Source organism: Mobula birostris, chromosome 24 (genome assembly GCF_030028105.1).
Source record: "Mobula birostris isolate sMobBir1 chromosome 24, sMobBir1.hap1, whole genome shotgun sequence".
NCBI classification, from domain to species: Eukaryota; Metazoa; Chordata; class Chondrichthyes; order Myliobatiformes; family Myliobatidae; genus Mobula; species Mobula birostris.
The window spans coordinates 44445804-45414230 of record NC_092393.1 but is presented as its reverse complement, the minus strand read 5'-3'; the positions used below and the strand labels follow the sequence as shown (position 1 = coordinate 45414230).

At 41.8% G+C, this 968427-nt stretch overlaps 1 protein-coding gene, 1 long non-coding RNA gene and 1 pseudogene across 4 annotated transcripts; 1 reads left to right on the top strand and 2 right to left on the bottom strand.

Annotated features, from left to right (window-relative positions):
• Positions 1–73030: 73030 nt before the first annotated feature.
• LOC140187190 (uncharacterized) lies at positions 73031–94858 on the top strand. The gene is made up of 3 exons (XR_011883027.1): positions 73031–73389; positions 90685–90774; positions 93814–94858. It is a non-coding gene; the product is annotated as an uncharacterized lncRNA (long non-coding RNA).
• Positions 94859–118887: 24029 nt separating this feature from the next.
• LOC140187171 (zinc transporter ZIP11-like) lies at positions 118888–959309 on the bottom strand. Of its 3 annotated transcripts, none has more exons than XM_072242190.1 (9): positions 959191–959309; positions 940807–940845; positions 875428–875586; positions 739365–739509; positions 543471–543638; positions 399048–399117; positions 137845–137943; positions 130682–130840; positions 118888–126801 (listed from the first exon to the last, which is right to left on the bottom strand). In XM_072242190.1, exons 1-9 carry the CDS (start codon positions 959296–959298, stop codon positions 126723–126725), a joined length of 1026 nt encoding a protein of 341 aa, XP_072098291.1. In that variant the 5' UTR covers positions 959299–959309; the 3' UTR covers positions 118888–126722. The 3 variants fall into 3 exon arrangements, with proteins under 3 accessions (XP_072098291.1, XP_072098292.1, XP_072098293.1); XM_072242191.1 differs by having other exon boundaries at positions 739380–739509; XM_072242192.1 differs by having other exon boundaries at positions 739386–739509.
• LOC140187096 (large ribosomal subunit protein uL6-like) lies at positions 414618–415241 on the bottom strand (annotated as a pseudogene).
• Positions 959310–968427: the final 9118 nt, after the last annotated feature.

The following is a 968427-nucleotide window of genomic DNA, read 5'->3' as shown; positions in this document are numbered from 1 at the left end:
GCGGAGTTCCTCCAGCATCTTGTGTGTGTGATCGGGAGTTCAGAATTGTTTATAAACACTATTTTAACAGCTCACAGAAAAAGAAGATGAATTAGTAGATGACAGAGAGTAACATGTGTAACAAAGCACTTTGAACCTGTCCCACAAATACGCCAATCTTCACAGTCTAAGGTAAGGGAAAATAAATATAGGACGTTGTAACCGAATTGCTTCTTCGGCCAAGAAACACTCCTTGCAGCCTAGTTATAAAACAGACTCATTTTAGTCAATATTAACTTGAAATATGTACTCATAGATACATTTGCCTATAAAAATCAAACTTCAAAATCTCCTCAAAATAATTGGATTTTTTACAATATTGAATTGTACAAATGAAAGATCTAGTGTTCCGCGTTACATGTGAACATTAAATATTATTGTTTGGCAAGTAGACTTTTAACGTGTTGCCCTAGGCAGTGCCTTAATAGTTTGATTAAGACATGCACTAATCAGTATCATTCCTATGGATCACCTTAGAATGAATGAACTTCTTGTTCAACTACCTTACGTTCAATTTCTACTTGGCCGGAGGCTTCCATTTCTTTTCGGTATCTTTAAAGCGTTTAGCACGCAAAAGTATCATCTCGGAAAACATGGGATGGACTCTTGGAACGGAACAGACAATTTACCTCAAAAAATAAACTCGGGTGTTTAAAGCATGTTGCTACGCGACTAAATGGAGTGGAAGAGTTTGTACCAAACGATTGCAAAGGAGGCACTATGAAATCATGACACTTTTGGCAAGGCAGTCTGAAATCCTCGGGCCACCGTGGCACCCAAACGAAAAGGGGCTGAGTTTAACGCGACGTGCAGCAAACTAGCGAAAGTGGACTGTGCAGTGGCTGTTCAGTTGATGTTCCAACGTTCCACGAGTTTGACTAAAACTGCAGCTGGCCTCATTTCCAGCGTGGGCAAGTTGGAAGATTCCCGAAAAGTGAAAATCCAGTCCCTTTGCTGCGTACGACATTGCTGGCCAAGAGCCATACAGTCTAGTACCTGAGCTGCACGCGATCCTGTCAAATACCTGTATTCGTTCACTTTATTGTCTGTTACTCAAAGGTTTGTACACACAGCCTTGCGTGACTGGACCTGGGTGGAAACACAAAGCAATTGTATTGAGAGCTTTCGCGTGCATTGTAAACCAAACCCTCCTCAAATTCTTCCAGAACTTTGTTTTTTTCAACTCTTTTAAAAACACTTTCTCGGAAAATATATCTGTATTAATAATTACTATAATCTCTCCTTATTTGAAAAACAGAAAACTTCAGATATTTAAGTGCAATTTCGTCACATTAGACTAAATAGTGAGATTTTCACTGGATTAAAACACCTCTGTGGTATTTTTGAAATGTTGAACCCTGTCAAAGCTGGAAAATGACCTTCAGTTACATATACTGAAAGACATATTGTAAGTTTCTGAGAAATACCTGATTTATTTATCAGACATTTAGACAGAAGGAAGAGGTTAAGCAAATCTAGGGCCCGGCATTGTGCAATGGACAACTTTGATTTCCATGAAGCCTTGTTATTGGTGCCTCCACAACGCTTCTTTCAGACCCTGGCGAACAAATGTGTCCTTATGCTGCATAAAATACCCACGGAGATCAGAATGAAAGGCTGTTATAGTTACTCATTAACTGGGTTTGTGCCAGGGATCGCCAAGGGCAGCAGGAAGAAAAACTTTATTAGTTGCAAAGAAAAATAGCTTTGAGGTCAGCTGGTGGTTTTTTGACACAGGTACATTCGTAATTAGATTCTTCTTAACATTGAACATCTGGACAACTTGCTCTGTAAAGCAGAGGGAAAAGTTTGGTGTAAAGAAATGGTGATATGCACTCTGTGGCCACTTTATTAGGTACACTTACACACCTGTTAGTTAATGCAAATATCTAATCAGCCAATCATATAGCAGCAATTCAACGCATAAAGGCGTACAGATATGGTCAAGAGGTTCGTTTGTTGTTCGGACTAAACATCAGAATGGGGAATAGTTGTGATCTAAGTGACTTTGACCGTGGAATGATTGTCAGTGCCAAATTGGATGGTTTGCGCATCTCAGAAACTGCAGGACATAAAGATACGGAAGGCGCTGGCGTGGAGGGCTATGAACGACATGAAGGAAATCTGGAAGTCAAACCTGACCAGAGTGCTTAAAAAGAGGATTTTCATAGCAGTCATAGAGTCCATTCTCACGTACGGATGCGAGACGTGGACACTCACCAAGACTATGCCAAAGTCTCTAGATGGTTGCTACACACGAATGCTCCGGATGGCTCTTGACGTGAGTTGGCAACAGCACATGACGAACGTCCAGCTCTATAACGACCTACAGATGCTCACCACTAAAATCGAGGCGTGAAGACTGCAACTAGCGGAGCAATGTCTACGCCACCCCGAGCTACCTGCCAGCCTAGTCATCATATGGGAGCTAATGTAGATGAACTGAACACACTGATGAGGGAGAGGGAGAGGGAGAAGTGGAGAGTATGTCATCATGCCCGATGCCGGCCCCCTAGGCCTGAGTCGACGTAGTAGTAGTAGTACAAACTGGGGATCTCCTTGGATTTTCATACTCAACAGTCCCAAGAGCTTACAGAGAATGGTGTGAAAAACAAGAACGAAATTATTCCAGTGAGCGGCAGTTCCATGGGTGAAAACGCCTTGTTAATGAGAGGGGTCACAGGAGAGTGGATAAACTGGTTCAAGCTGACAGGAAGGCGACAATAACTCAAAAAGTCACGCGTTACAATAGAGATGTGCAGAAGAGCATCTCTGAATCATCGAACCTTGAAGTGGATGGTCTATAGCAACAGAAGACAATGAGAATACAGAAATACACTCACTGGCCAGCTTATTGGGTACTTCATGTACCTAATAAAGTGGGCACTGTGTCTACAACCACTTCCAGATCATGTAACTTGCTGATGGTGTCTCCATGTTTAAGGTGGTAGAGGTCACTAGGTTGGTCGGTACAGCTGAACAACCAATCTGCTGCAGGGCATCTGCAGAAAACATGCAATGTAGCCACTGTAAACTGATAGCAAAGAATGAGGGAGAGGGACCAGGGTGTTGATCAGACAGGTTGCTTCGTTCTCGATGGTGTTCATCTTTCTGAGTGTTGGGACTGCACTCATCCACTCAGGTGGAGAAAACTCCATCATACTGATGACTTGTGCAAGGATGGAGCTGGTGAGACATACTTTGCAGGCAGCTAACAATTCTCCTAAATATACTTCTCCGGGTCTATGATCACCGCAATCCACAACCCATTGGGTGGTGTCCTTTTCAACAGTCTATACCAGGCATTTTTGTGGTATCCCAAAAGATTTGGTGAACTGGACACAGGAGAACATTGGTACAGCTGTGGCGGCTATTGTTGGAGTGGACATGGGATTGACTCAAACTTTGGGCCAAAATGAAGTGACAAAACTCGGGTCTGGGAGTTGATAATGAATTGAAGTTTGGCCGATGACCAAACCAGATTTAAAAGATTAAGGTGTTGAGGCCAAGGGGGAAGGACGAAGTGGTGTTCAGTTCACTACTCCATGAAGGTTTACTTGCCTCAGCATTGAACTGACTCTGCAGCTGTGACTAACAGCCATTGGTACTCACCTCAGCACTGAACCTGGCTCTGTGGCTGTGGCCTGCAGCCACAGTGCCGAACTATCTCCATGCCTGTGCACTTACTTTCGAGGAGTCTGCAGTTCACGTTCTGTGGATTGTTTTGTTTTTCTTAAAAAACTGTTTGCACAATTTATTCTTTACTTTTCGCATACTGGATGTTTGACTGTCTTTGTGGTGCGGGATTTCTCATGAATTCTATCGTGTTTCTTTGTTTTGTGGCTGCCTGCAAGAAAATGAATTTTGAAGTCAGTCCCTCTTCCCCTCTCCCCCTCTCCCTATCTCCCCCTCCCCTCCCTCATGTTGGGGAGGATGGTGGTATGGAAGGTATGCTGGGTGAAAGGTTGGAAGGCAAATCAGTCAAGACAGAGAGCAATGTAAGTAATATGTCATTTTCAACAACATGTGGGATGAAGCTGGGGAGAAAATGAGTGCAGTGTGTGGATGTGAAGGCAAACAATTTTGATGATGTATAGAATGTGGAAGTAATTGCTGAACTCAGGATTGAATAGGACTCCAAGGAAGTGGAAAATTCAGGTTCAATGAAAACAGTGGCCAAGAATCATAAAACCACAAAATCATGAGAGGCATAGATAATAGCCCTCCAAGGGGACCAGAACCTTGTCGTGGTTTGGAGACTTGAGTGCCTTAATGACCTGGAGGGCTATGCTGGCTGGAGTCAGGGCTTTATGCTTTGGCTTGTGGTAAGGTCACCCATGCCAAACAGGTCAAAGGGTAGAGGCTGGAATAAGAGTGGTCCACCCGTCCTCCAGGTTTGGGGGTTCAGCTCAGGGCTAACAACCCTGACTGGTCAAACACAATTGTTATGGAAGCAGCAATCCTACATCTCAATGTGATGGTGTTCCTGAACTTCTACCCGGGACATGCATGACTGACAGTATTGAAAACCGAGAGGAAGCTACTGACATGATGAAGGAAGCTCTGATCACCACCAGAGACGGAGGATCTTCACTGCTGCCCTAAATGCCAGCAGCGTAATAAGCAGCAAGTAAGTATAGATGATAGCAGTCTTTTCTGGTAGAGGAATCCAACACTAGGAGCCGTAGATTTAAGAGGAGAGGGGAAGTTTTAAAAGGGGCTTGAGGGTTAACTTTTCCATGGACATTGTGGTGAGTATTTGGGATGAGCTGCCAAATGAAGTGGTTAAGACAGATATAATGGTGTAATTTAAGGAGCATATTGGATCGATATTTGATGGGCAGGGCCGAGTGAAATATGGGCCAAAATGGAGGACATCGGGACATCGGGTGGGCACCATGAGTGGCAAGGATTCAATGGACTGAACGGCCTGCATTAGTGCCATATTGTTCGATGAGGCTATGACTCTAGGAATAAAGGTTTGAATCAGCCATTCACGGCTGGATGTAACAGGATTGCAAATACATTACAACACACATCAAAGTTGCTGGTGAATGCAGCAGGTCAGGCAGCACTCTAGGAAGAGGTACAGTCGATGTTTCAGGCCGAGACCCTTTGTCAGGACTAACTGAAGGAAGAGCTAGTAAGAGATTTGAAAGTGGGAGGGGGAGGGGGAGATCCAAAATGATAGGAGAAGACAGGAGGGGGAGGGATGGAGCCAAGGGCTGGACAGGTGATTGACAAAAGGGATATGAGAGGATCATGGGACAGGAGGCCTAGGGAGAAAGAAAAGGGGGAGGGGGAAAAGCCCAGAGGATGGGCAAGGGGTATAGTCAGAGGGACAGAGGGAGAAAAAGGAGAGAGAGAAAAAGAGTGTGTGTATATAAATAAATAACGATGGGGTACGAGCGGGAGGTGGGGCATTAGCAGAAGTTTGAGAAGTCAATGCAGATTTCCTCGTGTTTGCGTGCAAATACATTGGCCTGCTTTTTGTCAATTATAAGTTCCATTGAGCAAAAGGATCACTGAGCTGACATTTCGAAATATCAGTAATGGAGAATTGTTTGTTGGGTTATGACAACTTGATTGAGTATATACATCTCTTGAGACCCATGTTCAGCCATGTTCGAAAAGATCACTGAACATCAAACTGCTGGAACTGTTTTACCAAATGATGAAAGCAGAAACTCTTTTTGATTCCTTGGAATGGGTTGTATCTAGTACAATTTTTGCTAAAAGGAGCATCAGATTCCACTATATTTGATGCAACATTATAAAGCTCTGGTTAGGTCACATCTGGAGCATTGCATATAGTTTTGGTTGCCCCACTATAGGCAGAATGTTGAGTCTTTTGAGAGGGTGCAGAAGTTGTTTACCAGAATGCTGCCTGGTTTAGAGGGCATGTGCTGTCATGGGGAGGGAGGGAACGTTGACTCAGACCATGAGAGGCCTGCGTCGGGCATTTTCATGCCTTACGAGGCACAGATTGGAAATCTGTGTGGGGCGCCACTCCTTGCACAGACACTAGAGCAATGTACCTTGCTCCAGGACACAAACACGCTGCCACAGCTGAGGCTCGAACTAGCGACCTTCAGATCACTAGACGAACATCTTAACCACTTGGCCCACGTGCTGTCATGAGTGGCTGGACAAACTTGGGTTGTTTTCTTTGGAGAGACGGAGGCTGGGGGGAGGTCTGATTATGAGACGCATAGACAGAACAGGCAGGGAATATATTTTTCCCAGGGTAGAAATGTCTACCGGAGGGCATGCATTGAAGGTGACAGCCATTAGGTTCAAGGGGAATGTGAGGGGTAAGTTGTGGATCCTGGAATACACTGCCTGCTATGGCGGTAGAGGCAAATACATTAGCAGCATTTTAAGAGACATTTAGTAGGCACATGAACATGAGGAAGATAGAGGGATATGGTTACTGTGTAAGTAGGAGGGATTAGTATTGGGGTTTTTGTCCGATTTACTCTTTAGCTGGTTTGGTACAACATTGTGGGCCAAAGGCCCTGTTCCTGTGCTGTACTCTTCTATATTCTATATTGTCAGAAATACAGTACGATTCATTTTTATATTGCTAAATGTTTTGCCCATCTGCCAGTGTACAAGGCAAGCTGATCACAGGTTAACATGTCATACTGTCATCCATCTTGCATTAACCTTTCTTCAGTTTCCATAACTCATCGTGATTGGGAGATTACAGGAAGCCCAACTCCCCTCAGCAAACTTGAATCTATCCAAAACAAATAACTTGGTTATTTTAAACAGAGCATACCTTTCCAGTTTTCCCTCCTTACCAAGTTTCATTCCATCCATTTTCTCCAACTGCCCCGGCTTCTATTGCGATCTTGTCTGCATCCTTTCCAGTGTTATATACTAAGACAAAGCCCTCGTTCTGCATTCTGCCTCCATGATTCAGAATTGCTATTGGACTAAAGGAGGGCATTTAACCCATTGTGTCTGTGCCACCTTGCAGCAGAGTTATCCTTTCTCCCACTCTTATCCCAATGCTCCGCAAATTATATTTCACCAAATGACTACCCAATCCCCTTATTAAGACACCAATTATTTCTGTTTGTACCTTGCAACAGGCAATGAATTTGAAATCCTAAACACTCTTGGAGGTTAAAAGTTTTTCTTCATATCCCCCTTACAAAATATCCTCCCAAAATTTTAAATCTATACCCTTGGTCTTGGATCAATCCATTAACAAAAACAGTTTCCCTCTAATTACATAGAACACCACAGCACAGTACAGGCCCTTCAGCCCACAATGTTGTGCTGACCTTTTAACCTACTCTAAGATCAATTTAACCTTCCCTCCTATATAGGCCTCCATTTTTCTCTCAACCTTGTACCCAGCTAAGGGTTTTTTTAATCCTCCTAATGTATGTGAAAACATGGAGCCCCATACCAGAGTATTCCATGCACTCACCACTGTCCATGTAAAGAACTTACCTCAGGCACACTCTCCCCATACTATCATCCAATCACCTTAAAATAAACTGCCCTGGTACTAGCCATTTAAATAACAGGAAAAAAATCTCTGGCTATCCTCTCAGTCTATGCCTCGTAACATCTTGTACACCTCTATCAAGCCACCTCTCATTCTCCTCCTCTCCAAAGCGAAAGGCCCTAGCTTGCTCAGCCTGTTCCCATAAGACATGCTCTCTAATCCAGGTAGCATTCTGGTAAATTTCCTATGCACTTTCTCTAAAGCTTCCGCATCCTCCCTCTAATGAGACGACCAAAACTGAGCACAATTTTCCAACTTTGGTCTCAGTAAACTGTCCCATTGTTTAATTTATGACCCATTTGATATGTACATACCTGAAGGGCTTTTGGACTTGACTTTGTGTTAACTGCTCTTCATCCCATGTTCTCTCTTTATCTCCTTTAATTTCCCTTTTCACTTCTCCACTCAGCTTCATTCTGACCAGAGAGTCATCCAACCCCCTCATTTCCCTTCCATCTGTTTAATGACCTATAAAACAATCATAGTGCAGAATAGCTTCCTTCTACTTAATTCTAACCAAGTACTTGGCCTCTCAATGACATCCTTTCTTGATATAGTAGGCACTTGTCAATCCCAGGGGGATCGTGGGTTTGCACCTCTGGTGGACTGCGTCCTCTCCAGGGCGCAAGCCTGGGCGGGAAGATTTGAAGAACGGGCTGTTGCCCATGCAGCAAGTTTCCCCTCTCCACGTCACTGATCTAGTCCAAGGGAAGGGCAAGCGCCAATACAGCTTGGCACCAGTGTCATTGCAGAGGTTGCCAGAGTGAAGTTGTAAACAACATCAAGCTGCCTTAGGAACCCTGGCTCCGGATTTCTTCCTTGGGGTTTACTCCCGAAGCCTTTCCCATGAGTGGGTATGGCCACAAGGTTTAAAATCTGAGTTTTCCTTCTCCTAGGCAGGCTGCCGTCCAAGGCAGTCGAGCCCCAACTGCCCAAAATATTTCTGGATAATATCTTCCTCAATTAGTAGTCCCACTGTCATCTCCTTTTATTCTTATATATCTCTGTGTATCTTGGAAGATATTTTTGAGGCATCGTAGGTCAAAGTTCATCACTTTATGTACCATACTTTGTCTATTTACCCATCTCCATTTCCTATAACATCTTCTAGTCATCAGCTTCCATCTAATATTGGACTCTCTCTTGTCATCATCATAATCGCTTTCACATCATCTCAGCATGATAACGCTGACCCTGATTAATAGTCAGTCCCACTCCTTTCTGCAACCTTATTCCCTCTCTTTGTTGCTACATGCTACCAATTCAGTTGAAACCCTATGAGAGTTAAGGGATTTGCATGGATACGATCTTGATGGTTGGCATGTGTGGGTCAAACTGATTGGTCCGTTTCTGTGTGTTTGGCTGCATGGCTGTGTGACTCTCCCACCCCACTAGTGGAACTCCCATTGAGCTATTGGTCCCATAAGGTGCAACCTGTCCATTTTGTACAGGATCCTCCTGTGCCAGGTTTCAAAGTCTCCTTATATTGAAACATTAATAAGAGAATTATAAGCAATAATAAGAGACACTGACGGTGCTATAAAGAGATATTGGGTGACTGGCAATACAACAATTTCTCCAGAATGTCATTTTCATTTAATTTGGTCACATGGCCCTCCCCCAATGATTTTGATGTTGTTTCCAGAGGGTTAACAAACTAGTATGTTCTGTTCTGATGCTCTCTGAGGCATTGAGAGGTCCAGCATTTGGAGATTAATTTTCCAGTTTTATTTGGTTACAGTGACAAAAGTTCTAAAAGTGGAAACATTCTGAATTGGAATAATCGTTTTTAAGATATATTCTAACTGAAGCGCACTGCTAAAATAAAAACCACAGCTCTCAATCCTGCATAGAATGCCCTTTATGTTCACCAAGCCCGTAAGCAGACATTTAAGCCTCGAGGTACTGTCCTGATGAAAGATCCATTCCAAAAGTGCGAACATATAGTTTACGGATGCTGATAGATCTGTCTGCTGCATTCAACATTTCTTTGAATTCAAATAGTTTTCTTTTCATAAAATAGTAATTGCTATGCTCTAAGAATGGAAGTCATTGAAATGACTTATCTAGTCAAATTACTACATTCTACAGATTCATAACTTCATATTCCTCTATGAATGTCATTTGTTAATAACAGGTATTCGGCAAATCTATTGGACAGCTTGTACCCAGCTTCAGAATTACATAACACCCTATAATTTGAGAAATAAAAACATAGTTTATGCAGACTAGGGACACACTGCAACTCTTTAAAACTTACTTTCTTTGGCAGACTGGGATGTAACACATCTCTGCCTCAAAAAGGAACAACTTTTCTTTTGTGAAAATTTATTAAGACATCTGTCATTTGAAGATGGTAAACATTATCTCCAAAATGAAATGTGACATTGTAAAACAAATGAGAATAGTTCACCAATGATCCTGATTGTAATTATGTTATTATGAGGTCTGCGCAGAGCTAGGAATGTATCATCAGAACACAAGACACTGATTTTTGTTTCAGGTTCCAAGACAATTACAGGCAGGTTACAAATCATTATTTCAAAACCTCTGGTGTACAGTTCTAGCGCAACCATTTAACAAACTTTACTGCAACTACCTTATTAACAATATCGAGATTTTTCTTCATAAAATAGGGGTCTTGTTTAATTGAATAACAGGTTTTGCAAAATACACCAGATGTAAGACCATAAAATATAGGAGCAGAAGTAAGCGGTTCAGCACATCAATCATGGGCTGATCCAATTATTCCAGTCATCCCCACTCCCCTGCCTTCTCCCCATACCCTTTGATGCCCTGGCTAATCAAGAACCTATCTATCTCTGTCTTATATGCAGCCAATGACCTGGCCTCCATAGCCGCTTGTGGAAACAAATTCCACAGATTTACCACTTTCTGACTAAAGTAATTTCTCTGAATCTCTGTTCTAAATGGACGTCCTTCAATCCTGAAGTTGTGCTCTCTTGTCTTAGACTCCCCTACCATGGGAAATAACTTTGCCATATCTAATGTGTTCAGGTCTTTTAACATTTGGAATGTTTCTATCAAATCACCTCTCATTCTCCTGAAGTCCAGGGAATACAGCCCAAGAGCTGCCAGGTGTTCCTCATACGGTAACCCTTTCATTCCTGGAATCATTCTCCTGAATCTTCTCTGAACCCTCTCCAATGTTAGTATATCCTTTCTAAAATAAGGATCCCAAACTGCACACAATACTCCAAGTGTGGTCTCATGACTGCCTTTAGAGCCTCAACATCATATCCCTGCACTTATATTCTATACCACTAGAAATGAATGCCAACATTGCATTTGCCTTCTTCAGCACCAACTCAACCTGGAGGTTAACCTTTAGGATATCCTGCAAAAGGACACCCAAGTCCCTTTGCATCTCTGCATTTTGAATTCTCTCCCCATCTAAATAATAGTCTGCTTGTTTGTTTCTTCCACCAAAGTGGATGACCACACACTTTCCAACATTGTATTTCATTTGCCACTTCTTTGCCCATTCCCCTAAACTATCTAAGTCTCTCTGCAAGCTCTCTGCTTCCTCAATACTACCCACTCCTCCACCTATCTTTGTATCATCGTCAAATTTAGCCACAAATCCATTAATCCCATAGTCCAAAGCATTGACGTACATCATAAAAAGCAACGGTCCCAACACTGAGCCCTGTGGAACTCCACTGGTAACTAGCAGCCAGAATACAACCCCTTTATTCCTCTCTCTGTTTTTTGCCAATCAGCCACTGCTCCACCCATGCTAGTAACTTCCATGTAATTCCATGGGCTCTTATCTTGCTAAGCAGCCTGGTGTGCGACACCTTGTCAAAGGCCTTCTGAAGATCCAAGTACAGCACAACTACTGCATCTGCTTTGTCTACCTCGCTTGTAATTTCCTCAAAAAAATTGCAGTAGGTTTGCCAGGCAGGATTTACCTTTCAGGAAACCATGCTGGCTTTGGCCTATCTTGTCATGTGCCTCCAGGTACTCCGTAATCTCATCCCTAACAATCGATTCCAACAACTTCCCAACCACTGATGTCAGGCTAACAAGTCTATAGCCTCCTTTCTGCTACCTCCCACCCTTCTTAAATAGCACAGTAACATTTGCAATTTTCCAGTCATCTGGTACAATGCCAGAATCTATCGCTTCTTGAAAGATCATTGTTAGTGCCACCGCAATCTCTCCAGCTACTTCCTTCAGAACCCGAGGGTGCATTCCATCAGGTTCAGGAGATTTATCCACCCTCAGACCATTAAGCTTCCTGAGCACCTTCTCAGTCGTAGTTTTCACTGCACAAACTTCACTTCCCTTACACTCTTATATGTCCGGTATACTGCAGATGTCTTTCACTGTGAAGACTGATGCAAAATATACATTCAGTTCCTCTTCCATATCTGGGTCTCTCATTACAATATCTCCAGCATCATTTTCTATTGGTCCTTTATCTACCCTCAACTCTCCTTTACTCTTTATATACTTCTAAAAGCTTTTAGTGTCTTCTTTGATATTAGTCTCTAGCTTCCTTTCATAATTCATCTTTTCTTTCCTAATGATCTTCTTAGTTTCCTTCTGCAAATTTTTAAAAGCTTCCCAATCCTCTATCTTTCCACTAACTTTGGCTTCCTTGTATGCTCTCTCTTTTGCTTTTAATTTGGCTCTGACTTCACTTGTCAGCCACAGTAGTGTGCATCCTCCTTTCAAAAATCTCTTCTTATTTGGAATATATCTGTCTTGCACTTCCCTCATTTTTCGCAGAAACTCCAGCCATTGCTGCTCTGCTGTCCTTCCTGCAAATGTCCCTTTCCAGTCAACCTTGGCCAGTTCCCCTCTCATGCCATTGTAATTTCCTTATTCCACTGAAATACTGACAGATTGGATTTTAGTTTCTCTTTCTCAAATTTCAAAGTGAACTTGATCATATTGTGATCACTGTTCCCTAACCTTAAGCTCTCTTATCACCTCTGGATCATTGCACAACACCCAATCTTGCACAGCCGATCCCCTAGTGGGCTCAACAACAAGCTGTTCTAAAAAGCCATCCCTTAGACATTCTACAAATTCTCTCTTGAGGTCCAGTATTGGCCTGGTTTCCCAATCCACTTTCATGTTAAAATCCCTAACGATTTTCATGACATTGCCCTTCTGACACACCTTTTTTATCTCCTGCTGTAATTTGTAATCCACATCCTGGCTGCTGTTTGGAGGCCTGTATACAAATGCCATTAGGGTCCTTTTACCCTGTGAAATGGGTTTGGTGTTGAATTAACTGATCTCATCCAGGGCAAGATGTGTTGTATCTCTGGTTACTTTCTGATCCTTAGGATTCTTTAGGGAGTTAAGAATGACAAGCAGTCTTAATTCCAAGATTTCAGTTTATTTTAGAGTACAAACAAACATACAAATACTAAGCAAACAAAATAAAGTTCTGAGAATCGATGCTAAGGACAAGGGAATAAAGATGGCACTATCACTTTTATAGATAAGATAAGGAAAATTCCTTAGATAGGATTAAATTATGTAATAGGCTACATAATTAAAACAATTACATCACGTGGGTAATGTGCTAATACTTAGCCAATGAAAAAGATGATAAGCTGTTAGTTCAGCTGCTATACTGCTTCCTGCCAGTGAGTGTGAAAAATGCATGAGTTTGTTTGAAAGTACAAATCGTATAAATATTATTAAAAAACAGTGGTTTCCAACTGAGATATGACAGATGTTTCAGAGGTTTTTAGATAAGCACAAGAATATGCAGATAATGGTGAGATATGGGCTTGTGTAGACAGAAAGGGCTATTTACTAGGCTTTTGATTACTATTTTAATTAGTATGGTGCAACTTCGTGGATTGAATGGCTTTTCCAGTACTGTACTGTCCTATGTCCAATGCTTTCTTTCATATTTTTGTAATTTATTGTAATTGTAACTAATATCATAACATAGATGAGCTTGGTCAGGATGTCCTTGTCAAGGTGATCCCCACGTTGAAAGATATAAATATATAAATATCCGAGCATTTTATCCTTGAGTGTGCTTCCCATTATACCTGCGAAGCACATTTATATGCACTTATACAGATTTGCATCTGGACATTACAGTGAGCCCTGCTTTGCTCTTTGCTGACTCAATTTTATAAGAGGTTGTCACAGAGTTGAGCCATCTGATGCAGAATAACCCATGGACAGCAAGCAGAATCAAATTGTAGAAGGAATGCCAACACAGTGTTAAGCTTCAAAGTTCAAAGTATATTTATTATCAAAGTTTGTATACTTTATACAACCTTGAAGTTCATCTCCTTATAGGCAGCCACAAAACAATGACACCCGATAGAAGCCATTAACACAAAGAAGACAGTCGAACACTCAAAGTGCAAAGGAAAGAAAAACAAATCGTGCAAACAATAAAAGTAAGCAACTGGCATTCAGAGCTGATGTTCTTAATTCAGAAGCCCATTAGTTGCAGGCCACAGCCTCAGTTCAGTTCTGAGACAAGGAAACCTCGTGGAGCAGTGAGCTGAACCAGCCTGTCCCTCATGTCTGGCCCTAAACAGTAAGTTTCATGTTACTCCACAGCAAAGAGAATTTTAGCACATCAGGCATGTGCTTTGGATGCAAAACAAAGAACAGATGCATTTACAAGTACAACATTTTCATTGCCTTTCCTGTTTCTGAGGTTTTTTGCTGGATTATGATGGTGTCATGAGGGATGACTAAGTGTGATGGAGGCAAGATTTCAGCACCCATTAACACAAGAGTTTCTGCAGGTGCTGGAGGAGACAAGTTCCCAGTCAAGGAAAAAAATAAAGAGGTTAAAGTTGTTACCAGAATAGAGCCAATGGTAATGACTCACTTTTTAAAAGACTTTTATACAAGGTCTAAAAACTCAGCACCAATTTTTTTTCATAATTAGTTCTTGCCCAAGGCAAAAATTAACATAATACACACAAGAAGCTTTATAAGACAAGATAGTTATACAGTAATGCCATGGTTAATGGTTTGATTTAAAGCTGCCTTTGCATCATTGTAAACTCCAATAATTACTCAACTTAAATACTGTTGAATTAATTTATGGCCGGATCTTCTGAAAGAACTTCCATGAATTCAAGGAAGCAGATGAAGGCTTCATTAAATAAAGAGAATGATGAAACATCAGGAAAGAGTTAAAGCAGGGGTTCCCAACATTCTTAATGCCATGTACCTTTACCATTACCCAAGGAGTCCGCGGGCCCCAGGTTGGGAACCTCTGAGTTAAAGAAAGTTAATTATCTGAATGAGCAACCCAATTACCTAACACCATCGGCAGGCAAAATCAGATGTATGAAACACCTTGAAGATTTTTAATCTAAATGAATTTGAGCAACCAATGTGATTTTGGAAAAGCCAGTTCTTGCCTAACTAACCTTGTTTCTTTCCTTATTAAAACAAAGATCTCTTATACATGATACTATAGACAGCAGAAATCAAAGTTGTTTTATACGTGGCCTGAAACAAAGACAGTAACTGCTGAAAAATTCAGCAGATCAGGCAGCATCTGTGGAGAGAGAAAATACAAGAGATTCTGCAGCTGCAGGAAATCCAGAGTAACACACACAAAATGCTGGAGGAACTCAGCAGGTCGGGTAGCGTGTATGGAAATTAATAAACAGTCAACATTTTGGGCTGATGTTAGGGTGTACTCTGGAGTTATGGAATATAGCAAATATTAATTTCACAAGCAACCAGTCTTCAGACTTGAATGTGGATTGCAGACTGAATTTAAAATGTGGCTCAAAACAATGGTCTTTTTGGAGCTGCAGATTGGGTTCAATTGCAAACCAGGAAATGCTCCATTGACCTGCGATGTCTGCATATGCATGAATGCAGCTAGGAGACACTGGTAATTAACATTCTATAAAGAAGGCCTCTGCCCCTTCCCTTTTCAGTCCTGACGAAGGGTTCCGGCCCAAAACGTCGACTCATCGTTTCCACGGATGCTGCCTGACCTGCTGAGTTCCTCCAGCGTGTTGTCAGTGTTGCATCCATTGTTTGCTGTTTATATTTTAGACTTACAGCATCCGTAGCTTTTTTTTGATTTTCACTTACTTTGGTTATTATGGTACAGCTGTTATTGATAATGTACAGTATTAGTCAAGAAAGACTCATCACTGTCAATCAAACTCATCCTGCTTTAGCCTCACAAACAATCCTTATTTACGCATCATTTCAACAGAGTCGTTATATCCAGGCCTGACACACAAGAGACTGTCATGCTGGAATCTGGAGCAACAACCAACCAGCTGGAGCAAACTTGCTCGTTGAGCAGCATCTCTGTAGTAAGAAAGGAATTGTCAACATTTCAGGATAAAACCCCACATCAGGACACAAAAGTCAAAACATTGACAATTCCTTCCCACCAAAAGATGCTGCTCGACCTGCTGAGTTTCTCCAGCAGGTTTACATCCAGGTGACATATATTGAATGGCTGCCAAATCTGTCTACCAGCCAAGAACATCAATTAACCCTATAACTACATCTGCTACTAAGACAAATACACTGACTTTAAGCCACAAACATATTTTCAAATACAAACTACAAAGTATTAAAGGTTTTAAAATTAGTTTCAATGTCATGGGGGCTGGCACACTGCTGGGGTTGCAGCACTGTTATCTAATGAATGAGACATCAGACAAAAGCCTTGTCTGCCCGCTTAGGTAGATGTAAAGTATCCAAGGATACAATTTTGAAAAAGAGCTGTGGAGTTATTCCCATTATCGCTTTGGTCAATACTTTTCTTCAAGCAAAGTCGTCAATTTCAATTCATCATTGAAATGTTCCCACAACCTATGGACTCACTTTCAAAGACTCTTCATCTTATGTTCTTGATACTTATTGCTCATCTATTATTATTATCATCACTTATTTCTTTTTTTTTTGTACTGGATTTGCACAGTTTGTGTCTTTTGAACACCCAAGTTGGTGTGGACTTTCATTGACTCTATGGTGGTTGTTATTCTGCTATGGATGTATTGAGTGTGCCCACAAGAAAATGAATCTCAGGGTTGCATATGGTGATAGATATGGACATTGATAAAAGCTTACTTTGAACTTTAAAAGATGACTTGCTAGACACAATCATATTGTAGTTTGTCACCACATGCAAATTGGCTGCTCTTTTTCTGAATTACTGCCTTTGTTGCATTACAGAAATACATCATTATTAGTGAAGTAATTTAAGGTGGCCAAAGGTTACCATAACGCACAAGTCTTTCTTTCTTTCTATCCTACGCTTCCTGTATGTTGGAAACAAAATAACAGTGAGATTACCTTGATCCACTCACAAACCCATCTCCATCCTCAAACCATTTGAGGGAGGTTATTTTAGAGAGATCCCAGTCTATCACTATGGTTACTGCTTTATGGCTCAGACTTAGCAGTTTTTTTAGGTTCTTGGGAACAGTTTTCAGGACAGAGCAGGGAGTTAGGGGTCAGGTTAGGGTTTAAGGACAGGGATGTGGGGGAGTTAGAACATAAGAACACAAGAAATAGGAGCAGGCGTCGGCCATCTGGCCCCTCGAGCCTGCTCCACCATTCAATAAGATCATGGCTGAGCTGGCCATGGACTCATCTCCACCTACCTGCCTTTTTCCCATAACCCTTAATTCCCCGACTATGCAAAAATCTATCTAAACTTGTCTTAAATATATTTACTGAGGTAGCCTCCACTGCTTCATTGGGCAGAGAATTCCACAGATTCACTACTCTCTGGGAAAAGCAGTTCCTCCTCATCTCCGTCCTAAATTTACTCTCCCGAATCGTGAGGCTATGTTCCCTAGTTCTAGTCTCACAGATAGACTGGAGACAAGACGACAGACTGGGGTCCATGTCAGAGCGCTCCATGGTCAAAGGTCAGTGATCGCCATAGACAGATGTCGGGTTGGCAAGCGCTGTGGATGAAGAGCAGAAATGACGAGGATTGGTGACCACCTACGCCACCCCCCCACCCAGGTCAGGGGGTCCCGGGATCAGAGGTAGGTACATGTGGGCAGGAGGGACAGGGGCAATCGGCAAGTCAGCAGGTCCGGAGTTTGAGGCCTGGAATTCACAGTCCCATCATCGGCAAGTCCTGAGACCAGTTCTGGAGTCTGAAGCCCAAAAGGCGAAGATCAAAGTCAGCGAGACTGGAGTCTGGACGAGGCACGAGGTCTGTGGGTCTACAAATCTACTGAGGAAGTCGGAGGCCAATGTCTATGAGTCCATGAGTCCACTGAAGGCTGGAGGCCCAGGAGTTGTCTGTGTCTGTGTCCAAAGGTGCTTGTTTTATTTTTGTCTTTTGCTGTTGTTGTTTTGTTGCAGTTGTTCTGTTGTTCTTGTTGCTGTTGCTTATGTTGTTTTGCTGAACATGTTGGTGCTGAATGTGTGGTGACACTTGCAGGCTGCCCCCAGTTCATCCTTGGGTTTTGCTGGTTGTTAATGCTTCCATGTGCATGTGATAAATAAATCTGAACCTCTAGATTGATCTATGTTGCCACAATCACAATTTCCAAAGACATCAAAATACATATATCCCTTGGGTAAATGCACCAATTAGTGTTGTGTAAAACTATACAGAACAGGGCAGCACAACTTTCCATTCCTCGTAGTCTTTCCTAGTTTCCATGCCCCAATGACTGACCATTCTCTTCACAATTGGTACGAGTGAACTACTGGTTCAAGACACATGAGATGACTACAGTACGTATTTAAGGTAAATCTCCAAAGGGGAGGTGATGTTTCCTTTACTTCCAGAACATGGAAGCTAACACATTTGTTATGAGAGTTTAGTTGGTACATTACACTGAACTGGTTTAACATTCTCTCGAGGAAATCACTGCCGGTTTTTATTTCAAGCAGCGGCAGAGGGTACTCCTAACATGCACAGAAGATCCGAATGCATCATAAACTGGGTTTGACCTGACTGGCTGGTCAAACGCCATGTTGAATTCCGTGATGGATATAACTTGACACATCTAAATGAGATCTCAAAAATGCTGATAATTGATCTTGTCATTGACACAGATAACTCGGTTAACCACAAAAACAAAGGTCTTCTAGCCACAAAGCCATGACCCTGAAATGTCAGCAGAGCAGCTGGAGAAAGTTGTAGCCACAGGGACTTAAATTGATTTCAATTTACTGTCCCTACAGAGCTAAACGTCATTATTATGCTGTGTGCGTGGATGTCCATATATGTTTGCATGTGTGTGTGTATGGTCTGTACTGTTATATGCATGTGCACATGTTTATGTGTATCCTTGTGCCTATATTTATCCTGTCCTCGATTAACTTCTCAAAATTCATTACTTCACACCTGTCTGAGTTAAATTCCATCAACTATTGCCCACTTCCTTTGTTAACCCAGATCCTGCTGTAACCTTATACAGCTTCGCTCTGCTTTATACCACCAATTTTGGTGTCATCTGCAAACTTACATTCCTTTTCAGATCATTAATATGTATGACAAATAATAAAGGGCCCAGTATCAATCTCTGTGACATAACATTGGTTAGAGATCACCAATCTAGTTATATAGCCATAGACCTATACAACATACAAAACAGGCCTAACTCATCCATGTTCCAAGCTGCCTTCCTGTGCTAGTCTTATTTAAGTAGAACATACATAGAACATAGAAGAGTAAAGCACAGAAACAGGCCATTCAGCCCACAATGTTGTACCAAACCAGCTAAAAAGCAAATCAGAAACAATAATTCCTCCTACCTACACCATGACCATATCCCTCCATCCTCCTTATATACATGTGCCTATCCAAACATCTCTCAAAAACCTCTAACGTATTTGCCTCTACCACCATACCTGGCAGTGTATTCCAGGCGTCCATGATTCTGAGTAAAATACTTACCCCTCCCATTCTCTTTGAATGTACCCCTTCTCACCTTCAGTGTATGCCCTCTGGTATTAGACGTTACAACCCTGGAAAACAGATACTCTCTGACCATTATCTATGCCTATCATAATCCTGTAAACCTCTAACAGATCTCCCCCCAGCCTCTGGCGCTCTAGAGAAAACAACCCAAGTTTATCCAGCCTCTCGTGATAGCACGTGCCCTCTAAACCAGGTGGCATCCTGGTAAATTTTTTCTACACACTCTCTAAAGCCTCAACATCTGGCAAGGTGACCAGAACTGTACACAATATTCCAGATGTGGCCTAACCAGACTTTTATGAAGTTGCAACATAACCTCCTGACTTTTGAACTCAATGCCAAGACTATTAAAGTCAATCATTGCATAAGCTTTCTTAACCACCTTATTGACCTGTGTAGCCATTTTCAAGGAGTTATGAACTTGGATCCCAAGATCTCTCTGCTCACCAACGCTGTTAGGGACTTTGCCCTTAACAGTGTACTGTCTCATTGCATTTGCCCTACTGAGGTGCAACACCTCACATTTATCTGGGTTAAACTCCATCTGCCATTTCCCTGCCCATATCTGCAACTGATCTGCACTGCACTGTATTCTTTGCCAGCCTTCTACACTATCCACGACTCCATCAATCTTTGAATCATCCACAAATTTACCAACGCACCCATCTACATTTTCATCCTACACACATAAAAGTTGCTGGTGAACGCAGCAGGCCAGGCAGCATCTCTAGGAAGAGGTGCAGTCGACGTTTCAGGCCGAGACCCTTCATCAGGACTAACTGAAGGAAGAGTGAGTAAGAGATTTGAAAGTGGGAGGGGGAGGGGGAGATCCAAAATGATAGGAGAAGACAGGAGGGGGAGGGATGGAGCCAAGAGCTGGACAGGTGATTGGCAAAAGGGGATATGAGAGGATCATGGGACAGGAGGTCCAGGAAGAAAGACAAGGAGGGGGGGAGGGACCCAGAGGATGGGCAAGAGGTATATTCAGAGGGACAGAGGGAGAAAAAGGAGAGTGAGAGAAAGAATGTGTGCATAAAAATAAGTAACAGATGGGGTACGAGGGGGAGGTGGGGCCTAGCGGAAGTTAGAGAAGTCGATGTTCATGCCATCAGGTTGGAGGCTACCCAGACGGAATATAAGGTGTTGTTCCTCCAACCTGAGTGTGGCTTCATCTTTACAGTAGAGGAGACCGTGGATAGACATGTCAGAATGGGAATGGGATGTGGAATTAAAATGTGTGGCCACTGGGAGATCCTGCTTTCTCTGGCGGACAGAGCGTAGATGTTCAGCAAAGCGGTCTCCCAGTCTGCGTCGGGTCTCGCCAATATATAAAAGGCCACATCGGGAGCACCGGACGCAGTATATCACCCCAGTCGACTCACAGGTGAAGTGTTGCCTCACCTAGAAGGACTGTTTGGGGCCCTGAATGGTGGTAAGGGAGGAAGTGTAAGGGCAGAAGTGTAAGGGCATGTGTAGCACTTGTTCCGCTTACACGGATAAGTGCCAGGAGGGAGATCAGTGGGGAGGGATGGTGGGGACAAATGGACAAGTGAGTTGTGTAGGGAGCGATCCCTGTGGAATGCAGAGAGAGGGGGGGAGGGAAAGATGTGCTTAGTGGTGGGATCCCGTTGGAGGTGGCGGAAGTTATGGAGAATAATATGTTGGACCCGGAGGCTGGTGGGGTGGTAGGTGAAGACCAGGAGAACCCTATTCCTAGTGGGGTGGCGGAAGGGTGGACTGAGAGCAGATGTACGTGAAATGGGGGAGATGCGTTTAAGAGCAGAGTTGATAGTGGACAAGTGCTACACATGCCCTTACACTTCCTCCCTTACCACCATTCAGGGCCCCAAACAGTCCTTCCAGGAGAGGCAACACTTCACCTGTGAGTCGACTGGGGTGATATACTGCGTCCGGTGCTCCCGATGTGGCCTTTTATATATTGGCGAGACCCGATGCAGACTGGGAGACCGCTTTGCTGAACATCTACGCTCTGTCCGCCAGAGAAAGCAGGATCTCCCAGTGGCTACACATTTTAATTCCACATCCCATTCCCATTCTGACATGTCTATCCACGGCCTCCTCTACTGTAAAGATGAAGCCACACTCAGGTTGGAGGAACAACACCTTATATTTCGTCTGGGTAGCCTCCAACCTGATGGCATGAACATCGACTTCTCTAACTTCCGCTGGGCCCCACCTCCCCCTCGTACCCCATCTGTTACTTATTTTTATGCACACATTCTTTCTCTCACTCTCCTTTTTCTCCCTCTGTCCCTCTGAATACACCTCTTGCCCATCCTCTGGGTCCCTCCCCCCCTCCTTGTCTTTCTTCCTGGACCTCCTGTCCCATGATCCTCTCATATCCCCTTTTGCCAATCACCTGTCCAGCTCTTGGCTCCATCCCTCCCCCTCCTGTCTTCTCCTATCATTTTGGATCTCCCCCTCCCCCTCCCACTTTCAAATCTCTTACTCACTCTTCCTTCAGTTAGTCCTGATGAAGGGTCTCGGCCTGAAACGTCGACTGCACCTCTTCCTAGAGATGCTGCCTGGCCTGCTGCGTTCACCAGCAACTTTGATGTGTGTTGCTTGAATTTCCAGCATCTGCAGAATTCCTGTCGTTTACATTTTCATCCTGATCATTTATATGCATTACAAACAGCAGAGATTCCAGCACAGATCTCTGTAGAACTCCACTAATTACAGACTTCCAGCTCGAATAAATCCCTTCAACCACTACCCTCTGTCTTCTACGTGCAAGCCATTTCTGAATCCAAACAGCCAATTTGCCACTGATCCCATGCATCTTAATCTTCTGGATCAGCCTCGCATGAAGGACTTTTTAAGTGCCTTATTAAAATCCATGTAGACAAATCCACTGCCTTAACCTCATCAATCTCTCTTGTCACATTGTCAGAAAAACTCAAATCAAGTTGAAAAGAGACAACCTGCCATGCTGGATCTCCCTAATTAGGCCACAGGTTTCCAAATGCACAAATTCCAAAGAATTTCTTCCAGCAATTTTCCTACAACTGACTTGAGACTCGCCGGTCTGTTGGATTTTCTCTCGTCCCTTCTTAAATAGAGGTACAACAGTAGCCACTCGCCTATGGCTAGAGAGGACACAAAGATACTGGTCATGGGCCCAGCAATCTCATCTGTTTCCTCCTTCAATATCCTGGAGCAAATCTCATCAGGCCCTGGGTATTTATCTACCTTAAAACCCCTTGGTAGGCCCAACTCTTCCTCCTCCTTGACCTCTAAATGCCCAACATATTTATACACTCAGTAGTGATCCCCTGGTCCTCCATATCCTTTTCCTTGGAAAATGCTGAAGCAAAGGACTCATAAAATAACTCATTCATATTTTATGCATCCAAGCAAATGTCCCCCCCTCCCTTTTCCCTTTATCCTTGAGTGGTCCCACTTTCTCCCTAGTCATCCTTTTATTCTTGATGTACAGAATGCCTTGGAATTCACCTTAATCCTACTTGACAAGTATTTTCATGACCCCTCCTGGCTTTCCTAATTCCCTTCTTTAGTTCTCTTCAGGCTCCTCTATACTCCTCACGCGCTTTGTTTGATCCTGACTTCCAAAGCTTTATATACATTTCCTTTTCTTTCTTGACTAAATTCATCACCTTTTTTGACATCCAAGGTTCTCTTACCTTTTCATCCCCTGCTTTCCTTCTGACAGGAACATAGCTTTTTTGTACTCTGTGCAATTGATCTTTAAACACCATCCACATATCTGATGTGGACTTGCCAGAGAAAAGATGTTCTCAATTAGTGCTTATTAGTTCCTTCCTAATGTCCTCGTAATTTGCCCTACTCCAATTTAAAACCCTCCCACAAGGACCATATTAGATTTGATTAGTTTAGATTATGAGGACACTCAGTCCTCGTTTATTGTCATTTAGAAATGCATGCATTAAAAAATGATACAACGTTCCTCCAGAATGATATCACAAGAAATCACAGGACAAACCAAGACTAAAACTTACAAAACCACATAATTATAACATATAGTTACAACAGTGCAAAGCAATACCATAATTTGATAAAGAGCAGACCATGGACACGGTAATAAAAAAAGTCTCAAAGTCCCGATAGCCTCATCATCCCACGCAGGCAGTAGAAGGGAGAAACCCTCCCCGCCATGAACCTCCAAGCGCCGCAAACTTGCCGATGCAGCACCATTGGAAGCACCCGACCGCAGCAGACTCTGAGTCCGTCTGAAAATTTCAAGCCTCCGATCAGCCCCTCTGACACAGCCTCTCCGAGCACCATCCTCTGCCGAGCACTTCGACCCCGCCCCGGTCGCCAAGCAACAAGCAAAGCCGAGGACTCAGGGCCTTCCCCTCCGGAGATTCTGGACCATACAGTAGCAGCAGCAACGAAGCAGGCAGTTCAGAAGTTTCTCCAGATGTTCCTCCGTGCCCTCACATCTGTCTCCATCAAATCAGGATTGTGCACGGCACCCTACTTGACAAATAACAGACATCACCACCGGAGTGGCCGCTGTGAGCTGCGTCACGCCGCCATCTTCTCCTCGCTCCATATGTGTCCTTATTTATAGCTATCCTGAAAGATAAAGAGCTGTGGTCACTGCTTATCCACTGAAAGGTCAGTCAGCTGGCCAGGCCCATTACACAACACCAGGTACAGTACGGCCCCTCCTTTCATTGGACCATCCACATACTGATTTAAGAATGGATACACTTCACAAATTCAGCCCCATCTAAACCCCTTACACTAAGAATATCCCAGTTTATATTAGGGAAGTTGAAATCCTCCTTGACCACAACCCTATTATTTTTACACATTTCCTTAACCTAATTACATATCTCTTCCTCAATGTCCTAGTGGCTATTAAGGGGTCTGTAGTACAATCCCATCAGTGTGATTGCACCCTTCCTGTTCCTGAGTTCCACCCAAATGTACTCAGTGTCTGGCCCCTCCATTATGTCTCCTCCGAGTGCAGCTGTGATAGTGTCCCTGATTAATAGTGTAACTCCACCCCCTCTTTTACCTCCACCTCTATCTTTTCTAAAACTTTGAAAATCTGTTGCATTAATCATCTATTCCTGCTGCTCTCTCATCCAAGTTTCAGTAGTTCCAGGTAGTGATCCACGCTCTTGTTCATCACCCTTACCCATAATACTCTTAGCATTAAAATATACACACTTCAAACTATCCGACCCATCATGCCTGTTATTTCGATTCTGCCTTTCAATACTTTGCCTGACATGCACCTTCCGGAACAATCCTTCGCTTACTGACCTGGGGCTCCAGTTCCCAGCCTCCTGCAAAATTAGTTTAAACTCTGCCAAGTAGCATCAGCAAACTCCTTCCCCAGAAAATGTTCCAATGATCCAAGAACTCGAAACCCTGTCCCCTGCACCAAGTCCACAGCCACTTATTCATACGTGCTATCACCCCATTCCGTGGCACAGGGAGTAATCCAGAGATTACAACCTTGGAGGTTCTTCTCTTCAACCTCTTTCCTGACTCTGTATACTCACTGTATAAGACCTCTTCCCTTTTTCTGCCGACATCATCAGTACTAATGACCTCTGGCTGTTCCCCTTCTCCCCCCGAGAATATCCTGCAGTCACTCTCATACATCATGGACCCTAGCACCCAGGAGGCAACACAACAGCCTGGTTTCTTTCCTGCATCCAAAGGATCTCCTTTCTGTCCCCTTTTTTGAGTCCCCTGTAACTACTGCACTGCCTGACTTTACCTTTCTCTGTTAAGGCTCAGACATGGCTACGGTGTCACCAGTCTGTCAGTTGTTGCCATGATTTGATAGATCATCACCCCCCCAGCAGTATCCAAAGGGCCATACTTTTTGCTGAGGGGAATGACCACAGGGGAACCTTGCACTGACTTCTTTCACATTGAAGCCTGTTAAGCCAAAGCCTCCAAAAATTTTCCTGCATTTCACCCATATCCCTCTAAATACAAACTTTTTCTATCTTTGTGAATCTCTTCTGCATCCACACCTGCTTACCCTCTGACGAACAAATCTCTATCTCACCACAAAGCTAATCTTATATCAAATTTGCTCTCTCGCTTTATAACCCTTCAGATGTTAGGATATTTTGTTTTATTGAAGACAAACTATAGACACAAATTGTTGTTAGTACGGTGAAATCTTCTCCACAAGTTTATTTGATAGTCATGAATTAATGTATTTAACACAAAAATGTAAAAATTGAACTTGTTATCACATTGCGTGACAAGTACAAGACAGAAATCACAAGGTGTCATGCTGTTACTCACAGACACACACACCTTTATAAACAGCCATCTTCAATGTGACATGAAAGTTTTAACTTCTGAGTATTTTACAAATATTTACCTATTTCGCATTCTGTCACTAGCTTTAAATGTTAAACTAACTTAAAACTCAGTGAAAACGCAGGTGTACACCCAAATCTTCCTAAAATGAGCTGATATCCCTGATGAAGCTCAAACCCCAGACAATTATGCACTAAACAGCGAAAACAACATGCATAAAGCAGAAGAAAGAACTGAGCAGATTAAAATTCTGCACTTCTGCCAAATCAAATTGCAAATGTGGTTGAGAATGAAATATGTGAAAAGAGGGAGATACTCCAAGAACATCCCTACCCTCAGTACGTTAATGTTAAAAATGACACTAGAACTTGGGCAGCTTTATGCAGTCAGTAGTGCCAAGTGGCTGATCCACCATCACAAGAAGCCAGACTTAAAGCCAATTCAATTCATTCTATGTGTTGTGAAGAAATGGCTAAAAACTTGGGGGACAGCATTCTGGCTATGCCGCTGAAGAGTTGTGTTCCTAATTGAAATGCGCACCAAGGCAAAATATTCCAGTTCGAATCTTGATGTGGCATCTACCTAACGATGTGGAAATATTCTTGAGTGTGGCGTGTCCAGAGAGAAGTAGGACAAATCCAAATTGGTGAATTACTAGAGTGATGGAAAGTGGGGTCAACAAAGTTATCATGTGGCACTTGCTCGTGGATAACCTGCACATTGGTACTCAGTTTGGGTTTCACCAAGGCCATTCAGTTCTGGGGCTCAATGCAGCCTTACAGGGAGATGCACTTCAGAAGTGAGATTAGAGTGATTACTGATGCACTATCAATTACTCCAAAAGACTGGAAGTAGAATAAATACTGAAAGGCTTTTATCAGCAGTAAAATGTGACCTCGACCATGCTAATTATCTGCCCTGGACTGAGAGGAGGAGCAATGGTACAATCACCTTTATTCAGGGGTCTGTGGGAGGAGCCACAGGAGCAGTCAGCAGAGAGGCGTGTCCAGGCAGGTAACCCAGTTACAGTATATATATATATCAACATTCAGGGATATTCAATATTCAGGAGGGATAGACATGAAGGAAGGGGAGGTGGGGTGGCGTTGCTAGTCAAAGAAGAGATTAACACAATAGAAAGGAAGGACATAAGCCGGGAAGATGTGGAATCGATATGGGTAGAGCTGCGTAACACTAAGGGGCAGAAGACGCTGGTGGGAGTTGTGCACTGGCCACCTAACAGTAGTAGTGAGGTTGGGGATGGTATTAAACAGGAAATTAGAAATGTGTGCAATAAAGGAACAGCAGTTATAATGGGTGACTTCAATCTACATGTAAATTGGGTGAACCAAATTGGTAAAGGTGCTGAGGAAGAGGATTTCTTGGAATGTATGCGGGATGGTTTTTTGAACCAACATGTCGAGGAACCGACTAGAGAGCAGGCTATTCTGGACTGGGTTTTGAGCAAGGAGGAAGGGTTAATTAGCAATCTTGTCGTGAGAGGGCCCTTGGGTAAGAGTGACCATAATATGGTGGAATTCTTCATTAAGATGGAGAGTGTCATAGTTAATTCAGAAATAAAGGTTCTGAACTTAAAGAGGGGTAACTTTGAAGGTATGAGACGTGAATTAGCTAAGATAGACTGGCAAATGACACTTAAAGGATTGACGGTGGATATGCAATGGCAGGCATTTAAAGGTTGCATGGATGAACTGCAACCAATGTTCATCCCAGTTTGGCAAAAGAATAAATCAAGGAAGGTAGTGCACCCGTGGCTGACAAGAGAAATTAGGGATAGTATCAATTCCAAAGAAGAAGCATACAATTTAGCCAGAGAAAGTGGCTCACCTGAGGACTGGGAGAAATTCAGAGTTCAGCAGAGGAGGACAAAGGGCTTAATTAGGAAGGGGAAAAAAGATTATGAGAGAAAACTGGCAGGCAACATAAAAACGGACTGTAAAAGCTTTTATAGATATGTAAAAAGGAAAAGACTGGTAAAAACAAATGTAGGTCCCCTGCAGACAGAAACAGGTGAATTGATTATGGGGAGCAAGGACATGGCAGACCAATTGAATAATTACTTTGGTTCTGTCTTCACTAAGGAGGACATAAATAATCTTCCAGAAATAGTAGGGGACAGAGGGTCCAGTGAGATGGAGGAACTGAGCGAAATACATGTTAGTAGGGAAGTGGTGTTAGGTAAATTGAAGGGATTGAAGGCAGATAAATCCCCAGGGCCAGATGGTCTGTATCCCAGGGTGCTTAAGGATGTAGCCCAAGAAATAGTGGATGCATTAGTGATAATTTTTCAAAACTCGTTAGATTCTGGACTAGTTCCTGAGGATTGGAGGGTGGCTAATGTAACTCCACTTTTTAAAAAAGGAGGGAGAGAGAAACCGGGGAATTATAGACCGGTTAGCCTAACGTCGGTGGTGGGGAAACTGCTGGAGTCAGTTATCAAGGATGTGATAACAGCACATTTGGGAAGCGGTGAAATGATCGGACAAAGTCAGCATGGATTTGTGAAAGGAAAATCATGTCTGACGAATCTCATAGAATTTTTTGAGGATGTAACTAGTAGAGTGGATAGGGGAGAACCAGTGGATGTGGTATATTTGGATTTTCAGAAGGCTTTTGACAAGGTCCCACACAGGAGATTAGTGTGCAAACTTAAAGCACACGGTATTGGGGGTAAGGTATTGGTGTGGGTGGAGAGTTGGTTAGCAGACAGGAAGCAAAGAGTGGGAATAAACGGGACCTTTTCAGAATGGCAGGCCGTGACTAGTGGGGTACCGCAAGGCTCAGTGCTGGGACCCCAGTTGTTTACAATATATATTAATGACTTGGATGAGGGAATTAAATGCAGCATCTCCAAGTTTGCGGATGACACGAAGCTGGGTGGCAGTGTTAGCTGTGAGGAGGATGCTAAGAGGATGCAGGGTGACTTGGATAGGTTGGGTGAGTGGGCAAATTCATGGCAGATGCAATTTAATGTGGATAAATGTGAAGTTATCCACTTTGGTGGCAAAAATAGGAAAACAGATTATTATCTGAATGGTGGCCGATTAGAAAAAGGGGAGGTGCAACGAGACCTGGGTGTCATTATACACCAGTCATTGAAAGTGGGCATGCAGGTACAGCAGGCGGTGAAAAAGGCGAATGGTATGCTGGCATTTATAGCGAGAGGATTTGAGTACAGGAGCAGGGAGGTACTACTGCAGTTGTACAAGGCCTTGGTGAGACCACACCTGGAGTATTGTGTGCAGTTTTGGTCCCCTAATCTGAGGAAAGACATCCTTGCCATAGAGGGAGTACAGAGAAGGTTCACCAGATTGATTCCTGGGATGGCAGGACTTTCATATGAAGAAAGACTGGATGAACTGGGCTTGTACTCGTTGGAATTTAGAAGATTGAGGGGGGATCTGATTGAAACGTATAAGATCCTAAAGGGATTGGACAGGCTAGATGCAGGAAGATTGTTCCCGATGTTGGGGAAGTCCAGAACGAGGGGTCACAGTTTGAGGATAGAGGGGAAGCCTTTTAAGACCGAGATTAGGAAAAACTTCTTCACACAGAGAGTGGTGAATCTGTGGAATTCTCTGCCACAGGAAACAGTTGAGGCCAGTTCATTGGCTATATTTAAGAGGGAGTTAGATATGGCCCTTGTGGCTACGGGGGTTAGGGGGTATGGAGGGAAGGCTGAGGCGGGGTTCTGAGTTGGATGATCAGCCATGATCATAATAAATGGCGGTGCAGGCTCGAAGGGCCGAATGGCCTACCCCTGCACCTATTTTCTATGTTTATATATATATATATATATATATATATATATATATATACACACACACACACACACACACACACATATATATATATATATATATATATGGTTTACACAATTACCCAAGAGCACAATCAAGAAGTTTTGGTAAAAATATTGCTAGTGGGCATCAGAGCAAAAACATTCCAAGGGAAAGCTGGTTATGGTTCCTTTTTCTCCCTCTGTCCCTCTCACTATACCCCTTGCCCATCCTCTGGGCTTTTCCCCCTCCCCCTTTTCTTTCTCCCTGGGCCTCCTATCCCATGATCCTCTCATATCCCTTTTGCCAATCAACTGTCCAGCTCTTGGCTCCATCCCTCCCCCTCCTGTCTTCTCCTATCATTTCGGATCCCCCACTCCCCCTCCCACTTTCAAATCTCTTACTAGCTCTTCTTTCAGTTAGCCCTGACAAAGGGGCTCGGCCCAAAACGTCGACTGTACCTCTTCCTGGAGATGCTGCCTGGCCTGCTGTGTTCACCAGCAACTTTTATGTGTGTTGCTTGATGGTTCCTGATGGTCAGTCTTCCCAGTTCCAAGTAACTATTTCAGGAATTCCTCTTGGAAACATCCTTGACCCAATCATCTCCACCTGTTTCATCAATGGCTTATCTTTCTTTATAGGGACAGCATGGTAGCATAGCAGCGGGCCTAACACATTACAGCACCAGCAATTGAGTCTCAATTCCCGCTTCTGTTTGTAAGGAGTTTATACGTTCTCCCCCGTGACCAAATGGGTTTCCTCAGGCTGCTCCAGTTTCCTCCCACATTCCAAAGCTGTACAGGTTCGGATTAGTAAGTTGTGCCCAAGCTATTTTGGTGTTGGAAGCATGGTGACACTTGCAGACTGCCCCCAGCACATCCAAGGACTGTGTTAGCCGTTGACACAAATGACGCATTTCACTGTATGTTTAGATGTTTCAATGTACACGTAACAAACAAATAAAAGCTAATCAATAGCTCACATCTTCTCAATCGATGAAAGAGTCCATGCCCTCATGCAGAAACACTTCAGTTGTAGACTAACAAATGACATCCATGCCGCAAAGTAGTAGGCAAGAACTATATTTAGGATGACAGCATCTAACCACCTATTGTAGACAATCAATGGTATTAAGATCACCTGTGGAAGATGTAGCAAGGCAAAAGTTAACATGACATACAGATAAGAAAAGATTGTAGACAGAGTGTAGACAACCCAGACAAGAAAGATCTTTGAAGAGCATAGCAACACACATCAAAGTTGCTGGTGAACACAGCAGGCCAGGCAGCATCTCTAGGAAGAGGTACAGTCGACGTTTCAGGCTGAGACCCTTTGTCAGGACTAACTGAAGGAAGAGCTAGTAAGAGATTTGAAAGTGGGAGGGGGAGGGGGAGATCCACAATGATAGGAGAAGACAGGAGGGGGAGGGATGGAGCCAAGAGCTGGACAGTCTGCACAGCAGGGATCTGGAACTATTTTGGCTTTCAGAGACAAGATACTACATAAAAATCCAAGGAACACACCCCAACTAAGGGACAATTATTTTACTAACATCAAAGTATCGTCAACTGTTAACTTGTAGTTTCTAATGACCTTTAATACCTGTGTTGAAAATGGTGATTGAACTTTCAAGGAAGAAATTTGAACATAAACAGATTAACAAATGGTCACTATCCAAAATTGCTAATCAGTTCTGTACAAAAATACCATTTCTCTGTTCAAACTTCAGAACAGTGCAGTGATAAGAGCTAAGCTATTCAAGGGCTATGCACAAGTAAATAAAGTATGCCATGGGATCAAGTGTAAGATTTCAGGGTCTAGTTAATTGGAGATGAATTTCTGAGCTCCACATCATCAGAATCCTGGTTTTTCTGTCAGCCCTTTTAAGGGCCCAAATGATTTCCTTCACCTTGTAGCCATTCCGTAGGAACGTCATAAGTAAAGACCTTATTTCCTCGGGGAGACCATCCAGGTCTGAAATAGTTTTTGCAAGGTTAATCAAAGTAGAAAGAACAGCTCTACATTGGGAGGTGTGATAGTGGCTGTTATTGTTGAGGTACAAGTCCGTGTGAGTGGGTTTCCGACAGACGCCATGTCTGAGGCTACCATCTGGTTTGATTAGAAAGTCCAGGAACAGGAAGGCAGCCATCCTTCTCCATCTCCATTGTAAATTGAATGTTTGGATGTATGCTGTTCAGATGGTCACGGAACTGTTGGAGTGCGTGGAGTCCATCAGGCCACACTCTGAAGGTGTCACCAACATATCTGAAAAAACATTTGGGGCTTAAGTAGCTAATAAAGTGGCCACGGAGTACTCACCACCCATTCAAAATCTCGGAACTTGCAACACTACAGGTCTATGAGAGTACTTGCACAAAAGTTATGGCAGGGGCTCAAAAAGGCCAATCACCACCTAGGATTTGTGAGTAACATCAGCATCTGGAGAAATGAATGTCATTTTAAAAAATTGCAAACAAGCTAATGCAACCTTACGTTAAAGTACATTCCCTTTCAGACCTCATTTATAACAAAAGATCAGGCAATGTTTTGGAACAGATCTTACATATTTAGTGTAGAATATTCAGCAATTGAGCAGTGTTATTTTTGTTATAATTGCCATTATATACGTATAAAAGCACACCAAAATAAACAGCTTAGATTTTTACTATAGCATTTCACAACAGTACAAACAAAACTAGTTTCAGAGGAGATGTCCAGAAGAGCATCAGTGGGTGATGATATGTGTTCAGTGAAAATATTAAGGATGCTTCACTTGAAGTACTGCAGATTAACTGGAACATTCCGGTGGCTCAGTGCCAAACACTGTGCTAACAAAAGAATGTGAACCATACCACTTATTGTAAATCTGAATGGCTTCAGGTGCTTGTAATTCTGAAGAGTCCAGACCAAAACAGGCTGTTGATGGTAATTGAGACGCAGTTAATTGAAATGAGTGAAGAATAGGTAAACATGCTCCCTTTTCAGTAGGCATTCTGTCAGTAATCCACTGTACTCAAGGCCAATGCCCCAAGAAAAGAGCTATAATGTTGAAAACAATTATATTTATTATTCTTTCTAAAAATGTTCTCATTTCTTTCACCCATTTGTAATTATACCAGACATCCCACCTCTCCCGGGAGTTCCGGGAGTCTCCCACATATTAAAAGTGGCTCCCTGATGCCCGCAAATTATATAAAATGTCCCGGAAATCAATTTTTTGAGAGCGAGTGAGAGAGACCATGAGAGTGAACGTGAGAGCAACCACGAGAGAGCGAGAGAGAGAGAGAGCGTGCCATGGCAGAGTTTCCAAAAAAATAAAATATAAAACATACTTCACCCCAGACTACCCGAAAGTGTACCCCTACCTAATAGGGGTCAAAAATAATGACAGTGTTGCTCGCTGCAGTGTTTGCAACAGTGACCTTTCTATTGCCCATGGTGGGTTAAGACTAAAAGACATATTGAGGTGAGTTTAACAGGTGTCATTTGTTCATTAGCATAGTTAACGTTATTTAAACTAGCTGGTTAGCTGCTAAGGAGCTACTCTATTGCAGACATCCCACCTCTCCCAGAAGTTCCAGGATTCTTCCGCAAATTGATGGTGCTACCTCCCTGAAATGAGTTTTTGCAGGGTGGGATGTCTGTTATACCCACCTGGTTATCTACTTCATATGCCTTCACAATGAGTTAAAGAAAACCAGTCGAAGGAATTTTATACTGTCCAATTGCATTCATGTGAGCAAGATTAAAGAATCTTAATTTAAAGAATAAACAGTACCTTATGTTTCCAAGGTTCCAAGTTTACAACTCTGAAATGCTTCTTCTCCAGATAGCCACGAAACCAAGAAAGGAAAAAAAACCCAGCACAATTATCAACCCCCAAGTCCTTGCTCCCCACACAGAAAAAATGAACAAAATTGGAACAGGCACATCAACCCCCAAATCCCCCTCCTTCCACACAAAAAAAATGCAAAGGATTGGGCAAAAGACACAGAATATAAAAAATCTGTTAAGATTGAAAAGAAGTCTTTCGCCAGCAATTGAAAGGCAGTCGTCCCTCTCCAGTAGCAGAGTGATAAAAAGGCAGGCAGTGGGCACTCACCTTCTGCATTTGCCTTGATGTTTCAATCTCCTTCGTCACTTTAATCAGCAAACAATGGAGGCTTTTATTGGTGAAATGGAGTCGAACATTGAATGCTCTCATAGAGACTGCAGAGTGCTGAAACACCCAAACAATCTCCAAACTGCAAACCACAGGCTCCAACAGTTCTAGAATCACATTAAAGATGAAAATAAAATGTAAAAGACATAAAAGAAGTGAAATATATGGTTTCATGATCTATTCAGAAGATGTTAACCAAAGGAGCATTATATGCAGATGCCATCTTAACTGAAAGTCTACTATGTGTGCATTACAGAAGAAAAGACACACTTATACCTAATAATCTAATGTCTTTCACAATCTCAGAACATCCAAATGTATTTTGGAGCAAATAATGATCTTTTTGAGCAACAAACACAAAATGCTGGTGTGTTGCTCAAGATTTCCAGTATTTGCATAATCTCTTTTGTTTATAATATATTTATTGAGGTGTGAATGCAATTTTACCAACGGATACCTAGCAATCAATTTGCTTTCAGTAATCTCTCATGAACACTGTGAAATTAATGATCAAGTAGTCAGATTTCTTCTAAAAAAGTAGTTTCAGTCAATTAATAACCCTCACAGAAATTGGGAAGAATTAATTCACATACATGAGAAAGTCTGCAGATGCCAGAAACCCAAAGCAACACACACAAAATGCTGGAGGAACTTAGCAGGCCAGGTAGCATCGATGGAAAAGGATAAACAATCAGGGTTTTGGGCCAAGACCCTTCTTCAAGACTGAGAAGGAATTGGGGTGGGGGGGGGAGATGCCTAAATAAAAAGGTAGGGGGCGAGGAAAGAGGCTAGCTGGAAGGTGATAGGTGAAGTCAGGTGGGTGGGAAAGGTCAAGGGCTGGTGAAGAAAAAAATCTGATAAGAGAGGAAAGTGGACAATAGGAGAAAGGGAAGGGGGCAGAAATCCGGGGAAATAATAGGCAGAGGAGAAGAACTGAAAGATCAAAGTGGGGAATAGAGGTGCGGAGGGGAATTTGTCCATCGGGAGGAGAAATCGATATTCACGCCATCAGATTGGAGGGTACCCAGGTGAAATATAAGGTGTTGCTCCTCCACCCCGAGTGTGGTCTCATCTTGGCACAAGAGGAGGTGATGTATCGACATGTCAGAACAGGAATGGGAATCGGAATTAAAATCTTTGGCTATCAGGAAGTTCCGCTTGTGGCAGATGGTGCAGAGTTGCTCGACGAAGAGGGTCCCCCAGTTGGGGAGAATGCTTAATCTCTTCTTGAAGTTATTTCTGTACAATCATTTATATTGAATTTTGAGGACAAAAAGGGCCTGGGTTCAACATTTCATCTGAACTATATCATTACTGACTGTCGTATTCCTTCCTTTTATGTTCAAGTCATGGGTTTGGGTCTTGAACTCAGAGCTTTCTGACTGAGAAGCAACAAATACTCTGAGCTACGGTTGACTTGATATATAAAATGTCATTGTTGCAACAGAACACTTGACTAGCCCAACAGGTTTCTTAGAAACATAGGTGCAAACATCATTCTTCCATGAAAATATACATTTTATCAAGAATGTACTATAAAGAACCTACTCTTTTCAACACAATCATTTTAGTGATGGATTGATGTGGGTACAGGAACTGAACCATCACAGTGAGATAATGTTGCTGCCAGTAAAATAGATTTTTTTGTTTGGAAAAAATTACTGCAGTTTTTTGGATGCATCTATTTGATTAATGGCATGGCAGTATATGCAAATACATGAACATTGAATGTTTCCTGAATGCCTTTAGTGTGTTGGGCACATGTTCGTCTAGTGATTTGAAGGTTGCTAGTTCGAGCCTCAGCTGTGGCAGCGTGTTTGTGTCCTTGAGCAAGGCATTTAATCACACATTGCTCTAGTGTCTGTGCGAGGAGCGGCACCCCACACAGACTTCCAATCTGTGCCTTGTAAGGCATGAAAATGCCTGACGCAGGCCTCTCTTGGTCTGAGTCGACGTTCCCTCCCCTCCCCTTAGTGGTCAATCTACAAATCAGCTGTCAGAATGCATTCAAGCCCAGCAATATCTTGGCACACGTACAATCTTCAGGATATTCTCCATGCATTTAATAGACCTGAAGAAAAAGACAAAATTGCTATTAAGGCAAGAAGCATTTGGATTGGTGGCCAAATATTTGATCAGAGGTTTTAAGGAGCATCTTATAAAAGGAGGGGACAAGTGATTCAGGGAAAGAATTCCACAGTTCCTTATGGAATTCCTGATCATTATTTTTTTCTTTTTGTATTTGCACAATTTGTTGTCTTTTGCACACTGGTTGAACACCCAAGTTGGTGCAGTTTTCATTGATTCTGTTATGGTTATTATCCTATTATGGATTTATTGAGTATGCCCACAAGAAAATGAATCTTTTATATAGTGTTATATATGTACTTTGATAATAAGTTTACTTTGAACTAGGGCATCACTGGCAAGACCTGCAATTATTGTTCCACCCTCATTCAGAGGCCAGTTTAACTTCCATTAATGTATCTGAAGTCACACACAGGCCAGAATAAACTAGACGACTGTTGAATCAATAACGATTTAACCCAACCTTGCAATTTCATGGTCACTATCATTGATATTACTCCTTTATTTAACATTAAATGTAAGTTCTCTTGCTGTCATGGGAAATTTAAACTTGTACCTCAATATTCTAAATCTATGCATGCTAATGTGACCTGGATGTAACTTAAGGCCTGGATAGCTGAAGTCTCAGGCACCAGAACTGAGATGAAAATACAAGTTTGGAACTACTTTGAGATAACTTTTTTCCAATGATCAGACTGAGAAGGCAGAGCCAGTATTTGGATTGGAACTTGCCAATTTGCAAGTCTGTCTGTGTGTCAGAACCAGGTCAGGTCAGGTGTTCTGTATTTTCTGACAGAACATTCTGTTTTGTCTGCATTATCGCATTCCTTGCCAACACGGTTCAGTACTTTGTCCAGACCAAGATTGAGTACAAATGCATGCATCGTCTGTCCTTCAGTGATAGAAAAGGTCATGCAGCAAAGCAAGTCTACTTTTCTCTTTTCTACAATTCCCTCCCAGTCTGATTGGGCCAGGTCCAATATGGAAAAATTGTTAGTACACAGGCTCAGTCAATGTTGGCTCAAGTTCAGAATTGAGTTTAATTTTACATTCAACAGAATGTAGATTATAATTTAGAAAGAAGTATTCCTGATAAAACCATTCAAGCCACCAAAGAAGTAAATGTACTTATTTGCATGTTACAATATAACCAAAATATATCATAAATTATGATATAATTTCTCAGCAACTCTATTTCACAATGGAATGTCAAAACTAGGTCACTTTGCCAGTGCTAAGTAGATTGTAATAATTTTGTGTGTCTCAGACATCCTTCTGTCTGTTGGAAGAAACAAGCCCTAAGTTATTAAAAAGTGATGCCAGAGTTGCAATGTTTTAATTAAGTATAAACACTTGTGGCTTATCCCACTTGTACAATTATCCATGAATCTAGGTACCAATTTGGGTGCGTCTCAGCAATTAACTAATGATGCTGCTGGAAGGTGATTTCAACACAAATTTAAAGGGAGAGGCACGGGGGAGGAGACCCAATAAACTACTGAGAGGAGTAGCACAGTTGCCTAAAGAACGGGAGCTTCCGTGAGCATTGATCATCTCCCAGAGAAAGTACAGGAAAACTCAGATAATCTGCCACCCAATACACAATAACTCAGCATCTGGCTCATCAAGTGATAATTCTCAAGTTGCATCAGGACTTGAGTTTCATAATACATTTATTATCAAAATATGTATGTAGCACACAACCCTGAAATTCATCTTCCACACAGACAGCCATGAAACAACAAGCCATGGATCCAACCCGTTCGAAGAAACACATCAGCAACTCCCCCCCACCCCCACCATGCACTAAACAAAATCGTGCAAATGACAACAGAAAACAAAAAGGCAAAAACACAGAATACAAAATACAAAATCAAAAGGCATATTTCAGTTCAGCTCAGTGTTCATTATCTGCAGGGACAGCTTGTTTCAAAAAATGCCCAACAGTAGCAAATAAAAAAAGAAGCAACCAGAACTAGAAAACACACTGTTTCTGTTCCCCCGCCCCCCGCCTTGAAACTCAGCTGGTTTTGTATCTGCTCACCTGGGGAGTTGGGAGAACACAGACCAGTCCACATTGAGAGGTCATAGGCAGAAAGGGTGAACTGCAGTAGGTCCCCACCTGCTTCTAAAAGTCAACAGTCATACAGGTGTTTCATCATATTTGGTTTGGTTTATTTTGATACGTAAGCTAAGTATAATTTATGTAATTTCTTCTGTATTTGTCAAGTTTGTAATGTACACTGCTGCAAAAAAGGTTAATTTTCATGGCATGCTTAAGACAATAAACTTGAACTTGATTGATGAAGTTTTACTGTATTTTTACTCCTGTCCTCAGAGACAGATATCCTGCCGACAGAAGGTAGGGGTTAGAATCAGCTTGGTGTCTATCTCGTCACTGATCATCTTTCAAGCATCTCATATCCCTGGAAACCAGAATATCCATTTATGTGGGTAGTAATGAGAATCTCCAAGGTAAATATTGAAAAACGATACAGATAATTCTGCTGCACTGCTTCGAGTCCTGTAGCTTTTTGTAGAGTAGAAAGAAAGGTGGATCTAGCTAGAGTCTGTACTAATATTTCTGTGACACCATACCCTTGCTACCACTGCCTATCAGAAAATCTCCAACTGCCTACTATTCTCCCTGCAATACCAACTTACTGTACTTTGCAAAAATATACTCTATATCCAAGGCCCATTTAACATTTGCTCAAGGTCACGTTGTATATAAAACATTTCATTTTGTCTGTGGCTGTTTACGATGTATGATATGGTGAATTGGTTTCATTGCATGGTTGCCTAGCAGTTAGGCTAGTGCTTTACAGTGCCAGCAATGGGAATTCAATTCTCTCCGCTGTCTGTAAGGCATTTGTATGTTCACCACGTGGCAGTATGGATTTCCTCTGGGTGCTCCAGTTTCCTCCCACATTCCAAAGATGTACTGGTTAGAGTTAGTAAGTTGTGGGAAAGCTATGTTCATGTTAGAAGTATGACAACAGTTGTAGGCTGCCTCTGGCAAAATTCATTGACTGTGTTAGTTAATGACGCAAAGGATGCATTTTATGTTTCGATGTATATGTGACAAATAAAGTGAACGTTATCTTTATCACACACAAAAAGTGCTGGAGGAACTCTGTGGGCCAGGCAGCATCTGTGGAAAAGAGTGCAGTTGGCGTTTTGGGTCGAGACCCTTCAACAGGATTGGAGCAAAAAAGCTGAGGAGTAGATCTCAGCTTTTTCTCTCCAGTCCTGCCGGAAGGGTCTCAGACCAAAAAGTCGATTCTCACTCTTTTCCACGGATGCTGCCTGGCCTGCAGATTTCCTCCAGCATTTTTTGTGTGTTTTGCTTGGATTTCCAGCATTTGCAGATTTTCTCTTGTTTGTGATTATCTTTATCACCCTTGGTACAGATTCAAAGCCAGCCTCAAAACTGGGTAACAACTTGAGAATGTACACTGTGGTGTTAAATTGAACGCTCCCAGAGTTGAGCATTTGAATAACCAAATCACGTTCAGTGGCTGATTAAAATGCTCAAAAATGTGCAGCTTTTGTTTTTGACAAGAAATAAGGTCTTAAAGTTACAAAGTTCTGATGTATATTGTCATGTAAGTTTATTGATCCTCAGGTAGAACTGTCACCTCTCAGTCAGCAGGTTGTCATGCTTAAGTTCACTTGGGGATATAAACTAGGCTCACTTTCCATTGCTTTAATGAGTGAACTGTGTGCGTGCGGTTGGTGGTATGATTCTTCAGATTGAATATTACACCAAGGCTCCATCTAATTGGTCTGCTGGCTGAAGAGCCTGCAGGCCTACTGAGGGAGATTGACCGTCAATGCATTCAATAGTCTTCTCAAAAATAGAAATCCTTATTCAGAGGAACAAACACAAAATGCCAGACGATTCAGCAAGTCAGGCAGCATCTATGGAGAGGAATGAACAGTCAATATTTCAGACCGAGAGCCTTCATCAGGACTGGAGTAGACGGGGAGGGAAGCTAAAAAAAAGTTGGTGAGGGAGGGGAATGAGTACAAGTTGGCAAGTGATAGGTGAAACCAGGTGAGGGGGTAGTCCCCTCGTGGGAATGGGTGATGAAGTGAGAAGCTGGGAGGTGATAGGTGGAAGAGATAATTGGCTTAAGAATGATGAATATGATAGGAGAGGAGAGAAGACCTTCAGAGAAAGGGATGCAGGAGGGGCAGCAGAGGGAGGTGATGGGCAGGTGAGAAGAGAAGAGGTAAGAGGGGAGTTAGAGTGGGGAATTGAAAAAGGGGAGGTAGAAATTACCTTTTTCATAGGGTTGTAAATCTTGGAAAATCTCTATTTCAGAGACTACAGATGCTCAGATATTAATCATACTAAAAGCAAACAATTCTGGAAATGCAACAGGTCATAGAGCTTTGCTAAAGAGAAATGAAGTTTTAGTGTATCAGCTCAATAACCTTGCAGCAGAGTTCAGATGGAAGGTCACAGACCTGATGCACGAACTTTGTTTTTTTCTCTCTCTCTCTCTCTCTCTGCAGTTGCTACCTGACTTAGTGAAAGTTTCTGGCACTTTCTATTCATATTTCAGTAACCTGATGTAACCTCAGGTAACCCTAAGCCATAGAGAGTGTTCCTTATTTATATTTTACGTTTGGTGACTTTAGAAAAGCTGGAAATGCGCCCACAATGGTCACTTTATTAGGCGCACGTATACACCTGCATGTTAACGCAAATATCTAATCAACCAATCATGTGGCAGCAATTCAATGCATAAAAACATGCAGATATGGTCAAGAAGTTCCTTTGTTATTCAGATCGAACATCAGAATGCGGAAGAAATGTGATCTGTGACTTTGACCCTGGATTGATTGTTGGTGCCAGACGAAGTGGTTTGAGTATATCAAAACCTGCTGATCTTTACACACAACTGTCTCCAGAGCTGGATTTTCCCAACCTGGAGTCCATGGACCCCTTCCTTAATGGGATTGGTCCACGGCATAAAAATGGTTGGGAACCCCTGCTCTAGAGTTCACAGAAAATGATGTGAAAAACAAAAATCATCCAGTGAGTGGCAGTTCTGTGGGAGGAAACGTCTGGTTAATGAGGGAGGTCAGAGGAGAATGGCGGAACTGGTTCAAGATGACAGTAACTCAAAAATCCTGAAACAGCAGTGTGCGGTGGAGCATTTCTGAATGCAGAACATGTTGAACCTTGAAGTGGATGGGCTACAGCAGCAGAAGACCATGAACGTACACCCAGTGGCCACTTTATTAGGTACAAGATTGGCCACCAAATGTATGTTGAGATCTTTTGATCTTAAAAGACAGTCAAAAAGGTATCTTCCAAAATAAAATTGCACTTATAAATTTTACAATAGATACTTTGAACGTCTATGGCTTACAGAACATCATTTATGTAGGACAGATAATTGTCAGAACCAAGTACACTTAAGGTTTATTTTGTCTTAACAAGAACCAAATGTGAAGGATCGGCACAAGGCCATCTGGTTATTCAAGATCGCTGTATCATTCATCAGGACAATAATACTTTCATGTTATATTTCATAATGATACAGAACAAAGCTATTCAGCCCACTGGACATGTCTGGCTCTCAGATCAATTCCATTCCAACATTTATTTTCCTGTAATCTACTCCCTCACGCATCCCCTGATACCCCCATCAACCAGCTACACTGCAGATCATGTACAGGCCCATCAACAACAACATGCATGGCTTTGGGATGTGGAAAGAAGCCAGTGCAGCCATGGGAAATCCACACAGTCACAGGGAGAAAGTGCAAGCCCCATGCAGACAACAGCCAAGGTCATTATGAGTATGGGACTCAGTCCACCAGAGCCATGAGACAGTTGCATTACCTACTGCGCCACTGTACTGACTGCATCAGAACATCCTTCGGAAAACTATTTTCCCATACTCTCACCAAATCCTTTGATCTCCATAAATTCAGAAACCTATCAATCTCTGTTTTGAATGAACAATAACTAAACCTTCACAGCCTCAGGGTAGGGAGCTCACCAACACCTGCTTGAAGGAATTTGTGAAGTTTCACATTCTTGCTGTGGTCGTATGGATTTCCCACAGGTTGTCTGGTCTCCAGGCATAGGTTAATTGAATACTATAAATTAATCTTGGTTCTGTGGGGTGGTGCAAGCGTCAGAGTGGAACAGATGGACATGTAAAAGACAACAGGAAATAAGTGTGGGAAGGGGATTGATGGTCAACCAGCAAAGAATTAATGGGCTGAATACCCTCCTTCAATGTCTGAAGAAAAATTAGAAAACAATTGAAAGGGGTCAAACTCTGCAAAAAGACTGCGTTGAAAAATGCCACATTGTTTACAAAGAGCTGCAGATGAAGTCAACCAACAGTAACTTATATCAATCAAAAGGACTACTCCCTACCCCTAGGTCAGAGCAAGGCATACACAGACCTAGGATGGATGGGATTTATAGAGGTAGTCACTATTTATGCAACACCTTCAGGTTGACCTACAGAAGGAGTGTTTATAATCTGCTGGTGTGTTCGAAACCTTGCATTAACACTGGGCATTGGAATGCTTTAATAATTGTTTAGTAAGTTTCCTTTCAGCTTCATGCTTAAAATCTTTACTTGTTGTGCCCAACTCAATCAGCCACATCTATTTGTTTTTGATTTTGTCACTGGGGCATTTTATTTGTTTAAAAGTGACACGGAGCTGTCAGCTATTATGTTACTCTGATTCGTCAGGCATCCAAACTGAACTGAACAGATGACAGCCAATTTGTCCTGTATTGCTTCAGTGGGCAAGTGCTTCCATGTACAAGTCAACACAGAACAGCAACAAACTCATCGTGGTAGATCATCAAGGAACTATATGAGGTCTCAAAGGCAGGAAAGTTATGTTCAGTTTTTACAAGCCACTGATTCAACTGGAATGTTGCATTCAATTCTGGTCAACGTACTTTACAAAGGAAGTGATGACACAAAAGAGCAAATGGGTGAACGATTTTCTGAAATGGTTTCAGGGTTGAAGGATTTCTCCAACAAGGTTAGACTGGAGAAGATAGATTTGTCCTTTGAGTGAAGAAAGTGAAATCATGATGGTTTAGAGGGTAGCAAGAAGTGGTGCCCATAAGCATTTGGGTCATGGACTAGAGTAGCAGTTCCCAACCTGAAGTCCAGGGACCCCTTGCTTAATAATATTTGTCCATGGTATAAAAGAGGTTGGGAACCCCTGGACTAGAGAATAAAGTTTAAAATGTAGGGCAAAAGATAGTGGAGACTGAGTAAAGATTTGGGATTTTTTTCCACCAAAAATTATGATAATTTGGAACACACTGACTGTAAGGGCAGTAGAAATATAGTCTATCCAGGCTTTTGAAAGGAAATTTAAAGGGCAATTGAGAAAAATGAAGAGTTTAAGAGACAGACTAGCAAATGGGATGGAATAGATTATTCTCACAGAGCCAGATGAGACACAGTAGATCAAATGGCCCCATTCTGTCCTGGGATGATTCTATGAGCATTTTGTCTTTATTTAACATTGAAAACCATAAATAGAGAACAGCAGATCGTTGAGCTAGCATCGAAGAAACACTAGCAAAAGGGGAATATGTAACACAGAGATAATACCAATAAAAATATTTTTTTGTGGTTGGGTATGTCAAGCAAAAAGAGCTAGAAAGTCATGAATGATTGTATAAAAATCAGTGATGAGTCATTGGAGTATAAGAAGGAAATGCAGATGCATTATGTTTACATGTGGTGACACTTAATCATTCGTTCTGTTAGCCTGCAAGTTCAAACAATTCTAATTCAAATATTTTTACAGCTATTGATTTAGAGTTCCTTACTGTTGTCTCCTCACTTTCATTACTGTCTCTACCAGTACTTTTTATACTATTCAACCTATATTTCTTCCCTTCTAGTTATTTTATACATACCATTGCATTTGCTATTATCTCAGAAAAAAACTAAAGACCTCCCAATAATCCAAAAAATTTAATCCAGTGAGATAGTATAGGCTTTATTTTCATCTCTGGTAGAGTTTCCTGATCTCAGCATGGCAGATGACAAAGAATGAGTGGCTCACATTTATATAACCCTTTCTATATTCCTGAGAATATCCTGAATCAATTTAGAGCTTCTGAACTTTCTTTGAAGTGCTGTGTAGGAAACGTGAATGGGATATGTAGTCAGTTTGTGTGTAGCATGGTCCCTAAACTGCAGTGTGATAACAGGCAGATAATCTGCTACAGTTGCACTGAAGGTGGGATAAATATTGGCCAAGGTGCTTGGATAATTCTCTGGCTCTTCTTTGAAGTAGTGCCAAGGGAACTCTTGTCCACCTGAGAGAGCAGATCTCTCTTTAACATCCGATTTAAAGGGTTACCTCTCTACTAGTGAAACATCAGAGTATTAGTCTAAGTTATTGGAGTGGGATTTAAACCTATAACTTGCTGATGCAAGATAGTTGAAGTGAGGGTACTTCCACTGCTATCGACAATTTGCCCAAAATTAAGGAAAGGTACAGGTACAGACAGAGTGATGAAAGTGAGGAGACAACAGTAAGGAATTCTAAATCAATAGCTGTAAAAATATTTGAATTAGAATTGTTTGAACTTGCAAGCAAGTAGAATGAATGATTAAGTATCACCACATGTAAATATAATGCATCTGCATTTCCTGTTCCTTTTCATATAATGACTCATCTCTGATTTTTTCACACAATCATTCATGACTTCCATCTCTCTTTTCTTGATATATCCAGCCACAAAAAAAAGTTTTTAATTGTTAGTATCTCTTTGTTACATACTCCACTTCTGTTAAAGTTTCTTCAATGCTTGCTCAGCGATCTGCTGTTCCCCATTTACGGTTTCCATCATTAAATAAAAGCAAAGCACTAATAGAATCATCCTGGGACAGAATGGGGCCACTTGATCGACTGTGTCCAATCTGGCTCTATCAGAGTAATCTACCCATCTCAACATGTTATGATTCATGAGTCACCCATACTGAAAAGGGCAAAGCTGGACCTTTGCCTGGTTATAATATTTCCAAAGTTGAATACATTGCCAGCAATCTGTTCTATGAAGAATCACCAAAGGCCTTTATTCAGCATAGGTTATAAAATGGACCCCTTGAACTTTTCAATGATGCAATGATTGCAAATATTGCAATGATGTACATACATTGAATGTCGCTCAATATGTTACTAAATTGGTAAGCTTTGAGCCTGTGTTATGCTTTGAAAGCAAAAGCAATGCACACCAATTACTATCCCATGATATTTTTGTACCTCCAACAAAGGTTGTTATAGCCGGGGGCAGTAGTGGGGATAAGCTCCCACTATCTATTAAATGCTCCCAAAGCCATGCATCTCAAATAGCCTCTGACAACCAGGTCCAGCTCCTGGCCTTCATGTGGGGCTTAGCTATTCAGCCTGGCGAAACTGCTTCTACTGACAGGAGAAGGGGCAAACTTGGGTTTCTGGCATCTTAAAACCAGTCGCTTTGGGCAGGTGGGGCTGGTCAGCTGTGGTTGGCAGCTCATCTAGGAGAAGGACAACTCTGATCTCAAACCTCCGCTGCCTTGCGGCTATACCCACTTCCGGGGAAGCCTCAGGAGTAAACCATGAGGAAAAATCCAGAGCTGGAGTCCGTACGGTAGTTCTACATTGAGTTCAACACTGACTGGCAACTTCTGCGGTGTTGTTGGTGCCAGACTGCACCAGTCCCCGCCGTTCCTTTGGATTCATCAGCTGCTTGGAGAGGGATAGCCTGCTGCATGGACAACGGCTTGCTCTCCATATCGTACTGCCCTGGCTTATGTAGGCAGCTAGGATCCCTGGTAGATCCCGATTAATGGAAGCTTACGACCAAAGATAGAGCACAGAACAGTATGGCAAAGAAACAGATCCCTCAGCCCACTATGTTGGACCAAACTAAACTAGTAACTAAATGCCTAACCTAATCCCTTCTCTTTTCATAATGTCCATATCCTTCCATTCTCTGCACATTCATGAGCCTCTTAAACAAATCTCCAACATAATGGGAGGAGAAGATGGCGGTGTGCCTGTGTGTGCGCAGCCCTCCGGTGAAAAATGATATCATATCTGGTAAATAGAGGCCGTGGGCAATTCTGATTTGATGGAGAATGGATGTGAAAGCACAGAGGAACACCTGGAGAAATTTCTGAAATGCCCGTTCGCTACTGTCGTTACTGTGTGGTCGGGAATCTTTCGAAGGGTAGGCCTCAAAATCCCCAGCCTTGCCTGCTTTTGATGACCGAGGAGGTCGAATCGTTCGGACGGAGATGGCGCTCAGGACTCGGTGTCGGACAGCTGATCACAGCTCGAAGTTTTCGGATGACTCAGAGTCGGATTGTGGTCGGCATGGCAGGGAGAGTTTTTCTTCCTTCTCCCGTCTGTGTGAGATGTGGGACATCCGAGAAACTTTGAACTTTACTGTGTTCATGGACTTCTTCATCAAGTTATAGTATTATTACACTGTTTGTAACTACATGTTATAATTATGTGGTTTTGTCAGTTTTTTCAGTTTTGGTTTGTCCTGTGTTTTGTGATATCACACCGGAGGAAATAATGTATCATTTCTTAATGCATGCATTACTAAATGACAACAAAAGAGGACTACGTGTCTTCATAATCATCATATTTATCTCCACTACCATGCCTGGTGGAGAACTCCAAGCACAAACCATCCTTTGTGTAAAAAAAAACTTGCCCAGCACACCTCCTTTGAACTCACTCCCTCTCAGCGTCAATGCATGCTCTCTTGTATTGGACATTTCAATCCTCAGAAGACAGGTCTTCCAACCTTGATGAAAAATGTATTAATGGAAGCTGCACCCAGCCAGCAAAATAAACCTCCCAGTTTCACATGTACAGACAGCTTGTAACTGCTGGGAATCATAGTTTCGTTTTTAACTTCACTTAAATCAAAGAACCATGTACTCTTTATGCAGATCAGTGTTAATTCCAGATGTGAACAATGTTTCTAGTCAAGCAGCCACATAAAAGTTTTGTGAGTTGATCTACCAAATACACACTATCCTTTGAAGCCAAAGTCAGTGATTAAAACAGTTTATTTTAGAGTCTGAGCCCTACCAAATCTCAGGAAATTAATGCTTAGTGAATAAACATTTGGCTGTTGTACATTACTGCCTTCTTTGAGAAATGGGACTGGCCAAAGGTGCAAATGCCAAAAAACTGATTGAGTACTCCAAAAATTTTGAATGAATCTGTACTAGTAATACAGCCTGATCCTCTCCGGCTGCAATTTTTATTAAATTGAATAATAGAAATAGTGTCATTCAAACTAATTCTGAAAAATGGCAGGGGTTCTCAAGTTGGAGGAGCAACACCTCATATTCTTCCTGAGTCACCTCCAACCTGATGGCATAAACATTGATTTCTCTAACTTCTAGTAATTTCTTCCCCCCTTCCACCCCTTCTCTCGTTTATCCACTAACTGTTCTGGTTACCCTCTCACCCCTTTTCCTCTAATCACCTGCCCGCCACCTCTCTCTAGTTTCCCTCCTCCCTCTCTTTCTTCCAAAGAAATCCAGCCGAACGTTCTCAGCCCGAAACGTCAACTGTTTATTCACTTTCATAGATGCTGCCTGAGCTGCTAAGTTCCTCCAGCATTTTGTGTATAATTGTAGAATAATTTGTTTACATGGGAAATTTCCAGCATAATGGGAAAAAAATGAGAGAAAATTGTGGGAAAACCATGTCAACAAGAAATACAGAAGAGGACTGGAAGAAAACAAAAATTGAGGTATCGTGTGACCATGTACTCACCCAGATTCGCTACCATAGCCACGTCTTCTTCCTGGGAACATGTCCACTCTGGCTTCTTACCTCTTCTCACCTGCCTATTATCTCCCTCTAGTCCCATCCTCCTTCCCTTTCTCCTATGGTCCACTCTCCTCTCCTATCATATTCTTTCCTCTCCAGCCCTCTACCTTTCCTACCCACCTGATTTCACCTATCACCTCTAGCTATCCTCTTTCCCCTCCCCCGGGGTCTTTTTATGCTGACGTCTTCTCCTTTGCTTTCCAGTCCTGAAGAAGGGTCTTGGCTCGAAATGTCAACTGTTTGTTCGTTTCCATGGATGTTGCCTGACCTGTTAGAGTTCCTCCTGCATTTTGTGGATGTCTAATATAAACTTCCTGTCACCAGTTATGAATTACAGAGTTAGAAAGTACTAAATTGTCAGACACCAACAGCAAAACAAATCATAATGTCGATAATAATTAAATCCTCAAGAGCTTTTTTTTTGTTTACCTCAGTAATTCAGTGAGTTCTATTATTCGTCACGCAAATGTTTTTACTCCAAACAAACTTTGCTGAGACATCTTCTTGAGGGTGATCTTTACCTTTGAATCATTTTGTCCCTGCTCATTAGGCATACATCAGATACTTCTTCCCAAGCATTTCGGCAAATCCTGATGCTTTTGTGAGCATCCATGAATATCAGGTGTAGTCTACCAAATGCTCTCTACTGGAGTATAGGATGACAAGCGGATTTGGTCATTGTCCATTCCACGGACATGTTGCAGCTAACTCAGATAAATGGGCAGACATGTTGGACGGGTGAACCTGCTCCAGAGCTTCATTTTCCAGTACGACAGTGTGACTTTGACAGTATGTGATGGCCGCAACACATGAGGAAATAGTTGATTTTTCTATCTTGTTTCTTTGACCATGATAAGGATTGTTGTTTTGCATATTAAACAATTATAATAATTTCCCAGGTTTGCTTTTCCTAAATTGTCTATGGTCTACATTTAATGACTCGACTAAGAAAATATGACTCCTTCCTGCTGAAATGGTGTGAGCCATGGAACCTGGGTCTCTGTACCTCCTTCTGTAACTGGATCCTCGACTTCCTAACCGAGACCACAATCTGTACGGATTGGAAATAACATCTCCACCTCGCTGACAATTAACAACGGAGTTCCACAGGGATGTGTGCTTAGCCCACTGCTCTACTCTCTCTACACCCATGACTGTGTAGCTAGGCATAGCTCAAACAACATCTATAAATTTGCTGATGATACAACCATTGATGGCAGAATTTCAGATGCTGACAAAAGGGCGTACACAAGTGAGATATATCATTTAGTTGATGGTGTTGCAGAACAAACTTGCACTCAACATCAGCAAGACCCAAGAGTTGGTTGTGGAATTCAGGAGGGGTGAGAAGAGGGAACACAAACCGAACATCATACAGGGATCAGAAGAGGAGAGAGTGAGCAATTTCAAGTTCCTGGGTTTAAGATCTCTGAGGACCTAAACTGGACGCAACATATTGATGCAGCTATAAACAAGGCAAGACAGTGGCTATACTTCAATCGGAGTTTGTGGAGATTTGGTTTGTCAACTAAAACACTCGGAAACTTCTCCAAATGTACCGTGGAGAGCATTTTGACTGGATGCATCACTGCCTCGTCACAGCAGGACTGCTACTGCACAAGATCCAAATAATTTGCGGAAACTTGTAAATTTAGTCAGCTCTTTCCTGGGTATGAGCATCCGTAGTATCCAAGACATCCTCAATGGGCGGTGCCTTAGGAAGATGGTATCCTTCGTTAAGGATCCCTACCACCCAGGAGATGCCCTTTTCACACTGTTACCATTGGGAAGGAGGTACAGAAGCCTGAAGGCACACACTCAGTAATTCAGAAACAGCTTCTTCCCCTCTGCCATCAGATTTCTAAATGAACATTGAACCCATGAAAACTACCTCATTATTTTTTTATTTTTGTTATTTTGCACTACTTACTTTAACTACTTAATAGACATTTATATATTTAATGTAACTCAGTGCTTTTTCTCTATATTTATTTATCATGTATTTCATTGTACTGTTGCCATTAAATTAACAAATTTCACGACATATGCTAGTGTTACTAAATCTGATTCCGATTCTTCTCAAGTCCTTGCTCTGGATTCTGAGCAAGCAATGTTTTGACTTCTAGAGTGACTCCAATACTGTATACTAACTGCTAAGCCACAGACATCACATTAGTAAAAACAAAAAAAAACTGTGATATTTCATTTGAATATTTGTTCAAAGTTGAACAAATGTATGGGACGATCCAATGCAATCAGTTAAGACTTCTGGTCCTGAACATCAGCCTGTAATCCTGTGGATTTGGGAGAGAAGAACACTTGGCTGTGATAACCTTCATGGTCAAAGGGCTTAAACACATGTTAACACACACTGTCATGCTACCAAACAACACTAGCAAATCCCAGAGGGTTTCAGAAGCATCATGAGAGGAGGCAATGTAAACAGCATAACATTAAATTAAAATTCCCATGCACAATCACCCAACGCAGGTTACAAGGATCATCTGTGTTTTCAGCACGCTGTTACACAGTACTCTTCTGTGCGTGTTCACAAGGAGACATAATCAAAGTTCAAAACTCAACATACATTTATTTTCAAAGTGTGTATACAATATACAACCTCGAAATTCATCTCCTTACAGGCAGCCACAAAGGAGGAGGGGGAGAAGATGGCGGCGCGACGCAGCGCGCGCGGCCACTTCGGTGGTGATGTCTGTTATTTGTCAAGTAGGGGACCATGCACAAGCAACACACATCAAAGTTGCTGGTGAACGCAGCAGGCCAGGCAGCATCTGTAGGAAGAGGTGCAGTTGACGTTTCAGGCCGAGACCCTTCGGCAGGACTAACTGAAGGAAGAGTGAGTAAGGGATTTGAAAGTTGGAGGGGGAGGGGGAGATCCAAAATGATAGGAGAAGACAGGAGGGGGAGGGATGGAGCCAAGAGCTGGACAGGTGATTGGCAAAAGGGGATACGAGAGGATCATGGGGCAGGAGGTCCGGGAAGAAAGACAAGGGGGGGGACCCAGAGGATGGGCAAGAGGTATATTCAGAGGGACAGAGGGAGAAAAAGGAGAGTGAGAGAAAGAATGTGTGCATAAAAATAAGTAACAGATGGGGTACGAGGGGGAGGTGGGGCCTAGTGGAAGTTAGAGAAGTCGATGTTCATGCCATCAGGTTGGAGGCTACCCAGGCGGAATATAAGGTGTTGTTCCTCCAACCTGAGTGTGGCTTCATCTTTACAGTAGAGGAGGCCGTGGATAGACATGTCAGAATGGGAATGGGATGTGGAATTAAAATATGTGGCCACTGGGAGATCCTGCTTTCTCTGGCGGACAGAGCGTAGATGTTCAGCAAAGCGGTCTCCCAGTCTGAGTCGGGTCTCGCCAATATATAAAAGGCCACATCGGGAGCACCGGACGCAGTATATCACCCCAGTCGACTCACAGGTGAAGTGTTGCCTCACCTGGAAGGACTGTTTGGGGCCCTGAATGGTGGTAAGGGAGGAAGTGTGAGGGCAAGTGTAGCACTTGTTCCGCTTACACGGATAAGTGCCAGGAGGGAGATCAGTGGGGAGGGATGGGGGGGACGAATGGACAAGGGAGTCGCGTAGGGAGCGATCCCTGCGGAATGCAGAGAGAGGGGGGAAGGGAAAGATGTGCTTAGTGGTGGGATCCTGTTGGAGGTGGCGGAAGTTACGGAGAATAATATGTTGGACCCGGAGGCTGGTGGGGTGGTAGGTGAGGACCAGGGGAAGCCTATTCCTAGTGGGGTGGCGGGAGGATGGAGTGAGAGCAGATGTACGTGAAATGGGGGAGATGCGTTTAAGAGCAGAGTTGATAGTGGAGGAAGGGAAGCCCCTTTCTTTAAAAAATGAAGACATCTCCCTCGTCCTAGAATGAAAAGCCTCATCCTGAGAGCAGATGCGGCGGAGACGGAGGAATTGCGAGAAGGGGATGGCGTTTTTGCAAGAGACAGGGTGAGAAAAGGAATAGTCCAGATAGCTGTGAGAGTCAGTAGGCTTATAGTAGACATCAGTGGATAAGCTGTCTCCAGAGACAGAGACAGAAAGATCTAGAAAGGGGAGGGAGGTGTCGGAAATGGACCAGGTAAACTTGAGGGCAGGGTGAAAGTTGGAGGCAAAGTTAATAAAGTCAACGAGTTCTGCATGCGTGCAGGAAGCAGCGCCAATGCAGTCGTCGATGTAGCGAAGGAAAAGTGGGGGACAGATACCAGAATAGGCACGGAACATAGATTGTTCCACAAACCCAACAAAAAGGCAGGCATAGCTAGGACCCATACGGGTGCCCATAGCTACACCTTTAGTTTGGAGGAAGTGGGAGGAGCCAAAGGAGAAATTATTAAGAGTAAGGACTAATTCCGCTAGACGGAGCAGAGTGGTGGTAGAGGGGAACTGATTAGGTCTGGAATCCAAAAAGAAGCGTAGAGCTTTGAGACCTTCCTGATGGGGGATGGAAGTATATAAGGACTGGACATCCATGGTGAAAATAAAGCGGTGAGGGCCAGGGACCATGCACAATTCTGATTTGATGGAGACAGATGTGAGAGTACGGAGGAACACCTGGAGAAACTTCTGAAATGCCCGCTGTGTGGTCCGGAATCTCCAGAGGAGAAGGCCCCGCATCCTCGGCTTTGTTTGTTTCGGCGGCCGGGACAAGGTCGAAAGCACTCGGGAGGCTGTATCGGAGGGGCTGGTCGGAGGCTCGAAGTTATCGGATGGACAGACTCATTGTCGGCTGTTGTTGGGTGCTTCCAATGCATCGGCAGTTGTCGGTGCCTGGAGCTTTATGGCAGGGAGTTTCTCCCTTTGCCACCTGCTATCGGGGACTCGGGACTTTGAGACTTTTTTTTACCGTGCCCATGGTCTGTTCTTTATCAAATTATGGTATTGCTTTGCACTGCTGTAACAATATGTTATAATTATGTAGTTCTGTCAGTGTTAGCCTTTGATTTGTCCTGTTTTTTTGTGATATCACTCTGGAGGAACATTCTATCATTTCTTAACTCATGTATGCATTTCTAAATGACAATAAACGAGGACTGAGTGTTCTCATAATCGAAACAAAGAAAGCCAATAGAACCCATTAAAAACATAAGATGTCAAACACCCAATGTGCAGGGGAAAAAACCACGCAAACAATAAAAGTAAGCAAATAAGATTCAGAAGTGAAGTTCACGAAAGTGAGTCCACAGCCACAAAGCCAGTCACAGCCCATTAGTTGTAGGCCACAGCCTCAGTTCAGTGCAGAGATGAAACACCTGACAGGTGGGCTGAACACTGGCCATCATGATCATTGTTATCAAGGTGAATAATCAATGATTTCATCATTATTGCAGTCAGCTCAGTTCAAGTTAATCAAACTTACTCATAAGCTAACTCAAAAAAGCGTCAAAGTGACATTTTAAACAGGCTCCCTGCCCCTTGTATTGTTTGTGGCCAGTACTCCAACGCGCACACTTGTCACTTCACTCTACTCCATTCATCTATTCCTTCTCAAATGTCATATTTTCAGCAGGTTTTTAGAATATTATGCTTCACGTTCTATCCTCTGTTCGCTTGCCTGTACTTACCTTTTTTCCTGCAATGCTATTAAGAAATATTTTTCATCAACGTGGTTTGTATCAAGCATTGCATTATATAATTTTTTTTAAACCTGCTGCTTTATCCACGTGTTGAAATTTAGAAAGTTGGGACAAGAAAAGAATTCTGAGGGATTTGGCAATAAAATAGTTAAGGCTAACACATTAACTATTAATAAAATAAGACAATAAATGTAAGGTGAAATTTCAGGTAATTTTGAAAGGAACAGAATGGATCAGCTGGACTGCAGTTGTTTCCAGCACATAGCGTGACTCATGTAAAATTCACCTGCATCAGCTCCTCACGAAGATCTCCCAGAAATGACTGGCTTGGAAGCCGAGCGAGCTGGAACCTGCATGACTAACAATAATCTCTATTGTATCCACCAACAACAGCACCTCCATTCACTGCAATGGCATAAAGTCAATCAGTCACTGAGTGTCAGCACACAATGCAAACCGCAAGCCGCAGGCTAGAGATCAAGCGTAATCACAACTCCAAATCCCCACTGCTCTTTACACGCAATGTGTCAATCACAGCTCTCCACTTGATGCTTAATGGACAATTCAGTCATCCAAACAAACGGCAGCTGTCAGAGGGAACACCAGGAATAACTTAAAGGTGGGACTTCAACTGCATGTGAATTAACTCCTTAAAGATACTTTGTTTGTTTTCACTCAGTGTCAGTTCAGTTCAATAAACATGACTGACCAGCTCTCTCTTTGCTCAGGTTGGTATTTTATACATTTGAAATATACAGGAAAGGAGGAGAAGGGGGTCAATTCCGGTAAGGAAGCTGCAGAAAATTCATAGGAACTTTCCAGCATTTTCAGCTTTGCAATGTACTTCAGTGTTGTTGTTCACATTGGCCAACATCATATCTCATCCTAACCCAGAAGGTACATATCATGCAACACACATCAAAGTTGCTGGTGAACGCAGCAGGCCAGGCAGCATCTCTAGGAAGAGGTACAGTCGACGTTTCAGGCCGAGACCCTTCGTCAGGACTAAGCGAAGGAAGAGATATCTCTTACTCACTCTAAGATATCTCTTACTCACTCTTCCTTCAGTTAGTCCTGATGAAGGGTCTCGGCCTGAAACATCGACTGTACCTCTTCCTATAGGTGCTGCCTGGCCTGCTGCGTTCACCAGCAACTTTGATGTGTGTTGCTTGAATTTCCAGCATCTGCAGAATTCCTGTTGATTAGGTACATATCATGTATTGTTTCTGCAAATCAGAATCTGGTTTAATATCACCAGCATAGGTCATGAAGTTTGTTAACTTTATGGCAGCAGTACAATGAAATACATGGTAAGTAAATATAGAGGATAAATACTGAGTTACATTAAGTGTGCGTGTATGTGTGTGTATATATATATATATATATATATATAGAGAGAGAGAGAGAGAGAGAGAGAGAGAGAGAGAGAGAGAGAGAGAGAGAGAGAGAGAGAGTTTAGTAACAATAAGTAGTGCAAAAATACAGAAATAAAAAAAAGTAGTGAGGTAATTTTCATGGGTCCAATATGCATTTAGAAATCAGATGGCAGAGGGGAAGAGGCTGTTCCTGAATCACCGAGTGTGTGCCTTCAGACTTCTGTACCTCCTTCCCGATAGTAACAGTGTTAAGGGGACATGTCCTGGGTGGTGGGGTCCCTTAATGATGGACGATGCCTTCCTAAGAGATATGTATGGTGCATTCCTCTTTATTAGGCAGAAGAGTTATGTTTTTGACTGTTACCATTAATTATTTTGGGTATGCTAGTATGATACGATGTTTGCAATCCAATTTATGCTCAGTCACGCCATCTAATATAATTTATTATTTACATAACCCAAGTCAAAGATAATATTGAATTCTCTTTTCAATATAAGGGAAACACCGAACGTGTTAATTACTCCCAAATTTAAACCTATCTCCCCACAGCATTAGAAGTCCGGAGTTTACAAAAAAATGTAAAACTTTTCACCTTTGTACAGAATTCAAGAACTCTCCTGCATACTCATACACAAGTTCAGTTCTTAATTTCTTCAGCATTGTCAATCCAATTAAGTTCTGACACTGGGATCATTACTGAATTCAAAGTGGAGCACACACTTCCACAGGTTCTTGGAAGCGGTGTCTGGAACTTGTCCATTAAACATGCAGCAGGTTATACCTGGCAAGGCTTCAATGACTACAATGGAGAAGACAGGCTGCAAGGAAGAGAGTTAAGTTAAAGGGATTTTACATTATTTGATTTAATTCATTTAGTCTTATTTAATTGATGTTAGATGTTCTTAAACTTTTTTCAACCTATTTAGAAATTTTAATGGTACCATTAATCGATAGCAATTCTTGATTGTTTTAATGTTTGAGAATATCACATTAAGGTTATATGAAAGATTTTGTATTCCATCCAATCTGAAGGCTGGCAAACTGTTTCTGTGGCTAGACCTTTTTCAGGCATTAGCTTCACCTTCCCTGTTTTATGTGGTCATGGGTGAGGGATTTCCAGCAGGCAATACTGAAGTGCTTTGAGCACAATCTTGAAGTGTTTCCTCTGTTTTGCTGGAACTCTCTATGACAGAGTTGTCAGAGTCTGGAATGTCTGACTCAAGAGTCTGACATCAGGTGTTTGGACAACAGCCCATATGCTGGAGCTAGTTAAGCGTAATTATAACCTTGATGCTGGGGATTTTAGCCCAGGAGAGAACACTGACATCCATTTGACAAACTTGGTGAAGGTAGCATTTATGCTACCTCTTTCATGTTTTAAGGTGACTGCTTTAGGTGTGTAATGGAGAACAGGTCATTGCTGCCTCGTAAACCATGAGCTATGTCCTCTGCCTTTGAACTCCTGCTCTTCAAACACTTTGTTCCTCAGATGGCCAAAGGATATTCTGATGCACTCCAAAGCTTAAAGTAAATTTATAATCAAACTACATATATGTCACCATATACAACTCTGAGTTTCATTTCCTTGTGGGCAATCACAGTAGATACAAGAAACACAATAGAATTATTGAAAGACTGCACCCAACAGGATGTACAACAACTAATGTGCAAAAAAATGATAAACTGTGCAAATACAAAAGGAAAAAGTAAATATTATTATTAGTAGTAATTATAATAATAAAACAATCAGCAATAAATATCAAGAACATGAAATGAAGAGTCCTTGAAAGTGAGTCCACAGGTTGTGGGGCAAGTGAAGTTGATTGACGATATCCCCTCTGGTTCAAGAGCCTGATGGTTGTGAGGGAATAACTGTTCCTGAACCTGGTGGTGCATGTCCTGAGGCTCCTGATGACAGCAGCGAGAAGTGAGCATGGCCTGGGTGGTGAGGGGGTGGGGGGGGGGGGTCCTTGATAATGGATCCTGCTTTGCTGCAACAGCACTCCTTGTCGATGTGCTCATTAGTGGGGACAGCTTTACTTGTGATGGGCTGGGCCGTATCCACTATTTTTTGGAGGCTTTTCCATATAAGGGGATCGGCGTTTTCATACCCAGCCGTGATGCAACCAGTCAATACGGTCTCCACCGCACACCTACAGTAGTCTGTTGAAGTTTCCAATTCAATTCAAGTTTATATTATGAGAACACTCAGTCCTCTTTTATTGTCATTTACAAATGCATACATGCATTAAGAAATGATACAATGTTTCTCCAGAGTGATATCACAGAAAACAGGACAGACCAAAGACTAACACTGACAGAACCACATAATTATAACATATAGTTACAGCAGTGCAAAGCAATACCATAATTTGATGAAGAACAGACCATGGGCACGGTAAAAAAAATGTCTCAAAGTCCCGAGTCGATCGACTCCCGAGTCCCCGATAGCAGGCGGCAAAAGGGAGAAACTCCCTGCCATAAACCTCCAGGCACCGTCAACTTGCTGATACCTTGGAAGCAGCCGACCACAGCCGACACTTGAGTTCATCCATCCGAAAACTTCGAGCTTCCGACCAGCCTCCGATACAGCCTCCCGAGTGCCATCCTCTGCCGAGTGCCTTCGACCTCTCCCCAGCCGCTGAAACAAGCAAAGCCGAGGATATCGGGGCCTTCTGCTCCGGAGAGTCCGGTTACCACACAGTAGCAGCGGCAGCGAAGTGGGCATTTCAGAAGTTTTCCAGATGCTCCTCCGTACTCTCACGTCCGTCTCCATCAAATCAGAATTGTGCACGGTCCCCTACTTGACAGATAACAGATATCACCACCGAAGTGGCCGCATACGCTGCCGTCGCGCCGCCATCTTCTCCTCCCTCCTGGGACAAGTTTAATTGTCATTTAACCATACATGAATACAGCCAAGTGAGACAACCTTACTACAAGGCCAAGTTGCAAAGACAAATTACCAGCAGTCACACACAGTAGGCACGCACAAGATCACAATCACCTAATAAGATTCCCCGAGGGCCACCAACCCTGCGCCCCGCAACACCGCAACCCATATAGAGTATCAGTAAAAATACAATGACACAGAATATGCATATATTACTCCAGCCCACCGATATCATTTGTCGACTGGCCCCCGATGCCCGCTAAGCGAAACAGTGGCTTGGAGGCCCAGTACTCACCCCGACGCTCCCCCAGCCCACTGATATAATTTGTTGACGGGCCCCCGACGCCCACTAGGTGAATATGTGGCTTTGAGGCCCAGTGTGTGCATATACAGGCATGTATAGAGTATTAGTAAAAGCACAACCAGACAAATATATGTATATAGTCCGGACCCCTCAGTCTATTTTAAGGAGGAGAGGAGAAGATGGCGGCGTGATGCAGCTCGCAGTGGCCACTCCGGTGGTGATGTCTCTTATCTGTCAAGTAGGGTGCCGTGCACAATCCTGATTTGATGGAGACGGACGTGAGAGCACGGAAGAACATCTGATGAAACTTCTGAAATGCCTGCTCCGCTGCTGCTGCTACTGTGCGGTCCAGAATCTCCAGAGGAGAAGGCCCCGAGTCCTCGGCTTTGCTTGTTGCTCGGTGGCCGGGGCAGGTTGTCAAAGTGCTCGGCAGAGGATGGTGTTCAGAGAGGCTGTGTCGGAGGGGCTGATCGGAGGCTTGAAGTTTTCGGATGGACTCAGAGTCCGCTGTGGTCGGGTGCTTCGAATGGTGCTGCATTGGCAAGTTGGCGGCGCTTGGAGGTTCATGGCGAGGAGAGTTCCTCCCTTCTGCCACCTGCGTGAGATGATGAGTCTATCAGGACTTTGAGACTTTTTTTTACTGTGCCCATGGTCTGCTCTTTATCAAATTATGGCATTGCTTTGCACTGTTGTAACTACATGTTATAATTATGTGGTTTTGTCAGTTTTAGTCTTGGTTTGTCCTGTGTTTTCTTGTGATATTATTCGGGAGGAACGTTGTATCATTTTTAATACATGCATTTCTAAATGATAATAAACGAGGACTGAGTGTCCTCATAATCTGAGTGTCCTCTAATCTTCAGTCGCCACAATGGCGCTACACCACCCCCGATAGAGCACAATGGCTCAACCTCCTCCAGAAGCTGAAAAGCAAGCAGCCCACAGCTTGAGGCCCGAATCCACTGAGCGGTGCTAAAAAAAATCTGCAGAAAGCCATGACAGAGCTTGTCTTCTGATGAATGGAACTCTGGGAGAGCAGCTTCGACTCCGTCCTGGACACCGTGTCACACCGCCCCCAGTGAAGCACAATGGCTTCATCCCTTCACTCTGAGTGCTGCAAACAGATGACACCAAGGACTAGGCCCCCTCCATTCGCCCCTGCTCTCATCCAATAAATCAACAAATCAAACTTATGGCATACCAGATTAACAAATTCTGAAGGGGTCCTGCAGTCACAAGAAAAGTGACCATGACAGCCACTCATTATTTGATTGTAAGACTCCATCGACTTTTAGATGACATGTTGAATCGTCGCAACCTTCAATAGAGATGTTAATGTGTTTTCTCTGTAATGGCACTTACACGCTAGACCCAGGATAGATTGTCTGAAATGATAACACTGAGGAATTTAAGGTTGCTGACCCTTTCCATCTCTGATCCCCTTATGTTGACTGGCACATGGACCTCCGATTTCCTCCTCCTGAAGAGAATAATCATCTCATTGGTTCTGCTGATATTAAGAAAGAGATTGTTGTTGTGGCACCACTCAGCCAGATTTTCAATCTCTCTCTCTCCAAGATGCCGCTGGCAAACCATGGCAACATGCTCCAAGCAGCTCACTCGAATCAAGGGCAATTTTTTCCGTCAATATCTGATCCCCCTGAGACGTTGCAGATGTAGAATGGAGGCAACTTTCTGAAAGCAGTCAGATTTTGAGGAGGTTTCTCAATACTCACTCTCAATTGACCACTGAAGGCTGTCAAAAGGTTGAAAAAGGCGATGTACTTGGAATTGACGCCATTCCCTGCAAGGTGTTTTAGAGTCCATTGCACTTCTTGTTCTCAGGATCCACCCTGAATAAAAGAGCACTTTCTTAGCCACTGGAGAAAGGAAGCTTGCTGTGGCTTTCTTTCTGCAGACAGCAGGGTAGAATCCTACCCCGCTCAACCACCAGAAAATCCAGAATTATTATAAAGATCATTTAGTTTAAATTATTGTTTGTCGGCTCCCTGGCATACTCCCCTCTTTCCAGATGAGGGAGATGAACAGCACGGTAGTGCGGCAGTTGACATAATGCTGTTAAAGTACCAGCAACCTGGGTCCAATTCCCGCTGCTGTCTGTAAGCAATTTATACGTTGTCACCTCTAAGTGCTCCGGTTTCTTCCCACATTCCAAAGAGGTTAATTAATCACATGGGTCTAATTGGGTAGCGCAGGCTTGTTGGGCCAGAAGAGCCTGTTACCATGCTGTAAACAAAATAAAGACTGAATTTGTGCCAGAAGTTCCTCACCTTCTGGCAAGAAGTTTTAATGTGTTTAAGACTTCAATAAGGATAACATCTGCTTCCAAGACCTTTTTTTTTTCAGGTGGATCATGGATTTTTAAACTCTTGGCAGGCTAGTATCATGATAATCATGTTGTGTGGTGCATTACATCAAAGACAGAGACTGGTAAATCATAGACTAATAGTGTTATGGAAAGACACAGCAGAAAAACTGCCTTTCAGCCCACTGGGTCTATGCCAGCCATGGAGAACTTATTTTTACATTAATATGACTCTAACCTATGTTATTCTCCCTACATTCCCAATAATTGCCATCTGGGTACTACCAATCGTGTACACACCATGAACAATTTAAAAAGGTCAACTAACCTACCAACTGATATTTTCTTGGAATTAACAGGTTCTTCAAAGTGCTTCCTGTTTCCACTCTCTTGTATCTCTGGATCGAGCACCTTCTCAGAGTGACATCTTCTTCCATCAAAGATATGGCTCCCACGCTCTTCACCAACACTTCCCAAAGGAAATAACTTCAGAATTATCACTTGAATGCAAGTGGATTTGGGATCAGGATCCCTAGGTTTTATGATGATACGCTGTTATACTTCTTAACCACTCCTTCCTTGCTGAGTCACAATGGTCTGATTACTTGTTCAAAATTGTCCAACTGAAGGTGGACAATTTGGTCCATTTGAAAAAGAGCTGAGCTTCACATTTAAGATTCTAAAGGGCAGAGGGGGGAGATGAAATTCAAACTTGACCTAAATATCTCATACATATGCTTAAATTCTTTCAAAATCTCACTTTCTCTCTAATCTTCCACAGACCCACAAACTAAGAAAACTGTGCTCTCCTCCATCTTATCCCAAGGCATAGGACTTCCTCCACAAGTTTCTCATCCTTAAACTTTTTTAAGACCAACTCTTCTGGCCGATATTTTGGATAACATTTTTAATGCTCCATTTGAATTCCTTTCTGGGAAGTTCATGAAACGTTTTCTACTTTAACAACATCGAAGACAAGGAAATCAATGTAATATTGATTGTATTGAAAGACACCAGAAACATTGACAGTACTTGTGCTTTAATGAACCTGACTTTATGATGCTTATTAAACACAGCAAATTTATATCTAGAACTGAAAGCAATATCACACAACCTAGTGGAGACTAAAGATGGCTTTATGACTATAGTTCTCGGACTGTGATATTATTTAACCAAATATTGGGTATTTTCCAGAGAAAAGGGCACAAGAGGTGCACTTGAGAAAGTAACTGGTTTCATACTTACGATTTTAACTTGTTTGAGGAGTCAATGATTTTACTTGAAAGAGCAGTTAATTTTATTTGTTCACATGTTCTCTTCTTTCCGTTGCCATCAGGAAGTAGGTCAGGAGCCTCAGGTCTCACATCACCACGTTCGGGAATAGTTATTTCTCTTTGACCATCAGGCTGCTAAACCAGTGTGGATAACTCCATCACCTCAGCTTGAGCTGATTCCACAACCTACAGACTCGCTTTCAAGAACTCTGCAACTCATGTTCTCAGTCTTATTTATTTATTTGATTTTTATTTGCACAGTTTGTCTTCTTGTGCACATTTGTCAGTCTTTGTGTGTAGTTTCTCATTGACTCTTTTGTATTTCTTTGTACTACTGTGAATGCCTGCAATAAAATGAATCTCCAGGTGGTATATGGTGACCTTTATCTACTTTGACAATAGTCATAGAACACTACAGCGGAGAAACAGGCCCTTCAACCCATCCAGTCTGTGCTGAACCACTAATCTGCCTAGTTCCATCCACCTGCATCTGAACCATAGCCCTTCATACTCCTCCCATCCATGTACCTAGTCAAGTTTCTCTCAAATGATGAAACTGAACCCAAATCCATTGCCCCTGCTGGCAGCTTGTCCCATTACCTTTTGAGTGAAGCTCCCCCTCATGTTCGTCTGACACATTTCATCTTTCACCCTCAACCTATGACCTCTAATTCTATTCTCACCCAACCTCAGTGGAAAAACCCTGCTTGCATTTACCCTATCTATACCTTACATGACCTGGCTGGTGGCGTAGTGGCATCAGCGCTGGTCTGCAGGGCGGGAGGTCCCGAGTTCGAATCCAGCCGGCTCCCCTGCACGCTTTCCGTGCTGGGTTCAGAGCTGGTCATCTCTTTGAAAAACTCACCCGGCAGAAGGCAATGGCAAACCACATCTGTAACTTGCCTCGTACGCGATTTCCCACTACGTCAAGAGCGGCGTGGGAGGAAGTCGTCCGCTAACTGGAGAAATTCCGGTTGCGACGTACCTTTCCTGTACCTTGCATAATTTGGTCTATGCCTATCAGATCTCTCCTCATTCTCCTGCGCTCTAGGGAATAAGGTCCTAATCTATTGAACCATTTCCAATAACTCAGGACCCAGCAACATGCTTGTACATTTTCTTTGCACTCTTTCAATCTTATTGATATGTTTCTGTAGTTAAGTGAGCAGATCAGCACACAATACTCCAAATTAGGCTTCATGTATGTCTTATACAACTTCAACATAGCATCCCAACTCTTAATACTTCGTAATTTGATTACTTAAGTTCATTGTGCTAAAGGTTCTCGGTATGACCCCACCTACTTGTGATGTCACTTATAGAGAATTATAGATTTGTATTCCCAGATCCCAGGGTTCTATCGCACTCCACAGTGCCCTATTACTCACCATGTAAGACCTACACTGGTTTGTCCTCCCAAAGAATAAAACCTCACACTCTTCTGCATTAAAGTCCATCTGCTATTTTTCAGACCATTTTTCTGCTAGTCCAGATACCACTGCATGCTTTAACAGCTTTCCTCGGCGTCTACCACACCCCCAATCTTGGTGTTAACTGCAAATTTGCTGATCCAGTTAACCACATTATCATACAGATTGTTGATATAGATGACAAATGACAAAGGACCCAGCACTTCAATGGTCACAGTCCTCCAGTCGGGGGAGGGGGGGGCGCAATCATCTACAACCACTCTAGCTTTTTCTGCAAAGACAATGTTTAATTGAATTTACTACCTCATTGTGAATACCAAGCAGATGAAGCTTCTTGACCAACCTCTCATATGGGAATGCCTCGCCAGAGTCCATGTAGACAACATCCACCACCTTGCCTTCATCCACTTTCCTCAAAAAACTCAGTAAGATTGGCTAGTCACGACTTACCATGCACAGATTCATTTTGACTATCCCTAATCAGTCCCTGTCTATCCAAATACTTATATATCCGATCCCTTAGCGTACCTTCCAATAACTTACCCGTTACTGATGTCAGGCTTTCTGGCTTATAATTCCCCAGTCTTTTTTCTAAGAGCCTTTTTTGAACAACCTAACAAATTTAGCTATCCTCCAATCCTCTGGCACTTCATCCACTGCTTAGAACATTTTAAATATCTCTGCTGGGGCTCCTGGAATTGTTGTACTAATCTCCTACAAGTTTCAGGGGGAAACCTTGTCAGGTCCTGGTTATTTATCAACACTAATTTGCCTCAAAACAGCAAACTCCTTCTCCTCTGTAATCCATATACGGCCCTTGACCTCACTTCTGTTTTGCCTCACTTTTATAGACTCTGTGTCCATCTCGCAAGTAAATACAAATGCAAAATATCTATTTATTATCTCCCCCTTCTCTTTCGGCTTTCATGCAGAGATGACTACTCTGAACTCCCAAGTTTGTCCCTTGCTATCCTTTTGCTCTAATATATCTGTAGAAGCCTTTATGATTCTCCTTCACCTTGTCAACTAGGGCAACCTCATGCCTTCTTTTAGCCCTCTTGATTTCTTTCTTAAGTGTTCTCTTGCATTTATTATACTCCTCAAATATCTCATTTGTTCCTTCCTACCTTTACCTGCTATGCACTTCCTTATTCTTCTTAACCAGGGCCTCAATATCTCTTGAAAACCAAGGTTCCCTAAACCTATTATCCTTGCCTTTTTATTCTGACAGGATCACACAAAACTCTGTTCTCTCAAAATTTCACCCTTAATAATTTAATAATAAAGTTAACTTTAAAAACTTTGAACATAATACTTACTTGTATTAAACTGGTATTTTATAATGACAAACAAATGATATGTTACCTATTAATAGAGATACAAAGTTATACTGAGTGTCAAACAGGCCCTTTGCTCCAGAGGGTCTGTTCTGATACTTGAGCACTCCTATACATTGATCCTACACAAATCTTAATTTCACCACATTCCTATCAATTCCCTCCAGATCCTACCACTCACCTACCCACTATGTACAATTTATTGTGAGCAATTACCAATCTGTATGTCATTGGGATGTGAGAGGACCAAAGTGCTCAGGGGAAATTTTAGGTGGACGGAATGCATACCAGTTATATTGATTGACATATTTCTACAAATATCTTCTGGTAGATCACAGCCAAGAATGACAGATTGGTTTAGTCTCCAGTCCACGTGGAAACCTTTCAATATATACTGCTAGCAACACATTTAAAAGTTGCTGGTGAACGCAGCAGGTCAGGCAGCATCTCTAAGAAGAGGTACAGTCGACGTTTCGGGCTGAGACCCTTTGTCAGGACTAACTGAAAGAAAAGCTAGTAAGAGATTTGAAAGTGGGACGGGGAGGGGGAGATTCGAAATGATAGGAGAAGGCAGGAGGGGGAGGGATGGAGCCAAGAGCTGGACAGGTGATTAGCAAAAGGGATATGAGAGGATCATGGGACAGGAGGCCTAGGGAGAAAGAAAGGGGGAGGGTGGAAGCCCAGAGGATGGGCAAGGGGTATAGTGAGAGGGAAAGAGGGAGAAAAAGGAGAGAGAGAAAAAAAGAATGTGTGTATATAAATAAATAAATAACGGATGAGATGGGGCGGCATTAGCGGAAGTTTGAGAAGTCAATGTTCATGCCCCCCTCCCCCTCCCACTTTCAAAATCTCTTATTAGCTTTTCTTTCAGTTAGCCCTGACGAAGGGTCTCGGTCTGAAACATCGACTGTACCTCTTCCTAGATATGTTGCCTGGCCTGATGTGTTCACCAGCAACTTTTATGTGTGTTGCTTGAAATTCCAGCATCTGCACATTTCCTCGAGTTTGCATTTTTAAATTTATACTGCTTCCATTTTTTTCTACAGAATCTATGTTCCTACTGTTAATTTCTATTAATGTTTTTTATTATCTACTTAACAATCATACTCAAGATAAAACTGTAACTATTCTTCTAAAATTCTCTTAGATTTTTTTCAACAATTCTTTTCACATTTGAACACTAAAAGCATGCTGTTCAGCTAATCTTTTCTGTCTCTCCCAGGTGTGCCTTTTGTAAAGAGAAATGATATTTACTTGGCCTTCAATGAATGTCAGCGGTAGGTTTTTTTATTAACACAGAGAGTGGTGTGTGCATGGAATGACCAGGGGTGGTGGTAGAGGCAGGTACATTAGGGACATTTAAAAGAATCATCAACAGGCAGATGGATGAAAGAAAAACAGAGGGTTATGTGGGAGGAAGTTAGACTGGTCTTGGAGTAGGTGGTACATAATGGGCTGAAGGGCCTTTTCTGTTCTGTAATGCTCTATGTTCTACCTTGTATGTTCTATATTCAGACCAATTTTATTGGCTTCTCCAGACACGATGCCTTTTCCTACATAACTTTTATATGTATCACATATTTTACGGCCACATGATCCTACCTTGCACGCAAATTCCTACAAATGATCTCAAGAAATATCTTGTGTAAACTCAGAATTTGAAACATCTCATCACTTGGGAGTGGTTTCTTGATGAGAAGGGGGGAACTAAGGATAGGGTGATGAGAAGCTCGCTGGAAAAGAGGGTGAATGTAAAATTTTTAAGCAAGAGGGGAGAGGATGGGATTTAGAGGAGCTAAGGGTATTGTATATTTTTGTGGAGTCATGTTGGAATTTAGCAGATCATTAATTGCACTGGGAGCTCCCAAGAACAATACTAGATCGCAATAAATTACTTTCTCTGAAAGTTGCACCAACATACCAGAGACTTTAAAGTCACCAGTCTGTTTTTTTTAAGATTTTATGATTAAGTCATTTTAAGAAACACCTGTTCCTTGACAGAACCTTTGGTACCCAATAATTTCCATTAACTTCTTCATGAAGCATAGAAATCACACTAACCTCTCTTTACGTTTTATAAACTGTGTTTCATTTTGATAAATTGAGCATTGTTTCATTGCTGCCATATTACTAATTTATTTCTATTTGTTTATTCATAGTTTCTGACTGATCTATGGCCCTTAGTATGTAAAAACCCTGCCAAAATACTGGTCATTGACATTTCATAGGCAGAAAGCCAAAAAAGTAACAGAGGGCATTCATTGGGGAACTGTGGGATATATCATTCACTTCATGAGAGAAATAACTTCATAACTCATGAGGTCAGTGGTTTATGTGAATTAAGTTCTGCTTTTGATTCCCGTCTGAATATTCCATTTACAACATTCACGCATATATTTAATATCTGTGACTATGTTTGATGGCCAATCTTAAGTGTGAATAATGCTGTAATTCACAATAAATCATTCATCAGCTACTCCACAAAAATGATTGGCTGCCATCACAAAAATCCAAGAATAAATTATGAATTAAATTCTTTGGAACAATTGATGCCTAAATAAAAATGTTCTAGAATGAGGCACATGGTTAAACTCCATTCCTCAAAATTAATCCAAAGCAAATGAGTCACATTGTAGACTAACTGGGCCTGCTCCTCGTTAGTCAAATTGATTGACCCTCAGTAGAAAATACAGTAACTTTTACTTTTAAAGGTATAAGGGGTTACAAAGGCAACAGCAGATCTATGTACCTTTTTGATCTAAGCACATACTGATACTGCATCTGTTGTTGATAACTTGCTTTTTTAACTTGCATTTCAAATATATTTCAACCCAGTTTCAATTGTTTGAGAGAGAGAGAAGAAATGTGCACTGATTATTTTTCGCTGTATTTTATTCCTCATTATTCGGTTTGGCGGAGTGAAAAGCTCAGGGAGAATGGTTCATACTCTGTGATGACAGGGTACCTAATCGTAGCTACCGTTTGTGCTCCTGGACTTCCGCATCTTTTTGAATGATGAATTATTCAGATTATTTGCTGATACTGGCACAGAGTGTAAAATTTTAAAAAAACTTGCAACTAGAGTAAGCAAGGACAAGCAGCCGAGTTGATACAGTAGCCAACCGGTTAGCATAAAGTCACTACAGCTCCTGTGTCCTGGGTTCAACTAATGCAACTGCCTGTAAGAAATTTGTACATGTGAGTTTCCTCCGGTTGCTCCGGTTTCCTCCTACAGTCCAAAGACGTAAAGGTTATAGGTTAATTAGTCACAGGGGTGTAACTGGGTGGCTGTGCTCAAGGGCCAGAAGGACCTGTTATTATCCTATATCTCTAAATAAATAAAAATTTGGAGAACCTCCTTAACCAAGGATCAGAAGTGGAGAGAGTGAGCAAGTTCCTGGGTGTCAGCAACTGCGGACCTCACCTGGACACAACATATCAACACAGCTATAAAGAAGGCAAGACAGCGACTATAGTTCATTAGGAGTTTGAGATTTGGTTTGTCAACTAAAATACTAGAAAACTTCTACAAATGTACGAGTGGTGATTGATAAGTTCATGGCCTAGGGTAGAAGGAGTCAATTTTAGAAAACATAGCACATTTATTTTTCAACATAGTCCCCTCCTACATTTACACACTTAGTCCAGCGGTTGTGGAGCATATGGATCTTGGACCTCCAGAAAGTGCCCAAGGCAGGGGTGATTGATAAGTTCGTGGTCTAAGGTAGAAGGAGATGAGTTATACAGCTCTCGTTACATGCACATGCAGGTCAACTCTTTGAGTGATTATGCAGAAAGTTTGAGGTTAATAACTCATCAGTTAATAACTCATCAGGGGTGATTGAGTTTGTAGCCTCAGGTAGAAGGAGATGAGTTATTAACCTCAAACCTTCTGCATAATCACACAAAGAGTTGACCTGCATGTGCACGTAACAAGAGCTGTATAACTCATCTCCTTCTACCTTGGGCCACGAACATATCAATCACCCCTGCCTTGGGCACTTTCTGGAGGTCCAAGATCCGTATGCTCCACGACCGCTGGACTACGAGTGTAAATGTAGGAGGGGACTATGTTGAAAAATAAATGTGCCAGGTTTTCTAAAATTGACTCCTTCTACCTTAGGCCACGAAGTTATCAATCACCCCTCGTACTGTGGAGAGTACTCTGACTAGCTTCAGCACCACCTGGGATGTGGTGGGGGGGGGGGCAGAAACTTGTAAAATTAGTCCGCTTTATCATGGATCCTAGCCTCTGTAGTGTCCAAGACATCTTCAAGGAGTGGTGCCTTAGGAAGGCGGCGTCCATCATTAAGGTCCCCAGCACCCAGGACGTGCTCTCTTCACACCGTTACCAGTGGGAAGGAAGTACAGGAGCCTGAAGGCATACACTTAATGGTTCAGGAACAACTTCTCCCCCTCCGCCATCTGATTTCTGAATGCACATTGAACCCATGAACACTACCTCACTATTTTTTAATTTCTGTCATTTTGCACTCCTTACTTTAACTTAGTCCATAAGATATAGGAGTAGAAGTAGGCCATTCGGCCCATCGAGTCTGCTCCGCCATTCAATCATGGGCTGATCCAATTCTTCCAATCATCCACACTCCACTGCCTTCTCCCCATACCCCTTGATGCCCTGGTTAATAAAGAATCCATCCCATTCCCATTCTGACATGTCTATCCACGCCCTCCTCTACTGTAAAGATGAAGCCACACTCAGGTTGGAGGAACAACACCTTATATTCTGTCTGGGTAGCCTCCAACCTGATGGCATGAACATCGACTTCTCTAACTTCCACTAATGCCCCACCTCCCCCTTGTACCCCATCCGTTATTTATTTTTATACACACATTCTTTCTCTCTCTCTCCTTTTTCTCCCTCTGACCCTCTGAATATACCCCTTGCCCATCCTCTGGGTCCCCCCCTCCTTGTCTTTTTCCCTGGGCCTCCTGTCCCATGATCTTCTCATATCCCTTTTGCCAATCACCTGTCCAGCTCTTGGCTCCATCCCTCCCCCTCCTGTCTTCTCCTATCATTTTGGATCTCCCCTCCCCCTCCCACTTTCAAATCTTTTACTAACTCTTCCTTCAGTTAGTCCTGACGAAGGGTCTCGGCCTGAAACGTCGACTGTACTTCTTCCTAGAGATGCTGCCTGGCCTGCTGCGTTCACCAGCAACTTTGATGTGTGTTGCAAAGAATCCATCTATCTCTGCCTTAAATGCACCCAATGACGTGGCCTCCACAGCCGCTCGTGGTGACAAATTCCACAGATTTACCACCCTGTGACTAAAGTAATTTCTCTGCATCTCTGTTCTAAATGGACGTCCTTCAATCCTGAAGTGGTGCCCTCTTGTCCTGGAAGAGGACATAAATATACTTAATATAACTCAGTTTTTTTCCTCTATATTTATTTATCATGTATTTCATTGCACTGCTGCCATAAAGTTAGCACATTTCAAGACATATGCTGGTGATATTAAATCTGATCCTGATTCTAAAGTAGATTCAAGGATTGTGAAATAATTAGGCTGAGAAGGGAGTGTAAATAGAGAGAGTGAATTCGCTATCAAATCAGTGACAGAAAGAGGAATAAACAGAGAATAAGACGGACAAGATGAAGAGAGAAAAATGAGTTTTCAAAAATACTTAAAATTTTCAAGACTATATTAATATGTCATATTTTTTTAAGTTTCGTCAATTAGCATAAGGAATCAGACCCTCATTCTCGTAATAGTTAATTTTCAGTGCAGAGGGATTGCTTTGTTTTAAACACACAGTCATAGAATCACAGAGCCAGAGACAAACAACAGGGAAAGAGGCTCTTCAGCCAACAGGTCATCAACCATCCATAGATCCTATATTAAACCCATTCTCCCTACACTTCATCAACTCTCCCTATATTCCACCAATCACCTAAACTCTAGCGTCAATATATAGTAGCCAATTAACCCCTACTGACCTGCACATTGCTGAGGTGCACCTGGAGGACACCTTCGTGAAATTCAAATTCATACTTGTGGTTACAGATACATACATGCAAACTCCAAGTTGACAGTATCTAGGGTCAGAATTTAATCCAGGACACTGGCAGTAGGAAGGAGCTACTCTACTAGCTGCACCACTGCTGCATTCACAGTAATTAGACTTGGATACATATTTTTGAGTTAAGTTTCTTTCTATCCACTGCACAGACACAGTACATTTACATCTTTCTGTGCATTTTAATTGAGATACACAGAGTAAAATGACACTTATGTGAAATGTTTGTGACAATATCTCCCAGAGCAACTTTCAAGGAACCATATTGTATCTGCCTCTCCAAAGATTAACTATTCAAAAATAATGAACTGAACGATTAGCTTTGCAGTTCATTTGAGAGCTGAGCTCCAGAAGAAGTTTGGCATTGTACCACATTACTGAAATTTGTTTTCTGCTTGGTACTGCATTAAAACCATACTGTAGAATATCTAATATAACCAAAATACTTAGCTGGATCTGAACTTCATTATAATACAACAAAGCAAAATACTTTCCTCTATATAGGAATTTGGCTGGTCCAGGGAGGTATTAAACAATAGCAGTTAACACTTGAGAAACGGAAGCTCTTGTTAATTCCCCTGTGGCTAAATTCCAGTATCAAACTCTTTGAAAGTTTTTGCTTTTGATACAGAAGGGAAGATCCATCCATGTATATTCAGTCCATTTAATCTTAACCCAACACTGTTATATTTGATTCCATTTCTCACAGGCTATTAAGTTATTTTAGTTTAGTCTATTTTGGTGAATTATATTTTCTAAACCATAGCACCTTGAAAGTGCTTGGCACAGAATTAATGTTCAGTATCTAACTAACTGCATTTGTAAGAAAACTCCTTTTCATACAGAGCCGTAAAATTAATCATTAAAAAGCTAACAAAGCTTTTAACATTAAAGGCAAACAACAGGAATTCTGCAGATGCTGGAAATTCAAGCAACACACATCAAAGTTGCTGGTGAACACAGCAGGCCAGGCAGCATCTGTAGGAAGAGGTGCAGTCGACGTTTCAGGCCGAGACCCTTCGTCAGGACTAACTGAAGGAAGAGTGAGTAAGGGATTTGAAAGTTGGCGGGGGAGGGGGAGATCCAAAATGATAGGAGAAGACAGGAGGGGGAGGGATAGAGCCAAGAGCTGGACAGCTACACACATCAAAGTTGCTGGTGAACGCAGCAGGGCAGGCAGCATCTGTCCAGCTCTTGGCTCTATCCCTCCCCCTCCTGTCTTCTCCTATCATTTTGGATCTCCCCCTCCCCCTCCAACTTTCAAATCCCTTCCTCACTCTTCCTTCAGTTAGTCCTGACGAAGGGTCTCGGCCTGAAACGTCGACTGCACCTCTTCCTACAGATGCTGCCTGGCCTGCTGCGTTCACCAGCAACTTTGATGTGCGTTGCTAACATTAAAGGCAAATTGATTACATATAATCCTACCAGGTCTTTGTATACTGGTACAATAAACCTTGTCTTTCACTGATATTAACATGGAGGTGTTAACTTTTTCTAGAAGTTTAACTCCTCTTCCAGAACAGGAAATAAAGAACTTCAAATGAATATATTAAGCATCTGTACCACACAGCATAGTTTAGAGGACAATATTTCAGCTTATAATAAACTCACTCCAAATAGTTATCTATCAGTCACATTGCAATTGCACGTTCATTTCGTTAACTCAGCATTTTGAACTATATTTTAGTTTTAGCATGGGAAGAGATAATTTAGACTCCCGAAGTGTAGGACCATGTCATTGGCAAATATTGTTTCCCCTTTATTTACTTTCAGATTTTTTTCTCTTTCCTCTCTGTCTATTTTTTCCCCATTTTCTCAAATCCTGTCCTCCGTCCCATACATCTCTCACCCTCTGAATCAGAATTAGGTTTAGCATCACTGACATATATATGGGACAACACAGCAGTGTAGTGGTTAGCACAACGTTCTACAGTACCAGCGACAAGGGTTCAATTCCCGCCGCTGCCTGTAAGGAGTTTGTACATTCTCCCCGTGACCATGCAGGTTTCCTCCAGGTGCTCCAGTTTCCTCCCACAGTCCAAAGACGTACTGGTTGGTAGGTTAATTAGTCATTGTAAATTGTCCCATGATTAGGCTAGGATTAAACCAGGGGATTGCTGGCGAGCACAGCTCGAAGCGCTGGATGGACCTGTATGTCAATAAATAAATACATAAATAAATTAAATGAAAAAAAGAGTGAAGTAATAGTCATGGGGTGGTTCATTGACCATTCAGAAATCTGATGGCGGAGGGGTCAACGCCGTTCCTAAAACTTTTAAGTGTGTGTTCTCAAGCTCCTCCCTGATGGTAGTAATTAGAAGAGAGCACATCCTGGTTTATGGGGGTCCTTAACAAGGTCCCTTTCCACTCCCTATCCTTCCCCTTCCTCTCTCCCCCCAATTCTAGCCACCCCGTCGCCCCACTTCTCCAGATCAAGCTGTCTCTTTGTAAATTTACAAGGTGCACTTCACAGCGTAGCGGGCACATCAAATGTACACCAGGTATAGGGTTTTTAATATGCCTATTTGTCTATTGAAGTGTTTTCTATTAGCCGGTTGGCCTGGGTTGTGGAAGAAGAGAGGCATTGTTTGAAAGGGCCCCTTGTTTAATGTGCGTGCGAAGCTGGCTGCTCCCTGCGTCTCCCCCCGCCCACTTGCTAAAACCGCAGGCCACTCTGCTGCACCTTTCCCTGGGGTAGTAAACAAGCGCTCTCAGCACGCAATCTCACCTCATGCATTCCCAGCCTGTGACTCAGTCCGACCTGGAACACCAGCAACACGCAACGCAAGTCACCTTTCCCGCCCGACTTCCACCCACTCCACCTCTCCGCCTTCCTTTGTAATCACTCGCTGTTATTTTTTTCTTTGATCTCCCTCTAACAAACCCATTGCAGTCACACAACCTCCTCAGTGCCGGCTGACCAACACTGTAGTGGGTATTCTGTCTCCGGCTCTTCCGGACGAGTTGTGTCACAGCCCAACCGCTCCTCAACCTTCGAATCGTAATTACAAGAAAAGTCTCACCGAACATCGAGACTGATGTGCTTATAATGGCCAGAGGAAGGAAAAAGAAAAATTTTGGCAGCCAATTTTTCTGGCACAACAAGGCCGAGTTTCAAAAGGTAAACTGGGACTGCCACCGCGCTTTCTAAATTGCTTTTGTCAGTGCAACGCATCACTTACAGTGAAAACACTATACGAATGCGAAGTTAGAGAGAATTTACATCACATGCCAGCCTGGTATGAAAACAGAAACATTCTTGAATGGAAAATACTACAAAAAGAGTGGATACGGCTCAGTACATTACGGGAAAGCCCTCCCCGCCATTGGGCACATCTACACGGAGCCCTGTCTCTGTCGCAGAAAACTAGCAATCATCATCAGGGACTCCCGCCATCATGCTCTCTTCTCGCTGCTGCCATCAGGGAGAAGGTACAGGAGCCTCAGGACCCGCAGCACCAGGTTCAGGAACAGTTACTACCCCTCAACCATCAGGTTCTTCAACCAGAGGGGATGTCAGTCAACTTCACTTACGGCACACCCTGTCCTGTGGACTCACTTTTAAGAGATTTTCATCTCATGTTCTCAATAGTTATTGCTTATTATTATTATTTCATTTCTTTCTCCTGTATTTGCTTAGTTTGTTGTATTTTGCACCCTGGTTGTATGCTCTGTTGGGAGGAGTCTTTCATGGATTTACTGAGTATGCCCATGAGAAAATAAATCTTAGAGTTATATATGATGACATTTATGTACTTTGGTAATACATATACTTTGGACTTTGAAATACATATGGGGCTGCTGGATGAATTCCTCCAATATATGATACAAAATTATACAAAAGAATAAACATAGTACAAATCGTTCTTACTGTCATCTTCAAAACATATATATGGTGTTTAACTTTAACATCATGAGCACCCTGGGTGCTAGACCATTTCACTACTTGAGGTACTTCCTGACTGATTCAGCCATTAAAATGGAATCAGTGCAGGATTAGTACAAATGGATTCCTGATCGTTGCCCCAGACTCAATAGACTGAAGCTGCTTCAGTGCTGCACAAGTCCGTGATTCTATGAAATGCCCTCTTCTGAATGCATCTCCCTCCACCTGACACAGGCTCGGCCTCCGCTCATTATTTTTAATTCTTTGTAGGGGCAAGGACAGTGCTGCCAGGTTTAGCATTCACTGCTCATCAGTGTGTGCTTGTACCTGCTGGTATCTGTGCTGAATGCACTTCAGCATCACTGTTAGAAAGAGAACTGCAGGAGTGTGGCCCTATGATGATGAAGGTCAGAATCAGGTTTAAGATCTTTGGCATATCTCGTGAAATTTGTTGACTTTGCGGTAGCAGTACAGTGAAATATATGATAATAGAGAATAAAAACTGAATTACAGTATGGATATATATTAAATAGTTAAATAAGTAGTGCAAAAATTAAGAACTCAAGAAGTAGTGAGATAGTGTTCTTGGGTTCAATGTTCATTCAGAAATTGAATGGGAGAGGGGTAGAAGCTGTACCTGAATTGTTGATTGTATGCCTTAAAGCTTCTGCACGTCCTTTCTGATGGTAGCAATCAGAAGAGGGTGGGTCCTGGGTGGTGGGGATCCTTAATGATGGACGCTACCTTTCTGAGGCACCCACCATTCCTTGAAGATGTCCTGGATACTCCAGAGGCTAGTGCCCATGAGGGAGTTGACTGATCTTCAGCAATATCTTCCTTGGTAGCTAGTCAAAGTAAAATTTATTATCGTAGTTACATTTTCCCACTAACATTTGCAAGAAAATGAAGATATACAGTAGGATTTATGAAAAACTATGCATAAACGGAGAAAGAATGACAAGCAACCAACATACAAAAGAAGACAAATTGTGCAAATATAAAAATACTGAGAACATGAGTTGTAAAGGGTGCTTGAAAGTGAGTCCGTTGGTTGGGGAATCAGTTCAAAGTTGTGGTGGGTGAAGTTGTCCACTCTTGTTCAGAAGGCGGATGGTTGTAGGGTAGTAGCTGTTTCTGAGCCTGGTGGTGTGGGATCTTAGGCTTATGTACCTCCTGCCTGATGGTGGTAGTGAGAAGAGGGCATGGGCTGGATGGTGGGGGTTCTTGATGATGGCTGCTGCCTTCTTGCGGCATCGCTCCATGGAAATGTGTTCAATGGCAGGGAGGGCTTTCCTATAATGGACTGGCTGGTGACTTAGGGGGGAACATACATGTGTTCCCATGTACCTGTTACCCTTGTACTTCTCAGTTGTTGAGATTATGAGACTTGGAATCAGTATAGTGGGGAATGCTGACTGCCTCATGCATGTCTGTTTCTCAGATACATGGCTTTTCCAATATTCTTCTAATCCGCCTCCCTCACTCTTCTCTACATAAATGTGAGGTTATCAAAAACTTGTGTTGTTTGCCCTCTCTTGCACTGACTCCTTCATTCACCTGTTCAGCAACACCATGATTCAAACATGCTCATAACTGTGTTCAAGGCCCCCTGTGACTTTATATCTCCTTATTTCTGGTACCTCCTCCATCTTCCATAATTCCAAGATCCCCACACTTCTCAAGTTCTAGTTCCTTGATCGTCCCTTGGTTTAAATTTGCTACCCTTGAGGGGAAAACCTCCAGGTTTCTTTTATCAGTCATCTCTAGCATTCATTGGATGACAATTGGTTCCTCACACACTGAGTCCAAGCCAACCAATAAATGCCCAACTGAATGAATCCTACCCTGATTTTCCTTCATTTCCGTTCACTCACCTACACACACTACTGTTAATTTACAGTGGCCAATTAATCTACCATCCAGCGCATCATTGAAGGAAACTGGAGCACCTATAGGAAACCCACACAGAAAAAGGGAAAATATTCATCCTCCGCACAGGCAAAACCAAAGGTCAGCATTGAATTGTGTTGTTGGAGCACAGAGGCAGTAGCTGCAGGAGCTGCACTACTGTTACTGCCTGTAGTTTAAGAAAATCTTGAAAGCTTCATCATTTGACCAAGCTTTTGTTATGAGCCTTAATATTAATTTCTGTGGTCCATGCAAAATTTGGCCTAAAAACAGCCTCGTGAATTGCAGCGATGCTGTATTTACGTTAAAGATTTAAGATAAAGATTTTAAAGATTAGCTTTATTTGTCACGTGTACTTTGAAACACACAGTGAAATGCAGCATTTTGTGTCAAATCAAATCAGCAATGCTTCCGGTACCAACATAGCATGCCCACAACTTACTAACCCTGACCCTAACTGTACGTCTCTGGAATGTGGGAGGAAACCGCATGAGGAAATAAAAGAAGTCAAAGAGAGAACATACGATCTCCTTAAAGACAGCGGCAGGAATCGAAAGTTGGTGATCGTGGAGCTGTAAAGTGATTATGCTCGCTGCTTGCAATGCTACCATGCCAACCCCGGTATGAAATGCATTTTATACATAGTTTTTGGGTTACACTATGAAATGGGAGTTATTAAATATCCTTTCCCCCCAATGAGGCGAATTTTATAATGGATAGCTGATACAATTGTATGCAAAGTTATTCTATTGTATGAATGTCCCACAATTTGACCTTCTGGTGAGGTATAAAGGGAGTTAGAGATTCTATATTTGAATACCAAACCTGGTTTCACTTGAAACCTCGGTCATAGTTTGCCCTGAAATAGCTCATTTCTGTCTTAACCTCTTCAGGGAAACATATCCTTCCTGTTTAGTTACCTAGGCCTTTCATATTTTTATAAACCTCAATTAAATCTCCCTTCAGACTTTCCTATTCAAAGAAACATAACAAAAAGGAGCAAGAATAGGCCAATCAGCCTCTCAAGCTTGCTCTGTTATTCAACATAATCATTGCTGTTCATTTACCCCAATACCATATTTCTGTTCTTCCCCCCCCAAGCATTCCGTCTTGAGAAATTTTTCTGTCTCCTTCTCAAGTAATGAATTCCACATGTTCACCATTTTCTGAGTGCAGAAATGTCTCTTCATCTCTTGCCCTGTAACCTGATACGGTGGCCCTCGTTCTAGATGGCTCAGACATAGGAAACATCTTCCCCACATCCAGTCTGCCTGGTCTGGTCAGACATTAGTAAGTTTCAGTTAGATTCCCTCCAAATCTTCTGAACTCAAGTGAATACAAAGCTAGTTGGGCTAATCTCTCTCAAAAGACAGCCCTGCTATCCAAAGAAAACAATCGCAGCCTTCTAGGAAGACCACAGAAAAACTTCTCTTCTGGCTAAAATTTTCCAATCCTGGCAACACCCTCGTAAATTTCCTTTGCATCTTCCTGCACCTTTCTTGTAATGTGGCAGCTAGAACTACACACAATACTCATATTGAAGTGTGAGTTCCAGTATAACCCTCCTGCTCTAATGTCTTTTGCCTTGGCTAAAAACAAATGTTTCCCACATGTCTTTTTAATCAGCTTATGAATCTATCCCTGAAGGATCTGTGGACATCTTCCATCAATCTCAGCAACCTTCTATTTATTCTATTTTTTTCTTGCCCAGTTACACCTCTTCTAATGCTTGCATCACACTAGTAAGGATTCCATTTTGTCATTAAATGGTAGTCCTGATTTTTTAGATTCCTGGAAATCCACCCCCCTCCCCAACAGGTAAACGGAGAGAAATAGATAAATGCTTATCCCAGCAGTGTTGTGAACCAGGACCCAAGCTTAAGAATCTTTCCCTATAACCCTCTCTCTCCCTGCCAATCATCCCCTTCCCCACAACAATATGTCCAGACAGTGAGTGCCTTGCTTCACAGTGCCAGAAATCTCTGTTCGGGATTCAATTCCAGTCGCTTTCCGTAAGGTGTTTGTATGTTTTCCCTGTAACTGCACGGGTGCTGCAGTTTCCTCCCACATTCCAAAGATATATGGTTAGGGTTAGTGAGTTGTGGGCATGCCACATTGGCATCGGAAGTATGGCAATGCTTGCTGGCTGTCCAACACAAACCTCGGTGATTTGATTTGATGCAGACAACACATTTTGTTGGATGTTTCCATGTACATTAGACATATAAAGCTAATCTTCTCTTTTAGCCACTAGTCTCAGGCAAATTTGAATTTTTACACTCGTGCAAAATGCATGTCAACCTTTAACGTCCTTGATAGGTTTCACACCCAGCTGTTATGGAGGAGAAGAATTCCTATTAAGTTCGGCAGGAACTCTTCTTCTTCATCTTAAGCCCATTACCTCTACTGGGATATAGGCCGCCACCAGAGTTTTCAGTCCTGGGCTGGAGGTTGATCAGCCCTGTGGATTTTACTTTCACCTCATGACTTCATACATCTTCTAGTGAAGATCCCTCCTGCCCCAGGGATGAGGTCTCTGGAGCACTGTAGCTCTGTTTTTTTTATATATAGGATGGCCTCCCCATTTTGCAGCCAGCTTTGGGACCATCATGGCAGAGTTCAGCAGGATCTTGACCTGTCCTTATTTCCAGGTTTCCTCTCACATTGCACCCTACTCCTTAACGTCTCGAACTATAAATAATGGAGCCTATATATTATAAGATCATAAGACATAGGAGCAGAATTAGGCCATTTGGTCAATCGAGTCTGCTCCACCATTTCATCATGGCTGATCCATTTTCCCTCTCAGTCCCAATCTCCTGCGTTCTTCCCGTATTCCACCATATTAAGAGCTTAAAGCTCCCCTACAATATCTAGAATTTTCATCCTTATTTAGTAGTTCTTTATGGTAGCAAATTTATTGTACTTTATTTTAATGATTTTAGTTCTGAACATAAATGTGAAGCAGCAATTGTAGAGGCCACTTTATGCTGCTGACCAATGATGAATTTTTAAACACTCGCACCTTTTCCAACATTGTTCCTTTCACTGTCAGAATTAACAAATGATGTACCTGAATAGGCTAGCATAGGCACTAGGGTTTTGTTGCCTTCTTCTGAGATACAGGATCCTACTCATCTAAACAGTTGGTTTTGTTTAGATCTTAGATAGTAAAAAAAAACATTCTTGAAAGATTTGCACCATACTCATATATGATATATAAAAATCCTTCATCACCACCTTCCCAAATTATATTGTAAAATCTTGTAATTTTGACTTGAAAGCTGGACTTGACTATTTCCATAAATATCGTTACTTTAGCTGGGAACATGGTAGACTATTTTAGTGTGATATTTCATAACTATTTATAAATTAAGATGATCTTTATACTTTCAAAATACTTCCATCCCTATGATCTGTGGTTTAATATTCTGCCAGTTTTCCAGAACAGCAAAAATAAATGGTTCTTCAATAGAAAAGTGACTGATTTGTTGTTCCCTTATTAGTTGGCTCTGAATTTCCTGCTCATTTTGAGTTTTACCACATTTACAAATGAGCTGAACAAGTTGCTAAAGAAAAAGCCAAGACTTGTTTTTAATTTGAAGTAATCTTTGACTAAGTTTAGGTTTAAATGTGACTAAGATCTCAAAGGGTTACTTTGTCCAATATCGTCTGCTTTCAATTATCTTCAAAAAGATTATTTCATCCTGCAAATCATTTTTATGGATGCCCCAAGGTATAGCACTGTCAATATGGTTTAATTCATGATAAGATTATTTTCCTTTTGAAAGCTGCTAGAGTGGGCTAAGGACAGACATCTCTCTGTAGAAAATTGAAAGGAAAAGCCTCCTGTCCCATTATGCAACCAAAATGGCATTTATAGTGTGTCCTACTGTCAAAATGTTATTTACAGTTATTGTAAAAACATCATGCTAAATTTTTAAAAAATGCAAAGTTTTCTGCATATTCCCTCAAGAAGTGTGATTTGCTAAATATATTAACAAATTAATATTAATTTATATTATTTATTTGTTAAGACATTATGAAGCTGTATTTCAGCCTCATATAAATTTCACAAAATTTAACAAATTTCATGACACATGCTGGTGACATTAAACCTGTATCTGATTCTGATTCTGAAATATTAAAGTCTTATCAGTCATATATTCAAAACTATAATAATAATATTTTCAAAATTATTATGTCTTTATTCATTTTTGGAGCATTGTATCAAATCACATTAGAGTATTATGTTCAGTTTGGTCAACCTGATATTAGGAAAGATGCCATTGAGCTGCAATGAGTCCGGAAGAGATCTGCAATGATGTTACTAGGACTTCAGGGACTGGGTTATAGGGAAAGGTTAGGAGTGCTAGGACTTCATTCCTTGGACAAAAGAGACCTGATCTTACAGAGGTTTATAAAATCATGAGGGGCATCGATAGGGTGGATGCTCACAGTCTTTTTTCCAGGATTGGGGAATCAAGAATTAGGCAGCATAGGTTTAAGGTGAAGGTGGAAAGATCTGATAGGAACCCAAGGGGCAGCATTTTCACCCAAGGATGGTGCATATATGAAATGAGCTGCCAGATGATGTGGTTGAGGCAGCTAAAATAGCAATATTTAAAAGATATTTGTACAGGAAAGGATAGAAAAGGTTGGGGGTATATGGATCATACATGGGCAAATGGATCTACCTTTGATGAGCATTTTGGTGTGGACAAGTTGGATCCTGGATTTTCTCACTTGCAGACCCTAATCAGTTCCAATTGGCAACAAAATGTTCTCCACAATCTCCATCAACATAGATGCACCACAAGGCTGTGTGCTTAACCTCCCGCTCTACTCACATTACACTTATGACTGTGTGGCTAAGCACAGCTCCAATGCCATATTGAAGTTTGCTGATGAGACTGTTATAGGCTGAATCAAAGATGGTGATGAAGCAGAGGGAGATTGACACTCTGGCTGAGTGGTATCATAACAATAACCTCTTACTCAATGTCAATAAGACCAAGGAGCTGATTATAGATTTCAGAAAAGGAAACCAGAGGTCTATGAGCCAGACCTCATCAGAGGATCTGAGGCAGAGAGGGTTAGCAATTTTAAATTCCCAGGTGTTGTTATTTTGAAGGAACGGTCCTGGACCCAGCATATAAGTGCAATTACGAAGAAAACACGGCAATGCCTCTACTTCCTTAGGAGTGTGTGAAGATTTGGAATGACATCTAAAACTTTGACAAACTTCTATAGATGTGTAGCGGAGAGTATATGGACTGGCTGCATCACAGCCTTGTATGGAGTTACCAATGCCCTTGCATGGAAAATCCTACAAAATATAGTAGCTATAGCCCAGTCCATCACTGTTAATGCCCTCCCAACCATTGAGCACATCTACATGAAATGCTGTCGCAGGAACTCAACATCCATCATCAGGGATCACCTCCATCCTGGCCATGCTGTCTTCTTGCTGCTGCCATTAGGAAGAATGTACAGGTGGCTCAGGACTCACGTTACCAGGTTCAGGAGTAGTTTCTACCCCTCAACCATCAGGCTCTTGAACCAAAGTGGATAACTTAACTCAACTGCTCTTGCACCATCACTGAAATGTTTGCACAACCAATGGACTCACTTTCAAGGACTCTTGATCTCATGTTCTCGATACTTATTGCTTATTTATTTATTATTATTGTTTCTTTCTTTTTTATTTGCAGTTTGTTGTCTTTTGCACACTGGTTGAACACAATAGTTTGGTGTCTTTCATCGATTCTGTACTGGTTATTATCCTATATATTTATTGAGTATGTTTACAAGAAAATGAATCTCAGGTTGGCATATTGTGACATATATGTATTTTGATAACAAAATTTACTTTGAACTTTGAACATTGAAGTTGGGCGAAGTGCCTATTTTATCCTGTATGACTCAATGACTCTATATTTAAAATTATGCAACCAAATAAACATAGCTAATGGTGTATAATTTAAAAGTGTACACCGTACATCAAGATGGAGGTTTAATCATTAACTCTAATATTTTAGATACTTTGCTGATGTGATTCATGATCCATTACAGAAACAGAAGGTTAGATGTTAACTTTTGCAGTTTTCATTTAAAGTTTCAGAGCATTGTTTAAATTGAGTAAATTACCATGATTTGTAGGAATTCAATTCCAGTAGCTTCACCAGATCTTCTTTTACAGCTCTGGATAGTTTGAGAAACACTTCCTGTTTAAATAGAAGACCTAAGATCTCAGTAACATAGAGTACATTAGTATTGAGTGCCAGTTGAAAAGTTGAACACACTTTGTCAAGATTTTCAAGTCTGCATGCTTCTTTCCACACATTCAGCCACAGTGAGACACCCAGTAGAAGTGTGCCATATGCCATGATTTTCATGTTCCTTGATGCAAGCATGGGCCACTCATGCAGAGGCTGGCTGCCACAAGGTATGTGATGCCTGCTTCAACAGAGCCAAAAGGGAGCAGTATGGGAAACAGTGTTGTGAAATTGTTTCAGTTAAATGCACTTGAAGTAAAAACCAAGATATCAGGCAAATGAAACAATGCTAGAATAATGTTCAGAGTGAATGACGGAATGGCTTTTGAGCGCATTCCTATTACAAGGCAAGTTTATTGTAATCTACATCTTGGGGCTCTGAAGCAATAGGATTTTGCAACACCAGACCCTTGAGAGTAATATTCATTGGCCCATTGTAAATGCAAGTTTAATGAGCCCGTGAAGCCATTGAAGAATTTTTGGGCCAAGTTCCCTTAAAAGGCACAAGGCATTTTCTTTAGTACCCTGTGTCTTCGTAAGTTTATGTATTGAAAACTTGAAGCGATTAAAAATTTGAAGAGCTGAGTGTGACAGAACACATTGTACTCTATCTCTCTGATTTATTTCATTAAAATCAATAAAGTGAATTTGTGAGTCAAGACAAAACAGACTGACAAGTGGATAAACTTGCTCAATGCCATTGACGGAGACGCAAGTTGGTCAGGTCAGGCGGCAGCTGTGGTCAAAGAAATAGTGTTCATATTGCCTCTGGGTTTTTCTCCTCACACACTCTGTTTGACCTGCAGAGTATTTCCAAATTCTTTCAAGATTTCTAATAAATACAGTTTCTTGCTTTTTCGTTTATTCACTTAAGGTTGGCTTACTCAATTAATCATTTCTTCACAAAAGCTCCATTCCTTTCAAATTTCTAATCCAGAGAGATGAAACTGATAATAAAAGGCTACAAATATTGGAAGATGTCTGACAGGCATTCATTAAAACTGAGTTGCTGAAGTGTCAAACACATGATCGCATGAATGACGTGTCTGATTATCAGGAAAATGAAACATCCACATGGAGGAGCATTGATAGTATTTGAGGTAATGATGCAGCACTTGATGAGGATGCTCATTAGTATTTTTCTTCTACTCAACTCTTTACTAAACGCTTTAGTTGTCACCATAAGAGCCAAAGGTAGTCAACATATCAAAGCACATCATCACAGTGTGGTGAATGGATAGGAGCCCACTCCTGGCATCAAGAGCACTTGGGAATAGTGGGGGCAGGAGACACTGGAAGGACAGAGTAATTGATAAAATCGTGCACCAAAGCAAATTCATGCTGTATTCTGAGTAACACACACAAAATGCTGGAGGAACTCAGTAAGTCAGGCAGCATCTATGGAGGGGAATAAACAGTCAACGTTTCAGGCTGAGAACTGTACTTATGACTTCATCAGGGTCTCAGCCTAGAACATCAACTGTTCAATCCCTTCCACAGATATCGCTTCACTTGCCGAGTTCTTCCTAAAATTTGTATACATTGCTCAAGATTTCCAGCATCTGCAGACTCCCTTGTGTTTACATCATGTGATATTTTCCCTTGAACATCTTTGGAGTGGAGTAAAACTTCATGAATAGACGAAAAATATACAGATCATGGTGGAAGGCAAAGCCCCCCCTTATCATCCAAGATACAACTATTTAGAGCTCCCAAAGTCCACTTTTATCCCAGTCTAATCCTACCCCAACCAAACCTATTCTCACCAAGCCTACTGTTGTTCTCAGATTAGGATAAATCCCACACCAGACAACTCTTAGCCTTCCCCGTTCCTGCAGTGTTACTAGTACCTTGTCATGGATCACACAGGGAGGCACCCTCCTTGTGCAATTCTCCCCGAAGGGCAGTGGGTCATTATAGTGGTGCAAGGATTCATGTCGAACTGCTCATTCCCCTCTCCTTCAAATCCGACATTTAACTGTGAGACTATTGCGTCTAGCAGAGACAAGAAGTGCACTCAGCTCATTTGCAGCAGTGTGATTCATTAGCACAAAACACTTCTATCATTTATCAGTGGGTAATGATGTGGCAAGAGCAGAACAGCCTGTCTTTGGCAGACCTCGGCGACTGAAAGACTATAATCATCGTCAGTCAGAATTCAATATGGTTTTAATAAAAGTTAATATTTATTAGTGAGAATGAGCTGTTATAAATATCGCCTTTACTCTTTCACAGTTTTGGCGTGTTAAGTAGGCATTAATAGACTACATGTGAAATTTTGGATTTCCTTCTCCAAATCTCCCTGCCTTTCCTATTTTAAAACCCTCTTTAACTTGTCTCCTTTGCCAATTTTTTGACCTCGCTGCCAATATTTGTCAGTGAAGCTCTGGTGAAGTACCTTGAAATGTTTTACTTTTTATTAGGTCCATACAGTTGGTTTTAGGGACAGCGCTGGGAGTTAGGAGTCAGGTTAGGGTTTAGGGACAGGGATGCATCTGCAGAGTCATTTGTGTTACACTCTGAATGCTGCATAATGGATTGTCAGAAATTCAAGTTTCATCGAAGTCCAATCTAAGCTTGAGCACAGAACATGTAACAGTGTGCTTCTTAACTGGGCAGTACTGTGAAAGCTCAATTTTACTTTTTGCCTGAGTGGCTGGATATTTGCAGCTTTCTCCTTGATCGCAGGTTTCTAACAACTGCAGCATTTTCATCTCACAATTCCAGCATTTTTAACTCTCTGTTTTGCCCATTCATCTTTTTCTGTTTGTCTCTCCATCAGACAGAACAATTGCAAGTAAGAAGCCTTTGACACCATCTCTCTGCTAGCACCATAACCGTTTTGTGTTATTCCTTCTCTCCTGGACTCTATCCTATCACAACCTTTCCTTCTGTTCACTCCACTTCTCTCCCTTTACCTACAATTTAAAATATGTTTTGTTTCCAGCTTTTTCCAGCTCTGGTGAAAAGTTGCCAATGTGAAATGTTCACTATGCTTCTGTCTGGGTCAGTGTATTTGCAACATATTCTGTTTTTATTTCAGATTTTGCTTGTTGGTTTTGATGCTGCAACTCCATCTGTCTGTCCTCTTGCAGTTTCTTTATATCAAACATCTTTAAACTTTGATTTTCTACATTTTCCACCGTTGAGGAGAAGCCCTGAAGGGACAGAAATGAAGCTTTTACAAACTGAATTTATCACAAACATCTTCCTTGATTTATCGACATTCTGTGCCACAGTAAACACCTCACTTTTTATGGGAATGCACTCAAATTTCCCCAAGCATGTTCAAGTTCAGTTTATTGTCATTCAGCTGTACACATGTATACCGCCAAACAAAACAATGTTCCTCCGGACCAAGCTGCACAGCACAGTGCATATAACTCACACATAAAGTAATGCAGATTGCATACCCCTTATCTGAAATGCTTGGGGGCAGAAGTGTTTTCATATTTTGGAATATATAATGAGATACCTTGGGATTGCCATGATTTTACCAGAATATAGCACTAATGGCAAGACTCTTGGTAGTGTGGAGGATCAGAGGGACCTTGGGGTCTGAGTCCATAGGACACTCAAAGCTGCTGCACAGGTTAACTCTGTTAGGAAGGCATACAGTGCATTGGCCTTCATCAATCGTGGGATTGAGATTAAGAGCTGAGAGGTAATGTTGTAGCTATATAGGACCCTAGTCAGACCCCACTTGGAGTACTGTGCTCAATTCTGGTCACCTCACTACAGGAAGGATGTGGAAACCATAGAAATGATGCAGAGGAGATTTACAAGGATGTTGCCTGGATTGGGGGGCATGCCTTATGAGAATAGGTTGAGTGAACTCAGCCTTTTCTCCTTGGAGCGATGGAGGATGAGAGGTGACCTGATAGAGGTGTACAAGACAATGAGGGGCATTGATCATGTGGATAGTCAGAGGCTTTTCCCCAGGGCTGAAGTGGCTAGCACGAGAGGGCATAATTTTAATGTGTTTGGAAACGGTTACAGAGGAGATGTCAGGGGTAAGCTTTTTACGCAGGGGGTAGTGAGTACATGGAATGGGCTGTTGGTGATGGTGGTGGAGGTGGAAATGATAGGGTCTTTTAAGAGACTCCTGGATGGATACAAGATTCTTAGTAAAATAGAGGGCTATGGGTAAGCCTTGGCAGTTCTAAGGTAAGGACATGTTCGGCACAGCTTTGTGGGCCGAAGGGCCTGTATTGTGCTGTGGGTTTTCTATGTTTCTATGATTTCCGACTCTGAATTTATGTGCTAACAGTAAGCCATCCTTTTCTTACACTTGGACATCACACTTATCTATTTAACAGGAAAAACATTACGTAAGATTAATATAATGAAAATATAATGTGTGCAAGGTAACAAAACCAGTACAGCAGCATCAGGAGACTACCTGAATCAGCTGTTGTATAACGACAAACAACGACAAGCTTTCAGTTTCCACTTACGATGCTGTGTTTTGGTTAAAATGTTACAGTACACTATATTTGTACCTTACTTTTTTTAAGGTTTTACATCAGGTATAAAAACAATCAGCTTTGTCGACTTGTTCTGATGTTAGACTTTTATCAACGACAATCTTTGCAAACTCATCAATGAATTTCCCTGCTGTTTCATGATCACCAGACACAGTATTTTTAAAATTTGAAAACTCTTTTTAAAATGTAATACCCTGCCTTTTCTTAAATTTCTGCAAACAATCTGCTGAATATCCACAATTACCTTCAATGTTAGTTTGTTGTGATAGATCTTTGCTTATTTTGTGATCAGCATATCGTGAAGTAGCATATGTTCACTCCAATGTTGACGAATACATTCTTTCAATACACAATCAAGATCTTCATTTTTCATTTTATACAGTGACTTTCTATTTTTCATTAACTTCTGTTCATTACATGTGTGAGATTATTTCTCAGAGCTGTGTCGTTGCACAGAGACCTGCACATCACCCGGGAACCTTTCCGGTGTATTGTGAAATTTTTCTCTTCTGGCACCATATCAGCACACAAAAGATTTCAGATTTCAGAGACTTGGATTTTGGAATTTTGGAGAAGGGGTACTCAGTCTGTTTTAACAAATAATAAAATATTTTCCAGAAGATTGTCATTTATCATAAGGTGCATTTATGACACAGGCTAAGAAGTAAACAGTGTAACACTGCAGGACTTCACATGTGATGAAACCTGGGTGATGGCAGGCAGTCCAGTAGTCTCACAGCCTGGGGGCAGAAGCTGTATCTCATCCTGACAGTCCTTGTCCTAATGCTATGGTACCTCCTGCCTGATAGTAGGAGGTCAAAGAGATTATGGGATGGATGGGCAGGATCTTTGACAATACCAAGGGCCCCATGTATGCAGCACTCCTGATAAACATCTCAGATAGGTGGAAGTCCTATTTATACCTATGCATACCTATTTATACACTGTTATAGTCATAACACCTCATAGTTTAAAGTAAAAATTCATACACTAGGCATTAACTCCAAAGAAGAACCCTCTAAACAGCTGGTGAATCTTGATGCAAATTAAATTATTAATTTCATGGTGTAGAACTTGCAGCCCAAGGGTTACTGTATGCTCAGTTTCTCTCAGTTCAGCAAGCTTTATTGTTAGAAAAAAAGAACGTGCCAAACTGCCTCATTTTAATGGTTATTATTATCTACCTGAACTTCAGATCTAATAATTCCTCTACCCGAAACCTTTTTATTAATAAAAAAACTCAATGTCCACATACTGTTCCTTCTGATATTTTCCTGATTTTCCAGTGTCAGTCTCAGCCCAGTGATCACACTCTATTTTCCAGCAACTCAAACACAAAGCCCAGCCAGTGATCCTCAGAAACCACTTTAAGCAGCAAATCCCATCTGTCAGATTAAGATTGGAAATACTACTGCCAGCAAAAGGTGATAGAAGCTCGCAAATCTTTTTCTCAAATGGAAATCAACCGCAAAGTCATTTTTACATTTTAAATCTTGGCTTAACATAGCATCAAAAATCTAAAGATGTGGCAAAAAGCGAGGAAAATGTAGTTAAGATGCAGATTATCTCACAGAATGATGGAATGGATTATTCGTAATAATAAATTCCAGGATTTGAATGTTTGCCTTTTATTTTCTGAGAATTGAAACAAGCCTTTTGCTTAAACAGAGGACTATTAAATTAACAGGCTCCAACTGTGCATAAAAAACATACTACAGACAGGACAACAACCTCTGGAGACAAGTGTTTAAATATAATTTTTGTATGCTAGTATATATCCCTGACAGCACAATTAGAGAGATTTCTAGGGTGCTATGTCCATATATAAAACACATTTGTGGCTTCAGGCACAAAGATCATACAATTGTGTCACATTTCAAAACAACCATCAACATCTGGACTGAACACTGAGCATTTGAAACCTTATTGCGCAAACCTTTGGCTGTACTTGAATTGGTTGCTGTCTTGATTTTAAAAATAATATAAACCATAGCTTGACTTCTTGTTACAAAAACCTCAAGTGCTCTAATTTTATTTATTGTTTATTTAAAATTATGTCACATTTATGTATTTGTGAGCAGATATCAAAAGCCAGAATTTACCTTTACAATTAAAAAGTGCTGATAAAAGATTTATGTTTATCTTCTGGACCATGGGTTCTTTGCTGGTGGCTCATTGGTTCTACTACTACTACGCCAACTCAGGCCTAGGGGGCCGGCATCAGGCACGATGATGGACTCTCCACTTCTCCCTCTCCCTCATCAGTGTGCTCAGTTCATCTACATTAGCCGTGCCGCTGTCTTCTAGGAGCGTGCTGACCGTAGTCTTGGGAGGGTGCCCAGGGTTCATCCTCCCGTGCTTGGGCTCCCATATGATGACTATGCTGGCAGGTAGCTCGGGGTGGCGTAGACAGTGTCCCACTAGTTGCAGTCTTCTCGCCTCGATTGAACCTCATTGGTTCAATTCATACATATTGTTAATTTATTAAATTTATCTTGGTCTGTCATTTCAAAATTATGTTCATCTAAATATTTTAATTCATCTAGGCTGAAAAGGGCTGCAAAGGAAAGAGTTTGTCAAATATGTTTGAGAAAGTTTCCTCCATCAGTACATTGAAATCCCCAACTGGATCTCCTATTAGGGAATGAGACAAGGAAGGTGACAGAAGTTGTGTAGGGGTACACTTTGAATCTAGTGATCATAATGTCATTATTTTCAAGGTAATTATGGAAAATGATTGGTCTGTTCCTTGGGATGAGATTCTAAATTGGAGAAAGGCCAATTTTAATGGAATCGGAAAGGATCTGGCAAGTGTGGGTTAGGACAGGTTGTTTTCTGGAAAAGGTGTACTTGTTGAGTGGGAGGACTACAAAAGTGAAATTTTGAAAGTACATATTTAGTATGTTCCTGTCAGAATAAAAGGCAAGAATAACAGGTTTATGGAATCTTAGTCTTTGAGGAATATTGAAGCCCTGGTTAAGAAAAAGGAGGAGTTGCATAGCAGGTATAGGCAGGCAGGAACAAATGATTTCCTTGAAGAGTATAAAAAATGCAAGAGACCATTTAAGAAGGAAGTCAGGGCATGGGAGGGGCTAAAAGAAAGAATGAGCTTGCTCGAGCAGACAGGGTGAAGCAGAACCCTAAGGGCTTCTTCAGATATATTAAGAGGAAAATCATAGCAAGGGACAAAATTGGTCCTCTGGAAGATCGAAGTGGTAATCGGTGCATGGAGCAAAAAGAGATGGGGAAGATCAAGCAACATCTGTAGATGGGAATAAACAGTCGGCGTTTCAGGCTGAGATCCTTCATCAGGGCTAGGTCGTACCACATTTAAACTACACTGGATATAAGGATTATATATTGAATATTTTAAGATCATGGCAATGGAAAATGCAATGACAAGAAAAAATACAGCAGGATATTTGAGTCTTAAATTGTGAGCTTTGGTTTTCATCAAATGGGTCAGAGACACAGGATGTAAACCATGATCCAGGTGGTAATTAAACAGAAACAAATGCATTCCTCCCAAGATCAGGAAACTGTAACCTGTTCCAGTGCAATTTCTCCATTTTCTTTAAATGACAGCAGCGATATTCAAAATTCTATACTTGCAAGAGCCATTTTTCTAAATCTCTGTTTTTTTACCAAGTTTACATTTTAACTTGGACATTTAGGAAAGTGCTTCTAGAGACTTTGCAAACACAATTATGAAGTGAATATACCCTGCAATAGACCATTGTCATCTTGATTCATACTTCTCTTTATTTGTTTCTTTAAATGACTAAAACAAAATATTAATATGTAGTCCTGATTAAGAGTCTTGGCCTGAAATGTTAACTATTTGTTCCCCTCCACAGATGCTGCCTGACTTGCTGAGTTCCTCCATTATTTTGTGTGTGTTGCTCAAGACTTCCAGCAGGATCTATCAACAGTGGCCACATTATTAGGTACCTCCTGTATTCAAATGACTTTACTACTTACATCCTTCATATACATGAGGAGTAAAAATCTTTACATTACGTCTCCATCTAAATGCGCAATGTGCAATTTATAGTAATTTGTAATAAATCAAATGTACAACAGGACAGTTGATATAACATAGAAATACTATTGTATCAGTGTGAATTAATCAGTCTGATGGCCTGGTAAAAGAAGCTGTCCCAGAGCCTGTTGGTCCTGGTTTTTAAGCTGCGGTGCTCTTTCCCAGATGGTAACAGTTGGAACAGTTTGTGGCTGGGGTGACTTGGGTCCCCAAGGATCCTTCGGGCCTTTTTTTACACACCTGTCTTTGTAAATGTCCTGAATAGTGGGAAGTTCACATCTATAGATGTGCTGGGCTGTCCGCACCATTCTCTACAGAGTCCTGCGATTGAGGGAAGTACTGTTCCCATACCAGACAGTGATGCAGTTGGTCAATGATGTACCTAATAAAGTGGCCACTGAATGTATGTTTGTGGCCTTCCGCTGCTGTAGCCCATCCATTTCAAGGCTCAACGTGCTGTGCATTCAGAGATGCTCTTCTGCACACCATTGTTGTACTGCATGATTATTTGAGTTACTGTCACCTTCCTGTCAGCTTGAACCAGTCTGGTTATTCTCCTTTGACCTCTCTCATTAACAAGGCATTTTGCCCTCAGAACCGCCGCAAATACCTTGTTAATGAGAGAGCTCAGAGGAGAACGACCGGACTGCTCAAGCTGACAGGAAAGCAAGTTTTGTATTGTACTTCGCACCATTCGCTGTAAACCCTAGAGACTGTTGTGTGTGTGAAAATCCCAGGGGATCAGCAGTTTCTGAGAAACTCAAACCACCTCATCTGGCACCAACCATCATTCTATGGTCAAAGTCACTTAGGCTTGATCTGAACAACCACCGAACCTCTTGACCATGTCAATATGATTGGCTGATTAGATATTTACATTATCAATCAGCTGTACAGGTATACCTAATAAAGTAGCCACCGAGTGTATGTTTGCAAATACTTATTGTGGTTCTTAGGATAAACGCCCATCTCTACGATTAGAACTTATTTTGTATTTCATTCCTTGAACTTATCTTGGCCAACACACTATTTGGCAAACTAGTGGTCAAGTTAATAACCATTTTCCAAGTCATTAGCAGTGCTGCTCAGTCCAGGTTAGGATCTGTTTAAAGATATTAAGAACTTTTATTCTTGAAGAACTGTGTCTCATTACATTTTTGGCCTCTTCTGAATTCCTTTCAACGAATTGCTCACTATTCTCCCACTTTTTAGTCCTGCAATGCACTAGAGCAAAGATAGACAACTAAACAGAATTAAATATAGTTTAATTATCTCCTAAGTAATGTACTTTAGAAAGTAAAAGACATTAAAGGTACGTAAATCCTTTTGGAAAGCAGCACAGAAATCATTACGCTATTTAGGCAGTTGGAAAGGTCTTTCACATAGAGTCAAGGTTTGCAGTTGTAATGATTATTATACTGAGTAAGTGGCTGCAATTTTAGAATTTCCACTGTACTCTTAAAACAGAAAAAAAATGCCAGTAATAACACTCTTTGCTTGCTGTCTTCTTGACTATAATTAAGGTATATCTGTGTATTGATGTAAATTTAGCAATTTCTGTACTGTCTTCATTGTAAAATGGTGAAAGCTTTTGGAATGGAAGATTTGGAATAGATTCAGAGAGGCCATCAGGCCCCTTGTGCCTCCTCCCTCTTCAACAAGATTGGCTAATCTTTAACCTCAGCACCATCTTCCTGCACGTTTTGCAGATTCCGGAATTTCATTTATATCTAACAACCTATTGATCCTTGTTTTGAGGATACACAACAACTGAGCCATTATCAGTCTCTTGGATAGAGAACTTCGAAGGTGCACTACCCTCTAGGCAAAGAAGTTTCTCTCCTTCCGGCCCTTTATGCCTGCTCCACATTCATTAAGAAATGTTTAAATTCACCACTTTCCCTGCGGGGAATCAGACTCATAGCTCTGGATGAGCAGTCTCAGAATATTGCTGCTAGTCCAGAAGTGCAACCGTTATTGTACTAAACCTTGTTAAAAGTATTGCGCTCACTTAACCCTAAAAAGCTTTGTACTTAAAAATGCAATGCATTCTAATTTTTCTTAAATAAGCTTCAATCTTCATTACATGCTCAGCAATTCTTTTAAGACATTTGCTAAAGATTGTACCTTTTCATTATTAGCTTCTGAATTTTCAAAACACTGCAACATTCAGATTCAGATTATTTATTGACTTCGTGAACATTGAAACATACAGAATCAGAAACAGGTTTAATATCACCGGCGTATGTCGTGAAATTTGTTAACTTCGTAGCAGTAGTACAATATGATACATGATATAGAAAAAAATAAATAAATGCATAGATTACAGTAAGAATATATATGTATATTAAATAGTTAAATTGAAAATAGTACAAAACAGAAATAATAAAAAAGTGAGGTAGTGCTCATGGGTCCAATGACCATGTAGAAATTAGATGACAGAGAGGAAGAAGCTGTTCCTGCATCGCTGAGTGTGTGCCTTCAGGCTCCCGTACCTCCTTTCTGATGGTAAAAGTGAGGAGAGGGTATGTCCCAGGTGATGGGAGTCCTTAATAATAGACACTGACTTTCTGATGCTCCGCTCTTTGAAGATGTCTTGGATAATACAGAGGCTAGTACCCATGATGGAGCTAACTCAGTTTACAACTTACTGTAGCTTCTTTCGATCCTGTGTAGAAGCCCCCCCCCCCCACTAATCAGACAGTGATGCAGCCAGTCAGAATGCTCTCCACTGTACATCGGTAGAAGTTTCAAGTGTTTTAGGTGACAAACCAAATCCTCTCAAACTCCTGATGAAATATAGCCACTGTCTTGCCTTTTATATAGCTGCATGCACATGTTGGGAGCAGGTTAGATCCTCGGAGATACAGTGAAATGTGTTGTTTGTTTGAAAATATGCAAAAACAGAAATAATAAAAATGTCCCTTTCCTCTCTCCCATGCAGGAGTTCCCAACCTCTATTATGCCATAGACCAATACCATTAAGCAAGGGGCCTGTGGACCCCAGTTTGGGAACCCCTGCACCCAATTCCAGGCTTCTAACGCTGGGCTTTGAACTCCAGACTTCACAGAACAACACCAGCAACAAGAACAGCAACATCAGCAAAAGCAAGCCCCACTCCTTCCTTCCACCCACTCACCCACACATAGGGTCCTCCAACCCCACACAAGCCGTTTCCAGTCTCCAGTGGACTCGTACACCCGAGACTCTGGTCATCGGACAATGAGGAATCTGGATGACATTGATTACTGATGGCCAGGACTGAAAATATCACTGTTGCTGCACCCATTTGAACACCAACCATTGTTGGAGAAGAGGACGTCACACCAGAGAGATTGCTGGATCTTTGACCTCGGCTTTCTTTGAGGTCAGTGGCATGCAGTCATGATTCGCTATAACCAAGGGCGTAGGTCCAAGAAGGATGCAGGCAGCAGCAGTAAAGAAACACCACCACTGGCAGGTTCCTCTTAAAGTCACACACTATATGGGATTGCAATCACCCTTCTTTGTTACAGAGTCTAAATCTCAAAACTCTCGTCAATACCAATGTAAGAGTACCTTCACTGGGAGGACCTCAGCAGTTCAAGAGTGGGGCTCACCAGCGCTTTCTCAAGGATAGCTGGTCATGCCAAAAGAGCTAAACCCCCAAAGAATGAGTGAAAAAATAGCAAATAAAAGAAGAAGAAAATGAAAAAGATGAAAAAAAAAGAGAAGCTCAACTCAGGGTCAACAACAGCACCAATGTTGCAAGCAGTGGGCTTCAAGTCTTAATCAACTGCATAGGGAAGGGTGAAGTTCAAAGTTCAAAGTAAACTTTTATCGAAGTACGTACGTCACCACGAACGACCCTGAAACTCATTTTTAGCTGACATGCAGAATCTTTGCAAACTTCGAAAAAATTAGAGGTGCTCTGTGCCTCTTTTAAAATGACACCTAACTACTGGACCCAGAACAGATCCTCGGAAATGATAATGCTGAGGAAGTTATTCTACAGTTTACATGTTACAGTAAAACCTGAATACTGTAGCCTTTTGAAATAAAATATGCTGCTGAATACTCAATCATGAACTATTCCTACAAGTCTTCCTGAAAAAATAAGAGATTGCTTACTAAAGTCAAGGGCTGATGAAAAAAATTATACCACAACAATCTTTCTTTCCAGCCACTATTTTTCCAGTGCATTTTTTTGTGAGGGTAGCATTTGAAGTGCCTTTGGAAACAGAAATAGAATTTTAAAAATAACATTAAAGACAGTGTGTACAATAGAACAAGACTCAACTAGAAAGCCAATAGTTGAGAAAAAGAGTTTGCAGATTGTCCCCTGTTGATGATATTGGCAAAATAAATATTTTACTAGGAGCCAGTACAGAAATTGATCTATAGGCTGGGCGTTGACAGTGTATTCATAATAAATCGGCATATTTGTAAGAATGTATTCATAACCTCATGGGACATACAGATTGTTGGGAAGGTTCAAGGATAGCACATATTCTCCTGACCATGTAGTTTCTGACACCTCTCTCCCCCTTTTTGATCTCTCTGTCTCCATTTTTGGAGACAAACTGTCTACCAATATCATTTATAAACCTACTAATCCCACAACTAACTTGACTATAGCTCTTCCAACACACTCGCCTGTAAAGATGCTGTTCCCTTTCCTCAGTTCCTTTGCCTTCACAGCATCTGTTTCCAGGATCAGGCTTTCCTTCCCAGGACATCAGAGATCTCTTTCTTCAAAGAACAGGGTTTCTCTTTCTCCACCATTGATGCTGCCTTCACCCGTATCTCCTTCATTTACTGGACATCCACCCTCACCCCATCATCCCGTTGCCTTAACAGGAATAAGAGTTCCTCTTGACGTCACCTACCACCCCATGAGACTCCGCATCCAACTCATCATTCCTTCTGGGGCGCCAATTAAAGTGACTCGAAGTGGCGCAGCTCGATGGAAATGATCAAGTATTCTCGTTTCAGCCTGCTGCAGCTGAGAAACACATTTAAGGTGTGTACAGTCAGTAAAGTTTTTTAAATGCAATTAGACAATCTATTGCTGCCAGAAATCAACGGAAATAGATTGGTCTGTGGCAGGTGGTCTATCCCCTTAAGACAGCAATGGAAATGAGGTCGTTATGGTGGGCTTAATGGTGCGTCACAGACAAGGTTTTCGACTCCCAATACCAACTATCTTACTGGCAAGTCTACAGTCTCTGGTAAATAAAATTGAAAAATCTCAGAGCAACAGTGGGACATTAGGACCGCTTGCACCTTTTGTTTCACAGAATCATGCGTTTCGTTCTGGACGCAGCGGTTCAGATTGACGGGTTCACAACACACTGTGGAGATAGGACTGCTGAGTCTTTCAAAGCTAAAGGCGGTGGGTGTGGGGGGGGTAGTGCATTGCTTCATTACCACTTTCCTCATGGTGTAAAAATCTACCCAGGTGCTGTCCCACTTCTGTTCACCTGAAGTGATCAAGTGTCATGCATTTTACCTGCCGCGTGAGATTTCAGCAGTCATTTTGGTAGCGGTGTACATTCCACCACAAGCCGTTGTTTGTAAGCAGACTCTAGACGAACTGAGTGATGTAATCAACAGGCATGAGAAAGCATATCCTGATGCCTTCCCCATCATTTTGGGGGATTTTAACCAGGCCAGCATGAAAAAGTCACTAAATTAATATTATCAACAAATCTCTTGAAGTAGCAGAGGAACCAACACATTGGACCATTGTTACACCACCATCAAGAATGCTTACTGTGCTGTTCCACGCCCATGCTTCAGAAAGTCTGATCACCTGTCTGTACTTCTACTCCCGAGTATAGGTAGTGAGGTCCAAGAAGCGATGGACAAGGAAGGCACAGGAGCACTTACAGGACTGCTTTGAATGGGTGGGGTGGGTTGTGTTCATCTTGGAGCCTGAATGAGTATGCTGCAGTTGTCACCAACTTCATTGAAACCTGTGTGGATGAGTGTGTGCCTATGTACATTCCCAGACTAAAAGATGTGGATCAACCAGGAGGTTTGTAGTCCGCTGAGGGCTAGATCTCACAAGATCACAAGATCACAAGACAAAGGAGCAGAAGTAGGCCATTCGGCCCATCGAGTCTGCTCCGCAGCTCCCCCATGAGCTAAACTATTCACCCATCTAGTTCCAATTTCCGGCTTTTTCCCTATATCCCTTGATACCCTGACTAATTAGATACCTGTTAATCTCCTCCTTAAACACCCTCAATGATTGGGCCATTGAGATCTGTGTCACCTAAGTGGGGCGACCCAGGTCTATACAAGGAAACAAAGTATGACTTGTAGAGGGCTATTTCAAGAGTGAAGAGACAACTCTGAGTGAGGTTGGAGACAACATCGGATGCACGTCAATTCTGGCCATTAATTCCGACCAAGCAAAATCCAACATCATGAATGGCAGCGATGCTTCACTACCGGATGAGCTCAATGCCTTTTCGGCTCGCGTTGAAAGGGAGATAAAAACTGCAGCAGTAAGGATTGCTGCAGCACCCGGTGACCCTGTTGTCTCTGTTTTGGAGGCCAACATCAGGCTGTCTTTCTGGAGGGTGAACCCTCACAAGGCAGCAGGCCCCGAATGAACACTTGGTAAGATTCTGAATACGTGTGCCAACCAACTGGCCGGAGTATTCAAAGACACTTTAATCTCTCACTGCTACAGTCGGAAGTACCCATCTGCTTCAAAAGGGCAACAATTATACCAGCTCCTATGAAGAGCAGCATGAACTGCCTCAATGACTGTGGTCCAGTAGCATTCACAACTGCGGTGATTAAATGCTTTGAGAGGTTGGTTATGGCTAGAATCAACTTCTGCCTATGCATGGACCTGGGCACACTGCAATTTGCTTATTACCACATTATGTCTACAGTGGACATGATCTCAATGGCTCTCCATGCAACCTTGGATCACCTGGACAATACAAGAACCTAAATCAGGATGCTGTTCATTGACAATAGCTCAGCGTTTAACACCATCATTCCTACAGTGCTGACCGAAAAACATCTCCACTTCTCTGACGGATGTGTGCTTGGTCCGCTGTTTTTCCTCTCTCTATTCCCATGACTGTGTGACTAAGCACAGCTCAAATACCTTCGATAAATTTGCTGATGATAGGCAGGATTGTAGGCAGGATCTCAGATGGTGGTGAGAGGGTGTACAGGAGTGAGATATACCAGCTAGTTGAGTGGTACCGCAGCAACAACCTTGCACTCAATGTCAGTAAGGCCAAAGAGCTGATTTGGACTTCACAAAGGGTAAGATGAGAGAACACAAACCAATCCTCATAGAGAGATTGGAAACTGAGAGAGTGAGCAATTTCATGTTCCTGGGTATCAACATCTCTGAGGATCCAAACTCGTTGCAACATATCGCTGCAGCTATAAAGAAGGCAAGACAGTGGCTACATTTCATCAGGAGTTTGATGAGGTTTGGTTTCCCACCTAATACACTAGAAAACCTCTAGAGATGTATCATGGAGAGCATTCTGACTGGCTGCATCACTCTCTGGTATGGGGTGGGGGGGGGACTACTGCACAGGATCATAACAAGCTGCAGAGAGTTGTAAAATTAGTCAGCTCCATCATGGGTAGTAGCCTACGTAGTATCCAAGACACCTTCAAGGAGCCGTGCCTCAGAAAAATGATTTCCATCTTCAAGGACCGTCTCCACCCAGGACATGCCCCCTTCTCATTGCTGCCATCAGGAAGGAGATAAGGCAAACACTCAGTACTTCAGGAACAGCTTCTTCCCCTCTGGCAATGGATTTCTGAATGGACATTGAACCCATGAACACTACATTATGACTTCTTTTTACATGAACACTACAACATTACATTACTACTGCTTTTTTGCACTACTTCTCTAAATTTAATTATTTAATATATATGTATATACTGACTGTAATTCAGTTTTTTTGTTTAGGTATCTATATTACATTGTACAGCTGCTGCAAAGTTAAAAAATTTCATGAAATATGCTGGTGATATTAAACTTTATACTAATTTTCCAGAACTTCCACCATCTATAAAGGAATCCTACCTCCAAACACATCTTTACCTCTCCCCACCCCGACTCTCCACTTTCCACCAGGGATTGCTCCCACTCTGGTTCCCTTGTCCATTCTTCCCTCCCCACTAATTTATCCCCAGCGCGTTTCCCTGCAAGCAATAGAAATTCTATACCTGCCCTTTCACCTCCTCCCTTAACCTAATCCATTCAGAACCCCAAACAGTTCTTCCAGGTGAGACAATAAATAAACTATGAATTTGTTGGGGTTGTCTACTGTATACGACACTCCTGATACGGTCTCCTACATTGGTGAGACCTGACGTAAATTGGAGGACTGCTTTGACAACAACCTCTGCTCCACCTGCAAACAGCAGAAATTCCTAGTTGCCAACCAATTTAATTCCTATCCGCAGTCCTGTTCCAACATGTGTGTCCAGGGCCTCCTCATCAGCTACGATGAGGTCTCTCTCAGGGTGGAGGAGCAACACTTCATATTCTGTCTAGGTAGCCTCCAACATGATGGCATGAACATCCATTTCTCCTTCTGGCAATTTTCCCCTCCCCATTCTTCTATTCCCCACTCTTTTTTCTTACCTCCTCTCCTCACCTGCCTATCACCTCCCCCTGATACTCTTCCTCTTTCCCTTTCTCCCATGGTCCATTCTCCTCTCCTATCATATTCCTTCTTTTCCAGCCCTTTGCACTTTTCACCTATTGCCTCCCAGCCTCTCACTTCATCCCCCACTTCCCCCACCCACCCGGCTTCACCTGTCACCTTCTAGCTTGTTCTCCTTCTCCTTCCCCTCCCCTCACCTTTTTATTCTGGCATCTGCCCCTTTCCTTTCTCGTCCTGATGAAGGGTCTTGGCTCGAAACATCCATTATTTGTTCATAGATGCTTTCTGACCTCCAGCATTTTGTGTGTGTGGCTCTGGATTTCCAGGATCTACAGAGTCTCTCTGTGAGTGTTCGAACTATTTCTTTGAAGTTATAATCAACAGGACTCAGATATCAGTAAATTAAATTACTGACATTTGATTCTTAATGCACAAAAATGAAAAATTTGCCTTTGCTGAAGTACTTCACCATAACATAAAATATGCTCTCTGAGGCCACTTTAGTAGTTACCTCCTGCACCTAATAAAGTGGCCACTAAGTGTCTGCTTGTGGTCTTCGACTTCTGTAGCCCATCTATTTCAAAGTTTGACGTGCTGTACATTCAGAGATGCTCTTCTGCACACTAACATTGTAACGTGTGGTTATTTGTGGAACAGCTTTTGGACGTCTCTGAACAAGAGCCTTTCATGATTGTGATATCTGAACAGACACCAAAATGTTAGTGTGCAAAGCAGTGGTGATCCCAACGCTCCTGTATGCATCAGAAACCTGGACAACATACCGATGACATCTGAAGGCACTTGAAAAGTTCCATCAACGCTGTCTTCGAAACATCTTAAATATCAGCTGGGAAGATAGAAGAACCAATGTCAGCGTGCTAAATGAAGCAAAAATAACAAGCATTGTTATCTTTAACATTGTTATAACAAGCATTGTCATTGATAACAAGTCATCAAGAACCAACTAAGATGGAGTGGTCATGTTGATCGGATGAAAGATGAATGTCTGCAAAATGAAGCAAAAACAACAAGCTTTGAAGCCTACGTCATCAAGAAGCAACTAAGATGGAGCTGTCATGTTGTTCGGATGAAAGACGAACATCCGCCAAAACAAATCTTCAACTCCCAGCTTAAAGAAGGCAAATGTAAAAGAGACGGACAACAGAAGAGATTCAAAGACGTCTTAAAAGCCAACATGAAGAAATGTAACATCGATATCAACAATTGGGAAACCAATGTCAAGGACAGGAAACTCTGGCAAGCCATCATCCGAGAAGGAACAGCAACTTTCAAAGCCAACAGACATGCAGAATTAGAAGAAAAGAGAAGAAAGTGGAAAGAGAGGCAGCAACAACCAAAGCCCGATCTGCCATCCAGAACTACCTGTCCTGAATGTGGAAGAACTTTCAAAGCCAAGATTGGACTCATAAGCCACTTGAGAGCCCATAAGTAGATCAACAGAATGCAGACCATCATCCTCGACCTCGAGGGATAGCCATGATGACGACAATTTGTGTTACTGTTGCCTTCCTGTCAATTTAAATGAGTATGGCCATTCTCCTTTGAACTCTCTCATTAACAAGGTGTGTTCACCCATAGAATGTGTTTTGTGTTTTGCACCATTCTCTGTAAACTCTAGAAATTGTTGTCCATGAAAATCCCAGGAGGTCAGCAGTTTTTGAGATATTCATACCACCCCATCTGGCACCAACAATCATTTCACAGTTTCTTCCCCATTCTGATGTTTGTACTAAACAACAACTGAACCTCTATGCTTTTACATATAGAGTTGTTTCCACATGATTGGCTGATTGGATATCTGCAGTAGCAAACAGGTGTACAGGTGTACCTAATAAATTGGCCACTGAGAGAGTCTTTGAAATGATGCATTTTGAATCAACCAATTTTAGAAGCAACTTGTGTAGTGGCTGTGTAAAAAAAAACAGAATTCAGTATTTAAGAAAATTAGCTTAATTTTCTGAAATACTGCACCTAAGAGTCAGCATTTTCAACATGTTTTCAGCTTTAATTCTTCACAGGTCAGGCACAACCATGGCCCATGTAAGGGAAGATAATGTCACCCAATTGCAGTAAAAGATAAGAAAAATAAAAGTAATTTAAATAAAATGAATCATGCCACAAAAGAAGCAGATGCATTGTGGAATTCTGGCCATTGATGTGTATATTCTCATGAATCCATGCCACTGAGGTAAATTAAACCTGTTACATGATTGAGATACTGCAAAAAGCAGAGCACCTGGAAAGGGGTGTTGCAAAGGAGAGAACACAATTACATCACGGTTGAACTGTGAGGCTTTCTGCTTTGGTCCCATAATCTTTGATACAGGGAATTATAGACCAGTTAGCCTGACGTCGGTGGTGGGAAAGATGCTAGAGTCAATTATAAAAGATGAAATTACGACACATTTGGATAGTAGTAACAGGATTGGTCCGAGTCAGCATGGATTTACGAAGGGGAAATCGTGCCTGACTAATCTTCTAGAATTTTTTGAGGATGTAACTATGAAAATGGACAAGGGAGAGCCAGTGGATGTAGTGTACCTGGACTTTCAGAAAGCCTTTGATAAAGTCCCACATAGGAGATTAGTGGGCAAAATTAGGGCACATGGTATTGGGGGCAGAGTACTGACATGGATTGAAAATTGGCTGGTTGACAGAAAACAAAGAGTAGCGATTAACGAGTCCCTTTCGGAATGGCAGGCGGTGACCAGTGGGGTACCGCAGGGTTCAGTGCTGGGACCGCAGCTGTTTACAATATATATTAATGATTTAGATGAGGGAATTAAAAGTAACATTAGCAAATTTGCCGATGGCACAAAGCTGGGAGGCAGTGTGAAATGTGAGGAAGATGTTATGAGAATGCAGGGTGACTTGGACAGGTCGGGTGAGTGGGCAGATGCATGGCAGATGCAGTTTAATGTGGATGAATGTGAGGTTATCCACTTTGGTGGTAAGAACAGGAAGGCAGATTATTATCTAAATGGAGTCAACTTAGGAAAAGGAGAAGCACAACGAGATCTAGGTGTTCTTGTACATCAGTCACTGAAAGCAAGGATGCTAGTACAGCAGGCAGTGAAGAAAGCTAATGGCATGCTGGCCTTCATAACAATGGGAATTGAGTACAAGAGCAAAGAGGTCCTTCTGCAGCTGTACAGGGCCCTGGTGAGACTACAGCTAGAGTACTGTGTGCAGTTTTGGTCTCCAAATTTGAGGAAGGACATTCTTGCTATTGAGAGAGTGCAGTTTAGGTTCACAAGGTGAATTCCCGGGATGGCGGGACTGTCATATGTCGAAAGATTGGAGCAACTGGGCTTGTATACTCTGGAATTTAGAAGGCTGAGAGGGGATCTTATTGAAACATATAAGATTATTAAGGGATTGGACACGCTGCAGGCAGGAAGCATGTTCCCGCTGATGGGTGAGTCCAGAACCAGAGGCCACAGCTTAAGAATTAGGGGTAGCCCATTTAGAACGGAGTTGAGGAAAAACTTTTTCACCCAGAGAGTGGTCGATATATGGAATGCTCTGCCCCAGAAGGCTGTGGAGGTCAAGTCTCTGGATGCTTTCAGGAAAGAGATGGATAGAGCTCTTAAAGATAGTGGAATCAAAGGTTATGGGGATAAGGCAGGAACTGGATACTGATAGTGGATGATCAGCCATGATCACAGTCAATGGTGGTGCTGGCTCAAAGGGCCGAATGGCCTACTTCTGCACCTATTGTCTATTGATACCCAAGCCTAACAGAACATCTCAGAAATCTCAGTTTTTCAATTTTGAGTTGACTGCAGTCTCAAGAGCCTTGGAGTGGGGGGTGCGGAGGCAGGAGGGGAGGTCTTGACTGTCAATTGGGTGAAAAATTACCTGTACTTTGTTTGTGGATAACCCAACTCACCAATTTTTAGGGCATGGTTCCTTGCCCTCTGAAAATTAGATGCATAAAAATTTTCATCATCCTGAACATCTCATTATATCTTTAGTTTGTATGTTCAAGGAAATATCACTCCACAGCATTTCCTGTGTTGAGCAATCTTAGCCACATTAAAGGATATCACAACACTGATGGACTCAGAGTCTTTTTCGTATGACTGTATTTTACTGAAATCTTACATATGCTTACATGTGCTTTGTGCTTTTTTTTAGCGTGTTGCACCAGACAGTCAGCCATTCTTGTCTTGCATGTGGTGTCAGGATTGGTCTCCTTTTGGATTAACCGGGTCACAATATACACGTTCCTGACTGGACCCTTTTTTTTAATGAGGCCGAATGGCTAGCTCGACGCTCAACCTGGCATGGATGGAAAGCATGCTCGGGGGGTGGCCCGACTTAGATTCGAACTCGGGAGCCTTCGGTCCGGAGTCCGGTGCTGATGCCATTGCGCCACCAGCCGGCCAAGTATGCTTTGTTCTGAGTATGACTATTGGTACCGTGTTTTACACCTTAGCCCCAGAGAAATAGCTGTATTCATGGATATTCATGCATGGTTGAATGACAATTAAACTAGAATTTGAACAATACAGGTGACCTCTTGACAAAGATGTTCCTTTTTCGGTTGTTGTCAAAGTAAGCTGGGGCGTAATTTTCCGAAAAGAAATAAGCCCAGCTTGGCGCACCAGAGACTGCAGATGTTGGAACCTAGGGCAACAAACCACCTACTGGAGAAATTCAGTGGGTTGAACAGCATCTGGTGGGAGGAAAGAGTTTTGTTGGTATTGTGGGGAGCAACCTGACGAAGGATTTTGGATCTAAATTGTTGACAATTATTTTACCCCTTCAGATGCTGCTCAACCCATTAAGTTGCTCGAGTGGATTGTTCAAAAGCCCAGTTGAGTCTTCCTTTCCTCATATTTTACATTTCTGAAGCCCAGACTATTTCTTTTATTTCTGTCTCTGTACCCTCTCAAAGGTATAATTTCCTTGATTTAGTGCCAGGAATATCTGTCCTGTGAAATATAATATTCAAAAACTATAACAAGGCTTACCCATTGTTAGTTTAATCAGGGATTATGACTCTTTTATACATAGTCTCCTTACACTTTACTGAACATTGCGCATTAACCCTCTTTTATTATGCTATGATTAAGTAGGTTGTTGCTTCTTTGGAGAGTATAGTCATACATTGGAAGAATTCACACATTGACTGACAATTAGACAGGCTGTGAGATCTCCCTCCATAACCATATCTACCTCTGTTCTATTGTAAGATTGTTTGACCCATATAGTTGAACGTTTTTGTGGATTCCTACAATCATCTCAAATGTCATCTGGAGCTCTCACCCCCACTTGCAAGGACGATTGAATTATTTTTTAAACCTTCTGATGCACCTGGTGCATATCACAAGTCCTACTTATGTGACCAGTGACGCCAGGCAGACAATCTCTGAAGAGTATTGATAATGGCTAGGGTCATCTGTCTTGTAAGGCCACTGCGCAGAAGAAGGTAATAGCAAACCACTTCAACAGAAAAATTTGCCAAGAACAATCATGGTCACCATAATCATCTACATCATACAATACAGTACATAATGATGATGATGATTGGGAACTCAGACAGCTTTAATTTAAGTAACAAAGAAGGAAGATTCCTGTTCAAAGAAGCCTTGGTTATATCTCAGAAAAAAGTATATTAGATGGTTGCATCAAGTCAGCCATCTGAATGTATTTACTTTCTAATTTTCTGCATCTGATATGTGGTGTACTAGTTACTGATGAAGTATGAGGTGGGAATTCAAATTTTTGGTGTTTTTGAATATATAATATATATTTTTGCAACTGGTTCTCCAGTGATTCACGATCTTTGCATCCCTGATATTCCTTAAAAAATCTGATAAAGAGATGTGAAAGGTGGATTTGCAGGGAATGTACACGATCTTTATCTTTTCAGGTCCCAGCAGACCCATTGGGCTACGTCAACATTTTCTGGTTTGATCCTGCAACGAATTTACTATTGTTGAAATCTCCATCTCCTCGCAGCTTCCTACAACCCACCTCAGGTTTCTGGAATTTTCACAAATTGCAGATGAGTTATGAATTCTAATTTACTGAAGAAAAAGGTAACTCAAACCTAAATGTAGGGTTTCATATTCTGCAATGGACCAAGTGAAGAACCAAAGGTCATCATAATAACACTTCCAAAGTTGAAAATAGGACAGGAAATTAGCTACTAAATTGGTGCCAACTTAGGTGTCCAAAGTTTTAATTGTAAAGGAAAAGAAGAAAGAGGTTGAGATTTTGTAATCTGGCTCAAAAAGGTGATCTGCAAAGGTGCAAAATGAGCAAGAACTAATTATTAGTCCATTTATATTTTCTTTTCCATTCATATCAATAAATAGGGAATAAAAAGGGAATATAATATCACCAAAGTTGAAGTTAGTCAACAATATGATTGTAGAAAGCTGATATGAAAAATAAATTATGGAAATACTCAGCATGTGAGGTAGCATATGTGAAGAGAGAAACAGAGTTAATATTCCATTCTGATGAAATTCCAATATTCAGATGCCATCTTGACCTGTCGTAAGATTTATCTCACACTCTGAAGTGCAGTGCCTGTGGTTGGGTATTGTGTGGGTTTCTAATGCTTGGTGCCACAAGGCTTTTAGTTACCAAAAATAAATATTCCTATAAACAAGCAGATTTCTAGTTTAGAATAGGCTAGAATAACCTGGGGATTTACTTACTAATCATTGGGATTATAGATGGAGAGAGGCGGTAAGGTATGCAAGAAGGTCACAAAATCTTGGACGTCATCAGTCATAAATCACTTATTTTTTGCCAAAGGTGAAATGGCTCAATTGCTGTATTTATCAGGCCTTCTCATCTTAAGCAAAGGGAAATAACAATTATGTTAATACTGTTTCGAAGAATCATTCCTGGTCTTTCCAACCATGATTGCAATGAATAACTGCTTGTGCCCCAAAGCAAACCTGTTTAACCAGTGGAAGTCAGATTCCTCTCTACAAGCTCTCTAGAACTGTGAGTGGACTGTTGTTACTTCGGGTTGACAAGACGATTTCCTCAAATATTATTTCACGCCTACACTACAGATATTCACTTTGACTTGTCCTCATTAATGAATAGCAATATTGCCTCAGGCAAAAAAAGTTCCTGTTGACAACAAAAAGTATGGAACAAATTCTGCGAATGAATCACTGTGTGTTTTCTGCTTCCTCCTAATAAAATTAACATTTTTAAAGCGTACAACATTCAAACAGATAGATATTGAACACGGCAGAAATATATTTTAACATCCGTGCATTGGATTGGTTGTTTAGCTCAGATTATTTGCCCCAAATGATCTCTATACAAGTCACTAAGCTGATTATCTCAACTTACCCTATCAATATATCGTTCTATTTCTTTATCTTTATCAGATTGATCTTACCCTGAAAAACATCCATGATATTTGTTCCAACTACCTAAGGTGGCAGACAAAGTCATAATAGCATATAGAAGATAGAACAGTAAAGTGCTGCACCATTTAAATTATAATCAATTGGCCTACTAAACTAATCGCTTTTTCCTACAAAATGCCCATATCCTTCCATTTCCTTTGCATTCATGTGCCTGTTGAAAGTCCCTAATGTATCTGCCTTTACCACCACCCTGGCAGCACATTCCAGGCAATCTTGCCACTTCTCAAGTTTCTATTGATTTGTTGGGTTTATTCATAACTTAGATTAATTTGCCTTTAGCTTTGGCTTCTCCAGCTAATCCCAAACTGGAAACAAATGTGGTATACCATATTGTGTATGTCTATACGAACTGTGTTTTGCACCTTGGCCCCGGAGTAATGGGGTTTCATTTAATGGGTTCATGTATGGTTGAATGATAATTAAACTTGAACTTGAATTTTCTAACTACAAAGTTCAGTAGATAATGACAGACTTAAACACAAGCCATGACTGGTTTTTAAATCATTCTGTTCAAGGTATGGAAGTGAAATCTTTCAAAGGTGTTTGAGTCCATTCCAAAAATAGGAAATTGTGTGTGGAATACCAACCACACTGGTAAATAGCCAATGTGTGTGCAGCTGGATAACACAGTGCACGGTGGTGCTTGAGGAATGGGCAGGTTCACAGCCACTTCTTTAGAAGAGAATCTGTTTCCCATCGGATTCCTACCTTTAGATCTCCACCCAATTCCACAATACCCTTCCACCTCCCACCATCTTCACCACTGTGCTTTGTCAGTTTATTTCTTGGATTTTATTTTATTATCACAGTATGATGTCTTTGCAATATTAAAATTCCCATCTATTTAATATTACTCAGACTAGCAAAAGGCAGGGAAGTAGTCTGCTACTATACCTCAGAAGGGATGCTGAAGACTGGCACTGGATTAAAAGCGGGAGTGGCACCTGTGAGTCAGCTGGGGTGATAACACTTCACCTGTGAGTCGGCTGGGGTGATATGCTGTGTCCGGTGCTCCCGATGCGGCCTTCTATATATTGGCAAGACCCAACGCAGGCTGGGAGACCGTTTCACTGAACACCTACGCTCTGTCCACCAGAGAAAGCAGGATCTCCCAGTGGCCGCACATTTTAATTCCACGTCCCATTCCCATTCTGATGTGTCTATCCATGGCCTTCTCTACTGTCAAGATGAAGCCACACTCAGGTTGGAGGAACAACACCTTATATTCCATCTGGGTAGCCTCCAACCTGATGGCATGAACATTGACTTCTCTAACTTCCGTTAATGCCCCCCCTCCCCTTTGTACCCAATCCATTATTTATTTATTTATTTATTTATTTATTTTTTTCTCACTCTCCTTTTTCTCCCTCTGTCCCTCTCACTATACTCCTTGCCCACCCTCTGGGCTTCCCCCCTCCCCCTTTCTTTCTCCCTTGGCCTCCTGTCCCATGATCCTCTCATATCCCTTTTGCCAATCAACTTCCCAGCTCTTAGATCCATCCCCTCCCCTTCTTGTCTTCTCTTATCATTTTGGATCTCCCCCTCCCCCTCCCACTTTCAAATCCCTTACTATCTCTTCTTTCAGTTAGTCCTGATGAAGGGTCTCAGCCCAAAATGTCGACTGTACCTCTTCCTATAGATGCTGCCTGGCCTGCTGCGTTCACCAGCAACTTTTATGTATGTTGCTTGAAACTGCACGCCATCCTTACCAGTGCTGTCAATTCAGGGAACAAACTGGGAATTGTGTTACAGGTTCACATCCCAGGGAATTCAAACACATAACACCTTCTTTTCAGCATTTCACAATTGAAAGTTAATGTTTACCCGCCGGTAAAACATGACAACAGCCATTTCCAGATTGTTTTGTAACGGTCTGGAGACCCAACTGAACACCTCCAAGCATGTATCACGCTGGTGCCCTGAGCAAATTTTTGTGTAAGAATAGAATGTTATTGCCCACACAATGTGAAGGAACCTGTACCAGTTGCCTAAAGAGAAACCTGCCATTAGACACATCCAGATTCTCACACTGCAATGTTGAATTGGGGCAACTGTGAAGTAATTCTCTCACTGAACTCTAATCTTATATCCCACCACCCTCTCACATTACACTAGCTCCCTCCTTCAGTGTCTCCTAATTTTTTTCTCCCAAAGCCTCAATTCTTTTGATTCCAAGGCTCTACGCTCCTCTTGTCTATCTGACGTGAGCTAAGACCCTTTGGAGGTCAAGCACTCTGATCTCCAATGACATTTATGCGACTAATCTAATTACAGCACGTGATCCGTGCCCATATTCCATGACCTGCACTGAACTCGTTCCGCTCCACTTGCCCTCGTGCACAGGCCCAAGTTTTACATCCCAGCACAGGCCTCAGTCGGACCTACAGCCACCGGCACTCTCCCCTCCCTAAACAAAGATCTTGGTGGTGACTTCCAGCAGGCACATCCTCATTCCTGAATTGTGCAATCTCAGGAAGTTATTTGTTTGCAACTAACAGGGAGGGAGAGGGAGGTGTTGGAGATGGGAATGACATAACCAGTAGAGCTTCTGTGGCATTGTCAATTACACGGGATGAATCAGAATTACTCGACAGAAACTTAAGCCATCGAAGGTGGAGGCCATTATACTAATCGCATTTCAGAACCGAATAAAAGTGGCAGATTACAACTGCTTTGGAAGCAGTTTTGTTTTACTCATACTGAAAAGCCCTGAGGCTGCAATGAAAACAAACTGCAATTATAATTAACGGGAATATTGGGTGTTTTCCATACCAATTTTTATTGTAACGTATTTCAGACAATAATGAAATGTGACAAGTCTGATATAATTGAAAATTAATTATAAATTGCCCTTTAATGATAAAATATTTATTTTAAAAATCCATTTTCAATCATCTGAGCACATTTGAGGTATAATTTTATAATAGGACTCTTTAATTTAAACTGTTGCCTAATATGATACCAACAAGCTGAGTGAGATTGCTCTAATGTACCATATGACATATATTGTGTTCCTGAAGAAAGGTTGTGCAATAGTAATTTCACTTAAGATGTGCCCATCATCGTGACATGAAAAAACAAAATAAAAATTATGATTAATAGTTATTTGCAGTTAAATGGCACTTAATTTCAGAAAAACGTCTCTTGCACGTAATTACCATTGAAATTTGGCAACTATGTAGGCAATTGAAGGTAAGCTACCTAAATATCTAGGCACAGCAATGGTTGACAGCTTTGTGGTTAATGAGAAGTGATGCACCATTAACTGGCTTACATGTTCATTCATGAATTGTATTATAGAAACTGTCCTTTACATCACATATATACTGTTATTCAGGAGTAATTCAGAGTGTTTGCATAAATCCAAGATGGTTCTGTGTCGAGAACTGCTAATCACCATTTCTAATGCTGGAATAGTTTGCAGTTGTCACACAATTTGTTGGATCTGCCATTGCACTGATCTTCCCAGTAGCAAGCTCTGTGAAACTCTAGATGCACTACTTATTGGGTCTATGCCAGACTATTTGGTTTAGAGTATAGAGCATATAACATAGAACAACACGACACAGTACTGGCCCTTCAGCTCATGTAGTTGACTGAGTATTAAACCTACTCCATGATCAATTCCATCTGATATTTCTTTCATCCATCTGGGAATCTTTTAAATGTCCGTCATGTTTCAGAATCTATCAAGAATCCATTTCAGAATCAGAATCAGGTTTAATATCACCAGCGCATGTCATGAAATTTGTTAACTTTGCAGCAGCTGTACAATATAATACATAATAATTGGGAAAAAACTGTGAAAAACGGTGAGGTAGTGTCCATGGGTTCAATGTTTATTCAGAAATTGGATGGCAGAGGGGAAGAAGCTGTTGGTAGGAATGAGAACAAGGCATGACCTTAATGATCGACACTGCCTTTTGAGGCATTCCTCCTTGAAGATGTCCTGGATGATAGGCTGGTGTTCATGATGGAGCTGACTAAGCTTAGTTCGATCCTGTGCAGTTGCCCCGACTTCCCATATCAGACGGTGATGCAGCCATTTGGAATTCCTACTAACCTGCTGCATTTACAAACCAATCTTTTGTAATTCATGTACAAATTCTCCCAAGTCCCTCTGCACAACAGCATGCTGCAATCTTGTGCTATTTAAATAATCTTCTATTTTTGATCTGATCTTAGATTTTACCTTCCAAAGTGGATGGAAGTCCATATTTACTAACATTGTAATCCATCTGCCAGACCCTTACCCACTCACTTAAACCTGTCTATATTGCTCTGCTGTCCCTGTTTTCTCCCAGCTCACTTTCTTACCCTAGTGCGTCAGTTATTAATATGTTATTACTTATATCATATTTTCTCAAAAATGAATGATCAATTCTTTTCTTTATTTCTGGGCCATAAATAAGCGACTCTATCCAGTATTGGATTTGAACGTTCAATAATTACCCCACAAGACTGCAAACTGCAGACGCTCAAATGTGGACCGAGATGCTTTTGAAGAATAAATAATCCAGTGCTAAACCAGAAAAGTGACTGAACGTACCAAGTGATATATGTTTTCTTTTAAGAAATCAGTAATACTGTAAGTGAATTGCCATAAACAGATTTATTTTGACAATGTTTTTCTCAGTTTGAATTACAACTGGGCTCTTTTAAACCAATAAGGTATTGCCCATACAGAAATGTTATTACATATAAACAAGGCTTCAGTCTGAACAGTAACTTTTTAGGTGCTAAATTTGTTCCAGTTTGTGATAACTTACCAATGACTACTGCAAGTCAGTAAAATTGAACAAATAAAACTTTATCTTTTGATATTAGTCAGCCAATAGTTTATGAGAGTTACCTACATTTGCAAAGCAAATGTTAAAATGTAGGCTTGCGGAGCCTTGGGTCCTATTGGGGAGGATTAAGTACAATCTACATTTGATCTTCTACAGGCAATATTAAGTCAGTGAGGAAAGGTTAGACACACAGGACAATGCATGGAATTTTACCTTAATCGCAAACCAAAACTAGTGTTATCTAGCTGCTGTTTGAAACCACTGTCTTTTTTTAACAGTACTTTTTATAAGATTTGTACTTTTCAACAGACATGTATTTTTCACTCTCACTGGCAGAAAGTGGTATAGCAGCTAAACTAATGGTTTATCACCTTTCTCATTTTTCATTGGCTAATTATTAGCACATTACCCACGTGATGTAATTACTTTAATCATATAGTCTATTAATTAATTCATCACTATGTAAGGAATTTTCTTTATCTTATCTACATAAATGATACATTTTTCAGAAGCACCATCCATTATTTATTTTATTCCTTTGTTCTTACACCCCCGTAGCAACAACTCCCTTCTTAGCGTTGTTTCTCAGCTCTTTATTTAGCTTGCTTGGTATATGTATGTTTGTTTGTACGCTAAAATAAACTGAAATCTTGGAATTAAGACTGCTCGCTATTTTTGACTGCTGACAGAACCCAAAGCATCAGAAATTAAACAGCGATCCAACACCGCGTCAGTGTCAAGTTGAACTTTCGATGAAGTAAGATCTGCCCCTCATTACAGAAATGTTGTAATCTTTTTTTAATAATAAAAAGGAGCACAGGGAATGCTGTTTCCATTTCATGCAAAGCCCCCGTCCATCCCCTAGGGTCTGTACTGAAATTAATTTTGTATAGAATGCAAACATACAGTAAGATTACTCACGCGAACACAAGGAAATCTGTAGATGCTGGAAATTCAAGCAACACACACAAAAAATGCTGGTGAACGCAGCGGGCCAGGCAGCGTCTATAGGAAGAGGTACAGTCGACATTTCAGGCTGGGACCCTTCGTCTGGACTAACTGAAAGGTCAAGTCTCTTACTGTCTCTTCTTTCAGTTAGTCCTGATGAAGGGTCTCGGCCTGAAACATCAACTGTACCTCTTCCTATAGATGCTGCCTGGCCTGCTGCATTCACCAGCAATTTTTGTGTGTGTTGCTTGTAAGGTTACACAGATTACCACGGAATGGAAAAGGTACGCAATCACTCAATTATAAGCTTTCCCCCCTGTCCCTTAGTTATCTTCACGAGGAAAAAAGATATTACTGACAAAGTGAAGCTCCAGTCATGTGCCCTCATTATATTTACTGCACATAGAAGCCAAAGTATACCAGCCATTTCAAATTTAGGTTAATTCACAAAAAAAAAAGTTTTTATCATCTGTTTGAGCATTCATGGTTTGATTTTATAAATTAAGCCTTCATAATTTGACCAATCCAATATTAGAGAAAAAGAAATGAATCATATGAAAGGTGAAGTACCTGGGATTACTCCGCTCATTAAATTAAGTGTTACCCGAGTCAGCTGTGTTACTTAGTATTTACTAATTCCTCAAATACATACTGTAACAGGTACATGAGGATGGAAGATTCATTCTTCCATCCTTGTGCCTTTAAAGCGTAGGGTGATATTGTGACCCCAGCTCCAAATGACTATAATAGCATCATGGCTACTGGAACATTGCCTTCTAGTGGGTGATCTCACCTGGTCCCCCAGTACAACCTCTTCAGTCAAGGAAGCACAGTAGCACCTCAATTTCCTGAGGACGTTAAGGTGAGCAATGGTCCCCGCGCCCCCACTCTAACCTCATTCTACCGGAGCACCATTGAGGGTGTCCTGTCCTGCTCTACCAGCATTGACAGGGAATTGCAAGGCATCTGACTGCAAGGCCCAGTAATTGATTGTAAAGAATGCTGAGAAAATCACTGGAGTCTCTTTTCCCCTGTCCAGGACACACAACAGAAGTGCTGCGTTCACAGACCCCTCAGCATTATCAAGAACCCCTCCCATCTGTACCACAATCTCTTTGACCTCCTACTGTCAGGCAGAAGGTACCACAGTATATGAATAAGTACTGTTGGGCTGAGTAACAACTTGTTCCCCAGCTGTGAGAGCTCGGAATGCCTTCCTACCACCAGGTGCACATTATTTATGACTGTGCCAGTAGCATTATACTGTTCTATATTTATATAGGCATCCGTTAGTCTCATGAGACCATGGATTTGCCCTTGGAAGGTTTCCAGGGCGTAGGCTTGGGCAAGGTTGTATGGAAGACCGGCAGTTGCCCATGCTGCAAGTCTCCTCTCTCCATGCCATCGATGTTGTCCAAGGGAAGGGCACTAGGGCCGATACAGCTTAGCACCGGTGTCGTCGCAGAGCAATGTGTGGTTAAGCACCTTGCTCAAGGACACAACACCCTGCCTCGGCTGGGGCTCGAACTCACAACCTTCAGATCACTAGACCGACGCCTCAACCACCTGGCCATATGCCAACACTTGTTCTATATTTAACCATATGTCATATATGCATTTTATATCAACTTGTATATTTTTTATTATCTGTTAATATTGCAGGGTAATGTAATGGGTGACAGATGATGTAAATTGTTAATAATAGAAACTGTTCTATATAATTCATAAACACTGTTATCGAGTTGTGAGCAACACACACAAAATGCTGGAGGAACTCAGCAGGCCGGGCAGCATCTATGGAAAAGAAGTACAGATGATTTTCGAACAAAAACCCTTTGTCAGGACTGGAGAAAAAAGGCTGAGGAGGAGATTTAAAAGGTAGGGGGAGGAGAGAGAGAACTCCCAGGTGACCGGTGAAACCTGGAAGGGGAGGGATGAAGTAAAGAGCTGGGAAGTTGATTGGTGAAAGAGACAGAAGACTATGGAAGAAAGGGGGGGGAGGGGAGGAGCACCAGAGGGAGGCGATGGATGGGCAAGGAGATAAGGCGAGAGAGGGGAAAGGGGGTGTTTCAAAACACCATCATTGAGTTGTGTTCTGAGATGGAGTCTGACGTAATGATGTCAGTGTAAGGTGGCTGCTTTTGTTTTGATGGCAATGAAGTAAAGGACTGCGGCTTTTGTTAAGCACATAAAATGACTCACATGTTTTATTCACAATATCCTACATTGTTGACCCTGATGCTCATGGACAATTCCGGAGTTACTCAACAACCAATGTAGCCGCTTTGAAGCTGCCGGAGTTTTGGTAGCAGCACACTATGGTGTGGATTGTACAGGCGGAAGCCCAGTTCACACATCGAGAAGTCACCCTGGACAGTACCAAATTTGACCATGTCATAGCATCGCTAGGTAGTTCCACTGCAGCCAGAATGGTGAGGCTATGAGAAGACCCACCTGCACGTGATGAATATGTCACTCAGAAAACTCACCTACTGCAGACATTTTAGACTGTCTTAGTCTGAGCACACCAAACAGTTGCTCCCTTTGCCCAGCCTGGGTGACGCAAGGCCTTCAGAACTAATGGACCGCATGATATCTTTCCTGGGACATCACCAACCTTGTTCTATTTTTAAGGAACTCTTTATGCAACAAATGCCTGATCAAGTTTGCAGAGCTCTCGCTAATATGCCCATGAAGGGCAACAGAGAGCTTGCTAAATTGGCTGATTGTCTACACTCTCAGCCAGTCAGGGGTGCATAATTCCTCTTCCTTTCCCTGTCTCAGTCAGCCCTGTCAGCAGAATGACGCCCGCGATTCCAAACCAGACAACAGCACACACTTTTCGCTATAAACGCCAAGATGTGCCAACCGCCATGCAGCTTCAACAGTACCAGCGCATCAGGTCATCGGAGGTCTGTGAACACTGAGGGTTCCAACTGCCAGAGTCACCTATTGTTCATTACAGACACCCTTTCAGGACCATGCTTCCTGTGTGACACGGATGCTCAGGCGAGTGTGCTGCCAGCACCACCCATTGATTATAAGGTAGAGACCGATGGACCCTTGCTGGAGTCCACCAACAGCAGCAGGATCCAGACTTATGGGACACAATGGGTGACGCTCTGCTACAGTGGGTGACGCCATACATGGGGCTTCATCTTGGCTAAAGTTGCTAGACTTCTGCTCAATGCAGATTTCTTGTGCACCAAAGGACTGCTAATAGACCTTAAGAACTGCCAGCCTGTCGACGCAAAGGACATTGGGTCTTTACCCTGAAAGCCCAGGATGTTCCCCACGACGACTGTCTAGAACGTCCGCCACCACATGTGAACCTACTCGCCTGCTGGGCGAATTCACAAACCTCACCAAGCCGGCATTTTTCACGTCAGTCACAAAGCAATGGGGTTGAGCGCCACGTTCCCACAACTGGCTCGCCGGGCCACACCCATGTGAACAGTCCGGATTTGGAAAAGCTGGCCGGTGCAAAGGCTCATATGGAAATGCTTTGTATTGAATGCAGGTTGAATAGCACTTGGGCTTCAGCCCTCCGCATGGTTCCTAAGCCCGACGATGGCTGCCATCCATGCAGCCAACACCGTAGCCTTAACCATCCCCAACTATTACCTGCTCCTACATATTCAAAACTTCTCGGCACACTTAGCCGGAAAGATAATTGTTTCTAAAGCGGACTAAGTCAGGGGCTACCATCAGGTGCTTGTGCGCACTGAGGATGTTCCCAAACTGCAGTTATAGCCTCATTTGGCCTATTTGAGTTTCTGTGCATTCCATTTGGGTTGAAAAATGCAGCGCAGACTTTCCAGCGACTCATGGATTCTGTGTTAAAAGACTTAGATTTTCTACTTACCTGTCGCCGGCGCATCCAAACCCAAACACTTATCACATCTTGGCACACTTTTCAAGTGCTTAAGCCAATATGGACTGATTATTAACCCTGCTAAATGCCACTTCCGGTTGTCTACTATTGACTTTCTCATCCACGGCATCTCCACAGAAGGTGTGACACCCCTGCCATCAAAAGTTGCCACTATTATGGACACCTCAGACTATGTTGTGGGTGCTGAGCAAGAACTGTTGGCGGCCACTTACCTTCTTCAGCCAGCAGCTCACACCCCGAGAGGAGGTACAGCACATTTGACCGCGAGCTTCACAGTCTTTACCTGGCTGTTCATTTTCTACCTGATGGTTGGCATTCCGCAGCGTTTGTTGACCATAAACCCCTCATGCACATGATGGCCAAAGCATCAGACCCCTGGTCTGACAGCAGCATTGCCACCTGGCCGACATTTCGGAATTCACGACTGACGTACAGCACATTGTTATGGCTGATTGCCTCTCACAGCCCACCATCAGTGCTATACACATTGGTGTTGACTGTACTGGCAAGGCAGCTGACCAAACTATCAATCCAGAGGTCCAGGCTTACAGGAGAGCAGTCGTGGGCCTGTAGTTGGCTGACATCAAGTCAGGGATGCAGGAGTTTCTCTTTTGTACGATGCCTCAACCGGTCCCTCTCATTCCATAGTGCCTGCAAACTGAAGCTTTTTAACTACATTCACAGACTCCCACAGGCAGGAAGACTTCACAGAAACTGGTTGCTTTAAAGCTTTTGAGGTCCAGCCTTAGGAAGGACGTGTGAGACTGGGGTGCAGCCTGTGGTGCGTGTCAGTGGGCGAAAATTAAACCTCACATTCGGGCACGACCTGCACCTTTCAAGGTCCTTGAGCAACAGTTTGTCCAAGTCAACGTGGCCCTGACTTATCCTCTTCACCACACCCTCCCCTGTGGTTTCATGCAGCTCCATATCATGGTGGACTGTACCACCAGGTGACCAGAGGCTAGCGTCGACGACTGCTGCGGACATGGCTCAAGCCTTCACCAACACCTGGGCCTCTTTGTCCAGCAGCCATTGGACATCTTTGCAGTCCACAGTCCCCAATTCATGTCAGACCTCTGAGCTGCGGTGGCCCAGACCTTGGTGTTAAGTTGCATCACACCATGGCGTATCTCCTGCAGTCCAATGGCCTGTGCAAGTAGTGTCGCCATTCATTAATGGCTGCTCTGAGGGCCTCCCTGATGGATGTGTGTCGGTGTGATTGTCTCCTGTGTATCCTGCTGGGGCTCAGAAAAGCTCCAAAAGAGGACCTGCAGTCCTCTGCAGGTGAGTTTAAGTATGGGCCACTACTACTGTTGCTGGATGATTTTATTCCTAACGCCAAGAGTGCCTGGTAGGTGACTCAACGGTGTTCTGCCCTTCTCAGTAAACTCAAATCTTTTACATATATTCCTACTTCCCATTGTGGCATACAGGACGCTTGGCTTCCAGTTGGCCTACAGTCTATCTCGTTCATTTTTGTCTGCCAGGATGCACATCAATGCCTCCTTCAGCCCCTTTAACGATGGCCCATCCCACATTTTGGAATGGGGCAAAAAGACTATTATTGTAGCTAGGAAGGGTAAACCTGAATGTATTTGTGTAGATCACCTTGAACTGGTCATCCAAGGCCTGAATGGTTCCACCGCCATACCCCTTGCATCATAATGTAACTATGTGCATGTCAGCACACCCCTTGGATCAGCCAGAGGCACCAGGTGTTACTCCAACCAAGGAACAAAGGACCTGAGCTCGGTGGCTCATACAACCTCCAGACAGACTCATAATGCCAGTTTTGGTAAATTCTAGCAACACACATCAAAGTTGCTGGTGAACGCAGCAGGCCAGGCAGCATCTCTAGAAAGTTAGTCCTGACGAAGGGTCTCAGCCCGAAACTTCGACTGTACCTCTTCCTAGAGATGCTGCCGGGCCTGCTGCGTTCACCAGCAACTTTGATGTGTGTTGCTTGAATTTCCAGCATCTGCAGAATTCCTGTTGTTTGGTAAATTCTATGCAGGGTAATGTAATGGGTGACAAATGACACGTATTGCTCATAATTGTTCTACATAATTCACAAGCACCTTCCTTGAGTTGTGTTCTCTTTAAGAGACGGCGTCTGACGTAACGGCACCAGTGTAGAGCGACTACTTTTGTTTAGATTGTAATGGGAGTAAAGGGCTGTGGCTTTTGTTAAACACATAAACAACTCTGACATGTTTTATTGACAAAATCCTACAATATTATTCTGTTAATATTAGTTTATTGTGTTAATGTGATACTTGTACACTGTATGTACTGTGTTTTGCACCTTGGTCTCAGAAAAAAAGTTGTTTAATTTAGCTATACAACAAACTTGAACTTGATCTTTGTTTCTTTATAATAAAAAGGGGACAAAGCCATGTTTGTTGTGTCAATAACACGTCTTATGGCAATGGACTCAGTTGTTAAGACAGTTACGGGCTGCATTCATCTTCCAGTATTTCTGTTACACAATTAATCTAACATCATGACCTGGTGTAATTTTGTATATTTAATAACTCTAAAATCAACAGTAGAAGACAAATATTACAGAATTGTGATGAATTGCAAGATATTTGGATCTATCATTTCAGAAAAAAAATGATATGTCTTTCCTTCAAAAGAACATTTCAACAGGTATCAGAATATCATTGGGGAAGGGAACTATGGAACGAACCTGTTCAGAGAAAAACATCAAGCCCCCTTCCTCCCCCCATGTGCAAAAAAAAATCACGCAAATAGGAACAAAAAACACAAGCAAAAACATCAAATCAAAAGGCATATTTCAGTTCAGTTCAGTGTTCGTTATCTGCAGGGTGTCCCAATTCAAAAATCACCCAAAAGCAGCAACAAACGAAGAAGGAAACAGAACTAGTACACATCATAAACCGAATTAGAGTCCAAATCTACAAAATGTGGTGATTAAACCTTGCTCTAGCACCATTCTCTGACAGTGCCGAGGGAGAGAGAAATCACTCAATCTCAAAGACCTCAATCGCAGAAAGTGAGAGGCAGAGAGAGACTCCCACATGCAGACACCCTCCTCCGGCAATAACGAGCGAGAGCCTGGTAGACAGTGCTGACCATCTGCTTGTCCCCTGCACCCACTGTGATGATTTCAATCTCCACCAGCGCTTTAATCAGTGAGGTCTGGAGTCGATCCTTGGTTTGCGCCTCGAATCCTGGTTTCCTGGCCTCCATCCTGCATGCTTTCCTTCCAGCCTGTGGAACCCTCTCGGAAACAGCAAAGCACCAGATGGACCAATGCTTGAACAACTAGTAAAAGCATCAATAGCATGCATGAAAAACTCAAACAGATTTCAGCTTATTAGATTCCTAGTGACCAGATAGAGGCTTAGGAGTGTGATTTCATGAGCAAGGTTTGTGCAATTTGCATCAGGCAATAGAATAAACCTGCATTGTTTAAAGATTCTTAAATGTGCTGATGTCAAATGCTAGAATGAGGAAACTTCTCATTATGAATTTGATATTTATCTCGTATTTTGTATTAAGAAAGAAACACCCAATGAAGATCAAAATTCAAAAGTTCAAAATAATTTTATTATCAGAGTACATATATATCACCATATACAACCTTGAGATTCATTTTCTTGTGGGCATGCACAATAAATCCATAATCCAATAATAACCAAAATAGAATCAATGAAAGACTGCACTAACCTGGGCGTTCAATCGGTGTGCTAAAAACAACCACTGCAAACACAAAAGAAAAAATAATAATAATAAATGAATAAGCAATAAATATCTGGAACATGAGAGGAAGAGTCCTTGAAGGTCAGTGATGGGGGAATTGAAGTTGAGTGAAGTTATCCCCTTTGGCTCAAGAGCCTGATGGTTGAGGGGTAATAACTGTCCCTGAACCTGGTGGTGTGAGTCCTGAGGCTCCTGTACTTTAGAATCGTCTAATAAACTGTGACTTTCAAATGGACAGGAACATCTTAACTGAGGATAAACAGAACTTCCAGCTTTGCAGTGATCATACCCAGATCAGCTTGAGCAAATAAGTGCATTTTTAGTAGCCGGATCCGCAGACTGAGCGGATGTAGATGAAACTGCTGGTGTATTCGATGGATTTTCCATATAAATAGGCAGAAAATTGTGGGTGTTGAGTCTGCAATGTGCCAAGGTGCATTCCCAGTGGGTGAGGCCCTGTGCCAGGAAAACATGTTTGAGACATTAGCCTCGTTATCTAAATAGCTGCTGAATGGAAGCAGGAATCTCCACCATTTGGCGGGAGATTGCACTTTGTGTTTTGCACAATTATCGTCCTTTGGGTTGCAGGTCATCATTTTGGTCTCATAAATCCAAAAAAAAACCTTAAAAACAACAAAGAGCAAATATTTCTTCTTTTTGCGCAGTGAGAATTTTAAAAAATTTCTTTTTTGAAATGCTAGCTTATGTAAAGAGTCACCTGTGGCATGATGGTTGCTGTTATGTGCATGTCTTCTGGTCTGGCACCAGGCCAGAGTGGATATCTATTTACCTTCGTACTCGCCTGGAGGGACAAATATTCAAGCATGTGTTCTTCTACAGCATTACATATATAATTACTTTAATTTAAGAGCAATAAAATGTATTGGTGCATCCAGATTAGAGTACTTCATCACAAAATTTATATAAACAACAGAAGGATGTATATACAGAAAGGCGACGGGAAAAAAAGTCAGCAACATCATGAAGGTTTCCTCACCCACCGGAGCGGAGGCTGCACTGCAGCCAGGCCAGCATCACCAGATTCAAAAACTGTTTCCTTCTCCAAGCAGTAAGGCTGATCAGCACCCCAACCCACCACACCACACCCACTCTAGCACTACCTTATCATTTCATGTCAGAGTCACCTTATGTACAAAGACTTCGGTGCCCAGCATCACTTCATGAACATACAATCATTATATGTACGCAAGATATCTTGCGTATTGATATTTATTGTGTTTTTTGTGCTGCATTGGATCTGGAGTAATAACTATTTCATTCTTCTTCACACTTAATGGAAATGGAAATGACATTAAACATTAAGAGAATATTTCATGGGCATCAGGCAATTCAGCAGACTAACAATGGGAGGTGAGGAACATTAAAATAAAGTAAAATTTCTCCCATGACAAATGAGCAGTGATTCAACTGAAGACAGAGATTACACAGCACAACTGTCATTGCAATATGTGGCTGCTGACATTAGTTTACTCATGAGCTGTTGGCTTATTTCATCAGATAAATCAAATTCCATTTTTATACTACAAGAAATAAAAACAGAAAACGTTGCAAACACTCAGGTAAGACAGTGGAAAGAGTTAAAAACTTACAGCATTATCATACAAGTGTCAGACACTTCTGCTTTTTAAGGTTCTGTACTGTCAAATTGTTTCCAAGGAAATTAAAAATTACAGAACATTAAAGATTAGCTTTATGCCACACGTGTACATCAAAACATTAAACACGTAGCAAAATGCTTTGTTTTCTTTCAATGACCCACACAGCCTAAGGATTGTGCTGGGGCACTTTATAAGGCATTGGTCAGATTGCATTTGGAGTTATATAAGCAGTTGTGGGCCCCATATCGAAGAAATCTTTATGATCAGGATCATGTGAAGTCATGGGAACAAGTGGTGTGGTGTATGATCGTATGAGCAGCTGGTGCATATCACAAGACCTGGTTATACGACCACTGATGCCAGGCAGACAATCTCTAAAGAGTATTGATAATGACTGGGGTCACCTGTTTCATAAGGACTCTGCCCAGAAGAAGGCAATGGCAAAACACCACCGTAGAAAAAATTGCCCAGAACGATCATGGTCATGAGACCATGATCACCCACATCATACGATATGGAGCATAAAGGTGATGATAATCTAAGAAAGGATGTCCTTGGCATTGGAGAGGGTCCAGAGGAGGTTTAGGAGAATGACCCCGGGAACTGAAGGACCAGAGCCCCACGTGAAATCTACTTAAACCGCCGTCTGTTTGGAAGGCAAAAGATAACTCAATTTCTATAAGAGTCTGGATTTGTCTCTGACTGCAGACACTCTCCACTGGCCAGCAGCTCAAATTATTCCTTCACTTCCCAAGTCACTGAGTAAGGACCTGAAGAAGGGAATGGAAAGCATCCAAAACAAGAGCGAATAAAAGTTCACCAGCATTTTTTGTGTGCGTTGCTTGAAATTCCAGCATCTGCAGATTTCCTCGTGTTTGAGCAAATAGAAGTAGACTGTGTACACAGACACACTGGAACGATCAGTACCAGACTGCAGACTACAAGCAATAAGTGAGAAAGGAAGGAAGTGCAGCTTCAGGTTTTATTCCTGGGCTGACGTGCCAAGTACTTGTTAAGATTTAGAAGTGTTCCATCCCTCACATCCTCAGCTCAGTACCAATACCATTTCACCTCATTCACCCGTGCATCTGACTGAGTTTAAACAAAGGTGTTGCAAACAGCTCTGGCAGATGAACTGAAGAGAAAATATTCCCTATATGGAGAATATAAATATTCTCTATATTAAGAGAAGTTTGGAGAGATATGGTCTGGGGTCAGATCGATGAGACTAGGCAAAAGACAAGATTGGCATGGGCTGGGGCCCAAAGGGCCTGTTTCTGTGTTGTAGTGCTCTATGATGCAATAAAGATAAAATTGTAATGAAAACTGGCTTTGGCCATCCTGGATTCATTTGAGCTTTCTTGCAGCTATCCAAACTGTTTTCACATACAACAGTGTCCTTCGTTTGGTCTTTTTCAGTTCCTCAATTACAGAATCAAATATTACCACAGATATTTATGAGGGTGTACAAAGGGTTTGTATGATTCAGCATTTTCATTGTTTCAGAAATCACTACCATCTTAAGAATCTGACACAGTCCATGCCCTGAATCCTGTGATACTCGTTATAAAATCTAAGTTCACCTTTACATTGGTTCTGCCAATCAGTGCCTCTGCCCTGAAAGTGGTCATGCCAGGGAGTTATTGATTAAACCAGAGGTTAATAACAGCAACAGAAATAAAAACAAATCAAATTAGAAATTATGGGAGTCTATCAGGGACAAAGATATTGAGTTTACATCTTACAGAACTGGCACATCTTTTGTCCTCTGTTATAACTGATATCAAAAACTCTGCTCCTCTAGCATAATTCACAATGAATTTAGTGTTTAAATTCAGAGTTACTTTGGAAGAAAACATGTCACGAAAGTAAGCCATCCTGATAATTGTCTTTTCAACCTGAGCAGTACATAGTGATGATACTGGTAACACAACAACGTTACTTAGCTGGTTGCATTAAAATTGTTTATTATTTTTAAAATAATTCAAGATAAAGACACAAAAGCCCTTCAAGTTAAAACGTTATATTCAAAAACTTCATGGTAGCACAGATTTAGAGCAACAGCTCCCTGATTGAAGCCATTTGAGGAGATACATGAAATCAAAAACTTCACTTTAGGTCTGCCTTTCTCTAGCCCAAGCTTCACAATATCACTGTATGCTAGAGCAGCAGAGACTTTTATATCAGTTATAGCAGAGGACAAAAGATATACCAATTCTGTAACATGTAAACTCAATATCTTTGTCCTATCATTTCTAATTTGATTTGATTTGCTTTTATTTTTATTGCTGCTATTAACTTCTGGTTTAATCAATAACTCCCTGGCATGAACACTGACTGGCAGAACCAAGTGATATTATGCCCAGTAGCAGTAACATGAATTCATCCTATCTGGCATGTTTTCCACAATACCTCAAAGTTCATACGGAACTTAAAAAAAACTGTGGTATGTGTGTGTTTGTGTATCCACCTATTCTCCCACCGTGTCTCTCTCTGGCCATCCCTCTACAGTTAATAAGCTGTACCTACTGCAGTCTTCAGCCAGCACCATGGTTTTATAGGCAGCTGCCTATCATGTTACAGTTATGAATATAGTTGTAAACAAGGTAAATGCTCCCCATGACCTAAACATCTGGGCTACGTGAAACAGTTGAAAGTTAAATCCTGAAATCAGAATTATCTTCCTTTAGAAAATTAAGCCGTACCTGCCAGTTAGAATGATTCATAATGGGGCACTGTCAGGAAGCAACACTCCAAAAACAATATCATTTGAAAACGTTTCTTAGGGAGAGAGCGGAAACTTCCAAATGCTTGTTAACCTTAGACCCTAGTACTCTCAGGGTTACAAAGTTCAATCATTATAATTTATTCTGAGTCGCCAACAAGTTTCTTTTCCTTTTTGTTATAGTGCCAGCTAATTCGTGCCAAAACAATATCTTTCAATGCCCTTTTTATAATTCACCTCATTACTGTAGTTATATATTTACTTCAAAACAAACATGACATTGTATGCCTAAGTGCTGTTTAAAGTGAGCGGCGGGCCAAAAGGGCACTGATGTCAAGTTGTGCAAATGGGTGTGTGAGTATGGCACAAATACAGTTCATACACTGGCCCATTGTATTCAATGGGAAAGGCTCTCTGCTACGCCAGGTTCTGGCTGTCATGAGTTGTATTTGAAGTTTTACTTTCTTTTGTGTGGGCCATGGGAAAGACCCTGTCCCAGACTTTACTGCATCCTTCTAAATTATTGGACATTGGTTGTGAAACTTGAAAATGTGCTGCTCTTGAGATATTCTCTACCTCTATTTGTTTACTAATAAAAGGATAATAAAAAGGATAAAAAGTTAAAGAGCCTGTATAGCAACATATTCTACACCATTCCACCAGTCATTTTTGCAGGGTCACAGAAATCAGTGCAGCACCAACCTCTCTTTGGAGCCATCCAGGGCCATCTCAAGATTCAAGATTTAAGATTGTTTATTGTCATCCCAAATGTAAAGGAGAATGAAACGATCATTATTCCTGATCCTGATCTGGATTCAGAGTAACAATCATCTCTATAACAGCATTTTCTCAATAATGCAGCCTCAACACGGGCAATATACTGCATTTATAACAAAATTCCTTTTGATCTAGTTGACTTAGATTTTTAGTTGATATAACATGATTTGGCCTGACTTTGTTTAAAGAAATCTGCAATTATTCTTCATTTCACCCTAATTTAAGATTGTATGCCTGCAGATAAAGTGTGCTGAAAATGCTAGCAGGTCACTTTAAAGAAACAATACTGATTTGTTCTCTCAGTGAGTTACAAAAATTAGCAGTGGCCTAAATAAATTTCAATGTCTTTGTCATATTTTTGAATTAAGAAAGCGAATGGCTCTGAGTCCACAAAGGTACATTTCACCATACCCCTTGGTATCTGCTAACAGACTCTTTGGTGGCAATAAACAGATTATATTACTTCAAACAACGCTCCACACTTCAAATCATTTCAGAAATCACAAAATGTCAAAATAAATGATGCAGACTATCCCAAGGCTGCTGTAACTGAGATTGTTTGTTGAACTTCAGAACGAAGGGCAGCAAAGTGTTTCAGTTACATTTTGTCAAATGTACACTTAACAGATTAATATTTTTTACAGTTTTTCATTGATTCTATTGTGCTTCTTTGTATTTGCTGTGAATGCCCACAAGGAAACAAATCATAGGGTGTATGTAGGGTGACATATATGTACTTTGATAATAAATTTACTTTGAACTTGGAGTACAAGTAAAATCATTCAAAATATCTGTTCAGCTAGTGATGTAACACCAGTTATCATTCAATGGGTGATTATAACTGCATAGTTATGGCGGCATTGTTCTATTACACAATTGTCAATCATAAATTATCAGCCTATTCCTAACCTGAGTTTACGCTGATAAATATCCAGCTGTGATACTGTTTTCTGAATCTACCAATGAAAGCTGGAACTGAAATAAAACCTCATTATAAACAGACATTGAGTTTCAAACTTTGGAAAACCCACAAAAACCAGAAACAAATGTTAAATGATCACTGGTCCAGATCGCTAAAAAGGCTTAAGTTCCAATGATTGCCCCAGACAAGAAGTCAATGTTATTTTCCACTGAGATCAAATTATGTGTCAATCTAGAAATGTGTATTCAGTTTACTAGACTGATGCTGACATCACAATCTGTTACAGGGGGGAAAAAAAAGAATTTGTAGTGAAGAAAATAATGTTCCCAAAGTAATTTCTTCAGAATGAAGGTACTGTACATCTTGAGATTAGCCAAGGCCCACATCGAGCGACATCATCAAGACGAAGCCTATGATGGAGGTCCAGGAAGCCAGCTTTCCATTTCCACTGGAAACAAGAGCAAGGATACTGTCAGTTTTCCTTTCAACTGATTCAGTGATCAATAATTTTAATGGCTTTAGAATAATTTGGTAAATTGGAATGCATTCAATATGTCTCTTTGCCTAAACAATATGATCAAAACCTGAAATAATAATGTGTTTTAGTTATTTCCCCTTGAATGGTGTTTAAAGTTGCTTCACTAATATATAAAATGCACTAAAAGGATTCTTGCTAACACACCTAATGTTGCACCACTGATACGCCAACTTGCAATTGTCAATGGTCCAAGGTCCACTGTCCCGAGGAATCATTTACACAGAGGGTATATTATAGGGACAACTCATTGACATTTGGAAGTATGACATTGAGCCAGTCAGCTATTCAGCAACTTGCAGACCTTGGCAGTATGGCCAGCATTCAGGCAACCAAGCAGCTTCCTGTGGTGACCAGGGAGAAATAGAGCTCCTGAAATGTCCTTTCAGACCTAATCCATCTTGAGAAGAGCTGACATAGTGAAATGGGGCAATGCTGCAAAGACGAAGGCCTACGGGAGGCACACCCGATTTGACCACGATTTGAGGAGAGTCCATTAACAGTTCCAGATCTTGCCAAGATCAACACTGAAGCCATCAATGTAAATTAATCTGACTTTGGTGAATGGACACAAGAAGAATCAGACTTGGCATGAAATGCCTCTGCACTAGATTTCCATAAAGTGCTGTGCAGCAGCAAACACAGGGAGACCAATTTTTTTACTGTGCGTATATCTCAAAGGTAGGGGTTCCCAACATTTTACATTTTTTATGCCATGAACCCCGACTGTCAACTGAAGGGTCTGTGGACCCCATATTGCTCTTAGGGAATGAAAATTGAGCAACTCTATTTTCTCTAATCATAATTCCTAAACAGCTCTGTGGTCTTTTCCCACTGGTGCATTATCAGCTGTGAGAGACTCCATTTATTCTGCAAGAACGGGGAATATAACACATCAGCCCAGGTATTGGTGCTTGAACACAGCAGTGCAATTGATACCAGCAAGAGGCAGAGTACAAAACACAATAAAACACTGCTCTGTGCCTTTTAGTAAAGTGCACAAAGTGGCTTTAATAAAAGCCTGCAGCTGAGAACATTTTGCCCATACACACACATCTGGCCAGGAAAAGGCCTTTGATGTGGCAAAGTTCAAAGGGGAGAACAAAATGGAAGTTTCTTTAAAAAAATTGCACCTTTAAGTAATTGCGACCCAACCGTCAATTACAGATGACTCTGAGTAAGGGCAGGAATATCTTATACTTTGTACCCACTTAATGAGAGCAGCGAAGTAAAAGGTGCACAGAGCTGTGGCCGACCTAAGCTGATTTACACCGGACTTGGAACTTGCACCAGTGGCAAAAGAAAAATAAATTTAATAGTTGAACAGTAAAAGGTTAAACATTGCTTTCATTCAGTGCAATTGACTTAGCACGCCTGTATTATATTGGGGATAAGATTACAGATCATTAGTAGAAGCCCATCTCCCCTTGTTGATCCATATTGCACCACTTTGTTGCTCAGTATATTAGAGATGAAATAAATTTGCATATCTAGGTCACTGTTGAAATCATTCAGGAGGCAATTATTCAACTGTGAAGTTCTGCTGTTGTTTAAGAAACAATTAAATGTTGCTTAAGTTGTGACGCATCACCTGAACTACTTTATTAAATCTTTACCTGACCGCAATATTTATTTGCTTTTGTTCATCTGACAAATGAGCTCCATCTGAAACATAAACCTGTTATTTCTTTTTACAGGTTCTGTCAAACCTGACAGAAGTAAACAAGACAAAAGGAGGCCATTTGTCCCACCTTGTCATTGCCAACAATTAGTTCTGTTCCCTTGCTTCCTTCCCATTTATAAATTTACTTTGAATGTTAATAAAAGTGCTATTATCACCCTTTTAGGTGGTGCAGTTTCGATCTTAACAACTTAATGCAGAGAGATAAAACCTCTTTTCACCTTGCCTTCAATGCTTAAACAACATCTGACCAAATTCTCTGCTGGTGGGGACTGATCCTCTTATTCATCAAATCCCATCAATATTCAGAATATCTTTGTTAGATCCCCTGAACTCTCAAACAGCCTCCTTCTCCACATAACTGGCGTTCCTCATCGCTGCCACCATTCATTCTTGTCCTAGATATGCTATAAATTTCCAGCTCATTGAGATGGAAGGCTCCTTTATTTGTAATCAACATGGAATATAGAACAGTACAGCACAGGAATAGGCCCTCGGTCCACAATGTTGTACCGAACCAGCAAAAAAGTAAATTTAAAAAAAAGAAAAACTAATCTCCTTCCCAACTATACAATGTCCATATCTCTCCATCTTCCTCATATTCATGTGCCTACCTAAACACCTTTTAAAAGCCTCTATTATATTTGCCTCTACCACCTTTCCAAGTACTGCATTCCAGGTATCCACTGCTCTCTGGGTAAAAAAACTTGCTCCTCATACCCGTTTGAACCTACCCCCTCGCACCTTTAATACATGTCCTCAGGTTTTAGATATACATAGAACAAAGAACATAGAAATCTACAGCATATTGCAGGTCCTTCGGCCCACAATGTTGTGCTGACCAGGTAACCTAGTATCTACCATGGGAAAAAATATTCCCCGTCTACTCAATCGATGCCTCTCGTAATCTCATAAATCTCTATCAGATCTCCCCTCAGCCTCCACCACTCCACAGAAGACAAACCAAGTTTTTCCGGCCTCTCATGATAGCACATACCCTCTATTCCAGGCAGCATCCTGGTAAACCAGAAACTTCCGAAATGCCCGCTTCGCTGCCGCTGCTACTGTGTGGTAACCGGAATCTCCGGAGCAGAAGGCCCCGAGTCCTCGGCTTTGCTTGTTTCGGTGGCCGGGGCGAGGTCGAAGGCGCTCGGCAGAGGATGGCGCTCAGGAGGCTGTATCGGAGGGGCTGGTCGGAGGCTCAAAGTTTTCGGACGGATGGACTCAGTGTCGGCTGCTTCCAAGGCATCGGCAGTTGTCGGTGCCTGGAGGTTTATGGCAGGGAGTTTCTCCCTTCTGCCGCCTGCTATCAGGGACTTGGGAGTCGATCGGGACTTGAGACTTCTTTTACCGCGCCCATGGTCTGTTCTTTATCAAATTATGGTATTGCTTTGCACTGCTGTAACTATATGTTATAATTATGTGGTTCTGTCAGTGTTAGACTTTGGTTTGCCCTGTTTTCTGTGATATCACTCTGGAGGAACATTGTATCATTTCTTAATGCATGTATGCATTTCTAAATGACAATAAAAGAGGACTGAGTGTCCTCATAATCTAAACCTCTTCTGTACCCCCCTCCAAAGCCTCAGCATCCTTCCTATAGTGGGGTGACCAGAACTATATGCAATACTCCAGATGTGTCCTAACCAGAGTTCTAAAAAGTTACAACACAATCTCTTGACTTTTGGACTTAATGCCTCAACTAATAATAGCAAGCATTCCATAGGCCTCCTTAACCACCCTATCGACCTGTGTCATCACTTTCGTGGAGCTATGAACTTGGACCCCAAGAGCTCTCCGCTCAGCAACACTGTTCAGGGTCTTGCCATTAACAGTGTACTTTCTCCTTGCACTTGCCCTACCAACACCTCACATATATTTGGGTTAAACTCCATCTGCCATTTCTCTGCCCATTATCTGCAACTGATTCATGTTGTGCCGTATTCAATCTCTTTCTAATAATTATAGTGATCCTTCAGCTGGTGAACTTCCAATACTTTCTGTATTTATATCAGAATTCCAGAGATTGAATACTTTTGCTTTTGACTGGTTAACTGGGAAAGACAACACTGAAAGCGCAAATGAAGTTACAAGGAATTATTTGGTTCTCACCTGAGTTGAGCTTCAGGAATGATGTCATCAATTACAACGTAAACCATGGCACCGGCTGCAAAAGCTAAGGCATAGGGCAACAGTGGCTCGGCAAGGACTACTGCAAAGGCACCAAACACTCCCGCCACTGGCTCAACCATGCCACTTAACTGACCGTACCTTTACAACAGGAAAACAAGTAGAGTTAGCAAAATGAAATGTAAGGTGAAAGTTTAAACTTGACAATTAGATGCAAGCAGAATTGTGGTTACATATAAAATAATGGAAGTGGCTGGACAGAGTGCATAGTGGTGGAGAGGTCAAGGACAAGAGGTCATAGGTACAACATAAAGGGGAAAGGGAAGCACAGAATCAGCTTTATTATCAGTGACGTATGTCGTGAAATTTGTTGTTTTGCGACAGTACAGTGCAATACATAAAAATAACTTGATATATGAGTTGCATCAAGAAATACTATATAATTAAACAAATAAGTCGTGCAAAGAGAGAGCAAAATAATAAGGTTTGTGAATTCATGGACAATTCAGAAATCTGATGGTGAACGGGAAGAAGCTGTTAAAAAGCTTTCTTTTTATAAGCAACACACATCGAAGTTGCTGGTGAACGCAGCAGGCCAGGCAGCATCTCTAGGAAGAGGTGCAGTCGACATTTCAGGCCGAGACCCTTCGTCAGGACTAACTGAAGGAAGAGTGAGTAAGAGATTTGAAAGTGGGAAGGGGAGGGGGAGATCCAAAATGATAGGAGAAGACAGGAGGGGGAGGGATGGAGCCAAGAGCTGGACAGGTGATTGGCAAAGGGGATATGAGAGGATCATGGGACAGGAGGCCCAGGGAGAAAGTCAAGGGGGGGGGAACCAGAGGATGGGCAAGGGGTATAGTTAGAGGGACAGAGGGAGAAAAAGGAGAGTGAGAGAAAGAATGTGTGTATAAAAATAAATAATGGATGGGGTACGAGGGGGAGGTGGGGCATTAGCAGAAGTTAGAGAGCTCTTGGCTCCATCCCTCCCCCTCCTGTCTTCTCCTATCATTTTGGATCTCCCCCTCGCACTTTCAAATCTCTTACTAACTCTTCCTTCAGTTAGTCCTGACGAAGGGTCTCAGCCTGAAACGTCGACTTTACCTCTTCCTAGAGATGCTGCCTGGCCTGCTGCGTTCACCAGCAACTTTGATGTGTGTTGCTTGAATTTCCAGCATCTGCAGAATTCCTCGTGTTTTCTTTTTATAAATTGGATCTGGAATGCAACACCAGTAGATGCGATGGATCCACACTGGTAGGTTCACTGTGGTCTTCGAGATAAACATACAATGAAGAAAAAAATTGCAAAGCTATGGAGGAAGAACCAGGGGTGAAACTAATGGGTTGCTCTGGAAACTAGTTGGCATGGACACAAGGGTTCCAATGACATCCATCCCATTCTAAGCAAGGACTCAAAATCTCACTTTGCGTTTTCACACATTTATAGCTTTCATGTGCTCCATGTGATTAAAATGTCAGCAAAGCACTTTCATCAAGTATCCCTCTGTCCTTGGGTTTGACTCTATGGGATTGGATTGCCAGATTTGAGATCATTGAATCCATCAATTCATTTGTGCAGTAGGTTTTTGCAAATAAAATAAAGTGATGTGTTTTATTTTTAATAAATCTGTAACACATTTTATTGAACTCCAAAACATAAACACAAAATTGCGCTAAAAATCCTTACGCAACAACATCATCACGTCAGACCAGCCTCTTAAAGCGAAACCCCAACTCAATGTCGATTGTTGTGAATTATGTAATTTCTCCCAATTACACTACCCTACAGAACTCTCAATTACCTTTGTCTCTTAACTTACTGGGAATATTTTGATACTTTTCTATTTTTTTAATCTCTTTTGAAATTTTTAGTGGTACATTTCAGAATGGAGGGAGGGTAGAATCTGAACACTGAGAAATGGGGCTATGATCTCAAAAGGCACACGTCACCCAAAGAGCTGGGGGAATTTCAGCAGGTCAGAAAACATCCATGGGAAGATCCCTATTTAGATGCTGCCTGACATAGTGAGTTGCTACAGCATTTTGTGTGTTGCTCCAGATTCCAGCATCTATCCTCTCTTGTGTTGGGATATATTATTCTTCTGGATGACACACTCTTTGACTAGTCACTAATGGGAGGACCTTCAACTGCTAGAATTCACAGAATCCATTCCCAACTCTTAAAAATCCCTTTTAAAACCTTCTACACAGCCAAACTATGATCTCTCCTCTTTTCTCTCCAATAAGAGGATAATGCTGGTGGCTGGCTGACTCACATCGAGGGTGAGGAAGGGAGGAACCATTGGAGAGTTGGACACTCCTGTTTCAATCAGTCCCTCAGTGACACAGTAGACACAGTTGCTGCATCATAGCTCCAGAGATCTGTGTTCGTGACCTCAGCTGTTCATCAGTCTTCACTGCAGATATACCTAAGATACCAGGTGGGCTAATTTCAAATAACAGGCAAAAACATGTAAAAGTCCCAGTCATCAGGGGGATAGAGAAACTCATTGGGATAAAGGCAGATAAATCACTGGGACCCCATGGTCTGCACCCAATAGTTTTAGAGGAGGTGGAGGACGTGATAAAGAATTGATTAGTTAAAGTTTTTCTTAAACCAACTAAATTCTGAGATTAGCAGAAGACTGGGAAAGAGCCAATGTGACTCGTTGTTCCAAAAGGGAGGAAGACAGATTGAGGGGAAACTAGTCAATATTTAGACCAGACAGGCCAAAGGACGTTTTTCGGTGCAGAAGTGTTCCATAACTCTGAGGCAGAGATACGGGAAATGTGGAAGACTGAAGCAGTAGGGTTGGTAAAAAGTGTTTCGACGAAGATAGAAGATTCCAGAATGCACATTAAAGTGAAGAGAGGAAAGGAAAGCCGCAGAAAAAGTTAAAATCCAAAAAGCAGCAAGCACTTCCAGATCATTGGGCTGGCCAGGATTTGAAATTGGGAAAATCAGGTGACGTTTATAGCTAAAAGTAACAGTCTTGTTTACAGTGCAGATGGAGCACTATTGAAAGACATCAAAGAAAGGGTGCTGGAGGAATAGTTCTCAGAACAGGTACGCAACTACCACTGAAATGTGTTGAAGGACAGCAAATATAAAAGAAACAGGGATACACTTCTTCAGATGTTCCCGGGAAAGGAAAGGATTTGTTTTAGTCGGGGTGCTAAGGGGCACAGAGATCTGTTCCATGTCCACAGACTAAATTTTACAGGGATGTAGATGGCCACTCCAGGAAATTGGGATTAAATCGGAGAGGATCGCTCCAGAAACAAGTGCAAACATGCTAGTTGGCTAAAATAAATCTCTCTCGTGCCATTACAACATAAAAACAGAGTGAGAGACAGTGGCTGATAGGAATTATCAAGAAGCTCAGCATCTGGAGATAACACTAAGTATCTGCAAAGAAACCTGCTTTCTGTTGCTGTACTAACCACTCAAAAGCGATGACATGTAGGTATGTGATCAAAGCAGGCTGTGTTGAAAAGAAAAAAGTTTTATCACAACAAAAAAAACAGATTTGCTTGGGAAGGAGACACAAAGTTAACTGCCAATAAGATAAGACAAAATAAAAACACGGCGAAGCCGGAGGTTTTGGACTATTAACAACACAATACTTTTTAGCTTTTCTTAGCAACAATCTGAAGCTTCCCAATTCAATATGCCTGATTTGCTATTGTCTGTTCTTTTATATTCATGAGGATTATTTAGTGACAGACCTCCCAGGATACCTGAAGGGAAGTTCATCTCTTTTTTAAGTTTTTGCAGAGAATACAAGAACCAATTGTGCAATTGTGTACAGCCAACAGAGAGCCACCCACATTGCTAGATCTGGGGCACATGGTCTGCTATTGGCTGACAGCAATGGGTCCAGTTGATAGCTCTGGATTGTAAAATCAGTCTGTACTTTCATTCTGTAAATCATTCTGTCTTTCCACAGCACGCTGCCTTTCTTCAAGGTACTGTGCATTACTGCACTATTCTGGAAATTGCTCCTGAGTGCTATACATTCAGAAAACATATGCAAAACGCTGGAGGACCTCAGCAGGTCAGGCAGCATCCGTGGAGGTGAATAAACGGTCGTCGTTTCAGGCCGAGACCCTTCATTAGTCTGGGAAGGAATGGGGAAGAAGCCAGAATAGGAAAGTGGGGAGAGGGGTGAGAGTACTAGTTAGAAGGTGGTAGGTGAAGGCAGGTGAGGGGGAAGGTAGGTGCGTGAGGGAGGGGTTGAAGTGAGATACTGGGAGGTGATAAGTGGAAAAGTTAAGGGCTGAAGGAGAAATCTGATAGGAGAGGAGAGTGGACCATGGGAGAAAGAGGTGGAGCACCAGGGGCGGAGAAGAGGTACAAGGAGAATCAGAGTGGAGAATGAAAGAAGAGGAAAGGGGAGGGGGGAACATTACCACAAGTCAGAGAAATTGGTGTTCATGCCATCAGGTTGGAGGTTACCCAGATAGAATATGAAGTATTTCTCTTCCATCCTGAGAGTGGCCTCATCATGGTGGTAGGGGAGGCCATGGACCAACATTTCGGACTGGGAATGGGGATTGGAATTAAAACGGTTGGCCACTGGGAAATCCTATTTGCAAAGAACGCACAACAGCCCATCTACTTCCTCAGGAGTCCGCAGTGACTCAGCATGACATCAAAAACTTTGACAAACTTCCCTCCGTGTGTAATAAGACCATAAGTCATCGGAGCAGAATTAGGCCACTTGGCCCATCGACTCTGCTCCGCCATTCAATCATGGCTGATCCTTTTTTTTTCTCTTCCTCAACGCCAGTTAACTGCGTTCTGCCCATAACCTTTGACAAGACCATAAGACATAGGAGCAGAATTAGGAAGTAAAGTAGAGAGTGTATTGACTGGCTTGCATCATGGCCTGGTATGGAAACACCAATGCCTTTGAATGGAAAATCCTACAAAAGGTAGTGGATTTGGACAAGTAAATCACGGGTAAAACCTTCCCAACTATTGAACACATCTTCATGAAACGCTGTCGTAGGAAAGCAGCATCCGTCCTCAAAGATCGTCACCACTCAGATCATGCTCTTTTCTCACTGCTGTCATCAGATACAAGGTACAAGAGCCTCAGGGTTCACACCACCAAGTTCAAGAACAGTTATTACCCCTCAACCATCAGGCTCTTGAACAAAAGAGGATAACTACACTCATCTATTGAAATGTTCCCACAACAAATGATCTCACTTTAAGGACTCTTTATCTTGTTATTCCATGCTCTCATTATTTAAAGTTATTTATTTATATTTACATCAGCACAGTTTGTAGTCTTTTATGCTCTATCTGATCTTTCACTGATCCTGTTGTAGTTACTATGCTATAGATTTGCTGAGTATGCCCGCAGGAAAAAAAATCTCAGACTTGTGTGTGGTGATGTATATGTACTCTGATAATAAAATTTACTTTGACTTTGATTTTTTGAACAAAGAGTCTCCCCCCCCCACCCCAATCTACTCATTCCAAAAGCTATGCTGTGAAATTGGCTACAATGGATTTGTTTGGATCTCAAAACCTGAAGTAATATCTCATTCAGCCAACATATTCTGTCTGTGTAATGTTTATTCATTTATTCCCAGGACATAGATGAACTGGGGTCCAGATACATCAGCTGGTTGCCCTCAGAATGTGGTGGAGATGGCGGTGGCAGGGGGTACTGTTGGACTATTGACCTACTGTTGATGATGAGGTTTAGTTCAGGCTGAACATCTCATGCACTTTGTTACACAACACTCTTCATATGCACAGCTCAGAAAGCATTGCAATTTTTAAAATTTCATCTTTTACATGCTATGTTCTGAACTAGATTCTGACGGACGATGATGGTTCCATCTGTCAAAATGAAGCCAAGTGCATTCCAGTGGAAGACTACGACTTGAAGTTACCTCATGGGACTGTAATTCATTTCTGCCATTCTAGAAATGTTCAGGTCGAACACTTTCAGAACTGTTCCGAGTGTAACACTGATCATGAGGATCCACTCAGATGGAACAAAGGGCATCTTCCAGAAACTACGCTGATATGTGATGACAGGGTTTCAAAGGCAATTGCGAACATTCAGCCTTTCCCAAGCGTAAGTCCAGGACTTGCTAAATGTGAAGTGCAGCCACATCCTTAACTCTGCTCTGTTGTTGTGGTCCGTTGGAGGACCACAGTCCTGAATGAATATCTCTCTAATAGAACACAGAACACAGAAATCTACAGCACATTACAGGCCCTTCAGCCCACAGTGTTGTGCCGACCATGTAACCTACTCTAGAAACTGCTTAGAATTTCCCTAACACGTAGCCCTCTATTTTTCTAAGCTCCATGTACCTATCCAAGAGGCTCTTAAAAGACCCTATTGTATATGCTTCCACCATCGCCTCCGGCAATGCATTCCACGCACCCACCACTCTCTGTGTGAAAAACATTCCCTCGGTAACTATTTCCAAGCACCTTAAAACTGTGCCTCCTCGCATTCGTTCTTGCTAGTTCTTTATCAATTATAGCTGATCCATGCATTTGAAGATGGGCTCTTGGCCTGCAGAGTGGGAAGAGTGACTCTTAAAATTAATTGAGTTTTATGTTTGATTGAATTGTTCATGTGACTGTTAATTAACAATTAATGTCTATTTTAAAAAAATATTTAACAATTTTAATCACCTATAACAATTTTATGTTAAAGAACCCTCCCAGCTTTAATAAGAAGTGAAGATCTGTTTCCAATTCTGCCTCCTAGCATGGAATTAGGGTGCTATGTCTCACAGCTAAACCAGCTGAGAGCTACCTGCCACAGTAGTCTCACAATACCTCAGGTACAGTTTCAGCAATGGGTCCTAATAGTGACTTGACCAAATAATCAGTTATCCAACAATTGTTATTTAAAAATAATTTCACTGTGATAGAGAATGAGTAACTAATGATACAGTATTATCACTGCAGAGCTGAAAACCACTCACATCTTATTTCCAAACTTAACTCCCAAAACCAACCATAAGCAAAGTAAAATACGTGAGTTCAGTGGAAGTGACTGTGCTCTTTCCTTAACTAAAGTATTTTCAGCTTTCTGCTTAGGTTTTCAAATGGATTAAATGTATTTTATTATTTCTTCACCAACACTTATTTCTCACTTACTCACCAGAATGCCTTCCACGTGGACACTCCTGCACCACGCAATGGCAAGCTAACTGCAAGGCCTTCTGGGAAATTCTGCAGTCCAATTCCAATCGCTAGGTTCCTAGTAAGAAATAATAATAAAAAAAATAAATGTATCAATAGACGATGCAGAAACTGCACATTGATAATTCTGACCATGAGATTTTTAGATAAAACTTCAATTAGTTTTGTCAGATTGTAATGAAGCATGAAAGTACACTGCCTTGAAATTCAATGTGTTTTTACTCTTTGATTTGTGTTGGGAAATCTCTATAATCCATCAGTAAAGGAATGATCAATGGGTTACAGTGTGCTTCCTAATAGTAATCTATAAAATATGATGTTGCTGCTAATTAGTTTTGATCACTTGTACCTAAAACGAATAATGAAATATGGCCACTTGTCAAGTGTTCAGCCACAAATGTATCACACTGACATAACCTATAAAGACCAACTTGCGTTTTCTGCACCCATTCATGTTGTGAATGAAAATGTCAAAGCAGAATTCCCAACGACTGAAACAATTAGTCTGACTGACTGCTGAAGTAATCATAACCGCTTTCTGACTGGAGACTGCGGACAAGTTGCTGAAGTGAGTTGTTCAGTATTGACAGGGTGCGAGCTGGATTTTAAGACAAGGCTGACAGGACAGGATTCATTCACTGTTACCACTTGCTCGGGAAATCACATCAGCTAAAGTGACGAACGGTTGAATTCGGAACCGTGGCACATGAACAAGTCCAAGACCCACAGATCTCATCATATCAGTGAAATATTTACCTCGCACAGTGATCTGAGTATAATTTTACATACTCTTTCACCCCCAGAAGCTTCTAAATATAATTGAACAATATTTAGAATGTAAAAGTTGTTGGCCTACTAAGCACGGTAATGCACTTAAAGCACCTCTGCAGCATCTGCCACAGGCAGGCCAAACACTTTAATTCCGATTCCCATTCCAATTCCGATGTGTCGGTCCATGGGCTCCTCTTGTGGGCAAGATGAAGCCACCATCAGGGTGGAGGAGCAACACTTTATATTCTGTCTGGGTACCCTCCAACCTGATGATACGAATATTGATTTCTCCTTCCGGTAAACAAAACTACCCTCCCCCCATCCTCTATTCCCCACGCTGATCTTTTACTTCTCCTCACCTGCCTGTTACTTCCTCTTCTCTTTCCCTTTCTCCTGCTGTCCACTCTCCTCTCCTATCAGATTCTTTCATCTCCAGCCCTTGACCTTTCCCACCTACCCGGTTTCACCTATCACCTTCGAGCTAGCCTCTTTCGCCTCCCACCACCGTTCTATCCAGACATCTCCCCTCCACCCCGCCTCCACTTTCCTCGCAGTCCTGAGAGAGGGTCTCGACCCAGAACATCGACTGTTTACTCATTTCCATAGATGCTGCCTGGCCTGCTGAGTTCCTCCAACATTTTGTATGTGTTGCTCTGGATTTCCTGCATCGGCAGATTATCTCGTGTTTGTGATGTAATATATTAATTAGAATGGTTGATCAGGATACAACCGAAAAGAAAATAGCATCACTCCCTCCCACACTGGATTTCCAGACATTTCCAATGAATTGTGGTTGGAATTTCTGGCATCACAGCTAATTACTTGCTTGTTAACAAAACACTGAAGATCAATTATAGCGTTATAGGGAAGGGTTGAATAAGGCAGGACTTTATTTCCTGGACTACACAGGAGTGAGGAGAATCTTACAGAGGTATGTATACAAAATCATGACAGGTATAGGTAAAGCGAATGCTCACAGGCTTTTTCCCCTCAGGTTGTGTGAGACTAGAACCACTGGTCAGAGGTTTAGGGTGAAATGTGATACTTAGGGGGAATCTGAGGGGAGACTCAGAGGATGGTATGACCATGGAACGAGCTGCCATTGCAAGTGATTGATGTGAGCTCAGTTATGACATCTGGGTACATGAATGAGAGAGGTATAGAAGGCTATTGTCTGTCTGCAAGTAGATGGGAAAAGGGAGAAGGCAGGCTGGCATATACAGTACTGTGCAAAAGTCTATGGCACAAATCTATAACCAGGGAATCTCAGACTTCTATGCAGTACCGTAGTGATTTTATGTATTGCACTGTACTGCTGCTGCAAAACAAAAACCATTACATTTGTGAGTGGTGATAAACCTGATTCTGATATGAGTTTCTGTTGTGCGCAGAGAGTGGGAAGGGAGCAGGGCGAGGAAAATCACGGCTGGGAAAAGGGGAAGGATGAGAGGAAGGAGCCTGAGTGTCTCCCTGGTGAGAGACACTCCGTAATGATCGATAAACCAATTGTTTGGAATCAAATGACCTTGCCTGGTATCTCAGGACTGGCTGTGGCCATGTCTCCTCCTGCCTCTGGCACTCCCTCTCTGCCACGTGCCCCACATCCTTCCAGCAGTACTCCACCCATGCCGCTCCCAATGTCCCTTGCTCCCGCCAGATGTGCAAACTCACTCTCCGCTCCACATTGGCAAATATAGTACTGTGCAAAAGTCTTAGGCACCCTAGCTATATATATGTGCCTAAGACTTTTGCACAGTACTGTACGAGATGGGCTGAAGGCCTGTTTCTGTGCTGTAGTCCTCTGTGACTCGAATTGCTGACCAGTGCTGGACACCGGTCTTTAGTGTTCTTTCACTATTTTGGTATCGTATGACAGTTTCAGAGAACACAAACCCTCAGCAACATTCTTCCTGTCATGAAATGGCCACATTTGTTCGTTTTCCAATACTGAGAGACTGAGAAAACATCTGAATCAGACGGCTTTACTTGGAAAATCAAATGGCTCTTGAATAAAGCCCCAGAGCATTGTAAATCAACAACTATTGAACTTCTAATAACAAAATTGATATAATTGCACAGGGAAAACTAACTGCAGCTCCCAAACTAAATGTTGCTTACCAGTAAATATTTGCCTTTTTTCAGCTTGCTTTGTTTACCAGCAAACGTTTATGAGTAACATTGAGTTGCACTGCGAATCTTCAGAATTTAAGTTCATTACAAAGAAACGTAAGAAATGCTCGTCTGTTACAGTGTAAACGGAACCAAATATATTATGTATGCAGCACTTAATAACAAAACGGACCTTCTGTTAACCGATGGTAAAAATGATGGCTTCAGGCTCTGTTGCTTGACATGTTATTTATTTATTTATTGAGCTAGGCCCTTCCAACCCTTCAAGCTGTACCACCCAGCAACCCCCAGTTTAATCTTAGCCTCTTCATGGAACAAAATTTACAATGACCAATTAACCAACCAGTATGCCTTTGGACTGTGGGAGGAAACTAGAGCACCTGGAGGAAACAGGAAGAACGTACAAACTCTTTGTAGGCAATTGAACTCCAGGTGCTGGTCCAGTAATAGTGTTATGCAAACCGTTAAGCTACTGTGCTGCCCCTAACTTTGTCAATAAACACGTGGTAGGTCTCTTCTATTTCATTGCATATCAGCTCCCATGGATGCTCAGAAATATATGGGCTGTTATAAAATTAAGGTCCTCAGGATGATGCAGAAGCAACACTGGTCTCCAGTTGAGTTCTAGACCCCTTGAGTCATTGTTTCAAAGAGATCTCCCTCCTTCTTCTAAATTCCAGCGAGTACAGACCCAGAGCCAAACACTCCTCATACGTTAACCCTTTCATTTCAGGGATCATTCTTGTAAACCTTCTCTGGACTCTCTCCAATGCCAGCATATCTTTTCTTAGATAAAGGGACCAAAATTGCTCACAACACTCCAAAACGCAGACTGACCTATGCTTTATAAAGCCTCAGCAATATAAAGTTAATGCCAGGATTCTTAGCAATGTGGAGGAAAAGATGAATCTCGGATTCCACATCTACAGACCTCCAGGCTTGCTGCACAAGTTGAACAGGCTTATGGTCTGTTGGCCTCCATTAGCTGGAGGATGGAGGTCAAGAGCTGAGAGGTAATGCACAACTCTGTAAAACTCTGGTGAAACCACACCCGGAGTGCTGTATTCCGTTTCGATTCTCACTGTTTGGATTAGAGAGCATATTTTGTGAGGAAAATTTGTGTAAACTGGGGCTTTTCTCTTTGGAGCAGAGAGGGATGAGAGGTGACTTGATGGACATGCCTAAGTTAATAAGAGGCATGGATCCAGTGGATAGCCAACATTTTTCTCTCAGTGTGACAACAGATAATACGAGAGGGCACACTTTTAAGATGATTGAAGAAAAGTATGGTGGGAGGTGTAAGAGGTAGCTTTTCTATACACAGAGAGTGGTAAGTGCATTGAATGCATTGTCAGAGGTGCTGGTAGAAGCAGATCTATTAGAGGCATTTAAGAGACTCTCAGATAGGCAGATGGATGAAAGGAAAGTGAAAGGCTAGGAGGCAGGGAAGGGTTAGATTGATTTTGGAGTAGGTTAAAAGAGTGGCACAACACTCTGGGCTGAAGGGCCTGTACTGTGGTACACTGCTCTATGTTCTAAGTTCTTCTTCAATATCAGAAAAAGGAACCATCAATAACTTTTCTCCCCAGGCCTTTCCAAAGTAGGGTGCCATCATATGCCAGAAGAATTGTGGAGAAGTCATTGTAGATATTTTGGTCGGATAGCTACAGCGAACGAGGAAACTGGAAAAGAAAGAAAGGGAACAAAGGACTGGAATCCCTGGCCAGATTGCTATATAGGTTATATTGCTGTCTAGACAGCAGGCAAAGAATAGATGGGAAAAGGCCACACTGAGTGGAGCAGCTTGTTAAAAAACATCGATCAAACTCATAAAGAACATTTAGTTTCAGGATCCCACGAAGGAAGCGCTGCCTTCACCTTTCACCCCTTTGGTGAACAGACTGCTCACTGTACTTTACCCAGAAATAAAGCTGCATTTTCCCGTGCTCAATTGCAGGTTCAAGACTGTACCCCACATATTCAGAAACTGCAGGATGTCCCAATATGGTTAGATCCATCTTTCAGATAAGAAATTAAACTGATTTCTCAGATCAACACAAAGTATCCCAAAATGTCCTGGACAACACTTACTATTAAATCAACACCTATGATCAGGGTACCTGGTAGATCTCCTCATATCTGGTACTACATTGCTGTTTGTGCGTTTTCTTATTTACAGCTGTGACTGTGCTTTCGAAAATTTTCTAAGTTGTCAAATGCAATCATGTCAAGAAAGATGCTATATTAATGTAACATTAAATGCATTGGAGTGGTGATGATTGTGGTCTGGGAGCATTATTCATACTTAATATTTTTTCAGTTCAGAATGATTTCTTAATAACAGTTTAAACAACTGCTTCAAGACTACCGAGTTGAAACTAAATTTTGAGGACAGTTATGGATTTTTTAAAAAATCATATTTGTCTCTTACAACTTAAGGGCACTCCAAACAACTCTTTGCAGCCAAACCCTTGAGGCAATAAGCTTTGCATATGGCATTAGCTGCAGATGATTTCAAATTATGAAAAGCTGCTTTGCTTTGAGTTCCTTGGCTTGTTTCGCCTGCCATTGGCTTGGCTTCAAGATCCTGCCCTAGAATGAAACAGATAAATGGGAGCTAGTCACGGAAAGGCGGCTGCAGTCTGCATGCATTCTTCTTATTGTGTAAGTCGAGCCAACACCTACTGGCACTTTGAGTATCATTCCTGTGCTGCCAGGTTTTTGGACACCAGAACACTGAGCTGAAGTAACAGTAAAACACTTCCATCATTCTTTGTTCTGTTACCCCAGTGAAGTCTGTGTCTCACATTTCGAGACACCCATACATTTCTCCAGAACACACACACGCCTCTGCAAACACTTCAACAATTCAGGCACATAAATAACATTGTACCGTCCTCTTTATCACAACAACCACTCACTCGGATCCAGAATTGCCATTTGACTAAATCAAAGGGGAGGCCTGCCTGCAGCATTTAAAATAAATTTTTTCTAATGACTGCTTCTTTCTTGCTCTTCTGGGACATCCTCAGGAATGCTGATATGGGGGGGGGGGGGCGCGGTTATCTTGCTTTGTACAGGTTGTGGTAGATTGAACATTGTGTCTGCGTGTGACTTTGTGAGCGTGCATGAGATTAAGAGTGTGTGACTATCAGTATGTGTGTGTGCTTGAAAGAGTGTGCATCTCTGTATGTCCCAGTGAGTGAATGGATGGGAGTTTGATGTTTGTGTATTTCTGAGTGTGAATGTGTGTGTGTGTGTGTGCGTGAATGTATGCCTCAATGAGTGTGAGTTCGAGTATTTCTGAGTGTTTGTGTGTCTTAATGAATAGGAGTTTGTGTGTGTTTGCGAGTGTGCGTGTGAGTTTCTGAGTGTATATGTGTGTGAGTGTGTGTGTGCTTCAGTGAGTGAATGAGTGGGAGTTTGTGTCGGTTTATGAGTACGTGCACGAGCCTATCAGTGTGTCTGAGCATGTACGTATGTGCACTTTACTCAACACAGCTTGTGTGGTCCCACACGAAAAGGGAAGCTTGTTGTTTTCCACTTTTCTAGTTTTCCATTTTCCGGTTAGTCAGGTCGTCAACATCAATCTTCAGTTTGAGCCTGTTTCTATGGGAGCAGCAGCTTTTCTGTTTCCATTTATTTCCCCACCACGGTTTACACATTTTCTGATTTGTAAAAACCGTGTTTGTTAGCAGCTCCAACACATGCTGAAAAGTAACTGGAATAACATAGTGGGACAGGGGTTTACCCAAATAACTACAGGGGGCCTTAGAATCCTTTCATGGCCCAGTAACCATATTGATCATAAACCCTAGAGGTTTGGTGTCTGGCATTTATGGAATTACTGAACTCAAGTCAGCAGTAATTCGACCACATAATTGGCCATCATTTAATTAATGAAGCAACAACAAAATCAGATAAACCTCTCTTTTCATACTGAAATCCAGTAAAGCCTTGCAGGGATGTTGGATAGATGTATGGTGGAAAGTGTGCTGAATGGCTGCACTATGGCCTGGTAGGGGAGCACCAATGCCTTTGAGAGAAAAATTTTCCAAAAGATAGTGAATTCGGCCCAGTACATCATGGGTAAAACCCACCCGACCATTGAGCACATCTACATGAAACATTGCGACAGGAAAGCAGCATCAATCATCAAAGATCCTCACCACTCAGTCCATACTCTTTTCTCACTGCTGCCATCAGGTAGGTAAAAGAGCCTCAGAACTTGCACCACCAGGTTCAAGAACAGTTACTACCCCTCACCATCAGGTTTTTGAACAAACAGGGATAACCACACTCATTTAACGACTCTTTGATCTCGTTATTTCATACTTGTTATTTATATCTGCATCTGCACAGTTTGTTGGCCATTGATCCTGTTTACAGTTACTGTTCTATAGATTTGCTAAGTATACCCGCAGGAAAAGGAACCTCTGGGTTGTATGTGGTGACATATATGTACTCTGATAATAAATTTGACTTTGAGGATGGGATCAGGCTCAGAGAACCTGTTGATTCATTTATTGAACAGAAAGGATCGGAACTCAGATTGGTTTATTATTGTCACATGTACCGAGATACAGTGAAAAGTTTGTCTTGCATACTGTTTCTACAGATCACATCGCTACACAATGCACAGAGGTGGAACATGGTATAACTGTGGGGCAGCAGAGTAGTATACTGGTTAGTGTAACGTTTTACAGTGCCAGTGGCCAGATTCAATTCATGACACTGACTGTAACGAGTCTGTACATTCTTCCTCTGACCGCATGGGCTTTCTCTGTCTGCTCCAGTTGCTTCCCACATTCTGCACAAGTTAATAGGTTAATTGATCACGAGTGCAATTGAGTGGTGGGGGTTCATTTGGGCCGGAAGGGCCTGTTCTCATGCTGTATCTCTAAACAAATAAGTAACAATAACAATACTGAATAAAGAGAAAGTGCTGCACAGGGAACCAATAAAGTGTACGATCAGAAGTGGGACCATAAGGAGCAAGGTGACTACCTGTCGCTATTTGGTCGGGTCAGTCTCCAAGTAAAAAAATCTAGTTGTGGACCAACACTGAACAGTTTTGAGACAACTTTTCAGAGGATTGAAAAGGACCCGCAACAAGGGAGCCTGTGGTAGCCAAGGCCAAGTCCACAGGGGCACAAGTTTACTCCCTCCTGGGCTGAGTGCTCTATCTGGTTTGTTGCAGTACAGACATGATTCCAGGGTAAAGTTAAAAGTTCAAAGGTTGGAGTACATTTATTATTAAAACTACTTATATGTCACTATGTACTAACCAGAGCTTCATTTTCTTACAGGCATTCACAACAGAACAAAGAAATCAATGAAAAACGACACACAAAGACTGACACGCAACCAATGTGCAAATAGTGCTGGTAGGAATGTTCCTTTTACCCAAGCTACATACCATTCACTGCCAGTCCTGGGAATGTGGTCGCAATGTAGAAAAACCAGCTACTCCCAGCCACCTTTCCTGCTTTAAAACTTGTGGCAAGCAGAGGCTACGGGAAAAATACAAATCAATGTTTACTCGGACTTGCAATCCAGGGCTGGCCCAGTCCCTCGCAGTGAGGTCTGTGCCTCAGTAGGACTTCCTCAGCAAACATGTCACACAGGGAGAGCTCTAAACAAGCCATATGTCACTTAATCAATTTTGAAAAGGCAATTATCCTAGCCTATCCTGATGAAAGACATTTGATCTTAAAAGCTTTCTGTTCTTCTCTCCACAGACTCTGCCTGACCCGCTCAAAGTTTACACTATTTTGTGTTTTTACAATAGGCTACACCCAGCTTTCCATCAACAGTACATGAGCTGAAAGCTTCAATAGTTCAGCTTCTTCACCCCATCATACCACTACTTGGTTGAAGGTAGAGGTTAGAATAGGGAATGGATTGATCAGTGAAACAACAAAGCAATTGCTGAAGGTTTGCATTTTAACCAAACTGTCAAATTAGTGAAATAAGTGTAATTAACTATAAAGGCTTTGAGTTTGGGCATTCTAAACTTAACTACTTCTGATTATGGGTCTGCAGATGAAAACTGTTCATGAACAAGTTAAAATGAGGAAGTAATCTTGCTATCCCTGAAAACGGGATCTCCCGCTCGCCACACATTTCAATTCTACTTCCCATTCCCACTCCAACATATCAGTCCATAGTCTCCTCTACTGCCGTGACGATGCCACACTCAGGATGCAGGGGCAACACCTTAAATTCTGTCTGGGTAGCCTCTAACCGGATGGCATGAACATCGATTTTTCGAACTTCTGGTAATTCCACCCCCCTTCACCATTCCCCATTCCCATTTTTCTCTCTCTCACTTTATCTTCTTACCTCTCCTCTCTCTCATCACCTCCCTCTGGTGGTCCTCCTCCTTCCCTTTCTTCCATGGTCTTCTACCCTCTCCTATCAGGTACCCACTCCTCCAGCCCGTTATCTCTTTCACCAATCAACTTCCCAGCTCTTTTACTTCACCCTCTACCCCTCTCCCGGTTTCATCTGACACCTACCACCTTGTACTTCTTCTTCCTCTTTCTATCTAGTCCTGATGAAGGCTTAACTGTTCACTCATTTCCATGGATGCTGCCTGGCCTGCTGAGTTCCTCCAGCATTTTCTGTGTGCTGCTTTGGAATTCCAGCATCTGCAGATTTTCTCATGTTTGTGCTGCTACCCTAATATGTGGCTTTGAGTGACTCTTACACCCTCACACAAGCAAAAGAGACAGAAACAGCCTTGTCAGGATGGAGTGAAAGGGACGTGGGATAGCAATAGAGACAGGGACTGGAGAGACAGAGTTTAGTGGTCTTGCACTGAGAAAACTGCTCTTTGTTGGACTGTTTCATTTTGGATAACGCAACTTTAGCTTCATGTTGTAATGTGAATTCACGGCACTTATACTTTGCAGTTGGCTGATCACAGTTGATGGATCGCAGTACTTCATGAGCTGCTTGGTTACCTCAAGTAAGCCTGTAAAATGGTAACACACACAAAACGATGGGTGAACTCAGCAGGTCAGGCAGGTTGGAGGCTACTCAGATGGAACATAAGTTATTGCTCTTCCAAACTGAGAGTAGCAGTAAAGAAGGCCATGGACCGACATGTTGGAATGGGAATGGGGAGTGGAATTAAAATGGTTGGCCACCACCAAGAAAATCCTGCCTGTTGTAGCAAAGGAGCAAGATAAAGTTATCTATTCCAGTTCTAAATTTCCCTCCATAGATACTACCTGACCTACTGAGTTCCTTCAGAATTTTGTGCGTGTTACACTGGATTTCCAGCACCTGCAGAATCTTTTCAGTCTGTAAAATGGCACGTAGTCAGCTATTAGCTGTATGTGCAACAATTCCGTTTGTTGTACACTGCTTGATTTGACTTGTTGGATTTATAAAACTGGCAATGGAACCACCATAATTAGTTAATTCATAATTGGCAGTGCTCAGACTGGAAATCAGATTGGTGTCTGGGCTGGTTTAGTTAAGTTCGCTCTTTTACTCCAGTGGAGAAGCTTTGTACGATGCAAAAGAAACAGTAAGGATCACGATTCAGATTTCCTCATTTAAAATGCAGAGTTGCTTCCAAAGTCCAGTGCAAAATTGTGCAAGGTCACTGGACTGGTGCAAGTGCGAATACCCTCTTCCATAGAATAGTGGGGCTTTAATTATTCTTCCCTACACAGGGAGGAATTCAGACGCGTAGCCCCTCTCTAACCAGCAGGTTAATGAATGTGCTTTTGCCTATGAATTTTGAAAGACCTGTATATCTTTCCCATTCATCAAATTTATCCCACAAGGTCATGAGACCAGCAGGATTTGCATGTACCGCTGATACAAAAATTGATTTCTCTAAGTTCCTATAGTTTCTCCCCCTCCCACTTCTCTCTTATTCCATTCCCCATTCTGGTTCCCCTCTCAACACTTGCTGATCACTTCCCTTTGGTGCTTCTTTCTTCCACGATCCAATGTCCTCACCTATCAGATTCCTTCTTCAATTCTTTACCTCTTCCACCTATACCCTCACAGCTTCTTACTCCCCCACCCAACCATCGTCCTAATCAGCTGCCAGCTTGTACTCCTTCCCATTTCACCCACCTTCTTATTCTGGCTTCATACCTCCTTCCTTTCCAGTCCTGCGGAAGGGTCTTGACCCAAAACATCCACTGTTTATTACCCTCACAGACTTGCTGAATTCCTCCAGCAATTCATGTGTATTGCTCAAGATTTCCAGCATCTGCAAAACCTTTTATGATACTGATAAAAACCTGGGTTACACATGTCTTCTCTGTTCCAGAGGCAGGTGCATCTGGCGCCAATAGATCACGAAGTTGGGGACAAATTCTGAAAAGTGTGAATCAAAACAAACAAAAGGACAGGCTTTCCGGAAAAGAAATGAACATTTACTGCAGATCATCTTGAAGTTGTTAAATTACATAAGAGAGGAAAATTCCAAATCACAGTGATATAGTTGAGAGTCCCACAAACTCTTTCACCCACTACCATCAGGCAGGAGGTAGCATCAGGACAAGGACTGTTCGGATGGAACACAGTCTCTTCCCCAAGGCCACAAGGCCACTGAACTCTCTGTCATCACCCACATTTCATCACTTACGAATTGCCAGAGCGTTATATTGTTTACTTTTTAACTTGTATTGTAAAATCCCCCTAATGCTAATTGTCTCTCTTCTATAATATATTTTACTATTTGTGATATTATTACTTTATGTGTTATGTATGAGTTAAAGTATTGTGTGCGCACCTTGGTCCAGAGGAACATTGTTTCATTGGGTGATTTACATGTATACAATTGAATAACAACAACCTTGAACTTGAATACTTGACTACTTGAAGTTTGAGGTTACCACAGGGGCTGGATTATCACAATGATCTTTCAGTTCTGGAATTCAAGTTTATCTTCAGCACAAATGAATGTCTCTCTTTGTTGACAATCAAGCCTGTGTTTAAAATGAAGTTGGACTTTCTGGGCTTAGCTACTTCTGAGAGCTGGTTTAAGGTTGAAATCTGCTCACAGTTGAGGGGAAGTCCCACCTATACCTTTCTGAGCTGCCATGTTTCAATGTGATAGAGTTTTATATACAACTTGAGTGGGCTTGACACTTTTCTCAGGCAATGATTTAAAGAGCAGCAGATATAAGATGCCAGGGGTAGGGTAAGATTTTCCATGATATAGTTGAGTAATTTAACAGTAACAAAACCAATTCATTTTATATTTAACAGGCAATTGTGGGGAGTCAGTTCTGAATCTCTAGAATTCTCCACTCTCATGTGATATGGAGGTTGAATGTACTTAAGACTGAGATTTTGGTTTTCAGAGAAGTTAGGGATTGTAAGCAACAGACTGCAAAGTGGAGCTAGGGCCCTAGATCAGAGCAGCCATGATCTTACATGAGAAAACCTATTGCATATGCTCTTTGATGCTTGCTGGAACACATGTAGCAGGAAGGAAGATCTCAGAACAAACCAGATTCATGTAAATGTGTCAACCAGCTGAAAGATCCAAAGACCAGTGACAGGCAGAACAAACTCCAGCACTAAGTGGAAGAGTGTGAGGGAATTTATGTCCTCCTCTGCATTGGGAACAATAAAAATCTCTCCATTTTCACTTCTCATTGAAAGATTGTGCAATTCCCCACCCAATCCTTGTCTCAACATCTTCCTCTCAAACAATGAATTTACATGTGAATGAAACACCCCTCTGAGACATAATGTAGGTGACATTAATTTCAACTGGTCCCCCATCAACTTCCAGAAGAAAGTGAAACACTGATGAGGAAAATCTGGAAATCAGAATAGCTTGCCTTAAGCCAGGCAAGGAGAACAACATCATCAGTCAAATACATTGGACCCTTCTCCTCTCCAGCACAAGCAGTCCCTGGTGACCCAGACCAAACAAATTACTTACAGCTTTAAACACACGTCCTTCCCAGTTGCTACTGACAACCCAACACACTCTACCTCAAGCACTGTGCAAGCAAAATGTACAATGGGTTTATAAAAAGTCAGTCTGTGAGGTTTTAAAATCAATTATAAAATGGTTTCTGTGCTCCAGATGCACAACATGATTAATAGCTCATTTTCACTACTGAAATGCTAATCTTTTCACTGTGCATCTAATATCCCATCATTCACGTTGCTGCTGGCTGATCATTGAATATGCAACCTTCAAAATGTGTACGCTCAGAACCAGGTTTAATATCACTGGCACATGTTGTGAAATTTGTTAACTAAGCGGTAGCAGTACAATGCATTACATGATAATAGAGAGAAAAAGAAAACAGTGTATATATATGTGCGTGCGCGTGTGTGTGTGTGTGTGTGTGTGTGTGTATGTGTGTGTGTGTAGTTAAATAGTTAAATTCAATAAGTAGTGCAACAAAATAGGAAATATAAAAAGAAGTAGTGAGGTAGTGCTCACGGGTTCAATGTCCATTCAGAAATCAGATGTCAGAGGGGAAGAAGCTGTTCCTGATTCATGGGCTTGTGCCGTTTAATATTACAAATCGTCTAAATTTGGAAGAAGAGGCAAAACATGAACTTGACATGACTTCCTTTAACCTCAGAACTATTCTCAGCCAATTATTCAAAATGAAGATCAGATCTTATTTTTGACAATTCAATTTAATACTTTACTGCAAGGAAGTATTGGAAAATGGTAGTCAAACTTGGAGATCCATGGAATATTCCAAATGCCATCACCCATACTCTGGGTTTTAAATCTTTGCTGTGTGCCTGTTAAGCAACTATTATACTTGAAATCTGGTGGATCTGTTTCACCCAGATGGTTCCTGCACTCAGTATAAATATGATGCTATGCAATTTGTGAGCTGTTAGGGCCTGCTGGGAGGGAAGAAGCAGCCACTGCAAGACCTAATAACTGGAAACCGGAGCTGCTGATCACAAGAGTCTATCTGTTCACGGCATACAAATGCCCCAACATCTGTAAGTCAGTCTCCAGCACACACGCAAGGCAGTTTGAACTGGAATCTCCGGCTTTGAAGACATGTCAACGGTTTTCCAAAGCTGCTATTTGATGGAACTAATGGAAAGAATTGGGCAATATGACTGCACAGTTTTATGAGCTTTATGTCTCCAGGGTAACAAAATTACTGTGAAAAACATTGCTACCAAGGATAAAAAGGCAAATAACCACAAAAACAGAATGATTAACTGCCACACAAAACAATCTTATTGTTACCTCTTTCACAACAACATTGGGCTGTTTTGGAGTCCACTTTGGGGCGATTGTGTGATAAGGATCAGTCCTGAAGATACAGACTGATGCCCAAGATCTTACATGTTTGGCAAAGCCTTTCCTTTTCGATAGATGGGAATGCCAGACCTGCCCTGCTATCTGCACCTGCACTCAAATCGTTTGAGGTCACCAGCTCATCTAGTTTCAGTCCCAACAATGCTAAACTGCTTCCGGCATCCTACCATATTGGCATTTCCATCTTGGTCCCCAGTCGCCACTGGCCATTCAACTATGTCACCAAGCCCAACTCATTATGTCAGGAGGCATGGTGTATATTAGAGAGTGCGAGAATTATTCTATTTGTCTGTTGAATGAATAGACTTACTGCTTTATAAAGTGAATAATACCCTGGAGGTAAAAAAAAAAGGTGAAGGCTCAAGAGATATTTGCTCATATCAAAACAAAGTGATGTGCAAGTATTAAAAAAAAACTTTCGAGGAGATTAGGCCAAAACTGTATGAGGTACCTAATAAAGTGGCCTCTGAGTGTACGTATTTTAATGCTCTTCTCCTGCTGTAGCTCATCCACTTCAGAGCTCGACATGTTGTGCATTCAGAGATGTTCTTCCACACACCACTATTGGCGGTTTTGGTTATTTGAGTTACTGTCACCTTCCTGTCAGCTTGAACCAGTCTGGCCATTCTCCTCTGACCTTTCTCATTAACAGAGCATTTTTGCCCAAAGAACTGCCACTCACTGGATTTTTTTTTTTTTTGTTTTTCACTCCATTCTCTGGAAACTCTAGAGACTGTTGTACATGAAAATCCCAGGAGGTCAGCAGTTTCTGAGATACTCAAACCACTCTACCTGGCACCAACAATCATTCCACGGTCAAAATCACTTTGATCATATTGCTTCCCCATTCTGATGATTGTTCTGAACAACAAATGAACCTCTTGATCGTGCCTGTATGCTTTTATACATTGAGTCACTGCTACATGATTGGATGATTAGATATTTGCATTAATAAGCAGGTGTACAGGTGTACCTAATAAAGTGGCCACTGATTTATATTGCATGCTGACAAAACTGAAACAAAGTGCAAAATCTGTAAGAATATTTTTACCTAAGCCATTAGAAATAGCTGCAAGCTCTAAATTTAGGGCAAAAATCCAGTTGCCGAGTAAGCCAATTAGTGAGTAAATGATATCATCGTTGCATTCCAATTTTGGTGCCTCCTGTGATAGGTTTGTGTGCGAAATAGTAGAAGATAATTTTAGTCACAATTGTTTTGCATCCAAAAGGACATTAATGTTTGAAAGGTTGCTACAAAGATGGAAATAACATTCAAAATTCTGTAGATTTTCATTCACCAAAGGTTTCAGTCTAATTCAGAGAAGTGCATCTTTAATGCTTATGTTAAATTTTTAACTACCGACAGTCAAAATGGCAGTTTTTAAATGAACACTTCGGAGCAGGGCAACAAAATCAAGTCTAAAGTGTACTAGTTTGGCTAACTTCTACCACTGCCATGGTCATCCATCACCTCAGAATTGGTAGTTTAAAATGTTGCGATTTAGTTACCAAAAGAAAGCTCGTATTTTGACAATTTGCAGTTCCAAGATTTCAATTTGGTGGCTCATTCAACAACGAAGTAGGGGGATTTTGCTCTATTCCTCCACAAGCAGCAACATCGACAAATAGACAGGTTCTCGATGAAGGAATTGTGTACAGTGTTGTGAGTCGAGACTGGCTCAGACTGCTCAGTAAAAGGTCAAAAGCAAATTCCAGCAAGTTCAGCCTGATACCATTGATGGGAAGTGTTGTAACACTGAAAATGTACTGTGAGCTGGAGGGAAAATAGAGTGAAGAAATTAACAGGATACATAACAAGTACGTCAGCGTAGCACTTCTGGTGAAACTGGGTGGATCAGAAGATGTGTGTGTGTGTGTGTGTGTGTGTGTGTGTGTGTGTGTGAGAGAGAGAGAGAGAGAGAGAGAGAGAGAGAGAGAGAGAGAGAGAGAGAGAACAAACAAACATGAGGGACATGGGTAATCTGAAATTGGAAAGTATGAGTCCTGATGAAGGGTCGTGGCCCAAAACATCAACTGTTTACTCTCTTCCATAGATGCTGCCTGGCCTGCTGAGTTCCTCTAGCATTGCTTGGAAAATACTATGTTCATACCAATGGGTTATGGACTACCCAAGTGGAATATGAAGGGCTATTCTTCTGGTTAAGTTGTGGACAGTTCTATTGTGTCTACAATGACCATTTCTGTCTGCAGCTTGCATGCCATTTCAGCTCTCCCCTCCCCTCCACCACCACTGCCTTGCCTGGAGATGGGAAGATGGCGGCGTGACACAGCTCGCAGCGGCCACTCCAGTGGTGATGTCTGTTATTTGTCGAGTAGGGTGCCGTGCACAATCCTGATTTGATGGAGACGGACGTGACAGCACGGAGGAACATCTGGAGAAACTTCTGAAATGCCTGCTTCGCTGCTGCTGCTACTGTGGGGTCCAGAATCTCCGGAGGAGAAGGCCCCGAGTCCTTGGCTTTGCTTGTTGCTTGGCGGCCGGGGTGGGGTCAAAGCGCTCGGCAGAGGATAGTGCTCGGAGAGGCTGTGTCGGAGGGGCTGGTCAGGGGCTCGAAGTTTTCGGACGCACCCAGAGTCCGCTGCGGTCGGGTGCTTCCAATGGTGCTGCATTGGCGAGTTGGCGGCACTTGGAGGTTCATGGCGGGGAGAGTTCCCCCCTTCTGCCACCTGCGTGGGATGATGAGTCTATCGGGACTTTGAGACTTTTTTTTACCATGCTCATGGTCTGCTCTTTATCAAATTATGGTATTGCTTTGCATTGTTGTAACTATATGTTATAATTACGTGGTTTTGTCAGTTTTAGTCATGATTTGTCCTGTGTTTTCTTGTGATATCATTCTGGAGGAACGTTGTATCATTTTTAATGCATACATTTCTAAATGACAATAAACAAAGACTGAACTGAACTGTCCTCGGCTTTCTCCAATTGTCAGAATGAGACCAAGCATATATAAGAAGAATAACATCTCATATTCTGTATGAGTAGTCTATAACCCAACTGTATAAACATTGAATTCTTCAATTTCAGATAACATGCGCCTCAGGTACTCCTTTTCTTCCCCTTTTGATCCATCCAGAGTCTCCCAATACCCTCATGATCCCTCCAATAACCCATCATCCTCTCATTCACCTGGTTCAGTCTGTCTATCACCCATGTCAGCAATCCATGGTAATCCCACCCCCTCCTCTACCTGGCTCCATCTAATGATCACTTCCTGGATACAACCCCTCACCCGCCAGTTCCTGCCTCACTCCCTCCTCTCACCTCTCTACACCAGCCATCTGCCCTCTGTATTCTCAGTCCCAGTGCAGGATCTTGATCCAAATGGTGAACCATCCCTTAGTTTCCACAGATGCTGCCTGACCCACTGAGTTCCTTCACCTGTCTGCATTTTGATCAATGTAAATTAGCAAATTTTATAAAATGGAATGACATAAGAATCTCTTTTTTCTTCATATTATACGGCACAAGTACAACAGATTATGGAAGAATATATTAAGGCACAGTTGGAACAGATTAAGTAAGTTATCATAAAACAATAATATTCAATAATCTGCCTGAGGCAATTTCTTAATCAAGCATGGAACAGTTTCTCAGACTACCATGAAGTCCATACCTGCAAACCCCTGATGAAGAGAAGATTTAGAGTATTCTGAGTTTTTGGATTAAATTTGATTCTGAGAGTTGAACAGAAGGAGCTGAGGTAAACATTCCGAGATAAGCCTCTCTCAGCAATGCCCCTCCCTCGACTACTCGGAACAAACATAGTGTCAGGAAAAGACCACGCTTGTGTTCTCAGCCCTCTTGTCGGGCCTAGCTCAAAGACGTGTATGCAGAGGAGTAGAAGAAAGGGATATTTGGCCAAAATTGGTGATGAAATTGGCAATGTTCATTGGCTTTCTGGTAGTAATAACCTGTGGATGCTAATCTAATCGATCATGAAATTGTGTCTGAGTTGAGCCCAGTACAAATTTCAGGAAAGGAAGTGCCAAATTCAAATCTGATACAGAAACAGAATACTCTTTGAGTTCATAGCCAGAACTATACAGTCCAGAGAATGATTCAACACCAAAACCTGTAACAAGAGCAAGGGTACTCCAAGAAGCAACTATTAGATGAGATTTAAATGGGTCATTCATTAAATCTGTATGCAGGTACATCTCTTACTTCTCAAATAAAAAGGGTAAGAGAGTGTAATATATCTTAAAGCAAAAATCATGCTTTTGTCTCATATCCAAGTGTGTGCATGTACCTGTATTTGAGATTCTGATTCACGGGGAATTCTTGCACTGTGCTTCTTTTCAACAATGTAACAATGCCATAGAAAAACTTTGGATTTACAGCAACAGCTTAGAAATATTTACACAGTTAGTCTTTTTTGTTTTCCTGAAAGGAAACCTCTACCTCTTTGGCTGCAGAGAAACTGTACCTCAACGTGTTCACTGTAAAACAATAAATATCTTAAAGAAAATGAAAATAAACAAACACTACAAATGGTTTGTAACTTAAAAAGTCAAATCACAGTTTCAATGCTGTGAAACTGCTTTGAGTAGGGTAGTATATAGTGACATAAATGTACTTTGATAATAAAGTTACTTTGAACTTTTAAACAATATTGTTGATACATCAACCCCTTCGAAGGTTTACGGACGACATACAGAGCCTTGTCAAAAAAAATGCTCAAAGAGCAATCTGGATAGGGATCCAGTTGTTTCATGATGACCTATGGCTGAGAATTAACTATTAAAATCACTTGCAATTACCTTCTCCTTTAATTACAGCTATATTCTGGAACTGGACGCAGAAAACAGCCATTCAGTTTTAATTAAAAGATGGAACTTTGCTACATTCAGCTTCCACGGTAGGCCTGTGCTTCTGAGGGTTTGGTTCACTCCAAGGTAATAGTCAGCATGTGTTTAAGGAAGACTGATTCCACAGAAGAAGAAGAAGAATACTGCCACAGGTTTCCCAGCCTGTGGGGATCTTTACACAAGGTATGATGACTTGATCCAAAGCATCAGCTGTCATTATCATGAAGGGAACCCCTTCCAGCCTCCGACTTGCTCTCTTGCAAACACTGGTGAAATGATGCACTTAGCTGAGAACACCTTGTCATTAATTTAGATCACTTTGTAGAGATCTGTTTTCACTTTGACACAAAAGAGTATTTCTCTGTTGATCAGAGTCAAAAAAAGCTGAATTAAATCCATCTGATTCAATGCTGTAAGACAATAAAGCATGAAAACTTCTGGGGGGGTGGGGCGGCGGGAAATACTTTTTATAGGCACTGAACTAAAAGGCTCCAGACCTGGCAACATCCTGGCAATTCTTCTTGAACCCTGCCTAGCATTATCACACACTTTCAATACTGTGGTGACAAGAGCTACATGCTGAGATCTGACAAGTGTTGTATAAAGTTGGAGCACAATCCCTTTGCTTTTGTACTCAGTGCCTCGACTAACGCAGGCTAGTATACCATATACACAAGAAAGTCTGCAGGTGCTAGAAATCCAAAGCAAGACACAGAAAATGCTGGAGGAACTCAGCAAGTCAGGCAGCATCTATGGAAATAGGCAGTCGTCGTTTCATGCCATGTGGCCAATTCACCACATCATCTACATGCGCTGTACCTTCAAAGGTCTTCAGACTTCACTTCACGTCCCTCTATTCCTCGATATTCTCAAGGAATTTATCCTTCACTCTGCACTTGTCTGAGTTAAATTTGACCTGCTGTTGCCTGGCCAAATTTCCCAGTTGACCAAGATCCTATTGTAACTTTAGATAACCTTCTTCGCTCTCCATCACACCACCAGATTGGGTGTCATCTGTAAACTTACTAATCATGCCACCTACCCAAACAACAGGGAACACAGCACCAGTCACAATGGCACACCATTGGTTGCAGGCCCTTGTTCTAAACCTTCCAATTCTGAATCAGCTTGGCTAGCGCACTCCAGAAACCACATGAGCTTACATTTCTGACTAGTCTACCAAGCAAAGCCTTGCTGAAGTCCGTGTAGGCAATATGTATTGTCCTGCCTTCGTCAATGCTCTCAGTCACCTCTTCAAGAAGTCAGATATGATTTCCCATACACAAAGCCATACTGCCTTTCCAAATGCAAAGAAGACCTATCCTTCAGAATCTCCTTCAGTAACTTATCCACCATTGATGTTAGGCTCACTGGGCCTGTAGTTAGAACATAGAGCGTACAGCACAGTACAGGCCCTTCAGCCCACAATGTCATGCTGACCTTTTAACCTACTCTAAGAGCAATCTAACCATTCCCTTCCACATAGCCCTCCATTTTTCTATCATCTATATGCCGATCTAAGAGTTTCTTAAATTCTCCTCCCTGGCTTGTCCTTGCAATCCTTAAATAAACAGACATTCGCCACCTTCTAGTACTCTGGTATCTTACTTTGGCTAAGAAAAGTACAAGGATTTCTCCTAGGTCCCCAGGATTTTTTTCATGGCTTCCCACAATGTCCTGAAATACACCTGGTCAGGCCCTGAGGGTTTATCCACCGAATGCACTTCTGCACCTCCTCTCTTACAATATTAGTATGTTTCAAGTCATCACTGTTTTCTTCCATGAATTTTCTAGCCTCTGTGAACTTATCCACATGGTAAATACATTCAAGAAATATTAATTAAAGATCTCCTTCAACTACAGTGGCTCCACACAATGACCACTCTTAAGGAAGCTTATTCTCTTCCTAATTTACCTTTTGCTCTTAATAGACTATCTTGTAAGATTCTCCTTTAACTTATCTGCTAAGGATATCCCATGTCACCTTCTTGCTCTCCAGACTTCATTCTTATGCACATCATAAATCCCTTATATTCTTCAAAAGATTTGCTGTAACCTAAGATTACCCTTTACACTGTCAACAATTCCACCAATTTTTGGGAAAATGAAATCCCTGCATACCGTAGCACTACTTTAATGATATTCTGCTATTTGCCTACATAACTGTTCCTCTATTTCTTGCTGATTGATCATCCCCACAAATGTGACCAAACCCATTTTACTTGTAATCTCTATCCAAATAGCCTCATGTAGAATCATGAAGCCATATACGTAGATGGAGATTAAGAATAAAATAGGATGGAATGAAAATGGAATTACTGTATCTATGTCTTATGGTCCTACAGCATCATAAATTCATTCTGCTGGAGTGAGTCTGCTTCTTTGTGTCGGGAAATAAAGGCAGCATGAAATCCATTTCTCTCCGCTTCAATCTGAAAGCATCCTTCATGCCTTTGCTGGGGCTCTTTGCTGTGTGGCCAAGAACTTCCACCAGGAAAAGCAACAGGATGTTTTCCTAAGATCAGGGCTGGAACTCAGTTCACGGGAATTCATTCTTTCCCCTCCATGGATCAAAATCACTTAATTTCAGACCAGTTCAGATTGGCCCTCCAGCTAGGTTTTAAATGTTGAGTACTTATGTAAATAAGAAATCACAATGGAATACAAACATTGGAAAATCCGTTCCTTGTGTTTGAGGCATTGCCAACTAACTCTGTCCAGGAACGTAAAACAAAAAGTAGACAGTTTAAAAGAAATCATTCTGCGAACTCTCACTTTACATGAATTTTATTTTGAGTTTCAAACTGTAAGCTGTCCAGTCAGTTTCTTGTGGACACAGACTCCCACAGCTCACTGCCACTGCCAGTCAAGTCCATCAACTGATTGCCTCCAGTAACACAATAACAATGGCATTAGGAGTGGATTTAACTTAAGCTTCTCTCTGGGAAAATACATCTGGGCAGCTATTTCTTACATCACTTCCCTTGTAATGGTTCTCAGATTTTTAGTAATTTCATCTTTATTCCCAGAGCGGAAGGACATCAGGGAGAAGGAAGCATGTTTTAAAACAACATTTCTTGGCAGCAGGGTCATAAAGCATCAGCAACTCAAACTTATGCACAGTGCTTTACTGTTTACTTAATGCAAGTTTTCTTGTTACTTGAGTAACAAGGCCCGATTGGGTCTCTTTCTGGCACGAGTACAAACTAGGACACAATGATGCCTTACTTGTGTCCTATATAAAGACAGTTTTCATCTTTGGACAAAGTAGCACTGAAGATATATGTGAATGATACACTAACATGGCTTAAGTTCCCTCCTACACAAGACTCAGTGTCAGGAAGGAACTCCCATTATTTTATGCTTTAAAAAAAAACAAAAAGGTTTTGTTCATTCTATGAAACTGGAGTCTATTTATTATTTTCCTCCCTCCCCCATGATATCTGGATTTAGTATGTTAAGACATTCATCGCAAAGTTCTTGAGCTGTTCTGTTGAGAAAAGTAAGGCTGCTACCCTGCCTACAAATTTTGAGGAAACCTTGCCAAGCTGATTGAAGCTCCCCCATCACCTTGCACGAAAGGCCAATTGTTTGATGAGAAGTAGAGTCATTGAGTCATAGAGCACTACAGCACAGAAACAGGCCCTTTGGCCCATCTATTCCATGCCAAACTATTATTCTCCTGAGTCCCATCAACCTGTATCTGAACCATATCCCTCCATATCCCTCCCATCCGTGTAAGTATCCAAACTTCCCTTAAACGTTGAAATAAAAATCGCATCCACCACTTGTGCTGGCAGCTTGTTCCACACTCTTACCATCCTCTGAGTCAAGAAGTTTCCACTCATGTTCCCCTTAAACATTTCACCTTTCACCCTTAACCCCTGACCTCTAGTTCTAGTCTCATCTAAACTCAGTGGAAAAAGCTTGCTTACCTTTGCCCTATCTATGCCACTCATAATTCTGTATACCTCTATCAAATCTTTCCTTCTTCTATGTTCCAGGAAATAACTCCTAACCTGTTCAATTTTTCCCTGTAATTCAAGTCCCAGCAACATTCTTGTAAAGTAGCAAAGATCTTACACAGCTCACATTTGGTGTGAGAATGAGCCCCAAGGTTCAGCATGAAAACTGGGTATGGAGTGAGAGTGAACGTCTGTGATTGGCTGTGTAATCTCTTTGTTTGGACACGAGCAACGAGAACCCCAGCGTGTATTTTTCTTTCATTCACGTCACACGGATAATCAATACCAAAGATGGAGTAAACACAGCAGAACAGCTCCAGCAACCTTGCTCCAGTCCTGACCGATGGTGCTCTTTATGTGGAGTCCACACGCTCTCCCAATGATCTGATGGATTTCCTCCAGATGGTATCAGTTTCCTCCCACATCCACACAGGCTGCCAAAGTGCAGAAGCCTCAGGACCCACAATGCCACGTTCAGGAACCATTCAATCATCAGGCTGTCGAACCAGAGGGGGTAACTTAAATGACGTATACTCACCTCAACACTGAACTTTTCCCACAACTATGGACTCACTTTCAAGGACTCTTTATCACACGTTCAATATTTATTGCTTATTTAATTATTATTATCATTTATTGTTTTTTTCTTGTATTTGCAGAGTTTGATGTGCTTTGTACGTTGATTGTTGTCCATCTTGTCGTGTGTGGTTTCTCACTGATTCCATTGCCCTCTTCTCATTACTACCGAAAGGAAGATGTACAGAAGATCCACATTCAATAATTCAGAAAGAGCTCTTCACCTCCACCATCAGAATAGCCCATTAATTCATGAACACTACCTCATTATTCTATTATTAGCATTATATTTATTTGGTAATTTAGAGAAATTGTATGCCTGTGCTATACTGCTGCCACATACATCACTTTCACGTTGTATAAGACGGTGATAATAAACCTGGTTCTGATTCAGAAACTGATGCTTAATGATCAGTATGGACTCAGTGGGCCGAGGGGTGGCTACCATGCTGTATCTACGACTACAAATTCAAAACAGGTCAATATTTGTGCTTTTAAAGAAGTTTGGTGTGAACAACAACTGAACCTCTTTACCATGCCTGCATTCTTTTCTGCATTGGGTTGCTGCCATGTGATTGGCTGATTAGCTATTTGCATTAATTAATGTACATCAATTAACCTAATAAAGTGACCACTGAGTGTACATAGTATAAAGCAAAAGTGACAACAAGCTGAGAGATAATTAGAGAGAGGTAACACACACAATATGCTGCAGAAACTCAGCAGGTCAGGCAACAGGAATGGAAAGGAATAAACGGCCAATGTTTCAGAATGAGAAAGGAAGGGGGAAGATGACAGAATAAGATGGTTGCGGGGGGGAGGGAAGAGGTTAGCTTGAAGGTGATAGGTGAAGCCAGGTAAAAGGCTGGAGAGGAAGGAAGGAATCTGATAGGAGAGGAGAGTGGACCATACGAGAAAGGAAAGGAGCAGGGGACCCGAGGTGAGATGAGGTAAGGGGCCAGAGTGAGGAATAGAAGACGAGGGGAGGGGGAGGGATTTTTTTTTACCGGAAGGATTAATTGATATTCATGCCACCAGGTGAATATGAGTTGTTGCTCCTCCACCTTGAGGCTGGCCTCATCGTGGCAGAAGAGGAGGCCATGAACTGACATGTTGTAATCGGAATGGGAATGGGAATTAAAATATTTTGTCATCAGGAAGTTCTGCTCTTGGCGGAACTTTTTTTGAAAGGTAGGTCAGAGCACATGAACAGGAAACAGAATTACATTGCTTGATGTGGTAATTAAACCTATTAATAAGGCAGAGTTGAATTACAGACGTGTAAACTATCACAAGTGAGTGTTGGATGTGAAATTATATACTATATCCAAAATATATCTGCATCGAGCATTAAGAGAGAGAGAAAACAAAATGATGACAATTCAGGTAGAGGGCTGCACTCTTAGGGGATCTCCTTTACTTTCAGTGAGAGGAATTCAACCAGAAAATGAGCTGAAAACCAATAAAAAAAACTGGCATCAAATGACCAGTAAAACATGCATTAAATAAACAAAACATTAATATCTCTTCCTTGAAGTTAAATATTATGCGCAGTGAAGATGGGAGTCATATGCCATGAAAACAATTTTAACAGAACTACCATGGATGACACAGGAGGCAATTTACAAGAGAAATTTACAATAGAACTGAAATATTTAAGTGAAACTCAAACTGTTCTTTGTACGTTTTCCCAGAAAATTAATTTCTCAAAAAATTAAATCCTCATACGGCATAATGAAAAAATATTTATTTATTTATTGAGCTACAGCGTGTATTAGGCCCTTCCTGTCCTTCCAGTGCTCCGCCCAGCAATCCCCCAATTTAACCCTACCCTAACCATGGGACAATCTACAATGACCAGTTAATCTGCCAACTGGCACATCTTTGTGACTGTGGGAGGAAACCACAGCACCTGGAGGAAACCCACGTGTTCACAGGGAGAACGTACAAACTCCTGACAGGCAGTGGCGGGATTTGAACCCGGCTCACCTGAACTGTAAAGCACTTTGCTAACCACTATGCTACCGTGCCACTCAAAGTTGTTTGCCTCGTCATTTACTTTTGGCCGTTTTTTCCACTTTCCACAGGCTCTTTCCTTCTAGGGTTGGGTGAGGCTAAAACTAGAGGTCATAGGTTAAGGGTGAAAGGTCAAATGTTTAAGCGGAACATAAGGGGGCACTTCGTCACTCAGTAGGTGGTAGGAGTGTGGAACGAGCTGCCAGTGGAAGTGGTCGATGTTAGTTCAATTTCAACATTTCAGAAGAATTTGGACAGGTGCATAGATGGGGGTTGGCTATGGAGGGCTATGGTCTGGGAAAAGGTTGATGGAACCAGGCAGATTAAGAGTCTCTGGCATGGACTAGATGTTCTGAAGGGCCTATTTCTGTGCTGAAGTGTTGAGTGACTCTTATGATTCTAATTTTGCTGTGCTGTGCGCTTCTCTGTATAATAGGATAATAGGTGCACACAATGCATTTTGCTAATTACAAAACGTCTTGGGATATCCATGGAAAGCAAACGGTACAAGATTCTTTATCCTTTAGGAATCCAACAGTTCAAGAATTCATTAAAATCTAATCTGTAAAGCCAAGTTGTCCTTTCATGCATATAAGGCCCTCAGCCCCACCCCCTATAAAATGCCCTCACCCATTGCAGTGATTTCCAGTCACTGGTGTAATACTCTTGTTAGAGTGAGTTTTTTGGGGTAGATGATTTGTTTACACTTAAATGACTTTGGCCAACAGACTTCTATTTGACAATGCGCTTCCTAAAAAGGTGTGAATACCAGATGCTTCTGGCGCTGTAGTTTGACCTGATGCTGTGGTTTCAAAGACAGTATTATCTATACATTATAAATATTAATTGTCTTCTATGTTAGCACGTGAAATGCCAAATAAATGTATCATGGACCTAACTTGCATTCTTAAAGGCTGTTGATATCAACCCAGACATGTTGGCGTCGGAAGGAAAGGATGGTGTGGTATTTCGTATGTAGCTTCAATAGGAAGCATTGTCTATGCATTGTCTATAACTTGTTAGGTAGCGATTGCCTTTGTGTTTAGCATATAAATATCGAGCCCACACTGAGTTAGCGGACCTTTCTTCCGAAAGCATCTCCGTCCGTATGATGCCTGCTTGTTGTGTCGAATAAAGAAGCTGCTTTGTATCTACCAGTGACTCTGTCTCTCCAGTGATTTCATCCACGCTACAACACTCTTGGATAATTTATGGCCAAGTCAAGGGTGAGCAGCAATAACTGAATGCAACTAATCTGCTACTCACAAGCGATTAGATCCATTAGGTAGAGAGGATGGAGATGATAATTTTGCAACGCAAGTCTTTATAAAATGCAATGTCAATTGAATTTCAACTGCCCTGCACGTGACCACAATAAACTTCAGAGAGTTGTGGACACAGCTCAGCACATCACCAGAACCAGCCTCTCCTCCATAGACTCTGTCTCTTCTTCTCATTGCTTCAGTAAATCAGCCATCATAATCAAAGACCCCATGCACCCTGGAAATTCTTTCTTCTTCCTGCCCCCCCCCACCGTTTCTGTTGGGCAGAAGATACAAAAGCCTAAAAGCATGTATCATCAGGCTCAAAGATAGCTTCTATCCCACTGTTATCAGACACTCGAATGGACAACTTGCATAAGATAGACTCTTGACCTGACAATCTACCTCATTATGATCTTTCTCTATCATTTACCTGCACTGTGCTTTCCCTGTAGCTTTTACACCATAATCTGTATTGTTATTGCTTTATCTTGTTCTTCCTCAATTCACAAATAATTTGATCTGCACAAACAGTAAGCAAGACAAGATTTTCACTGTATCTTGGTACTTGTGACAATAATAAACCAATGCACTCTGCAAATAAATGCCCATGATTATGTTGAAATTTGGAAGGGCCTGGAAAAATATGGATGCTTCTGAGCCAGCTAATTTGTGATACATGAGAGCAGACCACTTTAATTCAAGTTACATGCTCCATACTGCTACCAGCTCAAAGGGAGCCAGATGAGAGGATGAGTTTTCGCTTGTCAGTTACAGACACTTAAACCCTGATGCAAAACAGAAAATTAAAATCACAAGTAAATGAAGCTGCAGCAATTTGAAGATAAGACTGTTCGCTGCAGCCCATCTGAACCATGGCATCACTGATCCCACCCTCAATGGATGTCAAAGCTGGGAATGAGGACAATGTTTCATATCGTTTGGCATGTTAGTATAGTCACTGTCCAGCTTGTGACTGATGAATATGCAATATGCAAAATGCCAGATACAAAATATATGTGCACTGCACATTGAGAGAGAAAATCAAAAGACATTTCTTTGTCCTCCAAAGAGCCGGTTTGGTAGCAAACTCCTCTGCCTGTCATGTAGAGAAATTGTTCAAGCAGGAGATCAGCTACAGTAGGGGTTCCCAAACTTTTTATGCCATGGACTAATACCATTAAGCAAGAGTTGGGAATCCCTAAAACAACGCTTATATATATATATGCACACCCCAAATTGAAAAAAGGCTTTTGAACACAAAGCTGAGAAACATCGATTCAGTAAAAGTGTTGGCTCCTAAATTATATGGAATTTTTCTTCAAACTGATCACTTATTTTTTGTTGGAAGTAAAAACAAATAACAGGTAACAGGATTGAAAACAAACGTATTTCTCCTCATTTTGAATGTAAATTGGGTACAATTTTCTCTCTGTTTCTGAGCTTGCCAATGTCTGAGTTGACATGCCAAGATGAGGCCACCCTCGGGGTGGAGGAACAACACCTTACATTCTGCCTGGGAACCCTCAAACCTGATGGCAGGAATATTGATTCCTCTTTCCAGTAAACAAATTTCTACCCACTCTGGCATTTTATTTCTCACCTGCTTATTACCCTCCCCCCACCGGATCCCCTCCTCCTTCCCTTTCTCCTATGGTCTACTCTCCTCTCCTATCTGATTCTTTCTTCTCCAGCTCTTGACCTTTCCCGTCCACCTGGTTTCACCTATCACCTTCCAGCTGGCCTCTTTCCTTTCCCCCCCCCACCTTTTTATTCTGACGTGTTCCCCCTTCCTTCTCAGTCCTGAAGAAGGCTCTCAGCCTGAAACATCAACAACGTATTTATTTTCATAGATGCAGCCTGACCTGCTGAGTTCCTCCAGCATTTTGTGTGTGTTGCCCAGATTTCCAGCATCTGCAGACTTGCTTGCGTTTTTGACGATACAGTAGCTGATCTATTAATCCTAGCATGGTTTTGAAGTCCCTGGCAAGTCACTAAAGTTGTTGGCAGCGCAATTTAAATGTGCCAAGATAAGTTCTCCATCTGTGCCAGTGATACAGGCACTGGGTAAGTGCAGGACCAAGCTTAACTTTGACCTGTTTTTAACCACTGCTATTGCTACCCATCATTTTTGCTAATTTGCCAACCTCACTACTACTACTACTAGTAGCCAACCTCAGCTGACCTCATATATACATATGAATTCAAATTAAAGTCATAGTAATTTATAATCTGAGTACGTACAGTATATGTCATCATATACTACCTTGCGATTTATTTACGGGCATTTACAGGAAAATAAAAAAATACAATTGAACTTGTGAAAAATTAATAAAGACAGGCAAACAACTAATGTGCAAAAGAAGACAAATCATACAGATAAAAGGTCAAGTAAAATCATTTTATTTATTTATTTAGAAATGCACCATGGAGTAGGCCCTCCTGACCCTTCCCCCGATTGCCCTAGCAACCCCATATTCAACCCTAGCCTAATCACGGGACAATTTACAATGACCAATTAACCTACCGACCAGTAAGCCTTTGGACTGTGGGAGGAAAGTGGAGGAGCTGGAGAAAACCCACGTATTCCACAGGGAGGACAGCCAGACCACGTTGGAAATGAATTAAGAACTCCAACGCCCCGAGCTGTAATAGCATCATGCTAACTGCTACACTGCTGTGGCACCCAAATAATACTGAGTACATGAGTTGTAGAGGCCCTGAAAGTGAGCCTATCGGCTATGGAGTCAGTTCAGCGTTGAAGTTAATGAAGTTATCTACGCTGGTTCAGGAGCCTGCTGTAAGGTAATAACTGTTCCTAATCCTGATTGTGTGGGACCTAAGGCTCCTGTACCTCCCGCCTGATGGTAGTAGTGAGAAGAGAGCATGGTCTGGATGGCGGGAGCCCTTGATGGTGGATGCTGCTGATTTGTAGATACGGTCAAAGATGGGGAGGGCCTTGCCTGTGATGGACTGGGCTGTATTCACGTTTGTAGTTAATTCAGTAATGGCTCTCAGAGTCACAGAATAAGTTATTGTCTTACAAGAGGCAATGGAAAAAGGTGCTAGTTGACAGGGAAAGCATGAAGGTTATGTAACCCAAGTCTGGTGAATCCAACAATATAAAACATTGGATGAAGTCAGATAGGATCCTACTAAAATGAACATAAATACATTTAAGAGACAAAATGAAGGTACTGTGGTTTATAATCAAATTTAAAATGAATAGGTATTTAAAACATTTAAACTGGGAATTATTGTCTCCAAGGATATCATAAAATCAATAAACATAATAGATTCTGTAGATGCTGAAAATTCAGAGTAAAACAAGATCTTAGTGATCAGAAACAATATTAGAGGTGTTGACAATCTAATTTCCAAGGAAGTTTAATGGAACATGAGTCAGATTGCTTAACTCAGTAGTGAACCCTCTGAGCTATTTGTTGTGAATTAGGCTTCACTACACCTCGACCTGAAATATCAGCCTTTTATTCCTCTCCGCAGATGCTGCCTAACCTGCTGAGTTTCTTTGTCCAGCGTTTTGCATGTGTTATCATAAACTCTACTCAATTGAGAAAACGATCCAGTGAGTAAGTGAGCAACAGATTAGGTTGTAATAATGAAATGCACATGTGGAAATGACCCTTCTCAAGTGCAGCACAGGCAGAATCCAAATTGAGCCAACCAAGTGCTCATATCATCACAGCCTGTGCAGCCAAGGGATCACGTTTCAAGTACAGCTCTGCCATTATGCAGACAAACAAAGCAGGCAATTACTGCACAATAATATTGCCTGAACAGAAACATCCTTTTGATTGTCATAGTGTCCTTGGAAGAGGAATGTCAACCAGAATACCGGGACAATTCCCTACTCTACTTTGAAGGTTCACTGGGATTATTCTTTGTTATTTCCAGGACTCCAGCATAAGTGTTTTGTTTCAGGGAGGCCAACCAGATGGTGTAGTCTCAGTACAGCATTAACATATCGACCTTGAGCATGTGCTCCGAGGCACAGTGAGTCTTATTTATTTATCGATTGATTGATTGAGATACAGCACAGAATCAGCCCTTCCGGCCCATCAAGCAATCCCCCGATTTAATCCTCGCCTAATAACAGGACAATTTACTATGACTAATTATCCTACCAACCGGTACGTCTTTGGACTGTGGGAGGAAACCGCAGCACTCGGAAGAAATCCACGCATTCACGGGGAGAATGTACAAACTCCTTACAAGCAGCATTGGGAATTGATTCACAACTGAATAGCTGAACGTTAACCGAATAGCTGAGTTAAGCGATCAGACCCATGTTCCTGGAAACTTCCTTAGAATTTAGATGGTCAACACCATTAAATACTGTTCCTGATCACAAAAGATCTTCTGTTCTGTCCGTACAGCATAGCATATAGCCACAAGGAACTCCAGAAGGGAAGTTGTGTAAATCGTAACGTCATCTTTAAAACAGTACTTTCCTGTATATCACTCTGTTCTGATGAGCAGGGAATTCAGAGTGTCTTTCAGAAGGGTTAAATATTTCCCTGATTGCCTTGTACTGCAAGTTACTGGAATTGATTTGAGGAAAGTCCACTGTGTTTCTGTTTCATTGTCATGCAATTGCATTGTGGCATTTATAGAAATAAATGCAAACCATGTGGAGTACTATTAGCTGATTATATGAAGCTGATCAGAAAGGCTGTGACTCACTTTAATGAAATCCAAGGAATTCACAGCCTGTGGGACAAGGCTGAACTGCAGTACTTTTGAAACAACATCACACGTCTTCCATTGGCTTCAAGTCTGCACTGCAGAACGCTTCACCAGGACCCCACAAATGGACTCAGTTATTTTAGGCTTCAAGGACGCAGTAACTTTAGGGCATGTGGACAGGGGCAGCTCCAGAATATCGGATTTATTTATTCAAAGGTAGGGTGGGCACAACAGACACTTTAGAATAGGTTCAGGGAAATGCTGTATTTTTACAATTGGGATCTGTATCCCATGGTTTGTGCATTTCAAACTACGATGGAACAATACCTCCTCTATTTTCATACCAGATGCTCTCATTATTCCTCCTGTTTAAAACCTGTCGCTGCTCTCTCCCCATCTGGTGCTGCCTATTCTCCCACCTCTTGCAGTATAGCTGATAGCTTCTGTCACACAATGAGAAGTCTGATTCAGCGCCAGGGTTCAGAGTCTGTATCACCCTCTGACAGGCCAGTCGCCAAGCTTGGAGACCAAAATGAAGGAGCATCCTCCCCCACCCATAACTTCTTTTGATATCTTTGTGGTAAAGCACAGGTGAAAAAAAGCTAGTTCATAACATTGAAGACAAGACAAAGACTGGATAAATTTCTAGGAAAAGGTACAGTTGACGTTTCCGGCCGAAACCCTTTGTCAGGACTAACTGAATGAAGAGCTAGTAAGAGATTTGAAAGTGGGAGGGGGACAGGAGATCCGAAATCCCCTCTCGGATTTCCCCCTCCCACTCCCACTTTCACACCTCTTACTAGCTCTTCTTTCAGTTAGTCCTGACAAAGGGTCTTGGCCCGAAACGTCGACTGTACCTCTTCCTAGAGATGCTGCCTGGCCTGCTGCATTCGCTAGTAACTTTTATGTGTGTTGCTTGAAATTCCAGCATCTGCAGGTTTCCTCGTGTTTGACTGGATAAATTTGATGGGTTTTCACTTATGCAGCACAGTTTACTTTTTAACTTGTGGCGTGAATGCTAAATGTCAGTATTATGGAATATATTTTATTATTTATTAATTTATTTGTCACACTATCATTTTATGTATTGTGCGTGAGGTGTATGCACTGTGTTGTGCACCTTGGTCTGGAGGAACATTGTTTCATTTGGCGGTATACATGAATATGGTTGAATGACAATAAACTTGAGCTTCAACTTGATTGATATAAAACAGTTTGATAAATTCATGATTAGTAAGGGTGTCCAAGGTTATGGGGAAAAAGCAGGAGCGTGGGGTTGAGAAGGAGAATAAATCAGCCATGATGGGATGATGGAGCAGACTTGACGAGCCGAATGGCCCAATCCTGCTCCGCTTACGGTCTAAAAGTGGAAGGTATACAGGGAAGCAAACTAAAAGTTGTTGTGCAGAATGGACAGGATCAAAATCAAGTTCAGTGAATTGTCATTCAACATGTATAGCACACAATGAAACAACGTTCCTCCAGACCAAGGTGCACAACACAGTAAACACACACATAAAATAATATTACCACAAATAAATAAGCAAATAATAAGGTGCTTATATGATACAAGTTAAAAAGTAAACAGTATAGTGCTACTGGTGCTTCATTTGTGATGAGACCTGGGCGATGGCAGGAAGTTCAGTCACCTCACAGTCTGTGGGAAGAAGCTGTTTACCATCCTAATAGCTCTTGTCCTAATGCTGTAGTACCTTGTCAGTTAGGGGATCAAAGAGATTGTTGGACAGGTGGGAGGGATCAATAACAATGCCAAGGGCCCTGCATATACAGCACACAAATAGCTCTCACAGGTGGAAGAGAGACCCTCATAATTCCCTCAGCAGTCCTCGCAATCCTTTGTAGGGACTTGTGGTCAGATGCCTTACAATTCCCTTACCAGATGGTAATGCAGCTGGTCAGAACACTCCCAATGGTGCTTCTGTAAAAATTGGTTAAAATGCTCAAAGAGATAGTGTTGAGGGGTAAGCTGTGATTGTCCATTATGTGTATTCCCAGAAACATGGTGCTCCTAGCTCTGCCCAAGGAGGGGCCGTGTATGTGCAGTGAAGAGAGGTCAGCCTGCAGCCCTCAAAGGTCCATAATCATCTCTTTGGTGGGTCCATGTTGATACTCAGCTTGTTGAGCTTGCACCATTCTCCAAGCCGCTCTGTACGCCCTCTCGTAGTCACTGTTGTGTCATTAGCAAACTTGATGATGAACTGGATCTGGCAAAGCAGCCATCAGCAGCGTGAAGAGTAGAGGGCTGAGCACGCTGTCCTGGGGAACGCCAGAGCTAGAGATGCTTCTGCCACTACAGACGGACTGTGGCCTTTCTGTCAAGAACATAAAGGGCTGGGTGGAGATGTAGGAAGGAAAAGGAAGAGCCAGTAGTGACTGTGCTTGAACCTGAATGCTCGAGTCACTACTCTAGTGTCCAAACACGTACATAGCATCTCTGAGCAAGTCAAGCTCCAGCAGGTATCACTGAATGTGACAGAACACAGAAGGACAAAACAGGGTGAATGACCAAAAGCTCTGACAAGAGGATATGTTAAAGTGGAAAGAGAATGTGAGGAGCAAAGCAGAATTCCAAATCCTGCTGGAGGAATGATTATGTACAGTGAAACAATCAAAATCCGGAAAATGTAAGTGATCTAAACAGGAGCTAGAATGCTGAAGGAGATTACAGAACCAGGACTCAAAGGATTTGATTTGATGCCAAATCACCCCATGCAGGACAACTGGGTGGTGGGATGGAGATATGTCTCTACAAAAGGAGGTGTAAGGTGCTTCTTCCTTCCTCTAGCCTGCAGATCACCCTTAGGCAAGGTGTAGCACCTGGTTAGCCCCTCCCCCTGATCAGGGTCACGTGAAGCCATAGGAGCAGGAGGTGGGTGATGCATATCACGAGTCCTGGTTGTGCGATCACTGACGCCAGGCAGACAATCTCTGAAGAGGTAATGACTCGGGCCATCTGTCTTTTAAAGACACTACCCAGAAGAAGGCAATGGCAAGTCACTTCTCTAGAAAAATTTCCCAAGAACAATCATGGTCATGAATAGTCCAGGATCACCTACGTCATATGACATGGCACATAATGACGATGACTCTAATAACAGAATTTCTATTGGCCTCAATGTAAAATCAAATCAGGAAAGTGGCAAAATTGGAAACCAATACCAATTCTCTGACTTCCTGCTGAGGACGTTTGATTATTGTTACCTGTACTGCCATTGTAGATTTAATGAAAAGATTTGAGGACCATAACCAAGCAGTAAGCTGACAATAAAACGACACTTTGGTTTGTCAACAGTCTCCTTCTGTCCCAGCACCCGATTTTTGAGTAAATCTGTGCTTCGGAGATCTTTAATGCAATGAAAATGGAAGTTCACAGGTTGGACCAAACTAACATTTCATGCTCCAATATGAAACCTGATGCTATATTTAAAAGCTATGAATAATTTTTTTTTGGTCATAAACTTATAGTTAAAGAAGGAAAATATCTGTATTTGGATCCAAGTATTGACGTGTTGCTGATGTTGAATGAAGTACTGAGATACATCTTGGGACAACGTGGTTAATTTTTGTAGTTTATCTCTCACAAAACATTAATGGATGAACATGGCATTTACCAGGAGCATTTTACTCACCACTTCTCTCTCCCTCTTGTGAAAGTTCATACTGAGGTAATTCTGCATGAGTTCTGGCAAAGCTAATTTACTCTCTGCTGGTGGCCATTTTAGAGTTGCACAGTCATAAGACCTCCAGCAAGGAAGCCAGATCCTTGGCGCACTGAGTGCACACCAGACATTAATAATCCATTTACACTAATCCTACCCTAATTCCATTTATTCCCACTGCAACTATACTCAGCTTCTACCACTCATCCATGCACTGGGGCAATTTGCAGTGGCCAATTAACCCTCCAATATACATGTCCTTGTGATGTGGGAGGAAATCACAGCACCCAAATGAATATCACGCGGTCACAAGGAGAATGTGGAAAATCCAGAGTCTGGGACTGAATATGGACCACTGGAGCTGTGCCAGCCTCAGCCTCATCCAGACATGTGAAGCCCAGCAATGGAAATCAGGGGACTCTTTAGCTACTGGACACTAAGTCTGATGCTGTTCTTACATGCCTTTTACACATGAACAGTACACTTTCCAACAGAATAGCACCCTGGAGCAGGAACATTGAAGGATTTTTTCTGCTCAGCCCAGTAGGCCACTTAAAAAGAATATTGAACAGTACAACACAGGAACAGGCCCTTCAGCCCACAATGTCTGTCCTGACCTAAACCTATTTGCCTGCACATGATCCATATCTCTCCATTCCCTGAATGTTCCTGTGCCCGTCTAAATACCCCTTCAATGCCGCTCTCGTTTGCTTCCACCCCCATACATGGCAGCTTGGTCCAAGCACCTATCAGCTTCTGCGTCGAAAACTTGCCCTGTGCATTTCCTTTATTCTTCCCCCCTTCACCTTAAAGCTATATCAAGCCACAACTATCAAATCTACTAAAGCATAAGTCTCCATTGAATCTCAAAGTACATTTATTATCATTGTACATATACATTATACAACCTTGAGATTTGTCTTCTTACAGGCAGCCACAAAACAAAGAAGCTGCAAAAGAACCCATTAAAATGAGACCATCAAACCCCCAGAGAGAGGAAAAACAATTGTGCAAACAGTAAAAGTAAGCAAATAGCATTCAGACCTGAAGTTTTATGAAAGACATGAAGCCAGGCATCGCTACAGCCGAAGCAGGGCACAGCCTCAGTTCAGAGCAGATCTGAGTAAACTTCGCGGAGCATCAAGCAGAAGAATTTTACTTTTTTTAGAGTATTGCTTCTTTCTGTTATGGATATTGCATTAACATTTGGCATGGAGAGACTATCAGGGAATGAGATAAGACTTATTTCACAATATCAATTATTTTTCAGGGAGCTATTGAAACTAATGCAGCATGGGTACGTAAGTTTTGCTATTAAGCTGCAAAATATTTGTTCTGTAGCCGAGAACAACCTTTAACTTATCTAAGTGACTGCAGCAAGTGAAAAATATAATTAACTGCTGCAAGAACACAGAAACCTTTTTGAAGGAATATTAAAACTATTTTACTTGGAGTATTTTCAAAACATTGTCAGGATAAAAATGAATACAAATTATTTTGAACGTCCACATGCCCTTTTTAATATCAGCAAAAAAATTACATCTGAAGCAACATCTATAGCTTTTGGACTGAGTAATTCCCACAAGTGCTGAGATGGTCCTTCTGAAGTACTACACAGATGGCAAAACAAGCACATAGTTTTCTTAACCACTACAGAAATATCTCAAAACATTATTCAACGGCAGGAAAAGCCATCCATTACAACAAACAGTACTGCTCTGTCTCAGTGTTTTTCTGCACAGCAGCAGCACAAAGAAGCCATTTCTGCCCCTGACCACAACAAATTAACGTGTGGGGGCAGGCATGTGAATGGTCTCTCTGAAGAACTAAATACAGGCCCCCAGAGCCCCACCAACAACACAGAAACCCTGACCTTTCACCTGTGCTCGGCAGTAACAACAAGGATTAACTGTGAGAACCACAGGAGCTAGTCTAAGATCTCACAGCTCCAACATCTCACAGACAAGATCTTAAGGACTTTTCAGATGATTTAATTGGTCTGCTTTTAACCCATCAAGAGCTGAACTGCCTTTGAATAGCTCAAGAATTGTATTTTTATTTAGCTTGCACCTTTGACGAAATAAGTTTTAAAGTACCGTCAATCCTTTATGTGGAAAGGTGAATTAAACTAGAGGAATATAATTTCACGATCACGATAATGATATTTGGAGAAACGAGGTTAAACAACCATCAGAATCAGAATCAGGTTTATTACCACTGGTGTGTGACGTGAAATTTGTTAAGTTAGCAGCAGCAGTTCAATTTTGTATTAATTACTGCATACAAACTTGCTGAAATATTTATGAGAAAGTCCTTGGCTTATTACTTTAGGTCATTATTCTAACTCAGCTGATTAAGTTAAGCTTGGTAAATATCACTGAGGGGCATATCATCAGTTAATGCTTCTACATGTTTTTATCACAAGGTGTCATTTGTGCCAGTTTGATTTTTCGATATATTTATCTGCTTATGAATATTATAATTAATCTTGTTTTCTTTTAAGTTCAAAGTTCAAAGTAAATTTATTATCAAAGTACATATAGGCATCCGTTAGTCTCATGAGACCATGGCTTTGCGCCTTGGAAGATTTCCAGGGCGCAGACCTGGGCAAGGTTGTATGGAAGACCGGAAGTTGCCCATGCTACAAGTCTCCCCTCTCCACACCACCGATGTTGTCCAAGGGAAGGGCATTAGGACCCACACAGCTTGGCACTGGTATCATCGCAGAGCAATGTCTGGTTAAGTGCCTTACTCAAGGACACAACACACTGCCTCAGCCACGGCTTGAACTAGTGACCTTCAGATCACTAGACGAACGCCTTAACCACTTGTCACCAGATACTACCCTTTGATTCATTTTCTTGCAGGCATTCTCAGTAGAACAAAGAAATACTAGAATCAACGAAAAGCTACACACGAACCCTGACAAGCAATGTGCGAAAGAAGACAATCTGAGCAAATACAAAAGATATAAATAATAATGATAAAGTAGTAAATAAATAATTCTGAGCATGAATTGTGGAATGTTCGAATCCGTCAGTTGTGTTCAGTGGTCAATTCAGTATTTTGGTTGAGTGAAGATGGTTGAATGGGAGTAATTATCCCTGAATCTGGTGATAGACAATAGACAATAGGTGCAGGAGTAGGCCATTCAGCCCTTTGAGCCAGCACAACCATTCACTGTGATCATGGCTGATCATCCACAATCAGTATCCAGTTCCTTCCTTATCGCCATAACCTTTGAATCCACTATCTTTAAGAGCTCTATCCATCTCTTTCTTGAAAGCATCCAGGGACTTGGCCTCCACTGCCTTCTGGGGCAGAGCATTCCACATATCCACCACTCTCTGGGTGAAAAAATTTTTCCTCAACTCCGTTCTAAATAGCTTACCCCTTATTCTTAAACTGTGGCCTTTGGTTCTGGACTCGCCCATCAGCGGGAACATGCTTCCTGCCTCCAGCATGTCCAATCCCTTAATAATCTTATATGTTTCAATCAGATACCCTCTCATCCTTCTAAATTCCAGTGTATACAAGCCCAGTCGCTCCAATCTTTCAACATATGACAGTCCCGCCATCCCGGGAATTAACCTTGTGAACCTACGCTGCACTCCCCCAATAGCAAGAATGTCCTTCCTCAAATTTGGAGACCAAAACTGCACACAATACTCCAGGTGTGGCCTCACCAGGGCCCTGTACAGCTGCAGAAGGACCTCTTTGCTCCTATACTCAACTCTCCTTGTTATAAAAGCCAGCATGCCATTAGCTTTCTTCACTGCCTGCTGTACCTGCATGCTTGCTTTCAGTGACTGATGAACAAGAACACCTACATCTCATTATACTTCCCCTTTTCCTAACTTGACTCCATTTAGATAATAATCTGCCTTCCTGTCCTTACCACCAAAGCGGATAACCTCACATTTATCCACATTAAACTGCATCTGCCATGCATCTGCCCACTCACCCAGCCTGTCCAAGTCACCCTGCATTCTCATAACATCCTCCTCACATTTCACACTGCCACCCAGCTTTGTGTCATCTGCCGAGACCCCTGAAACGTCGACTGTCCATCTGCCTATAGATGCTGCCTGGCCTGCTGTGTCCACCTGCATTTTGTGTGTGTTGCTTGAAATTCCAGCATCTGCAGATTTCCTCGTGTTTATGGATTGCAGAGTAAGCTTAAACAGTACAGGGATTATGTGGATTAAAAGAAGTGAATAGCTGTTGCTCTGTCATCAAGAGGTTGCTGGTTCAAGTTCCAGCCTGGAGAGTATAACTCAAAAATCTAGGCAGACACCCCATGCTGTAAGGAAGGACATGAGTTGTTAAGTGTGATTTTTGATGAGACTTTAAACCATATGCTCACCCAGGTGACATAAATGATCTCACAAAACTACTTTGAAGAAGAGCAATGGTGCCCTTCCATGTATCCTGGCTAATGTTTATTCCTAAGTATGCCTCAAAGATGTCACACAGGTTGATAGGGTGGATAAGAAGCCATATTGTTTGTTGTCCTTCATTAGTTGGGAGATTGAGATCAAGAGCCGTGAGGTAATGCTGCAGCTCCATAAGACTGGAATATTGTGTTCAGTTCTGCATGCCTCATTATAGAAAGAATGTGGAAGCTTTAGAGAGGGAGCAGAGGAGGTTTACCAGGATACAGCTTGGCTTAGAGAGTATACCTTATGAGGAAAGTCTGAGTGAGTTTGGACTTTTCTCTTTAGCGTGAACGAGGATGAAAGGTGACGAGAGAGATGTACAAAATGATAAAGAGGCTTAGATTGAGTGGACAGCCAGTGTCCTTTTCCAGATAGGCAATGACTAACACAAGAGGACATAATGTTAGGTGATTGGAGAAAAGTATGGGGGGGTGGGGTTATGCCAGCGGTAGGCTTTTTACTCGGGGAGTGGTAAGTGTATGGAATGAAGCAGATACAATAGGGACATTTAAAAGTCACTTCGATAGGCACATGGAGGAAAGGAAGATAGAGGGCTATGTGAGAGCAAAGGGTTAGATTGATCTTAGAGTCAGTTAAAAGTCTGGCACAACATCACAGGCCGATGGGCCTGTACTGTGCTGCCCTGTTCAGTTTTATGCTATGATATAGAGTATCTAGTCAATCATGGCACTGATATTTGTGGCATCTTGCTGTATCTAAATTGGTTGTAATAGAGTCATTAAGTCATAGAAAAGCACAGCACAGAAAAAAGGTCCTTCAGTCCATCTGTACATGTTGAACCAGTTAAACTGCCTAGTTCCAGTGACCTGCCCCAGATCATAGCTCTCCATACTCCTCCCATCTATGTACCTGTCCAAACTTCTCTTAAATGTTGAAATCGAAATTGCATCCACCACTTGCGCTGACTGCTCATTCCACACCCATACCACCCTCTGAGTGAAGAAGTTTCCCTTCATGTTCCCCTTACACAGTTCAACTTTCACCCTTAACCCAAGATCTCTAGTTGTAGTCTCCCCCAACCTCATTGGAAAAAGAAGGCTTTCATTTACCCTATCTATATCCCTCATAACTTTGTATAATTCTCTCAAATCTCCCCTCAGTCTCCCGCATTCTATGGATTAAAGTGTTAACCTATTCAATCTTTCCCTTTAACTCAGATCCTCCAGTCCTGGGAACATCCTTGTAAATTTCCTCTGTACTCTTTCAATCTTATTTTCATCTTTCCTGTAGGTAGGTGACCAAAACTACAAACAATATTCTAAATTAAGCCACACCAAGTCTTATTCAACTTCAACATAACAATCCAACTGCTGTATTCAATACTTCGATCTAATACTACATTGAATAGAACAGTGAGCTTCAGAAGTTCATCATTCACTTTGAGCTCTTCCAAAAAGGACATGAAGCAGGTCGGGTAATATTCAGAAAACTGTGAGGAGGAATAATGAGGTCATTTTGAGGTTCGGAGACTGCAACTAAATGATGTCAGGAAAATAAATGCTTGGGCTTCTGCTATTCACAACATATATCAATGATCTGAACCAAAGGAACCAATGTAGTTTCAGCAGGTGAGACGGTATATGAACAGTCCAGATGAAGAGTATCAACCTGACACATCAAATGTCTGTTTCCTTTCACAGACACTGCCCGACTGGCTGAACTCCTCCTGAATTTTAAGTTGCTCCAGATTCCAGTATTTGAAGTCCCTTATGTCCCTTGATGATGCAAGATCAGGGTCAGTAACAATTGTGAGGAATTTCAGGGAAAAATCAACAGCTTAAGTGTTTTATATTGATGACAGTATACAGTAGCAAATGAAACATGATGTGAAAAAATGTGAAGCCATCCACCTGATTAGAAAAGAGAGAACAATGGATCATTTTGTTAAATGGTGCGAGAGTGGGAAGGATTATTTGGAGGGACCATGTTATCCTTGTGTATGAAGCACTGTTGGATCCCAATGCTTTTGCGATCCACAGATTCTTCAGAAGTTAAGAATGAGGCATAAAGCTTGTTGCTTATAATCATTTTAATTAAGAGCAAATAAGAGGAAAGGATGGTGAGAGACGGGGGGAAAGAGTGAAAACGAGGCAGAACAAAGGTGGTGTGGTGCTCTACCAGACTATAGCTGACAGTAAATTCAACTGAAATTCCATTGACAACGTTAACCAATGAAATAGACAGATTCAAGTAATGTGACACCCACCACCGAAACCAAGAAGTTTCCAGAAAAATACAGAGGCAACTGTAACCACCGAAAAACTCACTGAACAATTACATGTAAACAGGGAGTTATATAAACAGTACAAACAAACATACGGAAGTTAAACTATAAGAAAACTAAAAATTCTACAGCCCAATCCAACATCACTAAAAATTAATATTCCATGTTTGTGACTGACAGGACTACAAATGAATCAGAAGAATCCATTTCCCAGCCGTTGGACAATAGAAATAGGTGGAGTTTGTCACTGACATCAAACACTTGAAGACATGTCAGGAAAAACAAAGAGGCTTAAGTTTACACTTTGCAGTCACATATCAACATATAGTAAATACCAACATAACAATTCAGAGCAGGAGCTGCTAATTGGACCCTTGAGTTGCTCAATCATTAATAAGATTGGAACAGAACTATTTGGAACTTCAATTCCGCATTCCCAGCGATCTTTCATTCCCTTGTTTATCAGGAACCTGGATCATTAGTTATGAGCTTATTAACAACCACTTTGATACAATGGCAACAATGATGATCTCACCAAGGGGAAAAAACACGGAAAAAGAACTGGGGAGGTGTCAACATGTTTAAGGTCTTTGGAGAGGTAAGGGAGAATGGAGATTTGACCGTAGTTTGCCAGTAGACTACATAATTTACTGTTCAAAGCTTTACCACATTGGTGCAGAATAGATAAACAGAGAGAAATGATCTCACCCCATTAGGCCATGCGTAGGTATCAGGAGGTCAATATGACTCACATAGAAGTCAGGTTTATTTATTTAAGATGAATCACTCATGAGCACTCATAAAGATGGCCTAACGAAGTTTATTTCATTTTCACTAAAGTAGCAGTTAAGCTCACTTGATATACAGAAAAGATTTTAAAATGTCTGATAAATAGAATATAATGTAAATTTGCAGATACAACTTTTTTCAACGTACTAAGGCAGGATTATTTACTTCCTCCCCCAGCACATTGTTTTTAGCCCAATCCAATATATAATTATTTAGCTTTTAATGAGGGCTCTGATTCTAAACACATACCAGACATCTAGGATGCTACGTGCATGATTAAAGTTAACAACCTAATATGGGCACAAATTACTTTTAGCAGACTCTTACATGACTGGAAGTGCCACGAAACGGTACTTACTTGTGTGATATCTCACTTATGCAGTTGGTTTTTGAGTCTCGGAACAAAAGGTGCTATCATTGACTATAATATTTTCAAATTACACCTGCACTGTAGCCGTAGGGTTCAAGCAACACACATAAAAGTTGCTGGTGAACGCAGCAGGCCAGGCAGCATCTCTAGGAAGAGGTGCAGTCGACGTTTCAGGCCGAGATCCTTCGTCAGGACTAACTGAAAGAAGAGATAGCAAGAGATTTGAAAGTGGGAGGGGAAGGGGGAGATACAAAATGATAGGAGGAGACAGGAGGGGGAGGGGCGGAGCCAAGAGCTGGACAGGTGATTGGCAAAAGGGATATGAGAGGATCATGGGACGGGAGGCCTAGGGAGAAAGAAGGTGGGGGGGAAGCCCAGAGGATGGGCAAGGGGTATAGTGAGAGGGACAGAGGGAGAAAAAGGAGAGAGAGAAAAAGAATGTGTGTATATAAGTAAATAATGAATGGGGTATGAGGGGGAGGTGGGGCATTAGCCGAAGTTTGAGAAGTCAATGTTCATGCCATCGCAGTTTCACGCTCACTGAGCAAAGAAGGGATACACAGCGAGGACACAAGTGGTGCAACAAATACCAAAAAGGCTCAAAGGATAATTTACTATCAAAGCATGAATCCATATACAACTCTGAAATTTGCCTTCTCCAGAGAGTCACAAAACAAAGAAAGAACATGAAAGTCTTTCAGAGAGAAGCATCAAACCCAACCCCCCCGCACAAAAAATGGCATCCCGATCATCAACCCCCAAAATCCCTCCCCTGCTCAAAATGGAACAAAAACATCGACGCCCAAACAACTCCTCCCTGCACAAGAAAACCAGAAAAAAACGGGGCAATAAAAAACACACAATATAAAAACCATAAGTTTGAAAAAGTCCACAGTCCATAAATGGAATAGTCCAATCCATAAATGCAGAACCATGATATCATCCTATGATATCATGAACATTCATCAAAAGAGAGAGATACATCACACTCGGGGGAGGCCTACCCACCTGCCACAGCGAGCCACACAGTGATAGGCCACTCACAGAGTCCTTCTTGGCAGCGATCAAAAGGAAGGCAGTGGGCACTGAACTCTCACTCACCTTCCACATTCGCCTCGATGTTTCAATCTTCCTCAATGCCTTAATTGGCGGTTAATGGACGCCTCACTCACTTCTCAGAATCTTCTCAGAGTCAGCAAAGAGCTGGATAACTCAAACGATCTCTAACAATCCCAGAAACACATTCAAGGTGGAAAAACAGACATAAGAGGAGTAAAAAATAAATTTTTGGGAGCTTTCCGCAAGAAGCTGACTGAAGGAAGTGTTCTACACTGGAGCCATCTTGACCGGAAACAAGGGTTTAAGAAGATATTTTTTTCATGGGTTGAGAGACCTCATTAAGGCTCTTGTACACTTACTATAACACTTAAGAGCAGCCACAATCTATTCTAGCTACTACCATCCGGGAAACGGTACCACAGCATAAAAGCCAGGACAAACAGGCTCCGGGACAGCTTCTTCCACCAGGCTATCAGACCGATTAACTCACGTTGATATGAGTGTTCTTCTATGTTATATTGACTGTTCTATTTATTATAAATTATAATGGTTGCACATTACACATTTAGACAGAGATCTAACGTAAAGATTTTTACTCCTCGTGTATGTGAAGGATGTAAGAAATAAAGCCAATTCAATTAAGTATTTCAGTCTGCTCCACCGTTCTATCATGGAGAATATGCTTTATCTCTCAATCCTATTTTCCTGCCTTCTTCTCATAATCTTTGATGTCCAAACTAATCAAGAACCTACATATATATAAACCTATAACCTAAAAATGCTTTAAGTATACTCAATGACCTGGTCTCCACATCAATCTGTGGCAATGAGTTCCACAGATACACCAACCTCTGGCTAGAGAAATTTCTCCTCAATATAGTCAGTAGTCCGAAAGTACAAGTTTAATTAGTGATTTGAAAAGCTTCACAAGACCAAAAGAGGGATGGAAAGGAGGTGTTCTACATTAATAAAGAACCTGAGAGAGTTTAAAGGAAAAGATTGCTCCCATTACATCATGATGTACAGTGGATTCCAATTGATTAGGCCACTGGTTAATAGGGGCAGCCATTTATTTGGGCCAACTCTTAAAGAACAAAAACTAAATCAAGAAAATAGCTGGGATTCCCTTCATTTATTTGGGACACTATGCCTCTTAACTGGGACAGGAGACCGTTGCTGAACAGTTTCTAACTAGTGTCAGTCTCTTGCACTTGCATGGCTGTTGGACGCTACCCAATGCTAAGAGCGATCAGTTTTTAAATAGTGTCAGTTGTGTGTGTTTGTGTTCAAAAAACAATGCTTTTGGCCCTGATAGTTGGTGAGAAATAAGCAGTAAGAAATTTGGAACCGTTTTGCTCACTGCAGTTTCAAGCATTCACGCTTGGAAATGCCAGAAATGGCCAGGAGTGAAAATGAAACAACTTCACTACTTCAACAAGTTAGAACTTCAAAGGTATTGGCAATCATCTTGAATATTGCAATGAAAATGAAGATTTGGAGGATGCAATTATCTAAAGCATTGCATAGAGGCAGTCCATTATCTGCACTAGATGTCTGTGCTGATTTTGTTCATTTACAGTCAATGGAAAGAAGACAGCAGATGAATTCCTCTGTTGATAACTAATATACAGTTTTATAGTACTGTGGAGGTATTGGTAGAATTCTAATTTGTTCTGTATTTCACTTAAATACATGAATCGTTGCTCAATTAACTGGCAATTTGTCTTTTTTTATAACTTTTAACTGTTTCCATCAAACTTTGGCTAACTTTGGCGAAAATGTACTGGTCCCGATCTGTCCCAATTAACTGGAATTCACCGTTTTTTAAAAAGGGCGTGTCTATCAGAATCAGAATCGGGTTTAATATGAATGATATATGTCATGAAATTTGTTATTTCGAGTGCAGTGCATAAAATGTACAAGTTATGATAAGAAATATACCAAAAATTAAATAACTAGTACAAGAAGCGAGCAAATGTACCGATGGATTGATTCATTGTCCGATCAGAAATCTGATGGTCGAGGGGAAGAACATTGATACATTGAGTGTGTGTCTTCAGGCTCCTGTATCTCATCTTTGATGGTTGTAATAAAGACAGAACATGTCCTGGGTAATGGGAGTCCTTAATGATAGACTCCCTTTTTGAAGCATCGTGTTTTGCTGAGGAGTCTAGTGCCCATCTAGAGCCTAGTGCCAATTTAAAGTTATTACTGGACATAGAGAGATGGTTAAAGAAATTATTTTTTTATTCAGCTAACTGAGTATTTGGCATGTATCCAAACTGACCAAAGAAGCCAGTTGAATCACAGACGTTAAGAAGTGAGTTAGCTTGGAAAAACACAATCAATGGAAAGAGCAGGAAATGTGATTAGAATGGTGTGGAACCAATCTGGCATGGGAACTAAGGAATAAACTCCTTATTCCACATTCAGAGTTTTATGGTTACGTATTCAATTTGTTTGTGGTTATTCAGGTGGCTTTTTAGTAACTGCCAAAGTTATCCTGATTTTTATGAGGAATGATCAAAAGGTTAAATGTGTGGCTCAAATAATGCAGACTGGGCTGTTTCAACTTCATGTTTTGAGACAGAATAGAGCTTAGTTTAAGCCATCTTGACTTTGGATTGGCCCCAAGTTTCCCTCCACATATACATTAATATTAGTAGATTGGTTTCTAGCCTTCTTTTCTATTCTCCATTTTTTTTCTTTTTTAAAAATTCATCAACATGATATGCTTGCCATTAGCAAAGTCAAAACTTAAGTCGCCCATCAAAAGGTTGTGCTGGGCTTCAGTCATATCAGTGAACATCATCCTAAAGGGTGGGTGGATACAGAGTTTCAGGATTTAGACCCAAAAGGAGAAAAAAATCCATGATTATTACTATGCTGGCATTGGAGAGGGTCCAGAGGAGGTTCACAAGAATGATCCCAGGAATGAAGGGGTTAACATATGAGGAACGCTTCATGGCTCTGGGCCTGTACTCACTTGAGTTAAGAAGAATGAGGAGGAGGCAGGGGGAATCTCACTGAAACCTACCAAATATTGAAAGGTCTAGGTTGAGAGGATGTTCCCTATAGTGGGGGAGTCTAGGACGAGAGGACACAGCCTCAGGGTATGACATCCCTTTAGAACTGAGATGAGAAGGAAGTTCTTTAGCCAGAGAGTGGTGAATCTGTGGAATTCATTGCCACAGACAGCTGTGGAGGCCAAGTCATTGGGTATATATAAAGTGGAAGTGGATAGGTTCTTGATTAATCAGGACATCAAAGATTGCAGAGAGGAGGTAAGAAAATGGGGTTGAGAGGGATAATAAATCAGCCATGATGGAATGGCAGAGCAGATGCAATGGGCCAAATGGCCTAATTCTGCTCCCTTGTCTTGTGGCAGTGGGAGATTGGAATGGCAGAACACAGATGGTATTCCCAAGCACCAAATGACCTTGTTCCTCAACTTAGTTAATGTTGTGTACATGGAAGGAGCATTTGAAGGTGGATTTGCAGGGTTGTCCAATGCACTTTGTACTTAGTACAGTTTGCAGAAAGTATACTTGTACTTAGAGTCGTGGACAGGGTGCCTAGCAGACGCCGTTGTATTATAATCCTTACATTTCAGATGGTATAAAGATTTTACAATGAATTATGAAGCATGGAGTTCATAGCTTTAGAGTGAAAGGAGAAATATTTTGGGGGAATCTGAGGGGTACGTTGTCTGGTAGGGTGACTTGGGAACTCAGCTGTAAAGCAACTGGCAAGGTACTTAGTGTATCTGTCCATTTCCAATGACTCCCATTTACTTTAGTGTTTGTGGAAGGGTAAGTTCATTTGTTGGTGCTGTCAGTCTATGTACTGCAGCAGCTTAATAAGACTTTGTCAACAGGGCAAACTGGAGCTTTCAGGTCACACTGCAAAGAAATGGAAGCAGGACTTGGCCATCTACCCTGTATCTCCTCCAAGTAAGATCTTGGCTGATTATAAATTTCAGATCAGCCTGAAGTTTTTCCTGTACTAACCCCATTTACCTCGACTCCCTCAAATTCACCAGATGTGAATCATGGACTATAAAACAGAACAGCAGAGGAACAGGTTCTTTATCCCATGATATCTGTGCTGACCATGATGCAAAATTAAACTAATCCACCCATCTGCAAATTATCCATATTGCTGCATGAGGCAATTTGGGTTAAGTGGTCTAATTATGCTCCTCTATCTTACGGTCTTAGTTGGGGCTGAGAAGGGAATGGATCAGCCATGACGAAATGGAGGAGCACACTTGATGGGCCAAATGTCCTAATTCTGTTCCTATATCCTATGCCCCACATGTTCATGTGATTGCCTTAAAGAATCTTTAATATGTCTGCTTCTATCACCTGCCCTATTATTATGTTCCAGGCACCTACCACACTCTGTTAAAAAAAAAACTTTGTTTGCACATCTAAATAAAATTTTCTTCTTCTTGCCTTAAAACTATGACCCTTAGATTTTGACACATTTCCACCCTGGGAAAATATATATCCACCAATGCCTTGTAAAAGTTTATAAACTTCTATCAGATTCCTTCTTAGCCTTAGACACCCCAGAGAAAACAATTGAATTTCATCAAGCCTCCCGTTTCTAATACTGTATAATCCAGGCATCATCTTGGTGATGCTCTTCTGCATGCTCTTCAAAGCCTCCAACGTCTTTTCTTTAATGTGGCAAGTGGAAATGCACACAGCACCCCAAATGTGGCCTAAACAATATTTTATCCAGCTGTAATATAATTTCCCAACTTTTTCATGTTTCATACCCCGATCAAAGAAAGCAAGCAAGCAAGCTGTTTGCCTTCTTTATCACTATATCTATTTGTATCACCACTTTCAGAGGCTAAGGACCAAGATCCTTCTGTTCATTAGTGATGTGACAATGATAAGGGTTTTACTGTGCGCTTTCCCCTTACAGATTTTTCCTGTGTACTTGCCCCTTATTGACTTGGTCTTCCAAAGTGCCACACCTGAAACTCAACTGGATCAAACTTGATCTGCCATTTCTACACCCAAACCTCCAAATGATCTATTTCATGGTGTTTCCTTCTCCACTATCCAAAGCTCCAGCAACTTTTGTGTCATCTGCAAACTTACTAATTAGCCCACCTACATTTTCATCCAAATCATTTATATACATCACAAGTAAAAGGAGTTCTAGCAATGATCCCTGTGGAATATCACTGATCACAGATCTCCAAGACAGAGAAACACCCGTCTACCACTACCTTCTGTCTTCTATAGCCACGGCCGCTTTGAATCACATTTGTCTGAATTTTCAGGATTAGATAATGAGTCAAACAAACGTTCCCTAGTACACGTAGCATAAAGTCTGATTTATATCATCTACAAAAAATGTGTAAGCTTTGTTCAAAGTTCAGATGATGTCACATTACTGGAACAAACCTTGAGCCATTTATAAAATTACTGGAATTTAAGACATTGTTGATCAGATTCTGGGTCAGGCCAATAATGCTTGCCCTAACTGAGGACACATGAGCAAGAAAATGTTATTTTCCCAAGTCCCGCGAAGTTGAATATCCTAAAACAACAGGAATTCTGCAGATGCTGGAAATTCAAGCAACACACATCAAAGTTGCTGGTGAACGCAGCAGGCCAGGCAGCATCCCATTCCACATCCCATTCCCATTCTGACATGTCTATCCACGGCCTCCTCTACTGTAAAGATGAAGCCACACTCAGGTTGGAGGAACAACACCTTATATTCCGTCTGGGTAGCCTCCAACCTGATGGCATGAATATCGACTTCTCTAACTTCCGCTAATGCCCCACCTCCCCCTCATACCCCATCTGTTATTTATTTTTATACACACATTCTTTCTCTCACTCTCCTTTTTCTCCCTCTGTCCCTCTGAATATACCCCTTGCCCATCCTCTGGGTTCCCCCCACCACCTTGTCTTTCTTCCCGGACCTCCTGTCCCATGATCCTCTCATATCCCTTTTGCCAATCACCTGTCCAGCTCTTGGCTCCATCCCTCCCCCTCCTGTCTTCTCCTATCATTTTGGATCTCCCCCTCCCCCTCCCGCTTTCAAATCTCTTACTAGCTCTTCCTTCAGTTAGTCCTGACGAAGGGTCCCGGCCTGAAACGTCGACTGTACCTCTTCCTAGAGATGCTGCCTGGCCTGCTGCGTTCACCAGCAACTTTGATGGAAGTTGAATATCCTGTTAGATCAGTATTATCATTTTATGCTAAGCCTAAAAAGGGAGTTGGGAAGGGAGCATGAAGGTCTCCTTGGACCTCTTGCAACACTATGGCCTCCACATTTGTATTTGATACACACTGACCCTCTTCTGAGCTAGACTACTGGGCCTGAACACCTCCCTCTGCAATTGGATCCTAGACTTCCTGACAGGGAGACCTCAGTCAGTCAGGATTGGAAGCAGCATCTCTAACACCATCACACTGAGCACAGGGGCTCCCCAGGGCTGTGTGCTCTGTCCACTGCTGTTCACTCTGCTGACCCATGACTGTGCTGCAACAGACAGCTCGAACCACATCATCAAGTTCACCGATGTTACGACCATGGTGGGTCTCATCAGCAAGAACGATGAGTCAGCATACAGAGAGGAGGTGCAGCAGCTAATGGTCTCTGAATGTGAACAAAACAAAAGAGATGGTTGTTGACTTCAGGAGGACACGGAGCGACCACTCTCTGCTGAACATCGACAACTCCTCCGTAGAGATTGTTAACGGCACCAAATTTCTTGGTGTTCAGCTGGCGGAGAATCTCACCTGGTCCCTCAACACCAGCTCCATAGCAAAGAAAGCCCAGCAGCGTCTCTACTTTCTGAGAAGACTGAGAAAAGTCCATCTCCCACACCCCCTCCCCCCCCACCGCCCATCCTCACCACATTCTACAGAGGTTGTATTGAGAGCATCCTGAGCAGCTGCATCACGGCCTGGTTCAGAAATTGCACCATTTCGGATCGCAAGACCCTGCAGCGGATAGTGAGGTCAGCTGAGAAGATCATTGGGGTCTCTCTTCCCGCCATTAGAGACATTTACACCACATGCTGCATCCATAAAGCAAACAGCATTATGAAGGACCCCACACATCCCTCATATAAACCCTTCTCCCTCTTGCCATCTGGCAAAAGGCACCGAAGTATTCGGGCTCTCAGAAACAGACTACTTAACAGTTTCTTCCCCCAAGTCAACAGACTCCTCAATACCCAGAGCCTGGACTGACACCAAATTACTGCCATCTACTGTGCCTATTGTCTTGTTTATTATTTATTGTAATGCCTGCACTGTTTTGTGCACTTCATGCAGTCCTGGGTAGGTCTGTAGTCTAGTGTAGTTTTTGTATTGTTCCTGTAGCACCATGGTCCTGAAGAACGTTGTCTCGTTTTTGCTGTGTACTGTACCAGCAGTTATGGTCAAAATGACAATAAAAAGTGACTTGACTTGACTTGACTTGACTCACTGCATCACTATGGCAGAATACCCGGTGGGACTTCAGGACTAGTGGAGCTGTGACAATGATGCTGACAAGAATGTGAACAATTATCCCCTTGAGCCTGTTCTGCCACCTAGTTAAATGCGACTGATCTAGGATTAAAATCAGAACCAGAATCAGGTTTATTATCATTGACATATGTCATGAAATTCCTTGTTTTGCGGTAGCAGTACAGTGTAATACAAAAAATTGCAATAAGTTGAAATAAGAGGTATGAAAGCAAAAAACAAGTAGTACAAAAAAAGGGCGAGGAGTGAGGTAGTGTTCATGGGTTCATAGACCATTCAGAAATCTGATGGCGGAGGGTAAGGAACAGTTCCTAAAATGTTGAGTGTGTCTTCAGGCTCCTGCACCTCTTCCCAGATGGTAGCCATAAGAAGAGGGCATGTCCAGAATGCCTCCTTCCTGAGGCATCACCTATTGAAGATATCCTGCAGTGCCCATGATGGAGTCCACAATCGAACTGCATGCACTGTACTACCTTGACTTAATACGGGAAGCATTAAAATACTTTAGAGAAAAGATATCTATTGGTTAGGAAGTCATTGGTTTAGGCCATTGTAATTAGCAGATATGGAAGTATTTTTGATTAAGTTGTCAGACTACTGAAGAAAGAAGTTTGAATCCCACCAAAGTGAATTTAATTTTATGTCATTAAATAAACTAGGTATATAATTATGGCATTGTTACAGGTACATATGAAACAATCAGATTGTCCAACCAGCACCAGTCCAATCTTCATCTATTTCCCACACCAAGATGATTGATTCTTAACCGTTCACTGAAATGCCACGCAGTTCACAAGCAATAAATTCAGATCTAGCTGGTAACATTCCCATCCTGTGAGGGAATATAGAATGAAAAATGTAATGATCACAGACCGATGGAAGGACAGATAGCTGCCTCAACGTTCAGGTATTTCTTGGCTCCAATATTGGCCCATCAATTTGCATTCTAAGCCCTTTATGAATTCATTTGGAAAACCAGGGAAAACAGTACCTCATAAGAATGACCTGACCCTCCCGGCCATGCCAGATATTGGCCAGATTGCTTTCCAGAATCTTTAGCCGTGGATATTTACTATTTCTGGATTAAAAGCCATCATCAAGGCCGCTTCATTGAAAATATTTGTACATTTGAAAACTTATGAGATAATGTACCACTTACATGACAGAAAGTGAAGGTGAAATTAAGGCCATGCTCTCTTCTCTCTACCACCATCAAGCAAGTGGTACAGGAGCCTTAAGTCCCACATTACCAGGTTCAGGAACAGTTATTACCTTTCAGCCATCAGGCTTCTGAACCAGAATGGATAACTTCACACACCTCAACTCTGAACTGACGCCACAACTATAGACTCCTTTTCAAGCACTCAACAACCCATGTTCTCAATATTATTTATTTATTTATCATTTCCCCAACTTGTCTTCTTTGCACATTGGTTGTTTGTCAGTCTTTGCTTATGTAGAGTTGTTCAGCAATTCTATTGTATTCTTTATTTCCTGTAAACGCCCGCAAGGCAATGAATCTCAAGGTAGTATATGGTGACAGATACTTTGACTCTGACTTCTACATTGCAATCAGGTTATTGGCTATTTGGTATTTCACACACACAATATAGTAATGTATTTATCGGGGTACACCACAGAACAGGCCCTTCCAGCCCACTGAGCCGTGCCACCCAGCAACTCCTGATTTAACCATTGCCTAATCATGGGACAATTTACAATGACCAATTAATCTAACGACCAGTATGTCTTTGGAGGAAACCAGAGCAACTGGAGGAAACCCACGCGGTCACAGGAAGAACGTGCAAACTCCTTACAGACAGCAGTGGGAATTGAACCCAGGCCGCTAGTACTGTAAAGCATTGTGCTGACTATAGGCTAACATCACTCCGGTCCATGAGCTGGTATGTGCCATAAACAAAAATGCAACCTTTCATGATAAAAGACCAGTAACTTCATGAAAGATCCCAACCACCCTGCTCCTGGACACTTTGTCCCACTCTCAATCGGGAGGAGGCTATGTAGAATTCCCACCAGGACCAGCAGACTCGGAAGCAGTTACTTCCCCAACCTGTCAGGCTGATCAACACCTCCACCCATTAATGCACTGTACCACCGCTACTTTATCGTTTCCTATTAGACTCACCCTATGTACAGATACTGTAGTCTTTCCTGAACCTTATGTCACTTTATGTACATACAATCTTTCTGTGTATATCAACTAGTCTTATGTATTTATATTTATTGTAAACACAAGAAAGTCTGCAGATGCTGGAAATCCAAAGCAACACACACAAAGTGCTAGAGGAACTCAGCAGGTCAGGCAGCATCTGTGGAAATGAATAAACAGTTGATGTTTTAGCCTGAGATCCTTCTTTAGGAGGAGAAGGAAGGGGGAAGACGCCAGAATGGACAGTTGGGGTGGAAGGGGAAGAAGGCTAGAGGGAAGGTGACAGGTGAAGCCAGGTGGGTGAGAAAGGTCAAGGGCTGGAAGAACAAGGAATCTGATAAGAGAGGAGAGAGAACCATTGGAGAAAGACCATAAGACTATAAGATATTGGAGCAGAATAGGCCATTGAGCCCATTGGGTCTGCTCTGCCATTTCACGTCTGATCCAATTCACGTCTAATCCAATTTTCCTCACAGCCCCAATCTCCAAACTTCTCCCTGTAACCCTTCATGCCCTGAACAATCAAGAATCTATCAACCTCTGCCTTAATTATACATAAAGACTGGGCCTCCACACCTACCTGTGGCAAAGAATTCCAAAAATCCACTACTCTTTGGCTAAAGAAATTACTCCTCTTTTCAGTTTTAAAAGGATGCTCCTCTATTCTGAGGCTGCGTCCCTGGTCTTAGACACTTTCACCAGAGGAAACATGCTGTCCACATCCACTCTATCAAGGCCTTTCACTATTTGATATGTTTCAATGAGGTCACCCCTCATTCTTATGAATTCCAGTGAATACAGGCCTGGCGCCATTGTACACGCTTCATATGACAAGCCACTCAATCCTGGAATCATTTTCGTGAACATCCTCTGAACCCTCTCCAGTTTCAGCACATCCTTTCGAAGAGGCTCAAGACTGCTCACAATACTCCAAATGAAGTCTCACCAGTGCTTTATAAAGTCTTAACATTACATCCTTGCTTTTATATGCTAGTTTTCTTGAAATTAATGCTAATGTTGCATTTGCCTTCCTCACCACAGACTCAACCTGCAAATTAGCCTTTGGGGAATTTGAATTTTCTCTCCATTTAGAAAATAGTCAACCCTTTCATTTCTTCCACTAAAGTGTATGACCATACACTTCCTGACACTGTATTCCATCTACCATTTCTTTGCCCATTCTCCCAATCTATCTGAGTCCTTCTGTAGCCTCTCTACTTCCTCAAAACTACCCACCCCTCCACCTATCTTCATATTATCTTCAAACTTTGCAACAAAGCCATCAATTCCATCATCCAAATTGTGAACATATAATGTAAAAAGAATCGGTCTCCACACAGACCCCTATGTAACACCATTAGTCACTGATAGTCAACCAAAAACGGCTCACTTGATTCCCACTCTTTGCCTCCTGCCAATCAGCCACTACTTTATCCATGCTAGAATCTTTCCTGTAATATCATGAGCTTGTAGCTTGTTCAGAAGATTCATGTGTGGCACCTTGTCAAAGGCCTTCTGAAAATTCAAGTACACAACATCCACCAATTTTTTTTTGTCTATCTGCTTGTTATTCCTTCAAATAATTCCAACAGATTTGGCAGGCAAGATTTTACCTTGAGGAAACTAAGGGAACTATGGCCTATTTTATCATGTACCTTCAAGTACATTGAGACCTCATCCTTACTAATTGACTCCAACTTCTTCCCAACTATTGAGGTCAGACTAACTGGTCTATAGTTTCCTTTCTTCTGCCTCTCTCCCTTCTTGAACAGTGGAATAACATGCTCAATTTTCCAGTTTTCCAGAACCATTCCAGAATTTAGTGATTCTTGAAAGATCATTACTCATGCCTCCACAATCTCTTCAGCCATCTCCTTCAGAACCCTGGTGTGTACACCATCTGGTCCAGGTGACTTATCTACCTTCAGACTTTACAATTTCCCAATAACCTCTGTCTAGTTATTGTAACTTCACACCAGACAGCTAGTGTGAAGACTGATGCAAAATACATATTCAGTTTGTCCACCATTTTGTTGTCTCCCATTTCTACCTCTCCAACATCATTTTCCAGTGGTCTGATATCCACTCTCACCTCTCTTTTACACTTTATATATCTGAAGAAACGTTTGATATCCTCCATAACAGCGGTCCCAAACCACCGGGCCGTGGACTGGTACCGGGCCGCAAAGCATGTGCTACCGGGCCGCGAGGAAACAATATGAGTCAGCTGCACCTTTTCCTCATTCCCTGTCACGCACTGTTGAACTTGAACATAGGGTTGCCAACTATCCCGTATTTGCCGGGACATCCCGTATATTGGACTAAATTGGTTTGTCCCATACAGGACCACCCTTGTCCTGTATTTCCCCTGCTAAGGTGGAGTGTTCCTATGAAACCTTTCATGCTAAAATGGCGTAAAGCAAAGAAGCAATTACCAGTAATTTATGTAGAAAAAATTTTTGAGCGTTCCCAGACCCAAAAAATAACCTACCAAGTAACACATAAAACCTAAAATAACACTAACATATAGTAAAAGCAGGAATGATATGATAAATACACAGCCTATATAAAGTAGAAATAATGTATGTACAGTATAGTTAGAAAGATTAAGCCAAAACCGATTTGTGGAAAAAAAATCAGCACGTATGCGTATGCGCAAGGCGTCATGGTCATGGTAGTCTTTCTCGGGGTAAACACAAGCGTCCCGGGATTTGACTGCTACTTTTGTCCCTTATTTGGGAGTGAGAAAGTTGGCAACCCTAACTGTGAAAGACATGTTGAGGTGATTTTAACCCTACTTGAACACGCCCCCCCACCTCCAATCAGCCAGTCCACAAGAATATTGTCAATATTAAACCGGTCCGCAGTGCAAAAAAGGTTGGGGCCCCCTGCTTCGTAATATTATTGGCTAGTTTACTTTCGTATTTCATTTTTACTTTCCCAATGACTTTTTAGTTGCCTCCTGTTGGTTTTTAAAAGCTTCCCTAACCTCTAACTTCTCACTAAGTTTTGCTCTATTATATGCCCCCTCTTTGGCTTTTATCTGTCATCTTTCCTTTAGAATACTTCTTCCTCTTTGGGACATATATATTCTCTGCCTTCTGAATTGCTTCCAGAAATTCCAACCATGGCTGCTCTCCTGTCATTCCTGCCAGTGCTCTTTTCCAATCAGTTCTGTCAAACTCCTCCCTCTTGCCCCTTTACTCCATGTCAAACTGATACATCAGATTCTAGCTTCTCCTTCTCAAATTTCACAGTGAATTTGATCAAATAATGATCACTCTCCCTGAAGCTCACTAATCAATTCTGGTTCATTGCACAACACCCAACCCAGAATAGCTGATCCCCTAGTGGGCTCAACCATAAACAGCTCTAAAAAAGTTATCTCGTAGGTATTCTTTAAATTCCCCCTCCTGGAATCCAGCACCAACCTGATTTTCCCAATCTAACTACATATTGAAAACCCCCATGACTATTGTAACATTGCCCTTCTGGCATGCATTTTCTATTTCCAATTGTAATTTGTAGGCCACATCCTTACTACTGTTTGGGGGTCTGTATACAAGTTCCATCAAGGTCTTTTTACCCTTGCAGTTCCTTAGCTCTATCCACAATGATTCAACCACTTCCAACCTTATGTCACCTCTTTCTAATGAATTAATTTCTTTTTTTTTACCAACACAGCCATGCTGCCCCCTCTGCCTTTCTGCCTGTACTCTCAATACAATGTGTATGCTTGGACATTAAGCTCTCAGCTATCAACCATGACTCAGTGATGCTTACAAAATCATACTTGCCAATCTGCAACTGTACTGCAAGTTCACCTACCTTATTCCGTCTACGGCACGCATTCAAATATAACTCCTTCAGTCATGTATTCACCCTTTTTGATTTTGTCTGACTTTACATTGGAACTCATCTTGTTGACTGCAATTTTGCCCTGTCAACAGCCTTTCCTCACTACACATTGTCACTGTTTGTAAACCAGCTACCTCATCTTCAGCACTATCATCCGCCTTTCCTACAATAACTCCTTGCATTGAAACATACACAGTTCAGGACACTAGTCGTACAAAACTCAACCTTTTGATTCCGAACTTTGTCTGAGGTCTTACCAACATCTGCCTCCACTAACTGTCCTGGCATTCTAGTTCCCACCCCCTGCAACTCTAGTTTAAACCCCAATGTGTAGCATTAACGAATCTTGATTTCGAGAAAAGGTGGGGTTCATTTGCCTGCTACTATCATCTGATTTGATTTAATTCATATGGTTTCCTTCCGATTTTTGTTTAAATGGATTTGAGTTGGCGGATTGATGTTTTTCTTTTACGGAAGCTTGTATGGCATATAGCTCCGTGGTTGTGCTCCCAATGGTTTTTTTTTCGTTTTTTTTATTTAGTAGGGTTTTTTCTCTTAGTTAGTAGGGGTTCTTGTTTTTCTTCTTAAAAAAATCTTAACACTTTATTTTTCCTCTTATTATTGATCTATTGCTTAGCTTTGTTAATCACTTATTTGCTAGTTTACTTCTTCATTGTACATATGGACATATTGACTTGATTACATTAATGTATTTTTTGTTATCTTTAATAATAATTAATAAAAAGATTTTAAAAATGAAATGAATCAAACCTTCCCACTGGGATATCAGTCCCTCTTCAGTTCATGTGCAAACAAACCAGCCCTCTGTGAAGATCCCGCCTTCTCTGGAAGAGAGCCCAACGATCCTAAAATCTTACGCCCTCCCTCCTACACCAACTCCTTAGCCAGAAATAAACCGAAAGAGAAGGAGGAGTGACCTGGGGGAAGTGACGTTTATGCTTGTGTCAGTTTTGGAAATCCTGCACTTCATTAAACAAATTTACCTGGTGTAACCAGACAATATTCAACGGGAAGATTTGAAAGTTCGAAGTTCAAAGTAACTGTATTATCAAAGTACTCATACTTGGATTAGAGTTTTACATGTTGTAACTGGCTCCCCTGCAGATGCGATTCCTTGGGAGTCTCCTACATTCTAAGGACACATTTGAATTTCAAAGCCAATGGTTATCATGGAGTCTGCAGCACATTCTGCAACCAGCTGGGGCCCTTAAACAGATTAGCATGGAAGGCGACAGTTCTCTGTCCCAATTCCAGCATAGAAGCTGCTGGAGGCAGCAATACAACCACATTAGAAACCACGTGTATTATATAACACAATTGAATCCTGTTAAAACATATGATGACTGGGTTTGCCAAGTTGTGTTATGCTTGGATCTTGACTTTTATAAATCAGTGATAAGAATAGTAATTTGCAAATCTTTGTAACACAGCTCATTTAATCATTTGTGCAGTAATTTGATATAAAAAATAATGCTCAACAAAAACATGCTTCACCAAATGTAATGAGATATCTTAAATTCACCACGGACTCTTGCCAATAGTTTGGCAGAAGGCTGCCTATGTTTAGCCTGCTGAGCAATAAAAATGGATAATTGGGGAAGATTTCATGCTTGGATGAAAGTTTTCCATTTTGTTGTTATGCTTGGATCAGGAACTTGGTCCAATAGTCACGACTCCAAAGTGACTTAGTGTATTGAGATGCGTGGTTCAGCTTTGAATTTACCAGGAGTCAGCAATATAAAATACCATTATGAATGTGAAGACTGCTGAGCAAAGCTGCTTTTAAAGTAGCCTGAAATCACCTTTGGTTAATTTGTTTGAGCTCCGTAAACTGAAAATAAACTTATGTTTCATAGATTTTGCATGCCCGTTACCACCAAGGTATCTGAACTTATTACTGAGCAGTAGCAAATGTGAAGACATATATTTGGGGCTTTATTATGCCCGTGATCATAAAGCAGAACTGAACTCTGAATCAATCATTGCACTAAGACTCTAAGTGCCAACATCAGGGTTCATTGCTGGTATTACATGCATGCCGAAAATATGCCTCTCCTTGTGTGAGAGGGTCAATGAAGAAGAAAGATGCACCTCAAAGTCGGCAAGATGTGCCTACTTTGATGCAAAGCAGGAGATGATAATTGACTTGAGGAGGAGGAAAGCAGAGGTCCATGAGCCAGTCCTCACTGGAGGATCAGAGGTGGAGACGGGTCAGCAACTTTAAATTCCTCAGTGTTATCATTTCAGAGGATCTGACCTTGGTCCAGCACGTAAGAAAGCACGTCCGCACCTCTATTTAGTTTACGAAGATTCAGCGTGTCATTCAAAACTTTGACAAACTTCTTTTACTGCGCAGTGGAGAATATACTGACTGGTTGCATCACAGCCTGGCATGGAAACGCCAAAGCCCTTGTACGGAAAAGCCCTACAAAAAGTGGTGGATATAGCCAGTCAATCAGGGGTAAAGCTCTCCCCACCATTGGGCGCATCTACACAGAGTGCTGTTGCAGAAAGGCAGCATTCATCATCAAGGGCGACACCATCTAGGTTATGCTCTCTTCTCACTGCTGCCATCAGTGAGAAGGTCCAGGAGCCGCAGGATCTGTGCCCACTAGGTTCTGGAACAATTATTACCCCTCAACCATCAGGCTTTTGAAGCAGATGGGACAATTTCACTCGTCCTATCACTGAACTGTTCCCACTGAAATGGACTATCATGTTCTCAATATTTATTGTTTATTTATTTAGTATTATTATTATTTCTTTTTTTGTATTTGCGCAGTTTGTTGATATATTTTTTGCACGTTGACTGATGTCCGTCATTGATTCTGTGGCGTTTCTTGTATTTACTGTGATTCCCGCAAGAAAATGAATCTCAGGGTTGTATATATAAATTTGAACTTAAAACATTGAACCACCATGAAATCACTACTCATTAACATTTCACAGAGGTGTTATTTACAGCTCAGTGACATTTGATTCGGCAATGAGAAAGTTGGTAAATTGGTTTATTATTGTCACTTGTACTGAGGTTCATTGAAAAACTTGTCTTGCAGCATGACACAGATCAATTCATTACAAAAGTGCATTGAGGTAAAAATATTAACAGAATGCAGAACGAAGTGTAACGATCTCAAAGAAAGTACCTCGCTGGTAGACAAGTTCATAATGGGGAAATTTTTGAGGTCAAAATTCCAGCATATCATACCAGGAAACGACTCAATAGTCTTATGACAGTTGGGTCAAAGCTGTCCATAATTCTGATGATATGTGCTCTCAGAATTAGAAGTAATTTTATATCTTTAGCATAGACTGGAGTTAATAGCATTTACACTACCACTGAAAGCGATCTTCCTCCATATTCCAAAAAGTATAGTGGGTGATCTTGGTTTCTAGAGATATGCTTTTCTTTGTGTAAAGCACTGGTCTAGGTATCAATACAAGCAGTGCCATCAAATATCGTCTGGTTACACTTGGTAAACTGACCCCAGAAAATCCGGTTTAGAACTGATAGGGCCTTCACTGGCTTTCAACTAGTCTGAAGCTGAAGATTAGCTGCAAAGCCATGTGGAGACAGTATTTTTCAAAGCAGCTCCTTTCACAAATGAGATGAGAACTCTACTGGTATAATACAGTGTGACAGATGTAATGGTGCAGTTGTGTGAGAGAGAACGAATGGTGCAGTTGTGTGAGAGAGATCGAATAATGCAGTTCTGCAAGAGAGATCCAATGGTGCAGTTCTGCGAGAGAGATCGAATGGGGCATTTCTGCGAGAGAGATCGAATGGTGCAGTTCTGTGAGACAGCGCGAATGGGGCAGTTCTGTGAGAGAGATCGAATGGTGCATTTCTGCGAGAGAGATCGAATGGTGCATTTCTGTGAGAGAGATCAAATGGGGCAGATCTGTGAGAGAGATCAAATGGTGGAGTTCTGTGAGAGAGATCGAATGGTGGAGTTCTGTGAGAGATCGAATGGTGCAGTTGTGTGAGAGAGATCAAATGGGGCAGTTCTGTGAGAGATTGAATGGGGCAGTTCTGTGAGAGAGATCGAATGGGGCATTTCTGTGAGACAGAGCAAATGGTGCAGTTGTGTGAGAGAGATCGAATGGGGCAGTTCTGTGAGAGAGACATCAGTTCTGTGTAGAGAGATCGAATGGTGCAGTTGTGTGAGAGAGATCAAATGGTGTAGTTGTGTGAGAGAGATCGAATGGTGCAGTCCTGTGAGAGAGATCGAATGGGGCAGTTCGGTGACAGAGATCAAATGGTGCACTTCTGTGAGAGTTTCAGTGGGAGCTCTGTGTGAGAAATCAACTGATGTGGTTGTGTGTGATTCCAAGGACTCAATTTCATCTATATCTTCCACCAGATGGGGTTCCCATAACCTCTTTCATCCTGCTTACCTTCCTCATCTTCTAGAGGTTATCTCTCTCGCTTCCTTCAACCCTCACTTTATTTGTCTACCTGCTCTGATTCTCTCTGTGGTAAATTCCTTGTGAGCTTGTTTCCATGAGGCACCTAGTGATGTTTTACTATGCTAAAGGCACTAAATGTTAAAAAATGTGTGCACACTGGTGTCTGAATTCTGCAGATTCACTTCAGACATAATGCCTGGATGAGAGGGCGTGTGCTGTAATGAAAGGGTGGACCAACTTGAGTTGTTTTTGCTTGAGTGGTGGAAGCTGAACGGAGCCCTGATAGAGGTTTATATGATTATGAGAGACAGACAAAATCTTTTTCCAAGGGTTGAAATGTCTAAACCCAGAAGTCATGCATTTAAGACGAGAGGGGTCAATTTCAAAGGAGACGTGAGAGCAAGTTTTTTAACACAGTATGGTGGGTGCCTGGAATGTTCTGTCTGGGGTGGTGGTGATGGCAGAAACATTGCAGTCTTAAGAGACAGACACATGAGTCTGAGGAAAATGGAAAGATATGACATTGTGTAGGCAGAAGAGATTAGTTAACCATTTGATTACTAATTTGGTTGGTTTGACCCAACATTGTGGGACGAAGCAGTATTGTTCTAGGTTATATCTTCCATAAGCAGTTTGAACAAAGGGTCTGGAGTATATTAAGGATTCCTTGCAAACTTTTTCTGAAAATCTCTATAAACTCTGTCGCAACTTCAGGAGCCTTTAGTTATTCAATTATTCGGTTATTAGCCAGAATTGGCTAGCCCACAGAAGGCAGAGTGTGACAATGGATGGAGGTAGGTGACTAATGGTGTTCCACAAGGATCTGTTCTGGAACCTCTACTCTTTATGATTTTTTATAAATGACTTGGAGGAGGAAGTGGAAGACAGGGGTTGTTGGTGGCTGCTAGGCGGCGTGGCTTGAAGGGCCAGAAGGGCCTATTCCGCATTGTATCTCTGAAGAAAATAACATAAAATTGAAGTATCTTGCTCTTCTTAGTGACAAACATATGCCAAATACGACAGTAGCTTCAAGCATATTTTTCATGCACTGTTGAGCCCTCTGGAGACGTCGTGGGCTTATCAACGAAACGTCAAAGAAAGAGGGTGCCCACCTGATGACCCCGATGACGTACCTACCCTCCCTCCTTGTCACCACTCCAAACCCACTGCCAACATCGAGAGTGCCAACTTACCATAGGGATTGAAACATCAAGTCCTGGTAGCTCTACTCTACTAATGACCTAGATTCAGTGAGGTAGTTCACATAATTAGTCCCATGTTTCTAATTGTATTTCACATCAGCCAGAATTCATTTACATTTTTAGTATTCATTTCCATAATAAGCTATCAGGCATTCTCACTTGATTATTAAATCATGAGTGTTATATAACTGATTAGGTATACTCAGCATACTATTCAATGCAAATACTCTACATGCAGTTCAGAAATACACCAATGTTGTATTATCCAGACAGATCTTTTGGAGCAACTTCATATTCACTAATTGTTTCTTCTGACTTCTGGTTTTGAACTTCCCCTTCATCCATTCAGCTCTTGAACCAACTGGCAAAACTCTAATCACTACTGCTTAACAGCATGATGACCATTTTAATCACTTTGCCCCAAAGTTGATACTTCTTTTGTCCTAAGAAGGTGGCATCCATCATTAAGAAAGTGCATTATCCCGGACATGGCCTCTTCTTATCACTACCATCCAGGAGGAGGTCCAGGAGCCCGAAGACACACACTCAACATTTTAGGAAAAGCTTCTTCCGCTCTACCACCGGAATTCTTAACAGACCACGAACCAATGCTCTCTTCTCACAGCTGCCTTCAGGATGAAGGTACAGGAGTCACAGGACTCAAACCTTCAGGTTGAGGAACAGTTATTACCCCTCAACCATCAGGCTCTTCAACCAAAGTGGAAAACTTCACTTGCCCCATCATTAAAATCTTCCCACAACCTATGGACTCACTTTAAGGACTCTTCATCTCATGTTCTTGATATTTATTGCATATTTATTTATTATTATTATTATTATTATTATACTTTATTGTCGCCAGACAATTGGTACTAGAACGTAAATCATCACAACGATATTTGATTCTGCGCTTCACACTCCCTGGATTACAAATATTAAATATTAAAAATAGATAAAATTAATAAATATTAAAAATTTAAATTATAAATCATAAATAGAAAATAGAAAAATGGGAAGTAAGGTAGTGCAAAAAAAACGAGAGTCAGGTCCGGATATTTGGAGGGTATGGCCCAGATCCAGGTCAGGATCCGTTCAGCAGTCTCATCACAGTTGGAAAGAAGCTGTTCCCAAATCCGGCCGTACGAGTCTTCAAGCTCCTGAACCTTCTCCCAGAGGGACGAGGGACGAAAAGTGTGATGGCTGGGTGGCTTATTATTATTATTATTGGTTTATTATTATTTCTTTATTTTTGTATTTGCAGTTTGTTGTCTTTTGCACACTGGTATGCCAAAGTTGGTGTGGACTTTCATTCATTCTATTATGGTTATAATTCTATTATGGATTTATTGGTTATGCCCACAAGAAATTGAATCTCAGGGTGACATGTGTGTACCTTGATAATCCATTTACTTTGACCTTTGAACTTCTGAGTCAATAAACACAACCTCAGTTTCTGCTCTCCTTTTGCACTGCTTTTTAGTAAGCCTGATTCTGATTCTTTTAAGTTTTTCATTGCATCTGTACATACATGTACTTCTGCATATCACAATAAAGTCATGTTTGACATTCCATCATATGCTTTGCAATTATGTAGGATCTTGATGAGATTGTACTTGGAGTATTGTATACAGAATACACCTCATCAAACTCCACTAGACCGGTTCCTGGGAGAACAGGTTTGCTGCGTAAGGAAAGGTTATACAGAGTATCCTCTTGCAAAGTTCAAAGTTCAAAGTAAAATTTATTACCAGAGTACATACATGTCACCTCATACAACCCTGAGATCCTTTTCCTGCCGGCATACTTAGCAAATCTACAGAACAGTAACTGTAAACTGTAACCATCAGGAACTATAAATTGTGAACAAACTGTGCAAATGCAGATATAAGTAAATAGCAATAAATAACGAGCATGAAATAATATAACAGAGTCCTTAAATGAGTGTAGCTGTTCTCTTTTGTTCAAGAGCTGGTTGGTTGAGGAATAGTAACTGCTCTTGAACCTGGTGGTGTGAGTCCTGAGGCACCTGTACCTTCTACCTGATGGCAGCAGCGAGAAAAGGGCATGGACTGAGTGGCGAGGATATTTGATGATGGATGCTGCATTTCTAAGCCATTGAGAAGAATGAGAGGAGATTTTTGACAGGCTAGATTCTAGTTGAATTTTTCCCCTTGCTGAGGAATTAAGAAATAAACTCAGAGTCTTGGAAAATGGGATTGGCCACTTCAGAGAATTACATCACTCAGAGTATGTTCAATTGTTGGAGCTGTGGAGGATCAGGGAGATGGAGATTGTTTTGAGGAGGAAGAGGCCTGTGATGAGTCCTGTATACATTCTGGGGGAAGAAGTTGCAGTGGTGGGGGTGTACAAATACTTGGATGTTCACCTCAACATCAGACTTCTCTGGAAATCCAACACCAAGGCTGTTTACAGGGAGGGGATGAGCAGACTCGATTTTCTAAGGAAGCTGAGATCCTTCAATGTGTGCAACAGGATGTTGGAGATCTTTTACCAGTCTGTGGTAGCGAGTGCAGTCTTTTTTGTGGCTTTAGGTTAGGGGAGCAGCATCGATGCTGGCAATGCAAAAAGTCTAAATAAACGCATCAAAAAGGCTGAATTCATCCTTGGCTACAACCCGGACTCTTTTGAGTGAGAGGTGGAGAGGAGGTCGCTGAACAGACTGTTATCCATTTAGGACAATCAGGCTCATCCTCCCCACGACCTACTGAATAAGCAGCGGAGTACCCTTTTAATCAGGCTCATTCAGCTCCACTGTCACAAGGATCGTTACAGAAAACCTTTCCTACCAACTGTAGTAAGCACATACAACAATTCATCCCTGGTGTGACAGGAGAACACACATCATAGCACAACAGTCTCTATTTTATTATTTTGTACATTATCATTGCACATTGGTACATTATTACTGTGTGTATTAGTATTCTGCATTTGGTTATTAGTTAAGTCTGCAAACTGGTAAGCGTGTTTTTAAACGTTGCTGCTGTAATGAGAGAATTTCCCACTTGTGATCAATAAAGTACTTATTTTTATTATTACTATTAAGTTCATTCAGAGCAGAGATGGACAAATTTCCAAATATACTTAGATAATGTCAGCAAATAGTATTGGAATAGATCATCGTGGTCTTGATGATTAGCAGAGCAGTTTCAAGGGGCGAGATGACTTAACTCTGCTCCTAATTCCCAAGTTTTTATCATGAGATATTAAATAAAGCAGCATGACACACCCAGCTCAAATGTATTAATGCAGCCCTCAAACTCAGAAAAGCAGATAAGCCCAAAAAAGATGCAAATGATATCATATAACATATAACCATATAACAATTACAGCACGGAAACAGGCCATCTCGGCCCTTCTAGTCCGTGCCAAACTCTTACTCTCACCTAGTCCCATCGATCTGCACTCAGCCTATAACCCTCCATTCCTTTCCTGTCCATATACCTATCCAATTTAACTTTAAATGACAACATCGAACCTGCCTCAACCACTTCTGCTGGAAGCTCGTTCCACACAGCTACCACTCTCTGGGTAAAGAAATTCCCCCTCATGTTACCCCTAAACTTTTGCCCTTTAACTCTCAACTCATGTCCTCTTGCTTGAATCTCCCCCACACTCAATGGAAAAAGCCTATCCACGTCAACTCTATCTATCCCCCTCATAATTTTAAATAACTCTATCAAGTCCCCCCTCAACCTTCTACGCTCCAAAGAATAAAGACCTAACTTGTTCAACCTTTCTCTGTAACTTAGGAGATGAAACCCAGGCAACATTTTAGTAAATCTCCTCTGTACTCTCTCAATTTTATTGACATCTTTCCTACAATTTGGTGACCGGAACTGTACACAATACTCCAAATTTGGCCTCACCAATGCCTCATACAATTTCAACATTTCTTAATGCAAAAAATATTTACTTGGCTTGAGACAGCGTGGGATCCTGTTCACCCAACATTTACCAAAAAGACTTGAGCAACTGCTTCATTATCGGTTAAAAGGAGTGAACACACATGGCAAAACTTCCTGAATTTTAGCTATTTTATTTTTGTCTTTGTGGCATCAGAATTAACATGATGTAAGTAGTTGGCTCAACACTGCCAAAGACTGAACTGCCCTCCATTTGATACTCTCCATCTTTGCATGAGTTCCAAGAAGATCTGGATTGTTGTCCAGTTTATGCTTATTTAAGGAAGAAGTAATAAATTATTTGTCTGGCAACTGAGCTTCAGCTATTTATAAACACAAGAGATTCTGCAGATGCTGGAAATGCAGAGTAACACATACAGAGCGAATTTTGGAGCAGCTCAGCAGGTCAGGCAGTATCTGTGGAGTGGAATCAAAGCTGACATTTTGGACGTAGGCCTTTCATTGGGACTCAGGATTCATCAGCAATCAGGATTGTTTCATCAGGATGAAGGTGCCTGACCTCAGCCCAAAATGTCGACTCTTTATTTCTCTCCATAGATGTCGCCTGACCTGCTGAGTTCCTCCAGCACTTTGTTACATGATCACGGTCGCCAAAGTTAGCGCAACACTATTACTGCTCAGGGTGTTTGAGTTCGGAGTTCAATGCCAGTGCCTCTGTAAGGACTCTGTATGTCCTTCCTCTGAAATGTGTGTGTTCCCCCGGATATTCTGTTTTCCTCCCACAGACCACAGGTTAAATGGCCATTATAAATTGTCCCCTGATTAGATTAGGGTTAAGTCAGGGTAGCCAGGGGTTGTGGGACTGTGTGGCTCGAAGGGCCGGAAATGCTTGCAACACGCTGTGTCTCTAAATAAATAAATATAATCATTTAGCCGGGAGAGAAAAAGAACTTAAATTTAATTCTCATCTTCCAAGGCATCAAATGGTGCTTTAATCCCTGGAAGATCTGTGAACTGTAGTCACTGCTTATGTAAGAATCGTAGCTGGTACACAGCAACCTTCCACAAGCAGAAAGCTTAATGATGTTAGAGCTGGCTGTAAGTATCTCCCAAGACACTGGGGAGAACCCACCTAATTTGTGTGATATCCACTACGAGGGCTGAGACATATTGGTTCAACCAAACACCAACAAAGCCCAGAATACAGAATGTCCTCACTATGGAATGGGGATGTCAGACTAGGAATGGGCTTGAGTATGCAGAGCATGGGCTGTAACCACAACTATCCGACTCAAAGTCAGAAGAGCTAGAAACCGAGCTATACTTGTCACTAGGCAATGAACCTACCCATGAAATCAGATCTCAAAACAGAATGAGCAGCTTAGTAGGGGCAGGGAGTGAGCAGGAAGTTTGACTGAGAGTGGTCCTCACCGACACCCCACCAGTCTCTGTGTCCAGCACATAATTCTCCATAAGTTCTGCTTCTCTAATGGGATCCCACCACCAAGCACATCTTTTCCTCCTCTCCATTTTCTGCTTTCCGCAGCGATCGCTTCCTATGTGACCCCCTTGTCCATTTGTTCCTCCCCACAGATCTCCCTCCTGGCACTTATCCTTGCAAGTGGAACAAATGCTACAGCTGCCCCTACACCTCCTCTCTCACCACCCTTCAGGGCCCCAAACAATCCTTCCAGGTGAGTTGACACTTCATCTGAGTCTGAGTTGGGGTCACCTACTGTATCCTGTGCTCCTAGTGTGGCCTCCTGTATATCGGTGAAACTTGACGTAGATTGGGAGACCACTTCGCCAAGCACCCACGCTCCACCCGCCAGAAAATGCGGGATCTGCCAGTGGCTTCCCATTTTAATTCCATTTCCTGTTCCTATTCCGACATGTCAGTTCATGGCCTCCTCGACTATCACGATGAGGACACACTCAGATTGGAGAAGCAACACTGTATATTCCACTTGAGTTGCCTCCAACTTGATGGCAAGAATATCGATTTCTTGAACTTATGGTAATGACTCCTCCTTCTCCAATCCCCATTCCCATTTCCCTCTCTCACCTTATCTCCTCACATGCCCATCACCTCCCTCTGGTGCTCCTTCCCCTCTTCTTTCTTCCATGGCCTTCTGTCCTCTCCTATCAGATTCCCCTTTCTCCAGCCTTTTATCTCTTTCACCAATCAACTTCCCAGCTCTTTAGTTCACCCTTCCCCTCCAGTTTTCACCTATCACCTTGTATTTCTCCCCCCACCTTCTTACTTTGACTCATACTTTTTTCCCTCCAGTCCTGATGAAGGGTCTCGGCCCGAAACGTCAACTGTTTACCCTTTTCCATAGACGCTGCCTGGCCTGCTGAGTTCCTTCAGCATTTTGTGCGGGTTGACTGAGAGTGACCTGGAGTGTGACTGGAAATCACCAATCGTTAATATACATCAAGAATGATCAACAAAGTGGAACACACTGGTGCCATTTCAGACTCACCACCTGTGACACAGGTACCAGCTTGTACTGGCACAATGTAAAATAGGTCTCTATTCCTACCTTGGCTCACTTATTTGAACAAACTTAATTCAACATTTCTTTTACCACCTACCCCAACAATGAAACGGCAAATACTGACGACAGACTAAACCAAGTCCTGTATTTAATCCTCCACCTTCTAATTTATACTCCTCCTCCCTCCCCACCTTTTAGTTAGGCTTCTTCTCCTTCCTTTCCAATTCTGATGAAGGGTCTCAGCCCAAAATGTCCACTGTTTATTCATTTCCAATGATGCCTGCCTGATCTGCTGAGTCCCTCCAGCATTTTGCATGTGTTACTCTGAATTTACAGAATCTCATGTTTCTGCATTTATTACAAACCTCTTTGTAATTTGAATAAGTATTCCAAAGTTGGAATGGTCAGGAGATCAGTAAGTTTCTTTTTCTCCTCCGTGTTCTGTGCATTTTCTCCCTTGCAGAGCATTGCGTGGCAGGCAGCTTCATACTGTTTTGATTGTTATCAGGCAACATGAAAGAGTCAATTGTTTGACTGCTGATTACATCACCACTTCCCACTTCAGCTAACATCCCAGCATTTGATCTGCCTGCAGGTGGCCAAGGACCTCTCCAGAAACCGCAGAGCTTAAGGACTTCCCCATACCTGCTCTACCTGCTTCTCCGAAGCAACTTAGCACGCAATGTGTTCCTGGTTTATCACCAGATGCACGCAATATGTGTCTGAATGACAGGAGTTCCTGACTCCTCGGTTATATGAAATGTGGTCAGTAAATTTCTGTTTCCTGCAGCACAATCCAAACAAAAAATTCCAACTAAACATGCATCCTTAACCCTTAAACTGCAGAATCATTTTCGAATATTACTAAACATAGGGTAGGCTTAGGTACCCAGGCTAATTGTTATCACTAAATATTGTTTGATTTCTTGTTATGTCATGCTAGCTTTCATTATTATGAATTGAGCAAAAGAAACTTCGTTGTTTATATTTTATCATCTTTCGATGCTTTAGGATTCTGAAAAGTTTTGGTGATATCCATGTGGGGCACCGGACTTATGATAGATATCCAAAGCAAAGTTCAAAATCAATGATCAAAATACATACTGTATATGTCACCATATACAACCCTGAAATTCACTTTCTTGCAGGCATACTCAGTAAAACCAAAACCCATAATGGAATCATTGAAAACCCACACCCAACAGAGCAGACAAACAAAGAAAAAACCCATAGAATGATATTATCCTCAGGTGGATAGCCAGAGGCTTTTTCCCAGAGGCTGAAATGGCTAACACATGGGGGCATTACTTTGAGGTGCCTGGAAGTACGTACAAGGGGGATGCCAGAGGTAGGTTTTTCATACAGAGAGTGGTGGGTGCGTGGAATGCACTGCCAGCAAAGGTGGTAGAGGTGGATACAGTGGGGTCTTTTAACAGATTCTTAGATAGGTACATGGAGCTTAGAAAAATAGAGGGCTATGTGCTGGGAAATTCTAGGCAGCTTCTAGAGTAGGTTACATGGTCGGCACAACATTGCGGGCTGAAGGGCCTGTAATGTGCTGCAGGTTTCTATGTTTCTATTATTTAATCTCAATTCTAGCACACAACGGTGAAGAAGGATTGTACTCTGGCTCCGATGTAGCACAAGAAAAACCACAATAAAATAGAGAACACAATAATGATAAAAAAACACAATAAATATAAATATTTAAGATAGCTTATAGACATAGATTGATTGCATGTCCATAAAGTGACACTAAGTGCAGGAGTGTCTGCACATAAGGTGACTCTGACAGGAAAAGATAAAGTAGCGGTGGCCTAGGTGTGGAGGGGCAGGTTAGTAACTGGAGGTGCTTGGGCAAAGTAACCGTTTTTGAGTCTGGTGGTCTTGGCATGGAAGCTACATAACCTCCTCCCTGATGGCAATGGGACAAACAGTCCATGAGCAGAGTGGGTAGGATCTTTCTTGATGCTACTGGCCCTTTTCTGGCACCTTTCTGTTTACATGTCCTTGACGGTGGGTAGGCTGGTGCTGGTGATGTGTTGGGCAGTTTTTCCACATTAGTATCACCAGCACCTAGTTCCATTGGCAGTCTGAAACGGAACAGTCAATGGCTTGCTTAGCAGCTGTTAGTCCACAGCCATAGTGGAAAACTGCTTTGACTGCAACATAATGTTATTAAAGTTGATGCCAAAATACAGGCCATGAGTTAACAATCATCCTGCTATTTATCTGGAAAGACCATACCATGCATGGTACATGGTATCCGTGCGTGAGTATACGTGAGCAAACAGGAAGTAGAGAAAGGAAAAGGATTTTTGACGGAAGAGTCACACAGGTGGCACGGTAGTTAGCGCAACAATTTACAGTGCCAGTGATCACCGATCAGGGTTAGATTCCCACGGCTCTCTGTGAGGAGGTTGTACATTCTCCCTGTGATTGCATGGGTTTCATAAGAACATAGGAAATAGGAGCAGGAGTCGGCCACCTGGCCCGTCGAGCCTGCTCCGCCACTCAATAAGATTATGCCTGATCTGACCATGGATACATCTCCACCTATCTGCCTTTTCCCCATAACCCTTAATTCCCCGAATATGCAAAAATCTATCCAACCTTGTCTTAAATATATTCACTGAGGTAGCCTCTACTGCTTCATTGGGCAGAGAATTCCACAGATTCACCACTCTCTAGGAAAAACAGTTCCTCCTCAACTCTATCCTAAATCTACACCCCTGAATTTTGAGGCTACATCCCCTGGTTCTAGTCTCAGCTACCAGTGGAAACAACTTTCCTGCATCTATCTTATCTATCCCTTTCATAATTTTATATGTTTCTATAAGATCTCCTCTCATTCTTCTGAATTTCAGCGAGTACAGTCCCAGGTGACTCAATCTCTCCTCATAGTCTAACCCCCTCATCTCTGGAATCCACCTGGTGAACCTCCTCTGCACTGCCTCCAAAGCCAGTCTATCCTTCCTCAAGTAAGGAGGACAGAAGTGCATGCAGTACTCCAGGTGTGGCCTCACCAGGACCCCGTACCATTGCAACATAACCTCCCTGCTCTTAAATTCAATTCCTATGGGTGCTCCAGTTCCTCCCACATTCGAAAGACATATGGTTAGAGCTAATGACTTGTGGGCTTGCTATGTTGCCACTGGAAGTGTGGGATTGCTTGCAGGCTGTCTCCAGCACAATCCAAGGACTTTGTTTGTTGTTGATGCAAATAACACATTTCACTCTGTGTTTCAATGTTCAAGAGGCAAATAAAGCTAAACTTTATAAGGAAGAAAAAAATCTCTCTCTGATCTCTCATCTTGTCAATAAATAGGAATATAAGGTAATTCCTCATTTATATGAAACTAAGATTTAATTTAATTTATATCATTTATGTAAATTCTCATCTAATTCTCAAACTCAAAAGCATTTAATACTCTGAAGATCGAATGACACAAACAAACTCAACAAAATGGAAATCCAATCTTATATAGATCCACATCATAACAAATATATAACCAGTTGCAAAATTTTAACAAGCAGTAAAAACAGAAGTAAACACGAGGAAATCTGCAGATGCTGGAATTTCAAGCAACAGACACAAAAAAATGCTGGTGAGTGCAGTAGGCCAGGCAGCATCTATAGGAAGAGGTGTCCTGACAAAGGGTCTTGGCCCGAAATGTCGACTGTACCTCTTCCTATACATGCTGCCTGGCCTGCTGCGTTCATCAGCACTTTTTGTGCCTGTTGCTTGAAATTCCAGCATCTGCAGATTTCCCCATGTTTACATTTGTTTTTAATGCTTGTTAAAATTTTGCAACTGGTTATATGTTTGTTATGATGTGGATCTATATAAGACCATAAGACAAGGCAGCGGAAGTTGCCCATTCAGCCCATTGAGTCTGCTCCACCATCTTATCATGAGCTGATCCATTCTCCCATTTAGTCCCACTCCCCCGCCTTCTCACCATAACCTTTGATGCCCTGGCTACTCAGATACCTATCAATCTCTGCCTTAAATACACCCAATGACTTGACCTCCACTGCCGCCCGTGACAACAAATTCCACAGAGTCACCACCCTCTGGCTAAAAAAATTTCTTCGCATCTCTGTTCTGAATGGGCGCCCTTCAATCCTTAAGTCATGCCCTCTTGTACTAGACTCCCCCACCATGGGAAACAACTTTGCCACATCCACTCTGTCCATGCCTTTCAACATTCGAAATGTTTCTACTAGGTCACCCCTCATTCTTCTAAACTCCAAGGAGTACAGTCCAAGAGCGGTCAAACATTCCTCATATGTTAAACCTCTCATTCCCAGAATCACTCTAGTGAATCTTCTCTGTACCCTCTCCAACGTCAGCACATCCTTTCTTAAATAAGGAGCCCAAAACTGCATACAGTACTCCAAGTGAGGTCTCACCAGCGCCTTATAGAGCCTCAACATCACATCCCTGTTCCTATACTCTATTGCTCCAGAAATGAATGTCAACATTGCATTCGCCTTCTTCACCACCAACTCAACCTGGAGGTTAACCTTAACGGTATCCTGCACAAGGACTCCCAAGTCCCATTTCATCTCAGAACTTTGAATTCTCTCCCCATTTAAATAATAGTCTGCCCTTTTATTTCTTCTACCAAAGTGCATGACTATACACTTTCCAACATTGTATTTCATTTGCTACTTCTTTGCCCATTCTCCCAATCTATCCAAGTCTCTCTGCAGACTCTCTATTTCCTCAGCACTACCGGCCCCTCCACCTATCTTTGTATCATCAGCAAACTTAGCCACAAAGTCATCTATTCCATAATCCAAATCGTTGATGTACACTGTAAAAAGCAGCCCCAACACGGACCCCTGTGAAACACCACTGGTAGCCGGCAGCCAACCAGAATGGGATCCCTTTATTCCCACTCTCTGTTTCCTGCCAGTCAACCAACACTCTATCCATGTATGTAACTTTCCCGTAATTCCATGGGTTCTTATCTTGTTTAGCAGCCTCATGTGTGGCACCTTGTCAAAGGCCTTCTGAAAATCCAAATATACAACATCCATTGCATCTCCCTTGTCTAGCCTACTGGTAATTTCCTCAAAAAAATTGCAATAGGTTTGTCAGGCTGGATTTTCCTTTAAGGAAACGATGCTGAGTTCTGCCTATCTTGTCATATGCCTCCAGGTACTCCGTAACCTCATCTTTGACAATCGACTCCAACAACTTCCCAACAACCAATGTCAAGCTAACAGGTCTATGATCTCCTTTTTGCTTCCTTGCCCCCTTCTTAAATAGCGGAGTGACATTTGCAATCTTCCAGTCCTCCGGAACCATGCCAGAACCTATTGACTTTTGAAAGATCATCGCTAATGCCTCCGCAATCTCCACAGCTACTTCCTTCAGAACACGAGGATGCATTTCATCTGGTCTGGGAGATTTATCTACCCTTAGACAATTCAGCTTCCTGAGTACTTTCTCTGTTGTAATTGTGACTGCGCACACTTCTCTTCCCTGACACCCTTGAGTGTCCGGTATACTGCTGATGTCTTCCTCAGTGAAGACTGATGCAAAATACTCGTTCAGTTCCCCCGCCATCTCCTTATCTCCCATTGCAATTTCTCCAGCATCATTTTCTATCGGTCTTATATCTACTCTCACCTGTCTTTTACTCTTTATATACTTGAGAAACCTTTTAGTATCCTCTTTGATATTATTTGCTAGCTTCCTTTCATAGTTCATCTTTTCCCTCTTAATGACCTTCTAGTTTCCTTTTGTAAGCTTTTAAAAACTTCCCAATCCTCTGACTTCCCACTAATTTTTGCTTCCTTGTATGCCCTGTCCTTTGCTTTAACTTCTCTTGTCAGCCACGGTTGCATCCTTTTTCCATTTGAAAATTTCTTCTTTTTTGGAATATATCCATCTTGCACCTTCCTCACTTCTCCCATAAACTCCAGCCACTGCTGCTCTGCCATCCTTCCCGCTAGTGTCCCTTTCCAGTCAACTTTGGCCAGTTCCTCTCTCATGCCACTGTAATTTCCTTTACTCCACTGAAATGCAAACACATCAGATTTCAGCTTCTCTTTCTCAAATTTCACAGTGAACTCAATCATGTTATGATCACTGCCTCCCAAGGGTTCCTTCACCTCAATCTCTCTAATCACCTCCGGTTCATTACACAATACCCAATCCAGTACAGCTGATCCCCTAATGGGCTCAACAACAAGCTGTTCTAAAAAGCCATCTCGTAGACATTCTACAAATTCTCTCTCTTGAGATCCAGTGCCGACCTGATTTTCCCAATCCACTTGCATGTTAAAATCCCCCACAATCATCATAACACTGCCCTTCTGACAAGCCTTTTCTATTTCCTGTTGTAATTTGTAGACCACATCACTGCAGCTGTTTGGAGGCCTATAAATAACTGCCATCAGGGTCCTTTTACCCCTGCGATTTCTTAGCTCAACCCATAAAGATTCTGCACCTTCCGATCCTATGTCACTTCTTTCTGATGATTTAATATCATTTCTTACCAATAAAGCCACACCTCCCCCTCTGCCTACCTGCCTATCCTTCCGATACACTGTGTATCCTTGGATGTTCAGCTCCCAGAGACATGCATCCTTTAGCCACATCTCAGTGACGACCACAATATCATATCTGCCAATCTGTAGCTGTACGACAAGATCATCCACCTTATTCCTGATGCTGCATGCGTTTAAGTATAACACCTGAAGTCCAGTATTTGGTACTTTTTGCTTTGATTGTACTGCAACTCATCCCAATGGCTGCAAATTTGCCCCATCACCTGCCTGTCGTTCCTGACATCTTTTCTGCTCGCTATCTTAGTTTTATTTCTATTTTCCCCCTCCTCTGCTCTATCATTCCAGTCCATCCCCCTGCCAAATTAGTTTAAACCCTCCCAACAGCTCTATTAAACCTTCCCGCCAGGATATTGGTCCCCTTTGGGTTCAGGTGTAACCCGTCCTTTTGAACACGTCATACTTCCCCCAGAAGAGATCCCAATGATCCAAGAATCTGAAGCCCTGCCCCCTACACCAGTCTCTCAGCCACGCATTCATCTGCCTGATCCTACTATTCTTGCCCTCACTAGCACGTGACACAGGTAGCAATCTCGAGATTACTACCCTGGAGGTCCTGCTTCTCAGCTTCCTTCCTAACTCCCGGATCTGGATCTCTTAATAGCTCAAATAAACTTGTCAATACTTTTTATTCCTACATTCACAACTGGAAGAGAGTTTCCTATATACATACAAACTGTGATCAGCAATATGGATCCTTGACATCCAGGGAAGATTAAGGACAGATTTAACGCAGGGTTTCAAATCTTAGAACTTTTTGAGGTAGCAGGAAAATTTTAAAAAAGTGTTGCATTGAAATGGTGTCCTCCAAACACCTGCAATGTGCTGAAGTTCTTTCACACTACAAAACCTGAGCTGGTTGTTTCAATTTAGGGATCTCCTACAGCAAAATCCCAATGACACACTGGCTATTGACCAGAAAACCATTTTGCAATAATGAAGACAGATACATTTTTGGATAATGACTCTTGCAATCATTACCAGTCCCTCTGATGTATCATTGTTCCTCTGAAGTGTGAAAGGCCCTAATCTTAGTGGTAATATGTAATTCTGATTTATAGTCAAGTGCACAAGAGCTAAATATCAAAATGTAGCCATCTGCTTGGTCAATATCTTCGATAAACAGTCATTAATCAGAAATGCACTATATATTTTAGTTGGAATTTGACAGGTAATGAAAATGATTCTTCATTTAGATAGCTTATATTACCTTTTGGACATGTTGAAATCCATCATTTACTCTTTAACTTGTTCAATAAATTAGTTGAGACACTATATGTCCAATAACTTAAAAATAACTGAAAAATTCCTGTTCCTATACAAAGTAACCTTTAAAAACATACCAGTTAAAAATCAATGTTGACAAGTTTCTTTTTTTGGCTCGTGAACTAATTTGGTTGTAATATTGTATCACTGTACACATTATATAAATCAGGGGAGAAAACACACCCTTGTCTAACGCCTCTCTTGATTTTCATAAACTGACTCACTTCTCCATCTATTCTTACAGCGGCAGTTTGTTCCCAGTACAGATTTCTGATTAGGCGGAGGTTCTTTGAATCTAGATCTAGAATTTTCTGTAATATTTCAAATAACTTATTGTGCTTCACTTTATCAAATGCTTTTGTGTAGTCGATAAAACAAACAAATCTTTTTGCACTTGAATAGCTCGTTCTGATAGTATCCTGAACATTAATATTGCATTTCTTGTATCTTTATCTTTCACAAAACCACATTGTTCTTTGCATATTTCAGCTTGTGTCTTACATTTAGCTCTTGTCATCAAAATTCTTAGAAGTATCTTGGTGATATGACTCATTAAACTTATGGTCCTATGTAATTCACATTCTATTGCTCCAGCTTTCTGAGGAAGAGTGATAAATACTGATTTTTTTAAAATCTCTTCTGTTATTATTCCAGTCTCATAAATGTTATTGATTAAATCAGTAAGTTTTTCAATTCCATAAACTTCAACGGCAATAATTTGTTCTATTACTAATTCATCAGGACCTGCTGCCTTTCATTTCTTCATCTTATTTATTGTATTACGAACTTCAGATTCTAAAATACTTGGACCTTCAATGTTTTTCTTAATTTTTGGTTTTTTGCCTCGATCGTCTTCAAACAGTTCCTGAATGTACTCAGTCCATCTGTTCATAACCTCATCTTTTTCCATGATAATGGTACCGTCCTTTGCTTTCAAACATCCACCTGAAGAACACAGGAGCTTTTTACCAGTGATATTCTTGATTTGTTGATATAACCTTTTTGGATCAGTAATAGGGATTCTTCCTATTTGCTCACATTCCTGGTTTAACCAATCTTCTATGGCTTTTTGACATAAGCTTTTAACTTTTTTATCTAAGGACTTATATTCTATAGGATTTGCTTTCTTCCATTAGATTTTTGATTTCATCTGCCATCCATTTATTCTTTTTGCTTTTTTTCTTTTTTAGGAAACACTGACTTTGCTGATTCTACCAAGGCATCCTTTAGAGAATTAAATTTCATTTCTACGTGATTGCTATCATCTTCAACAGATTCTATTTCTAGATTTTGAAATCTATTCCTTACTTCAATATTACAAAAAATAAGAGACATCTTGGGTATCAAAGTTGGCATATCAATAATTTCCGATATGCAGATGACACTGTGTTAATCGCAAGTACGGAGGAAGAACTACAAAACTTAATTGATATAATTGTTGAAGAAAGTGCAAAAATGAGTCTATCTATCAATTGCAAAAAGACAGAATGTATGATGATATCCAAAAAGAAGGAGAATCTTATCTGCAGGCTGAGAATAAATGGGGAAGACATAAAACAAGTAAAGAACTTTTGCTACTTAGGAAGCTGGGTGACATCAGATGGCAGGTGCGACTTGGACATCAAAAGAAGAAGAGAAGATGGCAAAAGACACCTTTACGAGAATAAAGAGTATACCGACCAATACGAAACTAGGCATGACAACCCACCTCAGAGTACTGAAATGTTACGTTTATCCAGTTATGTTATATAGCTCAGAATGTTGGACAGTATCTAGTAACATGAGGAAACGAATTGTAGCAGCAGAGATGTGGTTTTTGAGGAAGATACAAAGAATATCATGGACGAAACGAATATCTAACGAGGATGTCATGAACAGAGCAAACATAAAAAGAGAAATAATGTATGAGATCATGAAAAGGCAACGTAACTTCATTGGACATGTGATTAGGAAAGAGGAGTTAGAATGCACGGTAATTATGGGAAAGATTGAAGGTAAGAAAGCAAGAGGAAGACAAAGACAAATGATAATGGAGTCAGCAGCCAGAGAGTTGGCCATGAATACCAGTGAATTGATCCTCTTGACCCGAAACAGGAGTGTGTGGGCCATGGCAGTCAAAGCTCAAACTGGGCACGGCACCTGATGATGATGATGATGATGACTAATTTGGTTATGATAATTTCACCAAACTGGTGGAACTTGGACCATAATTTCTTTCTTTTTTTTGGCGTGTGCCTGCATGTGTGCAAGTCTATGTGCCTGCGTCTGCGTGTGTGCGTGCGCGTCTGTGCGTGTGTGTCTGCGTGTCCGTGCGTGCGCGTCTGCGTGTCCGTGCGTGCGAGTCTGTGTGCCTGCGTGCGCGTCTGTGCGTCCGTCCATGATGATGTCTTTTTCATGGCTTATTTACAAGGCGCGGAGCGAGAGAGAGACTGTGTGGCACGCCACTTCTCACACAGACATTTTCGCAGTACTTTTCCCTTTTTATTTTACGAGGTCGAGTTGCAATCTCGACACTCAACCCGGCACGGATGGAAAGCGTACTCAGGAGTGGACCCGACTGGTTTTGAACCTGGGAACCTCCGCTCCCGGGTCCGGCACTGATGTTGTTGCGCCACCAGCCGGACCAGACCATAATTTCTAAATATGTATTCACTGTTCCATGATGTCTTTTTCTTCATTTTTTTGTTTTCAAAGCAGTTTGGGATCTCCAATAGGGATGAAACTATCATAGAAATATTGCTGATCAGAAAATGGGGCACCTAATTATCTGATATAAAAATAGGGATAGGAATTGATTTATAATTGTCACACATATCAAAATAAAGTGAAAATTTTGTCTTGCATATTGTTCATTCAGAAAAATTAATTACACAATGCATTGAGGCAGTAGATCTGCTTCATAATAGACATACTCAGCAAGTCAGTAAGTATCCTTGGAGAGAGAACCAGACATGGTATTTCACATTAATGAGTTTTCATTAGAAGTTCTTTCACGAAAGGTGATTGATCTGAAACATTGACTTCGTTTCTTTCTCAGCAGATGTGACCTGACCTGCGGAGTTTCTCTAACATTTTCTGTCTTACTTCCAATTTTCTTCATCTGCAGAATTTTATTTTGTATTCTAAGTTTCCACCTTTCCATTTAAATCCCCCAGATCACTCTCTGGCCAGGTTGCAGGGAGCTACCAAATTTTCTTGCTCACCATCAATCTCTCTTTCGAGTGTGCTGCCAAAGAAAATGGATGCAACTAAGAATACGTTATTAAAATGATTTTGAGGAAAGATATCAAGTGATCCAAAACAATCAACAGTCAGACAACTCCTTCAGAATTTTAATCAGTAACTAATGAAATAGATGTGTACACAAAGATTATTTTGACTACTTTTTGAAAGAAAGGGCTGAATCGCAAAGTTCAAAGTAAAATTTATTATCAAAGTACATATATGTAGGCATTTTCTTGCAGGCATTCACAGTAGATAAAAGGAAACATAATAGAAACAATAAAAAGCTACAAAGATGGACAAAGAACAAATATGCATTAGGCAAACTGCAAATACAAAAATAATAATAAATAAATTAATAATGTTGAGAACATGAGTTGTAGAGTTCTTGAAAGTGAGTCCATAAGTTGTGGAATCCGTTCAGTGTTGAGGAGAGCGAAGTTATCCACACTGGTTCAGGAGCCTGATGGTTGAAGGGTAACAACTATTCCTGAACTTGGTGGCGCGTAACCTAAGACTCCTGTAGAGAGCATGGCCTGGATGGGTGGGTGGGGGTCCATGATAATGGATGCTGCTCTCTTCTGCAGTGCTCCTTGTACGTGTGCTTAATCAGGGGTTCCCAACCTACCTATGCCATAGACCCCAGTTTGGAAACACCTGTGCTCAAAGTTGGGGAGGGCTTTTCCTGTGATGGACTGGGCAGTACCACCACTCATTGTAGGGTTTGCAGGTTATTGCATTTTTACTGTCGACCTGTGCAGCAACATTTCAATCGCACCACCTTTTAAAATCTCATTATCCACCATATATTAAAGTCAGTCAAAAAAACATAACAGAAAGCATCTCCTATTGCCTCAAGAATTGCAGGGTGTATCTCCCAACTGTATTACTTGCTTAGCCCTCATTATGACTCATACTTTGCTGAAGTTGTAGATTCCAGCCCAGACAGGATCAGAGAGATAGCTTCAGTTTTCCCTCCTGAACACAGGTGGGAGGGACTTGTAAGGTTTTCTATGGTTTTGACTGGTTATTGCACAACATAACCTTTAAAAATTTCAGACCGGATCTACAAGAAAATCTCAGACAAAACCGAACATCGTTGTTTTGCAGTTCTGAGTAAAATATATTGCTTGGGTGCCTAACACTTTTGTACAGTTTTGCGTGAAGCGGAGAGCCGGTTTGTAAATCTGGCAGGAGTAAAGGATGTTGGGAATGGTGAGGATGAATCACTGCAGGAGGGGTGGCAGAGGAGTGCCAAGGGCAGGGGTGGCACAGGTGCAGACACACCCAGCCCTGAGGCACCAGGCAAGATCATCTGATTCCAAACAATTGGTTTATTAATCATTACTGAATGTTTCTCTGATGTTTCTAGCTCCCTTCCCTCTCCCTTCCCCTATCCCAACCATGATTCCTCTCTCTGCCATCTTCCCACTCAGTCCACAATACAGACCCATTTCAGAATCAGGTTTATCACCGTTCACATATGTCAATAAATTTGGATTTTCTTTTGCGGAAGCAATACACTACAATACATGAAATGACTACAGTACCATGCAAAATTCTTAGGCACAATAGCTATATATACACTACGTGCCGAAGATTTTTACATAATACTATAATCCACCAATAGATTTTGGGATTGCCGTCACTGAGCAGCCAAACTTGGTGCAAAGTTTACGGGACTGGAGTTGGTTTATTATTATCACATGTACCGAGGGAAAAACTTCATTTGAAAAGTCACCTATACAGATCATTTTAGAACATACACTGAAGCAGTACAAAGGGAAACCAATAACAGAATGCAGATAGAGGGCTACAGTTACAGGTAAAGTGCAGAGCAGGAGGACAATAAGATGCAAGGGCCATAATGAGACAGGTTGTGAGGCCAAGGGTCCATCTGTAACATACAACAGGGTCCACTCAGGAGTCTTTAACAGCAGGATAGAAACTGTGGGGTATGCTTTCAAGCATTTGCATCCTCTGCCTGATGAAAGGGGGAAGAAGAGAGAACGTCCCAAGTAGGAGGGCCTTTGATACCTCCAGTTGCTTTTCTGAGGCAGCGAGATGTCCGTAGAAGAGAGGCTGAGCTACATCTACAATTCTATGCTTTCTTGCTCTCTTGAGCAGAGCAACTGCCACAGCCAACTATGATGCATCCAGATAGGTACAGATGCTTTCAGAAAGTCTCTTTAGACACCAGCATATCAAAGTTCTGGATTTCATTAGTCCTTGAGAGGGAGGCTCAGCAGAATTTTCAGGATACCCCTGCCAAGTAGTCTTTGAGAACCTGTCATCGTCTGCAATAATTCTGTCACTATTTCTTTATGCTTGTTGATGCTTGCAAGAGATCTGCTCTGTGGACTATGAGATGTGAAACAGAATGCAGGTCCAACCCAGTGAGAAAGAATAATGAATGGCTATATTAATATTTTCTTTCTTTTCTCCACCCCCACAGAATCTTGGATCTCTTCCATTTTACCTCTTCACTATGGTATTTCATAGCTATTACAACATAGAATGAGGAGTTTAAGCCCATTGGTTCCCTGCCAGCTCCCTGTGCAGAAAACCAAGCAGTCCAGTCCTGTTCCTCCTGATTTCCCCGTAGCTCTTTTGCAAGTCTATTGATTCTATTTAAATCCTTTTCCCACTTACCACGGCAAAGGGTAGCTTACAGCAGCAAATCAAGCCACCAGCATTTCTTTGGAATATGGGAGGAAACTGGGGCAATGGGAAGAGAATGACATGGTCACGGGGAGTCAATTCAAACTCTCCACAGACAACACCGAAGATGAAGAGTGAATCTAGGTCTCTAGAGTTGAACAGCAGCAGCACTAGCTGCTGCCCTCATTAACTCTGAATCAGCTTGTATCCTCGAATTGCGCTCATGCATCATTGTTATCTTACATGTTCATAGTTCATTCAGGACCCCCATCACTCAGGACATGCCCTCTTCTCATCGCTACCTTCAGAGGGGAGGTATTGAGCCTGAAGACACACACTCAGCGATTCAGGAACAGCTTCTTCCCCTCAGCCATCAGATTTCTGAATGGACTTTGAACCCACAAACCTCACTCCTTTTTTTGCATTACTTATTTAATCTAACTATTATATACATATTTACTGCAATTTACAGTTATTATTATGTATTGCAATATACTGCTGCCACCTAACACCAAATTTTATGACATATGCTGGTGATATTAAACCTGATTCTGATTCTTTTGCATACTCACAAGACATCTGACGTAACACATACAAAATGCTGGAGGAACTCAGCAAGTTCGGCAGTTCCTATAGAGGAATAAAGTGTTGTGAGCTGAGACCCTTTATCAGGATTGATTTATGAAAACTTCCATGAATTACCTTAGGATATTTGATTTTGCAAAGTGCCCCATGAAAGTGCAAGCTACAGTTGCCAAAATCCCTCTCTGTTAAACTTCAAAGATATTTGAATTCCATTGTTAAGAGACACATATTTGCTCTTCCAGTACATAAGGAAGTTTACAGGTGCCTTTTCACCAACACTGTTATAAAAGATTACCTAGACATCATTGTGGATTCAGCCGGCTTCATCATGGTCACAACCCTCCCTAGAATTGAGGACATCTTCAAAAGGCCTCAAGAAACCGGCATCTGTCATTCAGGAACCTCACCACGCAGGACATGTCCTCTTCTCATTACTATGATCAAAGGAGGTGGTACAGGAGCCTTTAAATCCACACTCAGTGTTACAGGAACTGCATCTTCCCCTCTGCCATCAGATTTCTGAACGGTTCATGAACCCATGAACGTCATTTCACTATTCCTCTTCTGCTCTATTTATTTAGGATTTTTGAAATGTTTTGTATCGTACTACAGTATAAGGACGTAACATCCAAGTAAACATCTCCATTTTGCTCTTTTATTGGTCTTGCATGTTCCAGTTGTATGCTCAGTGTCCACTTTATTAGATACACCTGCTCATTGATGCAAATATCTAAACAGCCAATCATATGCCAGTAACTCAATGCATAAAAGCTCGCAGACATGGTCAAGAGGTTCAGTTGTTGTTCAGACCAAACATTGGAATGGGGAAAGGAAAATAATCTAAGTGACCTTGGCCGTGGAATGATTGTTGGTGCCAAATGGGGTGGTTTGAATATCTCAGAAACTGCTTACCTCTTGATATTTTTAATCACAACAGTCTCTAAAGTTTACAAAAAGTGGTGCCAAAAACAAGAAAAAATCCTGTAAATGGCAGTTCTGCAGGAAAAAATACCTTGTTAATGAGAGAGGTCAGAGAAGAATAGCTTGTTTGGTTTAAACTGACAGGAAGGCGACAGTAGCTCAACAAACAGTAGTGTGTAGTAGAGCATCTCTGAACACACAACACGCTGAACCTCCAGGTCAATGGGCTACAACAGCAAAACACCATGAACATATGCTCAGTGGTCACTTTATTAGTACAGGAGGTAATAAACCTCATAATTTATCTGATAAAACCTGAAATGCTGCAGTCAGTGTGGGGAAACACAACAATTCTATTAACAATTACTATTACTATTATAATTGCCCTGATGTTCCTGCACATATATGTAGCTAGGAGTGCAGACAGACAGGTGGAGTGTCAAGGGCGGTAGATGGCATGAGTTCAGACCTACCCGGCCCTGAAACACCAGGCAAAGTCATTTGATTCCAAACAATTGGTTCACTGATCATTACAGAGGGTCTCTCTGTTGTTTCCTGCTCTCTCACCTCTCCCTTCTCCTTTTCCCAACTGTGACCCCCCCTCTCCCTGCCCCCTTCCCACTCTCAGTCCATAATAGAGACCCATAACAGAATTAGGTTTATCGTCACTCACATACATTATCAAATTTGCTTTTATTTGCAGCAGCAGTGCAGTGTAATGCATGAAATTACTACAGTACTGTGCAAAAGTCTTAGGCACCCAAGTTACTGTATATAAGACTTTTGCTCAGTGCTGTATGCACAGTCAATCACAAGGGGAGCTGACAATAACTCCTCCAAGAAAACCCTCTCATCTCTCCAGAGAATGTGCCCAGGCTAAGCAAAGAAAGTCTGACCATGTTACGCTGCCATCTCTTGTCTCTTACCCAGGAGAAAGAGATGGTGAAGAGGAAGGAAGCACCTTCTAAGATAGTGGGGAAAAAAGCAACAAACACCCGAGACTGAAGTCACCAGCTGCTCCTTGTACGAAGGACAAAACGTCACTGACAAGTCAATCTGGGAAAGAGTCTGAGTTGAAGGGTTGGAAAGTTGGAGGAAAAAGCAGCCCAAACTTGTACCCGTAGGGTAGTAATCAGCCCAGAAGACTGTTAGCATCCCCTAATGTACCCTAGCTTAGTGATAATAGGAGCAGTATTTGTACTCAACGAACTCTAGCAACAGGAGTCTGGGAACAGCACTGTATCCAACAAGCCACTGGTCTGGAAGAATGGGAGCAATTACTGTACCAAATGAATCCAGTGACAAGAGATTGGGAGCTGTACTATACCCAAGGAGGTTGGGGGCAGTTCTGTACCTAAGCAGACCCAGCTCTGGGAGACTGGAGGCAGTACTGTACCCAACAAAGCCCAGCTCTAGGGGACTGGGGGCAGTACTGGTACTGTATCTAACAAAGTCCAGTTCTGGGGTACTTGGAGCAGTACTGTACCGAACAAACCCCAGCTCAGGTGGATTGGGATCAGTACTGTACCCAATGAACTCTACTAGTGGGAGAGAAGCAGTGATGTTTTTTGTATAGACATGAACAGACAGCTATCAAATAATTTTCATTTCAAATACAGAACATAGAGAAACAATTGTCTGATAGCAACTATCGGCTGACGGTTTTGATATATTTTGACAGAGAGTATCAAAAAGTACATGAACCAATCACCTACTAGCTTGTATTTCTTCCTCCCCTCCCCCCACTGTTTTACTCTAACTTCTCATCTTTTTTCTCCAGCTTTGATGAAGAGTCCCAGCCCAAAACATCAACTGTTTACCCTTTTCCATAGTTGCTGCCTGACCTACTGAGTTCCTTCAGCATTTTGTGTGTGTTGCTTGGATTTCCAGCATTGCAGATTTTCTCATGTTTAAAAATTGCTTCCTCTGTTTCCTCAGGTAAAACCATGCAGTTTGAAATCAAAGTGTATTTTTTATGGCTTTGAAATAAGACATTACAGTATAATTATGACAGGCTTCTGTAAACACTGTTAAGATGGATAATTATTCTAAATGTGCTGTGATCTGACCATCAAATGTGATTTATTGAAATCTCTCAATGGGCTGAATAGCCTAGTTCAGCTTCCATGTTTTATGGTCTAAAATAGAGGCAAGGTTAAAGGCAGGTATTAAAACAAACCGAACAATGGAAAGCAAGCAGCTGTTTCACAGTGAAAACTCAGATCTATTAAAACTATTAATCTAAGGACTTCCTCCCCACACTGGCCAACAGCATTATTGCAATTTTGCAATCACGGGCTAGGCTTCCATAAAGCCGCTTTGTGCGATTCAAACTAAAATAAGCAAGAATGTGAATGACAACCAGACTCAGAAAGCCACAATTAAAAGTTTTAAAAACCACCAGTGGTTGGCTCTCCAACAAAGGATACTCTGCAGCCCAAAGTAGATAATCTGGAACCAAGTATGGATATTCAAAAGCTCTTTTGTGTCTTTTTTCACAGCAGCTGGAGCATTTTTCTGTCGTTAGACGAGTAAGGATATCATGCTGGCAAAAGAAAACATCTTCACGACGAGTGTGGCAAGCTGGCAGATTGTAGAAAGTTACGATACAGCTACTTGCTTAGATCAATACAATCAGAAGTCTTGGTAACACTCACACTAAAGCAGAAGACCAACAGATTCTGTTCCAATGTAGGAATCTGAACATCCCCATTTTTATAAATATACAACAGCAGCCCAGTCCACAGTGCAATAGCTAAAGAGCAATTTGCACAGTTATTGTACCTGTTTGCATAGTATTTCTTTATTTTTAATTATTAATTACGTCTTTTGAGGTTCTTAAACAACAGAAACATGCAGTTAGAACATTGAACATTGAACACTACAGCACAGTACAGGCTCTTTGACCCATGATGTTATGTTAACCTTTTGACTATTCTAAGATTAATGTAATCCTTCCCTCCTACATAGCCCTCCATTTTCTATCATCCATGCTTCTTAAAAGCCCCTAATGTATCTAGTTCTATCATGACCCCTGGCAGGGCATCACATGCTCTTGCCATTCTCTGTGTAAAAACTTACCTCCGACATCCCTCCTATGCTCTTCACCAGTCACCTTAAAATTATGCCCTTCATATTAGCCATTTCCACCCTGGGAAAACGTTCCTGGTTAGCCACTTGATCTATGCCTCTTCTCATCTTGTACACCTGTATCAAGTTGCATCTCTTCCTCCTTCGTTCCACAGCTTGCTCAGCCTGTCTTCATAAGACGTGGTCACTCATCCAAGTGGCTTTCTGGTAAATGTTTCCGCTTTCTGCAGGGTTTGCTCCCTCTGTGCTTCCCTTGTCTATTTGTCCCTCCCCACTAATCTCCCTCTTGGCACTTACCCTTGCCAGCTGTAGAAGTACTACACCTGCATATTCACTTCCTCCCTCTCTTCCATTCAGGGCCACAAACAGTCCTTCTAGGTAAGGCAACACTTCACCTGCGAATCTGTTGGTGTCGTCCACTGTATCTGGTGCTCCTGATGTGGTCCTCTTGACATTGGTGACACCCCATGTAGGTTAGGGGTCTGCTTTGTCGAGAACCTCCACTCTATCCACAAAAAAAGGATTATCTGATGGCCCACCATTTTAATTCTTATCCCTATTCCCATTTGGACATGTTAGTCCATCGTCTCCTCTTCCGTCACGATGAGGTCACTCTCAAGTTGGAGGAGCAACACCTCATATTCTGCCTGATGGCATGAACATCGATTTCTACAACTTCCGGTAATTTATTTTCCTTCTCCCCTTCTCTTTTCTTCAATTCCCCTCTCTGGCCTCTTACCTCTTTTCCTTACCTGCCTATCACCCCCCCCCCCAATCCTGGTGCCTCTCCTTTTTCCCTTTCTCCCATGGTCCACTTTCCTCTTCCATCAGACTCCTTCTTCCCCAACCTTTTACCTTTTCCACTTATCACCTCCCAGTTTATGACTCCACCCCCTCTCCCCGACTCACCTGGCTTTACCTATCACCTCTGGGTTGTCCTCCTTCTCCTCCCATCTTCTTATTCTGGCATCTTCCCCCTTCCTTTCCAGTCCAGATGAATAGTCTTGGCCAGAAAGGTTGACTGTTTATTAATTTCTACAGATGCCTGCCTGACCTACTGAATTCCTCCAGCATTTTGTGTGTGCTGCTCTGGAGTTCCAGCTTTGCAGAATTTCTTGTGTATCCAGTAAAAGTGAATTTCCTTTGACTAAAATCCCCCACTCCAGAGAAAACAGAAGAGCTTGTTCAAAGGGATGGGGTTTAAGCTGATTTTAAGAGAAGGGAGCTGCTGCAGCTGGTCTAGAGAGGGAAATTTCACAGTGCAGGATTGTCAGTGGTGGAAGGCGATTTGTGAGGTGAGGAGATCAAGGTCACACAAGGTCCACTTCAGGAGAGGTCGAGGGAGTGGAACAGTTCTGAGATTTGAGGGCCAGTGGGTACCAGCACGGGAGAAGACAGATCAGCCTCGGATAAACCTCGGGAGCACAGCTGTTTTCCGCACCTCCTATTTTCTGGTGGAGACTGAGGTCCTTTGGAGTATGCAGGCCTCTCCTTTACATGTTCCCCTAGTCTGTTGTCACCAGTACAATCTTCTATGTGGTGGTGTGCTGGGGTAATGGTATCAACACGAGTGATGCCAACAGGCTCAATAAACTGATTAGAAAGGCTGGCTCTGTCATAGGAGTCAAACTGGACACACTGGAGGCTGTGGTAGAACAAAGGACCCTACTGAAAATCCTGGCAATTCTGGACACCGTTTCTCACCCTCTGCGTGCTACCTTGGTTGAACAGAGGAACACTTATAGTAAAAGACTAAGACAACTGCGCTTTTCTAAAGAGCGCTATATGAGGTCTTTTTGACCCTTGGCCATTAGGCTCTATGAGTCAACCTATAGCTGGGGAAGTGATGACTCCTTCCTGTTAGACTGCTTGAGGTAACTTAGTTTTCATTCTTGCTACTTCTTTTCTAACATTTATGTCTGTGCACTTGTAATGCTACTGTGACACTGTAATTTCCTTTGGGATCAATAAGGTATCTATCTATCTGTAGAGAAAAGGAGGAGTCAGGCCATAAAAGGATTTCAATTAAAGAAAGGCACAGAATATGAAATCTCAGGCAGTGAGGACCTGGAAACAAAGCGGGTCCCTGATCAGATCATGACAGGTTGGCATATTTTGGAGCAGCATTACAGAATACAGCAGTGGAGTTCTGGAGGATCTGATCTGGGAAAGTGGACGTGCAAGGATCATTAGATCAGCCCTGATCTCCACAAAGACTTATGGCAGAAAAGGAAGATTTTTCAGAGGGATTTGTCGTAAAAATTTCAGACATCCAGGCCAGGAATGGTGGAGAGAGCAGGGTAACTAAGTGAAGGAAGTGGGGGTGGGGAGGAGGTCAGAGAGGTAAGGGGTTGGGTGAAGAGGGCAGGAACTGAGAATGCCATGGACCTCCGAGGCCAGTTTTCTCTCTCTCTCTCTCTTCTCCCCTCAGCTTCCCAAAAGAGCCCACATACTCACCACTGCATCTGCTATTGATTTGGTTGTTTGAGGAACACTGGTTGGAGCAGTGGTTTTCTCAGGGACAGAGGACATGGGTTGACTGATTAGAGTGTTGGGGAATAATGAGTGAGAAGACCAGAGGTTTAAAGAGAGGAGATGGGGAGTTGCATTGTGCAGATAAGGAATGAGAGTGCCAAATGACGGTGTGTGGGAGTGAGGGAGGAAAGTATAAGGGTTGTTGGGGAGGTAGGAAGAGGCTGGGGAGTGCAGGAGGAACATTGAAGAAGAGCAGATGCAGAGATAAGGACTAAGGGTGAGTTGTGCTAAATGAAGGATGGGCTGGCAGGGGGTATGTAAGGATGAGGTAGTGAAAAGAAGCAACACAGTTTCTATTTATGTTTGTTGTAGTCTTACGAGTTGCTAATGCATCTTTTGCTGAATTTAATTACTATCAAACATAATTGTAAAAGATAGAGAAGAAATAAAGTTTAGCTTTATTTGTTGTGTACTTCAATACATCGAAATACACAGTGAAATAGGGCATTTGTGTTAATGAATAACACAGTCTGTCTATGTGCTGGGAATAGCACCTAAGTGTCGCCGTGCTTCTGGCACCAACATAGTATGTTCACAATTTACTAACCCTAACCTGTACGTCTTTTGTTATGTGGGAGGAAACCGGAATACCTGGAGGAAATGTACGCAGTCACAGGGAGAAACTATAAACTCTTTACAGTATAAACTTCTTATCCAAAAATAAGAAATACACTAAATCAATTGATTTTAAAAAAATTCAATGCTCTAATTTACAGAATCTAAATCATCTGTCCCACTACAGGATAAAATTCGTGTACCATTGTGATTATAGATCATTTGCCATAGAGTTCTTCAGCCACATTAAGATGATTTGAAATCCAGCATTAGCTCTTTGACTATGAGATAACTTGTTGGGATAAACTGCTGGTAACTTGCATGCTTGCAGTCATTTACCACAAGTCTTGCAAAATGGGCTTCAGTAAAAATTAAAGAAGATAGCAGGCACCTAGAAGTGTTATGAAGATCTTGCTAAGCCAAAGCCCACATTACAAAATGTTAAATATGTACAGCTAAGCAGAAGTATATTCCTTAAATTAAAGGCTCATGATAGAATGAGCCACAAAGATTAGTTGTGTTATTCTTCGGAATTCTTTTAAACAAACTACCAGCATAGTAGACCTGTTAGAATAAAGCATGTGCGCGCGCACACGCACACACACACACACACACACACACACACACACACACACACACACACACACACACACTTCATCATGACTTGTTTCCCTTAAAAACTGTCCTTGTAATCCTCACCATGTGGCTTTGATTCTTCTTGCAAACCATGGTAACATTACCAACTCCTTACTGACTTTGTAAAACCGAGCCAACGTCTTTGCTGTTTTGGGGTTGGGTGGTGGACTATGGCCCTACAATATGAACCTTTATCAGATTTCAGTCCTATGATTACCTCCAACAAGTCAGAAGAACTGAACTCCTCCTTTCTCCCTATTAATCCCAGATGACAAAAGCAGCATGTAGTTTTACAGAATCATCTATTTCACCTCTTTCAGAAATCATGAAGGTGTGTGCAGGTTATACTCAAAGAGCAACAATATTTTCCCTCTTACTGACACTCCCAAATTAATATTCTTCTTTCAATTTTATGCTTGTTTGGCGGTATCTTCCCACATGCAATGGACCCAGTCACACAAAAGAAATGTATAGTAGTGAACTGACTACACCAAGCGACTTGGAATGAAGGTTACTGTTCATGTAACAAGAACCAACAGCAAATTATGTCAACACTTGAAAAAAATTTTTAAAACAATGAATATTAGTCTCCACAGATACTCACTGCCAAGTTGCAAAAGCAATAGTTCATTAAGTTGGTAACCTAACTTTCAAATCTTATTTGTAATTCTATCAATTGATGCATATGATTTGAGGGATTCAAGCAATAAGGAACCAAAATCCTAATTCAATCATCTTGTCCAGAGCCCTCTGAAATTGTGCCTTGTCATAATCTGGAGCTGGGCTGTTCACCCACGTATGTGACTCATTTTGAGGGGATGCTAATCTTGCGTTCATCGGCATGTTAACCAAACCTTTTACCCTTTGGCTAACAACAGGAATTCTGCAGATGCTGGAAATTCAAGCAACACACATAAAAGTTGCTGGTGAACGCAGCAGGCCAGGCAGCATCTCTAGGAAGAGGTGCAGTCGACATTACAGGCCGAGACCCTTCGTCAGGACTAACTCTTTGGCTAAGTATACTTACACAGAGGGGCCCATACAATGGAAACTAGGTGAGTGGATTACAGATGTAATTCCAAGGAATATATTGAAAATTCTAGTTGAAATATTTAAAAAAAATATATTGCTCACAGAATGCTCAGTATAATAATAATTTCTTCCTGCTTTTTAAAAAGTGTCAATAAGAATTAGTCAATAGGTTGAATAAGTAATTTATTTTTATGAAAGAATTCTATTTCCATTTTGTCTGATTAAACAAAATGTCTAATGATGAAAGATAAATGTTCCAAAAAATGTGCTACATTATGCCAACAGCAATCACTGGATTGTCCTCTGCATAAGCGTGATATCGACTAAGACAACCTTTTTTATGCCTTGGGGTCTTGCCACTAACCGAGGGGTCCATGGATCGCAGGTTGGGAACCCCTGGGCTAAGAGTAAGTTAATAAATAAGACTTCAACAGCACCAACTTATGGTTCCATCATAATCACCATTCACATTTATTTAGAGTATAAAGGTCTATACATTCTAGTTCTGTGAGTGTAGGAAAGCCTTCGCTATGGTCCATCTTTTTTACACTTGTGAATGGCAGCATTATTCTACACATTTCATTTAAAGAGATGTATACAAAGTCCATAATGCTTTTTTTATATATTGAACATTAAAATATTTACAATGTATTAGAAGAGGCACTGTGCTACTCTTGAGAACAATTCCAAATGTATAAGAAACTGTATTGCCATAAGCATGGAATATTTTGGTATCTGCTCTTTAGTTGTGCAGCTGAACTTGAAGGTTAAGATAAATACTCAGTTAACACATAGTAGAAATAGCACTCTTGAACTCAGCTATAAGGTGAATCTCAAATACTAGCGAAGTACTGGGTGGACCAATGATTTCAGTTCGTCTTCAACATTTCCCACGTCTACAACAGTGAGAACAAGAATGCGGTTCTGTGTGGTGGACTGTTTTTTGAAATCATAATTTTTCCTTGTGTTCAAACTTCAAAGATCAAAGTAAATCTATTTCCCAAGTGTACATTTGTACCCATACACAAACTTGAGATTTGTTTTCCTGTGGGCATTCACAGTAAATACAAAGAAACACAACAGTATGAATAAAAGACCACATCCAACAGGACAGATGAACAACCAATGTGCAAAAGACAGGAAATTGTGCAAGTACAAAAGAAAAATAAATAATAATCAATAAATATCAAGAACATGAAGTGAAGGATCCTTGAAAGTGAGTCGATAGGTTCACCCAATGCACATAAACATTCAGCAAGATCTGACTCCATGAAAAGCAAGAACAGTACATTTATAAGGATGATTTCACATTAGGTAATGATTTGCCAGGCACTAAAAGAGAACTTTTATTCAGAGTTATCCAGCACGGAAACAGGCCATTCAGCACACCACATCCATGCTGATAAGTACTAATCCCTTCTTCCAGTGCTTGGTCTGTAGCCTTTTAAGCCTCCGTGATTCAAGTACTCATAAGACCATATGACATAGAAGCAGAATTAGGCCATTTGGCCCATCGAGTCTGCTCCACCATTCGATCACGACTGATTTATTATCCCTCTCAACCCCATTCTCCTGCCTTCTCCCCAGACTCATGTGGACACTTTTTAAATACTATCAGTGCCTCTGCTTCCACATCTCTCTGATTATTGCAGTTTATCCTTGTTTTCACCCTTCATCATTTGAGACGCCTCAGCCACCTTCTCTCATGGGAAAAGACTGAGCCTCTCCAGTCTCTCCTCATCAATGAAACACTCCATCACATTGTGAATTTTCCTCTCAGGCATGAACACATCCTTCCAATAGTGCGGTGACCAGAGCTGCACACAGTACTTCAAATGAGGTCTGACCAATGTTTTATTAAGTTAGAGCATAACCTCCCTATTCAGTGTCCCAACTAATGAAGGCCTGTATCCCATGACATGCAGAGCCAATGGGTCTAGCACATCATGGATAGGTCCTTGACCACATGTGGGATCCACGTATTCAAATTAAATGATGATTTGACACAAAGACCAGTTATTATTGATGGTCCTTTGCACGGACACACACCAGCTTTAGACCGAGCACCAGCATCTTCAGTCTAAGCTCGTCACAGAGCCGACCCTTTTGCTGTTGCCTATCCAAGCATTATGATGACTGAAACAGCCCTGTTAAATCGTAGGAAGGAGAGTTAATGAAGAAAAATATTTCTGCTTTCAAGTCAAATTCTGGTTTCTCATGGCTGAAAATATAGCAATTTAGATTTATTATATTAACCTCATGCAGACCCCATTACATGTACAATGAAAACATTTGTGACAGAACTGTAACCTAAAACTACCACAAATTGTCTCAGTGAATGTTTTACTATGTAATTAGCCTAATTACAGGAAAACATATTGCTGTGTTATTATAGGCTGAAGTCCACTGGCTTTTACTGAGGTAGATACCACACCCCATCCCCCATTCTGTGAGCAGACACATGCACACTACATACACATTTGACCTTCAACTGTGATCTGAGATCATGCCACCTTCACATCTATCCTCTGAGCATTAAAATATGGCACGTACTAGGAAACAAAAAAAAATACTTGCAGCAATAATTGCTCAGAAACCCAGCAAGCATAATGTCCCATGTATCAGAGTTAGAATCGGAATCAGGTTTAACATCACTGGCATATGTCATGAAGTTTGTTGTTTTGCAGCAACAGTACTTTGCAATACATAATGATAAAAAACTATACAGTACAATCAGAAATGTGTATCTAAATTAAGTAAATAGGGCAAAATGAGAGCAAAACAAAAATAGTAAGGTAGTGTTCCCTCATTGCCCGTTCAGAAATCTGATGACTGGTTCAATGTGAAGGTAGTGTAGTTGGATTTTAATACTTTAGGGAGCTTACAAAAACAAATTCCCTTTTACATAAACAGATTGCGAAGGAAAAAAACAGCATTCATTAATTTCTCATCTCTTTTGTTCACTGGTTTTGGAATACCAGTTTTGAGAAGGTTAAATAGGCATATATGATCCGAGAAAACTACAGACTATGGATATTAATGGCATCTTTATCACATTAATGGCAATGACCTCACAAATGTAACCTTTCAATGAACTACACCTTCTAAAAGATAGCATTTGTAAACCATATACACAGTGGCCACTTTATTAGGTATACCTGTAGACCTGCCCATTAATGCAAATATTTAATCAGCCATTCAATGCATGCAGACTGGTGAAGAGTTTCAGTTGTTGTTCAGACCAAACATACAAATGGAAAAGAAATGTGATCTAAGAGACTTTGACCGTGGAATGATTTCTGGTATCAGACTGGGTGGTTGAGTATCTCAGAAACTGCTGATCTCCTGGGATTTTGACACACAACAATCTATAATGTTTACAGAGAATGGTGCAAAAAATACAAAAAGCAACTAGTGAGCAGCACTTCTGTGTGCAAAAACATCTTGGGATTCAGAGGTCAGAGGAGAATGGCCAGACTGGTTCAAGCCGACAGGAAGTTGAGAGTAACTCAAGTAACCATGTGTTACAACAATGGTGTGCAATAGAGCATCTTGCAATACACAACATGTTGGACCTTGAAGTGGACGGAGTACAGCCACAAAAGACCACAAGGGTTCTACTCCTGTGCCTAATAAAGTGGTCACTGAGTGCATATGTAAGATAAATGGAATAAAGGATAGTTCAAGGCGGAGCCCTACTGAAATCAAAGCATCATACGTTTGACATTGCAAAATCTCAGTGTGAGGGGTGAGGGATTTACTTCTTTGGCAGTGGAGGACAGTGAAGGTCCTTTGACTTCGATATTTCCTAAGTAATTACAGCCAGTTCAAAAACAACTTAAGATATTGCATGCCACACACTCAGCAAGTCAGGCAGCGTCTGCTGGAGAGAAATGAACAATCAATATTTCCAGTCTGGAGCAAGGGTCATGATCTGAAACATCGATCATCCTTTTCCCTCCATAGATGTTGCCTGACCCACTGAGCTCCTCCAGTGTCTTGTACATTGCTCCATATTCCAGCCTCTGCGGTCTCTAGTGTCCCTCCTGAAATACTACATTTTCATTTTAAAAAAAGATCCTCAATAAACTTAATCTTCCCTGGGCTTTCTCTGGTGAAGGGATAGCTTTTGTGAAGGTACCTCCTTTACCATTTACCACAGGAAATAAGTAAAGAGAAAGTTCTGAGTGTATTTCCATTCTATTTCTTATGATCTTCCCTTGAAGTTAATAATCTCTCATTTGAGATACAATGACATGTTATGTCAAAGATGTGCTATTTCTTCAAAACTTATGTTATCTTTGTAGGACACATTGAGAATCTAATGGAATGATATAACATACCTACCACTGATGAACCTCTGGGCACATGTTTCATAACTAAAGGTTAAACACACTAAACTCCATTCACAATCTGAAAAGTGTTCCATCGAGGTCAAAGAAATTAATTTCAGAGGCAGAGAGTACAGCACACTGACACTGCAATATTTAGTGATATTGAGTGGAAGGGAATTTCTCAGTAAAGGCCATTCTCTGGTGTGTTCCTTTGGCAAATCAGACAAGTTTGTCTTGTTAGTACAATCTGCTATACCAGCACCATATATTAGTCACTGTCAAGCAGAAGGTGCTGTGCATTTTTTGTAATGCCTTTCACAGAAGTGTTACATGAACAATTTAAGGATGTCACAAAGGCTTCATAATCTCTTAAAACCATCCATCTCCAGCTCCAGGGCTTGGCAGGGTGGTGAGGATGATCCTATTAGTGAAAGAACAAAGCCAAAAAAATGGAAACAAAACATGTGAAAAGTCAATCGATGATTTAACTGCAGTCTATGCACAAAGTAAAATAATGGTCTGCTACACCCTCATCAGGCAGTGGCTTTGATATAATCAAACACTCCTTACGAACACTGAGTAATCTCAAAATTACAGGCTGGCTTAGAAATGCAGTTAAAAGCTTAATCTGCCAGCCGCTTGTTCAAGGAGTTCAATCTGCTCTCAGCCAAGTTGCTTGTAGGGGAGCCCATCAACAGTGAAAGAGCTCGCTGCAGGGAGGTGAGTTGGACAAAGGCAGTGTGAAAGACTGCGCACCACCTGAATACAGTCCAGCATGGCGAACACGTCTTTCCTGTGGAGTTTCCTACACAAATTGATCCATCAATTACAAACAGCCATTGATACAAAATTAAGCAATCCAGCCGCACAGATCCCGTGTTGTTATCAGTCAAACAGCATCCTGCGAAGGCCAAGGCAATTGCTAAATTAGATCCAGGACACCAATCATTTTAACATGCCAGGCAACTGAAGTTTGCTCCAAGTTCATCTGGCTCATGATTTTGGCAGCATTCTTTAGATTGCAGCTACCAGTGGATTCTAGACATTGACCTGCAGAGTCATGGAACACATAGATCTGTGCAATGGGGTGCAGCAGACACTGATCCCAACGTGGCATCACCAACAACCCCACTGATGAAATATAAGCACGTTGACACCTGCAGTACAGTAACTGATGGACTGTAAGGTGATTTTAAAACTTGCGCACATTCGAAGGGGACATAGTCATAGACCATTACAGCAAAACACCAGAACTTTTGGACTTCAAATTCCATGCTGTCTTATTCTACTGCCTAGTCCCATCTATCTGCACTACACCATAACCTCCATTCCTCTCTCATCCATGTACCTATCAAAACTTCTCTTAAATGCTACAATTGAACGTGAAACTACCACTTCCCCTAGCAGCTTGTTCCACACTCACAACACTCTCCCAGTGAAGAAGTTTTCCCTCAGATTTCCCTTATCTATTTCACCTTTCACCCATAACTATAACCTCTAGTTCTAGAGGGAAAAAAAGCCTGCATGCATTCATCAGGTGCGATTAACTACATAATATTTTGGCATGAGCTTAAACATCATATATCTTGTTTACAAGTCTCTACACAAAATGGCTTTGGTAGTCAAGGGAATCAACAGCTCACTCGGACAAGCAATACTAATCTGGAGAATTGTTCAGCCCATTTAATTGGCTAGGCTTCTCTGGAGGGTTCTATGTGCCCATCAGGAAGTTGGTAAACTTCCTCTCTCTCTAGGAACACAAAACTCAAAACTTTCAGCAGTGTATACTCAAAGGTCCCAATAAATAATAAACTGTGTTTGTAAAGTAATCTCGAAGTCTCAAAGTGATTTTGTGGTATTGCTAAAAAAAAATGACACCAAACTACATGTAGAAATGTAAAAGGCAATGATCAAAAGCCTGGTCAAAAGTGGTAAGTTTTGAAAACCATCTTTGAGAATGAAAGAATGAAGAAATATTAGGTTAAGGTTTAAGATAGGCCTACCAAAGATGTGCAGCAGCTTTCTATTAAGTCATAAGGCAAGAGAATTGACTAAGAACACCACTTGCTGGTTGGAGAATTCAAACACTGGCCCAGGTACACTGGAAGCCCGAGTGTTGGGTACGGAGGTGAGAGTCAGGCTGATTTCGCTCACTCTCCCGTGAATGTTCAATCCTTTCTCTACGGCGACAAGGCCGTGAACTCATCCGGCTGCTGTGCCCTGCTGGTGTGAAAACTAGGGCCTGAGGCTTGGCTTGGGCCTACTCCTTCTGCTCTGGGAGCGGATCGGCGACTCACTCTGGTTCAGAATGCTGAAGGATCTTGGGGTCCACATCCACAGATTTACCAAAGTTACCACACAAGTTGATAATGCAGTTAAGAAGCCATATGGAGTGTCGGGCTTCATTAGTTGGGGACTTAGTTCAAGAGCCATGAGATAATGCTGCAGCTCTATAAAACTCTGGTTAGACTACACTTGGAGTATTGTGTTCAGTTTTGGTTCCCTCATTATTTACCAGGATGCTGTCTGCATTAGAGAGCACGTCTTCTGGAGACAGGTTGAGTGAGCTAGGGCTGTTCTCTTTGGAGGGACAGAGAATGGCAGGTGACTTGTTAAAGGTGTACAACAGACATCCCACCCTGCAAAAACTCATTTCAGGGAGGTAGCACCATCAATTTGCAGGAGACTCCCGGGAGAGGTGGGATGTCTGCAATAGAGTAGCTCCTTAGCAGCCAGTCAGCTAGTTTAAATAACGTTAGCTATGCTAATGAATGAATGACACCTGTTAAACTCACCTCAACATGTCTTTTACAGTCTTAACCCACCATGGGCAATAGAAAAGTCACTGTTGCAAACAGTGCAGCGAGCAACACTGTCATTATTTTTGACTCCTATTAGACAGGGGTACACTTTAGTGTAGTCTGGGGTGACGCATGTTTTATATTTTCATTTTTTGGAACACTCTGCCATGGCGCACTCTCTCGTGCTCTCTCTCTCTCATGGTCGCTCTCGCGCTCTCACTCGCTCGCTCTCAAAAAAATTGATTTCCGTGATATTGTACATAATTTGCGGGCATCAGGGAGCTGCTATTAATATGCCGGAGACTCCCGGAAGTTCCGGGAGAGGTGGGATGTCCGTGTACAATATGATATGGGGCACAGACACACTGGACAGCCAGTGATATTTTCCCAGGATGGAAATGTCTAAAATGAGAGGGCACAATTTAAAGGTACAAGGAGGAAAGTATAGGGAGGATGTCAGAGCAACACACACAAAATGCTGGAGGAAATCAGCAGGCCAGGCAGCATCTATGGAAATTTCCAGCATCTGCAGATTTTCTCTTGTTTGCGGGAGGATGTTACAGTAGGTTTTTCCACACAGAAAGAATGGTAGATACGTGGAACGCACAGCTGGGGTGGTGGCAGATACATTAGGGAGATATAATAGACTCTTAGATAGGCACATAGTTGAAAGAAAAATGGAAGGCAATGGGGGAGGGTAGGGACAGATTGATTGTAGAATAGGTTAAAGATTAGCACAACATCGGGGACCAAAGGGCCTGTACTGTTCTATGTTTGAAGTTCTGTCAGATGGTTTCACCATTGTAGGAGATTACAGAGACAGAAAGAGGTAAAAACATGGAGAGTTGTCAAAAGTCAGAGAACAGTGATATATTTGTCTACATCTACCTGGTTTACAGGAATGTTGTGAGGACTAGAGTTTTAAGGAGAGTTTGGGCAGGCTAGGCCTTTATTAACATTGTGTGCACACAGCTGATGCTTCTGTCTCTGTCCTGCTCATCTAACCTGGAACATCAAGCGGGCAAGCATTGCCCATTTTATCTGCCAAGGGAGTTTTCTGCCATTATTCTGGTAGAATTCCATGTCAGGCCAACATCAGGTATGCACTGAAGGAGCTGAGCACCTTGATCAGCAGTCTCTGCTGCCTTTCCTATCATTGCAGGGGATTTCAACCAGGTCAGGTTAAAGAAGTCTGAACAACTACCACCAACATATCACCTGTGGAACCAGAGGAGCCAATGTACTTGACCACTGTTTTACCACCACCAAGAATGCATATCATGTCATCCCACACCCACATGAAGGGTAAGCTGAGGGAACGTATGCCAGTGCTCATCGAGGGATCAGCAGTGGAGAGGGTGAGCAGTTTCAAGTTCCTGGGTGTCAACATCTCTGAAAATCAATCCTGGGCCCAATATATTGATGCAATTGCAAAGAAAGCATGTCAGTGGCTATATTTCATTAGGAGCTTGAGGAGTAGGAGTCACCAAAGACTCTCACAAATCTCAACGGATGTAACATGGAGAGTATTCTAACTGGTTGAATCACCATCCGGTATTGAGGGGCCAGAGCACAGAATCGGAAAAAGCTGCAGAACATTGCAAGCTCAGCCAGCTCCCTCATGGGCACTATCCTCCCCACCATCAAAGGATAGGTGAGAAGGCAGGTGTATGGGGTTGAGTGGGAGCCGGGATCAGCCATGGTGGAATGGCGGAGCAGACTCGATGGCCTGAGTGGCCTAATTCTGCTCCTGTATTTGATGGTGTTATGGTCTTATCAAGGACGTCTCCAAAAGGCGATGCCTCAAAAAGGCAGCATCCATCATTAAGGACCCCATCACCCCAAGACATGCTTTCTTCTCATTGCTACTATCAAAGAGGAGGTACAGGAGCCTTAAGACACATACTCAGTGTTTCAGGAACACCTTCTTCCCCACCACCACCAGATTTCTGAATGGATAATGAACCCATTTACACCACCTCACTGTTAGTTTTCTTAAGGCAGACACGAGGAAATCTGCCGATGCTGGAAATTCAAGCAACACACACAAAAATTGCTGGTGGAACGCAGCAGACCAGGCAGCATCTCTAGGAAAAGGTACAGTCGGCGTTTCGGGCCGGGACCCTTCGTCAGGACTAACTGAAAGAAGGATTCATTTTTTAATCTTTTTTTGCTCTCTTTTTGCACTATTTATTTAATTTATTTAAAAAATATATTTCTTATTGTAATTTATAGCTATTATTATTATGTATTGCAATGTACTGCTGCCTTGAAACAAAATTTCCTGACACATGGCAGTGACATAAAGCTGGTTCTAACTCTTCTGTCTCCAATGTTTCTTGGAACGTAGGAGATAGAAGAGTGACCTTACAAAGGTGTAGAAGATCAGGAGGAGCATCAATGGGGTGAATGCACACAGTCCTTTCTTTTTCCAGAGAAAGGGAATCAAATACTTGAGGGCATAGGCTTAAGCTGAGATTTGTTGTTGTTCCTTTTCACGACTTGTGGCACATCAGGCGGCACTTTTTCAGTTTCTGGCTGGTTTTTAGGAAGCCGAGTGGCTAGCTCAACACTCAATCCAGCACAGATGGAAAGCGTGCAGGGAGCCGAAAGGATTTGAACTTGGGACCATTCGCCTCGAAGTTCATTGCTGATGCCACTACACCCTTGGCTGGCATTTAAGATGAGAATGGAAAGATTTAAAAGGAAACTGAGGGGCAACTTCTTCAAACAGAAGGTGATGCCTATACGGAATGAGCTGACAGAAGTGGTTGAGGCAAGGTACACAAACTGCAGTTCAGTTACCTTTGAACAGGAACATGGGCAGGAGAGGTGCAAAGAGGTTTGGACCAAATAAGGGCAAATAGGACAAGGAAAGATGGGGATTTGGTCAGTGCAGACAAGTTAGGCTCAAAGGTCTGTTTCTGTACCATATTATTCTACGACTCTATAATCAAGTGTCCCTTTTATCCACAGAAATAGCAATTTTCTCCTTTACATAGTTCCATTCTAGATTACTTCACATTACTGATTTTATTAATGCATCAAAAAGAACCATCAAACAGACAAGTGGAACTGTGAAATAAAAAGAGAAGATGCTGAAAATGCTCCTCAGGTCAAGTAGCATCTGTGCAGAAAGAAATGGAGTTAACATTTCAAAAGCAACACACACAAAATGCTGAAGGAACTCAGCAGGCCAGGTAGCATCTATGGAAAAGAGTAAACAGTCAACGTTTTGAGCTGAGACCTTTCATCAGGATTGCCTGATGAAGGGTTTCACCCCAAAATATCAACTGTTTACTCTTTTCCATAGATGCTGCTGGCCTGCTCCTCCAGAATCTTGTGTGTGTTGTTTTGGATTTTCAACGTTTGCAGATTTTCTCATGTTTGCATTAACATTTCAGGACAATGTTTAAAGGCAGGAAAACTGGGAAAGCGTTTTAAATCGCAGAGAAGGAAGAGGAGAGAGTACAACAAAGAAAACATTAATGGAGACCAAGACGAACTGAGTGACCCAGTTGGCTCTGGTGCCAGTTGAGAGAAGGTGGTGAAGAATGGTTAATCACCGCTGATGTGTCTGGAGAAGATATCAATAGAAAGAGGACAGAGAGGGAGAACTGCTGACAGGTCTCCGTGCTATGAAACATGGCAACTTGAGAGAGGGCTGGCAATACCTAACAGCAACTTTGACACCAGCTTTTGTGAGAAAAGCACTGAGTTAATGTTACCAGTTAATGACCTCATTGTGTTAGAGACATGAGCCATACAGCATGGGAACAGGCCCTTCAGACTACACTAACCAAATTGCTTACCTGAGTTAGTCCCGTTGGCCCATATCCCTCTGAGCTTCTCCTATCCACGTACCCGTCCAAGTGTCTTTTAAATCTTGTAAATACACCTGCCTCCACCACCTTCTATAGCAGCTCATTCCACATACCCATCACCATCTGTGCGAAAAAGGCCTCCAGGGCCTTTAGAGATCTTTCCGTCCTACCTTAAACTTAAGCTCTCCAGTTTTAGATTCCCTTGCCCTGGGGAGAAACTGTGACAATGCACTTTACTTATGTCCTTCATGATTTTATAAACCTCAATAAGGTCACCTTTTCAGCCTTCTAAATTTCAGGGACAACACCCAAGTCTATCCAGTCTCTCTTTCTAACTCAATCCTTCAGTCCTCTGAGCTTCCTGCCCTTAATGACAAAAATCACCTTTCAAGGTTAATAACATTCTTCCAATAGCTTGGTGACCAGAACTGCACAGATCAGAAATGGCCAGCCCTATTTCTCTTTCAGACAGATCACTGAGATTAACAAAGATCCATCACTCGCCATCACTCTTATTCCCTCACTAGGATGACTAGGTGTTGTTCTATGAGCTTATGCCGGTTCGGTCTTTCTCAATTCTCTTTTCTTATTCGGGACCTTAAGCGTTAACTTCATTTCTCTCTCCACAGATTCTGCCTGACCTGGTGAGTAATCCCAGCATTTGATATTTTTATTTTAATATTTATGTATCATCCATCTCTCTTTGGTGATTAAAAAGAGGCGGTCTTTTCCAAAGTTTGTCTGAAAGGTACCTGCAAGACAGCAGGAATTCCACTGAAATGAGTCAGAAAGATTCTTACATATTTGTTGCAATAAATGAAATGTTATGGCTGATCAACATGGCATCACCTCGTAGCCTCAGTCACCTTATCAATAGAATACATGTAAGAGGAACACTCATAAAGTTCTGGAGGGTCTAGCAGGTCAAGCAGCATCGATGGAAATGAATAAACAGTCGACAGTTCAGGCCGAGACTCTTCTTTAGGATTCATATCCCAATTTTATCTTGCTGTGTAATACCTTCCAATTTTTTTATACTGTACATTCCAACACCATCACTGCACTCCCTGATAAGTGTTCCTTTCTGCCCCAAACTATTAGCTATCGAAGTAACAACAGTTAGTCTACACACAAAGAGGCTCTGTGAAATGCTACTGTAGCTTTGAGGGTAATTTAATAGATTAGAAACATTGTACAAAATTATATAGATGTTGTAGCAAGTTCAAATCCTTCAATATTGATTATTCTACCACCGTAAGATTTTTTTTTTGCTTCCCACAGCTGTGTATTTAAGAATTAAATCAAATCTGTACAGTCTAACTTGAATACCTCAGGGATTGCTAGGAAGTAATTTTTTTGCAATTATATCTGACCAAGTAATATATTACTTCAGGTCACAAGGCTATGGGTGATTGATGACTGAAAAATCTGTAGTTTGTCTCTTTCTGGAAATAATGTAGGAACTAGAAAGATCATAGAGTAAATGGTCTGGAAATATGAGATAAGTATTTTCATGTTATTCTGCGAAGGAATATGGTAGCAAATATATGCCCATAGTAAATGAGGTTTGGGGCCATCATTCTGGAATGTTCTATTAAGGTTGAATGGCCATTAGTCTCTTAAGTACTAATGGGACACTTTCATACTTGACTACCTTAATGTTCACTGAAACTATACTTCATTCTGATGACTGGAAACAGTGTTTTAAAGAAACATTAAATTATACTTATTCCCAGAGGTCACTGGTTATGAACTATGCTAAAATCACATGATTAATGGGTAGTTGGGAATTATTCAATAATTCCAGGTTAAACCCTACAGATTTCATCAATATTAAATAGCTGAAATACTACTCATCCAGAGATCCCCTGGCATTCAAAAGGCGTTTTTTTAATACAAGGTTCAGGAAAGGTTAATCAATTAATTTTCTTCATATTGAACATTTCTGTCATTGAAATCCAGGAAAATTGATCTCTGCAATTGCAAAAAAAATGTTCATTTTGATTAATTGCTCATATTGAAATATTGGTCTCTACAGTTGCAAATAAAAATGTTTACTGGATGGAAATTAATGCATGTAGTGCTGTGATTATACTGTATAAATACAGTGGATTCCAGTTAATTTGCCCATTAGTTAACTAGCACAGTCATTTGGGCCAACACTTAAAAGAACAGAAACTAATCGAGAAAATAGATGGGATTCCCTTTATTTATTTGGGACACTATGCTCTGCAACTGGAACAGGAGACTGCTGCCGAACAGTTTCTAACTAGAGTTAGTTGCATGAACTTGTGTGGCCGTTAGACACTACACAGTGTTTAGAGTGAAGTTTTTTAAATAACGTCAGTTGCGTGTGTTTGTGTTCAAAAAGCAGTGATTTTTCTCATTGACGGTTGGTGGAAAATAAGCAGTAAGACAATTTAGAATTGTGTCGCTCACTGCAGTTTCAAGCATTCAGGCTTGGAGATGTCAGAGACAGGCAGGAGTTAAGATGAACTGATTTCACTCCTTCAACAAGTTAAGAGCTATCAAGAATTTGAAGGTATTGACAATCATATTGAATGTTACAATGAAGACGAAGGTTTGGAGTATGCAATCGTCGAAAGCTTTGGATGAAAGCAGTCCATTGTGTGCATTAGGTTTCTGCGCTAATTTTATTCATTTGCAGTCAATCTAAAGAACACGGCAGCGTGACGGTTGTTCATCATATCTGATGAAGAGAATGAAACCTGTGCAGGAGAGTTTTTAAAATGGAAAAGCCATTGCATTGGGACAGTTCCACCCTCCCAATTTCAGAATTCTGGGTATAGTGGTATGAGCAGTCATCACAAACTAAGGACTTCCCAGATCGCAGTGGACAAACATGACTTCTGTGCTTTATCATGCCTGTTGCTCTCCACAAGGCATTGCAGAACTGTTCTCTTGGCCATTGGATCTCACTGTTGATCTCATGCCCCCAGTACGATGGAGCTGACTTCACATGCTAGGACAGGCATGTCCTGATTTCTCCAGGGTGAGACACTACCCTCAACTGGTTTAGCCCGCCTATCAAATCTATGTAGCCGCTGTTGCACGTAAACAGCTACTTGGAGCCACAGGTGAGTGTCCGATGGGGACTAAAGGTGAGTGAGCTGCTCATAACAGGCCCCTTCACCAAAGGAGCTACCCCATACATAGAACATAGAATAGTACAGCACAGTACAGGCCCTTCGGCCCACAATGTTGTGCCAACCCTCAAACCCTGCCTCCCATATAAGCCCCCATCTTAAATTCCTCCATATACCTGTCTAGTAGTCTCTTAAACTTCACTAGTGTATCTGCCTCCACCACTGACTCAGGCAGTGCATTCCGTGCACCAACCACTCTCTGAGTAAAAAACCTTCCTCTAATATCCCCCTTGAACTTCCCACCACTTACCTTAAAGCCATGTCCTCTTGTATTGAGCAGTGGTGCCCTGGGGAAGAGGCGCTGGCTATCCAATCTATCTATTCCTCTTATTATCTTGTACACCTCTATCATGTCTCCTCTCATCCTCTTTCTCTCCAAAGAGTAAAGCCCTAGCTCCCTTAATCTCTGATCGTAATGCATGCTTTCTAAACCAGGCAGCATCCTGGTAAATCTCCTCTGTACCCTTTCCAATGCTTCCACATCCTTCCTATAGTGAGGAGACCAGATCTGGACACAGTACTGGCCTAACCAGAGTTTTACATGGCAATGCACTCTGGATGAATTATTCTATTGACAATTATTAGCAGCTAATACACAGATTTAAGTACTAAAGCAGCATTGGTAAGGATCTGATTTGTTCTGTATTTCATTTAAATGCATAATTTATTGCTCAGTTTGTCCTTTTTATACCTTTTTAACCATTTCCATGAAACTTTGGCTAGTTGGGACAGCAGCTTAATTGGGCCACAATGTACTGGTCAAGATGTGTCCTGATTAACCGGAATCCACTATATATGTTAATTGACAGTCATACGTGTAGTTCTAAGTATGTTCAGACAGTTATTAAGATCTTCTGTATTTTGCATTTTTCAATGGATCACTAAATTAGTACCTTCACGTATCGCAAAAAAAATTCATTCAAGTGAACTCAAGGTACTTGGGATCTGGCAGAAAACTGTGTCTTCTTGGACATTTTTAGAACATAGAACAATATGGCCCACAGTTTCTCGGCCAAACACAATGCCAAATTAGACAAATCTCTTCTGGCTGCATGAGTCATATAATTCTATTCCCTAAGTGTTTTATGCGCATGTCAAAATGCCTCCATCATATCTGCTTCCACCACTATCCATTTGCAGCACATTGTTGGCACTTGCCACTCTGTGTAAAAATACCTACCCCACACAATTCCCTCTCACTTTCAATGCATGACTTCGTATTTTTTGTCAGCCTTTGTACCATCACCTTTAACACTCTGTTCAAGGTATAACCAACACTGGACACTAAATTATTTCAGGCTTTGGGCCTGGACTGAACATGCCTGGTGCCATGCTATAGAAAACAATAATGAATCTTGTTATCAGTAAAATGAGGAGGTAATTTGCATTACCATTTAACGTTCAGCAGAAAAACCTTTTGTTTTAAGAAATTATTTCGAACCTGGATTAAGATTTCCCTACTGTCTTGAGGAAATATAAATGACAAAAAAAAATAATAACAGGGCCAATTAGGAGTGGAGCAGTACAGTGCAGAAACAGGCCCTTTGGCCCATCTAGTCTGTGTGAAACTATTATTCTGCACAGTCCCATCGACTTGTACCTGGACCACAGCCACAGTGAAATTTATTTATTATCAAACAATTCAAAATTTAGATTAGAGAACTATATATCTTTCTTGAAATTCATAAGAGATATTCTTAGCAAAACACTATGAAAGATTTATACATAAATAACTTATTTTACTACTTATATACCCTTATTCTGCTGCTAGTTTATGTGAAGGTAAAGTTCCACAGATATTGGTAATCATTTGCATTTTCCCAGGCCACTTCATAGCAGCAAATGCAGACGCGTTTGGCTGACACTTGTGCCTTTGAGATTGAAGGGTAATTAATGCAATTGCTTCCCCATCCGAGATTAGCACACAAATATCAGCAGCATGGAACTTTCCAGTTGGTGTGTTTAAAATCACACCCCAATAGAGCATCAAGGGAGATTATATCATGCCTTTGTACACAAAAGAGAATTTAACTAGCCATTAGACTTACAAATTACATTCTTTAAACATGAAAAGAAGTTAAACATTATCTGATTAGTGACTGCTTAGACACACTGGATATTATTCAATTGTCTGGTGACATTCATCATAAACTAATTATACTCTGTGTTAATGACTCTTAAGAAGAGATTAAGCAAAGATCAAATTTTTATGCTAATTTTGGTACTTATGTGTTGAGCCAATGACTTTGAATGAGTAATTATTTCTCTCAAAACTGGAATACCAAAATAATTGGTATAAAATAACTTCTCACCTCAGAAGGCCAAAAATACATGTGAAAGCCATTAAAACGGATGGTTTCTGAAACAACCATTGGGATTGGACCAACAAGTTTGGCTTGGGCAAATCGATGTTATAAAATGGAAATTTGTCAGGTCTATTGAGTAATTAAACACCTTGAAAATGTTGAGCAGATTATTAGAAGGAGCTGTTGTGGATTTGTAATAGATGTGCCGTGCCTGATGAAATGGCTGAATTATTTTAAGCCATTACTGATGGAATAGACCGAGCAATATTATTTAATCTTTGAGAGGACATTAAAAAAAATCCTCTCAAATGAAATCAAATGTAAGCTGTAACAGATGCAACTGAAAACCAAAACAGTTTGGTGAGAGGTTTGGCAGAATGTAATGTTAGAATTCATTTTGAGAGGACTAGAATATAAAGGCAAATATATAATGAATGCTGAGTTTTTATAAGGCACTGGTGAGGCCTCACTTGGTGTATTGTGAGCAGTTTTGGGTGCCTTATCGAAGAAAGGATGTGCTGACATTGGAGAGGGTTCAAAGGAGGTTCATGAAAATGATTCTGGGATTGAAAGGATTGTCATATGAGGAGTGTTTGATGGTTCTGAGCCTGTACTCAAGTCAATGGGTATATTTAAGGCAGAGGTTGATAGATTCTTGATTAGTTGGGGCATGAGGGGATATGGGGAGAAAGCCGGAAATTGGGGCTGAGAGGGAATCAGCCATGCTGACTCGATAGTTGCTGGGATAATATGCAAGGTCCCTAATGGATAGGTATAATTCTCCATTGAGGGACAACTATTTACTGAACTAGTTAACTGAGTGACAGCAAAATACACACTGTTTTACAAATTAGGGATGGACCGGTGTTGAGCTTGCTACTCGTGAGGTGCGCTCATCTCTGCAGCAAACCGAAGCTGTGGCCGACAATGAAAGGACTCCTGGATTGGCTGTGACTGGGTTCACAGCTGTGGACTTGCATTTGAGAACTTCAGTTCTGAATATTATTTGCTTATTCTTATTGTTTGCATGAATTGTGTTTTTTAATACATACTGGGTGTTTGATGATCTTCTTTATTAATAGGTTCTATTTGTTTTGTGGCTGCCTTTCAGGAGATGAATCTCAAGCTTGTATACAGTATACATACTTTGAAGTTTGAGATGCAGACTTGAAGTATATAGGTAAAATGTGGGAAATGGGTTTCAATGCATGAGATATTCAATTTGAACCTAATAATAATGAAAAGTTACAAATAGTTAAATTCCAAACTGACTGAGAAGTCCACATACATGAATCTTTAAGTTGTCACAAACCAATAAATAGACGGAGACAACTGGTGAATCGGCTGTTGCCAATCGGCTGTTTTGTTAGAGAACAAAAACAAAAGTCTGGCGACGTGCTACTTTGAAAAAAAGGTTAAGTAGTCTCTACCTGAAAGACTGGCTTCAGTTCTGGGCACTGTAGCAAGAGAGTTTACTTTTAGAGTACTAGAGTAGTACTTGGATACAAGCAATTAATCACAAAACACTATACAACTAAGTCTGAACTTGCTGAAGTTTGACAGATTCTTTATGTCTTTTGATCAATGCTCTAAGATATTAAGGTGGGAAGGGATTTTCCTGTGATGGACTAGGTTGTATCCATTACCTTTTGTTAGCTATTCCATTCTTCATCTTTGGTGTTTCCACACCAGGCCGTGATGCAAAGGGTGGCAGAAATTTATAACTCTTCCACAGACACCTAAGGATTGATGAATTTCTGGCAATTGTAACTGTTCATTGTCACGTTGTGTGTGTGTGGGGGGGGGAGGGGTGGTGTGAGTGGAAGGTGGAATATGCTGTGTACAAATTGGCTGTCATGTTTCCAATATTAAAATATTGATTTACTTACTTCAAAAGAAATTCTATTGACTGCAAAGTGCTTTGGAATGTCTATAGTTATTTAAAAAGGTATACAATTAGTGCAAGCCTTCTTGTCAGATTCAAATATTACCTTGATGTGCAGCTACTGAAATAATAAACACACCTTGAAATCTGTAACACCTCTCCGTCAGTAAATTGCAATACAGCCTGTTATCCATGTGAAAATCCAAAAGCTTGAAATGCTCCCATTAGAAACTGGCAAGGAAGTTTTGATGATATTTATGAACTCCTAAAGATTTCAATCTCCTGGTTGGAATGTCAGATCCAGAAATAAAATTATACTTCAAAGTTGCTCCACCAAACATCTAAGGTGACAAACCAATATTCAAGTGATGGATTAAGTGCAGGACAGGTACCAACCACAAATCAACATGGTTAAAAGCTTGAGAAATCAATATGTTGAACAGCACCCAAAATAAATCGAAGTACATTTTGCCTCTCACTGCATGAGAATGATAGAATTAATTTAACATCAGCACATTATGCCTCCCAAATACTGAGCACAACAAAAGAACATATTGCAAAAATTTGTCCTATGACTCAGCTTTATGTGGAACATCATTCAGCTTTACGTGGAACAAATTTCAACTTTTGCTATCTGATCTCAGTACAAAGACGTGACTCAACGTCATGAGAAGCTGGCATGAATTTTATCACTTTAATTCTTTAAAGGGTCAATGCTGAACAAATATCCGATGAACGGTAGCAAGAAATAATGTAAAGGTCATTTGGGAATCATAAGCTAGTGTGTAGTAGCAAATAGACATTAATGATACAGGAGAGATGTTATATGTGCACCCTTAGTTTCTACTTTAAAAGAGACTGCACTGCATGCAAGTGCCAGGTATGCAAGTCTCATTCACAGATTGAGTTAATATTGTCACAGTGAGAATTATCCAGCCTGTCTTAGTCTTGTGTCCATTCCCTGTTACCCTGCTTTTTTTTCAAATTATGTATTGCACTGTACTGTTGCCACAAAACTACAAATTTTATGACATCAGTCAGTGAACCTGATTCTGACTCTGTTCTTTCAGATTCCAATCCAGTTCTTTTCTGAATTCTACAATTGACTTTCCTTCCATTACTATCCCCGGCAGTGCATTTCAGACTCAGATGCATTCTCTACCTGAGAGAGCCAGCATTTTTCAAACTGAATTTGCATGGAGGCGTAACATAGAGGCAGACATGGAGACTTGATTGAGAAATCATTTTAAGGTAAAGAGCAAATTATTCAAAACTGAGGTAAGTAGTAATTTCTTTTGGAAGAAAGTAATGAATCTCCAGATGTCAGAGAGGTAATTAGCAGTATTCAGTGCGGAGTGGGGCGCATAGTTGAAAGTCCAGGTGGATGGCAGCATTGAAGACCTGACTGATGCAGAGGCCCAGGATAGATGAACCATGATCATATTGTATGGCAGGGCAAGGATGAGGAGCGAGGTGGCCTACTTCTGCTGCTATTTTCTCCTGTTCCATGAAATGTACACCATTTCAAGGGGTAGCCTCATAGACTGGCATAGTACACCCTAGGTTCATGAGAAAGTGCAGCGGCAGGCCTACCTAACATGTTCTTGGTATTTACCGTTTGTTTATTTATTTATGTATGTATTTTTCTCCCAGCTCAAGCTGGTAAGACATGAGTGGGCATAGCCAAGCACATCCATTTCTCAATTGCTAGGAACTTTCAGACTATTCCAGTGGTGGCTTTCTAAAGATTTACATAAATATTGCTGTATAGGCCTATTTGTTTATTCCGACATGTCGGTCCATGGCTTCCTCTTGTGCCAAGATCAGGCCACCCTCAAGATGGAGGAGCAACATCTTATATTCTGTCTGGGTAGCCTCTAATCTGATAGCATGAATATCAATGTCTCCTTCCAGTAAGACATTTTTTCCCTACCCCTCCCCTCTTCTTTTATTTCCCACCTGGGCCTTTTACCTCTTCTTATCTGCCTATCACTTCCCTCTGGATTCCCTCCTCCTTCCCTTTCTCCTATGGTCCATTCTCCTCTCCTATAACATTCCATCCTCTCCATCCCACCTGGCTTCACCTATCACTTTCTAACTCGTGTCCTTCTCCTCCCCCAACCTTTTTATTCTGGCATCTTCCCCCTTCCTTTCCAGTTCTGAAGGAGGGTCTCAGCCCGAAACTTCGACTGTTTATTCATTTTCATAGATGCTGCCTGGCTTGCTGAGTTCCTCCAGCATTCTGTATATGTGTTGTCTATTTGTTTGTTGTTGTTATTATTATTATTATTCTTTATTTTTTTCTCAGCTCAAGCTGGTAAACACCTGAGATGCGGGCATAACCGAGCACACTCATTTGCCAATTGCTAGGAACTTTTGGACTATTCTAGTGGTGTTTAGTATTGTGTCTTTCTGAAGATTTACATAGATATTACAGTGTAGCACTAATTTTTTAATGCTATTGTGTAGTGCCTTTGGGATGACACCAGCTGCAGATATTACCATCGAGACAATGTATACCCTGTTCACGTTCCATAGGCTTTCAATTTCCTCTTTTAATTCCGCATATTTCTGGTGTTTTTCACTTATTGATTTCTGTAAGTTATGTGTGTTTGGAATGGCTGTATCTATTAAATAAGTTGTTCTTGCTTGATTATCCTGTAATATATCCGGATGGTTGTGGATTGTCTTACCTTTAATAACGGATCTGTCATAATATAATTTGTGGTTTTCTGACTCAAAAACTGGACCAGACTGACATTTATAGTAAGATATGGTTATAATTATTATTCTTCTTTTCTTTCTTTTTGTATTTGCATAGTTTGCTGTCTTAAGCACATTGGTTGCTTGTCCATCCTATTGGGAGTGGTCTTTCATTGATTCCACTGTGTTTCTTGTATTCAGTATGAATGCCCACAAGAAGATGAATCTCTGGGTTGTATATGGTGACATATATGTAACTTTGATAATAAATTTACCTTGAACTTTGTCGCAGTCAAGGGACTAGGGATGAAGCACAAATAACTAAAAAGAGTCTTGAATATAATTTGCTTTCAAGTAGTGCCATAAGTTTGATTTAAATTTTACAAACTGCATTCCATAGAACCCAGACAAAATCTGGGAGAAAGCTGCATTAAGAGAAATCAGGAGAACCGATGAGAAGTTTGATTGCAGGATAGATCTTAAACACTTAAAAAAAAACAACAGATGTGGCAAGGAAATCTGAAGTGGTATGCTTTCCTGTGGTTCATCTCTGCTGTGAAATGAATTGTCTGCATTTATTTCAATTAACCTTTTGGTTAGTCACAAAATTGTGGCTTGCCAGTCCAAGGAGTAGCACAACTGAGGAGACTGCTAAGCTGCCCAGAGGTAGATTGGGTCCAGTGCAATAATTTCTTCCCAGGGATGCAGATATATCAGTGAGCAATATTTCTGCTTGCCCTGCTTTTGGCTAAAGCCCATTCCATTGTAAATTATGAGGGAGAAGAAGGAGTCTTACAGCTTGGATAATCTAATTGGTGGACAATGAAGATCTCTCCTGCCACACAATTATCACAGAGTGACACATAAAATGTTCATCCTTGCATAATCTAGAATCAAAATCAGGTTTATTACCACTGACATATGTTGTAAAATCTAACTAACTACTTGCTTTTATTCTTTTTATTGTCATTTTTTTCTTGCTCACCAAGTGAATGGCAAGATTTTTCCAATCAGTATTTGGTATTTTCTCATATAGGAAGTCTGACACACTCATTGCTGGGAAAATTACAGACTCAATATATGCTCTTGTTCTGAATAAAAATCTATAGGGTATATATAGGCCTGAATTATAAAATCACACAATTAATTTCTGATCTACCTCAATCGAGTTCAATTTTAAAAGAAACAATTTAGATGCTGCTGTGATGGATATTTGCTTCCTGAGCCTCTTGCTCATGTTTCGCCAAGCTTGCTTTCTAAAGAGAGCAGCTGCTTCTTGTAGATCAAACAGATATAAGTAAACTTCCAACTATATGCTTCGGGTAGTTTCTGATTGTAAATGGGAGTTAGGCTTCAGTTCCTAAAAATGTAAATGGCAAACAGTAATCAACTTGAAGTTAAAAACACAGCTTTGCAAACAAGCTGTGTGTATAGCAGACACTCTGTGGAAAGTAAGAAGAAGTTTACTGCACTTGGGTTCTACTGCTCAAGAGTGCAGTATAAGATAACAGATTATTTAATTTGTTTTGTTTTAATAAAGTTCAAGGAAGCCTGCAGACTAGATGGATAATATCATTTAGCATATCAAATAACTGACATATTTATGTTGGAAAGTTTATGTACTCAGAGAAGTTAGCTTTCTAGCATTAATGGGAGGTAGCTGGGAACTGTGCTTTCAAGATGCTTTTAGATCTTTTGTGTAAAAGAAAATGTGTGAATAGTGGGCATCGACAGTTAAACTCACCATGAAGAATAAACAGCGAAGTAATCTAGTTTTTAAAATTGGGTAGTTACAGTACCATCTCCCTTTAGTGAGAGTACTCATGGCTATTTATATCTGATAGGGCTTAAGGTCTTCGTTCGAGATTAGAACTCACGGTCAGCAAACCCAATATCATCATACAACTTGACCTGCACTTGCTGCTTCATGTTACTTCCCAAAGCCTTTTCAGTTATAGTTAATACCTTTCCACAAATAAAAGCTTTTTGTGTTGTGAATATATATATTTTAAATGAAAGACTTCAATACAATGCAGACTTAATAATCGGACTGGAATTTTGCAAAGATCTACAACCCCAGTTACAAGTTTTCTCCAGTTATTGCCCAGAGATGGGCCGACAACATTGCAGAGTGGACCAGAGAGAGTTTTGTCACCACCCAGGTACTTGGTCACGACCGTAAGAGATGGAGGCAGCTGGTGCAGCGCTCTTCTGTAGAGTGTCCCTGCGACCCAGGCATCTGTAACTGTAAGCATTTATTCAGTCCTGTCCTCAAGTTCCCTTCAGTGGAGGTGAGCAACAGGGCTTGTTTTGCTGTTGTTATCTTGTTTTGTTGCTGTTATCTTGTTTTGATCTGTTGTTGCTGCTGCTTGTGTTCAATGTTATTGGTGGTGATCTGTTGTTGCTAATTTAAACATTGTGGGCAAACTATGTTGGCACTGGAATGTGTGGCAACAGTCAGAGTCATAGAGCCATTGAACACTGCATCACAGAAACAGCCCCTTTGGCCCATCTAGTCCATGCCAACCTATTAACCTGCCAAGTCCTATATCCCTCCATACCTCTCCCATCCATGTGCCGATCCAAATTTCTTTTAAATGTTATAGAGTGATAATTAAATGTTATAGGGACTTGTGGGCTGCCCCCAGCACGTCCTTGGGCATGCTGGCTGTTAATGCAAATGGCACATTTCGCTGTATGTTTTGTTGTACATGTGAAAGATAAATCTGAATTTGAATCTGAAATCCTGAGGAATTAAGTCACTTTCTACCAACATCCGAGAAGCTCCGAAATTTCAACAAACACCCTTGTGTTAATCACTGTCTGGGACTCCTGCAGAAGAGGAGGACATTGCAAGCCTACAGCCATGAACCAGCAGAACAATGATTCAAAGAGCATGAAGGCTCTGATAATTTTATAAGTGTGTTCACAGAGCTCTTAGAACAAGCTGAAGGGTGAGACAGGCAAGAAACAGCTGTCAAGTGTTGGAGAGAAAAGGCCCCTTTCACAGTCTGGAATGTCTTTGTGGAAGACTGCACAATGTCTGCTTTGAGCTCAGAAAGAATAACATTTATTTTTGAGGGCCTTTCCCATCAAGCACTTTGGTTTAAATGGCTAAACGTTTCTTTGGTTGAGTATCAATCATGTTGAAAATGAGCTATCCTTCACTTCACTTATCCTTTCTTAATTATGTGCAAATTTTTCAACTAAAACGATGGGCCCTTCAGCAGGTCTTTTAACGCCATTTGAAACGCAGACAATGTCCAATACAAACAGTGGGTCACTGGCTCCATGTCTTAAGTGGAAGAGATCTCGTAAATCACAAGTGGCAGAGGCACAAGCTGATGGTGGTGTCCCAGGGGCACAAACACAGTAACTTTCTCATACACAGACTGATAGCAGGGCAGGTAAGTCAGTCATAGTTCTCAGATAAAAAACATTGTACTGCAATCAATCACCACACAGGCATCTCTACCACCAACATCTCAGCTTACACTCTCAACTGTAACAAAGGCACACCCTATCTGCTGATGTCCTTTGCTCCTTCCGCAGCAAAGTGTAATGACGATTTCCTATTTAAGAGGCATTTAGCCATCAGAATCAGATATAACATCACTGGCATAAGTTGCAAAATTTGTTGTATTTGCGGCAGCAGTACAATGCACTATGTAAGGGCCGAATGGCCTACTCCTGCATCTATGTTTCTATGATAATAAAAAACTGCGAATTACAGGTGTATGTATATGCATGTGTGTGTGTGTGTGTGTGTGTGTATATATATATATATATATATATAGAGAGAGAGAGAGAGAGAGTTAAAAATATACTTGGACTAAGATGTTAACTGTTCTGTGCTATCACCAGTGGGATCATCAGTTGATCTGCCACCTGCCTTCAGGAGTTTCAGCCCGCTTACGATCAAGACTCCCTCGAGGTGGTGGGCCAGCAGTGATAAAGCACCACCTCCCACTGGTGAGCTTAAAAACTTGGCATCTGCCTCTATCAGAGTTGTTGGTCACTTCCATCCAACAGATAGTCTGCTCTTCAGGTGTCTATGCAACTACTGAAGGGTTTGCAAGATATGTATACACTGTCTGACTACCTGCCCCTCTGGACATACTTGGTCCACGCAGAGGTGTATATATATATATATATATATATATATATATAGTTACATTAAATGTGGTGCAAAAAACAGTAGTGAGGTGGTGTTCATGGGTTCAATGTCCATACAGAAACTAGATGGCAGAGGGGAAGAAGCTGTTCCTGAATCATTCACTGTGTCCCTTCAGGCTCCTGTGTCTCCTTCCTGAGGGCAGCAATGAGAAGAGAGCATATCCTTGGTGATGGGGATCCTTAACGATGGGTGTCGCCTTTTGAGACATTGCTCCTTGAAGATGTCCTGGGTGCTACGGAAGCTAGCGCCCATGATGTAGCCAGCAGAGTTCACCACTTTCCGCAGCTTCTTTCGATCCTATGCAGTCACACTTTTCCCCTACTCACCCATACCAGACAGTGAAGCAGCCAGTTAGAATGCTCTCCATGGTACACCTGTTAAAATTTGTGAGCATCTTTGGCGACATTCCAAATCTCCCCAAACTATGAATGAAATATAGTTGCTGTTGCGCCTCCTTTATAGCTGTATTGATATGTTGGGCCCAGGATAGATCCTCAGAGACATTGACACCCAGGAACATGAAATTGCCCACTCTTTGCATTTCTGATCCCTCTGTGAGGACCTGTGTACGTTCCCTTGTCCTACACTTTCTGAAGCCCACAATTAGTTAGTTCTTTGGTCTTATGATGTTGAGTGCAACGTAGTTCCTGCGACACCACTCAGCTAGCTGATACATCTCGCTCCTGTACATCTTCTTGTCACCATCTGCAAAATTCTGCCAACAATAGTTGTGTTGTCAGCAAGTTTATAGATGGCATTAAGCTGTGCCTAGCCACACAGTCATGGGTGTGGAGAGAGTAGAGCAGTGGGCTAAGCACACACGTTTAAGGTGCTCCAGTGTTGACTACCAGCAAGGTATTTCCAATCTGTACAGATTGTGGTCATCCAGTGAGGAAGTCAAGGATACAGTTGCAGAGGGAGGTGCAGAGGACAAGGTTTTGGAGATTTTTAATCAAAACTGTAGGAATGATTGTGTTAGGCACTGAGCTGTAGTCAATATACAGCATCTTGATATAAGTATTTGCATTGTCCTGGTGATCCCAGGCAGTGCAAAGACCCAATGAGATCACATCCACTGTAGATCTATTGTGGTGGTAGGCAAACTGAAGCAGGTCCCAATCCTTGCTGAGACGGGAGTTAATTCTAGCCATTACCAACTTCTCAAAGCACTTCATCACCGTAGATGAGAGTGCTACTCTACGATAGTCGTTAAGGACTTGACGTTAGTCAACAGATCAACACACGCAAAATGCTGGAGAACTCAGCAGGACAGGTACCATCTGTGGAAATGAATAAACAACGTTTCAGGCCAAGACCCTTCTTCAGGACACAGATGGCAGCTTTGCACTATTTACTCCTCACTCAAACGCATATGCCAAACAGACACAAAACACTTGAACATAAGGTTCTTCTCATTCTGATTAGGATTACTATTGCAATGCTAGCAGGGTAATAATTCTATCCAAACCACAATAGGGAATCATCATGCCTGACTGGGGGCATAGGTGGACAAAGGGCTTTACAAGTAATGCTAAAATATAATCTTTCTACTGATAAGAGGGATATTTTAGACAGTCTATGATGAAATCTCACCTCCTCTCAATGAATTCATTGCAAACCAGTAAGATACAAAAGGCATGCTACTGAGGGAAAGAAATGTGGCCCAAACTTATAGACAGCTCAGACACTATAACAAGATCAGCTTCCTGAGACCTGCTCATAGTAATTGCACTTTCTTATAGAATCCCCTTTTCAGTAACAAACTGAATGACTATTCTTTTTAAGCACAAGCCTAAATTCTTAAATGCCATCATTTTCATATGAATGAGTTGAAAGCTAATCAATCCTAACAATAGACAAGCAAAAAGTGCACATTATTATAAATTACTGCAAACTGCAAATTGCTATAAATTGTACATTGCACATTCAGATGGAGACGTAACATAAAGATTTTTACTCCTCGTGTATGTGAAGGATGTAACAAATGAAGTCAATTCAATTCAACTGCAGATGCTTTAAACCTAAAATAAAAATGGGAAATGCTGGAAATACCCAAAAGGTTTTATAGCATCTGTGAAGATTGGAAAAGAGTTAATATTTCAAGTTGGTAGCTTTTTTTTAATCGTGATTCTGCCTCCCCCAACCCTTTTTTTCCTCTTAGGATTCCATTTCTTTTCAACAACTGCAGCCACCTTCAATGTGATGCCCCTGATAGCCTATTTCTCCTTCCCTTCCACCATTCGGGAAGGAACATTCTCTCCACAGCACTCTGATTCACTCTTTCTCTACCACTGTATCTGCAATTGATCGGCATGAACAGTATGCAAGACAAGCGTTTCACTACACCTCACAAACACTCTAACTGGGCTTTCCACTGCAAAGGATCAGAAAAAGCTGCAGTGGGCTGCAAACTCATCCAGCTACATCATGGGCACCAGCATCCCCAGCACTGAGGACAACTTCAAAAGGTGATGCCTCAAATAGGTGGCATTGATTGTTAAGGACCCCCATTACCCAAGAGATGATTTATTGTCATTACGGCCATCAGACAGGAGGTGCTGAAGCCTGAAAACACACTCAACATTTTAAGAACAGCTTCTTCCCCCCACCATAGATTTCTGAATGGACATTGAACCAGCCATTGAACACTAACTCATTACTTTGTTCTCGTTTTGCACTACTTATTATAAATATATATTTTAAATCAATATTTCTGAGTGTAATTTATAATATTTTTGTTATATTGCACTGCAAAATAACAAAGTTCCTCACATGCATCAATGATAATAAACCTGATTTTAAAATGTGACATTAACAAACCAATTTCAATTCTTCTATCTCCACCGATGCCCACTCCTCTTAACGCATCATCTTTCCAGGGAATCCTGTGAAATATATCATCTCTTGTCTAACCATTCCCGCTACTCAGGAATCCAAACAGAGCCTCCAAGTGAAGCAGCAACTCACTTGTATCGCTGGCAAGTGAGTGAATTTTATTTGGTGCTAAAATACACTCCACTCTCCAAGGTGGAGAGGACAGGGTGACTACTTTGCAGAACACCTTCAATCAGTAGGCAAGGGTGATCCTAAGTCTCCAGCTGCGAGAGCCTTCTCAGAGTCACAAAATGATTGCCACACTGCAGGAGAGAGTCATCTGATATACTCCTTATAAAAGCAATCCAACCTCTCCCACTCTATCACCTCTTCTCAGACACTTACTTATCCAGTTCCCTTTGTAATCAAACCTGATATGTTTGATTTGAATTGAATTGACTTAATTACTAACATCCTTCACATACATGAGGAGTAAAAATCTTTACATTGTCTCCATCTGAATGTGCAATGTGCGATTATATTAATTTGTAATAAATAGTATGACCAGTAAGATATACAACAGAACAGCCAATATATTTTACAAATACAATTGTGTCAGCGTGAATTAATCATTCTGATGGCCTGGTGGAAGAAGCTGTCCCGAAGCCTGTTGATCTTGGCTTTAATGCTGCGGTACCGTTTCCTGGAATGGTAGCAGCTGGAACAGTTTGTTGTTGGGGTGACTAAGGTCCCCAGTGATTCTTCAGGCCCTTTTTACGCACCTGACATTGTAAATGTCCTGAATAGTGGGAAGTTCACATCCACAGATGCACTGGGCTGTCTGCACCACTCTCTGCAGAGTCCTGTGACTGAGGGAAGTACAGTTCCCATACCAAGCAGTGATACAGCCAATCAGGATGCTCTCAATTGTGCCCCTGTAGAAAGTCGTTTGGATTTGGGGACTCATGCCGAACTTCTTCAACCATCTGAGGTGAAAGAGGCGCTGTTGTGCTTTTTTTGCCACACAGCCAGTATGTACAGACCAAGTGAGGTCCTCGGTGATGTGCATACCGAGGAACTTATAGCTGTTCACTCTCTCAACCCCAGATCCATTGATGTTAATAGGGGTTAGCCTGTCTCTGTTCCTCCTGTAGTCCACAACCTTTGTTTTTGCAACATTGAGGGAGAGGTTGTTTTCCTGACACCACTGCGTCAGGGTGATGTCTTCTTCTCTGTTGGCTTTTTTGTTATTATTTGGGATAAGGCTAATCAATGTAGCATCATCAGCAAATTCCCACTCGGAACTCGATTCAATTGGATGCACCCAGACCCTGGATCTCATCGACTCCAATCCCGGTTCTGACGGCCTTAGAAACCTCTGGATCAGTAATACAATTGTCACCACCTCGGATTCCAATGCCACCAATGCCATCTCCTTAGACCCCAGATGCCTTCAGACTTTCTTTGCTGCTGCTGGGCCCCCATATTCCCCTTCCCCAACACCACTCTCCAACCTCGGCCTCAGGCTCCACCGTCACCTCTTGGGCCCTTGGAGTCTCCATTTCCCCTTCCGACATGTTGGTCCATGGCCTCCTCTTGTGCCATGATGAGGCCACCCTCAGGGTGGAGGAGCAACACCTTATATTCTATCTGGGTATCCTCCAACCGGATGACATGAATATCATTTTCTCCTTCCAGTAAAAAAAATGTTCCTCTCCACCTCCCTCCTTCTTCTATTCCCTACTCTGGCCTCTTACCGCTTCTCACCTGCCTATCATATTCCCATTGTACCCTTCCTTCTTCCCTTTCTCCTATGGTCCACTCTCCTCACCTACCAGGTTCCTTTATCTCCAGCCCTTTACCTTTCCCACCCACCTGACTTCCCTGTCACCTAGCCATCCTTCTTTCCCTCCTCCCCAACCTTTTTATTCCAGCGTCTTTCCTCTTCTCAGCCTGAAATGTCAACTGTTTGTTCATTTCTATGGATGCTGCCTAACCTGCTGAGTTCCTCCAGCATTTTGTGTGTGTGTTGCTGGAGATTTTGCTTTTTCATTGTTCCTGCTCTTAATGCAGTGGAAGACAATGTCAGGCTGAATGGTGCTGCATTCCCATTCCAGCTGCCAAAGTCATTCAGCCTCATTTTTCTCCATTGTCAATGCAGTATTACTCAGCTTAAAACAATGGATAAACAATAGTTGATGTACTGCAACCAGCAACAAATCCTCCAACTAACTGACAACGCCCACCAGCATATTGTTTACTATTGTTCCATCTGGATTGTGATACAACCCATCTTTTCCTCATCATTTTCCCATCTGGAGCAGAATCCAAATTGCTAATGTTTGCAGCTCCATTAATGGGATCTGATTATGAGGAACAATTATGCAGTCTTCTACTGAAGCAGTTGGTCAAAGACCCGGAACAGTAAAACCAAAGGCCTTAGCAAGCACATTAATGAGTTATCTGAATTGAAAATAACAATGATATTTCTCAGCTATTTAATATTGTTTGCAAAGTATCTAGGAAACAAAGAACAAAACTGAAAGTAGCGCATGGAAAACCTCCGGATAATCTATGGGTTCTGTACTTTGCAAGCAGTAGTATTCATGCGAGCTAGACATTGATATTAGCACTTACGTCAACTACAAGCACATCACCCTTCTACCCTGATTAAATAGTTTCATAATGTAAAGCTCATGGGACCTGTGAAACTTCGGTTGTCATCACTCATTTAGATCTGTTTGGAAAGTACAGGTTTCAGCTTGGACTCGTCAGGTTAAGCAAGCTAACAAACACAAGTGGGCATAAATGGATGGCTGAGGTTGCAAGTGGTGCATGACTAATGAGGCTTAAGACATCATTGAAGTGAACACATAAAACCAGATGCTGAAAGGAATTTGAGGTAGAACCTTCTGACCAGGTGACCAAGTCCATTTTAGGATATTTGTTTAAGTGTATCCAGCAGCTGAACAAACTTCCTAGTTATCCCTATTGTGAGGCTGAGTGGAAACTGATGGCGAGGAGGAAATTGAATGTGATGCACCATTAGTAATCTGTATTTATTGACACAAGACAATAAAGAGTGACCTAATTAAAATCCAATGAGTGGAAGATAAACTTGCGCTAGGGTTACATAAACGTGAACAGGAGGTTAATCAGAATGGGTGCTTGCTGTCATGCTAATTTGGTACAACAGGTGCCGGCATGTCAGTTCCTTCTACTGGGTAAACATGCCAACGCCGAGCCTTTGCAAAACGGGAATGAAATAAAGTTCAAGTTCAACGTAAATTTATTCTCAGAGGACACCTACAGTACGTCATCATATACTGCCCCGAGATTAATTTTCTTGCAGGAATTCACAGTAGAAGAAAGAAATACAACAGAATCAATGAAAATCTTCATACAAACCAAGACTAACAATCAATGTGTTAAAGAAGACAAAGTGCAAATGCAAAAAAATACATAAATAAATAAGGAAATGAATAATATTGACAACATGAGTGGTAGAATTCTTGAAAGAGTGTTTGATTAGTGTTGAGGTGAGTGAAGTTATCTATGCTGGTTCAGGAGCGTGATGGCTGAAGGGTAACCATTCCTGAACCTGGCAGTGTGGGAACCAAGACTCCTGTTCTGGTACGTTGACAGCACGCTTGGTCACAACGGCCTCTCTGGGTCCAAGTAATGGTGTAATTGTTTGTCCTTTATGTCTTTCTTATGATTGCAAGACTCTGCTGGATATTAAGAACACCAACTACTGTATGTCTACCACACTGGTCAGTTGCTGATTAGCAGTGAATCTGAGCAGCAGAGGCTTGTTGTTGCCCATTACAGCCAACCAGGGAAGAAGGTGTTGGAGGTGGTGCGCGGACCAACAAACAGTGCAAATGGTTGTCTTGGATGTTTCCCTTGTGATCACAAGACCCAGTTTGGCATTTGTCATGTAGAATAGTGCAAGTCTGTTTCATTGGTTCATCGACGAGACTGATGGCCGGTGAGATGCACGTCCTCGGCTGTTACCTGGATCAAGCCCTCAGCCACGGCATCGCTTGCCGCAGTCGCCCGAAGGCGAATGTACTGGAGGTGGTGTGGGACAGAGCAGAGGTGCATTGTGCGTGCTGGAGCCCACGCTGGGTTGGGGGCGGCCCCCCCATTGGTGCTGCTCTCCAGTCGGAGACAAACTAGATTGTGTTTGCCTGCAGCTTCATTAGCACATGATGAGGGACTGCTAATGCGGTTGTTCACGCAGAAATGTGGCTTCAGAACAACATTCTATGTTCCATTGATCTACTGGCCATTCCACTCGGGCACTTGGGCCAATATTGTTTATGACTGTAGGTGATATCGTAACTATATGTGCTACGTATTGTGTGTGTGTGTGTGTGTGACTGTATGTCCTGTGTTTTGCAGCTTGGGCCTGGAAGAACACTGTTTCATTCAGCTGACTACACATGCATGGTTGACTGAATTTGAACTTTAACGTACACTTGAAGTGTACCTCCTCCCCAAAGGCAGAAGTGATAAGAGAGCATGGTCTGGAAAGGTAAGAGCCTTGATGATGGATGATGCCTTCTTCCTGCAGTGCTCCTGGTAGATGTGCTCAGCGGTGGGGTGGTCTTCTCCTGTGATGGGCTGGCTTGTATATGCTCTTTTCATCAGTTTTTTCATTCTTGGCCATTGGTGTCTCCATTCCAGGACACGATGCAATATGAGATACAGGCTATCCTGAACTGCCCTCACCTAACACCTCTAATCCAAGCGGGGGCCTGAATACAGACCACTGCTTTCTTTGTGGAGTGAAGGAGGAGCTAACCTCACCATGACGGACCGCAGCATAAAGGGTGATACTGAAGACTAGTCACTGTCAATGCAGGAGCAAGTGGTTGAACTAAGGGGAAGTCTGCATGCGGTTCACTCCTAAATACTGCTTCATTTCATGAACTATGTCTCAGCTGCTAAGCATATATTCATTGCTAAATACAGTAAATCTGAAAACAAGTGCGCACATTGAAAGGGAGTTCTCCTTGCTCTTCATCAACCCAGCACATCCAGTCTGTTTAACTACCAAGAAGAAATGGACAGGATACTTGTCAATGGGATTTTTGTAATATGTTTTGCTGACACCATTCAAAGTAAACCAACCGAAATTCCTTCATGGCCAGGGACGGGACCTTGCTAAATATGGGCAATTCCCAACTTACTTCTGCATCAGAAGCAAACTGAGCAGCCGCAAGTGTCTTATGGTTGTACAAGCCGTGGTGCAAAAGAACGTAGGAGCAACTTGAGAAATGAAAAATCATAGAGCTGGTGCTTCGGTGTGAAGGAATCGGGATCTAATGCTGACACGCGCTCTGTGGAAACTGAGGAAAGCTCCTGATTCACATAACTGAGCATGTCAGTTTGGTAACCCCGATGTTTAAAGATAAATCCAAATCTCCCACACATATATTAGAAGACAAAGCTGCTCTCTTCGAGAATCTTCAACAAGAGCTTTTCCTACAGAGGGCTCACTCACTCAGGAGTAAGTTGCTCCAGAGATAACTTGTTTCATCAAGAACCAGATTCACTGAAAACTTCAAATTCGTAGAGCTATTTATCTCCAATCTTGAGATATTATAAAGTAATAGGAGATTAGTAAAATATTTTTAAACTTCATGTACAAAAGTAAACATATCACGAAGTGCCACATCCCAGAGTGCAAGCATTTCTTGCCACCTGGCACAGCATGAAAGGAGCTCAGAATTTGTACATAATGTAGCCATTATATGTTCAGTTGTACTCTACCTGTTAGGCTCCAAATGGTCTTACATGTTAAAATATCTCCACATGAGAAATTATTATTTGTTTTTAGACAAAGCTTTCAGGATTTAATATTTTTTAAGGAATATAATAATATTGAAGTCAGATTTCCCTTGTAAAAGAGCCAAAATACTTGAGGACCACACCTCATTTCTAAGTGGAATTGATGGAAAAATCCCTGGAGAAAATCCAATACTGTAATACGTTCTTACTTTATATTCTAAGTGTTGCAGATTCCAGGTCTCAGGTATAAAAATTTACTGCTTCTCTGAATTCTGCCAATCCTGCTTTATAAATTTGTGGGCATTGTTTCAACCTACTTGTTCTTGAAGGACTGTTTTGACTTACATTTAGTGGCTACTTTATTTGGCATGTCCTGTACTGAATAAAGTGAACACTGAGTTTGTGTTCGTGGTCTTCTGCTACTATAGCCCATCCACTTCAAGGTTCAACTTGTTATGGGTTTGGAAATGCTCTTCTATGCACCACTGTTATAATGTGTGGTTCCTTGAGTTACTGTTGCCTTCCTGACACCTTGAACCAGTCCGGCCATTCTCCTCTGACCTCTCTCGTTAACAAGGCATTTTCTCCAACAGAACTGCCACTCACTGGATGCTTTTTTTGTTTTTCACACTGTTTTCTATAAACTTTAGAGACTGTTGTGTGTGAAAATCTCAGGAGATCAGCAGTTTCTGAGATACTCAAACCACCCCAACTGACAGCAACGATCATTCCACGGTCAAAGTCACTTACATAACATTTGTTCCCATTCTGATATTGGTCAGAACAGCAACTGAACCTCTTCACCAAGTCTACATGCTTTTATGTTGCTGCCACTTGATTGGCTGATTACATATTTGTATTAACAAGCAGGTGTACAAATGTACCTAGATGTTCCGAATTGAACTGCTCACCACTGATTTAATCTTAAATAAAACAGGTTGTGAATTTCTTTAAATCAGTGCAACTCTTCTAAATATTGATTATTCCAGGGGTGGAACATGATTGAAAGCATTTCCAGAGTGAAGCACTCTGTAGTAACTGAACACTTTCAACCAGAGTTCAGCTTGGTGCACCTCCCGAAATTTCCATTATCAGACATTCAGCAAATAATGTAATTCTCTGTAAATGTTTCTTGCAGGGAAGTTAGTCCACCTTGTCCTGGTTGTGCTCTTTGCCTGGGAACTCCCAGGATAGCTAGGCTTTAGTAATGCTTCACCAGATTGGGATCCCACTCAAATGCATCTCACATACCTAACTGCTTGCCTTCACAACAAACCAAACATGAGGGCAGGGTAGGGGGAGAGAAGGGGGTGAGATGGCATGAACATCGGTTTCTCTATCTTCTGGTACAATCTAGAGCACTGATTTCTCTAACCTCTGGTAAGCTGTCCACTTTGATTTCCCACATTCAGGTAGTCCGCTCAACCCTTGTCTTCCTCTCTGCTGCCCCCATAATGGGCTATCACCTCCCTCTGTTTTCCCACCTCCTTCCCTTTCTCCCATGGTCTCCTATCAGATTCCTTCTTCTTCAGCCCTTTAACCTCTTCCACCTATCACCTCCCACCTTCTTACATCATTCCCTTTCATACCTCCTCTCCTTCAGTTGGTTTCACCTCCACCCACCATCTTATTCTGGCTTCCGCCCCTTTCTTTCCTGAACTGTTGAAGTGTCCAAAATGTTGACTGTTTATTTCACTTCACAAATGCTGTCTAACTTGCTGAATTCCTTCAGCATTTTGTGTATGTTAAAAATACTCAGTTATATCAATTACATCTATACACAGTGGATTCTGGTTAATTGGGCCATCAGTTATCGGGGCAGCCGCTTATTTGGGACAACTCGTAGAGAACAAAAACAAATTGAGAAAACAGTTCGGATTCACTTTATTTATTTGGGACATTCTGCCACATAAATGGGACAGAAGACGACTGCTGAACATTTTCTAACTAGCGTCAGTGGTAGACACCACACTGTGCTTAGAGTGACACACATCAAAGTTGCTGGTGAACGCAGCAGGCCAGGCAGCATCTCTGGGAAGAGGTGCAGTCGATGTTTCGGGCCGAGACCCTTCGTCAGGACTAACTGAAGGAAGAGCTAGTAAGAGATTTGAAAGTGGGAGGGGGAGGGGGAGATCCAAAATGATAGGAGAAGACAGGAGCGGGAGGGATGGAGCCAAGAGCTGGACAGGTGATTGGCAAAAGGGATATGAGCGGATCATGGGACAGGAGGCCCAGGGAGAAGGAAAAGGGGGAGGGGGGGGAAAAAACCCAGAGGATGGGCAAGGGGTATAGTCAGAGGGACAGACATTCTTTCTCTCTCTCTCCTTTTTCTCCCTCTGTCCCTCTGACCATACCCCTTGCCCATCCTCTGGGTATTTCCCCCCTCCCCCTTTTCCTTCTCCCTGGGCCTCCTGTCCCATGATCCGCTCATATCCCTTTTGCCAATCACCTGTCCAGCTCTTGGCTCCATCCCTCCCCCTCCTGTCTTCTCCTATCATTTTGGATCTCCCCCTCCCCCTCCAACTTTCAAATCCCTTACTCACTCTTCCTTCAGTTAGTCCTGAGGAAGGGTCTCGGCCCGAAACGTCGACTGCACCTCTTCCCAGAGATGCTGCCTGGCCTGCTGCGTTCACCAGCAACTTTGATGTGTGTTGCTTGAATTTCCAGCATCTGCAGAATTCCTCGTGTTTATGTGCTTAGAGTGAGCTGTTTTTAAACAGCGTCACGTGTGTTTCTGTTCAAAAAGCAATGATTTTTGACACTGATTATTGGGCGAGTAATAAGCAGTAAGACAATTCAGAACCGTTTTGCTCACTGTGGTTTCAAGCATTCAGGACGTAGATGCCAGAAACAGTTGGGAGTGCAAATGAAATGATTTCACTACTTCTTCAAGTCAGGACCTACAAAGCATTTGAAGGTATCAACATTAATCTTGAATGTTACAATGAAAAGGAAGATTTGGAGGATGAAATCATCAAAAGCACTGTAGGGAGGCAGTCAGCTGCCTGCACTAGGTGTCTACACAGATTTTGTTCATTTACGGTCAATGAAAAGAACATATCAGCGTAATGAATTCCTCTGTTGATAACTATTAGGAACTAATACACAGTTTTATCAAACTATGGTAGTTTTGGGAGTGTTCTAATTTACTGTACATTTAAACAGAACAGGAATGAGCTCAAAGCAGCATGTGAAGATTTGTCTGCTGATAACATAATGGCTGAGATTTGGTCAAAGTCACTTTGCAGTTTCACGTTCGCTCTCCTGTTTCCTCAGCAAAATGTTCAGTTTCAGACTCACATTTTCCATGTTGACATGTCAAGAAATGAACCTAAGTTTGTATGCAATTTGTTCTGCAATGGAGTAAACAGAGGCTGTGAGCCACTAATGAAAAGTGGTAAAACCTGAATTGCACCATAAAGTGACCTCAAGATACATTTTTACAGAGGTATGAAATCTGAACTTGACATTGATTCCATTTTGTCAAAAGTCCAAGGTAACTTTGAGAATTCGCAAAGGCGTGAAAAACAAAGGCATTAGGGGGCCATAAAGCAAAAACCTCATTGACGATACTTTTATGACAATATCATGATATTTCAGTTTGGTTGACGCAGATGGGGGAGGAACTGTTCAGTTAAAGTCATTTCCCCACCATGTACTGAAGGGCATAGGTTAGTGAGGGAAAGTTTAAAGATTTGAGAGGTAAGCTCTTCTTGACAGAGAAAGGCATAGGGTCCCTGGAATACACTGCCAGGAAGGTAGTGGTGGAATTCGACAGGATAGCAATCTTTAAGAGGCATCTAGCTTCTGATAGTCTTCTAACTAAAACCAGGATGAGGGAGCTTATCACTCCCATCCTAACTAAACTGAATTGGCTTTAGAATTGATTTTGAAGTTTTCTAACTTGTCTTTAAAGCTCTCAACAGTCTGGGACCAGAGTACATTACAGAATCACATTCACTTTATAATCCTTCTCAAGCACTCAGGCATTCTTCCACCTGTCTCTTAAATTTAAACAATCTCCCTCAAAAGAAAATTGGCAGGTCAGATTTTTTTTAGCTGTGCTCCTAAACTGTGGAACTCAATACCCAAAACTACAAATGATGCAGACTCAAATGGTAGCTTAAAACCTGTTTATTTAACCTTGCTTTTCACTCACTGTGGAAGAAAATTAAATTTCGAATTAAATCTTGTCAAGCTTGACTAGTTAAGTATTGTCCAAGATTTGGGTCATGAGGGTGACAGGATAAGATGCTGACTCTGTCTTGCTTGTGCTAGCTAACAATAGGTCATCCAATAATGAGCTATTGCTGACCTTTGTCTGAGAAACAAAGTGACTTACAGCCTGTCTATCTCATGCCAATAATGAGGTATTCCTAATGTTTCTCTAAGTCTGTCTGGCTAATGAGGGGAGGAGAAGATGGCGACGCGACACAGCGCAGCTGCTCCAAAATGATATCGTATTTGTTAAGTAGGGGCCGTGCACAATCCTGATTTGATGGAGACAGACGTGAGAAGCACGGAGAAACATCTGGAGAGACTTCTGAAATGCCTGCTTCGCTGCCGCTGCTACTGTGTGATCGAGAATCTCCGGAGGGGAGGCCCTAAATCCTCGGCTTTGCCTATTGCCGGGGCCGGGATCGAAGTGCTCAGCAGAGATGGTGCTCGGTACTCGGTGTCGGAGGGCTGGTCGGTGGCTCAAAGTTTTCGGACGGACTCAAGAGTCGGCTATGGTTGGGTGCTTCCAGGATGCTGCATTGGCAAGTTTGCAGCGCTGGAGGTTCATAGCAGGGAGAGTTTTTTTTTCTTCCTTCTACCGTCTGCGTGAGATGATGGGACCTTCGAGAGACTTTGAGATTTTTTTTTACCGTGTCCATGGTCTGTTCTTTATCAAATTACTGTATTGCTTTGCACTGTTGTAACTATATGTTATAATTATGTGGTTTTTGTCAGTTTTCCAGTCTTGATTTGTCCTGTGTTTCTGTGATATCATTCTGGTGGAACATTGTATCATTTCTTAATGCATGCATTACTAAATGACAATAAAAGAGGACTGCGTGTCCTCGTAATCTAATCTAGTCTAAATCTAATAGGGGCACTGAATGAGGACATGCAGTTCTAATTTTGTGCTCCGTGTGGAAACATTTGTACACTGGCTGATAACTTGCAAGCACTTCTTGAAATTGCTGTCCATGTTTAGGTGTTAGCTATTGCCCAAAATTTACCGTATAAATTTAAGATGTAACCTGACGTTGTCAAAGTCCTGGAATGGCTCTCTGTGATCATGTATTAAAGGGTTAACTGTATCCCGAGGTCTGTGTCTTTATTTCTGTTTGATAACAGGGTAAATTGACGGTGAAATTCTTCGACACCAACATAATTTTGTCTATTATTTTCATGTTTCCACTTTATCTGAATGTAAAGCACTTTGAACTACATCACTTACATGAAAAGTATTCGATAAATAAAGTTACTATTATCATTTATTAGTTTTTTCTCAGCTCAAGCTGGTAAAACCTGAGGTGTGGGCATAGCCAAATATGCTCATTTCTCAATTGCTCAGAACTTTCAGACTATTCTAGTGGCATTTAGCATTATGGCTTTCTGGAGATTTACATAAATATTGCTGTGGAGGCCTAATTGTTTAATACCACTGTGTAGCTACTTGGGATGATGGCAGCTGTAGATATTACTATTGGGACAACGTATACCCTGTTCATGTTCCATAGTCTTTCAATTTCCTCTTTTAATTCAGCATATTTCTGGTGTTTTTCACTTGTTGATTTCTGTATGCTATGCATGTTTGGAATGGCTATATCTATTAAGTAAGCTGTTCTTGCTTGTTTATCCTGTAATATATGTGGATTGTTCTATCTGTAATAATGGATCGATTGTAGTATAATTTATAGGACTCTGACTCCAAAACTAGATCAGGCTTGTATTTGTAGTAAGGTACGATGTCTTTTATGAGTTTGTATTTTAAAGCAATATTTCCCACTTGCTTGTGCCTCTGTAAGTAATCAGATTGATTTAAATTGCTGCAGAACCCTAGAAAGTTTTGGATTGTTTCTGGTTTCTCTTGGCATTTTCTCCATTAATTGTCTTGAATTTGTTGGTGTTTTATTGTGTCATTTTGATAACTTTGTGTTGTTGTTATTATTATTATTTAGACAGATAGGAAGGGAATGGAGAGATATAGAGCATGTATAAAGAGATGAGACTGGTTTACATTGCCATCATGGTCAGTACAGACATCATGGGCTGAATGGCCTGTATCTGTGCTGTACTATGGTCTGTGGTAGAATTAACTGCATATGCAGTGATTCACTGTAAGCTTTTTTCTCTGGATTAATGAAATAAAACTGATATTGTACAGAGTGTTTTGTTGAAAAAAATGCCATGGCTCTAATGTCAGCAAGAAAATCAAAGACTATTGATGTGAATTCTCTGCAGCCGTGCCCGTGACTACAGATTGTCTGCATGCTTGAAGGCAGCTTGGAATGGAAAAGGGTGTCACATGAAACAAGCAAGTTCATGACTTCCAGTGCTAAAAACGCCTGCAATGCCAGCTCTCGATGAAAGAATGGGCTTGTCTTCAGTCTCTTATGAACACTCTCACATCATACAATGGCTCTACTGTTTCAGCAGGCATTGACAATAAATAACTGAACTAGTGTGAAAGATAATACTATTAACATGGGCCGAACAGACCAGGCATACAGTTCAATTAAAGTGGAAGGGACTGCTCAAGAGGTTACTTAAGTGGAATTTATTCCAAAAGCTTAATGCTTATACTAATAAATAAAAGGCCTGAAAATCGTAACATCTTTTTGTCTGAACCATCAAAGATATTCGTTAATATTCTATCCTTTTATCCCCATGAAAGCACAAGTCATCTCAAACCTACTCTCGTTCCAAATTGAGGATTGAAGAATTTCACAGGGGAATTATACACCTTCCTCATATGTCACCATAAGATTCCAAGTGGACAGAATCACAATTTCTTGATTATTTTTACAGTTTACAGTCATATCCTTTTAATCTTCTCTTCTGAAGTTCATGTGCAAAACAGCAATGGTGTGGTTGATTGTTAGGAAGACTACAAGTGTATATTTGGCTTCTAACTCTTAAACAAACACATTATATGGAATTGATTGCTGGTCATATCTCCCTACATTGAGCTGTGTTGAAGTTAACTGGTGGTTGATGTCGTCTTACATGATTTATACTAATGGCCAAATGTGAACTGCTTCCCCAACATTTAAGTGGACTAAACGCATCAAGGGAGATGTCGCAAGTGAAAGTAGTCAGCTATGACCACCACATGTTGGGCCAAAGAAGTCAGCAGGGAAGAAGATGGCTGGGAAAACAAGACAAAGAATGAAAGGGATCCATTACCTGGGCCTTAATGAAGTGAGGTTGTAAATGTGTTTTTAAAAATGAATTTATTACATAAACACTCAGAGGCCACCTTAGCAAGTACCTACCTAATAAAGTGGCTACTGAGTGTATGTTCATTGCCTTCTGTGGCTATAACCCATCCAATTGAAGGGTTAACATGTTGTGCATTTAGAGATGCTTGTCTGCACACTTCTATTGTAACGCATGGTTATTTGAGTTACTGTCACTTTCCTGTCAGCTTGAACCAGTCAGGCCATTCTCCTCTGACCTCTCATTAACAAGGTGTTTTTGCCCACAAAACTGCCGCTTCACTAGATGTTTCCTTGTTTTTTGCAACATACTCTGCAAACTCCAGAGACTGTTGTGTGCGAAAATCCCAGGAGATCAGCAGTTTCTGAGATACTCAAACCACGCTATCTGACACCAACAATCATTCCACGGTCAAAGTCACTTAGATTAAATTTATCCCTATTCTGATGTTTAGTCTGAACAATAACTAAACCTCCTGACCGTGCCCACCTGCTTTTATGCACTGAGTTGCTACCACATGATTGGCTGATAATAAAGTGGCCACTAAGTGTAGTAACAAGAGCAATTACTTCCTAATCAATCCATCACGTTAGAAGAATGAAAAGCAAGTAATTTCCACAAATGTTGCCTGATTTGGAGTTACTTAGCATTTTCTGAGTTTACCTCAGATTTCCGGCAACTACAGTTTTTTAAATTAATTTTCACCAAATAATTACATAATTGCCAATTCAGTTGTCTTTTTAAAAAGATTCACATCTTGATTTATTCATTAAGGTTACAGAGACTTAGTAAAGGAATAAAATAAATGCACATCACATAGATTCTAATTTGTAATGGCATTCTATCTAATTGGAATTGGTGTATTATTGTCTCCTCTACCAAAGCTTTGTTTTGTATGTCAACCAGGCAGTTATTCCAGAAATAATTATATTTATTAATGGAATAATCTGTCCAGTAGGATAAAAGAAAGAGCAATAACAGAATGTAGTATAATTGTTACAGTTATAAAGAAAGTGCACTGCAGGTAGACAACTAAGGAGCAAGGGTCATGACGAGATGGTTTGAGAGATCAGGAATTCATATTTACCGTACAAAGGGTCCATTCAATGGTCTTATAACAGCAGGATAGGACTTTTCTTTATACTTGGTGACATTTTTTTTCAAGTTTTTGTATCATCCGTCCAATAGAAAAGTGGAGAAGATAGAATGACTGAGATGGGAGGGATCTTTCATTATCTTGGCTGCTTCCTTGATGCAGTGGAAAGTGTAAACAGAGTCTGGGGAGGCTGAATTTCATGATGGACTGGGCTGTGTTCACAACTCTCTGCACCTTCTTGTGGCCTTAGGCACAGCAGTTTCCATATCAAGCTGTGATATATTAGGATAAGGTGCTTTCTATGGTGCATCTATAAAATTTAGTGAGGAGCATCAGGGAAATGTCAAATTTCCTCAGTCTTCTGAGAAATTAGAAGCACAATTGTGCTTTCTTGGCCAAAGCCTCTACAGTGAGGCAAGATAAAATGAAAGGGTATGGAGCACAGGTCTGTGAATGGTGTTGGGTTATAGATCACTTAATTAAATGCTGCAAGTTCAAGGGGTCTGAATGGCCTGCCTGTGTTCTGATGAAGGAAAGCTAAATTCTGGCTTGTTCATTTTCAATGTCATATATAGAACACATTATACAAGGCATGCTACGGGTCAGGAACAAGTTAAATTTCAAGGACTCTACAAATGAGGATTATTTATTTACTTTTTTACAATTTGCACAATTTCCCTTCTTTTGCGTATTGGTTATTTGTCAGTCATGGCTATTCTTTTTTTTAATAAATTCTATTGTACTTCTTTACTTTCCTGTAAATATCTACAAGTTAATGAATCTCAAGGTAGTGTATGATGACATACACATACTTTGATAATAAATTCACTTTGAGATAGTCGACTGTATTGGTTTGGCATTTTGTCTGAACTTCCAAGTGGCAGAATTGTAATCTCTGAGATGGAGCTAAAACTTTTATTCTTGGATCCTGCACCAACAACAGGGGATGCAGCTGTGGTGAGGCAAGTCAATTCCCCTCTTCTTGAAAAATAGTAGTTACCCTGTGCTGTGCCTCACCATTCAGAACAGGAATGGGCAGAAAGAAGAGAGGAAAATCACATTGAGCAGGAAGCTGGTTCACAGTTTGAAATGATGAGCTTGCAAAAGTCTACATCAGGTACTTGGATGAGCAGGTTGAGTTAAATGAAAAGTGAAAAGGATTTTCCTAGTTCCATTCACAAGCATGGGAATTTACATGCAATTTGGTGATTTTAACATTATTTGTTTTTAACCTAAATTTATTTCAGAAAAAAGATTTATTTACTTTTTGTTGACCCCCTTAACAGTTGAGAAAAAGACAGGAAAACCAATGATCGTTTTTAGATACATTTACCCAATGACTACTGTTATCATATCATGCTCTTCGGACTGTTTTTCTCCCCCCCCACCCATCTATCAACTGCCAGCTCTTGATCCAATACTTCCCTCCATGTCTTTAGACCAGCTACCTCACCACTTTCTTTCCAGTCCTGATGAATTTGTAAATTTTACTGTATTTTTATTTCCCTGTAAAATGCTTGCAAGAAAATGCATAACATAAGCACTTCGATGGTAAATTGTACTTTGAAAGGTCTAGATCCTAAATATCAACTGCCCATTTCCTTCCACAGGTACTGCCTGACATGAGCTCCTTCAGCACTTAGTGAGTTGATCCAGATCTGCAGCATCTGCAGTCTTTGACATCTTCATTTTCCAACATAATTAACAGCTTAGTCTTAATCTTATTGACAGAGCTATTTTTTTAAGGAAAAATATCAGTTCAGATTTTATGTACTGCACTCGGCTCAACAACAAGTGGAAACTACTCTTTTGAGAACAATGAATGGAATGGGAAAATCCGTATGTAGACTTTGCAATAAGTTGATACAATGGAAATATGTGTTTGGGAACTGGAGAAGTAACACAATACTATACCGGTCCCATACCAGACATTACTTGGTAACAAAACCTGCAAGGATCACATGTTAACCTCCACTGTTAGGCTGGTATGCAGCTACAATAAAATGCTTTATAACTTTGAAGTCTCTCATTTTCTCAAAAGCAATTTTTTTTGCAGCTGGCATTGGTGAAAGCTGATGACTATTGGTTGTGCAACACACACAAAATGCAGGAGGAACTCAGCAGGTCAGGCAGCATCTATGGAGCAGAATAAACAGTTCACATTTCAGGCTGAGACCATTCATTAAGTCATGGCCTGAAACTTTAACTGTTTATTTCCCTCCATAGATGCTGCATGATCTGCTGAGTTCCTCCAGCGTTTTGTGTGTGTTGCTCATGACTTCCAGCATCTGCAGAGTCTCTTGAGTCTCTGATTATTGACTGTTGAGTCCAGTTACACTGAATCTTCCCTTCACATGAGGATACCCAGACTTAACTAGACACTACACAAAATTAGCCTCCTTTTTTGGTAATACCTACGATGGATAATATATTTGGCGGTGTATGGCTAGGTTTTGCCAAATAAAAAAGGTGTTAGTGTAACTATTATTAAAGTGAAAACTTACTGGCAACTTCAGACAACTAAATGGGCAGCATGGTGGTGTAGTGGTTAGTACAACCCTTTAAAGTACCAGCAACCCAGGTACTTCAGTTTCCTCCCACAGTCCAAAGAATACCGTTTGGTAAATGTATTGGTCATTTTAAATTGTCCCATTATTAGGCTAGGGTTATAGCAGGGATTGGTGGGCAGCGCGGCTTTAAGGGTTGGAAGGGCCAATTCCACACTGTAACCCAATAAGTAAATGTGGAAATATTCAAGCTGCTGTCTGACATCCCTGCTCATCCACCCGCAGTTTGGGAAGCAGAGCTTATGTTGGCCTTTGTCGTGGCAGGAATTGTGCACAGACTCCGAGATGTATTGAATCATGCAGCACGAACACAGAGCCATCCTGCCTGTACCAACCATCAAGTATCCAACTCTATAGATACTATTTACCAGCACTTGCATTACAAAGGACTTTGTTAAGACTGCACCTTTGGTATTGTGTACAGTTTTGGTCTCCTTAACACAAAAGGTTGCACTTGCCATTCAAGGAATGCAAAAAATAATTAATAGATTGGTTCCTGAGATGGTGTATGTCCCATTTGAGGAGAGATGGGCTTTATTCTTTTAAGTTTAAAAGACTGAGAGGTCATCTCACTGAGACCTTTGCAATTACTATAATGCATGGCAGACTTCATACAGGCGGGGTTTTCCCCTGGCTGAGGAATCAAGAACTGAGGATAAGTTCACAGACTCAGAATAAGAGCTAAACCATTTACGACTGAAATGAGAAGAAAATGCTTCATGCAAATATTGGTCAATCACTGGGAATTCGCTACCTCTGAAGGCTGTGACAACTTAATTACTATAATTACAAACAAGAGAAAATCTGCAGATCCTGGAAATCCGAGCAACACAAACAAACTGCTGGAGGAACTCAGCAGGCCAGGCAGCATCTGCGTAGGAAAAGAAGTACAGTCAACATTGCAGGCTGAAACCCTTACATCAGCAGGTCAGTCAGGACCTGTGGAAAGAGGAACAGAGTTAACCTTTCAGGTCGGAGACACCTCATCAGGAACATTAGCCCTGTTTCACCTTCCACAATGCTGCTTTGTCCTGCTGAGTGTTTCCTACGGTTCTTATTTCAGGTTTCCAGCACCTATGTCTTATATTTTTAATTTTTGTTTCCAAATTAGCATTATTCTTTAGCAAACTGAAAGCAAAAAAAAAAAATTGGTTTCTAACCATTATTTCAACTTTCTTTTGAGCTACCATGACTTGAAACACTTATGTGAACCCATAAGACAAATTCCTTCATACTCAAGGTAATAATCAACCCAGGCACTATTTCTAATTTAAAAAAAAATTCTTCACACTTTGGAAGGTTTTTTTTTGCTATACAACATAATCATAAATCAATTTGTTGCAAAGAATCTTATAGTTTTCCAGAAATATCACATAAAAGCATTATTAAAGACAATAAAAGGAATTAATCATAATCGTACCATTTGCATTAAATCACTATCCCAATCTATCAAATTGATCAAAATTAGCTCATGATTCACAAAATTCATCCTGTCATCGCTTATGCTTTAGAATTACATTCACATTTTGATTTATGTGAAGTGACCAGTCTGTTCTTTCGCCTGCTCAGTCAGATGTCAGCTCCTTGCAATTCCCAACTGATAATCAGCTTCCAGCCTGGCATCGAAAGTGTTCCTGATCCACAGCTCAACGGTAAGGTTGAAAGATCGGTACACAATTCATTAGTGTTCTCCACATGAAGAGCTCTTTATTTAAAATGAGAAGAGATTCAGTTTCAAGCACATCAAAACTATGAACCTAGACGATCACTGATTTGGCATTTGAGTGAAAATAAAATTGCACTGTTGCTTTAAACTTAATCCTATTCGGACCAAAAAATGCGCCATTCTTTTTAGGTCTTGCAGTGCAAGTAGTCCAAGGAGGTTTGAAAGTTTAAGTAAAATAAAATATTTTTTCTTAAAACATCTGAAACAACATTCTATTTCTGCTAAAGCTTTTAACCATATGGACACCTGCGAAAAAAAGCCAATCAAAGCTTCAATGATTCAGCTGTGCCAACAAATTGATTTACCTCCTGAGGATTTTCAAAGTTCGCACAAAGAGCCACATTTTTATTTACATTTGTATTGGATTCTTTGCCTTCCCTCCACTGAAAGTGCAATGCTTGTTTCCGTGCATCCTTTCGCATGAGGTCATGTTTAATTTAAATTCTTTTTTTATTTGGAGGTACAGTACAGTAACAGATCCCTCCATCCTAACAAGTCCATGCTGCCCAATTCCACCCAGTGTCCAATTAACCTACTAAGCTGCACATCTTTGGAATGTGGGAGGAAATCAGAGCACTTGGAGGAAATCCACACGGTCACGGGGAGAACATACAAGCTCCCTATGGATAGCGCCCGGAAATGAACGTGGTAATAGATTTACGCTGGCCACTACATTACCGTGCCTTGCTTCTGATCATGCTCAATTTGCGTGCCAAGCATTGAATTACATGGAGAACAAAAGTAGCACAGGGCTGTGGATTCATAGGCAAAAAGAACCACTGAAAGGGCTTAAATTAATTTCACTTTTGACCCTCAGATAAGTCTTTAGAGAGAGTTGGAAAGGAGGTCTGCGGTAATGGACTTGACCTCTGGTCACCACAGAGGTAAAAAAGGAACAATTGCGTAATAGACAACCAGCTTCCAAATCCACTTAAAATCAGTTTCTTAAGAAAGGAGACTTTTCTTAAAAGAAGAGAGAAAAAAATACTTTGGCATTAATAGTGGGATCTTAAATTACAAAAGATATAGCCATTGGCAAAATTAATGAAGAGTTGGCAGATTGACTTCAAAGAGCTTTTAAATGACTGCTGGTCCACAAAACGGCTGTGTGCAGCTGTAGCAAGGGCAGTCTCAAATATCTTTAAAGGTTTACAGGCCAATTAGAAGCATTACACACAATGTGGGCCATGTCTTCAAAATAGATCATTGTATTTCGGCTTAAACTACCGCAGATAGTTCCTATTAAATGTGCAGCACGCCGGTTTCAAAGTTGGTGGCCCTCGTTTGGACTCGGTATAACAAAGAGAGTCAATGAGTGCAGTCACAGGCAAAGAAATTCCTTCCCACCTTTTGGAGACCTGGGGGTCACCAGACACAGGATAATGGGCAGAAAGTGTTTTATTTTAGCTTTTGAGGCTAAATACCTCAGCAGCTAAGTACCTCAGATGCTTTGACCTCCTCCATAAATTTTAATTTGAAGGCTAAATGACCAGCACACTTTCATACACTGTATATAGAAGTGTCTTTTTAGACTATAAGACCTGGGAGCAGACGTAAGCCAATCAGACCAACAAGCTTGATCCACCATTCCATCAGGGCTGATTTAATATCCCTCCCAACCCCATTCTCCTACCTTCTACCCATAATCGTTGGCACACTTACTAATCAATAACCTATCAACCTCCGCTTTAAATGTACCCATTGACTTGGCCTCCATGGCTGGCTGTGGCAATGGATCCCACAGATTCACCACTCCCTGTCTAAAGCAAGTTCTCCACTTCTCTGTTCTAAAGGGACATTCTTCTATTCTGAGGCTGTGCCCTCTGGTCCTAGACTCCCCCACGACAGGAAACATCCTTTCCATGTCCAATCCATCTAGGCCAGGGGTGGCCAAACTTTTACATTCCATCCATCAATTTTTTCACACACGAGTTCTATATTAACATACTTTTACAAGAATTGAATGGGGGTACAAGAATTGTATGGCGCATCTGAAGTTGTGAGTGAACAAACTGACGCATGGAATGTAAAAGGTTGGCCACCCCTGATCTAGGCCTTTCAATAGTTGGAGATCTAGGATTTCAGTGATTCTTCACTTGCTTCACCATTCTTGCATTTTAAATTCTACCTTTTACATCTTCATTTAAGAACAGAATCACAGATTTTTTTTTGCACTCTTACACAAGAATTCACAGACAATGCAATCAGTGTGAGTACCTTTTAAGAACTGGGCGGCTAAGAACTGGCCTCTCAAGAAATGGCCCGATAATTTTTCCACGTCGCTCCATCTCTTGGATGGAGCAGCATCATTGTTTCACAATATATCACTTAACAACAGGGCAAAACTTTTCTAGCTAACAGTTTTGTCAGCTATTTTAAGTCACTTGCAATTCACACCGGTGTTTCTAGAGGCTCAAGACATACAATGCAGATTTGATTTTCCAGAACATGTCAATAATGGAGTCTTGAAAGATACACATCATCTCCACTTAAATCAAGGGGGCTTGTGTACGTGAATCACTGGTGGGATATTTCTGGAGGCTTTATATCTAGATGGTTATGCAGGTTAGAATGGACCACATACTCTCGCTCCTTGTGCTATAAAATATTTCAGAAATGAGTCATCAATCAATTCCTTTGTCTGTCTGACACCGAGTGAAGATTGTTGTTGAGACACTCAATCAGCCAATCTAGCTCACTCCTGTATACCTCCACTTTGCCACTTGAGGTTTTGCCAGTAACAGTGGTGTCATTGGCAAACTTACAGATGGCATTTGAGCTGTGTCTAGCCATACAGTCATGACCGTACAGAGTATAGCAGTGTGCCAAGAACCTAATCTTGAGGTGTGTCGATGTTGATTGTCAGTGAGGAGGAGGAAGAGGAGATGTTACTTCTGATCCATTCTCTCCCAATGGGGAAGTCAAGGATGAGTTAAAGAGAGAGTTACAGAACACAGGTCCAGGTTTCGAAGCTTATTGACAGAATAATGGTGATATATGCTGAACAGTAATCAATAAACAGTAGGTACTGCAGTTGTCCAGGTGGTCCAGGGCCAAGTGGTGTGCCAGTAAGACTGTGTCCACTGCAGACCTGTTGTGGTGATAGGCAAATTGCAGCTAATCCAGGTCCTTGCTCAGGCAGGGGTTAATTCTAGCCATCACCAACTTCTCAAGGTACTCCATCATAGATCTGAGTGCTGCTGGGCAGTGACTGTTGTGACAGCTCACCCTGCTCTTCTTGGGTCACCAATATGTTTAATTCTCTTTTGGAGCAGGTAGGAATCTCTGAATGCAGCAGTGAGGGGTTGAAGATGTCCTTAAATACTTCAGCCAGTTGGTTGGCACAGGTCTGAAATCACCTGTCAGGCGCACTATTGACTGTTGTCTCCCGATGAGGAAGTCAAGGACCTTGATGGACTTTCTGATGTCAGCCTCCATGACAGAGATCAGAGGGTCACCAGATGCTGTGGAAATTCACACAGGTGTAGTTTTATTCTCCCTTTCAAAACGTACATAAAGGGCATTGAGCTCATTGGGGAGTGAAGCATCACAGCCATTTACGCTGTTAGGCTTCACCTGATAGGACGTAATAGCATGCGAACCCTGCCACAGTGGCCGTGCAACTAACTGCATTCTAACTTCATATGGAGTTGCCTTTTTGCTCTTATGCTGGTCGCCCGTACGTCATAATGGACTCCTTGTTGGGTTCTGGATCACTAGTCTTGAACAGCACAGATCTAGTTCTCAGCAGACTGCAATCTCCTGGTTCATCCACAGTTACTGTTTCCAGTATGCTGTTGAAAGCACACTCCCATCCATACAGGTCATGAAGAAGTTGGTGATGACTGGCAATGTTGGCATTCATTTCTAGAGGAATAGAGTATAGGAGCAGGGATGTGATGCTGAGGCTCTATAAGGTGCTGGTAGGAACTCACTTGGAGTACTGTGGGCAGTTTTGGTCTCCTTATTTAAGAAAGGATGTGCTAACGTTGGAGAGGGTACAGATAAGATTCACTAGAATGATTCCGGGAATGAGAGGGTTAACATATGAGGAACGTTTGTCCGTTCTTGGACTGTATTCCTTGGAGTTTAGAAGAATGAGGGGGGACTTCATAGAAACATTTCGAATATTGAAAGGCATGGACAGAGTGGATGTGGCAAAGTTGTTTCCCAAGATGGGGGAGTCTAGTACGAGAGGGCATGACAAGGATTGAAGGGCGCCCATTCAGAACAGAGGTTAGAGGAAATTTTTTTAGCCAGAGGGTGGTGAATCTATGGAATTTGTTGCCACGGGCGGCAGTGGAGGCCAAGTCATTGGGCGTATTTAAGGCAGACATTGATAGGTATCTGAGTAGCCAGGGCATTAAAGGTTATGGTGAGAAGGCGGGGGAGTGGGACTAAATGGGAGAATGGATCAGCTCATGATTAAATGGCGGAGCAGACATGATGGGCCGAATGGCTGACTTCTGCTCCTTTGTCTTATGGTCTTATGGACTGTGGCATATTCATTCAGAATCAAAGATGAATCTCTGAATGAGGTGCAGTCCATCGATTCAAAGCAGTCCTGTAAGCAATCTTCCTCCTCCCTTGACCATACATACCTTCAAGATCCTCACCACTGCTTTCATGCCAGGAATAGAAGAACAACCAGTCGTGTGTGGGCAGTACACTAGTGTAGTGGTTAGTGTAATGCTTTACAGTGCCTGCTGCAAGATCAGGTTCGATTCCTGCTGCTGTCTGTAAGGAATTTGCGCGTTTCTCTCCTAACCGCACAGGTTTCCTCCAGGAGCGCCTGTTTGCTCTCACATTCCAAAAGGGCTTAGATTTAATAAGTTGTTGGTGTTAGATGTATAGTAACACTTGCGGACTGCCCCAACACATCTTCCTGCCGTGTTGGTCATTGATGCAAATGACGCATTTCACTATTTGTCTATGTACATGTGACAAATCAAACTAATCGTTGAATCCCTTTTTTTAAGCTTTTCTAAATTTAAGAATGTAAAAGTTGAAGTTTCTCAAATTCTGTTTCAACGAGAAATCAGCCATCCCACAAATTAATCTTTTAATCCTTCACTGGATTCCCTGAATTGCAAGTGTATCTTTCATCAGGTAAAGGAATGAGATAAGACCTTCACACAGTATTCAGAAGCAGACTGTCTGGGGCTCACTGCATTGGAACCTAATATTTCCCCTCTTACATTCAAATCCTCTTGTTATAAAGGCTAAATCATCACTTGTTTTTCCTAATTGCATCCTAAATCAGAATATCAACTTTCAGTGATTTATGCACAAGGATATCCCAGTCCCGATCACAGTATTTTTTCATCTTTTCCCCTTTCAAAAAAATCTCTCCTTTCTACATTTCTGACCAACAGGGATGACTTTGCAATTTTCCACTTTATATTCCATTGCCCATTCACTGAACTCATTCATATTTTCTTCCAACCGTCTCACGTCCCATTGTCTCTCCTGACTTTTATTAAAATCACTCTTGGATATAGTGCACTTTATGCTCATACTCAATTCATTGATTTAGATCATAAACAGCTGCTGTGCTGGCAGCTATCCCTGCAGCAGCTAATTAAGCTCAACCTCCCAAACAAAATTCAGCCATTCTCCATCTATTTTTATCTTGTGAGCTCTAACACAGATTTTACAATTGGTTTCACTGTGGTAAATTATCGTCACAGTGAAAATATTTGATGTTGATGCTATCCATACAGATCACTTCATCACACCAGTAGATTGAGTCATAGAAACGTACAGCACAGAAACAGGCCCTTCGGCCCATCTAAGCAGTCTACGCCCATCGACCTGCACCAGGACGATAGCCCTCCATGTACCACCTATGTACCTATCTAAGCTTCTCTTCACTGTTGAAATTCAGCTTGCATGGACCACTTGCGCTGGCAGCTCATTCCACACTCTCAAGACAGTCTGAGTGAAGAAGATTCCCTTCATGTTCCCTTTAAACTTTTCACCTTTCACCCTTAATCCATGACCTCCAGTTGTTATCCCACTCAACCTCAGTGCAAAAAAAAACAATTGTCAGACAGCTGCATTGGAGGATGGGAAGCTGATAGTATGGAGAAAATATTTTTGGAAATTACTTACAGCTGAACACATTTTTGTTTTAGTTGAGAGGATAACTATACTCATATATTGAGATGTTCCCACAATCAATACATTTACCCTATCTATACCCCTCATAATTTTGTATTCCTCAACCAAATCTCCCCTGAGGTGGTACATGGAAAAACAATTATGCAATGCAAAACAATAACGAGATGTGTTACAAAGAAACTGCAGTGCAGGCAGACAATAAGGTGCACGGACAAAAAGAGCTAGATGGTGATGTTGAGGGTCCATCTTGATGTCCTAAGGGAGTGTTTGATAGTCTTATAATAGCAGGAGAGAAACTCGGCTTGAGTCTTTGCAACCAAATGATAGACTTTGTGAAGGAGGTAAATTCTTAGTGTTGAACAGGATAATTATCTGAGTACAATAATGCAAATGTTATTAAATGAATGTTTGCAAGGACTCTCATTGTCTTTAATTTCAGATCAAAGGAAGTTATTGTAGAATAACAGCTTGAATAGGTTGTTTTTGCCAGAAGTCAACGTAAATACAAAACACATTCTTCGTCAACAGGTTGTTGTTACATGTTCACATGGAGTCCATATCTGTACATCTAAAAGATGTTCATCTGGAAAATATTTTTGCCTACTTCCAACACCTGACTTCAGATATCTGGACAAGCTTTATTCTTAACATTTTGTTGTCCCTTGTTGAACACAGGTGGCTTGTCTGTAGCCACACCCAATTGGACATTAGAAGGGATGGGCTCAGATCCAGGCAGGTTCTGTTTTTATTCTCCCAGGAGAAGCTGGTCACAATAGAAAACTGGAGTTGTAGTTGTTAATCTCAATCAGAGAGACAGCGTGGAGACAGATACTGAGAAAAACCAATTGTCAGACAGCTGTATTGGAGGATGGGAAGCTGATAGTATGGAGAAAATATTTTTGTTAATTACTTACAGCTGAGCACATTTTTGTTTTAGTTGAGTGGATAACTACACTCATATATTGAGATATTCCCACAGCCAATGATCTCACTTTAAGGACTTTTTATCTTGTTATTTATTGCTATTTATTTATATTTGCATTTGCACAGTTGTTCTCTTCTATGCTCTGCTTGACTTTCCATTGAACCTGTTATAATTATTATTCTATAGATTTGCTGAGAATTCCCACAGGAAAAAGAATCTCAGGATTCTATGAGGTGACATATATGTACTCTGATAACAAAATTTACTTTGAACTTTGAACTTTTGAACTTTAAAACTGATCAAATTTAGTTCTCCTCAACAAAATCAAGAATTTGAACTCTGAGCACAAGGTGAAGCTAAAATAATGACGAGTGCAAGAAGGGTCTAGTCCTGCTGAAGGTCTTGGCCTGAAACATCGACTGTACTCTTTTCCATAGATGCTGCCTGGCCTGCTGAGTTCCTCCAGCATTTTGTGTGTGTGTTGCATGATGACAAGTGCATCTGGATGATTTAGGGCAAGGGAAGAGCAGGGGACAATAATCTTTTAAGGGAAGCCCACATATATTTTTATCTGCATGCTGAATGTCTTTTGCTTTCAGTTTTGTCAGAGTTATTACTGAATTTCCCCGGCTAACTGAAAACAGTATTGTGATGGAGATTTGCAAAGTGGTCCAATTAAACCAGATTGGATCTGGATCTATTGAATAACCTGGATACAGAAGTGAAATGGAGGGGAGGAGATCTCTTGAATACTACTCCCAATAGTTGATGAGTAGGAAGAATGACAATGTATCCATTTTTCTAATGTTTCAGTCATAATCAAAGGTTCAAAGTACATTTATTATCAAAGTATGTATGTGTAAAAACCCTGAGATTTGTCGTCCCACAAACAGACATGAAACAAAGAAAAATCTGGAGTTTGTTCAAAGAAAAACATCAACCACCTCCTCATGCACAAAAAATCCCAAATTGTGCAAACAGCAAAAAAAAGCCAATGTAAAACAGAATATAAAACACAAAATCTAAAGGGTTCAGGCATATTCAGTTCACCTCAGTTCATTTTAGCCTGGCTCTGTGTTGTACGTTATCTGCAGGCTTCCCTGATCAAAATCGCCCAAAATAGCAACAAAAAAAGAGCGATCAAAAGATTGTACTTAAACATGATTATACTTCAAGTGTAGAAAAGATTTCTGGCATTAATCTTAATAATGACAAGTAATTTATGAATAATTATTGATATTTTTGTGGAACCAAATTCATAATGGTGACTCCAACTTGTGGTCAACATTTCTTCATGTATTTTAGTGCATGCTATTAACATTGAATTGTTTTCACTTTAACTCCTGGCTTTCAATTTGACAATGCACACCAGGGTTTATTTTCACAGAATTTACACAGTAAAAATTATACCTTCAAATGTTACAAAAAAAAAATGCTTGGTTCTACTGCAGCCTTACTGTCATGAGAAAATCAAACCAAGATTTGATTGGATTGGAGCCCAGTACAACCAATGCCCAGTGCAAGGGGTGTGATTGCACCTCAGACAATTCATTTGCACTCGACATAACTGGGAATTAAAGTTCTGACTTTTTAAAATTTAATACTATCACATTAACATCACATATTCTACATTGTAATTACAACATATTAATTACCTTATTGGGAAATACAGTTGAGTATCAAGGTAGTGCGATTTTGTTGCGGAGTAATCAAGTTAAAGGTTGGCCATTCAAATAACTGTTTATTCTCTTGATCATATATTTTTCATGTGCTTATTTAAAGCTCCTTAACTATCACTTTATTTCACTAAGCATATACTTAAGTGAAAACAATGAAAGTCAATGTTTCCCATAAAGATTTCCTCCCTTAAGTCCACTCTTTTTGTTTAACATGTCACCTGCCATATATTTCTTAGGTTCACACTGATTTCTGCATGATCTTACTAACATGACAGACCTTCCTGTTAAAAGCATTGATCCAAGTTGTTTCTCTTCATTTGACAGTTAGATTTTAAGGGAATCATGGGATATCGACCCAAGAAAGGAGCAATGAGGTAAAAGATTCTCCATGAGTGGTAAAATTGTTGTGTGGAACCAAATGCCTATCTCTGCCAATATGCCTCATGAACAATGTTTACAGGCACTTTTCTGTGTGTAGATAGTTGAAGCAGAAGAACAGAAGATAAACAGAAGAGATTCTGTAGATGCTGGAAATCCAGTGCAACACACAAAAAGGGCTAGAGGAACTCATCAGATCAGACAGCATCTATGGAGAGGAATAAATGTCAGGCCTAAAAAGGAAAGGGGAAGAAGTGAGATTAAGAAGGTGTGAGGGGGAGGTTAAGGAGTACAAGTTGGTAGGTGATAGGTGAGGGGGAAGGTGTGTAGTTGGATGAGGGAGGGGGATGAAGTAAGAAGCTGAGAGATGATAAGTACAAGAGGGAAATGGCTGAAGAAGAAGAAATCTGATAGGAGAGGACAGTGAGCCGTGGGAGAAAGGGAAAACGGGAAAAAGGAGGGGAACCAGAGGTAAGTGATGGGCAGGTGAGAACAGTAGGGGTTAAAGGGGAGCCTGCATGGAAAATGGAAAATGAGGGAAGGGGAAGAATCAGAATCAGGTTTAATATCACCGGTGTATGTCGGGAAATTTGATGACTTTGCGGTATCAGTATAATGCGATACTTAATAATAGAGAAAAAAAACTGTGAATTACAGTAAGTATTGAGAGAGATATATATAAAATAAATTACAAAAGTCGTGCAAAAATAGAAAAAGGTAGTGAGGTAATCAGATGGCAAAGGGGAAGAAGCTTTTCCTAATCATTGAGTGTGCACCTTCGCGCTTCAGTAACTGATAGTAGCAATGAGAAGAAGGCATGACCTGGGCGATGGGGGTCTTAACGATGGATGACATCTTTCTGAACATGCCTTGGATACTACGGAGGCTAGTTCTCTGACTAATTTGACAACTCTCTGCAGGTTACTTTGATCCTGTGCTCTAGCCACCCACCCCCACCCATACCAAACAGTGATGCAGTCAATTAGAATGCTCTCCACGTCACATCTGTAGAAATTTTCAAGTGTTTTTGGAGACGTACCACCAAATCTTCTCAAACTCAAAATGAAATAAAACTGCTGGTGTGCCTTCTTTGCAGCTGCATCGATATGTTGGGTCCAGGTTAGATCCTCAGAGATATTGACACCCAGGATCTTGAAATTGCTCATTCTTTCCACTTCTGATCCCTCTATGAGAACTAGTGTGTGTTCCCTCGTCTTATCCTTTCCGAAGTCCATAATCAGTTTTTTGGTCTTAACCAACGTTGGGTGCAAGGTTGTTGCTATGACACTACTCAACTAGCTGATATATCTCACTCCTGTATGCCCTCAGGTCACCGTCTGAAATTCTGCCAACAATGGTTGTATTGTTAGCAAATTTATAATCGGCATTTGCACTGTGCCTAGCCACAGTCATGGATATAGAGAGAGTAAACCAATGGGCAAAGTACACATCCCTAAGGTGCGCCAGTGTTGATTGTCAGGCAGCGCGCGCGGCCATTCCGAATGAATAGCGTATGTGTAACTAGGGGGCCGTGCACAATCTGGATTTGATGGAGACAGAAGCACGGAGAAACACCTGGAGTAACTTCTGAAATGCCTGCTTCGCTGCTGCTGCTACTGTGCAATTGAGAATCTCCGGAGACGAAGACCCCAAATCCTCGGCTTTGCCTACTGCCTATTGCCGGGGCTGGGGTCGAAGCGCTTGGCAGAGATGGTGCTCGGTGTCGGAGAGCTGGTCGGAGGCTCGGAGTTTTTGGATGGACTCGAGGTCGGACTGTGGTCGGATGCTTAGAGTATGCTGCATCGGCAAGTTGGCGGCGCTGGAGGTTCACCGTCTGCGTGAGATGATGGGATTTTTGAGAGACTTTGAGACTTGTACTATGCCATGGTCTGTTCTTGTCAAATTACGGTATTGCTTTGCACTTTTGTAACTGTATGTTATAATTATGTGGTTTTCGTTGGTTTTAAGTCGGTTTGTCATGTGTTTCCGTGATATCATTCTGGAAAAACATTGTATCATTTCTTAATGCATGCATTACTAAATGACAATAAAAGAGGACTGCATGTCCTCAGAATCATAATTTATCATGGAATAAGAATTCAGCATGATGTTAAATACTGGGTTTAAAGCACATCAGATATACAGTATACTGCAACTTGCAAATGATCTCTTCCTTATAATCTTTAAAAAAAATCTTAATGTCGGTGGTGTGACATTACCTAAACCTCCTCAGGTCACCAGTTTTAAACAGATAGCGCTTCAACTGTTAAAAAATAATAATGTTTCTTTGGAATAAAGAACGGAATTACATTGCACTTCATGAAAATTCAGCCCTAGAAACCGAATTAAGCGACTTGGAAAGAGATTGCAAATATAAATATCTTAATAATGAAGAAATCTGTTCTTCCTGTTTGAATAAAATCCCACAATGTCAGCCAGATGACAATGACTGCTCAATAGAAAAATAATCACACCTGGCACTGGTACTCAAGTAAACCAGAAACCCGGGTAGATTCCCATTAAATGAGAAGTGGAAAGAGAGTTGTGAAGAAACAAGTCAATCTTGTGACAAACTGACAGCAAATTCTCTGCACTATAGGAGGTACAGCTTTTCCTAATAGAGGTAAACAGAGACTTTGGCTCTAAAACACAGTCTCTTTAAACATTTACTGGTTTGTTCATAAACTCCCAGAAATAAAATTGCTCTCAAAATATCTCCTACATACAGTGAAAGGAATTCTCTTGGCTTCTAAATTGGTTTTGCAACAGGAATAACAAATTAATCAAATCTGCTTATTACAAACAGGTGGGGATCTTTTGGAGCGAGACCACCTTCATAAGAAACAAGCTCCTCTTGCAGCTGTAAGGCAATTTACACACAACAGAATTGCAATGCACTGCAAATGCACGGGTGCCCTTCAGTTCTCTGCATTCAAATAATGCTTGAAAAAACTGGATCACAACAGGTTCAAGTTGAAATACAGGAGAGAGGACTAATTTTCAAAGCTAACCATCATAGATGTACTTAGAGTGATATAATGCAAGAAAACAAACAGCTACAGTTTGCTCAGTACACAGAGCACTGAGCCTATTCCGTGACCAACCTAACCCTTTCCCTCCTACACAGCCCATAATCCTCTATATTTCTTACATTCATATGCCTATGTGTAAGTCTCTAAAAACTCAGCCTCTACCACCATCCCTGGCAGTGTGCTCAGGGCACCGACCACTCTGTATAAAAATGTCTACCTCTGACATCTCCCCTCAACTTTATTTCTACTCACGTTAAACAGACGTCCTCTCGTATTGGCCATTGCCACCCTAGGAAAATGGCACAGGCTGTCCACTCTAGCTATGTCTCTGATAACTGTATACACCTCTATCAAGTTGATTCTTATTCTCCTTTGTGGCAAAGAGAAAAGCCTAGCTCGCACAACCTTCCTTCATAAGAAATGTTCTCTAATCCAGGCAGCGTGTTAGTAAATCTCCTCTGCACCCTCTCTAAAGCATTCACATCTTTCCTATAATGAGGTGAACAGAACTCAACACAATTTTCCAGGTGTGGTCTAACCTGAGTTTTACAGAGGGGCAACATTACCTCGGAGCACTTGAACTCAATCCCCCAACTCACAGAGATACATTATGCTTTCTTAACCACCTGTTCAACTTGCGCGGCAACTCTTGAGGCATCAATGCACCTAAACCTTAAGATCCCTCTGTTCCTCCACACTGCTAAAAATCCTGCATTAATCTTGTACTCTGCCTTCAAGTTCAATCTGCCGAAGTATATCACTTCACAGGTTTCCGGATTGAACTCCATCTGCCAAAGCTTGAAGCCTGACGCCAGGCAAATAATGTCTTCCTTAATGTCAACAATACAAAGGAGATGGTTATCTTTTCAGGAGAACTGGCACCACTTACACCCCCATGACGTCAGCAGAATGTATCCAGCATGTAGGAGGGAGACTGAAAATCCGGCTGAGCGGTGCCACAACAATAATCTCTCAGTCATTGTCAGCAAGACCAACAAGCTGATTACTGACTTCAGGAGGAGGAAACCAGAAGTTCATGAGCCAGTCTTCATTGGAGGGTCAGAGGTGGAGAGGGTCAGCAACTTTAAATTCCTCAGTGTTATCATTTGAGGACCTGTCCTTGCACATAACTGCCATTATGAGAAAAGCACAGCAGTGCCACTTAAGAGTTTGCAAAAATTCAGCATGACATCTAAAACTTTGACAAACTTCAACAGATGTGTGGTGGAGAGTAGACTGACTGGCTGCATCCCAGTCAGGTATGGATACATCAAAGCTCTTGAACGAACAACCCTCAAAAAAATAGTGGCTATAGCCCAGTTCATCATGAGTAAGGTGCTCCCACCACTGGGCACCTCTACATGAAACGTTGCCACAAGAAAGCAGCATCCATCATCAGGGACTCCCACCACCCAAGTCATGCTCTCATTTCATTGCTGCCATCAGGAGGAAGGTACAGGAACCTCAAGACTCACACCACCAGGTTCAAGAACAGTTATTACCCCTCAACCATCAGGCCCTGAACTGAAGGAGATAACTTCACTCAACTTCACCTACTCCATCACTGAACTGTTCCCACAACCCAAGGATTCACTTTCAAGGACTCTTCAACTCATGTTCTCAATATTTATTGCTTATTTATTTATTATTATTTATTTCCTTTCGCATTGCACAGTTTGTTGTCTTTTGCATACTGGTTAAATGCCTAGTTGGTGAGGTCTTCCATTGATTCTGTTATGGTTTTATTGAAAAAGCTTACAAGTAAGTGAATCTCAAGGTTGTCTATGGTGACAAATATGTACTTTGATAACAAATTTACTTTGAACTTTGATCTTTTTGAACTTTGGAAACTGCAAGCAGTTGCAAACTCCTGGGAATGCACATCACACACAACCTTTCATGGTCCCAGAACATATCCAACACAGTTACGAAAGCTCACCTACACCTCTACTTTCTGAGGAGGCTGAAGAGAGCTGGACCTTCCACATCCATACTCATGTCATACCATAGTTGCATAGTAGAGAGCATCCTAACAAGCTGCATCACTGCTTTGTACAGAAACTGCACTGCGGCAGATAGAAGGCTCTACAGCATCTAGTCAAAACTGCCCAATGCATCACTGGAACCATCCTATGAGCCATCAAGGACACATATACAGAAAGAGTTCCAGAAAAGGGCCAGTAACATCATGAAGAATCCCACACTTCCTGTTCATGGACTGTTGGTCCTACTCCTATCAGGGCGGAGGCTACGTGGCATCCACACAAGGACATCCAGACTCAAAAACAGTTATTATACCCAAGCTAAGTCTGATCAACAGCTCCACCCACTAACTCCACTAGAACTTTACTATTTCCCATCGGTTACCTTATATATAGCCTAGCGTCTCTTTATAGACATAGAATCAATCTATGTACATGCTCCCTTCTGCATTTATATTTATTGGTGTTCCTTGTTGGTGGTGGTGTTATTATTATTATTGTGTTCTTTATCTTTTGTTTTATTTTTGTGCTGCATCAGGTTCAGAGTAACAGTTATTTTGTTCTCTTTACACTTACGTACAGGAAATGACATTAATCAATCTTGAGCCCTGAACGTCTTCTCATTAACGCCATTAGAGAGGAGCCTGAAGACTCACACTCAATACTTTTAGGAACTGCTTCTTTCCCTCCACCATCAGATTTCTGAATGGGCCAAGAACCCATAAATACTACCTCATTATTCCACTTTGCACAATTGATTCATTTATTGCAATTTATGGTAACTTTTATGTCTTGCAGTGTACTGCTGCTACAAAACAACACATTATAAGACATATTTCAGTTAAATCTGATTGTGATTCATATTCCTAATTATGTTAAGGGTTTAACAGGCAATGAGTTGTATGATCAATAACATTACAGCTTCGAAAGCTGGGAAGCTTGGTAACAGATTCATAAACACATTGAGTTTCTCCAGCATTTTGCGTGTGTTGCCCTTGATAATGGAATCAATTCATTGAGGATTTGGAAGTTGATTAAAAGTGGCCAGAGCAGGGCTTAGAAGCAATGGGTAAATTACATTGCTAGTAGGTGGAACTTTGGAAGCTACGAGGTAATTGGCTTCCAAATGTTATTTAAATGAATGGATTACTGCCAATGGTACAGATAAAAACTCAGATTCTGTGGACCTGCAGCTCTCAAAGTCATTGATAAGCTTTTTATTTGAACATTGGAAAGTTTTTGACAAGAACAGGCCATTCGACCCAACAAAGCTCGCCAAATTCCTATTCACATAGTGCGTTGAAATAACTATTAAGTTTAGATTTGGAAGTCTCTGAGGTACTACTCTCAAGTAGGTAGTTTGTTCCATGTGTCCACAACTCGCTGTGTAAAGAAATGCTTCCCAATGTTAGTCTGAAATCTCCCCTTAATCAGGCTGCACCTATAGCCCCATGTCCTGGATGATAGATTAATTTTGAGGTAGCAGCTGGCATCCACCTTACTTATACCCTTAATGATTTTGAACTCTTCTAAAGTGTCTCCTCTCATTCCATGTCTACTTTGGCTAAAAAAGTTTAATTTTTTCAATCTTTCTTCATAGCTCACACCCCGCAGACCTGGAATGAGTCTAGTTGCCCTTCTCTGAACTCTCTCCAGTGCCTTTGCACCCCTCACACAATATGGAGAGCAAAATTGTCCACAGTACTTAAGGTGTGGCCTCATAAGTGTATTATACAGCTTAAGGAGAACGTGTCTAGACTTGAACTCCACTGAGTGCATTATATAGTGTAACATTCTGTTAGCCTTCCTAACCACTTCTGTGCAATGCCTGCATGTTGATAGTGATGAATCTACCATACAGTGCACTTTCTAACTCAAGACCCCACACTGTATATTTATATCTAATATTTCTACTTCCTATATGTAATATTTTACATTTACTTACATTAATTCTCATCTGCCATTTATTTGCCCACATTTGGATTTTGTTTAGAACTAACTGTATTGATTCTGCTGCCTGAATGTTATCAGCCCATCCCCCTCATTTTGTGCTATCAGCAAACTTCACTAGTTTATTTGTTATGTGCTTAACCAAATCATTAATGTAAATTAAAAACAGCAGTGGGCCCAAAACTGATCCCCGTGGAACCCCACTTTTAACATCTTCTAGGTGTGTAAATGTGTAAGTAACTCATTCTTTTATTTTTGAGCCAATTCTGCACCCATTCACACACCTTACCCTGAATCTCTACCTCCTGTAATTTGATTATTAACCTCTCATGGGGTACCTTGTCAAAAGCCTTTCGGAAGTCCAAGTAAATGATATCAACTGTGCTATTGTTATCATAAACCTTAGTTGCCTTTTCATAGAACTCCAGCGTAATAGTAAAACATGATTTCACCCTTCTGAGCCCATGCTGGCTTTCTGCTAACATGCCTGTTCTTATCAGCTGCTTTCCCATCTCATTCTTTATTATTGTTTCCATTATTTTACCTACAACACATGTTAAGCTTATTGGTCTATAATTACCCGGGTCAGTGATGTTAGCCCATTTCCAGTCCTTAGGGATTTCACCAGTCTTCAATGACTTTTGAAAAATACATGTTAGGGGTTTGTATATATAATCACAAACCTCCTTAAGTACCCTTGGATGTATATTGTCTGGCCCTGGAGATTTATTAACTTTCAGCCTCTTCAGTGGAAGGAAGACCTCACTTTCTAAGAAGACTAAGTCACTTAAAACAACCTTATTTTCTCTACCCTTACTGGCATATTGCTAACATCTTCACAGGTGAATACTTCAGCAAAATATGAGTTAAGGGTATCCACTAAGTCCTTCTTTGCATAAGTTAACACCCCACAATTATTCCTAAAACACTTAACTTTCTCCCTGACATTTCTTTTACTACCAAAGTATTGAAAAAAAATCTCCTGAGGTCAACCTTCACATTATCAGCAATATCCTTCTCAACCTACCTTTTAGCAATCCAAATTTCCCTCGTGACTGTAGCTCTCATATTTTCATATGCGCTACGGTTAACATCATTACCATTTTTCAGTATTCCTTATATAGCTGACTATTCTTCAATAATTTTTATTCATCCATATAGTTGATCTATTGTTTTTATTGCTTCTCCTGACCTTGGGTATGAACATTTCCTGCAATGTGTGTATTACTTCTTTAAATTGACCCCATTGATACTCAACTGACTCAGTATCAAGCAGCTCCTTCCAGTTTACCTTCTGAAGTTTTTGTCGTATCAGCACAAACTTTACCTTTCTGAAATTCAATTTAATGGCTTTGGTTTTTGCTGAAATACTCTCCCTAAAAACTTTGAAACTAACAATGTTAAGAACATTTGTTCCTAAAGGCTTAACAACTTCTGTACTCAAAATTTTATCCTGATTGTTACAGAATATCAAATCTAGACAAGATCTTGTTGGTACATTAACATATAGGGTAAAAAACAATCATTCAATAACTTAATGAATTCACTTTCCTGTAATCCATTAGTCACTGGGTTCTCCCACTGAATATTTGGGAAATTTAAGTCATTCTGAGTTGGATGATCAGCCATGATCATAATAAATGGCGGTGCAGGCTCGAAGGGCCGAATGGCCTACTCCTGCACCTATTTTCTATGTTTCTATGTTTCTATAACATCACCCTCAGAACTGATGATGATGATGAGAAAAAGATGCAGGTGCTAAAAAGCAGGTTTAAGGAGTTATAAACACAAGAGATAATGCAGGTTCTGGAAACCCAGTTAAATACATACATTGTGCTGGAGGAACTCAGCAGATCAAGCAGCATTTATGGAGAGGAACAAAGCGTCAACATTTTAGCTGAAATATTGCAGCCTGAAATGTTGACCCTTTATTCCTCTCCATTGGTGTTGCCTAAGCTGTTGAGTTCCTCCAGAATTTTTTGTGTAATACTCAGGGTTTGGGAGACATAGTGAAAGGAGAAATAGATGCTCATTTGCTGCTGACTAAAACAAAAGGTTTTAAACTCAATTCTGATTAAATGATACAGGATGAAGAGTAGAGTCAGTGTGGATAATCTGACTTTCCTTTCACAGGAGGCAAATAGGAGTGATCTTGTATTTTGTAAGGCATCTTAACATTTTTAGCCCGCAAACACAAGGAAATCTGCAGATGCTGGAATTTCAAGCAACACACATAAAAGTTGCTGGTGAACACAGCAGGCCAGGCAGCATCTCTCGGAAAAGGTACAGTCCACGTTTCAGGCCAAGACCCTTCGTCAGGACTAACTGAAAGAAGAGCTAGTAAGCTGCCTGGCCTGCTGAGTTCACCAGCAACTTTTATGTGTGTTGCTTAACATTTTTAGCCTTGTGTTTTGTTAAAGCTAGATAAAAAAGTAAAGTAAATTATGAAACACAATGGCATAACAATGCTGTCAAACAATTCTTGATTGCAACAAAAATCCTTTTCCGACCCTGTGCCTAACTATGAATGAAAGGGAAGCCTTAGGAGGCAAACCTTTCTTCACCAAATGAAGAATGTACTGAAGTCTGCTGTTTTTTTACTTCAATATTTAAATTAACGGGTTGGAATCTACCAGGGAAATAAGCCTTTGTGGAAGTTCTGTAGTTAAGCCATTGAGCCATGTAACAGATGAGATCTACAGACTCTGCTGTGGGATGTCCATACATCTAACACCATTCATTTTAATGAAATCACCTCAGAATAAGCCCAGTGAACTTGTACTCTTTCAGCCCCATAAAGACCAATGTTGTGTATCAAATCTTGAACTGGCTGAATGAATCTTATGCCATTAAATGCTTACGTTCACAGATGTGAAAAATTACCACCATTATAAATAATTGCTGGACCATTAAATGTTTTAACATGGAACAGACAACCAGAAGAGGTCACATTTGTACTTTTTAACAAAATACAGTGAAACTGTTAAATTAACACAATGGCTTCAAGTAGTCCAAGCCATTGACTAATACACATTTACTTCTGTTAAAATAATTTGCCAATCTATCATTCGAAACTTTTAACGATGTATTAACACCGATAAAATGTCTTTCCCACTGCTATCCTTAAAATTTAAATCAGTAGTAAAATAAAACTTATGACTAAAAAGAGACTAATTTTATTCAGGAAAATTATTACAAAGTAATTAAATTCTGCCAAACCAACTTATATCTCATCATGTGGTCTGTTTTATTACTGTTTGTGGGAACATTCCATTTGTTTAAATTCATTTTCAAGGACTACAAATAACAATGGATCCCGAGGATAACAAAGAACTATTTAGTATTGTACTGTTCAGGCATGTGCAGGTAATTGAACTCAATAATCCTGTCTTAATCTTCAACCATATAGTGAGGCTTAATGAAATGTGTGTGTAAAAATATTCTGTTTGAAATAAAAACATTCTGCACTGCAAACTGTGCACACTCAATTACAGAGCTGAACAGCTGTTGGTTACCAATACTGAGCTGGTGTTACGAACAGCTACCATTTCTGAATTTGATTCCAAGTCACTACCTGCAAGTATGAAAGTTATTCAAGGATGTTTTGAAGATCGAATCCAAAAGCTTTTGTCTCATTGCAAACAAAAGGTAGCTATACAAATATCTTCAGTTTGAATGTCTATGCATTGATACACCATACTTGTGCATGGTGTTAATAACAATATTTGTCCTCTGCATGGAATCACTTAGAAAAGCCTTGTAATGTTTGTAGAATTTAGTGCTGCTGCCCCTTTATCTTCCTACCTCCTCACCTGAAAACAAGCAGCATTGTAGAGATACAGCCTATGGCTTTGATGTAATTATAACTTAATGTACATTTACTGCCTGCAGCAAGCTGAATGCCTCCCTAATGGAAAGTATTTGAGTTCTCATGTCTGCATTCTCATTCACAAGACGTCTCCATTCTTCCTGTCGGTCTACCTTTCGCCTAGAACAGCTAGTACATACACTCGGTGACCACTTTATTAGATGCAGAAGGTACCTAATAAAGTGGCCACCAAGTGTATTTTGAGCTCTGGGAAATATGAAGCTACATAATTATATACAAAGTCTCCTTAACAAGAATCAAATAGGCTAAACAGTGTTTAAATACTTGATTCGTGTTATTGTGCATAAGTCGCACCTCCACAGAGGAGAAAATTACAGAAAGCCGCACGAACACGGTATTAAGTCAAACCTTACGTATTCTTCAGCGTTAATGCCCAACCTGAACATGCAATAAAGTTACTGCACAGAAAACCGCCTCATTTTGTGATGAAATAGGTCCACGATTTTCCACAGAAGCTCTTTAAGAGGTTTCTGTTAATGACCTGTACCACATGTTTACCTGTAAGTGTTCTGGAGTTCAGTACAAACAGGGTGAGGATGGTGCGGGGGGGGGGGTGCTTTTATTTATGTTTTTGCTTCAGAAGTTATTGACTCAAATTCAGATTACAAATTCAAATGGAGTCAGCCTGAAGTATTTAACATGTGCAATTTAGACTTGGATATCACGGGCTTTATATGTCTGTAAAGAATCAGCTATCACCTCATCTCTTCAGCTGTCTATGATAAGTAACAGACAGCAGAAACACCCTGCCTTCAAGAGAAACAGGCACACCATTATGGTTATCTGCAGCAGTTTCAATGAATTTAATAGTCCAATGTGCTTTTGATTAAACTCTAATTTCTGCACTGGCTTCACTTACATTTGTTTTCAGATGGACCAATGGATAATTTTTGCTTAAAGGAAAGATTTTGCATACAAAATTCAGTGAAGCAATTTCATCAAATTCACTGGACAACAATTTTTTTCAAAAGTGTTGTTCCCTCAGAATTTTTTTTTGGTTTCGATAGACTACTTGAAACTGAATATAACTTCAGACTACTTGTATCACGTAGGAATTTGGAGAAACAAGAGATTAATTTTTATTGTATATGTGTTTAATTGCATAATGGTGCTGGTGCTTTGCAATAGTTCAACTAAGCTAAAAACGGTTTGTTGATGATTCTCAATTGCACTCAAGTGTCTGAGGCTTCTTGCTTAAGTGTCCAACAATAATCAGCCAGCATTGATGGATTCCAGTTGCCCTGATACCGTTTCTCCATGACCACAATATCTTGGTGAAACCTTTCACCATGCAGCACCAAGATTTGCAGGGAATAAGTCTAAATGGGAATGCAACAACTATGAGGATCCCAGGCTTTGTCGTGGTTGTCAATTTTACACCCAAAGCAGGGTTCATTGGCTTTTATAATAAGAAGAGTCATGCTCTGTCTTTGAGATTTTGGTGTATACTCACCACAAACATAACAGAAAGTATTGCAGCCTGTTGCAACATTGGTGAGACACTTTTCAACCACAAATACTCCTGAAAATACAATTCATTTATAATAATGAGTACATACTATATGCTATGCGCATAGAGCATGCACATCAATGTGATGGTAAACCGATATGCCTATCTGTAAACGCAATGCATAGAACGGTTTGTGCCTTTCTAAAAACTGTTCTGCCATACTGCATCCGCTCTGCCAAAGCACGCCTGGACGAGATAGAAAACCTCTCATCTTACATTGAGGGCAACATTTTAATTGACTTCAATTATGAATTGAAATAACAAATATAGGCGATTTCAAAAACAAAAGGTGTGTGATAGGAAAATTTCATGGTTACTTTCATGATCAGCACCACAAAGTCCATAAGATACAACCAAAGGTATTCAGGAAGAAAATTCCTTGTTGTCCAATCTATTTTAGAACATAGGTTGATTAAATGTACTGCAAACATTTTCTTAAAGGTCCCCTAATTGTGAGCTCATCACCAGTGTATTACTGAATTAGACTGGTGCAAGCCACAGCAAACATGAGTGCAGCATTATCAAGTGAGGGTGACCAACAGCCCTAAAAGGGAACAGTCTGACACTGACATGTGACAACTGGCAATGACGCTGGAAGGAGTAGTGGGCCACAGTGTACGCTGCTGACACACTTGAACATTGCTGTTTCTGTTCCTGCAAAAGAAATAAACCCAAAGTACACAAAAGGGCAGGTTGTATAAATACTGAGTTTAGAAATCATTCAAATGAATGATGGATGGAATGAGATTTATTTCCTCATGCAATCTGGGAAAATGCCCTCCAGCCAGTTTTGCTTTTCAGCATTTCAGTTGGTGCATAACCTGGCATTTTGGAACCCACCCTTCATGCCAAAAACAATTTCTCCTGGAGGGGTTACAGAAATTTGAAAGATAAAAATAAAGCCAGCCACACAGATTTATATACAAGTTTACAAGGTTCAGCTAATCTGCTAATAATGCCAACACAAATGTCTTGCCTATTTTGAACCTGTCAAAAAGGTTTATGATTTTTTTTTACAGGAAATAAAAGTCAACATTTATCACAGACAATTAAAAATTTGACAGACTGCATGAAACAATGAGCTGTAGAGCAGGAAAATGAACCAAAATGTTGCACTTAATGGGTACCTGATTGCAGTCATTATACCATTTTTAACCTCTTATAACCTGTCATTCTAGGCGGTTGCTATGCAAGCAATGTCGTTACTAAGCATGCTCTGTTGGCAATAGAATGTGTGGCAACACTTGCGGGCTGCCCTCAGTACCATCATGGCTTGTGTGGGCTGTTAATGCAACACATTTCATTGTATATTTCAACATACATGTGTCTAATAAATAAATAATTCCAAATTTATTTTATTTATTTATTGAGGTACAGCACGAAATAGGCCTGTCGAGCTGCGCGACCGAGCAATCCCCCAATTTATCCTAGCCTAATGCTCAGACAATTTACAATGACCAAATAACCAACCAACTGGTACATCTCTGGACTGTGGGACGAAACTGGAGAGCCTGGAGGAAACCCACATGGTCACGGGGAGAATGTGCAAACTCCTTTGACAGCTGTGGAAATTGAACCCAGGTTGCCTGTATTGTAAACTGTTGTGCTAACTACTATGCTACTGTGCTATTAATGCTACTCATTGCCAGGTGAGAGTCCAGATTCGCGGCACAGGGGCTGACTCTGATCTCCAAACAGAAATAACATTCAAGGGCAATAAATGGAGGTTTTGCACAACTAAATGAAAACAATTAACCCTGGATATTGACTACTCTAAGGGTAGACTATTTTCTAAATGGAGAGAAAATACAAAAAGCTGAGGTACAAAGGGTCTTAAGGAGCCCTAGTGCAGGATTACCTAAATGTTAATTTGCAGGTTGAGTCTGTGGTGTGGAAGGCAAATGTGATGTTAGCATTCATTTCAAGAGGACTAGAATATAAAAGCAAGGATATAATGTTGAGGCTTTACAAAGCACTGGTGAGGCCTCACTTGAAGTATTGTGAGCAGTTTTAGAAAGGATGTGCTGAAACTGAAGAGGGTTCAAAGGACATTCACGAAAATTACCCCAGGATTGAATAGCTTGTCAGAATTCAGAAGAATGAGGGGTGACCTCATTGAAACTGATCGGATGGTGAAAGGCCTTGATAGAGTAGATGTGGAGAAGATGTTTCCTATGGTGGGAGAGTCTAAGACCAGTGAAAATAGTCTCAGAATAGCCAGAGTCCTTTTAGAATGGAGATGTGGAGAAATATCTTTAGGAAGAGAATGATGAATCTGTGGAATTCGTTGCCACAGGCAGCTGTAGAGGCTAAATCTTTATGTATATTTAAGGCAGAGGTTGATAGATACTTGATTGGTCAAAGCAAGAAGAGATATGGGGAGAAGGCAGGAGACTGGAGCTGAGAGGAAAAATGGATCAGTCATGATGAAATGGAAGAACAGACTCAATGGGCCAAATAGACTAATTTGGCTCCTATATTTTATGATCTTATGTAATTGTTTGGACTACTAACCTGGTTAATCCACGTTTCAAAGGTTGTGACTCATTTTCATGATACAAAAGTAGAATTTTTTAGCAGTGCTAGATTTAGAATTCACCACAGGGGGCTGTTAATATTGAAACCATAAGATTTATTTTTCTAGCTGGTTCTGGCAACATGTTCCTTAGCAGTGCAGAAACACGCACTGCTTTTTAGTAAGACCACAAAGCGTTACAAGTTCCTATACTACAAAACATAGCGGAGCTCAGTGGTTCATATTCAAACAAACCTACGACCAACATCAATCATACTCCGAAGATTAGGATAGGGTATAACTCTTCACTATTCCAATCTCACTCCTCATATTATTTGCAAATCCCAGTGGTCGCTAAACTATGATAATGTTGAATGGACTCCAATTAATAAATGAACACATAGAAATATCCTGTTCACCTCAAAGAAATAGCGGCCACCATTTTTCTCCTTTTAGCTCTCCTTCCTCCTCTTCCCTCACCACTTTATTCCAGCATCTTCCCCCTTCCTTTCCAGTCCCGAAGAAGGACCTTGGCCCGAAACGTCGACTGTTTACTCTTTTCCATAGATGCTGCCTGGCCTGCAGACATCATCCAGCATTTTGTGTGTGTTGATTCGGATTTCCAGCATCTCAGAATTTCTTGTGGTTTACGATCTGCTGCCGCCACCATTGAAGAATATAAGTGTTAAAAGAAAGAAATGACAAAACACAACCCGAAATAATTCTTTTAATTCATTATTCATAATTTCTTTGGGAACGTAACTCAAATGACACAGAGCCTCTGAGTTAGTTGGCATTTTTACAATCTCAGGTTTGTGTGTGAGGGTTGTAAGGAAAAGTGACATAAAGTTAATATAGTCTGACATGTTCTACTACTTTACTATTAACCAATTTTCTGTCATAACAGCTTTTGGCTTCAGTGAAATAAAACTTTTCTTTCAATTCAATAGCAGGACGTGGCATTTCTAACAGGTCAGTGACCCCTCTGAAGGAAGTGATAATCAGTTGCTTTCTTGAACAACTGCAGTTCTTTACAACTGTTGCTGGGAACTGAGTTTTCAAAATGTTTTGCCTGCCTAATGAAGGAATAGCTATCTCCACTCAATGGCCGCTTTATTAGGTAGCCTCGAACCTATGAAGTGGCCACTGAATGCATGTTCGTGGTCTTCTGCTGCTGTAGCCCACCCACTTCAAGGCTTGAAGGTCCACCACTATTATAACGGTGGTTATTTGAGTTACTATCAGCTTGAACCAGGCTGCCCATTCTCCTCAGGCCTCTCTCATTAACAAGGCATTTTCACCCACAGAACTACCACTCACCGGACATTTTTTGATTTTCACACCATTTGCAGTAACCTCTAGAGTTTGTTGTGCGTGAAAATCCCAGGAGGTCAGCAGTTTCTGAGATACTCAAACCAACAATCAGTCCAGGCCACTTAGATCATGTTTTTTCCCCATTCTGATGTTTGGTCTGAACAACAACTGAACCTCTTGATTATGTCTGCATGCTTTTATGCATTGAGTTGCTGCTACATGATTGGCTGATGATATATTTGCATTAACAAGCTGGTGTACAGATATACCTAATAAAGCGGCCACTGAGTATGTTTCCAATGATGTGTAACTTGGAAAGGAATTTGAAGATGCTGGCTTTTTTTTATATGCTTACTGTCACTGATCATTAAAAAGCAAAGCTTGCCGATTTGAGAGGAGAAGTCCACATAATTGCTAACTAATTGCAGTACATTTTTAACTGAAGCTTAGGCAGTAGGTATTCAGGGTAATGAATGGGATGCCAAAAGCTTCGTCCTGGATGATGTGGAGTATTCTATTCATCTGATTAGTGCCTTGTAGATGATGGAAACATTTTGTGGAGTTGGCTAAATCAGTTGCCACAGGTAAGCAGCTTCTGACCTACTGCCTTATCCAAACTGTCGATGGTTCTGGTCTGGTTTCAGCTCCAGTACTGAGAATTGTGCTGAATCATTTCAGTCAGAAGCTGGTAGTTGGCAGGTACAAAGAAGCTGTGTAATGAATACAAACAGAAATTCTGAGTGCTCATTGTCATAAAGTTTCATTTTGCATTTGTTGCAAACTCTTGAAAGTTTCTTCCCCCAGGCAGTTAATCTGATCAACTATTCTAGTTAGCCACCCCACCCCTCTATCTATTACCCCAGTCACTGCACTACACTGTAAATACTTTAAACCACTTTTTAATAATGCTGTTTACTTTGTAAATACATGCTGGTATTTATGTTTAATGCACATTTTATTCCATATCCATACTATAAACTCTAAGTTTCTTTTAATATCAGTAGCACATCACAGAAACCAATCTTCCGTCCGTGGAGTCACTTTACACCGCACGCTGTCGGAGCAGTGCTGCCAGGATAATCAAGGACACGACCCACCCAGACAACACACTTTTCGTCCCTCTTCCTTCCGGGAGAAGGCTCAGGAGCTTGAAGACTCGTACGGCCAGATTTGGGAACAGCTTCTTTCCAACTGTGATAAGACTGCTGAACGGATCCTGACCCGGATCTGGGTCATACCCTCCAAATATCTGGACCTGCCTCTCGGTTTTTTTGCACTACCTTGTTTTCCATTTTTCTATTTTCTATTTATGATTTATAATTTAAATTTTTAATATTTACTAATTTTAACTATTTTTAATATTTTAATATTTAATATTTGTAATCCAGGGAGTGTGAAGCGCAGATTCAAATATCGCTATGATGATTGTACGTTCTAGTACCAGTTGTTTGGCGACAATAAAGTATAAAGTATATCATTCTTTAATCTTATAAAAGAATGATATTAGGAGGGAGGAGAAGATGGCGGCGCGACGCAGCGCGCGTGGCCTCTCCGGTGAAATGATATCGTATTTGTTAAATAGGGGCCATGCACAATCCTGATTTGATGGAGACAGACATGAGAAGCACGGAGGAACATCTGGAGAAACTTCTGAAATGCCCAGTTCACTGCCGCTGCTACTGTGCGATCGAGAATCTCCGGAGGGGAAGGCCCCAAATCCTCGGCTTTGCCTGTTGCTGGCGGCCAGAGCTGGGGTCGAAGCGTTCGGCAGAGATGGTGCTCAGCGCTCGGTGTTGGAGGGCTGGTCGGAGGCTCGAAGTTTTCGGACAGACTGAGAGTCGGACTGTGGTCGGGTGCTTCCAGGATGCTGCATCGGCAAGTTTGCGGTGCTGGAAGCTCATGGCAGGGAGAGTTTTCTTCCTACTACTGTCTGCGTGAGATGTTGGGATTTTCGAGAGACCTTGAGACATTTTTTACCATACCCATGGTCTGCTCTTCTATCAAATTATGGTATTGCTGCACTGTTGTAACTATATGTTATAATTATGCGGTTTTTGTCAGTTTTTCAGTCTTGGTTTGTCTTGTGTTTCTGTGATATCACACTGGAGGAACATTGTATCATTTCTTAATACATGCATTACTAAATGACAATAAAAGAGGACTGTGTGTCCTCATAATCTAATCTAACTATTGAATACTGTTTTTTGTTGCATGTCGGCCAGCACACCACAGCAAAATCCCAATACATTTAAATATATATGGCAAATAAAGTAGATCTTATCCTATTAAACCCAATTCAATTAAAGTTTAAATTTGGCTGCTTCCCAGAGAAAAGGGAGTACAGTTGAGAAGGGCCTCTGAAAACAAGCACTGAGTCCCTGTTTCTTAAATTATTCCAAATTTTACCCCCAGCATCCTGAAGAAAGAAACTGCAAGTATCTAAAATTACAACAAATTGTACCAGCTGATAGCAGTATTAAATTTGTCTTTGAGCAATCTGTCATTTTTTATTTATATTTTAGCATCATAGCTTAAACTGAAAGGATTCCCAGATTAACTTTTCACATTAGAAGTAAGTGGCTCTAATAATTCATTCCAACCCGCCAATGTAACACTTTTCGAAGGATCATAGCAGAGACCACAGTATGTAAACGTTGTTATGATGGTTCATGCCTGGTAGACATTTGACTGACCTGTGAAAGACTTAAAAGATCCAAAGTACATTTATTATCAAAGTATTTATGCAGTACACAAACCTGAAATTCACCTTCCCACAGACAGCCACGAAACAAAGAAAATCATGGGACTTGTTGAAAGGAAATATCAAGCACCAGTGCGCAAAAAAAATCACACAAATGGCAAAAAATGAGTGAGAAACACAGAATATAAAACATCAAAACCACAGAGTCATTAAAACAGTCTAGGAATGTTCAGTTTAGTTCAGTTCAGTCAAATTTAGCACTCTGCCGTTTGTTGCCTGCAGGCCACAGAGCCAGTCTGCCCTGATCAAAATTGCACAAAATAGCAATCAAAAAATGAGTAGCCAGAACCAGAAACACATGTAACATGAACTGCAGAGTACAATGCACATACCACATAGATTAAACCTTGCCCAAGACCCAAGACTCCAGTCGCATCAGATGCGGATAACATATTGTTAACCAAATCTGGAATGTTTATAAACAGGCGTCAGAAGTGTAGATTATGAAATGACAGGATGATCATCAACACCCATATTTAGTCTGATGGTGACGTCAGTCTTCTAACTGGCCCACACATGATTCTAATCCGACTGCTGACCCAACACAAGACAAGTTGATTTGCCTTCATCCGCAGCTGGCCCAGCATGAAATGAGGAAATGTTGCAAGCTTGTTCTTGTAGAAACATGGCTCCAAGACAACATCCTATTCATCATCAATCTTTAGGCCATTCTACTCAGGGACTTGTGTTGATATTATTTTGCGTCAATATATGCTATTTTAACTATATGTATTGTTTTCTGTATGTGACTATATGTACTGTGTTTTGCAGCTTGGCCCTAGAGGAACACTGTTTCATTTAGCTGTATACATGTATATAGTTGAAAGATAATTAATCTTGAAAGTAATTCACTTGGAACTACCCTAGTAAAAGACCTTACAAAATACTCAGTCTGAAAGCAATTTGAGATAGACAATAAACATTAGTTTAGTCAGTCATAATCATAATTAATTAAAAAGGATTGTTTAAAAGTTTGACTTTGGTTAATTGGAACGGTCACTTATTTGGGACATCTTTAAAGAACACAAAGTAATCGAGAAAATAGTCAGGATTCCCTTCATTTATTTGGGACACTATGCGGCTTAGTTAGGACAGGAGACTGTTGCTGAACAGTTTCTAAATAGCATCAGCCGCGTGCACGTGGATGGCTATTAGACACTGCACCATGCTTAGGCTAAGCAGTTAATAAATAGCATGAGTTGTAAGTTGCAAACACGAGGAAATCTGCAGATGCTGGAATTTCAAGCAACACACATAAAAGTTGCTGGTGAACGCACCAAGCCAGGCAGCATCTCTAGGAAGAAGTACAGTCGACGTTTCGGGCCGAGACCCCTCATCAGGACTAACTGAAAGAAGAGCTAGTAAGAGATTTGAAAGTGGGAGGAGGAGCGGGAGATCCGAAATGATAGGAGAAGACAGGAGGGGGAGGGATGGAGCCAAGAGCTGGACAAGTGATTGGCAAAAGGGATATGAGAAGATCATGGGACAGGAGGCCTAGGGAGAAAGAAAAGGGGAAGGAGGGGAAGGGGGGGAAAAAGCCCAGAAGATGGGCAAGGGGTATAGTGAGAGGGACAGAGGGAGAAAAAGGAAAGAGAGAAAAAGAATGTGTGTATATAAATAAATAATGGATGGGGTACGAGGGGGAGGAGGGGCATTAGTGGAAGTTTGAGAAGTCATGTTCATGCCATCAGGTTGGATGCTACCCAGATGGAATATAAGGTGTTGTTCCTCCAACCTGAGTGTGGCTTCATCTTTACAGTAGGGGAGGCCGTGGATAGACGTATCAGAATGGAAATGGGACGTGGAAGTGTTTGTGTTCAAAGTGCAGTGATTTTTGTCACTGATAGTTAGCAAGAAATAAGCAGTAAGACTAATCAAAACTGTTTTGCTCACTGCAGTTTCAAGCATTCAGGCTCAGGGATGCCAGACACAGCTGGGAATAAATATGAAACTATTTCACTCATTCAACAAGTTAGGAACTATGAGGAATTTGAAGGTATTGACAATCATCTTGAATAGTACAATGAAGATTTGGAGGATGCAATTGTCAAAAGCATTGTATGAAGAGAGCCCATTATCTGCACTAGGTGTCTGTGCTGATTTTGTTAATTTACAGTCAAACAAAAGAACACAGAGCATACGTTGGACGAATGCCTCGATTGATAACTATTAGAAACTAATACACAGTTTTATAGTATTCTTGTGGTATTGGTAGTATTCCAATTTGTTCTGTATTTCATTTAAATACGTCATTTGTTACTCAGTTAAAGATGGCGCCCAGAGGTTTTTGCAGACCTGGGCAACTTCTCCCAGTTCAGCTGAGCAACAGTTCAAATCTCCTGTTCTTTTGGCTCTTTTCAAGGTGGCTGGGGTCCTGTTGGGAGTCCCTGATCTACAGCTGTGCTCAAACTACAGTTTTCACGGATGGTGGGCTCTCGCTCTTCAGAACTCGCCGTGTGGCCTGTATTTAGAGAGTGACTTAGAAGACGTGTGCCTTTGGGGTGCAGCCCTGAGGTCGACCTGATTCCTCACGCATTTTGCCGACTGAAGCGTCAGGTGAGATTGAATCATCGAGACAGCAGGCGCGGCTGTCAGTGATCTGTACACCTGAGCAATCTCTCTCCCTGGACGGTGAGAGGGAGTTTGCTGACTCTTGAGTCAGGGGGACTTGAATAAGTGATGCTGCAGATCATAACATCAAAACAGCGAGCTGTTGGCCTCGCTCTCGCTGTGGCAGGAGTGATATTTCTCTCTCCCTCACGAGTAAGAGAGAGAGAGCCTGTTGAGATGTCAAAGTGTTAGGATGGGCAGTAGATTTTGATGAACACTAGATCATGGTCTCTGGGGTTTGCATGGTGGGTGGTGGGGGAGCTGATGCTTTTGCAAGTGGAGGGAGGGTTGATATTCTTGCTACTGCTTGTGCGTGGGAGGGGGGATGCAGTTTCATGGTTCTAACGTTTTTCAGTCATTCATTCTTCGGGATTTTTTTCTCTGTTTTGTGAATGTCTGCGAAGTCGGGATTTCGGGTTGTATACTGTATATTCTGGTATTAAATTGAGCCATTGCAAAGTGTAGTTTGCCTTTTTTAATTCCATTTTTAACTATTTCTGTGCAGTTAGGCCAACATGAACTGGTCCCGGTGTGTCCCAGTTAACTAGAACCCACTGTAAGAAAAATCTAATCCTCAAATATATAAAAGCTTTAAAGTACAAACCACCCAAGCATCAATTTCTGAAGCAGAACTATGCAAAATAATGGTGTGGATACAAAAACTGTTGAAGCATTTGCATGTAGAAGTATCTTTTAGGTAGCAGGAAATAGTCATGTTGTAAATTGCCTATCATGATTCCTAAGGCCAAAATTTGGATGTCATTAATTTTGCTCATCCAAAAGCTACTCGGCTGAAGGTGACACTTGATTGCCGAGCACTACATGCCCCGAACCAATGAAAAGTTTGAGAAACTTGTAGAATTACTTCATTGTTCCAAGAATGGGCGAGGTCAAGCTCTGTTCTTGCACCAGTTGCTATCTGTTGTTCAGCATTGGAGTGGTAGCTGTGACCACAGTGAGTCTTCAGCATGGAAAGTTGTAAGTACAGCTAATTCCCAAAACTATTTTCTTCATGAAAATGCAGATCCTTGCATGAGAAAGTGGAAATTCCACCACATGGCTTGGCTCTAACACAATAAAGAATAGGAGAGAGGGCTTGGTCAATGTGATCAGCTAATCTCTGTCAATGAATTGTGGGTTTGTAACAACTGGTTACTCAGAAAGCAGAGAGGGACAATTTTTGATGAGATCAGAGGGGGATCAGCTATGGCATCCTCCATTGGTGAACAGTCTATCAATATATGGATTCAAGGGAAAAACAGGCAAAGAAGGATCTCCAGTTCAGTTACAACATGGAACAGGCGTTAAAGATGCTGCACTCCTTTTGTCTTTCCACTACTAATTTGTTAAACCAGACTCCGCCAGAAGCCCAAGATAAACATTTGTTTTAGATTGAAGATGCAACCTGGGTATCAGGCACTCTCCATTACATCAATATTTTCCAAATCGTTTGCTGCCAGCAATAAACTTCACTGATTTTTACAAGCAGCAAGTTTGTCCTATCTGTAGGAAACAGAAGTTAATTAAAATGATTTCTTTGTAAACATCCCATGAAAGAATGCTTTGTTCTTCACCATTGTAGAACTAAAGGCTTATCTGTTCACACCAGTCACAAATCACAAAAATAATCCTCCAAAAAATGACTTGGTTGTAAATAGATCCTTTCATTGAATAGTAAGAAACATGTGGTTCTTTTTAGTCAGTCTTGTGACTGGCAGCCCTTTTTATGCGATGCATTCTTTACCGTGTGGTGGAACCTCTTGGATGTAATGATGTTAGTGTTGAGCAATAAACAGCAGATGTTCAAGTCTATGTCTGTGAACAATAATTACTTGTATGGCCTGTCCCAGCTAAAAGTCCAACGTAATATATGAGGATATACTTCTTTAAACGTCTTCCACCAAAATTCAGAATGTTAGAAGTATTCCCCTTATTCCCATTGTGTATATGTACATTGATCCATTTATATCTGTCTCTCTCCACACTAATTAATGAATATTGTAAGATGTGTGACAATGGTTAAGTAACTTCACCCTGGCTTTTTGTGACTTGCCTGCCTCACAGCCAAGATAATTTGGGGGAATTTACCATACGTCCTCAATACTCATAGAATAGAAACTCTCGAATCACTATTTCATATGCAGTTTTCTACACAGTGTTCACACTACTGTCTTCTTTACAAAGCCAGCCTGAACCAAACTATTGAGGAATATTGACCAATATGACCATGCAAAAAAACTCATCTTAAGTTAAGAGAAAGTTATAGGGAGATTAATGGGTTCATGAAGGGGGTGTTGAATTAAGAGATAGTTTCTAGTATTAGAAGGCATATAAACAAAGGGCTGAAATTGAGTAACAGGTAAAAGAAATCAAGATGGTATCTTTTTAAAGACAGAACTGAAAAACATCTGGAAGGTTGGTGGTGGAATTATTCATTGCTAATATTCAAAAGAGAATTTGAAGAAATACTTGAAGTGAGAAAGATTTGAGGATAATGGTGAAAAGGTGGATGAGAAGGACTGCTTGGATTCTTCTTTCAAAGAGCTATATCAGGCACAATAGAGAAGTGGCTTTCTCAGGAAATACTGTTTATTCTGTTTAATGTCTCCAGCTAAGGAAACGGCATGACCCAAGCTGCTCGCCACACAGTATAAACTGATTTTATTGTGCCAGCAAATGCATTATCACAAGAGGATGCATTATCACATGTGTTGGATCGAAATAAGCTGCAGAGAGGTGTAAATTTAGTCCACTCCATCATGGGCACTAGCTTCTGTAGTACCCAGGACGTTTTCAAGGAGCCATGCCTCAAAAAGAAGGCATCCATCACTAAGGACCCCATCACCCAGGACACGCCCTGTTCTCATTGTGGCCTTCAGGAAGGAGGTACAGGAGACTGAAGGCACATACTCAGTGATTCAGCAACAGCTTATTCCCCTCTGTCTTCCAATTTCTGAATGGCCATTGAACAATACCTCACTACTTTTACCAGTGATATTAAACCTGATTCTGATTCTGATATTGTTAGGCAGAAGGGTTGTTTTCTTGGTCAACTATACTGGATCTGTTGGTTTTCCTTAAGCCAGTGTAGCCGTGCAAAGGTCCATTTTCTAACCTTCAAAGGCAATCAAGAGAAATTGAAATGAGGTATGAATAAATCAAAGAGGTTGTTTACACTAATTAACCAGCAGATAATACAAATCCCTCTTCAATTCAAAAGCAAAAAACACTGTGAGCTAGAAATCTAAAAGAAAACCTGAGATTTTTGGAAATACCCAGCAGGTCAGGAAGCATCTGTGGACATGCAGAGTTAGCAATTCAGGCCAATGAACTTTCATCAGAACTGGAAAGCTGGACACACTCAACAATTTTAGGAACTGCTTTTTCCTTTCAGCTATCAGATTTCTGATTGGTTCCTGAACCCATAAACACTACCTCACTAATTTGCTCTCTTTTTGCACTACTGAATTATTTTATATCCCTCTTATTGTAATTTGGTGAAATATTTTTAAGTGTAACACTGTAATACTGCCACAAAACAACAAATTTCACAAGATATGTTAGTGATAATAAACTTGATCCATATTCTTAGATATAACGGGTTTTAAGGAATATTGGGAAAGGCAAGCCAAACATAAAGGACAGTCAGTGAAGGAGTGAGAGACACAGCAAACAAAATGAAAAAATAGATGATGGGGGTCAAAGCAGAATGGGGTGCAAGTATGGTAGAGAGAGGGAACAAAAGTTGGGAGTAGAGAAGGAATGGCAAAAGTGGTTTCTGACAGCCGAAATGAAAGATGAATTGCTGTTCCTCATTTACTTTGAGATTCACCTTCTTTTAACGTATCCAGGGACAGAATAACAACACTTTTACTGCTCTGTATGATCACAGAACAGGAAAAGGCCCCTCAGTCTCCAATGTTGTGCCAATAACACCAGATGAAACTCACACCTCCTGCCTGGACATGGTCTACGTTGTTCTGTGCTCTGCATATTCATGCCCCTAACTAAAAGCCTTTATCGTATCTGCCTTCACCACCAACTTTGGCAGTGCATTCCAGGTATTCGTTTATCTATCTAGAGATACAGCATGGAGTAGTCCCTTCCAGTCCTTTAGCCACACCGCCCCAGCATCCCCTCCCCACCCGACAACCCCGATTTAACCCTAACCTAATTACGGGACAACTTACAATGGCCAATTAAAACCCATGCATTTCATGGGGAGGACATACAGAGACTTCTTACAGTTGGCCCTGGAATTGAACTCAGACACCTGTAATAGCATCATGCTAACCGCTACACTACAGTGTTGTCCACCACTCTCTATATAAAAAACCCTGCCCTGCACATCTTTGAACTTAACCCTCTCACTCTAGAGGCTACCAGTTGTCCACTCCACCTGAGCCCTTCTTAACTTTATAAACTCTATCAGGTCTATCATCTCAGTGATCTTCTCCCACATCATTCACTGAAATATCTTTACAAACTTACAGTAAATTGGAGCACAAAACCAAATGCCAACCCAAAGGCATTACCGTTCTTGACCACACAAGGAAAATTCTGCACGTGTTTCTGTCCCTCACGCTGAATGCACCAACAAACAGTGCAATTTCATTATAACAAAAATAGTGATAGACGTCACCTGCAATCAATATTAACCAGAAATAAGATAAAATATCTTTTTAAACCTATTGTTCAATCAGCAAAAGACAACCTTACTGTCCAATATCATGACAGTGAGTGAATCTGGAACTTTTAATACATATTGATGCTCTTTGAACGAAAAAATAGTTTTGCTGCTGTACAAAATATTCTGAGATTCCAGCATTTATCAAATTTCAAGGAAAATAAATGGATAAATTTGGATTACCAGTTTGAATGTTACAAGTTATGGCTCTGAATCAAATAACAGGACGTGTTCAACTTGATATTCTTTTTATTCTTTCCAGGTAAGTAGTGGAGTATTTAGGTGGTGATGTGAGCATCACCTGTAGTGCTTTGTTTTATTTTAGTTGGCAATTCCAATGGGGATAAGCTAAGACTAATCAATACCAGATTAACATGAGGCAATGTCAGTGTCTAATTTCATGTGGTAGCTTCTAAAAACAGTATGTGTTAGTCGACCAACTCAGACACTTCTGCTGAAGTGAAAGCTAGTGGGATTAAACCCAAGGGTGCGTACCCTCAGTCCAGCACACAATCACCTGAACCATACGGCAATCCTGTTACGTTTGTGGTATCGTGAAGCCGGGTGGCCGTGACTAACACACACAAGAGATGGAGAGGTGAGGAACAAATGTGCTGCTGTTTATTTTACTTCTAAGTCATCTATCCAGAATGCCCTCTCACATTACATTTAGTATATAACACACGGGGAAGCTTGACAACAACCCATAAGCATCAAAATATACATGAATACATAACGTATCCCCAACAGGGGAACACATGTAGGGCATTAACTAAATCAACTATTGAAGTTCTAATGTTTTAATTCGATATAATAATTCTTGTTACCAGCTTTCTATGCCATTCAGAATATTCATTAATTTAACCCTGTCCAAACTCAATCACGGGAGGGATTATAAGAAAAACTAATGGAAAACACGATTGTGTCCACGGAGATTTCTTTGCCTTGTTGAAGCAGGCGTTCACTTTCTCAAGAGTGTCTGCATCTGATACAAAGTCTAACAAAGCTGCTGTTCAGCCATATGATACACAAAAATGCCCGTGAGTCAGTTGTGCAGTCCACAAACACAGCTCCCTGCTGTGATTTGCATTATATGCTCCGTATGGGTTGAAAATTCCATGCACAGTATGTGTGGTAGATTGGTCAGTTTCATTCGTAATTACAATTGGGAACCAGAGAGCTATGAAATGAACACCCCACTGCTGTGATGAGAGATCCTGGTAATGGCAGTTGAGATGCTTTGCCTGACCTGCTCCAGACTGAAACATATAACTGATTAACTGTAAACGGCAAACACTCTCCATTCCCCTTGCAAAGTGGTAAATAAACCAATAATTGCAGTCCGAATCACAGGAAAGATGTAGAGGTTTTGGAAAAAGTGTAAAGGAAATTTAGCAGGATGCTGCCTGGTTTAGAGGGGATGAGCTATAAGATATTGGACAAAATTGAGTTAGTTTTTTCTGGAGTGTCAGAGGCTGAGGGGAGGTCTAACAGAAATTTATAACGGTTCCAAAATTTAGAACTCAGAACAGTACAGCATGTGTACAAGCTCTTCTTGCACAATATCTGTGCCAAATTGGCTAGAGTTAGGTTTGGTTGTTGTTTAATGACAGCTGTTAATCGTTTAGAGTTTCCTGTGCTTTTCGAGTGGCTTGCTTCTTGTAATGGTGTCTCCTGGTGCCTTGTTAAGTTTATTTTGATCGGCTCAGGAATTCCGTGTTACTTGGATTACTTAAGCAGATGCCCGATTAGCGCTGATTGTGGGGTCCTGGTTTTGAGAACGTTACTTCTCGCGGCGTTGCTCAGCTCAGCCACCCATGTTATGAATAAGCTCTCACTGCCATCTCTACACCAGAGTCTGTCTTTCCTCTGCACTTGGGTTCTGCTATTGCCAGCATATTGACACCACAACCAAGTTCATCCAAACCTAAGTCATTCAACTGCAGTATGTTAGTATCTTGAGACTCCGGAACCAGTCAACAAAACATGCTTCACACTTAGCAGCTACAAGCTGCAGGTCCTCTACCAACTTGATCTCAGCCCCAGCCCAGGCACAAGAGCACCACCCAATACTAAACTACCACTGTCAAAATCAGGGATTGATTTTTATAATAAAGATCTCATTTTGTCAGTTAGTATGAGGACAGCATTTTCTCAGTGTATATTGGATTGTTTACCTTTTATGTCTAATTGTTTGTCTTTGGACTAGCTCTGGTTTTGCACAGCTTTACATTTGGTATCATGGAGATTGTTAACCTCTGTTTGTATTTATCACTTTCATTCAATTTGGGATAAGGTAAGCACGGTATTTTCAATGTATTGCATTCCTATGTGCTCCAGAGTGTATTTCAGAGGGGCATGCCAACCCCTCTTTGCTCAGTCATTGTGGTTCCTTGTCTGATCAAACTCAGACTGAGTTCCTCTGGGTGTCACGAGAAATTCAAGTTAGTAAGAATTCTGTTAGCCTTGCTGATTAACTTCTGTAGGAAATCTTTAGTTTTGTTTGGGTTGCCAAAGTCTATGTGATTATTGCACTTGAGTTCGCTGGTGATCCTTAAAACTACAATCAAGAGACTGGGATCTGGAGCAACACGCTGTCTGCTGAAGGAACTCAGCAGGTCAAGTAGCATCTGAGGGAGGGGAAAAATGTCGGTGTTTCAGATCAGGATCCTCATCAATGCTAAGAGATCCTGGAAATGGTGGGACTGCTCATCACATCTCAAGCACCACTTTTCAAAAGTTAGATTCATCAATAATGAAATTTATTATTGTCTTCAGTACAACACCACAGTCACTGTCCATCTGAGAACACAAATATTTGGAGATCAAGACATCAAACCCAGCAGAAAGCTCTCATCCATGATTCTTGTCTTATAGTATGAGACAAAGACTAAGATCCCTCGAAGGACTGCAGAGGTATCAGCAATGCAGTCTCTGCAAAGTCCTCCAAATCCAGTGGCAGCATAAGTGAACTAACGTCAGAAACTTCTCCTGGGCCAACATCCCAATGACCCCAATGTACAGGTTTGACAGCAGGCACTGAAAACAAATACTTTACTTCAAGGTCCATCATGGCAAGGTGGACAGTGACAGCAATTTTAGAGCATCCTCAAAGTCTCCTTGAAAACTTGCAGCAATCTCAATGCCCGCAACCATTCAAAATGTAGAAGGAGCATTGTGAGGTAGGTATTGAGAACCATAAGTCTTTAAAGTTCCCAACCTTTAAGTGTTGGAAATCACACAGAAACTCTGGATAAACTACCTTCACCCATCCCATCCTGCACATCATAGATCTGCTGTGGGAAAGTGAGCAGATCTCAAACTGGCTTCATTAGCCATCTCAGAACCCAGAGAACTAGTGCAGGACCATATCGTCCTTGACCAACACAGGGTGTCCAAGGAAAATAAGACGTAATGCACAAAGCTGTAACATCTTACCCATGACACTGATTAGTGTGTTATGAAGGAGAAGCTAGATTCATCTGGTCTGTGTGGGATAAGGCTTTCTATTGCAACGCCTTGTTGCTAATACTCCATTAAACTGCATTTTGGATGAAGGGCTTGTTGAAAACGGATTAAAGGAAACAGGACTCTAGTAAGGGCAAGCCTGGGGGAAATAAATCAAGTGACAGGTTCAGTTGGAACAGACAAGGAACATAACAAACTAAAAGGGAATTTGACTGCTGTGGGATTTTGAAAGAGAGCTTAACGTAGAAAAAGGATAATTCAACTGGGAAGGTCAAGAACAAAATGTTTAAAATTTAACTGGCTGACATAAGCAGCAACAATGGGAATTAAGGAAAAGGCACTGGTGAGCAATGGAGAAGTTACTAAAATTCAGTAATATTACACTTGATGAACTGTGTATAATTCTCTGGCACCACAGTGAGGACTCTGGGACAAAGGCAGTGGAACAGTGGAGATTCATCTGGATCATGTGTAGAATGAGTAAGTCTAAGCAAGAAGACCTGAAACGCTCAATAATTTTCATTCCAAAATGGATGATAGGATGACTTAATAGATGAGACAGGGTAGCTAGAAACAGTCTCCAGTCATTGTCTAGAAAGAGACAACATGGATTATAAACCTAGTTATAAAAGATTTGCAACAGAGATTAGAGAAAGCCTTTAAGTAAAGGGGTGTGAGTCTGTGGAATGCCCAATTGGAATAAATGGATAGAGGCAGAGGTCTCATTATCACTTATGAATAGATTACTTATTCTACCAAAAGGACACGAGAAAAGTAGGAGAACAGACAGGAACACAGAGAATGACTGCTTATCTGGAAGATAACCACCAACCTCGACCTCGACCTCTGCCAATTTATCTGTTTCAGTGTACTATTTCCCAAGTACCTTACTCGTGCAAGACACTTAGTCCATATTTGATTATGTCTACTACAAAGGCAATGTATAGGCAGAAGGGAGACCCAGGAGAGCAGGAGGCATGGGTGCTCCTTCTTACTGGCCCATTGATATGGAGTGGAGATGGGATGAGGTGCCTTGGCTGTGTTATGAAGGTTGACTTAGTGGTTGCTGGTGTCTGTGCATGCAAAGGGTGAGTCTGATGTACAGGACCGTGACTTATCATGGATGGACAGGGGAGGCAGGGGTGGAAGGGAAAACCAAAACAAAATTGCAGGTACTGGAAATCTGAAGTAAAATCAGAGAACTAGAAAAGCTCAGCAGCTCAGCTGGGAAGAGAAATGGCCAGTATTTCAGTACATGACTCTTCATCAGAGCTGAGAGAAAAAAAAAGTGAAGTTTTAAGTACCAGAAAGTGTAGGGAGGGTGGAAGGGTGGAACAAAGTGAGTATCTCTGAGAGGGGGCAAATATAATATGCTAATTAAGATCAGAATTGGGTTTTTGTCTGTACATTGTGGTGCTAACAGGGAGTCAGTTGGATACGCCCAGCAGGTAGAAAAGAAAAGGAAATAGAAGAAACTGAACCAAAATTTTGACAGGCAGGAAGGGAAGCAACCCTTCCATTGCAAGGAAGAGCAATCTGTACCCAGTGCTGGAATCTTGCTGGAGTGGGAAGGAATAATGAAGGATAAGCCATTGTATATGGAGATTAGTGGGATGGGTGGCAGGGTGGGAGAGGGGGTGGTGGTGGTGGTGGTGGTAAGGACCAAGAGAACTCTGTTCTTGCTCTATCTGGATGGAGAACGGGTTAGAATATTGCTGTGGGGTACAGATGAAATGTGGTCAAGGGCACTCTCCACAATGGTAGACAGCTCCTGAGGAGGAAGAGGAGTATACAAAATTGCCAGGAAAAGCAAGCTGAAACTGAGTGCAGTTTAGAGTGCAGCAAAGGAGAACACAAAGGTTGCTTAAGACAGGAAGGTGGGGTATAAGTGTAAGCTTGCAAGGAACATAAAAATTGACTGTAAAACCTCCTATTAATATGTGAAGAGATAAGGATGAGTGAAAACAAATGCAGCCCCCCTACAGTCAGAAATGGTGCAAATTATAAGTTATATAGGCTTTTCACAAAGAAACATACGTAACCTCCCAGATGGTAACCGAGGTTCAAGAGAGAAAGGGTGAGGTTGGGGAGATTGATGGAATAATTAAATCATTCCAATATAGATCTGCACAGTCACAATTAATGATAGTTCTAGCTTATTAATCACCAATCACAACATTTGTATTGGTTCTCGTAGATTTGACACTAAAGATGGCTGTTTATTTTGACTTTAATCAAGTAATTCATCCCAGGAATGAATAAAGGATGTTGTGTTGCCACAGTTCCATGATCTTAATAAGAAACATTTCTAAGGTGTTCTGTGGGTAAATGGGAGGTGACAATTCAATTAAATCATAATAGAAGATCTGAGACGCTTGCAATTGTAAGTTCATTAAGGACTTGATTTCAGATTGTGCCATGTAACTGTGAGGCTATAGTTTCCACCACACATTTCCAGATTTATGTTTGAATGCGGGACATAGAGTGTCACAACAACATCCCCAACAGCTTTCAATAACTTACTGAAGTTTCAGCCTAGTCAATGGAATGAGACTTGAACCTTCCACCCACAGAGAGCCACCGACTGATCCATGGGTGACATCTTTAATTGAATTAAGGTCGTTTACACATTCATTACAGCGAGAGTTAATGAACGAGTGAAGTGCACTTTATTATACGCCTCTCAGAGCTGGAAGTCTTCAAAGCAGACATGAAACAATAATTCTCTCTATTTCAAAGTGAAAATTCAACAACGGTCTGTTCCTCTGAAAAAAGTGGAGTGTCCCGGTGGCCAACCATTTTAATTCCTATCCCCATTCCCATTCCAACATGTCAGTCTGTGGCCTCCTTTTCTGCCAAAATGAGGCCACTCTGAGGGTGAAGGAGCAACATATCAAATTCAGTTTAGGCAGCCTCCAGTCTAATGACATGAACATCAATTTCTCTTTCTGGTGATCTTTTCCCCCTCCCCATTCACTCTTCTTCTATTCCTCAGTCTAGCCCCTTACCTCTTCCCCTCTCTTGCTAATCACCATAAGATCATATGACCGTAAGACATAGGAGCAGAATTAGACTATTTGGCCCATTGAGTCATCTCCGCCATTTCACCATGGCTGATCCATTTCCCTCTCAATCCCATTCTCCTGTCTTCCCCCAATAACCTTTCATGCCCTGACTGATCAAGAACTTATAAACCTCCACTTTAAATACACCCAATGACCTGACCTCCATAGCCATCTGTGGCAAAAGAATTCCACAGATTTACTACCCATTTATTCCTCCTCATCTCCATTCTAAATGGATGTCCCTCTACTTTGAGGCTGTGCCCTCTGGTTCTAGACTTCCCACTATAGGAAACATCATCTCTATCTAGGCCTTTCAAAAGTTTCAATGAAATCCCCCCCCCCACTCATTCTTCTAAATTCCAGTGAGAACAGGCCCAGAGCCATCAGTCACTCCTCATATGATGCTGAGTGCGCATGCGCCGGTCGTGCACGCAGCCTGGTACAGCCATTCCGATCTATTCTTACCTTCTTCTTCTTACTTTTTAATTTACGTTATTTTTTGTATTTTTTTTCTCACGGTAACACGTCGAAGCTGCACCCTCTTTAACATGCTGGTAGAGAGAGTTTTATTTCGGTTTTCTTTAGCGCTGAAAATGGTTACATCCCGACACGTGGGACAGAAGCAAGGTCGCATTGTGTATTCCACGGACCAGCAAATACCGGCCGGTTTAGCGAACAGAGTGGCGGACACCCCTGCTGAAATCCGGAGGAAAACACACAGAGGATGCAGAGGGGGATCACAAAACTGAGGAAAGAGGACCGGGTCGAGACAACAGAGACTTTCGGAGAAGAAAAGTTCAGTGGGTAATACCGTTCTGGCTGACCGGAAGTGCAGTGAGAGCGGTAAGCGTAAAAGAATTGGGTGCTTACTGTTCTGGCTAACAACAGATGGTGCAATCCGGGGCATATTACGATCGAGGAACATGTTTGCAGACTGGATATTCAACTTTTCACTGTTGGACTTCAGCCACATTCCACCGTGATATAACACTTGGTGGCACGGGAGGTCGTTCCTGCCTGTGGCCATAGAACGTGCAGCTCCTCCCGTGGAGGGTGAGACACCCTGAGCCAATAGACTGGTCCTGGACTTCTGGCATAGTTTGCATTTTGTTGTTTGATTGTTGGGGGTTTTTGTATTGCTATATTTACGCTCTATTCTTGGTTGGTGCGGCTGTAACGAAAACAAATTTCCCTCGGGATTAATAAAGTATATCTAGCTATCTATCTATTTCATTCCCGGAATCATTCTAATGAAACTCCTCCGAACCCTCTCAAATGTCAGCACATCCTTTCTTAAATAAAGCGCTCAAAAACTACTCACCATACTCCAAGTAAGGCCTCACCCATGCCTTATAAATCCTCATCATTACATCCTTGCTTTTAGGGTATTCTAGTTCTCTTGAAATGAAAGCGAATCACCTTCCCCTGGTGCCCCCCTCCTTCTCTTTCTCCCATGCTCCACTCTTCTTCTCCTACCAGATTCCTCCTTCTCCAGCCCTTTGCCTTTTCCACCTATCACCTTGTGACTTCATCTGCCCACACCCCCCAACCACCTGACTTCACCAGTCACCTTCTAGCTTGCCCTCCTTCCCCTCCACTACCTTTTCTTCTGGCATCTTCCCCCTTTCTTTCCAGTCCTGATAAAGGGTCTCAGCCTGCAACGTTGACTGTTTTTTTCCCCATTTCCATCGATGCTCTGACTGACCTGCTGAGTTCCTCAAGCATTTTGTGTGTGTTGCTCTGGATTTCCAGCATCTGTAGAAGCTCTTGTGTTTATGACAGTCAAATGCTGACTTAAGTTCAATGCTAATAAGCCGTGAACAATGAAGCATTCACCAATGTTTATGCAACTGTCTGTGGAGATTCTATGAAAATACCTGCTGAGACATTCACTGTTTTCATATCTGGAGAACAATTGTGTCACGCCCTAAATACTACTCCGAGTTGTACACCCCGTTGTTGTATCTCTTGCATGTGGTTAATTAGTTTTCCGACATGTGCATGTGTTCAGTTGTCGAGCCACTTAAAAATGTGATGCACATGCTGAAATATTGAAATGAAGCCTTTCAAGAGGCACAATACTGGCAGGGAGCCAAAATTGAAAATGAGAACATACGAAAGAGTGGTAGGTTGCAGGGTCCCTTCAAAGCTGCTACAGCGTCTGATAACACACTGACTAATTCCATGCCTCAAGGGAATTGTTCTACCTGATCCCCACATACTCTGATTCCTTTGGTGCCCAAAGATCTATTCGTCTCACCGCAAAATATATTCAATTACTGACTTTCCTTGCTTCTCTGAGTTAAGGAATTAAAAAGATCCACAGTCCTTTCTGTGAAGTATATTTCATTACTTCAAACCCTACATATGATCAGTGGCCACCTTATTAGATACCTGCTAAAGTGGCCACTGAGCGTATATTTGTGGTCTTCTGCTGCTGTAGTCCACCCACTTCAAGGTTTGATGCGTTGTGCACTCAGAGATGCTCTTTTGCACACCACTGTTGTAACACGCGGTCATATGATTTACTGTCACCTTCCTGTCAGCAAGAACTAGTCTGGCCATTGTCCTCTGACCTCTCTCAGTAACAGGGCAGTTTCGTCCACAGAACTGCCACTCACTGGATGTTTTGTTGTTTTTCGCACCAATCTCTGTAAACTCTATAGACTGCTGTGTGTGAAAATCCCAGAAGGGTCAACAGTTTCTGAGATACATAAACTACCCCTTCCGTCACCAACAATCATTCCACATTCAAAATCAATTAGGTCACATTTCTTCTCCATTCTGATGCTTGGTCTGAACAACAACTGAACCTCTTGACCATGTCTACATGCTTTTATGCATTGTATTGATTAGATGTGTGCATTAATGAACAGGTGTACAAGTGTACCTAATAAAATGGCCACTGAGTGTACATTCAATAACTGAGCTTCCACAGTACTCTGAGTTAAAGAATTAAAAATATTTACAGTCTTTTGAGTCAAGTATATCTCATTATCTCAATCCCTATATAGAACATAATATAGTAGCTGTATGCTGGGGTTCTTGCACATCCTGCTTTGGAGTGCAATCAAAGCCAAAATAGTTCCAATTAATTTAAAACAAGGCAGATACAGAAAGGGGTTCCGCATTGTATAATATTAAGCAAAAATTAGGACCTTGTTATCCTCATCAGTCAAGGTAGAAATGATTCCATCCAAATGGTTGCAAATTCATGCCAAATGCACCCAACACTGATTTGGCCAGTAACCTCAACAGAGTTAAAGTGACGATGCAATGTGGGAGAAAATTCAACTCCTTTCTCTATTGGACTGGGAATTCCTACCTACAACAAACAAAACATTCCTGAACACATTTTGTCCCATTCCAAAAGGCAAGTATTTTGTTAGGTGGACTGTGGAATTCATTGTCATAGATGATTGTAGAGGCCAAGTCACGGGGAATATTTAAAGCGGAGGTTGATAGGTTCCTGATTAATAAGGATGTCAGCAGTTACAAGGCAAAGCCAGGAGAATGGGGTTGAGAGGGAAAATAAATCAACCATGTTGGAATGGCAGAGCAGACTCGATGGGCCAAATGGCCTAATTCTGCTCCTATGTCTTATGGTCTTGTGGTCTAAAACAGCACAAAAGTAAAGCATTTTTGAAGTAACAACTAAGCACACCAGTTATATTGAGAACAAAGCCTTGGTACATTTTCCTGCAGATTATTGAAAACATAGTGTTGGCCAATGAGTTGGACATGGTGTGGGAGTCTATTACTCAGAGAAAGTAGTCTATTGCTCAGCCAATAATGTCATTGTATTCAGAAACAAACAGAAGGAATGGAAACTACAACAGTTTCTCATAGCAAAAATGGCACAATTTGTCCAAAACATTGCCATAAATGGAGGACTGTATTATATAAATCAAGTTTTTTAAAGCCAGTTTTAATTACTCATAGCAATAGCTTTGAGCTTTCATTCTTTCTTTTAATTTGTTATTGCTTTACCGTCTACTCCTTCAAAGCACAATTTGTATGGATGGTAGGTAAGGCAAGTTTTTCACTGTACCTTAGAATATGTGACAAAAAGAAACAACTTACCAATGGCCAATTTTTAACATTAGGACTGCTGATGTCCAAGCCTTTAGCTTCTGGAAGCGTGATTAGTTGGTCATTTGGCTGGGGTGGGGGGAGAGTGTATCATTGGTAATACAGCAACTCCTGCATGCCAGTAGTGGGTCCCCCCAGCCCCAACCAGGCTGAGTGTGGGAGGAACTGCTGATGCAGTTGTGGGAATGCCAGTTCAATTTGATGCAACAGTAACAATGATACGGGATTATAAGCAGTAAATATGTAAACTGTAAATATTTAAACATTACAAACTTTGAATATGTAAAGGATGTAGTTGAATGTAAACATTAATTTTAGCAACAAGTCAACTTTCAGTACCATTCAAATTAAAACAAGCTTGTGATTTATACCTAAATGCTTTAGATTGAGGGAAGAACTTAGAAATTGCAGGGGCCCTAGTAGTGGTGTTCAAAACATTCGTAGCCATGGGTGAGGTGCCAGAGGATTGGAAGATAGCTAATGTTGTATCATTGTTTAAGAAAGACTCTAAGGATAAGTCGGGAAATTACAGGTCAGTGAGACTGACGCCAGTAGTTGGTAAGTTTTTGGAAGGTATTCTAAGGGACTGGATATATATTGTAAGAATGTGGATAGACTGGGACTGATTAGGGATAGTCAACGTGGTTTTGTACATGATAGGTCACCTCTAACCAATTAGAGTTTTTCCAAAGCAGTTACCAGTAAAATTGATGAAGGAAGGGCAGTGGATGTTGGTTATGTGGACTTTAGCAAGGCAGTTGACAAGGTTCCACATGGGAGGCTGGTCAAGAAGGTTCAGTTGCTCGACATTCAAGATGAGGTAGTTAATTGGATTTAACATTGTCTTCATAGGAGAAACCATAAGAGTGGTAGAACATGGTTACCTCTCCAACTGGAGGCCTGTGACTACTGGTGTGCTGCAGGGATCGGTGCTGTTGTTGTTTGTCATCTATCTTGATGATCTGGATGACAATGTGGGTTAACTGGATCAGCAAATTTGCAGATGACATCAAGACTGGGGGTGTAGTGGACAGCAAGGAAGGTTATAAAAGCTTGCAGCGGGATCTGGACCATTTAAAAAGTGGCAGAACAAATATAATACAGACAAGTGAGATATTGCACTTTGGGAGGACAAGACAGGACTTACACAGTGAATAATAAGGCACTGAGGAGTAGGGTAGAACAGGGACTTGGGGAATAGATCCATAATTCCTTGAGAGTATCATCACTGGTAGATAGAGTCATAAAGAGAGCCTTTAGCCCATTGCTTTAATAAATCAAAGTATTGAGTAAAGGAGGTTCATTATGATGAAATTGCACAAAGCGTTGGTGAAGCCTAATTTGGAGTATTACGTGCAGTTCTGACGACCTACCCAAAGAAAGGATATCATTGAGGTTGAAAGAGTACATAGAAAATTTACAAGGATGTTACCAGGACCCGAGGATCTGAATTATAGGGAAAGATTGAATAGAGTAGGACCTTATACCCTGGAGAGTAGGAGAATGAGGGGAGATTTGATAGAGGTACACAAAATTATGAGGGGTATAGACAGAGTAAATTAAGCAGGCTTTTTCCACTGAGGGATGGGAGGCAAATGAAGGGCTATGGTGCAGGTGCGGATTGAAGGGTCTTGGTGGAATAATAGTTCAGCCTGGACTAGAAGAGCTGTAGTGTTCCGTGACTCTTAACGTGGTCACCCAGTCATTTTACTTACCATACATCTGCTGGTGGAGGGGAGGAGGAATAAGGGAAGCTAAACTGAGCAGTCTCTGAAAACTCATTGCTCATGGATTCTGATACAGTCAATACACTGGCTTTGTGCTGCCTGTTCATCTCCATGTGGTGTGTGCAGTCTGTATAAGCTGCGCCATTCATTGCAATAATGACTTTATAGGTGGTCTTAAAGCTAGCCTACATGACTTAAAATATAGGCTCCATTCATAAAGCAGAGGGAATGATATCCCTTTATTACTGCTTCATGTCAAGAGTTGAAATGTAGTGGTGATGTGCATGCACTCACTGTCTCACATGGCTGCCTCTGCAATTTGTTAAAAAAGATAAAGTTATTACTGTGGATTTTCTCTTACTTGGATTTCCAGTATCTGTAGATTTTCTCTTGTTTGTGCACGTTATTACCTCCTTATTTCATAGTGGAAATATTCCAGCCTGGAACAGCCCAGACAAAAAGTTTCAGGGTCAATACTTCCCGGCAGTGCCCTTACATCTAAGGTTGCAGCTGTGGCAGGAACTGATGCTTTGGTGCAATAGAAACATATTAACTGCTAAGGAATTATACTACAAATAGAGGGGGTACAAAGAAGGTTCACCAGATTGATTCCTGGGATGGCAGGACTTTCATATGATGAAAGACTGGATCGACTAGGCTTATATTCTCTGGAATTTAGAAGATTGAGGGGGGATCTGATTGAAACATATAAAATTCTAAAGGGATTGGACAGGCTAAATGCAGGAAAATTGTTCCCGATGTTGGGCAAGTCCAGAACGAGGGGTTACAGTTTGAGGATAAAGGGGGAGCCTTTTAGGACCGAGATTAGGAAAAACTTCTTCACACAGAGAGTGGTGAATCTGTGGAATTCTCTGCTACAGGAAACAGTTGAGGCCTGTTCATTGGCTATATTTAAGAGGGAGTTAGATATGGCTCTTGTGGCTAAAGGGGTCAGGGGGTATGGAGAGAAGGCAGGTACAGGGTTCTGAGTTGGATGATCAGCCATGATCATACTGAATGGCGGTCCAGGCTCGAAGGGCTGAATGGCCTACTCCTGCACCTATTTTTTATGTTTCTATGTAATATGATCATAAAGCTTCATTGGTAGGGAAATTATCCAATCATCTTCTCAGCATTGTCTTACGTATTTTTTTTAGAATTTGGGTTAGAAATAGATCTAATTGAAGTGTTTCAATCAGATAAAGATGCAAGTTTTGTAGATCAGAAATAATCTTCTTCATTTGGAGTTCACCACTTCTAAACAATATGAATAAAACACAATACACTAGACCAATGGTTCTTTGATTGAATCCAGTATTTTTTTAACTTCATTATCCCAACCAAAAGCCAATTCTAGGTGTTAACTGCCCTCTAAATCAGGGACTTAATGGCCATTTTGAGAAAGTCACTAAACATGAATGATTTAAATAGGAGTGACCAGACAAATATCCAACCTGTGTTTCAGCGTTAGAGAACTCAGTCTGGCACATTTTATAAACACCTTCCAGAAAAGGGAGTAAGCTAGCATAGTGCTATTACAGTGCCAGAGACCTGGGTTCCATTCTGCTGCTGTTTGTAAGGCGTATACAATTTCTCTTCGACCACGTGGGTTTCCTCCAGGTGCGCCAGATTCCTCCCGCAGTCCAGAGACGAACATGTTAGCAGGTTCCTGGATCATTGGGCTGTACGGGCCTGTTCTCTAAATTAGTTAAAATACAACAGCAAAGTAAAATCAAGGAGCAACCCAAGACAAGCCAGCACCTATGCCATTGAGAGCTCCTTGTGATCAGACCACTTCAGATTGCGTTGGAATGTAAATTTCAGTGGATTTCTTCCCAGGTAAGGTCCAGTTGCAATATATAATTAATGGGCATGTCTTCTGGACCCAGAGCTGCATACAGATGCAAGAAGGCTTAGCTACAATCTCTTTTGGCACATCGCTAAACACACAGAAGATACGGGTATGACGTTCTCCCAAATGGTTAATCCCTTAGTGGAGACTGCCTGTGCATAACTTTGTTTAACTTGGCAGACTGGTGCACGGGCAGCCACCACACAATCGGGGTCAGGATTCAGTGGCAAGGTACACAAGACAACGGGGGACCGTTCACTGCTGCAGTCTTCCTCCGCCTTCACTGCCATTGTGGTGCATCATCTTCCAATAGCTCCACTGTTGAGCTCTTCGTTGGTTCACTCTTTCCTGTAACCCTGCCCCCTCTACCCTACCACCATGCACGACCCTACCAGGAGCTAAACCCCAGGCAGCATCGATCTCAGAATCTCAGGAACTCACCAGCCGCTCCAGCACAACGAAGTGACAATCCTCAGAGCAGAAAGGTAGACTCTTATGGATGCTGTAAAGTGTGTTTTCACTCTGAACCCGACTTGCTGCAGAGCGTACATGTATCCCGGTTTCAAGGATCACTAGTAAAATGAACTGGATGTAAGGTGTGTCACGAAGCCTCATCAGTGACTAGGTCTCAGGCTGAGATCCTGCTCCTAAATCACACAGAAAACCTTTAACAGGAGGCATATCTTGGGGTGGACTCTTCTCATGTGGGAATGCTATCAATGCAACAAAATAAACTGAAAATCCTCTCAAATATTGTTGATTTAAAACAAAACTGTTGAAACTTCTTTACAAACAAAACACTTCTTTAACTTATTAAGAACATTAAAATACTGAAAATAATTTAAAACATATTTAAGTTTTGGCATGAACTGGCACTGTCACATTTATTGACAAGGTTTCTTGATACTTACCAATTCAAAATGTAAATTTACATTTCTAATCTCCATTGCTAACTCTTGCCCAGTAGTATCCATGTTTCAGTCATTGTTAATACATCATGATTTTCTATTTTCATCACTTTGCTCATACACTCATGCACAGTAACAAACAAACTGTTTTCATTTATATTGTCTTAGACTATAAGACATAGGAGCAGAATTAGGCCATTTGGCCCACTGTTCCTGCTCTGCCATTCCATCATGGCAGATTTATTATCCCTTTCAACCCCATTCTCCTGCAATTCTCCCTGTAACCATTCACACCCTGACTAATCAAGAACCTATCATCACCACCCTGTGGCTAAAGAAATTCCTCCTCATCACCATTCTAAAGGGACATCCTTCTATTCTGAGGCTGTGCCCTCTGGGGTCCTAGACTCCCCCAAAATAGGAAACACCCTCTCCACAGCCACACTCTCTCAGTCTTTCAATACGACAGGTTTCAATGAGATACCACCTCATTCCTCTGAACTCCTGCAAGAATAGGCCCAGAGCCATCAAGTAATCCCGAAAACTCAACCCTTTCATCCTCCGGATCATTCTTGTGAACCTCCTCTGGACCCTTTCCAATGTCAACACATCCTTTTTTAGATAATGAGTCCAAGGGTCTTGATGGGAATTATTCCTTCCCCCTGCCCCCCCATCCGTTTCCAGTTCACAAATCCCCTTTATGAAATTCAGCTGTCATAAGAAATAACAGAATTGAAGCTGAGACTCAGTGAGATTCCACTGATGGACACATCCTCCCTTCTTCCCACTGCCGCCACTTACTCTACATTCTGAAAGGACGTGATTCCTGCATATGCTATCAGCTCATAGGCGCTTCATTTGCTTACATCTAGTCTGTCCTCACAGGGCATTGTAAAAGGAACAGGATTCTCAAGACTGCCTGCCAACTTTGTCACTCCCTTCTCTCTCTTCCACCTTCTTGGAGAAGATACAGGAGCTTGAAAGCCTGGATAACCAGAATCAAGAACAGTTTCTTGCTCACTGCTATCAGACTTCTAAAAGTTGGTAGTATTTTGGATAGACCATTAACCTTGGCTAAGTCTTTTTCTTTCCACAGATGCTGCCTGTCTCATTCTAGCATTCTTTGTGTTTCTGCTTTTCAGCAACAACTGCCTCTGACATTCCTCAGCATGTCCTTTTGCTTTTTGTTTGTTTGTTTATTTTTTCATTACTTACTCTCATTCATCTATTACCTACACTGTTATGAAAGCATTGTATCACCCCCGGAATCATGGTTACCGCCTTTTGACAGGTCTCATTCACTCACTGCCCCTCTGTAATATACAAAGCATTTGTTGACCAACTTTTCCAAGTCAGCTGGAAAGTTATTGACTTAAAATATTAATCTGTTTCTCTCCATACATATCCTGCCTGCCAAGTATTTACAGTAACTTTTATTTATGGTAACATAGTGTTCTTGCATTTCTTTGGGGGTTCATAGCAATAGGTTGGGTGGGGCAAGTAAATGCAAAATACAACAGATGCTGTAAAAAATGAAGTAAAACTGTGAATGCTGGAAATACACAGTGCGTCAGTCTGTATCTGAGGAGAGAGAAACAGTTAATGATGGACATGCTTTGTCAGATCCATAAATAGGTCATCAATCTGACATCAGTCTGACGTGTTTAAGATATTGAAGGATTTGACTGGATATGCAGAGAAATTACTTCCCCACGGGGAAGCTAGTCTATTCAGGTGTGAGATCAGCTTCCTCACACAAAGTGTAACGGGCCCTGAACTCACCACTTACAAATTTGCAGAGCTGAAACTGGGGCTGAGCCAAATATTTCTAAATCCATCTGATAAGAGTGTTAAAGAGCATATAAATACGGTTGATCAATATCCCAAATAATTATGTGTTTCCTGAATGTAGCAGAGCAAGTTGAATGGCTGACATACTTCTTTAATGTTCTATGGGTAATAGTTCTTGTGACCAATTATTTACTTTGAGCTAGATCTGTTACCTTATATTCTCTCCTTTGACTGGAATATTTTTATGAAATTTCAATATATCAAATTAATTCCCTGTACAAAACCATCCCCACCATCAAAGACATCTTCAAATGGTGAAGAAAGTGGTATCCATTGCTAAAGACCCTTAGCATCTGGAATAATGCCTCTTCTCATTACAATCATCAAGGAGGAGTTAGGGAAGCCTGAAAACCCACACTTAACAATTCAAAAATGTCTTTTTTCCCTCTGCCATCAGATCTCAAAACAGTCTTGAACCCATGAACACCACCTCATTACTCCTTTTTTTTCACGTTATTTATTTCCTTCCAAAGAGAGGTTAGGGTTAGTGGATTGTGGGCATGCTATGTTGGCACTAAAAGTGTGGCGATACAGGCAACCTGCCCAGCACAATCCATGCCGATTTGAAATGCATTTCGCTGTAAGTTTTGATAAATAGGTATGTGATAAATAAAGCTAATCGTTATTATCCTTATGTATTTTTGTTATTTATAGTAATTTTGAGTGTTTGCACCATGGCACTTTTGCAAAATAACAAATTTCATTAATAACTGTTATAATAAATATGACTCAGATTTAGATTGACTTGCAGTCTAATTTCTACTGTTCTCACTTTAGAATACCTTGCACCATTCCATTGTATTTGCTCTCTTCACAATGTGTTTCACAGTATTTAATACTACAATGTAGTTGTATACTCTTTATTCTGTGAGCTTCGTGTGAGTTATGAATTACATTGCTCCCTGGTGTATATGACAATCTATACTCTGCAGAGTAACAGTTCAGCATGGACTAGATGGGCTGAAGGGCCTGTTTCTGTGCTGTAGTGCTCTATGACTCTAATAAACTAATCTGAATTCGATTCTGAATATGGGAATGATAATGTGCTAATTCAATCTTCTTTTCAATCCAGCCATATTGCAATATGAAGACGCATCTTTATTTTTATTAAAATAAAATACATCTGTATATCCTCAATTGCTGTGTAGTGAAAATCCATAATATACAATTGCAGGGAAGTTCATATTAATCAGCAGCAACAACATTCTTCCTGAGCTACTATAAGTGGCAGATTGGGCACGTTGAATAGAAAACTATATTGGGATAGTGCAGCATGATCCTAAGGTTTAGGCAAAGCATGTTACCAGGGGATAAAGCTCTGCTTTTTATTTAGCCAGTCTCAATTCTGCAACTGCGTAATGTTGACCCTGACTGCCAAAATCCAGAAAGTGTTTCATCTGCCAGAGTTAACTTCTCTCAGCTGAAGTCCAACTTTTATTATATGAATAAATTCTTTGTCAAGGCACAGAACGAAACACTAATTCATTACGTTGGAAGCCATTTTAACAAGAAAACAACATTCAATAGCAAATCCTCTGTATTCATATTTAATATAAACTTGGACAGGGAACAAGGAACAATAATGCAACATAAGGAACCAAGAGCAAAAATTACATTTTGGAAACAGTGATACATTAGAAAGATTAAGTATGATTACAGCTGTATGTTTCTTTAAAATGACGATAACTTGATTAGATTTGAAGACAAAGGTAAAGAATTCTAAATTCATGGGCCAAAAAGTGAAAGGTTAACTTGCCATAATTTTCCACCCACTACTCATAACCAATGCTACAATTGCTGAAGAATCACGTGGTAGGTTTGAAAGTAGATGGCTCTCTAATAAATGTGCGTAAACACTGAGGAACCAGATTTCAAGGCCAAACTTAAATTAAATTGTCAACATTGAAGTCTGAATGAGGGCTGAAAAGCACGGGGCCAGGATCCAAGCAAAAACTGAATTCCAGTTGAAACTGGTTTTATTGGAGAGGGGAAATGATGTAAAGTCCTGTTTAATACAGTCAATGAAAACATATTAAATTTGCTACATTATCAACATCGCTGTTTAATATCTTGTGGTTTCTTTGGAAAAGATATTGTGGGGTATGGCGGTGATGGGTATATGCTCTGAAACTAACAACACATGGGATTCAATAATAAAGAGATTGCTTCCTTGCCTTCAGCAGTAACATAGTCCTTAAAAAAAAGCAATGAAGTATTTATTGGAATTGGATCCATTTTAAGTTCTGGCTAACTAGCTATTTGTTAATTATTTTAATTTAGACTCAGAACTCTTGACTCCACCCCAGTGACAACAAAATTACATTCTGGCAATGAAACTGAATAGAATTAAGATAGTAATCACAAGATAGATTAAGGAGGGAAGGTGGGCTAGGTGGTGACAAATTTGAAACACAGATCACCTTACTTGGTTGATTTTAGATTAGTCTGGATGCATTTGAATCTGACTTGGCTTTCTCTTTGGATATTTCACACACAAGCAACAACAGAATGGAATGTTCCATCAAACCCCAGCAATGATACTCTTAAGTAAACAGAGGAATGCCCCATGAATTATATGCATCGGAGATCTGTGGGCCTGGTTTTCCATCAGCCTGTCTCATACATAAATGGGGTTACAGCAAGCCAAAAATAGCTTTGGATCATTTTCCTCCCAGCTTGCATTGACTTTGTTGGTGCTGCCATTTTGGAAGAGGGCCTCCGGTAGTTTGCCAGAAAATTAGCCTGTTTGCAGCTTACAGGCCTTTTGACAAACAAACTCAAAAGAGCATAACAACTTCAAATGAGTTGAGCATACAAGTATGTCAAGATTTTATACTTTATGTGTGTGGGTCAGAACTGCACTGCCCCTTTTGCACTTTGACAGCATGTTCCTGCAACATATCTTTCCAGCATTGCAATCACTGTCCTCCCCTCTCCACCAAATCCCATGCCTTCCCAAGCCCTGCCACCCCTATGGACCTACAAAATGGCTTAGCACTCCACCTGAGCAGCAATTGTTGAGGTACAGTGGGTTGCAATTCTGGGAAGAGAGAAAGTCCTGTCACACCAACAGAGCCACTCTACCATTGGCTGCCTAGGTGAGAGAATCTACACCCAGATGTAACTGATACCCACGATTCTTCTAACCTTTTGGGTCTTAAGCATGAAGTGCCAGGAAAGTCACCGTTGGGCAAACTGACCTGCGTTGGCCAAACATTCATAGCAATGTTGCCTTTTGATCCTCCAATATCAGCTCTTCCTTCCATCATGAAACAGAATTCATCCATCATTGAATTGTTCACCAAATAGTGGTATCAGCACAGACTTTTTGATAAACCCACAGGACCTGTTCTAAAGGGTAGAGACAGGCACCCATTTTGTTAAACAAACTGAGAGAATGCCAGACTTTACCAAATGACCTCCTAAAAAAAAGTTTATTACCAAAAAGAATATCTTTCAGGGACTCTTGCAATTTTTTTTCTGAGTGTATATAGTTGTTTCATAAAGGAAGCATTTTGCAATTCGTTATAACTGAATACAAAATTCAAAGTATTTTATGAATGATAACATTGGCCAATCCCTGATGTGCCGAGGACTAGTTTACACTTTGTGGATCATTTTGTGTGTCCAAGGAATGCAATGTATTAAAAGTAGATTCATCTGTAAGTTGAATACCCCACTAAGTTAGCAAGAACTTGACCCCACTGTAACACCATTGAATGTGGCTTTCACCAAAGGGTTCGATAGATGGGGAGCTTACAGCTTGCAGACTTCTCAGCAAATTAAATTTGCACCATTGAATTTGAACTGGTATTTTAGTATTAGTGTAGTAAACCACTACTAGCAGTAACTTCCATTTACAGAGCACCTTTAATGTAGTGAAAATGGTCTGAAGTTCTTTGCAGGAGCTTCAGCCAACAAATGATGATGTTGAGATACAAAGTAAGATGGTCAAGCATTTTGCCAAAGAAATGATACTTAAAGTATTTTTTTTAAAGGAAGGGAGAACCACACCAAGGTTACAGGAGATAATTGCAGAGTTTTAGAGTGCTGCCAAGTAGAGAGCTGGCTACTAATAGCATAACAGTTAAAACTGGGGGACAGTAGAGACACTGCAGATTTGTAGTTCCTGGAAGTTAGAGAGAGAGGACATAAAGGGACCTGAAAATAGAATTTTACGGTCAAGGTTTCGCTGAACCAGATGTTGGCAGGTAACCAAGCACAGAGATGATGAGTAGACCTGGTACATGTTAGGACATCAGCAGACGCTCTTTGGCTGATCCCCATTGTATGGAAGGCGGCAAGATAAGAGTTGGAAGCGTTGACCTTAGGAGTAACAAGAAAGTCAGCAGCAAATAAACTGGGACAGGGATGAAACAGTATTACAGAAGTTAGAGATGCCGTGGAGGTGTGGTCCAGTGCCTAACTTGGGATCAAACATGATGCTAATGGTCTGACCACCTTAGTTGTCAAGCACAGAGATGGAGTTGGTGGCTAGGAATAGGCTTTGATATGGAGATAAAGGTCTATAAGATCATAAGGAATAAGAGCAGAATTAGGCCATTTGGCCCATCAAGTCTACTCTGCCATTCATTCATGGCTGATTTACTTCCCCCTAAACCCCATTTAGATTCAGATTTACTTACTGCATGTGAATCAAAACATAGTGAAATTTACAGTTTTTGTGTTGAGGGCAGCCCACAAGTGTCATCGCACATTCCAGCGCCAACATAGCATGCCCCTAATATTCAACAGAACAAACGAAGTACCAACAACTTCAACAACAGAACCAGACTACAACAGCGAAACATCACCTTTTCCACCCCTCAAACACACAGATAGGCCATCTCCGGGCCTCCAGTACTAGGCCTCAGACTCCTGCCTTCTCCCCATAACCTTGAAACCCTTGCTAATCAAGAACCTATCAACGTCCACTTTAAGTACATCCAATGGCTCGGCCTCCACAGATTCACCACCTTCTGGCTGCAGAAATTCCTCTTCATTGAAATCAATGGCTTCCACCTTCACAACTACTATTTAGAGGACATTTCCACTTATTCAATGGTGTGTGTTGGATGATTTGACAAAGTTGATACAACAGAGGAATCACGAGAACTGGTGACAAGTTAAAACTGGGTGTCATGCACATTCATGTGCAAACTGAAACCCTGCTTCCAGACAAGATTGTTGAGAAGCACCACAAGTAACAGAAATCAGCAAAGGATAAAGCCTTGAGTGACACTAGAAATAATGTTGTAGGTACCAGAAGCAATTATTTGTGACTCTCAAGCTATCATTGGAGCTACATAGCTATTTGCCCATACGAGGGGTGATTGATAAGTTTGTGGCCTAAGGTAGGAGTCAATTTAAAAAAACCTAGCACATTTATTTTTCAACATAGTCCCCTCCTACATTTACACACTTAGTCCAGCGGTCGTGGGGCATACGGATCTTGGACCTCCACAAAGTGTCCACAGCAGGGGTGTTAATAACTCATCTCATTCTACCTTAGGCCACGAACTTACCAATCACCCCTGATGAGTTATTAACTTAAAACTTCCTGCATAATCACTCAAAGAGTTGACCTGCATGTGCATGTAACGAGAGCGGTATAACTCACCTCCTTCTACCTTAGGCCACAAACTTATCAATCACCCATCTGTGGACACTTTCTGGAGGTCCAAGATCCGTATGCTCCACGACCGCTTTACTAAGTGTGTAAATGTAGGAGGGGACTATGCTGAAAAATAAATGTGCTAGGTTTTCCAAAATTGACTCTTTTTACAGGCTACAAACTTATCAGTCACCCCTCATAATATATTTTGATGAATACTTTCATATTATTGAGGTCAATTAACCCTATAATCTGTAATTTTGGAGTTAATATGCCACTGTAAATAATAATTTGTTTTCATCAGGTACCGCTGATGATCTTAAAACGCATACCTGGAACATGAAGGTTGTTAACACTAGAAGCAGACTTGAAATGGGAACTTCTGTCATTACTAGTCAACGGCAAGTTTATAGTTTGGGGCTAGCGTTGACTTCCCAAGACTATTGCTCTTCAATCTCAGTAAAAGCAGTGTAGATGTGACTTCAGCAATGGCATACAAGTCTTCAGAGGATTGTGTCTCATTGCATTGGGTTAAAGAGACATATTGATTGAGAGCCAACCAACGTCGGAATAAAACTATCGACGTAAAGGAATGCAATTGGTGAAAACTGTAGACCCAGAGAGAAAAAGCAAGTTCCATGCAGTCTTTTAAATTAAAATTCTAAGGTTCACTTCTTGTGGAGTGACAAAAGTTTGATTGTTTCAATGCAGCTTTACACAGGGCTCTCAAGCATAGAAATAAACAAGCTAATGACTTCATTCCTAGCTACAGCAAGTTGTCCCGGTCATGAAAATAATTATCTGTACACATTGTGTTTGATATACAAAGCAGCATACAATTTAAATTGTATTTATGAAAGTGATATCCGGCACTAAATTAGTCATAAAAGATGGTGTTTCTCCAGGCAATAGGGCTGTGGGGGCAGAAAGGAGGAGGATGAGATGTCAAAGGAAGAAAGAAAACCTTCTAAGATACTCTGTACTTAATACTCCCACTAGACACACGGTTAGTAATGTTCCGTTATACACTGTTTACTCAATGCCCAACATCTAACGAGCACAGAAACCTCAAAGTGCTGGTAATTACAAAATCTGAAATGTATCTGAGGTTGGGCCAAGTACTTTAATTCAAGAGGAAAAGGGTGTGAGGTAACGTGATCTGTCTCAGCGTGGACTCAGCACTGCCTTTTCGGTTAGATTCCAGATCTGTTAGAAATTTAAAGTCAATGATGTGCAGTGAATGTCTGAACTGTTCTGATTAGCAAATGCTGAAGGAATGCTGAGGTTTAAAGTGTTTCTAATTGCTGGTGTAATTGTCTCTGGCAGCTGGGTTATGAAATCGTTCCCATGGATGTGACTGCAATGAATTTATGGATAGAAACCCAGTGTTTGTCAATGAGCTGAACAGGCTTTCAGTGAGGCTGTGAGGTGGCAATGATGAACTGACGTTAATGTAAATTCAACCTTGTTGGACCTCTTGACTATCTCCAGTCAGCTTCTTGGTAATTACTGACATTTCAGATTGTATCAATGACGCTACATTGGGTGTAGCAAACCTGATTGGATGAGGAGTAACCAATCAGGAGGGACAGCCGATGGGGGTATAAATACCAGCAGACTAGACATGCCCAGAGATCATCCCTGATGAAGATGGCAGAGTTTGCCATTGAAACGTCGGTTAAAGTCCATACCTGTACCCGGCCGGAAGCCTGAAAGAGTTTCTTCGAACAATGCTACAGTTAACCTGCCATGATATGCCGGCAAGATCGTAAACAGAGCATGAGACAGCCTTGGTTGCTTCCATCAATAAGAAAAAGAATACACATGGGAAAACATCCATTGAAATCAACAACGTAGATGAACAGGGCAAACTATTCCCACTTGTGAAGGAAGAGGTATCAAAAACCTGTGCTCTGGAACTTGCAAACCATCTTGAGTGGAGACACAAGAGACTGCAGATACTGGAATCCAGAACAAGGATTGTGCTGGGAGCATGCCGAAAGGGACACAGAGTCATAGAAAAGTATCGCACAGAAAAACGCCCTTCAGCCTACCTAGCGCATGCCAAGGCATTTGATCAGCCTACTCCCATCGAGCTGCACTGGGACCAAAGCACTCCAAACCCCGACCATCCACGTACCTATCCAAGCTTCTCCTAAACGTTGAAATCAAGTTCACATGCACCACCCATGCGACGCTCCTGGCACCAACATAGAATGTCCACGATTCACAAAGCCTAACCGAACGTCTTTGGAATTTGGGAGGAAACAGGAGCGACTGGAAGAAACCCACACAGTCACGGGGAGAATGTACAAACTCCTTATAGAAAGCAGCAGGAATTGAACCCCAATCAGTGATTCCTGGCGCTGAAAGCCTTGCGCTAACCACTATGTTACCGCGCCACCCCGTGGTGAGTGTTGTTTCATTTGAATATGCTGACCTAAACATAAAATACTTAGAGAGAAACTAAGGCATGGCATCAATTGGGAAGTTGATCATTTATTTGTGGAGAACTTAAGTCTGGCTGAAGTCCAAATCTAGATACAAAACATGAACGTCTCCACAAGCCCCTTCACCTCCAACAAAACCCTTTTCTTTTCATTGGAGAAACCTCCCATATTCTGCAAACACTTACTCGCAGCCCACATACAAAAGGCAACGAGCCAGTTGGGAGCATTAAACCTCACTGCTCACATCGCATACAAGAGGCAAAATAGCTCAGCTTCGTGACTTAAGCCACATATCGCCAAATCAAAACACACTCCTGGATGCCAGCACAATAAGGAATAAATGCAGCAAGGGAAACAAGTGCTTCATTCATTACAAGGGTGTGGAATGCAAAGAATTAATCACTCCTCACGCCATTAGGTAACAATAAATACCTGAACTCTGTGCAGCAAGTGTAAACTCTCAGTCGGGCAGGACCAAGAACCTAGGTGCAACTGCGGCTGTCTTTTTCTATTCCTTTATCTGGAACTATTGCTGGTAAACTCACACAGGGAGGAGCATACACACCCATACATCTTTCTGGCCATTTCGTAGCAAATGGTACTTTGATCTCTCACGCTTGTGTTCAAAGTGGCCAGGTGATCAAAGAACGTGAGGTGTAAGGAAATCTTTCCCCCTTTCCCATGATAATTCCGAGACTATCTCAACTGGACCCTTCCCACCCTATTATCTACTGCAGCAATGATTCACTTCCCAAGGAAGAGCGAATATAGCACCAGAAATAATCACTGCTTTGAGATAGGGTCATGTGAGGCCTCCTTTCGCGCACTACACAACTTCAATTTAAAATAAAACATGATGGGGAATTGTGGATACATTGAGAGATAGCCAAAGTCTGTAATTTTCATTCTATTTTCACACAACTGATGCAAGGAGGAACCCAAGTGTGCTTAGTAGAATCCAATAGTACTACAACTCACATTCTTAATATTAATTATTTATTGAATTTACAGTTTGCCTTTGTTTGCACGTTGGTTTCCTGTCAGTCTTTGTGTGTAATTTTTCACTGATTCCTTTGTTCTGCTATGAATGCCTGCAAGAAAATGAATCCCAGGGTATTATATGGTGATGTACGTGTACTTTGATAATAAATTTACTTTGGGCACTGAGATTTGAACATCTGGATACCATTTCCGGATTTTCATACTGTTGTCTGCATTGTCTGCAGATTTCTCATATGGCACAGAGGCTTAAGCAAGTAACGCTGCTGTCCTAAAGATCTGGTGAGTTGGGCTAGAGTCTGATCTTGAGTCTGCAGTTTGCATGGTCTTCCTGTATCTGAGTTTCCCTTGGTTCCTCCAGTTCATTTTCATATCACAAGGATGTACTGGTAAGTGAAATGCTGTCTGTAGATTATCCTTCAGTGTAGGCCAGTAGTAAATAACCAAAGGAGTGCGGATGGATATATGAAAGAGAATAAACTGCAGTTCTATGGGGAAGTAGAAAGTGGGGAACTGGGACTAATGGAATGCTCGGCTTGAAGTTGGCATGAATACGATGGGCTGAATGGTCTTCTGCATTTTAATAAGAAAACAAATAGGCTTTCATGATGCTTGCGAGCTCAGCTTCATTGCTTCAAAGGGGTGTGCTGATGAGGTCCTGTGCTTGGTCTCCTTCATGGGCTTAAGCAGAATGAGCTTTAATATCACTGGCATATGTTGTGAAATCTGTTGTGGCAGCAGTACATTGCGATACATAGCAATAAGAGCTATAAATTACAATAAGTACAATAAGTGTGTGTGTGTGTGTGTGTGTGTGTGTGTAAATTAAATTAATAATGCAAAAAATAGAGGGGAAAAACTACTGTTGAAATGTCCACTGGTTCATTGTCCATTCGGAACTCACAGGCAAAGGGATAAAAGCTGTTCCTGAAATGTTGAGTGTGTGTCTTCAGGCTCCTGTGCCTCCTCCTAGATGGTAACAATGAGAAGAGGGCGTGTGAGTGCTGCGTTTTTGAGGCATCGCATTTTGAAGGTGTCCTGGATGCTGGGGGGGCTAGTCCTCATGATGGAGCTAGCCAAGGCTGCAAATTTCTGCAGCTTTTTCTGATCCTTTTTCCAATGCAACCAGTTAGACTGTTCATCACGGTACATCTGTAGAAATTTTGCAAGTGTCTTTGGTGACATACCAATTCTGCTCGAATTCCTAATGAAATATAGCTGTTGTTAATTGTAGCAATATGCTGGGCCCAGGTTGGATCCTCCGATATACTGACACCCAGGAACCTGAAACTGCTCTTTCCACTTCTGATCCATCAATAAGGACTGATGTGTATTCCGTTGACTTCTCCTTCCTGAAGTCCATAATCAATACCTTGCCCTTACTGACGTTCAGTGAAAGGTTGTTACTGTGACACCGCTCAACTAGCTGATTCCTGTACGCCTCCTCATCACCATCTGACATTATACTAACAATTGAGCTGTTGGCAAATTTATAGATGGCGTTTGAGCTGTGCATAGCATAGCCAAGTGTGTAGAGAGAGTAGAGCAGTCGGCTAAACGTGCAACCTTGAGGTGCGCCAGTGTTGACTGCCAGTGAGAAGGAGGTGTTATTTCTGATCCGCAAAGACTGTGGTTTCCTGACGAGGAAGTCAAGGACCTGGTTGCAAAGGGATGCACAGAGGCCTAAGTGTTGGAGCTTGTCAATCAGAACTGAGAGTATATCTGTGCAGAATACCAAGCTGTAGTCAACAAACAGCAGTCCGATGCAAGAGTTACTATTGTCCAGGTGATCCAAGGCAGAGAGGAGAGCCAGTGAGATTGCATCTGCTGTAGACTTATTGTGGCGATAGGCAAACTGCAGTGGGTCTGGGTCCTTGCTTAGCTAGGAGCTGATTCTAGCCATGACCAAGCTCTCAAAGCACTTCATCACAGTAGATGTGAGCGCCACTGAGCAACAGTCATTGAGGCAGCTCACTCTGCTCTTCTTGGGCACTGCTATGATTTCTGCCTTTTCACAAAATGCTGGATCCAAATTGGGAGTCAACATAACAATACAGGTTCAAAGTAAATTGATTATCAAAGTACATATACTGTATGTCACCATTTACCACCCTGAAAGTAATTTTCTTACGGGCATACTCTATAAATCCAAAACAGAATCAATGAAAAACTGCACCAACTTAAGCATTCAAGCAGTGTGCAAAAGACAAAAACTGTGCAAATACAAAAAGGAAGAAATAATAATGATAATAAATAAATAAGCAAACTGTCGAAAACATGAAATGAAGATTCCTTGAAAGTGAGTCCTTAGGTTGTGGGAACCAATAACAGGACAAGTGAAGTTATCTCTTCTGGTTCAAGAGCCTGATGGTTGAGGGGCAATAACAGGGTTCCTGAACAGGGTGGTGTGAGTCCTGAGGCTCCTGTACCTCCTTCCTGATGGTTGAGGGGCAATAACCATTCCTAAACAGGGTGGTGTGAGTCCTGAGGCTCCTGTACTTTCTACCTGTTGGCAGCAGCAGAAGAGAGTATATCCCGAGTGGTGGTGGTCCCTGATAATAATCCATTTGTTCCAAAGCACTGTGAGAAACTAAGTATCTGCTACAGTGATATAAAAATTATATTTCTTCATTTACTACACAGATGCCAAAGACAATGAAGTTTATTAGTGTGCAACAGCTGGCCCTATTTCATAACTATTATTCAGAAGCTCGAGGATCATGGCAAAGTGCAGATTCAAGACAGCCACTAGATTCTATGTTTGATGTTTGGATTTGTTTAACATTTTTAAATAGAGATGGATGAATTCTTAGTTTTGCATGCCTAGAAAGCTTTTCCTCAATCAGCCTGTCTTGTGCTGCATAAGTGTGTGCTTGATACTCAACTAGATGATTATTTCAATTTCTTTTATCCTTCCTTCATGACAGAACTGTGGAATATCAGGATTCAGTTTAAAGTCAACTGATTTTCATTTACACTAACCATTGTGCTGAGAAGTCAGTTGTTCATTACCAAATATACAGCAGAAGGAATGCCAACAATTTGGATCAGGCCCATTTGGATGCTCTAAAACATGGTGAGCAATGCTCACACTCCACACTAGCTTAGATGAAAATTTCTTTGAAGGTGCTCCATCATAATTCCTACTTCTACAATAGTGTTAAGTTGTGAACTGTGCAGTTCCCAACTTGAACTACATGAAGAGTGGTAGCTGCTACATCACCATCACTATCACTTCCATTACTGGGAAGACTACTAAGATCTTGAATGACCTCTCCTCATAGAGCCACAAACTCACTGTAAAAAAACACTGCTGTGGAGTTGAGGAACAATACAGATTAGAGGGTTGGGGGCATGGGAAATGTAAATGTGTGGGCGTGAGTATGTGAAAGTGTGTGTGTGTGTGTGTGTGTGTGTGTGATGGAATGTGTGGGGAAGTGTGTTCGAGAGCTGGTGAGAGGAGAGGGAGAGTGTGTAGGAGAGGGTGACTGTGGGAGAGGGAGAGGGTGAGTGTGTGGAAGAGGGTGAGTGTGTGGGAGAGGGAGAGGGTGAGTGTGTGGGAGAGAGAGAGGATGAGTGTGTGGGAGAGAGAGAGGGTGAGTGTGTCGGAGAGGGAGAGGGTGAGTGTGTCAGAGAGGGAGAGGCTGAGTGTGTGGGAGAGGGAGAGAGTGAGTGTGTGGGAGGGAGAGAGTGAGTGTGTGGGAGAGAGAGAGGGTGAGTGTGTGGGAGAGGGAGAAGGTGAGTGTGTGGGCGAGGGAGAGGATGAGTGTGAGGGAGAGGATGAGTGTGTGGGAGAGGGAGAGGGTGAGTGTGTGGGAGAGGGAGAGGGTGAGTGTGTGGGAGAGGGAGAGGATGAGTGTGTGGGAGAGGGAGAGGGTGAGTGTGTGGGAGAGGGAGAGGGTGAGTGTGTGGGGGAGAGAGAGAGGGTGAGTGTGTGGGAGAGGGAGAGGGTGAGTGTGTGGGAGAGAGAGAGGATGAGTGTGTGGGAGAGAGAGAGAGGGTGACTGTGGGAGAGGGAGAGGGTGAGTGTGTGGGAGAGGGTGAGTGTGTGGGAGAGGGAGAGGGTGAGTGTGTGGGAGAGGGAGAGAGTGAGGGTGTGGGAGAGGGAGAGGGTGAGTGTGTGGGAAAGGGAGAGGGTGAGTGTGTGGGAGAAGGAGAGGGTGAGTGTGTGGGAGAGGGAGATGGAGAGGCAGTATGGAAGAGGGTGAGTGTGTGGAAGAGGGAGATGGAGAGGGAGTATGGGAGAGGGTGAGTGTGTGGGAGAGGGAGAGGGTGAGTGTGTGGGAGAAGGAGAGTGTGTGGGAGAGAGAGAGGGTGAGTGTGTGGGCGAGGGAGAGGGTGAGTGTGTGGGCGAGGGAGAGGGTGAGTGTGTGGGAGAGAGAGAGGGTGAGTGTGTCGGAGAGGGAGAGGGTGAGTGTGTCAGAGAGGGAGAGGCTGAGTGTGTGGGAGAGAGAGAGGGTGAGTGTGTGGGAGAGGGAGAGGGTGAGTGTGTGGGAGAGAGAGAGGGTGAGTGTGTGGGAGAGAGAGAGGGAGAGGGTGAGTGTGTGGGAGAGGGAGAGGTTGAGTGTGTGGGAGAGAGAGAGGGTGAGTTTGTGGGAGAGGGAGAGGCTGAGTGTGTGGGAGAGAGAGAGGATGAGTGTGTGGGAGAGGGAGATGGAGAGGGAGTATGAGGGAGGCAGAGGGGAGTGTGTAAGAAAGGGATAGGGTGAGGTTGTGGGAGAGGGAGAGGGTGACTGTGTGGGGCAGGAAGGGGAGGGGGAGGGAGAGAAAAAATGGCGGTTTGCAGCCACCTTCTTCACTCTTGGAGATGCAGGATGTTCAGTGAGACAGATTACAGCATTGAAGCACAAAAGATAAAAAGACTGTACGCATTGATGAATCAATACCTAACATTGCTGACCTTGAGCACTGCAGATGCTGTGAATGTTGGATGGCAGGGACAGGAGCAGAAACATGAGTGAAGCCGAGTGCATAAATTCCAAGCAAGTGGTTCAGGTGAAACAATAATCTCCCCTTATTGAAAGTATCATTTATATTTCCCATTTTTACCAGTGAATGGAATAAATTTTGCTTATAATGTTTCTAAAATTCACTCACAAATGCTGCTTGCTGAAGCTCATCTTGAGTATTGGATTGAATCTGTTTTAGTCAAATGCAATCTTCAGTGAGTTTTGCTCCTGCGTCTCTTACACAGCATGGGAGGGAGAGGGTGAAAGATGTGGTGCCAAACCTGTGACACAATACATGCACATAAGCTATCACATGTGCCAATGAGAACCATGATCAGAAGTGCCAGAGCAATTGTGACAGTGCAGCTTCCAACCAAAGCTGAAGTTACGTATGATCTTGACTGGACAAAATTGATTTCCGTGTGCTTAATACCTTTAAAACACATGCTAATTGGTGCAAATTACAGACATAGAGTCCTGGAGCATTGAAAAAAGACTTATCGATGGCACTGAGATGCCCAGCTAAGCTGGTCCTATTTTCCACTTCTTGGCATACATCCCTCTAAGCCTTTCCTATCTGTGTACCTGTCCAAGTGTCCTTCAAATGGTGACAATCACTTCCTCTGGCAGGTCAATTGATATAGGGATAACTCTCTGGATAAGAAAGTCACCCCTATTAAATCTCTCCCCTCTCACCTCAAACCCATACCCTCTAGTTCTTGATTCCCCTACCCCAAGAAAAATATTGGGTGCATTTACCACATCAATGTGGGTGGAGTGTTGGCTGATCAGCAGAAAACAGAGAGTGGAAATAAAGGGATCCTATCCTGGCTGGCTGCCGATTACCAGTGGAGTTCCACAGGGGTCGGTGTTGGGACCACTGCTTTCTACGATACATGTCAATGATTTGAACTGTGGGATTAATAGATTTGTGGCTAAATTTGCAGATGATATAAAGATAAGTGGAGGAGCGGGTAGTGTTGAGGAAACAGAGAGCCTGCAGAGACACTTAGATAGTTTGGAGGAATGGGCAAAGAAGTGACAAATGAAATACAATGTTGGAAAGTGTACGGTCATGTGCTTCGGTGGAAAAAATAAACGGGCAGACTATTACTTAGATGGGGAGAGAATTCAAAATGCAGGGGTGCAAAGCGTCCTTGTGCAGGATACCCTAAAGGTTAACCTCCAAGTTGAGTCAGTGGTGAAGAAGGCGAATGCAATGTTGCCAATGATTTCTAGAGGAATAGAATATAAGAGCATGGATGTGATGTTGAGGCTCTATAAGGCACTCATGAGACCACGCTTGGAATATTGTGTGCAGTTTTGGGCACCTTATTTTGGAAAGGATATACTGACATTGGAGAGGGTTCAGAAAAGATTCATGAGAATGATTCCAGGAATGAAAGGGTTACCGTATGAGAAGTATCTGGCAGCTTTTGGGCTGTATTCCCCAAAGTTCAGGAGAATGAGGGGTGATCTCATAGAAACATTCCTAATGTTAAAAAGCCTGAACAGATTAGATATGGCAAAGTTATTTCCCATGGTAGGGGATTCTAGGACAAGAGGGCATGACTTCAGGATTGAAGGACATCCATTTAGAATTGAGATGCGTGGAAATTACTTTAGTCAGGGGGTGGTAAATCTGTGGAATCTGTTGCCATGTGTGGCTGTGGAGGCCAAGTCACTGGGTGCATTTAAGGCAGAGATAGATCGGTTCTTGATTAGCCAGGGCATCAAAGGATATGGGGAGAAGGCAGGGGAGTGGGGGTGACTGGAAGAATTGGATCAGCCCATGATTAAATGGCGGAGCAGACTCAATAGGCCAATTGGCCTACTTCTGCCCCTATATCTTATGATCTTATGGTCAATGTCTTTAGTGCTTTGATACAGTCTATAAGATCAGCTCTCAGTCTCCTACAGTATGATAAATGAAGTCCTATCCAGCTCAACATCTCTCTACAACTCAGTCCCTCTAGATCCCAGATTCCAGACAAAAGTGTAGAACTTCCCATTTTGGAAAGATATTCTATTTTTGCCGAGTGACAATTGAGTCAGATCTGATGAGACTGTGATTTCATTGCAATTACAATGTAGGATACCAAATGATACATAAAGCACCTGATATTCTGACAGGAGCAAACTTCTCTCACAACATTCTTGTCCATCAGTATTTGTCTATGTTATAAATTAAAATGGAGGAGGGAGTGGGAAGCTGCAGCAGGAACAGGGAAAGATCAACTGCATACACTTAGAAGCCATTTTATTAAGCACCTCCTGTACCAAATCAAGTGCTCGCTGAGTGTATGCTTGTGGTCTTCTGCTGCTTTAGCCCATCCACTTCAAGATTCAATGTGTTGTGCAGTCAGGGATGCTTTTCTGCACACCACCATTGTAACGCATGGTTATCTGAGTTACTGTCGCCTTCCTATACCTGGGCCACTGTACCTCCCTCTGCAATTAGATCCTCGACTTCCTACCAGAAGACCACAATCTGTGCAGATTGGTGATAAAACTTCCTCCTCACTGATGATCAACACTGGCGTAGCTCAGGGATGTGTGCTTAGCCTACTGCTCTACTCTCTCTATAGCCATGACTGTGTGGCTATGTATAGTTCAAATACCATCTATAAATTTGCTTATGATACAACCAATGTTGGTAGGATCTCAGATGGAGACGAGAGTGCGTACAGGAGCGAGCTATACAAGCTATACCAGGATGCTGTCCAAGTTGCATGCCATCTTGGACAATGTCTCCCATCCACTACATAATGTACTGGTCGGGCACAGGAGTACATTCAGCCAGAGACTCATTCCACCAAGATGCAACACAGAGGGTCATAGGAAGTCATTCTTGCCCGTGGCCATCAAACTTTACAACTCCTCCTTTGGAGGGTCAGACACCCTGAGCCAATAGGTTGGTCCTGGACTTATTTCATAATTTACTGGCATAATTTACATATTACTATTTAACTATTTATGGTTCTATTACTATTTATTATTTATGGTGCAACTGTAACGAAAACCAATTTCCCCCAGGAGCAATAAAGTATGACTATGACTATGAATATGACTAGTTGAGTGGTGTCACAGCAACAACCTGGCACTCAATGTCAGTAAGTCGAAAGAGCTGATTGTGGACTTCAGGAAGGGTAACATGAAGGAACACATACCAATCCTCATAGAGGGATCAGAAGTGGAGAGAGTGAGCAGTTTCAAGCTCCTGGGTGTCAAGATCTCTGAGGATCTAACCTGGTCCCAACATATCAATGCAGCTATAATGAAGGCAAGACAGCAGCTATACTTCATTAGGAGCTTGAAGACATTTGGTTTGTCAACTAAAACAACCAAAAATTCTATATATGTAGAATGGAGAGCATTCTGATAGGCTGCATCAATGTCTGGTACAGGGGGCGGAGTACTACTGCACAGGACCAAAGAAGCAAGAGAGATTCGTGAAATTAATCAGCTCCATCTTGGGTATTAGCCTCTGTAGTACTCAAGATATCCTAAAGGAGCAGCGTCTCAGAAAGGCAATGTCTATTATTAAGGACCCCCATCACCCAGGCATGCCCTCTTCTCATTGTTACCATCAGGAAAGAAGTACAGAAGCCTGAAGGCACATACTCAATGATTCAGGAACAGCTTCTTCCCCTCTGCCATCCAATCCATAACTAAACATTGAACCCATAAACACTATTTCACTTTTTAAAATATATATTATTTCTGTTTATGCACTATTTGTAATCTATTCAATATATATATACATACAGTAATTTATTGATTTATTTATTTTGTTTACTTTTCTTTCTATATTGTGCATTACATTGTACTGCTGCTACTAAGTTAACAAATTTCACAACACATCCCGGTGATAATAAACCTGATTCTGATTTTGTCAGCTTGAAGCAGTCTGGCCATTCTTCTTTGACCTCTCTCATTAACAAGGCATTTTTGCCCACAGAATTGCCACTCATTGTCTGTTTTTTTTAGATTCTTGCACCATTCTCTATAAAGCCTAGATAAGGTTTTGCATGAAAATTCCAGGACATCAGCAGTTTCTGATACTGAAACCACCCTATCTGACGCCAACAATCATTACACAGTCAAAGCCACTTGATCACATTTCTTCTCATGCTGACGTTTAATCTGAACAACAACTGAACCTCTTGAATTGCTGCCATATGATCGGTTGATTAGATATTTGCTTTAACGAGCAGGTAGACAAGCGTACCTAATAAAGTGCCCACTGAGCGTACATTCAGGTCATGGGCTGTGCTCAGTGAGAAAAAAGAGTGTGTTGTGTTTTAGAGTGAAAGAACTGTTCATTTCTTCCAAAGGTTTGATCCCCATTTTATTGGCATTAAACAAAAAATAGTAATAGAATTCTTGATGCATTTGACTATCAACTACACCCAAAATCTTCTCTAATAGCATATGGTTTAATGGTGAAATATGCTCAAGATCATGTCATCTGTAAGAGGTAACTGTGAGGAGGAAAAATACTGATAGTTAAATTGTGGAATGAATTCCTGGCAACATCTTTGAACTTTTAGTTGTGGATCACAAGGGAATATTTAATAAAACCAATTCAGCACTGAATTGCATGGGGAAAAAAAAGCCAGTGGCAACTGAAAAGAAGCAGTTCTCCTCATGCTGTCTAGTGCTGTTATATGATGCAGCAGTGTACGGTGATTAAGTGTGAATTACCAGTCAGCCAATGTGTTTCCTTATAACTAACTCCTTGTCAAACTAGCACAGCTTGTGATTTCTGAACAACACATAGCCCCATATAAAATAAACTTTCTGTAGGGTTTTCAAATTCCCCAACAAGTACAGCTCAGTGAAGAGTCCCAAGTAAGTTGACCAGAGATAAGTTGGAGTTGAACATTTGTGGGCCTATCACGCCTGTGATTCATTTTCAGGAATTTTATGAATCTGCTGGGGACTTTTCTCTTTTGGACACAGTTGCGATTGAGAGAAAGGAGCGCTTTGTCCTGCATTTGAAGACGAGTTTGAAGCCAGAAGCTCCGTTCAATGCGTGCCTTTAAAATATCATCTGGTTCACTTTAATCAGCCACGCGAGGCAGGTTTTTAAAAGATTGTCTCATTAACAGACAAGGTTGGCCTTTTCTTCACCTTCCTGTCTGGAGACAATCCAGAGGACACATCATTTTCCTCTGCTCACATCTGGAGTGGGGCTAGTCTGCACAACCAGGCCAGAGTGCTCAATCATATTTGAATGCGCTCCAGCATCTCTAGCAACTTGCACACAAAATAGAAACCAGGGTTGCTAACTCCCAGCCACTTCTCTTAAGTTACAGATGAATCATCCAAAAATTGCCCAAATTTGGTATTCTTTCAATTAGTTTTTATTCCATTTTAATAGTCCATGTAATACAAGTTAACATCATTACAGCATTTAAGATATTGCAGGAGTGCCTGGGCTATTTCCATTTACAGAAGGACAGACTCAGCTGTTACTTTTCATAACTTTATCAACTGCGGAAAAATAAAATTAAAGAAAAATAGAGCACTGCAAATTTATTTTGCCAGTTATTTTCAAGGATTCTATTATCATTCACAGATTAAAAACTCTCAACTCCCACCATCCCACTCTTCAGATGGAACTTCACTATACAAGAACAAACCCTCTTTCTATTTTGCTTTCCAAGTTTCCCAAGATCTTTGGGCATTTAATCGTCAAGATTTCTTTTTTAAATTTCATTTTATTTATTTAGAGAGACAGCGCGGAATAGGCCCTTCCAGCCCTTGGAACTGCACTGCTCAGCAATCCTCAAGTCTTTGGTCTGTGGGACGAAAACAGAGGACCCGGAGAAAACCCACACATTCCAAGGGGAGGATGTACAGACTCCCTGCCGATGATGTTGCAGTTGAACTCCGAACTGTCATGCTCCATGCTGTAATAGCTTCGCGCTAATCACAAGGCTACCATTCTTCCTTCAGTTTTGCACTGAGCAATCCCCTTTCGTTTATTGACTGACTCCTCCCTCTTGACTCTCTCTGCTGTCATTTAGTCCCACCCTGTAGCTATTGTACTAGTCATTGTTAATTCAGTCTTGTTGGCAGACTTTGTCACACGGTGTGAGCAGAATTATCTGCAGTTTAATGTGAAAAAGACAAAGGAGCTGGTGGTAGACCTGAGGAGGGCTAAGGTACCGTTGACCAGGGGGTCAGTGTGGACATGGTGGAGGATTACAAATATCTAGGGATACGAGTTGACAATAAACTGGACTGGTCAAAGAACACTGAGGCTGTCTACGGTCAGAGCCGTCTCTATTTCCTGAGGAGACTGAAGTCCTTTAACATCTGCCGGACGATGCTGAGGAGGTTCTACGAGTCTGTGGTGGCCAGTGCTATCATGTTTGCTGTTGTGTGCTGGGGCAGCAGACACCAACAGAATCAACAAACTCATTCGTCAGGCCAGTGGTGTTGTGGGGATGGAACTGGACTCTCTCACGGTGGTGTCTGAAAAGAGGATGCTGTCCAAGTTGCATGCCATCTTGGACAATGTCTCCCATCCACTACATACTGTACTGGTTGGGCACAGGAGTACATTCAGCCAGAGACTCATTCCACTGAGATGCAACACAGAGCGTCATAGGAAGTCATTCCTGCCTGTGGCCATCAAACTTTACAACTCCTCCCTTGGAGGGTCAGACACCCCAACCCAATAGGCTGGTCCTGGACTTATTTCCTGGCATAATTTACGTATTACTATTTAACTATTTATGGTTTTATTACTATTTATGGAGCAACTGTAACGAAAATCCAATTTCCCCCAGGATCAATAAAGTATGACTATGACTATGACTACTAGACAAAATATCTGACTCCTCATTGTTCACATCACTCAATCCAGTTCCAAGTCCCCTGTCTCTGATGAACACAAACTCGTCCTTTGACAATTTATGCTGCAATATTCTAGGGACTAAAGACTCCCCTACTCAGATCTCCACTGCCCCATCTTTACATGTTTAGAGTTCCTTATTTCCAATAGTTCCCTGACAGAGTTCCCATCTCTACAGTCCTCAGGTCCAAGTGTGCCTGGTACATGAATGACCTGACAACATATCACCAGATTATGAATTTTACCAGATCCCTGTCTCATTAGCCAAATCCCCCACTACCCCAATACAAATCCTTCAGCACAAATCTGAGTCTTGTCACTTGCAGAAGTTCTCGGATGACTCTGCAGTGGTTGGGTTTATCAGAGATGAGCACAGTACAGTTGGAGTACTGAGGACTGATAGACAAGTTTGTGGAGTGGTGCAGGAGAAATCACCTGATCCTGAATGTGGCCAAAACTGAGGAGATGGAGATCGATTTTAGGAGGAAGATGACTGTGATGAGTTCTGTATATATCCTGGGAAAAGAAATTGTGTTGGTGGAGGAGTACAAATACTTGGGTGTTCACCTCAACAACAGTCTTGACTGGAAAACCAACACCAAGGCTGTTTACAGGAAGGGGATGAGCAGACTCAATTTTCTAAGGAAGCTGAGACCCTTCAATGTGTGCAGCAGGATGTTGGAGATCTTTTACCAGTCTGTTGTCGTGAGTGCAGTCTTCTTTGCGGCTTTAGGTTAGGGAAGCAGCATGGGTACAGGCGATGCAAAAAGTCTAAATAAGCTCATCAACAAGTCTGAATCCAACCTTGGCTACTAACCAGACTCTTTCAAGTTAGTGGTGGAGAGGAGGTCACTAAGCAAAGCGTTATCCACTATGGACAATCTGGCACATCCTCTCCATGACCTACTGCATAAGCAGCAGAGCCCCCTGTTGACCAGACTCACTGAGCTCTGCTGTCACAAGGATCGTTACAGAAAATCTTTCCTTCCAAATGCAGTAAGCATGTACAACAGTTCATCTCTGTGTGACAGGAGAACACATATCATAGCACAATAGTCTCTATTTTATTATTTCGTCCATTATTATTGCGCATTGGTACATTATTACTCTGTGCATTATTATTCTGTATTTGATTATTAGTTAAATCTGCACACTGCTAAGTGTGTTTTTAAATGTTGCTGCTGTAATGAAAGAATATCCTACTCAAGATTAATAAAGTATTTATTATAAATGCATATAATCTTCTCCCCAAAACCTCCTTAAAAACAATACAAAACATCAGCAAGTTCTTTCAGCCCTAAGATGCTACTTGACTCACTGAATTCTTCCAGCAGATTGTTCGTTGCTGGATATTCCACCATGCTGGCATAGTCAGCCCCAACGTGTATCACATTGACAGTGGGTCATGAAAGGCAATCAGCCACAGAATTATTTTTTTTTGCTTTGACACGCTGTATGTCAGTCGTGAATTCCAATGTGTAGGGCAGGTAGCATTGCTGCAGTGCAGACCAAGGATATGACTGCGGCCATCATTTGCACGAGGGGTTTGTGGTCAATGAATGCTGTGAAATGCCGGCACTCCAGCAGAAGATGAAAATGAGAGACGGCCAGGTAGAGACCAAGATACTCACAGTCAAGCATGCTGTGTTTGATGTCAACAAATGTGCCAGACATGTCCACTGACCATTCAAACATGCAATTAGGGTGGACTGCCTTTAAGGGCACTCACTTTACAGGGGAGCACTTACTGGAGGTACAGGGTACTGACCCAAAGTCCTTTACTTCCACATGCCGACAGTTCTTAAGAGCTACTTGCGAGTCGATTGGCACACAGGAAATCTGCATCAAGCAGAGGTCTAGCAACTTTAGCCTTGAAGAAGTCCCATGTGTAGCACCGTCCACTGAAGCAGAGTATTACACATTGTGACCCATAAATCCAGATCCTGCTGCTGTTGATGGCCTCCAGCAAGAGTCTGTTGCTCTCTATCTTATAATCAATGGGTGATGCTATCAGCACACTCACTCGAGCACCCATGTCACACGGGAAGATTCACCCTGGAAAGGTGTCTGTAATGAACAACAAATGGCCCTGGCAGTTGGGACCGACCGTGTCCACAGACCTCCCATGCTTCGATGCATTGGCGCTGTCAAAGCTGCATGGCGGTTGGTACTTCTTGGCATTCATGTCAAAGCCTACTTGATAAAAACACAGGCCTGTTTAGTTCAGAGCCATGGCTGTGATTCTACTGGAGGCTCTGCTGACAGGGCTTAGTGAGACAGGGAAAGGAGGAGGAATGATGCACCCCTGACTGGCTGAGATTTAGCTCTCTATAGTCCTTCACTGTGGTATTAGCAAGGCCTGTGCAAACTTGATCACCTGGTGAAGAAGGCCCAGATCATCAGCTGTTTCACAAACAGGTGAAAATCTGCAGGTGCTGTAAATCCAAGCAACAGACACAAAATGAAAGAGGAATTCAGCAGGCCAGGCAGCATCCATAGAAAAGATTACTGTCGATGTTTCGGGCCGAGACCCTTCAGCAGGACTGGAGACAAAAAGAGGAGAAGACAGAGGTAGAAGGTGAGGGGAGGGGAGGGGAGGAAGAAACACAAGGTGATAGGTGAAACTGGGAGGGAGGGGAGGGATGAAGAAAAGAGCTGGGAAGTTGATTGGTGAAAGAGATAAAGGGCTGGAGAAAGGGGAATCTGATCGGAGAGGACAGATGGCCATGGAAGAAAGAAAAGGGGGAGGAGCACCAGAGGGAGGTGATGAGCAGGTAAGGAGATAAGGTGAGAGAGGGAATGGGAATGGGGAAGAGTGAAGATGGGTGGGGGGGGCCATTACCAGAAGTTCATGAAATGGATGTTCAGGCAATCAGGTTGGGGGCTACCCAGACAGAATATAAGGTGTTGCTCCTCCAACCTGAGTGTGGCCTCATCACGAAAGTAGAGGAGGCCATGGATTGACATGTTGGAATGGGAATGGGAAGTGGAATTAAAATGGGTGGCCACTGGGAAATCCCGCTTTTTTTGGCTGAAGGAGCGTAGGTGCTCGGAGAAACGGTTTTCCAATCTACGTCGGGTATACAGGAGGCCACACTGGGAGCACTGGATACAGAATATGACCCCAACAGACTCACAGGTGAAGTGTCGCCTTACCAGGAAGGACTGTTTGGAGCCATGAATGGTAGTGAGGGAAGAGCTGTAGGGGCAGGCATGGCACTTGTTCCACTTGCTAGGACAAGTGCCAGGAGGGAGATCAGTGGGGAATGACAAATGGACAAGGGAGCTGCATAGGGATCAATCCCTGCGGAAAGCAGAAGGCGGGCGTGGGGTGGGGTGGGGAAGATGTGTTTGATGGTGGGATCCCCTTGGAGATGGTTGGCTGTTTACTCTTTTCCATAGATACTGCCTGGCCTGCTGCGTTCCTCCAGTGTTTTGTTTGTGCCTATTATGATCAATATGTGTCATCTGTCACCCAATATATTACCCTACAAGCTCCTACTAAAGAGAAACTAAGTGTACATAAGTTGTCCTGGTTCTTGAGTTTTTCTTTCAATGACTTTCTGGAGTTACAAAACATAGCAAATTTTGTTAAGTGCATGCCCTAGTTATGCTGACAACACAGTGGAAATTTAGCAAGCTTCACAAACAGTAATGAATGACAGCCCAGCTCGTCTGTTTCTGGTGGAACTGGCAGAGGGAGGAATGCTGACACCAGAGGAACTGCATATTTCAAATAGTGTAGTGGAGATTTGCATGCACATCTCCGCAAATTGCATCTTTTAGCATCTCACCTCAAAGACAATATCTGGCAGGCTGAAGTATTGTGTGCAAGCATCAGGACAGATCACAATCTTGAGTCTACTTTGGGAGTCAAATTCTTGAAAGGCTCGATCAGAGTGATAAGACTGGCTGAGGAGTTTAAAAATTCTTTTCTGACTAAAATGTTAGTGCTGGAGTCGGTCTGGTAAATAAAGTTCATTCCAAATAGCACTTAATAACATAAATACTTTGCAACAGTACAAGGAGGAATTCTTCTGAGTATTTTGTACTGATCTCAGATGTGTGGTTGTAAAGCGTTAAGAGAAGGCCACCAGTGATCAGATTTGTTCTGATTTATGGGACTAATTTACAATGTCCTTTAGGCTTTTTATAGCACACTTCAGGAATTCGTGTGGAAAGTCTGCTCAGTTCACATCAAAGCTTTTCATAAACACTTTCAGCTCTCTGATATAAATCTATCAGGCTTGTCAGCAGAATCTGGACAAAAAGCATCCTGGCTGCAATGTGGATGAGCGGGTAACCTATGGGGACGGGCCTTGGATACAGAGAAATCTTCTACACTAAAGTCTTCAAAGTTAAAAGTTGTTGGGCTCACTTTTGATAACTTTGCCAAAAGAATTATAAGGAACACACCTTAAGAGCCCTTCACCAAGATGAAAGAAGTTATTGGTGTGGCACTGATCTTTCGTAAACCTAAATGTGTTTGGAGCTCTATGTGTAAATGTTGGCAACCTACTTTGTAAGAGGGCTTTATACACTCAAAATTTATAGTTTTAATGTAACTTCACTGATGATTCTCAGAAGATTTGGATAGTTTGTTTAAACTTTGTGAAATTATGGAGGTGGATTCACTAAATTAAACTTGCTTTTGTTAAGATTACAAAATAGAGACAGATGGGATAGATTGATCCATCTTAACCCCTGCAACTCCACAATTCTTATTCCCCCATGGTTCATGATAATTGTCTCTTAAATGAATCCATTGTTTACAGCTCCAATATTCTGGAAAGCCCAGTGTCTTGACAATTAAATTGCCTCTTAGTAATACCAAATGCACCTTAGCTAACTTTGTTCTAAAGTCACAACTGTGCTCTACTTAAACTTGCTACACAGCTCCATCCATCTTGTTTTTCAAGTAACCATCGACTCCCATGTTTCATTTAAATCTCACTCATTTGCCCCCAGGGTCCTTTGCAAATAGTGTCAAGTAAATCGTGGAAATGATCCAACAAAGTGGGAATGTCGTGCTTAAGGATGATCAGATAATTGTAATTTAAGGTTCTTTAAATGAAGGAGAATTGACCCAAGCTCCACAATTTGCATTGTAGAGGAAGTGTTTGTGAGTTTGTCATTAAGCAACAAAAATCTTCTTTTTCAGCATTTTCCAACACTATTCACTTCTCTTTTTGCCATGCCCGCATTCTTCCATTAATCCTGCCTCCTATAAACTTCGAAGGTTGACTGATCTATTCTGTGGCTTTGAAGTCAAAGTGAGATCACTGTGAAATGTAATATTTCGAAATGGAATTGAGACTTGTTCTGTTTTATTTGAAGTGAACATCTAAGGATTCAGTGTTCAAATATTATCAATGTGTACACGTCTAACAGAAAGCAGTGACATTAACATTTAATCCCTTTAGATATATTTGGAAAATTACAAGATAGTTGCAAGCTGTAGTCACATCAGAGAACTTTGATTTTGACAGAAATTCAAATATAACCCACCCATTTTGTATTTTCTTTCATCACGTTGGCTCAGTATTTCCTACCCTACTTATAAAGAACTAGCCAGCCAGACTGTTTCCACCACCTTAACTCATTACACAGACCAAGAAGTTTAATGTGCTGGTAACTACTGCTACGAAGCCATTTTCAACTTATCCTGTCACGGTCAGTTCCTTTGTTTGATACATTCTTCCTCCATCACCTCTCCTACTGAAAACTAGGCTGTGCCTTTCTTTCTCAGTTCTGGCACTGGGCTGCAGACCCAAAACAATAATCACAACAAGCAAAATAAGCTGCCAGGGGAATTCAGCAATTCAGTGAGCCTCCATAGTGGGAAGGGGACAGTTGACTCTTCAGGTTGGACTGAAACATTAACTGTTTCTCTTTTCACAGATGCTGCCTGCCTGACTCAATCACTTCCAGCATATTCTGTTGTTGTTTCAGATATTCAGCATCTGCAGTGTTTTTATACATGTCTTACAATTTCTACCATGTTCTTGCAACTGTAAAAGCTAAGACAGTGGAACTTTCCAGGTTTGGCAACAGCTTTATCATAATCCAGTCAGAAGGAGAATTAAATGCCTTGCAGCTATACTACAACTGGAAGATTACCGTGTAGTCTTAGCTCTGGAAACTGGGTAATGCAGCATTCAATGCTAACTCTTATCCAAACATCGAAATCCAGCTGAGAAAAGCCGGCTGAATATCAGGTAAAGTAAGACCAGCTAAATTCCGGGAATGAAATGGTTAATGTGTGAGGAGCAGTCGATAGCTCTGGACCTGTGCTCGCTGGAATTTAGAAGAATGAGGTGGGATCTTATTGAAACTGAATATTGAAAAGCCGAGATAGAGTGGATGTGGAGAGGATGTTTCCAATGCTGGTGATTCTATGACCAGAAGGTACAGACTCAGAATAGAAGGACATTCCTTTAGAAAAGAGATGAGGAGGAATTACTTTCACCGGAGGGTGTTGAATCTGTGGAATTCATTGCCACAGACATAATACATGCTCTCATATCCAGGTAGCATCCTGGTAAACCCCCTTTGCACCCTCTCGCAAAGCTTCTACATTCTTCCAATAATGAGGTGACCAGAACTGAGTACAATATTCCACGTGTGGTATAACCAGGGTTTTACAGAGCTGCAACATTGCCCCATGGCTCTTAAACTCAATCCTCTGACTAATGAAACCCAACACACCTTCTTCACCTATCAACTTGTGCAGAAACTAGAAGGGAGCAATGGATGTGGACCCCAAGTTGCCTCTATTCCTCTACACTGCTAAGAATTCTCCCATTAACTCTGTATTCTGACTTCAAATTTGACTTTCCAAAGTAAATTGCTTCACACTTTTCTGAGTTGAACTCCATCTGCCACTTTTCAGCTCAGCTCTGCACCCTAAGGACCGGTTCAGAAAACTCACGACTGGTAAAGAATGGTCAGTGACTGGTTCAACAGAGGCATGGGCATGGGCATGGGGTAGGGGGACGTTGTCAGATGGGGACCACAAGTTTGTGAATGGAGAGGGGGGATCCAAAGGAAAACTGGGCATGTGCCTTCCTCACGGGGGCCTGTCAGAGTTAGTTCACAGAGATGCACAGGGAAAGTCTGCTTCTTCATGAGTAGTCTCAGAAAGCACAGGGCACACGTAAAATTGACAATTGCAGACGCATTGTCCAGGTGTGCTTTGCATATTGTGGGTCCTCTGTGCATTGGCACATCAGACACAAAGAACACTTGAAAGGAGAACCACCAATTGTAGCAGTCACAAGACCTCCTTATTCACCAGGTACATTGACATCACCCCATAGTCTTCCCCTCTTTAAAAAGGCCCACAGCCTTTTCAATCGTTCTTGGTGGACATAACCGGTATTAACCTCACAATTTACAAGATGTTGAGGGCTTCTATCCCTTTTCTTAATAAAAAGAATTCCCATGTCCGATACAAAGTCTCAGGAAGGTGACATCCATCATCAGGGACCCCACCATCTGAGCCATGGCCTCCTCTCGAAACCGCCATCAGATAGGAGGTATAGCAGTCTGAAGACCCACACCTCAAGGTTCACTGCTTCTTCCCCACAGCCATAAGGCTCTTGAACCGACCCGAAAAGCTGCAATGTATTTTCCTTTCTCCCTCTCTCAACTTGTTCTCACGTCATGATGCTCATCGTGTTGAAAAATGAATCCTCAACCACCTTGAGATCTTTCTGCTCTTGGTCTTTCTTTCAGGTGCAGCTAACTTGGTTGTGCCTTGTGTTGTCCAATACCCACCTCTCCAATTCACTTTGACTCACTTCCCCGGCTGTCTAATAGTCTCGTTTAAATCCCAGAGACAAAAGAGGCTGCAGAGGCAGGAATCTGGAGCAATAAGCAAACTTCTGGAGGAACTCAGTGGCTCAAACAGCATCTGTGGGGGTGGGGGGAGGCAGGGGATTCAGGACTGAAAACCACACGTTCGACTTCTGTCCATCCCCTTCTAAACCACTGAGTGGGGCTTGAAACCACAACCCCCTACAGCACTGTGCAAAAGTCTTCAGCACATATATACAGCTAGGGTGCCTAGGACTTTTGCCCTTTGCTGTAGTTACCTTATGTGCTGCACTGTACTGCTGCCGCAAAAAAAGAAAAATAAGTTTCATGACGCGTGAGTGATGATAAACCCGATTCTGATATGGGTCTCCGTTGTGGATTGAGAGTGGAAAGGGGGCAAGAAGAGGGGAATCATGGTTGGGAAAGGGGGAGAGGAGAGGGTGGGATGCATCAGAGAGACATTCTGTAATGATCAATAAACCGATTGTTTGGAATTAAATGACCTTGCCTGGCATCTCTGGCCTGGGTGTGCCTGCACCTATGACACCCCTGGCACTCCTTCTCTGCCACCTGTCACACACCCCTCCCGTGCTCTCCACCGTGCTATTCCATCATCCTTTACTCCTTCCAGATTTACAAACTCGCTCTCCACTCCACGTTGACAAGTACAGTGCTGTGTGACAGGTTTAAACACCCTAGCTACGTAGAGTATGTATGTGCACAGTACTGTAGCTCAGAGGTAACACTATTACCATTCCAGCCGAGCGACAAATAAATATCTGACACATGAAGAGTTTATATTTGAATTCTAAAGAGGATCCATAACTACATTTTGAGAGCTGCACAGAAGATTCAGCATAGAAGGTGTTAAATCACTCCCTGTGGATGACTGATTTTGGACAGCCCTACTTCGAAATTCCTTCATTGCGAATGTAACAAGAGCACTATCATAAGTGACCATCAGTGAAAATAGCCACTGATCAGAATGATATGGGCTTGTGCAAAATATCTGCTCACAAGTAGGTTTCATTTAAAGGATAAGTAACAATCTCACACACACACACACACACACACTCACACTACCTGTTGTGTGGTTCATTCCACCAGGCATGACTGCAATCTATCATCCCTGGTCTGTCACTGGACAATCAGTGGGGCTACCACAAACCATTACTCAGTTCAAATATTTTCTTCCTTATAAATCAGCTAGGGAGGGGAGTGGAAAGTTTTTTTTAAAACCAGGAAAGAAAAGCAGCGCATTGCTCTTCAAAACGGCCAGCCCTTTCGTGAACTGCAACAAAGAGCTTATTCTTTCTCTGGGTGTTGATATGTGCAACACTTCAGAAAAAAAGGAACTCTTTCCCTTGAGCAGAATCCCAAGCTTTGCATTGGCACAGACTTGCACCTATCTGGCATACAGTCCGGAGAGATTGACCAGCAGTGTGCACTGAACCTGGTAAATTGTAACCTTTCAAAGGGGAGTTGTGTAATGTTCATGGAATGAAGCTAATTTCCAAAGTTAAGCAATGGAATTAGGCAGTTGCTGTTAAGCGTAGGAAGAAAAAAGCAGTTGAATGAAGTGCAGCTGCTTCACATTGTTAAACTGTCGAGCAGTGCCTTACATCTTGGAAACATTGCTGCTTACAAATACTGTAGCAGAAAACGTCCCTCAGTACAATTTTATGTCATGGATATTTCAAGATTATTTAATATTGTTTCCAGTACACAAGTGTAAAGGAGAATGAAGTAACTGTTGCAGATTTAAAAACCCAAATGGAAAGTGGAATCAGAGGGAGTCTACATCTGTTACTCTAGCTTCTGTCTTGAAAGTGATTAAAATTTGACAAAGATGCTACCCTCACACAACTTAACCAAAAGCCTATCTTCCTGCTGTGAAGCAAAGATTCTTCCAGAAGTAAATCAGCTTTAGGCCATAAGAGGGCAGCAGAAAGCAGGATAAAACACTTCCACTCAGGAACAGCTTGACGGTGTTTACTGGATGAATTCAAGAGCTTATTTTTTCAAAGTAGCTGTAAATCAGCAGAACCAGTCAAAAGCTATGGAAGCATAAAATCCATGTCAGTATATTTCATTTTTGAACCTCACAAGAGACTCTTCCACAGAAATACCACAACCTACATGTTACAGATAAAACCACAAGACATAGGAGCAGAATTAAGCCATTCGGCACATTGAGTCTGCTCTGCTATTCAATCACAGCTGATTTATTAGAAAAGTTCTTCCAGGAGAACACCGTTGACTACAGGGCCATCAGGCAGCAGTTGGCACGTAATGTCCTGCAGGCACTGCAGGAGAAGGACGTGATGGACACAGTGGAGTGGTTCGCTGAGCAGACCGTCCAGTTCATCTGGCAAAATGCCTCACTGCCAGATCTCACCAACAGGCACCAAGACCTCGCCTGGCTGGCGGTGAGAGGGGTCCGCCCTGTCAGATCCCTCCTGTACGCCCCAAACGACGTCTCCACACCCCACTGCCCACGGGAGGACTGCAGTGAGGAGGAGGTCTGTGACCCACCTCTTTGCACACTGTGAGTTCGCAGAGAGGGTGTGGAGGAGGATGGACAGGCTAGTGTCACGTTTCATCCCCAGCAGCTGCGTGACAGAGGACTCTCTGATCTATGGGTTGTTCCCGGGGACGCACACGGTGCTGCGGGCAGATCATCAACTCGGCGAAAGACGCTCTTTGGTCGGCCTGAAACTTGATGATCTACCAGCACATGGAAATGTCCGTGGGAGAATACTGCCGACTGGCACACTCTCGGCTGCAGGAGTACGTGCTGAGGGACGCACTGAAACTCGGTGCAGCCACCGCAAGGGCCCGGTGGGGAAGGACCACAGTATAGGTTTCTCCACCCGTGGGAGTGGGAGGGGTCGGGTGGCGGGGAGTATACCCCTCAACAATGGTGTGGTAAGGTGAACAACTGGAGTGCCACGTGGGTGGCCAAAGTATGGATACGCAGAGACAATAAGGGAAACATATGTCAAGGATTGAGAGTCATTGAATAGTTTATTGTATTTTATTTTATTTTTGAGTAAAGTATATTTTCAAATTTAGAAAAAAATTATCCCTCTCAACCCCATTCTCCAGGCTTCTCCCCATTACCTTTGATCCCACTACTAATCAAAAACCTATCAACCTGCACTTTAGATATACCTCATGACTTGGCCTCCACAGCAGTTTGTAGCAAAGAATTCTACAGATTCATCACCTTCTGGATAAAGAAATTCCTTCTCAACTCTGTTCAAAAGGGATGTCTTTGTAAACCACTAAGACTGTAAGATATAGGAGCAGAATTGGGCCACTCAACCCATCGAATCTGTTCTGCCATTCCATCATGGCTCATTTATTATCCCTCTCAACACCATTTTCCTGCTTCTCCCTGTAACCTTTGACGATCTGACTAATCAAGAACCTTCAAGTCTCCGCTTGAAATGTACTCAATGACTTGGCCTCCACAGTTGTTTGTTCCACTGATTCATTACCATCTGGTGAATAATTCTTCCTCAGCTCTGATCTAAATGTTACATGCCTCTGTTCAGATGGTCCATCCTAGTCTCCCCGAACATTGGAAACATCCTCAATATTTTCATTTTATCTAGGTTTTTCAATAAACAAATTGGTTTCAATGAGATCTGCCCTCATTCTTTTAAACTCCAGCGAGTATAGGCCCAGAGATATCAAATGCTCCTCATAGGTTAACTCTTTCATTCCTGTGAATGTCCTCTGGACCCTTTCTAATGCAAGTGCATCTTTTGTTAGATAAGGGACGGAAGGGTGGAACGGAGGGAACGTCGACTCAGACCATGAGAGGCCTGCATCAGGCATTTTCATGCCTTACAAGGCGCAGATTGGAAGTCTGTGTGGGGCGCTACTCCTCACACAAACACTAGAGCAATGTGTGATTAAGTGCCTTGCTCAAGGACACAAACACGTTGCCACAGCTGAGGCTGTAACTAGCGACCTTCAGATCACTAGATGAACGCCTCAACCACTTGGTCACGTGCCCAACACAATAGATAAGGAGCCCAAAGCTGCTCACAATACTCCAAGTGCAGTCTGACCAATGCCTTATAAAACCTCCGCATTACATTCTTGCTTTTATATTCCAGACTGCTCAAAACGAATGCTAATAATGCATTTGCTTTCCTTACAACCAACTCACGTACAAGTTAACCTTCAGTGAATCCAGTTTTTCTTTGATTCTATTGTGTTTCTTTGTATTTACTGTGAATTCCCACAAAGAAATGAATCCCAGGACAGTACATGGTGACATACAGTACTTAGAGAATAAATTTACTTTGAATTTTGAACAATGGGACATCCGAGTCACTTTGCACCTTAGCCATAGATTTCTAATGCTGATGTTATTCGCTCTATCACATTATCCTGACTTGGAAAATTATGGCCATTCTCTCTACCACCCACTTGAATCCTGGAGCTCTTTCTTCAACCGCTGTCCCCCCCCCCCCCGTATAACAGCACTGGGGGGTGCCTTTGTCAAAAAGGGTCCGGGAATGCAAATTGAGGACAAAAAGAAACAAAAAATAATCTTTGTGCTGCCTGAGGCACTATTATGAGCTGCCCATTCACAAAGCAGGTGCTGCCATCACTCAGCACCACAATCAGTGGCGACTGATCACAGATCACCAGGGCAAAGTTCTGATCTCTGAAAGAGGGAAGAATCAGGAAGGAGACCTCATAGTCAGAGCAGGTTTCATCAGAACAGACATCCAACAGGTCACATTAGTGGGTAATGCTGGGTCCTGATCATAACCCATAATCTCTAGAATGGGAAACAATTAGAACGCAGTGAATTTCCTCATTATCTCAGAGTTTTCTTTCTCACTTCCACTGCCCGCAAGAAAATGAATCTCGGGTAGAATATAGTGGCATATATGTGCCTCGATAATAAATTTACTTTGTACTTTAAATTGATCCCATCATACTCTCAGAATCTTCTTTTATTTTTTTCTTATCTGTTCAATTCTGCCTACATTTTAATAACCAAAATTTATATTCACATGGACAGTTAAGCAATATCCCTCTCTTATCCAGCACTTCCTAGTTTTCTTCTGCGGCTGGCTCCTTAAAAAAAAATCACATTTTGTCTTCTGATAATCTCAAAAGTTCTCCTCTCCTGACAACAGTGACACAGCTTGAGCAGGGACTGCAATCTTTTATCCAACAGAACCATCTCATCGTTACCTGCAAGTCACTTTCCTCTGAGAGAAATAATCACCTGCAGGAAAGCTGAAAGGAAAAATGGGGGGGGGTGCGGTCTGCTGTCTTCAAAGGATGGAGAGTGGGTGGCAGGACAGAAAGAAGCACAAGTAAAACTCTTCTCACTATGGGGAAGTACACGAGGAGACATCAACCATTCTGAATGTATATCATCATGTTAAATCAGCACCAAACTGAAAGCCATTATGGAACTCAAACCTAACTGATGCACCACACAAAACATTAAATTCCAAGTCTGTTTCAGTCTATACCTGTTCTCAAAGATACGATGACAAGGATGATCCGTACATTTACTACATCCTTTCTGCAGTAATTTGCATTTTCATAGCACTGGTCATGTAGTTAAACAGAGAAGATGTTGCAGTGTGGTGGTTTGAGGATCAATACTTCCCCTTCCCTCTCACATAGCCCTCCATGGATATATCATTTAATGAATGAATCAAAGATTTAATTTTTGGGTTCATATCTGATGCGACACCAAGCATCAGATACGAACCTAATTCAGATATGAATGCACCAAGTATTTCTTGATAAGTCAGCTGCATCAAGTTGAATTAAATTTTTGAGTTGTATGCAAGAACCTTCTCAGTTAGCTAAGAGCAAAGTGTCAATCAGTTCACTCAGCAGTCTGTAACACTTGTAAATTCAGTATGTAAAATTCAAATTGGAAGTTAATCTCGGCATATTCTGGAGCCTCCACTAGCTGAATCCAGTGCCAAATGTTCTGTGCAAAGATGCAGTTTTTCCCTAGGTCCCGGAGACAAGAGTGGAGCTCAGTTAACAGTTGAGGTCTCACGAGCTGATGTGCTCTGAAACTCGTTGACCACAAAGCCGTGTGAAGGGCAGAGTCAGTGAAAAAGAAACAGGCTGTTCAAGCACAGGTCACTTGACTGCTCTCTGGAGCACATCTCCCAAACCTTGCACTGCGTCGAGCATGGGTCAGTTGATGGTGTCTCATCTCAGGATCAGAAAGCATTAGCCTGAAATGATGTGAAAAAGCTGGGCTTGGATGCCATATTAAGGGAGGGCTATAAAAACCAGGCACTAAACTACAGCTTAGACTTCAAAGATCCTTTGAAGCAACCCAAAGAACAGCAAGGATGTTATTCAATAAGTTGGTCAGAATTACTAAAATGGCGAAGCGAGACACAATGTCACATTGGGGTTTGTGGGACACTGTCATATAGAATTCGGAAACCGTGTTGTCTATATTACAACTGATCTTCGGAGGTATTTTTTTGATGAAAGGCACCTTGAGGACATGAAAATACCCAGTGCAGACATAAACCATTGATTAAAGCCATTTCCTTCCTGAACCTGACTCTCGTCTAGTAACACAGGAAACTGCTGGCAAGTTTGATGCTCATTAGGTGAGTCTATTTAGCCATCAACAAGAGGCAGATGATCAATAATTTCAGATAGCATTTGGTGTAGCTGAAATGCTGCATGATTAGCAAGTGATGTACACTAGGTGGCAACAAAGCAGCAATAACTGAAGGGACCGCTTGCTTCACCAGCGTGACCAAGATTGTCAGTTTCACTTTCGTTAAATATTTTCTACCCACTGAGTGCCCTCAAGCGAGTTACTAATATATTTATTGTCGTGACAATACCTCTTCCCACCTGACATCGTGTACTTATTTCAACAATACCTCTTCCCACTCAATCATTTCCTGTAGTTATCCAGGCCAGTGGTCCCCAACCTTCGGTCCGTGGCCCGGAGGTTGGAGACCACTGATCTAGACTATACCTCTTCCCACCCTATCTCCTGCAGTTATCTTGACTATACCTCTTCCCACCTTACATCCTTCTCATGTAAAAATGCTATTCCTTTTTCTCAGTTTCTTTGCCTGCACCACATCTATTCCCAGGACTTCAGAGATGTCCTTCTTTTCCCTCCCTCCACCACTGAGTCTGTCCTCACCCACATCTCATCCATTTCCCAAACATCCGCGCTCCCCCCATCTTCCCATAGCCTTAACAGTGATAGCCTCTTGTCCTTACCAACAACCCCATCAGCCTCTGCATCCAACATATTATCCTCAGTAATTTCCACCATCTCCTAAGGGATTGTACCACTAAATATATCTTTACCTCCCGCCCTAACCCTCGCTTTTGTTACATACCTTGTGGGTATCTTGTGACTGTCTTATGAGGATGATGTAATGGTTTTACGGAGGTCACATGATGTAATTTTCCCGCTGATGTGAGGTCACGTGTGGACATGTTCACGACAGGTATAAAAGGGAGGCCCCTGGTGTGACGCAGTTTAGTTTCAGTTGAGTTGTCGTTTGTTACTCCATTATGCTGTGTATTCGTGTTATGACGCAGTTCATTTTTAAACCAGAGATTTACTTTCTATTTTAAGGTAGAACCTTTGTGCTGGCAGTTTCGACAATATCTGCCAGGGTTTTGTTTTAGTTTTACCTTTGCAGTTCAATATCGGAGACTGAGGACCTTTATCAAAGTATGGGACCCGAAGGATTGAGAAAAGTTGGTGTCGTTCAGCAGTTTCATAAAGGATCGACCTTATTGAGTCTTCAGTCAAGAAATAGTGACCTGCATCTAAGATAACTCCTGCCAAAAGAGCAAGGAAGTTCATGCAGGGTTCGCTCGCCAGGAAAAGGTCAGTTCCTTTTAAGCCGTTTATTTCCTTTGTCGTGAATCCTTTGGACAGGACCAGCAGAAACGTCACGTCTATGAAGAAATCCTTCTCCAGAGAAGTCTCTCTTTATTGACTGTGTAAATCACTTGGACTTTCGAATTTACTACTTTAAGAACTGTTTTCGAATTTACCCTTTTAGGAACTGTTCCAGAGTTGCCATATAGCAGTTAACTTCCGGTTAAGTTAGTCGTTTGAATATATTTTTCCACTTCTGTTGAGCAGATTTTAATAAATGTTTATGTTTGTTTAATATAACCTGTCTCAAATTGATATTCATTGTTGTCGGTCATGTGACACTTGCCATGGAATCACTCTCTTCGCAATCCCCATGTCTATTTGTCCCTCCCCAATAATCTCCCTCCTGGCACTTATCACCACAAGCGGCCAAAGTGCTACACCTGTCCATTCACCTCCATTCAGGGCTTCAAACAGTCCTTCCAGATGAGGCAACACTTCACCTGTGAACCTGCTTGGGTCGTCTATTGTGTCCAGTGCTCCTGATACACCAGTGAGAGCTGTTGTAAATTGGGAGACCACTTCATCAAACACCTCTGCACTATTTGCCACAAACTGAACTTCCTGGTAGCCAAACAGTTTAATTCCAATTCCCACGCCTATCTCAATTTGTCAGTCCACAACCTCCTTTTGTGCCAAGGTAAGGGCACCTGCAGGGCGGAGGAGTAACATCTTATATCCTGTCTGGGTAGCCTCCAACCTGATGGCATGAATATCGATTTCTCCTTCCGGTAAACAATTTCCCCATCCCTCTTCCTCTATTCCCAACTCTGACCTTTTACTTCTTCTCACCTGCCTATTGCTTCCCTCTGGGTATCCTCCTACTACGGTCCACTCTCCTCCTATCAGATTCCTTCTTCTCCAGCCCTTGACCTTTCCCTCCCACCTGGCTTCACCCATCACTCTCCAGCTAGCCCCTTTCCCTTCCTCAATTTTTTTTATTCTGCAACTAATAAAAAAATTTGAAGTTATTTCCCCAAGGTTATGGTACAAACCATGACATTTATAATATTGCTTTCAAATATACTACAATGCTCCAAAGTTCAACCAGAACTGGTGAATTCCCCATTTTTAAAAATCAAAGTCAAAGTAAAATTATTATTGGAGTATGTACAGTAAATGTCAAAATATACTAGCTTGATATTCATTTTCTTCCAGGATTTTACAGAAAAATTTAAAAAGTACAAATTTATAAAAAACTATCAATAAACATAGAGTGAGAATGAATAGTCTGATTGAACTAAATGGTGCAGTCTAATTAACAAAAACTTTGATACCCCCATTCTGTGATATCAACTTGCAGTCAAAAGCATCTAAAACTCTAGTTTCAAATACACTTACAAACAATCTGCTGGAGGATCTCAGCAGGTAGTACAGCATCTGCGGGGAGAAGAGAATAGATGATGCTTCGAGTCAAGCCCCTGTGTTACGAACCCTTTCCCCCCAACTGTTGCCGCCCAGCCACTGAGTTCCCCCTGCAGGTTGCTTGATGCTCCAGACTCCAGCACGTTCAGCCTCCTGTGCCTTGAAGTAAAGACAGCTGTGTAAGGCAGACATCTCACCCTGACCACTGCCTCATTCCAGCCCACAATGCCAGTGATCAATGAATTAGAACATCAACTTTGTTTTCTTGGAGTGGAGACTTAAAGATGAGAAGATAAGCAAATAGAATCCATTATCAGGATGGAAGCACAAACGCTTGAACACTTTATAAAGACATATCTATTCTGCTCAAACTGAAATACAGCATTGAACATAGAAATATTGTGCTAACCATGTCACCTATTCTAGAAACTGCAACAATTACCCTACTGCATAGCCCTCCTTTTTCTAAGTTCCATGTACCTATCTAAAAGTCTCTTAAAAAACCCGATTGTATCCGCTTCTACCACCGTCGCCGGCGGTGCATTCCACCACCCACCACTCTGTGTGAAAATCTTACCCCTGACATTCCCTCTGTACCTACTTCCAAGCACCTTAAAACCATGTCCCTTCGTGTTAGCCATGTCAGCCCTGGGAAAAAGCCTCTGGCTATCCACACGATCAATGCCTCTCATCATCTTATACACCTCTATCAGGTCACCTCTCATCCTTCATCACCCCAAGGAATAAAGGCCGAGTTCACTCAACCTATTCTCATAAAGCATGCTCCCCAATCCAGGCAACATCCTTGTAAATCTCCTCTGCACCCTTTCTATGGTTTCCACGTCCTTCCTGTAGTGAGGTGACCAGAACTGAACACAGTACTCCAAGTGGGGTCTGAAATGTACTGAGAAAACTTAACTTACGGAAGAAACAATGCTCCCAGTAAGTTATAAAGAAAAACGTGCTTTAGCAAGGCACCCTTCACATCCCTAGGGTATCCCAAAGGTCTCTGCAGCCAATGAGATATCTACTGGATATAGTCACTGTTGAAATATTTAATTATTATTTAGAAGCACAGAATAGTGACAGACCCTTCCAGCCCAACGAGCGTGTGCTGCCCAGATATTTAACCAATCTCAATTACACCCATGTCACTAATTAACTGGCTAACCTGCAGATTTTTGGAAAGTGGGAGGAACCAGAGCGCCCAGAGGAAATACACACAGTCACAGGGGTCTGTAGGAACTCCGAATCTGAATCAGGTTTATTATCACTGGCATGTGTCATGAAATTTGTTAACTTAGCAGCAGCAGTTCAAAGCAATACATAATATAGAAGAAGAAGAAAAAATAAAATAATAATAATAATTCAATAAATCAATTACAGTATATGTATATTGAATAGATAAAAAATTGTGCAAAAACAGAAATAACATATTTACAAGGATGTTGCCTGGATTGGGGAGCATGCCGTATGAGAATAGCTTGAGTGAACTCAGCCTTTTTTCCTTGGAGTGAGGGAGGATGAGAGGTGACTTGATAGAGGTGTATAAGATGATGAGAGGCATTGATCGTGTGGATAGTCAGAGGCTTTTTCCTAGGGCTGAAATGGCTAACATGAGAGGGCATAGTTTTAAGGTGCTTGGAAGTAGGTACAGAGGGGGTGTCAGGGGTAAGTTTTTTTTACGCAGAGAGTGGTGAGTACGTGGAATGGGCTGCCGGTGATGGCAATGGAGGCAGATACGATAGGGTCTTTTAAGAGACTCCTGAACAGATACATGGAGCTCAGAAAAATAGAGGGCTATGGGTAACCCTAGGTAATTTCTCAGGTAAGGACGTGTTTGGCACAGTTTTGTGGGCTGAAGGGCCTGTATTGTGCTGCAGGTTTTCTATGTTTCTAATATGTATATATTAAAAAAGTGAGGCAGTGTTCACGGATTCAATGTCCATTTAGGAATCAGATGGCAGAGGGGAAGAAGCTGTTCCTGAATCGCTGAGTGTGTGCCTTCAGGCTTCTGTACCTCCTACCTGATGGTAACAGTGAGAAAAGGGCATGCCCTGGGTGCTGGAAGTCCTTAATAATGGATGCTGCCTCTCTGAGACACTGCTCCTTGAAGATGTCCTGGATATTTTGTAGGCTAGTACACAAGATGGAGCTGACTAGACTTACAACACTCTACAACTTCTTTTGGTCCTGTGCAGTAGCCCCTCCATACCAGACAGTGATGCAGCCTGTCAGAATGCTCTCCACGGTACATCTACAGAAGTTTTTGAGTGTGCTTGTTGACATGCCAAATCTCTTCAAACTCCTAATGAGATATGATCGCTGCCTTGCCTCCTTTATAACTGCATCGCTATGTTGGAATCAGATTAGGTCCTCAGAGATCATGACACCCAGGAACTTGAAACTGCTCACTCTCTCCACTTCTGATCCCTCTATGAGGATTGGTATGTGTTCCTTCATCTTACCCTTCCTGAAGTCCACAATCAGCTCTTACATCTTATTGACATTGAGTGCCAGGTTGTTGCTACAACACCACTCCACTAGTTGGCATATCTCACTCCTGTACACCCTGTTGTCTCCATCTGAGATTCCACCAACAATGGTTGTATCATCAGCAAATTTAAAGATGGTATTTGAGCTATGCCTAGCTACAAAGTCATGGGTATAGAGAGAGTAGAGCAGTGGGCTAAGCACACATCCCTGAGGTGCACTAGTGTTGATCGTCAGCGAGGAGGAGATGTTATCAACAGTCTGCACTGATTGTGGTCTTTTGGTTAGGAAGTCGAGGATCCAATTGCAGAGGGAGGTACAGGGGTCCAGGTTCTGTAACTTCTCAATCAGGATTGTGGGAATGATGGTATTAAATGCTGAGCTATAGTTGATGAACAGCAGCCTGACGCAGGTGTTTGTGTTGTCCAGGTGGTCTAAGGCCCTGTGAAGAGCCATTGAGATTGCTGACTGCAATCTCATTACAGACTGTGGAAGGAATTGAACCTAGATCACTGGCTGTGATGGCATTACACTAACCACTACGCTACCCTGCAGTGGAGAATTTCTTCACAGTGAGCACACACAAATAACAATGGGGTTATAATCTGATCATTGGTTTTATTTGTGCTGGTTGAAAACTACATACTGGCAGGATCATGGGGGAACGCTCCCCAGCTCTTCGAAATAATCATGGGATCTCTTAACATTCATCAGAGACGGTCATCGAGGACTCAGTGTGACATCACACTTCAGAACCTCCAACTCTCCTGCATCCTCCCACTGACCTGTTGTTCAACACAAAATAACCTGCAGATGCTAGGGTCAAAGCAACACTCACAACACACTGGAGGAACTCAGCAGGTCGGGCAGCATCCGTGGAAAAGATCAGTCGACGTTTCGGGCCAGACGAAGGGCGTGTGCCAGGTCTCTGAATGAGGCCACCGCTCTGACCTTTTATGTTAAAGTTAAAAGGTGTTTTGAACCACAACCCCAGGTTCAGAAAGAGTTATTAACCTACTACCAGCAGGACCATAATCTAGCATGGATAACTTCACTCATCTCAACTTTGAAATGATGCACTAACTTATGGACTCACTTTAAAAGTCTCTGCAACTCATGTGGCCAGTATTATTTAATTATTTATTTTAATTGCACAATTTCACACAGGTTGTTTATCTGTCTTTGTCTATATGTAGTTTTTAATTGATTCTATTGTATTTCTTTATTTTCCTGTAATTGCTTGCAAGGAAATTAATCTCAAAGTAGAATATTGTGACATTTACATACTTTAATAATAAACTTACTTTGAACTTTGAAAATTATTACCTAGGACTGAAGGTTAAATTGGATATACTCAATTTCCAAACAGCAACCCACATCGGATTGCTTTTGTAACACAATCTTATTGAATATTATATTTTGGTTCTGTAGATGTGGATATAGACTTGTTTTCATCACAGATCCAACCCCACCTGCTGACATTTTATTCCAATCCTTTGTGTCACTGTTTGATTTCCTCGCAATTCTGAACCAAGACATTTTCCATTGTTTTACACAAAGAGGTTCATGCTCGGCAGCTTTGTGCTATGGAAGCACCGCACCAGGCACATTTTAGATAATTAAATGCATTTAAGTGGGCCCATATCGCAACTCGAACAGAAAGATTAAGATGCAAAAAGATGATAATGAAAGGCAAACCATCTGTTGGTGGTTTGGGAGAGTTGAGACTGAAAAAGATGATTTTCTAATGGTATATTTTAGCTTTGTCTAGCTGCTCATGCAAAACTCGACAGCAGTAAACTGATTGTTCGTATTTGCCTCATTCAAGAGCTTGTCTGTGTTCCCTGTACTGTGACCATGTGCCTAATCAATCAGGTGGAAAAGCTGACCATCAGGCCTGTACCCAGTGGAGTTTAGAAGACTGAGGGGGCATGTCCTTGAAATTTGGAAACTGAGTATACTTAATTTAACCTTCAGTCTAAGGCAATAATTTTTGTAGTTCAGAGTAAATTTATTATTATATTGTCACTATATTCTACCTTGAGATTCATTTTCTTGCAGGCAATTAAAGGAAAATAATGCAATAAAATAGAATTGAAAAACTACTGAATATTAAAAGGCTTGGATAGCGTGGACTTGAAGAGGATGTTTCCCATCATGGGGGAGTCTAGGACGAGAGGGCACAGCCTCAGAATAGAAGGATGTTCCTTTCGAACAGAGATGAGGAGGAATTTCCTTAGCCAGAGGGTGATGAATCGGTGGAATTCATTGCCACAGACAGCTGTGGAGGTCAAGTCAATGGGTGTATTTAGAGTGGAGGTTGACGGTTCTTGATAAGCAAGGGCACTAAAGGTACAGGGAGAAGTGAGGAGATTGGGGTTAAGAGGAATAAGAAATTAGCCATGATGGAATGGCAGAACAGACTCGATGGACCAGATGGCCTAATTCTGCTCCCATGGCTTACAGTCTTATGGTTTATCTTGAAGGCAATTAGCATTTTGGGCAGCTGGGGCTCACCAGCCTTGGACAGCAGCCTGCCTCGGAGAAGGAAAACTCTGATTTTAAGCCTCCGCTGCCGTGCAGCCATACCCACCCATGGGAGAGGCTTCGGGAGTAAACCCCGAGGAAGAATTCCGCAGCCGGGGTCCCTAAGGCAGTTTGATTTTGTTTACTACTTTAAACTGTATCGGCGTTTGGACTACATCAGTGACGTGGAGAGGGGGAACCCCCTGCATGGGCAACAGCCGGTTCTCCAAATCTTCCCGTCCAGGCTTGTACCCTGGAGAGGACACAGTCCACCGGAGGCGCAAACCCATGATCCCCTGGGATTGACAGCCGCTTACTACTAAGCATTCAAAATGTAAGCGGCTGTACATGCAAAGCCAAACCTTGCTGAAATGGGTCATTTCACAGTACACTGTTGAAATTCAAAGCAAATTTATTATCAAAGTATGTATATTTTACCTTGAGATTCATTTTTTTTAACAGGTATTTACAGAAAAATAAAGAAATATGATGGAATTTATGAGGAATATGCATAAACAAAACTGACAGACAAATAATGTGCAAAAGTAGACAAGCTATGCAGATAACTAATACAGAAGACTTCAATTCAGAGTTGAGCTGAGTGAAGTTCTCCACACCGATTCAGGAACCTGATGGTTGTAGGGTAATAACTGTTCCTCAACCTGGTGGTGCAGGACCTAAGGCTCCTGTGTCTCCTGCCCGCTGGTGGTAGCGAGAAGAGACCATGTTAGTTAATTGCAGTTACAAATTCCCCTTCACTGTTTAACCCATCAAGGTAGTCAACCAAGTGACAGTACAACCTCAAAAGCAAGTGAATTCTGAATGGAGGAACTTTGTACACAAAGGAGGGGAGGTTGAGGGAGTTTATCACCCGGAGGCAGAAATACCATACTGGAGTGATTTAAATCAGAGCAGCAAAAGAACACCAGAGTACAGAGAATACATATGTTGCAGAGTGACAGATGATGAAAAACAAGCATGTCATGGAGAGATTTGATAATAAGGGCTGGAATGTCTAATCAAATGGAGGTTTTTCGTCAAATGCACAAGTACGTGCGTAGCTGCAATGAGAAGCCTACTTGCAGCAGCAACACACGCACATATCATCCAATAAGAAAAACAAATTAAGCATAAATTATACACAATTCATACAAGAACGGAAATTGAATACAAAGAGACAAAGTCCATTTTAGTGCAAAGTGATCGAAGTGGTCATATTGTTGGTACGCGGTAGTTATTAGGGTTTTGATGGTAGGGTCCAGAGCCAAAGAGTTGAAAGGACGTAGCTATTCTTGAACCTGGTGGCGTGAAACTTCAGGCTTCAGTACCTCCTGCCCCTTGGCGGCTGTGAGAAGGTGGGGTGGCCCAGACAGTGAATATTGGTAGACTGAGAGTTGTCGAGTAGTATAGGCCTACAGTGTCCATACCAACCATTTTACTTATCTGTGCTCATCTAGTCTACTCACAACTGATCTGTAGCTTTCTATGCCTTGGCAATTCAAGTGTGGCCCCAGATGTTTCTTAAATGTCGTGAGAGTACCTGTCTCCACTGCCACCTCCGGCAGGCAGGGATACCGATACTTGTTGTGAACCGGGACAGGGGCAGTAGGTTTCTGGACCTGGTCAAAGCTGTGGAGGGCAGGGAATGGGAAACTGGCCAGCAGAGCAGAGATTTCGCACTGCAATGGGCCGAGATGAGAAATTCAGCAGTAGTTGAGCTATAGCAGGCAGGAGACAGGAGAGGACGCACCACAATTGAAACCTCGAACATAGAACATAGCACACTACAGCACTGTACAGGCTCTTCGATCCACAATGTTGTGCTAACCTCTTAACCTAGTTTAAGATCAACCTACTACTTCTCTCCCAAGTAGTCCTCCATTTTGCTATCATCCATGTGCCAATCTTAAGAGATTCTTAAATGTCTCTAATATATCCGCCTCTACCACCACCGCTCTCTGTGTATGCACCCACCACTCTCGGTATTTAAAAAAAACTACCTCTGACATCTCCCCCATACTTTCCTCCAATCACCCTAAAATTATCCCTTTGTACTTGCAAACAATTTCCTTCTGGGGACAGAGGAAATATTGGTGGTGAACACACCTTTCATTGCCGATCACCTATCAGACAAGATGTGAGTCAGTGTATTGATCTAAAAAGGCAAACATGCCACATAACTGTAAGATGTAGCTTGCATTCCAACTTTGGACAGCACTGTAGTGTAGTGGTTAGCACAATACTTTACAATATAAGCAACCCCGGTTCAATTCCCACTGCTGTCAGTAAGCAGTTCGCATGTTCGCCCCGTGACTGCGTGGGTTTCCTCCAGGTGCTCCGGTTTCCTCCCACAATAGAGGTTGGTAGGTCAGTTGGTCATTGTAAATTGTCCCATGATTAGGCTAATGTTAAATCGGAGTTGCCGGGAAGTACAGCTCAAAGCTGTATCTCAATAAGTAAAATAAAAATAAATAGAAAACAAATTGTTCAAAGATAAACAGCATTTCATAATCAATGAGGAAAAAAAAAACAAAATAACCCCCATAATCATTGCCAACAGTTATGTGGAAAATGAGGTGGTTGTTGGTATTTTGAACGCTGCCTCACAAAAAGAATTGCTGAAGAGCAAATGTGCATTGACATTGTGCCCTCAAGTTTTCATTGACAGAATGGTCTAGTGAACCATACCATAGTTTCAAAGAGTCTGCCACGGTGATAATGAAACCGAAGAACTCCTCTATGATAGCTGATTAACAAGCAGATTTCTGACACCAATGAGCTGGCTAGAAATTGGAAGCATTACAGTTTTGGCATTTCATCCCTGAAAGCCCTGCTTTGCATTTTACAGCTATTAACATGTAAATCTTTGCAGATGAGATACGAGTTGAGAAGACAGCTTGAGCTCTGTCAAATCCCATCAGCGAGCTCAGAATGCAGGAATCCGTCTGTGGGAGTCCGTTACTGACCCCATCTGTGCTCCTCTACCTCTGGCATGTACAACCTCTGGATTGTAAAGATAAAAGGGAAATTTAATAGAAATTAAATCTTTGCTATGATGGTAAAATTAAAATGCAATTGCAAGGAATAAACAGAGCATGATCTGCATCTTGGAGTGAATCACTCAAAACAAGCTTAGTGCCCTCTGCTACAGGTTTTTGAATGGTCCATGAACCCATAAACTACCTCGTTATTCTTTATCTTGCACTATTTATTTGCCTAATTTGTAGCAATTTTATGTCTTTGCATTTACTGCAGCCTCAAAACGACAAATCTTACATCACATATGTCCATAACAATAAATCTGATTCTGATTCAGGGTGACATCTGGCAATAAAGTCTAATTAGCATCCCACCCCGGTATTCTGCTTAACAAGAGATAAAATGGAAAATGCTTCTGAAATAAAATAGAAATACTTGGCTGGTGTGAAAGAATCCTGGAGAGGGAAGCAGAGTTAATACTTCATGCTGATGATATTTCAGATTTCCAGCATATGCATCAATTTCCTTTTTGGCTTCTTGACAAGAGCTAGTTTCTGCCAATCTGACACAAAGACACAAAACACAAAGCGAATTAAAAACGTAAATCTGATTTCACTTCAGCAGCCTTGCTTACAAAACTGAAATTGAGAAGTAAAATTTCTTGCTTTGGATGCAATTCTGAATCAAGGTATAAATGTATCTTTTCTGAGATTCTCTTTAAACATATTGTCATGCTGCCGAACACAACATTAACTTCAGACCTGCACAATGGGGCAGAGTTTGAAAACAGATTTATTTTCGGAAGACACAGGAGACCTCAGATGCTGGAATCTGGAGTACCAAGCAAACTGCTGGAGGAATTCAGCAGGTTAAGATTCATCTGTGGGGGCAGGAACTGTCAACATTTCAGGTCGAAGCCTTTTAGGAAGAAATGTTAATGAAAAATAAACTTTTGTTTAGGCAAAATTTGGTAAGGTTTGACTAGCACAGATGAGAAGGGGTTTCCAACCCGCATTCTCTCTCATTTTTATTACAGCTGCGGGGACCAAACATTGCCCTGAACGGGAAATCTTTACGTGCCCTGAAAACTGTGGCATTTTAAATTTCTTTTTGTAATATACACATCAAACACAAACCACAACTCATAACACAAGTAAGCGATGCCAAGCAGTCAAAACAGCTGACAGGCGCAAAGGCAAAGTAAAATGTTTTGACTAGATGGCATCAGCATTCAGCAGGTCAAAAGTTTATTACCAATGAGTTACCAACTTCTATTCTGTGTTTATTATTCCAATTTGTAACAGTGTTGTAACTTTAAATACTGTCAATGTAGATATGTTGAAGCTCTAATATGTTTCAAAGTAAAGGTTGTGGGAAATTTATTATTTAGAAAATTTACAGATTATATCCATTAACACAAATAATTAGAGTATTTTACAATTATTTTTAACATAGATTTCAAAATTATATTAACATCTTATGAAAGGAAGTTCCAGCTGCGTAGCAACAAAGGCTACGTGCGCAGAACCGTTTTAGTTACTGTGTGGCTACGCATCTGTGCAGCTTAGAGGAAACAGTGTTTCTATCTAAAGTATGTGCATTTTAACTCTGAGTATATATCTACTGAGTTCTGTTACATAATTGAATGTTATTTTGAAAAAACTTACTGAAGCATTTTACAGTTAGTTTGAGGTATCATGGTCAATTTCTTAAAATAGTCCAAACCTGTCAAGCTGTATTTATTGGCAGATTTACACTGAAAAGACCCACATTGTGTGTGTGTTTTTTTTAAACACCCGGCAAATAAGTGCAATTTGAAGAAACATCATGGTGATTAACTAACTCTGAAAACAAGGTCCCAGCTACCCCACCTTTTCATTCTGGCGAATTCCCCTTTTTTTCCAGTCCTGAACAAGGGTTTCTGCCCGAAAAGTCGACTGTTTATTCATTTCCATCGATGCTGTCTGACCTGCGGAGTTCCTCCAGCATTTTGATCGTGTTGCTTTGTTTTTGTATTTGTTAGGGACAATAAGGGAACACAAGGTCACAAAAGCGGACACAAAATGCTGGAGGAAATCAGCAGGTCAGGTAGCATTTATGGCAAGGGTGGCCAACCTTTTACATTCCATGCGTCAATTTTTTTCACGCACGAGTTCTATATCAACATACTTTTACAAGAATTGAATGGGAGTACAAGAGTTGTATGGCGCATCTGAACTCATGAGTGAAAAAATTGATGCACGGAATGTAAAAGGTTGGCCACCCCTGATCTTTGGAAATTAATAAACAGTTGACATTTGGGACCGAAACTCTTCTACAGCAGAAGGTTAACTTCTTTGGGTACTATGTCTTTTAGACGGAGGAAATTTGATCTACATTATAGTTTACACATGAAAGCCAGCACTGTTTTCTGGGAGGTATTGTATAAGACCATAAGGTTTTGGAGCAGAATTAGGCAATTTGGCTCATCAAGTCTGCTCCTTCATTTCATCACAGCTGATCCAATTTTCCTTCAGCTCCAGTCTCCTGCTTGCTCCCCAAATCCCTTCATCCCCGACCAATCAAGAATCTATCAACCTCTGCCTTACATTACAGAATTATACAGCAAGGAACGGAGCCAGCCATTCAACACACCGACCCAGCTGCCCATCTACACTAATCTTATTCACTTTCATTAGGATGTTTCCTTCAATACCTCACCCATTTAACTGCTTACCTAAACGCATCTTAAACATTGTAATTGAATCTGATTTCACCAGATTCTCACTGTATAATAAACCTATTCCTCAGATCCCCTTCGAAGATACTGGGATATACAAGCTGAAAAAGCTACACATTGAGCATTAATCCCAACTGGTGTATGGAACATGTACTCTTGTGACACTGATAATGGAATGAATCACCTCCAATAATATTGGACTATATGGAACATAGAAAAGTACAGCATAGGAACAGGCCCTCCAGCCCACAATGTTATGGCAGACTGATTAAAACAGTAATTAAATGCCTAACCAAACTAATCTCTTTGCCCTACACAATATCTATATCCTCCCATTTCCTGCATATTCATGCACCTATATAATAGGATATTGATAGCCTCTTTCATATTTGCCTCCACCACCATAATAGGCAGTGCAATCCAGACACCCACCACTTCTCTGTGTAGAACAACTTGCCCACACTTATCTCCTTTGAATTAATCCCCTCTCGCCTTAAATGCATACCCTCCGGCTGCCTACTCCATCTATGCCTCTCATAATCTTATAAACCTCTATCAGATCTCCCCTCAGCCTCCACTGCTGCAGTGAAAACAACCTAAGTTTACCCAACCTCTCCTTACAGACTCTTGTTAAAACAGATCTTATCAAATGGCTGGGCCCTACAGATCCATAGCATTAGAATCACCAACCCGCCAGCTGGTAGTGTAGTGGCATCAGTGCTGGACTTCGGAGTTCGAATCCAGCCGGCTCCCTTGCACGCTTTCCATCCGTGCTGGGGGTTGAGCGTTGAGTTAGCAACTCGACCGCATAAAAATAAGAAAGCCTGCTAAAAAAAAAAGCTGTCATGACAGCGTTCCAATGACTCCACTCGGAGTTAAGGACTTTCTTCTTGTTCTTCAGAACCACCAACCATTTATTCTTCTGTGCCAAAGAATATTCTTCATAGTGTAAGGCAAATACCACTTACAAATTCATTGAAGATTCTGCATTCAAATATTTATAGCGCCGAAGATACTCCGAGCATGGAATCAGGCCCTTCAGCCGCTGACCACTTGCTAAACATTTACCCTAGTGTGGGTAAATTCACATCATCAGCCCTTGTTTTTAATTCTCCACCCACCCCCCCACTCTCAGTGGTTCTCTCCTGACTCTACCACTCCCCTACAACTCTAGGGATGATTAGCCTACCAGCCGTAGGCTTTGGGGACGTGGGAGGGAGCTAGAACACCTGAGGAAACCCAGGGAGACTATGCAAAGCCCACCCAGATGGGTCAGGATTGAATCCAGGTCTCTGACGCTGTGAGGCATCAGCTCCACGAGCCACAGCGCCACGCCACACTAAAGATATGTTTGCTGATACTGTTCTCACAATATGGGAGGAGGCCCACGAGTTCATCGAGTCTGTGTTGGCTCTCAGAACGATGGGCGCCAAGGTGGCATTGCGGTTAGTACGACACTATTACACCTCAGGGAGTTCTGAGATCAAATCCGGCACCGCCTAGAAGGAATTTGTACGTTCTTTCTGTGCATTTGTGGGCTTCCTCCAGATGCTCCAGTTCACTCCCACAGTCCAAAGACTGGTAGTAGGTTAACTGGTCATTGTAAACCGTCCTGTGATTAGGCTAGTGTTAAACAAGTAGATTGCTGGGCGGTGTGGCTCAGACTAGAAAGGCCTGTTCCATGCTGTATCTCTAAATGATTGATATAGATAGATAGATAGATTCCATCAATCCCACTCCCCGCCTATTTTCCTGTAACACCTTCTCTCTCCACCCTAAGTCTGTTATCACCGACCCACACTTGGAGTAATGTACAGTGGCCAATTAACCTGCCAACCTGTATGGCTTTGGGATGCAGGTGAAAGGTGGTGTGCCTGGAGGGGAGTCTCCACATAGACAGCACTGGATATCAGGGTGAAACATGGACTGCTGGAGTCATAAGGCTGTGGCACTATCTGCTATGCTCCTGTTGCAGCAGGGTTAATAATAATAACATTCAATATTTCAATATAAAAAGAAATGGGCCCTTTATGCTATGTTGACCTTTTCTCCTCATATACATTAATCTCATTCACCCACATTAGGACCATATCCTTCTAAGTCCTGCCTATGTAAATGGCTGTAATACAGTACTGGACAAAATACATACATATATAAATATATATAAATAAATACACACACACACACACACACATATATATATATATATATATATATATATATATATATATATATATATATACACACACACACACACACACACATATATATATAGCTGGGGTACCTGAGACTTTTGCACAGTACTGTAGTAATTTTATGTATTGCACTGTACTGCTGCCGCAGAAAAACAAACTTCATGACGTATGTGAGTGATGATAAACCTGATTCTGATATGGGTCTCTGTTGTGGACTTAGAGTGGGAGGGAAGAGGGCAGGGAGAGGGGATTCATAGTTGGGAAAAGGGAAGAGAGAGAAAGGAGCAGGAAGCACCAGAGAGACATTATATAACGATCAATAAACCAATTGTTTGAAATGAAATGACCTTGACTGGTGTCTCAGGGCTGGGTGTGTCTGCACCCATGCCACCCACCCCTGGCACTCCTTCTGTCACCTGTCCAACACGTCGCTCTGCCCTCAGCATTCCTTTTGCTCACGTCAGATTTACGAACTCACTCTCCATACTCTACGTTGACAAATACAGTACAGTGCCAAAGTGCTAGGCACTCGAGCTATATTTTATATATATATATATACACATACACACACACACACACACATAAATGCCTAAGATTTTTGCAAATACTGTACATGGTAACTGTATCAGATTTCACCACCTCCCTGCAATTCACTGCTAGTTTTGCATTCAAACGTTCTTCTTATATTTATAATATGATGTACACAATGAATGAACAATAGAGAAGTTAAACGAAAAAAAGACTTTTAAAATCATTAACCGATTCCAACCTGATATAATTTTTGCCCAAGAGACACATATCAGGGCGGGAGATCAAAATAGATTTTTTGGATGGTGGAGGAATTTGCAGTTTCACTCCACTTCTCAGAGTAAAACTAAGGGTGTGTCCATCTTTATTAAATCCAATATATTTACTCAAGAGGCTGATAGATGTAAAACTGAGACAGCTACACTGACACACGTTTTGGTCTTGTTCTAAACTGGAACAGTTCTGGAAGTCAGTTTTTTCGACAATTTCTAAAGCACTTAAAATTAATTTACAATCTAACAAATTAACTGTGCTTTTTGGAACAATTCCTCAAAATATCCGTGGTATCTCTGTGTCTGACCAACATGTCATTGCATTTGTTACATTGATAGATAGGAGGGCCATTTTGTTGAAGTGGAAGGATACATCGGCTCCCACTTTGTCACAATGGTTCTCTCAAGTGATGCTATGTCTTAGTTTGCAGAAAATTAGAAGTCGAACCTTTGAACCTATGTTTGATTTTGAGAAAAGATGGGTTTCATTTGCTCATTATTATCATTTGAGTTAATTGATAGATTTCCTCCACGATCTAATTGTAAATTTTTGGTACATTTTTTTTGCCGGCGATTTGATGCTTATCTTTAGAAGCTTTGTAATGGGGATTTTTTCCTCACTTTTTCTTGCTTAGTAGGTTTTTTTTCTCTTATTTATCCATCACCAAAAATTTTTTCAATCTTTATAATAATGTTTTTTTTCTTGAGACATTGTAAGTGTTGTTTCATTCGATGTACTCTTGTAAATTTTGGATGATTATAATAATAAAAAGAACTGAAAAAGAAACAATAGGGAAGTTATAGGATGATGATAAATAAGAAACACAATAGAGCCTATTTCACATACAGATTTTATTTACATTAAAAAATCTAAGAATGCTCACAAGCTGAAGAAGTTTGGTATGGGCCCCCAGATCCTAAGAACATTCTACAGGGGCACAATTGAGAGCATCTTGACTGGCTGTATCACTGCCTGGTGTGGGAACTGTACCTCCCTCAGTTGCAGGACCCTGCAGAGAGTGGTGAGGGCAGCCCAGCGCATCTGTACATATGAACTTCCCACTATTCAGGACATTTACAAAGACAGGTGGGTAAAAAGGGCCCGAAGGATCATTGGGGACCTGAGTTACCCCAACCACATTCTGTTCCAGCTGCTACCATCCAGAAAATGGTAGCACAGCTTAAAAGCCAGGACCAGCAGGCTCCGGATCAGCTTCTTCCACCAGGCCATTAGACTGATTAATTCATGTTGACACAACTGCATTTCTATATTATATTGACTATCCTGTTGTACATACTACTTATTATAAATTATTATAAATTGCACATTGCACATTTAGATGGAGACATAACATTAAGGGGGAGATTCTGAACAATTCCTTTTCTTCGGTATTCACTAAGGAGAAGGATATTGAATTGTGTAAGACAAGGGAAACAGGTAGGGAAGTTATGGAAAGTATGATGATTAAAGAAGAGGAAGTACTGGAGCTTTTAAGGAATATAAAAGTGGATAAGTCTCCGGGTCCTGACAGGATACTCCCTAGGACCTTGAGAGAAGTTAGCATGGAAATAGCAGGGGCTCTGACAGAAATATTTCAAATGTCATTAGAAATGGGGATGGTGCAGGAGGATTGGCGTATTGCTCATGTTGTTCCATTGTTTAAAAAGGGTTCTAAGAGTAAACCCAGCAATTATCGGCCTGTAAGTACGTCAGTGACGGGTAAATTGATGGAAAGTGTACTTAGTGATGGTATATATAATTATCTGGAAAGACAGGGTCTGATTAGGAACAGTCAACATGGATTTGTGTGGGGAAGGTCATGTTTGACAAATCTTATTGAATTTTTTGAAGAGTTTACTCGGAATGTTGACGAGGGTAAAGCGGTGGATGTTGTCTATATGGACTTCAGTAAGGCCTTTGACAAGGTCCCACACGGAAGGTTGGTTAGGAAGGTTCAATCATTAGGTATTAATATTGAAGTAGTAAAATGGATTCAGCAGTGGCTGGATGGGAGATGCCAGAGAGTAGTGGTGGATAACAACTGTTTGTCACTTTGAAGGCCGGTGACTAGTGCTGTGCCTCAAGGATCTGTACTGGGTCCAATGTTATTTGTCATATACATTAATGATCTGGATGATGGGGTGGTAAATTGGATGAGTAAGTATGCAGATGATACTAAGATAGGTGGAGTTGTGGATAATGAAGTAGGTTTTCAAAGCTTGCAGAGAGATTTAGGCCAGTTAGAAGAGTGGGCTGCAAAATGGCAGATGGAGTTTAATGCTGATAAATGTGAGGTGCTACATTTTGGTAGGACTAATCAAAATAGGACATACACGGTAAATGGTAGGGCATTGAAGAATGCTGTAGAACAGAGGGATCTAGGAATAATGGTGCATAGTTCCCTGAAGGTGGAATCTCATGTGGATAGGGTGGTGATGAAAGCTTTTGGTATGCTGGCCTTTATAAATCAGAGCATTGAATATAGGAGTTGGGGTGTAATGTTGAAATTGTACCAGGCACTGGTGAGGCTAAATTTGGAGTATTGTGTACAGTTTTGGTCACCAAATTATAGGAAAGATGTCAACAAAATAGAGAGAGTACAGAGGAGATTTACTAGAATGTTACCTGGGTTTCATCACCTAAGTTACAGAGAAAGGTTGAGCAAGTTGGGTCTTTATTCTTTGGAACGTAAAAGGTTGAAGGGGGACTTGATAGAGGTTTTTAAAATTATGAGGGGGATAGAGTTGACGTGGTTAGGCTTTTTCCATTGAGAGTGGGGGAGATTCAAACAGGAGGACATGAGTTGAGAGTTAAAGGGCAAAAGTTTAGGGGCAACATGAGGGGGAACTTCTTTACTCAGAGAGTGGTAGCTGTGTGGAACAAGCTTCCAGCAGAAGTGGTTGAGGCAGGTTTGATGTTGTCATTTAAAGTTAAATTGGACAGCTGTGTGGACAGGAAAGGAATGGGGGGTTATGGGCTGGGTGCAGGTCGGTGGGACTAGCTGAGAGTAAGAGTTCGGCACGGACTAGAAGGGCTGAAATGGCTTGTTTCCGTGCTGTAATTGTTATATGGTTACATGGTTATTTTTACTCCTCATGTATATGGACAATGTAAGTAATGAAGTCAATTCAATTCCAGCTTATGTTTATCTTCTCACTGTTTGTTTAGAATGCAAATTGTTATTTTTATGAAGCATAATCATTCATATGCTTGCTTGTATTTTTATATAATTGCCTACATATGCGTAATTGCTCAGTGAACTTTACAGTAATTGTAGTTTGGTTGATGATGTATTTTTCTTGAAGCTTCCTGTTTTTTCTGTAACAGAAGGCACACCAGTTAACTCTGGCCACTTCAAAGCTTAATTGTTATCACTGGAATGTCTTGTTATCTTTCTAGTCTGGTCTAGTTTTTGTATAAGATGACATGATTTCTTTGCTTTTATTCCTTTGTTCATTCTTTGTCCTTTTAACACGCAGTAAGTGGCCGTGAGGAACAAGCTATATGCTTTATTCTTCACTTCCGAAGAACACCTGGATCGCAAAGTCAACAGATCCAACACTGCTCAGAAAACTTTACTCTTTTTCTGCTCCATGTACTTGACACCAGAGCTCAATGAAGTGCACATTGCTGATTCTAGTGAATTAAGGAGGAAGAATTATCCTTCAAACCTATCAAAATACCAATGTTATTGTGCATCATCCATGGATACAGTAGCTTCTTAAGCTGTGGTACCAGTATCCAGGAAGTTTGGAGTCATGTGTGTGAATCTCAGCATGGTAACCAGGGACCTTAAAGTCAAACAATGAAACAAAATCTAGAATAAAGAGCTGATATCAAAGATGGTGACCATGAGTCATGAACACATTAACACAGATGGTTCACTCACAAAAGACATTTGCAAAGCTCACATTGTGCCCTATACAACACTCCAGGCCCAAGATGTGATTTAATTTTGATTGCCTACTGCCACATCAAGTTACTGAGCTCAGGCTGAGTTGGGCATGGACATCAAATGCTGGCTTTATCAGTGACATTCAGTCCTCATGAACAAATAATTACTTCAACAGCTGAAAGAGAAAAGGTTTTGTTTGCAGGATAGAAAACCTTAATTTTGTGTTCTGCATTGATGCACTAAGTTAATTAAAAGAAAGAAACAATGAACGTAATAGTGGATCAAACCAAACAAATCCTTCTGGATTCAATCTTGAGAGAGAAAATCCATCCTATTCTGTTCTACTTGTCCAGTATCGACTAAAAACTAAGACAAAAATTACCGTCCCAGAAAAGCTGCAGCATGCACTTTGTCACAGACTTTGCATTCCTGATGTTTCATGATGCCATGACAACCCTGTCAAATATTCATAGATTAACCTGAACAATGAGGAAAAACAGGTGATTGGCCCACCATGACAACCTGTGAAATCTTCACGGATTACCCTGAACAATGGAGGAAAGCAGGTGATTGGCCACCAAGGTCAACAGAGGAACACTGAAGCCAGGAAACTGGATTGCAGTCTGGAATAGCAGCCTGAATAATGCCTTTTGACCTTTCATGGACATGGGGAGACCGTGGACAACCTAACTCCACTAACAGTTGAGTCTATAGCTGATCACGGATTGAACCTGAGACCACATCAGGAACAGCATTTACCCTCCATGACAGCAGCAGCTAATATATTCCTGTTTCTTTATTCTTATAAAATATTTGCAATGAATTTTTGACTCTGTCCTCTACGCACCTCTTCACATTCTACAGTGTCCATCTTTGCAGCCTCAGAATAATCCTTAGTCACTTGGACTCTACAGCTCACAAATGAATCTTTGAGAAAGCCTATCTTTTGCCCCTGCCAATTATACTGGAGGCTCACTGGCTGGGACACAGGGAATGCCTGCCTCAAGACAATATGCCAAGGAGACTTACAGTGGCTAACAGGAGAACCACCTGGTTAACTAAAAACTTCGGGAGTGACCAAGTAAAAATAAATTTGGCATTTCCTCTACCAACTCCAAGAACCTTTCTCACCCACTCGCAGTCTGACGAATCCATGAGCCATCCAGGCAGACAGGTAGCAGTGAGCTCAGGCTGTGGCCCGTGAAAGACAGGAAGCGGAGAGTGCGCCACCTGCTGTCCGACTGGTGGACATGCAGCCACAGCGGGAAGCCCTACCATGGGCTCACTTTAACACTGCGGCCAAGGACTGACATGTCACCTGTCAAACGGCACCTTCCAGGAGCCTTGTGTGTCAGGGTATCAGTGCAGGATTGTCAGTGCAGATGGTTTGAACAGACATGCAGAATAGGAGGAGGATATTTGGCCCATCATGCCTGTGACATCATACTGAAAGAGCAGTTATGCTAAGGCCCTGAGTCATGCCTTTGTCCAAAGCTGCGCCACTCCTGTGCAATTCAGAGACACAGTGCAGAGAAATGGGCCCTTTGGCTCAGTAAGTCCACTCAGACCTTTAATCACACACCTACACCAATCCTACATTGATCTCATTTTGTCATCAACTTCTCTCAAATCCTGCCATTCACCACATCACGAGGGGCAATTTTATATTGGCCAATTAACCCCACCAACCCGCACGTCTTTGGGATGTGGGAGAACCCAGAGGAATTCCAGGCAGTCATAGGGGAGAATGCAAACCCTGCAGGGATAGCATTGGAAAGCACAACCCTGGGTCTCTGACGCTGTGAGGCAGCATCTCTAGATGTGCCACTGTATCTGAATTGCCATTTCACAACCAGAATCAGAATCAGGGCTATTGTCACTGACGTATGTTGTGAAAGATGTTGTTTTGTGGCTGCAATACTTTAAAAATTACTATGTCATAATAAGAAATACCTAAAAGATAAATAAGTAGTGCAGAAAGCGAGCATAATAGTGAAGTAGTGTTCACGGATCATTCAGAAATCTGACAGCAGAGGGGAAGAAGCTGTTCCTTAAATGTTGAGTGTGTGTCTCTAGGCTCCTGTACCTCCTTTCTGATGGTGGTAATGACAAGAGGGCAGGTCCTGGATGGTGGAAGTGGCCTTCTTGAGGTACTGCCTTTTTAAACCATTTGTAATACATATAGTTTATGTTCAAAAAGAGTGAACCCATGCATGGTCAGGCCCTGATGGTGTACTCGGTGGGACTCCGAAAACCTGTGCCAACCAACTGGTGGGAGTGTTCAAGGACATTTTCAAGCTTCCCCTGGGGCAGTCAGAGGTTCACACCTGCTTCAAAAGGGCGACAATCATACTTGTGCCCAAGAAGTGCAGAGTAAGCTGCCTCAGTAACTATCACCCAGTGGCACTCACATCTACTGTGATGAAGTGCTTTGAGAGGTTGGTCATGGCTAGAATCAACTCCTACCTAAGCAAGGCCTTGGACTCGCTCCAGTTTGCCTATTGCTACAATGGCCTACAGTGGATGCAATCTCACTGGCTGGCCACTCGGCCTTGGATCACCTGGATAATAGCAATACCTAAATGAGGATACTGTTTATTGACTACTGCTCAGAGTTCAACACAATCAAACCCTCAGTTCTAATCAACAAGCTCCAAAACCTGGATCTCAGTACCTCCCTCTGCAACTGATCCTTGACTTCCTCACTGGAAGACCACAGTCTGTGTGTATCAGAAATAGCATCTTCTCCTTGCAGGTAACCAACACTGGTGCACCTCAAGAAAGTGTGCTTAGCCTACTGCTCTCCTCTCTCAACACCCATTATTGTGTGGCTAAGCACAGTTCAAACGCCATCTCTGAATTTGCTGATGATACAAAGATGATGATGAGCTGACAATGATGAGGAACGAGACAGATCAACTAGTTGAGTGATGGTGTGGCAACAATCTTGCACTCAACGTCAGTGAGACCAAGGAATTGATTGTGGTCTTCAGGAAGGGGAAGTCAAGGGAACACACAACAGTCCTCATCGAGGGATCAGACGTGGAACAGGGGAGCACTTCCAAGATCCTGGGTGTCAACATCACTGAGGATCTATCCTGGGCCTAATATATTGATGCAATTACAAAGAAGGCACAACAGTGGCTATATTTGATTGGGAGTTTGAGACTTGGTATGTCACCAAAGACAAATTTCTACAGAAGTACCATGGAGAGCATTTGACTGGTGTATCATCATCTGGCACAGAAGGGGGAACTGCAGGGGATCTGAAAAAAAAAGCTGCAGGAAGTTGTAAACTCTGCCAGCTCCATCATGGACACTAGCCTCCCCGGCATCCGGGACATCTTCAAAACTGTGGCATCCATCATTTAGGACCTTTATCACCCAGGACGTGCTCTCTTCTCACTGTTACCATCAAGGAGGATGTACAGGAGTCTGAAAACAAACACTCAACATTTCAGGAACAGCTTCCTCCCCTCTGCCATCGTATTTCTGAATGGACAATGAACCCATGAGCACTACCTTACTATTTTTTCCTCTCTTTTTGCACTACTTATTTAAGTTATTATGTATATCTTATTGTAATTTCACCCAGAGAGTGGTGGATATATGGAATGCTCTGCTCCAGAAGGCTGTGGAGGCCAAGTCTCTGGATGCTTTCAAGAAAGAGATGGATAGAGCTCTTAAAGATAGCGGAATCAAAGGTTATGGGGATAAGGCAGGAACTGGATACTGATTGTGGATGATCAGCCATGATCACAGTGAATGGCGGTGCTGGCTCAAAGGGCCGAATGGCCTACTCCTACACCTATTGTCTATTGTCTATTTTAATTTATAGTTATTATTACGTATTGCAATGTACTGCTGCTGCAGAACCACAAATTTCATGACATATGCCAATAATATTAAACCTGATTCTGATTCTTATTCTGTGAGGAAACATTCTCTTCAAATCAAGACTTTAAATAGGATCATTACAATTGAGCATTTAAATAGGATAGAACATAAACATGTTAAGTCAGACAAAGCTGGCATTTGGTGCTGAAGAAATATGATAAATACAGATGAAAGCAATGTTGAAATACACTAAAATGGATGCAAGAGACACTACTCCTGCTGTTTCTTGCCACTTCACACAGAGTAATGTAGCTGAAACATCTTGTGGTAGCCTTTTTATTAAGCAGAGGATGGTTGAATTACTAACACACTTGCACGCTTCATTAATACTGCTTTCTACTGGTAATATTGACTTGAAGGACAGCAGCGCTGCTGTAAACTAACCTAAGCTGAGAAAAATTGCTTTTTATAACAATAAAAACTGACTGCAGCACGCCCTACAAAACTGACCAACTGACCACATTTGCAGTAGCAGTTTATTGAGATTTAAGACAGGGAGAAATGTCAAGGAGAAGAGCACAAGGGCCGCAGCCAAAGGGAATCCAGTTATCTTTCAGCTAACTCAATAAACCAGGTACCAAACTGTATTTTGATGCCTCTAGTGTCTTTGAGACTGTCCATCTATCTTGATAGAACATTTGTCACTTATTCAGACAGGCAGTTTGGTTGATGCATGCGTTAAATTTACTCCTCGAAGTCTCCTTGCCACACTCACTTCAAAATGATACTCCAGGTTCACCTGCTTTCATCCAGGGTTGCGATTTGGCCTTCAACATTATAGCCCCCAAAACCATCTACCAGAAGCCCATGTCCTACCCCTGCACCGCCCCCCACAAGACACATTGGGTTCTTTTGCCACTTCAAACCACAAGTCACAGGAGCAGAATTTGGCTATTTGGCCCATCCAGTGTGCTCCCCCATTCATTCATGGCTGATTTAATCTCCCTCTCAACCCCATTTTCCTGCCTTCTATCCATAAACTTTTCGCCCTGATTAATCAAGAACCTATCAACCTCCCCTTTAAGTATATCCGATGATTTGGCTTCCACAGCTACACCACCCTCAGGTTAAAGCAGTTCCTCCTCTTCTCTATTTAAAGGGACAACCTTGTACTCTGAGGCTGTGCCCTTTGATTCTAGGCTCCCCCAGTAGCATGGGGAAAAATAAAAACTCAGGACATCAAATATTTTATCGGATCTTTAATTCCTTTATCTGTTTTAGATGTTTTAATGCAGAAAGATGATATCAAAATAAAAACTACAAAATGAATTTTAAAAGCACGACGCTGTTACAATCTCAGCTTAATTTTGGTCCACACACTAGTATATTAATGAGTTATGTAAACAGTAGGGAAATAATAATAAAACAAAATATACAAAAACAATAATGGCAGTGGCAATTTGAAAAAACAAAACAAACAACATTAGAATCCCACCAATCCTGTACTTTACACACATCAAAAATATGAATACATTTATCTCATCTTAACTAAGAAGTGTACTCACTTTGACACACGTGCTTAACTTCCAAACACATATAGACTAGATCCTGAAATGAATTCCTCTTGCTCACACTACGTGAACAGAGATTAACACATTCACATTACTCCTTTACATTCATATTTTGCCATGAAACAATAAAGTAAGAATAAACTTTTACAATATATTGCCTTGTAGTTAAAATTATCAGAAAGACTAACCTAATAGGGTGATACGGAACTTCACATAACCACGCTATCCAACACCGCTACCTTACTCGTGAATATCTAAAGCATCCACATGTAAAACATGTCAAATTACTGATATTCTAGATTTACAAGCAAGTATAAATCAATTTACATGGATATTATCAAATATTATTCACCTTTCCTCAGTATTTAATATTCTTTCCAGAACATGGTAACTCTTTCTACTCTGCACATGCACAATGACATCATCGGTTTCTCTTAAAGGCACAGGCAGCTATTTTAGCATTACCAAGGTGAATACATAAGTGCACTTTAACAAGAAAAAATAATATTCAACGGTCACCTGGTTACATGGAAGTATCCTTTCTATGTCCAATAGACCTTTCAATATTTGGTAGGTTTCAATGAGATCCCTCCTCATTCTTCTAAACTCCAGTGAGTACAGGCCCAGAGCCATCAAACGCTCCTCATACTTCAAACCTTTTCATTCCCAAGATCATTCTCACAAACTCCCTGGACACTCTCCAAAGCCCGTTCACACTTCCTTAGATAATGGGTCCCAAAACTGCTCACAATACTCCAAATGTGGTCTGGGTCCCAATCTCAAGTTTCATGATACTTGCAGCTTCCTTGTAATTAACAAAGAATCCTAAGAACCGTGACAAAGGCTCGGAAGAGTGATCGCCAATTGAAAACCTACATTTATAAGTATAATGAAACAAAACAAATGTGTAGCCGAAAGCTACAGATTTGGGAGCGTTAGGGGTAGAGTTCAGAGAGGCAGGTGTTGATTGCTATTATCCAAGTATTACATAAAGATTACATAATGAGCAGTACATAAATTTGCAACTAACATTTATGAAACTAGGATGAGTTAGGGGAAAAGCACAGAAATGCAGCTGCCAAGATTGATATTACCCAAGCTGAATAACAATTTAATCTTACAAGGGATCTCAGAGACAGACTGCAACCTAAGAGGAATTGCTATGTAATGAAATGTGCTCTATACTTAGCATGCAATGGCAAAAATAGAAATCACTACAAAGGCACATTCTTGGCACATACTGTTCATGGATTCCAAGGAAGCTACACCTATAGTTTATAACTTGAAAAAAATTGCCATTTAAACAGGGTGAGCAGATCTGTAGCATCCACGCCCAGACCAACAGACTCAAAAGCAGTTACTTTCCCCAAGCAGTAAGGCTGATCAACACCTCCACCTCCTAACAAACCTCACTACTCCAACCAATACTACTTTATCATTCCCTGTCAGTCATCTTAGGTAAAAAAAACTCCTGTACCTAGCGTCACCTTATAACTTATAATAAATGAATATAAGCTATCTTACGTACTTATACACCATTTATTGTATTTTTTAACTATTGTGTTCTTTATCTCAGTTTTTAATTGCTGTATCAGATTTGGAGTAACAATTATTTTGTTCTTTATACTTGAAATGACATTAAGTTGAATCTGAAGAAATGAACAGTCTTTCTTCAAGAATCTAACCAATTACCACCTGATCTGAGGCAAAGTTTCATTTGTCATTATTTGCCAAAGGTACTGATTGCTGATTCAACTTCAACGATTTTGTGGTGGGGAGGGGGTGCTTAAACTCAGCTGAAGACCAATGTTGCTTCCACTTCCTCCTGAGAACCTTAACTTTATTACAGCTCAGATACTGCCGAGTATCCATGGGAAATGCAGTAGAAGAGACAAACCACGTGTTTGTTGACAGAGGTGGGGGCCAGCACGGTAGCATAGCAGTGAGTGTAATGCTGTTACAATACCAGCAACACGGGTTCAATTCCCACCGCTGCCCGTAAGGAGTTTGTACATTCTCCCTGTGACCATGTGGGTTTCCTCCAGGTGCTCTGGTTTCCTCCCACAGTCCAAAGCCGTACTGGTTAGTAGTTAATTGGTCACATGGGTGTAACCAAGCAGCATGGGCTCATTGGTCAGAAGGGTCAGTTAGCATGTTGTATCTCTAAATAAAAAATAAGTTAAAATATAAAAAATAGTTAAGAGCTGATAAAGAGATACATTTTCTTCTCCATGGACTGGTAATTGAAATCGATCATCTCGTGGTACTACTCAATTATACATAGATGTTACCATTTTCTTAATGTCAATGGCTCACTTGGTACATGTTCCTTGTGGATCCATTTTAACACTGATCAAAGATGTAATAAAATTACAGATAAAGTTAGATTGTTCAACTATAATTGGCAATAACCAATTCATATATCACAGATCTCTGCTCTGAACACATTTCACTCCCTAGCCAATCAATTCTGCCAAGAAAAGCAGAGAGCAAACTGTAGTGTAACAATTACAGCATTAGCAACCCGAGTTCAGTTCCACTGCTGTTTATAAGAAGTACGGATTCAGCCCAGTACATCAAGCTAAAAACCTCCCAACCATTGAGCACATTTGCATGAAACATTGCCATAGAAAAGTAGCATCCATCTCTTTTCTCACTGCTGCCATCAGGTAGAAGGGACAAGAGCCTCAGGACTCACACCACCAGGTTCAAGAACAGTTACTACTCCTCAACCACCAAGCTCTTGAACAAAAGGGGATAACTACACTCATTTAAGGACTCTTTTATCTTGTTATTTCATGCTCATTATTAATTGCTATTTATTTATTAACTGCATTTGTACACTTTCTTTACAGTTCCTGATGTTTGCAGTTTACTGTTCTATAGATTCGTTAAGTATGCACATAGAAAAAGAATCTCAGGCTTGTATGTGGTGACATGTCTGTATTCTGATTATAGATTTTACTTTGAGTTTTTACTTTGAACTTTGTATGCTTGTATTCTCCCCGTAACTGTGGGTGCTCTAGTTTCCTCCCACATTCCAAAGATCTAGGAGTCCCAGAGTTCCAGAGTCCCATAGATGCAATTGGGTGGTGCAGACATGTTGGACCGGAAGGTCCTGGGACAATGCTGTGCCTCTAAATAAATAAAAAAGCACTAAAGGATCATAACAATCTAAGAACATATTGCTAACGACTGAACTTCTCTGTCATACATTCAGAACAAATGGCCGATTAAGAAGGGAACTACACAATAAATAGATTAAAGCTGAATGGAGCTGCTATCCAGGCAACACACACACAAAATGCTGGAGGAACTCCTGGAGATTTTCTCTTTGTGATATCCTCCTTTACGTCCTAACTTGGTGCTGCATGCTACCTGAGGCACAGGTAAGCTTAATAATGCTACAAAGTTAACGTAAGTCAGGTAAAGTGTAATATACAGATTTGAAGAAGGAACTCAAAGGTGTTAAACCTTCCACAGTGAATTCCATTTTGTGAGAACTGCTGCAGGGCAAACAATAGCTGCCCTTCTACATGCATCTCCCATCTGGGGCGGCAAGGTAGCATCGCAGTTAGCATAATACTATTACGGCATCAGTAACCTGGGTTCAATTCCCACCACTGTCTGTACGTTTCTCCCTGAGACCGCATGGGCTTCCCCTGGGTGCTCTGGTCACCACCACCACCCCCACACACATTCCAAAGACGTACGTGGGTGTAATTTGGCGGTGTGGGTTCATTGAGCCGGAAGGGCGGGTTCCACTCTGAGCCTTTTTAGAAAAAAAGTATTTACTTATGCAACGTATGCAAGAGATAGATTACTCCATTAATAGGATTTACTCCCAGCTACTTACCTTGGAATGAATTAATTCTGCAACAACTACAGACAACAGTAATTAATCTTGAACCATGGTAAATATTTTATCTGAGCGTAATGAATAGATCATAACTGAACTCTCTTAGTAAGGTCCGCCTGAATGCTCATTCAGTTTTCTAGTGTAATGTTAATTGGTTGCATAGTGACACAAGAATCTGTAGATGTTAGAATCTGAACCAAAATAAACTGTTGGGGAACTCAGCAGGTCAGGCAGCATCTGCAGAGGGTAATTGATAGTCAATATCAATTGGACTGACGAAAGTTCTCGACCCAAAACGTCAGCTGTCTATTTCCCTCTACAAATGCTGCCCGATCAAATGTTAATTAGTTTCCAGTTCCAATACAAGCAAGAGGCAAACCAACATCTCAGTTGACAGCTTTAGGCAAAAGGCTTCAGTCAGTCTGGTTCAGCAAATATAGCTTTGTCACAGACCTTGGGCATTACTCACTACTTTCCAGCCAATGAAATAACTTGGCAAGGCCATTCCAAATTGCCTTTGGAAAAGGCAACAGTAAATCAAAGCAGTATGGAGCATGACCTGGAGTAGAACCTGTAGATGGTGGTAATCTGACATGCCAGCTGGCCTTGTTGTCCGTGGTGGAAGAGTCGTGGATTTGAACATAGAACATCAAGCAGTACAGCACATTCCAGGCCCTTCAACCCATGATGTTATTCTTCTTTTGCCTGTTACATCATTGGTGTTTAGGGCAGCAATGAAGGTCCTCCATCTCTGGTGGCGTTCATGGCTTCCTTTATCGCATCAGTAGCTACCAAGGAGACACAGCCTCAGAGGTTTAGAGGGTTGTGTGCCTCAATGACCCAGAGAGCTATGCTGGCTGGAGTTAGAGTTTTATGCTTTGGCTCTTGGTAAGGTCACCCATGCCAAACAGGTCAAAGGGTAGAGTCCAAACTAAGAGTTGTCCGCTGATCCTCCACGTTTGGGGGTTCAGCTCAGGGCTAACAACCCCAACAGGTCAAACAAAACTGTTACGGAAACAGCAATGAAGAATCCTTCTACATGGATGATGTACCGATCTTTTAACCTAATCCAAGGTCAATCAAACTACCCTTTCCTTTCGCATAGCCTTCTATTTTTCTTTGATTTATGTGCCTCGTAATTCATAGAGAAGAATCCCTATTGTACTTGCCTCTACCACTACCATTGGCAGTGCGTTCCATGCACCTACCACTCTCTGTGTAAAAAAACTACCTCTGGCATTCCCCCTGTACTTTCCTCCAATCACCTTAAAATTTTGACCCCTTGTATTTGCTGTTGCATGAATGAAGTCACCAGAGAAAAGTACTGGTAGATAAGAAGCAGCCTCTTTATTCATCAAAACAAGATACAGCAGGGATCATATGGAGACGCTTTCGGTCGAAAGGGCTGGTTGGCCCATGTTACCCGATATTTTCAGTGCTAAACAGCAAAGAACAATTCTGTATTTGCAATGCATCCACAAAGCTTTCTGTGAAACTACACACAAACTTTCACACCTCCCAATTAACACCCACACCACAGACATGTAAATTAATTTTAATCAGCATTGTCTGGTCTGTGATTCAAGGCTTTTGGAAATCTATTGTTCAGAACTGCATTTTAAATTAAATCTCAACCTATATTCAGATTTGAGGGTTGGTGGCTGAAATTATTTGCTAGATGTGCTAAAACCAAAAATCATTCTAATAGTATTAGCCATTCCCACCCAGGGAAAAAGTCTTTGGCTGTTCACTTGATCTATGCCTCTTATCATCTTGTACACCTCCATCAAGTTCATAGTCTGATTTTTAGGCTTTGTAGAAACTGCAACTAGTTTTCTTGAACAGAATTAAATGATGATGTTGAGTTCACTAAAAGCATTGATCTGTTTGGGAGAAGGTGATGGACTAAACAACACGCCATTTTGTGGATCATATTTTGTGTAAACACTTAGCAACCTATGTCCCTAAAGCTTGCAAACCTAGTTAGGAATGATTATTAGAGGGTTATTCAGACTAACACAGGTGAATAAAACAGGGCACTGAAATAGCCACACATGCATGTGTCCATTAATATGGTTAAATATTACTGGGGAGATGTATCCCTGAATTATTCCTCACCCACCTCTACTTACACTACTGACAATGAGGAACAATAGCTCTACTTATTGATTTTAACTTCTTTTCCTTACACCATAACAGTTCAATGTCTGACCCTCAGGTTTTTTGCAGAAGCTGCACCCAGTCTTCTTGCAAAGTGTGAATGACGAAGTTGTTCTTGCTAGAAAAGAGTTCCAACCAGATGTGGGAGAACAAGTTCAAAGATGGCATTACTTTCTTCACCGCAGCTACAAAACCAATACAGTCCTTTTACACCTAAAGTAGGGATTCCCATTCCCAATCTTTTTTATGCCATGGACCCTACCATTAACCGAGGGGTCTGTAGACCCCAGGTTGGGAACCCCAGTCCTAGAGAGTAGCTGAAGTGAGTCTCCGCAATTTCTTTAGTTAATATCCACGAAACTGCGGAATAAATCAGCATTTATATCCCCTGAATATCCAGGGATTAATCTTTTCTTTTGCTAGGGACAGCCAATATTTATTATATATTGTGGAAAAGATTAAAGCTACTCAACTGTAGTGTATGAAAAACTGTTCAAAGAGTAGCCTTTTCTTGATAAATACAAAATTGTGAGCTGTAAAGGTCAGGTTCTCGGAAGATTTTCTTTTTTACAGTCAAAGAGGAAAATCACTTTTTCTTTGAAATGAAGTTTCATAAATATTTTTGTGTTTGTAATGAAATGCGCCGGACTTTCCAATTGGAGATAAGTTCTGGATCTGATCCACTACTCAGTCATGTTGCAGAGTGTGGATTCAAATCATAGAATGCTGGCTGGAAACTCATCGCCAGTCAGTCGAGCAAAATGCACCATATTGTGGCTGCATGTTCTACTCCATTTCCAAAACTTAGTTCCACCAAGATCCAGATTACATAAATAAAGTGCAAATAGCCCTTGCACTATGTTTCTCTTTGAAGATTCTTTCAACACAATTCATACCCCAATCCATTTCGAAAGCACAATGTAATCTTAGCCCAGGGAGTTCAGCAATATCAGATAGAACATAAAGCAGAGGTTGAGGATTCTTCCTTTCGAAGGAATTGATTATTTTTTTGATTTGTGTTTTTGAGGGCACTCAAAGTTATACACATTGAGAGATCACGGGAAATAGAAACAGCCATTTACACAATTATTCAGTGGCTGAGATTCAATATGTTTACAAGGACCTTGAATGTAACAGACTTCATAGTGAAAGGCAACCAAATCTTCATTTTATGTCAAGTTACCAAATATTCATTCTGTTGTAACAAAAACAAATTGTCTTTATATAACTATATTAAGCCAGTAAAACATCCCATGGTACAGCATAGGGATGTTAAATGAAAATTTATGATACCAAGCTGGGTATTAGAAACAGCAAACAAAATAACTAAAGAAGCAGAGGGTACAAGGAAGAAATTCTTCACTATTGTCCTTTGCAGTTCAAATTCTTTTGCATATGAAGACAAGTGAAATGTCATTAATTGCAGAAGGATTAAAATTATCCAGCAAGATGTGCAATGTGCAAAGACCATACCACAGAAAAGTACTGAGGCTCTGCATAAACGTACTCCAACATGCCAATAAATTCACCACAGTTTTTATTGCATAGAACATAGAATAGTACAGGCTATTCAGCCCACAACGTTATGCCAACCTTTTCAACCTATTCCAGGATCAATCTAATCCTTCTATCCCACATGGCTATCCATCTTTCTTCCACCCTCAAGATTCTTTCAAATGCCCATTGTGTGTGTACCTCTACTGTCACCCCTGATAGTGCATTTCATGCACCCACCACTCTCTGTGGAAAAAAAAACCTGCCTCTGACATCCCCCCTATACTTTCCTCAAATCACCTTACAATTATACCCTCTCACATTAACCATTGCAACCTTGGGATACAGGAGCTGACCATCTACACCATCTATGCCTCGTATCATCTTATACCCCTCCATCAAATTACCTCTTCTCCTCTTTCACCCCAAACAGAAAAGCCTATCTCGCTCGACCTTTCCTCATGAGACATGTTCTCTAATCCAGGCAGCATCCTGGTAAATCTCCTCTACACTCTTTCTAAAGCTTCCATATCCTTCCTATAATGAGGGGGCCAGAACTGAACACAATACACTGCTAAAATCTTGCCATTAATTTTTTTACTCTGGCTTCAAGTTCGATCTTGGTGAAGATTCAGAATCCAGTTTACTGTTACAGCCTGATATATCCTGAATATGCTGTCAGTTCTCTTTCAACTCACAAACCTCGCTCCTGGACCACAGACCTGAGAAATATATCTTTGCTTCCACTCCTCTGACTTTGAAAGTTTGCATACAGATTTTTCCAACTCTGAGCTGAGACAGCAGCTAACAAGCAGCAACCAAAAGCTACAACATTCCCGACTGATTTGAGAGTTAGGAAGACCTTTCACCGTGAAAATATTGAGCAGAACCCAGACTTACCGTGCGCTTTCAAAGGTCGCTGATGCAGTCTTGCCAATAGCACCAAATCCGACTCCCACTGCTAGACCCTCTAAAAGAGAACCACAACAAACAAACAAACATCAGAAACACAGGGAGTAACTGCTGTTTACTCCTTAAATTTTACCTCAAGGAGGCTATACAAGTAAGGTAATTATCTCTATCTCTTTTATTTGAAAGTCTCTAATGGAGTTCTTTACATCTGTAGCCAATGCGGACATGCAGCCTCACTGACCAATGGTGGGGCACCCCACCACAGCTGTCAGCTATGGGGCACAATGGCCAATGCTGGGTTGCCCAGCAACCAATAATGGAGTACTCTCTACAATCAGCTATTGCTGGAACTCTCACCACCAGCAGCCATTGGTGGGCTTCTCAACACCAGCAGCCATTGGTGGGCTTCTCACCACCAGCAAGCCAATGGTAGAGCACGCAAAAATGGCAAGATGATTTACCAGGGTAAAAGTCAATGATTTTCTTAATACAGATTATCAGAAGGAAGGATGTGATTAAGTTAATGGCTGTAAAATAATTGCGTGGTGCAGCAGGGTAGGATAGCAGTCAGCGTAACGTTATTACACCAACAGTAATACGGGTTCAATACTGCCACTCTCTGTAAGGAGTTTGTACGTTCTCCCCACAACTGTGCAGGGTTTTCGCCGGGATCTCTGATTTCCCCCCACATTCCAAAGATGTACGGATGAGTTGGTTAATTGGTCTGACAGGTGTAATTGGGCGGCGTGGGCTCGTTATGCCAGAAGGGCCTGTTACTGCACTGTATCTTTAAATAAATAGAAGGGATGTGTACAACTTATCGAGGTAGTTCAAAAGTGCACACACAGTGGTATGAGTAGAAACAATGAGTAGCAGAATGCCAGAACTTAGTGGCTGTGCTGATGTTATTTAAGGGTCCATTTACATAATACAAACGTTATGTTACAACAACGCAGAAGTTAGTTGTGTGTATGTAATTTCCCTCATGAAAAGTCCAGAAAGTCATAGATTGCTCAATTTCACAAGACATTTGGAGACAGCGACAGATTGCTGTGATTATTTCAGAACATGACATGGTTTCAATGCAATTTCAAAACAAGGGAGCGTGTTAAGGTTTTGGCAAATCAATGTGAATCAGCTTCGCTGAGCCACTGTGAGCTCAAAAGCAATAACTTCACAGATCTCTTGAGGAAAGTGAATCAACCCCCGAAAATATGTTTTGTTCCTTCGTTTGTCAAAGGGAATGTTTGAACTCTGCTTTCACCCTGCAAGTGTTCATTTTCAGCATCTTAGTGATTCTTAGTTCATTTGGTGAGAGGAGGGGGTGAGATTTTAATTGTGAAAGTGTTTGACCTGAGGGAATTGTAAATCATCACAGAGGCAAATTAGAAAGAGGCCATTTTAATTTGATTCCAGAATGGATATAAATGACATGTATTATTCCTGAGGCTAAAGACAGAAATATACTGATTATTTTAACTCTATGTGGAAAATATTCAGATATGAAAGTTCACTATAATAAAATAAATTAGAGGCTGTAAACTTGTACAAAAAAGAGAAACAGAACAGATGTATGTTACCTCTTCTCACCTACCTATCACCTCCCCGAGTCCCCTCTCCTTCCCATTCTCCTTTGGTCCACTCTCCTCTCTTATCAGACTCCTTCATCTTCAGCCCTTTATCTTTCCCATCCACCTGGCTTCACCAATCACCTTCCAGCTATCCTCCTTTCCCTCCCCACATCTTTTTATTCTGGTGTCATCCCCCTTCCTTTCCGGTCCTGAAGAAGGGACTCAGACTGAAACATTGTCATTCATGACCAGCTGAGTTCCTCCACCATCTTGAGTGAGTTGTTTTGGATTTCCATCATCTGCAGAATTTCTCTTATTTATATGCTCAGAGTTCAGAATCAATTTATTTTCAAAGTAAGTTCAGAGTAAATTTATTTTCAAAGTAAGTATATGCCACCATAGGCTACCCTGAGGTTCATTTTCTTGCAGGCATTCACAGTGTATACAAAGAAACACAATGAAATCAATGAAAAACTACACATAAAGATGGACAATGTACATAAGGTGACAAACTGTGCAATTACAAAAGAAGAACAAATAATATGAATAATTAGTATTAAGAATAATGAATTACTGATTCATAGCAAAGTTACAGGGAATGCACCCCATTTCATTTCAGAAATGACTCTGAAATATTCCACTCAGTGCCTTTGAAGTCAATCCTTTACCATAGAAACACAGAAAACTGGTGTAGGAGTGGGCCAACCAGCTCTACAGCCTGCTCCACAACAGTAAAATCTTGGATGATTCAGCAGTCTCCACACTACTTTCTCCTCTCACCCCATACCCCTTGACAGTAGAGTCTCAAATCATGTATATTTGAACTGAATAACCAAATTGGGATTCTGTATCACAACTGGGCACAAAAGATTAAAGTAAATCCTGTCCTCTTTGGAAAACTAAACAGTTGAGAAGCAGCTCCGTTTTCTGATTACTCGTTCATCCGTTATTTGTCGGGTCATATGATGTAGGTAATCCTGGTCTTTCCATGACCATGATTGTTCTTGGCAAATTTTTCTACAGAAATGGTTTGCAATTGCCTTCTTCTGGGCAGTTTACAAGACAGGTGACCCCAGCCATTATCAATACTCTTCAGAGATTGTCCGCCTGGCGTCAGTGGTCGCATAACTAGGACTTGTGATGTGCACCAGCTGCTCATACGACCATCTACCACCTGCTCCCATGGCTTCACATGACCCTGATCAGGGGGTTAAGCAAGTGCTACACTGAGGGATCTGCAGGCTAGCAGAGGGAAGGAGCACCTTACGCCTCTTTTGGTAGAGACGTATCTCTACTCCTCCACCCCCTCCGATTACTAAACCATGTTTTAGTTTTTTTACACAAAGGCATTCACTCATGCTCCACGCAGCCCAGACATATTCCAGGATTGCCCAGTATTGAACTTTGGCTTATGTAAGCAACCAATATCATCACAACTTTCTAGAGCTCAAATGCAAACCTGTCATGAATCTCAAACACGAGGAAATCTGCAAATGCTGGAAGTTCAAGCAACACACATCAAAGTTGCTGGTGAACGCAGCAGGCCAGGCAGCATCTCTAGGAAGAGGTACAGTCAACGTTTCGGGCCGAGACCCTTCGTCAGGACGAACTGAAAGAAGAGATAGTAAGAAATTTGAAAGTGGGAGGGGGAGGGCAAGATCCAAGATGATAGGAGAAGACAGGAAGGGGAGGGATGGAGCCAAGAGCTGGACAAAAGGGATATGAGAGGATCATGGGACAGGAGGCCCAGGGAGAAAGAAAAGGGGAAGGTGGGGCATTAGCGGAAGTTTGAGAACCCCATCCATTATTTATTTATATTCTCAAACTTCCGTTCATGGCCCACCTCCCCCTCATACCCCATCTGTCATTTATTTATATACACACATTCTTTTTCTCTCTCTCTTTTTTCTCCCTTTGTCCCTCTCACTATATCCCTTGCCCATCCTCTGGGTTTTTCCCCCCTCCCCCTTTTCCTTCTCCCTGGACCTCCTGTCCCATGATCCTCTCATATCCCTTTTGCCAATCAACTGTCCAGCTCTTGGCTCCATCCCTCCCCTTCCTGTCATTTTGGATCTCCCCCTCCCCCTCCCACTTTCAAATCTCTTACTAGCTCTTCTTTCCGTTTGTCCTGACGAAGAGTCTCGGCCCGAAACGTCGACTGTACCTCATCCTAGAGATGCTGCCTGGCCTGCTGCGTTCACTGCCCACTTTGATGTGTGTTGCTGTCATGAATCTGTTCATCTGAGGAAAACTTCATTAATGAGGTAAAATGTAACTACTAAGGGATGTGAACCCAGAAACAGTACACTTTTATCATGTTTTCCCTGTGCTTCTTCTGGTTCATAATTAGCACTGAATTCACGATTTTTACAGGGGAAATGGACTCTGTGTGTACAGTGTATCAACAAAGGATGGTGCAGAAACCTTTCTGTGGAGAGCAGTCACTGTACTGTGGCAATCGAACATCTTACAATTAAATGCCAGCCACTCTACCTGCCCCCTCCCACCCCAAGCGCAAACGCCAAGAAAGCAATGGGAGAGCTTTACAGTATCAGCAAAACAAGCATCTGGATGGTCTCTTCACAATTCATCAATACAGTTACTTGTACATTGTGTTTTATAGAATTGCTTTTTAATTGTATAATTTATGCTTATTGTGTTTATTTTTATGCTGCATTGGAGCCAGAGTAACAATAATTTTTTCTCCTTTCACTTACATACTGAAGAAAGACAACAAACCATCTTGAATCTTGAATAACAATATTCATTTTACTCATGACACTTATTTGCTTCAAAGTTGTTGGCTCCAAAGAACACAGAACAGTACAGCACAGTACTGGCAGTATGGTTCAACAATTAAGGCCTTGTCCCAGGCCTTGGGTATTCCGAGCAATTTTCCACCCTATTAATTAATTGGCAAGGTCTGCAATCATTGCCCATTCTGATTTGCCTTTGCGAAGACAGCAGGGAGTCAAAGCAGGATGGAAAAGGATTTGGAGCAGATCCTATAGATAGAACGTGCCAGTTAGCCTTGTTGTCCTTGGTGGTGGAATAATGGGTTTGAATGTGGAACACTATATAATGCACACTACAGGCCCTTCAGTTCAGTTCAGTTTACGATGTTATTCCTACACATTAACCTACTCCAAGATCAGTCTAACCCTCCATTTTTTTCTGTCATCTACTTGCCTATCTATGGGTCTCTTAAAGGTGTCTAACATATCTCTCTACTTCAGCCCTGGCAGCATGTTCAATACACCCCCCATTTTCTGTGTAGAAACCTTTCGCATCTCCTTTATACTTTCCTCCAAGCATTAAAATTATGCCCCCTTGTATTAGCCATTTTTGCCTTTTCTAAGATTGGGTTTCAAAGCTTGAATTAAAATATTCCCACCTGGATTAGTTTGTATTATATGGCATTTCTGCTTTGTTTATCAGGCTATGTTTCACACAACATTGGCCAAATCAGAGCTCTATTCCTCGAGCAAATAACTCACAAGGGGCATCAGATAAAAATCACTGGACTTCCTCTTTCTCTTCAAACATGTAACTCTACATCGTTCTCTTATTAACTCATGGTCTAAAGAAAAGTTCAGAAAAATAACTATTTACTTGAGATTGGTAGCTTCTAACTGATGGTAATGCAGAAACAGATAGTGTTTTTACAGAATCAAAGCTGTGGAAACGCACAATGCAGGCACTTGTTAATCCTTAAAATGATTCTATCCAAATTCTTATAGTGCTGCTGATCATGAAGCTGTTACTAAAATGTGACTTATTAACTGCAGTGGGGCTATTAAGGAGAGCTGGTAAGGAAGTCTTCTTACAAAGCATTCGCTCTATGAGTAACCATGCTGGGCACGAGTCTGAGGTAGAGGGTGGGCCTTTTTTCCACCATGCAAGAATGGATAGGTGGGCAGCCCAGTAATACATTTTAACGTTCAGTAGGGCAAAACCACTTGCTTCCTTGGGCTTTGACAAGTGTTCTTTAGTAATTCTAATGACTTTATAATTCCAAATGAAGGGTATAATAATTGAATCCAATTGCTTAAAATATGACAGAGGAATAAAACATGGAATTGACTGGAAAAGATGAAGAAATCGTGGCAGTACAATCATCTTTGGGTTAAGGCCCCAAAAACTTATATTGACACTCCGATCTGTGACAATCATTCCTTGTTGCCTGGCCTGAATGATACTGTTTTTTCCACCTGGAAACAGAGAGGTATCTGTAGTATAGGTGACCTATATATTAATGGAAACCTTGCCTCATTAGCGCAGTTACAAGCAGTTTACGATATCCCCGCATCTAGTTTTTTTTAGATAATTACAAATTCGAGATTATGTTAGGAAATATATACCTAACTTTGAGGTTTTAGACAAACATGAGTCCCCGGAGGCAATAAATAAATTTGATCCTGTTACTCGTAGTGCGGTGTCCTGTTTTTATCAGATCCTACATAATGGAGCTCGGGTGAATACTGCAGGTCTTAAACAGGCATGGGTGGATGAATTGGGTACAGAGTTGACAGAGGAGGTCTGGGATGAGTGCTTAAAGAGTATACATGATTGTTCAGTCAATGTCAGACACAGATTTATACAGTTGAAAACAAAACATAGACTCCATTATTCCAAAGAAAAGTTGCATAGTTTCTACCCTGTTTTGCCAGATGTAAATCTGTGAACAGTAACTTGTCACATTCATTCTGGTCATGTTGTAAGCTTTATGCATACTGGAAAAATATTTTTCACTGTTTCTCTGAGGCTTTTGGGAAGCGGTGGGAACCAGACCCGCTCACAGCCATCCTTGGAGCAACAAGCTCCCTATCTTCAGCCAATTTGTACGAAAAAGCGGCTGTATTGTTTGGAATAGCGATTGCTAAGAAGTTAATTCTGCAAATGTGGAAAATGGACTCTGTGCCTACGTATGATCTGTGGCTGAGAGAACTGGCAAATACTTTACATTTGGAGAGACTGAGACTATGTAATGAGGGGACATCTTTGAAAGGATATGGGGCCCCGTATTGGCTTTCTTACAGGGTGAGGACTAAGGTTTTTTGGTGTGGTGCACCTCTGCTGTTTATGTTTACTTTTGCTTTTATATTTTTCTTTCTTTTGCTGCTCAATATTTAATTTGATTTTGCTATGGTTGTGGTTTCTGTGGATGTGCTGTGTTTTTTTTTGTTCATTTGTTTGTTAGTAATAAATTTTTAAAAAATTTAAAAATGATTCTATCAACATGCTACACACAGCACAACTGAACTGATATCAGGCACAAAAGAAAGGTCCTTTTCTTCTGACTCACATTATGACTTTTCAGCATTATGACATTTGTATGGCAGCTAATTGGTGTGGTTGATGGAGGCGAGGACACCAGAAGAAATTGCATGAAGTAGTGAAAACAGAATTTTCTGTAACCATTCTAATCTGTTTCATGCATCTTCTCCAGATCCAGGGTATTCCTACTGAACAAAATCACAATGTATTCGAAATGGCAGAAAACCAGCAATCTTTGCACAAATTAAATTTCTGCCTACACATGATACTCACTCTGTTGTTCTGGGCTGTATCATGTTCATTGTGCAAATGTCAATCTTTGCACAGATTCCTCTGGGGATAAACTGGCAAAATTATTTACAAATGTAAAAATCTCTTCTAAGGAAAAGGGAAATGGTGATGGAGTGGGGTCACCTCTTTCAGGACAGATTATTAATGGGTTCAAATGGCATACACTAGATGTGGTTATAGTTCCCATTGACTCCAGATGAATACACACAAAATGCTGGAGGAACTCAGCAGGTCAGATAGCATCTATGAAGAGGAATAAGGAGCCGACATTTCGGGCTAAGACCCTTCAATAGGACGGGAAAGGAGGGAAGAGAAGATGGGGGAGTGGAGGAGTGCAAACTGGAAGGTGGTAGGTGAAGGGGAAGGTGGAAGGGTGCGGGTGGGGGAATAAAGTGAGAGGCTGAGAGGTGACTGGTGGATAAGGTAAAGGACTGAAGAAGAAAGAATCTGACAGGAGAGGAAAGTGGACCAATCGAGAAAGGGAAGAAGAAGGGGCAGCAGAGGGAGGTGAGTGTTCCATTCCCCAGCATTCACATCTCTCACCTTCTAGAGTACTAAGAATCTCTCACATAATTTAAGGAAAAACACTAGAGAGTATTTTTAACAATTCTAGAATGTTATTGTGAAAAATGGATTGTTTGCTCAGCTGCTAAATATGATGATGACCTGTAAGGTAATGCCAATACTGCGATGACTAACTCCGTGTTTATTCGGTAATGCCTCTGTTTTCCTCTCCAAAGACTTCAGTCTTCACCAACAATCCGATGTGATTCATTTTCAACCTAGTTGTCTTTGGAGCATTGCCCACACATTATTAAACACAGCAAGAAAGAACAATCTCAGGGAGACTCTCACAGCTTGATAAGGTTGCACAATGGATTATGAGAAACAGTTACAGGAATAAGCTATTTAATTCTTCAAGGCTGCTACATCACTCATCGTAATCATGGCTTATCCACTAACACAAATACAATTCTGAAATATCCAATTTCCTTCAATTCTGTTTTATATTAACTCAGTGATAGAGTTTCCACAGCAGAGAATTCCAGGGATTTTTCCCTTGTGTAAAGACAGTTCTCTTCATCTCAGTTGTACAGTAAGTTTCCCTACCCCTAGACTCCTCACCAGGGGGAAATTTGTTGCCTGCATCAGGCCTGTTTAGCTCTGTGCTGATTGTGCAACGTTCAGTTAAATTTCCTCAATCTTCTAAGATCAAGTGAACACAATTCTAGAGTCTACTTGTTCACTCTTCAAGTCAAGTCACTTTTTATTGTCATTTCGACCATAACTGCTGGTACAGTACACAGTAAAAACGAGACGTTTTTCAGGACCATGGTGCTACATGATACAATACAAAAACTACACTGAACTATGTAAAACAACACAAAAACTACACTAGACTACAGACCTACCCAGCACTGCATAAAATACACAAAACAGTGCAGGCATTACAATAAGTAACAAACAAGACAAATATGCACAGTAGAGGGCAGTAGGTTGGTGTCAGTCCAGACTCTGGTATTGAGAAGTCGGATGGCTTGGGGGAGAAACTGTTACATAAATAAACAGCTGAATGGCGGTGACCTGGATTCCATCGATGAGCCACGTTTCTGTACTCTTGCCGAGTATTTCATTAGAGTCGGATGTAGTCCAATTTATTGTCCAGGGAGTGGGCAATGGAGAGCAGAATGAACAGGACAGTCGGCCGGCTAGGGCTTGCTTTTTGCCTGGCACGGACTCCTGCCCGCCCGCCTTGCTTCCACTTCCGCGTCCTCGCACACCGCTTACGACGCCCCCACCATCAGGCCACTCCGAGGACTGTGGGCCCGATCCCCTCAGCAAGCCGAGGTCGCGCAATTTAACCAGCAGATCTTATGAAGGTTTGTTTTTGGGCGATCTCTGTATTGTAGCAGTATCTGGCGATGGTAGATAGTTGCTCTGTTATCCATTAGATTAGATTAGATTATGAGAACACTCAGTCCTCTTTTATTGTAATTTAGAAATGCATACATGCGTTAAGAAATGATACAATGTTTCCCTGGAGTGATATCACAGAAAATAGGACAGACCAAAGACTAACACTGGCAGAACCACATAATTATAACATATAGTTACAGCAGTGCAAAGCAATACCATAATTTGATAAAGAACAGACCATAGGCACAGTAAAAAAAAAGTCTCAAAGTCCCGAGTCGATCGGCTCCTGAGTCTCCGACAGCGGCGGCAAAAGGGAGAAACTCCCTGCCATAAACCTCCAGGCACCGTCAACTTGCCGATGACTTGGAAGCAGCCGACCACAGCCGACACTGAGTCCATCCGTCCGAAAACTTCGAGCTTCTGTCCAGCCTCTCTGATACAGCCTCCCAAGCGCCATCCTCTGCTGAGCACCCTCGATCTTTCCCCGGCCGCTGAAACACCCAAAGCCGAGGATTTCGGGGCCTTCAGCTCCAGATATTCCGGTTACCACACAGTAGCAGCGGCAGCGAAGTGGGCATTTCAGAAGTTTTCCAGATGTTCCTCCGTACTCTCACGTCCGTCTCCATCAAATCAGAATTGTGCACGGTCCCCTACTTGACAGTTAACAGATATTCATCACCGAAGAGGCCGTGCGCGCTGCCATCGCGCCGCCATCTTCTCCCCTCTCCCGGGAGATGCCCTAATCCATGTGCCCTAATCAAAAAATCGTGCCTTAAAATTAAATTTAAAAACTAAATTAAAGTAACACCAGATCCGAAAGGCCACCACTGCTGCTGTGCCACGCCGCCTGCCGGATGTTTAACGTGCCAGTTATGTTTAACAGGATAAACAGAAACAAAGATATTTCCATTGTAAGCAAAGTTAAAAGTAACACACACAAAATGCCGGAGGAACTCAGCAGGTCAGGCAGCAGCTATGGAAATAAATAAAATGGTTGACGTATTAGGCCAAGACCCTTCTTCATGACTGGAAAGGAAGGAGGAAGATGCCAAAGTAAAAAGGTGGGGAGATGGGGGAAAGGGCTAGCTAGAAGGTGATAGATGAAGCCATGTGGCTGGGAAAGATAAAGGACTGGAGAAGGAGGAATCTGACAGGACAGAAGAGTGGACCATGGGAGAAAGGGAAGGAGGAGAGGACCCAGGGGGAAGTGATAGGCAGGTGAGAAGAGGTAAAAAGCCAAAGTCAAGAATGGAAGAAGAGGGGAGAGGAGGGGAAGGGAAAAATTACCAGAATGAGAAATCAATATTCATGTCATCAAGTAGTCATCATGAATATGAAATAAACATGAATGATTAACATAGAACTTAGAAATCTACAGCACATTACAGGCCCTTCGGCCCACAATGTTGTGCCGACCATGTAACCTACTCTAGAAACTGCCTAGAATTTCCCTACTGCATTGCCCTCTATTTTTCTAAGCCCCACGCACTTATCTCAGAATCTCTTCAAAGACACTACTCGGTCTGCTTCTACCACTGCCGCCGGCAATGCATTCCACGCCCCCACCACTCTCTATGTGAAAAACCTACCCCTGACATCCTCTCTGTACCTAGTTCCAAGCATCTTAAAACTATGCTCCCTCGTGTTAGCCATTTCAGCCCTGGGAAAAAGCCTCTGGCTATCCACACGATCAATGTCTCTCATCTTATACACCTCTATCAAGTCACATCTCATCCTCTGTCGCACCAAGGAGAAACGGCCAAGTTCACTCAATCTAAACCGACTATAACAGTGAATTCAAAAGAAAGTGCTTTACCCAGACTGATGGGAGTGTGGGAATCTGAGTATCTGTGGTGAGCTGTGTTGACACCTTCAAGCAGAAGCTAACCGAGGACACAGGTGAAAAAAATCATACATGTTGATGATATTAGTTAGAGAAATGTAAGGAGAGGCAGGAAAACAAATACTGGCATGGGCCCATTAGCAGATCAGCTACAGGTCCACGCTAGTATTTGTCTTCCTAATCCTCCTTACATTTCTCTACCTAATCTCATCAACATGCACTATTCTGGTCTATAAATATTTCATTTAATGTAGTAGATTCGAGAAATTATCTGCAAATAAACTGATCTTTTATTTAACAAGGAGGCGTACAGGAGTGAGATAGATCAGCTGGTTGAGTGGTGTCACAGCGACAATCTTGCACTCAGTGTCATTAAGACCAAAGAACTGATTGTGGACTTCGGGAAGGGGAAGTCAAGGGAACACACACTAGTCCTCATTGAGGGATCAGCAGTGGAAAGTTCCTGGGTGCCAGCATCTCTGAAGATCTATTCTAAGCCCAACATATTGCTGCAATTGCAAAAAAGGTACGACAGAGGCTATTTTTCATTAGGAGATTTTTTATGTCACCAAAGACTCTCGCAAATTTCTACAGAGATACTGTGGAGAGCATTTTGACTGGTTGCATCTCTGTCTGTTATGGAAGGGCCACTGCACAGGATCAGAAAAAGCTGCAGGAAGTTGTGAACTCAGCCAGCTCCATCGTGGGCAATATCCTCCCCAGCATCCAGAACATCTCCAAAAGGCGATGCCTCAAAAAGTCATTATTCATCAGTAAAGTCTCCAGTCACCCAGGACACACCCTTTTCTCATTGTCATCATCAAGGAGAAGGTACAGGAGCCTAAAGACACACAAAGTTTTCAGCATCTGCAGATTTCCTCGTGTCAAAGTTTTAGGAACAAATTTTTCTGCACTGCCATCACATTTCAGAATGGACAATGAACCCATGTACACTACCTCATTTCTATCTTGTTTTTCTCCCTTTTTGTTCTAGTTATTAAATTTTACATGTGTACAGATATATAGTTATAGCTTTTATTGTGTATTGCAATTGCAATGTACTGCTGCCGTAAAACAACTCATTTCATGACATGTGCCAGCGATATTAAACCAAATTCTGATTCAGAACCTTGAAAGGCAGCAAACTAACTGCAAAAAGATGATATTTTGCTCATTTTGGCTATCACTTCTTTGGATTGGTTCTACATCTGGAATAAATCCCCTTGACTCTGGTCACGCTTCAATGATTTGGAAATAAACTCTCCTTCTGGCAACTTTTTGACTGAATTGTTTAAATATGTTTGGTTTGAAAATTAATGTGGTAAGGCTCATTAACCAGCTAGATTTTCAAGGAACTTTTACATTGATCATAGAAAACATTCATTTTGGATCTCCCCCTCCCCCTCCAACTTTCAAATCCCTTACTCACTCTTCCTTCAGTTAGTCCTGACGAAGGGTCTCGGCCTGAAACGTCGACTGCACCTGTTCCTAGAGATGCTGCCTGGCCTGCTGCGTTCACCAGCAACTTTTATGTGTGTTGCTTGAATTTTCAGCATCTGCAGAATTCCTGTTGTTTGCGTGGAAATAAAATGCCTTACCTACATTGAAGTGGTGGAAGATTTTTTAAAATATTAAAGACCCTAACATTATATCGGGAAGTTTTGCATCTTTGTACTGACTGGTAGAGAGTACCTAATATATTTCTGCTTTTGTCAAGTGATCCTAAAGGGATGTCAAACTAATCTTGACTTGCTCCTACTGGTTTTGTTAAGTAAATCATTATATATATACAATCTGCTATTAAAGGACTCTTTCACCCAGAGAATAAACTTGACCGTTTGACTGTACCAATTACAAACCAACTTCAATGTTTCTCACATGCAAGAGCTTAAAATACTACAATGTTTACATTGTGTGAAACCTTCCATTATAATTGGCCTTGCGTTTACATAGCATTTCGATAAACACAGTGCATAAAGGTGGTTTGATATAAGTTGGCAGTGTCTGAAACAAGGATTTAGCAGCAAAGGCAATGATTCCTTCTATCCTCAAATGAGCCTTCCCATTCTGAACATATTTCACCTCTGGTGTTACTATCTTCCTGGGACATATGATATTGTTTCTTTGATGGTCTCAAGACAGACCTTGAAGTTACACCATAGTTATCAACTATGGTATTGCAACCTAGAGGAAATATCAGGGCCCTGATCAAGGGTGAGAGGAAGTTCCAAACAACATGTCTGTACATTTATGGGTATTTAATGTTTCTTTTCAGGGAGCCAAACAAACAGAGAATGTTGGGGGGAGATCGAAAATCAGGGAAAATTTGTAACATAGAAGGAGACAATTCAGCTCATTTGGAAAAGTGATTTTCTGGTATCTTGTTCATAAACTGGAAGTTCACATCTTTTAAAGTACACATCCAAGTACATTTTAAATGTGCTGAAGCTTTTTGCCTCCTCCTTCTTCTCAGGCAGAGAATTTCAGACCATAAGGATCTTCCGCATGAAGGAAATCCTCTTCCCTTGTCTATCTTTTCAAAAATTATTTTTTAAAGTCTGTGAATCCTGCTTTCAGGTCCCTTGCAAATGGGAACAGATCATTTCTGTTTCCCTATATTTCAGGACTACCCTAATTTTACACACCTCAATTAAATATCCCTTCATATTCTCTTATGCCTCATATTTCAAATGACTTAACCACCTCTTTGACATCTTCTACTGCCTTTTAAAGATCCGTGTCACACACTCCATGGTCCCTCGGTTCCTTCATATCACCAATATCATCTCATTAACTGTGAACACTTCTGCCCTGTTGCATCTCTCCATATGCATTACCTCACACCTCTACTCAGTAAACTCCACTCTTCCAGCAGATCTAATCATCTACACTTACTTGCTTTCCTCATCACAGTCAACCACAGGACATTTTTTTCGGTCATCCGCAAACTTTTGCTATCATAACCCTCCACATCCTAAATCATAAATATATAAACTAAGGAACAAGGAACTGAAAACCTGTCAACCAATACCTAGAGATTCAAGCTGCAAAGCTAATTTTGAATCCAATTTGCTAATGTTCCCTGGAACCTTTCTGAGCAGCCAACCATTTTGGAACTTGTCAAAAATGTTGATAACACACACACATTTTCATCCACTATAAGGCCCTTATTGACACTCTATGTTATTGCATCGAAATTTCAATCAGTTTACTCAGATACTTCCTTCTTTCATACCTACAGCTCTTGATTAACATGGGGCTTCAAAATGAAGGATTATATGGTCCAGGGAATTGAATCTAATATTTCACTCACAAATATAGTTAAGCTATCAGGTCTGTAATTACTTTACCCCTTTCTTTCACACAGTCTTCTGGCATCACTCCAAAGCTAACAGGGATTGGAAATATCTTTATTTTTAAAATTTTATTTATTTAAAGATACAGTGCATAGTAGGCCCTTCTGACCTTTCGAGTCGCACCGCCCCAGTAACCCCCAACAACCTCAACGTAACCTAATAACAGGACAGTTTACAATGACCAATTAACCTAACTCACACGTCTTTGAACTGCGGGAGGAAACTGGAGCACCAGGGAAAATACATACATTCCGCAGGGAGAACATACAGAGACCCACGATAGAGGACATAGGAAATGGACTCCAAACTCTGATGTTTCAAGCTGTAATGGCATCGTGCTAACTGCTAGGCCAGCATGCCACCCAAATTGATAGAACCAGCCTCTGCAACGTTGTCCTATGATTCTTCCAACACCAGTTTTTTCAACATGTGATTTGGAGAATGGCTGGGATTGAGATGGAAGACTGGAGCGGTGGAAGAGGTGTGGATTGGTGTGATTTTGACAATGATCGAAGGTTGGGTTGAAGATACCTGGAGGGGGAGAGGGTGGCAGTTCAGGCAAATGGAGGGCCTAATACAGCAGATGATAATAATGCGCTATCTAGATGGTGGCCACGTTTGGAAAACCACAGTCAGCGCGGATTGGTAACAACATCTCCTTGCTGACAATCAAAACAAGTGCACCTCAAGGATGTGTGCACTGCTCTACTCTCTCTACACTCATGAATGTGTGGCCAGGTTCAGCTCAAAGGGCATCTACGAATTTACCGAGGACAACACTGTTATTTGCAGGACTTTAGATGGCGACAAGGAGACATACAGGAGTGAGATAGACCAGCTGGTTGAATAATGTTGGAACGACAAGCTTACACTCAACATCAGCAAGACCATGGAATTGATTGTGGACTTCAGGAAGGGGAAGTCAGGAGAACACACACCATTCCTCATTGTAGAAAGTCAACTGCAGAAAGGGTGAGCAACTTTAAGTTCCTGGGCATCCATCATTAAGGATCTTCGTCACCCAAGACATGCCCTCTTCTCATTGCTATCATCTGGGAGGAGGAACAGGAGCCTGAAGCCACAAACTCAGTGAATCAGGAACAGCTTCTTCCCCTCTGCTATCCCATTTCTTTTTTTTTTTAGCCATTAGAATTTAATTTAACAGCTTTAACAGCCATTATTTTTATAGATTATCCAGTATAAAGTGTCATTCTCCACTCTGTGCTACAACTGTCCCCTTGTGGCTCACATAGATGTCATCCAAGAACTTATGAATATCCTTCTTCTTCACTGTTGTTGCCTGCTGAATGAGAGCAGCTTTAATCCATTATGTCTAAGCTGAAGTCTCAACCACTGCACCCTTCTCAGAGACGTAAACACCATCCAAGAACTTTCGAATATTCTTGTTTTTGACTGTTGTTGCCTGTTGGATCAGGGCAGCAGAGTTTAACACCAGTTCAATATCATTTTCTTCCAGAACGAGCTCACCTTTCTGGGCCTGGGAAACAATACACGTAACACCTAGCTTCATACGGACTCTACGAATATGCTTCCCTCCCAAGAAGTTACGGATCTCTACAGAGGCCCTGCCTCTTGAACAACCACATTGATAGGGAAATGAGCATACACAGATCTCATCTTGTAACGGAAACCCACTGTGACACCCTTGATCGTGTTCTGGACGCGACTACAGATTTCCACACTGTTGCTAGCTCCTTCCTGTTAGCCCACCATTTGTCAACTTGAAGCTTTTTCTTCTTGATACCAAGAAGACTGAGTTCCAAGTTGATGTGATTAAATTCTCTTCGTAATTTTCCTCAGGGCCCCTTTACAACAATGGTACGGCCTTTCAAGGACACATCAACATTGTCAGGGATATCAACAATCTGGTTGCTGAGAATGTTCTTCATTCTCGCTGAAGATAGAGGAAAGGCTATCCGATTTCTGAATGGACATTGAACCCATGAACACTACCTCACTACTTTTTTTTCTCTCTCGTTGTACTCTTTATTTCACTTTAAAAAATATATATATAATGTAATTTACTGTTTTTATTATGTATTGCAGTGAACTGCTGCTGCATAAAATTAAATTTTACCACTTATGCCATGGATATTAAACCTGAATCTGATTCTAACCAACATCTCAGAGAAACACACATCAAAGTTGCTGGTGAACGCAGCAGGCCAGGCAGCATCTCTAGGAAGAGGTACAGTCGATGTTTCAGGCCGAGACTCGTCAGTCCTGACGAAGGGTCTCGGCCTGAAACGTCGACTGTACCTCTTCCTAGAGATGCTGCCTGGCCTGCTGCGTTCACCAGCAACTTTGATGTGTGTTGCTTGAGTTTCCAGCATCTGCAGAATTCCTGTTGTTTGCGTTTCAACATCTCAGAGAATCTATCTTGGACCCAACATATTTATGTAATCATGAAGAAAGCACACCATTGGCAGTACTTCATTAGGAGTTTGAAGTGATTTGATATGTCACCAAAGATTCCAGCAAATTTCTACTAATGTACCAGAGAGAGCATTCTGGCTGGTAGCACCGTCAACTGGAAAGAACACGACCCAACAATTCCTTTTTTCGCACTACTTATTTGTCCTTTATTGTAACCTATGTTTTTTTTTTCTTTTTTGGTCTTGCACTGTACCACTGCCACATAACAGCATATTTCAAGACCTATGTTAGTGATAATAAACCTGATTGTGATTCTGACATTTCTGTAAGGAGAGCACAATACAAGCATTTTGTGGTCTACACAATTATATCAAAAATCAGCTGTATATTCTCTAATTTCACAGAGCTCTGGGGGTTTTCTGCTGTCTGAACAACTCCAAAATTTGGCAGATGGAGTGAGCCCTGTCAGATCATTGATCCTATTAACTTTCTGCTGTCCGATAAGCCACCTTTCACTACTACTCTCTGCTTCCTGTTACAGTCACTCTGTGACCCTCCAAAATAATGACAGGCTAAATCTATGGCAGCTCAGCAAATGCTGTTTTAAGTCCATTTGTAGCACATCCATTGCACTTTCCTCATCAACTTCTTCTCCTATTTCATCAAAAAATACCATCATGTTAGCTTGGCACAACTTTCCTTTGTTACCAGAACACTGGGTGGCACTGTAGCGTAGTGGTTATCATAATGATTCACAGTACAGGTAACACGGGTTCAATTCCCGCCACTGTCTGTAAGGAGCTTGTACATTCTCTATGTGTGGGTTTCATCCAGGTGCCCTGGTTTCCTCCCACATTCCAAAGATGTACCGGTTGGTAGGTTAGTTTGTCATTGTAAATTGTCCCGTGATCAGACCATGGTTAAATCGGGTGTTACTGGGTGGCACTAGAAGGGCCAGAAGGACATATTCCACTTTGTAGCTCAGTAAAATAAATAAATATATAATCAACCCATAAATCCAAAAAATTGGTCTCTAATCAGGGTTTCTCAAATTTTCCAGATTAAACTTAGCTGATCTACAGTTACTCAAGTTCATCCCAAACCCATTTTAACTTGACATCAATTTGACAACCCCCACCCACAGGTCCATGCTCTCTTCCCACTGCTGCTATCAGGAGGGAGATACAGAAGCCTTAGTACCCACACCACCAGCTCCAAGAACAGTTATTAACCCTCAATCATCAGGCTCTTGAACGTCAGGGAACAACTTCACTTACTTCAACACAAATCTGTTCCTGTAAACAATGGACTAACTTTCAATGACTTCTCATCTCATGTTCTCAATATTTATGGCTTATTTATTACTATTATAATAAAAATGTTAGATCATTTTTTTCTCAACTCAGGCTGGTAAAACCTGAGGTGCAGGCATAGCCAAGTATGCTTATTTCACAATTGCTAGCATTTTCAGACAATTCTAGTGGTGTTTAGTGTTGTGGATTTCTGAAAATTTACATAGATATTACAGTGTAGCCCTAATTGTTTAATACTATTGTGTAGTACCTTTGGGATGATACCGGTTGTAGATATTACTATTGCGACAATGTATACCTTGTTCATGCTCCAAAGGCTTTCAATTTCTTCCTTTAATTTAGTATTTTCTGGTGTTATTCTCTTATTTATTTCTGTATGTTATGTGCGCTTGGAATGGCTATATCTATTAAGTAAATTGTTCTTGGTTGTCTATCCTGTATTATTATATCCAGTCAGTTATTCTGAAGTGTCCTATCTATAATAATGGATTGATTGTAATATAATTTGTGGGATTCTGACTCTAAAACTGGATCAGGCTTGTATTTATAATAAGGTATGATTTCTTTTATGAATATGCATTTTAAAGCAAGATTTTGGTGAATGATGATTCCAATTAATTGTTTCTGGTTTTTCTTGGCACCTTGAATATGTTGGTCTTATATGTATTTTTGATAGTTTTTTTTGTGTTAAGCACCTGGTCCTGTATTGCCACAAGTAATCTTTCATTTTCTGGAAAGAGGTCTCCAACTCTGAGCCAGGCATTCGATGCTTCCTTGTCGTCATCTGGTCTGCTCAGATCATGTAGATGTCTTCCATGGAGGGTCATGTTCTTCCATTGGTTAACTTTTTCTTCAATAATGATAATGTTTTCATTTTTCTGGGTTGTACTTTCATTTAAGTCAGGTGGTGTGTGCTTCTTATCAGAATTGCATATGCTCACATGGAGTGCTGAATCCTGTTTTCGTTGATGAAAATATATTCTTAGAAGTTTTATCTGACTGTTGTGTAGATTTTTAATATCTGTTATTGCTCTTCCCCTTTCTGTCCTAGGTAGTGTTAATCTAACCACATTCAAATGTACATAATGTTTTCTGAAATTTGTCATTTCAGTTCTTATTTTTCTATGTAAATTTTCCAGATCAGTTTCAGACCGAGATATTATGCCAAAGGAATATGTTAACATTCTGTGTATAGTGAAAATGTTTATAGCCTTTGTTATATTTTTACTCTAGAACTCTGTTTGGCAGATTTTCCTAAGCCTTGAAGTAAATGCTGTCAGAAGTTTTTTCCTTTATCACTCTATGATCTATTTTCTTTGCATGCTGATATCCCAGGTACTTATATGTTTCATATTCATCCATTGGTTGTATTGTATCCTGTTGATCTGGTTTGTATTCCATTAGCTCTATTGGCTCTTTCTTTATGTTTAATATTCTGCACTTATCCAGTCCAAAGTTCATGTTTATATCTTTCAAAAATATTTATATTATTTGAATTAATTGCTTTAGCCTTGTTGAGGAAGGAGCATATAATTTCAAATCATCCCATGTATAGAAGGTGTGTTAAGGTACAACTCATTTCATTGTTACTGATTTGATACCCAATTTTCATCCGAGTCAGTAAATTAGAGAGCAGGTTTAAAGCCGGACAGAACCATAGTGGACTTAGAGAATCAACTTGGAAAAGGTTTGATTTATTTTGATGACGATGCATGTTCTTGTTTGGTTATTATTAAATAGGGTGAATATAGTATGTCTATGCATCATCAGATGTTGAAGGAATTTCATATGTATTGGGTGTAGTTCATATATATTCAGAACTTCTCTTAACCATGAGTATGGGATAGAGTCAAACGCTTTTTGGTAGTCAATATAGCAACATGAAAGATTTCTGCTTTTCCACTGGGCTTGATTCAGAATTACAAAATCTATTATCAGTTTTTTTTTACATCCTTTCTTCTCTTCTGTAAGTATATTGTGATTATCTAAGTGAGTGGTGATTAGTTGCCAGATACATGACGTTACAATTTTATATATAGTTTGTAAACAAGTAATAGGACAATATTTTGATGGATCTTTTGTGATTTCCCCTTTTGGTAAAAGATACGTTTTATCTTCTGTCAAAAATTCAAGCACCTTTTTACGATTTTTAAGAAAACTGTTGATATGCATTAATAGGTACTGAAGAAGGCAAGTAAATATTTTAGACCAATATTTATGAATAGTTTTACTGCCAGTACTTTTCCAGTCGTGTTTTTTTATAACCTCTTTCAGCATATTCATTGCAACTTCAGATTTTTGCACTTCTTCAGTTGAGTGAGTATGTTCTTTTTCCTCCCTAACCCAGCTTGCTTCTTGGTTGTGCATTGGCCTTTTAGACCAAATGTTAGGCAAAAAGTTCATTATCTCTGTGTTTGTTGGTAATTCTGAGCTAGGGTTGGTGACGTTTTGGTATGTCGAATTTACTTTCAGTGTTCTGTAAAAACCGTTTTCATTGTTTCTGAACTGATAATTTTGTATTCTTCATCTGGTGCATTTCATGCATCTATTTAGTTTAGTTTTGCATACACCAACTTTTTGTTTCAGTGCATCTATAAATCTTACATTGCTTTTGTTAGGTTAACTGTATCTTGTACAGGCCTTAGTATTTCCTTAGCTTTTCTCTTAACTTCCTTGCTCAGGTTATCCATTTATATTCCATTAGGTGGACTATTTCAGCTTTTAAGCGTTCAATTTTTTTTTTAAATTTCAGTGTTCTCATTTCATTACTCAGTTTTGAGCTTCTATTAATGTGTGCCTCTATTTTGGAGCCATTGTACTGCACTGTTGTTAATGCTGCACAGTATGTTATTGTGTATAGTTCTTCAAATGTTTCAAGTTTTCCTAAATGTGGTAAAGAGTATTAACAATGTTTGCTAATTTTCATGACATGTTTTGTTTTGGTTTGTAGGGTCTTTTTGTTGGGTTAATGCCCATGTACTCTGTTAGCGTGTAATAATATTATTATTATTTTCTTTTTGTATTTGTGCAGTTTGTTATCTTTTTTACATTGGCTGTTTGTCCATTTTGTGCCCTGTTTTTCATTGATTCTTTTGTGTTTCTTTGTATTTACTGTGAATTCTCAGAAGAAAATGAATCTTAGGGTTGTATATGATGATATATATGTATTTTGATAATAAATTTACTTTGAGCCTTTTTGAACCTTTGAGCCAATATCATTGCCCTGTGTTAATCTTTTCTGTCTGGATCATAGTTCCATTTTAAGAAATGTTTATCCATCTTTACAGCCTTTACCTACTCTGGAATTAGTCCTGAAGTCTGCCAGGTCCATTTTTTTCTGAACTGCTTATAAGCCAAATCCAACATAAAATTTCTAGAGCAACACACACAAAATGCTGGTGGATCATAGAAAGTTAGGCAGCATCTATGGAAGGGAATAAACAGTTGATACCTTTTATCAGGTCTTGGCTCAAAATACTGACTGATTATTCCCTTCCGCAGATGCTGCCTAACTTGCTAAGCTCCTCCTGCGTTTTGTCTGTGTTGCTCTATATTTCCAACATCTGCAGAATCACCTGTGTTCTATAATTTTTAGGAATTTTCTATCATATGGAAGCTTTTGATAAAAAGTTAATTACAATTCTATTTTGTGACGTTACTGCTTTGTTGTGATTACTGAATAAATATTGACATTTACAGATTACAGCCATCAGGAAAATGACAAATCTTTTAAATATTTGCACAATAACATAGCTTTCAATGCATGCACTCACTTTATCAGGAATAACAATTTCTCAAATGTGTTTGGCAATTAAGTCAATGTTGAGGTTTAATGCAACTTTTGGAAAGCCAACCAGAGCTTCAAATCAGCATCATGCTAAAGTCATAGTCATAGTCATAGTCATACTTTATTGATCCCGGGGGAAATCGGTTTTCGTTACAGTTGCACCATAATAATTAAATAGTAATAAAACCATAAATAATTAAATAGTAATATGTAAATTATGCCAGCAAATAAGTCCAGGATCAGCCTATTGGCTCAGCGTGTCTGACCCTCCAAGGGAGGAGTTGTAAAGTTTGATGGCCACAGGCAGGAATGACTTCCTATGACGCTCTGTCTTGCATCTCGGTGGAATGAGTCTCTGGCTGAATGTACTCCTCTGCCCACCCAGTACATTATGTAGTGGATGGGAGACATTGTCCAAGATGGTATGCAACTTGGACAGCATCCTCTTTTCAGACACCACCGTCAGAGAGTCCAGTTCCATCCCCACAACATCACTGGCCTTACGAATGAGTTTGTTGATTCTGTTGGTGTCAGCTACACTCAGCCTGCTGCCCCAGCACACAACAGCAAACATGATCGCACTGGCCACCACAGACTCGTAGAACATCTTCAGCATCGTCCGGCAGATGTTAAAGGACCTCAGTCTCCTCAGGAAATAGAGACAGCTCTGATCCTTCTTGTACACAGCTTCAGTGTTCTTTGACCAGTCCAGTTTATTGTCAATTCGTATCCCCAGGTACTCCACCATGTCCACACTGACCCCCGGGATGGAAACAGGGGTCACCGGTGCCTTAGCCCTCCTCAGGTCCACCACCAGCTCCTTAATCTTTTTCACATTAAGCTGCAGATAATTCAGCTCACACCATATGACAAAGTTTCCTACCGTTGCCCTGTACTCTGTAAAGTAAGTCTTCCCTTGTCAGTTACTATATCATATTTTGAGAAAGAATGTTGAAATTCTCGCTGTGAATTGGCATTAGCAGCAACAATACAATGTAAAAATTCTTTGCTGGAGGTTTGAATTGAAAACAGAAAATACTGCAAAGCCTCGGTGATCACAGCAAGACCTGCTCAAATTACGTTATCACACAGCCATATTTCACAAACATCACGTCCCGGAGGCGGCCTGTCCTAGAGTTGGACACCTGCCCATGTGTGTGAATGTGTCGATGGAGGGTGGGAAAGGGGCTTGATTGGCCCTTGCTGCTGCTTATGTTGTTTTGCCTAACATTGTGGCAATGCTGTGCAGGCCCAGGCTGCCACCAACACAGATATGGGTGTGTTGGCTGCTAACATAAACAACACATTTCACTGTATCAAAACAAAACAACAGCGCCTCTTTCACTTCAGGCGGCATGAGCCCCCAGATCCTCAGGACTTTCCACGGAGGCACCATAGAGAGCATCCTGACTGGCTGTGCCACTGCCTGGTACAGGAACTGTACTACCCTCAACTACGGGGCACTGCAGAGAGTGGTGCGGACAGCCCAGCGCATCTGTGGACGTGAACTGTCCTCTATTCAGGACACTTACAGCAGCAGGTGTGTAAAAAGCACCCAGGGGATCATCAGGGACTCCAGCCACCCCACCCACAAACTCTTTCAGTTGCTTCCATCTGGCAAAGTACTGCAGTACTAAAGCCAGGGCCAACAGGCTCCGAGGCAGCTCCTTCCACCAGGTTTCTCAATACACATTGATCTGATTGCACATCTGACTGTAGATACATGTACACAAAACAATTAGGTAAACAATCTTAAGTGTTTGGACAATATCTTCCTACATTTCCCTTCCTTATTGGTTGTACATAGCAATGGAGTCACAACATAAAGATTTTTACTCCCTCATGTTGTGAGATGGATATAAGAAATAAAATTCTAATTCTAATTCTATTTTTCAATATACGTGTGATAACTAAATCTGAATCTGAGCCTTGCCATAACACCAGGTTATTACCCTTATTACCCAGCAACCATCAGGCTCTTGTACCAGCTTCACTCAGTAACTTCATTCAACACCGAACTGAATAACTTCACTCAACACTAAAATGACCCCACAACCTATTAGCTCACTTTCAAGGACTCCACAACTCATGTACTCAATATTATTTATTGCTAACATAATAAATAATATTAATGTTAGTATTATTTGTTTCCTTTTCGTATTGGCACAGTTTTTGTCTCCTTTTACACACTGCTTGTTTGTCAGTATTTGTTTGTGTGTTGTTTTTCATTGGTTCTATTGTACTCCTTTGTTCTAGTGAAAATACCTGAGAGAAAATGAATCTCAGGGTAGTATAAGGTGACGTATACATATTTTGATAATAAATTTACTTTTAACTTTGAATCTCACATCCAACCTGACCACAAAGTACCCATATACACAAATCCTCTACTAATCTTTTCGCTCTCACATCCTCCATAAATTTTGTCCCTCCTCTTCCTCTGCAATTATCCTGCCACTGTCTTCACCAGCAGAGATTCAGATCAGCCAAAAAACCTACTAACCTTTGTCATGTGGGAGAAACCTCCGTAGTGACCAGAACATTCAAACTACTCACAAATAGCACTCAAGGTCAAGACGAAACCCAGGTCTCCAGAGCAATGGGGCAATATTTTGTTTTGTCACACATTACCAGAATGTTCTGCTAATAAGAGGAAAGATTAGATTTGAGATGAAGGATGCTTCAGTTGGTTCAATGGTACATGCCTTTCTTCATTGCACCAATAAGTACTTGACATATCTAACGAAAAAGGTTTCAGATAAATCGGCCTTCAAGACTCATCAGGAGTCAATGGAAACTCACTGAAATACAGCCTCTAATAACGTTGCTTGCATGCTTGCTTAGAATGATAAATCTAAAGTATGAAATTCAGCAGCTGGATGCAAATTGAAAATCCATATAGTTCTGACTTCATCTGTATTTTAACATGGTTCCTTTGTGTGGATTGCTTCTGGCTTCCTGACTGACAGAAACATATAATTTTTTTCCCACCAAGGTAGAATCAGCTCCAAGCAGGAAAACATGTGGGCCTAGAAAGCACAATCTGCCACTGAATATCTGCTCACGGGCTATTGCTTTGTTCCCACTGCTCTTTTCAGTAATGAGTCTGCACTGCTAAACGGTCCATTGCATATGTTTGAAATTTGATACCAGACTGGAGGGACGACATCAGAATGTTATGGGTCTCATATATTGGATGATATATACACACACACACACACACATATCACACAACAACAGCGTCAAGAGGATCTTCAAGACAACCCTAAAGATGTTTTGCTCAGTAGGGTTGATTCTGGCCAGCAGGGGAACCCCGATCATCATCAAGCTACTGCTCATGAGATTAAAGTAACGCAAAGAAAATTATTGCCACTTGGAATGTAAGAACCCTATATCAAGCAGGAAGATTGGACAATGTGATAAATGAAATGGAAAGACTAAAGATTAACATCATGGAAATTAGCAAAGTTCGTTGGATAGGTGCTGGAACATGTCAGATTAGAAGTAAAACACTAGTTTAATCTTGTGGAACATCCCATACTAATGGAGCAGGAATTCTAGTGGAACTAGTGAAAGTAGATCACTGTAACTACTACACAGGCTTTAAAACAGATGAGATACTTCTCTCTTGGAAGTTTATTTGGTAACCCATGAAGACTGTTGATCTAATAGTAAACGACATGCAATTATTCATGAGCTTTCTTTTAGCAGCATTTCCAATGCATTGATATGAAGCTACTATGCAGCATTCTCTATCTCTATTTACAATATACCCTTATTGAAGATTAGGAACTACTGCTGTGTCAGTACAGTTCTAAACAAATATCTGTGCATAAATTTTACCTTTATCTACCATTTTACCTTGATCATCATATTTCAATAATGCAACACAGAACCAGTTTATCTTTCTATAATACCAGCATGCATATACCTTCACAAGGTATAGTTCACAGTATCAGTTTCACAACAGCTGATTTTGTTTGAAAATCTCCGTTCTTATTTGACAGTCCCTCTGGTTGGAGTGGTTTATGTTATAATTCGATGAACTCCGAGGTGACAGATGAGACCTGTGCAGGATCCACGTACTTGGCCACAGGATGAGATGGCGGGGTAGGTGATTAGTCTGTGGGTTTCCATCACAGAGGTAAGGTGTGCGATGCCTTCACGGAACGGGCAATCAGAAGATTATTGAGAGGTCAATATGAGCACAGATGAACCAGTGCATCAGTCCCTAAAATGGTTCAGGATTGCTAATATTGGAATGAAGCAATCTTTACAACAAAGAGGTAATGTGAACAATAAATGTAAATAGAATATCAGAAGACTGACTGGTATCCTTCTTGGCTTTAGAATGTCTCAAAGCACTTTACTGCCAATGAAGTACCATTTGAGATGTTGTAATAAAGGAACATGTCAGCCAATTTGTGAACAGGAGGCTGCCTTAGAAATGTGTTAAACTCCCATTGTGTTGTGCACAAAAACTGGCCAGGATACCAGCATTAATCTTCCTGATTTTCTTCAAAATTTGGGTGGGGATCTTTTGCATTCATTGAAAGAGTAAAAGACCCATCAAATTTCCTTCTGCTTGAATGGACATACTTCAGTGGCACACTAGCCTTGATTTTTCAATCCAGTCTACGGAGCTGAACTCACAGCCTCCTGACTCAAACAAGATGCGCCCCACTGAGTTTTGACTCACATTTAGATGATTTTCGGTTGCATCAGAAATTTGGTCAACTTTTATAGTCCCACCCAGACTTTCATTTCTACCTTTGCCACTGGGCTGGTCAAACCTTTAAATTTAAACTGATAATGTGACTTTGTCCTGTTGTCAACATTTACTGCATCTTCTTCTCAACTTCACATAGTAGGTTCGCACATATAATTATAAAACCTGTCATCTTCTTGTCACACGCAGCACAGGTAATTGTTCTAAATGGCCAATGTATATAATCAAAATCCTCTCCAAATGGCAGTAAAATTATGATTAAGAGACAACTCAGTGCCTTTTTTTACTGATTATATTGTGAAGTTTTCTCATCTTGAGTACTTAACAAAAGAAAATGACATAAAAAAAGAAATAAAATCCTTACCTCAGTAAGCAAGGGAAGCAATTGTCATACAAGCCCCTCTTACTGGAAGAATGAAGTTGAATAAAACTTTATAAAGTAGAAACGTTATGCATTCAGGATTTCTTTAAGTTATTGGAGAAATTCTGCTGGCACCGAACTACAGATAGCAACCCTCCTTATAATATGAAGTGCAGCAATGAGAAAACTTGATTGTGATGATTGCTTGTGTACGTCTCTCATACAAGCCTCTGAACAGTGGACTCCACTGAAGTCAAAGGAACTGAGCGTGCAATGTGAAAAGAACTATTAGCCAATATTTTTTCATGTTATCTAAGTTGTTCACAGATGCTACAGGTACCAGTTACTCTGCTCACTTTACCATGGCAGTCTGCAACTCCATCAATAAAGATCTGTTTTTGTATAGTAAAATCCACATCTCTTCCAAAGCATTTTGCTGCTTCCCATTCTGGTATGTCTGTTCACTGGTCTTCTCTACGGCCATACTCAGGTTGGAGGAGTAACACCTCATATACCATCTGGGTAGCCTCCAACCTGATGGCTTGAACATAATTTCTATAACTTATGGTAATTTCCCCCCTCCTACTTTCTGTCTTTTTCCATTCCCCATTTTGGCTCCCTTCTTAACTCTCCCTTTACTGCTTGCCTGCCTATCACATCCCCCTGGTGCCCCTCCTCCTTTCCTTCTCCCATGGTCCACTCTGCTCTCCTACCAGATTCTCTCTTTTCCAGTCCTTCATGGTTTCTATCATGTCCCAGTTTCTTATTTTCTTCCCAACCACCTGGCACCACCTATCCCCTTCTAGCTTGGACTCCTTTCCCTGCTCCCAGTAAGGCACTGGTTCATCTGTGCTCATTTCAATCTCTCAATATTGTTCTGATTGCCCATTCTATGAAGGCATTGCACACCTTGTCTCTTATTCTGGCTTCCTTCCCTCTTCCTTTCCAAACCCTATGAAGGGTAATGGCCCAAATCTTAGACTGTTTATCCTTCTCCATAGATGTTGCCTGACTTGCTGAGTTCCTCCAGCACTTTGTGTGTTTTCCTCAAAATTTCCAGAATCTTTGGTGTTTATGATTTGCTGCCAATAAAATACTTTTGAAGTGCAGTCACTGTGTAATGCAGGAAATGTGATGGTCAAGTTCAGCAAGGTCGATGGGTCTCGGTTAAATGTCTCACCAGAAAGATGTCACTCCAGTGTTCACATTTTGGTATTCTGGGATTTTGGGAATTGAACCCAGAACCTTGAAGGAACAGCAGATGTTGGCATGAAAAACCTGCCATCTGGTACTTTCAAAGTACAAGAGAATGTGCTGAAAGACCGAATGAATATTGATACAACCACTGCAAAGACTCCGGGCACAAAGGCCAGACGAGGATCTTATCACCGTGGGTGACAGCCTCACAAACATTTTACTAATGCATTGCTCATGGAGGAAACAAAAATGTTGCTAATGCATTGTAAGAGAATGTATTCAATCTATGATGCTATGAATAGAGAGAAAGATGTGTTCTAATTATATTCACAGTTCATTTGGAATAAAGTATATTCTGGGGAACAAAGACAGGGATACCACACGTTGAGACATGGCTTACTTTATTAACTTATTTACCTAGTGATACAGCACAGAACAGGCCCTTCTGGCCCAGAGAGCCATCATGTCTAATCACAGAAAAATTGTCAATGAACAAGTAACCTACTGTACGGTGCTTTTTTGGAATGTGAGTGGAAACTGCAGCACCCGGACCGAACCCGCACTCTCTTCAGAGAAAAGTACAAACTTCTTGCAGCTGGCATTGGAATTGAACTCCAAACTCCAACATCCTCAGCTGTAATAGCATCATGGCTAACCGTAGTGACCCCTTATTACACTGGATATCAAGCAATAACTGAGCTGCAACTGCTTTCAGACACTGCAACCAATTCTAGACATAGCCTGCCATTGTGATTCTTCTTTGGCAACAACCAGTTCAGAGCATCTGCTGACATGCACCCTTCCATTCTGGTACTAAGCCATCTGTTTCCCGACACAGACATTGCATTACTACTGCATAAACCCTACTTATAACAACAACAAAAACAAGCTTGTGTCAACACCCCTCTAATGTCTTAGACCAGCCCGGTTCCTGATAGCACCTAATTGCATCTGCTCTTTTGTGCTACAATTTGTTCAGCTCTTGCAGCCACACGTTGTAAAATGGTGGTAGCCGCCAAAAATAAAAGATTGAAGTGATTCTCATCCCAGTCTTCATGAAAGTTAAGAGAATATAAAAAGCAAACCAAGTTTTGAAGAGTTTTACAAAAATGAAGTGAAATAACACTCCATGACATTGGTTGAGTTATTCCACACAACAGCATCTTCACACTCAACAACAGTTAGATCAAGGATTCATTGCGGATTTCTGGAAGGTGAAGTCAGGTTACCTACTATATGGTATGTTTTTGGAATGTGGGAGGAAACAAGAGCATCTGGAGGAAACCCACGCTCTCATGGGAGAGAAGTGCAGACTTCTCGCAAACAAACAAATCTCCATCAAGGGAACACTGAAGGGAATTGTTAGCAATCCCTGAATGTCTCGAGGATCTACCCCGGGATCAGCATATTAATGCAATTTCAATGATACATGCCAGTGGCCGTACATCATTGGGAGTTTAAAGAGATTTTTTATATCACCAAAGACTCTAGCAAATCTCTACAGATGCATCTTGGAAAACATTCTGACTGGTTGCATCACCTTCTGGGATGGAGGAGCCAATGAACAGGATAGGAAAAAGCTGCAGAGGGTTGCAGACTTAGCCGGCTCTAACATGGGCACCAGCTTCCCTACCGAAGGCATCTTCAAAAGGCAATGACAAAAGGCATCCATCATGTCCTCTTCCCATCGGGGAGGTGGTACAGGATCCTGAGGATGCACTCTCAACGTTTTAGGTGCAGCTTCTTCTCCTCTGCCATCAGGCTTCCGAACCGTCCATGAACCCACGAAAACCTCACTGCTTCGTTCTCTTTTTGCACTATTCATTTGCTTTTTGTACTGTATATTCTTATTGTAGTAGTATTTTATGTGTTGTACTCTATTGCTACTGCAAAACAACAAATTTCATGACATGTATTAGTGATCATAAACCTAATTCTGATTCAATGGGCTAGATCACACACTTCGTCACTTGGGAGCTGAGAAGTTGAGTTCTTCTGTGCTAGATTGTGCACAATGCTGACACAATGGAAAGTTTCTCAAAATTATGGGGCCAGTTCCATTAGGAAATTGCAGCCCTCAATGAACCACTTGGTAACTTAGTAATTTTGGTTCAACTGCGAAAAGAATGCTAGATTTTCCTTCCTCCATTACCCAGTGATGGTGGTGGGGTGGAGAAGTTGTGCATTCTACAGAAGGCATCTTAAATATAATGTATCATTAAGGCTTAAATCAGTAAAGTGGATGCACTTCAGTCAAACTCCCTTTGGATAACCTGCCATTGTGGATAGCACAGGGTTCCAGGGAGTCCCTTGAAACCCACAGAACTGTGACACACGCTCCTTGCCCTCCTTCTCAAGGGACTGCTGAAGGAAGACAAAGAGGTGTTGACTAACCTGCTGCTATATATTAGTGAGTGCGTTCCAAAAAATAATTAATTAGTCCCAGGCATAAAAGGTACAATGCAAAGGCAAGTAAATGGGATACTGGTCTAAACAGTCATCTCAATGCTCTGGCAGGCCAGAAAATGCGAAGTATCTGGAATTTGGGAATTTGATATGAGAAGAACCTGGTGTTTTTGCTTCCAATAAGATGGTGGTGTATTCAGATGCAGCAGCCTCTTGGTGTGTGAAGGCAGTGTGCCGTGTTACTGTGGGTGATTGCCTTGGATGTTTCTCTTACGATTATAGGACCCTATTGGACCCTGTGATAATGTAAGATGCTTCAGGTCTGTTATCCTTGTTTGGTAGAGTGAAAGGCAGCAGGGAAGCTACATAGCCTCAGTTGTGGCGAGGACTGGGCCTCAAGTTGTGGGCTTGCCTGCTGTCCAGGAGAGGCAGTGTAGCGTGATGTTCATTCTCAGTTAGGGGCTGGCCTCTCCCGTTAGTGCTGCCCTCCAGTGTTCAATTAGTGAAATGACAGACTGGATTGCGTGTGTATGTTTGTTGTGCACTGCCAAGAACGGTACCATCAATTTGTGGGACGTGTCACTCAAGGTCTTGGTCTATATATGTGTTTATTTTTACGTGACCATGTTTTTTTTTGCTCGCTATTTTGAATTTGCTGTGTATATTTGCACCTTGGTCCCAGAGGAACACTGACTCATTCAGCTGCATTCTTGTATTGTTGAATTATAATTAAACTTGAATTTGATTTGTTTTGATTTTAATTTGATGCACTGCCAGAAAGGATGGTTGAAGCTGGGTTATTGGTGCCATTTAAGAAATACCAGGATGAACATAATCTCTTCAGCATAGAGGACTGCAAACCAAGAGCTGAGCAATTAGATTAATATGGAAGAGTGTCTATTGGTTGCTGTGAACAAGTTGGGCCAAATTGCCCATTTCAATGATTCCATGAACCTGCAAAGTCTCCCATAACATCTCCAAACTGTCCATGTTTTATCAATAATCTAGGAAAGGCTTGCCTAATCCCATTCCTGAATTTTCTTTACCTCAACAATCATTGCTTTCCTATAAGATGCATTTTGACTACACTGACTCGATCAATATAACATAAATATAGGCCTTTCAGCCCAATGAATCTGTTCTGACCACAGTGCCAATTTCCTAATTTCCAGCATTCAGCCCATATCCCTTGAAGCCCCATCCCTCTATGTAACTGTCTAAATGCTTCTTAAATAATTCCTCTGGCTATGGAAGGACAAAGCAAATAACAGCAAGCAAAGGCAGTGACTCACACTGTCACTAATCAGATCTGCCAGACAGTGTCTGTTTCTTATACAGGCTCAGCAGGCTGTTAATATTTGTTGTTTTGAACATTTTCCAGACTTTAGAGTCTGCAAAGAATGAAGAGCTGCAGTTGTGCAAACACAGCACAATTGAATTCTGTTTCTGCATGGAAAGTGTGTGAGGAAAACATCAGTCATTGATGTAATGGCATACTCAAGGCACATTATATTTGTTTAATGGTCTTTCGGAAACCTGAAGTGAACAAATTAAAGAAGCTCTCTGGGACATGGGACAGAAAACTAAGCACGAGCAAGCTAATAGAGAAAGAACTATTTGTTTTTACAACCCTGTACTCATTTGCATAGAGTACACATTTTGCCCTTTAATTACATTACAACATTAAATGCATTTCAAAAAAGTTCTTTCTGGGTACAAAGTGTTTTCTCATTATATGTACATTTGTACCAACACAGAAGCTGTAAACAAGAAGGGCCAGAGTTGTCTCTACTTCCTGAGGAGACTGAGATCCTTGGGAGCCTGCAGGCCTCTCCTTCACATGTTCTACCACCTGTCGTTGCCAGTACAATCTTCTATGCAGTGGTGTGCTAGGACAATGGTATCAACACAGGTAACGCCAACAGGCTCAATAAGCTGATTAGAAAGGCTGGCTCCGTTATAGGAGTCAAACTGGACACACTGGAAGCTGCGGTAGAACAAAGGACCCTACAGAAAACCCTGGCAATTCTGGGCAATGTTTCTCACCCTCTGCGTGCCACCTTGGCTGAATAGAGGAGCACTTTGAATTAAAGACTAAAACAACTGCATTCCTCCAAAGAGCACTATATAAGGTCATCCTTACCCTCGGCCATTAGGCTCTATGAGCCAACCTATAGTCGGGAAAGTGATGACCCCCTCCTGTTAGACTGTTTGTGGTAACTTATTTTTTATTCTTTCTACTTCTCTTCTAATATTTATATCTGTACACTTGTAATGCTACTGTGACACTGCAATTTCCTTTCCGATCAATAAAGTAGCTATCTATCTATCCATACATTTATGACTGCCAAATACCCATAATAACCGTAATAGTGTAAATATACTCACTGTCCACTTTATTAGGTAGACCGGCTCAGTAATGCAAATATTGAATCGGCCGATTATGTGGCAGTAACTCAATGCATAAAAGCATGCAAACATGGTCAAGAGGTTCAGTTATTGTTCAGACCAAACATCAGAATGGGGAAGAAGTGACTTTGACTGTGGAATGATCGTTGGTGCCAGATGGGGTAGTTTGAGTATCTCAGAAACTGCCAGTCTCCTGGGATTTTCACGCACAACAGTCGCTAGAGTTGACAGAGAGAAAAGAAACTTCCAATGAGCAGCAGTTTTGTGGGCAAAAAAATTGCCTTGTTAATGAGAGAAGCCAGAGGAGAATGGCCAGACTGGTTCAAGCCGTCAGGTAGGCGACAGTAACACAAACAACCACGCATAACAACAGTGGTGTACACAAGAGCATCTCTGAATGCATGTGTCAAACCTTGAAGTGGACGGGCTACAGCAGCAGCAGACCATGGACGTCATCTCAGTGGCCACTTTATTGGTACAGGAGGTACCTAATAAAGTGGCCACTGAGTTTAGCTCAGCCATGACACTGCCAATTTACACCGGAAAAGTATTGTACAGAAACATGCACCTCTTATAGAAACATTGCATTCTTACAATGCATCTATGAGTATGCAGTACGTATCTTTTCTCCCTCAGATTTAGGGTCGTCCTGATGTAAATTTCTGAGGCACATAAGATTCAGTGCCAATCATGAGAAAATATTTCAACAAAGTAGCAAGCATCTAGTTGCAATGGGAAAAAAATGTACACAGCAAAGCCAGAACACGGTGGTCAATTACTGGCTGCAAAGCTCTCACTTCACTGACTTAAAGGCAAGATGACAGTACTGCTCACCCAACAGAGAATTTCAGCATGCACCTTTTGAGAAAATGTCTGATAGAGTTTTATTTTACCATTCATTTCTCAGGGAAATGTATATGTAAGCCGTTCAACAAAGCTGTGAACTAAACTGTAGATTCCATTTGTGAATCAGGCTGCAGATCAGATTCCCCATCAGGATGCGGCAGAAGTTACAAGATGTGCTGAAGTCAGGGAGTCATGAACTCAACAAGGGCCACTGCTATTTCATTCCATGAGTGAGCAGAGATGTAAAGAATATTGTTTCCTTTCCCTGATGGAAAGTACAGTCATAGTCAATCACTTCTCCCAAAGAACAACAAGAGAAGAAACTGAAATAAACTCAGACACAAGGTAATCTTACTCACTGCTCATACTGAAAATGTATACACAGAGTATATTCCTGCATTATCTATTGGGTGGGGAGACAGTAAGAAAGGCGTCAATCTGGAGTATTTTAAGAAGTGGTTCTTTAACAAAATAAGAAGTGGTACAGCATTTACAGATATTTCTGCTATGCAACTTGATATTTCTTTTCATAAAATTTGAATAAAAATAACTTTTTATGGAATAATTGCTTAAAACAGTAATCAAAATGTGACCAATTAGCAACCCTTCAACAGGCTCTTTCTACATCCAGCATATGTTTTAAATTCACTATGCAATATAGACTCTGACTTCTCTGTTGCTTATTCCTTCTCCTCCATTCCACCTTAAGGACAGTGAACAGTCACCTTTCCACTTCATCTTGTTCGTGGAATGGGCTGCCGGTGATGCTGGTGGAGGCGGATACGATACGGTCTTTTAAGAGACTCCTGGATATGTACATGGAGCTTAGAAAAATAGAGAGCTATGGGTAACCCTAGGTAATTTCTAAGGTAAGGGCATGTTTGGCACAGCTTTGTGGGCTGAAGGGCCTATATTGTGCCGTAGGTCTTCTATGTTTCTATCTTAATATTTTGTAGATCAAGAAAGTGGCACAGAAAAATGCAAAGGTCAGTTTCTGAAATGTCAGTAGTGCTTTCTTGCATAACCTTGTTGACCCAGGGGGCAAAGAAATATGAGAACCCACATTCCGGAAGGATAAAGTCTGGTCTAGAGTGAAGAAAGATCTCAAAAATTAGGTTTTGGAGTAATTAAATGATGTATCAAGTCTCCAGGATCTGAAGGCCTGCATCCTGCACTTTTAAAGGACATGACTATGGAGACACTGGATGTGGATGCACTGGTTGTCATTTTTCAAATCTCCATACATTTTGGAATAATTCCCAAAGGTAGAAAGGTAGCAGACGTTCTCTAGAGCACAGGGAGAGAGAAAACTGGGAAATATAGATCAGTCCACCTGGTATCAGTAATAGTGCAAATGCTAAATCAGAGTCAGGTTTAGTATCACCGACAGATGCTGTGAAATTTATTGTCTTTGCGGCAGCAGTACATTGCAATACATAATAATAAAAACTAAATTACAATTAAATTAATAAAAGTTAATTAATATGGAGGCTTCTGGAGGCGGATCGAAGTCAAGATGGCACTAAGTGGCAACTCCTTTGCTTGCATCTTCAGAAACAGCTCTATTTCTATCTTTGATTTCCCTTTTTTACCTTTTCAAGGTTCTTCTGAAGACCCTGACCTGGAGTTACACTCTGACTTTGGCTCTTTGCGGGAATGGGACCTGCTCCAAGGGCCTCACGGCCGGCCGCTTTTTGATATCCCAAGGACGTGGCCTGGAAGGCGAGCGTGCCTTCAGGGTGCCGGATTTTCGTGGTGCTGGAGACGGGTTGATTCTAGGCCGGTGCCCCTGACTGAAGCGTTGTGGGAGAACACAGAACATCGGGAGCAGTGGCTTAGCTGCTGGCGGGGGGGTGGGGGCAACACCTTTCTGAGGTCGAAGCTCGGAAAAAGCAACACAACAGACTTTTAACATCATAAATCAGCGAGTTGTTTTTTATGTCTCCCCTCTCGCTGTGAAATGGGGATACCTCTTTTTCTCTCATTAGGGAAAGAGAGGGAGCCTGGTGGTATGCCGAATAATAGGGTGAACAAGTAGCTTTTGGGTTCTGCAAGTCTGTGTCTTTATTGATGCTTGCTGCACGCTTGAGTGCTCGGTGGAGGGTGCTGATGCTTTTTTTTCTGGTGGTGGGGGTGGGTCGTTCCCTTACTGCTGCTTGTGCGTGGGAGGGGGTTGCTGGGGAGGGCTCTTTGGTGTTCTAATGTTTAACTGTCATTCATTCCTTGAGGCACTTCTCTGTTTTCATGGATGTTTGCGAAGAAGAAGAATTGCAGGGTGTATATTGTATACATTTCTCTGACATTAAATGTGCCTATTGAAACCTATTGAAAAAGTTAAATGAGTGGTGCAAAGAGAGGAAAAAAAATGTAGTGAGGTCGTGTTCATGGGTTCAATGTCCATTCAGAAATCTGATGGCAAGTTGGCACATAAGAAAAGAGCAACACACACAAAATGCTGGTGGAACGCAGCAGGCCAGGCAGCATCTATAGGAAGAAGTACAGTCGACTGTACCTCTTCCTGTAGATGCTGCCTGGCCTGCTGCGTTCCACCAGCATTTTATGTGTGTCGCTTGAATTTCCAGCATCTGCAGATTTTCTCATGTTTACATAAGAAATGAGAATGGGATAGGACCAAGCTAGTCTAGTTTTATGAAAGGAAATCACCCTTTATTGATCTGGCAACAGGGAAATCAGCTGATATGATAATCTTAGACTTTTAGACGCCTTTGATAAGCTACGAAAGAAGAGATTATTGAACAAAATTGGAGTGCAGTCATGAATTGCCATGGACTAAGGATAGATCAATGGTCAGAAAATGGAATACGAATACATGGTTAACCTTTGGGTTGGGAGGAGCCAGAGGAATCAGTACTGGAGCCCCAGCTGTTCACAATGCATTCAGTGATTCAGCAGAGGAGACCTAGTGTACTATTGTAAACCAGGTTGCTGATGATGTGAAACTTCATGACTGTGTGGGTGTAGAGGAGGCTGCAGTGTGGCTTCAGAGAGATGAATGAATGAGTGAAAGCACGGCAGATTGGGCGTAGTGTGGGAAACGCAGTAAAATCATCCAGTTTGTTGAAGTAATAAAAATGAGAAGCTTTTTTTAAAAAGTGGTGAGATGTTGATACCTGTTGTCAGGAGTAACAGAAAACAATGGAAACACTCAACAGATTAGGTAACATCAGATTAGGGAGCCTTTGTAATGTAGCAGTTAGCAAAACATTGTTACAGTTTGGGGTGTTAGAGTTCAGAATTCAATTTTGGCACCATCTATATTCTCCCCGTGAATGCGTTGGTGTGCTCAGATCTCCTCCCACAGTCCAGAGGCAAATCAGTTTAATTGGTAAATTGTAAATTATAAATCGTGATTAGGCAAGTGTCAAATAGGTGAAGGGCCCGTTCCACGCTGCATCTCTCAGTAAGTAAATAAAATTGATGGAACCAGAAACCTTTAATGTTTCAGCTTCAGAAGGCCTGCATGCCTGCAATCACTGGCAGTTAACAAAGAACAGCAACAATTCGGAAGGTGAAGAGCTTGTACTGCAGGACTTCATTACAACAGAACAGGACTACTGACCAAAGCAATCCTGTTTCAATTATAAGGGGTAATAGTAAGATTTCATCACGAATTCCGTATCCCAGGCTGGTCACTCCACCTGAAGGAGGCCATACTTTGCAATCAGAGGGAGCACAAGTTTACTATATTTAATCCTTGAATCACAGACCTATCGCCTAAGGGAAGATTAATTAAAATGGTCCTATACTCTGTGAATTTGGAAGATTAAGACATGATTGCAATGAAACACACAAAATGCATGTAAAGCAACAAGCAATCTACTGGAGGAATTTTCCTCCTCACAGATACTGCATAACCAGACCAGTTCCTACAACAGATTTTTTTGTTGCTCCAATGTCCTGTTACAATCTACAGTTTCTAGCGTCTCCAAGATTCATGCTGAATCAGAAAGGTAAATGAAGAGCTAATGTTTCTCCTGGGAGAGATGAATAGAAACAGGAAATTTAGGATATAGATACAAAGAAATATTTCCTTAGAGAAGGTGCTCCCTTGAAAATCCTGTGGAGGCTCAGCCACTCAGTGTAATCACAGAGTCATAGAGCACTGCAGCACAGAAACAGGCCCTTCAGCCCACCTAGTCCATGCCAACCCATTTTCTTCCTTGTCCCATCTGCCCTCTATAACCTCTCATCCAAACTCCTCTTAAATATTGCAGTTAAACCGGCATTTACCACTTCCACAGGAAGCTTACTCCACACTCACACCACCCTCTGAGTGAAGGAGATCCCCCTCAGGTTCTCCTTAAATATTGTCCTCTTCAACCTAAACCTATGACCTCTAGCTCCAGTCTCATTCAATTTCAAAGGAAAAAGATTGCATGTACTTTCTACCTATACCCCTCATAATTTTTTCATATCGCTATAAAATCACTCCTCGATCTCCTACACTTTAGGGACCAAAGTCCTATCCTATTCAATCTTTCACTGTTACTCAAGTCCTCACATGCCGGCAACATCCATGTCAGTCTTCTCTGCGCTCTTTCAAGCTTTTTAATCTCTTTCCTGTAGGTAGGTATCAAAACAAATTTCAATAGGTTTTTTTTTATCTATTGTGGAAATCAAAAAAATGAATGATTAATCTAAGAAAATGGTGCTGAGCTAAAAGACCAGCTATAGTGCTACTGAACAGGTATGAGGTTCCAAGTGGCCCACTCCTGCTTCAAATGCAGGTTTGCCTTCAGCAGACATTTTAAGACCTTGTTTCACAGGAACAAAATTGGGCCTTTCGGCCCATCAGTTGTGCTCCACCATTCAATCATGGCTGATTTTTATTTTCTCGACCCCATTCTCCCATCTTCTCCCTATCACCCTTAACCAATTAAGAACCTACATGATGGACATTTGCTTCCTCTGGGCCATTGGGCTTCTTTCTCGTGTTTGGCCAAACTCACTTCCTAAACACAGCAGCAGCCACTTGTAAGATCACAAACAGATCCTGGGCTCTCTTGCATCCACATTATCCAGGCCTTTCAGCATTTGGTAAATTTCAATGAGATACCCCTCATCTTTCTGAACTCAGTCAAGTACAGGCCCATAACCGTCAAATGCTCCTGCTATTTTAGCATTTAATTCCTGGTATCATTCTTGTGGGCCTCCTCTGGACCCTCACACGACCAGCATATCTTTCCCAAAATTGCTCACAATGTTCCAAATGCTGTCTGGCGGACACCATGTGAAGCTTCAGCAGTACACTTGCTTTTATATTCTAGTCATTTCGAAGTTTGATCATCCAATTGTGCAGGTGCCTAACTTTTCAACTCAACTGTAGGCAATTTCAGAAAGAGACGAGCAGAGGGATCTTGGGCTGCACATCCACTGATCCCTCAAAGTTGCTTCACAAGCTGATAGGATTGTTAAGATGGTCTGTTGTTTTTTTGGCCTTACTAGTCAGGGGATTGAGTTCAAGAGCTGGGAGGTAATGTTGCAACTCTATAAAACCCTGGTTAGACCACACTTGTGTTCAGTTCTGGTCACCTCTTTATTGAAAGCAGGCGGAAACTTTGGAGAGGTGCAGAGGAGCTTTACCAGGATACTGCTAGGACTAGATGGTATATCGTATGAGGATAGGTTGAGTGAGTTAGGGCCTTTCTCTTTGGAGTGAAGGAGGGTGAGAGCTGACAGGATAGATATGTGGAAGATGATAAGAGGCACAGCCAGGGATACTTTCCCAGGGCAAAAATAGCTAACATGAGGGGGCATAATTCTGAGGTGATTAAAGGAAAGTACGAGAGGGATATCAGAGGTAAGTTTTTTTTTTAACCCACACAGTGCATATGCATGGAATGTCCTGCATGAGGTGGTGGTAGAGGGAAATACTTTTAGGGCATTTAGGAATCTCTTAGATAAGGAGGAGATGGCAGCGCGACGGCAGCGTGCGTGGCCTCTCCGGTAAATGATATCTGTTATCTGTCAAGTAGAGGACCGTGCACAATTCTGATTTGATGGAGACGGACGTGAGAGTACGGAGGAACATCTGGAGAAACTTCTGAAATGCCCACTTCGCTGCCGCGGCTATTGTGTGGTAACCGGAATCTCCGGAGCAGAAGGCCCCGAATCCTTGGCTTTGCTTGTTTCAGCAGCCGGGGCTAGGTCGAAGACGCTCGGCAGAGGATGGCGCTCAGGAGGCTGTATCGGAGGGTCTGGTTGGAGGCTGGAAGTTTTCGGACGGATGGACTCAGTGTCGGCTGTGGTCGGCTGCTTCCAAGGTATCGGCATATTGACGGTGCCTGGAGGTTTATGGCAGGGAGTTTCTCCCTTTTGCCGCCTGCTATCGGGGACTCAGGAGTCGATCGACTCAGGGACTTTGAGACTTTTTTTTTTACCATGCTCATGGCTTGTTCTTCATCAAATTATGGTATTGCTTTGCACTGTTGTAACTATATGTTATAATTATGCGGTTCTGTCAGTGTTAGTCTTTGGTTTGTCCTGTTTTCTGTGATATCGCTCCGGAGAAACATTGTATCATTTCTTAATGCATGTATGCATTTCTAAATGACAATAAAAGGGGACTGAGTGTTCTCATAATCTAATCTAATCTAAGGTTGTTTTAGCCAGTGATGTTAGTGGGGACAAACTCCCACTGCCTATTAAATACTCCCAATGGCGTGCACCTTAAATGGCTTCTGATATCCAAGTCCAGCTCCTGGCCTTCACGTGTGGCTAAGCTACTAAGCCCAGCAGAGCCATTTCTACTGATAGCAGAAGAGGCAAAGGCAGATTACTGGTGCCTTAAACCAATTACTTTGAGCAGATGGGGCTCATCAGCCGCAGTTGGCAGCTCATCTAGGAGAAGAAAAACCCTGAACTCAAACCTCAGCTGCCTTGTGGCATTTCCCGAGCAAAAACTCCATAGCTGGAGTCCCTAAGGTAGACCGACATCGAGTCCAACACTGACTGGCAACTCCTGCAACGCTGCCGATACCAAACTGTATCGGTCTCGGCCGTTCCTTTGGGTTCATCAGATGTGTGGAGAGGGAGAGCTTGCTACATGGGCAACAGCTTGCTCTCCATATTGTACTGCCCAGGCTTGCGTATCGAGACAGCTAGGATTAACATCCATGGTCGATCCTGACCAACGGAGGCCTCACTCACACAGGCACAAGGATGATAGAGAAACTGACAGCTATGTAGGAGGGAAAGGTTAGATTGATTGATCTTAGAGCAAGTTAAAAGGTCAGTACAATATCACGGGCTGAAGGGCCTGTACTAAGCTGTAGTGTTCTGTGTTCTAAATGCTGGGGTCAGGGACAGCAGTAAGTTTGATTGCATGAGAAATCTTTATTGGAGCATTTCTCAAGGATTCAGCAGCAGCTTATATCTTTATAATATCTTAATGTAGCAATTGACTCATGGTGCTTCAGAGCAGTGTTAACAGCCAAAATGTTACACAGAGTCAAATGAGAAGATACTTGGACGGATAAACAAGAACCTGTGCAAAGACTGTGGTTCAATTAAGGAGGACAAAGTACAGCGAATGTAGAGTTGTGATAGGAATAGGAGGGCACAAGGTCTTGGCAGAGACAAAGATTTGAAAACAAGGACGAGAATTCGAAACTCGAGGGGGATAAGGAAATGCAGGTGACGTAAGTGGACTGAACAGTTAGGATATCCACCAGCAAGGATCACTTTGAAGCCCCAAGCTATTAAATGGGCATTGTATCTCTATAGGTAATGTAAGTGATCTTTACCCTGGTACTCTATAATGTTGAATGATCGTCGCTTCTGTCTCCCTCCATAGAGGGATCAAACCTTCCTCATTTACATTCCACATGGTCAACTTCGATGAGCCCTTCAGTTTCTCTCCAGACAAATGAATTTTGGGAATGTCCTGTTGGTCGTATGAGCACAGTCTCAGTCTCTGGGTCAGCACACTCTGAACAACAAATCAAGCAGGACATCTCCCATCTCTGGCTGAACTCAGCAGCTAGCATGCTGATTGTAGCAAAGGGAATGCTAAACACTGCTGTTACTACCAAAATATTCTTTTTTAATTAACATCAGCAGCACATTCTGCCTGAAGGACTCTAGTTTATCCACTAATGAATTCCCTGAAATGTGACCACATGCCAGGAAGGCAACTCATTTGTGGCAAGAATTTTGCCACAAATTACTGAAACAACTGAACAGTATCGGCACAGACTTCAGCTCCATGACAAATGTGCGTACACCAAGTTTCCAGTTTAGATTCAAGCTTTCTCCTGATGTTAAATCTTTCAATTCAGTATGACTAACATCCGAACCATAGACAATGCTGCTGTCACTAACTTAATGACCATGAAAATAACCAAAGCGTGCACTGTCAGAAGCATAGAATAACACATGGTCACAACCCATTTTACAGATTGCCAAATGAAGAAGAAAATATTTCTAATGGACTTACGTTGGACTGGAACCCCGAATAGCACAGATCTTTTTCAACCTTACATAAATGGACTCAAATATTTAATCCAAAGAAACAAATTTTACAATGATACCAACAAGTAGTGCAGCTAAGAGGTTATACTGTGAATGGGATAAGATGCATTCAGCGGGCAAAATATTGGCAGATTAAAATTAATGGGAACCAACATAGGAAGCCACATATACAATAGATGACAAAAGAGCAGTGATGAAAGTTTGTATTTTAGAGAGAAGAAAATCAGTGATTGCCCTCTTCAAAATAGATAAAAATTATGACAAATTTAATACATCTGTTCTAATTTATATGGGGTTTAGTCAAGTAAATAGACAGTAACTTTTCCACAAGCAAAAATGTTAATAACCACAGATTTAAGATTTGTAAAAGAAAAACAGATCCTAAAGAAATATAAAATATTGTTACAGCTAAAATATTACTTCAATCCAAATAGTGCAGACTGAAGTTATTTCAAGCCAGAGGAGTTCTTTCAGGACAATCTTCAAGAAAACCTTCACATAAAGTGTAATCAACATAACAAGTTATCTTCCGAACAGTGAAGACGACAGTCTAATTATCAATCAGATTCAGTGACTCTCAACCAAATCAATGCATCAAATGGGCCACTGATTTTCTGAATGAATAATTATCTTACAAAATAAAGTTCACACCCTAAATCCTAAAAATAATCTATTTGCAGAAGTTATTATCCATGCATTGCTTCTGTCAGAATATATATTGTTGCTCAAAAGTTTGTAAACCCTGTAGAATTGTCTCTATTTCTGCATAAATATTACCTAAAATGTGATCATTTCTTCATGTAAATCCTAAAATGAGATAAAGAGAACCCAGTTAAATAAATAACACAAAAATATTATACTTGTTCATTCATTTATTGGGAATAATGATCCAATATTACATGTATTTGTTGAAAAAGTATGTGAACTTTTGCTTTTAGTAACTGGTGTGACCCCCTTGTAGAGCAAGAGCTTCAACCAAACATTTTCCAGTAACTGTTGATCAGTCCTGCACATCAGCTTGGAGGAATTTTAGGCCATTCCTCCTGAGAAAACGGCTTCATCTCCCGGGTGTTGGTGGCTATCCTTGCTTGCTTCAGTCCTTCCACAACATTTCTATAGGATTAAGGTCAGAGCTTTTTCTTTTTAAACCAATCTGTTGTTGATTTACTCTTTGCCTTTCAGATCCTTGTCTCGTTGCATTATCCAACCTCTGTTAAGCTTCAGGTCACGGACTGCTACCCTGACATTCTTCTGTAAAATGACTTGATACAATTTTGAATTCATTATTCCCTCAACAATTACAAACTGTCCATGCCCTAAGGCACCAAAGCAGCTCCAAACCATAATGCACCTTCCACCATGCTTCACGGTTGGGATGATGTTTTGGTGTTGGTGTGTACTGCCTTTTTCCCTCCAAACAAAGCAATGTGCATTTCTGCCAAAAAGTTCAACTTTTAAACCATAAGACATAGGAGCAGAATTAGGCCATTCGGCCCAAGTCTACTCCACCGTTCCATCATGGCTGATCCCGGATCCCACTCAACCCTATACACCTGCCTTCTCGCAATATCCTTCGATGCCCTGACCGATCAGGAAACGATCAACTTCCGCCTTCGATATATGCATGGAGTTGGCCTCCACCACAGTCTGTGGCAGAGCATTCCACAGATTTACTACTCTCTGGCTAAAAAAAAAATTCCTCCTTACCTCTGTTCTAAAAGGTCGCCCCTCAATTTTGAGGCTGTACCCCCTGGTACAGGATCCCCCCCCCCACCATAGGAAACATCCTCTCCATATCCACCCTATCTAGTCCTTTCAACATTTGGTAGATTTCAATGAGATCCCCCCACATTCTTCTAAATTCCAGTGAGTACAGGCCCAAAGCTGCCAAATGCTCCACATATGTTAATCTCTTCATTCCCTGAATCATCCCCATGAACCTCCTCTGGACTCTCTCCAATAACAACACATCCTTTCTGAAATATGGGGCCCAAAACTATGGACGATACTCTAAGCGTGGCCTGACTAGTGTCTTGTAAACGCTCAGCATTACCTTCTTGCTTTTATTTTCTATTTCCCTTGAAATAAATGCCAACATTGCATTTGCCTTCTTCACCACAGACTCAATCTGCAAATTAGCCTTCTGTGGGTCTTGCACAGGGACTCCCAAGTCCCTCTGCACCTCTGATGTTTGAACCTTCGCCCCATTTAGGTAAATCCATACTATTGTTCCTCAACACCAGTTTCCAGCCTCCTCCCTGTACTATTACCATGAGATCCACAATCTGCTGAAGGCCAGGTTGGTGGTATTCAGATATGGTGAATAAGGAAGAAACAAGTGATCATCTCGAGAGCAAAGTTGCAATTCCAGACCAAACCTGAACCACTGGAAGATGCTCAACGGCTGTGGCAGGGCTTGATGACTATCACCTCTTACAAAGTAAAACCAAGCAACATGGGTGACAAAAAGGCTTCACTCCTAAATGAGCTCAGTCCCTTCTATGCTCGCTTTGACCATCAAAACATGGAGGAACCATCACAAACTCCTATAAGCCCCTGATGACCCTGTGATTACAGTCTCAGAGGCTGAGCTGAGAGCATCCTTTAGGAGGGTGAACCCATGGAGAGCATCTGCCCAGAAGGGGTACCTGACTGAGAACTAATGTATTCCTTTTTAGGAGAACTTGCAGATTCTGCTTCAAGTATGAGTTGTGCAAGGATTTCCATGTTCTAACTCCCAGATGCAGGACAACATATTTTTCTGAACTAATTATGATTCCTTTCCTATGACCAACATACTTCCTCTGTTTACCAGAGCTCTATTTAAGGTCTGTTTAGCCCTGTTTACCACACCGTGCTACTGCAGACACCCTGTGCAGTAGTATTGTTCAATACTACCATCTCTCTCATCCTGACGGTGTATAATATTGTGGTAATTCTTGCACTACCATTTTATCAGTGTGAACTTGGAAATGTTCTAAATTTTGTAATCCTTGACTTGTAAATCGTATACATCTCATTTTTGAGGTAAACTTTTTTTTAATTCTTTCTTATTTCTCTTCTAATATTTGTATATCTGTGCACATGTAATACTTTGGGATCTATCTATCTATCTGTCTATTATCACATGTCACCCACTGTTGCAAATCCACTTTTAGGTATATAGTATTTCATGGAAAATCAGTCAAATACTTTAATTAGTCTGAGTTTATTCCACAATTTAAGCACTAGGTTATGAGCTCGTCCTACTCCACGAACTGATGTGAACTCAAACTCTCAAGTAATTGTTGATGATGAAGGGCCTGGATGAGATATTATTAGTTTTAGCAGTTCAAATGGAACGCTATCTGGGGCACTTCCTTATTCAGGATCCTTCCCAAATCACTGTGTATATGTTGTTGATAAAGTCCTCTCCATATTAACACACCCAAAATGCAGGAGGATCTCTGCAGGTCAGGTAGCATCTGGGGAAAGTCAATGTTTCAGGCTGAGGCACTTCTTCAGGACTGGCGAGAAAAGGGGAAGAAGCCAGGATAAAAGGTGGGGGGATGAGAAGGAGGATAGCTAGAAGGTGATAGGTGAAGCCAGGTGGGTGGGAAATGTAACAGGCTGGAGAGGAAGGAATCTGATAGGACAAGAGAGTGGACCATAGGAGAAAGGGAAGGAGGAGGGGACCCAGGAGGAGGTGATAGGTAGGTAAGAAGGTGTGAGAGGCCATTCCTCAACCCTGAGGGTGGCCTCATCATGGCACAAGAGGAGGCCATGGACAGACATCACAGAATGGGAATCAGAATTAAAATGTTTGGCCACCAGGAAGTTCTGCTTTTGGTGGATGAAGCAGAGGTGCTCAACAAAGCGGTCCCCCAATTTATGACGGGTCTCACCAATGAGCACCAGACACAATAGACAACCACAGCAAATTCGCAGGTGAAGTGTTGCCTCACCATCTTTATTTAATTGTGGCCCATAAGTATCAACTTAATCTTGGAAGGTCACGGAAATTAGATATCCAGATTTTGATATACTCCAACCAAATTTCATCTCAGGTATGATATGTCTGCCCTTTCTGAAGGATAAATATCTTCAGCAAGCCAAAGCGAATTAATTAAATGCGTTTTGAGAATAATGATCCAGACTCATTGCTTGACTTCTAGATCATACCACAGTGAGCAACAGGTGTTTTCTCCCACAGAACTGCCGCTCACTGGACATTTTTGTTTTGCTCACTATCTCTATCAATTCTAGAGACTGTTGTGCATGAAATTCTCAGGTGATCAGCAATTTCTGAGGTACTCAAACCACCCCGTCTGGCACCAATAATCAATCCACATTCAAAGACACTTAGATCACACTTCTTCCCCATTCTGATGTTTGGTCTGAACAAAACTGAACCATGCTTGAATGCTTTTATACTCTGAGTTGCTGCCACAGGATTGGCTGATTAGAGCTTTGTATTAAAGAGTAAGTGTATAGACGTGCCTAATAAAGTGGCCACTGAGTGTAGATGCTGCATCCTTTAGAAGCAGTGATAGTTGGATGTGTGGACTTAGTGATGGTACATTGAAAAATGGCTTCAACCCACCAAACATATCGTGGGAGAAGTAATTGCATTAATCAGCTTCAAACTCTGCACTGGTTTGGATCTAATTACCCTTGTTGTGGTAGGGAATTAAATCTGCAAGAATCAGGAAATTGCTGTTCTGTAATAAAAATGAATCAGATGATGAATTCACAATGGACGCAAACTCAGAACAACATGATGCAGACGCCACATGAGCAAGCTGAATGTTGCACAGAGTTCATGCTCATTTAAAATTTAAATGATCATATTTGTTACAATCCAGTGAATTAAATGAATCAGAATCAGGAAGAACAATAGTTCAAAGGTTCCATTTCATATCCAAGAATGTATATAATATGCAACCTGAAATTCTTGTTCTTCGCAGACATCCACAAAAATAGAAGAGTGCCACAAAGAATGAGTGACAGTAAAAACATTAGAAACCCAGAGCCTCCTACACTCCCCCTCCCATGCACAAGCAGCGACCCTACCCCTCCCTCCTAACTAAGTTCAGCAAAAAAGCATCAGCGTCCTCCACCCACCAAGCATGCAACAGCAAGCCTAAGCAAGACCATGAAGGGCCAGGACAACAAAAACTAATCATTCACCTGCCAATTCAACATACCACAGGCTCTCTCTCTCCCTCATAAATGGACAGAGAGCTATCACACAGTGAGAGGGGAGTCTAAAAAGACAAAAAAAAACACTCGCTGATTTATTGTGTTCAAGTCTGTCATGCTGATTTTTCCCCGAGTTCACTAACTTGAGAGACGTCAACAAATTCCCCACCAAAAGATGTTGCCTTTTTTACCAATTCTTTTCGTGATACCTAAAAATTAAATGTGATCTTTTTAGTGAAAACTACAAACTGAAATACCATGATACAATAAGAACATAGAGCATTACAGCACAGTATGGGCCCTTTGCAAACGACGTTATGACACCCTTTTAACCTACTCAGTACTTCCTATCTACATACGGTACCACGTAAAAGCCTTAGGCATCCTAGATTTTTTATATGGTTTCAGATGGTATGGCCTCCACCGAGCCCTAATGTCAACATCATCGAGGCTGTCTGGGATTACCTAGACAGACAGAAGCAACTGAGACAGCTAAAGTCTGCAGAAGAACTGTGGCAAGTTCCCCAAGGTGCTTGAAACAGCCTACCAGCCAATTTACTTACAGAACTACACAACAGTGTTCTTAAGAGAACTGATGCAGTTTTTAAGGCAAAGGCTGATCACACAAAATACAGATTTTATTTTTTTACTGCCCTTTACTGTACATTTTTGATATTTAGAAATTTTTTCATTTCATGATTTATGAAAGCATCTTCGACTTACACAACTTTTGACATGTGCCTAAGACTTTTGAATGTAAGGTTGCCCTCCATTTTACAATCATCCATGTGCCCATGTAAGAGTTTCTTAAATGCCCTTAATGTACCTGCCTCTACCACCATGCCTGGCACTGCATTCATACACCCTCCCCTCTCTGTGTAAAAACCTGACCTCTGACATTCCTCCACCATAATATCTCCCATTTAAATTTAAATTATATCCTTTTGAGTTAGTCATTCTCACTCTGGGAAGGAAGTCCCTGACTATTCACTCCATTTATGCCTATAATCATCTTGTACACTTCTTTCAAGTCTCCTTTCATCCTCTAATAAGAAAAGAACACTGAAAGTAAAATCTACTTTAGGTCCAACAGATTCTGAGAAGAAAATACACACCATTATTCTGAATGAAAGATTATTTTACAGTGAACTCCACCTTTTGAAATCAATTGACCTGCAGTACATTTCTCATACTCCAAATACTTATAGTTTCTTGCTCAAAACTGGACAAGAAAATTCACTGGGGACATCTTCTCTCCGATATACTGTGCCAGATGTCAAAAGCAGAGTGACAAGCTCAAATGAGCCTCATAAGTAAACTCTGAAAGTTATAGATTTTGTAGAATAGAAATTGACATCAGAATTTAAGAAGGTCTACATTCCCAACTGGCTCACTGTAAGCTATCTTGGGGAAAGATATTCTGTTCATCAGCTCTGCAAAGTCACAGATTTAATTATCTCACGACAGAACAGAACATACAGACCTGCCATCCTGAAGACTTAATCTGTAAATTGTGTCCTACAATCTGCTTCCTTAGTTTGGATTATTATCTGCTCATTCTGAATATTATTGAATAACTTTAATTTTATAAGGTTCGCATCAAAGGGACATTTATCTCTTTGCCATTCAGATGAGGAGTCACAATCAGTACCTAATTAGAGTCCCATGTCATAAATTAATTCTTCCACTGTTACTAGCAGACAAATGAGTCTATTCATTTTGTATAAGTAGAGCCCTTTACAATCACTCAGTAATGCACTGTAAACTGCTAACAATGCACTGTCGACCCCCACCATCCAGGCCATGCTCTCTTCTCATTGCAGCTACTGGGGAGGAGGTACAGGAACATTAGGTTCAGGAACAAGTATTAACCTTCAGTCATCAGGCTCCTGCACCAGTATGGAAACCTTCACTCACCTTAACAATGAACTGATTCCACAACCCACGGACTCACCTTCAAGGACTCTACAACTCATGCTCTCAGTGTTAGTTAGTTAATTAATTTAATTTAATTTAATTTAATTTTTTTTTCTTCTCAGCTCAAGCTGGTAAAACCTGGGGTGTGGACTTAGCCAAGCACACTCATTTCCTAATTGCTTGGAAATTTCAGACTATTTTAGTGGCATTTAGTGTTGTGACTTTCTGGAGATTTACATAAATATTGTTGTGTAGGCTTAATTGTTTAATGCTATTGTGTAGTGACTTTGGGATGATACTAGTTGCAGATATTGCAATTGGGACAATGTATGTTCCATAGTCTTTCAATTTCCTCAATTAATTCAGCATATTTCTGGTGTTTTTCACTTATTGATTTCTGTAAGTAATGAGTGCTTAGAATGGTTATACCTATTAAATTGTTCTTGCTTGTCAGTGCTGTATTATTATATCCATATGGTGTTTTTCATTGTTGTATTTCACTGCTCTACTGTGAATGCCTGAAAGTAAATGAGTTTCAGGATGACATATATGTACATTGATAATAAATTTAGTTTCAACTTTGAAAACTAATCTGACCGGGATTAGTGCATCCATAGGTTAGTAAATACTATGGTGAGAGTGCAGCAGTGTTGCAGGAATGGGGTAGCAATTCCAGTGCAGGGAAGGCTATCAAGTCCACTCCGCAGTCCTGGAGATAGTTTATCCTGAAGTTCTCCCAGTAATGTAGCTGTGCCCATTCAGGCAAACAAAGGGTATTGTATCACTTTCTTGACATGTGCTGAGTAAATAGAACGGAGGTGAGCCAGCGTCCAAGTTCAGTACAGTGCTTTTCTATTCATATGCGGACATGACTGGTCCACTTAAGCTTTCTGTCTCGGAAACTCAGCTTCCTAGCTCCTAAGTTTCCTCATCCAGAACTTGGCAATTATAGAATCAATGAAGGTCAAAGAGAAGTGGTTGTAATTCATGTTGATTGTTGCCCAGCACATAGGTAAAACAGCTGCCTCATAATGCCAGAATGTGGTCCAAGATATGGCATACATTGGCATGATCGGTTAACAAGGATTGCCACCTTGTCATGGTGGGAGATCTGTGAATTCCTGAGTCCTGAGTGAGATGCCATCTGGAGTTTAACCCTCCGTTGCTTAACTGCTGGTAGGGTCAGCCATGGTGGTAAAGTCAAGGGGGAGGTTCCAGACAAAGAGTGATCCAACCAAGACCTCACCATTGGAGCTGGTGGAAGATAATGACACATTACAACGGCAGTGAAAACTATAGCAGTGAAGGGTCCGCAGTTGTTTTGCACTGCATGCCACTAGATCCTGACCCTGATCTGTCAAGGACTGTGCGGTGCACCATGCATCAACTTCCTTACGTTAAACAAAGTCATGCCCAGGCATTCTCCATTAAGGGAATCCACCCTAACATCCCAGAGTTATGTGGATTCAGCCTCTACAGGCACCTGAGAACCCATCAATAGACAACCCCTCAGGAGGACATCATACTCAGCTTCAGTGATCACACTGCTGCTATAGATTGGCTTGAACTGGTTAATTGGTAGTTAGTAAGATACCAAGGCTAGCGCATACCCTTCCATGTCTCAAGAGTGAACAACCATCCAGAAGACTGCCCAATGAAAATGTGGCCCCCAAACATGAAAAGGAGTAGCCCATTGTATGAGTGATGATCTGCAGCAGCTGAACACATGCAATCCTGATTGCTTTTAAGGTCCCCTTAAAAACAACAGGAGTTTATTTCCATGTTGTCTCCTTTTCTTGGGACTTATTGCAGTGATAAATCTGGAAAGTTGCCTGCTATATCATTGAACAGAAATTGTCACAACTTCACATCACATACTAATTGGACGAAGTTCAAAAAGAATTAGTGAATGCTATCGGTACACAGTTAGCACTACACTTCATGGGCCCCATTAATCATACAGTTGTGAATAAAGACTACATTTAAGAGAGATAGTGAATTGTATTAAAACAAATAAGCCCAGAAATCTGTACACTATTATCCTGAGTAAACTTACATGCTACAAACTCTACTAGATACAACAAATGAATCACTTGTACATCATGCAGCACATAATCGATAATATTCATCATATTTCTTAAACGAAATTTAGATGTTCCCTCAACTTCAGCAGATCTCCATAGAACTATATCCCTGATTATTACACTTCTCAGTTAGTTACTTATAAAGAGGTTCACAGAACGTTGACTTTCTGAAAATCTTTCACATAGTTCCAACCTTCCAGTGATACTCAGAAGTGACAATCTCCCTCCATCCAAAACATATTTCCTTTTAAAAAGGAAATTGAGCACCAAGAAGCCTGTATCAGTTTGGCTACAATGTAAAATGTTTTTATAACTTTGGAAAAAAATTACAGTTTCCCTTCAAGACTTATCAGCAATGAACTGAGATACAAGTTTTTTTTAAGAAAATGAGTCCATATGACTCAAGCAAAAACTGGTGATTTCAGTGGTCAGGCAGAACGGAAATAGTCAGTCAATGTTTCAGCCCAGGTAAAGGGTCTTGACCCAAAACACTGACCATCCACATTTTGTTCTCTCGATGCTAGCTAATCTTTGAGTTTATCCTGCAGCTCATAACTTTGCTCCAGGGTTCCAGCATCAGAAAGGTAACACGAGGGAACATGAACCAATCTTCATAGAGGGATCAGAAGTGGAGAGAGTGAGCAATTTCAAGTTCCTGGATGTCAATGTCTCTCAGGATCTAACCGGGACCCAGCATATCGATGCAGCTATAAAGAAGGTAAGAGAGTAGCGGTATTTCATTAGGAGTTTGAGGAGATTTGGTTTGTCACCTAAAACACTAGAGAGAGTGGTTTATACCATGGAGAGCATTCAGACAGGCTGCATTCCTGTTTGGTATTGGTGGGGGGGGGGTGCTATTGCACAGAACTGAAAGAAGCTACAGGAAGTTGAAAAATTAGTCAGCTCCATCATGGGCATTAGCCTTCGTAGTATCCGAGACATCTTCAAGGAGGGGTGCTTCAGAAAGGCAGTGTCCATTATTAAGCATCCCTATCACCCAAGACATGCCCTCTTCTCATCATTAACATTGGGAAGCAGGTACAGAAGCCAGAAGGAACACACTCAGTGATTCAGGAACAGCTTTTTCCCCTCTGCCATCCGATTTCTAAATGGACATTGAACCCATGATCATTACCTCACTTTTTTTTATTATTTCTGTTTTTGCACTATTTTTAAGTTAACTATTTAATACACACTCACACACACACATATATACTTACTGTAATTGATTTTTTTCCTACATTTATCACGTATTGCATTGTACCACTGCCACTAAGTTAACAAATTTCATGACGTATGCCAGTGATATTAAACTTGATTCTGACTCATCCTCAATGTGCAGAGACCGATTCATCCCACGAATAAGTGCACATCTCATACAAAACTGCTTTTAACACATCAGCTGTAACTTTACTCAATGCGGTCTGCGTTGGGAAACAGAATAATCGTGATAAATCCGTAAGTGACATTATGTTCTACAATCTACATTTGTGGAAGTATCATCAAGGTCAAGCCTGTACTTGATTATAAAAGGCAAAGATAGCTTCACTTGATAGCAAATGCAGGCAGATTTGAAAATTCAGCTCGGTCAAAAACTAAAGAGCGATTGATTCAAACATTTGAAAATCTTCTCACCTGCCCATCACTTTCCTCAAGAGCCCCTCCTTCTTCCCTTTCCACCACAGCCCACTTTGTCTTCTCCAGTCTTTTACCTTTTTGACCTATCACTTCCCAGCTTCTTACTTCGTCCCTCCTCCCCCACCAAACTGATCAATCAGCTGCCAGCTTGTACTCCTTCACCTCCCCCAACATTCTTATTCTGGCTCTGCCTCCTTCCTTTCCAGTGCTGAAGGAGGGTTTCAGACCAAAACATCAACCCTTTATTCCCCTCCAGAGATGCTCTCTGACCTACTACATTAAACCTACAGCATTTTGTGTGTAATGCTCAAGATTCCCAGCATCTGCACAATCACTTGTGTTTATGATTTGAAAATCTAATCACATAAATAAAGAGGAATCTTAGCCTTGTCAGTAGATCATTTGCAACACAAAGGAGCATGAGAATTAACATGTACAGCCAAGCAAGTTATTGGTAAGTTATCAATAAATCCTTAAATAAAAAAAACTAGAGCAGTTCATTATTGAATAAATAGAGACTTCAGATGTCAAGAGGGGAATCCACATAAATAACTGGAAGTTCACTCAAATGACGAGCTATTTAATCTGTCAAATGTAATTGTGCAATTGTCAGGTTTTCTGTACTCCTAAGACATTTGGTCTATACAATTTTTTCCAGAAATGGTAAAGTCTAGAGAACCAATTATAGACTCAGAAACACTACAGCACAAGAAACAAGCCCTTCAGCCCATCTGGTGCCTTCTGAACCATCAATCTGCCAAGTCTCATTAACCGGTACCTGGACCATAGCCGCCCCCACCCCCAATACTCCTCACATCCATGTATCTATCTAAATTTCACCCAACTGTTGAAATCAAACCCGCAGCCTGCACTTCCACTGGCAACTCATTCCACACTTACAAACATCTGAGTGAAGAAGTTCCCCTTCATGTTCCTCTTAAATATTTCACCTTTCACCATGACCTCTCGTTCTAGTCTCACCCAACCTCAGTGGAAAAAGCCTGCATGCATTTGCTCTATCTATACCTCCCACAAGTTTGTATACCGTACCTCTATCAAATCTCCTCTCATTCTCTTATATTCTAGGGAATGAGATCTTAATTTATTCAACCTTTCCCTATAATTTATGTCCTGAAGTCCAGGTAACATCATTATAAATTTTCTCTGCACTCTTTCAATCTTATTGATATCTTTGTTGTAGGTAGGTGACCAAAACTGCACGGAATACTCCTAATTAGGTCTCAGCAATATCTTATATAACTTCAACATAGCATCCCAATGCCTGTACTCAATACATTGATTTATGAAGGCCAATATGCCAAAAGCTTTCTTTACGACATTGTCTACTTGTGGTGCCACTTTCTAGGAATTACATATCAGTATTCCCAGATCCCTCTGTTCTACTACATTCCACAGGGCCCTAACGATCACCATGCAAGTCCTACTCTGGTTTGTCCTCCAAATATGCAACACCTCATACTTGTCTGCATTAAATTCAGTCTGCTTTTCCTCAGCCCATTTTTCCAGCTGATACAGCTCCCTCCGCAAGCTTTGATGGTCTTCCTAGCTGTCCATTACACCCTCAATCTTGGTGTAATCTGCAAATCTGCTGATTCAGTTAACCACATTATCATCCAGATTTTTGATATAGATGACAAACAACAATGGACCCAGCACAGATCCCTGCGGCACACCATTAGTCACAGACCTTCAGTCAGTGAGGTAACCACCTATTGCCACTCTCTGGCTTCCCTCGCAAAGCTAATGACCAATCCAATGGACTGTCTTGTCTTGAATGCCAAGCGACTGAACCTTCTTGACTAACCTCCCATGCGGGACCTTGTCAAATGTAGACAACATCCACGGCCTTGCCTTCATCACTTTCCTGGCAAGTTCCTTGAAAAACAATTAAGATTGGTTAGACAAGACTTACAACATACCTATCCCTAATCAGTCCCTGTCTATTGATATTTCAGGTGGCTAGCTAAAAAGAAACAGGGAAACCCAGGGTTTAGAAGCAAACGTCCTGACTTTCTTGAGATCAATGATAAGTGTATGGGATTAATACCTTCTCTTGCTCACTGTGTAAACCTGGGGCAACTCTACCTTGACAGCTCCCACCTATACTGATGGCACTCCAAGCTGACACAACATAAGACCTGGCTTTTTGGACTCTTAAGCAGAAGCCTGGGAATGGAGGAAATTCTGATGCTACTTCCTCAGCAAACACCAACACTCTAAAGCAGGGGTTCCCAACTTCTTTTAAGTTATGGACCCCTACCATTAATCAAGGGAGTCTGTGGACCCCTGGTCTAAACTGAGGCTAACAGGGTGAGAACTCCTTGATAACAGACCAACGTGTACTTTTACTTCCAGATTTCTGAGTTGGCAGAAGACTTGGACAGACTGTCCTCAGTCCAAGCTGTGGGTTGTCTGGTTCACAATGTAGCCATTCCAACTATCTGATAAAAAGATACAATCAAATGTCCTTCCAGTACAAAGCATAATAATTGTGCAGTTTCCTTTGACAGATTAAAAGTGGTTAACAGAGGAAGAACTACATTTGTAATTTAATATCCCTGTCTACACAATGATACAAAGGGCATTTTAAAACCTTCACTTCCTTCATTATTCATTTAAATTATGTCATGTTTTTCAGGGTGTTCAATGCAATCAGGAAACAAAATAACTAAATATTCATCTAAGCCAGTGATTGCCTTAGCAGCCAAACAGTATGTCATCAGAGGGGGCTAATACTGCAATGCACATTATCAATCCCAAGGTGACAGCACATATTGGACTATTGGGAAAATGACATTGTAGTAGTGAGAGGTAAGAAAATGGCCGACAAGCTGGAAGACACTTGCAATATGCCGGAAGTTCAAGAGTATCAGGGGGCAAAAGTGAGTGCTGTTGCTACTACGAGGGAGAAGGTGCTTCAGAAACTGAAAGGTCTGTAGATAAGTCAACTGGACTTGATGGACTACACCTCAGGGTTCTGAAAGAGGTAGCTGAAGAGATTATCGAGGCATCAGTAACAATTGTTCAAGGATCACCAGTCTAGAATGGTCCTAGAGGACTGGAAAACTGCAAATGTCACTCCACTCTTCAAGAAGGGAGAGAGGCAGAAGAAAGGAAATAATAGGCCAGTTAGCCTGACCTCGGTGGTTGGGAAGTTGTTGGATTCGATTGTTAAAGAGGTGGTTTTGGGATACTTGGAGACAGATGCTAAAATAGGCAAAATGGTTTCCTTAAGGGAAAATCTTGCCTGACTAATCTGTTGGAATTCTTTGAGGAAATTACAAGTAGAATAGACAAAACAGAATTGGTGGATGTTGTGTACTTGGAATTTCAAACGACCTCTGACAACGTGCCACACATGAGGCTGCTTAACAAGATGACAGCCTGTGGTATTACAGGAATGATATTCACATGGACAGAGCATTGGCTGATTGGCAGGCAGCAAAGTATGGGAATAAAGGGAGCCTCTTCTGATCGGCTGCCGGTGACTAGTGGTATTCCACAGGAGTTGGTGTTCAGATAGCTTCTTTATATGTTGTATGTCAATGATTTGGATGACAGAATGAATGGCTTTGTGGTCAAGTTTGTCAATGATACACAGATAAGTGGAGTGGCAGGTAGAATTTATGAAACAAGGAGGCTGCAGAATGACTTGGACATATTCGGAGAATGGGAACAGAACTGGCAAAAGGAATACAGTATCGGGAAGTGCATGGTCATGCAATTTGGCAGAAGAAATAAAAGCAAAGTCTATTTTTTAAACAAGAAGAAAAATCTGAGTGCAAAAGGACTTGGGTGTCCACGTGTAGGTTCACCAGAGGTTAATTTGCAGACTGAGTCGGTGGTGAAGGTGGCAAATGCAATGTTATTCATTTCGAGAGGACTAGAATATAAAAGCAAGGATACAATGCTGAGGCTTTATAAGACTGTGGTGAGGCTGCACTTGGAGTATTGTGAGAAGTTCTGGGACACTTATTTAAGAAAGGATGTGCTGAAATTGCAGAGGGTTTAGAGCAGGTTCCCAAGAATGATTCCAGGAATGAAAGGCTTATCATATGAGGAGCAATTGATGACTCTGGGCCCATACTCATTGGAATTTAGAAGAATGGGGTGGGGGGGGGGGATTCTCATTGAAACCTATCGAATATTGAACGTCCTAGATAGACTAGATATGGAGAGGATGTTTCCTATGTTGGGGGAGTCTAGGACCACAGGGAACAGCCTCAGAATAGAGGGACATTGCTTGAGAATGGAGACAACGAGGAGTTTCTTTAGCCAGAGGGTGGTGAATCTGAGAAATTTGTTGCCATAGTTGGCTATGGAGGCCAGGTCATTGAGGACATTTAAGGCAGTGGTTGATAGCTTCTTGATTAGTTAGGGTGTGCAAGGTTACAGGGAGAAGGCAGAAGAATAGGGTTGAGAGGGAAATGCATCAGCCATGATGAAATGACAAAGCAGACTCAATGGGCTGAATGGCATGGTTCTGCTTCTATGTCTTTTGGTCTTATGGTCCTATGCCTGAGCACTGTACATCCAATGCAATACATTTTAAGTCTTGCGACTATTGATTTGGTTTACTCACACAGAGCAAACTCAACATAAACACCATCATGATACTCAGCGATCAAACATAATTGGCCAACAACCATCTACTCTTCTTTCTGCATCTAGGTATATTAAAAAAGGCCATACATTCTGTTTAAGTTCAAGTTTATTGTCATTCAACCAGACACATGTACATATATAGCTAAACAAAACAACATTGCTCAGGGACCAGGATGCAAAACACAGTACATATATCATATACAGCACATTTTAAGGCATCCGTTAGTCTTGCGAGACCACGGATCTGCACCTGGAAAGTCTTCTCTCTCTAGGGCGCAGGCCTGGGCAAGGTTGTATGGAAGACCAGCAGTTGCCTATGCTGCAAGTCTCCCCTCTCCATGACACTTATGTTGTCCAAGGGAAGGGCATTAGGACCCATACAGCTTGGCACCAGTGTCGTCGCAGAGCCATGTGTGATTAAGTGCCTTGCTCAAGGACACAACACATTGCCTTGGCCGGGGCTCGAACTCTCAACCTTCAGGTTGCTAGTCCAATGCCTTAACCACTTGGCCACGTGCCCACACATACAGCACATAAAACAATACTAACAGCTTTAAAAAGCACTCAGCAGATATACAAGTTGACATAAAGTGCATATAAAATATAAGATCATATGAGCATAAGATATAGGAGCAGAAGTACACCATTCAGGCCATCGAGTCTGCTCCGCCATTCAATCATGGGCTGATCCAATTCTTCCAGTCATCCCCACTCCTCTGCCTTCTCCCCATACCCTTTGATGCCCTGGCTAATAAAAACCTATCTATATCTGCCTTAAATACACCCAATGACTTGGCCTCCACAGCCTCTCATGGCAGCAAATTCCACAGATTCACCACCCTCTGACTAAAGTAATTTCTCTGCATCTCTGTTGTAAATGGACGTCCTTCAATCCTGAAGTTGTGCCTCTTGTCCAGGACTTTCCTACCATGGGAAATAACTTTGCCATATCTAATCTGTTCAGGCCTTTTAACATGCAGAATATTTCTATGAGATCCCCTCTCATTCCCCTGAACTCCAGGGAATACAGCCCAAGAGCTGCCAGATGTTCCTCATACTGTAACCCTTTCATTCCTGGAATCATTCTCGTGAATCTTCTCTGAACCCTCTCTATTGTCAGTATATCATTTCTAAAACAAGGAGCCCAAAACTGCACACAACATTCCAAGTGTGGCCTTATAAAGCCTCAACATCACATCCCTGCTCTTATATTCTATACCTCTAGAAATGAATGCCAACATTGCATTCACCTTCTTCTCCACCAACTCAACCTGGAGGCTAACTTTTAGGGTATCCTGCACAAGAACTCCCAAGACTCTTTGCATCTTTGCAATTTGAATTCCCTCCTCATCTAAATAATAGTCTGCCCATTTATTTCTTCCATCAAAGTGCAGGACCATACACTTTCCAATATTGTATTTCATTTGCCACTTCTCTGCCCATTCCCCTAAACTATCCAAGTCTCTCTGCAGGCTCTCTGTTTCCTCAACACTGCCCACTCCTCCACCTATCTTTGTATCATTGGCAAATTTAACCTCAGATCCATTAATCCCATATTTCAAATCATTGACATACATCATAAAAAGCAGCGATCCCAACACCAACCCCTATGGAACTCCACTGGTAACCAGCAGCCAGCCAGAATTGGATCCCTTTATTCTCACTCTCTGTTTTCTGCCAACCAGACAATGCTCCACCCATGCTACTAACTTCCTTGTAATTCCATGGCTCTTATCTTGCTAAGCAGCCTCATGTGCAGCACCTTGTCAAAGGCCTTCTGAAAATCCAAGTACATCACATCTACTGCATCTCCTTTGTCCACCCTGCTTGTAATTTCCTCAAAAGAAGGATTTTCCTTTCAGGAAACAATGCTGGCTCTGGCCTATCTTGTCATGTGCCTCCAGGTACTCTGTAATCTCATCTCTAACAATCGATTCCAAATAGTTATATCTACAATATATAGTTAAATATACAACAATATTCCTGTTACTGGCACTGTCATAAATTATGTGTACTGGGTGGTAGCAGGATGTTCAGAAGTCTCACAGCCTGGGGGAAGAAGCTGTTACCTGGCCTAATAGTTCTTTCTCCTGTACTGCGGTACATTTTGCCTGACGGTAGGAGGTCAAAGAGATTGGGGGACAGATGAGAAGGGTCCCTGGCAATGATGGGAACTCTTCCACACATTTATTTTTCCATTATTCCCCGAGAAGGTAATTTGAAGTTTTTTTTTTAATTTCCACCCAAAACTGTTTTACACATAATGGTGCAGGTCCAGTAAATCTGTCAATGCAGTGATGTTCCAGCCATTGGAGAGGAAGAAACAAGTCAGTGTAATCTAGTTGATATGTGTTTAAAGTACACCACATTTTCCAATTACAAGAACACACTTACATATTTTCTGTTTCTATCCCTGTGGCTGGGCGGTGGTGAAGAGGAAGGATGTGGGAAGCATTTTGATCGGAAGGGAATACTTTTTCTTTCTAAAATATCCAGTCAATTCCAGAAGGTATTGCACCTTTCACCGATGCTTCCTATGATGATGATACTTCTTTGCTTTCATAATCTGTCACATGCTTTGACTAAGATTGCTTTGTCATCATCCCAACAAAAATTTAGAATCAGTTTCAGTATCAGTGGCATATTTTGTGAAATTTGTTAACTTTGCGGCAGCAGTACAATTTAGGAATCAGATGGCAGAGGGGAAGAAGCTGTCCCTGAATCACTGAATGTGTGCCTTCAGGTTACTGTACTTCCTTCCTGACAGTAGCAATGAGAAGAGGGCATGTCCTAGGTGATGGTGGTCCTGAATGATGGATGCTGCCTTTCTGAGGCACTGTTCCTTGAAGATACCCTGGATACGATGAAGGCTCGTGCCCATGGTGGAGCTGGCTAAGTTTATAACTCTCAGCAGCTTACTTCAATCCTATGCAGACCCCTGCCCCCATCCCAGACAGTGATGCAGCTACACACACAAAATGCTGGAGGAACTCAGCAGGCCAGGCAGGAAGATTTAAACTTCTTCAGGGCAGGCGTCCCTGGAAGACACTTTGCAGAGTAGTAGTCAAATCACGAACACGAGAAAATCTGCAGATACTGGAAATCCAAGCAACGCACAGAAAATGCTGGCGGAACTCCGCAGGCCAACGATGCAGCCAGTTAGAACGTTCTCCATGGTACACCTGTAGAAATTTGCAAGTGCTTTTGTGCAATTAGTGCAAAGGAGCAGAAACGGGGAAAAATAAGATGAAAATCAGAGAGATAGCTCTTCTGGGAAAAGTGCAAGATAGAGATCAAAATGATGAGACAAGAAAAGTGATATCATAAATGTGATATTTATTATTATCAGTGAATATCATTCTACCAAGAAGATCCTAGGTGCTGAATTAAGGCAGCATATAAAAATGCATGTTCTGAAGAGTGAAGGAATTCATATTCTCACTTGGGAAATGTACATTTGTACAGAATCTATGGTTTACTGGTTTACTGACACTACTTTAACCAGATCTACATAAATGAAATCATTATTTTGCTACTGCTGCCATCATTAATCTAAAATTTCCAGAATTCATGTCACTAAATAGATGGGTTAATCTTTCCTGCAGCCGTTTCAGCCTGCTGGGTTCTGAGACAACTATTTATGTCTTTTTTCTCAAAAGCAATGTGAGATTGGGATGGCATTTCTTGCAAACGATGTCACTGAACAGTATAATTGATTTTTCTTCTTTTTTCTTGCCCACCTCAGAACATGTGTCCTCTTGCAGTTGAGACTGACAGTGCTTCCTGCACAAAGAGTCTAAATTTGGATGGGAAGATTTAAGAAAATGTTGACTGTAATTACAGAGCTGCTTTCCGATTCACTTGCTTCAACTGGCTTCACAAAAAATCTTCGCTTTGCTCTTCTGACAGTTTAATAGAAATGAAGGCAATAAGCGACTTTCATCTAGAAAAATAAGTTTTTAAAACAATAAAGCAATGACAATGGAGAAAACAAAAGGATCAACTTTATTCTCCATATACATTTACATGTATTCAGAATTTGCTGTGGTGTGTTGGCACAACATGCAGCGAAATACAACATTCAAAAACTATAAAGAATAAAGAATTATATGAAAAAAGCTGTTAAAGCACAGATATGGAAACAGCTTAATAAAAAGTAGTTTAAAGTGTTTACAGTGCATTACGTTGCAGTGACTGAGGTATTAGATAGAGGGGGATGTGGGGACTAACTAGTATGGTTGATCAGATTATCTGCCTGTGGAAGAAACTTCTGTGATGGCATGAAGTTTTTGTTTTAATAGCCTGAGGGGAGCATTTGGAAAAGACAAATTGCTGGTGGGTAGTGTCTGCAATGATTTTTCCTGCTCGCTTCTTTGTCCTGGCCACATACAAGTCCTGCAGTGAAGGTAGACTGTAACAAATGACCTTTCCTACGGATCTGACAGATCACTGTAGTTTTCGTATATCGTGAGAAGATGCTGCACCAAACCGACAGTAATGGCTGACGTGAGGATGCTCTCTGTGTAATGTAGAATTCCACCAGTATATTCTCGGGAAGATGGAATTATACCAGCTGCCGCAAGAAGCATATCCTCTGCTGAGCCATTTTGCTAATGAAGGAATATGGTTCTCCCACATGAAGTCCTGTGAAATAATGGTGCCCAGGAGCCTGAAAGTTGAAATGGTGCTAATTGTAGAGTTGTCGATGATGAGTGGGTGGAGAGGAGACACATTTCTCCTCATTCATAAAGGTATCCATTTCTATGATTTCATCAAAGCAGATCCCTTGCCTTGTTTTTTTCCCTGCTTTAAATTCTGACTTTCAATTTGTGCTGGCCATAGAAGAATTTCATTCTCTCTAAATCCAGCTGAGGAATACAGTGACACTGCATTTACAGCTAAATACTATTTTCTTTAAAAAAAAAGAGAACCTACAGATGCTGGAACAAGAGCTGAAAATAGTGGGGAAAAAAAATCAGCAGACCAGGCAGTCACTAGGGATTAAGTAACAGAGTGAACATCTTCGTTCTAAGACTTTTTATCAGAACTGGGAAATACAGAGAAAGTTAAATTACAAAGAATTTGTTAGAAGGGAGGGGCAGAACAAAGGGAATGCCTGTGATAGGATGAAGCCAAAAATGCTGGAGGAATGAGTTGTTAATGGTGCTGTCAGAGAACGACAGGGAAATACGATGTGTTCCAAACAGCAGGACAGTATGGGTTAATTGAGTGGGGGGGGTGGGGGAAGAAATTTGGCCAATATCATGAAGGATTGACAAAGTAAAAATAGCCATTTCTGGCAGGTATTCAGACTGAAGATGAGGTACTGTTCCTCAAGCCTGCAGTGGGCCTTGTTTTAAGGTTGCAGGAGACCACACAGAAAGAGGTCAGTGTACGATGGACAGGCAACTGAAAGCTCAAGCTTGGCCTCTGCATCACCAAAGTCTTTTTGTTTGCTGACAAGAGCATGAAAGGTTTTGCTGATCAAATGGACCGGGACGCCCTTGGTGCACGAAAAATGAAGATTGACACGCAGTTTGGTGTTGACAATGCTTTATTGTTATTGGTTTATTACCAGTTTAATTTGAACTTGACTTGACACAATGTACAATGAAAAGCTGCTCCTGCAGACTGTTCATAGACAAGCTGAAACAATAACATCCCGTCGCTGTCTGTAGAAGAGCTTGTACATTCTCCCCATGACTGCGTGGGTTTCCCCCAACAGTCCAAAGTCGTACTGGCTGGTAGGTTAATTAATCATTGTAAATTGTTCCGTGTGATTAGGCTAGGGTTAAATCACGGATTGCTGGGCGGTGTTTCTCGAAGGGCCTGTTCTGTGGTGTATCTCAATTAATAAACAAATAAATGCAGAATAAAATGTAAAAGCTACACGCTGTTAACACCAAAGCACAAGACCTTATCGAGATTTAATTGATTGATTCATTTAAGCTGCACGGGACAATTTACAATGACCAATTAACCTACTAACCGGTACACGTTTGGACTGTGGGAGGAAATTGGAGAACCCGGAGGAAACCCACGTGGTCACAGAGAGAACTTACAAGTTCCTTACTGATGGCAGCAAGAATTGAACCCGGATCGCTGGTACCATAAAGCATGGCACTGTGCCGCCTGCGGGGTAGATTGTGAGGTCAAGGGTCCACCTTATCATACATCAATCAAGGGAAAGAAAATGCTACATCAACATTTATCATAAGAATAAGGACATCTTAGCACAGTTGCATATGGTCCTTGTAAAATCATGTTTACATACGTAGATCTGGTCTGCTCACTGAAAGATACATTTACTTGTGATTGAAGAAGTGGAGTGAAATTTCAGCAGACTGATTCCTGGAAAAGAGGGATAGTCCAATGCCAGGAAATTAAGAAGATTGGATCCATAATATAACTTAATATATCTATTAAGTTTGTAGGAATGAGATGTGATTTCCTCGAAATGTAGAGCAGAATCAAAATTTGAATCAGGTTAATAATCACTGACGTTCATCAAGAAATTTGTTTTCTGGCAGTTTTATCACTTTACTGAATTAAATATAAGAAAGATGGAACTGGATTTTAAAGGAATAGTGATTAATAATACAAGAAAACAGTAAACGTATTCTTTCCTGTACAAGTATAATTCATTCCGCAGCATTCCAGTAAAGTGATTCTTTTACAAAGGGCCATTTGATTATGTTCAGAAGAATCATTTGTTTCCCCTCACAAGCAAGAGAAATTCTGCGGAGGCTGGAAATCCAAGCAACACAACACAAAATGCTGGAGGAACTCAGCAGGCCCGGCAGCATCTATGGAAAAGAGTACGTTTGACGTTTCGGGCCGAGACACTTCATCGGGACCGCAGGAAAAAAGATGAGGAGTCAGAGTAAGAAGGTGGGGGGAGGGGAGGAAGGAGCACAAGGTGGTCGGTGAAACTCAGAGTGGGAAGGGATGAAGTAAAGAGCAGGAAAATGGGCTGGTGAAAGAAATACAGGGCTGGAGAAGGGAGAGTCTGATAGGAGAGGACAGAAGGCCAAAGGAGAAAGAAAAGGGGGGGGGGGGGGAGAGCACCAGATAGAGGTGATGGACAGGTAAGGAGATAAGGTGAGAGAGGGAAATGGGAATGGGGAATGGTGAACAGGTGGTGGGGGGCGGTACATTACAGGAAGTTTGAGAAACCTACGCAGGTTGGAGGAGCAACACCTTATATTTCGTCTGGGTAGCCTTCAACCTGACAGCATGAACATTGATTTCTCGGACTTCTGATAATGCTCCCCCCACCTCCTTCACCATTTCACATTCCCACTCTCTCTCAGACAGCATCTATGGAGGGGGAATAAGCAGTTGGCATTTCAGGCCAAGGCCCTGATCAGGACTCATCAGGAGGTAGTCTAAAAGAGCTCAACAGGATTTATATGCAAGGATGAGGTATTGAGGTATTGATGTCTCCCTGGACTGAGGTATTTAGAGCATGTGTCATAATCTCAAAATAAGGGGTTAGCCATTTAGGACAGAGATAAGAAGAAAATTCAGCCAGAGGGAGATGAATCCTTGCAACTGTCTCTCAAAGAGGGCTAAGTCTACTAAATTACCCAGCATATTTAATTTACAGATTAACAGACTCTTTGCACAAAAGTAGAAAATGACAGAAATACTCAGAAGGTCAGGCTGTATCAGCGGAAAGAGTAATAGTTAAAATGTCAGATCTGAAACCCTTACTCGGCACAGATTTTTAGATACATTGAGCTAATTACTCAAGAAAGCAGCACTGAGGATAAAGATTGGCCATGACCTTTATGACTGGTTGTGTGAACAGGAAGGGGTGACATTACCTTCTTCTATACTTCCCAGTTTTCCCCTTTGAAAGCATTAACTGTGTAACAAATTAAGACTGTGCCTGTTATTCCTGGCAATGCATAGTGTGGTAGTCTATACAAATGCAGAGTGAAGGACAGCAATCCGCATCCCAACCCCAACACGTGCTGCTTGGCCTGCTGAGTTCCTCCCACAGACTGCTTGCTGCTCCAGATTCCAACATCTGCGTTCTCTTGCGCGTCTCCCAGAGGCTGTTGCGCAGTTGTCATTAACTGGATGATCGGCAGAGAACTCTCCTCTCTCCTGCAAATTCACATCTGCCCTGTAGGGTCAGCTTGTTCAGACACAGGTTCCTGACCTGGTTGCTTCCGTTACAGGAGAAATTCTTGGGGCTGCTTGGGGAGTTAGCAACATGTTATTTTTGTGTGACTTTAACTTGGTTACACTCAACGTGGATGTGATTCTCTAACCGGTGTGAAGGGAGACCTGTAGGATGGCTGGATTCACACTGGGACCAATATTCTGTCACAGACTGTTTGCCAGGACCCAGAAATGACAAGGGCAGCAACAATATGTTCTGTGCTGTATCTCCTACTCCAGCTGTATAAAGGCTCTGTATTAAGTAGATGAAACACTCCCACGCACTAAGGCCTGTTGCTATGAAAATCACACCACTGAGAAGCAAATTCAAAATGAGATGACAAGCAATAGCAGATTCAATGTTTGCAAAAGAGATGGTAAACAAAATGGTGCATCACCAGCCTGAATGTGAACCACAAAATATGTTCTCATCCACTTAATCACTTCATCGAATTAAACATAACAAGGATGGAACTGGATTTTAAAGGAATAACGATCAATAATTCAACAAAGCAGTGGATGTATTCTTTCCTATACTAGTAAAATTCATTCTGCAGCATCCAGTAATGTGATTATCTTACAAAGGGCCATTTGATTATGTTCAGGAGAATCATTTATTTCAAATAATTACCTGCAGCTAACATATTACAATATTTTTCAGTAGGATGTTGGCAAAAATAAATTCAACATTATAATTTCTCAGTGACGTATTTTCAGTACAAAATTTAAGTAGTTGAGAAGAGCTTCTGGTTTAAGATGGCACTATTGATGGTGAGCAACAACTTTCCGGCAGTTTGAAAGGCAAGAAATTCGATTAAAAACATTATTAATAACAGCTTTTCTGAAGTAAATTATGGTAAATCATCACCCCAAACAATTTAAGACTACCATTCCCACAATCCTGATTGAGAAGTTGCAGAACCTGGGCCTCTGTACTCCCCTCTGCAATTGGATCCTTCACTTCCTAACTGGAAGACCACAGTATGTGTGGATTGGTAATAACATCTCCTCCTTGCTGACGATCAACACTGGTGCACCTCAGGGGTGTGTGCTTAGCCCACTGCTCTACTCTCTGTATACACATGACTGTGTGGCTAGGCATAGCTCAAATACCATCTACAAATTTGCTGACGATACAACCATTGTTGGTAGAATCTCAGGTGGTCACGAAAGGGTGTACAGGAGTGAAATTTGCCAACTAGTGGAGTGGTGCCGCAGCAACAACCTGGCACTCAACGACAGTAAGATGAAAGAGCTGATTGTGGACTTCAGGAAGGGTATGATGAAGGAACACATACCAATCCTCATAGAGGGATCAGAAGTGGAGAGAGTGAGCAGTTTCAAGTTCCTCTGTGTCAAGATCTCTGAGGATCTAACCTGGTCCCAACATATCGATGTAGTCATAAAGAAGGCAAGACAGCGGCTATACTTCATTAGGAGTTTGAAGAGATTTGGCATGTTAGCAAATACACTCAAAAACCATGGAGAGCATTCTGACAGGCTGCATCACTGTCTGGTATGGAGGGGCTACTGCACAGGACTAAAAGAAGCTGCAGAAGGTTGTAAATCTAGTCAGCTCCATCTTGGGCACTAGCCTACAAAGTACCCAGGACGTCTTTAGGGAGCAGTGTCTCAGAAAGGCAGCGTCCATTATTAAGGACCTCCAGCACCCTGAGCACAACACTGAATGCACAACACGTCAAGCCTTGAAGTAGATGGACTATAGCAGCAGACCATGAACATACAGAAATACACTCAGTGACTTAAGTACCTCCTGTACCTAATAAAGTGGCTACTGAGAGTATATTGCCAATGCAGGAAACATGTTCTCCTATACAAATGCATACAGTGGAATCCAAGTAAATATATAACCTGCTTTGCACATACTATATACAAAAGATCACATTCAAACTCCCCAAAAGTGAAAAGGATCCAGCGCTTTCCCGGTGCATGACACGTAAACTCTTCTCGGGGTTTCAGTTGGATCCAAGTATCCAAACGCAACTTTGTAATGTGTTTGAGGAACCGAAAAGATCAAAACCAGTTTGCCAATCGTATGTAAGTTCCGACTCCAGCTCAAAGTGAAACTGTTCACTGTATCAAATATTCCAAAGTTATTTTGTACAGGAGGAAAAATTCAATCAAAAACACAATGGTGATTAAGCTAAAGCATAGGGGAAGGGGTGACACAGTGATGCAAAAGTTAATGCTTCTGCCCCACAGTTCCAACAACGCCGGTTCAGTCCTGACTTCCAGTGCTGTCTGTGACTGTGTGGGTTTTCCCCAGTGCCCTGTTCTACACTCACATCTCAAAGACGTGCAGTCTCAAATTTCAAAGTACGTGTGTATGTCACCATCAGCTGAGATTCAGGCCTCTTGTTCACAGCAGAAGCAATGAAAAATTGCACACTAACAGCCGATGTGCAAATGAAGACAAAATGTGCAAATACAAATAAACAAATAAATAAATTGATAAACTAGAGTTGGAGAGTCCTTGAAAGTGAATCCCAGTTTGTGGATTCAGTTCAGTGTTGAGGTGAGCATCACTATCCGCGCTGGTTCAGAAGAACTGATGGTTGAAGGGTGATAACTGTTCCTGAACCTGATCTGACTATTTAAAGCACCCCTTGTGTAGGTGAGTGACAGAGTATGAATGTAGTTAATGGACATGCAAGAACAATTGGATTGCAGGGACTGGCTGAGGAGTGGGCGTATTGGGACACCTCTGAGAATCAGCATAAACCCAATAAACCGTAAAACACCTGGAAGAAAATGCAGCATTGGAGTTTAGATTGAGGTGATTATCTGGCTTTGTCTGTTTCACAATGGGCACTGGGTCTGAAACTCTTGACGATATATGGAAAATGACAGATTACAATTACACAAAGGAAGCCAATGAGCCATCACAATTAGATTGCATTGATGGTTGCTGTTAAGGGCAAGAAAAACTTGAATGCTTCTTACCACACAGAAATCAATAACCTTGTCTGATAGGTTTGGACAGGTGAAGTCAAAAGACAGTTGAGCTTTATTTATCAGCAACAGGCTACCCCAGCATCTCTCTTCTGCTTCACTTTCCAATGAACTGCTGCTGATTTCCCCAGTGAGAGTAATTCAATGTATTAATTTCCATCTCCCAAGAGGCTGGGTGGTGCAGTCAACTGGAAAACTAACTCTTCGTCACTGTAATGGAGTCTGAGTCAAGTCCAGGCAATCAGGAAAGTCTCAACTGTCTGATTACTATAATAGATACAAGCTTGCATCGCAAAAACTTAATGCAACAAACTGTACTTTAAAAGAGATAAATACCTCATAATTAAAAAGTCTTCAATTTTTTTGATTTCCTAAACTGCTTAGACAGCCCGTTTTATTCATCTGAACTCATTCGTTGTCCTTTCCCCCCCTGCAGAAAAACTTACTCCATCTCCGCCAAACTAACTCGAGGGTCTCATTTTTTAAGGTTCTCTATTGACGGAAACAACTGTCTTTCTTTAATAATACTTTTTAAAATAAGATTTGTACGTTTTAACAAACTCATGTATTTTTGACACTCACTGGCAGAAAGAGGTACAGCAGCTAAGCTAACTGTTTACCACCTTGCTCATTTTTCATCAGCTAATTATTAGCAGATTACCCACATGATGTAATGTTTTAATTACGTAGCCTATTAATTAATTCATCACTAAGGAATTTTCTCTATCCTATCTCTAAAAGTGATAGATTTTTCAGAAGCGTCACCTTTATTCCTTTGTTTTACACCGCTTAGGATTAATTCACCACTTCTCTGTTCATTATTTAGTTTGCTTAGTAGTTTTATTTTTTTGTACTCTAGAATAAACTGAAATCTTGAGTTAAGACTGCTCCCCGTTCTTTAGTCCTAGAAGAACCCTGAAGATCAGAAATTAAACAGAGATCCAACACTATCAACAAGGTTTAGATTGGGTAATGACAAATATCACAGAAGTATGATTCTTTCATCTCCTTGTCCAACTTGCACACTTCCAGCAGATGGTGCTGCTGGCAACTGGGAATAGCAAGCCTGGCTGACTTACCCCTTGAAACTTAATGGTATTGAAGTCAATTCAGCTCAGGATCGAAACTGGGTATATTCCAATGATATATCCAGTCCTTCGTTTGATATATTTGCTAAGATATTGGGGTGACTCTAAAATGAATATATTTTAAATAGTTTCATCTGCATTTTGCTTTTTAATATTGTCAATCTCATTGCTTCAGCCTAACTTTTAGTTTTGGCCAAAGGATAAAACCCTGGCCAGGAGCTCAGAGGAGTAGTCTGGCTCATCCCTGAGTATTTCAATCCAACTCGAGGGAATGGACAAGATCTCAACACAGCCAAAGGCTGACATCTTCAATATCAGCACATCCATTCAACATTGGATCAAATGCTGTCTGGATAAAGTGTCTAAATTCTTTCTCAGAACCAAGACTACTGAGCAAGGCTAACACCGTTTGAGACACATTCCGGATAGAACCTTTCGTGCTGAGTAGATCCCAAATTGTCCATATGTAACGCAACTTCTGTGAAGTTTTTTTTTTATCCAATTCGATACAATGCGAATAACAACCTTAATTGTGAACACTGGAATTAGACGTGTCCTCTTCTCTCAACTAGCACATTAATTAGCCGAAAGTGGACACACATCCCTGAAGATACAGGACTGTCACAATGGAGCCCTTGTGTACTTACTTCAACCATAGAGAATCTAGCATGCAGCTCTTATAAGAATAGACTAACCATTAGAAGACTAACTTCAATAATAAAGTTCTCTATTATGTTAGCTCTGAACTGAGGCTGTGGCCTGCAGCTAATGGGTTGTTGGACCGGCCGCACTGTTGACTGGCTTCATGGCCTTGGACTCACTTTCAATGATGTTCAGTTCTGAATTTGTTTATTCTTGCTGCACATTGAGTGGTTGACGGTCTTTTTTAATGGGTTCCACTGGGTTTTTTTCTTTTGTGGCTGCCTGCAAGGGGATGAATCTCAAGGTAGTATATATCATACATCAGTTGATAGTAAATGTACTTTGTAATTTGAACCTTTTGATACGAGTAGAATCATTTAATCTATTAAAGTTACTTTTGAAACTTGGCCATGCTTCATTGAATCCATGAAGGCATGGACATTACAGAACATAAAATTATGAGCTAACTTTATCATTGGCTGGAGGAGGCACCATTACATTTAATAAAAGTAATTAAGCATTGGCACTTACAAAATGCTGGAGGAACTCAGTAGGTCAGGTAGTATCCATGGAAACGAATAAACAGTTGATCTTTCCAGCTGAGACCTTTCTTCAGCACTGAAGTGGAAGGGGGAAGACGCCGGAATAAAAAGGTGGGAGAGGAGGTGGGATAGCTAGAAGCCAAGTGGGTGGCAAGGTAAAGGACTGGAGAAGAAAGAGTCTGATAGAAGAGGGGAATGGAACAGAGGAAAAAGGGAAGGAGGAGGGGCACCAAGGAGAGGTGATAGGCAGGTGAGAAGAGGTAAAAAGACAGAGCGGAGAATAGAAGTGGGGGGGAGGGGATTCTTTTACTGGAAGGAGAAATCGGTATTCACTGATATGGGTCGGAGGCTACCCAGATGGAATATAAGGTGGCACAAGAGGAGGCCATGGACTTACATGTCGGATTGGGAATGGGAATTGGAATTAAAATGTTTGGCCACCAGGAAGTTCTGCTTTGGCGAATTGAGCAGAAGTGCTCGATGAAGTGCTCCCCCAATTTACAATGGATCTCATCGATGTAAAGGAGGCCACACTGGGAGCACACAAAAAGGCAACTCAAACGTGTTCACAGGAGAAGTGTTGCCTCAACTGGAAGGACTGTTTGGGGTCCTGAATGGAGGTGAGGGAGGGGGGTGAATGGGCAGGTGTAGCACTTGGGCCAGGGATAAGGTGCCTGGAGGGAGATTAGTGGAGAGGGATGAATGGACAAGCATTGATTCTTTAATGCGGCGTGACCACTGCTGCACAACTGATAGGTGTCCATAAATATGAAGTTAGGTGAAGCATTTCCCACAATCAAACTTTTATTCTCCTTTTCCCTTTAATAATTTTGTTTTTCTGTCCCATGGAAACAATTATATAAGGCTTACATAAAGAAAATTAGGCGGCAGTTTCCTTGAGATACAAATAATGAACTAACTCTTGCTCAGCAAGCGTGGACTAATTGTAAACACACATCTAATAGGCTCCTCTCTATTGCACTGAGATCTGTCCAGCTCTACAGTTTCCTGACTGAGTGGCTTATTCAAAATTATGCAATTTGGTTTTCTACAAAATTCAATGCCAATTAGGGAAAAGATAATGATTAATGCTGCCATTAATGATTCATTAAGATCTATTATCGGTTGCCATATATAATTGAAATAATTACCGTCTAAGTATGGCAACAGTCATGTAAAACGTGCATTCAGTGTTGAAAGCTCAGTGTTGAAACCTCCCCTGCCAGAGGAATGAATTACTGTTTTGAATGGAACGTTATGCACCATAGCAAATCAATGTAATATTTTAATGAAGAATGCAAATACATATAATGTTAATACAATCAAACTCCATTACAGAGCTGATCCATTAGGAAATCTCTTGCATTAAAAACAAATTTCCCCAGGGCACCCACATTTCATTCCACCCAGACTTAAACCACGAGCAGGGGAAGCCCTGAGGGCTTTAGCCATGCAATCCCAATGACTGGAAATATTTTGTGATAGTAACACTAAAAATTACACTGCAGTGCATCAGAGAGAAGTTATCTGTTCCTTACAGACAACACATGCAAGTTCAGCCTCTATCTCAAGACAGAAAAGAACTAATTACACAAGGCAACAAATTTTTTTCAGAAGTGCTGCTTCCTCAAAAGAGTTTTTTTGGTTATGAATGATAGACCACTTGAAGTTGAATACAAATATAATTTCAGATTAAGTGTATCACATAGGAATTCGGAGAAGCAAGAAATGAACTTTTATTGAATATAATGCATTTAATTGCATTATGGTGCTGGTGCTTCGCAATAGTACAAACGTTTGTACAACTAAGCTAAAAATGTTCTGCTGATGATTTTCATTTGTACTCAGTGCCTAAGCCTTCTCACATAAGTGCTTAATAATAATCAGCCAGCATTGATGGATTCCAGTTGCCCTGACATTGTTTTTCCAGGACTGCCATGTCCTGGTGAAATCTTTCACCATGCTCGTCACTGACATCACCAGGATCTGCAGGGAAGAAGTCGAAATAAGAATGCAGAAAATGAATCTTTAGTGACATGTTGCACTTCATAGTTTTGTATGGTTGAAGCATATTGTCAACCAGCTGGTGCTCTGTAGTTGCCAAGGAAGTTTCTAACAACATCCTCCAATGCCTTCCATGCGATTTTCTCCAGTCCCAGTAGAAGTTCTTCGAATTGCCTGTCATTGATGACCTGTTTGATTTGTAGACCAACAAAAATGCCTTCCTTAATTTTGGCATCAGTTATTCTGAATTGAGTAATAGGGAAATTTCATGGCGATTTTCATGAATGGCAGCCCAAAATCCATAAGATACACTCAAAGGTATTCAGGAAGCAAAACCTTGGTTGCCCAGTGTTATTTTTAGATATGACATAAAGTGAAGCTGTTAAAGTTAAATTAACACAAAAGCTGGCATTCAGGCCATCGAGCCTATTCTGGCCAATCCCACAAGTGACATATTCCCTCCATGGACAGCTGCATTTTATTCTCTCCCACATACCCACAATGTCCCTGTGATTCTTCTGACACCGACTTACACTGAGGGGCAATTTACAGAAAATAATTAACCTACTCTTGCTAACACATGACACATGTTTATCAGAGAAAGGAAAGCTCCACACCGAGGCCACATTCAAACCTCGACCCCTAGAGCTGCAAGGTAGCAGCACCCTGCAGCCCTTCCTATTCTCTCATGGGAGATGGGTTTCACTGGCAAGGTCAGTACTGAATCAGCACTCTGAATGAGAGCATATAATCAGGTTACTTGTTCCATGCTAGAGATATATTTTCGTCAGAATACTGCATTATTTAGAGGTGGTGATGGCATTCCCTTGCAGCTGCTGTCTTGTAAAGGATATAAGAAATTTCCCTTAAGAAAGTTGGACTTATATCTTTGCTACTAAAGAGCCTGTGGAAATGTTGGCTCAATTTAGTTTTTAACTCAGTGCTGACACAGATGCGTTTGCTGTAAACTGTCTGTTTAGTATCATGTTGTCTGACTCCTGGTACAATGTTGAACCAAGACACTGCAGCTTACTCAAGAGATCTTGCCTTCAATAAAAGGATAATCTGTTTTTAACTTCACTCTGTCTATGTCTTTGCTCTTGCTTGCTGTTTTCTATTTTACTTAGAATTAAAATGACAAGTTATTAGAAATTCACCCATGCTGCAGAATACTTCCTTTCAATTTCCGGAGTTATTTTAAATTTCAGATTAACAGCAGTTCAATGCTCAGAATTCTCTCCCTCCCCTGTCTTCATTCATGTGTCAGTTTATCCCTCCTTCAAGGTCACATTTTCTGTCTTCTGTGTTCAAAAGCCATCAACTTGCTATTTCTGACTCTCATTCCCTCTATAGCAGATATCGTCTGACTTCAATTCAATTCAAGTTTAATTGCTATTCAACCTTATTGAATACACATGAATACAGCCAAATGAGACAAGGTTAGGTAGAGCAGTGGATGTAGTGTATATGGATTTCAGTAAGGCATTTGATGGTTCCCCATGCAAGACTCCTTCAGAAAGTAAGGAGGCACGGGATCCAAGGACTCCTTACTTTCTGGATCCAGAATTGGCCTGCCCACAGAAGGCAAAGGGTGGTTGTAGATGGTTCGTATTCTACATGGACGTCGGGATCTGTTCTGGGACCCTTCCTCTTTGTGATTTTTATAAATGACCTAGATGAAGAATTAGAAGCGCAAACAACAGCTAGAAGCGCAAAGGACGAAGGGTCTCGGCCTGAAACGCCGACTGTACCTCCTCCTAGAGATGCCGCCTGGCCTGCTGCATTTACCAGCAATTTTGATGTGTGTTGCTTGAAGAATTAGAAGGGTGGGTTAGTAAGTTTGCTGATGACACAAAGGTTGGGGGTGTTGTGGATAGTCTGGAGGGTTGTCAGAGGTTACAGCAGAACATTGATAGGATGCAGAACTGGGCTGAGGACTGGCAGATGGACTTCAACCCAGATAAGTGTGAAGTGGCTCATTGTGATTGGTCAAATCTGAAGACAAAATATAATGGTAAGACTCTTGGCAACATGGAGGATCTGAGAGATCTTGGGGTCCGTGTCCATAGGACACTCAAATGAGCTGCACAGGTTGACAGTGTTGTTAAGAAGGCGCATAGTGTGTTGGCATTCATCAACCGTGGGATTGAGTTCAAGAGCCATGAGATAATGTTACAGCTATATAAGACCTTGGTCAGACCACACTTGGAGTACTGTGTTCAGCTCTGGTCACCTCACTACAGGAAGGACGTGGATACTATAGAGAGAGTGCAGAGGAGATTTACAAGGATGTTGCCTGGATTGGAGGGCATACCTTGAGAATAGGTTGAGTGAACTTGGCCTTTTCTCCCTGGAGTGATGGAGAATGAAAGGTGACATGATAGTGATGTATAAGATGATGAGAGGCATTGATCGTGTGGATAGCCAGGGCCTTTTTCCCAGGGCTTAAATGGCTAACACGAGGGGGCATAGTTTTAAAGTACTTGGAAATAGGTACTGAGGGGACGTCAGGGGTAAATTTTTCACACAGAGAGTGGTGGGTGCGTGGAATGCACCGCAGGCGACGGTGGTGTAAGCGGATACAATAGGGTCTTTTAAGAGCCTCTTAGATAGGCACATGGAGCTTAGGAAGATAGAGGGCTGTGCACTAGGGAAATTCTAGGCAGTTTCTAGAGTAGGTTGCGTGGCCGTCACAATATTATGGGCTGAAGGGCCTGTACTGAGCTGTAGATTTCTATGTTCTATGTCACTCAGAGGCCAAGGTGCAAAACACAGCACCAATAGTTACACACAGTACAAAGCACACACAAGACAGCAAGCACAAATGGCACTGCAAACATGCATAAAGGAGTCCCAAAACGGGCCCCATCAATCCATTGTTGGCCACAATAGAGCCCGTCTCCCCCCAAGCGAACAATGGGGGGGAGTGGTCAGCTCCAGCCTGAATCACCCCCAATGTCCCCTTTCCTCTCAGATGACACTGCAGTTTGAGGCCCAGTCCTTGCAAATACAAAACAAACCCATATAGAACATCAGTGAGATACAATGACGCAGAATATACATGTACATCGTCCACAACTCCCAGCCCATCAAAATCATCAGGCGACCACAGCAGAACTTGTCTCCTGCTGAGCAATACCCCTTGAGTATTTTCAGCATTTTGCATTTCATTTCCATTTTTCACAGATTACACAAATGTTTAATTGTGTCTTGAAAGACCTATAGTGAGGTGGGGTACAATACCAAAGTGATCGTCTCATGCACTTCAGCGACTAATTATAAACTACCAAACCAAGTAGGCAGCCATTAAGTTTTTTAAAGCCTGAATTTTCATTATCCAAAGAAAGGCAAAGCAGACCTCTGAACAAGTTATGAGAGTTCTGCTTCTCCATAATATGAACTGAACACACAGTGTACACATACTGTATGTATGGAATATGTTTTGTATCATATTGCCCAAATCTGGATATTTGAGTTGTACTCATTGGGTGTATTTAAGACAGAGATAGATAGGTTCTTGATTAGCCAGGGCATCAAAGGGTATGGGGTGAAAGCAGGGGAGTGGGGATGACTGGAAGAATTTGATCAGCCCATGATTGAAAGGCGGAGCAGACTCAATGGGCCGAATAGCATACTTCTGCTCCTATATCTTATGGTCTTACTGCTTCGATAATGTTGTGTTTTTGCTCTACACTGTTTGCTCATGGTTGTTGCAACCCGCAGAAAAGATCAAATGTAATGATCTGCAACGTTGTCATGTCACCAGGCTTCTAAAAGCAGGTACTGAGTTAAAAATTGTGTCTGCAGCGTAGCACAAGATTCTGCAGATGCTGGATGTTCAGAGTAACACACACACAAAATGCTGGAGGAGCTCAGCAGATCAGGCAGCATCTATGGAGAGAAATAAACAGTCAAAGTCATGGGCCAAGACCCTTCATCAGGTCTTGGTACACAGTGTAGCTGCACTTTTAAACACTCTAACAGACTCTGATGCTCAGGATACCTGTGACTTTTAGGAAATGAGTGTTTGCCTGAGATGTCTGCAGGGATGGTCTGCAGTGACACTGAGCTCACCCATAATGTGTGTCAGTCCAAAGCTCTGAGTCAAAGAAAGGAAAATGGTGGCGGTAGGACACACAAAAGAAGGGCCAGACCAAGAATACAGAAGCTAACTTGAGCAGAGGTACAACTAATTATCTGGAAAGAATGACTGAACCACTCGGAAATAAAAATGGAAGGAGAACAGTTGCATTTCTCAGTGATTATGCATTTGGGGTAAAGAAACCTTCTTCAAAAAAAAGGCAGATTTAGAAAAAAGAGAAATTGGCTCAGTGGCAGTGTTTGCATTATGAAAGGTGCTGATGTTTGGAAGAGTAAAATGGTGAAGGACTGTCCACTTGTTAAATCAGGTGTAATGTGTGAAAGTAAATAGGAAGCAGCGTTAGAAAACTCTGTGGGAATCCCAGACATAATTAATACTGGCATAAATAGAAAAGCATATAAAGATTATGACTACATCTGGTCTAACGGGAGTTATTAACACAAAAATTTGCATACCTCTTAAATGGACACCTTCAGACTCAAATGCTCAATGACAGCTGTCTGTGGGGAGTCCACAGTTGAATGCGGTCTATGCAAATAATGTGCTCTTTATTCAACTATTCATTGTGATATGCTCCTCAACAAAAATGCATTTACCACAGAACTGAAGCTGTTTGATGCCACCATCTGACCCCACCGTCTGCAGACACTTTATTTTTAGCCCTTTATTGATGTGGAATAATATCACTGTCCTGAAGCATTTTTATTCTTTCAAAACATCCACCCAATATTAATTAAAATCACCCAGCACATCCAACCCCTGCCCTAACTCATCAGCAAGAAATAACTCTTCAAGCTGTCAGTATGCAGCTTTTTTACCAAGGGTTTTTCTCATGATTAACTTACTTTGAGTTATCCAAACCTTCAGAAATTTGGTCAGCTACACTGCGAAGAGAAGCCAAAATTGGACTTCTGATCACTGAAAAAAACTATAATTGTAGTGACGGCAGCAAACGTAATTGGTTTATAGTACAATAGAGTCCTTTAATCACTGTGAAAAGCCTATGATAACAGTTGGACCAGTTGATTACTCGTCCTATTAATGAAACTTCAATTACACCTGAAAACGATACAAAGACAGACACTATTCATTCTGGAGTCTTTGGGGCAAGAGTGGTTCACAGGTCCTCTTTCAAAATAACAAGGCTAACTGGAGACAGAAGAGACCGCAGATGAATACTTTAGAACAAAGAACCAACTACTGGAGGAACTCTTTGGGCTGCTGAGCATCTGTGGCCAGAATGGCACTGATGCAGGGTCACGACCCAGTAGGTTTAATATGATTTGTGGAAAGAAAAGGGAGGATGTCAGAGGTCAGTTCAGGTGCAGAATTTTTATGGAATGCCCTGCCAGGGGTGCAGGTAGAGGCAGATACATTAGGGGCATTAAAAAAACTGTGGACAATAGGAAAATAGAGGGTTATGCAGGAAGAAAGGGCTAGTTTGATCTTAGAACAGTTAAAAGGTCTGCACAATGAGAAGCCTGTACTGTGCTCTGGTGTTCCATGTTTTAATTTGTTTCGTTCCACAGATGCTGCCCAACCCACTGAGTTCCTCCAACAATTTCTATTCTCTGTTCAAGGTTTTATATGCACTTTTTTTTATCTGCAGCACAATATATTATCTGATACAGGGTCTCAACCCAAAACTTTGACAGTTCCTTTCACTATACAGATATTGCTAATTCCACTCAGTTTCTCTGGCAGTTTGTTTTTTTTGCTTGACGTTTTATTAGCACTGCAAGGTCCGGAAGTAGGTAAGTAGAGACCCAAAGGTCAAACCTGAGAATGGCAAGTCCTGGGCCAAAGTCTGAAGTTTGAGGCCCAATGTCTGTGTGTCCAGGGTCAAGGACTGAAGGCCATCTGTCCTGGCGTTGGAGTCCTGTCTGTGTGAGTGAGTGGGTGGATGAGTTTGTTTTGCTGTTGTTGCCTTGCTTTGATGGTGTTGTTTTGCTTTGTTTTTTTTTTACGTTGATTGCACTGTTCTGCTGAACGTGGTGGGCACGTCATGTTGGTGCCAGAAAGTGTGGTGGCACCTGCGAGCTGGCCCCAGCACATCCTCGGGTGTTTCGGTTGCTAACGCAAGCAATACATTTCTCAATGTGTTCCGATGTACATGTGATAAGTAAATCTGAATCTGAATCTGAAAGTCTGCTGAAACGCATTTTATTGCATACCCCCCTGCACAGGTCCCTTCCCAGCACTGGGAATCTGATCTGTGTAATCATCTTAAATTTACTTCCTTCACTGATCTCCCCAGCCCGAATTCAACCTCACACTATTCCAATCCCCAACTCTCCCCAGACTGATCCTCTGACTTCAAGACTTAAGTGTTTGATGTGCACCCACCCATTCTCAGACCATAGTCTGCCAGGGGTTGGATAACATATGCAAGACACCAGCAAAGGGCTGGCAGTTCCCACCTTCACAACACCCTAGGCATCTCCTACAGGACACGATCACCCACAGAGCTTCTCAAGTGTGCTGAGTCTGTCAGCCTTCATTCATTACTAAACCAGCTATAATTGTAGTAAATTGGCTACATTCATTGCACAGATGAAGACTTGTTTCCCAAGGACATTCTGTATTGCAAGACAGCCAGTCGACACTTCCTTAACGTCCCTGCCTCTGGGAGAAGAACAATTGTGAATGAGTTACAAAGGTTGCCACTAACAGAGAGGAAACATTGTAGGCTGACTGCACTAGAGGTCATTGGAAGAGGAGAAACAGGATGATCAGGCAAAGAGGAGAACTGGGCAAATTGCATCTTCTCAGTGGAATGCCCTTATCTGGAGTGAGTGCAGACAGCGGAAACAGCACTGTCCGAATAGGGCTCTCTGCATCAGCACTGAGCTGGTCTTCCACTCTGCTGCCATGACAACCCGACTAGGATTTGCTACAAAACCGAACTGCTGGGCCGACCACCCACACGACTCACTTGTCCTCCCAGACCCAGATCTTGTTAGTTTCCTTCATGAATTCTGGAGTCAAATATCACCTGGAGGAAAATCTTCATCAACGAGCGAGGACTTCAGTGACAGAAATGAGGAGGTGAGGTCACATGACTGAAACATTCAGAGGCACAGCATACACTGCCCCTGCTGGTGCCAATGAGCTTCTTCACTGCTATATAATTGAAAAAGTTTCTTTCTTAATTACCATATTATTGGGAGGAAGCAAGGGTGCCTTAAAAAGAATAATAAATCAGCATATACTAAAGATCAAACATCAACCTACTCCAAACATGCAGACGAGTTGCTAGGGACTTCTCCATGAAAATTCAACAATACCCACCCCATAATGATAACATGAACATATTCAAAACAGCAGGTATAAAAATGAAAGAATTAAAGGACTTTTGAAGCAGGTACATCCTGCGAGCTATTTTCTTTTATGTTGAAGGCAACAACACCCACATGTGAAATATTTTCCTTTGAAGATTGTAATGCTGATGAGGTGGGAATTGCACCAGCAATTCTTGCAACAATAACACAAAGAGAAAACAATATAATAAACAACTCATTAATTGAAGAGCGGAGCAAAGGGGCTGAGCAGGGAGCTAAGAGCTTGGCGTTCAGTCACACGCCTAATCAGAGGCAGAGGCTTCTTGCCTCAAGAACAGTCATATCACTTTAGCACTTTCATCTTCTTCTGTATACAATAATCACAGCAAAAGTGAACCATTTTAACACTTGTCCATTCTATTTTGTTTACTGCAGAAACACCAAGCGGAGTTTCATCTCATCAGTTATATCTTCTTTATCTATGCACTCTATGGCCATTTTATAGGTACCTGCTATACCTAATAAAGTGGCCACCGAGTGTATCTTCGTGGTCTGCTGCTGTGGCCCATCCACTTCAGTGTTCAACGTGTTGTCTGTTTTGTGCAACATTCTCTGTAAGCTTTAGAGACTGTTGTGCATGAAAATCCAAAGAGATCAGCGGTTTCTGAGATACTCAAACCACACTATCTGGCACCAACAATCATTCCACAGTCAAAGTAACTTAAGTCATATTTCCTTCTCATTCTGATGTTTGATCTGAACAACAAATGAACCGCTTGACCACGTCTGCATGCTTTTGTGCATTGAGTTGCTGCCACATGATTGGCTGATTGGATATTTGCATTAACGAGCAGGTGTACAGGTGTACTTAATAAAATGGCCACTGAGTGTATTAGTAGGGATGAGTTGCCCACTTGTAGTTGTTTCCAGGATAACTCTCTTATCCTGATCAGCTGTTCAGCTGTGACAGTAGTGTGCTTGCTGCTTTTAAATCAGCTTTTTTTTTCCGGAACGGTCTGTCTGGGAAGAGTACTAAATGAAAGGAGATGAATGCTCCCACCCATCAGGGGGCCTTGCAGTGTTCAATTCCACAGTTGATGACAGCTACAAAGCCTGTAACAAATCAAACTAAATGGACCATTCAGTTGCAACTTAGTTATCAAACGAGAGCTGCACTTAATGCTCAAGTGATTCCGTAAAGATCCCCACTTGACCATCTGGAGACATTGCAATGTTTGGAAAACCGCTCGAGAGCAGCAGAGCAACGTCTTATACAAAACAACACACACAAAATGCTGGAGGAACTCAGCAAGTCAGGCAGCATCTATGAAAATGAACAAACGGTGGACGTTTTGGGCCGAGACCCTTCTTCAAGACCGGAAAGGGAGGCGAAGGACACCGGAATGAAAAGGTGAGAGGAGGGGAGTGATGATGGCGCTAAACGGCAACTCCTTTGCTTGCATCTTCAGAAACAACTCTATTTCCATCTTTAATATCTGTATTTTTCCCTTTCAGGGAGTTACACACTAACTACAGTCCTTTGCGGGAATGGGACATAGCATTGCTAGTCACATTTTCAGCATCAAAGTGATTTTCTAATCCTTTTTTTTTGTCAGCTTATCTTTTCTAACTATTTATTTCTCCTTGTCCAAAATAAGAACCGAGATTCAGATTAATGAGCAGTTACATTAATTAACTACCATTGTGCTGTTCAGGCGATGCAAATACTCAAAAAGTCACTTTGAGCACCACCTCAGTTCCAACTTCTGAAATTGAAATGTCAAAGACTGAACCTATCGTGCTTCATAAGCAAGGTCAAAGTGCATTACAAAAGCAAGCACTAGTTACGTGACACCTGGCTTAAGTTTTAAATGGCTGCAGATTTAAAGTAGGAAGAAAAAAAAAGTTATATTACAGCTTTATTAATGCATCCGCATTCCACAGAGAGGCCCAGTTTCATTCTGCGATGGAAGATTTATAGAGATTCTTTTAGGTTGTTGGCTAGTTTAAGAGTTTAAGCACATAAAAATAAAAGTATTACAATCATAATAAAAGCAGGGAGATTAGCAATGAGTGAATCTGTTCAATCCAGCTGCTCTTGCACAAAGTACGAGGGATTATCTGAAAGCCACTTGGTTTAACTTAACTTAGAACACAGAACTTGATTTAAAATTCTTGTCTTCTTTTTCTCCCGAGACCTATTAATATTTATTAGATATAAAGTGCAGAAGGCGTGGGTGGGTAAAAAGGCATCACTATGGTTACACCGAGTTGCCCATTCCTTACAGTCTCACTGTCATGACGCACACATATAAGAACTGAACTGGTTTAATTGGAAACAGTTGCCCCAAGAGACTTGTAATCACCTTCATTCCTACAATTTGCCTACACTCTTTCATGGAGGCCTTTTCCAATCCCTTCCACCTGTTGACTATACTAAGCTGGGAAAGGGAGGTCTATCCCAACATTAATTCCACCTGGTTCTCAGACAATCTCTTTACTCACTCTCTTTACAGAATCAAATATCGCTGTGATGATTGTACGTTGTAGTATCAATTGTTTGGTGACAATTAAGTATAAAGTACTAGTGTGGCGACTCACTTTCTAGCACACACGAAACGGCTCACAACAGTGCGCGCAGGCAGAGGGCCGGCCCCAAAAAGGGCGGCAGGCCATCTTCACCAGCAGGGGGAAAATCCCGTGTGTGGAAAGGATCTGGGAATATGCATTCCCCACAGTAGTCCCGCCCAGGGAGGGTGGGAACGGGAAGGCTTTAAAGCAGGCTGCGAAGTTTGAATAAATATCTTTCATCGCAACTCCAACTCACCGACTCCGTGTGGTTATTCTAGCGCTGTTTGTAGCACACCGCTACATTTGGTGACCCTGACGGCCCAAACGATATTTGGGCCAGAGATGACCGGCGCCGCATCTGTTCATGCAGTTTCGTTACAACCCCGTCTGTGGTTGGAACAGGCAGAAGCACAATTCCACAGTCGGCAGATAACCTCGGAGTCCACTCGCTACTACTACGTGCTGAGCTCACTTGACCAGGAGACAGCTGCACAAGTTGAGGAGTTTATACAGTCGCCCCCGGAGGATGGCAAACACACAGCATTCAAAGCCCTGCTCATAAGGACTTTTGGACTCTCACGGCGCGAACGAGCACACCGCTTAATGCATCTGGACGGTTTGAGAGACAGGCCGCCATCGGCATTAATGAACGAAATGCTGGCCCTGGCTGAAGGACACAAACCCTGCCTCATGTTTGAGCAGGCGTTCCTAGAGCAACTGCCCGAGGACATATGCCTGCTGCTGTCCGACACAGATTTCAGCGACCCCCGGGAGGTGGCGGCACGAGCAGATGTGTTGTGGAATACCAAGAAGGAGAGAGGGGTATCCGTCGCACAGATCACCAAGCCGCGTGCCCAACGACAGACCAGACCAGGCCTGGCAGCAGAGCCCAACGAACAATGGTGCTTCTACCACCAGCGGTGGGGCACAGAGGCCCGCCGCTGTAGGCCACCCTGCAAATTCCCGGGAAACGCCAAGGCCCAGCCGCCGCCGATCGCTACGGCGGCTGGCCATCAGGACAGCCTCCTGTATGTCTGGGACAAGCAATCGGGACGCCGATTTTTGGTCGACACCGGAGCGGAGATCAGCATTTTACCTCCAACAAGTTACAACACCCGCAACAGAGAACCCAGACCCACTCTGAGGGCCACAAATGGCAGCACAATACGAACCTACGGCACCCGCATGGTGCGGCTACAGTTCAGCTCCAGCCGGTTCATCTGGGACTTCACACTGGCCGCCATGGCCCAACCACTCCTGGGGGCGGATTTTCTGCGAGCCCACAGCCTGCTGGTCGACCTGCAAGGGAAGTGACTAGTCCACGCCAAGACTTTTCAAACATTCTCCCTGGGTGAAGCGAAGTTGCCAGCCCCACACCTGGACTCCATCACGCTGTCCGACGATGAATCCACCAGGGTCCTGGCGGATTTCCCATCAGTACTGACACCGCAGTTCATGGCAGCCATGCCCAGACATGGAGTACAACACCACATCCCGACCCAGGGACCACCCCTCCACGCCCGTGCTCGAAGGCTTCCCCCGGACAAGCTCCGACTGGCGAAGGAGGAGTTCGAGAAGATGGAGGAATTGGGGATCATACGACGGTCCGACAGCCCATGGGCCTCCCCCCTGCCCAAGGCAACGGGGGGCTGGAGACCATGCGGTGACTACCGCAGACTGAACGAGGCTACAACGCCAGACCGCTACCCTGTGCCGCACATTCAAGACTTTGCAGCAAACCTACACGGCGCAAGGATCTTTTCCAAGGTAGACCTCGTCCAGGGATACCATCAAATCCCGGTACATCCGGACGACATCCCCAAAACAGCACTCATCACCCCGTTCGGACTTTTCGAATTCCTCCGAATGCCGTTTGGTCCAAAGAATGCCACACAGACTTTCCAGCGGCTAATGGACGCGGTGGGACGCAACCTGGACTTTGCATTCATCTATTTGCACGACATCCTCATAGCCAGCAGTAAGCGGCAGGAGCATCTGTCCCACCTCCGCCAGCTCTACTCCCGCCTGAGCGAATTCGGCCTTACAATCAACCCAGCCAAATGCCAGTTCGGAGTCGATACCATCGACTTCCTGGGCCACAGGATTACTAAAGACGGGGCAACTCCACTGCCCGCCAAAGTAGACGCGGTCCGCAACTTCCCCCGACCCAACACAATCAAAGACCTGCAGGAATTCGTAGGTATGGTGAATTTCTACCACCGTTTCCTCCCCACAGCAGCCCGAACCATGCGCCCCCTGTTCACTCTAATGTCGGGTAAGGGCAAGGACATTACCTGGGATGAAGAGGCCGCAGCCGCTTTCGTTAAAACCAAAGAAGCCTTGGCAAACGTCGCGATGCTAGTGCATCCCAGAACGGACGTTCCTACTGCCCTCACTGTGGACGCATCCAACACAGCAGTCGGTGGAGTGCTGGAACAACTCATTGAGGGTCGCTGGCAACCCCTGGCGTTCTTCAGCAAACACCTACGACCACCTGAACTCAAATACAGTGCTTTCCACCGGGAGCTATTGGCACTATACCTGGCAATCCGGCATTTCAGGTACTTCTTAGAAGGTAGGCCCTTCACCGCATTCACAGGCCACAAACCGCTTACCTTTGCATTCATGAAGGTGTCCGAGCCCTGGTCGTCCCGCCAGCAGCGACATCTGTCCTACATCTCCGAGTACACGACGGACATCCGGCATGTATCTGGAAAGGACAACGTCGTGGTGGACGCACTATCCAGACCTACCATACAGGCCCTGTCCCAGGGGGTGGACTATGCAGTGCTGGCGGAGGCACAGCAGGCAGACGCTGAGATCCCCAGTTACAGGACTGCAGTCTCCGGTTTGCAGCTCCAAGACCTCCCCGTAGGCCCAGGTGAGAGGACCCTACTGTGTGACATAGCTACCAGCCAACCCCGCCCCGTCGTCCCAGCAGCCTGGCGCCGGCGGGTTTTCGAATCCATTCACAACTTAGCGCACTCCTCCATCAGGACAACCGTCCGGCTGGTCTCCAACAGATTCGTGTGGCATGGGCTTCGTAAACAGGTCAGTGAATGGGCCAAAACGTGCATGCAGTGCCAAACGGCCAATGTGCAGCGGCACACCAAGGCTCCGCCGCAGCAGTTCGAACCCACCCGCCGGAGGTTCGACCACATTCATGTGGATATCGTGGAGCCCCTGCCAGTGTCGCGAGGAGCGCGGTACCTCCTAACTATGATAGACCACTTCACCAGATGGCCAGAGGCAGTCCCGCTCACTGACACCACCTCTGAATCCTGTGCACGATCACTGATCGCAACCTGGGTAGCCCGCTTCGGGGTACCGGCCCATATTACCTCCGACAGGGGAGCCCAGTTCACCTCCAGCCTGTGGTCGGCTATGGCCAGCGTTTTAGGATCGCAGCTACACCACACAACTGCCTACTACCCACAGTCGAACGGACTAGTGGAGCGCTTCCACCGTCACCTGAAGTCGGCTCTCATGGCCCGCCTGGAAGGGCCTAACTGGGTGGACGAGCTTCCCTGGGTCCTGCTTGGAATCCGCACGGCACCCAAGGAAGATCTGCACACCTCGTCAGCCGAGTTGGTGTACGGCGCACCCCTGGTCATCCCAGGAGAGTTCATACCAGCCCCAAGGGGGCAAGAGGAAGAACCCACAGCAGTCCTGGACAGACTACGGGAGAGGCTCGGTAACCTGGCCCCCATCCCCACTTCACAGCACGGACAGAGCCCGACCTGCGTACCCAAAGACCTGCAGAACTGTAAGTTTCTTTTTGTAGGACGGGGCGGACACCGGGCACTGTTACAGCGGCCCTACGAGGGGCCGTTTAAGGTGATCAGCAGCAACGGGTCCACATTTGTGCTGGACATTGGGGGGAGAGAGGAGGTTTTCACAGTGGACCAACTCAAACCGGCCCATGTGGACCTGGCGTAGCCGGTCCAGGCTCAGGCACCACGGCGCAGGGACAGACCTCCCAAACAGAGGCCGATCCAGACTGTGGACATTGGGGGAGGTATCGCCGGTTCTCGCGGGGGGGGTGGTTATGTGGCGACCCACTTTCTAGCACACACGAACTGGCTCACAAAACAGCGCACGCAGGCAGAGGGCCGGCCCCAAAAAGGGTGCCAGGCCATCTTCACCAGCAGGGGGAAAATCCTGTGCGCGGAAAGGGTCTGGGAATATGCATTCCCCACAGTAGTCCCGCCCAGGGAGGGCGGGAACGGGAAGGTTTTAAAGCAGGCTGCGAAGTTTGAATAAATATCTTTCAACGCAACTCCAACTCACCGACTCCGTGTGGTTATTCTAGCGCTGTGTGTAGCACACCGCTACACTAGCACCAAATCTGAACGTTACTAAGAATGTTAAGTCTCCATTTATATTGTCGCTCATAAATGAATGAAATAAACTTTCGAGCAAATGTAAACCTTCTGCATAAGAACTATACTCTTGGAGTGACAGGTCAAAGTGAGTGATGCAGAGGCCTTTGAGCATTTTTATGGAACAGGGGTATTTATTTACGTGACATTGTAGGTAAATGCTGTGGGGACGTTTAAACATCAGGCAAATCATCTGTGGGAAGCAGCAGATGAGGAATGTAAACAACAGGAATTCTGCAGATGCTGGAAATTCAAGCAACACACATAAAAGTTGCTGGTGAACGCAGCAGACCAGGCAGCATCTCTAGGAAGAGGTGCAGTCGACGTTTCAGGCCGAGACCCTTCGTCAGGACTAACGAAGGGTCTCGGCCTGAAACGTCGACTGCACCTCTTCCTAGAGATGCTGCCTGGCCTGCTGCGTTCACCAGCAACTTTTATGTGTGTTGTTAGATGAGGAATGTGTTTGCAACCAATCTGGATCTTGCCATTTGATGCATTCAAAATATCCCGACAGGAATCCTACATTCCACGTGGATCTGAGGCAGAGACACCTAAGAACTATTGTACATAGTGTCCTGAAATAAAAGCCTCTGGATACCTGTGCATCACCCACTCTGCCTTGTCATTCCAGGATGCAGTGGGTTAAAACTTGTTCAGCTTGCTGCATTGGGTTCAATTAACTTCAGATTAATGGGGTCATCAGTAGCAAGCTAAATCAGCTCAGATCAGTCATTTTGTCTCTCACATACCCCTACCACTCCTCTCATTCCTCTCCGAGATTAAGTCAGTCCATTTGCAGATATGAGGGTCTTTTCAGCTCTGAAATGTGTTTTAAACCTGTCTTTGTCCAATAGCCAAAATTTCTTACATTTTACTCTTGCAGCAACATTGCTCCATACTATTCCTGCCCTATTCCCTTTTCACATGCTGACTTAGACATTTGCCGTTCGTGTCTTCCTGATCACAGTTCCTTCATTCACTCCAACGTTTCCCTGTTTTGTACCATGTGCCACAAACTTGGACTCATCCTCGCCGACCACACGGTTTCTTTGCCTCTGATTCTGTAAACGTAAAACCCTTGCCTCGTTTAAATCATGGTTTTCAGAATTTGTAACCGTCTCCCTGTGAGCACGTGTTTCCTCCGGGAGCTCCGCTTTCCTCACACATTCCAAAGGAGTACAGGTTAGGATTGGTAAGTCCTACCGAAGGGTTTCGGCCCAAGCTGCCTGGCCTGCTGAGTTCCTCCAGCATTTTGTGTGTGTTGCTCGGATTTCCGGCACCTGCAGAATTCCTCTTGTTTGAGGAATGGTAAGTTATTGCCATGCTATGTTGGCACAAGAAGCATGGCGACACATGCGTCTGCTCCCAGCACATCCTTGCAATGTGCTGGTCATTCACGGAAACTAAAAACTTCACTGAATGTTTAGATGTTTTGATGTACACGTCACAAATAAAGGTAATCTTATCTTTAATCAGTAATCTCTTCTATTTCAATTTCCCTCCAAATCATAGTTCCAATTCTCTCTATGCATCCCCTTTCCACCAAAAACTACATTCAGTCTTGAAATTTTCTATGATTTTATCACGATCAGAAGCAAGTACAAAATCTGTGTCACCAAGTTACTCAGCTACCGTTACAAATGCGTGCTGCCCTCTTGAAGTGCTTTTCCATTACTTTTTCTCTTTTCTTTCGTTTTAAAATACGCAACATATTCAATAGACTTTAAAAAGACAGTAATGGCTTGCAGCAAATATGGACGAGCTTATACCTTCTGATAATATTCAGTTAATGAAGTATTGCATTAGCACAGTTAACGCAGTGTCAGGAAGAATGACACTCACATTTAAATTGAGAATTTGTCTTGAGTTGGATTTTAAGCACAGCAATTTATTATTAGTTTCCACCACACAGTGCAATGAGACCAGAAGTAATAAGATATGTTGATTTAATACAATACCGAACCAAACAAAACAACACACTGAAATTAACACATGCAGTGTTAATGAAAAACTAATTGTTATTTCAAGTCAATTATTCTGGAAATTAAGTTTTAATGTTCATATTATTTGTGTTTCCTTGATTGCAGTCTTAACTTCTTTGGAAACCTGTGTTGCCACCACTTTAGATTTTCTGCATTCCTGTATACTGTACTTCACTGTTTATCCCATTTTCTCTGTGTGCAAACACCCCTACCTCTTCACCAGCCTCAGAATACTCGCCCACAATCAGTCCGTAAGTAACCTCTTTCCGGATGGGAGTGGGACAAATAGTCCATGAGCAAGGTGGGTGGATGAGCCCAATGATATGAATAATGGAAGTTCTTGTTTGTACAAACACAGTCAAATCATAATACACAGATAACTTACAAGAACTGAATCGACAAATACTGCAGACAGTTTGGTTACTTTTATTTGAGAAAGGTTCTACTAACTTCAGAGGCAGTCTGGAAGAAATTCAGTAGATTAATTCCTGGAATAAAAAGCTACGTTCTATTATCCATTGTTTGGTAGATGTTGAGATGGTTCCACTAGTGGGAGAGTCTCAAATGAGGACACATAGTTTAAACAACATTTAAAGCTGAGGTGCATAGATTAGTAGAAGGGTGGTTAATCTCTGATATTCTCTGCCTCGGGGGACTGGACAGGTCAAGTCACTGGAGATGTTAAAGAGGAGATAAATAATGCTCTAAAACAAAGAATATATGATTTTGAACTGAAACAGAAGAGAAGGAGAAGCCTTCCTGAGGTTGATCAGCTATAAGCAGATTGATAATGAGACAGACTTGAGGGACAAGGTGGCCTACTCCACTTCTATTCTCTTGTGCTCATGTGATGTTGCCATAGGAACCCCTGGATATGATCTTCACTCTTTACACTTTCAACAGGCTGCATATTCAAAGTTCAAACTAACTTTATTATCAAGGTACAAATATGTCACCATATACAACACTGAGATTTACTTTCTTGTGGGCATTCACAGTAAATAGAAAGACAAACGATAGAATAAATGAAAAACTGCACACAACAAGACAATCAACCAAGGTGTGATAGACAACAAATGGTGCAAATACAAAAAAAACGCAATAAATATCGAGAACATGAGATGAAGGGTCCTTGAAAGTGACTCCATGGGTTGTGGGTTCAGTGATGAGGTGAGTAAGTTGAGTTATCTCTCTGGTTCAAGAGCCTGTTGGTTGAGGGGTAATAATTGTTTCTGAGCCTGGTGGTTTGAGTCCTAACACTCCTGTACTTTCTTCCAACAACACACATCAAAGTTGCTGGTGAACGCTGCAGGCCAGGCAGCATCTCTGGGAAGAGGCACAGTCGACGTTTCAGGCCAAGACTTCTCGGCCTGAAATGTCGACTGTGCCTCTTCTTAGAGATGCTGCCTGGCCTGCTGCGTTCACCGGCAACTTTGATGTGTGTTGCTTGAATTTCCAGCATCTGCAGAATTCCTGTTGTTTGTACTTTCTTCCTGATGGCAGCAGTGAGAGGAGAGCATGGCCTGGATGGTGGGGGTCCTCGATGATGGATGCTGCTTTCCTGTGACAGTGCTCCGTGTAGATGTGCTCAATGATAGGGAAGGTTTTACCCTTGATAGACTCAGCTGTATCTACTACTTTTGGTAGGCTTCTTGGTCTTTCCATACCAGGCCGTGATGCAGCCAGTCAATATACTCTCCACTGCACATCTAGAGAAATGTGTTAAGGTTTCAGATGACATGCCAAACCTTCGCAAACTTTTAAGAAAGTAGAAATGCTGTCGTGCCTTCAAAAGGCATGGGCAGCACCTCTGTCGTGCTGGACCCAAGGCAGATACTCTGTAATGATGACACTGAGGAATTGAAAGTTGTTGATCCTCGCCACCTGTGATATCCCGATGAGGACTGGCTCACAGACATCCTGCAGTCAACAATCAACTCTTTAGTCTTGCTGACATTGAGTGCAAGATTGTTGTGGCACCACTGAGGCAGATGTTCAGTCTCCCTCCTATATGCTGATTCGTCAGCAACTTTGACTTGGCCAAAAACAGTGATGTCGTTAGCAAACCTATTTATGGCAATATTGAAGCATTTTTTGCAGAAGTCTGTGATGATGTCAATAATATAGCAAAGTAAGAACTCGCTGCAAGAGAAATAACAGAATTGCCAGAAACTTAATTTGTTTATGAAATTGGAACAGAATGAACTGCAAATAATTTCTGTTGATTATTGAGGGTTGTTTTCAATATTTTGCAAATTGCTTAACAAAATAAAGTGAGATGGTCCTCATCTAAATTACACGCACGACACAGGTTGTTCTTTCTCACCCAGAGTGTTGGAGCATCAGATGCCAATTGACTTAGCCAGATGAGAGTTCAAACCTTTAGAACTGTCATGCTAGCAATTTGATGAATATGAACCACTGAGGCAGCAAAAATAAATAACATTATCTTTGGGCTATAATATACTGTTATATAATCCCTTATCTGGTGTTGTTGTGCTATCATACATCATTATTATCCTTTTGCAAACCAAACCAGAGGGGAAGCTTAAACACAAGAGATTTTGCAGATGCTGAAAATCCAGAGCAACACACACAAAATGCTGGAGGAACTCAGCAGCTCAGGCAGCATCCATGGAAATGAATAAACAGTCAAAGTTTCAGGCCGAGACCCTTCATCAGGATTCAGAAAGAAGGGGGAAGACAACAGAATAAAAATGTGGGGGGGAGGGGAAGGAGAAGGTGATAGGTGAAGCCAAGTGGGTGAAAAAAGTAAAGGGCTGGAGAAGAAGGAATCTGATAGGAGAGGAGAGTGGACCATGGGAGAAAGGGAAGGAGGAGAGGAATCACCTTCTAGCTAGTCCTCCTTTCTCTCCTCCTACCTTTTAATTCTGGCCATCTTACTCCTTCCTTTCCAATCCTGAAGAAGGGTCTTAGCCTGAAAAGTCGACTGTTTATTCATTTCTATAGATGCTGCCTGACCTGCTGAGTTCCTCCACATTTTGTCTGTGTTGCATAAGGAAAGCTATATACACGTGGAGTTGGAGGTATGTGAGTGAACAAGATAGCGCATAAAAGCCAAAATAAGAAATGCACTGAAAAGGACCAATGTAATGAAAAAGGTTTTACCATTTACACTCCTGGACTACTTCAGAGAATATGTACATATTAGTCAGCAGGCAATGAAAATCACTGAAGGAAAATGGCCCAAGATAGAAGGAAAATGGAACAATCATATGTGTCTCACTTGGATCTTGAATCTGGACAACCCTGACCTTCAGGAAGTTTAGAATTAGATAATATATGTATCAGGAGCCTTCCATTTTAACAGTCACCGAAAGGATGTTCCAGCAATGACTTAATGAATTGAATTGAATTGACTTTTATTACTTACATCCTTCATATACATGAAGACTAAAAATCTTTATGTTATGCCTCTGTCTAAATGTGCAATTTATAATAATTTATAATAAATAGTATGTACAACAGGACAGGCAATATAACATCAAAATACAATTGTGTCAGCATGAATTAATCAGTTTGATGGCCTGGTGGAAGAAGCTGTCCCGGAGCCTGTTGGTCCTGGCTTTTATGCTGCGGTACCATTTCCCGGATGGTAGCAGCTGGAACAGTTTGTGGTTGGGGTGACTTGGGTCCCCAATGACCCTTTGAGGCCCTTCTTACACACGTGTCTTTGTAAGTGTCCTGAATAGTGGTAAGTTCACATCTACAGACGTGCTGGGCTGTGTGCGAGTGAGGGAGGTACAGTTCCCATACCAGGCAGTGATGCAGCCAGTCAGGATGCTCTCAACTGTGTCCCTGTAGAGAGTTCTAAGGATTTGGGAGCCCATACCAAACTTCTTCAACTGTCTGAGGTGAAAGAGGTGCTGTTGTGCCTTTTTCACCACACAGCCAGTATGTACAGGCCACATGAGATCCTTGGTAATGTTTATGCTGAGGAACTTAAAGCTGTTCACCCCCTCAACCCTAGATCCATCGATGTCAATAGGGGTTAGCCTGTCTCCATTCCTCCTATAGTCCACAACCAGCTCCTTTGTTTGTGCAACGTTGGGGGACAGGTTGTTTCTTGACACCACTGTGTCAGGGTGATGACTTCTCTGTAGGATGCCTTGTTATTATTTGAGATTAGGCCAATCAGTGTTGTGTCATCAGCAAATTTAATGAGCAGATTGGAGCTGTGGGTGGCGACACAGTCATGGGTATACAGAGAGTAAAGGAGGGAGCTTAGGATACAGCCCTGAGGGGCACCTGTGTTGAGGGGCAGAGGTGAAGGGACCCACTCTTACCACTTGCCGGCGATCTGACAAGAAGTCCAGGGAAGAAGCCCACAATCACCGCTGTGACCTGCTCTCACATTAATCACATATGCCTTCAGATGCCAAGGCAAAGCTATGCATCGTTCAACATCAGGGATCCTCCTCACCCACTGCACCTCCCGGACTCATTTTGGACTTCATCCACAGATGAATGGCCGAGTTAACTCGAACAATTTAAGAGCAACACTCTAGATGCCAAGAGGAGGGCACTAGTGGAACGCCATGTCTGCCGTGGAAGGTGGAAAGAGTCCAAAATTACATCATGGGGGTCTTCCACTCATTGTACAGTGAGCACTTTATGAGTGTACCGGATTCGGGATGCTGCATGATTACTGTTCTATAACAGAACACTAGGGCCAGAAAGAATAATGAGCGAGCTCTGCAGTTATATCAAATTAAACTCTGAGTCACTGGCAAGTTAGCTCATTAAAGAATGTTGCATATCACTGTCAATTATAAAAGTAATTTATAGAATCACCAATACTAGCTAACTACGGGCAGTAACATAACACGCAAATAACTGTGCTCATTACAGAGTCAGGTTGCTTTTATTTCAATTGTAGTCAAAATAAACACTATAACAATCCCTGAGTAAATAATTAGATTGCAGTGTGAACAGCATTGTTGTAAATTGGACTTGAATGTGTACAACAGTAAAAGCAATGTGAAAGCATTTGTCTTATTTTAGTAAGGACATCGCTGCACAGATCAGAGTACACAATCTACCATTGGAATTTACTACTGACGATATCAGAATCAGAACCAAAGTCAGGTGTAATATTGATGATGTAGGTCGTGAAATTTGTTGATTTGCAGCAGAGACACAGTGCAATACATGAAAGTTTAGGAATTATAGCAAACTAAATCAAATAAGTAATGCAAAAATAGTGAGGTAATGTTCATTGTTCATTCAGAAACCTGATGGCAAAGGGAAGAAGGGGCGGTATCTTTCAAATCTCATGTCATATATTTTACACAGACTGTGGACTATTTAAAGACCAGCAAATGAATTTCTCTTGACCAACATTTACCTCCAAACCAGCAGCTAAAATAAATGATCTTGTCATTTATTCCCTTGCTGTTTATGGAAATCACGGTCGCAGAATAGTCAATGTACAGTATTCGTCACCTTATCAATAGTGACAAAATTATTGAGGTACTTACTGCATGTTAAAACATCCTGAGACATTGAAAGGTGGAGCTTACATACACACACTTACTTTCTGTTTCCAGTTCGACAATGTGACTTTATACATTCCAAAGCCGATAACTACCCTCAGCCAGTTAAAGTTAAAATCTGTCCCGAGCCTTGTGGCCCATCAGGCCGGTGCTTTTGTTGGTTTCTGTGGCGTGAAGCGACTGAGAGTACGAGACTCCCCTCCCCCACCCCCACCCCCACGCACCAACCCCGGATAAGACGCCAGTCTATCGCGAGGTTAACCCCCAGCATTTGCCGGTACCCATTTTCAGCTGGGTGGACTGGAGCAGTGTGTGGTTAAGTGCCTTGCTCAAAGACACAACACACTGCCTTGGCCGACACTCGAACCCACGACCTTCAGATCGTGAGCCCAATGCCCTAACCACTTGGCCACGTGCCACGCCCTCAGCCAGTGGGTGGAGTTAAATGTGCCATCAAAGAAGAGCAGATAAAAGGGACCTGGCCTACTGAGGTGAAAGTGGACCAATTATTTACTAAAACTTAATGGACTGGCAGTTCAATTCTTCATCAGCCATATTTAAGTCCAGTTACTTATCTGACTCAACAATTTTAGCAGTTCATTTATTTAGATCAACATAACTTATTGATACTTTCAGGGTCTCCAGTGCAGTACAAAAGGTAATTTGATGTGATATACTTACTGCACTGTTTTGCAGACAGACAGGCAACTGATGACTTCAGAGTCAAAGCTGGCTGACTGGCATCACTGGCAACAATTTTCATAAAGACAGCAGCAAATCCTCATATTGAAGTGAGCTGCAGCTATTCGTCAAGTATTGTGCATAGAACGGTGATGCTGCATTGCAGGTACAAATGCATGCCAGATTTTGATGTATAACATAATTGCTGAAATCAAAACAAATTGCTGGAATTGGAAGCAATTCCCATTAAACAAACCAACTGCATACAGTTTCAGTGGGTAAATATTCCAATCTATGCTTACAAGGTATTCTCTCTTACAGCGAAGGACAGATACATCGCAGCTTCATCAGTAAATGTATTCCTAGTCAGGAGCCATATAATATTAAGGTAACAATAAAATATGTGAATGATATTACAAAACAACATTTATTAAATTTCAATAACAACAGCAATATCCATTTATTCTCTTGAAAACCATGCACAATTACCACTCCATATTTTGGCAATACAACAGAACCGGTAAAAACTCAATGAACACCTTATCTTCAGACTGGACATATTACAGCCTCTCGGACTCACGTCAAATGCCTCGGCTTCTTCAGGAGTCTGCGGCGATTCATCAAAAACCTTGGAAAAACTTCTATAGAAGTATGGTGGAAGGTGTATTGATTGGCTGCATTACGGAACACCAAAGCCTTTGAGCGGAAAATCCTACAAAAGGTAGTGGATTCAGCCCTGTACATCACGGGTAAAACCCTCCCTACCATTCAGCACATCTACATGAAACATCGCTGTAGAAAAGCAGCATCCATTACCAATTATCATTATCAGTTAGTCCTGACGAAGGGTCTCGGCATGAAACGTCGACTGTACCTCTTCCTACGGATGCTGCCTGGCCTGCTGCGTTCACCAGCAACTTTTATGTGTGTTGATCCATTACCAAAGATCCTCACCACCCAGAACATGCTCTCTTCTCACTGATACCATCAGGTAGAAGGTACAAGTGCCTCAGGACTCACAACACCAGGTTCAAGAACAGTTACTCCCCCTCAACTATTAGACTCTTGAAGAAAAGAGGATAACTACACTCATTCTGTTATTCCCACATTTAATGGTCTCACTTTAAGGACTATTTATCTTGTTATTACAACCTCTCATTATTTATTGCTATTTATTGATATTTGTGTTTGCACAGTTTGTTGTTTATCGATCCTGTTTACAATTACCATTCTATAGATTTGCTAGATATGCCCACAGGGAAAAAATCTCAGGGTTGTATGTGGTGACATGATGCACTCTGATAATAAATTTTACTTTGACGTTTTGAACTTTGAACTTGCAAATTCAGCAATTTCAGATGATCAACTATTCTATTGCAGTCTTTTATATTCCAAGCATTCACCTCTTTCATTCTACATTTCATTCATCGCCTTCCACGTACACCTCCTTCAAACACCACTCTCTTTCAATCAGTACTTTTTGTATCATTCTATCTCTCCTGGTCCTACCCAATTCCATATTTACATTTTTGTTCCTTTTGCACCCCCCCCCCCTTCCTTTCTCTGCATCTTAAAGATAAGGAGGATTGTGACTAGTGGTGTCCCACAAGGATCTGTTCTGGGAATCTACTTGTCGTGATTTTTATTAATGACCTGGATGTGGGGGTAGAAGGGTGGGTTGGCAAGTTTGCAGATGACACAAAGGTTGGTGGTGTTGTAGATAGTGTAGAGGATTGTCAAAGATTGCAGAGAGACATTGATAGGATGCAGAAGTGGGCTGAGAAGTGGCAGATGGGAGTTCAACCCTGAGAAGTGTGAGGTGGTACACTTTGAAAGGACAAACTCCAAGGCAGAGTACAAAGTAAATAACAGGATACTTGGTAGTGTGGAGGAGCAGAGGGATCTGGGGGTACATGTCCACAGATCCCTGAAAGTTGCCTCACAGGTGGATATGGTAGTTAAGAAAGCTTATGGGGTGCTAGCTTTCATAAGTCGAGGGACAGAGTTTAAGAGTCGCGATGTAATGATGCAGCTCTATAAAACTCTGGTTAGGCCATACTTGGAGTACTGTGTCCAGTTCTGGTCGCCTCACTATAGGAAGGATGTGGAAGCATTGGAAAGGGTACAGAGGAGATTTACCAGGATGCTGCCTAGTTTAGAGAGTATGCATTATGAGCAGAGATTAAGGGAGCTAGGGCTTTACTCTTTGGAAAGAAGGAGGATGAGAGGAGACATGATAGAGGTGTACAAGATAATAAGAGGAATAGATAGAGGGGATAGCCAGCGCCTCTTCCCCAGGGCACCACTGCTCAATACAAGAGGACGTGGCTTTAAGGTAAGGGGTGGGAAATTCAAGGGGGATATTAGAGGAAGGTTTTTTACTCAGAGAGTGGTTGGGGTGTGTGGAATGCACTGCCTGAGTCAGTGGTGGAGGCAGATACACTAGTGAAGTTTAAGAGACTACTAGACAGGTATATGGAGGAATTTAAGTTGGGGGCTTATATGGGAGGCAGGGTTTGAGGGTCGGCACAACATTGTGAGCCGAAGGGCCTGTACTGTGCTGTACCATTCTATCTTCTATAAAGATTAGCTTCACTTGACACATTCGTATTGAAACATTAAAACATATGGTGGAACGCTTTGTTTATGTCAAATCTGAGAGAATTGTGTTGCGGCAACCCACAAGTATCGGTACATTATTGGTACCAACACAGTATGCCCGTAGTTTATTAATCCTAACCTTTGGAACGTAGAAGGGAACTGGATCACCCAGAGGAGGCCCACCTGGTCATGTGGAGAATGTACGAACTCCTTACAGACAGCGGCGAGAAGCAAATCTCAATCAATGTTTGCTGGTGCTGTGAAGCAACTGTGACAACTGGTACACTCTCATGACACCCCTAAAGTATTAAAGCTTGCTTAGTTTCTTACTTGGTTGAACTATTGCAAAGCGTCAGCAACATTATGCAATTAAACGCATTATGTTCCATAACAGTTAATTTCTTGTTTCTCCAAAGTCCTACGTGATACAAATCATCTGAAATTATACTGTGTTCAGCTTCAAGTGGTCTATCATAACCATAAAATCTTTCTGAGGAAGCGACACTATCAAAAACGCTACTGACCTGAAATGGTAACTCTGATTATGAAGGAAATTCTTCACCCAGTTCAATCTGCATTCTGATTTATTTCAGAATTATTTTAACCTGCATTATTTTATTTTTAGTTTGCAAGTTTCATGGAATGTGAAGATAACTTCATAACATGACAACTGGAAGCATTTCAGAGATGTCTTTCTGACCTAGGAAATCAAGCATCATAGGAACCTGCTGGGTTTCAAATTATGCTTACAGTTATTTTATTCATTAGCAGATGACCATTTTTCTGCAAAGAATAGTGGGACCACAGAACGCAGTTAAGTCAGTTCAATTTGAGGTTACTGATTATGGTACATTTAACAAAGAAAATCACTACATATAAATTCAAAGATATAAGAAAAATAAATTGCATTGGGCCAAGAAATGAGTTGATGGAAAGTGCAACTAAATCTTTAATTAAAGATGTGTGTTATAGGGACAGAATCAGAAAGATTTATGGAAGAAGTTAAAAGTATGATTTCTTTATTGGTGAACTGAGTTGAAGATTTTAAAATTGGCTTTATTTGTCACAGGTACATCGAAGCATACATTAAAATGTTGTTTTTTTGTGTCAGTGAACAACACAGTCCAAGGATTAGGGTCAAAAATGTCACCACACTTTCAGCACCAATAAAGCATGACCACAACTCACTAACCCTAACCTTAACTGTACATCTTTGGAATGTGGGAGGAAACACCCAGAGGAAAGCCACTCAGTCACAATGAGAATGCATGAACTCTTTAGAGGCAGCAGCAGGAATCAAACCCCGACCGGTGACCACTGGCACCGTAAAGCAATTCCGCTAACCGCTACACTACCGTGCTACCCACAAGTTGCCACTATGTCCAGGTATTCAAGAGTTTGAGTGGGAGGAAGTAACAATAAAATATATAAGTGATAGGGACAAAGCACTTAAGTGCAATGAAATGAACTTCCAATTACTCATGTAATTTGTAACTATGAATACCTTCACTGCAGTTTAAAAAGAGCTAGGTTTTTAACTGTAATCTAACTCAAGAATCTATTTTATATAATCTAATCATCAGCTAGGATTTCTATTGAGTAAAAATCATACAAGTCTAAAGTAGAAAATAACGTAATCATTTTTGACAAGATTAAAGAAATAAAATAAGTCATATCCACTACTTTACTGCAACCTTTTATTCTGTAACTTTAAAATAAAGGTTGTGATTTGGAGCCTTGCATGTCTTCTGCATTTTTTGGTTGAGATAATAAAATTCTGCTTTTCATCTCAAACAAGCAGTATTTTGCCTGCCAGCTCCAAAAAAAAAAACCAGCAAAAAGCCATTTTGGAATGAAATACATAATTGCCTAGCAACAAAGCAGGCAAGCTCTGATACAACCATCGAATGAGCTGGTGATGCTCCTTATTTGAAAAAGCAATCAGAGTCAATTATTAATGAACATAAGTTGTACAGGACGCCCTGGTGCAGGAAGAAGACCGCTTCAAAACAAAGCCAATATTGGAAAATCAAAAAATTGCAAATGCAGGAAATCTGAACTAAAAACAGGAAACATTCAACCAATCAGGCAACATCTGTCGAAAGAGAAAAAGAGTTAACATTTCAGGCCTAAGACCCTTTCTCAGAAATGGGACAAATGACCTCTTTGTAAAAATTGTGCTTAACTTATGTTAATGTTTTCCTTGCGACTGCTGCTTATATGATGCTACATGTCTGTGATTTTCATTGAACCTAGACATTCAAATACCTGTGTATATGACAAAAAAACTCAGCTTTCAGTTCAAAAGATAGAAACAATTTAGTATTAAGTTGCAATGAGGCAGGGGTTGGGGGGGAATACGACAAATGGAATATTTCCAAAAGGAAGAAGTGGTGGAAGCCTTCTCCTCAGTTCAGCCAACCACAGGGGAGAATAGGGTCTCGGCCCAAAATGTTGACTGTTTATTCATTTCCACAGATGCTGCCTGGCCTGCTGAGTTCCTACCAACATTTTGTGAGCGTTTAAGAACTGTGCAGTTGTTGTCAAAGTTCTTGTCATGTTGATGCATTGAAATCCCAAGAGCTGTACGGTAGGGAGCAGTTGACCGCTGAAATGAAGTATTTTAGCCAAAAATAACCACAGATTTATCAACGGCCTGCAAAGGTATGTGTGAACTTAAATTCATCCAATGCACTGGTAAATTTTGGAAGTAAAATTTTGGGGGGTTATATGGGAGGCAGGGTTTGAGGGTCAGCACAACATTGTGGGCCAAAGGGCCTGTAATGTGCTGTACTATTCTATGTTCTAAAACCAAAGTGTAAATGTAGCCATACTGTATGCAACAGAGGTTAAACTTCAATTTTCAACTCTTCAAATCAATGCAGGATTGAAAGTTAATTATCCGTTTTTTGGAGTCATCATCCACCCAGTGGGCTGCCTAGTGAAAGAGTTGCTGTACAAAATTCACAGATACAGCTGCCAGGTGAGAAACCCAGAGCTGCACAATGGCAGCAAAACAAATTTAACAACTTTCTTCAATTTGTCAGTATCATGGAATGCACTTGTAGAACCAGTGAGCCTTACGTCTGTAGTGGGAATGCTGTTGGAAAAGATTCTTAGAGATAGGATCTATGGGCATTTAGAGAATCATGGTCTGATCAGGGACAGTCAGCACGGCTTTGTGAAGATCGTGTCGAACAAGCCTGATAGAGTTCTTTGAGGAGGTGACCAGGCATATAGATGAGGGTAGTGCAGCGGATGTGATCTACATGGATTTCAGTAAGGCAGTTGACAAGGTTCCACACGGTAGGCTTATTCAGGAAGTCAGAAGGCATGGGATCTAGGGAAGTTTGGCTAGGTGGATTCAGAATTGGCTTGCCTGCAGAAGGCAGAGGGTTGTGGTGGAGGGAGTACATTCGGATTGGAGGGTTGTGACTAGTGGTGTCCCACAAGGATCGCTTCTGGGACCTCTACTTTTTGTGATTTTTATTAACGACCTGGATGTGGGGGTAGAAGGGTGGGTTGGCAAGTTTGCAGACGACACAAAGGTTGGTGGTGTTCTAGGTAAGAGTAGAGGATCATCGAAGATTGCAGAGAGACATTGATAGGATGCAGAAGTGGGCCGAGAAGTGGCAGATGGAGTTCAACGGGAGAAGTGTGAGGTGGTACACCTTGGAAGGACAAACTCAAAGGCAAAGTACAAAGTAAATGGCAGGACACTTGGTAGTGTGGAGGAGCAGAGGGATCGGGGGTACATGTCCACAGATCCCTGAAAGTTGCCTCACAGGTGGATAGGGTAGTTAAAAAAGTTTATGGGGTGTTAGCTTTCATAAGTCGAGGGATAGAGTTTAAGAGTCGCAAGGTAATGATACAGCTCTATAAAACTCTGGTTAGGCCATACTTGGAGTACTGTGTCCAGTTCTGGTCGCCTCACTATAGGAAGGATGTGGAAGCATTGGAAAGGGTATAGAGGAGATTTACCAGGATGCTGCCTGGTTTAGAGAGTATGGATTATGATCAGAGATTAAGGGAGCTAGGGCTTTACTCTTTGGAGAGGAGGAGGATGAGAGGAGACATGATAGAGGTGTACAAGATATTAAGAGGAATAGATAGAGGGGATAGCCAGTGCCTCTTCCTCAGGGCACCACTGCTCAATACAAGAGGACATGGCTTTAAGGTAGGGGGTGGGAAGTTCAAGGGGGATATTAGAGGAAGGTTTTTTACTCAGAGAGTGGTTGGGGTGTGTGGAATGCACTGCCTGAGTCAGTGGTGGAGGCAGATATACTCGTGAAGTTTAAGAGACTACTAGACAGGTATATGGAGGAATTTAAGGTTGGGGGTTATATGAGAGGCAGGGTTTGAGGGTCAGCACAACATTGTGGGCTGAAGGGCCTGTACTGTGCTGTACTATTCTATGTTAATAATATTCCTTTCTATCGTACCATCAAGCAGATTGGTGCTATGCTCCCCGAAATTAGAATTTGGTATGATTGCATTGAAAGGCAAAATTCTTAATGAATACGATAGGATGCACCATAGCTTTGTACAGATCAGAAACAAAACCTGATGAACGGTCCCGGCCTGAAATGTTGATCTTTTATTCCTGCTAAGTTCCTCCAGCATTTTACAAATAAGAGAAAATCTGCAGATGCTGGAAATCCATGCAGCACACACAAAATGCTGCATGGCCCGCTGAGTTCCGCCAGCATTTTGTGTATGTTGTTCCTCCAGCATTTTGTCTCTGTTGCTCAAGATCTCCAGCATCTGCAGAACCTCGTGTTCAGAAACAAAATTAGAATCAAAATTAGGTTTACTATCACTGGCATATGTCGTGAAATTTGTTGTTGTGTGACAGCAGTATATTGCAATTCATAATAATAAAAACTGTAAATTACAGTATATATATATATATATATATATATATGTATACACACACACATACATATACACTTAAAAAGTTAAATTAAGTAGTGCAAAAAGAGAAAACTATTGAGGTAATGTTCATGGGTTAAATGTTCATTCAGACTTCTGACGGCAGAGGAGAAGAAGCTGTTCCGGAATCATTGAGTGCGTGCTTTCAGGTTCCTGTACTTCCTCCCTGATGGTAGCAATGTGAAGAGGGCATGTCCTGGGTGATGGGGGCCCTTAATGACGGATGCCTCCTTTTTGGGCAATGCTCCTTGAAGATATCCTGGAGAATCCTCAGATCTATGTCAGCCACCAAGTGCTCATCTATACCATGTTCTAGCCAGCAGCCTTTTCATGTCTTAGTGACTTAAATGTTCATCTAGATACTTAAATGTTGTGAAAGCATTTGTCTCCACCAACTATTCAGGCAAGAATCTGTATTCCTTTTCTGAAGAGCTCAGAATTATCAGCCATAGCCTCAGTAGAGATGACTGGATACTTAGAACTGGTACATTTAAGATTTTTTCCCTTCAAGGATTGTTAATCTATTTTAATTAGTTATTCAGGGACCTGTTATTTCACAGCCATTATCTATGCTCAATTTTGAGAAAAACTGATTTTTGAGGTTAAATAAAATCAAGGAGTATGAAGATCATATAAATGTTTAGCCATAATAATAATGAAGTGTGCAGTAGACTTGAGAGCCCATGATTGACAACTGTTCAATTTTCCTTTCCTCTTCAATACAGGATTTGATCCCAAGATTTCAATGATTTACACAAAAAGATTTGAATTTAGCCCAAGAAAAAGACATTTGGCCTGCTTACAATACACTCGGAAAACAAGGTAAGCTTAAAATAGTAGTCATCATATAGAGTAGGAGGAAATTTCAGTACTGCAGGCACAAAATAAGAGGCCAAGACATTGAAGAGCAAGACCATTGGGAAGGAGGTTCAGGAGCCTAAGGTCCCACACCGCCAGATTCAAGAACAGTTATTACCTTTCAACCATCAGGCTCCTGAACCAGCGTGGATAACTTCACCCAACTCACCACCTCCACAATCCATGGACTCACTTTCAAGGACTCGACCACTCATGTTCTCGGTATTATTTATTTATTATTATCTTTTTTTTGTATTTATACAGTTTATCTTGTTTTGCACATTGACTGTTAGTCTTGGTTTGTGTGTAGACTTTGAATATTGTTTTGGTTTGACAGTCTGTGTGTAGTTTTTCATTGACTCTATTGTATTTCTTTGTTCTACTGTGAATCTCTGCAAGAAAATTAATCTCATGATAGAATATGGTGGCATATATGTACTTTGAACTTTGAAGCAATCAGGGATGTACAAGAAGCCAAAAACGGATAAAGGAAAAGTCTGGGTGGGTTGTAGAACGAAGGATTCCAGTGATGAGGCAGGCCAAGACATTGCAGCAAATTAAAAACTATGAGAATTTCTGGAAAACATCGGAGATATGATAGGGAGAAGGACACGGAGGTAGAATTTCAACCTCAGTCACATGCACTCAATATTTAATATGTGTATTGTATTATGCTTTTGAAATTTAGTTCTATTAACTTCAACCCCTTTACTTTAAGATATGGCGCAATGCTTAAAGATTCAAAAATCTGGTCATGATTGGCACTAGGACATGAGTATCAACAGTATGAAAGCTGCTGGTCTTTTTGATGCTATCACTGTACTCCACAACCTAACAATGGAGTAGAAGGCTGTGACTCCTCACACCCTTGTGCCAATCATGAACAACAGAAGTCTAAAGAAGAAGTAATTAGTTGCAGACCAGAAGGTAACATCTGCCAGTTGTGGAACAAAACAAAGATATCCTACTGACAGCAAGATTGGGAAAGGGAACTGTCCCTTTTTACTGGGCCTTTAGATGCTGAACAATAGATGGCATCCAATTGAACAGCTGAACAGTGAGATCGTGTAGACAGAATCTGCATAGGTTTTCACTCAAAAGGTCAACTACGAATTGGTGGACAGATGAAGAGGTAGATCTTTAATAAACAGCTGAACCAACATTAATTTCAGTTATATCATCCATGATGAAAGTTTAAGATTATTCTGAGAAAGTGAGAGGATTAATTCATAAAAGTGATCAATAAAGCTATCTCGTCACAAAGCTGTGAGCCTTTATATATCTAACCGAATATTGTTCCTTCAGTATTTCCAAGTGAACAATTTAAAATATTGAGGGCACTGTTCATGCACTGCCATCATAAAGACCCGGTAACTCCATGATGTAGATAACTTAAGTTATAGTGAATGGATGAGTTAATCTTTTCCTCAATTTCACACCAGAATGAACACAATAATATTTGGATTAGGCATCAGCAACCTTCAATGAGACTTACTTTAAATTTAATCTTAGGATTCTAATTAACAAAAATAATCTGCTACTACAGAATGTAAAATACTTGTTTCCTGAAAGACCTAATTTTCTTATATTATCAATTAGTACCTTATATAGTATTATGCAGATAAAGCAGAGGAAGCAGGTTCACTTCTTTGTCACACAATTAATCTATAAAGTAATTACTGCTAGCCTGAATGCTAAACAGTAGCCCACAGAAGTCTTTACATGGAGAATGTGCAGATTGCTCATATTTTGCAATTGAGCACTCATTCAAAGTCTTCACCTGCTTCAATGGTTTGGTGCAAGTCTGTTAGTGAAACAGCGCTGCTAACTCTGAAGGAATGTACTTAAACATTCATTTGGGTCTTCTTAGATATGCGCTGAAAATTTGTGATGGTGAGTCCAACCAAATCTCGCCTGCAGTCATATCATAACTTTTAAATGAAAATTTTGAATAAATTGCAACAACAAAAGCATAAAATTAAAATTATGTATTTTAGTTTATACGTTATTCTGCATTATCATACACATTTTATCTATCTCAGATGGTGAGATGAGGGAGAGAGGGAGGGAAGAAGAAAGAGGGAGAAGGGTGGGAGAGAGGGGGTGGGAGGGAGAGAGGGGGTGGGAGAGAGGGAGGGGGTTGGGGAGAGGGACGGGGATAGGGGAGAGAGAGAGAGAGAAAGGGACGGGGAGAGGGATGGGGAGGGGGATGGGGAGGGGGATAGAGGGAGGGGGTAGAGAGAGAGAAAAAGAAAGAAAGAAAGAAAGGAAGGAAGATTAATAATAGTCTTGGTGCTAAATTTTGAGTTTAGGTTGCCACGGTATGATAGTGGTTAGCATGAGGATATTACAGCTCGGGGCCTCAGGGTTTTCAGAGTTCAATTCCGGCATCCTCTGTGAGGAGTCTCTACTCGGCCTCCTTGTGGACGACATGGGCTTTCCCCAGGTGCCCCAATTTCTTCCCAAAGTCCAAAGACAGGTGAATTGTCCGGTGATCAGGTTAGGGTTAAATCGGGGCTGCTGGAAGGGCCAACTCCGCGTTGTATCTCTAAGTAAATAAAAAATGGTTTTTTTTAACCGAAAAGGCAGGGATCAGTTAGCTGAAACGCCCATCAACACATTCGTGTTCAAGAAATACTGACTCGCAAAATGGCCCTCACGAACTGAGATTAATATTATTTCATTACTGCAGTCTCTTTCAGGATGCAAACATCGCAGGCAAAATGAAAATTTATTGTTCATTCCGAATTTCCCTTGAAAGCCGGCAGTGGGTGACCTTTGCATGCTGATCCAGATCACTGATGTAGATGCTCCCTTTGTATTGTTGGGAAGGGAGCTCCAGATTTCAGACCAAGAAATAATGAGAGAAGAGTAATGCATCTCCTCGGCAGGATGGTGTGACCCTTCTTCCTCTTTGTAATCAGACGTCATAGGTTGGGAAATGTTGTGGGAGCAGCCTGGTGAAAAACTCTGTGTATTTTGTAAGGTCACAAGTTCAGAAAGTCACACAGTGAAACTTGAAACTGGCCCTTGGGATCACTGAGTCCCTGCCAACATAAAACAATCATTTACACTCACTCATTTCTATTCTTGCCACATTCCCATCTATTCTCACCAGATTCTACCTCCGAGGCCCTCTGTTGGTCAGGGTCAACCATGGGTATTACATTTTGGCTGTCTACATCAGCAGTCCTCAACCACCGGGCCGTGGACCAGTACCAGGCCGCAAAGCATGTGCTACCGGGCCGCGAGGAAAAGATATGAGTCAGCTGCACCTTTCCTCATTCCCTGTCACACACTGTTGAACTTGATGATACGGCTGCCAACTGTCCCGTATTTGCCAGGACATCCCGTATATTGGGCTAAATTGGTTTGTCCAGTATTTCCCCCGCTAAGGTACAGCGCTCATATGAAACCTTTCGTGCCAAAATGGTGTGAAGCGAAGAAGCAATTACCATTAATTTATATGGGAAAAATTTTTGAGCGTTTCCAGACCCAGAAAATAACCTAACAAATCATACCAAATAACACATAAAACTGAAAATAAGTAACACTAACATATAGTAAAAGCAGGAATGATATGATAAATACATAGCCTATATAAAGTAGAAATAATGTATGTACAGTATAGTCGGGAAGATGAAGGCAAAACCGATTTGTGGGGAAAAAATCGGCACGTACACACATGCGCACACAGGTGCCCGCGCAAGGCTTCATGGTCATGGTAGTCTTTCCTGGGGTAAAGTGTCCTGGGATTTGACTGCTACTTTTGTCCCTTAGACACAAAATAATCTGCAGATGCTGTTGTCAAAGGAACACTCACAATGCGCTGGAGGAACTCAGCAGGTCAGTCAGCATCAGTTGAAAGTTTAGTCGACGTTTCGGGCCGAAACCCTTCGTCAGGACTGAAGGAAGAACTTTGGGGAGGGTTTGAAGAATGCTGGTAGTTGAAAAATACAGTAATTTTTAAGACAAAGGGGTGGGGGAGGGAAAGCAGGGAGGTGATTGGCAGGAGAACAATAGTAGAAGGAGGCGGAACTATGAGGGAGGTGATGCGAAATAGGGATAGAGGAAGGGAGGGGGAGGGAATTACCGGAAGTTAGAGAATTCTATGTTCATACCAAGGGGCTGGAGACTACCTAGACGGAATATGAGGTGTTGCTCCTCCAACCTGAGTTTAGCCTCATCATGGCAGTAGAGGAGGCCATGTATGGACATATCTGAATGGGAATGGGAAGCAGAGTTGAAGTGGGTGGCTACCGGGAGATCCTGTCTGTTGTGGCGGATGGAGTGGAGGTGCTCGACGAAGCGGTGCCCCAATCTGCGTCGGGTTTCACCGATGTAGAGGAGGCCGCACCGGGAGCACTGAATGCAATAGATGACCCCAACAGATTCGCAAGTTAAGTACCGATGTAGAGGAGGACATCATATACATCATCAGTATATGATGTACTTTTGTCCCTTATTTGGGAGCGAGAAAGTTGGCAACCCTAACTGTAAAAGACATGTTGAGGTGAGTTTAACCCTACTTGAACACCTCCCCCCACCCCCCCAGTTGGCTGGTCCGCGAGGATATTGTCAATATTAAACTGGTCCGCGGTACAAAAAAGGTTGGGGTTCCCTGGTCTACATGATACGCAGGCCGGGACAGTATGATACGGAGAGCAAGCAGTTGCCCATGTAGCAGGCTTCCCCTCTCCACACAGCTGATGAATCCAAAGGAACAGCACAGATCAATACAGTTTGACACCAGCATTGTTGGAGGAGTTGCAAGTCAGCATGAACTCAGTGTGAGACTGCCCTGGGAACTTCAGCTCTGGATTTTTCCTCAGCATTTACTCCCAAAACCTTCCCCATGAACGGGCACAGCCACAAGGCAGCAGAGATTTGAGATCAGAGTTTTCCTTCTCTGAAGTGAGCTGCCAGCTACAGTGACCAGCTCCTTCTGCCCAAAGCAACTGGTTTTAAGGCAGCAATAACCCACCTTTGTCACTCCTACTTTCAGTAAAAATGGTTCTGCTGTGCTTAGTAGCTGAGCCACACATGAAGGCAAGGAACTGGACTTGGTTGTCAGAGGCTAATTGAGATGCACACTATAGGGAGCATTTAATAGATAGAGGCAGTTTATCCCCACTTCCTTCCTGGCTAAAACAACCTTAAGGAATCTAGATTCTACTAGTTAACTTCTAAATGAAAACTTAAGTTTGTCAGATTCTGTGAGGTAAGTTCTGAGTATGGGCCTGTGTTAATGGGGTTGGGGGAATAGGGTTGGGTTATATTCCTGGAAAGTAGCCTGTGCCACATTTTTCCATTTGTCATAGAGTGAGATAGCATTGAAACATATCCTTTGGCCTAACTGGTCCATGCTGACTCTGTTGCCCAGTGAGGTAGGCCCATACCCTATGTTTAGCCCAAACCCTCTAAACCTCTCCAATCTGTGTACTTGACTAGATGGCTTTTAAACACTGCTAATGTACCCACCCCAACCATAACTGCTGGCAGCTCATTCCAAATGCATACCACCACCCACACGATGAAGTTGCCCCGATATCCTTTTTAAATGTTTTGCCTCTGATCTGAAATCTATGCCCTCTTGTTTTTAGTACGCCCTCTCTTGGAAAAAGACTCTGTGCTTTCACCCTGTCATGTCATCTGCACAAGCATCAAGAAACACGAGTTGAAGAAAAGATTTTGTGTTTATTTACTTAGTTTCCACACAAACTCCAAGAGAGCAAATTTTACTTCTGTTTCTCAGATCTTACGATGGTTATTTGTAAGTTTAGTAGAGATGGATTCCTCTTACCTGAATGGCTGTAACATGAGGGATGCCTGTACATAATTTTGACCTAACAACTACACACTGCTCTTAATACAACGAAATGATTCGAGTTACTTCACAGAAAAAGCAACAAACGCTCTGACGCAAAGCCACATAAAGACTTGACAAGACACTAAGGAGATGTTTGAGCAATGGTAAACAATTTCACCAAAGGGACAAGTCGAGAACTTATGCCCCCGGCTGAACCTAAAGATGTCACTGCCAACAGTGGAAGGATTAAAATGTGAGAATATCGCAACGCAGAAATGATGTGGTGCTGATCCCTTTGTGGACTACGAATTTATTGGAGGTTACAGTGATAGAAAGGATATCACTACCCCACAACCATCAGGCTACTGAACAAGGGGGTTAGCTACACTCACTTGCCCATCCATTGAGATGTTCCCACAACCAATGATCTGACTTTAAGGCCCTGTTATCTTGTTATCCCATGTTCTCATTATTTATAACAATTTATTTATATCTACATTTGCACATTTTATTGCCTTCCGCAATCTAGTTGATCTTTCATTGATCCTGCTATAGTTACTATTCTATCGATTCGTTGAGTAGGCCCAAAGGAAAATAAATCTCAGGATTGGATATGGAGACATATACGTACTTTGATAATAAAATTTACTTTGAACTTTGTAGGTCATGGAGTGAGCGATAAACAAGGACAGAAACTTTAAAATGGAGGCCACACAGGATATGCCTTTGAAGAGCCAAATTTATACCACAGGAGGAGTGGAGACCGGTTTGGATCGATTCAAACACAGTGCCCAGAGATGAACTTTACAACCACTAGCACAGTAGGAGTAGAAGGGGCATGAGAGACAGACATCTTCACTTTGAATGCATACATGCTGAACAAAGGTAAAATGTACATTGCAGAAGGGCATTATTTATGCAGACTCAGAAAAACTTTTCTACAATATCAAAAAAAAATTCCCTGGTGCTACATTGCATTATCACGCAGTAAACAGATCTGACTTCTTTACAATTAACTAGATTCAGTAATCCCCTCTTCTGGTAAAAAGGTCATCCCCCTGTATGTAGAAAAGGGCTTGTTGGGTAGCTTATGTTATTCCAGGTTCTCAGGTCACAATGTCACCATCACAGAGTCAGGCTTTGGGTAGATTCAAGGAGTCAGGCTGATCAACAGCTCCACCCACTAACCCACCTCTCAACACCCCTCACCACCACTGTTTTATCATTTCCTGTCAGAGTCACCTTACGTACAGACACTCCTGTGCCTAACAACCCTTTATGGACATACAATCAATGTATATAAGTTATCTTATGTGTTTCCATTTATTGTGCTTTTGTATTATTTTGTTCTTTATCTTATTGTTTTTATTTTTTGTGCTGCATCAGATCCGGAGTAGCAATTATTTCATCCTTCTTTACATTTGTGCGCTGGAAATGACAGTAAACAATCTTGAGTCTCCAAGCTGATAGGCTCCCTCTCCTGTCTGTTAGGAGGGAACATGCATGCACAACAGAACCATGCACTGCACACGGGCACAAAATGCGAGGCCACAGACTGCTGCTCAGACAAATCACAGGCTACTTACTCTGCAGGGCAGAAAACACAACCACAGCACAATAAACATCAGGAATTCTGCAGATGCTGGAAATTCAAGCAACACACATCAAAGTTGCTGGTGAACGCCGCAGGCCAGGCAGCATCTCTAGGAAGAGGTACAGTCGACGTTTCAGGCCGAGACCCTTCGTCAGGACTAACTGAAGGAAGAGTTAGTAAGAGATTTGAAAGTGGGAGGGGGAGGGGGAGATCCAAAATGATAGGAGAAGACAGCACAATAGTTAGATTTGAAAGTTCAAGTGGCCATTGTCATCTGTGTGGATTACATATCTAATTATATCAAGGTATGTTTTAAAGTCTGGGTAATTAAAAACAGAAAGGCAGGGCAGTTTTAAGATAGAAACAACACAGTGGTGAGTAGTTACTTTAGTTATTGTCCACTTAGATATTTCACCCAACACGACTAAGGGTGTAAGAGAGTTAAGCACATTTTATTTTATTTTACACAGCACAGTAACAGGCTCTTCTGGCCCAATGAGCCTCTGCTGCCCAATTACACCCATCTGACCAATTAACCTACCAAGGCCTGCATCTTTGGAACATAGGAAGAGACCTGAGCACCCAGGGGAATCCCACGCACTCACAGGGAGGAAGTACAAATCATTTAAGGACTGCGGCAACTTTGAACCTGGGACTACATTAGCATTATGCTAACTGCCCCATCACCGTCGTGCCTGAATGGATTCAGTGTCAGATCCACTCTGATAGGCCCCCCTCCCCCGTCTGTTCAGAGGGAAAATGCAGGCACAAGAGAGACGCACACTGGCACAAGGTGGAGCACCGGGTGGCACTGGAACTGTTGCTCTGGTTTAACGTGTCAGAACAATGATGTGATGCAAATAATCTAAATGGCACCTGTTGTAAGGGACCGGGGGACTAAATCTGTACAAACCTTTGGCATTCTGCAGCTCGAGAAGGCTATCAGATTCATACAGGATTCTATTTTAACTACTTATTCATTCTCTCTTGCAAGGCCTGTGACTTATTAGAGCACCACCCCTCATTGTCTCCAGCACTGAGTAGCTTGTAAGCACTTCAGTCCGTATCACTAGAGTCTGTGAAGCCAAGTGCAGGTCAGACCAAGATGGCCAATTTCCTTTCTCAAAGGACACAAGAGTCCAACAATTTAGTGGTTATCATTACTAGCTTCTTTTTCTAGCTATACTTAAATTTTAATTCCTTAACTGGTATGATGAAATTTGAAATCCCAACTTCTGATCAATACTTCAGGAATCGAACTGCTAGGCTAATCATTGAGTCATCGAGCTCTACAGCACAGAAAAAGACCCCGTGGCTCATCTCGCCCGTGTCAAACTATTGTCCTGCCTAGTCACATAAACCATAACCCTCCATACCCCTCCCATCCAAGTACTTATCCTAACTTCTCTTAACTGTTGCAATCAAACCCGCATGTACCCCTTTTGCTAGTGGCCTGTTGCACAAACTGACCACTTTCTGAGTGGAGAAGTTCCCCTTCAGGTCCCCCTTAAATATTTCACCTTTCACCCATGATGGAGCTGGCTAAGTTTACAACTCCCTGCAGCTTATTTCGATCCTGTGTAGTAGCACTACCCACCCCCCCCCCCCCCATACCAGACGGTGCTACAGCCAGTCAGAATGCTTTCCACGGTACATCTGTAGAAATTTGCTAGGGTCTTTGGTGACATACCAAATCCCCTCAAACTCCTAAAGAAATATAGCTGCTGCCATGCCTTCTTTGGAGCTGCATTGATATGTTGGGCCCAGGATAAACAATGCTGGTTCAGCGATTTTAACACAAATGACGCTGCAGATGTTGGAAATCCAGAGTGTGACGATATCCTGAGTTATTCATTATGGATTGTGCTTTTAAAAAGAGAGAGAGAGTGTGCAGCTGTACAGCACAAACAACTTGTTACTGAGATAGAGAAGGGCGAAGACCGCTCACAGTTTGTTTGGGATTTCTGCAAGGACACTGCCAGCTTCTGAGATCCTACAGAGAGAGAAGGGAGGAGCTACTTGATGGACAGCTGATGTTCAGCACAACAGTATTTAACCTAGCATAATTGCTTGTTTCACAGGACACGCAGATGCACTAAGGTGTGGTGAAGTTACCACTACCCTGTTCAGATGCCTACAAGTGAGCACTGAGGATCGATTGTGAGGGATTGATCTGTGATTATTAGTGCGTGAAAGAGCGACCCTGTGGAGTCTACCTGTGTGTCTAACCTTTGACTGGGTTGGTGGACTATCACTTGAAGACAGTGCTCTTAAGTTGGTCAAGTTTGGCTAACTTGGAAGTTTCGGAGGACAACGGGAAGAATCGAAGGCATTGGCTTACTCGGACAACCACAACACCTCTCTCCCTCCAAAACTACTCAACTCAATACCATGAACTGAACTGATTTCATTTACCCATCACCGTAAGACTGAACCCATTTACCTCCTAAGCTTGAAGAAGCTGGGGTTTTATATATTTCCACACTTATATATACAATCATTGCTAACCTGTTTGATTTATCTGATTTTATATTACTGTACTGCATTGCGTAGTTACTAATAAACAAGCATTAGTTAACAGCAATACCAGAATCCAAGGTGTTTTCCTTATTTCTAGCGTGTGCCTGCATGCGTGCGAGTCTGTGTGTGTGCGTGCGTGTGCATCTGCGTGTCCGCGATGATGTCTTTTTCATGGCTTTTTACAAGGCGCAAAGCGAGAGAGAGAGACTGTGTGGCGCGCCACTCCTCACACAGACACTTTGCGCAGTATCTTCCCTTTATTTTACGAGGTCGAGTTGCGATCTCGACATTCAATCTGGCACGGATGGAAAGCGTACTCAGGAGCGGACCCGACTAGTTTCGAACCCGGGAACCTCCGCTCCCAGGTCCGGCGCCGATGTCGTTGCACCACCAGCCGGCCCTCCAAGGTGTTTTCCATTTCTGCTGGTTCTTTAGCCCATTACGGGGTACATAACAAAAGTGACACATACAAAATGCCGGAGGAACTCAGCAGGTCATGCAGCATCAGTGGAGAGGGATAAAGAGTTGCGAGCTCTACAACTCTCTGTATAGTAGAATACTAATGCTGAGTATCCCACTGCACTTGGAATCTTGTGTGCAATAATAATTATCATATTTTTAAACAACCCACTTCCTAATTAATCATGATTTTTTGTTCATATATGATTGAAGCAACAGAACTATACCATTAAAAATTCAAAAATAGCCCTGAACACAGTTCTGTCACTTAAGTTTAATTTCAGTAAAAGCATGCTGATGAAAGGAAAGTGATTTTAAATTTACCATGAGAGGTTTCGATTGAATTTCCTTGCACAGCAATTAAACAAACAAAATGTGTCAACATGGTCTTTGAGAGTAATTTGCTTAACTATACATGCCAATTCAACCTACTAAATTAATTCTGCAACCTTCTAAGTTTAAGGTGACCCTGACTGCAATTATTCATGCACTAGACTGAAGTAATGGTCTGCTGTGAATGAGAATGAATTTTTACATGCAAAAGAAGATGTGCAATACAATAAACTAAGATTATCTTGTTACATAATCACATCTGTCACAAGGAATCACAAAACCACAGAATCACATGAGCCTTTTCAATTTCGGCCAGTGCACTGCTCTCAGCCTGAAACATCAACTGTTCATTCCTCTCCACTGAGGCTGAACAACCTGCTGAGTTCCTCCAGCATCTTGTGTTACTCTGGATTTACAATGTCTGTAGCATCTCTTTTTAACATTGTTGAACCTTTTACTGAATCTCTATAAGCAGCAGGAGTCTGTAACGGTCACTGTGGAACACAGCTATTCCTGTGTTAAGCTGCAGCAGATTTTAGAGGCACCATAACTTGAGGAATTCAGGATGCACCTTAAAGGAGCATCTTATAGACTGAAAAGTGATTGTATTATGGCCTGGTATGGAAAGACCCATGCCCAGGAATGGAAAATAGTGAATACAGCCCAGTCCATCACACGAGAAACCCCCCTCACCACTGAGTGCACTTACATGGAGTACTGTCACAAGAAAGCAGCATCCAGCGTCAAAGACCCCCACCTGCCAGGCCATACCCTCTCCTTGCTACAAACATCAGGTAAGAGGTACAGAGGCCTTAAGTTCTACACCAGGGGTCCCCAACCATTTTTGCACCGTGGTCCAGTTTTAATATTGTCAATATTCTTGCGGATCGGCCGACCGGGGGGCGGGGGTTGTTCAAGGTTCAAGTAGGGTTAAACTCACCTCAATATGTATTTTACAGTTATGGTTGCCAACTTTCTCACTCCCAGATAAGGGATAAAAGTAGCAGTCAAATCCCGGGACGCTTTGCCCCAGGAGACTACCATGACCATGAAGCCTTGCACGGGCACCTGTGTGCGCATGCGTGACGTGCGTATGTGATGTGCGCATGCACATACGTGCCGATCTTTTCCCCCCACCAATCGGTTTTGCCTTCATCTTCCCGACTACACTGCACATACATTATTTCTACTTTATATAGGCTGTGTATTTATCATATCATTCCTGCCTTTACTATATGTTGGTGTTATTCATTTTCGGTTTTATGTGTTATTTGGTATGATTTGTTAGGTTATTTTTTGGGTCTGAGAATGCTCAAAAATTTTTCCCATATAAATTAATGGCAATTGCTTCTTTGCTTCACGCCATTTTGGCATGAAAGGTTTCATAGGAACGCTCTACCTTAGCGGGGGAAATACGGGACAAACCAATTTAGCCCAATATACGGCAAATACGGGACAGTTGGCAACCCTATGTTCAAGTTCAACAATGTGCGTGACAGGGAATGAGGAAAAGTGCCAGCTGACTCATATTGTTTCCTCGCGGCCTGGTAGCACATACTTTGCTGCCTGATACTGGTCCACGGCCCGGTGGTTGGGGACCGCTGTTCGACACCACCTAATTCAGGAACAGTTATTACCCTCGGCTGTTTGTGGGAGAGCTTGCTGTGCACTATATCTCTTGTGTTTTCCACCTGAGAACACTTCAATGACTGCAAGGTATTTTGGGCCTCTCCTGATTGTATCACAAAAATTACATGTCTTTCCTTTTCCTTTTTCAATGGGACAAAGAGAAACTTCTTCAGAGCCAGTCTAAATGGTTTTCAAGAGCTGAGAAGAAATATTACCACTCAGCTTTGCAGGACAGCATTTAAAATTTGCTCAGTCTTTCAATTATCCACAAGAATATGAATTAAACTGTCAAAGGTAAATGGAATATAATGGTACTTCCTTGATAATCACCTAGTTCACAAAAATCTAATCTGTCAGGAATATACCGGACAGTATTTAAAATATGCTCAATCTTTCAATTATCAACAAGAATATTAATTCTTGACAATCTATTTTCAATTAGCAGCTAATTGCAAGAAGTCATCAACAATGCAATCAATCAGCATTTATTCTTCAATAACCCACTGACCAGTGCCCATTTGGTTTTGCCAGGGCCACATGGCTCCAGACATTGGCCAAAGAACTGAATTCCAGAGATGAGTTGAGAGCACCTGCTCTCAGCATCTAGACAACTCTTGACCAAGGCCGACAACAAGAAGGCCTGCTGAAGCTAAACCTAACGGGCATCAGGGGAAGAACACGACAGAGGTTGGAGTTTTATCCTGCCAACCCCAAGATATCATTGTACAAGGAAAGTGTATTTGGTCCAATTGCTTCATCAAAGCTTCATCAGAGAACATTTATTATCAAAGAATGTATACTTGTAAAACCTTGAGATTTGTTTACTTATAGGCAGCTACAAAACAAAAAGATCCAATAGAACACATTAAAAAAGACCGTCAACCCGTCAAACATGCAAATATGCAGGAAAAAGACAAAAAACATGCAAACAATAAAAAGTAAGCAAATAGCATTCGGAACCGAAGTTCACAAAAGCGAGTCCGCACTTTGATAGTTGCAGGCCACAGCCGAGGTTTGGTGCAGATAAGTAAACCTCGTGGAGAAGCAGGCTGAAGTTCAGAGCAGAGTCGAGTAAAGCTTGCAGAGCTGTGATTGAACTAGCCCATCCCTCACCTCTGACCTTCCTTCCAAGTAGGGAGGATTGTTGTTGGATTGCATTATATTCAAAATCCATCCACACCTCCTCAGCAAATGAAGCAATCTATACCTGCACTCAGCCAAACCTATACATTCACAAGGAAATCTGCAGATGCTGGAAATTCAAGCAACACACATTAAAAAAAATGCTGGTGAACGCAGCAGGCCAGGCAGCATCTATAGGAAGAGGTACAGTTGGCGTTTCGGGCTGAGACCCTTCATCAGGACTAAGTGAAAGAAGAGATGGTAAAAGATTTCAAACCTATATACATTACTCAATTATAGTTCGATCAATAGTAATTAACTTTTGTCCTATAGAACTTCCAGGGAATGACCATCTCCAACAAGACAGCGTATTAACATTTCAACAGTAATACAATCATAGAGTCCCTCAACTTCGTTATTTCAAGGCTCATCGTTGATCAGAAACTAACTGGGCGAGCCATGTAACTAATATGGCTATAACAGCAGGCTGGTTAGTGTGGTTATTTGGTCACTTTTTGCCCTCCAAAAGCCCTTTCATCATCTCTAAATCACAAAGGTGGGGTTTGATGAAGTAACCTATACTTTCCTGGAGAAGTACAGATCCAACAGATTTCAAGAAACTCAGCACCATCCAGGACAAAGCAAGTGAGCTCAACTATCCATCGCCCAAAGCACACAGTGCGCGACCTTCAGCACTGAGTATTGGCTGTTCCAGGCTACTCATATAGCACCTTCCAAACTCACAAGCTTTACCACCAAGAAGAACAAGGACAGCAGGTAGATGGGAAAACCATCACCTGCAGGCTCCCTTTTAAGTTGACTGTTCTGACAAAGGCTCTTTGACCTGAAACATTAACTCTTCTCCTCTTCCCACAGATGCTGTCAGACCTACCGAGTGCTTCCAGCATTTACTATTTTAAAATCCAACATTAGTGAAATATATTCAAGCGTTTCCAGTTTCCATTTAATTTCTTCCGACGCCAGTACATATTTCTACAGAAGAGACACACATGTAGTCCCTCCAGGAGACAAAACCTGTCCTCGCTGTCCTTCTCCACAGAGCCATAGAGTCGTACAGGATGGCGACACTCCCTTTGTCCCACTGTGTCTATGCCAACCATTATACCTATCAGAATTGGAATCGGATTTAATATCACCGGCGAGTGTCATGAAATTTGGTGTCTTAGTGGCAGCATTACAATGCAATACATAATAATAGAGGACAGAAGTGTGAATTACATTAAGTATATTTATATTCTGATAGGCATAATGGTTGGCGGAGACGTAGTAGAACAAAGGGAGTGTTTCCATACATACACACACATAATACTTAAATTAATTAAGTAGTGCAAAAATATTTTTTTAAAGTAGCAATGAAGTAGTGCTCATGGGTTCATTGGCCATTCAGAAATCAGATAGCAGAGGGGAAGAAGCTGTTCCTGAATCATTGAGCCTTCAGGCTCCTGTACCTGCATCTTGATGGTGGCAATGAAAACAGGGCATATCCTGGGTGATGGGGGTCCTTACTGATGGTTGCTGCCTTTTTGAAGCATCACTCCTTGCAGATGTCCTTTCCTGCATTTAACTCCATTCACCTCTATGCCCTGCTCATTCAACTATCTGTCAAGATGCTTCTTGCTCTACAAAGCACACACGGTCTGGGCTATCATGTTGGGGCCTAACCAACCTCCATGACTCATCATCGCTTCACAAAGAATACCAAGCACAGATCTCAGTAAGAATAAACTGGTGTGCAGCAAACTACTCTGTTTTTTTTTTAGTAATACTTGCCTCCCGGGGCACGTGCACATGTCTACAATAGATGTTCAGAAAAACCACACTGTAGAATTTATTAGTCAACAGTGAGGAAGTCCTAAGGTTTATCACACTTTGTTCTTCTGTTGCAGAAGGCACATTACATAACAAGAACACAATCAGGTAGAAACTAGCTAACACAGGGGGAGACTATCAAAGCAGTACGATAGTATCACTTTAGAAGCATTTGGATAGGTACATCGAGGGCAAGGTTCACAGTGACATGGGCCAGACACAGGGAAGCGGGACTAGCTGGGCGGGCATTGTGGACAGCAGGGACTGGTTGAGTCAAGCATGCTGTATTGTTCTCTGACTCCATGGCTGAGCTGTGGCCAACACTGTCTGCCAGTAATTGTACAGTATAGGTTAAGTCCAGGTTCTGCCATTTGTGCACAGTCAAACACCTGAGTAATCACATTGCCAATTTGCCAATGACACGGCAGTGGTGGGACTCATCTTCAACAACGATGAGATGGCCCATGGGGAGGAGATGGAAGAGCTCGAGGCCCGGTGCCAGGCAAATGACCTGTCCTTCAGTACCAGTAAGACAAAGGACAAGGTCATCGACTTCAGGAGAACTCGTATCGCTCACATCCCTCTTTATATTGTTGGCACAGCAGTGGAAACTGTGAGCAGTTTCAAAACTCCTAGAAGCGCACATCTTACGTTACTCTCATGGTCCCAGAACACGTCCTACATAGTCAAGAAAGCTCGCCAATGCCTCCACTTTCTGAGCCGGCTGAAGAGAGCTAGACTATGCCCATCTCTAGTTACGTTATTCTGCAGATGCACAGTAAAGAGCATCTTTACTGCACTGCGGCTGACAGGAACGCACTGCAACACATAGTTAAAACTGCACAATGCATCGCCAGCAACAGCCTACTTGCAATCAAGGATACACATAGAAAAAAGCTGCTGGAAAAGGACCAGTAACATCTTGAAGGATCCCACCACCCTGCTCATGAACTGTATGTCCAGAGAGAAGGCTATGTGGCATCCACGCTAGAACTACCAGACTTAAAAACAGTTAATTTCCCCAAGGTTGTAAGGTTGATCAACACCTTCACCCACTAACCCACCCCTCCACATACCACTTCACCACCACTTTATCATTTCCTGCCAGTCACCTTATGTATAGATACTTCTGTGCCGAGCATCACTTTATGGAGATACAATCAATCAATCTATATATATAAGCTATCTTACGCATTTATATTTTTGTGTTTTTATTGTGTTTTTATCTTATTATGTTTTTGTGCTGCATTGGATTGACAGTAACAATTACTTCATTCTCCTCTAGATAGATAGATACTGTGGACAGGTAGATAGATAGATACTTCATTGATCTCAAAGGAAATTACAGTGTCACAGTAGCATTACAAGTGCACAGATATACAAATATTAAAAGAGAAGTAAGAAAAAAATTTTTAAAAAGTTAACTCAAACAGTTTAACAGGAGGAGGGTCATCTCTTACCCAAAGACAGGTTGATTCATTATAGAGCCTAATGACTGAGGGCAAGAATAACCTCATATCATGTTCTTTGGAGGGCCGCAGTTGTCTTAGTCTATTACTAAAAGTGCTCCTCTGTTCAGCCAAAGTGGCATGCAGAGGGTGAGAAACATTGTCCAGAATTGCCAGGATTTTTCGGAGGGTCCCTTTGTTCTACCATAGCCTCCAGTGTGTCCAGATTGACTCCTAAATCAGAGTCAGCCTTTCTAATCAGTTTATTGAGCCTGTTGGCATCACCCGTGTCGATGATATTGCCCCAGCACACCACCACATAGAAGATTGCGCTGGCAACAGCAGACTGGTAGAACATGTGAAGGAGAGGTTTGCATAATCCAAAGGACCTCAGTCTCCTCAGGAAGAGGAAATGACTCTGGCCCTTCTTTTACACAGTTGCTGTTTATGCTTGGGTACTGGAAATGACATCAAACAATCATGAATCTTGAATTCTATCTTCATACATTAGAAAAGAGTGACAGTTCATATATTTTGCAGATAAAATGTGCTAAACCCCCAATAAAATATGTAAACACAGAAACAAATCATTCTACAGGCACAGAATGAAGCAGTTTAGGTGCTGACAAGAGAGTTCACTCGTTGCTCTTAATCATTATATTACCAATTGACACTACAGTATTGTCAAGGGCCCAATTTTGCCTTTATGTAAAACTTATTACAATCTGTATTTATTAACACAAGGTCACGCAGTAACAACAATAATTTGTTGTTAGTTCTTGGAAGAGTATCAAGTGATATGCCTTGTGTAAGCTCTATCTGGAAACATCTGTGCAGGGCCATTCTGAGCTTGAGGTGAATTACTAAACATTACTAACTCTAATAACACACACGATGTGGGTTCATGCATGAGGTACAGCTATTTTCACAAACAACAGTACTTTAGGAGAGAAGGGGGAACAAACAGTGAAATACCTTACTTATTACAGAACTGTGGGCAAAAGTTTAAAGGTACCTTCTTATGAATCGAGTAACACTGGAGAGGGTCAGTAGCTTTAAATTTCTTGGCGTTAACATATCAGAGGATCTGTCCTGGAACCAGCATGTAAATGCCATTGCATAGAGGCATGACAGCACCTCCACTTTCTAAGTTTGTGTAGGTTTGGCATGTCATCAAACGCTTTGGCAAACTTCTACAAATGCACAGTGGAGAGTATCCGAATGAGATGCATCATAGCTTGGTATAGAAACACCAATGCCCAGTAATAGAAAAGGCTACATAATAAAGTGATGGTTACAGCCCCTCCATCACAGGCAAAGCACTCCCACGACTGAATACATTTACATGGAGCACCACTACAAGAAAGTAGAATCCAGCGTCCCAGATCCATGCTCTCTTCTTCCGACGACCATCAGGTGAAGGTACGAAAGCCTTAGATCCCACACCACCAGGTTCAGGAACAGTTATTACCCAACAACTATCTAGCTCATGGACTGGCGAGGATAGCTTCACTGATCACACCTCCGGAACGATTCTACAGCTTACCTTAAAGGAATCTCTTACGATTCCTGTTTTCAGTATTTTTTTTTATTTGCAGTTTGTATTTCTTTGTACATTAGTTGCTTGTTAGTCTTTGTTTATGTATGCTTTTTTCATAGATTCTATTGTATTGTACAGAGGGACCTGAAAGCCAGGATCAGGGAGGCTAAGGACAGGTATAGGAGGAAGCTTGAGTGGAAACTCCAGCAGAACAACATGAGAGAGGTCTGGAGTGAGATGAGGACCATCACTGGGTTCCGGCAAACTAGCAACAGAGCAGCTGAAGGCAATGTGGACAGGGCCAACGAACTTAACCTGTTCTTTAACAGATTTGACCCCTGCCCATTCCCCACAAGTCATCTGTTGTCAGCCCCCAACCAACACATATTCCACTCTCCCCTCCTACCCCTCCTCACAGTCCCCCACCCTGCTCTCATGACTATACCCCTTCCCCACACAAAACCACCACGATGGGCTTCACGGCTGAACAGGTGAGAAGACAGCTGAAACGTCTCAACCCAAGCAAGGCTGCAGGACCGGATGGTGTCAGTACCAGGGTGCTCAAAGCCTGTGCCCCTCAGCTATGTGGAGTACTTCGCCATGTATTCAACATCAGCCTGAGGCTCTGGAGGGTTCCTGTGCTGTGGAAGATGTCCTGCCTTGTCCCTGTGCCGAAGGCGCCGCGTCCCAGTGGCCTCAATGACTACAGACCGGTGGCATTGACCTCTCACATCATGAAGACTCTGGAGAGACTTGTTCTGGAGCTGCTTCGGCCTATGGTCAGGCCACACTTAGATCCCCTCTAGTTCGCCTACCAGCCTCGACTAGGAGTTGAGGATGCCATCGTCTACCTGCTGAACTGTGTCCACGCCCACCTGGACAAGCCAGCAAGCACTGTGAGGGTCATGTTTTTTGACTTCTCCAGTGCATTCAACACCATCCGCCCTGCTCTGCTGATGCAGGTGGATGCTTTCCTGGTGTTATGGATTCTTGATTACCTGACTGGCAGACCACAGTACGTGTGCTTGCAACACTGTGTGTCCGACAGAGTGATCAGCAGCACTGGGGCTCCACAGGGGACTGTCTTGTCTCCCTTTCTCTTCACCATTTACACCTCGGACTTCAACTACTGCATAGAGTCTTGTCATCTTCAGAAGTTTCCTGATGACTCTGCCATAGTTGGATGCATCAGCAAGGGAGATGAGGCTGAGTACAGGGCTACGGTAGGAAACTTTGTCATATGGTGTGAGCAGAATTATCCGCAGCTTAATGTGAAAAAGACTAAGGAGCTGGTGGTAGATCTGAGGAGAGCTAAGGCACCGGTGACCCCTGTTTCCATCCAGGGGGTCAGTGTAAACATGGTGGAGGATTACAAATACATGGGGATATGAATTGACAATAAACTGGACTGGTCAAAGAACACTGAGGCTGTCTACAAGAAGGGTCAGAGCCATCTCTATTTCCTGAGGAGACTGAGGTCCTTTAACATCTGTCGGACGATGCTGAGGATGTTCTACAAGTCTGTGGTGGCCAGTGCAATCATGTTTGCTGTTGTGTGCTGGGGCAGCAGGCTGAGGGTAGCAGACACCAACAGAATCAACAAACTCATTCGTAAGGCCAGTGATGTTGTGGGGATGGAACTGGACTCTCTGACGGTGGTGTCTGAAAAGAGGATGCTGTCCAAGTTGCATACCATCTTGGACAATGTCTCCCATCCACTACATAATGTACTGGTGGGCACAAGAGTACATTCAGCCAGAGATTCGTTCCACCGAGGTGCAGCACAGAGTGTCATAGGAAGTCATTCCTGCCTGTGGCCATCAAACTTTACAACTCCTCCCTTGGAGGGTCAGACACCCTGCGCCAGTAAGCTGGTCTGTGACTTATTTCCTGGCGTAATTTACATATTACTATTTAACTATTTATGGTTTTATTACTATTTATTATTTATGGTTCAACTGTAACGAAAACCAATTTCCCCCGGGATCAATAAAGTATGACTATGACTATGACTATGTATAGAAACACCAATGCCCAGTAATAGAAAAGGCTACATAAAGTCATGATTGCAGCCCCTCCATCACAGGCAAAGCACTCCCACGACTGAATACATTTACATGGAGCACTACTACAAGAAAGCAGAATCCAGCTTCCCAGATCCATGCTCTCTTCTTCCGACGACCATCAGGTGAAGGTACTAAAGCCTTAGGTCCCATACCACCAGGTTCAGGAACAGTTATTACCCAACAACTATCTAGCTCATGGACTGGCAAGGATAGCTTCACTGATCACACCTCTGGAATGATTCTACGACCTAAAGACTTACCTTAAAGGAATCTCTTACAACTCCTGTTTTCAGTATTTTTTTTATTTGCAGTTTGTATTTCTTTGTACATTAGTTGCTTGTTAGTCTTTGTTTATGTATGTTTTTTTCATAGATTCTGTTGTATTTCTTAGAGTTTAATGTAAACACATGCAAGAAAATGAATCTTGATAATAGATTTATTTTGAATTTGAGCACTGGCTGGAAAGTAGTCAGTCTATCGAACTGATCAATTTTATTCTCCTCAAGGAACAAATACTAGACTGCTATTTTAATATATATGGCAAAATGGCCAAAACATTCATACCTGAAGGAAGAAACTCAAAGTGTTTAGCAATGGCTGTGGGCTGAAGGGCTTACGCTGTGCTGTGCTGTGCTGTGCTGTGCTGTCTTGTTCTATGTTCTCTGCTCTGGGTGCATTAGAAAGCAGATGTTTTTCGTACATGCATGTTGTGTATGTGGCCTGGTTACACCACTATGCTATTAATAAAAACGCTGGACAGGGCAGCTAAGGTTCATTGTTCCTTACTGGCAGAAACCGAACTCGGCACACACGTACAGATCAATATGCGCCTAATAGCGCATGCAATGACGCGTTACTAAAACATAAAGTAGTCCCTTATTATAATGTAGGCTATACGGTAAAATGCAATTGGCCCAGCATTGAAAAGTATCTCAACCGCAAAGCTGATTAATTCAAGATTCAAAATCTGTTTGGAAAATTAGTGCAAATATGGAACTAGGAATGCTGCCAGCTCAAAATGCAGCATGACTGAAGTGACAGAAATTAGTTTTGGTGCAATGTTAACTACATTGTGAAGGGATTTGATTTTTTAAATCCCTGCTATATTGACATTAAGCCTATCACAATACAACAAAGAAGATAATGCAGGTTATTCAAGATTTTCTTGAGTCATTATTACTTTCACTGATATGGAGCTCCATTACAACTTAAGTCAGGATTGGCTTGTTAGCGTAATCATTAACACAAGCAAAACCCAACATCCTTTCAACAAAGAATGATCCTCCACAAAGAAGGTCCATCACTGACACAGACACGGTAAAATAAGTGCTTGCTTTTTAAAGTAAATCAGAATAATATCGATGTCAGCTTCTCCTGACTATGCATGATGCTGTCAATGTTGTGTTAAAAACCAACTTCCCATCATGCAGCTGTTTTTAAATATTCATGAACGATTCTCAGCTGTGCATAAACAACAGTAACATAAACACCAGCAACTCACATCAAAGTTGTTGGTGAATGCAGCAACTTTGATGCGTACACGAGGAATTCTGCAGATGCTGGAAATTCAAGCAACACACATCAAAGTTGCTGGTGACTGTACCTCTTCCTAGACATGCTGCCTGGCCTGCTGCGTTCACCAGCAACTTTGATGTGTGTTGCTTGAATTTCCAGCATCTGCAGATTTCCTCGTGTTTGCGAACATATACACCAGACTACTTTATCCCAATGAGGGATTTACATTAATATTGGAATTTACACTGCCTGGTGCAGAGGAAAGAGCAAAAATAATGGCACCTCATGGGGCAGGATTTGATGAGTTGAAGAAGTCTTTCTCTCTACAGCTGCATTAAGTTCTAACCCTAAAGTACATGCTCTTCCTGGATTCCAGCACTTTCAATATTATGTCTTACCTATCCCTCTTGTCCTTAGAAAGTAGAAGATTGTCTGCCTTTATGAGAGAAGTTATCAAAAAAGAAGAGACAATCAGATGTCAGGGAGGAAGTTAAAACCGTGTAGGCAGTTTCCAGCAAATCAGTGCTTGCTCTCCAGACACATTCTGCACAGGTCCCCAACACTGAATGATATATCAGTGCTGCCAATAAGCAGCTGAGCAATTGGCTTTCATGAGCACCTGCAAAAGCAGAGATAGTTTCTTGACTTCCTGCAAGAATTACTCCATTAAGTTGATGAAGTTTTTTTTTCAGTTTTAGTCAGAAGATGAGCCAGAGGAAACAGTGAATCACTGTAAATTAGTGCTGCCAACTCAACATACAGCATGACTGAAGTGACAGAAATCAGCTTTGGTGCAACATAACTGCATTGTTATGGATGAAACGAAAGTCCATTCTGGATGGGCAAAAGAGCAGCAAGTTTCACTTCCAAATCCATTATAACACCACAGCTTACTCACAAAGGAATGTGCTACCCACCAAGTAATAAGCAAAGAAAGAAATGGCATGTAAAAGGCAAAATGAATATGGAAATATTCAGTATGTCATCAGCACCTGAGGAAACAGAAAATAAGTTCATGCTTTAGATGGAACAACTTTCAAGACCTTTTCCAGCATCTGCAGTTTTCTGATTTTCATATACCCACTATATGTTGTATTTTACAGAGAAAGAAAAATGGAAGTTACTTCAACTAACTGCAAAGCCATAACGTTAAACTAAACTATTATCAAGGCAAAATTAAAGTGGAGTTTTGGAAAGGGTGAAGTTACATGCCTTCTAATGTGTCTGGAATCATAACAAAGATTTTATTCATCTACACACCACTGGAAAACATAACGAGCACATAACCCTCAGGCAATCTTTCCCAATCTGCAATTTTTGGAAAAAACTATCACAGATAGATAGGGTCGTAAAAAAAGCTTTTGGCACTGGCCTTCACAGATCAAAGTATTGAGTACAGAAGTTGGGATGTTATGGTGATGTTGTACAAGACATTGGTGAAGCCCAATTTGGAGCACTGTGTGCAGGTTTGGTCACCTACCCACAAGACAAATATAAATAAGATTGAAAGAGTACAAAGAAAATTTACAAGGATGTTGCCGGGACTGGAAGACTTGAGTTATAAGGAAAGATTGAATAGGTTAGAACTTTATTCTCTAGAACTTAGAAGATTGAGGGGAGATTTGATAGAGGTATACCAAATTATGAGGGGTGTAGATGGAGTAAATGCAAACAGGCTTTTTTTTCCCCCCACTGAGGTTGGGTGAGACTACAACCGGAGGTCATGGGTTAAGTGTGAAAGGTGAAATGTTCAAGTGGATCATGAGGGGAAACTTCTTCACTCACAGGGTGGTGAGAGTGTGGAATGAACTGCCACACAAGCAGTGGATTGCGTTTCAATTGTCACATTTAAGCGAAGTTTAGATAGGTGCATGGATGGCAGGGGTATGGAGTACTGCAGTCCGGATGAAGGTCAAATGGGACTAGGCAGTTTAAATGGTTCGGCATGGACTAGGTGGGCTAAAGGGCCTGTTTCTGTACTGTAGTTTTCTATGATTCTAATCAACTGTTGGAGAAGTAATAGCAGAACATTTCAAAAAAATGGAACCTAATCAATTTGAGCTGGTGTGGCTTCATGAAGGGGAAAACACACCTGAGAAATTTGTTGGAGTTTCCCAAGCAAGTCTCAACCCGAGTGCACAGAGAAGATCCAGACCTCTGTAACCTCTGGGAGACCTCACTAGGTGCCTCTGAAAAGACTAACTCACAAGGGATCAGCCCAGAGAGTTGGAGGTAACATATCAGCATGGATGGTTAACAGCAGGGAAGGGTCACAGATATTTTGTATAGAAAACAATACTGGAATTATGAAAATCATAAACAGATCAAACAATTTCTTATGGTATTGCCTCTTTATTTAAAAAAATACAGATCTGTTGAAACAACAGAGAGCTAAACATAATTCTTATAATGCTGCCAATAGTCATTTCTTACCTTTTCTTCCACTAACCTTCAGGGAGAGCTTTACTTACATCATGTTTCATTGTGACTGTGACACCAACAGTAGGACATGATAAATAAGCTGAAACCTCCATTTCAAAACTGCTCAGTGATGCATTAACACCTTAGGGCAGTTTAAGACTTTGGCCTGATATTTCCAATGAGATGTCTTTTCACAGTGATTTACAATATTCTGACATAGGGTACAGTTTCATACCCCTCATGGATTTGCAGACTCACACAGAGAGCTTACTCTCAGTGAACCCACTCACTCAGTCAGATATGCCCCCACTCAGCTGTCCATGTGAAGGAATAAATCCTCTTGAAGCCTGTGTTGCTAACAGCAGAACTCAGCTATCAGCACAAATGCCTTTGCTCTCATCGATACAGCAAAGCACTGGTGGACAGATGGAAAACAAGTTTCAATAGCTCCATTAATTCCAGCAGTCCCTTCATGTCTTGACCGAAGTTATGGCACGCGTTGGATGGGAGATGTTGTCCCCCATTTGATTACCCACAGTTCTCACTGCTAACACTGGAGCAAAAGTAAACTCCAGGAATGGAGGCTCTTATTACCACAACAGTACCTGTCATCTGAAAGCTAACACTTTCTTATTACATACATTAATACAGCTCGATTAGTAAAATGCTAAAATTGAAACAGAAACTGATGGAAATCCTCAGCAGGTCAGGCAGCTTCTGAAAGATAGAAACAGAGTTAACACTTCAGGTCAATAAAAGACCTTGAAATGTCAAGCAACGCACACAAAATGCTGGAGGAACTCAGCAGGCCAGGCAGCATCTATGGAAAAGAGTACAGTCGACATATTTCGGGCTGAGACTCTTCGGCAGGATGGGAGAAAAAATGAAGCAAAGAGTTTGGAAGTTGATTGGTGAAAGTGACAGAGGGCTGGAGAAGGGGGAGTCTGACAGAAGGCCGCGGAAGAAAGAAAAGTGGGGAGGAGCACCAGAGCGAGGTGATGGGCGGGCAAGGAGACAAGGTGAGAGATGGAAAAGGGGACGAGGTATGGTGGGGAGGGGGGTGCCCCACCAGAAGCCTAAGAAATCCATGTTCATGCCATCGGGCTTGAAATGTTAACTCTGTTTTCCTCACTCAATTGGTATTTCAACAATATTATGCTTTTTATTATTTTTTAATTTTCAGTTCCACCTGATTAAAAACAACCCCTTGGCCTTCCTGGAGAATAGTTTCCTACCAATAAGGTAGATCAGCCAATGGACACTCCATCATCAGATTTCTGAATGGTCAATGAACCCATGAACATTACCTCACTATACATCAAAGCAGTATATACACAGGCATACATTGCATTTATCTTTCAGATTCTCATAATGCATTTTTTATATTTTTGACACTGTTGCTACTCAGTCCAGTCCTGCTTCAATGTCTTAGGCAGACACTTGCATGTCATTTTTCGAGTTATTTGGCCCATGGCTTTAATGATCAAGGCTTTAATGACCTCTGGAGATGAGGAACCAAAAGCGAAATCCACAATGGGTATTGAGGATCAAGTTATTGGAAAGCAAGATATGTGGTCAATATCTCTTCGCACTTCATTGATGATAAAAAGAGTGCACTGATGGGTGGTAATTAATCAGCTTGCATGTACCTTGATCTCATGAATAGGATCTATCTGAGCAATTTTACACATCGTCAGGCAGAAGCCGGTATTGTAACTGAACTATATCACCCTGTCTTGATATAGTTCAGGGGCATCTCTTCAGTCTTTCTCATGGGCTATAAAAGAACGCTGCAGTGGCTTTCAAAAAAACAACTGAAGACAGAATAATCCCATTTGTCTGTGGAATGTACAGGCTCATAGGTGGATAGTAGTATAAAACCAGGAGTAAAATCACAGGTGGATTTGATTGATATACCAAGGACATAGGTTGTTATGCAAAAAAAATATAAGGAATGCCCTGGGACAGCAAAATACATCATTCTGCTGGAGCTGACAGTGCCGTAGAAGGCGTGTCCCAAGAGAGGAACCTTGCCAGATACGAGGAATTGGTCAGAGAATGTTAATGGCAGGGATGGAAGGCAAAATGCATGCCAGTTGAAGTGGGTGGCGGCCAGGGCTTTGCTGGACAATCTCTTCACAGAGTCCTCAGTGCATCGGGCATCGCTGGTAAGAGAGAAAGTCAGTGGGGATCTGGAGGGCGTGCTACCTGAACACAAGTCGTGGCGTGCTCAGCCATGGCTGGGTCACCTGGGTGAGGGTGTCTGACGCTGAAAGACCCTAAACACCCAATGACCCCAGGTTACATCTCTGATGATGCCTTCACGGCCTCGTGAAATGTATTCTTCAAAAATTCTGTTAACGCAAACAACGCATTTCACACGTGTTTCAACGTACATATGATAAATAAACCTGAATCTGAATGTCTCAAACAAACCATTAAGGTAAAACCTGAAATAACTTGTCATTGTTCCAAATACTTTTTAAATAATACTCATAAATAACAAAAACTGAGAAAACACCCTGAGGAGAGCTAAAAATAGAAACTGGAAAACTAAAGCTTCTTTTAACAAGAAATATTGTAAGAACACAGCACAGAAATAGAATATATTGTCTTCTGATCAAAATGGCGCCAGCAAACAACGATTTCAGATAGCAAGTCTATCCAATTATTTCACTTTTACTAGCCTTCTGTTTATCCTTTTTGTCTCGTTTGTGTTACAGAAACTGTTGGAGCCAGTGACGTATAGTTTGGAAGTCATTCGAAGGACCCAGCTCTGTGCTGTGTCCGGAGAGCTGCCTCGCGGAGATCAGAAACGGAGGGGGCAAAAAGTTCCGGGAACACAAGCAGGTTTGTGGAAAGGACCAGAGCCATGAACGACTAGATCTCAAAAGGGCGAGGAAGATTGCAGCATCGAGGCAAATGGCGAGGGACTCATTGATGGTTCCCAACAGAGAGGGCCAGCAGCCAGATTGGCATGTTCGGCTCCAGGCTGGCAGTAACTCTTTGCTGAAAGACTGAGCTCGTACGCCTGCTCTCCTTGTATGCAGACGAAAAGGTGTTTCCCATATTCTGAGATTTATATGATTATTAGACTGCAATTGGTTTCCTTCAGTTTTTTGACGTTTTCTTTTTTGTGGACGATTGGCAGGTGGGTGATCTGTTAATTTTTGTGTGTGAGAGTGGGGGTTTGGAGATTTGGTGTCTCTGTCGCTGTTCCCTTCTGCAAGAGAGAGGGTTGGGAATTGTTATGTGTAGGGGGTCAGTATTATTATCGTGGCTGTTTTTTTGCTGTGGGGGGGGATTTTGGGATCTGCCAGTTTTGTTTCTTTTCTTCTTCATGTGGGGGGGGGAGTTGACACCTTTTCTTCAATCAACACCCGTGGTCTTTCTATATTTAATGGCTATCTGGAGTAGACAAATATCAGAGTTGTATCGTACATGCACACTTTGACAATAACACGAACCCTGCAACCTTTTGATGTTCAGCATAAACAATTTTCGGCACAGAACTCCTCCCACTCTAGTTATCTCAGCAGGCCATTCAACAGACCAAAATGTTGACTAACGTCAAATTAGTTTCATGTTCAAATTTATAATTCTCAAGGGTACGCTGCACATGGCCCTCACTACTTTGTTAGTCACTTTAAAAAGCTATCAAGCTTTTAATGGGACATCTCTGCATTCACCCCCCTCCTCCTCAGAGTACCGACTTCAGCCAAACCGACTTTTGTTGTTTATTTTCCAGCCTTTTACCCATGAGAAACAATGCAAAACGTTCACAGAACCAGCATTTCTCATGATTATTCACTGCTTTATTTTTTTGATGTATTTTCATTCAGAAGGAATGTAAACTGTCTTGTCAATTAATAAGGAAAGTTCAGGCATTTTTGACAGGGGAACTGATCAGCAAGACTTTTACACAAATAAACTGCTGGCAGGCTCAGATAGGATGATCTGGTCCCATTCTGGAACATTCCACTACAGGCAGTTTCAATTTATAAATAAACAACTTCAACAGAAATAATGCTGCTAATCTTACAAAATCAATCTTCTTATCTCAACATGGCAAAATCAAATGGCAATTGCAGCTTCATAAATCAGGGAACAGTTTATGTTCAGTGAACTGCTATCCATACTTCCATCCTAACTGGTCCAATCTTGCTCAAGTCATCGAAAAGCTATCAGGTGGAATTGTTCTGTTAAACATTTGGGAGCTATTGCTGCAAGTACCATCAAAGAAATAAATACTGGCATTTCATTATTTCTTCAATAAATACTGGCATTTCATTATTTCTTCAAGCACACGAGGTGTAATTACATTGCCAGAGGGAGTTTGAAAATTAAAGATGCTCATTTCAAGGAAAAGATGGCAGATATTCCACTGTTCGGTTCAGCAGATGTTTTGAACACCTCCAATAAATCTCCTGGAGTCAATGAAGATTTGCTAAACATGATTCGACACCAGCTTAGTGAGAGGCGAATACAACTGGCACTGACAAAATTGAAACACCAGTCAGATCTAACTATTTTATCTTGGATGAAGAATAAATCATCAGAGCTAGATTAGCCAATACAAAGAAAATGCTCACTCTTACTTTGGTGACGATCAGATTGCAACAGACAAATTCATTTGAGGATATCATCTAGGTTATTCTTTAATACTCAAGCAGCCAGAACTAAGATTTCCACCGAATGACTCTATCAAGCCCAGATTTACTTGACAGTATGCTGCAATCACTGAACCTTTCTCCCCTTTCAACACCCACATCACTGACATTTGAACACAGCGTGAGGAAACAAGCAAAGAGTGCCATTCACCTGGTGCCTTAATATCGCCTCCCTGAACAAGAAGGCACAGCAGCACCTCCTCTTCCTAAGGAGATTGAGGCGAGAGAGGACGCCCCCTCCTCCAACATCTTAACTGAATTTTATAGGAGCACCATTGAGAGATTCCTGACAAGTTGCACCTCCATCTGATATGGGAGCAGACGAGCATCCGATTGGAAGTCCCTACAAAGCAATATGAGAACGGCTGAGAGGATCATGGGGGACATTTATCAGGAGCCCTGTATATGCAGGGCCTTTAGTATTATTAAAGATCCCACCCATCCACTCAGCATCCTCTTTGACTTTCCACCATCAGGAAGCAGACTCCAATGCATAAAAACAAGAACGGACAAGATGGGAAACAGTTTCTTCCCTCAGGCCATTAGGCTTCTGAATTCCCAGCCCTATCACATTCTAAGTGTCATCGGTTAATCTGTTCTGTACCTTACCATATTTAATTTATACACTTTACTTTGTTTATAAAATCTCTAGATTCATCCTTACTTTCCTAAATTATTGTGTGTTATATGTACTATTGTGCTTCATACCCTGGTTCAGAGAAACATTCTCATTTGATGGTATAAAAATACATAGTTAAATGACAGTTAACCTGACTTGATTTGACTTGAACAACACACATCAAAGTTGCTGGTGAATGCAGCAGGCCAGGCAGCATCTCTAGGAAGAGGTACAGTCGATGTTTCAGGCCGAGACCCTTCATCAGGCCTCTTCCTAGAGATGCTGCCTGGCCTGCTGCGTTCACCAGCCCTCTTCCTAGAGATGCTGCCTGGCCTGCTGTGTTCACCAGCCCCTCTTCCTAGAGATGCTGCCTGGCCTGCTGCGTTCACCAGCAACTTTGATGTGTGTTGCTTGAATTTCCAGCATCTGCAGAATTCCTGTTGTTTGATTTGACTTGACTTGATTTTATTAAACCACTTATCTTCATCCATTATAATGTTGCTACACATAAGATTTGAATTCACATAGCCTGTAATCTTAGAATAACAGAGTTACTCCATATTGCATGTATAGAAACAGCTCTTTTGGTTCACTACCCATGCTCTCCCTCAATTACCCATCCATAATAATCCCATTTCATAGCATCTCACCCTTCTTTGCCACATATGGAAACACCCATGCCCTTTAATGGAAAAGCCTACAAAAAGCTATGGATACAGTTCAGTCCATCATGGATAAAGCCCTCTCCACCATTGAGCACATCTACACAGAGCGCTATCAAAGGAAAGCAGCTCCATGATCAGGGATCAGGGCATGCTCTCTTCTCGCTGCTGAAGTACAGGAGCCTCAGGACCCGCATGACCAGGTTCAGGAACAGTTCGTACCCCTCAACCATCAGGCTCTTAAACCAGAGGGGATAACTTCACTCACCCAAATTCAGAACTGTTCCCACATCTCATGGACTCACTTTCAAGGACTCTTCATCTCACATTCTCAACATGTATTGATTATTTTTTATTAGTATTATCACTATTATTATTGTCTTTTTTTCTTTTTGTATTTGCAGAGTTTGTTATCTTTTGCACATTTGTTGTTCGTCCGTCTTTTGTGCATTTTTCATTGATTCTTTTGTGTGAAACACCCTGGGTTCCTTGGCTGCATAAGTGTAGGGAGGACAACCTCTGGCCCCACCAAACTCGTGAGATGGAGGCGCGCTTGATCCCATCCCAAACCCCAGTTTGTATGGATGCTGAGTCATTTGCCACCCTGTTAACAAACTAATGCCATGAAATAACAAACATTACACTGCATATGATTAAAGGAATTATATTTAGAAATCTTAACTAAAGGATTAGTGAAAAATAACAAAAAGAAAAGGGCCCGTTCTAATTAAACAGTCAAGTGTGCACAGATTGGAGCTCATCTCGAGTTTCTCTGTCACTCACACGCTGGGCCCTCGGTCAATGTGAAAGCACACACCACTTTCCGATCGTCACTCGGAATCCATCCGGAACAACGGGTCTCCCACCGGATTGTACGCTATGACCGGTTCTCCCTTGCACCTTCTCTTTTCATCTCCTCTCAAACAAAAGCCCCAAGCCCAGTCTCTTTATCCCTCAACAGAGAAACCTCCCCTTAATCCAACCATCCTAATTGGATGGCACACATTTCTCTTCAACTCTGATCTTCAACAAGAACCCAAACAAGCATGAAAACAGAACAAACTGATCTTACAGAATGGCCAAAATAACAGTAAAGATATGAACCAGGGTATTACATGTGTTTCTTTGTGTATACTGTGAATGGCTGCAAGAAAATGAATCTCAGGGCTGTATATGGTGACCTATACGTACTTCGATAATAAATTTGCTTTGAACTTTTGAACAGTGTTTCAAATGATCCTCTAAATAAACCTGATATATGTCCTAGGTAGAGAGGATGTATCCTGAAGTGGGAGAGTCTAGGAACAGAGGACACAGCCTCAGAATACAAGGACATTACTTTAGAACAGGGATGAGGAGGAATTTCTTTCGCCAGAGGATGGTGACTCTGTGGAAATCATTGCCACAGGTGGATATGGAGGCCAAGTCATTGGGTATATCTAAAACAAAGGTGATAAGGTCTTGATTAGTAAGGGTATAAAAGGTTACAGGGAAAAGGCTGGAGAATGGGGTTGAAAGAGATAATAAATCATACATGATCTACATGAAGGAGCAGACTCAATGGGCTGAATGGCCTAATTCTGCTCCTATGTCTTACGGTCTGACAAGTACCTCCTTCCACCACTTACTCAGGCAAATTTTAACCACCCTTGGAGTGAAAAATCTCCAATATCCTCTAAATCCCTCACTTCTAAATTTAAACCTCTTACCTCTTGTGATGGTCACCTCAGCTTAGGGGAAAAGTTTGTTGCTATCTTCCCCATCTATTTCCCTCATAACTTTGTAAACCTCTTTCATGCCTTCTCCGCTGCAAAGAAAATGAACCCAGCCTATACAATCTCTCATTGTGAACTCTCCATCACAGGCAACATTGTGGTGAACCTCCTCTACACCCTCTCCAGAGCAATCACATCATTTCTGTAGTGTGGCCAGCAGAGTTTCACAAAGTACTACACTACAGACTTCCTAATATTTTACAAAGTTGTACCACAACCTTCCCACTCTTATAACTCTATCTCAGCTAATGAAAGCAATTATCCCATATGACTCCTCAACCGCTTCGGTTCCCAGCAATGCTGCCTCTAGGAATACTTGAACATGTATATTAAGGTCCAAGTGTTCCTCAGTACTTCTTAGCAATCTAGAATTCATTGTTTACAGTATATCCAAACTTTAATAAACGTAACACCTCACATGCCTCAGAGTTAAAGTCCATCTGCCATTTCTCTGCCCGTCTTACTGATTAACAAATATTCTGCAGCCACTTCCCAGTTTCCACAACAATGCCAATCTTTATCAGACTCCGATTTAATATCACCAGCATATGTCGTGAAATTTGTTGTCTTTGTGGCAGCAGTACAATGGAATACATAATAATAGTGGGAAAAGGCTGTGAATTACAGTAAGTATTTAAATGTTAAATAGTTAAATTAAATAAGTAGAGCAAAAATTGAAATAAGAAAGTAATGAGGTCGTGTTCATGGATTCAATGTCCATTCTGAAAATGGTTGGCAGAGGTGAAGAAGCTGTTCCTGAATTGCTGAGTTATAGCTATGGCCTTGCTAATCATACTTATTGAATTCATATCCAGATCATAAATGCGTATGAGAAACAACTACCGCCCCTGCTCTGATCCCTCAGTCAACCACTGGTCAGGTGCCATCACTAAAACGATCTTCAACCATCACTCCATGCCTGCTGTGACCAAGCCAATTTTGGAACCAATATGTGAACTTGCATTGAATCCTTCGGCTCATTCTCATTTGGGACCCTGTCAAAAGCTTTACCAAGTCCACATAGACTGCATTTACCATACTGTTGTAACTGTGTGACTGTTGGTACTGTGTTTTCGTGCCTTGGCCCAAGAGTAACGCTGTTTCATTTGGCTGTATTCATGTAAGGTGGAATGACAATTAAACTCAAACAAGAGAAAATCTGCAGATGCTGGAAATCCAAGTAACACACACAAAATGCTGGAGGAACTCAGCAGGTCAGGCAGCATCTATGGAAAAGAGTACAGTCGACGTTTCGGGCTGGCACCCTTCGGCAGGACTGGAAACCCCGGGAGCCATGTAGCTATTTAGAGTTGGGGAAGGGAGTTCAACTCAAACTTGAACTTCAGCTATCTTCAATAACACATTTAAGAACTTCATATCCGATTAGTCAAACAGGTCAGGCCCATCAAAGTCATGCTGATTATTCCTGATCAATCCCTGTCCCCATGAGCAGATTAATCCTATTCTTTAAAAAATCAGTAATTTTCTTGCTGCTGATGTTAGATTAACTGGTTTATAATTATCCAGTTTATCACTGCTGCCTTCATCTATTCATCACTTGAGAGACAAGAAATACTTCATGAAGCAAAGCATGTCTTTCACAATTAATTCATAGAATGTGTGTACTGCTAGCCAGCAATGTTAATCAATCATTACTTTCTTTGTAAAAATGACGTTGGATCACTTCCTTGAATCACTGCCATTTCATGTGCTGGTGTCCCGGGGCTGAGCTCTTCATCTTTTCAAACAGCACTGATTGCAACTTCAGTGTGACTGGTGTTAGAACGCGCAAATGTTGGTGATGTGCCTTTTAAAGATTGGAGGGAGAAACCTTTGGCAATGTGTTCATTCAAGATTCAAGTACATTTATTATCAAAGAATGTATAAATTATACACCTTTGAGCTTTGCATGCTTACATTTAGTTAGAAAGCATGAAAACTGAAAGAACCCAATTAAAAAAAAGAATAGAAAATAAAAAAACTTGATGCGCAAGGGAAAAAATACAAATTATGCAAACAATTGAAGTGAACAGCAACATTCCGAACCAAAATTGAGTCCTCAGATTCAAAAACTGGAGCAGCCCAGAGTAGGCCCAAAGCCTCGTTTATCAGTTCATCATATTAACGGACACAGAGCACAGCAGCTAGGGAAGTCTTCATAGTAGAGAGAGAAGTGACCATTGCAGAGAGCGAGCGAAGTCGACTCTCATCCTGGATCCCAACACCCTGTCTTTTCAGTCTATCTGGGCTGGTGTCTAAATTGACCGAGCTATGGAACAGTGAGAGGCTCCGGCACCCCAGAGAGAGGAGTGACCATTGCAGAGAGCGAGCGAAATTGGCTCTTGTCTCCAATCTGAGTCGGTGTTTAAACAGCAGACCGCACCTTGCTTTAGGATCTGGGCACTGCCGCGGTGAAAGGCTGCGGGCCTAGACCATGCTGCCCTTGACTCGCTCTGGGCTCAGATTTCTATGCTGCGGTGGAGCGGCAGTGAATCGTGATTTGCATTTCCATTGTGTGAAACATGCCAACACTTCTCCATCCTATTTGTATTCAATGACCACACCACAACCACCTTCCGTTATGCTACAGCCAAAGAAGAAAAGTCACTTTCCAGAGACCCACCGACATCGAGTTGTGAACAACTTTGATTCCACACTTGGTCGAATGCTGACTTGATAGTGGCAGCGTGAGTTCCTCTTCAGAATTCAATTCTTTTTTCCTCCTTCTGCAGTATTTATTGATTTTATATATACATACAGTACTGTGTCAAAGTATTATGCACATAGCTAGGGTGCCTAAGGCTTTTCAGAATCAGAATTAGGCTTAATATTACTGGCATATGTCATGAAATTTATTGTCTTTGCAGTGGCAGTACAATATAATACATCATAGAGGAAAAAACTGAATTACAGTAAGTATTCGTATATAAAATAGTTATTAAAATAAATAGTGCAAAATAAAAATAAATAGAGTAGTGTTCATGGGTTCAGTGTCCATTCAGAAAACTGATTCCAGAGGGGAAGAAGCTGTCCCTGAATTGTTGAGTGTGTGCCTCCAGGCTTCTGAACCTCTTTCCTGATGATAGCAATGAGAAGAGGGCATGTCCAGGGTGATGGGGGTCCTTATTGGTGGATGCCGACATTGTGAGGCATTGCTCCTTGAAGATGTCCTGGATACTACGAAGGCATGTGCCCATGGTGGAGCTGACTAAGCTTACAAAACTCTCTGCAGCTTATTTCAATCTTTTCCACAGTACTGTAGTCATTTTATGTATTGCACTGAACTGCTGCCACAAAAGAAAATTAATGGCATTTGTAAGTAATGATAAACCTAATTCTGATATGGGTCTCTGTTGTGGGTGGAGAGTGGGAAGGGGGCAGGGAGAGGGGAGGGAGTGAGAAGCTTTAGAGAGATATTCGGTAATGATCAGTAAACCAATTGTTCTTAACCAAATGACCTTGCCTGGTGTCTCAGGGCTGGGTGAGTCTGCAACCACACCACCACCCTCCACTGGCACTCCTTCTCTGCCACCTGTCCCACATTCCTCCTCTGGCACTCCACCCTTGCTATTTCCAACATTCTTTGCTCCCGTCAGATTTACAAACTCACTCTCCCCTCTAGGTAGACAAATACAGTACCTGTGCAGAAATCTTAGGCACCCTAGCTACAAGAGTATATATGCCTAAGACTTTTGTACAGTACTCTATATTTTTTACTGTAGCATATAATAATTTTTATATATTGCTGCTGTAGAACAATAAATTTTATGACATATGTCAATAATAATAAACCTAATTTTGATTCTGAAATTACTTAATGAGATCTAGAATGTGTTTAGTTTGCAGACTCCAAACAACTCAAAAGTAAATGTGCAAGAGCAAACCTGAAGTCACTCTGCTGATGAACGTACTGTAAGTTAGCTGATGGGAAGGTACCAGTCCAGTCTGGATTTCCCCATTCTGTCCAGGCTAGATTTACATGGATCGTTTTCCATCTTGTTGGCAAATGTTATGAAAGAGCTTGGGTAGAGGCATAGTTCATCCTGATGTACAAGATCTCAGCATTTCGGCTGAGATGTCTCATCTGCTGAACTAAGACTTATCTTGAAGACTGAGCCAACTGATTGAAGACTGGCTCATGTCATAATATACCTTCATAGTGTTTCAGGAATTTCTTTTGGTATTGGTGTTGATATTGGTTTATTATTCAAGATTTAGGATTGTTTATTGTCATTATTCAGTACACAAGTGTAAAGGGGAACAAAATGATTGTTACTCCAGATCCGATTCAGCATAATCCAACACAAAAAGTATAAAGAACACAATAAATATGAATCCATCAGCACTTATCACCATGTGTACCAAGATATAGTGATTGTCTCGCATAAGGTAAAATAATAACAATGCAGAACAGTTTAAAAGCTACAGAGAAAGTGCAGAGCAGACAAAAAACAGTGCAAGATCATAACGAGGTAGATTGTGAGGCCAGGTGTACATCTTATTGTACAAGAGGTCCATTCAAGGGTCCGATAACAGTGTAATAGGCCTGGTGGTATGTGCTTTCAGGCCTTTGTATCTTCTGCCTGATGGAGAGAGAAGACAGAATGTATGGGGTGGGTGGGGTCTTTGCTTTACTGAGTCAGTGAGAAGTATAGCCAGAGTCCATAGAGGGGAGACTGGTTCCTGTGATGTGCTGAGCTGTGCCCAGAAATCTCTGCAGTTTTATTGACATTGAGGGAAAGGTGGTCGTCATGGCACCATGTCACTAAGCTCCCTATCTCCTCCCTGTGTTCCGATGGCACCAGCGGACAACACACCAAAGGTGACGTCCTTCAGACAGTTCAGAAAGCCACTTCTTTCACCTCTTCTTCTCCTTTCAGATATGATTCTGCTACTACTGGAGCCTGTAATCTACATTTCGATGGTGTATTTTCTGGTCCGTTGAGTGATCTAGCACTTTGCTGTCTCTGAGGGAGTTCGGTGAGGTTTCAAGCAAAGTGTGCAGCTGGAGGCCAAGAAGCCTGGACATGGGGCATGAACCTATGATTGGTTCCATTTCTCGCCAGTTAAAGCTTCAAGGGAGATTGAAATCAATGAGGATTAGAGCAGAAGGCAGGTGGGTGTTCAGTGCCATCTGCCTGCGTTTGACCTGTCTCTCTCTCCTCTCACTCGCTGCTGGTGGACGAAGGTGCCTGCGTTCAGTCGGTCTCTATCTTGCTCAGTGCTGTTGGAGGATGGTGTCACGGTCTTGGGTTTTGGGCCACGGTTTAATTGATGCTCTTTGTGTAATGTACTCTGTAGTTCATGTTATGATGTGCATCCAGTTTCTGGTTGCTCCTTTTCTGTTGCAATTTTGACCAGGGTGGACGGGCTCTGTGGCCTATAATCAAATGACACAACACTAAACTGAAATGAACCGCACTAAACTGAACATCCTGGACTGTTTCAATGATCTTGTGGCTGTGTTTTTAACTCGTTTTTTTGCTGTTTGCACAGTTTGCTTTTCTTTCCCCCTCTCATTGGGGGTTTGATGGTTTTCTTTGAATGAGTTCCATGGTTTTCCTTGTTTCATGGCTGTCTGCGGAAAGACGAATCTCAGGACTGTATATTGCACACATACTTTGATAATAAATGTTCTTTGAACCTTTGACTCGTCGGTTTTTGAGGTGTGGCCCACTACAAAGGTATCATCTTCAAACCTTTAGATCGTCGAGGGTACTCAAACAACTCCAGGAGGACAAAGTTGCCAAGTGAGACACCCATTACACCTCAACATCAACTCATTCCTATGTGCAGGCACTACGGCTTCAAATGACATTATATTTCCTCTAATCCTCAACCTAGTTATAAAAGACAGCTACTTCCAGAGCAAAGAAACATCACTGAGTCTTCAAACGGTGTAACAAAGTTAATATCTTTCTTTCTGCATACATTTGGAGAAATTTCTCTTTTATAATTAAAAAATATGAGCTTTAAACCACAAGAGTACTCTGCAGGAACTCATCAGTCCTTACAGTGTGATAACAGCTGTGAAGGAATATGGCACCTTTCACTCAACACAATCTTCATATATCCAGCAGTCTGGAACAGTGACACACAAAGCAATAAGAACTGCAAACAGTAAGACTGAGTTATTGGCACTGTAAGGAATTTTTTTCCTGAAATTTCACATGATTTGGGTAAATTAATGCATCATGTTATAACTCGAAATTAAATCATACAATTATTGATGCCATATGTAAATAAAAGAAGTGATGGTATTGGACAAAGATAGCCTGTAGCTCGTACAGACCCAATCAGGGTATCGGAATTAAAGAGGACAAATCCACACAACCTTAATGTTTTTAACCTGTGCAAAAGTTACTTTAAAATGTCATTTTTCTTCCTTTTTGCAGTGAAAATCCTTGATTTGACTGATTATCTGATAAGTGGCATTGGAAGAGAAGCAGCAGATGTAATTACAAATGGAAATACATTTCAAGCAGTTACGGTGCCAGATGTGCAAGAAAGTAATTAAGTAGAAACGCAAACATCAAGGTAACAGGTTTCAGAAATAGCAACACACCACCACTCCTCCATCAGGCCACATCTTCACTTGTTACACCCAAGCTCATTTTTAAGCACTTTGTTTCTCTGCAGCATGAGCCCCTACATCAAACGGAGTCAAAAATCGATACTGCAGAAAACCACAATTTCCTTTGACCCCACCTTGCCCAAAGTTGCCCAGACTATTCTATTTACTTTTCCATCGAGATGTTGTCAATGTTACACCTTTCTTTTCTGTGAGCACAAATGCATCAGTTTTAGTTCTCCTCTCTTTGCATCATTAACTCAAAATAAATTTTTGCTGACACAAATACACTTCCAGATAAATGATGCTTTTTCCTTTTGGGTACATTTTGTCAAAACAATTTTTTTTTCTAATTTACAATGCTAAATCATACATTAGTAATTTTTTGCTGGAATCTTCTATCTGCTTTGAAACTAGAGACTATTTGTTAGTTAGTAGGAACTTGTCGGTACTATGGCTCCCTGGATGGCAAGTTCCATGCCCAATTGAATAGCTTGTGCCTAGATATTTATTGCTTCTTATTATTTCTTCTTTCTTTTTGTATTTGCACATATATCTTTTCCACATTTTTTGTACACCCAGTTGGTGTGGTCTTTCATCGATTCTATTATGGTAATTGGATTTATTGAGTATGCCTGCAAGAAAATGAATCTCAGGGTTGTATACAGTGACATATATTTACTTTGAAAACAAACTTCCTTTGAACTTTGAATGGTTATGACCTTACAAACTGAGGACAGTGTCGAATCATCCAACTCTGACACCATTTCATAAATTGCCTGTGAGATATGGAAGAAAATTCACAGGAGGAGTTACCTTCCCATCCTTTCAATGAGACAATGATCAGCGTGTAGCATCTTGGTATATTAGCTGCCAAGGTACCTGACTTAACCCTATCCATGGCTCATTTATTAGCTACAGAGTGCTGCAATCAGGAATACGCCGTTAATGTTGGTTGTATTTACAATCCCTCATACAGGCTTTCTCCTTCCTGCTGTTATTGCTCCTTTGAACTGAAAGCACAAAAGAGCATTCACATAAAAGGCATTTTCAAATCTACATTAAGTTGATGAGGTGATAATAGCTTCCGGTCTGTTTATATCCATTTGCTCCTGTGTACAGTAAGCATCTGATAGGAGAAAGGAAACAAGTACTATACCCACTGATAGATATCATTTTCTAAATTACTGGTGATCTTAGAAAGCCCTTTGGCTTCTGTCTTCACTAAAATGTAGCTCTTCAATGCAACTTGTAGTTCCACATCAATATTACATACAGGAAGTGCTGGAAACATTCACGCAGGTCAGACTACATCTGAAGAATGAGAAATAATTAATGTTTCAGATCTGGACTCATCATCAGAATCCTGTTCTGATGAAAGTGTAACTCTTTGTCTTTTCACCGATGCAATCTGACCTACTCAGTGTTCCCAGTATTTCTACCACCATGATAGGTTCAGTGATTAGTTCCAAAGATTTGGAAGAGTGACGACGGCAATGGCAAACCACCTCTGTAGAAAAATTTGCCAAAAACAATCATGGTCACTGACAGACCATAATCATCCACGTCATACAACACGACACATAATGATGATGATGATATAATTAAGGCAATCTAGGTGGGTTTGAAATTTGTACATGGTATCAAATATAAAGGTTGTCATATTCCAACATATCCTTCATTGGGATATTCATTATTATCAAGAATAACACCCTTCTGATTTATGCCAACTCTGTAAGCAGCTTTATAAAATTGAACTGCAACTTTCATCCTGGTTCCAATAGTAACATCCTTCCTCTACAGATTAATTAATTGATCAAGGTGCATTTAATTCTGAAGGTACTGTGTTCAGTACTTCTTACCTGGAATGTTGTGTATGGTGATGGCAAGAATAAGTAATATAATGCGCTTCCAACTGCTTTGTTGCTGCTCTGGCGTAGACCTTGATTGATTGAATGCCATCAGACCCTCGGAGTAGTCAGGGTGCTGAGTTTTTTTCCTCTGATAAACTTCTCCATTGTCTACACTCTCTGAAAAGAAAAGTAATAATCCATCAGAAAGGTGACATTTTTAAAGGATTTTTTTTATTTACATGATCTCAAATCATTTCACATTCTACTTTCCAGAATCTGAAAAACATTATAACCTTCAGCTTTCAAACATCTACCATATAAAAAGGCATTTATCTTTCCATCTGTTCTGCTAGAGGCAAAGCTTCCTCATAAATTGAGTTTTGCAACTCCTAATACAAATGCCTCCCTGCAGTCATTTCAAAAGAAAGCATGTCATTGCCTCAAGGCTTCCCCAAAGCACTTTACAGCAAATGGACGACTTTCTGAAGAGCAAAACTTGTGATAATGGAGGAAATGTAACAAAGAATAAAATCTAAGGTGTTGCCTCCATTATGGAAACGATTAAAAAGAAACTCTTGCTTTCAAAGGAAGTAATGCAGTTCCAAATAAGGTCACTTAAATGATAAACTGGATTATTGTTGGTTTGCTATTGTTACATGTACCAGGGTAGAGTGAAAAAAAACTGGCCTTGCATATTGTTATTACAGATCAATTCATTATAACAGCGCATTGAGGTAGTACAAGATATCACAATGGCAAGAAATTCAAAGGATGCAACCAAGTGGATTTTTTTGTACGGCTGCATTAGATGGAACTCAGACTTGTTCACTGTGGTCATTCAGTGACCGTGAGGTGAAGTACAGCTCCTATGCCATGTTTCGGTTTACTGACAACACCATTGTTAGCTCAATCAAAGGTAGTGATAGATCAGCATATAGGAGGGAGATTGAAAACCTGGCAGAGTGGTGCCACAGCAACTTCTCACGCAATGTCAGCAAGACCAAAGGGATGATTATAACTACAGGAGGAGGAAACCAGAGGTCCTTATCAGGGGACCAGAGGTAGAGAGGGTCAGCAATTTTAAATTCCTCAATATTATCATTTCAAAGCATTTGTTCTAGGCCCTGCACACAGGTGCCATTACAAGGAAGGCAAGTCAGTGCCTCTACTTTCTTAGACATTTGTGCAGGCTTGGCATGTCCTCTCAAACTCTGGCACACTTCTACAGATGTGCGGTGGAGAGAACATTGACTATATGTATCACGGCCTAGTATGCCCTGGAACAAGAAAGCCAACAGAAAGTGGTGGATATAGCCCAGTCCATCACGGGTAAAGTTCTCCCCACCACTGAGCACATCTACACACAGCACTGTTGCAGGAAAGCCATCCCTTCTTGCTACTACCATCAGGATGGAGGTACAGGAAAGTCAAGGCCCACATCACCAGGGTCAGGACCAGTTATTACCCCTCAACTGTCAGGCTCTCAAACCAGTGGAGAGAATTTCCTTGCCCAATCACTATATTATTACCATAAACTTTAGACTCACTTTCAAGGACAGTTCAGAAAGGAATTGCTCAAGTAATGATTCCAAAGTAAAATCTACACTCAATTTGCCACACCTTTCTATGATACCTCTTTAAATGCGACCATGGCAGTGGTATGCAAGGCCAGGTTATCTGTTCATTGGTTATGCTAATTACAGCTAAAACATGGAATTTTCATTTTCATCAATAATACTGTGGGACCTTTAACATCCATCTAAACCATAAACCATTTGTTTAATGTCCCTTTTAAGTTAAAGTCAAATTAATTGTCAAATGCACAATTTCATATATACACATGTACGATGAGAAACAGAGCCGTCACAGACACATTGCATTAGAGAATATAACATTTAAAAGAAAAGCATAAATTATACAAAATTATACAAGAAAGAGCACAATTAGGACAAAAAATATCAAATCCACAGGAGTGCTAAGTGCCCATAGTATTGCTAAACTGAGGAAATGTTTAGGGTCACAACAAAAGTCACATCGATAGCTACCTGTTACTCAAAACATAGCCCTGGACTGCAAGAACGATTTTGCATTGGAACTCTGAAGTGGATGTGAACCTTCAATCTTGTGATTCCAACCAGCAATATTACTCAAGAGGAGAAGATGGTGGCGCGACGGCAGCGCGCGCGGCCTCTCCGGTGATGAACATCTGTTATCTGTCAAGTAGGGGACCGTGCACAATTCTGATTTGATGGAGACAGACGTGAGAGTGCGGAGGAACATCTGGAAAACTTCTGAAATGCCAGCTTCGCTGCCGCTGCTACAGTGTGGTAACCGGAATCTCCGGAGCTGAAGGCCCCGAATCCTCGGCTTTGCTTGTTTCAGCAGCCGGGGCGAGGTCGAAGGCACTCGCAGAGGATAGCACTCGGGAGGCTGTATTGGAGGGTCTGTTCGGAGGCTCAAAGTTTTCGGTCAGATGGAGTCAGTGTTGGCTGGGGTCGGCTGCTTCCAAGGCATCGGCAAGTTGACGGTTCCTGGAGGTTTATGGCAGGCAGTTTCTCCGTTTTGCCGCCTGCTATCGGGGACTCGGGGACTTCTGAGACTTTATTTTTTACAGTGCCCATGGTTTGTTCTTCATCAAATTATGGTATGGCTTTCACTGCTGTAACTATATGTCATAATTATGTGGTTCTGTCAGTGTTAGTCTTTGGTTTGTCCTTTTTTCTGTGACATCACTCCGGAGGAACATTGTATCATTTCGTAATGCATGTATGCATTTCTAAATGACAATAAAAGAGGACTGAGTGTTCTCATAATCTAATCTAAGAATTCAGCTACAAGCCTACTCTGCACCTGTCTGATATGAAGTAAGTCAGTTCCCTGGGGTCACTCACAAGGTCGTTCTGTGTTTTATGTGGATACCAAATCCCAACACTCAGAACGGCACAGTAGCACAATGGCTTGCATTATGCTTTACAGCATCAGCGATCAATGATAGGTGTTCAGTTCCCACCACTGTCTGTAAGGAATTTGGACATTCTCCCCTTGACCGTGTAGGTTTCCTCCCACATTCCAAAGACATATAGGTTAGGGTTAGTAAGTTGTAGGCATGCTACGTTGGCACCAGAAACATGGCAACACTTGCCGCATGCCCCCAGCACATCCTCAGACTGTGTTGGCCATTGACACAAACGACACATGACATGGTATGCTTTGATGTACATGTGACAAATAAAGCTAATCTTTATCTTTTTTAAAATCTTTTATCATGCCCAAGACCACAATATCCCATGGTCTTTAGCCAATCATGATTAAGCTCCTAAGTTATATACATCTGAAGAACCTCCAATCTTTTGAAGGTCTTTTTAGCAGAGCATTTCTTATTTAGATAGAAAAACAAATTAGTAGAGGTGATAATTTACTTTTTTTGTATTTATTTAAATACTTCATAGAAACAAATATTTCTGAAAGACACTGGTTAGGTCACATCTGGAGTACTGCTTTCAGTTCTGGTGACCCCATTATACAAAGGATTTGAAGGCTTTGGAGAGGGTGCATAAGAGAGTTACCAGGATGCTTCCTAGCTTAGAGGGAATGTTTTTCGAGGAAAACTTGGACAAACTAAGACTGCTTTCTTTGGAGCAGCGGAGGCTGACAGAAGATCTGATTGAAGCTTACAAAATTATGGGAGGCTTAGACCCACTAGCTCTTCCCACAGTCAAAATATCTAATACTAGAGGGCATGCATTAAAAGTAAGAGGGCTGAATTCAAAGGAGATACGTGGCAAGTTTTGTTTTTCCACAGAGACTAGTGGGTGCCTGGAATGTGCTGCCAGGGATGGTAGAGGAAGCAGACTTGACAGAATCGTTTAAGAGGTTCTTTAACAGGCACATGAATATACAAAGAATAGAGGGATCTGGACCTTTTGCAAGCAGAATGGTTAAATTAGGTGTCACGGGCCTAATTATTTCGGCACAGCATCATGTGGGCCAAAGGTTCTGTCCTGTGCTATACCGTTTAATGTGTGCAGTTTTTCATTGATTCTATTGTATTTTTTTGTTCTACTGTGAATGCCTGCAAGAAAATGAATCTCAAAGTAGTATGTCGTGACATATACGTACTTTGACCTTGATATGCCCATCATAAAGACCTTGACAGCTTAATGTATTTTATAGAAATTACATCAAACAAGCAGCAAGTATTCTATCATTTTGTTCTATGCACGAAAGAATTTTTGGAGCAGCAAAGGGCGCCACAGTAGTGAAGCGGTTAATGTGATGCTATTACAGCTTGGGGCGTCAGAGTTCGGGGTTTAATTCCGACGTCCTCTGTAAGAAAGTCTGCATGTTCATCCTGTGTGTGTGTGGGTTTCCTCCAGGTGCTCTGATTTCCTCCCACATTCCAAAGACATCCCAGTAAGTCGGTTAATTAGTCATTGTACGTTGTTCTGTGATTAGGCTTTGCTTACATAAGTGGGTTGCAGGATCAGTACCATTCATTAGACTGAAAGGGCCTGTTCTGTGCTGCATCTCTAAACAAAAATAAAATAACAATATTTCTATCCACTGAACAACATCTAAATACAGAATGGAATGAAACATGATTTTCAATTGGTCATTCAGGTAACAGGATTTGAACAGGAAAACCAAATGTGTTGCGGTTTGGATGGACCGAGATAATTAGCAGTTTTTCAAAGTTCTAAACTCAGACTCACTACAGCCAATATCATATTTTGCATCTGTTAAGTAATCACACCTATAGAATTCATCAGGGTGCCTGTGCAGCAATTTCATTACCACTGTCGTTACTGAATTTCAACACATCTGGAGACACTTTTCCAGCTCTCCTTGTCTGTCACAGCACTGCCGATCTAAATTTAAAACACAACTAAAGAACACGACAAGATCAATCTGTTTTTTAAAGAAAATCTTGAGAAAAACACAGATAGAAATTTTATCAGGCTAGATATAGTAGGGACTGGGCAAATAGCTCAGGATCAAACTGCCTCCTGAGAACTCAGAACAAGACCAGAACAAGACTTGCTTTTGGTACAGTCATGGCCTGTGTCCAAAAAAAAAATTAAACTCTTGCTCAATAATGTTGAGCACAATATGTCAAACTATCAAGAATGTGAACAATTCTACTGTTTGCTCTCGTTTTGTACTACATCGGTTAATTGGGGTAGATACTTATTTGGGACATAAGTGGGGTAAGAGTATGTTGCTGAACAGTTTCTAACTAGCATCAGACACGTGCACTTGCGTGGCCGTTAGACTAAACAGCATGCATAGAACAAACAGTTTTTAAATAGCGTCACTTGTGTGTGTCGGTGTTCAAAAAGCGGTGATTTTTGTCACTGGTAGTTGGCGAGAAATAAGCAGTGAGACAATTCGGAACTGTTTTGCTCATGTGGGTTCAAGCATTCAAGCTTGGAGATGCCAGAGTTACAAAATGCATGTGGACTAAGATGTTAACTGTCCTGTGCTCTCACCAGTGGGATCATCAGTTGATCTGCTACCTGTCTTCAGGAGTTTCAGCCCGCTTATGATCAAGACTCCCTCAAGGTGGTGGGCCAGCAGTGCTAAAGCACCACCTCCCACTGGTGAGCTTAAAAACTTGGCATCTGCCTCTATCAGAGTTATTGGTCACTTCCATCCAACAGATAGTCTGCTATTCAGGTGTCTACGCAACTACTGAAGGATTTGCAAAAGATGTATACACTGTCTGACTATCTGCCCCTCTGGACATACTTGGTCCACACCCATGCTGATCCTTTCTCTGCTGCCTCGGCTACAGCCCTGCTGGTTGACTTGATCCCTCTTCTAGTGAAGCCAAGGTCACGCAGCCACTTCTGGAGAGTGAACGCAATAAACCTACGGCAGCCTACTTCGAATGGATAGCATGAGACCTTCTACCCTCTGTCTCTGCACTCTGATCTTAATTTTGCATACTTGGTTAACTTGCGCTTATGGGCTTCATCGATGTTGTCTTCCCAGGGACTGTGAGTTCACCAATAACCACTTCTCTACTGGTGTCAGACCATACGATTATATCTGGACGCAATGTGGTGAAAACTACTTGCTCCAGGAAACTGCCTTTCCGGTTCAGGTTGGCCTTGACACACCAATCATTGGCTGAAGAAAGTATGCTTGATCGTGAGCCTGCGCTGTACACCCTTGACTTGGAGCCTTCTTTCACAAATGATATGCGATGTTCTGTGAAAAGGCTGGGAGTGAAAATGAAATGATTCCACTACATCAGCAAGTTAGGAACTATGAAGGGTTTGAAGGTATTGACAATCATCTTGAACGTTACAATGAAAATGAACATTTAAAGGATACAATTGTCGAGAATTGTGTGAAGGTAATTGTATAAAAGCAGTTCATTACCTAGGCGAGGTTCATGTGCACTGATTTTGTTCATTTACAATCAAAAGAGCACTGCAGCGTACACTGTACAAGTTTCTAAATGTAGTTTATAGTATATATTATTTGAATTGTTCTGTATTGCTGCCACAAAACAAAAATTTCATGACATATGCCAGTGATATTAAACCTAATTCTGATTGATTTTCAATCCATTTGTTCCTGAACCAGAATACAGTATACTGATGCAATTCTACACTGACAACACTGACAGAATCCACACACCAGCCACTGCCGTCTGGGGTTGCAGCAGCATCCTCTCACTGTATACAAAAACTATAGCAAACTACCAGCCGACACAGTCACTGGCTGCAATCTGCCATCACTACATAACCCGTTGTGTCCAGAACAAACAATCAGGCAGGATAAATCACTGCAGACACTGCACACCCTTTTCCAAAAGGTCCCTTGTGGAAAGCACTAAAGGGATATTAAAACAAAAACTTCACAGCATATTAACAGTTTCTTCCACCAGGGAGTTAATCTGATCAACCATTCTAGTTAGTCACCCCATCCCCCTCTATCTATTACCTCAGTCACTTTACTGCTCTGTAAATACTTTAAACCACTTCTTATAATGCTGTTTACATTGCAAATACATGCTGGTATTTATGCATTTCTGCACATTTTATTCTACATCCATATGTTATACTCTAAGTTTAATTTTTATGTAATTCTTTATCCTTATAACTAGAAACACAGAAACATAGAAAACCTACAGCACAATACAAAGTTGTGCCGAAAGTGTCCCTACCTTAGAAATTACTAGGCTTACCTATAGCCCTCTATTTTACTAAACTCTATGTACCTATCCAAAAGTCTCTTAAAAGACCCTATCATATCTGCCTCCACCACCGGTGCCGGCAGCCCATTCCACGCACTCACCACCCTCTGAGTAAAAAACTTACCCCTGACATCGCCTCTGTACCTACTCCCCAGCACCTTAAACCTGTGTCCTCTTGTGGCAACCATTTCAGCCCTGGGAAAAAGCCTCTGACTATCCACACGATCAATGCCTCTCATCACACCTCTATCAAGTCACCTCTCATCCTCCATCGCTCCAAGGAGAAAAGGCCGAGTTCACTCAACCTATTCTCATAAGGCATGCTCCCCAATCCAGGCAACATCCTTGTAAATCTCCACTGCACCCTTCCTATGGTTTCCACATCCTTCCTGTAGTGAGGCGACCAGAACTGAGCACAGTACTCCAAGTGGGGTCTGACCAGGCTGCAACATTACCTCTCGGCTCCTAAATTCAATTCCACGATTGATGAAGGCCAAATGCACTGTATGCCTTCTTAACTCTGTGCTTTGAACATCCTATGGATTCGAACCTCAAGATCCCTCTGACCCCCCACACTGCCAAGAGTCTTACCATTAATACTATATTCTGCCATCATATTTGACCTACCAAAATGAACCACTTCACACTTACCTGGGTTGAGCTCCATCTGCCACTTCTCAGCCCAGTTTTGGATCCTATCAATGTCCTGCTGTAACCTCTAACAGCCCTCCACACTATCCACAACACCTCCAACCTTTGTGTCATCAGCAAACTTACTAACCCATCCCTCAACTTCCTCATCCAGGTCATTTATAAAAATCACAAAGAGTAAGGGTCCCAGATCACATCCCTGAGGCACTCCACTGGTGACCGACCTCCATGCAGAATATGACCCGTCTGTTGGATGCTGTGGTTTTTGTTGCATGCCACACCAACACATCACAGCAAAATGTGAAAACACGTAAATGTATATGGCAAATCAAGTTGGTCCTTGAACACAAAAGTTCTGCCAACACTCAGATTAGTTCCACTTAGTTCCACTTTAAAGCAGAGGTCTTTACCAACTGTCCAATCTATACTGAACTTAAGCCTCTTTTGTGCCATCCTTTTTTAATTGATATTGTTCCTAATACTAAAGTCAAGATGCCTTGAAATATGTTACAAAGGACAAACTTTGTATAACTTACATTAGGTTGTCACCAGCCTTTTCCAACTGACAAGGTCAAAGTACATTTATTATCAAAGAGCGTATGAATTTTACACCTTGAGATGGTGTTTGCTTACTGGCACCCACAAAGCAAGAAACCCAAAGAACTAATTAAATAAAAAGAAAGACCATATCCTCTATGCTGAGTAAGAGGATAAAAAACACGCACACATCATGCAAACAACGATATTCCAAACCAGAATGAGTACTTAGATCTGCTCCCGGGAACCGCCAGAGTTGGCCCAAGTCTTGATCTCAGTTCATCATATTAGCGGGGCAAAAAGTGCCACAAAACCCATGGAGACGACAGCTGCCAAAGCAGGTCATCGCCTCGGTGCCGTGGAGAGAGGAAGGAGCATTGCGGGAGAGCGAGCAGAATCAGCCCGACCTGCACCTCCAATCCTGACCCTCAGGCTGGCTTTCCATTCTATGCAGAGTTTTACAGAAAATACAAGTATCAGCCTACACAAAGCAATAAAATAAACAGCTAGTAAATCTCATCAAAGTTGCTGGTGAACGCAGCAGGCCAGGCAGCATCTCTAGGAAGAGGTACAGTCGACGTTTCAGGCCGAGACCCTTCAGGAGGCTTAAGAAAGGGAGAGAATTGACAAGATGGAGGAGTTTATCGTCCTGACGAAGGGTCTCGGCCTGAAACGTCGACTGCACCTCTTCCTAGAGATGCTGCCTGGCCTGCTGCGTTCACCAGCAACTTTGATGTGTGTTGCTTGAATTTCCAGCATCTACGGAATTCCTCGTGTTTGAGCTAGTAAATCTGCTTTGGTGGAGCGGATTGAGGAATAAGTGCTAGCCAAAGAAATCGGGTCCTCAAATGGATTATAATATATTTAACATCCTCACAATAAATGTCCCAATTTAAGATCACACTTCCAATACAGACAAAGGTTGTCCATATATTTCTGCAAGTGCTTCACATTTAGCATGCAGAGACTAAAGAATCACGCCTTACTGCCTATTCCCAACTCACAAGCAATTTGTTTTATAATTGATTATTGCACAGAACAGCTTCACATGCAAGCAGCTTCCATTTAAATAGTTTTCACCATCACAACAATTCCAAGCATTCAGGGACAGTGAAAACAAATACCAAATGTTAATTGTACAAGGACTAGGAGAGGCAACCAAAGTCATGTGTTTTGAGGAGGCTTAAGAAAGGGAGAGAACTGACAAGGTGGAGGAGTTTATCGTGCGTACAAATTGGTTGAATCCTCTGTGACATTCAGAAAGGACTGCATTAAAAGCAAAATGTTAGATTCAATGTTCAAGATTGTTTTATGTCTTTTCCAGTACACAAGTACAAAGTAATTGTTACTCTGACCTAATGCACCACAAAAATTACAAGTTAAAGAACACAATCATAATGAAAAAAAACACAATAAATATAAATGCACAATTTAGTTTATATACATAGATCCACTGTGTCCATAATGTGACACTGGGCACAGGAGTGTCTGTACAAAAGGTGACTGACAGGAAATGGTAAAGTGAAGCCTCTTGAGGATGTGGAGGGGTGGGTTAGTGGGTGGATCAGCCTCACTGCTTGGGGGAAACTCCTGGTCTGTATGCTTCTTAGCCTCCTTCCTGATGGCAGTGGGACAAACAGCCCATGATCTGGGTGGGTGGGATCTATCGTGATGTTACTGGCCTGTTTATGGCACTTCTCTGTATACATGTCCTTGATGGCAGTTTTGACTACCCGTTGTAGAGTCTTCCTGCCCTCAGTAACTCTGTAAGCTCTGTTAGATTGGGTGAAGAACTGGGAAGCATTAACACCCTGACAGAATCTGAGGAAAGAATTCCACTGAGGGTGGAATTTCTTTAGCCAGATGATGGTAGATCTGTGGAATTCATTGCCCCAGACAGCAGTAGAGGCCAAGTATATTTAAGGCGGAGATGAACAGGTGCTTGATTAGTCAGGGCATCAAGGGTTATGCGGAGAAGACAGGAGAATGGGGTTGAGAGGGATAATAAATTGTCCAAGATGGAATGGGAGTGCAGACTTGATGGGCCGAATGGCCTAATTCTGCTCCTATGTTTTATGGAAGAAATAGAGTAGTTGGATGGAAGAGAGCAGACATAAAGAAGAAACTGAAAGAATGCTGTGAAATAACCGCTGTGAGATGCTAACATCATGAGAGAATCAAGGGCACAACCCAGGAAATGGGCCTCTGAATGGTGGTTGTAAAGACTTCCAAATGAGGATGGAGCTGGAGAGTGATGTGATATTCACGGCCAAGGTGTCATTCTAGAAGGGTTGATTGTAACAACAAAATATGTTGCACCCCATTGCAAATAAAGTGCTGTATGAGGTAGACCTGGCCAACTGCCATTAAAATCTGGAATTGAAGATTTACTCATACATTTTCCCCAATACTAAAAGATAATGGCAAAAAAATAAGTTTCACCTATCATCTGCCAGTTTGTACTCCTTCTCTTCCCCCCAACTTCTTATTCTGGCTTCTTCCCCCTTTCATTCCAGTCCCCAGGAAGGGTCTCACCCAAAATGTCAGTTCTTCATTTCTCTCCGTAGTTGCTGCCTGATCTGTTGAGTTCCTCCAGCACTTTGTGAGAGTTGGTCCGGACTTCCAGCATCTGCAGAATCTCTTGAAGTTATAATGCTGAAAGAATATTGGAAGAATCTACTCTATGGTATACAACTGCTCAAGTCTGCTAGGTCCTGCAACACATTCCCAACCCCATCAAGCATTCAGAGAACAGCTCTCAGTTGGCAGATCGTAGCTTTTCTCCTAATGCATCCAAGCTCTTTCATTTGGCAGTATTTCATTGCAAGTGGAAGCTTAGTGCTGCATAGTGATCAATTAAAAAGAAGTGATTTCTATTCCAGGATTGACTGCTCCAGTAAAGGAACTTCTTTGTAATAATTGCACACAATTGCAAGAGAAAAAGTCGCACGGCATAGTATTCAGAATATGGCAAAGCACTTCACAGTCAGAGTAGTTACACTGCAGCGGACAGGAAGTCTCTACAACGAGTGGGCAAAACTGCCCAGTGCATCATTGGCACCAGCCTACCTGCCATCAAGGGCGTATGTACAGAAAGGTGCCAGCAAAGCGCCAGTTACACCATGAATGATTCCATACACCTGGTTCATGGACTGTTTGTCTCACTCCTGTCAGGGAGGAGGCCGGGTAGTATCCACGCCAGAACGAGCAGACTCAAAAACAGTTACTTTCCCCAAGCAGTAAGGCTGATCAACACTTCGACCCACCAACTCCACCACTACTTGAATATTTTCCATCAGTCACCTCACGTACAGCCTAGCATCACTTTATAGACATACTATCGATGTTTATAAGCTATTTTGTGAATTTATATTCATTGTGTTTTAATTATTATTGTTGTGTTCTTCATCTTTCTTGCTGCATCAAATCCCAAGTAACAATTGTTTCATTCTCCTTACACTTCTGTACAGGAAATGGCATTAAACAACCTTGAAGTGCAGAGACCAATACAATGGAAAAAATCCATTGCAACAGAGGTCAAATAGTTATGGTCGAGTTCGCAATTAGTTGAGATTCTCCATGCCCTACCACTAATGGCTGACTTAGACTATTCCATCAGGCAGGACAACAAATACTCCCCATGTCACTGAGTCCTAAGGCAAAAAGTTTAATTATATTCATTAAGTCCTTCAGATTCAGTAGCAATGATGCACAGGGAAAGCCATCTTTCCACAGATGCCAGGAATCAGAATCAGATTTATTATTACTGACACGTCGTGAAATCCGGTGTTTTGTGGCAGCAGGACAGAGTAAAACACACACACAAAAAAAAATTACAGGTTACAGTAAAAAACAAATACATAAATAGCACAAAAGAGGAATCACGAAGTCGTGTTCCTGGACCATTCAGAAAACTGATGGTGGAAGGGAAGATGCTGTTCATAAAATATTGAGTGCGTGTCTTCTGGCTCCTGTACCTCTTCACTGATGGCGGTAAAGAGAAGAAGGCATGTTCCAGATGATAAGAGTGCTAAAAGACGGCTGCCACCTTCTTGAGGAATCACCTTTTGAAGATGACATTGGAGGTGGGAAAGGGTGTGTCAGTGATACAGGTCGCTGAGACTGCAGCCCTCTTCCGCCACTTTCAGCGCACTTCGTTGGAGCCTCCATACAGACTATGATGCAACCAGTCACAATGCTCTCCACCATACATTTGTTGAAAAGTTCAAGAGTCTTTGGTAACATAACAAATCTCCTCAAACTCCTAATGAAGTAGAGCCACTGGTGGGCCTTCTTTGTGACTGCATCAATGGTTTGAGCCCTGGAACTTGAAGCTGTTCACCCTTTCCACTGCTGACCCCTTAATGTGGACTGGTGTGTGTTCTCCCGACTTCCCCTTCCTGACACCCACCATCATTTCCCTCGGCTGATATTGAGTGCAAGGTGAAAGAGTTCAACGAGCCAATTTGTCTCGCTCCTTTATGCCTACTTGTCACCATCTGAGATTCTACCAACAATGGTGGTATTGTCAGCGAATTTATAGGTGGTGATTAGACTGAGTTGTGCTCAGCCACAGTCATGAGTGTAGAGAGGGTGAAGTGGGCTAAACAAACATTGTTGAGATGCATCTGTTACAAGCTGTCACTGACAATAACATCTCTTCGATGCTGAGGAAGAAATGCTATTGTCAATGACAACTTGTAACAGAATAAGGAAAAAAGGCTCTTTAAAGAAAAGGGTAAGTTATTCCATTTCATTTACTGGAATATTAAACCGATCAAAAGAATACTGAAGTGATGTTAAAAATACTAAATGACTAACAGATCAGTGGCTCAAGACTATTAAAAGTTCAGGCCTTGACATAAAGTACCAAAATATGTTTTGTCAGTCTATCGCCTTAAAAGGAAGCGTTAAAATGTCTACTTTGACTATTTAGATCATTTCCCCTTAATTCTTATTCCTCCCATGTCCATTTCTCCTCTGCCGCTGTCAATAAGTCACAGCTCTTAAGTTCAGTAACTGACTATCCAGGCAAAACTGATAAGACAGGAAGCAGAGTGTGTGCAAACTACTGGAAGGGCATAACAGGACGCTCAATAATGAAATGCTGGCAAAATACAGAAAAGGAACAAAATAATACTGAATGGATATGACAGGTTTAATAAGCCAGGAAGCTGGCACTTTGGGGTTCCAGCAGAAGGGGTTTTGTACTCTGTGCGCTGAGAACTGAAGTTATCAGCTCAAAATGGAAGTGAGACCTGTGATAGCACATCCATGGTGATAATGTGTTCCATTCAGTTTGAGTATGATTTGATTGGAAATTTACCTTTAGGGCACAATTTTCTTTATTACTATTTTCAGTCCATGGACATCACTAATTGCCACTCTCAATCGCCTGGAGAAGGTGATTATTTTTTTGAACCACTGCAGTCCTTCAAGTGGGATACTCCCAAAGTGTCATTCACACAGTCAATGTGAGGATTTAGACCCGGCAATGATAAAGGATATTAATATATTTTAAAACGTCTGCTTTAATATTGAAGTGTCATCAGGCAATTGCAAATTATTACCCCCAAAGGAGAACCATCTTCATATTCTGGTATCAACTGGTAAGGACTTCTCCCCTTAGGCTTAATTATGAGGCCTGTTGTATTTGCCATTGGTTAACAGCAAAACAAGCTACTTTCCTATTCTCCCACCTAACTCCCATCCACCCACTCACACGAGACGGGCCTCCAGGCCTAGAACAGGGCGCCTCCAGCCTCCACTCCTTGTTCATGTCTCTAGAATCTCAGAGTTGCAGGTGGAGGTAACAAAGGGCTACAAATGATGGAATCTGGAATCAAATAATGAAGGTGCGGTCAATGAATTAATCAAATGGCAATCTACATATTTCTAACACCTGGACAATCAGTACCGGTGCCCCCCAGGGATGTGTGCTCTCCCCACTGCTCTTCTCCCTTCACACTAATAACTGCACCTCACAGGATCCATCTGTTAAACTCCTGAAGTTTGCAGATAACACAACTGTCATTGGCCTTATCCGAGACAGTGATGAGTTTTCCTACAGACGGGTGGTGGAACGGCTGTCCCTCTGGTGTGGTCAGAACAATCTGGAGCTAATTACGCTCAAGACTGGAGATGACAGTGGACTTCAGGAGGAGCCCCCCAGTACTCCCCCCACTCACTATACTCAACAGTATTGTGTCTGCTGTGGAGACCTTCAGGTTTCTGGGTGTCACAATCTCCCAGGACCTGAAGCAGACACCCAACGTGGACACTCTTATCAAAAAGGCTCAGCAGAGGTTGTATTTCCTACGTCAACTCAAGAAGTGCAACCTGCCTCAGGAGCTGCTGATTCGATTCTATTCAGGAATAATCCAGTCTGTTCTCTGTTCGTCCATCACTGTCTGGTTTGGATCAGCTACCAAACAAGACAAGAATAGACTCCAAAGAATCGTCAGGGCTGTGGAAAGGATTATTGGTGTGAAGCTGCCCTTGATCCAGAACTTACATGCATCTAGAGTCAGGAAGTGAGCAAGCAGCATCATTGTAGACCCATCACACCCTGGACATCACCTGTTCCAACTCCTTCCTTCTGGTAGGCACTTTAGATCACTGTATGCCAGGACAAATAGGTACAAGAACAGCTTCTTTCTGTATGCCATCAGTCTTACGAACACTTGAATTTTGCCTATTATAAACCAAGTCCACCTGTACATACACAGGTATACCTCATTGTATATAGTTCATGATTATTTGCACTATTGTTTTGCTTGCTTTTTGATTCTGTACAGCAAGAGCTCAGGGAAACCGGCATCAAATTCCCTGTATGTGTCCACATACTTAACGGTAATAAAGGATTCTGATTCTGTTTAAAATAAAGGCCTCACCCATTTCAATGGATGCTGGAGTCCAGCCCAATTATAAATCCTGTCAGCAGATTTAAAGAAAGTACAATACTGAAAATCGCTCAATTCATTTAAGTTGTGCCTACCTCTTTTTCCTGCCACCCACTCTGCAATCAACAATCATGCTTTCCGAAAAACCCCATCTTCTTGCAATAAATGAATTATGACATTTGTGGATTGGCACATGAGGAAACCAGCCACTGAAGGTTTCATTATCCTAGAAATCTCAAATAATTCATTGAAGTCCTTCATAAAATGCAAGTTAATATTTGTTTTCTGTTCAAACAACCATATTCCTCTATAATAATGATGATAACAAACAGGAGAAAGTCTGCAGATGCCGGAAATCCAAAGCAACACAACCAAAGCACTGGAGGATCTCAGCAGGCCATGCAGCATCTATGGAAAAGAATAAACAGTCGATGTTTCGGACCAAGACCTTTTATTCATATGATATCGCCCTCTGAACCTTAACTATAGTAACTTCGGATGACGACACCAAGAATAAGTTTCTTTCAAATGTTTGACTTTCCTGTACCAAATAAAATGGCCACTGAGTGTATGTTTGTGGTCTTTTGCTGCTGTAGCCCATCCACAACAAGGTTCGATATGTTGTACAATCAGAGATGCTCTTTTACACATCATTATTGTAACACGTGGCTAATTTATGTTACTGTTGCCTACCTGTCAGTTTTAACCAGTCTGGTCATACTCTGCTGACCTCGCTCAGTAACAAGGTGTTTTCACCCACTGAACTGCCACTCACTGGATGTTCTTTGTTTCTCACACCCTTCTCTGTAAACTCTAGAGACTGTTCCATGTGAAAATCTCAGGAGGTCAGCACTGTCTGAGATACTCAAACCACCCTATCTAGCACCAACAATCATTCCACAGTCAAAGTCACTTTGATCACATTTCAACCCCATTCTAATGTTTGGTCTGAACCTCTTTTTCATGTCTGCACGCTTTTATGGCTGATTAGATATTTGTATTAATGCGCAGGTGTACCTAATAAAGTGACCACTGTGTGTATTTTTCAATGACTGGTACTGCATAGATTTATAAGGAAGAATTAAGTTTCCTCAAGCAAGTTCCATTCCTATAAAAATCCAGGCCAGTGTTGATTCTTTGACACAGAAATATCTATCAGCAAATCACCGGACAAATGGTGCATTCGTGACTGAACCATTATAAAACTGCCTGGAAAAAATGTCAACTTAAAGTACACAGCAGCTTTGCCATTTTATTTCATAATGATTATTCTCCAATTCTGCTTTATATTTTCTATCAAATATAATGAATTTCACAGTTAGTTGCATTATAGAACTATCTTCTTGATATTAAGAATGATGCTTTCCCAGTGTGCTGTGCAATTTACCAGTTTCAATTTGCAGTAAGTTTTTTGAAGCCAAGGCGGATAAAGATTACTCTCCTTAGAGACCACCTCACGATCCTCCCTTGGATTCTGTCAAGCAAGTATGCTTCAAATCAAAGAAAAAAATCAAGCTGTATAAACAGCATTGTAACAATTTTGTGTGGGTGAGCACAGGGAGAATTTTGCATGAGAAATGGAAGACTGTCATTTCAAACCAACAAGATCAGTCTGGTTTACTTGCATTCAGAAAATGTTGTTCATTTATTGCCTCATGCAGGAGGTTACTGAGCCAAAGTAAGAGATTTTTAAGAGAAGTTGTTACACACTTGTCCGCAGTTGCAGGTCCATCAGAAAGATTGGTCAGTCGCAGGGTTTAAAGGGGAGAATTTGAGAGTGAAGAAACAATCTGGTAAAGGAACTCAGTGACTCAAGCAGCATGTGATTGTCTGTTTTGCTAGACTGTAACACCTGCAGCTTCTTGAATCTCAGTCTGAGTGAAACCCAGACTCATCAATAAGATGAACACCTTACCATGATATGTGTCCACAAAGAAACATTTCTCTGCAAGTGTTAAGAGTTAACAACTGAAGGCAGGAATAGTCCAAGCCATAAAATGGTGAATCCAGGAATCACAGTGTTTGAACACGACATGCAACAACAGTCCAGAAAATAGACACAGGACTTCACAAACAAACTGTCAGTTTGTCAACTGCAGCTGAGTTGATAGCACTTATCCCTCTGAATTAGAAGCCACATGAGTTCAAGTTCCTCTCCCAGGACATCAGCAAGATTGACACTCCAGCAAAAAAACAAGAGAGCTGCACTGTTGGAAGCGCTTTCTTTTAGCTAAGCTGCCGTCTGTTGGGAACGATCTCTTTGAAGAACAGCAGAGTGTTTTATCCAAGGTCCTCAATAATATTTACTCCACCTTCACAAACACAAGGCATATTATCCCATTGTTGTGGGGCCTTGCACACAGTCAATACCAACATCCCCTCAAGACTAATCAGTAAGTTTCAAGACATTGGCTTCAATACTTAATTGTGCATTTGGATCCTTGATTTCTTCATTTGCAGACCCCAGTCAATTTGGATTGTCAACAATATTTTCTTCACAATTTCCATCAGCACAGGTGCACCACAAGGCTGTGTGCTTTGTTCCCTGCTCTACTCGTTTTATATTTATGACTGTGAGGCTAAGCATAGCTCCTTTGCCATATTTAAGTTTATTGATGACACCACTGTAACTTTCTGAATCAAAGGTGGTGAATCGTTGCTTTGGTGCTGCTTATGTGTGGGAGGGGGAAGTTGGTGGGGAGCTTTGGGGCTCTAACATTTAACTGTCATTCATTCTTTGCAGCACTCTCTGTTTTCGTGGATGTTTGTGAAGAAAAAGAATTTCAGGATGTATATTGTATACATTGCTCTGACATTAAATGTCCTTATTGATTCAGCATATAAGAGAGAGATTAAAAATCTAGATGAGTGGTGCCACAACAACAACCTCTCATTCTATATTGTATCATTTCTTAATGCATGCATTACTAAATGACAATAAAAGAGGACTGCGTGTCCTCATAATCTAATCTAATCTAATGTCAGCAAGACCAAGGAACTGATTATTGACTTCAGCAGGAGGAAACCAGAGGTCCATGAGCCAGTGCTCATCAGGAGATCAGGGGTGGAGAGGGTCATTAACTTTAAGTTCCTCAATACTATCACTTCAGAGCATCTGCCCTAGGTGCAGCGTGTAAGTGCCATTATGAAGAAAGCAAGGCAGCACCTCTACTTCCTTAGAAGTTTGTGAACATTCAGCTTGACTTCTAAAACTTTGGCAAACTTCTAAAGATGTGTCAAGGAGAGTAGATTGACTGGCTGCATCACAGTCTGATATGGAAACATCAATGCCCTTAAATAGAAAATCCTACAAAAGATAGTGGATATGGCCCAGTCCATCACAGGTGAAGCTCTCCCCTCCATTGAGCGTTTCTACACGGAACACTCTCACATGAAAGTAGCATCCATCATCAAGGACCTCCACCACTCCGGCCATGATCTCTTCTCACTGCTCCCATCAGGAAGGTGGTACAGGAGCCTCAGAGCTCACACCACCAGGTTCAAGAAAAGTTATTATCCTTCCACCATCAGGCTCTTGAACCAGTAGGGATAACTTCATTCAACTTCACTTGTCCTATTACTGAACTGTTCCCACAACCTATGGACTCAGTTTCAAGGACTCTTCATCTCATGTTTCCAATATTTATTGCTTATTTATTTTTTATTATTTCCATTTTTTCTTTTATATTTGCAGTTTGTTGCCCTTTGCATGCTGGTTTTTTTGTCTGTCCTGTTGGGTGGGGTCGTCATTGATTCTATTACGTTTCTTGGATTTACTGAGCATGCCTGCAAGAAAACAAATTTCCGGGTTGTATCAGGTGACATATTTGTACTTTGATAATAAATTTACTTTGAGCTTTTGAATGCTCGACCACATTTAAGAGCCAATTAGCTCGAAACATTGACTCTCCATAGTTGCTGCCTGATCTGCATTGTTCCTCCAGTATTCTGTGTGCAATGCGCTGTATTTCCAGCATCGGCAGAAACTCTTATGTTCGGCCATCAAATGTTTCTGAAGTGTCTGAGGGCTGGGAAAGTTTTATAAAGAAAAATGAACATTTTATCCCGATGAGTTTGATGAGATAAATCCTTCTAATTACAAAGAAGGGCTTTTGACTTGAAACACCAACTGTATTTACCTTCCGGTCACTGGTGCCTGACCTGCAGTTTCCTGTATTGTTTTAAAACTCTTTTCAATAACTGACCCTTCTAAAAGATTTTAACAACTCTATCAAGAACAAGAACATCAAGAACAACTTAAGATCAAACCACTATTTCTTAATACAAACAAGTCCAGAACATTCTATGCCCTGAATGGTCCGGGAATGCTGAGTACAATGCATACAACATCTATTACGTGAAGTTGATATCGGTCAGCAACAATTTCAATTTGAACATTAGTGGCTGGAGCCATTCCAGAATGCAGGGACATTGTCCAGTAATTCTTAATGCTGGGATGCGTTTGGTACATGGAATGGTGTCCATAGAAATGAAGGGCAATCCCTAAATTACAGTTTTTTCCTCATTCATCTTTTTGCCCATAAAGATATTTTTTTCACTGTTTCCTACACAAAACACCTGCAAGGGTGGTTCACATAACACAGACAATTTGTGACAAATTTTGGTGAATTTATGGTTAGGAAGCAGTATAGTTCTATGATTTGAACGGAGACTGTCCAAACTCATTTTATACACATCAGTTATTGGTCTGGATTGGAACACAACCCAGGACCTGAAACAAAAAAGCCACGGCCCATTAAACTTGTTTATCTACTGTATACACTGCCCCTACCTCCCCTCCCACACTCCTTTCCTGCCAGCTCTCTCGAGTTGCTGTGTGTGCATGACTAAGTCACCACTTAACTAAGAATCACAAAGATGGGTAAATATTCATGACCATTTGGTAGGTCAGTTAATATTTATGCGGAAATCTCCCTCAGGAAATACAATGGACTGATAGGGTAGACTATTTGCAAAATGTTACAGTTTTAATGGAATAAAAAGTTCTTTCTGCATTCAAAATTCTGTGTTCAAACCTATGCCTTATCATCACTTGTTGAAGTGTGCTGAAACACTGTGCCTCAACAACATCATTTAATTTTTTTAAAATATGAGGATAAATGTGCAATGTATTACATATGTTGAAACAGCTTTTAGATTTGTTTGTAAAACAGTGCCCTTGAGCTAAAAAAAAGGTTTCAGCTCCTGAGTTTTAATCCAATCCAGTAAAACCACTACATAAAATGGTTGTCTCCATGCAGTTTGTAACCCCAAACTGTTGTCAAATTATAAATCTCTCCCTCACATGGTTGGATTTTAAACCATCTTGGTGATGACTGGTGCAGGAAGCAGTGATAGATGTGTATTTATGGGTGAAGGGGGAATCAGACACTGCCCTTGTTAGGAGGGAAAACTTCTATTGCTGATGTTACTTGAGAAAATCTGCAATTGAATGATCGCCCTTCTCTTCAAAGATTCCCATTGCACATACTGAGCAGATCCCAACACAAAGATCAATCCAATTGCATTAACTATTAATCTGGTCACAGAATCTGAACGCATGGTACTGTGCTAGGTATTTCAAAGAGCTAATCAAAATAAATCAAATTTCAAAGTAAACTTATTACCATATGTCACCAGAAACTACCCTGAGATTCTTTTTTTGCAGGCATTCACATCAGAACAAAGAAATACAAAAGAATCAGTGAAAAACTACACAGAAGCACAAACAATCAATGTTCAAAAGAAGACAAACTGTGCAAATACAAATAAATAAATAATACTGAGAACATGAGTTGTAGAGTCCTTGAAAGTGTGTCTGTAGGTTGTGGAATCAGTTCAGTGTTGATGTGAGTGAAGTTCTCCACGCTGATTCAGGAGTCTGATGGTTGAAGTGTAATAATTGTCCCTGAGCCTGATGGTGTGGGGCCCAAGGCTCCTGTATCTCCTTCCCAATAGCAGCGTCAAGAAGAGAGTATGCCTGGATAATCATCAGTAACACAAGAGATTCTGAAGATGCTGAATACCTGGAGCAACACACACAAAATGCTGCAGAAACTCAAAAGGTCAGGCAGCACTTATGGAATAAACAGTCAACATTTTGTACTGAGGCCCTTCATCAGGACTAGAAAGAAAGGGGGTAGAAGCCATAAAAACAAGGTGGTGTAAGGAGAAGCACGTAGTTACTTATCAGTAATTACACTGTACAGGCCGATTGGGAATAGGCAGTTTAAATCATTCAACACAGAATAGATGGGTTGAAGGGACTGTTTCTGTATTGTAATTTTCTCTGACTTCAGTCTTTTCCAAGTTCTACAAACTTTTCAGTATGCATCCAATTTGCTTTTGAAAATTAATTATCCATTTGCTTTAACAATCCTATTTTCATCCCTTTACAATTAAACAATTTTCAACCAAGATCACTGCATTAAAGATACCAAGACAAACTGCGTGATGTGGGCTAGCACCCGTCATTGTGATTCTATAATGGTCCACAGGATTAGTTACATTAGCACAAACACTGAAACTCTAACCTTGTAATCTGTATGGTTCAGCCACTTGCAGAACAAATTCGCTGATGCTCTGAGAGAGACATTTTGTTTTTGTTCGCAAACAAAGCAAATTGCAAATGCACATTCAAATACCTCCTGTCTACACTGTAATTCTAATCTGCAATCCACACATGCAGAACCAAATTTGTTACGCTCCATTAATTCCAGGACCACTCCTCTTGAGTGATTAAGACCATACAGTCTTCCAACAGTATCACCAAGCCTGGAGTTTCAACAATTAAAACAAAAACTTTTCCATAACTTTTGCATTTTGTACAGCCAAACTTTTCAAAATAACAAATGTCTCTATTTATATTGCAAGGTGTTATTTCATGTTGCTGGTGGCAACAGATTGATGAATTCTACTGATATGATTTTGAAATTTTTTGAGCAATTTATCTTTTTGACATGCTATTATACGCAGCTCTTCGTAATATTTATAATAAAGATACTGATTTTATAATTCTAGCTGGCAATTGACACACAAGATATAAAATGTTCAATTGTCCTTTTTGAACAACATATCTACTTTCAAATTATTCAATTTCCTGTGTCCTTAATTAACCTTTCTCAACCAGTATTTACTGTTGACGAGAAAGCAATACTTCAATTCTCTGTTACATGCTCAAGGAGATCTGGTTTTTTTTCTGTGAGAATGATGTAATGGTCTTTTGGAGATCACCTGATGTGATTTTTCCCGCCGATGTGAGGTCACGAGATGACATGTGACCCATGACTATATAAAGGTCGACCCAGGTGACGCAGGTGGGTTTTTTAGTTTGTAGATTTCCAGGAAGAACATGCTGTACCTCCATTTCTGTTGCGTGTTTGTTTTTGTGATGCAGTTTCTTTTTAAAACGGAGTGTGCATTCTTTTGCAAGATACCATATTATTGGACTGGAAATTTTTGCTAGATGTGTTGATTTACTCAATTCCAACATTAGAAGGGAGAGTGAAGAATTTATCGAAGTGCAGGATCGAGGGATCGAGAGGAGTCGGCATCGTTTGGTAGTTTAATAAAGGATCGACCTTATTGAGTCTTCATTAGAGTAGCAACCTGCATTGGAGATAACTCTTGCCAAAAAGAGCAAAGAGTTCATGCAACGGTTTGCTCTCTCTCTCTAAAAGAATTTAAGGTCAGTTGTTTTAAACTGTTTATTTACCTCCACGTGGATTCTGTGGACAGAACCAGCAGTAAAGTTGCGCCTGTGAAGAAATCCTTCTCCAGAGAAGTCTCTCCCAATTGAACGTGTAGATCTGTTGGGCTTTTGAAGTTATTGCTTTAAGAACTATATCTGACTGTATCGCTTTAAGAACTGTTTTTGCATTTAACGCTTTAAGAAACAGAGCCGAGTGGCGAGATGGTGAACGGCTGCAAACCAGTTAACTTCTGGTTAATGTTTTCGTTTGTTTTTTTCCTTATCGTTTATCCGTGATTAATAATTGTTTGGTTATTTTTATATAACCTGTCTCGATTGATATTCATTGTTGCCATTTATGTAACATCTCTATCTCATAATCAATGCAATGACATTCTCTGATGTTTTGGACTTAGCATCCATTGCATGCAGAAATAGGAACGTGGATTATATATATTTTTTTCCCTTCACATTGTTATTCCTCATATAGGTTGAGTTCTAAGGGTCTGGGAACTTCCTAAAACAGTGTCCTTGAAGCCATCAGTCATTTGAGTTATTCAGGAGTTATGGAATTATAGAGAAAGCAGGCATTAATTAAAACAAGCTAGTCTTTAAAGGCAAAAAAAGGCCTTCAAGGGTATTCTGGTTCTGTACCATGGATACTGCACAGGGGAAGATGATAGATAAATGTTCATGTTATCTGGCCCTCATTGAAATCCTCAAGACCAAGGCAGTGGCTATCTCATGTTCTAACACATGTCTAAAGGCATTTCCCTGCAACTTAATACACAGCACAAAGTATGTCTGCTTCGTCACTTGCTGTTTGTATAGTCAAGAAGCCATACCTCAACACTGTAAGCAAAGAAGTATCATTTGGGTGAATGGCACTTTATGCTCAGAAGCTCTCGCAGCAGCCACAGGTATTTGAATGTTCAGAGTTTCTGCCAATTGGGAAATACTCCCATCGTAAATTTATAATTCTGCAAAAGTTACTTGTCTGCACTCAATATGTTAGTTAAGAAGGCAATTATAACCATTGAAACCATAGTTGATCATTTATCAGTCTTTGTGTTTAAAAAGCATAAAAACACCACTTTACTGTCCAGGGAGAGGAGAGGAGAAATTCATTCTTCAAGTAGTTTGAAATAAGTGAAGACCTCTTATTTCTACAAGCTCACAGTGTCCAGAGACACAGTCGCAGTCATAACATCTTCTGCCCTGGCTGCCTGGAGGGTATTGTACCAGGTGACATATTACAAGTAAACCCGATCACATTCTTTAGATCAAGTGCTCACAATACTCCAAGTGAGGTCTGACCAATGCCTTATAAAGCCTTAGCATTGCATCTTATATTCTGACCCTCTCAAAATGAATGATAACATTGCATTTGCTTTCCTTATCACCAACGCAACCTGCAAGTTAAGCACTGGGGAATCCTAGGCAAAGACTCTCAAGTCGCTTTGCATCTCTGATTTTTGAATTTTCTCACCGTTTAGAAAATAGCCTATGCCTTCATTCCTTCTACAGAAGTGCATGATCATACACTTCCCTACACTGTATTCCATTTTCCACCTCTTCACCCATTCTGCTGTTCTGTTTAAGTTCTACTCTCTGCCACCTCAAGCTACCTACCCCTCCGCCTATCTTCATATCGTCCACAAACTTGGCCACAAATCCATTAATACCGTCATCCAAATCCTTAACATAAAATATGAAAAGAAGCGGTCCCAGTATATTGACCCCTGTGGAAAACCTCTGGTCACCGACAGCCAACCAGAAAAGGCCAATCACAAACAAGAGGAAATCTGCAGATGCCAGAAGTCCAAGTAACACACACAAGCAGCCGGAGGAACTTAGCAGGCCCAGCAGCATTTAAGGAAAAGAGAACAGTCGTTTTTTCAGGCTGAGACCCTTCATCAGGACTGGAGAAAAAAAGGATGAAGGGTCAGCGTAACAAGCTGAAAGGTGAAAGAGACCGAGGTTGGAAGAGCCACACCTTACATTCCGTTTGGGTAGCCTCCAACCTGATGGCACGAACATCGATTTCTCGAACTCACCATTCTCCATTCCCATTTTTCCCTATCTCACCTTATCTCCTTACCTGCCCATCACCTCCCTCCGGTGCTCCTCACCCTTTTCTTTCTTCCATGGCCCTCAGTCCTCTCCTTTTAGATTCCCCCTTCTCCAACCCTTTAACTCTTTCACCAATCAACTTCCCAGTTCTTTACTTCACCCTTTCCCCATCTCCTGGTTTCATCTATCCCCTTGTGTTTCTTCCTCCTCTCTCCCCAACTTCTTGTTCTTCATCTTTTTTTTTCCAGTCCTGATGAAGGGTCTTGGCTCGAAACGTCAACTGTACACTTTTCCATTGATGCTGCTTGGCTTACTGAGTTCCTCCAGCATTTTGTGTATGTTAACCAGAAAAGGCCCACTTTATTTCTACTCTTTATCTCCTGTTAGCCAACCAGTGTTCTATCTATGCCAGTATATTTCTTGTAAGTTGGACAATCAACATCAGGGGTGCATAAAAAGAGCTACCCTTCAATCAGGACAGTGATTGAGGTTTAGAAAGCAGAGCTTCATGGCAGTTTCTCTGACTTGAAGAGCGAACGTAATGTCCAGGAATACACGTTGTATCGAAAGGACAACAGGAAGTCAGAAGGGGTGACACTGCTCTGTTGGTAAAAAGTTAAATCAAATCATTAGAAAGAGGTGACATAGGGTGTTGAATCATTGTGGAGAATGCTCAGGAACTGCAGGGGGAAAAATACCTTGATAGGAGTTGCATACAGACACCCCCAAACAGTAGGAAGGATGTGGTCTACAAATTACAATGGGAGATAGAAAATGCATACCAAAAGGTAATGTTACAATATTCATCGGATGTTTCAATATGCAGGCAGATTGTTAAGATCAGGTTGGTGCTGGATCCCAAGAAGAGGAATTTCTTGAGTGCTTTTGAAATGGGTTTTAGAGCAGCACGTGGTTGAATCCACTAGGGGCTCAGCAATTCTGGATTTGGTGTTGTGCAATGAACCAGAATTGATTAGAGAGCTTAAGGTAAAAGAACTCTTAGGGGTAAGTGATCATAATATGATCAAATTCACTCTGAAATTTGAGAAGGAGAAGCTAAAGTCAGATGTATCAGTATTAAGGTGGAGTAAAGGGAATTACAGAGGCATGACAGAGAAGTTGGCAAGAATTGATTGGAAAAGAACACTGGCAGGGATGATGGCAGAGAAGCAATGCTGGAATTTCTGAAAGCAATTCAGAAGGCACAGGATATATACATCCCAAAGAGGAAGCATTCTAAAGCCAAGATGACACAACCGTGCCTAACGAGAGAAGTCAAAGCCAACATAAAAGCTGAAGAGAGGGCATATAATAGAGCAAAGATTTGTAGGGAGTTAGAGGATTGGGAAGCTTTAAAATAAACAACAGAACGCAACTAAAAAAACCCATTAATTAAGAAGATAAAGATAGAATACAAAAGTAGGCTAGCCAATAATATTAAAGAGGATACCAAAACTTTCGTCAGATTCATAAAGTGTAAAATAGAGGTGAGATTAGATTTCGGACCGCTGGAAAATGATGCTGCAGAGGTAGTACTGGGGGACATAGAAATTGCAGATTAACTGAATAAATATTTTGCATCAGTCTTCACCGTGGAAGACACAAGTAGTATAGTGGCAGTTCCAGGTTTCAGAGGTCATGAAATGTGTGAAGCTACCATTACTAAAGAGAAGATTATTGAGAAACTGTAAAGTCTGAAGGTAGATAAGTCACCTGGACCAGATGGTGTACACACCAGGGTTCTGAAAGACGTGGCTGTAGAGACTGTGGGGTCATTAGTAATGATCTTTCAGGAATCACTAGATTCTGGAATGGTTCAGAAAGACTAGGAAATTGCAAATGTCACTCTACACTTCAAAAAGGGAGAGAGGCAGAAGAAAGGAAATTATACCCCAGTTAGTCCAACCTCCATGGTTGGGAAGATGTTGGAGTCAATTGTTAAAGATGTGGATTCAAGGTACTTGGAGGCACATGATAAAATAGGCTATAGTCAGCATGGTTACCTCAAGGGAAAATCTTGCCTGACAAATCTGTTAGAACCATTTGAAGAAATAACAAGCAGATAGACAAAAGAAAATCGGTGGATGTTGTGTATTTGGGTTTTCAAAAGGCCTTTGACAAGGTGCCACACATAAGGGTGGAACTGGGAGAAGGTTCTAGAGAAGGCTGGGGGTGCAGTTTTTGTAATGGACACTGAGGTGGGTTGAGACCTTTTTCAGTCGGTGGGAGATGGAGAGAAAAGGAGCTTGAGAGAACTGGCCATAGGATTCAATCTGGCAGCAACGTGTGATCCGATGGAGCCCAAGAGGGGAACTTTTACTGGGGAGCAGTGAATAGGAGTGGTGGAGTGAATACATCGGAAGCAATGGCTTTTGGAAAATTTGAGCTCCACCTGTGCACATTTGACTGCTTGATTATAATGGGCCCTTTCTGATTTTTCTTTCTTTTCTTTGATAACTCTTTGGTTAAGTGAACATTCATAAACATACTTTCCTTATAATTGTATACAGTGTACATTAAGCTCCCTAATCAAATCTGGTTCATTACACAACCCCGATTGCCTTTTCTCCAGTGGGCAGGGAAGAACTAGTGCCACACAAGAGGAACAATTTGAGAAGCTAGTTCACAACCACCCTTCCGAGTTCAATGAATGCTTTGATAAAATATACCAGCCTTGTCAGCATCGCTTATATCCCACACAAAAATAGGAAAACAAATATCCCATTCCTTAATTGAATTTTGAAACACCCATTGCTTCAGATGATGATGCAGGGTTTGGAACCGAAACGTCAGGTATCCATTTATCTCCTCAGGGATTCCCAATCTGGAGTCCACAGACCCCTTGCTGAATGGTGTTGGTCCATGGTATAAAGATGGCTGGTAGCCCCAGTTCATTTTCTGCTCCAGGTTCCAGCAATTGCCTGTGTGTGTTTCTTATGCCTCTACAGTGTCTTGTGCTCCACTGAAACACGTTCTTTGTCTAACAATGAAAAAAAATTGGTGTGTGTTGTCTCTACAATTACAACAAACTTTCTGTCATCCAGTGAAATGTGTCACAATCTTCTCGGAACTAAGGGCAAACAAATTGTGTGTTTTTAATCAGCCTCACATCTGGGCCACCGATGAGAAAATAAACCTCTCGACATCAATACTAACTTATGGTATTTTAGGATTTTTTATAATGCACTTTCCTTGCATTACTCTTGGGTATATAAAAGAATGGAAAAATAATAAATCTTCACCCCAGCGTGCAATTCATCATCCATTCATTACCTGACCGCTTTCTGATTCAGGAAGGTTGACAGAGATGCGTGCAGATTAAAGAGAATACAAAAACAACAACAAATTAAATTAGATTGAAGATAGTAATTAACACAAAGGCATAAAAATCAAGTATTTCCGTTGAATTCTATAAAGTGGACCACTGGGAAACATTACCATGAGGCAGAAATTACCAAGGGAAAGCCACAGACAAACGTATTAATCAAACTGCCAAGACTCAGTGCAAATCTCTGAAAATAAAGAATTGAAACAGAGGGGAAACAAACAATAGGGGTCATTTTAATAGTTATTATTAAATCTGCAGAAAAAAATCGAAAGCATTTTATTGCCATTTGTTGAAAGGTGGAGGAAAATTAAATGCTCAGAGAAAATAAGGAAAAGCAACTTAAGAAAACTATATTGTTTTAATCATTCCAAGGTTGCAAATGTTCAAGGAACTGATTGCCTTGTCTGGCGAGCTTTGGTTCCACACTGGGGCAAGGAGGGTAAGTTATGAGATTAATGTCTGATGCACTGACACTGGGGATCACGAACATTATGAGTAAAAAAATAAAGTTAACATCCATTGGCCGGAAAGCAGCAACCACAGATTTATGGAAGGCTATCATTCCGAACAGAATAACAAGAATTCTTCAGCTTTTTACTGCCTGCTGATTTTGCAGGGGATATCAGCTGGATGGCATTCAGTAAATCTTTCCCAATGTGCCTCAGAAGACACATGGGATTAATGCAACAGGCCCGTAATAAAAGCTGATAAATGTAAATTATGTAATGAATTGGTGCAATTTCAGGAAATAAACATTAATTTTTAATGGAAGCAGATTTAATTGGGCTGCAATGGCTGACCAAAGCACTCTGGGAATTGGCTCAGATGGTTCACGTTATCTATCAATCATCTTGATGAGGCAGCTAATTAAGATTCTAAGGTTACTGAACATGTAAAAATTACATAGTAAACACAATATTCTGAGAAAAAAATAGAGAATTAAAAGTGATTTACTTTATTGGCCAGGCAGACTGTTGTCTATGTTAAAAACACTCAGTAGCCACTTTATTTGGTACCCCTATACCAAATAAAGTGGCCACTTGGTGTATTTCTGTATGTTCATGGTCTTCTGCTGCTGTAGCCCAATCACTTCAAGGTTTGACATGTTACATGTTCAAAGATGCTCTTCTGCTCACCACTGTTGTAAAGCGTGGTTATTTGCAGTCCCGTCAGCTTGAACCAATCTGGCCTTTCTCCTCCGACCTCTATTATTAATAAGGCATTTTCATCCACAGAACTGCCACTCACTGGATGGTTTCTTGTTTCTCACGCCAGTCTCTGTAAACTCTAGAGACTGTTGTGTGTGGAAATCCCAGGAGACCAGCAGTTTCTGAGATGCTCAAACCACATTGTCTGGTACCAACAATATTCCATGGTCAAAGTCAGCTGGATCACATTCCCCTCCCCATTCTGATGTTTGGTCTGAACAACAACTGAACCTCTTCACCCTGTCTTCATGCTTTTATGCATTGAGCTGCTGTCACATGATCGGCTGATTAGATATTTGCATTATCGATCAGGTATACTGTACATGTGTACTTAATAAAGTGGTCACTGAGTTTTTTTATAGACCTATCTGTCACTTGTACATCAAAACACCAAAATATACAGTGAAACACATTGTATGCATCAATGACCAACACAGTCTGAAAATGTGCTAGGGAAGCCCGCAAGTGTTACCGTGCTTCTGGCACCAAAACAGCATGCCAACAACTTACTAACCCTAACCTGTATGCATTTGGAACGTGGGAAGAAATCAGAGAACACAGAGGAAACCACCAGTCACAAGGAGAACGTACAAACTCCTTACAGTGGCAGAAACTGAACCCCAATCACTAGTGCTCTCATCTCCTCTATCCACTCCACGTGCACTCCATCTAGACATGTCAATATCTGATAGGTTTCAATGAAATAATCCCCTCATTCTTCTAATCTCTCGCGAGGACAGGTTTATAGCCATCAAATGCTCCTCATATGTTAACGCTTTCATTCCCAGCATCATGCTTGCGAACCTCCTGTGGACCCTCTCCAATGGCAGCATTTTTCTCCTGCTTTCAAAATTGGCATGGTGTCTTGCATCAGAATTTGCCACACTGCACCGATTTCAGTGTGGAAAGTAGTCCCAAAGACTAAGGAAATGATGAATATGACATTTAACAATTCCCATCCACCGGAGAGAAGACAAGATTGGATTACTAACCTCTCAAGGTCAAAGTGGAGGTGAGTTAGAGATGGCAACACTCCATTTCAAAAGACAAGGGAGAAGGTGTGGGTCAGCCTCTTCTGCTCACTGGGAAGGAATCTCCCTCCAAACTGGTGCTGAAAGTTCTCTGCGAGATCACTCCAAGGTAAGCTTGAATTTAGTGTGTGGGAAGCAACAAGTTGCCAATGTCATTGTATACGTCAAATAATGGAAAGACAAATTGAAGTCATGAAATCATTTGGTGCAAAGCCAGCCCAAGACCTTACTTTTTTAGGTTGGACATGATTGTGACTGACCTCCTACCTAAAAGCCATTTTCCTACCCTATCTCCATGTCTCTTGATTCCTTTACCATCCAATAACCTATTGATTCTTGCTCGGAATGCATCGGTTACTGAGTTTCCCCAACACTGTGGGGTAGAAAATTCAAAAGGTTCATCATCTCTGAGTGAAAAACCTTCTCCTCATCTCTGCCCTGAATGTCCTACACTTGGGACTACAGTGAGATGATGACATCAGATTCTGAACTCCTCAGTCTGGGGAAATATCCTGTCTGCATCAACCCAATCAGCCCTCAAAGAACTTGGTATGTTTCAATCAGGTTAGCACTTGTTCTTCTATTCTGTACAAACAGAAATTGAAAATGTACACAATATTCTGGGGTGGCTTCAGTAGATTCTATATTAATGCCATACGATATCTTAAAATTGTACTCAATCCTTTTGTAACAACAGCCAAGATAACATTGCCTTCCCCTCGTCCCACCTTCGCATTCTGGCTTCTTCTCCCTTCCTTTCCAGTCCTGATGAAGGGTCTTGGTCTGAAACATCACCCTATTTATTGCCCTCCATAGATGCTGCCAGACCTTTAGAGTTCCTTCAGCACTTTGTGTGTGTTTCTCAAGATTTTCAGCATTGACAGAATCTCTTGTTTATGATTTGCCTTTCTAATTGCCTCCTGCACTTACTAACTCTCAGTGACTCCTGTACGATGCCCTTTGAACATTGATATTTCCTATCACCATTTAAAAATGCTCCACTAGTGTTCCTACCAACATGGATAACCTCATATTTATCCATGAATACCCCATCAGCTATGTTTTTGGACAATCACTCAACGTATCCTCATGATACATATTCCCACCTCTCTCTGTAAGGCACCCATATTTTCTCTTACCCAGCAATATACCTTTATAATGGACTACTGAACTGATACCACATAGAGCAGCCAGCTTACATTGAAATATGGGAGAGGGGGTTTGGTGGCTGAGCCCATTATGGGACTGACTGCAGTCCTCAGCGAGAGTGAGTTTGGAGTGGTGTGAGATCTGCAGCTAGAGATGATGGGGTTTCTGCCCCAGAAGGGGAAGTAAAGTCCTATTCAATGGTGGATCACAGTCTTGACATGAAGGAGATCTGATTACTTAGGTATGGACAGTGGTGCCTGGGAGCTTGACTGGCATGGGTTTAAACATTACCTGGGTATGTATAGACCCATGGCGTAAGCAGGTATGTAGGTATGTTGTCTTTTATTGGGGGGCGGGGATGAATTCTGCACAATTTTCTGTCTCCTGGAAAAATACAAGTAGTTTTGGTCTCACTCTCTCAGGATTACTAGAAGGGTAACTTACTTCTCAGCACACTATTGTTCATAACACACATGAGATTATAAATTTCAGATTAATGGTGATACATCATTTAAGGAAATTAAACAGGAAACCAAAAACATTAACAATAGTCTAATTATATCAGGTAGATCAGTGAAACTCTGACTTTGACCAAACTTGGCCAAATTTAAAGAGCATATAAACATTTGTTTTGATTCATTCATGAGATGATAATTTGTGAAAAATTTAGCATTATTACCCGTCACTAATTGCTCTTGAGAAAGAGGTGGTAAACTACAATCCTGAATTTGTATAAAACATACTAAAGGTATTCCTAATTTCCTATTAGTGGGAGACCCAGTAATGAGGAAAGGTAAACTTGTATTTCTATAGCATCTTCAATCTAAGGTTGATTAAGCTACTCCTAAGACACAGCAAAATGGACTGAAATAGATCAGCTGATCAAGTGGTGTTGCAGTAACAACCTTTCCCTCAACATTAGCAAGACAGAGGACTTGACTGTGCCCTCCAAGGAGAAGCTGGGAGAAGACACACCATTCTTCATTGAGGAGTTAGTGGTTGAAAGGGCTGTCAGCTAGGGTGCCAATGAATTTTGCACAGTATTGTAGTAATTTTATGTGTTGTACTGTACTGCTACGTCAGAAAAAACAGATTTTATGACATATGTGAGTGATGATAAACCTGGTTCTGATATGGGTCTCCATCGTGGACTGAGAGTAGGAAGGGGCAGAGAGAGGGAGGAATCACAGTTGGGAAAAGGAGAAGAGAGAGGGAAGGGAGCAGGATGCACCAGACATTCTGTAATGATCAGTAAACCAATTACTTGAAATCAAGTGATCCAGTCTGGGTTCTCAAGGCTGGGTGTGTCTGCACCCAAGCCGTCCCATGCCTCGGCAATCCTTCTCTGCCACCTGCACCACACCCCTCCTGAGGCACTCCAGCCTTGACATTCTCAACATCCTTTGCTTCAGCCAGATTTAGAAACTGGCTCTCTGCTCCATATTGATAAATACAATACTGTGTGCAGAAGTCCTAGGCACCCTAGCTCTATATATTATGTGTGTGTGTCTAAGACTTTTGTACGGTACTGTAGGTAATGAGAGACTTTCACGATGGTTGCCCTCCTTTTGAGGCATCACCTTTTAAAGATGTTGGGGAGGCCAGTGCCCATGATGGAGCTGTACAATTTCAATAAAAACAAAATCAAGCTGCAGTGCAGTGAAATAGCTAACAAATATGTTATACTTAGGGGTGTATGGGGTGTCAGGGAGGGGAAGCACCTCTGGTGGGGGAACATGTCGCATCCTTTTCAAGGCCGTTAGTTCACCTTTGGTCCCCACCTGGCATTCAACTCTCACTTGTGGCTCCCTGTAAGTTGTTTGCATGCGACAGTGGCCACACCCCGGGCAACAGCTTCGATGAGCCGGCTAAACCAGCTGACAGATCTCAAACCCTCGGTGAGATAGGGAGTTGTCTATCCCAGCATGTGAAGACAGACTCCGGCGGATTGAGCAGACGAGACCAATGGAAGGTCCAACGGTCAAGAAGGCGGCCTCTGCAAGCGTCGTGGAACGTGTAGAGCAGGACAAGAAACAGAAGACGTCCTGGTCACCCACTGCGCCTAGTCCCATCTCCAGCCGTCTCAACTCTGTCTTGCCGCTGGATCCAGATGGGAACTGGGAAGAAAGAGTGAGGCTGACGCTGCGCAACTCTCCCTCACTTAAATCCAAATCACACACTAGTCTCGACACCATCATAACGGTGCCAAGGTCCTCATCGACGTCGACGATGGACAAGCACTTACAGAGAGACCAGTCCGGCAAGATCTCAGCTTTGCCAAACATAGCACCTTTTACGAATAAAAAGTAAATGGAATTGCATATAGAAAATCTCTCTCCATAATATAGTTTCGTAGGCACCCCAGTGCGTAGTACTGTATGACAGATATTCTGATTGACCTAAATTCGAGGGTGTAGGGATGGCTGACTGGTGTTGGTGGCAAGGACACAAATAATTGGTCTGAGTTAGTACCAAGGACATGAACATTAGTTGGAGAGATTGCCACAGAATTTGCAACTCTACCCAGGAATCTACATGGTGGGTGGCCTCTTCCAGTAACTAATCAGTTGAAGAGGAAAGAAGAAGCACAAGAGTGGCTCTCCAAGAGGCCACAAAACTAATGGGCCAGAATTCTCAGGATGAAAACAGCAGAATGTAATTATATCCTTCCTCCCTCTGCTCTCTAGAAACTTGGAATGAATCAAAGTTCTCTCAAAAATCAGAAGGTTGCTGTGTGAGTGAATAATAAACATTATTCCCCACTTATTCTCACAAAATTCCAGCTTACACTCCACTTCTGTTATTTCTAAGAACCTGCTGGATCTCACCACAAAATGTTGCATATTATATTAACATTTAAGAATTTTTGCTGGGCAACTTATTGAAACTTAACTTGGCAATTAAATTTGGTAACAGTAATTTGGAATGAATGTTAATCAATAACTCTAGTCTAAAAAAAGAGCAAATGATAGATCTTAATCCTTTTATAGTGACACCCCATTTAACATTACCTAAAAGACTACTGGTTCTCATCGCAAGAAATAAAGTGCTAGAGGAACTCAGCAAGTCAGGCAGCATCTATGAGAGGAATAAATAATCGATGTTTTGGACCGAAACCCTTCACCAGGACCAAAGTGTCCATTGTTCATTCCTCTTCATAGATGCTGTCCTGACCTGCTGAGTTCCTCCAGCATTTTGTGTTTTTTCGCTCTGGATTTCCAGCATCTGCAGACTCTCTTGTGTTTTTGTTTGCCAGTGTATGCTTGCTGCTCAACTACAAACACTCAAAGGTTTGCTCTCCATGTATTTCATCAAAGGCAGCTGCTTGGGCTGTGCTGAGAACCGGGTTTAAAGCCTTGATTTCCACTGATGCTACCACAACAAAGAAATGGCCACAGCTCGGCATGGAGAAGCCTACTGCAGGCAGCCACTCCTGGGGTGGGATAGTATGAGTGAAGTGACTCAGTAATGTGGGCCCAGCATAGTGAATGTGGACCACCAGGTCAGCACGGTGACGTGGCAGTTAGCACAATGCTTTACAGCACCAGCTGTCAGATTGGGGGTTCGATTCCTGCTACTGACTGTAAAGAGTCTGCACACTCTCCCTGCGACTGCATAGGTCTCCTCTGGGTTCTCCAGTTTCCCCTCACTTTCCAAAGATGTACGGGTCAGGTTTAGGGAGTGTGGGCATGCTACGTTACCGCTGGAAGCTTGGGGACACTTTCAGGCTACCCAATACAATCCTCGCTGGTTTGATCTGACACAACAGACACTGTCTGTCTGTCTGTCTAGGTACCATATCCGATGCGGACTTTGGTGACCATGGTTTTCCATCCTTCGTTTTTTGGATGACTTCCATTTCCTCAAATGTGTAGCCACCTGGCTAGGCTTTTGATGTACATAAGCCGAGATCTTCCTCTAGGTTTGCTCCCCTCAATCTTTCCAGAGAGTATGAGTTTTTCTAGTACATCTTTTGCATGATCTGTCCTAGGAATCTGAGTTGTCTTTCTCTTATTGTTGGTATGAGTGATCAAACTGCTTGGGCTCTTCTGAGAACTTCTTCATTTGATGTGTGGGTTGTCCATGATACATTTCACTGAACTTTTTTTTGATGTACATGTGACAAATAAAGCCAATCTTAACTGGGGGGGTGCTCTTCATGTCAACAAAGTACTTGAATTATACAGTTTATCTCATTACCACATTTTGCACGTGAGAAATACTGCAGCCTCTCTTCGTTCAGCTTGTTACCAGATGGAAATCTCCAGGCTGCAGAGAGATCTGCAGTCAAGTAAAGAGACGGGAGGTAGCAGCTTAAATCGCATCCAGAGGATTAGGCAGTCTGCCAACACATGGATTCGAAAGTGCCAGCTCTCAGCAACGTCCCACACTCACCGAGCTGGCCATTGTGTTTGATTTCTTAGTGGTGAGTGAACACCCTCATGCCCCAGCCTGCCATAAACTAGTCCCTAGAGAACAGACCTGTTCCACGTCAAGCTGTGAGGTGATCCATTATTGGATGTCAATCAGCTTCCTGGCACACAGCACTGTCAGTAATAAGGCCTCTATCTCTAAATATTTTTCTAATTCCTTCGAGCATTGATTCCACTAGCTCTGACATTCATGGGAATACATCTCAAATGTTAATAGAGTGAGCAATATGTGTTGTAAACTTTTTACAATGAATCACAACACTTTATTATTGGATTTTTTTTTTGTTTTCTCTCCTCACCTAGTCTTTCCATCACTTACTTGATTTCCTTCCAAGATCTAATTTCCCCTCCATCTCTGACAATCCACTATATCAATCAGTGAAGTACTCTGTGGAGGAAATAATTTCATCGTAAACTGAGGCTCCTGTTGCCTTTGCCCCATTATAATTAGCTTTGCAATTCAGCAGGTTCAGAATCAGAATCAGGCTTTTTATCATTGTCGTATGTCATAAAATTCATTGTTTTAGAGTAGCAGTACAATGCAATGCATAAAACAAACTATAAATTACAGCAAGAAATACAGTACTGTGTAAAGTCTGAAGCACATATATATAGCCACAGTGCCTGAGACTTTTGTACAGTACTGTCGCAATTTTATGTATTGCACTGTACATTGCATCTGGAGTTTCTCCAGTTAGCGGACGGTTTCCCTCCATGCCTCTCTGACGTAGTGGGGAATCGCATACGAGGCAAGTTACAGCAGTGGTTTGCCATTGCCTTCTGCCGGGTGAGTTTCCAAAGAGATCACCAGCTCATAACCCAGCACGGATGGAACGCGTGCAGGGGAGCCGGCTGGATTCGAACTCGGGACCTTTCATCCCGAAGTCTGACGCTGATGCCACTACGCCACCAGCCGGGTCTCATTGCACTGTACTGCTGCACAAAAAAAAAATCATGACATATGTGAGTGATGATAAATCTGATTCTGATATGGGTCTCCAATGTGGACTGAGAGTGGGAAGGGGCAGGGAGAGGGGAATCATGGTTGGGAAAAGAGGAAGGGAGCGAGAAGTACCAGGAAGACATTCTGTAATGATCAATGGTGAAATCAAATGACTTTGCCTGGTGTCTCAGGGCTGGATGTGTCTGCACCCACACTACCCCCACCCCCACCCCCGGCACTTCTTCTCTGTCACCTGTACCACACCCCTGCTGTGGTGCTCCACTCTCGCCATTCTTTGCTCCCACCAGATTTATAAAATTCACTCTCCACTCCATGTTGCCAAATACAGTACTGTGCAAAAGTCTTAGGTTAGGAAGATATATATGTACGTGTGTGTGTGTGTGTGCGTGTGTGTGTGTGTGTGTGTGTGCGTGTGTGTGTGTGTGCGCGTGTGTGTGTGTGCGCGCGCGCACATGCGCGCGCAAGGGAGGGAGAGGAGAGGGGGAGGGAGAGAGAGAGACTGACTGACTTTTTGCATAGTATTGTATGTGATGGGGGTCCTTAATGACGGACACCGCCCTTTTGAGGCATCGCCTTTCAAAGATGCTAGTGGCCATGATGGAGCTGTACAGGTTAAATAAAACCTGCAGTGCAGTGAAATAACTAATACCTATGACATATCAAAGACAGACCAGTCCAGTGAGATCTCAGCTTTGTCAAACATAGCACCTATTAAGAATAAAAAATAAATAGGATTGCTTACAGAAGACCTCTCTCCTTCATATATTTTCTATTAAAATCGGGACTAGGTCTGCAGTAAACACAGCAAATTCTGATTCCATCCAAGTAATAAAAAGAAAATTACATTTCAAATTCAGCAGGTATTTCAGCAGGCAATGAAAAATCATAGGGGAATAAACAAAGGAAGAGAAGGCAAGAAACACAGACTTGATAACCATTCCTGAGAGTAGGTGAGCTTGAGTCAAAGACCTTTAAGATGTAAACCTTGAAGATCATAATCAAATCAACTTACCAAAATCCATCAGCCAACATTTATAACTCTTCCAGTAAGCTATACTTTATTTCTAGAAACATTAAAAAAAATAAATTTCTGAGTCACCCAACATATTTTTTACAAGTGCTTTGTCAGGATGCATGGCGGAGAAAGAAAGGGGCCACTATAGGGATGTGCAATAAAAATGTACCGTGTCCTCGAGAATAGGTTATCTATCGAAGCCAATATTGGGAAGCATGATCTGGACCCAAGTCAGGCAACTTTGTACTCTGAGCTGAATAATGATGAAACCAGAATCTCAAAGGTGAAATCAAATAGACGTCTGTGTGTCTGAGTCCCCTGAAGGCTGGAACCAAAGAATACGGACTGGCTGAAGGGGTTAGAGGTGTGAGAGTGTGAGCGTGGCAAGGAGAGAGTCAGTGTGAGGCAGTGAGAGAGTGAGTGAGTATGAAAGTGAGTGAGTGTGTGTGAGAGAGAGAGCGTGAGAGGGTGAGACAGAGAGAGTGAGAGTGAGAGAGAGTGAGAGATAGAGAGAAAGGGGGGAGAGAGGGGGAGAAGGATGATGGGGCTTATTTTGCTGTTGTTGTCCTACTGTGTGTTGAGCTGTGTTTTACTGTATTCTGCATTGTTCTGCTGAGCACTGTGGGTAGCTATGTTGGTACCGGAATGTGTGGCGACACTTGCGAGCTGCATCCTGCACACCCTTGGGTGCATTTGTCGTTAATGCAAACAACGCATCTCACTGCATGCTTCGAAGTGCACGATAGATAAACTTGAATCTTTAATACTGATTTTAATAAGAATCTTTTGCTTTGCAGTAGCCTGCACACGGATGTCAAGCTGAAGAGCCAGGAAAGAAAATTCTCCACAAATCTTGGAGTTAATTCCAAACTGAATTTTGGAGGCAACATTCAAAGCAATAGTGTTGTCACATAAATCCATTAATTATGATGGTACAATACAATCAAGCCACAAACGTCACCCCATTATATTGCACCAGAACAAGCCAAAACACAGTCACCTATCTTTATTAATTCTTTCCCAAAAGGAACAATTCATTGTTTGGGGATCATAATGACTGAAAACATTCGTAATTATAGTGAGAGTAAGGCTAGAAAACTAAGCTGCATCTGAACAGCCAGATATTAATATTTTCATTACATCTGATTGGGAACTCATTGCAGAATTTCCCAAGTTAAAGCTACTTGCATGCTGAAAAGCGATTAAGCATGAGAATTGGCCATGATGTTGACATATTCCTTGTGAGGGATAAGTCAACAGACTTGAGGAAAATTAGCTTTAATCTGTTCGTCACACGAGAAGCACACTCTCCTAGCAATTTCCTTGGCTCTGCAAGAGGTTAATGAGATAGAAGTGGAATTTAAGAAATAATTTGAATCAATCACGTTCGGTTCCCAGGTAGTAGGACATCTGTGCGCACTTGAGACTTTGAGCAGTGGATCTGCTCACAACAAGTGGAGGAACGGACATGAAAAACCCAGCTGCAATTGCCGAATCTAGCTTTAAAGAAAAAACTGAACTGTTTATCTATAAATGGTTCCAGCAAGTGACTCATTCAAGTGAAGTCCTGTGATGGAGAAAAGGAACGAGGTATAACTGCAGTTTCACATAAAGCATCAATATGAGTATCGGGAGGCACGTTAAGTGGCAAAAGATATGCTAAATAATTAATTTTCTCAAAATCTGATTGAGATCCCAATTTGCTGAAGCAAGTCGTTTGCTGGCGGAGTGCTGTCAGTCAAACAGGTTCAAAATGAGAAGCTTCTCTGAGGATCGTCACCTCATCGTGGCGGAGAGGCTTGTGAGCTCCTGAGATCCCAAGACCGATGGCGAATGGAGTTTAGCCATCTGGCTCTTAGCTCCTCGTAGGGCCACCCATCTCAGGGAGGTCAACGGGGAGGTTCCAGGCAAAAAGCAATCCAACTAAGACTTTAACGGCGGTGCTGGCAGAAGATGACAACGTGTCACAACGGCAGTGAGGGTGGAGGAAGGCCACAGCAGTGAAGGATCGCCAGTCGTCTTGCACTCCAGGCCGCTGGACCCTGGCCCTGATCTGTCAAGCACCATCTGCTGGCTGGCCGTGCAGCAGCCTCCCTACGTTAAACAAAGTCACTCACAGGTGTTAACTATTAAGGGAACAGCCCTTAGGAGAACATCGTACTCGACTCGACGGATCCCCCTACTACTGCTACAAGAGAAAAGAGTCATAGATGGTTCAGATTGAAACTTCGTCTCAACATGACCAGTTGATAATTCCTCCCCCGTCCCTCCCCCCCATCCTTGGACCACCCGGACAGGAGCAATACAAACGTCAGGCTATTGTCTATTGATTACAGACCGGCATTCAACGCCATCATCCTCTCAGTACAAATCAACAAGCTTCAAAACCTGGACCTCTGTACCTCCCTCTGCAACTGGAACCTTGACTTCTTAACCAGGGGACTACAGTCAGTATATATATATATATAAAGGCATCCGTTAGTCTCATGAGACCATGGATTTGCGCCTCGGAAGGTGTCATTGCAGAGCAATGTGTGATTAAGTGCCTTGCTCAAGGACACACACGCTGCCTCAGCCAAGGCTCGAACTAGTGACCTTCAAATCACTAGCTGAACTCCTTAACCACTTGGCCACATGCCAACACACAGTGCAAGTAGGAAATAACATCTCCTCCTCGCTGACTATCAACCCAGGCGCACCTCAAGGATGTGTGTTTGGCCCACTGTTCTACTTTCTGTTCACTCATGACAGTGTGACGAGGCACAGCTCAAATGCCATTCATAAATTTGACAATAACACCACGACTGTTGGCAGAATCTCAGGTGGTGATGAGAAGTACTGGAGTGAGATAAATCAGCTGGTTGAGTGGTGTTGCGACAAACACCTTGCACTCAACGTCAGTAAGACCAATGAAATGATTATGGACTTCACGAAGGAAAAGTCAGGAAGACACACACCAGTCCTTATCAAGGGATCAGCAGTAGAGTGGGAGAGCAGCTGCAAGTTCCTGGGCTTAAACACCTCAGAGGATCCTGTGCCCAAAATATCAATGCAATCATGAAGAAGGCATGCCAGTGGCCACACTTCATTTGGAGTACGAGGAGATCTGGTATATCACCAAACACACAAGCAAATTTCAGCAAATGCAGTGTGGAGAGCATTCTGATTGGTTGCATTATTGTCTGGTATGGATGCTCAAAGAACTGGATCACAAGAAGATGAAGAGGGTTGTGGAGTCATCCAACCCTGTCATGGACACTAACCCCCCCCACTATGGAAGATATATAGTACTCAGAACTTAATACCTCAAGAAGGTGCCAAGCATTATTATGGATCCTCACCATCCAGAACACGTCCTCTTCTCATTAATGCCATCAGGCAGGAGGTAGAGGAGCCTGAAGATGCACACTTATCAATTTAGGAACAGCGTATTCCCCTCCGCCATCAGATTTCTGAAAGGTTAATGAACGCATGAAAATGAACATGCTATTTTGCTCTCCTTATGCACTATTTATCTATTTTATATATGTTATTGTAACGTCCAGCAATTTTAGTTGGCATTGTTCTGTACTTCTGCCGCAAAACAACAAATCTGATGACATATGTCAGTGATAATAAACCTGAATCTGATTCTGAGATGCTGCCCAACACGCTAGATTCCTCCAGTAGACTGCTTGTCACTCCAGATTCCAGCACCTTGCACCTGCACTACTGAGAGAGTCGCTCGAACAAAAAAACAACAAAGTTTTACATGAAGTTGAACATCTCATGAAAGTAGCATATTCATGAACTAATACCTCGCCAAAACAGAATCATTGACTGAAATGCTTGGAAAAAATACCAGACATGAACTTCAGAAGGAATAATGTCTGTAATTATGTAATTCATCAACAGCTTGCTTTTCTATTGTTCCAGACACTAAGCCTGAATGTTGTTTTGTCTAAATTGAACTTAGGTATTGCACTATGCTATTTCTAAAAGCTGGCATTTCTTTACCTAAGGGAGTCCTTTGTCACGCTCTCGGCAAGTCATATTTCATTATTTCTGAGCTATTCACAAGTCTTCAGCTCTCCATTCTCTGACCTGGAAATGCTTGATGATGATAATTATTGTGTTACGATAAAATAGTGCTTCATTTCTTGCATTCTTTATTTATAATTAAGCATGTTGTGACTTCAACATTCAGAACAAGAAAATTAAACCACCTACTGTTCCAATAAACACAAATAAATTTACATGCATTCATATCCATGCAATTTAATCTACTTAACTGAAATTGCTCTGTTTTCAACCAAAAAAAAGACAGCACAATTTTCCAATCCAACAACACGGTAGTGCAGTCGTTAGCATGGCGCTATAACAGAGCAATTACAGAGTTCAGAGTTCAACCCCGGCATCCTCTGTACAGCCTTCCCGTGGAATACTTGTGTTTTCTTCGGGTCCTCCGATATCCTCCCACAGTCCAATGGTTAATTGGTCATTGTAGATTGTCCTGTGGTTAGGTCAGGTTTGTAGGGGTTTGCTGGGGCGACTTGGCTCAAAGGGCCAGAAGAGCCGATTACAAGTTGCATCATTAAAATAAATGAATAAACATGCATTTCTACTTCAGCACCCATTCTCCAGTCCTCAGTGGTTAGTGCTCTCCATGGTCATTGAACAGTGCTGCCCTCAGACTCTAGCACGAGGTATAGTTCATTGGTCTTCTGTTTCTTATCAGCTTCATTTGCCAAAGTCACCCTTTTACTGTGGCTTCATCAGCCTCACTGGATCTCAACTGTCCCCCAGATTCCTTGTTTCTAATGCTGTTGCTGGATTCTCTGACATCAACTGCTTTAAGGCGTGACATCTCCTTGGTTATCACAGAGCTTGTTTGCCCTTCTTTCTCTTCCTCTGTCTGCATGTTCCAGTTGGACATTTAGGTTTGAATTTGTTTGCAGCTGATTAGAGTCTTTCTCAGGCTAGGTCATCTATTGGTCTCTGGGTTGGGCTGGAAGTAAACCATTGTGTTGCTGCAAGAGATTGAGGTATGGTCAGTATCTCAGTCTTCTCCTTATCGTATTAATGACCCGACTGTTTTTTTTATTATTGACTCCTTTACTTTCCCACTTTCCCAATGCGCTGACGATGCTGCATGAGTGAACGTCGGCTAACACACAAATTGTACAAGCAGTGAATTGTGAGCTGTTGCCTGCTACTGCCTGGTCTGGATATTGTATCTGGCAAACTGAGCATCAGCAAGAGAAAAAAGGCTGAATATGTGATTGAGTTAAAGTTCTGTATTTCAGAAGGAGCTGGAAAGATAATCAACCCACCAGGTAGCTTCAGATGTGAGGAAGGAGCATTACAGGAGAAAGGTCCAAGGCATTGTTAAAGATCCCTACCATCCATACCACTATTTCTTTTACCTCCTACCATCAGGAAGGAGGTACAGAAGCTTCAGGACTACAACTGTCAGACTGGGTAACAGCTTCTTCCCTCAGGCTGTGAGACTAACGAATACCCCACCACCACCGAGGTCTTGTCACTCGGTCAGCATGCTGTTTAAAGTATACTACACTGTTTACCTACGCTGCTTGCATTTTGAATTATATTTTATTAACTTATTTATGCTAATATTTTAGTTTATGTGCTGTGTGTTGTTATATGTTCTGTGAGTGCACTGTGGTCTGGAGGAGCATTGTTTCGTTTGGTTGTATATATGTACAGTCAGATGACAAAGAAGTCAAAATGTACTGTGACTTTCAAACAAGTTTGGTCCAGCACTGCACTTTCTGTTGCTTTGCTTCCATAGATCTTCACACTTCACGTTTTCATATGAAATTGTCCACTTCGGCATTCACGCCTGTCCAGTGCAGTGATTTACAAACTCTATGCCAGCTAATGAGAGCTTGGCTGTAGTATTTCCGTTCCCACAGAGTTTACAACTATGCATTCCTTCATGACTGAAAACCAATCCCTCAGAAGCGCCGAGTTCATTTCAAATGCTGAAGTACAAGGCAAGGCAGTAACAAGCACCTGCTGCTTCTTTTGCCAACTACATGCAATTCTTGTAGTGTTTTCTTGAGTAACGTGCCTTTGTAACTGATCCTTTGTCAATGGCTCTGTTCGAGGCAGACCCTTCAGAATACACACACTCCAACTCTGCATGTGCGCACTGTACAATTTACTGCTAGGTTGAAAGTTACTGAAGATTTTTGTTCTGCTCAAATCTGCCAGGATCCTTCATTTCTCCAATTAACTTGTGCCTCTTCAGTGCTGTTTTCAGATTTTAAGGACAAGCACGCAAACACACACGTAAGCGTGTGCGCACACACACACACACACACACACACACACACACACACAATACCCAAAGGCCAGAAAAGTGTTGCAGTGTAATGCGGTGTTAACCACACCCAGTCAGCTACAATGACCAGGCTAACTCATTGCCGTGTTCAATACCAGACGCCCAAACAGGCATATTAGTCCAAGCTGTCAAAGAAAGCACTAACCTCATTGATTGAGAAAACAATTCAAGGAGGTTTTCAGAACCTCCAAGAGTGAAATACTCCTACCAATTTGTGACGACTCAAAATGGAGATAACTCTCTATTCTACCCTCACTCAAGACGTTTCTCCATTTTTTCAAGCTAGACAGATCGATAACTCCAGTCCCTGTGTAGCTGTAGTTCAAGGCGGTTTTATTATTCACCAACGTGTCACAGTACTCAATGAGCTGGTATACAAAGCAAGTACTTCTTGGCATTCTAACAAAAGGCAGATTCAAATATTGACTGAAGTTCCTCCAACTGCCAACAAGTGCTTCTGATGAATGAATGAATGTATGAATATACAAGCAATTTTATAAAGGCCGACCTAATGTCGAAGGCTAATTGCTTAACAATGTGATAATGAGTAATCAACAGCTGTGAACCCCCAAGTAAGCAGTGATAATTAGAAATAAAATAACAATCCAAATCAGGTAAGACATAACACTCCCCATCTTGGGACTGAGACTCCCGAGTCAGGGAGTAGTTTCCTGAAGGGAGATGTAAAGAGGTGGAAGCAAGGAAATTCCATAGTTTTGGGTGTAGGTAGCTGAAGAAGAGAACACAAAGAATAGAAAGATACAAGATGCAGATAAACGAGAAACCCATTTGGCCCACCTGAATTAATCCATCTACAGAGATCTTACAGTCCTCTACTGGAAGCATTCAATTGCTTCTTGATCAATTCCAGTCATGAACAATTTTAATCTCCAGTCTCCTTGTAAGAATATTTCATATCTCAATCACTCATGAATTTTCTTATCTTATTCCTCTAGCTAAAGTACGCTTGCTTTTTTAAAAATATTTATAAAGTATTCCAGTGAATTTGTAAATGGAAAAGTAATAATCTACAACAGAATTCAGCAAATATCCTTTGACAAATGAAAAGAAAATTACATTTTATTGAAATTCTCAAATTGTGACTGAGATGTACATGGAAGGTGCACTGCAGCAACTCATTTCCAAGTAAATCTTAAACCTTGCGGCCTCTACTCGTCGGAGAAAGGCAGCAATCAAATGCGAAATCCACTTGCCGCAAGTTCAATACCAGGACACTCACCAACATGACAACTGAAACATCAAGAGTCCCTTCCCTCCCACAGATGCTGCCAGGTTCCTCCAGCATCTTGTTTCTTGCCAAAGATTCCAGCTTCTAAAGTCTCTTATATCTCCATTCTTACAGGAAATCCCATTGATTCATTGTCGTCAGGGAAAAGTTCTGGAATTCACTGAAAGCATCATGGGAGTACCTTCACCACTCTTACTCTCCATTCAGGTGTGACAATCACTGGTATTTAATGTCCTCTATTTCCTGGGTTGGACGTCCTGCTCACTTAAGAAAGCGCCTTCTGTAGTCTCTCCTTTCCAGGTGTAGTGATCGCTGCAGGACCACTGTTTGGCTTTCCATGCAGGGGGTCACTCGCATATGACCTCTCCTACACTACTGTCCCCACAGCAATGCCTTCACGTGGTGTCCCTGTTCTTACTGAGTTTGCTATGTCATGGTGCAACAGAGTGTCCAGCTGTATCACTGGGCAGGCAGGCTGGGCTCATCAGTCTTGTTTGGCAGCCAGCTTACAAGAGGGACAACTCTGACTCCAAACCCCAGTAGATGGGACTCGTTAGCCTTGCCATGCAGTCTGTCTAGAAGGAAAACTCCGATACTTAACCTGCAGCCTTGCGGTCACCTCATTGGTCGCAGCTTGCTGTGCCATTGCGGAACGTCCCCCAGCCTAAAGAGTGGAATCAGTGTGCAGGCAATGATCCTCACTATAAAGCTACATAGCGCAGGTGGGAAGCAAAGTTCTACAGCGAAGGAGAAGGGGAAAAAAAAACAGGTGTTAGATGACACTGGAAGTCGCGCTCTCAACTCCTTTACAGTAACCAACAATCATGTCATCACTCCTGATCTTCGTGAGTGAAGAACCAGCCATCATTGCCCTTGAACTAAAGGATACAGTTGACAGTCGGCCATATTGAGCGGTTTGGAGTTTCTAGAGTTGCACATTGGTTTACACAGATAAAGATGGCGGATTTCCCTTCCTGAATGACATTAGTGATTCAGATGGGTTTTTACATCCCTGCTATTTTGTCTTCACCCTTACAAATATCTGTTATTTGAATTTACTCAGTTACAGTGGTGGGGCTCCAATTCATGACTCTTGATCAAGAACCCAGGCTTCCAAAGACTCGTCACGATTGTACCAGATCCAAAAATTCAAAGTTCCAAGTAACTGTATTATCAAAGTACATATACAATGTCTATAAAAAAGTATTCACTCCCCCCCCCCGAGGTTTTCATGTTTTATTGTTTTACAACATTAAATCACAGTGGATTTAATGTGGCTTTTTTAAACACCGATCAACAGAAAAAGGCTCTTCTGTGTCAAAGTGAAAACAGATCTCTACAAAGTGATCTAAATTAATTACAAATATAAAACACAAAATAATTTGTGGCATAGGTATTTAGCCCCCCACCCCCCTTGAATATGACACACCAGATCACCACTGGTGCAGCCAATTGGTTTTAGTAGTCACATAGTCAGTTAAATGGAGATCTGTTTTTGGAGACCTGTGTGCAGTCAAGTTGTTTCAATTGACTGTAGTAAAAATACACCTCTAGTCAGTATCCTGGCAAAAACTACACCATGAAGACAAAAGAACACTCCAAGCAACTCCATGAAAAGGTTATTGAAGCACAAGTCAGGAGATGGATACAAGAAAATTTCCAAGTCACTGAATATCCTTCGGAGTACAATTAAGTCAATCATCAAGAAATGGAAAGAATATGGCACAGCTGTAAATCTGCCTAGAGTAGGACATCCTCGAAAAATGAAGTGACCATGCAAGAAGGGGACTAGTTAGGGAGGCCGCCAAGAAACCGACAACTCTGGAGGGGTTACAAGCTTCAATGGCTGAGATGGGGAAGACTGCGCATAAAAGAATTGTTGACCGGGTGCTTCACCAGTCACAGCTTTATGAGAGAGTGACAAAGAGAAAGCTACTGTTGAAAAAAACTCATATGAAATCTTGGCTAGACTTTGCCAGAAGGTATGTGAGGGACTCTGAAGTCAGATGGAAGAAGGTTCTATAGTTTGATGAAACCAAAATGGAGCTTTTTGGCCACCAGACTAAACACTATGTTTGGCATAAGCCAAACACCACACAGCATCAAAAACACACCACTCTACTGTGAAGCATGCTGGTGGCTACATCACACTCTGAGGATGCTTCACTGCAGCAGGCCCTGGCAGGCTTGAGAAGATAAACTGAATTCAGCAAAATACATGGAAATCCTGGAGAAATACCTGACTCAGTCTGCAAGAGAACAGTGATTTGGGAAAAGATTTGTTTTCCAGCAAGACAATGACCCCAAGCATAAAGCCAAAGCTGCACAGGAATGGTTTTAAAACAACGTTAAGTTAAGGAATGGCCAAGTCAGAGTCCAGACCTCAATCCAATTCAGAATTTGTGGCTGAGTCTGTTCACGCACGATCCCTGTGCAATCTGACAGAGCTTGAGCAATTTTGTAAAGAAGAATGGAGAAAAACTTCAGTGTGCAAAGCTGTAAGAGACCTATTCACACAGACTCAAGGCTATAATTGCTAGCAAAGCTGCATCTATTAAATACTGATTTGAAGGGGGAAAATGCTTATGCAGTCACTTATTTTGTGTTTTATATTTGTAATTCATTCAGGTCACTTTGTAGAGATCTGTATTCACTTTGACATGAAAGAGTCTTTTTCTTTTTTTTTAATTTTATTTTTTTATTTGGATAAGGAATTCACAAATATCATGTACTTTTTTCACACATACAACCTTTTCCATTTTTTTATATGTATAAAACTACAATTATTTATACATTCTTAAGTACACATTGAGATCAATGTCAAAAAAGCCAAATAAAATCCATTGTGATTCAACGTTGTAAAACAATAAAACACAAAAACGTCCAGGGGGAGGTGCTGAATGCTTCTTATAGGCATTGTAAGCCATATACTGCCCAGAGATTCATTTTCTTGCAGGCATTCACAGTAGGACAAAGAAATACAATAGAATTCATGAAAAAAAACTACACACAAAGACTGACAAACAACCAATGTGCAAAAGAAGACAACCAGTGTAAATACAAAAAAGTAATACTAAATAAACAATGTGGAACGCTTCCAGTGAGCTGCTGCACCTTTTTGGTGTCGCTAAGCTCCTCGGTCTCATTGTCGTTCTTATCAAACTATCTCTGGTTCTTCTAGGTAGAGAAGCCAAGTGTCTTTTCACAGGTCAACCTACAAGTTTTGGCTCCTATACTCCCTAGTTGACATGTTCTCTATCAGGCTCTACCTAAGACTCTCGCTGTACCCCATCCATCAGTTGTTCATTAATTCTTTAGGTCACAGGTAGTCTGGTGACCTTCAGCATTTAGGTACTTGTACAGGTGTTTTTTGTTTAAGGATAGAGCTTCCAGTTCAGAAATGTCTTGCATTCAGAGTAGATACACTCCCTGACTTCACTGTCACTTGCATTAAAAGCATAATGCTGAGAGGTAAGATATGAAGTGCATCTAGCTCCTGAACCCCGGGCAAGATTTGACCATCAGTATGCTTCTCACTCTTACATTAAGTCTACAATGGGTTGACCTACAGGGAGTACCTTGCTAGCAATTTCCTTCTGAATGATTGGCAAAAGGTATTGTGACGTTCTGGGTGGGTGGGGGGGGGGCGCATGGTCAACAGCCTGCCCCTGCATTTCTAATGACCAGTACTGTTCATTGTTCTTTTGTTAAAATGCTTTTGTGGGATTATGGTGGGAAGTTCCAGTTCATTTCTTGTTACATTTTAACTTGGGTTAGACAGTTATTTGCTTGTGTATTTGTGGGTCACCCTGACTGTAACCGGGGTGTGTGATGGTCACCTACCCCTTGGGTGTGAGACTGGTTGGGTTCACTCTGCGGGTCATGGTGTCCGGTCTGGTTTGTGTCGATCACACTAAAACCGTTGTTGACAGCGCTTTCTCGTCTGTCATTACGGACCAAATGCTCGCCACATTGGTGTCAGGAGTGGGATGCAAGAACGACGATGGGATTGAAGAGCTATGACTTCGGACAGAGTGCCTTCAGTCCCGGGGAATAAGACGAGGGACCGCGCAGTACGCTTCCCCTGCACCCACAGGCAGGGCTCATGCAGACGAGATCCGGAGGGAGGACCTGGGAACAGAGCAAAGCGCATCACTCACCTCCATAGCAACCCGCACCGGAGAACCCAAGACTCTGTAGCCATGGGAGGATGGGCACCATGGCAGACGCCGCCAGAAGAACAGGAAGATCAAAGGGCCATGACGATTTGAGCCTCAAGGTCTACCCTTGGAGCTCCCCAGATACGACGGTAAACCAGCCACGTAGCACAACGGGTGGAGCCCCAGCAAGACAGCAGTGTACCTGGCTCTGGAGGGAGATGCCCTGCGAGCCCTCCTCGACCTAATGCCGGCGGAGAAGCGTGATCACAGGGCACTCATAGCAGCGCTAGAGCAGCGTTTCGAGCAGAGGCCGCGGGCGGAAGCAATGAGGAAAGAACTGTGCAGCAGACGGCGCTGTATGGGAGAAATCTCGGGGGCGCTTGCAGCAGATCTCCGCCACTGTGCCCGGCGTGGCAACCTCCAGTTCCCTCCCGCGGCTCTGGAAGAGCTCACCCTCCACGCCTTTGAAAAGATGCTGACGCCACAGTGCCTTCGGCAGCGTGTTCCCCTGACGCCGCCATCATCGCTGGACGAGGCGCTGGCCGAGGTGGAGAGAGCAGAAGCGATCTTGGCGCCCCCCCGCCAAAGTGTTCCAACATTGCGCTGCACGCTGAGAGCCCAGGCTAGTGTCACCGAGGGTGAGGAGGAAACTGACGAGGAGGAGCCCGGGAGACAGTTCCGAACAGCGCTGCGACGACCCCGCCGCCAGCCACGAAATGACCTCAGCTACCAGTGCGGCGACGCAGGTCATTTGGCCCAGGATTGCCCCGCACTGGCACCACGCCACAGCTCAGAGCAGCCATCAGGAAATGCTGAGTGCAAATCGCTGCCCGAATCCTCCAGCACAAGCCCTCCAGGTGGGCCGTTTGGGTGAAGAGCAAGGCTTCTACGTGGACTGCGTGATGGAGGGGTCAACCATCACTATCATCCGTCCGGTGTTCTCCCCGCCTGGGTGGTAACGATGATGGTCCAGCTGGCCACCGGCGACTGTGTGGCAATGCGAGGGAAGAGGAGGCCGCTCATCGCAGTGGGGAAAACCACAGTGGAGCACGAGGTGTGGCTCGCCGACATCCGAGAATCCTGCATCCTTGGCCTGGACCTGCTGTCCCGCTGGAGGGCCCGCGGGGATGTGTTGGGGGCAGCACTCTACCTCGGTGCCAAAGCCATGGCTCTCCGGCAGGGTAGCTCCAGAAAGCGGTCCCAGCGGGGGAAACAACCACCATCAGTTTCACAACGGCCCACGGCTGTGCAGCACACCCGGCAGCGGCCCGACACAACACAGATGAACCGCGGGCAGCGACGGTGACATTGCTTCTGGTGACGACCTTCCCACCATGGACCAGCAGCTGCACAGTGAACAGGTGAGCGATTCTGTGCCAGCCAGGTAAGGGGATGGCTGAGTGTGGGATGAAGGCCGGAGTGGGCAGAGCTCTCTGCCCTGAACCCAGAGACCAACGCCCTATACTCGCAGTGGGGAACGCTGGAGGTCCACCACGGGTTGCTGTTCAGGCGGAGGCAGTTGTCCAATGGTGACAGACATCTCTTGCAGCTGGTAGTCCCCCGGCGGCTCCACACCACGGTGCTGCGGTCGGTGCACAGGCTGGTGGGGGCCAGCCATCTTGGGGTTGCAAAGACGTTGGGAGGCTGCGTGAAAGCTTCTACTGGCCTGGGTACAGGCAGGATGTAGAGCTGTCCGTGCACTGCAGTGACACTTGCAAATCCCAGAAGATCATGGTGCCCTGTCTGTTTCGTGTCTATCACAATAAAACAGTTGTTGAGTTAAAGAGCTTCCACGTCTGTCATTATGGGCCAAATGCACGCCACAGTATGTACGTTTCAGCCCACTGTACAAGCAAGCTACTGAATTACAGATTTACATTAACCACTGACAGATATTTCTATTAGTGGGTGAATACCAGGGTAGACAGAAGCAATTCCCTGGGAACACACTTATACTTTCCATCTCATTTTAATAACCAGTACTGATTATCTGTACAGCAATAAAGTGCGCGTCATCGCAATTATTTATTCAAATTAGAAAATAAGTTGACTGCAGGAAACCATCAGTCCTCTTCTAACACAAGGGAGTAATTAAAATGATATATTAAATGTCATTCTTCTGTTCTACAGACAGATAAATTACAAAGATAACATTGCCTCCGATATTTTGAGCATTCTGTTACTTCTGACTCGTGCTTGGCAACATTCGCACACTACTCATGCAAAATAGATTCTAGCAAAACATTATCACTAGCATCTGTAATATCTTTATTGGATGTTTTTATAAAGGAAATAACATCCTTGCCATGGGCTTAATTTGTAAACAAGCCCGACAATACAAATTGCAATTTAGATGCAAAGATAGAGCAAAGGAAAAGGAAAGGACAGAAAAGAAGGAAATTAAGTTATTCCATTCTCTAAAACAGCCATTCCAAGCAAGGACACTTTCAACAATGAGTACAAAGCAAACAGAAATCATTGTTTCCACACTATTTGATTAACAGATCCAAACTCTCTCATGCCTCTGCAGTGGAATAGCTGATTCTTGCACCCAAGATGCCTGTCAATTACTTCATTTCTCCAGAATATTTTCTAAATTAAACTGATTCATTCTGCATGACATTCAAAGAGCTACAATGGCATCTGTGACATTGTTCTCTGCTGCATTTTATTAGCAATGAGATGTACTGCTCCAGACCTCACACATTTGGGGCAGCAGAGGACCCCAGCCACTTTCCTCCATTAACACTATGTTCCTTGATTCACTGACTATGAAAACCTCCACAGTATCTTTCTTGAACGTATTCAGTAACAGAACCTCCACGCCTCTTTTGAATTGAGAATTCAAAAAATTCCTTATCCTTTGGGTGAAGACATTCCTTCTGAAAAACTGAGCCCTTGATCTGAGACTGCGAACTCTTGATCATCACACTCTGGCCAAAGAAAACATTACCCCTGCAAATACTCTGTCAAATTTGTCTGTGAAAAATTGAGTGATATCGTATGAAATACTGCAGCCAGTCATCCTGGTATCCTGGCCAATATTTATCCCTCAGCTATAAAACAAAAAGTTGGCCATTATCAAATAATGCTTTTGGGAACTTGATGCACTCAAACTGACTGGTATCCTTCCTGTAATACAATGCAGAGTTAATTGATATAAAATACAAATACTCAGCAGAGAAGCAACTTTTGTGGTGAGGGAAACATAGCTAACATTCTGGATACTCTGATGAAATGAAATGTCAAATCTCTACCTCTCCCCACAAATGCAGCCTGACCAATAGAGTATCTCCAGCATTTGATTTTTTTTTGTTTCTAAAACGGTATATCCATTTGGTTGTCAGTACAATAGACTACAAGTCCCTCAGAATCCACGTAAAAGAAAATTAGGTATGCCAACAAAAACACTCAAATACTTCTATACAAGTACCGTGTAGGCTGCCTCACTGTCTGGTATGGGGAGGGGAGGTACTACACATGACCGAAAGAAGCTGCAGAGGGGCGTAAATTTAGTCGGCTCCATCTTGGGTACTGGCCTGCAAAGTACCCAGGACATCTTCAAGGAGCAGTGTCTCAGAAAAGCAGCATCTATTATTAAGGACCCCCAGCAAATACTGTAATCTATTTATGGATTTTTTTCCTTCCATATTATGTATTGCATTAAAATGCTGCTGCTAAGTTAACAAATTTCACATGCTGGTGATAATAAACCTGATTCTGATTCAATTATAGTATTTTTTTTTTAACTTTCAGTGCCAACATTCCCATTAAAGTGCTTTTGCTAGCTTCAAGCAGCAGACTTTGTTTTTCATTGAAACTACTATGCATCCAGGAATTGATCAGGGCACCTTGTTCATTTACCCCCCCCCCCACCCCTCCATCATAAATTCAATTGCTACATAAACATGATTTTATCTCTTTTTTAATTCACTTTTAAATATTCAGAAGGTACAAGTTGTCCTTTATTCTACACTGATCTGCAAAAGCATTTTTTGCGTTAAGGGATAGACCTTGCTAATACACTCCTCCCCTCCTCAAATTATGGTCACACTGTTGAATTGCTGTGTCTAATTTAAAGTATTCCAGTATGACATCATGGAATATGCAACGTACTCAAGCAACAATGAGTAAATATGAGTGAAATATAGATTATATCATGTATTCTGAGAAATGACAGGTCAGAATACCATGGTTATGCATTAAACTTGAAGTATCGAGCAGTCAGAATCTTTTTCCCAGGGTAGAAGTAACAAACACTTTTTAAAAAAAGATTAGCTTTATTTGTCACGTGCAGAACAAAATAGTGAAACACATTGTATGCATCAAATTAAATCAGTGAGGTTTGTATGGACCAGAAATGTCACAACATTTCTGGTGCCAACGTAGCATGCCTACAACTTACTAACCCTAACCATACGACTTTGGAATGTGGGAGGAAACCGGAGCACCCGGAGGAAACCCACACGGTCACAGGAAGAATGTATAACCCCTCACAGGCTGCAGCGGGAATCGAACCCTGATCTCACAGTCATAAAGCAATGTGCTAACCACTAGGCTACTGTGCCATATGTTAAACTAGAGAGGACAAAGGTGCACAAGGCAAGATTTTTTTTGCACAGAGAGTGGTAGGTGTCTGGACACACACTGATAGAACAAACTGCAACTGCAAAGTTTAAGAAGCATTGAGACAGATTCTTGAACAGGTTGGGCATGGAGGGATATGGTCCGTGTAAAAGCAGGTGGGATCAGTTGAATTCGGCATCATGGTCAGTGCTGACATGATGGTCTGAAGAGCCTATCTCTGTGCCACACTGTTCAAATTTCTATCTGGCAGCACAGTAGTGTAGTGGTTAGCATAGTGCTTTATAGTACAGGTAACCAGGGTTCAATTCCCACCGCTGCCTGCCATGACTGTGTGGTTTTCCTCCATGTGCTCTTGTTTCCTCCCCAGTCTAACCATCCTGCTGACAACCTACGTCTCACAGACATTCATGGACGGATGGAGGAAGAGAGTAACAGTCAGGTAAGGAACATAGTGCGACTGCTTACCATGGGAAGGTGCCATAACTTCCTGGCATATTCTGGCACGACCGGGTATGATCAGAGAAGGTAGGCACATAGAGTAAAATTCACGACAATGGCACATTACCGAGACTGTGGGAGGAAACAAAAGCACGTGGAAGAATTGTTCATTGTGAATTGTCTTGTGATTAGGCTAGGATTAAATTGGGGGAAGGGCCAGAAAAAGGCCTATTCCAGGCTCTGTCTTAGGCTACGTCTACACTAGGCCGGATAATTTTGAAAACGCCGGTTTCGAGTAAAAACGTAAGCGTCCACACTAAGCGTTTTTCAAAATATCTCTGTCCACATCAGACGGATATTTGGGCGAATCTCCTCCTACTGGGCATGCGCAGGACACACAGAAAACAAGCGAAGAGGAAACGATATACTTGGTGCACATTTGTCCGGTTACAGAGTAGAAAAACTTAAAAGGAATTGCTCTTGGTTCTCGCGCAAGAGGACTTAAAACAAAAAAAAAGTACTGGAGGGTATGGAGGCAACCGACAGGGAGTTCACGGACAGTATGACCTGGCTGACGACGAACATTGAAAAACTGACTAACTCTGTTACATTAATAAAGCACCTTGTTAAATGTATAAAACGTCTGCATCAGTGTAATCTTGTATTTCCATACAATGTTACATTAGGCTGTTATACATCTATTGTCAGAGAAGTACTTGCATAAATAGGTAAAGCACCTTCATACAAGCAAGGACAGAAAACAGGGCAAAGTGAGTTTACTTATTTATTCAGAAAGCTATGGGTCAAAGTATTTGGTGAGTACATTTCTAACTCTTCTGGCTTCAGTCTCGTTGCTGTCTGTTCTGAAATTGTTAGGTTCTGCGAAGTGCAGAATCAAATATTGCCGTGATGATTGTACGCTCTAGTATCAATTCTTTGGTGACAATAAAGCACTAATAATAAGAAGAATAAGAAGAAAACAATGAAATGCCGCGTTGTCGCCATCTGTTCCAGCACGTCATGACAGCGGTTTTAAGAAGCTCCGGTTACCCCGTACACACTGCAACGGATATTAGGCGTTTTCAGATTTATTCGCTCTGGAGACCGTTTCTGAAAGTCTCCGTTTTCGGGGCCGTTTCAGTGTGGCTGGAAGGTCAAAACGAAGAGAAAAAGCTTTGTTTTCAAAATTATCCGGCGTAGTGTGGACATAGCCTTAATTTTTATTTTTTTCTTGAGGCAAAAGATTGTAAGTGCAGATAGATGCATAGTTCAAGGTAACAGATTATTTTTTTCCCTGTGATAAAGGAACAAAAGTCACACACAAGTACAAAAAGTGGTAAAACTTACAGCAACACACATCAAAGTTGCTGGTGAACGCAGCAGGCCAGGCAGCATCTGTAGGAAGAGGTGCAGTCGACGTTTCAGGCCAAGACTCTTCATCAGGACAAACCTCTGCACCTCTTCCTAGAGATGCTGCCTGGCCTGCTGTGTTCACCAGCAACTTTTATGTGTGTTGCTTGAATTTCCAGCATCTGCAGAATTCCTGTTGTTTGCGTAAAACTTACAGCAGCAGGTTTTACCATTTTCAAAGAACAAGTGTCTCTTTTGAATGACAAAAATATATAATTTGCATATTTCAGCAATGCTGACATCTCCAGACAGGTGGTAGTGAAAAGTAATAAAAGCTTGGATTTAAATATTGCTTTCACGATCCCAGAACCTCTAACAGTGTCACACAGCCACTGAGTGCTTCTGAAGTGGATTTACTGTTGTAAAGCAGGCAATGTCACCATCAATTTGCATGCAATAAGTCTCCACAAAGAGTAATCCAATGACAACCAGATAACTTTTATTTTAGCACTGTTAATTAAGGGATAAACATTTGCCAGAATATTAAGGCCAATTTCCCAGCTCTTTAAAACAATACCAAGAGATCCATTTCACATCCACCAAGAGGAGAAATTGAGGCTCAGTTTTGTATCTGATGTAAAATACAGCTCGACAAAAGTGCAGCCACACCCACAGTGTCCTTTCATATTTCTATGCTAAGTTTCTGGTAATGGCTTTGATCTCACAGCCTTCTGACTCCAAGGCCTAAGTGCTAATGCACTGAGGTAGTTCTGCAATTCTACAGCATCAATCAATAATACTTGAAGTGAAGCAAAGAAAACATTAAAATGGCTTTGAGTAAATCCCTTTCTCAGAGAAAGCTGGAAGATCACACCGAAACATTACAAACAATGATAGTGAGAAAAGCATATAACAAGCTTTTGATAAAAGCAGATTTGCCTGAAAGCCTTATATTTCTACAGACATGGAATTTGCTGCAGGGCTTAGTATCATTTTGTTTTTATTTTTAACAGTGTGTATGTGAGTTCAGTGGGGGGAGTTCTGGTGAGGACAAAAGGAATCGGGGTGGGACAAGTGCAAGAAAAGTGGGTCTTTGTTAGTTGGCACAAACCTCCAGTTTCCATAAGACATAGGAGCAGAATTAGGCTATCCAGCCCATCGAGTCTGCTCCTCCATTCTATCGTGGCTGATTTATTATCCCTCTCAACCTCATTTTCGTTCCTTCATCCCACAACCTTTGATGCCCCTACTAATGCTACAGTATTCCTGTCTATGCGCAAACAGGGTAAATACTTCCGGCCTCTTTCACAGAGTTGTGAAATCAAGATCTATATCAGGGGTGGCCAACCTTTTACATTCCATGCGTCAATTTTTTCACACACGAGTTCAGATGCGCCATACAACTCTTGTACCCCCATTTAATTCTTGTAAAAAATATGTTAATATAGACATATTTAGCATTTTACATGATATATTGATTTAATATAAAAACAAGATAAACATTACTTACCTTAATGAGACTTTTAACAAATATATTTTGTCTTTTTTTGATTTCTTCCTTTTACTTAATCACATATTCTTTCCGTAACTCAAACCCAAGCTCTAGCTTCAGTTTTCCTTCTACTTCAGTCTGATGTTGTGTTTTATAGTGTCTATTAAGATCATGTCTTCTATTATGTGAGAAAGTGTTTTCACAAACAATGCACAACGGTTTTCCTGACAGACCCGCTATAAATAAGAACTCATTTTCCCACTGTTCGTTGAATTCACACTTACTATCACTTTCTGCTTTTCTTTTGCTCATTTTCTTTTGCACTTTGATGGGTAACTGAATGTAAAAACAAGGCTTAATTTTCGAAAAAGTTCAAAACTGCAAATGTTCGCAAAGGGCGAACAAAGCACAGTTCCGTAGTGCACGAGTGTCAATTGTAAACTGACTGGCAAAAACCTACGACACACCGTTGGTGCAGACGCCTGGCGCCTCAGGATCAAACAAGTATCAAACTTGTTATGGAAGGACGGCAGAACAAAAGTCCTTCTTTCCTAGTTGACTCATTGAACTTTTTTTTAAATTGAAAACAGATTAATGTGAAAGAAGATAACATTCGCCAAAAGATGTGCACGGAAGAATAAAATCGCTAAAAATAATTGCTAAGTTTTAGATTTATTCTCAGTAAAACCCATTTCTAACTCTAAGCTACTTGAATTCCAGTTATAGATTTTTTTCTTCTACAAATCGGTTTTTGGTTAAGACTTTTTTTGCATGAGTAGGCTTACTTTTTTAATATTATCACTGGGGTGCAATGCACCACTTCTAATCATCCAATGCCCCACTTTGGGCACCTACGCCATAGGTTGGCCATCCCTGATCTAGAGGGTGTGGGTAATTAGTGGGGAAGAGTTTCGATGGGAACCCGAATTTTTTCTACAGGGAGGGTGGTAGGTCACATGGAATAACCTGGCAAAGAAAGTAGTAGATCTAGGTACAGGTTTCCCCCGCTATCCGAAGGTAGAGCGTTCCTATGAAACGGTTCGTAAGCCGGAAGGTCGTAAAGGTAAGAAGCAATTACCATTTATTTATATGGGAAAAATTTGTGAGCGTTCACAGACCCAAAAATAACTCACCAAATCATGCCAAATAACACATAAAACCTTAAATAACAGTAACATATAGTAAAAACAGGAATGATATGATAAATACACAGCCTATATAAAGTAGAAATACTTCTCCACAATCATTGCCTGCACTGTTCTCCGTAGCAAAAATCTCATGCAAGCACTCTCAGCAAAAACACGGTGCAAGCGCTCTCCGGTAAACTTTAAGCTATGAAGCTGCCAAATCATACCAAATAACGTATAAAAATACACGGCCTATATAAAGTAGAAATAATGTATGTACAGTGTAGTATCACTTACGGGAATCAGGAAGACAGCACAGACCACACTGATGATGGTGTGTTAGGCTGAGTTGTCGGAGGTTGGGGTGGTGCAGTGGCCCCCACCCTCTGGGCCGCCAACCGATACGCGAAGCATGCAGGGGTACAGCGGTAGCCAGGACGCACCCAGCACATCTTTAAGAAAAAAGCCGAAATAAACAAGCTAATTAATTAGGTGTCACCCGGCACGTAAATGTCAGCCCAGATCAGAAGCGACGCAATCGGCAATCACCTCTGATCTGGGCCGACATTTACGTGCCGGGCGGCACCTAATTAATTGGCTTGTTTATTTTGGCTTTTTTCTTAAAGATGTGCTGGGTGCTTCCCGGCTACCGCTGCATTCTCCGCGAATTGGTATCTGTCCGCGGCCAGGGGGTTGGGGTGCTGGGACACTGGGGTGTCATCTCATCGTCGTCTGTTTCCACGAGGGCAGGCAGCTCACCTTCTCCTATGACTGCCTGCCTCAATGTCAAAGGTCAAGGATCGTCTGCTGAAGGCTTGCTTGACTGCTAGCCTCGCGCATTTTTCTATCGTACAGTTCTTTGTAAGCACTCAAACCATCTTGCAAATATGCCCTAAACCGACGTACCCTTTCAAAATTAAAGTCGTACTTTTCTGCAATCATTGCAGCGAAAATCTCACGCAGTTGCTTCACGTTCAGTTCCTGGACGAATTCACTTTCGGTCCGTTCGCTACTGCATTCAGTTTCAATTATCCTTTCCTCTTCCAATTGCATCAGCTCTTCATCTATCAGTCCTTGGTCATGGGATGCCAAAACCTCTTCAACATCATCTTCGTCAGCTTCCACAAGCCAAACTCACTTTGTCCTTGCTTCGTTCACCACGATCGAAACGCTTAATTATGTCTAGTTTTACGGTAAGTGTAACACCTTTATGAGCTCTTTTAGGCTTTTCCAATACCTTAGAACTCACCTTGCAAACGGCTGTTCACAGGCACGTGTTTAAGCAATGCCGGATAGAATACAGTTCCAAATCCGGGGGAGGAGCGGCTGCTCGAGGTGAGCGCTGCTTTTTCTGCGCGCTGCCTTTTTTCGTAACAGTGAAAACACCTTCTGTTAGCGAAAACAGGGAACTAATGTAGGTCTTTTGTAACAGTGAGGTTTCGTAAAGCGAGTGTTCGAAAAGCGGGGGACACCTGTATGTACAGTGTAGTTTCACTTACCGGAATCGGGAAGACACCAATAAATTGTTATTTCATCACAGTCAAACACTTGCTTATACAAATAACAAATAACCACCTCCTGTAATTATTTTCTTCAGTTCTGCTGGGAATTTTTCAGCAGCTTTGGTATTAGCCAAAGCACTCTCTCCAGTAAACGTTAAACCATGAAGCTGCCCTTGCCTCAGAAACTGATCAAACCACTCATGACTACCTTTAAATTCCACTTTCACAACACTTTCATCACCATCGTCCAGTGCTTTCTGTTTCAGCTTATTAAAAAGACTGACTGATTTCTCCTTAAGTATAAGAAAACTTAACAGAAAACCATGTTCTGTACAACCATCAATCCACTCAAGCAATAGAGTTTCTATTTTATCCATTATTGGATGCCGACTAAGAGAGACCACTTTGCTACGAGCAGAACCAATAGTAACATCGGCAGCTTTCAAAATTCTTACTCTCTGCGTATAAATTCTTACTCTCTGGCGGGAGGAGAGAGCAGCACACTGTGCGTGCGCAGCCCTCCGGTGAAAAATGATATTGTATCCATTAAATAGGGGCCGTGGATAATTCTGATTTGATGGAGACGGACGTGAAAGCACAGAGGAACATCTGGAGAAATTTCTGAAACGCTCGTTCACTGCTGTCGTTACTGCATGGTCGGGAATTCTCCGGAGGGAAGGCCTCAAAATCCCCGGCTTTGGCTGCTGTTGGCGACCGAGATTGAGGTTGAATCGTGCAGACAGAGATGGCGCTCAGTACTCGGTGTCGGAGAGCTGATTCAGAGATTCGAAGTTTTCGGATGACAGAGACAGATTGTGGTCGGGCATGGCAGGGAGAGTTTTTCTTCCTTCTCCCGTCTGCGTGAGATGTGGGACATTTGAGAGACTTTGAACTTTTTACTTCTTCATCAAGTTATGGTATTGTTGCACTGTTGTAACTATATGTTATAATTATGTGGTTTTGTCAGCTTTTTCAGTCTTGGTCTGTCCTGTGTTTTGTGATATCACACCGGAAGAAATATTGTATCATTTCTTAATGCATGCATTACTAAATGACAATAAGAGAGGACTGCGTGTCTTCATAATCTAAATAGTGCGAATGGTGGCCGTAGGCAAGTTCTATGCGCGGACAATGTCCTTACTTCGTTCACCACGATTGAAGTGCTTAATTATGTCTAGTTTTACACTAAGTGTAACACCCTTACAAGCTCTTTTAGGCTTCTCCAATACCTTAGAACTCATCTTGCTAACGGATGCACAAAATAAATCGAGATAAAGCACGTGTTTAAGCGATGGCAGCTAGAATGTAGTTCCGGGGGAGGAGCTTGGCTGTTCAGGCGCACACTGCTTTTTTTTGTAACAGTGAAAACACCTTCTGTTAGCGAAAACGGGTAACTAATTTAGGTCTTTCGTAACAGCGAGATGTCGTAAAGCGAACGTTCGGAAAATGGACGGCCACCTGTAGAACAACAACACTTAAAAGACATTTGGACAGGTACGGGGACAGTGAAACACTTGGAGTATGGGTTCCTAAGCTGGAGTCCACATACCTCTTACCTAATGTTATTGGTCCATGGTACAAAAAAGGTTGGGAACCCATGGTTTAGAGGGTTTTGGCCAAACATGGGTAAGTGGGACTAGCTTGGATGTGCACCTTGCTCAGCAATGGCAAGTTGGGCCAAATAGCCTCATTTTGTGCTGTACAAAAATGACATTTGTCAACCTCTGATTAAAGATACAATGATGAGAGAAAATTGCCTTCTATATTCTCAGTAAGGTGGGCAACGCTGAAGGAAGATAGTGTACCTTTTACTGAACCACACAAGAAAACCCGACGATATCTTCCTATCATAACTAATTTGTGATCAAAGGTGCTTTTCTACATATCAGTAGAATCAGAACAATATTTCCACTACATCCAGAAACTAGACATTTGATTACATATGTGAACTCTGTCCTTTTAGAAGTGAAGTGTCTAATTAAAAACACTAGTGATTCTGCAGATGCTGGAAATCCAGAGCAACACACACAAAAAGCTGGAGGAACTCAGCACATCAGGCAGCATCTATGAAAATGAGTAAACAGCTGACGTTTAGGGCCAAGATCCTTCTTCAAGATTGGAAGGGAAGGGAGAAGATGCCAAACAACTACACTGATGACTGTAAAAGTGCTGTTTCATCAATTTTCCCTCCAACTTCCACCCTGTCCTTAAATTCACTTGGTCCATTTCTGACACCTAGCTCACCTTTCTCAATCTGTCTCCATCCCTGGAGACAAACTGTCTACCAACATCTTTTATAAACCTACCGATTTCCATGGCTATCTTGATATACTTCTTCCCATGCTGTCTCCCCCTTCTCCTTTTCGCCACTCTGGCCTCTTATCTCCACTCCTCACCTGCCCATTACCTCCCCCTGGTGCTCCTCCTTCTTCCTTCTCTCCTATCGTCCACTCTCCTCTCCTAACAGATTCCTTCTTCCCCAGCCCTTTATCTTTCCCACCCACTTGGCTTCACCTATCACCTTCCAGCTAGCCTCCTTCTCTTCCTCCCACCTTTTAATTCTGGCATCTTCCTCCTTCCTTCACAGTTCTGAAGAAGGATCTCTGCTCAAAATGTCACGTGTTTATTCATTTCTATAGATGCTGCATGACCTGCTAAGCTCCTCGAGCGTTTTGTCTGTGCTGCAATTAAGCTATGTTGTTTTAAAAATGTATCTGTGCTCTTTGTGTTTCCTTGAAGATTCATATTGTTTTGCAGTGAGTTTATCGAACAAGAAAGGGAGAGATCAATGCATGTGAAACTCTTCTGTCAATCAATAAGTCCATCAGCATAAATGAAAAATATCAGGATTACACATCTCACAAAACTGAAAAAAGTGCAAATAGTTGAGCAGCCTGACAGAGAAATAAGCAAGAGCCATTTTTGGCATTTCAGCCATTATGGGGTCTAGAGTAGAGCAGTCCACTCACAACTGTTCCAATCCATGACTCGTTCTCTGAATACTTCAGACTCAAGTAGTTTCAGGATGACAATTATACTTGTATTGACAACCAGTTGTTAACAATAAGCCATCTCCATCTCCAATATGCCATCTTCTCTGTTTGAAAGGGAAGGAATCGATACCCTTGATATTATGTGGTTCCACCATCATTATAATGGATTACTACTGACCTGAAGGTGAATGAAATTGGTCACACTAACAATGAATCCACTAGAACAGGGCAAGGCTCAGGTGCTTGATTCTGTCAGCAATGACACAACTCCTGGCCACACAAAGGCTAAACACCCTCTATCAGACAGAAGTCTGCTGTGATGAAATAGTCACTGCTTGATGGAATTATAATTACCCTCGAAAAGACTAACACCATCCAGGACAGAACAGTTCAGTTCACAGCATTCCAGGTTAATGGATTCCATTTCAATTCAAGCCAAAAGCTGAATTAATTATATATCTAACCTGCAGGAAACACTGCGCAAAATGATTTGGGCTCATGACATCCTTACAATGGTAGAAACTGCCAAGCTACAACGCTGGCATTTACTGAGTATCTGATATGTCCTTTCCACAAGAGGAACAACTCCAGCCTGACAATTCATACCTCATTCCTTACACTTTATCAGCAAAGCCGTGCAAAAATGTCACCAATGGTGCTACTTTAACACTTGCTGGCTATCACAAAATTTACCGTTTTCTAAACTTACACTTTAGATCTTTCGTCCAAATATAGAAAGGACAGCTAACTTCGATGCGACGAGAAAGAATAAGCCCTTAGCATGGAGTTTGCAGTTTACTCAGTAACTTGTGAACTTCAAGACTCACCATTACTTTCTATCATCAGAGACCACCCCCCACCCCCAACCACTCAGGACCCGCTCTCTTCTCGTTGCTGCCATCAGGAAGAAGGTACAAGAGCCTCAGAACTCACACCATTTGGTTAAAGAACACTTACTACCCCTCAACCATCAGGCTTTTGAACAAAAGGGGATAACCACTCAACTTCAATTGCCTCATCATTGCAATGTTCCCACGACCTATGGACTCACTTTCAAGGACTCTTCATCTCATATTCCTGATATTTATTTATTATTATTTCTTTCTTTTTAGATTTGGACAAACTTGTTGTCTTTTGTACATCGGTTGAACACCAAAGTTGGTGCAGTCTTTCATCGATTCTATTATGAATACTGGATTTAATGTGTATGCCTGCAAGAAAATGAATCTCAGGGTTGTATATGGTGACTTTGATAAGAAATCCATTTTGAACTTTGGTTTCTGCTCTGTGAAACTTACTTATAAATTGCAGATTTCAACATGCTCTCAAAAATATTGTTTGAAATCCAATCATATTTCACTCCAGAGATCCAATTCGAAGCATGTTCAAATGCAATAGAACATGAAAAACACAAAGTGTTTACAGTCTAATGTTTGATCTTGAAGGTCAAATTGATGGAAAATTAGTCTGCCTGCAATTTCCCCACACACACCGTGCTCAAATCCAAGCCACGATTAGTAGCTGTGCACAGCAAATAAATGATGGTATTTTGTACTGATGTACAATGGATTCTGGTTAATTGGGCCACATCGGGATCGGTAGATCTTGGCCCAATTAAGCAGCTGCCCCAATTAGCTGAAGTTTTATGGAAATAGTTAAAAAGGCATAAAAAAGCCAAATTGGGTAACAATGTATTACCTTTGTTTATTTATTTATTGAATACAGCACAGAACAGGCCCCTTCCAGCCGCACCGCCAGGAACCCCTGACTTAACCTTAGCTTAATCGTGGGGCGATTGACAAACTGTTCACAGGAAGCAGGGTGCCTAATGGCCACGCAAGCAAATGTTAGAAAGAGTTCGGAAATAGTCTTCTGTCCCAATTAAGTGACATCGTGTCCCAAATAAATGAAGGGAAACCCGGCTCTTTTCTTAATTAGATTTTGTTCTTTAAGAGTTGTCCCAAATAAGCAGCTACCCTGATTAACTGGAATTCACCAGAATCCAATACAGCAAATTAGCAAATCAACAAAATTCCAGTTTCTGTGTGTGTGTGTGTGTGTGTGTGTGTGTGTGTGTGTGTGTGTGTGTGTGTGTGTATTGTTCTATTTCATATATTTTATTCAAACATTCAAAGTGTATTTATTATCAACAAATGTATAAACTATACAACCTTGAGATTTGTTTGCTTAACAGGCAGCACAAAGCAAGAACCCGAAAGAACCCAATCTAAAAAAAAGACCAACCCCCAGTGCATGAAGAGAAAGAGAAAAAAAACGATGCAATCAATAGCAGTGAGCAGGAACAACAGAATTCCAAACCAAGTGTCTTCCCTTTAAATTGCACATTTTCAGGGATAAAAAGACTGAGCAAAATTTAGTTGATCTGTGAGTAAATAGAAGCCATTCTTCAGAACAGTCCAATTCAAAAACTTTGTAAAGTTTGCAGTCAAACTTTGCACTTACACGGCTATTGGTATTAAAAATGCTCCAGGGAGAAGGAAATCTTCACTAAAAAATGAAAGGACAATTTCCCCAGCTGAAATGTTTTGGCACATGGTAATATGTCTAAAACTGTGAGATTAGATTAGATTACCTTATTTACCACATGTGTATCAAAACATATAATAAAATGTGCCATTTGCATCAATGACCAATACAGTCCGAAGATTATGTTGCCACACTTCCAATGCCACTGTAGCACACCTACAACTCATTAATCCTAACCTCACGGGGGAGAAAACCGGAGCACTTGGAGAAAGCACACGAGGTCATATAGAGAATGTATAATCACCTTACAGACAGTGATGGGACTTGAACTTCAATTGGTGATAGATGGTGCTGTAAAGTGTCACACTCACCACTAAGCTACAATGCTGCCCAGTTAAACCAACTACAAGCCCACATTTTAACAGAATCGGTCCCTTTACTTTTAGAGTTTTAGTTTCAGCTCTTACATTCCCATATTACACTCTGGCACTATATCAGGTTCCATCTCATTTGGAACCAAGTTAACACGAAGAGGCTGAACGGTGAAAAGTAATTATCTCTGAGATTTAGAGCCGAAACCCAACAATGTGTTGACATTGCCCAGATGAAAGGTCTCTAATCTGAAACATTACCATTGTTTCTAGCATTTCCAACACCCTCAGTTTACTTTTACACTAAAGCTTAAAATATATTTAAAATTTGCTGTAAATGTATTATGAATTGCACTTAAATTTGGAGTATTTTTTTCTGTACTTTAAAGATAGTCTTTGACCTCATATTCCAATTTTAAGAGAATGCTTTTGTTTAACGATTTTGCTCAATAAAAACATTACCACACACATTTCCAAAGTTGTGCAGACTTCGATTGCTCATAGATCTTGGAAGGCAACCTATTAATTGGAGTCTTTTCCATAAAACATTACACACTAGAAGATCAATAGGCAATCACATTCACTGTATTTGAATGATACTGGACTAATTCATTCAGTTATCTTGTTTCTAAGTCATCTTACGTACAGTGTAAAGTATGCTCAGTTTCAATTTGAATTGATGGATCAATGCAAACAATTTCAAACTCAATTCCTTTAAATGGGTGTCACAGTACTGGTTAGCGCAATCGCTTTACAACACCAGTGTTCACCAGTCAGGGTTCGATTCCCAACACTGTCTGTAAGCAGGCTGTACGTTCACCCTGTGACTGCATGGGTTTCCTTCATGTGCTCCAGTTTCCTCACACATACCACAGTTTGCATAGGTTTAGTAAGTTGTGAGCATACAATGTTGTCACTGGAAGCTTGGCAACACCTGAGGACAGCTTCTAGCACAATCTTCACTGACATGATTTGATGCAAAATAATGCATTTCACTGCATGTTTTGAAGTACATGCGACAAATAAACTTTAGCCCCCTCTTTTGTATAGCTACTCTCTCTTATATCTCACCTGAAGCCACAATACATGTATCATTTCCAATTTTGGAATAAGCAAAGGACGGCCAAGCTCATATCACTCACAAAGTACTCATGGTGAAAAGTGACAGACAGCAGAGGTAACAAATGGAGGAAACCACGATAATGTGCACTTAAGTGGTTTTCGCAATATGTCCCCATGACTATAATTACCAATTAATAATTTGGCCACTGAGGGAGAATTTGAAGAGACACTTAAAAGATGAGAGAAAGAAAGAGATATGCAATCTTTAGGGATGGAATTCCAGAGCAAGGTTTGCAAAGGACACTGCGATGTGACTAAAATCAGTAAGGTGCAAAGAGTTGAGAGACAGTAAAATCTCGTGAGGCTACAGAAAGATACAAGAACAGAATGCAGCAGCTATTTGAACACAGCAGGATTTCAACAGAGCAACACACAAACGCACACAACATGCTGGAGGAACCCAGCAAGTCAGGTAGCATTCATGGAGATTGTTGTGTGTTTAATATATCAGTAATATTTGAGAATTATTGTAAATACTGTATATAGTTTGATTAAGCATTCTTTGTTGCTTAAATAATTTATTATAGTGTTAAGTATGAAGTACATGAATGGCGTATGCAATCACGCCACTGCATCTTACGTACGCGCCTTGCTTAAAACAAAAACGGGGTTCACACATTTATCTCCCAGTTATTTGTTTTGCTTTCTATTAATGACAAGGAAGTTTTAAATGAACCTGAGACGTCAAATCTACTGATGAAGTGCAGTGAGATGTCTGGGTTTAAAAAAAGGCAGAAAATGGACAAATTCATGGGTTCATAAACAGTGAGTACAAGGTGATAATAATCATAAATAATAAAAAAGAAATGGCTGGCTACATCGGAAAGATTGAAGTATTCGATGGCACAAGAGGTAACTAGATTTTTTATACTGAGCAAATTGAGCAGTATTTTAAAGCAAATGAAATCGCCACTGAGAAATGAGTACCTGTTTTGCTGAGTGCATCGGGGTTAAAGGCATATAGTTTGCTTTGAAGTTTGACTACTCCAACCAAACCAGCCAAAATGAACTTTCTGATATGACGAAAGTAATGCAGGAACATTTAGAACCAAAACCATTGTCAATTGCAAGAATGCCTCAGGCTTCATAAGTGGAATCAAAAAGAAGTGGTCCATTTCAGCGTATGTGGCTGAACTGAAGAGCATTAATAGCAGTGACCATGAAATTATTTGAAATGGCAAGTATAGAAGATGCTAAAACATGGATGTTGGCCTCAGCAGAGGATTAACTGAGAGAACATAAGAAGAAGCAATTTCAAGTACAAACCCCATTTCCAGAAAAGTTGGGATATTTTCCAAAATGCAATAAAAACAAAAATCTGTGATATGTTAATTCACGTGAACCTTTATTTAACTGACAAAAGTACAAAGAAAAGATTTTCAATAGTTTTACTGACCAACTTAACTGTATTTTGTAAACATACACAAATTTAGAATTTGATGGCTGCAACACACTCAACAAAAGTTGGGACAGAGGCATGTTTACCATTGTGTTACATCACCTTTCCTTTTAATAACACTTTTTAATCATTTTGGAACTGAGGATACTTATTGTAGTAGATTTGCAATTGGAAATTTTGTCCATTCTTGCTTTATATAAGACTTCAGCTGCTCAACAGTCCGTGGTCTCTGTTGTCTGATTCTCCTCTTCATGATGCACCGTATATTTTCAGTAGGAGATAGATCTGGACCGGCAGCAGACCAGTCAAGCACATGCACTCTGTGTCTACAAAGCCACGCTGTTGTAGCCCATGCAAAATGTGGTCTGGCATTGTCCTGCTGAAATAAGCGTGGACGTCCCTGGAACAAACGTTGCCTTGATGGCAACATATGTCTCTCTAAAATCCTAATATACACCTCAGCATCAATGGTACCTTCACAAACATGCAACTCACCCATGCCGTGGGCACTGATGCACCCCCATACCATCACAGATGCTGGCTTTTGCACCTTTCACTGATAACAATCTGGATGGTCGTTTTCATCTTTAGCACGGAGAACTCGACGCCAGTTTTTTCCGAAAACTAGCTGAAGTGTGGACTCATCTGACCACAGCACACGGTTCCACAGTCTTTCGGTCCATCTGAGATGAGCTCGGGCCCAGAGAACTCGCCGGCATTTCTGCATAGAGTTGATGTATGGCTTCCTCCTTGCGTAATACAGTTTCAAGTTGCATTTCTGGATGCAGTGACAAACTGTGTTGAGTGACAATAGTTTTCCGAAGTACTCCCAAGCCCAGGTGGCTATAATTGTCACAGTAGCATGACGGTTTCTTAGGCAGTGCCACCTGAGGGCTCGAAGATCACACGCATTCAACAGTGGTTTCCGACCTTGCCCTTTACGCACTGAGATGTCTCTGAATTCCATGAATCTTTTCACAATATTATGTACTGTAGATGTTGAAAGACCTAAATTCTCTGCAATCTTGCATTGAGAAATGTTCCTTTTGAACTAACAATTCTCTCACAAATTTTGGCACAAAGGGGTGAGGCACAACCCATCCTTGCTTGCAAAGACTGAGCCTTTGATGGATGCTACTTTTATACCCAGTCATGATACCTCATCTGCTACCAACTAGCCTGCTTAATGTGGAGCCTTCCAAACCGGTGTTACTTGAATATTCTGTGCACTTTTCAATCTTATTTTAACTCTGTCCCAACTTTTGTTGAGTGTGTTGCAGCCATCAAATTCTAAATTTGTGTATATTTACAAAATACAATTAAGTTGGTCAGTAAAACTATTGAAAATCTTTTCTTTGTACTTTTGTCAGTTAAATAAAGGCTCATGTGAATTAACATATCACAGGTTTTTGTTTTCATTGCATTTTGAAAAATATCCCAACTTTTCTGGAAATGGGTTTGTAAATAATTACACAAACCATGAGACAAAACAGGCAAAAAAGGCATTGTTGGAATCATTTACATTAACCTTTTAAAAGCAACAGTATCGCATCACTTGACAGCTCTTCAAACACAAAAATCTCTAATTTCTTAATGATAAGTAGTACAATGATTGTTCTCACTGAATCACCAACCTTGTCCAGTTAAATTGTTAAACAGTTAAAAGAGCTAGATTGTACCTCCATACCAAACTGACCATTGATATACCATGGTGTACAATTTGTTTGCAGCTACAATGTTCGGTTGTTTTGGATCATGCTGACATTAAAATGATCTCCATTTCACTAAGCACTCTCTAAACTAAAAAGGGTGAAAATTCCTCCATCGCCTTTGAAGATCATGTGTGCATGAATAAACAGTCAAGTAAAAGGAGATTACAATCAATCTCTTTGGACAAATAACTTTGACAAATTTATGATTCAAGATTGTTTATTGTCATTCTTCAGTGCACAAATGTAAAGGAGAACGAAATGATTGCTACTTCGGATTCCATGCAGCATAAAAAAACACAACAAGCATAAAGCAGAATACAGTCATCCCTCGGTATCCACAGGGGATTGGTTCCAGAACCCCCCGCTGATACTCAAGTCCCTTATATAAAATGGTGTAGTATTTGCATATAACCTATGCACATCCTCCCGTATACTTTAAATCATCTCTAGATTACTTATAATACCTAATACAATGTAAATGCTATGTAAATAGTTGTTATACTGTATTGTTTAGGGAATAGCGACAAGAAAAAAAGCCTGTACATGTTCAGTACAGACGCAACCATCACAGCTCTTTTGGGAACGCTGATGCAGATTCTCCCATGATCTTTAAGTTCTTGAGGCTGTAGCGCTTTACATAGCTAGCCAGCCATCCCTTACTAGCCATAAACTCAATAGACAATAGACAAAAGGTGCAGGAGTAGGCCATTCGGCCCTTCGAGCCAGCACCGCCATTCACTGTGATCATGGCTGATCATCCACAATCAGTATCCAGTTCCTGCCTTATCCCCATAACCTTTGATTCCACTATCTTTAAGAGCTCTATCCATCTCTTTCTTGAAAGCATCCTGAGACTTGGCCTCCACTGCCTTCTGGGGCAGAGCATTCCTCATATCCACCACTCTCTGGGTGAAAAAATTTTTCCTCAACTCTGTTCTAAATGGCCTACCCCTTATTCTTAAACTGTGGTTCTGGACTCACCCATCAGCGGGAACATGCTTCCTGCCTCCAGCGTGTCCAATCCCTTAATAATCTTACACGTTTCAATCAGATCCCCTCTCATCCTTCTAAATTCCAGAGTATACATCCCCAGTCGCTCCAATCTTTTGACATATGACAGTCCCACCATCCCAGGAGTTAACCTTGTGAACCTACGCTGCACTCCCTCAATAGCAAGAATGTCCTTCTTCAAACTTGGAGACCAAAACTGTACACAATACTCCAGGTGTGGTCTCACCAGGGTCCTGTACAGCTGCAGAAGGACCTCTTTGTTCCTATACTCAATTCCCCTTGTTATGAAGGCCAGCATGCCATTAGCTTTCTTCACTGCCTGCTGTACCTGCATGCTTACTTTCAGTGACTGGTGTACAAGAACACCTAGATCTCGTTGTACTTCCCCCTTTCCTAACTTGACTCCATTTAGAAATAACCTGCCTTCCTGTTCTTACCACCAAAGCAGATAACCTCACACTTATCCATATTAAACTGCATCTGCCATGCATCCGCCCACTCACCTAGCCTGTCCAAGTCACCCTGCATTCTCATAACATCCTCGTCACATTTCACACGGCCACCCAGCTTTGTATCATCTGCAAATTTGCTAATGTTACTTTTAATCCCTTCATCTAAATCATTAATGTATATTGTAAACAGCTGCGGTACCCCACTAGTCACTGCCTGCAATTCCGAAAGGGACCCGTTAATTGCTACTCTGTTTCCTGTCAATTGGCTGTCCAAGCCAGCCAATTTTTAATCCACGTCAGTACTCTACCCCCAATACCATGTGCCTTAATTTTGCCCACTAATCGCCTATGTGGGACTTTATCAAAGGTTTTCTGAAAGTCCAGGTACACTACATCCACTGGCTCTCCCTTGACCATTTTCATAGTTACATCCTCAAAAAATTCCAGACGATTAGTCAAGCACGATTTCCCCTTCGTAAATCCATGCTGACTTGGACGGATCCTGTTACTGCTATCCAAATGTGTCGTAATTTCAACTCCTTCCTCTCGCTCACAACACAAGTAGCGAACGAACGAGACACGAGGCGAACAATGCTCAAACAACGAGAGCTCGAGAGAGACTCAGGATCTGTGAAATGGCGGGAGGCTACAGCAGGGTATGCCTACACATCACTTCATTCACGTGGATCAGCGTACTGCTCGGCATGCGGCAAATTCAAGTTTTGCTTTTTGGAACTTCCTGGAATTTTCTTTTCCCCGAATATTTTCGATCCACGGTTGGTTGAATCCATGGATACGGAGCGCCGACTGTAAATATTAATATAAATTAAATCCTATAAAAGACAATAAACAAGGAACTGTAAAGTGGCAGTTCATAGGGACTGAAAGGTGCTGAGGGGCTGCGGAGAGGAGTGGTTGATATGGATGTGGTGGTGATGGAGTGGGTTAATAACTGGAGGTGTTGATCAGCCTGACAGTTTGGGGGAAATCAGCTGGTTGCTCAGAAGGATAACACAAACCAGATACTTCTTCCCTAGAAAGTTGCTCTTAACAGTTTCAGAGTCTGAGCTGTGGCAGTGCCAATCCACCCACTACCCTATTATAGTGGAAAATGGAGACTTAATCTAAATGATCTACAATTCAACCAATACAACATTAAAACATCACTGTACAGATGGAAGCATGAGGGATAAGCATTTGTATAAAGGTAGTCAAATTATTTCAAGAATGAGACAAGTAATTGTTTGGCATAGCGCTGAGGATTTTAGAAGGATCTCTTTAGATTGCTGATACTAATACGCTACTCCAGAAGGAATATAGTTGCTTAGTCAAACATTTCTTAACAGAGCTAACTTCTGTGCAAATAGCCCCCCAGAGTTCAAGAATCGCTGTCATTTAATTCTCCAGAAATATGGTTAGTACATTTTAAAGTCAATACATTTAAGAGAATGGGTACATCATAGTGATGGCAGTTGTTTTACCAATGTCCATTTTAGTTCCATTTCAATGGCTTGAGAACTGTGGTAGCTAATTGTGCATATGGAACAAAATTAAAGTGATTGGGTTCCATCCCAACCTCAGTGCTCTCTGTACAGGGTTTGCACGTTCAACCTATGACAGTGAGAGTTTCTTCTAGATTGTACAGTTTCTTGCCATATGTCAAAGATATGCAGCTTAGGTCAATTGGCTATCACTAATTGTGTGCACAGTGTAAGTGAGTGATAGAATCTGGGGAGCTGATGAGAATAGGCAGAGACTAAAAGGAATTAATGTAGGATTAGAGTAAATGGGGGGGTTGATTGTTGATACGGACTCAGTGAGCCAAAGAGCCTGTTGCCATGCAGTATAAACAAAGATTCTAAATTCTGGTGAGCACAGCAGGCCAGGCAGCATCTCTAGGAAGCGGTACAGTCGACGTTTCAGGCCGAGATCCTGACGAAGGGTCTCGGCCTGAAATGTCGACTGTACCTCTTCCTAGAGATGCTGCCTGGCCTGATGCATTCACCAGCAACTTTGATGTGTGTTGCTTGAATTTCCAGCATCTGCAGAATTCTGCCTGTTTGCGATTCGAAATTCTACTTTTTTATAAATTTAATTATAGAATAGAAAGAACAGAACACTATATTGTCATTGGTCAAGACAATGAGAATGTGTTGCTACCCCAGACTGTGCAAAACGGATATTTCCAATGTGTGCAGTGTGGCTGAATTAAATATCTATATATATTTACAGGAACAAGTGACTTCAGTAGTCCTTAACACTCAAAGATCAATGGAAGGCTGGAGTGTAGCATTATTCAGCTGCACACCAGCCTGTGGGAAAAAGCTGTTTTTCTTAGTCTGACTGTCTTGGCCAAGATGTTTCTGTTTCTCCTACCAGATGGCAAGAGATTGAACAGACAGGTCTTGAAGAAACTTTCAGGATCAAAGAATACATTATTGCAAGCTGCTCCAGCACAATCCCCAATGATTTGATCTGAAGCAAATGACGCATTTCACTTTATGTTTCAATGTACGTGTGTCAAATAAAGCGAATCTTTTAAAACTTTTTAAAAATTCAGCCAGAGACTTATGTCTTGAAATTCTGCTTCTGCAGCAGACATCCAAATTATCATATCAAACATTCTCATTCCCACCACTGAGGTGTCCATCTTTTAAAAGATCTACAAATAATAACTTAAAATCCTCCCACTCACCCTGAAGGACAGTGGTTGCATACTCACATGGGGCAAATGAAACAGAAAACTTGTGGGTTTTTATTCTGGGCCAAGGGTCACAAAGCAGAACAACATGAAACGCAAACAACAGGAATTCTGCAGATGCTGGAAATTCAAGCAACACACATTAAAGTTGCTGGTGAACGCAGCAGGCCAAGCAGCATCTGTAGGAAGAGGGGCAGTCAACGTTTCAGGCCGAGACCCTTCGTCAGGACTAACTGAAGGAAGAGTGAGCAAGGGATTTGAAAGTTGGAGGGGGAGGGGGAGATCCAAAATGATAGAAGACAGGAGGGGGAGGGATAGAGCCAAGAGCTGGACAGGTGTTAGGCAAAAGGGGATACAAGAGGATCATGGGACAGGAGGTCCGGGAAGAAAGACAGTGGGGGGGACCCAGAGGATGGGCAAGAGGTATATTCAGAGGGACAGAGGGAGAAAAAGGAGAGTGAGAGAAAGAATGTGTGCATAAAAATGACTAACAGATGGGGTACGAGGGGGAGGTGGGGCCTTAGCGGAAGTTAGAGAAGTCGATGTTCATGCCATCAGGTTGGAGGCTACCCAGACAGAATATAAGGTGTTGTTCCTCCAACCTGAGTGTGGCTTCATCTTTACAGTAGAGGAGGCCGTGGATAGACATGTCAGAATGGGAATGGGATGTGGAATTAAACCGCTGTCTCTCAGTCCCTCCCTCTCAGGGGGAGATCTGTACACTGACCGGTGTCTCTCAGTCCCTCTCTGTCAGGGGGAGTTCTGTACACTGACTGGTGTCTCTCAGTCCCTCTCTCTCAGGGGGAGATCTGTACACTGACCGGTGTCTCTCAGTTCCTCTCTCTCAGGGGGAGATCTGTCATTTTAATTCCACATCCCATTCCCATTCTGACATGTCTATCCACGGCCTCCTCTACTGTAAAGATGAAGCCACACTCAGGTTGGAGGAACAACACCTTATATTCCGTCTGGGTAGCCTCCAACCTGATGGCATGAACATCGACTTCTCTAACTTCCGTTAAGGCCCCACCTCCCCCTCGTACCCCATCTGTTACTCATTTTTATGCACACATTCTTTCTCTCACTCTCCTTTTTCTCCCTCTGTCCCTCTGAATATACCTCTTGCCCATCCTCTGGGTCCCCCCCCCCTTGTCTTTCTTCCCGGACCTCCTGTCCCATGATCTTCTCATATCCCCTTTTGCCAATCACCTGTCCAGCTCTTGGCTCCATCCCTCCCCCTCCTGTCTTCTCCTATCATTTTGGATCTCCCCCTCCCCCTCCAACTTTCAAATCCCTTACTCACTCTTCCTTCAGTTAGTCCTGACGAAGGGTCTCGGCCTGAAACGTCAACTGCACCTCTTCCTACAGATGCTGCTTGGCCTGCTGCGTTCACCAGCAACTTTGATGTGTGTTACAACATGAAACGATTCATTTTTAAACCTAAGACATTTTGTTTTGCATTGGTGTTGAAAATCATAATAACGACTTCAATGCTGAGAACATACTTAATTCATCTCAACTAGGGAGAGGAAACATTATGCTGTTTTAAGGGCAATGGCAAATAGATGGACACCATCATGGGCTAGATAAAAATCTGATGTAGTACAGGCAAATAAACTTGAACTCCGACAAGTTAACACTGATTTTTTTTCCCCCTCCATCATTGGTAATGAAGAAGAAGAGAAGCTCCAGAATTGTTTTGGGATGAAGATTAAACGGATGAACTAGAAAACAAAGGCAGTGAAGAAGAGAAGCTATACGGGTGTTTAAAATCTTGAAGAAAGTTTAATAGAAGTAAATTTAAAGAAGCTCTTTCAGGTACCTGATTATTAACCAAAGGGCACAGATTTGATGCTTTTGGCTGCAGAGTGAGATGTGATATGACCAGAAACAAAAAGTGGCCAGGATATGCAAAGTTCTGTCCAATGAGACAGTGGACACATAGTCAACAGCAGACCAAAGTAGAAGATATTACAAGAAAATATGGCTTTATGGGTGGTTGGTCATTTCTAGCTAATCTTACAGAGTTTTTCAAGTATGTTACCAGGAAAGTTGATGAAGACAAGGCAATGGATGTTGTCCACATGGACTTTAACAAGGCATTTGACAAGGTCCTCCACTAGAGGTCCAAAATAGCTCAAAAGTATCAAACTGCCAACTTCTGATTTTCCTCATGTTCGCAGAGAACAAACTGTTCATCCATAGCTCTACAAACACATAGATAACAGTAGGTGGAGCTCTAGGTACACAAGGAAAAAATATTAGCCATCAAAACCACTTTTCCTGATACACAGTAACAGGAAGTCAATAGTGTAACTCGGGTCTGTTGAACTGGAATCAGTTGCAACAGGTAATCAAGACAATGCAACAGCTAGATGAGGATTTTGTGAAGGTGTCTAATGGTTGATTAGATTAGCTTTATTTGTCACACGCACATAAAAACATCAAAATATATCATGAAATCCATCATTTGTGTCGACAGCCGATGCAGACCAAGAACGTGCTGAGGTCAGGCCACAAGTGTCGCCATGTTTCTATGGCAATATAGCATGGCCACAATTTACTAACACGCATGCCTTTTTGGAATGTGGGAGGACATGAAGCACCAGGAGGAAACCCATGCAGTCACAGGGGACCATATGAACACCATACGAACAATAGCGGGAATTGAACCCCAGTCCCTGGTGCTGTAAAGCTTTATGCTAACTGCTACACTACTGTGACACCATCATATTTTGTGCACATTCTGTGATTGCTCATGTACTCGAACTCTTTGGACTTCCAACTAACTAATGGTAAGAGCATGTGACTGTAGCATAACAACTTTCTCAACCCCTTGCCATTTTACCACCTCCAACCCACTAAGTGCAGGGAACTCTTTTTTCCTCAATGTACCCTTTTACATGACCATAGAAGTTCCAGTTGTGGACCAAGATAAAAAGGAAAACATTTGGCATCCCTTCCAGGACATTCCAAGGGCTTGCGAACCAAATGAGTACTTTCAAAGAGCGGCAACTGTTGCAATACAGATGCAGGGATAAAGACAGTTGAATGGAGAAGGAGCCAAATATAACTAGTGTTTAATTGTAACTATCCCGACCTGACAGAGGACAAGTCAGGGCTATCGACTCTGATCTCCTATTGGAAAATAGCCACTCAAACCCAGTGACCAGATACTTCCAATAACTCAGCACACTTCAGGTAACACACGGAAAGCTGGAGGAACACAGCAGGTCACGCAGTATCTGTGGAGGGAAATGAACAGTTGACGTTTCAGGTCAAGACACTTCATCTAGACTGTAAGTAGAGGGTCGCTAACCAGTATAAAAAGGTGGAGGGAAGGGACGGAGCAGGCGATCGGTGAATCCAGGTTTGGGAACAGTGGAGCATTTGATAGGCAGATAGGTGGAAGAGGGGAGAAGTGGGAGGAGCACCAAAAGCTGGGAGGTGATGGCTGGGAAGGGCAGTGGTCAATGGAAACTGACAGGAAAGCAAGGCGAATAATGGAATAAATGGGAGGGTGGTGGAGAGTGCTGTGGGATGGGAAAACTGCATGGATGTGATGGGTATTTGGAGAAGGTGGAAAAGGGGAGAAAGGCATGAGTGCCAAGTAGATTAAAAGGAGAAAGCAAAGCGGGACAGCGGGGAGTAGACCATCCGTGACCCTCCTCAGATAGTACCTGACCTTCTGAGTTCCTCCAGCTTTTCATTTGTTACTCCAGGTTCCAGGTATCTGCAGTCTCTGGTCTTCAGGGTTGTATCTCTGTATCCCAAGAAACTTCACTGATGAGCCAAATGCCAAACCATCATCAGGATTTCTAAATCTTCAGCTAGCAGATTATCAGAGTCTTATTGTACTTGGCCTAGTTGGGTGTTCAGCGGTGAAATTTATTCAGTTGACAACCAACCAGTGATATCACCAAGTCCTTCGGATCCTCAACTTTATCAGGTTCAATGCCCATGACTGGATTTTGCTGGGACCTTCTCATTTCGCGCCCAGGTGAAAACCATCGCCAATATCTCTGACAGCTGTGACAAAGAGTTTCACCTCTAAGTCAATTTAGATTCAGATTCCTATTCATTTATTTATCACACGTACATTGAAACATACAGTGAAATGCATCATTTGCATCAACAACCAACAAGTTCAAGTTCAAGATTAATTGCCATTCAAGTATATACGACAGTCAAATGAAACAGCATTCCTCTGGGGCCAATAGTCACACACAGCTCGCAGCACGCATAGTGCATATAATTATGACAAACCCAGGGGTGTGCTGGGCACAGCCTGCAAGTGTTGCCACACGTTCTGGTGCCAATGTCACATGTCCACCATGTTTGCCAGAACGCAAGAAGCAATGAACAATAACACCAAAATAAGTCTTTCTTGCAGCTCCAGATTTTGTTCATCCATTTAAAAGGTGGTTAAAAGCGCTAACAATCCCACAACTGACAGTTCAGATCCAGCTTGTCATGTGTCGATCTATCTCAATCTTTCCGTATGGTTCTCAAGATCTCTGAAGCTAGCCTGTAGTCAATTTGATTCAAAACAAAGCAATCGTCAGAAGTGTGATGAGGTTCTTTCACATTCCCCATAAAAATGTGGTAGCAATGGCACTCAAGGAATCTGGGACAATGTGACTCATTCATTGTTACCCCATTCACCAACATTAATGTTCACTGAATTCACTACCAGCACACTAAGGCTACAAAGTCTACCAACTATAAGACAAGCTCCAGCAACCTGCCAAGACAGTTAACAGAATCATACTGCATCCTGACTTATAAATAATATTGTGGTTCCTTCGGTGTCGCTGCATCTAAGTCCTGCTACAGCTTATCCAGCAAGTCAGTGGCAGTACCTTCACATGCACCTCATCCCTCTTCAGAATGATTTGAAATGAGTAATACGTTCTTCCCTTGATGACCACATTCACATGACATGAATGAATGAACGTAAAAATAATCGTCCAGTGTATTCAGACTCACCCAGCTGGAATTTAAGTGATTAGTTTGAGAACAACAGACCCTTCATTGTGATTAAATCATTATTTGAAATACCAATATAATTTTCATTATCACCTGCACACATCAGCTTAAAGTAAAATCTGAACATTTTCTCTTTAGGTAATCCATGAGCATTATATTTAATTTCTTCCTCAAAACGATGAATTTTAGGCATGAAATTTCCCTGGAAGTTGGTATTGCTCTGGAAAGTAGGAGGCTGTAATTAAGCTACTTGTACATCAGGTGTTCAGGCAAATTCTGGCAACGATCAGAGTGTCTTGCCTTGAAGAAAAGCCTTGACAACTGATAACCAAACAGCTAAGAGGTCTATTAGCAAAGGCAGAACATCTATCGGTCGGGGTCACAGTTCAATCACTGCATTCAGGTCGACCTAACCACACATGCACACAGTGGCCTAAAATTGAGATAGTGATCAGCTGTCCCAGAAGACCTTTGCTCCCTTTCTACAGCAGCCAGCAGCAACTCGACAGCCATATTCAGGAAAGCCCATGAAGTAGCAGATATAAATATCTGCAGTATTCTTATTGACCAACTTTATTCGAGATTGAATGACACAAAAATGTTTCCAGATACATCTGGTCAAATACATAATATTATTACACTATTGATTTATCAAGGCAACATCTTACATGATGTTACATCTGTAGCAATGTACACTCATCACAAACCTTCTCAACTATCTGTAAGTTAGGGCAGAGAAAGAAATGGAGGCAACAGTGTCTAAACAGTCATAGACTATAAGTGATAACATATCTGTACTTTGATAATAAAATTTACTTTGAACTGAACTAGGAGGATACAAGGGACTAAATGTTTCACTTTGGCACTATTTATTTATTTTATTTTTTATTGTTCAGTAACTTACAACATTTCTTTTATGTCTTGCACTATCTGGCTTCCACAAGACACCAAATTTCCCGACATGTCAGATTAAAGATTTAAAGATTAGCTTTACTTGTCACATGTACACCGAAACATACAGTGAAATGCATCTTTTGCATCAAACTAAATCAACGATAATCAACTTGATTCTGATTCTGAAACATTCGATATTAACCTTTGGTGGTTCAGCTGCAGGTGTACTGAGACAATACTACACGTCTTCACTTTAGTAATCTCAGTTCAGTTTCTGGAGAATGGGTAAGTGAAGAGTTAAATTCCCTCTGCAGGAGAAACATCCCGAGTTGAGGGAATACCAGGCCCATGGCCAATGAAAATAAGGGGGACCATCAAGGACAACAATAAGAGCTTCGAGTTTCTTTGTCTGTGGTACAAGAAACCACAGGAGAACACAATAAGAACACCACATCCCATACTTCTCAGGCACCACCTGCCAGAGCTGTGGTAAAGTGTTTGAATCAGCCTTGTCAGAATCCATAGAAACTGGAGTGGAAGTAAGTCTCCTACACCCCAAGGGACTGTCTAAGAAAAATAATTGGCATAAAGAAACGTCTGATCCCCAGCTAGTCCCAATTTTACAAAATTGTTCCTGAAAATCCAACATTCATCCTTCACAAACATCCTACACATTCAACAAAACAATATTCTGAACCCCACCACAACTTAGAGTGACAGTTCACAGTTCAAAGTAAATGTATTATCATATGTCATCATATACAACCCTGAGATTCATTTTCTTGTTGGCATACTCATAAATCTATAGAATAGTAACCATTACCGAATCAATGGAAGACCACAACAACTTGGGTGTGAATAACAAAGCAGTTGAATTGTTTCTCCTATGACCCAGCTTCAATCCTGACCTCCAGCACTGTGTGGACTTTGCACAATCTCTGTGACCACGCAGGCTTTCCCTGGGTGCTCCACTTTCCTCCCACATCACAAAAACGTGCCGGCTGCTTAAGTGAATCGCTGCTAGTAAGGAGTTGAGTAGTGGAATCGATGAGAATGTGTGAAGAACTAAATAGGTCAGGGTGGGATTAGTGTAAGAATGTGGCCTGATTATAGTCAGAGACTCAGCAGGGTGAAAGACCTGTTTCTATGCTGTACGTCTCTTTGACTCGATGGCAATCTATGCTTTGCATGTTAAAATGATTACAGTATTAGGAAACTAGATGACTTATTTCAAGGTTAAAAGCTCACAGATCCAATCAATTAAACACTGCCCACACTCTCCAAGCACCAGAGAAAGTTTAAATGAAACACTCAAGTTGAAGAATCTACCTCGCCATAGATACAAAATTGCATTTAATTCTGCAATAGCAATCTTAATACAACCTTCTGCAATCAATAAGAGTATTATACACTGTGAGCTGCTTTTATCAGAAAAATATATAATTTCATGAGTATTTCACATACTAAGCTGATAAAAATATTGTTTGCTGGTGATCAGATAATGCCTTCCTTCAGCCAAGCAAAAAAAATCCCATAACAAGGAGTCAATTATGGGAAATACAGAGTACTTCTATGTTGACAGCAAATTTCAATAAACATTCTTCAGGAGCCTAACATAAAAACAGAAAATGCTGCAAACAGCCAGCATTTCAGGCCATGTCTCTGAAAAGAGTAAGGTTTCAGGTGAAAGATCTTTTGTCAGAACTGTTTTTCTCTGTCCATTAGCACAGCCTGGTCTCCTGGACATGTCCTACAACCCTGCATTTCAGATATTTTTCCTTTCTTTGCAGTCTTACTTTCTACATGGCCTCATGTTATTTTCTCTTTCTAACAGTCCCCATTAACTTATCAACCGGATGACTTCCATAACATGTTCCCACAGCAACAATGCCTACATCTTTTCACAGATATTCCTTAGGCCCCATCCATTTTTACCACACTGTAATGAACTCAAAATTAACTTGTGTTCTTTCTTCCTCTGTTCTGGTGTCCTGATATAACACTTTTAAGGCATAGGAGCAGAATTAGGCCATTCGGCCCATTGAATCTGCTCCGCCACTCCATCATTGCTGATTTATTATCCCTCTCAACCCCGTTCTCCTTCTTTCTCCCCATAATCTTTGACACCTTGACAAATCAAGAACCTATCAACTTCCGGTTTAAATATACTCAATGACTTGGCTTCCACAGCCGTCTATAGCAAAGAATTCTACAGATACACTACCTTCTGGCTAAAGAAATTCCTCCTCATCTTTATTCTAAATGGGTATCGCTTTATTCTGAGGCTGTGCCCTTTAGTCCTGGACTTCACCACTGTAACAGTCTTCAACCTGGACGGTTTCCTCTGTTCCTCTTTCCACAGAGGCTGACTGATCTGCAGAGTGTTTCTAACATTGTCTGCTTTTTATTTCAGCTTTTCAGCCTTTGCAATTTTGTTTTCAATAGCCCTCTTTCATCATGCTGCAGATTTTCACAAAAGGCTCTGTTCGATCAGCTGCCTGAAAGTGTGAATTTATCACTGAAACTTGCAGGTGTGGGATTATAAAGTAGTTCCATAGGAGAGTATATTTGAGGGATATTGGTAAGTTCTTGATCAGCAAAGGTCATGGGGAGAAGGCAGGAGAATGGGGTTGAGAAGGCTAATAAATTAACCATAATGCAATGGCGAAGCAGACACAATGGGCCAAGTGGCCTAATTCTGTCCTCTGTCTTACAGTCTGTTGGAGAATTAATTAATTCAATTTTGTAATTACATTAAAATTAAATTACTGAATCTGTTATTCTTCACAAGATGGTACTTCATTTCAGAAGGAGGAAGAGGAGACACTGAAAGTCAAATTCTAAAAAGGAAATGGAATTTCCTTGATCTTTATTATTAATTGTATCCTCATTGTGGTGAGACTGATTTTTTAGCTACTGAAAACCCTCACAACAGTTTTATTTCTATTAATATGGCTCAGATATTGCTGTGATATTAACGGTGAAGCTGACACTGCTTGCCGTTATCACAGATGTACCCACACATGTATAATTAAAGATGAAAATCTGAAAGCTGGTGTCAAATGCAGTTGATTCCAGTTACCTGGACGATCGGTTAATCTCTGGGCCATTGGTTAATCAGGGCAGCTGCTTATTTGGCAAAACTCTTAAAAAGCAAAAAAACTAATCAAGAAAAGAGCAGAAATTTCCTTCCATACACACAAAATGCTGGAGGAACTCAGCAGGCCAGGCAGCATCTATGGAAAATACTGCCGTTTCACTTCGACAGTATTGGAGAAAAAAAGATGAGGAGTAGATGATTTTCTTCATTTATATGGGTCACTATGTTACTTAATTAGGACAGAAGACTGCTGTCAAACAGTTTGTAACTAGTGCCAGTGCTGTGCATTTGTGTGGCCATTATAGACACTACACTGTATTTAGAGTGAATCATTTTTAAATAGCATCAGCTATGTGAGTTTATGTTCAAAAAGCAGTGATTTCTGTCACTGATAATTGGTGAGTAATAAGTAGTAAGACAATTAGAACTGTTTTATTCTCCGTGGTTTCGAGCATTCAGGCTCGGAGGTGCTAGAAATGGCTAGGAATGAGGAAGAATTTGAAGATATTGACAATTGTCTTGAATGTTACAATGAAACTGAAGACCTGACTTGGTCCAACCAAGCACAGCCACTGCCAAGAAGGCCCACCAGCGCCTTTACTTCCTGAGAAAACTAAAGAAATTTGGCCTGTCCCCTAAAACCCTCACTAATTTTTTATAGATGCACCGTAGAAAGCATTCTTCTAGGCTGCATCACAACCTGGTATGGAAGTTGTCATGTCCAAGACCGGAAGAAGCTGCAAAAGATCGTGAACACGGCGCAACACATCACACAAACCAATCTTCCGTCCTTGGACTCACTTTACACCGCACGCTGTCGGAGCAGTGCTGCCAGGATAATCAAGGACACGACCCACCCAGCCAACACACTTTTCGTCCCTCTTCCCTCCAGGAGAAGGCTCAGGAGCTTGAAGACTCGTACAGCCAGATTTGGGAACAGCTTCTTTCCAACTGTGATAAGACTGCTGAACGGATCCTGACCCGGATCTGGGCCGTACCCTCCAAATATCCGGACCTGCATCTCGGATTTTTTGTACTACCTTACTTTCCATTTTTCTAATTTTTCTATTTATGATTTATAATTTAAATTTTTAATATTTACTATCGATTTGTAATCCAGGGAGCAGGAAGCGCAGAAGCAAATATCGCTGTGATGATTGTACGTTCTAGTATCAATTGTTTGGCAACAATAAAGTATAAAGTATTTGGAGAATGCAATCGTTAAAAGCATTGCATGACAGCAGTCCATTATCTGCACTCGGTGTCTGCACTGATTTTGTTTATTTACAGACAATCAAAAGAATGCGGTAGTGTTCTCTGGACCAATTCCTCTGTCAATAACTATTGAGAACTAATACACAATTTTATAATACTGTAGAGGTATTGATAGTGTTCTAATTTGTTCTGTATTTCATTTAAATACATTATTTGTTATTCAGTTAAATGGTAGCTTGTCTTTTTTATACCTTTTTAACTATTTCCATGAAACTTCGGCTAATTGGGCTAGCCACTTAATTGGACCATAACATACTGGTCCCAATTAACTGGAATTACCTGAATGTTTTAATCCTCCAAGACTGCAATGCTACAATTTTTGTCAAAAAAGTCAGCAGACTAACAATGTGGTTTGAGGTGATTTAGCCACAATAATGACAAATCTACAGTTAGGGTTCAGCTTGTATGATCAAGGGCAATAGAATTTTTACTGTTGTAATGACTGATAATTATTGATGCACAACAGACCCTGAAAAATTAATTAAACGTGTTATCATATTCAGTGAAATATCGCAGATTTAAAAAAATGAAAATATTCTTATTTCTACTTTTTTCCTTTAATTCTCTGCCTTAACCATATTTATTTGTCGACTTCAATTTGGCTTCTGTGTAAACGTACTTGACATTTCTTCTTATTTAATTTCCTACCTTTGCAAGTCTCAAAAGCGGCCTCGTCAATCTGACCGACTAAAAGTAATCCCTACTATTTGTTCTGCTCACTGACCCTGCCGATTCCCAGTTGAGGTTATCACATTGAATTAAACAGACTGGTAAGACTGGAAATCTTAGCCAACAAGTCAGCAGGAAATCCCTGAGTAATTGTCCGCAAGGTGACTGCTAGTCATTGCAAAATTCAATAGGCAGTAAAAATATCAGCTAGATTAACTGACTCAATAAAATCACTGTGATACTGTTGGACCTGCAACTTGGTATTTGAAGCAATGTTTGGTGTTGTACTCATAAGTACGCGGACCTACAGAGTGGTACTTTAGTAGAATCAGTGGTGAAAGATTCATGAGAGGATTATATAGAGGGAGATCTGCTGCTGACTGTACTGGTGTATTAGCAGCCTGCTGTGAATTCCTTGTTCTCCCACCTCATGCTTGAGAGCCTGGGTTCGAGGACCCACGGCATGAATCTTTGCCCTCACTGCTGGTGCGTGGCAAAGTGCCTAGAACCCAGCAACAAACCGCTTTTTGTGAAGAGTTAGCCTGTGAAGGCTGGCTGGGCTGGTGTGAGCAGCATGGATCACTGACGGACATAGGCAACATCTGCACCACGTCCCCTTAGGCCACAGATATTGTAATGGAAGTTGCCACCTCTACAGCTGAGTGTCATGCCAAGTTCCTAGCACAGTCAGATTGTCAATATTGCATCTCTCTGTATGTGAAATGCAATAATAACCTCTTTTAACACTGAGTCCGTTTGAACTCCCATTCCTGGGAATCCTGTGCCCAAAGAACAGTAGCAGTGTTAACCAGATTCGTTTTTAAGATGGTGGATCTGGGCCCCATGCTGCCACTTCAAGATTCAAGATTGTTCATTGTCGTTCTTCAGTACGTAAATGTAAAGGAACATGAAATGATTATTACTCTAGATCCACTGCAGCATAAAAAAGACAATAATCATAAAATACACAATAAAGAAACAAAAACAATAAATATACAAAAAAGCAAAATAAGCATAAAATAAACCACAATAAATATTAAAGCAATCCTATAAAACAGATTTATGTTTGTACATGAAGAGATGCTGGGTAATGTGTATGTACTGGTGGAGGGAGAGAGGGGGAGTGGGTTAGTGGGTAGAGGTGCTGACAGTTTGAGGGAAGCAACTGTTCCATTGGGGCTTTTTGACGTCTTACTCAGCCCATTTAGCGACATGCTTTTAGCTTTACTGTGTATTTATGCCTTCATGAGAGAGAGGTTAAGGCTCATGAAGCACTGAAATGCACAGCCCCAAAACGACCGACTAGAAACATCCATCAATTCAGGCAGCTTGCTTCAATACAGCAGGTTAAACACGAATCATCCAAGGGATCCAGATAATTGGAATTAAGGGACAAAGATGGATAAATATTAAATTTCCTTCAGTTAATTTTATAAAACTGAAAGGTCAGTTGGGAAATAAAATAAGTTATATGATATATTAATTCTCAGGTAGGCAACTGCATGTTACTATCCAAATCAAGTTCTCACAATGGTAATAGAATTGGAATTGGCTTATTATCGCCCCATGGAAGGCACATCTTAGATAGAGTTTTGCATAGCAGGGGAATTAAGGGTTATGGGAAAAGGCAGGTAGGTGGAGTTGAATCCACATCTAGGTCAGCCATAAATGGCAGAGCAGGTGTCGACAGACCAGATAGCCTACTCCTATCCCTATTTCAAAGTTCAAAGTAAATTTATTATCAAAGTACATATATGATTCATTTTCTTGGGGGTATAATAAATACATAATAGAATAATAATTATAACAGAATCAATGAAAGACTTGATCATCTGTGCCAAGGTACAGTAGGAAACTTTTTGAGTGCCACTCACTCAATTAATCTTGTTTTTCACATCATTCTTTATAAACTCCAGAGGCAGTTGTGCATGAAAATCTCAGGAGGTCAACAGTTGCTAAGATAATCAAACCACCCCATCTGGAACCAACAATCATTCCACAGTCTAAGTCACTTAAGCCACATTTATTTTCCCATTTTGATACTTGCTCTGAACAACAGCTGAACCTCCTGGCCATGCCTGCATGCTTGTATGCATGAAGCTGCTGCCACATGATTGACTGTCTGTCAATGAGCAGGACAGGTGTAGATAATAAAGTGGACACTGAGTGTATACTCCCAACAAGTTCAACAGTTTTAACATAACTGAATAACTGAGTTGGAACCGCATTGAGAGAGGAAGAGAGCAGTGCATGCTAGACAAAATCTGAAGTAAAGATCTGATTAAATACTGACTGACATTGACTGGTATTCTGGTCTGTACCAACATTTGTTTGAGAGGCTCAGGATTCTTTTTTTTCCAGTATCCAGCTCCACATTTTCATTTGGTCAATCTGGCGATCAATATTGCTTCAATTCCAATTGCTTTTGCCTGGGCAGTAGAAAATTTGTTTTGGACTAACACAACCATGAGCAAACTCTGTTAGCTGAGGGCAAGGTTAAATCTGGGCCTCACGCTACGGATTGACTAAAGCTGTCATCAGGTGGTACATCAAAGGCACAGAGTGTCAAGTGCTCCAGCTTGTGCAGTGCAGTGAAAGAACAAATGATTTCTGAAGGAGAAAAGGCATAATCAAACTTAATTTTGTCTCAAAAAACTGAGGAACTGATGCAGATTTCTGACCAAGGCTGATTGAAGGAGGCCCACATCAGCTGCAAACTGGAGATTATTCAGCATTTTGAATTATACTAATGAAGAGGAGATACGACAGCGGTGGGAAAAGGATCACACTCTGCTCTTCACATCCCTCATCAGCATTAAACAGCTTTAGGAGTGATCACGCACAGCCTGATGGACTCTGATAGGAGAGCAGGGTTTCACCTCCAACCCAACCAGATGAATTGCAGCAATGTGTTTTTTCTTTTACATTTCTCACACCGCACTTCTAATTTTTCTCCAAGTTATACCATCCAATCATACAAAAAGATTGAAAATAAAACTACAGATGCAAGAAGCCCAAACCAAAATATATAAATAACATTCAGAAGCATTCAGCCAGGCAGGGAGCATTCTGCAGAGAAAGAATTAGACTTGAAGTTTCACCTGTACAAAATAATTGTACTGTCCAGTGAACAGGCCCCAGAATTAAAATTGCTGAAAGTAAGCTTTAAAACTGTAAGTTTGCAGTTGGGTCAGCACAACCACATCTCTACTTCTTTATGAGTCTGCAGAGATTCAGGAAGACATCAAACCCTTGACAAACTTCAATAGGTGTGTGGTGGAAGGTGTATTGACTGGCTGCATTATGGCCTGGTACGGGAACACCAATGCCTTTGAGCAAAAAATTCTACAGGAGGTAGTAATACGGCCCAGTACATCAGGGGTAAAGCTCTTCCAACTATTCAGCACATCTACATGAAATGCTGTCATAGCAAAGCAGCATCCATCATCAAATATCCTCCTCTCCGAGGCCATGCTCTTTTCTCACTGCTGCCATCAGGTAGGAGGTACAAACGCCTCAGGACTCGCACCACCAGGTTCAAGCACAGTTATTACCTCTGAACCATCAGGCTCTTGAACGAAAGAGGCTAACTACCCTCGTCTATTAAGATGTTCCCACAACCAAAGATCTCAATTTAAGGACTCTTTATCCTGTTATTTCATGCTCTCGTTATTTATTGCTATTTGTTTACATTTGCATAGTTTGTTGTTTCTAATTGATCCTATTTACAGTTACTGTTCTATAGATTTGCCGAGTAAGCCTACAGGAAAAAAGAATCTCAGGGTTGTATGTGGTGACATGTATGTACTTAGATGATAAATGTACTTTCAACTTTGAGCAGTTCTTCTCTTCAATCCATTGGATTTAAACCTAGATCCCAGTGGTGAACAGACAATGAATGAACTGATTCACGGCATCAGCAATGAGGCCAGCAATAGAGATAGGGATAAGTATAATAGGCTTTCTCAGCTAAAATGCTCCCCTTTGATGGCTGTCATGCAAAACGTTTATCAAAAAAATAAACAGACAACAAATTAATAGGGTGATATGTAAAGTAAATATACTTCTGTAAACTTCATCTCACATAATGATCAAAAAAGAAGAAAGACCTCAGATTGCACACCAAACAGTAAATAAAGACATCATTGAACATTATTGTGGTTATTATAAGGCACTCTAGAAATGTCTAGGACTACAGATCTAATAGTCTCTGACTAGGTCAGCTGCTTAATCTTCAATGCACACCAACAGGTTACTTCAAATTTGATCCTTATCAAAATGAATGCTGCTGCACTGACTGCTAAATCCACAAGTATTAACAAACTGTGGATCTGCTCAGCGGAAATCATGGTTACAATCTGGGTTGTGGGTGTGCAGGTGAGGACAAAATGCAATCGGCTGCATAATCTGAACTTTATTGGCTTGTCTCAGAGAGAAGTTCATTTCACACAATAACATTCTCTTAACTTTCCATAAATTCAACTGAGGAGCGGCTGTTCCGTCACAATTTACATTATCATCACCACACGGAAATCAAAAAGCATTCTAGTACCGTAGAGAGGCACAAGAGGTGTTAACAATTTGGAAGAGGTTGCCCAGCGCTCTTTCCTTCATTCCCTTAAACCACAAGCTAGGTTTAATGCAACCTATTTCTTCACTACCCAACTACCCACAAAACCAGATAAAATTAACTTAAGATTTTTTTATATTGGAAAAGATAATACTGCCAATTGAACCCATTGTTGTGCCGACTTTCTCACTAGTACGCCATCACAATCCGAACTGGTTTACCCTCACCCCTACCCCGTGCCATCTTCCCCATTTAGAATCTCAGATAGGCACTTGCTGAAAAACGCAAGTGATTCATTGGCAGCTGTGGGGTGACCTAATAGCAATATATAAAATTATGACAAGCACAGATGGGATCTGTAGTTAAGTCTTTTATCCAAGATGGAAAAGTTAAATACTAGAACAGTGGTTCTCAACCTTTTTCTGCTTGTGGCCCACTTGCGAATTTCACTTACCTCTGTGGCCCCAACTCTCTATAATCTTCGTTAGCTGATAAAAGTTTTCTTTAGTCAACTGTACTAATTATTCTAATATACAGCCAATATTTATGTCTTAACAGGTTATAGGTATTATCATATGTCAAATATAAGGTTACAGGTGTATATGAAAAATAAAACTATTTCAAAGGTCTGAATAGGATACTTTATTCATGATATATTTTTCCAACCAGCAATGAAAAGGTGCTTAATATTGTTACTTTGGGTATTTAGTGAGATCCTTGTGACTGATGCAAACTAGAACATGAAGAAATCTGCAGATGCTGGAAATTCAAGCAACACACTCAAAATGCTGGTGGAACGCAGCAGGCCAGGCAGCATCTATAGGAAGAGGCACAATCGACGTTTCGGGTCGAGACCCTTCGTCAGGACTAACTGAAAGAAGGGATAGTAAGAGATTTGAAAGTGGGAGGGGGAGGGGGAGATCCGAAATGATAGGAGCAGACAGGAGGGGGAGGGATAGAGCCAAGAACTGGAAAGTTGATTGGAAAGAAAATACAAGGCTGGAGAAGGGAGAGGATCATGGTATGGGAGCCCTAGGGAGAAAGAAAAGGGTAGGGGAGCATCAGAGGAAGATATAGTGAGAGGGACAGAGAGAGAAAAAAGAGAGAGGAAGAAAGGGGAGAAAAATTAAAACTAATAAATAAATAAAGAATGTATGGGGTACGAGGGGAAGGTGGGGCATTAGCAGAAGTTAGAGAAGTCGATGTTCATGCCATCAGGTTGGAGGCTACCCAGACGGAATATAAGGTGTTCCTCCAACCCGAGTGTGGCTTCATCTTGATAGTAGAGGAGGCCATGGATGGACATATCAGAATGGGAATGGGACGTGGAACTGAAATGTGTGGCCACTGGGAGATCCTGCTTTCTCTGGCGGACAGAGCGTAGGTGTTCAGCGAAACGGTCTCCCAGTCTGCGTCGGGTCTCGCCAATATATAGAAGGCCGCACCGGGAGCACCAGACGCAGTATATCACCCCAGCCGACTCACAATGACCCAGAAATCTGAAATCCTGGCCTCTTCACCAATATCTCAGCCACACATTCATGTGCTAATCCAGAGAGGCCCTGCTTTTCAGCTTTCTGCCTATATTCTCTCTTCAGGACCTCCTGCCTTTTCCTACCTATGTTGTTGGTACCTATATGAACCATGACTTGTGGCCATTCACCCTCCCCTTTTAGAATTCTATGGATCCAATTCAAGACATCCCTGACCCTGGCATCTTTCCATCTCCTGAAAAGTAACCCAGGGACCTGTCTCCTGCATCTCAGGGGAGACTACCTCCCTGTAGCTCCTACCTATTGCCTCATTTTCCTATAGGAGCTGAAGGTCATCCAGCTGCAGCTCCAGCCCTTAATATGGTCTCTAAGGAACTACAGCTCGATGTACTTCATGCAGATGTAGTTATCAGGGAGACTTGAGATCTCCCAAATTCTTCACAATTCACATGAGGAACATACCACTATTTCTGGACCCATTCTCAGTGCACTAGCTATGTATTAACAGAAAAAGAAAGCTTACTAGAAACTTTCTTACTTATTTACTTAGTACCTCCACCCGCACTTGCTCAAGCCTGTTCTCGCTGAGCCTGTGAGTCAAAGCAGGACCACTCTAACACTGGTCCATTCCAACAATGCCCACTCCACTTACACCTCCCACACTGATTTCAGCCTGTCAAAAGAAAGCTGAAAGCTCCAGAGCTGTTTTTAAACTTTGTGCCGTGTCAGCAATAAACAAACTCTCACGCTGACTTCAGCTTGTCGAGAGAAAGCTCCCATGCTCTTGTTAAACTTACCAAAGAATGACCTCTCACACTGATTTCAGCCTGTAACGTCAAATATTGCTGCTAAAAAGTTTGAGTTTTCCAAGGAAAAAGGTAATAGCCTCTTTACAAGATATGAGATTGCAGCTTTCTCCTTGTAACTGTCTGCTTAATAAATTCAGATTTTCACACGTATCTGACAGGTAAAGTATGTCAGGCTTAGCAGCGACAATTTGTTCTCCAAACTGCTTATCATTTTGAAATGCTGCAATACTATTGAGAAAAGTGAATTGAACTTCCTTTCAAAATATGATAAGTATCAGGGATTTAATGGAAGTTGTAGTGGCAGATAGTGGTGCAGTTGTAGACTTCACACATTCTCACCTCTCTGCAGTTTACCCATTTCTAGCAGAAGACCCCACTACAGTAACCACAGCCTTCATGTCATGTTTCATGAGTATTATAACAAGCATGGGTCAGTGAAAGGCAAACCGAACTAGCCTCCTGCTGCATACCCGCTGATTGATCTTGCTGCTGAAAGCCCCACCCAATATACGGTTTGTGATTTGGGGGCAGATGTGGAGCAGGGCTCCACGGGCTGCCCTGGTAGGGTGTGAATGGTGATCTTGCCTAGTCAAGCAGGAACAGAGATAACGATCAAAATACTGTAATTCATTTATTTTTTTCTACGTTTATCTTGTATTGCACTGTACCACAGCCCCAAAGTTAAACAAATTTCACAACATACGCCAGTGATATCAAACCTGATTCTGAACTAAAGAAATTCCAGACTCCTGCAAAGGTTGGATTACCATACTCACTTTATTTGCATTCAAAGAGTTGTACGGATGTGGGCTGGAAAATTCTCAGTAGTACGGAGGATTTGGTCTTGAAGATGGTAGAAACCGCACATGCGGTTGGAATTATGTTTCAGAAAAATGAGAACTCTCCAATCTAGTTATTAATAAAAAAAATGAACCTCCAAGTTATCAGTTATAAGCCTTCATATAAAAGTACTATTCATGCTACCCAAAAACTTAAAAACACACATTTTATAATGGCTTTCATAATTTTATCAGGCAATAAATAATTGCTAATTTACATTGTATTTAAAATTTTACAATAGGTCAGGAGAATACCACTTGTTTGATTTATGACTGTTTATAATTAAATGACAGCTGGAATTTCTGGGCCAATGTACTGAGAAAAGAGAAGCCCAAACATCTAATAGAGACAGGAAAAATTGATGGAAGAAAAAGTCGCGGTCGACAACATATGATGAGTTACATCAAGGGATGGACAGGCAAAAGTTTTGAAGAGCTTATTAGAACTTCTCAGAGTGAAGACAGACGAAGGACCCAGGTCATACGACACAATGATGATGATAAAGTAATAATTTTTAATTATTTCTGATTTTTGTTATAATCATTAAAACTTGCTCTCCGTTATTGGGAGTTTCCACCTCTGGGTTTGAACTTGTGGATATCCCCCAATGTCGCAGTCAGAGGATGCTGCTTTTCTTTTTGTAGTGCAGTACATATTTCTTAATTATGAATGAAGAAAACATAACATGCCAATATATTAGCCATCACAAGGTCTGTGGCAACACTCAGTCAACAAATGGATGATCAGCAGTAAGACACAAAATGATGAATTTTCATCTCCACCATTCAGCCATAAAATAATTAAAGATCATTTCAAGCTTAGCTTTATTTGCCATATTGAAACATACAGCGAAATATACCTCTGTAATAAACGACATAGACATATATGAAGAGCCATCAGGCTCTGGAACAAAAGGGGATAACTATACTCTCTTGCCCATTCATTGGGACGTTCCCACAACCAGTGATCTCACTTTAAGGACTCTTCATCTTCTTACACATTCCAATATGCAAAAGACAACAAAATGTGCAAGTACAAGATGAAAAAAATAGAAATGATGATTAATAGATAGATAGATGGATTAGCAAGCAATAAATATCAAGAACGTGGGAAAAAGAGTCCTTGAAACTGAGTCCATAGTTTGTGGGAACAGTTTTGTGACGGGGCAAGTGACGTTGAGTGAAGTTATCCCCTCTGATGTTTGAGGGGTAATAACTGTTCCAGAATCTGGTAGTGTGGGTCCTAAGGTACCTTCTTCTTGATGGTAGCAGCAAGAAGAGAGCACGATCTTGGTGGTGGGGTCCCTGATGATTGATGCTGCTTTCCTGCAACACTGTGTAGGTGTGGTTAATATGGGGAGGTCTTTACCCATAATGAACTTGGCTGTATCCATTTCCATCCGTAGGCTTTACCATTCAAAGGCATTTGTGTTTCCATACCAGGCCATGATGCAACCAGTCCATATACTTTTCACCACACATCTGTACAAGTTGTCAAAGTTTTAGGTGCATGCCAAACCTTCACAAATGTCACAGAAAGTAGAGGTGCCATTTTGTTTTCTTTGTAATGACCCTAATGACCTAGGACAGATCTTTGGAAATGATAACACTATAACACTGAGGTATTTAAAGTTGCTGGATCTCTCTCCACCTCTGATTCCCCCAATAAAGACTGGCTCATGGCCCTCTGGTCATGCGAGGATTGTGCTGGCAGCCCTCAAGTAACATTACACGTGCCCACAATTCACTAATTCTAACTGTACATCTCTGACACGTGGGAGGAAACCAGAGCACCTGGAGGAAGCCGGTGCAGTCACAGGGAGAACATTCAAACTCCTTACAGGCAGCAGTGGGAATTGAACCCCTATAATGTCATGGGACTGAGAATTAAAAAGGTAGTCTAAATATGTTCAATTGAACATATATGACCCCCCAAGAAAGATGGTGGCGCATTTGGTCGTAACAGCCTCTCTGAGTCCAACAAATGTTGGGTATTGTGTTTTGCACCATGGACATGGAAGAACACCGTTTCATTTAGCTGTATACCTATGTATGGTGGAATGACAATTAAACTTGGACTTGAAATTAAATCGACCCCATGAGATTACCAGTGAGGAAGTGAAGTCAGAAATCTACTACTGTGTGTTATTACTGCTCTCAAGTCCAGTATGTTTACAGAGGTTAAATGTTGTTCAATACAATGGGGGATTCGTTACAAAAGTTAATCACAAAGCAGCAAGCATTATTTGAATGCTCTATTTTGGTTTTTGCCAAGTTCCCCACCTCATTTTTGCAATGAAATGAAAAAAATGTGACCCATTGGGTTCCATTTCACTGAGTCAGGATCATCATATATATTAAAGCACAAGTCCCTTCAATTAGTGTCTAGCCGCTTCAGTAATGTACCTGAATAAGTTGTGAGACCCATGACATCCTGCTTCTCTTTTTTATGCTTTCAAACAGCAAGTCTTTTGAACTGTTATAAGGGAGTGTTACTAATTAAAAAAATGATTGGATGAGCAAGTAGCTCAGAAACCCCACTGCCACCTGGCAGGACTGGCCCTCTTCACTTTACTACCACCAGAGAGGAGGTACAGAAGTCTGAAGTCACAGACTCAACATTTTAGAAACAGTTTTTTCCCCTCCGCCATCAGATTTCTAAACAGATTGTGAACCCATTAACATTGCCTCACTAACTTTGTTCTCTTTTTGCAATACTTATGATTATTGTATATATTTATATCTACTTATATATACATTCAGTGGCCACTTTATTTGGTACGGGAGGTGACCACTGAGTATGTATATCTAGTATATTTTATATATTTCACTGTACTGTTGCCACAAAACCATAACCTTCATGACATACCTAGGTGACAATAAACCTGGTTCTGATTCTGAGATATGTACTCATTCCACACCAAAATTCCTCAAATCATACCAACAAAAATATCAGCTATATCGCTTTTCACTTTTAAAATTGCAGTAATTCTGTTACGTAACGAATTTTAACACTTTGCCAGGAGAGAAAGTAGCAGGTCAAACGACCAAAGGTTTGATCAAAGAGCTAAATTTTAAGGAACATGTTAAAAGGGGAAAAGAAAGGTAGAGGCGGGGAGAGTAGAAGAGTGGGTGGCAATTACAGACATCCTTTGTTTTAGTGTTCTGTGTTTTTGAAGAGTTCCTCTGCCTCATTTTTGAAATATGCTAAAGCAATGTGAGAACAATACGAGTGAATATATTTAAAAATGCAAACATGAGGAAATCTGCAGATGCTGGAATTTCAAGCAACACACATAAAAGTTGCTGGTGAACGCAGCATCTCTAGGAAGAGGTACAGTCGACGTCGCCAGTCCTGGCGAAGGGTCTCATCCCGAAATATCGACTGTACCTCTTCCTAGAGATGCTGCCTGGCCTGCTACATTCCACCAGCAACTTTTATGTGTGTTGAGCGAATATATGTTATTGCATAAAGCCAGACGGCTTTCAACAGTCGGGGCGGGGGGGTTAGTGTACGATGCCAAAGAGGGGTTTGAATGAGGTTTCTTTAAAATTAAATGTGTTGCGCAACCAGGAGCTGACGTTGAAAGGTGAATGTGACCTGGTACAAGTTAAGACAAGGACACTTCATCTTTTACGGAGGATGAGACTGAGAGGCTTGCCAAGAACACAGAAATATTAAATGTCAAGGTCACAAAGCCATGGGCACCATCAGATGAGCAGAGTGAGGGGTAAAGTCAGGCAAAGTTACTAAGATGGAATAAAACACAGTTTTAGCAACAACACAATAAGTGGCCTGAAGCTCAGGATAGAATTTCTGATGAAGCATATGTAACAAACAGGGATGATTGTCAAGGTGAGCTGCAATGTGAAGCCTAAGGGGAAAAAAATATTTGTTGCCAGGGCCAAAGATCTTGGTTTTAATCTTTTTAGCAAACTTTTGTTCCACAATATCAGAAGATGCTTGGCACATAGTTAGGGAATCCCCATAAAGCACAGCTGCTGAGCATCAAATACAGAGAGCAATTTTGAAGCTGCTGTTTTCGAGTTCTTTTTCTTCACCTTTGTCAAATTTTAGCTGCTAATGTTACTAAATTAGCAAAATGCATCCGTCCACTGAGTGCTGCCTTCTCTGTCATCATGTGAAGCAAACAACAAGCAACAACAAACAGAAACAGAAACAATCGTCAGTCCTGATGAAGGGTCTCGGCCTGAAACGCCGACTGCACCTCTTCCTAGAGATGCTGCCTGGCCTGCTGTGTTCACCAGCAACTTTGATGTGTGTTGCTTGAATTTCCAGCATCTGCAGAATTCCTGTTGTTTGTCAGTTATTTGTATTCAGCGCAGAACCCCACTGCAGAGACATGCCTCAATAACAATACACCTGCTGGTTTACACTCTACAACAAAGTCCAAAACAGAAGTATTTTCTAAACCTCAGAACTCCTTGAACAAGAAGGACCCACGGTCTTTCCCAGCTCAAATCATGGAGATGAAAACCCTCAGGATTTGAACTTACAGTCTAATCTTTCTAGGAACAGAAATAAATCTCAAAATGCTTTGTACTAAGTCACACATGGAGACCACTGGAAGAAGAAGGATTGCATCGTGAAGACTGTCAAAGCACCAATAAATAATTGTAATTTCCTTTGGATTATTCTCTCAGTAGCTCACTGAGTAAAGCACTTCTGCTCAGGAAAAGAATTTGACTTTGCTTCATCGTGATACAATTGGTCCAAATTCTGTTAAATTCCAGCAGCTGTTCTGCAACTTCAGTCCTGTGCTGCCGGCTTACACTCACACCATATCACTCAAGTTGCAAAAGGACATGCTGAATAAGTTCAGGTCACATGCGCTTGCGTTTCATAATTTCCTAACAATTGCTGAGATTTTGCTGATGGGGCTACACAAAAGGAAATACTGTAAGTTGAAGCTGTGAAACACGAAAGGAAGGGTCAGCAGAGCGAAGGGTGAGCAGTTTCGACCACTGGACAGGTAGTGCAGGAGTCGGGTTCCCCATCGCCAGGTTTGGGAGCAGTTGCTGCCCTTCAGCCTGGACAGACTTCACTTGCCTCAGCTGTGGATTCACTTTCGGGGGCTCTGCAGTTCATGTACCATGTGTTTTTGTTTACTTTGTCACTGTTTGTGTGATTTGATCGAAGGGTTCAAGCCCAAGAGTGAAGGAAGAACCAGTGAGCAGCTCTCTACTCCATGAATTTCACTACTCTCTACTCATTTCAGCGCTGAACTGGCCATCGGGCTCCTGGACCGACTTCACTCACTTCAGCGCTGAACTGGATTCACTTTTGCACACTCTGTAGTTAACGTGCTGTGTGTTATTTGTTTACTTTTTAAATTGTTTTTATGTGGTTTTTTTCCTGCACATTGGGTGTTCGACGGTCTTTGGTGTGTGTGTGTGTGGACTCTATTGTGTTTTTTTTGTAGCTGCCTGCAAGAACATGAATCCTAAAGTTGTACACAGTATACATTATAATAAATTAATTTTGAATTTTCAAGTCCGTGTGTATCAAAATCTTAGAGGACCTATCATCGGCCCAGTACATAGAGGCAACCATGAAAAAGGCCCACCTGTCTCTCTACATTCTTAGGGGTTTAAGGGAACATTTTTACAGATGTAAAGTGGAAAGCATTTTGGCTGGTTACATTACTGTCTAGTATGGACACTCCAATGCACAGGAATGCAAGGAGCTATAAAGAATTATGGACAGCCAGATTTATCATGGTTCTCCCCACCACTGAAGCTCTCTCTGCGCTATTCCTGCATACACTCCCAGGGTCAGACACAAAGTGAAGACCCCTCCCCACCAAACCATCACACACTCCTGCAGGCACAGAGTGGAACTCCCTCAGCACCAGTATAGTTCTCCCCACCACCGAGGACCTCCACGCGAGGCGATGTCTCAGGCTGGCGATATCTATCATCAGGGACCCCTACAATCCAGTCTATGTCCTCTTCTCATTGTTGCCAAGAGTTCGAAGACCCACATCTCAAGGTTCAAAATTCAAAGTATATTTATTATCAAAGTACATATACACCATCTTGTGAATAGTTTTTTGCAGGTATTAACAGGAAAAAAAGAAATAAAATAGAATTCTACAAAAATCTATACATAAACATACAAAAACAACAAAAATTCTGCAGATGCTGGAAATTCAAGCAACACACATCAAAGTTGCTGGTGAACGCAGCAGGCCAAGCAGCATCTGTAGGAAGAGGTGCAGTCGACGTTTCAGGCCGAGACCCTTCGTCAGGACTAACTGAAGGAAGAGTGAGTAAGGGATTTGAAAGTTGGAGGGGGAAGGGGAGATCCAAAATGATAGGAGAAGACAGGAGGGGGAGAGATAGAGCCAAGAGCTGGACAGGTGATTGGCAAAAGGGGATACGAGAGGATCATGGGACAGGAGGTCCGGGAAGAAAGACAAGGGGAGGACGGGGACCCAGAGGATGGGCAAGAGGTATATTCAGAGGGACAGAGGGAGAAAAAGGAGAGTGAGAGAAAGAATGTGTGCATAATAATAAGTAACAGATGGGGTACGAGGGGGAGGTGGGGCCTTAGCGGAAGTTAGAGAAGTCGATGCTCATGCCATCAGGTTGGAGGCTACCCAGACGGAATATAAGGTGTTGTTCCTCCAACCTGAGTGTGGCTTCATCTTTACAGTACAGGAGGCCGTGGATAGACATGTCAGAATGGGAATGGGATGTGGAATTAAAATGTGTGGCCACTGGGAGATCCTGCTTTCTCTGGCGGACAGAGCGTAGATGTTCAGCAAAGCGGTCTCCCAGTCTGCGTCGGATCTCGCCAATATATAAAAGGCCACATCGGGAGCACCGGACGCAGTATATCACCCCAGTCGACTCACAGGTGAAGTGTTGCCTCACCTGGAAGGACTGTTTGGGGCCCTGAATGGTGGTAAGGGAGGAAGTATAAGGGCATGTGTAGCACTTGTTCCGCTTACACGGATAAGTGCCAGGAGGGAGATCAGTGGGGAGGGATGAGGGGGACCAATGGACAAGGGAGTTGCGTAGGGAGCGATCTCTGCGGAATGCAGAGAGAGGGGGGGAGGGAAAGATGTGCTTAGTGGTGGGATTCCGTTGGAGGTGGTGGAAGTTACGGAGAATAATATGTTGGACCCGGAGGCTGGTGGGGTGGTAGGTGAGGACCAGGGGAACCCTATTCCTAGTGGGGTGGCGGGAGGATGGAGTGAGAGCAGATGTACGTGAAATGGGGGAGATGCGTTTAAGAGCAGAGTTGATAGTGGAGGAAGGGAAGCCCCTTTCTTTAATATATTCCTTTTTATATATTGGCGAGACCCGACGCAGACTGGGAGACCGCTTTGCTGAACATCTACGCTCTGTCTGCCAGAGCAAGCAGGATCTCCCAGTGGCCACACATTTTAATTCCACATCCCATTCCCATTCTGACATGTCTATCCATGGCCTCCTCTACTGTAAAGATGAAGCCACACTCAGGTTGGAGGAACAACACCTTATATTTCGTCTGGGTAGCCTCCAACCTGATGGCATGAACATCGACTTCTCTAACTTCCGCTAAGGCCCCACCTCCCCCTCGTACCCCATCTGTTACTTATTTTTATACACACATTCTTTCTCTCACTCTCCTTTTTCTCCCTCTGTCTCTCTGAATATACCTCTTGCCCATCCTCTGGGTTCCCCCCCCCCCGTCTTTCTTCCCGGACCTCCTGTCCCATGATCCTCTCGTATCCCCCTTTGCCTATCACCTGTCCAGCTCGTGGCTCCATCCCTCCCCCTCCTGTCTTCTCCTATCATTTTGGATCTCCCCCTCCCCCTCCAACTTTCAAATCCCTTACTCACTCTTCCTTCAGTTAGTCCTGACGAAGGGTCTCGGCCTGAAACGTCGACCGCACCTCTTCCTACAGATGCTGCTTGGCCTGCTGCGTTCACCAGCAACCTTGATGTGTGTTGCATAAACATACAAAGACTGACAAACGCTAATGTGTAAAAGAAGACAAACTATGTAAATGAATATGATACCAAAAACATGAGCTGTATAAGAGTCCTTGAAAGTGAATCAGTTCAGAATAATGATGAATGATGTTATTCACCCTAGTTCAAAAGCCTGATGGTTGTAGGGTTAAAACTGTCCCTGAACCTAGTGGTGTGGGACTTAAAATCCCAAGCCTTCTGTCCAATGGTGGTAGTAAGAAGAGAGCATGGCCTGGATGGTGGGGGCTCTTGACGATGGACACTGCTCTCTTGCTCTTTGCAGACGTGCTCATAATGGTGAGGGCTTTGCCTGTGATAGACTGGGCATTGGCGTTTACATTCCAGGCCATAATGAAATCAATTAGGATACACTCATCTGTGCATCTATAGAAGTTTCTTCCCCACTGTGCTCAGGCTGTTGAAATTACTTGAAAAACCCAAACACTATCTTTTCTTCTCTCTCAATTCGAACTTATGTTGTTGTTTATTTTGTGCAAGTGAACACTATGCATAATTTATATGAATTTAAATTTATGTTAACTCATATGTGTTATGTTTGTAACATACTGAGCTGCTGCTGCTGCTGCAAAAAGCTAGCTTTGGTGGTATTTATATCCAAAGCTTCTGTGTCTATGACAAAAAGTTTGAACTTCAACTTCATGGGCATTCCCAAGGCTCAGTCTGGGAAGCCTATCCATTGAAACTGCACCATATTAAGCTAAGAAAGACCAGGAGAAGAGTTCCATAAGGGAGAAAGATCGGTTACGTATCATTTACAGTTTTCTTCCAGAAGCTTACTTAAATGTTATTTGCTAAAGATTTTTTGATTGTTTCAAAGACATTAAAAGGCATTTTAAATTTTGACAGCCAACTCTGAACAGGCAAGACTTAGACAGCAATCGATTTTTTTCAGCATTTCTATGGGCAGGCTTTTTGTTTTGATCTCACTGACAATAATGGACCTGACTTTGGAAGGGACACATCAGTCAGTGATCTACTCAGTGATTGTTGGCAGAGTCTCAGATGGAGACGAGAGGGCGTACAGGAGTGGTTGAAGTGGTGTCACAACAGCAACCTTACACTCAGTGTCAGTAAGACCAAAGAGCTGATTGTGGACTTCAGAAAGGGTAAGACAAAGGAACACACACCAATCTTTATAAAGGGAGCAGAAGTGGAGAGAGTGGACAATTTCAAGCTCCTGGGTGTTAATATCTCTGAGAACATAACCTGGTCCTAGCACATCAATGCAGCTACAAGGAAGGCAAGACAGAGGCTATATTACATAGGAGTCTGAGAAGATTTGTAATGTCACCCAAAACTCTCAATAATTTTTACGCAAAGAGCATTCTGATGGGTCGCATCAGCATCTGGTATGGGGGAAGTACGCAGCAGAGAGTGGTAAAATTAGACAGCTCCATCATGGGTACTAGCCTCCGTAGTATTTAAGATAATCTTCAAGGAGCAATGCCTCAAAAAGGCGACGTCCATCATTAAGGACCCCCAGCACCCAGGACTTGCCCTCTTCTCACTGTTACCATCAGAAAGGAAATACAGAAGCCTGAAGACACACACTCAACGATTCAGGAATTGCTTCTTCCTTCTGCCATCTAATTTCGGAATGGACACCAAACTCATGAACACCACCTCACTACTTTCTTAATTTATGTTTTTGCACCACTTATTTAATTATTTGATATACATATATTCTTACTGTAGTACACAGTGTTTTTTCCTATACTTATCATGTATTACATTGTACTGCTGCCACAGTTAACAAATTTCACGACATATGCCAGTGATATTAAACTTGATTCTGATTCTAATTCTGATTCTGACGAAGGTGCAGATATCATAAGCTTGTCAGCTCTGAGCATTTAACTGATATTAAAGCCTAGATATAAAATATTCATGGACAAGCTTTTTTAAATAAATTAATCATACACAGGCAATTAGTGCTATAAAGACAAATTGATAATTTAATGCTGCAATATCTCTTTGACCTGCATGAATTTTACATAAATAAATCACTGCCTTCAATTATTCATTAACAACTTCACCTGAATAAATTTCACAAGCTAGTTCTGGGTATCACAGATCAATTAGATTACAGATAAAAATCCAGTGAATAATTCACAAGGTACACTGGTAGACCTATTGAATTCAGTTATTGTTCCATATTGAAATTTATCTGATGCTCAAAAAGGAATTTCTATCTCAGCACTGGGAGGGAGAGTGTAACAACTAGTGCTCCATGCAAGTCACTAAGGACAGTCAGCGGAGGTTGTTCTGAAAGTCATTTTGAGAACAACTCTAAGTGCGCTGTTACAATAACAATGGTAATCCTATAAATTCTGTGTCAAAAATTGCGTACATTATATTGTTGCTTTTTTTTATCCTTTCATTACATACAATATCTCAGACGGTTGTTTATACAGTGTGCATCTTGAGAACTAACAACACCAAGAGCAGTGGAAAAAGTGGGTACCTCTTCCTAGAGATGCTGCCTGGCCTGCTGCGTTCACCAGCAAGTTTGATGTGTGTTGCTTAAAAATTAAAGACTAGTTTTATTTGCCATGTACGCCAAAACATACGGTGAAACATGACATTTGCGTCAACGACCAACACAGTCGGAGGATCCCGGGTCGCTGGCACTGTATTATCGCTACGCAAACCACTCCATCACCGTACCAGTTGAGATGGTTGCACTGGTCAGGAAGATGATCACACCTGTGACATAGCTCTAGCTATTCACCGTCTCCATCGGAAAAAAATCAGTCACAACTGAAAGTTAACAATTGGCCGTGACTTACTACCAATTGCAGACTGTACTGTAAACTCCTCAAAACACAAAACAAACTCTATCTACCATATCCCTCCATTTAAAAAATCTTGCAAGCCTGAATAGAATGACTCTGTAGTAGAACACAATCACCTTACAAGTTCAAGGAAACACAATGTCAGTTTGTGTAATCTCTCATTGTAAAGAAAACTATACTTGCCTGATACTATTCAAGCTTTGCTCTGCACACTTGGTTCAAACTGCTACATCAAAGAATTTTCCTTCAGAGGTGCTGTTATCTTACATTACTTCAATTAAAGTTCTTCAAGCCCACAGCTACTTTTTGTTCAACCTGACACCAAGGTGAAATTGGTTTATATCGATTTTTGCTTTGGGCATTGTTAGCCTCCTGTCTTGCAACCCCATCTCTTCCTCATACAATCACTTTACATCCCATCACCTTCCCTTCACCAAATTCAGGCTTTGCTTAAACACCAATCTCACAGATAATTCTTTCTGCCGCTGATAACCTATGTCATTGTGAGTTTGCCTGGCACTCAAGCCTTAGACAAGTTATCATTTCCACCAACTAAATGAGAAAAATATTCTCCTGCATGGGCTCCACATACTCAGCTTCCCTTTACCCATCACTGACTGCCATGCGAAATGCTCCCAGGTTTTCACACTAATAGCCTTTCTCATGTTCGGCCAACTTTGACGATGAGCTTACAGAAGCGAGGCAGGACACCTGGCTGTCTGATGCTGCGACAGCATAACTAAAAACGAGATTGTTGATTTCAGGAAGCGGGAGGACAGCGAATATGTGCTGGTCTACATCAGGGGATCGGCAATGAAGGAAGTCAGCGGCTTCAAAATTCCTGGGCATTAACGTACAAAAGCCTGAGCCTGGCACATAGATGCAATCACGAGGAAAACGTGGCACTATTTTACTTTCTCAGGAAGTTAAGGCTTGTCACTGAACATACTGACAAACTTCTTCAGAAGTACTGTTGAAAGTATCCTGACTCGTTGTATCACGGTCTGGAATGGCAACGTGCATGAACAGGAACACAAGAAGCTGCAGTGAAAAGTATATCTATATATAATTAAAATGTTAAATTAAATAAGGAGGAAAAAAAAGTCGTGAGGCAGTGATCATGGGTTCAATGTCCATTCAGAAATCTGATGGCAGAAGGGAAGGAGCTGTTCCTGGATTTATTTATTTATTGAGATGCAGCTCAGAATAGGCCCTTCTTCCAGCCCTTTGAACCGAGCCTCCCAGCAATTCCCCGATTTAATCCCAGTTTAATCATGGGACAATTTACAAAGGCCAATTAACCTACCAGCCGGTACATCTTTAGATGGTGGGAGGAAACCAGAGCACCCGGAGGAAACCTAGATGGTCACATGGAGAACATGCAAACTAGTTACATGCAGCAATGGGAATTGACTCTAGTTTCTGGTACTGTAAAGCGTGCTAACTGCTATGCTACCACATATCATAAAATGTGTGCCTTCGGCCTCCTGTACCTCCTCCCTGATGGCAGCAAAGAGAAATGGGCCTGTCCTGGGCGATGGGGGCCCTTAACGATGGATGCCGCCTTTTTGCGGGATCACTCCTTGAAGATGTCCTGTACACTACGAACGCTAGTGCCCAAGATGGAGTAGACTGAGCTTACAACTTTCTGCAGCTTATTTCAATCATGTGCAGTGCCCTCACCAAATACCAGATGGTGACGCAGCCAGTTAGAATGCTCTCTATGGTACATCTGTAGAAATTTGCGAGTATCTTTGGTAACTTACCAAATCACCACAAACTTATAATTGCATCAATATGTTTGGCCCAGGATAGATACTCAGAGACACTGACACCCAGGGACATGAAATTGCCCACCCCTTGCACTACTGATTCTTCGATAAGGACTGGTGTGTTTTCCCTATTCATATCCTTTCTGAAGTCCACAATCAAATCCTTGGTCTTACTGACATTGAGTGCAAGGTTGGTGCCCTTCAGAATCACGGAGTCCTGACCACCAGGTTCAAAACCAGTTACTTCCCTTCAACCATTCAGTTCTTGAACCAACTTGCTCAATCCTAATCACTACAGTTTAGCAACAGTATAACCATTTTGTTCACTTTGCACGAAAGTACACTTTGACTTGTTCGTTCCAATTGTGTTCTTTGTGGTAAAAATAATGTTTAAATTTTTTCTTGTGAAGGATACTGAAATGATGCCTACGATTCTGCTCCAAATAAGTTTTTCATTGCATCTATGCACACATGCACTTGTGCGTATGACAATTATTTTGACTTTGACTTTAATCCAATGTTTCTTTATGTCTCTACGAAGTGTGTAGAGCAATTCTATTGAAGGATTACCGACTTCTTGATGTATGAAGTTTCACAAACCATCAGCATGGCACGGCATTCAAGGGATTGTTTGCTATCAAATAAGTCCGTAGAGTTCAGCAAGAGTTAAATTGTTCCAAACATTATTTATTTCTAAGCACAGCCTTGATAAGGGGAGAAGGGCAGCCCTGTATAGAACATTAACCTTATCTTGACAAAGCAATTAACTCTATGGCAATGAACTATAATTGCAGGTATGATCTTTGAACACAGTGAGGTTGGATTACTGAAACTTCCTTTGTGTTAGAATGCCCTGGTTAACAACAGAAACAACAGCCAATTGATGGATTTATACAGGTAGTAAATATAGTAACAAAAAACAATTAATTTACAATATTAAAAGTTCACAGCAAATTACACACCAATTCAACCACTATGTAAAAGATTCCTAAGACTCTTGCACAGTACTGCATAATTTTATGTATTGCACTGTACTGCTACTGCAAAAAAAATACAAATTTCATGACATAAGTGAGTGATGATAAGCCTAGTTGTGATAGAGGACACTATTATGGACTGAGAGTGGGAAGGAGTCAGGGAGAAGGGAATCATGGTTGGAAAAGGGAAGGGAGAGGGGAGAGAGCAGGAAGCAACAGAGAGACATTCTGCAATGAACAATAAACCAATTGTTTGGAATCAAATGACCTTGCCAGGTGCCTCAGGGCTGGGTGTGCCTGCACTGACACCACCTGCCGCCCCGGCACTCCTTCTCTTCCACTTGTCCCACGTCCTCCTGCGACGCTCCATCACTATTCTCAACATCCTGTGCTCCTGTCGGATTTACAAACTTGCTCTCTGTTCTACATTGACAAATACAGCACTGTGCAAGATTCTCAGACAACATAGCTATATATACACGCCTAAGTCTTTTGCACAGTACTGTATATATCTTGAAACATCAAGCAATGGGAGTGGATGGGGTCATCACATTGCTGATGACGGAGAAGCCAGTGTCATGAACTGACAATTGAGAGTTTCAACAAGAAAATTAATTAAATAATTTTAAAGTCATAGAGCACTACAGCACAAAATCAGGCCCATGTAGTCCATGTCAGCCTGGTCTTCTACCTTGTCCCATTCACCTGCACCTGGACCAGAGTTCTCCACGCCTTTCTCATCCACGTAAATCCATGTGTAAAACTTTTTTTTATAGGTTACAGTTGAACCCATGTCTATCGTTTCCAATGGCAGCTCATTCTGCACGCCTACCACTCCCTACGTGAAAAAAGATCCCCCCTCAGAAATATTTCTCCTCTCACTCTATGCTTATGACCTCTAGTTCTATTCCCACCCATCCAGAAGGGAAAGGCCTGCATGCATTTACTCTATCCGTACTCCCTCATAATTCTGTATACCTCTTTGAGATTTCTTCTCATTCTCCTGCACTCTAGAGAATAAAGTCCTAAGGGGAACATGAGGGAAAACTTCTTCACTCAGAGTCATGCAAGGGTGATACCAGCTGCCAGCACAAGTGGTGCATGCAAGCTCGATTTCAGCGTTTAAGAGAAGTTTGGAGAGGTACATGGATGGTAGGGGTATGGACGGCCAGTGCAGGTTGATGGGAGTAGGCAGTTTAAATGGTTTGGCATGGACTAGATGGGCTGAAGTGCCTGCTTCTGTGCTGTACTTCTCTATGACTCTATTCAATTTTCCCTATAACTCAGGTCCTCACATCCCAGAAGCATCCTTATAAATGTTCTCTGCACTTTTACAAGCTCACTGCTATCTTTCCTATATCCGGCATATAAAAATAGATAGTCATAGTCATACTATATTGATCCCGGGGGAAATTAGTTTTCGTTACAGTTGCTCCATAAATAATAAATAGTAATAAAACCATAAGTAGTTAAATGGTAATATGTAAATTATGCCAGGAAATAAGTCCAGGACCAACCTATTGGCTCAGGGTGTCTGACCCTCCAAGGGAGGAGTTGTAAAGCTTGATGGCCACAGGCAGGAATGACTTCCTATGACGCTCTGTGTTGCATCTCGGTGGAATGAGTCTCTGGCTGAATGTACTCCTGTGCCCAACCAGTACATTATGTAGTGAATGGGAGACATTGTCCAAGATGGCATGCAATTTGGACAGCATCATCTTTTCAGACACCATCATCAGAGAGTCCAGTTCCATCCCCACAACATCACTGGCCTTACGAATGAGTCTGTTGATTCTGTTGGTGTCTGCTACCCTCAGCCTGCTGCCCCAGCACACAACAGCAAACATGATCGCAATGGCCACCACAGGCTCGTAGAACATCCTCAGCATCGTCCAGCAGATGTTAAAGGACCTCAGTCTCCTCAGGAAATAGAGACGGCTCTGACCCTTCTTGTAGACAGCCTCAGTGTTCTTTGACCAGTCCAGTTTATTGTCAATTTGTATCCCCAGGTATTTGTAATCCTCCACCATGTCCACACTGATCCCCTGGATGGAAACAGGGGTCACCGGTATCTTAGCTCTCCTCAGGTCTACCACCAGCTCCTTAGTCTTTTTCACATTAAGCTGCAGATAATTCTGCTCACACCATGTGACAAAGTTTCCTACCGTAGCCCTGTACTCAGCCTCATCTCCCTTGCTGATGCATCCAACTATGGCAGAGTGATCAGAAAACTTCTGAAGATGACAAGACTCTGTGCAGTAGTTGATACAGATATCTGTAATGATGATCATTAAAAATCAGAAATAAGTTTTACAAAAGGAAATTTGCCATCTTTAACAAGTCTAGCCTATGACTAGGATCATGCCAATTTTCTTCACTCTGAATTGCCTGATGAAATGGCTTGGCAAATCGTCAGGGATGGGCAATGGATGACGCCCTTTCGAACAATGTCCACATTTTGTGTAAGAATATATGAAAAAATTATCCTGATTAATCACTTCTTTTGACTGATCTGTTAATGGGATCAAAAATGCTTTTGCTTGCTTCTATTGTTTGCATGATGGTCCTTTTTTCTTTTCCTATTGGGTGTTGGCCTTTTTTTTAATTGGGTCCTTTCGGGTTTCTTGCTTCGTGGCTGACTGTAAGTAGACAAATCTCAAGGATGTATAATTTATACACTCTTTGATAATAAATGCACTTTGAATCTTTAAATAATTCAGTTAAAATGTACAAGTGACAGGGCTAGGTTAATGGTTGTCATGAACATGCACTAGATACAGTAAAAAGCTGCACGGAAAACTCAATTATCTGGATTCGGAGCCTTTCCTTCATTATAATGGCAGTCATTATGAGCCATATTCATCTGATGACCACCTTCAGTAACCCAAGAGCACTGTTTGATTCTGTCTATCAGGAGAACCATTAGGGCATGACTGGCAAAGATTGGCAATTACTATAATAAAACACTTTCTACAGTTTCTTATTTTAGTTCATTTTTCATTGCAATTGAGAGGACTGTCTCCTTTCCTAAACAGAAAGACTATTTCCAATCCCTTTTGAGTTTTTAATCATCTGGCACCATGTTAGGACAATTGGCAGGCAGTATCTTTTCAGGTCAGTGTAGTACCTTGGGACATTTTGCTACATTAGAAGCTCTACATGAATGCAAGCTCTAATTACGAGGGGTGATTGATAAGTTTGTGGCCTAAGGTAGAAGGAGATGAGTTATTAACTTCAAACTTTCTGCATAAACACTCAAAGAGTTGTACTGCATGTGCATGTAACGAGAGCTGTATAACTCATCTCCTTCTACCTCAGGCCACAAACTTATCAATCACCCCTCGTAATTAGAGCTTGCATTCATGTAGAGCTTCTAATGTGGACCACTTTCTGGAGGTCCAAGACGCCGACTTCTACAAAGAAGGGATCCATATGCTCAACGACCATTGGACTAAGTGTGTACATGTAGGAGGGGACTATGTTGAACAATAAATGTGCTAGGTTTTCTAAAATTGACTCCTGCCACCTTAGGCCATGAACTTATCAATCACCCCTCACATGTATGTGGAAGTGGAAACAGTTACTTAAATGCTCTTTTGGTGGCATCCTCTCCGCATAAAGTTTCTTATCAGCTTTCAGACTTGCTGCTGATTTATTGTTAACGCTGAGAAAAACTGAAAATTAAAGGAAAGTTAGAAATCTTGATCTGGTGAGATACAGAAACTGCAATGCAGTGGACAGGAGAATTCTAAAACAGGTAAGTTAAACCGCCCGATGCATCTCCGGCATCTGCTTACCTGTCATCAAGGACGTACATACAAAATGCTGCCTGACTTACATTTTGTACATGTAGGGGCCATGTATCTATTTTCTGCCTGCATGTATTGTATTTTGTGTTGCACGTTTATTAAGGGTTATGGTAATTTGTCACGTGGGTTGAGGTGTGGTAGAAGTATTCACACTTAGTCTCAGTTCAGTTTAGTCTGATTAGAGCCAGGGAGTAGGCCATGGGTGATATTTTTTGTTGAACACTTACATATGCTAAGATTGCGAATGCTGCCATTTACACCGCTTACTTCACATTACATCGCTAGTTTTAGTTTCATTCGTTCTTTTTCATTACAAGATTGTTTGTCTTTGCTGCTTTATTAATAAAAGATCGAACATACTCTATTGAACTTTGAAACTTCATTATTTGAAGCACATCAGACCTGTCAACTTCCATGTTTAGTCTCGGAGCGGTTTTGGTTTGTTTTCAATTAACCGCAACATGGTGTGTGTTGCTTTGGATTTCCAGTATCTGTAGAATGTCTCATGTACAAACAAGATGCTGGAAATCCAAGCAACACACACAAAATGCCAGAGGAACTCAGCAGGCCGGGCAATATCTATAGGAAAAAGTACAGTCCACGTTTCGGGCCGAAACCTTTCAGCAGGACTGGATAATAAAAAGCTGAGGGATAGATTTAGAAGGTGGGGGGAGGGGGAGGGGGGAGAGAACCACCAGGTAAAGAGCTGAGAAGTTGATTGGTGAAAGAGACAGAAGGCCAAGGAAGGAAAAAAAGGTGGGGAAGAGCACTAGAGGGAAGCGATGGGCGGGCATGGAGATAAGGTAAGAGAGGGTAAAGGGAAACTTGTGTACACAGAAAGGTGCCAGAAAACGGCCAGAAATATCATGAAGGATCCCACCCACCCTGCTTATGGACTGCTTCTGCCACTTCCGTCAGGGAAAAGGCTACGCAGCATCCACGCAGGGTCAACAGACTCAAATAAATCACCTCCCTCAAGCTGTCAGGCTGATCAACACCTCCACCCGTTAACTCAACCTGTCACCACTACGTACACATCACCTAGTGTCACTTTACGGGTTTTATAGGGCTTCATGTATATTTATATATTTTTTTAGTGCTTATTGTGCTTTTTTTGACCCGGCTGGTGGCACAGTGGCATCAGCGTCGGACTTCGGGACGAAAGGTCCTGAGTTCGAATCCAGCCGGCTCCCCTGCATGCTTTCCATCCGTGCTGGGTTACGAGCTGGTGATCTCTTTGGAAACTCACCCGGCAGAAGGCAACGGCAAACCACTGCTGTAACTTGCCTCGTACGCGGTTCCCCACTACGTCAGAGAGGTGTGGAGGGAAATCGTCCGCTAACTGGAGAAACTCCAGATGCCACGTACCTCTCCTTTTTTACTGTGCTTTTTAAATGCTGCATTGAATACGAAATAACAATCTCCTTTACAGCTGTGTACTGAAGAGTAACAATAAATATGATCAAATGGAACACAGAAATTGCAGTACATCAGTGGAAAAAGCAAACAAGAGTGTCAGACTACATCGCAGATAGTGCATAAAATATTAACTAGATATTAACTGGTCTTGCATTATTAGCTGGCTGAATACCCTTATATAGCAAACTGCAAATGTCCTTCCTTTCCAAACATAAGGATGTCAGTATTTCTCTTTAATTTATAGTCATTGTGGCTATTCCTCGAGGTCGAGGATGGTGGTCTTCACTCTGAAGAAGTGGCCCACAGAGTGAAGACGCCTGTGCGTGTATTTGTTTAACATGTACTTGATGTTGCACTCCAAGAAGCACACGATACTTCATAAATCAACCAGCTGATTCCAATGGCACGGAAACCACGACGATTGGAGCTGATGGGTTTTTTGCAGCCTTCATCCGCCTTCACAGTCATTGAGTTCGAAGTCACTTCGTCCGCCTGTTCCACCGTTGAGGTCTTGGCTGGATTAATTTATAGTATTCAGTGGGGGCAAAAGACTCAAAGGATGAGTGAAATCAACTGGCCTGAAGCAAAATGCATAGGCTACCACAAGGAGTCTAGTCACATCCACTTGGCAATTGCACAATGGAAGATTGAAAAACTTGCTGACTGCCTCAACAGCTCACTAACATAACAGAGCACCATGATCTACTACCAGTCACTGTGAACAACTAATATAAAGCAAAGAACATAAGGTCATTCAAGCAAACAGATTACAAATCCCGCAGTTCCCTCAAATCAGTAACTCAAATTTCCTTTGTTTCCTCCCTCATTTCTAGTTTCTTACATCAGAAAATACTAAATCATGAAATTATTGTACTTTATAATTCATCTTACCTTTACACTTTTATGGACAATGAAGTTCTTTATATGCAAATTGGATCAGCCGGTACACTTGTTCCCTTTCCATTTCCTTGTTTTATTAAGCACCCTGGCTGTTAAAAGGTATGATGCATGTTCCTCATACATAATTTAACATCTAAAATACCACAAGAAAATTGAAGAGGTCTGAAAAATAATAGATCTTTGATTCATTTGTAAACTACCAAAGGAAATGGAAAGGAAACCATTTCAGATTTGATTCAGCTGAAAGTGTTCCAGTGGTGAATGGAATATTCAAGGTCCAGATCGAGACAGTTGGATCCAGATCCAGGTCAGGTGGCAAGTGGGCACAAGAGTAAAAATTCCTTTTGCTCCACAGTCCCTCCGTCCAAACAATCTATTTATTATTTAGCAATATAGCTTGGAGTAGGCTCTTTGAACCACACTGCCCCAGCAACACTCGATAAATCTGATTAACCCTAACCTAATCAATGAACAATTAAGCTTCCCATTCATCTTTGGTCTGTAGGAGGAAACCAGAAGGGCCCAGAGAAAACCCATGCATTCCACGATGGAGGGTGTACAGATTATCCTCACTGATCAGCACTGGAGTTGAACTCCGAACTCCAGTACACCCTGAGCTGTAATGGCATAGCACTAACCTCTCTGCTTCAGTCGAAAGCTATCGAATGGCACCGTCAAATGTGCTTGGGCGGCACCCTGACACCTCCATAATGGCACCGAGGCCTCCCTGAGACTGCCTGCTGCTTTTAAAACAATTGCTCCGTACTCAATTAACACAAACTGTGTTCTCTGGGCCCACCGGGAGCAAGCGGAAATGGCTAGAATTAACATTATCCTTATTGATATATTGAATTGATTATTCTAATGTATTTTTCTTTGTCAATTTTCAATAATAATTAATAAAAAGATTTAAAAATGAAAATGAATTAACATCAGGAGACAGAAAATAGCCGATGGTGTTTTAACCAGAGATGAAAGGATAGCAGAAGGAACCAACAGCAAGGACCCTCGCAAGTTTCAAATGCTGCAGTTTTTAACAGCGTGCTTGTGCGAGATCATGACTCAAAGTCCGATAATTGATCAACAATTTGGAAAATAAAACATAAACACTGAGGTCCTTTAACATCTGCCGGACGATGCTGAGGATGTTCTACGAGTCTGTGGTGGCCAGTGCGATCATGTTTGCTGTTGTGTGCTGGGGCAGTAGGCTGAGGGTAGCAGACACCAACAGAATCGACAAACTCATTCGTAAGGCCAGTGATGATGTGGGGATGGAACTGGACTCTCTGACGGTGGTGTCTGAAAAGAGGATGCTGTCCAAGTTGCATGCCATCTTGGACAATGTCTCCCATCCACTACATTATGTACTGGTTGGGCACAGGAGTACATTCAGCCAGAGACTCGTTCCACCGAGATGCAGCACAGAGCGTCATACGAAGTCATTCCTGCCTGTGGCCATCAAACTTTACAACTCCTCCCTTGGAGGGTCAGACACTCTGAGCCAATAGGCTGGTCCTGGACTTACTTGCCGGCGTAATTTACATATTACTATTTAATTCTTTATGGTTTTATTACTATTTAATTATTTATGGTGCAATTGTAACAAAAAACCAATTTCCCCCGGGATCAATAAAGTATGACTATGACTATGAAAACTGGAAAAAGCCTTCCAGCCCACAATGTCTGTGTCAAACAAGATACAAATTGAACATGATCCCTATCTCTCCATTCCCTACATATTTATGCATTTGTCTAAAAGCCTCTGAAACATTACTATTGTAGCTGCTTTGACCGCACACACACCCCCCACAGCCCCCCTGCCCCACCGGCAGCCTTTTCCAGGTACCCGCCACTTTCTGTGTAAAAAAACCTTGCCCTGCACATTGCCCTTAAACTTCAAACACAAAATATTCTGCAGATACTGGAAATCCAGAGCAATGCACACACAATACTCTGAAGGAATTCATCAGGTCAGGCACCATCATCAATGTAGGGGCATAAAGGGTCAATATTTCTGGGGTGAAACCCTTCCTCAGGGCCTCATAAAGGGTCTCGGCTCAAAACGTCGACTTTGTTCTTCTCAGCAGTTGCTACCTTGCCTGCTGAGTTGCTCCAGCGTGTTGTGTCCCTGAAACTTCCCTCCCCTCACCTTTAAATGCACGTCCTCTAGTAATTTATATTGGCTCATGTGCACGGTGCATGAAAAGAATCAAATGCCATCCATCAACTCAAATGATTAAGTGCTGAAGAAATGAAACTGACTGTGTGCTCAGAAGCTGAACTTCACTAAATCTCAGTGTATAGCCCGCTAGGCCATACATATAATTAATGAATTTAATTTACATAACAATGACATTCAAGGACAAAAAAAAGCAACGATTGAATCTGACAGGTAATATAATCGATAAAAAAAAACCCACACATGGCTTCATATAGGTTTCATAATAACAAAATGATTTTGTGAGTGATTATATATTGCTTGATTTTCCTACTTTACAAAGTGTTTGCCAACTTTCAAACATGGTAAAAATGGTAAAAAGTGGTTTAAAACAATGCTTCAAAGTCAATCATTCCGCAATCACGGCTGTTAATGGAGAATTTTCTGGTCCACTTTGTGCTATCCACTGACAAACCGAATAAATCAGCTACTGCATTTCATGGAATCACCAGATGGCTACACCAAGGAACAAGGTCTTTCGGCCCATCAAGTCTATTTCTGCCTCCCCTTCTTACTTCTTCTATTCCTCACTTTGGCTCCCTTCTCACCTCTCCTCTCCTCCTCAACTGCCTATCACCTACCCCCATTGACCCTTCTTCCCTTCTTCCCCGTGGTTTGCCCTTCTCTCCTTCTTCTCCAGCCCTTTACCTTTTCCATGTAGCACCTCCCTGCTTCTTAATTCAACCCTGTCAACCACCCGCCTGGCTTCACCTCTCACCTCCCAGCTTGTACTCCTTCCATTTGCCTCACTGTCTTATTCTGGCTTCTTTCCCCTTCCTTTCCAGTTCTGATGAAGGATCTTGGTGTTAAACATCGACTGTTTATTAATTTTCAAAGATGCTGTTAAACCTGCAGCATTGTGTGTGTGTGTTGTTCTGGATTTCCAGCATTGACAGAACAGTTTGTGTTTATGATCTCTTCCTGCACTATCTCCAGTATCCTGTTGATAGATTATATAGATACATATATGTGAGAGAGAGAGAGAGAGAGAGCAAGTGAGACAGGGAGAAAGATAGAGTGTAGAGGGAGAAGAGAGAGAAAAGAGGGAAGAGAGAGTAGAGAGTAGAGGGAGGAGGGAAGAGAGAAGAGAGAGTACAGAGTGTGGAGAGAGTCGAGGGAGTCGAGAGAGAAGAGAGACAGGAGAGAGAGGAGAGAGAGGAGAGAGAAGAGAAAGAACAGAAAGAAGAAAGAGAACAAAAAGAGAGAACAGAAAGAAGAGAAAGAGAGACGAGTAGAGAGAAGACTGAGTAGATAGAGAAGAGAAAGAAGAGAGAGTAAAGAGAAGAGAGAGCAGAGAAAGTAGAGAGAGTAGAGAGGAGAGAAGAGAGAGGAGGAGAATGTATTTATTTATTTATTTGTATTTGCTGGCCTACAGCATCGGGAGTAATTATCACAACTCTTTCTCCACCTCTATCATCAATTCCAACATAATTCCTGGCCATTCCATTAGACACAGGAGCAGAATTACACCAAGGCTGTTCTGCCATTCAGTCATCGCTGATTCAGCCTTCCCGAATTCTCTGCAGCTGCTCTGTACAATCCTTTCATTTTTTTTTTCCTCCATCTCCACACCAACAGAACAGTGGCACAAAATCCAGAAAACACTAGAAACCCTCTTCATCAGAGCTAGCAATGTGAGAAGGTAAGTTAGTTTGAAGCTGCAAGTTGGGGAGGGGTTGGAAAGGACATGGGACATCTCTGAAAAAGGGCTGTTTTGCGGTTGTTTTGTTTAGTTGTTGCTGTTGCTGCTCGTGTTGTTCTGCTGAACATTGTGGGTATGTTATGTTGGTGTCAGAACACTTGCGGGCTGCCCCCAGCACATTCTTGGGCTGTGTTGGATGTTAACACAAACAATGCATTTCACTGTACATTTTGATGCACACGTGACAAACCAATTTGAATCCAAATCGGAAATCTGAGTGCGCTTGCATTTTTGGCCTGTCCCTCCCTGCTGCATTCTTCTAAGCTGCGGAGTGACCACCTCCTAAAGCGCACTTCCCGCAAAGCCCTCAGCTTCCTGAACGCCAACACCAGCTGCTGCTCAGGCTGCAAAATGCAGAGCTTGTGCTCCTTCAGCTGATGACACGCACAGCTCCCATGATAGCTTTGAAGATCCACACTGCATAGGAGGTGCGTTCTTCACTAATACACACAGCCTCTTTAAGTCCACTCACCTAATTCCAATAAATCAGAAATCTAAAGCTCTCTTCCTGTATTAACTCTCTAGCCTCATTCTTCTGGTCTTAGGTACTCTCTTATGCGCCTATTTTTAAATTTATTATATTTAGACATACAGCGTGGAACAGCCCCTACTGGCCCAGTGAGCCACGCTGCCCAGCAAACCACCTATTTAACACTAACTTAATCACGGGACAATTTACAATGACCAGTTAATCTACTAACTGGTATGTCTTTGAACTGTGGGAGGAAATCGGAGCACCCAGAGGAAGCTTACGTGGTCATGGGAGAACATACAAACTCCTTACTAGATGGCCGTGAAATTGAACTCTGATCTCAGATGCTCCGAGCTGTAATAGCATCACGCTAACCACAAAACTACTGTTGCACCTCAAAGGCACTTAATTTTAAAAAAAAGAACACACCTAAAATATTGTTACTTTCAAACTACTTATTTTTCAAATTATCCTGAAGGGACATTTTAATTTCTCTCATGATTTTTTAAATTCAAATGCTTATTTAAACTAAATGGGATTCAATATTTCTTACACATTTCTTTGAATTCATCGGAGCTCTGCCTCTTGTGCTCCTTCTACTGCACACATTTTATAGCCATTTATATTTAATGCATCAGGATCAAAGAGATTTAGCCGAGCATTATAGGAATAAAAGATAGGGAACACCAAGGCACTGGGCGATTGACAAGATGGTGAATGTGAGCTGAGGGAATGAATTTACAGTTGCGTGCCAAAGAGTGATCGGAGGAGGTGTTCCACTGCGCATAACAAAATGAACGACATTCCAGATGGAGGCACAAAAAAAAGGTACAGATGCTGAAATCTGTAAACTTGGACATATATCAACAATGGTCAACAATTCAAACTAGCAACAAACATTTTATTAAATGAAGAAACACTTGAAGTGTTAGGACAGCATGCTTACTGTGGCCTTCAATAATTATAATATAATTTGTATGTTTGGTATTAAAATAAATGTAATACTTTTTCTTTTCAATAGCAAAGGATTTCAGCAATTCACAATGTGTTTCACATCTGAACTCAAAAAGTTCCCCAAACATTTGATCGTACGGTTACATTTGACAATCTAAGAATATGCCTTTAATTCACATTTCCTTCCAGAGACAGGCAGACTGAGCTTCAGCCAATTGAAACCTTTGAAAATAGAGTTTTTATTTTTGTATGCCTTTTGTAATTTTTGTTTGATAAGAATAGGAATATGTAGGAAGTTTATTCATAAGTTTTAAATACCGGCAGAGCTTAACCAGCTGCCAAAGTATTCATAATACTTATGGCTGGGGCTTACTGTTCCCTGTCTACCCTCCCCAACATCCATCTACAATGTGACCCTGTTATATGAAGACAGCCTAGTAGCCTCAGGTGGTGCAGCCAGCGCCAAATTACAAGTTACAGCTGTTTCTATCATATAAGTGAGTTCACATTTAAGTTAAGGCTATAAATTAATTACATATGTCCTCAGAACACCAAGAATAACAAATAGGATTCATTTGAATTATAGGAGGTATTCAACCACCAACAGGAAGGAAATGAAATGAAAGCAAGAAATGAAAGCAGATGCAGCAATTAATACCCCAGGAACACAGGTTTCCCAGGAGAATGCTCCCATAATACCCACCTCCTTTCAAAGACATGCTGATAAACCAACCGGCAATTGCAAATAACCCTCTTGTATGGGAAAATCACAAAAATAATCAAGAAAATATGCTGCAGGGTCACAAGGAAATAAGGAGAGTGAGATTCACAGCACTGCTCTGCTGGAAGCCAGTATAGACTTAATGGGCCAAATGGTCTTCATTTGTTGCTATAGGATATGATTTATCATTAACCAGGAAAATACAATAAGTATTTTTTTTACTGAATAATGAAATCAGATATGTAGTATTATTATTTCAGCATTTCTGAATTTACTAACTGAAAGCAACATGTGGAAGTATGGAGACATCAAATGCCCTCAAACCAAGTTCGAATCAGGCTTTCACCTAAAATCAGTCTCCTTTGGTGGAAATGCTGCACAGCTGCTGCGGTCAGTATTGGATCTGTCATTCAAATGGAAATTTCACCTCATTTCATGACTGAGATTTCACCTCTGCATCTCACTCACCACAATTTTGCCCGGTGTGCTGAATACTTCCAGCATTCTCTGTTTTAATTCTACACAAATGAAGCTTTTCGTCACTTGCTGTCCGGGGTGAAGCATCAGTTCCCATACTACATAGCAGATTTAAATTTAGTTCCCACTTAAATGGATTCTTGGAAATATGTAGAAACAAGCCAGCATCAGAGCTTCAAAACCTGACAGAGCCATTCCCATAAATGGCATCTAAATTTAAGGACCTAAGATTTTACAAATTTGAAAAAATTATTCATGGCAAAATAGAAAGTTATTGTATCCCAGAGAGTTTCTGTTCCATATTTATTCACTGTCTGGAAAAGTGAATTGTGACAGTTTGTTTTGTTTTTAGATAAATTTAGAGTAAAAATAAATTGAAAATTTACATCAGCCAATTTTTATCATGGAGCACCTCCATGTACCAATTGGCAAGGACACCAGGTAGATTTTGGAGATTTTAAACTCACTTATCAATTCATTGGTTCTCTGGAGACAAATGTCAATCAAAGGTATATTCCTAAATTGTAAATGTAAAGAGTATTTAATGCCTGAGAAACTTTATACTTTACAATGTGAAAAAAAATCTAAACATCTGAATAGTTTTGCCATTAAAATAATGTTTGTTGTATAAAGCTATTTTAATATCAGGCATATAATTATTGAACAGATTAATGGTTCCTATTTCTCAACAACATAAAGCTGGGAAGAAGGAAAAGGGTCCAGTTTAGTTCAACTCACGCCAAAAAAAAGTTTCTGATACACATCAGTAAAAATTACACAGATTTACGATAATCTTAATATTCTTGCACTAATCCTGCAATGACCCTTTCATATCTTTTTGTTGACCCTGATGCCAAATATGGTTCCAGCATTGAGTTAAAGGACGGTGGTTTCAAGCCCCACTCCAAAGACTTGAGCAGATGCTGAGGGAATCCTGCACCTCCAAGATGTTGTCATTTTGGATGAGGCCTCAAATCAAGGCTGCAGAACATAAGACAAAGGAGGAGGAGAAGGCCATTCAAACTCACAAGTCTATCGTGCCATTAAACAAAATGACATCCAAGTCATCTCCCTACATGCCTTATCCAAAGACATGTCAAACTGCTTTAAATGCATCAATAACTGAGTGCCCACCGTCCTTTTTGATGGAGAATTTGTTATGTTTAACATCTTGGAATGAAGGAATTCTCCCCATCATAGTCCAAAATGGCCTGTCCTAAATGGCTTATCGCTTATGTGAGGACCTCTGAGTTCTGGACAACAGCCAGAAAAATCTTTGACCCTACGACTACCTTTTCAAATCCTCCAAGCTCTTTGTTGACTATAAAGGGATCACCTTACGGATCATAGGATGGTGAAGGACACGATCAGCCACTTTAGACCTCAATGTCTATACCAACGATGATGCCAAATTAATCCCTTCTGCCTACATTTGGCCTAAATCCCTCCATTCCCTCCCAGTTTATGTGCCTCTCTAAATGTCTCTCAATGCTGTTGTATCTGCTTCTTCTAAATTCTGTGGAAATGAGGGACAGTCGATGCATTCTTTCCTTACACTATCTAGTAAAGCATCCTACACTCCACCGAAGACAACAATATTCTCTTTTGAGCTAAGGGGACCAAAACTGCTCTCAGATTCTTTTGCCACGAAGGGCAACAGGTAACTTGTCTTTTAGGCTACCTGCTACAGCACTAGGCTAGCTGCCTGTAATGGGTGTACAAGACACACACCCCCAGGCTCCTTTGCATATTGCCATTTGTCAATATCATACCATTTAAACAAAACTCAGCATTTCTGTACTTTTCCATTAAAGTGGATAACCTCATGTTTTTCCATAATTAATAACACTTTTAAGCTGCATCTCCAATAAAAAAAAGGGCAGAGACTGGATGATCTAGGAAGCATAGGTGCCTCAAGTTATGTGAATTCTTATCAGTGAACATTGGGAGAGGGAGTGGAGGGGAGGGAGAGAGGGGGAGAGGGAGGGGGAGAGAGAGAGAGAGACGGGGAGAGGTAGGGGGAGAGGTAGGAGGAGAGGGAGGGGAAGAGGGAGGGGAAGAGGGAGGGGAAGAGGGAGGGGAAGAGGGAGGGGAAGAGGGAGGGGAAGAGGGAGGGGAAGGAGGGGAAGAGGGAGGGGAAGAGGGAGGGGAAGAGGGAGGGGAAGAGGGAGGGGAAGAGGGAGGGGAAGAGGGAGGGGAAGAGAGAGGGGAAGAGAGAGGGGAAGAGAGAGGGGAAGAGAGAGACGGGAGAGGGAGGGGGAGAGAGAGGAGAGACAGGGAGGGGTGGAGAGGGGTTAGGAGAGAGGGGTTAGGAGAGAAGGGGTAGGAGGGAGGGGGAAGAGGGAGGGGGAAGAGGGAGGGGGAAGAGGGAGGGGGAAGAGGGAGGGGGAAGGGGGAGGGGGAAGAGGGAGGGGGAAGAGGGAGGGGGAAGAGGGAGGAAGGAGAGGGAGGAAGGAGAGGGAGGAGGGAGAGGGTGGAGGGAGAGGGTGGAGGGAGGAGGGAGGAGGGAAAAGGAAAAAAGAAAAAGGGTAGAAACTTTATACTTTATTGTCGCCAAACAATTGGTACTAGAATGTACAATTATCACAGCGATATTTGATTCTGCGCTTCACACTCCCTGGATTACAAATATTAAATATTAAAAATAGTTAAAATTAGTAAATATTAAAAATTTAAATTATAAATTATAAATAGAAAATAGAAAAATGGGAAGTAAGGTAGTGCAAAAAAAACCAAGAGGCAGGTCCGGATATTTGGAGGGTACAGCCCAGATCCGGGTCAGGATCCGTTCAGCAGTCTTATCACAGTTGAAAGGAAGTTGTTCCCAAATATGGCTGTACGAGTCTTCAAGCTCCTGAGCCTTCTCCCGGAGGGAAGAGGGACGTAAAGTGTGTTGGCTGGGTGGGTCGTGTCCTTGATTATCCTGGCAGCACTGCTCTGACAGCGTGCAGTGTAAAGTGAGTCCACGGACGGAAGATTGGTTTGTGTGGTGTGCTGCGCCGTGTTCACGATCTTCTGCAGCTTCTTTCAGTCTTGGACAGGACAACTTCCATACCAGGTTGTGATGCACCCTAGAAGAATGCTTTCTACGGTGCATCTATAAAAATTTGTGAGGGTTTTAGGGGACAGGCCAAATTTCTTTAGTTTTCTCAGGAAGTAAAGGCGCTGGTGGGCCTTCTTGGCAGTGAACTCTGCTTGGTTGGACCAAGTTAGGTCATTTGTGATACTGACCCCGAGGAACTTAAAGCTTTTGACCTGTTCCACTTGCGCACCACCGATGTAAATTGGGTCGTGCGGTCCGCTACTCCTGAAGTCAACAACCAATACCTTCGTCTTGCTGACTTTGAGGGATAGGTTATTGTCTTCACACCATGTTTACTGTCTCCTTTCCTAGGGGTAAGAATGGAGCAATAATTCAAATTCTTCCAGTTCCAACATGCGTCCCCCCCCCAACCCCCCTCCCCAGTAACAGAAGAACACTTTACTGCGGTCCTTCCCCACCTGTTTGCCTACGGTTTTGAGCAGGTTTAAGCCAGGTTCCACACAAACATGCAGTGCATTGGAGGACAACTACAACTCTTTCTTATGACTCCTCATCGTTTTTCCCAGTCCTGATGTAGGGTATCGGCCCAAAACGTCAACTGTTCTCTTTTCTATAGATGCTGTCTGGACTGCTGAGTTCCTCTGGCATTTTGTGTGTGTTGAGTGTGGGTACATGTTATCTATATCCACAAACATCAGACTAGGATCTGGTAGAGAAACTGTCTATTGCCATTTGTTGGGCGCTGTTGTGATAATTTATCTTGTAACCCACAGTGTTTGTATTTTCCACACAGGTTCATTGCAAGGAAATTGTCAAATCATTTCTTGCTAATCATTCAAATATAAAATGTGCATTACTTCTCTCAAGTCAACATCAAACGACAAATGAATCAAACTTCAGCTGAGACACCAGTAACAAGGGCTGGGTGCCAAATTCACTGTTAACTTTCTCAAACACTGATGTGATCAGCAAGCCAAACCCCTCGAACGAAGGTCCATAGGTTATGTGAACAGTTCAAAGTTGAATGAAGTTATCCCCATTGGTTCAAGAGCCTGGTGATTGAAGGGTAATAACTGTTCCCGAACCTGGTGGTGTGGGTTTGAGGCTCCTGTACCTTCTTCCTTATGGCAGCAGTGACAAGAGAGCATGGCCTGAACAGTGGGGTTCTTGATGATGGATGCTACTTTCCAGCGACAGTGCACTGTGTAGATGTGCTCAATGGTGGGGAGGGCTTCATCTGTGATGGACTGGGCTGTATCCACAAAATGCTGGAGGAGCTCAGCAGGCCAGGCAACATCCATGGAAAAAAGCAAACAGTCAACATTTCAGGCCAAGACCTTTCTTCAGGACTACTCTTGTTTACTCTTTTCCAGAGATGCTGCCTGGCCTGCTAAGTTCCTCCAGAGTTTTGTGTGTGTTCCTTTGGATTTCCGGTATCTGTTTTCCTGTTTGTGGGCTGTATCCACTTTTCTGGTCAAGGGCATTGGTGTTTCCATACCATGCTGTGATACAACCAGTCAATATATTTTCCACACATCTATAAAAGTTTGTAGAAGTTTTTACATGATATGCCAAATCTTTGCAAACTTTTTAGAAAGTAGAGGCACTTGTCATGCTTACTCTGTAATGGCACTTATGTGCTGAAACCAAGACAGTTATCAGAAATGATAACACCAGGGAATTTAAGGTTGCTGACCCCTTTCCACCTCTGATCCGCTGATGAAGACTGGCTCATGGACCTCCAGTTTCCTCCTCCTGAAGTCAATAATCAGATCCTTGGTCTTGCTGACAGTGAGTAAGAGGTTGTTGTTGTTTCCCTCCTATATGCTGATTTATCACCATCTTTGATTTGGCCGACAATATTGGTGTTGTCAGCAAACTTAAATATGAAATTGGTCCTGTGCTTTGCTTCAGCGTCATAAGCATACAGGAAACTGAGGAGGTGACAGGTTGGAGCTACAGGGAGGTAGCCACTCTGAGTTGCAGGAGGCAGGAAAATGGGTGACTACCGGGAGAGGAAAAGGAACTGGGCAGGCAGTACAGTGTACCCCTGTGGCTGTTCCCCTCAATAATAAATATACCCTTTTGGGTTCTGTCGAGGGTAAGACCTACCAGGGAGAGTGGCAGCTACCAGATCTCTGGTACTGAGGCTCAGAAGGGAAGCGGGGGGTGGGGAGGAAGAATAGGACTTCAGTTGTGACAGGGATTCCATAGAAGACCAGACAAGCACCAGTGAGGGTAGAAACAGGATGATTTGGCAGATGAAGGAGTGGCTGAGAAACCGGTGCAGGGGGCAGTGTTTCAGATTTCTGGATCATTAAGGTCTCCTCTGGGGAAGATATGACCTGTTCAAAAGGGATGGATTACACCTGAACCTGAGAGGGGGCTAATATCCTTTTGGGCAGATTTGCTAGTAAGGAGGGCTTAAATTAATTTGGCAGGGGGGGTAGGAACCAGAATGATTGGCCTGTTGGTTTACAAGCAGAGGCAGTATGTAGTGAGATTGTTCGAAAGGACAGGCAGATGATAGGCCAAGATTGCAATTAGTAAGATGAGTTGCAGTGTAAAAGGGGAACAAAACTGAAAAGGGTGACAGATATAGGACTGAAGATGTTATATTTGAATGCACACAGTACGCAGAATAAAGTAGATGATTTTGTAATGCAGTTAGAGATTGGCAGGTATGACATTGAGGGCATCACCAAGTTGTGGCTGAAAGAAGATTACAGTCAGAAGCTTAACACCCAAGGATACACATTGTATTGAAAGGACAGGCAGGTGGGCAGGCGTGGCTCTGTTGGTAAAAAGTGACATCAAATCCTTAGAAAGAGGTGACATAGAATTGGAAGGTGTAGAATCCTTGTGAGTAGATTTAAGAAACTACAAGTGTCAAAAGACCCTGATGGAAGTTACATACAGGCCTCCAAACAGTAGCCAGGAAATGGGCTACAAATTACTACAGGACATAGAAAAAGCATGTCAAAAGGGCAATGCTATAAGAATCATGGGAGATTTAAATCTGTAGGTAAATTGGGAAAATCAGGTTGGTGCTAGACCCTAGGAGGGGGAATTTGTCTAATGCCTACAAAATGGCCTTTAAGAGTAGTTTGTAGTTGAGCCCACTGGGAGATCAGTTATTCTGGATTGAGTGTTGTGTTAGGAATTGGATTTGATTAGGAAGCTCCAAGTAAAGGAACTCCTTAGGAGGCAGTGATAATAATATGATAGAATTCACCCTGCAGTTTGAGAGGGGAAAAGCTAAAGTCAGATGTACAGTGGAGTAAAGTAAATTACACAGGCACGAGAGAGGAGGTGGCCAAAGTTGGTTAGAAGGGGACACTAGCAGGAATGATGGCAGAGAAGCCATGACTCTGGGAGCAAATTAGAACGTGCAGGATAGATACATTACAAAGAAGAAGAAGTATTCAAAATACGGGTTGAGGCAACTGTGGTTGACAATGCAATAAGAGGGGAAAAGCTGGAAGGTGAAGGCAAGCTAGTCAGCAATATCAAAGAGCATACCAAAATCTTCTTTCAGATATATAAAGCATAAAAGAGAGGTGAAAGTAGATATTGGATCACTGGAAAATGATGATGGAGAGGTAGTAACGGGGGACACGAAAACTGCGGATGAACTGAATGAATATTTTGCATCAATCTACATTGTTGAAAACATGAACAGCATGCCAGAGTTTCGTGAGTGTTCGGGGCAGAAGTGAATACAGTTGCTATGACCAGAGAGAAAGTGTTTGGGAAACTGAAAAGTCTGAAGGTAGTTAAGTCACCGGGACCTGATGGACTGCTCCCGAGGGTTCTGAACGAGGTAGCTAAATAGATTTTGGTGTCATTAGTAATGATCTTTCAAGAATTGATTGATTCTGGCATGGTTCTGGAGGACTACAAAAATCGCAATAGTCACTCCACTCTTCAAGAAGGAAGAGAGGCAGAAGGAAGGAAATTATTGGCCATTTAGCATGAATTCAGAGGTTGGGAAAATGTTAAGAGTCAATCGTTAAGGATGTGATTTTGGGGTACTTGAGGCACAATGTTAAAATAGGCCAAAGTCAGCATGGTTTCCTTAAGGGAAAACCTTTCCTGACAAATCTGTTGGAATTCTTTGAGGATATAACAAGCAGGGTAGATAAAGGAGAATCGACGGATGTTGTGTACTTGGATTTTCAGAAGGCCTTTGACAAGGTACCGTACATGAGCCGGCTTCACAAAATAAGAGCCCGTGGTACTGCAGGAAAGATATTAGCATTGATAGAGCATGGGCTGATTAGCAGGAGTCAAAGAGTGGGAATACAGGGAGCCTTTTCTGATTGGTTGCTGGTGACTAGTGGTGTTCTGCAGGGGTCGGTGTTGGGACTGCTTCTTTTTATGTTTTATGTTAATGACTTGGCTGATGGAATTAATGGCTTTATGGCCAAATTTGTGGATGATACAAAGATAGGTGGAGGGACAGGTAGTGTTGAGGAAGTAGAGAGGCTGCAAAAGGACTTAGACAGATTAAGAGAAAGCGCAAAGGAGTGGCAAATGGAATACAGTGTCGGGAAGTCTATGGTCATGCACTTCGGTAGAAGGAATAAAAGCAAAGACTATTTTCTAAATGGGGAGAAAGTTCAAAAACCTCAGGTGCAAAGGGTCGAGACAAGAATAAGGTGCATTGAGCACATCATGGAAGGAAGCCTTGTTATCACCTATGTCGCCTGGTTTCACTTTGAAGGAGGTGATAGCATTCGAGACATCCCACAGCTGCCGAACACCCTTCAATGATTCAAGTTTGAACTGGAATTGCCTCTTCGCTCATGAGATGGTGATCGTAGCTGGACCTCTTGCATTTTACTTAGTCACCGGACCTGAGTGCCCCTGATCTCACCCTCAGTAAATTGTAGATCTCAAAGCTGATGCAGGGATTCTGGTTAGGGACGACTCCGATTGATTCTGTGGGGACAGTTCTATGACTGCTTTTATAAAGTCCATGACAACCGTGGTGTTTTTGTTCAGATCCTTGAATAGGGCCTAGCCCACTGACTCGAAGCAATCCCATAGCCACTCTTCCACCTCCGGCGACCACCTCTTTGCTGTCCTTATGTCTGGAGCTTTGTGCTTTAATCCTCTGCCTGTATGCAGGAAGGAGGAGGACAGCTAAGTGGTCAAATTTCCCAAAGCGCGGTCTAGGCATGCAACGGTAGGCATTCCTATTCGTGGTGTAACAGTGGTTGAGTGTGTTGGGAACACTGGTGTTGCAGGTGATATGTTGATGATAATTAGCCAGAGGTTTCTTTAAACAAGCCTTACTGAAGTTCTTGTTTGCTGACGTCAGCACTCAGTACCTTGAGTGCCTGCTTAACATTGTCCTTTACTAGTACGTAAACTGCAGTCAGGATCACAGAGAACTCTCTTGGTAAGTAGAATGGCTGACATTTAATCATTACATGTTCCAGGTCAGGGGAACAGGAGTGTGACAAGACTGCTGCATCTGAGCACCATAAAGAGTTTATCATGAAACATAGACACCCTTTGCCTTCTTCAAATCATCTAAGATAAACACTGATGATTAATGTGCTAACCTCACTTAATCTACTCTGTAATCAGCCTACCATAACTCGATGGTTGCCACAGTAATGTTCCCTCCCACAAGAAAAGCAGTGTTAAAATTTTGAACTATCTTGCAAATTAGTTGTTCTCAGACAGTACCTTACGTACATTCTTTCGACAATAGGAGTGTGAGATGTCTAAGCAGCCACCAAAGCCAGCAGCTGTGAAGAGACTCTTAGTTTCTCTACTTGAAATAATCAGGAGATGCTATTTAACCACAAACACAAAGCATTCTTGGATTCAGCACTCCACAAGCAGGACACAACAGCTCTCCTGAAATCTAAAGACAGAGGCTCAATTGAAAGACTGTGGCCTAAAGAACACCACACCTCGTCTCGGTGAAAAGACCACACTAAGCCCACTGATTCAATTATAATCATGTCATGCCAAGATTGTTCTGCACTATCAAGACCACCTGCAGCCCAAACACCCATGCCAGTAAAAACCAAAGACAGGCATAATCGAAGACAGAGAAGCAATCAGCGCTCACTAGAATAAATGCTCTAAAGAACTATTCAACCCTGACTTGGTCCTTGACCCAAATGCTCTTGACTCCATCTCATAAAAGCAAATTATCCAGTCCGATCTTTCACCATCCCAGGGAAGGTTGCAGGGACCATATGTCAACTGATAAAAGAGCATAAAGGCATTGGGAGCGGAATGCTTTCTGACTGATTTTTCAATTTTTGGCAGGGAAGAACGTCAGCTGCAATTTATCAACCTGACCTCACCGTTTTGGAAAAAAAAGACATAAAAGGCCCTGTTTTTATGCTATAGTGCTCTATGACTCTATTATGGAGGTACCTCAGAGACACCATAATCATAACCAATTTAGGATTGGGAATTAGGAATTCTGACTGCAGTTAGATCTCTCTGGTGCCTGCCTAAAGGAATACCATTGTCAGGGTCCATCGCAACAAATCCCTCCCAGTAGCAAGCGAGCTGCTTCCCAAATGACAATGGGGCTTGCATCCATCAGGCCAAACATCAAGCGTGACCTTCACTAGTCAATAAGACCAAAGGAAAACGCAGGGAGCAGGATATTGTGTGGTCTCCTTGACCTCAGAAAAGCCTTGAGCTTAGTCAAGCAATTGTGAAGCTTCCTTCTTAAATTTGCAGTCAACAGAAATTCGGCTTTATCTTATAACAGCTGAATGATAGATTAGATTATGAGGACACTCAGTCCTCATTTATTGTCATCTAGTAATGCATGTGTTAAAAAATGATACCATGTTCATCCAGAATGATATCACAGGAGCACAAGACAGACCAGGACTAAAACTGACAAAAACCACATAATTATAACATACAGTTACAACAGTGCAAAGCAATACCGTAATTTGATAAGAGCAGACCATGGGCACAGTAAAAAAAGTCTCAAAGTCCCGATAGCCCCATCATCTCACGCGGACGGTAGAAGGAAGAAAAACTCTCCCTACCATGAACATCCAGCGCTGCAAACTTGCTGATGCAGCACCCTGGAAGCACCCGACCACAGCTGACACTGAGTCTGTCCGAAAACTTCGAGCCTTCCAACCAGCCTCCGACACTGAGCACCAAGCACCATCTCTGCCAAGCGCTTCAACCCCAGCCCCGGCCGCCAAGCAACGGGCAAAGCCGAGGATTCGGGGCCTTCCTCTCTGGAGATTCTGGATCGCACAGTAGCAGCGGCAGCAAAACAGGCATTTCAGAAGTTTCACCAGATGTTCCTCCGTGCTTCTCACATCTGTCTCCATCAAATCAGGGTTGTGCATGGCATCCTACTTGACAGATTACAGATATTTATTCCGGTGTGGCTGCTGCTCGCTGTGTCGCGCCGCCATCTTCTCTTCATATCCAAGAATGATCACATCCAAGCTATAATCTGAATCACTAGCTCCACTACATAAATTGAAGACTAACAACAAGTAAACCCACTGCAATACTGTGCCTCATTACCAACATGCTCCCATGAGAGTGAAGTCAACCTCTGTGATAAATGAGAAATTTTAACCTATATTACGTCCATTACAGAGGAAGATCATGCCAATTTCAGTCAGTAAACTTTTGTATGCAGGTAACACATACTTATTCACACATTCAAAAGCTGAGATCCCTTCTGTCACTGTTGACTCATTCACTGTAGCTTAAGGGAGAATGGACTTTACACTTAGCATCTACAAAAAAAAAGGTCCTCTAACAACCACCTCCTGCTGTACAAAACTACCCTCTGATACTAAAGGCTGGCTCTGTTACAGGAGTCAAACTGGACACAGTGGAGGCTGTGGTACAACAAAGGACCCTACTGAAAATCCTGGCAATTCTAGACAACGTCTCGCACCCTCTGCATGCCACTTTGGTTGAACAAAGGAGCACTTTTAGTTACAGACTAAGACAATTGCGCTGTTCCAAAGAGTGTGATATGAGGTGATTCTTACCCTCGGCCACTAGGCTCTTTAATGAGTAAACCTATAGCTGGGGAAGTATTGACTCCCTCCTGTTAGACTGTTTGAAACATAGAAACATAGAAAACCTACAGCACAATACAGGCCCTTTGCCCACAAAGCTATGACGAACATGTCCTTACCTTAGAAATTACCTAGGGTTACCCATAGCCCTCTATTTTTCTGACCTCCACATACCTATCCAGAAGTCTCTTAAAAGACCCTATCATATCTGCCTCCACCACCATCGCCGGCAGCCCATTCCACACTCTCACCACTCTCTGCATTAAAAAAAACTTACTCCTGACATCTCCTCTGTACCTACTTCCAAGCACCTTAAAACTGTGCCCTCTCATGCTAGCCATTTCAGCCTTAGGAAAAAGCTTCTGACTATCCACACGACCAATGCCTCTCATTATCTTGTACACCTCTATCAGGTCACCTCTCACCCTCCGTTGCTCCAAGGAGAAAAGGCTGAGTTCACTCAACCTATTCTCATAAGGCATGCTCCCCAATCCAGGAAACATCCTTGTAAATTTCCTCTGCACCCTTTCTATGATTTCTACATCCTTCCTGTAGTGAGGCGACCAGAACTGAGCACAGTACTCCAAGTGGGGTCTGACCAGGGTCCTATATAGCTGCAACATTACCTCTTGGCACTGAAACTCAATCCCACGATTGATTAAGGCCAATGCACCATATGCCTTCTTAACCACAGAGTCAACCTGCATAGCAGCTTTCAATATCCTATGGACTCGGACCCCAAGATCCCTCTGATCATCCACACTGCCAAGAGTCTTACCATTAATACTATATTCTGCCATCATAGTTGACTTACTAAAATGCACCACCTCACACTTCTCTGGGTTGAATGAACTCCATCTGCCACTTCTGAGCCCAGTTTTGTATCTTATCAATGTCCCGCTGTAACCTCCGACAGCCCTCCACACGATCCACAACACCCCCAACCTTCGTGTCATCAGCAAATTTACTAACCCATCCCTCCATTTCCTCATCCAGGTCATTTATAAAAATCACAAAGAGTAGGGGGTCCCAGAACAGGTCCCTGAGGCACACCACTGTTCACCGACCTCCATGCAGAATATGACCCGTCTATAACCACGCTTTGCCCTCTGTGGGCAAGCCAGTTCTGGATCCACAAAGCAAGGTCCCCTTGGATCCCATGCCTCCTTACTTTCTCAATAAGCCTTGCTTGGGGTACCTTATCAAATGCCTTGCTGAAATCCATATACACTATGTCTACTGCTCTACCTTCATCAATGTGTTAATCACATCCTCTAAAAATTCAATCTGGCCCATAAGGCATGACTTGCCTTTCACAAAGCCATGCTGACTATTTCTGATCATATTATGCCTCTCCAAATGTTTATAAATCCTGCCTCTCAGGATCTTCTCCATCAACTTACCAAGCACTGAAGTAAGACTCACTGGTCTATAATTTCCTGGGCTACCTCTACTCCTTTTCTTGAATAAGGGAACAACATCCGCAACCCCCAATTGTCTAGAACCTCTCCCATCCCCACTGATGTTGCAAAGATCATCGCCAGAGGTACAGCAATCTCCTTCCTCGCCTCCCACAGTTGTCTGGGGTACATCTTGTCCATTCCCAGTAACTTATCCAACTTGATGCTTTCCAAAACCTCCAGCACATCTTCTTCCTTAATATCTACATGCTCAAGCTTTTCAGTCCGTTGTAAGTCCTCTCTACAATCACCAAGATCCTTTTCCATAGTGAATACTGAAGCAAAATGTTTGAGGTAATTTTTTTTATTCTTTCTACCTCTCTTTGAATCTTTATATATCTGAACACTTGTAATGCTACTGTGGCACTGTAATTTCCTCTGGGATCAATAAAGTATCTAACAATCTAAAGATCTGCAAACATGGAAATCTTCACTCTCCCATGAACTAACTGTGAATGAAGGCAGATATCAGCCTGGAACCCACCATCACCTTCAGTGCAGGCTATAGCTACCTGAGTGATTGAAGTTCAAGCCCTCAAACCCAGCACAAGTTTCTGGGTATTCCAGGCTTCATCGATCTATGCATTCCTGTGCTCTTCAGAGACGACCTATAGCGGGCAATTCAAAATATCAGAGAGTTACCACTATTGCTGTCTCTACAAAGTCCTTCAAATCCACTGGCAAGATAATTAAACCAGCATCAGCATCTTCTCTCAATACCCCAGCACTGAGGACCTAATTCTACTCCATCAGTTCTGGTCAACATAGTGCAGAAATGTAGCCTTCACAGAGACTGTTCCTCATACTTAGTTTTTTTTTAGTCTGAAAATGAGCAGAGAATCTGCTCAAGTACCAGCTAGATCATCTAAGACGTTACACTAGAATCCATGCATATGCACAGCGACAAAATATTAAGTGTGAAATTATTAAAAGATTATCACTGACAATGAATAAGAGTATTCCCTTGAGGCACATGCCTTACTGATATATATGAGCATCCATTGCCATTTAGAGAGGAATCTGAACCACATTGCAGAAAAAAAAATAACTGGTAATTGTCCAAGAACGGTAAAAGTTTTTTGTGGTATTAGAAACTGTACTAGCATGGAATGGAAGTTGTCCTGTCCAAGACCGAAAGAAGCTGCAGAAGATCGTGAACATGGCGCAGCACATCACACAAACCAATCTCCCGTCCTTGGACTCACTTTACACCGCACGCTGTCAGAGCAGTACTGCCAAGATAATCAAGGACACGACCCACCCAGCCAACACACCTTTTGTCCTTCTTTCCTCCGGGAGAAGGCTCGGGAGCTTGAAGACTCATACAGCCAGATTTGGGAACAGCTTCTTTCCAACTGTGATAAGACTGCTGGACGGATCCTGACCCGGATCTGGGCCGTACCCTCCAAATATCCGGACCTGCCTCTCAGTTTTATTGCACCACCTTACTTTCCATTTTTCTATTTTCTATTTATGATTTATAATTTAAATTTTTAATATTTATTATTGATTTGTAATCCAGGCAGCAGGAAGCGCAGAATCAAATATCGCTCTGATGATTGTACGTCTTAGTATCAATTGTTTGGCAACAATAAAGTATTAAGTATAACTAACACCCAACCATATGCACACTGAACTGCAGCGTTCCAACTATCTATTGTTATTAAATTAATGATGGACCTTGTATTTACATTTGTAGCACAGGTGCCAACTCACAATTTGCTCCTTGTGACATTTACAGTGCAATTTTAGATATTACCAAGGACTTCACAATCAAAGCTTTGTACAGAATTAATTCTGTGGAGGATTAGATGTCTTCAGTGCTAGTACTTCATCAAACAGTTCAATCTTTCTTCCAGAGAGTAGGAATTGCGGTGCAAAGAGCACAGAGGTGAGCGAATTGCTACTTTTTCAAGGATCAAATTTATTTGCCATATAGTGGCCACTTTATTAGGTACACCTGCTCGTTACTGTAAATATCGAATCAGCCAATCATGCGGCAGCAACTTAATGCATAAAAGCATTCAGACATGGCAAAGGAGTTTACTGTTTTTCATACTAAACATCAGGAAGAAATGTAATCTACAATGTGACTCTGATCATGAAATGATTGTTGGTGCCACACAGGGTGATTTGAGTATCTCAAAAACTGCTGATCTCCTGGGCTTTTCATACATAACAACCTGCAGCATTTACAGAGAATGGTGCAAAAAAAAACCCCAAAAAAACCAGCAAGTGAGTGGCAGTTCTGTGGGCAAAAACACCTTGTTAATGACAGAGGTCAGACTGCTTCAAGCTGACAGGAAGGCAATAACTCAAATAACAACATACTACAACGGTGGTGTGCAGAAGAGCATCTCTGAACATACAACACGTTGAATCTCGAAGTGGATAGAACATAGAACATAGAATAGTACAACACAGTACAAGCCCTTCGCCCACAATGTGGTGCTGACCCTCAAACCCTGCCTCCCATATAAGCCCCCACCTTAAATTCCTCTAGTAGTCTCTTAAACTTCACTAGTGTATCTGCCTCCACCACTGACTCAGGCAGTGCATTCCACGCACCAACTACCCTCTGAGTAAAAAACCTTCCTCTAATATCCCCCTTGAACTTCCCACCCCTTACCTTAAAGCCATGTCCTCTTGTATTGAGCAGTGGTGCCCTGGGGAAGAGGTGCTGGCTATCCACTCTATCTATTCCTCTTATTATCTTGTATACCCCTATCATGTCTCCTCTCATCCTCCTTCTCTCCAAAGCATAAAGCCCTAGCTCCCTTAATCTCTGATCATAATCCATACTCTCTAAACCAGGCAGCAGCCTGGTAAATCTCTTCTGTACCCTTTCCAATGCTTCCACATCCTTCCTATAGTGAGGCGACCAGAACTGAACACAGTACTCCAAGTGTGGCCTAACCAGAGTTTTATGGAGCTGCATCATTACATCGCGACTCTTAAACTCCATCCCTCGACTTATGAAATCCAACACCCCATAAGCTTTCTTAACTACCCTATCCGCCTGCGAGGCAACTTTCAGGGATCTGTGGACATGTACCCCCAGATCCCTCTGCTCCTCCACACTATCAAGTATCCTGTCATTTACTTTGTACTCTGCCTTGGAGTTTGTCCTTCCAAACTGTACCACCTCACACTTCTCCGCGTTGAACTCCATCTGCCATCTGGATGGGCTACAGCAGCAGAAGACAACACCAGGTTTCATTCTTGCACCTAATAAAGTGGTCACTGACTGTACATTTACTTGTATCAGGAATTTGCTGTAGTGTGTTGGCAGGACATGCAACTAAAAATGACAACATTCAGCAATTATACACAAAGAATTACGTACATAATTTTTTATATATCGTAATATTAGTGAAACATAAACAACTAATGAATTCTTCTACCTAACAATCTCTTGGCCAACCAGCTGCTGTGTAAAACAGACTTGTCAGTAAATGGCTTTTATTTTAATGTTATCATACTTTGCAATCACAGATGGCCAACTGGGCAGCCTTCAGTTTGTCAAAGATCCATTGCTTCAGTAAGTGCTGCTTCTTTTGACTGAAGTGCACCTTAGTCCAACATTTGTGACTGCAGAAATAAGACTAATAGCCTCAATTTCTTGATTAATACTCTCACTTCTGTCATTTAGCTCAGCCTTAGTTGATTTCCCTTCAAGCAGCAGTCACTAAACAAACGTTCAGCTTCATCTTACAATGACAACTGTACCAATTATTTTAAATGTTCTCTGACTGTAATGCCATGGAGTCATAGAGACACTGAGTCATACAGTACATCAGCCAAACTTGTTCATGCTGACCAAGGTGCCTTGTCCCATGTCTCATTTACTTGCATTTGGCCCATATCACACAAAATCATTTCTGTCGACGTACCCGTCTAAATGTTGTTTAAAAGTTGCAATTGTACTTGCCTCTACAAATTCCTCTGGCAACTCATTTGATATAGCCACCATACTCTGTGGGAAAAAGTTGCTCCTCAGATCCCCTATAAATATCTCAGCTCTCACTATAAACCTATCCCTTTCAGTTTAAGATTCCATTACCCTGGAAAACAGACCAATCATTCATCTTATCAATGTCCCTCTTGATTTCATAGTTCAAAGTTGAAATTAATACAATATATAATACAACCTTGAAATTTGTATTATATACTTCTATAAAGGTATATAAGCCTTGGCCTCCAATGCTCCAAGGGAAAAACAACCCAGTTTTTCTTTATAACTCAAGCCGTTCAGTTTCAACAACATCCTTGTGAATCTTCCCTGCACTATTTCCATCCTTTCTGTGGTGAGGTGACCAGAAACACACATAGCACTCCAGGTGGAGTGTCACCAACATCTTCTACAGCTACCTAGTACACAGGGTCCTAACTGCTGAAGACAAGCACACCAAATGCCTTCTTAGCCACCATGTTGCCATTTTTAGGGAACTATGTACTTGTATTCCTTGGTTTCTCTGCTTTAGAACACTCTCCAGTACCTACCATTTATTGTGTAATTCTTACCCCAGGTTAACTTCATACCTGTCCAAGTTCCATCTGTCATTCCTTAGTTCACATTCCCAGTTGATCTACATCAGGGGTGGCCAACCTTTCACATTTTTTCACTCACGAGTTCAGATGCGCCATACAACTCTTGTACCCCCATTCAATTCTTGTAAAAATATGTCAATACAGAACCCGTGTGTGAAAAAAATCACATCTAAACTCGTGCGTGAAAAAATTGACGCATGGAATGTAAAAGGTTGGCCACCCCTGATCTGCATCGTGTTGTAATCTTAGATAACCAGCTTCACTATTCACCCTATCACCAATTTTTGTATCAACCACAAACATATTATCCATTCTGCCTGCACTCTCATCTAAATCATTAATACAGATGACAAGCAACTGGATCCCTGCAACAAATCATGTTCACAGATCTCCAATCTGAAAAAAACAAACTTCCACCAGCGCACTCTCATTCCTTCTACCAAACCAATTTGCTTGTTTACTTTGGATTCAATGTGATTTTACCTTCTGGACCAGCCTAATAATTGGGGACTTTGTCAAAGGTCTTGCTCGAGTCCACGTCTACAGTATTTATCTCCCTGCCCTCAACAATCATCTTTTAATGCTCATTCACCATTCTGAGGACAGTCAAAGGTCAACTACAGTGATATATTACCCAATCAAGACCAAGCCAACAGATTTCTTTCACTAAAGGAAAGTAATGAACCAAGGGGTTTTTGCAATAATAATCCAAATGTACCATAAACTGATATCTGCTTTGCATGCTACTTTTACTTGTGGGAGTCCTTCATTTTCAGAATCTGATATATCACTAGAAATAACAGCATTTATTGCCCATCCTTAACTTTCCTTGATAAGGATCAAGGAACTTTAATCACTGTCTACATTTATTTATAAGTTAGGAATTTGGTGTTGTGTGTTAGCACGGCATGCAACAAAAAGCATCCTTCAATAACTATAAAAAATAAAGAATTATACAGAAGATAAAATTTGAGGAATAAAACGTGTACAAGTACATAAATCCCACCGCTGTCTGTAAGATGCTTGTACGTTCTCCCCGTCACCACATGGGTTTCCACCAGGTGTTGCAGTTTCTTCTCTCTGTCCAAAGATGTACCGGTTAGTAGATTAATTGGTCATTGTAAATTGACCCATGATTAGGCGAGGGTTAAATTGGGGGTTGCTGGGTGGTGCGGCTCAAAGGGCCTTTTCTGTTCGGTATCATAAAACGTAGGAATTTCGTCTCACAGAGGACTATGACGGTTGGAACATTGAAGGCACTCAAAGAGATGAATACAGTACCGTGCAAAAGTCTTAGGCTCCCTAAATTTTTTTATATGGTTTCAGATGGTATGGTCTCCACAGAGCCCTGATTTCAACATCTTCAAGGCTCGCTGAGATTACCTGGGAGACAGAAGCGAGAGAACCAAAATTCGCAGAAGAACTGTGGCAAGTTCTTCAAGATGCTTGCATCAACCTACCAGCTGGTTTTCTCATAAAACTGCACTTCAGTGTACCAAAGAGAATTGCTGCCGTTTTAAAGGCAAAGGGTAGTCACACCAAGTATTCATTTGATTTAGTATTTTCTTCTTGTCACTACTCTTTATGGTAATTTTTTGATATTTAGAAACTTTACATTTCATTATTTCTGGAAGTATCTTCATTTTACAGAATTTTATTTTCACACGTGCTTTATTTTGGCATCGTCTTGTACATCTCTGAAAATCAGGGAATTAGGGCCTATGAAGAACTGGCATAGAAAACCCATAATCATATTGAATGGCTGAGCAAGCAAAGCAGACAAAGTAGCCCACTCTTGTTCCTATTTTTGTGCATTCTGATCTAAGAATGGAAGGAAGCCCAGTGATGATGCAGGTAAAGATGGCTGGACTTAGAATTTCATTTCAGGAGTTCCTCATGAATGTCCTGAGGCTGAACTCAAGTCTCCAAATCAACTTTCCTGTAACATCGCCACTATACCTGGCATTGACTTTCAATGCTGAAAGTGCAGCAACCTTCATTCATTGGTCTAGGATTCAAAGAACGTCTCTTGATATGGCAGAAATGGAAGACAGAAATGTTTGCCCTTTTGAGCCCAATGTAACTTGGCCAGTGCTCATAGCTGCACATATTTTGACAATCTCCCTAGCAACCTCATTGCAGCATTCATTAGCCAGCTGCAAGTCATTTATTCTAAATGCAGTAATGCACCCTAAGCTCTTGAGTCAGCACAATTAGTTGCTTTTGTAAATTAAACTCACAGAAATTATTTTACCAGATCAAAAATACAGCATGGCTGAAAAGTACTCACAACGCAGATGTGTTCATCCGTTGAATGGCTAAAATGCAGATGACAGTTTTATACCAAGTCAATAAATTTATCGATTAAATGCTTGTAAATTGAATGGCCTCATTCACTAATCTGCTCAGCAACACTGCTAAGTGAGGCATTCTCTCACCAAAGGCATAAATCCTAAATCGATATCAACATAGAGTTCGTCAGACTCCATCTAGTAATTATCGTATTCTAAATAGGTTTCTCGCAGGACTCAATTTAATTTCTTTTTCAAAATTGGAAAGTGCTTGGAAGTAGGTACAGAGGAGATGTCAGGGGTAAGTTTTTTACGCAGGGAGTGGTGAGTGCGTGGAATGGGCTGCCGGCGACAGTGGTGGAGGCTGATACAATAGGGTCTTTTAAGAGACTCCTGGATAGGTACATGGACCTTAGAAAAATAGAGGGCTACGGGTAACCCTAGGTAATTTCTAACATAAGTACATGTTCGGCACAGCATTGTGGGCCAAAGGGCCTATATTGTGCTGTAGGTTTTCTCTGTTCTATGTCCTAAATTATCCGATAAAGTGGAACTGGGCATCAGCCTGAAGAATTACATTGTCCAACCAAGTGTGCAAATAATTTATTTTGCAATGTGTATGCACATTAAGTAAATTCTACAAAGAATTGTCAATGGATGCACAGTGAGGACAAGGGGTTGACAGAACTACAAAGTCACCTTCAACTTCAGGGGGAAGATCCAGATTAAAGAAAGGCAATGATGTATACAGTTACAATGAGAATATGACATCACAGAACATAAATTATAACAAGACATTAGATACAAACAACCTTTTAAGTCTCCACAACAGTGTCTTGAGCAGAAATGTCATTTATTTGCCGCTTATTGAAGGATGCACTGTTTGGTTCTGAATCTGCACAAGCAAAGGACAGACTGTAGCTCATTAGGCAGCTGATGGATGCTATGTAAGAGAATGTGGAGCGGGAGTACGTCAGCAAATGAGCTTTTTCTGCATTCATTAAGATTATAGCAGATCTAATTTCTGCCTCAGCGTCATTTTTTCCACTCTCTCTCCCTATCCCTTGATACCCCTCTAGTTGAAATGTCTGCCAAGTCTAGTTCTGAATATCTTCAATGACTCCATCACCACAAAACTCATTCATGAACTTCTGTAAAAAAGTTGTTTCTCATCTCCATCTGACCCCTGTACAGGTGACCCCTGTAATTTCCTACTTGTATCTTAACCCTTTCTTAAATACTAGCATTACATGTGTAACTTCCTAGTCCTCTGGAACTTCTGAATGCTAGTGCTTCATACTTAGGTGATTAACTTCAATTGATTAATTCCAAGAGCAACGAATTGTTGCAAGGCATGAGTCAGTAAATGTAATGTCAATGAGAATTTCAATCATTCAAATGTGTCTCTTTTCTCATTTGCTCTGTTCACTGACTGATGAACTGGAGATCGGTAACATGGCAGGAGATTTCTGTGGCTTCACCACATTCTATCAACATCCATTCTAGAAATTCTCCATTAAGTGCTACACTATTCCACCTTGTAAAAGCCACAAGGAGAAAGGGATGCCTGGGCACAGTATCTTTCTAAAGGGCCGGGCCTCTTTGTTCTGTAAAAATACTGGAGGACGACCGAGGCCAGATACCACAGGACCTGCAAAAGCTGGAGATGATCGCAACAAATTGTTCAACTGCTGAACCAAGGACCTGCTCCACAAAGATCTAGTGACCATGAGCTACATTTTGCTTCATCTGTAATCCACAATGTTGCTGAGCCTGTCAGCATACTCTGCACAGAATCGGTGAAAATGAGCTGAGCACTCGAAATCTGCTGCTTAGAAGTTCAGCCGTCAAGCCATTTTTAAGAATCCATGTGATAAACTCTGCAAGCAACTTCAAATCAATGTCACCAGCAACTTGCATGAAAATTAGAAGCTGAATCCAAACTTTAAAATTGGCTCATCGCACTTGCACTGCACTGATTTAAAGTCTATTTTTTAAAATTAACAAAGAAAATCTCACCAGCTACATTTTGAAGGTTTATGCCTGTTCATCCTCCAACTCCAACTGCTCAGAGACAGATATTAAATAAAAGCAATGCTAATTTCTTCATGAGATTCCTTTCTAAAATTTTATTACACAGCATTCTTCAATTTATTTGTTTTCAACTTGTGCATTACATATGTTGCAATATTTAACTGAATTAATGTTCTAATAACAGGAATTATGCTGTTTCATCTATTATACATGTTAATTCCAATTAGTTTCCAACAATGCTATACACTGCAGCAATCCACTTCCTTGGAACCTGTGCTGGGAATCCTGCTCTGAAATCAATACTCAAACTCTTGTCTCAGCTGTGTTTCATACTAATTGACAGCCAGAAATGAGTGAGCTACAATAATTAATGGCAGCCAATGTGGGCTCAGCATGCTTCCCTCCACGTCAGCCTAAATGTCAGGCTAATAAGTAGTGACGCCTCTGTGTGGGATTTTGGGCTGCTGCCCAAATTTGGTTCTTATGTAGTTTAAACTTAAGCCAGATTGTACATTTTATAAACGTACTGTAGAACTGCCACCAATGAGGTGACTTTACTGCACACTGAAATGTCACTGCCATGGCAATTCTGTTTTAATGAGACAGAGAGACAACCAGTGAGAAACACAGGGTATAATTTAATCCACCAGTTCACTTTGTCATATTGAGAGATAAAAACCAGATTTCAATCATCTGCCCGTGTGTAAATGTATCAATGTAGTGACTAAAAAGTTAAGTTGTTTAAACTGCAGGGACTTTATACACAACTTCTTACTTGGCCCCAACTCCAGATCTCAACATGGGTTAAGCCCTCCTCCAGATCTCAAGCAGCACACCTCAGCTGACTTTACAGAGTTCAATGTTCTCACATACCAGGTTCCTTTTTCAAGAAACTCATTCAATACACAGGCATCCCCAACCAGAAGTGCAGTTCCAGCCCATTCTTTCCTGGACCTTGACTTGCTTTTTCAACCAGACTAGAGCGTGCGCTAAAAATATTCCCACAATGCCAAAAGGGCAGGAAGTTCCAGGATCTTCCCCCAGGGTGAAATATCAAGATGGTATGTCATGTGATATTTCTGTAGTCCAGGTATCGAGGACTGTGTGAGATACTGCTTACAATGTCCAGGCAAGTAGTTGTACTCCTTATTGCAGATAACATAGATTATGGCCTTGGTGTGCTGGGAATTTTATGTGTAAATATAAACTGTACAGTACTTCACTACAGATTATATTTGAAAGCTTCCTAATACAAATCTAATGTGTTTTTGATTGCCTTAACATCACAAGTATTGCTTCTTAGACACACAAGAAAACTGTAGGCCACATCACATTGGTCAAATGACTCAAAGAACCTGTGGTTCTAAATTGCAATAATTTTGATGCTTTGGACTGAAATAAAAAAATGACTTTTATATATGCAGCAAAAAAACAACCACTGGAGGAACTCAGCGGGTCAGACAGCACCTCTGGAAGAATATGGATAGTCAACATTTCAGGTCAAGACCAGGCACCTGGGCAAACATCTTCAAGCTTCTTTCAGATTATTGCGAAGTGTCTTGTGGCCAATGGTTACGCATGCCTTCAGATAATAAGCACGTTATCGGACTCAATTGTCCTTACCTTCTAAAAATTTACGTTCTTCCTCTTTAAACCCACTCAGAGATCCAGCCATCACATCCCTCTGAGATAAGAGAATTCCAGAGGTTCACTACCCTCTGTGAGCTCCTGCCACCTCAGTTTTAAATGACTGCCTCTAATCTAGCAACTCTGTCTCCTCACGCAAGATTCTTTCACCAGTGGAAATATCTCGATATCTACCTGTCATGCCGCTCAGGGGATCAGGGGCATAAGGGGCACTTTTAGAATATTTAGTTCTTTCATATCTCGTTACCTACGCTAGCTGCTATCTCGTAGTCAATAGACCTAAATCAAAATAATGTAACTCACTGTAGCTAGTGCTTTCTTCTGAAAAGTAAGATAATCGCAGTGGACACCAGCTCAATGGATCAACCAGTTCTTTGTCTGGTACTTTGTTTTACAATAGTTAAATTGCATTGAGATAGATTAAACTAAACACGGAGTTCACAGAACATAGGAAAGCATTCAGCCCCTCAATCACATTCTACCATTCACAAGATCCTTCTATCTGCCTTTGATCTACATTCAGCAGTTAGCATGATGCTGTCACAATGCTAGCTGTAAGACCAGGGTTCGATTCCCGCCACTGTCTGTAAGGAGTTTGTCTGTTCTCCCGGTGACCATGCGGGTCTCCTCTAGGTGCTCCAGTTTCCTCTAACACTCCAAAGACGTACAGTTAGGGTTAGCAGGTTGTTGGCGCGCTACGTTGGTGCCGGAAGCAAGGAGACACTTGTGGGCTACCCAGCACAACCCTCACTGAATTGATTTGATGCAAACAACACATTTCACTCTATGCTTTGGTGTATCTCAGACAAATAAAGCTAATCTTTAAATTTTTGGCATTAATTAATAAATACTCATCAATGCCAATCTTGACAATTTCAATTGGTCCAACATTCAGAAAGTTCTGGGAACAAAAAAATCTAAATTTCAACTCCTCTTCACCTGAAAATAATGTGCTTCTGATTTACCCCAGCTTTAAATGCTGAATCATTTCATGTAGTCAATAATTCAATACTCAGTCACATTGTCAAAAAGCCCAGTAAACAAGAAATTAATTGCCTCCATTGCTCATTAAATTATTAAAAGCTGTTTTCAATATCTGGTGGCATTTCCATCTATGAATCTCTTTAGTAGCTGATAATGAAATTACAGTCCTACATTATTTTCAACTGGCAGAGATTATCCTGTTTTTCAAAATGAATTATTGGGAAATGATCGAAAATTAACAAGATTAATTTTGCATCACATCAATACGTGAAGGCACCCAAAGCTCCAAGTTAAGAATATTTATTTTTCAGGGACTCTTTGCCAAAATAGATTTTCTCCTTGTTTTAGAACCTGGGTTGCAAAATAAGGTTTTGTTCCCCTGTTCCTCCATGAACTATGAGAAGTAACCTTTTGACCAAGTTACTTAACCTTTTTGTATGATATATGATTGACTTACTCATTAAGATCAGGCATCATGAGCAGGTTCAGATCCCTTCTCAGGTGACAGAACATCCTTTTCTCAACTCATAGCATCAAACCTAAATCAAGATGACTGGTCCTCCACCTTGCAAATGCAACAACTTATTGACCTTCCGAAGAATAAGAGAGAGAAATGAAATAGCAGTCATCCCTGGAAAATATTAACCATGTTCAATCACTCACTAAAACTGTAACTTAAATTTCATGTCACTCCATCTTCCTGCCTATTCCCTTATTGCTACACTTTTAAAATAATTATCAGCTAAAATTTACATATTACTATTTAACTATTTATGGCATAAATTTACATATTACTATTTAACTATTTACGGTTTTATTACTATTTAATTATTTATGGGCAACTGTAACGAAAACCAATTTCCCCCAGGATCAATAAAGTATGACAACTACTACTACGACTAAGCATCATCAATTTTGTGGGGTTAAATTCCACAAGGTTTTGAGTGAAGAAATTTTCCAGTGAATGCCAGATCCCTTTCCCTGTAGGATACTAGTATTGGTGTTACTTTGGTATTCCCACATTTACCGAGATACAGCGAAAAGCTTGCTTCCCATACTGTTTATACAGGTCAAATCATTACACAGAGCACTGAGCTGGAATAAGGTAAAGCAATAACAATGCAGAATAAAGTGCAAAATCCAGCAATAGAGTGTACTGCGGGTAAATGATAAAGTGTAAGATCATAACGATGTTGAACCAGATGAGTATTCACGTCAATCTGGTAGATTTAATATGCACATTACTAAAACTAGCACTTCCCTTCTGAGTTTTAATTAGTTACCTGAACCCGAGGCTCTGAATTCCTTGTGTAGGGCTCTGGATGCCAGTCCAATAACTCCACCGCCGGGTTGAGGTTACCCTCCTGGACCACTTCCTCTGGGATTCTTGTGACTAAGACAAGCATTGGAACCAGCTAGGGAAGGATGCTAAAAGTAATCACAAATTTCATTTTCTACTAATATCGTGAGATGAATTCATATGTTGTGCACCAGGGAACTGTCTGGCTCTCACCAAGTAACAAAGAGCTCCATGCCTCAAAGCCCTGCTGACTTCCCAGTTCCCTGTACTCTGCAACTATCAATAGTCATTAGCTAAACTCCTCTGACTCTCGTTCATGTCCTATAGCATGTCCTCCTGCCCAAGTATCATGGGTGTCCCGTCGTGTATAAAACAAGTGAGTGAAGAGCATTCCCCAAGGGTGCCAACAAGAGTCGGGCACAGCATTGCACATGGGTATGTCAGCAACAAGCAGACAGACAGAAATGCATTGCAATTCTAATACACAGATTGCTGCCTGCATAAACTTATTGGTGTGATCAGTTGAAGTTAGCTTATCAGGGTGAAAGACACGAGGAAATAATGAAAGACCTCTCTACAACCATTTCCTGCCCCGAGTTGGATCACTGACCCGAGCAGTTTGTTTCACCAGCAACTTTCTTTCCTCCCAAAGAGGATGTGACTGTTATTTTTACACCATCCAGCATCATATCTAGCAGAGTGCCAGAAAGCGAGCTACAGCCTTTGTCTAGTTGGACTCCATTCTGCCAATTCCTTCTGCTGCAATCCCAGAAATAAGTCTGTCAAAAGCTGAAGTATCTCTTTTATTTACTGAAATCAAAATTATTTTATTGACAGGTAAATATCAGAAGTATACATAGGGCTAGTATTCATGTATGGGGGTTTCACAGGCAAAGACAATGCTATCCCTACACAGCATACGTAATCATACAATTATACTCGGAAGCTCCGCACAACATTTAAGTTCAGCAGAATCCTAACCTCAAGATATCAATAACTGTGGTTCCCCCACAAAAATCTCAATAGAAACGAACAAAATCAATGAAGACTATGGATTCAATTTCTGATTTTTTTTTAATGGAAAAAATCCAATTAGTGCTGGGTAAACTGCTAAGCCTTTGAGAAAGCAAAGCAACCCATTTTTAAGAGCTTTACGACAAAAATTAAGCCTGATTTATACTTCTGCATCAACTCGACGCCGTAACCTATGCAAGTGACCGACGCGCGTTGTGAGCGTTTATACTTGTGCGTTGGTGTGCCTGCGTCGCTCTGCAATTCGCGCACGTCAGCATGTGCACACACCTGCCCGTGCAAGGCTTCACGGTCATGGTAGTCTTTCTCGGGGTAAACAAGAAGCGAGCATCTTTTTTTGTAAAAGCAAAATGTGTCCTCCATAATTTCGGAGGTCTGTAAAGCTTTATGGAAAGCATTGCAGCCAAAGTTCCTTCCCTGACCTTCAGTCGCCCAATGGAAAGCTATTGCAGCGCAGGATGAAATGCGATGCTACCAAACAGACCAATCACAGTTGTTGCGTTCTGCGTTGCCATGACGCACAGTTAGATTTTGGGAGAGGTGTGCGTCAGGCTCTGGCACAGGGATCTGCATAGGGTTCATGGCAACGCCGTACCTACAGTGTCGAGTTGACGTAAAAGTATAAATCAGGCTTAATTTTTGTCGTAAAGCTCTTAAAAATGGGTTACTTTGCTTTCTCAAAGGCTTGGCAGTTTACCCAGCACTAATTGGATTATTTTCATTAAAAAAAAAACAGGAACAGCATGAAGGCATCATGATCAAACCAATAACTAGCCATATCATAGAACAAATCATCTGGAGGTTACAGTTAATATGGCAGGAGGTAATAAATAACAGAGCTCCATTATGTTGTACAACAGGGCAATGTGTTACTGGGGTTACAATCTCCATCACATTGCTGTGAAGTTGAAGACCGCTCATCTTTATTGCAGTGGACATAACTCATCTATTTGGAAATACTGATATATACTGATATATTCATTGGCTATATTTAAGAGGGAGTTAGATATGGCCCTTGTGGCTACGGGGGTCAGGGGGTATGGAGGGAATGCTGGGGCGGGGTTCTGAGTTGGATGATCAGCCATGATCATAATAAATGGCGGTGCAGGCTCGAAGGGCCGAATGGCCTACTCCTGCACCTATTTTCTATGTTTCTATATCATCAAGGCCAAAGACAGAGGTCAGGGAGGTGGAGTAGAATTAAAGATACAGCAAGGGAAATACCAAAGTCACTGAATGAAAGTGCTTTCTGAAGCAACTGCCCAATCTGAAGAAGGGTCTCAGCACGAATCCTCAACTGTTTGTTCATTTCCATAGATGCTGCCTGACCTGCTGAGTTCCTCCAGCATTTTGTGTGTGTGTTGCCTCAGGTTTCCAGCATCTGCAGAATTTCTTGTGTTTATGATCTGTTGGCCAGTTTGGGTTTAGTTTCTCAAAGAGAGACAGGAACATCTTGTTACTATCTGACTTGACTCCATTCTTCTGTCCCTGATCCAGTCTTTTAATGCTTACACCTTCCACCCTATACCACTCTGAATGTTTCCAGTTTTGTGGTGCTGTCTAATGCAGCAGGCTAGGCAGCATCTCTTGGAAGAGGTACAGTTAACGTTTCGGGCCGAGACCCTTCGTCAGGACTAACTGAAAGAAAAGCTAGAAAGAGATTTGAAAGCTGGAGGGGGAGGGGAAGATCCGAAATGATAGGAGAAGACAGGAGGGGAAGGGATGGAGCCAAGAGCTGGACAGTTGATTGGTAAAAGGGATATGAGAGGATCATGGGACAGGAGGCCTGGGGAGAAAGAAAAGGTGGAGGGGGGGAAGCCCAGAGAATGGGCAAGGGGTATAGTGAGAGGGACTGAGGGAGAAAAAGGACAGAGAGAAAAAGAATGTGTGTATATAAATAAATAAATAACGGATGGGGTACGAGGGGGAGGTGGGGCATTAGCGGAAGTTTGAGAAGTCAATGTTCATGCCATCAGGTTGGAGGCTACCCAGACGGAATATAAGGTGTTGTTCCTCCAACCTGAGTGTGGCTTCATCTTTACAGTATTGGAGGCTCCTGTCCTCTCCTATCATTTCGGATCTCCCCCTCCCCCTCCCCTCCCACTTCCAAATCTCTTACTAGTTCTGCTTTCACTTGGTCCTGATGAAGGGTCTCGGCACGAAACGTCAACTGTACCTCTTCTTAGAGATGCTGCCTGGCCTGCTGCGTTCACCAGCAACTTTGATGTGTGTTGCTTGAATTTCCAGCATCTGCAGATCTCCTTGTGTTTGTGGTCCTGTCTGTCTAGTTTATATCATGGATGACTTGTCCATCCATGCCTTCATTACATAGCAGGGCAGCATGAAGTCCCCTGAGTTTCATTCTTGAACAAAAGATCAGCCATGTTCTCCCCTCCTCCACATCTTATTTGCTCATTGAAAAACTTGTTTAACTCCTTCCAAGTCCTCTAAATCCACTTACCAAAGTATGGCATTTTCTTTTCAATAGATGCCTACTCTCAAAATTCTACTGCAGTGAATAAGAGTAATTATAAAAGATAACCAGTTCTCTTTCCATTTTGCTGTAGACAGACGATATACTTGACTTTTTAACATATATTGCTCTTCTATAATATCTTTAAAGCCATAGTTTAAACAATGAATTTTATCAAATAAAGTTTTAGTAAACAGGAAAGTGTATTAAAGAAGCAGATAATGGGAATTCAAGAAACACAAACACAATATGGTAGAGGAACTCAGCAGCTCAGATAGCATCTATGGAAAAGAGTAAACAGTCAACGTTTTGGACCAAGACCCTTCTTCGAGTCTGGAGAAAAAAGATGAGAAGTCAGAGTAAGAAGGTGGGGGCGGGAGTGGGGAAGAAGTACATGGTAGGAGGTAATACGTGAAACCGGAAGAGGAAGAGGGGTGAAGTAAAGAGCTGGGAAGTCAAGTGGTGAAAGAGATAAAGGGCTGGAGAAGGGGGGAATCTATAAGGAGAGGACAGAGAAGGCCATGGAAGAAAGAGAAGAGGGAGGAGCACCAGAGAGAGGTGATGGGCAGGTAAGGTGATAAGATGAAAGAGGGAAATGAGAATGGGGAATGAAGAAGGGGGGCCATTACCAGAAGTTTGAGAGATTGATGTTCATTCTATCAGGTTGGAGGTCGGAGATAATGGGAATTTATAGGATAAGCAATACAGTGAATGTATTTAGTTCAGAAACAACTCTAATATTTCAGTAATAGGCTTGCATTTTGATGTAACATAGGGAAACTTACAATTAAGACAAATTAATGACATTGATAAAACTAATTGATTTACTGTTCAACTGGATAAATGCTCTCTGGACTTATCATGTGTAGACTTGAGTGCACTCTCTCCAAGTTGTGCTTCTCATTCAATTAATATTTATAAGAACTCAAAAGCATAATGCAATTAAGATTTTTGCTTTGAGCATTCACATAATACTCAGCCTTCCTCTTTGATCATTGAAAATAAGAATCCTTAATATGCTTTAAGAAAAGGACACAACTTTCTTCATTGTCCCCAGTTATTGTTTGAAGTTTATGCTGTGGCTGATATCTGGAACCTTCTCAAGGGTGCTTAAAAACACCTAATATTTCAATTGTCCTGATAACCTCAGGGTATATTTTTTTTTATTTTACAATTGGTAGACATGAAGGGTTTCTCATAATCAGAAATAGCAAACGCAGGCTATTTGTAAAATAAATAAAACAAACCTTTATTGGAATTATTCTATTGCTTTCTGTTTGGTATTGGATTGTGACCCACTGGTCGATATTGGAAAATATACCACGGACAGAGTAAGATGTAAATTCAATAACTTAGCTGATTTCTTGATCAAACACTCAGATACATTGTCAGCATAATACAATCATAAACAATGTGCCTCTGTAGCCAAATTATTCATTGTGAAGGTAGCCCTCTGCTTAGCATTGAACTACTAACTCACTCGCTTCTTTTTCAAAGCGTCCAACTGGCCAGCACATACAAACTCTGTGCCCGTGCTCAGCTCTATTTCTCTGTGCTGATTAAAGCGTCGAGCCAGATTAAAATGTCGAAGCCCGAGAGCGAAAAGCGAACCAATGGTCAGCACCATCTACATGCGTTTGACCCGTCTCCCTCCCTTCTCGCCACACCCATTGGGTGGGAGGTTCAGGAGCCTTGGGTTGCACGCTGCCAGGTTCGGGAGGAGTTGTTGCCCTGCGGCCATTGGGCTTCACGACTGGCTTCACTCACCTCAGCACTGAACTGACTAAACGGCTGTGGGCTCACTTTCAGGGATTTTGCAGTTCTTGTTCTAGATCCAGGACTTATATGCATCTAGAGTCAGGAAGCGAGCAAGCAGCATCATTGTAGACCCATCACACCCTGGACATCACCTGTTCCAACTCCTTCCTTCTGGTAGGCGCTTTAGATCACTGAATGCCAGGACAAATAGGTCCAAGAACAGTTTCTTCCCGTATGCCATCAGTCTTATGAACACTTGAATTTCAGTTTATTATAAACCAAGTCCACCTGTACATACACAGGTATACCTTATTGTATATAGTTCACGATTATTTGCACTATTGTTTTGTTTGCTTTTTGATTCTGTACAGCGAGAGCTCAGGGAAACTGGCATCAAATTCCCTGTATGTGTCCACATACTTGGCGATAATAAAGGATTCTGATTCTGATTATTTCTTTACTCTTTTGTATTATTTGCATGACTTGTCCCCTTTTGCACATTGGATGTTTGCTGGTCTTTGTTGTCTGTGGTCTTTCATGGATTTTATTCCATTTCTTTGTTTTGTGGGTGCCTGCAAGAAGCTGAATCTCAAGATTGTATATGGTATATGTACTTCAGTAATAAATTTGAATTTTGATATTGATATAGAACAAGATTTGAGTTCTCAGATGCAGATACTCAACAAAACAATGTCTTTTCAGAATTATGCTGAAAACTTAAATTAGTTACAAGACACACATCAAAGTTGCTGGTGAACGCAGCAGGCCAGGCAGCATCTCTAGGAAGAGGTACAGTCGACGTTTCAGGCCGAGACCCTTTGTCAGGACTAACTGAAAGAAGAGTTAGTAAGAGATTTGAAAGTGGGAGGGGGAGGGGGAGATCCAAAATGATAGGAGAAGACAGGAGGGGGAGGGATGGAGCCAAGAACTGGACAGGTGGTTGGCAAAAGGGATACGAGAGGATCATGGGACAGGAGGTCCGGGAAGAAAGACAGAGGGGGGGGGGGAACCAGAGGATGGGCAAGGCACCCCTATCCATCCCTCCCCCTCTTGTCTTTTCCTATCATTTTGGATCTCCCCCTCCTCCTCCCACTTTCAAATCTCTTACTAACTCTTCCTTCAGTTAGTCCTGATGAAGGGTCTCGGCCTGAAACGTCGACTGTACCTCTTCCTAGAGATGCTGCCTGGCCTGCTGCGTTCACCAGCAAGTTTGACGTGTGCTGCTTGAATTTCCAACATCTGCAGAATTCCTGTTGTTAGCTACAAGACAACTGTTTCACTATAAAATATCCCCTTCCACATACAACCATGCTTTGGGAAAATGTCTTATAAATGTATTATGGAAAAAATGTTAACCATCCTGGCAATACGATGGCTTCAGAATTTTAAAGTACTGTCCAACATTTTTCAATTTCCATTTCCCTAATTCTGTAAGAACCCAGATACTATGGTTTTTCAAGCAATGATAATGGATATCGTCTGCTGCAGTCAGGATATTTCTTGAATACAGAAGAGCCCACTTAAATGCTGGAGTCACTTGAAATGCTGACATGAGGAACCAACGGGAGATTATAAATTGAGGAACCAGTCTAGACATTTTTCTAATTGGGCTCAGACAAGCAAGGAACAGGGGAATGAATGAAAGTAAAGAAGACAATATGACAATTATGAAAAGCAACAGAGAGCAGTAAGGAGAAATAAAGAAAATAAACTTGGATGAAAAATTGGAGCCAATTAAGGGATGAGAGAAAGTACAGAGGCCAACGGACGATCGAGGGAGCGGATGGAAGGAGAATGTCAGCAGGAAATAACGGGGAGAAAATGTGCCAACAATACTCCCAGACGTTGGAATGTAAAGTGAGAAATGACTGATAGTATGTTCCAAGCAGAAGGGAGAGACAGCTCCAATTTGAGGGAATTAGAATGGAAAGGAAAGCGACACACACAATATGCTGGAGGAACTCAGCAGGCCAGGCAACATCTATGGAAAAGAGTACAGTAAACATTATGTGCCGAGACCCTTCAGTAGGACTGAAGAAAAATAGATGAGGGGTCAGAGTTAGAAGTTGGGGGGAGGGGACGAAGAAGCACAAAGTGAAAGGTGAAACCAGGGGGTGGGGGGGGAAGTGGTGAAGTTAAGAGCTGGGAAGTTGATTGGTGAAAGAGATACAGGGCTGGAGAAGAGGGGATCTGATAGGAGTGGACAGAAAGCCATGGAAGAAAGAAACAGGGGAGGAGCACCAGAGGAGGGTGATGGGCAGATGAGGAGATAAGGTGAGAGGTGGATGGTGAAGGGGAGGGGCATTACTGAAAGTTCGAGAAATCAATGTTTCTTCCAATCAAGTGGGAGGCTACCCAGACAGAAAGTGTTGCTCCTCCAACCTAACTATGGCCTCATTACAGCAGTAGAGGAGAACATGGACTGACGTGTCGGAATGGGAATGGGAATCAGAGCTGTCAATAACACATTTGGCTCTATATACATTAATGCTATATTGTTACTGATTCTCCTAGCACTCTCATTCCTGGAATTCATCTTGTGCGTTCAGTGCCATAAAAAAAGCATAAATAATATTTAAGTGAAAATCTTATTTCCATTTCAAAAACTTCTCTATGACTCCATGTTTAAGAGAAGTTTGGATAGGTACAGTAGGGGTGCGGAGGGCTATGGTACCAGAGCAGGCTGATGGCAATAAGCAGTTTAAATAGTTTTGGCATGGACTAGATGGGCCAAGTGGCCTGTTTCTGTGCTGTACTTCTCTATGACTCTAAGTAAGGTTTATTATGCTATTGAAGAATCAGACTGCACTGATCAACTGCAGCAATTAACAGAAATGAGCTGCAAAGCAAGCTTGTTTACATCATTTTCCAAATTAAGTTGCTATTCAGATTCCCTCTATGGTACAGATCGAAACAAGGTTCTATAACAAGCCAAAACAAAGTAAATATCAATTCCACAAGTCTAAGTAGGTAAAATGGAACATAGAACAGTGCAGCACAGTGCAGACCTTTCAGCGCACGATATTGTCCCGACCCTTGAATGGGATGGAGAATAAGCAGGGCAGAGCACCCCTGTGGCTATTCCTCTCAACAACAAATATATCTTTTTGGTTACTATTGTGGGGGGGGTGACCTCCCAGGGGAATGCCACAGAGACCAGGATACTGGCACTCAATATGGGTCCATGGTGCAGAAGGGAAAGAGGGAGAAGAGGGGAACTGTAATGATAAGGGACTCAATAGTCAGCGGAACAGACAGGAGATTCTGTGGATGTGAACAGGACACCTGAATGACATGTTGCCTCTCAGCGACAGGGTCAGCGACATCTCAGATCGTGTCCACAGCATTTTGGAGGGGCAAGGAGAGCAGCCAGATGTCTTGATACAGACCAGTACCAACGACATAGGAAGGAGAAACAAAGAGGTCCTGAAGAGGGAATTTAGAGAGCTCGGCAGAAAGCTGAGAAGCACGACCTCCAGGGTAGTAATTTCTGGATTGCTACCTGTGCATCGTGCTCGTAGAAATGGATGACTGGGCAGATAAATGCATGGCTGAGAAGCTGGTGCAGGGGGCAAGGCATCGGATTCTTGGATTATTGGAATCCTATCTGGGGGAGGTATGACCTGTTCAAAAGGGACAGGTTGCACCTGAACCCGAGGGGGACCAATATTGTCGCAGACAAGTTTATTAGAGCTGTTGGGGAGGGTTTAGACAAATTGGTGGGGGGGGGGCATGAACCGGAGTAAAGGGACTCAGGATAGGTCAGATGGTAAAAAAGATGGTAGCGTACAGTCAAACAGGAAGGGCAAGCAGATGACAGAAAAAGATTGCAGCCAGTAGGGTGAGTATCAGTGCATTAGGGATGCAGAATCAAAAAGGGTAGCAAATACAGTACTTAAAGTATTATATTTCAATGCACAGAGTATAAGGTGGATGATGTTGTTGCACTATTACAGATTGTTGGGTATGATGTTGTGACCATCACTGAATCATGGCTGAAGGATGGTTGTAGTTGGAAGCTTAATGTCCAATCTTACTCATTGCAATGGAGGGATAGGAAGGTAGGCAGAGGGGGTGGCGTGGCTCTGCTGGTAAAGAATGGCATAAAATCAGTAGAAAGATGAGACATAGGATGAAAGACGAAGAATCCTTGTGGGTTAAGAAACTACAAGGCTAAAAGAACCCTGATGGCAGTTATATACAGGCCTCCAAACAGTGGACCACAGATTACAAAGGGAAATAGAAAAGGCATGTCAAAAGGGCAATGTTATGGCAGTTATGGGAGATTTTAACATGCAGGTAGACTGGGAAAGAAAAATCAGGTTGGTAATGTATCTCAAGACAGTGAACTTGTTGAATCCCTACAAGATGGCTTTTTGGAGCAGCTTATTGTTGAGCCTACGGGAATTGGGCGTTATGTAATGAACCAGAGGTGAATGGGGAGCTTAAGGCAAAGCATCACTTAGGAGCCAGTGATCACAATATGATTGATTTCAATTTGAAATTTGATAGGAAGAAAGTAAAGTCTGACATAACAGTATTTCAGTGGAGTAAAGGAAATCACAGTGGTATGAGAGAGGGTGGCCAAGGTAAATTGAAAGGAGATGTTGGCAGGGATGGCAGCAGAGCAGCAACGGCTAGAGTTTCTGAGAAAAATGAGGAAGGTGCAGGATAGATGTATTCCAAAAACAAAGAAATATTCAAATGGTAAAATAGTACAACCGTGGCTGACAAGGGAGGCCAAAGCTAATGGAAAAGCAAAAAACAGGGCATACAACAATGCAAGAATTAGCAGGAAGAGGATTGGGAAGCTTTTAAAAACCTACAGAAAGCAACTGAAAGAATCATTAGCTGGGAAAAGATTAAATATGAAAGCAAGCTAGCAAACAATATCCAGGTGGGGAGAAAAAGCCTTTTCAAGTATATAAAAAATAAAAGAGAGATGAGAGTGGATACAGGACTGCTAGAAAATAAGGGCAGACAAATAATAATGGGGGACAATGAGATGGCAGATAAACTACATGAATGTTTTACTTCACAGTGGAAGACACGAGCAGTGTGCCAGATATTGAAGGATGTGAGGGTAGAGAAGTGAGTGCAATTATTATTACAAGGGAGCAGGTGCTCAAAAAGCTGAAAGACATAAAGGTTACATAAATCACTCAGACCAGATGAACTACACCCTAGGGTTCTGAAAGAGGTAGTAGTAGAGATTGCGGAGGCAATCATTGGACTCTGGCCTAGTTCAGGAGAACAGGAAAATTGCAAAAGTCACTCCACTCCTCACAAAAGGAGGGAGGCAGCAGGAAGGAAATTATAGACCAGTTAGCCTGACCTCGGTGATTGGGAAGGTGTGGGAGTCAATTGTTAAGGTTGTGGTTGTAGTGTACTTGGTGATACAGGATAAGATAGGATAAAGTCAGCATGGTTTCCTTCAAGGAAAATCCTGCTTGACAAACCTGTTGGAATTCTTTGACCAGATTACAAGTAGGATAGATAAAGGGGATGCAGTGGATGCTGGATATTTGAATCTTCAGAAGGCATTTGACAAGGTGCCATACATGAGGCTGCTTACCAAGTTAAGAGCATGGTTAGAGCATTGGCTAATAGTTAGGGGGCAGTAAGTGGGAATAAAAGGATCCGTTTCTGGTTGGCTGCCAGTGACTAAAGGTGTTCCACAGTGGTCAGTGTTGGGACTACTTCTTTATATACTCTATGTCAACGATTTAGACGATGGAAGAACTGGCTTTGTGCCAAGTTTGCCGATGATACAAAAATTGATGGAGGGGCAGGTAGTGTTGAGGAAACAGAATGGCTGCAGAAGGACTTAGACAGATTAGGAGGATGGGCAAGAAAGTGGCAAATAAAGTGCAATGTTAGAAAATGCATGGTCATACATACTGGTAGAAGAAGTAAATGTGCAGACTATTTTCTAAGTGTGGAGAAAATCCAACCATCTAAGATGCAAAGGAACTTGCAAGTCTTTGTGCAGAACACCCTAAAGGTTAACTTGCAGGTAGAGTTGGTGGTGAGGAAGGCAAAAGCAATGTTAGCATTCATTTCAAGAGGTCTAGAATATAAGAATATAGAACATTGTGAACAGTTTTGGGCTCCTTATCTGCCATTAGAGAGGGTTCAAAGGAGGTTTACGGGAATGAAAGGGTTTTCATATGAAGTATGATTGATGGCTCTGGGCCTGTACTCACTGGAATTTAGAGGGATGAGGGGGATTTTATTGAAACCTTTTGAATGTTGAAAGGCCTAGACAGGGTAAATGCGGAAAGGATGTTTCCCATGGTGGGGGAGTCTAGGACAAGAAGGCACAACCTCAGAATAGAAGTTACCCCCTTTCATTCAAGAGCCTGATGATGGTTGAGGGGTAATAACTGTTCCAAATCTGGTGATGTGAGTCCTGAGGCTCCAGTATCATCTTCCTGAGACAAGAGCATGACCTCAGTGGTGGATTTGATTAAATAGTTAATCAACTGGGAAGTTATCAGTGGGGAATAGTGTACTATCAATGATAACGTCCCTATAACTCCAAAATTAATTTGAAGCCATCTCTTTGCCCAGTAAAAGGCACATGGATGAAAGAAAAAGAGCATGTGCGTACGTTAGATTGAACTTGGAATAGGTTAAAGCCATAACACATAGGAGCAGAATTAAGCCATTTGGCCCATCAAGTCTGCTCCACCATTCAGTCATGCCTGATCTTTTTCTCCCCTCTTCAATCCCACTCCCCGGCCTTCTCCCTGTTACCTCTGATGCCATGGTCAAAAGAACCAATTAATCTCCTCCTTAAATACTCCCAACGACCTAGCCTCCATAGCTGCCTGTGGTAACAAATTCCACAAATTTATCACTTTCTGGCTAAAGGAATTTCTCCGCATCTCTGTTTTGAGTGATGTAATTTTTCAAATACCTGGATCTTCCCACCAACACACCCAAAATAAGCGTGAATTACCATTGTCTCTGAGTTGTATCATGCACTTGCAACATCTCAGTTCAATGAGGGTGTTGATTGTATTTATGCATTAGCAGACTCTCAGGTCATTTATGTGTATCCTGGTCTGCAATTTACTCTAAAATGCAGCTCCAGAAAGACCATTGTTCAGATTCAATCTACAAACCATATTCAGATCTGAAGACTGGTTGCTGGGGAAATGAATATTTGCTCTATTGCACATTTCCAGAATACATCCTAACATAGACAGGAAGAATAACAACTTTTAAAAGATACATGAATCAGAAAGGTTTATAAGATTATGGGCCAAATTCTGGCAAATGGAATTAGCTTGGATGGTGTTTCTCGGTTAGCATGAGCCAATAAGGCTGAAGGGCTTTTCTCCGTGCTGTATGACTCTTATTTAAAAAAAGGTTAGAGCCTATGTCACTAGTTTCCTGGATTAAAAAGATGCAACAAAATTGGCCTGGCTGTGATCTCTTTGTTTTGGACAAGATTGCTGAAATTTTCTCTCAGTTTCTATAGCATTGCCCTTTGACATGCTACGCTTTTTTTCCACAGAAAATAAACCAACATTGCCTCATTTATTTTCTTCCACTCAAAACCTACAGTATTTAAAACTGTCATGGTCTGTGAATATACCCACACCAATGAATAGCAAAAAGTGACAACATTTGTAATTTAATTGGGCAATACATTCAGAATCCCACTTTTCTTGAATGCTCCCTAAATGAGTAAGAACATTAGAATCCTTAAGAAAAAGGACAATTAACCAGCTATTCCTTCTCTTTTGCATTCTAATCTGATCATAAAAATTAGATCAGTTACTGTTGTGCTCTTCGGCAGTTCTTTCAGCTTTGCAAATTGCTCAACTGAGATAATTCTAGATCATGAAAAATGTACTTAGCTCAACTGAAAAACGTAAATCAAATCAACCTATTATCTTCAAAAAATCTCAGATGCCTGCGTTTTCCACTGTAGATCTCAGTATTAACCCTTTGTTTTTCAAAAAGAATGCACTACAAATGTGGCAAATAGAGCTTCAAAGCAATAAAGCTCAGAAACAGACCCTTCAGCCCAACTCATTCATGCCAACCAAGTGCCCATCTAAGCTAGTGCAATTAGCCTACATTTGGCCAATATCCCTCTCGACCTCTTCTATCCTAATATATCTTAAGTATATTTTAAATATTGCTGGAAATACTCAGCAGGTCAGGTGGTCAGGTGGTCAGGTGGTCAGGTGGGTAAGAAAGCAGGTCAGGTAGGTAAGAAAGTGACGGTGTTCAAAGTTTGAAGTAAATTTATTATCTCAGAGTCGTAAATGTAAACATATACGACTCTGAGATTCATTTTCTTGCAGGCGTTCACAGCAGACCTAAGAAATACAATAGAATCAATGAAGACTACACACAAAGACTACCGAATGACTAGATTCAAATTCACATTTATCTCTGTAAGTCAAAACTTACAGTGAAATGTGTCATTTGCCTTAACAGCCAACAAAGATGTGTGTGGGGGGGGGGGGCAGCCTGCAAGTGGTGCCACACATTCCAGTGCTAACATAACATGCCCACCCAAAATGCTCGACAGAACAACACAGAAAACAGAACAAAACATATCAAACAACAAGGCAACAATAGCAAAACGAGTCCCTGTCCCTCCCTCCCTCACACCCACCCACCCACCCACATCCACAATCCTCTAACCCCAGAACAGGCTTCATCGCAGCATCTAGGTTTTTTCTTACACTATACTGTACCTTAATTAATGCTCATATAGAACGAAAGAACGCAGGCAATTTTTGAACTGAGCTCCTAAATTAATGCTAGCTGAGAATTTGATAACTGGAGGTTACTAATCATTCTGAATTTAAAAAGTCAGCTTTTTCAGTTTCAACCATGCGTAAACTACAGGTGCTCCCAGAATACTTAGATTTGCTATTGTTTAGACGTGTCATCTTTATTTATTATTTTTTTGTGATGACTTCTTATTTTCTATTTTGAAATGAAATACATCATCATAATCAATGCTTGTTTTGCAGTCTGAAGTACCACGCTTCACAATAACAGTATCTAAATTGACTATATGCCTGCGATAGGTTAACCCACTACATCATGTCACATACATTAAGCATGCCTCTGTGAAGTAATCATAATAGTTTCTATTCATTTTCTACCACAAGGTGACAGATCAATAAAATATGACATACTAACAAATAGTTATAATAGTTATACTAGACTATGCTCTTAATATTCCACAGTGACGATGCAAGAAATGAACCAGAAAACTAAGTCAGAAATTGATTTTTGTTTCCCATCAATATTTATTCTCATGATACCTTTCAGCTTCCAGGCAAATAAAGGATCCATGTCTGTTATCTAGATATGGGTCTCATTTTATTTGACACTAATTGTGCTGTGAGATGCTTTTTTTTCCTAATTTGTTCATGGCAAGTGTTATGTATGGATGGAGCAAGAGCATAATTAAATATTTTTACTGAGTCGTGTTAGTAAAGGCACGCGCTAGGAAACTTATTACAGTGTGAGAGTAATGAACCTGGCCCTTCGAGATGAAAACATGCACACTCAAGAGCCCGTGCCCAAAAGAGAATGTCTAAAAGAGGTCCAATCAATTCACCACATGATCAATTGGCCGCATGTACATTTGCCTATTCTCACAATTGATCCAATACCGTTCAGCAGGAGATTGGGGCAAAGGAATAATGTTACACAAATCAGCTGATGCCAGGAAAGTCACATGACCTGGTAACACTCCTTCTTCATCCGGTAACACTCCTTCTTCATCTGGTAACACAAACATTTCTCAAACCCTTAATGCAATTTGTTGATAAAGCAATGAGGTAGATGTAGGAGAAAGCAACCAGCAAGATCTATGAGGAAACTGAATTACAAAGCAATAAAAGGTTCAAAGGTTCATTTATTATCAAAGTTATGTATTCAGTACACAACTGTCCTCCAGACAGCCACGGAACAAGGAACACCACGGAGGTCATTCAAGAAAAATATCAAGCCCACTTACCCCCAACACAAAAAAGAATGGCAACACAATAATCAACTCCCAAGCCCCTCGCACAAAAAACTAACAAACACGCCAAATGGCAACAAGAACATCGACCCAAGCCCACCCACACACAAAAAGAAACTCACAAACTCGCCAAAGGACAACAAGAACATCAACAAGGACAGGCTTCCAGTGGTTTACTTGTCCAACGTCCAAGTTGAGGTGATTTATTCTATGCTATCTGATACAGCAACTTTATGTACGTTGCTGTCTGAGTAGAATGTGTCATCCTGTCTTGAGAGATTTTACTTACTGAGCATCTATTGAACAACACTGTGCCAGTAGACATGTTGGAGGTGAACGCATGTCTGTGCTCACATCAGTCAGCCTATTCTGCAGCAAACAAAGGCGACTTACTGGGAAAATGGAATCTATTCAAAGAGCAGAGGAAGGTGTGTTTATGACGGAAACTAAGATAACATCTCCTAATAAAAGTAGGGTAAGTAATTCCGACAAATGCGCTGGTACACATAAATAATGTCTATCATATCAGTCTCAGGCACTTACAACAAGATCATCACCAGGCATGATTGATAGAGAAAGGACAATACATTTCTATTCTGACTGGATACGGAGCTATCTCCACATACAGACAACACAGAATGCTTCAGTGATCTTTAAGTGGGAGAGAATAATAGGCTTAGTCTGCCTGACTGCTGCAGTAAAACAACAGTATGTCCGGAACATCTGTACATATGCTGTCAAACATGAAATCCTGGACTTCCTGCCAGGTCCAGCATAAGGTAAACAGAGAATAAGATTAGGAGCAATATTTTTCAGTTTTATTGATTAAAATAGGTTATTTTAATGACTTCAATTTAAAAAGTTTTTTTTAATGTTTTTCAGAATATCGGAGAAATTTAAAACTGATTACAAGTTCTTCCCTCCAAGAAGACTACAATTTTGTCAGGGTTTGGAGGCTTACGTACCTTAATGACCTGGAGAGTTATGCTTGCTGGAGTCAGGGCCTTATGTCTTGGCTGTTGGTAGGGTCACCCATGCCAAACAGGTCAAAGGTCAGATGCTAGACTCTGAGTGATCCACTGGTCCTCCAGGTTTGGAGCTTTAGCGCAGGGCTAACAACCCTAACTGGTCAAATTATACTGTTACAAAAATAGCAATAAAGGACAGAGAGAGATGGAGGACATTCACTGCTGCCCTAGACACCAGCAGTGTAACAGGCAGCAAGTATAAACTCTTCACATCTTCTGCAGCCAGCAACGATGGAAGTGTAACTTTGACATTTGTTAAAGTTTTCACTATACTGTGGAGGTCCTGTTACTGTTCAGACCATGCCACTGGAGTCCTGCATACTTCAGTCAAAATAGCTCTTCTGCTTTGAGACCTGATAAACACAGAATAAGGTCAATTGTGGATGGTGATTCTGGGTAGAGAGGGCCGGGTGAGCAAGATCAGGCCCGCTATGAATATCATACTTATTAGCCAGAAAGACATTAAATTATGGACAACTGAAACAAATACTTGAAATTAAATCCAGTCTTAGAAAACAGGAAAGAAACTAATCTATATATTGGGAGCTGGAATTCATGGCCTGTAGGATGGTGCAAACTGAACCAACTAATGACTTCAAAGGGACTGGACAGGGACATGAATTACAACGCTTGTAGAATCCACCTTGGATTCTGATGGAGCCCGATGGTTGTAAGGTAGTAACTGTTCAAAAACTTAATGGTGTGGAACCTAAGGATCCTGTACCTCCTTCTCAATGAAAACATGGCCTGGATGGGTGGAGCGTGGGTTCCCTGGTAACGGATGCCGCTTTCTCGTGGCAGTGCTCCTTAAAGATGCCCTCAACAGTGGGAATTTGCAGAGGGTACAGAAATCATAGGAATCGGCACAGACGTTATGGGCTGAAGAATATTGACTGTCCTTGCTCGTATTTTCAATGCATTATGCCTTTAGCTTGAGTTGGCTCAAATAAGGATCAATGACATTTTCACCGCAATATTTTGCCTTCACCCTTCAAGTCAATAATCATCGGGCTGTTCCTGATAAACCTACTATGAACGCTGACATTTAAGTTAATCAATACTAAGAAATTGTTTTGTTTTCTTCAAAGGGGCTAAGACCATTCATTGAGTACTGATTGTACCACAGTACAGATCTCAGTGAGCCATGCCTCCATCTGCAACCTGAAAATTAATTGGGCTGACACTTCTGTGCAGGACACAGGAGTATTCACTTTGATGTGCCAACTTGTCATTAGGTCAATGTGAACAGATTGAAATCATAGAACAATCAGCTTCAAATAATCCTGCCAAGGCATTTTCTACGATCATCGGTCCCCTTCTGTATCGGCCTCCTCTGAACAGCAGATCACTGGTCATCATTGCATGATGGGACCTAAACACTTCTGGCCATCAAACAATAGACATTCGACTGCAGAAGTGATTTATTGGCTGAGATATGAAGTAAAGATAGAAAATGCCAGAAATACTCAGCAGGCTAATCTAGGAGTCTGAGTATTTTATTTATAGAGATACAGCATGGACTAGGGCCCTTCTGCACTTCTAGATGCACCAACCAGCAATTCCCAATTGACTGGGAGATCGTTTCGCTGGACACCTACGCTCTGTCTGCCAGAGAAAGCAGGATCTCCCTGTGGCCACACATTTTAATTCCATGTCCCATTCCCATTCTGAAATGTCTATCCATGGCCTCCTCTACTGTAAAGATGAAGCCACACTCAGGTTGGAGGAACAACACCTCATATTCCGTCTGGGTAGCCTCCAACCTAATGGCATGAACACTGACTTCTCAAACTTCCGCTAATGCCCCACCTCCCCCTCGTACCCCATCCGTTATTTATTTATTTATATACACACACATTCTTTTTCTCTCTCTCCTTTTTCTCCCTCTGTCCCTCTCACTATACCCCTTGCCCATCCTCTGGGGTTTCCCCCCTCCCCCTTTTCTTTCTCCCTAGGCCTCCTGTCCCATGATCCTCTCATATCCCTTTTGCCAATCAACTATCCAGCTCTTGGCTCCACCTCCACCTCCTGTCTTCTGATTTTGGATCTCCCCCTCTCCCTCCCACTTTCAAATCTCTTACTCGTTCTTCTTTCAGTTAGTCCTGACGAAGGGTCTTGGCCCGAAACGTCAACTGTACCTCTTCCTAGAAATGCTGCCTGGCCTGCTGCGTTCACCAGCAACTTTTATGTGTGTTGCTTGAAATTCCAGCATCTGCAGATTTCCTCGTGTTTGCCCAATTTAACCCTAGCCTGAATACAGGTCAATTTACAATGACTATTAACCTACCAACCGGTACGTCTTTGGACCTCAGGGGGAAAGTGGAGCGCCCAGAGGAAGCTCACGCGGTCATGGGGAGAATGTACAAATTCCTTACAGACAGCGATTTCTACTACTTTCGGAGTTTATCACACGCTGAACACGGTGGATGCCACCTGATCCGTTAAACGATTCTCGTACTTATGCCTTATTTTATGTCCAATGCTTGTGTTTTATTACATCTGCACCTGTGGCAATGTTTCCAATTTGATATCTCTATCATTGTTCTTTATTAGTTTGTCATGAAAATAAGCATCAAACATTCCTTCAATTTAAAAAAACAATCTAACACAAACTACCTGAAAACCAAAGCAGTGCTGAAGAAATGAAAATGCAGAACAATATCAGAATTTCCAACACCAACAAATTGGTTAGTACATATATTTTTAGATAGTAAGGGAAGTTTGCATTTATTTAATGCCTTTCAGAGTCATCGAGTTGGAGACATAGAGTCATAGAAAAGTACAGCACAGAAACAAGCCCTTCAGCCCATCTAGTCCATGCCAAACCATTTAAGCTGCCTACTCCCATCAACCTGCACTAGAACCATAGCCTTCCATACCCTTAGCATCCACATCTCCTTGCAGCTGATGTTGTACTTGTGAATGGTATTTGCTACCGTAATGTTGCAAATTACACACACAATGCTCTATCAACAGCAATGTGATCAACCCTAGATATTCGGTTCTGGAAATATTGATTCAGATTTGAATATCGGTTCAGAATGCAGAGGAAAGCTGGTGAGATTTTCTTTACAATATTACTATGGGATATTTAGTGCATAGTTGAGAGAGCAGATTAAATATTTCATTCCAAAGATGGCATTTTCAATAGGAGACCACTGTATTCCCTCTGCTCTGTGTCAGATAATCAGACTAGATATTCATACACAGTAAAGCAGTTGTGAATTCACAATCCTGTGACTCAGAGGTGAAAGTGTTACCAATTTCTTATTCCTTGCCTGCCAAAATATAAACATGCATTTTAAAAAATGACTCAGCAAATTAGATCCTCAGCTTGCCCAGTCTCACTTTCCTTACAATGTTTTTCTTATCCCTTATTTCAGAGTCACTAAGGCTTCAGCAAAGAAGTTGGCTGTGACAGTCTGTTAACAAGAAGGAAATACAATAACCGTTCACGTTGACTCAAAATCTAAAGCAGAAAGGACATAAAGCACTCTCCATGAAATAGAGTTCTGATTTTTCATTATCTTCAACGTGCCAAACTTGTTATTCTGACCTCAACTGGCTCTGAAATTGAACATCAAGCTGATGACAATGAACAGTGTCCAAATTTAAAACACCTACTGCATTCTCTTCAGGATCCTTTCAAAGGTTGTCTTATCAACTCAGGACAACAAACCAGATATGAGTCTAGCTTTCAAAAGTGACTGATGGCCTCAAAGAACTATCCAAACAAATTCAGAACCAATAAATCATTGCAATACATATACACTGTTGAATGGAGCATTGACATATCATTCACCCTATGGTGACAGGCCCACACCACAAATGCTAAGCTGTTTAAACAGACTGGCATTGGATTTTTTTTTCTCTTTTGTTGTTACTCTGCATTTACAACCTGCATTTATACAGTATGTTTAACATAAATAAAACTCAGTTTTTGCCGAATTGTAACTATTTTTAAACAAACGGTTATTGACGGGTGTCCATGTTGAGTTAAAGGGGGTCTTAGAACTGGGAACAGAGAATATCCAATGTCGATGCTTTATTGGCAAAATGTATAATACAGACATCCCGCCCTGCAAAACCTCATTTCACGGAGGTAGCGCCATCAATTTGTGGGAGACTTCCGGGAGAGGTGGGATGTCTGCAATAGAGTAGCTCCTTAGCAGCTAGCCAGCTAGTTTAAATAACATTAGCTATGCTAATGAACGAATGACACCTGTTAAACTCATCTCAACACGTCTTTTACAGTCTTAACCCAGCATGGGCAATAGAAAAGTCACTGTTGCAAACAGTGCAGTGAGCAACACTGTCATTATTTTGACCCCTATTAGGCAGGGGTACACTTTAGGGTAGTCTGGGGTGATGTACGTTTTATATATTTTTTGGAACACTCTGCCATGGCGCATGCTCTCTATCCCTCTCTCGTGGTCGTTCGCGCGCTCTCGCTTGCTTTCGCTCGCTCTCGCTTGTTTTATCTCGCTCTCTCTCGCTCGCGCACTCTCGCTTGCTTTCTCTCTCGCTCTCGCTTGCTCGCTTGCTCTCACTCGTGGTTGCTCTTGCGCGCTCTCTCTTGCTTTTCTCTCGCTCGCTCTCAAAAAAATTGATTTCCGTGATATTGTATATAATTTGCGGGCATCAGGAAGCCACTATTCATATGCGGGAGACCCTCGGAACTTCTGGGAGAGGTGGGATGTCTGATAATAAGACAAGGGAAGGTGGTGATGCATGAAAGGGAATATTATGTTAAAGCTAGGGGAGACTCTGAAAATGTTACCATGGAAGAATTCAGGATTTAAGATTTAGAATGTTTCTGGAACTAGTGTAGATCAGGAGAAAAAGCAGGTGGAATCGAGTTCAGGATAGAACTAGAAGAACTGAGTCTTGGGTTCCAAAAGCTTAACATAGCCTTGAATAGAGCAATTATATGGCAAGAAACTTGATCATATTTTAATTGGCTTAATCTGAAGGGCAGCAATTTTGTGTACATTTCTCATATCTTAGAGCCAATGACCAAATTCACTGTCTCATTTTTCATTCGGCATTTCCTTCTTCCCAGCACCTCTTTTATTCTACCTCCATCATGGGCTCAACCTTTCCCACCTTCGAGAACACCTTCAATGCCTCATCCAACATTTAGGACCCTCACCACCTGGGACATGCCCTCTTCTTATTACTGCCATCAAGTAGGAGGTACAGGAGCCTAAAGGTGGTTTCTCAACATTCTTAGAACAGTTTCTTCCCCTCTACCATCACTTTTCAGAATTCCATGAACCCATGATCACTATCTCACTCTTCATTTGTTTTTTTTTATTCTAAGTGACAATAAACCCGATTCTGATTCTGAAGACTAATTTAGTGACTCTAAAAGTGCTCCTGTTAAAAATAGCTTTACACAGGACAAGCTACGGAGGTTGTGTTGTATTCCAGGTCTCCATTGTTCCCTATAATTATTGACCATGAATTTCATAACCTGAGATCCCACTGTACAAGACAATGTCACTTGCAGCAGAAATCAGATGGTAACCCTGAGCCAGCAGAGGGGAGTCTCCAGCCTACCTCCACCCACAGAACGCCAACTCTTAGCAGGTTTATAATATAATTTAAAGGAGAGGGTTTGCATGGAAATTCTCCTCAGTCCAGGATTCCTTTTGACACAAAAAGGTCAATTAGAAAATGGTATGGCACAAGATGCTCTGTAAATGACTGTTCTTAATATGATAACACAGTGCATTTAGAACTTGTGTTTCTTGCTCAAAGCCCCAATAAAACATTACACCAAACTTATTTCAAGTAACGTTGAACATTGAAGTAATGCAAACTAAGTTCCAAACCACTTGCAATGCGCTACGACTTCAAAGCTAAACATTGTGCTTACTTCACTACATATTAGTAAAATTGCAGGCAATTATGTCACATTCAGTGCCATATACCAAACACACATTAAAGAGTGATCAAGTTTGAGAATATAATTGCAAGCCATCAATTATTTAAAAGGACCCAACTTACGTGTCGCTTTCCTTTTGAAATAGTCATCGTCTTTGATGGTCAGGAAAATGTGACTAAGTTTTGGATAAAAGATCTCAATGAAGGGAGAAATCATAATATTGAAATACAGTCATTTCTCCCAAAATTAAACAATGAAATATAGTGAAGATAACAAAAGTTCATGTCTTTGGTGATGAGCCCTTTGAACATGTGTTAAATTTCTGAAGAGCATTGTATTTTCTATCTTACATACAAAAAATTTTCCAGGAAACATCCACTTACCCTGGGCTAGAACTTCACATCTCCAGCATCAAAGGCCTTCAAATAATTCTATCAATTTAGTATAATTTCCCCAAAACAGCTGCAGACAATTATTTAACAATCACTTTTTTTCCACTTGTCGTTACGGGAACATTTTGGGATGAAATGATTGCATCTTCTCAAATAATCATTGCACTTTCAAATAATAAATCATAGCAGCCAAAAGTGAATCAATAAAGACAAAAATAAAGCATCTGCCCATAGAACTGCAGTTGTTGGCCTACTTGGATGGGTTTAAATAATTTTTTAAATTTATATTATGAAATAGAGTAAAATCTACTATGAGGTGGAGAGCTGACACTGAGATATGATCTTGGTTTGCTATATTTCCTTTAAAAAAAGATGCCACAGTACTGTAGAAGTTAGCGCAACACTATTAAAGCTCGGGGGGGCGTTCCAGTGTTCAGAGTTCAATTCCAGAACCATCTGTAAGGAGACTGTACCCCATGGAATGCATGGGTTTTCTCTGGGTGCTCTGATTTCATTCTACAGCCCAAAGATGCATCAGGTAGACTAACTGGTCATTGCACACCGTCCCATGTTTAGGTTAGGGTTAATTGGGTTTGTCAGGCGTTGCTGGGGCAGCATGGCACGAAAGGCCGAAAGGGTCTACTCCGCACTGTATCGTTAAATACATAAAGAATAAAAGAGGAACCCGTAGTGGACATATGATGGGGAGAATCTGAACTACTCAACACAAAGAGGCAGCAGCCAAGGTGAGATGCTTTGTGATGGATGAAAACAAGATAAAAATCAGAAACTATGAGCTATAGAAAACTTTGGATGTTGAATAGGCCACTGTGTTCTCTTTTCCCCAGTTTAAAGGGAGCTAAAAGCCAGATATCAGAGATAAAAATTATACAATGTGGAAATTCATAAGTAAGTCTGGGAAAAGTTATCAAGTTAGTCACTCGTCTATGACATAAATGTAGAATAAAATGGCATTGAGTGAAAATTTCTTTCATTCTAGTGGGCAAGAAAAAAAGAGAAACTACATCCAGATATACTAAAAATGGATTTTCAGGTATATTATGCAATTTAAGTACATAGCCCAGAGTTAAATTTTTGTTTTTAAATGTCATTTGGTTCTAGGCATAGTCTTAAAAAAAATGCACACCTCAACAATTAAACATAGTTATTTACATGCAAGTTTTGCTCATGGCAGCATCAATGCATATCTGAATAACAGTAATTTGTCTTTCAAAAAATGTTTTAATTAAATTGGCGAAAATCTCATATGCATCATCTTTTTTTTAAACCATTCCTCTTGACAAGCCAACAAATCAGTTAACTTGAAAACCCAATCAATATTGAAAGATTATTGTAAGATCCCAACAGATTCCAAGGAAAATGGGGAAAAAAGGCAGATCCCAGATAGGAAGCTCAAAGCAGTCGAGGAAAGTCTGATTGAAAAAGAACAGTGATTATTTTGTATGTAAATAAGCTTGTGTTCTAGTTGTGATGAATCATGTTCAGATTTATCTTAAATTCCTTCCATATTGCTCCATCATTCTGCCACACTTCCATTTTTTTTATTCCTTCCCAAGGTTAAATTTCTTGCCTTGTTATGTACTTCTAATCTCCACATCCTTTACATCCACTGGATATCACCAAGTCTTTCTCAACTTTAAATGTCTGACCTCCATTTGTCCTTGATCATGAAGCTCACGGCATTTCTCAAGGAAGTGTTACATTGGAGATCCACAGATTTCCTCCACCATGCCAACTTACAAAAGTACTGAAGAGCATCTTGGAAAAGGGACTGTTCAAATGTATTATTCACTTATTGTACAATGGGTATTAAAAAGGAAGTACGTTAATCCTTAAGTAATTCCATTTCTGCAAAAACCACTTTGACTAAAATTCAGTTTAAGAAATTAGTGGCTTGGATACTTTCAAACAGAACACTTACCCATTTAAAAGCCAGCATATTTTGGATTTACTTAAAACATATATGTGCACTGACCATGATGGCAATTGAAACTAATGCCAGCTGCTTGGCACTTGGTCTATATCCCTCCATTCCCTCCCCATTCATGTGTCTGTCTAAATGTCTCAACGTTATTGCCTCTGCTACCACCATCCTTCCCTGGCAGAACTTTCCAGGCACCTATCACTTTCCAAGTAAAAAAATTACCTCATACACCTTTTTCTGTTAGCTTTTCCTCCTCTTATCTGGTATTTTACACAGTATTTCCACTCTGGGAAACAATCTCTGACTATCCACCCTAACTATCCCTTTCAAAATTTAATATCAAGTTGCCCCTCAACTTCCGATGCTCCAGAGAAATAAATCCATGTTTGTCCAACCTCTTCCTGTAGCTGTCAGACTTGTGCACAGACAGACAGCACGACTCCACAAGGGCAGTTGACATTGTAAGTTTCAGTGAACTCTCAGCAGATTTCCCAGCACTTAAGAGTGGAGAATCAATTCATATATCCTCAAGTCTTCAAATTTTAATCAGAATCAGGTTTATCATCACTGATCTATGTTATTGTTTGGCAGCAGCAGTATAGTGCAATACATTAAAAATTACTCGAAGTTATGTAATGTCCTGATTAAGATTTCTACTACTATGCTGTGAGGTATTTTATTTTAGCAGTTTTCTGTAAAACCAGTGTGTCCTGCTGTTTTGAGTGTTTTGGCTTGGGCTAAAGATAAGGAGCTATGTTGTCTGATTCAGGAATGTTGTATGGGCCAATCAGGATTGTGGGATGTTGAGAAGGTTCCAGAGAGGTGGGTGGGAAGGGATTTCTGAAGGACAGTAATCTGATTCGGGGTCCTTTCAGCGGGAGCTGTGGAGGAGGGCAGAAGGGAAGATACCACGGAATGCTATTGGAAGGAGAGTCCCTGCTGAAAAAAGTGCTTTGTGCAGATGAATGGCTCCGGGGTGGAAGGGCCAATACTCCTGAGAGAGCCAGTTTGCTCAAGATGGTCTTCGAGGGCAATTTAGACCATGGTGGGTGCTTTCACATAGCACGTGGAAACAGCTCGTGAGTAAAGTGATACCCCCCTGACTACTCCAGAAATGAGCTCCAACGTTTGTGTGCACATTGGACTGGTATAACTGTAATAGGGCCTTTTATTTTTCTTTTTCCCCTGTAACTGTAAATTAGGTAAATATACTTTCTTTACAATTTTATGCTGGTGTACGACCTATCATTTCTGGTCTACCAATAACAGAGTATAGGCAGTATTGAAATAGCATTTGCTCAAATCAAGGTTTCTTTAATCAGAATATCCCAACGTCCCTATTTGATTGAACTCCAAATCATACTGACCCTAAACGTATATTGTTTATGAAAGGTGGCATTCTCAGCATTGAGTCACGTGCCTGTTAGCAGAGTTAGCTTAAGAGCTATGTTAAAGTACAAGCCCCAGTGAGGGGGTTACGGTTATATTAAGAAATATAAAAAGAAGTAGTGTAAAAAAAGAGCAAAATAGAGAGGTAGGGTTTTTGGATTCAAGGACCATTCAGAAATCTGATGGCGGTTGGGAAGAAGCTGTTCCTAAGATTTCGAGTGTGAGTGTTCAGGCTCTTGTACTGTAACCTTAATATGCTTTTGAGACTTCAGGGATGACATTGATTATGGCATTTGCTTCCAAAATGATACTGTCAAAGATTGGGAACTTCATCATAGATCAGATTGTTTAATAACGGGGTGAAACATCAAGCACAGCCAGCGCTAATGGATGACTCTGCAACACAAAAACTGCAGGGGTTACTCCAATTTTACTCTAGTTATCACTGATAGGCTGATGTCATAACTTCAATGAAATAAAATCACTGCTTCATGCAAGCTTACATTCCCATAGCAATAGTTAAAATCAAATATGACGGGTTAATGGACTGCAATTAAATCCACTTCTGTTTGACAACAACTATATCCTGCTATTAAGCTGAGTTATTTAACACATTCTTCTATTTTTCAATGGTTTAAAAATGACATACCAAACCCAGTGCAGAATTTCAGCTGAATGATAGTTGAAATCTCCAAGAGTTCAACAATTGACACAAATCAATAAAATTTTTAAGGAATTTATTCAAAACTTATATTCATTTTCCTGTGAATTAAGTATCAATTATGTATAATATCTCTGCTTAGATAAAATTACGAAGTGAACCAATAATTAACAGGTTAGGCAGCCAAGAGTCCTGGATATATTTGGAGTTAATGAAAACTCTCATTAAAGCAGAATATTTCCTGTCAAGGACTTCTCAAAATGAACTGTTAACTAAACATTGTAACAGCGAGTTGTTTGTTGGTCTCCCCTCTCTCTGTGGAACAGCTGACATCTCTCTCTCCCTTGTTAGTGAGAGAGAGAGCCTGTGGCATGTCGAAGAGCTGTGTTCTGGACTGTATTTTTGATGGTCTATAGATCATGGTCTCTTTGGGAGCTTTGCGACTGCTTGCTTGGTGGGCGGTGATGTTTCCTGCTGGAAAAGGTTGGGGGGTGGGGTTAATGCCTTTGCTGCTGCTTGTGTGTGGGAGGGAGGGGAGCGTCTTTAGGGTTTTAACATTTTCCTCATTCATTTTTTGGGGTTCTCTTCTGTTTATTGGATGTCTGCAAAGAGTAAGAATTTCAGGTTGTATACAGTATACATTCTCTGATATTAAATGGAATCACTGAACCCCCATCACACAAACTGAGCTCCAGTACAAGGGTGTTATCGTCACTCCAGTTAGATGGAGATGATTGAATTGCTCTCTATCGCAAATCACTGTGAGGCTCATAATTCCATTGTACTAACCATGAGGAGTTATCCATTACATTATGTCAGCCTCAGTACAACACATTTCCTGATTAAAAATTGAAAGGCAGAATTTTACAAGTGCTGAATACAAAACCACTTGTATTTATTTCATGTGCACTTAACATTATAAATTTGCATGGTTCTACAAAAAAAAAACACCATCAAAATGAAATTTGAAAATACTGAGGTAGATGACCTAAAGATTGAACATGAGGCACAAATTGAATGAGACCGAGATAGAGACGGGCAAGCATCAAAAGGAGATTTCAGATATGAAGACTTGGCAGCTGAAAGCAGGGCCACCAAAAATGTAGTGTTTAAACCGGATTTTTGTTAGGTCAGTTCAGAGTCAGGAAGCAGTTAGTTTGGGAAATGATCTAGATGGTAGCAGTTGAGTGAAAAGAGTTACATGCCTCTATTGGTCCATCTCTCATACTGCTCACCATTTTGTTTGTCAGTGCAATTACACTATTTACACTTAGTCAACAAATTTCATCTCCAATAATAATGGTCTTCCACGGTTTCCAAAATACCAGAAATTAAGGCAGATAACCAAAAAAATTCTCATTGATAAGTGATTCAAAGAGATTTTATAAGGCAACAAAAAAAAAGTAGAGAGGCAGAGAGATTTAGCGGGGGGGGGGGGAATTTGAGCATGAAATATCAGTTTTATTTGTCACATATACATCAAAACAGTGAAACGTATAATTTGCGCCAAATGAAATCAACTATGCAGGGCAGCCCGCAAGTGTCGCTATGCTTCTGGCTACACCAACACAGCATGCCCACAACTTAGTAAACCTAACCGTAATTCTTTGGAGTGTGGGAGGAAACCAAAGCACCCAGAGGAAACCCACACTTTCACAGGGAGAACATACAAACTCCTTACAGATAGCGGTGAGAATTGAACCCTGATCTTACAGCTGGCATTGTAAAGCGTTGCACTACTCACTGCGGTAAGGCCTTAACTGATGAACCAGAGAAACAAGCTAGGTCGTACTCATGCCACAGCAGTTTGCTGCGACACCCTTTCCCCACGACAATGTATTCCTCACCTTGGATCAAGGATAAATACACTGTGAGAGTGGAACTCTGTCAGACCAATCTGAAATTACCTATTTCTTTCCAAGGTTCATTCTGAAATTGTTACTCTCAGTACACCCAGCTGCAAATAATCACTGTGTTCTTTGGAGAATGATCAAGAATTAAATATAGTTTATGAGTAAATTCAAAATAAACACGATTGCTAAGTGAGGAAATGTTCTAGTTTCATCCAAAGGATTCTATGGTTGAATTTCCCTTGTGTGAATAATCACTATCTCTATGACAATTGCAGAGACACTGTAATAGTCCAACACTGTTGCCACAATGTTGGTTGTATTTAAGGCAGAAATTGATAGGTTCTTGATTGAACATGGCATCAAAGGTTACAGGGAGAAGGCCAGTAAATGGGGTTGAGGAGGAGATAAAAAAGAAGGATCAGCTATGATTGAATGGCAGAGCAGAATTGATGGGTCAGATGGCCTAATTCTGCTCCAATGTCCTATGGGCTTATATATCAACATCATATGGATCCAGAGATGTTATAGTTTGGTTGCCTCCTTGCTTGTATGAGTAGGCTTAGGTCTGTTCGTCCTGCACAAACACTCCCCTATGAACATAGCGAAAGAAGAGATTGGAGTGGAGGTGGACCATGTATACTTCAAGCCTACTCCACTGCTCATAAGACAACGACTGACTTGGTATTTTAAGCTCATGTTCCTTCCAAATGCAGATTCACCTACAATCAAAAATCTATCAATCAAAAATCTACTCAAAAATTCAATATCAACATATCCCTGGGCTATAGGATTCCCATTGTTTAGAATCCTCATCTTGGTCTAAGTTGGACCAAATATATCTGAATAAAATATATTTAATAATATCAATGGTTGCAACACCATATATTTAATATTATGAAAATTCTCTCTTAATGCAGAAAAAAATTATTTGATAACATTCATGATGTAAATATCTCACTCCACTGCCAGAAGTGAGGTGGCACGGTAGTGTAGTGGTTAGCAGGACACTTAACAGTACAGACGACCCAGGTTCAAATCCCAACGATGTCTGTAAGGAGTCTGTACGTTCTCCCAGTGACCGCATGGGATTCCTCCGGGTGCTCTGGTTTCCTCCCACATTCCAAAGATGCATCAAGGTTGTAGGTTAATTGGTTATTGTAAACTGTCCCATGATTAGGCCAGGGTTAAACGCGGGGATTTTTGTGCGGCGTGGCTTGAAGGGCTAGAAAGGCCTATTCTGCACTGTATTTCAATAAATAAAAATTAAATAAATAACAGTCGTGCACCAATGTCACACTATTCACCCCCTCAATCAACCAATGATGTTTTCATGTGAGATGTGTGCTAAATTTGCAACAAATGAGATTTTAGCTCTTGCTCTCCTTGGGACCGAGACCAAAGTAAGGCTGCATGAACTTGCCACTGGAGACAGTCATAATGTACAGCACATTAGAAATTTATTAGCTCGGGTTTGAGAAGCAGAAGGTTGTTGTCAATGATTCCAGCAATGACTGCAAAGTTAAATGAGACATGACTCCTATCTTAAGATCCCTGAGGAGTAATCTCTCTTATTGTAAGGGAGCCAATGAACTGGGGCAAACAAACCATCCAATAAACACCACCTTTGGTTGTAAACTTTACACCTCAGATGCTAATCCAAAACAAAAGTGAAATTTTACAATGAATTACCATACGACTCAAGAATTTTCACTTTAAAACAGGGATACTTTTAATCCTCTTTTAGGTTTGTTTTGTTTGCCCCTTATTAAACTAAATTCCCAATTAATAATCTGAGAAGCCCCCACAGTCAGATGATGATTCTCTGTCAGTTGACCCTGACACAACCACTGTGCTCGTGAATGGCAACAAAAGTTTAATTGTTGAGTAATTTGTTGAGCTCCACTATGCAGTCAACTCCTGCACCTGTGTGTGTTTAAAGCTGACCTCCATTGTCTCACATGCTTCACTGAAGCACACGAGACAACGGGCCTCACACAATGTGGTAAGACAAAGTTTCTCTAACAACCTGCCACGGTGCCCAATGCCGCCCTTCAACAAAAAAATTCATGGAAAGATTGCTTAAAATGTGGACCACTTTCTGTATCTCAAGAGCTGCTTCTCAGTGAAGTCAGATGTCAATAATTAAATTTCCCACCAACTTCATTGCCTTTGGTCTATTGAGGATAAGAATGTTTAAAGATAAAGACCTCAGAGTTTGTACAAAGCTCATGGTCTATCAGGCAACAGTGATCCCTGGCCTCTTGTATACCTCTGATCCCTGGGCTACGTACTGCAGACATCTCAATACACTGGAAAGATACTCCAATACTCTCTCTAAAGATTTTCCAAATTAACTGAAAGGATAAGGGAACAAACATCAGAGTCCTCTCTCAGTCCCTAAGTACACTCAGCTGGCTGTACAGCAGAGGGCAAATCATTGATGCTCTGGACACCAGACTCTTGAAACAGACACTCTGTGTGGAGCTCAATCATATGTAAAGACTGGTAATTGGTTTATTATTGTTATATACACCAAAGTGCAGTGAAAGGCTTTGTTTTACAAGCCATTTAGATGGAATATTTCAAACATAAGTACATTGAGGTAGTACAAAAGAAACAGCTATAACAGAATGCAGAATATAATTACAGTTGCAGAAAAGATCCAGTACAGCTAGACCATGACGAAGAACACTGGGAGATCAAGAGTCCACCTTTATTGTCCAAGAGATGTGGTCTAGAGCCTTGGCTGTTTTCCCAAGGTAGAGGGAAGAGTAAGCAAATCCAGTGACAGGGAGGTTTGCTTTCATCAGTTATGGACAGCTGAGCTGTACCCACAACACTCTGTGATTTTTTTTGCAGTCTTTGGCAGAGGAGTTGCCATACCAAGATGTAATGCACCTAGATAGGACGCCTTCTACGGTGCATCGATAAAAACTAGGGGACATGCCAAATTTCCATAGCCTTTCTGAGGAGGTGGAGGCACTGACATTTTTTTTGTCGATTTGGTTGGACCAGAACAATTCACAATAGTCATACTTCGAAATCTGAAGCTCTCAACTATCTTCGCCTCAGCACCATTAATACAGACAGAGGTGTCTTCTCCATCCCACTTCCTGAAGTCAATGACAAGCTCTCACTTTTTCCTTCCTGCTGAAATTGAAGACAAGGTTGTTGTCTTGACACCGTGCCAATAGGCTACTTGGATAAGAAGAGCATCACCTCACAAATAACACTCATGTGAATCTCAGAATAGGAGGATGTCTCTTCAGCAACAAGATGAGGAGAAATTTCTTCAGCCAGAGGTTGGTGAAACTGTGGAATTCTCTACCACAGATGGCTATGGAGTCCAAGTCACTGGGTATATTCAAAGCGGAGGTTGATCGATTCTTGATTAGTAAGGATGTACGGGGTCAAAAGCAAGAGTATGGGGTTGAGAGAAAAAATAAATCAGCCGTGACTAACTGCCAGGGCAGACTCGATGGGCTGAATGGCCTAATTTAGATCCTATCTCTTATAGTCTTAACACATTAGGCACTTCCGATGCCCACACCCTGTGAAATTGTTACATTTACCTCATAAGTCATCTTAGAACCCACTCAAGCAGAGTGGAAGCTTCAGCTCAAAAGGACTATACACAGAAAAAAAACATCAATCCATTGTACAAGAATATTTCTCAATTAGGGCTATATCACTGTACAAAATAGTAATAGCAGGATTGGCAATGAAAATCTTGGCAGGTCAGACCATCTTGGTCTGTCAACCCAGCTAACTACAACAATGTCTTGATAGTCACTTACTTGGTCCAAGAATTAAATTGATGCTTATTTTTTTCAATAATATACTGTATAACAAGCTTGTTTTTCTAATACATATTATAATGGAGAAGCAAACACAAAGCTCATGCACTTCCATGGGTTTTCGTGCATTTCATAAAATCTTAAAATATTTAAATCTTTTAGATGTGAGAAATCAAACTACATCAGATGTGGGAGTAAACAGAGGAGATGAGAGAATAAACACTGCATGAAAACCTGAAAGAAAAACAGAAAGAACTAAAAATAGACAACAGGCCCATCAGCAATCAACCGGAGACACATCTGAGCATTTCATTAAATTAGAGTTGCACAGCACAGAAACAGTTCTTCTGTCCACCATGCTTATGCCAGCTTTTTTTTGGCCATCTATAAAATTCAAGATTAAAGATTGTTTAATATCATTTCCAGTGTACAAGTGTAAAGAAGAACAGTTATTGCTACTCTGGATCTGACGCAGCAGAAAAAAAAACATAATAAGATAAAGAATGCAACAATAAAAAACACAAAAAATATAAATACATCTGACTGCTTATATGCATGTTATTATGTTGATTGTATATCCATAAAGTGACATTATAGCTAGGAAGTGACTCTGACAGGAAATTATAATGTAGTGGTGCTGGGAGAGGGTGCGGAGTGGGGGTTAGTGGGTAGAGGTGTTGATCAGCCTTACTGCTTGTGAAAGCAACTGTTTTTGAGTCTGGTGGTCCTGGCGTGGATGTTACGTAGCCTCCTCCCTCATGGGAGTAGGACAAACAGCTCAAGAGTAAGGTTGGTAGATCCTTCATGACGTTACTGGCCCTTTTCCAGCACCTTTATGTATATATATGTCTTTGATGGTGGGTAGGCTGGTGCTGGTAATGGGTTGGGTTGTTTTGGCTACCGACTGAAGAGCCTTTCTGTCCGTGCAGTGACACAGCATGTTAGGATGCTCTCTACTGTGCATCTGTAGAATGATGTGAGTAATGATGGGCATAGTCTAAGTCCCTTCAGCCTCCTCAGAAACCAGAGGTTTCCTGATTGTGCAGGATGTGCTCATGAGGGTTTGTGCAAGGAGTCCACTCCCAGAAGTTAGAAACTGTTCACAGTGATGACAGTATAAAGAGGTGTGTGGGTGGTACAAGTTCTCCTGAAGTTGCTAACCATCTCCTTCATCTTGTTGCCGTTGAGGAAGAGGTTATTTTCTTCCCCGTGGATTGTCACCTTGTCGTGGTGGAGAAGGTTGTGTGGTCCTGTGATCCTGAGAGCGATGCCATCTGGAGCTATGCTCCTGGTAGGGTCACCCATGGTGGTAAGGCCGACGGTGAGGTCCCGGACAAAGAACAATCCAACCGAGACCATAACGGTGGAACAGGCGGACAAAGTTACTTCGAACTCAATGGCTGTGAAGGTGGACGAAGGCTGCAACAAATCTATCAGCTCCAATCATCGTGGTTTCCATGCCACTGGAATCAGTTGGTTGATTTGTAAAGTATCATGTGCTTCTTAGAGTGCAACATCAAGTATCACGTTAAACAAGTACACGCACAGGCGTCTTCGCTCTGTGGGCCACTTCTTCAGAACAAAGACCATCATCCTGGACCTCGAGGGATAGCCACGACGACGACGACAATTTTCCTGGCACCAGACCTTAAGCTCCGTAGGCCATCTCACTTTGTTGGTGATGAGCCCCACCACTGTTGTGTCATCGGTGAACTCGACAATGTGACTACTCTGGTATTTGGCCTTGCAGTCACGTGTGGGCAGAATGTACAGCAGTGGGCTCAGCACACAGCCCTGGGGGGCACCCATGTTGATGAAGATGGAGAGGGCCAAGTCCCTCTACTGCACTACACTATTACACTACTTACATCAGTACTTGCACTGGTCAAAACCAGGACCATATCCCATTTACCTTGCTCATTTAACTGCCTTCTAAATGCCTCTTAAATGTCGGGATTATATTTAATTCTATCACCTCCTCTGGTAGCAAGTTCCAGACATCAATACAAATAAACTTTTCTACTTACCATCATTTTTTAACTGTTTTCTTCTCACCTAAGTATGTAACCTCATGTTTCTGACACTTACAGCATGGGAAAAGTTTTTGACTATAGACGCTATCCATGCTTCTGCTAAGTGCCACTTAAGGGAAGCTTAGGGTGCACCTAAACTTATCAAGAGACCTGATGAAGGGTCTCAGCCCGAAACATCGATTTTCCATTCATGCTGCCTGACCTGCTGAGCTCCTCCAGCATTTTGTGTGTGTTACTCATCAAGGATCTATTTTCCCCTAAGCTCAAGGGAAACCAGCCCAGCCGATGGAATTTCTCCACATAACTAAAGATGATAATGATGATTATGAAGGCACGTAGTCCACTTTTATTGTCATTTAGTAATGCATGCATTAAGAAATGATACATTATTTCCTCCGGTGTGATATCACAAAACACAGGATAAACCAAGACTGAAAAAACTGACAAACCCACATAATTATAACATATAGTTACAAACAGTGTAACAATACCATAACTTGATGAAGAAGTCCATGAGCACAGTAAAGTTCAAAGTTTCTCAAATGTCCCACATCTCACGCAGACGGGAGAAGGAAGAAAAACTCTCCCTGCCATGCCGACCACAATCCGGCTCTGAGTTATCCGAAAACTTCGAGCTCTGATCAGCTCTCCGACATCGAGTACTGAGCGCCATCTGTGTCCCAATGATTCGACCTCCTTCTTGGTCGCCAAAAGCAGACAAGGCTGGGGATTTTGAGGCCTTCCCTCCAAAAGATTCCCGACCACACAGTAACGACAGCAGCAAACGGGCGTTTCAGAAATTTCTCCAGATGTTCCTCTGTGCTTTCACGTCCATTCTCCATCAAATCAGAATTGTTCACGGCCCCTAATTAACAGATACAATATCATTTTTCACCGGAGGGCTGCGCACACGCAGGCGCGCCGCCATCTTCTCCTCCCACCGATTGCCAATTCCAGATAAGATATGGATGAATCTCTTCCGCAATCTCTCCAGAGCAACTACATGCTTCCTGTAATATGGTGACCAGATCTGCATGGAGTACTTCAAGTGCAATATAATCAGTATTTTATGAAGTTGCAACATAACCTTGATATTCTATGCTCCAGCCCATGAGGGAACAGCATGCCATAGGTATTCTCTACCATGCTATCTAACTCTGCCAACACTTTCAATCTTAACATTCCCTGCGTTCATCAACATTTCTTAGGAACTTTCAGACAAAAGTTCAGATAATTTGGAAGTCTGAAAATGACACCAGATAAAGAATGGAGGAAAGGAACTGTGTTCAGAGAGGGTTGTGTACATTTTTGAGTGCTGCAAAACTTAGCTCAAATTAATAATTAAAAATAACTCTTGGACCCAGAGTAACAAGTGCATAAGGCTACAAAAAAAAAGCCTACATGCAAATTCTAATGATATGACCTCCAAATTCCAATACACTGCCCTGTACTAAAGTAAGCATTCCATTCTATCTGGCAGTAGAAAGAAATAAGCAAGCATAATATTCCCTGTCCTTGTATGGAGCACAATTATTACTTGAAGAAAGCATTCCATTTTTTTTTGGAAGGATTTCAGATCACTTCCATAGAACGACAGTAATAAAATATAACTGAAAGAGAAAGTACACAGTACACTTTCACTTGTGGCAAATTGATTAAAACAAATGCAACTGTTTTTTTGGGATTGTCTTTCCTTAAGCTGCTTTCATTAATTTCGCATGCCACAGCTGTTTCTCCAACCTGGTGTTAGGATGAAGTAGTCCTTTGGTGCTACTGCCAACATTCAATTTAATCTCTTCTTCTTTCCCACCATCACTTAAAGCATCTCCCTATTCTATCTGTTTAAGTGTGCTAGTAAGCAGTGTTCCCTCTGGCTATGAGATCAGAACCAGGCAGGCACAGATTTCAAGACATCATTGCTTAAAAAATTGCTTTCCTCTAATTTCTTTTTTACAGGTTCAATGCAACTTCTCTGCTTTTGATCTCCACACCTCTGTTACGGATCCCATAGGCACTATGAACCATTCTCAACATGCATTTATGACTTTCCAGGATTTATGTACATACAGACTTTTAGTTCCTTCAAATCCTTTTGGATCATATAAATTAAGTGTATCACTTCCCTGCAATAAATTCAGGCTGCTACTTTTCTGCCTAATCATCCTCACTTCTCAATCTTTACCCTGCTTCTAATCATTCTCCCTCCAGAAATGTTACCTCGTGCAATCATGTTTGAGCCATTGGTAGATATATTGAATGGTCAGCCTGCTATCCATGCTGCAAGTGTTTAAACATCACATCACTTCAATGTGTGATACGAACCAACATAATTCAGTTCCTATAACTGGTACTTTCAAATTTCCCAGGGCATAATTACTGACATGTGACCTTACTGAAAGACTCTTCCATTCCTGTGGACAACGTAATTATTCAATTAGCTCAGCTGTTCAATTATGGTGGATCCACTCAGCATCCAGTCCACTTCTAAGCAACATGGAGCAATTATTGGAACAAAATCTCAAATCAAAACTGTGTTACCACAGTGTTTTCTTGCGCTCCACACTACAATGTTGAGCACTTAGAATCTCATTGGACAGTACTTTTAGCCAACCGCTACAGAGCATGACATGAAAAGTTGTTGTTTGGTCCAATAGGTGAGGGAGTAGAAACTTAGTAAAGTTTCAGAGGTACAGGGAGAACTTCAACCTCATTGTTTGCGGCCACTGAAAGGGCGTTTTACTGGAATAATAGCAGGAATATTTTGGTAAAGTTAGATTTCAGGCTCAAATTGGTGCAAAGACACATTGGTCCATGGGCTCAAAATTAAAATCATAAGTAAATAACAATTTTGCAAGATCAAAATACATTTTTAGGAAATTAATGACATAACTCCACAGCCATGATAATTCTGTATTAGTGATATTGAAGAGGGGCAACTGAACCGCAGAACAAACAGGTAGCAATGTCTCACTGATCCACGGACTCAGGCTCAAAGGCTCAGCTTTTGAGGCTGTGGAACTGACAAGAGTCCCTCCATGACTACTGCTTCAGTTCCCTCCCACACCCCCAAAATGGCTAGGTTAAATGAGCGACAAAAACATACTTTAAGATACAATAGATGAAGCAAACGAATCAACAGGAAGTTGATGGGAATATAAGAAAAAGAACATTGCACGGATGTAAGGAAGTAAGGACAGAGGGATTAGGACAGATGGATTGCTGTGTTGGAATTAGTCAATTACAACAAAGACGTGTGCTGTAAATAATATCTTCTGAGATTTTAGCATTTAGTTAGGCAAGTTAGGCAATAAATCTTTTCTGTAGTTACTTCAGACATCAAACAACTTTGTCAAAAGGTGTTTTGTACACAAAGCAAATCACACAGAATGCTGGAGGAACTCAGCGGTCAGGCAGCATCTATGGAAATGATCCATCAGGCCCTTCATTAGTACTGATTGTATTTTGTATACAATCTTGGTTTCTTTACCTAAAAAGGAAATACAGTCAACCTTCACTAATCCGACTACCTGTAATCCGGTTCCTTCGATAATCCGGCACTGATTTCAATTTTCAACCAACATCAACAGTTTTTGAAGAAACAGTTGTGCCGGTTTCAGCACCAGTTCCTGATACTTCACTCATTTTTCAAGATGAAGATATTGATGATCCTGACAACCCCACACTTGCAGATATGTAACTTTGCCTGAAGATATAATAAATGTCTCACTTTAGAAGCAGAAGTACTCAACTTAATTCCTGTACATTTACCTGTACCCTTTATTTTATCTGTGCCTGTATGGTACAAGTTAGATCATAATAAAACAGAAATATTAGGTGAGTAGCAAGTGAAATTTTAATAAAGTAATATAATTATCTAACTTGTACTGATTTACATGATATTTTAAAGGTACGATGAGGCGGTTAGCTATTGCTTAATGTGATCCTTCTGTAATTTGGCATTTTCCCTAATCCAGCACTCCTCAGGTTCCAGTGGTGCTGGATTAGTGAAGGTCAACCTGTAATTGATTCAGATGGAGTAGAGAAAAGATTCTACGGAATGGTTCCAAGATTATGGGTTTCTCCCACAAGGAGAGATTGAGTAGGCCAGGATAATTTCTCTGGAGTTCAGAAGAATGAGCAGTCACCTCTTTGCAACATGCAAAATTCTTCAACAACTGACAAGGTGGATATGGGAAGAACACTTCCCTTGACTGCAGAGTGTAGCACTTGCAATTACAGCCTCAAAACAAGGAGTAGATTATTTATAACTGAAATGACAAGTTTTTTTTCCCACTCAGTGGGTTGTGAATCTTTGGAATTCTTTACACGGAAGGGCTGAGCCAGTTCAGTTAATGTTAGCACTAAAGCAGAGATCAATAGGTTTCTGGGTATTAAAGGAATCAAGGATGGGGGTTAGATCAGGAAAATGATGTTTGGGTGGATGGCCTTATTGAAGGATGGCACAAAGGGCTTATTGTCCAGCTAGTGCTCCAACTTCTTATCATCACTTATTCTAGCAGTGCACTGCAGGGATAACTAATCCTAACATTAATCTGTCAACCATATTCAGAAATGGACCTCTGGTTTATGACCCTTCACACTAATTGGACTGCCTGAATCCAGACAGCCTTCTCAAGAAAGCTATACTGTCAACCATCTGTCCAGACCAAACAAAACACTACAGAGATGAAGGGAGAGGGGTTGAGGGGATGGGGAGAATGAAAAACTAAGAGCTGATGAAATTAAAGAGCAAGAAAATGAAAGGAGAAACAAGGGACTGGGGAGTATGTGCAACAGGGGAAAGAAAAGCAAAAATGACAGACAGAAGATGTGCATTGAGTTTACACGGTGTTTAACCATAATTCTGCCTACCTCAGGAACTCTTTCATCAGCATAAGTTTATTTACCCAGCCGCAAGGGTGGGATTAGGCGACTCACCCGACGAACAGAAGACACCAGCCATTCTGGTATCCCAAACCAAAGAATGGTGACCACTGCTTCAACTTCAGCAACAACAGCATTTTTTTCCAGAAATAATGAAGGCAATGTCCTTCTTTGTTAGTCATCCAGCGAATCATGGACGTAGCACCCAGAAAACCAATGGGTTCTTTAGTTGAGCCAAATATGGACAAGACCAGAAGGAGAATTACTAATATAGTGCACCAGCAAAATCTCAAAATTTAATTAATTTGAACTGAAACACAAGTGAGAGAGTTTGCTCAGATCAGAAAACAGCAAGGAGATTCACCTTTATCATTCCACTAAATACACTGGATCGCTAAGTATCAGTGTGCCTGCGTACAAGTTTGAAAAATTGAATTAAACACTCTAAAATTTAAGATTTTAAAGTTAGAGGGCAGAAATTTAAAGATGACATGAGGGGTGAGTGTTTTTTAAATGATGAGTATCCTGGAATGGGTTATCGGGGTGGTAGAATTCTGCAGTCTAGTAGAGTTTCAGAGGCTTATAGATATGAGGAGAATCGAGAGAAATGGATGATATATAGGAGGAGGGCATTTAGATTAAATCAGCATCAAGATAGGTACAATTTCATGGGCTGAAGAATCTGTCCAATGTTGTGCAGTTCTATGCTTAGTTCTAGATATTTGACTGCCTGAAGAACAAACTTCTCCTGCAGGATTTTATAAGCTACAGGATCTTGCAGTCATGCTTTCATTAAAAAATCATGCATTTTAAATATGTGATTGTAATCCTTTTTTATTAATAACTCATTATCATAATACATGCTTGAATGGGTTGTATATTTTTTTGCATCCAAGCAATTTATCAATGCATCCTGTCATAATCTGAAACACTGACAAAGGTTTTTGATCTGAATACAGTGATTTTTTAAAAATTGCATTTAGAATTCCTATTAATTATGACAATAATCCTGTTGCTTACTCCATTAGTTCCAATGGTTGCTTCTTTCTGTAGATTTCTTTTTTTTTACGCAGAGAGTGGTGAGTGCATGGAATGGGCTGCCGGCGGCGGTGGGGGAGGCGGAAACGATCGGGTCTTTTAAGAGACTCCTGGATAGGTACATGGAGCTTTGAAAAATAAAGGGCTATGGGCAAGCCTAGGTCATTTCTAAGATAAGGACATGTTCAGCACAACTTTGTGGGCCGAAAGGCCTGTATTGTGCTGTAGGTTTTCTATGTTTTATGTTTCTAGATCAGGGTTTCTCAAATGGGGTTCTGTGAGAGGTCACTAGGGATTCCGTCGTGATTTTTTAAAAAAACCTTTTATAGAACTTCGCACAACGCTCAATGCTAACACTCGCAGTGGCAGGCAGTGACCCAGCAACCCTGTTAGCAATCTCAGCCGAGTATGGCAGTGCGCAGTAGGACCGTGTTTATTTGGTTGAGTCCATTCTCAGTTTTTGACGCGAGATAGGGGAGCTGCTGATAATTGGTTTGCGCTGTACAGCACAGAGAGGAGGGCAGTAGGCTGATACCTGGAGAGCGCTATATTGCACGGAAGAGAGGACGGTAGACTGATGAGGAGCGTGGTGCATTTTCCTAGCACTGAATGGACTCGCCCAACTTGAGGTGGGACATCAGCTTCTCCTTCTTGAATTACCTCCCCCAACATCCCCTTACGTGTTGCTGACTGACTTACGGGAGCAAACAAACCACCAGTGTAATAGAAAACTGGAGGGAAATTTTCATGCTAAATATGGTCAGTGTGGCGATTTTCGAAGAAGAGGATACTAGGCCCAGGTCTACGTACAATTGTGATAAAGTTAGTGATCAACAATTACAATCTTCTGAGTCATTTCACTGCACTAGTGCAACAACTGACACAAAAGAAGTCCCTCTCTACAATGAAAGCTACTTTTCAATGGGTTTTACATGGACTGGTGAGCCAAGTTGTCCTATTCCATCATGCCTAGTCTGTGGCAAACAACTTACAAATGTAGCAACGGTTCCAGCAAAATTACAAAGACACTTAACTACAAATCACAGCCATATGACACGTAGAAATGCTGATTATTTTAAACGACTATTGGAATCTCAAAACAAACAGATTAATGCTTTTGAAAATAAAGTCATAGTCAATAAAAAGCTTCAGAAAGCAATGTATTTAGTAGCTTTAAGACCAGTACACTCAAGAATATTTTTTAAAAACCGCGTGAAAACCTGGACAAAGCGCACACCAATCTCCTGCTACATACAGAAATCCGGTGGCTTAGCGGAGGAAGAGTTCTTAACAGGGTGTTTGAGCTGAAAGGTGAATTGCAGGAGTACTTTCATGAAAGTAGTAGGCCAGATTTTGCTAAGTGCTTTGAAGATGAAGAATGGCTGAAGAAACTAGCCTACTTAGCAGGCATTTTTCATCATATGAACCAGTTGAACAAGTATGTGCAAGGCCCTGGAGAAACGTTTTGACTTCAAGTGGCAAGGTTCTTAGACTTAAAAGGAACTGAATCTTTGGAAAAATCTTGTTCCAAAAGGAAATCTTGAAATGTTTCCACTGCTGCTTGGGCTTGAGAGTGAGGAACGGTATCAGGAAGTCTTGAGTCTTATTGAAAACTACCTGGAAGAACTGCAGAACAAAACTGAACAGCATTTTCCCTCCCTTTCAACACAAGTGTATGACTAGGTGAGGGACCCTTTCTCTGAATCTTCTGCTCAGCCTAAGAACTTGACTCATCAAGCACTCAAGTTGAGATTTACTGACCTACCCCTGGACACGTTCTGGATTTCTGTGAAAGAAGCGTATCCTGCCATTCATAGGAAAGCAGTGAACATTTTGATGCAGTTTTCAACTTCTTACATGCATGAACAAGCTTTTTCTTGTTTAACAAGCATTGAGCAAGGATAGAAATCGTCTCTTTTCAGCTGAAGGTGAAATCCATGTGTGCTTATCTCAAGTTTGACCCAGAATTGAGAAATTTATTTCTTATGTGTTTTTGAAATTTATGAAAGGGAAAGAAAGAATTTAATTTCAAGAAAGGTCAGCTAAAAATTCATTCTCTACTCAAAAGAGTTATATAACTCTATCTTCAATATATCTACAACTTACTGATCATGCACATTTACCATGAGTTGTAGGTATAATAATTTTTATGCAGGGGTTCCCTGAAAAGTGAAAATTATTTCAAGGGTTCCTCCAGGCAGAAAGGCTGCTTTAGATTATCATCTATTGCCAAAGATTTATAATGAAAAAATCTACAGTTGTGCTGATTACCAAGTGGGATTTTCATTAAGAAATAGAAATTTGATTTACTAACATAGTTTCAATGAGACTAAAATAACTTGTATGTAAGTCCTAAACTTGTAAACCACAGAGGATCCATGTAAGTCAAAACACTGAACTAAATTCTCAGGCATACAAGAAACGTCATCAATTACAGCAAGTAAAAAAGACCGCCTTCCAGCTAGCCTCCCTTCCATCCGCCCACTTTTTTATTCTGGCATCTTTCCCCTTCCTTCTTAGTCCTGAAGAAGGGTCTCAGCTCGAAACGTCGACCGCTTATTCATTTTCATAGATACTGCCTGGTCTGCTGAGTTCCTCCGGCATTTTGTGTGTGTTACTTTGGATTTCCAGCATCTGCAGACCTTCTCATGTTCATGAAATACCAGGAACAAAGTCGGTTTGCAGAAAGGTCAAGGTAGTGCAAGGGTTCATGGAGAAATCTGACATTTAGTGTCCCATTTAAACAACAGTTAGTCCAATGCAGTGTTGTCATAGAGTCTTAGGGCAAAAACCTGCAGCCAACAAAATCCATGCTGACTATCGACAGCTGATCTATACTGATCCAATTTGCTGGTACTTAGTCCATAGCCTCCTATTCCTCGAAGAAGTAAATGTTTGTTTAAGTGCATCTACAGTGTTGTGAGAGTTTGCGTCATCATTCCCAAAGACAATTGTTTGAGATTCCAACTATGTGAAAATATTCTTCCTTAAATCCACTCTAAATCCCTACCCTTTATCTTAAGCATTTGCTGTCAGTTTTAGGATAGTTCTGCTAAAAGAAAAATGTTCTCATTATCTACTCTTTGTCACATTTTTGCAAATCTTAATCTGTTTCTCTCTCAGACTCCTCTGCTCCAAAGCAAACAAACTTACCCTATCCAGGCTCTCCTCATAAATCAAATACTCCAACCCAGCAACATCCTGGTGATCTCTTCTGTACCTTATTCAATGCAATTACAACGTTCCTATTGTGTGGCTTCCAAAACTGGACATAGCACTCCCCTGCCTTCTCACCATAACCTTTGATGCCCTGGCTACTCAGATACCTATCAATCTCTGCCTTAAATACACACAATGACTTGGCCTCTACTGCCGCCTGCGGCAACAAATTCCATAGATTCATCACCCTCTGGCTAAAAAAATTTCTTTGCATTTCTGTTCTGAATGGGCACCCTTCAGTCCTTAAGTCATGCCCTCTCGTACTAGACTCCCCCATCATGGGAAACAACTTTGCCACATCCACTCTGTCCATGCCTTTCAACATTTGAAATGTTTCTATGAGGTCTCTCCTCATTCTCCTAAGCTCCAAGGAATACAGTCCAAGAGCGGACAAACGTTCCTCATATGTTAAACCTCTCATTCCCAGAATCATTCTAGTGAATCTTCCCTGAACCCTCTCCAACGTCAGCACATCCTTTCTTAAATAAGGAGACCAAAACTGCCCACAGTACTCCAAGTGAAGTCTCACCAGCGCCTTATAGAGCCTCAACATCACATCCTTGTTCCTATACTCTATTCCTCTAGAAATGAATGCCAACATTGCATTCGCCTTCTTCACCACCAACTCAACCTGGAGGTTAACCTTAAGGGTATCCTGTACCAGGACTCCCAAGTCCCGTTGCATCTCAGAACTTTGAATTCTTTCCCCATTTAAATAATAGTCTGCCTGTTTATTTCTTCTGCCAAAGTGCATAACCATACATTTTCCAACCCCTGACATCTCCTCTGTACCTACGTCCAAGCAGCTTAAACTATGCCCTCTTGTGCTAGCCATTTCAGCCCTGGGAGAAAGCCTCTGACTATCCACACGATCAATACCATCAGGGATTCTTGAGTTTGTACACCAAAGTCAAATTCAATGTCAAAGTTAGGTTATTATTGACGTCCACATATGTTACCATATACAAAGTTCAGATTCATTTTCTTGCAGAAATATACAGGAAAATAAAGAAATCCAACAGATTTCAGGAAGAACTACACATAATTACAATCAAGGTTCCTTTGTTCCTCAATACTCCACAAGGATGTACCATTCATTGCATGCGTGCTTGTCTCTTAGTCCTCTCAAAATATATTATGGCACACTTATCAAACTGAAACATGATCTGCTGTTTCTCCACTCGTCTTCCAATTCATCAATATTACTCAGTAATCATCAATATTATTCCATAATCGTCAATAATTGCAATCACTGCAACTAACAATTTCTGTGCCAGCTGACTAATCATACCCCCTACATTCACACCTAATTGTTAAACAAGAAGAGCACAGAATCCTGTGGTGTAGCAGAGGCCGCAGGCTTGGAATCACAAAAATAACTCTACACCATAATCCTCTGCCTGCTGATACCAAGCCAACTTTACACCTAATTGGATGCCTTGGACTCCCATATGGGACCTTCTGAATAGCTTTATTGAAAGCCAGTGTGGTGACACTTGTGGGCTGCTCCCAGCAAATCCTTGGCTGCGTTGGCTGTTCGTGCAAACGAAGCAGTTCACTGTATGCCTCAAGGTTCATGTGATAAATCAATATGAATCTGCAATTCAAAGGCCCACTGGTTCAGTGGTGGGGGGCTATTTAAACAGAGTCAAAATCAAAAACAAGAGAAAATCTGGAGATTCAAAGTTAACACAAGTTATTAATTTAATTTGTGTCCACCACAGCATGATTTTAAATTTGCTTCTGCCAGTGCTTCTTTCTTCACTATGATTTGGAAAAAAATGAAGAAAAATGAGTGTTGCATATTCAGAATGCATTTCACGTCTCTTTCAAGGCAACACTGGAGCACAGTGGTTAGCGCGACATTATTACAGTTTGAGGCATCAGAGTTTGGAATTCTACTCTGGCACCGTCTGTAAGGACACTTTGTATGTCCTCCCTGTGGAATGTTACAACATAACCTTCCTGCTCGTGGGAGCTTGTGTGCTCCAGTTTCCCCCTACAGTCCAAAGATTTGCATGGGTAGGTCATGGTAAGTTGTCCCGTGATGAGGTTAGGGTTAATCAGGGTTGTAGGGGTTTGCTGCCATGCTGCAGCTTGAAGGACCGGAAGAGCCCATTCCGTTCTGTCTTGCTAAATGAAAAATAAATAAATAAAGCTTCCTGAACCTAACAAATTGTTTCCAAAGTATAGTAAATGAGGCAGCCAGTTTTTGAATGAACTGCCACATTTGATAACAAGATAATCTGTTTCTTCCAGTTGTTCTGACCGAAGAAAGCTAATGCACTTTGCAAAACAGTAGCTTGGAACCTTTAGCGTCCTACTTGACAAGGAAGTGCGGATTCATTTTAACATCATTTCTGAAAGATGGCACCTTCATCTGCACAGCACTCCAAGTACGTTCAGGAGTGTCAGTTTACATCTCTACTCTGGTCTTTAGACTGCCCTTTCAACACAGAGGTGAGAGCGCTCCAACTGAGTCACATCAAATCATACATGTTCACGGTTTTTAAAACAATGGGGAAGAATATAACTGCAGCTCTCACATCTTCAAGCCTCCTCCTTTTACTGCTCTCCATAGCCAGTTTGATTAATGTATGCTTACTGAATACACTCTTCTCAGGCTTCCAGCCGGACATAGGTATCGATTTTAACCAATGTTTCAACGACAAACTCTGCCATCTTCATCAGGGATGATGCCTGGACATGTCTAGTCCAGTGGTATTTAGACCCCCATCGTCCATCCCTCCTGATTGGTTAGTCCTCATCTAATTAAGTTTTCGCTGTCCCACCTTGTTTACAATCAAATTCCAGTAAATAGATAGATACTTTATTGATCCCAAAGGAAATTAATGTTGTGGTAGCATTACAAGTGCACAGATCTACAAATATACAAATATTAGAAGTAAGAACGAATGAAAAATAAATTACTTTAAAAATAAGATGTACAAGATTTACATGTCAAAGATTACAAGCTCTGCAAGATTTCTAAGTTCACGCTGATAAGATGGTAGTGCAAGAATTACCGTAATATTATACAGTAATGGGTGCATATTCACACCATCCAGATCAGAAGTGCTGGCAGCATTGCACAGGGAGTCCGAGATAGCAGTGTGTGGTAAACAGAGCTAAACAGAGCTTGAATAGAGGTTAATAACAGTTAACAGGAGAGGAATCATCACTTTCCCGGCTATAGGATGACTCTTATATTGCCTAATGGCCAAGGGTAAGAATGACCTCATATAGCACTTTGGAGCAGTGTAGTTGTCTTTGTCTATTACTGTGAATGTTCCCCTTTTCAGCCAAGGTGGCATGCAGAGGGTAAGAAACATTGTCCAGAATTGCCAGGATTTTCTGGAGGGTCCTTTGTTCTACCACAGCTTCCAGTGTGTCCAGTTTGACTCCTATAACAAAGCCAGCCTTTCTAATCAGTTTATTGAACCTGTTCGCATCACCTGTGTTGATGCTATTGCCCCAGCACACCGCTGAATAGAAGATTGGAAGGAAAATCAAGTTGTCCTTAATGAGAATTCTCGTGAACAGGGTCATCACATCAAAACTGACCATTATATCCTCCAGGGTCAGCTGCATGTTGGTTATCGTTGTTGCAAAGTCAGTCGAATTCATGATGTGATGCTCACAGCCCCCAGCAAAGGGAGACAACATGGCCGTTAAATGCTTAGCGAGGTAGCAAGCTGGAGAATCTATTCCACTGACAACAGACCACGGGGTGAACCCTCCTTGCATATCTTAAGAGAGCCCGAAAAGTCTTGGTGGCCCCACACTTGAGCCAGAAGTGTCTTGCATATGTCTGCTGGCAATCGGCATTTCTTCAGTAAAGCAGAGGTCATCCTCATAATCAAAACCCGTGGGATCACGCTGTAGAGATCTGTAGGCGAGTAGTCCAGAACCTATTGGGCTTTCCTGTGGTATTCCTCCGAGGAAATCAGGACTGTCGCACATCCTTTGTCTGCAGGTAAAATCATGGTGTCTTGGTTTCGCCGTAGTGCCCGGAGGGCCAGTCACTTTTCTTTTGTAATGTTTGATTTTGGCAAAACAGCCCTTTGGAGGGTCACGCAGACCTCTATCCTCACCTCCTCCGCGGTATCTGGTGGCTGTTTTCAGATTGCTTGCTCTACACCGCCAATGTAGTCCCGATAAGGCATTATCTCTGGATTTTCCTTCTACAGATGCTGAGTGTGTTTCATTGATTTTCTCTTTCTCTCTGATTTCCAGCATCTAAATTTTTAAATTACCATTATATCTGAATCCATTATTTCATTAATCATTTAAATCAATATCTGCACTCACAGGGGTCAGAAACTGGGGACAGAGAATGATGTGTCGAAGTCCAATGAGAAAGAGTAAAGTGGAACCAGACTCACTTGAAATAGTAAGTGTTAGAACAATTTTTGGGGTTAGCACATCCAGCAATTAACTTAACCAGCTTCAGCCACTAGCCTCCAGATTCGAATATGTATTGAAGATTAAATTTAATATGCAGACCAGACAGACCAGGAAACAGGCACTTAACTGATTGTCTCCATATGTATGAATTCAAAATTGTTTAAAATTGTTACATGTGTAGCTCAAGTCAAGTCAAGTTTATTGTCATTTAACTATACGCATATAATGTATGTAGAAACAAGATGCTTCTTCAAACCAGGGTGTAAAGCACAGCAGTATACATAACACACAGTAATTTATGAAGGTAAGGATAAAATCTACAGATGAATCAGACATAAAAAAAAACAAACTAAAGTACATTTATATTAAATATCGTAAGGTACAGAACAGATTAACCAGTGACACTCCAAAGACAATTCAGCTGGGAGTTCAGAAGCCTATTGATATGGGTGATGAAACTGTTTGTCATTCTCACCGTTCTCGTTTTTATACATCGTAGTCTCCTACCTGATGGCAGAAAGTCAAAGAGGATGCTGGATGGATGGGTGGGATCCTTAATAATACTAAGGGCCTTAACAATACTAAGGGAGACCCCTATGATCTTCTCAGCTGTTCTCACAATCCTTTGTAGGGACTCCTGGTCTGACGCTCGACTGCTCCCATACCAGATGGAGGACGCTCTTAATGGTGCTCCTGTAAAATGCAGTTAAGATGGAGGTGGGGAGTCTTGCTAGCCTCAATACTCTAAGGAAGTGGAGACAATGCTGTGCCTTCTTGTTCAAGGAGGTGATGCTAAGGGACCAGATGAGGTCTTCCATGATGTGAGCTCCCAGGAACCTGATGTATCTGCAGAGGAGCCATGTATTCGCAGAGGGGGGATGGTTCAGCTGCACCTTCCAGAAGTCCACAGTGATTTCTTTGGTCTTCTCCACATTCAGACTTAGGATGTTCTTCTCACACCAATCCACCAGTCACTCCACTTCCTCTCTATACTCTGTCTCGTTGTCATTCTTGATTATGCCAACAATGTTGTGTCATCTGCAAACTTGGTGACACGGCTTGAGCTGGATCCTGCGACACAGTCATGTGTCAGCATTGTGAACAGCAGCGGGCTGAGCACACAATCTGGGGAGTGCTGATCCTCAGCGTAATGGGACGGGAGAGTGGTATTTCAGTATCCAGATGCAGAACGAGGTGTTGAGACACCGCAAGGACAGTTTCCTCACCAGTTTCTGAGGTATGAGCGGCACTGTAAATATGGATTAGTTTGAATTGTATTGAATTTTCTTTGATCTTTAGCACATAATATGTGTGTAGTGTTGACCTTTTTCCAGCCGACAGGGTCACCATATGTTGCCTGCTGTATCTTATTCTGTTGAATAAAGAGGCTGCTTCATACCTACCAGAATTTTTCTCTGGTGACTTCATTCACGCAACAACAGTAACATTTGAGGGAACTTGTTCTACTGCAAATTAGTTACCTCTTGATGATTTTAAAATCCAAAGACGCAACACCACAAGATTTTAGTCAAAAGGAAGAATAAGAATATATGGAGGCTTGTTTTGCATCCTTTTGAAGTGTATAACTTACCAAATAACTCCTGTGCATGTTTAAGAGCTGTACCTTGAGCATTATAACTCAACCACAACAAACATGAAAGCAGCCAGTAATGACTCAAGTGTTAGTGCTACAGTCTGAAACAAACTGAACCATCAATAGCTTTGATGAGATTTTACAGTATTTGAATCTTTGTTACACAACTGCATAATTATTATAAGTCAAAAGATCTTTTTGCCATTCTTACCCCACAACACAGGGTCTAAAATATTTAAAATTGACCTGCTTGGCTATCACACCCTTGGTTGACAAACCCTAAGTATTAGGTTAATCATTTTAAGCATTCTTCTAAAAAAAATTAAAGTACAGAGTAATCTTTTCAACTAATAGCAAATGCAGCTGCTTTCCATTCTTTTGTTCAGAGGTATGTCAATCCCTAGATAATCCAGTGACAAGAGCTTTTTAGAACTAACCAGAAAAGGATCAACACACACAAAGTGCTGGAGGAACTCAGCAGGTCGGGCAGCATCTAGGAAAAGGAATAAAGAATCGACATTTTGGGCCAAGACTCTTCATGACCAGAAAGAAAGGGGGAAACCCAGAATAAAAAGGTGGTGGGGAGGAGAGGAAGGACTACAAGCTGGGAGTTGATAGGTGAAGCCATGTGAGGGGTAAGGGGGCGGTGAGAAGCTGGGAGGTGATAGTTGAAAAAGACAAAGGGCTGAAGAAGAAGGAATCCAATAGGAGACAAGAGTGAAGGATGGGGCAGCACCAGGGGTAGGTGATAGGCAGGTAATGAGAAAAGAAGAGGGAAGAGGGGAGCTAGAATGGGGAAAGGGGGAGGAGGGAGAAATTACCAGAAGTTAGAGAAATTGATGTTCATGCCATCAGATTGGAGACTACCCAGACATGTTGCCTCTCCAACCCAAGAGCGGTCTAATCTTAACAGTACAGGAGGCCACGGACCAACATGTCAGAATGGAATGGAGACTAGACTTAAGATGCTGCCTGACTTGCTGAGTTCCTCCAGAATTTTGTGTGTGGTTACGGTGGATTACCAGCATGTGCAGAATCCTTGTGCTTAAAAAAAAGATTAAATGATTTTGAGGAAGTTAACATGAAAACATCTTCCCAATATAAGAAAAGTTTATTTTTCTGCTTTTACAGTTGTTTGCATGGAAATCTATTTCAGTAATCAATATTGACATATTTTAGACTGCGCATTTATTTCTTGGAATGACTATCAATGATGGAGCATTCCTATTATGCCATCTACAGTACTGCCTGTACTCACTGATGAAATTCACTCTGAAGAAGGCCTGTGCAATTTGAAGAAAGCAACACTCTTTGAATCATAGATAAAAGTAGATAAAAGGTTTGAACATACAACCAGACCAAAGCAGATAATTTACCACATCAGTTAGAAGAGATTAGATAATAGTCCCCAACCAAAGGAAGAAAGAACTCTCCAAAGCCATTCATTACTGATTAAACCTCAACAAACAAACCGTCAGAAGAACTGAACCAAGCCTTACAATTGTCATCTGTTAATACTTTCTTTAACTAAATTCAATTTCTCCCTTTTTCAACCTAGTTTTTTGTTGTTTGTCGGCATATGACACGATGCTTGCCTGCTAATAATGCACCTCTACCTATCCGGATGGCAAATTCTTCATCTTGCAACCGGGAATCTGCAGCATCATCGTCTTTCTTTTCCTTCATTGATTTTGGCTCCTGATTGAGTGCAAATGCCATTTGTGGAGAATCATCAATGCCCTGGTGGGGAAAAAAATGGGACAGGAGGCAATTAGGAACAGAAGCAGAATATGAGATTGTTTTTAATGTCTTATTGTTGCACACCTCTTTACTTTCTAAGTTTGGGTCATAGAGTGTAGTCACATGATGGATTTGACAGTTAAATGAAGGGTCAACATCAAGCCCACCTTTGTTAAACATACAGTACTGTAGTAATTTGATGTACTGCACTATATTGCTACCATGAGGATCAACGACAGCTTCTATCCTGCAGTCATAAAACTGCTAAATGGTTTCCTAGTACAATAAGTACTCTAATCTACCTTGTTATGATCTTGCACCTTATTGTTTGCCTTCAGTGCACCTTCAAGTTCAAGTTTAGTTATCATTCAACCATACATGAATAAAGCCAAACAACATAGTGTTTCTCCAGCGCCAAGGTGCAAAACACATTACCAACAGCACACAGCATCCTGCACAAAGCACTGTGTACATACATCTACTGATGCTTCTGGACACATCCTCAGTGATGTTCCTGGAATCATCGGGTGTTTCGGGTCTTTCAACATCATACACCCTCCTCCAGGTGACCCAGCCGGGGCTGATCAGACCCCAGCTTGTGTCCAGAAGGCTAGCTACTTATGACTCCATGGCTCCCCTCTTTTGAGCCACAGCCATCTTGAGGCCCTCTCTGCCGCATCGGTGGTACTGCGGATGGCTCTCCTCTTCCTCTCTCTCTCGATGCCCAAATTGCTGAAGGCTCTAACTAAGGAACGGGCTGCGAATCCCCTACAACCAACCTCCACTGGGAGACACCTCGCTCTCCACCCAGCCTGCTGACAGTTGCTGATCAGTCCTGCATACTTGGAGAACTTCCTTTCAAAGGCCCCTTCCAAGCTATCTTCCCATGGGACTGTCAGCTCCAGCAGCACCACTTGCTTAGTGGACTCAGACCAAGCACAAATAGCACATAAAGTTACAAATTCAGAAAAGCATGCAGTCACAAAGAAAAAAAGTAATATAGCCCAAGTCCCTGAGTGGCATGACTATACATTGTCTTCTCTCTACAGATTGTCCTGTGTAACTGCTACATTTTATTTACATTGTTATTGCTTTACACTGTTCTACCTCTCTGCACTGTGTAATAATCTGCTGAACCATCGGCAAGATCATCTTTTCATTGTATCTCAGTACATGACAATAATAAACTAATTACAATTCTTGAAGCACAAACCTGACATGAAGGTCCCTGTTATGTTTTTTTTTTAAAATGAGGGCTTCACTTCAAATAGATCAATTTTTTTTTGTTGTAATTTCCCACAAATGGCCTCTTCTGCATTTCTGAAAGGGAAAAGTCCCATCTCACAAGCAATTGGGACAAGTGTGATGATGCTCCAATTTGCAACCAAACCACGGTACAAATAGCAAAAAGAACTAAATGGCATTTTTCATTCCACTGCTTATTGATTGGTGAAGCAACTATTCAAGTGGATTCCTTCTGCTTCCATTTATGTTCCTTAGCAATATGCTCATAACATTTACATTCAAGAATACATATTAGCCTTCAACTGAATAGTTGAGATGCAATAACAAACAGCAGAAACTGGAACAACAAGGCACATGCTGGATGATGGTTTTGCAAAGCCATTGCTTCAGTTTGCATTAAGATACGTTTACCGTATGCTTAACTGATCCTGATGAGTTCAAGAAATCCAGTTTTGGAAATAATTGTAAAACAGGAAGTAATTTAGAAGCAACTTTAAAACAAGTGCTTGCACATGCAAACAAAAATGTTCTGTTGCTGATTTTCATTTATAACCATTCAAATTGAAAGACAGTAATTGAATACATTGCACAATTTATTGCATTAAGAAACACTTGTTTCAACCAAATGTCTTCACCATAATGGCAGGCAACACAATTCTCCACACTCCCACTGTAATGCTGGAAACTTTCCCTGCAAAATTGGCGCAGCCCAAGAGGTATCAAGAAGAAAAACTTCTTTTGCCTCTCTTCCAAGCTTTGAATTTAGCAGGGGAAACGATTCTCATTATGAACCCCCATGAACAGCAGTAGCAAAGGGTTAAGGTGAGGTGAATGACAGGTTATAGTAAGATTCAGGACATGTTTTGTGCAGTTTGTAGCAAAAAAAATGAAGAGAAAACAGAAAGGGAGAAGCAAACAAGAAGTGAAAGAGTACATTAGGAGTAAAGAAAGAAGCACATAGAAATGTATGGAAAATAATATTTATCCAACTCAGTCTGTACAGTATCACAAGATTACGGTGGTAGAATTTATGTGATAATACTTTGCAATATCAAATCATTTACAAACACAGACACTAATCCATCAAGACCAGGTCAGAGTGGTCTGGCATTAGATTCTTTCAGACTGGATCGTGACTGGCAATATTTAAAAATTATGCTGAAATGTTTTACCTCAGATTCAGATTTACTTACATATACATCAAATCATGCAGTGAAGTACACAGTTTGCATTAACAACCAACATACCTAAGCATCTCCTAGGGTCAGCCTGCAAGTGTCAACACACATTCTGATGCCAACATAGCACGCCCACAATTTTCAGCAGAACAACGCATAACACAAAAAAAGCAATAAAACAAGCCCCTTTCTTCCCTCCCATTCTCCCCCCCACCTACGTAATATCCTCGTTTTGCAATCTATTTAGTACATCTATAATACAAACAAATCAACACACAAGGCAACAATCTTGGCAAAATAATTTGGCCCTTGATTAAAGATGCGTGCTAGACTGCAACACCAGAGACAACACAATCACCTTGATCTTGAATGCACCATAGAATACAACAGTAATCGTTCATTCTGTGAGATTAAACATCAATCAACAACAGTGCCTTCTTCTTAATTAAAATATTATGCTTTATTTCTGTTTCCAATATATTGCAATGAAGGGTCAGCCCTCAGGAACTTTCAGCATTTATACTGCATCACTCACGACTTCATCTGTTTCTAATACATGATAATAAGGTAACCTGCCCACTCCGCTTCAGTAAAAAATTTATTTATTCTTTTTATGCGGGAAGGCAAAATAAATTCAACAGTCCACAGTAATTAATTATTCAAGACGCCAGATATAATATTAGCAGTTCATTCACATATTGTGAAGTCAAATATTCTTAAAAAGGTTCTACAGGTTATGTTCAGACTGGAGTAACAGGAAAGAACAAGAAGATAAGGAATACAAAACGAATGGAATTTAATTCTAATCTTCTTTAAGTATAATTGTTGAGCTGCCATCCAAATGAAGTTCAATATTAAACTGCAGAGATAATAAATCTGATACTGGTTCTAATACTAAAATTGTAGAAAACCCTGATGGAAACAGTGAACTGCAGGAGATACATACCTCTCTGTTTAAAGGGAACTACTGTGGAATTATCTAAAGCTCTTGCTTCCAGGCAAGTAGCCAATTCAATACCAGCTTAGATAATGCCAGTCTGAGTTTCTATGGCACTTACCATATATTAAAAGCCCTCAAGCTATCTCCTGTGATGCATCAAGCTATATGGGGAGACAGTAAGGTGTGGGTGACCAAAAATATCAAAGAGGTAGGTTTTAAAGAGTGTCTGAAGATTAAAAGTGGTGTCAAGAAGCAAAGAAGTTTATGGCGTGGATTCCACAAGTTAACACTTATATAGATTTTTTAATTAAATGTCATCAATTGAGGTTGGTTGGTGTGAAGGCATACACTGATAAACAAGAGGTCAAAACTTCTTAAATAACAAGTTTATTGGGAGGACCTCTTTGGTTGAATGAGTAGACAAAACAAAAGTAGACTAATGAATCTCAGGACTGCATATGGTGACATGAATGGACTTTGATAATAAATTTACCTTGAACTTTGAAAAACTGGGCAAAGGAAGTTTAATGTGGGAAAGTATTATGTAATGGACCAGTAGAAGGAATCCAAAGACAGACTATTATCTAATTAGACAGAAATTGAAAATGAATGATGAGAGGTCTACATGTTCTTGATAGATAGTTAGACTGATAAATAGATACTTTATTGATCCCAAAGGAAATTACAGTGTCACAGTAGCATTACAAGTGCACAGATAAACAAATATTAGAATGGAGCTAAAAAAAAAATAATGAAACATATAGATTAAGGTACAAGGCTCCTTAGGAAGAAGCCTTTAATTCAAGGGATTGTTGCTAGAAAATCAAAAAGTGTTGTTCTAATTTTTAAAGAGTATTGTTGGAGCCACATGTGGAATAAGGATAACTCTGGTCTTTTTATCTAAGAAAGGATAAATCACTACTGGAGGTGGATCAGAAGAGATTCCATAGAGTTTCCAGTTTTTTCGCTGGCCAGTAAAAGGCCAGCAATATCATGAAGGATCCCACACCCTGCTTGCCCCACTCCCGTCAGGGAGAAGGCTACGTAGCATCCATGCGAGGACCTCCAAACTCAAGAACAGTTACCTGCCCTAACCATTAAGGTTGATCATCATCTCCACCCACTAACACAACCTTCCACATCTACCACCGTTATAACTTTATCATTTCCTGTCAGAGTCACCATATATACAGACACACTTGTGCCAGACATCACTTTATGGATATATAATCAATCTATATATATAGAAGCTATCTTATACATTTATATATTTTTTTTATTCTTGTCTTCTTCATCTTATTACATTTTTACTTGTATGCTACATCGGATCCAGAGTACAATTATTGTGTTCTCCTTTACACTTGTGTACTGGAAATTACATTAAACAACCATGAATCTCTTGAATCTTGGATGAGAATGTTTGTTCTACCATTCATAGCTAAAACGTTAGATTTGCATCATTGGGAGTTCTGAAGAGTGAGGATGATCTTATTGAAACATGCAAGATCCCAAAAGGGCTACAAACAGGTTGACAGTGAGATGATTCTATTTGTGAGATACCTCTACTGAGGCGACAGAGCTACGAAGTGGAAGGACAGTTAAAACTAAGGTGCAGAGAAATTTCTTCAAACACATAATGGTGAACCTCAGGAATTCTCGAACACAGAGGCTTGTGAAGCTAACTCATAGGAAGTATCTAGTGAGGAGGTAGATATATTTTTTGTAAGATCAAGGTATTGAGGCCCCAGGGTAACTGGCACTGAGGTCCAAGAGAGATCAGCCATCATTATGATGGGGCAGGCATCCGGATGGTCTACTCTGCCACCGATTTTCTACTGTTTTTTTTCGATAGCACGGCAGTGGAGGAGGGTGAAACCGCAAAAGAACGTGAGAAAGGATTTTAAATCTGTGGCATTGCTGGATGAGGAGTCAATGCACATAGGCTAAGGGTGGTCTGACCTTGATGTGCAGTGGGCTAGGGAGAGAGCAGCTGAAGCTTAAGGATAGAAGATGGGAAGACTAATAGTCAACAAGCTCTAAAGTAATCAGGTCTTGGGATAATACAACAATGCAAGGGATGAGGCAACTCTGACAATAAATCAAAGTGCTGCTTAAACATAGTGCCTATATCTTATGCCACCTTGGCACCGCAAATATTTGGCTCAGCACTGAAGTGACATGGGTGAGTGGTTAGACACTTCTACAAAATGCTAATTGTTTGCCATCTGTAACGGGAACATTATTTGGCATTGATTAGCTTAAGCCTGAATGCTGTCCTCATTCATGGCTCAACTCACTATGGCTGTTTCAAGACCCCCTACATTTCCAGTGATATATTACATGTAGAAGGATGAGTGAAGTAGACGTATTGGAGTGCAGCCCCGTACAAATTCCCTGCCACACTGCTCTGATTAAACAATACAGAGTAGTTGCTTCATATTCACTGGCTCAACATACTGAAACACCCACCGAGACCAGGACCATCTCCCCAAATCAATGATGTTGGCTCTTTCATCAAGTGGATTCTGGCAACTCAAAGCCGGAGATCAGCACCTACCTCAGGCCCATTTGTTTCCACCAAAAATAATGGCCTTGCTCAAGAAGAGTACACCCATAATAAATAACATGGCTGCATTTACGGATGATAGACTGGAGATACATCTCTACTTAAGGAGGTGTAAGGGACTCCTTCCCTCTGCTTGCTTGCAGGTTACCCTTGGGCAAGGCTTAGCCCCCCAGTCGGGGTCACGTGAAACCATGGGAGCAGGTGGTGGATGGCCGTATGAGCAGCTGGTGCACATCACAAGTCCTGGTTATGCGACCACTGACACCAGGCAGATAATCTCTGAAGAGTACTGATGATGGCTGGGGTCACCCATCTTGTGAAGACTCTACCCAGAACAAGGCAATGGCAAACCACTTCTGTAGAAAAATATGCCAAGAACAACCATGGTCATGGAAAGACCACGATCGCCTATGTCATACGATACGGCACATATTAAAGAGCATTTATTAATTTCTATCATCAACTAGTTTTATAACACTAATACTTTACATTGCTTGTCAATTGGAAGAAAATTTGTTCCAATCCCGATAGAATACAGCTACATAAGGATCCAAATTATTCACGGCTTAGAGAGAAAGTACAAATTAAAAAAAAATTTAAGAGCATGAAGCAGAATCTCACTAATCCAAGTCATTAATTGAATTGCTTCTCAAAAGGGCAAATATTCAGTTCATAACTTGCAAGCATTCTTTGTGATACAAGGTAGATTTAATTCAAGTTTTGCAGGAAAAGCTGCCATTAATCCACAATTTCAACTGTAATGTTTCGTGCCTGAGAGACACAATTACCTACATTGTTGGTCATTAACAGAGATGTTAAGTAACAACTTGCAGCTCCTGTCTGCTGGGTGATTGGCTTATTAGTAACTTTGGCAAATTCACATATTGACAATTGCCAATTAATCTGGCTACTCTAAATGTCAACTTTCAAGTTAGGGTTGTATTGTAATGAAAATCATTCATTATAATTACTGGCTCACCTTGTTCCAAATAATAATAGAATAGCAATAAATTACATTTATTGAATTAATTGAATTTAATTAGTTTAATAAATTTTCTCATGTTTTATTCATTTTTCATTTAGAAATGCCTTTACAATTCATTTTAATATTCATTAGTTTTTAATTGTTTACAACAGGCTGGGTATGCTAATTCAGAGATGTCTAACTACTATTTAGTTTGTTGAAGACCATCCTGAAGGTAGAGCACGCTTCTGACTTACAAGTAAGACATCATCTGATTTTATATCATATGCTTCTCTATTTAAGGAGCAACCTTGCAAACTTAATATTGATCTAAAAACAAAGATAAATTACAAATTCTGTACTCCAAAGTAACATTTCTTACATCCTGATGAGGATTTCTGACTGCACTTAAATATCAAGCTTGTCTTGGAAGTTCTGGAAATTGTCTGTTCATGCTCTACCATTCTAAGCATGGTCTTTCATCGATTCTTGAGCACGTAGATATTAGGGAAGAAGATTGCTGGAGCTTTTGGAAAGCATCAAGTTGGATAAGTCAGACCGGACAGGATATACCCCAGGCTACTGTGGGAAGCAAGGGAGGAGATTGCTGAGCCTCTGGCGATGATCTTTGCATCATCAATGAGGACAGGAGAGGTTCCGGAGGATTGGAGGGTTGCAGGTGTTGTTCCCTTAATAAAGAAAGGAAGTAGGGATAGCCAAGGAAATTATAGACCAGTGAGTCTTACTTCAGAGGTTGATAAGTTGATGGAGAAGATCCTGAGAGGCAGATTTATAAACATTTGGAGAGGCATAACATCATTAGGAATAGTCAGCATGGCTTTGTGAAAGGCAGGTCGTGCCTTACAAGCCTGATTGAATTTTCTGAGAATGTGACTAAATACATTGATGAAGGTGGAGTCATAGGTGTAGCATATATGGATTTCAGCAAGGCATTTGATAAGGTACCCCATGCTAGGCTTATTGAGAAAGTAAGGAGGCATGGGATCCAAGGGGACATTGCTTTCTGGATCCAGAACTTGGCTTCCCTACAGAAGGCAAAGAGTGATTGTAGACGGGTCATATTCTGCATGGAGGTCGATCACCAGTAATGTGTCTCAGGGATCTGTTCTGGGACCCCTACTCTTTGTGATTTCTATAAATGACCTGGATGAAGAAGTGGAGGGATGGGTTAGTAAATTTGCTGATGACACAAAGGTTAGGGGTGTTGTGGATTGAGTGGAGGGTTGTCAGAGGTTACAGCGGGACATTGATAGGATGCAAAATTGGGCTGAGAAGTGGCAGATGGAGTTCAACCCAAATAAGTGTGAGGTGACTCATTTTGGTAGGTCAAATATGATTGCAGAATACAGCACTAATGGCAAGACCCTTGGCAGTGTGGAAGATCAGAGGGACCTCGGGGTCTGAGTCCATAGGACACTCAAAACTGTTGTGCAGGTTGACTGTGTGGTTAAGAAGGCATACGTTGTATTGGCCTTCATCAATCATGGGATTGAGTTTAAGAGCTGAGAGGTAATGTTGCAGCTATATAGGACCCTGGTCAGACCCCACTTGGAGTACTGTGCTCAGTTCTGGTCACCTCACTACAGGAGGACGTGGAAACCATAAAAAGGGTGCAGAGGAGATTTACAAGGATGTTGCCTGGATTGGGGAGCATGCCTTATGAGAATAGGTTGATTGAACTCAGCCTTTTCTCCTTGGAGCGGCGGAGGATGAGAGGTGACCTGATGGAGGTGTATAAGATGATGAGAGGCATTGATCGTGTGGATAGTCGGAGGCTTTTTCCCAGGGCTGAAATGGCTAGCACAAGGGGGCATAGTTTTAAGGTGCTTAGAAGTAGGTACAGAGGAGATGTCAGGGGTAAGTTTATTTATGCAGAGAGTGGTGAGTACGTGGAATGGGCTGCCGGCGGCGGTGGTGAAAACGATAAGGTCTTTTTAGAGACTCCTGCATGGATACATGGAGCTTAGAAAAATAGAGGGCTATGGGTAAGCCTAGGTAGTTCTAAGGTAAAGACATGTTCGGCACAGCTTTGTGGGCCGAAGGGCCTGTATTGTGCTGGAGGTTTTCTATGTTTCTATTCTATGATAGTTATTATTCTATGCTGGATTTATTGAGTATACCCACAAGAAAATGAATTTCAGCGTTGTATATGGTGATACATATGTATTTTGATAATATATTTACTTTGAACTTAACCCAGGCTGAGACTTTATTGTGGTCTGAGTGACAGAAATCCATTGGATGTAACAGACAACAATGCACCTTTGAACAAGCACAAGAAATGTTACACACAAGAGAACACACAGATGCTGGAAATCCGAGCAATACACACAAAATGCTGGAGAAACTCAGCAGGCCAGGCGGCATCTATGGAAAAAAGTGTACCGTAGTTGATGTTCCGGGCCAAAACCCAGTCCTGCCGAAGGGCTGCTGAGTTCCTCCAGCATTTTGTGTGTGTTGCTTGGATTTCCAGCACCTGCAGATTTGCTCTTGCTTGTGAGGAACTCAGCAGGTCAGACGGCATCTGCGGGGTGGAATAAATGGTCGGCATTGAAGGATCTCAGCTGAAACTATGATTGCTTATTTCTCTCCATGCATGCTGCCTGACGTGGTGAGTTCCTCCAGTATTTTGTGTGTGTTGCAAAAGATTTTAAGATAGGTTGTGTTGAACAGTGATCTCTCAGTGTAAGTCCATGAACTAGCTTATCTGATCACTCATCTCATTTTCTACTGTGGGACGTTCCTCAGCTCAACATATGCCTTAGTTACCACCGTGGTGACAATTCATTGAGTTAATTCAGTACACAATATGTTGGGTCATCCTAAGGAAGAGAAGACGTGGAATAAATGCAAGTACTGCTCTTTCCTTTGAACTTGTGCTGTATTATAGCAATTCCAAAACCAAGTGATCCGTATAATTGCACTGACAGTCATTTTACTTTTGATAACAAGAAATGGTAATTGTTGGGTCTCATCATCTTTTGGCCAGGCATGAGATGGGTGCTTTTTCTTTTAAAATCAGTAACGTATTTGGCTCTTAGTAAGTAAGATGCCACAGAACCTTTTAAATTCAACAACTTTGCATTAGATGATTCATAAGCTTAAAAAACAAATTGCAAATAAAAGCTCAAGGAAATTTCAGTCTCATCCTGTGACTGTTAGAATGCAGTGCACTCTAATTTCCTCTCTAATAACTGACCCATACTAATGAAATCAGAAGCAATAAACATGCCAGAGAAAATAATTTATCAGGTACCATTATCGGTTAACAACTGAAACCAGCTGCATCCGCCCTGGACAATCTGAGGGCCTTCACATCTCCAATCCACAAGACTGCAGACTAAGCTCGTGCTGCAGTGACAACAGCACTCTACTGCAGAGCAAGGAATATCATCTATTGTTATAAGTAAGTCTGCGTCCACTTTCTCAGGTGGATGCAAAATATTCCTTAACATTACTTCAGAGAATATCAAGGTCCAATAATTATTCCTCGCTCCATTTCACTAGCACTGATCATTACCAGGTAACTATTTGATAGAGCTTGCCGTGTGCAGATCGGCTGTCACGTTCCCTCTATTAAGACAGTGGCTGCACGTCATTAGTTCTGAAGGGCTTTGTGGCTTTCCAAGAATAGGCTCTATACAAATTCACAATCTTCAGAATCAGAATCAGGTTTATTATACGTCATGAAATTTGTCATTTTTGCCAACGGGACAGTGGCAGATAGCGAGATGGAGATACCTCTCCACGAAAGGAGATGTAAGGCGCTCCTTTCCTCCGCTAGCCTGCAGGTTACCCTTGGGCAAGGCGTAGCACCTGCTAATCCCCCCCCCCCCCAACAATCAGGGAATCAGGGTCATGTGAAGGCATGGGAGTCAGATGACCATATCAGCAGCTGGTTCATATCATGTCCTGAATAGCTGGAGTCACCCATCTTGTAAAGACACTGCCCAGAAGAAGGCAATGGCAAATGACTATTGGTCATAGACCATGATCACCCACATCCATAAGACCATAAGATATAGGAGCAGAATTAGGCCATTCAGCCCATCGAGTCTGCTCCACCATTCCATCATGGCTGATCCCAGACCCACTCAACCCCATACACCTGCCTTCTCGTCATATCCTTCGAAATCCCGACCGATCAGGAAACGATCAACTTCTGCCTTAAATATATGCACGGACTTGGCCCCCACCACAGTCAGTGGCAGAGCACTCCACAGATTTACTCTCTGGCTAAAAATCAAAATTCTGTCTTACCTCTGTTCTAAAGGGTCACATCTCAATTTTGAGGCTGTGCCCTCTAGTTCTGGATACCCCAACCATAAGAAACATCCTCTCCCCATCCACCCTATCTAGTCCTTTCAAATATTCAGTAGGTTTCAGTGAGATCCCTTCACATTCTCCTAAATTCCAGTGAGTACAGGCCCAAAGCTGTCAAACACTCCTCATATGTTAACCCCTTCATTCCCAGAATCATCCTCATAACCTCCTTTTTGAGATATGTCATATCGCACGGCACATTTTAATGATGCTGTGCAACAGAGGAAAAATTACTGTAAAGTTACAATCAGGAATAAGTAATTCCAAAGAGGAGTAGTGCGTAGGTTTATAGACCATTCAGAAATATGATAGCGGCAGGGGAAAAAAAAACTGTTCCTATAACATTGAGTGTACATCTTTAGGCTTTAATTTTACTTTAATCTCAGAAATGTGAATGTGCAACAGTAGCAACCCCCTGTGAAAAAACAGGCGCAGGATCTAAACTTAATCCAATGAATGCATTAGCAAGGAAAAATTTCACTAACCAAGGGATTAATTTCTGCTGAAATAAATTCCAAGACTCCAAGTGAGAATCGAAATAATCCTGCAACAACAACTGCACTTAATTCTGTTCAGTTTAAATGGTCTGTTACTTCACTACAAAGGTCAGTTTTATAGTTTTATCATAGAGTGTATGCTGAATCACATGAAATTATTATGACACAGCATTATAATGGAGGAAATATGACAGCAACATCTGGAACAGGCATATGCACTTATAGAAATCCATTAGTTTCTCTCTGATATTATTCGGTTTGCCACGCAGGGCACAACTGGAGCTTTCCTCAGCGTAAGCGACAGAAATCAGTGAACTGACAAGTTCAAAATTCAGTCAAGTTCAGTTATTAGTGACCTATTCTTGTTTTAAAAAAAACACAGAAATGTTACTTTATTGTCTGTCATTGCTAGCCTTTTTACTTTTCAACATCTCTAGCCCTTAAAAACTAATATTAAGAGTGTTGTCTGCCATTCCCTTTAATACTTCAAATTGTCCATTAGTGATGTGGGGTAAAATCCGCATATTTTGCTTTACAACTTCTTCGCTGACTATGTAATCTGTATCCTTACTTATTCTCTCATTGCAGACCATTTCTCTTCTCTCCTGTTTCTTTGACAGCAGGTGTATTACCTCAAGGTTCTCCATTGCCTCACATACCACCCATCACTAGGTATTCAGAACTCAGTCAGCCAGAACGTCTCTGCAGCGAGACAGGTACCCCTCGAGCAACTTGAATGCAATAAGGCTTGCAGAGAGGAGACCCATCTCCCTCCGACTTTACACGGAGGCAACTGCTCCAGACAACAAAAACAGGTCTCCTCTGAACAGTCCAAAACCAGACCAATGGCAAAGTTCTGTACATTCCCATTGTTTTCAAGACTGAGTGAGAGATGTGTCACCATATACTACCTTGAGATTCATTTTCTTGCAGGCATTTACAGGAAAATAAAGAAATACAATAGAATTTATGAAAACTATACGTAAACAAAGACTGACAAACAACCAATGTGCAAAAGACAAACTTTTGGGCAAACAAAAAATAAATAAAGTACAGATGTTGGTCAGGTAACAGCACCTGGGCATGTAGTGAAAATTACACTGATATGTGGTTTAGTTCTGTACATTGACCTAAGCAACTTCCTGCTCTAGACATTCGTGAACCAAAACTTAACACAGGAATGTTAAAATATCTGTTAATTGTCCTTTGTAGAATCAGGCTCTATTGCTCACCATTTGCATCAGCCACCTTTTTGCACTAATCATACACCAATCCCATTTTGTTCTCCCTAGGTCCCATCACTCTTTGTAGATTCTATCACTCACCACATACAAGGTGCGATTTATAGTAGCCAATTAAAGAATTTAAAGATAGTTAAAGATTAGCTTTATTTGTCACATATACATCAAAACGTATGATGAACTGCATTCATTTTGCGTCAAGCAGTCCAACAGTTGAGCTGGGGTTAGCCTGCAAATATCACCATGCTTCCCGCGCCAACACAGTTGGCCCATAACTCGCCATCTCTAACTCTAACACAGACAGCAGTGGGAATTGAGTTCAGATCAATGATCACTGCGCAGTAAAACATTGCATGAACTACTTTGTTGCCATGTTGCTCTATTAATCTATCAACAGTTTGTCCTTGAGACATGACAGGAAAATGAGGGACCAGGAGGAAACCTATGTGGTCGCTGAAAGACATGCAAGCCTGCACACACAGCACCGGAGATCGGGATCACATCTGGGTCACTGGAATCAGCAGCTCTACACTGTGTGTATTCATGGGTTACAAGTGAGCGTTTATTAATTTGCTGCAGTTAGAGAAATCTCTTCAGCTATCTGCAGTTTGAGCCTCACAGATCTATCCAGCTGTCAAGAAAAAGCAAAGATGTTTCAGTTATGATTGAATCTGCACAACCGATTTGGCTTCATTGTGTTCTTTACATCCTCCTCAACACAATGTGTTTTTGAGGTCAGAAACGGACAGCAAAGTCAAATGCACTACAAGCGCACAAAAAAGATAAAGCACATTCATCAGCTGAGGCTAGAGAGGCACTGGTAAATCAGGTGGGCAACCCAAAAACTGGTAAATGTCATTCATACGAAGGCACTGGTTCCTTAATGTTGTTATAGCCAAAGGTGGTAATAGGGACAAGCTCCCAGCAGCTATTAAATGTTCCCAATGGTGTACAACTTAAATAACCTCTGACAACCAAGTCCAGCTCCTGGCCTTTACGTGTGGCTGAGCTACAAAGCCTGTCCGAACTGCTTCTAATGACAGAAGCAGGGACAAAGGCAGGCCACTGGCACCTTAAAACCAGTCGCTTCTGGCAGATGGAGCTTAGCAGCTGTGGTCAGCAGCTCTCCTACGAGAGGGAAAACTCTGATCTCACACCTCCGTTGCCTTGCGGCTGTACCCACTCACAGGGAAGACTTCAGGAGTAAGGCCCGAGAAAAAAATCCGGAGCTGGAGTCCCTCAGGCAGTCCTGCATGGAGTTCAATGTTGACTGGCAACTCTTGCGACACTGCTGGTACCAAACTGTATCAGTCTCTGCCGTTCCTCTGGATTCATCAGATGCGTGGAAAGGAGCAACACCTTGCTCTCTATGTTGTACTGCCCTGGCTTGTGTATCTAGACAGCTAGGATGCAGCATCCATGGTTGACCCTGACCGACGGAGGCATACAAAGGTACTGTACAAAACTTGAGGGACCTCAATGCAAGATGGATGCATTACCAATTGAACATCGACAGAGATCTATCCAGTACATCATTCTCTGAAACTCATTAGCTTGTTCAAAACACCAATGACCAAAACAGTTTTCATAAATGAACCTACGTCAGGGAGAGATAGATAAATCAACTAACTGAAGGTGAGGGATAATTCAGATCAACACTCAAAGAGAGGACATCCAGACTGCTTCCCTTATTGACTTCGGTTCTTTATGATTCAGAACACTTCTATCACAATGTCTGACTGCCAATCCTGCAAAGAGAACAATCACAGTTTCACCAGTCTCTCCATATAAATGAGGTTCCCCATTCCTGTAATCATTTTACCAAATGTTCTCCGCATCTTCTTCAAAGCCTTCACATCCTTCCAGACCAGAATGGCATGCAATCGTCGAGTTATACCCAAACCAGCAATTTTTACATAAATCCGCAATATTCCCCCACGCTTAATGCAGAAAATAATAAGGCCATTGTCTGCAGTCTGCCATCACTGCAGGACTTGTCTGCATCCAGGACAAAGAAGTAGGGAGGAAAAAATTGTGGATGCAACCCATCCTGCAAACTGCATATTTCCAATAGCTCTCTTATGGAATGTGCAATTATTTTTTTTTAAATTACAGTGCAGAGTTGGCTCTTCCAGGCCTTTTTGAGCTGCCCTACCCCAATGAGCCCCAATTCATGACGGATTAACCCACCAACCAGTACGCCTTTGGACTGTGCGAGGAAAGCGGAGCACCTGGAGAAAACACACCCATTCCATCATCCTGACTGCTGATGTCAGAATTGAACTCCGAACTTCAATGCCCCAAGCTGTAATGGGGTTGTGCAAAGCACCACGCGACCGTGGAGCCCTGTAACCAGGCTATTGAAACAAAAGCTTCGCTCCATCTTGAGAATGTCTTCCCCCAGGCAGTTTATCTGATCAACCATTATATTTAGAATCCCACCCTCCTCTATCTGTTACGCCATCAGGGCACTGCAGTGTAAACACTTTAAGACAGATTTTATAATGCTGTTAACATTGTAAATGTATACTGGTATTTATGCACATGTAATTCCATAACAATACTTTATCCTCTAACTTTATTTTTATATAATTCATTATTCTTCATATTTGTTGAATGTTGTTTTTTGTTTTATGTCATGCCCTGACAAACACATGGCAGCAAATTCCTAATCTATGAAAATATATACACAGTGGCCATTTTATTAGGCACACGTGTACACCTGCTCGTTAATGCAAATATCTAATCAGCCAATCATGTGCCAACAACTCAATGTATAGAGGCATACAGATATGGTGAAGAGGTTCAGTTGTTGCTCAGACCAAACATCAGAATGGGTAAGAAATGCTATCTAAGTGACTCCAACCATGAAACAATTGTTGGTGCCAGAAGGGGTGGTTTGATTATTTCAGAAAATGCTGATCTCCTGGGGTTTTCACACACAACAGTCTCTAGAGTTTACAGAGAATGGTGCGAAAAACAACAAACATCCAGTGAGCGGCAGTTCTGTGGACAAAATTATTATTATTTTAAAATTTTTTTAAAACACACACACACAGTTCCCTGTTCAAAAATGCCTTGTTAATGAGAAAGGTCAGAGAAGAACAGCCAGACCGTTTCACGCTGACAGGAAGGTGACAGTAACTGAAATAACCACACGTTACAATAGTGGTATACAGAAGGGCAAGTCTGAATGCACAGCACATTGAACCTTGAAGTGGAGGGGCTGCAGCAGCAGAAGACCATGAACATACACTCAGTGGCCACTTTATTAGGTACAGGAGGTACCTAATAATGGCCACTGAGTGCATATGGTGAATAAAGTTGATCCTTGATACTGCAGAAGGTGATGAGCTTCCTAGCAACACATACAAAATGCTGGAGGAACTCAGCAGGCTAGGCAGCATCTATGGAAAAGAGCAAACAGTCGACATTTTGACCCGGGACCCTTCTTCCGGACGGTCCTCAGTTCCTCCAGCATTTTGTGTGTGTTGCTTGCATTTCCAGAATCTGCAGATGTTCACATGTTTGTGATGAGGTTCCTATTTTGCAAATGGGAGTTAATGGCAGTGGCTCAAGGGATGAGGGCTTTTGAAATGTGGCCACCTGATTGGTAGCTCTTTCTTTCTGTGGCCAACAATACAGCTACATTAACATCAGTCCAGAAGGAACGCATTGCTGGAACAATCTTGTCTCCTTGGCAATAGGCTGTCTGGTGGCAAACTGCCAGAAAGGACAAGATAAATAGAAGAAAAGAACGTGATACATAAAAACAAAATAAAACACCATTAATCTCACGCCCACTCCACCCCCAGGATATGAACATCCTGTAGACGGAACACTCGAACATTATAGAATAACAGATGGCAAGGACAATGTGACAAAGTACCAGCACACAACACGGTTCAAGATAAGCTCCCACATGACAGAAATGTCATCCAGACTTACAGCATGTCATTGCCTTGAGAACACTTGCAGCGATGTCTAGTTCTTCTGCAATAGAATGCTTTGTTTTTTTTCACCCCCCTTGATCCTATAGTGACAATTTACTTCCCAGGAGTTGTGACATTGTAATTTTAAGTTCAGGTTTGTTGAAGAAAAATAGTCTTTATTGTTTTGACAGGAATAATTACAATTATAGTAAAGAAACTGTATAGACTGCGGTTGAACACAATTCATTCATTGGTTTCTGGTTTAAAATAAAGTAACTGCTGCTTTATCAAATAGAGGAAACTTGCATGTCATTCAAAGTTAAGAGACCACATTGCCATGCAAAAAAATACTATCTGCCTATAGTGACTCAGAATGAATCACTCACAGCGGTCTACTTTTGTTCCTGGGTTCCTACCTGACCACCTTTGCACAATATGGATGTGGAGAGCATGTTTCCGATCGTGGTGGAGTCTAGGACCAGGAGGCACAGCCTCAGAAAAGAGGCATCCATTTAGAATGAAGATGAAGAGGAATTTCTTTAGTCAGAGTGCGGTGAATCTGTGGAATTCGTCGCCTCAGGTGATTGTGCAGGCCAGGTCACTGGGTGTATTTAAGGCAGAGGTTGGTAAATTCTTGATTAGTTAGGGGGTGAAAGGGTCATGGGGTTGAGAGGGAAAGTGGCTTAGCCATGATAAATTGGCAGAGCAAACTCGATGGGCCGAATGACCTAATTCTGCTCCTATGTCTTACAATCTTATGGTTTTCATATTAAGTCATAATGCAATAGGATTTGCAAAGGAATGCTCTCTCGTTGTGGTTGCCAGAGAGAGGAAATTCTCACTCACTGCAGCTTCTTATGAAAGATCGCACCCAACAAGACAAACAACAATCAATGTACAAAGAATAAACAACAATCTTGGATTAGATTTGATTATGAGGACACTCAGTCCTCATTTATTGCCATTTAGAAATGCATGCATTAAAAAAATGATACAATGTTCCTCCAGAAAGATTTCACAGAAACACAGGACAAACCAAGACTAAAACTGACAAAACCACATAATTATAACATGTAGTTACAACAGTGCAAAGCAATACCATAATTTCATAAAGAGCAGACCATGGGAACGGCAATCTGTACAAACAGCAAAAGAAAAAGACAAATAAAGGAATTATAATAATAATAAATAAATAAGCAAGGATATGAGGTGAAGAGCCCTTGAAGGTGAATCCAAGGGTTGTGGGAACAGTACAGCGATGGGGCATGTGAAGTTGAATGAAGTTGTCCCCTTTGTTCAAGAGCCAGTTGGTTGCGGGGTAATAACCATCCCTAAACCTGATAGTGTGTGTGCTGAGGCTCCTGTACCTTCTTCCTGATGGCAGCAGCAAGAAGAGCGCACAGCCTGGATGATGGGGTCTTTGACGATGGATGCTGCTTTCCTGTGACAGTGCTCCATACAGATGTGCTCAATGGTGGGGAGGGTCCTGCCCGTGATGGACTGGCCGTATCCAGTACCTTTTGTAAAATTTTCCATACAAGGGCACTGGTTTTTCAATACCACACCATGATACAGGTCATTAACATACTCTCCACCATGCATCCATTGAGGTATGTCAAAGTTTTAGATATCATGCTGAATCTCCACAAACTTCTAATGAGGTAGAGGTGCTGGCATGCGTTCTTCATTATGCTGGATCCACGACAGATCCTCTGAAATCAGGCTGACGATTGAAGCGTGTCGCTATCATTACTGACCAACTGAATTACAATTTTAATTCTTTTCACTGCAGGATGTTATCATGTTCCAGTTACTGAAATTATATCTTCACTCTTACAAGTCGCCCAGCTTATCTTTCATTTGTGCTTTGCAGACCGAATTCATATAATAATATATCAATCACAAGGGCAAATTTAAAACACAAATTCTGATGACTTTTAGATTTTTGTGAACATAACTCAAAGTTTTATTTATCCATGTCCCGAATTATGAGAGACTGCAAATTTAAAAATGACAAGTCAGCTGTCACAAAGAAAGATTTATTTAAAGTCCGCTATCTAATACAATTGTCTGGCTGGGTAATTGGTGATTCAGTGCAACATGACTTCACAATGCACATTTATATTCATCTCAAGGTCCAGCATTTAAGTGAATAACCTGACTCGGGCTGTGTTTACCAAAACTGTTACTCTCACACCACCTCAGTGATTATCGTCCATCCCAATGGTTTCTGAAAATCACAGCAAACTATACTAGTGGAGGCTTGGCTTGATACCAAACATTCACACAAAATCCTGTTGGTGTACTATTGAAGGTATCGTGGTCTGGCACAGCAATTCAAATGCACAGGATGCAAGAAACTTCAAAGAGTAGTGGACTCTGCCCATTACATCATGGGCATATCCTTCCCCAGCACTGGCAGTATCTACCAGAGGCATTGCCTCAAGAGGGTAGCATCCATCTTCAAAGATACCCAGCATGTGGGCCATATCATCTTCTCCCAGCTACCATCAGGCAGGACTTCCACTCAACCAGGTATTTTTGTTGAACCATTCAGTTCCTGAGCCCAAAAACATGACAATCTAATAACACTACCATCACTTTCATCACTTTGTACTGAAATAGACCTTTTTATTCTAATTATGTTCTTTCTCCTAAAAATTGGGTTTAAAGTATGCCTGATTTATGTTTTATTATGTGTATGCTCATTATATGATATGATGCACCTTTGATCCTGTGGCAAGGTTTTCACTGCACCTGTAAGATCTAGAGTCAAGGGTGATAGTGCACTACGGGACAGAAACAAGCCCCTCAGCCCATCTAGTCCATGCCAAACCATTAATCTGCCAAATCCTACCAATCTGCACCCATACTATATTCCCCCCACCCCTCCATGCACCTCCCATCCATGTACCTATCCAAATTTCTCTTCCATGTTGAAACCGACCCTACCTCTACCACTGGCAGCTCATTCCATTCTCTCACCAACCTCTGAGTGAAGAAGATCCCCCTCATGTTTATTTATTTACTTATTTAACAACACAACGTGGAGTAGGCCCTTCCAGCACTTTGAGCCATGCTGCCCCAGCAACCTTTGATTAACCCTAACTAATCACAGGACAACTTACAATGACCAATTAATCTACCCTGCACATCTGTGACTGTGGGAGGAAAGTTAAAAGTTCAAAGTACATTTATTATCAAAGTATATAGTGTACAACCTTGAAATCTGTCTTCTTGCAGGCAGCCACAAAAACAAAGAAACCCAACAGAACCCTGCAAAAGAGACTGTCAAATACACAAGGCATAAAAACAAATGAATTTTGCAAACAATAAAAAAGTAAACAAAACTAAAGTTCACAAAAGTGAGTCTTCGGCCACGAAGCCAGTTCATCACTGCAGCCGGTGTTATTTGCAGGCCATCGCCTCAGTTCAGTCCAGAGATGAGTAGGCCTCGCAGAGCAGTGAGCTGGACACTGGCTCCCAACACCCTGACCTTTCCAATCTGGCCCTGTGCTTTAATCGACCATACATCGGCTCATTCCTCACTCTCAGGACTGGGCCCTGTCACTTCAATTTGACCCCAAGCCCGCTCCAGCAATGGCCAAACAGCAGCTCATTCCTTGATCTTGGGCCTGAACCCAGAAAAAACACACATATTTCACAGAGAGGAGAGAGAGAGAGCCTACTTGTACAACAGCACTAGAATTGAAACTTGAACTCGGGAAAATGTCCCAAGCTGCAATAGTAGCATGCTAACTACTACTCTATCATGGTTCCCCTTAAACATTTCACTTTTCACCCTTAACTCATGACCTCTAGTTGTTGTCTCACCCAACCTCTATGGAAAAAGCCTGCTTTCATTTACCCTATATCCCTCAAAATTTTGTATATCTCTATCAAATCTTCCCTCAATCTTCTACCTTCCAGGGAATAAAGTTCTAATCGACTCAACCTTTCCCTATAACTCAGCTCCTCAAACTGCAGCAACATTCTGGTAAGTTTTCTCTGCACACCTTTAATCTTATTTACATCTTACCTGTGGTTAGGTAAATAAAACTGGACACAATTCTCCAAATTAGGCCTCATCAACGTCATTATAACATTCGAACTCTTGTATTCATTACATTGATTTATGAAAGCCAATGAGCCAAGCCTTTTTTTTTATGATTCTATACACCTGTGACACCACTTCCAAGGAATTATGGATCTGTATTTCCGGATCCCTCTGTTCTACTAAATTCCTCAATGCCCTACCCCTCACCACGTAAGACCTACCCTGGTCGGTCCTCCTACTCCCAAAGTGCAACACCTCACACTTGTCTGCATTAAACTCCATCTGCCATTTTAAAGCCCATTTTTCCAGTTCCCACTGCAAGCTTTATTAGGCTTCCTCTCTGTCCACTACAGTCCTGGTGTCATCCGCAAATTTGATGATCCAGTTTACCACATTACCATCCAGGTCGTTGATATGGATGACAAACAACAATGGACCCAGCACCAATCCTTACAACACACCACTAGTCACTAGCCTCCAGTCAGTCAGGCAGCCATCTACTAACACTGACGAGCCAAATCTGCCTGAAGCAACTGGTTTTGAGGTGCCAGTAACCTGCCTTTGCCCCTTCTCCTGTCAGCAGAAATGGTTCCACCAGGCTAGGCCACACATGAAGGCCAGCAGATAGATTTGACTGTCAGAGCCTATTTGAGAAGCAAGCCATTGGGAGCATTTAATGATAGCAGGAGTTTATCGCACAACACTTCCAACCTGCCTCCCCACCCCACCCCCCCCCCGCCCACAATGACAACATTAAGGTTTAACTTTAGGTTAATGGCTTCATAATCAGATTTAATATTACCAGTATATATCATGAAATCTGTTTTGCAACAGCAGTGCATTGTACTACATAATAATTTAAAACAATAAACTGCAATAATTAGAATAAATTAAATAAAAAGTGCAAAAAACAGAAGAAAAAATACTGAGGAAGTGTCCATGGGTTCATGATTCATTCAGAAGTCTGTTGGCAGAGTGGAAGAAGTTGTTCCTGAAATGTTGAATGTGTGTCGTCAGGCTCCTATACCTCTTCCTTGATGCCAGCAATGAGAAGAGGGCATGTCCTGGGTGATGTGGGCCGTGAATGATGGATGCCAGCTTCTGAAGGTGTCCTGGGTGCTGGGGAGGCTAGTGCCCCCCTCGGAGCTGACTGAAATTAAAACTTTCTACAGTTTTCTCCGATCCTGTGCAGTGGCCCTTCCATACCAGACGGTGATGCAGCCAGTTAGGATGCTCTCCACAGTACATCTGTAGAAATTTGCATGTGTCTTTAGTGACATACAAATTCTTCTCAAACTCCAAATGAAATATAGTCTCTGTTAGGCCTTCTTTGTAATTGCATAATATGTTGGGCCTAGGATAGATCCTCAGAGACGTTGACAGCCAGGAACCTGAAAGTGCTCACCCTTTCCACTCTTGATCCCTCGATGAGGACCGTTGTGTGCTCCTTCCACTTACCCTTCCTGATGTCCACAATCAATTCGTCTTACTGACATTGAGTGCAAGGTTGTTGCTGTGACACCACTTAACCAGCTGATCCATTGCATTCCTGTCTGCCTCCTCATCAGCATCTGAAATCCTGTGAACAATAGTTGTTTTCTCGGCAAATCTATAGATGACATTTGAACTGTGCTTTACCACACAGTCAAGGGTGTAGAGAGAAAAGCGCAATGGATTAAGCACGCATCCTTAAGGCGCACCAATGCTGACTGTCAGCAAGGAGATGTTATTTCCGACCCACACAGACTGTGCTCTCCTGATGAGCTGGTCAAGGATCCAGTTGCAGAGGGAGGAGGAGAAGCCCAGAATTCAGAGCTTTTTGATTAAACATAGAAACATAGAAAACCTACAGCACAATACAGGCCCTTTGGACTACAAGGTTGTGCCGAACATGTCCTTACCTTAGAAATTACCTAGGGTTACCCATAGCCCTCTATTTTTCTAAGCACAAATGTACCTATCCAGGAGTCTCTTAAATGACCCTATCATATTCGCTTCCATCATCACCGCCAGCAGCCCATTCCACGGACTCACCACGCTCTGCAAAAAAACCTACCCCTGACATCTCTTCTGTACCTACTTCCAAGCACCTTAAAACTGTGCCCTCTCATGCTAGCCATTTCAGCTCTGGGAAAAAGCCTCTGACTCTTCACACCATCAATGCCTCTCATCATCTTATACACCTCAATCAGGTCAAGAACAAGCTTGTAGAATATATTTGTAACCATGAAGTCTTTATGAATTTGTAACATTTGTAAAATGCAATGTGACAAAATGGAACCTATGAAATCCAATGGTGTTTTGCTGGTTTGCGTGGGAGGCTTACAAGACTGTGTGTGTTTTATGGCTGGGGGGATGTTTTGACAATGAAGATAAATGGGACAGAGCTTCTAAAGAACAAATGTCAGGCCCAGATAAGGATAAACATAACAGAGGAATGTTATGGAATAGAGCAGCCTAATTACTGTTGTCTATAAAAAGTAGAAAAGTATTTTGTTTGAGACATAAGATCATAGCTATTTTCCAGATGATACTTGTCAATGTACAGCAGCCTGATGTATTACTATTATCCAGATGACCCAAGCCCATGTGGAGATCCAGAGAGATTGCATCCACTGTAGACCTACTGTGGGGACAGGCAAACTGCAGCGGCTCCAAATCCTTCCTTAGGCAGGAGTTGATTCTAGTCATGACCAACCTCTCAAAGCACTTCATCACTCCGGTCTTCTTGGGCAGTGGAATGATTGTCACCCTCTTGAAGCAGGAGGGAGCCATCAACTGCAGCAGCGAGAGATTAAAGATGTCCTTGAACACTCCCACCAGCTGGATGGCACAGATTTTCAGAGCCATATCGGATACACGATTTGGTCTTGATGCCTTGCAAGGGTTCAGCCTCTTGAAAGGGGGCTTTTCATCATAAGCTGTGTTTCTCAGCTGGAAGGCCAGCAATGCAAAATGTTAGTGGATACAGTATTGTCAGTATTGATAACTGATCTACCCCTGCCCACGACTAGAGAGGCGATTTACATTACTAGTGCAGGAGGTGAAACAATGAGGGCAAGAGAAGTCAGCCTCAGGTACTTGGGATTGAGGGAGTGCAACTTCCTGTAGGCTTCTGAGTGTGCCCAAACAATGAAGATACTATACTGGGAGTAGACACACTGAGTAAGGCAGGTACAATCATAAGACTCAGGAAAAGGAGAAATAACATGGATAAGACAGGGACAGCAAGCATCTGTTGTCTGCAAAGTAGCTAACATGGCCCACAGACAGACAGTAGTCCCAAGAAGTAAAGGAGGCAATAGGCATATGAATGATGAAGCTGAATTTTTAAACATTGTTTCTCAAATTTCCGAAACTGTCTTTCTGCTTAGCATCTTGTAGGTAGTTATTAGGGATGAGAGGGTAAATGTAGATGCACATTAAGTAATTGGGGGAATTCTGAGGCAGGGCATTTCTGCTGCCCTAATTGAGTAGATCCTCCTTAAGGTTGGCCTTTCCTGGTACAAATTTATTTATGTCCAGGAGGGACTGTTAGAGCGTTTTTGGGGTTAGGACACAGAGCAAATAACTTCAGTCACCAACTTTCAGATCTGAAGGGGTCTCAATATGATGCTTCCTGTCTCTCATGTTGTCAAATAAAGAGACTGCTTCATATCTGCCAGCTACTTCCCTCCAATGACTCTGCTCACGCGACAACATTGGGGGCTCATCCGGGATATCTTCTTGTGACCCATTGTGTGGCCAGCAATCTAAGTGGGCAAGTATTTTAAAAACTAGCACTCACCCTTGGACCTGTTTGGGTTGGTGGCTACACAGGATCAGGAGGTATCATGAAAACAGCAGAGAGCTGAACTAGTAGAGAAAGTAGTGTGGTGTTTATGCGTGCACGTGTGTTTATATAAGAGACTTGATATTGTGTGTTAATTTGGTGAGACAGGGTAACCAGTTGCAAAGAGCGGTTATTGAAGGTTCCGAATGCCAGTCGAGGTGTTCTACTCATTCTGGAAACTGTACTTGGACAGACGCGTTTGTGAGTGCGCGTGTGCCTTGGGGTAACAGACAGCAGGGATCATGAGTTCAGACGCACATCAGTGACAGATTGCGGAGTACATGCTCTGTGGTTTTAAGTGTGCACTGTTTAACTTGTATCTGCCATTTATGTTTTGCACAGTGTGGGAATTAGTGTGGAGATATCTCAGGGAGAGGGTTTATCCAGATGTATCTGTCAGGATGGCACCTTTTGAGGTCAGGCAACATCAGGTCAAGAGCCCTGATGACTCGAGCCACCCCGTGACCTTGCTTACAACCATTCAGAAGCCCTTCAGCCCCGGGGAGAAGCAGCGCATTTTGTCGGAATTGCCCTCACAAGTCACATCTGGGAATTCAGAATTCTGGAGCAAGCTCACGGAATTGATTGAACTTCACCAGATACACCCTAAAGATATATATGTGTTGGTAAAAGCAAAGTAGCAAAGTGCCCAAAGGAATATGTGGGACAGTATGGCCCGGGGGTGCAGGATGGTAAATGGGCAACTACTGGGAACGCCAGCAATGAAGAGAGATATCACTTCTTTAAAGAGGAAGTGAGGCAATGATTGGGTGGAGGTGAGAGTAACTAGGGGAACGATAATGGCAGTGATTCAAAGAGCTGATGAGCCAGCCATAGATTACACAGAAAGTAAATATCGAGCGCTTCAGGAGTATTCAGGGTTGGATAATCCAAGTAGGGATGGACCAGTCGAGCTGAAAATGCTGAAGGAAGGCCCAAGGTCAGCCCATCAGGTAGTTTTAGGTTTGGGGATAGTGTCCTACTCCGCGATAGTATCATGTGCCAGTGAGATAGACCAGAGATAGGGGAAGAGAAGCTATAAGGTGGCTGTAGTGAATGTAGCCACCGTGACATCACCGTGAATTTGCCTTGTGTGCCAGCGGTGGGGGCACGTAGCAAGGAACTGCGGAATAGATGAGGGACTAAAGGAGACGATTTGTTACAACTGTGGCTCCTCAAGCCACACTTGGAGGTAACGGTCTGAAAAACAAGGAAAGTGTAAAAATCACTCACCAAAGCAGGTGGAATCCACAGCAGCTTTCCGATTTTACTGCTGACCAGATTACGGAGCTGGTGAAGTCAGACAAACAACTGACAGCAGCCTTTGTTGCCAGTGGTGCTCATCCACAGATGTACAGATTATTGGAGCGTAAAATCGTCCATTTCCTCAGGCCTACCACCAGATCTTAACACTTCACGTGGCCAACTTTCCAACTTAATATTATCCTTGACCTCCTTTTTCAACCATAGATTGTACTTCTTACTCGGAATTGGTCTTTATAATTAGGATAAATGCCAGCTGAGCGTAATGGACCAACTGTTTGAATATCTGCCACTGCTCATTCATTGACCTGTCTCAGAGCTCATTTTCCCAGTTCACCTTCAACAACTCTACCTTAATATTATTAGAATTTTCCTTATTTAAATTGAGGGCAATGGTCCGAACCTGTGGTGCTCACTGTCAAACTGTATCTGCACCCTTGGTGACTTTACTAGGTACACCTGTATACCTGCTCATTGATACAAATCCCCAATCATCCAATCAGCCAATCATTTGGCAGCAACTCAATGCGGAAAAGCATGCAGACCTGGTCAAGAGGTTCGGTTATCGTTCAGACCAAATATCGGAATGGGGAAGAAGCAAATCTAAGTGGCCAACAGTGGAATGTTTGTTGCTCACAAACAGAGTGATTCGAGTTTCTCAGAAACTGCTGGTCTAAGATTTTCATGCACAACAGTCTCTAGAGTTTACAGAGATTGGTGCAGAAAATTCAAAAAATCATCCAGTGAACAGCAGTTCTGCAATAAAAATGGCTTGTTAATGACAGGAGTCAGATGGAAATGGCTAGATTTGTTCACACTGACTGGAAGGCAACAATAACTGAAATAACTACACATTACAACAGTGGTGTGCAGAAGAGTAGCTCTGAACACACAGCATGTTGAACCCTGAAGTGGATGGGCTACAGTAGCAGAAGACCATGACCATACACTCAGTGTCTACTTTATTAGGTATAGGAGGTATTCAATAAAGTGTCCTCTGACTGCAGAATTCTATGATATTATGGTCATCACTTCCCAAGGAATCCTTAACCACAAGATTTCTAATCAACCCTTTCTCATTTGCCATGGCCAAATCAAAAACAATCAGTGCCCAGGTGGGTTCTGTAACATACTGCTATAAGAAGCAATCCCAAACACATTCTACAAAATCTCCCATGATAGCTTTGGCAGTTTGGTTCATTCAATCAATATATTGTCACGTTCCTCTGGATCCTTCTTCTGTCTCTTTTCTTGTCAGTGAGTCACTGAGGCATACAACACAGAACACCTTCAGCCCATCAATTTTGTGCTGACCATCAAGCACATACTTTTATATTAAGCCTACCCAAACCTATCAGCTCCCTCCAGTTTCTACCATTCATCGACCCACTGCAGGAAATTTGCAGGGGCCAATTCACCTACCAACATAATTATGGGACATTGGCAGAAATCAGAGCACCTAGGAGAGACCCACACAGTCACAGGGAGAACGTGAAAACTCTGCACAGACAACACCAGAAGGCTGGATCAAACCCGGAACATTGAAGCTCCAAGGCAGCAGATCTCCCAGCTCCATCATTCCACAGAAAATGCTTCGCTTGGTATCATGTTTTAAGAAGGCAACGATAATCCCAGTGCCGAAGAAAAGCAAGCTGGCATGCCTGAATGACTATCGACCTGTGGCTCTGACACCAATTCCTATGAAGTGCTTCGAGCGATTGGTTATGGCACACATCAACCACAGCCTACCGGTCAATCTCGATGCTTTGAAATTTGCCTACTGGAGCAACAGGTCAATGGCAGATACCATCTCTCTGGCCCTACATTCCTCCTTAGAACACCTGGAGAATAAAGACACATATGTAAGGCTCCTTTTCATTGACTACAGCTCAGCCTTTAATACCATCATTCCAAATAAACTGATTCCTAAGCTCCGGAACCTGGGCCTTAGCACTCAGATCTGCAGCTGGATCTTCAACTTCCTCACAGACAGGACCCAGGCTGTAAAAATAGGAGACAAGCTCTCTTCTACAATCACTCTGAGCACCGATGCCCCACAAGGCTGTGTACTCAGCCCCCTGCTGTACTCACTGTACACCCATGATTGTGTAGCCAAGTTTCCATCAAACTCAATATATAAGTTTGCTGATGACACCACAATTGTAGGCCATATCTCAAGTAATGATGAGTTTGAGTACAGAGAGGAAATTAAGAACCTGGTGGCATGGTGCGAAGACAATAACCTATCCCTCAACGTCAGCAAGACGAAGGAATTGGTTGTTGACTTCAGAAGGAGTAGCGGACCGCACGACCCCATTTACATCGGTGGTGCGCAAGTGGAAGAGGTCAAAAGCTTTAAGTTCCTCAGGGTCAATATCACAAAACACCTGACTTGGTCCAACCAAGCAGAGTTCACTGCCAAGAAGGCCCACCAGCACCCTTAGTTCCTGAGAAAACTAAAGAAACTTGGCCTGTCCCCAAAAACCCTCACTAATTTTTATAGATGCACCATAGAAAGCATTCTTCTAGGGTGCATCACAACCTGGTATAGAAGTTGTCCAGTCAAAAACCAGAAGAAGCTGCAGAAGATCATGAACACAGCCCAGCACATCACACAAACCAATCTTCCGTCCTTGGACTCACTTTACACCGCGCGCTGTCGGAGCAGTGCTGCCAGGATAATCAAGGACACGACCCACCCAGCCAACACACTTTTCGTCCCTCTTCCCTCCGGGAGAAGGTTCAGGAGCTTGAAGACTCGTGCGGCCAGATTTGGGAACAGCTTCTTTCCAACTGTGATAAGACTGCTGAACGGATCCTGACCCGGATCTGGGCCGTACCCTCCAAATAGCCGGACCTGCCTCTTGGATTTTTTGCACTACCTTACTTTCCCTTTTCTATTTTCTATGTATAATAAATAATTTAAATTTTTAATATTTACTATCGATTTGTACTCCAGGGAGCGCAAAGCACAGAATCAAATATCGCTGTGATGATTGTACGCTCTAGTATCAATTGTTTGGCGACAATAAAAGTAAAGTAAGCGTTTTCAGTTCTCCTTTCAAAAGTAAAGTAAGGGTTTTCAGTTCTCCTCTCACCAGTGCCCGCCTAGTGACGCACAGGTGCCATTCAACAACATCCAGGTCCTCTCCGCCTCTCAACACCCAACTTGTGTGCAGCCATTATATACAAATGAGCATTTGGCAGACTGAAAGCATAGATCCGGCAGCAGCTGGATGGGGGTGGAGTGGGGGGAGACTGCTGGCATTTTCTACCATCTGGGAACTCAACTTGTGACTACAGTCCTCACTTATAAACTGTTCAGATGATAAATTGTTCACAGGAACGGAACTCAGCAGTAACTTGGGGAGAACAAGTATCCTGTGACTTTATCACAGTTTACTGGAGACTTCCCCTTGGTATTTTGTGCTGCCTGGGTTTCACTTTCTCCTGCGACCTGCTGAGCCTGTGGTTTGCTTTCTCTTATTATTTTCCTCCTCTTTGATCACAGCTTAATTCAATACAGATTTCCCTCACAATGTCTTTGTTTGCTCATCTGTCACTTTGACAATATCTGCACCAAAACTGAATTGAATAGGACTTGCACATAAAAAGGAGTTAGTCACACCTCGAAACTGCAGCCCTCGTGCCTCGATTAGAACATCAAACGAGTCTGAGAGCCAAGAACAAAGGATGTTTGCAGCAATTGAAACAAGCTGGCCATTTTCCGGTCTCTAGGCACAAGACAAAACATGCCTTATCTTGTAATGTATGCAGAGGAAGTGAACTCTAGACTGATATCATGCTTAAGATTATCGAGTCCAAAACCAGGATGGAAAACAAGAGAATATTCAGAACAATTAATTTAGTATGGAAAGTAACACTGTTCCCGGCATCATGCAAATTGAAGATGTAGGAGATGGCAAACGCGAGGAAATCTACAGATGCTGGAATTTCAATCAACACACATAAAAGTTGCTGGTGAACGCAGCAGGCCAGGCAGCATCTCTAGGAAGAGATACAGTCAATGTTTCGGGCCGAGATCCTTCGTCAGGACTAACTGAAAGAAGAGCTACTAAGAGATTTGAAAGTGGGAGGGGGAGGGGAGATCTGAAATGATAGGAGAAGACAGGAGGGGGAGGGATGGAGCCAACAGCTGGACAGGTGATTGGCAAAAGCGATATGGGAGGATCATGGGACAGGAAGGCCTAGGGAGAAAGAAAAGGGGGAGGGGGGAAAACCCAGAGGATGGGCAAGGGGTATAGTGAGAGGGATAGAGGGAGAAAAAGGAGAGAGAGAAAAAAGAAAAAAAGAAAGTGTGTAGGAGATGGTGTGGGGTGGAGCCTCAGTCCTGTCCTGCCCTTCAATAACATTATGAAAGATAGACAGATTAGCTTCATTTGTCGCATGTACGTCGAAACATCCAGTGAAATGCGTCATTTGCATCAACAACCAACACAGTTCGAGGGGGTGCTGGGGGCAGACAGCAAGTGAGGGCAAACTTACGGTGCCAACACCGTATGCCTACAACTCACTAACCTTAGCCATACATCCGTGGAATGTGGGAGGAAACCCATGTGGTCACGGGAAGAATGTACAAACTGCTGTCAGTCAGCGACAGGAATTGAACCCCGCCTGGCGATCGCTGGCACTGGAACAGCATTACACTGACTGCTCAGCTATCATCCCACTTTGCTGTAACCTCAACTTCACATTCCCATCCACTCCTGCATTAGCTATTTAACCCCTTGCTTATCAAGTTTCCATCTCCATCTACCTTAAGAATATTCAAAGACTCTGTTTCCAATACCCTTTGATGAAGACTATTTCAAAGGGTCATAACTGAGAGGAAATAACTCACTTCCTCAATCTTGAATGAGTGATCCTTACTCTTAAACCTCAAGTTTTAGACTCTTGCAAATTTCAAAGTACATTATCAAAGTATGTATACAATACAAAACCTTGAGATATACAACCTTTAGAACCCATTAAAAAACGACTTTCAAACACCCAATGTGCAAAGAAAAAAGGTAAATTGTGCAAACAACAAAAGCAAACAGACAAGTGAAGTTAACAAAAGTGAGTTCATAGCCAGGAAGCCATCACTGCATCGGAGGCAATAGCCTGTAAGTTGCAGGCCACAGCCTCAGTTCAGAGATGAGTAAATCTCGCAGAGCAGTGAGCTGAACCGGCCCAACCCAATGAAGAGAAAACATCTTCTTCGCTGCCAAGATCCCACAAGATTTTATGTTCTATAATGACACAGATGGTACTTGATTGATTTGAACATCTGTTATGTTTATACCTCACTGCAATGATGTGCAGCACACACAAAATGCTGAAGGAACTTTGCAAGTCAGACAACATCTCTGCAGAGAAATAAACAGTCAAGGTTTTGGGAAGAGACCCTTCATCAGGACTGGAAAGGAAGGGGGGTTAGAAGCCAGAGTAAAAATGTGGGGGGAGAGGAAGGTGTACAAGCTGGCAAGTGATTGCAAAACCAAGTGAAGAGGAAGGTGGGTTGGTGAGAATGGTGTGCGGGAGGGATATTGCAATAATGTGTTTTTCCATTCTTCAGACAATGAAAAGAAAAATTAGGAGAACTGTGAAATCATTTACCAATTTGCTCTTGCCTGTTTCTCATTATATCATTTAGTTGCCTCCATGACCCCTAAAGCTTCAGTAGTTTTGGCAAAATATCTTCTTGTGCAGTTTAATAATGGGATTAAAAATTTCTTAGTATGACCGAAGTTCACTTGTGATAATTAATCATCTGTTTTACAGACCAGTTCTGAGTCGTCCAAGTTTTCCACATGTGAGGATTCAGTGAACAGAATGGCACCTTTGCACAGCCCGTATGAAAGCATGCATTGTCCAGAATGAATTTGGTTATTTAGAGATAGAGATTGGAACAGGCCCTTCTGGCCCAACGAGTCGCACGGCGCAGCATCCCCCCGCCCCCGTTTAACCCTAGCCTATTCTCAGGACAATTTACAACGACCAATTAACCTACTAACTGGTATGTCTTTGGAATGTGGGAGGAAACCGGAGTAGCTTGTGAGAGCTACTTGTGAGAGGAAAGCCGCGCGGTCATGGGTAGCATGTGCAAATTCCTTACGGTGCCAGGATTGAACTCCAAACTCCCACGCCCCAAGCAGTAGCAGTGTCACTAAGCCTCACCTCATGTAAATCTTTGCCAACACCAACAGGCGCACTTAATAGAAGAAAGATTGAAGTGGAAAATGAAACAATACTAAAAAAGTATGGAGAGGTGACTGCTGAATTAGACTGACATCCTCAGCTGACGAGTGCCAACAGTAAGAGCATCTATGATAAAGCAATCAAAGGCAAAGGGCAGTAGATCTCTGCACCGTCAAGCACAGTGCAGGTTGCTAATAAGATGCAAAATTAGAGAACATTTCAATGTGCACAAATCAGAAAGCAAATGTCGTTTTTCCTCAATAAAAAATTGAAGAAATGCAATAAACCTGACTAATGAATCACTGGTGTGGATAAATCATTCAATGAATAATAAGGCACTTGATTAACAGCACATCAAAGGTTGTTGAATAAAATATGGTCTCATTAATTTAGAGCAGCATTATTACAGATAGCTAAAGGATAAATAAATAAGGGAATAAGAAGCGTGCTTTTCAAAAATTTACAGATTATTAGTAGTTGCAACATACCCACTAATATTTTTTTACAGCTGACCAACTAATGCTCTGAGCAGTAATTTTTTTACATGGCCTGAAAACAGTGCAGCACTGTAAATGTTTTTTTTTGTATTATGTGTCGGCGTTCAGCAGGCCAATGGTTTATTTACAATGACCTACCGACATCCATTCTGTGTTTGTTGGTACAATTTGTAACAGTGTTGCAACTTGAAACACTGACAATATACTGTAAATATGTTGATTTTCTAAAATGTTTCAAAGTAAAGATTTGTTTATTATTTAGAAAGCGTGGATTATAATCATTAACACATAATTAATTACAGGGTGTTTCACAATTATATTAATATAGATTACAAAATTGCATTAGCAAAATCTCAAAGTTAGATTAACGTTATATAAGAGAAAATTCCAGCTGTGCGGCAATAAAGGTTATGTGCACAGAGGCATTTCAGTTACCACGTAGCCGCATACCCCCGGAGCTTAGAGGGTACTGAGGTGCCATACAGATTAGTATTGGCAGAACCAAATTTGCTTGTAATACAAAACTTGATGGAAAACTGGGAAAAACGAAAAGCTAGAAACATGAAAAGTGTCTGTTTACTGGGATTCTGATAAATTAAGCAAATGCGAGGGATGGAATATAATGTGTGAAAATGTGAGCTGTACACTTTGGAAAAAACAGAAAAGCAGATTTTTTTTTAAGAAGAAAAACGGGACGATATGGGAGGAAAGGTTAGATTGATCTTGAAGAAGATTAGAAGGTCAGCAAAACATTATGAGCTGAAGTGCCTATGTTGTGTTGTACTGTTCAATGTTCTATGTTTTATGTGAGTAACAAGTAAATACTGGCTTGGAGAAAACTGTTTATATAGATTTGGGAGGCACAAGACATAGTCATTAGGTACCACAAGCAACTAAGGCTGCAAATTATATGCTGCACAAGGATGTTGAAGTGTAAAAGGAAGGAAGTCTTGCTGTAATTCTCTACGGTTGATGTTTTGTATCCAGTCTTGGTCTCCAGTCTGAAGGATGCGGAGTCTGTTTCATGCAACTGATGCCATGAGGTAATCTGTAGTTACTGTAAGCTACACTAAACCTCATACCAATCACACATTCCAGGATATCCATCATACCTTCCAAACACGTGCATGAGAAATCCTCAGGCGTTATCTTGTTGTGCACTATCAGTGTCAATCCATTCAAAACCATTTATTTTCTTTAGCTGTCTGCTTAGCAACAATAGCCTAAATGGAAATATATGGCACTATTTCCATTTTGCTGACAAATAACTTTGATCAGAATCAGAATCAAAATCAGGGTTTAATATCACTGGTATATCATGAAATTGGTTGACTCTGCATCAGCAGTTCAATGCAATACATAATAGAAATTGTAAATTACAGTAGGTATATATATATTAAATCAGTAGTGCAAAAATGAAAATCAAAAAGCAGTGAGGCAGTGTTCATGGGTTCAATGTTCATTCAGAAAATGGATGGCAGATCACAATATTTTAATCCAGTTTTCACCTTTTTCCACATTTTGACAGAGAAAGTTATTTCATAGAATCTTATGGCATAATTAGTGCATCATGCCTATGCCAACATCTTTATTCGAACTTTTTAAAACCTCTTCTCCACTGCTTTTTCTCCAAACATGAAATATTTCGCTCTTCAGAAATATAACTGTTTGTCTTGCACAAATCAAGAGTTAATCTGCTTCTAACATCCTTTCAACAAAAACATTTGAATAGGGTCCCACAAAATTTCAGACAACCCATTAAATTCTGTTGCATAAATATTGTTTTGCACTATCTTAGATTCCATCCAAGTACATAACCTGGCTGGTTGCACTGGGGCTCACCAGCCACAATAGTACCTTTATATTTAATATAATAGGAGGCTGATATTCAGCCCATCTAATTAATGCCATCTCACAAAGCACTCCAGTATTGCCTGTACCTCTCTTATTTTTCATTAACCTATTCTTTCTCACATGCTTATCAAGTGTCCTTGATTCTCCAGCTCCTCACCTACATCACAGGTAATTAGCCAAACACTGTACCTACGGGATATGGGAGGTAACCAAAGCACCAGAACAAACTAGTAAGCTCCACCCAAGGTTAAGATCCAATGAGCGCCACTGGAATCATGAACAAACTACTGCTGCACCACTGTGCCACTCTGCAGCAAACAGGGAGCAGCTAGACAGATGTTCAGAGTTGAAGTGAGGAAGTTGGGAGAACACATAATAATCCTCATTGAGGAGTCATCAGTGGAAAGGGTGAGCAGAAGTTCTTGGTTGAAGATTCTTATGGTTTAAGTTCTTGGGTGCCAACATCTCCGAGGATCAGTCTTGGCACAACATGCTGATGCCATCGAGAAGGTGGCACGCCAAGCAGTTAGGAGTTTAAGATTTCATATGTCACCACGGACCCTTGCAAATGTCTACAGTACGGTGGCGAGCATCCTGACTGGCTGCATCACACTCTGGTGTGGAGGCTCTGATGTGCAGGATTGCAAGAGGCTGCACAATGTTATGGACTCAACCAGCTCAATCAACCCTCTCTACCATCGAGTACAGCAAGGTGCCTCAAGAAAGCGGCATCCATCATCAAGACCCCTCACCTTTCAGGACAAGTCCTTTTTGTCATCACTACCAACACAGGTACAGGAGCCTGAAGGCACACACTCAACAACTCAGGAACAGCTTCTTCCCCTCCATCATCACATTTCTGAATGGTCCATAAAGCCATGGACACTACCTCGTTATTCTCTTTTTTTTGCACTGTTTATTTTGTAATTTACAGTTAATTTCCGTCTTTGCACTGGCAGTTTCTTAATGATTCTGACTTGTAGCATCTTCTGGTAAGACAGTGGCAAGCTCAAACACAGCAGCATCTCTGGGTCCAGCTAAAGGCGTGATTGTTTGTCCTTTACATTGTTTTCATTATTGCAAGACACTGCTGGTAATCAAGATCATCAAGTACCTCAGGTCTACCCTGCTAGTGAGTTGCTGGTCGCGGTGGAGCTGGATGTGTTTCACACTGTTTTGCAGCCTGCTTCAGCCACCCAGGGAAGAAGGCATCAGAAGCAACGTGCAATCCAACGGACGGTGCGGATGATTGCCTTGGATCTTTTTGTTGTGATGGTAAAATACTGCGAGTCCAGTTTACTGGTTTATTGGTGAGACTGACGGCAGGGAACTATGTGGCCTTAGTTGTGCCACAGACCAGGTCCTCGTGCCTCAGGGGTCGTCTGTTGCAGCCGTCGAGGAAGGAGATGCCAGAGCTAGCTGAGCGCTGCTGGATTCGCACTGTATTGAGGGCTGGCCCCCGCTGTCAGTGCTGCCTCCAGTGTTTGCTCGATGGAAGACAAGCTGGACTGCGTTTGCCCACAGCTGCATGACATGAGGAACTGCTACAGACTGTTCTTGCAGAAACATGGCTCCAGGCCAACATCCATGCACCAAAAATCTGCAGGCTATGACACTCATGGACATGGACTATATTATTTTTTTCTGTAACTGTGTTTTTCTGCTATCACAATTATATGTGCTGTTATATGTGCTGTATGTGACTGTTGGTTCTGCGTTTCACATCTTAGTTCCAGAGGAATACTGTTTCATTTGGCTGCATTCAGGTGTATGATTGAATCACAACTAAACTTGAACTTAATAATATTGAAAAGCATCGATACGATGAATAGAAAGGATACATTTCACTGAACAGAAATGTTAATAATCTTAAGTGACACGTTTAATTTATTTTTATAATTGTTCATTCAGGGAATGCAAACTTTACAGGCTCAGCAAACATCCAATTTCCAACACAAATTGCACTTCAGAGATGGTAGTGGGCTGTTTTCATGAACCACTGCGGTCTTTGAGATGTGGGTGCATCCGCTGTTAGTGAGGAAGTTCCAGGATTCTGATCCAGTAACAGTGAAGGGGTGGTGATATATTTCTAAGTCAGGATGGTGTGTGAATTAGAGAGCAACATCCTAGTGGCAGTGTTCCCTTGTTTTTGCTATGCGCGTCTGTCTGGCTGGTAGAGTTTGTGGGTTTGGAAGGTGCTATTCTGAAGAGTCTTGGCAAGTTGCTACAGTGTATCCTGTAGGTGGTACACACGATCTTCTGAAGTTTCACAGGGCAGTGATGAAGAAAATTTTCCATCAATGCCCTGTGCAACTGAAATACTTAACAACATCTTGTTTAGTTCAAGTCAAAAAACACATTTAAATTGCAGACTACAATTCCTTCCACAATGTAAACCAAATCCAAACCAGTTTAAATTTATCTTTAAATGTCAACTCTTCTGTTAATTTCTGGTAACAGCTTAATACTTTTGCAACCGTTCACATTTCCCCTTGCATTATCATATTTATTCCATGTTTCACGCCCCTCTCTCACTGTCTGTTACTCTATGTCTTAAGCAGTAGGAAAAGGCAAAAGGTAGGGGAGGCAGGAGGTACTGCTTATGTTTTGCTATGCTCTCTTCTCACAGTTACTATCAGGAAGAAGGTACAGGAGCCTTAGGTCCCATACCACCAAGTTCAAGGACAATTACATTACCCTTCAACCAGCATGGATAACTTCACTCACCTCAACAATGAACTGATTACTGAACACATACTCTGGACTCACTTTCAAGAACTCTACAAATCATGTTCCCAGATTTGTTCGTGCTTTACTCATGTTCCTATAATTAGTACTATTATTAAAACTTGTTTCTTTTTGTATTTGCACTATTTCTCAGTGAGTAGTTTTTCAGCGATTCTATAGAACTTCCTTGTTCTACTGTGAATGCCTGCAAGAAAATGAATCTCAAAGTTCAAAGTACATTTATTATTAAAGTATATATACTATATACAACCTTGAGATCTGTCTCCTTACGGACAGCCACAAAACAAAGAAACCCCATAGAACCTGTTAAAAAAGACCATCAAACAACCAGTGAATCTCAGGGTTGGCATATATACATTGATCATAAATTTACTTTAAAATTTTAATGGCAAATAAAAGAAGAAGAACAGCTCCAAGCCAGGATATCAATGCCGTTCATATCGACTTTCCTGCTAAAGCATTCAATGGTCTTGGCTGTAATCAGAGTGATGAGCAAGTAATTCCAACCCACAGGAATAAGCTTGACCTGAACAAGCCAATCAAAGTATCAAAAAGCAGCAGGGAAAGCACAAGCCATTCAACTGCACCTTAGAGCATAAAAGGATTGTATGATTATGATTGTTAAATATACACCAGTATGATAGAGGACAAACAAACATACAAAGTAAATAAACACTAATGACAAATTTGTAATTTCTGATGTTTCTTATTGAAGCCTTTGGTGGGAATTTCATTCACCTCATAATCAGATAAAAGATCACTGACCACAAATGATATTTTATTGACCCACCAGCTGTAGCCCTATACACCTGTCTCTATATCAATTGAAGGTTAAGCTTGACAGCTGAGAACAATATAATGTTCACACTTTCTGAACTGTTATGATGAGGTTGTATAAGGCATTGGTGAGGCTGAATCTGGAGTATTGTGTTCAGTTTTGGTCACCAAATTACAGGAAGGATATAAATAAGGTTGAAAGAGTGCAGAGAAGGTTTACAAGGATGTTGCCGGGACTTGAGAAACTCAGTTACAGAGAAAGGTTGAATAGGTTAGGACTTTATTCCCTGGAGCGTAGAAGAATGAGGGGAGATTTGATAGAGGTATATAAAATTATGATGGGTATAGATAGAGTGAATGCAAGCAGGCTTTTTCCACTGAGGAAAGGGGAGAAAAAAACCAGAGGACATGGGTTAAGGGTGAGGGGGGAAAAGTTTAAAGGGAACATTAGGGGGGGGGGGCTTCTTCACACAGAGAGTGGTGGGAGTATGGAATGAGCTGCCAGATGAGGTGGTAAATGCAGGTTCTTTTTTAATATTTAAGAATAAATTGGACAGATACATGGATGGGAGGTGTATGGAGGGATATGGTCTTTGTGCACGTCAGTGGGACTAGGCAGAAAATGGTTCGGCACAGCCAAGAAGGGCCAAAAGGCCTGTTTCTGTGCTGTAGTTTCTATGGTTCTATGGTTTTTCTGTATAATACTGACAGTAATCGACAGGGCTTCGTTATGTTAAGTTCATCTGTCATAAACACAAAATCAGTGCTGCATCCTGTTTTCCTCTCCTGAAGGCATTCACAACTTTGTAATGTTTCACTGATATATTTTTCAAACACTATTCACTAAATTTCATGCTTTTGTGAACGTCTGAAGTGATCAAAAGCTGGTTTCAGAGTTTTGTTAGGATAAAATCTGAAGTTCAAACAGCCTTCTTAGCTCATGCTTATTTTGTAAACTCGTAAAGTCATGTTTCACAAAGCAAATGGCACAGAAGTAATAATTACTGAACAAAATCAAAAAGAAAGTTGTCATCAGTGTTGTTCTTCAATTGGAATGGGCATGTTGGATTCAGCTACATGAGTATTAATACTTCCATAAGTAACTTTGAAACCTATCAAATATTGTAGGACCTAGATAGAGTGGATGTGAAGAGAAAGTTTCCTCTAATAACTGTGTCGAGACCAGAGGGTACATCCTCAAAACATAAGGACCTCCCTTTAGAACAGATAGGAGGAATTTCTCCAGAGGGTGTTGAATCTCCGGAATTCTTTGCCACAAATGGCTGTGGAGGCCAGTCATTGGGTATATTTAAAGTGGAATTTGACAGGTACTTGATTAGTAATGGCGTCAAAGTCTCGAGGAAAAAGCAGGAGAATGGAATTGAGAGAGAAAATAAATTATGATGAAATAAATCATGAGGGTAGACTTGGTGGACTGAAGGGCTGAATTCTGCTCCTATGGTCTAATTAAAGTGGAATGCTCCTTGGCACTATGCACACCAATTGTGAACAAAGATAGAGTCACCACAATGCTCAGGCATGTTCAGTTGCTACAGGCTTACACAGTAAATCTTCATTAACTGATCTCAGTCAAAAAGAAGCCTACGGCCCTGCTGTGAATGTGCCTGTTATGCAGAAGGACAAAGCATCCTCTAGAATGGCATGTGCACTGGATATTGGCTAAGTCAGCCAGCTTGCTTTGCATTGTACCCATCAATAGAAAGTATTGCAAGTGTGGAGAAAATCCTGGCACCAACATTCTAAATCGATAAAAGACATCTGCAAAATGGTTCTCCAGTCAACTCTGGAAAACTTTCATATCCATAAACACAAATGAGTAAAGGACTTTTAACAATAACTTGGTAAAACAAGAAAGTTTATGCAAATCAACTCCTTTTGTCACACTAAAATAAAAAAAAATTGTACTTCAACTTGTCCTTTAAGGTATCAGAAATCCATAAACTACCAAAAATTAGTCAGTAAATCAGAACGGTCATTTCAGATTGGGAACATCATCTCTTCCACAATCTCCATCAGCACAGGGGCACCACATAGCCTCCTGCTCTACTCACTTTACACTTAAGGCTGTGAGGCTAAGCACAAATCCAATGCCATATTTAAGTTTGCTGATGACATCACTGTTGGCCAAATCAAAAGTGGTGATGAATCAACATAGAAGAGGGAGATTGAAAATCCGGCTGAGTGGTGCCAAAACAACAACCTCTCACTCAGTGTCAGCAAGTTCAAGGAGCTGATTATTAACTTCAAGAGAAGGGAACCAGAGGTCCATGAACCAGACCTCATCTGGAGATCAGAGGTGCAGAGTGTCAGCAACGTTAAATTTCTCAGTGTTATCTGGTCTGGGTCCAGCACTCTACTTCCTTAGGAGTTTGCGAAGATTTGGCATGCCATCTAAAACTTTGACAAACCTATATAGATGTACAATGTAGAGTAAATTGATTAGTTGCATGACAGCCTGGTATGGAAGCACCGAAGCCTTTGGACGGATAATCCTACAAAAAGCAATGGGTATGGCCCAGTCCATCCTGGGTAAGGCCCTCCCCACCATTGAGCACATCTACACTGAGCATTATCATAGGAAAGCAGCATCGATCATCAAGGACCTCCCACCACCCAGGCAATGCTCCCTTCTAGCTGCTTCTATCAGGAAGAAGGTACAGGAGACTCAGGGCTTACACTGCTATGTTCAGGAACAGTTATTACCCCTTAACCATCAGGCTGTTGAACCAAGGTTCACTCACCCCAGCACTGCACTGTTCCCACAACCTGCGAACTCACTTTCAAGGACTCATGTTCTTGCTTATTTATTTATTATTATTATTTCTTGCTTTTTTTCCTTTTGTATTTGCACAGTTTGTTGTCTTTAGCACATTGGTTGTTTGTTTGTCCTGTTGGGTGTGGCCCTTCATTATTTTTATTATATCTCTTATATTTACTGAGAATGTCCACAAGAAAATGAATCTTGGGGTTGTATATGATGCCATATATGTACATTGAAATAATTTTACTTTGAACTTTGAAATTGATAGACTGACTTTTCTTCGGAAAAAGCTGCTTTAATTGCCATAGTTCAAATGTGATTCAGGCAGAATTTACACACCTTCGACCTTTCTTTCTCCAACTGTGCTCAATGGGCTGATGTAAATGGCATTTGAGTTTCATTGCTTATCAACAAAGCATAAAACAATTTGGTCAAAGGCAGATAAGACAATTTGGCACATGCAATTCTCCACACATTAACTTGGCCACTTCCACAAATTCCAACGCAATCATTTCAGCTGCAGCCCTTATCTGTCCTTGGTTTCTGCACACTCATTCATACCAGTTTGGTTACAGTTTAACAGTGGTATGCATATTATTTAACTGAAGAGAACATAGATCCTAAATATCCTTTAAAGGATGTTGAAACACCAATGCCTCGAAACATCTCAGAGGCTAAGAGTCAGGAGAGCTAGGAGTTCTCAGCAAGATATTTACTTTCTTCCATATTTGTAAGATATGTGACTACCATAATTGCCTTTCTCTCAATGCTCTTGAGAAGGTAAGTACCGACTTGTCTTTTGTGAATCACTGCTTCTGGTGAAGAAATGACAACCTTGATATTAGGCAGAGAGTTTCACGACCCAGTGATAATAAAGATTGAATTGTTTAATTCCAAGCTAAGCCGGCACGGACTTGGAGGGGAACTCACAGGTAGCAACAGACTCTTCCACATGGCTGCCCTTGTCTTTCAAGGTAATCATCAGTACAGTTTAGCTCAACAGAGCCAAGTCGATGAGGTAGATGTTAAACAACAGCATTGGGAAATACTAAAACAGATTCAACTAAAAAAACTTTGAACATAATATTTCAAACTTTCAAATGTTATGTTCAATTTTTTTTCCATTAAATCTGATGTAATGTTTCCCAGTGCTATTATTAACATGGATTTCATGAGTTCTTTCAAGGACTGACCATTTTGCAGCACAGTCTCTCGTTGCATTAGTTCCTATCTGTTGCACAATGACAATATTGGTTTTAATGAGCAATAAAGGTTAAATTGCTCCTCCGAACTTTTTTTTATTCCTCTATTTCTGTTCCATTCTAAACTCCATGTTTGATTTATAAATGCAACACTTCTGCCACAACAATCCCTACGTGGCTACATCCTCGACCTCTTTCATTATTCCCAACACACTCACGACTGTGTGGCCAGATTCTGCTCTGTCTCAATTTATAAGGTTGCTGATGACACTACCACACTGGGCCAGATCACAAACGACGACAAGGCAGAGAACAGGAAGGCAAAAGCAAGCCAAGTGGCATGGCGTCAAGACAGCAACCTTTCCCTCAATGTCAGCAGAATCAAAGAGCCTGCCATTGACTTCAGAAAGCAGGATGGAGGATGTGCCTCTGTCCATATCAAAGATGCAGAGGCGATTCTGGTTGACAGCATCATGGTCTCGGGTGCAATTATCGCCAGCAATTTGTCCTGGTCCAGTCACGCAGGTGCTATGACCAAGAAAGCACACCAAGACTCTACTTACCCAGAATACCACGAAAATTCAGCTTGTCCCCAATGACCCCCACCCATTCTTTATAGATGCACTCTACCCAGATGCCTCTCAGCTTGGTATAGCAGCTGCTCTGTCGAAGACTACAAGAAATGCAAATTCAGCACAGTATATCATGGAAACCAGCCTCCCCTGCAATGATTCTGTCCACACTTCCTGCTGCCTCAGGAAGGCTTCCAACATCATTAAGGACCACTCTCAGCACAGTCGTTCACTTTTCTCCCCTTTCCACTGGACAGAAGACACAAAAGCTGGAGAACACCAACCATTAGATTCAAGGACAGCTTCAAGGATTCTTGTTATCTGTTACAAGACTCTTGAACAGCTCTCTTATACAATAGAGATGATACCTTAATCTCTGAATCTAGCTTGCCCTGAGCCTTGCATTTTATTTGCCCACTCCGACTGTACTTTTTCTGAAACTGTAACATTGCATATAAAGGATTCAAGGTATATTTATTATCAAAGCATTCTATGTATGCAGTATGCAACCCTGAGATTCATCTTCTACACAGACAGCCACAAGATTAAAAAAAAACACCATGGCACCCATTCAAGGGAAAACATTAAACGCCACCCACCGGATGCAAAAAAATCATGCAAATAGCAACAAGGAAGAACAAGCAAAAAAAAGAACAGAATATAAAACGAAGAGTTCACACACAGTTCAGCTCAGTGTTAATTATTGGCAGTCCACCCCGATTCAAAGCCACCTGTCACGTGACCGGCAACAATGAATACAGAAATGAATCAGGTTCTATAAACAAATAAACATTTATTAAACTCAGCTCAAAATTAGTAAAATGATAAACAAACGAAAAATCTCAACTGGAAGTAAACTGCTATGCAGCCATTTAACAAACCGACACTCAATACTAGTTCTTAAAGCGGTAAATGCGAAAACAGTCTTAAAGTGGTAAATTCAAACACAGTTCTTCGAATGGTAAATTTGAAAGTCCAAGAGATTTATACTGCCAATTAGGAGAGACTTTCCTGAAGTGAAGAATTCCTCGAAGACACGACGTTACTGTCGATCCCAGCTGGAACCTGCCTTGTCTGCAGGATTCATGACGACGGAAATAAGACGGTTTAAAGGCACTGACCTTTTTCTCTGTAGAATAGACTAGCTACTGCACAACCTTTTCTGCTTCTTTTAGCAGAGGTTATCTCATGTAGATCATTCTTACTTGAACGAATTCAATAATGGTCGATCCTCTCCAAAACTGCCAAACGACTCCTTCAGGTTCCCATCTTCACTCTCCGATATTACTGAAAGGTTCATCAACAAATCTGGCAGCTATTGGTGAAACTACGAGCCCAATACTTCTGTACCTTACAATAGAAAGTAAAACTCCATTTTAAAACTATACTGCGTCATGAGATTAATAAGCAGCGTAGCGGAGTATCTGACTGACGATCTAACTGAAAACTAACTGCGTCACCAGCGGTCTACACTTATATACCTGGTGAGAACAGGTCATCACATGACCTCACATCGGCGGGAAAATTACATCATGTGACCTCTGCAAGACCATTACATCATCCTCATAAAACAATCACAAGATATCCATGAAGTACGTAACACACCCAAAAATAGCAATGTTCTGCATTTTCTTTTCTTTTTCCCTTTTGTGTTTCCTCAGTGTACTTACATCTGTTTGGATGGCATACAAACTAAAGCTTTTTAAGTGACAGCAATAAACCATTTAACAATTATTTATTTAAATCTGTTCGGTAGTAAATGAAATTATTTCAAATACAGACACACACACACACAACCACATAGACACCAAAATTTTGCTCACTGCACTGAACTCCTCTACTTAAATGTATAGTTCATGCACAATCTTAATTAGAAAGACTATTCTTTATCTAAAATTATATAATTTTTTATTGTCAATTCAAATTTAATATTCTCTCTCTCTATAAGTAAACAACATTTGTGATGACTATTTGCTTCTCTACTGCAGGGTCATAATCACAGCCTCTCACACATTGTCCATTGAGACCTCAGTTTAATAAGTGGAATCTGCAACAGTCAACTGCTCTTGTGCTTGCCACTGCAATCTCTCCACCAAATTCACTGTGAAGCAGCAGTGAACTGGCCCGTAAAGCATCAGAATATACTTGCTACAAACATGAGGGCTACGTAACAATTAGCAATTTTACCTTGTGCTAGCACAAGCCTTTGGGCAGCTCAGAATCAGAATTAGAATCAGGTTTAATATCACTGACATATGTCATGGAACTTGTAGGAAGCACTACAGTGCAATACATAAAAATGCTATAAATTCCAATAAGTTGTATTAAAAATATATTAAATAAGTAGTGCACATGAGAACAAAAGTAGTAAGGTAGTGTTCATGGGTTGGTTCATTGTCCATTTATAAATCGGATGGCACGGAGTGGGTAGTACAATCTGTTCATAAAATGTGAAGAGAGTATCTTCATTAGCTCAGCTAAAATAAGGAGCATTTATATCAGATTTCTGTTGGACCTTAATTTCCTCTTCTCACTCCTTCACCTTGGAAATAAAGGTTTGCTTCAGCTGCATTCTTCCTTCTTAAGTGTTCAATGTTTAAATTTCACTTTCTGCTCTTATCAGTCCTTAAAGCCATAGATCTTTGACTTATTTTATTAATTAAAGCAACTACAAAAGCAAAGAAATGTATGTATGGTAGAAATTTGTAATGAAAAGCAGCAAATGCTAGAAATTCTCAGGAGGTCAAGCAGAATGCGTTCATCAGAGCTGGGAAACAGCAGAAGAACATGCAAGTTTTGAAATAAGATAGAAGAACAGATATTCTGAAACATGGAAGAATACAGGAGAAATTGAATGAGAGGACTAGTCATGTAAAAACAAAAGTACTTGACAAAGAAATTATCACTCACTGAATAGTTTTGTAGCAAAAGGCTTTAAGAAGATCAAACTGCAACGACAAAACCAATCACAAGATTCAAGATTGTTTACTGTCATTTTTCAGCACACGTGTGAAGGAGAACAAATTAATTGTTAGTCTAGATCCAATACAGTAGAAAAACACACACAATAAGCAGAAAGAACACAATAAGTATAAATATAAAAGCAATCTTATAAAAAATGATGTACAGTAACTGCTTTGAGTGTGGCCAGTGGCCATATATACATAAGATTAGTTTATACACAGTGCCAAAAAAAAGTATTCACACCCCCCCCCAGGAAAGTTTTCATGTTTTATTGCTTACAACATTGAATCACAGTGGATTTAATTTGGCTTTTTTGACACTGATCAACAGAAAAAGACTCTTTCATGTCAAAGTGAAAGTAGATCTCTACAAAGTTATCTAAATGAATTAAAAATATAAAACAGAGAATAATTGATTGCATAAATATTCACCCCCCTTTAATATGACACACCAAATCATCACTACTGCAGCCAATTGGTTTTAGAAATCATATAATTAGTTAAGGTGTCCCAGCTATATATATAACCTATGCACAGTTAGGGTACTTCAATTGATTGTAGTAAAAATACACCTGTATCTAGAAGGTCCAACTGCTGGTGAGTCAGCATCCTGGCAAAAACTACATCATGAAGATAAAAGAACACTACAGGCAACTCCACGAACAGGTTATTGTAAAGCAGGTCAGGAGATGGATACAAGAAAATTTCCTTTGGAGTACAGTTAAGTCAATCAAGAAATGGAAAGAATATGGCACTGCTGTAAATCTGCCTAGAGCAGGCCGTCCTCAAAAACTGAGTGACTATGCAAGAAAGGGACCAGTGAGGGAGGCCAACAAGAGAGCCATGATAGCTCTGCAGGAAGTCCAAGCATCAGTGGCTGAGGTGGGAGGGACTGTGCATACAACTGTTACCTGGGTGCTTCACCGGTTGCAGCTTTCTGGCAGAGTGGCAAAGAGAAAGCTACTGTTAGAAAAAAACCCACATGAAATCTCGGCTAGAGTTTGCCAGAAGACATGTAGGAGACTCTGGAGTCAGCTGGGGAAGAATGTTCTATGATCTGATGAAACCAAAATTGAGTTCTTCGGCCATCAGTCTAAACATTATGTTTGGCATAAGCCTAACACCTCACATCATCAAAATCACACCATCCCTACCATGAAGCACGGTGGTGGCTGCATCATGCTGTGGAGATGCTTCACTGCAGCAGGGCCTGGAAGGCTTGTGAGGGTAGAGGGCAAGATGAATGCAGCAAAATACAGGGAAATCCTGGAGGAAAACCTGATGCAGTCTACAAGAAAACTGCAATTTGGGAGAAGATTTGTTTTCCAGAAAGACAATGACCCCAAGCAGAAAGCCAAAGCTACCCAGGAATGGCTTAAAAACAACAAAGGTAATGTCCTGGATTGGCCAAGTCAGAGTCCAGACCTCAATCCAATTGAGGATTTGTGGCTGGACTTGAAAAGGGCTGTTCATACTCAATCCCCATGCAATCTGATAGAGCTTGAGCAGTTTCATAAAGAGGAATGAGGGAAAAATTGCAATGTCCAGATATGCAAATTGCAATGTCCAGATATGATTAAGACCTATTCACACAGACTCAAGGCTGTAACTGCTGCCAAAGGTGCATCTACTAAATACTGACTTGAAGGGGGTGAATACCTATGAAATCCATTATTTTGTGTTTAATAATTGTAATAAATTTAGACCAATTTGTAGAAACGTGTTTTCACTTTGACACGAAAGAGTCGTTTCTGTTGATCAATGTCAAAAAATCAATTGTGATTCAATGTTGTAAAACAATAAAGCATGAAAACTTCCGGGGGGGGGGGGTGAATACCTTTCATAGACACTGTACATAGACTGATTGTACGCACATAAATTAACGCATTAATAAACAGTAGGACAGTGGCTGTGTGAGATGTGGAGTGGAAGCATGAATTCATGGTAGAGATGAAGAGTGCTGATAGGCTGTGGAGAGGTCTGGCTAATGTGGATGTAGTGGTGGGGTGGGGAGGTGGTGTTAACGGGTGGAGGTGGTGAGCACCCTGACGGCTTGGGGGGAGTAACTGTGTTTGAGTCTAGAGCTCCTGGTGCGGATGCTGTGTAGCCTCTTTCAGATACAGATGTGGAATGCGTTCAACCCAACAACCAAAAGGTACACTCCACAGGGTTGCTCTCTCAAACTGTTGTGGGAATCTAATACTTCACCATAACAACAATATTGGCCAACAAAATGGCTTTCCCATGCCAATGATTGTGATAAAACCTCCACCTATATTCAATAGCTGTGTCTGGCTTTCAGTATTTCTGTAAGTAATAAAACTTCACAAATTGTAAAGAAAGAAATGTTAAAGGGCAGACAAGTTAAAATGCTTATTGCGTGGTGATGCTGATTAATTACTGATTTTCTCTCAGCACAGCCTAAACTGCATTCGACAGTGTTTCCATACTTCACCAGGTTTAAATTATAGCAGTAGCAGGATCCAGGAAATTAAAAATAGCTTTGTTTAGCGCCTTATTAAACCTGGTCAGTCTTTCACTACAGCTGATTGCAGATGTTTGAACATCATACTGCCCAGACCTGGAGTGGAGTGAACTCCTGTATCACCATCAGTACTATTCTGGCTGTACTTCTGGGAAGTGCCTGGAGATGCTTCCTTGCAAGCAAAATGCCAAATAAATCTAAATTATTATAGATTTGTTCTTCAGCATGTATATTTTATTTGTCCTGTGTGCACTGTGGTAAATCAGATGAGCAGCTACCAATTCCTATAAAGAAAGACAGACATATAATAAAAATGAAAATAGACTGAGGAAGTAGAGACGATTAATACTGAATACGTCAAAGTTCTGGGTAGATTAATAATCCCCAAAACATATATTTATGAAAACTTTAGCATTCCATGCTTGTACCAATTCTCCACTTAACAACATGCTTAATACAGGCAATAAAATCTGCACACAACCATACTGTATATCATTTAAGATAGGTATCTTCAACAACACTATAAGAATCTTCTTCTTTCTCCTTAAAAATGATTCAAAACAACATGATAAAAGTTCAGGTGTTTAATGAAAACACCCTGATTTTAAACCTCTTTCACACAAGACAGCTGAAGGCCATCATTCAAAACACCATCGGACCACAGTATGATAAGCAGAAAGGAATTATGGAGGAAATAACTAGACAGGGCAAGTTCAAGGGTGACCTCCATGTGGGCGATAATGGAAATCTGAGTTAAAAGCTTTATCTATTTGTCCTGCTGTGCAAATGCTTCTCTGTGCACTGAAAACAGATTTGATAATCAGACTCCTTTTTTGTGTTTAACTCACAAATAGGATGTAGACATTGCCGTCCCCGATGGTCTTTTTTACCCTCAAACTGACTGGCCTACAAGACTATTATAGAGAGGTAATTAGGAGTCAGTCATATTCAACACCCCTGAATGAACTGAGGCCAGTCTTAGTATGGATGGCAGATTCCCTTCCCCATAGGGCACTGGTGTACCAGATGGGATTTTATGATTATCTGGTGGTTTCATGGACATAAGGCTGATGTTATATTTCACATCTATTCATTTAACTGAGTTTTAATTTCCCCAGCAGCTATATAGAATTGGAATATCACAGGTCCATAGGTTATTGGTCCAACAAATAAATAAAATGTTCCCATAGCCTTAAAATCCTGGATACAGAAACACATTTTTAATATATATAAGGCTCAAGTTACAATTGTTTTTAGATATTACTCCCCATGTACTTCCTCTATTAAAACCACAAAGCTGAAGTCGGTCTCCAAGGCAGGCAATTAATGATGGTGTTAAAAATAAAAATGAATCTACCTAGGATGCAGGTTAAAAGCAGGTAAAGCAGAATATTTGTGTGTCAGCTTGGTGTAAACAGAATAAGAAGTGGCCTCAAAGTTCACTAGAGCACAGACTTAAAATTATGCTTCAGTGCAGGGAGTGCTACATAAGCTATCTTTCCTACCAGATATTAAAGAGTGGATCCTTCAGAAAATACTTCGAGTCTGCACTGGTCTTTGAGCCCATATTTTATACAGTACTGACTCTACACTGAGGCACTTTATAGTTTGAACCAACCATTTTTAAATGAACCAATATATCACAAACTTATTTTTAAAAAACTATGTTTCTATACGCAGGATTTTAAAGGTATAACAGGTTTGGATACTTTTGTGGGGGATGACCTCCCGGGAGAATGCCATGGCAACGGGCTACAGGCACTGAGCATGGGTCCATGGTGCAGAAGGGAAAGAGAGAGAAGTCAAGTCAAGTTGCTTTTTATTGTCATTTCGACCATAAACTGCTGGTACAGTACACAGCAAAAACGAAATAACGTTTCGTTTGAAGGGAGCAGTAGTGATAGGGGACTCGATGGTGAGAGGAATAGACAGGAGATTCTGTAGATGTGAACAGGACACCCAGATGGTATGTTGCCTCCCAGGTGCCAGGATCAGGGATGTCTTAGATCACGTCCACAACATTTTGGAAGGGAGGGGGAGCAGCCAGATGTCTTGGTGCATATTGGTACCAACGACATAGAAAGGAAAAGCAATGAGGTCCTGAAAAGAGAATTGAGAGAGCAAGGTAGAAAGCTGAGAAGCAGGACCTCCTGGGCAGTAATTTCTGGATTGCTGCCTGTGCCACGTGCCAGTAAGGATAGAAACAGAATGATTTTGCAGATAAATGTATGGCTGAGAAGCTGGTGCAGGGGGCAGACCTTCAGGTTCTTGGATAATTGGGATCTCTTCTGGGGGAGGTATGACCTGTTCCAAAGTGAGAAGTTGCACCTGAACCCGAGGGGGACCAATATTCTCGCAGGCAGGTTTGTTAGAGCTGTTAGGATGGGTTTAAACTAACTTGGCAGGGGGGTTGGGAACTGAAGTGAAGAGACTCAGAAAGGGACGAATGGCAAAAAAGTAAAGATAACATGCAGTCAGATTGTCAGGAAGGGCAAGCAGGTGATGGGACTTAGTTGCAGCTAACAGGCTGAGTATCAAATCATTAGGGATGCAGAGTCAGAAAGGACAGCAAATACGGTACTCAAGGTGTTGTATCTAAATGCATGTAGTATAAGAAATAAGGTGGATGATCTTGTTGCAATATTACAGGTTGCCGGGTATGATGTTGTGGCCATCTCTGAATTGTGGCTGAAGGATGGTTGTAGTTGGGAGCTGACTGTCCAAGGTTACACGTTCTATCAGAGGGATAGGAAGGTAGGCAGAGGGGGTGGTGTGGCTCTACTGGTAAAGAATGGCATTAAATCAGTAGAAAGATGTGACATAGGATCAGGAGATGTTGAATCCTCGTGGGATGAGTTAAGAATCTGCAAGGGTAAAAGGACATTGATGGCAGTTATATACAGGCCTCCTAACAGTGGCTGGGAGGTGGACCACAGGATACAATTGGAAATAGAAAAGGCGAATCAAAAGGGCAATGGTAGTCATGGGAGATCTTAACATGCAGGTCGATTGGGAAAATCAGGTTGGTAATGGATCTCAAGAGAGCAAGTTTGTTGAATGCTTAACAGATAGTTTTTAGAGCAGCTTGTCATTGAGCCTACTAGGGGATCAGCTATACTGGATTGGGTGTTATGTAATGAACCAGAGGCGAATAGGGAGCTTAAGGTCAAAGAACCCTTAGGAGGCAGTGATCACAATATAATTGTGTTCAACTTGAAATTTGATAGGAGAAAGTAAAGTCTGATGTAGCAGTATTTCAGTGGAGTTAGGGAAATTACAGTGGTATGAGAGAGGAGTTGGTCAAAGTAAATTGGAAGGAGCTGCTGGCAGGGATGTTAGCAGAGCAGCAATGGCATGTGTTTCCAGGAAAAATGCAGGTGGTGCAGGACACGTGTATTTCAAAAACGAAGAAATACTCAAATGGTAAAATAGTGGCTGACAAGGGAAGTCAAAACTATCGTAAAAGTAAGAGAAAGGGCAGACAACAAAGCAAAAATTAGTGGGAAGATAGAGGATTGGGAAATTTTAAAAAACTTACAGAGAGCAACTAAAAAAATCATTAGAAGGGAAAAGATGAAATATGAAAGCAAGCTAGCAAATAATATCAAAGTGGATAGTAAAAGATTTTTCAAATATTTTAAAAATAAAAGAGAAATGACAGCAGATATAGGACCGCTAGAAAATGAGGCAGGAGAAATAATAACGGGGAACAATGAGATGGCTGATGAACTAAATGAGTATTTTGTGTCAGTCTTCACTGTGGAAGACAATAGCAGCATGCCTGATGATGTAGTGTGTGAAGGAAGAGAAGTGGGTACAATTACTGTTACAAGAGAGAAGGTGCTCAAAAAGATGAAAGACCTATAGGTACATAAGTCACCCGGATGAGAGTAGCTGAACCCTAGGGTTCCGAAAGAGGTAGCTTAAGTGATTGTGGTAGCATTATAAATGACCTTTCAAAAATCATTGGACTCTGGCATGGTGCTAGGGGACTAGAAAATTGCAAATGTTACTCCACTCTTTAAGAATGGAGGAAGGCAGCAGAAAGGAAATTATAGACCAGTTAGCCTGACCTCAGTGGTTGGGAAGATGTTGGAGCCAAATGTTAAGGATAAGGTTATAGAGTACCTGGTGACACAGGACAAGATAGTACAAAGTCAGCATGGATTCCTTCAGGGAAAATTCTGCCTGATGAACCTGTTGGAATTCTTTGAGGAGATTACAAGCAGGATAGATAAAGGGGATGCAGTGCATGTTGTATAATTGGACTTTCAGAAGGCCTTTGACAAGGTGCCACACATGAGGCTGCTTACCAAGTTAAGAGCCCATGGTTTTACAGGAAAGGTACTAACATGGTTAGAGCATTGGCTGATTGGTAGTTGGCAACAAGTGGGAATAAAAGGATCCTTTTCTGGTTGGCTGCCAGTGACTAGTGCTGTTCCACAGGGGTCAGTGTTGGGACCACTTCTTTTTATGCTGTATATAAATGATTTAGATGATGGAATAGATGACTATGTTGCCAAGTTTGTAGATGATACAAAGAATAGTGGAGGGGCAGGTAGTGTTGAGAAAACAGGTCGGATGCAGAAGGACTTAGACAGATTAGAAGAATGGACAAGAAAGTGGCAAATGAAATACTATGTTGGAATGCATGGTCATGCACTTTGGTAGTAGAAATAAATGTGCAGACTATTTTCTAAGCAGGGAGAAAATCCAGGAATCTGAGATGCAGAGGGACTTGGGAGTCCTTGTGCAGAACACCATGAAGGTTAACTTGCAGATTGAGTCGGTGGTGAGGAAGGCAAATGCCATCTTAGCATTCATTTCAAGAGATCTAGAATACATGAACAAGGATGTGATGCTGAGGCTTTATAAGGCACTGGTGAGGCCTCACCTTGAGTACTGTGAACAGTTTTGGGCCCCTCATCTTAGAAAAGATGTGCTGGCATTGGTCAGGGTCCAAAGGAGGTTCACAAGGGGATTCCAGGAATGAAAGGGTTATCATACGAGGAACGTTTGGTGGCTCTGGGTCTGTACTCGCTGGAATTCAGAAGGATGAGGGGGGAATCTCATTGAAACCTCTCGAATGTTGAAAAGCCTAGACAGAGTAGATGTGGAAAGGATGTTTCCCACGGTGGGAGAGTCTAGGACAAGAGGGCACAACCTCATGATGGAGGGGTGCTCTTTCAATACAGAGATGCAGATAAATTTCTTTAGTTGGAGGGTGGTGAATTTGTGGAATTTGTTGCCACATGCAGCTGTGGAGGCTAGGTCATTGGGTGTACTTAAGGCAGAGATTGATAGGCTCTTGATTGGCCATGGCATCAAAGGTTACGGGGAAAAGGCCGGGAACTGGGGTTGAGGAGGAGATAGAAAAAAAAAGGATCAGCCATGATTGAATGGCGGAGCAGACTCAATGGGCCAAATGGCCTAATTCTGCTCCTATGTCTTATGGTCTTATGGGACCAGTAATCCTTATCACTGGGAATGAATCGGACCAACAGTATGCATCCTCTGGATGTTTGCAATTTACTACCTATATAATTATAGAGGCTCCTTTTTAAGATTAATTCAGAATTATCAAGTGCTTTTTGAAGGAACCTAAGGAAAGACTTGAATGCTTTGTGTGAATTCAACTGACAAAAACTCATCTCCATATACACTTTATACAGAAAAACTGAGAACTTCAATTTTCAACCCTTATTTGGGTGAATGTGCACTATTGTATTGCCTAGGTAAATGCCAATCAGATTACTGCCAATCAAATCCAGTAAAAGTTAATAATCTTTTAACACTCTAAAACACTTCATTTAGAATTGGCACACATAACCATTTGATTTGAAACCTGTAACCAACTTTTGGTCCAAGACTTATTATTCTGCAAGTTCTCATCAAAATAAAAACTGCGTTTTAAAAACTATATTGAGAGATTAAATTCTGATGTAGAAACTGGCTGTTCTGGCCAAAGAGTTCATGGTGACCAGCAACCACTCATTTACACTAATCTTAACATTATTGCCATTTTTTATTAACTCATTTTACTGGTTTCCTGGAAGTTCGAGCAGGTGTCAGTGATAAGAGCTGCACGATAGTGTAGTAGTTAGCACGATAGTGTAGTAGTTAGCACAATACTTTACAGTACAGGCAACCTGGGTTCGATTCCCATTCTCCCTGTGACTGTGTGGGTTTCCTCCAGGCGTTTCAGTTTCTTCCCGTAGTCCAAAGATTTGCTGGTTGGTAGGTTAATTGGTTATTATAAACTGTCCTGTGATCAGACAAGCTGGGATTGCTGGGCAGCATGGCTCAAAGGGCCAGAAGGGTTTATTCCACACTGCATCTCAATAAATAAATAAATACACCAGACAACAAAGATTTTGCTTCCTGAATACTTTTGGGTGTACCTTGAGGACCTTGGGCAGCTGATCATGAAATTTCCCTATCACGCGCCATTTTTTAAAAAAATTGCCTATATTTGTTCATTCAATTCATAATTCAAGTCAGAATAACCAATGCGAAGATTAAGGAAGGCAGTTTTATTGGTCCACAAATCAAACGGGTCATCAACGACAGGCAATTCGAAGAACTTCTAGTGGGACCGGAGAAAATCACATGGAAGGTATTCACGGATGTTGAAAATTTTTTTGGAATTATAGAACACCAAACTATATGTAGCTGGTTGACAACAGGCTTTAAGCATACAAAACCATGAAGTGCAACATTTCACTAAAAATTTATTTTCTGCATTCCCATTTAGACTTCTTCCCTGCAAACCCTGGCACTATCAGTGATGAGCATGGTGAAAGGCTTCACCCGGACATTACAGTCATGGAGAAATTGTATCAGGGCAACTGGATTCCATCAGTGCTGGCTGATTATTGTTGGACACTTAAGTGAGAAGTCTCAGACACGGAGTACAAATGAAAATCACCGACAAGTCATCTTTAGCTTAGTTGAACTATTGTAAAGTGTCAGCACTGTTATGCAATTAAACACATTATATGCAATCAAAATTTGTTTCTACAAAGTCCTCTCTGATGCAAGTAATCTGAAATTATATTCAACTTCAAGTAATCTATCATAACATAAACAAAAAAAAATTCTGTGGAAGCAACACTTCCAAAAACAATTGTTATTGAAATACAATGGAACACCCCAGCAGAAATGACAGAAAATTCTTACCATTGTCGATAATTCACTGCATTGGAAGTTTAACAGGCCATTTACAGCAAACCCATAAAAAAAACGACAGTGAGAAGTTCTCCTTGTCAATAACTAACATAATTGCATATGGAACAAACAATTTCACAACTATCACACAACAAACTTCCCACTGTAAATAATGCAATGAATTACAAATGTAATCAGCGATTTTTCATACAACACATAACTTTGGGCAGTGCACATTTCCCATTCTCACTAATTCACACAATATAATGGGTAGAAATCATATCTCTCACATGCCATAACAAACTCTATTGAGTGTTCCATTCTCAGTAATCCAGTGAATTTGGATGGAGAAAAATCAGTTTCTTGTCCCACCACACAACAGTTGACAGTGAGCTGTTCACATTGTCAATAGTTGCTTCTATTGTATTTGTAACAAGGAATATCTCTCACATCGCACAGCTAGTGATTGTGTGCTCTACACGTTCTCAATGGTTAAGAGAATTGAATATGGAACAAGCAATTTCTCTCACACCACAGAGGAAACATCCCATTCTCAATAATGCACTGAACTACATGTGTATAAGGTGATTTCTCCTACTACCCACAATTTATGACAGTGTTCTGTTCCCATTCTCAGTAATTCACAGATTAAAATGTGTAGATGTGATATCTCTCACTCCCCACAACAAACTTCCCATTGTCAATAATTCAATGAATGACATGTGTAATTAGCGATTTCTCTTACAACCCATAATGAAGACAGTGCACTGATTCCATTCTCAGTAATTCACACAAGATAATGAGTATAAATAATATCTCTCACCCCACAATAAATGGTATTTATTGCGCAATTCTCAATAATCCACTGAATTACCATTGGAAACACGGAATTACTCCTCCCACCACACAACAAATGCTAGTGAGCTATTCTCATTGTCAATAATTCACTTAAGTAGAATTATAACAGATTCTGCTTTTCACACCCTAGAAAAAATGACTGGGTGCAGTTCCCAATTTCAATAATTCCAAGAAACTTCTCTCCCTGATACATTTCTGCATACTGAACGTAAACAAGCGATTTCTGCACATCCCACAACAAACGACAGTCAGAAGAAACCACGGTCAATATTTTAATGATTTACATCTGTTACAAGTTATTTCTACTACACCAACCAGCATAATACGGCATACATCTCACTATTTTACAGAATAAAATGTGTAGAAGCAATATCACTCACACACTAGCACAAATGACAGGAAACTCTTAAAATTGTCGATAATTCACTGAATTGGAAGTTTAACGGGCCATTTACAGCAATCCCACAAAAAACGACAGTGAGGACTTCTCCTTGTCAATAACTAACATAATTGCATGTGGAACAAGCAATTTCACACATATCACTCAACAAACTTCCCATTGTAAATAATGCAATGAACTACAAGTGTAATCAGCGATTTCTCATACAACACATAACTTTGGACTGTGCACTGTTCCCATTCTCACTAATTCACACAATATAATGGATAGAAATCATATCTCTCACACGCCATAACAAACCCTATTGAGTGTTCCATTCTCAGTAATCCACTGAATTTGGATGGAGAAAAATCAGTTTCTCCTCCCACCACATGACAGTTGACAGTGAGCTGTTCACATTGTGAATAGTTGCTTCTATTGTATTTGTAACAAGGAATCTCTCTCACATCACAGAGCTAATGATTGTGTGCTCTACACTTTCTCAATGGTTAAGAGAATTGAATATGGAACAAGCAATTTCTCTCACACCACAGAGGAAACTTCTCATTTTTTGAAAATATAACAATGTCAGAATCAAGATCAATGTAGCATCCAATCGTATCCTGCACAGTAAACTCCTCTCCATAACTCTCAAACTGTTTGTAGTTGGACTTCTTTCCAGTGCCACCAAAGCCAAAACCAAACTTGTCATTTGCTAAATCCATTTGCTTTTTTAAGCACTGCCTGAACTCCACTTTGCTTTCTCGCTCACTTTTCTGTACGATGTTCATAAATAAAGATCACTTTTTTCACAAAGCACATCAACATTCCACATGGTAAGGCCTGAAGTAATTTTTTTTCAATTTCAAAACTGCTCAAGAAGTGGAACATGATGAGCAAAAGTTGTTGTTAAATGTAAAGCCCCACAGTTTTAACAACATCTCAGCTTCCGAAACACATCCATTCTGTGTAATTATATATTTAAATTTTGTAAACGTATTATTGTGCACTTGCATAACTATCCTCTGGCATTTTGTTCTGTAAATCTCACCTTCCAAATTATGTTAAAACACTGAAGCATTATAATTTTGTTTCTTTTTATTCTGCCTTATTTATCAGAACAGGCTAAACCTTAGCAAAATAAACTGGCGTATGCCTTGCAGTGTGATACCTGGAAAGGTCAATCTTTTCAAGAACAGACAGCTTAATTTGCCTTCCACAATACTGCAGTCAGCATATGGCTCATCAGCACTATTGTCCTGCTACTCGTGATTTAGCTAATCAGACTGTCCAGCTTTCCAAGCAAAACCTCAAATGACCACAGTAGTTCAGGAACAATCATATATCAGTGGGAAGAGTGCTTTGATTGAACCCACAGCCTTTCAACACAAGCATAAAGGCAAAATAATAAAACGTGACACATAAGAGTTGTACTTTAGATCTTGTCGATCGAAAGATTGAAAAAAAGTGTCATAATAGCTTCCTTTATTGATGCTGAGAAGCTGCCTACCGCAGCCAAAACTAACAGATGGCCAGCTCGGTGATAAGGAATCCTAATAAAATACGTACTTTACGACTTCATAGTGCATTGCATTAGAGAAGACATGTCTAATGTCTTTAGCACATGAAACCAGCCCAAAATCTGTCAGAACTCTAATAAAATTGCTTAGCTTGACTTCATATCCCCTTATTGTGAGGAGAGTAGCCGAAAAATGATGACTAAAATAGATTTTTTTTTCCAGTTACAAACAAGAGAAAATCTGCAGATGTTGGAAATCCAAGCAACACACACAAAATGCTGGGGGAGCTCAGCATGCCAGGCAGCATCTGTGGAAAAAAGTACAGTCGGGCCGAGATCCTTTTGGCAAGACTGGATTTTTTAAAAAGCATTTAATGTAAGCATTTAGAATTTTTCCTAAGTATAGAAAATCATTTTGATATAAGCAGAAGAAAATGCAGTGCTGCTGATGTGGCCAAAAGCTTAATCAAAAATGTTTGCTTTTTTTTTCCCAAAGGATAATTCTAAGAAAGGGATCTACAAAGAAAATCTGAGGCAACTGAAAGGTTGACCATCAGGATTCATGGCGATACAAGAATAACAGAATTTAAAAATAAATATTACATAAACCATAATTTGATCATGCCAGTCTTTGTTCTCCATGTGAGCTTCCATACCCTACTTTCACCTGCTCTCAATATTCTTCTCTTTTTTAATATCATCCTTTTCTCCTCTTAGCTATCTTCTGTGCACTTATTAAATCTTAAATCTGATCCAGGGGCAATAAAAATATGATCATGGATCAGGTCTGGAGGAATGGTGTGACCAGACATATGAATGGTCTGAAGGCACAGAATAAAGGAACAAGGGTCACCCAGGCAATACTGACACAACTGAGTCGGCAGATGATAGAAGCAGTGAGATGGGTTGGGGTCAGACAAGTGAAAATACAGACGAGGAGGAGAGCCAAAATTGGCTATGAAAGAGGTCTGGAATACCAGGTTGGGATCAGTGTTGCCACTGGCTTCATTCTGAAAACCAAGAGTCAGGCCATGGAGCGGAAGTCTAGGACCAGAGGGCACAACCTCAGAATAAACATCCCTTTAGGGCAGAGATGAGGAGAAATTTCTTTCTGGCGGAGGTTGGTGAATCTGTGGAATTCATTGCCACAGATGGCTGTGGAGGCCAAGTCATTGGATATATTTAAAGTGGAAGTTGATAGGTTCTCAATTAGTAAGATTGTCAAAGGTTACGGAGAGAAGACAGGAGAATGGGGTTAAGAGGGATTAAAAAGTCAGCCATGATGGAATGGCAGAGCAGACTTGATGCGCTAAATGGCCTAATTCTGCTCCTATGCCTTTTGGTATAATTGAGGTTTTGATACCAGCATGGGGTTTGAGTCAGGGTCTGACGATGGCTAACACTTCATCAAGTGGACATAACATATATCGATGCTGAATGGTGACTGAACAAACTCATATCAGAAAAAAACCCACTCTTGACAAAATCTACAATTCCCCAGTGGCTACTCATAGTTCAATTGCTAGATTAATAAGCCATATGGGACTCTAGCTACAACCCCACAATGTGTTTAATTTTATAATTTCATCCAATCAAGTGGTAGCAGTGGCTGGGGAATTCATTGCCACAGACAGCTGTGGAGGCCAAGTCATTGGGTATATTTAAAGCTGAGGTTAATAGGTTCTCCATTAGTAAGACCGTCAAAATTTACAGGGGGAAGGCAGGGGAATTGGGTTAAAAGGGTTGACTAGGTACAGAAATAGAAAGGTGTGAATGAGTAAGTAGGTCCAAGGTTTTATTGCTGTCAGCTATATAGACAAATGAGAAAAAGCAAGGTTTGGCTGTAATATCACAATCACCCAGCAGACAGCTACCATCTTGCATTAAATATTCAGAACAGCTGTACAACACCTGCAGGCCATAAATCATAATGTGTCACACTTCAGTACAGACAAGGCAAATATTAAGCGACAGGTACTGTCAAGTGACTTTATAATGATTAAAGTGCTAAACTTATAAAAGCAAGGATGTAATGTTGAGACTTTATAAAGCACTGGTGAAGCCTCACTTGGAGTATTGTGAGCAGGTTTGGGCCCCTTACCTAAGAAAGGATGCAATGACATTGGACAGGGTTCAAAGGAGGTCCACGAAAATGATTCTGGGATTGAAATGCTTGTCATACGAAGCATGTTTGATGGCTCTGGGGCTGTACTCACCGGAATTCAGAAGAATGAGGGCTGACCTCATTGAAACCTATCGAATATTGAAAGGATATCGAGAGGATGTTTCTGATGGCAGGGGAGTCTATGACTAGAGGACTCAGCCTCAGAATAGAGAAGCGTCCTTTTAAAACGGAGATAGGGAGGAATTCCTTTAGCTAGAGAATGGTGAATCTGTGGAATTCATTGCCACAGGCAGCTGTGGAGGCCAAGTCTTTGGGTATATTTGATAGGTACTTGATTAGTCAAGGCGTAAAAGCTTACGGGGAGAACGCAGGAGATTGGTGCTGAGAGAGAAAATGGATCAGCCATGATGGATCAGTCGCTGGGCCAAATGACCTTATTCTGCTTCTAATACTTATGGTCTTACACGAGATGAGGACATCTTCAACACTCTTTCAGCCAACGTCACCATCATGTGTCTCTTGATCTCCCCCTGGTTCAAACAATTCCTTTTGTTTCTCCACTCTTCCCCCTCCTCCACCATTAAAAACATGCTTGTTTACTAACAGTTCCTCTGTTTCTCTCTCCACAGAAGCTGTCCGATCTGTTAAGTCTTTCCAGCATTTTCTATTTTATTTCAGACTTTCAGAGTCCACAGTCATTTTGTCGCTTTTCAACTGGATGAATATACAGATATGGACATATCAGTTGAAAAGTGAACACTTTGGGCAATAATAAAAAAAAACTAAGATAGTTGAAAGAGGGCAAAGAAGTTTTGCAAATGAGGGCAATGAAAGGGACATAGAAAGTTAACTATGAGTGTGCCAATAACAGATCAAAAGCAAAACAAAACACTAAACACCAAGGACATAAGAGATTCTGCAGATGCTGGAAACCCTGAGCCATACACATAAAATGCTGGATGAACTCAGCAGGTCAAGCAGCATCTATGGAGTGGAAAAAAATGGTTGATGTTTCAGGCTGAGGCCTTTCTGCTCCCTTCGGTTCCAGTCCTGATGAAGGTTCTCGAGCCGAAACATTGACTGTTCATTCCCTTCTGCAGATGTTGCCTGATATGCTGAGTTCTTCCAGCATTTTGTGTGTGTTGTTAACCATTTACACTATATAGTTCAAAGTACCAACAGAGTCCATTATAAGACACTTCAAGTTACACTTATATAATGCCTCAACAAAACCCGTGCCAAGTGATAGCCTCCTTAACCATGGTGAGAGCTTATTTGCTCATGTTGCTTCAAGGGGTAACAGAGAGTGCTAAAGCACGTCTAAAAATTTTTTCAAAAGCGTTGCTTCTTCAGAATCATTTTTTCGTTTATGATAGACTGCTTGAAGATGAACACAAATATAATTTCAGACTACTTGTATCACATAGAAATTTGGAGAAACAACAAATTAACTTTTATTGAATATAAATGTGTTTCATTGCCTAATGGTGCTGATGCTTTGCAAAAGTTCAATTAAGTTAAAAATATTTTGTTAATGATTTTCATTTGTACTCAGTGTCTGAGGCTTCTTGCATAAGTGTCCAACAATAATTCGCCAGCATTGATGGATTCCAGTTGCCATGGTATCTTTTCTCCATGACCGCAATGTCCTGGTGAAACCTTTCACCATGCTCGTCACTAACAGCACCAAGATTTGCAGGGAAGAAGTCCAAATGGGAATGCAGAAAATGAATCTTTAGTGACATGTTGCATTTCATGGTTTTATATGCTTGAAACATGCTTTCAACCAGCTGCATGTAGCTTGCTCAACACGCACAAAATGCTGGTGAACGCAGCAAGCTAGGCAGCATCTATAGGAAGAGGTACAGTGGACGTTTCGGGTTGAAACGTCGACTGTGCCTCTTCCTATAGATGCTGCCTAGTCTGCTGCATTCCACCAGTATTTTGTGTGTGTTGCTTGAATTTCCAGCGTCTGCAGATTTCCTCGTGTTTGCATGTAGTTTGGTGCTCTGTAGATGCTGAGAAAAATTTCAACAACTTCCTGAAAGCCTTCCATGTGATTTTCTCTGGTCCCACTAGAAATTCTTCAAATTGCCTGTCATTGATGACCTGTTTGATTTGTGGACCAACAAAAATGTTTTCCTTAATCTTGGCATCAGTTATTCTGGAAGCACCTGTCTCAAATATTAAAATCCTTCACAGAAATTTTTGTACCTGGTGATAGCAAATTCCATCCTTACAGTCCTGAACCCAAAAATTATTACTAAAACTTGTCCTGCCATGCAGCAGCTGCACCACCTAAGCATGCCTAAACATTCCTGGACAAGATAGGAAACGTTCCAGCTTACACTGTAGACAACATTTTAATTGACTTGAATTATGAATTGAAATAATAAATGTAGCCCCCTGGTAAGCCTCAGGCTCGCTCTGCTCGCTTTCGGTTAGGGGTAGCAGCTTTCAGCCCTGCCAAACTGGGTAATCAAGTTTGTGTAGATGCTGTGTGATGTACCCCACCCCGCCAAATAACAGACAGTACACCATATGCGATCAAATGATTACACTTCATAGATCTTACTGGAACTATGAAATTAATAGAGATACAACATAAAAGGGAAAGTAAAAGGTGCCAAACTTATCAGAGACCAACCACTTTGTGCACAACCATTGGAGCTCAATTAACAGAGTCTTCTTTCCACCATTCGATCCCCTCCGACCTCCTTCACCCGCCGCCTGGGACCAACCATGGTGGTCGACCAGACGCTCCACACGAGTCTGTCCTCGTCTCCTCTCCTCGCAGAAGACCCTGGGCCTCGGACTCCCGCTCGGGGTCCGTCCCGTCGCCCAGCTTACAGCATCGTGTCTCGTCTCTCTGTCCCCATTGCGCCTTCTGCTCCAAAGCCCTCAAAAACAATAGCCTACAGACACATAAGAAAGAGTAACATCTATCCCAATTGGTTAGCAAATGAATACAATTCTCTTTATCAGTAATTATAACTCAAACAAGCTGCTAGAGCGAAGCACTTTCTCAGCAGTTAACATAACAAAGAAGCTATTTTATTCTAACATAACAAAGAAGCCATTTTTATTAGCCTTAGCAGTAACATAAAAGAAGAAACCCCTTACATAAACATAAGTGATTTCAAAAAATGGTGTGTGATAGGGAAATTTCATGGTGATTTTCATGATCAGTTGCCCAACATACATAAGATACACCTAAAGGTATTCAGGAAGCAAAATCTTTGTTATCCAGTGAAATAGCAGAAACAATATTTGCCTGTGAAACGGCAGATACAAAACATTGTGGCAGAGAGTTAAGTTTTGAATACCACCCTGCTATTAAGATTTGGAGACAAGGAACAATGATTAATTTTATAGTGATCCACTGAAGGAGAGAGAGACTCTGAGTAAAGTGATTTGGGTTTAATCCAGCAATGGCCCTTTTCATTTTTGATTACTCTCCAAATGATCCGTGTGCTGAGTACTGAGTACTGTCACCTTGTCTGCTGAACAGGAGACACATCTTATAATTGACCTCTCCTTGTCAACCTCTCCTTGACCTAGTGTTTGACCCAATACTTGAGGTTACTATGCTGCACTATTATGGTCAACCTCCATTTATAATGAATTCCACATATAAAACGTCTTCAAGTGCTTCATAGGGAAGATAAGAAGATCGCTATGAAAACACAGATGCAAGTATCAGTGCAGACACTGTGCCAGAACAGGAATTCTAAGAGGCTTTACAAGGTCATGTCAGCTTGTTGCTCCCTTCTCTTTCCCTGAGGTTGAGTGATTGGAGAGACAGCTCAAGGTCTGGCCAGTGCTGCTCTCCTACTGGATGGCTGCGGCCACTCGATCCTTATCATTCACTGAAATCGAATGAACTAAACACCTGAAGTGGCCTGGTTTTATCACAAGTCCAAAAGTTTGCCAGGTGGGCTTCAGGAGTGCTGGGTTTTGATTTTCAGAGAAGTAGCTGAGCTTGCTGACTGCTTCTAGAGCTCTCTGATTTTGCCTCAGATTTGCAACAGCTACAGCTTTTTAACTGATTTTTAATCTACCTTCAATATTGTCACAGTGTTTTTCTTGCTGTGCTTACAAAGCTTGACCTATGGACAATATGAAATGCAGGACTATAGGACCACACTGACAATTCTTTGTCTGTGTTCTCTCCTAAACCCCCTCCCCTCAGTTCTATGGCCTTTGTGAGACAATAAGACATAGGAACAGAATTAGACAGAATTAGGCCATTCAGCCCATCATGTCTGATCCATTATTCACTATGGCTGATCTTATATCCTTCATAACCCCATTCTCCTGCCTTGTTCCCATAATCTTTAACAGTCTTACTAATCAACCTCCACTTTAAATATACCCAATGGCTTGGCCTCCACAGCCTTCTGTGGCAATGAATTCCACAGATTCTTTATGAAGAAAGGACTGCGTTCTTTCCCCCTACCTCTTTCCACTAGCTATTGGGATGCCATGGCAGCGTAGTGGTTAACATAACGCTACGACAGCTGAGGGTGTCGGAGTTCAATTCCAATGCCGTCTGCAGGGAGTTTGTACGTTCTCCCCTTGACCACGTGGGTTTCCTCCAGGTGCTCCGGTTTCCTGCCAGAGTCCAAACAACATAGCAGTTAACAGGTTAATTGGTCACTCTAAATTGTCTCCTGTGATAAGGCTAGGGTTAAATAGTCACTGGGTGGTGTGGCTCATTGGACCAGAAGGACCTGTTCTACACTGTATCTCTAAATCAGTAAATAAATAACCGAGCAAGCAAATGACCTCATGAACAGTTATCTCCACGAGACAGCCCTGGCCGCATCCCAAAGAGAAATTTTCCCAAAATGTTTTTAAATTTAACATTTACAGACAGCTCCTTGGATCACCGTAGCAATGAAAGAGTTTGCAGCGTTTTGGTTGTATGATGCTTTATTGGAGAGGATGGAAAAAGGAGGGATGTTTTAACAGAAGCTCTCATCTATTCAAAGTGCATTAGGACTTCCTACAGGTACAATGAGTTTGCCTATAGTTTATAAAAGGATTCCAATTGCAATTCTTTTACTTTTGAGATTACAGCACTGATAATCCTTGTGTTTTAACTTTCACCTTCCAGTATCTGCTTTCAACCTTCCCCTTCCTTCAACTCACTCCATCTGCCTCGCAATTTTTTTCTTCTGTCTGCCCCTATTTATCACCAACTCTACTCCTTCTCTTCACTGATGCAACCTGCCGATCATCATTTACTCATTTTCAGTCCACCAGTCACCTCAGGCTTCTGTTCCACTACTCTCCCTCTCCTCTATATCCCAGCCATCTCCCCTCCCAGCCCAGATGCAGGGTTTCCACAGCTCCTTTCCCTCTACAGACGATGAGATTCTCCAGCAGATTGCTTGTTGCTCCAGATTCCAGCACCTGCAGTCTCTGCTGCCTTTATGGTTCCCAATCCCTTTTTTTTATTTCCTGGACCAATACCATTTGGCTAGGGGGTCCGTGGACTAGACTAGACCAAGATCAAGCTTATACAGACTACAGGGTAACAAAAACCTAACTGTGGGCAGCCTTAAACTACTGCTTTAGAAATTTCCTTGCTACCACACACTGAATTCCAAGCAACAACGGTGTTTATCAAAAACACCATTGGTCACCCCAGCCAAAAGTGAGGCAAATATGGCGTGCAGCAGGTGCCAATGCTCCTCAGAATCCACACTGTGATGAGTTCTGATGCATGGTCAGATTTATTTATCACATTTACAGCGAAACACAATGTAAGGCATCACTCACCAACACAACCTCAGGATGTGCTGGGGGCAGCCCACAAATGTTGCCAAACATTCTGGCACCAACATAACCATAAGACATAAGACAAAGGAGCAGAAGTCGGCCATTCGGCCCATCGAGTCTGCTCCACCATTTATCATGAGCTGATCCATTCTCCCATTTAGTCCCACTCCCCTGCCTTCTCACCATAATCCTTGATGCCCTGGCTGCTCAGATACCTATCAATCTCTGCCTTAAATACACCCAACGACTTGGCCTCCATTGCCACCCATGGCAAAAAATTCCACAGATTCACCACCCTCTGGCTAAAAAATTTCTTCGTATCTCTGTTCTGAATGGGTGCCCTTCAATCCTTAAGTCATGCCCCCTCGTACTAGACTCCCCCACCTTAAGAAACAACTTTGCCACATCCACTCTGTCCATGCCTTTCAACATTCAAAATGTTTCTATGAGGTCCCCCCTCATTCTTCTAAACTCCAAGGAGTACAGTCCAAGAGCAGTCAAATGTTCCTCATATGTTAACCCTCTAATTCCCAGAATCATTCTAGTGAATCTTCTCTGAACCCTCTCCAACGTCAGCACATCCTTTCTTAAATAAGGAGCCCAAAACTGCACACAGTACTCCAAGTGAGGTCTTACTAGTGCCTTATAGAGCCTCAACATCACATCCCTGCTTCTATACGCTATTCCTCTACCCATAATGCTCAGCAGAGCAGCAAAGAACACAAAGCAGAACAGAACAAGCAACAAAACAACAAGAACAAAACAAGCTCTTTTCCTCTTTCTCGCCCTCTCTACCCCCATCAACACAAGGACAGTCCTCCAAATCGAACATAGGCACTTTTGATCTTCACTCACTGCAATGAGACGGGGGTCAGCTGCAGCTCAGCTTAACAGCCGTTGTGCTTCTGAGTGAAATGCATCAGCTCTACAGAGGGAACACCACAAAAAATCAAAGCCCTGCGCTCCAGGGCAGCATGAGGGAGGACTGGAAGATTGAAAGGAACATTCTGTCATGTGGTCTCTCAGGTGGATGCAAAAAAAAAACTCACATTCTTCCTTCATTCAGGACAATTGAAAAAAAAACAATTACCTATTCGATATTACTTTCCTGTTTGGGGAATCAACCTGTATGCAAGGTAGAAACCGCATACCCAAAATTACTAGAGTGACAACACTACAGAGGAATTCTCAGTCAATAAAATATGACAAAAGTGCCAAAAAAAGGCAGAATTTTACTTTCCTTTACCCAGTTACTCATCGGACAACACGGAACAAAGAGGAGATATGTTTTGACCTCTTTCGTAAAGCCACTCTGCACTGAAAGAGGCCTCTCTGTTGTTATTCTCAGAATGGCACCTCAATAATATCTGGCTGGTGGAGGAGCCAGTGAGCAGCTCCCACCGAAATCACCAAGCACGTTGCAGGAGGCCTCGAGAACAGAAAGAGGGGAGAAAAGTTGCACAAAAGAAAATTTATGAAAAAGCAGCAATGAAGGCCTTTATTTTGTATCAATGATGGATAAGTTCCTTCAAGGTCTTGAAAACAAGATTACTCTTCCTAAGAAGAAAGTGAACTGCTAGAGGTCTGATGAGGACACCGTATCCCAATCCCCTCTTTCTGTTGAAATAAACTGACCAAATCCTCAAACAAGAGAAAATCTACAGATGCTGGAAATCCGAGTAACACACACACAAAATGCTGGTGGAACTCAGCAGGACAGGAAGCATCTATGGAAAAAAAGTATAGTCAACATTTTGGGCCGAAACCCTTCAGCAGGACTGGAGAAAAAAAAGCTGAGGAGTAGATTTCAAAGGTGGCCGGGAGGGGAGAGAGAACCACCAAGTGATAGGTGAAATGAGGCCACACTTAGGTTGGAGGAACACCACCTTCTATTCTGTTTGGGTAGCCTCCAACCTGATGGCATGAACATCGATTTCTCAAACTTTCGGTGATGCCTCCTCCACCCCACAACCCCCCACAATTTCATATCCCGTTGTCCTTCTCTCACCTCATCTCATCAATCAACTTCTCAGCTCTTTACTTCATCCCTCCCCCTCCAGGTTTCACCTATCACCTGGTGGTTCTCTGTCCCCTCCCCTAGGAAAGTAGAGGCACTGCTGTGCATTCTTTGTAATGGCACTTGCGTGTTGGTCTCAGGACAGGTCCTTTGAAATGATAACACCAAGGAATATAAAGTTACTAATACTTTCCACCTTTGATCCCCTGATGAGGCCTGGCTCATGGGCCTCCAGTGTCCTCCTCCTGCAGTCAGTAATCAGTTCCTAAAGATGGCGGGAGGAGAAGATGGCGGCGCGCCATGCGTGCGCAGCCCTCCAGTGAAAAATGATGTTGTACCTGTTAAATAGGGGCCGTGGGCAATTCTGATTTGATGGAGAATGGGCGTGAAAGCACAGAGGAACATCTGGAGAAATTTCTGAAATGCCTGTCCGCTGCTGTCATTACTGTGTGGTCGGGAATTTTTCGGAGGGTAGGCCTCAAGATCCCCGGCCTTGCCTGCTTTTGGTGACCGAGAATGAGGTTGAATCCGTTCGGCAGAGATGCCGCTCAGTACTCGGTGTCGGAGAGCTGATCAGAGCTCAAAGTTTTCAGATGACTCAGAGTCGAATTGTGGTCGGCTTGGCCGGGAGAGTTTTTCTTCCTTCTCCCATCTGCGTGAGATGTGGGACATTTGAGAAACTTTGAACCTTACTGTGCTCACGGACTTTCTTCATCAAGTTATGGTATTATTACACTGTTCGTAACTATATGTTTAATTATGTGGTTTTGTCAGTTTTTTCAGTCTTGGTTTGTCCTGTGTTTTGTGATATCACACCAGAGGAAATCATGTATCATTTCTTAATGCATGCATTACTAAATGACAATAAAAGGGGACTACGTGTCTTCATAATCTATATGCTGACCATCTTTGGATCAACGAACAGCAGTGTGTCATCAGCAAACTTGCATATGACACTGAAGCTGTACTCAGCCTCACGGTTATAAGTAGAGGACTGTCCATCGTGTCCTATAATGGCAGGAAACCTGTGTGGGGAGTTTTTAAAGTGGGAAAAGTCGTTGCACTGAGGCAGTTCCATCCTATAAAGCAATTAAAGGGCTGAAGAAGAGGAAGTCTGACTGGATAGTAATTGTTGTTCCGTGTCTCTGTTCTCAGTCTTACTTTCCCTGTATTGTAAACTGATTCGTTCATCCATATTCCTGGATGAGCTGAAACCTACCCCAGTAGCATGCTGGAAAGTTTAAAGCTGTTGACTACCTTAATTCTCTAAATATGAGTTTCTTCTCTCTGTACCTCTATAATCTCCCCTGGCCTCGCATCATTGCAAGAAATCCTGCATTATTTCGTCTCCACCTCCTGATAGCATCTGAGAATGGTAGCAGCTCTGAAGAAGAGCATTTGATCCTTTGAACCCCGACAGCTCTTGACAAGAGCAACGCAGGTCATCCTATTTGCTTTGTTTCAACATTTGGTGGCTGTCTTGTGTTGTCTTAGCATTAAGCTCTGGAATTCTAGCCCGAAATCTTTTCACCCTTTTCCTTTTACTTTCTCCTTAAAACTCTCCTTGTAGTCCAAGCTGTTACCATAACCCAATCTCCTGAGAAATGCTTCTAGTCATTTGCCTATGTTGTGGATAATTTATAAATATGAATTGGTACTGTATATTTTGTGCCACGAGAAGAACTACAGAGAGTTGCTTCAAAGCTGTCTTTTTTACCTTTGAATATAAAATAAAGCTTAAGTTTTTTAAAGATTTTTTTTTAGATTATGAGGACACTCAGTCCTCGTTTATTATCATTTAGAAATGCATGCATTAAAAAATGATACAACATTCCTCCAGAATGATAACACAAGAAAAACACAGGACAAACCAAGATTAAAACTGACAAAACCACATAACTATAACATATAGTTACAACAGTGCAAAGCAATATCATAATTTGATAAAGAGCAGACCATGGGCACAGTAAAAAAAAGTCTCAAAGTCCCGATAGACTCATCAGCCTACACAGGTGGCAGAAGGGAGGAACTCTCCTCGCCATGAACCTCCAAGCGCCACCAACTTGCCGATGCAGCACCATTGGAAGCACCCGACCGCAGCAGACCGAGTCTGTCCGAAAACTTTGAGCCTCCGACCAGCCCCTCCGACACAACATCTCCGAGCACCGTCCTTCTGCTGAGCGCTTCGACCCCGCCCCAGCTGCCGAGCAACAAGCGAAGTCGAGGACTCGGGGTCTTCTCCTCCGGAGATTCCAGACCACACAGTAGCAGCAGCAGCGAAACAGGCATTTCAGAAGTTTCACCAGAAGTTCCTCCGTGCTCTCACATCCGTCTCCATCAAATCAGGATTGTGCACGGCACCCTGCTTGACAAATAACAGCCATCACCACCGGAGTGGCTGCTGCGAGCTGCGTTGCGCCGCCATCTTCCCACCAGGGATTTGAATATCCATATTCCAAATTTTACCATTAACCCATGTAGGATGCAGAACATTGTGCTTGAAGTCATCCGGAAAACATTTTGGAAGCAGCTAAAATGTTTGTTTACAAAAATCGAAACTACTCATGGGAGCTGCAAACAGACCCACTGAGCACATTAGCATCTAGGTCATTATGTGCTGCTCTTCCCATGTTGAAAACACTACAAATAATCACTATTATTTGGCTTGGGATGGACCTGTTTGCTTTTTGTTGTCTCCGTTTCGTGTGCATGGGATTATTTGTCCAACTTGCTTTCTGTTGTGTTGTGGCAGCTGAGTTATGGCTGGGCATGCTGCTTTGGATAATGTGGTATATTGACTTTGAGCTGTTTCTAGAAACCTCATGATTTTAAAGAACAGAGTTTCTCCAAAGTATTCTTTGTTATTGTTTGTCATTATGGCACATCAGATTTTTTTTTATTTATTTAGAGATACAGCTTGGAACAGGCAATTCGAGCCAATGAGCCTGCACCACTCAAGTAACCAATTAACCTACTAACTTATACGAGGGGTGATTGATAAGTTCATGGCCTAAGGTAGAAGGAATCAATTTTAAAGAACCTAGCAGATTTATTTTTCCTACATTTACACATTTAGTCCAGCAGTCGTAGAGCACACAGATCCCTTCTTTGTACAAGTCAGCATCTTGGACCTCCGGCAAGTGGGCCACAGCAGGGGTAATTGATAAGTTCGTGGCCTAGGGTAGAAGAAGATGAGTTATCAACTTCAAACTTTCTGCATAGTCACTCAAAGAGTTGAACTGCACGTGCAGTGTAACGAGAGCTGTATAACTCACCTCCTTCTACCCTAGGCCACGAACTTATCAATCACCCCTGCTGTGGGCCACTTTCTGGAGGTCCAAGACACCGACTTCTACAAAGAAGGGATCCGTATGTTCCACAACAGCTGGATTGTGTAAATGTATGAGGGGACTATGTTGAAAAATAAACGTGCTAGGTTTTCCAAAATTGATTCCTTCTACCTTAGGCCACAAACTTATCAATCACCCCTCGTATGTATTTGGTACGTCAGTGGGGAGTCCAAGTCAAACCAGAGCTGTGAGATAGCAGCGCTAATCATTGCATCACTCCGCTGCTCTTTAATTAGAAATGTACTTTCTTATTTATGATTTGCTATTTACTTAACAAAAGCAAAAGTCAGGAGAATGGGGTTGAGACGGAAAATAAATCAGCTACAATTGAATTGTGGAGCAGACTTGATGGGCCCAATGGCCTGATTTTTCTCTTATTTCTTATGCTCCAGGTTGCTGATGCTGTATTAGCATTATGCTAACTACTATACTACGGTGCTGCCCAATGGACTATGGATCGTAAAGGTTATTGAATATGGAGAGTCTAACTTAGTTGGGTTGAGTTGTTCTCTGGTGCTGACAATCCATTTGCAAACTTTTTGTCACCATAAAAGGAGGCATCATCCGTACGCTGTTGAACAACTCAACCAAACCATCAACCACCCAAGCATTTTCCGAGTTATTTCTGACAGTCTTACTTAGATCCCAAATGTAAGTTATGCTTAGATCAAAATGAGAAATGAATATCTCTTAGAAGCACTGCTGTTTCCATTCTGTGACTTACTTTGCCTTGTTTAGTTCCTGCTGCCAAGGGGATTATGGGCCTTGGGAAAGAATAGCCAAAAATATTGTATATCGTCAATATTCAGTTATATTTTAATACAATTTGGGGCTGGCTGAATGATTCACTAAATTTAAATTTATGGCAACTAATTCAATAAGGTATAACCAAGAGGATTTGGTTAAACCAGCGGTCCCCAACCACCGGGCCACAAAGCATGTGCTACCGGGCCGCGAGGAAACGATATGAGTCAGCTGCACCTTTCCTCATTCCCTGTCACGCACTGTTGAACTTGAACATAGTGTTACCAACTGTCCCGTATTTGCCGGGACATCCTGTATATTGGACTAAACTGGTTTGTCCCGTTTTTCCCCCGCTAAGGTAGAGTGTTCCTATGAAACCTTTCGTGCCGAAATGGCGTGAAGCGCAGAAGCAATTACCATTAATTTATATGGGGAAAATTTTTGAGCGTTCCCAGACCCAAAAAATAACCTACCAAATCATACCAAATAAATATAAAGCCGAAAATAAATAACACTAACATATAGTAAAAACAGGAATGATATGATAAATACACAGCCTAAATAAAGTAGAAATAATATATGTACAGTGTAGTCGGGAAGAAGAAGACAAAACCGATTTGTGGGGAAAAAAATCGGCAAGGAGGCGCGCACGTCGCACATGAGCACATCACGCATGCGCACACAGGTTCCCACGCAAGGCTTCATGGTCATGGTAGTCTTTCCTGGGGTAAAGTGTCCCACGGTTTAACTGCTACTTTTGTCCCTTGTTTGGGAGTGAGAAAGTTGGCAACTCTAACTGTAAAAGACATGTTGAGATGAGTTTAACCCTACTTGAACACTCCCCCCACCCCGGTCGGCCGGTCCGCAAGAATATTGTCAATATTAAACCAGTCCGTGGTGCAAAAAAGGTCGGGGATCCCTGGGATAAACAGATGTTTTTAAAAACGTAAACACGAGGAATTCTGCAGATGCTGGAAATTCAAGCAACACACATCAAAGTTGCTGGTGAACGCAACAGGTCAGGCAGCATCTCTAGGAAGAGGTACAGTCAACGTTTCGGGCCGAGACCCTTCGTCAGGACTAACTGAAGGAAGAGCTAGTAAGAGATTTTCTGCTGCGTTCACCAGCAACTTTGATGTGTGTTGCTTCTTAGATGTTTGCACAGATTCAGTATGTCATCTAAAACTTGGACAAACTTCCATGGGTGCACAGTGGAGAGTATCCTGACTGGTTAAATCACAGCATGGTATGTAACATCAACGGCCATGAATGGAAAAGCTGGCAAAACCAGCAGATACGGCGCAATCAATCAGGGGAAAAACACTCCCAACCACTGAGTACGTCTCCAAGGAGCACTGCCACAAGAAAGCAACATCCATCATCAAGGAGCCTCACCATCTAGGCCTTGCTCTCTTCTCACTACCGGCATCAGGAAGAAGGTACAGGATCTGTTACTACCCTTCAACCATTCAGCTCCTGAACCAGTGTGGATAACTTCACTCGCCTCAACGCGGAACTATTCCACGACATATGGGCTCACTTTCAAGGACTCTACAGCCCATATCCTTAATATTATTTACTTACTATTTATTTTGTATTTGCACACTTTGTCTTCTTATGCACATGGTTGTTTGCTCAGCTTTGTTGGTGTGTATTCATTCATTGGTTCTATTGCGTTTCTTTGTATCTACTGTTAATGCCACAAGAAAATGAATCTCAGGGTTGTATATGGTGACATATACATACTTCGATAATAAATTTATTTTGAACTTCACCTTTCCACCTTCACCACCCAGTTTCTCAATTCTCCCTCCCCGACCTACTTACCTCCCCCCTCACCTGGTTTCACCTATCACCTTCCAGCTTGTAGTCCTTCCCCTCCTTTCCACCTTCTTATTCTGGCTTTTACTCCTTCCTTTCCAGTCCCGATGAAGGGTCATTGCCCCAAACGCCGACTCTTTATTCCTCTCCATAGATGAGGCCTGCCCCGCTGAGTTCCTCCAGCACTTTGTGGGTTACTATGGAACAACTGGTTCCTGACACAAAGCAATAACTAGGAACTAGGAATGGGTTAAGATTGATCTTCAGAAGGTAAGAAATGCCTGAAATGATGGTGTGTAGGTGGAATCAGCAACCACTACAGGAGGTTTGCTCAACCATATGATAAAATTCACTGCTGATGAACTAGTAAGTGAAATGAGAGTAGTCTCAATTACCAAATAAGAGTCCAAAATAGTGTGCTCACTATTCTGCTTGATGTCTTATTATCAGCAGCAGCTCAGATAAGATGTCTACTAATGGAATACTAACTCCAGTGGAGTATGAATCATACAAAACACAATTTAAACAGAAATTATTTTATTTGAAAGAAATACTGCATTTTTTTGCAGAGTAATACTTGTGTGGAAATCTGGAAAAGATTTCTTCTCATAGGTGCTTCTAAGTGAAACAATAACATTCTCAGCTCTGATGAGCAAATTGCCTGCACGGATCCTGCAGCAAACACGACAGCCGTAAGAGACTGGCTGTCTCATTGTAACAACTGCAAGAGACAATGGCAGCACAATTTCGATCAGCCAGGTTGGAAAGAATGGGGTTTAGGGGATTAGGAGGTAGGGGGTAAGGACGAGAGAAAGGAGACAGAAGAGGGGGAGAGAGAAAATAAAAAGCTATGAAATGCAGATCTGGAATTTAGGAAATACCCAGTACATCTGGTAGTATTGGTAAAGAGGAAAAACAGTTAATACCATAGATTCAGGTTAATAGGGGCACATCGGGACCAGTGCATTTTGACCCAATTAAGCAGCTGCCCTAATAAGCTAAAATTTCATGAGAATTGTTCAAAAGGTATAAAAAAAAGACAAACTTATCACAAGTCACTGCTTTTTGAATTGGCATCCATCGGCTCAAATGGAAGGCATAACACAAGCAACTGATGCGATTTGAAAACTGTTCATTCTAAGCACGATTTAGTGTCTAACAGCCAACACATGTACACGCAACTGACACAAGTTAGAAACTGTTCAACAGCAGTCTCCTGACTCAAAAGTGGCAGTGCCCCTTCTATTTTCTCAAATAGTGTCCCAAATAAGCAGCTGCCTAATGGCCCAATTAACCGGAATCCACTGTATTACTAAACTGAACGGCTAAGCAACAATTTTAAGTGCAATGAAGCAAATGAGGCTGCTTTTGAGATTCCAACATCCCAATACCAAGTGAAAATCAAAGGCACCAGATTGAAATTTCAGTGTAAATAAAATATAGCACAACTGAAAATGAATGACCTAGAGAAACATCCTTCAAAAATAATGGGCTGAAACTACATTTCCCATTTTTCAATTCACAGTTTAATTTTATGGTTTAAATGAATACTTGAATTTATAGACAAAATTGATTCAATTTAAGGAGCTATGCCAAAGGACTAATATAAAGCACTGAACAATAGGAGAGAAAATTAACAAGTCAATATCAAGAAGTCAATCATTTTATTTAGGTATACAATTATAAGGATTATAGATTGGATAAATGCAAGCAGGCTTTTTCCACTAACGTTAGGTGAGACTAGAACTAGAGGTTAGGGTTAGACTAGAACTAGAGGTTAGTTTAGGGTGAAAGGTAAAACATTTAATGGGAACATGAGGGGAACCTCTTCATTCAAAGGGTGGTGAGAGCTGCCAGTGGAAGTGATGGATGAGGGTTCGATTTCATAATTTAAGAGAAATTTGTCTAAGTAGATTGATGGGAGAGGTATGCAGATCTACAGTCTGGGTACTGGTCAATGGGCTAGGCAGAATAATAGTTCAGCATGGAGAAGATGAACTAAAGGGCCTGTTTCTGTGCTGTTGTGTTCTATGACTCAATGACTGTCTTTGCCAACAGTCTTTGAACGTCTATAATTAAAGTAAGTTATATTCATTAGCAGAGTGAAGCATATCCAAGACCCCTTCCAAACGTATCTTTTTTTCACTAGAGGTATCGAATCAGGATTGCACCGAATTCTGCTGATGATTGTCATCTCTGCCACATTCTTCCCTTCTTTGGATCACCTGCCAAAACCTTCATTCACCGATGCTGAAGGGACCATTCTCCTGGTTCTCTTTCCTTTACCTAGTCTCCCTTCAAGCCACAAGACCATAAGACGTAGGATCAGAAATAGGCTATTTGGCCCATCAAGTCTGCTCCACCATTCAATCATGGCTGATTTATTTTCCTTCTCAACCCCGTTCTCCTCCCTTCTCCCCGCAATCTTTGTCACCCTTACTAATCAAGAACCGGTCAAACTCTGCCTTAAATATACCTCTTCAAGGTCATTATATCCATGAGATTGATTTCAAGCTTTCTTATCCCCACTCCAATTGACAACAACTTTCCCTCCCATTGATCTTCTGAATAACACGATTAAAGAGATGGACTACATTTCATGCTTAAAGCTAAGAGTTGTGACAGAAGGTCACAGGTTTTAAATTTTAACTTTTCAAATGCTGTGCTCGGATGCTGCGTGACATGGCAGATATTTGAAGGATTTTCTGATCTGCTTTAACATTTGCAGCATCTGCAGTCTTCTGTCTTTAATTTTCCTACTAACAGCAAGCCAACAATCAAAAGCGATGGAAAATGTAGCAGAGCCAGCAGTGGAGTCTGCGACTGCTGTCATCCCCTCGTCTGAACAGTGTGTGAAGAGAATTAAACAGAGGGGGAAAAAAGTGGGAATTAATTGTTCATTAAATTGCAGATCTTTTTTGCTCTGATACAGAAATATATTGTATTTGCAAGAGGTAAAAGCCATGCTCATACAAGGGCAGCAACCCCAGTGTACGCCTGATCAGATGTCATGAATTATAAATAGTCTTTCCCAGTTAATATAAAGAGCTTTTGCATGTCTCATTAACATTTTGCAGTCATTTAAAGCAAGTCAAAGCAAATAGTCAGGTTCACCAGGACTCCTTTTGTAAAACCACCTGAGTGTGGGTCTACTTGGGAGATTGTAAGCCCAGGATTTTGCAAAGCTGTCTACACTTCCAGCCTACAAACGTGGGGATAGGAACAAAGGCAAAAATCAGCTTTCACAATCTCGTCTCCTTGCAGAAAATTGCGCAAAGAACTTGGCATCCTAAAGAAATTGTCACTGTGTATTGATTTAACAGTGTGTATTTGTTCTAGGGCATCATTAAATCGAGCCACATTCTTTAAAGACAAAGGATCATGTTTCCTCATGAGCGGTAAATGTCTTGCACAAGTACAGGAGAAGCATTGTTCAGTGTGGAACTTTTCTAACTTCTACCTTCCACAGCTTAGATTCCCTAAATGAGAGAAACCCACACTGATGCTCTGTTTAGGGCAACCATGCAGAGCACTGATTCATAAGATTACTCAGCCCTCTAGTCCCAGCTCTCTGAATTAAAAAAAAATCTTCCTGTAATGAACTGGGATGGATTGGGTGGATCCCTGACTTCTCTGCTCTCTGCAGATGCTCCACCAGTGGGGCATCACCCCGTGGCACGTTCTGGAGAGGTGTGTTTTGATTGAATGGGACGAGCTGGACACTAGCTCAGCAGTTAGTGGAGATGCTCTGGCTGCTCACTTGGTGGGCAGGGTGAATGTGGGACATCATCGACTGGCAGGCCACCCGAACCCTACGGGGTCTCTCAACACTTCCTTTCCGGGGGGGTGGGGGGGGGGCGGGAGCTGCTGCTCCCTTGCTCCCCGTGTTTGGCTGCACAACTGATCCCAGCCAAGAGGATTTCCCTAAGTTCTGGTTAGACCACACTTGGAGTACTGTGTTCAATTCTGGTCACCTCACTACAGGAAGGCTGTGGAAGCTTTAGAGAGGGCGCAGAGGAGATTCACCAGGGATTTTGCTCGGATTAGAGAGTGTGACCCACAAGGAATGGTTCAGCAAGTTACGGTTTTCTCTTTGGAACGAAGGAGAATGTGAGGGGCCTTGATGGAGGTGTACCAGATGAGAAGGGGCATTAATAGTGGATAGACAGCACCTTTTTCCCAGGGATAAATTGGAAAATGACAAGGCATAATTTAAAGATGATTGGGAAAAAATATAAGGGAATGTCATAGGTAGTTTTTCCCCTGCACAGGGAGTGGTGGGTGCATGTAACATGCTGCCAGCAGTGGTGGTATGGGCAGAAAGATAAAGGACACTTAGAGACTCTAATATGGGTATATGGATGACAGAAAAATGGAGGGCTATGTGACAGTGAAGAGTTAAATTGATCTCAGAAGGTTAAAAGGTTGGCACAATATCATGGGTTGAAGAGTCAGTACTATGCTGTAGTGCCGTCTGTTTTAAGGTAACAAACCTATTGCTGGTAAATACCCATTGAGATTATTATCACAGAGAAATCTCTGGGCTGAAGCGAGACTGGAGGGGAGCAGCAACTTTCACCACATCTAGCAGGAGATACAGAGAGGCACCATGTCAGGGGTCCGACAATGAACAAACCAAGTGCATTGCCCTGACTTCACCCCTGTCAGCTAGGTTACAGGTTACAGGTTACAGGTCACACATGGCAGTGGGCAACTCACATGTTGGCCAGTGAGCAATCACTCTGCTTGGCTTGACCTGCCCAACGCCAGGCCTCAACGGCAAATTTTTCACACCAATTCAAGCATTACCGGATTTGCACCAGGTTCGGGCATGGCAGAACTGTCAGTAACAGATCTCTCTGTAGCACGTGGTGCTGTAATGAACCCTCCTGGCACTGATTCTATCAACACTCTCCCTTCTGGCAACACATCATGCACTCTTGATAAGTTGCCACTGTACCTCTCTAAATAGTCATTTTTTAAAGGCAAGTTCTGTCTTGATTAAGGATGAATTACCAAGAGTGAAATGTATTCAATGTTTCTTAAGCTATCTACATACTGTAACTTTTAACTTTCAGAACAGAAGCTTGCTTGAGTTTGCCAAAGAACATTTATCCTCCGATCTCAGACCAACAGCCTCACATGAGTTCAGGTTAAGAGATGAACCCATTCAATACAGACCTATATGGTGTACTCCTAATAAGGTGGCTAATGCAATCATTATTTTTCTTGAAAAAACAGTAATGCTGGCCACTTTTAGTTGTAAGAAATTCAAATTACCTGGGCCTCAGCCTAAATTTTTAATCAGCTTGTGAGCAGGCTTTTACCTCTTGTCCAATGCCTTGTGTAAATGTGAATAAGCATGAGGTTTTGTGATTCATTTTGCAGTTACTGGGAAAGGAGTTTTGAAGTGGTGAGAATACATGCAAGGTGTTCACAGAAGTGTTATTGGGGGCCGATGGGCCTGTTGCTGTGATGCTTATTGATAAACATACCTATTAATTTATGCAAACTAACGAGTGCTTCTTGACCCCTGACATTGCTAAGAATCAGCAGTAATCCCATACCCGAGCAGGCACTTCAATGTCAGATTATTCATTGTACTGTAGCGAGAATGTCTAGTACCTCTGTCACAGACATCTAACTACTGTTCCACAATGTTAGAATGAAGAAAAATTATAATTTCATTCTATATTCCCTCTGTTTTTTTCAATTTCATTCTTTCCTCTCTCTCTCTTTTGCTTCACGTTCTTTTCCCTCCTACTCCTGCCCCTTTGTCTTCCTCCTTCTTTCACTTATCTTCCCCCCCCCCACTCACAAAGAGGCTTGGTACAAACACAAAATAATAAACAATTTCTGTTCAGTCTTCCCACCGTTATCAAAATCTACGAACATTGAGGTCGCTTTGATGTACAAGATCTGTTAAGTATGCAGATGGTCAATTTAATTTTGGAAGCAAACGTTGGGAAAAACTTGGCAAGAAGCAGCAACAGTTAATCTTTTCATCAGAATTGAAAAAAGAGAGAGATGCAAGTTGGTTCTCTGTAGGAGGGATGTGTCGAATAAAGATAGTATCAGGGTTGAAACAGGTTAATGGGTCAGGTAACAGAACCGTGTAATGAGTTGTCAAGGGTAAGATGGTGGGACTTGCCTGGCGAGCTAGATTTATATGCCTAAGACAAGAGAAAAATGAAAATTGCTAGAAAAGTATTTGTTTTCATTTAATTTCAGATTGTACTCATATATTATTCTCATCAAATACAGATTTCATCTTTTTCTCCATAACTGTGGTTCAGTGTGTAGCTCTCTTCCCAAAGTCGTAAGACTCAAGTTTCAGATCTTCAGAGATCTGAGTACATCAGGCTTAGCTAACTCTTCAGTGTAGTGCTGAGAGAGTGTTACACCTTTCGAAATGCAGTCTTTTGGGTGAACCTTCTCTGTTTTCTCTGGTGGATGTAAAGCACCTCCCAGGACCGTTTTGAAGAAGTGCAGAGAAGTTGTGCATGATGTGCTGGCCAATACTTATCGCTGATGTACTAAAAACAACGTAACCGTGGGAGATTGCCTTGCCATGTACAAAATGACCACCACACCTCATTTAAAACCAAAACAAAAACATTGCAAGGAACTTATCAGCTGTACATGCTTCAGGACATCTGAACAAAACCATATGGTTTGAATTCCTTCTACATCCCTTCCATTATTTAGTAAATGGAGTGTCTTCCTGCAACAGCAAAACAAACGTGTTGGGAGATTCAGCTTAAGTGATAGCTAGGCGTACAAAGTGATTGTCCTATGGTGCTACAGTACTGTTGTTCACACCTGTTGACTTCAAAAGCACAGATTTTCAGCAGCAAACAACAATGCAACGCCACTACTAAGATGATTCTGATCATAAATCAGCAAGGATAAATTTCTACCACATTGAAAGCTTCATATTAAGAAAATTAAAAGCTCCTTGAAGATGTTTTGCATACTATGGAGGCCAGTACCCATGATGGGTCTGATTAATTTTACAACTCTCTGCAACTTACTTTGATGCTGTGCAGTAGTTCCCCCACCCCACCACCACCCCCCACCATAACAAACAGTGATGCAGTCAGTTAGAATGTTCTCCACGGTACATCTGTAGGAATTTGCAAGTGTTTTTGGAGATTTATCAAAAGGGGGAGAAAATGGCGGCGCAACGGTAGCGCGCGCGGCCACTTCGGTGGTGATGTCTGTTATCTGTCAAGTAGGGGACCGTGCACAATTCTGATTTGATGGAGACATACATGAGAGTACAGAGGAACATCTGGAAAACTTCTGGAATGCCTGCTTCGCTGCCGCTGCTACTGTGTGGTCCAGAATCTCTGGAGCAGAAGGCCCCGAAATCCTCAGCTTTGCTTGTTTCAGCGGTCGGGGCGAGATCGAAGGCGCTCGGGAGGCTGTATCGGAAGGGCTCCTGTACGCCTTCTCGTCACCATCGGAGGTTCTGCCAACCCTGTTTCTCCAAATGTGCCAGAGAGCTTACTGAGTACATTCAGCATGTTCTTTGCAGTCATAGCTGATCTGAATTTTGGTCTTAACTCCCTATGTTATCTGCTCCTCATAGCCTTTATTGCCATCTAATTCAGAGTTGCATCAAAGGCTTAAATGTAGTTGGTGACTCAACATCCATAGTTTCTGAAAACAGAAAGTTCCAGGGATTCTCAAACTTAACAGAGAAAACTGTCCTTTTCACTCTAGGACAAGCAGTTGACAGTTTAAATTATAGACTATGCCTCCTCTTACAACACACCTACCAAGGAACATATCCTCACAACATCTAACTTGTCACAATCTTGGTTTAAAGAGACAATGTCTCAGTCTATTAGTGTTGCTTTACCAAGCTGTCAATTTCTTTCAACAGTGTAGGTGTTTCAGTCAGCATCAATTCTTCCAAATTAATCCAATACATGGTAGAATTCATTATCCCTTATTTGTATCTTAAACTTCCTTTCTGGAGGATCGTCATCTTATCATGGAGGAGAGTTCTGTGAGTTCCTGAGATCCCATGAGCGATGCCATCTGGACTTTAGTCGTCCGCTGCTTCGTTCCTGGTCGGGTCACCCAGGGTGGTAAGGGTGACAAAGAGTGATCCAACCAAGACCTCAACGGTGGAGCAGACGGATGATGGTGATACGTCACAACAAAAGTGAAGGTGGAGGAAGGCTCCAGCAATGAAAGGTCCCCAGTTGTCTTGCAAAACACAACACTGAACCCTGACTCCAGTCTGTCAAGGACTGTGTGGTGACTGTCCGTGCATCAGCCTCCCCACTTTAAACAAAATCACAAACAGGCATTCTTCATTCAGGGAATCCACCCTTCTCCATGTTACACTTGCGCCTCCAGGTCTTGATGAACTGACTGCTGAAAGGAACTCGCTGAGTTCTGAAAATGAACATCCAACTGTTACCATATACCTCATAAGGCAAAAATAAAAAGCACCAGTTATAGAACTAACGTAAGCCTCAGAAATTTCAGGCAAATTGTGTAAGCTATGACGTTCAGTAACACAATTTTCATGGCATCAAATTTGCTTGGCTGATGGAGTCCACTCTGAAAATGCAGCTAAGCAGCTTGAAGTCATGCACCCCACACCTCAGCTGACATTTGAGGAAACAAACTGCTACTTTTAAAGCTACGGCAATTTTTTGATACAATTTCACCGGGGCTCACGCAATTATACAGCACCATCACAAGGGGGGGGGGGTGGCACCTGAAAACACACGCTGGTCTGAACTAATCATTTTAACTCCCACCATTCAGCAACACAGCTGCACTGGAGATGTATAATCTGTGCAGATGTCCTGATTTTATAACCAACTGCCAAGCAATTTTTAATTTAGTGCCATTCCAAAGGCACATTTTCTGATTCGGTCCATTAAAATAAAGCATTTGCGGAATTCTGCCTTACAAGTTACGTGGTAATGTGAAGCTTGAGTTATCTAAATTCATGTAATTAATGGTCTGCATGTTATACTTTACAAAAATAATAACTTCCATTTATGTTACGTATGTATTTAGCAAGTCAAAAATATCCCAAGGTATTTCATGGGACTGTTATCAAGTAAAACACTGAAAATCAAGCCAGAAAAAATAAACATCCAGGCAGTTGACCAAATATGTAGGCAAATTCCACAGTTTACAGCTTAAATTGTCAAAATAGCAGTAATTAAAACCATGAACAGACTTGGGGCAGGAGCACAGTTCCTCAAAGCATTATAGGAATACAGATTCAGTCAAAGTCTAATGTTAATTGCTGTGTAATTAGGTAAATGTAAACTTTGTGCATTTAATGTGACCTTCCAGTCACACTCTTTATCAAGTCACCACAATTGCCAATCTCCAATTAAGTCAATAAACGTTTGCCCCAACATAAAGACAACATAACTGCTGTCCATCTGCCAGACTCATATAAAGAGATCATAACCATAGTTAATAATGAGCTAGTAAAACAGCACGTCAATAAATACTTATTTCATTGGTGACTGCTGGGACCAGGAAAGCACGAACCCATCACCTTTGCCAACAGTACAAAGCCATCTATCACGCACTATTTCTTAGTCAAACGAATGTTGACAGATGACTCAAATAAAATGATCACATGCTCCCCAAAAAAACTGCAAGGAGGATTATTTGTTTTCCAACAGACCTGAATGATTTGCTAAATCAGTCTCTCATGCACAAGCCCTTCCCAGATTACCCCAGGATTCCAGTCATAGATTCACAGGGAAGTACAGCACAGAGACAGACCATTTGGCCCATCCAGTCCATTTAAAACCATTTAAATGGCCTACTCCCATCGACCTGCACTGGGGCCATAGCCCTCCATACCCCTCCCATCCATGTATCTATCCAAACCTCGTTTAAACATTGAAATCAAGCTCCCATGCACCACTTGTGCCGTCAGCTTGTTCCATATTCTCATGACCCTCTGACTGAAGTTTCCCCTCAAGTTCGCTTTAAACTTTTCACCTTTCACACTTAACTCAAGACTTCTGGTTATAGTCCCACCCAAACTCAGTGGGAAAAAGCATTTAGCCTGTCTATACCCCTCATAATTTTGTATACCTCTATGAAATCTCCTTTCAAAAGTGCAGAGAGAGATTTACAAGAATCTTGCCTGGATTGCACTATGAGAATAGGTTGAGTCAACTTGGTCTTTTCTCCTTGGAGAGACAGAGGTTGAGAGGTGACCTGATAGAGGTGTATAAGATGAGAGGCATTGATCGTGTGGATAGCCAGAGGCTTTTTCCCAGGGCTGAAATGGCTAACATAAGGGGGCATAGTTTTAAGGTGCTTGGAAGTAGGTACAAGGAGGATGTCAGAGGTAAGTTTTTCCACACAGAGTGGTGGGGGGGTGGGGGGGGGGATGGAATGCACCGCCAGTGACAGTGGTAGAGGCGGATACAATAGGGTATTTTGAGACTCTTAGATGGGTAAATAGAGGGCTATGCAGAAGGAAAATTCTAAGCAGTTTCTAGAGTAGGTTACATGGTCAGCACAACATTGTGGGACAAAGGGCCTGTAATGTGCTGTAGATTTCTATGTCCTATGTTCAATCTTCTACATTCTAAGGAATAAAGTCCAAGCCTATTCAATCTTTCCATATAACTCAGGTCACCCAGATATTTTTTTGTAATTTTTCTCTGTATTCTTTCAACCTTACATCTTTTCTGTAGGTAGGTGACCAAAACTGCATACAATGCTGCAAATTAGGCCTCACCATTGACTTTTACAATTTCAACATAACATCCCAAATCCTGTACACAATACTTTGATTTATGAAGCCCAATGTGTCAAAATCTTTCTTTATGTCTCTATCTACCTGTGATGCCACTTTCAATGAATTATGGACTTATATTCTCGATCCCTTTGTTCTAATACACTCTTCACTGTGTAAGACCTAGCTCGTTTCGTCCTCCCGAAGGGCAACACCTCGCATTTGTCTGCATTAAATTCTATCTGCCATTTTTCAACCCATTTTCCCAGGTGATCCAGATCTCTCTGCAAGCCAATCTTGGTGTCATCCACAAGTTCCTGTGAACTGTTCATAACCCAAACAGTGTACCGAGTTCCCACCAGGCAGGAGATGCCTGCAAGCCGTTGTAGCTGGCAAATCTATCTCAATGGTCTGTCAAACATTCAACCTTTAGTATGGGACCCATTGTAGCTGGCAAATCCAGCCCAATGGTCTTCCAAACATTCAACCTTATGTATGGGCTGTAAATAAAGTGTAAGGATTTCTTCTTTTATGTTACTGCTAAGATGAATAAAATGGCTTCTCTGTACTGTTATCTGCTGAGACAGTGGATCGCTATAGCAGTATGTTTGGATTATAATTAGTGATATTGGGACTTGTATTCATTTGTTAGCCAATTGGGATAGATGTTATTCTTTCTGTCTGTGTGAAAGCTGTTAGTTGCGCAGGCTTTGGAGAGAAGGCGTGAGGAGGATGAAGAGAGAAGACATGGCTTGAGGAGACGGTTGCTGGATCCACTGGGCCTGGGCTCGGGGTGGGAGCCCAGGGGTCGAAGATGAGCAAAGGAGGATCAGCGACAGGGAATCTGTGAGCTCCAACGTTTGTGCACTGGACATGTTTATGAGAGTGGCTTTTATTTGTTTTCTTTTTCTTTTATTCTCTACTCACCCCATACTTAAATATAAAATCTTACTCGTTTAACCGCACATTGTGGACTGAATGTTATTTCGGGGTACTGATGTTACACAGGAGACCCAACACACAGCATCCACCCAAACTTGATTACCCAGTTTGGCGGGGCCGAAGGCTGCTCTCCCCAGACGGAAGCAAGCTGAGCGAGCCTGAGGCTTACCGGGGGACTACAAAAGTGTGCAAATGTTTGCTGGTAAGGACCTGTATATCTCGATTAACTGCAACTTAAATAGTTTTTGATGGATTCATTTGCTCTTAAATGCCCTTCTTGTGAGAAGGAATTGGAATAGGTTTACTGTCATGTGTTCCAACATGCCGGAAAAGGCTTGCCTTGCATACAGGCCAAGAATCCACTCAGCATTAAACATCACGAGGAGGAATCAGAAACAGACGGGTAACAAAGTACACTGTAAAATAAAGTTCTTCACTTCAGCACCACCACAGCACAAAGAGGCTATAAAGTAACTTCAGTCACATGATTGGATTCCACTTTCAAGTGGCCGCGTTCAATAGTTCCATGAATTCAACCTCCATCACTGGTGCCTTTCAAACAACTTAGACTATAGTTATGGAAAAGCATTCATCCAATTTCATGTTTATGATGCCTGCCTAATAAGTACAGGATGAAAACACAAGAATTACATGCAGCCACTGAGAGTGTTATCATCACATGGCTCTGTAATCACTCACTGACTAGCTAAGTTCTCACTCATTCAAAATTACCTCAATTCTTCTGATATTTATCCCAGATCCTCAGAATACAGCAGAGAGTTTTGCAGATCTTGACCAATGTTGTTCACTCAAACACTGCAGACAAGCATCAACATTAAGTCTTCACATTGTCCTGAGTGGAAATTTACTGTGCGAGAAGCAATTGGTACATTTACCAGCATTCACGCAAATTTTACCTATATCACCTTGAGTTTGCAATACCTGATCATCCCATTCATCAGACATACACGCAGTGGCCACTTAATTAAGAACCTCCTAGACCTAATAAAATGGCCACTGAGTGTATGTTCGAGACCTTGACCTTCTGCTCTTGCAGCCCAGTCACTTCATAGTTCGACAAGTTGTGCATTCAGAGATCCACTTCTATGCACCACTGTTGTAAATCATAGTTATTGGAGTTACTGTCGCTTTCTTTGAGCTTGAACAAGTCTGGTCATTCTGCTCTGACCTCTCTCATTAACAAGGTGTTTTCCCCCGCAGAACTGCCGCTCACTGGATGTGTTTTTTTGTTTCTCGCACTTTAAACTTTAGAGACTTGAGTGTGAAAATCACAGGAGATCAGCAGTTTTTGAGATACTCAAACCTCCCTTTCTGGCACCAACACTCATGCCACGGTCAAAATAACTTGTATCAAATTTCTTCCCAATTCTGATGTCTGGTCTGAACAGCAACTCTTGACCATGTCTGCATACTTTTATACATTGAGTTGCTGCCACATGATTGGCTGATTAGATACTTGCATTAATGAGCAGGTGTACCGGTGTACCTAATAAAGTGACCACTGAGTGTATGTAACAACACTAAGAGCAGCAGCAGCTTACTGGACCCTTGCATTATCAAATTTAGCCCTTTGCATTTAGAATCACTTACATGAAGCAATGCTACAGCTCCTTCACACTTCTGTACGTATTCTGTGGCCACTCCAGTTAAGTTCCTTACAGGCATTAAGATCACCTCCTGATTGGCAAAAGCTTCTCTATTTCTTTTAATGGTGTGACCTACCCACCTTTGCATTGAAGATTTGATTATCTCTATTACTTAATTAAACCCTGAGTATTTGTTTCTTTCCTTCTTTGACATACTAAGTCATAAAATATTTTCCTATTTATACGATCAAAGCTACAAAGCCAATCATTATTTACTAAATTTTGAAATTGAAATCTCCATTTATTAAAGCCAGTACCTACTATTTGCTTTCTTTATCTGTGGCTACTTTGCCTTTCACAGACTACCCTAAGGCGGGTTGTAGATCAACATATTGATCAGAGATCAACAGAAAATACAGGTCAGGCAGCATCCAGGGAGGGAGTATCAGTGTTACTGTTGCCAGTCAATGATCTTCTATCAGTTCTTGTGTTCCAGTGTTTGTTCGGGAATCGCCTCAAAAACTTAGATAAAGCCACCAGTTTTAACTGCACCCTGTGCCAACAAAGATCTCAGTCACCTGCTCACACCTGAAAAGCAATTCGCCACACTACTGCTGGAAATTCACTAATGGCTTTGAAATGTAAACAAGACTTTGGTAAAGTCACCACTGCTCCACAATGAATCTGCCAGCATATGCTCTTACTCCTTCAACCCAGTACAAATGAGCAAAGCACTAATAAATCAATATTATCCATACATTCATAACAGAGGGTAAATCAGAGCCTTCAGAAATTACAATAAGAAGATACAAACATTGAGAACGTGAGGCAAATTCATCATTTGAATTTCTTCTGTCCATAACAACATTAACAATTATGATGTTATTATACTAAATAATATAGATTTTTACTGATATTTCAGTATTTATTTGTGCTTACACATTTCTGATTCGGTTCATTTGCCCAGTTATTAATAATCCCTTAGCTAGCCACTCATTACCTGTAAATTATAGCACTACAATACAGCACTACAAGCAAATTGCAACCATTATCTTTGTTTCTTAATCTGGAATGCCGCTTCTGATGCTCCAGGACTCAGCTGGGCATGAAGATGCCCATCTGTCCGGTTCCAAGATGAGATTAGCTTCGACCTGGTTTCTAGGAGAAATTTTATGGTCCTCTCACAGCATTAACAACCATAAAAGCACTCAGCCCTAGCATTTTCCATTAAGCAGATATAATGCCAGCTCATAACTCAAAGTTTCTCTCCTCGATTTATTTTACCTTGAACATGAAAGGGTTTTTTTTCCACACAGCTGCATGCATTTCAACAGCTAATTCTGTGAGTACATTGCTCAATAGTTAAAAGCTTGTTGTGATTGAGGCCAACAGATCAATTTTTACCATTACAAAGCCACAGCTGATTTGGAGAGGGCTCCTGTAACAGACTCTTCAGCTTTTGCATGGCAGAGTGTGGTTGGCTTGCAATATCATTCAGCTATTTGGAATTTTTTGAGTCAAATTATTCTGCGTTCACACTCAAAGATTTGAACGTATAATCTAGGTCGACATACCTGTGAAGTAGAAAGGAATGCCATAATGTCTCTGATAGCCGCATTGGAATGAGATGTTTAAAACATCTTAGGTAAGAGCAAAATCTTTCACACCATTATTTCAGACAAAAAGAGCACTCATGGAATTATTACAACATAAAGTGAAGGCCATTTGGAGCCTGAAGTCAATGCCAGCTCTTTATACGACAATTGATCCATGGTGCCCAGGCTAATACGTTTATACTTAAACAAGATTACTTGAAGAGATATCATCTGCTCATTATTGTTAGTTTTCAAAACATTGACACTGGATTTGCAACATTACAGAAGTGGATACTGTTAAGTTTTGTAACTTTGTCACGTTTCTTAATACCACCAAAACCCTTTCTTTTTAATTTTTGTCTTTGTATATGATGCAATCCACATTATACATACAATCTACATTGTAATGATAACTGTATATCAGACTTTAAAAATACAATTGAGTTTTAAACAAATTCAAAGGAAGACACAGGAGTCCAAAATATGAGTCTAACTTCGTGTTTATTTTAAGTGAGGTACGCATATATCACAGGCTAGCATGATGACAAGTGCATTTCACATATTTTTACACTTAACCCATAATGAATAATTTAAACAAACAAGAATGCTTAATCAAACAACATATGTTTATTTTCAAACATTACTGAAATATTAAATGCACAACAGATACACCTCAAAAACATACAACAGTTTTTCATTGGCTGCAGAGCTTCTTAGAAAGTCCTGAAGTTCTGAAAGATATTTTTCTAATTCTTCCTGTTTTAGTCTTCTAAGTTCCAATTCGCTGCCCACAAACGGAGTTCAAAATCCTTCCCAGCATAATGATACTTACAAGTTTCACTGTGGAGGATTCAGGCTACGTTGGCTACATGATTTCCTTTGGTAGAGTTCTGATCATTCCATGAATTGATGCAGTAGGTTCAATTGATCTGGCAAGCTAGACAGGCGTACCCTTTCCCTCGTAGCTCAGTGTGCGCCCCTTCCCCCATGTCTGAGCACTCAGCCACAGAGGATGACTGATAGAAGACTAGTCCATCAATTAAGGGACATGGTATCGCTAGAGTCCTCAGGAGTAAACCAAAAGTAGGATCAGGTGAGAAACTCGTTTCCAATAAGGTCAGTACACATGGAAATCAATAAAAATGCTAGAATGTTTCCATTTTAGCAAATACCTGAATCAAAACATCACCTTCCTTTTTAATTTTTGGCTTTATATATGATTATATATGACGGTACTATTATCATGGAAAAAGATGAGATTATGAACAGATGGACTGAGTATATTGAAGACAATCGAGGCGAAAAGCCAGAAATTAAGAAGAATGTTGAAGGTCTGAGTATTTTAAAATCTGAAGTTCGTAATGCAATAAATAAGATGAAGAAAGGGAAGGCAGTTGGTCCTGATGAATTAGTAATCGAACAAATTATTGCCGTTGAAGATTATGGAATTGAAAAACTTACTGATTTAATCAATGACATTTAGGAGACCGGAATAATACCAGAAGAAATGAAAAAAATCAGTATTTATCACTCTTCCTAAGAAAGCTGGAGCAACAGAATGTGAGTTACATGGGACCATAAGTTCAATGAGTCATATCACTAAGATACTTCTAAGAATTTTGATGACAAGAGCTAAAAGTAAGATATATGCTGAAATAAGTAAAGAACAATGTGGTTTTGTGAAAGACAAAGGTACAAGAAACGCAATATTGATGTTAAGGATACTATCAGAATGAGCTATTCAAGTGCAAAAAGATTTGTTTGTTTGTTTTATCGACTACACAAAAGCATTTGATAAAGTGAAACAATAAATTATTCAAAACATTACAGGAAACTCTAGATCTAGATTCGAAAGACCTCCACCTAATCAGAAATCTGTACTGGGAACAAACTGCTGCTGTAAGAATAGATGGAGAAGTGAGTCAGTTTACGAAAATCAAGAGAGGCGTTAGACAAGAGTGTGTTTTCTCCCCTGATTTGTTTAATGTGTACAGTGAAACAATATTACAAAAAATAAGAGACATCTTGGGTATCAAAGATGGCAGTGAGAAATCAATAATTTTAGATATGCGGATGACACTGTGTTAATTGCAAGTACGGGGGAAGAACTACAAAACTTAATTGATATAGTTGTTGAAGAAAGTGCAAAAATGGGTCATCTATCAATTGCAAAAAGACAATGTATGGTGATATCCAAAAAGAAGGAGAATCCTATCTGCAGGCTGAGAATAAATGGGGAAGACATAAAACAATTACAGAACTTTTGCTGCTTAGGAAGCTGGGTGACATCAGATGGCAGGTGCAACATGGACATCAAAAGAAGAATAGGGATGGCAAAAGACATCTTTACCAGAATGAGGAGTATACTGACCAACACTAAACTAGGCATAACAACCCACCTCAGAGAACTGAAATGTTACATTTATCCAGTTATGTTATATGGCTCAGAATGTTGGAGAATATCTAGTAACATGAGGAAACGAATTGTAGCAGCAGAGATGTGGTTTTTGAGGAGGATGCAAAGAATATCATGGACGAAACAAATATCTAATGAGGATGTCATGAACAGAGCAAACACAAAAAGAGAAATAATGTATGAGATCATGAAAAGGCAACGTAACTTCATTGGACATGTGATTAGGAAAGAGGAGTTAGAATGCACGGTAATTATGGGAAAGATTGAAGGGAAGAAAGCAAGAGGAAGACAAAGAAAAATGTTGATGGAGACGGCAGCCAGAAAACTGGAAATGAGTACCAATGAACTGATCTACTTGAACCAAAACAGGAGTGTGTGGGCCATGGCAGTCAACGCTCAAACTGGGCACAGCACCTGATGCTGATGATGATATGATGTAATCCACATTATACATAGAATCCACACTGTAATGATTATTGTATATTGTGTTTTAAAAATACAATTTTCAAAATGCATGCATTACACATAGATTATTGAGTATTTGTGGACACAGGATACATTAAGTCACATGACTGGCTCTTCAGGGGCCAGGAAGCTGAGAAGGTAAGAACAGCTTTGAACATACAGGTGCTATTTTTGGTGCCTTCAACTGGCGGTGAATTATTATTAAAAATGAAAGTTGATTCCCTTCGCTTTAATTTTTTTGGATAATGGAAAATAGCTGAATTATATCTGAAAAAATAATTGAACCAAAAATAAAAGCTGAATGAATTATTTATGCTAAGTAATTTAGTTAATGCATAAGCGTCCTACTGTAATTACTCATAAACTGACGGCTATAGTCTACACTGCAAATTACAAAATATTATCTATTGCTTTGGCGAAAAAATTAAATGAAAGGGGCCGATGATGAGATCACCCATGCCTTTCTTATTCACTTTATGTCATAGTTTTCAACTACTACTGAACAAATTTGTTATCATCAATCTTCGACAAACACATCTTAAAATAGTCTCTGTTCAATACATAAAAAGCGCAGATTTACATTCAGTTATGACATGGACCACAAAGGTGTCTTCACTTGAAGCAACAGAATTGGAACGGATTCACAGCTGACGTGTGTTCTGACAGTTCCCCTGCAAGTCCCCGGGAACATCAGACTTTCTCACACAATGTTCCTGAATTTCACAAAATTCACTCCAACATGCCACAGGTGCCCAAGTGAATCATACTAATGCAGAACAGATGAGCACCAAACTTCTAAACCATTACAGCAATACATTTTCAGCTTGGGGCTAATTTACAAAGACAACAACGCACTTAATTGTGGAGTCATTTAGTTGAAAAGCTTACTTCTTTCAAATTGGCCCATCAGAATTCTGGTAATATACCTGAATGCCTAATAGCTACGCCCACCTTATCAGTGGTGTAGAAGCTATTTTAGACCATGAAACACAGTAAATTGACACATCCATTTGATCGCCAATGTGCAGACACTTTAGTGTTGTAACTTACTAAGACATAAAGCAGAGGTTAAGTGACCTGGAAATTTTTCTTTTCTAAAGGCAGTCACATTTCTACTAATGCAATATCTGGGAGAACAACCTTTTGAGTCGTTAAAGGTACCACTTCGAACCATTAACTGCATGTCAGTCTTCACAAATGTAGCCTGGATGCTGAGTTTTTCCAGCACTCTGCAAGCATCTACAAACTATTGTTTTTGTGGTTATGTCACATTACATGGCCTCTCCAGGCTACAACAGAGTTCCATTCCTGTAAACAGTTCAGGCTGAAGGTCCCTGCAGTCCCACAGCAGCCGGCAAATCCATCCCACCAGCCTCACGTACACTGATTTGTACGCATGGGTTGTAAACAAGTTGGGCGTTGATCAGCTGGGGAAGACCTGCACTTCTAAAACAATCCGTGCAATCCTGTCAGCTGTTCAAGACGTGCAAAGAAACAGACATTCAACAAAAATGCTTTGAAACGCAACGTCAGTTTGCAAAGGTGAAAACGTTTAAAGTTCAAAGTAAATTTATTATCAAAGTACGTGTATGTCACTATATAGCACTCTGAGATTCCTGTTCTTATAAGCATTCACAGTAGAACAATGGAATCTATGCAAAACTGCACACCAGCAGAGACTGACAAGCAACCAAGATGTAACAGAAGACAGGCTGCGCGAACGAATGAACGAATAAATAAATAAAGCTAAGACCATGAGTTGTAGACACGAGGAATTCTGCAGATGCTGGAAATTCAAGCAACACACATCAAAGTTGCTGGTGAACGCAGCAGGCCAGGCAGCATCTCTAGGAAGAGGTACAGTCGACGTTTTGGGCCGAGACCCTTCGTCAGGACTAACTGAAGGAAGAGCTAGTAAGAGATTTGAAAGTGGAGTTGTAGAGTCCTTGAAAGTGAGTCCAAAGGCTGATATTTAATAATCAGTTTAGTGTTGAGAACAGTGAAGTTATCCACGATGGTTCAGGAGCCTGATGGTTGGAGGGTAATAACTGTTCCTAAATCTGGTGGTGTGTGACCCAAGGCTCCTGTACCTCCTCCCTGATGGCAGTCGTGAGAAGAGAGCATGCCTGGGTGGTGGTGGGGGGCCTTGATGATGGATGCTGTTTTCTGGTGGGAATGCTCCTCGTAGATGTGCGCAGTGGCGGAGAGGGCTTTTCCTGTGAAGGACTGGACTGTATCCATTACTTTTTGTAGGCTTTTCCTTCTTGTGCATTGGTGTCTCCATACCAGGCTGTGATGCACTGGTCAGAATACTCTCCACTGTGCATTTATAGAAGTTTGTCAAAGTTTTAGATGACATGCCGAGCCTGCGTAAACATCTGAGACAACACATGACTTCAAAATATTCCAAAGTCAAACCACTATGGGAAAAGTGACCAAATCATAATTAGCTTTAAGTCTTGCTGAGTAATGGGACCAACTTTGTTTATTTATTCAGTGATACAGTGCAGAGTAGACCCTTCCAGCTCTTTGAGCCACGCTGTCCAACAACCCCAATTAACTCAATCACAGGACAACTTACAATGACCAAATAACCCTACCCGGTACATCTTTGGACTGTGGGGGGGGAAACTGAAGCACGCAGAGAAAACCCGTGCATTCTACAGGGAACACTTACGAGACTCCTTACCAGAATGGCCCCAGAACTGAACTCCAAAGCATTGAGCTGTAATAGCCTCACTCTAATCAGCAGACTACCAGTAGCCCACTGTACGCTCTGAATGAAACTGAAATTGGGGAATGGTGCTGTAACTTAGAAATAGATTCGAAGAAAATTATTTTAAAAAAACCTGTCCAGTCATAATTGAGGTGCTGTTTGTGACCTTTTACAGGCATCCTTCAAAATATTTTTCACCCGCATAACATCTTTTTCTAAAAGCATTAGGGAGCAATTATTAATGTAGAGGTAGATAATTGAAAAATGCTGTTGCCAAGTTCAATCTTGGCATAACAAATCAGTAACATTTAGAACTCTAATATTGTAAAATGCTCCAATGTTCCTTACAGGAGGTAAGAATGACAGAAAAGCACATAAAAAGTGACCGGGACAAATGACCAAAGAGTTTTAAAAAATATCTTGAATAGGGAGAGGAGCAGATTGATTCAAGAAGGACATCTCAATTTAGGTGCCAAGCTAACTAGTATTAGAAAAATGACACAAATCCAAGCTGACAAAATGAAACTGAAGTCCAGTGTTATAAAAGACCAACATGGAATGGATACCTGGCATTCGGACCAAATATCTTGCACTCATTTCAGTACAGGCAGAGAAAATGGGCAAAGCTCCACTTAAATGTTTGTGCAGGTTGGGTTATCGAGCAGTGCTGATCAACGTTCCAGGGTGTAAAATATTTTGTTAAAGAGAGTACATCTGAAGAGCAGAAAGCACTGGAACTCTTCATCTTCCTTTCACTTTATTCACCACACAAAAAAGTGTATTGCAGTAGCTGCTACTTACTCCTATGCACGGACATTTTCTCAGTTCTTCATGATGAGATAGACAGTTAGCAATGTTATCAATATTAGGTAGTTATCAACAACCATAAATCCAAATTGTTTAAGTGCTTGACGAGAATGGGTAATTTACATAGTTTTATCTCCATGTGTACCCAGGCAAATCTAAATCGTTTGCTATCCTCATTACACCTTAGGAAGCTGTCTGCAGTCAGCTGGTTGGCTAGTTTGGTATTACATTTGAACTTGACTTTGCCTTAAAGCATAATGTTTCTGGAAATAAAATGTAATTTTATATTTTCCTTCTCATTTTCTTTTCCTTCTGGTACTCTCCCTTGGATGACTGCAAAGTCCCTTAAGTAACGTCCTGGTGCAGTCAGCACTTTTCATTCAGGCTGAGAAAGACCTTTGGAGGGTGAGGATGGCTGAGTCACGAGTCTTGATCAGACTCCACCAGTAACCTTGCATTCACGGCTAGGCCTCACTAACTCACGAAGCCCCGTCACTAACTACGGACAGCACATGGCGCACTCAGTAAAACACTCATCCCCAGCTGTAATAATCACTGGGTCTGAACCAGAGCTGTCTCATATAGAGGCAGCAGCAACCTGCACAGGTGTGCTGAAGGTGGAGGATACCATCTTTATTTGGATAATTGAGTTAATTAGCTTTTGGTTGGTCTAGAGGGAGGCTTAGCAGTTATAAGCAGGTTACCAAGGCTTTAGGGTTAGTTTTTTTTGTGTTTAGTCTGAGGGTGGCTATATACATATTGTTTTTTTCCCAGTTTTTGTCTTGTTTTGAGGTAAATAAAAGCACCTTAATTTATTTTTGCGACTCAAGCCATCTGGTTATTTTTCTTAAACAATTGACCCACAGTTTTTTGTGACAGATACAAACTTGACAGCGGTGCTGTGCAGATTTATCAGAGTAATTACAATGTTTAGAAAAGTCTTAACATAGGGATGGGTTTTTTTTTATTTTACATCTTTTATTACACACCCATCATGATTTGGTGTTGTACCAATGCTCAAGTAACAATACACAACACACATTTTTCAGGAAATTCAAATGCAATGAAAACATTAACTTCCTACTTCATTTCTTTAACCATGGAAATGGCAAAACCACGACTTAAGATAGAAGACCAAAAAAAAAGGGGACATGGAAATCATTCTACTGGTTGGGAGTCTAGACCTAGACAATATTATTTAAAGGCCGAGTCAGGATTGTAGGAGTGAAGTTGAGCCCTTTTGCAGAATGGCTGAGACAGTCTGGCACTCCTTCAGTTACAAACAGTAACTGACACTGTGCAACTAATACAGCAATATGACTGTATACACCTGGGGATAAGACAGGACTTTCACTATCTTCATCGAAAATAATTGCACACAGGTTGATACTTATTTCTCCCATCTTGTGCCACCCTGCATTAACCATTCTTCAGGCTTCTGACGTAAATCAGCATTCAAAACGAGTGCTTCCTACTCTATTCATCATCAGACCCAAATGAAAGCAAACTGCTGTTCTTGACTTGCTTGGATTTATTTCCCGAACTTTTAAATTCTGTTTGGTCACTAGCATCTTCCTTCTTCTTTTTGCTTGATGTGGTGAACATTCCTGTGACTTTATTATCCGAGGATCGCTTTTACATCAATTTGAAGTACTCTCGAAGAGAAGTCAATTTGGACTCACGTGCTTAAAATGTGAAACAGATTTTGTGCTGTGGGGTGCGGCTTATTTGCCAGTCAAAGCTACCTCCACAGTGTCAGTTGTTGATTGGTGCATTTAAAAACTGCTGTCACTCTTTCCCATTGGTTGATTTGCACACCAAGGCACCAATCTCCAGTTCCAGCCACCTCGGGGTGGGGGGGGGGTATAAAGTAGCACATGCGGGAAGCTTTTTTTCCTCTCCTTTGTCTCTAAGGCATGCTTCACAGAACCATTGCGAAGCTATGCGCCAGTCAAACATATATTCAGAAAAATATTCCTCGGTTGAAGGCAATCATGTCACAGCTACTTTCACTGACAATAAATTTTGAAGATGTGAGTTGAAACTACTGGCTGAGTGGGTGCACTGCCATCAACCAATGCGCTTCTTCTTGAAGCTTTACAGTGTCCCACACAGCCTTGGAAAGTGGCATTAGGGTATCAGTATCATCAAGACAGCACACTGTGAAAGAGCATAGCTGCAACCAGTACTTTTGTGTGTTACTTATAGGGATAGCATTTCCTAATTAGGTGCTTTGGAAGACAACCCAGCACTCACCCCTCTGTATGGAGAAAAATAGAAGAGTCAAAAGAAGGATGACCTCATCCCTTTGATACTAAATATGACGTAGATACTTTTTACTCTGGGTCATAACCTTTCTTCCAAAACCAATGTTCCACGATTACTTTCAAACTTAATGGGACATACTAACCATGAAAGAATGCTTGCTTCAAGGATCAAAAGATCTCCTTCATCCTCAAAGAGTAATTGAAATTCTCAAAACTAGACTCATATGCACAACACTTCTATGTACTCAGCAGCTTTACCAGCAAGAGTAACTAAAGGTTGGCTTTTCACATGGAAGACACAAAACTAGGTTGAGATATTCTGTTAATTTAAATATTTAGCTGCTTCCAGAAGATTGGATGATAGATTCTGAGGAAAAAAAAGTCCGCCACCCCCCAACCACCCCCCACAGCAGATGGGAAATTTAAATTCTACTAATTAAATAAAAATCTGTAAAAATAAACCTAGTAACCATGAAGCTAACAGATTGCTGCATAAACCCATTAAATCTTCCAACATCTTCTAGGGAAGGAAATGTGCCACCTTGAAGTCACTTTAGGCCCGCCAATATTCACGAGAATAACCCTGGGAATGAAAGGGTTAACATAAAGCTGCATTTGATGGCTCTGGGCCCGTACTCACCAGAGTTTAGAAGACTGAGAGGGGATCTCATTGAAACTTTTACTTTACTTTACCTACCGAATATTAAAAGGCCTAGCCAGAGTAGACATGGAGAGCAAGTTTCCAAGAGTGGGAGCGTTTAGGACCAGAGGTCACAGACTCGGAATAGAAGGGCATCCCTTCAGAACAGAGATGCCAAGGAATTTCTTTAGCCAGAGGATGATTGATGAATCTGTGGAATTCGTTGCCACGGACACCCGTGGGTGTCAAGTCATTGGGTACTACGTACAGGGAGGAGGTCAAACACCGAGAGAGCTGGTGCAGGGATAACAACTTGATGCTTAACGTCACCAAAACCAAGGAGATGATCGTCGATTTCAGACGGTCTCAGCCTGAGCACACACCCCTCAGCATCAGTGGCTCCACAGTGGAGAGAGTAGAAAACATCAGGTTCCTTGGGGTGCAGATCTCGGACAATCTCACCTGTTCCAGGAGCACCACTGGGATTGTGAAACGGGCCCTGCAGAGATTGCACTTTCTGAGGAAGCTTAAATAAGCATCACTCCCCACTAACATCTTAACTACATTCTACAGAGGCGTGGTTGAGAGTGTGCTGACCTTTTCCATCACAACCTGGTACTCCAGCTGCAGTGCTGTCGACAAAAAAGCCTTGCAGAGGGTGGTTAGGGGAGCAGAAAGGTTATTGGGGTCTCCCTACCTTCTGTCCAAGGTCTCTTTCAGAGTCGATGTCTCCAGAAGACACGGTACATCATTAAAGACCCCTCACACCCTCTCCATGAACTTTTTGTTCTTCTGCCATCAGGCAAACTTTACAAGAGCATCAAAACTAAAAACCACAAGGCTACTAAACAGCTTCCTCCCACAGGCAGTCAGACTGCTAAATAGCTGCTCCACCTGACTCTGCTCTGGACACTTTTAACTTACACTGGACACTTATAACTTGATTTTAACTGACACGTGGCTGCTGTGTTTTATATTTATTGTTATGTTTATTATTTAGTGTTGCATTTGTTATGATATATTGCACTGCCCCTGAGAAACACTGTCTCATTCTGCCCTGCAGAGCCGATGTACGGTTAGAATGACAATAAAGTTTTTTGAATCTTGAATCTTGAATATTTAAAGTGGAGGTTGTTGGGTTCTTGATTAGTACGGGTAACAAAGGTTACAGAGGGAAGGCAGGATAGTGGGGTTGAGAGGGATAAGAAATCAGCCAGGACAGAGTGGCAGAGCAGACCCAATGTGCCAAATAGCCTAATCCTGCCCCGTAGGTCTTTGTGACTGACTACTAGCTATGGCACAGCATCATGGTGGCTAGCACAATGCTTTACAGCGCAGGTGACCTGGGTTCAATTCCCGCTGCTGCCCGTATGGAATTTATACATTTTCCCCATGACCGCGTGGGTTTCCTCCGGATGCTCCGGTTTCCTCCCACAGTCCAAAGACGTACTAGTTGGTAGGTTAATTGGTCATTGTAAATTATCCCGTGATTGGGCTAGGATTAAATCAGGGGAAGCAGCGTGGCTCAAAGGGCCAGAAGAGCCTATTCTGTGCTGTATCTCAACAAATAAATTATAAACAAACTACTTCCTCCATTGAAGTACTATTAGAGTAGGCAATAATTAACATCTTTGTTGTAAATGTCTTAATAAAAATGTATGTGGATTTGACCCAAGATGAACGTCCAATTATAGCAAGAAATAACAAATCTAATCTTCTGCAGCTTTCAAAGTTCAAAGTAAATTTATTATCAAAGTACATATATGTCTCCATATACAACCCTGAGATCCGTTTTCTTAGGGGCAATCACAGTAAATACAATAGACATAGAAGAATCGACGAAAGACCGCACCCAACAAGGTGGACAAATAACCAATATGCAAAAAAAAACAAGCTGTGCAAGTATAAAAAGAAAGATGAGAAAAAGAAATAATAATAATAAATAAATATTGAGAACATGAGGTGAAGACTCCTTGAAGGAGAGTCCATAAGTTGTGGGGCAAGTGAAGTTGAGTTAAGTTATCTTCTCTGACCTTTGTTGCAAAGATAGTGGATAGTTATGTTTTTATTCAGTTGGTTTCGCTGACCAAGAAATAATGGTTTGAAAATCAAAAATAACATCGGTTAAAGTAATTTAAAGTTATCCAGGGAATTTTGTAAATTTATATATGTCAAATACATAAGGTGACGGCCTGCATACTGCTGCAGCAGTATTCACTAATGTGGCTTAGATTAAGCTGGAAATAAGTGACTATACTCCTGCAGGATTGAATTGCACACTTATCCTAAATTTATCAAGCACTTTTTTTTAAACTCCTGAAATCTCTGCAACTCAAACAGCTAGATAAGAGATTGGGTCTATTTAAACTGAATCAACTTGAGCAAATGGAAAATGTAGTAACACAATGATAGCTGCTGTGGAAACTATTTACAATCAAACAGTTTGTGTGAACAAGGCATCTGGTTCAGGTTTCGCAGTGAAATTCATAGCCTTTAACTATTTGTCTAACTCTGTTTCCTATTCCATCAAGGGAGGTACTGAACAAATAGGCATATACTCACATGTGACCATCCATATATCAATTTTTAAAAAGAGAACACGTCAGGCCAATTTACTTAGTACCAATTTGCTCAAGCCATTGCAATACCTGGTTCAATTTTCCAATAACTCAAACCTTTTAAGTCCCAGGATTGTTCAATTTCTTCCATTTCCGATTGGAGGAAGCCATCCACACTGGAAGCCATCACAGAACATATGGAAGCCTTTGAATCAGACAAAATTCAGCATTTTTGCCTTCATCTGGCATGGAAGATCTACACAATACCAGAGGGTGGTCAATCTGGAAGAACTGGGATGAGTAGATTGCACCATTTGCCCACCTTTCCAAGTCTCCAAAGGTGGTAGGAACAGGCCTCACTCACAGCAACACTTCTGAAATAGACATCTGAGACATTTAACTATCACCTCCCACTGGCGAGGGGGAGGGGGTGAATTGAAGAGCTCGCTTTACACATATTCAGCACTGACTTACAGCAGTAACCTAGTGACTTTGCTTTATCAAGAAAATTTAAAAACGGTGGCGCGTGGAACACCTTGACAGGAATGGCGTTAGAGGCATACACATTTAAGAAACTCTGACAGGCAGATGAATAATGGAAAACATGTTGGAGAAAAGGGTTAGATTTATCTTAGAGTAGGTTACAAGGTCAGCGCAAAATCAAGATTCAAAGATTCAAGATTCAAAAAACTTTATTGTCATTCTAACCGTGCATCAGCTCTGCAGTGCAGAATGAGACAGTATTTCTCAGGAGCAGTGCAATCATAACATAACAAACGCAACACTAAGTAATAAACATAACAATAAGTAGTAAAACACAACAGCCACATGTCAGTTAAAATCAAGTTATAAGTGTCCAGTGCAAGTTAAAAGTGTCCAAAGCAGAGTCAGGTGGAGCAGCTATTTAGCAGTCTGACTGCCTGTGGGAGGAAGCTGTTTAGTAGCCTTGCGGTTTTAGTTTTGATGCTCCTGTAACGTTTGCCTGATGGCAGAAGAACAAACAGTTCATGGAGAGGGTAGGGTGTGAGGGGTCTTTAATGATGTACCGTGTTTTCTGGAGGCATCGACTCTGAAAGAGGCCTTGGACAGAAGGCAGGGAGACCCCAATAACCTTCTCTGCTCCCCTAACCACACTCTGCAAGGCTTTTTTGTCGACAGCACTGCAGCTGGAGTACCAGGTTGTGATGGAAAAGGTCAGCACACTCTCAACCACGCCTCTGTAGAATGTAGTTAAGATGTTAGTGGGGAGTGATGCTTGTTTAAGCTTCCTCAGAAAGTGCAATCTCTGCTGGGCCCGTTTCACAATCCCAGTGGTGTTCCTGGACCAGGTGAGATTGTCCGAGATCTGCACCCCAAGGAACTTGATGTTTTCCACTCTCTCCACTGTGGAGCCACTGATGCTGAGGGGTGTGTGCTCAGGCTGAGACCATCTGAAATTGACGATCATCTCCTTGGTTTTGGTGACATTGAGCATCAAGTTGTTATCCCTGCACCAGCTCTCCTGTGCTGAGCAGTAGAGTTCTATGTTCTACCTGCAGATACAAGTCGGAAATTTTAAGAAAATGATCGTGCTGGAAGTAATCAGCAGGTCAGCCGCTATTTCTGGAGAGAGAAGCAGGGTTAATGCTTCAGTTCAATAAGCCTTCGTCAGAACTGAGAATGCGAGAGAACAAGCATGTTTTAATTTGCAGAGGTGTGGTGAGTTGGGGGTGGGGGGTGAAGTACCTGTGATAAAATAGAAACCTAATGACACGACGCTTTGGTGTTGTTTAGTTAAAAGATGAATTAGCCTGGGGAGGGCAGTATGAGAGGGAGAAAAAAGAAAAGTAAATCCATGGGAAATGAGCTAAGAGGGGGCAAATAGGTCAGCACGGACAAGTTGGGCTGAAGGGGCTGTCACTGGCCATATTACTCTAGGACTCCATGTTGAAACAATGAGATGCAAACACAAAGGTTACAGGAAACCTAAAACAAAAGTGAATGCTGGAAATAGCCAACAGATCAGTCCTTGTTACTTGTATCTAAATCTAGTCAATTTGCTGCGGTCCAAATCTGCTCAATCTGGAATCTTTCAGAAGTTATTCCTTTTTGGAAGAGAGCAATATTAATAATTCATTCGCAGTATCGCAGCTACTTCAGCAATCCTTCACCTGGTTGAAAAAAATCCATCAAGGAATCACGCAACATAATCTAATTAAGTTTAGCATTGCTTTGCAATCTATATGCCGGGATTACTGATAGAAATCCAGGAGTTGGACCAACCTCAGTACCTCAGTCTAGCTCATTACGACCACACTGACAAGTTTACACAACAATGGACTTTGCTTTTTATTTCTCCTAATTGTGCCCTGGCAACATTTTTCATAATTTGTTTAATTAGTGTTATTGTGAGTGCTGTGTCTCTAATACCCTGCGCCTGGGATGTGGCTGCAAGTAAGCGTTTCATTGTACTAGTGCATTCATGTACGTGTTCACTTGATTTGACTTTGAGATATTTTCCCATCTTGCAATCATTATATTCCAATTCCAAAAGGATTCATGAGTAATAAACCCAGCTTTTAAATAGAAAATACAAATGCTGTTTCAATTTGAAACCTCACACTCTACTTTGATTAAAGTTAATAACCTTAACTTTAATTGTGCTTTAGGCCTAGAGTATATTCATAGCCGTAAGGATTTAACAACAATATAAAAGACCAAAACTTTAAAAAAAAGATAAGCACTATCTGAGGCTTGATGATTGCATGTCAGGAAAAACCTCAGGAATTCCACCTTAAGGTCCAGATACTCTTCCTTCTCTCCAGGGCCTGGAGCTGAAGCTGGGTATATGACATGTGATTCAAGAAAGAATGATTTCCAGCCAATGTTGGGTGGTGGCACTCACATACAACCAAGTTAACTCATTTTCTATTTAACAGAACATGATGTCTATAGGAATAAGAAAGAAAATCACTTGCAACTTGACCACCTTTATAGGAAACAATGATTTAGAAATGAGGTATGTGTTCAGTGGCCGCACTATTAGGTGCACCTGCTCATGAATGCAAATATCCGATTAGCCAATCCTGTGGCAAGGTCAAGAGGTTCAGTTCTTATTCAGACCGAACATAAAAATGGGGAAGAAATGTGACCTGTGACTTTGACCGTGGAATGATTGTTGGTGCCAGGTTGGTTTGAGCATCTCAGAAAATGCGACAGTAACTCAAATATCCACACATGACAACAGTGATGTGCAGAACAGCACCTCTGAATACACACAACATCCACCCTTGGAGTGGATGGGCTACAGCAGCAGAAGATCACTCAGGTTCCACTCCTGTTCCCAATAAAGTGGCCACTGAGTATATTTGTTCAATTAACTGATATGTTGTGGTAATTCGTTTACCATTATCACACCTACACTGCCTGTGGCTGAACAACAGCTTGATACTGTCCAAGAATGCAGGCCAGCAAGAAGAAATCTGTTGATGAAGAGTCATCATCCTGAACATTAACTCTGTTCCTCCGTCACAGATCTGCTTTACCTGCTGAGTTTCCCCAGCAACTGCTATTTCCTTTCTGATTTCCAGCATCGGCAGTTTTCTTTTTGTTACTTTACATATCTTCGTACACCAACAGTTTGTGCCACAAGTCTACAGAAAGGATATCCAGTTGCAGACACAAAACAGACTGCAGATAATAGAAATCTGGATCAATGCATACAAAATGCTGGAGGAACTCAGGCGGGTCAGGCAGCATCTGAGGAGAGAAATGAAGACTCATCATTTTAGGCATACTCTAATGTAAGTACCTCAAAGAGGAACAAACACGAGAAAATCTGCAGATGCTGGAGGACTTAGCAGGCCAGGCAGCATCTATGGAAAAGAGTAAACGTTCGACATTTCAGGCCGAGTCCCTCATCAGGACTGGAAAGGAAAGGGTGAAGATGGGGGGAGGGGAGGAAGAAGTACAAGGTGGCAGGTAATGGGTGAAACTGGGAGAGGGGGAAGGGTGAAGTAAAGAGCTTGGAAGTTGATTGGTGAAAGAGATACAGGGCTGGAGAAGGGGTATCTGATAGGAGAGGACAGAAGACCACGGTAGAAAGGGAAGGGGAAGGAGCACCAAGGGGAGGTGATGGGCATGTAAGGAGATAAGGTGAGAAAGGGAAACAGGAATGAGTAATTATGAAGAACAAGGGGAGGTAGGGGGCAATTTCCAGAAGTTCGAGATATCGATGTTCATGCCATCAGGTTGGAGGCTACTCAGATAGAATATAAGGTGTTGCTCCTCTAACCTGAACGCCACCTCATCATGACAGTAGAGGTGGCCATGGACTGATATGTTGGAATGGGAATGGGAAGTTGAACTGAAATGGCTGGACACTGGGAGATTCCGCTTTTTCCCGGCGGACAGAGCAGTTTTCCAATCTATGTTGGGTAGCACCGATATACGCTCACAGGTGACGTGTTGCCTCACCTGCAAGGACTATTTGGGGCCCTGAATAGTAGTGAGTAAGGAGGTGTAGCGGCAGGTATGGTACTTGTTCCACTTGCAAGGATAATAACCAGGAGGGAGATTAGTGGGGAGGGACAAGTGAACAAGGAAGTCATGTAGAGAGTGGAAGTGGGGGGAGGGGGGAGAGGGAAAGATTTTCTTGTTGATGGGATCCCATTGAAGATGGTGGAAGTTATGGAGAAATATGTGCTGGACGCGGAGGCTTTGTGGGGTGATAGCTGAGGACAAGACAAACCTTATCCTTGGTGTGATGACGGGAAGATGGGAAGATAAGGCAGACGTGCGCAAAATGTTAGAGATGCACGTGAGGGCAGCATTGACAGTGGAGGAAAGGAAGCCCCTTTCTTTGAAGAAGGAAGTTGTTCTGTAATAAAAAGCCTCATCCTCCAAGCAGATGCAGCAAAGACAGAGAAACAGAGAAGGGGATGACGTTTTTGCAAGTGACAGAGTTGGAAGAGGTATAGCTGTACGAGACAGTGGGTTTATAAAAGATATCAGTAGATGTAGACAGAGAGATTGAGAAAGAGGAGAGGTGTCAGAAATGGACCAAGTAAGATTGAGGGCAGGGTGGAAGTTGGAGGCGAAATTGATGAACTCAGCATGGGCGCAGGAAGCAGTACCAATGCACTTGTTGATGCAGTATAGGAAGATGAAATCAACGAGCTCAGCACAGGTACAGGAAGCAGCACCAATGCAGTTGTCAATGTAGCAGAAGAATAATTTTGCCCAACAAATATTGTTGCTTACAATTAACATGCCTGTTTTTCATGAATAATAATAAATCCTTAAAAAGTATAGTCTATTGTTTACAAATTGTGCCTTGCAGAATGCATTTGAAAGCCCAATGAAGAAAATGTCATTTTTATCCATCTCAATAGATTTTGCAATTTGTTTTACTGCCATTAGCATTTGTTCAATTTAACCTACCATGAGGCTTCATCAATACATATTAACTAACCAATGTCTTGTTAATGATTGTCAACAAGACAATGGAATCTACTCAGTCTCATTACAGCTCCTCTGCAGAATGATCAAAGAGGTTAAATAGAGGAAAATCTCTGCTTTTCAAGTTAAATATTAAGATGATACTGTGTTGGACAATAATTACTTATATTCAAAGTAGTTGTAAATATGTAAACCAATGACTTTATTTCATTGTAGCACACACAAAAATGCTGGAGGAACTCAGCAGGCCAGGCAGCATCTATGAAAAAAAGTACAGTTGATGTTTCGGGCTGAAAACCTTCAGCAGGTCATTTTTAATTGAAAGGCAAAATTAAAACAGAAAATTCCGGACTATGCAGATCAGGCAGCAGATGTGGATAGAAAAACAGTTAAAATTTCAGGTCCAGGATATTTCTTCACAACTGAAAGAGGGAGAATCAATTAGTGGGGGAGAACACTGAACATTTCTCTGCTGATGTGACAATTAGAGACATTTAGAAACAGAGCGAACAACAGGAATTCTGCAGATGCTGGAAATTCAAGCAACACACATCAAAGTTGCTGGTGAACACAGCAGGCCAGGCAGCATCTCTAGGAAGAGGTGCAGTCGACGTTTCTGGCCGAGACCCTTCGTCAGGAAACAGAGTGATCTTCTTTGTATGACAAAGCAGCAGCATTATGGCCTAAGTAGATCAACAGAAGATTTACCTTATTATTGGAGACTTCCAGGCTCAGAAAGAATCCTCAAAGTGAAGCTTGTAAAAGTGACAGGAAACCCTACCCCTAAAATGTTTCTACACCGTGCCACTGCACAGATAAATTTGAAAATTAATTATTCTCAGAATTATAGACCAAAAATTATTTTATTCAGAGATGCAACATTGCAAAAGGCCCTTCCAACCCAACAAGGCCATGCCACCCAACTGCACCCATGTGATTAATCAACCAACTATTCCCTACATCTTTCGACTGTGGGAGGATACTGGAGCACCCGGAGGAAACCCACTCAGTCACGGGAAGAACGTACAAACTCCTTACAGATAGCAGCAGAATTGAACCTAGGTCGCTGGTACTGTAATAGTGTTACACTAACCACTACAGTCAGGGTCAATACTATCAATATGTTCTGTGAGGAGCACATCATTTTCATAAATATACAAAGTAACAGCATGGAGCTGAAGTAAATCCAAATGTTCAGATTCAAGAGGAAGCCTAATCTCATCTTGAGTTTGCAAATGACAAAAGGGATTATGTCCTAGTTGTTTATTCCACCGAATGAACAGAATCAGATTTAATATCATCAGCATATGTTGTGAAATTTGTTGTCTTTCCGGCAGCAGTACAATGCCATACAGAATAATAGAGGGAAAAAAACTGAATTACAGTAAATGTATACTGTATATTAAATAATCAAATTAAACAAGTAGTTCAAAAATTAAAATTAGAAAGTAATGAGGTCGTGTTCATTGGCTCAATGTCCATTCAGAAATTGGATTGCAGAGGGAGAAGCTGTTCCTGAATCGTTGAGTGTGTGCCTTCAGGCTCCTGTACCTCCTCCGTGATGGTAGGACTGAGAACAGGGCACGTCCTGGGTGAGGGGGGTTCTTAATGATGGATGCTCCTTGAAGATGTCCTGGGTACTATGGAGGCTGGTGCCCACAATGGAGCTAAGTTTACAACTCTCTGCAGCTTATTTCGATCCTGTGCAGTAAATCCCTCCATACCAAATGGTGATGCAGCCAATTAAAATGCTCTCCACGGTACATCTGTAGAAATTTGCAAGAGTCTTTGGTGACATACCAAATCCCCTCAAACTCATAATGAAATATAGCCGCTGTCGTGCCTTCTTTGTAACTACATCAACGTGTGCACCGAATGTGCGCCAACAGCCGATATAACCGCAGAAATTTACCAGCCCCTCCGAGCTTCACCCAGCCCACCTCTGACAGAGTCAGCAGATCCAGCGTAGGATCCGTTCACCACCTCAGGACCCAAAGGACTGGAGTGCAAACACATCATTTACCCCAAGGCACAGCCCAAATAACAGCGTGGCGTGGAGGGAACAGCCCTGCGGTTGTCAATTTGATTGTCACTGTCAAATTACTTGGAAATGTAATCAGAGCTATTCAATACCAAAGTTTAAAAAAAACTGTTCATAATAGCTTGTCGTGTAAAAAGGGCCTGACTACATAGTCGAAGTGTCTGGCAGTTTAGTCCACTCAGCTTTTCTGGAGCTCAGCAGTGCAGGAAGCATGGAAAAAGCAGGAGGTCAGAGGCCAGTGCTCCTAACCTTAATCTATTCCTGTTCCATAAGGCACTGGTGAAGAAGCTGGATACACTTTGTTCCAGTCTACACCAGTCATAACAAACAACATAGCCCATTGCTTTGAACGGGTTTGATGTCCTTCCACAAGAGGTCTGTTTATATTTAGATTTCTTCTCAGTGAATAATGCTTCTAGTTATTTCATCTGTGTAATGCAATTCAATTTTTTTATTCATAACCATAATTTTTAGTTATTTTAATGTTTTTCAACGATTTCAACATGTCTGATTGATTCTCACAGCTGACGGAAGGCCATCAGCGTGAGTCACAGCCTCTGAAACCTGTGGCCTTGTCACTGAGTGATGCTTTGGCTCATGGCTTTTAGGGGAATGTCGGGGGTGGGGGTGAACTACTTGCCAGGCAGCCTGGCTCAGTACAGTCCTGCTTAACACTTCCTAAGGCAGCTATATTCTCCATACAGTAACTCTCCAACTGGTTGCTCAGGGCTTTCTCAGCCATTCTTCTCTGAGAGAATAATCTTTGTTAACATAGGAATTAAGCATTGCTTGGAAAATCAATGTTAGAAGTAATAGAATCAAAGTGTTTGACCATCCAGTTCTTTACCTACATTAATGCCTCTCTTCCACTACGTGTCTCGTTGCCTTTGCACCATGACATTTCATGTGTTCAGCTAAATAATTCCTGAAGGTTGCCTTGCCTCCATCACCCCAACACATTGTAGATTCCAACCACCTTCTGAGTGAAAACACTCCTCTTCAAACTGCTGTTAAATGTTCTTTTCCATGTCATAAACCAATTCCCTCTGGTCGTGGATGCTTCTCATAACAGAGGAAAATGTATCGCTACCAAGCTCATTTGTACCCCACATAATTTTATTTATCTCAATCAGGTCAACCTTCAGCCTTCTCCAAACTAAAGAAAGCTAACCCAGCTTCTCCAATCTTCGCTCATAACTGAAGCACTTCATCCCACGCAATATACTCCCTACACGAGGAAATCTGCAGATGCTAGAAATTCAAGCAACACACATCAAAGTTGCTGGTGAATGCAGCAGGCCAGGCAGCATCTATTAGAAGAGGTACAGTCGACGTTTCGGGCCGAGACCCTTCGTCAGGACTAACTGAAAGAAGAGCTAGTAAGAGATTTCAAAGTGGAAGGGGGAGGGGGAGATCCAAAATGATAGGAGAAGACAGGAGGGGGAGGGATGGAGCCAAGAGCTGGACAGTTGATTGGCAAAAGAGATATGAGAGGATCATAGGACAGGGATCGCTCCCTATGCGACTCCCTTGTCCATTCGTTCCCCCCATCCCTCCCCACCGATCTCCCTCCTGGCACTTATCCTTGTAAGCAGAACAAGTGCTACACATGCCCTTACACTTCCTCCCTCACTACCATTCAGGGCCCCAGACAGTCCTTCCAGGTGAGACGACACTTCACCTGTGAGTTGGCTGGGGTGATATACTGCGTCCGGTGCTCCTGATGTGGCCTTCTATGTATATTGGCGAGACCTGACGCAGACAGGGAGATCATTTCGTTGAACACCTATGCTCTGTCCGCCAGAGAAACCAGGATCTCCCAGTGGCCACACATTTTAATTCCATGTCCCATTCCCATTCTGATATGTCTATCCACGGCCTCCTCTACTGTCAAGATGAAGCCACACTCAGGTTGGAGGAACAACACCGTATATTCCATCTGGGTAGCCTCCAAGCTGATGGCATGAGCACTGACTTCTCAAACTTCCACTAATGCCCCACCTCCCCCTCGTACCCCATCCGTTATTTATTTATTTATTTATATACACACATTCTTTTTCTCTCTCTCCTTTTTCTCCCTCTCACTATACCCCTTGCCATCCTCTGGGCATTTCCCCCCCTCCCCCTTTCTTTCTCCCTAGGCCTCCTGTCCCGTGATCCTCTCATATCCCCTTTGCCAATCACCTGTCCAGCTCTTGGCTCCATCCCTCCCCCTCCTGTCTTCTCCTATCATTTTGGATCTCCCCCTCCCCCTCTCAAATCTCTTACTCACTCTTCCTTCAGTTAGTCCTGACGAAGGGTCTCGGCCTGAAACATCGACTGTACCTCTTCCTAGAGATGCTGTCTGGCCTGCTGCGTTCACCAATATACCCACTAATTGTGCAGTGACTAGAGCTGCACACAGAAATCGAGTCGTGGACTAAGTAATGCTTTAAATCAGGGGTTCACAACCTTCTTTATGCCATGGACCCTTGCCATTAACTGAGATGTCCAAGGTTGGGTACCATAAATTTCTTGCTCTTATAGTTTATTCCCCAACTAACCAAAACAAGTCTACAGTATGCCTCCATAATCTTATTTACCAGTGCAGCTGCCTTGAGGAATCCTTGGACATTCGCCAATATTCCTCTATTCCTCAGTACAGTAAAACTCTAATACTCCATGTTGCGACTATTGAGAATCCCCCCTCGTTTTGGCATCTAACTCACCAGATCATGTGTGTCACAGTATCTCTCCATTACCGGAGGCCTGGTTCCCATGCTCCCTCCCACCCACCAGGACCGTGTTTCCTCTTGCTCTCTTTGGACTTGCCAGATTTACTAGAAAATGTGTTACCCTACCGCGTAACATTTTAAAAAATAAAAGTGAGTTGGACTATTAATAGATTCAGAGAGTCTGGACAATCTGTCAGTCTAGTGCCACCAACTTCCTCAGCATGTTAGATTACCAGAGTTTTATAGTACTTCCTTGAGCATTACTATTTACTGTCTATACCCGCATTTTTTTCAGGAATAAATTCCATTTGCCATTGCAAAGTCCATTCATCCTCCAGATAGATAGAAAAACTGCCGGCAGAAGTGGTGGATGTGGGTTAGATTGCAATATTTTATAAAAGTTTGGAGGGGTCCATGGTTGGGAGCAGTATGGCAAACTACGACCAATGGAACTAGGCAGAACAAGAGTTTAGCACCAAGTTGGCCAAAGGGCCTGCTTCTGTGCCGTAGTGATCTATGACACAATGACTCTAACTACTGGAATCAATCAAAACCTTAGCAAAAAGTAACAAAGAACTAGAGGGTAGAATGGAGAGATAAACACTGGAAAAAGTTCATAGACTTTACAGTAAATAATAGTCAGCGGTATAAATGAAAGCAAAGATCCTTCAAGAAATGCCAAAATATTTTAAAATACTTAGTAGATTGCCAATTGCTTCTATTGAATACACTTCTCAGTTCACATCAAATAGCTGCAGACGACAAGAAAGTCTGTTGAAATAGGTTTGCAGACACTTACTGGTTTTCTTCACCACTCCCACTTCCCAGCAACACACAATACTTATGCAACATTTTCCAAGTTCCAATGAAAAACTATCAAACAGAAAGATTCAATCTATTCTTCTCCATAGATGCTGCCTGGCCTATACTTCAATTTTTATTTTAGAAAGATATATTTTCCTATAAATAAATGACAAAATGAGGACTAAATTATAAATGCCATGTTTCTAACTGTTGAAAAATAGAACATCTTCATATGTTTTAGACGTGGAAAATATTGGAAGGAAGTATTCGAAACTTTTTCTACACTCTTTGAAGTAAATTTTAAGTTTAATCCTTTGACTGCCCTATTTGGTATTGTTGGAAGGAAAGGTATCATTTTGAAGACGTCTGATCTGCACATTCGGGCTTTTATCTCTCTTATGGCTAGGAGGGCGCTTTTGTTTAAATGGAAGGATGCTGTTCTGCCTAACCATGCTCAGTGGTTACAGGATGTTATGGCATGCCTTAAATTTAGAAAAAAATTTGTTGTTCAATTTCTGAATCTAACCAAGATCTTCGAAATTTGTGGGGACCATTTTTAAATTATTTTCATAATCTTTGACTTCTTGTTAAAGTACAGAAGTTGGTTAATAGCACACTTTATTATCTGATAAGTCTTTTTTTCTTTTTTTTCCCCAAACAACTTCGACTTTGGTAGTGGGAGGAGATCTTTTTTAAAAATAAAATTGTTTATATTCTAATACACTAATTAATTTAATCTACATGAATATAGAGTAAGGAGTTCATTAATGTGATTCAATATACTGTATCTGGTATTATTATATTTTTTCTTTTGTTTTATAATATGTATTCTCTTGGACTCTGTATTCTTCTATATAGAAATCAATAAAAAATATTGGAAAAAGATAAAAAAAAGTTGAACATCGGCAATAGCTTATCATTGCTAAATAATAAAAGTAATTATTTCCTCCATTACAGTATATTACCCTTTGTCTGTACGATCTCCAAGGTCAGTACATCAATGGTTAAACCAAATGCTGGTGAACAACTATTCCTCGAAGATAGATATATACAGAAGTGGTTTGCTATTGTGCTTTTCTGGGCAGTGCCTTTAGAAGGAGGGTGACTCCAGCCATTATCAGTACTCCCCAGAGGTTGTCCGCCTGACGGAAGTGGTCGCATAACCAGGACTTGCTCATACGACCTGTCCCCATGGTTTCACGTGACCCTGATCGGGAGGTTCAGCCGGTTCTACACCTTGCGTACCTTAAAGACCCTGCTAGCTATGTCGGCTGGAGTCAGGACTTTATGCTTTGACTCTTGGTCGGGTCACCCATGCCAAACAGGTCAAAGGGTAGAGGCCAGACTAAGAGTGGACCACTGGTCCTCCTGATCTGGGGGTTCAGCTCAGGGCTAATAACCCTGGCTGGTCAAACAAAGCTGTTACAGAGAATCCTTTTACGATGGTATTCCTGAGTCTTCACTCAGGACTTGCACGGTTGGCAGTAGTAAAAACAGAGAGGAAGCCACCGACAAGATGAAGGAAGCTCTAAAACACCACCAAGGTAGGAGGACCTTCGTTGCTGCCCTAAACTCCAGTGGCGTAATGGGCAGTAAGAACGTACTCAGGTAGAGAAACCACATAATTTCACGTCTACCTTCACCTGTTTTAGGAGACTCTGCTTGCCTTATACTCATTCACATGTTCATAAATTATATTTCTTATTGCAGGCTTCAGTATATTTCTTACTGAATCTTCCAAGGGAACAGGGTCATGCAGACAGCAACTACCGGATTTCCATGTCTAACCATATATGTGTGCACACCAGAAGTCACTGTGTGATTTACAATTCAATAACAATTAAGTCATTGCTATTACTGCAAAAATCTTGGTCCAAACCTGGGGAAGAAACAGGAAAACAAGACAAACGTGGCAAGGAGCAAAGTGCCCGCACATATTCTAAATAACACACACCAAAAGCTGGAGAAAATCAGCAGGTCAGGCTACATCTATAGAGAGGAGTAAACAGTTTCGGCACAAGACCCTTCATCAGGACTGGAAAGAAATCAAGACAGGGACAGGGACAGAACAAGAATAATACTATGCACCATCAAGAATGCAACTGCACAAGAGTAGGGACACAAGCAGAATGAACAGAAATGAGAACCAGAGCAGTAAGACAGAACAAAAGACTCTTGGGACCCTTGATGTGCAAACTTAAAAAAAAGCTAATGATGTTCACTCGCTCTTGAATGCACACGGTTTTATCCCTCCATTCACTGCATATTCATGTCTTCTAAACAGCTCTATCGTATCTGCATCCACCACCCCCGGCTGTGCATTCTGTGTCTAAAAAAAATTGCTCCGCACAATTCCTTTGAATATTCCCCCTCTCACCTTAAATGCATGCACTTTAGTATTAGAAATTTTGACTCTGGAGAAATACGAGCTGTCTACACTGTTTGGAGTGGACAGCCAGCATTATGAGAGACAGAATTTGATAAACTTTTCCTGACGAAGGGTCTCGGCCCAAAACGTCGACTGTACCTCTTCCTATAGATGCTGCCTGGCCTGCTGTGTTCAACAGCATTTTTTATGTGTGTTGCTTGAAATTAAAGCATCTGCAGATTTCCTCAAGCTTGCGTTGATAAACCTTTATCAGGTCTCCCCTCAGACCGTGCCACTATAAGGAAAAGAGCCGTAGTTTCTCCAACCCCCTCTTTGCCCACGAATCCAGACAAAATTCAGAAAGTAGATGCTAGAAAGGTGAAAAAAGAACAGTTATTTCCTGAAAATACTCAGTAGATTAGACAGTAGCTGCAGCCCTCTCACCAGAACAAGGTAGAACATGAAGAATGGACAAGGGGCATTGAGTTAGAACACCAAAAAGAGGCAAGGGAGATAACGTTAGATTGAAACAGGGTCCTCAGAAACATTTTGTTTACATTACTTTGAGAACTCCACTCCTCTTTGCTCCTAATCATTGATTTTAGCCAGTGGCGGCGCCAGAGATTTTTTCTTGCTGGTGCTACAGTGGGGCTGAATTATTCAGTGATGGTGCTGAGGGATGTACTGTGTGGTAATATGCATTCGCAAGGCCAGATGCGTGGCGTTCAAAAGTCAGTTTCAAGCATTATGTGCCTGCTACAAGTGATGCCAAAAGATACACCGTTATTAAAGTCAAATAAGGCAAACAACAGATGCAAGGCTTTACCAGGAGTTGGACAAATCGTACTCTGACCATGCAATACCTCAATTAATTCAGCTACTGAATTTAAAACAAAAATCAACAGAATCACCACTTGGAAGTCTAAGCAAAACCAGTAGGCTTAATAGCAGTAAATGTAATATTTTGGGATTTGCAGGAAACATAAGGGCTACGGGGTACAAAATAATAATAATAATCAGCATTAGTCTTTGACCAAATTTTTTTTAAAATCAACTGCACTCACCATTGATGTTTTCAGAGAAGCACAATCCGTCTGTTGTTGTGATTGGTGGCGAAAGCATCAATAATTTTCTGGATTTCAAGTGCTTTGGTCCTCCGGCTGTTTATGGCCAATAGGGCCAAGTTGCTGTTCCTCGCATCGCTGCTGCTATTCCTTAGGTAGTTTTTGAGGCATCTGAGGCAAGAGAAACTCCGTTTGCCTGAGGCAGATGTCACAGGTCGAGTTAGTGATATGCAGATTAGTTTGTATAAATCTATAAATGCATTGTGGTAGGGTCTCATGAGAGCTAGAAATTCCACTGTGTCATTCACTGTCTGTCCTTGCTAGAGACTCAACCACTGCTCTCATCTACTCACAATTTTCTTGGACAATTTTTACATGTGCTTCGTCAAGCATATTTCCCAATCTTGAACTGTCTTGTTTTCTCAATCTGAATTTGGCCCGTGCCTCCATAGCAAACTTATGAGCTGCACTTACATGGTGAGTTTTGAAAGCTGTTGTAGCTTTCCACCAGTTGCAGTAACTGGTGACAGTGAAGGTAGACTCAGAATGGAACCCATGTCCTCCACACAGGAAATGCCTGCATGCGAAGCAGAACGTAGTATCTTCCCTGATCAAATATTCCAGTCAGTCAAACCAGCCACGATTAAAACTCCTTTGCTAATTGCCAAACTGTTGCGAGCAGCGAAGGGCACTTTTTCAATGCTGGCCGACGGGGTCCTTCGTCAGGCTGCTGGCTAACATCGCTAACAGTATTCCCACTAGCACTAAGAGCAGCTTCATCCACGTTCTCTTCGGAATCCCGCTCCATTTCTTGTTCCTCTACTTCGCCTTCACACTCCTTTGATGAACTGCTGTCGTCCTCATCTCCACTTACTTCTTTCTGCATGTCATTTTCAATTAAGACAGGCTCAGGCTGAGACACCACTGGTTCCTCTGGATAGGGTAGTTTTCTCACTAAAAATCAATCCATTTTTCACGCCAGCCAAAATAATGCACGTGCCAGGCCCACGCTAGCTCAATATATATATATATGTGTGTGTGTGTGTGTGTGTGTGTGTGTGTGTGTGTGTGTGTGTGTGTGTGTGTGTGTGTGTGTGTGTGTGTGTGTGTGTGTGAGAGAGAGAGAGAGAGAGAGAGAGAGAGAGAGAGAGAGAGAGAGAGAGAGAGAGAGATCCGTTAGTCTCACGAGACCATGGATCTGTGCCTGGATATAAACTATCAATCTCTCGCGTGAGTGAGAATGAGTGACATCACCACCTTAAGTGATCTTAGATTCTTAGATCAGCGTAACTGATCCTAGGACAGCAACGGCAAGACATTGACAACGAACGAATGAGCAGAAGTGTAGAGTGGACCTGACAGAGTTTATAACTTTATTGCTGCATGGGTGCTATGGTAATTGGGGGCCCTGTTTCACTAGATCAACTGGAGAAACAAGCTGTATTCAAAACTATACAGAGAAAGCAAAGCAGCTGCAATTTGTATGTGAAATTTCAGTTAATTTCTTGGTGGTGCTACGATGGCGCTATTGTAATTTCTGCTGGGGCTATAGCACCAGCTAGCACCACCTTAGCGCCGCCCCTGATTTTAGCTTTTTGTTGTTTTGTTTCAATCCTCAGCCTAACCATTCCTGGATGCTAATGTACTGTAATCATACAAAATTTGGATGAACTCAGCATGTCAGACAGCATCCATGGAGAGGAATAGGCAGTCAACGTTTTGGACTGTAACCCTTAGATTATTCTGGCTTGCCAGCAGCTGCAGAATGTCTTGTGTTTATGTATACACACAGTGGTCACTTTACTTAAGTCCTTCCTTCCTTGCGCCCTTAACTCCTGGTGGAGTCGCCAGGGCGCCATCATGACAAGCCTTGCACCAGTCTGTTCCATCTGTCGCGGTTGTATGCCAGAGCCTGTTTTCCCTGTCCATTCTTTAATATTGTCCATCCATCTTTTCTGTCTGCCTCTCCTTCTTTTCCCCTCCACAGTTCCTTGTAGAACGGTCTTTGCAAGGCCACTGGATCTTATTACGTGGCTGTACCATCTCAGCTTTCTTTTCTTCACCGTTGTGATAAGGTCTTCATGGGGGCCAATGTGGTGCTGGATTGTCTTGCAGACCTGCTCGTTTGTGATGTGGTCCAAGTATGAGTTGCCCAAGATGTTGCGATAGCATCTCATTTCCAATACCTGTAGCTTCCTCTGTAGCTGTGCTGTGAGGGTCCATGTCTCACATGCGTACAGGAAGATGGAGAATACCAATGCACGCAGGAGTCTGATCTTGTACTTCATGGTGATGTTGCTGTTCCTCCATATTGTCTTGAGTTTGGATAGTGCAGTCATTGTCTGTGCGGTTCTTGCCAGGACTTCTGGTCTTGATCCTTCATCACTGATGATTGCCCCCAGGTATTTGAACTGCTGCACTGTCTCAAGTTTCTGACCATGGACTGAGATGTCTGTTGTGATGGCACAGTTAGCATTTGCCATGAGCTTGGTTTTCTCGGCACTTATTTCCATTCCAAACTTTGTGCAGGCTCTGTCAAGATGGCTGACCATGTTGGCCAGTTTGTCCTCTTTTCCTGCAAGTCCATCAGTCATCAGCAAATCTAAGGTTTGTGATATTCCTCCCTCCGATGCTGACTGTGCCCACATGATCTTCAAGGGCAACACTCATAATTCATTCCAGGAAGATGTTGAAGAGAGTGGGGAGAGGAGGCAGCCCTGACAGACTCCTACAGAGGTATGGAACCACTCCCCGATGGTGCCCTGAGCGAGTACTACACTGGTTGCATTGGCGTAAAGCTGATGGATTGTATGAATCAGCTTCTGCCCCATGTTGAATTTCTTCATGGTGGCCCATAAGGCATCATGCCTTCTAGAAGTCTATGAAGACGTGGTAGAACTCTCTCTGGTGCTGAAGGTGTTTCTCACAAAGGGTGTGGAAGTTAAAAATCTGCTCAATGGTGCTTCTGCCCTCATGGAAGCCTGCTTGTTCCTTGGCAGTGATATCTTCTGCCTGAGGTCTCAGTCTGTTCAAGATGATTCTGAGCATTACCTCGCTTACATGGCTGATCAAACTGATGGTACAGTAATTCTGGCAAAGTTGGAGATTGCCTTTCTTGGGAAGCACAGTGATCAGCGACTGAGTCCAAGGTGTCAGCCATTCACCTGTCTGCCAGATTTTATTGCAGATGCTGGTAAGCATGTCTATTGTGGCCTCTCCTCCATGCTTCAGCAGCTCAGCAGGGATGTTGTCAACTCCTGCTGACTTCCCACACTTCAGTGATCGTATTGCAGCTTCAACTTCTTCACACATGATTGGATAGTACATTGTAGTCTTCTGATGCTGTAGCCCATACATTTCAAAGTTCAACGTGTTGTGCATTCAGAGATGCTCTTCTGCACACCACTGGTGTAAAACGTGGTTATTTAAGTATCTGTCACCTTCCTGTCAACTTGAAACAATCTGGCCATTCCCCTCTGACCTATCTCATTAACAATGTGTTTTCATCCACAGAACTGCCACTCACTGAACGAGGTTTTGTTTCTCGCACCATCCCCTGTAAACTCTAAGAGACCACTAGACGTGAAAATCCCAGGAATCAGTAGCTTCTGAGATACTCAAACCTACCAGTCGGACAACAACAAACATTCCACAAAGTCACTTAGATCACATTCCTTCCCCATTCTGATGTCTGGGCTGAGCAAATGAACCTCTTGTCCATGTCTGCAGACTTTTATGCATTGAGTGGCTATTAAGTGATTGGCCGATTAGTGAACAGGTATACTTAATAAAGTGACCACAAAGTTTAATTTAACTATTGGTTTTTGAACAGATCCTGAATGAGTTCCTGCAACCTGGAACTGTGTGTGTTAAATTTTCAGGAGCTATCTGTCCTGACTGGTGAGCACAAGACTGGCTGCGTTTCCTGATGATACCAGAAACCATGACAAACAGAACTCATGCCAAATAGTCCAAAACATAAAGGTCAATACAATTATCTGATTTCTACTGTTTCAGTCTTCTTATCACAAGGTCTACTGTAAAACAAAGCGGTGGGGAGGGGGTGGAATTAGATTTCTGATAGATACTGGAAAGAAAATTGGCTTTTAGCTAAAGAAAATGGATGTCAGACAAAATAATTATCAGCAGTTGTCTGATGGTTTAGCTTAAGGCATTTATCATCTTCAGCTTCTTATTCTGGTGGGTCCCTATTTCAGAGTAACTTCTCATTTTACACTTACATCTCAAAACAATGATTTCAGCCAACAAGATATAATCGATGCTGCCACACAGCAAGCAAGTGCGGAGAAATGACACTCAAGATATTTTCTCGCAGGCATTGTAGAGATTAGAGCAACACTTCACAGTGCCTGCTGTAAGATCAGGGGTTCAATTCCTGCCACTGCCTGTCGAGGTTGTATGTTTTTTGCAAGACCGCATTCCACACTCCAAACACGTACAAGTTAGGGTTAGTCAGTTGTGGACATGCTACTTTGGTACTGGAAGAGTGGCAACACTTGCCCAGCACAAGCTTTGCTGATTTGATTTGACGCAAACAATGCATTTCACTGTGTTTTGATGTGCATGTGACAAATAAAGTTAAACTTTCAAAAAACTTTAATCTCTCCAATTTATTTCTGTACACTCCCTGAAAGAAACAAAGCAGACTAATACTGAATAGGCTCAAAGTTTTAAACAAATAGAATACTGCACACGAGAAAAAAACTAATTCATTCATCAACAACACCAACACCATTAAAGAAAAGCAAGACTCGTAGGTAGAATGATAGAACAGCTACATCCCAGAAGATAAGGATTCAGGCTGGTGTTCAGTTGGTTGGTTGAATGCAAACATCACTGCACTGCACTCTGAGACAAAGTGCAGGCAACAGCGTGATTAAAGCATATCCGAAGCAACCCGACAAGGGCCATGGAAAAGAAAGCAATCGAAAGATAACACGTTACAAAGGAGTAAGGTGTGGGGGTACAGGTGGGGGTGGGAGTGACTGCAATGAGAAAAAGATGCAGAGGATGAGTGGGTGGTGAAAAACAAAAAAATGCTCACACCAGGATGCTCTATCGACTGCAGTTCAGCATTTAATACCATCGCCCCTCAAAACTAAGCTCCAAGAGCTTGGCCTCAATACTTCCTTGTGCACTTAGATCCTGGATTTCCTCAATTGTAGACCCACAGTCAGTCTGGATTGGTAACAACATCACCTCCACAATCCCCATCAGCACAGGCGTGCTTAGCCCTCTGCTCGACTTGCTTTACACCCACGACTGCGTGTCTAAGCACAGCTCCAATGCCATATTCAAGTGTGCTGTTGTGGGCCGAATCAAAGGTGGGGATGAATCGGCGTACAGGAGGGAGATTGAAAATTTGACTGAGTGGTGTCATGGCAACAACCTCTCACTCAATGTCAGCAAGACCAAGAAACTGATTGCAGACTTCAGGAGAGGGAAACCAGAGGTCCATGAGCCAGTAATCATTGGAGGATCAGAGGTGAAGAAGGTTAGCAACTTCAAATTCCACGGTGTTGTTATTTCAGGGATCTGTCCTGCACCCAGCATGCAAGTGCAATTGCGAAGAAAACACAGCAGTGCCTCTGCTTCCTTAGGAACGGCACAGATCTGGCATGACATCTTTGATAAACTTCTATCCTACAAAAGGTAGTGGATTCATCCCAGTACATCATCAATAAAGCCCTTCCAATCATTGAGCACATCTGCATGAAATGCTGGCATAGGAAAACAACGCCCATCATCAGACAGCCCCACCACCCAGGCCATGCTCTCTTCTCACTGCTGCCATCAGATAGAAGGCACAAGAGCCTCAGGACTCACACCACCAGGTTCAAGAACAGTTACTACTCCTCAACCATCAGGCTTTTGAATAAAAGGGGATAACTACACTCACCTCCCCCATCACTGGATGTCCCCACAACCAATGATCTCACCTTAAGGACTCTTAATCTCATTATCTCATGTTCTCATTATTTATTGCTATTTATTTATATGCATATTTGCAGAGTTTGTTGTCTACTGCACTCTGATTAATCTTTCATTGATACTATTACAGTTATTCTATAAATTTGCTGAGTATGCCCACAGGAAAATGAATCTCAGGGTTGTATATGGAGACGTACTGTATATGTACTTTGATAGTGTATTCACTTTGAACTTTGAAAGTTTGAGAATAACAGGAAAAAGGAATGTGCGCTGAGATACAGATCAGTATTGAGTTTACTGAATGGTACAACAGGGATTAGGGAGAGAGTGGCCCATTAGTATTTCTGTTTCTTAGCTTCTCGCATTCTTGGAAATGAAATTGGAATACAAATCAAAATGTGTACACAAAGGAAAGAACTTCCTTATAAGGTATTAAACTGGATTATCATGCACACTTTGGAATAGAGAGAGAGGAAGGGAGGGCAATAGTGAGAGGAGCTGAGTGCGGTGAGGAGGGTGGAGAACGAGTGCGGTGAGGAGGGTGGAGAACGAGTGTGAGGGGAGAAATAAAGGGCGATTGATCCTTGGGGTGTTTGAAGAGCTGGGGGGAGGGTCTAAAGAGGAGAGGGTCAAGAGTAAGATGTCAAGAGTTGAGGGTTTGAAGGGTGGTGTGGAAAGCTGGGGCCAAGACCGGGGGGGGGGGGAGGGGTTGAGAGTGCTGAGGGTTTATGTGAGGTTGGGGGGGGGGTGCCGTGAGTTGGGGGAGGAGAAGGTGCCAAGAGTTGGGGGTGTGGGGGGGTGCCGAGCGTGGGGGGGAGAGGTGCTGAGAGCAGGGAGAGTGAGGGGTTGTAGAGAGTGGGGGGACACAAGAGTGGGGTGGGGCGAGAGAATGAGAGCAAAGAGGAGGAGGAGGTTGGCATGAGTCGGGAGGGGGCGGAGAGGGAGAAGGGGAGGGGAAGGGAAGGGGCAATGATTGGGGACTGTGGGGAGTGGGAGGAGAAAAGTAGGGTGGTTGGATGGGGGATGGGGAGGGAGGAGGGAGAGGGGTGTGCGTACTGAGAAAGTGGATTTAGTCAGACGGGGATGTTGAGTTGGGATGAATGAAAAGAATGGGCAGAAGAGTGGTGATGGCAGGAGGAAACAGAAGAACACACGGTTTTTGCCCTCCACCCACTTCATCAGCAGGAGATACTGACAGGCAATTTCAGAGCACACAAAGTCAATGGGGGCAGAAACACTGAGGTGTTATTTTTCCCCCCAAATGTAACACATGTTTTAATTTGGGGGAGTATCACCAATCTTTAACTGAGCAGTCATGGGCAGCACCTCAGCACATTCCCATTTGTACAGATGAAACAAAAACAGCTTTTGCTGCTGCTTTTCCACCCACATTATTCTCATCCCTCAATCCGGCACGTTGTGGTATCCTTAGTGCTATGTATGTGCTGTACTCCCACACAGCCAGTGATACACAAGTTGTTTTATTGAAGAAGTGCACATATATGGCATTCTTCCAAATTTTTATGTCTTGATCTAAACCACAACATCAAGATGGAATTTTTTTCAATTGTCCTGTGTCATCTTCTGCATTAAGATCATTCAATGCCTTTAACCTGTAAAATATAATAACCTATTTATCTGATATATCAGAATCCTTGGGAGTATTGCGATTCACTTTTATACTGTCGAAAAAGAACAAAGCTCTTTCATTTTCATTTTCCCGCTCAGATTGCAAGAAGCTATCAACTATTCGATTTCAAGCGTTCTACCTACACAACTTTATGCAGTGTTCACTCACAATGATAGATATTTGGAGGAGGCAGTGGGGAAAAGGAAGGAAAGAAATGCAGAAAATACAATTCTTTATAAAAACTGAAAAAATACTTTGTTGATAAAGAAAGAAAGGGGGAGGGAGAGAAGTCTACAAGGGAGAGAAGAGGAGGATGCAAGTAAGGGAGAGTAAGTGTGCAGAGCACGGCCGTGCATGTTAACTCGGCAATTTACTGCCCAAACAAATAAGACTCTTGAAGGTACAATCACAAACAAGAGAAAAATCTGCAGGTGCTGGAAATCCGACCAACACACACAAAATGATGGAGGAACTCAGCAGGCCAGGCAGCATTTATGGAAAACAGTACAGTTGGTGTTTCAGGCCGACACCCTTCATTTGGACTGGTGAAGGATCTGGCCTGAAAAATCAACTGTACTCTTTTCCACAGATGCTGCCTGGCCTTCTGAGTTCCTCCAGCATTTTGTGTGTGTTTCTTGAAGGTACAAGAGGCTACAGGAGCTGGAATCTGGAGCAAAAATTAAATTGCTGGAAGAACTCAGCAGGTCAGGCAGTGTTGGTGGAAACAAAAGAGACATGTGGATATTTCAGACCAGCCCCTGCACCAGGTAAGACTCTTATTTAATTATTCTTCTTGGTCTGAAGGACTAGATAGGGTGGATGTGGAGAGGATGTTTCCTGTGGTGGAGGTATCCAAAACTAGGGCGAACAGCTTCAAAATTGAGGGGCAACCCTTTAGAACAGAGATAACGAGGAATTTTTTAGCCAGAGAGTAGAAAATCTGTGGAAGTCAGATTCTACAGACTACGGTGGAGGCCAAGTCCATATGTATATTTAAGGCAGAAGTTGATTGTTTCCTGATCATTCAGGGCATCAAAGGATATGGCGAGAAGGCAGGTGTATGGGGTTGAGTGGGATCCGGGATCAGCCATGATGGAATGGCAGAGCAGACTCGATGGACTGAATGGCCTAATTCTGCTCGTACGTCTTATCGACTTAACTCAAGACCACACGTCATCTCATTAAGAGTCCTGGCCCTGTCAAACAGCAGCCTCTGTGTTGTGGAGCGAGGTTAAATTGCAATTACCTTGATAAGCCAGCAACTTCCGAGACACATAAGGAGCCGTCAGTTGAGGCCATCAACTGGCTGGCACAAATTATTGAGCAATTTGCAATTTACGTGTGTCATTTTGTCACATAACCTGTCTTTGTAAATACAGATAATAGCTAGCCCAGCAACCAATTATTTTATAACAAATTCTGGGCTGTGGTATTTCAAAAAACTTAAATAGAAATACAGCCTCAATACAAATTAATTTTCATTTAATGTTACTTATTGCATTGCAAATGTTGACCATTCAGGTATAATATAAAATATATCACACACTGTGAAACATCCACAGAGTCCAACTTATAGTAACGTGCTCAACTTCATGCATAATTTTAAGGTGACTGCTGTAAAGTATGGGGGGGCGGGGGTGTGCGGAATTCATATCGGAGATAAATTTATTTACACAGACAGTGGTAGGTGCATGGAACACCCTGCCAGGGGTGGTGGTAGAGACCTATACATTAGAGACATTAAGAAACTCTTAGATAGGCACATGGATGGCAGAAAATTGAAGAGCGACAGTATATAGGAGGGAAGGGTTAGATTGATCTTGGAGTTGGTTAGGTTGGCACAATGTCGTGGGCCAACAAGCCTGTGCTGTACTGTCTGATAATCATTCAATGGTTCATAACAGACTGCATGCAACCTGTCCTTGAGCCTGGTGGGACAGTATATACTTTCGGGCCTTTGTATCTTTTGAAGAGGAGACAATATGTCCAGGATTACTTTACTGCGGCAGCGAGAAGTGTGAAGAGACCGTGGAGGGGAGGCTGGCTCCATGATGTGCCGAGCGGTGTCCAAAGCTCTCTGCAGTTTCTTACGGCCATGGGCAAAGCAGTTACCATATCAAGCCCTGATGCATTCAGATAGGATACTTGCCATGTTGAGGGTCAAAGAGGACATGATTCTTCAGCCTTCTGAGGAATTGGAGGCTTTGATGAGCTATCTTGGCCATGGCATCGACATGGTTGGAGCAGGACTGGCTATGGTGATTAACACACACAAAATGCTGGAGGAACTCAGCAGGTCAGGCATCATCCATAGAAATGAGAAAACAGTCGACGTTTTGGGCCGAGACCCTTCTTCAGGACACTGAATGCTATGGTGGTGTTCCCTCCTAGAAACTTGAACCTCTTGACCTCAGCAGGGTTGATGTAAACAGGGGCACGTGCACCACCCCCACCCTGAAGTCAATGACCAGTCCTTACACAAGTGCACGTACAACTGCCCTTGTAAAAGCTGTTGTACAACTCCACCTGTACAATTGGGCGCGCGCGCACGCACACACACACACACGCGCACACACACACACACACACACACACACACACACACAACCTCACAAAAGCACAAGAAGACACATACACATCAAGTATCAACTTTATTCACCTTATTCATTTATTTGTATTAGGAATTTGCAGTGGTGTGTTGGTCAGGCGGCAACAAAAGCAACTACTTTCCTCAATTATAAGGAACGGTAGAGGCTAAAGAACAAATATGGAATAAAATGTGCATCAATATCAGCATGTACTTCCAATGTAAACAGCAATATCAGAAGTGGTTTAAGGGGTTTACTGTGCAGTACAGTGACGGGGGTAATAGATGGAAGGGGTGGGGGGCTAATTGGAGAACATAGGGTGGCACAGTCATGTAGTGGTTAGCTAAAAAAAATTTACTGCACCAGAGACCCAGGTTCAATTCCCACCACTGCCTGTAAGGAGTTTGTACGTCATGCCCATGACCGTGTGGGTTTTCTCTGGGTGCCCCAGTTTCCTCCCACAGTCCAAAGATGTGCCAGTTGGTAGGCCTATTGGTCATTGTAAATTGTCCTGTGGTAAAGCTAGGATTACAACGGGGGATGGCTGGGTGGTGCAGATCAAAGGGCCAGAAGGGCCTATTCATCACTGTATGTCAATAAGTAAAAATCAGATTAACTGCCGGGGGGAAAGAAATATTTCAGTTATATAAAAATAACGTAGTAAGAATAATGTGCAGCCATGTACTTGTAGCACCAGCACTAAGCCAAGTTCTCAAACTGCTCCCAATCTGGATTTAGTCCAGTATTTGTTCAGGAGATAAAACTGTATTCCATAGCTTCTGGACACAAGAGAAATGAACCTGGAGCCCACGTATTGAGGTATGTGACCTTCTTGTCCACAGGTTCAAATCCGATTTTGCAGAAAAATAACAGAGAACAAATTGAGTGGTGGCTCAATAGCTGACACTGAAAGGAGTTTCTCTCACAGTTTAGGAACAATTCAGAGGACCTCATTGCAAACATGTAATACTGAACATATACTTGTATAGCAGATATGAGTAAGATAAAGTACATAATAAGCTTAAATGAACACTTAGTTTAATATAGATGCACATGACATCCAGAACACTCAGTGGCCACTTCATTACGAACACCTGTACACCTGCTTATTAATACAAATACTGTATCTAATCAGCAGCAACTCAATTAATAAAAGCATGTAGACATGGTCAAGAGGTTCAGTCATTGCTCAGACCAAATGTCAGAATGGGGAAGAAATGTGATTTATTTGACTGTAAAATTATTGCTGGGGGTGCCAGACGGGGTGGTTTGAGTACCTCAAAAACTGCTTATTTCCTGGGATTTTCACACACCAACGTGTCTAGAGTCAGGCTTTCCCAACGTTTTTTATGTCATGGACCCTACCCATTAATCGCTAGGTCAGTGGACTCTAGGTTGCCCATCGCTGCTGGGAAAGTTCCTGTGGGTGGCAATTCTGTGGGCAAAAATGCCTTGTTAATGGGAGAGGTTAGAAATGAATAGCCAGGCTAGTTCAAGCTCACAGGAAGGCGACAGTAACTCAAAAAACCACTTGTTACAACAGTCATGTGCAGAAGAACATTGTTGAAAGCACACGACGTCAAACCTTGAGATGGACGGGCTATAGCAGCAGAAGACCATAAATGTACAGTCAGTGGCTGCTTTATTAGGTGCAAGAGGTACCTAATAAAGTAGCCACTGAATGTATATGGCATTGTGCTTTACACAGGCATCACAAGCAGTGGCAGGAAACAAGAATAACTCTTAATTTTTTCAAATAATAGCAAGAGAACTTAATCTTCTAATGATACAATACTAAAAATGCTTTAGCATTACAAAAATATCCAGAATAATACATCAAAAAATTGCAATTGCAAAAAATCTAAGTACTTCATTTGGATATTTTCCTGCATGTAAATACATCAAATTTTAGAATCCAGTTTACAGCTAGTAGGAAATCACTACTTTTTAGCAATTAGTGATGAAATGTTAACACAGAAAGCAGTCTCAGCACTGCGCTGGTGGTTTTATGCACAGAACGATTTTACTTCATGCACGGTAGTTTTCAAAGGTCATAGATGATTCATTTATTAAAATAATTCAATCATATGCAGATTATGAATCAGGGATCTTGCTGGTCAACAGCCAGAATTAAATGTTCTCTGCTTTTCAATATTCTCAGACTCAGAATTCCATACACTGATCTTTTCCCTTTTATGTTTATCATGGCTGATAAATCAAAGAGGCTGTTCCTCTCCCTCTGCTTGCTGCTCCTATTTACATTGCCTGGATATCATCATTCATCATTTCAATGTAAAAATTCCTGCTACTCACCAGATAAGATAATTACCATTTAAAACAGGGCCACCAATGCAAATCATCCAAAGGGAACTGGAAGAAGCACTCACTCACTCACAAGTCAGTACAACTGCTAAATTATACACAAACCCCAGCCAATGAACAGCATCTAGATAAACTAACAAATACATACAAAGAAAAGCACAGAGATTGTTCATCCACTTTACAAGCACTAAAATCTTCAGAACTTCAGTTGCATCAAATTTTACACCACTTATCATACAATTAAACCTTGAGTGTTTATCTGCAGACTAAGCTGACAGCCCATGATCATGTTAATTAACAATTAAAATAATTAACCCTGTAATACAGTGACATGAAACTAAACATTATACTGTAAGTCTGCCATTTCCATTTTATTTTTCAAGGAATTCAAAGAACCAGCAAATGTTTCATGGGAAGTATGATTTCTAACTAAATCTGGGGTGTCAAAAGATTTTTAGTGACTATCCCTTCAAACAGTGTCCAAAATTCCATGTCCAAATTCAAGAATATCTTTTTCTTCTTTATTTGCAGCTTTCCTCCATCCTTTTATCCCCCCACTCCACCATCCAAAGATCTTGCTCCTCTGCCGGTACACCTGCTCCCTTCCAAGACTCAGGATCACACTTCTTGGGATATACACATTGTGGTGCTGCCACAAAGCCAACAAATTTCACAACATATGTCAGCGATATTAAACCTGGGACACACATCAAAGTTGCTGGTGAATGCAGCAGGCCAGGCAGCATCTCTAGGGAGAGGTACAGTCGACTGTACCTCTTCCTAGAGATGCTGCCTGGCCTGCTGCGTTCACCAGCAACTTCGATGTGTGTTGCTTGAATTTTCCGGCATCTGCAGAATTCTTCGTGTTTACGATATTAAACCTGACTCTGATTCTGATTCAACTCCGTGACGTAATGACACAGTCGGTTACTATTTTGCTCACTGGCATTCTGTGGACCCAGCCCCATCCTAACAGAACCTACGCCTTCTCACACGTAAGGAATGCTGGATTATTAGAACGGCAGGGCCTATCAATATTTGGAGAACCCTCAAACCTTCTTGGCTGAGAAACACCAATTCAGGCAAAAATCAAGTCAAGTCATTTTTATTGTCATTTCGACCATAAACTGCTGGTACACTACACAGTAAAAACGAAACAACATTCCTCCAGGACCATGGTGCTACATGAAACAACACAAAACTACACTAGACTAAGTGAGACAACACAAGGCTACACTAGACTACGTAAGACAACATAAAAACTACACTAGACTACAGACGTTTACAGGACTACATAAAGTGCACAAAACAGTACAGGGCAGTACAATAAATAATAAATGAGACAATAGGCACAGTAGAGGACAAATTACAATATAATAATAAATGATGTAGATGTCAGTCTAGACTCTGGGTATTAAACTTGATGGCTTGGGGGAAGAAACTGTTGCACAGTCTGGTCATAGAGCCTGAATGCTTCTGTACCTTTTCCCAGATGGCAGGAGGGAGAAGAGTTTGTATGAAATGTTGATTCAATTGAAAACTTTCTTCATTTTTACAGGTTAGGTCTTTCTGAATAAATTTGATGAAGCAAATGATGCCAAACTAACACATCTCTGAAAATGGAATAAATATTGGGAACCCAAACTCATGTTCTGCAGGATGCAATCAAACCCAAGATCAATTCCCTTACGATTGCTCAAATACAACTTGTGGAACAGAGAATGGCTAGAAAACAGCTCAGCTGCCATGCCCCTGTGAAAACTGACTAAGGATGAGGTTCTGCTGAAGAGTATTCTCAGCCAGGGTGCCAAATGTAAAGCAAAGCCACAAAGTTAAGAATCTCCAGATTATTACCTGAACTACATGCAATCAATTACACCAAGAGGTTGAATACACGGTTCAAAGTTTGATGTGGGAGAAATGGATTTCAATTCATGTGGATTTAGCACCAGTCCAAGGGAAAGAGGGAGTTGTTTCAGTGAACTGGGCTTCATTCACATTAGGCCAGGGCCAATGCCTAAGCAAGCTGAACAGCTGGAGCAGAAGATAAGGCTTTAAAATTAACTTCAAGGGATAGGCTGCGGTCGGGGGAGACAAAGCTTATAGCATGAAGGGCAAGGTAATGGTGACCAAACTGCCAGGTAGGGATAGTGTGTCCAAACAAAAGTGCACACCTTCAAGTGGGATTAATGCTTGGAAGGTCAATGTTATCATAGCAAACACGAGAAAATCTGCAGATGCTGGAAATTCAAGCAAGACACACAAAATGCTGGTGAACGCAGCAGGCCAGGCAGCATCTATTAGAAGAGGTACAGTCGACGTTTCGGGCCGAGACCCTTTGTCAGGACTAACTGAAAGAAGAGCTAGTAAGAGATTTGAAAGTGGGAGGGGGAGGGAGAGATCCGAAATGATAGGAGAAGACGGGGGGGGGGGGGGGATGGAGCCAAGAGCTGGAAAGTTGATTGGCTGGAGAAGGGAGAGGATCATGGGACGGGAAGCCTAGGGAGAAAGAAAGGGGGAGGGGAGCCCAGAGGAAGGTGAAGAGCAGGCAAGGAGTTATAGTGAGAGGGACAGAGGGAGAAAAAAGAGAGGGGAAAATAAATAAATAAATATGGGATTGGGTAAGAAGGGGACGAGGGGTATTTGCTGAAGTTAGAGGAGTCAATGTTCATGCCATCAGGTTGGAGGCTACCCAGACGGGATATAAGGTGTTGTTCCTCCAACCTGAGTGTGGCTTCACCTTGACCGTAGAAGAGGCCGTGGATAGGCGTATCAGAATGGGAATGGGACATGGAATTAAAATGTGTGGCCACTGGGAGATCCTGCTTTCTCTGGCAGACAAAGTGAAGGTGTTCAACGAAACAGTCTCCCAGTCTGTGTTGGGTCTCGCTAATATATAGAAGGCCACAGCGGAAGCACTGGATGCAGTATATCACCCCAGCCGACTCACAAGACTGAATCTATGTTAGCATAGATTCAGTTCTTAGTGCACACAAGATTCTTAACAAGGTAATTGAATCCATGACATACACAAACAATGGCTAATTACAACTGAATAATCTTTGTGCAGGTGTGGTCGCAAAGTGACCAAGATAAGGTGCCGTGGGAACACCGTTTAAATATCAACAGTTCACCACACATGTTAACAATTTGTTCAGTGGGACTGTGAAATATAACTGTTCTTGATCATGGTTAGTGAGGAAGATGCAGAGACAGTTCAAGAGGGGAGTTGATGGGCATGTGAGAGAGAAAAAGTTATGAGTAGATAAAGGTGGAAATGAGTCACAAGGGAATGGTCTAAGAGCTGGTATAAACACAGTAGGCTGAATGGTCTCCTTTGATGTGCTGAAAACTTATCAGAAATAGTTAGAATATTGTTGTATTCAGGGCATATGGGTGTATGTCACAAATGAAGGAATACATATTGGAAAAACATGAAGTCATCCACCTTGGTCAAAAATACACCTGATTCAATTTGACTGTTAGCCTTCACTCCACCAATCAACACACACAAAATCCTGGAGGAACTCAGCAGGGCAGGCAGCATCTATGGAAAAGAGTACATTTGATGTTTTGGGCTGAAAACTTTCGGCAGGATTGGAGAAAAAAAAGGCTGAGGAGTAGATTTGAAAGGTGGAGGGAGGGGAGAGGGAAACGTCAGGCAATAGGTGAAACTAGGAGGGGGTGGGATAAAGCAAAGAGCTAGGAAGTTAATTGGTGAAAGAGACAGAAGGCCATGGAAGAAAGAAAAAGGGGGAGGGGAAAGAAACCAGAGGGAGGTGATGGGCGGGCAAGGAGATACTTTATACTTTATTGTCACTAAACAATTGATACTAGAGCATACAATCATCACAGCAATATTTGATGCTGCACTTCGCGCTCCCTGGAGTACAAATGGATAGTAAATATTAAAAAATTTAAATTATAAATCATAAATAGAAAATAGAAAAGGAAAAGTAAGGTAGTGCAAAAATAACGAGAGGCAGGTCCAAATATTTGGAGAGTACAGCCCAGATCCAGGTCAGGATCCGTTCAGCAGTCTTATCACAATTGGAACGAAGTTGTTCCCAAATCTGGCCATATGAGTCTTCAAGCTCCTGAACCTTCTCCCAAAGGGAAGAGGGACGAAAAGTGTGTTGGCTGGGCGGGTCGTGTCCTTGATTATCCTGGCAGCACTGCTCCAACAGCGTGCGGTGTAAAGTGAGTCCAAGGACAGAAGATTGGTTTGTGTGATGTGCTGGGCCGTGTTCACGATCTTCTGCAGCTTCTTCCGGTCTTGGACAGGACAACTTCCATACCAGGTTGTGATGCACCCTAGAAGAATGCTTTCTACGGTGCATCTATAAAAATTAGTGAGGGTTTTAGGGGACAGGCCAAATTTCTTTAGCTTTCTCAGGAAGTAAAGGCGCTGGTGGACCTTCTTGGCAGTGGACTCTGCTTGGTTGGACCACGTCAGGTCATTTGTGATATTGACCCTGAGGAACTTAAAGCTTTTGACCTGTTCCACTTGCGCACCACCGATGTAAATGGGGTCATGCGGTCCACTACTCCTTCATCTTGCTGACGTTGAGGGATAGGTTATTGTCTTCGCACCATGCCACCAGGTTCTTAATTTCCTCTCTGTACTCAAACTCATCACTACCCGAGATACGGCCTACAATTGTGGTGTCATCAGCAAACTTATATATTGAGTTTGATGGAAACTTGGCTACACAATCATGGGTGTACAGTGAGTACAGCAGGGGGCTGAATACACAGCTTTGTGGGGCACCAGTGCTCAGAGTGATTGTAGAGGAGAGCTTGTCCCCTATTTCTATAGCCTGGGTCCTGTCTGTGAGGAAGTTGAAGATCCAGCTGCAGATCTGAGTGCTAAGGCCCAGGTTCCAGAGCTTAGGAATCAGATAAGATGAGAGAGGGACAAGGGGATGGGAAATGATGAAGGGGGGAGGCATTACTGGAAGTTTGAGCAATCGATGCTCCCCCCCCTTTCTCTATTTCCCATCTGTTGTAGCTGGAATTGATATCACAGCAACCACCTCTAATCTCTTCTACACGGCATCTTGCTGGAGAAACAATCATGCTTTTAGTGGAAGAATTTGCTCCAATTGGAACTGCATACTTCATAATATATTGAGTACAGTCCTGCCAAAGGGTTTCGGCCCGAAACGTCGACTGTACTTTTCCCATTGACGCTGCCTGGCCTGCTGAATTCCTCCAGCATTTTGTGTGTGTTGCTCAGATTTCCAAAATTTGCAGATTTTCTCTTGTTTGTGATTTGATCTTCTCCAATCAAGTCTGGTTGTCATCTCACGACTCCCCCTCTCTTTATACTGGCCGTGCACAGTTTCAACCCAAGACATCGACAATTCCCTTTCCCGCACAGATGCGACTGAGTTCATACAGCAAATTGCTTGTTGAAAGTAGAAGCACACTTGTCTCCCTTCCGCCTACTTAAGATGCGCATTATACCTGCCATTCCCATCAAAATATCTAGAACAAGGGCTCCAAAACTGGGGCAAACTGACCTCTCGGTTAATGGTATGGGTCCATGGCATGAAAAAGGTTGGAAACCCCTGATGCAGAAGCAAAACCTGCCAACCCCCCCACCCCCCCAAAAAAATAACCACTCTGGTTAACTCAATACTTTAAAATAATTCTTTGTTTAATTCAAACTGTAGCATCTGGTTTAATGCAAATGGCTTCCACAACACAGACATCACCAATCCCAATCACCATTCTTGACTAAACCATTGCAAGTGATAGCATGTTCCCTATTGTCAAGTTCCCTGAGTAAACCAGCTACCGCTGAATTTTTACACTGGATTTATTAATGACAAACTTGTTTATATGGCCCATGGTCCTGAGCTCCCCAGAAAGAAAAACACATCTCTACTACTGTAAACCTTTTGTAAGTTATAACTCACACAAACTGAACAAACAATGCAGAGCAATGGGAAGACTCTTGATCAGTAATATCGACAGAGCTAACCTGGGGTCACAATTTTTATTACTGAATTCAAATTTTTCATTTCTTAATTCAAAAAATAATCCAAGAAGCACTGATTATTGGACTGAATAATTAACTCATATCTAGAAGCAAACTGCCATTTAGTCCTTGTAACTGTCAACTTTATATAAAAAAACAAGAGAAACAGTACACTCCAAAAGACACCAAACCTCTTGCTGAATTCCTTTGAAGTAAATTGGCTGCTCTCCGCTGAATAAATTGCAATACACTAAAACAAAATCCAATTATTAAATAGGCAACATTTAATAATTATTATCTCAAAAAGGGACACATCTTTCAAATAGTTTGGTGATTTTTAATTCCTGTTTGTGTATTGATAATATTCTATTCTTCTTTAAGGTTGATCTGTTTTGGACGAACACGACGACTGAAATGAAGCAGCTTCATTTTCCATCAACTGGGTAGCTGTGATCTGAATACAGCCTGAGTCTAGAATCACAATCTAAGACAAGAGCACAAGAAGCCTACAATATCAACATTCCCAGCCAGAATGTCCTCACTAAATACATCTGCAGTCTTCCTTGCTTTTGCAGCTGGAATATATATCACAGCCACCATCTCTAATCTCCTCTACACAGCATCTTGCTGGAGAAATAATCATGCTTTTAGTGGGAGAATTTGTTCTAATTGGAACTGCATATTTATAACATATTGATTACATTCCCCAAACAGCTTGTTCTGATACACTGCTAAATTTGCTGCAGCTTGTTGAGTAAATAGACTTGGCTCATTAAAAGCTCCATCTCCTACTGATGGATGGACATTCTTGTCTCAGTAGCCACTCACCATCTAGTCTCTATGAAAAGAAATTAATAGGCCAATTAGCCTGATTTCAAGGACTGGTAAAGTTACAGTGCATTATTAAATCTGAAGTTTTGGCATACTTGGAGGCACATGATAAAATAGACTGTCGTCAGCATGGTTTCTTTAATGGGAAATTCAAGTCTAGAGTCTGCAGGCTTCAGCAGCGAGGGTGAGATGGAGCCGAGTCAGGGGTTGTTTCCTCACTAGAAGGACACATTCTTGGATCTGGAGTGGATGTCTTATCTAAGACTAATCTCTGAAGCAAACTGAATTTCACTTTGCGTTTAGTTTCCACCCTTGCCTAGTAATCATTTCCATGCATTTTTATCATGCAATTCAACTAATCAGATTACTCACTGATCACCTTTGATTATCATTAAAATCCATGCATAGATTTTGTGTACATCTCCTCCGACCTTGGCTTATACGTGTCATTTTCAGCTGTTTTTAAATTGATGCAAAAAGCTTAAACTCCTACTACTTTGAAGTGATATCATTGGTTCAACTTTCAAAATCCGCTGTCTCTGATCAAACTGCCCACTCCTCTCCACTTGGTTCCATCGGAATGAAATCAAAATGAAAGCAGCCATCAGATCACCAGTGACTGCCTCCACTCAATGGACCGCAGATAAAATTCACTCCTTAATACACCAATGAGTTTAAAATAGACAAGAAAAACAAAGGGCATAATGGTGAAGGACCTTTTCCGTTGAAGAACTAATTCTATAGATCTCGGCACTTTACAGTTAAGCAATAATGAAGGCACATTGTATCAGAAAGTTTGGATAAGATGGTCAGTGGAAACACCATCATGTCATACCTTATACTGACCTTGCATGCACAGACATGGAGAGTATGCAGGGTAGAGGCAAGGTTAAATGATATCATGCTCAACCTAAAACCACACCATCCACTACAAGCCATCTACATCCGACATGCTTCAGTTCTACTGCACTATCTTCTATCACTGCATCCACTTCGTTATGCTTAGTATTCATCCATTATGGAGGTAAAGAGGTCGACAATATCCATCCTTCACCTGCTAACTCCTACCTATACCAAAAGAACATCTTGCTTTGTGACAAAATATTGTACGTCTCTAGAGACCTCTAAGTGAGGATACCTAGGCAGTTAATTGCCTTTGGCGATTTCGTACTGCAACTCACTCCGTCTGCAGGGAAAGTAATCAGTTAAGTGAAAATATACAATCATTCAGTCAGAAAAACTGTATTTCACAGTAACATTTTAAATTTTTTTATGACTAGCTCTGTTGGTACTGATCTTTGGTGTAATTTGTGTGAATATCACAAAATTGTCTTCAGCTAAAATTACTCAATGCTTTCAGACCTCTTCAATTATTTTTTATTAAACTTTCCCACATTTTTCATCTTCTATTTCCCTGCGGGAAACGCCAAATTGCTCTTTCTGCCCACAAAGCAATGTCTGCACACCAGGGAAAGATGTGATTTCAAAGTGGATTAGATGTATGCACACTCACCAGTGAGGGCAGCAAAACATCAGCCAAGTAGACAAAGGTTGCTCCAAGTGTGAAGCCCACCCCTACAGGGAAGAAGGCGAATGCTCCGTAGCTCCCTGATGATTCTGCCATCTCAATAGCTGGGGCCAGCAGTGACCAGTACGAAGCGGCCAGCATAACCTACGGTACAGAAATAAAATGAGCATCAGCTGTAGTTACTGTGCTAGGCAAAAACCTTTAAGGATCTGAACAATATGAATTACATGTGAGGGAAAAAAGTCAGAGATCGGAGATCGTGTTCCCGTCTAACTAGTTGACAAGATCATCTTAAGTTCTCACTTTAGAAGCTTATCCAAACACAATGTCACCTGTTTTTCATCGAGACCCTGAAGTGGGAAGCAAACTAATAATGAAGAGGTGACAGACCGAATCACATTAATAAAATCAGAAAATGCTGGTAGTGTTCAGGAAGTCAGGTTGCTCTGCGAGAGGAAAGATTTAACATTTCAGGTCAATAACCGATCAGAAACAGTTTATTGAAAATGCCATAGGCCTCAAACAAATGTCTGTTGCTGTGCAGCTAACTGCCAGGCCTAATTGCATGTTTCTGCTTTCTGAAGGTAGAAAAGGACCTACATTTTGCCTTAATGGCAAAGGCAGTTCACTTGTGATGGCTAAACTGTCTTCTTCAGGGAGCTCATCAGCAAAAGGGAATAAATGCATGAATGAATATTATTCTCGACTAATTCAATGATTGACCATAGAATATGATGTCAATTAATGACGGATTACATTGAAAAAGAATGTGGTTTACAACGCAGACATTTCCACGTAACTAAATTATAAACTTTAACACCAGCAAACAATTATTCAAAACCTTATGAAACCCTATTTCAAGCTGTCTTCTTTTATGAAAAGATGATGCTACTTCAACAGTATCTATTTAAGCAACATATTTGCAAATAACCAACAATGACAAATACTAATTATTTAGAGATACAGCCCCTCCCAGCCCAATGATCCCACACCATCCAATTATACTAATTAACCTATCAACCCATATTTCTATGGCCTGTGGGAGGAAACCAGAACACCCAGAGGAAACGCACGGGGTCACAGAGAAAATATACAAACTGCTTGCAGATAACAACAGAATTGAACCTGGGTCATTAGTATTGTAGTAGCATTAAGACCAATTTATTCTTCTGCATCAAATCTATGCCATAGGTACGGCTTAGCCGCGTACCCTATGCCGTAGCCTGACGCACACCTCCCCAAAAATGTAACTACGCGTCGTGGCAACGCAGACCGCAACAACTGTGATTGGTCTGCTTGGTAGCATCGCATTTCCTCCTACACTGCAATAGCTTCCCACTGGGCGACTGAAGGGCAGGGAAGGAACTCTGGCTGCAATGCTTTCCATAAAGCTTTACAGACCTCCTGAAATCATGGAGGACCCTGTGCTTGACGCCAGTTTGTAGCCAGCTGCTACAGCCTGTTGACTTCCACCTGAAGCTAAAACTCGAATGGTGATTGCCAGTCTCTGAGTACACTATGCATACACTAATGCGAAATCAATGGCGACGATCAACCAAATCGTCAAATCGACCTGCCAATGTCCGAAAATATTTGAAATGCATTTCCTCGTCCATGTCCCTCAGTGGCCGGACAAGCACAGAAAATTCACTCTCCTTCAGTTTCAGTCGCCATTGTTTGATGTTTGAGTTTCTTCGTGTTCAGCTTCAACATGAAGAAACTCAACATAGTGGCATAGAAATGCCAGTTAGCATCTTGGAGGTGAATTGCAGAGTGACACAGACACACCAACGCACAACTATAAATGCTCACAACAGCGTAGGCTACGGTGTAGGCTACTACACAGAAGTATAAATCAGCCTTTATGCTAACACACTACCCCACTGGTTTTTTAACATTTAAGATCATTTGACCTCAAAAATGATTAGCATTTTGCTTTCATAATAATGTTAGATGACACCAGTACACTTTACACAATACAGAACCTTCAAAGCAATTTACAGCACAGTGTTTCTGCTTTGTTCTAAAAAATTAACTTGCAATTTGTACCAACTTGCATTTATGCAGAGCATTTACTACTGTTAAGTATCTGAAGGTATTTCGTAAGAGTATTTTCAAATAGTTAAAAATATATTGCCATATCTTCATTTTGGTACCTGAAAATCATGCACCCCTTTAATCAGTATCACTGTAAAACAAAATTAAATACATAAGATGCTGTGGTGTAGGAAGGCAAAAAAACACCAAAAAATTATCGGAGAAACTCAGCAAGTTAGGCAGCATCTGAGAGGGATCCCCTCCACAGACACTGTCTGACTTGTTTGAGTTCCTCCAGCACTTTGTGCATGTTCCAGCATCTCTTGTGCCTTGGTTGAGGAAGGCAAGTAGAATTTGGGATGTGCAGTCCATACTGGCCTTATCACCAGCACCTAGAGCCATTAGTAACAAATAAGACACCTACAGACACAAGATCAAAGAGATGGTGAGGGTCCTTGACGACGGATACTACTTTCTTGAGGGACCAGCTCTTTAAGATCTCCCCGCTCTCCCCGTGACCACGTGGGTTTCCTCCCACACTCCAGAGGTGTACCGGTTGGTACATAAATTGGTCATTACGAAAGGACCTGTGATTAGGCTAGGGTTAACCGGGGGTTGCTGGGCAGCAGGACTCAAAGGGCTGGAAGAGTCTGTTGCGCGCTGTATCTCAATATGTAAATATGAAAAAAGATGTCATATTTATGCAGGTCAGTGGGACTAGGTGAGAGTAAGAGTTCAGCACGGACTAGAAGGGCCGAGATGGCCTGTTTCCGTGCTGTAATTGTTATATGGTTATATGTCATAAAAGACTCTGTGCAAATTTCTGCCGATGTACCGTGGAGAGCATTCTGACTTGCTGCATCACCGTCTGATATGGAAGCCCCACTGCACGGGGACTGGAAAAAGCTACAGAGGGTTGCAAACTCAACCAGCTCCAACGTGGGCACTAGCCTCCCCATCATCGAGGACGTCTTCAAAAGACGATGCCTCAAAAAGTCAGCATCCATCATTAAGGATCCCCATCACCCAGGACATGCCCCCTCCTCATTCCTTCCATCAGGGAGGAGGTACAGAGGCCTGATGGCACACGGTCAACATTTTAGGAGCAGCTTCTCCCCCTCTGCCACCAGATGTCTGAATGGTCCATGAACACCACCTCACTAATTGTAACTTTAAAGTCTTGCTCTGCATTACTCCCGCAAAATGACAAATGTCACAAGCTACTGCGCGTCAATGAGAATAAACCCGATTCTTTTTCTGATATCTCCAGTGGTGGGAAGAGTTGCACCATGATGGAGCTGACTAAGTCTATACCCCCACCCCCCCACAGCCGCTTGTGATCCTGTGCACTGGAGCCTTCCTACGAGGTGGTGACACAGCCACCAGAAGCATGCACGGTGTGAAAAAGAAATAGAAAAAGTAAGTGAAAATTGAGTTCGCTTCAATTGAGTACAGGAAGTACTTGCCATTTCTTTGAAAAATTGTTATTGTTATTGCTGAACTATGATTAGATATTTCTGTAATATTTCTGGTAAATCGATAGCAGTCAGCGGTTTCTTTCCTTATCATGAGAGTAGATTAAATAGCTGTCCGTGGGAGATGGTTGTAAATGTCTGCATTATAGTGGGGCCACTTCTCAAACTTGCTTGGAGCAACTTGAGACTGCAAAAGGCACTATTATAGTTCTTTGCCTTCTTTCCTCATCTGTTCACCACTTCCTGAAGAAATTATAAACCTGCAGGATAAGGGGAGGGCAATATTATTCACTTAACGATAAGGGCACATCCAAAACAAAAATCAAATCAAGTCACAGGGAGGGAAGTGAGAAGCCAAAGGGGCCACCTCAGATGTAATCAGAGCAGAAGCAATGTGTGGACAGCATCTCTCAAGAAATGGCAGAATGGTTTATCATGTTTACAAAAGACTAAATACAAATATTGTCACAAATTTCTACACTTCCAAAGTTTGCTTGAAAAACTGAAGTGCTGATCAACAACACCTGGAACAAATTCAAGAACTTTTGATAAAAATAATGAAAATAAAACTTTCGGGAGAACTATATCAAAAACATGACATTTGAAACAATTATCTCACTGGAGGGACTTGTCAGAAATAAGATATGAAAGGACAGTTTGCAACTTCAGGCAGGGATCATGGGACCAGCAAGTAGCAACAATACCACATAATTCAAAGAACTGTGTTTCTCCAAATAAGTACTCCTGTAAACTCTGATTCATGTTGACACAAAGTTTAGTTCATCTAATGATTTTTTTAATAAATTTGGTTACGCCAAAGTTTGCTTGAGATTTTGTAAGTATTGCAGATAAACAAGCCATTATAAATGTGGCGGTAATGCACCATTATTTGGGTGCCAACTGTCGTAAACAAGACGGAGAAGAAGTAGCCATTATAATTTTGAATACCAAATCGGCTTTTATTTTTACCCAAGGTCAATGGTCATGAAAGTCATGTTAAGCAAGCCCATGATCTTTGTAGTACAGCTGCTGCCTCACAATGCCAGAGACCCAGGTTCAATGTCGACCACTAGTGCTATCTGTGTGGCGTTTGCATCCTCTCCCTGTAACTGCATGGGTTTCCTCTGGTAATGGGGTTTCTGCTCACGTCGCAAAGAGCTGGTGGTTTCTAGGCTAATTGCCATTGCAATTTGCTCCTATTGTGCTGGTGGGTGGTAGAATCTGGTCAGAGATGACAGCAATGTAGGGAGAATAAGATGGATGAATTAATGTACTACTTAGTGTAAATTGGTGGCTGATGGTCAGCACAGACTAGGTGTGAAGGACCTACTTCTGTGCTGTATATTTCTATGACTCTGTGACAGTTAATTATCGTTACACAGGCGTGTATGGGGTGTCCAGGGAGGGGTAGTACCTCTGGTGAGAGGGCTTGTTGTGTCTCCCTCAGGTCAGTTCGTCTGCCTTTGGTCCCCACCGGACACTCAGCTCTCACCTACGACTCCAAGTAGCTGTTTGCTTCTGACAGCAGCCACACCCTGGTGCACCATTTCGACAGCCGGGCCAAACCAGGTGAGAGTAGCTGGTTGGCCCCAAACACTGGTGAGATAGGGATACGCCTATCCTAGCATGAGAAGTCAGTTTTGGTGGACCGGGCGGATAAGATTAACAGTGAGATCCAACAGTCGGGAAGGTGATTCTGTAGAGCTCTGTGGTACACGAAGGGCATGGTGAGGCACAGAAGATGCCATGGCCATCCACTACAACACCAAGGAGGTCTCCAGTTGTGACAATCACTCATACCACTGGAACAGGTCTTCTGAGGTCGAGAGCAGAACTGCCCCAGAGCAAAGGCTTTCCCACTGTAAAAGCTTTCCCACACAGGTTCCTATTGTCATCATCGAGCCCAAGGATAGGAACAGGCCATTTCAGCTTGCTATTCCACAACCTTTATTTGGCTCTGTGCTGAACTAAAGATCTGTGGCCAGACAGTCTTTGTAGACTTCAGTTTAGAACACTAGTTGCTTGCATGATTTGTTTTTCTTCTCTCGGCACATTGGGTGTTTGATGGTCTTTTTTTTAAATGAGTTTTTTTTGGATTTCTTTGTTTTGTGGCTGCCTGAAAGGAGATGAATCTCAAGGTTATAGAATGTATGTTTGATAATAAATGTACTTTGAAACCAACGGAGAGCCAACATCCCCATATTCTGATCCAAAATACTTCATGACAGGAGGCAGCAGCATAGTCACAATCGCACTGCCTCTGCGAGTGAGTTGCTCCCCTCCGCTGTACCTTCGATACATGAGCCAGTAACCAAAAAGAGCAATGGGAGTCAGAGTGGTACATCAGGAACACGACCAGATGCTGAGGAAGGGAGTGAGGTCCACATATTCTGCATCAAACAAATGCCAATTGACCATTATATACAATTTGAAATATTGTGGAATATTGGTGGCTCGGAGTGGCTATTTGGAAGTTCGGTTGATCGCCGAGCTTGGCAAAATGTCTGCAGAGGTCTCGGCTCCAATCGAGAAGCCACCATCAGTGTGCAGTTGAGGGTGTTGTCTCCTGAGAATGTTCGCTTATATACTCCTCTGGGGTCCGAATGTTCACAGTGTTTTGAACCAGCCATGCAGGTCACAGGGTCCGATCAATATCCACTCTGACCCCAGAGGAGTCTGTAAGCCAGCATTCTGAGGAGACAACGCCCTCAACTGTACACAGGTGATGGCTTCTCAATTGGGGCCGAAACGTCTGCAGACATTTTGCCAAGCTCGGCAATCAACCAAACTTCCAAATTATCTGTGATGGAGTAGTGGAATGCTGTGGTCTGATCACAGACATTGTTTTCTGTGGCCACTAGCAGCTTGCATTCAAAGGGCCAGACGCTCACACAAGTGACAGATAATGCACTGTCGTCTCAGGTATGAGGAGGAGCAGGAGATTACCTTATCAAACCTGTACAGTCACGTGTATAATACATCGAAACATACAGTGACAAACAAGAGAAAATCTGCAGATACTGGAAATCCGAGCAACGTACACAAAATACTGGAGGAACTCAGCAGGCCAGGCGGCATCTTGGAAACGAGTGCAGTCGACATTTTGGGCCAAGACATACAGTGAAATGTGTCATTTGTGATGATAATGTGTTGGGGGCAGCCACAAGTGTCACCATGCTTCCAGCCCCAACGTAGCATGCTCAAATCCTACTAATGCTAACCCGTTTGTCTTTAGGACGTGGGAAAAGGCAAGAGTACCCGGAGGAAACTCACGTGGTCACGGGGAGAATGGACTCCTTGCAGACAGCAGGAGTTGAACCCGGATTACTGACGCCGTAAAGCATTGCGCGAACTGCCACACTACCACACCACCCGAAATGTTACACATTTCAACAGCACCATTACTGTAACTAAAAACACAAGAGATTCTGCAGATGCCGGAAATCCAAAGCAACACACACACACACACACACAAAATGCTGGAGGAACTCAGCAGGTCAGGCAGCATCTAAGGAGAGGAATACAGAGCCTCTCCATAGATGCTGCCTGAGCTGCTGAGCTGCTGCAGCATTTTGTGTGTATTACTGTGACTTGTGTGTTCATATGACCTGCTTCGTCATTACAATTTTACAAGAATTGTTTTTCATCCCACAGGGGCAATACCAATAAAATCTCTCTGCCTATATTTTCAATAAAAGGCTGACAGAGTTCAGCTGTGCTGTTAAAGCAAGGCATAATCTTTTTGCAACACATATAAAATGCTGGATGTCCTCCAGCATTCTGAATATGTTGGTCTGGATTTCCAGCAAACGCACAATCTCTTGTGTTACTAAATTCTTTGCCTCAATTCAATTATTTTAAGGTTCTCCACTTACTCAAAGCTTTGGATTTTTTTCTACTAAGTTTCTTAAATTTCTTTCAAGATACTCTTTAAAGCCTACCTATTGGTTATCAATTTTTTTTTAATTGCCTAAAGTCAGGGTTTGTTTGGTAACATTCCTGTGATGCCCTTTCATACCAAAATTGTCTATTTATTATCATTTCAAGTTGTTGCTCCCACATGGATAACTCACAGAATAACAGAATCAGCACCGAAGGAAAATATTTTAGTTACTTGACTCGTACCAATTCTACCCAAGAGAAACTCACTTTAATCATGCCTCAGCCTTTCCCCACGGACCTGCAAATTCTTTTTGTTTGGGTACTTATCCAGCTCCCCTTAAAACATTCAGTCAGCCTTCTCCAACCTCGCACAGTGAAACAACATTTTTCCTGATGGCATGAACATTGACTTCTCTAACTTCCACTAATGCCCCACCTCCCCCTCGTACCCCATCCGTTATTTATTTATATACACACACATTCTTTTTCTCTCTCTCTCTCCTTTTTCTCCCTCTGTCCCTCTCACTATACCCCTTGCCCATCCTCTGGGTTTTTTCCCCCCTCCCCCTTTTCTTTCTCCCTGGGCCTCCTGTCCCATGATCCTCTCACATCCCTTTTGCCAATCACCTGTCCAGCTCTTGGCTCCATCCCTCCCCCTCCTGTCTTCTCCTATCATCTTGGATCTCCCCTCCCTCTCCCACTTTCAAATCTCTTACTAGCTCTTCCTTCAGTTAGTCCTGACGAAGGGTCTCGGTCCGAAACGTTGACTGTACCTCTTCCTAGAGATGCTGCCTGGCCTGCTGCGTTCACTAGCAACTTTGATGTGCATTGCTTGAATTTCCAGCATCTGCAGAATTCCTCGTGGTAACATTTTTCCTCACATCACTTCTGTTTCTTTTAATACTGTCTTCAATTTCTGTCCTCTTATTCTTGACCCTACTACCAATGAGAATGGGCTCCATCCACCCATACTCGTTTTGATTTTAAGCGCCTTTCAGATCCCCCTCACCATCTCCTCTACACAAAAGAACAACCCCAGCTTCTCCAGCCTATGCACATAACTGAAGTCTCCCACCCCTGTAATTATTCAGGTAATTTTCTCCCACACTGTCTCTAAAGCATTCATATTCTTCCTAAAATGTGGCACCCAGAATGGAAACAATACTCCAATTGTGGCTAAACCAGTGATTTATAAGGTTCATCATGCAGTCCTATCCAAAAACCATGGGATCCCATCCTTTTTTTAAAACTGTTTCTCAACTTATCCTGCCACTCAAATAACTGATTATATATAGCCCCAAATCTACTGGACTTGTAAACTTCTTAGTTTATATTGTCTCTTCTCATTCCTCCTAGTAGAGTTTAATACCTTTCACTTACCAGGATCTAATTTTACCTGCTACCTATTTGCCAAATATAACAGCTCAAGAACCACCAAGTTTGCAAATTCGCAATTATGCCCTGTAAACCCAAGAACACATTGAAAAATCTGCAGAAGAAAGAATTCAACCATATATAATTCCCTTCAGTCCATTAAACAACCCTTCACTACAAATATCTGCTTTCTTTAATGCATGCTGCAGGAGTCTTTTCTATGTTATACCTTCAATCTTTAATAACAAGCCTATTTAATACTCTTTGAAAATCGATACAGACTATATCAATCACGTTTTCTTCATCACCATTCTCTATAATTTCATAACAATGACTATCAGGTTAATTGGTTACGTTTTGTTTTCACAAATCCATGCTGCCTTCCCTAGAACAATGCATACGTATACGTCCAATTGACTAATAATTATTACCTTGATCAGAATTTTGCATACCAGAGAGATTGCACCGATTGGCCTGTAACTACTGGGTTAATTCCAGTGCCCTGTTTCAAACAAGTGTGTAATGTTGTAAATTTTCCAATCCACAGGTTCAATCCTGAAGATAGTCTTTGGAAATTTATGGTCAGTGCCTCTGCAATTTCCTCCCTCATTCTCCTCAGCAAACTAGGATCAAATAATTTATTTGTCTTTCACTGTGGTTAGCCTTTCTCCTACCTCCTCTTTATCAGTGTTTGTGTGATGTAAAATCTTAATCACAAAAACCTGCAACCCAACCCCCGCCCCCACCCCACCCCACCAAAACGGCAATCTCAGGATCTCAGCGAGACGACCAACAAACTCAACTAGATGTTTAGAACCAGTATTGTGTGTGATACTGGTTACACTCTAAGATGCAGGAAAATGATGCCAATGCTACTGATGAAGGTCAGCCTTCTGTCTCACCAAAAAAGTGATTCTCCTCAATCAAAAGTGACTGCAGACATCTTTCAATAAAAATATAGTACTGCTTATACCAGGAAATTTGTAAACTACTTACTTGTACTCTCAATTATAGGAAACTGCGAAGTCTAAAAGGATTGCTTTTGAATGCAGAAATGCAGATGAGACCCACAGTCAGGCGATCATCCCTACCAGCCTCGCGATTGTGCTGAAGCAATTTTATTTTTAATTATATATATATGGAAATTTAATTTTTATTCATGTGTGAACACTTTTAGTTCTTAAACATTATTAAATTTGCGCAGAAGGCTGGAGAATCAATTTAATGCGACTCATTACCTTGTCTAAAAACAAGAACTCTACAATGTGCCCGGGAGCAAAAAAAAAGCAGGTGAACAAATCAAGCTTCAAAATGAAAATAGCAATGGAATACAGTGTTGCCAATTTATTAGGTACGCCTGCTCATCAATGCAAATACCGTATGTAATCAGCCAATCATGCGACAGCAACTAAATGCATAAAAGCATGTAGGTATGATCAAGAGGGTCAGTTGTTGTTCAGACCAAACATCAGAATGGGGGAGAAATGTGATCTATGTGACTTTGACTATGGAATGATTGCTGGTGCCAGATGTGGTGGTTTGAGTATCTCAGAAAGTGGGATTTTCATGCACAACAGTCGCTAGAGCTCACAGAGGATGATGAAAAGCATCCAGTGAGCAGCAGTTCTGTGGACAAAATCACTTTGGTAATGAGAGAGGTCAGACTGGTTCCAGCTGACAGGAATGCAACAGTAACTTGCATAACCACCTGTTACAACAGTGGTGTGCAGAAGAATGTCTCTGAATGAACAATACCTTGGAGTGGATAGGCTGCTGCAGCAGAAGACCACGCCGGGTTTCACTTCCGTACCAAATAAACTGGCCACTCAGTGTATGTCCTCAAGGCTGACCAGCCTTTGCTATGATCATGACTGATCTGCCACTGCCTCATCTTCTCTTCTGTGCCAGTTTCCCACAGTCTTCACGTACTTGATCTTTCAGAGATTTACCTACTTCCTCTGTAAATGTCCACAATGAGTGATCATCTGTAACCCTCTACGGTAGATAAATTGAGAGATTCACTTCTGAGGGAAGAGGTGCCCACGTACAGTAGCTGCTCACTAATCTTGTAACTTTGAACAAGATGCTCCCACCAGAGGAAGCATCTCACAAACCAACCCGACCTACCTCCTAAGGATCTTGAATGTTTCAGTAAGATCAGTAACCACAAAACTCGAAAGAAAATGGATCTAATTTCCTTCGCTGTGTGGTTTGACAGTCTTCTTGTCCCAGGGATTAGCACAGTGAATCTATTTTTGCACTTCCTCCATAACTGGCATGTAACATATAAAGTTTACACATTGGGACAGTTTCAACCCTCTCCCAGCCTTGCCTACAACAGATTGGAAATAGTCTGGAATACTGCAATAAATTTAAACATTCTAACACAAATTATAGCCTGACTTGTTACACAAGTGGAGCTGCAAACCATCATGAGTGAAATCCAAACTCCATTCATTGCATTGCTCATGCTGAAAAAGTCTGTTGACCATGCTCCATGAACTCCAGTGACTTAAACTTTCATTCGTAAGTAGAAATTTGAGTCACTCTGGCACAGCAAAGTGCACTACTATGGGCAGAATTGAACCCTCACCTGACCACACATGAATATTCATAACAAAAATATTAGCATACATACTCTAATACTGGGTGCCCAACCTATTTCATTATGCCATGGACCAATACTCTTAAGCAAGAATCTGTGGACCCCAGGTTGGGAACCCCTGCTCTAATGCATTATACTCAGGTCAGGACGCATTAGAAACAGATTCTGAAATGGGTCCTGATGCAGGGTCTCGGCTAGAAACATCAACTGCTTATTCCTCTCCGTAGAAGCTGCCTGACTTGCTGAGTTCCCCCGGCATTTTGTGCATGTTTCTCCAGATTTCCAGTATCTGCATAATCTCCTGTGTTTAAAACAGATTCTGTTCCATGCACTTGTCTGTTTGCAATCAGCTTTTCTGAGAACCTGTGAAGAACTTCTCACTGATGGCCAACTAGAAATTATTTCATCTACCTACTCTTCTTTTAGTAGTCTGCAGATGGAAACATTGCATGCATTGAAATTTTAACTACCATTAGAGATCATTACCTGCAAATTAAAATCGTAGTTTTTCTAAAAGAAAACAAATTATATTAAGCTAGTATAACATGCAAAATTGTTTTCCACTCTACCCTCAGGCAACACCTCCATACTACATACTGGTCTTTGTTAATAAAAGTGTTGTGATCTCCAACCCAATTCAGATTATCTTCAGGGCATCAGCGAAACCTTTGGCTATCTGAAAAGGTTGGGCGAAGATCACAACTGTCCACTAATAACAAAGTTCATGGTCTACATAGTCAGTGATCATCGTTCTCCTGTGTACATCAAAATATGGACTACTTACAGCTGCAATCTCAAACACTGTAGGGAATCACATTCATTATCTCTGCAAATTCCTCTAACTTCACCTGCAGGATGAGCAATCCAATGTCAACATCCTCTCCCAGGCCAGCAACGACAATACCTAGGCTCCAGTTGAACTCAGCTGATCCGGGTGAGCTAACCATGCTGATCATAGTACAAACACTAAACTACAAAATTAGGCACTCCAACTTGAGTTCTGGACAACAAAAACCATCAAGGTGACACTTCTTGGGGAAAAAAAATGTTCTATAGGAGTTCCTGGTCATGACTACTCAAACGATGAAGAAATGTTTGGGAAGGAACTAACAACCATTGATCTCTTCAATGGAGACATGCAGAACACTAAAGCAAAACTGGGAATGCACCATTCCCGACAACAGTGATCCACATCCCAAGTGACGTGGCAAGGTTGACGGACCTGACAGTGGTCTTGTGAGCTAACTCAAGAGTTCTCAGAAATGGAGTGGAAGCAAGTCACCTTTGACCCCCAAGACGAGAAAGAAGATTGTATTGAATATAAAGCACAGAAGGTTGATTGGCCTGACTACATTATGCCAGTTTTTCTCATCCACATAAGCATCCAAGAAGCTTTCAGGAAATTATTCTATTCCTTTTCATTCGGAGTTAATTAAATTTCCTTTTCAATGAATCAAGGTGACATGTCTCAACTAACATGTGGATATGGGCATCAAATTCCAACCATTTTCAGACCTGTTCAAGATTATATTTATATTTATAAATATTTTTGTTCTCCCAACAAGTGGAAACATTTTCCCTTGATATAGAATGATTTACTCAAACCCTGAAATAAGATTCACATTGTTATATTTGCCTTTTTATGGCCTTATTAATTTTAGTGACGTTTATGAAATACTCAGGCTCCCTTTAGGTCCTTAATTCAATTTAATCTCTTATTTTATAATTATGTCTTCTTTTCCTCCCAAAAGGCACCAGCTTATGCATGGAAATTAGTTTGATAATTACCTGCTGTTTCTATTAAACGAATCATTTTAAATCCCTGAGTTATATCACCAATCAACCATTTAAACAAAAGAGAAAATATGCCAAGTCCAAGCAACCATCTTTCATAATCTAACCCTTCAGCCTTTACAAGATTCAATTGTTTAAAGTTATTAATACTAGCAAAAGCAGTTAGGCTCCCTCACTAATGCTGAACAAGAGTACCTTTGCTCCAAGTGTGACTCTCCCATGGAATACCATGGCAGTTTAACCCCTTTTCAATTCACTATACCTGTATGTGGATGCTACCGAATCGAGCACTTGATAATCATTTGTATCTTGCCAAGAACTTGAACTAGTTGTGATGTTTGTGCCACACGTGAGTTCCAGTAGTTTGACCTAAGGACAATGCAGGAATAGCAAAATATTTCAAAGACAGGTCTGTGCACAACTTGGAGATGAACTCGTGATGCCGCCAGGCTTCTAGATATTTAAAGTTTAAATTCACGAAGGCTGTCAAAAATGTTAGCTAACTGTTACAGAGCATTTTATAGGGAGTATGGCAATGCTAATGGTGACAAATAGATTATCAGCAATACAAGTCACTTTGTTAAGCTACCTGACTGTTGTTGAAACTACATCCTTGCAAACATGAAGAAAGCACTCCAGCACACGTCTGTCTTGTGCCTTATAAACTGCTGTGCAAGATTTGCAGAACCTGGAAGCAAATCTCTCATTGTAACAAGAACAAGGCAACAGACAAGTCAATGGGCAACAAGGAGAGATCTCTCTTTCTGACCTGCTGATACAGCCAATGTGTTTATGTGCCTCATCAAATTAACTTTCTAGTAAATAGTGATCCTGCAACCCCTATATTTCTCTCCACTTCCCACTCCTCATTTTGATTCCCCTCTTACCCCATCTCACCTGCCTATCACCTCTGTCTGGAGCCCCTCCTCCTTCCCTTTCTCCCACCATCCACTCTTCTCTCCTATCAGATTCCTTCTTCAGCCCTTCAACTTTTCCACCTATTACCGCCCAGCTTGTACTCCTCCCCTCCACCTTCTTTACAGTCCTGATGAAGGGTCTTGGCCCAAAACATAAACTGTTTATTCCACCTCCACAGATGCTGCCTGATCTACAGAGTTCCTCCAGCATTTTGTTATTACAACTCCTATCATTTGTTTTTGTCTGAAGACCTTACAACGGCAGTGCCAAAAACTATCATGAGGGTAATGTTTAGATTCTCTCTTAATAGAGCCATTACCTAGCATTCCTACTGCTGCATCAGAACCAGGCTGCCTCATTTTCTGAGCTGTGCACAGAACTGAACACTGTGCAATCATCGGCAATTACAAACCAGCTTGAAGTTTTCACTTTCTCAATCAACGGGAACTCAGTTCTATGTGGGGCAGTACCATTTGACAATGAAATGTTGCTAATTCTTGTGGCAGCTTTCTCACCCAAGAGGGAACAGGTATCCGTTATCAAAGATATTAATATTCTTCATCTATGGTAAATAGCGATTTACATTCAGCAATTTAATAGGTCAGGAGATGTGATACTTATTGAAGTATGTAGTACTTTTTGTTGCCATTGAGAAAATTCTACCTTTTAAGTGTTGTGTGATGATGCTGCTTCATTGCCTGGGACTTTTCAACAAACTCAGCTCTCTCAGGTTTAGGACGTTCCTCCTTGTGGATTGGAAGAAGCTTATATTTTATGTATGCAGCATCAGGTTTTCGACTGAAAGCTAAACACTTCTCTTAACTGTATATCTGTCATTGTGGCCATTTGAAAGACTGTTTGGGAATTTTGAAATCCTTCTTTTATTTGATGGCTTTTACTCCTGTTAATTTCAGCTGAAAACCACATTAATTCCAAATGAAAGACCCAATGTGCAATTGCAATGGATCAGAACGTAAACTTACTTTGAGCTCATGGGGATTTCACGAAAATCTGCTCCACTCGGATTTCAACGACTGTGTCATTTCCTTTACAGTACGTTTAAAAAATGACTAAAAACTGAAGTGTTATTTACAAACAAGAGAAAATCTGCAGATGCTGGAAATCCAAGCGACACACACAAAATTCTGGAGGAACTCAGCAGGCCATTCCCTATTCCCTCTCTCACCCTATCTGCCTATCATCTCCCTCTGCTGTTCCTCCTCCCTTTCTTTCTTCCATAGCCTTCTGTACTCCCTCATCAGTTACATAGTTATATACCAGTTTTATACAGGCCTCCCAACAGTAGCTGGGATGTGGACCACAGATCACAATGGATATTAGAAAGGGCTATCAAAAGGGCAATGCTATGATAGTTATAGAAGAAACACACATCAAAGTTGCGGGTGAACGCAGCAGGCCAGGCAGCATCTCCAGGAAGAGGTACAGTTGACGTTTCAGGCCGAGACCCTTCGTCAGGACTAACTGAAAGAAGAGCTAGTAATGAGTTAGTAACTACTAACCTCTTACTAGCTCTTCTTTCAGTTAGTCCTGACGAAGGGTCTCGGCCCGAAACGTCGACTGTACCTCTTCCTAGAGATGCTGCCTGGCCTGCTGCGTTCACCAGCAACTTTGATGTGTGTTGCTTGAATTTCCAGCATCTGCAGAATTCCTCGTGTTTGCATAGTCATGGAAGATTTCAACATGCAGGTCAAATGGGAAAATCGGACTGGTAATGGATCTTAAGAGAGTGAGTGTGTTGAATGCCAATAGGATTGCTTTTTACAGAAGTTTGTCGTTGAGCCTACTAGGAGATCAGCTATACTGGCTTGGGTGTTATGTAATGAACCAGAGGTGAATAAGGTGCTTAAGGTAAAAGAACCCTTAGGAGACAGTGATCATAATAATACTGAGTTCAACTTGAAATTTGAAGGGACAAAGTAAAGTCTGACATAGCAGTATTTCAGTGGAGCAAAGAAAATTACAGTGGTATGAGAGAGGGGTTCACCAAAGTAAATTGGAAGGAAATGCTGGCAGAGATGACAGCAGAGCAGCAATGGTGAGAGCTTCTTGGAATAATGAGGAAGATGCAGGATGGATGTATTCCAAAAACAAAGGTATACTCAAATGACAAAATAGTACAACCATGGCTGACAAGGGAAGTCAAAGCTAATGTAAAAACAAAACAGAGAGCATACAACAACGCAAAAATTAATGTTAAGACAGAGGATTGGGAAGCTATTAAAAAACTACAGAGAGTAACTAAGGGAATCATTAGGAGGGAAAAGATGAAATATGAAAGCAAGCTAGCAAACAATATCAAAGTGGGCAGTAAAAACTTTTTCAAGTATGCAAAAATAAAAGAGATATGAGAGTAGATATAGGAGTGCTGGAAAATGAGTCCAGAGAAAGAATAACAGCAGGAAAAGGACATGGCAGATAAACTAAATCAGTATTTTGTATCAGTCTTCACAGTGGAAGACACGAGCAGTGTGCCTGATGTTGAAGGCTGCGAGGGAAGAGAAGTAAGTGCAGTTGCTATTACAAGGGAGAAGTTGTTCAAAAATCTGTAAGACATGAGGGTACATAAGTCACCTGAACCAGATGAACTGCACCCTAAGGTTCTGAGAGAGGTAGCAGTAGAGATTATGGAGGCATTAGTAATGACCTTTCAAAAATCATTGGACTCTGGCATGGTGCCAGGGGAATGGAACATTGCAAATGTCACTCCACTCTTTAAGAAAGGAGGAAGGCAGCAGGAAAGGAAATTATAGACCATTTAGCCTGACCTCAGTGGTTGGGAAGATGTTGGAGTCAATTGCTGAAGATGAGGTTATAGAGTACTTGGTGACACAGCACAAGATAGGACAAAGTCAGAATTGTTTCCTTCAGGGAAAATCCTGCCTGACAAGCCTGTTGAAATTCTTCGAGGAGATTTCAAGTAGTAAAGATAAAGGGGATGTATATTTTGACTTTCAGAAGGTCTTTGACAAGGTGCCACAGATGAAGCTGCTTACCAAGTTAAGAGCCCAAGTTATTGCAAGAAAGTTACTGGCAAGGTTAGAGCATGGGCTGATTGGAAGGAGGCAGTGTGTGGGAATAAAGGATCCATTTCTGGTTGGCTGCCAGTAACAAGTAGTGTTCCGCGAGGGCCCAACATCAACCGTTCCGGAACACTACCAGTCACTGGCAGCCAACCAGAAATCTATATCAATGATTTAGATGGTGAAATAGAAGATTTTGTTGCCAAGTCTGCAGATGATACAAAGATTGGAGGGGCAAGTTGTGTTTAGGAAACGGGTAGGCTGCAGAAGGACCTAGACAGGTTAGGAGAATGGGCAAGAAAGTGGCAAATGAAATTCAAGGTTGGAAAATGCATGGTCATGCATTTTGGTAGTAGAAATAAATGTGCAGATTATTGTCTAAATGGGGAGAAAATCCAAAAAACTAAGACACAAAGGGACTTGGGAGTCCTTGTGCAGAGCACCCAAAGGTAGAGTCAGTGGTGAGGAAGGCAAATGCAATGTTAGCATTCATTTCAAGAGGTCTAGAATACAAGAGCAGGAATGTGATGCTGAGGCTTTATAAGGCACTGGTGAGGCCTCACCTTGAGGTATTGTGAACAGTTCTGGGCTCCTCATCTAAGAAAATATGTGCTGGCATTGGAGAGGGTTCAGAGGAGGTTCACAAGGATGATTCCAGGAATGAAAGGGTTATCATACAAGGAATGTTTGATAGCTCTGGATGTGTACTCGCTGGAATTTAGAAGGATTTGGGGGGGGGGGGGCAGAATCTCATTGAAAGCTTTTGAATGTTGAAGGGCCTAGACAGAGCAGATGTGGAAAGGTTGTTTCCCATGATGACGGCATCCAGGACAAGAGGGCACAGCCTCAGGATAGAGGGGCGGCCAATTAAAACAGAGATGCAGAAAAATTTCTTTAGCCAGAAGGTGGTGAATTTGTGGAATTTATTACTACAGGTAGCAGTGGAGGCCAGGTCATTTGGTTATTTAAGGCAGAGCTTGATAGGTTCTTGATGGACATGGCATCAAAGGTTATGGGGAGAAGGCCCAGGAGTGGAGCTGAGGAGGAGAAAGAAAGGATCAGCCATGATTGAATAGCGGAGTAGACTTTTATGGGCCAAAGGGCCTAATTCTACGCATGCCTTATGGTCTTATCAGATTCCCTCTTCTCCAGCCCTGTTTCTCTTTCAGCAATCAACTTCCCAGCTCCTTACTTCACCTCGCCCACCCTCCTGGTTTCACCTATCACCCTGTGGTACTTCCTCCCTTCCTCCCACTTTCTTACTCATCTTTTTTTCCAGCCCTGATGAAGGCTCTTGGCCCAAAACGTTGACTGCACTCTTTTCCATACATGCCGCCTGTCTTGCTGAGTTCTTCCGGCATTTTGTATAAAGTGTTATTTATCTTTTTTAAAAAATCTAATGACACACAAACCAACCAAGATGCCCAAATGGCACTAGTCCATGGACCTGTTGCATTTACATCTCTCTAGATTCCATTTATAAGTCATTTTAAAAATAAAAGAAATGGCACAAACTTCAGATTTGAGTGGTGCAGAACTTCACAAAATCTCATCAAGATTGTATCACATGGCAGCGTTCTACATCCAAGTGCTTACTGATCAGCATACTGTATCTAACTGTGCTGTTCACAGGCTAGTTTCAGAAGACAGCTCATTATTTCAATTCATGCACAGAATTAATAAAGGTGATGAAAAACTTTGTGAAGTCTTCAGGAAGGCTAAGGAATGTGCTTAGCAGTTTTCACCATAAGTAACTGGGAGAAGGATTCAACTGTGGCCGCAAACAAGGAAAGGAAACCCATTGTCCAGAACACTGTAAACTCAGCCAGCTCCATCATGGGCACCAGCCTCCCCAGCATCAAGGACATCTTCAACAGGTAATGCCTCAAAAAGGTGGCACCCATCATTCAGCATCCCCTCCATCAGGACATCCCCTCCTCTCATTACTAACTGCTGGAAGATAAATTTTACAAAAGACATGAGAGAGTCTACAGATGCTGGAAATCCCAGCAACACACACAAGCTGCTGGAGGAACTCAGCAGGTCAAGCAGCATTAATGGAATGGAAAAGGGTAAACAGTTGACATTTCGGGCTGAGACCCTTCTTCAGGACTTTATGACACATGTCAAATTATAATAAACCTGATTATGAATTCTATCAGCCCTCTGTGACAATCCGCATTCTACTTCATTACTCCCACACCTCCCCTATAAAGCAGCACCGTTGCAAATTTGGAAGATGTGCCAAGCTTCTGGGTAGGAGAGCAACCACCCGCAAATTGCCCTCTGAGCTGCATTCTGGCTTTGAAGTGCATCACCACTGCTCTTTTATTGCTGGACATAGCTAATGGACTGCCCTCTCTAACAGCACTTAAATAGACAAGGAGAGAAGGCTGCAGTCCAAATGAGCCAAATGGGATTAGTGTAGATAAGCAAAAGATGCAAATCTACGTGGTGAGTTGAAGGTCCCATTTCTGAGTGATATCTCTTCTCTGAAGGAGGATGAGAGGCGACTTGATAGAGGTAAACAAGATGATAAGAGGTGTAGATCGAGTGGATAGCCAGAGACTTCTTTCCCAGCTTAATCTGTGGGTTCATAATGAAAAGGAGAGAAGTATTGGGGGGGAATGTCAGAGTAAGTTTGTTTTAAAACCGAGAGTGGTGTAGGAACACACTCTTAGGGCTAGTGGTAGAGGTAGATACATTACAGGCATTCAAGAAGCTCTTAAGTAAGCACATGGATGGTAAAGAAATGGATGACTATAAAGGAGGGAACGGTTAGATCTATCATGGAATGCATTTTAAAAGTCAGTACAACATCATGGGCTGAAAGGCCCGTCCTGTGCAATAATGTTATGTGCTCTATGTTTTAACCACTGTTCCCTCTAAGCTTTGCAGGTGGGCGTCCGTGCTGTAACTACATTGCTCCAGCGTACATAGCCTTCGTTGCCATACAGCTGGAATAGACTGGAAAAAGTTTACCAAAAAAGTGAAAGATTTTCTTTATTGCATTATATGTTATTATACCCTGCAATTGAAAAATAAAATTCAAAGATTGTGATTTTTCATTTTTCAATCTAAATAAGCATATCACAAAAAAAAAGAACATTTAAAGAGCCACGCCGTTTCCAGGCCATGTAAAAATGTCCTGCTTAGAGCAATGGTTGGTCCATGCAGCTGTTCAAAACATGAGAGGGAACTTTGGTTCTAACTCTGAGGTTCAAGAAGTCATCTCACCACCATCCTCTCTTGGATAGTTTGGGATGAACAATAAATACTGGATCTGTCAGAAACGCTGATTTCTTGCAAATTAATTGAGGTTATGCAACTGACATTATAATTGATGCACTGTTTAGTCCAAAAATATTTCCCTGTTTAAAATTGTTGAGTGCTAAAAGTTCTGCTATTCAGAATAATTAGTATTCAGTTTGGAGTGTACGGCAAAGTAAAATGTAATTGAATCAAATTAACTGACATTTTAAATCACCTTTCACACATAAAAAAATTACCAAGTTATTATGCAAGACCAAACAACTTAATCAATGTACATAATTCATCCCTAACTACCAAGCTCCTATGTTGAAAGTACACAAATAGTGTTGGGTTGGAAGCTCAGTGTTTAGACCAAGTTAACCAAACCTGAGACTTTGCTGCTTAACATACCCACATGGCCACTTTAGCTTGCCTCAAAGGGGTGGCAGTATCAGACTGATCAAAGACATGATCAAAGGGACGTTCTACAGACACTTAAGGTGGAAAGAGGGTCGGAGCAAGAAATGCCAGGTGCAGGGCATATAGGCGTCCATCACTGAAGCTAGATGACTGGGAGATGTGCAAAGGGGAGTTTCTAGAGCAGTAAATGAAAAGAGAATTGCAGTAGAAGAATTTGAAAATGGGGACATAAAATTTAATGCACTGGGAAGTAAAACAAAAGGAGATGGTGAAAAATGCAGATAACACTCTCAGGCTTTGTATGAAATGCAAACAGCTCTTCCTAAACACAAGAGATTCTACACATGCTGGAAATCCAGTGTAACAACCTACAAAACGCTGGAAGAACTCAGCAGGTAAGGCAGCATCTAACGAAAGGAAGAGAGTCAACGTTTTGGGCCAAGACCCTTCATCAGGACTCAAGAACCTTGGCCCGGTATTTTGGTACGGTCAAGAGTCGAGAAATACTGTACACCATAGAATTGCAGAGAATTTCCACCAAGGTAGGCTGGCACTGAGTGAAATTAACATCCATCGTACAGTGCAATTATTTAAAAGGACTGGAGATTCATCTCAACTTCTAAGAACATAATTTGCAATGATGTTATATATCAACCTTTCCATTGGACTTAAATTGGTCATTTTGTGTAGTGCCCAGGAACACAGTTGACAACTGTTCCATTCTCTTTTTAAAACAAAAGAGTAAGAAGCTACTCTATATTTTATTTTGAAAAGTACTATTTACTAACCTTGCAAATAAATACCACAGTATATTTATAAATCACCATGTATTCTACTTATTAGATTTGATTTTCAGCATTACTTTTTTAAAACAGGCATTCAAAAGCAAACAAGATTTAAAATGGATTCCAGTTCCTCAGTGACTAATGACAGGACGGGCTTAAACTGAGGCCATTCTGACAGCTGTTTTGAAGCAGTTGCAGTGCAGTTGTCCTGGGCCTTAGGAAATGACAATACTGCAACATTTTCTCATGGAAGACCAACAGGTTTTGGACAAATAAAACTGGTTGAAGCTCATCTCAGTACGGACTCCTAAGTACAGCCTACAGTGTATAATGAGTACAGACCATGACAAGTACAGACCACATGACGTACAAAGTCTCCCGTAATCCAGCTGGTGAACCTTGACAAAGATCACTGCATTTTCTTCCAAACCTTCTTTGCAAATGCCCAGTGCAGAATGAAATTGGTGATGGAAACCTCAGCACGAACAGGTCTTGGGAGCTTTCTCACCAGCAACTTTGATAGATTGTTTGGGGGACTAGCCCACAGGATCCAAATTTCTGTTTGCTATAAGGCTCGAAGTCATACAGTGCAGGCCACTGCTGTACGACATGGTTGAAAGAAGTCCCTCAAAGACTTTTTCTACCAATATTTCCTGCAGGAAAACCAGTGCAAAAAACAGCGTTTCAGACCTTTGCACCACTGCTGATAACATCAAAAGATTAAGGTCACCTACAATAAGACACTGATGACATACAATCCACAGCAAGTATTTTTTCGTTGAACTAAAACACTTGCACTTGCCAGATACAAATTTTAAACTGAGCCTGTGTGAATATGATTTACTTGAAAAAGTATTGTTTGACCCAAGGTTGACTTGGCTTTCTCCTGAGACTATATTAAGACTATGTTAAGAAATGGATTCTTAAGGTTCAAGTTTGTTTCACAAAATATTTATATAGTCAATTGATTGAAAAACATCCCACTCAAAAACTCAGAGGTTAATGTCACTTGTTTCTTAACCATTTCTTTGATGATGCTCTGCCGAGCTTGCTCCAGTTTACTAAAATAGTTAGTACATTAAAGAAGGCTGTCCTCCTTCACACCTAGAGGTCCCTTCAGAAAACGGAAGACTGCATTCATTACATTTTCAAAATTCAGGAACTTAATATAGGAGGGAGATTGAAAATCTGGCTGAGTGGTGCTATGAAAACATCTTGCTCAATGTCAGCATGACCATGGAGCTGATTATTGACTTCAGCAGGAGGAAACCAGAGGTTATCAACGGATGACCAGTGGTGGAGAGCATCAGCAACTTTAGATTCCTCGGTATTATTATATCAGAGGACCAATCCCGGGTCCAGCAGGTAAATGCAATTATGAAGAAAGCACAGCAGCACCTCTACTTTCTCAGGACTTTGTGAAGATTCAGCATGACCTCTAAAGCTTTGACAAATTTCTATAGGTGTATGATGCAGAGTATATGAAGCTGCTGCATCACAGTCGGGTATGAAAACCAATAACCTTGAATGGAAAATCCTACAAAAAGTAGTGGATACAGCCCAGTCCATCATGGGTAAAGCCCTCCCTACCATTGAGAACCTGCACACGGAGCGTTGTCACAGGAAACGAGCATCCATCGTCAGGGACCCCCAACACCCAGGTCATGCTCTCTTCTCACTGCTGCCATCAGGACAGAGGTACAGGAGCCTCAGGACTCGTACCACCATGTTCAAGAACAGTTGTGACCCCTCAACCATCAGGCTCTTGAACCAAGTGGGATAACTTCACTTGCCCCATCACTGAAGTGTTCCCTCAGCTCACTTTCAAGGACTCTTCTTCTCGTGCTCTCGATATTTATTACTTAATTATTAATTACTATTTCTTTTGCAGTATTTGCAGTTTCTTGTCATTTGCACATTGGTTGAATGCTGCAGTCTTTCATTGATACTATTATGGTTATTATTCTATTGTGGATTTACTGCATATGCCCACAAGTAAATGAATCTCAGGAATGTGTATGGTGATACAGGTTTCCCCCGCCATCCGAAGGTAGAGCGTTCCTATGAAACGGTTCGTAAGCCGAAATGTCGTAAAGCGAAGAAGCAATTACCATTTATTTATATGGGAAAATTTTGTGAGCGTTCGCAGACCCAAAAATAACCTACCAAATCATGCCAAATAACACATAAAACCTAAAATAACAGTAATATATAGTAAAAGCAGGAATAATATGATAAATATACAGCCTATATAAAGTAGAAATACTTTTCCACAATCATTGCCGGCACTGTTCGCCGAAGCGAAAATCTCACACAAGCGCTGTTGGCAAAAACACTCTCTCCAGTAACCCTTAAGCTATGAAGCTGCCAAATCATACCAAATAACACATAAAAATACACAGCCGATATAAAGTAGAAAAAATGTATGTACAGTGTAGTATCACTTAACGGAATCGGGACAGCATAGAGCACACTGATGATGGTATATTAGGCGGAATCATCGCAGGTTGGGGTGGTGCAGTGGCCCTACCCTCCGGGCCACCAACCGATACCAATCCGCGAAGTATGCGGGGGTCCAGCGGTAGTCGAGAGGCACACAGCACACCTTTAAGAAAAAAGCCAAAATAAACATGCTAATTACTTAGGTGCTACCCGACACGTAATTGTTGGCACAGATCAGTGCCGACTGCGTCATCTCTGATCTGGGCTGACAATTATATGTGGGGCGGCACCTAATTAATTAGCATGTTTATTTCGGCTTTTTTCTTAAAGATGCGCTGTGTGCCTCCTGGCTACCGCTGCATTCTCTGCGAATCGGTATCTGTCCGTGGCCCGGAGGATGGGGTGGTGGGACACTGGGGTGTCATCTTGTCGTCTGTTTCCATTAGAGCAGGCGGTTCATCTTCTCCTATGACTGCCTGCCTCGATGTCAAAGGTCGAGGTTCGTCGTCCGCTGTGGCTAATGTGCAAGGCTTGCTTGACTGCTGAGCCTCGCACATTTTTCTATCATACAGTTCTTTGTAAGCACTCAAACCATCCTGCAAATATCCCCTAAACCGACGTACCCTTTCAAAATTAAAGTCGTACTTTATCATTACTCATTCGGTTTCGATTGTTATCCTTTCCTCTACCAATTGCATCAGCTCTTCATCTATCAGATCTTGGTCATGGGATGCCAAAACCTCTTCAACATTACCTTCTCAGCTTCCACTAGCCAAACTCACGTTGTCCTTACTTCGTTCACCATGATCAAAATGCTTAATTATGTCTAGTTTTACGCTAAATGTAACACCCTTACGAGCTCTTTCAGGTTTTTCCGACACCTTAGAACTCACCTTGCTAATGGTTGCTCACAGGCACGTGTTAAAGCAATGCCATTCCGAATCCGGGGGAGAGCGGCTGCTCGAGGCGCGTGCTGCCTTTCATCGTGCGCTGATTCTTTATCGCGCAATTTTTTTTGTAACAGTGAAAACATCTTCTGTTAGCGAAAACAGGGTACTAATGTAGGTCTTTCGTAACAGTGAGGTTTCGTAAAGCAAACGTTTGAAAAGCGGGGGACACCCCTGTGTGTGTGTGTGTGTGTGTGTGTGTGTGTGTGTGTGTTCTTTGTATCTACAGTGAATGCCTGCAAGAAAATGAATCTCAGGGTAGCATATGATGAGATGGATGTACTTTGTTAATAAACTTACTTTAAACTTCGAAATGTGAGTCATTTTCAAGCCAGACCAGGGATGTGCAGAAGATTACCTTTACCTGCACATTCTATATTTTCACTTCCTGTAGTTTAGTGTGTAGTTCCCTTAAGTTCACATGACTGACTTTATTGTGAACCCCAGTACAAAATCAGAATCTACAGTCACATTATGGCCACTTTCCTCATTGGAAATTCTGCATGGAATTTATTTTAATGGAAGTACTTAATAAAATACCGTAAGATATTAAGAAATAGGAACAGAATTAGGCCATTCAACCCATCAAGTTGGCTCTGCCATTCCATGATGGCTGGTTATTATCCTTCTCAACCCCATACTCCTGCTTTTTCTCTGTAACATTTGAAGCCCTGAATCTATCAACCTTAGCTTGAAATATACTGAATAACTGCACAGCCATCCAGATTCATCACCACATCCACTCTATCTAGGCCTTCCGATAGTCAATAGGTTCCAATGAGATACCCACCCCGACATTCTTTTGAACTCTAGTGAATAAAGGCCCAGAGCCATCAAATGCTCCTCATAAACACAAAATAATCTGCAGATGCTGGGGTCAAAGGGTTCCGGCCCGAAACGTTGACCAATCTTTTCCACGGATGGTGCTCGACCTGCTGAATGCTCCTCATATCCCGTTCATTCCCAGAAACATTCTCGTGAACTTCCTCTGGACACTCTCCAATATCAGCTCATCTCTTCTCAGATAAGGGGCCCAAAACTGCTCACAATACTGCGCATGCAGGCTAACCAATACTTTATAAAGCCTCTACATTACATCGTTGCTGTTGTATTCTAATCCTCTCGCAATTAAAGCTAACATTGCCTTTTCCTTCCTTACCACCAACTCAACCTGCAAGTTAACCTGTAGGAAGCCCTGAATTTTCTCCCCATTTAGAAAACAGTCTGTCTTTATTCCTTCTACAAAATGCATGACCATACATTTCCTTACACTATATTTCATCTGCCACTTCTCTGCCCATTCTCCCAATCTAAGAAGCCCTGCCCCCTCAACACTACCTACCCCTCCACCTATCACCATATCATCCGCAAACTTGGCCAAAAAGCCACCAATTCTGTCATCCAAATCATTGACATATAATGTGAAAAAAATAGGTCCCAATACCAACCCCTGCGTAACAATGCTAGTCACTGGGAGTCAAACATAAAAGACCATAAGATGTAGGAGCAGAATTATTTGGACGGGAACTATTTGGACCATTGAGTCTGCTCCACCATTTCATCATGGCTGATCCAATTTTCCTCTCAGCCTCAGTCTCCTGCCTTCTCCCTGTATCCCTTCATGCTCTGACCAATCAAGAATCTATCAACCTCTGCCCTAAATATACATAAAGACTTGGCCTCCACAGCTGCCTGAGGCAAAGAATTCCATAGATTCACCCCTGACTGGCTAAAGAAATTCCTACTCATCTCCGTTCTAAAAGGACCCCCACCTCTATTCTGAGGCTTTGTTCTCTGGTCTTGGACTCTCCCACCACACAAAACATCCTCTCCACATCCACTCTATCAAGGCCTTTCTCCATTTGATAGATTTCAATGAAGTTACCCCTCATTAATCTGAATTCTAGTGAATACAGGTCCAGAGCCATTAAGCACTCTTCATATGACAAGCCGTTCAATCCTGGAATCATTTCCGTGAACTTCCTTTGAATCTGTCCTGCTGATTGAGTCCTGAAGAGTCTCAGCCCGAAACATTGACTGCACTCTTTCTCATAGATGCATTTTATGTGTGTTGTTTGGATTTCCAGCACCTGCAGATTTTCTCTCGTTTCTCCTATAAACCATGTCCAGTTTCAGCACATCCTTTCTAAGATATGGGGCCCCTAAACTGCTCACAATTCTCCAGGTGAGGCCTCACCAGTGTTTTATAAAGTTTCAACATTATATCCTTGCTTTTATATTCTAGTCCTCTTGAAATGAATTTAAAAATTCATTTACTGATTTACTGATGTCTACTATAAGCCTACGGACTCTCACAGCTACCTGGACTATTCCTCTTCCCACCCTGTCTCCTGCAAAAATGCCATCCCTTTCTTGCAATTCCTCCATCTCCGCCGCATCTGCTCTCAGGATGAGGCTTTTCATTCCAAGACGAAGGAGATGCCCTCCTTTTTTAAAGAAAGAAACTTCCCTTCCTCCACCATCAACTCTGCTCTCAAACACATCTCTCCCATTTCACGCACATCTGCTCTCATCCCATCCTCCCGCCACCCCATTAGGAATACGGTTCCCCTTGTCCTCACCTACCACCCCACCAGCCTCCGAGTCCAACATATAATTCTCCGTAACTTCCGCCACCTCCAATGGGATGCCACCACCAAGCACATCTTCCCCTCCCCTCTCTTTCTGCTTTCCGCAGGGATTGCTCCCTACATGACTCCCTTGTCCATTCGTCCCCCCCATCCCTTCCCACCGATCTCCCTCCCGGCATTTATCCTTGTAAGCGGACCAAATGCTACACATGCGCTTAAACTTCCTCCCTCACCACCATTCAGAGCCCCAGACAGTCCTCCCAGGTGAGGCGACACTTCACCTGCGAGTCAGCTGGGGTGATATACTGCGTCCGGTGCTCCCGGTGCGGCCTTCTACATATTGGCGAGACCCGATACAGGCTGGGAGACCGTTTCACTGAACACCTATGCTCTGTCTGCCAGAGAAAGCAAGATCTCCCAGTGGCCACACATTTTAATTCCACGTCCCATTCCCATTCTGATATGTCTGTCCACGGCCTCCTCTACTGTCAAGATGAAGCGACACTCAGGTTGGAGGAACAACACCTTATATTCCGTCTGGGTAGTCTCCAACCTGATGGCATGAATATTGACTTCTCTAACTTCCATTAATGCCCCTCCGCCCCTTCACACCCCATCCCTTATTTAATATATATATATATTTCCCCTCCCGCCTTTTTTCGCTCTCTTTTTTTCTCCCTCTGTCCCTCTCACTATAACTCCTTGCCTGCTGTCCACCTTCTGGGCTCCCCTCCCCCCTTCTCTTTCTCCCCAGGCTTCCCGTCCCATGATCTTCTCCCTTCTCTAGCTCTTGGCTCCATCCCTCTCCCTCCTGTCTTCTACTATCATTTCAGATCTCCCCCTCCCCCTCCCACTTTCAAACCTCTTACTAGCTCTTCTTTCAGTTAGTCCTGATGAAGGGTCCTGGCCCAAAATGTCAACTGTACCTCTTCCTATAGATGCTGCCTGGCCTGCTGTGTTCACCAGCATTTTTTGTGTGTGTCTCTTGAAATGAATGCTAACTTTGCATTTGCCTTCCTCGCCACAGTTTCAACCTGCAAATTAACCTTTAGGGAATCCCGCGCAAGAACTCCCAAATCCCTTTGCACCTCAGTTTTTTGCATTTTCTCTCCATTTAGAAAATAGTCAACCCTTTCGTTTCTTCTGCCAAAGTGCATAACCATATACTTCCCAACACTGTATTCCATCTGCCATTTCTTTGCCCAGTCTCCTAATCTGCCTGTCCTTCTGTAGCCTCAACACTATCTGCCCCTCCACCTATCTTCATATCGTCTGCAAACTTCGCAACAAAGCCATCAATTCCATCATTCAAATCATTGACATATAACATAAAAAGAATTGGTCCCAACACAGACCCCTGTGGAACACCACTAGTCACCAGCAGCCAACCAGAAAAGGTTCTCTTTATTCCCACTCTTTGCCTCCCGTCAATCAGCCCCTGCTTTATCCATGCTAGAATCTTTCCAGTAATACCATGGATTCATAGCTTGTTAAGCAGCCTCATGTGTGGCACCTTGTCAAAGGCCTTCTGAAAATCCAAATACACAAAATCAACTGATTCTCCTTTGTCTATGCAGCTTATTATTTCCTCAAAGAATTCCAACAGATTTGTTAGGCAAGATGTCCCCTTGAGGAAACCTTGCTGACAACAGCCTATTTTATAATGTGCCTCCAAGTGCCCTGAGACCTCATCCTTAATAATCAACTCCAGCATCTTCCCAACCACTGAGGTCAGACTATATGGCCTACAATTTCTTTTCTTCTGCCCTCTCCGTTCTTGAAGAGTGGAGTGACATTTGCAATTTTTCAGTCTTCTGGAACCATTCAAGAATTTAGTGATTCTTGAAAGATCATTACTAAAGCCTCCACAATCTCTTCAGCCATCTCTTTCAGAACCCTGGGGTGTAAACTACCCAGTCCAGGTGACTTCTCTACCTTCAGACCTTTCAGAATTTCAAAGGTTCAAAAGTCCAAATTAATGTCAGAGAAATGTATACAATATATATCCTGAAATGCTTTTTCTTCGCAAAACATCCACAAAATCGGGGAAGTGCCCCAAAGAATGAACGACAGTTGAACATGAGAACCCCAAAGTCCCCCCCCAGCTCCCCGCTCTCATGCGTAAGCAGCAGTGATACCCCCCCCTCCCCCGGCAAAAAAGCACACCCGCTACCAAGCACAAGCGTGAGCTAGGCGATAGCAAAGACACAGACCTTGCAGTTACCCCAAAGACTATCGCACTTCATCCGGTATTCGCCAAACCACGGGTTCTCTCCCTAATAACGGAGAGGGAGGTATCCCTTATTTTCACAGCAAGCGGGAGACATAACAACTCGCTGGTTTACGATGTTAAGAAGTCCGTATCATCGCTTTTTACGAGCTCTGTGCCTGAAGATCGCAAAGATCTCGAGTCTTTGGGCCCACAGCGAAAGATTTTCCAGCCTCCCCGACGACACACAAGTCTCCTGCCATGACACCGACCCTCGATCCGCCTGTCTCCAGACCCCCAAGATCTTAGGCTTCCAAACACGAGGCCAACTCTCAGACCGAACCCTTGGTGTGCCGAACAACGGCCAGTCATGAAACCACAAAGAACCTGCTCTCTAGCAATGGTAACTTCACACAATTCATGACCCCGTGACACTTGGAACTTCCACCATACTGCTAGTGTTTTTTCATACTGAAGACTGGTGCAAAATACGTCTTCAGTTCATCCACTATTTCCTTTATCCCCATTACTACCTCTTCAGCATCGTTTTCTAGTAGTCCAATATGCTCTCGCCTCTCTTTTACACTTTATGTACCTGAGGGATCTCTTTAATATTATTGGCTAGCTTACTGCCATATTCCATCTTTGCCTTCTTAATGACTTCTTTAGATGCTTCTGTTGGTTTTTAAAAGCAATCTTCTGACTTCCCACTAATTTTTGCTCTATTATATGCCCTCTCTTTGGCTTTTATGTTGACTTTGACTTCTCTTGTCAGGCACGCTTGCCTCGTCCTCCTTTTAGAATACCTCATCTTTAGGATGTATCTACCCTACGCCTTCCAAATCACTCCCAGAAACTTCAACCATTGCTGGTCTGCCATCATCCTGGTTAGTGTTCCCTTCCAATCAACTTTATCCAGCTCCTCTCTCATGTTTCTGTAATCTCCTTTACTCCAGTGTAATACTGATACATCTGACTTTAGCTTCTCCCTCTCAAACTGCAGGGTGAATTCTATCATATTATGATCACTGATTCCTAGGGATTCTTACCTTCAGCTGCCGAATCAAATCGGGTTCATTTCAGAACACCGAATCCAGAATTGCTTTCCCCTGCAACTACAAGCTGCTCTAAAAAACCATTTCATGGGCATTCTACAAAGTCCTCCTCTTAGGACTCAGCACCATCCTGATTTTCTCCATCTACCTGCAAACAGAAATCCCCAATGACTATAACAACATTCCCCTTTTGATGTCCTTTTCCTGCCTCCTGCTGTAATTTATATCCCACATCCTGGCAACTGCTCGGAGCTCTGTATACAATTCCCAACAGGATTTTTTTTTATCTTTGTAGTTTCTTAACTCTACCCACAAGGATGCTACATCTTTCGATCATAGCTGACCTCTCGCTAAAGATTTGATTTTTTAAAAATTGATTTAATCATGATACAAATCTCAGTATTAAAACTCAATCAGGTCTCTTAGCTGAGATTTCTGAGATAGCACTGCCTAGATTTGCTTACCATTTCCCAGTATCTTTTACGGTTTCTCTCATAAATCTTTCCTTTAGCTGAAGTGAATGGCGGTGTTTGGTCAAGCATTGGCCATTGCCAATTTTACTCTGTACAGCTTTGACATCTCTTTGATTCAGTGGAGTAAAATAATCCCAGAATGGACACAAGAGAATGTGCAGACATTGAAAATCCAAGAGCAACACACACAAAATGTTGGAGGAACTCAGCAAGTCAGGCAGCATCTATGGAAATGAATAAACAGTCGACGTTTCAGGCGAGAACCTTCTTCAGGACTGGAAGGAAAGGGAGAAGACGCCAGAATAAAAAGGTCCAGCATAGATTGCTGCAATCGAGGACTCAGAACATGCATCAATGTAAAGGAAAAATTATACGCAGTGACTTGACCGAAAGTCTGGTAAACAATTGACGAAAGTTGGGCCATTTCATTCTACTGAATACAATTCCCTTCTCTGAATTAGCAGATGCTTCATTTTGTGTACATTGTGATATATTCAAAGTGGCACAGTACAGCTGTTGCCTCACTTGCTTCAAGCCATCTTGGTTCACTTCTGATTTCCGATGCTGTCTCTATGGATTTCATACAGTCTCCCTGTGATGCCAAGTGTCCTCCCAATACTGCCCACGTCCTAAAGGTACATAGGTTAACTGGCTGCTTTAAATTACCCCTGGTGTGAAGTAGAGTGGTAGAAGCCAGGGGAAGTTGATAGGAATGAGTGGAGAATAAAGAGGCATTAATGGAGATGGGTGCTTGATGGTCAGTGGGACCCACTCACTGTTACCATACTCTTACCATACAAGAGACTTCACACCGGCCTCCCCATATGGGACATAAACGAGCAGGAGCACACTCTCTCCAGAAACAACTGCTTGCAGAATTATAGCAAGAGTTAAAGGGCTTATGTCTTAGCGAGATCTAGAAAAACTCGTCCATGCATTTATTTCTAGTAGGCTTGACTACTGTAATTTCTCTGTAAAACATCTCTCACACAGCTGCAGCTCATTCAGGACACCGCTGCCAGAGTCCTCACGAAGACCCAGAAATTAGAACATATCACTCCAGTTCTTAGATCACTACACTGGCTTCCTGTCCATCAGAGGACTGATTTTAAAGTACTACTACTGGTTTATAAGGCACTGAATGGTCTAGGGCCAAAATACCTCTCCGATCTCTTGCTACATTATGAACCTTCCTGAGCTCTCAGGTCGTCTGGGGTGGGTCTGCTTACCGTCCCCAGGGTCAAAGCTAAACATGGTGAAGCAGCTTTTAGTTACCATGCTCCATGTATCTGGAATAACCTTCCAGAAGATCTGAAGTCTGACCCAACTTTAAGCTCTTTTAAATTGAGGCTTAGAACTTTTCTTTTTGCTGTAGTTTTTAATTTAGAATCTCCTGCACTGTAACTTCTATTTATTATATCTATTTTTCTGTGATTTTATTCTCTCATATTTTCTCAAATTTGATGTTTGAGTTTTATATCTTGTTCTATAAACTGCCTTGTGTTTGAAATGTGCCATACAAATAAACTTGCTTGCAGAGACATGCACCAGCTACTGAGAGCACAGTTATGCTCTTAATGGTGGCCACCATTTACAGAGCATCTTTAAAGCAACTGAAATATCCAAAGAAATGGATGACAATGGCATGCAAGGATAGAAACATAGGTGCAGGAGTAGGCCCTTCGGCCCTTCGAGTCTGCACTGCCATTCAGTATGATCATGGCTGATCATCCAACTCAGAACCCTGTACCTGCCTTCTCTCCGTATCCCCGATCCCTTTAGCCACAAGGGCCTTATCTAACTCCCTCTTAACTATAGCCAATGAACTGGCCTCAACTGTTTCCTGTGGCAGAGAATTCCACAGATTCACCATTCTCTGTGTGAAGAAGATTTTCCTCATCTCAGTCCTAAAAGGCTTCCCCTTTATCCTTAAACTGTGACCCCTTGTTCTGGACTTCCCAACATTGGGAGCAATCTTCCTGCATCTAGCCTGTCCAATCCCTTTAGAATCTTATACGTTTCAATAAGATCCCCCCTCAATCTTTTAAATTCCAGCGAGTATAAGCCTAGTCGATCCAGTCTTTCTTCATATGAAAGTCCTGCCATCCCAGGAATCAATCTGGTGAACCTTCTTTGTACTCCCTCTATGGAAAGAATGTCTTTCCTCAGATTAGGGGACCAAAATTGCACACAATACTCCAGGTGTGGTCTCACCAAGGCCTTGTACAACTGCAGTAGTACCTCCCTGCTCCTGTACTCGAATCCTCTTGCTATGAATGCCAGCATACCATTTGCCTTTTTCACCGCCTGCTGTACCTGCATGCCCACTTTCATTAACACCCAGGTCTCGTTGCACCTCCCCTTTTCCTAATCGGCCACCATTCAGATCATAATCTGTTTTCCTGTTTTTGCCACCAAAGTGGATAACCTCACATTTATCCACATTAAATTGCATCTGCCATGAATTTGCCCACTCACCCAACCTATCCAAGTCACCCTGCATCCTCCTAGCATCCTCCTCACAGCTAACACTGCCGCCCAGCTTTGTGTCATCCGCAAACTTGGAGATGCTGCATTTAATTCCCTCATCTAAGTATTAATATATATTGTAAACAACTGGGGTCCCAGCACTGAGCCTTGCGGTACCCAACTAGTCACTGCCAGCCATTCCAAAAAGGTCCTGTTTATTCCCACACTTTGCTTCCTGTCTGCCAACCAATTCTCTATCCACATCAATACCATACCCCTAATACCGTGTGCTTTAAGTTTGCACACTAATCCCCTGTGTGGGACCTTGTCAAAAGCCTTTTGAAAATCCAAATATACCACATCCACTGGTTCTCCCCTATCCACTCTACTAGTTACATCCTCAAAAAATTCTATGCGATTCGTCAGACATGATTTTCCTTTCACAAATCCATGCTGACTTTGTCCGATGATTTCACCGCTTTCCAAATGTGCTGTTTTCACATCAACTGAAGGCAAATGCCAAAAAACTTGGCTGAAGTGTTAGCTTTCAAAGAAAGAAGCTAGTTCCACATTTCATTATGAGTTTCAGATTTGGTTTGTCAACCAAAACACTAGAAAATTTCTACAAATATGCAGTGCAGTACAAATATGTATTCTGACTGGCTGCATCAATGTCTGGTATGGGGGCGCAATTACACAAGATCAAAGTAAGTTGCAGAGACCTATGAAATTAGTCAGCTCCATACTCCTACCATAAAGTTAACAAATAATACGACATACTGTATGCCCATGATTCTGATCGTTAAGGACAAATCCAGATTCCAGGGCCTTGACAATTAAAGACATGGCAGTCAATGAGATGGTTTACAAATGCTACAGGAGAAGCACTAATGTCCAAGTGGAAAACAATCCCTACTCAAAAGTTTCTTGGGATATTTTCAACAGATTAAGGGAAAAGATTTCTGACCCCCATTATATCAATAATACTGCTCTTAAACTCTGCAACAGCTGTCCCAGTAGCTACTTTAATTCAATCAGAAAGTGCCACTGTTTATTATCATGTATACATTTAAATCCATTCAATTCCTTCCAATTCCACTACACAAAAGGGGCCAGTGAGAGCATAATTCATCTCTTGTTAGGTGGAACATTTAAAAGACATACATATGTTGAACTCAAATTCAGATGTAATACAGCTTAATAAAATAACCCTTTGGTAATAAGTCACAGGATAATAATACATTAAAGGAGAGTGTACTCCAGCAAATAATTCAGGGGCAGAGATTGAAATAGCATCCTGGCATGCTATTATCAAAGATAAATTGCAGAGCAAGTGCATATGAAGTAAACCATGGAATTAACCAAACAGAATAGAATGAAATGAAATTAAGTGAAAATAAGAGGCTTAAATACGAAAGAAAGAAGCAAAATGAAAAGCAAAACCACTTATTTCTGAAATCCATTGTATGGCTCAGAAATGGATCAGGGAGAGGGAGAAGTGGAGAGTCCGTCATCGTGCCCGACACCGGCCCCCTAGGCCTGAGTCGACGTAGTAGTAGTAGTAGGATCAGAAATGAGGAGGAATACAATTTAGAATGGAGATGAGGAGGAATTTCTTTAGCCAAAGGGTGGTGGATCTGTGGAATCCACTGTCACAAGCGGCTGTGGAGGCCAGGTCATTGGGTGTATTAAGGAGATTGATAGGTTCTTGATTGGTTAGGGCGTGAAAGGTTATGGGGAGGAGGAAGGAAAATGGGGTTGAGAAGGAAATGGATCAGCCATGGCGAAGCAGAATTAATGGGCTGAATGGCCTTGTGGAACAGATATAATTACCAAATTGTACTGTTTGAAATTCAATGCCAATTTTTGTTAGAGTAAGACTTGGGGTGGTCGTGACCAAACAAGCTGAAATTTGAGGCACTTGCTTTTGAACTTGCACACAAAACTAACCCCCGAATTTTCCAGATGTGGTAACCCACCAGACAAACCCTGAAGGTAGTACGTTGCTGCAGCGGGTTGAGCTGCCAGCTAATGGTTTCCAGTGACCTATCACCATCACTGCTGCTCATGTGGAGTTTGCATGTGGACTTCTTCCAAGTGCAATGATTCCTCCCAAAGACGCGGATTGGCATCTTAATTAGCTTCTAAATTGCTGATGGGAGTTTAGCCGAGTTGCAACATAAAAGTGATGGGAATACGAGAAGAATAAAGTCGATATAATAATAATAATAAATGACTATTTAATGGTCAGTGCAGACTCAGTCGAGTTTATTAACAAGTGCACAAGTACAATGAGGTTCAGGTACAATGAAAAAACTTGTTTGTAAGTGCATCGCAGGGCTTGTTTCTCTGTTTCAGAACTCTCCATCTGCCATTGCATTCCAGATTTCCCTGTTTTAGGCTTATAATACAATTAGATCAAGATAAAATAAACCATAAAATCACAATCAGGTTTAATATCACTGCATTCGTCACGAAATTTGGTAACTTAGTGGCAGCAGTGCAATGCAATATATGATAATATAGAAAAAAATTCAAGTACAGGGAGTATATGTATATTAAATTGTTAGACTAAAATTAGTGCAAAAACAGAAAAGAAAAGTGAGGCAGTGTTCATGGGTTCATTGTCCATTTAGAAATCAGATGGCAAACGGGAAGAGGGCTGCTCCTGAATCTCTGAGTGTGTCCCTTCAGGCTTCCGTACCTCTTTCCTGACGGTAACAAGGAGAAGTAGACATGTCCTGGGTGATGGGGGTCATTAATAATGGAGGTCATCTTCCTGAGGCACCGCTCTTTGAAGATGTCTTGGATACTACGGAGGCTAGTACCCATGGCAGAGATGACTAATTTTACACCCTTCTGAAGCTTCTTACAATCCTGTGCTGTAGCAACCCGCCCGTCCCCCTCTCCCCCCTCCCACACAGCAGACAGTGATGCAGCCTGTTAGAATGGTGCATCTGTAGAAGTTTTCAAGTGTTTTCGGTGGTAAACCAAACTTGAATAGCTGCTATCGTGTACATTTCACACTTGGTTGAAGTTATTGCTGTACAAGGGGTCACACCAGTTAGTGAAAGCAAAGGTTCACATACTTTCTCCAACGAATACATGTAATATTGGATCATTTTTCTCAATAAATCAATGAACAAGTGTAATTTTTGTATTATTTATTTAATTGGGTTCTTATTATCTATTTTTAGGACTTGCGTGAAGATCTGATCACATTTTAGGTCATATTTATGCAGAAAAGAGAAAATTCTACAGGGTTCTCTAACTTTCTAGCACCACTGTAGCTGACAAAAGAAAGCACACTGCCAGCCCAGTTTACAGTCAGCTTGTCACAGGATCCACCAATAGATACAACAGTAAGATGACATGTTCAGTGCTGTTAACCAATGGCAGGAGCTGCCTTAGATACGGTAGTACCATTCCAGATACAAAGGTGCACACCTCAGTGTGGATTTTCATCACTATGCACCATAATGTTGAGTCCCCCAACCAAAGAAATACAGTCTTTAAATCAGGAGTTCCCAACCTCAGTTAATGGCAAGGGTCCATGGCATAAAAGAGGTTGTGAAACTCTGCCTTACCACCTTTCTCAAGGTTAAACCTCAGCAAAAGCAGAAAGCCCAATAGGAAAGCTCCCAAGTCAACGCCAAGTGATCTTAGATTCAAATGATAGTTTCAGTCTTTCATCCTTCCTATATGAATAAGTAATAGAGATAAACTAGAAAATAGAACATAATAAACTAGAAGATAAAGCACAGCACAGGCCCTTCGGCCCATTACGCTGTGCCAACCTTTTAACCTCCTCAAAGATCAGTCTAGCCCTTCACTCCGACATAGCCCTCCATTTGCCTACATCTGTGCGCCTATCTCACAGTTTCTTAGATGCCACCAATGCACCTGCTCTACCACCACCCCTAGCAGGGCATTCCACACATTGACCACCACCCCCTGTGTGAAGAACTTAACTTTGACATCCCTCCTCCTATCAATGTTCTCTCTTTTTTAAGAAAAAAAGCAGCTACACAGACCAACCATTGCTCTGAGCAGGAATTTTTATTTTATTTTATTTATTTGTTTGTTTATTTACACAGTCCGAAAGCTGTGCGGCACTTTAGAAAGTGCTGCCATTCAGCGGGGCGGCAGTTTATTTACAATGAGCTACTGAATTCCATTCTGTGTTTATTGTTACAATTTGTGACAGTGTTGCAACTTGAAACACTGACAATGTAAATATGTTGAAGCTCTAAAATGTTTCAAAGTGAAGGTTGTGATACTTCTATTATTTAGAAAATTTAGGATTATGTTCAGTAATGTAGGGTAATGCAATGGATGAAAACACATGCTTAATTCATAACCACCGACATTGAATTGGGGCTCATTTTAAGAGGCTGGTCTGACGTGATGTCATAATGACGTGAAGTTTTTTACCGCGTTTTATGTTCTGTGTTTGACAATAAATGAGTTGTTACGATTTCCCTTAAATGCCTCTACCGTTTTGCTTACGAACACCTACGTTAACACATAATTACTTTAGGGTATTTCAAAGTTATATTGACATACAGCACTATGCAAAAAAATACATATATACTCTGCAAAGAATTGGACCAACTCAGTACTGTATTTGTCAACATGGAACACAGAGAGAGTTCATAGAGCTGGAGGGGGCAAAGGATGTTGGGAATGGCAAGGATGACACACAACAGCAGGGTTTTGTGGGTAGAGAAGGAGTGCCACGAGTGATGTGGGTGCAGACACACCTAGCCCTGAGATACCAGGCAAGGTCATGTGATTCCAAACAACTGCTCTATTGATCATTACAGAATGTCTCTCTGGTGCATCCCGCTCCCTCCCCTCTCCCTTCCCCTCTTCTCAACCATGATTCCCCTCTCCCTGCCCCCTTCCCACTCTTACTCCATAGTAGACACCCATGTCAGAATCAGGTTTATCATCACTCACATATGTCACGAAATTTGTTATTTTTGTGGCAGTGGTACAGTACAATACATAAAATTATTACAGTACTATGCAAAAGTCTTAAGCACCATAACTATATACATGTACCCAAGATTTTTGCAGTACTATACTGTAGCTGTCAAAATTATATTAACATTATACTTTTTAAAATTGCAGCAACACGGCAACAAAGTCCATGCGTGCAGGAGCATTTCAGTTACTGCGTGGCCGTGCACCAGCGTAGCTTAGAGGGAACAGCACTTGAAATTAAGCTCCCTTGTATTAGCTATTTCCGCCCTGGGAAAAAGTCTCTGGCTCTTCACTTGATCCATGCAGATTTACGCGGGAATACTGTAAATGGCTGAGACATTTCTTGGGCACTGCAACAGCAGTAAGCAGAATGCAAGTACACCCGTCCACTTACTTTTTTTTCCACATGCAACTTCGGAGTAAAATTTCCTGCTATTGGATTACCTGTATCTGTGTGCACATGAATATGCATGGTAGACAGCTATGTTCCCTCCAAGGTGTGTGCACGCACACATCTTTTCCTACTTGCACACCAAGGAATATAAACTGCACACAAAAGGCTGTCAACCTCTAGCTCACTGGCATGTTAAGTATACTACACAATCACGTTTCATTATCTGGTTTCTGATGCGGACAATGTTGACAACGTGGAGTTTGTGATAATTTGCCTGCAAATTTTAGAACTGGGTGATTTAAACTGTTTTTACTGAAGAAATGATTCAGTGTACACGTTGTCACTGGGCAAAAACGACACCGCGCAAGATTTTAGCATATACTGGCCATTACAAATTAAGAGGGAATATTGGTTGGTAGCTTGGATAGCACAATCAGGATGACTGAACTTGCTCAATCAGCGTACCCAGCAGTAGGAAAGACTGTGTCTTCATATTTTCCCACAATACTATTCTCAGATCAGTCAGCTCGCAAAGTCCTAAATTCACCAGTGAAGAAACCACCTAATTGTTCCAAAACATAAAAATGTGTCTTGGAAACAAGCAGTTGGTTAATAAACCAAAGGTTAACATGGACGGAAAATTTTGGTGTGATTGATGCAACTGGCAAAACTTGTGCTGGGATTGGCTGTTCCGAGTAAACAAACCACGGTACTTAGAACAAGCGAGCATTTTGTCAGTGTTTGGTGTCTTCGTACTGTAAACATGACATTAGCTCATGAGCTATTGTCTGGGTGAGATTACAGAGCTTGAAAACAAACTGAGGATCTGGACATTATAATCCAGTCAAAAGGTTTACTTATTTTTGTTCAAACTCACATTGAACATAGATTTACTCATATTGCCTGGGAGTAAAAAGAAAGAAAAAAGGTCTTGAAGGATCAGTTTTATTCACCAAATACATTTACATGTATTAGGTTTTTGCTGTGGTGTGTTAGTCAGGTTGTGACATACAGCAAAAGGCAACATTCAACAATTATAAAGTATAAAGATTTGTAAAAAAAAAACATTAGAGATTAAAGTATGGATATGGAATAAAATATGCATAAGTACCATTATGTATTAACAACATTATAAAAATTGACGGAAGAATTTACAGCGTTCACCAGCAACTTTTATGTGTGTTGAAGAATTTACAGTGCGGTGCAGTGATGGTGGTCACAAATAGAGGGGTGGAGAGGCTAAATGGAATGGTTGATAAGATTAACTGCCCGAGGCAAGAAATTTTTAAGATGGTGTGACATTTTTGTTTTAATTGGCCTACATAGCACTTTGCAGAAGGAAGCTTTTGGAAAGGGCCGTAATGTTTATTCTGCCAGTTTCTTTCTCCCAGACATGTTCAAGTCCTGCAGTGCTGGTAGACTGCAGCCAATGACCTTTTCTGCAGACCTGACAGCTCACTGTAGTTCTCATATATTGTGAGAGGGTGCTGCACCAAAACAGACAGGAATGGCTGATGTGAGGATGCTCCCTATGATGGCAGTATAGAATTGCACCAGTATGATCTGGGGAAGAAGGCTATTTGCAACAAGCTTCATGGTCTCAGGATATTACAATGGTACTTAGCAACCAACAATGCACCTTTTTAAAGTGTGGTCTATAATGCACAATACTGCTCTCAGGTGAACCATTCATTCAGATGTAGGTGAAGGCTGAGCACCCTTGTTAGACACACACCATTAAGTTCCAAGGTCAGCTATATTTAGAAGTTGTTGTCATGCAACAAAGTACAATTCACTCTCTGTGGAATGATTGCTGAGCACATGATGCTCAAAATCCCAATCTTTAAAATCTATCTTTACTTCATGACTCACATCCTACACTCATTGGCCACCTTATTAGGTGCACCTGTAAGTTAATGCAAATATTTAATCAGCCAATCATGTGGCAGCAAATCAGTGCATAAAAGCATGCAGGCATGGTCAAGAGGTTCAGTTGTTGTTCAGACCAAGCACCAGAATGGGGAAGGAATGTTAACCCAGCAACTTTGACCATGAGCTTTCTCCGGTTTAAGATGGCGCTACCGAAGGCATGCTACAGCTTTCTGGCAGTTCGAAGGGCAAAAGATTTGACTAAAAACATTACCAGTAACACCTTTTCTGAAGTAAACTGTGGTAAACTATTACTGCTAATGATGAGGCAAGCAAAAGCGAAGCAATTTCGCGAGATGAGCTGTGCTGGTACACTACAAAATCAATGCAGGTGGAGTGAGCAATTTGGAGAGAAGTTGAAGCAAAGGAGTTTCGATGACTGTCCAACCAACCTGGATACAGGGTTGGATTGCTCTAAGTGCCGAGCCGATTTGGAAAGGTCAAGAAAGACTTGGGGCTGGGTGGCAAAATCTAGATTCACAGTGAATCACTGGGTGGCGTCATCTAGGCCTGGTGCATTTCGCAAGGTACAATTTAAACACTGGTTTGAATAGACTGGAAAGACGGGGTGTCGGGATCGGAGGCAAGAGACGGGCCAATTTTGTTACCTCCCCAGCGATGTTCATTTTTTTTTCTCTCTCTGTGGCACCGAGGCTGTGAGGCTGTCCTCAGCTGCCGTGCTCCATGTTTGCGAGCTTCATGGCGATTTGTTCCGCTAATAAGATGAACTGATACAAAGGTTTTGTGCCTACTCCAGGCCGCTCCAGAGATTCGGATCTAAGGGCTCAATTTAGTTTGAAATGCTGTTACTTCTATTGCTTGCATGATTTGCATTTTTTTTCTTTCTCTGTGTATTGGGGGTTGGTCTTTATTTTCCTTTTAATTGGGTTCTTTCAGGTTTCTTGCTTTGTGGCTGCCTGTAAGCAGACAAATCTCAAGGTTGAATAATTTAGACATTCTGTGGTAATAGATGTACTTTGAATGATTGTTGGTGCCAGACAGGATGGTTTCCATCAGAAGAAGATGGCACCAGCGAAGAACACGACCTTCAGGCAGTTCATGAAGCTACTTCTTTTGCTACTTCTTTCAAATATAATTCTGCTACTATTGGAACCTGTGATTTACATTTTGATGGTATGTTTTTGTGACAATTGCACTATCTGGTGCTCTGCTGTCTCTGAGGGAGTTCAGTGAGGTTTTGAATGGAGTGCGCGGCCTAAAGGCCAAGAAGCCTGGAGACAAGGCACAAGTCCACGATCTACTCCAGTTATCACCAATTTCGCAGATTAAAGCATCAAGCAAGATTGAAATCAATGGGAGCGTAAAGGCTGATTTATACTTGTGCGTCAAATGTACGCCATAGGTACTGCGTACCCTACACCGTACCCTATGTTGTAGGGTGATGTGCACCTCCCCAAAAATGTAACTCACATCTATTACCAAAGAACGTCTACCTTATATTCCATCTGAGTAGCCTCCAACCTGATGGCATGCACCTTATATTCTGTCTGGGTAGCCTCCAACCTGATGGCATGAACATTGACTCCTCAAACTTCCCCTAATGCCCCAGCTCCCCCTCGTACCCCATCCATTATTTATTTATATACACACATTCTTTTCTCTCTCCTTTTTCTCCCTCTGTCCCTCTCACTACACCCCTTGCCCATCCTCTGGGCTTTTTCACCCCTCCCCCTTTTCTTTCTCCTTGGGCCTCCTGTCCCATGATCCTCTCCTATCCCTTTTGCCAATCACCTGTCCAGCTCTTGGCTCCATCCCTCCTGTCTTTTCCTATCATTTTGGATCTCCCCCTCCCCCTCTCAAATCTCTTACTAGCTCTTCCTTCAGTTAGTCCTGACGAAGGGTCTCAACCCGAAACGTCGACTGTACCTCTTCCTAGAGATGCTGCCTGGCCTGCTGCGTTCACCAGCAACTTTTGTGAGTGCGTGTTGCTTGAAATTCCAGCATCTGTAGATTTCCTCGTGTTTGCAGACCACAACAACTGTGATTGGTCCACTTGGTAGCATCGCATTTCCTCCTACGCATTCTCCGCCATGTCTGTACACTGACGCAAAATAAATAGTTGGAGACGATGAACCAAATCGTCAAATCTACCTGTCAACATCCGAAAATATCTGAAATGCATTTCCTCGTCCATGTCTCTCATGAAGAAACTCAACACAGTGGCATTGAAACCCCACCGCCAACTAGCGTTTTGGTGGTGAATTGCAGAGCGACGCAGACACATCTACGCATGCTCGCTACGGCGTAGGGGTACGCAGAAGTATAAGTCAGGCCCACGGCGTAGCCCGTACACACAAGTATAAATCAGCCTTAAGGCGAGCATTTGCCTGCATTTGATCTCTCACTCTTTCCCCCTGACTGCTGCTGGAGATTAGTGCCTGTGTCTAACCGGTTTCTCTCTCGCTCTCACTCACTGCTCCCAGAGGATGGTGCTGGAGTCTTGCTTTAAATCGATGTGGATTGGGCTCTGTGCTTCATGTTATGTGTTTCTGGTTACGCCTTTTCATTGCTACTTTGTGTTATTTTGATCAAGGCAGACTGGCTGTGCGATCTGCAGTCAATGAACAGCAGGGCTAAATTAAACTGAACTAAACTTCTTCAACTGGTTCAATGTTTTTACGTTTTATATTCTGTTTTCACTTGTCTTTTGCCGGTTACGTGATTTGTTCTTTTTTTTTGCACGTTGGGTATTTAATGTTTTCTTTGAACAGGTTCCATGACATTGCTTTGTTTGGTGGCTGTCTGCAGGAAGATAAATCTCAGACTTGTATACTGCACACATAATAAACGTACTTTGAATCTTTTAAGTATCTCAGTCTTCTGGGATTTTCAAGCACAACAGTCTCTCGAGTTTACAGAGAATGGTACAAAAAAAAACCCCAAAAACCATCCAGTGAGCGGCAGTTCTGTGGGTGAAAACACCATGTTAATGGGAGAGATCAGAGGATAATGGCCAGACTGGTTCAAGATGGCAGGAAGGTGACAGTAACTCAAATTACCACCAAGTGGCTTTTCATTCCAGGACAAGGGAGATGTCCTTTTTTAAAGAAAGGGGCTTCCCTTCCTCCACCATCAACTCTGCTCTCAAACGAATCTCCCCCATTTCACGCTCATCTACTCTCACTCCATCCTCCCGCCACCCCACTAGGAAAAGGGTACCCCTGGTCCTCACCTACCACCCCACCAGCCTCCGGGTCCAACATATTATTCTCCGTTACTTCCGCCACCTCCAACGGGATCCCACCACTAAGCACGTTTCCCTCCCCCCATCTCTCTGCTTTCCGCAGGGATCGCTCCCTACGTGACTCCCTTGTCCATTCGTCCCCCCCCCCCATCCCTCCCCACTGATCTCCCTCCTGGCACTTATCCTTGTAAGCAGAACAAGTGCTACACATGCCCTTACACTTCCTCCCTTACCACCATTCAGGGCCCCAGACAGTCCTTCCAGGTGAGGCAACACTTCACCTGTGAGTCGACTGGGGTGATATATTGTGTCCGGTGCTCCCGATGTGGCCTTCTATATATTGGCGAGACCCGATGCAGACTGGGAGACCACTTTGCTGAACACCTACGCTCTGTCCGCCAGAGAAAGCAGGATCTCCCAGTGGCCACACATTTTAATTCCACATCCCATTCCCATTCTGACATGTCTTTCCACAGCCTCCTCTAATGTAAAGATGAAGCCACACTCAGGTTGGAGGAACAACACCTTATATTCCGTCTGGGTAGCCTCCAACCTGATGGCATGAACACTGACTTCTCTAACTTCCGCTAATGCCCCACCTCCCCCTCGTACCCCATCCGTTATTTATTTTTATACACACATTCTTTCTCTCACTCTCCTTTTTCTCCCTCTGTCCCTCTGACTATACCCCTTGCCCATCCTCTGGGTTCCCCCCCCCCCGTCTTTCTCCCCGGATCTCCTGTCCCATGATCCTCTCATATCCCCTTTGCCAATCACCTGTCCAGCTCTTGGCTCCATCCCTCCCCCTCCTGTCTTCTCCTATCATTTTGGATCTCCCCCTCCCCCTCCAACTTTCAAATCCCTTACTCACTCTTCCTTCAGTTAGTCCTGACGAAGGGTCTCGGCCCGAAACGTCGACTGTACCTCTTCCTAGAGATGCTGCCTGGCCTGCTGCGTTCACCAGCAACTTTGATGTGTGTTGCTTGAATTTCCAGCATCTGCAGAATTCCTGTTGTTTACAACAGTGGTGTTCAGCAGAGTTTCTCTGAACACACAACATATCGAGCCTTGAAGTGGACGGGCTACAGCAGCTGAACGACATGCACAAGACTCAGTGGCCACTTTATTCGGCACAAAACATTCCTAATAAAGTGGCCACTAAGTGTAGCTCACGTGCAGTTTGCACGGGCCTCTCCTTCCACCGTGCTTATGGCAAAAACTTAACAGCTGTTAGTCCATAATTAATGATAGCAGCAGCTTGAAATACAAAACGCTCTCACCTGATTACACTGACACTCCATGCCAGCTGTTTCAAATAATTTTTAATACAAGCCATGAGACTCAAAGCAGATTTTAGAAACAAGGGTTCCTGTAAAAAATATGGAACACCAGTGAGGAACAGAACCACCATGAATATTCTCCATTTTTTAATTCATTAGCTCAGGAGATGTAGATGTTGCTGGCAAGGCATCTGGTGTTTACTGTCCAGGTCTCATTGCCTCTGGGATAAAGATTCTGTTCACATTAATAGGTCTGGAGTTACATCCAGGTAACACAGGGCAAAGATGGCAGATTTCCTTTCCTGAATGAACCAAGTCAGCTCTGGAACAATCAAGTTACATGATGTCTATTGTTACCAAGCCAAACATCTTTCTTTTTCTAATTCAGTCGTCTATTTCCCATTTGCCAAAGGTGGCCAACAATTTTAGCACCGGGCCGAATCGGAAAGGTCGAGTACAGGCTGAATCTAGGTCCGGGCCCCAGAGTGCATTGAAGAGACTTAATTCTATGTTTGGGTGACGACTTAAGCACCAGGCCACATCGAAAAGGTCAGGATGTCTGGACCCTGAAGTGATGATGTTCCGGTTCATTATGCGCTGACCTGTGGACTTCAATTCAGAACGCTATTCGCTTGCATTTATTATTTGTATGACTTGTGCTTTTTCTTCTCTGCAACTGGGTGTTTGACAGCCTTTAATGTTTTTTTTTAAAAGTTTCCTTGCTTCGTGGCTGCCTGTTAGTAGACAAATCTCAAGGTTATATAATATATGCATATTTTGATAATAAATGTCCTTTAAACTTGAATTCAAACTCTTGCCCGTGGATCAAACATCCACAGCTCTAATTTCCAAGCGAACCTGGGGTGGCAAAATGCTTTGTAGTACAGGAGACGTAGGTTCAATTCCCACCACCGCCGGTAAAGAGTCTAAGCGTTCTCCCCAAGACTGTGTGGATGCTCCACTTTACTCCCACAGTCCAAGGACCGTCACTGTAAATTGTCCGGTGATTGGGTGAGGATTAAATCGGTGGGTGGCCAGGCAGCGCAGCTCAAAGTGCCGGAAGAGCCTATTCCACGCTGTCTCCGTAAATAAATAATAACATTTTTTAAACCTTGCAGTCATAACCAACAATCTGACTCTTGGACTCAACAGGATTATTTAAATACAACAACTAGCTCCTGCCATACTGGAACAAGTACCCAAAATATTGCAAATCAGGGAGGACTTAATGTTCTACTGGGGAGCAAAAGTTGAAATCAAACCAGGGTAACTATAGAAGCTGGCAATCTGATGCATCTACTGTCACGTCATGTTAAAAAGAATCAACACTGGAAATATCTCAGTTGCTTCCTCCCCCTATGCAGACTAGCTCGTTGTATTGCTAGAACTCAGAATAGCAGAAAGTTAAATGTTAATTTATACTAGTCATTATCAATAGCCTGTGTTGTGTGTGTGCACAATTACATATCAATTAAATAAAAGCACGCACGCAGGAGATGGCTTTAAATGGTGCATTCACTTTGCAGCCAAAGACGCCAATGCATATGCGTAGACAACAGCGCAATAAGTAGTACTAAGGGGGGGGGGGTCATTGCTCTTAAAAGAAATAGGTCCATACATTACAGCCTGTGGCTAAAACAAAGGACTTTTTGTTCCAAACCGATTATGTTGCAAAGGTGCTTGTTAATATGCTGAAAAGTACTTTGTGCTCCTTCATCTTAACCTCTTAAGGTTTGCTGTCGATCTGCCAATCTCCACAGTGATATCACCAAGTTTGACACAATTCTTCCCAAAGTTGACATGGTGATAAACAGAGGAACCCATCAGGAGTAAATTACTGCATTGCCACTGACGCAGACACAGTTGACAGGCCATATTTCAGCTCTGGCTGATCAGCATTCGCCATTGCCTCAGTCAAAAGGTTGAGATTTAAAGTGCCACTTGACGCACTTTTAAAAAATAGTTGGCACAAGCTGACCCTGCTCTGTCATTCAAAGGGATCGCGGTGAATATTGTGCAATGCCACAAAGCAGCTTTTGCCCAGATTCTTCAGCACCCTTGAGTAATCAAAACAAATTACAGGCTAAAAATTTAAAAGTTACTAAGCACCTATTGCCATTCACAGTACGGACTTTAAAACTGAAGCTGATCTGGGCAATACTACAGAGCTGCACTGTCAGGAGTGTTGTTTTACAGAGGGCAACATGAACCACAAACCCATCTCCCAAAGGTGCAAAAGATCCTGTGGAACTCATGGAAAACAAGGCAAATTAACACATACCTTAAAAAAAATTTAACCCGTAATTGATGGCATTATATCAAATTTATTTACTGTGTGTGCACACACAATTGCATGCAAAGTGGCCCTTTCCATTGGCCAAACAATGAGTACTGAGACACATCAAAAAGAAAACCAACAATCACCAAGAAATGGACTATGAAGCAGACAAATATCCTTACTAGTGACGCCTCCGTTCCACAAATAAAGTAGATTTTCAGATTGATTCACCTCATCATTTAAGTATTTGCTCTTAAAGCTCTGGTTCATTTTAATTTCTTTTGTCAACTTAAGTGGCATTAATAAATTCAACAAATAGTTTTAATCCAAACAGCATTCTTTGATACTGTATTTTATATCCATATTGCCTCATAACATAGGAGGCCAGTCAAATCTATGCTGGTCCTTAAAGCACTCCCATCAGACCCATTTTCTCACCTATTGCCTATTCTCTCACCCTTGCCCATCAACTGCTACAATCCTCCTGCCTTCCCTCTGCACTGAACCTATTTTACAGCAGGCAATTAGCCTACCACCACACCCTCCAGATGTGCTTTTCATCTAACTTCATTCGGTGCCATCAGTTAACATTCTTCCAGCCATCCTTTCTTTTGAAATTTTCATCTTTGCTTCCAAAACCACAGATTTTTTTTTAAAGCACACAACCTCAAAAGCATTCAGCTTATGGCAAACATCTCTACACATTAAGTAGACAAGCAAAAAGGAGCGAAAAGCTTTAAAGATAGGCTCTCTACAAAAAAACAGCTAAAACCAATTGTAGACATCTCGTTAAAGGGTAATGAAGGAGTATATGGGACTTTTGAGGAACTTAGCAAACCTTATGGAGAGAAAAAGTACATCCACGGTCTTCTCTAAAGAAAATTACTGTGAAGAAAGCACTGTTGGCAACATAAAACAAGACAGGGTGATAATAAGCATTGGCAATGTTCTAAGTTGAAAAGTAAATGTCCGATGTCGTGCATCCTGGGAGTTGAAGGAAAGAATATGAATTTCCACAATTTCAAACAGCAAAATCTGCGGGTCATGAACACAAGAGATTCTGAAAATCCAAAATAACATACACAAGAGGCTGGAGGAATTCATGAGGGCCGAGTTCCTCCAGCACCTTAGGTGTGAAAAATCTGCAGATGTTGCAAATCTGAAAAGTGAAACAGAAAATGCAAAATGGTCAAGAATCACAAATGAAGGGAGAAACAAAGTTAGCGTAGAAAATTGATGATCTTTCCTCAGAAACCAAAAGATTAGAAATTACATGTTTTTATATTGCAGAGAGGAGAGAATGTAGGGAATATCTGTGACACCTCAGTACCACTAGAGACACACATTACTTCCCCAGAATTCCAAAGGGATTGTGCCCTCTTTGACTGCTTGCGTTACTTTCTCATATCGTCTCAGAGGCTTGACACAACTTTACACAGAACCACAGGAGATGTAACACCCGACTTTTTCTCTCTTTCCTTTTCAGTGCTCCAGGACATCAGGCTGTATTTCAGGCGGGTGAACCCTCGCAAGGCAGCAGGCCCCAATGGAGTATCAGGTAAGGCTCTACAAACTTGTGCCAACCAGCTGACGGGTGTATTCAAAAACATTTTCAACCTCTCGCTGCTATGGACAAAAGTTACCATCTGCCTCAAATGGGCAACAATTATACCAGTGCCCAAGAAGAGTAGTGTGAGCTGCCTTAGTGTGAGCCACTGTAGCACGGTGATCTACGGTGATGAAATGCTTTGGGGGTTGCTCATGGCTAGAATCAACTCCTGTCTCAGCAAAGACCAGGACCCACTCCAATTTGCCTACCGCCACAATAGGTCTACGCAGACGCAATCTCAATGGCTCCTCACTTGGCCTTAGATCACCTGGGCAATACAAACATCCAGATCAGGATGCTGATTACCGACTATAGCTCAGCATTTAACACAGTCCTGATCAAAAAACTACAGAACATGGGCCTCTATACCTCCCTCTGCAAGTGGATCCTCAACTTCCTAACCGGAAGACCACAATCCATGCAGTTTGGTGATAACATCTCTTCCTCGCTGATGATCAACACCTGCGCACCTCCGGGATGTGTCCATTAACCCACTGCTCTACTCTCTTTATACCTATGACTGCGTGGCTAGGCAGAGCTCAAAGGCCATCTATAAATTTGCCGATGATACAACCATTGTTGGCAGAATTTCAGATGGTGACAGGAGGGCATACAGGAGCGATATAGTCAAGCTAGTTGAGCGGTGCCGCAGCAAAAACCTTGCACTCAATGTCAATAAGACCAAAGAGCTAACTGTGGACTTCAGGAAGGGTAAGATGAGGAAACTTGAACCAACCTTCAGAGGGATCAGAAGCGGAGGGCGTGAGCAATTTCAAATTCCTAGGTGCCAATATCTGAGGATCTAACCTAGTCTCAATATATCGAGGCAGCTATAAAGAAAGCAAGACAGCAGCTATATTTCATTAGGAGTTTGAAGAGATTTGGTTTGTCACCTAAAACACTTGAAAACTTCTACAAATGTACTGTGGAGAGCATCTTGACAGGCTGCATCACTGTCTGGATAAGGGAGGGGGTGGTGCTACTGCACAGGATCGAAAGAAGCTACAGAAAGTTGTAAAATGAGTCAGCTCGATCATGGGTATTAGCGTCTGTAAGATTTAAGACATCTTCAAGGAGTGGTGCCTCAGAAATGTGGCGTCCATTACTAAGGACCCCCGTCACCCAGGACGTGCAATCTTCTCATTGTTACCACTGGGAAGGAGGTACAGAAGCCTGAAGGTGCACACTCAGCAATTCAGGAACAGCTTCTTCCCCTCTGCATCTGCAGATTTTCTCTTGTCAGCAAACCCAAACATTCCTTCCAATCTATTCACAGTGCAGTCCCACCTACATTAGAGACATCAAATGCACATAGAATGGAAATGTTCTGCAAAATGATCTGTCAGTTTCCAAGGACAAGCCTGAGATTCTAATTCCTTATCGCCAATTCTCTACCCCAGTCCCATTCTGGCCCCCTGTGTAGATCCAATGAACCCTCACACAAACTTAAGGTACAGGACCTGATCTTCCAACAAGGAATGTTAGGATCAGGATTCAACATGAAATTCAACAATGTAAGGTAATCAACCCAGAAACAGCAGCAAGTAGAGCATTCACCTTTTTGGATTGGCTTGCACGGGCTCACGCAGTCCATTCTGTTCAGTCACGTTGGCAATTGTTCAAAGCAATCATGGCTGTTCCTTTACCTCAATACAATTTTCTTTGTCTCTCCCCATACCCTTTGCCACTCATGCCTTCTTGAAACTCTTTCTGACAACTTCTCGGACTCTGCTTCGATTTAATATACTGCAACATCTTTCATTAGCCAAGACTGGATCACTTTCAGTTTGTAGTTTTGTGCTTGAAAACTATGTACAACTATTGGATTGACAATATTTGCCATCACATGTTCACCATGTCTTGAAATGAAATTTTGTAGTCTACCCTTGTCAGATCTATTTCTCATATCTTCACCACATCCTGTGTCTGAGTATTCTTTTTCAATTTTCACACTATTACAAGAGCGGCCAAAGTCTATTAAACGCTCCACAGCTGCAGTCAAACATGCCTGTCCAGCATTCTATTTAACTTAAAATTTCTGTCAGTTTCAGCATTTTTAATCCCCTCAGGTCCAACATGATTTTCTTCTCTCTGCTCATTCATCTGTTCTTCCTCCCCTGTCCGTACCCATCTATTTACATCTCTTTAAAAAAGGTAAGAATCATGCAGCATGGAATCACCCTGCCACATCTATACTGACCAGCGGGCACCCATTTGTGTTCATCCCAGCTTCCAGCCCTACTGTAGCCTTCTATGCTGAAGCGATTCAAGTGCTTGTCCAAAATGCGACTGGCAACTATGCCTCCATCAGTCCTCTGCAGTGCAATACCCAGTTACTCACCACCCTCTGGCTGAAACAAGTTCCCCTCAGAACCTCTCCAAATCTCTTGGCCCTTACGCTCAATCAAAATCCCCTAGATTAGATGCAATTAATAAGGCTTCACCCACTCTCTCTCAGCCACACCATCTTGCAAGTCAGTCAATCTGTCTCTTAGTCTCCAACCTTAGTTATCTTCTTCCCATCCAAACTCTGAAACAAGAACAATCTCCAACTTTACCTCGTTCAGATAAAAGGTTATCAATGGAAAATATTAACCATCTCCATACCTGCCACTTGACCCATTTAAAATTTCACACATTGTGTTTTATTTTATTTCAGATTTGCAGCATCTACAGTTTTTAGTTTATGATCTTTGACATTTGCATTTCCATCAGAACCCAAAGGCCACATTGCAGCTGAAACATTAATGTGGTTACTTCTCCACAGATGCCTCCTGATCTGTTGCGCATTTCCAGATTTTCTGTGTTTACTTCACAAACTCCAAAACTCACTCAATCACATGCTTGGAAAAAAAATAACACCTCCAAGAGGACCACAACCTTGTCACAGGGTTTGGGGGCTTGCGTGCCTCAACATCCCAGAGAGCTATGCTGGCTAGTGTCAGGGGCTTGTGCTTTGGCTCTTGGTAGGGTCATCCATGTCAAACAGATCAAAGAGGGTAGAGGATAGACTTAGCACGATCCCGGTTTGGAGGTTCAGCTCAGAGCTAACAATCCTGACTGGTCAAAAAAAAAAAATCGTTATGGAAACAGCAATGAAGAATCCTTCTATATCTGTGTTCAGTGGCATTTCTGAGTCTCCAGTTGGTGCTGGGGTAATAATCCAAGTCAAAATGAATTGATACTTGAAAATCTGTAACCAAGTATAAATATGTAAATACACATCAAGTTTGGCTAATTTCCGAGGGTTGGCATGCACAAAGACTTTCAGAAGGCATTCCACAAAATACCTGTTTGACAAATCATGAAATTAACAGAACTTAACTGAGGCAATGAACAGAAAGTTGCTTTGAAGGCTTTTTAAGATTGCTGGGATGCCCTGGTATTGGCATCATTACACATTCACAAACATGAGGGTAAATTATGAAACTACAAAAGGAAAAAAGGTACCAGGCTGGATATATAGGGAGATATTTGTCAAATGCAGTGCAACACCAAAACGTAAGGCTTTAGTAAGAAGAGGAGGAGCAATATTAACCAAATGACACAGGACTAAGTAGGTGTTGGAACAGAGAGAGAGAGAAGAGGCTTTTTGGAGTGCAGAGCAAGCACATGAAGACATTAAGCAGTATCCAGTACTGCAGGACACAAAGCATATGTCTTATCACCACGGGACCTATTGGCCATGTGAAAATCTCTCAAACACTTTACAATGTTTTACTTGAGGGAACATGAGAGGTGTTGATTAACTGTGAGGGTAAGTACTAAACTGCTGGCACAACGATTTCCAAAAAGGCAAGCCCCAATTAGACTTCTTTCATAATATACAGTAAGTGGGCAGACAGTAGCATGGCAGTTAGCACAACTGCTCTCAGTGCCAGCGATCATTCTTAGTGAGTTTGATTGCTTCCCTGTCTGTAATGAGTTTGTACACTTTCCCATGATTGCGTGTGTTTCCTCCCACATTCCAAAGGCGTAAGGGTTAGGGTTTTAAAAGTTGTGGGCATGCTATGTTTACACCGGAAGCATGGAAACACTTGCAAGGTACCCCCCCCACAAACCTCAGATTGTATATGACGTAAATGGCACATTTTAGAGTGAGGTTTAATATCACCGGCGTCTGTCATGAAACTTGTTGACTATGTGGCAGCAGTACAATGCAATACATAAATAAAGGCATCCGTTAGTCTTGTGAGACCATGGACCTGCACCTGGAAAGTCTTTACTCTCCATGGCACAGGCCTGGGCAAGGTTGTATGGAAGACCAGCAGTTGCCCATGCTGCAAGTCTCCCCTCTCCATGACACCAATGTTGTCCAAGGGAAGGGCATTAGGACCCATACAGCTTGGCACCGGTGTCGTCGCAGAACAATGTGTGATTAAGTGCCTTGCTCCAGGACACAACACGTTGCCTCAGTTGGGGCTCGAACTCACGACCTTCGGGTCACTAGTCCAATGCCTTAACCACTTGGCCACATGCCCACAATAATGCAATACATAATAATAGAGAAAAACATGAATTACAGTAAGTAGATATATTAAATAGTTACATTATACTAGTGCAAAGACAGAAATTTAAAAAAGTAGTGAGGTAGTGTTCATGAGTTCAGTATCCATTTAGAAATCAGATGGTAGAGGGGAAGAAACTGTTCCTGAATCAGTGAGTGTGTGCCTTCAGGCTTCTGTCTCTCCTTCCTGATTGTACCAATGAGAACAGGGCATGTCCTGGGTGATGAGGGTCCTTAATGATGGATGCCACGTTTTTGAGGCATTGCTCCTCGAAGATGTCCTGGATGCTACAGAGGCTAGTACTCATAGTGCAGCTGGCTAAATTTACAACTCTTTGCACCTTACTTCAATCCTGTGTAGTAGCCCCTCCACCCCAATACCAGATTGTGATGCAGCCAGTTAGAATTTCAATGTACATGTGACAAAGAAAAATCTTTATAAATCTTTTTGGAAAAAATCTTTGATATCCTTGGCTTTAACATAAAGGAAGAACAAGACGAATGAAACTACAACGTCTGTATATTCCATCTATATAAAGCAGTGGATAAGGCACAGATGCTTCACACTGAATCTGAGCATCAATCATAATGACAATTGCCAGGACCCTAGAGAGTATACGGAGAGATTTACAAGCAGGAACGTAGTGCTTTAGTTTTATGCAGAAACAAGAGAAACCGGATTGTACTTGAAACAGAGAAGCTTAACAGAGGACTTACAGTGATCTATAAATCAATAGAACAATGTTTAAAGAGGAAATGGTTTCCATTTGTACAAAGGTCAGCATTACATTTCGGTTGATAATTAAAGGAACTAAAGAGGAATGAAAGGTGCATCACAAATAGTTAAAATCTCAAACTGACAGCCTGATAAAAATGGGGAAAGCAGATTCAATAAAATCATTTGAAAGCAATAAAGAGTGGAATGAAGGAAATAATTCATTCACATAGAACAGCTCTTTCAAAGAAGGGGTTGGAAAGATCAACTAGCCACATAATAAGTGGTGTTTCACTAATTCCAAAAGCATATTTACAATTACAATTGCACCAATCAGTTCTTTCCAAAGTCCTTGGTAGCGCTAATAGCAAAAAACATTGCATTACATCAGCACACAAATTGACAGAGAGCAAATCCCTCTCCTCAATAAGCCATTAAAATGGAACTTCGTACTCCCAGTAATGGGCTTCCTACACAAGGGTGCAGCCAACTGTTGTGTTTTAAAAGTTATAAAACAATGTCATACAAAAGAGCAAATAACTGTATTGGTATTTGTTTTATGTGTATAATAATCATGCAGTGTTAAAATAGTTGTTGTGATGCATCTCGTGTGGTAGTGTAGTGGGTAGTGCTTGTTGCTCTCACTTTCAGCTTCCACCACTAGCTAGCAGTCTTGCGAAAAGAAGAGCTGAATGTGCAAGTCTCTCCCTGCCAGTACATAACCTCTCCAACAGCAAGCCCCATGTCTTGCCTCCTCGCTGGCGACACATGGAAACTGAGCTCCTTTCAGACTCGGACTGAACTACAGGACGGTGAGGAGGTCTGGCCCCTGCACACGTAGCACACAGGCCCACCGGTGGGTGGACATGCCCTGGTGCTCGTGAACCAGATCCCCAGCTTTGGGTAAATAGCCCCACTGCCTTGTGGGCAGCCTTGGGAGAGCCAAAGGCTACAGGAGTAAACCCAGATGGGAGTCGCGAAAGTGGCCGGATGTCACTGAACATCCTTCCAGCAGCTCCTGCAGCCAGGCTGATGCCAAAACATATTGCCTCACTTTCCATTGGACTACACTGGTGAGGCCGGGAGGAGGATGTATCTCAGGATCTCCATGGCTTCCGCCCAGGCTTCTGATGATGATCATCAACATCACCCTTTGTCCTTCAAGACAGACAGATGCCAATCAATCACGTGATGATTCACAGTAATTCAAACAGTGTGTTTTCTACCCAAAGGGAAGGAGAATTGAATATGGTCCTCCAAGTGTGGGTTTATGCTGTGTTGAGATTTTAGCAGAATCTTTTCATAAACCTATGCTCCAAAGATCTCAGTTGCCTGTTTCTAGTCATGATCCCACCAGCATTTTTGACTGCAATTTCACACTGTCTCAACACTGGAGACAAAATGTCTACTATTCCTCCTGAGTACTTATAACTATTGTTTTAAAATGTTAGCGTATTACAAAAATCTCACATTTGCAATGTCACCTCAAAGCTAACGGAAGTTAGATTAAGAACCAATGCTATTCAATATCATTCTCTCATGAGATGCGAACTATTTTAAGCCTACCATTTTACAAACACCACATATCAGTTTATAAGATAGCGAGATAACACTTGAACAATTCATGTATGCTTATTCTGGAATAGGCAGCAGAATGCAAGGAGAATTATTACGCCAGATTCAAAAAGCTGGGAAACAGGCCATTCAGCCCACCATATCCATACTGACCACTGGGCACCAATCCATTTTAATCACATTTTGCCCCACAACCTTCAATGCCCAGGTGATTTAAGTCCTCATCCAGAAATGCTGTTATCAACTCTGTTCCAAGCACTCTTTCAGGTGATACCAAATACTTAGCAATTTATAGGTGAGGGTCCCTCTGGATCATCTCCCCATTACCCTAATTCTACGTCCTCTAATTTTATTTACCTCTGATATGGGGGAAAGTTTCCAGCAGTCTTCCCCACTGATGCCCTTTAAATTTTATATACACCTTCAGTGGCCAATTACACCTTTACACCTGCTCGTTAATGCAAAATTGAATCAGCCAATCATGTGGCAGCTACTCAATACTTAAAAGCATGCAGACATGGTCAAGAGGTTCGGTTGTCGGTCAGACCAAACACCAGAATGGGGAAGAAATGTGACTTTGACCGTGGAATAATTGGTGGTGGCAAAAGGTGTGGTTTGAGTATCTCAAAAACTGCTGATCTTCTGGAATTTTCACACACAGCACTCCCCAGAGTTTACAAAAAATGGTGTGCAAACAAAAAAAAAATCCAGTGAGCAGCAGTTCTGTGGGCAAAAACATCTTGTTAATGAGAAAGATCAGAGGAGAACAGCCTGACTGGTTCATGCCGACAAGAAGAGAATAGTACCTCAAATAACCACACATTGCCACAGTGGTGTTCAAAAGAACATCTCTGAATGCAAAACATGCCAAACCTTTAATGAGCTACAGAAGCAGAATACCACACTGGGTTTACCAGGTGTACCTAATAAATTGGCCTGAGTATAATAATCAGATGCCCTCTTAACCTCCTCTACTGCACAGAAAAAGATATAGCCTCTCCGATCTCTCCTCAGACCAAAAACACTCCATCCCAGGCAACATACTGCAGCTTCTCCGGCACCATCACATCTGCGGTGACTAGAAAAGCTGACGTCACAGCTTCAGCAACCTAGACTCAAACCATGTGTGTCATTTGGTATGTGCCATCTGTTTGGAGTTTGGGATGGCATGTGTCTCCTCGAGATGGTCTGCTTTCTCAATTTCCTCCAACGTGCAGATTGGCAATCTAATTGACTGCCATGAATTGCCCCTAAACCGTAGGCTGGTAGACTTTGGGGTGGAGAGAATAAGATAGGTTCAGGTAGGGTTAGAGAATTGAGTGCTTGAAAGCTGAAGCACACTTAATGGGTCAAAGGCCTAACTTCCTGTGCCTCTCTCAATGAATAAGCCTATGATCCTACTTATGCTCTATATAGACATTCAATGTAAAGTTACTATCAAAGTACATATGGAATCTGGAGATTCAATTTCTTGCGGGCACACTCAATACAGTGCCTTGTAAAAGTATTCAGCCCCCACCCCTTTGTTCAGATGAATGAGTATTAAAACCAGGGACATTGATCAATTTGACTAAGAATTATTTTACTTATGAATCACATGCTCCTTCTTTCTCAGTAGAGCGCAAAACACGGAAAAAAACTAAACATTCAAAAACTGAAATGTCAGCAGTTCAAAAGTATTCATCCCCCTTTGTTGAACCATGTCTCGCGGTATCACAGCCAGTAGTCTTTTTGGATAGGTCTCTATTAGCTTTGCACAACATGACGGAACAAGATTTGCCCCTTCCTTCTTGCAAAATTGCTCAAGTTGTGCCAGGTTAGTTGAAGAGCAACGAAGGACAGCAAGCCTAGAGCTCTTGCCAGAGATCTTCAATTGGGTCATGGTCACAACTCTGACTGGGTCACTCAAGGACATCAATTTTCTTCACTTGAAGCCAATCCATGTTGATCTGGCAGTGTGATGCAGCCAGTCAATATACTCTGCACCACACTTCAATAGAAATTTGTCAAAGTTTTAGATGTCCATAAGACCATAAGACAAAGGAGCAGAAGTCGGCCGCTGGGCCCATCGAGTCTGCTCCGCCATTTTATCATGAGCTGATCCATTCTCCCATTTAGTCCCACTCCCCCACCTTCTCACCATAACCCTTGATGCCCTGGCTACTCAGATACCTATCAATCTCTGCCTTAAATACAGCCAATGACTTGGCCTCCACTGCCGCCCGTGGCGACAAATTCCATAGATTCACCACCCTCTGACTGAAAAAATTTCTTTGCATTTCTGTTCTGAATGGGCGCCCTTCAATCCTTAAGTCATGCCCTCTCATACTAGACTCCCCCATCATGGGAAACAACTTTGCCACATCCACTCTGTCCATGCCTTTCAACATTCGAAATGTTTCTATGAGGTCTCCCCTCATTCTTCTAAACTCCAAGGAATACAGTCCAAGAGTGGACAAACGTTCCTCATATGTTAACCCTCTCATTCCCGGAATTATTCTAGTGAATCTTCTCTGTACCCTCTCCAATGTCAGCACATCCTTTCTTAAATAAGGAGACCAAAACTGCCCACAGTACTCCAAGTGAGGTCTCACCAGTGCCTTCTAGAGCCTCAACATCACATCCCTGCTCCTATACTCTATTCCTCTAGAAATGAATGCCAACATTGCAGTCGCCTTCTTCACTACTGACTCAACCTGGAGGTTAACTTTAAGGGTATCCTGTACGAGGACTCCCAAGTCCCGTTGCATCTCAGAACTTTCAATTCTTTCCCCATTTAAATAATAGTCTGCCCGTTTGTTGAATGTCATGTTGAATCTTTGAAAACTTCTAAGGAAGTCGAGGTGCTGCTGTGCTTTCTTTGTAATTACACTTGTGTGCTGGACCCAGGTCCCAGGACAGGTACTCTGAAATGACAGCACTGAGGAATTTAAAGTGGCTGACCCTCTCTGCCTCGGATCGACCAGTGAAGGCTGGCTCATAGACCTCCGATTTCTTCCCCCTTAAGCCAATAATCAGCTCCTTGGTCTTGCTGACAGTAAGTGTCAAGTCGGATTTCTTTTTCTTCTTTGAACATGTGCAGCTTCCCCACTTGAAAGAGATTGAATGCATCTACCCAAAGGTTTTTTTATTAAACTGGATTCCACTCAATGACCAAACAACTTTTCCTTTTTCCTCCTTTTATTTTTCGTAAGTGCGGCAGTTTGATAGTTCCATTAGTTCCATCAACCATTAGCCATCCTCATCCAGACCCACTTTTCACCTGGCACCTACCAGCCTTCTCCTTCCCACCCTCCCCTCAGCTTTTTTATAGGGCCTCTGCCCCCTCCCTCTTCAGTCCTGACGAAGGGTTCTGGCCCAAAACGTTGACTGATCGTTTCCACGGATGCCACCCGACCTGCTGAGTTCCTCCAGCGTGTTGTGAGTGTTGCATTAGCCATTGGACACTAGTCATTAGGTGAAAAACCTGGCTGCCTCTCTGGACTTTGTAGACGGATTCAACCTGCACAGTCTCCCCTCCCTAATAGACCGTTATGTTTTCAAACCGGGCAACCCTTCCCGAAGGTTCCCCAGCTCTTCTTAAACCTCACGCCATTTCCCAGAAGTGCCTGTGCGCGATGATCCCCATGACATGAAGCTAGCGCTAACCCAAATTGCAGTGACAGCAGTGCTCTTTTCCATGAAACAGTCTTTCAAGTTACTTAAGGTTCAGCATCTTACCGCAGATTCCAACGCTGCTCCCGGACTGCCGCTGTGACGCTGCCGGGTCCTCCCGATGTTCCGGGCAGAAGCAGCACTCAGGCAGTGAGTTCCATCCGGTCTATCAGTGGATTCTTGCTATTACTTCTAAATTTTATTTTCTTTTGCCTCTAAGTCCCAATACTTTCTAGAAACTCTAGCTTGACTTGACAGTAAGCAAGAGGTTGTTATTGTGGCACCACAGGGTCAGATTTTCAATCTCCTTCCTATGTGCTGATTCATCGCCGCCTTTGATTTGGCCAATGGCAGTGGTGTCACCAGCAAACTTAAAAATGGCTCTGAAGTTGTACTTCGCCACACAGTCATAAGTGTAAAACATGTAGACCAGGGGGGGCTAAGCACACAGCCTTGTGGTGCACCTGTGCTGATGGAGATTATGGAGGAAATGTTGCTGCCAATATGAACTGACTGGGATCTGCAAGTGAGAGACATCAAGGGTGCAATTGCACAAGGGGTACTGAGCCTTATTGATTAGTTTTGAGGGGATGATAGTATTGAATGCCAAGCTGTAGTCCATATAGATCATCCATTTGTATGCATCTTCACTGTCCAGAGTTTCCAATGAAAGTCAATGAAATAGCACCTGCTGTGGACCTGTTGTACCAGTAGATTTGCCTTCCTAACTTACATACACAGTACAAAGACAGTCGCAGAAACTCAACTGCTCACAGATTTACAATTTAATTCTTTTTAAAACGAGTTTTGTCAGCATGGGTTGTTTGTCAGATTCTGGTGAAGATGTTCCAAAAGTATTACAGCATCTTATGAAATATTCAGTATTAAATGCAGTCATTTCCATCCAGATGAGGGCGCAATGACGCAGTTGTATAACACTTCGTGTTACTGCGCCACGGCTCCAACTAGCAGGGTCCATTCCCAACTTCCATTCTTACCAGGGTGAAGCTTTACCAATCCTTCTGTGAATATATAAAGTGCCTATAAAAAGTTTTCACCTCCCAGCCCACCTTGGAAGTTTTCATGTTTTACAACATTGAATTACAGTGGATTTAATCTGGCTCCTTTGAGACTGATCAACAGAAAAAGACATTCATGTCAAAGGGAAAACAGATCTCTACAAAGTGATCTAATTAACTACCAATATAAAGCACGAGTATTCACTCGCTACAAGTCAGTATGTAGTAGATGCACCTTTGGTAGCAATTACAACCTTGAGCCTGTGTGAATAGGACTCTATCAGCTTTGCACATCTGGATACTGTAATTTTTCCCAATTCTTCTTTACAAGACCACTCAAGGGAGGAGAAGATGGCGGTGCGATGCAGCGCATGCGGCCGTTCCGAATTGATATCGATATGTGTTAACTAGGGGACCGTGCACAATCCTGATTTGATAGAGACAGCCGTGAGAAGCGCAGAGGAACATCTGAAGAAACTTCTGAAATGCCTGCTTCGCTGCCGCTGCTACTGTGCGATCGAGAATCTCCGGAGGGGAAGGCCCCAAATCCTCGGCTTTGCCTATTGCCGGGGTCAGGGTCGAAGCACTCGGCAGAGATGGTGCTCGGTGTCGGAGAGCTGTTCGGAGGCTCGGAGTTTTCGGACGGACTCAGAGTCGGACTGTGGTCGGATGCTTCCAGGATGCTGCATCGGCAAGTTTGCGGCACTGGAGGTTCACCGTCTGCATGAGATGGTGGGACTTTCGAGAGACTTTGAGACTTCTACCGTGCCCATGATCTGTCCTTATCAAATTACGGTATTGCTTTGCACTGTTGTAACTATATATTATAATTATGTGATTTTTCTCAGTTTTTAAGTCGGTTTGTCATGTGTTTCTGTGATATCATTCTGGAAAAACATTGTATCATTTCTTAATGCATGCATTACTAAATGATAATAAAAGAGGACTGCGTGTCCTCATAATTTAATCTAAAGTTCTGTCAGACTGCATGTGGACTGTGAGTGCACAAGTCCAACCACAAATTCTCAGTTGGATAGCCCACTTGACCACCCCAGGACATTAACTTTGCTGGTTTTAAGCCACTGCTATGTAGCTTTGGCTTTATGCTTGGGGTCATCGTCTTGCTGGAAAACAAATCTTCTCCCAAGTCACACTTCTCTTGCAGACTGCAGGTGGATTTCCTCCAGGATTTCCCTGTATTTTGCTGCATTCATTTTACCCTCTACATTCACAAGCCTTCCAGGGCCTACTGCAGTAAAGCATCTCTGCAGCATGATGCAGCCACCACTGTGCCTGGTGGTACGAATGATTTGTTTCTGAAGATGTGTAGAGTTTGCCTAATGCCAAACATAGCATTTTGTCTGATGGACAAAAAGCCCAATTTTGGTTTCATCACACAGGTCTCCAAAAACAGATCTCCATTTGACAAATTATGTGACTTCTAAAACCAATTGAGTGCACCAGTGATGATATGGTATGTCATAGTAAAGGGGGGGGGGGGGTGAATACTTATGTAATTAACTATTTTGTGTTGGATATTTAGATCACTTTGTAGAGATCTGTTTTCATTTTGACACAAAACAGTCTCTTTCTGTTGATCATAGTCATACTTTATTGATCCCGGGGGAAACTGGTTTTCGTTACAGTTGCACTATAAATAATAAATAGTAATAGAACCATAAATAGTTAAATAGTAATATGTAAATTGTGCCAGTAAATTATGAAATAAGTCCAGGACCAGCCTATTGGCTCAGGGTGTCTGACCCTCCAAGGGAGGAGTTGTAAAGTTTGATGGCCACAGGCAGGAATCACTTCCTATGACGCTCTGTGTTGCATCTCGGTGGACTGAGTCTCTGGCTGAATGTACTCCTGTGCCCACCCAGTACATTATGTAGTGGATGGGAGACATTGACCAAGATGGCATGCAACTTGGACAGCATCCTCTTTTCAGACACCACCGTCAGAGAGTCCAGTTCTATCCCCACAACATCACTGGCCTTATGAATGAGTGTCCAAAAAGCCAGTTAAATCCACTGTGATTCAATGTTGTAAAATATAAAACATGAAAACTTCCCAGGGAAACAATTACTTTTTACAGGCACTATATGTGTTGCTTGGTAGGTTAACTGGCGATTGCAAGGAACCGATACAGGGCAGCACAATTGTGCTGTAGTCACGGTAACACTTCACAGTGCTAGGCCGTTTAAATTGGGGATCAATTTGCACCGCGGCCTGTAAGGAGTCTGTGTTCTCCCCATTACCACATGGGTTTCCTCGGGGTGCTCCAGGTTCCTCCCATACTCCAAAGAGGTGCAAGTTAGGGTTAGTAAGTTGTCAGCATGCTATATTGGCAGCAGAAGCGCCCAGCAAATCCCCGGACATGCGCTGGTCATTGATACAAAATGACGCATTTCACAGTAGGTTTCACTGTTCCAATGTACGTGTGACAAATAAAGCCAACCTAATCGGATTACTCCGAGCACAGGAAGCTGGCAGGAGAACTGGGGTAATGGGGTCAAGGGTAAACTGGGGTAATGGGAGAAGGAAGGAGAATGGGGCTGAGAGCAAAAATAAACCATGCATGATCAAACAGCAGATCACACTCAACAGGCCGAAGGGTGTGACATTATTCCAGTTATATAGAAATGCTCTCAACAGCCAACATAATATCAATAAGCTGAATGGCCTCCTGTATCATAAAAGGAAATAAAACAGGCAAGATAGCATCCTCAGCAATTAAAACCATCCAGAAAATCAATTTAGCGTTCAGATTAAACAGAAGTTGGTAATTAGTTCACTTTATTTTTGAAGACTGAGCTACAGTTTATATTTGTTATGCTTCAGGTGATACATTATCCAACAGCTTTATTGCTGTCTCCCATATCACAGAGATAGATTGGGCTTACTTCACTCTCAACAACACAGTGATTCTCTAAATGAACACAAAAGGAAGTTCCAGATCTATTCACATGAGTATCATGGCTTATAACAATGAAAAGCAAAACCTCAAGTTTAGGGAATCACATATCTGTCTCTAGCATTTGCATCATAATAGTGTCAGACGAAATGCTATTTTTTAAGATTAACTCTCAGCATTTTGTATTTCATGGGATCTCTGTATCCAATGTTCAAACCCCTCAAGTGTTCCTCTCATCTGATCTCATCAGCCTCTGTTCCCGAAACCCCATATTCGACTGCCTTCCCATTTGTTACATGTCAGATCAAAGCCTCGAATGGACAGCACACACCAAATCTACAACTCTGCTGCCATTCAGATGAAACCAACAGCTGATCAAAAGGAGAGCAAGTATCATGAGTAAGAGGTCAAACCCATCACCTGCTTATCCTTCACTCCCTCTTGTAAGAAGATTGCCAACAATTAAATAAGGATCAACCCTTGCCATTGGGAAATAATAGAATTTGAATAGCTGCACCAAAATGCACAGACTGGCAAAGAATTTCGACCAGCACATTAATGGAAAATCTACACGAGGAATCAGCATACATTAAAACCAGAACTCAAGAGGATCATATTAAATAACAAAATGTACAATCTCACATGATTTGAACAATACCAGAAAACATTCAAAATGTCAGATCATATTTAGGAAAGTGTTGCAGGAGCATATTCAAGAGCAGAGTAGGTCTCCATTTCTTGTCAGCAGTGTGGCTACTCTACGGCAGCTTCTGAAAAGCTCACTGTGAGAAACTTTGCAGAACTTGTTGCTAATCATCTACTTCAACCAATGATTGACACAGGAAATGGGCATGTTCCTAAAGCTCAACTATCCACTTAGATGAAATAGTCCGTGTCAGCGTTTACACTCCACAGGAATTGTTGACATTCCAACTATTCTTACATCATCTTATTCCTTTCCTTCTCATTTTCTTAGATGCCGTTGATTAAAGGAAGATACTCCCACATCTGCCTGTGCTGCTCGTAGACTGACTGCCAGTTGAACACCTTCAATTGCGTAAGCAATGACATGTTTGCATGTCTCAAATGCCATCCTTCACCTTGATAAGGATAGAAATAGCACATATGCCACTCCTCACCATTCAACTCTCTTCATAAAAATAAATTAATGTCACTAGGTTTCAATTCAGTTCCATCAACAGTATGTGCCCTCACCTCCTGTCAACTTGGGCCTAAATTATTTACCGATTGAAGGTGGTACTCTTTCTGTCTGCATGACAATGCGACAGAAGGCAGTACATAAATTAATTTTATCCTGACTTTTGCAGACAAACCTTTCGGCAAGATTCTTTGTAGAGTCTTCCTTCAGAATATTCTTGTTCCTTATCTACATTTCACTCCCACAATCGTATGTTTCAGGATGCAGAAACAAATCATTACTCTAGCAAAAAATGTTCAGTTAGAAGGCTGACGCTGTCATAACAGCTTTTAAACACTGTGTTTAAAGACTCTTTATCCACTCACCCCTGCAGCAAAACCAAGACTTCCATCCAGGATTTGTTTCTGTGTAGAAAAGATAAGAGTAAAATTAAAACACTTTGATAAAAAGGAGAACGTTTATCATTCTTCACCACATCAGAAAGTCTTTACCAACAATCAAAGACTTCTGAAGTTCAGCCACTTTTCACAAGTCAAACAAGAGCCAATTTCTACGGATCAAGATCCTACAAAAAGCAATGAAGTCAATAAAATTGTGCAAGCAAAATACATTTTGGTTCTTCAAACAAATATTCTCACTTCAAAATTATCTTTGAAATCGTAGCACATTGATCAATTAGTCATAAGACCTCACTTATTGGAGAGAGCTTTCCCCACGTAGTCTGGGATCAGCATTCCCGTGCTCTCCATGCAGTATTTTATTTTTTGTAAGATCGCACCTTTCAATTATTCTCCACCCATCTTTGGATTGGCAAAACTCACTGCTCAACACAAGCGAAATAAAAATTTTCAATGAAGTGGGTCAAAGTATATTTATGATCAAAGTATGCATGCAGAATACAACTTTGAGATTTGTCTTCCCACAGGCAGCCACAAAAACAAAGGAACACCAGATTAGTAGTAGGGGTACATTTAAAAGAATAAGGAGCAGTAGTATCGTGAACTGCCTGCAGGACGTCACCATTTGTCCCACTGGTCACCAGTGTCATCTTGGCCCCAATTCACATCAATAATGGAGACTAGTTAGATGAAAGAGAAAAGTTCATCTATCCACATGCCCCAAACCCACCTCATTTCCTTACATAAAGTACAACAAAACGAGGAACAAATGGATAGATACAAGTGCAATACAAGCAACACACGCAAACATCAGGTAGCCTCGCAAGAGATGCCGAAACTATGTTCCTTAAAAATGCTGATTATTCCGTTACAAATAAAGCTTTACTATAGTGATCTATAACTTTTGGAAACAAATTAAATTTCTTCAAATCGAATTCACAGGCAAAGCTCCTTGTGAAACAGCGGTGCTTTGAAAAACACGCAACATTCCATGCCAGTTCAGCTGTACCTAACCTTCAGGTCATTTAGTAGCACACATACAAAGCTGGAGGAGCTCAACAAGTCAGGCAGCATCAGTATAATAGGGATGCATTAGTGAAAGGTTTCTGCTTCCCTTCTATTGACTGTCCAATTTGTGAAATGGGTGTACTGGAGGTCTGTTGGTATGCCTTTATGAGGAAAAGACACAAATAGCAATTGGGAAGCCTTTAAAGAATATGCTACCAAGAATCCAGGGGCCATATGTTCCTGCTGAGGTGAATAGTATACCTGGAAAGCTCAGGGAACCCTGGCTGATCAGAGATACCGGGACTCTCATCAAGAGAAAGGAACTCATGGATGAGTGACTATAGAAAGAAGAAGAGAAATCAGGAGAGCAAGGAGAGGGTATGAGATGGAGCTGTCAGGTACAGTTAAGGAAAATCCCAAGAGAATCTAAGACTATACCAAGAGTAAAAGGATGGCAAGGGAGAGAGAGTAGATTCCCTTACAGATCAGAAGGGATGCCTGTGCCTTGAGCCACCAGAGATGGGTGGGATTATTAAACAAATTTTTCTTCTGTGCTTACTCAGGAGAAAATCATGGTTCCTCAAGACTCAAGGGAAACAAGTGATAATGTTTTGGAGAACATTCATATTATCAGGGAGGAATTGTTTGCAGCCTTACAACATGTTCAAGTGGATAAATCCCCAGGGACTGACTTGAGTGCATCCTCAGACTCAATAGGTGAGAAAAGAAATGGCAGAACTCCTTGTGGAGATACTTGATTCATCATTAGCCATTGATAAAATTCTCAAAGGCTAAAAGGCAGCCAATTCTGTTGTTTAATAAGGGTAACAAAGACAAGCCAGGGAATTACAAGTTGGTCAGCCTGACATCTAGAATCACAAACACTGAGTCCCAGCATTAATTTCCACAGTACACTAATAGACAGATTTCAAATCTGAAGAGAATACTTGAATACTATATGTCGTCTAATATATGTGGAACCTTGTCAACTCCCTTACTACAGGCCAAGCATAGACTCTCAGCTGTCCTACCTTTTCTTAACTTGCTTAGTAATCTCCTCAAAAAACTCAATCAGATTTGTGAGGCAGTATTGCCCCACACAAAGCCATGCCAGCTGTCCCAGATCAATTCTGCTTTCTAAGTGTACATAAGTCCTATCGCTTCTGATTTTCTCAATTTTTTGTTTACCTCTGACACTGGCGCATGGTCTAACATTACCTGGTGTGCAGCATGCACAACACTTCAAGTTAAAATTAATAACATATCTGCCTCTGTGCGATAAACTTAATTGTCTCAATAAATTGGGTATAAATGAAAATAAATTTACTTCTGATAATGGAATCAAAAACAGAAAATGTCATCAGAATTTCAACCTGAAATGTAAACACTGGTTCTTCTTCCATAGATGCAGCCTGGCCTACTGAGTGCTTGTTTACAACATTGTCTGCTTGTATGTCAAATTACTGCCTAAACTTGATGAAATGTGGCAATGGTCGCCTCCAGAGATGCTCACATTCCTTTAGATCTACAAGTTTTCGATAGATTACGGACCAAAATAATACACAGGCCAAAGGGACATGCAGGAAGTTAAAACGTGGTTACTTCTGAAGCAGCACACGGATCACCTCCCCCAGTTTAGTAACATCTGACTTACTTTACAACCTGCACACATTGACGAGTATTTGGGTGACCGATGCTTTAGCATTGCCGGCTGCCACAGAGCTCGGACATCTTCTGCTGCGCGAGAACTCAGTTAGTAGTTGGCCACGCTTCCAACCTGTGAACTATCCAAGTTACCACCAGCTCACAGAAATGAAACCCTGTCACAACCTGGGAAGGACCTGTGTTACACATCATTCACATATACACACATCTTTGACACATTTAAACAGACGGGAGGGGAGGGGTCCACATCTCTGCTGCGCACTCACCTAATCTTAACATTCCAATTTCGCACTCTGAACTATTACTGCAATTCCTCTGTAGATTGACGTTGAATGGAATTCCCACTGTTCTTTGCCATCTCCCTCCCACAAATGTAATACTGGTCAATCTCACTACCTCCTTATTCATAGTGATGCCTATTATTATTAACATCATTATTCATATCCAGGTGTTGAGTGTTCCTCCATCATCCACATCTCTATGATGTCATCCTCTGAGCAACTTCTTTTACAATGTCTTCAATCTTTGCAGTAGAGGGATGCTTGAGGAAAATGAACCTACAAGGTGCTAAATTGTTTTTTTAAAAAATCCAGTGAATAGTTTAGTTCCTAGCTTAGTAAGCTTCCAAAATGGAAATATCCCACTCCTCCATATCCTAAGCTGATCAATAATCTACATTTAATTTCAGGAGCCATAACTTTGGCCAAAGGTTCCTGGAATTTCATCCAATACATAAATGTATATCCATGCTCATCCTTCCAATCAAAGTGTTAGCCATTTCCTTAAACACAAAATCAATCTTGCTCACACGAACCCATTCCCTCTCCAAATTTGCATCAACTCTCAATAAAATTAGCTTAGGTTCCGCCTTGGTTTTAGTTCGCTACGTTTCTCCATCGTACTCACCCACCAGTCTTCAGCCGTACAAACAAGTCTTGTTTTGGGTAGTTCCTCAGGATCTAAGATGAGGTCTGTGAGGTGGTGCATTCCTTTGCACTTGGCAAAGCTTCTAGGCTTAAGTAGTCCCTTTCCCAACCCCAAGGGCATTAAAATCAAAATCAGAACCAGGTTTAGCAGCACTGGCATATGTTGTGAAATCTGTTGTTTTGTGGCAGCAGTACATTGCAATTCATCTAAATAAGGATATATTAAAAAATTAAATAAGTAGTGCTAAAAGAAAGCAAAAAATTAGTGAGGTATAATTCATGGGTTTGTTGTCCATTCAGAAATCTGATCGTGGAGGGGAAGAAACTGCTCCCACAGGGAAGCAATGGAGGCTACCTCATTAAATATATTTAAGACACAGTCAGATACAATTTTGAATGGTATGAGAATTAAGGGTTATAGTGAAATGGCAGGTAGGTGGAGTTGAATCCACAGCCACATCAGCCACGATCTCATTGAATGGCAGAGCACGCTCAACAAGCCAATACCGCTCCTACTTCTTGTGTACTTAAAACTCAGTTGTTTAAACAAACTTTGGTTCTGTATTAATCTCTGTCCATGTTCATCTCTGTGGATCAGCTTTGGATTGTTCTCCTTGGCATAAAGAAGTGGCACGAACGCACATTTTGGTCGTTACTAATAGCTTTGAGACATCATGCAGGTCCGGGAAAAGGCGACAGTTCGAATTTGTCAAACATTTACAGCTGCTCAAGATTATCAAATCTGGGTCTTGAGGATTTGACTACCAGTAAACCTTGTTTAATGATAATTTATTCTAGAATTCCACCAATATCTCTCCCCACAAATCCTCCAACTACAATGGATGTCTCCATAGTGAAGATAGGTGAAATATCCTCTTTTGTAACTTTAACCATGTTCCAACTCTTTCCACAATTATCCCTTTGCCAAGTAATATAAATAAATGCTTTGTGGTTTTCTTTAATATTATCTGCTATTGCAATTTCATAACCCTAATTACTTTTTTTTTAAAAATTACCCCAATACATTCCATACTTCTGCAAGGCCTCAATTATTCTCACTCCTCTAGATCTACAATAATCTAACATTGTCTTCTCCACCAGCCCCCAATATACCTTGACATTAAGGTTCCTTTGACTTATTCAGCTTATCCTTCAGCATTCTGGAACATATTGATTCTAAACTCCTGTTATTTCATATTTAAATACCTCCCACTCCTCATTCGTATACGTGCCTGAAAGTATAAAGGTGGATGGGAAGTAACTTCTACCTGAAAGTAGTTACTCCACATTCACCTTCATCAAGCCTGTGTCATCAGATTGAAATCAGGCTCTTACCCCACTTCAGGGCTTGCATTTACAGTCTATGCTTATCATTCTCCAGTAAAACCTTAAAACTTACAACTGCATTCACCATCTATGAAATGTTCTCCCACTGACATTGCCTATCCTTGTCTAGATACATTGCCAAGGTTTAGACCTAATATTGCCACTTCTCAAATACGAATCAATGTATTGGCTCAAGAGCTCTTCAGGATGAATATTAAAAATTCTACCTCCTCTCAACCTTTAACACTACAGTGATCTCAATTAACAGTGATTTCAATTTCCCCAATATTAGATTAGATTATGAGGACACTCAGTCCCCGTTAATTGTCATTTAGAAATGCATGCATTAAAAAATGATACAATGTTCCTCCAGAATGATATCACAAGAAAACACAGGACAAACCAAGACTAAAACTGACAAAACCACATAATTATAACATATAGTTACAACAGTGCAAAGCAATACCATAATTTGATAAAGAGCAGACCATGGGCACGGTTTAAAAAAAAGTCTCAAAGTCCCGATAGACTCATCATCTCACGCAGGCGGCAGAAGGGAGAAACTCTCCCTGCCAAGAACCTCCAAGCGCTGCCAACTTGCCAATGCAGCACCATTGGAAGCACCCGACCGCAGCGGAATCTGAGTCCGTCCGAAAACTTCAAGCCTCCGATCAACCCCTCCAACACAGCCTCTCGAAGCACCATCCTCTGCCGAGTGATTCAACCCCGCCCCGGCCGCCAAGCAACAAGCAAAGCCGAGGACTCGGGGCCTTCTCCTCCAGAGATTCCGGACCACACAGTAGCAGCGGCAGCGAAGCAGACATTTCAGAAGTTTCACCAGATGTTCCTCCGTGCTTTCACGTCCGTCTCCATCAAGTCAGGATTGTGCACGGCACCCTACTTGACAAATAACAGACATCACCACTGGAGCGGCTGCTGCAAGCTGCGTCGCACCGTCATCTTCTCCTCCCGTCAATATCATTAAACTATTGTATTTATAGCTCTTAAAATAACAGTACAAGATGGCTGAGAAGTGGCAGCAGTCAGTAGTGTAGCAGTTCATGAAATGCTGTTACAGCACCAGCAACCTGGGTTCAATTCTGCTGCTGTCTGTAAGGAGTTTCTATGTCCCTCCTGTAACCACGTGGGTTTCCTCAGATTGCTACGGTTTCTTCTCACATGGGTATATTTGGGTGGCATGAGCTCATTGGGCCAGATGGGCCTGTTACCGTGCTGTATCTCCAAATAAATACTCGCAAAGCCTTGTGCACTCAACATGGCATTGTGAGGCACTGTAATTCCAACCTAATTCAGTACAAGTTATCACCAGAGATAAGATTCATGAAGAGATGACACCCATGCCAGGTTTTTTTTATATACAAATAGTAAGATATGCATCTTACAGAAAATCTGGCCAAGGTCCCACACGAGCTTTTTGTCAATTACTGGATACGTTTTTTTTCAACACGCAAAGTTTGATAAAATAATTATTTTATTTTTATCCTTTTGTGAGTATTCTTTTATCTATCCTGAATACAAGTATTACTGGCAAAGACTACTACGTGTTCTATCAACAGCCCTTGAGAAACATCTCAAGCCAATATGCCCCATATGACAAAGACACTTTCAGTGCTTTTCAGAAGCAACTTCAATGATCTTTCCTCTGTGACAAGACTAAGAATGTAGCATAGAGCTACCGAGCACAGATAATAGACCCTCCAAGCAAGCTGCGTAACTGAACCAGTCCCATTTGCCCACATCTGATCCATATCCCTCCTAACCTTTCCTATCCATGCACCTGTCCGAATGTCTTAAATGCTGTACTTGCACCCACCTCTACCACCTCCTCTGATAGCTCGTTCAATATACGCACAACTTTCTGTGGGAAAAACTTACCCCTCAGGTCCCTTTTAAATCTTTCCCTTCTCATTCTAAACCTATTTTGGACTAATTTTGGACTTCCCTATCTTGGGGAAAAAGACTGTAGATAATATCAGAAGATAAGCAGAGATATAGACACTCATTTGTGTGCTGCCCTTTTCCTCTGAAGAGGAAAGTTGGGAAGATTAGGAGATACAGGAGAGCAAGTTGTGGCAAGTAACCAAAATGCATTTTAATTTGACCAGCAGTAGTGATGGTGGGAGTGGAAGTTCAGTATAGAAGGCAGGATACTGATAAAAAGCGTTATTTCATCATGGTTGAAGGCAATTGGATCTGCATTCTTCCAGGCAAGTGGTGAAAGTTCCAACACATTTCCAATGTACAGTACCTTGCAGAAAATAGGCAACAGGGATCACTCACTGCAAAATACCCCACTCTATGACCTACTCTCGAATCAAGTCTTTAAGTACATCATTATGTACGGAGAGACACATGATCCTGAACACAATGTAACTACAGAATTTCCAAGACGACCACAAAGACCCAACGATCCATGTTGGCTAGAGACAGGGCTTTGTGCTTTGACTCTTGGTATGGTCACCCATGCCAAACAGGTCAAATGGTAGAAACCAGACTAAGAATGGTCCACCATTCCTCCAGGTTTGGAGGTTCAACTCAGGGCTAACAACCCCGACTGGTCAAACGGAATTGTTATGGAAACAGCAATGAAGAATCCTTCTACATCTGCGTGTAACAATGTTCCTGAGTCTCCATCCGAGACTTGCTTCATTGACAGTAGTGAAAACTGAAAGGCAGTTACTGACATGAAGAAGAAAGCACTGAACACCAGCAGAGAGAGAGAACCGAAACACCAGCAGTGTAATGGGTAGTAAGTACAATATAATTGCAGTGGTGTGGTAAACCATGTATATATGTTGTAACTCGGTTACCTGTCTGGACACACCCCTCTGCTGACTGCCCCTATGGCTCCTCCCACAGAGTCCTGTATAAAGGTGTTCGCCTTGCCCCTCCCCCTCAGTCCGGGGGCAGACACTCACTGTGGAGGTCGTATTGTACAGCGAATAAAAGCCTTTCAGTATTTTATCAAACCTCAGTCTTTTGGAGTAATTGAAGGTGCTTCAATTTTATTCGCTGTACGTTTTAAAACATGGAACAGGCCCTGAGACCAGAAAAATTAGATCTCAATTCGCAAACACCTGAAGCTGGAAACGCTTTTGAACTCTGGCTGGCCTGCTTCGAAGTGTATCTAGAGGAGATTAAAGCGACCGACCCCGTAGCGAAGCGCAGAGTTCTACTCTCCAGGGTCAGTCCACGGGTTTATTCGCTGATCAGAGACCAGCCGAACTACGATGGCGCGATGAACACACTCAAAAGACAATACCTGCGGCCGATAAACAGCGTCTATGCTCGGCACCGTTTAGCGACACGGCAACAATGCCCAGGGAATCGAGTGCTGAGTTCGTCCAGGCCCTACGGACGCTCGTGCGAGCCTGCAATTGCCAGGAGCTGACGGCGGCGCAGCATGCAGAACTCCTAGTGAGAGACGCCTTCGTTACGGGGACCAGGTCAGTGTACATGCGCCAGCGGCTGCTGGAAAAAGCCAATCTTACCCTAAATTCGGCAATGGAGCTGGCTGATACGTTGGAGGCCGCTCTGCATAACTCCGAGGCTCTCCAGGCACGCGATCCCCCGATGGCCTCGTGGGTGCTGCAGACCCCGCAACCTGCCGGCGAATCGACCTCGGCTGCCGCCAGTCGTGAGTCCGTGAAGTGCTACTTCTGCGGACTGGAGAAGCACCCCCGGAAACGCTGCCCGGCCCGACAAGCTACCTGCTCCAGCTGCGGAAAGAAGGGCCACTTCGCCAAGGTCTGTAAGTCAAAACCCCAAGCGGGATCGAGCAGCGCCACGTGCGAGACATGGGGGCCGCCATCTTCCCTGCACACTGCCACCACGTGCGAGACGTGGGGGTCGCCATTTTGCCTGCCACCATCTTCCCTGCATGCCACCACCACGTGCGAGACATGGGGGCGGCCATCTTGGTCGGCGCCACCTCCCACCGCCTACAACCAACGGGTGCTCACGGGGCACCCCACCACGCCGGACCAAGACAGCAACCCCACCCTGGCTTCCGTGACCCTCAACCAAAGCGCACCCCCCCAGCTCGCAAGGTCAATGATGGACATTCTGGTGGAGGGGCACAGGACAAGCTGCCTGTTTGACACAGGCAGCACGGAGAGTTTTATCCACCCGGCCACGGTGCAGCATTGAGGACTCATGATACGGCCGGTAAGTCGGAGGGTCACCATGGCCTCCGGGTCGCATACAACAGACATCTGGGGGGGGGGGGGGTGTAGCAACACTAGTGGTGCAGGGCACAGAATATCGGGACTTTACGTTACTGGTCTTGCCTCAACTGTGTGCCCCTGTGCTGTTGGGGTTGGACTTCCAGAGCCACCTGAAAAGTATGACAATGAAGTATGATGGGCCCCTCCCGCCAATTACTGTCATAAATCCCGTTTTGTAGAGATATGTCACGTACCCCACTACTGACCACACACACACACCGACCCGCGCATCCCACCCAACATCATGCCAACTGCCACACTACCGACACCACTTGCGGCCTCTCCACCCTCAGGATCCCTCCCCCACCGCTGTTCGCCAACCTGACCCTGACTGTAAACCCGTGGCAACTAAAAGCAGGAGGTACAGCGCGGGGGACAGAGCTTTCATTAAGTCGGAGGTGCAGCGGCTGCTCAGGGAGGGGGTCATTGAGGCAAGCACAAGTCCTTGGAGGGCGCAGGTGGTCGTGGTTCGGAACGAGGAGAATAGGATGGTCGTGGACTATAGCCAGACCATCAATAGGTTCACGCAGCTCGACGCGTACTCTCTACCCTGCATCGCGGATATGGTCAATCAGGTAGCACAGTACAAGGTGTACTCGACCATAGACCTAAAGTCCGCTTACCATCAGCTCCCCATCCGCCGGGAGGACCGCCCTTACACTGCCTTCGAGGCGGACGGCAGGCTTTATCAATTCCTGCGCGTCCCCTTTGGTGTCACGAATGGTGTATCTGTCTTCCAGAGGGCAATGGACCGGATGGTGGACCAGTGCCAACTGAAGGCCACGTTCCCATATCTGGATAACATCACCATCTGCAGTCACGACCAGCAGGATCACGACAACAACCTCCAAAAATTTCTCCAAGAGGCCAAATCTTTCAACCTCACCTATAACAAGGACAAGTGTGTATTTGGGACCACCCGACTTGCTATCCTTGGGTGTGTCGTGGAGAATGGAGTCATTGGCCCTGACCCCGACCGTATGCGCCCCTTGTTGGAACTCCCTCTTCCCAATACCCTCAGAGCCCTCAAAAGGTGCCTGGGCTTCTTTTCATATTACGCCCAATGGGTCTCTAACTATGCAGACAAGGCCTGCCCCCTGGTCAAGTCCACCACATTCCCCCTCTCTGCCGAGGCCCACGCGGCCTTCAACCGCATAAAAGGGGACATTGCCAAAGCAGCAATGCATGCGGTAGATGAGGCCATTCCCTTCTAAGTAGAGAGTGACGCCTCCGACTTTGAGCTGGCTGCTACCCTCAACCAGGCAGGAAGACCAGTGGCGTTCTTCTCCCGTACCCTTCAAGGCCCTGAAATTTGGCACTCTGCGGTAGAGAAAGAGGCCCAGGCCATAGTGGAAGCTATAAGGCACTGGAGGCACTATCTTGCTGGCAAAAGGTTCACCCTGTTAACTGACCAGCGCTCAGTCGCATTCATGTTTAATAATCAGCAGCGGAGCAAAATCAAAAATGATAAAATTCTGAGGTGGAGAATCGAACTCTCCACCTACAACTATGACATCATGTACAGGCCTGGGAAGCTCAACGAGCCCTCCGATGCCCTATCCCGGGGAACATGCGCCAGTGTGCAGATCGACCGGCTATACGCCCTACATGTAAACCTTTGCCACCTGGGAGTCACCCGGCTTTTCCACTTCGTGAAAGCCCGGAACCTGCCTTACTCCCTTGAGGAGATCAGGATGATGACCAGGGACTGCCAAGTCTGCGCAGAGTGCAAACCGCACTTCTACCGACCCGAAAAGGCACCACTCATCAAGGCCACCCGCCCCTTTGAGCGACTGCGTGTTCACTTTAAGGGCCCCCTTCCCTCCACCGACCGCAATGTGTACTTTCTTAACGTAATTGACGAGTACTCGCGGTTCCCCTTCGCCATCCCCTGCCCCGACACCACTACCACATCAGTTATAAAAGCCCTGCGCAAGCTCTTCACTCTGTTCGGATACCCATGCTATATCCACAGTGACAGAGGGTCCTCGTTTATGAGTGACGAGCTGCGCCAACATCTACTGGCTAGGGGAATTGCAACCAGTAGGACCACGAGCTATAATCCCTGGGGGAATGGACAGGTAGAGAAGGAGAATGGCACAGTGTGGAAAGCCACACTCTTAGCCCTCAGGTCAAAGGGACTGCTGGTCTCCCACTGGCAGGAGGTCCTTCCCGAGGCACTCCACTCCATCCGTTCCCTGTTATGCACAGCCACCAAAGCCACCCCTCATGAGCGGCTCTTTTCTTTTCCCAGAAAATCGACCACTGGAACCACCCTACCATCTTGGCTGACGTCCCCGGGGCCAGTGCTGCTCCGGAAACATGCGAGGAGCAATAAATACTCCCCGATAGTCAAGAGGGTTCACTTACTTCATGCGAACCCCCAGTATGCCTATGTGGTTTTACCTGATGGGCGGGAGGACACGGTCTCCATCCGCGGCCTGGCGCCCGCAGGAGCTCCGGGCCCCTACCCTGAACACTCCGTGGTGACTATTGACCCCGTACCCACCAATGTATGTACCTACGAGACACCGTGCACCCCAAACCCTATACAGACACCGCATGACACTCCCATACCGGGCGCGACGCACACGCACGAGGGATTACCGACGCCTAACATGTTGGCACCTGAAGTCAGGCCGGAGCCAGCACAACTGCCATCGCCAGTGCAATCACCGCCGGTGCTACGTAGATCACAGCGACGGACTCGACCGCCTGATAGACTTAACCTGTAAATATACTTCGTGTAAATATTGTCAGTCACTTCACCCTGCGGGACTCTTTTTAAAAAAAGGAGAGGTGAATGTGGTAAACCATGTATATATGTTGTAAATTGGTTGCCTGTCTGGCCACACCCCTCTGCTGACTGCCCCTGTGGCTCCTCCCACAGAATCCTGTATAAAGGTGTTCGCCTTGCCCCTCCCCCTCAGTCCGGGGGCAGACACTCACTGTGGAGGTCGTATTGTACAGCGAATAAAAGCCTTTCAGTATTTTACCAAACCTCAGTCTTTTGGAGTAACTGAAGGTGCTTCAAGTGGATTCCAGTTAATTGGGCCATCAGTTTATCAAGGAAGCAGCTTACTTTAGACAATGTTTAAAGCACAAAACTAACTGAGAAAATAGCTATGATTTCCTTTGTTTGGTTAGCCATTTAATTGGGACAGAAGACTGTTGCTGGACAGTTTCGAATCAGTGTGAGTAGCGTGTATTTGTGTGGCTTTTAGACACCACACCATGCTCAGAGCGAACAGTGTTTAAATAGCATCAGTTGCACATACTTGCATTATGCTAATCGATCTGGGCAACAGATGTCAATTTAAAAAAAGATTTTTTTAATAATTTTCACTTTAAAAGATTTCAGAGCTTTGCCAAGATGCCACGAAAAGATTTGACACCAGCCAACAAAATTACCCAAGGTGTCTGCGCTGATTTTGTTCATTTACAGTCAATCAAAAGACCACTGCAGCATACACTGATGAATTCCTCCATCGATAACTCTTAGAAACTAATACACTTCTATAGTACTGTAGTGGTATTGGTAGTGTTCTAAATTCTTCTGTATTTCATTTAAATACAGTCCATAATACGTTTCTTGGTTAAATGGAACTTTGCCCTTTTTAAACCTTTTTAACTATTTCTGTGATTTGGGCAGCCACTTAATTGAGCCAAATGTACTGGTTCCAATGAGTCCCAATTCACCGGACTCCACTGTATCAACAAACATCTACACATCTGAGCATGCTAGAGTTAAGATCATCGATGAAGCAGCTGAAGATTACTGGATCCCTGGAAAAGATCTTCTGCGACAAAATCACAGGGCTGAATTGATTGGACCCCAACAACCCATGCACTAGCCATGTCTCAAGCCTGTGAAAAACTTTTCCCCTTACTTGGCCACTTGACATGACTAAAATCAAATTTAACATTGATATCAAAAGCAGTCACTCTCACTCCATCTCTGGAAATTAACAATAAACTAGGGTTGGATAAACAAGAGTTGGTTTCTCCACAGCTATAGAAGCAGAGAGGACATTTGGGAAAAGGCTGAAAAGTAGATAGCTGGCATTTATCTCCCCAGGGTCAAAAAAATTAAGAGGAGATGGGAGTTCAAAGGAGATGTACAGGATTTTTATTTAAGAAGCACTAAGTGCTGGGAGTGCACTGACAGGTGTGGTGGTAAAGGCAGATATGATAGGGATACTTAAGATTCTCTGAGATAGACACATGATTCAACATCTCTCTAGAACAATCCATTGTCCCCTCAGTTTTCAAGGCAGCAACCATCATTCCAGTGCCAAAGAAGGTGACAGTCATTTAAACAAGTTACTATCGTCCAGTGGCATTAAGATCAACCATTATGAAATGCTTTGAATGGCTGCTCATAGACCACACTTTCTCCCAGTTACACTAGATCCTTTCCAGTTCGTTTATCACTCAAATCGATCCAATGATGATGCAACAGCCTCTGCCCCCCTCCATCCTGTCCCACCTGGAAAATGGGGTCTCAAATGCCAGACTGCTGTTTACAGACTTCAGTTCAGTGTTCAACACCATATAACTGTACCCCAGAAATTGGAGAGGATACTGTACTCACTGGGTCTCAACACCTCCCACTGTAATTGGAGACTTAACTCCTTAACAGTAAGGCCACAGTCAGTCCGTGTGGGCAACAATGACTCTAGTCCCATTACGCTGAGCACTGGCACTCCCCAAGACCATGTGCTCGGCCCACTGCTGTTCACACTGCTGACACGTGACTATGTCGAAGATCCAGCTCAAACTGCGTCAACAAGTTTGCGGGTGACACAACGGTTTGCCTTATCAAGAACGACGACAAGATGGAGTGCAGAGGGGAAAATGGAGTGACTGGTGGACTGGTGTGAAAAGAACAACCTAAGCCTGAATGTGGAGATGACAAAGCAAATCATTGTGGACTCCAGGAAGGTGCAGACAAATCATCCCCCTCTGTGAATACATAGCTCCTCTGTGAAGTGAATTAAGTGTATCAAGTTCCTGGGAGTTCACATCACGGATGACCTCAGCTAGTCCCCCAACATTTCCTCCCTGTACAAGAAGGCAGAGCAGCACCTGCACTTCCTAAAAAGACTGAAGCAAGCAAGGCTCCCATCCCCTCCTCATCTTAACTGCCATTTACAGGATCACCATTTGAGGAATTATATGCAGAATTAAAAGAGCTAAAATCTAACTGACTTACTGGCAGCTTAACAAGTCGTGTGTGAGAATAATGTATGTACAAAGAAGTGTTTGTTGCATGAGAAAGCTTCTCTATCTATCCTTATCAAAGTAGGTATATGATAACGAACATACAGTGGCATGCAAAAGTTTGGGCACCCCTGGTCAAAATTTTCCGTTACTGCGAATAGCTAAGCGAGTAAAAGACGAACTGATTTCCAAAAGGCATAAAGTTAAACGTGACACATTTCTTTCATATTTTAAGCAAGATTACTTTTTTATTTCCATCTTTTAAAGTTTCAAAATAACAAAAAACGAAAAGGGTCCAAAGCAAAAGTTTGGGCACCCTGCATGTTCAGTACTTAGTAACACTCCCTTTGGCAAGTATCACAGCTTGTGAACACTTTCTGTAGCCAGCTAAGAGTCTTTCAATTCTTGTTTGGGGGATTTTCGCCCATTCTTCCTTGCAAAAGGCTTCTAGTTCTGTGAGATTCTTGGGCCGTCTTGCATGCACTGCTCTTTTGAGGTCTATCCACAGATTTTTGATGATGTTTAGGTCAGGGGACTGTGAGGGTCATGGCAAAACCTTCAGCTTGCGCCTCTTGAGGTAGCCCATTGTGGATTCTGAGGTGTGTTTAGGATCATTATCCTGTTGTAGAAGCCATCCTCTTTTCATCTTCAGCTTTTTTTACAGACAGTGTGATGTTTGCTTCCAGAATTTGCTGGTATTTAATTGAATTCATTCTTCCCTCTACCAGTGAAATATTCTCCATGCCACTGGCTGCAACACCAGCCCAAAGCATGATCAATCCACACCCCTGCTTAACAGTTGGAGGGAGGTTCTTTTCATGAAATACTGCACCCTTTTTTCTCCAAACATACCTTTGCTCATTGCAGCCAAAAACTACTATTTTAACTTCATCAGTCCACAGGACTTGTTTCCAAAATACATCAGGCTTGTTTAGATGTTCCTTTGCAAACTTCTGACGCTGAATTTTGTGGTGAGGACGCAGGAAAGGTTTTTTTCTGATGACTCTTCCATGAAGGTCATATTTGTGCAGGTACTGCTGCACAGTAGAACAGTGCACCACCACTCCAGAGTCTGCTAAATCTTCCTGCAGTCAAACGGAGGTTTTGATTTGCCTTTCTAACAATCCTACGAGCAGTTCTCTTGGAAAGTTTTCTTGGTCTTCCAGTCCTCAACTTGACCTCCACCGTTCCTGTTAACTGCCATTTCTTAATTATATTACAAACTGAGGAAACAGCTACCTGAAAACACTTTGCTATCTTCTTATCGTCTTCTCCTGCTTTGTGGGCATCAATTATTTTAATTTTCAGAGTGCTAGGCAGCTGCTTAGAGGAGACCATGGCTGCTGATTGTTAGGACAAGGTTTGAGGAGTCAGGGTATTTATAAAGCTTTGAAATTTGCATAACCTGGCCTTTCCTAACGATGCCTGTGAACAAGCCATAGCCCTAACAAGCTAATTAAGGTCTGAGACCTCGGTAAAAGTTATCTGAGAGCTCAAATCCCTTGGGTGCCCAAACTTTTGCATGGTACTCCTTTCCTTTTATTTTTCACTCTAAAATTGTACAAAACAAAAATAATACACTAATCTTGCATAAAATGTTGAAAAGAATGTTTCATCTTTAACTTTATGACTTTTGGAGATCAGTTCATCTTCCACTCACTTAACTATTCACAGTAACAGAAATTTTGACCAGAGGTGCCCAAACTTTTGCATGCCACTGTATATCAGCAGCCCAGACCATTCTTGGGGGCTCACTTGACTGCAGATTTTCCTAGGCTGTAGGCAGGGACTCTGTTTTATCAACCGTGCGACACAAGCTTGCTAATGAACAGTATGTACTGTTAAGTAAACTGTGGTGTACAGTTATTCCCTGGGTCTGAACCTAAAGGCCTCTGGTAGGGAGGCAGATTGACACATTGAGAGCATCCTGACAAGTTGCATTTCCATCTGGTATGGGAGCAGTCGAGCATCAGACCAGAAGTCCCTACAAAGGACTGTGAGAACAGCTGAGAGGATCATAGGGATCTCCCTACCATCAATCAAGGACATTCATCAGAGTACTGCATACACAGGGCCCTTAGCATTATTAAGGATCCCACCCACCCATCTAGCACTCTCCTTGACTTTCTACCATCAGGCAGGAGACTGTGATACATAAAAATGAGAACGGTTACAATAAGGAACAATTTCTTCCCCCAGGCACGAGGGCTCTGAACTCCTAGCTGCATGGTATTTGAAGTGTTACTGTTCCGTACCTTGCAGAATTTAATATTAATACACTTTAGTTTGTTATGTGTGATTCATCTGTAGATTTTATCCTTGCCTTCATACGTTATCACATGGTAAGTGAGTTATGTGTACTATTGTGCTTTACAACCTGCTTTGCTTCTACATACATTATATGGTTATATACATGTACATAGTTAAATTACAATAAACCACTTGACACTTGAATATACAGATAATGTAAGAATATGGACAATGTACAGGCCAAAGGGATTAAGATGCATTAGTTTAATTAGTCCAGCATATTTGGGAAACATTAATTCAAAGAACAAGGGGAGCAAAAAACAAAATTGAAATTTCTTGTTGTGAGTTGGTTAGTGCAGTGACTGAGTAAGGTATTGCGAACTTGATCCAAACCTGTAAAGAGGTGGTGGAAGTGAAAGTACATGAGCTGCTTTAACACAATGAAGGTCCCAGGGCAGAAATAGCTAACATAAAGGACGTAACTTTAAGGTGCTGGTAGAGTATGCGGGAGGTAGCTGGCAGAGAATGGGATCTGCATGGAACATGCTACCAGGGGTGGTGGCAGAGGCAGATACATTAGGGACAGTTAAGAGACTCTTAGATAGGTATATGAATGTAAGAAAAGCAGAGGGCTATGTCAGAGCAAAGGTTAGATTCTACATCATCATTGATCAAGGAGCCTGTTCCTGTACAGATAGGAAATGCTTGAGGAACTCAGCAGGCCAGGCAGCATCTATGGGGAAAAGCATAGTCAACGCTTCAGGCAGAAAGTCCAGCAGAAGGGTCTCGCCCCGAAACGTCAACTATACTTTTCTCTATAGATGCTGCCTGGCCTGCTGAGTTCCTCCAGCATTGTGTGTGTTGCTTGGATTTCCAGCATCTGCAGATTCTCTTGTCTGTTCCTGTACAGTATTGTTCTATATTTTAAATTGAAACCAAAAAAAATTTTGCACATTTGAAATTTAAAACAAAGCTCTTAGGATTTTCAATTTGAGACATTAACTCTACTTCTGTATAAAGCCTGAAAGTGTGTACCACCAGACTCAAGGGCAGTTTCTACCCTGCTGTTATAAGACTATTAAATAGTTCCCTAGTATAATCAATTAGCCTTTGATCTCACAATCTACCTCAGTATGATATTTTGGACCTTATTATCTACCTACACCGAACTTACTCTGTAGCTTTATTCTGCAGTGTTATTGCTTTAAGTTGCTCTACCTCAGTGGACTGTGTAATGGTTTGATCAGTGTGCAAGACAAACTTTTTACAGTATCTCCATACATACAATAATAAACCAATTCCAACTCCACTGAACGTTTCCAACACTATCTGGTTTGTTTCTGAAATTCATTTCTTAAGAGGCTGGAATGAGGTCTGCGGCCAAGTGCACCAACCACACCAACCACAACCTAAGGGAGTATCAATGAATACTGGAGCTTGTGTAATCAAGTGCAACTAACAATGACACCTTTCAGCACTTTACTGATAACTGGAGGACTCTATGGGGCAATAATCGGCTGGATTCGACTTGTCCTGCTTCCATACATATTAATCATGTCATTCCATTGACGTTTAATCTTTTATATGTTGTTCTTTGACCTTTGAATCAAAGCTGTATGTTTAAGCATATCTAATAGAGGAGAGAGCAGTTATGATTTCATTCACATAAATTCAAATTGGTACACAAAATGTCCACAAATACCAACCTGTCCCTGTGCAAAGATGAACACCAGAGCAGCCCCGGCAGCGGTGAGACCCCAAGTGAAAAAGGTCCCAAGTAAGGTCTGAAGAACCGGACTCCATCCTTCAATCATCTCGCTCTCCCTGGACTCCAACCAGCCCAACTCCACTCACTTCCGCATCCGCCACTTCCCAGCCACGCCGCGTTTGGCTGAACTGCACCGACTGCATCCAATGGCAAGCCACGTACAAAGGACGCTACTAGCCTCATAGGGCACAATGCCTGTCTATTAAACCGGCGTCCACTGGCTCACGTGTAGCAGTCCTCATCCAGCAATTTCATTCAGTCCAATGGAGGTCGGGGAGTGAGCTCGTTAGTTCCGTCTTCGTATGCCCCTTTATGAAAAAGGATTACATTAATTTTGTAAGAGGTGTAATGTTGCAATCAAACACTGACAGAATAAGACAAATTCATTCTACAGTCAAACAAAATGCTACTGCTTACGCTGATGGCGATTTTTTTTTTGCTCCAGTTTCCAATTGCTTCGCCTTGCAGGTCACAAAATTCAGATGTCACTTTACTGCATTTTGCAATTCATGAAATAGTTTAAAAATATCCTCATGTCTACATTTTAAAAAATTAAATATAGTTTTAATATATAATGCAACATTCAATGAACCGCGGAAAATTGCTATATTAGTGCTAAGTAAAAAGACCCATATATTTGAATAATTGATTATAATTAATTTCTTCAGTTCGAACTATAAAACGTGCATTGAAACTGGATTTATATCGAGCCCCATAATATTTTCCCAACTTCTACAAATCTTTCACAACGTTATCATTCCTGGACCGGATCTGCCTCGTGACAGGTGCTGCTTATCCCTCAAGTGCTTGGGTGTGCGCCTGGGTGGATGTGCAATCTTTTTAGTCCCAAAAAATCGTTTTTTCAGTTCCTTCCTGTGTTTTATCATGAAACGAATATATTATGCACCTTCCTTCCCTACAAATTATTGAGAAACATTCTGAACAGGCGGGACCCCAGCAATGAACCTTGTGGAAATGACCAGCACACTCATAATCTTTTGCTTTTGTTTTTTCTTAATTAGTTTTCAGTCCATGTTCGTAATTGTCCTCTCACATGTGAATCAATTTTGTTTAATAATCTTTTATGTTCAACTTTATCAAAAGCACAATGAATATCGAAATACATCAACTGGATTCCCACACACCTATTCTGTTAGTTCCAATCTCAGATTTATCCATTGTAATTCCCGTTCCATGTTGACTCCAATCCTATAGTCATTTTTCATATGCCATATGCTCCAGTCTCTTGTCAATCTATTTAATCACAGTGGGTAGCGGGGTGGAGATAGTCTCTACCAAAGAAGGTGTAAGGCGGTCCTTCCCTCCGCTAGCCTTCAGGTCATCCTTGGGCAGGGTGTATAGCACCTGCTTAGCCCCTGATCGGCGTCATGTGAAGCGATGGGAGAAGTGGTGGCTGGCCGTAAGAGCTCCACAAGTCCTGGTGATGCGACCACTAACGTCAGGCAAGCAACCTCTGGAGAGTATTGATAATGGCTGGAGTCACCCATCTTGCAAAGACCCTGCCCAGAAGAAGGCAATGGCAAACCACTTCTGTAGAAAACTTTGCCAAGGACAACCATGGTCATGGAAAGACCATGATCGCACACGTCATAGGACGCGGCACATAACGAACGAATGAACGATTTCATCACAAGCCCTCGCCTCCCCAACATCAAGGACATCATCAAAAGGCGATGCATCAGGAAGGTGGCGTCCATCATTAAAGAAGCGTCACCATCTGGCACATCCCCTCTTCTCATTCTTACCGTCAGGGAGGAGGCACAGGAGCATGAAGACCCACAACTCAACACCTTAGGAACAGCTTCTTCCCCTCCACCATCAGTTTCTAAACAATCCCTGAGCTCACCTAGTTATTCATCTTTTGCAATGTGTCTCCAAACTCCTCATCTTCCTCTGTGTTTCAGACATCTTTATGGTATTCAGAAATAAATTCTAACTGAAGGAGTCCATTTGTTATCTTGGTATCCTTGTCAACTTCAATTTGAGATCCAGACCTCCTATCGTATATATTGAGAAAAGCACTAACTTTTGCATTGTGAACATGGAAGTGTCACCACTCTCTGGATCATCTGTTCCCATGATTTATTGCTCTCAGTTCACTCTCCCACTCCTTTGTCTACGTTAAGCTGTCATATCTTAAATCACTTTAAGTCCTGTTTTAACATCCACCTGTAAGCCACCGTTGTGATCTTGGAAGTCAAACCGGGATTTTCTCAATGAATGACAGGGCTGCAGGGAGTTTTGTAGAATAGAGGGAATTAGCATGTAAGTACATAGGTCCCCGGAAATGGTGTCACTGATAGACAGGTGAAGAAGTCATTTGATACCTGCTTTGTCAATCAGCGCATTGATATAGGAGTTGGGATGTTATATTGCAGTTGTATAAGACATCAGTGAGGCCACACCTAGAGTACTGTATATAGTTACTATTACCCTGTAACAGGGAAGATGTCATTAAGTTCGGAAGAATGCAAGAAAGATTTCTGAGAAGACTGCAGGACCTGAAGACCGGAGTTATAGTGAGAGATTGAGCAAGGTAGGACTTTATACATTGGAGCACAGAAGACCAAAGGATATTGGAGCAGAATAAGGCCATTTGGCCCATCGAGTCTACTCCACCATTTCATGGTCTATGGTCTCTGGCCAAAGCTCTACGTTCTGTAGTCTATGGGCTCTAACATATGTTCTGCGGTCTGTGCTCTACTGTCTGTTGTCTAAGGTCTCTGGCCTAAGCTCTGTGGTCTGAGCTCCGTGGTCTGTGGTCTATGGCCTCCGGCCTAAACTCTACGGTCTGTAGTCTATGGTCTCTGGACTAAGCTCTTCAGTCTGTGGTCTATGTTTCATTTGATCCACTTTCCCTCCCAGCCTCAGTCTCCTGCCTTCTCCCTGTATCCCTTCAAGTCCTGACCAATCAAAGAATCCATCAACCTCTGCCTTAAATATACCCAATGACTTGGCCTCCACAGCTGGCTGTGGCAACAAATTACACAGATTCACCACTCTGTGCCTAAAGAAATTCCTCCTCATCTTCATTCTAAAAGGACACCCCTCTATTCTGAGGCACTGTCCTCTGGTCTTAGACCATGGAAAACATCCTCCCTCTACATCCACTTGATCGAGGCCTTTCACCGTTCAATAGGGTTCAATGAGGTCCCCCCTCATTTTCCTGAGTACAGGCCCAGGGCCATCAAACTCTTCTCATATGATAAGCCTTTCAATCCTGCAATCATTTTCGTGACCCTGCATTGAACCCTCTCAAATGTCAGCACATCCATGCAAAACTGCTCACAATACTCCAAGTGAGGCCACAGCAGTACTTTATAAAGCCTCAGAATTACATCCTTGTTTTTATATCCTAGTCTTCTTGAAATGAGTGCTAACATTGCATTAGCCTGCCTCACCACACTGACTCAACCTACAAGTTACCTTTTAGGGAATCCTTGCACCTCAGATTTCTGAATTTTCTCTCCAAGTTTAGCAAATAGTTTACACGTTTAATTCTACCAAAGAGCATGTCCATAGACTTCCGAATACTGTATTCCATCTGCCACCTCTTTGCCCATTCTCCTAATCTGTCTAAGTCCTTCTGCAGCCTCCCTGCTTCCTCAACACTATTTGCCCCTCCACCTGTCTTGGTGTCATCTGCAAACTTGGCCTCAAAGCCATCACTTCCATCATCCCAATCATTGACATATACATAAAAAGTAGTCCCATCACAAACCCCTGTGGGACACCACCAGTCAGGCCCCCAACCAAAAAGGCTTCCTTTATTCCCAACCTTTGCCTCCTGCCAATCAGCCAAAGCTCTATCCATGCTAATATCTTTCCTGTCATATCATGGGCTCTTAATTTGTTAAGCAGCCTCATGTACGGCACCTTGTCAAAGGCCTTCTGAAAATCCAAGTACACAACATCCACCAATTCTCCTTTGATTAATCTGCTTGCTATTTCTTCAAAGATTTCCAATGTACATGTCAAGCAAGATTTTCCCTTGAGGAAACCATGCTGACTACGGACTATTTTATCATGTACCTCCAAGTGCCTCAAAATCCACAACCTTAACAATCGACTGCAATGTCTTCCCAAATACTGAGGTTAGACTGACTGGCTAAGAGTTTTCTTTTTTCTGCCTCTCTCCCTTCATGAGGAGTGCAGGTACATTTGCAATTTTCCAGTCCTCTGGAACCATTCCAGAATCAATTGATTCTTGAAAGATCATTACTAATGTCTCCGCAAGCTTTTCAGCCACCTCTTTCAAAACCCTGGAATATACACCGTCTGGTCCAAGTGACTTATCTACCTTCAGACCTTTCAGTTTCCCCAGAACCTTCACCCTAGTAATGGCAACTTCACACACTTCTGTCCACTGACACTTCGAACTTCTGCATACTGCTAATGTTTTCCACAGTGAAGACTGATGCAAAATACTTATTCAGTTCATCTGCCACTTCCTTCTCCCCCATTACTACCTTTCCAGCATCACTTTTCAGTGGTCCATTATCAACGCTTGCCTCTCTTTTACACTTTATATATCTGAAGAATCTTTTGGTATCCTGATCAATATTATTGGCTAGCTTACCTTTATTTTTTTCCTTCTTTATGACTTTTTTAGTTGTCTTCTTTTGGTTTTTAAATGCTTCCCAATCCTCTAACTTTCACTAATTTTTGCTCTATTTTATGACCTCTCTTTGCATTTTAATGTTGACTTTGACTTCTCTTGTCAGCCGCAATTGTGTCCTTCTGCCTTTAGAATACTTCTTCTTTGGGATGTACATATCCTGTGCCTTCAGAATTACTCCTAGAAATTCCAGCCATTGCTGTTCTACCATCATCTTTGCTAGTGTTCCCTTCCAAACAATTTTGGCCAGCTTTTCTCTCGTGCCTCTGTAACTCCTTTTACTCCACTTTAATACATTTGACTTTAGCTTCTCCTTCTTAAATTGCAGGGTGAATTCTATCGTATGGTGATCATTGTTCCCTGAGGATTCCTATACCTTAAGCACTCTAATCAATTCCAGTTCATTGCACAACACCCAATCCAAAATAGCTGAACCCCTGGTGGGCTCAACCATGAGCCTGCTCTAAAAAGCCATCCCTTAAGCATTAAGCATTCTAGAAATTCCCCCTCTTGTGATCCAGCGCCAATCTGAATTTCCCAATCGACTTGCATATTGAAATCCCTCTTGTTACATTGCCCTTGATATACAAACATGAGACTTGATTTATAAAATTATGAGGGGCATCAGTATGATCAATGACGAAATTATTTTCCCAGAGAAAAAGAATCAACAACTAAAGGGCATAGATTGAAGAAGAAAGGAGGAAGGTTTAAAATAAACCTGAGGGGCGGCAGCTTCACACAGAGGCTGGTGCATATATGAAAGAAACTGCCAGAGGAACTGGTTGAAGCAGCTAAAATAACAATACTGAAAAGACACTTGGACCAGTATATGGATAGGAAAGTTTTAGAGGGATATGGTTGAATCTTGGGCTAATAGGACTAGCTTAAGTGGACATCTTGGCTGGTTTCTATGCTCTGTTATTCTATGACTCTCTGACAAAGCTTTAGCCTGGTTATCTAACAATAGCTTTCTGGTTCAGCATAATTTGTTTATGAGTACTTAGACCCACTGAAAATCTAAAAAAAAAAGGTTTGTATTTGTCTATTATTTTCTAGGGCTTTTTCAGAACATCCCAAAGCACTATAGTAGCAGTTCTTTTGGAAATGTCTGTTTAAATGTAACGTAGCAAATGACGCAGCCAACTTGTGTACAGTAATTTCTTACAAACACAGTTATGATAATGGCAAGATAAGCTGTTTTAGTACTCTCGAGTTGGAGCGAATTATTGGCCAAGGCATTGATGATTCCCCTATTGTTCTTCAAAGTGCAGCCTTGGGACTTTTCTGACCACTGGAAAGATTGGTTGGAATTGAGTTTTAACAGTATCTCCAATAGTGCCCCCAGTCCTGAAAACTGCTCCGGATTGACATGTAAGCCTGAAATAAAAGCAGTACATATTTGGAACAAAGTCAGTGAGCGTTTTTATCAGGAAAAGATTAGTTAATGCTTAGAGTTTGCATAAATGTCCATGAAGGGCCTTTACTTAACTTCATGATTATTATAAAATCCTACTGGTTGACACACAATATAATTTTTGCTATGATAAATTGAAGTGTTCATTGGATGTACAGCTAGTAAGTGTAAAACAAGTCTTGCACAATGATTTCCATTTATTTGACACATTTGACATTGCATAAAATGTTTCAAGATGCCTCAGTGGAACAAAATCAAATGAAAACACTGTCACCAAATTACTTCTAAGGCATTTAAAAAGAAGCCTAGTCAGCAAGTTGGCATTTATGAAATATTTTAAAGAATGGAGTGAAAGAAGAAATAAAGCTTTTTGGAGGGTAATTCCAGAACTTATGACAGCTAAGGGAGCAGGAAAGAATTTCATTGAGAAAGATCGAGGTAATAACTCCAGGCCAGTCACACCAAAAAGCATGGGAATAATAGGTAAATGAGAGCAGATGTGAGCTGGGCAGAGGTAGTGGAATTCAAAGTTGAAAGTAAATTTGTCACCATGTACAGTCCTAAGATTCATTTTAGACATAAAGACCATAATACATAGGAGCAGAATTTGGCCATTCAGTCCATCGAGTCTGGCTGATCGATTTCACTCTCAACCCCATTCTCCTGCCTTCTCCCCAGAACCTTTTATGCCTTGACTAATCAAGAATCTATCAGCCTCTGCCTTAAATGCACCCAATGACCTTGCCTCAACAACTACCTGTAGCAACAAATTCCTCGGATTCACCACCCTCTGGCTGAAGAAATTCCTCCTCATCTCCATTCCAAATGGACATACCTCTATTCCGAAGTTCTGCTGTCTGGTCCTAGACTTCTCCATGTTGGGAAACATCTTTCCACATCCATTCAACATTCAATAGATTTCAATAGATCCCCCTCATTCTTCTAAATTCCAGGGAGCAGAAGCTCAGAGCCATCAAATGCTCATTATATGATAAGCCCTTCATTCCCAGAATATTTTTCGTCAACCTCCTTTGAACCCTCTCCAACGTCAACACATCCTTTCATAGTTAAGGGGCCCAAAATGCTGCCAATACTCCAAGTCAGGCCTCAACAGTGTCTTATAAAGCCTCAGTATTACATCCTTTTTTTTATATTCTGTCAAATATAAATATCTAGTCAAGTATGTTTTCTTGCAGACGTACACAGTAAATCTAAGAGGCACAATAGAATCAATGAAAGACTGCACCAACAGAATGGACAAACAACCAATATGCAAAAGACAACAAACTGTGCAAGCACAAAAGAGAGAATAATAAATAAGTACATAAATAAGCAATAAATATTGGGAACATGAGGTGTAAAGTCCTTTAAAATGAGTCCATAGGTTGTGGGAGTAGTTCAGTGATGGGGCAAGGGACACTGACTGCTTTTATCTCCTCTGTTTCAAGAGCCTGGTAGTTGAGGGTTAATAACTGTTCCTGAACCTGGTGGTATGAGTCCTGAGGCTCCTTTACCTTCTTCCATTGTCCATTGTCTCAAGATTGGAATAGAATAAGGGAAGCCAAGTAGGAATGCAATGAAATCCTTAAGTCTATGGGTCACAAGTAAATGGGAAGTAGTCCCATTTGCATAACAGGAATCATTAAGGTCTGAAATTCTAAATTTAGGAACAGAAGGAAGCAATGTTCAAGGCGAAATCATTTCACAGCCAATATCCAATTAGGAAAGGCAAACACTTTCACATAGACAACAGTCAACTCTCCATAAGAAAGGGTGATGTCAGTGCAGAAGAGGAAAATGTTTTCATTTATTTGATGTCTCGGTTACCTGGGCGGAAAAAAATGATTTCTTCATTAAGTCACAGAAAGCTATAAAAATATCTGGCAATTTTTTAATACAATTCTAAAGTCCTGAGAAGTAATTGTGAGTAATGGTGAAGACTGTAAAATTGAGGGCTTGTGTTTACAATGTTACATAGATGGTCCCGAGTTCAAAGCCGTGCATTGGGTGAAATACAGAAATGGCCTTTTGGATAAAGGATTGGAACTTGGCTAAGGCAGTAGCGCTTCACAGAACTGCCAGGCGAGGATTTGACAACTACATGCAACCATGTTTTTATTTTTACTTTTTATATTTTTATTTTTTTAAAATTAAGACACGGCACGTTTCAAGCAATCTCCCGATTAAATCTGAGGCTAATTACGGGACAATTAACCTACAATGCCGAATTAACCTACCGGTCGGTCTTTGAACTGTGGGAGGAAATCAGAGCACCCGGAGGAAACCCACGCGGTCATGGGGATAACGTACAAACAGGACGGGTATTGAACCCCAATCGACTATACTGTAAAGCGTTGTGCTAACCACTATGCTACCGTGCCGCCCCACGGACCTGGAAAGGATCAGGAGCAGACAAATGGATTGCACGAGCCCGTTTCCATGTACAACGTGATCTGGGTATATGAGACCAACTCCATGTGCTCACCTTTTCCACGTATCCTTTAAACCAGAAGTTAATAAAAACCTGTCAGTCCCATATCTAAAATTACATAGCAACGAACTGCCGCTAACTGCAAAGAGCTCAAAATTACTGCCGGCCTGGACGAATCGAAGTCGCTATAACACAGTAAAATAAAATAATGTAAATCCGACTTAGTTCCAATCTCCTTGCAAAGCTTACATGAGTGGGTCTTGCGAAAGTACAACGGCTGTAGGAGAAGTAGGTAGGGTTTATTCCACTGATAAATAAAGGGTTTCGTGTCAGATAACAATTTTTTAAAAGCTGGAAATTAATATGAATTTTTAAAAAAACTGGTAAAATATTACTGTGTTAATACCTTGTACAGTATATGGAAAACATTACAATTGCCTTTGACAGTCTTCATTTTAACTCGGGCTGCAACTTCCATACGAATACTTAGCTGGCTTTGTGTGCTTTGGTGCCACATTTGTTGATTTATCACATGAAACGTAACGATTGTGGTAACACAAACGATACTGCAGATGCTGGAAATCTACACAAAATGCTGGAGGGATTCCGCCGGTATGGAGGGAAATCGGCAGAAAGATTTCGGATCGAGGCCCTACATCAGGACTGGAATAACAGTATAAAAATGTAG

Coding starts and splice junctions, on each gene's coding strand:
- LOC140187171 (XM_072242190.1), bottom strand. CDS start 959,298: ATGATTGAAGGATGGAGTCCGGTTCTTCAGACCTTACTTGGGACCTTT. Junction 739,510..875,427: donor ATGTTTTGCTGCCCTCACTG/GTGAGTGTGCAT, acceptor TTTCCCCACCAG/GGCATTGATGATTCTCCACA. Junction 130,841..137,844: donor TCCACGTGGAAGGCATTCTG/GTGAGTAAGTGA, acceptor CCTGTTGTAAAG/GTACGGTCAGTTAAGTGGCA.